This window comes from Monodelphis domestica, chromosome 4 (assembly GCF_027887165.1).
Source record: "Monodelphis domestica isolate mMonDom1 chromosome 4, mMonDom1.pri, whole genome shotgun sequence".
In the NCBI taxonomy this organism is placed as follows: Eukaryota; Metazoa; Chordata; class Mammalia; order Didelphimorphia; family Didelphidae; genus Monodelphis; species Monodelphis domestica.
The window spans coordinates 105,330,035-106,483,467 of NC_077230.1; the positions used below are offsets into that span (position 1 = coordinate 105,330,035).

A 1,153,433-nucleotide genomic window follows, 5' to 3' on the forward strand; every position below is an offset into this window, starting at 1 on the left:
AGGGAGGGAGCCTGGGGCTGAATATATAGATGGGGGAGGGGGCCTGGTGGGAGCCCTCATTTGCATAGACATAATAATTGGATCCATGGGAGCTGATGGGGTCCCCAAATGAGAGAAAAGAGGTCTCCAGATCCCTGAAGGACATTCGTAGTTGGTGTGTATTAACCACTCAGTCTCCCAGCAAAGGAGAACAAGAAGCAATTAGATTAGTGGTAAGGAAAAAACCCGGTGGGGGGAAGCAATATGAATATTTTTTGTGAGAGAAATAATGTTAAAAGTCGAATATACATATAGTATTGTTTCCTGGTTTTCTATTAGGGTGAGGGGAAATTTTCAAATAAACCAAACCATACTGTGGAAAGTTTTTCCTCAGGTGGGAAAGCTGAAGGATCGTGGATGTGATTTGGGAGGATGAAGGTACAGAGCAAAGAATAGACAGGATCTGGCAATAAATAAGTTAGAGGGAGATTTGGAGTATAAGCCCTTGGGAGCATGGTGTACAAAGTTTTGTTCAAAAGGCAGTTAGTGGTAGGAAATTAGAGCTCAGGCAGGAGACTACCCCTAGATGTATCTAGGTGGCAGGTGGAGTAGAAATCATCTGCATAGAGATTGTAATTGGATGTATAGAAGCTCATAAATTCACCAATTAGGCAAGGGAAGAGATCTGACCAATGTCTAGTGCAGTGATGGTGAACCTATGGCATAGGTGCCAAAGATGGCACGCAGAGCTCTCTGGGCACTCAGCCCTCCCCTCCCCACCCTCCAACCTCAGAGTTGATTATTAGAAAGGCAGAGGGGTTCCCTGGAACTGCCCCCCTCTGCCTCTCCATCAGGCCTGATTACATTTTTCCACATTCCCTACCCCTCTGTCCAGCAGCCCAATGGAAGCCCTCCCCACCTTGTGTGGGTTAAGGGGTATTCCCATCTCTAAAAGTTTCATTATCCACTGACCTAGTGGATATGATGATAACAGTGGAGGAACCTGAGGAACAATGGAATAAAGTAAAAACTAGGAGGCAGAAGGGCAATGAGCCGCTTTCACGAAAAATAAATTGTGTTGAAGGTATACGTAAGTTACCTTGTTCTCTTAATACAAATTTTTATTTTTGTTTTTTAACAGGGTCTTCCTTTGATTCAGGCAGGAATACTCTTTATGTTCCACTGCTGATCTTTTGGGGGAGCTTTAGCTTCATTTGCTGTCTGGGCTGGTTTAACTCTGTATTAGAGGGTTGGTTTGGATGTAATGGAGAGAGTAGATGATCCCAGAAAGTAGAAGGAAGATGAGCTGGCTTCCCCCCCTTCAGTCTTCAAATGTGTCTCTCCACTAACCCTGCCTTTATTCCCCTCTAATAACTGATTTAATGGGTGGACCTTTTCCCTTGGGGAAAGAGAGAAATCATCTCTCTCCCCCTTCAATATGACAAGGAAGTCAATTTAAGATAACTGACAACTTTATTCTAACAAATGTTGGTTAGGGGTAAGATGAGCAAGATGTCTGCAGGTTGGAGTTTATGGGAAAGAGGACAAAGGAGGTCCCTGTCTGTCTGAAATATCTTTCTTCCTCCCCCCAAAGTTGAGAGGCCCAGGCTTGTCAGTCTGGTCTCTAAGAGGCTCAGGGTTTGGTGACCCCTGGTCTTAGCCCAGCAGAGCCAATGTCCAGCCTCAGGGTGTCATAGGAGCTGTGTGAGATCTTCTGTTCTACTTCTCAGTTTCTGCCACAACTCTTGGTGTCTTGGGGTGGGGGTGGGGCGCATGGGGGTTAGGATCAATGAGGGATTTTGTATGGCTTAGGAGGGAAATCTCTGTCAACCTTGTCTCAAGATAGAGATCAATTGCCTCCCACCTGGAATCTCTCTTCTCTCCAGATTCCGAGCCTTCTTCACCATCCCCCACTGTGGATACAAAGCTCTGCATGTCTTCTAGGCTCTGCCCTTCAAAGTCTCTGGATCATTCCTCTATCACAACTCTCCTTAGGTAACCTGGTGGGTCCACGTACACCATGGAGGCTCACTATAGTTTATACGGAATTTTTCAGGGACACACAAGCTAGTTAGCCCACTGCATCTCCAACAACTGGGTCCCCTCCCAAGTAGGAAGAGCTAACCTGTTTGGAGATTTGGCATTGTGTGATTCCTCTTAAGAAATGGTAAAGAGTAAATTAGCTTGTACAAATCAGCAGAGACCTCAGTATACATGCTTTTTATGTTTTTAAAACTGTAATGTGAGAGTAATAAAATGTGTTTTTTAGGCCCACTAGGTAGTCTTTCCTTAATCTTGCAGGGTTTTTTTTAAAACCCTTACCTTCCACCTTAGAATCAATACTGTGTATTGGCTCCAAGGCAGAAAAGTGGTAAGGACTAGGTGATGGGGGTAAGTGACTTGCTCAGGGTCACACACAGCTGGGATGTGTCTAAGGTCAGATTTGAACCCAGGACCCCCATCTCTAGGCCTGACTCTCAATCCACTGAGCCACCCAGCTGCTCCCAACTACATCATTCGTTAAATGAAATGAACTGGGAAAGTTTTGTCAGATGGTTGCCATCCTGGTTGCTCTGTCAAGTCAGATTCTGCTGCACTGGCTGAATTTACTCTTTCAGAATCTGCTAGGACAGGAAATCTTAATCTGGAGTCAGATTGCTTTTTAATATTCTAATAACTATATTTCAATAGAATTTGTTCCCATGTAATCCCTCCTATTTTATTTTTTTACATTTTAAAACCTCCTGAAGAGTCCATAGGTTTCGCTGGATTACACGCAAAAAAGTGAAGAGGATTTCTGAAGTACTCCTTTTACCTTCAGAGCAACTGGGAGGAAATGAATGAATTGGGACTGAAAACTACCTCCTTTCCTACTAGGAAAAAAACCCAACCCAAATTCAGAAGAATGAGCTTGGGTAAGAATTTGCTTTTGACAGGCTTTTTGGAAATGACCAGGCAGCCTAACTGCTAGTCAGCATTACATGAACAGTCAACCAATAGAGGGGAGTAGTGGGAGGGCCTTCAGAGGAATTCTAGGATTGTACAACATTTGTGGTGATATAATTTTTCAGGTTTTTTTTTTTAATTTGGTATTTTAGAGAGGCCAAGATTATGTTGTTTCAACTTTGTTTCTGTTTAGTTTTTTTAGTGCAAGCCATTGAGGAAGGACTTGAAAGATTATACTGAATTGTCCCCTGGAGCCTAGACTTCTGTAATGGGCAGCCACATGTGTGTGTTCCAGTTGATTTGGACCCGTGGGGAGTGATGCATGAGTTTAGGAAATTCTCACTCTTACTCCCAAGCCCTTTTCCTCTGCAACTTCACTGAGAGATTTCTGCAGAGCAGAGCCCCAGGGAGCTCTGGTGCCCTCCCCATCCTGGCCGCTGTAGCTACATTTTGCATCTGGTACATACAATTGAGGGAGCACCCTAAAGCAGACTCTGGCTTTTTGTTCTGTATCTTTGTGCATAGGTATGTCTTCCTGTTTTGAACCTTCTTAGTCTTATTGGCAGCCTTGTGAGTCTGAGGGATCAAAGAGTTCCTGGGACCTTCCAGGGAGCTTTCCTGGCAACAAAGAGGAATTTCTTGAATTGAAGAGATTGAGCCACTGACAGGAAGAGGAGCCTGGATCCTTGTGTGCTGTACCGGAATTCTCTGGTCTGACTACAGGAGCCATCTTTTGTGGCAGTTTCTTACCTCATTTAATCTGGGCCAGCCAGAGGTAATGACAGTAATCTGTAACCTAGGGGCAGCTGGGTGGCTCAGTGGAGATTCTGGGTTCAAATCTAGCCTCAGACACTTCCCAGCTGTGTGACCCTGGGCAAGTCACTTAACCCCATTGCCTAGCCCTTATCACTCTTCTGCCTTGGAACCAATACATAGTATTGATTCAAAGATGCAAGTAAGGGCTTAAAAAAAATAACCTGTAACCCAGCATAGGAGGGCTGACTGAAGACTTGGGGTAGGAATAACCACAGTGCTAGTGCTAGGACAGGAAGGCAATAGCAAGGCAGACTTAAAGCAATCCTCTGCATAGAGAGAATCAAAAGAGAGATTTAAAAAGTCAGAGGATCACCTGGGTAGTAAATGTCTGAGGTCAGATTTGAACTCAGGAAGATGAGTGCTTCTGACTCCAGGCCTGCCTCTGTCTACTGCACCACCTAGTGGCCCTTTTTAAAGACATACTCTTATTCTCTGTTTCAATTCCTGGCCATTGGGAATTCTGAGAAACAGACAAGAATATGGTGGCATGTTGAAATCCTCCTTTTTAGCAAAAAAGAAAAATTTCTTCAACATAAAACCCCTTCCAGACTTTTTTCTTTTAGCAAAGGGGGCAAGTAAAAATTTTTAGGCCCTTTTCTAAGGAAAATAGATCACAGGTTGTACCCAAAACATTGCACCTAGATTTTAGTGGCTCTTATACAGATCATGCATTCTCCATCCCTGATGTGACTGCGTTAATGATCCTCATCCCTAGAGATACACCATCTTAACGTAGTTTGAGTGAGGTTACAGCTTCCAGGCCAAGGGGCAGATCACTACCACCAAGGACACAGCACGAGAGAAGCAGAAAGGAAATCGAGCCAGCTTGATTGAGGGGGAAAGAAATACATTTGTGGAGGGGGGTAGAATAGAGGCAGTCAGAGGGCAGAAGGTGAAGTCCACTGGAATCCCTGAGGGGACGGGACACAGGAATTTGTGGCTTTTTAGAGGGTTCTTTTCTGGTCAGGTAGGACAGTGAATGAGGAATCAGGGCCTGGTGCTGATTCATGGTGGGCAGTGGGAACACCTGAGGAATTGGCAGGGCTAGTTCATTTGGACTATTCTGTTGTAACTGAAGGCCCTACTTTGGCACAGTGACTTAGTTAATTTAGGTGTCCTTGGTCTTATTCTGGCAGAGTGACTCAAGACTTGGGCTTTCTTGGCTCATTCAGTGGAGTAGGAAGGCTCCTGAGGTCCCTGCTGGCACCCTCACCCATCTATTCTTTTTTTTTTTTAACTCTCATCTTCCATCTTGGAATCAATGCTGTGTATTGGTTCCAAGGCAGAAGAGCAGTAAGGGCTAGGCTATGGGGGTTAAGTGACTTGCCCAGGGTCACACAGCTGGGAAGTATCTGAGGCCAGATTTGAACCCAAGACCTCTCCCATCTATTCTGAAAAGACTCAGTGATTCTATTGAATCCTTGAGGGAAATGATCCAAGAAGAAATGGAATGGTGATTCTCTTACTCAGCTATTAGTTAATATTAATTGGATTAACCATGGCAAATATTCTAAATTAATTAAATACAATTTTTCAACTAAAAAAAGAAAAATGTTTATCTCTTCATATGTTAATTGGACTTTTAGTAGTCAGCATTTTTTAATTACCTGTGCACTTCTGTTGTACTTATATCCTTTCTCTTTTATTTTAATAAAAGTTTTCCAGATAAAAAAATATTAATTGGGTTATATAGTATTACCAGTATTATGTAGTATATCTAGTAATATTATTTGCTGACATGGGAAAGAGATCTTTACCCCATTTGCAGAAATTTATAGTATAGGAAATTAAAGGAAGTCTACATTTGGGACTGTAAACCTCAAAATTTCTCAGACTTATGAATGTTAGGGGTTTCCCCCATTTGGGAATCTTATATTTAAAAAAAATTCCCTAGCAGATGGTGAGAACTCTACTTGAGTGTGGGGGCTCGTAGCTATGGGAGTGTCCCTGCTCCACCCTACTTAAGACTGCTTAACAATGAAAGTACTTTGATCCATGCTTATGGAAGGGACAGGAAGTTCTTTGAGTCATGACTGTTTTAGAATTGATACAATGGGATACTAAGTACCTATAAAGGTGGGGCAACTTGTAAATTGCTTAAACCTAAAAGGGTGATAACTTATTCAGAGGTTTTTTCTTAATGAAATTTGTCGACACAGCAGCATTTTTCCTGATTTACTAAAGAGATTAAAACTACTCAGCTGTGAATTCAAAATGGGCAGTCCTTTAGAAACATCTACAGTGATTGGTAGATGTAAGGACTTAGGGGAGGTAACAGAGGAGATTTTGCCCTTAAAAATAAGAGCTAAGAGAAGAGCAAAGGATCTCGATTTCTGACTCTCATTCTGAAGGAGAGCTCCTTGAGGAGCTCCTCTGAGGGGCTCTGTCCCTCTGGGGTAGGAGCTCTGGAAGCTCTTGAGAGAGGCCCTTTGAAACAATCTCTGGCTGGAAGACTCTTTGAGGAAGGACACTGGCCTGGTGTCATTAGAATTCCTTACTTAGACAGGCCTTGTGGTGAGTGCTAAAAAACTGACTGATTTCTCTTTTAAGACTCAGGTCTAGGCCATATTGGCTTGAGGCCCTTCATACTTATTCCTTTCTTACTCTCTCTCTTTCTTTGATTACTCATTGTATTGTTAATTAAAATCTCTATAAAACCCAATTGACTTGGGTATTTGAATAATTGGGAATATTTCCCTGGCGACCACCTTATATTTGATTTTAAAACCCAAGACACTGTAGTGAAACATATTTCTGCGGTCAAATTTACTTACCCTCTCTTATATCTATCACAATTTATATCTTCCACTATTTTAATCACTACAGTTTAAGACCTCAACCACTTTAAATCTCACAGGACCCAACTAAAACCCATTCAGTGTGAATTTTCAAATCATTATTGGAGTATGGTTTGAATGTTTTTTTTTTTTTAACCCTTAACTTCTGTCTGGGAATCAATACCAAGTACTGATTCCAAGGCAGGAGAGTGGTAAGGGCTAGGTCCATGTTGTTGAAGTTATGGCACATGTGCCAGAGGGGGCTGCTCCCCTCCCCCTCTCCATGCATGCCTGAGGACATTTCTCCCATCACCCACCCCTCTGCCCAGCAGCCTAATGGGAGCATTTCCTCCTTCCCGATCTGGGGTAAAATAGCGGGGCTCACTTGCAGTGTGAGGATTGCAATTTGGGAACTCTGATCTCTAAAAGGTTAACCATCACTGGGCTAGGCTATTGGGTTAAATGACTTGTCCAGGGTCATATAACTAAGATGAATCTCAGGCCAGGTTTGAACCCAGGACCTCCTGTCTCTAGGCCTAGCTCTCAATCTACTGATCTACCTAGCTGCCCTTATACCATATATTTTTGAATTGTTAAGAAATCAAAATTTAAATGTTTTACTTAGCATCATGAGAAAATATGTAAACTTCAAAGTTTCAACTGATCAGAAAAAGTAACTTTTTGTAATGAATTTGAGATTAATAAATGTGCTAATTTACTTTTCAAAAGGATAAAATCAATGGAGTAAAAGACTATCTCTGATAATAATTTGAAGCACATTAGAATGAGGTTTAAAAAATAAACTGTAGGGGGCAGCTGGGTAGCTCAGTGGATTGAGAGCCAGTCCTAGAGATGGGAGGTCCTAGGTTCAAATGTGGCCTCAGACACTTCCCAGCTGTGTGACCCTGGGCAAGTCACTTGACCCCCATTGCCTAGCCCTTACCACTCTTCTGCCTTGGAGCCAATACACAGTATTGACTCCAAGATGGAAGGTAAGGGTTTAAAAAAAAATAAAAAATAAACTGTATTAGAAAGTAAAATACTGAACTCATATAAAGAAATAGGATTCTAGGATTGGGAAGAGGTGTCTGGGTTAATCAATAATGATGGTTTGGTTTTTTTGTTTGTTTCTAAGACTAAAAGGGTTAAAAAAAGAACTCAGTCAGTAAACATTTACTAAGTGCTTACTATGTGCCAGTCATTGTACTAAGTGCTGGGGATACAAAAGCGCACGATCTAAGGGGGGAGTCAACATTCACACAACAGTATGCAAAGCAATCTAGTATAGGACAAATAGGAAATTATTGAAATGGAAGATAGTAGAATTAAGAGAGGTTGGAGAAGGCTTCCAGTAAAAGATGAGCTTTAAGTTTGGGAATTAAAGGAAGCTGGGGGAGTCAGTAGGTGGAGAGAAAGGATAATAAAGTTCCAGGAATGAGGAACTATCAGAGGAAATGCCCAGAGCCCAGATAGTGTCTTGTTCTCAGACCAGCCAGAAGGTCAGGGTCATGGAACCAAAGAATAGAAGTTGAGAGTAAGGTGTAAGGTAGGAGGGTTCTAAGTCAGGAAGGGCTTGGAAGGTCAAATGGAATTTTTGTGTTTGACTTTGGAGAAAATAGGGGGCCCATGGAATTTATTGAGTAGGGCATCATCTGATTGGACTTGCACTTTAGGAAAATCACTTTAGTGAATGAAGGGATTAGAGTGGTGAAAACTTGAAAGCAGGCTGACCTACAAGCTCCCCCACATTCAGTAATCCACCAGTGAGATCATACGGCCTGCACTAGAGTGGAGCACATTTGAGAAATGTTGCAAACATGAATGAGAAAGATTTGGTGAGGATTACGGATATTGAGGAGTCTAGGATGACATCTACATTTCAGAGAGATTGGGAGGATGATGTTGCCCTTTGCAGCAATGGGGGGTTTAAGTAGTTCCATTTTAGACATATTTAGTTTAAGATGTCAGTTGGACATCCAATTTGAGATATCTGAAAGGAAGTTTGAAATGTGAGATTGTTAAAATAATGGTGTCAAACTCACTAGAAATGGGACCCAATAAATGCTACATAAGGATCCCTGTGGCCTATATATTGACTTAGTTTTAAAATGTAATGTTTTATTCTATTTTCATTTGTTAAATATATTTCTGTACAATATATATAATTTTTCAAGAATGCATTTTTGGGGGGAAGCTGGGTAGTTCAGTGGATTCAGAGCCAGGCCTAGAGATGGGAGGTCCTAGGTTCACATTTGGCCTCAGACACTTCCCAGCTTTGTGACCCTGGGCAAGTCACTTAACCCCCATTGCCTAGCCCTTACCACTCTTCTGCCTTGGAGTCAATATTGACTCCAGGACGGAAGGTAAGGGTTTAAAAAAAAAAAAGAATGCATGTTTGACACCTCTATTTTACACTAATATAAAAATCTGAAGATTAATTAAAAGTCAGTGAGATTATGGGCAGCTAGGTGGCTCAGTGGATAGAAAGCCACACCTGGAGTAGAGAGGTCCTGGTTTCCAATCTGGTCTCAAACAGTTCTAGCTGTGTTCCTGTGGGCTAGTCACTTAACTCTGTCTTTGCCTTTTTGTCTTAGAGTTGTTACTAAGACAAAGTAAAGTTTGTTTTTTTTTTTTGAGAGTTTCCACAATTTTCTTTTTAATGCAGTAATTCAAACAAACGTACAGTCTTTAGTTTAACTGAACTCTCTTGGAATTTAAGTACTCATGGAGGAGGGGGAAAAGCAACTTTAGTAAAGTCCTCATGAGGAATCTTAAGAGATTCAATGACTGTTTAAGCCATCTCCTCGCCTTTCCTTCTCTGGGATGAACAGCCTCATTCCCTCCACAGCTCTTCCTTCCCATTCTTGGAACATGTTTTCCTAGAAGTTTTTGGTTGCCAGTCAAGGACTATTAATTCTCTTTTGGAGATATTGGGATGTTTCACCATCAAGTTAGATGTTTCTTGTTTTCCCTGGCATGTAGATCAAGAAACAGAACAATACTGGACACATTTCTGGGAGATTCTGTCTCTATAGAACCCCCTGACATCAAGGGGAGATTGTAGTGAGGCTCTATGGTGCAGTGGGCAGAGCACTGGCCTTAAAATGAGCAGATTGGAGTTTGAGATCTCTCTTGACCACTTACCAACAACTGTGAGATCCAGCACAAAATCCTTTTAATGAACATTAAAAAATTAAAAATAAAACTGTAATTTAAAAAGGCTATGTTAAACAGGAACAAAAACTCAGGTTAACACAATAGACAATACCAAAGTAAAGGTTTAAAAAAAAAGGCAATGATTTAGTACATAGGTACTCTTTAAAAGTCTGAACAAACCATGTAATTTGGCATTCGGGGCATTAACTCATCTAGAACCCAGATTAAAAACTTAAATTTCTGATTCCCCAACAACAGGAAAATAGAAAATTGCTTTTTCAGAGCCAGATACAAGACCTTCATTTTTGTCAATTATCAGAATCTCTATTGTGGGCCAAAATAAAATCCCAGGATTTCTGAAAGTTTAGATATTTTTCAGACCTCACTGAGATAAAAAGTGCCATGTTTTTAAAGCTCAAAGCTCCAGTTAGGGAAATAACCTCTTTCCTCCACAGAGAATGGGAAGTTTTTTCCTTTTGTTGTTCAGTTATTTCAATTGTGTCCAACTCTTCCTAATCCCATTTGGAGTTTTCTTGACAAAGCTAATGGAGTGGTTTGTCATTTTTGCTAACAATTTTCAAATTAAATTTAAAAGATTCTCATATCCTTGTGGAAAAATAGCTGGAATTGTGGTTTTAGGTCTCTGGCACATTCAGTTACTCAACAATGGCTAAGAAAATGATTTAATCTAATTATCTGCAGTGCCTAACATACACTCATTTAATTAGGTCTTTGCCTTTTTTTCCTCAACAAGATGTAATCTAATAAGGATAGTCAAATTATACACACGGGCTAACCAAGAAGGATGCTATCAATCAATTACATACCTATAGGACAGTAATGGAGAACAATGGCCCTCTCTGTGGGCATTCAGCCACCCTCCTTCCCCCCCCCCACTCCCCCCACCTGAGTTCATTACTAGAAAGGCAGAGGGACCCTGGTAAAGCTATTCCCCTCCTCCTATCTACCATACCTGAAGGCATTCCTCACTTCACCCACCACCATCCAGCAGCCCAATGGAAGAGCTTCTTCCCTCTCCTGCATGGGGCAAGGGGGGAGGGGCATGGCATGGAGTGGGGGGAGAAGCATTCCATCTCTAAAAGGTTCACCATCACTGCTAGAGGATAATGGATGCCTGAGTTGGAGGCATACCTGATACAAGCACTCAACTCAGGTTTGAAGTAGGGACGAAATGAGGAGCTCAAATCATTCAACAATTCGCTTTGCCCTAATATAGCAAGGATACACTAGCTCTTAGCTTCTGTACATGGCATCCTTCATCTGTATATGAAAATGCACCTGATGAGAAGGATGGTCCTGGGCACCTGGCAAATCTAGACTCAATATTGCTAGGGCTTTTTATGCCTTTATTACCAGGAAGCTATGTCAAGGAAATGGATCATTGGGTCTCCTGGGGAGCTTTATTTTCCTTTAGGCTTCCCAGTGTTGCCAGTAGGATGAAAGAAGCAGTTATCAGAGGAAAAAACCCTGGTCTTACCACATAGGCCAATCAGGTTCCAGTGGCAGCTTTGTCTTTTTTTTTTTTTGACAAGACTTTTCAAGTTGTGGGTGGGATGAAAGGCTTCAGGGAAATGCTATTCCTATGTCCCACCATCCCCTTCATCCCTGTCTCAGGAGAAGAAATTCCAGCCTGTTTTTCCCAGTAGACTGCCTTCTATTATTGCTATTGTTCCCTGTCAGTTTACTAGCTTTTCTCCTTCTTAGAAACACAGCCAAGTCTCCCCACATTCTGTAAGGGCCCTGATGTGACTATTCCCAATAGTTTTACATCTCTCCTCTTGCCCCCTCCTCCCTTTGTTGATAAACTTGAAAAAGCTGTCTAAACTCTATGCCTCCATTTCCTTTCTCTTCTAAACCCCTAATTATTCAACAGAAACAGCAGTCTGCAAACTTACCTATGATCTCTTAATTGCTGAACCTAAAGTGGTTTTTTTTTAAATCTTCAACCTTCTTGATCTCTCTGTAGTCTTTAATATTATCTTTCAATTGGAAAACTCCTATATAGGTTTTCCTTGACAGGGCTCTGTCCAGCTATGTCTAATTGTTCTTTCTGGATCTACATACAGGTCACACCCACTGACTATTTTGTCCTCCAAAACTAAGTCTTGGGACCTCTTCTCTTTTCTCTCTCACTAAAAGACCTCATCAGCTCCCATCAGTTCCATTAGCAACAGTATGCATATGATCTCCAGGCCTGGTTTCTCCCAAGATCCAATCTCCTATTAACCGCCCCTTGAACATCTTAAACTGGACAGACAGCTCAAACTCCACAGGTTCAAAACATAATTCAGTGTTATTTTTGACCCTTACCCCCCATGTTTATAGTATCAGGGAACCACACTCTCTCAACCCACCACCCATGCACAATCTGTTACTTACCACATTGGGATTTCTTTGATTTCTCCATTATGCCTCAGGAAATTTATTCTTGGGACAACTTCCACAGTGCTGTAAGATCTCATTAAGCTTGCTACTCTGCATCATCAATACTCTATGTCTATCTTTTTAAACCTTACTCCAGGTTAGAATCAATACTACAAATTGCAAGTGGTAGGAGCTAGAGCAAGCCAATGGAGGTTAATCAACTTGCCCAGTCATACAGCTAGAAAGTGTCTGAAGACAGATTTGTACCCAGGACGTCCCTACTTTAGGCCTGGCTCTCAATTCACTGAGCCACTTAGATAGACGCCCCTTTTACTTCTGATTGCTTTTCTTTATAACCCTCGGCAGACTATCAATTCAGGTCAAACCCATCAACGATGCATGTTCTCCAGGCTTCCATGTGGCACCTTATCAGTCCCCAAGGATCCAGTTATTATCTATGCTCCCGAAGGACCTGCACCAGCCAGTCCCCCAACTATACATGCAGCCCAGTCTCCTTCCACTGACCTGCCTTTAGACAAGATATTGAATATCCCGACATCTTCAAATTCCACGTGTTTTTTTTGCCTTTCTTTCCAAACTGTGCCATCCCCTCTCCCCCCAACTCTGACCCTCATCACTACAGGGTACCTCCCCTCATGATATCACCCATATCCATTACCCCGCATCTGATGCCAGGACTCGTGGCTCCCGACTTTGGGGACCTCTCACACCCATTCCCTCCCGGGGGCAAGCATCCTTAGTCTCTTCCCACCTCAAGGGCCCGCGGGTCCCTCCAAGCTCAGCCCTCTGCTTCCCGCCGTCCCTTCCCTGTCCACTCCTCCGCCTCCCCCTCACCCCCCCAAAGCAAACACGAGACGGAAGCACGGAAATGCTGGAAACTTCAGAACGTTTAATTGTTTCTCTCCCGGGAAGTCAAGGCGCCGGCACCGGCAGCGGCAGCAACAGCAACTCAGAACTGGATCACTTGTCCCTTCCGCTTCTTGTCTCCTCCCAGCTCGAAGTGCTTGCAGCGCTTGATGGCCAGCATTCTCTTGGACCTGCAGTTGGGCTCCACGCACTCCAGTCTCAGCACGATCTTCTTGGTGGTCTTGGCCTTCTTGCGGAAGATGGGCTTGGTCTGGCCGCCGTAGCCGCTCTGCTTGCGGTCGTAGCGACGCTTGCCCTGCGCGTACAGAGAGTCCTTGCCCTTCTTGTACTGCGTCACCTTATGCGGCTGATGCTTCCCGCACTTCTTGCAGAAGGTGCGCCGGGTCTTGGGCACGTTCACCATGATGGCGGCTGCGGCGGCACCGGGCGCGGGAGGGGGTTCCTCGAGTCGGCTTCTCGCGGGGCCGCGCTTCTCGTCGACTTTTCGGCGCCGGGAAGGACACGGGAGGAGACGGACAAAGTTCTGAGAGAAAAAGCTGCCGGAGCCGGGAGCGAGGCGACCGGACGCACGAGACTCCCGGGGAGGAAGGGCCGAAGGCACGGGGACGCCGTTCTATTGGCTCGCTCGAAGCGGAAGCGGAAGGGGAAGGTACCCAGGAGGCCAAGCGAGCTGGGTTAGCCGGAAGACCTGGTAACTCCTGACGAAAGTGCCGAAGTGATCGGAAAGCGCCGCTCTTTGGCGGCGGCCTTTTTGGGCGCGAATGTGCTGTTGGGGTGTTGAGCAGTGATTTACCGCCGGCTTGCGGGGCTGTGGTTGCCGACGAGGGCCGGCTTTTGGCGATTTACGACAGTTTGTTGCTGTCTGCTCCTTTGTCGCCATGGTGATGTTCATTTAAACAAGTTTGGTTGTAAATGTTGACTCCGGTTGAGGGTTTAAAAATGTGTGCCATCAGTTCAATCCTCGATCGGGGGAATACGTGGTTGAGAGGCCCCAACCCCGTAGGGACCGAAAGTGGCGGGATCTCCTCGCTTGGTGCTTTTTTTTTTTTGTGGAAAGTTTTAACCTTAACTTGTTTTAGAGTGAATACCAACTACTGATTCCAAAGCCGAAGAGGAATAAAGCCTAGGCTAGTGATATGGAACCTTTAAGAGATGGAGGGCAGAGCTGCCTCCCCACCCTCACCCCAGACCGAGTGCTCCGCCCCTTCCCCCTCCTACATCTCTCCAACCCCAGATAGTGGAGGGAGGAATTGCTTCCACGAGGCTGCTGGGCAGAGGGGCCGGTGAAGTGAGGAATGTCCTCTGGTGCATGTAAAGGAGGAGGGAAACAGCTCTGCTCTCGTTTCCTCCTGCTTTCTTCTAAGGAACTCTGGCAGGTGACCGTAGGTGTGTGCTCACAGAGAGGGTTCTGTGGTCCCTTTTTGGCATGGATGCCCATACGTTTGCCATCATATGCCTAGGCTTTGGGGGCTAAGTGACTTGTGGAAGGTCACACAGCTGGGAAAAATCTGAGGTCTGATTTGAACCTCCTGTCCCCAAGCCTGACTATCCAATGAGCCACCCAAATGCCCTGGTGGTCTTTTAAAAAAGCCAAGTTAGCAAGCAGTTGTTAAATACCTACTGTGAGGCAAGCACTGTGATAATTTTGAAAAATCAATTCAATCAGTTAATATTTGTTCTTTACAGTTGATGAGTTTTGTTAAACTGGCCCTCTTGCAAACCTCACTTTATTTTTTGTACCCCCCAAATAAACCCAACCCTCAATACTTATCCATATAGTCCAGAAAAACAATTCTTACCTCTACCATGACTGAAAATGTTTGTCTTTTTCTGCATCTTAATTTCATCCCTCTGTGAGGTCTGTTTCATCTTTATTCTTAGGGACTTGTGGTCTCTCCTTCCTTGCTCAGACTTCTCAAGCTTTTTTCTTTCTTTTTTTTCCTAAATTTTCTTTGTTACATCAAAATGCCCAGGTATCTTCCTCCATCCCTTCCCACCCTGCACTACAGAAGGTATTAGTTCACAAAAAGAGTATGAGTTTATAAATTGTCTTTTGTACTCATATTTTATCAGCTCTTTCTCTGGAGGTAGACATTAACAAGTTATTCTTCAAACCTTGATTCTTTAGCAGTATATAATTGTTTTCTTGATTCTACTTATTTTTCTTTTCATAGGTCTTTCTATATTAGTTTTGAAATTAATTGCTTAAGCTTTTCTATATTGTTTTTCATTGTTATATCATTGTGAAAATTGTTCTAGTTTGTTCTAGTTCTCATTTCACTCAGCATCAATTCCTAAAGGTCTGCCACTTCCCTATGAAATTTTCAATTTCATCATTTCTTAGGGCACAATAATATTCATTCACATACCACTGGGTATCTAGGCATTCCCCAATGGGAAAACACTCTTATTTTCCAACTTTTGGGCTCTCAGGAAAAGAGTAGTAATAAAATATTGATGTATATAGGTGTCCTTTTCTTCTTGGTTTGATTTCTTTGTGGAGTGGGATAGAGTTGTGCATATGATCAAAAGAGATAATAATTGTAAGCCACCAAATGCAGTGTCTAGCACATAGTAAGGGCTCTATAAGTGTTAGTTGTTTTTGAAAAAAGTAAATGAATTTGAAAAAAGTAGATGAAAGGTATGAGCATTTTTCTTTGGGGAGGGTTTTTTTGTTTTTTCTTTTGGAGCTTGTGATATAAAGAGGGGAGTTCTTATTCAAATGTTTTGCTTGTCTTAGACACAATCTTTATAGGATGAACAGCATATTTCCTGTAACTTTTCACAAACAAATTTCCTTTGTAAATTGCTTTGTTTAAAACAGTTTTTTTCCCATTATGAATTTAATAGGGGTGGTAAGTGTTAGAGGCAGCATAGTGCCTAGAGAAATGACTTCTACGCCAAGAAAGCTTTGAGTTCAACCATCCCTAGCTGCAAAAGAAATTGTAGAAATTATTGTTTAAAATTTAAAAAATGTTATGTCCTTACCTTACAATACTGTGTATTGATTCTAAGGCAGAAAATTGGTAAGGGTTAGGCAATGGGGGATTTATGGCCCAGGGTCACAGAGCCAGGAAGTGTCTGAGGTCAAATTTGAACCCAGGATCTCCTGTCTGGGCCTGGCTCTCAATCCACTGAGCCACCCAGCTATCCCTCAAATTAAACAGTAATTTAATAGTAACTTAATTAAATTAAGTAATTAAATTACACTATTTGGGTCTCCTGATCTTTTTTGTTTTGTTCTACATATTTTTGTTTTATTAATGCCTTTGTTATTGTTTCTATTATTCTAGAAACCTCCCTTTTAAAACAAATAAATATTTCTCATTCTATACCTCCAGTTCCTTCTTCCAAGAGCTTGGAGATGATGTTATTGGGTTTTTTAAAAAATACACTTTACAATGAGCATTTCTATTTACAAAAGAACAGGAAAAGAGAATTGCATGTGAAAATGTGGATTTAACTTTAGGTTTAGATTGGGGGTTTTAAAGTACATAGTACATTTAACAAATTAGCAAACAGCCTTGCTAATCTCTTCTACCTTCCAAACTATCTTCTGTGTGTTTCTGTTTAGTTGATGCTCTTTTCTTCTTTTCTGTTTTCCATTACTATCATCACCCCAAGGCATCCTAGTATAAAGGATCTGAAAACTGGAAAACAGGAGTTCAAATTCTGCCTCTGAGTGCTGTTGACCAAGTGCTAATCTGTATAGGTAAAGTTTTCGTACAATTGTCTCTTCCTCTTTCCCAGGAGAGAGGACATTGGGGTGGAATAGTTTTAAAATTCACACAATGGAAAAGTTGAACCTCTGTTCCTGGAGGAAGTCTGAGGCCATTAAAGATGCTTTTCAATTTCCCAAAGGCTATCTGCCTGGGTCTCTTCCTCTTGTTTAGGTCTAGACTAAGTACATTGTTTGTTTGCAGTGTCTGTCTAAGATGAATACATATATACAACCCAAAAGTTTTAGTGCAGTTTTAAGCTAATATTTTTGTAAACTGAAGGACAACTATTACAAACTGAGTATCTAAGAATATACTGTAATCTGACAATAGAAGTTTTTCATGCAGTTAGTTTTGCACACATGGATGGCCAAAACAAAATCTTTTGAATCTTGTTTAGGAGGTTCTGTGATATTCTAGGGGTTGGAAGTAGCACAATGTGTTCCTTTTTCAACTTTGGTTTTGGGTGGGTCTCTGATGTTTTCCTTAAATCTGTTTTATATTACACCACTCTATTTTATGAGGTAATATTACTCATAATCCTTGTAAGAGAGGAATATGTTAGAGGAAGAAGACAAGTAGATCCATCATTCTGGGGACCAATTTGAGCTGGGGAAGGGCAGGAAGGAGAGAGTCCTAACAAAAGAACAGAGGAAGTGAGAGAATCTGGACAGTTGGAGAGGACTCCTCTGTGGGAAGCTCACCAGGAAGGTTGACCTGAGCAAATCTCTGAGCCAGCACCATTCTCTTGTGGCTTCTGACCCAGTATCCCGTGAAGACAAGCAGAGTGAATGAGACTTTGCTAAAAGCCATTCACCATAAGATCTCCTCTAAATCCCCTGAAAGTCCTTGAACAGGTTACAACAGCTAGAGCAGCTAGAAAGTCAGGACATCTTCACAACTGACCCCAGAGGGTCAGGCAGGCAAAGCCTGACCCTGCCAGACTTTGGGGAGAAGGGGTTCAGTTACTTTTAGGGACCTCCCACTCCCTCTTTCCCAATACCTCATTCCTCAATTCAATTGCCCAACCCTTCATTTGTTCCCTTAGAATAAATAGCAGTTCATAAGATCACGTGCCTGCTTGAGACTTGAAGTTTGGGGGGAGGGAAGTTACACTTCTCTCCTCAGAGAGGGAGAAGCTGTCTGTCTTATACATCATTTCAGCAAGTCTCTGAGGGAACAGAAGTTTGAGATCCTGAAGGCAACCAGAGTGGGGTTTGCCAGGGAGAGGAGAGAGGGCAAACCAACCGATCCCCTTTCTCTCTACCCTTGACTTCATTTCATCTTCACCTCACTCTGGTCCTGGCTCAGTGGGGAGACTCCATTCTCCCTCCTCATATTACATCCTCCTTCACTTGATCTTGCTAAAAGAGACATCCAGGCCAGAGGCAGAAGAGGCCAATGCCCAGGGTTCAGGCTCAACTGGGCAGAGCCTGGATGGAAAGCCATCCAGTAGAAGCTGCTACTCTAATAGCAGGTAGTGGAGTGGGGTGAGGCGAGATGCACTTCCCTCTCCCCCATTACCACCACAGGAAGGCCCAGAGAGATCCAAGCTTAAAGGGAGAAGAAGAAGAGAATGAAAGCTCTCTCTCCTTGAAACCTACTGAGTTGGGAGCTCAGTGACCCATCCTCTAAGAACACCCCTTCCCCTTGCAGCATTCCTAGAGACCAAGCGAGGACACAGTTTCCCCCAAACAGCAAGTGTGTTAGCACAGCCTTTTGGTTTTGTACACATTTTATTTCTCAAAAATTTCCACTCTTCCACCCCCCAAACTCAGTAAGCCAGCCTGTGTAATGACTTTTTAATCGGGTAGTAAAACCAACCGGCACATCTCAGCATCTGACAGTATATCGTAATTCTATTTAATGCAGCAAAACACCATGAAGTATGGACCCTGGGCGGAGAGTGTCAGACAAAGGGCACACATGGTAGGTGGGGTAGACAAGAGATAAATAAGACATTCTTTCCTTCAAAGACTTTTAGAATATGTAACTGTATAATATGTGACTTTTTAAATAGAGTACCACTGCACACACCCACATATAATGGCGATACAAGGTAGACTGTGAAGAGTACAGAAGGAAATACAAATGTTTTACTAGATATTGGTCTGATAGGGGAAAATAGTGATTTTGTGTGTGGGGGGGGGCATTTACCTCTTTATTTGGAGATTTCCTCTGGAATTCTAGACATTATGGTAGATACTCCATAAATGCTTCTTGCTCTTAATGAATCCGAATGGGCAGAATATTGAGCAGGCACTAAAGACCAGGGTTTGATATTACCTTTTTAAAAATTCATTTATTTTTTGAAAACATTTTTTCCGTAGTTACAGGATTCATTTTTTCTCCTTCCCTGCTCCTGGAGCTGACAAGCAATTCCATTGGGTTATATATGTATTATTACTCGATATCTATTTTCATATTTTTCATTTTTATAATAATCTTTTGAAACCCAAACCCCAAATCATATACCCATATGAACACGTAATCAATCTCTATTGCCTTAGTTTTTAAGGAAGTCACAGAGTAAGTGACAGCCCAGAGCAATAAAGACAAGTAAAGACTCCAAGAGAACAGAAGGCCATGATCTCAACAGTTGTTACTAAGGGTAGAAGTATAAGTCTGGAGGTCTGATTGGCAGCAGCTGCAGGAGGGACCACAATGGAGAATAATTCAAGCCTTTTCTGATTTGGGGGTGTCAAACATTGTCTACTCAGTTCTGGAAGACAGATGTGGATGAAAAGGAGAACAGGTTCAGGGAAGGAGAGTTTGAGGGCTAGGCCAAAAGGGGCTTCTGCCTGGAACAAGGGAATGGGACAGCTACATTATAAGCAGCTCTGAAAGACACTCCAGACCATACTGGCAGCTAGTCAGTTTAGCATCTGAATTTAGCGCTGCCCTCAAGGTGCTCATCATTTTTAAAATTAAGGATATTGAAAAGGCAATAGATCTGTATGAGATCTAAAAGGTGTACATCTCATAGTGAAATATATTTGTAAAGGCCTTGATAGCGCCTCCGTTAACAACAGTACAATGTTATGGCTATTCATGAAAAGCCCTGAATGACAGAAAAACAAACAATAAAACAGTCCAATAAGAAATATGTGCCATAGTTGTAGGAATTGCTGGCATAAGGACCAAAAGGAATAAATGCCATTTCTAGCCCCTTGGGCAGTTTCTGTTTCTCTTAGCTCTGACTTCTTGCCTCATTTTTCTTGTCTTTGAAGGGGGGAAATGTGTTATATTCTATTTTTCTCTAGTTAAAAATTGGAGTAAATTAGAGGTACTGTATAGTTTTATCAAGTTTATTTATTTTATACTTTTAAAAAAATATATAGTGACCCCCCCATGGGAGTCCTATATTATTCATCTGTGGGTAATAACCTGAGATGGAGAAGGGAGACTAAAGAAATGGGAGAATAATACAGACTCAAAGACAGCAGGTTCAAACACATGGGGAGTAACGTGAACGCTGAGGAAATAAGAGGAATAAGAGAATAGGTGGGGAGCACCAAATCCTTAATACTTCCTATAGTCAAGGGAGACTGAGCATAAATAGGAAGTATGGGGGCGACAGGAAAGCAGGGAAAGACAGGACAGAGAACTCTGAGGATCCAGAGAAGTAAAAAGAGAGAAAGGTTTCGCTCTTGTTCCCCAGTATTTATTGGAGGTTTTAGGAATATGGATTGGGAGGAGATCAAGGAATAGGTAACATGGCATAGGTTTTAACACTGGTTGAATTGACAATGACGAGATCAAAGAGGTGGAGATTAATCCAAACTGTGCTTTGCAAATGAATGTACTCAGAGCCAAGGCAGCTAGGCCTTCAAGGCCCAGCCCATGAATTTGCCCATCCTTTGCTAGTCCTTTGGACTGTCCCTTTCCACACAATGAACATCAAGAGGTCTGACCATGTGTTTGGTAAATGCATATACAGGATAAAATATCAATACATCAACCATACTTTCCAGATGCTAACATACCTGGTATGCTACATAATAAAACCCTTACCTTCCAGCTTGGAGTCAATACTGTGTATTGACTCCAAGGCAGAAGAGTGGTAAGGGCTAGGCTATGGGGGTCAAGTGACTTGCCCAGGGTCACACAGCTGGGAAGTGTCTGAGGCCAGATTTGAACCTAGGACCTCCCATCTTTGGGTCTGGCTCTCAATCTACTAAGCTACCTAGCTTCCCCCTATTTGATACTTTTAAATCTATTTCAATGTCATGTTTACCTGTAAGTAGGATGATTTGTATTCACTTATCTCACTAAACATTTTTAACCCTTTTTCACTGGAACTTTCAAGCTGATAGCAAAGTATATGTTTATAATTTGAGACATAACTTAACATATTGCCAACCATGCAGGCAGTGTAGCTCCTAAAAGACATTTGTGAGAATGGCAGACTAACACTGCAAAACTTGACCAACTTTTGGACAAACAAAAGATGTTACCGAAACTAATTTTTTAAAGAAAGCACACACACTTGCATTTTTAGTTTTCTTTGCTTTCAGATTATCTACTCTTCTTAGCTTCTCAGTTCCTCTGACCTTTGGGGGTTCAGAACAAAGGGTCTTAAAATATTTGGAAATACCTGTGATATATTGCTTTATGATTATTATAAGTATAAATCTTTTGCCCCATTGGAATAATTCTGTTTAAGGGAGCTATGAGCCTAATGGAAAAAGAAATGGAGACATTTTGGATAGCACCTGAATAAAACACTATTTCCTATAAAAAGCATGACTGCTTTTGACAGTATCACATACATAACTATATGTGTTCTACAATTGTTGCTCTGATCATTGTTCTTTGGATTGTTGGGATATCAGAAGGTATGATTTTGACTCAAACAAATACATAATTTAATATTTCAGTATGTATATGTATTTTTAAGAAACAGTTAAATGGGGCAGGAGGGGCAAAGATCAGGAAGGGGTGGGTGATGTAAAAATGGACTCGAATCCAAGACTTCAATCCCCAGAAGTCCTTGGTCCACTTTCCCAGAATGTTTTGTAATATCACTGAATTCTCACCTGGGCTGAGATCAAGAAGGGGTATTTAACCTGATTGGAAAGGCTTTTGGGGCCTTTTTCCTGTTTCTGCTTGCAAGCAGATGCGGCTCCTTTCATAATTGTGAGATTTAAAATGGTTGAGGTCTTGAACTGTAGTGATAAAAATAGTGGAAGATATAAATTGTGATAGATATAAGAGAGGGTGAGTAAATTTGACCTCAGAAATATGTTTCACTACAGTGTCTTGGGTTTAAAATCAAATATAAGGTGGTCACCAGGGAAATATTCCCAATTATTCAAATACCCAAGTCAATTGGGTTTTATAGAGATTTTAATTAACAATACAATGAGTAATCAAAGAAAGAGAGAGAGAGTAAGAAAGGAATAAGTATGAAGAGCCTCAAGCCAATATGGCCTAGACCTGAGTCTTAAAAGAGAAATCAGTCAGTTTTTTAGCACTCACCACAAGGCCTGTCTAAGTAAGGAATTATAATGACACCAGGCCAGCATCCTTCCTCAAAGAGTCTTCCAGCCAGAGATTGTTTCAAAGGGCCGCTCTCAAGAGCCTCCAGAGCTCCTACCCCAGAGGGACAGAGCCCCTCAGAGGAGCTCCTCAAGGAGCTCTCCTTCAGAATGAGAGTCAGAAATTGAGATCCTCAGAATGAGTCTTCTCAAAATGAGCTCCCTCAAAATCAGCTTCTAGCTCTTCTCTGAGCTCTTATTTTTAAGGGCAAAATCTCCTATGTCACCTCCCCTAAGTCCTTACATCTACCAATCACTGTAGATGTTTCTAAAGGACCGCCCATTTTGAATTCACAGCTGAGTAGTTTTAATCTCTTTAGTAAGTCAGAAAAAAATGCTGCTGTGTCGACAAATTTCATTAAGAAAAAACCTCTGAATAAACCTTTTAGGTTTAAGTAGTTTACAAGTTGCCCCACCTTTATAGGTACTTAGTATCCCATTGTATCAATTTTAAAATAGTCATGACTCAAAGAACTTCCTGTCCTTTCCATAAGCATGGGTCAAAGCACTTTTCATTGTTCTCAAGGAGCTCTCTGTCCTAAAGCAGTCCTAAGTAGGGTGGAGTAGGGATATTCCCAAGGCAAGGAGCCCTCACATTCAAATAGAATTCTTACTATCTGCTAGGGAATTTTTTTAAGTAGAAGATTCCCCAATGGGGGAAACCCCATAACATTCATAAGTCTGAGAAATTTTGAGGTTTACATAATGTAGGTGGGGTTGTCTAGGCCCCTGGGCCTAGACACGTGCTTTCTTATCCTGTATTTTATTTAATACTTAATCTTCAATAAACCTCTAAAAATATAATACTCCTTGCAGAGAGAAACTAATTCCTACCTGCCTCAGTTTCCCCTAAATTTTAATCTTTACAGTAGCTAGGTGGATAGAGAGCCAAACATGGAGATGGAAGGTCCTGGGTTCAAATGTGACCTCAGACACTTGCTGTGGGACCCTGGGCAAGTCAGTTAACCCTCATTGCCTAGGCCTTACCACTCTTTTGCCTTAGAACTAATATACAGAATTGATTCTAAGATGGAAGGTAAGGCTTTAAAGAAGAAAAAAAAACTGTCACAGGGTACAAAGTCTTTGCTTTGTTGGGTAGGCCAAAGCAAATCTTTCAAAAATTGCTGGTACTTGTTTTTAATTCAAAGATATTTTATTTTCCCAATTACATGTAACAATAATTTTCAACATACATTTTTAGAAATTATGAGATCCAAACTCTCTCCCTCCCTCCTTTGCCCCCACTCAGAGATGGTAAGCAGTTTGATTTGGGCCATACATATGTTATCATACAAAACACACTTCCATATTGGTCATTGTTGTAGGTGCACCTTCATACAAAACCAAAACTCTCAAATAAGAATATAAATACACACATGTGAAAGAAAATATGCTTTCATCTACATCTGTCCAATTCCAGCAGTTCTTTTTCTGAAAGTGGATAGCACTCTTTGTTATGAGTCCTTCAGGATTGTCCCAGATTATTGCATTGCTGAGAATAGTCAAGTTTTCACAATGATTATCATACAATATTGTCGTTACTGTGTACAATGTTTTCCCAGTTCCATTTACTTTGTTTTGCATCAGTTCATGTAGCTCTTTCTAGCTTTTTCTGAAATCATCCTGCTTATTCCTTTTAGCACAATAGTATTCCATCACCAGCATGTACCACAGTGTGTTCAGCCATTCCCCCACTTGATGGATATGCCCTCAGTTTCCAATTCTTTGCCACTACAAAAAGAGCAGCTATAAATATTTTTGTACAAGTAGATCCCTTTCCTTCTTTCATGATTTTACAAAATTATGGAAAGAATCTGAATGTAATTTTTTAAAATACCTGAAAGTCTGGGCATATTAAACACTATTTGAATAAAAATAATACAGAAGGGGCCTAGAGATTGGAGTAAATGCAAACAAATCTCCCACCAAAAAAAACTATTTAGAGAAAACAAATAAGGATTATCTGCATACATATAACCAAGAGGAAAACTAGCAGAAAACTCTGACATCTTCCCCTTGCAAAAAAAAACAAACAAAAAAACAACCATGTTCTGAAAAGTCATTGCTGAATATGTAAAAATGGAACCATTTGACAGTACCTCAATGAAATCTATACTGAAAAACAGCTCCCTCCCAAATTTGGCATATGCTTTTCCAACCAACAATAGTGCAACTAGTGGAAAACCTATAAGTACTCTAGAAGAGAGACAGCTGTCCCGGTACAATCCTCCGTTTATTTTCTCTCTAGTGGTGTGTCCTTTGGCAGTGAACGTTCCTGAGAAACAGCCTAGTTAACTAAGTCACTAAGGCAGAGGAACACAGGTGCTAAGACAGATAAAAAGCAGGACAATCAAGAAATCTCAGAAAACGGGAAAAAGGGACAAAAACTAGTAATTGAACTGGAGAGAAACGCTGAAAGAAAAAGATCTTGATCCTAAACGAAAATCTGCAAATAGAAGAGATATCCAATTGATTATAAGAGCAAATAGATAAGACTTCAGGAATCAATAGTTTGGAAAGCTCTGCGTGTTGCTTGTGTTGAGAAGCCATATGAGAAATGTCAAAATTCTGCTTTTTTGTCACTAGTTATCAGGGGAGAGCGCGAACGCAGTCCCCCACTACCACAAATTATGCAGTCGAGTTTCCCGCATTTGGGGAAATCGCAGGGGTCAGCCCATCCGGAGTGCAATGGATAAGCCTCGCCCTGGGGAAACCACCTTCGTGATCATGGAATCACCCCTGCCAGGTAAGTATGCTTTCTCTTCGCCCACGCCCGCACGCCCTCAACACACACACACCTTTCACACATGACAACTTACACAACACACGGCAGTTCTCAAACTCACAAACCACTCTCGCCTTTTCATACAACACCAGCAATTCGCTGCCCTCAGTTTCTCTAAAAACACCTCACGAACGCAGACAAAGTCCCACTCCAACCCTACCGTCAGGCTCCTCCTCATCTGCATACTACCGCCCCTTTTGTGACGTCGCTCACTCCCTCCCTTTCCGTCGCGGCAATCTAACGAGCTGACGATTCCTACGAACTAAATGCGCTTCCTTTCTTTTTTCCCTGCTCCTACCCAGCCCCACTTCCTTTAGAACTCGCCTCCTTTCTCTCCACCGTCGCCCATCTGTCTCAGCTCGCATACCTCTACCGAGAACCCTTTGCCCCAGCGTCCGAGGGCATCTTCTCCCTCTGACCTCCCTGCTTCTGCTCCTAGCCGTCCACCTGGCAAACGATCTTCCTCACCAGTCACTGTCCTCCTTGGGCAGCTCGAGTGGCCCCCTTTTCACACGGGAATAAACGGAAACTCCACTTCTGCCATTAAACGCCTTTCACAGGCTGCCCCCAACCTACTTTTTCAGCCTTATTATCCTTTCCTGGGCTCTATAGTCAGCCAAACTGACCTTCCTCCCATTCTTCATGAAGAACATTCCATCTCCCCTCCCGGGGCCTTGGCAGTAGCCCTCTCCCAGGCCTGTGCCCTTCCTCTTCATCCCTCATCCATAGTCTCACTTATTTGCTTCCAGACCCAGCTCAGGCATCATCTATAGAAAGCCTTTCTGGACTTCTCACCCTCTCCCGTCCCAATAACCTTCCTCACTGAAATTATTTTTTAATTTTAATTTTATATTATAAATCTGACATTTCAACAAATTGGCCAAAAAAAAAATATGAGAGGCTTGCCTATGAATTAATGAATTTTTAATTGCAGTTCGCCTTGCTTTTTTAAGTACATATAAAAATTCAGTGCATTCTGTCCTATATTCTCTTTGTGCTTTTCAATGGAAAAACATCCTTAGTTTTCAATTTTTGGCCACCAGAAAAGAAATTGGGGTGTGTGTGTGTGTGTGTGTGTGTACACATATTTTGGTCTTTTTTGGGGGGGTTGATTTCTTTGGCAAATTAGGCAAATAGGTGGTAGTATATTTCTCTTTGGGAAAGATTTTTTTTCTTTGTTTTGAATTTTTGAGGGAGATGATCTTAAGTGTTTTGCTTGATTTAGACTTGCCCTACATGAAGTGGGAAAAGGATTTGCAGCTATTCATAAGTAGCTTTATTTAAAAAGTGTTTTTCAGTATGAATTTAGCATAAATGGTAAGTATCATTGGCAGTATGGTAAGACCAAGGAAGGTTTGGGATTCAGTATCTTCCTACTTCCCCTTGTCCCCCACTTGGGTATCTGAGTCATCAACTGCTTTGGTAGAGACAATTCACTTTTGAAATCAGAATTTCAGCCATTGTCCTCTGAACTTATCAACAAACTTGAAGATAGAGGAATTAAAAAGAGGAAAGGTTGTATATCTTGCTTTATTTTTTACAGTGTATGTTAACTTTAATAAGAGAGTAACTAAATCATACAATTTATTTGTGTCTTCTGAACTTTTTATTTTATATTTTCAATGTCTTATTGATACTCTACATTTTTTCCCCTCATCGTTTCCCAGTAACTCCACCCCCCCAACTATCATCAAACAAAACCAGTCATCATATTTGGCAAGTCTGAAGTATGTCTCTTTCTGTACTTTCAGTCTATTATTCATTTAACAAAACTTTCCTGCTTGTCTGGATTCCATTACTGAACTTTCTTCTGTGTATTTTTTTTAATAGATGTTCTTATATGATTTTTTTTTTCTTTCCAACTGTATCACTACTCAAAGGCAGTATGATATAGAGAATAGAGAGATGGCTTCAGAGACAGGAAGGCTTCAGTCAAGTCCTGTGTGGGATACAAACTGACCCTGGATAAGTTGTTTAACTTCACAGCACTTTAAGCTATAAATGTCAAACAATGGGGCCCACAGTTCTTCAGGTGCAACAGGAACCAGATTAAAATGTAATTGGGAATTATTATTTTTTATGTTTTATTTTATTTTTTTCCTTTTTTAAAAATTTAGAATATTTTTCCATGGTTACATGATTCATGACCCTCCTCCCTATTCTTTCCTTTCTCCTCCTGAAGCTGACAAGCAATTCCATTGGGTATACATGTATCATTGTTCAAAACCTATTTCCATGTTATTCATATTTGTAGCAGAGTGATCTTTTAACATCAAAACTAATTAGGAATTATTTAACAAAAAATTTAGTAAAATATAACATTGCCTTTTAATACTAAGTCAATATGTGGCCCACAAGATTCTTTATGGATATTCATTAGTGACTCCCATTTTACTTGAGTTTGACATCTCTGCCTAGGTAACTTTAATATACATTCTTTCAGAAATAAAATATTAATATAAGTCTGAATCACAAGTTTCAGAACATATGCTCACCTGCCTGGGTAGCAGGTGCTTTTTCAGTAGGGATTTCCCAATTGAAAAAAGGACCTTTTGTTTCTGGAGAAAATTCAGGAACAGTCAAGAAGCTTTGTTGTTTTTGTTAAGTGGTATCTGACTCTTTATGACCCCATTTTGGGGTTTTCTTGGCAAGGATATGGGAGTGATTTGTCATTTTTTTCTGCAGCTAATTTTACAAAAGAGGAAACTGAGGCCAACAGGATTAAGTCATTTGTCCAGATTCCACAGCTACTAAATGTCTGAGGCAGCATTTAGCTTTAGGTCTTCCTGACATGAGATGTGGCTTTCTAATGTTCCACCTAGTTGCTCTTAAAGGAACTTTGCGTTTCCCCAAAGGCTATTTATTTAGCCTGCCCTGTTTCTCCAGTTTAGTTCTGGGCCCAACTCCTGGTCCTTTGTCCAAGATATACAGGCATTACCATTACAGGTTGAATATCTAAGGATATACCATAATCTCGAAATCTGATGTTTTTCATCCACTTAGCTATACGTGGATGGTTAGGCCAAATTCTTTAGAATGGTAACAGTTTGTTTTGAAGGTTCTGTGATATTCTAGTTCTCTGAACCTGCAAAATGCCATCTGTAGATACCATCTCTAAGGATTCCTTCTTCAACTTTGTTTTGGTTGGGTTCCTCATAGCTATGTTTTCATTAAATGTTTTATCTTCTACTGCTTCTCTTTGTTTTATGAAGCAGTGATTGCTTACAATCCAATATTACTTTCTCTGCAAAATACTAATTTTCCTTACTAGAAGATATGGCTAGGGCCCAAAGGCCCTTCAATGCTTTACAAACAGGCAATCAAGTAAGAGTAGCTGCTATAACTGCTGGGCTGGATGATAGACTTTCTCTACCAGGGGAAATACTAAGAAGATAGAGTGTCGAGACTAAAGTTATGGAAAGAGGAACTTTCTTTCCTCTTTCCCTGCCTCCCTCCCTTTCCTTTTTTTCTTTCCTCTTCCTCCCCACCCCACCCCTCCTGTGGGTTCAGTGGCCAATTCTCTGACAAATATTTTCCTTTGACCAAGAAGTCGCATCATCTCAAAGCACAGTCTGCAAACAATGACATTTGTTCTTTTATGCATTTTACCTCTAAAAATTTAAAACCCACCTCTCATACCAAGCAAGCCACTATATGTAAAAAAGATGAAAAAAAAAGTATAGGAAAAACAAGCAAGAAATCCCCAGGATCCCATTAATGTTATACTGCAATTCTTTTTAATGCAACAAACATTTCTTTATTAAGTATGGACCAATGCAGAGTGCAATGCAAACAAAGCACATGCATGGTGGAAAGCTAAAAAAAGTCGTTGTTTCTGGCCATGTGCTGTATAGTAAAACAGAAAGAATGGGAAGAAAATCCAAAAACATCACTAGAGGTATGACTAATTAACCTAGAACTCAAAGCATTCTATTAGGATTCCCATAAACAAAATATTTGACCAAGCTTTGGAAAACCAGGGCTCAGACGTGCCTTTTCCGATTCAAGAAGCATGGTTTGTATCACCTTACCCGTAGCCCACAAGCAGAATTTTGAGAGACTACAACGTACCTGACAAAGTAACTCTAAGTAAGCCTTAAAGGTTGCTTAGCTGTTTTTCTAACAAAGAGAGTCAGGGGAGAGCGCGAACGCAGTCCCCCACTACCACAAATTATGCAGTCGAGTTTCCCGCATTTGGGGAAATCGCAGGGGTCAGCCCATCCGGAGTGCAATGGATAAGCCTCGCCCTGGGGAAACCACCTTCGTGATCATGGAATCACCCCTGCCAGGTAAGTATGCTTTGCCGTCGCGCACGCCGGCACGCCCTCCACAGCCACACACCTTACGCACAGGACTACTAACACACCCACCCACGGTTATGCAGACCGACAAACACATCACACACACTCACAAGATACATTCTCCACAAACACCTCCCCCCACCATTCTCACCGGGCCCCTCTCATCCTGGAAATACACCTTGACCGCAGGCACTAACGGCTTACACTAAACAAGGCCAGAAGTCTCCTTATCTGCATACCATCAGCCTCTTCCTGACGTCACAAAACAACCCTGCCCAGAGTGACACTGCCATCTAATGCTCAGAATTCCAGAAAGAATCTGAATGGAATTTTTAAAAATACCTGAAAGTCGATGCACATTAAACACTATTTGAATACAAATAATATGGAGGGGCAGCTGGGTGGCTCAGGGCATTGAGAGCCAGGCCTAGAGACAGGAAGTTCTGGGTTCAAATATGGCCTCAAACACTTCCCAGCTGTGTGACCCTGGGCAGGTCACTTAACCCCCATTGCCTAGCCCTGACCACTCTTCTGCCTTGGAGTCAATACACATTGACTCGACGACATTAAAGTTTAAAAAAAAAAAGAAAGAAAATTAGACATGACTGCATGTTTGTGTGACACTTTGAAAGAGCAGAAAGCCCAGTGGACTTGCTGTCCCCAAACCACCACTGAAATCTCCTCTGGGCCACTAACCACCTGTGCAAACTTGGGGTTTTACATGGAAAAGTGAGAACCTTCTCCTAACATGGTCCAAAAGATCCTTTCCTGCTCAAGATCCTACCACCTTGATTCACACACACACACACACACACACACACACACACACACACACACACACACACATGAATGGATCAGCCATTCCCATTTGATGAGCATTCTCTTGGTTTATAGTTCTCTGCCACCACTCCCCCCAAAACCTGCTATCAATGCCTTTGTGCCTAAGAGTGCTTCCCTCCTTGATCTCTTTTGAGCTGCAAGCCAGGGAAGGATATCATCACTTCATCCAAGAATCTCATGAGATGGAGAATTTGGGGAACTGCTGGAGCAGGCGCTAATACCATCATTCTCTAAATTCACCATTAATGTTGGGAGAAAATGAAGCATTCTTAAGTCACTGAAGAGTTCACAGGAGGAACACTAGAATAGCAAGGACATGCAATCATAGCTTCCCTGGATGTGGTCCTACCAGCTTCCATCAGATGAGGTCATCTCTAGTCTCCAGAGTGGCATGTGGTGAAGATCATGGTGCTTGGAGTGGTCTTTGAGGAACCCAGAACTTTGTGGGGTCTAAACTCCTGATGATTTGGGAATTTTTTTTGATTGAAAAATATTAATTGATTTAGAATATTTTCCCATGGGAACATGATTCATGTTCTTAACCCCCTCTCCCCCCCCACCCCTGCCCCCATGCTGCACCCACCCCCAGCCTATGAGCAATTCCCCTGGGTTTTACTTGTGTCATTGATAGAGACCTATTTCCCTATTATTAGTGTTTGCACTAGGGTAGTCGTTTAGAGTCTACATACCCATCAACCCATGTGATCAAGCAGTTGTTTTTCTTCTGTGTTTCTACTCCCACAGTTCTTCCTCTGAATGTGGATAGTGTTCTTTTTCATAACTCCCTCAGAGTTGTCCTGAATCTTTGCATTAATGCTAGTAGAGAAGTATGATTGGGAACTGTTAATGCCTTCAGTTGGCCAGAAACTGGGAGGACTAGTGGCAGAACTCAGATTCTCTGATTCCAAATCCCATTCCCATTCCCTTCTTTTTTTTTTTTTAATATTTTTATTTGGTCATTTCCAAACATTATTCGTTGGAAACAAAGATCATTTTCTTTTCTTCCCTCCCCCCCTCCCACCACTTCTCCCACAGCCAACGACAAGCGATTCCACTGGGTATCACATGTGTTCTTGATTCAAACCCATTTCCATGTTGTTGGTATTTGCATTAGAGTGTTCATTTAAAGTCTCTCCTCAGTCATATCCCCTCCACCCCTGTAGTTAAGCAGTTGCTTTTCTTCGGTGTTTTTACTCCCACAGTTTATCTTCTGCTTGTGGATAGTGTTTTTTAGATCCCTGCAGATTGTTCAGGGACATTGCATTGCCACTAATGGAGAAGTCCATTACCTTTGATTGTACCACAGTGTATCAGTCTCTGTGTACAATGTTCTCCTGATTCTGCTCCTTTTGCTCTGCATCACTTCCTGGAGGTTGTTCCAGTCTCCATGGAATTCCTCCACTTTATTATTCCTTTGAGCACAATAGTATTCCATCACCAACATATACCACAATTTGTTCAGCCATTCTCCAATTGAAGGGCATCCCCTCATTTTCCAATTTTTGGCCACCACAAAGAGTGCAGCTATGAATATTCTTGTACATGTCTTTTTCCTTATTATCTCTTTGGGGTACAGACCCAGCAGTGCTATGGCTGGATCAAAGGGCAGACAGTCTTTAGTCGCCCTTTGGGCATAGTTCCAAATTGCCCTCCAGAATGGTTGGATCAATTCACAACTCCACCAGCAATGAATTAGTGTCCTTACTTTGCCACATCCCCTCCAGCATTCATTACTTTCCATAGCTGTCATGTTAGCCAATCTGCTAGGTGTGAGGTGATACCTCAGAGTTGTTTTGATTTGCATCTCTCTCCCATTCCCTTCTATCATGCTGCCTTTTCATTTGTTTTGATAGCAGAGGTCCACTGACCCCTGGAGCACCCCAAATTTTAACAAATACCTCAAATGAGGCTATTGCATTAAGTGTAGCATCATTTATTATAAGAGTATGTGACCTACTAATAAAAGATAGGTCTATCAAGTGTGGCTCTTCTTGGAAAAGATGCCAAATGTCCATTTATGCATCATCTTTTATACCAAGCATTTGTCTTCTTTCTGGTTCATCCTTAGACTTCTCCTGGCAATCCAGACTGGTGGATATTTTAAAAGAGGAGGTAGATGTAAAGATTTCAACTCATCCCCCATGATTTCATCTTGGGAAGGACTGTTCCTCGGCTGGAGTGGATTCCTACAGCTTCACTCCACTAGGGAAATGGAACAAACCTGCCCTTCAAGAAATGGAATGTCAGGGGGCAGCTGGGTAGTTCAGGCCCAGAGATGGGAGGTCCTAGGTTCAAATCTTACCTCAGACACTTCTTAGCTGCGTGACCCTGGGCAAGTCACTTGACCCCCATTGCCTAGCCCTCACCACTCTTCTGCCTTGGAGCCAATATACAGTATTGACTCCAAGATGGAAGGTAAGGGTTAAAAAAAAAAAAGAAATGGAATGTCAGCTAGTTTTTCAAATTGACCTTCCTCTAGCAGTCTTTGAGTTTTCACTCTTCCCCCTATTGTAGACAGGGTCACTCCAAAATCTAGATGATATGCCTAGCATATGCCACAGAGCTTGAGCTTCCAAAACCATTGTGGAGAGTGGATTCTTGTTTATAGATAGTGTAAACCTCAAAATTCCTTAGACTTATAAATGTTGGAAATTTCACCATTGGGATATTTCATACTTGGAAAATTTCTTACTGATAGTCTATTGGAATGGGAACCCCATTGGCATGGGAGGTTCCTTCTCTTCCCTTTTTCAGATTACTTTAGGACAGAAACCTTTTGCTGAACAATGGAAAGGACTTTGACCTATGCTTAAGCATAGAACAGGAATTTCTTTGAATCATGATTTGATTTTAGAATTGATACAATGGAGATACTTGGAATAAATTTCCACCCTATTCAGTCCTAACAGGATTGAGTAAGGGCTGCAGCCTAGATCAAAGATTTAATCATTTGAAAATATGACCTTCAACAGACATGTGCAAAATCCAGAAACCTCTGGGCGGTCCTGGGTTAAGCTAGAGCCTCCATTGGCACAGGGAAATTGATGAACAGTGAATGGTAGATGGGAGAACTGAGAGGAGGAACTTGGATGGTTTCCTTAAAGATAGGAGGGTCTGGAGACTTGAGGGTGGTTGAGGAGTTTGGTCGGGGTGATTGAGGGGGACTCGGAGAAGCTTGCGCTGAAGGAAGCTGAAGGTGGGGGCCTCTGAGACTGTTTCTCCATTTTGGTCACGTGAGTGATAGGGACTGATCTCTTTTCTTTGCCCCAGCTATCTAAGGGCTTGGGCCTTTTGGCCCAGCCTATTAAGCCCTATTCCCTTCTCTCCCTTTTTCTTTCTCTCTATCTCTAATTCCTTTCTTGCTCCTATTGTAATTAAACTCCAAAAAAGACTGACGGCTGACTTGAGTTTTTCATTTAGGAATTACATAGCTGAATTCCTTGGCAACCTTAAATTAATATATATCAGTCTTTTAAAGTGATTCCCTTGTAACAATAGAGAAAGTCAAGGTCTCTACTCTGCCCCAACCAAAGACAAGGAAGGGTCCCAACCAATCAATCTGAATTGTGAACGTCTGTATTGGGTATGTTTGTGTTTCTTTAAATGATGTCAACCTCAAAACCAAACAAGCAACATTTACATTGATGTAATAGACCAATCAGAAATAGGGCTCCATAGCAAAGATTTTTATTTCCATTGAGAGAGTTTAAAAAACACACATGGTGGGGGTTAGATAGGTCCAAGACCCCCTCCCTCCCCCCAAGAGACTGGAGGGTATAGGCCTATATAGGGTTTCAACTAAAAGGGGAGGAGGGCAGGAGATTGGGCAAAGTGGGGTGAACTCCATGTAACCTGACTTTTCTCCCCTCCTCCAAGTACTCTTTCTACTTTTAGTGGAAAGACCCATTGTTCCCTTCAGGTGGGGATCCTTCAGGTTATAATCCCAGGGCTAAAATTCTCTGTGACTTTTTTTTTAGATGATAATCCCTTTGAGCTCCTATTAAAACTACTTTGGTAGTTCTGTATTTTTCAGGTTGACAATGCAAAGAAGAATAAAAGGATTTTTATGAACATCTAGGTAGCACAGTGAGCAGAGAACCAGAACTAGAGACAGGAGGACCCCAGTTCAAAAGCACCTCTGATACTTCCTAGCTATGTAACCTTGCTCTCAAGGAAGGTTCCAAACCAAGATACTGTATCAAATTATGACTTGTAATCAGGTTGACTAGAGACCTGGTTACAACAGTAACAAAGAACATCCCTGGTAGGGTGAGTGAAGTTTGAGAACCCAAAATAAATATATGGAATCAGAAATTGAATTTCAACTAATAACTTACTTTTTTTAAATGTTTTTTTAACTTTATTTTGTTTTAATAACAAATTTCCACATAAGTTTTCCAAAGTTATATGATTCAGGTTGTCTCCCTTCTCTCTTCCTTCCCCCCTCCTGGAGTTGACAAGCAATTCCACTGTTATACATGTATTATCACTCACGACCTATTTCCGTAGTATGCGTGTTGGTAAGTGAAGAATCTTGTAAAAACCAAACCCCCAGATCATATGCCCAAATAAACAAGTGATAAAAACCATATTTTCATCTGCTGTTTCTACTTCAACATTTCTTTCTCTGGAGGTGGCTAGCATGCTCTTTCTCATAAGTCCCTCAGAATTGTCCTGGATCGTCGTCGTATTGCTGTTAGTAGCAAAGTCTATCCCGTAACAACTGGCGTCCCATGCCCCATGTGCCACAAACTGCACCTCATGAGGCCTTTGGACTCCAAAGCCACATGAGGGTACACCAATAGATGATAATGCACAAAGACAATAGTCATTCTCTGTCACCCAGAGACTACCACTATAATACTATCACACTTGAGCATTCCCGTTGGTTACTGTTTATAATATTCTCTTGTTAACCAATAATTTAACTAACCTGGCTTTGAATGACCCAAAAGATCTTGCAAACTAAATCCCAGTGATGTGCTTGCAACGGTAGTGGAGCTGAGAAAATTGGTTAAAGACAGGCTGTGGGCAGCACCATAAATATAGTGTCTTTGAAAAAAGGTAGATTATTTTGTCAGTGAGTTGAGGGATTTTAGGTGTTTTCATGATGGTAACAAGATTCGTTAACAGTGAATTAGATAAACACACAAGCAGTAAATTCGAGAGGAAAGTTGCAAACAGGAAAGAAGTGAGAATTGTAAGAGAACTAAACCAGCTATCTTTAGGACAGGAAAATTACTCCCCGAAGGGAGGTGCACCGTTCCTGGAAGTACTGCAATACCAGGTCGATGCGCGGAGTGGACGGAGCAAGCTCCTATTCCGACTCCCTGTTTCAAAAATCCATTTAATATATTGTCCTCGGATAGAGGACGTATCAGATATTAAACTGATAAGAACAGATACTACACTTGATCTTAGCCAAAAGGCCGAGAAGCGATAACCACACGCACTCCTCACCACCGACACCCTCCACAACGACACCCTTAACACACAAGGCGACTACAAAAAACACTGCACAGCCGTCACCCGCAACCAGCTACCACCTTCACACAAAACAGCCCCGCCACGCCCGAGCCTTTTGAAGCGAGCAGCTCTTGCCTAAAAACACCGCAGAAAACACGCTTTTCCCAGAAGATTGGAGCACTTTCTTTGACCAAGAAGACACTCTCTCTCGACACCCAGAAGCCTTTGCCCCAGGCGTTGCTCAACATTTGCATAACCATCCTGCCTCTCCTACTTTCTCTTTCGCCCGGGATTTCCCCTCCCCCTCCTTCTTCTTAGGAGGCCTCCAAAAGCTGCCGAGAAACTCAAACACAGCAGGAAGAGGAACCAGAGCACCGTCATCACCTTGAAAGGGAAATGGCCACTTCCCAGTCTCCCCTGGATGACCGGCTTCCTGAATGACCCTTTGTCCGGTCAGAGCCCTGAGCCGTGGAAAAGACTGAAAATGCGAACAAGCACTTTTCAATACTACGAATGCTCTAAATCATTATTGATTAGAAAATTGCACATTAAAAGCACTGTGAAGTATCTTCCTCTTGCCTATCAGAATGGCTAATGTGACAGAAAAGGCAAATACCAAATGATGCAAGAACGTGGGGGATAAGCACACTAAGGCACGGCTGGTGGCGTTTGGAAATGCTCTAACTATTCTGGACAATGGTTAGGAACTGTGCCCAAAGAACCATAAAACTATGCATGTCCTTCCATCCAGCAATATACATATACATATACATGTATGTATGTATGTATGTATGTATACACCAAATATAGCATTTCTTTTTGTGGGGCAAAGAATTGGAGGTTGAGAAACCGTCCAGTCCCTTGAACTAAAAATGATTTCTCTAGGAGCACTTTGTATGGAATTATTCTTTGCACTTGTATTCTTTTTATGTTACCTGTGCTGCCTTGGGAAAGGGACTATGCTTTACATACCTTTGTATTTCTTCGACTGCACACTCAGCAGAGTTACAGTTCATGCATTATACATGTGTGTGTGTGTAGACACCCACACACATCGACAATGTCAGCAGAATCACCACCTTGTCTTTATCCTATTCTCAAAGTCAAACAGTGGTAAAGAGCAGCAAATAAGCCCCAACGTATTCTGACCCCCAAAAGGCATCTTGGTGACACTTTCGGGTGTCCCATGGTTCCTTTGGAACTTTGAGTTGGGAAAGTGATTATTGCCAGTCCAATGAGGAAGGGAAGGCAATTGACCAAGGAGACAGCAGCTGTTACTCATAACTGTGAGAAAGCCCTAAGGTTCTCTCTCCCTCTGAACATTTATAGGTGGTGTTAAAAATCAGGCTTCTAGGCAAGTATTTCTAAATAAACTGGTTTTTATATTAAAGATTGGATTGTGTGGACAGTGGACAGCCAGGAGACCTTGAGAGCTGCAAAGCTCTAGTGAGGCAAGTTACCTGAGTGATTCTCCTGTCTGTCTCTGATTTTGTTATCTGACTCGGAGAACATCTGTCAGGTGTGGGAGTTGATGAGGCACTGCTTACGGGAAAGGGGTGGGCAATGAGAATCCCAAGGACAGGGACAACATGCTCATCCCTGACAATCCTCTGAGTCCTGCCCCATCCTACCTATCTGAGAACTTTATGAGCAGGGTCATTTCAAAATGATCTGTGGGCCAAAGCAAACGTTCTATTTGGTGAGACTGTGGAGAAACGTTTCTAAGCCATTTTACCTACTTTTGCTGAAGGTAAAGGCTTTGTTATGTTGTGGGGTAAAGAGGTGCACCCCTTGGGTTCGGGAAGGATACCTTTCTGCAAGAGTGCAAGACTCAGAAACTTGGCTCAAAGGCAAAAAGAGAAAGAGTGATGAGTGAAATAAGAAGGAGGTAAATCCTTTGCCAGCAAGACAGCCCAAGTGAAACAACCCAAAGGTTCCCCCTAAATGCCTCCATTCTGGATCTTTTTTATCTTAATTCAATGGGGCAATCCAAGGAGGGTAGTCTCTAAGGTCAGGTGTTTTAGACTGGGAGTCACTCAGGAGGGCCTCAGGGAGCAAAGGAATTTCCCTGATATGATTTCCTGAGTTTCTATGGATGGAATGCCCCTCCCTGAACACCCGGCTGCCCAGGCCACAACCGCACCTCCCGGAACAACTGGTGTTCCATGCCCCATGTGTCACAAACTTTGTGCCTCAGTCTTTGGACTCCAAAGTCATATGAGGGTACACCGTAGATAAAAACGCACAAAGACAATTGTCATTCTCGGACACCGAGAGACTACTACTACTATGGATACACTGCCCATGACAGTTATGTGTAATGTAAACAATGTGTATTTTGAAAAGAAACCATCTTAATATTTGATACATGTTTAAAGTTTAATAGCCAACCAGAAAGTTAAAATAGTAATTAAAAATAACCCTGCATAGTGTTTGTTCAGAGCTTGTTCAACTGAACTTTCCCAAATAACCATGTCTAGAGATGATGTGAATATCGCATACTTGAATGAAAAAGCAAACTCCAGCATCTATTGAGGATGCTGGGAGCTCCTTCTTAAAGCTGTCATGGCTCTGTGAGTCTTGACTCCCAGTCTCGTAATAAGGTGTTTTGCATTGGTGTGCGTGAGATTTGGCAATCTTCTCCCCAATCCGCTAGATTTTGAGAACTGTTAGTCAAGCAATAAATGGGACTGGAAATCGGGTCTGATATGGTTCTGTATAGGTTTTTTCTCCTACAAAACTTGAGGACATACCCGGTGTACGTTTTCTCCCCCGCTTATGAAAGGAACCTCCAGAGTAGGAATGTAGGGCAAATTAAAAAGCCCGAAGCTGGGTTCTCAGTTGAAGAAAAACAAGGTAATGTCAAAGACGTGCATTCAGAAGAAATAAAAAACTGGCAAGTCAGAGGAGTAGGAGTAAGTGGAAATATTTTAAAAAGCAACCTTTGGCTTCTGTTAAGGAATGCCTACCGCCGCCTTCAAAACGCCGCAGAGAGAGATTTCAATGATTTGCGCAAAATAAATGGTAAACAACTAGTTGTGTAGTAGACGAAAAAAATGACCACCCTCGAAAAGCAAACAAGAGAAACGCGAGTGAAGCTTTCTTTGTTACTCGTAAAATCAGGGGAGAGCGCGAACGCAGTCCCCTACTACCACAAATTATGCAGTCGAGTTTCCCGCATTTGGGGAAATCGCAGGGGTCAGCCCATCCGGAGTGCAATGGATAAGCCTCGCCCTGGGGAAACCACCTTCGTGATCATGGAATCACCCCTGCCAGGTAAGTATGCTTTACCGTCGCGCACGCCCGCACGCCCTCAATAACGACAAATATAAAGATCAGGGTTAGTAATATGAAAATTTCCGAACTGGCCACATCGAGCTCCAGGCACTCAAGCTGCAGAGAGCTCAGTGATTTTAACGTAGTAGCGTAGCGAGGACTCTCTGACCCTCAAAATCTATAGTTTCAAGAGGAAGTAACGAGGAGAAAATAAGCCCAGACGACTTTATATTTGCATATTGCCTGTCCCTTTTTGACGTCACTTACCTTGGTTGCTGGAGAACCCGCCTTCTAACCGGAAGTGTGGGGAAAGGCTAAGGAAATGAATTGGTCTGTGTATTATTAAACATTTCTCAATCACAATTACGGGGCCAAACAAGTGGTCTAGTTTTCTCGATTCGCCGTAGGCTTCTCCACGTATATCCGAAGTCGTCCTAGCTCGACGCACGCTTCTTGCCTGAAGCCTCCTTCCATCCTCACAGCCCCAGCACCTGACCGGGAAATTGAGGCTGCACGGGTCACCTGAAATACATCTCTTTTCCCTCTCCATCCATACTCCACCGGTCTGCCAAATTGACTACCTGACTATGACGCTCCCCTACCAGAGAAAGACATTTTTGCTGTGGAGATGAAAGAGAAATTCCTCTGTTGGCATTGATTTTCATTTATTTATTTATTTACTTAAACAATTACATGTGATATCGAATCTCCACAAAAGTTTCCCTAAGTTATATGAGAGAACTTATCTCCCTGCTAGCCTCCCTCCTTTCTCTTCTCCCTCCGGGTGTGTACTGGGATTTGATTTAGGTTATACATGTATATCATGCAAAACATAATTCCATAGTGTTTATTTTTGTGAGTAATCTTACAAAACCAAAACCCCAAAACATAAATAAATAAACAAACCAATTAAACAAGAGAAAATAGCATGCTTTGTTCTGCATTCTGACTCTACTCTGTTGACACTGAAAGCCCTTCCCTGCACAAACTGGCACCCATCTACCTTTCTGGCTCAATTATACATGATTTTGCTTTCTGCTTTCCAAACTGGCCTTCCTCCTGTTGTTCACCCAGGACACTCCATATTCTCTTTTTGTGCCTGACTACTAACCCTTCTTCCTTGGTTCCACCCTTTGGGTCCCCTGTTTCCTTCATCTGAGCTGAGATAACACCTACATAAAGCTTTTCTAGATGCCCCGTCCCTACTTGCCTTTCCTTCCCAAAATTAAAAATATATATTTTTTTCATGATTATAAACCTAACAAACATCAATGAGCATCTTCATATACAAACAAGCAATGACAGAAGATTGCCTATAAAACTGCGACTTGTAGGAAATTTTTATTTTTTGAAACCCTTTTCTCCTGTCTGGACTCTAGGTCTGATGCTCTTTCCATTGTTCTACCTAGCTGCCCTTAGTAAATATATATATTTTTTCAGTATGCTGTTTCCAAAATGGTCTTGATTGTCTGAATTTCCTTCCATTCTCTTCTGCTCTATATTTGTTAAAACGTTTTACTGACCCCCTCTCATTCTTTTTCCATATCACTATCATGGGGCTACCTGGCTCACAAAAGATATTCTTTGTATCCAATACGTATAAATAAGAGGAACACTTCACACATTCATCACGTTTAAAAATTCATGCTCATTCTGAAGCTCCCTGCTATGAGATGGGAAGTCCTCTCCCAAAGTTATTTTAAAAAAAGTTAATTTATGTACATGCTTATTTTTCTACACAGTATTACATACAATACATAATCATTATAAATGTCCCATGGTCCATTGACTAAAGTTTGATTACAGCTAGAAAGTAAATGAAACAGATTTTTAAAGAACTTTCTGTATCAACTTGGAGGTTCCAGGTCAGTGTTACCTTTCAAGGTAGTTTCTTTGGCAGTCGTCAAAGTTAGAGAGATGTTTCCATTGCCAGCAAAAGCCAGTGGCACAGAGTGGACCTGGAGCCAGGAGAGGTCCCTTGGTTGTTTGATACTGAGCAAGGCACTTAATTTTTCTGCGCCCATTTTTTATTAAGAGTTACAAGATCTGGGGCAGCTAGATAGCAGAGTGGATGGAGAACCAGGCTTGGGGTTGGAAGGACCTGAATTCAAATTTGACCTCAGATACTTCCTAGTTGAGTGACCCTGAGCCAATTAGTTAACCCCTCACTGTCTATCCCTCATCACAGTTGATGCTTAATATCAATTCTAAGACAGAAGGTAAGTGTTTAAAAAAAAGTTTCAAAATCTGCCCCTCCGGATGGGTCTTTATTACCCTTAAATTTCAGTCTTGCCGTAAGTAACTATGTTCATATTTCACACTGCTTTTGAATCTGGTCCATGGGACCTGCAGGAAGAGCCATCACATTATAGTTTCTAATCTAGTTTGATGTTTATTGTCATCTCCCCACAAGCTCCCTCTGAAATAGCCTGGAATTGGACTGGGCAGAATAATAAGGCCTTTGTCTTTCCTACAACTCTATCTTGTAAAATGGGTCACAAAAGGAAGTGGAATGGTTTATGGTCCCCCCTCCCTAAAGTCATTTCCTTTTTATTCTTTATTGATAGAGCTAGAAAGATGTTGCAGGAGAATTTTTGATTCTGCCTTCTTGTTGCCAATGTGATAAGAGAAAGACTGTGATGGGAAAGAAAATGGATCAGATTTCTTGAGGACACTATGATAACAAGAGGTCCAGTCTCTTTTTTGGAGCTTCCAGACACTGAAAGCTTGAAGGTCATAACACCTGGAGAATTAAAGCAAAAGAAGAAGAAGCTGCAGTTCTTGTTTAGATCAATTGGCAGATATTCTTGTCTTCTCTCTCTTTTTTTCTGCATCTCTCTCTCTCTCTTTGCTTCTTTCTTCTCTTTTCCTCTCTCTCTCTTCTCTCTTCCTCTCTCTGTTTTTCTCTCATCTCTCTCAATGTCCTCTTCTACTTTCTGTTAAATTTCATTTTTCTATGCTGCTTATATATTCTCATTCTATATAAGGCTGCTGAAGCTCGTTACCTCAGACTCTCTATACATTTTTGTACAAATAAGCATGCTTGACCAAAAAGCTAGTTGAAATAATCAACAACTTTAGCAAAGTTGCAGGATACAAAATAAACCCACAGAAGTCATCAGCATTTCTATATATCTCCAACCCATGTCAGCAGCAAGAATTAGAAAGAGAAATTCCATTTAAAATCACCCAAGACAATATAAAATACTTAGGAATCTATTTGCCGAGACAAACACAAGAACTATATGAACACAACTACAAAACACTCTCCACACAGTTAAAACTAGATCTAAACAATTGGAAAAAAAATTGATTGCTCATGGGTGGGACGAGTTAACATAACAAAAATGACAATCCTACCCAAATTAATTTGCTTATTTAGTGCCATACCCATTGAACTACAAAAAAAACTTCTTTATGGAATTAGAAAAAAACATAACAAAGTTCATTTGGAAGAACAAAAGATAAAGGATATTCAGGGAAATCATGAAAAAAATGCAAAGGAAGGAGGACTTGCAGTCCCAGATCTCAAACTATACTATAAAGCAGTGGTCATCAAAACAATTTGGTACTGGCTAAGAGACAGAAAGGAGGATCAGTGGAATAGACTTGGGGTAAATGACCTCAGCAAGACAGTCTATGATAAGCCCAAAGACCCCAGATTTTGGGACCAAAACCCATTTTTTGAAAAAAACTGCTGGGAAATTTGGAAGACAGTATGGGAGATATTAGGTTTGGATCAACATCTCACACCCTACACCAAGATAAACTCAGAATGGGTGAATGACCTGAATATAAAGAAGGAAAATATAAGCAAATTGGGTGAATACAGAATAGTATACTTGTCAGATCTTTGGGAAAGGAAAGACTTTAAAACCAAGCAAGAGCTAGAAAAAAAATCACAAAATGTAAAATCAATAATTTTGATTACATCAAATTAAAAAGGTTTTGTACAAACAAAACGAATGCATCCAAAATTAGAAGGGAAGCAACAAATTGTGAAACAATCTTTACTACAAAAACCTCTGACAAAGGTCTAATTACTCAAATTTATAAAGAGCTAAACCAATTGTACAAAAAAAAATTCTCCAATTGATAAATGGGCAAGGGACATTAATAGGCAATTTTCTGTTAAAGAAATCAAAACTATTAATAAGCACATGAAAAAGTGTTCTAAATCTTTTATAATCAGAGAAATGCAAATCAAAACAACTCTGAGGTATCACCACACCCCAGCAGATTGGTTAACATGTCAGCAAAGGAAAGTAGTGAATGTTGGAGGGGATGTGGCAAAGTAGGGACATTAATTCATTGCTGATGGAGTTGTGAATTCATCCAACCATTCTGGAGGGCAATTTGGAACTATGCCCAAAGGGCGCTAAAAGACTGTCTCCCCTTTGATCCAGACATAGCACTACTAGGTTTGTACCCCAAAGAGATAATAAGGAAAAAGACTTGTACAAGAATATTCATAGCTGCACTCTTTGTGGTGGCCAAAAATTGGAAAATGAGGGGATGCCCTTCAATCGGGGAATGGCTGAACAAATTGTGGTATATGTTGGTGATGGAGTACTATTGTGCTAAAAGGAATAATAAAGTAGAGGAATTCCATGGAGACTGGAACGACCTCCAGGAAGTGATGCAGAGTGAGAGGAGCAGAACTAGGAGAACATTGTCCACAGAGACTGATACATTGTGGTACAATTGAATGTAATGGACTCCTCCATTAGTGTCAATGCAGTGATCCTGAACAACCCAGAGGGATCTATGAAAAAGAACACTATCCACATTCAGAGGAAGAACTGTGGGAGTAAAAACACTAAAGAAAAACAACTGCTTGAATACATGGGTCAAAGGCATATTGTTGGGGATGTAGACTCTAAATGATCACTCTAATGCAAACATCAACAGCATGGAAATAGGTTCTGATCAAGGACACAAGTAATACCCAATGAAATTGCATGTTGGCAGCGGGAAGAGTGGGTGGAGGGGAAGGAAGGAAATAATGTGATTATTGTAACCAAGGAATAATGTTCTAAGTTGATTAAAGAAACTTATTCAAATGGAAAAAATTAAAAAAGAAAAGAAAAATAAATAAATAAAAACTCAAAAAATATTTTTGTGCACAAAAGAAAAATAAAACAAAATAATAAATGATAAAAAAACAAATAAGCATGCCTGAATGTTATAAAAATCTGCTGACAACAGTCTCTGAGTGGGTAATGGACAGCAATATTTAATAGACCCTCTGAAAATTTTTATCTCAAAGTAAAGAAACTATTTAGGTATTTGTTTGTCTGTTTATTTATTTATTTATTTATTTATTCATTTATTTTTAAACCCTTACCTTCTATCTTATCTTGGAGTCAATACTGTGTATTGGCTCCAAGGCAGAAGAGTGGTAAGGGCTAGCCAATGGGGGTCAAGTGACTTGCCCAGGGTCACACAGCTGGGAAGTGTCTGAGGTCAGATTTGAACCTAGGACCTCCTGTCTCTAGGTCTGGCTCTCAATCCACTGAGCCTCCCAGCTGCCCCCTTGTCTGTTTATTTCATTATTTATTTTTCAATACTTACCTTAGAATTGTCTTAGAATTGATATGAAGTTTCAGTTCTAAGGCAGAAGAAGGGTAAAAACTAGGCAATTGGGGTTAAGTGACCAGGATCACACAGCTAGAAAGTGTCTGAATTTGAACCCAGGACCTCCCATCTCCAGACCTGACTATGTTCCAGGCACATAAAGCTACACTGCAGGGAAAAGCTGGAATTCAGTCCCCTATTACTACAAATTATGCAGTGAATTTTCTGCATTTGGGGCAATAACAGGGGTCAGCCCATTAGGAATGCAATGGATAAGCCTTGCCCTGGGAAAAACAGCTTCTTGCATTGTCTCATTTAATCCCCACAACAACCATAGTGGGTATATTACCTACATTTTACATTGAAGAAAGAGAGTTAGACCTAAGTTAGGTGACTTGCCCAGGGTCATACATCCTGTCTGAGGCAGGCTATGAACTGAACAAAGTCTTCCTGACTCCAGGCTCACCCTCTTTCCCCTGGATCATGGAGCCACTTCCTTGGGAGGAGTCCTTACCAGCAAAGTTGAAAACCAGTCAAGGCTTGCTGGGATTGTGAACTCCCTTTCAGAGTTCTGTGTATTTTGGGGTTAAGAATGTTTCAGGATAAAGTGCACTCAGAAGTTCTGTTTGCTATAGAAGTGCATCCGGGCTTTCTATAGTGTGGGCTGGTGTCCTGTGCAAGCATGTGCTTAGAGTCAGAGGACCTGGCCTTAAACCTGGGAAATGGGGGCCTCAATGAAGATCACCAACAAGGCTCCTTCCTGATCTAAATCCTAAATAAGAGAAAAAAGAACCAAAAGGAACCAATGACCAAATAAACAGATTTCAAGATCAGACAAACTCAGTAGACTTGGACTGTAGGCAAACACACAAGAGTGAAGAGAGAGGCCTTTAAAGGAATTTTTTTTTTAAACCCTTCCCTTCTGTCTTGGAATTGATACTATGTATTGGCTCCAAGGCGGAAGAGCAGTAAGGAGTAAGCAATGGGGGTTAAGTGACTTGCCCAGGGTCACACAGCCAGGAAGTGTCTGAGGCCAGATTTGAACCCAGGAACTCTGATCTCTAGACCTGGCTCTCAATCCACTAAGCCACATAGCTGCCCCCTACAATTCCCTTTTAAAAAAGAATCTTTAAAAAATTTTTTTAAATCTTAAAAATAAAAAGAATCTCTCTCTCTCTCTCTCTCTCTCTCTCTATATATATATATATATATATATATATATATATATGTTTGGTGACAGTTCCCTTACAAGTCAGTTCAATTTATAAAATTTTGGGAATTTTTTATTTATTGCTTCTTTGATTATTCAAAAGCTGATACTTTTTGTATTATTTATTTCTGTATAAATGTTGATATTCAAATACATTGTGTATTATTGAGTATTTTTTTTTTAGAACCCTTACCTTCTGCCTTGGAATCAATATTTGGTTCCAAGGCAGAAGAGTGGTAAGGCCTAGGCAAGGGGGTTAAGTGACTTACCCAGGGTCACATAGCTGGAAAGTAAGGACAGATTTGAACCCAGAACCTCCTGTCTCTAGGCCTGGCTCTCAAGCCACTGAGGTACCCAGCTGGCCCCTATTACTGAATCTTGTATAAGAGCTCATACTATATTTAGAGTCAAAAACACTAGATTGCTACTCTCTAGTAGAGACATTCATGTCCTTTTTGCATTTGATCACACTTAAAACTGCTTGCCTTTTGTGAGAGCAAGATTCCCAACAATTTCTTAGGGTGAGATGCTAGTGCTTCCAATCCACAAGTAGCTGGCATTCTTTGCTATTTCTCTCACAGCCTACCTGTCTTGTCCTGATGGATGAGTTATAATTCCATTTGATTTCAACTGGCAGTAGCAGGAATCCATGGAGTGGGAGAATTTTGTGAGCACTTTGAAATAAGAACTCCATAAGAAAGGAACTATGGGAATCTCCTATGCTAGAGGGACACCCTAGAGAATTTTGGTGTGCCCTATGTAGAAAAGAACATTTTTGTGGTCCAGACCCCAATTAGATGGCTCTGTATATTAACAGAATCATTGGAAGAGTTTTTATTCATGACAGTTTTCTCATCTGACAAAGGGGTCAACCTCTAATTGTTCCAAATCCCGGTGAGGAGAGCTCCATGTGGCTTGGAGAGCTCTGTGTAGACCAGATTTCCTTCAGAGATGGGAAGCCAGTTTTCTTTGCTATTCTTTGCTTCTTCTTTTGTGGTTGTGGATTGAGAAAGGTCCTGGGAGGCGAAAGCTAAACAAACAGATATTTGGTACATTTTGCTGATCGTTTTATAAAGGTCATTGGAGAGTCACTAGCACAAATTTCTAGAGGACTCAGTTGTCATGATTTCATGATTTTTTTCTAGTTGGGGAACAAGGAGTATTCTGACTCTTCCATTATGACCCACTGACTATGGTAGGGGTGCTATTGAGTGAAGATGTCAGTGCAGCAAAATTTATCTAATATCTCTGCTTCCCTTTAGTCTCCCAGGACTTTTCTCAACCCCCAGGCAGAAAGAAGGAGCAAAGAAAATTGACTTCTTGTCTCTGAAGGTAATACTGTGTGTTGCCTACCAATCAGTACTGGAAGAAGGCAGATCTGACTGGCTCCATGTCAGTGAAAATTACATCCCCACCTCTGTGACAATTCCATGACAGAGATGGAGAGAGTAAGAGGAGGTGTCATTGGTATTTCATTTCTTCAACTAAGTTGGTCATGGAACTCTTTTGAACTTAAAGTATGCTATCAACCCATAAATCTTGGGTACGTGGAATATTCCTAGGAAAAAAGGGAAATTTTGGAGTAACATGTTTTTATCTTATCTTATTTTAATTTTTTTTTTGAGAAACATATTTTTATACTGAAAAGTTGCTCCATGTAGTAAGTATGGTAGATGGATTAAAAACAAACACCTTACCTTCAGTCCTAGAATTGAGGCTAAGTATTGATTCTAAGATAGAAGAGCAGTAAGGGCTAGGCAATGGGGGTTAAGAGACTTGTCTGGGATCATACAGCTAGGAAGTGTCTGTGAGGCCAGATTTAAACCCTTGATTTTCCCATCTCTAGGGCTGGCTATCCCTGATTGATGCATATTTTTGTTTTTTTTTTAAATAAAAATTACAGAGGGAATATCATTGCTAGCATCACAATTTTCAGCACAAGAGCCCTAATCAAATCACCCCTGGAACACCAGGGGAAGCAGTTAGAATTCTGCAGACTAGGTTTGGAAAATTTGAGTTATAGCATTGTTTCCTGTCAAAATGCAAATAATCTAGAAAGGGTAGTACCCTAAGTATTATTACTTATTAACATTAATAATAACATCAGTATGAATTAATGAATTAATTTTTAATTGTTGACTGGTATACAAGGTATATGAAGGAGGCAAAGAAATCAAAGGGCATGGAAAAAACCTGGAACCTTGTTAGTATTTTAAATGGTGACCAAAAGAACATCAAAACCCCTCATCCATCATGCTCAAAGCCCTTTAAAAGAATGCATGCTCTTTGATCCAGAAATACCACTACTGACTGGGTTTATATCCCAAAGAGATTAAAAAAACGGGACAAGGACCTGTTTGTACAAAACTATTTACAGCTACACTCTTTGTGGTAGCAAACATTGGAAAATGAGGGGGTGTCCCTCGATTGGGGAATAGCTGAACAAATTGTAGTATATGATGGTTATGGAATACTATTGTGCTATAAGGAATGATGAATCAATGGATTTCTATAAGAACTGGAAAGACCTACATGAACTGATGTGCAGTGAAATGAGCAGAACCAGGAGAATACTGTATACAGAAAGTGAAACATTGTGGGAAGATCAAATGTAACTGACTTCTCCCTGAACAGCAATGCAGTAGTCCAGGACAATTCTGAGGGACTTATGAGAAAGAACATGATCCACATCCAGAGAAAGAACTGTGGGAGTAGAAACACAAAAGGAAAACAAATGATCTATCACTTGTTTATCATGGTTGTGTTATTTAGGGTTTTGGTTTTTAAAAGGATTGCTCTTTTACAAAAATGAATAATATGGAAATGGGTTCTAGTGATAATATATGTATAACCCAGTGGAATTGCTTGTCAACTCTGGGAGGGGATAGGGATGAGGGGAGGGAGAAAACACGAATCATGTAAACACTGGAAAATTTAAAAAAAAAAGCTAAGTAAATAAAGTAACAATTAAAAAACTCTCATCCTGCTTTCTTATCTATACAAAATCTTTATGAGGATCCCCTATTTAATCAGTCAAAAAACTCACCCCTATTAAAAAAAAACCCAACATAATTTTCTGTCTCATTAACTCTAAGATGGAAGGTCAAAGGCTAGACTCTTAGGGTTAAGTGACTTGCCCAGGATCACATAGCTAGGAAGAATCTAAGGCTAGATTTGAACCAAGGTCCTCTGTACTTCAAAGCCTTGGCTCTCTATCCATTGAACAATCTATTTGCCCTGAAGGAGCTTACACTGTAATGGGGAAAACCATAAATGAATAATTAGGTACCTGTAACATATATACCAAGGAGATGGAAGGTAATTTCAGAGGGGAAGGCAATAGTAGCTGATTGGGGGGAAGTGAGGCTGGGAAAAGTTCTTGCCAAGAGCATCCTTGATTAAGGTGGTAGTAGAGAAGAAGCAGGGCAGCTGGGTTGCTCAGTGGATAGAGCCTTGGGTCTGGTGTTAGGAATACCTGAATTCAAATCCTGCCTCAGACACCTAATTAGATGTGTGACCCTAGACAAGTCAGTTAACCTCTCTTTACCTTAATGCACTGGAAAAGAAGTGGCAAACCATTTTAGTATCTTTGCTAAGACAACTCCATAGAAAGCATGGTCCACAGGGTCATGAAGAGTCAAGAGTCAGGGATGATCAAGCAATGACAAGAAGAAAAGAAGCAGACAGCATATAAAATCATGGAAAACAAAAACATTTTTTTAAAATTAAAAATAAATTTTAAAAAAGCAGGTGTTTCTAAATTGGCCCATAAAGATAGTCACAATGGAAAGAGGAAGAGACTTGGACATAATTGGGCTAATGCTCTCCTAGGGTAAATCTTTCTCTTAAAAAAATTCTTGGGCATTGAGTTGTGTTATAAGCTGCTGTAGGCATCAGACTGAACCAAAGCATTGGACTGTAATGACCTGTGTCAAAAGTCTGTGATGCTCACCCATGCCCATCGCTGTGTAAATTCTGTGACAGCCACCTATTAAATGCCCCCAGTGATCGGGCTGTGGGGAAATCCATGTAGGAATGGCAAGAAGCCATATTAGTAGAATTGTCAGCAAGGGCTTAAAGGCAGTGGAAGACTTCAACGAAATTAAGGATTCCAAGAGGCAGATGTGAGGAAGGAGAGAATTCCAGGTAGAGAGGACAGATTCTACATTTTGTGATTTTTTCTAGCTCTTGCTCGGTCTTAAAATCTTTCCTTTCCCAAAGATCTGACAAGTATACTATTCTGTGTTCACCTAATTTGCTTATAGTTTCCTTCTTTATATTCAGGTCATTCACCCATTCTGAGTTTATCTTGGTGTAGGGTGTGAGATGTTGATCCAAACCTAATCTCTCCCTTATTGTTTTCCAGGGAGGACAGATTCTATAAAGGGATGGTGATGGGATATCGGTCTGATAGCAAGAATGTCAAGTCAGTGGAGAGTAGGGTACAGAGTATTCTTCTTTTTATTTTATTTTTATTGCCATGCAAAAACACTTCCATTTTGGTCATTGTTGTAAGAGCAAATTCATCCATAACCAAACCCGCAAAATAAAAACCATCAATCTGCTAATGTGAAAGACGATTCCCACAGTTCTTTCTCTGGAGATGGAGAGCATTCCCCCTCATAAGTCTTTCAGGATTGTCCCAGATCATGACATTGCTGAGAGTAGCCAAGTTTTCACAGATGATCATCTTCCAATATTGCTGTTATTGTCAGTGTTCTCCCAGTTCTGCTTATTTCACTCTGCATCTTCCTAAAATATCATTTTCATCATATCATTCTCTTACACAAAAGCCTTCACCTCTCCTGTGAAGATCAGAAAGAGAAAAAAAAATCAAAATTTCTTTACCTAAACATTCTGAATTCCTCACAGTCTTGGCCCAGCCTATCTTCCCAGCCTTATCTTACAACCCTCAGGAGGGCCCTCTGCATTCTTGCAGATCTTTCCAGCTTTTTCTGAAATCATCCTGCTTATTTTTTTTCTTTTAGCACAATAGTATTCCATCACCAACATATATCCCAATTTGTTTAGCTATTCCCCAATGGATGGTCCTCCCCTCAATTTCCAATTTTTTTTTTGCCTTCACAAAAAGAGCTGCTACAAATATTTTTGAACAAATTGGTCCTTTCCCCCTTTTTAATAATCTCTTTGGGATACAGACTTAGTAGTGGTATTACTGGATCAAAGAGCACAGTTTTATATCCTTTGGGTATAATTCCAAATTGCCCTCCAGAATGGTTAGTTCAGTTCACAACTCCACCAACAATGCATTTGTAGGAGAACAGGACATTCTTTTTTTACATTTAAAAAAAATTATTTAATTAATTAATTTAGAATATTTTTGCATGGCTACAAGATTCATGTTCTTCCCCTCTCCACCCAGCCAACGTGCAATCCCACTGGGTTTTACTTGTGTCATTGATCAAGACCTATTTCCATATTATTGACATTTGCGCTAGGGGGAGAACAGGGCATTCTAAGTGAATAACATTTCAACAAAAATGTTCATATCAGTTTGAGAAGATAATGAATCTATCACTCCGGCAAAAAGTAAAGGGCCCTCCTGAGGAGTGTTGTGGGATAAGGCTGGGAAGACAGGCTGGCCAAGACTGTGAGGAGTTCAGAATGTTTAGGTAAAGACATGTTGATTTTTTTCTCTTTCTGATTTCCACAGGGGAGGGGAAGGCTTTTGAGTGATATGATGAAAATGGTATTTTAGGAATATTAACTTGGGAATGGTGTGCAGAATGGATAAGCAAAGAGTGGAGGCGGTCAGTTCAAACAACGATCCAGTTTCAGGCTAAATTCACTGAAGCCAGGTATTGGGTGTGGGTGTGTAAAGCACACACAAAAGCAAACAAACTATTGTCTTACTATTTTTTTACTTCTCACCTTTTGTTAGTGATCAGCAGACCGTACCTTAGTCTTATATTAACCAGCCATGTGATCACATCCAGGGGCCATTAGCTGCTACAAAGTACAGGAGCATATTAAAAACCTCTTTTTAATTCAATAGAAAAATATTTTTTAATTTCTTTTTTTCCCTTTTTTATTTAGAATATTTTTCCATGGTTAAATGATTCATGATCTCCCCTCCCCCCTTTTCCTCCCCACTCCTGAAGCCAACAAGCAGTTCCACTGGGTTATACATGTATCATTGTTCAACAGAAAATCCAATAAGAAATTAATATTCTTCTAGCTTAAAATCTTTTCTGTTTAGGAAAGTGAAGAGTAAATGAAGAATAAAAAAATGAAAGACTTGGAGTGATTATTGGGGAATGAGTTAAAGATGGTAACCAAATTTAAAAGAAAAAAGTGCCTCCCCCCCCCCCCCCCCTTTAAACCTTTATCTTCCATCTTAGAATGAGTTCCAAAGCAGAAGAGTGGCAAGGACTAGGCAATGGGGGTTAAGTGACTTGCTTAGGGTCATGCAGTTAGGAAGAAGCTGAGATCAGATCTGAACCCAGGACCTCCTATCTCTGGGCTTGGATATCAATCCAACAAGCCACTCAAGGCTGCCCCTGAGAAGAAGTGTCTTATCTAATTTCTAGGGTGTTATCTTCCTATTATTCCCTGAAGGAATTGGTGCAGCTGAGTGTACTCCTTCTGTCCCTCCAGTCACCTTGTTCCTATCCCTTCATTCCTGCCATAGTCTATGAGGTGGCTTTAAACAAATGGGGTACTGAGATATTAGGGCAAATTGGTCTTTAGCATGGGTGGAGAGGATGCATCTGAAGTAAGTAACGTAATGGGGAGAGCCCATGGCAGAGGGTAGTTCAGAGTTTAGAGAAATAAGAGTGGAAGAGTTACAATATAACATAGGAAGGAAGTGGTACCCAAAACAAGCCAAATGGGAGACTTCAGAAGATGAAGGGCTTCAGGAAGCTGAGGAAAATAAAACAGACCTCTGATTGATAATTGGGGATTGAGAGAATGATAAACTCATTCTAAAGATGGAAGATAAAGGTTTAAGTACTTTTCTGGTAGATTTATATGTTAGCCAGATTTTTTTTTTTTTAACAGAGAAGGCTGTCAGATGTTTAGAGATAGCTTGGTGGTACAGTAGATAGAAGCTGGTCCTGGAGTAAAAAAAACAAAATGTTGAGTTCAAACTCAGTATCAGACATTTACTGATTTTGTGACCTTGGGGTAAGTCACCTAAACCTTTGCTTGCCTCAGTTTCTTCAACTGTGAAATGGGGACAATAATAAGCATTTGCTTCCTAGGATTGTTTATTTAATTAAATTAATTAATTTAGAATATTTTTTCATAGTTACATGATTCATGTTTTTTCCCCTCCTTTCTTCCCTTCCCCCTCCCAGACCTAACAAGCAATTCCTCTGGATTTTACATGTATCATTGTTCAAAACCTATTTCATACCTTTTTGTGGTTAGTTCATACCTTTTTGTGGTTAAAATGGGTAGATCTACTTTAAATACTGGGTTTACACTTTGGGGATTAAAATCTACAAATAGACAGGGGATTACAATTTAATCTTCACTATCAGGGAAGAGCTAAGTACCTTCATTGTTACAATCAGGGGAGAGACAAATCCAATCTTCACACATGTTATTAAAATTTGCAATAGATCGATCATTTATAGCCCAAATCCAGTCATATACCTAGGATTATTTTGAGGAAAGAATGAGATCATATTTGAAAAACATTTAGCACAGTGCCTGTCACATAGTAAGGGGTTATATAAATGCTAACTATGATGAAGATGATGATGTTAGCACCTGAACAACTCCTACCCTTTGCCCTAATTCTGGTTCTTGTCATGTTTGAGCACCTTAGAAAAGAGGTCATTCTGTGAGGCAAATTCCCAGGTGCTGGAGACATGATAGATGAGTAGACAGAAACTGATACTTTTTTATTTATTTATTTGTTTATTTAGGTATCCATTTATTTATTTATTTATTCATTCATTCATTTATTTATTTATTCATTTGTTCATTTGCTTAATTAATTAATTGATTTTAAATCCTTACCTTCCATCTTAGAACAAACATTGTGTATTGATTCCAAGGCAGAAGAGTGGTAAGGGCTAGGCAATGGGGGTTAAGTGACTTGCCCAGGGTCACACAGCTAGGAAGTGTCTGATGTCAGATTTGAACCCAGCACCTCCCATCTCAATCCACTGAGCCACTTGGCTGCCCTGAAGGTGACACTTTATTTTTATTTATTTATTTATTTTTTGATCATGCAAAACAAGCATTTATTTTTTTTTTGACTTTTTAAATATTATTTTATTTGATTATTTACAAACATTATTCATTGGAAACAAAGATCATTTGCTTTTCCTCCCACCACCCTCCCACCACTTCTTCCATAGTGGGCACACAATTCCACTGGGTTTCACATGTGTTCTTGGTTCGAACCCATTTCTATGTTGTTGGTATTTGCACTAGAGTGTTCATTTAGAGTCTCTCCTCAGTCATTTCCTCTCAGCCCCTGTAGTCAAGCAGTTGCTTTTCATTGGTGTTTTTACTCCCACAGTTTATCCTCTGCTTGTGGATAGTGTTTTTTAGATCCCTGCAGATTGTTCAGAGACATTGCATTGTCCCTAGTGGAGGAGTCCATTACCTTACATTGTACCACAGTGTATCAGTCTCTGTGTACAATGTTCTCCTGGTTCTGCTCCTCTCGCTCTGCATCACTTCCTGGAGGTTGTTCCAGTCTCCATGGAATTCCTCCACTTTATTATTCCTTTTAGCACAATAGTATTCCATCACCAACATATACAATTTGTTCAGCCATTCCCCAACTGAAGGGCATCCCCTCATTTTCCAATTTTTGGCCACCACAAAGAGCGCTGCTATGAATATTCTTGTACAAGTCTTTTTCCTTATTATCTCTTTGGGGTACAAACCCAGCAGTGCTATGGCTGGATCAAAGGGCAGACAGTATTCCATGCTCTTTGTTTTTCGATATCAAACCTTCCACAGAGCTCTGGTCTTTCCTTTGCAAAAACTTGGAAATCTTCTATTTTGTTGAATGCCCATACTTTCCCTTGGAAGTATATAGTCAGTTTTTCTGGATAGCTGATTCTTGGTTGAAGACCCAGCTCTCTTGCCTTTCTGAAAATCATGACACCTATCTGTGTGACCTTGGGTAAGTGTAAGGCTCTTCTGTCTTGGAACCAATACTTAGCACTGATTCTAAGACAGAAGATAAAAGATTAAAAAAAAAAGTATCATCTTCTTCTACAAGAGGAGGATATTGGGCTACTCTCTCTGCCCTGCTTGTCTGATGTGATATTAGTGTTTACGAGCCATCTTTGACAGTTTCGACTTACAACTCAGACCACTGCCCAGAGGCTGGTCGTGGCACGTAACGATATTTGGAAATAAAGATAGTTATGACACATATCCTCTTCTTAGGGAATTTAAAATGTCAAGAAGGGAAAGCATGAATAAAGTCTATGCTTGTTATTTCATCTCCTTAAATTTTTTCCCTCTGGTCCAAAAGATCTGATTCATGAAGAGAGAGAAGCACTGTGAGGTGTTAGAAAGAGAAACACTGGGGCAGCTGGGTAGGTCAGTGGATTGAGAGTCAGGCCCAGAGATGGGAAGACCTGGGTTCAAAACTGACCTCAAACACTTTCCAGTTGTGTGACCCTGGGCAAGTCACTTAACCCCCATTGCCTAGCCCTTACCTCTCTTCTGCTTTAGAGTCAGTATCGGCTCCAAGACAGAAGGTAAGGGTTAAAAAAAAAAGAAAGAGAAATACTTCCGGAATCAGAAATATTTATGTCCTATTGAGACATAAGCTGGTTATAAGACCCTGGACAGGTCACTTAACATCTCAGTGCTCCAGACAATGAGTTGTATAACAGTGGTCCATCTATACTGGAATCTTAGAAGGAGGTATAGATAGTAGCCCAAGAAGTAGTCACAGAATTGGACAGGTAGTAACACCAATAGCTGAAGAAGGAGTATTAGCAGACCATTGGAATGTATGAAAATATTTTTTATCTAGGGACTGTAGGTAAAAGTGGGGTATTTGTTGTGAGAAAATTTGAGACACAATAAACCTTCAATTTATTTTGATTAGTGTATTTAAGAATATATAATGGCTATGGATTTTGCTTTTCTTTTTTTTTTTATTATAAAGACATTTTATTTTGACATGTAATAAATTTCCACATAAGTTTTCTGAAGTTATATGATTCGAATTATCTCCCTCCTTTCCCCTTTCCCTGAGCAGGCACGCAATTTGATCTGAGTTATACATGTATTATCGTGCAAGATATATTTCCATATTGCTCCTTTTCTAAAGAGAATAATCATGTAAAACCAAAACCCAAATAAACTAATGTAAAAAATGGTATCCTTTGGTCGTCATTCCAACTCCACCAATTCTTTCTTCAGAGGTGGAGAGCATTCTTTGTCCTAAGTCCCCCAGAATTGTCCTGAATCATTGTATTGTTGAGAGTAGCAAAGTCAATCACATTTGATTATTCCACAGTATTGCTGTTACTATGTACAATATTCTCCCGGTTCTGCTTATTTTACTCTCCATCGTTCATGTAGGTCTTTCCAGCTCTTTCTGAAATCTCCCTGTTCATCATTCCTTACAGCTTGTTTTCCTTTTAAACAATTTCTTTCTGGCATTTTCTTCAAATTTCTTCAAATTCTGGAATTTCTTTCTGACAAATTTTGGTTGTTGAGTTTTGCAAGTTGAGGATTTGGTTCTAGACTACCAGGTTGCCCAGTGGAGAGAGTTCCTAAGATTTCTGTATAGGGACTTCACTATTGAAGAGATGGTTCAAAACACTGGGAATTAGTGACATAAACCTAGAAAGGCATAAAGTGTGGTGTCAGCACACCCTGAGGTAAATGTTACCATTATGGATTCCTCCTTCCTCTGCCCCTCTTGGAATCCCTTTTTTGCCTTCAAGATGTAGCTCAAGTGCCACCTACACAAAGCCTTTCCTGACACCCCTCAGCTGCTAGTGTCCTCAATTTCCAAACTGCCTTGTGTATAGTTTATGTATAGCCCTCTCTCTGGGTCTCTTTGTTTCTGTTCCTCTGCCTTTGTTTCTGCATCCTCCCCAAACCATCAAAATGGTTACATGTATTGAGATATTTTAAATATTCAATAATAATTATTTAATGATATTTAATATTGAGATAATATTGTATGTAATGAGATAATATTTGTAAAGTGCCTGGCAATTTTACCTAGCACATTTACAAATGCCTGGGCCTTAGTAGTAATCCATAAATAAATATTTATTCTCTTCTTTCTCCCATTACATCTTGCCTTTCCTATGTATTTATGCTCTCTCCTCAATAGGATTCTTTCACTTTTGTTCTTTGTAGACCTTCCCTTAAGCACAGTGCCTGGCACATAGTAAGCCCTAGTTAATTGATTTATCGATTACCAGTGACCCTTTGCCTTTACCTCAAGGCTAAAGCCAATGATAATGCTTTAATTTAACTGACATCCAGCTTTGAAATACATGTAGCACTCAATGAAACATAAATGCATTTTAAGAAAACTTTAATGGAAATGCATTATAGAAACCTCTATATTAAGTGGCTCCACATTTTTCTAAACTTAGTTAATTTTAACATCTGGAACATGTTCTATTCATTATAGGTTTAAATCAAGGTCTAAGGGTGATTTGTGCCAACATAATTCACAGTGGCCAATAAGGGGCATCAATGGTTTGATTGAGTCTGGACTGTGATGGCTGGTTTGAGCAGTTATTGATGACATGATTATCAGCTGGGGGTGGGGGACTCTGAATACAAGGCCTTACCAGGGCCAGGTACAAGAAATGGAAGAGGAAGATATGTTTAAGAAGTAATAGGAAGAGAGTTAGCTCAGTGGATTGGGAGCCAGACCTAGAGATGGGAGGTCTTGCATTCAAATCTGACCTCAGATACTTCCTATCTGTGTGATGCTGGGCAAGTCAGTTAACCCCCATTGCCTAGCCCTTACTGCTCTTCTGCCTTAGAACCAATACATAATATTGATTCTAAGATGGAAGTTTAAAAAGAAAAGAAGTGGTAGGAAGAATTGAAACAAAATCAAATAGGATTAACAAAGAGAAAAGGACTGGACTTTTGGTTTCCGAGTCAAAAGGCCAATAAGAAGTCAAGAAAAAAATGATCTGGGGCTATGAAATTTGGGCCCAGTGATCAGATGGGCATCCCAACTCTCCCTTACAATCACATTGCAGTATCAATTCATTTTTGTGCCAAATAATGCTAGCACTTTCTGCTGCCACCACTTCCCTTTTTCACAAATTCCAAAGTGGTTGAGGCAATTTTCAAGGTTGCAGTGGTTGCCCAACTGATATCACTAGGAGCTCAGTTATGAATTTGCAGTGTGATTCTTTCTTGACAAAACTTCTCTTGTTATTTCAAAGGGGTACCTTTTTCTAAATTATTCTACTTACTTTTTCCAAGATAAAACCACTCATGCTCAAGAGAATTTAGAAAAAGAAACCTGCTATGTGGTTCTTAAACATCAGATAACTCTTAGTTTCAAAGTGATTTTTTCTCTCTTTTTGTAGACAGTGAAAGAAAAATAGTTAATGAACTGACCTTTTTATACTGAACAGATATCAGGACAGGCTCACAGAAAATACATACAAGACAAAATTCATTATTAATTTAAATCAGACAAGATTATGATATTATTATTGTTATTATTATGACTGAATTTCTCTATTTAACCTAACTTGGGTAAGTGCAAGGGCTACTGACTCCTAATCCCACTGATGATCAGCTCCAGAACTTTTATCTTTTCTTTTTCCAAACTGGCCTTATTTGCTGCTACTCAGGCAAGCAGTCTTCCAGGCTTAGTTTCCCCCATAGCAGGAATCAAAAGCATGAAGTTACATCCAGTTAAACACGGATCCTTAAAACAACAGACTTTAGCCAAATAATTTTCCCCATGAGATTGAATATTTTATTTTTCCAATAGATAAGAGAAACATTGGCTTTTCTAGGGACAGATATTTTTTTTTATATGATCTATTCCCTAGTTTGATTTACTCAAACTTTTTTCAATTTGGAGACCCAATACTGATCTTACCTGCTTATTATTTAATTTGATGTCTAGGCTTCAGTTTCCAAGTGGTAGATCCTGTCTTTTAAACTGTTATTTTCTTTTTGAAATATTTCCCACTTTTCTTGCCCATCTCTTCCATTTTTCTGACAATCTTGGATTTAAAGTCTTCAAGAACTTGTGACCAATTTCCATTTTTTTCTAGAAGATTTGGGTGCGTTTAATTGTTTGTCATCTGTTGTCTCTTCTTTAATCTGGGTTTTTTCTGCATAAAAATGATCAAGGGTCAAAGTTTTCTTCTTGGGTTTTTTTTTTTGGTGTTTATGCATTTTAGTTCCTGGGAGTTGGTGGTCATTGCCTTGTTCCTTCCTGGTAAGATGTCTAAGTGAGGAATGTGGGTGATCTTTGTATTGGGCTCTGGAGAGGTTTTTGCTGAGGATATTTTTCCCAGTCCTCAGAAGTGTCCAGTCACTCTTAGTGGCAGGTCCAGCCCCTAAGAACTTACAGATTGTCTCACCCAGGTTTGGGTATGGAGTGTAGGCAAGTTTCTTTATTGAGTACCTGAGAGGCTTTTACCCACAGGCTATTTTTCAGGTCTCTGAGACGGTTTACTTTGAGCCATTTCTCTCTGCCCAAGTTCTGAGCCCTATCTCCTTGTCTCCTCAGCCTCCTGGGGTCCCTAGTCTTGCTGCACTTAGGAGCAAGTCCAGCCCCCGAGAACTTAAAGATTGTCTTAAAGAGTTCTGGGTGTGGAGTGTTGGGAAGTCTCTGTGGTGAGTGCTGGAGAGGTTTTTGCCCAAGGGCTTTTTTGGGTTCTCTGTGGCATCTCCCCAAGCTCTGCACCCTATCTCAATGTTTCCTCAGCCTCCCAGTGTTCTGAGTCTAGTTTCTCTTAGGGTAAGTCTGTGTTGATCTCAGCCAGCCTCCCTTTTACAATTTAGAAGTTTGTCCTGTGCTTGCTCCAACTCTGGAAAGGTAGATGAAGTGGGGGAGGGGTGATGAACTTGCCCCTTGGGGGGGAATTTCACCCCCTTTTAGCATGGAAATGCTCTAATTTTGCCTACCTTCTGTGCTGTGCCCTACTGTGGAACTTCTTTGCTCGTTTGATTTTGGTTTTGTTGTTTTGAGGCACTCTGTCTCTATCAGTGGAGAGGAGAAGAGCTCTGCTTCTACTCTGGAGCCATCTTGACCCGGAGGTCCTCCAAGCCCCCCTATTTTAGACCTCAATATCTCTCAACACATAACAATACTGATAGGTACTAAAACAAACCACAACTATGAAAAATAGTACATTTATCACTTTTAATCTGTTGGGAGTCTTTGGACTGAGAGCTACCAGCCAAAGTTCTGGTGCTGAATGAAATGGATTTATTTTCTGATAGTAGCTGATATAAAGATGCTAAAGAAAATATTTATATTGGCATAATGTAATAAGGCTTACCATGGCCACCAACACTGACATATGAATAGTCAAGTACAAATAGGCTTGGCTTTTCTCTCAAATGGTTAGATTCTGTAATCCTAATCAGAAGTTATCAAAGATGGGCAGCTTTCCACCCAAAAACCTTCCTATAAAGGCTTAAATGTTTTTTCATCTTTATTTAGTTGGTCATGGAAGTCTTTTGTAGAGAAAGAGTCCTGACTAATGCTAGCTTTCCAAGAGGCATAGAAATATGTGTAAATGGTACCATTTTAAACTATTGAAGAAAAAATATAAATACCAATAATGTATTCTGGAGCTTAGGCTCAAAGTCTTTGAAAATCAGTGTTATTTAAAATAATGTAATATTTTAAATATCAACTAAATATTATTTTAAATGTTATTATTTAATCATGTAATATACTATAGCTAAATTATTTCTAGTTGAGAAAGAGAAAGAGAGAAAGAGGAAGAGAGGGAGAGAAAGAGGAGAGAGAGAGAGAGAGAGAGAGAGAGAGAGAGAGAGAGAGAGAGAGAGAGAGAGAGAGAGAGAGAGAGAGATTTAAAGCTGGCATCATCTATGCTCTCCAAAACAATTTGAGGTAATTTTTCTAGGAATTTTGGACCAAGAAAAGATTATACTAATATTAAAATGCAATTTTGGAATAACATTCTAGATCAATCACCACTCAGTTCTCTTGTAGACCATTTCCCTTAAAGGACTGAAAAGAATTCTTTTTGTGACTAATATCTTGACCTTGAATACAAAAGAGAATCAGTGCCATTAGGTGGGTGGATAGTGGTACAAATCACTTCAGTTGGGTAGCAAGGCAATGATATTTTCTAGACTTTACTTAAGAAAGAACTTCACTTTTATTCTAACCACTTCCCTAAAGGTAAATTCTAGAAAGGGTTTTGTGCTAGAGAAATATTTCTTAAAAATTCTAGAGAAATAAAAAAGGCGTTAAAAAATGCTTCTGCACACAGTGAAGAATAACTCAGTTATTAATGTATCTATGAATAATATGTGTAGAATTTAAACTCCTTGAAGGCAGGGACCTTCTTTTGCCTCTATTTTGTATTTCCAGAATCTAGCACTATGCCTAGCACATTGTAGGCATTTAATAAATGTTAATTGATTGAAAAATTAACCTCAAGTAAGAATGATATTATGAGGGTGAATGTTTGGGTGGCTTTTTCTCCTTCAATTTTATTGTCTAATTTTGACTGTGGTGATCCATACCTTACAGTTATTAATGGCACATCTGTATGAATTTCTACCTATAGAAGTGAGGCTAAGTGATGGACCATCAGCATTATTATTATAATTACTACCTTGACTACTATTTATTGAGCCTTCAAGTATAGCCTCTTGTAATTCTCTTTGCTTGCATACTGAGTCTATCGCTTTCTTTGAAACAGTCAAAACAAAACAGCCACACAAAAGTTCAATACATTTTAATTTTTTTCTAACTTCCTTAAAAGAGGTTTTGTTCCCCTCAGCTGTTATTCCTACAACAGCCAGATAATAGCAACTTCTGTCTGCTTCTTGATCTTCCTCCCACCAAGATAATAGTACCTTCTGTCAAGGTTATTCTCTGTTAGTATCCAAGCTGGGCAGATTTTATATACTCTGTTAACTTTTCATTTGAGATCTCGATGGCTATAATCAAATCCTTCAGTAAACCTTATTGTAATGTATGTCAGTTGAGCATTAGGTTTTTGCTTTTAATGTTTAATGGTGTGGAAGTAATGTTACTATTTGCTGCAAAATGCTGAGGAATGGGCAGGAGTTCCTAATCACCTTTTCCAACTCTTGGAATTAACCACATGAACACAGGACAGTGAGACAGAAACACAAATTCCTTGCCTATGTAGATCTAGAAGGGACCTTGGAGGACACAGAGTCCAGCCTCTTATCTTACATATAAAGAGTATGGGGTATAGATAGTTTTCCTTGACATAGAACAGCATGCCCTTTCTTGGACACGGATAGAGAAAGACAAGTGCTTCCCAGGGGGTGGTCTATTTATTTATTACATGTAATAACAAAATTTCACATAAAATTTCCAAAGTTATATGATCCAGATTGTCTCATTCCCTTTTTTCCAACCCCCCTCTTGGCACTGGCAAGCAATTCAATCTGGTTATATATGTATTAATACACAAAACAGGGGGCAGCTGGGTGTAGCGCAGTGGATTGAGAGTCAGGTCTAGAGATGGGAGGTCCTGCGTTCAAATCTTAACTCAGATACTTTCCAGCTGTGTGACCCTGGGCAAGTCACTTCACCCCCATTGCCTAGATAGACCTCACTGCTCTTCTGCCTTGGAGCCAATACACAGTATTGATTCCAAGACGAAGGTAAGGGTTTAAAAAAAAATACACAAAACCTATTTCCATAGTATTTATCCAGCTACTCAAATGCTACTCAGACACAGTTTCCCCATATAACACCAGGTGGCACTCCAAATTCAAGCTATCACTCCACACCGCTTAGCAAACAGTAGTTGCCTGCCTCAACCTGTACCACGCATATGCTAGGAAGCACTTCCAGTTCAGCAGGGCCTTCCCCGGTTTCTCTTGGCTTGATTTGAGGTTTAAAATGTCAAGAAACTTATCATACAATAGTTGATACACACATCAAAATTGATTTGGTTGTACCCATCTCCATCATATTTGTGTCTCCTTCCCAATTTTACATGCACATTTACATGATAGGCGAGAGATTTGAATCGAAACATAATTAAAAATAGAGCATAAAAAATCTCAGCCCTTCTGACTTTCTGGTTCCCGGCTTTCTACTTCCCAGTCTTCAGCAGCGTGTTCCCAGCATACCTGAGTGACCTTTTAGGCTAGCACACTTCTGCATTCCATTTTGAGTCAAGAGAGAAAGGGGAGGAACCTTCTCTTCAATAGTCTGTCTAGCTCCCCAGTCTTGGCATTTGGTCATCTAGAGAGACTCCCTCTCCGAATTTCCCCCAGGGCAAGAAGGCAGAGTCTTCTCTTTCTTCCTCCGCCCCCATTTTCACTCAGCCCTTAGCTCTTCCTTTCCTGACTCTGCTCAGGTAGGTCTTTGGTGTATCTCCAGCAGCTAGGAGTTCTTGGACTTCCCAACAGCTCAGGTGCTGCCAGATTTGATATCTTCCGATTCCCAAGTTTCCCAAGATTGAGCTCCCAGTTCCTAATTCCAAAGCAAAATGATCTCATCTGGACTCTCCAAACATCAAGCTTGCCATGGGTGACTCTAGAGCAGCGTGGGTGAAGGTTTTCAAGTTCAAGTGTCCAAAGGGCAATTTCAAGCTGTCGGCGAGCCCTTCTCCCCACCCCCCATTACCCTAGAGAGAAGAGGGAGGAAGTGCTTGCTTTGGACTGCTGGACAGAGGGGCGAGACATGCAAAAATGTCCTCAGGCGCTGGGCAGAGGCTGAATGGGTCAAGCTGCTGTGGAGTGTGGTTGCTGTGAAACAGTCCATATTCTGTTTTAAATGGGCAATACAAAGACGAACACATTTAGCCAGTTCTGTTTATGTGAACAGTTCCTGAAACTTTGCTCCTAGCTTCCTGCACTTACCTAAAGGGACCAGGAAATTATAGTAGGAGGCAAGCTGTTTCAAATATAGTTTATTTATTTAAAAAAACCCAAACATACAAACACTCCTCACCTTCTATTTTACAAGCAATACCAAGTATCTATTCAAAGACAGAAAAACAATAAGGGACATTGTTGTTGGAGCAGGTAGGTGGTAAAGTGAATAGACTACAAATCTGACCTGACATTTAATAGCTGAGTGACTGTGGGCAAGTCACGTAATGCTGTTGGCCTCAGTTTCCTCATCTGTAAAATGATCTGGAAAAGGAAGTGGAAATCCATTCCAATATCTTTGCCAAGAAAATCTCAAATGGGGTCACAACTGAAAACAACTGAACAACAACTGAACAGACTTTCAGAACTAGAAGGGACTCCAGAGTTTACTTTGTCCAATTTATACATGAATAAAAATAGCTAGTATTTTATAGGACTTTAACTTTCGTAAAACACTTTATATATTTTTTCCTTTGATTCTCCCAGCAGCCTTGTGAGCTAAGCACTGTTATTATCTCCATTGAGCTAGGGAAACTGATGTTGAGAGAGGCTAAGTGAATTGCCCAAAGTCATACAACAAGAAAGTGTTGAGATGTGAATTCAGGTCTTTCTGATTCCAAGCTTAGCATTCTACACTTTACCAATTAGCTAGTTCTTGAAGCAACACTTCCCTTACAACATCTTGTGTAAGTGGTCACCTAACTTCCACTTGAAAGCTTTCTATTGAGCCTAAATCTTCCTTTCTGTGACTTCTACTAATTGGTCCTAGGTCTCACCTCTGAGATATCAGTAAAAATAATCCCAATCATAACTTCAACTGATCCCTTCAAATGATCTCCAGTCTGGTCATCTTCAAACAGAACACAGTGCTTTGCTCTGAGTAGAGCAGAATATATTGGGACTGTAACCTTTGTTTTGGAAATTCTGCTTCTATTAATACAAACTAAGATCTAGTTAACTCTGTTGGCAGTCAGCCAGTCACTGGTGACTCACTGAATGATGAACCACTAAAACCACAAAGACTTTTTCACAGAAACTGTTTACTAAGCAGACGTCCCTCATCCTGTACTTGTGCAGATGATCTTTTAAAATTCAAAGGCAGGAGAGTAGCTAGGTGACTCAGTGGATAGAGAGCCAGGCCTAGATGGGAGGTCCTGGGTTCAAATATGACTTAAGATACTTCTAAATTGTGTAACCTTGGGCAAATCATTTAATCCCAATTACCTAGCCCTTACTGCTCTTCTGCCTTGGAACCAATATTTAGTATTAATTTTAAGACAGAAAGTAAGGGTTACAAAAAAAATTTAAAGGTGGGACTTTACCTTTTACTTTTTTAAATTTCATCTTTCTAGATTTGGTCCATCATTTTTTTTTTGGACCCAATGCCTTCTATCTTGTATTTCATTCATCCATGTATTTCATGCATACCTATATCTAACTTTAATAAAAAAGTAAAAAAGAACAAGTCTTAGGAGAGATCCTTGTGATGTTCCATTAGAAAACTTCCTCTAGGTTATTGTTGTTTAGTCAGGTCCAATTCTTTGTGACCTCATTTGGGGGTCTTCCCTGTCAAATATAACTAGAAAGGTTTGCCATTTCCTTCTTGAACTTATTTGGCAGATGATGAACTGAGGCAAATAGGATTAAGTTACTTACCCAGGGTCCCTCTGGATCTGAACTCAGAAAGATGAATCTTCCTGATTCCAGGGAAGGTGTTCTATTCATTGTACCACCTAGCTGTCCTCTAAGTCAAGGGGTCTTAAAATTATTTTTTGTGTCATGGACTTCTTTACTAGTCTAATATACCCCGTCTCAGAAAAACTCAAATACATGAAATAAAATACATAGGATGATATAGGAAACTGATAATACTGATTTACATTTATCAAATAAACAAGTTCACAGACCCTGGTTAACAACCTTTGCTCTAGGTTAAATTCAGTCCATTTGTTAATACTGTTGCTACCAGTATTTAGTTAGTTATGAATATACCTTATTGAAAATCATTTAGACCACAATTTATCTTGCTCAGAATTATAGCATAAGAGACGTTGCTATTTCTTAAAGGATCTCTAAGGCATGATAGTTTGTGGCATTCCCCTGACCTACCAGACTGGTGATACTATCAAGAAAGGAAATGTGGTTTGTCTAGCATGACTTGCCACCTAAAAAATGCATTTTAAACCCACAATTTTGATAACTGAAAATTGCCAGCTGTTTTGCAGTACTTTATTATATTGATAGTGTTGTCTTTCTTGGGCTTTTAGTTAGCTAATGAATGACTATATTCGACACATTTGGGTTTTAGTTGGGATTTTACATAGCTTGCATTTTAATTCTTTGGTTCTTTGTTGTTTCTATTAACCTATAGCATTATTTCAATAAATTTTATAGTATAAAAATGCATTTTATTGATGCCTTTTGGAATCACACCACCATCATTTCTAGGGGGAAAATTCAAATAAAATTGAACTTTGTGGTAGTTGCTCCTGAATCTCAGTAATCATTTAGGAGGCGTGGAGGTGAGGGATATGTTTGGAGTTGATGATGTCCTCGGTTTGCTGAAAGTAATTGAGGTGATAGATTGTCTAGTCTGTGTAGTGATCAGTGGAACAGTTGGAAGGATGGGGAATTGAGTGGCTGTGATTGAGGGATAGTATCATGTCTGGAGGTTACAAAGTTACATGAAAAATGTATGAAGACACAACTACCAAGCACTCTTTATAGAAATAAAGGAAGATCAATAAGTTGGGAGATATTGACTTAGACTTCCCTCTGTAAAATCTTCACTAAGTCAGGGGCACCCTCTCCCACTAAAGGGCCCTAAGACCTGCACTCTCCTGGACCAAGTTTAATATTGGGTATCCTAACTTATAAAAGAAGAGAGGCAGGTTCTTCTCATACTCTTTGAGTCATTATTCCCCAATTTAAAGTTTAATTTTGGCTCATGCGTATGGTTTCCCTAAAAGTGATTCTCAGGGTTCCTTCTAGAAAGGTACAAAATAGATCATACATATGACATTTATTTCTTCTACCACAAAAGGAATGCTTAAAACAAATGACTCATATGTGTATATCAGTTAATCATCATTAATAATTAATACATGATATAAGACCATATTACTCTTAGTATAGTCTCCTGGGAAGATTTACTTAAAACATTAAGATGCAAAACACTTTGTGAGAGTATTAGAAAAGATTTTTGTCTTTACCTTCAGCTCTGTACAGTTTAAGGAACTCAGTCACTTGAGTACCTTCTGGCAAAAATGAATCTGGTTTAAGATTATTCTCTTTTTGGTCATCATTTTTTCCTGTGAGAAGGTATTTCAGGTCACTACCTGTTGGGCAACCAGCATTTGGATCCAAAAGGAGCTCTCAATTTCCTGAACTCAGGAGTTTGCCATCAAGATTAGAAACATGGGGCACAGCTAAGTGGATCAGTAGATAGGGAGAGCAAGGCATGGAATCAGGAGGTCCTGAGTTCAAATGTGATCTCAGACACTTCTCAGCTGTGTGACCCTGGGCAAATCACTTAATCCCTGTTGCCTATTCCTTACTGTTCTGCCTTGGAACTAATTCTTAGTAATACTTAGTAATTCTAAGTTTAAGTTTAAGTTTTAAGTTTAATTCTAAGATTCTAAGATAGAAGGTAAGGTTAAAAAAACAGAACAAAACTAGAAACATTTTTCAAGACTGACATTCCAATTAGTCACCGGTTGTGACTCAAGTCGTTTGGGAAAGAAGTACAACCCAAAATTGGCCACAAGGAATAAGGGGAATAAAAACAGAATAAGCACTTCTATAGTGCCTAATAGGTGCCAGGCACTGTGCTAAATGCTTTACAAATATTATCTCATCTTATGAGATCTCACAAGACATTTGCTGACCAGTCTCAGGTTTACTGAAATAAGAACTTGCCATAGATGTCAGAGGGGAGGGGAAGAAAAAAGTCGGAGGGAGAGTTGTCTGAATTCCAGGGCTTACATTCACAAGAAAGGAAGAAGAAAGCAAAAGTAGATGTTGTTTTTCCTTTAAAGTCCTTTGATCTTCTTTATCTACAGCCAATTCTCTTCAGTTCAATCTCCAGTCATAGAGGGAGGGCACTTGATGACCAGCTAGAAACTTCTGTTGCATATGCTTTTTATCTAGTCGAAAGCATAGACCTTGCTGGCCCCGTTATGGCTACAGGCTCAGTACTTCATGTGGAGCAAACCAGTTGGAATATGCGTTCCTGGAAATATCACCTCAGTGTATGCTCAGTTTTATTTTAATTTTTGTAATTAAACTTCTTTTTAGATCTGCCTTCTCTCTCACTTTCCTTCCATCCCCACCTTCCCTCCACTGATAAGGTAAGAAAAGCAAATTCTTGTTACAAACATGGAAAGTGAAGCAAAACGAATGCCTCCACTGGTCTAACATGTAAACAAGAAAAATGTCTCATTCTGTACTCTGAGTCCATCACCTCTCTGTCAGCAGGGAGTAGGGAGCAGGTATCATTTCGAGTCTTCTGGAATTGTGATTAGTCATTATATTGATCAGAGGAATGCTCAGCTTTAATAAGGGACTTTAGCCTAGGGCCCACTGGAAAGGGTCGGTATATGTTTTTAGGTCTGTCAGCTCTGTTAAAAAACTGATTATACTTTATTCTAAAGTTCAGAGGGATTGGATTTTAAGTCACAAATAGATCAAATGATGTAGTTGGAAATTCACAACTGTTTTCTTTTCAGCAAAGAGTAGGAAAAGGCAATTCTCTGCTCCTAGATTTGTATTTCTTATTGAAAAGTAATATTCTATTATATTTATATGCCAGTTTTTTTCAACTGTTCCCCATTGATAGTGCCCACATTTCCCTGTAGTTAAGTTACTTGATACCACAGGAACTGCTTCTCTAAAGATTTTGGCATACTTTAGGCAATTGTTTCTGCCTTGGTCTTTCTTGGCATGTATGTCCAATAGGATTAATCAATGTGTCAAAGAATATGGACAGTTTGATCATTTTTCTTGCATAATTCCCAACTGATAATTAATTATTAGAATGTTTTACAGCTCTACCGACAGTGTATTGGCTATGTCTTTGTTCTTATAGTCCCTCCATCATCCTCTGTTTCTAATTTTTTGTTGTGTCTACCAGTTTGCAAGGTATGAACTAAAGCCACAAATCTGTTTTAATTTGCATCTCTTTACTATTAGTGATTTGACAAATGTTTTCAAATGGTAATTAGTAGTTGCTGAAAACAGCTTTTTTTCCCCCAACAACTTTGAATAACTTAAGAATTCTGTTTAATACAATGAGAAATCATAATTCTTTAAAAAAAAATAAACCCTTACCTTCTGTCTTGGAGTCAATATTGTATTGATTCCAAGGCAGAAGAGTGGTAAGGGCTAGGCAATGGGGTTAAGTGAGTTGCCCAGGGTCACATAGTTGGGAAGTGTCTGAGGCCACATTTGAACCCAGGACCTCCCATCTCTAGGCCTGACTCTCAATACACTGAGCCACCCAGCTGCTCCCAGAAATCATAATTCTAACGGAATTATGAGGTGGAACTCACCTTCTGACAAAGAGGTGATAAATTTAAGATGCAGAAAAAGAAATGCCTTTTCAGATACAGCTATTGTGGGAATATGTTTTGCTTGACTGTGCATATTTGTTACAAGAGTTTTATATGGCTTTTCTCCAACCAATTTGTGTTAGAATGTTAGGAGGGAGAGGGGGAAATAGGGAAAAAGTTTAAAAAATAAAGAAAGGAAAGCACTTCATTGAAACATTAAAAAAAATAAACAGAAGAGAAAAAAGAAGGAAGACCAGAAAGAGTCACACACGAGCAGGATAGCTTTGAAAGTTACATGTTGAATTTATTACATTCTTATAAAGAAAAGTAAACAGCATGTAATAAATATAATTGATTATAAAAAAGAAAACAGCTTGTTCAATCAAAACAATTATGAAGTTTTAGTCCATACCCGAGAAACAAATTGACAAAGATGACAAAATATTTGAATCAGTGTTGAAGGGGTCATTGAAAGAATTATGGCAAACTATTTGGGAAAAGGATTGTGAATTATGGGAAGTAAGTGATTAAATGATTGTATTATTTGACCATAGATTGCACTTTGAAATATATACCCCACGAAGGTCAAAGACAGAAAGTCAGTTCCTTTTATATAACAAAATATTTATAGAAGCAGTTTTTGTTAGTAGCAAAGAACTGGAAACAAAGCAGATTTCCATCAACAGAGAATACTAAGCAAATAGTTTGAGTGTAATGGAATATTAATTTGCTGAAGAAATGATTAATAGGATGAATACAGAAAAGTATGGGAAGATTTACATGAATTGATACAAAGTGAATTAAGCAGAACAAGGAAAATAATATAAACAATGATACAACAATGTAACTGGAAAGACCACCAATAAAATAATTGAAATGAAATGTGAGATTATAACAGTCCAGTTTGGCCCCAAGGAAAATAAATGAGAAGGTATTTTCCTCCCTTCTTTATAGCTGTGGGGAGCTATAAGTATGGAACACTACAAATGCTGTTATACTTTTTCTTATGTATTGGTTAGTTTTATTCAACTGTTTTTTTCTCCCCACTTGAAAAAATTCTTTATTGTAAAGGATGGCTTTCTTGGAGAGGAAAGGAAGAGGGGCACAGGGGGATGTATAAATAGATAAATTTATATAGCTGATATATAAATAGACTATATAAATATTTGTTTAAAAAAAGAAAATATTTGTTCATATCTTCTGATTATTTACATATTGAGAAGTGTCTTTTATTATGATAGATGTGTTAATTCCCTAAATATCTTAGAAATCAAACTTTTATTAGGGAATTGAATGCAAATATTATTCCCACTTAAATTTCTCTTATTCTGAATTTGTTGGTTTTGTCTACAGAAACATTTGAAAATGTTACATTTGTTGTTTATGTGACTAATTTTAATAATTGTTTTCCTAAGGCTGAACCATTCCGCATCCTAGTATGGATCAGCTTGGTTGTTGTAAAATTCTTTTTGGATACATCATATCACAAACATTTTATTTAAAATTTATTTAACTACTCTTTAATGAAGTTCATCTAAATATTCTCTTTATTTGCTTTGTCACTTTTTGGTTTGGGTATCAGGATAATATTTTTCTCACAGCTAAACAATTACAGAATACTTTCTGACTGTTTTGGGGGAAATAATTTTTTTAGCATAGGTATTAATTGCATTTAGGTATGACTAGTTCTTGATGAATCCATGCTGACAAATGAGATGACTTGCTTCCCTTCCTAATGCTCACAATTCTGGAATTTTGCCAGGAAAACCTATGGTTTAAAGAACTTCCCCAGAGTGACAGAGTTAGGGAGAGAGCCAGTCCTGGCACCTGGGATCCTAGATTCTCAATATTGTATTCTTTCTGCTCTACCATACTGCCTTCTTCTTGAAGTAATAGGGTAAGGATGAAGGATAGGGAGGGATTTATCAATGAGTGGGGAACAAATATTTAGTAACATTCTTCCTTCCGTTATTCTCAACCATTTCCCTAGTAAATGATGAAGGAATTGGTGTTTTGGACAATGGAGAAGCCATTGGCTTCAAAGTAACTTTAATTTTATTGTGTAAAAATGATCATTTGACCATGCAGGAAGTTAATTTTAGGGTTCTGACTTTCCCAAGATTAATTGTTAACTTACGTATGCATACCAATGTACCACTGTTAGAATGCTTTGATGCCCTATTGGTAGAATTAATTATTCATTAAATTAATATTTTCAATTAATTCATAACCAGAATACTTTTATTGGACATTCATTCTGTGCCTAAACTTGTGCTGGCTGCTGTGGGAAATGAAAGAAGAGAAGATAATTTTTCTCTTCATGGTTTATTTAATCTTCTTGGGGAGATGTCACATAAAATAACTAAAAAATCAAATAAGGCATGATATTGTCAATAGCTAAATTGCAAAGTTCAGACTCTTAAGTGCTTTCGGGGTTTAGGGAAGAGAACATAATCAGGTAGGGCTTCATGAAAGAGGTTGGATTTGAATTTGGTTGTGAAGAATGAACAAAGCCATTCTGAGTAACAGGAATATACATACAAAGAATTTATGAAAGAAGATACTATTCATCTCCAGAGAATGAACTGGCTTATAGAAATCTGTATTTTATTGTCAAATGTTAGCCTTCTCTAGTGTGGGGTTCAGAGGGAACAAAGGGAGACAATTCAGAACTCAAAATGTAACAAAAATAAAATATTATAAAAAGAAAAAAATGAAGAAAAAAGAATGAAAACATTGTAGGAAGAGGAAATAGTGTAGACAAAGTGGGAAGGGGAATGAGCATATTATATATTTTGGAGGGAGACAGAGATTTGTCAGTCTAATAGAGAAATACAAAGCAAAAGCCCCCAGGCATTTTTTTTTTTAGTTTGACAATTCATTTCAACAAACACTTATTAAGTGCATATTCTATGTAAGGTTTAGAGTCAGACACTGGGAATAAAAAAGACAAAAAAGAAGTATTTGCTCTTCCTCTCTTTTACAGCTGGCACCCCAGATGCCAAGGACAAAACCCTTTTTCAATTATTGACAGAACTGACTTGGGGGAAGAGGGGGAAGAGAGGTAGCCATCAGAACCGAAGACAAAGGCTGACAGCCATTACTGCTTACTGGGCTGGGTGGAGTTGCTTAAAGGGCCAAACTTAAAAGCAACTTTTTTCCTGAGAAGAAGTTTCTGGTGTTGAGGGCAAAGGAACAGGGTTTAGGAACAACAAATATGTACCAAAAGATCATAATAGTCTCTGTGTCTCTCATCCTGGTGGCACAGTTGTTCTGGTGGCTGCATGATATAATTTACAATGTCATACCTGATTACATATGGCCTGTACTCCAACTAACACAGATTAGGGACTGAATAAATAATGAAATTAAAAGTGTATGGCCTATGTTCCCTGCCATATGTGGAACAGGGGTCTGACCTGACAAAGTAACTGCAGACAAGGGAACAAACAGAGGCTACATACATTGAGGGTGCTGAAGAGGTACAAAACATCTTACCTCTCCAGGACTATGCAAAGGTCAGCCAAGATTCTGGGATAATCCATTTAAAGACTTACAAGCCCCTTTCAGCAGCAGACTTAGAAGCCTTACATAGACAAATGCCCAAATTTTTTTGGAACCTTACTGTTTGAAAGAGCAGAAATGTGCATTTAAGTTTTATGAGCCCAATTTTGGGGATGTAGAGATCCTTTTACAAGAGTTATTTAGTCCTGCAGAGCAAGCCCAATTTGTTAAAAAGACCAGGGAAGACCCCAAACTTACAAGCTGGCTGGAATTTCATGCAGACATTGGATTTTCTAATCCCCAGAGTTTGTCTTATTTTTAAAAAGCTAGGGAAGACCTCTTGGAAGCAATAGGAACATTCTGTCCTCGTCCCAATTCATGGAGCAAATTTGAAAGGATCATCCAAGAAATGGGGGAGCATCCTTCAATCTATCTCAACTGCCTCCTCAAAGCCAATGAAACCATACTAAGGTTCGCTGATCATAGTGATCAAATACTATAGTACATTAGGAGACAATTCCTAAAGGTTGTACTACCATAATCAGGAATTTCTTCAGGCAATTCTGCCCTAGACATGACACCATGATGTTGGAAGAATTAAGGGAATCAACAGCTTACTTACATGACACTAACAAGGAATAATAAAGGGAGAAAGATGATCAGATTAAGGAATTAAAATAAGAATTAAAAGATGCAAATGAAACAATCAAACAAAAAAGAAATAGGTCAAAAACCTAGCTACAGTGAGAATCTTCAAGCAACCTAGACCTCAGTATCAACAGAGTAGGCAGGCAACTCGGAAAAGGTGCTTCTTGTGCCAAAAACTGGGGCACATAGTCAAATTTTGTCCAAAGAAAGCAGACAGAATATGACTAGGGCAATGGGAGAAGATCAAACTATAATGACTATAATAACAACTACAATCAATTTAAGGGCAATAGAAATAATTACAGGGGAAACAATAACAACAGCCACAAAACAATGTTGTGACCATTGTGAGTTAAGAACACAAACATTGGATTTGGAGATAATGAAAAGAATAATTAACCAGGGAAGGAGGCCAAAGTATTCCTCAGTAGTAGCAAATGGGAATAAGGATAATACTTTATGAAGCCAGGATACAGCATTACCTACATCAAAAACTGGGAAGGGGTACAAGAAATATCTTAGTGCACAAAAACTATTGGTAGAATTCATAGTGGAGGAAGTAAATTATGGGGATGCAGAACTTAAGAAAAAAAAGCTTAGAGCAGTGGGAAAAAGAGAAAGGAGAGAGAGAAATGGAGAATGATATGATAGGCATTAAAAACAAAGTCTTTGGGACACAGGGAACACATATTGGGATATAAGAAAGCAATGATATGGACAAGAATCAAATCAAAAGACATTTAGAAAACTTTTTAAAGTGCAGATATGAGAGTGTAACATGTAACATGAATTATCCACATAAGACCTCAATTAAAAAACCAAATTAAGTTTGCAAGAGAAACAGGATCATGTAAAGGTTCTGCAAACCCCAAAGCACAGGAAACAAACAGAAGAGAAAACACAAATAGGTTTCAGTTTGGATAAGAAACAGATTCCAGCATCCAGGAATGTATACCCCCACATTCTGGAGTGCTAGAGCAGATTCCTATACAAGGAAAAACAAATGACAGGGAACAGAAATCACTTTTAAACCCAGAAGCCAAAAACTTCCACCCTAGAGTATGAACAGGGAAACATTTCCAAACAGCTAATTCACAATCCTAACCTACCAACATAGAATCAGACTCTAATCCCAAACATCAACAGAAGGAAATAGGAGAAAAGAACTGGAAAGTGGGAGGCACAATATCAAACTCAAATTATAGTTGCATGCCTTACCATGAACCAGCAATTTCTTTAAACTTAAGGAACATGTCTGAAGGGGATGGAAATCAAGATCAGTTTTTCCTTGTAAACAAGTCTTTAACACTGGATTCAGATTAGAACAAAATGCAGCTCTATCACACTCTGCATTAGAAAGCAACAAACAAATAGACACATTTTCAAAAATACAAAAGGAAGGGAACTCACAAAATGGAAGGGAACTTACAAAAAGGAACACAAGACATACTGCTCACAAATAATTCAATAATGGATACAAACCTAATTAAAATAGATTGCGCAAACTGCAATCACATCACCTGCTACAGCATCATTCTGTAATAACATTCAGTTACTAACAAAAGAAATCAAAGTCATGACAACTACACAAAACAGTTTAGAAAATCAACATCTATCACAAAGGGAAATGTTTACAAACTGAAGACAAGGGTCCAAAGCAGGAAAACATTGGAGGAGAAAAAGATCAAGACTTAGCAAAAACTGAGCCACTGAATGCCATGGTACTGGTCATGAGGAACTAAGATAATGCAGAGCCTTATGTGTGGATCAAGGTTGGGGAACAAAACTATAAAGCCCTAATCGATACCCGGGTGACTCGGTCTGTTCTCAAAACGTATCTAGAGAAAAGCTGCATAGAAGGGTTTGTAAAAATCACTGCAGCTCCCGGGGATTGTAAAGGATGGCAAAGGGACCCTGAATAGAAGCCTGCTTGTATGATGGACAGCTAGCTTGGTGGCAATTGAGAGTCAACAAAGGATTCTGGGTAGGGAACTGGAAGGTGAGGAGAATTCTGACCGTGATAGCACTTCCAGCTCTGGAAGAAAACGGAGAGGAGCTTTTCTTGGGTGTGAGAGGAAATCTGAAGGAAAAGAGCCAGACTTTCCTATGTGTTCATGTACTTGCTTCCATTGAGAAATCCTTGCACAACCTTTCCTTCACTTGACAACAGTGACCCAAGATTCAGAAGGTGTTTGGTTGGACTCTCTCATCTGAGCCAACCTGCCCACTTCCTTTTGAGTCTCTCCCTTGCCTTTCCTTGAATTGATTATAGATATTTAGTTTAAGTTATTTTGGTATAGAGATTATAAGAAACAGTCAGTTGAGAAAGGGGCTGAGGCACAGAGGCCTCAAGCCTGGTCCTTTGAAATCCAACTGCTGTGGAAATAGTTTTGACAGGGCATCCTCTCCCATCTTCCTTCCCTCTTATTCCTCCAACGTTACCATACCCATTCTATTTGTGAACAAGAAATTTGCCAAAAACAAGGGAGACCTGCAAATTGAAGACAAATGTTTCTGGAGGGGCAAATGGAACATTCAGAACTTGTGGGGGATGGGAGAGTTCTATGAAGATTCAAAAGGAAAACTTGGCCAGCAAGAAATTTTTTGGTCAGTCTTCTTATCTAAGACTTGGGGAAAGAGCTGGATGAGAGAGATACTCTTCTCAAACCCTTTTTGCTTGGCTAAGCTGAATGAATGTTTCTTGCCCTAAACTGAAGACAACCTTGGCTTACAATTTCTTTTAGGGGAACTCAAAGCTATATTCCTTGAAAATAGTTTTTGATCCCATCATCAAAGTTGCCATAGGAAGTAGTTAGCAAAGATCTCCCCATTTTTACTCTACGATCTCTCCCTTTCTTTCAAGAAAATAAATTAGGTAATTTTAAATTACAACAGAACTGTCTCAAAGTCTATGTAATAGGAGAGATAAAGAAAGGAAATATATGAAGAGAAAATGGGCTATCATGGATTTGGAAGGCAGAATGAACTAGAATGGAGAGTCTTATCTCTATACTGCCTAAATACCACAATAACTTTGTTTGCCAATTAGGATATTACTCAGGAGACATATATACACCCAACCCTTTCTGAAGGTCTAATCCCTGAAGTTAGGGTTTGAATTATGGAGACAACTTTGGTGATCTTCAGCGTTTACTAAGAAACACGTTGCTGAGGAAATTTTCTTCCTCTAGTAGGTCAAGTGCAAGCCGGTGTAATTTTGCCATATGTTCCTATGATAACTTCATCAGCACCCCAGTTGCTGCCATCTTTTGGTCTTGAAAAATCCATGCTTAGGAATTCTTGCCCCTCATCTATGTCCAGAAGCAGTGAGTAAACATATCATTTTCAAAAAATTTACATTAAATTTTGCATAGTGCCTCTCTCTCTCTCTCTCTCTCTCTCTCTCTCTCTCTCTCTCTCTCTCTCTCTCTCTCTCTCCTATATATATATATATATATATATATACATATATATATATATACATAGGTTATGTGCAATATATATATACATATAATATTACACATATACACCCATTTTTACTTTTCTCTCAGGAAGTGATTATTAGTTCTTTGAAGTACCATGTTTTTGGTCATTATCAGAGTTCCCAAGTCTTTCAAAACTTGTCTTTACAAAATTGTTGTCATTCCATGAAGTGCTCTCCTGGTTCTGTTCGCTTCTCTCTGAATCATTTCTGAGAAGTCTCTCCACATTTTCCCGAAATTATCCTCATGTCATACAACACAATCATATTTTATCAAATGTATAAATCGTAACTAGGTCAGCCATTCCTCAATTGATGGTCAAACTTTCAGATTCCAATTCTTTTCTACCTCTGAATGAATTTAAAATATTTATGTATAACCTTAGCTAAATTTGCTTTGCTTATTTCTGTATCCAGCTCTCTATGTATATGTGTGTATGTGTTTTCTTCCCTCTGACAAATTTAGATCAGTGTAAGTTTCAGGTGTCAGCCCAAATTCTCTCCTTTTCCTTTCTTTGTATAGATTTCTATTTCATGCCTCCATTATGTGAGATACTTTTCCTTTCCCTTCCTCCAGGGTTTCCCTTTCTTCCCACTATTAAAAAAGATGATCAAAACACAACAGAACCACTCAGACCTTCTAATTAGCCCTTTTCTATGACCCCTGATGACAAAAGGTTTCAGAGGGGACATATTGATCATTTCTTCATATTAGAATGTAAGGAGTATCTTTTTTAGTCCCTTATATTTGTTCATTTGTGTTTATCTATTTATGTTTCTCTTTATACTAATGTTTGAACTTCAAAGTTTACTCACAGTGCTGGTATTTTCATCAAGAATGTTTGGAAGTCTTCTATTTTATTGAAGATCAATTTTCCCCCTTGTATGATTATACTCAGTTTTGCATAAATTTCTATCTTCTGTCTTCTTGGAACATCATATTCCAAAATCTCTGCTTCTTTATAGTGGTTAAATCTGTTTATAGTTGTTATGTCATGTTATAGCTGTTAAATCATGTTTGATCCTTATTGTGGCTCTTTGGTACTTGAATTATTTCTGGATTCTTAAAGTGTTTTTTTTTTTTACCAAGGAGCTCTGCATTTTGATCATGATGTTCCTGGGAGTTTTGGGATTCCTTTCAGAAAGTAATTAGTGGATTTTTTTGCTGTTTCTATTTTATCTTCTGAGTCTAAGAGATTTGGGAAGTTTTTTTTTTTTTAAGATTTCTTCCATATAATGTCTAGAGTCTTTTTTTGTTTTTGTTTTTGTTTTTGTTTTGACTTTCTGGTGGTTTAGTGGCTCTTACATTTTTTTCTTTTCAAGGTGTTGTCCAGGTCAGTTTTTTTTTTTTTGCTATGAAATACTTGACATTTTCTTCTATTTTTAAAATCTTTTGACTTTGTTGGACAATCTAGGTTCAAAGCCTTGCTTTTGTATTTCCATGGTCTTGGTCAAATTTCATAAACATTTAGAGCTTTAGTTTCCTCATCTTCTTCACTTATATAATTTAACTCAATTTAACAAAGATCTATTAAGCATCTACTATATTCAAGTACTAACTGATGAGGGTATCTTCAATGAGAAAACATTCTTCTTCTGGATCCCAAGGGTCCCTGCCAGTTCTAGCTATCTTTTGGAGGTGGAGAAAGGAAGAATACCTTCTAGGTAGGTATAGGGAAACTGTGTGGATAAAGGCATGGAGGCAGAAGTAGGCGATATGAGAAAGGGAGAGTGGGAGTAGTCCAGTGTGAGGGGAAGGAAAGAGAATTGTCAGAAGACTTTAAAAATAGGTTGGAATCATATTGTAAAAGGCCTTGAATACTAGTTTAAGGGTTTGTAGTTTTATTCAAACTAGTGGGAGTCTCTCTTGTGTATCTGGATTGTCACATGAAAAAACCAGTGCTCTACCCAGTGAGATATTCAATCAAGCTGAATTGAATTGAATTGAATAATTCCTGGTGGTTCTTTCATACCATATGTCTGTTCTCACACTCCCCTCCTAGGCTTGCTGGATCATAGCAGCAAACTCCCACTGCTAACTCACTGTTTTTAAGAGCTTTTTGCTCCACAGTAAGGGCTTTGGAAACAGCAAGTTGACCAGGCTTCTTTTGATTCAATAACAACCCCCTTCCCATTCAAACAAGTTTCTTTTCTTCTGCTCACAGCTGCATGCATAGGGATGACTATTGAAAACCTGTGTATGTAAGTGTGGTTCTTTCCATCAAACTAGAAAGTAGTTTCATATCCAGTGAAAAATTATGGTGGCACTTGTAGCTTCTTGGCTAGAAGCTGCTTCCCTGAATTCATGTCCTACATAGAGTTCTAGGGCAGGAGAGCACAAAAATAGCTCACCTCACCAGAAGTACCTTCTAAAGGAGTTAATGATTAGTTATGATAGATGGTCACTAGAATAGTTAATTTAAAATAACACGTAGTGGGAAAATGTGTTTTATTTTGTTGAAGAATTCACTTTATTTATGGGTTTGAGCTGAACAGGGTGTCAGTTTGATTTAGTCTGTTCTAGTTCTATTAAAAATAGACACTTTGATAATCCAGAGGAATCTATGTTTTCATCAAAGTAGTTACTCCTTCTAGTTATATAGATTATAACTAATTTGTGCTTACTCAGCCAGTATGACACTTGACCATTTTCTTCTATAAATTCACTACAGTGAGTCTACTTAGCCTGCTGGAGGACTTCCTTGTGTCCTTTTAAAATTGGATGTATACTGTGGGGCCTGAGGGGTGCCCATCTGTCATTTCTTGTTTTCACTTAATGATGGGTATGTGTAGGTATGTGTTTACGTAGACACACAAATATTATAGACATAAAATACACTTATGTTAATATCATGAATATAGATTTAGAAGGAATATTATAGACTATTCTAACTTCTTAATTTTACAGGTAAGGAAACTGAGGCACAGATCAGTTAAGTAACTTGCCTAAGGTTACACAAATACTAACTAGGAGAGCTGAAATATGAACTTGGGTCATCTGAATTCCTAGCAAGCACTTATTTGTACTACATCCTTTGCCTTGCCATATATATATATATATGCATCCATACATGTAAAGGTTAAGTTCTGATTTGAATCTTTTTTTTTTGGAGGGGGAGGAATCGTTGGGTTTGGACTTTTTAGGGAAAATTATTATTTGGTCTTCTTTTGTCTTATGGTTTAATATGGTGAGAAACGTCCTTTTTTGACTTAACAATTCCATTATTGGGCATATACTTTAAGGAAATCAAAGACAAAAAGAAAGGTCCTGTATACATTAAAACATCTATAGAAGCACTTTAGATGATAGTAAAAAATTGGATGCATATGTACTGGGGAATGGTTAAATTACATTATGATATACAAAGGTAATAAAACTTTATGTGGAATAAGAAATTAAAACTATGAGGAATTCAAGGAAACTTGGTGAGACATATGAAGAAAAAAATAAGTAGACCCAATGAAAGATGTACATGATAACTACAATAATGCAAATAAAAACAATATAAAATGGCAACCAAATTCAAAATAAATGCTATGACAAAAATTGAATCCTGGGGTCAGCTTACTACAAAAGTTAAATATGCCAGACATGGACAGAATTGTTGTATTGGTTGGTTTTCCACTTTTAATTATTCCTAACAATTTTTCATTGCTACAAAGGAGAGGGCTCTGGGATGTGCAGAGGGAGAAGTATATAGAAAAACCATCTTGATATAAAAAAAAAACCTCACAAAATGACATATCCCTCTGAGTCCAGGGGACTGAGGATAACCTCTCCCACTAAGGAGTCACTAATTCCGAATTTGTTCAGACTGTATTCAATCTTAGGGGGAGTCTGGTTTATTAAGAAAAAGACTATGCTCTTTCTCATTTTCTTTTTTTTTAAATTTTATTGTCATGCAAAACCTACTTCCATATTTGTCACTGTTGTAAGAGCAAACTCATATATAACCAAACCCCCATAATAAAACCACAAATGCACTGATATATGTGTGACTCTAACAGTTCTTTTTCTGGAGGTGGCTAGCATTCCCAGTCAAAAGTCTTTCAGGATTGTCCCAGATCATTTCATTGTTGAGAGTAGCTAAGTTTTCACAGATAACCATTGTACAATATTGCTGTTATTTTGCACAATGTTCTCCCAGTTCTGCTTATTTTGCTTTGCATCAGTTCCTGCAGATCTTTTCAGCCTTTTCTGAAATCATCTTGCTTATTGTTTCTTATAGCACAATAATATTCCATCACCAACATGTACCACAATTTGTATAGCTATTTACCACTTGATGGATATCCCCTCAATTTTCAATTCTTTGCCACTACAAAAAGGGTTGCTATAAATATTTTTGTGCAAGTAGGTCTTTTCCCTTTTTTTAATTATCTTTTTGGATACAGACCCACTAGGGTATTACCAGGTCAAAGGGTTAATTTAATATAAATAAAATTATTCATTTTATATCTTATAATATTCTCCATCTCTTGTTTGATCATAAATTCTTCCCTTTTCCAAAGATCTGCCAGGTAAACTATTCTGTGTTCCCCTAATTTAGTTATGTTATCACTCTTTATATCTAAATCATATATCCATTTTGATCTTGTCTTGGTATAGGGTATAAAATATTGGTATATACCTAGCTTCTGCCATACCACTTTCCAATTTTCCCAGCAGTTTTTGTTAAAGTGAATTCTTATTCTGAAAGTTGGGATCTTTGGGTTTATAAAAACTAGGTTGTTAAGGTCATTTAACCCTTATATATTGTATATTTAATCTACTCCATTGATCTACCATTCTATTTCTTAGCTAGTACCAGATTGTTATGATGATTGCTGCCTGATAGTACAGTTTGAGATCTGGTACTTCTAGCTCGCCTTCCTTCACATATTTTTTCATTAGTTCCCTTGATATTCTTGACTCTCATTTTCTTCAGTTCATACTAGCACCCTGGAACTTTGAGGAAAAACTACATGAAATTTCAGTTTTGCAAATAGACTGTGTATTCCCCAAAGTTAGCAGCAAGATACTCATTGTACAATGTAAATCAGGTATAGGATAGCTATTTGTTACTTCCCCACAAAAAATTATTAAAATACATAAAACTCATAAGTATATATTGACAAAGACTTAAAACACATAAATAACTAACTCATAATTCCTTTCCAGGAGGTTGACAATAAGAATGACCCATGTTCTTCTTTATTAAAAAAACAACAACAAAAAATCCTTACCTTCGGTCGTAGAATCAATACTGTGTATTGGTTCCAAGGCAAAAGAGTGGTAAGGGCTAGGAAATAGGGGTTAAGTGACTTGCCCAGGGTCACATAGCCCTACATTCTTCTTAGAGAGGCACAAAGCCCCAAAGTCTAGCCACCCTGTAAGTTCACGAGGAGGAAACTTTCCTGATAACATATTTTATTCCTTTCAAAGAGATCTCATTTGAGGGATGAGATTTATTTGGAGCAATGATCTGTTAGATTGTGGTTCAGTGAAGAGATCAGGGCTAGAAATAAAGATTTTTGTAGTCATCTGCTTAGAGGAGATGATAATTAAAACTATGGGAGCAGTTAACATCAATCAAAGCAGAGAATGTAGAGTGAGAAGAGGGCTGAAGACAGAGCTTTGGGAGGCACTCACAGAGGATGAGAAGAAGTCAGTGAATAGAGACTGAGAAGGAATGGTCAAATAGGAATGAGTAAACATTAGCAGAGAGAAAGGTTAGGGAAGTTAAGTAAAAAGATTGTCTAGAAGAGTTTCTGTAGAAAGGTTAAACCTGATAAAGATTAAGAAAAAAAAACCATTGTATTCAGCATATAAGAGATCACTGGTGACCTTTGAGAGTTTTAATAGTGCAGTAGGGAGGGAAACCCCATTACAAGAGGTTGAGGAGAGAGTGGGCTATGAGGAAGTAAAGCAGCAAATATAGACTGTCACTCTTTGTCCTCAAGACCCTTTATCTTGTCTGTTCTGCTTAATTTATCACAACCTTTCATTTCATCTTCACTCATTTAGAGCAGCTTCTTATATTACATCAATGATGTAATGTTGAGTCCAGTGTAATAGTTCATAACATGTCAGTTTGTGGTATCTTAACTTTTCCCTACAATGGTTATGGAGAGGATGAAAAATAACATGAGAACGAAGATGACAGTTATGAGATAGATGATGATTTATTCATTCATTCAAGAAACATTTATTAAACATCTACTATTTGCAAGGAAGTGGGGCATATGCTGGTAGATTAGGAAAATAAACAATACTTTCCTTTTAATTCAGCCTTCACACAGCTGTGCAATTGATATTCCTAAAAGATGGATCTGGGGGGAGTTAGGTTAACACAGTGAATAGAATTGCCTAGCCTTTGCTGCTCTTCTGCATTGGAAATGATACTTAAGGTAAAGGTTTATATATATGTTACATATTATAGATAAGTATATTAAAAGATATGTTGTTTATATATAATAAATATTATTAAATATTAAACATTAAAATTAATAAAAATATCAAAACAAAAAATATATTAAATGCCAGACTGACTTAGCCTGGCTTTTAAAGCTTTTCACTGTCTGTCTTCCACCTACCTTTCCATCCTTATTTCATGATTCACCTTGAAGTCTCTATTCCAGTCAAAGGAAATGGGTAGTTATTTTCTATACAGGACACTCCAATTTCCTGTCTCCCTGTCTATTTTTTCATTTTTGCCTTTTAGAATCCTTATCTTCTTTCCAAATCCTCCATAAGTACCACAAGACCTATCCTAATCCCTTAGTGATTAGTATCCTTTACTTCTTGAAATTATCTTGTATTATTTTGTTCAAATTTTGTGTTTTCTTGACCTGGGTTAGAATCTAGCCTCAGATACTTCCTCAGCTAGCAGTGTGACCTTGGATAATTCACTTAACCCTATTTGCATAGTCCTTGCCCTTCTGTCTCTTAGATTTATTACTAAAACAGAAAATAAAGATCTAAAAAAAACCCCACTAGACTTGAAATGAAGAATTCTTAGTTCTAGTCCTTTCCTTACCCTTTCAGCTGATAGTCCCATACATTATTAAGGCCATTCAACAAGAGTTCCCTTTTCTCCCCTCTGTATTTTTCTAATACAGAAGTTTTTTTTTTTTTTGAACCTTTCTGTGTATCGGTCTCTTTTGGCAGTCTGGTTAAGCCTATGGACTTCTCCTAGTTATTTTTTTAAGTGTATAAAATAAATTACTTAGGATTGCAAAGGAAACCACTTCTTTTGAAATCACTAACAGTGATCTCATAATTGCCAAATCTAATAGTTTTTTCTCAATTTTTATCCTTAACTTCTGTCCAACATTTGACACTATTGGTTGACCTTATTTTGGATTTTTAAACTTTCTGGGTTTTTGTGACTGCTCTCATTTGGATCTCCTTTTATCTGTCTGAACACTTATCAGTCTCCTTTATTGAATCTTCATTCATTTCATACCCCCTAAGTGTAGGTGAACAACCTATGGCTTTGGCCTGCATCCTCTCTTTCTCTCTCTTTTTCTTATATCATTCCTAATTGTCAAAACCCTATTGTCAAAGATTCCAAGATTCTATACATTCAGCCCCTATCTCTCTCATTCCCCAGTCTGGCATCACCAACTGCTTTTTGGATAATTTGGATATTCCCTCAAATATCTAATCTGTTGCCAAATCTTGAAATTTCTTTCTCCACAACCTCACTTGTATGTATTCCCTTAAATCTGTTCATATAGCCACCTTTGTAGTTTAGGCCCCATCATCTTTTACGTGGATTACAATAATTTTTTAAATGGAGTCACTGACTCATATCTTTTCCCATTCCAGTTCATCTACTTATCTGCAAAAATGATTTTTCTAAACAGTAGATCTGTTACCCTCTATAAATACATACCCCCCCCCCCCCCAATATCTCCAATGACTCTTAGGAGCAATTATAAACTAATCTCTTTGGAATTTAAAGCTCTTCATAAATTGGGTCCTTTTTATCTTTCCAGTCTCTTTATATATTACTTATCTCTTTGCATTCTACAATCCAGGCATATTGGTATGCTTACTCTTTCTCACACACAATAGTGCACCATCTGTGGCCTTTATGCATTATGCTGTCCCTCATGTCTGGAATGCTTTCCCTTCTTACCTCTGCCTGGCTTCCTAGAATCTCTGGCTTCCTTTATGTTCCAGTTTACTGTCCCCCTTTCTCTATTCCATGAATTACTCTTGAATCTACTCTTTTATCTATTCCATAGATGTTATCTCAGAGCAGTGGATAAAGTGCTGGAGCCTGCATTCAGAGAGGAAATGGCAGACCATTCTAGTATCTTTGCTAAGAAAACTCCAATAGGGTCACGAAGATCCTGAAATGACTAAACAACAAATGGGAATGTTTTTACTTTTTCTTTGTGTCTACAGTGCTTAGCATAGTGCCTGGCCCTGTAGTTAAATGCTCCATAGATGCTTGTTGATTGATGATTCTGGCACTTATATGTACAATAGCTTAAACATCTCCAATCAGAGTACTTGGGTTCAGATCCCTGTGTGGTGCCAGGCATATTTCTTTCTTTCCTTTTTTTAATTGAAAAATTAAATTAAATTAATTAATTAAGAATATTTTTCTATGATTACAAGATTCATGTTCTTTCCCTTCCCTCCTCTCCCACAGCCAACGAGCAATTCTGCTGTGTTTTGCATGTGTCATTGATCAAGACCTATTTCCATATTATTAATATTTGAATTCGGGTGATCTCTTAGGGTCTACATCCCCAATCATATCCCCATTGACCCAAGTGATCAAGCAGTTGTTTTTCTTCTGTTTCTACTCCCACGGTTCTTCCTCTAGATGTGGATAGTGTTCTTTCTCATAAGTCCCTCAGAATTATCCTGGGTTATTGCATTGCTGCTAGTAGAGAAGTCCATTACATTCAATTGTACCACAGTAAATCAGTCTCTGTGTATAATGTTCTCCTGGTTCTGTTCCTTTCACTCTGCATTAATTCCTGGAGGTCTTTCCAGTTCCCATGGAATTCCTCCAGTTCATTATTCCTTTGAGCACAATAGTATTCCATTACCAACAGCTACCACAATGTGTTCAGCTATTCCCCAATCAAAAGACATCCTCTCATTTTCCAATTTTTTGCCACCACAAAAAGCACAGCTCTAAATATTCTTGTAAAAGTTTTTTTCCTTATTATCTCTTTGGGGTATAAACCAAGCAGTGGTATGGCTGGATCAAAAGGCAGACAGTCTTTTAGCACCCTTTGGGCATAGTTCCAAATTGCCCTCCAGAATGGTTGGATCAATTCACAACTCCACCAGCAATTCATTAATGACCCAATTTTGCCAGGCATATTTCTTAACTTCCTTAGGGATTCAGTTACTCAGTTGTAAAATAAAGGGATTGGACAATATAGCCTCAACTCATTTCTAGGTCTATGAACCTATGACTTTTAAGGCCCTCAGTTTCTTCATTTGTAAAATCAGGTTGAGGACTACTTGGCTTCTTTTGTCTCTTCCTGCTCTAAATCTATGATTTTCCCTTGGGAGTCAGGAGATTTCTGACCTTGTGCAAGTCACTTCGACTCAGTTTTCACATTTGTAAAATGAAGGGTCTGGACGGGGATAACCTTTAAGGCTTCTTCCAGACCTACCATTCCCTGGTTCTTTGATAAACCTAGAGACCCCACAGTCCCCTAGTCTAAAAGTGGCAAAAGGAGAATGTACAAAGGAGCAACGCGGCTACTGCATCAGCTCCTGCCCCTCACTCAGCGAATAAAAAGTCACTCACGGAATCAAAGTAATGCCGGTGTGAGGCGGGGGAGGGGTGGCAAGAGAGCAGCGGAGGGGGATGGGAGGGGAAGGCGGGGACGGCGCCGGAACCCAAATCCCGCGGTACCCGCGGCGCCGTCAGGGCCGGATCCCGAAGAACGCTGCTCAGCCGAGGCTGCAGGGCGCCTTGAGATTGGCAGGGGGCGCAGTCGGGAGGTTAGCGGGCTCCTTTCTCCCTCCCGCGAGGAGGCGGGGAACCCGCGCGGAGAAGCAGGAGCCGGAGCTAGAGCGAAGGCTGGACGGGTCGGTCCGGCTGGTGCCGGGGCCAGGGCCGGGGTCATGGGAGGTGAGGGGGAGAGGCCGGGACTACTGCGGGCTCGGGGAGTCGGAACAGGGAGATGGGCAGGCCCAGGTTAGCGGGGCGGGGCGGGGCGGCATGGGGCGCCGGCTCCAGGGCTCATCTCCGCCTCCCCTTTACAGTTTTGGGGCGCAGCGCGAAGGGAGGGCTGGGTACAGCAGGAAAAGGGGTGGGTCGAGGGGAGACCTGGAGCGGCAAGGGGGAGGAAAGAAGGAAAAGGAAGGCAAGCCACATTCTTCATTCCTTCTCCCTTCTCTCTCTCTCTCTCTCTCTCTCTCTCTCTCTCTCTCTCTCTCTCTCTCTCTCTCTCTCTCTCTCTCTCTCTCTCTCTCTCTCTCTCTCTCTCTCTCTCTCTCTCTCTCTCTCTCTCTCTCTCTCTCTCTCTCTCTCTCTCTCTCTCTCTCTCCATTTTCTTTCCCTCCATTTCTCTTTTCCCATTCTCTTTCCCCTTCCCCATTTCTTTCCCTCTTTCTATTCTCTCTCCCTCCCTTTCCTCCCCATTCTCTCTCCTCCTCCTCATTCTCTCTTTTCTTAAATCTCTCTCTTCCCCATTCTCTTCCTCTCCACACTCTCTTCCCTTTTCCTGCTGCAGGTGGTAGTGCAAGCTTGACCCTCAATTCTGAGGGGACAGCGGGGGTGCCTTGGGTGGGGTGAGTCTAAGCTCTAACACCCTTTAGTCGTTTCCCTCCCTCACCAAATCTTTGCTTCCTTCTCATTACCTAAACCCTTGCAGTAACTCCTATCCCCCCTTTCCCTACCTAAATCCTACTTTTCCTTCTTCTTTGGTACCCTTGATTTCTTCTCTTCCCTTTCAAAAACATGAATCTACTCACATCTTTACCCCTTTAAATAAATCTCTGCTTCCCACCTTTCCCCAGAGGACACCTCAGCTCTCCCCCCCCCCCCTTGCCTTCTGTGTCCTGCCTTCTCACTCAAATTTCATTCTTTTCCTTCAATTCTCTGCCCCATCATTATTCCCCATTATAGACCATGAGCATTATTTTAGAAATTACTTTTTCTCTTCTACATAGAAAATCATGAATCAGTTCTTCTTTAGGTAAGAAGATAGGAATAACATGTCCATTGTAATGTTTTTTTCTTTTGGTTGCTGTATAGTTTTTTGGGGGGCAGGTGTATCTGTGTTTTTGACCTTTTAGTTGTAAACCAATCTGTGGGGTAACAGTGGTTATGCTGGGGAACAAACTAATTCTTAGTGTGTTTTCAATTTTTGTTATCTTTGTGTTTTGGTTTTTGGGTCCAAGTGCAGTGATATTTCTTTTGTGAGTGTTTTTCTTTAACTAAACAGTCCTATGTAGTCAAAAAACTTGAATTCCCTTATGAACATTCATTTCTTGAGCATGCTAAAGCCCTGAGGTGGTCTTTGATAAAAGGTCTTTGCTAAAGCCCCGATGGTTTGAGTTATTGGTAATGGAAGATAATTTAGAGTCATTATTTCTCTACAGTTTTTCATTCACTATTATTTTCCCAGTATTCTGAAGTGAAAGGCTAATTTCTGGCTGGCTCTTTGAGTTAAAGGAATGCATTATTGCAAACATTAAATGGGTGAAATAAAGGGAAAAAAATCCAACAGGAGGGCATAGGGTAGGGAGAAGAGTATTTAGACTTGCTGAAACTCCAGAATGACTAGTCAGAGATTTACCAAATTTCACCAGAATGGAACTTATTTTTATTATAAGCATGAATGGATAAACAAGGTATAGGTACATCATTAGAATATTAATAAGAAAGTAATTGAACCTGTTTTGGCAGTAAATGGTTCTTCTTCAGTGAAAATGCCTAATTTTAAAAATTTCTGAGAACAACCATATGCTTTAAATTATGAGGAAGATGAAAAGCAGAAGCTGTCCTTAGCAGAGAACATCTTAATTTCTTAATTGTGACAGCTGCCTAAGAGTACAAAAGCCATCTTATAAATATACTTTTCAGATTTTTTTGGGGGGAAGGCTTATATTTTGGATGAAAAGGAGCATTAATGATTTATCTTGGAAAGAGAATGTCAATCAACAAATATTAATTACCTACTACCATGTGCCCTGGGGATAATAACAACAACAGCAACAAAAAGGCAAAAGAGAGTCCCAGCCCTCTAGGAGCTCACTAATGGGGGACAGCAACAGACAAATTAAGATTTGGAAAAGGCAGAATTTTAGTTGATACTTAAAGTCAGGGAAGCCAGTAAGCAGGGATGAAGAGGGAGAGCATTCCAGGTATATGGGACAGTCAGAAAATTCCTGGAGTTGAGAGATGAAGTGTCTTGTTGGCAGAACAGCAATGAAACTGGTGGTTTTGGATCAGAGTAAGTGGTGGTGGTGGTGGTGGTGGTGGGGGGGTGTAAGGTAGAAAGTCAAGGTAGGAGGGTACTAGGTTATGAAAGGCTTTGAATACAAACAGTATTTTGTGTTTCATCTTGGAAGTGATAGAAAGCCTATGGAAGGGACAGGGGTGACAGGTTGGATTTACAATTTAGGAAATTCACTAGAAGCTGAATGGGAGGATGGGTTGGAAAAAGACTTGAGGTAGGCAGACCTTGTTAGCAAGCTGTTTCAGTAGTCCAGGCATGTCACAGGAGAGATGGGGGCATATTCTAGAGACTTTGCAAAAGTGAAATCGACAGGACTGTGCAACAGATTGAATATGGCAAATGATAGTGAGGAAGAAAGGACGATTCCTAGTTTTTGAGAGAGTGGGGGGGATGATATTGCCCTCCAGAGTAAAAGGGAAGGCAGGAGGTAGGGGATGATTTAGGGGAAAAGATAATGAGTTCCATTTTGGACATGTTTAGTTTAAGGTATTGGATATCCAGTTCAAGATGTTTGAAAGGCAGTTATCCCCTCTAGGGGCATAATTTAATCCAACAAAGACTTATTAAGCTTTTATTATGTGCAAGACATTTTATTCCATATTGGGTATACAAGGTCCTTTCCTCTAGGAGTTTACATTCTATGAGGGGATGCTACATGAACTTTAATTATAATATAAAGAAAATTGGAAAGAGAAAGAATAAGGTCAACTGTGGCGGTCAGGGAAGGTTTCACAAAAGAAGTGGGTTCTGAGTTATGTCTTGAAGGGAGATAAAGATTATGAGAGGCAAAACTGAGGAAGGAATGCATTCTCAAAATAGGGGAAAGCTTGTGTGAATACCAAGAGGCTGAAGGTGGAGTATTGCTCCTACAAGGACGCTCTAGGGCCCAAGCAGAAGACACTAAGTGAACAGATAATGCTTTCCACTTGGGAGATATCTGAAGAGATGGAGCCTTTGCAGAAAGTACAAAGCAAGAAGGGGAAACTTGTGTCCTCAAGTCTTTGAGATGGAACAAATTGCTGGATAGTGTCTGTGCAAGTAGGAACAAACAGCTTTGTTGGAATGTAGACTATGTGAAGGGTAGGAATGTGACCTTAAATGCCAGGCTAAGTAAGTAAGGAATTTGTATTTTATCCTTTAATAATAATTACCAACATCTTAATAGTGCATACTATGTGCTAGTAGTGCTAAGTGCTTTACAATTATTATCTCTTTTGATACTCACAACAACCTTGAGAGATTGGTGCTAATATTATTCCCATTTTGCAGATGAGAAAACTGAGACAACTAGATGGTTAAGCAACTTGCCCAGGGTCTCATAGCTAAATAATCATTTGAAAATGTGCTTGAACTGAAATCTTCCTGACTCTAGGCCCAGTGCCCTATCCACTGTGTCACCCAGCTACCACAAGGCAAACTATAGGCAATAGGAAGTCACAGGGAACTTGACATGATCAAATCTGTTTTGTAGAAAGCTTATTTTGGTAGTTATGTGGAGGATTGATTGGAGAGGGGAAGAGACCAGAAGAAGAGGGTACAACTGACTACTGGCAATAATTTAGCCAGTTGGTGATGAAGACCTGAATTTGGTTAGTGGTCATTAAAGGATTAGAAAAGATAGAATCAATAAAACTTAACAAATGATTGGATTTGGGGGAAGAGGAGAATGAATGAAGAAAAAGGAAGAGTTAGAGAAGACTCTAATGTTACAAATCTGGATGGTTGAGAAATGATGGCATACTTAACAGGAAAAAAGGAGTTTAGAGGAGGGTCATTTTTAGCAGGGGAAGAGTTTCATTGTGGATATATTGAGTTTGAGATATCTGTAGGACATACTAGAAGAGCTATTTAGTAGGTAGCTCATGGTACATAATCAATATTTAAGAGAGAGAGTAAATCTGGATGTATAGATTTGGTGATTTGCATAGAGATGGAGCTTAGACCTATGGAGATTTATGAAATCACCCAGAAAGTGTATAAAGAAGAGGACCCAGGATGAATGGATGGTGATGTATGATGAAAGAGGAGACTAAAAAGGAATGGATAGTTGTATAGGAGTAGAACTAGTAGAAAGTAATTTCCATTAAGTGTTGGTATCAGCAGTATAGTCAATTGGAGATGGTACTCCTAAAGTCTGGGCAAACACAGGATATCTTAATAAAGAAATCTTGATACTACTAAAAAAAAAAAAGAATTGGCATCAGAAGCCAGATTGTAAAAAAAGGGATTGAGGAGTCTAGAGAGGAAAAATGAAGATGATAAGATGATTCTCTATGGAAGTTTGGCTCTGAAAGGGATGGTATTGAAGGATTGGCAAACTCAAATAAAGGTTTTAAGGATGAGGTAGATGAGAATGTGCTTGTAAAGCAAGAAGAGATGAGAAGGTGGGATTGATAGGTCTTGACTTTGTCAAGGAGAAGAGCTGTCTTTTCATTTTAGGCTGAAGTAAAGAAGGAAAGAATGGATAATGATATAGAAGGGTTTTGAGGTATGATTTAGGAGAGAAGAGAGATCTGACTGCACATGATTATTATTTTTTTAGTAAAGCAAGAGGCAACATTTGCTGAGAGAAAGGGTGCTGAGAAGGTTTGGCACAATTATTGAAGGAATGGGATAGAGAGTTGAGAGAATAAAAATGTTGCTGTACAACAGTAAAAGCCCAATTGAGATTAAATAACCTGAATCTGCAGTGGACCCTCTCACTATGGTGGGATGAAGCTGATCAGAAATAGAAGCAGAGGAGGCCAGCTAGGAGGCCTAGTGGATTGAGAGTCAGGCTCAGAGATGGGAGGGTTCCAGGTTTGAATCCGGTCTTAGACACTTTCTAGCTGTGTGATCCTGGGCAAGTCACTTAGCCCTTACTGCTCTTCTGCCTTGGAATCAATACATTATATTGATTTGAAGATGGATGGTAAGGGTTAAAAAAAATAGAAGCAGAGGAGAATGTTGTGGGTGATTCAGGATGCAGGATTGGCTGGATATAAATAGGACAAGAGGACAAAGGATTCAAGTGTGGAGAATAGTGTGTAGTTGCATTAGTCTACTATTAGATCAAGACTATGAAGAGAGGCAAGAGGCAACAGTAGAGATCAGGATGGAGAGACTAAAGGTTACATAGGGCAGAAGGAAAGGAGACTGTGGGGAGGACAAAGAATTAGAAGTAAAGTAGCCAGGGAGATGAAAGGATAGAAGATTTTTATTATGAAGGTGGCATAATTTATGGTGATGGTAAGGCCCCTGTGAGTGGTTGATGTAGATTGTTTTAGTTCAGACCTGACAGCATGCTACTATATGAGAAACTTGATAAAATTTATCTTTTGGCCTGTAGACATGTCTTTTGGAGAAAGGTGAGGAGTTGGGAGACCTACTTTCTCCTCTTCGTCCTTTTTGACTAAGGGCTATTCTCCTTCACTGTTGGTATCTGGGAATGGCTTGGATTAAAAAAAGAAGTGAGATACTGGAATTAAAAAATTTTTTTTTGTTACCAAACTAACTTGTGCAGTCTTTAAGCTGAAATTGTATAGACATTGTGTATATCAAATTACAAAAAGCTGGTGAAAGTCTGATTAATAAGAATATTAACTACACTTTGGAAGGAATTCTGTTAATTCAGTTATGTACCAGGTATTGTTCTAGGTACTGGAAGGGGCCTACGTGGAATCAGGATCACAGATTTCAAGATGAAAGGGACTTTTGAAATCACTTGGTCCTGATTTCCCAGATGGAAAAATTTAAAGGCTAACTGTCTTTTATAAAAGTCATAAATTGTTAGTTTCGGAGACAAGATTAGAACCTAATTCTAAACTAAGGGATGAAGGGAGAAGAGAGATATTTTATAAGGTGGGAAGAGTTCCAGAAAAGGGAAGGGAGAATGACAGCCAAAAAGATGGTAAGAGATGATTTTCTGCAATTTGCTCTATCTTAAACAAGAACGCCAAAAGCTTTAGAACTGATGGTATGCCAAGTAAGTTAATTCAGAAAGTGATTAAAATCTTGTAAATAGCCGGAGTACAGTTGGACTCCAGTAGGGGTCAGAGGAAATAAAGATTTTAGGAAACTATGAAGCAGAAGAAAAACTATATAAAGTCAAATATTTAACTGAGCTATAGACTAAAATAAGTCTAATGTAGGATGCAATCTCCTAGATGGCAGAGACTTTAAAAGAAATTCTTACCTTCTTTCTTAGAATCAGTATTGTTTATGGATTCCAAGGCAGAAGAGTGGTAAGGGCCAGGTAATGGGAGTTAGGTGACTTGCCCAGGATCACACAATCACACAAAATGTGGGGACGCAGGAAAAGGGAATTTTGGGAAATTCCAAGGGACTTCTGGGGGATGAAGTCCAAAGGCTCAAAATCTCCATTTATGCATATTCCCCCTGTGATCCTTTTGGGAAACCAGTTTTCCCAAAAGGACCATGGAAACATAATCAACTTAAAGATTGCAATAATTTGTGGATAAAAGGAAAAGAGAACAAAATCAATGATTACTAGGTTGACAAGAAGCCAATTTGGGGGCAGTTCCCTTTGGCATAAGAGTATACATTCAAAACAAAAGCATTTCAACCCCCCATAGTTCAATTCACATCCCAAAGTTTACTCTGGATCTTCTGGTGCAGCATGTGGTCTCTGCAGGCATCTATCTTCATGGTGCATTCTGGATTCTGGGAGGTAGCAAGTTTCTTATCCTAAAATTGCTCAGATTTAACTCAAAGTTCACAACAATAACTTGGCCCCCCTGAGGTGAATAATAACAAACAGGGGGATCACTCAGGAATGCATGGCTGAGTTATGAGGTATATGAATCAATTTGCAAAAGAAAATTTAAAAAAAAAATGAAAAATCCAAATAAAAGAGAAAAATAACTTATGGATGAAATACAAAATGTAAAAGTTTTATGTCTAAAAAAATCTAAGTAAAGGAAAAACAAACCTATAACAGGTCCTTGAATTAGGGCCCAATTAAAATGATTTAAGAAATTATGCGCTACCCAATGAGTAGTCAGGACTATAGAAAGTTTGCCATACTATGAAAGACAGAAAAGGGACTAGATTTTAGCAGCAAATGGGAGCTAGGATGGCAGCGAAAAGGAGGTACTTGATAGAATGTGGCTTAGAGGAAGTCCAGCCTCTGATATATGTCAAAACAGCCGCAACCTTGAACCCCAAACAAGTTCAAGTCCTCATTGTCTTGGCTAAAAATTACATCAATCCCACTGGGGTCTGGTCTTTTTGACCTTGTGCTCCATAGACTCTATGCAGTTGTTCTGTGCTTCTTTAGCACTGTACAGTGGCTCTTTTGCATATTCCCTTCTTCTGGAATCAGACAGAATCATGAAGCAAAGTCCCATAATTCTTTTTTTTTTCCGTCTTGGAGTCAATACTGTGTATTGGCTCTAAGGCAGAAGAGTGGTAAGGGCTAGGCAATGGGGGTCAAGTGGCTTGCCCAGGGTCACACAGCTGGGAAGTGTGTGAGGCCAGATTTGAACCTAGGACCTCCCATCTCTAGGCCTGGCTCTCAATCCACTGAGCCACCCAGCTGCTCCCCCATAATTCTTTTAAACAATCAGTGGCATCATTTTTATAGTCCAAAGCTTTTTGGGCATGCATTAATATTAGAACAAATGTATTTAAAACTTATCTTACTGAAAAATAAAACAATTAAAGAAAAAATATTCTCAATACTGTTGACATGTGCTTCAAATACAAAAAGGAGAAAAAATAAAGCTCAGATACTATATTACACATGCAATAAAAAATATCAAAGTTTTTTTAAGTTTTTAAAAATCAAAAATATATAGCTGAAAATCAGTGACCCACTGTTTCAGTCATGTGCAAGTACCAAAATGATTTTCAGAATAAAACAGTAATACAGTAGATGATGAACATTCAAAGTACCAAAGTCCCCCAAATTCACAATAGCCCAGTTAATTACAATAGCAAACAAACCCACTATCATATTTCACATAAATTTTGCTGTATTACATAAAAAACCTATGAACTGATGGATATTTGTCACAATTTTTACAGATGTAGCAAATTTTTCAACCTTGGCAAACATATTTTTAAATAAAGTAAAACTTACTTGGGTCTAGAACATCATTAAGAAATCTAGATTGTTCTGCTGGAAGTAAATTAAAATGAAGAGTTTTGCAGGAGCTCTTTTTTTTTCCGGCTTCCTGATTCATAGAAACACCTTTCTTTGTTTCACTACCTTTAATACAGCATTCTTTATAATAATAATAATAATATATGTATAATATTTTTAAAATTATCCATTCAGAAACGACTAGTTACTAAAATTGTTTCTGAAGACCTCTTAGAATTACAATTAAATTCTTAGCTTATTAAAGTCTCTAAAGGTTGTATATAGCTTTTGATGAAGTCCATCCATCATCATCTATGTGACAATACACAAAGGCAACATGTAATCTTCAATGGATCTGACGGGTTTTAGTCAAGATGTTCATGGGCTTATACAGTGATATTTTGTTCTTCATCAGAAGTAAAGGTACAAATTAAAGATCATTGTAGGCAAAACATAGCTTTAAATGATTCAGTATAACAGAAAGATATTGATTACATTAAAACAGATAAACTTAAAAAAAATTTAAACCTTAAAGCAATCAGTAAACCAGTGAGAAAGTGCAGACAGGCAGTGCAGTCAAAATCCTTTTCATCAATCTCAATAGACTTGTTCACTATTATAGGAGGAGAATAAATTCAAAATAGTTAGCAATAAGCTCCCAGATCTCTTTTAAAGTTTCCTTCCCCTCTCCCCATCTTTCTTATCCATTTAGATTTTGTTTGTCAGAGGTCTGAATTTCCTCATAGAAGCACAGGGCAGAATCTCCACTCTGCATGTTGAGAGCATTTAAGACTTAGAACTTTGTCAAAATATTTCAGGTTGGTTTGTAGCATAAGCAGCCTAGCTTGTGGCATATTCTTTTTTTTTTTTTTTAAACCCTTATCTTCCGTCTTGGAGTCAATACTGTGTATTGGCTCCAAGGCAGAAGAGTGGTAAGGGCTAGGCAATGGGGGTCAAGTGACTTGCCCAGGGTCACACAGCTGGGAAGTGGCTGAAGCCAGATTTGAACCTAGGACCTCCCGTCTTTAGGACTGGTTCTCAATCCACTGTGCTATCCAGCTGCCCCCTTGTGGCATATTCTTAAGGAGAAGGAAATAAAGTGGGAAATCTCCAATGAAAATAAAAAGTCCCAGGAAAAGAATTAAATAGATCCAAACTGTACTTTTTAGCTCTACCAACTCAAACTGTTGTTTCAGAGTTTCAAGCATGCTTTGCAATATCATTTTTCTTTTCTTTTTTTAAAATATATTTTATTTGATAATTTCCAAGCATTATTCGTTAAAGACATAGATCATTTTCTTTTCCTCCCCCCTCCACCCCCCATAGCCGATGCGTAAATCCACTGGGCATTAGATGTTTTCATGATTTGAACCCATTGCTTTGTTGATAATATTTGCATTAGAGTGTTCATTTAGAGTCTCTCCTCTGTCATGTCCCCTCAACAGCTGTATTCAGGCAGTTGCTTTTCCTCGGTGTTTCCACTCCCATAGTTTATCCTTTGCTTATGAATAGTGTTTTTTTCTCCTGGATCCCTGCAAATTGTTCAGGGACATTACACCGCCATTAATGGAGAAGTCCATTACTGTTCGATTATACCACAGTGTATTAGTCTCTGTGTACAATGTTCTCCTGGTTCTGCTCCTCTCGCTCTGCATCACTTCCTGGAGGTTGTTCCAGTCTCCATGGAACTCCTCCACTTTATTATTCCTTTTAGCACAATAGTATTCCATCACCAACATATACCACAGTTTGTGGTATATGATATGATGGGCATCCCCTCATTTTCCAGTTTTTGGCCACCACAAAGAGCGCTGCTATGAATATTTTCGTACAAGTCTTTTTGTCCATTATCTCTTTGGGGTACAGACCCAGCAGTGCTATGGCTGGATCAAAGGGTAGATATTCTTTTGTCGCCCTTTGGGCATAGTTCCAAATTGCCCTCCAGAATGGTTGGATCAGTTCACAACTCCACCAGTAATGAATTAATGTCCCTACTTTGCCACATCCCCTCCAGCATTCATTACTTTCCTTTGCTGTTATGTTAGCCAATCTGCTAGGTGTGAGGTGATACCTCAGAGTTGTTTTTATTTGCATCTCTCTGATTATAAGAGATTTAGAACACTTCTTCATGTGCTTGTTAATAGTTTTGATTTCTTTATTTGAGAACTGCCTATCCATGTCCCTTGCCCATTTATCAATTGGAGAATGGCTTGATATTTTGTACAATTGATTTAGCTCATTATAAATATGAGTAATTAAACCTTTGTCAGAGGTTTCTATGAAGATTTTTTCCCAATTTGTTGTTTCCCTTCTGATTTTAGTTATATTGGTTTTGTTTGCACAAAAGCTTTTTAGTTTGATGTAGTCAAAATTATTTATTTTACATTTTGTGATTCTTTCTATGTCTTGCTTGGTTTTAAAGCCTTTCCCCTCCCAAAGGTCTGACATGTATACTATTCTGTGTTTACCCAATTTACTTATGGTTTCCTTCTTTATGTTTAAGTCACTCACCCATTTTGAATTTATAATATCATTTTTCTTGAAAAACTCTGAATGAGGTTTATTTACAGAGTAAACAGAAAAGAAGCAAAACTTAGAGGGAAAACAATAGCGTATTTGCATATGAGAGAAAAAAATACTTCTTGGTGTTTTGGGTCAAGAGAAAGAAGGGAAAAAACCAGGCTTATTCCCCAAAACTGACTTTAAATCTACAGCTTAAAAAAATCTGCTTGAAAATTAGAAGGTGTGGGGTTCTTTTCTACATGCCGAAAAATGGCTATGGCAGGCTAGAAACACACAGGTGGAGTTGGAATGGGATTGGAGCTGAAAGATTTTTATATATCATCCTCTGCAGAAAAAAATGGCTGGGATTGGTGGTGGGTCTGGTCTCTGCAAGAGGAGGATCCAAGCTGGGTGGAGAGTGGTGAGGAATGCTGGTCAAACAGATGGACAGGAGAAACAGCACGCAGGGGCAGGAGCACAGGCACACCCCACTACCCCACCACTTGACCCTCATGATGGGCAGCGACCCCGGCAAACTTACTATCTTTACTGTAAGGCTATCTTATCTGCTAAAAAAAATTGTTTTTTTTGAGAATTTGTACTCTTTTCATGGTCGTCAAAATGTGGGTTTTAAAATTAATAATCAATAACTATATATTACATTTAAAAATTTTATTAATCACAACTAGGGCAAAAGAACTGCCTGAATTCAGTCTGGTCACAGGTTCAAAAAGAGGAAGAGGGAGGAGTTACAGCCACTTAAATACAATCACACAAAATGTGGAAAAGGGAATTTTGGGAAATTCTAAGGGACTTCTGGGGGATGAAGTCCAAAGGCTCAAAATCTCCATTTAAACAGTTGTGCTGCTTTTTTTAAAAATTAAAACATTTTTTTTAAAGATAGAAGAGCAGTAAGGGCTAGGCAATGGTGGTTAAGTGACTTGCCTAGGGCCACACAGCTGGGAAATTTCTGAGGTCAGATTTGAACCTAGGACCTTTAGTCTCTAGGCCTGGCTCTCAATTCACTGAGCCACCTAGCTGCCCCTTAGTTGTGCTGCTTTAAAGGCACATTATTTGAATTTTTATCTGTTTAAAAATTACAAGTGAGTAGGGTGGAAAATAGGAAATTTGCTTTTATTCTGTGAGACAATTAGGTGGCTCAGTGGAATGAGAACCAGGCCTAGAGATGGGAGATCCTGGGTTCAACTGTGACTTCAGACACTTGTAAGCTGTGTGACCCTGGGCAAGTCACTTAACCACCATTGCCCAGCCCTTCTGTGTACTGCCTTAGAGGCAATACACAGTATTGCTTCTAAAATGGAAGGGTTTAAAAACAATTATTCTGAAAGTAGCTACGTTGGTAGATGCTTTGTATCAGTGAAAGAATTCTGAGATTTCTATCGTCTTCCATGTTTGAATATATATGGTATCAGTAATCTCTAAAAATTATACTTAGATTACTCTCATTATAATTGGAGAAATTAAGCAAATTATTCAGGTATATTTCTCAGAGATACCTAGTTAGCCCAATGTCTGTTGACCTAGTTAAATGATTGTATAGGTGTATGCTTGAGAAATTGGGGGAGGGGGTTAAGGATAGCAGAAATACCCATCTTCCCTAGCCATAATAGTCTACTAAGAGAATCAAGAGTAACCACCTCATTGCCCTTCCTAATGCTGTATGGCTACTATGATTTTCTTGACTGTAATAGATAGAATTCCTTTTTTTCCCTAGTCATTGTCCATATTTATACTTGTCTATAAGGTTCCCAGATTTAGATGACATCCTGTTCCCTGTTCTATATATTGTCCTATATATTGAAAGCATGTAAGTGACCCAGCCAGAGAGTTTTTCAGCTACGTTTTTCACATGTTACTAAAGCTGTTATAGCATTTTTATGATTTACTTAGGGAAACTGGAATGTTATTAGACTTGGAGTTTCATGTGTAAATTATAGGTGCTGCCTTTCATCATGTTCTCAGGGTTTAGCACAGCGCTGATACATAGGTGCTTAATACATATTTACTGACTGATTGACTGCTGGCTAGGAAGAACTTCCTTCCTCTGTGGGCCTGGGAAACTATTGTTACTGTATTTCTCATTTGTCTTTGGAGAGTAGAGTGGCTCCAATGGGGATGGCAGCATAGACATTCTGGCTTGTCCAATACTCACTATTTATATGGAACTTGCCCTTAATGGTTTTTTACATGACTGTCATGATTGTGTGTGATATGTCTACTGTACTCTGTAGACTTAAGTAGAATTGTTAGTACCTGTTTAATGACTTTGCTGACAGATTGGAAACTGAATTTTGAAGGTTCTTATTTTTTGTACCACTCGAATTTCAAATGAATGTAATTTTACTACTTTTTGAAAATATTGATTTCTAAATTCATATAAAAGATAGAAGACACCTTAACTTTGATATTTCAGATCATGTTCTTTTGGGAGAGGCTATAGTAGGCATAAGATCATTGGAGTTAGGCAAGAAGACCTAGGCTGAATACTTCCTCAGATGCTTAAATAATAACTATGTGACCTTAGACCAATTATTTAACCTTTACAAACCTGCTTTTTCTCATCAGTAAAATGAGGTTAAGACTAATTTCACAGGTTTGTTGAAAATATAAAATGAAGTAATTATTAGAAACACTTTGCAAATCCTGAAGTACTATATGAATATGTTATTGGTGCTCCTACTGGAAGTGGAAGAAACTGGAAGAGTGAAGAAAAATCAAAGACTTGGGTTTTTGTATATAACTTGAACTTTGAACTCTTTTTTGACTCTTTTGTTTTTCCTTAATTCCATGCCTATTTAGAATAAAGATTAGAAAAGTCAAAGTATAATGATTGATCTTCAAAGGTGGGGCATAAATGGATGATTTTTGTAGATTTCTCTATGGATAGAATCACTGTCAATTATTTGAGTGAGATGATTTATTATAGGGTGTAACTTGCTCAGCAGAAAGGGAATCTAAATATTCTTTCCTTCTGTTCACTTAATTTCCTATAATCCCAAGTTAGTACATTGTCTTTTATATGTCATATCTTAGTACCCTCTGATTATCTTGAAACAGCTGCATTAATTGATGGATTTTAATGACTATGTACTGCAAGTAATTGTGGTTTGTAAGGCTAACTATAGTATGTGCTTTTTACTGCTTTTTAGTTTGAAGAACATTGACTGTGCAAATCCTGGAAGAAGGGATTTTACCCATTGGACCTCATTCCTTTCTTTCTACATCTGATTTGGTTCTATTCCCAGGTAGTACTCAGACTATAAATAGAGACTGTCATTCGAATGCCAGCAAGTAGTTGGTGAATAAAATGAAAACTGTCTTTACCCTTTGGAATATGTGCCAGATTGTTGGTGGAGATTCTGTGAGCTATGAGAATGAGTTTTTAAAACTGGTTTGAATTTTTTTCTTTTAGAGTTTTACCATTTAGAACTGAGTGCCATTGAGTGCCTTTTTTCAGATAATATCCCAGGCTTGCTTGTCCTTGATTCTGAAAAACTTCTTTTCTGTCTTGTTAATTCCTTTCTACATTGTTGGATCACATCATCAGGGATATACCACTGGAAATACTTGTTATAGGGAGCCTGATGATAATATGTCATGTTGGACTAGCCAACTCTTATATTTATGGGTATTCTTTCTTCTTTAGAGGGTCAGCTCAGTCCAGGGTGGATATTTCTGGCTAGCCAATAATAGAAGCTGCTCTATAGCAATTAAAATCTTTAATCTTCCATCTTACAATCAATACTGTGTATTGGTTTCAAGGCCAAAGACTGGTAAGGGCTAGGCAATGGGATAGAAGTAAATTGCTGAGGGTCACACAGCTAGGAAGTGTCTGAGGTCACATTTGAACCTAGGACCTCCTGCCTCTAGCCTGGCTCTCAATCCACTGAATCACTGAGCTTCCCCTTTATAGTACTATTTTGAAAAGTTTTGAGGCTAGGCTTTAAGATGATAATCTGTGCTGGTCCAGAAAATTTAGTGTTCTCTTGCCCTCAGAATTTGCATTGGGAAACTATAGCAGCCATAGCAGACTAAAAGGTAGAACTGTTGCAACAGGAGGCATTATTAAACTACCACTGTAATTGATATAGGATGCCTTTTTTCACATCTTTTCACAAGCTTTCATCCTCTTGTAATTCCTCCAGCTATTTTTCCAGCTTTTATATGCTTTCTGTCTAATTTACTTAGAGGTAATGGAGATTGGAGAAAGAGAGATTTAGGAGTCATACTTTACAATACTTGTATCATTGTCACAATCACACTTGGAAGAAAAGAGTGGGGATAGTTTTTTTTTGAGATGTATGTGTATTTATTTATATAGTTAAGACGTTGATTTAAAAATTTTGAATTCCAAATTCTCTCTTTCCCTTCTTCAAGCTCTTCCCCCATTGATTGAGAAGTCAAGCTATATAATATCTATTATACCTGTGAATTTATACAAAACATTTCCATATTAACTATGTTGAAAATTTTTAAAAAGCAAGGAAAAGTTTAAAAAATTCTTCAATCTACTCAGAATTTTTTAGTTCTCTCTCTGGATGTGTAGTTAGCATTTTCCTTTGAGTCCTTTGAAATTGTCTTGATTTTTTGTGTTGATCAAAATAACTAAGTCTTTCACACTTAATCATTGTTACAATGTTGATGTTATAATGTACAATGGTATATCCTGATTCTGCTCACTTCACTTTACATCAGTTTATATAAATCTTCCCATGTTTTTCTGAAACTACCCCCTTTATCATTTCTTACAGCATAGTAGTATTCCATCACAGCCATATGCTACAGCTTTTTTAGCCCAAATTGATGAGCATATGTGGATATATTTTCAATAGATTCTTTACAGGTATCCTAAGAACTAGATTTCTGAATCAGTAACTATGTGGTCACGGCAACTAGGTGGTACAGTGGATAGAGCACTGGGTTTGGAATCAGGAAAACTTAACTTCCTGAATTAAAATCTGGCCTCAGACACTTACTAGCTGTGTGACCTTGGGCAAGTAACTTAACCCTTGTTTGTCTCAGTTCTCCATCTGTAAAATGAGCTGGAGAAGGAAATGGTGAATCATTCCAGTATCTTTACCAAAAAAATTCCAGATGAGGTCAGGAAGAGAATTGGACACAAATGAACAATAGCAACAAACTGTGTGGTCACAAATATATAAGTTGTGTCAGTAGAACACATGTGGAACATGCCCTTAGATTCCCTTGTGACTGAGATACAAAGAGCACAACACATAGGTGGAACGAAAGACACCTTTGGATCAAAGACTTCCTCAACTGGAGGTCCTGCATTCTGAATCATTGTAATTATGAAACTGGTTTTTAAAGAATACCACAATATTCCATGTTCCTCAGAGCCACAATCACATTCTGAGGGAAAGGATGCACACACATTCCTCCTAAATACATACTCTTGTTCTTTGTAGCCCCTGCTAGGGAGAAGTACTATTATAATTCCTGGCAGTGTGCCCCTGTTTCTTTCCCATCTGAAGGTAGGAAAACAAGCTTTCCTTGTGCTAATACTTGTAATGGATGTTGCAAAACAAGGTTTCATTTTTTTCCTGTACTGTTTATCACGGTGGAACCTTGGAATAGGATTATATAAAAACAGATTTAGAGCTAGAAGGGTCTTTAGAGGTCATCTAGTCTAATCTCATAATTAAGTAGAAAAGCTTGGGTTTGAACCCTTTGTTTTCAAATGTAGAACTCTTTCTGCTATACCATAGGATTGAGCTTACTGCTTTAGGTTAATAGTTATATCACATTTTTACTTCTGGTAGGTATTAAATTTCTAGTGATCTGATATAATTTGGTATATCTGTATCCATAAAATAAATAACAATGTCATTCATAACATTTGTCTTTCAGCATTATTCATTTCATTTGTCTTTCAGCATTATTAATTGAACAATGGAATTTATTCTTAAAATATATTTAAGAGCCTCTTGTGTGCATGATGATCTGCTAGGTGCTGAAGGAAGTAGAAAATTTAAGTAGGTCATGGTCCCAATCCTAATAGAGTTTATAGTCTAGTACCTGGGATAAGATGCAAACATATATAATTAAAGTGGAAGTGCCTTGAATTTTGAGTCAGAGGGTCTAGATTAGAAGATCCTGATTCTGTTAACCATCTATGTGGCCTTTCTCATCTCTAAAAAGAGGTGGTTGGGCTAGGTGATCTCTAAGGTCCCTTTAAGCTTTAAAATCTGTGAACCTATTGCTTGAGTGCATTAGATTGCTGAAACAAATAAATGAGTTTTGAGAGTGGAAAGTTGGTTATTTGCTTTTGAGAATTTGGGGTAGCTTCTTAGAGGAGATGGCATTTGAATTGAACTTTAAGAGCACGAGTAGGATTAACAGGCAAAGTTGGGAAAAAAGGCCACTTCTAGCATCAGAAATAGTATGAAGAAAAGGACAGAATTTGCTCTGGGAGTACTCCTTGAGAAAGAATGGTCACTGGATAGAGGGAGATAATATGAGATAATGCTGGAAGGGTAGAATAGCTCCAGAATATGGAAGACCTTGATTGCCAGGCAAAGAAGGTTTCTATTCATTCATTCATTCATTTAATTAAAAAAAATCTCTTACCTTTGTAAGATTTAAATTAATATCAGTAACTCCAAGTATTATATTTTATAATATTTATTAGTAATTACTTGAAGTTGAAGAAATAATAGAATAAAAGTATAAAACCTAAGTAAAACTACATGAGTAAAATTCTCCTGCCTGGCTCTCACCCAACCTCCACCACCACTTTCTCTGGAGTAGAGAGGGTGAGGGGCAGGGTTACATCAAAATATATCCTCCCTACATTAGCATATAAGGTGAGAAGGAAAATGGGAAGCTGGGAAAGAGAGTTCTGGGAAGAAAATTCTAATTACACATCTTTCTTCTTAGAATCAATGCTAAGTATTGGTTCCAAGGCAGAATAGTGGTAAGGGCTAGGCAATGGGGGTTATGTGACTTGACCAGGATCACACAGCTAGGACATGTCTGAGGCTAGATTTGATCCCAGGTCCTCCTGACTCCAGCTCTGGTGTTCTATCCTCTAAGCCATCTAGTTGCTCTAGAAAGGTTTAAACTTGAATTTCCAATTTAGTCTTTAATTGGGGATTTAAAATTTGTTCTTTTCCCAGTTTTTTTTAGTTGTATACCCAATTCATTGATCTACTTATTCCCTTTTTTTAATTGATTCAGGGATATAATTTTTGCTGTGAGTACTGCTTTGGTTTTATCTCATTAATTTTGATATGTTGTCTCCTCATTGCCATTCTCTTTAATGAAATTGCTGATTCTTTTTATAATTTGCTCTTTTATCTACTCCTTTGGAAGAATTAGATTATTTAGTTTCTGATTCATTTTAAATTTGACTTTTCCTGAATCCTTATTGATTATAATTTTTATTCCATTATGATCTGCTTTTTAAATTTAATTTTTATTCTGCCTTTATGCATTTATTGTGAAGTTTTTATACCCCTAGTACATAATACATTTTTGTGCATGTACCATGTGTTGCTGAAAAGAAGATATATTCCTTTTATACCCTTCAGTTTTTTCCAGAGATCTATTAAATCTAGCTTTTCTAAAATTTAATTTCAATTAAAAGTAAAAAAAAAACTTTTTTTACTTCTTTCTTATTTATTCTTTTTTGGTTATATCTATATAGTTCTGAGAGGGGAAGGTTGAGGTCCTTCAGTCGTATAGTTTTACTATTTCCTCCTTAAGTTAATTTAGTTTCTCTTTATAAAATTTGGGGCTATACAATTTGATGTAATGATCTTATTTCTTTGAATTAGATATGTTTTTGCTTTAACTTTGTCTGAGGTCATTAGTAATACTTCTGATTTTTTATCTTAGTTGAAGTCTTATAGATTCTGCTCCATCCTCTTACCTTTTACACTGTGTGTATATCTGCCTCAAATGTGTTTCTTTTCTTTTCTTTTCTTTTTTTTAAACCCTTACATTCCAAGTCTTGGAATCAATACTGTGTATTGGTTCCAAAGCAGAAGAGTGGTAAGGGCTAGGCAAGGGGGTTAAGTGACTTGCCCTCAAATGTGTTTCTTGTAAACAACATATTTTAGGATTTTTAATTCATTCTGCTATCTGCTTCCATTTTATGGGTGTTTATCCCATTTACATTACATTACATTACATTACATTACATTACATTACATTACATTCATACATACATCATACAGTGTAGCATTACATACATCTGTGTATTCCCCTCCATCTTGTTATCTCATTTTACCCTGTTCCTTCACATGTATTTTGCTTTATTCACTCTCCAATTCTCCCTCCGTTATATTACTTCCCTCCCTTTTTTTAAAATCTCCTTTCTACTTCTCTATAGGGTAAGAGAGGATTCTATACCCCCTGAATTTATTCCTGGTTTGTTATACCCTCTCTCTGAGCCAGTCCCAATGAGAGTAAGGTTTAATTAAGCATTGATTGACACCACCCTCATTTTCCCCTCCACTGCAATAGTTTTCTTCTCCCATGCTTCTTTAGGTGGCTTAATTTACTCCATTTTACCTTTCTTCTCTTTTCTCTCAGGGCAATCCGCTTTTTCATCCCTTGTTTTTTTTTTTTGCATGTCATCCTAAACAGCTTACTCCTATATACTCTGCATATGTGTAGTTCTTCTAACTACTATGATAATGATAAAAATGTTAAGAGTTTCAAATATCGTTTTTCCATGTTGGCTTGTAAACAATTTGACCTTATTGAGTCCTTTAAATTTTTTCTTTTTTACTTACCTTTTTATGCTTCTCTTGAATCTTATATTTGGATGTTAAATTTTCTGTTTAGGTCTGGTCTTTTCATCAGGAATGCTTGAAAATCTTTTATTTTATTAAATGACTATTCTTTCCCCCCTCCCCCCAATAACATAGTCAGTTTTTATGGGGAGATTGTAAACTCAGTTCCTTTGCCTTTCAGAATATCATATTCAAGGCCTTCTGATTCTTCAGTGTAGAAGCCACCAAATCCTGTGTAATCCTCACTGTGGCTCCATAATATTTGAATTGTTTTTTTTCCTGGATGTTTGTAGTATTTTCTCCTTGGTCTTGGAGCTCTTGAATTTCTTGGAAGTTGTGATTTGGAGATTTACTTCAGGAAGTGATCTGTGGATTCTTTTAGTTTTAATTTTACCCTCTTATTCAAGACTATCAGGGCAGTTTCTTTGATAATTTATTGTAATGTGATGTCTAGGTTTTTAAAAAATCATGACTTTCAGGTAGTCCAATAATTCTTAGATTGTCTCTCCTGGGTCTATCTTCCAGGTCAGTTTTTTTTTTAATGAGGTATATAATATTTTTATACATTTTTCATCCTTTTGACTTTGTTTTATTATTTCTTGATGTCTTATGAAGTCATTAATTTCTGTTTTCTCTGTAAGAATTTAAATTTAGGTTTTATGCTAAATATGAGAATTCTAAAGTAATATTGTGGTCGCTGATTTCAAAATGTTACAGTTTAAGTCAAAATAACTTTTAGAAGCTTTATTTACAAAGATGTGGGAAGAGAAGTGGAAAAATGTAGAAATGTAGATAAAGAGACAGAAAGTTCTGCCTAGCTACAAATATCCTAAATTCTAATGTTTCCAGACTGAAAATGTGATTCTGAAAGTGAATTTCACCAGAATCCAAAGTCCTAATTAGGGAGCTGAAATCTGAGGAACCAGGAGACACTGAAGAATCTGCCGAGAACCTTCAGTGGACATGAGGCTAACACCTCCAAGAATCTCACCAGAACTCACATTAAAGGGAGTGTTCCCTCCAAAGCGCCACGAGCAGAGAAGGTCTCCTCCCAGCAAGCTGACGCAGTATCCAGAGAAAGAGTCTCCTCTTCCAGTCTGGCTCACCAATGCAGAGAGAATGATTGAATCCTCAAGCTGGCCTTTTAAAAGCAGTTTTCTCAGCACCATTTCCTGTCACTCCCTCACTTTTCAGGAACCAGTTGAAGTCTTTCAATTTGTCTAGCACTGCTGGGGTGGGGGTGGGGGGAGGGAAGTGACTTTTGAAAGTGTGAGTTTACTCTAATACGTGACTGTAAACTCTCTTACTTAGTGTCAAGTACAATTACTTTAAGTTCTTGATTTGTTTAGCTAAAAATAGACAAAGGAAGAATTAATCCTATCTTCATAACCCAATTCTAATTTTTAAAGAATGATTTTCTTTCATAATCTTTTGAACCTCCTTTTCCATTTGGTCATTTCTGTTTTTTAGAAAACTTTTTCTTCACTGGATTTTTGTACCTCTTTTTTCCATTTGACTAGTTCTGCTTTTTAAGCTGCTGTTTTCTTTTTGTATTACTTTCATTTGTTTTTCCATTTTTCTTCTGCCTCTTTTATTTGATTTTTGAATTCCTTTTTCAGCTTTTCTAGTGCTGAGACAAATTTCCATGTTCTTTGAAGTTTTACATGTAGCTGCTTTGACCTCACTGTCCTCTACTGCATCTCCCTTCCTCTTCTTTGCTGCCATAAAAAATTTCTATTTTTAAGTGTTTCTTTTGTTGTTTGCTCATTTCCCCCAACCTTAAAAAAAACAAACTTTTATCTTAAAGTTTTCAGAGTAGAGGGGGCATTTTCTTAAACTTCAGCATTTCCTTGCTGCTACACTTAGCTATGGTTCTGGGTTTCTGCAACTTTAAGTTTTTCCAGGGTGGTATGATGAGATGTCTGTGGGCTGAAAGCTCTGGAAGCCAATACCCACTGCTAATTCAATATTCTCTAGGGATTGCTGATGACTTTCAGAGTTGAGAGCACTGTGAGATACTTTGCCCTGGGGCTAGGGATTTCACCATAGGCTGGAGTGGGCCAAGTGGCATGAACTTGGATCCTTATTGCAAGCTTGTACCAGGGCTTGGGACTTCAAGAACGGACATGAGGTGCTTTGTTGTTGGTATAGGCAAAGACTTGGGGCCTTGAAACTGATTTATGCCCAGGTTCAGAACCTCAGTAGGTGGGAGGTGGTGGGTAGCTTGCACTCCTCTGCACAGTTTTACTTCCAGTTCCCCATACCCTGTGAAATACACCCTTTCTGCTAACTTTCAAGTTGTTTTATACAGAAACGCCATCCCCTTGGTTCTGTGACTCAGTTATTTGTTTTGAGATGTTATGTTAAGATTGGTTTGAGAGGATTCTCAGAATGGTTCCAACTTTTGGTGTTGCTGCTCTACTGTCTTGGCTCCTGGTTTTTCAGGTTTGTACTTGGAAGGCAATAGCAATTTAAGACTAGATTCATAGATTGGGAATGGACTATTATTTCCATTGTATGGGGATCCCCCAGGAGGGAACTTTCTCTGATAATGCAGATTGGCACCTCTCCCCTCCCCCAACTTATTACCTGTATATATTACCTGTCTTCACTTGGAAACTTATAAAAATTGCTATCAGTATTTAAATATAATTGGTTACCTTTGAAATTGCATGCATTTTAACTTAAGCATTTTTAAAACTTTAGGATGCAGAGCCCTAGCTCTACCTTGCAGAGGCTCTACCTTGACAGTAAAAGGGCTCAAGTATACAAAAATGGTTAAGAACCCCTTGACTTAGAGAATTGTGGGTGTGGGGGAAAAGGGAGGCAGGAATGAATCTAGATCTTTCTGACACTGAGGCCAACTTTCATCTATTGGGCTATCCTGATAGGTTTATAGATAAGAAAAATTTTGGTTCTGCCTTTTACTTGTAAAATGAGTTGGAGGAGGAAATGGCAAACCACTCCAGTATCTTTACCATAGAAAACCCCAAATGGAGTTATAGAGATTCACACATGACTAATCCACATAACAACAATAACAGTAAAACTTTTATTCCTTTCAGGGCAAGCTATTAATCTCAGGGCCTTAGGTAACTTTGTAAGACTCTGCGGTATAGACATATTGCAGATCTATATAGTAAAGGGAGTTTCCACATAGAAAATTTTTTCTTATACAGTTGAAATCAACTTCTGTACCCCTAACCCCAAGTGGGGAAAAAAGGTGAATGGAATTGAGACAGGCAGACCTGTTGGACCATTTCAGTTGTTCTGGCACATGGGAGTTGGGGTGCCATCAGCAGGTACACAGAAGAAGAGAACGAAAGAATGACAAACTATTTTTGACCTTTAGATTTTTTGACTTAAGTTTTGGTTGAGGCACCCTGTAGATAGCTGGAGATGAGACAGGCTATATTCATTTGTGAATCATTGTATAGAAGTAGGTTGTAGTTGAAACTGTAGGAATCTGTGATATTGCCAATGGAGACTATAGAGAAAGAAAAGTTCAAAGAGGAGGCACTTGAGGTACTACAAAATTTACAGTCCAAATTAGTGACTTCTTTAAAAAATAAATTTTTATTGAAATCTTTTAAAGATGTCACCATTGTTGTCCCCCTTTCTCTCTCCTTACCCTTTCTAAAGAGCCATCTTACATAATAAATATTTTTTAACTACAAAAAATAAAAATATAAGCATAATTAGTCAATTCATCAAAAAATTGAAACTATGTACAATATAATATGAAAGACTCCTGAACCTTCCATTGCTGCAAAAAGAGTGAGTTGGAAATGGCTTCTCCTGTCTTTTCTTTTGAGCTATGAATGGCCATTTTTTAAAGGTACATTTTGTTAAGGGTTAGGAGGAATACTTGTTAGTAAAAACCTCTGCAGTCAGGACACTTGCAGTCTATTTTGGAAAGACATAAACACACAAAAAGTCCTGATATATGAGAAAAATAACATTTAAAATACTGTGTAAGAGCTAATTGACAAATTAATGATCTAGATGAACAATTCTCAGCCCTTAAGCTCAGGATTGTGGGATAGGAGTTGGGAAAGAAAAGAGGTTTAAAAGGTAATTTAAAGCAGACCAGATTTGGGGTTTTCCTCAGTTTACAAGTTCTGTTTTTCTTGTATTACTTTAAAGCACTTGGCAGTATTGCTTGGTTTCAGTCTGCAGTGGAGTGTATATTGAAGGTGATGTTCTTGGCTTGCCTGGCTTGTAATGGGAGTGAATGTAACTCTGTAGAGAGGGAAAGGAGAGGGGTAATGGGTAATGATCTTTAGGTTTTAATTTTGTGAATGTAATCTTTTAGGGTAATAAATAATCTGGGGGGGGATTAAGGTGGGATATATGTTTGTTCCATAAGTCTTTGCTCTTACATTATTTCTTTTGTATTGGAGAGAGAACAATAATCATCCATTAGTGAGGGACGTTAAAGAGAGGGAAGTCACAGAGGGGGATCAGTGGGGGCCTCATTTTCTGAGTGCTGCCTGGCCTGGAACCCTGGCTGCACCTACTCTCAAGGTCACTGCTAACTCCACTACTTCTCCCTGGGCTCTAGGCTTGCTCCAGGTGGAATTCTCGGTGGCTAGTGACTCCTAGCAGCTTTATGTGGTTACTTGTGTGACCTATCCTGGACCAGCCCTGATCTATCCTGGCCCTTGTTACAACATTATTGAGAACCACAGGTGATTTGTGGATGACTAGGAAGCTGGCTTCTGATTCTTGCCTCTAATAGCCCAGACACTCTGCTGCTCTCCCTGAGGGCTTTCTGATTCTCTGAACTAGATTCAGAGTTCTACATTCATTCTCCCTGTTGGTTTGGCAGACCCTGAAGTTCCCTCTGACAGCATGAAAGTCTTTTCCTTTTACAGGGAAACAAACAGGTGGGTACTTCTGGATGACACTTTGCTGAGCAGTGTATTTGTGAGAGCTGCTGCTTATTCTTATTCTACCAGCCTCTGCACTGGAGGGATCTGGCGGGGTCTGGGGAGTCTTATGAAGTTGTTCATGGACCAGCCAGTCCATTGATAAAGGAAGACTCCTTCTTGGGCTCAGCTCATCTTCTGCCTGAAAAAGGCAAGAGTAACAAAGGAGGGCTCCAAGACTTCCTGCCACTGATCCTGGGCTCTCTGTTTTTGGAGGTAATGTTGATTGCCATCTTGGCTACAGCCTTGTGCATATATCAGCATTCAGCAAAGGTCTCAGACTGGCACCCATTGTGTGTCTTCCACAGTGAGCTCTGCCTACTCTGTCCCACATAATACCTGATGGGGAACTTTTCAATGAACACCTAGAATGGTTAAAAAGCAAAAACAAAATCACTGGCACTTGGATGGATGTTTTGGAGAAAGGAGTCATTTGAGGCAGAGAGACCAGTTTAGAAGGCTAATGCAGTAGGCCAGGGTTAGATGTGATGAAGGTGGTGGCTGTATGAGTAGAGAAGGAGTAGGTACAAGAAACATTGTAGTGATAGAAACAATATTTGGCAAGTGATTGGGTATAGAGTGAGGGGCTATGAGGAGTCAAATATGATGCCAAAGGTGATTGGAAAGATGGTGATACTCTTAATAGAAATAGGGAAGTTCGGAAGAGGGGCAAGTTTTGGGGGAACAGTAATAACATCTGCTACACTTATTGAGACTTCTCCAGGTCCACTCATTCTGTGAATCTGTGAAAAAAATGAAAATGGTAAAACAGAGTGCTTACTGGAGACATCCCAAGCCAAAACTTACCTTAAGAGGATGCCTGGTCATAGCTACAACTCAGTTGAACGGATAGGAGATAGTTATGCTGGTGGGAACATTTTCTAGTGGTATCACTGGAGCTGGACTATGGGTTATCACTATTAGGTTATAACTGCCCTGAGAGACCAATGCTTGGTGCAAAAGGGGAAAAGTTTGTAACTTGAACTGTGTAGGCAGTGGGGGAATATTAGAGGATAAGGAATGGTGAGGCTGTTTGGATATAAGCTCCATGATTGACAATCACTGGGAAGATGGGATGTAACTTGTCTTCATAGTCTCAGTTTAGATGGCGACCCTAGGCCTTATGTTGGAGAGACTAGTCTAGACAATAGATACTAGGGGAATTTAGAAGAGCATTGCTGTATAAAGTGATCTGAAAGTGGAGACAGTGGGCCTTAAGCTGGGCCTTGGAAAAAGAGAAGTGGGACAGCTAGGTAGCATAATGGATAGTGTGCCAAGCCTAGTCAGGAAGACTTGGGTTTAAATATGTCTTTAGACACGTTCTAGCTATGTGACCCTGGGCATGTCACTTAACCCTGATTGCCTCGACCGCTAGCCTTTTCTGCTCTTCTATCTTAGAATTGATACCAAGACAGAAGGTAGGGTTTAAAAAAAATAAAAGAAAGGGGAGTATTTTAGTAGGCAGAAATAAAGGGGGTGGGCAGGGGAAGGGAATTCTAGTAGATAGAACTTTTTTTAAAAACCCTAATCTTCTGTCTTAGAATCAATTCTAAGGCAGAAGATTGGCAAGGGCTAGGCAATGGGGGTCAAGTGACCAGGGTCACACAACTGGGAAGTGTCTTGAGGCCAGATTTGAACCTAGGACCTCCCGTCTCTAGGCCTGGCTCTCAATCCACTGAACCACCCAACTGCCCCTGTAGATAGATTATTTTGAGCCAGCAATATGGCAGTGGGAATGCACAAAGCTTGTCTGAGAATGAATAAACCAGTTTTGCTAAGACACAGTTCCTTGCACATAGTCAGCAAATGAGAATGACTGTTTCATGTTGCATGAATGTAGCCGAGAGCTTTGTTTTGGGGAATGGGGAAGGATGAATTTGGAAAAGTTGGTTGGGGTTAAGGATAGCCTTAAAGGACAGGCTAAAAATTTTGATTTTATCCTGTAGGCAATGGAGAGCTCAAAGGTATTTGAGAATTTAAAAAATCTGATCAAAGCAGTTTTAAAAGGACCTACCTATTGAGTTCTTAGTGGATGTACTTCAACATGTTAATTTGTTTTTGCTTTGATAGCATATGAAAAGTGCTGACAGTGATCATCCACAGCCTTCCATATGCTGATGTATATATATATATATATGTGTGTGTGTGTGTATATATATATATATATGTATATATATATATATATATATGCTTATGACTCATGATCAGAATAATGTTCAACAATTGTTAGGTTGGTTTGCCACTTCTCTGTTTTGCTTCACTTAATCTGTCTGGCACTGACAATTTCTTCCTATAGTGTTTTCCTTAGCAGTACCATTCAGGATCTGAATTTGCCTTATCTCTGAATATTACTGATAACTACTAAGACCACAGAATGATCAACCTTTCTAGAAGAATGGCAGCTTAGCTGACAGAAGTCAGTGCTATTTTCAGAAAGAGGTTGTTATAAACAGAAATCAAACCAGGTGTGTACCTATATACTGCGCTTTGAAGCTTAGGCTTTTTGTGACAGTGATATGTTGCTCTGTTTTGTTTCATTGACCACTTTGACATACACTATCTGTGTAACTTACAGAAATGTGACATTTCAGAAGAAGAAAATATAATATCAATGCAGTAGAAGAGCTCTGGAGGCTGCATGGTGTTATAGAGTAGAAGTTCATTGGTCTAGGAAAGGGAAGAAAGGAACAAGCATTTATATAGCACCTACTTTGTGCCAGGCACTGTGCTAAGTGCTTTACAAATATCATCTTATTTGATTCTTACAACTTCACTGTGAAGTCAGTGCTATTATTATCCCCATTTTACATTTGAGGAAGTTGAGGCAGACTGGAGTTATATGATCTGCCTAGGGTCACACACCTAGTAAATGTCTGAGACTAGATTTGAACTCAAGTTTTCCTGATGCCAGACCCAGTACTCTCTATCCTCTGTGCCATCCAGCTAGCTCTCTTTCGTACATTCCATTTGTAAATTCCATTTACATGAACTAATACAAAAGTTTTCTAAAGTCATGTTTCTTTAAGCATGGTTATTGAGAAGCACATGAAACAATGAGTTTTGAAATATACCAACATAGGTACAGTAATGGCAACAGTTTTGTTGTATTCCATAGGAAATTTTTGTGTTTCTTATTTTAGATATTTTCATGCCAAAAGAATCATCAGGGGGATTAATGTGTTTTTCCTTTGTGTAAATGTATTTATTCACAGTTATGTAGCTGTATACCATTTTAGTGGAAATGCTGATTTCATAGAATCAAAGTGACACAGTAGCATTATTTATCTGATGACATATAGCTTCAAATATATCTAATGGCCAACTGTTTACTATATCTGTCAAGACCTCTGGAAGTTTCCATCATATAAAAAGTTATTTTAAGAAGCAAGTTCCAAAATTTGCCTTTAAATATCCATTTTAACATTTTTGCCAATTTAATGCTGTTAGTTTAATTATTTTTCCTTTCAAATCAAGATATTTAAAATAATACATTTTATTTATACGTGAAATAATCAGCTTTATTAAAAACTTGTTTAAAAAGTGGATTTAATATAATTAAATGATACCAACATCATTTTTGTTTAAATAAAAACCAATTTTGTTTAAATAAATAAAAATTTAAATAAAATAATTGGTTTAAATAATTTTTTTTGATAGCCTCAAATAGTAAAGCCAGTTTCAAATACTTGCACGTATGGCATTTGAAGAGAATTTTGTGAATGGGGCAGGTAGACAGGCAACTTGAACTGATGTTCTCAAAAGCTAGATACAGCATATAAAAAGTGAATATTTCAACTTGATGAATCAGTAATTTAAGCCTGTTAACTCTGCAAAAGCAATCTTCTGTCATTATAAGTGGTATGTGTGGTTCAGATGTGGGCCAGGGTAATTAAAGGGAGGCCTGGGTCCTGGCACACTTTTATCTCATCCAATCTTTTATTTTGCAAATGAGGAACAAAGTCCTGGAGAAGTTAAATGACTTTTAGTAATAACCTTCCTTTCTATCTCCCTTCCCTCATCAATAGAAGTCTTCTTTATATTTTTGGATTTTAAGACAAATGCTGTTTCTATGATACTATACTTTACAAAGAAAATAATTTGATATTTTGGAGATATAATCCTATTGCTTTCTATAACATAAAATGTGGAACTAAGATGCCATTACTTAGAATTTAGGTTGGTTATTTCTAGCCAAACATCTTTGATGTTGTAGTTAAATTCTTCATTGAATTGATCTTAAAAACCAAGATAACTAACAATATGTATGTATTCATATGTGCACCTTAGTAGGACATACTGCTGTTACTTGTTTCTGTTTAATTATATGTGTTTAAAATATCATTGCTTATTTTACCTACAATTAAGATTGTATGTGGTTTGACTGATGAACTTGAAAATTATGGTTCCTAACAGTAGATTGCTAGCATAAGGAAATTTTTTATTTTGTTGCATAAAGCACTGTAAAATTATAGGCTAAGACATAATCAGAAGTGAAGTTCAAAAAAGATCAGAGGTAAACAAGTTTGACACAGTTTTCTTAGAATAGTCAGGAAAAGTAAAGCCCAGTATAGGCTGTGGCTTGTAATAAATGTTAATGATATTAAAAAAAAAACCCTTTTTAATTATGTTGGAGGCAAGAGAAGGGACAAGAAAGGATTAGGATTCTTGCTTGAACTGTATGGAACAACCACCAAGAAGAATATTCATCACCTATTTTACATCTTTTTTCTACCATGAAGAATAATTTTTAGATGATTATAGAGAAAGAAAGTGATTCATAGATTATGTAGGAAGCTCAAATAAGTGAAGATGTATTGAGTTACCCGAGCACCTTTCTGCTCTCAATAAGTTTGGTATTTGCCTCCGTCAAATGATCTCATTAGTTTTGAAAAGTCTATGAATAAAACAATGATAACTCTTTCAGTAATCTTTGAGGTATCATTGAGAAGTGGAGAGATAGATACCATAAAAGTGGATATAGGTAAATGCTTCATTTTTTTAAGGGGAAGAAAGGAGGCTCTTCAAACTATAAGCCAATAAATGATATAAACTCTTGAAAAAATATTAAAAGAGATTGTTAAAGATATGGTTTATGAATACATTGAAAAGGAAGTGGTGATCACTGAGTCAATTTAATTATGTAAAAACTGGCAGTACTTTAATGAGTTGTAAAGACATTTACATATATTATCCAATTTGATCTTCATAACAACTCAGTGACGTAGATGTGGTTATTATCCATATTTTACAGATCAGAAACTTGACGTTCAAAGTGATTAAGATATATTCAGGTTCACATAGGTTGTAAGAGTTTGAGATGAAAGTTGAACCCTGGTCTTCCTGACAACAAGCATTGTGCTATAGTGTGGGAAACTACAGATTTTTGAAAACCTTGAAAGCTTAGAGGAGAAATTTATCCTTGATAGTATAGAAATTAGGAAGACATGGAATAGTGGTGAGCAGAAAAGTAATGATGAAAGTGGTGTTATTGTAAGATTATTCAGATGGTAATGTACAACATGGATTGGAGAATAAGGATTAGGTTTAATAGATTAAAAAAATTTTTTTTTATTATCTATGTTTGTTAGTGACTGTGACTTCCCTTCTGGTTTGCTAGTTTTGGAGGCTTTGAAAGAAAGGAAAGAGGAAAGAAAGAAAGAAAAAAAGAAAAAAATATATTCTGTAAATTTATTCACAAGTCTTTGATCAGTCAAATACTACTACATTTAGTTATTTATAGATACTTTAGGTCTATAATTAGTAAAGTCCTTTCATTTTGTTGCATGCCATCGTGCTATAATTGTAATGTTTTCTGCCATGCAACATTTGAAACAAAATCAGCAAATGTTGGTTTGTAGTTTCATTGGAAATGTTAATGAATGCCTTGAATTGGTACAAGCTGTTAGCTGAGGTTTTCAGTAAGCCTGTGGAATCTGTTGGCCTTTCATTACTAAGAATTGAGGTTGGCTATCCTTAGCCCAAGCATCTTTGATGTTATAGTTAAACACCCTGCATGGAATTGAGCTGAAAAAGCAAGAAGACTTGTTAAATATGCATTTATATGTATTCTTTAGTTATAGACTTGAGCAGTTATTAAAAATTATAGGTCCAGAGCAGGTAGGTGGCTTCAGTGGATAGAGTGCCAGGCCTGGTGTCAGGAGGACCTGGGTTTAAATTTGGCCTCACTCACTTCCTCTTTGGGTGACCCTGGGCAAGTCACTTAACCCCACTTGCCTAATTCTTACTGATTTTCTGCCTTGGAACTGATATTTGTATTAATTCTAAGATAGAAATTAAGGGTTTAAAATTATAATTCTCTATTTAAAGGATCAAGAATATATTTTCATTTAATACCATTTCTCTACTACCTATAGTAGTTTAAACAGCAGGAGTAAAAGGAAAGTGGGTATATGTTTCCAGCAATTTTCTAAATGTTTGCAAACCTAAATTCATTTATTTTTGAAAAGGATGTTCTATAAAATGTTATCTTGGCACTTTCTTGGGATGATGATGGAAAATTTTCTCTTTAGTATTTTTTCCTCCTGCTGTAGACCCTTATTGGAATATATTCCAGTAAACTTTCACACCTAGAACTCCTAGAGCTGCTATCAATTTGGTGACAATGCCAATGATGATTCATATTTCTTTACCATTTTAAGGCTTATAAAAGGGCTTTCTGCATTATAAGCTTGTAATATAGGTAGTGAATTACTTAAACCTTTAAAGACTAAGATCATGTGTACATATAATGATATAAATACAGTAATATTGGGGACAAAATTGCCATAGTTGATGTTTTGCAGATAGTTGCTACTGAAACAGTGGACACTAGGAAACTTGGTAGCATTATTTTAAATCAGAGCACTACTTAATAACAACCAATCCTTGTCTGATTTTCAAAAACAGTGAATGGAAAATTTCAAAAATTATAGAAATGGCTAATTTTTCAAAACATTTTTATCAGATTTTATTAAAAGAGTGTGAAAGAATTAGAAATGTAATATTGACTGGAGAAATAGTAAGCCCAAGATGATAAATCCAGTAGAAGGAGCAGCCCCGTTACAAAGACTCTGCTTTTAGAGAGATTTGTCACAAAGGCACACCAACATATGTCAGATATCAAAAGCAATTTTATATGAACGTTTCTAAAAAGTATTTGGAACCAGTGATATTTTTCCCACATTTTTACCCAAACGAACACCAAATTATATCTATGATGATACAAGAAATTCATTCCTAGATCTATTCACTCCTATTGCAAAAAGATACCATCTGAAACACTACAACAACGTAGCCCCTGGACTAGATTGTGTTAGGTCCCAGATTTTGAAGATTGATCCAGAGGGACATAGTTTAAAAATTATTTTTAACATGTCACATTTAATTATGCCCTGAAGGAGTGTCAGCTGTCTACCACCATTTTAATTCACAAGAAAGGTAATATGAACCTGTCTTCCAACTGCAGACCCATATCCCTAAGCAATACCTTGGATAGGATTTATGCCCTCTGACTTGTCAAAAAGACTTAATGATTGGAGTACAAGGACAGTTGCAGTAAATATAATTTCTTGCTGTAGTTTTCTTGGATGAGGTCAAACACATAAAGAAAACATATGTGGGTAGGGCTGGCTTGATTTGACTAATTCATTTGGCTCGGTGTCACAAAGTATAATCTGGTTGGTACTGAGGTAATCTGGTTTGCATGAAGTGACTATTGGTATTATACAAGGATTCTACCAGGATAAAAAGTCTTACATCTAGCATTTCTATTTAGGGAGTGGTAAGGTATAGAGTTGTTCTCTTAGCTTCAGTTTTTTTTTTTAACTTAACACTAAAACTAATAGTCTATGCCCTAAGAAGTTCAGGGCTGGTTTACAAATTGTATGGTAGGAAAGTGAATGCCCTAGCCTGCATAAATTTCGCTGTAGTGACTTATATACTGGCTTCTTTTGGTAAATGTTGAACAATGCGAGTGAGCTTGCTATGTGGGCAGGATTACATTTTAATGAGGCAAAATGTACATTCTTATTAGTTGATAATCAGAAAAAAACCCAAGAATGATTCCACCTGATTTTAAGATCAGGATATTTCAGTAATGTCCAAAGAAAATAATTACCTCTACCTTGGAATCGGAATGGGGTTCTATACCACAAATCATGAGGGAGAATTTGAAAAGGAGAGTTGCAACAGCTTTGTACATTTGGTCCTGATTGCTGGTATCCTTCTGGCAATTGTCCACAAGAATTTCATCTGAATGGAGGACAAATAACAGTGTCCTTTCCCTCTGGCCAAATGATAGATAAACTATCCTGTTGGTTCTAGGAGTGGAGAGTTTAAAACAGACACTTAAACCTTTTTATTAACAACAGCTAATTTGTAGACCTGATCAGGTAAAGTGTATTCTGTTATCTTTTTTACTCCAGCCTCTAGCTTTTTAATGAGATAAAGATCCTTTACCTGATTTGTGGATTGGCTTCTTATCCACAGTCAGACTGAATTGCTGGCCAGGAGATTGGGCTTGGTGGCGGAAGGTGGTAAATGAAATATACCCACAGCATGGTGCCATCTTAAATAAGACCGAGACCTGGAAACAACTGAAGTGAAGGTGACTTTGAAGGTTCTAGGATTCAGAGGCACCACAACTGTCAGTACCTAGCTCAGGAAGTCTGTAGAGTATATTGCAACAGAAGGAGAGCTGGCACTTAGAAGCTGGGACCTCGCCAGTTGACAGTGTTGTCTAAATTAAAAATCAGCACCACATATGCAGACTTAATAAGGAACTGATGGTGCAGGACTTCCATTAGAGGGAGGAGAGACATAGAGAACACATCACTGGAGTGAGACAGTGCATAGAATGAATTTTTGAGAAGAGTTATTTCTTTTTATTCTTAGGGCAGAAAATAGCTGTTAGGATCCAAAGAGAAACAACTGCATTTTTATTCTACCTAGAACGCTTTTATATAATATTTAAAATATGTATAATTATTATCTTTATGTAAATATATTTGTGTTGAGACATATATCTATAAGTATTTAAAAGTCAAGTTTACATGTTCTGCTACTACCAAATATTTAACATAGTCTGAAAAGAGTCATTATATAAGAAAGATACTGGTAAATCTCTTCACTTTGTATTTGAATAAAATTAAAATATTTGTATTTTATCGAAGAGCTCATTGTACCTTAGGGGGGAGTAAAGTGTCTTGTCCAGAGGCACATATTAGTTGTCAGATCTGGGATTTGTGCTCTGGTCTTTTGGTTCTAGGTTCTGAGTTTTTTCTATTATTGCCACTATACAAGTAGCATGGACTGGAGGTATGCTCCAAGACTAGTATTCTGCATTGTATTTAGAATTTTGGAGCCCTTTAATTCTGTAGGTTTTAAAATTGTTTAATTTCTGTTGGCTGAGCAGGCACCTTCCCCTCGCAACCTGTCACACCATCTACCTCTCATTATATTGATTGCAGTCTATTTTGATGTCCTCCTGAAATCTCATCCATATTAAAATCATCTCTAGCTCATAGATTCATTGTCATGGTTTACTTTTGTCCTGGGTCATTCCACTGTACTCTTTGGATCTCTTGTTCTATTATTAGCAAATTTCTCAGATCCCTTGAACTTTTAATATTCCTTTCACCTTTTCACTTTAACTAAAATTTGACTTTCTCTTTAGAATAGCACAAATTTCTCATCATTAGAAGCTACTTTCTCTCATTTTCTCTTTTTATATAGTCAGGAAGAATAGTATAATTCTTGTTCCCTCTAGCTATTTCTAGCCCATTTTTTAATCACCATCTCCAATAATCACTTATTTAACAAATGTTGGTGCTGGAGATACAGGTAAAAAGGAAACAATCCATGCTCTCAAGGATTTTGCATTCTTTTGAGAATAACCATTCCTCTTAAAGTCCTGGAAATCTAATTATACTAAACTCACCTCATCTTTGTTGCAGTCAATCAGCAAGCATTAATTAAGCCCCTACTGTTTTCTAGGCACTACAGTAATGATAGGTGCTAGCTTATCATGTTTAGTTCCTTCAACCAATCCTTGTATAATATGAACTCGAGGCTTAGAAGTGAATGAAATGTTTTAGATGGAGTCTTATGTCATTTTGCCATTTGTCATTTCTCTACAGATAATTCCTAAATCTGTAATTTCAACTTTGACCTCTCTGAATAGGACAAATTAGTCTGGGTAACATAGTTTCAGGAGTCCATGGAGCCATGAGTCACAAAAGGGATTTTGGGTCAACTTAATAAGCCTCATTATCCAGAGCCACATGACTTTCAAAGAGGAGGGGGCCCACATGTAGTGTAGGACAACTCTTAGAAAAGCTAACTTAACCACGATGCACAAAATTAGCCATAACAATTGGCCAGGAAACTTCCTTCAGTTAAAGTAATTCAGGCAGAGAATATGACAGGAGAATATTTCCAGCTACGTGAGCCATTGAGAGTTTTAGGGAAGGGTTCTTCTATATTTAGTATAGGAGGCTTAAAGTTAAATAGACCAAGAGGCGTGGCAAGGACAGAATTTTAACAGGCCTTGCAGTCAATGAAACTGAAGAGTAAGGAGATGAATGAAGGCATGAAACACAGGTGAGGATATTGTAGGGGCCAGAAAAAGAAGTACACAAGGCAGGGGTCCTTAAACCTCAAAATAGGTTGAGAAATTTATTTTCAGAAGCCATAGCTGAAATGATTTCATCTAAATGCCTAGAGCTTGATTTAGCATCTATCCTCAGATATTTCTCATTGAATTTTTGGATGAAACATCAAGAGTTAGATAAGAAAGAAATTATTTAAGAAAATTGAAAGTTCCTATATATTTGCAGTTATGGTCTAACTTAGGACCTTTTATGTTTTTTTCCTCTTTATGTTATTTTAACCATTGTGTTTTTTTTTCATGGCAGTACTTAGTAGTAAAATTGTTAGAATAGCAAAATTCCCTTGCCATTTTTAGGCAGCAGAGTAGGAGAGCAAAAAATTTGCATTCTCCATTGGATGCTAGAAGTGAGTGACAGTCAATCAGTAAACATGTATTAAGTGCTTCTTGTGTGCTAGGCACTGTGATGAGAAATGCAGACCATCAAGAAAGTTGATGACAGTAAGAAACCAGGAAGGGCATGAGTAAGCGAAGTCCTGGCAGGTCAACCAATATATTCTGAAACCAGTCTGTCTAGACATATAATTTACAACTTTTAAAAGGTAAATATGTCGTGTCTTTGGATTTGGAATTGAAAATTAGTAGTAGAAAATACAGAAACATTACTTTTTCTCATTTTTTCAATTATTTTTGCCCCTCAAAATTACACGAAAAAACACTTTTTAAAAAAGTTTGGACCAAATCTTTCTCTCCCTCCTAACTTTCTCACCTCACTGAGATGGCAAGCAATCTAATATAGATTTTACATGTGTACTAGTGTGAAATGTCTTTTTGTATTAGTCATTTTGTGAAAGAGAACTCGAACAAACAAAATAAAAGTGAAGAAATAAAGTGAAATATAGTATGTCTCAGTCTTCATTCAGTTCTTTTTTTGGAGACAATGGTGTTTTTCATCATGAGTCTCTGAGGATTTTCCTGGATCATTTCATTGCCAAGCATAGCTAAATCATTCATAAATGTCCATCATGTAATATTGCTGTTACTGTATATGGTTCTCCTGTTTCTGCTTATTTCACTTTATATTAATTCTTAGGTCTTTATATGTTTTTCTTAAATCATCCTTCTCATTTCATATAGTACAGTAGTATTCCATTACAATCACATACCACAATGTTCTTCACCATTCCCCAAATTGTTGAACATCCCTTCATTTTCTAGTTCTTTGACACTATAAAAAAAGCTACCATAAATATCTTTGTACAGAAGTTCCTTTTCCCCTTTCTCAGATCTTTTTGAGATACAGACCTAGTAGTGATATTGCTGCATCAAAGGATATGCACAGTTTTATGGCCCTTTGGACATGATTCCAAAGTGCTCTTCAGAATGATTATATCAGTTCATAGCTCCACCAACAGGATATTAGTGTCCCAGTTTTCTCATATCCCCAACATTTATCATTTTACTTTTTAAGTCATATTAATCTTATAGATGTGAGGTGGTACCTCAGAGGTGCTTTAATTTGCATTTCTCTTAATCAAAGGTGATTTAGAGCACTTTTTCATCTGACTAATGATAATTTTAATTTTAATCTGAGAATTGCTTTGCCTGTCCTTTGACCATTTATTAATCGGGGTATGACTTATATTCTTATAAATTTATCTCAGTTCTCTATATATTTGAGAAGTGAAGTCTTTGAAAAGACATTTGCTTTAATTTCCCCCCTCAGTTTGTTGTTTCCCTTATAATTTTTATTTGTAGAAAAACCTTTAAATTTCATATAAAATAATCAGGGGCAGCTGGGTAGCTCAGTGGATTGAGAGCTAGGCCTAGAGATAGGAGGTCCTAGGTTCAAATCTGGCCTCAGATACTTCCCAGCTGTGTGACTCAGGGCAAGTCACTTGACCCCCATTGCCTAGCCCTTACCACTCTTTTTCCTTGGAGCCAATACATAGTATTGATTCCAAGACGGAAGGTAAGGGTTTAAAAATTAATATAATCAAAATTATTCATATTACATCTTGTAATGTTCTCTATGTCTGTTTTGGCCATAAATTATTTCCTTATCCGTAAGTCTTGATAGGTAAATTATTCTGTGCTCCTTTAATTTCTTTGTGATATATATATCACCCTTATTTCTAAATTTTCATCCATTTTGACTTTTATCTTGGTATATGGTGTGAATGTTGGTCTCTGCCTGGTTTCTGCCATACTGTTTTCCAGTTTTCTCAGCAGTTTTTGTCAGATAAGTTCTGCTTCCAAAAGCTTGGATCTTTGGGTTTATCAAACACTAGAACGTAGGTGTTTCTGAGTAAAAGATAGACTTGAGGGGGCAGCTGGGTATCTCAGTGGATTGAGAGAGACGGGAGGTCCTAGGTTCAAATCTGACCTCAGACACTTCCCCGCTGTGAGACCCTGGGCAAGTCACTTAACCCCCATTGCCTAGCCCTTACCACTCTTCTGCCTTGGAGCCAATATACAGTATTGACTCCAAGACAGAAGGTAAGGGTTTAAAAAAAAAAAGAGAGAGAGATTTGACTTTCTGTCTACTATACCTCTTTGCATTTTTCAAAATATTGCAAAATGATAAAAATAAATAGCCACAATAATTGACCATGTGAATTCAGCTTAGACATAATAGGTGTTTATTAAATATTTTAAATATGCATTGTATACTAACATATTTTCAAGCATTTTATTATAATGACTTACTCTGATAATAACATTCATTACTACATTGCTTTTTTGTTGTTGTTGTTGAATCACACAGTGGATGGTATATCATGATTTTAGACACCCGGGTTTTACAGTCTTGGTGCTCTCCTTGACTCATTCTTACTCCGTATAACCATATAACCATTTAGTTGCTAAATCTTGCCATTTCTACCTTCGCAACATCTATCTCATTTTTCCCCTTCTTTCTTCTCACAGAGTCACTACCTTAGTTTGGACCCTCATTACCTCTCATCTGGACTCCTGCAGTGGCCACCTAATTTGTCTGCCTGCTTCAAGTCTCTGGGCTTCAGTCCATCTTCTGCCATCAGCTGCCAAAATGATTTTCCTAATTCAGGTCTGTCATTATCCTAATGAATTCCAGTGGCTCCTAATCACTTTTAAGATCAAATATAAACTCTTCTGTTTAGAATTCCACGCTCTTTACAACCTGGCCCTGACTTACCTTTCCTGACTTATTCCTATTACTTCCTTTCAGATGTGGTTCAGCTATATTGCCCTTACTGTCCTTTATATGAGATGTTCCACCTTCCATTGTCATATTTTTACATTGACTGTTCCTGATTTTTGGAATATATCTTCTTCTTACTTTCATATTTTAGAATTTCTAGTTTCCTTCAAGATTCAACCTGAGAGCTTCTTCAAGAGACCTTTCCCTATTTCCCTCTTCCCCAAATGACCTTTTATCTTTTTTGGATGTACATGTCTATGTCCTCGATAGAATGTAAACTCCTTTAAGGTGGAGACTATTTCAGTTTTGTTCTCATATTTCCTTTGCCTAGTCTACAGTAGGTTGTTCTTCATCTTTTTTTCTTAAAATAACCCCTATTTTCTGTCTTGGTAACAATTCTAAGATGGAAGGGCAAGGGCTAGGCAAATGGGGTAAATGACTTGCCCAGGGCCACACAGTTAAGAAAGGCCATATTTGAACCCATGACCTCCTATCTCTATGCCTGACTTTTTATCTGCCCCAATATAGGTTCTTAATAAGTGCTTTTTTGATTCATTGCTATCTGGGAATCCTTAGTGACTTACCTTGAAGATATAAATAAATGAATACTCTTGCTCTAAAATCCCTTATGGTGAGATCACTAATAAAACTATTTTTATTTCTTTATTTCTAAGCTTGTGTATTAAAGGAGTATTGTACAGTGCTTGTTTTAACGAGGGTCTAGAAAACCTGTTTACAGATCATAGGCCTTACATAGAATGACTTTGACTTGAGAGAGTCCTTGTAATTTGGAAGGAGCAGCTGACTCTGGAGATATGAGACTAGGGACTTCTTTTGTAGGAATAATGGCAAAATGGAAACAGAACTGATTTTTTAGAGGCAATTTTTATGCATTGTAAGGAATTGTTTTATTTTACCTGATGTGTTGAGATTTCTAGTTATTTATAGCTGATTGGTAGGACTAAGTTGTCCTGTTAAATTCCAATGAAAACTTGAATAATTGTTATAGAACCCATCAATTTTAGTTAGAGACTGGGGATAATTGTTTCCTTATGGTAGAGGGAAGGAGAATATTTCAGGATAAAAGCTATGGAAAGATATAGTGAAAGAAGAGGCTGAATCAGCCCCATGCTTTGCTGCTTTGGAGGAAACTCGTAACACTTGTGCTAGTTTAATATACTGAAGTAACAACTATATTGTCCCAGCCTGAATGGCAGCCAAAGTAGTAAAGGGGACTGCCAGATATTCACCATGTGGAAATGGAACAACTGAGGCTCATTCAGTTGAAATGGCTTGGCATAGAATTGACCAACATTATTTAGAGAAGGGCTGGGGCCTTCCTAACATTCCAGATAGCAAAATGGAAATAGCACATGTCTCTAGCAGTGTTTTTTTTTTTAAATAATGATACAAATTCCAGAAATTATAAATCAATATTTGTCTTTTTCAAACCATATCTTCCTTTTCTATTTCAACTACTTTCATGATACATTGCAATCACCTTAGACTCCTCCCTTCCACTAAATACAATAATTTGTTCTGTACCAGATTCTACAACTCTAATAACTCATATTCATATAGTACTTTCAAGTTCATAAAGTTTTTTCCTTATGATCTCTTGAAATAGAGTGAGTCAGAGTAGGTAAAGAATTCTTTGGGGCCACATGTACAGTGCATTAATGGGGATTTGAACCCAGATCTTTTGATTCCAAGTCCAATGTATATTCCTTCATTCCTTCATTCCTTCCTTCTTTTCTTCCTCTCTCTTCCCTTCTGTCTCAGAACCAATACTCAGTATTGGTTCCAAGGCCGAAGAGCAGTAAGGGGTAGGCAATTGGGGTCAGCTGATTTACTTAGGGTCACATAACTAGGAAATATCTGAGACTAGATTTGAACCCAGAACTTCCTATCTCTAGGCCTGGCTGTATCCACTGAACCACTGACTGGACCCTCCCAGTGCTTTCTTCTGTGGCACACTGCTTACAATGTGTCTGGCATCCTTCTTTACTTAGTCCCACAACCACCACCCTAGTTTAGTTTAGACCCACACCTTTTTACTGTATTGTTGGAATAGGCACTTCTTGGTCAATTCAGTCTAGATTAATTCAGTCTAGATCTAGTCAATTCATTCTAGATCCACTATCAGATTAATTTTCCTAAAACAGCTTCAATAATGATACCTACCTTCCCTTTTAGTGGTTCTTCATTGTCCACATTGAATTGTCTACCACAAAAAGTCCATAGTGTCTGCTGGGCATTCAAGGTCTTTCTTAACTTTGAAGTCAACAAGCATTTCTTAAGTGCTTTCTTACTAGATATATTTAATTTTTCACCATGTGATAAACACATACAGAAATAAAGACTTGGAAGACCTGAGTGTTATTTTTTCAGTTCAACTTTACTGAACTTTTACTATGACATTGTGCTAACAAAGAAAGGTAAAAATAATCTCTGCCTTCAAAGAATTCACATTCTACTTAGGGAGGGATAAGTTGCAATCAACACTGTACATACAAGATATATAGAGGGTAAATTGTAAGTAATCTCAGAGGAAAAGCACTAGCTGTGGGAATTAGTGGGAGTAGGAAAAGATGTCCTAATGTTTTTTCTAATTCTTTTCCTGCCACCTCCCTAAAAAGTATATTCCTCTTCTCCTTTCTTTTCTGAAGATCAAGACATAACAGAACCACTCCCAGGTCTTGTCTAATTGGATTCCCTTTTTGAACTTTGATGATGATTAATAAGGTTGGGAGGGACACATTTATCATTTTCTCATATTTCAATGTAAGCAATTTATCCTTTTTTTTTAGTTCCTCATGATCGTTTATTCATGTTTACCTTTTTATGCTTCTCATTTCTTTGTTTCAGAATTTCTCTCTAGCTCGAGTATTTTTATCAGGAATGTTTGGAAGTCCTCTATATTTTATTAAATATCTTTTTTCCCCCTTTGGTAGTATTCCTCTCAGTTTTTCTTAGAGTATTTCTAGAAGGAAGGTCTGGGCTAGTTATTTTCTTGAGGTATTTGTGGAGGAGAGTAAGTAGGAAAAATATGCAACAGAGCTGGAGAAGCTGGAACTGCTGAGCTATCACTCAAGGAGAGCATTCTAATTGGAATGGTGACCAGGAAAGACTGTTGAGAAGGATCTGACAAACTGAAAAATTGGGTCTCTTTGTCTTGAGACAGAAAGGAAGAAGGATAAAAGTTTAGCTCTCTGATTCTCTCTGTTGTACTACAGTGACTGAATTTCAAGACCTGTTAACCAATTTTCCCAAATCTGAGCTATATTTCATCATCCTCCAACCTAGGAATTATTCTAGTATTAGGGAAACCCCAACCCCTCTTTCCCTCCATCTTTTTATCTTTCCCTTTCTCCCAAATAAACCCCTTGCTTAATCTTAGAGAAGAGCAAAGAGTATTTTGAGACACCATAATACTCACTCTGAGTTGATTTTAGAGAGACCAACAGAAGAATCAACTGGAAAGGGAGGGAGGAAGGGAGAAGGGACAAGGAGGGAGGTAGTCAGGGAGGGTAAAGGTAGAAAGAAGGGAGGAAGGGAGGAGATTGGCAGATCTAATTTTAAATTATCATTTCTACTTAAATAATCCTCTTATTACATATTGCATATAGTATCATTCCAGGATCTCAGGGACAGGCCAGGGATATGTAAGCTTTTAGAGTTCCCCAAGCCGTCTAGTTCTAGGCAAAATAAATTTTGTGCCTTCTGGATTTGAGCACTGCAGGTTCCCGCTGGAGGCTTGAGCAAGAGTAGATTGCTGTTAGCAAAGGAAAATAATGAATGTTGGAGGGGATGTGGCAAAGTTGGGACATTAATGCATTGTTGGTGGAGCTGAGAATTGATCCAACCATTCTGGAGGGCAATTTGGAACTATGCCCAAAGGATGTAAAAGACTGTCTGCCCTTTGATACAGCCATAGCACTGCTGGGTTTGTACCTCAAAGAGATAATGAGGACAACGACTTGTACAAGAATATTCATAGCTGCGCTCTTTGTGGTGGCAAAAAATTGGAAAATGAGGGGATGTCCTTCAATTGGGGAATGGCTGAACAAACTGTGGTATATGTTGGTGATGGAATACTATTGTGCTCAAAGGAATAATAAAGTGGAGAAATTCCATGGGAACTGGAACAACCTCCAGGAATTGATTCAGAGTGAGAGGAGCAGAACCAGGAGAGCATTGTACACAGAGACTGATACATTGTGGTACAATTGAATGTAATGGACTTCTCCATTAGTGGCAATGCAGTGATCCTGAACAACCTAGAGGGATCTAGGAGAGGGAACGCTATCCACATTCAGGGGAAAAACTGTGGGAGTGGAAACACCAATGAAAAGTAACTGCTTGATTACATGGGTCAAGGGGACATGGTTGGAGATGTAGACTCTAAATGAACATCCTAGTGCAAACATCAACAACATGGAAATAGGATCTGATCAAGGACACATGTAATACCCAATGAAATTGTGCATCGGCTATGGGAGGGGTGGGGGAAGGGAGGGAGGGAAAGAAAGTGATTCTTGTAACCAAGGAATAATGTTCTAAATTGACTAAATAATAAAAAAAAAGAAAAAAAAGGTAGATTGCTGTTAGACTCTTTTCCTGTCAGGCAGAGGGAATACTCTGTTGGTTCACAGTGGTTGAACTATTGGTTTCCCTTTAGCCAGGGATTCCAGCCTTGGTTATTACTTGGCAGGCTAGGCTAGAGGTAGTAATCGAGACTTGTTCTCTGAGAACTTGAGGTTTCAGCCAAACTATTGCTGCTGTTTGCTTCTGAACTTTCTCCTTTACTTGTACACCCTCTGAACTCTCCCTTCCTGGGAATACCACCTTGGTCTCCTGGACCCCTTCTCTTTTTGTCTTGGATCTGTGACCAGAATTTAGGATAGTGATTGACAAAGTTGGCAGTTCTCACCTGTCTGAGTTAACACTGTCCCAAAAAGGTTCTGGAGGTGCCCTGGCATGGGTCTGGGGCCCACTCTTTTTTCTGGTGCACAAGTCTCTTCCTAGTCCTTTGGGGCTTACATGCTTCTGGTCTTACCCCTTCCCATTGACCACAGACCTCCGTCTCTCTCCGTATGATAAGTTGGACTGAACAAGTGACTCTTTGTGTATTTCCCCATCAGGACACAGTGTTGCATTTTTAGACCTATTTTGAGGAACTTGTAGAGAGGGGAGCTTATTTCACTGCTTTTTAAAACTTTGCCATCTTGGATCTGCCCACCACTTCCTTTCCTTTCACTTTTTTTCTAAAGGAGGTGTAATCTGACTTCTATGAGTCCTTACCATTCACCTAAGAATGCTCTCTAAATTTGCCACTCATCTCTTAATTGCCAGATCTAATTCCTTAATCCTCATCCTCTCATTTGACATTGTTGATTAGCTTCTCCTCCTGGAATACTTCTTTCTGTATTAACATTTTAGTGACACTGTTTTTTCCTTATTTTCCTGGCTCACTTCTTTTTCTCAGTCTCTCTTGGTGGATCCTCTTCCATGTCACACCCAGCTATGATAGGTATCACTTTGGGTTCTGTTTAGGGTCTTTTGTTCTCTCCAGAGGTGTCAAACTTGGGGCTGCTTGGCAAAATTCCTTAGTGTATCCAGAACCAGATTAAAATGGAATTGGGAAATATTTAGTACCATAAATAAAAATAAAATACAACACAGATTGTGTTAATTTGTGTTTCTTGAGATCAGTATACTGTCCAAGGGATCCACATCTATTTGAGTTTGACATCACTGCTCTATATCTTACTTGATTATATCATTGGCTCCAAAGGATTCTATTATCATTTCATGTAAATGATTCCCAGAATTTCCTTCCACCCCTTTCTTGTTAGCTCCAATTTTGAATCACCAGCTGTCTTTTGGACATCCTGAATTGGATGTCCTGGAAGTATCTGAAATTAATTATGTCTAAAACAGAACTCATTATTATTTCCCCTCCCCAAACCTCTCTTCTAACCTTCCCAATTATTGTTGAGGATACTTCCATCCTACCTAGGCTTACCGCTTTTTGGTGTCATTCTTGACTCTTCACTGGCACTCATTACATTTATCCAAACCATTGGCAAATCTTGCTATTTCTACTTCTACAGATTTCTTAAATACCCCTTTACTCCACGCAGCTGTTATTCTAGTTAAGGATGGATTGTCTTGTTTAATTGATTGTTGTATTGGTTGTATTGATTCACAGCTCCACTATGAATGTGCTAGTATGTCAGTCTGTTCCCATCTTTTGGCATCTTTACCAATTTTCTAGGAGGGAAGTGAAACCTCAGGATTGTTTTGATTCGCATTTCTCTTATTACGTGATTTGGAGCATTCTTTCTTATGACTATTAATAGTTTGCTATTCTTCTATTGCAAACTGCTCTTATACCTTGATCATTTAAGAGTTAGGAAGCAATTTGCCTTTTAGTTGATTTCCCTGTTTTAATCAAGTCTCTATTTCGACACTAATCCATCCTTCACTCAGCTGTCAAAGTGATTTTCCTCGAATATAGGTCTGCCCATATTAATCCACTGCTCGATAAATTCCAGTGCCTCCTTGATGCCTTTAAGTTCAAAATAAAGTTTTCTGTTTAGCATTTAAAACTCTTCATAACCTTCCTCTTTCCAGGCTTCTTGTACTTTATTCCCATACATAAACTCAACAGTTATGCTGCACTGGCCTACTTGCTGTTTCTCTCCCATAGTGGCCTGTATCTTTTCACCCACTGCACCCAAGGGCTGGAATGCTTTTTGACTTCACTTCTCCCTCTTAGTTTCTCCAGCTTCCTTCAAGACTTAGCTCAAATCTCACCTACAAATTGGTCAAGTCACTTAATCTCTGATTGCCTGGCAAAAGGATTCACAGATCTACTGTAGAAGGAAATGGCAAACCACTCCAGTATCTTTGCTGAGAAGACCCCATGGAGAGTTATGGTTCATGGGGTCATGAAAAATTGGATATGGATGAACGACTGAACAACAATAACACCTTTAAGCAGGAGGCTTTTCTCAGGCTGCTCCATTGCTGGTACCTTCTGATACTGCCTTTCATTTACTCTGTGTATATCTTGTACATAGTTTTTTACATATTGTTGCTTAGAATGTGAATTTATTGAGTATTACTCTGTTCTTTCTTTGTTTATTTGTGGCTTAGCATAGTGCTTGGTGCACAGTAAGTGCTTAATAAGTGCTTTCAGACTGACTTTAAACAAATGTCAAAACTTATACATCAAAATGAGCTTTGTTTTTCAAAAAGCTTAACTTGGAATGCTATATACTTTCTCCCCAAGATGCTGACCTTGCTTAAAACATTTGTGAAATGCTTTTTTTTAGAAACAAAGTATTTGTGTCACTCCTTAAGAATCTCAGATGTGTTCTTGTGAATAAATACAATGGAGACAAATCTTTGTTTTTTAAGGGTGGATTTGATTTTTTGTAAATAGCCAAAAACATTTTAGTGTGATATCTGATGAATAAAATAGATGAGTAGTTTTTTTTGTCAAGGTGGTATAACTATAGAATGAGAAGGATTTCTTTTGTGGGTCTGGAGAATAGTCTGTGAAGGTAATTTCAGAACAGGAATTCCAAAAATGTTTTGAAAATGGCAGCATGGTTGGAATAAGTTTTGTAAGGTGAGTTTCTGAAGAAAAAAAACACATGGCTTGTGCAAATTCTGGTATGTTTATTTAAAAGAGCAATCTCATAACCACATCCTACTCAGGATCACTTGTGAGGCACAAGTAATAACATGGCTGATCTGGTTAATTTCTTTAAGAAAATGATAAATTATAGTTGAGTTTCTGAATAGTCTAATATAACTTAGGACCCAGAACTTTAACTCAGAGTTTACTTGGACTGGGTACAATCTTGTATAAGCTTTCTTTAGCTTATATCCTCTTTGAGTTTTTCCCTGAGAACATCAGAATTTGGCTCTTTTTGCCTTTATCTGTCATCTCTCCTGGCAACATCAGAATATGGCTCATGTCTAATTCCCTAAGAAAAGGTAAAAGATCCTCAGCTCTCATGTAAGCCCTTAGACTAACATATAAAATATAGGACAGCTTAAGGTCATAAATGTGGTGAAGCTCACTCTCTCCCCTTCCTCCAGAAGTAGTCTTCCAGACTTAAAATAGTATTCTAAGATTGAAGCTGTCCCTAAAGGAGAAAGAACTGGGAGGCCATGAAGAATCAAATACCTTCTTGCTCTACAGCAGTAGAGGTCCTGCCTTGTTCCTTCACATTATGACTACTTTTTATGACATTTCTGACTCCTTGGCTCTTCCTAGAAGTTCCTTTTTATCTTCTGAAGCATTGGTCCAGGAGCTTGTCCCTTGAGTAGTTCTGCTTCCAGGGATATTTGTAGGCCATTTTCTCTATTTATTACCCTTTAAAGCTCAAATCCAAGGGCATAGCTCAGCTTTATACAACTCTTTGATTTTAGTCATTCATTCTCCTATAAGTGAACCATTTAGGTTTCAGTTAAAGGATCCTTGCTCCATCTAAGTATCAAATGTGTGATGTCAATGAGATATTATATCTTCTATAGTTAGATGACATACCAAATGCTTTCAACCTTGTCTTGGTCACATCCTAGATACTAGGAAAGTAGTTTTGTGGTAAACTTGGATAATTATGTTAAGAACTCTTTCTAAACAAAGAAGTGGAGCTGTGTGACCCTGGGCAAGTCACTTGACCCCCATTGCCTCACCCTTACCACTCTTCTGCCTTGGAGCCAATACACAGTATTGACTCCAAGATGGAAGGTAAGGGTTTAAAAAAAAATAAACAAAGAGGTGGAGCAAATTTAGTTCTATTAATTATCAACCGATCCTATTTGGCTCACAAAAAACTGGTTATAAGCTTGATTTAAAGTATGTAATCACTAAGGAATAAAATGAGTTGAAATCACTTTCAATTAAATTACTGTCCAGTTTTATATAAAAGGGGGAAAAAGGTAGAAAAGGGTAAATAAAAATAGACTAAAGAATTTAAGATATCTCAGATTCAGTTCTGTTCAACTTTAAATCAATTTTATATGCCTATTAAATTTACATAAAACTAAGGAATTATTAAGCTATTAGATGACAGAACTGAAACTAAAAAAGATAAACCCACATAAGGTCAAATAGAAAATCCATTATTTAGGTTAAAAAATCAACTTCCCAGGTATGGATTGGAGCAGAGGTGGTTCAAAAATACATGTAAGAAAAGATCCAGACTTGTTTGAAATTTAATATGCATCAAAATGCACATGGAAGTGAGAAAACACATCGGTGAAAAAGAAGTCTATAGTGCTGGACAAACTGTATCTGAATTATTAAGTTCTGAGTACTACTGAAAAAGATGACAATTGATATAACAGAAAAAAATATGAGGGGGGCAAAGGACTCAGGTTTCAATCCCAAAATCTGCCATTTAATTTCTGTAGGAGCTTGAATATATTACTTAACCTCTTTAGGCCTCAGTTTTTTAATTGTTAAAAGGAAATTTTGGACTAGATGATTCTCAAATTCCCTTCTAGTTTGAAATTTATGACCCTAGTAGTCCAATTTTGATCATATATAAAGTAGGGGCATTTTTGTACACTCTATTATTTGACACAGGTTCACCTCCTACTATTCAGAACGTGGCTTCTAAGCCTGGAAGTGTGCAAAAAAAAAAAAAAGGGCTCCATGGTAGTTATGATAGATGTTAGAGAACTCATTCACAAATTTTTACTCAAAGAATGACTCCTTATGACCTCAGTTGTATTGTATAAAGCTTGTTTTAACTGTTGATACAGTTATAATTGGCTTAGATATCTGACTTTTCAAAGTTTATAGAGCAGAAAGGGAGAGCTGAATAGACATAGCTCACTGCCAATAAGTAGGGTGAGCTTGTTACCAAACAGTGTTACCCAATGGAAGAATAAGCTTTCAGGGAAGGGACAATTTTCTTTGTCTTTATAGGCCCCCTCCCCCATATTTCAGGTACTTAATAAATATTTATTAAATTGAATTGAACAAATAGAAGTGACCCCTGTGAGATTTACTAATGAGGGCAAAGACAGAAATATTCTAAAAAGCTCACAAATGAACTGGAAAAGAAGTATCCTCAAACTTCTCATTTCCCATCTGAAATGCTCCTATTTTGGATTTCTTTGATTTTTCCACTATACACTAATCTGGGAGCCCCTCCCCCCCAATTGCTCCATTCCCTATTCAGAAGTACTATCTTTTTTGAGTATTTTTTTTCTTATCACTTAGCACAGTACTTGGCATATAGTAAGTGCTTCATAATTGTTCTTTGACTGTCCAGTTTACTGGCCTGTGCAAATAGCCTTTTCAGTACCTTCTAAGGACTTGCCTGCATAGCATCACTATAAATAGAGCCATAGACTGTTGGAGAGGACTTTCGAAAATACTAAATCCAGGGGCAGTTAGGTGACTCAGTGGATTGAGAGCCAGGCCTAGCTAGGGACAGGAGGTCCTGGATTCAAATCTGTCCCCAGATAATTCCCATCTGTGTGACTCTGGGCAAGTTCACTTAATCCCAACTACTTAGTTTTTACTGCTCTTCTGCCTTGGAACTGATACATAGTATTGAATCCAAGAAGGAAGGTATGGATTTAAAAAAAAGGGGAAGAAAATACTAAGTTTATTCTCTTATTTTATAGATGAGGAAACTGAAGCTAAGGGAGATTAAGTGATTTACACAAAATCACACAGCTAGCTAGTATCCTTGTTCCTGATAGGTGCTGGAGGCACAAAATGTGAAAAACAACATAGTCTCTGCCATTAAGAAGCTCATAGGAGTTTATAATTTATTAGTATATAGTTTTTGGTGTCAGGAAAATGCATTAAAAGTTAAGGGTTCCACAAAAATCGTGAAAGATTAAAAAAAGTTAAAAGTTTAAAAATGGAAGTTCTATTATCTGAAAAAAAATGACTTACAGGATGATTTATTTTCTTACAATGCCAGGATTACTACATTATTATTTTTAAAGCCTTTCTGAATGGAACAAACAAAAGCAATGGGAGATTTTCTGTGGTCAGGCACTAGTTTTTGTCTGCCAACACAAAGTAATAGAATTTTTTTTTGGTCCAAACAGTTGACATATTTAGTTTTCCACCCTTTAACATATGTTTATTGCCTCTTTTATTCTAGGCCATGCTTCCAGTTTGAGGTGAAACCATGAAGAGAAAATAGAACGAATAATAATGCTTTTCCGAAATCGTTTTTTGTTGCTGCTGGCCTTGGCTGCTTTACTAGCCTTTTTGAGCATCAGTCTGCAATTCTGTAAGTTTGTCATCTCTCTCACTCTTTTTTTTTTTGTCTTTATATTGCAGAGTATGTCTGTATGGAAGAAATGATTGAGGTATTCATTCATTGTTTATTCCTCTAGTGAATAATGAGGTGTAGTAAATCTGAGCTCTGTTGTTTTTAGAATGTGAAAATGGAAAGTGAGTGAATATCTAATCTAGCTTGTTTTATTTGCATTTGTAAATGGTTTAATTCTCCTCTTCCTTACATTCTTTTGACTAATTGTGACCTCATTATTCCTTGAACACAAGCCTACTAGGAATCACCTGATTGATCCTAATAGTCTTTTACCATCTTACCTGTTTCTGAATCTGTAACTTTGTGTGATAGCTGACAAAACAAATTCCACACACGATCATGAATCTTACCTATACTTTGCCCCTCAACAAATCAATTCAGGTAGGTACCCAGACATTTGGTATTACATATGTAAATGAGGAACTTATATGGACATATATCATTCTTATAATCAGTCTAAGAGAAGATTCATGGGAGTGAAATTTCTGCAGCAAATTGAATTATGGGCAAGAGAGCACAGTGGAATTGTGAAGGGGGGATCTCTGAGAATACTGTGTAGTTTGGGAGAAAACAAAGAGTTTGGTATGAAATGACTAGGTGGGCAAGTTTTTGTAGTAAGTTTCTTTCATTAACCCTTAGGTTTATAATGGATGCTTTAAAATGTTATTGTTGATAATAAAGTTATTAAAATATTATTTTATCTTGTTAAAAAAAGGAAAAGGAATGGACTCTCATAGCTGGTTAATGAATTTTAAAGTATAATACTTTAAAAGGTTTGAGATGACTCAGTAGTTTGTTTATAACTTTTCATTTAAAAATTTTCCAGTCTTTGCTTGGAGAGGGTGAATTCTTAGAGTCAACTCTGATTTTTATTCTGAAAAGTTGACAGGTACTAAGGGGTAAAAGCTCGAATAAAGGTTCATTTTATCCTTCATTTCTGTTTCATGAGTTGGTTTCCACGTCATTGAATTGGCTTGCTTGTTTTGCTTATATAACTCCACTGAAAGTAACTTCTGTTTTAGGACAGTCAATTTTTTAAGGCATACTTTTATAGGCACATTTTGCTGGGTGAATTATCCTCTGTACAAGCACTTTTTTTGGGGATATATTGGTGATACGGAAACATCAGAAATTAAGACATGAATGTTTTTGCTTCGGTTCTTCTCTTAGGTAAACTATTTATGGAAACTTGTTTCTGCATTTCTTCCATTATTGTGGAAATTAGGTTTATCTACTTAGCTAATTTTGAGTGTAATGGTATAAGAAACTGCATGGTGAAAGTTCACTCAAGTATGCTACCTCTTAAATTAAGTGAATTTTGCATTAATTTTTTTATTAATTTGTGGATAGTGAATTAACAATATAAATATTTTTTAGGTTGTATAATTATGGATAATATCTTATGAAAGAGTATGTTATGATAAGAGAATTTATTTATTCTTGTTTTAATATGTTAATTGTTTTATTTTTCTGTTATTTTGAATAGAAGTAAGTCATCATGCTGTTTAAAATACAAAAAAAATCATTCTCCTTGTGTGTAGAGGTACAAAGAGTTATAAGATACTGTCCTTTTTTTCTTTTTTCTTTTTTGGGCAAGGTAAATTTACAAAGTCCCTCTACTACTGATAATGAGGAAATTAGATTTATTTACATCCATAATCCTGAGTATCATGATTAAGAAAGATGGTGAAAGTTTAATTAAGTTGGTTTTCTGTATGAACTGAAGTCTTCAAGTATGTCACTTAAATAGATTTTGCCCCATTATTTTTGTTGATTAATTTTTGAATATGGAAATAACAAATATAATTTTTCATAGCTTTAAATAACACTTTGAGATTTTAAGTTTTTGAATTATGGAACTTGTGTTTTCTTGCCTTCAATTTCCATTATTTAATACCAGTTTTAAAATCTAAATAACTGAACCCTTGAGGATTAGTATCTTTCCTAGATTTCACAAAGGACTTTTCCTCACTTCTCTTTAATGCAATTCTCATATAATTCTGAGCATTATAGTTGCCTATTATTATAGGTTAGCCCCTTCCCAGGCTGAGCTTTATGAGAGCAGGGCTGTTATATCTTCCCCAGTGCCTGACCACGGCTGCTAAGTAGATTCTTAATAAATATGTGTTGAATTCTCAGATTCCTGATATTTTAGTCAAAATTTAAAGACATATAAGAAGTAAATGTCTTTTGTTATTAGGACAAAAGATACTTAATTGACCATTGCCTGAAAAAAAGTAATTGCTTAAAATGAGCAGTAAAAAACCAAAAACCAACACTTATATATATGATAGCGACCTTAAAGACTTAGGGATTCATCATGAATCATTGCTTTATTTTTGTTTCTGCTTTTCACTTGTAGGTGATTAAATGCCATTTTCATGCTTTAATCTCTTATTTTCATTTTTAGTTTTACTCTGTTTCAAACATGGATAAGAAAGACAGCCACTGGTCAGTTTCCTTAGCATCAGCTCTATCTTAATATATGAATTACTCTTTAAATAAACACAGGTTGAACTTCAGTAAATATTTAAGTGCCTATTGTATACAAGGCACTTTTACCTTCAAGAAAATTAAATAGAGGGTCCTGGGTCTTCTTCATTTAAGTTCTTGGGCTCTGGTACATAGATTTTGTGACATCCATTTTGCTTACAAAGAGGCCTGTTTTGCTCACTTTTTACTTATGGCTATGTTGCCAGAAGTTGACTTTAGTAAATACCGAGTGAGTGTGTGAAAAGCCTGGTCACCCCTCCCTTGGTACCCTCCTCTCTCCAAAAGGGCCTGGCCTTTGTACTAAAGTTCTTTGTGTATTTATTAGTGGATTGATTAGGAAAATATTGAGAAACTAAAAATGAGGGCCATGAATTAGCCATTAAATCTGATATACTCTCTAAATTGCAGAATTTTGTCCTTAGTTTCAGAATTTTGAGCCAGTCTTTGCCAATTTAGTCTCTTCCTTTATCTAGGGTAATCTTAAAATCTCTAATCTTGTTTCCTTCTTTGTTTTGGCCACCTATCCTTCAAGGCCTGCCTCCACTGTTATTTCTTCCTTGAAGTTCATTTTTTAGAGCTCCTCAACTTGAAATGCTCTTTCTCCCTTTAGAGCTTTGCACTTGTGTGGTACTTATCGTATTCTACTCTGCATTATAGTTACTTGTGTACTTATTTTTGTCTCCCCAATTCCACTAGAATATAAATTCTTTGACACAAAGGCCCTTATCTTATTTGTCTTTGTATTCTCCCCAAAAGCCTATATAGCTCACTGCTTTACATGTAAGGGCTTAATAATTATTTGTCAGAAGTAACAACTTTAACAATCCACTATCACAATTTTTGTGTTTTGGGAAATATTTCTCATACTTGTTTCTGTCTTGTGGTCTCATTTTCAATTTTCATCCAGTAGAATAACATTTTTTTGGTTATGACTTGTAGACTGAGTCCCTCTAATAATATAAGTATTATTATTATATGTGTACATAATATAATATAATAAATATAAAATAAATAAAATAAAAATATTTAATAATTATTTTGAAAGAATCAGCCTCCATGTATGTAAGATAACAGTACAAATTGGAATAAGACTCAAAAATGGTTTCAAAACCATTGTTACTGGTCAGAATTTTTTTCTACAGTATTGAATGAAATCTGTTTGTTTTCTTACTTATGATTTCTTAGTTGACTTTTCTCAATCCTCATTCTCCTTGACTTATCTGTATCCTTTGGAACTGCTGATCACTTCTTCCTCCTTGATATGCTCTTCTCTCTAGATTTTTGGGACACTACTCTCTCCTGGTTTTCTTCCTACCTGTATGACATCTCTTTCTCTGTCTTCTTTGCTGGATCATCTTCCAGATCACACCCTCCAGCAATAAGTGTCCCACAGGGTTTTGTCCGGCTTCCTCTTTTCTTCTTCTATACTGTTTTCATTTGGTGATCTTATCAGTTTCCATGGATTTAATCACTATGCTAATGATTCTAAAATATTTCTGTCTTATTTCAGTCGTTCTGCTGATCTTCAGTCTTTCATCTCCAACTGCCTTTTAGACATCTTGAATTAGATATCCGGTAGATATCTTAAACTCAATTGGTCCAAAATGGAACTTATCTTTATACCCTGTATCTTACCTTCCCTGTTACTATAGAGGGCAATATCATCCTCCAGTCCTTTAGACTTACAATCTGGGAGTCATCCTGAATTCCTCATTATCTCTCACCTTCCATAGATACCTGTTGACAAGGTCTGTTGATTTTACCTTTGCAATATCTCTCCATTATTCCTCCTTTTCTCCTCTGATATTACCCCATCTCTAGTGCAGACCCTCACCACCTCATGCATTGATTATTGTAATAGTTTGCTGATCGGTCTATCTGTCCCAAGTCTCTCCCTGTTCCATTCTGTCCCCCACTCAGCCACTAAAGTAATTTTCCTAAAGCACAGATCTGATTATATCATACACCCCTAGTCCCCTTTGCCTTCACCTCCCATATACAGTAAACTCCAGTGGCTCCTTATTGTCCCCAGGATCAAGGTGATCTGCTTGGCATACAAAGCCTTTCATAACTTAGCCCTTTTAAGTCTTCTTATACCATACTCCCTACCATGTACTCTGTAATCCAGTGACACCAGCCTCCTGGCTGTTCCACAAACAAGGTACTGTATCTCTTGGTATTTTCTCTGGCTGTCCTCTATGCCTAGAATGTTCTCCTATCTCTACTGTAACTACTGACCTTTATAGTTCCTTCCCAACTAAAATCCTACCTTCTATAGGAAGCCTTTCCCAACCCCTCTTAATTAAAATGATTTCTCCTTATTAACAAGTTCCTAATTATTCTGTATATAATTTGCTTTCTATATGCTTGTTTTCATGTTGTCTTTTGTATTAGATTATAACTTTCTTGAGGTCAGGGACTGTCTTTTGCCTCTTTTTCATAGCTTCAGTGTTTACCATAGTAGGTGCTTAATAAGTGTTTTTTGATTGATTGATTGATTTTTGAGACTCAATAGAAGAGAGTTGCTTCTGTGCTAATTCTTTGGTTCTGAAATGGAAGAAGTGTATATGAAGAATATATTAATAGTAGGAGAGAGTCATGGAACGGATAAATGTGAATACTGTTTATTTGACAAGTAGAGATAACATTGAAAGTAGCAGCAATGAATGGATTTGAGTTTGCTTACTGAGATTGGTTGGATATGGTAAGCAGTAAGAATTTAGGAAGGAAGGAAATTTTTTAAAAAGTAAAATGATAAGATATTTGAATTTTTTTACACAGTAATTCCAAGAATATTTTCTATTCATTACCTTCATTCTGTGAATGAAACTACTTAATTCTTCATTATTTTTTATTCTGATTTTAACAAACTAAAAAAAAAACATTGAAAGTAGAACAGAAAAGAGGGTTATATATGAAACCATGAAATTTTTTTCGTAAATCTTGCTTTTTTAAAAAAAGTATCAGGCCCAACCGACACATGCCTGTAATCCCTGCTATAGAAGAAGGCCAAGGCTGTAGATTGCTCAAGCTCAGAAATTCTGAATTTACTTGAGTACCAAAACCTTCCAAAATTGTTGTGATGATCAAATGAGATCATGTTTATAAAGTGCTATGTAAATGGTAGTCGCTGTTATTATTATTATTGTTATTAGCAATTTTAGCAGTGGATCTAGAACATATTTTTTAGGGGAATTCTGAGAGAAATCCTTTCTGAAAAATAGTGTTATTGGTTGCCTGTAATGATATATAGCTACTTTAGTTGCTTTGGTTCATCTTTTGTATACTTTTGATTTGAGGTTTCTTATTTGGTTAATTCTTTCCACGGATATTCAGACTATTTCACTTTCTCCTGTTCTCTTCTTATATGACTTCTCAATCTCTTTCTGTAAATACCCCAGAGAGGATTCTCTTCCATACTAGAAGCCCCAGTCATGTTGACTTTGGACATTTCTTCTAATTTTAATACTGGGGAAGGTACTAAAACAAATGATCATATTACTTCTTAGTCTAGACTTACAGATCGAGGTAAAATCCAGTACCTATTTGTTTCGTTGGTCATCAGCAGTGAAGAGAAGTGGTCTTGAATGGGAAAAATCACCTAGAAGAGTACAAGTTGCCTCAAAGCAAATACAGACCTTCTGTGAAGAGCATATTGCATTGACCAAACTAATGTCCTTTAAAGACAGGGTAATAGGAAATAATGATATGGAGAAGCTATAGATAATCTCTAAGATTTAATGTGAAGCTTTATATTTATGCTTCATATTATGTTTTCATTGGCAGGTAACTAAAGTGTGATCTAGTTCTGTGGTTTAAAAAAAAAACACCCTGCAACTGTATTCTTTGGAGTGGAATTAATAACCTTGAGATTCTAGCCTAGAAGCTAAAAAATGGTGGCTGGAGGAGTTCTTATGCATACCCTGTTGTTAAACCAAAACTGTCTAATGAAAGGATTTTATTTAGTTGAATGTGAAGTTGAGTGCCTAAATCTAGTCTGGATTTTTAGTTACTGAATGGATTATGAGTAATATGCAGCTAGGTGGTTACTTTTTGCAGTTTAGAGTCAGTAGTATTTGGAAATATCAGTTCTGGGACCAATATTGTTTAATATAGTTACAAACAAAACAGCAACTTAAATAACAAAACCATAAAAAAAATTCCTCAAATCTTGCAAACCTTTGCTATCAGAGAAATGGAAGGTACTACTGAAAAGCAATGAAAAAGATTTCCAATGAAATAATTCTGACACTGAAATAGTTTCATTATTAATTTCCTGAGGGGGGGGGGGCTAGGTAGATAGTGCATCAAGGTCTAGGCTTGGAGTTGGGAGGAATTGGTTTCAAGTTTGGCCTCAGATACTTTCCAGCTTTATGTGACCCTGGGCAAGTCATTTCATCTTAGTTGTCTAGCCCTTGCATTCTTCTGCCTTAGAATTGATGCTAAAACAGAAGGTAAGGATTTAAAAACAGAAAAAAAATATTTTACTGAACTAAATACAATGCAATTCAGAGAAAAAATTTAAAATATGAAATTTAGAATTACAATGTAAAATTATACCTCATATAACTACTTAATTTCATTGAAATATATATATATATGTATATATATATATATTTTTTTTTTAGTTCACTTAACACCAGTAACGCCAGTCAGTAATGGGATGAATGGTAAAAATCGCAAGAGAATAATGCCTGATCCATTGACTGAACCTCCTGTGGTGGATCCTATTCATGAAGCTCGTATTTACTGCAATATTCCAAGCATTACTGAACGTAGTGCAGAAGGTAGGTTTTGCAATATTGTGTAACAAATTCAATAGCTATAATAAAATACTTTTTTTTTTCCTTTTGAGCTGTTTTGAAGTGGAGTCACAGCATTAAAATTTGTAGGGGTACATGGAGAAATGATGGTAGGAATATGCACTCATTCTACCAGTTTGTTTATCTTAAGTTCAGCTTTTTAAAAATAGTAATGTGCCTTAGTCTGTTTCATGGAAATCAGTGGGTTATGTTGATAAATCATTTTACTTTACAGACAGTTTTTAAAGGAATACTTTTTTGTATTGAAGCATTCCTGTAAAACCTAATATATCTTAATACTATTCCCAAAACTAATGTTTACATTGTATATTTCTTATATATAGGTCATGCACCTTATTATTTCAAGCTAGTATCTGTCCATGTGTTAATTCGTCATGGAGATAGATACCCACTTTATGCCATTCCTAAAACAAAGAGACCAGAAATTGACTGTACCTTGGTTGCTAATAGGTAAGCTGCATTTTTAAAATCCTTTCCATAATTATGACCATTTTTTCAAACTGACATGTTGCTTTTCCTTTGTTTTATATCACCAGATGCTGCTATGTTTTGTTTATACATTTTAATTTTTTTAAATTATAGAGGTAATATTCAGGGTCCTTTTTTTTTTTTTAAAGATGAAAGATAATTTAAAAAATAAAACTAGATTATAAATTCCTTGAGTCAGAGACTCTTGTTTTATTCTTCTTTGTATCTTTTGGATGGTAACATGTTACAGTGCAAAGAACATAATTGAGTGAGTAGGCTTGGGATCAAATCTGGCCTCTGAAGTTTGCTACCTATGTGACTTTTTAACTTTATTTTCCAAGGCCTCAGTTTCCTCATCTATAAAATGAGTTCTTTTATTTTTAGGTCTATGATCCTGTGGTTCTCAACTGATATTATATCTTGCACTTTCAGTAAATATTTGAAAAAATAAATGAAGAAAGCAGAAAGTATGAATATGAAAATTCCAAGGTCTTAAAATTATAATGGTAGTTAACCACAAGAAAAAGAATAAAATGCCAGAAGATGTATTTAGAGATGTATAATATCCATAAGAGGCAGTGTGGTAATATGAATAGTGAATCAGTCTTGGTGAAGTGGAGATTTGGCCATATGATTGACTAATCACAACCTCTCAGACCCCCAAGTCTATAAATGCAGAGCCAGTGCCGTGCCATCAGTGGAAGTAATTTCATCACCAAAAGTTCCTTTAAACTAATAAGATAGTGGATCTGATTTTAAAAAGTACTGAGTGGTCTTTTTTTCAGTTTGATTTATATAGTAGAAATATACAGGAGAACAAAGTATCTCAGTAAATGGAAATGGTAGGTTCAGGATTCAAATTTGACCATGGATATTTCCTAGCTGTGTGACCTTGGGCAAGTCCTTTAACCCCAATTATCTACCTCTTATTGCTCTTCTGCCTTGGAATCAATACACAGTATTGATTCTAAGCCAGAAAGTAAAGGCTTAAAAAAAAGAAAGAATTATAATTACATAATTAAAGAAAAAACAGAAGAAAGGCTCATATCTGATCTGGGTCCATATGGGGCAAATTGAACTGGTATGAGAGTGAGTTCTTTTAGACACCTACATTTGTTTGTCTAGAGATTATTTGGCCTGAATTGAAACTTTTCCCTCTTAATGATGCAACCTGGAACTTCATGTAATTATTAACTTATGCTGATTATTTTCAAGTGTAAAATTTGATTCCATATGTACATAAATTTAGGACTGACTGTTTCAATTCAGTTCAGTTTCCACATCTAAAATGCTTTGGTGAAGGACTCTGGCTTTTTAGCTAAAGTGAGACTTCCCTCCTTCCACTATCAGACAATATAATTTTTAACAGTGAAAACCATACTAAATTTGTCCGAATCACAAGATTATCAGTTTCTTAATGATAGGGACCTTTTTCTCATGCATTTATTTTATATTCCTGAAAGGGCTTGGTACCAGGCTAGATTTTTATAGTTACTTACTGAATTGAATCAAATTACCTCTTGCGGCTTGAATAGAAGAATATTGATTTCAAATTTTACAGAAAAAGATTTAAAAAAGTTATTAAAATGATTTTTTCCAGTTATATGCTTTTTACTCTTGAATAATCATTCCATGAATTTTCATGCATCAATGTTGTTACTTAATTTAAAATTCAGATTAAACTATTAGAATTTATTTTCTGATAAGAATGCTACTATTTTTCTTAGTATTTCTGTGAAGAACTCATTACTTATTCAGTTTATGCTATGCATCATAGACTCTTTAATGGGTATGCAAAATAGCTTTGAGATTTTATATTTGTGCATTAAAATCTGTGATAAAAATAGATACGGTGAAATAAGAAAATGAGAGCAATTTGACATCTGTGAGAATTTAGCATTTTTATTACTTAAAGTATTCAACATGCAAAAAGATTTCTGATGAGGCCAAAGTAATATATATTTTTATTGAAGAAATTTATTCTCATGGATTTGATTAGTAAACACCAAAACTCATAATATGTTTACAAAAAATACGATACCTGAGTTGTCATAGGTTTATCCATAGAGTATATGTAGTACTTAGTTTTATCATTAATTATTGTCCAAGAAAAGGACAGTTATATAGTTGCATTGGGGTAAAGTGAATTTTTATTTGTCCCAATCTCTGGTAGGTCCATTAACCTTAGTATAACAGATTAAAATTTACATGAGAAAAAACTTCTGATAGAGAAGATCAATCATTTTAATTCTATTATTACTTCCTAATTTGATACCTTATCCAAGGTATAGAGGTGACTTTGACTTTTCTTGTAGGTTATACCAGCAACATGTAAGCTCTGGTAAATTCTATATCAAACTGGAAAGCCTTTGAGTGTAGGTCAGTTGACAGTGTTAAATTTTTATTGGTTGTGCTGAAATATTTAATTGGTGGTCACCAGGGATTTAATTTCTAAAATCCCCAAATGAATTACTAAAGTACAATGGAATTATGGTAGTTTATTTTTACAATAGAGGGAAGATATTAAGGGTGAGATAAAAGGGGAGAGAGAGCTCTGGCTTCCTCTGAGCCAGGTAGAAATTCTCAAGCCCCAGCCAGGGGAAAGGAGTCTCAAGACAATGGGCCTTTCTCGGAGGTTCACACCTCCAGAAAGGCAAGGAAACTAAGTCAGCCTTTCACTCACCACGGTGACTGTCTAAAAGGAAAGCAGTCTGAGGTCTCCTGAACAAGCTCCTCCAGGGGTCTAGTTCCATAGCCAAGTGCCTTGACTCCAAGTCTGAGTGTCTGTCTTCCCTCCAGCTCCAAATGACTATCTTCTTCCAGTCTCTCCTCCAAGTGACTGAATCCTTCTTGATCTCTCCATTGATCCTCTCTTTCCTCTATTTAAAGACCTTTTTCTCTTATGTCACCTCCCCTAAATTTTTATGTCTCTCAATCATAGCAGACGCTCCTCTCCAGGACTTTCCACTCAATGTATGAAATGGGTGTTTATGCCTTTTTTAGTTAGTCATACCTTTTGTGGTTAGTTCACCTTTTGTAGTTAGTTAACACCTTTTTGTAGTTAAAATGGGTAGATCTACTTTAAATACTGAGTTAACACTTTGGGGATTAAAATTTAAAAATAGACCAGGGATTACAATTTTATCTTCACTATCAAGGAAGAGCTAAGTACCTTCATTGTTACAATCAGGAGCTAGCCAAATCCAATTTTCACAATCCCCCTGATGATCATTGGAAGATTAGTCTCCACATTGATCATTTAACAGAATCATCTTGTAGTCCTAAAACCTTTCTAACTACACAATGCATTATATATTTCAATTTCTAATAGAAAATTACAATAGAGAGAGAGCAAAAACCAATGTTTTGCTAGGCACATTGACAAAAAGTCAAATTAGGGGTCAGTCCCCTTTGGCATAAAAGTGTACATTTACAATAAATGTTCAATCCCCTTTTGTTCAATGGATTGCACCCAAAAGTTCATTCTGGATCTTCTTGATGCAGTGTAAGTTTCTGCAAGCATCTTTCTTCAAAGAGTTCATTCTCTGGATTCAGGGAGTTAGCAAACTTCTTTTCCTGAAAATTTTCTCAAACAAAATTCTAAATCTTGGATTTTAAAAATAAAAACACAATACAATACCCCCTGAAAAGGGTGTTCATCAACACCTGGATTAACTCAAAGTGGTTGAGTTATGGAGTGTATTAGTCAATTATCAAAAGAAAAAACCCAAAACATAAAAGAAAAATAAATAGAAAAAAATTAAGCTTTTGAGAGAAATAAAAAAGTCAAAATCAGAATCAAAATATCAAAAACTATGTATATAAGTACATATATATGTATATGTATATATATGTATGTATATATTTCTAAAAAAGAAAGAATAGATTCATAACAGACCCTTTTTATTAGGGTCCAATGAAAGTAATTTTTATGTCCTACAAATCTGTAGGGGAAAAAAGGCAGTAATATTTTATTTATCCGTTATAAGTCAGGACTACAGGAAGTTGCCATATCTTAAGAGAGAAAAAAGAACTAGATTTTTGTGGAAAAGGGGAAGTGTCATTCCTTAGTCTGATCTTTTGTCATTTCTCAGGGATAGGGGAGCCAGAACAGTCAATTGTTAGGTACTTTTATAGAAAGTATTTTACAAGTAGTGTAGTTCAAGGAGTCCTGTGCTTTAACATATGTCAAGTGCCACAAGCTTGAGTCTCACACTAGGTTCAAGTCCTTTCATATTGGTGTAGAAGTTCCATCAGTCCCACATGGATTGGTTTCCTTTTGACCTGTGTGCTCTTTTGGCACTTTTCAGGTTAAATCTGTGCTTCTATGTCAGTATGTAGATAAAGTCTGTGCTCCTTTTTTTTTTTAAATCTCATTTCCTAGAATCCAACACAACCATTAATAATAGTCCCATAACATTTATCAATAAGTGGTAGGTTTCCATAGTCTAATGCTTTTTGGGTATGCATTTTTATGCTAAGCAAATGGATATCTTGGTTTATTGCAAAAACCAAAAATAGTTAAAAGAAAATCTTTTCAATACAATTACATATGCTTCAAATGAAAAAAATGAGAGAAAGAAAAAAATAAAATACTCTATGGCACAAATAAAGTGCAATAAATAGTACAGATCCATCAATAGGGAAGTCTTATAATTAATAGTTAAATACAATCAATATATACAATTATTCATTATCAACAGAAGGTATAATCAGTCACAGGTACTGTATTTAAAAAATCCATTTCTTCTTCTTTGCTACTATTTGAAGGGGAGACAAAACTGAAAAGGATTAATATCAACAAAAACAGTAGAATCTAAGGGGAACCACTTTTAGCCCCATGTGGAGGGGTAGTAGCACCCTGAGTATTTTTTGGATGAGCTCCACTTTATATATTATTTAGTATTTTGTTGTGTATGTTCTTTTGTCTCAATTTGAACACTGTCATTTTCCCAATTTCTATTTGTATAGTTTTGATTCCTATAGTCATTATCGTTATTGCTATCAGGTCTAAAATTGTGATTTATCTATGATCATTATTATAGTCATTTCTATAGTTATTGTTTCTAAAGTTGTTATTATTTCTTTTTTCCCATAGCCAGTTCTTACAGACCATCATTACATGGCCTCTTTTTCCACAGTAAAGGCATGTTATTGATTTATCTGTGGATTCCTGCAAAGGGGGTATGGTCTCTCAATGATTTTTCAGTTTTCTTTTTAATATTTCAATTTCTTTTTGTAAGTCTTCCACTGATTTACTGTTTTCCTCATGTCTTTTTGTATGGCCCTTATAAATGTAGATTGCTACTCTCCTCAATTCTTTGAGGTCCATAGAGTCCCAGTTCGGGCAGTTAGTTTTAAAGTATCCTTTTACCACTGAACAACAATTCTTAACAAATTGTTTATGAATTTGTCTAATGTCTCTTTCTCTGGATAGATCAAAGTCCATATATATGTTAACCCATATCAATAAGTCTGTCCATAAACTGAAATGGGGTCTCATCTATTTCTTGTTTGGTGTTTTCAAATTTAGACCATGAATCTGATCTATCAGAGCATGCTCTAATGGCTGTCAATAATGCTTCTCTGGCCTGGTTTAGTTTTGTATAATCTGGTTCAACATTGGGGTTCCAATGTGGATTTTCAGTTGGCCAATAATTTGCTCTCTTTTCTCGCTTCTGATTAGCCAAAGAGATGACTTTATTTTTCTCTCTGTTTGTCAGAAATTTTTCTAATAAAATTTTGACATCTATCCAAGTGGGGTCAAAAGTTTTGAATATGTTCTCCAATCTTTTTATAATTAATATTGGTTATTCCTCAAATGAGGGAAGGTCTTCCTTGAATTTATTTAAATCCTCAGGACTGAAAAGTGTATGTTGTCTTATAGATACAAAGTTCCCATTTTTATTGAAAGTTGGAATTTCCCTTAAAGGGAATAAACTTATATTTGAATTTTCTCATGTTTCTGTCTCTAGACTTCTTGCTCCATTTTCAATGGGGTAGGTAAGAGGAAGGGAAGGGGTGGACAAGCTGAGGGGGAGAGGTTGTGGGCCCATAGTGCCAGAAGGATGAGAGGTAGGGAGCAGTATGGGAAATGAATTGGGCAGAGTGGGAAGGAGGGGCAAAGGAAGAGGGGGCAGGGGCTGGGGGGGATACAGAGGGAGTGGTGCAGGAGGAATGGGCAGGGTGGGAGGTTAGGGTGGAGGGGATGGGGCATTCATCATGGGTGGGGGGAGGAGTGGGTTGGGTAGTAGTAAATTGGGTATGGGAAGGGATGGTTTGTGAAGTAGGAGCCATATTGTGTAGAGCAGGGTGGGACAGAGATTATGATAATGGGGAAGTATGGAGAGATAAGTCACCCCTACTCTGGGATGTTATTGAGTCCTTTTTAATGTTTTTCATAAAAACTATGAGCTCCTGAAGACTTTCCTCTATAAACTCAAGCCAAGTATTTAGTTCCGCATTTTGTTGAGTAGTAGAAGACTGGAAAATGTTTTTTTCAAGGGGAGATTGATACAATTCTCCTATCTGATTCTCTAGCTTATATATTGTATTTTCCAGGTTTCTCATAGAGAAAAATAAATACAATATTACAGCTCCAACAATTAAAATCCCAACCAGGAGCAGTGCAGAGTATAGCCATTGCCATACATTCTCTGGGATTATGAAATAGACAAAGAACAATGTTTGCCCAATTTTTGTTATTTTACTGAAAAAACAGTTGTTAATTAAGTTGTGTTCTGGCTTCAACCACATATTCCTAGAGTCAATCATTAAGTTGTCTGTAATTTTGCCTTTTGTCATTATATGTTGGGTGTGGTCCTATTCACTGCCTTAATCCAATTAATTCTTTTGTGTGAAAAGGCAGAGGGAGACAAGGCTAAAACTTAATACAATCACTCTGTCTAGCAGGGCTCCTTTCTCCAGGTTTTCCTTGCAGCTAGTTAACACCTTTTTTGGTTAGTTCACCTTTTAACACCTTTTTGTAGTTAAAATGGGTAGATCTACTTTAAATACTGAGTTAACACTTTGGGGATTAAAATCTAAAAATAGACCAGGGATTACAATTTTATCTTTACTATCAAGGAAGAGCTAAGTACCTTTATTGTTACAATCAGGAGATAGTGAAATCCAGTCTTTACAACAGTATGTTTTTGGTTTGAGGATTAGTCCAGCTAAATTCAAAGAAGTTTATTACCAGGTTGCCCTAAAGTGGATAGCTTTTTTCTGCCTTTTAAAGATCATCTAATATTTGTCGAGGGGTCAGGATCTCTGTGTAAGTAGAAGGATGACCTACCCTAGTGAATTCATAGGTTTCTGGAATATTGAAGTAATATTTCCATAAGTGGAAATTTCTGAATATAGGTTTCCTTTAAGTGAAGATAATATTGAAGATCACAAACCATCTTTTTTTAACAGAAAAAGCCCGTTAGCCGGTAATTAAATTATTTTTAACATTAAAAGGTATTTATGAACACAGTTGAAAATATGAAGAATTTATGATAGTTTCTGAGAATGAGTATTATTACCTTTTTTCATTTTATGAAAATGTTAATTTCTAGGATTGTAAACATTTATATGCATTAAGTTTTTTGGGGAAATGTCATCTTTGATGAAAAATATATATCCTTTAGTATTCAGGATATCATTTAGTATTAGAGTATACCAGGTTTATTATTAACACATTATAATTTTAAGCTGTACCTTTACAAATTAAAGCTTTGAAATTTAACTTTTTGGTCAGGTTTCTGAAACAGGTTAGTGTGTTTAGATCTATGATTGCATACATTTAAAATTAAGCTGTTAATTGAGCCCAAGTAATGAGAATTTACTGCGAGAGCAGTTTAACCTTGCCTTTTTAATCCTTGCTGTTTTTTGTTTATAATCTAGTAGTTAACTTTCCTCTTTCTCTCAAATAAATGTCAGTATTTTAGTAAGTAAATTGGAAAGTGTACATATATTCATATATTATTTCATTAACCAGGGAAAATTACTTATTATTAGATACTTTACTTTTAAATTTACTTTTATATTAATTTTCTATAGAGATGAAAACTTAAGGTTTTATACTGGTTCTTTTTCTTTTTCTTGGCCAACCAGTGGTTTGACTCAAGGTGCGTTTAAATGTGGTATAAACATGCAAAAATGCTTTAATCATGGAAATTAAGTGCTTATCACATGCTTCTATTCACTACAAGGTTAATTCTGTTAAAATACTGCTTTCATTATCTCATATTCCTGCTTAGAAACTTCTAGTGACTCAGCCCAAGCTCCATGGCATGGCATTCAACACCCCCTACAATCTGCCACAATGTTTCTATAACTGTATTTTTTTCCACTCCTTGGTTAAATCCTATACTAACCCCTGAACATGACTAGCTTATTGTTGCTTTTCAGGCTTTGCTCATGGTATTCCTGTTATCCAGAATAACTTCCCTATCCTCCCCATCTCTCTAAATCGTATTCATCTTTCAAGGCCCAGCTCAAATCATCCTATTCATCCATAAAACTCTTACAGACCACTGCAGCCTGAAGTCCTGTTTTCTTCCTTTGAACTCCTATAGCAGTTTTTGTCTATATAATTTCATTGACACAAGGAAACAAAGTGATTTCATGTGTATATATTTAATTTCACTCACTCAATTGTACATTTTCTTTATAGTCCTTTGTAATAGGCATTCAGTTCTTTGTTGCTTGCTTTATATCAAACTAAGTAAAAGACCATCATTCTGTAAAGGAACCACCCAAGTATTTGAAATTTTTAGCTTTACAAAAGGGCAAGACACAGGAAACAACTGGAAAGCAATATGTAATAAAGTGCTAAATAGTATGGTATGATAAATATGTATAATAGAAGTTAGAGGAAAAGATGATCTGAACTTTCCAAGGAAAGCTTTAAATAGAAGGTGAAGGACTCAAGCTGAGACTTGAAGAGTGACAATTTTGTTGATGAATATAAGTAATCAAATAATAATTAAGATTTAATATTAAAAAACCAACGATCAAGACATTAACCATGATTTTATGTGATAGTATTGTCACCCTCAAGTTTCTGCTTGCTTCTCCAAGAAATGGTTAGAGTTGTAACCCTTTATCCTCAAAGCCAGTTTTATATTTTGATCTTGAAATATGGTCAGTGGGTGAAAAGGAATAGTTATTCCCTTAGAATATTAGAGGAGCCTACTAGACCCCCTTCACTAGTAGCTAGCTAGCTAACTTCAGATCAGTTGAGTTATAACAATGACTGGGTTTGGAGAGGAGGCTTGAATCTACAAGGGGAAACAAATCAGGAACATGCAGATAGTTGGGAACTGCCAGCCCATTTGGAGATCTAAAGCTTTTAAGTGTGGAACAGCTTTTTATGAAGAGAGACTTAATAGGTATGAAAAAACATCTAACTTTGAACAGCATAATTTCTTCACAATAAAGCATTTAATTTTATCATAGCTTTGTTTTTATAGTATTAATAAAGCATTTGTTGAACTAGAATATATTTTGGTTTGTCCCTTTTAGGAAACCAAACCATCCTAAACTTGAAGCTTTCATCAATCACATGTCAAAAGCATCTGAAGGCTTGATGGAAGGCACTCTCAGTACCTTGCCTCTTTATCCTAGTCATTCATTGTGTGAAATGGGAGAACTCACACAGACAGGCAAGTTTATTCTTTGTTCTTTTCAATTTCCCAAGAATGGGGTTTCCCTTAAAGATTGTTTTTTATGGTTGGAAATAACTACCAGGTCATATTTTTAGGATAGCTAGGTGATTCAGTGGATAGAGTGCTGGGCCTGGTGCCAGAAAGATTCATCTTCCCGAGTTAAAATCTGTTCTCAGATGTTCACTAGCTTTGTGACCTGTGGCAAGTCACTTAACCCTTTTTGCCTCAGTTTCCTCATCTGTAAAATGACCTGGAGAAGGAAATGGCAAACTACTCCAGTATCTTTTGCCAAGAAAACTCCAAATGAGGTCATGAGGAGTTGGACATGACTAAATAACAAGACCTGTTTTTACACAATTATTTTTAAAGTTATTTTATTTCTGAATCTATTATCTTGCATGTTTGGGGAACAAATGAGATAATATACATGAAATGTTTTTAGAACTTTAAATATTTATGTTATTACTATGAGTTATCATCAGCTTTTGCTATATCACCACTAGAGGTAACTTCCTAGCCTTCATTGGGAAGAAATTTGACATGAAAAGATTGGCTCTAATATCTACCACATCACTAAAACAAATGAGGCATCAATTTTTTTTTTAAATTTAAATTAAGAAAATAACCCATAGCTACTCTTTTGGAATCAATACTAAGTATCATAGATTACAAGGGAGAAGAGTGTTAAAGGTAGGCAATGGGGATTAAATGACTTGCCCAGAGCTACGCAGCTAAGAAGAATCAGAAGACAGATTTGAACCAGGGCTTCCCATCTCTAGGCCTGGCTCTCTATCTACTGAATTGCTTCATTAATTATTCTCACTTCAGTACTACAAAGATAATCAAAATACTGTTGGAGTTCTTGTGGGTTCCCCACCTATGTATTAAATAGATAGTTTTTTAGAGTTATTGTTTCCATGCAGGTGATAAGCCTCTCATCACCAGCTAGACTTGTTCTCAAACAATAGATATGCAGTCATATCTGGTGCTTTAGTCAGTATAAGTTTTGAGGATCCAGTGTTACTTTTAATATGTTGATTAGCAATTAATTATTATATTATACATTAATTAACTAGCAGTTAACTTAAACAAAATAACTGTCATACTACATCCAACCAGTAACCCATCTAAACTATATATTTGTTGACCTCTGACAAGTCTTCAAGGGAGATGATGTAAGAGAGCATAGTTGTCTTCATGAACTTGGCCTCAGTTTCAAATGTTTAGACATTTATTTCCAAGTCTTTAATTATGCATCAAAGACTTTATCAAATGTATATATAAACTTGAGCTTATTTACATTTTAAAGCATCCAAATTTCTTGAGGTTTAATTCATTTCAACAATGTTGATTGTCTTCTATATACAAAACACTATATTAGTCCCTGAGGGATACTAAGAAATGAAAACCTGATCCTCTCCTCCATCTGGTTTTCAATTCTACTGCAGATAACAGATTCCTTAAGTTTACAGTTTACTGTAAAATGAATGGGACTTTCTTTTTTTTGGTAGAAAAAAATCCTGTTTTGTCTTTTTTTAACTTCAAGGAGAGACTTGACTACCTACCTGTATCTATTCTAATATTTTAAGATTTGATTGAATTCAATTCAGCAAACATTTATTGTCTGTTGTGTGTAGAACATTGTGCTATTCACTTGGAGAGAGATGTAATTTATATAAGATAGGATTCCTTCTCTCTTATGGATCTTATAGTCTAGTCAGAATCTATTGCAAATACAAAAATAACTAAGTCATAAGAAGGGCAGAGTAAGATACAAACTGTGATAAACAAGTCACTTTTAACCTATTTATACTTTTCTAGAGTGCGTTAACTTCAGTCATATCCTGTCATTGTAAAGACTTGAATTTTATTTTATTTTATTTTTTCTTAAGAGTTCTACCACATAGTTCAATAATTTACTTTCTTCTCTGGCTTTATTGGATCTTTTTTGATATTTGTATTTTAGGAGTTTTTTGTGCTCATTGTTTTATGAAGATATGACAGTTTCTTTCACATTCTGATGATGCCTACTATTGTTTGTCTTTTTTGGCTTTAGTCAGCAGCACAATTTATACTTCTTCCTGAATATTATCAACTTGATGGCCCCTGAACCTCTTCTTTTGGGTGATACCTGATAGAGTAGAGCTACTCATTATGTAAACTCAATTTGTATGCTTTTTTACTTTTTCTTTTATTTTCCCCCCAGTGTTATGTAAAAACAGTTTCCAACATTTTTCAAAGAATATTGAGTCCCTTCCACCCCCCCCTCCCCCATTGAAATGGTAAGCAACCTTAGATTTTACATATGCAATCAATGCAAATAGGAAAAAAAAATTAAGAAAGTGAAAAAAAGTTTGCTTTGTTCTGGATCAAGACTCAGTTCTTTTTCTCTGGAAGTAAACAACTTTTTTTTTTTAATTAAAAAAAAATTTATTTTTTAAAAACCCTTACTGTGTATTGGCCCCAAGACAGAAGAGTGGTAAGGGCTAGGCAATGGGGGTCAAGTGACTTGCCCAGGGTTACACAGCTAGGAAGTGTCTGAGGCCAGATTTGAACCTAGGACCTCCTGTCTCTAGGCCTGGCTCTCAATCCACTGAGCTACCCAGCTGCCCCTAACAACATTTTTTATCTTGAGTCTTTTGGGCTAGTTTTGGATCATTGTATTGCTGAGAATAGCTGTTATTTACAGTTGTTCATTGTACAGCATTCTGTCACTGTGCAATGTTCTCCTGGTTCTGCTTGTTTCACTCTGCTTAAGTTTATATAAATTTTTACAGGGTTTTTTTGAGCTCTTCCTGCTTATCAGTTTTTACAACACAATAGTATTTCGTTATAGTCACATACTGTAACTTACTCAGCTATTCCTTAATTGATGGGTCTCCCCTCACTTTCCAAATCTTTGTCCACTAAAAAGAGCTGCTTTAAATATTTTGTATACGTAAGTCCTTCCCCTTTTTGTGCGTGTGTTTTTAAAAATTTCTTTTGGATACAAACTTAGTAATGCTATTGCTGGGTTAAAGGGTATGTATTATTTTATAGTCCTTTCAGTATATAGGACCAAATTGCCCTATTGAATGATTGAATTAGTTCACAACTACCCCAACAATGCATTGATTTTTTTCTTAAATATATATTACTATGTACATTGTATATTAAAATTTATCTACTTTTTTGCCTCATCAGGCAGCTTTATGAAATCTGTGTGCCATCATTATCATTTCATTACCTTGGATTGTTCAGTGGATTCTACCAAATTTTTTTTTTAAACCTTTACCTTCCGTCTTGGAGCCAATACACAGTATTGACTCCAAGGCAGAAGAGTGGTAAGGGCGAGGCAATGGGGGTTAAGTGACTTGCCCAGGGTCACACAGCTGGGAAGTATCTGAGGCCAAATTTGAACCTAGGACCTCCCATCTCTAGGCCTGATTCTCAATCCACTGAGCTACCCAGCTGCCCCAGATTCTACCAATTTTGAAATTTAATTGAACCCTTACTTTTAAATACTAAGATAAAAAAGTGATAAAGTTTACATTGTTTCTGTTGGGACAGTAGTTCTACACCAGCTCAGAAATGGGAAGATCAAAAAACTTAGAAAATTATGTGAATGAGACATAAAAAAGAGAGATTAACTAGAGAATAGTAGTAGATGAATAGGTGTTTACAATTTATTTACATCCTCAAAAGAATATATTGAGGCAGCTAGGTGGTAGAGCACCACGACTGGAATAGGGAGGACCTGGGTTCAAATATAACCTCAGATACTTTCTAGCTTCATGGCCTTGGGCAAGTCACTTAATCTTGATTGCCTAGCCCTTGCCCTTCTGCCTTAGAGTTGCTACTAAGACAGAGGTTAAAAGGTTAAATAAAAAAGGATTATATTAAGCAAGTTCCATTCTACCCCACAAACTGACAAATACTTGTTAATGGAGAAGAAAAAGTCATCCCTCTACCTTTTCTAGTTGTATACTTGGCTGTCAGTTGCTTATGTATGGTAGCTGATTTTTATTCTCTTGGGAGGTTTCCAGAGTAACATTGAAGGTAGTCAGAGACTATTCGTAGGTAGTATGGAGAAACTGAGTAACATGTTATGCTCTCTAGGAAAAACGGGTGTGAAACAAGCATTATTGTTACTCTGATAAGTGGAGAGCAGATATCAGTCATCTCTGACACATGAATTTGCATACCTGTTCTTCATAATTTGATTATATTTCAGTTCAAAGCATTGAGTTAGGTCCAGATATTTGTGGTTTACATTCATTAAAAATCAGAGATTTTAAGATTGATTAAACTTTCATATCTTCCTTTATAATATTCTCTTTCATAATACTCTCTTATGTACTTTCCTTCAACTGTTATACTCAGGAATACTTTTCTTGTCATTTTTGTTAGGTGTTGTTCAGCATTTGAAAAATGGACAGCTGTTACAAGACATTTATTTAAAGAAACACAAACTCCTTCCAAAAGATTGGACCACAAAGCATCTTTATTTAGAGACAACTGGAAAAAGTCGAACTCTCCAAAGTGGTTTGGCCTTGCTCTATAGTCTTCTCCCAGATTTTGATTGGAAGAAAATTAACTTTAGGCACCAGTGGAGCACTATCTTCTGCTCTGGAAATTGTGATTGTCCAATGAGAAATCAATATCTAGAAAAAGAACAACGCCGCCAGTATCTCTTGCGTGTTAAAAATAACCAGTTAGAAAACACTTATGTGGAAATGGCAAAAATAGTGGGTATTCCCACAAGGCAACTAAGAGCTGCTAACCCCATAGATTCTATGTTATGCCACTTTTGCCACAATGTCAGTTTTCCTTGTACCAAAAATGGCTGTATTGACATAGAGCATTTTAAAGTTATCAAGACACATCAGATAGAGGATGAGAGAGAAAGACGTGAGAGGAAACTTTATTTCAAGTATGCACTGCTTGCCTCTCATCCTGTACTTAACCAGACAGTCAGCCGGATGCTACGTATTGCAGAAGGCAAGAAGGAAGAGATTTTTGTTCTTTATTCTGCTCATGATGTCACTTTGTCACCAGTTCTCAGTGCCTTGGGTATTACTGAAGCCAGGTTTCCAAGATTTGCGGCCAGATTGGTCTTTGAATTGTGGCAAGATGGAGAAAGACCTGCTGATCATTTTATCCGCATTCTTTATAATGGAGTTGATGTCACATTCCACACATCTTTTTGCCAGGAACACCACAAACATTCCAACAAGCCCATGTGTCCTCTTGAAGATTTTGTTCACTTTGTCAAAAGGGACATGTTTTCAGTCTTAAATAGTAGTAGTTATTATGATGCATGTCACAGAAAAACATTTTAAAAGAATATCAGCCTTTTTAAAAAATGAAATTTTTGCTGGTACATAAGATGACCACTTTTGGTTCTTTCTGATTTGAAAGGTACTACATGATTGCTTTGAAAAATACTTAGAAATCCCAGTTTGGGGACCATCTACGTAGATTGATTAATAGCAAATAATCTGTCATGATTTGGTACATGATCTAGTTCATTAATTTGGTACGGTTCTGCTTCTTAGAGAAACAGAGGTATTTTGCTATAAATTGATGTTGCTTAGAATACATGATTTTCCTTCGAGATCAGTCTAGATTGCCAATTCAGAATTTTGTTCTCCTGACTGCCATGGTACTATAATATGTAACCAACAAACCTCATCCAAAAATTTTTTTTAATATTGTACAGATATAAGCCCTCCTTAAATGGAAGTATTCCTGAAGTAGATAGCCAAACGCCCCCTATTGTATTTGTACTTGCAGAAGTAATTTGAATACTAAGAACTTTTTGTTGGTTTTTGAAGTTCTTTTACCAGGAACCTGAATCTTGGTATAACTATCTAATTACAGCAGAATGTGAGGGGAAAATGATCATTAAATCAGGATGAATCTAATAGTAAATTTAGTAAGGTACATTATGTTCAGGATGATAAAAAATACTGTGGTACAAGATCATAAAGTGTGTTCTAAATATTTGTCTGCTGTAGCAAAAGCTGGATATGCTGAATCTTTGATATGCAATTTAGTATTTTTATAGTCTAGAAAAATATTTTCTAAGACTTGTGTTAGAAATGGTGTAGTACTAATCTCAGTTTTCTATATTTTCTGGATATTCAAAGATTTATGAAAAGACAGTTTCAGATATCTTCAATGAACAGATTACCAAAAAAAAAAATTGCATTAGTAGGTAATTATCTTTGATCCACTGTGGAATAGAATAAATTTTTAAACTACTTTTGTCAGTTATAAATGATAAAATCTGATTTGATTTTTAAGCAGATATTTGGGGTAAAACTTCATTGCCAGAATATTAAATTGATCTTTAATAGTGGTAGATTTTTTATACTTTAGAAAGGGTTCTAATTTAATCTCTGATTTTTAAAATAATGGTGCTAGTTAAATCAGAGGAAATGTAATCTATAAGTGGAATTCTCTAGTGTTGGCATTCCAGCCTCTTTTTATTTTTTGCTCAGTGCTGCATTTGAATACATTTGTTTTTATCAATAAAATTTTGAGAAATATTTATATATTCTGTGGTTTATATTATGTATATTGAGTACCTGCAGTATTTTTAAAAAATATATCTTGAATGCTTCTTTTCTTGCTTAAAAGCTTAAGTGTTATTGCTGGTATTTTAACGCTAATGAGATTCTTTACACCCACTCAAGCTATATCTGAATGAGGATTCCTAAATATGGCACAAGTATCTAAGAATAAAGGTGTGAGCTAGAAGACTAAAAAAAATTACTACTATATAGGATAGACAAGATACTTTGGATATTAGTACTTAAGTATAGCAATTGATGTTGCCTCTGAAGACTTTGTATATAAATAAAACTAAAATACTATGGTATTCAGACTTCAGCCTCAAATTCTAGTGATGGGTTTGAAGACATTTTCTAGTAGAGAGAGAATACTAGATAGATGTGGGGGAATCAGTCCTGTCTCTTAGCAGCAGGGTTACTTTAAAGCAACTCACTCACCCCATCCTATTTCAGGTTCTACAATTGGAAAAGAATGATGTTGGATTAGATCTCTAAGCTGGTCTCTCTATCAGCTTTGTGATTTTATGAAGTTTAAATTTGTGTTCAGCTATTTTAATAGGGGAACATAAAAATAATCATAATAACTGATAATTGTGCCAATATCTGCTGTAGAGGATGATGGAGAAATTTCATGAAGAACTCAGTAGTTCTTCACAACCCTTCAAATTTAATCAAGCAACATGTGTTTTACATTTGTTGACTTAAAAGCATAGAAAAGTAGAGAGAGTGAGGAAGATGGTAAAAATATATTGGAAAATATGGTTCAGGACCAAGAAATGAAAGGGGCCCAAAAATTTTTTAGGGTTTCCCTTGAATTCAAGAAATCAAATTCATAGCCTTAAGATGGGAAAGACACAGTTAGATGATGGTTTATCTGAAAAAGATCTGGTGGGTTTAGTGAACTACTCAGTCTGTTGAGTGTGATATAACAGCTAAGAAAACTAAAAAGTTAGCATTACCTTGAGTCACATTAAGAGAAGCATAAGGGGGGTAGGAGGGACCTGGGTAGCTGGGTAGCTCAGTGGATTGAGAGCCAGGCCTAGAGACAGGAGGTCCTAGGTTCAAATATAGCCTCAGATCCATTTGATTCTCACACCAGTCCTGGGAGATAGGTGTTGTTATAATTTCTGTTTTTCAATTAATGAAACTGAGGCAGAGTTAAGTGACTTGTATAGGGTCACTCAGCTAGTAAGTCTTTGAGGCCAAATTTGAACTCAGGTCTTCTTGATTCCAGATGCAACATTCTCTCTTGCACCAGGATGAAATGGGATAGTAATTATAAAATGTTTAGCATACTGCCTGGCACAGAGCAGGCATTCTAGAAATGCTTATTTTCAACCCTCTCTCCCCATTGATTTTCTTAGCTCTCTCATTCTTCACAGTTGAATTTGTTGTACACTAAAATATCCATATCTTTTTCAGATGAACCACTCTCTAATCATGGTTCCTTCATATGTGTGGACATGCTTTTTTGAATTCAAGTGTGAAAATTGATATTTATCACTATTAATTTTGATGTAGTTTAATTTGGTACAGTATTCTAGCCTATGTAGATCTTTTCAAATTCAGACTGTAGTTTAGTCTGTTAACAACCTCTTAGCTTTGTTTAACCTATAATTTTGACAAGCAGGCAGTTAGACCTTATCCAAGTCATTGATTAAAAAAAATTAAACAGTAGGATCAAGTAGAGATTCTGGGGGGCCCTTCACTGCAGCTTCTAATATTGACATCAAACCATGAATAATTAACCTTTGGTTCCAGCTATTCATCCAGTTCTAGATCCATCCAATTGTACCATTGTATAGATGTTAAGCTCTAGCCAGCAAATCCAAAGTCAGCTCACCTTAGTTCACATTTATATAGTGCTTTTCTAACAACTTAATGAGGTAGAGAGTGCAAAGACTGCACATATATCTATTTTATAGATGAGGAAACCAGTTCATAAATGTTAAGTGGTGGGGGGTGGGGAACTAGGCAGTTAGGTGGATAGAGAGCCACACCTAGAGATGGGAGGTCCTGGGTTCAAATTTGGCCCTAGACATTTCCTAGCTGTGTGACCCTGGGCAAGTCACTTAACCCCCATTACCTAACTTTACCACTCTTCTGCTTTGGAACCAATACACAATATTGATTCTAAGAAGGAAGGTAAGAGTTTAAAAAAAAATAAAGGTTAAGTGACAAACTGTGGTCACATTGTGTCAAGGCCCAAGTTTCCTGATTGCCAAGTCCAATGCTTTTTCTGTGCTACCATGCTACCTTTTTATGGCTTAACTTAGAAGGGAATCACACCACTGACCAATCACTTCAAGGGTTTCTGAAATTGAACAAAATTTATTTATTTACAAAACAAAATACTTTCAGTTTGTCTTCTTTAGTCAGAAAGACTCCCAGGTACACTGGAGATAAGGACTGCAATTTGAACAATGCCTAGTCTGAGTTAGACCCTGCTAGGTGTTGGTGATATAGAGACCAAATGGGGAGTTCTTGCAAGATAGAGAAGTGAGTGGCTTGTCAAAACCCAGATCCCTTTTATCACTTTAAGACAGAAGAACAAGTGCTAAATAAAGTAAAACAGAAAGGAGTGTTCACATGGAAAAATTCATTGGCAAAACCCAGCAGGAACTGAACAAATGTGTATATAAAAAAGGCCCAATAATGCCATCATTGGGATGAAATAAAAGGCAGGTGAAATCTCCAAAAAGGGAATAAAGTTATAATTACAAGTTGATTCTTAACAGACAAGCAGCCTTAGAGCAGTTGGAGAGTTTATTCAAAGTTGTAAAATGACTTAGGATTCAAACTGAAATTCAGTGAAAATTTCAAAAAAGAGTTGATGGTTTAGGAGGAACAATTGATGTCTCCCACCTATTGGCAGAGGGGTGTAGGAGGTTATATAAATAGGTATGAAATGAGGCATATAGATATTTTTGGACATGACCAATATATTGATTGGTTTTTATTTGTTAAAAGGGAAGATTCTTTGGGTGGGAGAGAGGGGAGTCATTGGAGAGTGACATTGATGTAAAAGAAAAAGCATTTAAAGAGGAAGAAAATGTTGGATGTGAAAAGTGAAATTATGTAGCAAAAGCCAATATATAAAGGTCAGTTGCCAGAAAACTAGAAAGAGTGCTTTGAGATCTCTAAGGGCAGTAGCCTTATAGACAGAGCATAGTAAAATAATCCAAAAAATGACTGGTTTCCTAGAAAAACAAGAAGAAACAAAAGCTTAAACACTGGAGTCCCTGAAATTGTAACAAAAATGCCCAGAAATATTGAAAATGGGGAGTAAAGCACATAGAATCCATAGTGTTGGCAGAAGAACCCCAAATTCACACCACCAAAATATCAAATTCTAGAGCTTTAACATTAAACAAAGGATCTTGTAAATGGCTTAGGAGGAAACCCTTCCCATTTCAAGGAGAAAGATTTTGGATCTCCTATTTATCAACTATGAGAAATGAAAGCAAAGACTGAAATGTGACATCCTATTAAAGCAAAGGAAATCCATTTCTAGCCTAAAGAGGACTAACAAAAAAGGAATGTTATTTTCAGTAAAAGGGGAGAGTTTGTATCATTTTTACAGAGAAAAACCCAAAACAAAACATGATGTATAATAGAAATTTGGCATGCAAATTCAAAGAAACTGAAGAATGGTAAGTAAGTTCATATAGCAGGACAGGGCTCAGGCAAAAAAAAAAATGTTTGCATACTGCAAGGAGCCTCCAAGGCTAGTAGAGCCTATTAAAAATCTTTCCTTGTCTGAGGGTTATTAAGAGAACAAAGAGAAATTTACTGCAAAACCACTTAATCAGGGATAAAAAAAATCCAGAGAAGAGAAGGAGCTAGGAAAGGGAATATGTTAATAAGATAATGGACTTGGAGTGGGAGGAAACACTGAAGGTAGTGTGGCCCCTCTCGATTATTTTATGTTTGGGGTCACTGAGACCCAGGGTGAGTAGGGGGCTGATGAATGATAGAACCTGGATTCAGATATAGATGAGTCTTTTGGATTGCCTCTCTTGTGAATTAATATTTCTATTAATGGGATGTCATGGATGGTGTTTCAAACAATAGTTTGGGGTGAACTAGAAAGGATCTTAATATATTTATCAGAAGAGGTTAAGGTTTTTGACTGAGAACTCTCTGAGATAACAAAGGACATTAATGGGAAAAGTCCATGGAGAGAGATAAAATCCTGGCATATCCTAGGAGGAGGCAAGGAGGAGGAAAGTAAAAGAACTGAATTATATTCTGGGAATGGGTCACCACATGTGGATTTCATTTCAGCAAAGATGTGGGACAGTGGGGAGCAGATAGCAGGGATCCTGAAGCATGCTGAACAAGGTAAATGTGAAAAAAAGAGTAATAATAAGCACAATCAAGAAATCTATTTGCCAGGAATGGTGGGTGGTGTTAGAGTGGAGAGGAGAGACTGTTTGAGATCAGATTATTTAAAGCAAAGCCAACCATAGGGTCCTAGTACTGGTTTTGGAAAAATTATTACAAAATTTGATAATGGGAAATAACTTTGAATGTTAGTGGTCTACAATAAAATAGAAGAAAGTGACTAACTGGATGAAGAAACAGAATCCAACAATTTGGTGCATACAGTAAACTAAAACATAATGAGACATACAGCGTTAGAATTAGGAATTGGGAGAAAATTTATTATTATACTTCAAGTATGGTAAAAAAAAGCTGGAGATTGAAAAATGATTTCACACAAAGCATCAAAGAAAGCACTATACTCCATGAGCAAAGCAGAATTGTAGTAGCTCAAAAAAAAAAGTGAGATGTGCAAATTTAGAGACATCTCCACCCCAAATGGTTTCCTTTCCAGGGCTATTCGTGCCTTATCTGTGATAGAGCCTTCTGAACTCACAGTGAGCTTGATCAGTCACAGTTGGATGTGCTGTACATTGGCCCAGACATAGTGATGTCATTTTGGTCCTCTTTGAATACAAAAGATGACAACCATACCAGAAGTTTGAACTTAAGTAATTTCATTCTTTGTCGGAGCCAGCAGATTCTTTCCCATAAGTTTATACTGTAGTGTTACAAAATAGAGGTGTATTAAGTACACGAAAAGATAGTGGGATCAAGTGGGATCTGCCGTCCAGAACTTAAATGAATGGCTTTTCAGAGATTATAAATTGTCTGCCTAATGAAAAAGCAGAATTCAATCTGCTCTAAAATAAATTTGTACACAAATTTACACGTGGTTTGTGGTTTTGGGTTTTCTTCCTCCCTCTCTTCTTACTGAAGTGGGGCATTTAATAAAATGAGTCTGGACACCCAAAAATTCAACTATTGGAACCATTATTTATTGATTAATAAAGAATCTACCAGCTGGGACAGACTTCCCTAGCGGAAGCTGTATCAGACTGACATTACAGGAGAGCTTATATAGGTTACAAGATTACAAGATAGGTTACAAGGTTACAAAACTATTTCCTTTTACATATAGGTTCTTAATCAAACAAACCTTATCACTGACACAGGAGTGTGGGGTCAGTGATGAGGAGACAATCCTTAGATTTATGTGGGGGTTGTTATTTAGGGGTTGTTTATTTTCACATGCACTTAGTCACCTAGCCCTAGTCAGCCATATATTACCTTGCTTCCATTCTGACCTCTTTGATAGTCCTGAAATTCCTTTATTTCTTGTCCTTCCTAATTCTCATTCCCAAGCTAAGCAGAGTCTGGTCTGCTGCCTGCATAAACAGTTTGACCTCTTGTGGGGAGGGAAGCTAGGTCTGTTCCCTAAAAAATGATGGCAGGGATTTATCTGCTTTATCTATTTCAATTTTACTATCCTTCCCTTTTGGGACTACTTCATTCCCTCCCTCCCTCCCTTCCTCCCTCCCTCCCTCCCTCCCTCCCTGCTTCCCTTCCTTCCTTCCTTCCTTCCTTCCTTCCTTCCTTCCTTCCTTCCTTCCTTCCAAACAAGTAGGCTACAGTGGTCAATTGCACATGGGAGGGGAATGAGTTAGCTGGAGAGGATGTTGGTCCAAAAATTATTGTGTGATCTTGGGCAAAAATCCCCTAATCTCTGAGCCTGGTTTCCTTACTTTTAAAATGAGGGTCACATCAACCCTGCCTACCTTACAGTATTATTGTAAAAAGCAAATTAAATAATGCACCTGAAAACGCTTTGAAAACTGTAATGTGCTATAAGTAAAAACAATTTAGTGGTAGTATCATTAGCTCTGCATCAAGGCATCTATCCTTAGGTGTTGGGGGAGAGATGAGACAGAATTATAGGTTCTCAAGCCATTATTTTTTCCTCTAAGGGTTTGATTCTCTCTATAACAAGGGTTTTTTGGGGGATCTTCTGGGCTAGTTTGGGACTAGAGTGCCCTCCTAATATTATATATGTACAAGAGAAAGAGAAAGTACCATCCCATTATTTAGCAGGAGAGTGATATTGCCTGCCCTCAGAATGCTCGCTCCCAGTTTAATGAGGGGACATGTGGTTTCTGATCTTGATATGTACTTGATGATGACATTTTAGACCTCATCCCCAAACTAAAGAGGATCACAGAAGAATTGGCTGAAAAAGAGGCATTAAAAAAACCTTTCCCTTTTAGAATCAATACTATGTATTGGTTCCAAGACAGAAGAGTGGTAAGGGGCTGGGCAAATGGAGGTTAAGTGACTTGCCCAGGGTCACACAGCTAGGAAGTGTCTGAGGTCAGATTTGAACCTAGGACCTCCCAGCTCTAGACTTGGCTCTCAGTCCACTGAGCCACCCAGCTGCCCCCCAAATAGGCATTTTTTGAGTTTTGCTATGGTTAAGGCACAGGGATGTAATAGATACAGGGAAGGTTACAAAGAATTGTGGGATAACAATATCAGATGATGATTTTCTGTGAAAACTTGGCTACTGTCAGCAATGAGACAGATCTGGGATAATCCTGAAAGACTTATGACAGGGAATGCTATCCACCTTCAGAGAAAAAACTGTTTGAGTCGTCTTTCACATCAGCGTATCTATAGTTTTATTTGGGATTTTGGTTATATGTGAGCATGCTCTTACAGCAGTGACCAATATGGAAGTGTGTTTTACATGACAATAAAAAAGAACTGTGGGACAGGTCAGGGAGTTTAGAGTCTAATAGGAAAGGAAGGAAATCTACTTAGAAGTAATAATACTAGTATTTTTAGAATATAATACTATATTGTTACAATGAATGTAAAGTAGCATGCATAAAGTGTTAAATGAGTCATAAAAATGAAGAGAGGCATCAACAAGGGCCTAAGAAAGCTTATATTATCTTATTTCTCAAACCTGCTTCCTCAACAAATCTTTGGCCTCAACTCATCAAAAAGCTATGCTAACTTCAGCTACAAGGGATCAAATATCAAAGAAAATTTAATTTTCCTCTTTCAACTCTTTTATTCCCTTTCCAGTTCAATTCACTCTAATCCAATAAATGTTTAAAGCACCTACTATGTGCCAGACACCGTCCTTTATAAGCACTGGAGATACAGTTATTAAAAAGTTTCTGCTCTCAAAGAGCTTACAATTTAATGGGAGGAGACATAGCACAAAAGAAGGAAGAATAGTGGGGAGAGATGCCAAGGAGGACCCTGCAGAGGAGCTGAAGCCAGGCAGAATAGCAGATACAGAGAGGAGTGAGTCAGTCTAGTTTCAGCCCTTTATTAAGGAAGGCATTGGGAGAAATTTGATGCTCTACCCTGCAGCCCTGCAGGGGAGAGGAGGCTGTGGGAGGTGGTGTTCAGGCTTGAGTTAGCAGCATAGCGGTGAGTATAGAAGTGATGAGTACTCTGGGGTTGAGACATGTTGTTCCCTTGAGTTGAAGCCGGGAAGAGCAGCCGCAAAGCATCATGCTAGGCAGCAGAGATTACAAAAAGAAAAATAATCTTTGCCCTCAAGTTGCTTACATTCCATTAGGGACATGTAACACGTACATAGATAAGCATAGTACAAAATAATTTGAGGAGTCACTGAGCATGGTGGGGGTGGTGAATCAGGGAAGGTTTTATAGAAGAGGTGGTAACTGAGGGGAATCTTGGAGGAAGATATTTTTGACAGATGGATGTGAAAAAGCAATTCATTCCAGGCTTGGGGGGACACTCTGTGGGAAATCAGGAAGACTGGAGATGGAATATTGAGTTCCAGGACAGTTAATAGTTCAATTTGGCTGGGAAACAATGAATGAAAGGAAGAAAAGACTGGAAAGGTAGACTGAAGGCAGATTGCAGAAGATTTTAAAAGCCAAATTGAACCATCTGTATTTTATCTTAAAAGTAATATAGAGCCACTAGGCAGAGGAATGGCAGTCAGGCCTTTTTTCCCTCCATGTTAAAAAAATTTCTATCTATAGCAATTGCTTTTGTGTCACCTTTATTTCCAAAAATATTTCTCACTATTCTCCTATCCAGTGTGTTTTTCTGAAACAAAAAAAATTTTCAAAAAAGACTTTTGAGTCTCTTGGATAGCAAGGAGATTAAATTAGTCAATAAATTAATTCAGACTATTCACTGGAAGGTCAAATATTGGAGCTGAAGCTTAAATACTCTGGCCACATAATGAGAAGATAGGGCTCATTAGAAAAGAGCCTGATGTTGGGAAAGATTGAAGGCAAAAAGAAAAGGAGATGGTAGAGGATGAGGCAGATACTTAATGTCATGGAAACAAGGAATATGAACTTGGACAGACTTCAAGAGATAGTGGAGGGTAGAAGGTCCAGCATGCTATGGTCCATGGGATCATGAAGTGTTGGACATGGTTGAACAACAATAAATATGGAAACAGATTATTCTGGGGATTTATCTCATCTCCTACTATTTGGATAAAGTTGTTTAATTGTCTTTTAGAGCCAGTCTACAACTCTCTACCACTTTGTCTATTCTTTTGACTCTTTTGACATAATACTGATTGGGTGATCAAGGTCTTAGTAGAGCCTAATTTGATAGCATTTCAGAGTTTCTGCCAAGGTTTGGCTGCTATCTATGATGATGCCTCATTTTTTCCACTAATATTGGTGGTCATCATATATATATATATATATATATATACACACATGCATACATATATATGCATATATTTTAATGTTTACCTTCTGCCTCAGAATCAGTACAATGTATTGGTTCCAAGAGAGAAGAGTGATAAGGGCTAGGCAATGGGAGTTAAGTGACTTGCCCAGGGTCACACAGCTAGGGCGTGTCTGAGGTCACATTTGAACCTAGGACCTCCCATTGCTAGTCCTGGCTCTCAATCCACTGAGCTACTCAGCTGCCCCATAGTCACTATATATATTGCTTTCCAGGTTCTGATTTCTTCATTGCCTTAGTTCCTATAAAGTTTTCTCTGATTTCTTCATGCATTATATTCATGGATGTTAGTTTGTCCAATTACTTCCTAATTGTAGTTCTTTATTATCACAAAGAATTCTATTATGAATATTTTGGTGCATATAGTAGTTATTTTTGTATTTGACCTTTAGGGGTCATATGCCAATTGTTGGGATATTTAGGTCAATGAGTATTGATATTTCACAGTTACTTAACACAATTCCAAATTGCTTCCTAGAATGGCTGGAGCAATGCATAGCTTAATCAAAAGTATATTAATGTTCCAGTCTTTCCAATTCCCCATTTCTATTTTTTGGTTATCTTTGTCACTTTGTGGGGATAGGTAAAACCTAATTTATTTTGATGTGCATTTATTTTATTATTAATGATTTGATGTAATCTCTCATATGTTAATGATATGTATATGTGATGGATGCAAGCTTGTTTAATATGAAAATTATTGGTGGAAGGAGAAAGATGAAGTTGGGTTGGGGATAAAAAGAGAATAGGAACAAGGAAACAATTTAGGAAGTTATTACAGCAGTTGAGGCAAAAGGTGGTGAGGGATAGACCTGTATAGTCACATCATAAATGGAAAGAAGAAAACAGATGTGGGAGCAGTGATGGAGGAGGTAGAATCAATGGGATTTGGCAATTTCCATATGGTAGAATGAAGGAGAACAAAGATTCCATGATGGAATTTGTGGGTTTTAAAATTAATAATCAATAACTACATATTATAATTTAAAAGTCTTATTAATAATAACCAGGGCAAAAGAACCGCCTGATTTCAGCCCGGTTGCAGGTCCAAGAGGAAGAGGGAGAAGTTACAGCCACTTAAATACAATCATGCAAAACATAGGCACACAGGAAAAGGGAATTTTGGGAAATACTAAGGGACTTCTGGGGGATAAAGTCCAAAGACTCAAAATCCCCATATATACCCCCTCCCCCATGATCCTATTGGGAAACCAGTTTCCCCCAAAAGATCATGGAAACATAATCAACTTAAAGATTGTAGTAATTGGTGGATAAAAGGAAAAAAAAGAACAAAACTAATGATTACTAGGTTGACAAAAAGCCAATTTGAGGGCAGTCCCCTTTGGCATAAGAATATACATTCAAAACAAAGGCATTTCAACCCCCCCATAGTTCAATTCACACCCCAAAGTTCACTCTGGATCTTTTGGTACAGCGTGTGGTCTCTGAAGGCATTTTCACAGCGCCTTCTAGATTCTGGGAGGTAGTCTCTTGTTCTAAATTTGGTTCAAATTCAAGTCAAAGTTCACAACAATAATATAGTCCCCTCTGAGGAAAATAATAATACACCCCCTGAGGAAGATACAGGGATACATGTAGGAATTACACAGGGATACATGGTCGAGTCATAAGGCATATGAATCAATTTGCAAAAGAAAATAAAAAACATGAAAACATCCAAATAAAAGAGAAAAATCACTTGTGGATGAAATACAAAATGCAAAAGTTTTGTCTAAAAAAATCTAAGTAAAGGAAAAGACAAATCTATAACAAGTCCTTGAATCAGAGACCAATTAAAATGATTTAAGAAATTATGCACTACCCAATCAGTAGCCAAGACTATAGAAAGTTTGCCACACCATGAAAGATAGAAAAGGGATTAGATTATAGGAGTCAGGTAGAAGCCAAATATGAGATACTCGGTAGAATGTGGGACAAGGAAGACCTGCCTTTAACACATGTTAAATAGTTGCAACCTCGAACCCCAAACAAGTTCAAGTCCTCTTGTCTTGGCTCAAAATTGCATCAATCTCATTGGGATCTAATCTCTTTGACCTTGTGCTCCATAGGCACGATGCAGTTGCTCTGTGCTTCTTTAGCATTGTATAGTGGCTCTTTTGTATATTCCCTTCTTCTGGAATTAGACAGAATCATGAAGCAAAGTCCTATAATTCTTTTAAACAATTAATGGCATCATTTTTATAGTCTAAAGTTTTTTGGGCATGCATTAATATTAGAACAACTGTATTTAAAACTTATATTACTGCAAAATAAAAAAATTAAAGAAAAATCTTCTTAATACTGTTGACATGTGCTTCAAATACAAAAGGAGAGAAAAATAAAACTCAGATACTATATTGCACATGCAAATAAAAACAATAATGAAAAAGTTTAAAAAATCAAAAATATATAACTTAAAAGCAGTGACACACTGTGTTAGCCATGTGTGAGTACAAATGATTTTCAGAATAAAACAGTAGTAGCACAGTAGATAATGCACATTCAAAGAAGTATCAAAGTCCTCAAAATTCATAATAGCCCAGTTAATTACAATAGCAAACAAACCCACTATCACATTTCACAATAAGTTGCTGTATTACATAAAAAAACCTATGAACTGATGGATATTTGTCACAATTTTTACAGATGTAGCAAGTCTTTCAACCTTAGCAAATATATTTTTAAACAAAGTAAAATTTATTTGGGTCTAGAACATCATCAAAAAATCTCAATTGTTCTGGTGGAAGTAAATTAAAATGAAGGGTTTTGCAGTAGCTCTTTTTTTGGCTTCCTGATTTATAGAAACATCTTGGTAGGAACATTTCTTTATTTCTCTACCTTTAATACAACATTCTTTATTTTATATATATATATATATATATATATATATATATATATATGTATATATATATATTTTTTTTAAATCAGCCATTCAGGAACTACTAGTTACTAAAATTATTTTTGAAGACCCCTTAGAATTACCATTTAAATTCTCCAAAGGTTGCACACAATTTAACCAGTTTTGTTGAAACCCATCCATCCATCATCTATGTGATAATTCACAAAGGCAACTTGTGATCTTCAATGGATCAGGTGACAAGGGTTTTAGGCAAGATGTTCATGGGCTTATACAGAGATATTTTGTTCCTCAGAAAAGGTAAAGGTACAAATTAAAGATCAATATAGGTAAAACAGTTTAAAATGATTCAGTATAACAGAAAGATATTGATTAAATTAAAACAGATAAACTTAAAAAAAGTTTAAACCTTAAAGCAATCAGTAAATACAAATATATAAACCAATGAGAAGGTGCAAGCAGGCAGTGCAGTCAAAATCCTTTTCACCAGTCCCAATAGACTTGTTCACTATTATAGGAGGAGAATAAACTCAAAATAGCAAGAAACTTCCAGATCTCTTTTAAAGTTTCCTTCCTGTGAAAGAGGAATTGGGAAAGGCATGCAGCAAGACAAGAAGCAGTGGTTGAGTGGTGACCTGTCAATCAAACCAAGGTTCCATTTGGAATGTTAATGGAAAACCGTTGAAGGCAAAAGCTAACTGTGGCTGAGCTCTGGACCTGTCTTCTGCTGGCTGTCTTATGCCAGGGAAGAGGAGCTGATTTATATCTTGGACTTGGAATGATCTCTCTGACTTGCTCTGTTGGTGATAGTGACTGAAAGCCAGACCTATCAATCCTTCCTCTCAAGTTGAACTCTATCCCAATATCCTCCAACCTAAGGCCAACCTGTAGTCTAGGGAAATCCTTAACCCTCTTACCTCCATTCTTCATCTTTTCCTGTCTTCCCCAAATAAACCCTTACTTAAGACAAAAGAAGATAAAGTACTTTCATTTGAGACACCACCGACTAACCCTGAGTAATTTAGTAGGCAGAAGAAGACAAAGGGGAGGGAAGCTGAAGAGACTGAAGAGGGAGGCTGGGAGAGAGGGAGGAAATGAGAGGAAGGTATAGAGGGAGGAGGGGAAGACAAAAGAAATAGGATAACTGCCTGATCTGTTAGTTATCATTTACCCATCAAATATAGCCTCACATTATTATCTATTACATTCCCCTCCCCTATTATTTATTATCCATTTAGATTTCTTTTGTCAGTACTCTGACTTTTTTCATAGAAGCAGTGGGCAGAATCTCTACTCTGCATGTTGAGAGCAGTTAGGACTTTTAGGACTTTGTCAAAATATTTCAGGTTGGTTTGTAGCATAAGCAGCCTAGCTTGTGGCATATTCTTGAGGAGAGGGAAATAAAGTGGGAAATCTCCAATGAAAATAAAAACTCCCAGAAAAAGAATCAAGCATATCCAAACTGCACTACAAAAAGCTCTACCAACTCAAACTGTTGTTTCAGAGTTTCAAGCATGCTTTGTAATAGCATTTTTCCTGAAAGATGCTGAATGGGATTTGTTTACAGAGTAAACAGAAAAGAGGCAAAACTTAGAGGGAAAACAAGAGCATATTTGCATATGAGAGAAAAACATTTCTCCTTGGTGTTTTGGGTCAAGAGAAAGAAGGGAAAAAATAGACTTATTCCCCAAAACTGACTTTAAATCTATTGATTTGGAACTAATTGCCCTCCCTGTGAAAAACCTTTAGTAACAGCCTTCTAAAATAGGAGTCTAGGATCAGAATAAAAAAAATCTTGAATAAAAAAATGCTTGAAAATTAGAAGGTGTGGGGTTCTTTTCTCCACACTGAAAAATGGCTATGGCAGGCTAGAAACACACATGTGGAGTGTGGAAAGATTTTTATACATCACCCTCTGTGGAAAAAAACATGGCTGGGATTGGCAATTGTGGTGGGTCTGGTCTCAGCAAGAGGAGGCTCCAAGCTGGGTGGAGAGTGGTGAGGAATTTGGCCAAGCAGATGGACAGGATAAACAACAGGCAGCAGCAGGTGGCAGGGTGGGGCAGGAGTGCAGGCACACCCCACTACTGGACCCTCATGGTGGGCAGCAACCAGGTAAACTTACTATCTTTACTATAAGGCTATTTGCTCAATTTTTTTTTGGAGAATTCATAATCCCTTCGTGGTAAGCCAAAATGTGGGTTTTAAAATTAATAATCAATAACTACACATTATATTATAAAAATTTTATTAATAATAACTAGGGCAAAAGAACCCCCTGATTTCAGCCCAGTTGCTGGTCTAAGAGGAAGAGGGAGGAGTTATAGCTACTTAAACACAATCACGCAAAAACATGGAAATGAAGGAAAAGGGAATTTTGGAAAATGCTAAGGGACTTCTGGGGGATGAAGTCCAAAGGCTCAAAATCTCCATTTATACAAATTTATGATGACATCTAATTTAGGAACCTGAGTGCCTAGAAGGTTGTTGGTCCCCTCAACAGAAACAGGAAAATTTGGAGGAGGTAAGAAGTTTGGGAGGGTAGGGATGGTTAGTGCATCTCTGGAGACAAATTGAATTAATTCTTTTCCTTATTTATTTATTTATTTATTTATTCATTTATTCATTCATTCATTTATTTATTTATTTACTAATTTATTTATTTATTTATGCATTTATTTATTCATTCATTCATTTATCTATCTATCTATCTATCTATCTATTCATTCATTCATTCATTCATTTATTTATTTATTCATTTATTTGTTTAATAACCACACCCAACAAAAAGTATTTTAATAAACAAATGCACAAAAATTATTAGCAACACCACAAACTCCACATTGTTTACAATTTGTGTTGGGATGTGTTACTTTAGGTTTCAAGATTTTTGTGTGTGTGTTTATTTTTACCCAGGTTCTATTTAGTCCAGGGTGTGATGTAGTCCTAGTCCCCCACTGAAATCCCAGGCTATGATGGACCTCAGGTGTTCTGCCCAGAGCCAGAGGGCATCTGCTGTCAGGAGCTAGTCTACCTACTACAGTGGTTGTATCCAGTCCACCCTGGTGCCTGCTCCTTCTTCCTCATATCCTGCTGCCTCAGCCTGGGACAGAGCTGGTGTTCAGTCTATGTTCCTCTGGCCTGCAAAGTCCCATGTTTGCTAGCAGTGATGGCTGAGCTCCTGCTCTCAGGACTGGGTGCTCACAGACTCCGAGGTGATCACTCCTTCAATCCCCCATTGTGGGCTAGTGGGGGCTACAGCAGATACAGGGCTGTGATCTGCAGATTCTGATGGTATCTCCCGGGATGTAGGCAAACAAGATTGGGTTGCTAATCCTTCCCCCAGGGGTTATAGGAATGTTGCTATACCAGTTAGCTGGCTTCCTTCAGACCATGCTGGACCCAGTCCAAGGGAAGGCCATATTTCCAGCTGTTCACTCTCTAGGTGTTCCCTTAGCCTTCTCCAAAACCCCCTTGAGTAGGCAGCTGACCCCAGGTACCACAGGAATCCCTCATGGGTCCTTCATGCACCCTCAGAATAAAAAAAGACTTTAAAATGAAAACAAACAAGCAAAAACTCCAACTAGTTCCACTTCCTTCTGGTAGACTTCATGCTTCATGGAGCTGAAGTAGTCCCTGCATACAGCCAGGAGATTCTGGCTTCCCGTACCTCTTCTCATTCAGTCTCTGGAGCACCTTGGTGGGATGGTGTAAAAATTAAATTTAATCTCTAATAATAAAATATTATATTTTAGGAGGTTTATTAAATGATCATTAGAAATCAAGGAATAAAGAGGATACAAAATAAAAGCCATGTGCCCATGGCATTAGTAATTTCAAAATCCCCACCTTATTACCATCACGGCTGATTCCTATATCATGCCAAAGAGAGGAAGAGCCTCACTCCCTTTATCCTCTGTCTACAGGAATTATGTAATGACAGGAAGTCAGTGGGCTCTCAGGATATGTAATTCTTTTTTAGGGTAACATTTTCAATTCTACAATGGTCAACCCATCTGTACACCTTTGAAGATTCCCTAATCTTCTATGGATGAGACACTCTTGTCTGTCTGCCCCCCTCCATTATAAATTGATTGATAATATTCCTGGGGAACTGTTTGCCCTGGTGAGGTTATTAATCCTGCCCTCAGGGGTTACCTTGTTGATTCTACTCTTCCTGCTCTCCTCCTGCTCCAGGGGCCGAATTGGTCAGAAACTTTCCTTTTCAACTGTTCAGTTTCACTTTGAACTCCAGGCTGTTTTTGGCATTTTTTGTTATGATTCTATGTAGTGATTCTTGGTTGTGTGTGTGGGGGTCTTAGGAGACCAAAAAGGGCTCATGCTCTTCTCCATCTTCCCACAATGCATCTCCGGAGACCAATTAGATTAAAAAGGATTTCATGAGTACTTTCTCTGTACCCTGTTTTATTCCCATAGCCCATTCTTGATCAATATTACCCATCTAGTTATCTTGTCACAGGTTAGCCCTAGAAGAACTTTGTTATTGTTCAACCATTTCCAGTTTCTAACTTTTTGTGACACCTTTTGGGGGTTTTCTTGGCAAAGATACTGGAGTAGTTTGCCATTTCCTTCTCCAGCTCATTTTTGTAGATTAGGAAACAGTGGCAAACAAGGTGAAGTGACTTGCCTAGGATCACACAGCTAGTAAGTGTTTGGGGCTGAGTTTGAATTGAGATCTTACTGATTCCAGGCCCAGCATTCTATTCACTATGCCCCCTAGCTGCCCCTGGAGAACTATACCATACTTTTACTAACTGCCAGGCTATATCTAACTCTTAAAAGAAATCATATATGTATACATATTCAGCATGGTAACATGCTGGATATCTAAGGCATAGGCAATGAGGCTTTGACATCTTTAAGTGATTTGGACCAATGACCATATATTTATCATTGTTGGATCTTTGTACATTCTTTCTCTTTTATAACCTCTTTCCTGGGATTTCTCCTTCCTGTTTCTCATTTTCTTTTTTAAAAAATTAAATTAAGTTAATTTATTTTAAAAATATTTCCCCATGGTTACATGATTCATGTTTGCTCCTTCCCCTTTTTCCCCTCCCCTTTCCCAGAGCTGACAAGCCATTCCATTGGGTTATTACATGTATTATCACTTAAAATCCGTTTCTATATTACTCATTTTAATAATTGAGTAATCTTTTCAAACCTAAACCCCAAATCATATACCCATCTATACAAGTGATAAATCATCTAATTTTCTTCTGCGTTTCTACTCTCACAGTTCTTTCTCTCAATCTGGATGGCATTCTTTCTTATAAATCCCTCAGGACTATCCTGGATCTTTGCATTGCTACCCATACGGTTTCAGTTACTGTGTACAATGTTCTCTCCTTTCTCCTCATTTCACTTTCCATCAGTTCATGGAGGTCTTTCCACTTCTAGAAGATCATCAATTCATCATTCCTTATAGCACAATGGTATTCTCCATCACCATTATATACCACAATTTGTTCAGCCATTCCCCTGTTGAGAGACAATCCCTCGTTTTCCAGTTTTTTTGCCTCTGGTTTCCCATTTTCAAGTTCATTGAGTTCAATACAGAATGTCCTGAAGTCTTAGTACTATATACTTACTAAAGGTGCTCTATGCTAATTTCACTTAGTGACTAACTCTATGCTGATGATTCTCAAATCTACTTCTTCTCTTCTAAGCTCTCTGCTTAGAAGCTCTCTAAGACTTTCCAGTCTCACATCTTCAACTACCTTTCAGAAATCTTGAACTAGAAGTTCAGTAGACTTCTCTTATCTTTCCCCCTTGTCTTCTCCACCTTCCAACTTCCCTATTACTGTTAGGTCATTCCTGTCTTCCCAATCAGTCCCTCAGGCTCATGGGCTGTCATCTTCAACTCCTTACTTTCCCTCACCTCCTATATCTAATCTGTTAACAAGATCTATCAATTTCAAGGTTGCCACTTCTTATCTCTTGACTCCAAGCATTTTCTCTGGTTGTCTCCCATGCCTAGAATTCTTTCCCTCCTCATCTACCACTGCTGGCTTCCTGTAAACCCTAACTTACAATTCTGTCGTTTACAGGAAGCCTTTCCTTACCCCTTTTAATTTTAGTGCATCTTCTCTTTTATTTATTTCCTATTCATCCCCTCCATAGCTTGTTTGTACATATTTGTTTTCTTGTTTTTTCCCCCACTAAAATTGTCAGCTCCTTGAAGGCGGGGATTGTCTTTCATCTCATTTTGTATATCTCCACTACTTAGAATAGTACCTGGGCAAATAGTAGGTATTTAATAAATGTTTATCGATTGGCTGACTTTAAAAGCTTAAATAATGTCTTTCATAGGTTAAAATGGCATTAAGACTTTTGGGACAACTTGAGTTGTTATTTTAAAGTTATCTGCATATTATGTTGAGTTCTGGAATAACAAAGATGTTTTAAATGTGAATAATTGCATTTGGTTATAAGTATGCTTATCAACTATTATGATTTTACCATGCATATTAGACTTGTTTGTTATTAAGAGAGAAAAGCAGTTAGCAATGAGGATTAAGAGTTAGACTCTTGTTTCTGCTTATATTTCCTTTATTTCTTTTTATTTTGTTTATTTCTTTTTTAAACTCTTACCTTCTGTCTTAGTGTTAATTCCAAGACAGAAGAGTGGTAAGGGCTAGGCAATCAGGTTTAAATCAGGTTTACCCAAGAAAAATAAAATAAAATTTAAAAAAAGGAGGCTTACCCAGGAATATATGGCTAAGAAATATCTGAGGTTAGACTTGAACCCAAGTCCTCTTAACTCCAGGCCTGATGCTCTTTCCATTGTGCTACCTAGCTGTCCCTTATATTTCTTTTATTAAGACTAATGGCTTAAGTAAAAGGTTCTGCCTTTATGACTAGTATTCATAGACTGATTTCTTTCTAGTAATAGAGGAGGGGAATGAAGCCACTTTCATTTACTCAATTTGGAGTTGATATGCATTGCTGAATCTTAGAATCAGAGTATGTCAGAGCTGGAAGAGAACTTAGAGATAATATAGTCCTGTTTCAATCACTTACTTAAGTCAATCAAAAGACATTTTCAGAGTGATGTAATGAATAGAGAGGTAGCCTTGGAGCCAGGAACATCTGGATTCAATACTCTCCTCCAGTAATAACTATATATATATATATATATATATATATATATATATATATATATATATATATATATATATATATATATATATATATATATATATATATATATATATATATACACCATGTCACAGTGCTCTAGGAAATTCTCTAAGATTGTAAATTGCTGAGAAAGTGCTGTCCTACATTGATAGAGGGAATTATTTACAAAATAATTATAGCCAATAAAATTAGAGGCTTGTCTTTATTCCTTATCCTTTATCCATAAGGACTAGGCACACATTTTTTTAGATAAAGGAACTGAATTCCAGAGAAAAGGAGCTGGTTGTTGGTAGTCTTGTCATTGTTGCCCAGTTGTGTCAGTTGTGTCTGACTCTTTGTGACTCCATTTGGGGTTTTCCTGGCAAAGATACCAGAGTGGTTTGCTGTTTCTTTCTCCAGATCATTTTATGGATAAAGGAACTGAGGTAAACAGGATAAAATGACTTGCCCAGAGGCACAGCTAGGAAGTGTCTGAGGCCAAAAGATTGCAGACACCAGGCTTGTTACTCAACCCATTGTTCCACCTACCTGCCATAGTCATGTCTAGAATACAAAAAATTATAGAACGGATTTCAGAGATCATTCATCTAGTCCAATTACCCCTGCCCTCTTTAAAAAAAATGTAAATAGAGATTGAACAGGGCATAAAAGTGGAAAGAGTGCTGGAACTGGAGTCAGAAGATGTGGGTTTGAATCCTGATTTGACCCCTTTCATGACCATGATTTAGGGCATCAGTTAATTTCTCTGCGCCTCACTTTCCATATTTGTAATGTGAAATAGTTGGACTAAATGACTTTTAAGGTCCCTTCCAATTTTAAGTGGATGATTTAATTAAGTGATTCCATCTGATATTGTCAGATTCCTAATCTAGTCATCTTGTTTTCTACTACATTATACTACACTGTCCTCCAGGGGTGAAGATTTATAATATAAGTTAAGTTATTTATTTGGCATCTATACTGGTCGTTGACTTCCAAAATTCTTCAAAGCAACATGTTGGTTGTTACTTGAGTTTTTTCTGTTTTTCATGGATAGTTCGTTTCTTTTCTCTCAGTGGTATCTGGATTGTAACTGAAGCCAATTTACCTTTTTTTCCCCCTCACAGCAGAAAACACTTCAATCTCTGCCACTAGGTGGAACCATTAATCTCTATATATTTTCCTTGAGGTCTTGGAGTCATGGAAAGGAGGTAAAGATGGAGCTACTGAGTAAACATTTCTTCCAGTCTGACTTACTAATAGGTACCTTCTCCTTCCACTCAGTAGGCCCCTCTGTTTTTTTTCTCCCCTTTTCTATTAAAATTCACTCCCAGGGAGGGAATTGAAAAGCCTGTGGTTCAAATGACTGGTGAAGTTGACTGAATTTCCTTAATTTGCATTTGGATTGTTGACAAAGTTTTAAGTCACAGAAGCTCATGATGGAATTTCGCCATCTACCGGTCAGGTGGAGGGAAAAGTATTTGAATGGATGAGGGAGGTGTTCTTGAGGTCCCATAAAGTAGTGACCTACTCCATCCATGCAGAAGCTATTCCTGAATCGATGTAAAAAGACCAAAGGTAGAATTCCAAAGAGATATGGGTATTCCTGGAAGGGATATTATCCTCTTACTCCACATGAGATGGTTTGAAATTCCATAGAATGAAAGCAATTTTTTTAAACCCTTGTTTTCTGTCTTAGTATCAATTCTAAAACAGAAGTGTGGCAAATGCCCCTAAATTGGGGTTGAATGATTTGCCCATGGTCCTCAGCTATGAATTGTGTGTCTTGATTTGAACCTATGTCCTCCTAGAATGGAAACTAATTTGAGAAGAATTCCCTACTTTCCTTTTGGTGTGATTTGGATCAAGTCACCTTTTCTCTGGGACTTCATTTCCTTATACTTATTTCATTTCCTTATTCCTCCTTATTTCCTTAGAATGAAGGGTTTTGATCAGATGATCTCTAAGGTTTCCTCCTACTCTAAATCTATCCTCCAATGAAGATTTTGAAAACAAATTGGTGGGGCAGCTGAGTGGTTCAAATATGATCTCAGACACGTCCCAGCTGTGTGACCCTGGGCAAGTCATTTAACCCCCATTGCCTAGCCCTTACCACTCTTCTGCCTTAGAACCAATACATAGTATTAATTCTAAGGTCTAAGATAAGGGTTATAAGAAAATAAATTGGGCACAACTTTCTCATTTTCAATATTTCTTCCTACTTGGACTTCTTTTCCTGAAAAATTTGAGAAAAATAGAATTATTTTTCTAGTTGAGTGATACAAGATGATAGAATCTTCAAAGATGTAGAGGTGAGATTTTAGAGATCATATGGCCTAACATCCTCATTTTACAAAGGGAGAAACTGAGGCACAGAGAGACCAAGAAGAGGCACTGTTTGATTGTGATAACAAAAAATTATGAGTAAATACATAGAAAAATATATAGAAAAAATACAAAATAGCACCTTGCTATTCTAAGGAAAATTTCTCTATTAACAGACTATGTCTTTTTTCATTAAAAAAATTAGAAAGATTTCCTATATTCCTCTTAATTAGTTTCCATTCAATAAGCATTTATTAAATTTCTGATAATTTGTTGGGGATACAAGGACAAAAACAAAACACTCCCTATCCCCAAGGTCTTTATGTTCTAGTGGGTATATGTGTGTGGAGGGGAAAGGAGGAGGGGAGATGAGGTTATAACATGCACCTAAATAAATGGATAGCTATGTAATAGAAACAAAATAATTTTGGAGGAGGGCATTAACATCTGGGGGGATCAGGAAAGGTTTCATGTAGGAAGTGAACCTTGAAAGGAGCTAGGAATTCCAAGAGGCAGAGAGGAAGAAAAAGAATATTCCAAGCATGGGAACAAAGGCACAGAGACAGGATCTTCTATCCTTACTGGTTAAAATTTGGGGAAATTATGAGTATAGCAATGGAAGCAGAATTAGCATAGTATATTCAATAGGCAGTAAGGAAATTTCTGATCTGAGGGAAGAGTTTCTATTAGAGCAAAAAAGGAAATAAAAATTGGAAAGGTAGGGTGAGGCAAGTTTATCAAGGATCTTAAAAGCCAGACTGAGAAATATGAACATTTTTCCATTAGGAAATAGGGAGCTATTAGAAAGATAGCCTTAGTAAGAGGTTTCTTGATTTTAAAAAATCTCTAGATAGAAATGTAACCTCCCCAATAAAAGTTGGGGAAATGTGACTGAAGGGATGAAGAAAGGGAAATTTCCAATTTTTGAGAGAAAAAACAAGTTTAAAAAATATTTTTTCCATGTGTTGTATGTATGTGTGTATGTGTGCGTGTAGTGTGTAGATGTGTAGTTGTGTGTTTGTGTCTGAAGGAAGGTGGTGAGAGTGGGATGGGGGCCTTCACATTTGAGTTTTGTATTCTCTCCATTCCTTAGAATATAGAGCCTATGAGATGGTCTCCAGTATCTAATGGAATTAGAACCTTGGAATTGTCCTAGATCATTGCATTGCTGCTAATAGAAAAGTCCATTACATTCAATTGTGCCACAGTGTATCAGTCTCTGTGTATAAGGTTTTCCTGGTTCTGCTCCTTTCACTCTGCATCAATTCCTGGAGGTCTTTCTAGTTCACATAAAAATGTTTTTCTCACTTCTTCAAAGACCCAAGTTCCTTGCAGGAAGCTCTAGAAACTTTACAGGTTTTTCTGTATTTGATGCCCAAATGTATTCTGAAAAGGAAAGCTGTCTTCTCACAACTGCCAAGTCAGCGAGAGTGTGAACCTGTCCAGTTACTACCCTTGAGAAGGCTGAATTTAGTCAAACTATTGGGTCCTTGTTATTTTGGCAAATAACCAGTTATCAGCTGAAGGACTGACTGAATTAATTGTGTATTATCCCTAACTTCTCTGTGGGTGTTGCTAGACTTAAGGAGGGAAATGAATACAGACTTTCTGACTTAAAAAAAAACCTTCCTCCTGTTTTTTTTTCCTTCCAGGAGGAATGGAAATAATTTCCTTATTGATGGAATGATAAACTCTGATAAATTAAAAATATTAAGAATTATTCCAGAATTACAGAATTTTCCGTATGGAGTTAGAATACTGTAACAGAACCCTGCCCTATGTCACAAACAATGAAAGTTTGAGAAATTTTTTTCAAGAGCTGGAGATCTAAATTGGTCCAATGGCCTAAGAACTCATCTGATCTTAAATACATTAAAAAAATCTATGAGCTATAATCTAGTTTTGACTGTTTGCCAAAGGTGTCTTTAATAGTCAATGTGATAACATAGTTTTATGATGGAAATTAAAGTAATATATCACAATTTTGTTACTGTGTATAATGTTCTTCTGTTCACTTCACTCTGTATCAATTCATATAAGTCTTTCCAGGTTTTTCCTAAATCATCTTGCTTGTCATTTCTTATAGCACAATGATACTCCATTACAATCATATACTACAACTTGTTTTTGCCATTTCCCAATTGCTGAACACCCCTAGTTTCCAATTCTTTGAAACCACAAAAAGAGCTGCAATAAATATTTTTGTATTAATAGCCCTTTCCCCATTTTTTAAAAAATCTCTGGGATATAGATCTATTAGTAGTATTGCTGGATCAAAGGGTATGCACAATTTTAGAGCTTTTTTGGGCCTAGTTTCAAATTGCTCTCCATGATAGTTAGATCAGATCACAACTTCACCAACAGTGGATTATTGACTCAATTTTCCTACATCTCCTCCAATATTCATCATTTTCCTTTTCTGTCATGTTGGCCAATCTGATACATGTGAGTCAACACCTCAGAATTATTTTAATGTGCATTTCTCTAATCATGAGTGACTTAGAGCATTTTCCATAAGAGAGCTCTGATTTCTCTATCTGAAAACTGCTTGTTCATATCCTTTGAAGATTTATCAATTGGAGAATGATGTATATATTTATATAAGTTTGACTCCGTTCTCTATTAATCTGAGAAATGAGATGTTTATCAGAGATATTTTCCCTAAAAAATCCTCCCCTACAAGTCTCTGCTTTCCTTCGTATCTTGTTTGGATTGGTTTTGGTTGCAGAAAACCTTTTAAATTTAATATAATCAGTTGTCCATTTTACATTCTGTAATACTCTCAGTCTCTTGCTTGGTCATAAGTTCTTCACTTATCCATTGATCTGACAGGTAAACTATGCTGTATTTCCCTAATTTGCTTATGTATTACCTTTTATGTTTAAATCATGTACTCATGTTGAGCATATTGTGGTATGCTGTATGAGATACTGGCTTATCCCTAGTCTCTGTCATACTGTTGTTTTCCAATTTTTCCAACAGTTTTTGTCAAATAGTGAGTTCTTGTCCCAAAGCTTGGCTCTTTTGATTTATCAAACATTAAATGAATCATTTATTACTAGGTATTGTGTATGTAATCTATTCCACTAATTTGCCATGCTATTTCTTAGCCAATACCAGATTATTTTGATGGTTATTACTACTTTGTAGAACACTTTGAGATCTGGTACTGCTAGGCTACCTTCCTTCACAATTCTTTTTTCATTGATTCCCTTGATATTCTTGACCTCTTATTCTTCCAGATAAATTTTATTATTTTTTTTCTAGCTCTATAAAATAATTTTGGGGCAGTTTGATTGGTTTGGCATAAGCAGATTAATTTAGGTAAGATTATAATTTTTAATATATTGGTTCAGTCTACCCATGAGCAATTAATGTTTTTCCAGTTGTTTAGATCTGACTTTAATTGTGTGAAAAGTGTTTTGTAATTGTGTTCATATAGTTCCTGGATTTGTCTTGGCAGGTAGACTCCTAAGAATTTTACCTTATCTACAGTTAATTTAAGTAGAATTTCTTTTTTATCTCTTGCTGCTTGGCTTTGTTGGTAATATATCGAAATGCTGATGATTTATGTAGGTTTATCTTGCAACTTTGCCAAAGTTGGTAATTATTTCTACTAATTTTTTACTTGATTCTTTAGGATTCTCTAAGTATACCTTTGTATCATCTGCAAAGAACGATAGTTTTGTTTCTTCATTGCTTAGTCCAATTCCTTCAATTTCTTTCTCTTCTGTTATTGTTATAGCTAGCATTTCTGGTACAATATTAAATAATAGAGGTGATAATGGCCATCCTTGTTTCACCTTTGATCTTATTGGGAAGGCTTCTAGATTGTCCCCATTGCAGATAATGCTTGTTAATGGTTATAAATAGATCCTACAATAATTTAAGGAAAACTCTACTTATTCCTATACTCTTTAGTGTTTTAAAAAGTAATAGGTGTTGTATTTTGTCAAAGGCTTTTTTTGCATCTTATTAAGATGATCATATGGTTTCTGTTAGTTTTGTTATTGATATTGTCAATTATGCTAATAGTTTTCCTAATATTGAACCATCCCTACATTCCTGGAATAAAGCCCACTGAATCATAGTGAATGATCCTTGTGATATATTGCTGTAGTCTCCTTGCTAATATTTTATTAAAAAAATTTGCACCAATATTCATTAGGGAAATTGGTACGTAGTTTTCTTTCTCTTTTTCTCTCTTCCTAGTTTAGGTATCAGCACCATATTTGAGGCATAAAAGGAATTTGATAGAACTCCTTTGTCTATTTTCCCAAATAGTTTATATTGTATTGGAATTAATTGTTCTTTAAAAGTTTGGTAGAATTGTATGCATACTTTTTTGTGGATGCATAATAAATATTTTATCCTTATCTCTGTCTCTCTATCCATCTATCATCTATTTAACTAGCTAGCTATTTTTAAGAAAATAATCTGGTATACCCTCCTTTTTTATTAAAAAATTTTTTTTTACTATAGAGTTTATTTTCAGGTATTTCATCCTATCCCTTCCTTCTCCACACTTAAGAAGGCATCATCTAGCAAACAGATATGTATATGTAGATTTTATATTGTATTTTCATTTTTCAGTTCATTCTCTGGAGGTGAACATTCACAAGTTATTCTTCAAATATTATGTCAGTAGTTGTGCATAATGTTTTCTTGGTTTTACTCATTTTACTCTTGATTATCTCATGTAGTTCTTTCCAAGTTAAAAACAATTACTCTGCTCATCATTTTATATGGTATAGTTGTAGTCCATCACAATCATATACTACAATTTGTTTAGTCATTCCTCAATTGATAAGACATCCCCTCAATTTCCAGTTCTTTGCTATGTGAGATTTAAAATGATCTAAAACTGTAGTGATTAAAATAGTGGAAGATATAAATTATGATAGATATAAGAGAGGGTGAGTAAATTTGACCGCAGAAAATATGTTTCACTACAGTGTCTTGGTTTTTAAATCAAATATAAGGTGGTCGCCAGGGAAATATTCCCAATTATTCAAATATCCAAGTCAACTGGGTTTTATAGAGATTTTTAATTAATAATATAATGAGGAATTAGAGAAAGAGATAAAGAGTAGAAAGGAATAATTATGAAGGGCCTCAAGCCAATATGGCCTAGACCTGAGTCTTAAGAGAGAGAATCAGTCAGTCAGTCTTTTAACACTCACCACAAGGTCTGCCTAAACAAGGATTCTAGTGACACCAGGCCAGCTCCATCTCAACTGACTTCACCAGAGAGAGCTCCAGCGAGACCTCCTTAGAGATTGTCCTCCAAGAGCTTCCCTTCTCCAGAGCCTCTCTCAAGAGATTCTTCCCAAGCGATCATCAGAGATCCTCCAAATGGATTTCTCCAAAAGGATATCTCCAAAAGGATATATCCTCAAGAGATTCTGCTTTTTCTTATATAGGGGTTTTTCTTCCATGTCACCTCCCCTAAGTCCCTACATCTACCAATCACTGTAGATGCTTTCCAAAGGACTGCCCATCTAAATTCCTGCTAAGTTGACCAATCTCCTCAGTAAGTCTGAATCAGAAAAAATGCTGCTGTGTCGACTAATCTCCTCAGTAAGTCTGAATGAGAGAAAACACAGCTGAGTCAACTAATCTCATCAAGAGAAAACTTGCCCGGCCCTTTTAGGTACCTAGCATCCCATTGTATCAATTCTAAAAACAGGCCTGGCTCAAAGAACTCCTTGCCTTATTATAAGCATGGGTCCAAGTACTTTCATTGTTTAGCAAGGAATTTTCTCCCCTAAAGCAGTCTTAAGTATGGTTGGAGTAGAGGTCCTCCCATTTCTGATCCTGGCGAGTTCTCACATCAAAATGGGGAATGTTTTTCAGTAGGGAATTTGTTCCAATTAAGAATTCCCCAATGGGGAAATTTTTAACATTCACAAGTCTGAGAGATTTCAAGATTTACAGCTACCATAAAGAGAACTGCTATAAATATTGTGGAACTTATAGGCTATTTTCTTTTCCCCCTGATCTTCTTGGGAAACAGACCAAGCAGTAGGATACACAGTTTTATAACTCTCTGATTTCAAATTACTCTCCAATAATTCCAAATTACTCTCCAAAATGATCCATAGTTCCAACAACAGTGTATTAGTGTCCCCATTTTCCCCACATCCTTTCCAACATTTTGCCCTTTTGTCATTTTAGCCAATCTGATGGGCGTGAGATTATAGCTCAGAATTTTTTTGGCTTACATTTCTCTGATAAGTAGTGATTTAGAGCATTTTTTTCATATACATATACATGGCTTTGATTGTTCATATTTTTGTATATTATCCCCCACATTAGAATGTAAACTCCTTGAGGGAAGGGATTTTATTTTTGTCTTTGATATAGTATCTTACACATACAAAGTATCTAAATAGTGATTATCAAGGGGCAGCTACACAGCCCTAGGCCTGGTATCAGGGGGACTTGAGTTCAAATTTGGCCTCAGATACTTCCTAGCTGTGTGACCCTGGGCAAGTCACTGAACTCCAGTTGAATGGTCTGTATTTCTCTTCTGTCCTGGAATCAAAATGTAGTATAGATTCTAAGACAGTAGATAAGGGTTAAAAAAAATGATTGTAGATAAACACCCTCAGTTTCTAGAGCTTCTTCACCCCCAAGCATAAGGACTTTGTATTTAATTTTGTATAGGTACATGTTTCCTCCAATTGAATTTTAGCTTCTGGAGGGCAAGGACTGTTTCATTTTTGTCTTTGTATACCCAGGGACTAATGCAATTTCTGGAAAATAGCAAAAAGTGAATAAATGCTTGTTGGCTGATTGACTGATAGTTTTATACCTTAGTTTTGCCTTTTTCCAGGTGATTCAAGCCTAGGGATGTGATTGGTGTGAATTTACCCCAAATAAATCAGCTTTAAGTCTCTGTCTTACTGGACATGCCCCTAAATATACATATTTCATAGAGCATGTTCAATTATATATAGTATTTTATTATTGGCACAGGAATAATAAAAACAATTAATAATACTTTGAAAAACCACTACATGACTATCTTTCCTCAGCCTCTCCTAGTCCCAGGAAACCTTCAAATGGTGTATAGGCCACTCTGAGTCCAGAGGTTCTAAAAAAGTCACCCCCATGCAGATGGTCACTTTTGTCAACTCATACTGTGTCAAAAGAGTACATATATTGTTAAAATTTCAGTGTTTTTACACTTCAGAGATCAGCAAATGCTGTAAATCAAACCTTGATTTATTTATTGCTTTGTTGGTTGTCTAGATTTACAGTGATAGGGAAATACTAAAAATACACATTAAATTTAATAATGTGGTCTGATAAATTCTCATCCCCCCCTCAGCTGGTTGTTAAACATTTACCAGCACACTGCTGGACACCCTTGCAATCAGGTGAAGGAGTGATGACAATACAACACTGTTCCCAGATAATGTTCTACTCACACCATCTAGAAGGGCTAGTGATTAGGTTGTGTCAAGAACTTTGCACCCACAACATGGCTCCCTCCTCCTCAAGGCATGAAGCTGGGCTTAGGATACCATATGGACTGATAGACCTTTTGTGTTCAATATCTTATTGTTGTCAAGCAGTTTCTTGGCTAGCTCAATCACTTTAAAAGACAATTTTAATTTAATTATTTCCCCAATTACATGTAAAAATGGTTTCAACATTTTAAACAGAATTTTGCGTCTCGAATTCCTTTTCTCCCTCCTTTTACCCCCTTCCCCCATGGTAAGGAGTCTCTTATAGATTTTACACAAGCAATTAGGTAAAATATTTCCCCATATTTCCTTTTGTGGAAGAAAACTGGAACAAAAATTATTGAGAGAGAAAGCGAAAAAAAGTCCTTTGGTCTGGATTCAGACTCGATCAGTTCCTTCTTTGGAAGCAGATGGCATTTTTTTTTATCATGAGCCCTTTGGGACTGTTTTGGGTTATTGTATTGTATAGCTCAATTACTTTTGGAGCAGAATAAATGAGTGCAGTGGCAGGCCCTGGCAAGGACCAGTTTACTCTGTCTGTTCTGGCCCCATTTCTCTCTCACTTTGTTCTCTCATTTCCAGTGGCCAGGAGGTATGTCACATCTCCTCCCACTTTCTCCAAGTCCAAGGACCATCCAGGACATCTCTCTCTCCATGTCTCTTCCTCTATTGTTTCTGCTTTCTATTTCCATTTCCCTCTCATTCCCATACCAGGCTGCTCTGTGGAGGTTAGGAGGGTCAAACAGAACAAAAACCACATGACCTATCTCTCAATGCCCTGCTTACGCCTTTCCTTGTTCATTAAGCCTTTCTTCTAATCCTTACTAATTTCTGCTTTCTCTGAATTCCTATCAAACTTACCATTTTTGTGCTTCAATTTTGGCACTTACACATTACTTTTCATCACAAGTATTAGCTCTCCAACCAGACTATGAACTCCTATTAAGATGAAATTGTATTTTGTTATTTTGAAAATCCTTCAGCCAGAATTTTCAGGGCTGGGCATCTATTATAAGCTTAATAAGTACTTAAAGAATTGAATTTGAATGCACCGATTAAATGTTCATCCAGAGGTTTAGGGTAGACATAGCCTTGACCTGGGATGATCTTCAGAAAACTGGCCACATCCAGACTTTCCACACCATAAGGGTGTGTATACTACACAAATTGGGGTTCTCTTGCTTCCTCTTTGCCTATTTAAGTATATAGACTAAGTGCTACCTGCCTCAAAACATATTCATTGGCCATCTGCTTGAATAGTCAGTATGGAAAGAGAAAGTTCTTTTAAATAGTAGATTATATTAGCATTCCTGGAGACTTATTAAGCATTTACAGTTTCCTGGAATAGTGTGGGATATTTTCCCTCTGGGTCCTAACACAAGGAGACAGACGTCTATTTCCTGTGTTTATAGATGCAGCAATAAGTTTTTGATGAATTATACAGGAAATTCTTTGTTTGGCTTATAGCTGGTGAGAAGGAACCCTGTTTTGTTTATTTATTATTATTATTGTTGTTGTTGTTTTAGCAAAAACCCAAGTAGGTGTTTCCCAGACTATATTTAACAACTCCCAGAGGGTAAATAATTCCAGAGCTGTAGGAGAGAAATGCTTCCTTTGGAAAACCCCTTGGTTAATGAGGGCTTCCAGGAAGACCGCAGCTGTGGACAACATGTGGAAACAGCTGGTTGATTCAGCCAGTTGAGGAAAATGATCAGATCAAGTGAGGCAAAAACTTAGTCCAACTAAGTGGGTGGGTAGCATCAAAGCAGCATGGTACTGTCAAGGAATTAAAACCACTGGATTGGGATGTGAGTTGTGGATTTTAATTCTGGCTCTGCCATTACTTATTTGTTTTGTGATCTTAATTCATCTTGCTGCTCTGGGCCTTGATTTATTCATCTGTAACATGAAGGTAATACTTACATTTAACTTAAATATTAAAATAGGAATTTAATGTATATGGTGTTTTAGGAAGGTTAATTCAGCAGTGCTCTGGTCTGATTGATTAGGTGGCTAACAGAGCTAATGTAATCTTAGGCTGCATGATGAGAGGCATGGTGTCCAGGAGTTTGGGGGTGATAGTTCCTCTATTCTTTGTGCTGATCAGACCACATGGGTATTGTATTGTAGTGGTATTGTAGATGCCACAGTTTAAGAAGGATATCAATAAAGCCAGAGAACATCTTCCAGAGGGTGGTGACAAATGGCATGGTGATAGATATTAGGCTCATGACATATGAGATTAGTAATAGGAAAGGAGATCATTTGGCTGGAGAAGACTGTGGTGGAATATGATACTTGTTTTCAAGCATTTGAAGGACTTTTACATGGGAAAAATTATAGTATAATAGATTCATAGACTTAGAGCTGAAAAGGATTTTAGGGGCCACCAAGTCCCAGTCTTTCATTTTAACAGCTGAGAAAACTAAGGCACAGAATGATTTTCCCAATGGCACATTCCTAATACATGTCCAAGGCAGGTTTGAACCTAGTTCTTTCTGTCTCTAGGTCTAGTGTCCTAGTAAAAAAGACATTCACAAAAGTCAGATCAAGAAGCAAAGAATGAGAGCTACAAAGAGTAAATCTAAGTTTATACTCTAGTTGGCCTTATAACTCAGGTTAAAGCAGGGACCCAGGTTTGAGGAATTATAGAACATTGGTAAGCTATTATTGCAAGCTTGAGCTTTCTTACTATGCTGTATAGCAAGCAGGTGAGAATGAAGCCTCACTTCCCCCTCTCCCACATTATATGGCAATACAGACCAGAGATTTGGCCGTGGAGGGCGAGATTCACTCATATGAGGGAAATGTGTCTAGTGGCAAGATCTCAATGGGAATAGATGCTTCTAATGGAATCTTTGAGGGCTAATCATACCTTAAAGATAGACTTCTTTGGGATAAACAATCAGCACCCCATATGGGAATGAGCATCCTTAATGGGATTTAGATGTGGTGAGGAAATTCTCCAGGGTTGCTTGTTGATACCAGTCTCAAGTGAGTTTTCTAATTGGAATCAGAAATTGGGTGAGGATGAGTTGGTAACTGGGGACTTCATAAATGGGTGTCAACAAACTGCCACTGTAGGTCGTTGGGAACTGAGCCTTGGTCAGTTAGGAGTTGATGTTATTCACAGGATCAGAATGAGGTAGGACAGTGGAAAAATACAGGTTGTGTTTGATTGTTTACATGTTTATGGCCATTAAGACTAGTTAGCCTAAGCAACTCCATATTGGAATTCTAGCAATTATAACTACACCTTCAAACAACATATTTTTAAAAAATCACAATTATCAGGATCTGATATAAGGAAATTCTTCCCAACAATGAGAGTGATTCAAAAATAGTTTTCTTTGGGGGGGGGAGTAAATGGGTTCTTCTTCACTGGAAGTCTTCAATTAAAGATTGCTTGACCACTTGCCTGGCATACATTGTCAGAAGGAATTCTTTTTCAGGTATGGATTCGAATAGATGGCTATTAAAGTCTCTTCAAATTGTGAAAATCTGTGGTTCTGTGATTAGTTGGAGGGAGGGGAGACTATGTAGGCAGGGATACCTAAGTATTGCTAAATGGCAATATTTAGTCATGAGATGACAAGATTATAGTAATATAATAGTTATAGAATGTTAGAGTTGGAAAAGACCTTTGAGATCATCTAGTTCAACTCCCTTACTTTACATATAAGGAAGCTAAGGCTCAGAGTGGTGGTTGGAGTTCAAATGGAGAGGAAGAATAAATACATATCAATTTCCTTCTTTTCTCTTTATACTTTTCCTTGATGATCTCATCAGTCATGAATTTAATTATCATTTCTATGCCAATAATTTCCAAATCTATATAAGCAGCCCTGCTTTCTCCCTTGAACTTCAGTCCTGTATCACCAATTGTCTATGGGACATTTCATACTGCATGTCCTGAATCATCTTGAATTCTACATCTACAAAATTATCTTTTTCCCCCTATACCAACCCCTCTTCCAAATTTCCTTATTTCTGTCAAAAGCAACACCATTTTTTATAGTCTGTCACATTTATACACTTGATATTATCTTTGGTTCTTTTCCTTACTTCATCCCACAATCTGATTAGTTGCCAAATCTTGCCATTTTTACCTTCACAACATCTGTTGCATCTGATCCCTTCTCTCCATTCACACATCTGCCATCTTAGTTCAGGTCATCATCATTCCCTCTCCCCTTGATGACCTCTAGGTTTTTCCTCCTGCTTTAAGTATCGCCCAGCTTCTGTCCTGCATAGATTTGACCAGTCACTCTCCGAGCTCAATTAACTCCAGTGGTTTCCTCTTGTCTCTAGAATCCTCCTCTGTTTGGCTTTGAAAGTCCTTCACAGCTTGGCCTCAGTCTATCTTCCCAGTTTTATTGGGATTTACTGCTCCTTCTATAGTCTGTAATCCAGATAAACTAGCCTTTTCTTTGTTCCTTATTCACAATAAGGAACCCTGTCCTCATGCCTTTTCACTAATTGTCCCTCATATATGGAATATACTTCCTCCTCATATCTACCCAATAGAATTGATCTCTTCCTTCAAGAATGCACTCAAGCATCACCTACTTGAACCCTTTCCTTATCCCTTCAATGGTTAATGCCTTCTATTTCAAACTATCTTTTATGTATGTATTTGTTTTTTGTATTTATTCTATGTTTAGGCGTGAATCATTTGTTAAAGAGTAGGATATTGACTCAATGCCACATACACATGAGTGAGGGATAGAGTTGGCCTTAGAGTTTGTGAGAGGAGACAACTTTTCTTGCTTCAGCTTTAAGAGAGACATAGTTGGTTCTATATTCTCCTGAAGGAGAAACTCAGAAAAAAGAAAAGAATTTGGAAGCAGGAGACATATAGAAGAACCAGTGATACCAAATATCCCAAATTTCTAGTTTCCCTAGAAACTTTGTGGAATTTTTCCCTGTGGGTGAGATTGGGGACTCTCTCTCTCTCTCTCTCTCTCTCTCTCTCTCTCTCTCTCTCTCTGACATCTCATTCCTATTGGGCTTCACTGCTAATATTTTCTGGCATATTCTAACATGGATTTGTTCTCTATTCACTATTTTGATGGTATTTTGTGTAATTAACATTTGATGGGAAGGAAACAAGTCTTTGACTATAAACTTGTGATAATTTTTCCCCTTTAAGAGACAGTGACCAGGAGCAGCTAGAGGGCACAGCGGATAGAAAGCCAGTCCTGGAGTCAGAAGGACCTGAGCTCAAATCTGGTCTCAGACACTTCCTAGCTGTGTGACCCTGGGTAAGTGACTTAATCCCAATTATCTAGCCCTTGCCACTCTTCTGTCTTAGGACTGATGCTAAAATGGAAGGTAAAGGTTTAAAAATAAAAGGAGAGAGTGACCTAAAAATTGAACCTAAAATCATTTTTCCTAGACTAACAATATTTTGAGTGGGACAGATAGATATAATTCTAGTCTGGTAGCCCTCTCTCCAATGAAAGCAGAGTGGGCAGTCTCATAGAGCCAATTTCTTGTTCCCTTCCAGTCAAGAAACAAAGTTATCCTTAGAGAGGGGTGGGTGAGATTGCCAAGGTGTCTATTCATGCTTCTTCCCCATAAGCCATATTTAGACAATTCATATGGGCATATACAAAACTGACATGAGAGCATACACATATATATATCTTACGCTTACATAGGAGGCTTAAACATCCTGTATATGTATTTGTATCTCCTATTAGCTTAGTATGCCCTTTGAGAGTAGGAGTTGTTTCATTTGTTATATTTGCATCCCTAGTGCTGGGCATATGGTAGGTGGTTAAGAAATACTTGTTGATTGATTATTAAAAACTCATTTATAGAGAAGGTACTCTCCTCGTTAATAGTCCTGTTGGGGAAGGGGCAGATAAGTATTAGTATTTTCATTTTATATAGAAAATGAAAACTCCAAGAGATAAAGTGACTTGAGGGTCAGACCCTTGGTAAATGCCAGAGCTAGGTTCTGAACATGGGTTTTTTGACTCCCCCAAGGAGTATTTGGCCCTCTGCATCACCTTACCTTGAAGTCGGTGAGCCCAGGAGTCCACCAGAGCATTTCCCCTTGTGAGATCAGTCACACACACACCAGCCAAATGCTCCTTCCTCTAACCAGGTTGTGTTGACTCAATGACCTAAGTTCTGGGCTGGGGTGATGGGAAGCTGTTGCTATGGGTTACCTCTATCAGCTGCTGCAGAAGAGGTCTATAATCCTACTATTCAGCTGGCTCTCTTTGTCAACACAGCATGATCACTCCATCCCTGCCTAGCTGACTGGTAAGGATCGATTCCCAAATTGCTCAAGGATATCGAACCATCCCCAGAAGGCCCTGTGGTTTGGAAGAGATTAAAAGTGGAGTCTGTTGTTTACTTTCCTGCCAGGGTGAGCGGTTCAAATTCCAGTCACTGAAAAGAGTATCCTGGACCTTTGACTGGGGTACGCAGAAATGCCACTGTGAGTAATCTTCTATTTCTTTCTTAGATCAACAGGATCTTGGGCAGTGTTTGGCATTCCCAAAGGAAAGTGGAGTCAGCCAGTGAAGAAGTGTTTATTAAGCATCTACTATGTTTTAGTCAATACGATAAGTGCCGGGGATATACAGAAAGACCCCAAACCTGTCCTTGCTCTCAAAGAGCTCATGGTCTACTGGGGAAGAGAAAACATTCATTAAACAAGATATAGACAGGATGAATTGGTGACAAAATTGGGAAGGCACTAGAATGGAGGGAGATCAGGAGAAGATTCTTGTAGAAGGTAGGATTTTACCTGGTCTTTGAAGAATGCCAGGGAAGTCAGGAGATGGAGATAATATGGAGGTCATCTAGGGTACATTTTTACTATGCACATGCATACTATATGAGAAAGGGATTTCAGACTGCACTGAAATGATGACTGATCGGAATTTATGTCTCCAGACAACTGTGGGATAGGGCTTTGAAATTCAGATGGAACTGGAAAGGACCTTAAATATTATTCAGTCCAGGTGTTCTAACTCTGTGTGTGTGTGTGCGTGTGTGTGTGGTGTGTTGGGTGAGATCTATCAATCCCCATCTTTATGCATATTAAGTGCATAAACTAAAACACAGGATTATAAAGGAAACCAACTGTGTTAAAATAAAGATGTAATTTTTTTTCCCATTCAAGTTCATGGCCCTCCTGAAATCTAAGCACAGTCTCCAAATTCAAGAACCCTGATCTAATCTAATTCCTTTATTTAACTGATAAAGAACAAGAGGTCCAGAAAAAGGAAATAACTTGAACAAGGTCATATAGGAAGTAAAGGAGCAGAGTCAGGATGTAAATTTAGATCCTCTGCTTCCACAGGCAGGGTTTTTTTCCATGGCACTCTCTTACCCAGGAGGCAAACTCTGGTTTAAATTTTGTATTTTGTGACTGTTCAAACTTAAGAGGAGCTGACTGACCCTACATTTTAGCTGTGCCATTACAGGAGGAAAAAAAGGCAGAGCTTTAGTTCCTTCCCCGAAGTGAAAGCTCAGCCCTAAATAGCCTAACCACCCAAGGGGGCTTCCCAGAGTTTTTAACTTTGGGTCAGTAAGGGAGTGAGTCTGCAAAATATTTCTTTTAAACCCGATTTCTTTTAGAGAAGTGAAACAGAGCAAAGGAAGACTCCACAGGACAGGTAGGGATTTTTCTTATTGGGTTTTGGGAGGCTGCTTGCACATTTGAGGTTTCTCTGGGGTTCAGTAATACATCTAGGGAGGCAGAGTGGCATAATAGAGTATTGGGCTTGGAATCAGGAAGACCTTCAATCAATTCTTGCCTTAGTCACTAAATAGCTGTGGGACCCTGGATAGTTTACTTAATCTTGCTACACCCAAATTTTCTTATCTATAAAATGGGGATAATAATAATAACTTCCTCACAGGGTTGTTGTAAGGATCTATATTACACATAAAAGACTTTGCAAAGCATGACAGGATAGACAAATGTGAATTACATTTTTTGTATAGATCCCGTTCTTGTTCCAAGACTCAAATGAGAATGTAAAACACTTGGTAAACTTTAAAGCATTATATAAGTGGCTATTTTTGTTGATGTGTCTGTGCACTGAGAAAAGCTGAACCCTGAACTCCTGCTTTTGGGTAACCCTCCAGAATAGCTGCTTTTAGTAATATAGAAATGGTGTCATATGTTTGTTTACAAAGTCTTTTCATAAATGGCACTTCTGATCTCTGAGTGGTGCGAGTATCATTTTTAGCATTTTGCAGATGAAGAAACCAAAGTTCAGAGAGGTAGTAACACTCCTGGAGCCAAGGATTTGAATGAAGATTTTTCTGGTTTGGGGATCAGTGTGCCTTCTACCATGCTATGTGCCAGTAATTAAAAAATATTTACAAGATGATGTTTGCTGCAGCCCAGAATATGTGTTGGGTCTATGCATACACAGCCAGCATGGTCATTTTGAATGAGTCAGTGTCTATATGGGCAACAGAGATTGGTGTATTTCTAAAGCAAAGGGGTAATTTTAGTCCTCAAAATTCAACATGAGGGACAGCTGGGAGACTCAGTGGATTGAGAGCCAGATCTAGAGATGGGAGGTCCTGGGTTCAAATCTAACCTCAGACTCTTCTTAGCTGTGTGACCCTGGGCAAGTCACTTAACCCCCATTTGCCTAGCCCTTACCACTACTCTTCTTTTTTTTAAACCCTTACCTTCTGTCTTAGAATCAATACCGGGTATTGGTTCTAAGGCAGAATAGTGATAAGGGCTAGGCAATGGGGGTTAAATGACTTATCCAGGGTCACACAGCAGGGAAGTATCTGAGGCCAGATTTGAACCCAGGACCTCTTGTCTCTAGGCTGGTCTCTCAATCCACTGAGCTACCCAGCTGCCCCCAACCCTCCATATCACCTTTAAGGCCCATTCTAGTTTTAATTCTATGATTCAATGGTATATTTTTCATGGAGAATAGGTCCTGGGCATAGATATGAAGAAAGGCAAAGGGTATACTAATATGTATTGATAATATTATCTTAAACTCTGAGGGTGGTTAGCTTCCCTGACCCTGGAAGTCTTCTTCTCCTCTTTCCTTTCTTCTGTCTTAGAATCAATACTGTGTATTAGTTCCAAGGCAGAAGAGTGGTAAAGGACTAGGCAATGGGGGTTAAGTGACTTGCCATCAAAATTTGAATCCAGGACCTCTTGCTTCCAGTACTGGCTCTCTATCCACTGAGCCACCTAGTTGCCCCTGACTGGAAATCTAACAAAAGCCAAATGACTGCTTATCTGGGACATTGTAGAAGATATTGTTGTTATGGTATAGTGTTGGATAAATGACCTTTGAGCTCCCATCCAAACCTGTGATTCTGTGAACTGATTGTAAAAAGTAACAAAATCTCAGATTTATGTAACACTTTAAAGTCTGCAAAGCTGATTGTATTTTTGTTGCAGTTGTTTTTAGCCATGTCCAACTCTTTGTGGCTCCATTTGGGATTTTTTCATCAAAGATACTGGAGTAGTTTGTCATTTCCTTCTCTAGCTTATTTTACAAATAAGAAAACGGAGGCAATCAAGGTTAAGTGACTTGTCTAGGGTCACTTCGGGTCCAGTACACTATCCACTGCACCACCTAGCTGCTGCCAAAGCTTATTATATATGTCCTTTCATTTAATCCTTAATAAGCAGCATCAGATTCTTGTGTTTTTTTTTTGTACTATTATTGTCTCCATTTTGAAGAAACTGAGATTCAGAGTTTAAGTGACTTGCTCATGGTTGAAGAACTAGGAAGTATGAGGAAAAGGATTGGCTCCAAGGCAGAAGAGGGGTAAGGGCTAGGCAATGGGGGTCAAGTGACTTGCCCAGGGTCACACAGCTGGGAAGTGTCTGAGGTCAGATTTGAATCTAGGATCTCCCATCTCTAGGCTTGACTCTCAGCTACCCCTGGGAGTCTTAGGTTTTGATAACTTTGCAAAACAGTTGGGACTTTGTTGTGTTGGGAAATGAGGTGAAGGAGGGTAATGTTTATTTAAAGCTGTTCCTGGTCTTTGTTTCAGGAGGATGCTCACTGCTGTCAGAGACTGTACATAGCTCTAATTCAGTGTCTGAACTTATCATGCCTTTCCTTTGGGGTTATTGATATTTAATAGTTTCTTAGGAAGCCTCCTAACTCTCCTTGAGCTCCAGGCCAGGCATGGAAAGAAGTAAAATGTTTGTAGCCACTTCTAGTGGAGGTGATGGGCCAACACCAAGAGGGGAATTGCACTTATGTAAAGGTAGAATTATGGGCTCTCTGCTGGTTTGTCTGTCTCCTGCTTGGTTTTCCTGGTAAAGCAAATGATAATCCCTCACTAAAAGCTACCCAAGGGAAAAGTTCAGGGCTTTTTTCTTTTCCTTTTCATGTATTCGATGTCCCTGTGTTTCTCTGCATTTAAACAATTTTAAACTATCCTTTAAATTATTTTCTCTCTGCTTCTCTAACTGCCTCACTTCTATTACTTAATAGTTGATATTAGCAGCTGATATCTGTTTAATACTTAATAAAATAAAAAGTTCTTTTCTAATAGTATCTTATTTGATTGTTGCTTACAACAAACCTATGAGCTAAATGAGCTGTGGGGTAGCTAGGTGGTTCAGTGAATAGAGCCTGAGCTTGGAGTCAGGAAGATACAAATCTAGCTCAGATGCTTACTGTCTGTGTGACCCTAGGCAAGGCACTTTATCTCATTTGCCTCAGTTTCCTTATATGTAAAATGAGCTGGAGAAAAGTGAACAACTATTCTAGAGGAATACTGGAGGGAAGGAAAAAAGGAATAAATATTTATAATAAATTTATTTATAGTGGTTACTATAAATAGGCCAGGCACTACGTTAAACACTTTACCAATATTATCTCATTTGATTCTCACAAAAGATTTGTTGTTATCCCCATTTTTACATTTAAGCAAACCAAAGCCAAGAGGTTAAGTGACTTGTTTATAGTCACATAGCTTCTAAGCATTTGATTTGATTTGAATTTGGATTTTCCTGACTCCAGGTCTAACATTCAAATTTCTGCACTACCTAGCTGCTGTAAACCTTAAAATTTTTTCATTTAGGAATTACATAGCTGAATTCCTTGGCGACCTTAAATTAATATATATCAGTCTTTTAAAGTGATTTCCTTGTCACACTGCCCAGAAAAATATGAAATTGCATGAAAAATAAAAGTCAAGTTCCTAGCACATAGTAGGTGCTTCATAGAATCCTTATTAATTGGTAGATTGACAGCTTTCATTGCTCACAGAAGAAAGCCATATTCCTATGCTTAGCATTCAAAGAAGATGCCAAGATTCTTGCTATCTAGGTCTGTTAGGTGTGATAAGACATATGCAAATCACCACCATACAAGATGGAATATTAGTTTATTAAGAGAGTAACACAGCCATAGGGAAGCCCGGAGGTGGATAGAAACCCTTTCTCGCTGAGAAATCAGGGAAGATTTCACTTAGGATATGGCTTTTCAGTTGGGCCTTTCTAGATGGGTAGGATTTTGTCAGGAAGAGCTGATGAAAAAATGCTTCTAGGGTCATAGGGCATGGCTCTCGATAAACACAGGGATGACGATATTGTTCTTTCGAAACCAGAGAGGGTGTAGCGGGAGATAAAAACTGGAAAACTAAGTGGTGGTGCCTTGGAGGGCAGGACTGATAACTCAATAGGAAACCATGGTTTGGGAATTTTTTTTCTGGAGTCAGTTGCAGATAAACAGTCTTGAACTTTTTGTAATTGTTCATTACATGATTGTGTTTATTTTTTTTTTCCAACAACCCTAGAGACTTCTCCAGGGCATGGACCCTGCCTCCTCTTTATTTTAATCCTTCCACAGTTATTAGGCCTATGTTAGGTTCTCAGAAGACTGTTCTAAAAATAGTTAGCCACTTTACAATGCAAAAATTGTTATTCCCTTGAAAGTGTTTTTTTTTCTTTCCAAATTTGAACATGCGAACTCAAAGAGGATGGAGAAATTTCATTTAAAGAGGAAGAATGGTTCAGTAAGAATTTTAAATGAGATGGATTAGCTGATAACCCTTTGAGGATTTTTAAGCAGAAGAAAATCAGAGGGGACTTCCTGATCACTGGAAGAAACCCTTTTCAATTCTGAGATTTTAATTCTGTGATGAGTAACACATTTAAATGGTGCTTTAAAATTTACAGCGCTATCTTTTGTCCTAGGTCAGTCTCACCGTATGGCCTTTCAGAACTGAAGGCTGTCTCTGCCTTTTCCAGCTGAACTGTTCATGTTCAAGGAAGTAGAAAACTTGATGCTGGGTTCTTTTCTTCCTCATGGATGTACGGATCTCAACCCCAAAAACATGGATAAAGAAACAGTACTGAGCCATTTGGAGGGAAAGGCCACCCCATTTCAAGTGGAAATTCTTAACCTGGCACCCTCTTTTTATCAACTTCCTGGCAACGCCTCCTTGGAACTTGAGGAGGCCTTTTGGGCCCTCTTACCCTCACTCCGTTGGTTCCTTGTTCCTCTGGCCCTCCTCACCGCTGCCACCCTGGCCTTGAGCCCCCTTCTCCTGGCTACCATCCTGTGGAAGAAGAAATTCCGGAGGGAACCCCGTTACTTGCTTTTTGCTAATGTCATGCTCTCAGATCTGGCCTATATCCTGTTCCACGTATTGATCTCTACAAGCAACCTCCTAGGTTGGCCCCTCGGGCGAATTGTCTGTGGCATCCTCACCGATGTGGTATTTATCTCCTACGCAAGTACCATCTTGTCCTTCACTGTGATGGTGGCAGACACCTACCTCGCTATTATGCTCCCCCTTCGCTATCTCTCCCTCATGTCCTGTGCCACTGCCAGGAAGGTGGTGGCCATGATTTGGGTGGTGGCCTGCTTCTTTCCCACCTTCCTGGTTTGGTTCAGCAAACGGCAGGATTCTACATTGACACAGGAGTCCTCGCTGTGTATCCTGCAGCTGACTCTGAGTTCAAATTCAGACAGCAATCACATGATCACCGTTGCCCACATTTTCATCTTCTGTGTCCTCTTTGTCTGTGCAGCTCTGATCGCCTACTGCTATGTGAAGATCTATCACACAGCCAGGACGTCAGGCCTCTGTTTGAATCGTTATTCCAGGGCCAGGGGGACGTTGCTGATCCATACGATGTTGATTGTACTGTATATCAGTCCAGTGGTGGTTTTTGCTGTGGATATTATGCTGTCTAGGAAATATCGCATTCGAAATAATTCCCGATTATGGCTGATGGCCATTAACAGTGAAATACTAATGATGCTTCCCAGAGCCCTGTTGCCTTACTTGTATGGACTGAGATATCGGCAGCTTCTCCAGACTCTGAAAGGCTTAGTCTCTAAGAGAAGGACCAGTGATATTCAAACAATTTCCTTTAGCTAGTGGAGCTCAGAGTTTAAAGTAAGGAAACTCCTCAAAAACATCAAATGGGTCCAAGGGTTAATTTCTCCAGACCTCCAAATTATGTTGTTCTGTTATAGGGGAGCATTCTTTTCTTTTTTAAACCCTGCCTTCTATTTTTAGAATAATATTAAGTATCAGTTCCAAGGCAGAAGAACGGAAAGGGCTAGGCAACTGGGGTTAAGTGACTTGCCCAGGGTCACACAGCTAGGAAGTATCTGCGGCCAGACTTGAATCCAGTACTTCCCATCTCCAGAACTGGATCTCTAGGGACATTGTTTTCTAGAAAAGTCAAGTCAACAAGCACTTACTAAGTAAGTATTCTCTGCCAGGTACTGTAGTCTGGACTGCTAAGAACTGCATCCCCAATCTCTGAGGCCAAATATGAAATAGAGCTGATTCTCAAAGAGTCCTTGATTATGGATGTACAGGAAAAGAAGGAAATGTTACACACTACCCTCTTCATTTTCTTACTTTGACTCTTAAACCATGTGGATTTCTATTTGATTTGGTGAGGTCTCTGACTTTGGTGAATAAGATATTTGAGGTGGGGAGGGATCAGGGGAGTTGAAGTATAATTTTGACTTGATGATAGGACCAAAACTATAAATAGCTCAGCTACAGCATTGTTTAGCTTTCATCTCTCAGTCCTTAACAATAAAACGGATAGACCCCAAAACTGGGATTTTCATTAGAGAGTGAGTGTTACTGTTAGATGTCTAGGCACCAGAGAAAGTATTTTTTCAGAAAGTTTTCTTTAGTGGCCTTAGATACTTCCTAGTTGTATGATCCTGGGCAAGTCACTTAACCTTCATTGCTTAACCTTTGCCACTCTTCTGCCTTGGAACCAATACATGGTTTCAAACAAATGAAGCAGCTTTAACACACACACAAAAGTTTTATTTATTGTTACTGGATCATAAAATGTAATTACTTTGAGACATCTACCAACTCATGGAAATAGGTTTGTTATTAAAAGTTTTCTTTTCTATAATAGTGTTGACTCTATTGATATTTTAGTTCTCTGGAGTTTGAATTCAAGACTGAGTTGATCTAATGTGTCTATTGTCTGTCTTCCTGCTAGATGAGAAGGCAGAGATACAACTTCAGTTAGAAAAATCTGTCAGGCACTCCAATGAGTGGAATTAAAGGGAGATTTATTAAATTAAAAGGAAACATCTGCCTCATGGTGAGTGAAAATCCTTGTCTTTTATAATTTCCCCTGACTGTTGTCTTTGTCAAGATTGTATGGACCTTGGGGCTTTTTTGCTTTAACTTTCCTTAATATGCCTTGATCATACTTCTCCCCATCTTCTCTCTCCCACACTCCAGCCAGACCATCCTACTTACAGCCCATGCCTAGTTCAAGTCTTCAGATCTTTGTTCATACTGATGCTCTGGCTTAGAATAACCCTTCACATTTGTTCTTTCTATTCAAATGGTACCCACCCATGAATGCCAACTCATATTGCGTCTCCTTTATAAAGCTTTCCCAGACTACCTCGATCTCTACCTTGAGCTATTATAATGCTTCTAGTCCACACCATTCACCCAGTCCTGGGTTTTCTCATATAATTGTTATTTTTAATATTTTATCAATCAGTTTATGAGTGCCTCCAGAGGATGTGCCATACTTTTTCCTTCTTTGTGTCCACTGCCTTGCCCCTCACACTACCTAATCCTGCCCCCTGCTTCCCCAGTGCCACACACATCCATCTCATAAGACCTAGCACAGGACTGATCACAGAGCTCCACTCAGTAAACACTTGTTGAACTGAACTGAATTGAGTCACTATATCATGGGTACACAAACCATTGGAAATGCAACGATGGACTGATTTTATTGGATACTCTTTTCTTCTATGGTTACATTGTTTTCACTCCCCCCCACCTCCCTTGATACAAAATAAATGTTGTCAAGCAAAACAAATCAACACATTAATCATATCTGAAGACATATAGACTTTATTCCACATCTCTATAACAGTTCATTCAAGTCTTTACAAGTTCTTTTGAATTCTTCACGTTGTTTTTTAGATCAAATGAATATTCCATTAAATTCAGGCACCTCAAAATTAGACATCCTGCAATTGGTAAATACCCACTTTGTTTTTAGTTCTTTGCCAATAGAAAAAAAAATTTGCTGTAAGGGGGCAGTTAAATGGCTCAGTGGATTGAGAATTAGGTCTAGAGATGGGAGGTCCTGGGTTCAAATGTGGCCTCAGACACTTCCCAGCTATGTGACCCTGGGCAAGTCACTTGACCCCCATTGCCTAGACCTTACTACTCTTCTGCCTTGGAACCAATACACAGTCTTGATTCTAAGACGGAAGGTAAGGGTTTTAGAAATTAAAAAAAATTTGCTGTAAATATTTTTGTCTACACCATTATCTCCTTTCTTTGTCCAACCATTCTCTTGTGTAAATTGTATTTCCAGTCAGATCTCCAAGTTTCAATTACATACACATATCTGCAGGCATATTTAAACAGAAGTACATGTCCTTAGGTAGACTCAGAGAGAGCCATACCTTTATAGGCACCCAGACCCAGAGGGATAAAACAACATCCTTCCCTCCTTCCTCCCCCTCCTCAGGTTAGTCCTCTAACTTTGTCATTGTCCCTCCTTGGGTCTCAGTTTCTTCATCCCTAAAATGATGATGTCATGAACCTAGAAAGAATGATTTAACCTTTTGAGACTCTTCAGTTCTCAAAGGGAGACAGACACACTACCTGTCTCATAAGGTTGTTTGGAAGAAAGCTATAGAAATGTGAGCCATTATTATCAGCCCCATTTTATAGCCATTTGTTTGGTAAATGACAGATCTGGGGGATATAAACCCAAGTCTTCTGGATTCTAAGTCTGATACTCAGTTCCCCACTGCTTCCACATTTGGGAATTTCCAAATACCTAAATGTTTGCTGTCTCAAAGACAAAACATCCAATTGCTTCTTGGTTTAGTGATCCTATTTCACAGCATTTAGGAGAGTCTCCAATAATTGGCAAAAGACAAGGCTTTCTCTGTGGGGCCTAGGACGCACCGATGAGTTCAGGTTATGTTGCTACCAAATGGACAGGGCTACTGGATCATTTGACTGCTGATCATTTCGACAAATGGTAATCTAGTAGTCTGTTCAGGCCAGTGACTATGGAAATGCAGGTTGAGATAATCTATGAAGAAAAATCAGTCAGTTGGGGGCAGGCAATCAGTCAAATCAGTTTAGAATGGTGGAACAGAATCAAGGCTGATGGACTGAATTTTTCTATTTTCAACTGATTGGTGGGTACTGTGAGGAGGTGTGCCAGGCAGAAAAGTGGTTTATTAGAGTTTAGAACTGGAAAGGGCTTTAGAAGTCACTTAATTCAACTTTTAATTTTATAAACAAGGAATAAGACGACTAGTGAGGTATCACAGGTGTGAATGGGCAAATGTTTAACAACTGATTCTATAAAAAAGATGTATATATACATATATATTCAGGATACAATTTTGAAGCTTAATCTGGGTTCAGCTAGGTGGCTCTCAGTGGATAGTCAGGCCTAGAGACGGGAAGTCCTAGATTCAAATCTGGCCTTAGACATTTCCTAGCTGTATGACCTTGGGTAAGTCATTTAATAACCACTGCCTAGCTCTTACTGCTCTTCTGTCTGGGAACCAATACACAGTATAGGAAGATAGAAGTAAGTTTTTTTTTTTAAGTTTAATTTGATTATTAACATTTTCTTCATCACTCTTTTTAAAAAAATCCTTGTCTTCCATCTTAGAATCAATACTATATATTGGTTCTAAAGCAGAAGAGTGGTAAGGGACTATGAAATGGGGGTTAAGTGACTTGTCCAAGGTCACACAGCTAGGAAGTATCCGAGGCCAGATTTGAACCTAGGACCTCCCATCTCTAGGCTTGGCTCTCAATCCACTGATCCACTCAGTGGCCTCTTCTTCATTGCTCTTAAGTATAGACAAAGCAAGAAAATAATTGTCAAAGCCTTGATCTGTAGTGTTTGCAATTTCTTGGATATAAATACTCATTGAAAAATTTAACAACTGGCTCTCATAAGCTGGTTCAAGGTGGTTCCAGAATTTTCTTAAATATAAGTGGCACAAATACTTGAAGAAATCTGTAATTTTGGGTGAACTACCTCCATCAATATAGATTCCAGTCTATCTCTGATTTAGTAGGCAAGTTCCTAGATTGTTACTTGAGAAACAGAGAAATTAAGTGATTTTCCCAGGTCAACACACTATAGGGGGATTATAGGGTTTTGAATCTAAAACTTTAACTCCAAGTCCAGGGAGACATAGTGCTAAGAACTTTATAATTATTATCTCATTTGATCTTCACAATAACTCTGATAGGTAGGTGCTATTATTATCACCATTATATAGATGAAGAAACTGAGGCAAACAGACATGAAATGATTTGCTAAAGGTCATATAGCTAGTAAGTGCCTGAGGTATAATTCGAATTCAGGTCTTCCTAGTCTCTAGTCCTAGAGTTCTATTTATTGTACCACCTTGTTGCCCTGTGAAGATTAAATTAAATTAACTCTCCCCTGCCCATTTTTAGATTTAATCACCAGAAGTGTATACACCCCACTTACACTTGGGTGGGGGAGTTCTGTGACCCACGTGTATAATAGTGGGTGACAAATCACCCCTTGGGCAGTCCTAAGCAAAGCTTTCGCTATAATTAGTACACGTAAAATGGAAGAAAGTCACAGGAAGTGACAAAAAGGAATGATCTTTAAAAATGCCAAAAACTTCCTGTGACTGAGTCTTTGGAGATCTTTTGGAGGTTTGGATTTTGGAGGAGCTCTGACTGAGGATCTTGGACTGCTTCTACTTTCCCTAAAACTACCACTTGGGTGAGTGAAAAAGGCTGACTCATTTCCTGAATTTCTGAAAAGGGACCAGCCTCAGGAAAGACCTACCCTATTAAGAAAGGCTTCCTGCTGCCCAGGTCCTTGGCTCAAGGCTGAGGGCCCTCTGGCTAAGGACTAACTAGCCCTGCCTGGGTTGAGCCAGGGCTGGAGCAAAATTCTTAGTGTGTAGGCTAGATATCTTACCCTGTCCTCTCTCGGATTTTTTTACTTTCACTCTTCTATATTTTATAATAAATCATTAAAATAAATCTCTTTGGAATTTGACTAAATTCCTGGCGCCCCTACTCCTAAATAATCCAGTCCAACCTTTTATACTAAGCCCTTACATTCCTACCCCTTACAGTCCTTTAGATATACTAAGTATATGTGTGCCATTTCTGACTCCACACAAAACCCCCAACATTTTAGTGCTGGAACAAATCTTAGAAGCTATCTTGTCCAACTCCTTTGTTTTCCAAATAAGGAAATTGAGACCCAAAGTGACTTGTGTAGTTAAGTAGTACAATTAGGATTTGAAGCCAGATTTTCTGGCCCCAGATCTAGTGCCCTTTCTGCCTCTCCTGATTATGGCTCACATTGTCCTTTGTGTTGTCATTGTCATCATGGCCCATTCTGAAATGCCCAAGACTTTTCCTCTTATAGTGGCATCCATACGATCCTGCATCCTGTGCGGTTCCTTCATCTAACACCGAAGCTATCTATCTATAGCACCAGCCACGTAAGACTGGGATCTCTTTGTTAGCAGGGACTATATTTTGCCCTGCTTTCTATTTCCAGCTTAACATGGTGCCTGGCATGTAACCTTTCAGGACTCACCCAAAAGATGATTAAAATGATAGAAAAAATAGACAACTCTGAACCTCAGAAAAAACAAGCAAACCCCCACACTCCCATTACTTTTTGTCTTCATAACACCTCTAAGACAGAAGGGAGAGGGCTTTTTGAGTAAAAGATGTTTAACAGCATCAGTATATAGCAGATAGGTGACACAGTGGATAGAGTGCTGGTTTTAGAATCAAAGACTCACTTTCCTGAGTTCAAATCTGGCCTCAGGCACTTATCTGTGTGACCATTGGCAAGTCACTTAATCTTGTTTGCCTTAGTTTTCTCATCTGTAAAATGAGCTGAAGAAGGAAATGGTAAACTTCTCCAGCATCTTTGACAAGAAAACCCCAAACAGGGTCATGAAGCATCAGGCACAATTAAAAAAATGACTGAACATGAACAAAATACATACACGCACAATAGATACATACACATATGTAACCATGTCTGCACTGAAGAATAATATTTTAAAGCTAGAAAGGGCTTCTAAGAGTATTTAATTCAGCCTCTTTATTTTATAGGGCTGGATGGGTTAGGTGACTTACCCAGGGTTTTATGGCTCATTAGTGGCAGATTAAAACCCAGGTCTTTTGATTCCTAGTTCATTACTCTTACTCCAGTAAGTAGTCAAGGTAAGTACCTTGTCTGAGCCCAAAGACTGATGTGGCATTGCACCTTAAAATGGGAGGAGGTAAGCAAAGGACTTAGGAGGTCCTTGTATATGTGTGTTGGAACTCTCTTCCTTAAGATAACGTAACTGGTGGCCTCAAATTAGGATGCTTTCTGCCACACAGGAGTCTGAGGTTCTTGGTTATCTCTCTGTAGCGCAGCCCATAGAGGTAAGGGGACAGAGCTTTGGGGAGGACCATCAGGATGTTGCAGATGGTCAGTGACAGCCATATCTCAGTCTGTAGGCTTAGGTGGTAATTGTGATAGAGCAGCGTTTCAACCACATATGCCAGAAGTGGGCAGAAGTATAAGAAGAGCACTGTGTGGTGCATCAGGAATGTGACACTGGCCCGAGACGTCATGCCCTTCCAGATGCCCAGCTGGCGGGTTTTCATATAGAGGCTGAAGTAGCAAAAGGTAATTAGGAAGAGGCAGAAGAAGAGGCTGGTAACAGAAAGCACATAGCACAATTTTACAGCATTATCTCCATGTAGGGTCATTACCAGAATGACTGGGACAGAGCAGATTTCCACCGGACACAGCGTTGGCTCCTGTGTTGCCCAAAGGGTGAAGAAGACTGTGGCAGGGAAGAGGCCGGCAAAGACCCAGATGGAAAAGATAAGTTTCTTGGTTCGGGGAAAGGTCAGGATGGTGGCATAGCGCAGTGGCCACAGGATGGCCAAGTAGGTGTTGAACACCATGGCCACAGCAGTGAGGAGCCCCCCACAGTAGGTCTGCGAGATTAGGAACAGCAGGAGGACACATGTGTACCTGGGGAGCCGTAATTCAGCCACATTCAAGATGGTTGAGAGCGTGTAGAAGAGGAGATAGAGAAGGTTGTAGAGCAAGGCACTGCCCAAGATGAGGTATCGGGGTTCCTGGCGCGTGTGGATGTTGGAGAAGATGGAGAACAAGATGAGGGGGATGACTCCGGCCGCCACCAGCAGGCAGATGATGGGGGAGATGAGGAAGAGCTTCATCTCCTCAAACTGCAATGAGGGGTCCCAGTCCTGCAGCCTAGACAGAGAGCTCTTGTTCATGGGCAGGGTGTCATTGGTATCTGGCTCCCTGATGAAGACCAGGGTTGTACTCAGCAAGAAGACTGAGAAGCAGACTGTGATGTTCATCTCTTGAATTGTCCAAGGAGAGCTGAGGAGAAGAAACCAGCACCTTAGTTGGGAGTTGCTAAGGATGTTTACAAATTCTGGGATGTCAGTGATGGGCTATGAGAGGCAGACCAGGAGTTCAGGTAGTTGGAGAAGAGTGGCAGATAGCATATGTATAGCAGGTAGGGGGTTCAAGTTAATTAGAAAAAGGATATGTAGGGGCAGCTAGGAGCATATTGAACCATGAGGTCTTGGGTTCAAATATGGACTTTTCCTAGCTGTGTGTCCCAGGGCAAGTTACTTAACTCCCATTGCCTGTTCCTTACCACTCTTCTGCCTTGGAATCAATCCTTAGTATTTCGTCTTAGAAGACGAAAGGTGAGGGTTTTAAGGAAAAAAAAGGTCATATAACTTGGTGCTTCTTTGCAGCTCAGTAGTTAGAAAGCCAGGCCTGGAGCCAGGAGGTCCTAGGTTCAAATCTAGCCTCAGATACTTCCTAGCTTTGTGACCCTGGGGAAGTCTCTTAACCCTGTTTTGCCTCAGTTTCCTCATCTATAAAATGAGCTGGAGAAGCAAATGACAAACCACTCCTATATCTTTGGAAGAAAACCTCAAATGGAGTTAAGAAGTGTCAGACCTGACTGACAAATGACTGAGCAACACATCCTTGCAAAATTAATTACTACAGATATTATTATAAAGAAACGGACCTCAGAGAGATTGTCATTTGTCAGTGGCGACAAAATTAGCAAATCTCAGAGCCTGGATTTGAACTCAGAATCTTCCACCACTCTACTATTCCAAATTGAAATCCTTGAGTTCATTAGGCAAGACTACCCCATAGTGCCTGGGCATTCCATGGCCACAGGATAGGGGGAGGCAGGGAGTAAAGTCAGAGCAAGAAGTCTATGGGAAGAACTAAACAAGCAGGAAGGACCCCTGAGGAAGCAGGTTCTTGAACTTGCAAGTTGATATTCCTGAGCGATCCAGCTAGTTTAGGACTGTGATCTGAGGACTGGGGCTGGCTGCCCAGATCTTATGCTCCCTGAAGAAATAGTTGGGTAAGGATTGGCAGGCATGAGACAGGAACTTGCAAGAGGTGAAGCTTACCTTTCAGGGCTTTGGGTGGTCGTCGCAGCAACTGCGTAAGGCAGAGACAGGGCTAGGCTGAGTTGACATGGCAGTGTTAGATCAGAGGAAACAACCTGACTCTTTTGTCAGACTGGTGTCCCTGGTAGAAAGTTCAAGGGTGATAAAATATTAAAGTCTATTCAGCAGATAGATCCAAGAGATACTCTTCCCTGTAGAAGATGGGATTCTCTCCTCCTAAAAAATCACCTGCTACAGAAAGCACCAATCCTCCCTGAGTCTGCTCAGTGTTCTGGTGTCCTCAGGTCACTCTCTTCTCAGTGAGTGTTCAATTCCTGACAATAAATTCCCGGGTCTGTACCCATTGCCTAAGCATAACAAGGCAGCAGATGGAGTATTGACTTGATTAAACAGAGAGAGATAAAAGAAGATGTTCTGGCAAAGTAAAGTCATAAATGGGATCAGCTGACCAGTCAGCAATTATGTGCTGGTGCCAAATTTATTGATCAGACAAAATCAATTAAAATAACATTATTTTTAAACTACCTATATAAATAGTGTACCACCAGGCAGTGTGGCATAGTAGACAGAATGCTGGCCATCCAATCTGAATGACATGGGTTCAAATCCTGCCTCTGATGCATCCTGGCCATGTGATCATAGGTAAGTCACTTAACCTTTCAGTCTGAGGTAGTTCTTGGAGACCATGAATTAATTACACATGGATTAGCTATTCACATGTGTGGAAAGAGTTGTCATACCGAAATTTTCACATATCAATGAAATAATAGGGGGATGAATTTTCTCCCTGGTCTCACTCCCTTCCCTAGTGCACCAATTTGTGGTTAATGGAAATAGTAATAATGACTTGCATTGATTTTTCTTAAAATGTTTTATTGACATACTTTGTTTTTACATTACCTTCATTTCTGATTATACTCATCCCTGATTCCTCTTTTCCAATGAGTCATCCTTTATGAGAAAAAGGAAAAAATTAACCACGTAATCAAAATTAATCAACACATCGACTCAGTCTATCAGTATATGCAATGTTCCACGCCCATAGCCTCTCTCCATACAAAGGAGGGAGGTGAGTTTTTTCTTCTCTTCTTTTTTGTTGGAGGGGTCACTGCTTTATAGTTTTCAAAGCATTTTCATATTTATTATAGCATTCAATTTTCTTAATCTTTTTAGGTAGGCAGGACAGGACTTGGAAGAGGACCCTGAGGTCAAGGGACTTGCCCAATGACAGCCAAGATTAGAACCTCGGTATATTGATTCTCAGTCCAGAACTTTTAAGGAGAAGCCTTGAAAATTATATATCTACTAGTATGCCCTGAGACCATACAAAGAGGATGGAGACTTTTTGGTGGTCATTTATATACCCATTCTGTTTCTTCCTTTCTCAAGGAGCTCATTATACCTCCTTTTTTTTCTGGCTTGAGTAATGCTAAATTCTGCTGGAGAGTCATCTAACTATCCCGAATGGACTCACTGTGAAATTGTTATTTACTGTCAACTAGGCCCTTGATGCCTCCTGGTAATCCCTTTATTCTTCCCTGATTAATTTTCTATCACATTTTACACACTGCTGATTATAAAGTTCTTTCTCCTCAAGCCTCCCAATCACTTCTTCTCTATTCCTTCTTAGAAGAGGTTCTTTTTTCCTACTTAAATGAGAAAAAAAGAGGCTATGTGTTGAGAGCTCTCCCTTTCCCTACATGTCTTGCCTCAAAAATCACTCTTCATTTGTACTCTCCTTTTTCTTCCCTTGTTCCTTTCTCTGATGAAGTAGCCTTCTCTTTTCCAAGGTGAAGTCTTCTTCCACAGTGCTCTTGCTCCCTTCTATACTCTCTCTTCTATATCCCTACCCCTTCTATCATTCTCTCTCTTTCTTTCACCTTCAGTCTCTCCTTATTCACTGGCTCCTTCTCTGTCACTTGGAAATATGCTCAGCTCACCCTCATGCTTTAAAACCCTTTATTTGACTCTGCCATTTCCTTAAATAGTTTATCAAAATCTCCTTCATTTCAAACTCCTAGAAAGAACCATCTACACTCACTGCTCAGTTCTTTGTAATTTGGCTCTCAATCTACTACTGGACTGAAACTGCTCTGTCCAAGGTTATCAATGATCCTTTAATTGCTCAGTCTAATACCTTTTCCTCAGTTCTACCTGACCTCTTCATAGCTTTTTTTTTAACCCATACCTTCTGTCTTAGTATCAAATCTAAGACAGAAGAGAAGCAAGGGCTAGGCAATTGGACCCATAGCCACACAGCTAGAAAAATGCCTGAGGACGGAGGCCAACCTTTTCATAGCTTTTGACTCTATTAATGATCCCTTCCATTTGACCCTTCTCTTTTTTTTTTTTGGATTCTATGACATTGTTCCTCCCTTTCTAACTTTCCCCCACTTCATTCTCATTTGCTAGATCATTATCATCCTCTAGTGTGGACTATCCCCAAAGCTCTGACTCCTGCCCTTTTTTCTTCTTTCTTTATATTCTGCCCAACTTTCTGCAGTTTACTCCTAAGTATATATCCAGCTGTAATCTCTCTCCTGACTTCTAGTTCCATTTTACCAGCTGCCTAGTAGATATCTCCATCTGGATAACCTTTATAAATTTCAAACTCAACATGTCCAAAAGAGAATTGATATTTCTCCTAAATTTGTTTCTTCCACAAACTTCCCTGTTTCTATTTATGGCATCATCACTTAAGTTCACAACCTGAGTCATTGTTGGTTCTTTCCTCTCCCTTACCCCCTGTCTAATCAGTAAAATCAACAAACATTTGTCGATCTGATCTTTCCAGCATCTCTCAAGTTCATTCTTTTCTATCTCATCATACAAGTTCTAGTTCAAGCTCAAGCTCTCATCAACTCTTGCTTGAAATATTACAATAGCCTCCTCATTGCTCCCTTTGCTTTCATTTTCTCTCCTATCTAATCCACTCTTTACACAGCTGCCAAGTTGATATTCTCAAAACAAATATATGACTGGGTAACTCTTCTCCTCTCCACTAAAAAATCTGGCCCAGATCCAATGCCCTTTCTACTGCACCACACTGCCTCTACTGATTACAATTTATACTACCCTTCACATTTTTGTTGTCATCATACACCCTTCTGAAATGTCTGAGTTTTTTTTCTCTTATAACAACATCAATATGATTCTGCATCTTGTGTGGTTCCTTCATCTAACACCAAAGATATGATCACTATAGCACTGGGCTTAAGACTGTGAGAAGACTGTTTGCCTTTGTATGTCTGGCATTGAAATGCTTGTTGAATGACTGAGATTATCTATCTATCTATCTATCTATCTATCTATCTATCTATCTATCTATCTAAACCCTTACCTTTTTTATTAGAATCAATACTGTATATTGCTTCTAAGGCATAAGAGTGGTAAGGGCTAGGCAATAGGGGTTGTGACTTGCCCAGGGTCACACAGCTAGGAAGTGTCCGAGGTCAAGTTTGAACCCAGAACCTCCCAACTCTAGGTCTGGCTCTCAAACCACTGAGCCACCTTAGCTGCCTCCCACCCCCCAGTTTGCTAGTTTTAAAGATGCAGGCAACCAGTCAAAGAAGGCTACCCTATATGGAAGAGGACTGAAGAAGCCTTCACGTTAGACAGTCTGGACATGCTCAGACAAGCCTGAGTTATACTGGTACCACATCTGGGCTGTTATACCTTACTATCTTATCTCTACATGACTGGCCCATTTCCTTTCTTGATCATACCATTAATGTTGCTTCTCATAGCCAAGCCATTGTGGATAATATTCTGCACCCTGTTTATACCCACCATATGTCTCTCCATTGTCATTTGGGTGATGTGAAATTTGGATTCTTCCAAGACCATGAATTCCCATGATTCCCAGCCAGATAATTGCTAGGGGAATACAGGTGTTAAAAAATGTATTTTGGTAACAAGGACATCTAGCAACCACTAATTTTCCAAGTTTAATTCAGCATACCCACTTCCTCTTGTTGGATTCTACGTGTTGTTCTCTGAGAGAACATATCCACATAAAGCTGATGAAACAAAAACATCTCAGAAAAGAACAACTTCTTTCCTGGTACTTAGCTCTAAATTCTTTCTCAGACAGTCAACAGAGTTAACCATCCTCAATAGCTCCATGTGTTTCTCTCTGTCTCTCTGTCTCTCTGTCTCTCTCTCTCTTTCTCTCTCTCTCTCTTTCTCTCTCTCTCTCTCTCTCTCTCTCTCTCTCTCTCTCTCTCTCTCTCTCTCTCTGTCTCTGTCTCTCTCTCTCTTTTGTTTGTTCATAGGATTACCATAGATTTTAAATTGGAAGGGACCTTGGAAGTAATCTAGTCCCTTCATTTTATAGATGGGGAAACTGAGGCAGACAAGAGGTTATTTTCCCAGGGTCACACAACTGGCAAATGTTAGAGGATAGATTTGAATTTAAGCCTTCTTAAGCCCTCAATCTACTTACTGTATCACCTAGTTGCTTTTATATCTATAATTATAATAGATTATATTAATCTATTGTGTTATATTGTACCTATTGCATTTATTGTAGTGTTTTAAGATTTAAAAAATAAGATAACTCTAGGTCACATAAATATTATTTTCACTTCATAGTGGGGAAATTGAGACATGGAGAAGCATAATAATTTTTCAGCAAATTACTAAATGTTTTGACCCAGGACTAAATCCATATCTTTTGATTTTATATAATATGACCATACAACATACTACACCACATTGCCTCTTTGTCAGAGAAATAAGTAATAGTTTTGGCTTCTGGGAGAAACTGTACCAAATGCCTCTGAGATAAGTAGCATGAAACCTGCCCTTAAGTCAGCTTTGAAATTCATGACAAAAGATACTAAAATAAGTAATGAAGACACATCCAGTTGAACAGGAGGGAAGAATTCATGACTATAGAAATTTCTTTGACAATAAATGAGTTAAATATTCAATTTTTTGTACCCTTTAAATCAGTGCCTAGGAAAAGCCCAGATTGCCCAACTTATGGCTCTTGCTTTGAGCAGTTTCTTTAAATTAATTCATTCATATTAACTGAGGGTCTACTATGTTCCCAGCCAGCCCTTTGCTGGGGGGGGGGGGGGGATACAGAACCCTGCCTTCAAAGAGCTTATTGACTGGTTGGGGGACAAATCTAATTAAATTGAACAGAGGGAAAATTAAATACCTAAAATTAAAAGTATTTACTACAAACTGGAGGAGGAGTTTTGAGGACTTGATCATCATAGGATTGACTAATTGACTAATCAGGGAAGTCTTCATGGAGGATATAGGACTTGAGCTGGACTTTGAAAGCTGGATAAAATTTAGTTCAAAAGAGACTGGGAGAGCAACGGGTGGCTTAGTGGATTGAGAGCCAGGCCTAGAGAAGGGAGGTCCTGGGTTCAAATCTAGTCTCAGACACTTCCCAGATGTGTGACTCTGGGCAAGTCACTTAACCCCCATTGCCTAGCCTTTACCACTTTTCTACCTTGGAACCAATATACAGTATTGATTCTAAGACAGAAGGTAAAGGTTTTAAAAAAATAGATTGAAATGGAAGGCATTGCAGGCAGGAGAAACAGCATGACTACTGTAATGTCCTTAACTTTTCTGGCTCAGGGAATGAAGGGAACAGAGAATCAAGTTCTGATAGATGGGGAAGCATTGATGGGAAGATTCAGGTTAGCTGAGGCCTTAGGCAAATATTTCTAATCCTCCCCCTAGAAAAGAGAACACATTCTGACTCACAACTCTTTATTTGGTAACTATATATTTCTGCCTGAGTCAGAAATTTGTGGATTGTTAGTTGGGTAGGAGGGAGTCAGTGTAATGTCACAGATTCAGAGCTGTCTACAGCATTGTCAACTTTTAACCCAGCTTCACTGTTTTATTCATTTTTCCAAAATTAAAAATAGTTGAAAAAAAAACCCCCTAGTTTGCTGAAGATCTCTGGAGGGATAGCATGGGGTCATTGACTATTGTAATGTCACATTTTGAATTTAAACTTCTTTTACATTAGGTGATGTAGTGAAAGTCTAGAAATTGTTATTCACATGAATTTTCAGTTGTTTTTCAGTTGAGACTTACTCTTTGGTTAAAAAAATTATTTAGAATATTTTTCTGTGGTTAAATGATTCATGATTTTTCCTAACCCTCTTCCCTCCCCCCTCCCATGGCTGATAAGCAATTTCACTGGGTTGTACATTTATCATTGTTCAAAACCCATTTCCATGTTGTTCATATTTGCAGTAGAGTGATCTTTTAACATAAAAACCCAATCACATCCCCATTGCAGGGTCATATGCTTTTATTCTGTGTTTCTGCTCCCACAGTTCTTTCTCTGGATGTGGATCATGTTCTTTCTCATAAGTGTCTCAGAATTGTCCTCTCAGAATTGTCCTGGATCATTGCATTGCTGCTAGTAGAGAAGTCAGTTACATTTGATTGTGCCACAATGTATTCGCCTCTGTGTATGATGTCCTCTTGGTTCTGTTCCTTTCACTCTGCATCAATTCCTGGAGATCTTTCCAGTTCACATGGAATTCCTCCAGTTCATTATTCCTTTGAGCACAATAGTATTCTATCACCAACAGATACCACAATTTGTTCAGCCATTCCCCAATTGATAGACACGCCCTCATTTTCCAATTTTTTGCCATCACAAAGAACATGGCGATAAATATTTTTGGACATGCATTTTTCCTTATTATCTCTTTGGGGTACAAACACAGCAGTGCTATAGCTAGATCATGGGCAGGCATTCTTTTAAAGCCCTTTGGGCAAAATTCCAAATTGCCCTTCAGAATAACCCATAGCTAGTAATTATCTCATGCTGAGTTTTGTGTAAAGGAAGATTCTCCCCTCCTCCCTCCTCACTAGGTTGATCTGTCCATCAAACATTCCTGACATACCACAGTTGTGCCAGGTTTTGTGTCAGTTAGCATGGTATACATTAATAAAAGTCAAGGCTTTGGGCTTGAAAGGGGGAATATCGAGGGAGAATCAAGAGGGAATTGGGGGAGAATGGAGAAGAAAAGGAAGAAGGAAGAAGTTGGGAATAGAGCAGGCAGGTGAGGGTGGAAAGAGGAAAGAGACTGGCAGGCTAGGGATCACATGGTCAGGTTACTTAGGAATGATTGTCTACCCTTCCTAATAAACTTTATAAAATATATATCTGGGTAGAAATATTCCAATTCTTACAGAATGCCAACCACATTGGTTTAACAAAGGGGCTTAATTTTCTCCTGATTAGTATTATATAGATGTGTAGGTATAGCTTAGGTAAGATAAAAAAGGGCTTCAGTTTGCTGGCCTGCCTTCATATGCGAAAGGAACCGTGGTGGAGAGAGGGAACAGGTTGCTTTATTTCCCAGATTGGATCACTTTGGATTGGTGAGAAACCTCCTTTGTGTTTCCTCATCCCTGTTATTTTTTACTGTAGCCCAGGGTGGGTCAGTGGAGTCCTGGCCAGAGCCCTGGGACCCAGCCCAGCCCAGCCCCTGACTTCCCCTGGGTTCGTGAAACCACTGGGTCCAACTGCTGCTTTGCTTAGCCAAGTACTGCTCTGAGTGAGGAGACACCCCTTAAGGATTCTCTTCACATGGTTCTTCCTCCCCCAACTCCTGACCTGTTTTGGGTGAGAGTTAAGGAGCTCCCTGGGGCAGTAGAGAGCATGGAAGAAGCCTTTTGCAGGACCTGGCCCTGTTTTCCCAGGCATGAAAAATGCAGACTCCCCCTTTTGCCCCCAGACAGTTTGACTTTTCCAGACATGAAAAAACGCAGAATCCTGTTTATTCCCAGCCTCTGCACTCTCCCTAGATGTGCGATCAGCACAGCCCAGCGCATGGGAGTACCCTCCATTCCAAACAGGACCAAGTTTATTTTTAAACCAAGGGGCACTAGGACCCAACAGATTTTCCCAGCCCAGTGTCTGCTTGACTTTCCCTGCGAGCCACACCATTTGGTGACACCTGTTAAATTAATCCTGGGGGTCCTTCCAAGCTGTGGACTAGGGTTAGGAGCTCCCTCCCCCCTCCCAACTTTGAAAAAACTTGGCCACTGCCTAACCTCTGGGGAGGAGAAACTGCATTTTTATAAGGAAGTTCTCTTTAATTTTTTTCTCTGCCCTCCCCCACCCTCAAACTTTCCTGGCAGACTGCCTGCCTCCTTTAGTATATCAAAAGCCACTCCAACCTTCCTTGAAGACTGCCTGCCTTCTTTAGCATATTAAAAGTCACATTTTTTCCCCCTTGCTTTTTATCTAACTGCTTGCTTTGATAGATTTACCTGCAGGTGCCTTCCACTCTACATGCATTTGTAGCGCCACCTACTGTTGAGAATTAAAACTGCAGGAAAATAAAAAGAATTCCTTTGCTACTGCTACTAGTGATCTAAAATAATGCTATTAAATTGATTACATTTAAAGAAAAGGATTGTTAATAGGGAATATTAATAATATTGAATTTAAATTAAAACTAAATTTCTAAAATTGAACAAAACCAACATTAAATCAAATTAATTACATGCAATATTGAGGAATAATTTTAGAACACAATAGTATTAATAATACTATCAATAACAATAATTATTAATTTTCAATAACTATTATTAGTCATGCCTATTATTAATTACTAATGGTTATTATTTATGATTGATACTTGTTGTTTATGGCTATTAATTATTAATAACAACAACTATAATAAACACATATTCATAAATAATTATAGTAAATGCATATTATTATTAATTATTACTAACAACAATTATTATACTAAGTACACATTCATTATTGATACTATTGCTGTGCAACAATTACTCTTTCCTTACATTAGTTTTTTGTTTTAAACCTCTTATTTTCTTCCACAATAACATTGCAGAACTTTGTGTCTTCATTTAAAAAAAATATTTTAGGAACTTTTCATTGTTTAAGCTGACCATTTAGCAATACTCAAACTAGCTTAAATAGGATATACAGTCTAGACAATATGGGAAATACTGCAACACATCAAGGGAAATCAGGATATATTCCTCCTGATTCACCCCTGCATAAATTTCTAAAATCCTGGAGTGATCCCAATTTGCCTAAGGAGAATTGGATGACACAGAAAGAAGTTAGAAAACTTTGTAAGGCATGGATGGACATATCTTTTACTTGGCCAAATATGGCTCTTTTGACTTCAAGATCTTAAAATATTTGAAGTTAGCTATTAAAAACAAAGATTCCAAAGATTATAAATACTGGTACTTGTGGGCATATCATGTTGATAAATTGACCATTCCTTCCAGTGAGGAAACCTTTTTTTCTTTGGAACCAAACCATTCTAGCTCAACTCTGTCAGTGAAATCTAGCAAGAGTGATGTGACAATATCCATGCAAATAAACTAATGTGGCGAACTGATTGGAGAAAGGATAGACAGGAGGCAAGAAGACCAGTGAAGAGGCTATTATAATAGTATAGGAAAGAAGAGATGAGTTTGAACTAGGGCAATTGCTGTAGAACTGGAGAGGAGAGCTTGAATTTGAGAGTTATTGCAGAGGTAAAAATATAAGTTTTGGCACCCGATTAGATGAATGGAGTGAGAGACAGAAGAGTTTCAAAGATGATTTCCAGGAACTGGGAGGAGATACCATTAACAAAGATAAAGAAATAAATTGTTACTTGTTGTTCAGTTATGTACAACTCTTTATGACATCATTTAGAGTTTTATTGACAAAGATACTGGAGTGGTTTGCTATTTCCTTCTTCAGCTCATTTTCTAGATGAGGAAACTGTGGTAAACAGGGTTAAGTGACTTGTCCAGGATCACACAGCTAATAAGTGCCTGAGGTCAGATCTGAACTCAGGAAGATGAGTCTTCCTGACTCCAGACCTGTCACTCTCTCCATTGAACCATGTATCTTCCCTGATTAAAAAAAAAGTATGCAGCATAATGCCTGGCACTTATGTTGTTGTTCAGTCATGTCTGACTTTTCATAACCCTGTAAACCATATTGTCCATGGAGTTTTCTTGGCAAAGATATTGGTTTGCCATTTCCTTCTCCTAGAATTAAGGCAAATAGATTAAATGAATTGCCGTGTCACCCAGTTAACAAGTGTCTAAAGCTAGATTTGATTTCAGGTCTCCCTGTCTCCAGGCCCAGCTCTCTATCCAATGAATCATCTAGCTGCCTAAATTTCTTTTCTCCAACCAAATTCCAAGTTCCTTAGGTGCTTAAAAAAGGCTATTTGTTGATTGAGAACAGCAGTCCACCTTGAATTTCTTTTTCCTCCATTCCAACCATGTCTAATATTGTGTACATAGTAAACTTAGCTCAATACATTCTTAACACATTGAATTATTTAGCTAGTACTAACATGTGATATTGTTCACTTCTGGCCCACTAAAAGGATGTATCTCTTAATTTAAATTATAGTGTGTATTGGTTTGCATGGAACCATCCACAGTGTCAGGAGTTTGGGATGCTATGCAACTAGGAAGTAGAAAGAGCTACTGGGAACATGGTAGGGAATTCCTTCTCTTTGGAGAGGGGCTGATGTGGAGAATGGCTAATTGTGTTGCCACCTCAACAATGTTTAAGGCTCCTGGTGCCTAGAAAGGGTGTGAGTGCATGGGAAATCCAGTTAATATAAATACTGGACATTAGTGGAGAGTATCTGGTTGGAATTAATCGAATGCATGTAAGAGGAGAAGTAAAGATTGGGAGATATAGTGCAGTGATGTAGGGGAATTTTCCCCTTATGTTATTACTGTGAGTCAGTCTAGGGAGTTAATCAAACGTATTTATGTTCATCTGGATTCCACATTGTATAGCTGCTAACAAGCAATGATTCTGTTGTATGGGATCCAGCCTGAAATGTATCAGCTAAACTTGCTTTTGGTTTGCATCCTTTGCACAGGGTGCACTGAATGCTGGGTATTCATACTCTCTCTCCTTCTTTTCTGTGACCCAAATCACAAAAGAGCCTGGGGATAGAACTGAAGTTTGTAACTTAATTCCTCCTCCCCCAAACAGTTGCCTTATTGCAACATTAACATGCCTGAACTTAAATGAAAAAACAAAACAAAACAAGTCTTAGAACTAGAAGTAAGAGTAGGCCAGGTGAACAGCTGTTGGTCATACAACATGGGAGAAGGTGGGAAGGGAGGCAAAAAGAGAATTTTTTTTATATGATGTTTTCATAAATGTACAAGTTTTCTATGCCAGAGAATTACCCTCTAAATGGTGAGTAAGTACAGTTAGGGCCCCTTATCTGTTCTAAGACCTATTGTGGATGGCTGAAATCTCAATATAAGCAAATACCTGCCGACTACACATATGTATGCTCTCTCTGTCTGCTCCTGTCTGATCTATGGCTCCCATTTTCCTTTCATTGCTATCCCTCCCAAGTGAAAACAAAAAAGTAAAAGTGAAAGCAGAAGAGACCTCCATGTACCTGACACCCTACAGTGCTTTTGTGATCAGAGGAACAGAAATTGTGGACAGACCTCTAGCTAATCAAGGTTGCTCAAAACCACTGAAAGCAAAACTGTAGATAAGGGGGTCCTGTTGTATTTATTTTTTGTTAAGTGTTGCTGATAAGATACAATAAAGTCTCAAAGTTGCCAGTATATAGGAATACACAGGAGATCAATTTTAGAATCTTGACTAGGACACAAAATACTTTCTTCTGCCCTCCTCCAAGATCTTGATCTCATCAGCACTGACCTAATCCCATCACATTTATGCCTTGACAATGTTTGTATACTGTTTGCTGCTGGAAATCAGATTTTGTTATTGTTCAGTTGTTTCAGTGGTGCCCAATTCTTTGTGACCCCATTTGGGTTTTCTTTTTTTCTTTTTCTTTTTTTTTGCAAAGATACTGGAGTGGTGTGCCATTTCCTTCCCTAGTTCTAGATGAAGAAACGGAGGCAAACAGGGTTATGTGACTTACCTGGGTCATCATATAACTAATAAGTGTCTGGGATTAGATTTGAACTCAGGTCTACTCTAAGCCTGGAGCTCAGTCCACTGTATCACCTAGCTTCCCTGATGGAGACTAGAGGGGTAATACAAATTGTTTTAGTGGGTTGTCTTTGTGCTTCCAGTGCTCTTGACATGATCTAATATGAAAGGTCATTGAACAGGGAATAAGCCTTTTAGTCTTTAGGCAAGTTTTAAAATTTCTGTATTCTTTAATTTTCTCATCCGTCAAATGGAGATAGCGATACTTGCCCTACTTGCTTCACAGGTTGTTGTAGAGATCAAATGAGTTAATGGATAAAAAAGCACATTGAAAAAAAGAGAAAAGATTAATTACCTGCTAATGAAAATAGACATTAAATTCTTTCACTGTATGTTTTAGAGAACCAATAGTAGGAAAAGGTGAATGGTCTAGCTTTTTCTGAGCCAATCTTTTCTGAGAATAGGAATTAGAATCTCTGGGGAAGTTTCAACATTTCATTGTTGTTAGAGTCTGTAAATTGGCCTTTTGTATCTTCTTTTGTTCATGAGGGATCTGTGGTACCCTGCAATGGCAAAGCAAAACACAGAGTTACGCTCTCCCTTTTCAGATTCTTGTCCTCTCCTGAACTCATACCCAGGAGAGGAGGAATTGAGGTAGTCTTTTGTAAACAGACTTGCTGTGGTACAAAGCTAAGCATAAGGAAAGAAATTCTGACCTTTCTCCCAGAACCACTTTGGTAGAGTCATGCAAGAATCACTAAGGATATCTCTAAATTTCCCCAAACCCATTCCCTTCTTCACCACAGAATAGTGCTTGCTGTGCTGTGGATAAGTCTCAGATTGTGATTCACTTTAGTTTTCTGCTAGAACAGTGACTTTGGGCCTTTTCTCACTGTGACACCAAATGGGATAACAATGAGATTTTGGATTTTTCTGATCTAAAAGGCCTTGAAAATGTTAGGGTCCGTGAGTAGACTACCCAAAGGAGCACTCGAAGCCAATGCAAGTCAGGCAAAGGGAAGTTTATTACTAGCGTGCTAGGGGCAACTCAGCCAGGTGAGTTCCCCCGAAGCAGAGTCAGAGTAGAGTTTATATTGGTTAAAGCAATCATAGTTGAGTTACTTGATGGGGGACACTCTGGAACATTCTGTTAAGGATGTTGGCTAGTTTAGCATAATAAGTAGGTGATGTAAGACGGGCATACCAAGTAGGTGATCAGACATGAAAGGTGGGCTATTGTTGGCATGCCCAGGGGGTCCTGGAACTCCTGAGGCTTTGCACAGAACATTCTGTTATGGGACATTCTGTTGTCCCATACAGAGTGAGGGTCGGTTGATTTTTACTGCATAAGAGTTATTATTGAATTAAAAAAAAACTGATGAAATTTACAAGAAATAGTGATGATGATCATGTTAAAAAAATAAGCTTCAAATAGCCCTTTGACCTTTGGTCTTTTCCCTAAACCTCACTTCATCCACTAATGGCCTTGGACTCCCTGAAAGGCAGGCAAGAAGTAAAGATGGTGATGACATCTACTTCTGAAAATCTGGTGCATCTTTTAGGTCTTATTGGTAGGAGACTGCCATTGTTGTTACTGTGGGAGCCCCATATCTCTAAAAAGAACTCCTTAACCATCCCTGTGTTTAACTGGAAGGTTGGGGAACAGTTTTTTCTCTCTCTTGAACTCCTTTATAACCCTGCTCTTCTAATTCAGAACCAAAGTAATAGAGATTCACCATCAAATACTAACAGAATGCTAGTTGCTTTTTGCTTTAGTTTACTGTCTCAGTACTGAATGAAAGTCTTACAGGGGGTGTTCCAAAAGTCTTAGTGCAGTGTTAAGCTTTAGTAGCATACCTTTCTGGTGTTTTAGAGATAATATCTTTCTGGTACTTGGAGATAATTTTTTAAAAATTAGTTTCATTTTAGCACAATAGTATTCCATCACCAACATATACCACAACTTGTTCAGCCATTCCCCAATTGAAGGGCATCCCCTCATTTTCCAATTTTTGGCCACCACAAAGAGTGCAGCTATGAATATTCTTATACAAGTCTTTTTCCTTATTGTCTCTTTGGGGTACAAGCCCAGCAGTGCTATGGCTGGATCAAAGGGCAGACAGTCTTTTATCGCCCTTTGGGCATAGTTCCAAATTGCCCTCCAGAATGGTTGGATCAATTCACAACTCCACCAGCAATGAATTAGTGTCCCTACTTTGCCACATCCCCTCCAGCATTCATTACTTTCCATAGCTGTCATGTTAGCCAATCTGCTAGGTGTGAGGTGATACCTCAGAGTTGTTTTGATTTGCATCTTTCTGATTATAAGAGATGTAGAACACTTTTTCATGTGCTTATTAATAGTTTTGATTTCTTTGGCTGAGAACTGCCTGTTCATGTCCCTTGCCCATTTATCAATTGGAGAATGGCTTGATTTTTTGTACAATTGATTTAGCTCTTTGTAAATTTGAGTAATTAAACCTTTGTCAGAGGTTTTTATGAAGATTGTTTCCCAATTTGTTGCTTCCCTTCTGATTTTAGTTACATTGGTTTTGTTTGTACAAAAACTTTTTAATTTGATGTAATCAAAATTATTTATTTTGCATTTTGTGGCTCTTTCTAAGTCTTGCTTGGTTTTAAAATCTTTCCCTTCCCAAAGGTCTGACATGTATACTATTCTGTGTTCACCTAATTTTCTTATAGTTTCCTTCCTTATGTTCAAGTCATTCACCCATTTTGAATTTATCTTGGTGTAGGGTGTGAGGTGTTGATCCAAATCTAATCTTTCCCACACTGTCCTCCAATTTTTCCAGCAGTTTTTATGAAATAGTGGATTTTTGTCCCAAAAGCTGAGATCTTTGGGTTTGTCATATACTGTCTTGCTGAGGTCACCTACCCTGAGTCTATTCCACTGATCCTCCTTTCTGTCTCTTAGCCAATACCAAATTGTTTTGATGACCGCTGCTTTATAATATAGTCTGAGATCTGGGACTGCAAAGCCCCCTTCCTTTGTATTTTTTTCATTATTTTCCTGGATATCCTTGATCCTTTGTTCTTCCAAATGAACTTTGTTAAAAGGAATAATAAAGTGGAGGAATTCCATGGAGACTGGAACAACTTCCAGGAAGGGATGCAGAGTGAAAGGAGCAGAACCAGGAAAACATTGTACACAGAGACTGATACACTGTGGTACAACTGAAGGTAATGGACTTCTCCATTAGGGTCAATGCAATGTCCCTGAACAATCTGCAGGGATCTAAAAAACACTATCCACAAGCAGAGGACAAACTGTGGGAGTAAAAACACCGATAAAAAGCAACTGCTTGACTAAAGGGGTTGAGGGGATATGACTGAGGAGAGACTCTAAATGAACACTCTAGTGCAAATACCAACAACATGGAAATGGATTCGAATCAAGAACATATGTGATACCCAGTGGAATCGTGCGTCGGCTATGGAAGAGGTGGTGGGGGGAGGGGGAGGAAAAGAAAATGATCTTTGTTTCCAATGAATAATGTTTGGAAATGACCAAATAAAATAATGTTTTTAAAAAAATAAAAATTAGTTTCATTTTTGCCTATTTTACTCTCATTTCCCTTAATATCTCCCCCTTCATATTATACTATTCCTAAGAGTTGTATGGAAGAATTTAGATTTAAAGCAACATCAAATACCTCATACCAATATAAGTTCCTACATAAGCACCTAGATAAAAAATAGTAATGTTATAAATAGAGAAAACATGGACAAAAGTTATGTATCAAATCTACAAAGAGAAGAAAAGACCAAATAAGGAATAGAGAGGATCACAGAAAATAAAATGGCTAATTTTGATTATATGAAATTAAAAAAAATTTTTGAATAAATAAATCCAGTAAAGCTAAGATTATTATTTTTTGTCTTTTTGTTTTGAAAATTTTATTTAATTAGTCAATTTAGAACATTTCCCCTTGGTTACAAGAACCATATTATTTCTCTCCCCTCCCCCCACCCCTTCCCATAGCTGACACACAATTCCACTGGGTTTTACATGTGTCCTTGATCAGAACCTATTTCCATGTTGTTGATGTTTGCACTAGGGTGATCATTTAGTCTACATCCCCAATCACATCCCCATCAATCCATGTGATCAAGCAGTTGTTTTTCTTCTGTGTTTCTACTCCCACAGTTTTTCCTCTGAATGTGAATGGTGTTCTTTCTCATAAATCCCTCTGAATTGTTCTGGATCGTTGCATTGCTACTAATGGAGAAGTCCATTACATTCGATTGTACCACAGTGTGTCAGTCTCAGTGTATAATATTCTCCTGGTTCTGTTCCTTTCACTCTGCATCAATTCTTGGAGGTTGTTCCACTTCACATGGAATTCCTCCAGTTCATTATTTCTTTGAGCACAATAGTATTCCATCACCAACATATACCACAATTTGTTCAACCATTCCCCAATTGAAGGACATCCCCTCATTTATCATTTTTTTTTGCCACCACAAAGAGTGCAGCTATGAATATTCTTGTACAGGTTTTTTTCCTTATTATCTCTTTGGGGTATAAACCCAGCAGTGCTATGACTGGATCAAAGGGCAGACAGACTTTTAGCGCCCTTTGGGCATAGTTTCAAGTTGTCCTCCAGAATGATTGTATCAATTCACAACTCCACAGTAATGGATTAATGTCTCAACTTTGCCACATCCCCTCCAACATTCATTACTTTCTGTTGCTATCATGTTAGCCAATCTGCTATGTGTGAGGTGACTCTTCAGAGTTGTTTTGATTTTCATCTCTCTGATTATAAGAGATTTAGAACACTTTTTCATGTGCTTATTAATAGTTGTGATTTCTTTAACTAAAAATTGCCTAGTCATGTCCCTTGCCCACTTATCAATTGGGAAATGACTTGACTTTTTGTGCAATTGATTTAGCTTTTTGTAAATTTCTTTGTCAGAGGTTTTTGTTATGAAGATTTTTTCCCAATTTGTTGCTTCCCTTCTAATTTTTTGTTGCATTGGTTTTGGTTGTACAAAACTTTTTTAATTTAATGTAATCAAAATTATTTATTTTACATTTTGTGATTTTTCCAACTCTTGTTTGGTCTTAAAATCTTTCCTTTCCCAAAGATCTGACATGTATACTATTCTGTGTTCACCTAATTTACTTTTAATTTCCTTCTTTATATTCAAGTCATTCACTCATTCTGAGTTTATCTTGGTGTAGGGTGTGAGATGTTGATCCAAACCCAATCTCTCCCATATTGTCTTCCAATTTTCCCAGCAGTTTTTATCAAATGGTGGATTTTTGCCATGTTATAGGGTGGGTTAAAAGAAGGGGTCAATATATATATATATATATATACATATATATATATATATATAATAAAAGGTTTATTTAACTAAAGGGAGAAAGGAAGGGAAGAGAATAAAGGAATAACTTACTTCTAACACACATAAGATATTAAAATCCTAAACTTTTTATATTATACTAAACTAACTAATTAAAGTTAGGGAAGGATTGGTAGAGGCAATGCCTGGTATGGTACAGGCAAGGACAAAGGGCCCAAGGAAATCTCACAACACAGGAGTCCTTTCTTTGATCCAAATGGCAATCCTAGTGAGATGTCACCAGAAACATCAGAAATCCACTTTTCTGTACCAGCAACAGTAGAAACAGGCAGAATATCAGGACAGGCAGCAAAAGAGGCAGCTAATGGCTCATTGGGTCCACCCCAGAAAAACCAGACAGCTACCCTCCTGGTTTATCCTTACAGTAGAGGAAAAGCAAGCTCTCACTCCTCCAGAGTCCACCAACTGCCAGCAACTGCCTCTGTGTTCAGTTCCTCACCTCCTGAGAGTGTTGGAATGTTGGTCCTGTCATTGCCCTGTGGGATCTATTTGCTTCTTGCAAAGCTAGTTCTTTACAACAGTCCTCAAAGCTGGGATCTTTGGGTTTATCATAGACTCTCTTGCTGAGGTCACTTAACCCAAGTCTATGCCACTGATCGTCCTTTCTGTCTCTTAGCCAGTACCATATTATTTTGATGACCAATGCTTTATAGTATAGTTTGAGATCTGGTACTGCTAGGCCACCTTCCTTCACATTTTTTTCATTATTTCCCTGGATATCCTTGATCTTTTGTTTTTCCAAATGAACTTTGTTATAGCTTTTTTCTAATTCAGTAAAAAAGGTTTTTTTTTTTTTTTGTAATTTGTTGGGTATGGCACTAAATAAGTAAATTAGTTTGGGTAGGATTGTCATTTTTATTATGTTAGTTCATCCTACCCATGAGCAATTAATGTTTTTCCAATTATTTAGATCTAGTTTTAATTGTGTGGAAAGTGTTTTGTAGTTGTGTTCATATAGTTCTTGTGTTTGTCTTGGCAGATAGATTCCTAAGTATTTTACATTGTCTAGGACGATTTTATAAAGCTAAGATTAAAAGGGAAACAACTAAAAAAATCTTTGTGTCAAACTTCTGATAAATTTTTCTTTTCTTTCTTTTGTAAGAAATTAAATTTAGGTTTTATGTTAAATATGAGAATTTTAAAGTAATATTGTGGTCACTGATTTAAAATATTATAACTTAAGTAAAAAATAACTTTTAGTTGCTTTATTTACAAAGAGGTAGGAAAGAATGAAAATGGAAAAGGTAGCTAAAGAGAAAAGTTTTAACAAGCCTACCAGTCCTTCTGTGGTGAAGTGAGACTCATCCCCACAGGGGCTTCTGCATGTCTGGTGGCGTTTTCAGCTAGAGTTCCACTAATGCATCCTCCTCCAAAGCCACAGCAGGAATCTCCAGAACCAATCTCTCCAGAAGCCAGGAAAGGAAGTCCAGCTACTCACCCACCCAAGATGAACTCCAAAGGAGAAGATCCAGGAGCGGTCCTCCAAGAAGCAGTCCAAGAGCCAAAGTCCAAGCTTGAAGGTGGAAGGTTCCCTTGACAGGAAATTCAGGACTTTTTATAGTCCTCTTTCCACATCACTTCCTGTCCCTTCTTCTACTTTACAGGAACTAATTGTAGTCTTTCAGTTTGCCTAGCACTGCCCAGGGGTAGGGCAGTGGACTCTGGAGTTGTCACCCACTTTAGTAAGTGATTTGCTAATTCTCTTACTTAGCGTTAAGTAGGGGTATTTAAGTTTTTGACTGATTAATTTTAAGATTGCTGATTAAATTAAAAAAACAAAAATAAGTAATAAATAATATAAATATAAATAAAAAAATAAAAAATCAAAGAAAGTTTGATTCACTCTTCACCCTTCCTTCCTTCCTGCCTTCCTTTCCTTCCCCTTACCTTCTGCCTTAGAATCAGTGCTATGCATTGGTTCCAAGGCAGAAGAGTGGTAAGGGCTAGGCAATGGGGGGTTCAGTGACTTGCCTCATGTCATACAGCTAGGATGTGTCTGAGGCCAGATTTGAACCTAGGACCTCTTGTCTCTAGGCCTGGCTCTCAATCCACTGAGCTACCCAGCTGCCCAGCTGCTCCCTAAACTTATTTTCAATATATACAAGATATATGGATAAGGTAATAATGTATATTATTTATAAAAATAAGAGTCAATCTCTTAAAGACATTAACAAGCAGTTCTCAAGGGATGAAACCCTGGCTATCTAGAACCATATGGAAAAAAATGCTTCAAATCTCTAATAACTTATGAAATGTAAATTAAAACAATTCTGATGCTCTACATTACAGCCATGAGGGAATTTGTCTTGCATATTCATTATAAGGAACACATTTTGTTATTGGAATACTTTTAAAAAATGGGATGAGGGATGCTAGGGAGAGAAAATAGGTTTCTATTAAAAATGTTTTTAAAAACCATGGTATAGTAGATGAAGAGCAAAGCCAACCAACACAGCAACCAAATCTGACGGTGTATGCTACATTCTACGTCCACAGTCTCTAAACTCTTTGCTGATCGGAGGAAGGCATGTTTCCTTATCAGTTCTCCAAGACTAAAATTGTTCATTATCATTTAACACATTTCAACTGCTTTTTGGAGTTACAGAAATTTAAGTTATTGAGATCATTGTGTATATTGTCCTTTCAGAGATAATTTTGTGCTGTGATGGCTACCTACTTCACAGAGCCACTGGGAAGAAAGTGCTCTGTAACCCAGTAAAGTTGAGAACTATTATTATGGTCAAGACTGGTAAGATATCAGGGATCATTCATCTTCCTCATGGCCAGTGCTACTGAGAGCCTGCGGAGGGGTTATTGAAAGCAAACAGCACAGTTTTATTGAGAACACTGATGACAATGTAGTTTTATGCATATAATATTGGAAGGCCTGATGGCTTTAAAACTGATTTTTTTTTCCACCTGTTTCTCCCTCCAACCACCATGACGTATTTATTTATCTTTAATTCTGTAATGAATGATATGGGTAAATAAAACAAAGTTATGGATGGATTGACAGAGACAGCTGATTAGGATAGTGACTACATTGGCCAAACAGTCAGGTGAATATTAGTCATTTTCAGGTCAATGTGTAATTGACCTGTATGATAGGATCATAAGGTCGTGGAATCAGAGATCGAAGTCATCTTTGAGATAATTTTAGAGAGGAGCAAACTGATACACAAAGGGATTAAATGACTTACCCAGGGTCACACATTGAGGGAGTAGCAGCTAGGCTTGAAATTCATGATTTCCAGTCTGGGGTTCTTTCCACCATTCCTTGCTACCTCTGGATATTTAAAAACAATCAGATTTCCCCCTAAACTTTGAAACCAAGGAACACTGGATTTAGAAGGCATGGGTTCAAGGCTTGGTTCTGTTACTTACAATCTCTATATGACCCTAAGGAAATCTCAACATCTATGCATCTCAGTGCCCTTAGCTGTAAATTGGGGATTAGAATCCTAGTCCTCTCTACATGGTAGGGCTATTGTGAGGGTCAGATGAGGTAACTTAAAGTACTTTGTAAAGTGCTATATAAATATAGCAGCAAAGAGGTTCCAATGGATAGAGTGCTGGGCCTGGAGTCAAGAAGACTCATATTCCTGAGTTTAAATTTGGCCTCAAACACTAGCTGTGTCTGAGTTACTTAACTTTGCCTCAGTTTTTTTCATTTGTAAAATCAGCCAGAGAAGGAAATGGCCAACCATTCCAGTTTTTTTTTTTAACAAAGAAAATCCCAAATGGAGTCATGAAGAGTCACACATGACTGAAATGAATGAACAAAAGTATAAATATAACCTATTGTTAATATTAAGCAGCGGTATTCTTCTGGATATTTGTTGTTTCTTATATTCATAGTTCCAACTTTATACAGACAGAGGAGGTAGTTCGTTACATAATATGATTGAAATGATGTCACCATCCTTTTATATTTGTAAAGTCATAGAAAGTACTTTTTGGGGGCAGTTGGGTGGCTCAGTGGATTGAGAGCCAGGCCTAGAGATGGGAGGTCCTGGGTTCAAATCCGGCCTCTGACACTTCCTAGCTGTGTGACCCTGGGCAAGTCACTTAACCCCCATTGACTAGCCCTTACTACTCTTCTGCCTTAAGATGGAAGGTAAGTTAGGTTAAAAAAAAAGAAAGTCTTTTTTTTTTTTTTGCAGATTTGGGACTGGGAAACCAGGCCCCCAATTTCTATGTCAGGTCTTTCCCCACTGTGTCAACATTGCGTCTCTCCTCTGTCTGTGTCTCTCTTGAACATAAACACCAAAAAAATCCCTTGATACAGAATGATCTTGGAGATGATAAATTACATTTCCATATGGCCTGATTGTGACCTCATCCCCTTCTGTTCCAACAGATGCTGGGTCCGTTAGCACATATGGCAAGAATCTATATGCTGAGCCTAAGTGGAGAGGCTCAGCCCCATAGTAACAGAGAAGAAAGTCTTTCTCCTTTGGGAATCTTTTAAATGCATAATACTGCAGTGGATACTTGCACATGCCACTTTCTCCCTTTTGTTCCCATCTCCCCTTGGTCACCTAAGATTTAAAAAAAAGTACATTGGTTTAGATCTTTACATACACTATCTCATTTGATCCTCACCACCAATCTGTGAAGTAAGGAGCACTAGTGTTCTTATCTCCATTTTTCAGATGAGGAAACTGAGGTCCAGATGTGTCTTATGTGTCTTATCTATGGTCATTTAATAACTCTAACTCCAATCCAGATCTCTTGGCTTCAGGTCCAGAGCTAAAAATTCTCTGACTAAATATTTAAAGCTAGTGGTCCAAGGACTAGAGTGTTGTTTTTTAATTTTTATTTTTTTAAACCCTTACTTTCTGCCTTAGAATCAACACTGAACTGTGTATTTGTTCCAAGGCAGAAGAGTGGTAAGGGCTAGGCAATGGGGGTTAAGTGACTTGCCCAGGGTCCCACAGTTAGGAAGTGTCTGAGGCTAGATTTGAACCCAGTACCTCCTGTCTATAGGCCTGACTCTTAATCCACTGAGCCACCCAGCTGCCCCATTGAGTGGTTTTAAAAATCTTTGTAATCTATTTTTTTTTCCTTCAGCTATATTTTTCCCGCTTTAAAGTAAAAACAATTTTTGGCATTTGTTTTCTAACATTTTGAGTTTCACATTCTCTCCTACCCTTCTTCCCCCAAGAAAATAAACAGTTTGATATTAATTGTACATGTACTATAATTTAAAACATTTCCATATTCATCACATTGTAGAAGACACACACACACACACACAGAGACAAACCCATGAAGAAAACAGTGAAGAGTGCAAGGTACTGGATTTTTAACCAAAGATAAGAAATAAATCATTTCTAAGCTCAAATAATCCAGTTGAGCAGTTTGGAACATTACAAGAAATCCAAGATGGGATAGAAATAGGCAATCTGAAGTCTGAGTGGTCTAAGATAGAGGTTGGAACTAGGATTGCCCCAGGCTTATATTAAGTAACTCCATGATGAAATCAGTGTTGATGGGGATGAAATACTAGTTATTCTTTGCCCTTCCCAGGTGTTTGTTTCCTAGATCTTTTTCATCTTGCATCAACTTGGGATCCACAGATTGAAGATGCTCTCTTTTCCTTTCTATGTCAGAGTTTCAGTCATGTAGTTGTTCTAGCCAGACATTTATTATGAGTTTACTGTGTGCCAGGAACTGTCCTAGGCACAGTAGAAAGATTGTCCCTGCCCTCAAGGAGCTTACATTTTAATAGAGAAAGACAACACATTAAAGAAAGATGAAAGGAAGGAATGGTGGGGAGGGAAGGGCAAGACAAATGTATCTACAGGGGAAGTCTGGAGGAATTCCAAAGTAAGAATTGATGGGTAATGAGACAGGGCTAGTCTAGGAGCTCGTTCATTCTTCCTTCCTTCTTTCCTTCCTTCCTTCCTTCCTTCCTTCCTTCCTTCCTTCCTTCCTTCCTTCCTTCCTTCCTTCCTTCCTTCCTTCCTTCCTTCCTTCCTTCCTTCCTTCCTTCCCTCCTTCCCTCCTTCCCTCCCCCCTCTTTATTTCTTCCTTTCTTTCTCTTCTTCATTTTCCTCCTCCTCTTCTTCTTCTGTTCCTTTTTCTTTTCTTGCCTTCTGTCTTAGAATTGATACTAAGACAGAAAAGCAGTAAGGGTTAGCTGACGGGTTGCCCAGGCTCATATATCTAGGAAGATTTGAATCAAAGTGACCCTGATTCCAGGCCTAATGTGCTACCTTGCTACTCCCCTGGGTGTCCTTCTTATATGGAGGTTCTGGGAGGAGCCATTCAATCAGAGAAAGAATACTTACTTCCAATGTGTGAATTCCAGGAACTTCCAATGTGTGAATTCAAGATGAAAAGCTGGGCCATGGTAGAGGAAGTCAGGAATGTGCCCTGAGGAGGAATGAGATATTCCCAGTGTCTATCGCTCACCTTTATCTGCCAAATACAATACATGAAGACATTAATGAAGTGTCACACACACCTATTTTTACTTGTGATGGTGGAAAGGTATACGGGTACTCAGATATGCAGATATACTGAAAAAACAGCTATTTCTAATAACCATTTCTAATACTTTGTTGTTGTTGTTGTTGTTGTTTTTCCACATTCAGGCCTTGAAAGCACATTTTAGATCACCTGGTACAAACTTCTCATTTGTTAGATGAAGTTATAGGCCCAAAGACATGAAGTAATTATCGTAGGGTAGGAAGAACAACAACCTGGATTTGAACGCAAGTTCATGCTACTTTCTATTATACCACCTATCTAGCCTTTCTCACATTGGCCAGTCATTTGGTCTTCATCATATTCTTGCCTGCCTGCCAATTCAGTTCTGGACTCTGGCCCCAGTCATACTCCAGATTGCTACTGGTGAAGTTTATCATTATCTTTTTCTCTAGCCTTCTCTTCCATTCAGATTCTCAGATCTAATCTTTCCTGCCTCTTCAATAATGGCATTTCATCTTTTTGCTCTGATCCTGGTCTTCTCTCACAATAGCTTAGGTTTGCAGCCTAACCTGAATGTAGCCTCTTTGTTGTTGTTGAGTCACTTCAGTCATGTCCAACTCTTCATGACTCCATTTGTGGTTTTCTTGGCAAAGATACTGGAGTGGTTTGCCATTTCCTTCTCTGGCTCATTTTACACATGAAGAAACTGAGGCAAATAGGGTTAAGGAACGTGCTTAGGATCACACAGCTAGTAAGTGTCTAAGGGCACATTTGAATTTTGGAAGATGGATCTTCTTGACTCCAGGCCCAGCTGTGCCACGTAGCAGCTCTGAACATGGTGCTCTGTTAAACATCAAATGATCACTCTAGACTACAGAAAAAAAGGGCATTTCCTTTTACTGTCCAGCTCTCCCATTTCCCCACAGCGCTCATTCTGACAAGAGGAATCTGTTCCATCACTCCGTGGGGCTTTTTAAGAGTGTGTGCCACAGTTAAAAAAAAAGTCACTCTTCAAATGGTTGTCTTGTTTATATAATACCAGATAATTGATTCTACTTCTTTTCCCCCTCCTCCCCATTGCTGCCAAAACTGACTGAATTTTAAATTGAAGTGACTGAAATGAGTGGATGTTGCGACATTGTTTAGACATACCCTTGAGGATCTATACCTACCCCATGGGAAGTAAAGGATTTATAAAATGAAAGAATAAAGACTTAAACACCTGATCCCCCAGCTCTCTTTTTCTTCATGATTCAAAGCCTTCTCTTCCATCTAATGCTCATAACTATTTTATTTCCTTATCTGTCACCTGCTCCAAAGTCCAATTACAGATATCTAGGTTATTTTTACCAGCAATATTTTAAAGTTACATCATACAAGTATTCATGTATGTAAATAAGAATATAAGAAGAAAGGAAATGAACAAAAATGTAATTACAAACAATTGCATGTTTTTATAAACTTTCATTATTTTTTTTTGTTTGCTAATCCCCAAATAAAAGATAATGTGACTTTAATATGATAATAACCAAATTGTCCTGTCTCCAAGATTCCTTTAGAAAATCTTTTTTTTTTCCTCTGTGTGTGTGTGTGTGTGTATTTAATGTGGCTTTCTTGGTGTCATTGTTTTCTGTAATTACATGGCTATGGTCAAGCTGCATTTTATTCCCTTTCTTTTGTATCACTTCATACTGTTGTTCAGCCATTTCAGTTGTGTCTGACTGAGACCCCGTTTAGTTGTTTGCCATTTTCTTCTCCAGTTCATTTTACAGATGAGGAAACTGAGACAGACAGAGTTGAGTGACTTGCTCTGGGTCACACAGCCAATAAGTATCTGGAGCTAGATTTGAACATTTGAAGGTGAGTCTTCTTGACTCTAGACCCAGCACTCTATCCACTGTGCCACCTAGCTGCCCTATCACTTCATAAAAACTTTCCCAAATTGGTATTCTATATTCATTGTTTCCTATGTTGCAATGATATTCACCAAGATTTATTTATCAATTCCCCATACATTTTTTGTTTTTAGGCTTCTTTTTGTACTTAGTATTACAAATATTGTTTCTAGGATTAAAAAAAAATTTTTTCCTGTCCATTGACTCTTGGGGGGGGGGTAGGGTTTCAGTTCTGGGACAAAAGGGTAACACATTTTGTAAGTCACTATAAAATTCTACATTGCTGTCAAGCAAACAGTTGGACCAATTCACAAATCTGACAGGAGTGCCTGTTTGAACAGTTGTGTATCTGAGTTGAATTTTTTCATCTTGTATTATCTTTGCCAATTTGATGGTAGAATCCTGAAGTTGTTATAGTTTGCATTTCTCTGTCATTAGAGATTTAGACAATACATGGTTCTTCTTTCCTGATGCTTTTCATATCCTTTGAGAAGAACGTCCTTGAACTTGGGTCAGTTCCTTATGGACATTGCATGTCAGCTTTTTACTGGAAATCTATCTTCTAGTTCTGCTGGGTTTATTTCTCCCCCTTTCAAAACATTGGTTTTCAGAAGGAAAGTGAAATATGTGACATGGCAACTGGTTTCTTCAGTACTCAGCAAACTGGTCCTAATCACTTTCCTTTATTTCTCCCCTCTCCCACCCCCATCAACCCTTCCTGTTACTGCGAGGACAAAATGGATTGTGGTGGTTTATGCATCCTGTCCCCGAAGATGCAGCTCTGCCCTTCTGCTAAGGCTGCTGCCTATCAGCATCTGTTATTACAGCTGGCTTTGATATAATATTAATGATCTTCCCTAGATCTGTTTCTGTTTCTATTTCTCTCCTCTGGGTCAGCTTCAGCTTAAGACTCCTGTTCTCTTTCAGCATCGAATCCAAGGGCTCTTCTCTAATCCTCTGCCACCTCCCCTTTTTGAAGTCCTCAACTCAATTACAAGAAGACTCAGTCCCACAGAAACCCCTACTAGTTGTCTGGAAATCATTTTTTTCTGCTGCCCTGTTTGTTTTCCTTCAGACTCTAATTAGTCTGGGCAGGTTGACCTTATATTTGATGTTATATATAGGCTACAGATAACAACATCTGTCACTGTTGCAATATCATTGAACCACCTTGCCTTTTAAAAAAGTTTTTATTCTAAACATAGTAACCATCAGTAAACACAAACATTACTTCTTATGAACAAAAGCTTGACTTGGATCTGTGATCTCATCCTCAACAGTACATTCGCCAACCATGTGATTCACATTCCATCCAGGTCCTCTCATCTTGTGCCATTCTTTTTTTTTTTAACCCTTACCTGGCAATCTGTCCACTGGGCACCTTGAAGTGACTCCCCTCCTCTATAAAAGAATCTAACGGAAACTGATTAGATAATTTAGTTGGCCAAGGAAGAGGACTTCCTTTACTGGTCTCCTGTTCTGAAGAAATGCCATTCAGAAACTGCTGCACTGCCAATGCACAATAATAATACAGTGTATTGGTTCCAAGGCAGAAGCGTGATAAGGGCTAGGCAATGGGAGGTTACTTATCTAGGATCACACTTCTGGGAAGTGTCCGGGGCCAGATTTAAACCCTGAACCTTCTGTCTCTAAAGCCTGCCTCTCAATCCAGTCAATTCAGCTGCCTCTATCCTGTACCATTCTTGTCCATCTCCTACTCTAAATTCCTTATAGGAGGTCTACCTTGTATGTAGGAGGCCATCCTTTAGTTCCTTTATCCTGGTGTAGATAGAAATAGAGTGGGAGGGCTATCTACTGGTTATCTCCTTCTTACAATATGATTATAATGATCAATTTTCTAGTCATATACTCCTCTAAGCAGAAGTTCTAAGTCTGTGGTCCATGAACTAGTTTTTAAAAAATATAATTTTATTTTAAAAATATTTTTCCATGATTACATGATTCATGTTCTCTCCCTTCCCTCTTCCTTTCCCCCTCCCAGAGATGACAAGCAATTCCACTGGGTTATACATCTATTACACGAAATAGTTTAAAATATTTTCATAATTATTTCAATATAACTGATTTCCTTTTTAATCTAGCATAGTTTATTTTCTGTATTTAGAAACATTATTTTGAGAAGGGATCCATAGGCTTTGCCAGAATACCAAAGGGGATCCATGACAGGATAAAAGGTTAAGAATCCCCTTTAATACAAACCTTAGTGCTGCTACTTCCACAATTCTTGGCTGCCAATGTATTGCAGACTATTCATCTGTAGTAAGACTAAGAGCCATTCTCCAATTGTTTGAATAAATAATATCTGGATGTAGAAATTTAAATATGGAGTATCTCTAAAATCCCAGTGTAGTTTTACGTTTCAGTAATATCAGAAGTATAACTGTTACAAAATTATAAAAACATTTGAAAGATCATTTAAATTTGCATTTAGAAATATTGATGTTTCTTATTAAAATTAAACACAATTACTGCTTTGTTCTATATATCACTCTGCTTGATTTTGAACTTTGTAAAAAATTTCACAAGCTGCAGCTCAGTAAGGGAAAGGACTGCATTTGTAATTTCAGCTTTAAGATCATTCGAAGAGTGAAGTTTTTGTTTTTGTTTTTTAAGAATGAGATGTTGATGCATATACAGCAGTTTTGACATATCCTTCAGTCGTCTTTCAGTTGTATCTGACTCTTCATGACTCTATTTGGGGTTCTCTTGGCAAAGATTCTGGAGTGGCTTGCCATTTCCTTTTTTAGTTCATTTTATGGATGAGAAAACTGAGGCAAACAGGGTGAAGTGACTTCTGTAATAGATATTCCTGAGGGCATATATCTTTGATACTAGATGACCAATGGTCAGGTTTTACCTACTCTCCTCCCAGTTTTCCTCCCTCTTCAAAAGCTTTCAGCTTCCCCTCTCCCTTTTCCTTCAACCTTTTTTTCTTTTTTCTTTTTATTTTTTATTTGGTAATTTCCAAACATTATTAATTGGAAACAAAGATAATTTTCTTTTCTTCCCTCCCCTCCCTCCCACCACCTCTCCCATAGCCCACGCGCAATTCCACTGGGTATCACATGTGTTCTTGATTCAAACCCATTTCCATGTTGTTGATATTTGCATTAGAATGTTCATTTAGAGTCTCTCCTCAGTCATATCCCCTCTACCCCTTTAGTCAAGCAGTTGCTTTTCATCAGTGTTTTTACTCCCACAGTTTATCTTCTGCTTGTGGATAGTGTTTTTTAGATCCCTGCAGATTGTTCAGGGACATTGCATTGCCACTAATGGAGAAGTCCATCAACTTTGATTGTACCACAAAATATCAGTCTCTGTGTACAATGTTTTCCTGGTTCTGCTCCTTTTGCTCTGCATCACTTCTTGGAGGTTGTTCCAGTTCACATGGAATTCCTCCACCTTATTATTCCTTTTAGCACAATAGTATTCCATCACCAACATATACCACAATTTGTTCAGCCATTCCCTAATTGAAGGACATCCCCTCATTTTCCAGTTTTTTGCCACCACAAAGAGTGCAGCTATGAAAATTCTTGTACAAGTCTTTTTTCCTTATTATCTCTTTGGGGTACAAGCCCAGTCCTATGGCTGGATCAAAGGGCAGACAGTCTTTTATCGCCCTTTGGGCATAGTTCCAAATTGCCCTCCAGAATGGTTGGATTAATTCACAACTCCACCAGCAATGAATTAGTGTCCCTACTTTGCCACATTCCCCTCCAGCATTCATTACTTTCCATAGCTGTTATGTTAGCCAATCTGCTAGGTGTGAAGTGATACCTCAGAGTTGTTTTGATTTGCATCTCTCTGATTATAAGAGATGTAGAACACTTTTTCAAGTGCTTATTAATAGTTTTGATTTCTTTGGCTGAGAACTGCCTGTTCATGTCCCTTGCCCATTTATCAATTGGAGAATGGCTTGATTTTTTGTACAATTGATTTAGCTCTTTGTAAATTTGAGTAATTAAAGCTTTGTCAGAGGTTTTTATGAAGATTGTTTCCCAATTTGTTGCTACCCTTCTGATTTTAGTTACATTGGTTTTGTTTGTACAAAAACTTTTTAATTTGATGTAGTCAAAATTATTTATTTTACATTTTGTGACTCTTTCTAAGTCTTGCTTGGTTTTAAAATCTTTCCCTTCCCAAAGGTCTGACATGTATACTATTCTGTGTTCACCTAATTTACTTATAGTTTCCTTCTTTATGTTCAAGTCATTCACCCATTCTGAATTTATCTTGGTGTAGGGTGTGAGGTGTTGATCCAAACCTAATCTCTCCCACACTCTCTTCCAATTTTCCCAGCAGTTTTTATCAAATAATGGATTTTTGTCCCAAAAGCTGGGGTCTTTGGGTTTGTCATAAACTGTCTTGCTGAGATCATTTACGCCAAGTCTATTCCACTGATCCTCCTTTCTGTCTCTTAGCCAGTACCAAATTGCTTTGATAACCACTGCTTTATAGTATAGTTTGAGATCTGGGACTGCAAGTCCTCCTTCCTTTGCATTTTTTTCATGATTTCCCTGGATATCCTTGATCTTTTGTTCTTCCAAATGAACTTAGTTATGGTTTTTTCTAATTCAGTAAAGAAGTTTTTTGGTAGTTCAATGGGTATGGCACTAAATAAGTAAATTAATTTGGGTAGGATTGTCATTTTTATTATGTTAGCTCGTCCCACCCATGAGCAATCAATGTTTTTCCAATTGTTTAGATCTAGTTTTAGCTGTGTGGAAAGTGTTTTGTAGTTGAGTTCATATAGTTCCTGTGTTTATCTCGGCAGATAGATTCCTAAGTATTTTATATTGTCTAGGGTGATTTTGAATGGTATTTCACTTTCTAATTCTTGCTGCTGAAATGGGTTAGAGATATATAGAAATACTGATGACTTATGCGGGTTTATTTTGTATCCTGCAACTCTGCTAAAGTTGTTGATTATTTCGAGTAACTTTTTGGTTGATTCTCTAGGATTCCTTAAGTAAACCATCATATCATCTGCAAAGAGTGATAGCTTGGTCTCCTCATTGCCAATTTTAATTTTTTTTTAATTTTAATTTCTCTTTCTTCTCTAATTGCTACTGTTAGTGTTTCTAGTACAATGTTAAATAATAGAGGTGATAATGGACATCCTTGTTTTACTCCTGATCTTATTGGAAAGGCTTCTAGTTTATCCCCATTGCAGATGATGTTTGCTGATGGTTTTAGATATATACTGTTTATTATTTTTAGGAAAGGCCCTTCTCTTCCTATATTTTCTAGTGTTTTCAATAGGAATGGGTGTTGTATTTTATCAAAGGCTTTTTCTGCATCTATTGAGATAATCATGTGATTTTTGTCAGTTTGCTTGTTAATATGGTCAATTATGTGGATGGTTTTCCTAATATTGAACCATCCTTGCATTCCTGGTATGAATCCTGCCTGGTCATAGTGGATGACCCTTGTGATGACTTGCTGGAGTCTTTTTGCTAGTATCCTATTTAAGATTTTTGTGTCTATATTCATTAGGGAGATTGGTCTATAGTTTTCTTTCTCTGTTTTTGACCTGCCTGGCTTTGGGATCAGTACCATGTTTGTGTCGTAGAATGAATTTGGTAGAACTCCTTCTTGGCCTATTCTGTCAAATAGTTTGTTTAATACTGGGATTAATTGTTCTTTGAACGTTTGTTAGAATTCATTTGTGAATGCATCTGGACGTGGGAATTTTTTCTTAGGGAGTTCTTTGATGGTTTGTTCAATTTCTTTTTCTGAAATGGGGTTGTTAAGGTAATTTATTTCTTCCTCTTTTAGTCTAGGCAATTTATATTTTTGTAAGTATTCATCCATATCACCTAGATTGCCATATTTGTTGCCATATAATTGGGCATAGTAGGTTTTAATGATTGCCTTGATTTCCTCTTCATTAGAGGTGAGGTCTCCTTTTTCATCTTGGATACTGTCAATTTGGTTTATTTCTTTCCTTTTTTTAATTAGAATGACTAGTACTTTGTATATTTTATTTGTTTTTTCAAAGTACCAGCTTCTAGTCTTATTTATTAAATCAATAGTTCTTTGACTTTCAATTTTATTAATTTCTTCTTTGAGTTTTCAGATCTCTAATTTAGTCTTCATCTGAGGATTTTTAATTTGTTCACTTTCTAATTTTTTAATTTGCATGCCCAATTCATTGATCTTTGCCCTTCTTAATTTGTTAATATATGAACTCAAGGATATAAATTTCCCCCTGAGTACTGCTTTTGCTGCATCCATAGGGTTTGAAAGGATGTCTCATCATTGTCATTTTCTTCAATGAAGTTATTGTTTCTATGATTTGTTCTTTAACTAACTGGTTTTGGAGAATTGTATTGTTTAATTTCCAATTCATTTTCGATTTACCTCTCCATGTTCCCTTACTGATTATTATTTTCATTGCATTGTGATCTGAAAAAGTTGCATTTATTATTTATGCTCTTTTGCACTTGTTTGCAATGTTTTTATGCCCTAATACATGGTCAATTTTTGTGAATGTACCATGTGCTGCAGAAAAGAAGGTATATTCCTTTTCATCCCTATTTATTTTTCTCCACATGTCTACTAACTCTAATTTTTCTAAGATTTCATTCACTTCTCTTACCTCTTTCTTATTTATTTTTTGGTTTGATTTATCTAGTTCGGATAGAGGAAGGTTCAGGTCTCCCACTACTATAGTTTTTCTATCTATTTCATCCTTGAGTTCCTCTAGTTTCTCCTTTAGAAATTTGGATGCTATGCCATTTGGTGCATACATGTTGAGTACAGATATTTCCTCACTGTCTATACTGCCTTTTATCAGGCTGCAATTACCTTCCCTGTCTCTTTTAACTAGATTTATTTTTACTTTGGCTTTGTCGGATATCACAATTGTGACTCCTGCCTTCTTTTTGTCAGTTGATGCCCAATAGATTTGACTCCACCCTCTTACTTTCACCCTATGTGTATCTACCTTTCTCATATGTGTTTCTTGTAGACAGAATATGGTAGGGTTTTGGACTCTAATCCACTCTGCTATTCGCTTGCGTTTTGTGGGTGAGTTCATTCCATTCACATTCAGAGTTATGATTACTAGCTGTGTATTTCCCAGCATTTTGATTTCTGCTCATTTACCTGCCTTTTCTTCTTTCACTATTTCCTTCTACACCAATGTTTGCTTTTGAACAGTCCCCCTTGTTCCCACCCTTATTTTACTTCCCTTTCTGCCCCCTCCCTATTTATCCCCCCTTATTTTCCCTGTAGTCTTTCTAAAATTAACCCCCCACTCCCTCCCTCTCATACTGCTTCCCTCCCCACCAGACCGTTTGGTACCCTTCTACTCCCCTATAGGGTGCAAATCTATTCTCTGCCCCCAATGGATTGGATTGTTTTTCCCTCTTTGAGTCACTTTCAAAGCACGTAAAAGTTGAGTATGTCCTGTCTCTGACCTCTTTACCCTTCCTATGTATTGATGTTCTCCCCCCTCCCACCATGAGCTTCTTTATGACATATAAATTTACCCCTATTTGTTTTTCCCCATTTCTTTTAATATTAACCTATTTTAAGCTCTAGTTATATATATATATATGCATACTCATGCTTATGTATTTTTGCATGCATATATCTATATACCTATTTATGTCTTTTCCTTTCATCCTATACAGTTTGTTGCTGTTCCCTCTAAGTATACTTCTTTTTGCTGCCCAGGTAATAACAACAGTTTTTAAGAGTTCCCAATGACCTCTTTTCTTATAGGGATACATATCATTTTATCTTAATGAGTCTCTTAGAATTTTTTTTGTTTTTCTTTTTTCCCCTCTTTTTAAATTACCTTTTGATGATTCTCTTGAGTTCTGCGCTTGGACATCAACTTTTCTGTTCAGGTCTGGTCTTTTCTTTACGAATTCTTGAAATTCTTCTATTTTGTTAAATGACCATACTTTCCCCTGTAAGAATATAGTCAGTTTTGCTGGGTAGATAATTCTTGGTTGTAGACCTAGTTCCCTTGTTTTCCAGAATATCATATTCCATTCCTTTCTTTTTTTCAGTGTGGATACAGCCAGATCCTGAGTTATCCTCACTGTGGTTCCTTGGTATCTGAATGACTTCTTCTTGGCAGCTTGTAATATCTTTTCTTTGGTCTGATAGTTCTTGAATTTGGCTATAACATTCCTGGGTGTTGTCAGTTGGGGATTAAGTACAGGAGGTGATCTGTGGATTCTATCAATTTCCACTTTTCTCTCTTGTTCAAGGATTTCAGGGCAGTTTTCTTTAATAATTTTCTGTAATATAATGTCCAGGCTTTTTCTTTTGTCATGGTCTTCTGGTAGGCCAATAATTCTTAAATTGTCTCTCCTTGAATGATTTTCTAAATCCTCTGTTTTGTGAATGAGATGCTTCATATTTTCCTCAACTTTTTCATTCTTTTGGTTTTGTTTTATAGTGTCCTGCTGCTTTGTGAGGTCGCTCGATTCTAGTTGTTGTATTCTGGCTCTTAAAGACTGGATTTCATCCTTAGTTTTTTGGTCGTCCTTTTCCTTTTGGTCGGATTTTCTTTGGAGGTCATCTTTCATCTGCTTTGCTTCATCTTTCATCTCCTTTGCCTCATTTTCCAGCTGGTTGATTTTGGCTTTCAAGACACTATTTTCTGTTTCCAGATGACTTATCTTGGTTTTTAAGTTCTTTTCCCAATTGTCTTCAGCCTCTCTTAATTGTGTTTTTCTTGAGTTCTTCCAAAGCCTGTATCCAATTTGCTGGAATTTCTGATTTTTCCTTTGCTGATCCCTCTCCCTCTGTTTCATTCGCTCTTTGCTCATTACCTGTGCAGAAGCTGTCTATTGTAATTTCTTTCTTCTTTTTCTGTTGTTTGCTTGAGTTTACCCCTTCTTTGCTCCCCGTATTTGGCTGTGCTCTTGCTCCTCTCATTTTGTTTTGATTTTGGGGCTGTCAGTCTCCCCTCTTGGAGCTTTGTCAGATCTCTTGGTATAGTCTCTAGGGGAGGAATGTTAGCTTCCCTGTCCTCTGGAGGCTTTTGATTGGATTGAGTTCAACTGGACTGGGCTGTATGTGGTATGAAGCTCTGAGGCTCTGAAGACTCCTGGAAGGCTAGGCCGCCCAGGCTCTCTCCAGTTCTCTCCAGCCGCTTCTCCGCTGTCTGCAAGTGCCTTTGCCTGCCTCCCTAAACTCTGAGGAGTTCTGATGGGATTAGATTTAACTGGATTGGTCTGGATGTGCCCCGAGGCAATGGTGAGACTGGAGCCCGATGGAGGGACCTAGCCACAGCCCGTTTCTCCCTGGCTTCCTCCCCGCTGTCCAAGCTGGATGCTCTGAGCCCGGCGCCCCACTGCTCACAAGGTAGACCCTGCAAACCAGCACCTTTGCCTGCTCAGAGATTCCTGCTGCTGCTGGGGGCTCAGCCCTCTGGGTTGTGGGGGAGGGGTCCTGGGACCTACCCTCTGCCTTCCCCTTAGCCCTGAGTATTCTTGAATTCTGGCTTTTGGGGGGCATACCTTTTGATTTGAGTCCAGAAGGAGGGTTCCCCGCTTCTGTCCTGTTGTTCAGATTGAATTTCGGTGCCCTAGCAGCATTCAGTCTGTATCAGTTAAGGAAGGGTCTTCCACGAGGTCTGAACTTTTGCTGCTTGCTAAGCTGCCATCTTGACTCCGCCCATCCCTTCAACCTTTTTCTAAGTCACTCAGTGTGAACTATGATGCTTTAGAGAAAATACTCTTTTCTCTTCTTTAACTCAAGAAAGGGTTTATTGGGGAAGAAAGGAAAGGATGGGGGACAAGGTAAGAGGGATAGGGTTTCTCCCTATTCTTTACAAGGAGCCTTGGTTTGGAGGATATTGGGGAAATGGCAATCAGTCACTAGCAGGGACAGTCAGAGAGTTAGGAGGACAATTGTTTGTCTTCTTTCTTCTTCTTCTTCTAACCAACCAGGTAAATATCAGAGATACAAATTAACTCTTCAGGCTCAGCCACCACACATCAGCCACACCAAAAAGCTTCTCCTTCTTCTTCCCCACTCTGTGAGAAACCAAAGGGTCCAGTCCAGCCTCTCAGCCTTTGGTTTAGCTCCAACTGTTTTTCCTGGTAACATTCCAAATAGAATGTTGCTTTTGACTGACAGATGATGTCCTCTGCATGCATGTATATTCTCTCTTTTACACTTGCCCAGGGTAATATACTACTAAATGCCCAAGAACATATTTGAACTTGGAAAGATGAGTTTTCCTGACTCTAGGCCTGGCTCTTTATCCATTGTTCCACCTCAAAATGACTCCCCACAAGAAAAAATCTAATGGAGATTGATTAGATGATCTACTTGGCCAAGCAAGAGGACTTCCTCTACTAATCTCCTGGTCTGAAGAAATGTCATACAGAAACTGTTGCACTCAATACATAATAACAACCTCTTGTTAAAGGTGCTCCATCTTGTAAAAATTCAAATAATAATTAATTATTTAAAATCTACAAAACTAAATAAGCGTAATGGAAATTTAAATACTAAAACTTTCAAGTTATTTTTTGGTTAAGGTTGTAACATTTATATTTCTGAAGTTATACAACCTTAAAAGCCACACTAAAACTTTTGGGACACTGTATTAAGACCTTAAGTATGAATTTTCAAGTGACTCTGGGGTGGGAAGAATGGACCTTTGTTTGTGGGTTCTGCCTCCTGAAGGGGCTGTAGGTGTGTGGTGAATGTTTATGCTCTTCACTGAAATAGTATGGTATGTTTTCTTTATAGAGATTGCATCTTCCTCTGGCCAGGTTAACTAGGTAACCAGTTCTTCCCTCTGCAAGTATTTATTCTGATTGTGGTATTCCTGGGTGACATCAGAGAAGAGGATGGTAGAAATTCAGTGTAGAACAGAACAGTGACTACTGGCTATGGAGATAGAGGTTGTTGTTCAGTCATTTCAATTGTGTCCCACTCTTTGTGACCCTATTTTGGATTTTCTTAGCAAAGATACTGGAGTGGTTTGCCATTTCCTTCTTCAGTTTTTTTTACAGATAAGGAAACTGAGGTAAACAGGATAAAGTGACTTGCCTAGAATCACCTAGCTAGAAAGTGTCTAAGGCTGGATTTGAATTCAGGAAGATGAGTTTTATTAATCCCAATCCTGGTCCTCTGATTTACTGTGCTAGTAGGCTGCCTTATAGACAGAAGACCTGGCTTCAAAATTTGCTTCTGGTGTTTCCTCCCTGTCTGTCCTTGTGTGTGGCACAAACTCCCTGAGCCTCACATTTGTCTTCTGAAAAATGAAGGACTTTAACTAAGATGGTCTCAGATCTCTTCCAACTCTAGCTTTCCAACATCCTCCTCCTGAAAAAATAGCAAGTAGAATGGGGGAAAGAGAAGCATATTCTCTGCATCTGTAAGAAGTACAAGTCTACGGTTTTACAGAGGCACATTGGCCGTGAGGGGACAGCTGTGGAAGAACAGGGAGTTCTTGGTTCTTGCACCTTTGGAGAAAGATCTTGGTGAGGTGGTATATTTGCATTCCCATAAAAGCAAAAACTGTCAGGGCCCCTGATGTCAAAGTAAATTTCCTGCTTCATATAGAAGAGAAAGTTTGCTTATATGAGGGAAAAAAAGACCCAGAACACAGTATGTAAAGAAAAGATAAAATTCTAAGGAACAATCTGAGTCTTTTTTGGGCAAGGCTATTTTTTGGGGGGAGGAGGGCACAAAATCCTGAAGAAAGTGACATTTTAAAAGTAATTGATTTTGTGGCAGCTGGGTGGCCCAGTAGATAGAGTGCCAGGCCTAGAAATGGGAGGTCGCCAATGTCTCCAGGCATTTCCCAACTGTGACCCTGGGTAAGTCATTTAACTCCTATCACTTAACCCTTACTGCTTTTCTGCTTTACAACCAATATTATACTATTGATTCTAAGAGGGAAATTAAAGGTTTAAAAACAAATTAATTGATTTGATGAAATTATAGGCCTTACTCCATCCTGGGCAGAACTTTTGGTAAATGATGAGCTGGTTTAGGCTGTGGGTAATAGGATGAGAGAGAAGAGAAGGAAGATAATCATATACGTCTACAACCACACATGTGCTCTTCAGTAATACCAGTAATGCCTAAACACATTATCAATAAGAAACCTAATTTGTATTCTGGACATAATCTAATTAGACAAACATAAAAGTTACTGAGCCTATTAATTTGTTTTCAGCTTTTGCTGTAGTTTAATTTTGTTCATTTTTGTTCAAATACAGTAATAATTTAGCCATCTGGCTTCCTCATTTATCCATTTTGTTAGTGAACAAAGACTGCTTAGCAACCAAAAACAATGCCAGAAAATCCACGTATGTGTGAGGTTGTGTACTTTGTCCAGGCTCTCATTTAGATCCTATTCACTCTTAGTTTGCACACACTTCTAATGAGCGTGAAGCATTTGGTTTTTAAGTTCATAGCAATTTAGAAGTGTGCTAGAAGTGACCACATTTACTTCAGGGAAATGGAACAATTTATAGTCTAATAGTAAAGGAAGAGGCAGAAAGCAAACAAAAGAACTCAAAAAGCAGAACAGTAGAAGACCATTTATTATAGAGTCACAGTTCAGCATACTTTTAGTATTAAAAAAAACAAACCCTTACCATCTGCGTCTTAGAATCAATACTGTGTATTGGTTCTAAGGCAGAAGAGCAGTAAGGGCTATGCAATGGGGGTTAAGTGACTTGGCCAGGGTCACACAGCTAGGAAGTGTCTGATTCCACACTTGAACCCAGGACCTTTCATCTCTAGGTCTGGCTCTCAATCCATTGAGCCACCCAGCTTCCCCCATGTTCAAATTTATGATCTCATGTTAACTAGGAAAGTTTAAATTATTCAGTATGCTTTATTTGAGAAAGACAGAATGTACGTGAGCCCTTTCATCCTTAATATTTAAAATTTAAGTTTTGGAGGGTTAACCTCTGCTTTCGTGGAAACTACTATCTAGAATAATTCATTAATAGGAGACATTGTGATATGATGGAGAGAACATGGAGTACCTAGATTTAATTTATCCCTTCTCTAGGCCTCAGTTTTCTCGTCTGTAAAATTCAAGATGTTTTATAAAAGCCTCTCTAAGATCCCTTCTGATCAGCCTCTTCTAACTTAAGCCAGGATGGTCCTTAGAAAAAGACCTGGTCAGCCCACAGCCCGTCTTTCCTTTATTCTAAAGCTTCCTAGTTTGGAGGTTCCTTCTAGATGCTGGGCAGCTAGGTGGTGTCATAATGCACAGAGTGCTGGGTCTGGAGTCAGGAAGTTTTGTTGAGTTGTTTTTGAGTTGCAGCCATCTCTTTGTTACCCTATTTGGGATTTTCTTGGCAAAGATACTGGAGTGGTTTGCCTTTTCCTTCTCTGGCTTATTTTCCAGATGAGGAAATGGAGGCAAACGGCATGAAATGACTTGACTGCAGTGTAACTGATTTCAGGTCTTGGCTCTATCCACTGTGCCACCCAGCTGCCCTGGAGTCAGGCAGACTGACTTCAAATCTGGCCTCAGACACTGTGCAGTCACTTTAGTCTCTTTCTGCCTCAGTTTTCTCATCTTTAAAATGGGAATAATAATGGCACTAACTTCCCAGAGGTGCTGTGATGATCAAATGAGTTATTATTTATAAAGCACTTTGCAGAGTGCCTTAGCCTGTAAAAGGGGCTCTATAAATGCTAGCTATTATTATCAGGTCCCATGAATGATTATTTATATTTCTATTAGTGCTTTCTTTACAACTACCTGTGGGAGAGGCAATTATACTATTCTCTCTCTTTTACAGATGAAGAAGCTAGGGCACAGAGAAATTAACTTTAAGGGCACAGAGCCAGCAAGCAAGTTCATGTCTAAATACTAACTATAGCAAAAGAATATATTATACTATGTTAATTCATTTCCTAAGTTTTGCAGATAGCTGAGGATCGACTAGAATCTTTTCATAGTCTGTCATTATTTTTAAAAATCTGTGTGTAATTTAACAATGACTTTTAAAGTAATAGATAGTAGAAATAAAATAATTTGTAATGAGTTTATAGGCCACACATTCATAATGAAAGGGAGTCATAGAATCCTAGATTTTGAGTTGGAAGCGATCTTACAGGTCATCAAATCTGGCCCCCTCATTTTATATATAAATAAAGAAATTGAGGCCAGAAGAACATTGGGCTGAGAGTCAAGAGACTTCAGTTTTAGTCTTGGCTCTGTCACTAAGTAGCTGTGAAATTTTAGGTAAGTCACTTTACCTGCCTGGGCCTCCCACCTCTCATTTTTAGAAAGAGGATAATAATGCTTGTACGGGAAACTAAGGTGGTGGAGTGGCTAGAATACTGGACCTGAAGTCAAGAAGTCTTATCTTACTGTGTTCAAATCTGGCCTCAGATACTACTAGCTGTGTGATTGTGGGCAAGCCACTTTATCTTAATATTTGCCTCAGTTTCTTCATCTGGAAAATGTGTTAGAGAAGGAAATGGCAAAGTATTCCAGTGTCTTTGCCAAGAAAATCCCAAATAGGGTCTTAAAGAGTCAAACACAACTAGAATGACTGAATAACAATATATAATACTTGATCTGACTACACTGTGGGGTTATTGTAGGACTTAGTTGAAATTTTTGTTGTTTCTAAATTTCTTTAGAAATTTGTTTCTAAATTGTTTTTCTCTCAATTTATTTAATAAAGACCTTGTGGGATTTCACAGAGTTCTAGAACCTAAGTGTTTGATAATATTTATTTACTTTAGCTTCATAGAAGCAGTATGGCATAGTAGATTACACTACAGAGACTTGGAGTCTGGAAATCCTGGATTCAAATTCTACCTCTGGTATCTTCCAGCTTATGACCCTAGGCAACCTTTATGTACTTCAAGCAACTCTCCAGGATATAAGTATTAGGTTATCAATCCAAGGCATGGGTAAAAGGAGTTCCAACCCTGACAAAATCATAGACGTATGCCAGTATCTTACTTCCATGAAGGTCTTACTCTAGTCATGGTGGGAGCATGCCTTTGGGTTCTTAAAGGTTATGCTAGTGGCATACTAGTCCTGGAATATTCCACCCAATTGGAAAGGCTTAAAGAATGGGCCTGATGGCAGGTTATATATCTCTATCAATCAAGTACCGCACTTATTTTGGAGCTGGAAGATTAGTGAGCTGCAGGAAGATGAACATTCTGAGATACAGCAACTCACAAGGACCATCTACTAAACTCTGGGAGGATATAATTAGCATGGACAGAGGCAACCCCCACACCCAAGAACCCACCATTTTATTGAATGAAATATATACTGTCTATTTGCAGAACTCTCTATACTTTGGGGTTTTCTATCTAAATCAGTGGCATCTGAGTGACACAATGCCTGAAGTTAAGGCAAGTCACTTTTCCTCTATGGCAGCCCACAAGTATTTAAGCATTTAATATGTGTTGGACAGCGTACTAAGTATTTTAAGAGATACAAAAGCAAGCAAAAAGAAAAATAGTCCCTTCCCTAAAGGAGTTTACATTTTAATGGAGAAAAACAGCACAAAAAAGGGAGCTGAAAGCTGGAGGTGGAGAGAGAGGGGATGTTCCAGGCTGAGAAGGCAGCTGAAGCCTGGTGAAGCCTGGAGAGTCAGAAGGAACAACAGTGGAACTCCCATCTGTTAAATTAAGGGGTTAGACTAGATGATCACGCTTAGGTCCTGTCCAGTTTTAACATTCTTTGATTCTATGCATCATCCTGTAATTTATTTATCTGGAGATAAACAGGATGGGAAAGTCTGAGTTCTAACCATGGTAACAATGCCCTGATCACTTGCTGGACGAGTCAGGATTATATGACTCTGGGGTCTCTTGGGTTCCTTTTAGAACCCCACATGTTCAGTCAGAGCTGTTAGATAATCTCTGAGCTTTCCACTCTGGCAGCTTCCTATCCCCTGGGGCACTACCTTCCAAAGTCCAGATTTTAATTAATTGGAGTTGGGGGTGATGACAGGTTTCCATGACTCTAATTCCCACCATGGATTAGCAGCAATAACCTCTCCCCACCCCCATCCCTTTCTTGTGGCTCTGATAGCTTCTTCCCTCCTGCTAAGACCATTTATTTTAATTATCACCATCCTGATCGCCATCATTAACATATGATGGTGACTAGGATTTTGCTGCTGCTGCTGCCTGTCACTGACACTAGGAGCTTGTCCTAAGCCTCCTAGATGGAATCACACTTTCAGTGACCTGCTCTGTGTCTCCCCTTTTCATTTTTCTCCAGGATTGCCATCCAGGGCTTTTCTTCACACCAGCTTCCTTATCTGACTACATACTCCATCTGACTATATATGCATCTCTGTTTTCCAATTCCCAATTTCACTTCTTCCAAGGCTTACTTGGCAGCTCCTATATAGCTGAGTTCTTTCTTTCTTCTTTTTTTCTCTCAGCATTTACTGTTGGAATGGATGTTAACTAAGTGACACAGTGTATAGAATACTGGCCCTAGAGTTAGGAGAATCTCCAATATCTTGTGCTGGGTTTTAGGAGTCATCTTGTAGGTTTGACTGATGTGACAAGGAAATCACTTTAAAAGACTGATATATATTAATTTAAGGTCGCCAAGGAATTCAGCTATGTAATTCCTAAATGAAAACTCAAGTCAGCCGTCAAACTTTTATAGAATTTAATTACAAACAGGAGAAAGGAATTAGAGAGAGAGAGAGAGAGAGAGAGAGAGAGAGAGAGAGAGAGAGAGAGAGAGAGAGAGAAAGGGGAGAGAAGGGAATAGGGCTTAAATACCCCTCTGTTTAGGCTGGGCCAAAAGGCCTAAGCCCTTAGATGGCTGGGGCAAAGAAAGGAGATCAGTCCCTATTACTCACGTGACCAAAATGGAGAAACAGTCTCAGGGGCCTCCACCTCCAGCTTCCTTCAGAGCAAGCTTCTCAGAGCACTTCTCCAACCACTCAGAGCCAAAACTCTCCAACCAACCCCCCTCAGTCCTCAGACCCCTCTATCTTTAAGGAAACCATCCAAGTTCCCTCCTTTCAGTTCTCACATCTACCAATCACTGTCCATCATTTTCCCTGTGCCAATGGTGGCTCTAGCTTAACCCAGGACCGCCCAGAGGTCTGTGGCTTTGCACATGTCTGTTGAAGGTCATATTCTCAAATAATTAAATCTTGATCTTTTGCTACAGCCCTTCCTAAATCCTGTTACCCTGAGTAGGGTAGAGATTGGAATAATTAAATTTTGATCTATGCTGCAGCCCTTCCTAAATCCTGTTAGGACTGAGTAGGGTGGAGATTGCAATTTCCAAGACCTGGTTCTGTCATTCCAAGTATCTCCATTGTATCAATTCTAAAATCAATCATGACTCAAAGAAATTCCTGTTCTATGCTTAAGCATAGGTCAAAGCCCTTTCCATTGTTCAGCAAAAGGTTTCTGTCCTAAAGTAATCTTAAGAAGGGAGGAGGAGGAACCTCCCATGCCAATGGGGTTCACATTCCAATAGAGTTCCCATTATCAATAGGAAATTTTTCAAGCATGAAATTTCCCAATGGTGAAATTTCCAACATTTATAAGTCTAAGAAATTTTAAGGTTTACACTGAGAAATGGAATAGACTGTGTCACAGGATAAACAGTGGTACAGCAAAGTGTAATGTAGTTTGAGAATTCCATTATTTCTAATTAATCTTAAATAGTATGCTTACTATTTAAGATAGAATTATTAAATACAACTATTTCCTAATCAAATAGATCAGCAGAGAATCATAGAAGAAAAGTCATCCTGTGTTTTATTCTTTCATTACACAATGCTTCTGGCTCCCAAGTATTTTTCCTTATTGTGCTTTAGGCAGCATCACCACTAACTTTTAGAGCACACTTCATTTCTCTCAATGACTTCCTTCCTCCTATAGTGAGGTAAGGAAGGATTATTGCTCATTTTATTTTAGAAATGGAGGCAATGAATCACACAATGACAAAATCGGAACGTTTGAAGGACCTTTAAAGGTTATTTAGGCCATCTACTCTTCTGATATAGCAGTCTCCTCTATTAATTACAGAGAAGGTGAGCAATCTTCCCAGTCTCTTGCTGTGAAGAGGGGAAGGTATGATGAGGGCAATGTAATTAGGGTTCTGCCCTGGACTTCAAACAACTGGGGGGTATTTTTTGTTTTGGAGATATGTTAAAGTCAGAAGCTTCAACTTGTACATATTTCTTGAACCTAGGAACATGCATGAAACCCAAGGTAGAGAATACACTGTTAGATGAACTCCACTTAGACTGAATTGAGATTAGGTCAATTTCTTTAGATCAGGCATTCTTAAGGGATCTGTCAATTAAAAATAAACAATAACAAAACACATGTTTTGATGACTAAATTTCAGTATAATTGGTTTTCTTTGTAATCTTTTCTATTTCATTTTTATGAACTTGAAGACATTATTCCAAGAAGGGGTACATAGACTTCACCAGACTGTTAAAGGTATTCATGATACAAAAAGGTTAAGAATAACTGTTCTAAATCCTTGGTTTGGAGTCCACTTTTGCCACAAACCCCTCTCAAAGGCTCTTCAGTTCTAGTAGAAGTCAGGATTTGTGTGGGATAAATCCTGAATACCAACCATCATATGCTCAGGAGAGTCCTAGGACCAAGTGAACCATGTGGAGCAGTTATGACTGCCCAGGAGCATCTTAAGCCAGCTAACTTCCCCTTCCACAAATTCTTAAATAAAGTCTTTGCAAGTCTGTGGGTTGATGCTAAGGTTAGTTAAGACCAAGAAACATTTCTCCCCTTACCAGTTTTTTGGTCCACTGTTTTTCACACCTTATAATCAGTTTTTGGTTCATTCTATATAGCACAAATTTTGCCCCTCTCCCTGTCCTATTTCCTCATCTGTTCCTGTTCCATTACCTCTAGGATTCTCCTCACTATGACACCTTTCTCCTGGGACTTCTCTTCCCCCACTATCATGTCTCTCTTACACCTCTGACTGGGAGTTGGAAAGTGTTCTTCATGTAATGGGAGGGGACCACACTTTCTGAAGGATAGGCTACTCCTTCTTCTAGTGTAATTGCACCCAGGAGTGCTAGTAGTGCCTTACCCTTCAACTGCATTTGCCCAGGATAGAAGAATTCCCATTATGCCTTCCTATTGTTAATTGTTTCCTTTTAATTCTGTATACAACTTGCTTTGTATATATTTGTTTGCATGTTGTTTCTCCCATTAGGTTGTAAGCTCCTTGAGGGCAGAGACTGTCTTTTGCTTCTTTTTGTAGCTTGAGCACTTAGCATTGAACCTGGTATATAGTGTGCACTAAATAAATGCTTACTGATTGATTGATAGATTTATTGCCAGGGGGCAGTCAAAGCAGACCCCATAACTCCTAATCCCTTGCTGAGAGAAAGATGTATTCACTGTTATTTTAAAGGCATGCCACTTGTGTACACAGAATCAAAAACTCAGTGTTAGAAGGAACCTCAGTCCAAGTCAACTCCATGATACAAAAGCATCCACCACCATAGAAGGAACTGATGGAGTCTGAACGCAGACTGAAGCATACCATTTTCACTTTATTTCCTTCATGAGTTTTTTCTTATAGAAGCAATATATATCTTTTCCACAACATGATCCACATGGAAATGTGTATTATAAGATAGCACATGTGTAACCTATGTATTATTACCTGCCTGTCTGGGAGAGGAGGAAGGAGAAGGAGAGAGGAAGAGACCAGGGATCACAAAATGTCAGAAAATGATTATTAAAAATTGCTATCTACATGTAATCTGGAAAAGAAAAATATAATAAACTTAAAAAAAGAGGCAAATTAGTTTTTTTCCCCTGAAGCATGAATCTTTTTTACAAATCTCTTATTACAAATTCCACAAATGATATCTACCTGACCAATTATAGTTTGTTAATTTTTGGTTATACGACCATGGGCAAATATCACCTCTTTCCTGAATCCCTGTTGCTTATCTGTAAAATTAGGGATCTGAATGAGATGATAAAGGGCAGTTTGATGGCTTAGTATATAGAGTACCCAGTCTGGAGACAAGAAGACTTGTCTTCTTGAGTTAAAATTTGGCCTCAGACACTTACTAGCTGCGTGATCCTGGTCAACTCATCTAATTCTGTTTGCCTCAGTTTCTTCATCTATAAAATGAACTAGAGAAGGAGATGGCAAACTATTTCCGAATCTTTGCTGAAGAAAATACGAAATGGGGTCATGAAGATTTGGACATGACTGAAAGGACTAGGCTAGGCTAAAACAACAAGGCTAGATGATCTCTAAGGTCAAGTCACTTTCAGCTCTAAATTTGTGATCCTATGAACTCATAGAATGAAAACTAAAATTGAAAGTCCAGAATTGTTTTTTTAAATTGGCAATTATGCAGACTTCACCCTAGCCAAGAAGGGAGTTGAAAGAAATGCACATTTCAGAGAACCCCAACTAGCTAGCTGGTCATTGCTCTACAGCTACTAGTTAACATGGAAAAAATTAAGATTATTTTGAAAAACAGACTGTATTGTAAGCAACCCTAAATACATATGAGAGATTATTTTGTGTCTTTAAAAATATTCACATATTGCTTATAGCATTCCCTTGTAATACAAGTATAATAACCTTGTCAAAAAGGCATGATATAGTACTTGGCACATAATAGATATTTAATAATGATTTGATTGATTGATCTTTCACTATTATCAAGGAGATATGGGAGTGGGTTGGAGACATTAGGAACAATCTTTATCTAGAAGGGCCTCTCAGAGAAATGCCCTTCTCTTCTAGGGCAGGCTACCTGATTGAGGTAATAATTAACAAATCTTTGTGTGCCTACTGTGTGCCCAGGCTTGTGTTAGGGCATATGAATGACATAAAAGTGTGTAATAAAGAACATTATAGACAGATAAGTACTGGATGCTTAGCTCAATAGTGGGATACAAATTGCAAGTGTAGTGAGACTAAAGAAAAGAGACTAATCTATGGGCTTTAATAGGTCTTAGGGATGAAGCAAGCCTGAAGCTAGGTTTTGAAAGATTGGTAGAGAATGGCTAAGTGGTTTGTTAAATTGATTGGCTGATAAATTGAAGGAGGACATTCTAAGGGGTAAACAGAAGCTCCTTTGATCCATGTTGAACAGAAATCAACTTTGGGCTTTGATCTAGATCGGCCACATTGGGTCATCCTTCTTCCCTGAGTGGTTGTGCTCTCTCCCTACATGATTGCCCTCCTATCCCCCTACCTGGCATAATGGCTTCTGGGCTGTCCCTAGCTAGGATGGTGCCCTTTTCCCAATTTTAGGACAATTGTCCATATGGTTGTCCAGCGTTTTGTACCACATTACCTTCCTATTCAAACCAATCTGAAAATTTCTAGGTAAAATCATTCCTAGTTATGGCTTTGGGTGGGAGTTGGAGAGAAGGAGAAGGGAAATACCCAGAGACATGCTAGAAGCCTGACTATAAAATAAAGCAACATTCCTGAATGTTACCACATTCTCATTATGGAACCAGCATCTGTACTTTATGGTCATAGGCTATATACAATGATCCTTGTAGCTCTCTACCTGGTTTTACGAGGCTGTTGTCTTTCTAAGATTTCTAGCATGAGATTCCAGTGAGCTTGATGTTTTCAAATCTTTCTTTGTGTATCAATCTCCAAATAGCAATTGTTTGCATTTTTGTTGAGGTTTCACAAAAATGTTAAGCAAAAATCTTTTCACTCCATACCACTTACTGAATACTGGGAGGTGCCATCATGGTTCACATACTGAAGCTTCATAGTCTACTCTAAGACAGCTAGGATGGAGCTCTGGACCTGAAGTCACAAAGTCACAAAGACCTTGAGTTCAAATCCAACCTCAGACACTTATTAGCTGTGTGACCTTGAACAAGTTACTTAAACTCTCTCTGTCTCTAATGGGGCTAGTAATAGTAACTTTTTTTCCAAGTTGTGAGGATCAAATGCGATGATAGTAGTAAAATCTTTAGCACAGTGCCTGGCATATAAATGCTAGTTATTATTATTGTGGCAGGATATGGGGTATCTCCTCCAGTTTACTAATTTGGGATTGAGTACATATACTATTCTGTAGGATGATTGGGTTGTGTCCCTTAGGCAAAAGTTCCATGTTTGTTTTGTACTTTTCTGCTCTCTACCTCTCTATCCTCCACCATAGGGGCCCAGCATGGAGCTGAGTTATTCTAATGAAATTTGCCTCACTTCCATAAAGCAACTGTTTAGCAGTGATCCATGGAACTGAATAGTGCCATTTCCTCAGCTGAATGATCTCTTAGGAGTGAATCAGTTCATAATGAGGTGTATCTCCAATCTGTGCTTCCACTTATAAAATAGGTCTCAGGGGATGAGGGTCTGGCTTTTGTGGTGGCTACCTCTGACAAACAGAGAGTGGCTTAGTGGAGAGAGCTCAGGACTGGCAAGTCAAGACAGTTGGGTTCTAGTTCTAGTTCTAATCACCAGTAATTATGTGACTTTTGTAAACATTTCATCTCACTCATTCCATAATTTTTTGTTTGAGTACCTACTAAGTATAAAGCACTACCCTGAATGTAAAGATGTATCATCCTGGATCCCTCGTCCTAAGGAGCTTAGCATTCAGGAGAACTAGTGGGAAGATATTGTCATTTAGGAACCTAAGCACCTCTAAATGGCTAAAGCCTGAAAATTCCCCTAGTGTGATTTTCACTCTTACTTGTATATACATGTATCTAAAATAGACAATGATGGATTGAATGAACCAAACATCCCTGAACTTCACTTCTTCCCCTGTTTCTTAGGAATAATATCTCTATCTAAATCTCCTAGGTTGTTACAATGATGAAATGAAAGTATATAAGCAATAAAATATCACATTAGAGGATATATAATATATAAAATAATATATGCATATATAATTATTATTTTAAAATAAACCCTTAGTTTCTTCTTAGAATTGATGCTAAGTATCAACCCCAAAGCAGAAGAATGGTAAGGGCTAGACAATAGGGTTTGAGTAACTTGTTCAGGACATAGCTAGGAAGTATCTGAGGTCTCATTTGAATCCAGAACTTCCTATCTTCTGGCCTGGCTTTATCTATTGAACCCTGTAACCCTGTAACCCTGAGAAGATATTTGTGCAAGTTCTCAGAGAAATTAAAATTAAAATATAGAGCAGTGGTTCTCAACCTTTCTAATGCCATGACCCCGCAATACAATTCCTCATGTTGCAGTGATCCCAAACCAAAAAATTATTTTGGTGGCTACTTCAAAATTGTAATTTTCCTACAGTTATGATTTGGAATGTAAACACCTGATATGCATTATGTATTCTCATTGCTACAAATCAAACATAATTTAAACATAGTGATTAATCACAAAAACAATATTTAATTATATGTTGAGAAATATTAATCCAGCAGGAGGCAGCCTGAGCACTGGGGCGGGAGGTAAGTCCTGCCTGGGGAGGGTGTCCACAGACGCTGCCTTCTTCTTTCTGTCATCAACCTTCAGCTTGAGCTGAGGCTTCACTTGTTGGGATTACTCGGCTTTGTTATCCTGCTCCAGGAGTTATCCGCTCCAGGACTCCTTCTTAACCCCTCTGGAGCCAGTGCCTGGGTGCTCTCTCTGGGTCTCTGTTTGAGTCAGGTCTCCAGGCAACAGGGTAAATCCATCGCCCCTCATAGGGGGAGGGCTGCTTATAGGTAACTAATATTAGTACAATGTGCGGGCAGCAGGGTCCCTGTTCTTTCCAAGATCTTGCTGTAAAGTAGCGTGATTTCTCAGCGGCTAAAGCCATCGGAAAAATGTGGTGACCCCTGTGTTTTGGTTGTTCGACCCCTCTGGGGTCACGACCCACAGGTTGAGAACTGCTGATATAGAGGATTATGATCAGAAACTCTCCTTTTCTTACATACATGGCAGCCCTATGAGCAATGGGCAATGGAGGAGAGAGAGAGAGAGAGAGAGAGAGAGAGAGAGAGAGAGAGAGAGAGAGAGAGAGAGAGAGAGAGAGAAGAGACTTTAGAAATTATTTAGTCCATTGCTTTGGATTTATAGATGGAAAATCTGTGAGACCTTGAGAAGGGGAGTAACTTGCTGTATAACTCAAGATTGAGTAAGTAGCACAATTTGGATTTGAATCCAAATACTTTATCTAGTTTTTTTGTACTAACCAGGTTCCATTTTCATTTCCCCAGGTTGCTGAGCAAACTCTTCTCTTTTTATGCCTACTTTCCTCCTCATATGCAATTTAGGATTTGATAGAATTCAGTAAAACTCATTTTGGCCTGTCTTCCCAAACTAAAGAGGCCCAATTACAGAAGCTTAATCTAGGGAGGAAGCATTTAACCTTGACACCAGGGGCCAAATATTCGCAAATGTGTCCTCACTTTCTTTTCATGAAGGATATGATTCTTGTGTTGTGAGCTGTGGGAGCTAAAATGAAGGTGCTTCATTTAATGAGGATTGGGTCATGGGTGTACCAAAAAAGAGATGGAGATAAATTCCAGCCTACTTCCTTTCTCCCTGGAGGTCTCCTCAGCAGACTACTAATGACCTTCTATCATTGGACCATAATTCTACCTTGGGGGAACTCTCATTTATAACTGCCCCAGGAATGTTGATGAAGCAGGAACTAGGGTAAAGGGAGAGATTGTGCAATAGCAAATATATACTAGGTAAGTGAAGTGGGTCTGTGCCTCGGTTTCTTTTATTGATGAAATTAGGAGAACGACACTGATGGTATGAATAGCCCTGTGATTCAGTCAAGAAAAAATATGATTTTTAAGTCCTAAAGGTACTTTACAATCCTTCAAGGAAGACAATAAATTGGAACAAGAAAAGTAATCTGAGATGGAAACATGCAAAATAGTTAAGGGCTAGACATAGGATACTTTGTAAGGGAAGGAAAGAAAGAGTAAGAGCTCTGAGGTAAAGAGTAATTAAGCCACAAACAAAATTCAAAGGGTTACAAGAGTCAGTATGGTCCTGGGGGAAAGCCCTGGGTTTAAATCTGGGTTTTAAATCCCATGACTATGAAATCAGAATAAAAAAGGACAGTTATGACAAGGTTAATAAGTATGGGGTGCTCAGGGAGGAGTAATATCTTTGGTATGGATGGCTTGTCGTGCCCTCCTAGGGCAGCTCTCCAGCCTCTGACCCTTACCTGACACCCAGCTCTCACTTGTGGCTCCTAGTAGCTGCTAGCATGCGGCAGTGGCCACACCCCGGGCAATGGCTTCGACAGGCTGGCTAAACCTTGTGAGAGTAGCCAACGGGTCGTCGTGGACCCTTGGTGAACTAGGGCTTTGCTCACCCAGCATGTGAAGACTGCTTTGGCTGAACAGATGGAAGAAACCAATAAGAAGGTTCAACGGCTGAGATGGCGATGCAGCAAGGCATTGTGGAGTGCTTAGGGCGTGTTGGAGCACAAAAGACAACACGGCCATCTAATGCAGCTGAGGAAGTCTCCAGGTGTAATGACTTTTTGTGCCACTGGACCCAGGCTTCCAACGCCGAGAGAGTGGGACTGTCTCTGTGCATAGACTTGTCCACTTAAATCTTCATGCACAAGTGTCTTTGTGCACAAAAACACACAAAGACAATAGTCATCCTCGGTTACCGAGAGACTACTACTACTAATAAGAAATAGATTAATCACCTAAGAAAGGAAATAAGACAATAGAGGAAAACTTTGATAAAGATTGGAGGGTGGAGGAAAAAAGAGTCTCTGCTCAGGTCTTGCAATGGAGCAGCTCTAGGCAATCAGGAGACTGTTAAGATATTGGATGTTTGGGGAATGAGAGGGAAAAGGTGTTTAGAGGATGTAGAAAGAAGGAATGAGAGCATGAGAAGTTGCTAAAACATGCTGATTCTATTTCTACAAAATCTCTCATATCCACTCCCTTCCTTATGTTCACATAGCCATCATCATAGTTCAAACCTTCACTACCTCTCATCTAGATATTGCAACAGCTGCTTTGTCTTCCTTTTTAATACCCTTAACTTCTGACTTAGAATTGATACTAAGTATTGGTTCAAGGCAGAAGAATGGTAAGGACTAGGCAAGTGGGGTTAAGTGACTTATTCAGGAACACACAGTTAGGAAAAGTCTGAGGCCAGATTTAAACCGAGTTCTTTATGACTCCAGACCTGGTGCTCTATCCATTGTGCCACCTAGCTGCCCCTGATTGATTCGTTGAGCATATCCATTGACTTTTACCATATTTAACTGATTAATGAATTAATTTATACTTGCTTAGGAAGCTTCCAGCTGCCCATAGGATAAAGTTAGTATAAATTCTTTTGTTTGGTCTTTAAAGCTCTTCACAATTTGACTGACCTTTAAGGCTTACTACACATTATTGTCCTTCACATATTTCATTTTCAAGAATATTGGCCCATACATGAAAATTTTCCCTTCTGTCTCTATGTTTTTTCAGAGGCTGAATGTACGTGTTGCCTAAATGTACTCTCCTCATCTCAACTTCATGGAATGTATTGCTTCTTTCAAGGCTCAATGTAAGTGACACTTCCTATACATGGTTTTTCTTGATATCCCTCTGATATTATTTTTATATGTTTTATGTTTATTTACCTATGTTCATGTTTTCTTGCCTCTGCTTCCCAATAGTATGTAAGCTTCTTGTAGACAAGCACTATTTAACTTATTTATTTATTTTTATAGATACTGGGGTTAGATGGATTTATGATCCCATTGTTTCAGTAGTATTCTCCTAAAAGATAGGGCACAATATATCCATTCCTCCTTATCTGGTGTATCTTTTCATGTTTTTTCAACAGTCTGCCACAGCAATCCATCTACATTTTGGAGGCTTTCCTTACTTTCTCCTAAACACCAAGAGAATAGAATGGAACACTCTGACTATCTGATATCCCTCCATCTTGCCCATTGTCATGACAAGCCTAACTTTTCTTCTTATCATATAATTAATTAATGTGATTATTTATTCATTTTTTATTTGGAGTTCCTTGTTTGTTATATATAACAGCTTGTTCACACCCATCATGCATTTTGCCACTTCCCTCTGTATGATGTTCATCTTTAATTTTACCTCTTGTTGCCAAATAGCAACACCAATAAAATGTTAACAATGTAAGACTGGCCTTTGCATTGAAGAGAAATTTGAAGTCAGTAAGAGATCTTTGCAACTTCCTAAAGCAATCTAGCTCAGTCTCCTTTCCAACTCTGGAACCAGCTCATTGTCTCTCAGTACTGTCTGTCCCAGATTTACATCAGACAAACTCATTAGGTTTGCATGTTGAAATCTAGGCAATAGACATTTTTCATCCATTTGGTCTTTACTGTGTGGATGGGAAAAACAAACTCCTCTGAGTGATTATAGATCTCTTTTGGGAGGTTCCATGGTGTCCTAAGGCTAGATTCAATCAGTACAATATCATTTGCAAACAGGAACATTTGGAAGACCTAAACATCCACAAGTAATCCTTCCTTCAGCTTGGACTCTGCACTTACCATATCACCATAACAGTGAATACCTTTGGTAAGCAAATATCTTTCTGTTTTGCCTCACCTGATGTTTATTATCAGAGGTTCATTGAACAGGATTTTGTTTGTTTTATCTTCTGAGGAATCCTGAATGATCTTGATATATGAATGTAGAGGTAGGATAGAACCTACAGGGCAATGTTTAGCTTTTCTGAATCAAATGTTTTATTTTTTAAATAAACAATAAATATATTTTATTTTGGATATTTTTCAATTAACTGTGAGATGGTAAAGATATGGTCCATTGTTAAGTGCCAAATGTGAAAATCTACTTATTCCTTAATCTCTCATTGAGAATGACCTTAATTTGTGTATATATCTATATACACTGTATAGGTAGGAAAGTAGGCATAAGGTCTAATAGGTGTTCTTTGTCACTTTCTCCCCCAATATTAATAAGGTCTGACATTTTTTCCCAGACTTTTGAAATTTTCTCCTTCAAATACTTTATGTATCAATCCTTCAATTCCCTTATAAATTTATTTTCTCTAGCATGGAACTCCTCTCACTATATACCCTTGGAACAGTCTAGCTGCTTTTTCTGTCTTTGCTCTCTTTAGTGTCATTTCCACCTCCTTTATAGGCATCCCAGAGACAATAATGTCAGAACCAACAAGTGTAGTGGTTCTATTAGCCTTACTGGAGAACACATCTGAAATAGTTTTGGAAGTCTTTTTCATCCTTGAATGCCTTTGAGATGCTTTTGCTTAGTTGGATATCTTGTCAAGATTTCTTTAAACTAATTTTACCCTTATTGCTTATTTTTGTTTTAGAGATGATACTGCTCATAATCATCTATTATTCTTCTTTGCAAGATTTTACATATAAATTTATTTTTTAACCCAGTGCTGCCATTGGCAGCCATCTCTACATTTGAACAGGTAAGTCAGATCATAAGATCACAGGATTATAGACTAGAACTAGAAATTAGCTGATTAAGCTGCTTTCTGGGCTCTTTTGTCCTCTTTATTTTCAAAATTAAATTTGTTAAAGTTGTGATTGAAATTAAAAGAGTTGCTGTTTGTCTCTCTCTTTACATAGGAACTTCCCCATTCCCACCTTTTACCACATTTTTATTGAGGTCAAGAAACCTCAGAATTATGTTGATTGGATTTGGAAGATCTGACCAAGTCATTCACTACATTTCTCTACAACTTCTGAGCAATTGATGTTGTTGTATAATATGCAACATTTAAATGTTAATTTCATATAACATTTATATATTTATTTTATGATATAATTTATTTATATCTATACACATTTATAATTTAATAAATAATTTCTTATAAATAATAATTTATATAACATTTTAATATTAAAATAGTCTTTTTTTTCCAAAAACTTTTTGTTAGTACTGTCTAGTAGGTAGTAGGTATTTAATAAAAGCTTATTGGAATGCGAGTGAAAAGATATTAAAGCCAACTTTACGGTTTTGCTGAGGTAGATATGAGTCAGCCTCTTTCTTCATAAGTCTGGCATTTGTATCTGATAATTAGCCTGTTCTAGCTAAATCCTCTCTGAGGGACATTGGTGGAGGACATATTTGTCTGGAATTAACAGGATTGATTTCTGGTCTTAGCTATGGCACTAACTTTGTGTAAAACCATGACCAAGTCACTTCCCCTCCCTCATTGGTAAAATTAGGGAGGATAAAAATGAGATGATTTCTGAGGTTTCTTCCAGTTTTAACATTTTACTAAATTTTTGCTTCCAGAGTAATGTGGCCTAGTGAGCAGAACAAGAAAATTCTTCTCATCTCAGCCTGGAATTCACAGTTTAACATAATTGGGTCATACATTGTCTCTCCAATTTTTTATTCATGTAATCTATCAATCCAAACAGATCCCAAGTCTTCCATGAAGCCTACTAGGATTAATACAACCCATATTAATTTCTATTTTTCCTGAAAGCCTCATGCACTCATTCCAAATATTCCCTTGGACTCATATCTTTACTATGTAATTTTGGCTCACCCCAGTATATTTTGAGGCACTTAAGAGCACCTTATTACTTTTCTTTTGTCTCCTTTCAGTTTGCCTGACACAAGGCTGGGCACTTGGTAGATGCTCAGTAAAGACTTTTGGGAGAGGGATATCTTTAACTTAACAAGTGTGCCTCCAGATAGGAAAAGGAAACAAAATGCTTGCAGGATTTTCTTTTCTTTGGGTAAAAACAGTTCCTTTTCTCTAAAATGAGGTCTTTTCACTCCCCCTATTCCTCACTATTTCCCCTAACTTAGTAAGGGAATAAATAGGTTAAGTTTTGCTACTTTGTTCAGACAGCCCCTTTAAGAGACTGCTGTTTGAGTTCCTGAGCTTGAATCAGGGGCAGATTTGAAAAAAATAATATGGTGCTCATCCAGTCTCCTTAGAAGGTTTGTGCATATGTCTGACTGGCAGTAGTATCCTTGATCCCTCAAGGGATTCTTGGCAGTCAGACAGAGTTGAGAGATCACGCATCGTTCCCACAGCAAGTTTCCTCTCCAAACTGAAGTGTGGGTCTGGGGTTGGAGATTGACAAACTGATGGAAGGAGGGGGAGGGGGCAAAAGAGAAGAGGAAGAGAAAAGGTGATAGGAGAGGAACAGCTGTAGTTGATACAGCTCTGTTGGATTCTGAAATTTGCCACAAGAATCTGGGATCAAAGAAGACTCCGAACTTTAGCAGTGCTGCAGAAAGAGATACATAAATAGAGCACTCTTTTTATTTCCGTGAATGACCACCAAATGGTGAGTTGGATTCTTTTGGTTTTCTGTAAAGGAATTCCACTGAATGGTCATTTATCTCTTGCAAAAGATTGCATCACTTTGTTTATTATTGTTAGTGCAGAATTATTTACTTCTTTCTTGTAATGACAGCATTCCCCCTTTCTTCTCCTCCCCTCTCCCCAATACCCACCCCCATCCCTACCGTACTCCACCATCTGATTGGATGTAGAGCCTTCTCTGACAGCAAAACCAGCGAGAAGAGCCCCTGTGCTTAACCCTTCCCTGCCTGCCACAAGAGACTGCTGCAGGTCCCAGCCTTCATCCACCACTCGTTGGCAATCCATCACAGAAGCAGTGTCCGCCCCAGTTTAGCTATATGTTAGAGGCAGGAGCTCCGGCCAGGCAAAAGAACTTCAAAGCTTAGGGCTGGTTCTCTTGGGAAGGGAAAGTGGGCCAGGCGGGGCGGGCACTGGGCAGGTTTTCCTGTTCATGGAGTTCCTTTTCAGCAATAAATCCTTCTTTCCTCTATATCTTTTCGTTGGCTGCAGAGCTGCCTGGAATTCTGGGGGCTGCGGGGATGGCGAATCCCTTTGGCGAGGACCTGGAGGTAGGAGCTGGCCGTTGTGCTGAACTGAAGGGCTCGCTGGGGGAAACGTCGTCGTCTGCGTCCTCTTGCCTGGCGGCCTGCCTCCCATTGCCCGGGCTACCCCAGAGCTGTAAGTAGTCGGCTTCTCCATTCCTTTTCTCCCTCACTCCCGGCAAGGCACTGACACTAGCAGGCGTGCTGGCAATTATACCTGCCGAGAACAGCTGGATGGGTTTTGTTTAAGAATCAGCCCACAGCTGGGGGGAGAAGCATTTAGATCTCCAATGTGTACATTCTGGCCCTCTCCATTCCCTTCGGGATGACTTGTTCCATACCCTTCTTCTCCGAGGCCTCCCCTACCCCCCAACACCCGCCCAATTTTCCAAAGCCTTTTCTCTAGGCATGTTACAGACTTGGAGAATGTTTAGCATTGTTTCTTTGGAACCTCTAGTGTGGCCACAATAGTTTGTCAGTGGGGGTAAGTGTGTGTGTATGTTTGTGTGTTTGTGTGTATTTTTGTATGTGAAAATCATCAGAAGCAGTTGTCTAGGGAAATTGAGAAAGGCAATCTTGGTGAGGCTGCTGTTTTCTAGCTCTTTAAATTCTCTCCATATTCTACAGGTTAGTAATTCAGGGAATATATTCACAGCTTTCATATTCTTCTCTGAGGGAAGTCAGTAACATAGAGGATTGCTTTTTTAAACAGATCCACACTCCTCAGATGAGTCCTTTGTCTCCATTCTGCGCATCTTGCTTTAAGAAATGGAACTGTGTTTCATCATTCTGTAGGCAGGGCTGGCCATTCTCCCAAGATTTGGGGGTGGGAGAGGGGAGGGAGTCATTATTGATTTATACATTGAGGGCTTGGAGGCTTTCTTGACATGATGAAATTTCTGCCCCTCCCCAAAACTGACCTGGCTTGCTTTGGAAGCCTATGACCAAGCTGGGGTGAATTGAAAGCTTTTGTTCTTAGTGTAGCTCCACTTTGAAAGGCAATGGGCTGCATTTTTCTGCTCTCTGACAAGTAATCTTCATTAATTCTTTCATTTCCCTCAGTTTTTTCTCATTTAATGTCATTCATTATAATTATCTTACAAAAACATGAACTAAAAGCCTTCCTTGTTCAATATGTCTGTGCCTGAAACATTTTCTCTTGCACTGCCAATAGAAAAACTTGGTTATTTTGTGGGTTTACTTTAGAAAGTACTCCTTGATGTTTGTTTTTCATACCACTTGATTGCAGCCCAGGTGAAAGCAAAACATTAATTTAGTTCATTTGGTGGTGGTGGAGAGGAAGACCCAAATCTATTTAAATGGTGGAAGTGAAGCAATTGACCTGGAATTTGAAATTAAGTAGACAAAACAACCTGGCAGAATGATGCAATCTATGCATTTATTAAGCAATTGGCAAAGTTGAGAATTTAACTATGTACATATCATGGTGTTTCAGTGTTTCAAAGATATTATTAGGATGTAATAAATCTAAACTTTGTCCATGGTTTTAAAAGTTTCAGAATCTCAAATCTTGTTCAGGAGTCTCAGTTTCACTGATATCTGGTAAGGCTGTTCTGAAATAATAATACTTCTCAGCTTACTCAGCAAGGATTTATACAATGTGCACCGAGTGGTCAGCCCAATATTAGGCACTATGGAGCATCCAGAAGAAGACTATTTCTTCCCTGAAAAATTGATAATCTTGTCCATGAAATAAGGCTTACATAAATGGAATGGTTAACTAAGTTAAACCAAACCAAACAAGGCAGTATATGATAAATGCTATAGACAATGTGCTGAATTCAAAGGAAGAAGAAATAGACATATGATTTATAGTTGGGGAGATCAGTTTCCCTGTTTCATTCAGTGTTGGTTCTTGGAAATCTTTGTCCATGGAGGACATAGAGATTAATATTAGTAACTAAAGGATATGGTATTTTTTGTGCCTCTCTTTATAGATAGAGCCAATGTGACCATTGGATGGTCACCAGAGAGATGATGAAAGAGAACATGAATTGATTCTGCATTTTCCCTTGAGATTTCATCATGTATTGTGAATTCTTAGTCATTTGGTATGGCTGGGCAGCAGGGGCTTCTGGGTAATCAAGGAATTTGATTAATAGATTTACCACTTATAACATAAATAGCTGTAATTGTCAAATAATTAGAATGTAATAAAGCCCATTAAAATCAAACTCAATGAAACATAATCTAATCTTTAATCAGGACCTCTGAAAGCAGTTCATAGCCTTTCAGAGCCCACGAATTAGCATCTTGAACATCAGTTATCATTCTGTTAGAGGTATGTAAGAAAAGTGCCTGATTAATTTGGAATTTCTGTTGACCAGATTATAAAATGCCAGACGACCAAGAGTTTAACTTAATTTCCAATTACATTATAGAATCATACCCTCTTTGAGCTTGAAGAGACTTCAGATATCATAGATTTTGGAGTGTAAAGGATGTTTGAGGTTATCTAGTTGATAGTAGAGAAAAGGAAATGAAGGCACAAGAGTTGGAATTAGAATTTAAGTTACATAACTCTCCGGTGAGTTTCTTAAGATTCTTCTGCTTGTATATCAGATTATATTGATTATATAAAGCCCCAAGATACTGCAGAGCCTTATGGAAGGGATTTGCAACCATTCAAAGGAATTTGGCCTGTCCATCCACATAGGACAAACCAAATGGATGGATGAATGCTATCTGTAGCCCAGATTTCAACCTGCATCTGAATGGACACTATAGAGTTTGTCCAACATCCTACAGGTCCCTGGCACTGTCACCTGACCTACTAATGTAATTTAAAGATCCTTTGGTCTTTCCATCTGTCCTGTAGCTGTACTTTTTAAAAAAATGTGTTGCCTTTACCACTTATAGTGTGAACTCCTCAAGAGCCTATACTTTCTTGTTTCCATTTGAATCCCCAGAGTTTAGGATTCCCTAGTGTTTGGAACGTAAGTGCTTGATAAATGCTTTTTCACTCATTAATTCATTTTGTTTATGTGGGACATATAGTACAGTACAACATGGGACAATGTATTTGGGCCAGGCTTAAAAAGGAAAAGAGCAGACTTTATTGCTTTTGGGAAGTTGCAAAGCATTTTAATTGACTCTAAGTTTCTGATAACAATAAAGGCCCATCTCTTCAATACAAACATTATATTAACATTGCTGTTTGCCAATGAGACCTAGATTAGGTCTTTAAGAATTGAAGATGAGCATCACCCAGAGGGAAATGGAAAAGGAAACAATAGAGTTGAGAAGGCTTCAATATGTTACTAAAGAAGAACTCTAAATAAGAATAGAAATAAAGGATGTCCTCAAGGAATTGTATAATAGAAAGAGAAGATGGACTAGACTTGTGAATGAGGAATAAGAGCCAGCCGGCCAGAGTGCCCCATTGATACCCTTGTGATGTCAGTAGAAAGTAAGGAAAGCCTTTAACATATTGAGTGGACCTTTTGTGTTGTACACTTGGGAGGACATTGATGAAAGTCACTTAGGATGGGCAGGTATGGATGAGCTGCTATTTGCAACATTGGAGGGAACTCCAAATTGACACAATCACAAATCCATTTGAGGGGCAGCTACAGTGGCTCAGTGGCTAGAGCTCCAGGCCTCCACATAGGAGGTCCTGGGTTAAAAATCTGGCCTCAGACACTTCCTAGTTATGCCTCCTAGGCAAGTCACTTAGTTTCAATTGCCTAACCCTTGCTGATCTTCTGCCATGGAACAGATCTTAGTATCAATTCTAACATGGAAGGTGAGGATTAAAAAAAAAAAAGGTAATTTTCAGGCCAGTGCTTTTCCCACTTCCTGCATCATGTTTCGAATAGTCTAAATAATTCACCACAAAAAGAAATGAATTCTCCTAATGTCCCTATGAAATAGATAGTGAGTAACCACAAATATCACTCTCTTCCTTTTGCATATGTACAAACTGAGACCAAATAAATTGTTCATAGTGCCAGAGTGTTCAATGGGAGAAGCCTGTCTTTGGACCAAGCTCTTATGATTTCATATCTGGCCAAAGGAGGTCGGGGGAGAAGTGAATAAATTTATTCAGTAGGGATGGTGATAAGATAGCACTCACTGTGCCCAAAGGACAACCTGATGTTTAAGACTCTGCTGGGTTTCAGAAAACTTACTCCTACAGTGGTTATATTTCTCAGCTCAGAGACACATGTGCTTTCCTATAATACTCTTGATTTTATGTTCCATTGCTTAGGAGAATAATAATAATAAATAAATAAACAAAAATGTCTGACATCGTATTTAAGTTTGGGAAAGCACTTTACATATATATATATATATATATGATCTCATTTGATCTTCAGGTAATTCTGTGAAGTACATACATGTATTATTATCTCCATATCTCCATTGCACAGATAAGGAAATTTAGGTATGAGAAATGGGAAGGGGAGAGAAAGGGAATAAGCATTTAGATTGCATCTACTATGTGCGAGAGAGGTGCTATATAAATGCCAGAGTAGGTGTTAAGTACTTTACAAATATATTCATATTTCATCCTCACAATTCAGTGAGGTAGCTGTGATTATTATCCTCATTTTATAGTTAAGGAAACTGAGGCAGACATAGCTTAAGTGGTTTGTCCTGTATCACACAATTAGCAAATGTCTGAGGCTGGATTTAAACTCAGGTCTTTCTGACTCCAGGTCCAGAGCTTTATCTCCTGCACCACATGGTTACTTCACATGGAGAATCTTGCCCAAAGTCTCTCTGATTCCAAATTTAGTGCTCTTTCTAATCTCAAGATAAGTATTGTCTTACAGAGAGACAATTGAGGTCTCTCTACTGGAGACTTTTACTAGGGAATTATTAGGGAATTTAAGATCCCACGTTGTATCGCCTCTGGCTATCATCTGACATTAATGTCTATATTCTCTTTAGTTGTTCTGTTGGTATGTGGTGGTTACATGCTACTAAATCAATGGTAAATTCAGTTGGCAAGAAAATGATTTGGATTGGTTATTTGGTGTTGTTTTAGCAAACATAAAAAACCTACCAAACACCTGTCAGTGTGGTTGAAAGTTTTGCTATTCTGATCCATTGTTGGCATCATGGTGACACAGTTCCTGGTTCCATTGTCTTTGTATGTTCCCTAGGAAGCTAGGTAGTATAATATATAGAACACTGGGCTTAGAATCAGGAAGACTTGAGTTCAAACCCAGAGTCAGACATCAGTGGTGTGACCTTAGAAAAATCACTTAACCTTTGTCTGCTTCAGTTTCCTCATCTGTAAAGTGAGAGTAATAATAGCACCCACCTCTCAGTATTGTTGTAAGGCTAAAATGAGATATTTATAAAGTGCGTTGTAAACTTTAAAGCATCGTGCTATTAGTAATTAGTAAATGCTAGGTATTGTTATTGTTGTATCTGTTGCCTAAGAAATACTCTCAGCTACAATCTCATGGATAGTTTCCCTTTGCTCACTTGAAATGTTTCTATTTGCTCAATTTGCTTCCACAGACATTCTAAAATACTTCTATTCACCCAGTCATTACTAATCCCTGTGGACCAGGCACCAGAATAGGGAAAAAAAGGGGGAAAATGTTGTCTTGACTTCAAGGAACTTAAAGTATATCTGGGAAACCAAGAATAACACAGAATATCATTAGGTCCTAATATGTACAGATAGAGTGGAGACATCTTGTACTGGCTCAAGATAGATGATTGTTAAATTTTCAATGAGCATTTATAACTTGGAAATGGCAAATGTTACATAGTGAGGCTTGATTTTTTTTTTGATTGTAGAGACTAAAGAAAGTGATAGAGAAAATGTTAATTATACAGATTAAAAAAAAGTGAAAATGTGTCATTCATCAATAGATTCCATCCACCTCCCTAGAGCTGGTTGTTAAACATTGCCTACCATATTTCTATGTAGGAAAAGTCAGTGGGAGCCATTTGGAAAGGTTTCATGGAGGAGTTGGTCTCTGAAGAATAATTAAAATTTAGATAGTTAGGAGAGAGGGAGTCACCCCAGATGGAAGCATAGTATTATAGAAAGAATACTGAATTTGAGGTCAGATCTGGGTTTGAGTGAATCCTGATTTTTAATACATATATGCTGAATGAACTCTGGCAAAATATTTCCCTTTTAAGGACCCTAGCTTTGTCATATGCAAACTATGGTCAGAAATAGATGATTTTTAAGTTTCAGATCTGACATCCTGTGATTTCTTGATAATAAGAATGAAAATGTGTACAGGTTGGAATAAATCAAGGAGTATAGGGAACACTATAATCCAGGTTAGAGTAGAGGGTGTGTCAGAATAGTGAAAGATAAGCATGTTAAGTAGGATAGAGTTAAGGTATACATGGCCCTGAATGCCAGGCTGAAGACTCTAGCCTTGACTGGAGGAGCCAGGAGATGCTCATTTGTTTCATGAGTAGAGCTGTGACTAGCAATTTTATGTCCTGGGACAGTGGTACAAACATGTCTTCAGTTCATTTGGAAAGGAGCATTGCAAAGACATAGGCTACCTCAAGACTAATGTTAGGAAAGCAGGAACTGAATTAGGGGCAGGTTAGAGAAGAGCTCCTTTGAGGGGTGGAGGGGGTGTCCTCAGCTTATTTTTTAGGGGAAAAGGGGCTTTGGATCAATGATTTCACTAGTATAGGGAACTGTGGGTGAGAGAATTCCTTCTATCAATGCAGACTGGCAACTTTTTTGCACTTTACAGTCTGAGAATTGCCTGAGGCATTGAGAGATTAGATGATTTGTTAATGGCCTCACAGCCAGTAAATGTTAGTCAGGACTAGAACTCAGTTCTTCCTCACTCAGAGACTAGCTTGCCATCTACTGCTACAAATTGCTTTTTGGTAGCTTCTTATTTTAACCAATTATCCCTGTGAAGCTCAGTTATTTCTATGCTAATTAAAGAGCATAAGCTCCATAGGTGCCTTCTAATTTTTGGCACACTGGGACAGTGTGCTTAAGTAACACTTAATCATCTTCTTTTGCTTTTCTCTTGTGCCTTCATAGCTCTGCTCATGAGTAGCAAAGTATTCTAATGATAGTGACTGACTACTAATTTCCTTTTCTGAGCAGCTGACGTTAGGGAAATGGGAGACCTTCCTTGATCCTCAATATATGAACTGAAGTGGAAATACAATCCTCAGACAGGAAAAGAAAGAGGGAGATGGTCATTTGTGATTTTATAGAAGGAGAGCAGGTAGGGGTTGTTGGACAGAAAAGGTGGAATTTTTGAGCTCTGATTTAATATTTCTCTCTCTCTCTCTCTCTCTCTCTCTCTCTCTCTCTCTCTCTCTCTCTCTCTCTCTCTCTCTCTCTCTCTCTCTCTCTCTCTCTCTCCTTCTCCTCCTCCTCCTCCTCCAAGCCAAGATTTCCAGGTGTACGGATGGGGGAAGGGACGGCATATGCCCATATCTAGTCCTTAAGGAGGAGGCTATGCCAAATTGCTCCATGTGGCCCCCTGCATTTTCCAGCCCTTTCACTTTAACTTAAATGTTGCTGACTTTTCCTTGCAAGCTGATGGTCCTCAAACCCTGTGCTTGAAAAATTCAAGATAATATGGTACCTATGATGAGTTGATATGAATGTAAAATGGTTTCACATGGGCTTTAGAGAAGTCTGACAGGATGATTCTTGGAGAACTTCCAGATTGGCAGGTGACACCTGTCTGAGAACATGCCCTGCCCTTGCTGGAAAAACTGCCCATTTCCTGTCTCACAGTATGGGATTTTGGGGAAGAGGAATTCTGACCAATGGAAATAATTAGAAATTCCTGATGAGGATAGATTTCTAAACATTGCCCATAGGGCTGCCATGTATGTAGGCAGATAAAGCAGTCATGATGGAATTCGAAGGATGCTGCCAAAAGACCTCTTTGCTCCCAAATAACTCTCCTAATAGCCTGGCACAGTGCCAGGAATTCTGCTCTTCTTGCTTTGATTTCAGGCATAATTTACTGCCAGAATCTAATCTCTCTCTCTCTCTCTCTCTCTCTCTCTCTCTCTCTCTCTCTCTCTCTCTCTCTCTCTCTCTCTCTCTCTCATATCCCCCTTCTTCATACCCCATACCCCCCTTTCCCTCCCCTTTCTTTTAACCAGTCCTATAAATGTAATTTTTCCCAACAAGGAATCTCCCTCCTTCAATATAGATTAGCATTTTGATGACAATTTAGTCTTATAGATTTGCCTGGGACACTAGTTGGGTGACTTGCCTGAGGCCACACATTCCTTTTTTCCAAGGTGGAAAATAGAAATATTGGAAAAACTACCACCATTTTACCCTACATTCTTATATCAGAGCCTGGCACATTGGACGTTTAGCAAGGCCTTGAAGGGTTGGGACACAATTCATAGACCAAGGATTGCAGAATTTGGGAGTTAGAAGGTACCTCAGCCACTATCCAGTCCAACCTATAGATGTAATTCATTCCCACTCTAACCCAGCCCATAATGGATTATCCAACTTCTGCTTGAAGATCAAATACTACTTCCTCTCCAGGAAGACAGCTTATTTTTCAGGATAGTTGTAGCTCTTAAGAGGGTAGGTAGATGATACAATGTATAGAGGACTGGGCCTGGTGTCAGAAAGATCTGAATTCAAATATGACCTTAAATACTAACTTTGTGACCCTGTATAAATCACTTAAACTCTACCTCTGTTTCCTCATCCATAAAATAATCTGGAGAGAGAAATGGCAAATCACTTGAGTATTTTGCCAAGAAAACCCCAAATGGGGTCATAAAGAATCCATCATAACTGAACAACAAGAAATCATATAGAAATTTTTCCTGACATCAAGTCTAAATTCTCCTTTTTGTAACTTCTACCCATTATTCCTGATTTTTCATTCTGGGACAAAACAGGACAAATCAAATCCCTCTTCTATATGACAACCCTTTAATTACTTGCAGATAGCTATCATGTCTCCCTTGAGTATTCTCTAAGCTCGATTTGCCAAGTTCCTTTGAACATCCTTATATCAATGAACTCAAGGCCCTTCACTATCCTGGTTGTTCCACTCTGGACATTTTTCAAATCATCAATGTCCTTCTTAAATCATGATGCTGAATTGAACTGCACCTAGTACTCTGGATGAGGTTTGCCAAGTAGAGTGGGACTATCACCTCCCATTCCTGTTGCTTATGGTTCTTTTACTAAAGCCAAAGATCACATTAGCCTATTGCCATTTAGGTAATTAAATATTAAGAGCTTGGATCCTCTCAGCTGGCTCCTCTGCTAGAAAGTATCTATTAAACTAATCCATACTGATGTATTAATGACTAACAGAAGATCATGTCGCCACATTCTGGGGAATATTTCTCTTTAGACATACATTGCTGCCAACCCTAAGGAAAAACTTTATTACCCCCCCCAATTACATATAAAACAATTTTTTAAACATTCCCTTAAAAGTTTTTGAATTTCAGATTTCTGTCTTCCTTCTCACCTTCTCTCCTTCATTTCTTCCCAACCTTCCTCCCTTCCTGAGACAGTAAGCAATCCGATATAGATTTTACATGTGCAATCATGTAAAAACATTTCCCCATACTAGCCATTTTGTGTATGGGATATCAAATCACAAAAAAGAAAAGGAAGAAGAAGAAAGAAAGAGAAGGATAAAATGTTTTGGTCTACATTCAGATTGTCAGTTCTAGAAAAGGGTCTTTAATGGTGGAATTTCAGGTATCAGCTTCAGGCTGGTAGAGAAGCTATTTTAGGTCAGGAGAATGTTTTTGGTTCTCTTTACATCCCACTTGGTGGAATCCTAGTCTACTTATGACCAGGGCTGGCTTTGGCCAAGGATGATATTATCAGTACAGCTTGCTTGAGTCTGAGGGCCAACTCCTTCTCTAATGATATATTGCACATTATGATTCCCGGTCTGAGAATCAGGTCCTTGGCTTGATCCTTTCTTGCCTGTCACTGAAATCTAAGAGGCAGAAAAAACTGTATTTGACTTGTCCTAAATAGAGAAATCAATTCTGGAGAGAAAGTATTTCCCTCTGATACTTGGGCATGTTCATGCTGCTCACTAACAGTTCATTGTTCTTGGCACCTGCTAGTGGTCATTACCACTGCTAAACTTTTGTGTGTTCTCTTCTGCCTGTCGTTGATGGCCTCTCTCATTCTTTCTGACAATTCAAATCACATACATACTTAAAGACTCAGATAAAGGCCAACCTCTTCCATGAAGCCTTCCCTGACCACTCTGTCACTAATTTATCCCTTTTTTGACCCTCAATAACACTTATTGTCTATTCCATACCACTCATCACTCATGGTTTGTACTGTTATTAAGTGCTTTCTTTTTTTAAACTCTTACATTTCATTTTAGAATCAATACCAAGTATTGAGGAGCAGCTAGGTGTCTAAGTGGATTGAGAGCTAGACCTAAAGATGGGAGGTCTGGGGTTCAAATCTGGCTTCAGACCCTTCCTAACTGAGTGACCTTGGATAAGTCACTTAACCTTCATTGCCTAGCCCTTACCGCATTTCTGCCTTGGAACCAGGTACAAACACAGGAATCACAGTATTGATTCTAAGATGGAAGGTAAAGGTTATTTAAAAACTATTTGTCTTATCTTTCCAATTAGAAGTCATATGGGTAGGGATTTTTTTATTTAAAATTTTTCCAATTAACAAAAAAATGTATTTCTCTCCCTTCCTCCTCCTTTTCCCACATTGTAAAATAAGAATTGTAACAGATATGCAGAGTTAAGCAAAACAAATTTCCATACTGGCCATATTAAAAAAATATATTTTTCCATCTGTACCTTGAGGCTGTCATCTCCCTCTCAGGAGGTGAGTATCATGCTTCATCATGAGTCTATTCTGGAATTGTGGTTAGTTATTTCTTTGGTCAGAGTTCTTAAATCTTTTAAAGGTTTTTTTTTTACAAAGTTGTTATTGTATATGTTGTTCTAGTTCTGTTATTTTGATCTCTATCAGTTCATACAGGTTTTTACAAGTCTCTCCAAAACTATTTCTTTCATGATTTTTTGGTGTTATTCAACCCATTTTATTTTTTTATTTTAGTTTTTTCCCTTTATTTTTGTCATATAATTAAATTTTTTCCATATTATTCATTTTTGTAAGTGAATAATCTTATAGAACCAAAACCCCCAAACATATATTCAAATAAATAAGTGATCAATCATACTTTCATGATTTTATAGCACTATAGATTTACAATATTTTAATATACTATAATTTGTCCAGCAATTCCCCAATTGTTACATATCTATTTTGTTTCTAGTACTTTGACATCACAAAAAGTACTGCTATAAATAATTTTATCCAGAACTTGATCATTTTGGATTTAGAGTCCTAGAAGTAGTGTTGCTGTGCCAAATGTTATATATGGTTCAACAGCTTTTTGGGCATGGTTCCAAATTGTTTTTTCCAGAATATCTGGATCAGTCCACAACTCTACCAACAATGTTTTAATATGTCTGTTCTCTCAACCTCTAAAACAGTTTTGTCATTTTCCTTTTTTTGTCAACTTTGCTGATATGATCGGGGGAATCTCTGAATGATTTTTGTGTGTATTTCTTTAATTATGAGTGGTTTAGAGCATTTTTTCATGTCTTATAATAGCTTGAATTTCTTCCATGGAAAACCTATCTATTCATGTCTTTTGATCATTTACCAATTGAGGAAGGAGCAAGATTGCCCCTTTGTAGTCTTCTATTGTATTTCCTATAGCATGGCCTTATACAGGGTTAGGCTCACAGTTGTCACTTGTGATTAGGATATTTGGTTGCTGAAAACATAGGTTGTTTGAAAAATGAGAGAATGCATTCCCTTTTGCAGCAAGGATTTCTCCCTCGCTAAATACCATGGTGCTTATCCAAAGAAGATTGCTATATCTAATACGGAAGGAAAGACTATACAGTCTATGTTTCCTTTAGGTGACCCTTGCTCAGTTCCCTTAAGGTAGATATTGCCTAAGCAGATCTGGAGAGTAGCAGGAAACTCTCCCTTCCTTGGGTACATGGTGAGGATATCCCAGGAAGCCTCAGCCTTTTGCAAATTAGGATAATGAATGAGTCTACAAAATTTGATTTTGTGTTCTGGAATTCTCTGAGTCATTGTCTTAGGCAGGTAACTTTACCCTGAAGAGCTCTCTAATTATGAGAAATTTCTTTTATTAAGATGAAACCCCTTTCCGTTTATTTTCTACTTGATTTATTGGTCTTAAGCTTTGTTCTCTGAAATCAGGGACAGCTAGGTGATTCAGTGGATAGAGTTCCAGACCTGGAAACAGAAGGCCCTGGGTTCAAATATGACCTCAGATACTTCTTAGCTGTGTGACTCTGAGCGAGCCACTTAGCCCCAATTGCCTAACCTTTTCTGTTCTTCTACCTTGGAACTGATACTTAGTATTAATTCTAAGATAGAAGGTAAGGGTTTAAGGGAAAAACAGCTATGATGTTTCCTATAGGTTCTTTCTTGTTGATGCCAGATTTTTGCTCCAAATAGCACCACAATGTGCCAGTTTTATGACTATTCCACTAACCTGTCTACCAATAGCCAATAACCTCCTAATTGTCTTTTCTAATGTAATTTTGTCAGTTTTCATTCTCCTTGATCTTTAAGAAGCATTTTACACTAGGGAGCTTCCTTCTTGATAATCTCCCCATTTTTGATTTAGAATCATAGATGCTTGTATTTAGAAGGGACCTTAGTAATCATGTTATCTACTATCCCACATTATTAACGAATTCCTTCTTATAAAATTCTTGAGATTTGTAGTTGTCTGCTTCTGTTTCAACACTTCCATTGATGGGGAACTATCTCAAAAGACAACCCATTCCATTGTTGAGTAGTTCTAATTGTTAGAAAGTTCTCTTATTGAATTGAAATCCATTTCCACATTATTTCTACCCATTGGTCCTAGTTTTTGCCTCTGGAGCCACACAGTAAAACTTTAATCCCTTTCCCATATAACAACTTTTTATATCAGATATGCCTCTTCTAAATTTACTCTTATCTATGCTAAATTTTCCCAGATCCTGCCATTCATCCTTGTATGACAGAATCTAGACCCATTACCTTATTGATCAGCATCCTCTGTGAGTGATCCAATTAGTACATGTCCTTAAAATATGGTAATCAGAATTGAATATAACACAATATTCTTGAAGTTATCTAACCTGAATGGAGGAAAATGAGATTATCATCATCCTTATTCTGTACTTCTTTTTGTGAAGCCTAGAATTATATTAAAAGCAGTTCCATCACACTATTATGGCTAATTAAATTTCTCACTATTTTTTCACAAAATACTATCAAATCAGGCACTTCTAATTCCTGCTCACTGCCTTATACATTTAATGTTCCACTCTGATCATGCCACTCTTTTACTACAAATAGAAAGTCAGTGACTTCCCAATGACCATCACATAAAATACAAATTCTTGATCCTGGTATTCAAGACTATAATATGGTTTTCATCTACTTTATACTTCACCCATTCACATGCTCTGTGAACTAGCCAAACTCAACTATTATCTATTTTCTGTACTTCTCCTGTCTTTGTGTATGTTGTCCACCATGCCTAAAGTAGACTCTTCCTCCTTCCCCACCATCTCCTGTTGAAATCCTTCCTTCCTTCTTCAAGACTTAACTCAGTGTCCTTTGTGATGCCTGCACTGGCACTCCCTACCACTTGACCCAAGTATGATTGATCTCTTTAGTTTCAAATTTCTCGTTAGAAGACACTGTGCAAATGTAGATATATAGAAGGCATATTGCTCCATCACTGGATTGTAAAATCTTTGAGGTCAGCATTTGTGCCATATTCATCTTTCTTCAGATCTGATGACAGTAGTTTCTCACACATAGAAAGCTTAATAAATGTTTAATGAATGCTCTTTCCCTCTACCAATAATTTGTATTTTCTTATGTCTGCCTCAGTTTCCTTATCTGCAAAAAGGAGGTATTTGGCTTGATGATCTCAAAGGTCCTTTCCAACTCTAAGATTCTATAAGTTTGTGACTGTGATGTTTTAAAAGAACTGTCAGACCCATCTTATTCTTGTAATTTCTTTTCACAGAAGCAGTTATAAAGAGGAAGCATGGAGCTCAGAAGGGGAAAGACTTTCATCAAGTCCAGTTTGCAGATTTCCCATGAGAAACCAACAGTGGCAGAGGCTGCCCTCCGGGGTAAGGAAACTGGGCCCTTCAGGCCAAATCCAACAGGAACTGATGGAACATCCTTAGAAGAGGAGAGTCAGAAAGTAGGTCTGGCTTCTCATAAACATTACAGATTCTCCAACAAGGTGACACGTTTGGCACCTGATGAAGACTTGGGGGCTTCTTGTGGGTCTTCTTACAAACTGGTGCGGAAGAGCAAGACTCATGATTGTGTGATGGGGGCAGAGAAGCCTGTAGGGAGGCTGGTCAACAGTATTAGCTTTTCTGGTCTGGGAAGTCACCTGGGAGCCCATAGTAGGAAAGCTCCAGTGGCCAGTCCTAGCCCATCCAGTTGCAGTGGTCAGCAAATGATTGATTATCGTCACTTTGTGCCCCAAATGCCCTTTGTGCCAGCTGTGGCTAAGAGCATTCCCAGGAAGAGGATTTCTCTGAAGAGATCTAAGAAGGGGTTCCGGGACATATTCCATATTAAGAAGAACAAGTCAGAGAATCTAGCTATGCTGTTGGGGAAAGGCAAAAACCTGCCATCTCCAGAAGGTGAGAGTGAAATGTCTGGAAGGCTAGGCAAACCTGGGGAGACATTGGCTGCTGATAGCTTGGCTCAGGACTTGTCTGACAGTGAGATACAGTCTGACTCCTCTTATGACTACTGTGGGGCCTTGTGTGAAGATGTGGCTTCCCTTAAGAGCTTTGACTCTCTGACTGGCTGTGGGGAGATTTTTGCTGATGAGGTATCAGCTTCACTGGAGCTGGAGGGCAGCCAGGAGATTCTGACCCGGAGGCCAAGAGCCAGAGAGAACACATCTGCTATGGGCTCTTTCCAGGGTGGGATAGAACAGCTGGCCTCACCAGCTCAGAATGAGGCCACTGACTTTGCCAAGTTCTGGGACAATATCAACTGGTCCGTGAGGCGACACCAAAGTGCGTTGTTTGATCACAAGCCAGAGGGCTCCAAACCTAGTGATGCTGGAAAGCCCAAATATGAACCAGTCATGCTGGCTGATCTTCCATTATCTCCTGGTGGTGACCCTGACAGCTCCAAAAATAGCTCCATTGACACTGGAACCCCAAAGAGTGAGCATCAGGAATCCACCTCCACCAGCGATGAAGGTTATTATGATTCTTTTTCCCCAGGCCTAGAGGATGATGGAAAGGAGGCCCAAAGCCCAGGAGTGCCCAGTGGCCGATTTCCTCGGGATAGCTATAGTGGTGATGCCCTTTATGAGCTCTTCTATGACCCCAGTGAAGCCAAAATCAGCCCCATCCTGGATGACGACCTGTGTGTATCAGAGAATCTCTCTGAGCAGGCAGTGGAAATTCCCCTGTCCATCTACAGTTTCCATGTAGGAGCTGAGGAGAACTTGGCTCCTCAGCCAACTCTGGACATCATCAGCCAGAGTTTCCTGCACAGCACTTGGAAGGGGAAAGAGTGCCTCTTGAAGTTGTGTGACACAGAGCTCTCCCTCACTATGGGCATTATCAACTGGCTCCGCAGGAACCCTGAACTTGTTTCCCCCTCGGATCAGGCCCAGACCCTGTCATCTCCAATAAAGGAAAGTGGGGACCCTCTTGCCTGCTTGGGCCTCCCATTAGGCCAAGAAACAGGGGAAACTACGATTCCTGTGGGGTCCAGGAATGAGGACTCAAGTGAGAAGGAAAGCAACAAGCCAGAACTCCTGTGTCACTCAGAAGGAGTGACCAACAGGAGTCATTCTAACCATGGAAAACATAGAGAAGCACCTCAAAGAGAAGATAGTTCTCCTGGGCCCCCAGATGAGGGATATAAATGTGCCTCAGATGGGGGAAGATCCTGGATGGCTATGATGCCTCATCCAGCAGCTGGTGGATGGCAGATGTACATGCCTGAGAAGGAAATGGTTTCCCATGAGAGGGGGACACTAGGGGAGTCCCCTTCGGCCACTGGAGAGTCATCAAAAGAGCTTCCTCCTCATCCCTCACAGCTATCCACAGAAAAAGGAAAAGGTCAGTCTTCATCAGAGCCTTCCTCTCTGCCAATAGAGATGGAAGAAGTCACTCTGACAGATGCCTTGGATGAACACAGAGTCCTGAGTCCCTCTCTCTGTCCCAGCACCAATGAAAAACCAAGTCAACCCTTGAACCTAAGATGCTTCCGAAGCCAGTCCAGCCCTGGCCTTAAGAGAGGTGAACCTGACATTGTGCCAGTTTTGGAGAGCTGCATGGCGCAGGTGGCATCCTTGAAGATTAGCTATGAAAACAAACCTCTAGCTGAGTGGTGCCTCAGGAAGGAAGAGGGCAGTACTCTGTGTAAGAGACAGAAGGTCGGGAGCCACTGTGTCTTGCTACAAAATGAATGCAATCGCAACCCTCCCAACTCTGGATATCCCTTTCTTTCTCCAACTGGGAAGCTTCAAGAAGTGGGCCACTGTGTGCCCACAAGCCCCAACCAGGGACCAGGTCCCTGGCATAGTCAGAAAAGCCAGACGAGTTTCTTGAACCGCACGAGTCAAGTCTCATCAAATAAGATCAACTTTGAATATGCCCAACTGAATGGTCAAGCCCTTTCCTACATCCAGGACCTTCACCTCCAGCTCAGCCCTGGAGACCCTTCTGTTGCCACACAGGAGGTCCAGCCAAAATTTATACCTCTCTTTGCCTCCAGTGACTCAGTTGGGCCAGGAGCCTTCCCTCAGGCTTCTTGCGCGGGTAGCAGCTCTCCACAAAACCTGTGCCCATGTTCCGATATAAAGATACCTGGTCCTACCTCTGGGAGCCCCCTGGAATGCCACCACAATCTTCTGAGCCGTGTTGGGGCCCTCCCCTGTCATGCCGAGGTGATGGCTGCCAGCCCGGCCATGGCTGAGACCAACCTGTGAGAGCCTCTCTAGTGGAAGGAGGTGAGTTTTTGTAACTAAGTTAGGGAAGCAACCTAAAACCAATAAAAGGAACCAGTGTTTACTACTGTCCCTTGTCTCTGGAGGGAGGGCTAGGCAGAAGATAAGACTATTCTGGCTATTGCCTTGGGATGAATGCAAGTTAGGGAGCTTTCTGGAAACTTCTAAATGTGTCAATGGATATACTTTCTCATGAAGATATTTTAAATGAGTTGGGAAGGGAGGAAATGAACTTTTCTTTTAAAAAGCCTTTACTTTCCATCTTAGGCAGAAGAATGATAAGGGTTAGGCAATGGGGGTTAAGTGACTTGCCCAGGGTCACACAGCTGGGAAGTGTCTGAGGCTAGATTTGAACCCAGGACCTCCCATCCCTAGGCCTGGCTCTCAATCCACTGAGCTACCCAGCTGCCCCTGGAAATAAGCATTTTAAAAGTACTTATTATGTGCCAGGCATGTGTTAAGTGCTTGCCATGTTCTTTGATCTTCACAGTAATCCTATGAGATAGGTGATATGATTATTCCCATTTTTCAGGTGAGGAAACTAAGGCAAACAGAAGTTCATTGAGTTGTCCACTTGAGGGTGAAGAATATATAGGAAAATTATCTGTGGAATGAACCTTTGGTGGTATTTATTTTTGGCATTGACCATCATATTTGTCTTCCCTTAGTTGCCACCCTGGGTCCCAGTGCAGCCATCAACTAGCCCCTGAAGAATCAGGCCCTTCCTATTGCCTCAGTTTACCATATGCTAGTAATAAGCATTTCTCTTCCCAATAGTTTTCAGAGTAGCATGTGAACACTGAGTGAGAGGGGGCTGGCATAACGAGGACAAGGATGGAGCATAGAAAAGAGTCTGGGACTGGTGAGAGACAAATTTCACCAACTTTCCAGAGTCTTGGCCCTGTTTCAACCTGTGATTTTGCAGAACAAATTCAGTTTGGATGATGTCATTGCAGACAATTGCTTGCAGGGAGCCGGATATAGAAACAGAGAAATGAGGGGGTGGTGCCTAATTGCAATTGAGAAGTTGGCTTCATTTTGTCAAAGCAGGGATCCTTTAACCAGAAGCCTCTCTCATGCCTTGGAAGCAGACGAGAGATGAGAATGCAGGTGAGCCTCCCCACTTTAGGCATTAGGTCCCCATCGACTGCCTAAAGGGACACTTGACTGCATTTGCTTCTGCTTCTCTTCCCTGGTCTGGTGCTGCCACCCTCAACCTACCAGCCCCAGCAGAGTGATGTGCCTTAAGAGGACATGGATTGCCTTTGGACGCTTCTCACTGATTGGCCTCAGCTCACAGCTGCCTCTCTGAATCCTGCAGGGTCCCAGGCATGATGGGGAACAGCTGCTTGAGTGCTGGTGGCAGGTGAGAGGGCAGCCAAGTGAATCCATCTGAGGCCTGGGGGTGGGTGGGTGAGAAGAAATGGAAATAGGGAGGGGTGCCAGGGACTCGGGAAGTGGAGAACCAGCCAGCATGTGAGCAAAGGAGTGGCCTCGAGCCACAGCTCCTTTATCCTAGTCTGCATTGGTAGAAATACTGTTTAAATAGTTCCTGGACATCAAAGGACCTACTCTAGGTAAGGAGAGCTGGTACTGGTGCAGTTAGGGAAAGGTTAAAGGAACCCTGACAGAAATGTTTGCCCTTAAGAATCATGGGATCATAGTACAAGTCATATTTCTATTTTTCAAATGAGGAAATTGAGCTTGGAAAAATGTGTGACTTTCCCAGGATCTTCCCTCTGTTGCTTATCTCCAGATTATCCTGTCTATACCTATCCCTTCAATTTTCTTTTCAAACCCTGATCTGGCTCTCAATCCACTGAGCCCCCCAGATGCCCCCATTTTTTAAACCCATACCTTTGCTTGGAATCCATACTGTGTATTGGTTCTAAGACAGAAGAGTAGTAAGGCTAGGTAATGGGGGTTAAGTGACTTACCCAGGGTCGCACAGTTAGGATGAGTCTGAGGCTAGATTTAAATCCAAAACCTCTCATCTCTAGATCTGGCTCTCTATCCCCCGAGCCATTTCACTGCCTCAACAGTTATATTATTCTTATTAATATTGTGCCATCCTCATTCTCCAGGTTAAATACCCTTAGTAGTTTCAAAACCAATCCTCAAACTTTTAGAAATTTTCTAAAGCAGATATAGAAATAAACATAGATCCAAGGACCTTATGGTTCCCCAAATAAATCAGAAAAGATTCATTGTGCTATCCCTAACTATATTTTTCTCCCTCAGAGGATAAGGGCCTGTTCATGGACTTGATTTTTATTGATAGGAATATTTGAAGTAAAAAAAAGTCAGTAACATAACCAGTATTGTAGAAATCCTGCCAAGAGAAACCAAGCTATTAACGTTTTTAAACCACTAAAGCTTAAAACTCTACTGAGATTTTTGGGACATCCTCTAAGAGTAGCTGAAAGTGATATCCCACTAAGGGGAATTTTGCATTTGAAATAGGAGACTACTTATAAAATACAAAGCAATTAAAGCTTTTTGGAGATAATTTAATCAGACCTCTCTTACAGATGAGAAACTGAGTAAGGGCCAGAGAGGTTAAATGAGGTACTCTCTTGGAGTGGAAAGAGGATTGATCTTAGAATCTGGAGACCTGTGTTTGAATTTTGCCTTGCCAGCTATTTTGCTTTGCAAGTATAGCAAATTGATTAACCTGTTTCTTTATCTGTAAAATGAAGATAATAATGCTACTTATTCTTCAGGAGTTTTGAGAAAATATTTTGAAAATCTTATGTTGTTGTTTAATAATTTTTTAGGCTTGTCCAATTCTTTATGATCTCATTTAGGATTTTCTTGGCAAATATATTTTAATATTTTTCCATTTCTTTCTCCAGCTCATTTAAAAAACCCAAACCCTTGCTTTCTGTTTTAGTAACAACTCTAAGAGAGCAGAGCAAGAGCTAGGCAAATGAGGTTGAGTGACTTGCCCAGGGTCACATAGATAGGAAGTCTCAGAGGTCAAATTTGAACTCAGGACCTCCCCACTCCAGGCCTGGCTCTATCCACTGAGCCCCCTTGAAGACCCATTTCCAGCTCATTTTACAGATGAGGAAATTAAGGCAAACAGAGTCACACAGCTAGTAAGTGTCTGAGACTGGATTTGAACTTAGATCTTCCTGATTCCAGGTCAGGCACTTTATCCACTGGGCCATTGAAAATCTTAAAGTGTTAAAAAATGTGAGGAATTATTAACCAAGCAACTTGCTAAAAAATCACACAAGTATCAAGTAGGAGAGGCAGGAAGAGTCCAGATTCCTTAATCCCAAATTTGGTGATCTTTTATTTAGAGGAGGCTTTATTCCTGTAAGATGAAAAATTTTCCAGGTCCAGAGAACTGACTCTTTCATGGTAGAACTTCAAGCACAGGCAGACTATGAAGGAGATGCTTTTAGCCGTGTCTGTGTGTGTCTGACTCTTAACCTATTAGACTTCACTTCTCTGAACTGTAAAATAAAGGAGTTATTCTAAATGACCCCTGAGCTCAACTTTATGATTCTGGAATAGCTAGGATTATAAAATGTACAAGATAAACCACTCAGTCTCTCTGTAATCTGAAGCTTATCCTTTTTAGCTTTCAACAATTTGTGGCTGTTGTAAAGCCTTGGTACTGGCCAAAATCTTTTTTTTAAACTTTACCTTCTATTTTTGGATTGACACTGAGGTTTATTCCAAGGCAGAAGAACAGTAATGACTAGGCAGTTGGGGTTACTTCCCTGAGGTCACCTAGTTTGGAATTGTCTGAGGCCAGATTTGAACCTAGGACCTCTTGTCTCCAGGCCATTGCTCTATCCACTGAGCCACTTAGTTACCTCTGGTCATCACCTGGGATAATTGCAGTTGGTTTTTGCCTGTGATGAACTCCAGCCTACCTGTGCCCTCTAGAATTTATCTCTAGCACTTTTCCAATGAACTGATACAGTTCCTTTGGTCCATTAGAAATTAATTACTTTAGACCAAGGACTTTTAGCCTGTGGTATAATGGAAAGAAGGCTAGATTTAGAATCAGGAAACCTGTCTACTAGTACCAGTTTTTCACTAGCTGTGAAGCACTAAGTCTTTTTAAACCTCTCTTGACTTCAGTCTTGACTGTAAAATGAAATTATTAGGACACATAATCTTTAAGGTTTCTGCTAGCTCTTCTGCTCTAATTAGCATTATTTTTTAAAAGAAGGTGATATATTAAATCCCTAACAGCAAAGCATGAATTAACTTGTGAGTGGCGCTTTAGCTGACAGGAAGGATGAGGTGAGGCCAGCAGAAGACTTTGGAGTCACGGACAGAAGGCAGGGAAGAGAGGGACCTGAAAAGGGGCTCAAAAATTAACAGTTGGAAACACAGAAGCTAAAAATGTCCAATTTTACATTTTGCATCTGGGCTGGCCCTGATTTCTACCTTTGAGTTTAAGAAGCCATGATTAGATTTCTTGTGAAGAACAGCTTTACATGGGAAATCAGAGACTGGGAGGCAATAGCTTGTACTGCCTCTGCTCATAGTGGCCAATGTCAGGCAACACCCTCCCAGATGCAGGGTCTGGACGCTAAATTAAACAATTTTCTTCTTCATTTAACACAGTTCCTGAGGACTCAGATGATGCTCTCTCCATTTCTGCTTCTCCCTGCCCATACAACTCACCGTCAATGAAAGATATAGGAAGGGATGCCCTTCTTCTGACAAGGGCCCTTCAGTGAATGATCTGTCACATAAAGCTCAGTAATTGCATTCTCTCTAAGGAGTCTATACATCTAACATTCTATATGAGTGGGACAAATAAGTTTGTTACTTGGAGAGGGATTTGTCCTGCATTTATGATCTCTATGACTACGTGGACTGGGAATTTGGGGAAATGCAGGGTTGAAAAGCCTCAGCAGCTTCAAAAAGCTGAAGTTTAACCCCAAATCCAGCCATTATTCATTAGTTGTGATGATAGCTACCATTTACATAGAACTTTAAGGTTTGCAAAATGCTTTACATGTAATCTCTCATTTGATTCCCATAACAGCCTTCTGAAGTAGGTGTTATTATTATACCTGTTTTATAGATGAAGAAACTGAGGCTCATCAAGGTTATATGACTTATCCATAGCCACAGAGCTTACTGACTCCAAATCTAGTACATGATCTACCATTATGTTGCCTCTCACTGTACTCACAGTAACTATATACAGTTACTAGGACAATTGACATTTACAGATAAATTCCAAATTTCTTTAGACACTAAATCAAACACTAATTCTATTAATCAAGGATTTATTGACTACCCTCTTTGGGCTCAGGATTAGGTTAGGTTCTGTGGGAGTTTCAATGATTACCAAGTTGAACAGTCCAAAGGGACTTAAAAAAATGATTTTGACCTCTTTACTTTGTAGACGCGGAAAATGAAAATGTTAAAGGGACTTGCCCATGGTCACACTGTAAGTCAATTTGTTGTTGTTCAGTTATTTTAGTTGTGCCTGACTCTTTATGGCCCCATTTAGGATTTTCTTGGCAAAGATATTAGAGTGGTTTGCCACTTCCTTCTCCATCTCATTTTACAGATGAGGAAGCTGAGGCAAATAGGGTTAAGTGACTTCTTCAAGTTCCTGCAGCTAGTATGTGTCTGAAGTCACATTTGAATTCTGATCTTCCCGACTCCTGGAATAGCATTCTATCAACTACACCACCTAGTTGCCAGTAAGTCAAGAGCAGAGATAAGAAAGTTCAACCTAAATCCCTTGATGATTGGTCCAATATTCTTTTCACTAAATCATGCTACTTAAAAAAAAAAAAAACCCTTACCTTATGTCATAGAATCGATACTAAGTATTGGTTCTAAGGCAGAAGAGTGGTAAAGAGCTAGACAGTTGGGTTTAAATGACTTGCCCAGGGTCACACAACTAGGATGTGTGTGAGGCCAGATTTGAACCAAGATCTTTTTGATTCCGGGACTGATTTTCTAGCCATTGAGCAACCTACCTGTCCCCAGTTATTATGCCTCTCTAAGAAAGAGGAAGAAATCATGATCTCTGACCTTGGGAAATTTATAGTCCAGGTGAGAAGACAAGATTCACACTACAGTTCTGCCAAATTAGACTACTCATTGTAGTGACCTTGTCCTGACCAAAAAGATCTTCTCCATGTAATTCTAACATCAAAATTAATTCCTAATTAAATTAAATTCTTTCAGCATTCTTTTTTAGAAAGAGACTTCCCCCTTTCCTTCTTGGGGAATTATATTAAGTCTCTAATGCTGTGGAATGAATCTTTCATATGCAAATATATATTCTTAGGAGATGGGAGCTCTACCTCTCCACACAAAGTCCTGTATGCTAGAATGAACTAGCCCTATAACTTCAATACCCCCTTTAATTAAAATCTTTCTTTAAGGCTTAGTTCACTTCTTCCATGAAGTGTTTCTTGGATTCCCCCATAAAAAGTTCTCTCTCTCTCTCCCTCCTTGAAGCTCTTATAATCCCTCTTACCTGTCTGATATACTTGACCACATTCCAACTTGTGTTATAATTATTTGTTTACATTTCTCTTCAGTTTTCTACATTGAGCTCTTTGAACATAGGAACTCTTCCCTCCCTATCTTCAATCCAACAAATGTTAAATTCTAACTATATGCAAATCTAGACTCAGACAACTTGTGACCCTGGACAAGTAACAATCTCTGCCTCAGTTTTCTCATCTATAAAATGGGGATAACAATAGCACCTAACTTCCAGGGTTGTTGTGAGGATCAACTGAGATAATATTTGTTAAGTGCTCAGCAAATTGCACATAGTAGGTGCTATATAAATGTTAGCTATTATTTTTGTTATGGGTGAGGGTAGATGCTAGGGATACAAAGTTAATAACAAAACAGTCCCTGGCCTCAGATTCAGTTCTGTTGGTTAGATAATCATCTATAGATGACTACGTAAACAGAAAGTGCAATATTACAAAATAATTTTAAGGAGAGAGGGCTAAAAAAGGGAGAGAGCAGGAAAGGCTTTGTTTTGGAGGTGGCCTTTTAAATGTGCTCTGAAGGAAGCTGAGGATTCTCTGAGGTGGTGAGGAGGCAATGAATTCCATATTTGGAGGACCACTTGTATGAAGGACAAAAGAGGGAATGTTGTATATGCTGTGAATGGCTAGAGGGCCAGTGTTACTGGAACAGAGAGTGAGTGAAGGGGAATAATATGAATTAAGACAGGAAAGGTAGGAGGGAGCCAGATTATAGAGGGCTTTAAATGTCAGGCTGAGGATTTTGTGTTTTATCTTAAAGGAAATTGTATTTTTCCTACAGGCAAGAAAGCCATTGATGATGTTGAGTAAGGCAGTGGTATTATTGGTGTTTTAGGAATATTAATTAATAATCTCTATGTCTGGGGGAAGTGAAATGAAGAGAGAAGAGATGAGAAGCAGGGAAACCAATTATAAGTTATTGCAATAGTCTAGGTGAGAATTTGACCTAGGATTGGGATTATATAAGTGAAGAAGAAGAGAATAGAATGCAAGGGATATTGTGGAAGTAGTATCCTTGGATGTGATATGTGGGTAAAGAGAGAAGGAGGAGTAGGGATGACTTTGAGAATATATATCTAGATGGATATAGGCAGATGGTGCAATCAGTGCAAATTGGGAAATTTTTTTTGGGGGGGGAAGTTGGGCTAAATAAGTTCCATTTTGGACATGTTGAGGACTTATGGAATATCTTAGAGAAGATGTCCAGTAGGAAGCTGGTAATATGGTCTAGAATTAAGAAGACAGTTGGTAATATGTAAATAGATTTCAGCAGAGAGATTAGGGTTGAATATACTTGATTTGGGAATCATCTGCATGTAGCTGATTTTTGTGCATATGGAAGTTGATGAGATCATTAAGGGAGAGAATATATATTGAGAACAAAAAAAAAAAGGCCTAAGACAGAGCCTTTGAGGATGCCCAACTAAGTGGAAGGAAGGGTGATGATTGGAGGGAGGAACTAGAAAGAAGGGTTAGACAAACCTATGGGAGAGCCAAGAGAGAGTAGTGTAACAAAAGCCCATGGGCAGAAAGCCCCTTCTAAAGGGAAGGGGCATCTAATGGTGTCAAAATGGTGTCAAAGACTGCAGAAAAGTCAAGAAAGAAAAAGAATGAAAAAACACCCTTTTATTTAGAAGCTGAGATCATTGGTAACTTTGGAGAGAATAGTTTTGATCACATGGTGTCTTCAAAAATTGGATTGCCAGGAATTGAGGAGTGAGAAGGAAGGCAAGGTAAAGAGTGTATACAAGACTTTCTAGGAATTTTGTTGTGAAAAGAAAAAGAAAAGGGCTTAAGGTTATTATAGTACTTTATGGTTACAAAGTTCATTTTATACATTACTGCTTTTAATTCTCACAAAGACATTTTGAAGTAGGTAGAAAAAACATTATTTTATTGACCAGCAAACAAACTGAAGGGGTAAATAACTTCCCTGAATTAAATAATAAGGCTGGAATTCAAATAGGGGACCCCCCAAGTTCTGTTCTTTTTCTTGAACCCTATTCTCCCTACCCATTAGAAAAACAATATAAGACACCATCAATACTAGAACTCAAGAGCTGGAGTTCATCTAGGAAATTTTCTCTTCTAGGATATCTCCAGCATGGGGCTATCCATCTCCTGCTTGAGAATTTGTAGTGTCTAGGGTCATTTACTTTTTTTTTTAAACCTTTACCTTCTGTCTTGTAGTGAATACTATATATTGGTTTCAAGCCAGAAGAGCTGGAAGGGCTGGCAATTATTATCCCCATTTTACACTTGAGGAAACAGGCAAGCAAAGGTTAAATAACTTGCCCAGGGTCACACAACTAGGAAATGTCTGAGGCAAAATGTGAACCCAGAACCTTTCATCTCTAGGTTCAACTTTCATTCCACTGAGCTGCCTACTTGCCCTCTCAGCCAGTTACTTATTAAGGCAACTCTGTTTTTGGGCAATTCTTGTTAGACCATTTCCTCTTCAGTTATGCAGAAATCTGTTTTCCTGTAATTTCCATCCATTGATCCTAGTTCTTCCTTCAGAAGTCACACAAGCTTAGTTTTCTTACTTGACTACACTTTAGACTTTGAAATATTTTAATATAGCTATCATATTTCCTTAGAGTTCTCCTAGGCCATCCACTGCCAATTCCTTCAATATATGAAATAGGTTCGAAGTCTCTCATTAACTTGATTCCTCTATATGGATATCCTTTAGTTCAACAGACACCCTTTTAAAAGTGGTACCCATAACTGGGTCTGGATCTTGATAATGAGGGATTAATTGGGATAGGATTGTGGGGTGTAACGACAGTCCAAGGCAAAGGCATGGAAATAGAAATGAGCATGCGTGGTCCTGAGGACAGTGAAGAGAAGAGGGTAGAGTGGTGTAGTGTTCTTGTCATGAGTTTGTGCCAGATACAGTTGAATAGTTAGGGTGGAGTAAGATTATAGGTAGTCTTCAAATCTGGGATGAAGAATATCAAATGAATCTATTAGGAAATAAAATAGGGAGTCTATGTAGGCTCTTGAAAAATAGAATGATTAAATACTACTAACATATAATAGGGTTGTGTCTACAGAGTGGGAATATAGGAATTGGTTAGTCCATTATATACATACTCCAAATTTCTGGATAAAAGATTTAATTAATTAATCAATCAATCCAAATGTGTTGACTATGTGAAGCCAAAATGTCTAGATCCAATAGAAAGCATTTATTTTTAAAAAACCCTTACTTTCCATCTCAGAATCAATACTATGTGTTGATGTTGGTAGAAGATTGGTAAGGGCTAGGGAATGGGAGTTAAGTGACTTGCCCAGGGTCACACAGCTAGGAAGTCTCTGAGGTCAAATTTGAATTCAGGACCTCCTGTCTCTATGCCTGGCTCTTACTCCCCTGAGCCATCCAGCTGCCCCCTGGGAAGCATTTATGATGTTTATGTCAGAGGCCAAGACTGACCTTACCTTACCTTACTTTAGAAGTTCACTTATATCACGATGGTATATTCCTTTGTAAGTTTTTGCAGTGATATGACAAAAATTTAATTGAATACAATATATCCAAATCCATATACTGATTGGAACATGTAAAGAGTTTTGCCAGGGTTGGTACTCCCACCATCATTAGAGAGCCAAACCAACTATGACATAGGCAACTTTCTAGGCTTTATCTGCTTCACTCTGTGAAAGCAGTTTGGTGGCATCAGAGTGCATAGAGTGCTGGGCCTGGAGTCAGGAAGACCTAAGTTCAAATTTGGCCACAGACACTTACTAGCTGGTAGATCCTCAGCAAGTTACTTAACTTTTGTTTGCCTCAGTTTTCTCAAGTGTAAAAAGAGGATAATAATGGCACCAGGGTTGTTGTGATAATCAAATGAGATAATAATTATAAAACTTAGCTTAATGCCTGGTACAAAGTAGATACCATGTACCTTGTCAAGGGTTACACAGCTACTAAGTGTCAGGAGCTACATTTGAATTCAGGTATGGCTTCTAATATAATACTCTTTCTGCTTTAGCAAATTACAATGTAATAACAAGTCATTTTAAATTGTGTTAAATGTTCTGTTAACAAATTTTCTAGATGTCCAACAAAAATATTCCTTTCCTCACCAGATTTTTGATTAATTATATAAATCTGAAAACGTATATTTCTACTGACTGATCACCACAACAACCCTGTGAGGTAGGTAGTGCTAGTATTATTATTCCCATTTTACAGATAAGAAGACTGGGCTCTAGAGAAGTAACTTATGGACTCTCACACAGCTAGTAAATGGCAGAACTAATATTCAAACCCAGATCTTCTATTCCAAGTCTAGTGTTCTTTTCATCATATCAGGCTACCTGCAGGATTTAGGTTTTACCCTGGGACTCCAATAATTTAGAATTGTATGTAAATGGCCACTAGGACATTTCACATGGAAGCAGACAAGCTATCACACTGGGAAGATGGAGAAGCTAGCTCTCCTCCTGAATCACCCTTCTGGGATTCCCAGGACTCAGTTCTAGAGGATCGAGAGATCTCTGATTTCTACAGTCAAATTGGGTTTGGTTCCTGAAGGTTTAAGCAAAATGTTGTTATAGCAACCAGTTCCTTGAAACCTTGTTTATAATTAATGCTTATCTGAGTACAGCAAAAGTAGGTCTAGGAGAAGCCATGATAGTTAGGGCCAGGAGTTTCTGACTTATAATTTTTAAAATTTAATTTAAAAGACTTTGATTATTTACTTTGGATCTGACTGGATCTGTGCTTTTTGGCTGATAAAACAGGAGTGTTTCATCAAAAATTATTTTGTTTTAATGAATTTTATTTTAAGAGGTCAACATTATAGCACTTAGCTCCTCTTAAGTAATTCACAAAGAGGTGGGAAAAAATCTATTCTATGGACTGGTGTTGGGCTGTCATTGCTGTGACTACTACATGACTTGGGCCTTGGAGTTGCTAATAAGAAGCTTAGAGATAGAAGCATTACTTTGAAGAAAGCAAGGCTCCTCTCTGAGGACTTCGAAATACTTGGCAGCCTTATTTATTCATCTAATGCATTTTCCCAGCTTCTCTTGAAAGTCAAAGAGGGCATGAATTATATTTCATAGCCTGGGAGAGGAGGGCATGGAGCCAGGGATAAGTGAAATGATCTCTCCAGGGTTCCATGGAGAATTAAATTCAACAGTGGTTTAGTAATTTAATCCAATTCAATTAGCTGAATTAAGCCGATTATTTAGTACCTGGCACTGTACGCCAAGCACTGTTTTGAATAGTGTGGAGAAAAGGAATTCCTTCCCTCATGGAACTTATAGTCCAGTCATGGCGATATGATGTATACATTTAATATATTTTCATTCTTCAAGCTTCTGTGATTCATCAGTGTATATTGAAACTTCTCTGCATCTTACTAGATCATCTTTAAGACTTTTGTACACAAATATAATACCGAAAACCCCCACCACATAATAAGTTTAAGAGAGGTACAGATAAAGTGCCTTATGAGGTGGGGGTTGTGCTATTTGTTGGAAAATGGGGAAAGATTCGTGAAGTCGGTGGCATTTTAGTTCAACTATAAAGAGAGAGTTATCATTCTATAGGAGTACATGCCAAGGAGAACGTAGGGAGAAGTGAAGAGCAGTTTTCTAAGCATAGGCATCAGTGTGAATAAAGGTAGGGAAAGCAAGAAGGTAGAGGGCTAAACCTAGGGTGAGGATTTGGGAAGAGATCAACGGACTAATGAAAAACACCCAGCCTTGAGTATTTATCTCAAGTTTAGCTCATAATTATTTCTCCCTCTTCTGAACTACCAAGAGATAACATTTCCTGTCTGTATCATTCAATTCATCACTGATCATATTAAAATAGTGATAGATGTCTCTTGTTTAACATTTCACATATTGTTACAATTATTTATATCTCCTTGCTTCTCAGAGCAGAAACCTTGCCTTATCCCTTTGATTACTTAGAGAAGTGAGGAGATTGAGAGGAAAGAAGGCTGAGCATCTCAGGTTTGGATCCTAGCTCCTATCCTTACTGGTTGTTAGCCTGGGGAAGTTACTCTCCCTTCAAGTTTCCCAATCTATAAAAAGAAGAGAATAGTACTTAAAATACTAACTTTATGGGGCTGTTGTGAGGAAAGTGCTCTGCAAACCTTTCAAGTACCACATTACTTTGATTCTGTGATTGATACTGATGATGCTAATATTTGGAGACCTAGCATGGTATAGTGAATAGAATGTTCTTTGGAGTTGGGAAAACCATAGTTCAAATTCCTTCCTTAACTCATATTGGTTATGGTCATTCTGGACAAGCCACTCAACCTCTGAATTCCCTGACTGATTCTCTTAGATGAGAAGTGGCAAAACAGGAATTTTGTATTGGCCGAGGGAGTGTCCTCCTTGGAAGTTTTCTTTAATTCAATGAAATCTCTAGCTCTGTAGCATGTTATAACTAATGCCTATCCTTGAAACTTTATATGGCTTTGAAGATAATCCGACTCACCTCAGTGTAACTGTAAAAGCTTTTGATCACATGGATACCTTTCCAAGGGCAAAGCATTCTGAAGAACACTTCCCTCCCCTCCTCTGCAATTCTGCCCTGCTGCGGTCCTCCAATTGACTTCTCTTTGTTCTCCTCTTTAACTTCTTCCTAACATCCTGCAGTTCAGTCTCCCTATTCCAGCTCCAGCTCCTGAGCCCCTCTCCAGAAGATCCTGTGCCAACAAGGGATACATAAACTCCAATCTCTATTCCTCTGGAACCTACAGTGCCTTGACTGCTTAGCAATAGCTAGAATTCTTCATTGTTTTCCTTTTCTCTCCATTGTAACCTAACTTTCACCAGGCTAATCTGCCTTAGTTCCAGATAAATCACTCCCTAGTATGTTGCTATATTCTCTACCAAGGAAAGGTCTTGGGAGGGAATGGGATAACGACCCTTAAAGTATACTTTAAGTCTCCAAGAGTTATCAGCCTTTACATCCTTGGATTTGACTCAGTTTTTATCCCTTCCTTTAATTATATCAATGCCAATACTAATACTACTCATAGTAATTGCTAACATTTATATAGCACTTATTATGTGACAGATACTAGACTGAGCACTTTACAATGATTATATCATTTGATCTCTTGCAATTGTTGTAAGGAGTTACTATCCCTTACTAGATAATTTGTATAGTGTGGTATTACTATAGTTTGTCCTGATGGATAGACTGTATGTTATGACTGTTGAAACAAGATGGCTTCTCTGTAGCAGTCTTAAGAATTCTGGCTTAGGCAGGAATATATAAAAATATATTTATTATGATAAAAGCTAAGGAAAAGAGATAGGAAAATAAAATAAGTGGGAAATAATATATTAACCCCTAAGCTAATAAATCTTACCTAATGGCCCCAAACACTCTGATCCGCAAGGATCTCTTCATTCTCCAAAAAAGTTGGAGCTACTCTAACTACTTCTCTATCTAAATCCCCCAAAATGTATTCTTATTTTATCCTACACTAAATTTTAACTTACTCACAAAAGAAGAGTACGTTAGTCTTTCTTCTTAGCTGTGTAGTAGAAAACAGCAGCTCAGATTCTCCACAGCCTTCTCTAAACTCACAGCAAACCAGTTGGGCTGGCAAAGATTTTTCTACCAGCAATCTCCTTTGATGTTTTGGTTCACTAGAAGAATTTTGTCATAGCAATGTAATGGAGAATTTCCCAGGTTTTGTCAAGCTGCCTTTGAGATCTTCTTATCACCACAGGATCAGTTCCAAAATGCCAAGACAGTTGGGTAACTGCCTCCCAAGGCACTCTGGGAAAATTCTCTCACCCATAATTCCTCTCCAAAATTCCATTTAAAGAAACCCAACTTACCTCTCTTTATGCATTTATAAATCACTTATGTTATTTATATCTATATCCTAATGATTTCTTACTTAATTGACACCTAATTACCAAATATCTCAACTCCTCATTACTAAATGTCCTACTACACAGTAATCCCGGGAGGAAGGTATTATTATTATCACCCCCATTTTACAGAGGAGGAAACTGAGACAGAGGTTAAGTGACTTGTCCAGCTATTGAGCATCTGGACTTGAACTTGGGGGTCTTTCTCTGACTCCAGTTAGCATCCTCTCTCCACTGCACCACATAGCTGCTCCATTTCCTGAGCACTAATATAACATGTTACTGTATCTCTCTGTGTAGCAAATTTACTGCCCAAGGGCCAAACCTGCACATTTCATTCTAGTTGTACTTCTGAACAAGTATAGTTTTTTAAAAAACAATTTAACTTATTATTTAAAACATAATTTAAAAAAAATTTGAATTCCAAATTTTCTCCCTTCTATTCCTCCCTCCCCACCCATCAAGAAGGAAGCAACATGATATCAATTATTCATGTGAAATGCAAAACATATTTCCATATTTGCCACATTTGTTTTCTTTTTATTTAATATTTTATTTTCCCAGTTAAAGGTAATAACAATTTTAAACACACATTTTCTGAAATTAAAAGATCCAAGTTTTCTCCTTCTTTAACCTTCCTTGCCCCTTCCTGGAGATGGTAAGGAATTTGATCTGGGTTTTACATGTATAATCATGTAAAACATATTTCCATGGGATTTAAGTGATAATATATGTATAACCCAGTGGAATTGCTTGTCAACTCCATGAGAAGGGAGGAAAGATGGGAGGGAAACAAGAAGAATCATGTAAACCCCGCCCCACATATTACTATATTAGCCATGTTGTGATAGAGTACTCATACAAAACCCAATCCCCTAAATAAGAATATACAAAAATAAAATGATGTGAAAAATAGTGTGCTTTGATATGTATTCAGATTCCATTAGTTTTTTCTTCTGGGGGTGGAGAGCATTTTTTGTCATAAGTCCTACAGAATTATTTTGGATCTTTGATTTAATCATTACACAATATTGCTATTAGCATGTGCAATGTTCTCCTGGTTTTGCATATTTGCCATGTTAAAAAAAAAAGGCAAGAAAAAGAAAGTGAGAATTTTATTTCAATTTGCATTCAGAATTTATCAGCTCTCTTTGGAAGGGCAGAGTGTTTTTCATCTTGAGTCCTTTGGAATTGTCTTAGATTATTCTACTGATCAGTAACCCCCCCCCCCCTTTTAAAATAGTTGATCATCACTACAACATTGTTGTCACTGTGTACAAGGATCTCCTCGATCTTCTCACTTCACTTTGTATCAGTTCATATAGGTCTTGCCACATTTTTCTGAAACCACCCTTCCTTTTCATTTCTTATAGCACAAAAGTACTACATCATAATCATATGCTATAACTTGGTCAGTCATTTCCCAAAGATAGCATCACCTCAATTTACAATTCTTTGATAACACGAAAAGAGTTGATATTTGCAACTCTATATATTTGCACATATATGTCCTTTTCCTTTTTCTTTGATCTCTTTGGAATACAGACCTTGTAGTGGTTGGGTAAAAGGATATGCATAGTTTATAACCTTTTGGGTCATTAGAATGGTTGGACCAGTTCACTACTTTTGCCCTATCCCCTCTAGCCTCAGAGTTATTTTAATTTGCATTTCTTTGTTCAATTGTGATTTAGAACATTTTTTCATAAGACTATATATAGATAACTTTGATTTTTTGTGCTGAAAACTGCCTGTTTATACCCTTTGACTATTTTATCAGTTCAAGAATGACTCTTATTTTTATAAAATTGACTCAATTCTATACTTGGTATATATATTTGTGAAATGAGACCTTTAGAGAAACTTGCTGTAAAATTTTTTTATATTCATTATCTATGCTACCTTTTAAATTTAAATTTTATTTTAATTTATTTTAATTTTATTTAGTCAATTTAGAACATTATTCCTTGGTTACAAGAATCATATTCTTTCCCTCCCTCTCCTCCCCTTCCCCTTCTCATAGCCGATGCGCAATTCTACTGAATATTACATGTGTCCTTAATCAGAACCTATTTCCATGTTGTTGATGTTTGCACTAGGATGTTCATTTAGAGTCTATATCTCCAATCATATCCCCCTCAACTCTTGTAATCAAGCAATAGTTTTTCTTCAGTGTACAGTTTTTCCTCTGAATGTGGATAGTGTTCTTTCTTGTAGATGCCTCTGGGTTGTTCACGATCACTGCATTGCCACTAATGGAGAGGTCCATTACATTCGATTGTACCACAGTGTATCAGTCTCTGTGTATAATATTCTCCTGGTTCTGCTCCTCTCACTCTGCATCAATTCTTGGAGGTCATTCCAGTTCACATGGAATTCATCCACTTTATTATTCCTTTGAGCACAATAGTATTCCATCACCAACATATACCACAATGTGTTCAGCCATTCCCCAATTGAAGGGCATCCCTTCATTTTCCAATTTTTGGCCACCACAAAGAGTGCAGCTATGAATATTCTTGTACAAGTCTTTTTTCCTTATTATCTCTTTGGGGTACAAACCCAGCAATGCTATGGCTGGATCAAAGGGGAGACAGTTTTTTAGCGCCCTTTGGGCATAGTTCCAAATTGCCCTCCAGAATGGTTGGATCAATTCACAACTCCACCAGCAATGAATTAATGTCCCTACTTTGCCACATCCCCTCCAACATTCACTACTTTCCTTTGCTGACATGTTAACCAATCTGCTGGGGTGTGGTGATACCTCAGAGTTGGTTTGATTTGCTTCTCTCTGATTATAAGAGATTTAGAACACCTTTTCATGTGCTTATTAATAGTTTTGATTTCTTTAACTGAAAATTGCCTACTCATGTCCCTTGCCCATTTATCAATTGGAGAATGGCTTGATTTTTTGTGCACTTGATTTAACTCTATAAATTTGAGTAATTAGACCTTTGTCAGAGGTTTTTGTTAAGAAGATTTTTTTCCCAATTTGTTGATTCTCTCTAATTTTGGTTGCTTTGGTTTTGTTTGTACAAAACCTTTTTAATTTGATGTAGTCAAAATTATTTATTTTACATTTTTGTGAATTTTTTCCTAACTCTTGCTTAGTTTTAAAATCTTTCCTTTCCCAAAGATCTGACATGTATACTATTCTGTGTTCACCTAATTTACTTATAGTTTCCTGCTTTATATTCAAGTCATTCACCCATTCTGAGTTTATCTTGGTGTAGGGTGTGAGATGTTGGTCCAAACCTAATTTCTCCCATATTGTCTTCCAATTTTCCCAGCAGTTTTTATGAAATAGTGGATTTTTGTCCCAAAAGCTGGGATCTTTGGGCTTATCATAGACTGTCTTGCTGAGGTCACTTACCCCAAGTCTATTCCACTGATTCTCCTTTCTCTCTCTTAGACAGAACCATATCGTTTTGATGACCACTGCTTTATAGTACAGTTTGAGTTCTGGGACTGCAAGGCCATCTTCCTTCGCATTTTTTTTAAATGATTTCCATGGATAGTCTTGATCTTTTGTTCTTCCAAATGAACTTTGTTATGGTTTTTTCTAATTCAATAAAAAAACTTTTTGGCAGTTCACTGGGTATGGCACTAAATAAGTAAATTAATATGGTTAGGATTGTCATTTTTATTATGTTAAGTCATCCTACCCATGAGCAATCAATGTTTTCGCAATTGTTTAGATCTAGTTTTAATTGTGTTGAGAGTGTTTTGTAGTTGTGTTCATATAGTTCTTGTGTTTGTCTCGGCAGATAGATTCCCAAGTATTTTATATTGTCTGGGGTGATTTTAAATAGAATTTCTCTTTCTAATTCTTGCTGCTGAGATATGTTGAAAATATATAGAAATGCTGATGACTTATGTGGGTTTATTTTGTATTCTGCAACTTTGCTAAAGTTATTGATTATTTCCACTAGCTTTTTAGTTGATTCTCTAGGATTCTTTAAGTAGACCATCATATCATTTGCAAAGAGTGATAACTTGGTCTCTTCATTGCCTATTTTAATGTCTTCAATTTCTTTTTCTCCTCTAATTGTTACTGCTAGTGTTTCTAGTACAATGTTAAATAATAGAGGTGATAATGGGCATCCTTGTTTCATTCCTGATCTTATTGGGAAGGCTTCTAGTTTATCCCCATTGCAGATGATGTTTGCTGATGGTTTTAGATATATAATGTTTATTATTTTTAGGAAAGGCTCTTCTATTCCTATGCTTTCTAGTGTTTTCAATAGAAATGAGTGTTGTAGTTTGTCAAAGGCTTTTTCTGCATCTATTGAGATAATCATGTGATTTTTGTTGGTTAGCTTGTTAATATGGTCAATTATGTGAATGGTTTTCCTAATACTGAACTGTCCTTGTATTCCTGGTATAAATCCTACTGGATCATAATGAATACCTCTCATGATGACTTGCTGGAGTCTTTTTGCTAGTATCCTATTTAAGATTTTTGCATCTATGTTCATTAAGGAGATTGGTCTGTAGCTTTCTTTCTGTGTTTTTGACCTGCTTGGCTTTGGAATCAGTACCATATTTGTTTCATAAAAGGAATTTGGTAGAACTCCTTCTTTGCTTATTCTGTCAAATAGTTTGTATAATATTGGGATTAGTTGTTCTTTGAATGTTTGATAGAATTCATTTGTGAATCCATCTGGTCCTGGGGATTTTTTCTTAGGGAGCTCTTTGATGGCTTGTTCAATTTTTTTTCTGATATGGGGTTGTTTAGGTAGTCTATTTTTTCCTCTGTTAGTCTAGGCAATTTATTTTTTTGTAAATATTCATCCATATCACCTAGATTGCCATATTGATTGCCATATAATTGGGCATAATAATTTTTAATGATTGCCTTAATTTCCTCTTCATTAGAGGTGAAGTTTCCCTTTTCACCTTAGACACTGTCAATTTGGTTTTCTTCTTTTCTTTTTTAAATTAGATTGACCAGTACTTTGTCTATTTTATTTGTTTTTTTTTTCAAAGTACCAGTCTCTAATCTTATTTATTAAATAAATAGTTCTTTGACTTTCAATTTTATTAATTTCTCCTTTGATTTTTAGGATCTCTAATTTAATCTTCATCTGAGGATTTTTAATTTGTTCAATTTCTGGTTTTTTAATTTGCATGCCCAATTCATTGACCTCTGTCCTCCCTAATTTGTTAATATATGAACTCAAGGATATAAATTTCCCCTGAGTACTGCTTTAGCTGCATCTCATAGATTTTGAAAAGATGTCTCATCATTGTCATTTTCATCAATGAAATTATTAATTGTTTCTATGATTTTCGGAGAATTTTATTGTTTAATTTCCAATTAATTTTTTATTTGCCTCTCCATGTGCTCTCACTAATTATTATTTTCATTGCATTGTGGTCTGAGAAGGTTGCATTTATTATTTCTGCTCTTTTACACGTGTTTGGAATGTTTTTATGCCCTAGTACATGGTCAGTCTTTGTGAATGTACCATGTGCTACTAAAAAGAAGGTGTATTCCTTTTTGTCTCTATTTATTTTTCTCCACATATCTATTAACTCTAATTTTTATAAGATTTCATTCACTTCTCTTACCCCTTCCTTATTTTTTTTTTTGGTTTGATTTATCTAGTTCGGATAGAGGAAGGTTCAGGTCTCCCACTAGTATAGTTTTTATATCTATTTAATCCTTGAGCTCCATTAGTTTCTCCTTTAGAAATTTGGATGCTATGCCATTTGGTGCATACATGTTGAGTACTGATATTTCCTCATTGTCTATTACTGCCTTTTATCAGGATGTAATTACCTTCCCTATCTCTTTTGATTAGGTCTATTTTTACTTTGACTTTGTCACATATCATGATTGTGACTCCTGCTTTCTTTTTATCAGTTGATGCCCAATAGATTTGGCTCCATCCTCTTACTTTTACCTATGTGTGTTTACCTTCCTTGTGTGTGTTTCTTGTAGACAGCATATGGTAGGGTTTTGGTTTCTAATCCACTCTGCTATTCACTTGCGTTTTATGGGTGAATTCATTCCATTCACATTCAGAGTTATGATTACTAGCTGTGTAATTCCCATCATTTTGATTTCCACTCCTAGTCCTGCCTTTTCTTCTTTCACTATTTCTGAGTATTTAGTTCTGCATTTTGTTGAATATTAGAAGGAGAAATCAGTTGGTTTGACTGGGAAATGGGTTTTTCAAGGAGATACAATATTACAGCTACAACAATTAAAATCCCAAGTGCGAGTAGTGTGTCAATTAGACTTTGCCATAAGTTCCATGGGATGAGCCATTTCAGAGAGACAAGGAATAATATATTTACAAATTTGGTCATGGAAATGAAAAGTCAGTTAAGTAAGTTGTGAACTGGCTATAACAACATATTTCTAAAGTAAAAATCTGGGGAGCAAGGCAAGGCCAAAACTTTCTCCAGGTTTCCTAGCTAAACAGCTTCCCCAGTCCTGCTGCTTTTGGTTAAAAAAAAAAAAAAGAAAAGAAAAGAAAAACAGCCGTATTCTATCTAATTTAAGGAGAGGGGGAAAAATCCAAATTTACTTAACCTCTACAGCTGATCAAAATAAGCTATTGAAAGCTGAACTTAGGGATAGTCACAGTAAATAAAAAGCTTAGGAAAGTTAAGAAGATTGAGGGTATTTCATCACAACCAATGAGGTCAGCCAAAACTGTAAAGGATAATTTTTAGCGTTGTGACTTAAAATATAAATTAATTGGTCGCCAGGGAAAATCCCAAATAATAAAATACCCAAGTCAGCTGGAAATTATGGTGATTTTAATTAATATAGAGAGAAAGAAATAAGGAAAAGAGAGAGGAAAGAGTTAATTTAAACTGCTCCAGCTCAGGCTGAGCCAGGCAGGAGTTAAAGGCCTTGGTGAAAGGGGCCTCCCTGAGCCCAAGAGAAAGGGAAGTTAGTCTTATCACTCACCACGAGACCTTCTCAAGGAAGCTGTCTGAGTGAGCTCCTCCAGGCTGAATTCCAGGATTGAACTGGTGCCCAGGGTGCTCACAGGAAGTGATCAGCCAGATCCTTCTTTCTGGGGAAAGTTTTTCTCAATCAAGAACTTCTTGGAGACAGCAGGGGGCCAAATATATATAGACCTTTCACCCTTGTGTTTCCTCCTGTAAATTTTCACATCTACCAATCATATCAAAGGCTTTCTCCAGGACTGTCTATACTTTTGGTTCTCATCTTCTTTGATTAGATTATATCTTTTAGAGTTACTTCACACTTCTTTGTTAAGTTCACCTTTTGTTAGTTACTTGACCTTTTTGTGATTAATTTAACCTTCATAGTTACTTAACACCTTTTTGTATTAGGATACTAAAAATAGACTTAGCTTAACATTCTAGCTTCACTATAAGATGAGAACTAAGTACCTTCATTGTTCAATCAGGAGACCACAACTTTATCTTCCCCTAAAGTAACATTTAATTAGGGTGGGGTAATTTAAAATACTAAAGACATTCCTTATTCTTTTAAAGAGAGTATCTTCATTGTTACAATCAGGATATAGCTCAATCAAATCTTCTAAAGTATGGTCTGAGTAGGGTGGAGTAGTTTTAAAATTCACAGTCTTCAGGTAGACCAAAGATTCTTAAGTTGTCTCTCCTGGAATGATTTTGTAAATCTTCTGTTTTGTGAATGAAGTGTCTCATATTTTCCTCAATTTTTTCATTCTTTTGATTTTTTTTCATAGTTTCCTGCTGCCTTGTGAAGTAGCTTGCTTCTAATTGTTGTATTCTGGTTTTCAAAGACTGAATTTCATCCCTGGCTTTTTGGCCACTCTTCTCCTTCTGGTCTGATTTTCTTTGGAGGTCATCTTTCATCTCCTTTGCTTCATTTTCAAACTGATTAATTTTGGCTTTCAAGACATGATTTTCTGTTTCCAGATGACTTATCTTGCTTTTTAAGTTCTTTTTCCAGTTGTCTTCAGCCTCTCTTAATTGTTTTTTGAATTGAATTTTGAGTTTTTCCAAAGCCTGTGTCCAATTTGCTGGAGTTTCTGTGTTTTTGCTTGGTACTCCTTGATCTTCCTCTGTTCCATTTGCTCTTTGTTCATTGCCTGGATAGAAGCTGTTGATTGTAATTTCTTTTTTCTTTTTCTGTTGTTTGCTCATATTTGCCCCTTCTTTCCCCCCTCTAGTTGCATGCACTCTTGCTCCTCTCATTATGTGTTGGATCTGTGGGTTTGGGCTTTTCTGTCAACCTTCACCCTTGGAGCTTAGCAAGGCTCTCAGAGCAGTTTGTGGAGGAGGGGTGTTGGAGCTTGAGCTTCCCTGCCCTCTGAAGGCTTGATAAGATTAAGTCCAGCAGAGTTGAACTTGCAGAGCTGGATGTGCCCTGAGGCTAAAACCTCAGGAGGGGGGCAATATAGAGTGTCTCTACTGTGACTAGGCTGCCTGCTCTGTGCTTCTTCTCCAGCTGCTTCCCCGCCACCTGTGTTCTATGCCCTCAGCCTGGCACAGCTTTGCCCATAAAGTACTCCCTCCATACTAGTGCCCTTGCCTGCCCAGAGATTCCAGCCACTGCTGGAGGCTCAGTTCTGTAGGTGGGGGAGGGATTCTGGGACCTTCCTTCTTTCCCCTTAAACCTGAGTGTTTTCAAATTCAGGCTTTTTGGGGGTGTGCCTTTTAAGTTGAATCCTGCAGGAGGGTTCCTTGGCTCTGTCATATTGTTAGGTTTGGTTTTTAGTCCCCTAGGATCATTTGGTTTTTAATCGGTAAGGAAGGTTTTTCAGAGGTCTGAACTTTTGCTGCCTCTAAGCTGCCATCTTGACTCCACCTCTCCCTATGCTACCTTTTAGCACAAGGCAGTTCCCCTTATTATCTCTTTTATTAGATCTATTTTTTGTGTTTGCCTTGTCTGAGATTGATTGCTACCACTGCCTTTTTTTTTACTTCAGCTGAAGCATAATAGATTCTGCTATATCCCTTTATTTAAATTCTGTGTATGTCTTTCTGTTTCAAGTATATGTCTTGTGAACAACATTGTTGTATTCTTGTTTCTAATTCATTTTTTATCTACTTCCATTTTATGGGTGAGCTCATCTCATTCACATTCACAGATATGATTCTTGTATATTTCCCTCCATCTCATTTCCCTCTGTTTCTTTTTCTCTCTTTCCTTTTGTCCTGTTCATCCTCAAAAGTCTATTTTGTTTCTAACCATTATCTTTTTTTTCTTTTGTTATAGTATTTTTTTTTTTATTTTTAATTTTTTCTCCATGGTTACATGCTTCATGTTCTCTCCCTTCCCTCTTCCCTCCTCCATCCTGGAGTTGACAAGCAATTTCACTGGATCATACATATATTATCACTCAAAATCCTATTTCCATATTATTTGTAATAGCATAATCTTTTAAAACCAAAACCCCAAATCACATACCCATATAAACAAGTGATAAATCATATTTTTTCCTGGATTTCTACTCCCATAATTTTCTAGATGTGGATAGCATCCCTCAGAGTTGTCCTGGGTCATTATATGGTATTTTTAATATATTCTATTGATCAACCACGCTGTTGCTTATCCAGTGCCAAATTGTTTTGATGATTATAGTAGTGCAGTTTGAATGTGATTTGATGAGCTTCCCTTCACATATCTTTAGTGTTTTCTTACATACTTATCAGAACTGACTGAAGAAAGTATTCTAATATAATCTGCTGAGAATATGGATAGCAAGCAGCAAGATGGTCTAACCATTATCTCTTAATCTGCCCTTAATTTTATTATCCCTCTTCCACTTCTCTTAGCCACTTTTCTATTTTCCTATTGGAGTTACATTTCTATGTAGAACCTATTGTGTATGTATATTCTTTCCTCTTTGAACCAATTACAGTGAGAGCCTGTCTGTCTGTTTCCTCCCTCTCTCTCCTATCCCTTCTTCTCTTTCCCCTTCCTTTTCTCTATCCCTCTCCCTCCTCTTCTCTTTCTCTCCTTCTTTCCCTTTCCCTTCTCTCTCTCCTTCCCTCCCTCCCTTCTATGCTCTCCTTCCCTTCTCTCTCTATCACTCCCTTTTGCTCTTTTTTCCCATTCCTCTTAACCCACTCCCCCCATTACCCCCTCTCTGTGGTATGGGAGGTTTTGTCCCAGATAAAATAATTTAGGACACACCGAGCTGATTGGGTTCAGGTCCCTCAATTAATCCTACCCAGTCAGTCACTATCATACTATGGGAAAGCCTGCCTTGGCAGGGAATAGCATCCATTTGCCATTGGAATCAGTTTGCTCTAAGAGAAATCTGGCTATGAATGGGGGATGATTTTGATTCAGGCTTCAGGAAATCACAAATACAGCACAGAAAAACACCACTCCCTCTGCCCCAATACTAGGAAGACCAGGCAATCATCTGACTCATTATTTAACTTTGCCCCCCCCCCCCATCTTTAATTATTTATAAAAACCCTTGGAAAAAGCAAGTGAAAAGTAATTTACAATATACCAAAAGTATGGTAGGAGCCTGGAGGCAGGCCAAGCAGCAGATGTCTTTGGCACTATAGTTAGGGTATACGAGGGAGCATGGTGTGTCAGTCTTGGCTTCCTTTGACAAACCTTTTGAAGGCCAGCAGCAGGAATGGGCCTGCCTATTTTGTTCTTATTAGGATTCAGTGTCACATATCCTCCCTGATGGATGTGTGGTGCTCAAATATTGATTGTCTGAGGAGAAGAATGGGGTCTCCACAGGCATTGATTTATGCTGTCTATATGTCTGAGGAAACAGGCTGGCACAAACATGTTGGGGAGAGATAAAGCTGCATTTTAGTTTCACCCAGGCATTCCATACTGGGTGACTGGAACCAGGAGATTTATTTGAAGTGTCTCCTGCCCTTCGGGCACAGAGTATTGATGCTGCAGAGCTGGGATCAAGCTGTTGGGAGAGGTGCAGGAAGGGAACCAGATGGAAAATCTCTCTTGGAAATACCTTTATGGCCTAGTGGCCTAGAGACAGCTTTGCATGATGCTTAAACACAGGGACCAAGATATCATCTTATGCTTTCATTTAGTTTTATTCCAGACAATTGCTATTAATACATTCATGGCAAATCTATTGGCTAAATGACAGAACACTAATTATGGTGGCTGTCATTTGCCAAATCATTACAGATTACTTATCTCATGAAACCTAATACAACAATAACCCATAGAACATAAGAGTTCCAACAAACAGTAACTTAGCATTATTATTACATGCATTTCCTGTTATCTGCAGTTTGAACACAGCACAGTACAAACATCTGCAATATAACCCTAAGGTCAAATCAGAATCTCTCGATTAGACATAGTTGATGGGAGGTAGCCATTTTGATCAATTTTATCAGGGTGATTGCCAAATCAATATTAAAACAGGAGTAAAATGGAAGATTTCACACTTAAAATTGCTCCTGAAATAGAATACGTGGTTATTATTTTAGCACATTATGATCTTTTCTCCAAGGAAAAGGAAGGGGGAAAACCCTCTATCTTCCCATTAATTTAGTACTTTTGGTCTTTATTCCATATGGCAAATAATTTTATTATGAAGACTTTTGCTCAATATTTTTGGATCATTGGAAAAAGAGAATTTATGTCTTTACTTCTCTGCTCTGCCTGCACATACAGATATAATTAACATGTTGATGCCAAACTTTCTTCCTTTCTTGAGGCTAAACAGACTTGACTTTTGACTATCTCCTATTTTCTGACTTTAGAAGAAATTGCTTTTTTCTTTTACTCAATAGTCCTTGTGGTCTGTATCACATAATTCAGATTTTAGTTGTTCACCAAATCATGTACATATGGCAGCTCTGTCTGCCCAACTAGACTGTGAATTTCTTGTAGGGGTGGGATCTCTATTTGCTGCATTGCCTATCTCACAGCACCTCACTGGGGACACAGTGTTTAGAATACCAGTTCTGATATGACACTGATAGAAAGTATGCTCATCTAATAGAATGTAAGCTTCTTGAAGGCAGGGCTTTTATCTTTTTTGTCTTTATAGCACAGTGCCCAAACTCTACTACTCCTTGTTGCTTTGTGAAAATATCTTGACCCTCCATCTGTTGAAGGGGATGGTTTTAAGATAATAAAAAAATAAGCTGGCATTTCAAAACTGTCCTCCATGCTTTATATAACATTATCTCATTTGATTCTCTCACCAATCCTGAGATATATGTAGAACAAAGAGTTATTGCTCATTTTATAGAACAGGACACTGAAGCTCAGATTGGCTTATACCAACCCTCAGTTCATTAAGTCGTATAGAAGCAGTGTGTGACCTCTTGTATCTTATGGATCCCTTTGGCAGTCTGATAAAGTCGATTGATTGCCTAATAGCATGAAATTACATAGGATTATAAAGGAAACCAAAGATTATTGTTGTTCTTCATGACTCCATTTTTGGCGAAGGTAAAAATCCCTATGGAGGGGTTTATCTTTTCCAGATCATTTTACAGATGAAGAAACTGAGGTAAGCAGGGTGAAGTGACTTGTTCAGGGTCACATAGTTGGTAAGTGCCTGAGATGATTTGAATTTGATAGTGGCCTGGTCACCATCTACTCTACTACTTACCTGTTCTAAAGATTTATTAGTGAAAGTAAAGATGTAACATTTTTCCCATCCAGTTTACAGACCTTGTGAAATCTAGCTATGGATTTCTTGTGGGCTTTAGGATCCTGTGGATCCCAGTTTTAGTGTAGCAGAATAAGCTTTGGACTTATAATCATGAAACCTGGCTCCTATTCTTGCCTCTGCTACTCTCTATTGATAGGATGTTGAGTATGTCATTTAATCTCTCAAGGTTTCAGGATTTTTTTTTTATGATAGACTTGGACCAGATGACATTTAAAATCCCTTTCATCATTGACTTTATATGGGCATCTTAGGGCATTTTGCCCTAATACATGATGAAAATTTAATGATGCATAATTGATTTATGTACTTAGCCAAAAATACAAATAGCTTGGAACAGATGTTTTTGTCATCTACTTGGTCAATGAGAGCTTTTTTGACCATCTTGCTTGTACCTATTTGTCTCTTGCCTATTGTGGGGAAAAATGATAATCCCACTTAGCATGTGCTCTTAAGGGAGTAAGTGACCATTTTAGGATACATATTGAGCTGTAGCTGCAATAGTAGCAGTCTTCCTAAAAACTTATTATCAGTCTGGATTTTTAGATGGCTTTTCTATTTAAACCAAATAACGACAAAATTAAGAGAATGGGAACTGAAAGGTGTTCTTGGTTAATAAGAACATCACTTAAAACATTATCTAAATTTGATATTTAAAAAAACCCAACCTTTTAAGGTAAACAGAGCATGGATTATCAATTCTGTTTCACAGGTGAGGCAGAAATTGGTCACAGGGCTAGTTAAGTGTTAAAAGTGGATCAGATTTTTTGGATTCTAAACCCAGTGTTTTTTCCACATTGCCATATTCTGTTGGAAACTGACCTTACTACAGAGCAGCTAACTACCTATTTGGTATGGTTTTTAGAAGAGTAGGAAGATTGCTACTTTGAGCTACATGCCTCCCCATCCTTCCTCTGAGGATATCTACAATGCCAGTATTATCAAATCTTTAACCTTTAGGTTAAGCATTGCTTTACAGATTTATTTTTTATTAAAAAATTATTGGTTCCTTTTGTTTTCACAAAAGTCACTTGCATAAGTAATGCCCCATTCATCTACTCCATGAATCTTCTCATATGACAGGGAAAAACCAAGTGATACACAATGCCCACAACTGTTAGGGTGGGCACCATTCTACAACCAGAGTCCCAACTTAAACCAAGGAAAAAGAGGAGACCAGGCTCATGCTCCCCTTAGAAAAGCTGACTCCTTGGCATCTCTAAGTGAACTGAAGGGAGACAATATGGGGGATTGCTTAGGCACCATATCTTTTTGTCGTTCTCTACCCCCAGCCTTGGCCCTGTCCCTTTGGGTAACAGATGAAGGAACACATAGGTGCTGTAGAATTTGATCTGTAATTCAGCAGCCAAGAACTAAAGGGATGGAAAAAAATCCCTTGGCTAGTTCCTGGACTAATGATGAGAACCTCTTGTGGTATGAGACCAGCTGTAGCATTTAGGAGTAAACCTTTGCCTTCTAACACACTCATTTGTAATTCACAGCCTGCCTCTTACTACAGAGATCAAAGATTCAAGACAAGGATAAAAATAGAATTATTGAGGTTAAAGAAAGTAATCTCAGGATCATTTGCCCACTCAGCAGTATTGAGCAATCATAAAGCAAGGCCAGGAAGCTCTTAGCAAGCCCAGAAAGGTATCTCTGGGAAGTGAACTAAAGATCATTGAGAAAAGACAGGTTTTTTTCTTTCCTTGAAGCTTCCTTTGTTTCTAAACAACAAGCTGGATAGTGGGCCCTGCTTTTAGCAAACTACACTGATACGAACAGATAGAAAACTAGGCATTTTTTTAATACCTGAGGTAAAAATTGTCTAGAAAGTTGATTGGTGAAGGAGGGGGAGAGGTGCCCCATGGGCATTTGACATGAAAATGAAACCATGATTATACCAAGCTCAGAGATGGCTGGGGCATGGTGACTGAAAACTTCAGGGTAATGTATAGGGATAGTGGTTTGCTGGAGGAGGCATATCTACTTCTCTCTCCTGCAGCTGATGTGTCCCTCCCCCTGGGGAAAAAAATCTCCATTTACTTTTGGTTCTGGCTAAAAGAGCATCTCAAAATAAGTAGGTAAAGTCCAGTCGCCAAGAGGGCCTGCCATTTTGACTTGGTAATGTATTAGATAGAATCCCAGTATGTTAAGAGTTAGAAGAGATCATAGGTCATAGGATCATAAATGTAGACCCAGAAGTGACCTCAGAGGCTCACCTAGTCCAACACTTTTCTGTTACACACGAGAAAGCTAAGTCCCATAGAGGTTGTGTAACATCATGTGGCTGGCTAGTGACAAAATTAGAATCCTGATTTCATTCTAGTGGGAAGAAAATGTAAGGGAATTAGAATTTCTCCTACTTTTGACTCCCACCCTCCAAAATGAGCAGAGCTATAAGGTGTTTTGAGGAAGTAAAAGGATATTTTATTATACTTCGGCATAGTACTCAGCATATGCATAGTACTCAGTGTATGGATTAGAACTCCTTTTTCCATTCCATGTGCTTCTACTTTGCATGCTTTTGTTTATGATTGGGCGCATCACCATGTCTTTGACTTAATGTAGACTGTAAATATACTCAGACAGATCATTAATGACTTATTAAAAGAACCTGGGGTAGCCACAATCTTTGAGAACTACATGTAAGAGGCTAACCAAGGATTCTTCAAACCAAGCCTTGGGACTTTTCCTTCCATAATATACCATTCATCTATCATTTTCTCTCTGCTTATATGACCACCACCATCATGGCTCAGGATTTCATCACAATTGCAATAGGCTCCTAGATGGCCTCTGGCCTCTTCCTTCTCTATCTTCCATGTAGCCATTCTTTTTCTCCCTCTGTCCTTAGCATTGACTGTTGCCCATGTCTAGAATGCTTTCCATCTTCATCTCAGCCTCTTCGAATTGATAGATTTCTTCAAGGTTAAACTCAGATACCACACAATTACTTTCATAACTCCCCCAGTTTTTAGTGATATAACTCCCTCCCCCCAAACTGAAATTACTTTGAGGTTATCTGTTTATGTATTTTATTCCCCTTTCCCATGAGAATGTTAGTTCACTGAGGTGGGAGATTGTTTTGTTTTTGTCTTCGTGTCTCTAGTATATAAATGACACATTGTTGGGCACTTAGTAGGTGCTTGATAAATGCCCTTTGAATTGAATCCTTCAGCCCTCCAGGTCAGATTGCTAGTGATTTCCAAATAATTGATGTTACACTGGTTTCTGGGGAGATAAAAATGATGATGGAAACATATGGTCATGATGGGAACATCAGGACATCCTGTATTTGACCAAACCTATTCTAGTCTAGGAAAGGATTTTATAGTTTACATATGCTTCAGGAAAGACACTGACACTTCAGTTGTTTGTTTGCTTTGAATCTGAATGATGTTTCAGCAATTATATTTTTCTCAAAGAAGAAAATCAGTAGATTGTTTATGGAAGGAAGTTTCCCCACTGTCATTGTGATCTGACAGGGGAACTTTGTACAATGGAACAAGAGGGACTCGATCTCTTCCTAACAGGCTACTTGTCCCATGTGGTAATACATTGCTCTTCTAGAATGGCTTTCATCTGAAGATTTAAGTGCCTTGCAAACATTAATTAATTAAGTCTGTTAGCCAACACCCTTTTCTAGCAGATAAGTATCAATATACCATACCCTGGGGTACCTGAACAGCTGTCAGATGGTAACTCAACTTGTTAGGCATAGGATTGGAAAGAAAAGGGAGAAATCATAAGGAAATTGACGTAGAAAGCATCTGAACCAGGAACTGAGGAACAGAAACTGTTCAGCTTTATTAGACCAATGGGCTCTTTGGATCAATGCCAGAGGCAAAGGAACACCCTGATTAAAGGAGCAGTTGCATCAGGACTTCTACTTTTGAGGGGCACCAAACTTTCAATTCTGCATTAAAAATAAAATTAACCTGTGCATCAAAACACACTTTATTTCTAGGCTTTATTATGAATATTATAACTAGTCAATAAGAATTAAATAGTTTGCTTACTTAGTATTTTTAAAAAAGGAGACCTTTGAGACTGAATTGTAATCTCAACCCATTCCTTTTGCTGATATCACACAAAGTGAACTTGGTCTGCAAGAAAGAGGCATAATAAAAGGAATTTAAGATTTATCTCCTTAGTGTAGTGCTTTTTTAAAAATAGGAATAGCATGCAGTTAGAAGTCAAGAAATTAGGGCGTTATCTGTAGTTAATAGCTCCAATGATAGCTAACACTGTGCCAAGTGCTTTGCAGTTATTTCATTTGATCCTCACAACAACTATGGAAGGCAGGTATTATTATTATCCCCATTTTACAGATGAGAAAGCTGAGGCAAACAGAGGTTAAGTGACTTAACCAAAGTCACATAGCTAGTAAGAGGCCAGATTTGAACTTAGGTCTTCCTGATTTACAGGCCCAACTCCCTACTTATTTTACTACTTAGTTGTCTAAGCTCTGCTTTTTTGTAGATTGGTCTTATATTGGAGCCTATCCTCCAAATATCACCTTTTCTTTGATTTATTATGTCCAAGGAAATTCTCCAAATATGGCTCATGTCTAATTCTTTACATATGTGGGTGAAAGGTGTAAAAAATATTATTGTAAATTGCAAAGTTTAAATTCCTTTTGAGAAGAATTTTAGGTAAAGAAGATGCTACGTCTCTGAATCCAGAAACTGAACTGTTGGAGAAGCCACCATGAAGAAGCCTCCAGACCACAAGCTGCACAAGATCAAAATGAACTTTGGGTGTGGTTGATTGAACATTTATTTGTATGTATACTTTCATGCCAAAGGGGACTGCCCCCTAAAGGGCTTTTTGTCAATGTGTTCAGCAATTATTGTTTTTATTCTTTTTTTTTCTCTTATCCTCACATTATTGTAATCTTTTAAGTTGATTATGTTTTTATGATCCTTTTGGGGAAAAATTAATTTTTCCAAAAATGATCACACGAGGAAATGTAAAAAATAGACTCGAATACAGGACTACAATCCCCATGAGCCTTTGCTCCACTTCCCCATAATGCCTTGTAATCTCACCTGGACCGAGATGAATGTATGAATGCATGAAAGTAGCAGTGGATTTATTAGGTACAGGGGAACTTTTAATTCATTCTATAGAAAATATAGAAAATGTAAGAGTTTCACAGGAGCCCATAAATAAAATATGGAAGAAAAATAAGGAACTAACAGTAAGATTTCTCTTTTAGTGAAGGGGAAAAACAGTGTTAGGACTTCTTTTACCTTATGAGGCATTAAGCTTAATTTCTAAGGGCTTAGATTTCCCCGATAGGCAAGCACACTTGGTGCTGCTAGACAAGCAAACGCCTTCCCTTTGTACCAATACTAAAAATAGCTCACTGTAGTAGCAGAGTGCAAAGCCTAGATACCTTGTTCCTCCATATAATGGTTTCAGTCTTCTGATTATCTTCCTAACTGGGAGAGAAGAAACATGAAATGTATGATCTTCTTTTCTTAACAAGATCTATGCTATTTAGGAAATCTCTCTTTTCTGGACAAGAAGTCAGATTCCCAAAATCTTATATGAGGATGTACTCATGAGGCAAAAACCACAGCTGTGTCTCCAAAAATGGGTCTTTCTCTGCTTAAAGGGATGGATTATTGGATCATGCTTCCTGGGACATTCCCTTTCTTTAACTAGAAGGCTGGATCCCAGAATTCTTGATTTTGGGGGGTTTCTGGAGAGAGATCTCTTGCTAACTCTTACCATTTGTCCATGGGTCTTCACTCTCCACGATGGTTATGTGATTGACAGATTTTTCTCCTGCTTCTTCAAAGCTGATATCAGGATTTTAATATTATTCAATACCATTTCTTTCCTTTTGGGCTATATAGTTGAGCAAATGTCTCATTTGCGATATGCTTTTTCCATGAACTGTTCATATTCAGCTGCTTCCCTGGTTACTGCCATCTTTGGGTCCAAGAAAGGCCATTTAACTTCTCTACCCTGTAATTTGTGCTCAGAAAACCATTTGAGAAAGCAAAAGATGCCTGGGAACTTGAGATTCAGGTACTCTCCTCTTGGATCACATGGGTATGGAGCTCAAGAAGGCAAAAGCATGTTTAAGTGGCTATCAATCCTTGCCCCAGGGACAATTTTAAAGCCTCATGGATAATCCTTTCCAAACTTCCAAAGTGTTCTTAGGATCTTTATAGAAGAGAGGCAGAAGAGGAAAAGTAGAAAAGGTTAAATCTTCAATGAAGAGTTCTTTTTATAGTCCACAAAGGAGTATCTCCTTCAACAAAGATTTCTTTTCCCAAGAATACAAACCAAGAAATTCCCATTAAAGAAATCTATCCTCCCAGGATTTCCAGTGGGCATGTCCATATGTTCCAAAGAATGATACAATCAAGATCATATATGAAGATCTGCCATCCTATAATCTCATGAAGCCAAGCAGGGAACTCCTTTAATCAGTTGCTTGCAAATCAGGTATCAGTTGACAAAACCTATTGAACACCTTCTTCTGTGCCTGGCTGCTTTATTTGGCCTCTTAGCCTGGAGTTAAAGCAAATATCTGGGTTCAGGATTTCTAGAAAATTGATACTTGGGAAATAATACAACAGGAATTTTATTGTTATATGCCACAGTATGAAGGCAAACAAAAAAATATACACACACTCTGGAAATATAAGCAGACAGAGGTTTATCCCCACATGCAAGAAACTCACTCCTGGGGGCAGCTGGGTAGCTCAGTGGATTGAGAGCCAGGCCTAGAGATGGGAGGTCCTGGGTTCAAATCTGGCCTCAGACACTTCCCAGCTGTGTGACCCTGGGCAAGTCACTTAACCCCCATTGCCTAGCCCTTATCATTCTTCTGCCTTGGAACCAATACACAGTATTGATTCCAAGATAGAAGTTAAGGGTTTAAAAAAAAAGAAACTCCAGTAAGGAGATAAAGAAATCATGTTGGAGAGAAAATACTCTCAAAATTGGTATTCAAGTAGCAAGGTCATATAGCCCAAGAATGAAAATGTTTGAGAATAAGTAATCAGTGCTAAAAGTAGGAGAGGGGCATTCCTAACCAGACCCAGATGTAGTAGAAAAGTTCTCAGGGCCCTTTATTGATACCAGGCTTAAGTGAAGCGTAGGTAGAGGGAATTTCTTTATTGGGACCACAAACTGGTGGGAGGACTGAATATTAACTAAGGCATCAGCAGAAGAGTGAATAAATAGTAGGCTGAATTTAGCCACTTAAAAAGCTGATGCCTGTCATAGAAATACCAGTGGAAAAGTATAAATTATCTGCTTTGCCTCTGTGTTCCTATGGACATCAGGACCACTTATTAGAATTCTATTATTATAGATATAATATTGAATATGCTAGCTAACCTAAGCTAAACTAAAGAAGCAGCAAATGTCTTTAGGTGTAGTTGGCACAGATAAAGAAAGTTCTGGCTTCAGGACTGACCCAGCTTGCCCTTCAGGGTAAAACCCTCTCTGGCAGCTGAATGTTCAATCTGTCCACACTGGTCTTGAAATCACAGAGAGACAGGATCAGTAAACAGACCTGTGGGCATTGTATATGACAGGGAAATCCTCAGGAAATCAGGTTCCAGTCCTGAAGTGGGAATAAGACCTGTTTCGCTCCAGGGTTCAGAAACTGAACTGAATCAGAATTCGTTGGTCTCTCAGAAATCCCTGCCTAGACATTTCAACTGCCCCTGTCATCCTGCTTTTCCTGTATTCCATCTCATCTCTGTGTAGAATACTCCTTCAGATTAAAACAATATCTATATCATCAAACACTAACCCTGATATCAAACTATAATTATAACATCAAAAATATGTTTACAATGGTCCCATTGGCCTTTGGCTATTGGCATCACCAAGAAATGTGAGATATGGTCTCTTAAAGGACATTTCAGTGTTGATAGGGACATCAATGGCAGGGTGGTATGGCAGAAGGTCGGAATTAGGTGACCCTCAGGTCTGCTTCTTTACTAACTATATGACTATGCCTCAGTTTTCCTGTGAGTAAAATGAGGTAGTTGGATTAGATGATCTTTAATGTCCTCTTTAGCTTTAAAAGTCCTATGATCTGATAATACATGAATAATCCAGACCACGTTGCTTACCATCTTGGGAAAGGAAAGGAAGGAAGATAGACAATTTGGATCTTATAACTTCAGAAAACTTATTTGGAAAATTGTTATATGTAATTGACAAGATAAAATATCTTTAAAAAGTCATGATATCAAGGGAGATATTGAAAAGCTAATAGGCAATGCAAATCAATGTACTGAAATCATAAAAGAGATTTAGTAAGATGCTCAATACACAATCAAATGAATCTGTGATTTTGCTGATATTGCTGTTCTCACCAGTGTTACTGTAGCACACCAGGTGTATTAGCATCTTGAAAGTATTATTGGTGTATTGATATTGTATCTTATGTGTGCATATACCAGACTTAGGGTCATGTTACCTTTTGATTATTATATTTCCAGATCTTCAGTCCAAAGGACAAAAGAATTCCTGAGCAGGACATTATTTGCCACACGGTCCTAGTTACCACCTTGTTAGACCACATTCTATGCCAAGTCACATGTTTGATTAACCTCCTCTTTGATTATGTGATTGTCAATTGAACCAATATTAAAACCTATGCCTTGTCACATGTGTGTTAGTTACCTCCCACTCCACATTCCTTAACTCTCCAATAAAAGTTTGGGGACATGTGCAAAACGCTGTCTTTGAGAAGCATCACTGGAGCATGCTGGATCCCTCGTGTTTTAACTCTGTCTCTGATTCTGTTCCTTTGTCTCTCTCTTTCTCTCTACCTCTATAACCTCTTCATCCATTTCCCCCTCAGTCTCCATTCTCCTTCTCTGGTGTCCACCCATGAAGAAATTAAGTAGGAACTGCAGGCAGTTCCAACAGTTATGGATATCAATATAGGCATACCTACTCACCCCAGGTGACTGTTATTCATGTTTTCCCATGAATTCCCTGTAAGAGAATTTACCTAATATGCTAGGGGGCACTGCCTCATTTTTTTTTCTTGACATTGTGAGGGTACCAGTAGAGTATTCAAGTGATCCACATAAACAACTCAGCTTTTTAATAAAAGCAAGTGTAGTTGGAGTTTGGAGGTGGGAAAGATCACTGAAGGCTGGGGTGGTCAAGGAAGGTGTACAGGAAGAAATGGTATCTGAAATGAACCTTAAGGCATTAATAGGAATTGAATGAAATGGAGAGGGCAAAACTTTTTAAGTAGGGAGAGTAATAGTGTGAGAAAATGTACATAGAATGTGAAATCTATGGTTGCAGGATACTAGGGAGTTTAGCCTAAGCAGAGCCGAGGATGTGAATAAGAGAATTTGAGTGAGGGCAAAATCTGATTGTCTGCTCATTTGGTTGAGTTGTTATTTGGCTGGATGAAAGATAATGAGTGATGAGAATGAATGAAAGTTTACTATTGCCCTAATAAGCACTTACTTTGTAGTAGACTTTGTGCTAAGCACTGGGAATATAAATACAACAAGACAGTGTGGAATTCACATTCTACTGGGGAAGAAGTATGTAGTGGAATGGTGGCCAAAGAGGGATGCTTTGTTTTGGGAAGTTCTAGAGAAGGAGAAATGGATAGTCATAAGGCAATTAATTGATAGTCTTTTCTAGAATTGATAGTATTGATTTGATTGCTATTCTTAGAACTAGAAATGGAAAGTAGGGGGCAGGGTACATGCATGTTGGTCTACAGCAAGGAGATAGGTGGAGACTAGTTATTTTGATCTCAGTTGAACTAGATATGGTAAACTCTCACCCATCAGAAATTTAGGACCTTTGCAGCTGGAGGATTAGGTAGAAGTTATTTTTGAGGGTCTCATTAAGTACTAGGATCTCATGGCTCTTACCTTTCTTTGTTAATCTTCTAACAACAGGAAGTCAGTTTCCAACCCTACCTACCATGTTACTTTTTAGGATTATCTAAGAAAATATTGATATACTGAGGAGGTAGATGGTATAATGGATAGAGCACTTGGCCTGGAATTGGGAAGATCTGAGTCTTATACAGTCTTTTTCTTCTCTTATAAAATGATAGGGTTGGATTAGATGATTACTAAGGGATTTTCCCAACTCTATATGACTCAGGGCTCCGTTAGAGATTTTGGATACTTAGTCAATTAGGAAGAAATGATTCTTCAAAGTTGTCAGTCTTAGTGTTCATCTTCCCATATGCTTTCTTAGGTCCAGAAATTTTTCTTTTGACCGGTTTCTAAAAAAAGTACCTAGCAGAATGCTAAACATGTAGTCCTTGATCACCAAATGTTAACTGATGGGCTTTTGGACCATGTCTTGGAGGAAAATGAGCTAGCCTATGAGAACCCAAGTAGGATGAGTTTTAGAGAGCCAAGGTGGTTTGCCAGACTTGATTTCTGAGACTGTTGTTAAGAATACTCGGAGTGAATACTGGGGAAACAGAAGACTTTTTTACAGAGTGAGATCGAATGACTGGGGTGATTTTGTCAGAAACAGAGGAGAAATTCAATGTGAGCTGGAGAAGCCAGTTATTTTGTGCTCCAGAGAGTTCAAGTTTTTATGAGATCATTCAGGAAAGCACATTACCGAAAGGAATTTTTCCATCTTTCAATCAGAATAAGTTCATGGTCTGCTAAAGGCAAAAATGTTAACACCTCATGGCCAAACTATTCCACTAGGCTAGTCTTCAAGCAATGCACATGTCCTGTTGTCATGACTTAACTCAAAGACTTCCAAGCTTTGTAGAATCAGCTAGAGCTTGTAATTTGCTATTAAAAACCCCCAACAGCTATTAAAAAACAAAATTTCTTCTTAGAATCATATTGATTCTAAGGCAGAAGAGCAGTAAAGGTTAGGCAATGGAGGTTAAGTGACTTGCCTAGGGTCACACAGCTAGGAAGTGTCTGAGGCTAGATGTGAACCCAGAATTTCCTATCTCCTGACCTGGTTTCAATCCATTGAGCCACCTAGCTGACCCCTGTATCTTGCTATTGAGGGAATCAGATGAAATTTGTAATTTTAGTTCAAGCCTAAAGGCAATGATAGTGGAATGTGCTGAGGGAAGTCTAGTCATAGAATTATATATTGAGAACTGGAAGAGACCTTAGAGTTGATTAAGTCCACCTTGTTCATTTTATAGATAAGGAAGCTAAGCCTTGGAGAGGGAGTGGGGGAGGTAGGAAGTGATTTGCTAGAGGTAATAGGTAGCAAGCAGCAGATTTCTGTCCAAGTCCTCTGACTTCAAATCTCTTGCTTTTGTCTTCAAACCAATTACTAGTTAGAGATGGTTCAGACTTTTGATGTCTGAATTAATGTCCTAATCAGTTCTTTTCCACTCTTCAGTTATCCTATTTTTCCCATCTTTTTACCATCAAAAACAAAAGGAGGCAACTAGGTGGCTCAGTTGGTTGAAAGCCAGGCCTGGAGATGGTGGGTCCTGGGTTCAAATGTGATCTCTGACACTTCTAGTGGTGTGACTTCAGGCAAGTCCCTTAACTTTAGTGTTCTTTGGTCTTGGTACCAATACGTTGTATTGATTCTAAGACAAGGTAAGGGTTTAAAAAAACAAAACAAAACAAGAAAACTGATCCAATATAAAAAAGCAATGGAAAAAAAATAAGAAGCTAACCCCAATCTTTGCATGTCGTAGGTGTTGCTATCTTAGATAGGTACCTGAGGAGGAAAGTAATTTAAATCACTAAATGAGCATTTTTAGGTATTCACTCTTTGCTAGTTTCTAGACACAGAGATAAAAAGGAAATTGCTTCTGCCCTCAAACAACTTACATTCTATAGGGGGAGATGACATGTACACATATATGTATATACAAAATAAATGTAATGCATTTTTTAGTGCCAGTAGCTGGGGAGGGATCAGAAAAAGCATGATAGAAGAGGTGGTGTTTGAGGTGAATTTTGAAAGAACATTTACATTGAGTTGTAAAAATGATGAGTAGTTCAGTCCTCTCAATGGGGTCTGGATTTTAAAATAGAAGCTTGTTCGCACAAGAAATTTCTAGTGCTTGAATTTTAGGCATTGCTACAAAGCAGATGGAAGAATTTTAGTCAGGATGGGATATATGTTCCCCTTCATATATTAAACTCCTAACAACCAAACCTTTTAAAGGACAGGGCCTGACTGGAGGATCAGGGGGTTGTTTGCATAACCAATTTAAGAGGTATGGGAATCCTTTCTAACTCTCTCCCCCTCTATCCTCTTCTCCCCCTCTATTCTCTTCTCCCTCTCCCCTCTCCCCTCTCTCTTCTCTCATCTTTCCCTCTCTTCTCTCCTCTCCTCATCCATCTCCTTAATAAGAATCACATTTACATCCTGGCTTTCAGGTTTACAAAACCTTTCTCACAACAATCCTTTTATTTCATATCATGTAAGGTTGAGAGGTTAAATGAGTAAGGGATAGTAAGAGATATAGCTAGTAAGGAATAGTTCAGAATCTGAACCCAATTTTTATAACTCCAAGTGTATTAATATTTAAAATACTGTCTTATTGTCTTTTAAGAGGTGGTTACAGGGAAGTTAGGTAGCACAGAGCATAGAGTGCTAGGTCTGGAGCTGGGAGGACCTGGGTTCAAATCTAACTTCAGATACTTCCTAGCTGTGTGGCCCTGGCCAAGTCATTTAACCCTATTTGTTTAGCCTTTTCTGGTCTTCTGTTTTAGAACTGATACTAAGACAAAAGGTAAAGGTTTTAAGTAAAAAAAAAGTGGTTACATAACCATTAGTGTACAAGGACAGATAAACACACTAAGTAGAAGAAGACAGGGCAGTTTTGGTGAGAGATTATTTACTGTGAGTGAGATCACGTGTCCATGAGACTAATAAATCAAAGAGTATTAAATAGAGACATACACCAAAAGTTCATGTTCTTCAAATACAAATGCTCCTGGGTCGCTTGTCTCCCTTCCCTATCCTGTCCCTTCCCATATTCTGAGAGATCAGAGGCTCATTGCTAACCTATGGCATACTGGAACTGTTTGTCTATTTCTTATTTACCCAGGATGGGACGTCTTTGGATGCTGAACAAAATGGAATGAAAATGACAGAGGCTATGAATACAGCTAATAGCTTGTCCATCCCTACCTCACCCAACATGGCAAACAGTCCAATGCTTTGGAGAGGCAGGGTCTTGAAATTGGGTAACCTCAGTGTAATAGGATTGCTTTGTTAGAGTTTAACTGTAACCTGCAGGGAAGTAACAAGAATGATGAAGCCACATATAAGCACAACACAGACAGTGTTGTATAGTGGAAAGAGCATGCAACCTTGAGTTACAGAACCAGGTATCATATCTAAGCTTTGCTAATTACAAGCTGTGTGATTATGGACAAATCATTTCTCTTTTCTAAACTTCATTTCCCTCATTTGTGAAATAAAAAGATTGGGTTATTTGATTTCTAAGGTCCCTTCCTATTCTAAATCTATGATCTTGTGAAAGGCATGAAACTTATATATAGATTCACAAACACATGTGTATATATACATACACCACACATATATAACACACAATACACATATTCATACTCATACCTGTACACATATACATGTGCATATACACCATATATGGTAGCTAGGTGGCACAGGAGACAGAGTGCTGGGTCTAGAGTCAAGAAGTCCTGAATTCAAATCTGACCTCTGACACTAGCTATGACATTGGGCAAATCACTTAGCATGTGTTTGCCTCAATTTAGAATGAGAACAGAATAAAGTCATTTTTCTTTAATACAGCCACTCTGGAGAACATGAGGACCCCTTGTGGGAACAGCCCCCTTTAAAACTTAATTGACTCCTAATGAGAGTAGGCTTTCCATTGGTCAGCTGGGGTGAGACAGGTGTCAGCCCTCACAGTTACCTAGGTTGTTGACATTCTCTAAGCCTGGGCTTTATTAAACTTCCTGGAAGGTTATTGATTAACCTTTGCACCAGTCATTAGTGCAGCTGTGAGTATAGTAAGAGCACTGCTAATATTGTTTTCTAAAGGATCATCTAGGAGCTAAAATCGGGATTTTAAAAAGGGCCAAGCTTTAAGGGATGGTTTGAAAGTCTTTTGACAGATCTTACTGTGCTTGGACCACCCAGGGTTAATTCTAAAATCCTTCTAGAATGTTCCCCAGAGCTATATGTGTGAATGTACAGGGAAGAGAAAGCAAACAAGATTTTAGCGGTTAGGCCAACACTTACTCATCCCCCCACTACATATATAATCCTGATAATGAACTTACATACCAAAATTTTTAGTCATTACAAAAATAATTTAAAAAAACTGACCTATGCTACACAAGTCTTCAGAATATTGAATATGAAAGAATGAGATTGGAATGATCAGTTGGCTAAAGTGCTGACCTCAGAGTTAGGGAGACTTGTGGTCAAGTCTTACTTCTGACATATAATGGATATAAGGCAAATAAATATCCTTACTTCTCAGCACTTTAGGCAACTAACTCTCTAAGGCTGTAAGTGACTCAGAAGGTACCAATGAGCAAGGGTAGGTAAAGTTCTTCATGGGATCTTCCAACACTAATCAAGTCAGATAAAAAAAAAATTGGCATGGCAAGATTGTTTCCATTTGTATACCCCACAAAAGAGGAAGTAGAATAAAATCAATAATAATATAATAACAGCAGCCATAGCTTGTCAAGGTCCAGTTTGACAATGATAAGAAAGGATGATAAGAAAGATGACATGAGTACAATCGGGATCAGGAGGATGAATAGCTGGTAGCTATCAAGACAAGGTTTATTGAGAGTAGCTTCTACTTTATAGGGAGGGCAAAACAAGCTGGGGATTTTATACAAGCTTCCACATATACAGCAAAAGGTAAATGATTAAATAGAGTGGCTTTACGGTAACAATGCAACCTGCTTACCTCAGAGTCGTAGACAATGATTTCTATAAGGAGATAAATCATTATGTGAAATAAGCTATACTCAGTGTTCCAAAGAATACATATATCAGTAATTTTGTATGAAACCTATTGCGCATGAATTTTAGAAAGAAGAGAAACTTGAAGCTATAGGCCTTAGGGTGAAAAGGTAAGATATATGACAAACTTCAGCTGCATTATAGTACAGAGCTGTGCTCAATAGGCCTCAGGCTGTGCCTTCTTTGTCCCCAGAATTTTGCTAGATGGGGTCTCAGGCTTTGCTTCCTACAATATCTCACATTTCCATGCTGCTTTATTTCTGACAAAGTTATTTCATTTCCATCATCTTCCTTGGTTTTTAGGACAGCCACTCAAGAAGACAAGGGTGATATTTCCATGTTACTGATAAGGAAACTGAGATTCAGAAAGTATAGAACATTTGAAATTAAAGATTTCATTTCAAATGTTCTATACTTTCTTTTAGTCTTATTATATTCATTTTGCAGAGAAGGTAAAGTGGCTTATCCAAAGTCTTCCAGATAATAAATAGTGTAAACAAGATTCAGAATCAGATCTTCTGACTCAAAGTAAAGTGAAGTCTAGGAGTGTACATTTCATCAGACTTAATTCAGGATGCCATTGTAGCAGCAAAACTGCAAAATAACTGTTATTGGTGAATGAGTGGAAACTATCACTGAATTAATTAACTCCCCCCCATTACCTTCCATCTTAGTAATAATTCTAAGACAGAAGAGGAAGGGCAAGACAAATGGAGTTAAATGATTTTTCCTGGGCTACATAGCTATAGCTTCAGATTTAAACCCACATCTTCCCAACACTCAATTAAAAAAAAATCCTTATCTTAGAATCAATACTGTGTCTTGGTTCCAAGACAAAAGTGCAGAAGGACTAAACAATAGGGGTTAAGTGACTTGCCCAGGATCACACAGTTACAAAGATTATGAGGCCACATTTAAACTCGGGAAGATTAGTTTGACCCTCAACCACCTAGTTGGCCCTGACATTTAATTAATTTTAATCTAATTCAATAAGTTCCTGACCTGTCTCAGCCACATGACCATGAGCCTTCCAGTTTTCATCTGCAAAATGAGTATATTATTTTCTCTACCTCACAGAATTGTTGGGAGAAGAATACAGGATTTTGTAAAATATAAAATTCTATGGAAAAATGAGTGATTATTATTGCTTACCTCAATATTTTCAATATCTATTATTTCATCTGTATGAGTGTAGTCTCAACCAATGGAGATAGAAATTTCTTTATTCTTTAATAGATGGCTAATTTTAGTAGAAAAAAAAACCATTACTTGATACTCAACCCTTTTATTGCCCTTGGACTTAGATTGGTCCTTAGATAAGAATGGATGATCTGTCAGTGGGGCTAATTTTCAATTTCTTTCCAGTTTAGTAAAACCTATTAGAGTTTATCCTCTACTTATAGAACTTTGTAGAAGACAGAGTCATCTAACCCAGGATGAGACAGTGGATCATTATTATTATTTTCATTATTAATTGACCATTTAATATGTCTTTAAATATAGCAAATCAGGGGTCTAAAAGATTCGTCTTCCTGATCTCTGTGCCTGGGGGGAATGATTTCACTCTTTTGGGTCTTAATCTTGAGGCCTTCCGTCTGAGTCTCTCCCTATCAATCAGGTCCATATCTCATTTGGACATGATTGGTTGCATGTTGTTTATCCAAGCAAAGACTGGTAGTTTTTGTTTTTTGCCTTGCACTGTATTTGGCACAGTGTCTGGCATTTGTAGGTGCTAAAAAATGTTAGTCAGTATCACTGACTCAGTCTCCACATCTGAAAAATGAACAGGTTGGACTAGAAAATCCCCAAGATTCTTTTTTTTTAAACCCTTACCTTCCATGTATTGGTTCTAAGGCAGAAGAATTGTAAGGGCTAGGCAAAGTGGGTTAAGTGACTTGCCCAGGGTCACACAGCTAGAAAGTGTCTGAGGTCAGATTTGAATTTAGGACCTCCCATTTCTAGGCCTGGCTCTCAATCCCCTGAGCCACCCAGCTACTCCCAAGACTCCTCCTTGCTCCTGAAATTCTTCACTTTGGTAAATCAGTCTAATTCTGCTAATTAGAGAAATTTTTGGGTAGAACAAACCAAGGGGGAATATAATATTTCATTTTAAATGAATTCAGAGAGCCAGAGTCAATAAACATCTATTATGTACCACCTGTGTGCCAGCCACTATGATAAGCACTAGGGATACAGAGAAAAGACTTATGTCTCTGGCCTCAAAGAGCTCATAAATGAATGAGAGAAGGCAACATATAAAAGAAGCTGGAAGTTAGGGGAAGGTAGACGTATATCCAGCTATGGGGCATGATTGTTTTATACTGGGGTGGGAAATGGTTAGGTTAATGCCCTGGGTGCCCTTCTTAAATGGTGGAGTATGTAGGAAGAGCCCTCCAATGTCCACCCTCTACTCTTTCCAAACGGAGAGAAGGAGAGGTCCCAGGAGTAGGGGCAGATTTATTTCCTTAAGCAACTTGTTTGAATTAGCTGTACTGAGTGAATCAGTTGCTATGGGCTAAATTGAAGGGAAGAAGGGGATGGTTTTAGAACATTGGCTACTTGGGGAAAAGACAGACCAGATGGAGCAGTATATTTGGGAGTTCTGAAAAGTAGGGACAAAACAGAGGGACATTGAGGTAGTGAGTTCTGTCTTCCTGCAGATTTTCAAGTAGAAGTCTGGATAACTACTTGTTAGATTTGTTCTGGTGGGGATTCTTTCCAAGTATTGGGTCAGAACAAACTGTTGAGGTTAGCTTTCAGATTCCATGATGTTTTATTCTGAATTAGATCAATTCTTCCACATTGCTGAATTCCAACTTTTATCCTTAAATTTGTTTAAAAGATTAGTGAATAAGAATGTACATATCTATCATCTTTCCTTATGATTCTATTTCAGGAGCAGCATCAAGGAATTGGCATGGAAGTCATCCTGACTCCTCAGCTGGAGCCCTGCCCAAGACTGTCATGCCTACCCTAGCGTGGATCCAACATCCAAAGCAACAAATCTTCTTTTCCTAGCCACGAGGAAGCAGAATATTCTTTTGTGAATTCAGATTCTGTTGCCACCCCTGGAGAAATGGGCCCAGGGTCATTAGATCAGATCTTCTCAAAATCTGTGCATTTGTGAGACTGGATTAACTCATGGACCAGATTTGGAAATTGACTGGCATCAGTGGAGGTTTTGCAGTCAGCTGTCCTATTTGGGAATCAGCTATCCTCCAGTTTGGTTATATTTCAAACTCACAGTCATATAAAAGTGTCATTTTATGTTGAAAATTATAAGTATCAGGCAGGTAAGCACTGGTGTTTTTAATGGACATGTCAGCCAATCTTTTGATTTTTTTGTTGGATTCTGTATACTTTCTATATTTCCACTGAAAGTCCACCTGTGACTTGTCTGAAACTGAATGATAAAATAGCATTTTGATAACAGCACTTTTATGGTTTGATTTTATAATAGATACAGTATTTATATGTTGACATCTCCTGATCCCTGTCTCCCCCCCTCCCCCAAATGTGTTGTGGAAAGAAGATTCATTAAAACATAAAAACAAAAACAAAGTAGTTTTTACCAGCAACTTGGGGAGAAAAGCATCTACCTTGTTTTCATTTACAGGGCAAAACACATAACAAAGGAAGAAAAATCTAAGGACAACTGTTCAGATTTCTTTATTGTTTACAGATTTGCTTGCTTCAAATATTGCTTGGAATATTCAAGTTGTAGGCAAAGACTTATAAATCTGTGACAATTGGAATCCTACCTGTTTGGGCCATAAAATCACTGATCAGTGACCACTGTTGTTAATTGAGGGCAGCTTACCTAAATCGTATGTATAGTGCCTAGGAGGAAATAGCCTCTGAAATGCAAGTCTTGCATATTCAAACCTATAACAGTGGCAAGTCATCAGTTATTCATAAATTTTTGTCATCATAGAATTTTATCTGGGATAGTAGCCAAGGCTTGCAACATTGACATCCAATACAATTTCTGAGTATCTATGATAAATATAGGGTGGTGGAGTCAAGAGGAGTATTGGTCTTAACTATTGCTGGGGCATATCTCCTCCTTCAATTTCTCTTCTCTCTTCCCCACTCAAGAAAACTCAACACTCTGAAACTGATCTCATCCAGGTAGATATCTGACTAAAGCAACTGACACTAAGAAGTCAGTCAGTCAGTCAGTCAACAAGCATTTATTAAGCATTTAATATTATGATAAATTCAGGGACTTTAAAGAAAGATAGAAACAATGAATGAATATGTTTAGCACTTGTCAAAGTCTGAATGCTTCCAAAATGTAAGCTCTAGCTTATGAGCCTAAATGAATTTCCTGTGTGTGTGTGTGTGTGTATGCATGAGATTTCTTTTTAGTCCAGCATAGACAAAGGGGAGAAGGATCTTATGTTCCTTGCTCAACTTCCCTATCCTTCAAACAAGGCTATTTTAAAATGAGAGAGTTGGACAAGAGAATATCTAAGGTTACTTTCAGCTATATGCCCATTATCCTATCATACTTTGTAAGAAATTCTAGGAAGGACAAAATTTCAAAACAAATAAAATACTTGGGAGTGAGGTGGAGTGGAGAGTATGAATTGGTGAGAAAAATATTATAGTTGTATAATAGATAAAATCCAGGAATTGAGAAGAGGATCTGTACTCTGAGTGACTTTTGGTCTCTGGGTGCTCCTCTAGGTCTAGGATGTTTGTCAGAAATTCAATTTTGTAGAACATTGATCAGAGTGATCTTTTCTCCCAGTCCTATGTGAAGGAATTTTCCATTACCCTGCTGATGATTAGGGCTCAACGTAAAGAGACTTCAGAGGGTCAGTTTGACCAACACTCGAAATAAAAATGGTTCTGGAGTGGCCTGAGCTGGGTGAATGATGTCATGGCCTCACAACATACCTTGAATAGCCCTTCATTTTCTATACTTTAGTCCTTGAAGATGGTTCCTAAGCTCACGGGCAGTTTTAAAAGTGTGTAATTTGTATACAAGAACTTGAGACCACTCTATTCAGCAGAGCCTGTTATAAGATTCTTTTATTTACCATAGCAAATCCAACAAACTTTGGCCCTCCTGGTATTATTAATGGGTAGGTAGGGTATGGTTAAACTAGAAAAAGTTGAAATAACAACAAAAGATAAATGTATTTCTTTCATGAGCTTTGTGTCTTCCAAGGAATATGATCTGATTTTTCCCTTAGATAATAATGAAATGATCATAATTAAGGAAACTGGGGCTATATTCTAACTGCTCATCAAAATATGACCCCTTTTATGTCTTGATTTCACTGACTTGGAAGATTCTGCCTATAGTACTCCAAATTCAGACTGGGATGCATTGAATATAGGCTTCTCTTGAAGAAAAATACTGCTTTCTTCAAAAAATGCCTTGAAAAAGTCTTGCTCTGGAGAGACTAGGGGCCATTGGAACTGCTCAGGCCAGGGGAGCTCTTCTGTTAGCCTCCTTATTCTGTCAGTTCTTTGGACACTCTTCAAGTCCCAGTGCATTAATGTTACTTAAGAAACATGCATAGGAGGAATGTAAATGAGAAGTGTGTACATACAGTTTCTTTGTGTCCCTTGAAGAATTCAGTGGTTATATCATTCTGTATTATGTCCCAACAGTGCACACCTATTTGCATGTATAGAAGTAAAGACATAGTAAGTACAGCTCATTAAATGATCCTTTTTATGAGTTACACACTGCCAGAACCTTTAGTTGTCTCCTACTTGATCCCTGCAGGAACTGCATGTCTACTGATTCTGTATCCAATCTCGTATTCACCCCCAGACATGATGGACAGAAATGCATGTTTCAGGAATGCTGGGTAGTGTGATGTGATGCCATTTATAATAGAATTTCATTAACAAGACATCAGTATCAAGTACCCTTGGGAAATGGACATGTTTTGCTTTTGCTCGCAAGTGGTTTTCAAAGCTGTGCGATTAAAAATAAGTGATTTGTAGCTGCCAAGGTTCTTGGGCAAACGGAGAATCAAGCACTCTCTTACTCATTGAAAAGGCAGGGCAGTGTAGTGGACAGAGAATGCTACATCTGGTGTCAGAGGGCCCAGACTTCTGTTTTACACCTCCTAGTTTTGTGACTGTGGGGAAGATGTTTGATCTCTGACCTTAATTTATTCCTCTGTAAAATATGGATAATAATAATTTCCATTTTGTATATCTCAGAAGTATTGTGAATATCACACTACATAAAAGTGAGTTATTATTTTCTCCCTTGGTTCTTTTCATCAGATTGTGAGGTGGTGTTTTCAATGACAGTGATATTGGGGAGTGGACTAATACCTAATTTGAGGATTAGCTGTGTTATAGCAGGGCTTTTTCTGAACATTTTTGGTATATTTCAAGAGTAAGGGGTTTTGTAGGAGGAAAAAAGGGGATGAAAGGGAAGGAAGGCTAGGTGAATTGGAATCTGATTTAGTGTGGTACATACCTTCTCATCTCCACCCAATAAAACTCAATTTCTCTTAGAGGTGGGTGTAGGATTAAATTAATCAGCGCTAAATGGAGAAGAAATAATCTCTAGACTTAACCTTCACTGCCATAGTGCCCCCAAAACATGAACTTGAAATTGTACTCTCAAATGAATAGCCACATGGTAGAATATATTTGGCAAGACAGTGAGGGTGGTGGTTGTGAGGATTCTGATGTTCCTTGTTTAGCCTCCCTGTATCATAAATGAGCCCAGGAAGAAAGCCAATACATTGAATTAGCATTGTTTTACACATACGACTCTTGTACTCTTTGCAGCCACCATTTCGGCAAGAGATTTCAGGAAGAGAAGAGACTCAGTAAAAATGAAATCTTCCATTGCTGGGAAATATTTTTTTGTGGGTGTAGTTAGTCTATTTCAGGGGTTTGTTGTCCCTATCTAATACATTTATCATATATGATATTTATCTACCTGTGTATGTATTTAATTACTCTATTGGACTATAAAGTCCATGAAGAATTGTTGAATTGAGTTGATTTCTTCTCTATTATATCCAAAGCTGGGTAATAAAGACTCAAGTCATTCATAAGGATTTCCTCTGCATTATACTCTTAGTTGCTCAGGACTTAAAAATGAAAATGAAAATTTAATAATGATGATGACTACAAAGATGGTAATATCCCCCCTTTTAATTGGCCCATTGGGGTTTATAAAACCCTTTCCCTCATCCTGTGAGGCAGGATGTGATTCTGTGGTATTTAGAAAATCCCAAATTATTCTTTCTTCAGATGCAGTTAATTTATTCCTTCATTTAATATTTATTGAACTAAAGATGCCCAGGACTCTATTCTTGGTACAAGAGGAGATACAAAGATATATAAAGACCCTTTCTACTCCCCCCAGGGAATTGATAGCCTAGTGGTTATTTTTTTCATGTGGGGCTTTTGACTCAAGAAGGATGGGGCAATGTGGGAGAGTAGAAAGAACATGTGACTTAGAGTAAGAAGATTTTGATCAATCCTAGCTCAGTCACTTATTAGCTAAGAGATCTTGAATAAGTTATTGCACGGAATCACCAAAGTGGAAAGTATCTCATTTTATAAACATAAGTTATTATTAACCCCTTGTGTTTTAATTGATGAATGATATGGAAGGCTTTAAAAAATGATCTGATGTTGGTGATAGGGATTATATCTGCTATGTAGATTAACTATGCTGTCATTGTTTTTTTTTCTGAGTAGGTGGTACATTAAAAGGGCAAGGTGCTTTGTAGGAGAATCAAGTGTCACAAGAGTGACTATGATTTAGTTCAATCTATAACAGAGAAAGATCTATGGCCATAGATCCTTTGTTTAAAAGTATTCAGTGAGGGATAACTCAAAACTTTCCAAGGCCTTCCACATTTGGACAGCTCTAACTAATAGGGTTCCCCCCCTTCACCTCTCTGGGCCTCAGTTCCTCATTTGTAAAATAAAGATGATTGGTCTAGATAAGTCCTCCCCAACCCTAATAATGTATGATTCTGTAATGACGGACATTATTCATTGTATTTATGTTGTAATTTAAAGCAATATTGTATCCATTGAAAGTCCTAAAAAAATTACATTGTAGAGACACTCTATAAAGCATTTGAATCAACCAGCAATAAAGAAAAACAGTTTCACTAAATATTGTTTTTGAAGGAAAAAAATAAATGCAGCCTTATGTTGATGCCTTTTGTGAATTCTTGCTTTCCTGACTGGTTATAATAGCCATGCTTATCCTAAGGGTGAGGATAGGTATTACGGAATGGAGAGATTTTCCTTTGCTTAACATCTTATGGAAGAAAATATTCTCTCCAATGATTCAATCACTTTTGGGGAGAAACCTATCAATATGTTGATTTTTTAAAAAATTGTATTTTTCTCAATTACATATAAACAATTTTTAACATTTGTTTTCTAACATTCTGAAATCCAAATCTCTCTCTCTCTCTCTCTCTCTCTCTCTCTCTCTCTCTCTCTCTCTCTCTCTCTCTCAATCTCTCTCTCTCTCTCTCTCTCTCTCTCTCTCTCTCTCTCTCTTTCTCTCTCTCTCTCTCTCTCTCTCTCTCTCTCTCTCTCTCTCTCTCTCTCTCTCTCTCTCTCTCTCTCTCTCTCTCTCTCTCTCTCTCTCCCCTTCCCTGTCACCAAGACAGCAAGTAATCTGATACTGGTTATATATGTACTATTACGCAATACATGTTTTTATATTTGTTATGTTGCAAAAGAAGACTCATATTACACATACAAGAAAAAACTCATGAAGAAAATAAAGTGAAAAATGCTATGCTTTGATGTGTATTCAGTTTCCATCAGTTCCTTCTATGATGGTGGATAGAATTTTTCATCATGTCTTGGATCCTTGTATTGCCGACAATAGTTAAAATCATTCAGAGTTCATCATTGTACAGTATTGCTCTTACTGTGTACAATTTTATTGTTCTGCTCACTTCACTTTGCATCATTTCATATGCTTTTCCAGGTTTTTCTGAAATTGTCTAATTCTTAATTTCTTCTTATAACATTATTCTTATTATTACAATAATGGCCCAACACTAATTTTCCTTAGTTTGCAGTGCAGTAGTAAGCATACTGGCTGGCAGTGGGATCAGAAATACAGAGATTAAAATTCTGCCTCCAATCCCAATTATCTCATCAGCAAGCTACTTAAGACCGAGCCTCAGTTTTCCCATCTGTAAGAAAGAGATAAATAACTCCTGTAGTACTTACTTCATATGGTTGCTGTGAGACAAATGAGATAATGTATGTAAAACACTTTGTGAAGTGCTATATGTTACTTATGATCATCATTTAGATGTATTATTTTAATGGGTGAAGATTTGGGCTTCTGACCAGGGAGTAGTATCAGAAATATCAAGGCTGGGGGGCAGCTGGGTAGCTCAGTGTGTTGAGAGCTAGGCCTAGAGACGGGAGGTCCTAGGTTCAAATATGACCTCAGACACTTCCCAGTTGTGTGACCCTGGGCAAGTCACTTGCCTAGCCCTTACCACTCTTCTGCCTTGGAGCCAATACACAATATTGACTCCAAGACGGAAGGTAAGGGTATTAAAAAAAAAGAAAGAAATATCAAGGCTGCTTAGCTATGTGCTTGGCAAATATTGGTGCTTAATAAATGTTTATTGATTGTGTAAAAATGGTGGTTAATGAGGTAAAAATAAAGGTTCTCTCCACTGATTCTGATGGTATATCAGTGGAGTTCTCAGGGAGTTTCAGGAGAAGGATCTGTATATGAGGGAGAAAGCTAAAGTTTGAATGGATTAGCCTTTGTCCTCTCACCTCTCCTAAGAGAGAGGCAGTTGTCACTCACTACACAGGTATATTGGGGTTCCCTGGTAAAGAGTTGAAGACAGGTCACCCCCTATCAACTAAACCCAAGGATTGCCTCAGTTCCTCTGGCACAGAGAGGCTTTGGAGACAAGCTCCTGTGATGGCTTTGCCTCAGTGGTGGATGGTCCTGGTGGCTCTCTGTTGATCTTGGATCATATACCCTTTCAGATATAATCAAGAGACTTGGCAAATCTGACTGCTCTTTGTAAGATTTATTGATGAATCTATAGGTAGATTGGGTGGTGGAAAGTGGGGTTTGGTTACCCTAATATTTTCCTACATGGTCTCTCACCTGAGCAGCTTGTTATTGTGGACTCAGGTTTCTCCATCCCATTCCCCTAATTAAAGAATCCCACTATTATTTTATGTATCTATCTGGCCTAAAGAAACTACAAAGAGATAGGTGCAAGAAGGCAGGAAGGGAGCAGGGCTCTCTCCTCCCTGAGTCCACAGCCCCTCTTTGAGGTTTGAGGTATCTTCTCCTCAGTTGAGAGGTGGTTGGAGATATCAGAGAGATGACAGGTTTGTGGAAGAACTTGAATGCAGGAACAGGATATTCTCTGATGGCTCTTGGTGAAATCCTCTGTCACCAAACAGGTCTTGCCCAGGTCAAGGACTCAGCTCAATAGCCCAAGAATTCCCTATAGATCTTTCTCAGGTCAGTTTCCTTTCCCAGAATTCCTTTCTCTCCAACCTACAATTTCTCTCCCTCAGCCCTGATGCCAAGGTTCCAAAATCAGGTCAGAATGTAAATTGTTAGACTAGGTTGTACATGGTGATCAAACTAACCACACTAGCCATAGCAAATTCTCAGTAAATATTATGCAAATGTTTAATAACACTCAGACTTTGAAACAGAAATTAAAATTTCAGATTGTAGAGAAACTATAAAACCATAGAATTTCAGAGATGGAATTTCAGTTCTAGAGATCATTTAGTCCAACTCTCATATCTGCAGGTGAAGAAACAGCCTGTGAATGAAGAACCCTTGCTCAAGGTCATACAACTAGTATCTATCAGAGGCAGGACTTGACTCTGAGTCCTGGGTTAGAATTCTTTCCACTATCCCAACATGCCTCTTTGTGAGATAAAAAGCTCATGTCCAGATGGTAAGAGATCAGTGACCATAACTGTTTTTTAATGTTACCTTGTTTTCTTCCACTTCATCCCATTCGAATTGATGAATTGCTGTTGATCTACAAAAAACATGGAGAATGGAAAAGGGACTGCAGGACTGGAAATCAGCAAATGTTATCCTGATTAAAAAAAGTAGAGGGTGGATTTTTAAAAATATGAGTTAATAAGCCGGACTTCAATTCCTGGAAAAGTTCTATAATGTATTACTAAAGAGATGGCTTCAGGGTATTTGGAAAGGGAAATGGTAATCACTGGAGCCCATAAGAATTAGTCAAGAAAAGGTTATCCCACAGTGACTTTATTTCTTTTGTTGTCAGGGTTATTAGACTTATATGAGAGGAAGTATGGTCCAATAGATAGAGAGTTGATCTTGAAGTTAGAGAGACCAGAGTTTAAGTTTACCCTCTGATATATACTGCCCATTTGACACTGGGCAAGTCATTTCAACTTGCCATCCTCTAGGCAATTCTTTAATCCAGAAGTTGCATAGAAGGTACTGATCTATATTGGTAAAGGAGTTTCCTTACCCAGGCATTCCTGATATGAGTGCAATCACAGATCTAGCCCTTATTCCTATCAGACTGGCAGAGAAGAGGACTATCATGTGAACGCTTAACATAGCTGGATTTCAGAAAGGTATTTGACAAAGTTTTTCCTGAGGTCTTTGTAGATAAATGGAGAACTGTTTATAAAAGCAAACCCAAAGAATAATGATTAACAGATCATTGTTACCCTGATAGGAGATTTCTGTGCATGAATCTGTATTGCTCAATTTTTTAAAATTAGTAGTTGAAAGTATATTAAATGTGAGGATGATATGAAGGTAGGGTAGATAGCTAATATGCTAGATAATGGAAATGAAATCTAAAAATATTTGGCCTAAATTTAATAAGCTGACACTTGAAACTATCTTACATAAGTTAAAAATGCAGCTATACAAATATAGGAGGGAGAAGGAACAACTGGATTACAGTTCATGTGAAAAAATGAGATTCTTAAGAGACTTCAGGCACAATATAAGTCAACAGACAAAACATGGCATCTAAAAAGGTAATAACCAGGCTGTCTCTGTAGAGACAGACTGTCCAGAGAGAGGAGGTGAGGGGAAGGGAAGGAGGGAGGTGATAATGGTCTTGTATTCTACCCTGTCCAAACCAAATCTGTAGTATTGTGTTTTATTCCAAGTATTGCCTCTTAGGAAGGATATTGTAAATCAGTAGAATGTCCAGAGGGAGGGGTCCAGGATAGTGGGAACACTGAAAACTGTGTCATATGAGGCTCAATTGAAGGAGCATGGGATATCATTCCATAAAGCAGAAGAAGGAAGAGATAGAACTAATACCTAATGGTATGATGACACTAAACTAGTATCTCACACTGTTATTCTTCATGATCACAAAACTTTTACCTAAAACCAATTTCTCAAAACTCCTCCCAGTTCCTCCCTTCTCACCAGCTCCTACTCCCTATATCTTAAGCTGCTCAGTGCTATTCTATTGTAGAAAACATAATGGTTCATGGTAGACAATTCAAAAATGGTTACCAGTTGCCTATATAGTTTTAGTTGGAAAGATCTCTTTATAAATATCTGAACTCCCTTAAGACAGGGACTTTGCCTTATCTAAACTTTAAATTGATTCAATTTATTTCAAGAACTTTTGGACAATAACAAATGAAACTGGTAACAGGATCAGTACAAAAACTGTTTTTGGGGGAGGTTCTGTAAGGATAGTTTTGAGAACACTGAAGCTCATGATGAGTTAAAGTTATTAATGAAGGCAGAGGGCCACCAAAAATATTTTTAGCTATGTTGAAGGCAAGCAAAAAATCAAGAAGGGATAGGATCTTCAGGTCATAGATATATGTGGTGCAATGATAATAATAGAGAGAAAAGGAAGGCCTGTTTGATATACACTCATGATAAATATGCAGTGCTTGATTTTGATGCAAGATGGACTAATGTTTTGTCTATTAATATCACTAATAGATGGGGTTGGAATAGCTGTGTCTAGTTCAGTCTGTCTAAACCATAAAAGGAAGTGAGCTCTAAGCTTGACCTACTCTAGTTCATAGGATCATAGATTTAAAGCTGGAAGGGATCTTAGAGGTTATAGAGTCCAAGAACTTCATTTTTGCCAATAAGGAAATGGAGGCCCACAGAGGTAAAGTTATTTGTCCAGGGTCACATGGTTAGCAAATGTCTTAGGTGAGATTCAAAGTTGGGTCTTCTTGACTCCAAATCTGACACTCCATATGCTATGCTATGCTGTCTCTTCTCACATGTGGGAAGCAGCACCTTGTCTGAGAGCAGATCTCACTCTTTGCACATGCATAGACTAATTGCCTCCCTAGGTTCCCATGGTTCTTGATGCTTCACTAACCCAGGTTTGTACTAGACTAGTAAGTGAATATAGAAATAATTTATTTGACTCATATGCACTTCTTATCCCTAATACTCCAATCTCTTTCCTGATGGAATGTGACCTGAAAGGACTACTTATTCACATTGTAGATTAGAGTATATTTATAAAATTGAATTAAAAAAATTTAAACTGTTAAGTGGCTGAGACCACTTAACCACTCTGAGACCACTGGGCACTCTGAGAAAAGCTAGAAAACTCAATTTGTATTGCCCAGACTTCAGTACTGATAGCTATACTCTAATGACCTTGCTAGAGTCTTGGGGACTTTAATCCCAAGCCAGAGCTTCTAGGGCAGTGATGGTGAACCTTTTTAGAGATGGAATGTTGACCTCCCCAAGTCTGAGTGCATGTCCACCCTCGTTAGATATCACATGTTATGCCCCCCCCCCAATACTGAGTGTTGGGTATACCCTGTCCCCCCTTTTACCTCACACAGGAAAGGGAGAAAGTGCTCCCATTGGGCTATTGGACAGAGGGGTGGATAAAGTGAGCAATGTCCTCAGCAAGTGTAGAGAGTGGGAGGAGAGTAGTCCAAGCACTCTGCTCCCCTCCAGCTCTGCTGCCTGTGAACCACCTACTTTATCTCCTGTGTGCTCCTATTGGGCTGCTGGGCAGAGAGGTGGGGGATGTGAAAAAATGTTGTCAGGCATGCTGGAGAGGGGGAGGGGAGCATCTCTGCCTGGGTCTCCCTGCTTTCCTAGTAACAAACTCTGGGGGTAGGATGGGGAGGGAGGGTGGCTGTATGCCCACAAAGAGCACTCTGTGTGTCATTTTTGGCACTTCTGCCATAGGTTTGCCATCATTGTTCTAGGGGAAAGGAAAGGATCATCTCACTAATATCTATTCTTTAGGATGACATTTTAGATAGAAGTTCTCTGCTTTCAATGATTCACAAAGTCCTAGAACGTGGGAGATTCTAGGTTTATATGTAGCTTTGGACCCCTCTCAGAGGCTACTACTATTTTTTTCTCCTCCTGTTGCTCTATGATGTATATCTCAGATATATCTTGGATATATATCTTGGGTATAGCTGTGAACTCACTGACAATTTGTTTGTTGCCAGCTCAGATTTTCTTATATGTTGAAGGTGGGGAGCATTCCCTACTTGATGGGAAGGGCAACGTCTACCCTGAATCACACTGAAAGCTCACTATATAAACTGCATTCCATCCTTTTTTTAATTTTGTATATTTCTCACTGGTCCTTTTCAGGCTTTTTTTCTGGTTTATTTCCTATAAAGTGTAGCATCCCAAGCATATTCACATCTATGAAATATAAATGACTGTATGGCGACTGTGTCTCCAAGCATAAGGTTATACCAATGAGGCTTGTGAAGGTAACCTTGAACTGGCCATGCGGCCCTTGGCTAAGACAAACTCATTAACATGCTCGGAGTCAATTCCCCGGGAAAGCACCACGGTTTGCAATCTACACACCCAAAGGTGTTCCCTCTACCTTGCCACCCAATCTTAATTGTCTATACTTTGTGATGTGGTTACTACATCCTTGGGAGTACCGCCCAAGCAGGACAGGAATAAAATCCAGAGGCAATTCCATGAACTTCCTCTTGCCTCTTGGCCTTTCTCCCTTCCATGGAGCTCCACTGGGCTCCTCAATGACTATGTCTCTCTCTCCTCTTGACCTTCTCCTTCCCCGAGGCTGTAACCATCTCGGCCTGCATTCCCTATCTTAATCTCCTCCTCCACCTCGTGTTCCTTTGTACTCATACTCTCCTATCAAAGGGAGTATCATAGGGTTTGCCTGCCCTATCCAACCACTGACTTGTCCCTGTCTTTCATTCTCCACCCTGGTTCTCGGTTCCTACCTCTCCTCGAGTCCCATCACAAAGGTGAGCCCCTTCCCTTGTGGGACCCTGCTGGTCAGGGAAGTCCATTAAGGAAAACCCCACAATAAAGTATGAAAGCTTTCTTTTTTCCTTAAAAATGTCCCCAAGGGCAGCTGGGTAGCTCAGTGGATTGAGGGCCAGGCCTAGAGATGGGAGATCCTAGGTTCAAATCTGGCCTCAGACACTTCCTAGCTGTGTGACCCTGGGAAAGTCACTTAACCCCCATTGCCTGGCCCTCACCACTCTTCTGCCTTGGAACAATACACATTATTGGTTCTAAGATGGAAGGTAAGGGTTTAAATTAAAAAAAAAAGTCCCACTGCAGCATGCTATAAATGAATTTAAGCAGCTTCCTTCATGTTATTCCTTGGTGGTTTAAAAGTCCAATCCCTACCTATCTCTTTGGTTCTTTCAGAATGGGAGCAATTTCAATTTCAAAAGTAAAGAAAGTCCAAGTTGTTTCAAATAGGGTTTGTAATCTCCATTCAATGAAAGATTTTGCAGTCCTTGAAGATTATACATTTTATTCTGATAAGCATCAAAATCCAGCACATTCATAGTTATTCAAACATAATACATCATTATTCTATAGTATTTTTATATATCATCTGTATTCACATTGCAGACAATAAAATCCAAAACATCCCTTGGGCGATATGCTTCAGTGAATAACTAAATGTTTAGCTTACATATTGAGCATATGTTCACACACACAAATTACTGTAGGGGCCTGCCCTCCACAGTGTCAGGGGTCTTCTGGCTCAGTGTGGCATCATCGGTGAATAAGAAATAAATGGCAAACAATTAAAAGTTTCAACCTCTAGGTCAGGTATCATAAGAGAACTGCTCTGCCTTTGCTGGCTTGATTTTTATTTTTATACCCTCAGTGGATACACAGATACTTGGCACCAAGATTCATTTTCAACATACATACTTCCTTACAGATAATTGGATCAATTATACATTAACTTTTAACAAATTGTTTAATCAGCAATCTATGATTATCCTATATACTATGTTTCTATAGATTCTAAAAACAGACACGAAGCTTTACAAATGATGAACGTTTTCTTGTCACAGGCAGTATGGCTAGGGCTCAGACATGCGTAATTACTCGTTACTTTAATCAAGAGTAATTACTCGATACTTTAATCAAATATACAATAAATCAAATTTCTAAGGAGACAATCAATATACAACATTGTAATCCAGTTTTAAATATTTTTCCAATATCAGGCTTTAATTTTCTAATATTTCACTAAAGTTTCCAAGAGTACCTAGGCTTCAGACAGCAAAACAAATCAGTGAAGTCAAATGTGCCAGTCTCTCCCTGAAAGGTAATTAATATACCTGTTGTCTCTGGCTTGTACATGGGGGTGGGGGAATCCGAGCACAATTTTGTGAGGAGTTTTATACCTGAAGAAAAGGGGTCTCATTTAAGTGGGTACATAATAATCCTTAGGCTTAATTTTGTAAGTAGAATATTTTGGTAAAATTCTGGGGGGATAAAGTGGGACATCTGTATTAACTTTGCAGGCATTTTGCTCTCATCTAGTTTTCCTGGGGCTAGGGAGAGAATAATAATCAGCAATTCCAATAATAAGGGATGTTAGTGAGAGAAGTCACACAGAGGAGGTCTGAGTGGGTGTTTCCATCCTTTCTGGGAGCCACTTTGCAATCCCTGTGTGACTGTGTCAAATAGTGTGGCTTTGATGGCTCCTGGCAACAAATGAGAGTATATGCATAGAATTGGTACAAAATCAAACATTACAAAGCAAAAAAACAAATGCATCATACTTAACATAGATACACATGCATTAGTGATGTCTAGTGAAATGTGTGTACATATGTGTGAATATATGTATATACACACATATACAAAATCAGTAGGAACTATTTTGTTTTTGAATCTCTACTGCCTAGCATAGTGCCTGGCATATAGTGGACTTTTTTGATGATTGGTTAATTCTACCACTTCTGCAACATCCTAAGTTATGTTGCCCACTGATCAGGTGGTTTTAGTCTTTTTGTGATCTACTGACTATTCTTTACACATATCTGAGATGGTTAATGATCTTGATTAATCATTAAATTTCTCAGATATATATATCTGAGAAATTTAATGATTTATTGATTTAATTATATAAATATAAATATATATATATATATATATACACACACACATATATATGTGTACGTATGGGGCAGTTAGATGACACAGTGGTTAGAATGCTGGGCCTGGAGTCAGGAAAACCTGAGTTCAAATCTAGCCTCAGATACTTCCTAGCTGTGTGATCCTGAGAAAGTCACTGAACTCAATTTGCCTCAGTTTCCTCAACTGTAAAATGAGCTGGAAAAGGAAATGGCAAACAACTCTAGTATCTCTGCCAAGAAAACCCCAGATGGAGTCATGAAGAGTCAGACACAACTGAAATGACTTAACAACCACATAAGTGTGAATTCCCAAAGCTGAGTTGTATGATGGCATGAACTGGTTGTTATCATTCAAAGACACTGCCAATTGTTAATGAATCCTAGAGGTCTCCACATCTGAAACAATAGGGAGGAAAAGAGTTACCTCTGGGTTCAACCTTCTCTCATCCACTTGCCACAACTCATCTGGACCAAGATCCCCTTCATACTGAGTCAGTTTGTGGACTTCCTAGCAGTTAACAGAGAACAGTTGCTCCTTTATCTGAATTGTTGTGTTCTGAACTATTTATCTAGCTTAAAGAGTCTCTTTAAATGGTTTCTTCTCAGAGTCTTATTAGCTCATTGTCAGTCCTTTTCTCCAACTTACAGAAGAGTCTAGTGGACCCACCTATGGGAAACAGAAGGCTACGATGACTTCCAAAGCCAGTGCTTCCCTGTTGACTGTTCCCTGAGAACAGTTGACTACCTTGATTAGAATGGATCTTAGCAGAGGAGCCATATATAGGAGAATATTTTTTTCTTAATACTTTAGCAACAGTATATATAAAAAATTTATAGATTGTTGTTTCTGTCCACATAAGGTGAAATCAATTATGGGCTCACAGTGGGCAGTAAGGGGCAGTAATAGGAACAAGATCCTCATATTCTGAAGTCTTGTATTTCTCACTAGTTAGCACTGGTTAAACATCATCTGCAAAACGTGTAGTTTCAGCATTAGTCAAGCATGAATTGTGGATTGTTCAGTTATCCACTCTGTGTGCTAGATCTGTAGCATCAGCTTTGTGTTCTTAGAAATAATTAATTACCTATAGTGGTCCTCCAATATACCGTATCTCCTTCCCATATTTTCACTCAGGAAGGGCAGCAAGACCTCACCCTGACAAATGATGACAAGGTAGAACATGGAGGCACATGGAAGCTGCACACTGGGAATTCAGGTATTCCAGAAGAATCCCTCAATCTTGGGTATGCTCCTTATTCTCTATGGCAAAATATACCTCCACCTGAGTTGGGAAAGAGAGATGCTAAACTACCAGACCCCAATAAATATACCAACCCTGATACAAAGGGTGTGGTAGCTCCACTTCTTGGAGGAAGTTACTACCCTATACTATCAAGCCCCAAAGAGGCTACTGTGCTAGCCTATCTGACCTAGGGCTACCTGATTAGCCCCCAGGCTATTCTACCAGTTATTAGGCTATTATATCACCCCAAACCACTTCCTTTTCAAATAAAATTCTTTTCTTACTTCTGGATTGCATAGAGTTCGAGTGTTGCATTCTTGGGGGAGCCCCTGCTACAAACTTGGTTATGTTTCTCCCACATCAAAATGGTCAGTTACTATGAAGATTTGGTTTATATTTTTTCTTTCTAGAGAAAAAGTCTGCAGACTCTTAAGAATTATTGGTTCTGTTGTACACAGAGACATTACATTATGGCAAAATCAAACGTAATAGACTTTTCTATTAGCAGAAATACAATGACCTGGGACAATCCAGAGAAAGTTATGAGAAAGAACATTATCCACATCCAGAGAAAGAATTGTGGGACCAGAAATGCATTAGAAAAATATATGCTTGATCATGTAGTGCGATAAGGATCTGATTAGGGTTTTGATGCTAAAGGATCACTCTACTGCAAATATGAATAACATGGAAATAGGTTTTGAACAATTATATATATACATATATGTATATATATATATTATATATATATATAAAACCCAGTGAAACTGCTTGTCAGTTTTGGGAGGGTGAAGGAGAGAACAGGGAGGGAGAGAATCATGTAACCATGGGAAAATATTCCAAATACAAATAAAAAAATAATTATTGGTTCTTAGACTCAAGTAGCATGAATTGGTAATGTTTTTTTCCTTTGAATACACTGAACACTGGTTCAGATCTTCTTAGTGGTATCTGTCACCATTCTGGGCAGGTAAAATTGGCTTCTTAACAGTTCTATGGGACTCTTTTGGCAGAAAAGCCAAAATCATTATGTAATGTCTTCAAGGTCACAGAAAGAAATGCTTTGTAGTAGTATCAACTGCTTCTTGGTGCCATGTGTTAAATTAGTTACAGTCCAGTTCAGCACACCATTGCATAGCTCCAAATTTTGCCATTGTTTTAACAATAGGATATTTTCTAAGAAATGGAAACTGAAGCCTGTAGGTTTGTTTCCTTTTTTCTTGGCCTGTATTATTATTATTAAAAAAGTTTTATTGTGATGCAAAACACTTCCATATTGTTCATTGTTATAAGAGCAAACTCATACATAATCAAAACCCCAAAATAAAACAAACAAAAAAAATACAGTGGTTTGAAAGATGACTCCAACAGTTCTTTCTCTGGAGGTGGACATAAGTCTTTGTCATAAGTCTTTCAGGATTGTCCCAGATCATTGCATTCTTGAGAGTAACCAAGTTTTTACAGTTTTTACAAGTTTTTACATGCAATATTGCTTTTATTGTGTATAATGTTCTCCCATTTCTGCTTATTTCAGTCTATATCAGTTCCTGCAGATCTTTCCAGCTTTTTCTGAAATCATCTTTTCTTGTAGCACAATAGTATTCCATCACCAAGATGTACCACAACTTGTTCAGCCATTCTCCAACTGGTGGCCATCCCCTCAATTTCCAATTCTTTGCCACTACAAAAAGAACTGCTAGAAATATTTTTATACCATCAGGCCCTTCCTCCCTTTTTTATTATCTCGTTGGGATACTGATGCAGATCAAAGGGTATGTATAGTTTTATTGCCCTCCAGAATGGTGGGATCAGTTCACAACTCCAACATTGCATTAGTGTCCCAGTTTTGTTGCATCCCCTCCAACATTTATGTCTTTCTTTTACTGTCATATTGGCCAATATGATAGGTGTGAGGTGGTACCTCAGTGTTGTTTTAATTTGCATTTTTCTAATCAAGAGTGATTTAGAACATATTTTTATATGATCATTGATGGCTTTGATTTCTTCTTGTGAAAATTTCTTGTTTATATCCTTTCACCATTTGTCAATTGGGGAATGGCTTGTATTCTTTTTTTTTTAACCCCTTATCTTCCACTTTAGAATCAATACTATGCATGAGTTCTAAAACAGATGAGTGGTAAGGGCTAGGAAATGGGGGTTAAATGATTTGCCCAGGGTCGTAGGTAGTGTCTGAGGCCAAATTTGAACCCAGGACCTCCTGTCTCTAGGCCTGGCTCTCAGTCTACTGAGCTACCCAGCTGCCCCCAGCTTGTATTCTTATAAATTTGACTTAGTTCTGTCTAAATTTAAGAAATGAGACTTTTATTAGAGACATTTTGTGGCGGGCATCAGTACACTCCAAATTCCTAGAGAGACCATAGGTCAAAGATTGGAATTCACCTTGTAGGGCTGGCAGTTGAACAAACAGGATCCTCTACCTCTAAGCTTTGGATGTATTTATACTAATCTTAAGACAAGGGTCTGAGCATGAGGGGGATACCTCTTGTTTACATCTCAAACACATTAGGTTTCTCCAGATAACTTACCCACCTTTATTATCAGGATGTCATAAATAATGTATGCTTATGTTTAAGTCCCCAGATCCAAAGGTACCTATTCTGTTATCTCTTCTCCCTCAATTTCTCCCATTTGTTCCCGTTGTTCATCCCCTCCCCATCTTTCCTTTCTAAGTCTCTTAGACCCCATCCCTTTAGGATATAAAAGTCCTGAACTTTTCTCTGTTCAGGGAGGCAGTTGGTCCTGCACGCACTACCTCCCACCCATTCAACCTAAATAAATCTCTCTCTCTTTAAAGAGTTTCCACTGGAGTCTGTTCTTGAAAGGGCACCTTTCCCAGACCAAAGTTTAATCTTCAGCCCCCTACAACAATTTGTTATAAAAATCTTTTCCCAGTTTGTTGTTTCCCTTCTAATCTTGAATAAATAAGTTTTTTTTTATAAAAGCTTTTTAATTTAGTATAATCAAAATTATTCATTTTATATCTTATAATACTCTGTCTTATTTGGTCATAAATTCTTCTCTTTTCCAAAGATTTATCAGGTAAATTATTCTGTGTTCCCCTAATTTAGTCATGGTATCACTCTTTAAATTTAAATCATATATCCATTTTGACCTTATGTTGGTATAGGGTGTGAGATTTTGGTCTATATCCAGCTTTTGCCATACTGTGTTCCAATTTTTCTAGCAGTTTTTGTTAAATAATGAGTTCTTTTTCTAAAAGCTGGGATCTTTGGATTTATCAAACCCTAGGCTCCTAAGATAATTTAACCCTTACACATTGTGTATCTAATCTATTCCACTGATCTATTATTATATTTATTAGCCAGTACTAGACTGTTTTGATGATTGCTGCCTTATAGTACAGTTTGAGATCTGGTACTGCTAGGCCTCCTTCACATTTTTTTTTACTAGCACCCTTGATATTCTTGACCTTTTGTTCTTCCAGATGAATTTTATTATCTTTTTTAGTTCTATAAAATCATTATTTGGTAGTTTGATTGGTATGGCACTATTAATTTAGGTAAAATTGTCATTTTTATTACCCATGAGCAATTAACATTTTCCCAATTGTTTAGATTTTACTTTATTTGTGTGAAAAGTGTTTTGTAATTGTGTTCATATAATTTCTGTATTTTCCTTGGCAAGCGGATTACCAGCTATCTTATATTATTTAATGTGATTTTAAATGGAGTTTCTCTTTCAAACTCTTGCTGCTGGACTTGTTGGTAATATATAGAAATGCTGATGACTTATGTGGATTTATTTTGTAACCTGCAACTTTACTAAAGTTATTAATTATTTCAATGAGCTCTTTAGTTGATTCTCTAGGATTCTCTGAGTATAGTATCATATCATCTGAGAAGAAGAGATAGTTAAGTTTCCTCATTGCCTACTTTAATTCCTTCAATTTCTTTTTCTTCTCTAATTGCTTCTGCTAGTGTTTCTAGTACAATATTAAATAATAGAGATAATAAGCATCCTTGCTTCATTCCTGAGCTTACTGGGAAGGCTTCTAACTTATCCCCATAGCAGATGATACTTACTGAAGGTTGTAGGGGGATACTACTTTTCATTTTAAGGAATGACCCATATATTCCTATGCTTTCAAGTGTTTTCAATGGGAATAGGTGGTATATTTTGACAAAGGCTTTTTCTGCAACTATTGAGATAATCATGTGATTTCCATTAGTTTGATTATTAATAGGGTCAGTTATGCTGATGGTTTTCCTAATAATAAACTAGCCTTGTATTCCTGGTGGAAATGGTCTCTATTATTTTAAAAAATCCATCACCAGCACTTGGCTCTTGTCCCTAGCTATCCAAGGACAGCTAAGCCAAAGCAGGTTTGTTTAGTGTTCAAATACAAATGGTTTACCACTCTTCTGCCTTGGAGCCAATACACAACATTGACTCCAAGACGGAAGGTAAGGGTTTTAAAAAAATACAAATGGTAATGGCATACCCTCCGATGGCCGTCCTTAACTTGCAGAGACATTTTCATTCTTCTGAGGACCAGTTGCTTAGGGATACCAACCCAACTTGAGTGTCTGTAGCTTATTGGACAAAATGTTAACAACTATGTTAGTGTGATACCTGCCTCTGGTGTGTATTCCCTTCCAGTGGGGTCCCTCCACCCTCAACACTGTCCCTTATATAGATTATGTCTACCCCCTTTCTCTAGGTAGGCTTGCTCATCTCGACCTGTTCTCATACTGAGAGGTTGTAGGTTTCTGCTAAGTAAGCAATTCCATCTCAAACTGACAGTTTTCTAGAAGATGCCTTGTCAATGGCAAATATACACATACTATTTGCCATTGTTTTTCTAGGTTTCCAACTGATGTGCTCCCCTCCTACACAAAGTCAGTCATTTACAGCTGATGACACCTTTTTTTTTAGAGTGCTTTTTTTAAAAATTTTAAACATTATTTTATTTGATCATTTCCAAACATTATTCACTGGAAACAAAGATCATTTTCTTTTCCTCTCTGCCCCCCCCTCCCACCACCTTTCCCTCTCCCATAGCCGATGCACGGTTCCACTGGTTATTACATGTGTTCTTGACTCGAACCCATTTCCCTGTTGTTGGTATTTGCACTAGAGTGTTCATTCAGAGTCTCTCCTCAGTCATATCCCCTCAACCCCTGTAGTCAAGCAGTTACTTTTCATCGGTGTTTTTACTCCCACAGTTTATCCTCTGCTTGTGGATAGTATTTTTTAGATCCCTGCAGATTGTTCAGGGACACTGCATTGTCCCTAATGGAGAAGTCCATTACCTTCGATTGTACCACAGTGTATCAGTCTGTGTACAATGTTTTCCTGGTTCTGCTCCTTTCGCTCTGCATCACTTCCTGGAGGTTATTCCAGTCTCCATGGAATTTCTCCACTTTATTATTCCTTTTAGCACAATAGTATTCCATCACCAACATATACCACAATTTGTTCAGCTATTCCCCAATTGATGGGCATGCCCTCGTTTTCCAATTTTTGGCCACCACAAGAGTGCAGCTATGAATATTCTTGTACAAGTCTTTTTGTCCATTATCTCCTTGGGGTACAGACCCAGCAGTGCTATGGCTGGATCAAAGGGCAGACAGTCTTTTATCACCCTTTGGGCATAGTTCCAAATTGCCCTCCAGAATGGCTGGATCAATTCACAACTCCATCAGCAATGAATTAGTGTCCCCACTTTGCCACATCCCCTCCAGCATTCATTACTTTCCATAGCTGTCATGTTAGCCAATCTGCTAGGTATGAGGTGATACCTCAGAGTTGTTTTGATTTGCATCTCTCTGATTATAAGAGATGTAGAGCACTTTTTAATGTGCTTATTAATAGTTTTGATTTCTTTGGCTGAGAACTGCCTGTTCATGTCCCTTGCCCATTTATCAATTGGAGAATGGCTTGATTTTTTGTACAATTGATTTAGTTCTTTGTAAATTTGAGAAATTAAACCTTTGTCAGAGGTTTTTATGAAGATTGTTTCCCAATTTGTTGCTTCCCTTCTGATTTTGGTTACATTGGTTTTGTTTGTACAAAACCTTTTTAATTTGATGTATTCCAGATTATTTATTTTGCATTTTGTAACTCTTTCTAAGTCTTGCTTGGTTTTGAAGTCTTTCCCTTCCCAAAGGTCTGACATGTATGCTATTCTGTGTTCGCCTAATTTTCTTATAGTTTCCTTCTTTATGTTCAAGTCATTCACTCATTTTGAATTTATCTTGGTGTAGGGTGTGAGGTGTTGATCTAAACCTAATCTTTCCCACACTGTCCTCCAATTTTCCCAGCAGTTTTTATGAAATAGTGTATTTTTGTCCCAAAAGCTGGGATCTTTGGGTTTGTCATATACTGTCTTGCTGAGGTCGCTTGCCCCCAGTCTATTCCACTGATCCTCCTTTCTGTCTCTTAGCCAGTACCAGATTGTTTTGGTGACCGCTGCTTTATAATATAGTCTGAGATCTGGGACTGCAAGGCCCCCTTCCTTTGTATTTTTTTTTTATTATTTCCCTGGATATCCTTGATCTTTTGTTATTCCAAATGAACTTTGTTATGGTTTTTTCTAAATCAGTAAAAAAAATTTTTGGAAGTTCCATGGGTATGGCACTAAATAGATAGATGAGTTTGGGTAGGATGGTCATTTTTATTATATTGGTTCATCCTACCCATGAGCAGTTAATGTTCTTCCAATTGTTCAAGTCTAGTTTTAGTTGTGTGGAGAGTGTTTTGTAGTTGTGTTCATATAGTTCCTGTGTTTGTCTCAGGAGATAGATTCCTAAGTATTTTATTTTGTCTAAGGTAATTTTGAATGGGATTTCTCTTTCTAGTTTTTGCTGTTGAGCTGTGTTGGAATTATATAGAAATGCTGATGATTGACCAGTACTTTGTCTATTTTGTCTGTTTTTTCAAAGTACCAGCTTCTAGTCTTGTTTATTAGCTCAATAATTCTGTCACTTTCGATTTTATTAATTTCTCCCTAAATTTTTAGGATCTCTAGTTTGGTTTTCTTCTGGGGTTTTTTAATTTGTTTGTTCTCAAGTTTTTTGATTTGCATTTCCAATTCCTTGATCTCTGTCCTCCCTACAAGCCTACAAGACCTCCCCTAATCTTAAGTAGTGATTAAGGTGTTAATTAGAATAGTTAAAGAAAGTAATTAGTGGGGTTTAGTACTCTGACTTTGGGGGTAAGATCAGATCTTCCCAATTCCCTTCCCTTCCTTCTCTTAGCTTAAATAAAGTTAGTTATATTTATTTATCTATGTGCTTATTATTCTATATATAATTTCACCATGGCTCACACTCTCCCAAGTATTTGTATTTATTTATTACAAGTAGTAGTCAATAAATAAATTCAAATATTTGATTTTCTTTTAACCCTTACATTCTGTCTTAGAATTAGAACCAAGTATTGATTCCGAGGCAGAAGAGTGATAAAGACTAGGAAACTGGAGTTAAGTGATTTGCCCAGGGTTACACAGCTGCATACCTGGTGTTCTATCCACTATGCTACCTAACTGTTCCTATAAATACTTGTTGATTGATTGAGATGAATCTGTTACTGCACTTGGATTTTCCTGTCTTAGCTTTGCAAACTCAGTCTATTACCCGTACTATTTTATTCTAGTAAATAATTACAATTATCCATTTATTTTCTTCCTTTTTAGTCAGTTGTGCTATCATTTTGCAATGATGCCATAGCCTTTTGCCCACTTATTGTCCAAAATTTTCAGCTTCCTCTATTAGCCTTCACAAGGCTCTAGAATCACATATACTCAAAGGGATACTCACTTTTGTGCTGAATGATAGTCATGAGAAATTTTCATATACTTCCTGTGCATCCTGGCCACAGTCATATTGACTCTCTCTAGCTTTTCAAAGTGTTGATATCATGTGATTTCAGAATTTGCATCCTTTAGACACTATAATAGATTTTAAAGATGCCTCTTTAATAATACTAGTTAATATGTTTCTAGGACTTTAGGATTTAAAAATGCTTAAAATACTGTTTTATTCTCACAACAACTCTGGGAGGTAAGTGCAATTATAATTCCCTTACAGGTGGGAAATTGAGGCATAGAGGGATTTTTTTAAAGTGGCTTGCTCTTGGTCACACCTGATTTAAGTGTCTGAGACTGGATTAGGATTTTCTGACTTAAAGACCAATGCTTTATCCACTGCCCCATCTAGTCACATAGTAATTCTGTAATGTAACTGTAGTAATTTGGTTGCTTATTCAAGTATCCACTTGTTCTTCTCCATGGGAGTGAGTCTTTATCAGAGAAAATGCGTTACTTGGGACTGTGATTGTCCTGTGATGTAGACTATTTAGGTCCAACATAATTTGTGGATTATAGTATCCTTTTCAAGGTTAATTAGGCATATCGTATATTCAGTGGCAATATTCAGCTCATTATGGTTTGAAATGATCTAACGAAATCCTCTTTACAGAAAAGCTTAATGACTATATCTAAATACGTTCTCCTATTTGACCACATCAGGAATTTTTGAATAATCATGTATTTCTGGCAATTTAAAGAAAACAGACTAAATCTTTTCTGCCTTCCTCATACCTGTTAGTGATCATAAAAATCCCTACATTCTTTATAGTACCCTTCAATTCTTTTATGATGTCCTTATTTCTATACCCAAGGTCAATTCCTAACATTTAAAATCCCTTATGTGTTTTTATGTATACTTCTTTTTTTTAAAATATATTTTATTTGATCATTTCCAAGCATTATTCGTTAAAGACATAGATCATTTTCTTTTCCTCCCCCCCACCCCCCATAGCCGACGCGTAAGTCCACTGGGCATTAGATGTTTTCTTGATTTGAACCCATTGCTTTGTTGATAGTATTTGCATTAGAGTGTTCATTTAGAGTCTATCCTCTGTCATGTCCCCTCAACCTCTGTATTCAGGCAGTTGCTTTTTCTCGGTGTTTCCACTCCCATAGTTTATCCTTTGCTTATGAATGGTGTTTTTTTCTCCTGGATCCCTGCAAGTTGTTCAGGGACATTACACCGCCACTAATCCGTCCATTACGTTCGATTATACCACAGTGTATTAGTCTCTGTGTACAATGTTCTCCTGGTTCTGCTCCTCTCGCTCTGCATCACTTCCTGGAGGTTGTTCCAGTCTCCATGGAACTTCTCCACTTTATTATTCCTTTTAGCACAATAGTACTCCATCACCAACATATACCACAGTTTGTTCAGCCATTCCCCAATTGATGGGCATCCCCTCGTTTTCCAGTTTTGGGCCACCACAAAGAGCGCGGCTATGAATATTTTTGTACAAGTCTTTGTGTCCATTATCTCTTTGGGGTACAGACCCAGCAGTGCTATGGCTGGATCAAAGGGTAGATATTCTTTTGTCGCCCTTTGGGCATAGTTCCAAATTGCCCTCCAGAATGGTTGGATCAATTCACAACTCCACCAGCAATGAATTAATGTCCCTACTTTGCCACATCCCCTCCAGCATTCATTACTTTCCTTTGCTGTAATGTTAGCCAATCTGCTAGGTGTGAGGTGATACCTCAGAGTTGTTTTGATTTGCATCTCTCTGATTATAAGAGATGTAGAGCACTTCTTCATGTGCTTGTTAATAGTTTTGATTTCTTTATCTGAGAACTGCCTATCCATTTCCCTTGCCCATTTATCAATTGGAGAATGGCTTGATTTTTTGTACAATTGATTTAGCTCATTATAAATATGAGTAATTAAACCTTTGTCAGAGGTTTCTATGAAGATTTTTTCCCAATTTGTTGTTTCCCTTCTGATTTTAGTTATATTGGTTTTGTTTGTACAAAAGCTTTTTAGTTTGATGTAGTCAAAATTATTTATTTTACATTTTGTGATTCTTTCTATATCTTGCTTGGTTTTAAAGCCTTTCCCCTCCCAAAGGTCTGACATGTATACTATTCTGTGTTTACCCAATTTACTTATGGTTTCCTTCTTTATGTTTAATTCACTCACCCATTTTGAATTTATCTTGGTGTAGGGTGTGAGGTGTTGATCTATTCCTAGTCTCTCCCACACTGTCTTCCAATTTTCCCAGCAGTTTTTATCGAATAGTGGATTTTTGACCCAAAAGCTGGGATCTTTGGGTTTATCGTATACTGTCTTGCTGAGGTCGCTTTCCCCCAGTCTATTCCACTGATCTTCCTTTCTGTTTCTTAGCCAGTACCAAATTGTTTTGATGACTGCTGCTTTGTTATATAGTTTTAGGTCAGGGACTGCAAGGCCCCCATCGTTATGTATACTTCTATACACCACATTTCTAAAGTTTTGACCTCTATCATGTTCATATTTGATTTAAAGTTTTGCTCAACAAAGCATATGTGCAAATCCAAATAGTATATAATATCTTGCAATAATACAAAAGCATAATCCAGCAATTAGCTGAGGATGTTAGACAATAGCAATGATCTCAATTCCACATTCAATTAAAGCCCAGCATAATCAATGGTACTTAACTCCAAGAAGTATTGATTAGTGAGAGTCAATATCACATTAGGCCGTACCACATTGGCACTCACAAAATATAATGTATTTGGAATCCTATGGGACATACTGGGTCATTCAGAAGAGAGCCTCCCAATGGGGAAAAACAGATGCCATATCCTAAGCTGGAAAGAAGATGTTTCTAGTGGGGGAAAGAGAGAAAGAAAAAGGAAAGATGTGTAAAGATTTTTTAAAAAAAATTAAAAAATTAAATTATAATGGTGAATATCCTAGTAGAATAAATACACACATCTGTAAAGAAAACAATGCAAGTGAAAAAAGAATGGGAAAATGAAAAATGAAAAAAATTATTTAAAAAAATCAGATGAGAGGGAATATTCTCATTCTCAAATTATGAAACTTTTAAATAAATGAAAATTTACTCTTGGTCACCTTTTTTTTTAAAACCCTTACCTTCTGTCTTGGAATCAATACTGTGTATTGGCTCCAAGGCAGAAGAGTGGTAAGGGCCAGGCAATGGGGGTTAAGTGACTTGCCCAGGGTCACACATCTGGGAAGTGTCTGAGTTCACATTTGAACCTAGGACCTCCCATCTCTAGGTCTGACTCTCAATCCACTGAGCTACCCAGCTACCTCCTTGATGATCTTCTGTCCATACTATGTCATGCTGTCTTATTGGATGTATTTCTTATGAACCCTACTTGGGATTCTTCTGGGCTATTTTCCATAAAGCAGCATCATAAATTTAGAGCTTGAAGAGTTCTTAAAGTTCATCTAGTCTCTCATTTAATAGATCAGGAAGTAGATCAGAGAGACTGAGTAACTTGTCCAAGGTCACACAGGTGGTAGAGTTGGGAATTCCTCTGATGCCAAATTCAGTGGTCTTTCTACTGCTCCTTTTTGGCTCTTCCCCATTAGACTCCCAGATCTTTGAGAGAAGAGACTGGCATTGGCCTTTCTTTGTATCTACAGAGCTTAGTGACTGGAACATAGTAGGTCCTTCATAAATGCTTATGAACTGACTGATCTCAATGATTTCAGATAAGTGGGTCTAGACAAATTTTCTAGGTTACTCCAAGAACTGGAAGATGTGATTATGAAGCTGCTGCTTTTGATGACAGAAGACTAAAAGTACTTCCAGTCTGGGTAAGGATAAATGTCATTTCGTTTATTTATAAGGGGAAAAAGATGCCACTTCAACTAGGCTAGTGAGCTTGATGGATTGCCAGTCACATTTTAGGATTATTTCTTAAAGGGATGATTTATGAATACTTAGAATGGTCCCCATCCCTATTTCCTGCTTTCTGTGAGTTCCCTCAAATTCCTGCTGTTTTACTTTCTTCAAGAAGCTTTTCTCAGTCCTTAATTTTAATGCCTTCACTCTGAGACAACTCCTCAATTAATCCTATATACATCTTATTTGTACCTAGTTATTTGCATTTTGACCCCCCATCAGAATGTGAGCTCCTCTAGAGCACAGGTTTTCTTTTGTCTTTCTTGTGTTCTCAGTACTCAGCACAGTGTCTGGCACACAGTAGGCACTTTATGTATATATATATCTGTGTATATATATATATATGTATATAAATGAAATGCAAAGTACTTTGGGAGGGAGATCCAGGAAAAGCTTCATGAAGAAGTTACTTTGTTAGGGGCAGCTAGGTACCACAGTGAATAGAGCCCCAGACATGGAATCAGGAACACTCAGGTTCAAATCCAAACTCTGGTATCCTAGCTATGTGACCTTGGCCAAGTCATTTAACTTCAACTGCCTAGCCCTTGCTGTTCTTCTGTTTTAGAATTGATTCTAAAAAGTTATGATTTTTTAAAAAGTGACTACCTTAAAAGAAAAAAAAGATGATAGCAAAATATTTGATAGAGTCTTTCATGCTATCACTGTTGACAAGATGGAGAGACATAGGCTGTGCTAGTGGAGTAGAGAGATTGGGATGCTATAAGGCTGGGAGCCAGAAGGGAGCTCAGGTGATGCTGTGCCCAGGAAAGGGAAGTCTTCACTCTGATATTTCTTCCAGTAAAGCAAAGTAGCACTAGCATATCTGGTTGGACTATTTGGGGATATCAGAGATTGGGGTAGGAGCTGGTGGCTTGGTGGCATATATAAACCAGCCTCAATGTGGGTATTAGGGAATGTGGTGGTAGTTGCTTATTGCCCTTTGAACTCAAAGAGGACCAAAATGACATCACTAAGGTGATGTCTTTTGATTTGTAAATAAATTGGATTTAAGTGAGGCAGAGTTGTGCAAAGTTCCCAGCCTCGTTCTCTCTTCCAGAGTCATCAAAGTCCAGTGACAAGACAAAAAGTCAAGACTGGTGATGGCTCGGGATGCAGTGGATGACCTTGTTTTCTTCAATGTCTAACCAAGCTCGAAGTGCTTCATAGCCCTTGCTCCCATTGCCTTCATGGCTGCTGAACAAATTGTTCTCACTCCCCTCTTCAACTGGGGGCAAGTCTTCACATGCCCAGGGTGAGAGAGAGTTTGGATGAAAGTTAGTGGAGATGCCAGTGGGTAACTAGTCCTTGTTTTCTCCTTGTGATGTCTTTGTGGCATAAGGGAGTTGTCATGGGTATCTTTGACTCTGTATATATATATGTCTGAGTCCTCCAGAATCCCAATGCAGTATGTTCTAGAATAGGAGAAATAAGCAATAATGAATGGGGTTCTCCAATCTTGCCCAGCATTGTCTACTTGAATTATACTGCCGAGTATATTCCTGGTTTCTATGCCTAAGGAAGAGTGCCAGCAGCAGTGGCTCCACTGACTCCATTTAATAGTCTGTGTTAGTCTCAGGGCTAGCTAATTGATTAGACCCCAAAAGAAGTGGTTAATGGATCAGTGTCAGGCTGGAGGGTGAGCCTCTGCTGAAGTGCCATAGAGATCTGTCCCTTGCTCACTTTTATTCAACATACTTACTAAAGACTAATGGAGACGTAGATGGCGTACTTATTGGGCTTTTGGAAGACACATAGCTGGGAGTAGTAGCTTATACTTTGGATGACATACTCATGATTCAGAATTGATCCTGACAAGCTGGAACAATAGACTGAGTCTACTTAGATGACAGCGATAGGTACAGACCCCAAATCCTTCAGTTAGGAAAAAGGAAAGGAAATGTATTATATGATGTCTACTATGGGCCAGACACCATGCTAAGCACTTAAAAATATTATATATGTTGTTTGATTCTCACAACAACCTTGGGAGGCAAGGTGCTATTATTATCTCTATTTTACAGTTGAGGAAACTGAGGCAAATAGCAGTTAAGTGACTTGCCTATGGTCATAGAACTAGTAAGTATCTGAACTTAGGTTAAAAAAATTCCCCTGCCCAAGGACAGGATGGAAGAGATGGATGATCATGAAAAAGACTTGAATTTTAGTAGACTGTAAGCTATAAACAAGGATCCCCAAAGCTCATGTGATCTTAAACACGACATTCAGAAAAGCGAGATCATAATACTTGGCTTTGGTCTGACACGGAGAATTCTATTCAGTTTTTGGGAGCTGTGTTTTAGGAAAGAACAACACCCCAGGCAATAGGGAGGTAATCACGTTGGTGTGAAGGCTCAAAAACATGACCTTTAGAGACTATTTGAAGAAACTATGGGTATTTAACCTGAAAAAGAATAGACTTGAAGGAGGAGGATAAGAGATTATTAGTTCACTTAAGTGCTTTCATTGACTCTGATCTCCCTGGGTGCAGAAGAGCAATGGGTGCAATTTTTCAGTCAGGCAAACTTCGAGTTGATATAAGACCTTTCTAACAATTAGAGCTGTACAAAAGTGGACCAGGATGCCTTAGAATGGAGTGAATTCTCCCTTTATTGCAGACCTTTGTGACTAAGGGAGAAAGAAACAAACATTTATTAAAAACCTATTACATGACAGAATTGTACGAAACCCTTCAAAAATAGCTCATTAGATATTCACAACAACTCTGTGAGGTAGGTGCTATTATCATCCCATGTTACAGTTGGGGAAATTGAGGCAGAAAGAGGTTTAATGGATTTGTCCAGGGTTACATAGCCAGGAAGTGAGGCTAGATTTGAACTCAGATCTTTCTGATTCCAGGCCTAGTGCTCTGCTCACCGCGCTACCTAACTGCAGAGATTGGATAACCATTTTTCATAGAGATTGTAAAGGGGATTCCTATTTAGGTGTGCTATGGCTGACTTGGACCAGATGGTCTTTGACATCTCTTCCAACTCTAAGATTCTATGATTCAAGGAATATAATTTTATAATTTCTTCCCAGCATGTAGCAAATTGCTGACAACTTACTACATATTTGTGAAATTGTCAAATGCCACTGAGATTGTAAATATCCTCCTTTATTTCTTTCTCTTTTACCTAATCAGAAGAGGATATTCCTAAATTATTTTTCTAGTTCTCTTTTAATATTTATTTCTCTTTCAATCTTAGCTTTCTCCAGGGGAATGACAGGCTTAATCTGTATACAAATAGATTTCTTCGGTAGCAGCCTATTGCTAGTAGCAATGGCCTAAGAAAATAACCTTGTTTTTGAAACCTGTCTCAGTCAGTCCTTTCAAAAATGGCCTCTTAAAGGGCCAACAATCCATTTCAACTGAATGTAAATTCAAAACAGATTTTGAACAGCAAATAAAACTAGGTTTCTATATATGCTGCTTTAATTTCTATCTTTTCCCATTTCCACAACATCATTAAGTAATATTTTCTTGGGAGAAGATATGCAAGCCAGGTCTATGTTTGCTGGAATAGAGGGAGAGAGAAAAAAAAATAAAGATGAGAAGAAACAGATTGGCATAGAAGATGATTATGTAACTCATGTGTCCACTGGTATGCCTCATGGTTGTTGCTTCCCAGAAGTCTCTCTGGGAATTCCTAAGTTTGGCTTATTTTTAACTCTCCCTTAGGACTAGTCTGTCTTCCTCATCCACCAAGCCAAAAACACACAAAAAACAACCCACCTCCTAATAAATACTTGAATATAAAATGTATTAATACAAAACACAAAAACAAAATGGGACTTGAACCTCAGATCAGGCTGCAAGGTAACAGGGATTTTCCTTGTGTTTTTATCCCAGAAAAGTTAGTAATTATTCTCAAGGAAATAAAACTCATTATACTAGAGGAAAGGTCCTAGTAGCATGAGTAACACTGGAAATTCTAATATTAAAGTCAAATTCTGTCTCATGGTCTGATTTCCCTTGAGTCTATTTATTCCCTTCCATACTCTAATATCTGCATGCTCGGTCTGCCTCCATCTCCACTGCCAGACCCCCACCATCTGTGCCCTTCAGTACCACCAGATTGTGGGAGCTTTCAGGCTCTGCTTGACTCAAGTGTTCTTTGCCACTTGACTGGAAGTCAGTTTGCCTTGTTTATCCTGTTCCAAGTTCCTCATCAGTGTACCCTGACCCCTTGAAAGTCCCTGTCATCTCTGAGCATGGCTTTTCTTTTCTCAGAAGTCCTTCTACATTATAGGAAAACTAGTCCATTTCTAGCAGTATATGCTGAAATGTGTTGAAATTAAATACTCCCCTGCTTAAAAAATTTGCGGTGCCTGCAAATTACACAGAGCATATGTATTAATAATTATATAAATATGTAATAAGTTGTCATATATTTTGTGCCATATTCAAATTATATATCTATATGACTTAAACATTGATTAGGATGCATATATGTATTGAATGCAAAGTACACAAGATAAAGAGATAATATGCATATAATATATAGGAGAATAACTGCATATAGTAACAATTACAATTTGCATATGCTCTCATCTATTTGTTATTCTTCCACCAAGATTTTATATGTACCAACAGAATAGTAGACTTACCAGAATAAAATCTTTACCCTTTACAATCAATTTATTGGTATGCCAGCCTGATCACTGGCCAATATGCCAGTCATAAAGGCATGTTTTTAGTTGCCAGCTATCACTTTTGTAGTCTCAGACTCCTCTTCCTCTAATTGTGAGCCATTGTTCTTGGTCCTACCGACTTGCAGTATGAACTATGTGCTTGAGGTTATTCCAGAATGAAAAGTTCTGTCTCTGGTCCCTAATGACTTAGCCAAGGAATTAAGTATTCCCTTGGAGCCTCCATACTTTGAATCCTGGGCTGGAAGGAGTGATCTCTGAATTTAGTCCTTCCCCTCTTCCTAGGCAAAGTTCACCTTCAGTTTGGGTCAGTATTGGTACCATTCCCCAACAACAAGGAAGAACAAACTTTCAGTTTCTTCATTTAGGTTTTGATCTGGATTCTCTCCATATGGGTCATCATCTGTGACCAACTGTCCATCTGGTACATGGACAGCATGGCACAGTAAAAAGAATGATGGACTTGGAGTCACAGGACCTGAGTTCAAATCCCAGCTTTGCCACTTACTACCTATATAGCCTTGGCCAAGTCACAACCTCTCTCAGGCTCAATTTCCTCATACATAAAATAAAGAGATTTGACGTACATCACTTCTAGGTGTTTTCCAGCTCTAGATCGCTATCTGATTCCATGATTGCTTCTTGGGTCTTGATTCCTTGACTCTCCCATATTCCTATTCTTCTTTCCAGGGAGTCCAATTTGTCCTATGGGCAAGAGATATTTGTAATAAATCATCTTTGCAGACACTCTGACCATTCTCTAGAGCTAGAAGGTCATCTAATATTCCTAAAAGTTGGCACCTGGTGACTCTCTACCATTGAATTTTCTAGGACAATAAGGTTTTATAGCAGGATTCTAACTCTTGAATAGGGTTAAGAGTATGTATGTCTGGGTCTTAGAACATTACTTGTTTCTTTTCATGTTCTTTGGAGCCAAGGCTATAGCTCAAATGTTTTTTTTTTTCCAGCCAAGTGACATACTGGTTGTGCATTTTAACACCTTATTCATCCAGAGAATCTAGGATCCAGAATGCAGGTAATTGTACTTCCCTCCCAAATGTCAATATATATGAGATCAAACCAAAGTGTCATTTCTAGAGTCTGTATGCAAGTACTATGAAGGCTGATCCCAAGAAACTTCTTGCTCAGACTTCAGGGTCCTCGATAGGTTCAGCCAGATGTAATTAAAATGTTCTGGGCTAAGGTTTCCTTGAGAATGGCATGATACAGTCTTATTGCTTGCTTGATTCCTTGATTGCTACCAAGTCAAGTACTTTCTTGAGTAAATTTCTCTCAAGATCTTGACCCTAATCAGGATGGATCCTGGCAGAGAAGAAGAAGAAAACTACTCCTTTTAGAATACTTCAGGGGCTACGAAAGCCTAGTTCCTGGTTGGGTTATGCACATCATCACCAGGAGGTTGATTATATTCTTCTTACCCCTATCCAAAAATAAGCAGTCTGTTCACACGTGCCCTAGAGGCTGGTTGTTGCTTACACTTTCTAGATTAGCAGTTTATGCCACTCTCCTTTAAATATAGATAGCAGAAGTCTTAAACTTCTTGTATGCATCCCTTTGTTATCCTGGGGCAGCATTACTTTTTCTACACTATGTTCCATTTTCTCTTAGCTTAGGAGCTGAAAATCATCATGAATGAATGAAAAAACATTTTCTTTTTTTTAAATACTGTGTATTGGTTCCAAGGCAAAAGAGTGGTAAGGGCTAGGTAATGAGGGTTAAGTGACTAGCCCAGGGTCACACAGCTGGCTAGGAAGCATGTGAGGTCACATTTGAACCCAGGACCTCCCATCTCTAGGACTGGCTTTCAATCCATTGAGACATCTAGATGTCCCTCTCGAAACCATTTCCCAAGTGCTTACTTTGTTCCAAGCACTGTGTGACTTATTGGGTGTACAAATATAAAGGCAAAGCCAGTCTCTGCCTTCCAAGAGCTTACATTCTAATGGGGGAGATAATGCATAAAGAGTAGTGGTGGCCAGGGAGGGGCATTTTAGTCCTGAAAGATATGGGGGTTGTAATTGATGTCATAGGGGATTAGGTTGACATGCTCCATCTAGGAACAATGGTCAAGCTGATTTGATCTCGGTTTCAGAAACCCTACACATGTTTTTTAGGTTTGGACATATCAGAACCATGGTGCCCATGTTCTTGTGGTTAACTATGGGCAAATTCTGTGGACAAACGAGAACAAAGCATTATATAACCCAGCTATGGATGGTTCTATTTTCTTGGTCCATAGAGGCCAAGTATTTGCATAGGCTTTATAGGCCTCATATGTTCCTCATAAAAAGACCATGATAAAATTGTTTCTTGGAACACACTGTCCATCCAAATAGGGCACACTACATTTTTAGTCCTTGATGTCAAAGCTTCACAATGTTCTGAATTCAGGTGGAAGGGCCTTAGGGCAGAAGCTAATTCTTTAGGGATTGGTGCCAGCCTCTATTCTAGATCCCAGCTCGTGTCCCTTCTGCCAATCAGTAGATTAAACCTTTTAGAAAATCATTTGTTGAGTTCACATAGTTCATATAGATGTGTTTGTCTCACCCACTGCAGTGGCAAAAATACTGCTTGGTCTCTTTGAATGCTATTCCTGAACACAGAATCCTTGACCTCATCTGCAAAGCCTTCTTTTTCCTTTGGGAGGGAAGGACCTCAGCATAATGGCCTGGTTTCCAGTGGGCTTGGCTTTGATCTATAGTGTGGACTGTCTGTTCTGAGATAGCCTCTTTTCTGGCCTCAGCCCCTGAATTAGAGCCTTCTCTGGGCAAGGCAGAGTCTGCTTTTTGTTCTCATCCAAATACCCTTTTCGCCCATATGTTCTGGACTCTTCTTGCATGACCAATCAGATCATTCCCAAGTACCTATGGGCAGTTCTTGCTGCGTGTGCAGCTGCAGGTACAATTATAGTAATTATGCAACTACAGATGTCTGAGCAATGTAGTCAGCATGGTGTAGTTCTTGTACTCTCTGGCCACTGCACCTTTGCCCGTTACCCTCTGTAATAATCTCTCCAGTCTTAGCACAAAGCTGGAGAGCCCCTCTTCTTCCTTATGAGAGAGAGCTGAGAATGTCACACAGGTAACCTCTCTGACTTTTGTGCCACTACATTGACTGTATAGGATCCACAAATATCTGAGATCTGTGACCTCAGGGTCCTGCATTTGGAGGTACATATGATTTGGAAAGAAAAGGACTTTTCTCACCATCCACAGCAAAAGCCATAAATGCAGAGAGGGAGATGGTGGGGGGTGGGTGGGTGATGTTATGTGCTTTCTTAGGGATAAAGGGTTACAAAGAATATAATCCTTGCCACCAGGTGGCGCTCCAAGGCAGGGCTACTATTCCAAACTCCTTGGCCATTGAGAACTGCTAGAGTTCCTCTAAAATTTGTGCAGAGGGAACTTACCTGGGTTCCCTATCTTTTAGGCTTTAGAGCCTTGTTTAGGCTCTAGCCTGTCTCATTTAATTTAAGGTAGAAAATACAAGGATCATCAGAATTTATTTCTAATCAAGGTTTTTATTTCCTTGCCAATTTCATATGACCCAAAAGGAATAAGTACACACTCATACTATAGTTTACTTTAGAGTATGTTTGGTCAAAGGAGTAAAAAACTATACAGTACTGAAATTAATTCCTACATAGTTATTTGCAGAAAGCTCTGAAATCTCAGCTTTCCATGGCCAAAGCTATTCCTTGTTAAGGGCTGCCAAGGGAACTAATGTGCTCAGAGTCCACAGAGGGGAGGTACTGAGCTTCCCTCAATATAAGAACTCACAATAATGGAAAGAAGACTATTTAATCTCATAGAAGTCCCACTTTCGTTCTGAATGGCAGGGCATTCAGTTCCGATTCAATTACCAGTCTGAGGATTAATAGAAAGTGTTGCTGATGTGTGACACCCACCTATGTTATTAATCCATTCGAATATCCCAGATCAATGACACCATGTTGCAATCTCACTGCCCAGGACATAGCTCACTCTGGACATGTCTGGTGTATTTTACTTGTATCCTTTTTTGGGGCTTCCAGTAAGTTTTTTTTTTAATATCTAGAGGGCTGAGGACACACTGGTAAATCCCATGCCTCCAATACAACCTTCCGATGAGAAACAGAGACAAAGACAGAAACACAGAAAGAGACGGAGAAAGATACACACATAGGCAGACAAGAGACAGAGACAGATGAAAAGCAATGTGCCATCGCTTGAAAAATTTCTATTAAAGTTTCAACATGTGAATCAGCCCTCTGACTAGGACATTTAATATAGCTCTTTCCATCCCTTCCCTTCTATTCTTTTGGCACATCAATGACAGAAATCAAGGGGAAAGTCCTGAGCATTTCTGTGCCCAGGTGTTACATTCCTCTAGACAGTGAACAACTTTGTAGAACCTGCAAAAGGTAAAATACATTTGCAGATATACATTATGATAAGTATAAGAATTCAGTGCACTAAAGGCAATTATCCTAACTTCAAAGACAATTAATTATCCCATGGTACCATTTATATGTGATCCAAATTCACGTTATATGCAGTAATAAAATACAAGGCAAAGCATTACTTGACAGAACTGCTTTAATAACTAAACACTTACATAATAGGAAGATTATATCATGTGAATGTATAGTGATAATAAATGTATACCAGTTAGTGCATAAACAAATATAAAGTGGCAAAAAACTGGAAACATAGAGAGTTGACACATGCATGAACATATGCCAACAGATAAGATTGCATCTAAAGCATATGTTTCTGGCACACTCATTAGTGTTGTATGGCAACATGTAAAATTACTTCCACTACTCCTGTAATAGAGCAAGATCTGAAAGGGTACTAGGCTTGGAGTCAGGAAGACCTGGGTTCATATTCCACTTTAGCGATAACTTAACCTCTTTAATTCTTCAGTTTCCTCATTTGTAAATGAGGGCTCAATGGTCTTTAAGATCCATTTCAGCTCTAAGTTTTATGCTATTCTATGCTAGTTTGTTCTCTGGCCAGATGGTTCAAGCCCTTCTGTGACCTGCTGACTATTCCGCATCTACCTATGAGGTGATTAGTGGTTTAAGCCAGCATTGGTGAATGCTTTCAAGTTCTCATGCCCAAACTGCAATTTCAAGCTGCCTACGAGCTCCCTGGATTGCCCCAGACAGTGGAGGGAAGAAGCGTTTGTATTGGGCTGCTGGATAGAAGGGTGAGCCATGCAAAAAATGTCCTCAGGCACTGTAGAGAGGAGGAATGGAGCAGCCCTCTCCATGCCACCCTGGCACCCAGGCCACAGCTTTACCAACATGGGTCTAGGCTGACTCTCACCATTTCCATAACTACAGACCTGGATTCCACTTGTATGGTAATTGGTCCAGGCTAGCTGTCATCATAGATATTGAGGATTGTCTCAATTCTCTGAGGTCCCCACACCTGAAGCATTAGCTAGGAAAAGAATTATCTCTGGGTTTAGCTTTCTTATCCCTCTTCACATTTGGACTATGGTCTACCTCAGCTGAAGCAAAATCAGTGGGCAGTACTGTCTTCATCTGAGTCATTGCCAGCCAATGAGTTTCTGTCTAGTTCAGATGGTTTCTCTACACGCTGGTGAGTGGTCTCTTCTCTGAGTCTGTTTAGCTTACTATTTGGCATTTCCTTCCTTTTGCTCCTTTTGCTCACTGTTCATTTTAAATAACTACTCTAAGGCAACGGGGAGTTGAAATTAATTTTCTTTGTAGAATCATCCTTAATTCTCCTTCAAACAACAATCTCTGGGAATACTCTTTACTATTTGCAGTGGAGAAAACTGCTATGTAGTGACTTTCATTAGTCTGCTGTATTGTGTGTCCCTGGAACACCAACCTTTCTCAACGAGACTTACAATGACACTTAACACAAGTACTGTACCAACATTTGATATTTCAGAGCTCTTCTAAGCTGAATTTATGGCTAGTCAAAAGGCTTCCTCCAGATGACTTCTCAGCTGAGAGATGTACTGGCTATCTAAACAGTCCCTCTATCTTCTGAGAATCCAAAGTAATAGCGAACAGGTAAAGCATGAAACTTAGCCAGTGTCATCATTTATGGTAACGTTATATTCACGTACCAGAAATAAAGCAAGTTGACTCCACTGAGATTTCTGCTCAGACCTTAGATTTCTTAGCTTGCTCAGTAATGTGTGATTAAAATGTTCCAGTTGTTGGTCATCTTGGGGATGGTAAGATATAGCTTCAGACTTCCTGATTCTTTCCACAGCTAATGCTTCCTTATTTCCCACCTGGCTGCACTCTTTTTGAACTTCTTTGACTTCTCCATCATGCCCTCATGCTGGGAATCTTCTTCCCCACTTCCTCTCCTTGTTTTTAATTTCTTTTGTATGTGTTGTCTTCCCCCATTAGATTTTAGCCCCTTGAGGATTGGTACTGCCTTGAGTATGTCTCTCTCTCTCTCTCTCTCTCTCTCTCTCTCTCTCTCTCTCTCTCTCTCTCTCTCTGTCTCTCTCTCTCTGTCTCTCTCTGTCTCTCTCTGTCTCTCTCTGTCTCTCTGTCTCTCTCTCTCTCTCTGTCTCTCTCTGTCTCTGTCTCTCTCTCTGTCTCTCTCTGTCTCTGTCTCTCTCTCTCTGTGTATTTGTATCCCTTATGCTTAGTAGAGTGAGTAGCATATAATAGGTGCTAAATGAATGCTTATACTATTGACTGACTGACTGCTTTCCTGAATAGCATGTTTTTTTTTTAAACTCTTATCTTGTGTCTTAGAATTAATTCTTTATATCAGTTCCAAGTCAGAGGAGCAGTAAGGCCTGGGCAAATGGGGTTAAGTGACTTGCCCAAGGTCATACAGCTAGGATGTACCTGAGGTTATATTTGAACTTAGGATCGCCCGTCACTGAGCCACCTAGTTATCCTTGAATATCATGTTCTCAAAGATTCTACTGAGATACTGGTTCCATCTACAGAGTTGTGCTTCTCCCCTAGTAGTTTGGCAACTTATATAACTTTTGTCTCTTATTGGAGTAGGCATTTCTGGTGAAACCATCAACCCCAGATTTATGGTTTTACTAAGTTGCTCCAGAGGTGCAAAGTCAATGCAAGCAAGCTCCCAAATCTTAATACTTATACTCTTCAAACATTCAGAAGTTGATAAAACTTCCCTCTGGACTCCCTAAAGACAGATAGCATCATTCTTAGTGATGTCTGCTGCTATCTTGGGCAACAAATTAGTTTCTTACCAGTTCATGGGTTTTCCTTTGACCCCAAAGTGAAAAGTCATCATTTAATACCCCCATGGTTACAGAATAAACTGTTTAGAAAGTACAAACTCCTTCCTAGTACCTACCATATCTGGGGGGCAGTTACAGCCTTGGTCTAGCACTCTGGTGCAGCCAGCATATCAGAGAAAGGGCTTCCTTGGGTCTGCCTAGGCCAACACCAGTGTATGTGTGAGATTGCTGATTGTTTGAATTTCTCATTCTAGAGATTTCCTAATGGGACCCGGAGAGTTCAGATCATACTGACCTTTCTTGCTCTTAATTTCCCTTGAAGAGTCCTTAGGCCTTAAATGTTTTTTGAAAGTGGCCATTTTGAGGGGTGCTTCTCCCTTCTCTGGGTCACCTCTTACTCCTTGTTAATAAATGTCCTGTGTAAGATCATCAATTGGGTGAAAAACCCAGGTACTTTCACAACCAGAGGTTAAAGGCAAATCTTTTCAGTTCTGTAGTAATTATTATAGTTCTCTGCACATATTCCTTACCAGTCTTGCATCGTATCAGAAACATTTTCTAGCCAATTTTCAAAGTCTTCCTCTCTAGTTAAGGCTCGTAATTCACTTATTATATACTGTTAGTACTGGTAGCCCAACAGAGAAATGCTAGGGGTGGTTAACTAGAAGGGAAAAAGTGAAAGAGTTCATAGGAGTGTGTCCCAAAGCTTTCCTTTTGTTGTTCTGTGTCATCCCTACTTTCCATCTTCTCTGCCTCAGAAAGCATTATGGGAAATCAAGCCCTATTCTATAGGTGCATGTAGATCATGACCACATCCCCAACCCCACTGATGAAGGATCTGCTGTATTTTGGCGTCTTTGTTCCCTTGAACAATATTGCTTTATTGAGAAACACTGGACAGAGCAGTATTAGTCAGTCACCAGATCAGGCCAGGAACTTAGAGTAGCAACCCTAAGAGGCTGACTCATGAAAGGAGTTTTGGAGCTGGAGTCCAGGCCCAGAGCCTAGACCTAGAATCAGAAGACACAACTTGCACACGTGGTACAATCAAGCACAGATACCAGTCAACAGAGAATCAGTTCCTAAGTCAAATATATTTAAATACTGAAGTCTTTGGTGCAGACGTTAAATATTATGTGTGGTCAGAAAAGAGATCAGTGACACCTGGACTTATTAGGAAGGAATTTGTATAAGAAATGAGTATGAACAGAGATTAGAGAGGATCAGGGAGGGGATTCCAGGCAGTAAAAATAGCCTCAATACACATAAATGGAAATAGGAATGTTCATGGTACATTATTCAGATAATAAAGAGACTGACCCAGTTAGACTGGAGGAGCCCCACAACAAGGGGGTAGAAGATCAAGGTAGAGAGGTCAGTTGTAATGCTCCTGGGCACTTTTTAGATGTTGGTTGAATTGTGGAAACCCATCAGTGCCTGGCTAAAAGATTTGAACTCTAACCTGAAGACCTTGGAGACTTGTCAAAAACCCAGAAAAGGGCCTTTAAGCTCCAATCTCTGTCTTCCTTTAGACCAGCTAGTGTTAAATGACTTAATTGGTGAACTTGATTCAATCCAATGAATATTTGGTTACTATATAAGACCCTGTGTTGGATCAGAGGATACCAAGACAAAAAGGAAATAGTCATGGCCCCCAAGAAACTGACAGTCTACTGGAACAACACATCCTTTACTCCCATTTTTCACTGGTGTATTGAGCAGGTGCTTTAAGAAGTACTCTCTCACTGAACTGGACCCATACTGTACTCTATATGCCCAGGCAAGTACAAGACATGCCACTGGTGAATTCATGAGGCTACCCAGAAATGTGCTGAGTTCAAGCAGTGACTGCTTTGTATACTAATCAACATTTTTCTAGGGTACAAAAACCAACAGAAGTACAGTAATTTATATTACCAGCTAGATGGCCCAGTGATTAGAACCCTGGGCCCAAAGTCAGAAAGATCTGAGTTCAAATATAGCCTCTAGAGACCTTCTAGCTGTATGACCTTGGGCGAGTCACTTCACTTTGTCTCAGTTTCCTCATCTATAAAATGAGTTAGAGAAGGAAATGGCAAACTAGTTTAGTATCTTTGCCAAGAAAAATCTCAAATGGGGTCAACAAGAGTCAGACACAACTGAACAACAACAACAATTTACATTGACATAAGGCATAAGTAACTGATAACAGATTCCTTTGGAAGAGTAGATGTGGTAGGATTAAAAGTTAGAAGAACAAGAAGGAGAATGTAAATTGGCTGAGGAGGGTATCCAGAGTGTCCACAGAGAGACTGGAGAATGATAGAGAAAAACATGCTTGGAGGGGGTTGACACTAGTACAAATTTCTCTAGCTTCATAGTTTTATAAAAGGCCAGCTAAGGGTGACCATCTGGATTGAATAAGCCAATTTCAATTAATTAGTTTGATTGGTTTCTTGTCTAACTTGAAAATATTGGCTAAATCACGTGAAGATGTTTTGTAGCCTCCCATCAAAGAAGGTTCCCATTTGTCTGGAGAGAAGTCTGAGACTACAAAGGACAGATGTGAACTAAGAGAAGGATACAGATGTAGCTTCTTTTCATGGGAACCAGAGGATAATAATAATAATGATGATGGTGATGATGATGATGATGATGATGATGATGATGTCTCATTTCCATAGTGCTTCAAAGTTGACAAAAAGTGCTTTCCTAGGAACAATTCTGTGAGGTAGACATTGCAAGTATTATTGTCCCTATTTTCCAGAGGAAGAAACAGAGGCTTAATGACCTGCCCAAGCTCATACAGCTGATAAATAGTAAATGGTTAAAAAAAAAAAGCCCAGATTTGAAATCAGGTCTTACCTGACTCCAATTTCAGCACTCTTTTCAGTGAACCACATTGTCCCTAAGAGACATGCTCCCATAGGCCATTAGAAGGTATCATTTTGTATAATTGAGTTTGTCTTGTTCTTATCTCTTCCCTGTTGTGGAATGTTGGTTTCTCTCCTTTGTTAGTAACATATGACCATGAGAAGTCACAGTCTCTCTAGAGTCTCAGTTGCTTAAATTGAAATGGGCATATTAGGTAAATTATAAGGGCCCTTCTAGATCTCATAATTTGTAAATAAATATATAAGCTTCAAACTGTATCTATCCTCCAATGCCCAGCACAAGCTTACTTCTTCCATGAAACATTTCCCAACTCTTTTTTCTCAAGATTTTAATTTTAATTTTTTGTTGCTCTGAACTTGACAATATCAATAAATACGAACATTTCCTTATAGTAAGAACATAAAAAGAGGATTCTATAAGAAACTGAGTTTCCATTTTGCATATTAACTAGAATTTTAAAAAAAGAACTACGAATGCTAGTTCTAATGCTGTTCTACTTGTCTGTCTCTTCTCTGAATTTCCATCTGTTTTCTTCTGGGCATTTAAAAAATATTTCATTAGCACTCTTTTCTTGTTTTACATCACTTTTCCTTTTATTCCCCTTTTTTCCTTTTCCTTACTACTTCTTTCCCCCTGGGGGAAACTGCCCCTCTCACCTCCACACCTCCCTTATGACAAGGAATCATAATAAAACAAAGCACATTTACATTTGGCCCTGTCTAAAAAAGTATAACTCCTTCTGCACCTTTGATCTGCCACTTCTCAGTCAAGAGGTAGGAAGCATGCTTCATCAAAGGTTATTTAGGATTACAGTTGGTCATTGCATTGGTCAGAGATCTGAAATCTTTCAAAGTTGTTTTACTTTATGATGTTATAGATCATTGTACAAAGTGTTTTTGTGGTTCTACTCACTTTACTCTGCAGTAGTTAAAACAAGCCTTTCCAGAGCTCTCTGAATTCATCCTTTTCGTTATGTCACTCATCTAATCTACACCAATTTCTAACTTTTTGGAGCTCCTGTAGCAATTTCTGTGCCGTTCATTTTACTCTGATGTACTCTCTGCTTTGGTAGTTCATCCTATCCTTTTTGTTTCTCCAACTGGACTGTAAGTTCTGTGAGGCCTGTCTCTTTACTTTTATATAGCTCCCCAGCACCCCAAATGCAAAGTTATGCACTTGGTATTCTGTAAACATTTTAATGATTGAACAATGAATCATACCACTAGAAACCAAGGACAATTAGGAACCTTATTACTATACTCATAAAACTAGAATAGGAGAGTCTGGCTCATTAACTTCCTCCTCTTTTAGGAAAATGACAAATGTTGGAGGGAGCTGAGGAAAAACAGGCATATGATATTGCATTGTTGGTGGAGATATGAATTGACCTAATCACTTTGGAAAGCAATTTGGATCTCTGCCCCCAAAGTCAATACACTGTATGTACCCAGCAGTACCATTACCTCAAAGAGATTGAAAAAAAAAGGTTCAGGACCTATATGTACAAAATGTTTATAGCAACTCTTCAAATGATAACAAAATACCGGGCACTTAGGGGTGTTTACCTTTTGGGAGATGACTAAATTACGGTCTATGAATGTAATGGAATATTGTTGTGCCATTGGAAATGCTGAAATGAATGGATATTTCAGAGGAAACAGAGCTCAGTGAACTGATGCAGAGCAAAATGAGCAGAACTAGGAGAACAATGAATGCAATGATAACAGGATGAGAGATAATTCTGAATGATTTTAGAACTGGTGTCAATGCAATGACAGCCAGGAATCTAGAAGAATGACGATGAAGCCTACTATCCACCTACTGCCTGAGAGGGGAGGAATTTGAAATAGGGAATGAGGACTACATTTTTGGATATGGCCAATGGGAAATTTGTATGTTTGTTATGAGAATTTACTTTTCTTTTTTCATGTTTCTCTGAGGAGGGGAAATAGGAAGGAGAAATAATAAATGAATGTTTAAAAAAACTCAAAAAAGAAAACAACCTCCCCCCCGAAAAACAAACAAACACCTTCCTCTTCTTTTCAGGTGACTAAAGTGCTGACTGAAAAATTTTCTGCTTCAAATGAAAACCTGTCATCTGCACACCTGGTGTAAGGTCAGAATGGGAAGATGAATCAGCACTTCAAGAGGGTGGTGAGAATGGAAAGTTATGATGGGGACAAGGAGTGACACCTAACAGATGAATATGCATATTTTGTCCATACTTTCCACCCGGTTTGTCTTCCCAAGGCAAAAAGGCAGGGCTGGTCCTCTATGTTGTCAGAGAAGGCCACAGCCCAAATGGTTTAATTGGAGGAGTGCTATGGTATTCTACCTGCCCACCATCTTTTCTTATTATCTGGCCTGTGATCTCAACCACCAGAGTCTCTTCTTTGTGTTGAGAAGGAAACAATAAAAATTCACAGATACCTTGTCAGTCAAGGAGGCTTATTCCTTTTCCTTTGACACATTAGAGTATATGAGTCTTCTAGATTAGCTAGCTGCCATATTGGAAAACAGAGAGTAGGATCCCAAAAGGTTGGAACATGGCACACAAGAGAAGTCAGTTTTGACAGGATGAGGGAAGGAGAAAGCCACTGATCAGAAAAGGTCTAAAGCTGAATCTAGAGGAGGGCAGAAGTGGATAAACTGCCTGAGTGCATGGAGAACCAGGGAAGGAGTGTGTAGGCAGCTGATGGTATGTGATGATCAGAAGGGAACAAAACACAAGACAAATTTTGCCTAGTTCAAAATTGCATCTGGGAGAAGTCCTGGTGAAGTGCACATATTTCTGTGAATGGGAACGTGCTGACTTTGTATGTCCTGCGAAACTAGGATTTCTTTCCTAGTGCCAGATGGGTGTGTCAAATTGTCTTACCCTGTGTGTGTATTTTTGGCTTCAGCACATCAACATCTGGTCTGCCCTTCCCAGCAGTCTTGGGAGTGAATGGAGCCCAAGGCTACTCACGTGGTATGGTTTTAGGGGCATTGGGAAAGCTCCTCTACCCAAGAATATCCTTGTAGCATTGACTACTAGATAGAAATGCTCTTCTATTTGCTCTTTTCACTCTGCCTGAAATTCCACCAGTCAGTCTCTTGGCTTTGTCCCTGAAGTCTTTTAAAGTGCTATTTCTGCTCAGTGGATTGAGAGCCAAGCCTAGAGATGGGAGGTCCTAGGTTCAAATTTGGCCTCAGACATTTCTCATCTGTGTGACCCTGGGCAAGTCACTTAAACCCCATTGTCTAGCCCTTACCACTATTCTGCCTTGGAACTGAAATACAGTATTGATTCCAAGATGGAAGGTAAGGGTTTAAAAAAAATAAAATGCTATTTTCCCAGGCAGAGTTAGGATTAGAAATCTTTCACATCTTTGGGTATAACTATAAAAAGCAGAGAACAATACAGCTGGAATGGACTTTAAAGATCATCTAGTTAATTATCATGCAAAAGATAGGAAAACTGAGATTCTGAGAGTGGAATTGACTTACTCAAAGTCACATAGATAATTAATGGCAGAAACAAGGTCTGAACCTAGGTCTTCTGACATTAATTCCAATGTTTTCTGCCCCCCCCCCTCCATAATGTCACACTTTCTCTCAAGTGATGAAAAATTTCTAGAAGTAGGTTTTTTTTGAGTTAATTTTGGAGACTGAACTTCCAACAGAACTGAGTGGGGAAGCCTAGGGCATGGCTCTGGGTAACCAGAGAACACCATGGGATACTGGGAGTGCCCGCCCTGGATATATGCAGAAGCTGGAAAGAGAGGGGTCACTGGGAAGTGGGAGGAGAGATGTGCAGAGTGGGATGGGTCTAAGTCATGGGATCATCACTTTAGATCTGGAAAGGACCCATCAAGGTCATCTTGCCCAATCCTCCTATTTTACAAATGAAGCAAATGAGGCAAATTGGAGAGTCTAAGTGATTTTCTTACTCAAAGTCACATAGCTGATAAATGGGAGAACTAGGATGTGAATGCAGATCTTCTGCTCCCAAAACAAGCATTCTTTTAAAAATTATCACATGACTCATCTAAGAAAGATTTCATCAGCTTCATTATTTTTTAGAAATTCTTCAGGTTTTGGGCTCATTCCATGTCCATAAGTGCAAGGCCCCTGGAATTCAGGTCTTGGAAGTTTTTGAAGTTCTGCTCTTGGCCAACATGTGCATGAGGGTCTCTAAGTGAGTACAGTACTTGGACTGGAGAATGGAGACACATGGATGCAACATTTCTCAGACTTCCACTACAGGCTGACTTCAATGACCCTCCAGGGAGTGTTTTGGTTTGGCAGGCATTTCTGAGTCAGTCTTCATAATTGTGTTCATTCCTCACCCCCCAAACTGTAATGCTGTCAGTCTAAAAACACTTTCAGGACTTGATTTGTAACAAGTGACATCATTACAAATATAATGAGAAAATGGGGCCTGAGAGAAAGGAAATTGGACAAACACCACCTCATCCCAATTTCCTGTACTCAAGGTTCTTGGTCCCATTTATGTGTCATTGTCAAAACTTTTCTTGAAATTTACGTTTCTTGTTGTTCAGTCCTTTTCAGTTGTGTCCAATTCTTCATAATGCCATCTGGGTTTTCTTGGAAAAGATACTGGAATGGTTTGCCATTTCCTTTTTCAGCTCATTTTATAGATGAGGAAATGGAGACAAACAAAATGAAGTGACTTGCTCAGGGTAATCCAGTTAGTAAGTGTCTGAGGCCAGATTCAAACTCAGGAAGATGAGTCTTCTCAACTCCACTATCTATTGTGTCATCTTACTGCTCTGAAGTTTACTTTACATTTATTTTAGTTTTTTTTTTAAACCCTTACCTTCTGTCTTAGAATCAACACTGTGTATTTTTTCCAAGGCAGAAGAGTGGTAAGCACTGGGCAATGGGGGTTAAGTGACTTGCCCACAGTCACCCAGCTAGGAAGTATATGGGTTCAGATTTGAACCTAGGATCTCCCACCTCTAGGCCTGGCTCTCAATCCACTGAGCCACCCAGCTGCCCCCACTTTACATTTATTTTAAACCAGCCAAAAGAATCATTTGATCTAGAATGAGTCTCAAATTGGAATGAATGACAATGATACACTTTTTACTTTGCAGAATGATTCATAGTCCATTGTCACATTTTATCATGGTGATATACCTATTTGTTGGGAAGTATAGGAATTAACACTATTTAAATGATGAGGAAATTGACAGATACCTGGAGATGCTAAGGTCTAAGGCTAAATGATCATTAGTGTTTTAATTGAGGCTAGAACCCATATCTCTTAACTCTGTCCCACACTGTGTACGGCATTTACTTCCTCATGTGGAAGTTAATATCCTAGGTTTAAATGGCTTCTGTGGATTTGACATGAGCAAACACTAATGATGATAGCTTCAAAGTAACACTTTATTGCAGGGCCTTTCCTAAAACTTTTAATATTATTATTAACATTCTTTGCCTTTATTGTGACATAGACTCCTTAAGCCATCTGGTGAAACCTATGGACCTCTTCTCAGAATAATGTTTTAAAATGCAAAATATAAAATACATAGAATTTGGGGCAGCCAGGTGCTCAGGGGATAGAAAGTTAAGTCTGAAGATTTGAGGTCCTGAATTAAAATCTGACCTCAGACACTTCCTAGCTATGTGACCCTAGGCAAGTTACTTGACCCCACTTGCCTAACCCATATAGCTCCTCTGCCTTGGAATCAATACTTAGTATCAATTCTAAGACATAAAGCAAGGGTTTTAAATAATAAAATACATAGGGTTATAAGGAAAACCAATTATATGGAAGAATATTTATCAAAATATTTTTAGAATGAGTTCATGAGGTCCTAGGTTAAGAATGCCTATCTTAAAAGAAGCATCGATGTCTTAAAGATGAAGATTGTATCATAATCAACGTGAGAGCTCGAGAAGCTGTTGTGACTCCTTTACAGTCATGTCTCATATTCCTCCTTACTATGCATAATGATGCTACCAAACTTATCCATTTCCCTACCCTGAATATACAGTTTTCCATTTCTTCTTCTTCTTCTTCTTCTTCTTCTTCTTCTTCTTCTTCTTCTTCTTCTTCTTCTTCTTCTTCTTCTTCTTCTTCTTCTTCTTCTTCTTCTTCTTCTTCTTCTTCTTCTTCTTCTTCTTCTTCTTCTTCTTCTTCTTCTTCTTCTTCTTCTTCTTCTTCTTCTTCTTCTTCTTCTTCTTCTTCTTCTTCTTCTTCTTCTTCTTCTTCTTCTTCTTCTTCTTCTTCTTCTTCTTCTTCTTCTTCTTCTTCTTCTTCTTCTTCTCCTTCTTCTTCTTCTCCTTCTCCTTCTCCTCCTTCTCCTTCTCCTTCTCCTTCTCCTTCTCCTTCTCCTTCTCCTTCTCCTTCTCCTTCTCCTTCTCCTTCTCCTTCTCCTTCTCCTTCTCCTTCTCCTTCTCCTTCTCCTTCTCCTTCTCCTTCTCCTTCTCCTTCTTCTTCTTCTTCTTCTTCTTCTTCTTCTTCTTCTTCTTCTTCTTCTTCTTCTTCTTCTTCTTCTTCTTCTTCTTCTTCTTCTTCTTCTTCTTCTTCTTCTTCTTCTTCTTCTTCTTCTTCTTCTTCTTCTTCTTCTTCTTCTTCTTCCTATTCTTCTTCTTCTTCCTATTCTTCTTCTTCTTCCTCTTCCTCCTCCTCTTCCTCTTCCTCCTCCTCCTTCTCCTTCTCCACCTCCTCCTTGTCCTTCTTCTCTTCCTCCTCTACCTCCTTCTCTCCTTCCCCTCCCCCCTCCTCTTCTTACTCATATTAAAGTATCATCCAAGTTCACTGTTAAATTGTTCAAGATATGTATAGTGATGGATTAATTCAATGAATTGCACATTCAACTGCATGTCATAATCTAGGCAATGTGTGTTTTTTAATCTGTTGCCTGAAATGTTTTTCCTTCCTCTCTTCTGATGAATATTTATCTACACTTCAAATGTTTCAAGGGATTCATGATTTCCCCAATAGAAGTATTCCTCTTGTACATAAAATCTACTTAAAGTCTATGTTTTCTCACCCACCTCTACTCTAATCAATTTCCTTCTACAAATTTCCCATAAAACATCTGTTCTAGGCCAAGTCTGACTCAAGCCAATCCCTTTATATTTAGGTTTGATATTGGAACTAAATGAGACTCTAGCAATGTCATTCAATTTTTAACAAAATGATATTTTCTTAGTGTAACAGGAGAAGGAGATTCAACAAGGATTCACATAAAAAACTTTTAGAGTTAATTTAGCCAAAGTTCGTCCTGCCTCAGAGCTGCCCATTCTGGCTTCCTAGCCAAGTCTTAGAGAAAGGCTGAAGTTCTTTGTCTTTGTTTTGTGTTCAGGTGATCAGGTAGTGATGTCAAATAGTCTGGAGCTTTAGTCCCAGAGAACAACCAAACCACAAGGATAGTATTAATAACTTCCAAGGAAAAACAGTAATAACTGGCCTAGAGTAATATATTGCTTCCACTACAATAATCAATACACTGTAGTCCTTTCCTTAGATCTTTTAACAGGTCAAGGGACCTCACAAGGGTAAAATGGTGTAATGGACTGTAAATCAATTTGCAAAGTGAAAAGGGTAGCATTGTTATTCCTTGCAACTTGAGACTTCACACCAGATCAAATAATGTTTTTGACTGGTTTAAAATCAATAAAGTATACTTCAGGGCAGGGAGATAACCCAATGGATAGAATGCCAGCCTAGGAGTCAAGAAGACTCTTCTGAGTTCAAATCTGGGCTCAGATACTTATTACCTGTATGTTCTTGGGCAAGTCACTTAACCCTCTTTGCCTCAGTTTCCTTATCTGTTCAGATCGTGAGATATAAAGTTGGGCTCTGTATCTTTGTGGATGGCTGAAACTGGGGATATGAGTGAACAGCTGCTAATCCCACACATATGCTCTCTCTTCCTGCTCCTTCTTCTTGACTTTGTGTTTTTCATCCTTCCACCCTCCCAAACCTCCTTCCTCTCTAAAAATGAAAACCAAAGCAGAACTAACCACAAAGAGACCAAAGCTATACTCCTCTGCTGACTTCCAGTGTTTTGCCAGTAACTGTGGATACCTGAAGCCTCAGATAGTGAAACCCAGATCAGAGGGTCCCACTGTATAACTTTTATCCTTCCTTCTGACTATACTTCCTTTCGGGATTAGACATTTCCTTGATGAAGTCTTTTATGCCTTTTCTTGCACAAGGGTCATACTCAATGATACAGGTGTATCATTGCTGTAGCTTTCATCTACTCTTGATGCATTTCTTGATGCCCCTTTCGATGATCCCTTGTAATTTTGATTCCTTGGAGGTTGTGGCTCCCCTGACTCACTTACAGCCACATAGCATCACTGTGAGAATCTGGTGTTAGAAAGATGGGGTTTTATTTCAGAGAGCAGCTTGAGATCACTGAACAGACTGAGCAAGTTCCCTAAAGCAATCCAGCCTTTTCTCCTTCTAGTATTTAATTACAATCCAAGTGCATTGCTCATCTATAATGCCTGTCCAAAATATGTGTGCTGACAGATAAATTCAGTGAACTGCCCAGCCAAATGCATGTTATACAAGATGCTTGTTACATCTATCACTTTTTCCCATGGTGATAGTTAGGCTGACCTCTACCATGGCTGCATAATTCCTGAAGGGTTAGTGCCCAATGATTAGGGAGAAGACCCTGACCAAGAACTGTTAATGTAAGAGGTGTCCCCTAGATTATGATGAGGGATTTTTCCCCACAGTGCTCGCAACTCTATGGGGAAGAATAAATACTGTACTGGGGAAAATATGGAAAAGGAGGACACTGTAGCTACTTTGCTTAAGGAGGCCCCACAGCATTCTGGGGCATGATGTAATCTGTACAATGTCATCTGAAGCCAAAGCACCTAGAGAATCTCAGTATCTATAAGAAATCTTTCTTCTACTGGACTCTTTCTAGGAAACCTTCCTGACTTTGGGGAAAGCCTTTGGTGAGCACACATCACTATGTTTTATGACTTGCTTTATATTGGTAACCAGAGGTCCCTAAATAAAGTTATCCTTGTGGTTATAGCCATTAAAGAATCTTGCATTAAAGAACAACCATTTAAAAACCCTTGTTAAAGAGACTGTTTATTGGAGAGGAGCATATAAGTCTACATTTTCTTCTACTAAATAAAATCTTTTTTTTTTTGGTAATCAACAAAAAATAAATACAACTTAATCCCTATACTTTTCAGTATAGAGTCTTCTCTATATTTTTTAATCAGTTGTATTACTATAAAGATATGGCCAATTGTAGAAAATTTTCTTTCAAAGCCTGCCTGTATGAAGGAGATTTTTATTTTTATGTAAATATGTGTACATGTGTGTACACACGTGCGCATCTAGTGATAATGTTTAAAAAATAAAAATGAGTCATTGAAACATTATTAAAATACATAAAAGGGTTAAGCCTGGTGGTGTGATGGTGAATGCCTATTATCCAATGTAACATAGTTGTACATATGTAAAGTTTGTACAGAAAGACAATGTACATTTGTATGATACTAATGATCTAACATACTAGCATAGCTTAAGGAAGACAAATATATTAACTATTAACAAATAGGGAGAGATCAGCTCAGGGAAATTTGGAACTAGAGAAAGACTAAGGACAGAAAAATATCATATGACATAATTTTTTTCGCTTATTTTTTATTTTATATTATTTTATTTAGCCAATTTAGAACATTATTCTTTGGTTATAAGAATCATATTCTATCCCTCCCTCCCCTAACCCCACCCTTCCTGTAGTCCATACACAATTCCACAGGGTATATGTGTCCTTGATCAGAACCTATTTCCATGTTGTCGATGTTTGCACTGGGATGTTCATTTAGAGTCTATATCCCCAATCATATCCCCCTTGACCCATGTGGTCAAGCAGTTGTTTTTCTTCAGTGTTTCGACTCCCACAGTTTTCCCTCTGAATGTGGATAGTGTTCTTTTTTATAGATCCCTCCGGGTTGTTCACGATCACTGCATTGCAACTAATGGAGAAGTCCATTACATTCGATTGTACCACAGTGTGTCAGTCTCTGTGTATAGTGTTCTCCTTTTTGATTTGGCTTCCATATACCCTTACTGATTATTATTTTATTGCATTATTATCTGGAAAGGTTGCATTTATTATTTCTGCTTTCCTGCATTTGTTTGCCATGTTTTTAGGCCCTAGTACATGGTCAATCTTTGTGAATGTACCATGTGCTGCTGAAAAGAAGGTATATTCCTTTTTGTACCTATTTATTTTTCTCTATATATCTATTGACTCCAATTTTTCTAAGATTTAATTCACCTCTCTTACCTCTTTCTTATTTATTTTTTTATTTGATTTATCTAAATTTGATAGTTCATGTCTCCCACTAGGATAGTTTTACTATCTATTTCCTCCTTCAACTCCACTAGTTTCTCCTTTAGAAATTTGGATGCTATACCATTTGGTGCATACGTGTTGATTGCTGATGTTTCCTCATTGTCTATACTGCCTTTTATCAGGATGTAGTTACCTTCCCTATCCCTTTTAATCAGATCTATTTTTACTTTGGCTTTGTCAGATATCATGTTTGCAACTCCTGCCTTCTTTCTATCAGTTGAGGCCCAATAAGTTTTGCTCCAACCTTTAATTCTAACCTTGTGAGTGTCTACCTGCCTCAAGTGCGTTTCTTGCAGACAACATATGGTAGGATTTTGATTTCTAATCCACTCTCCTATTTGTTTTTGTTTTATGGGTGAGTTCATCCCATTAACATTCAAAGTTATGATTGCCACTTGTGTAATCCCCAGAGGATTTTGATATCCTCTCCTACTTCTGTCCTTTCTTCTTTTGCCATATCCTTTTAAACAAGTGGTTTGCTTTTAATCAGTTTCCCTAATCCCCGCCCTTAATAAGTTTCCCTTTCTGCCCCTTCCCTTTTTGTTCCCTTCCTGTTTTTTCAGGGTCTGTTAAGTTCCCTCCCCTCCACTTTCCTTCCCTTTTTGTACTCCCTGCTCCCCTACCCCCCTTAGTTTTCCTGTCTTACTTTCCCTGTAGGGTAAGATAGAATTCAATACCCCAATGGATCTAGATGCTCTTCCCTCTCAGATTTGATTTCACTGAGAGTGAGGTTTAAGTATTACCTATTAGCACTCTCTTCCTCTCCTTCTTATTAGAGTATTCTTTCCCTCCCCTTCCCATGTGTATCTTTGTGTGATAAAGATTATCCTATTTATTTTATTTCTTCAAGTATCTCTTGGTGCCATCTTTGATTCCCCCCTCCCTTTTTTTTTGGCATATCATCTGATAGTGCTGCTTACTCCAATCTCTTCCTGTTAATGATTCCTCTAATTACTATAATAGTGAATATAATTTTTGAGAGTTACAAATAACATTTTCCCCATATACTAATATAAATAATTTGATCTTATTGAAGCCCTTAAAGAAGAAAATTTGAATTAAAAAAAAACATTTTTCCCCTTTTCCCTCTCTTTCTTATTTACCTTTTCATGTTTCTCTTGATATTTGTGTTTGGATACCAAACTTTCCACTTAGTTCTGCTCTTTTCTTTACAAATACTTACCTAATTTGTCTGGGTTTTCAGGTAGACCAATGATTCTCATTTGCTTTTAATTGTCTCTTTGGGCTTTGTTTTCCTGATCCATCATCTTTTCAGTGAGATATTTTATGTTTTCTTCTATTTTGTCAGTCTTTTGACTTTGCTTTATTAATTCTTGCTGTTATGCAAGATCATTGACTTCTAATTGCCTAATTCTGGTCTTTAAGGACTGGTTTTCCTTTTCAAATTGGTCTATCCTGCTTTTTGTGACTTCCACCTGTTTCTCCAATTGGGAGTTCTTGTCCTTTAAACTGTTATTTTCTTTGTTCTTTGAACTATTTCCCACTTTTCTTGCCAGAAGTCTTCCATCTTTTTGATAAGCTCCAATTTAAATTCTTCAAGAGCTTGTGGACAATTTCCATTTTTGGGGAAGGTATTTCCTTTTCTATTTCCTCTGTATCCTGGGCTTTTCCTCTGTAAAATTATCCAGCATCAACCCCTTCTTCTTGTTTTTCTTCATGTTGGGAAGTTGTTCCTGGGCACTGTTTGCCATTACTGTGGTTGTTTTTCCTCCCTTTTCCAGTTATAAATATGAGTGAGATGGTCAGGCTCTCTGTATATGGAGCTAAGAAGCATGGATTTTGGCTGAGACCAGCTCTTGAGTCTCTGCAGCTTCTGCTGTTTGCTGCTCCCTCTCTGTGCTGTCTCCCTGTCAGCGCCCAGGGTCTGCACTCCTCAGCTTCTTTCAGGGGTAGATCCTTGGTGGTCTCAGTCCACTGCCAAGGACCCATAGGTGCTCCTCACTCGCTCTAGATGTGCCCCTTACTCACTCACTGATTCTAGCACATGCTGGCTCTGACTCAGGTTCTGTAGGTGGGGTGGGGGAGGGTGGATCAGCTTGCGTTTTTGTGGAAGCTTTTTCACCCTCTTACGGTGTGGAAATGCCCAAATCCCACATACCTTCAATGCTGTACCCTATTGTAGATTCCCTTCATTCATATGAATTTGGTCTTTTTTTTTTTTTTTTTTTTTTTTGCTTTTTGAGGTAGTCTGTATCAGTAGGTGGTGAGGTGAGGAGAGGAAGAGTTTTGTGTCTAGACAGCTGCCATGTTTACCCAGAAGTCTGTATTTGTCTTATGATATAATTTTTAAAAGAAAAGTTATTATTACCATAGAAGTTTGAAGAGTTCATAGGAGTTCATAGTTATTAAAATTGTTATTGTTTGAGATAGGAAAATTTAGATTGTTACAGAAAGTGTTACATTTTTGAAACTGTTGCTATGTTCAAAATACCTATGTATTTGAAATACTTTCCTACCTTCCATTTACCTATAATCCTGATCTTGGACATAGAATATAAGTAGATTAGGATATTTAAGACACATTAAGGTTTGTTATTTTGGAGGAGGAGTAGTACTTAGAATTTTTACATGGTAGATAGGATAGAATGATAATTACTAAGGTAAGTACTGGACTTTGGTACAGATGTCAGGCTGACTCTCTACAATAGAAAAAGAGGGAGTTGTGGAAGAGAGAAATGCTGAAGGTAAAGCAAGGACTGGATGGCAGTGTTATCTCATTTATAAAGTAGCTAGAACTCTGGCTGCCAATGGGGGATGGGAATGGAACCTCCAGCTAAGAAAAGCAGGAGCTGAGCAGTGGGAGAGCAGCTCTTCCCTTTTGAACTGAGAAGAGGAAGGCGCAATTTCCACTGAGAATATTTAGCTACTAATCCCTCATTTCAACAAAAAAGATACAGACTATCCATCTGTCTCATAGTGATTGGGTAGAGACTTTTTTCCCTTCGGGGAAGGCAATAGTCTATCCTTCAGAAGACTCCTTCAAAGCTATATCTGTGTGTCAAGAAATACAATCATCTTGAACCTACAAAGATATTAAGATTGCCTGGGACTTAGTCCCTAGACTTGAGCTTCAAACCCCTGAAGAAACTATAGAAGGAAGATAGTTTAGGGATTTCCTACCCCCTCTTTCCTAACTTATTATACCAAATCCCTTATCTAAAAAATAGATATTCATCTTACTGAGACCTCAGATATCTTAAATGTACTAAAGGGGATCATAAATAATATCAACTAAAGAAGAAAATAGAAGAGATTGAAGGGGATTATCTCTTACCCTTCAGCTCTAGTCAGATCGAACTCCATTTCTCTAGATAGTTCTGCCTGGGAAGAAAGTGGTGTTTCCTTTTATCTGTTCCCTCCCTTTCAGCTAACTGTAAAATTTTAGTTCCTGAGCCCCACTAGTACACTATCAGGAAGGCTAAGGCTAATGAATTGCTTGATTTTAGGTGTATGGAACTGCAGTGGGGCTAAAGTTTATTGTGTTCACATTGACTTGGGCACCAATATGATGCTGATGGTAGCAGGACCACCAGGCTGCCCAAAAAGGGTCAAAAAGGTCAAAAATAGATCAGGTCAAAGTTTTAATATTGTTAACAATAGAGTTGTGCTATGAATGGACACCATACTTCCAGGCTGGATGAGTTGGAGAGACCAAGTCTAAAAAAAATGCATAGACGAAAATAGAAGGAAATTCAGAAGGAAACACAGACAAGCAAAGCTAGCTTTGAAAGTAATGTGTTAAATTTATTAAATACTTTAAAAAGCAAACTATACATAATAGAGATTCAGGTTTTCAAATATAATACTTTTTACCTTCTAAATATAATCTGTATATGGAAGTGTTATCTTTTTATATTCATTAAATTCTGAATAAAAAATAAAATTAGAAATAAAAGCCTTCCTATTCCCTTCTCATTTTTCATCAAGGATGACATTAATGTATATATATGTAAATTGTTTTAATAAAGATTTTATAGAACTTGGAAAATAGGCATATCTGTTAGTAGATGCTCATGTCTTCTCTGTCATCTGATAATCTATTAAATTCCCTGGCTTTGAGAGTCCACTAGAGAAGACTAACAAAAATTTCTGTCTCCTTCTAAGCTATTAGTTCAGACTATAATTTGTCCATGCTTTCTCATCCTGTACTATTCTTATTTACACCCTTTCATTTAGGTTTGATTTGATCAGTTGTTTTTCAGTTGTATTTGTTTGTGACTTCATTTGGGGTTTTCTTGGCAAAGATACTGGCATGCTTTGCCATTTCCTTCTCCTCCTCAATTTGCAGATGAAAAACCTGAGGCAAACAGGATTAAGTGACTTGCCCAGAGTCACCTAGCTGTGCCACCTGGCTGAACCAAATGACAACAGTCAGTTTCCTGTTATATTTTCAGCTTCTTTATGCTAACTTTTGTTTATATGAACACTTCCAAGAATCTTTATAATTTGTTTTCCTATGGTACCCAGTATGAATACTATAGCTAATGTGTGAAGTATGATTTTGCATCCCTAAAATATAGATACCTATAAATATTTTTCTTTGTCCTCATTCCCCTCTCAGAAAGCCATTCCATATAAAAAAGAATATTATTTTATTTTATTTTAAAATTTTTATTTCTTTAGAAAAATTTTCCATGGTTACACAATTGATGATTTTTCCCACTCCTCTTACCTCCTCCCCTCTGGAGCTGACAAGCAATTTCACTGGATTATACATGTATCATTGTTCAAAATCTACTTCTATTGCAATAGAATGATCTTTTAATACCAAAACCCCAATAATATCCCCATTGAACCATGTGATTGATCATGTTTTTCTTCTGTGTTTCTACTCTTACTGTTTTTTCCTTTGAATGTGGATAGTGCTCTTTCTCATAAGTTCCTCAGGATTGTCCTGGATCATTGCATCGCTACTCATAGAAAAGTCTGTTACATTCGATTGTGCCACAGTGTATCAGTCTCTGGGTTCTGCTCATTTTTCTCTGCATCAATTCCTCGAGGTCTTTCCAATTTACCTAGAAATCCTCCAGTTCATCATTCCTTTAAGCTCAATAGTATTCCATCACCAACAGATACCACAATTTGTTCATCCATTCCCAAATCTAAGGGCATCCCTTCCTTTTCCAATTTTTTGCCACCACAAAGAGCGCAGCTATAAATATTTTTGTACAAATATTTTTCCTTATTATCTCTTTGCGGTATAAGTCCAGCAGTAGTATGGCTGGATCAAAGGGCAAGCATTCTTTTAAAGCCCTTTGGGCATAATTCCAAATTGACCTCTAGAATGTTTGGATTAATTCACAATACCAGCAGTGTATTAGTGTCCCAATTTTGCCACATCCCCTCCAACATTTATCATTTTCCTTTGCAGCCATATTGTCAAAATCTGCTAGGTGTAAGGTGATACTTCAGAGTTTTTTTTGAAAGAAAAAGAGGGGGAAGCTAGGTGGCTCAGTGGACTGAGAGTCAGTCCTGGAGATGGGAGGTCATGGGTTCAAATCTGATCTCAGACACTTTCTGGTTGTGTGACCCTGGGCAAGTCACTTAACCCCTATTGTCTACCCTTTTCTATTCTTATTCCTATACCAATACACAGTATTGATTCTAAGACAGAAGGTAAAGATTAAAAAAAATACAAGCTCCATATTCAGGAGACTTTTACCTCTGCATGGTAGAATTTCCCAGAGCTTGTCTCCCACTGGCAGTCTTTGAGAACCCAGTGTACTTCCATGTTGCAGTAATGCATCGAAGGAAAACTTTCTGGAGTCATTTAAGGTTTAAATTCTACCTTTTTCCCAAAGCTCTTCCTTCCTTTCTTCCTATAGTAATGATCTTCCTTACTTAAGAGAAGACTAATACCTAGTGCTTTGCATCTCTCAAATGTGCCTGTCATGTATTATTATATACTACTTTGACAGGTGATGTTAAAGATAAAATTCACAACATATACAACCATACAAAGAGGTGAGCAAATCTTGCATTAAGAGTATGGGTAATAGAGAAGCAACTCAGATGTTACATGATAATTCAGAGAATGTCAGGAGGCTCAGAGATAGGTCTTGAAGGGGTTAAAAAGCCATAAAGAAAATGCACACAAAATTGGAAAGATATACATAAAGTAAGATCTGATCAGTGGTGGAAGGAGAATCTACACCAATGAGATTGTGAACCCACTGGAATACCAATATATACACAAATATAAATAGACTGTGTATGTATCATATCTATGTATATAAGACAATTAGATGGCATAGTGGATAGAGTGCTGAGCTTGGAATGGGGGAAGATGAGTTCAAATCTGGCCTCAGACACTCTCTTTATGACCCTGTGCAAGTTGCTTCATCTGTGTCTACCTCAGTTTTATTATCTGTAATATGGGAAAAATAAGAGCACTTGGAGGAGAAAATGAGAAATTTGTTAAGAGCTTTATGAACCGTAAAGCGTTATATTACACACCCTACTAGATTGTAAGTAAACTCTATGCAGCACCAGCCCAATTTTTGGTATTCACTAAATTCAGAATAAAAAATAAAATTAGAAATGAAAACCCTTATGTTCCCTTCTCATATTTTGTTAAACTTCATATATTAACTCAGTTCTTGGATAATACTTAATTCAAAGTAGTTGCTTAATAAATGCTGATTGAATTGAATGACTTAGAAGGATGAAGAGAAAAGAAAAAAATAGAGGCAGACAATGAAAGGAAATTGGATTTGCCATAGAAACAAAAGCTTCACTTCATTTCTTTGAACTTAATCTGTTTTTTAAAGAGGGCATTTGATTCATTCAACCTTATGAAGCAATTTCACAACAAAGTTGGCTCCTGGGATTGGAAAGGCACAGGTCATTTATGGCTCCCAACTGTGTATACTTCTTGGAAATATGTAGTGGGTTCATTTTTTCTGGAAGGTTAAAAGGTGACCATCAGTGGTGAGAAAAGAACCTCAAAGGGTTTTTCCCCAAGCACAGGTGGCAAATTCATCGCAACCTTGTTTGACTCCAGGAATCAGTAACAGATCATAAAGAGGAGGAAGAAATGGAAAATAATAACTTTAAGGAGGCTGAAAATGAAGAGATGCACTAATGGGTTTAGACAGTCATAGAAATGAAATCTGCCCTTTGCTGAAAATGTAGAGGAGTATTTTGGAGCCCTGAATATTTTTCTAACTTTATTCCTCCTTAAAGTTCCTTTCCATTTCTTGTTATGATGATGGACTTACTAGTTGCTCTTGATGCCTCTTTTAAACCTTTACCAAGTACAGATTCCAAGGCAGAAGACTAGTAAGGGCTAGGCATTTGGGGGATAAAAGATTTGCCCAGGGTCACACAGCTAGGAAGTCTCTGAGGCCAGGGCCTTCGGTCTCCAGAGATGCTTCTTGATCTCAATTAAAGGCTGGAAAGGAGGCCTTGGTTAGAGATATTTTAGATGTCTCTAAGGGAAGTTAAAAAAAATTAAACCAAAGATTTAGACCACATTTGCAGATGGTGGTAGTTTGGAAAGTTATGATAAGGTTTGATTGTAATAACCAAATTTACTATTCTAGATTGATGAAGTGAAACTTTTTTCCACTGATACAATACTGAGCTTTATCCATATTATCAGACAAGCAGTTTCACTGAAAAGGCAATCATATAATATTATAAGTAGGCATTGTCATAGAATCATAGAATGTTGGATTGGGATGACCATCGAGTCTATCCCCTACCTAAAGCTTGGCCACAATATCTCTGACAAGTGGTTATCTAGATTCTACTTGATAACTCTTAGTAATGGAGAATTCAATCCTTCCTTATTCAAGAAGTTCAATATTCTTTTTGATGGGTCCAACTGGTCAAATCCACACGTTATTTTAGCTTGTGATAGTCTTGTTTCTTCTCTTCCTTTGGGAGAGAGGACCTTACTTAACCAATTTTTGTCAAATGTCATTAGCCTTGGGGGCTACCAAATAATGTTATTGACTGATATTGAGCTTATACTCAACTAAATTATTATATATATTTATTATTATTATTATATATAATTATATGTATGTTATAAAGAATGAAGTTTCCTCATTTGTAGAATGGATATAATAATAATAATACATGAACTATCATCTTCTCAGGGTTATTTTGAAGAGCTTCTGAGCTAATAAATTGTAAAATGACATATAAACATGAGTTATTGACTTGCCATTGACATTATTATTGGGTTACTCTGGGTCTCAATCACTCTGTCCCCCTGAAGTTATAAACAAATCTCCCCCAATCTTGCTTTTGGGATGGTTGGTGATAAATTTTATGTTTTTGGATATTTCTATGAAATATGTACTTCCACCTATCTTGACTAATTTCTATCCCTGGGTCTAGTCAATTTCTCCATTACAGCTCTGATGAAGAACTGCATAATAGTCAAAGCTGTTTCTACATTGAGAAAGGGGGAAAGTGATATGCTAAAATTATAATGCTATTTCTATAACAAGTTTTTTAAAGCCATTATCTTCTGTCTTAGAATCAATAGTATGAATCACTTCCAAGGCAAAAGAGGAGTAAGGGCTAGGCATTTGGGGTCAAGTGACTTCCTCTGGGTCAAACAATTAGGAAGCATCTGAGGCTAGATTTAAGCCCAGGACCTCTATCTTTAGGCCTGACTCTAACCACAGGGCCACCTAGCTGCTCCTGTAATAAGGTTTTGAGGAACTATTTCAAATCCAAGTAGAAACCATCATATTTTCTATTGTTTTTGACAGATTATATGTTTTAAAAAGCAGTATAGAAACACCTTATTTCTTTTTTCCCCCATTTGAATAAGCTTATTTAGTCAATTTAGAACATTATTCCTTGGTTACAATGATCACATTATTTCCCTCCCTCCCCTCTACCCACTCTTCGAAACACCTTATTTCAAGCATTATACTTTTGTCAAAGAGAAAATTGTTTAATCAAATATCAGTTTTCTTATATGTAAAGTGAGGGAATTGGACTAGGTGATCTTTAAGACATCTCTGAGCTCCCACGTTCTAAGATTACATGATCATTTTTCACTTTGCATGTTGGAATAGTTCTATTTAATTAAGCTGAACAGGACCACCCATGAAAACATTGTAAAATAGAAGTATCTTTATAGATTAAACCACATTCCTTTCACAATTCACATTTGAAGAAGAAATTATCTCTTGGGGAAAAAATATTGAACTCAGAGGGGAAGATCTGAATTTTAATCTTGGTTCTATTGCTAATTCACCGTGTGACCTTGGTTAAATTGCTTTACCTCTCTGGATCTTATCTTTGTCAGCTTTAAAATGGGTTATTAAATAGTCAAAGAATAGGAATAAGCAGTTTTCAAAGGAAGATATCCAAGGTAGTATTAAACAAGTGAAAGAAAACCACCAAAACACTAATAATTAAAGAAATGCAAATTAAAACAACTCTGCGGTACTACTTCACATCCATTAGATTGGCTAAATTGATCAAAATGAAAATGACAAATGCTGGAGGGATTGTGGGAAAACAGATATATTAATATACTGTTGGTGGAGCTATGAATTGGCCCAGTTATTCTGGAAAGCAATTTGGAACTATGCCCCCAAAGTTATTAAACTGAGCAGAGTCTTTGACCCAGTGATAGCACTACAAGGGCTCTACTCCAAAGAGACCAAAGAAAGAAGAAATGATTGATATTATAACAGATCTTTCTGTTTTGGCATAAAATGGAAACTAAGGGGGTATCCCTCAATTGGAAATGGCTGAAAATTATGGAATATAACTGTTATGGAATATTATTATACTCTAAGAAATGGTGGAAGAGATGATTTCAAAGAAATCTGGAAAGGCTTATATGGCCTAATACAGAATGAAGTGAGCAGAATCAAGAGAACAATTTATACAATAACAACATTTTAAAGACAGATGTGAAGGACTTCAGGTCTCTGGCCAATTCAACAACTAATCAAATTTCCAGAAGACCAAAGATGAAACGTGCTGTCCAGTTCCTGAGAAGTGATGACTGATGATGTGGGCTGAGACATATATTTTTGGACATGGGCAATGTGTGAATTTGTTTTACTCAATCATATACTAGATATATGCATACATGTATATAATAATAAAAAGAAAGCTTGCATGTTATATATACATGTATAAAATGTTTATATTATATATGTATATGTACAAATATGTGTGTATAAATATAACATACAAGTTTTTAAAATTATTTTTTTCTTCCTGCAATAGTGGGAGAGATGGAAAGAGTAGGAGGGAAAGAAAGTAGATTTTTGTTAGTGGAAAAACATAATTAAAAATAGAGTTAACAGTGGATTGAGAGCCAGGCCTAGAGATGGGAGGTCCTAGGTTCAAACCTGACCTCAGACACTTCCCAGCTGTGTGACCTGGGGCAAGTCACTTGACCCACATTGCCTAGCCCTTACCACTCTTCTGCCTTGGAACCAATACATAGTATTGATTCCAAGATGGAAGGTAAGTTTTTTTTTTAAAGAGTTAACAGGTTGAAGTAAAAAAAAGAAGGGTTGGGTTAAATGAACTCTTAGGTCCATTCCACGTCTGATATTTTATGGTTTTATGATTATTTATTTCCAGGTTGCCTTTAGCATCTCTAGCACACAGTTTGATATACATTTTCATACAACCCTCAATTACAGTCTCCCTGGTCTCCTTTTCTGGCATTAGCTACCCTTTAACTCATCCCTCCCACTTGTTCAAGGTGGTAGAGTTGGAATAACATAAACTAGTCTCTTACTGCTGCCAGGCAGTCCTTTTATACCTTCCCAATTAGTTTACTATCCTATTCATCACATCTGCTCTTTCAAATCTTTTCATCTCTCCTCAGTTCTCCCATAGATTCCTCTTTTCACATCCTCTTAGCAGAGAATTGTGACTTATATTTTATTGAAAAATGAATCCATTTATCATGAGCTCCCTTTTCTCCCTCCCTCATCTTCTCACATAACTTAGACATCTTCTGCCACCATCTTCTTCATACCATCTCGTACAATGAGATGACCCTTCTATTTGCCAAGAGCAACCCCTCTACATGCACAGGTGATCCCATATCATCCTTCTTTTTCTAGTAGATTTCTCCCTCCAGCATCCCTACTCTCTTACCTACCTTTAATCTCTCTCTATCTCCTGACTTCTCTATTGCCTTCCAACATTCCCATGTCATCTCCATCTTCAGAAACCCTACATTTTATCTGACTATCACTGCCAGCTCTTGTCCCATGTCCCATATGTGTTTTCCTTTTCATGGCTAAACTCCTTGAGAAGTTCATTTATTATAGGTGCTTCCATTACTGTCATTCTCTGCTTAATTCTCTATGGTATGGGTTCCAAATTCATCTTTGAACCAAAACTACTCTCTCAAAAATGATCAGTGATCTCTTAATGATCAAATCAAATGGCCTTTTCTCAGTCCTTATCTTTCTTGACCTCTCTGCAGCTTTTGACACTGTCAATTATCCCCTTTTCCTTTATTCTTTCTTCTCTTTAGTTTTTGGTAACCCTATTCTCTCCTGGTTCTCTTCTAAGTTATCTGATGGCTTTTCTCGGTTTCTTTTGCTGCATCTTTATCCAGATCAATCCTGTTAACTATGGATCTCCCACAGACTTTCCTTCTTAGCCCTCTTCTTTTCTCCCTCTATACTATTTCTATTAGTAATCTCATCAGGTCCCATGAGTTCCATGACTGATAATTTTCAGATCTACTTATCCAGCCTTAATATTACTGTTGATCTCCAGTATTGAATCTCCAACTGCCCATTGGCCATCTTAAACTCAACATGTCTAAAACTAAACTCATTATCTTTCCCCTCAGATATTCCCATCTTCCTAGATCATCTATTACTGAGCGTACTATTGGCTTCCTGGTCATCAAGACTCACAATTGCTCTCCACACCTTACTCTTTCATCCATATCCAACCTGTTGCAAATTGTTTCATTTCTGACTCTGCCACTAGCCTGCTTCATATCCTTGTGATATCAGTCCTCAACTGCTTCAAAGGTCTTTTGGATGTTTGCCTGTCACAAGTCTCTCACTGATCTAGTCTATACTCTGAGCTGTTAAAGTGATCTTCTTAAAGTGCATATTTGAAAGGGAAATTCATATAACATTTGCTTAAGGGGACCTGGGGATACTAAAGCGAAGAAATGAAGAAGGAGAGCATTGTAGGCATAAAATGCAAAGACTTGGAGGTGGAAGATGCTATTTCCTCTAAGGAAACATTAAAGTTTAAGATGTCCCTCCTTCCAGAAACATTTGAGTTTTTTAAAGGTAAAGATTTTTCAAAATCTTTGAGACTTAGAAAGTGCTTCTATTGATGAATTCTAGGACCCATGATAGGCAATGGGAGAGACCATTCAAAACAGAGACTTCTCTGGGCCTTTGAGAGTAGTCAGATGTAATATAATGAGTGGGGAACCACAGACAGGTCAGTTTAGTTGAAATTTAGACTATGAGAGAGAACATAATATGAAGTAAGTCTGGCAAGTTAGGTTGGAAGCAGATGATGAAGAACCACAAATGCTCAACAGGAAAATGTGTGTCTTTTATACTAGGGACAATGCTTAGGGCCCTTCAAGAAGCTTCTTGAACAGTGAAGTGACCTGCATTTTAGGAGAATCAGTTTGGAAGCCTTATGGAGGGTGGGTGGAGAAAGGAGATATTGGCTGCGGAGAGTCATCAATCAGGTGGCTTTGGAGTAGATGAAGTGAGAGTTGATAAAGGACCTGAGAATGGTGGCATTATCAGTGAGGGGAGAGATTAGGACAGATGGTAGAATCAAAAAGACTTGGCTGAGTATGGATAGTAGGGAGACGAGAAGTTAAAGATGACCAGTGCCAAGTACATAATATATCTACAACAGAGAAAGGAGAAAATGCCTCCCCTGGATCTGGGGAAGAGGGGAGAGTTGAGGGTGACTGGTGCCAAGCACATCACTTATATCTACAAAAGAGGAAGGGGAAAAAGAGCCCTTTTTGGAAGCCGAGAGAGCGTAGATCCGGAGCTAGTTTCCCTGTGGAATGCTAAAGTTAGAGGGGTAGCATTGTGAAGCCCAAACCTTTCACCAAATACAAACACACTCTTGCCCAGGACATGCTGTTATGATTGCAGTGAGTCCTGAATTACTGGTGTTTCTGTGCCAGAGAAAGAGCAAAGCCCTGGAAGCGGGCTTGTGTTGATTCATATGTTAGGAGGCCCTGGGCCAAGCAAGTGGGGGCCTGGAGAGCTCCTCCAGTGTTAGCACAGAGTGTCCTGGCATGAGGGTATTGATTTCCTACGTGTATTAGAAATGATTTCTAATGACGGTGACGGTGTTATGTCTCACACGCATCCAAGGGGTCACCCACGTACTCCTACACAAGCTCACACAGAGGCTTACAAGTCCTTTTATACTTTTTCTCTCCTCATGGCAGCTGTTAGTCCCTGCCTTCTGCCTGAAGCCAAGGTCCACCTGCATGAGAACATGATGAGAGGATCGATCACAGGGATGACCCACCCCTAGATCTATCCAGTCTGGAATTCTGTATCTGTCAGAGTTAGCCCGATCCAGAGGCTGGCAGGGACAGCTGTTTAAGATTCCCAAGAAGAGCCTATATTCTGAAAGATTCACCGCTGCCTTCCATGGGACTGGAAATTCACCATTAGGGAGTCATATCAGGGGTTTCTGGGACTTGAAAGCCTTGAATCTCCTTTTAAAAAAATGCAAATATTCCTGGCACAGTGGATATCTCAAGGTCTGAAACAATGTTCCCTAAATAGCACATCCCTCTTCCATCTCACTGCCTTTATATGGGTGGTTTCCCTAGAATTTTCTTCCTCCTCACCTCTGCCTCTTGGTATCCTTAACTTCCTCTGAGGCTCAGTCCAAGGGCCATCTCCCATCAGCCTTTTCTGGTGCCCTAGTTAGTAGGGTTTTCTTTGCTCCCCTGAATTACTTTGTACACACTCTGAATTTCCTCTGTATATATGTTGCTCTTCCTCTTCCACCTCCCCCACCCCTATCCCTGGGAGGATGCAAGCTCATTAGGGTCAAGGAATAGTCCATTTTTATCTTTGTGTCCCCAGTGTCAAGCCCAGAGAGCTCCTGGCACATTCTTTTCACTTGAATTGTTGAAATGAATTGGATACCATGTTTCTTTGACAGTCAGATAATGCCAAAGTCCCGCAGAAGAGGGACCTGGGAGAGATGTCTATGAGAGGGAGGGGCAGGAATGCAGAGAGGAGACCAAAACAGGAGGGTGCCAGATATGTTGGTGCCATTTTGCCCAAAGAAGAAAGGTTGGAAGGTGATGACATGCCAACATATTAGGCTTTTACTGCTTTTGAATTTTTGTAGTTTGGAGTAGTGTAATTTTGACTTTGATTCAACACAACTAGGCATTGACTTAATTCTGTTCTGGATACCATTCTAGGTACTCAAGAGATTATGACCAAAATGTAATTGTCCCTGTCCTTAATTGGCTCACATTCCACTAATATCCTCTATTGATACAACTAGGTGGTGCAGTGGATAGAATGCTTGATGCTCCTGGAGTCAGAAGGACCTGAGTTCAAATTTAGCCACGGACACTTATTAGTTGTACAACCCTGGACAAGGCATTTAACTTCTGGCTGCTTTTTCTTTTTCCTTTTCTCTCTTCCCCTGACATCACCTTATTGCCCTTTCAGGATAATTTCCCTCAATTCAAAGCTAACTTTGATATCCTTGACAAATATATTGGCAGGGAACAATGAGGGGGAGGGAGATGTTATTATATTCTATACCAAAATACTATTCTGGTGCCTCATCATGGTATGAAAGTGACTCTTTGCTCTCAAAAAGTATGCCAGCAGAGCATAAGCTCTAGTTGAAAGCAGCTTGGTATAGTGAAAAGAACATTCAGTCTCAAGTCAGGGAACCCAGGTTCAAATTCTACCTAAAGTACTTTCTAGCTGTATGACCTTGGGTTAGTCACTTAAGCTATCTTAGCCTTAGTTTCTTCAACTCTTAACTAGGAATAATAATAGCACCTACCTCCTAGGGTTGTTGTGAGGATCAAATGATAAAAAATAAGTTAAATGTTTTGCAAATTTTGAAGTGTTATAAAATGTTAGCTGTCATTATTAGTACTTCCTTGGATAAGTCATTTTAACTTTACTGGGCATGAATTTTCTAATCTGGAAAATAAGAGGGTTTGACCAGAAAGCCCCGAAGGCCCCTTTTAACTATGTCTTTATAGCTAGGAGATGAAAGAGATAAGAGTCTGGGCCTGCAGTCAAGGAAACCTGAGTTCAAATCCTACCTCAAACACTCCCTAGCTATGTGACCCTGGGCAAGTCAGTTAACCTTTGTCTGCCTCAGTTTCCTCAACTATAAAGTAAGAAAAATAGTAGCACCTACCTCTCATGATTGTTGTGACGATAAAATGAAATATTTTTAAGAATACAGCACAGCGCCTGGCATATAGTAGGTACTTAATAAGTGCTTGTTTCATTCCTATTCTTTCTTTCTGCTAGAAAAGGTTTGAGGCTAACACCTTATTTGAGGAATAGCCTAAATATGGAGACTCATTGCCAGATTCCTTGCCAATATTTTGTTTGCCTGAATTTTATGTTGGAAATGAAATAATTTATCTTCGAGGTATTGTAGCCAAAAATGGAACCTTTCTCTCTTTAATATCATTTCATAGGGTGACTAGGTAGGTCAGTGGCTAGAATCTTATATTTGGGATCAGGAAGACCTGAGTTCAAATCCTGCTTCAGAGATTTATGATCTCTGTGACCTTTGGCAAGCCACTTAATCTCTATGAATCCCAGTCTCTTCATTTGTTAAACATAGGGGCTGAACTTGATGACTTCTAAGGTTTAGGTTTAATTTGATGATCCTATGATAATTCTTGGACCATTTTGTTATTGTTCAGTTATTTTTCAGTTGTGTCCAATTCTTCATGTTCAATTCAATTCTTCACCCTCCCTTTTTTTTTTTTTCAAAGATATTGGAGTGATTTACCATTTCTTTCTCTGACTCATTTTACAGGCGAGGAAATTGAGACAAACAGGCAACTCGTCTCGGATGACACAGTGTCTGAGACCAGATTTGACCCCAGGTCTTCCTCACTCCAGGTTTGGCGCTTTATCCATTGTACCACCTACCTACCACTCTGACTATCGGTTTTGGCAGAATTATTTGATTAAAATGTTGTATCCTGTCTGGATGGCCTCATTTCTTAAAACCTGGACTTATCAAATATAGACAACATGGAATAATTGAGAGAGCTCTAGACCAAGAATCAGGACACTTGATTCTGCCACTGACTGTCTATGACTAGAGGTGAGACATTTCTCTTTTTTAGCACTAGGTGCCCATTAGATTAGTAATGATAATAGATATTTACATAGGGTTGCAAAATGCTTTACAGATATTAAATCCCTTGATCCTCATAATAAACCTATGAGGTAGGCACCATTATAGCCATTTTTTCCCAGACAGGACAGAAAAGTTAAATGATTTGCCTAGCATTAACATAGTAATTGTCTTAACCAAAAATTGAACTCTGGCCTTCCTGATTCCATATCCTAAGCTGTGACAAGATTTCTCAGGTCTCTTGCAAGTTTAAATTGGAACTATGGTATCAGAGAAGGAGATTGTCCTATTGGTAGCCAAAGTTAAGCCCTTTTTGTGTACCTTTGATCTCATCCATATAATTATATGTCTTTGCTGTGATCCTGTTCCCTCAATCAACCTTATTGACTCAAACATTTTCAATCTATGCCTTTTAAAATTAATTTTAAAATAACCCTTAAACTTCTGGCTTAGTATCAATTCTAAGACAGAAGAGTGACAAGGACCTGGCAATTGGGGTTAAGTCACTTGCTCAGGGTCACACACACCTAGTTTGAACCTGAGGTCATATTTGAACTCAGGTCTTCCTGACTCCAGGCTTGGTGCTCTACCCATTATGCCACCTAGCTACTTTTGATCTATGCCTTTTTTACAGGCTCTTCCTCAGCCCACAAACATGTCTAGGTTTCCCTTATCCAGAAAAACCCTTCTCTTGGTTCTGTTATTCTCATCAAACAAATTTCTTATTTCTATTTGTCTTCATTGTCAAAACTAGAAAGCAGTTTTTTGACTTGCCGTCTTGATTTTCTTGCTTCTCACTTATTTCATTTCTTATAACTGGCTTCCATCCTTATTGTTCTTTTGAAACAATCTTTCTCCCATCACCTTCTTGTTGACAAACTTAATGCCTTGTTTTTTAGTCCACATCCTTGGTTTTCCTGAATTACACTGTTAATTACCTTCTTCCATGGCATTCTCCTCCCTTGTCTTTCATTATACTCCATTCCCATGATTCTTTGCCCTACTCTCAGTCCTCTGTCTTTAGTCCTCTTCTTTTCCAGATATTCCCTCCCTTGCCAATCTCATCCATTCCCATTCACAATCACTTGTCAAGCTGTACTCATTCTACTTCTATAATTTATCTCACTCTGTCCTCTTCTCTTCACTCTCATAGTCAGAACTGTAGTTCAAGCCTTTTTTACTTCTTGCCTTTGCTGTTATCACAGGCTTTTAATAAGTCACCCTTATTTCTAAAACTTCTCTTTTCCAATCTGTACTCCACACAGCTTTCAAAATGGTCTTCCTAAATTCAAATCTGACCATGTCACACCCTTGCTCAAAAATTTCAATTGCTTCCTTTTGCCAATAGGAGAAAACACAAACACCTTAGCATGATATAGCCATTCCGAACCTGGATCCAGCCTCCTTCCTCAGACTTATTTATAATTATTACTGATCATGTGTTCGGTGCTCTAGTCAAACTGATCTTTTGCTATTCCTTGAAAATGACATTCCCTATATCCCCTCTTTGCCTTTGCACAGACTGTCCCCCTGAACACATTCCATCCTCACCTCTATAGCTTAAAATCCTTGCATAGATTCAAAGTTCAGCTCAGATGCCACTTTTGGGGAGAAACTTCCTAGATACCCCAGTTTTTAGTGCTTAAATTATCTTGTATAAATGATATATCCTCTCAGTTTAATGCAAGCTCCTCATGGATCCATAGGATTAGAGTCCTGTGGATGGAAGGTACCTCAAATACCATTGAGACCAAATCAGTTGAGGAAACAGAAACTTAAGGAGCATAAGTGACTTGACCAAGGTGACAGAAGGAGTGAACATCAGGAGTAGGATTTGAACACAGATCCTCTGAGGTCTGAACCAGTATTATTTTTATTATACCTCATTGACATCAAAGATTCCTCTTTTTTATCTCTAGCACTTAGAACACTGTAGCACATAGTTGGTATTTTTGTGGCTCTCATGATCAGGAGCATATATTAAAGATGATTGGTGTCTAAGATAGGAACAATTACCCACTTAGTGGGCTATAAGAGACACTGAAGAGAAACCTGCTGTACCTCTTTTGGGATGCTTCCTTTTTCTCTGTGTTGAGCTTCTAATAAGGGGATATCAACCTGAGGCAGGGGTTGGGGGTTGGCTGATTCCAGAGATGGTGGGGGTCAGCTTTCCCTCAATTTCTCTGGTTTATTGCCCCCTGTAAACCTTAAAAGGTTGACGGCTGACTTGAGTTTTCATTTAGGAATTACATAGCTGAATTCCTTGGCGACCTTAAATTAATATATATCAGTCTTTTAAAAGTGATTTCCTTGTCACACCCCTCTCCAGAGTATTTCTGGGGAAATCTCTAAAATAAACCTTAGATGTAGCTTATGTGTAGTGTCCCCTCCAAAAGTGGATTAAAGGGTCCCTTATATAAGGTACTCAATATAAAATATGATTATCGTATGGTAGGATCCTAAGATTAGAGATGGAAGGAATCTTACAGGCCATCTAATCAACCCCTTTATTTTACATATGAGGAAACCGAGGACTGGAGAAGTAAAGGAACTTGTCCAAGGGCAGATAGATAGTAGATAGCAAAGGCAGGATTTAAATCCAGTTGTCTTCCCAGAGATCTTTTCACTGAACCACACTGACTCTACAAAGTTATTTCTCCACCACACAGATAGACACAAAATTGATACAAAGACCCAGTGCTACACATTAACAAATGCTGAACCAATAAAACAATAATCCATCACTTTCATTGTCCTCGAAGGTAAAGACAGATTTGGTGGACTGCTAGCATAGCTGAGACTGATGTTTTGTATCCAGGACCTGAACTCTGAGCAAATCACAAGGTCTAGATTTCCTGACAAGGAATAAATCTTTCGGTCCTCCAGGTTTCAAGAAGATTCTGCTGGTGTTCACTTTTTCTCCCTGAGAAGCATGTTATGAAAATAACCTCTCTCTAGGCAGCTGGCACTCAATTCAAAAACTCTTGGTGTTCAGACCTATTGGTTTACCACCAGGGCTAAAAATATGGATTTCTCAGAATTTTCATTTGCTGACCTGTGCTCAGGGAAGAAAAAAGAAAGCAGAGAAAGTCTTATAGGAACTTCAGCTCACTTAGGCAAGCATGTTTTTCTTGCTGCTTCATGCTCATACATTTTATTGCTCCTGGAAGTCCAAGGGAGAGAAATTGCTGGATCCCCCCTTCCTAAATCTCAAGACTTAGGGGTCTTTCTCAATTCCCTTGTAAGCCTAGGCAAGGAGGTCTTCCTGGTTCAGATGCTAATTATTTTGACACAATTCTTCCAGCAATAGCTCTGTGTCATCCAGCAAGGTGCATATTCTTTAGCAAGAGGCCAGAGAGTGCATGCACCTCAGAAAGGGGCCAGAGGGCATGTATAGCATCACGGGAGGCTCTTCAACCTAGAAAATCAGGAGATTGCCTTGATCACGCCCACCACACTAATCTATATCTTGAGAATGGACTTGATTGAAGCTACCTTATCTTGGTGGGCAGGGGAGTAGTGGGCAATCTGTCCTTTCTAGAATTTATGCTGAAGCCTGCAGATGGACTCCAACTACGTCAGAGCTACCTACAACTAGGTCTAATCATATAATGGTCAAGAACTTCAGTGCTCCCATAGGAGCAGAAATGTTTGTGGCCATTTTATAGTCATTAAGTATTCCATCTTTCGAGATGCTACTGAAGAAGGGAGCCACTTTCTGCTGGACATTGTTACAAAAGTAGGCATTCTAGGATATTAATAGGTTCTCATTTGGCTCCTAATCTTTCCCATCTTGGTTATGATGGAGAAGAATGCCTTAGCAGCACAGCAACACTGGAAGTTTCATTTGCCGAATCAGAGGAGCCCATCATAATAGAATCTCTCCATTTAGCCCTGCTCTTCCCCTACTGCTACTGCAAAATGCAGACTCTGCCTGAAAGAAATTATAAAGTCACAGACTGGGATCATTGACAGTCATTGTGGTGTTGAAAACTTGGGACCATCTCTTGGAAAGGGCAGAGTACTCCATCATGATTTTGATACATCATAGCAACTTTGATTATTTTAAGGAACACTGTGTCCTCTCAGATCAGCATGCATACTGAGCAGCCTCCTCCTCTCTCCCCTCCCCCTCTTCCTCTTCCTCTTCCTCCTCTTCCTCCTCCTCATCCTTCTTCTTCAACCCACTATTTTTTTTTTTGGTCAGGATTTAGGTAACATGCTTCATCATTGGTTTGCTGGAGTCATTGTTGGACATAGCTTAAACCTTTAAGTCTAATTACAGACCTATTGGTGTCTCTTCCAGGAAGACCTCTAATCCTCTCTACCTCAAAGCATCTAAAAATCAGTGTCCTTAAATCTTAAACCTTTCAAATATTTTTGCCTTTACAGTGTTGCTGTTACATAAATTGCTATCCTGGTTCTGCTCATGTCACTGTTTCAGTACATATATGTCTTCTCAGGTTTCTCTGAAACCATCATTTTCATTACTTCTTATGGAAAAATAATATTATATCCATATACCAACATTTATATAGCTATTCTCCAATTGATGGGCACTGTTTTAGTTTGCCTTTTTGCCACTGCAAAAAAAAAAGAATTGCTGTTTTTATTCAGTCATGTCAACCTCACATAAGTCCTTTCCTCTTTATTTGATCTCTTTGAGGAATAAGCTGGGGAGTGGTATCATTGGGTCAATGGTATACACAATTTAGTGTTTTTTAAAGCATAGTTCTAAAGCAATTTCCAGAATGGTTATACCATTTCAACCGTGTATTAATGTCAGACTGTCCTCTTTCTACAATTCAAACTAAAGGAAGTCTACAGACTCACCCATCCCCCTCTACTAATAAACTTTGAAACATCATGTTTCCAATATTCTTAAGATGGAAGAGCCAAAGGACACTGCTGATAGGGTCCAACCTTCTCATTTACTGTGTTTACAGTATTGCTCCAAGCTGAGAGTCTTAGATATTTTCAGCATCATGGTACAATCCCACCTCAGGCCATGTGTTCCTCAGAAATAATGTGACTCCTCAATAAAAAAAAAGAAAAAAATATTGTGACTCTCTCTCTACCCAGTGAACACTGAAACTTCCTAACTATGAGGCCATTTCCTGATGTCTAAATCACTATTGAGGGCAACACCATCTTCCCAGTCACCCAGGTTATCACCCTTAAAGCATCATTCTCATAACCCCATATCTAATATATTGCCTTCTTTTCTTTAGCATTGCCATCATCTAGTTGCAGATCCATATCACTTCATGCCTGAACTATCACAGTAGTTCTCTGGTTTATTTCTCTGCCCCAAATATCTCCCTGTTCCAATACATTATTCTGTAATCAGATGACAAAATGATCTTCCTGATGTATCTTCAGGTATGAACATGCAACTTACCTCTCCTTCCTCATTCAAAAAATTCTAGTAGTTCCCTATTACTTCTAGGATCAAATATAAAATAATCTGTTTGACTTTTAAAATTCTTTATAACCTGATCCCTTTCGATACATCTTACTCCCTATATCTTCTTGCTTCCTATTTCCTTTGTCTTCTTATAACTTATTTCTCTCCATGTTCTCTGTGATATAGTGACCCTGATCTCCTTTCTGGTCCTTGCACAAGACATTTTAATTGGCTATTCCCTTTGCCTGAAATGATGTGCCTTCCTTATCTCTGTCTCTTGGTTCCCCTGACTTTCTGTAAGCCTCACCTAAATATCTCACCTTCCAGAGAAGCATTTCTTCATCTCTCTTAATGCTAACATCCCTATGTTGATTATCCCCTGTTTGCCTTACCTATATCTTGTTTGTACATAATCTTTGCTTCTTGTCTTCCTGGGTTGTCCTGGGAGCTTCTTGAGAGCATGGATTGTTGTTCACCTTTCTTTTTATCCACAGTACATTGTACATAGTAACCACTTAAATGCTTGCTTATGACTTTGGGTCCAGGGTCTTGAGATCTTCTAGTGATAGTGGTGGTCTACACAGGTTGACAATGTGAAATGACCCTCTCTTCCTTCTCTGGATGTGAATTTTGTGAGTCCTGCTTAGGTTAGATACATTTGGCCACACACTGGCTCAGAACAGTGTTGTCTTCATCTAAGTCCCTTGGAGAGTGGGGCCCTCTTTAGGGCCCTTTGGCTTATAGATGTGTCAGAGTAGTCTACCTAGATTTTAGCAAAGTTTTTGATAAAGTATTTCATACTATTTTTACAGAGAAGACGGAAGGATATTGATTAGACTATAAAAAATTGGATGGATATAGAACTGGTTGGATGGCCAAACTCAAGGAGCCATTAATGATTCAATTGTCAATTTGGCAAGGAACTCTCCAGTGGAGTCCTGCCCTCCCCTCCCCCCATCTGTGCTTGGCACTGTGCTAGTTAACATTTTTATTAATGACTTGGATAAAAGCACCTATGATATGCATATCGAATTTGCTGATGACACAAAGCTAGGAAGGATAGCAAACCTAATGAATGACTTATTAGGATAGGAAAGGATCTAAATAGGTTAGAGCACTGGGACAAATCTAATGGAATTAAATTCAATACTATTAACATAAAATCCTGCACTTGAGTTAAAAAAGGACATCTACAATTATAAGATGAGGAAGGCATGGATAGATTACATTTGTTCTTAAGAGGACCACTTAAAAAAATCTCCACTTAAAAGGTTTTAGTGGAGAACAAGTTCAATATGAATCAGCTGTGCACTGGCAGCCAGAAAAACCTGATTGGATCTTGGGGTAGATTAAGACTGGAATAGCTTTCAGGAATAAGGAGACAATAGTCCCATTGTGTTGTCCTCACCTGATGTCATCTGGATTGTTGTGATCATTCTGGGGACTATGGTCAAAGAAGAATATTGATAAACTGGAGAAGCCCAGATGAGGTCAAACAGGAATGGGAAGGGCCTTTAGTCCAAGACATAGGGTGATCAGTTGAAGGAAATGGGAATGTTTAACTTGGAGAAAAGGGGACTGTGGCAATGGACACATGGCAGTTATATCTTTAACTCAGCATCTGAAGGACTATAATGTGGAAGGGAGATTGGATTTTTCTGTTTGACACCAATGGACTGAACCATGAGCAACAAGTAAAAATTGCAAAAATGCAAAATTAGACTCAATTTCAGGGGAAAAACCTTTCTGCTAATTTTTTGTTCTTGTTCAGTTGTTTTAGTTGTGTCTAACTCTATGTGATGCCATTTGGGGTTTCTTTGGCAAAGATACTGGAGAGGTTTATTATATCCTTCAGATCAGATTTTACAGATTAGGAAACTGAGGCAAATGGGGGTTGTGACTTGCCCAGGGTATATAATAGAATGGGTAGCTTCAAAAGGCAATAGATTCTTCCTCTCTGAAGTTCTTCAAGTAGAGGTCACATGATCATTTGTCAGACATGTTATAGTGGGGATTCCTTTTGCATATGGGTTGAACTAGATGCCCAGGTACTCTCAAATTCTGTGATCCTGTGAAAGAGCTCCTGCCCTCAGCAGGAGATTAATACATGTTTATAACCTGGAACTGCATTTAAACAGAAATTTATAATCTCACTTCTGCTTGAGAATGGGGGAATTCGCCAACCATGTTACATTTCAGGTCAAAAGAAAATCACCAAAGGAAAAAAAAATGTGGGTTACTCATGTCTAGTTAGTGCCAATCCCTTCCTAATGGCTCCTGTGTACCCTAGTCCTACCTTTAAGCCAGCTTCTTTAGTATTCATTGTCGGTATTTATGGGCAAATTATGTAAAGTAGAGAAAATAACACTAGTATTACCTACCTCAAAGAGCCGTTAAAGAAAATAATTTTTGAACCTTAAAGCACTACATAAATGCAAATTATATTTTTCTTTTTTAGTTTTAACATAGGAAGAGAATTGGACCTATGAACTTTTCAAGCTGTCAGCTTCTATTGAGAAAAGCAAATAAAAATGCACACAGGCAGGATAATACCAGATCCAGGCATTCTGAGGCTCAGCTCAAAGTGTTAACTTTAGATCTGGGGCCAGGGGAAAATGATAATTCCCCCACGTCTGTTAATTCGACCAAGAGAAGGGCCTTTGCTTATTCCTAGTATTGAGAGATTTGAATCATGGCATGAAAGGTCCCTACTGATGACTTCCTGGTGTGGAGGGCAGGCAGCCAAGAATTCAGTTTCATTTCCAGACACATCTGTTATTGCCTGACTTCCTGACCTCGCTCCCTAGCCCAGGTGTGGGACCTCAGTCAGCTTACACCTGCCCTTTGGACTGAACCCCATTGTTTCATTCCGCTTCAGTCCCACTGGTGGTTGGGAAGAGTTACAGAATTAAAGAAGCTGGGAGTACTCTGTGAAGAACTCTCCTGTCTGCCTCTGTCTTTTGATGCAGGCCTCCTACAGCACAGCTATCAAAAAGCAGAATTCTCAGGAAGAGGATGGTTTGGCCAAAGTGAACTTTTTCTTATCAGCTGATGGCTAATGAGAAATCCCTTTTGTTTCAGCTATAAACTTGTAGTAAACCTTTTACATTTTTATTTAAGTATTTTTTTTTAAATGATGACTGAGTATTTTCTGTCCGGAGGCTGTATGTGCCTCTATCCACCCAATCCAATGACTGTAATCGATCTATCTTTGTAAACTGAGGCTTTCTCATGACCTCAACGTCACTTGTGGATGGAGATGGAGAAGGCAGGAGAGACATGGCCAGATATGGTCTGGGCTCAGGAATATGGTGCTTTATAGAATAAAGCAAATTGATCTTAGTGTATTTCCCCTTATTTGCTTCTTTCTCCTAGAAGAAGAGTGTGGGAGCTTCAAAACAAAAACAACAGCACTGTTGATGCCTAGAACACACTTCTTCATTATTTGTGTCAGTGAAAATTCTCATTTTCCTTCAGGGCCCTATTCAAATGCAACCTCTTCTATGAAGATTTTCCAGATCCTACCAGCTAAGAGCTTTCTCCCACTTCTCCAAATTTCTCTAGATCCCTTTTTCCAGTCTCTTTTTGCTACTTTGTGCCATTTATCTGCTTGCATATCACCATAAAGGGTGTGGTTGTGACAGATTCTTCTCTTTGGGGATATGAGAGGACCCCAGAATTCCCAAACTAATTCATCCACAAACACTTATTAAGCACACATAATAGCAAAGGCTGTGTGCTAAGCCTTTGGGAAGCGAAGGCCAAGAACATCACAGAGTAAAAAAGAATTGTGAGACCCCAGGAAGCACCAAGGGCTCCATGTGGGCACAGAGTTCTCAGAGATGTATTTTTCCTTTTCATTTGCTCTGGAGAAATACTTTCTGTCCTTTGTGTAGGACACAAGGATCAGAGAACCGCTGAAGTTGGACAGACTTTCTGTCCGCCACTTGGACTGACTGTAGCTGACTTTGAGAGTTAGTCCCCTGGGTTGCCATGTGAGACATGGGGAATGGGAAGCCACTACAATAAGGCTAAGACTTCTGGGTAGCACAAACTGCTGAGGCCTGAGCCTCTATCTGTCAAGGAGCCAATATTAGCACTGCAGAGGGGACCCAGATCCAGGAGCAGAAGCAGGAACTGGAAAGGAAAGAGGATCCTCATGCCAGAGAATGTCAGCTGTCTCAAGTCCAAGTGCATTGGTGAGCCAGGGATGGGAAGACCTAGCTTCCTCCTTGCACTTTCTCTCTTCCCTTTTTTCTATTGGAGTTCTTGACATTCTCCCTAGCCCTTACCCACACCCCATCCCCAGTTTCTTCTTCACATCTGCAAGTAGAGTATGATTTAGAAACCCACTGACTTCACTGAGTGAATGAGAAGGAGTTTCGGAGACATTTGGAATGAATGCCTACATGTAAGAGTACTTAACATTTCTGTTTATCTTCTCTATGTGCAATAAACTATGAATCCACAACTTATAGATTATTGCCTGTACCCTGTGGATCAGAGTTGGGGGTGGAGATCTTTTGACAGAAAGAAGAGATTCCCATTGCAGTATAGATGTGGAGTCATAGATTTTCTAATTAAATTAAAAAAAAAGACCCTTTCTTTCTGACTTAGAATGAATACTGAGTATGGTTCCAAGGCAGAAGAATGGTAAGGGCTAAGCAATGGGGGTTAGGTGACTTTCCCAATCAATTCATACAAGTAGGCAGTATCTGAAGGCAGATTTGAACCCAGGACCTCCTATCGCCAGGTATGACTCTCTATTCACTGAGCCTACCTAACTGCCTCTAATTTAAATATTTTTAAGTGATATTACAGATCATTCTCTAGTTAAAATTCCCAAACCAGCAATCGTGGATTTTAAACTGCTCAGAGCCACCATTCATAGGGATGTAGTATGGAAGGCTTCTTCCCACATAAGCCTGAGAGAGTTGAACAAAGCTGGTGTTTGGTGGCTTAAGTAGAGCTTTTTGTCTGATAGATTCCTCTGATGTTAATACTAATATAGCGACATACTGCCTTTTGTAGGCTTATGGAAGGCAACACACCAACCAGTTGGGCCAATTTTAATTATTGCAGTGTCCTTAATTGCCAAATAGTACTTGCACAAAGTAGCTCATGCACAACTACAAGTGTCAAATTATTTAGGAGGTGGGGGCAGCTAGGTAGCCCAGAGGATAGAGCTCTAGGCCTGGAGTCTGGGGCACCTGGTTCAAATCTGACCGCAGACACTTCCTAGCTGGGTGATCCTGGGAAAGTCACTTAACTCCTTAGCCCCTGCCCCTCTTTGCCTCAGAATTGATCCTTAGAAGGTAAGAGTTTAAAAAATTATGTAGGAGATGGAAATCATCTAGAAGTCAGTAAGTATAGTTTTTTGCTTTTTTAACCCTTTAGCACAAATTTGATACTTAATGTTTACAGAATTGAGGTGAATTGAATAGGCCAGGTAAATGAGGATTCTGGAAAGCAGGATTCTACATAATACAGGCTTTACTATATCTGGGGCAGCTTGGTAGTGAAGTGTGTGGGGAAGAGGGAGGGGAGCTGGAGACTCACCTCAAAATCTGGCCTCAGACATTTTACTAGTCACACAGCCCTGGGCAAGTCTCTTAACCCTGTTTTCCTCAGTTCCTCATCTGTAAAATGAGCTGGAAAAGGAAATGGCAAACCATTCTAGTATCTTTGCCAAAAAAACCCTAAATGGGGCCATGAAGAGTTAGACAGGACTGAAATGACTGAACAACAACAACAACAATTATTATATCTGGGTCCTAATCATGCTCTGTTGATTCAAGTATGATTCATTCTTGGCTTGCTAATTCAAAAGACAAAGGCAGGAAAAGCAAATAGATTAGAAAAAATATACCTAGAGGAGAATTGAGTTGGAAGCAACTTGATTGTGCAGGAACTGGAGAACTGATTCATGAAATATCTGAAGTAGGGGAAGGTGTCAAAAATATGAGGAAAAAAATCTTATCTCTTACTGACCTATTTGCATATATATCCCTGTGGTTGTAGAGACCTAAAGCTCCTGTTTGCAGATGACATTATATTGTTGCATTAATTTCTGGAAAATTGAAGAGTCTCTTAAAAGAGACTCATAACTAAAGAGAAGAGTGTGTTCTGACCATCTACACAAGAATGAACAAGTGGATGAAGACCATCCTTGCCCCAAATCTGACATATGATTGAATGGACAACTATGGAACTTATGGATATCTGAAACAGATAGTGTAATAGATGAGTTGGGATCAGAATTAAGTAGTGGAGATGAATTGCTTTAAAGAAATTGTAAAACTCCTTTAATGATCCCAAGCTTCTCACAGAAAAAAATTCCACTCTTTATAAAAATAATATCAACATTCTTTTGGTTTTATTGTATGGCTTAAAAACATGGAATGCAACAGACTCCGAGAACTGAATATGAATGCCACACAGAGGATAATGGAGAGGCTTATGATAGGATTGGTCAATCTGTGATATATAATGAATAAAGAGCTCACAAGTTGAATAGGAGTAGAAGATGTTAGGCAAACATATGCTAGAAAAAGAAGATAGGCTATAAAAAGAAGATAGGCTATAAAAAGAAGATAGGCAAGGGATGGTAGATAGCTGGGCAACTCAAGTACTCAAGCATTCAAGTACTCAGTGTCAAAAGAAACTGAGGGAAATCTCTGGCACATATTTAATGGACGATCTGTGGTAAAATTTGAGAGAATATGGACTAGCATCACATAGGCTGAGTAGGCATGAAAGAAATTTGATTTGCATCATTGGAGGAAACATACAAATTGGTGAGATCATAGATCCCTTTGAGTATTTGGAGGATGATTCCTATTCCTGATATAGAAACTGCCTCCTCCCTATTTAGCCTTTAACTTAGCCTCCACATCTCCATCCAAATGGTCAATTCTGGCTCATAGAGCCAACATCACACTTCTGATCTTGTCCTTTAATACTTGCCTTTTCCTTTCTCCCCAGTATAGGTAGCTCCATCCTGCTCTCAGTTATGTTCATGGTAGGTGCTGTCTCCAACCACACCAAGACAAAGTTAGGAGGAAGAGCAGAAGATATCTGAACATGTGAAAAAATCAGAGAGCAATTCATAATAGAGGTGAGGGATGAGAGAGGTACAATGGAAAGAAGGCTGAATTTAGAGTCAAATAATTGGGTTCTAATCCTGCCTCTGCTACTTAAGACTTTTGTGACCTTGGGTAAATTGCTTAATCTCTTTGGACTCAGTTTTCTCATCTGCAAAATGATCCAGTCAGGCAACCATTAAGCATTTGTTAAGTGCTTACTTTATGGCAGGTACTGTGTTAAAAATTGGAAATAAGCAAAAAGAGAGTCTCTGCCCTCAAGAACCTTACATTCTAATGGTGATGAGAACAGATAAAAGGAAGCTAAAATGGGAGAGGAAAGGGAGAAAGAAGTAGTTAGCATAGGGGCATGATGGAAAAGTCCAGAAAGAGCAAAGCCCGGTGAGAAATAAAGAGATGACTGGCCAAATCTCCTTACAAAAATGGAGTCTGGGGAAACTCTCCAGTCTCTAATTAGGAGGAAAGGTCCAGGAGCAAAGGGCACAAATAAGTCTGCTATTGGTTCCAGGACTGATGTGATCTTCTAGGATGCAGAGGTTCCTGGGATGTGATGTAGACACCCTGAGGAATGCAGCCTTCAAGCCATAGAACATGTGTTTCTGATCATCTTTCCTAGAAGTTCTGTAGCTAGGTAAATGCAACACCAATGAGAAATTCCCACAACACCTAAACAATATAGTAAGGCTTCTATAGACCTATTCCAAGCCTTATCCATGCTTTTGCTCCCAGGTTCTCTTGGGGAGTTATTACCAGTATTATTAATAGCACTAATTGTTGATGAATACTTATTAATAATGATCAGTGTTAACAGCCATTAATAATCAATTTTATATATAATTCTTAATAATGATAAGTATTAACAGTTGTTAATAATAAATAATTCTCAGTGTTATTACTAACACTGAATGATTAAGAATCTATGTTATCAATACTGAATCATTATTAATATTGCAGCATAAATAATCAAAGGTGCCATTTGATGATTAGATCAGTACTACTGTTCTGCTAGCCAGCCCTCAGTACTCTATCTATTCTAACTCACCTGTGAACAGAAACTGCCTGTTTTCATTTTGGGAACACGACTCCAGCTGGGTCCCTGAATCTACAACCCTGACAACACTGTGAGGGAAGAGGACAAGGGTAATTAAGAAGAACCTTAAGAAAATCTGACTACTCACGTGGAGACAGTGCAGCTCAGAGGTTTAATTCTAGGAGAAATAGGTAGAAAAGGATCCCATCACACAAAGCATATAGAATCCAGAGCAGCCAACTGAGGCAAAGAAAATAGGGTCAGAGAGATGTCTAGCCTGGCCAGAGAGTCAAAGAAGGGCCTTGGTAGTAAACTCTGATTCTAGGACAGAAGTGGCTTGATTTTCTGCCAGTTTGCTGGGCACGAAAGAAGGAGAGGGGAATTAAATAAGTAGGTGTTAAAAAGAGATCAGAGACTTGTAGGTAAATCGTGTCACTGATTGAGAGTCTTAGATGTCCTCATTCCCATCTTTCAATAAGTGGCTAACTTTGCAGGAGGTGGATGCAATTTTCTTTCTGGAAGGGGCAAGGATGAGTCATCATTGATCAGAACTATTCCAAACCCAGGCCTCTTAGAGAAGCAGCAGGCAAAGAGGGAATATGAGAGAGCAGGGCAACTCTTGTGGGCTCAAAACCACCTCCTGCAACATGATAGGCACAAAGTTTTTCCATTGAAGAGCAGAAGAGCCAGTATGATGGACACATCATTCTCTTCTCTGGAGGTAGCATGGTGTTGTAGAAAGAGCCCTGCATCTGAAATCAGGATACTTGGGTTTGATTCCCAGCTCCATACCTTACTAACCAAGACTCATGGGGCTTCTGTGAGGAAAGAGCTTTATAAACTGAGGAGTACCATAAAAATATGTGTTATGGGCAGCCTAGGGTAGAGGATAAAATTGTAGGACGTAGGGTTGGAACAGACCTGGATTCAAATCTAGCTTCTAAAATTGTCAGCTGAGTGGTCAGTGAGCAAGCCACTTAATTTCTATGTGTTTCAGGCAACCCCTCAGGACTTATGTCACAGAGTAGTTGATCTGTACTGGTAAAAAGGGGAATCCTCACATCAGAAGTTGCTCATATTGTCAGAAACACAGAACCTTCCAATATTGGTGTATTGTTACTGGGAAAATTAGAAGAGTAAAACCAACTGGGGTGGGGAAGGGATCAAGCATTTATTAAATGCCTTGTACCAGGCACTGTACTAAAGAGTTTATGAGTATCTTATTTGATCTTCATAATAACCCTGGGAAGCAGATATTACTATGATCATTATTTTATAAAACTGAGATAGATAGTGACTTGCCCAGGGTCATGCAGCTCTTAAGTGTCTGAGGCTAAATTCAAACTCAGATCCTCCTGACTCCAAGAGTTGTACCACCTAGATATTCTCTCACAATACAAACCTTTCCCTACCATTTCTCCATTACTTTTGCTGGTTACATTTCAGTGGAATGTTTAAAATTATTAAAGATATTAGATTGCCCTTTGCTCTCCAGATTAGAAGATTCTCTTTATTATTTTTAGCAGAAGACATTATCAAGGAGCCAATCTCCTATGTGGACTATGAAAAGATTATATGTCTAGGTAGAATGCACTGATTGGGTTCAACAAATAAAATAAAGTCCTAGTTTATTCAGTCAAAGGTTCAGACAGCCAATAGATGGTCTAGTATCATGTGACATTAATTATTAAGAACAATTCAGTAACATGGAGTTATTATTAAAATTGTAACTAAGTATTACTGAAAGTAACACTTTTTAGTTTTAAAGGCCTATAATAGGAATTTTCCTGTCCTAAGACTCAACTCCTCCTTTTTTTTTTTTTAATGAAGCCTTCCCTGACCTCCCAGGCACATAGTGATCTCTGTGACTTTGAACTCTATGGCACTTAGTGCCTGTACCACTTAGCTAGTACTTAACATATAGTGCTTTATCTTACTCATGATCTTTTCTTGTGTGAGATTTTTGTCTCTTGAGCTAGGCTCTGAGTTCCTTGAGGAAAGGGGTCATGTATATAGATAATTTTCTATAATTTGCTGCCCTAACAGTGCCTGTGTAGCCAATTGGTGCTCCATACCCTTGGGATCACTGGTCCCTGATTTATGGAGGAGTTGGGGAGGGCAGTTGGGGGGAAGCAGTTACTTTTGAAGACCTCTTTCTATCCCTTTTTGCTAATTGCACTTCCTTAGAACAAGTCCCCAGTTCTGCTGAGCAACTGGGATCCAAGGAAGATTTTTGTTCATTCACCAGCTCACACACTTCACAATCCTTGTCTTCTTTTTTGGAGGCTAATTAAGTAATTACTAATTAATTAATTAGCTCTCTCCCTCACCTGAGACAGGGCAGGTGTTATTGGACTGATGAGGAAATAGATCCACAGAAGCAAAATGACTTTTATGATATCAATAACACACTGATTCTGTGTGCACTGCCCTGAAAAATGTAGTTATCAGTCAAGCACCCAGAAGTTTAGTGTGGTCTACACACAGCTTTAGTTTATTCAGTGACCTCTCAGGATGAATTCACTGCACTGACTGGTCAGATTCATTGCCAGGACTGTTAGCACTCACTATTAGGCAGAAATTCATTTTACTGGGTTGTGAATTCCATCTAGACTCCAAGAGCTTAAGGGGGTGCCTTACATGGGTGTGAATCTCTCACACAGTCCTGGAAACTGTTCAGTTACAGAGCAGATGCAAGCCATTAATGGCTAAGGAAGCATCCCTTCCAGCTTCTTTGCATGTTGGGGATAAGAGCTGTCTTGAAACATAAACAAGAAATGTTTCTGAACCTGGAGCTAGAAACCACATCCACAGGGTTCCAGCGTGCCTCAGTTTGGGCCAGCGGATAGGTCCGCTCCCCATTCCAGAATGCTTTGGCCTCCTTCCACCCCCGAGGCCTCATTTATTCTTTTAAAAAATGATTTAGCCGTCGCAAGCTCAGCATCTGCAGCTTCCCGAACAATGAAGGATTGTAAAGTGCGAGCTGGGGAATGAGCGAAAATCTTCACTTGGGTCACAGTTGCTCGGCGGAACTGGGGGCTTGTTCTAAGGAAGTGCAATTGGCAAAAGGGGGGACAGAAAGGCGTCTTCAAAAGTAACGGCTTCCTCCCAACTGCCCCTCGCCACCTCCCCCCCGCCCCCCGCCCCTCCATAAAGTAGAGGACCAGTGATGTTGAGGCGAGCTCTTTAAATAAATGGACTCCTTCTCTACTCTCTTGGCAACAGCAGGGGTGTTTGTGCTCTGGGACGGAGCTCTCTAACCAGCTATATTTATCTTGTAGCTGTATATACACACACTCACACACACACACACACACACACACACACACACACACACACACACACACACACACACACACACACACACACACACTCGTGCGAGGGGTTCGTCAATGAGAGCGGGGCAGCTGGCCAGAAGCCCGTGACTGCAGAAACTTTGTTCCGTCGTCGTTTGACTTTCAGCTCCGAGTGCAGATAACAGGGTCTTGCTGCAGAAGAGCAGGACGCTGGCCCCCTGAGGGCTCCAGGAAGGATCCCCCGACTCCAGGGAAAGGGCAGGGGCTGGGGACCAGGTGCACAAGGAAGTACCTGGGCAGAATGGAGTTCCCCAGAAGCCCCCGGTTTGCCATGGAAGAAGGTCTCAGGAGATTGGAAGAGGAGGAAGAGGATGGCAATAGCAGCAATGTGGTACGGCAGGAGCTGGACTGGCTGCAATTGTACCTCAGCCCATTACCTGACAGCTACATGAAGGCAAAATTCACCTTGTCAGCCTACCTGGCATGCTGGCTCATTCTGAAACTCTGCAAGGTAAGCATTTCTCTTTGGTGCTTTATGGCTCTGTAGCAGGGCAAGCGAGAGGCACAGATATAGATGGGGTATAGTGGGGGTGGGGATCCAGAGGAAGGATCTTGGGATCATGGATTTAGAACCAGAAGATAGCTTAACCATCATCTAGGACAACCTTCTCATGTTAGTGTGTGTGTGTGTGTGTGGGGAATTGAGGTTCACAGATGGGAAGTGACTTGTCCAGAGTCACCAAGGCAGTTAAGTGGAAGAGCTAGCTTTTGAGCTTAGATACTTTGTCAAATCCAATGCTCTTTCCACTACATGGAGCTATTTCTCAAGGCTATTGTGTCCCAATAGTAAAATTGGAACCCTAACTGACTGTTCTAGTCCATTCTTCTGATCTTCCATTGCCCCTTTCCCCCCCATCACACCCTTCATGGAACCCTCTCCCATCTGCCTCTAACTCTTACAAAGTGCCTCTAATATTACAAAGTGCCTCTAATCTTTTCCCTCACGCTAGGGATCCTTAACATTTTTTTGTATGTCTTGAACCCCTTTGGCAGTCTGACAAAGCTTATTGTCTCAGAATAATGGTTTTTAAAGGCAAAAATTTAAATAGGTAGGATTCCAAAGGATACCAATTAAATTGAAATACAACTATCTGGGGTATCTAGGTGGCACAGTGTATAGAGAACCAGGCCTAGAGACAGGAAGTCCTGGGTTCAATTCTGGCCTCAGGGACTTCCTGGGCAAGTCACTTGACCCCCATTGCCTAGACCTTACCCCTCTTCTGCCTTGAAAGCAATACACAGTATTGATTCTAAGACATAAGGCAAGGGTTATTTTTAAAAAGCACATCCACGGACCCTAGGCTAAGAGCCTCTTACACTATACAAACCTATGCTTAGAAAAAGGTTTGCTGTCAACCATTTACACCTTAGTATAAAAGTAAGTCACTGTGTACCTTCCCTTGAAGGCATTTCAATTTTTAAATTTTATTTCTAGTGATATTATGAAAAGCTTTTTCTGGTCTCAAAGGAATTTTAGAAATTTGCAGTAAGGTGAAAGGGGGACTTTTAAGGGACAGATAACTTTCTTTGTGATATCAAAATTGTATCCTGAAGACTGTCAATGATCATATCATTGCAGAGGAAGGTAGAGGAGGAAGTTGCAAAGGAGCAGATTTTAGCTTGATATAAGAAGGAAGAGCCCTCTCCTATCAATTAGAGAGATACCCAAGTGGAATGGTCTATTGCACCAGAAAAAGTGGGTTCATTTTTTTACTGAAGGTCTTTAAGGGAAGACTGAACCATTCTGAATTCCTGTTCAGGTAGGGGCTTGTTACAGAGGGCTTCTAAGACCCTTCCAGCTCTAAATTCCAGATTTGGCTTGCCTTAAACTCACTCAAGTGCCGGAGAGCTTTAGAAACAGAGTGTGCATCACAGGTGGCATTTTGCAGTCTAGAAGTGAATTCAGGAAAGGGTTTCTGGTGATTGCTGAGTCATGAGATCCTAGAGTTAGGAAAAGAACAGAGGGCATAAGAATTTATTCAGCTCTAGCTATGTGCTAGGCATTGTGCTAAGTACTTTACAAAATGCATCTCATTTAATCCTCCCAACAATCTTGCAGGATGAGTGATGTTATGATCCCTATTTTATACAGTGGAAACTGAGGCAGACTTGCCCAGGGTGACACAACTATTAAGTATCTGAGGCTAGATTTGAATTTGGGTCTTCCTGACTCCAGGTCCAATCCTTTATCCATTACAGAAGTGTCAAACCCCTAGCAAGCAAAACTGAGTGAAACCCAAGACAGATTCAAATATAATTGGTAAATATTTAGCAAAACAAATAAAAACACAATACAATAGGATTAATGTTGACTTGTGATTTTTCTAAGTCAGTATGACTCCTGTAGAGATACATTTGCATTTGAGTTTGACATCACTGTATTGCCTACTTGCTTTAAATCTAGAGTTTGGAAAGGACTTTTGAGATTAACTAGTCGAATATGTCATTTTACAATAAAGGAAACCAAGGCACAGAAGAAGCAACTTGTCCAGGTTATGCACATTGCTGAGAACCTTGAGCAGAGATAGGATTAGAACCCAAGTCCTCTAACTCCAGATCCATCACTCTTTTTACTGTCTTGTATTATGTCTCAGGATACCTGGTATCATCCCTGTGCAATGCCAACTGTCCTAACTTGCCAGGAAATCACTTTGCCTCATAGAGGAATAACTATAGAGGATCTAGTACATCCATTAGGTACATCTCTGACCCTCCAAATGGAGGTAACTAGCTAGTACAGCAAACAGAACACTGGATTTGGAGTCAGGAAGCTGAGTTCAAATTTAGCTTCAGATACTTACTAGTGGTGTGACCCTGTGCAAGGCACTTGACCTTTCTCTGGGTGCCTCATTTTCCTGAACCATAAAATGGGGATAATAACAGCACCTCCCTTAAAGAGTTGTTGTGAAGATCAAATAAAATACTATTTGTAAAAAAAATCCTTAGCATATTGCTTGGCACAGAGTCAGTGCTTTATACATTCTTTTTCCTTTCTTTTTCCCCTTCCCCCAAATGCATACAAAGACCTGTCCTATTGCAAAGAGAACTCTGTGTCTGTATCTGCAGCCCTATCGCCAAGGTTTCAGTGAAACTTGGGTGTCACCCCAATTTGACCTGACAATGTAGCCAAAAACATTCATAATGATTGTCTGTATTCCCAAGGCCACCAAATCTTCCAGTTCCAACTGATTTGTCCTTTTATAGGGACTCTTGATTGACTGCTTTCAAGAGGACTCCAATATACGTGAGGAAATTTCAAGTCATATCTAGGAAGTAGCTAGGGGTTTGGGGAAGTCATAAGAGAAAAATCAGGAAACATGGGTTTCAGTTCTGACTCTGCCCCTAAAAAGGTCTGTAAAATGTTGCATGAATCAGTTAACATTTCTGGGTTTCGGTATCCTCATTGACAAAATGGGAATCATAATTACTGCTGGGCCTCACTTAGCTGGAAAGTGCTTTCTGAGCTTTAAGTCTCATTCATAGCTAGTGGGGTGATAGCACTGTTCTTCCCACTTGTGGCCATTTGTAAATTTCTTGGATGTGTTTAAAAAAGAAAGGGCCAGGGCTCAGTAGGCACAAGAGTGAAACAGCAGAAAGAATGCTGGATTTGGAACCAGAAAACTTTGTTTCAGGTTCCAGTCCTGGACCTGTCTAAGTCCTACACCTGTATAACTTTAAATTCCTTGGTTTCATATTCCTCATCTGTAAAATGCAGGAGGAAGACTTGGTGGTCTTTAGCTCTAAATCCATGGTCTTGTGGTCCCATAATCCAACCCAATGTCCTGCAGTAGAATGTAATCTTGAGTAGAGGGACTGTTTTGTTTTTGCCTTTGTATGCACAGGGTCCACCTTGATGCCCTCACTATAGAAGATACTTAGTATATAGAATTGATCAAAAATGAATTGACCCCCAAGGTCAGTGTAATAATCATTATAATCAGGACTGAGTATAATAGGGAAATGTTGTGGAAATTTGTCTCTATTTTCCCAATCAAGTTGCAGAACAGTTACTAGTCCTGTTATTCCATGAATTCAAGTCTTAATATTTTGTGCCATCTCTGTAGTAGGGGAGGGATTAGCTCCAGAAAAAAAAATTGTGAAGTAGATAAGGTTTATCTTCTTTCTTCTTCTCTCTTCTTTCTTTTCCTTCCTTTCTTCCTCCCTTGTTCTTTGAATAAGTATTTACTAAATAGCTTTACATCAAAAATACTGTACCAACCATTTGACCCGTTGACACTTAGTAGTGCCTAGGCCTATTCTCTAAAGAGATCAAAGAAAGAGGGAAAAAACCCTCACATATATAAAAATATCTCTAGCAGATTTTTGTGGTGACACAGAACAAGAAACTAAGGGTGCTGATCAAGTAGGAAATGGTTGAATAAATTATAGTAAAATAATGTAATAGGATATTATTTCATTTAAAAAAAACTTTTACCTTCTGTCAGAATCAATACGGTGTATTGATTGGTTCTAAGGCTAGGCCAACATTGGCAAAGGTATTCAAGTTGGAGTGCTGCCTGTGAGCCCCCTGCTCCTTTCCCCACTCCACCCGACCCCTGCATTACCTGAGAGAGCAAAGGGAAGAAGTGCTTGCTTTGGACAGCTGGACAAAAGTGTAGGACATGCAAAAAATGTCCTCAGGCACTGGGAAGACAGGAAATAGAGCAGCTAGTCTGCCCTTCCTCCTTCCCTGCCATCTGGGCATGTGTACCAATACTTTGTCAACACCAGGAGAGGCAATGGGGGTTAAATAACTTGCCCAGGGTCACACAACTAGGAAGTATCTGAGGTCAAATTTGAATGTAGGACCTATTGCCTCTAGGCATGGCTCTTAATCCATTGAACCACCTATTGGCCGCTAATACCGTTTCATTTTCAGATATGATGAAGGGGATAGTTTCAGAGAAACCTAGGAAGCCTTTTATGATCTGATACAAAATGAAATGAGCAGAACAAGGAGAACAATTTATTCCAGTAGTTTTCAAACTTTTTTTTTGTCTTGAGACTTATTTATATGCCTAAATATTATTGAGGATCCCAAATAGCTTTTGTTTATGTAGGAGATACCCCCCCAATATTAATAATTAAAGTATCTTAGTATTATTATAAAATAGTTTTGCTTTCAAGGACCCCATGGAAAAGTATTAGGGACCTCCCAGTACCACACTTTGAGAACCAATGATTTATACATTAACAACATTGAAAAAATGAACAATTTTGAAAGACTCAAGAACTATGATCAATGACCAACTATGAGATCCAGAGGACCAATGATGATACTTGTTTCTTTGAAAGAAAGATGATATATATACACAAGATGTATAATACAACATGTATTTCTGGATATGCCCAATATGAGAACTTGTTTTGCTTGACTATATTTGTTATAAAGATTCTTTTGGGGGGGGGGTTGTGGGGAGGTAGGAAGAGATAAATGATTTTTATTTTTAAGTTTAAATTAAATTTAATTTTAATGACAAATTTTCCACATAAGTTTTCCAAAGTCATATGATCCATATTGTTTCCCTCCTTTCTTCCCTTTCCCCTACTGACAAACAATTCAATCTGGCTTATACATGAATTATAAAACAAAACACATTTCCATATTATTCATTTTTGTAAGCAAATAAATTTATAGAACCAAAATTCAAAAAACGCATACCCAAATGAAACAAGTGAACAATTATGTGTTTTCACTTGTATTTCTACTCCCACAGTTCTTTCTCCGGAGGTAGATAGCATTCTTTTTCCCTCAGAATTGTCCTGGATCACTGTATTGATGTTAGTAGCAAAGTCTTTCACATTTGATTGTTCCACAATATTACTGTTACTGTGTACTATTTTCTCTTGGTTCTGCTTATTTCACTCTGCATCAGTTCATGTAGGCCTTTCCAGCTCTTTCTGAAATCATTCTGTTCATCATTCCTCATAGTGCAATTGCATTCCAGTACCATTATAAGAAATCCTTTTTGGCAACACATATGATAATCTAGGTAAAATGGATGAATATTTACAAAAATATAAAATGCCAAGATCAACAAAAGAGGAAATAGAATACTTAAATAATCCCATTTCCAAAAAAAGAAATTGAATAAGTCAAGAAAAAAATCCCAAGGGCCTGGTAGATTCACAAATAAATTCTATCAAAGATTAAAGAACTAATCCCAATACTACACAAACTATTTGACAAGATAAATAAAGGAGTCTTAGCCAAATTAATTTTATGACACAAATATGGTACTGATTCCAAAACTAGGAAGACCAAAAACAGAGGAAGAAAACCATAGACCATTCTCCTTAATGAATATAGATGCAAAAATCTTAAAATGACTAGCAAAGAGACTATAGCAAGTCATCACAAGGACTATTTACTATGACCAGGTGGGATTTATACCAGGAATGCAAGGATGGTTGATGGAAAATTATCCACATAATTGGCTATATAAATAACCAAACTAACAGAAACCACATGATTATCTTAGTATGTGGAGAAAAGGCCTTTGACAGAATACAACACTCATTCCTATTAAAACATGAGAGAATACAAGGGCCTTTCTTCAAAATAATAAACAATATTTATTTTAAAATCATCAGCAAGTATCATCTACAATGGGGATAAGTTAGGAGCCTTCCCAATAAGATCAGGAGTAAAACAAGGATGTCCATTATCACCTCTATTATTTAATGTTGTACTAGCAATGCTAGCTACAACAAATAGAGAAGAAAAATAAATTGAAGGGATTAAAGTAGTCAGTTTGCAGATGATGTGATGGTATAGTTAGATCACCTGAGAAAATTAACTAAGAAGCTAGTGGAAGTAATAATTTTAGTAAAGTTGAAGGCTACAAAATAAAACCACATAAATCATCAGCATTTCTATTTATTTCCAATAAAAATCAGCAACAAGAGTTAGAAAGAGAAACTCCATTTAAAATTACTCTAGGGGGACAGCTGGGTAGCTCAGTGGTTTGAGAGCCAGGCCCAGAGATGGGAGGTCCTAGGTTCAAACTTGACCTCAGCCACTTCCTAGCTGTGTGTCCCTGGGCAAGTCACTTGACCCCCATTGCCTAGCCCTTACCACTCTTCTGCCTTGGAGCCAATACACAGTATTGACTCCAAGACAGAAGGTAAGTGTTTAAAAAAATCACTTTAGGTAATATAAAATATTTGGGAATCTATCTGTCAAAATAAACTCAGGAATTATATGAACACAATTACAAAACATTTTTCACACAAATAAAAATAGTTCTAAGCAATTGAAAAAAACATTAATTATTCATGGGTAGGACAAGCTAATATAATAAAAATGACAATTCTACCTCAATTAATTTACTTATTCAGTGCCATATCTTCAAACTACCAAAAAAAGTTTTTTAAAGAATTAGAAAAAAATTATAACAATGTTCAGTTGGAAGAACAAAAGATCAAGAAGAATATCAAGGGAACTAAAAAATAAGAAGGATGGAGGCCTAGCTGTAACAGATCTTAAACTATACTATAAAGTGGTGATCATCAAAACAATATGGAACTGGCTAAGAGATAGAAGGGTAGATCAATGGAATAGTCTTGGGGTAAATGACCTCAGCAAGATAGTGTTCGATAAACCCCCAAATCTCAGCTTTTGGGACACTATTTGGCAAAAAACTGCTGGGAAAATTGGAAAAAAGTTTGGGAGAAATTAGGTTTAGGTCAATATCTCATATCTTATACCTAGTTAAATTCAGAATGGGCAAATGACTTAAATATAAAGAGAGAAATTATAAGTAAATTAGGTGAACATAGAATAGTATACCTGTCAGATCTATGGGAAGGGAAAGAATTTGAGACCAAACAAGAGATAGAGAACATTACAAAATGTAAAATGAATGATTTTTATTGCATTCAATTAAAAAGTTTTTTTTACAACAAAACCAATGCAATCAAAAATAGAAGGGAAGCAATAAATTGGGAACAAATTTTTATAATAAAAAGCTTTAACAAAGATCTAATTTCTCAAATTTATAAGGAGCTAGGTAAATTGTACAAAATATCAAGCCATTCCCCAATTGACAAATTGTCAAGGGACATGAATAGGCAGTTTTCTGATAAAGAAATAAAAACTATCAATAAGCACATGAAAGAGTTCTAAATCTCTCATAATTAGAGAAATGCAAATCAAAACAATACTGAGGTACCACCTCACACATAGCAGATTGGCCAATACAACAGTAAAGGAAAATAATAAATATTGGCAGAGTTGTGGCAAAAATTGGGACACTACTGTATTGCTGGTAGAGTTGTGAATTGATCTGATTGTTCTGGAAGGCAATTTGAAAAGTATGCCCAAAGGGCGATAAAAGACTGTCTGCCCTTTGATCCAGCAATACCACTACTAGGTTTTTACCCCAAAGAGACAATAAGGAAAAAATTTTGTATAAAAATGTTCATAGCCATGCTCTTTGTGTCAGCAAAAAATTGGAAAATGAGGGGGGGCCCTTCAATTTGGGAATGGCCGAATAAATTGTGGTATGTGATGGTGATGGAATACTATTGGGCTGCAAGGAATGATAAACTGGAGGATTTCTATATGAACTGGAAGAACTTTTAGGAGTGATGCAGAGTGAAATGAGTAGAACCAAGAGAACATTATACACAGAAAGTGAAATATTGTAGAACAATCCAATGTACTGGACTTTACTACTACAAGATAATCCCAAGGGATTTAGGAGAAAGAATGCTATCCACATCCAGAAAAAGAACTGTCAGGAGTAGAAACACAGAAGAAAAACAAATGACTCATCACTTGTTTATATGGATATGATTTGGGGGTTTGGTTTTAAAAGATTGCTCTATTGCAAAAATGAATAATATGGAAATAGATATGTGTGATAACATTTGTTATCTTTTCAAAGAATGAGGGGGAAAACCAGTTTAGGAAAACTAACAACACTTCAATTGAATTTCATAGTCTGTGCAAACTGACCTTTTCATTTTGTATATTGGGAAACTGAGATCCAGAAAGGGGAAGGGACTTATCCAAAGTCACAGAGGTAATAAGTGGCAAAATTGAATCCAGTTTATCTTACTTTTTATCAAGTGCTTTTTCTGTCACAAATTAAAGCAGGACCTATTAGTGGTATCTTCCTTCACCCCTGTAGTGGTATCTTCCTTCCCCCCTGTCATGGAAAACAGGAATAAGAGGCTAAAATGATTTGAAGGCTAGGAGGATATTCTGACACTGAGAAAGAGGAGGGCTCCATTTTTTTTTAATGAAGGAGACAAGGAGTTGGCAATAAAAACACAGACAAAGGAGATATCTATTTCTATATACCTGCATAAAAGGAAATGTCTTTCCATTTGAAGGCTTTGGAGCAATGATTACAAGCTTTGTCAGATAGCTCAACAGGAGTTTCCATAGGGCCTGAAGGTTACTACCTCATTCATTCAGTTCTACACCCAAACATAGGAGGGGGCTACCTACATGACATGATGTGAGGAGTGCCTTCTCCCATCAGATATGTTCCCTATGGAATCTGATGCAGGGATTTTATAGTAATGGGACCATAGAAATAGTTATGGGACAAAAAAAAAAGTGGTACAGTGGATAGAGTACAAGACCTGGAGTCAGGAAGACTTCTCTTCCTGAGTTCAAATATGATTTCAGATACTTCTTAGCTGTGTGATGCTGAGCAAATCCCTTAACCTTGTTTGTCTCAGTTTCCTCATCTGTAAAATGTGCTGGAGAAGAAAATGACAAAGCACTCTGGTATCTTTGCCAAGAAAACCCATATGGGGTCATGAAGAGTTAGACACGACTGAACAGCAATATAAAAACATTCCCTTTGCCTGAACATCAGTGACTGAGTTGTCAATAAGCATCAAACCATCAAGTGATAGTTTTAATTGGTTAATGAGCACTGTCCTTACCATATCAGGCAAGTAGTCCAGGATTGTTTATAGTCCTCATTACACAGATGAGGAAAGTGAGGCTTAAAGATGTTAAGTGACTTACCTATAGTTATAGAGCTAGCAAGCATCAGAACCAAGCTTCAGACCTAGGTATTCTGACTCCGAACCAAAGTTCTGTCCATTGTACCCCATTAGGTCTTTATTACAGCACAGTTAAATTGTCCAAATTGCTTTCCTCTCAAAAATCCAATGAAGAAGGTAGTCCAAGCAAAAAAAACCAAACTACTTTGCTGATGAGGAAATTGAGTCTCAGAGAAGTTTCAGAACTCTCTTGTTCACAGAGCTGCTGAGAGTCTATGTAAATTCTCACATCTGGGTTTTTGGATTCCAAGACAGATCTCTTTTTTAAACCCTTACCTTCCTTCTAAGAATCAATACTGTGCATTGCTTCTAAGGCAGAAGAGTGGTTAGGGCTAGGCAATGGGAGTTAAATAACTTGCTCAGGGTCACTCAGCTAGGAAGTGTTTGAGGCTAAGTTTGAACCCAGGATCTTCCACCTTTTGGCCCGGCTTTCAACCCACTGAGCCACCTCACTGCCCCCACAAGAGCTCTTTTGACTAATCCATCCTGAATTATGATGCTGTCCATCAGCTCTGGCAGCCAGGGACTGAGTCTGGAGAATGGATTCTTCTCCACCACTTCAATATAAAAAGCAGGGTGGATCTGAAGATGTGAAATAACTATTGCTTATTTGGAAGAGTTTCAGTTGTAGCTGGTGGCTCAGGGAATGTCTGCCACTAGCCTGACAGTGATGGGTAGTAAATCCAGTGATATCTCTCTTAAGATTTTGCTGCCATCCCTAGATAGTAAAACTCTTAGGTGGCATCTGTAGAATGAAATTCAAGCTCCTCTGGTTGGCTTTCAGGACTCTCTTCCAGTCTGGTTCCATCCTCCCTAGCAAACCTTATCCCCTCTACCAAAATCCTTTCCAGTCAAGCTGTTCTGACTATCCCCTACATATACCATGTTTATTCCTGCCTCTGTCCTTAGTCCTACCTTCTCCACAAAGCATACCACAATAGCAACAGTCAACACTGATCTCACCTTATTTTTTAAAAAAAAGTCCTTGCCTTCTGTCTTAGAATCAATTGTGTATTGGTTCCCAGGCAGAAGAGTGGTAAGGGCTGGGCAATGAGGGTTAAATGACTCACCCAGAGCCACACAGCTAGGAAGTGTCTGAAGTCATATTTGAACTCAGGACCTCCTGTCTCTAGGCTTGGCTCTCAGTCCACTGAGCCCCCTAACTGCTCCCATGATCCCTCTTTTCGACCATTATAATGTTTATTATCTCTACAGCACATTTTAGCATTTGAGTATATTCAATTTAGCAGATTATCACATAGTCTTTTCTTCTTTGATTCCTAATCCTCATTTAGAATATAAGCTCCTTGAAGGTAGGGGCCATGAATTATTCTTCCTTATTTGCCCTGAAGTTCCTTGCACAGGTGTGAATATACAACAAGCTCAATATGCTCTTGCAGATGAGAGGGGAGCTGAAGCAGCCCCTTCTGTCATTTTAATCTTCTTGACAATGATAGCATTTGCTGAGTGTTTGTGGTTGGGAGAACGCAGAACTAAGCAACGTGCATCAGTTGTATTGTCTGGAAAATGGGAATATTTTCAGCTAAAATTTGCCCTGTGCAATAGCACCAATTTTCTCTATTAAAGCCTTCTTAGAAACCAAGGTGCATGTACAATGATCCCTTGTCTGTCAATTTGGTTGAAGTTGGCACTGAGCAGTGTATGGGTGGTACCCTCTATTGGCATTAAGCTGCCTTTATCAATTTAATGCCAAGGAAGCCAACCCACCCACTTGGTGTAACTGCATTCCAAAATGGCAACTCCTCCTTTTCCCAAGAAAAAGCCAAGCCTTTGTCTAGTATGAAAAAGCTATGCATGGCTGGCACTTGGGGGACCCTGACCTTCCAAGATGTTGCCACCACACAATAAATACAACTCTTCTCCATATAGGCAGGGCTGACTAGGCTGGGCAGGCACTCCATTGTGTGAAAAACCCAAGGGGTTTTGGAGGCAAAGCAGCCCATGATGACTCAGGGTAATGACATCTCAGTCCAATACTCTAGGGAAAAAGGGAAAGAACAGAATTGAATAGCACTCTCCCGGTCACCAGAGAATTTCCCCTGCCAAAACCCTAAAAGAACTCCCCTCCAATTTTACTTTATTTTAGTTTATTCTTTGTATTCCCCCAGAGATTTCAGTGCCTCGTATTACCTGCCCAGGTAAATCCTGTGTAACTTTCAAGTCCCAAATCAAGTGCCATCTTGATAAATTTAGAAAATACAGGAAACTTATAGAGGACATTTTAGTCCCCGCACCTAGAATGATGATGTGGATATGCTGGGGATAGGATGTTCTCACCAGTAATCCCATCTATTAGGGAGGTTAACGCTAGTGGATTTTTGGAATGGAGAGTTCTGAGTTTCCTTGGGCTATGCGAATCAGGTGTTCAAACTAAGGTCAGTGTTCATATGATGAACTTCCGGATTGCCGAGGGAAGTGTGAACTGTTAATCAATCATGAGAGTAACTCCTGTGTGAGAGTAACCTTGGTGAGAAAGGGAGACCCAGCCTTTTTTTTTTTACCCCTGCCTTCTATCTTAGAAATGATATGGGTTCCAAAGCCGAAGAATGGGAAGGGCTATGCAATTGAAGTTGAGTTGCCCAGGGTCACACAGCTAGGCGTGTTTGAGATCTGATTTGAATTCAAGTCTCCCATCTCCAGGTCTTACTCTCTATCCACTGAATCACCTAGGTGCTCCTGAGAAAAAAACAAAACAAAAAGGTGACCAAGAAGTTCAACAACTCCCTTCCCTTCTGAAACTTATATTTTACCTGGACAGACAATGTAAAAACACATGAATCAATAAGAGAATGATAAAATTTGTAGTAATTTGTTTGATCTTGACCATTACATTCCTTAGAACTTAACGAAGGGTAGAAATCAGTGTGTGCTAGAGAGGTCCTCAGAAAAAAACTTATTGGACCTTAAAGGGAATGTGAGAATTATTTAAAAAAAAAAAAGAATAACACATATACATTCCCCCTTAAAGTTTACAAAGCTCTTTCTTCATAGCAACCCTGTAAGGCAGGTTTAGCATACACACACACACACACACACACACACACACACACACACATTTAATGAATACAACTCTTTATGTAGTACTGTAAAATTGAGATTTGAACTCTGGACTCCATTCCCCAGGAGTCCTTGCTAGCTCCCAGAGTGCTTTGTAATCACACTGAATTCTTGCCTGGGTGAGAACACAAATGATTATTTAAAGGAGTTCTGCACCTACTTAGGGGTCTTTTTGGACTTCCGTTTTGGAGCAGAGGCGTCTCTTCCATGATGTGAGATTATCTTGTCTAGGTCTCTCTGGCCTAGGCACTTGTTTTCTTATCCTGTATTTTCTTTAATCCTTAATCTTTAACAAACCTCATAAAAATATAATACTCCTTTCAGAGAGAAACTAATTTCTACCTGCCTCAGTCTCCCCTAAATTTTAATCTTTACAGTACTGACCATTTGCTGAGAACTGAGCCAAACACTTAGGATAAAAATATATAAAACAAGACAATCCCTGCCCTCTAGGAGCTTATACTCTTTAAAATCATGTGTGCACATATTCACACATATATATACATGAGTATATGAATATATCTTTATGTATGCATATATATTCTCTAATATGATAAATATATACATCCATGTTTACATATGTGTATATCTATCTATCCTTCTGTATTAGGTTTCTTCAAATGTTTTAATCTCTCTCTCTTTTTTTAATCAAACATTTGTTTTTTCCTTCCTCCAATATCTTCCCCACTGGAGGAAAAAATGAAATATAAAATTTTTGTAACAAATAAGCGTATTTGGGGCAGCCAGGTGGCATAATAGATAGAACTTCAGACCTGGAGTTGGAAGGATCGTGGTTCAAAGCTGGACTCAGACACTTCCTAGTCACATGGCCCTGATCACTTAAATCCATTTACCTAGACCTTGCCTTTCTGTCAGAGTTGTTACTAAGACAGAAAAGTAACAGTTAACCCCCCCTCCCCCAATAACCATAGTCAAACAAAATAAATTTCTGTACTGGCCACTTCCAAAAACATTTATTTCATCCTGCATATTAATCTGTCACCTCTACTGTAATTCGTTGGCTAGTAATCTTTATCATTGTTCCTTTGGAATCATAGTGGATCATTGCATTGTTTAGCACTCTTAAGTCTTTTAGAATTGTTACATTGATGTTATAGTAAAAATTGTTCTCTTGATTCTGCTCCATTGATACTGTATTGATTCATAGAAGTTTTCTAGGTTTTTCTGAAACTGTCTTCATTTCTTACAACACAGCACTAGTCTATTAAATTCGTATGCCATGAGTTGTTTTTCTATTCCCTAATTGATGGGTAATCCCTGGCTTCCAGGTCTTTGCCACTCCAAAGAAGCTGCTATAAATACTTTTGTATATATAAGACCTTTTCTCTTTATAAAAAAAAAATTCCTTTAGAATGTAAGCCCCTCTATGGGTAGCAGTGGGTCTGCACAGTTTAGTAACTTTTGGGGCATGTCTTCAAATCACTTTTTCCAAAGGATAAGACTTAGATTCAGTGAAAGAAAGAACATAGGGAACTTGGGTGTGAATAAAGACAAGAAATTAAATACCAACATGGCAGGTTCAGGAGACTCAAGTTTGACCATATTAGTTCCCTGCCCCCCCCCCCCCAATTCTGTTCACAACTTGTTGCCTCTAGAATACAAAATTCTTAGCTTGGCATTAAACATGAAGCTTCAGCCTACCTTTTTAAGCTTTTCCTACATTATTCTCCTTAAGACACAATAACCTGTATCTAAGCTGTTCTATTGCCTCTTACTTGAAGTTAGTATTTTGTCTCGTGCCTTTGTTTTGTCTCTTTGCACTAGTTGTCTTCCATGCCAGGAATGTACTCTTCCTTTCCTCATCTTTTCTTCTTACAATCCCCAGCTTTCCCTCCCCCGGCAAATAAACCCTTACCTTCCAATTTAAAATCAATACTTAGAATCAGTACTCCCCTGCCTGCCCCACCCCAGCTTCTTCTTCTTTTTTTTTTTAATAACCCTTACCTTCTGTCTTGGAGTCAATACTGTGTATTGACTCCAAGGCAGAAGAGTGGTAAGGGCTAGGCAATGGGGGTCAAGTGACTTGCCCAGGGTCACACAGCTTGGGAAGTGTCTGAGGCCAGATTTGAACCTAGGACCTCCCGTCTCTAGGCCTGGCTCTCAATCCACTGAGCTACCCAGCTGCCCCCTCCCAGCTTCTTTTAAGGTTCCGTTCATGGGCCATGCTCCTATAACAAGCCTTTCTTGGTCCATGACCACGTAGAGCAGCTAACAGTTAGCACTTACTCCCTCTTTCCCAAATTACTATGTGTGGGCATCTCTGTTCTCACATTTTATTCCCCACTGGTAGAATGTAAACTCATTGAAAGTAGGTGTTGCTTTTCATTTTGTATTTGCATTCCAACCACCTGATGAGGTGCCTATGAACTGTAGATTCTCACATGCTTCTTGGATTGGATTGCCCTGGACTGGATTGAGAACAGGGAGGAGACTAGTCTGCCTAGCTTTCTCTTGCTCTGCCTAAGCCTATGGAGGACAATTTGGTCCTTTTAAAGCCATAGAGGAGGTTATAAACCGAGACAGATGACAGGAAGATTGAAAGGGTTATTCAAGAGACATTAAAATAAGAATCATTTTCCTGCTAGTGAGACAAGTCTATTTAGTTACGTAGTGAATGAGAACTCAGTCTCAAGAATTGCTATGTCAGGGTGAGGAGGGGAGGGACTGCTTGTCACACTTTGGGATTCTTTGGTAAGGCTTTCTAAAGGAGGTGGGTTTTTGCCAGGTAGAACTATACAGTAGGCTATTACTTAGGCCTCTCTGAATGAGGCTAGGATTGATCAAAGTCATATCACCAAGCAGTAGATTTGATCTGGGAATATTTTAAGGTCAAGGAACAGATGAATATGTTGAAAATACTGGACTTAGCAAGATCAGCCTTTTGTGGAGGTAGAATATGTAAAGCTTTCAAGGAAATCAATGTCCTACCCCAGACAGTTGCTGAGCTGGGATTTGAACTCAGGTTATCTGCCTCCAGACTCAGTGATATGCACCATATTGTCTCCTACTAGTAGATTGGGTGTGATAACACAGTCCATTAACTGGTGTATGCTGAGTTTTTTGTTTTTAGCATGTTAGGATTTACCAAAGCTTGAATTCAAAAGCTATAAGGTCTTTGAAAACAACATCTTCACATCATAATCAGGCATCAGAGAAGGAATTTAGTGAATAAATCTCACCCTTCCACCATCAATGTTATCTTTTGACAAATCCACCTTTAGGGAAGAGATAAATAACAATCAAACAAATTCTTCCTAGAGTCCTACCCTTCAAGGTGTTTCCTGAGAGCAGTTCACATTCAACTTAATCCCTCATATCTTCTCCATCTCCAGGTCTATCTCAAAATCTTCAAGTTGGAAGTGACCTCATCTAATTCAAACTGTGTCTGACCAATAATTCCGTCTATAACGGAATGCTCATACTCATTCATTTTGAGATTTCAAGTGAGGGCAAACCCCATTACACCCTTTTTTATTTATTAAATTTTAAAAAAATTACCTGTTAAAAGCAATTTTTGCCAGTACCAAATTGTTTTGATGACAGCTGCTTTATAATATAGTTTGATATCTGGGACAAATTGGTCAAAACAATTTGGTACTGGCTAAGAGACAGAAAGGAGGATCAATGGAATAGACTCAGGGTAAATAACCTCAGTAAGACAGTCTTTGATAAACCCAAAGACCCCAGCTTCTGGGACAAAAATCCACTATTTGAAAAAAATTGCTGGGAAAACTGGAAGACAGTGTGGGAGAGATTAGGTTTGGATCAACACCTCACACCCTACACCAAGATAAACTCAGAATGGGTGAATGACTTGAACATAAAGAAGGAAACTATAAGTAAGTTAGGTGAACACAGAATAGTATACATGTCAGACCTTTGGGAAGGGAAAGACTTTAAAACCAAGCAAGACTTAGAAAGAGTCACAAAATGTAAAATAAACAAATTTGATTACATCAAATTAAAAAGTTTTTGTACAAACAAAACCAACAAAACCAAAATGAGAAGGGAAACAACAAACTGGGAAAAATGTTCATAACAAAAACCTCTGACAAAGGTCTAAATACTCAAATTTATAAAGAGCTAAATCAATTATAACAAAAATCAAGCCATTCTCCAATTGATAAATGGGCAAGGGACATGAACAGGCAGTTTTCAACCAAAGAAATCTAAACTATTAATAAGCACATGAAAAAATGCTCTAAATCTCTTATAATCAGAGAGATGCAAATCAAAACAACTCTGAGGTATCACCTCACACCTAGCAGATTGGCTAACATGACAGCAAAGGAAAGTAATGAATGCTGGAGGGAATGTGGCAAAGTAGGGACATTAATTCATTGCTGGTGGGGTTGTGAATTGATCTAACCATTCTGGAGGGCAATTTGGAACTATGCCCAAAGAGTGACAAAAGAGTGTCTGCCCTTTGATCCAGCCATAGCACTGCTGGGTTTGTACCCCAAAGAGATAATAAGGAAAAAGACCTGTACAAGAATATTCATAGCTGCGCTCTTTGTGGTGGCAAAAAATTGGAAAATGAGGGGATGCCCTTCAATTGGAGAATGGCTGAACAAATTGTGATATATGTTGGTGATGGAATACTATTGTGCAAAAAGGAATAATAAAGTGGAGGAATTCCATGGAGACTGGAACAACCTCCAGGAAGTGATGCAGAGTGAGAGGAGCAGAACTAGGAGAACATTGTACACAGAGACTGAAACACTGTGGTACAGTCGAATGTAATGGTCTTCTCCATTAGTGTCAATACAACGCCCCTGAACATTCTGCAGGGATCTAGGAGAAAAAACACTATCCGAAAGCAGAAGACAAATTGTGGGAGTAAAAGCACTGAAGAAAAGCCACTGCATTACTACAGGGGTGGAAGGGACATGAATGAGGAGAGACTCTAAATGAACACCCTAAGGCAAATACCAACAACATGGAAATGGGTTTGAATCAAGGATACATGTGATACCTAGTGGAATAGCGCGTTGGCTATGGGAGGGGTGGTGGAAGGGGGGGGGGGGAAGAGAAAATGATCTTTGTTTCCAAGGAATAATGTTGGAAAATTACCAAATAAAATAATGTATAAAATAAAAAAAAGCAATGTTTGACAATTGTTTTCTGACATTTTGAGATTCAAATTCTCTCCCTTCCTCTCTTACCCCCCACCTGAGGCAGTAAATAGTCTGATATATCAGTACTTTCCAGAAATATGCATTTCCATATTCCCCATGTCTTGACTGAAGATATATATCATATATACAATAAAAAATTCACAAAGGAAATAAAGAGAAAGATGCATACTTTGATCTGCACTCAGATTCCAGCAATTCCTCTTTGGCTATGAACTGGATTTTTTTTTTTTTATCATGAGTCCCTTGGGGTCATCTTGGAACCTTATTTGCTGATAATAGTTTAGTTCTTCACAGCTGATCATCATCCAATATTTCTGTTACTGTATACATTTTCCTCCTGGTTCTGTTCATCTCACTTTGCATCAGTTCATATAAGTCTTTCCAGGTTTTCATTTCTTATGGTTCAATTACAACCATATACCCCAGCTTGGTCAGCCATTCTCCAATTGATGGACACCTCCATTTCCAATTTTTTGCCAATCCAAAAAGAGCTGCTAAAAATTATTTTGTATGAATAGTTCCTTTACCCCTTTTTTGATCTTTATGGGATACAGATCTAGTCGTGGTATTACTGGGGCAAAGTGTATGCATAGTGTTATGGCCCCTTGGAAATGGTCACATATTGCTTTCCATATATGTTGATTCAACTTGTAGTAGTTCAAATAGTGCATTAGTGACCCAATTTTCCCACACCCTCTCCAAAATTTATCAGTTTCTTTTTTGGTTATATTAGCTACTTTGATAGTTTTTTAAGTTGTTTTTTAGTTTGTTTTAGTTTGCATTTCTCTGATAGTGATTTGGAGTATTTCCTTATATAACTTTAGATAATTTCAATTTCTTCATCTGAGAACTACCTGTTGTTAAAGGGATTTTTAAAATCTCTCCCTCTGTCTCCTTGAGAGACTAGACAGAGCAGGATTTCTAAGGAGATCAGAACTCACAGGAGTCAGTGAGCCAGAGCTGAAGATTCCATTATTAAAGAGACCAGGACCTGAGGGGAGGAAGTAGCCTGCCCTCTGACAGGAAGTTAGGAGAGACAGTTGATCAGTGAGGGGAAAAGGAAGCTGCTGCTGAGGAAAGGTCTTTTGCCTCTGGGATCTCTAGAGAGCAGGAGATCTGTCTCTGAGGCAGGGATCTGCTGGCAGATGGCTACTGACAGTTGGGCTGCTATAGAAAACTGATCGAAGGAGTGAATGAATGGTGGCTGTCTATTATTTTAGGGAATTAGGTAGTTAGTGAATAATTTATAGATAGAGTAGGTTAAGATAGGTCTGGTGTGCCAACAGAAGAACATGTCCTGAGAAGACAGAGATAGTTTTAGGAAATTTTAGGTATATATATATATATACATATATATATATATATATATATATATGTGTGTGTGTGTGTGTGTATATATATGGTAGAAGATTAATAATCTTTCCTCTTTTCTATCTTTCTATCTGTACTTCTTTCTCTAATTAAACAAAGTTTCTGTTAAACTGCTCTTACAAATATCTCATTGGCTTTTCACAAAAATCCTGAGAAGTAGGTGCTATTTTTATTCTCATGCTGCCATTGAGGAAACTAAAACAGACAGAAGTGAAGTAATTTGCCTGGGATCATACAGCTAGTAAATGTCTTAGGTCAAATTTGAACTCAGGTCTTCCTGACTAAAGGCCTAGTGCTCCGTCCATCTAACCCATTTTTATGTCAAACTTTTGACTTTCAACTAAAGGGATGTCCCTCAATTGGGGAATGGCTGAACAAAATGTAGTATGTGATGGTGATAGAATACTACGGTGCTATAAGGAATGATGAACAGGGTGATTTCAGAAAGAGCTGGAAAGACCTATGTGAACTGATGTGGAGTGAAATAGGGGCGATCAAATGTGATAGATTTTATTGCTACAGTAATACAACAATCCAGGACAATTCTGAGGGACTTATGAAAAAGAATGCTATCTACTTCTAGAGAAAGAGTTGTTGGAGTATAAATGCAGATGAAAACATGATTTATCATTTGTTTATTTGGCTATATGGTTTGGGGTTTTGGTTTTATAAGATTATTCACTTACAAAAATGAATATTATGGAAATATGTTTTATCGGACAATTTATGAATAAACTAGATTGAATTGCTGATCAACTCTTGAGGTTATATTTCTATACTGCTTTATAGTATAGGAAGCATTTTCCTTAGAGGAGTTCTGTGAAACAAGACATAATGGAATTATTATTCTCATTTTATTGACAAGGAAGCTGGTCCCCTAGCCACTGCTGGGATTAAAAAATGTAAATCTTTTGATTCGCGGCCAATGTCTTTCCATTATTTCACACTATCTCTATGATTCTCAATAAAAAATGAATTGACTCAAATTGGATGAAGATCATTCATATTCAGAAATATTATGCAGGGTCCTATGCTATTCTTATTCAGCAAAGTTCTAGTCCCTAGATTTCATTGTGCCAAGACAATACTTTGGAGATTTCAGAAAGATTTTCAGCAACAAAATACAAATGGATATCAGATGTACATTCACTTGGGTATTCTAATTCTTAGAGATTTATTCTGATAGAAAACTCAGACTAATTTAGCCCCCAAAAGAAGTCTTTCAAGGGGAAAAGTGTAGGGTATGAGGAGGAGGGTAAAGCATGGTAGCACCCCTTAGATGTTTGAAGAACCACCATGTAGGAGAAGAATCAGAATTATTTTGAATGCCTCCAGAAGTAGTTCACTATTGCAGGAAGTCAGATTTCAGTGAAAAACATTTTTAAAAAATTTTATTTAATTAGATGATTTAGAATATTTTTCCATGGTTACAAAACTAATGTTCTTTCCCTCTCTTCTCCCTACCCCTTCCCATATGTGATGCACAATTCTACTGGGTTTAACATGTGTCATTGATTAAGACCCATTTCCATATTATTAATATTTGCACTAGAGTGATCATTTAGAATCTACTTTCCCAGCCATAGCTCCATCAACCAATGTGATCAAGCAGTTGTTTTTCTTCTGTGTTTCTTTTCCTACAGTTCTTCTTCTGGATATGGATAGCGTTCTTTCTTGTATGTCCCTCCAAATAGTTCTGGATCACAGCATTGCCACTAATGGAGAAGTCTATTACATTTGATTGTATCACAGTGTGTCAGTCTCTGGGTATAATGTTCTCCTGGTTCTGCTCCTTTCACTCTGCATCAGTTCCTGGAGGTCATTCCAGTCCATGGAATTACTCCACTTTATTATTCCTTTGAGCACAATAGTATTCCATCACCAACAGATACCACAATTTATTCAGCCATTCTCCAATTGAAGGGCATCTCCTCATTTTCCAATTTTTGGCCACCACGAAGAGTGCAGCTATGAATATTCTTGTACGAGTCTTTTACCTCATTATCTCTTTGGAGTACAAACCCAGCAGAGCTATGGCTGGATCAAAGAGCAGACAATCTTTTAGTGCCATTTGGGCTAGTTCCAAATTGCCTTCTAGAATGGCTGGATCAATTCACAACTCCACCAGTAATGCATTAATGTCCCAATTTTTCCACACCCCCTCCAGGATTCATTACTTTCCTTTGCTGTCATGTTAGCCAATCTGAGGTGGTACCGGAGAGTTGTTTTGATTTGCATTTCTCTGATTATAAGAGATTTAGAACATTTTTTTCATATGCTTATTAATAGTTTTGGTTTCTTCATCTGAAAATTGCCTATTCATGTTCCTTGCCCATTTATCAATTGGGGAATGGCTTGATTATTTTGTACAATTGATTTCGTTCCTTATAAATATGAATGATTAGACCTTTGTCAGAGGTTTTTGTTATAAAGATTGTTGCCCAATTCAGCTAAAAACATTTTTGGAAACTAGAGTTATCTGAAAAAGTAGTAGCCTGCCTCCTTAGAGTCAGGGCACTCCCTATTATTGACTGGATGATCATCTGTCAAGCTGTTGAAAAGAAGATCCTTGGATTGGGTGGGACTTTAGATTATATGACCTCAAAGGTCTGGGATGGTACGATTTTATTCAACTAAGAACTCATATGCGTCCCTTTTATTCTTCTTTTTGTTACAGTTTCTCCATATATGAAAATAGGGATAATATAATGTTTCTTTCTTAGCAAGCTAGGATTTTGTGATGACACAGGGAATATCAATACGCTGATTCAAAATGTACTTCAAGTTACTTGTTGGTTGGACTGTGCCATTCAAATATATCTTATGTATTTTATTTTATACATTTAAAAACATTCTGAAAAGTTTTATGTTCATTGGGTTTACCAAACTGCCAAAGGGGTTTGTGACACAAGAACATGCTTAAAACTTCTGAGTTAAAGAGAAGTCAGGGGAGGAAGTAGCAGGAATGTGATCCATAAAGGCATGTATGTGGTAGAACTTCTAGAATCCCATCATTTGTTAGGAGCATAAGGGAGGGAATAGTGTGAAACATGGCAAATTAGAGAAATGACTCCCCAGGGAATTTAGTTCCAAGAGGGAAGCACTTTGGTTTTATAATTAGATTGAGGCTTCTCAATCAATAAAACCCAAGATGAGTGAGGAGATGATAAGAGGTCCTTTGCCTTGCCAAGTCAACCAGCTTAGATACTGAAAAAAACTTACTGGTAGGATTGCTGAATCACCATTTATTCTTTTTGTGGGTACATATTCATGTTTTCCCCAATAGAATGTAAGCTCCTTAAGGTCAGGGACTATTCTAATTTTGTCTTTATGTCTCTACATCTATCACAGAATTTGGCATGTAATAGGCATTTAATAAATGCATATTTATTTAAAAACTCTTACTTTCCACCTTAGAATTAATACTGTATATTGGCTCCAAGGCAGAAGAGCTGTAAAGAGCAGGTAATGGGGTTAAGTGACTTGCCCAGGGTCACACAGCTAGGAAGTGCTTGAGGCTAGATTTAAACCCAGGATCTTTTGTATTCAGGCCTCTTTCTCAATCCAATGAGTTACCTACATGCCCGATATTGATTTATTGATATTTGAAAAAAATCACAGAAAATAGGAAATAGAGCAGTGGTATCAAACCAAATAGAAACCAGACAGCTAAACCATAATAAAAATTCTTGCTGGCTGCATATTGATTTAGAAAACCACATGTTATCATTATCTATATTCCACTATATTTTTATTTATTTTGTTAAAGATTTCCCAAATATACATTTTAATCTAGTTCTATAAGTACCAGAAGGGCTGGGATGGAATTAGTCTTGGGGGGATGTTTGGCATCTCTATGACTAAGGATTACAGGGAAGAAAATGTCCCATTTATTTAATTTAATATATTATTATTGTTATGTTTTATTTAAGTATTTTTCCATGATTCATGTTCTTTCCCTCCTCTTTTCCCTCCCCCCCAAAGTTGACAAGCAATTTCTCTGAGTTATACATGTATTATCACTCTGTACCTATTCCATATCATTCATTTTTTCCCATTTATTTTAAAAAAGAGAGAAAAAGAAGGTAGATTTTTTTTTTCTCAGATCTTAGGTCAACGAACTTAAATTTAATTCTGGGCAAATGTCTAACACATTATAAAAGAAAAGTAGTGACTTGGATTTGGAGCTTATTAATTGATCAGATTCAGAGATTGGTGATTAATGGATTGATATGTGTCTTGAGGAAAGTCTATAGCTATATGACCTTGGGAGAGTCATGTAACCCTGGTCTGCTAGGTGATGCTAGAGCACTGGGCCTTGAATAGATGCTTCACAAATTTGTAGAAGAAATAGATGTAGGGACGATATCAGATTTGCTTAGATATGGCATGGACTAAATGGCCATTTCAACCCGAAATTCTGTTAGTCAATGACAGTGGCTCAGGCCATCTATTAATACTAAATTTGGGGCTCTTAGGAATAATGACTGGAAGCAGTTATGAAACAACTCCAAAAATGTTCTGTAAATGCGTAGGAATAAAAGAACAGTACTGAATGATGTGTTTACAGTATGGAATTTTAAAAAGATTGGTCATCTTGTGTTTGGACAAGCTGCATTTATTTTGGAACCTTCTGCCTTATTAGGTAGTGCATTCCCTATTACTGAAAGGGTTCACAAAGAAGGTATATGACCACTTGTAGGGCATGAGGTAGAGGGGATTCCTCTATTAGACAGGAGGATGGTCTAGATGACTTCTATGGACCCTTCCAACCTGAAATTCTAGGAGTGTCCTTTCTTTTAACTCTTCTAGTACTAATAGTCGTCACTACACAATCTAGATCTTGCTTTAATGATGAACAGAGCTGTTCTCTTTCATGAGGACGGGTGCCAATGTATGTGTTCTGAACCCTTCAAAGCAGAGGGACCAAGCATAGCAACACCAAGAATTCTGCCCCAATGAGATTAAAATGTAATTAGGAAGTATTTAACAAAATAAATAAAAATACAATAAAACATAGATGATGTAAATTTGTGGTTTTCGAACTCAATTATAGCCCATAGGGATTTGTTTCTATTTGAGTCTGACATCACTATCCTAAAAGCATATATCACAGGGCTCTTCACACAGGTGGCACTCACTAAATACATGTAAGATTTTTGCTAATTGCATTTTGAAAAAAATGCCATTTTCAAGCAGAGTTTTTGGATTGCAACTCTCTCATCCTGAATTTTCCTGAGGCTTCTTTCTCATTTGAGCCAAGAGGTCTTTTAGTTTATACAAAAATAATTTCATACTTGAGCTACTGGAGAGTTTAAGCTAATATTGACAGAGTGTTTTTCACCTCAGGTTGCCCCTCTGTAATTATATAGGTCTGCTGTAGGCCAGATCACATCTCACTGTGTAGGACTCGAGTGAAGTTGTTGTAAAAAATGTTGAAGCCATTTTCTTTGGCTCTCCTGAGAGTCTCTGCATTCCAGCTGCTCTCAGTCTAAAAAGACAAATAAATTCTTGGTGTTTGCACATATTTTTTGTGAGTATATTTGGCTGCCAAAACTGACAGACAACTCTTATACTGTTGGGGAGAAAAGCAACATTTGCCCCTTTTTATTATATATTTTATTTAAGACTTCAGTTGTTGTCTAGTTCCGGAGGGTTTAAAAGAAGGAAAGGAATAAATCACAGACTCTTCTATAATTCAGAATCAGAAAATCTAGGTTCAAGTTCCAGCGCTTCTATTTCCTAGCTGTGCAGGCAAGTCACTACATAAGCGTTATAGACCTCAGTTTGCTCATCTGTAGGATGAGGATGAATTACACTGTCTACTTCACAGTGTTGTGAAGATACTGATTTGTTAACCTTAAAAGTCCTATTTAGTGTTGGTAGAGTTATGAACTGATCCAACCATTCTGGAAAGCAATTGAGAATTATGCTGAGATCTTTCTAAATGTCCACATCCTTTGGGCTAGAGATACCACTGCTAGGAATACACAGTGGGTACAGGTCTGTGATAGATACATAGAGCATTGACTCAGTGCTCATTATGGACTAGATACTGTGCTGAGAAAGGTCTTCTAGGCACCAAAATATTTCCAGTAGCACTTGGTTGTAATCAGTAACTAGAAGCAAAGAAGATGCCTCCTTATTGAGGAACTGCCAGCTAAATGGTGGTACAGTACTGGAATATTACTAAGGTATAGTAAATTATAAAAATGATAAATACGAAGAAATATCGGAAGGTTTAAATCAACTGACATAAAGGAAAATAAGTAGAACCAGGAAAACAGTATGTGTAATAATTACAACACTGTTAATGGCAAACACAACAACAAAATAATGAAAATTGAATGCTATAAAATTGTAATTACCAAGTTTGGCCTCAAAGAGCTTTGAGAATGTGCCTCTCTCCGTTTTTTTTTTTTTTTGTGTGTGTGTGTGTGGAAGTGGGGGGGAATCATTGGTGTAGAACAGTGAATATTATGCCAGACTTGGTTGATATGTTGTTTAGTTTTGCTGAACTATTTGCTCCTTTTTTATTCTTTGTCAAAATGGATGGTTGTCTGAGAGGAGGAGGAGGGGAAATAAATAATTGAATAAATACAACATTAACTATATACACATAAAAACGTACTATTTAGAAAAGATGATTATCATAAAGTAAATGATAATGGCCAGAACTACTGGACTGAACATCTGGAAATAAGAATCATAGTAGCCATTCTGAAACTAACTTGCTAGATGACCTTAGGCAAGTCATTTTACTTCTCTGACTATTTTTTTTCATCTGTAAAATAGGAATGATAATATTCATTCTGCCTTGTCAGTTCTTAAATTTTATTGTCTTAAAGATTTTCCTGAGGCTTAAGTAAAAGTAAAGAAACCTCCTGTCTCTGGGTCTGGCTCTCAATCCGCTGAGCCACCCACATGCCCCCAGAGAAACATTTTTAAATGGGTGAAGGGGGAGCAGATAATGAGAGTTCCATTTTGGACAAGATTAGTAAATGTCAGAGATTGGATCTGAGCTGACACTGCTATCATTAAATCACTGTTAGCTTACCTCAAAAAATATCACATAGAATGATATATCTGTTGACAATTTATTTGTTTTGGGCTTTTACAAAAACTCTTATTTTGAAAGTAGAATGAGAGTAGAAGTATGAACACATAGAGACACATTTATAAACCTCAGTCACTGAGAAGTGACTCAACATTACTAATAGAGAGAGCATTTATTAAACACTTGCTATGTGCAGGACAGGCACTAAGCACTGGGGATACAAATACAAGAAAACAAGGTGGTCCCTCCCATCAAAGGAGAGGACGGTTGGTTAGCACCGTAGATAGAGTGCCAGGCCTGGAGTCAGGAAGATTCATCTTCCCAAATCTGTTTGCAGACACTTACCAGCTGATTGATTCTGGGCACATCACTAACCTTATTTGCCTCAGTTTCCTCATGTGTAAAATGAGCCTAAAGGAAATGGGAAACCACTCCAGTATCTTTGCCAGGAAAACCCCAGACGAGATCATAGAGTCAGATACAACTGAAAGGAGTGAACAACAATTGTCAAAGAGGTTACGTTCTAACAGAGGAAGATGAAAATATAAAGGCAGACTGGAAGCAGAGGTGGTGGAGCAGTCTAGAGCGTGCTTGCATTCAGCTAGAAGTAGAATGAGCAACATTACTGGGACTCCTTAATAAATGAGCAGCCAAGGATCACCATCATGGAGCAGGCCTCAGGGCAGAATTGGAGCAGTCTGGAGAGTGCCTTGGACTTGAGGGGAACGTGGTTTCCTGTCGAACTGCAGGACAGCCACTGTTTGAGGGGTTGTTGGACTAGCGTCCAAAGGCTATTCATCTCCGCCATGGACTGACTGTCTGTCACACGTGCATGCGTTCTGTTCCTTGACTTCCTGGTGGCTGACCCGCCTGACCTTTCAGAACTACAAGGTCATTGCCATTCTTGGCTCCTTCTAAGAGTGGCCAAAGCAGACTAAAGCAGTGGCTAAAGACACTTGAAAAGTGCTCTACAAGTTCAAAGTATCATTATTTCCCAGGGATTTTAATGCTTGGGTCAATTCTAAGGATGTTGAATTCTTCATTTTACTGATTCTCTTTTCTCACTTTTATTTATGCAGACTTTCTCTCCCTATGTGTGAATTTAACTTATTCAAGATCCTCCCTTCCTCTTTCAAAATCCACTGCTGTCTGCCCTTCACCCTCACTCTATCCCAACAGGTCAGAAATATCTTCATCCTTGAGTCACGGGGATGAGGTGTCTAGAGCAGATAGTTGACCAGTATGTGATGGGGCTGCTGGACCAGGAGGGAGTAGTTGCTAAGAGGGGTACTTGGTTTGGCAGCTTCTTTCTGGGATTTTAGCCTGGAACAATTGCTCAACTCCCTCCCTCTACATTCCTGACTCAGAGAGGACTGTCTGCTTTAAACTAGGCATGCTTTGAAGACAAAAATGAGCAGATATTCCATACTATCTCAATTGGTTAAGCTTTGGGTCTTGAAAATCAGATTGAATGAATTCTCTTCTCTCTATTTCCAGAAAGGGTATTTTTCTAGATTTTAAGGAAGAGTGTTCTGATGGATTAGTCAGGGTTTCTTTAAAAAAAATCCTTACTTTCCATCTTAGAATCAATATTGTGTATTGTAGTTTCAAGGCAGAAGAACAGTAAGGGCTAGGCAATGAGTGTTAAGTGACTTCCTCAGCTTCATATAGTTAGGAAGTGTCTGAGATCAGATTTGAACCCAGGACTACACACCACTAGCCTGGCTCTCCATCCACTGAGTCACCTAGCTGCCCTGCAATCAAGGATTCTTAACCTAGAGTCCATCAACTTAAATAATATTTTTTGATAACTGTATTCCCATATACTTTGATTTTCTTTTTAACCCTGTGTATTTTGTTTTATATATCTAAAGACATGATTCTGAGAAGAGATCCACAGGCTTCACCAACTTGCTGCAGGGATAAGACATACAAAAATGATTAAGAACCCCCTCTAACAGATCTTCTCTTGATATAGGTTATAGCAGATTATTTTTTGACTGATGACTATTTAGAAATTTGCTGGGAATACATAGAGTTATTGATGCTACATATCCTCTCTTCCCTGGTTTCTACTAGTTGATAGAGCCAGGTACATGTGTGCCCAGGAAAAGTATATACAAAGCATACAAAATAAATACCAAGTAATAACAATAATGATGATGATGATGATACTTGACATATATATGGCACTCTAAGGTTTGCGAAACGTTCTATAAATATTCTCATTTTATCCCCACAATGGCTCTTTATTATGAGGTTGTACATACTTTGTATGTGTACATATTGTCTCTTCCTATATTGTATGATTTTTCAGGGAAGAAATTGTTTTATTTCTGGCTTTGTCTGCTGTATACTTAACACAGGGTCAGCACATGCTTATTGTCAGTTGTTTCAGTCTTGGCTTATTCTTTGAGATCACATTTGAAGTTTACTTGGCAAAAATATTGGAATACTTTGCCCTTTTCTTCTTCAATCCATTTAAAAACTGAGTCAAACAGGTTAAATGACTTGCCCAGGGTCATTCAGCTAGTAAGTGTCTGAGCCCAGATTTGACTTCAGGATGAGGTCTCTGTGACCTCATCTGAACTCTGACCTGGCATCAATCTACTGGTTTGCCTAGCTGCCTACTTATTGTTTCTTGAATTAAATTCTCCCAACTGTCTCTCAGAGGTATTGTTTTCTACATCAGCACTGATTTACAGTGTTTCTTTGTGGGTTGCAGAAAATAGTTTTGGTCATTAAAGTGAATATTTGATTGAGAACCTGTGGTCCTAAGATTATAAATGAACTATTAAAGTGGCAAAATCAGGACTTGAAAATTCTCTGGCCTCTGGGTCCTCAGCTCTTTCTGCTGCTTTGAATTTGCTCCCATTCTGTGGTAGGTGTGAGAACGAAGAGGAGGGAAACAAATAAGTGCCTACTATGTGCTCAGCATTGTGTCAAGCATTTTACAAATATAATATAATTTCATCCCCACAACAACCTTGGGGCATAGGAGAAGGTACTCTAATTATCTTCATTTTACAGTTGTGGAAACTGAGGCAGACAGCAGTTAAATGACCTTCCCAGGACCACATAGTTAATAAGTGTCTAAGGCGACATTTAAATTCAGATCTTTCTGACTCCAGTTCATTGTGTCACTTAGGTTTCTCTGCCCTTGGGGAACTCCCCAAATAACATGAAACATGATTTTTAAGCTCTAGCTTGTATTAGAGTACATGATCAGTCTTAACTGACCTGATTCCTCTCTAAGTCATCCCACTCCCTACTAGAAAGATTTGTTAAGCTCAGAATCTTGGATTCAGATGCTATACAATTACAGTTGAGATGGGGTCATTTTGGGGTGCTTACATACTAGCATTTAGCACTTTCCAAGTAAAAGTAGATTTAGGGGAGAGGAGGGAGATAGTGAGGTTGGGGATTTGGACAGGGCAACAATGTACTAAGTTGTCTTGGAATTTTTAGCTTGGCATTCTATCAGCCGTCAGCTGTTCTGTTGGGTGTGTGGAATTTTGGGAAAGGAAAGCCAACTATTTTAGTAATTCACCTCCTTCAATTTACAGTAAATCTATTAACGACCTTTGAAAAGTTTGTAGGGAGGCATGGTGGGGGAAACAGGGTAGGAGGCCAGGGGTTGCACCAAATGATCTTCTCTGTGAGAGACCTTTTTTGCTATGAATAAAAAGTAAAGGCTCCCCGTTTGATATTTCTGCCTGGGGTAAGGAATGGTGATGATGTGGGGATGGGGAGACTAAACTGAAACTTATACTAGCTGCTATAATCCCTTTGAGAGTCTTGTTCCCAGGCCACATCTCCAAGAAAATAATGAGCAGTATGTGGGTCCTAGCTCTATGACCTGGTGTCCTTTTCTACCCTGGTCTACTTTATTCTCTGATGGATATTAAACAAAGTATTTTTGGCTTGTAGGAAATGCCCTTTTATATGTCACCTTAATTTCCGTCTGTCTACCCATCTAATTTGTGTAAGGCCACTTAGACAATTGATCGAGCTCTCCTAGGGATCACTTCCTACAACAAGACTTTTCCTGATCTTTCTGCACTTTGCCACCCCCCCCACCCCCAGTTTTGGCCCTTTCTCCCTTCTAAAATTACATTGAATTAATTTTATTTTCACTTATTTGTGTACCTATTGGGTATCCACCCTCCACCACCAGAAGACCAAAGAAGAGGTTAGAAACCATTTCTGTCTAGCACATAATTTGTGCTTAATAAATATTGAACTGACTTAAATCGGATTGAACTTTCACCACCAAAGGAAATGAGTAAACCAACCTACTCCCTAAGGAGTGTGGCAGAAATACCAATGTGTCTTACATTAAGCAAAGCTAAAATAGGAACAAAGAAATGTATACATCTGGTAAATTGGAGGTTGATTACTTGCTTTACAAAGGGATCAATGAGAGGATTCTTTTAAGTCGTGCAGTGATTGTTACAATGGGCCTGGAATCAGGAAGACCAATTTCAAATCCATCCTCACACACTGACCTGGGGAACCCTAGACAATTCAGTTACCTTCTGCTTGTCTCAGTTTCTTCAACTATAAATTTATGGGTGGTAGTGGTGGTAGTAATAATTGTAACACATAGTAGGTGCTTAATAAATGCTTAGTTAGAACGTGTTAGAACATTTAAAATAGGATTCAATTAACTTATTTTAAAATTTAAATGTAAATTAATATTAAAAATTAACATTAATTAAAATGTAAATTAATACTAAAATATAATATTAAGTAATTAAAATTAAATTAAATTTAAAATGCAAAATTCTAGAATCTTTCTAGAATATATCTATGATACAAAGTAAGGGGCACCCATAGCTACCAAAGCTTCCTTTATAGTCTTCTATTGACAGTTTCTGTTTCATACCTCCTTTTTTCTTTTAAACCCTTACTTTCTGTCTTGGAGTCAATACTATGTATTGGCTCCAAGGCAAAAGAATGGTAAGGGCTAGGCAATGGGGGTTAAGTGACTTGCCCAGGGTCACACAGCTAGGAAGTGTCTGAGTCCAGATTTGAATCTAGGATCTCTCATCTCTAGGCCTGGCTCTCAATCCACTGAGCCACCCAGCTGCCTCCATACCTCCTTGTTTTTATTCATCTTTAACTCATCATTTCCTTCAATTATTTAAAAACATTATTCTAAGAAGGAGTTCATGGGTTGCACTAGACAGGCCCCCAAAGGGGGGGCATATCTGACATAAAAATGATTAAGAACTTGTGATCTAGCCCAACTTTGTAATCTATAAAGGAGACTGAGATCTAGAGATGTCTCAGAAGTGACCAGCTATAATAAGCATTTGAGTCTGGATTCAATCCCAGGTTTTATGAGAACAGGCTATTTACACTTTCTGGTTCTTAGTTTTCTTATCTTCAAAAATGGCCTCTGGGGCACCTTCTAGCTATACTGTGCTGCTTGTGACATGTTTTTGGTTATCTCCATTATTTTTCTTTCTAACTTTCTATGTTGTTTCTGTCTTTTCTTATTTTTTTCTCTGCAGAAAGCCTATGAGCAAAGATCACGTTCATCTAAAAAGGTAAGATTTTTCCCCCCCATCATCACATAGCCAGAATTTCTAGAGGGGAGTGTTTGAGAATTCAAGTAGCTACTTGTTGGAATTGCTCAAGGAGGGTGGTGGAAATTAAAGGCCAAAATATTGGGAGAGACTGCTGGTATTGTAGGTGTTCAGAGAAGGGAGCTATTGCCGTGGCCTGGGTCAACCTTTATGCATGAGGGGAGACGAATTCACTGTAGCTATTGACTTACTGAATGCTTGTCTTCCCCATCCTTGAGAAGAGAGAAAACATCTGAACTAAATAAATAGTTTTCTTTTGTCTCCTCTCATCTCTGACTTCTCAAACTTCTGTGGTACTTTCCAGGTTTCACAAATCTCCTGTTTGTGATTTCCTATAGCACAATTGTATTCCATCATAACTGTATTCTACAATTTGTTTGACCATTTCCTAATTGCAGAATATCCGTTTATTTTTCAATTTATTGACACTACATAAAGAGCTGCGATATATGTCTTTGTACAAATACGTCCTTTCCTCACTCTCTCTTTTTTAAAAAAAATCTCTTTGGGAGACAGACCTGGTAGTGTTATTTCTGGGTCAAAGATTATGAAGTTTTATAGTCCTTTGGGCATAGTTCCAAATTGCTCTCCAAAATGTTTGATCAGTTCACTATTTCACCAATTACCCACATCTCCTCCAACATTTATCATTTTTCTTTTCTGTCATATTAGCTAATCTAATATGTGTGAGGTGGTACCTCAGAGTTGTTTTAATTTGCATTTCTCTAGTCGATGGTGATTTAGAACACTTTTTTCCTATCATTATAGATAGCTTTGATTTTATCATCTGAAAACCACTTGTTTATGTTCTTTGATCAGTGGAGGAATGATTTATATTGACTAGTTGATCATTTGGGAAATGGCATATTAGAAATTTGGCAATTCTATATATATTTGAGAAATCAGACCTTTATTAAAGGCATTTGTTATACATTTTTAACAACTTTTGACTTTCCTTCTAATCTTGGTTACATTGGTTTCATTTGTGCAAAAACTTTTAAATTTAGTATAATCAAAATTTTGTATGTTATAATGTTCTTTATCAATTATTTGGGTCATAAATTTTTCTCTCATCCATAAAGATGACAGAAAAATTATTCCATGTTCCCCAAATTTGCTTATGGTATCACCCTTTATGTCTAAATCTAGTATCTATTTTGATCTTATCTTAGGTTATGATGTGAAATGTTGATCTCTACCTAGTTTCTGCCAAATTGTTTTCCAGTTTTCCTAGCAGTTTTTGTTAAATTGTGAGTCCTTGTCCCAAAAGCTTGGATCTTTGGGTTTTATCAAACACTAGATTATTATTGTCATTTACTACAATGTATTGTGTACCTAATAATCTATCCCATTGATTCATCACTCTTAACAAGTATCAGATTGTTCTGAAGATTACTGCTTTATAATACATTTTGAGATCTAGCATTATTCTTTTTCAAAGCTCTTCATTTCTCCCCCCCTCCCTATTTGCAACTATAAATAATGCTGGAGCCCCTGGGGCTCCCCAAGTAACTTTCCTGAATCTGGTGCCTGACCCAAGATACTTATTCCAGTTAGGATCTAGCCTTTACTCTGCCTTTCTTCTACTAACCCCTTTATCAAAGAACCACAAGAGCGATTGGTTCCAGTCTTCTTTTGGGGATCTCCTCAAAGGGAGTAAGACAGGATGGGAGTCAGAAGACAAGGGCTTTAATCCCAGTTCTCCTTCTAATTGTCTAACCTAAGGAAGGTGTCTAGCAAATGAGAAAACTGAGAAACCCTTTTTACTAGATACTATTGTTCTACTAGTCTTCAGAGACATCACACTGTTCTAGATTATCTCATAGCTCCTTCTCTGTCTACTTTGCCAGCTAATAGTACCTTTCCTGACATATTACCTCAGTTGTCCTCACTTTTCTCATGTGTCAAATGACATCACTGATATATAATAAGGATCAAATGAGAGAATGTGAAAGTACTTTTTACTCTTAAAATTTTTTAAATTTTAGATAAATGTAAGGGGTTATTATCATTCAGTTTATGTGTACCCCCAAAGATTGGAATCAGGAGGGAGATGAAGGAGGGATTTTGGAACGGAATGTTCAGTATGGAAGGGAGGAGGAGAAAAGAAGAGAATGTCTAAGAAGCCCCTGGGATACATCACTGACAGTTTGAACAGCCTTCAGAATTATGTCACAGCAGAGAGAACAGAGACATCACTCACAGCCATATACAACTGTAAGGTTTACAAAGCAGATTCTTCATGGGACCCCTTTTGGGGATAAATAGGGAAACTCATCATCCCCAATGTACAGTAAGTAAACAATCTATACTGACTCAGATAAAGAAAAAATCTAGCAGAGTCAGACCAATCAAGATTGGTTTGATTCAATTTCAGTTTGAAGTATATTTTAATATTCCTGTGGTTTTTTCCCTGATGACAATTTAAGAAAATATACAGATATGACTTGATCAAGAGTTCACTAGGTATTTCTTAAAAAATTAATTTAGGTTTAGTTCACATTTTTATTTTAAAAGTTGGGTTCATTTCAGGTTTCAGCAGATTTACTGTGTGTGGTTCATTATGGTTTGGGCTTCCTGATTTGGTTTGGTTTAAGTGACCCTGTTTACCGTTATGGCTCATTACACATCAACCAAATGGACTCTTCCCACTGGGAGGGTGGGTTTTTTGAGAGCCAGTCAGATGAGACTGATAGCTCCTGGAGAGTCAGAGACTATATTCTGCTTCTTTTGTTTTCCCAACAGTGCCTAGTCTGGGCCTGGGTACACAGTGGACATTTAGTAGGACAGTGGAAATTTGTAAATGAATAGATAAATGAGTAGTTGGATGGATTGATGGAACCATGATGGTTCACTGCAGAGCTGGGACACCTAGGTTGCAGTATATGACTGTGATGGAGATTTAACTTTTGTATGGTTAGCCTCTAATCTAGACTGTTAATTACCATTCGTAGGACTTCATTTTCATTGGGTGCTTCATCCAGAGCCCAGTGGTAAGGCTGCAAATTCGAGAATCTTAACACAATAGTGGTCTCTGTCTTGGATTGTCCTCCATCCATCAAAGGCAGCTAGGTGGCATTATGTTTAGATCATGGGACTTTGGGCCAGGAGGATTCAAACTCAAATCTTGCCTTAGACATTTACTAGTTGAGTGAGCCTGTCTGCCTCAGTTTTCTTATCTGTAAAATGGGGGGCAATAATAGCAAAACCTGTACTCCCTCATGTCTGTTTCAAGGGTCTAATATTTGTAAAGTATCTTGCAAATCTTAAAGTGATATAAATGCTATCATTTAAAATGACTACTAAAACATTTTCACTTGCTAAAACCCTACTAAAGAGAAACATTTTAGTAGGTCTGGTTCCTATTTAAAAATGTATATTCACCATGTATTTTAAGAAGTCAGTTTTGGTACAGTTCACATTTCTGAAATGCAATATCTGGGTTCTGGTCAGTAAGCTTCAGCAATTTTAAGTGGAACTCAGGTATTGCCTCCTCCATAAAAAGTAGCTCCTTCCTCCTCAGATTTTTACAGTATTTTGTCTAGACTTCTCTTTTGCTCTTACTACACTGGAAGGAATACTAGACTTGGATTTAAGAGACCTAGTTTAGAATTTTTAAATTTAAATTATATTTTATATGTATTTATATTATATGTAATATATCATAATATAATGTGTATATTATATATAATATAAATCTATTAAATTATATGTAAATAATATACAATTATATTTAAAAGCTGTGTGACCATGGGCTACTTAAATGGCCTCTGAACTTAAATTTATACATGTATTAAAAAAAAAAAAAGTTGAGATTTGTTTCATTCCCTATCAACCAAGGCTGTGAAGAGAGCATTTTATAAACCCCTACATTTAATACAATCTAGAGAAGTGGCATAGTGCTAGATTTGAATTTAGAATAGATCTGAGTTCAAATCCTACCTCAAACATCTGTGATCTCAGGCAAGTCAGTTAATTTCTGCCTAATTTAGTTTCCATGCTTGTAAAGTGGGAATAATAGTAGCATTACCCTCCCAGGGTTATTGACAGGATCAGATGAAATAATCTGTGTAAAGTGTTTTACAAATCTTAAGGTGTTATGTGTTAACTATTATAATTAAATTCAAATTGTTCTATCTTGTATCATTTTTATTTGTGTATATTTTCTAATATACACTATACCCCTTAGATCAGTGATGGTAAACCTTTTAGAAATGGAGTGCCAGGCTCCACCCCAATGAGGGCCATGCCTCCCCACCCCACCTCTCCAGGGCTGGGTATGCCCTGGACCCACTCTTATCTCACACAGGGAAGGGAGAAAGAAGGAATGTCATCAGAAAGTATAGAGAGTGGGAGGGGAGTGGCCAGAGCTCTCTGCTCCCCTCTAGCTCTGCCACCTGTGAGTCACCCACCTTACCCTCTGTGCATTCCCATTGGCTACTGGGTAGAGGGGCAGGAGAGAAGGGGAGGGGGAGCAGCTCCACCCCAATCCCCCTGCCTTTCTAGTAGCTTGGGGGTGGGGGTGGGGTGGGGAGGTAGAGTGACTAAGTGGCCACAGAGAGCCCTCTGTGTGACACCTTTGGCACCCATGCTGTAGGTTCACCATCATTGCCTTACAGTATAAACTCTTTGAGGGAAGAGAAGAAAGATAGCATTTTGCACAGAGATGAAAAATAAATGTTTCTTGTTGCTGTTTTAAAGGCTGTTCATTTTAGAATAAGGATAGCTGAGTGGCAGAGTGTATGGAGTGCTGAATCTGGAGTCAGGAAGGCCCGAGTTCAAATCTGGTCTAAAACACATACTATCTGTAAGACCCTGGGTACCTCAGTGCCCTGTTTGCTTCAGTATCCTCAACTATAAAATGAACTAGAGAAGGGAATGGCACACCATCCTAATACCTTTGCCAAGGAAAACCCCAGAAGGGGTCACAAAGAGTCAGATATTAATGAAAAACAACTGAACAACATTTTAGAATGCAAGAAAAAAAATCTTTTGTATTGAGAATATTTCAATTCCATTCAGTAAGATTTACTGAGCAACCATTTACCGCCCTTCAGGGGGATACATGGGAAAGGGGAGAGCTGATTACTGACCTTAGGGACTTAAAACTTTGCAGCCTACTTGAGGAAATGAGGCTTAGACACAGACAAAATCAGGCCTAGAGATGGGAGGTTCTGAGTTCAAATAAGACCTCAGATACTTAGCTGTGTGACCCAGGGCAAGTCACTTATCTCCAATTGTCTAGCCAGTATTGCTCTTCTGCTGTGGAAACAATACTTAGTATTAATTCTATGGCAGAAGTAAAGGTTTAAAAAATAATAATAGTATGAGGCAGTGAATATATATACATATGTATCATAAACTTGGTGTGTTGTAGCAATTCAGGGAAAGGAAGAGACCAAGAGTTTCATGGACTAGAGAAGTCAGATAAGATTTCATGGAGGATGAGGAACTTGAGATGAGCCCTGGGCTGGGCTCTCAGTTATGAGTTGGAGTTGGTTAGATAGATGGTGAAGAGAAGGATATTTTAGGAAGGGGAACCAGCATGAGCAAAGATGTTGTCAGCACCCTGGCTGGGTGGACCATGAGACTGAGCCAGCACAGCCAAAGGATAGCTCTGAAACACTCACAGCTGAATTGGACTGTGCCAGCATTGTGGTTGTACTGGCTAGTTGTGTCTTGGGGGATTTAAGGAGGAGGATCTGCGGACCACACAGCCAGTAGAAGTCCTCTACTCATCATTATTGTAGGATTTTGTAATAGTTCCAGTCACATTGATTTTAATTTTGTGGCTATAATTCATAATCCTTAGAAAGGATCAAGGAACAATGGGTTTCCTTCTCTGTGGAACAGTATTGCACAAGCTAAATTATTCTATTTTATAAAATTCCATTTATAAAATATATTATATAAAATGTAGCTGGACTACATGGAAGGCCTTAAGTTGTGCTATTTTTATTGTTTTAGCATTATTCTTGATATTTTGATCATTTTTCTGTTGATCAGAAGGTTTGGTTTACAATGGAACACATGATTGCATATTTGTTACTGGCAGTGACTGTGTGATTTTATAAAGGAATAAAAGATAGAAAGAAACAAAAAATAGATCTAGTTTTTCTCAGAAGTTAACTGACATTGGTGAGCCCTCAGAATTCAAGATAAGGGTGCACTGCATTGTTGAGATGCCCAGGTGACTTCTCTTACAGGATTTTGTTGCTTTACCTCTTCCCCAGAATGCCAACTCCTAGGAAGTTTTGAGTGTATAACTAGCATCTATATAGCTCCAATTCTATGTCAATTGATTTTGTTATTCAATCATTTTTCAGTCATATCCAACTTATCATGACCCCAATTTGGGGTTTTCTTGGCAAGATACTGAAATGGTTTGCCATTTCCTTCTCCAGATTGTTTTATAGACAAGGAAACTAAGACCAACAGGTTTGAGTGACTTGCCCAAGGTCACACAGGTAGTAAATGTTTGAAGTTGAATTTGAACCCAGGAAGATGAGTCTTTCTGACTCCAGGTATGGTAGTCTCTCCACTGCTCCACCTAGCTGCCCATACATTGTATTAAATTCTTTTCAAATATCTCCCTTGTTCATCACAACAACCCCAGGAGTTAGGAGATATTGTTACCCCATTTTCCATTTGAGGAAATAGAGGCAAAAAGGTTAATTGATTTGCCCAAGGCCACACAACTAATAAGTATCTGAGGCAAGATTTAACCTCACATCTCCTTGACTCCAGGACCAGTACTCTAACTACTGTGCCACCTAGCTATGTGTGTTTCCTTTACCTTTGAGCATCATGTGTGTTGCTATTATGCTGTTACCTTCCCATAGGCTGGGTGTATCCATTTTCTAACACCAGGTGAGTCTGTAATGCCGGGGTCTTTCTGAGGCAGCCCAGTATACATACTGATTTTGGTACTGCCTCAGACTGTTCTCCATCAAACTTAGGGGAGACCTAGAAAGCCCAGAGGCATAGAGGCAGAAATGAGTATGGTATGTACCTGGTGGGACACAGGGGACTGGCCTGGTTGGAGCAGAAAGTGAATATTAAAGAGCAGTATTTGGCCCCTTAGAGTCAGACTAGGCGTTCCTAACCTGAGATCGACTGACCAGCAGTTATCCAAGAACAAATATCAAGAAATCTATGAACAATGATAAAAAAAAATCACATTTTTGTTTTCATTGACCTCTAAGTAAAATTTAGCACTTCCTTTGGTTATGTTTTAAAAACCCCACATTATTCTGAGAATAGTTCCATAGGCATCCATAACACACAAAAAGTTAAATGTCCTTGAGCTAGAGGTTGAATTAAATTCTAAGGACCAAGTGAAAATGAGAATCAGCTTCTTCAGCTCTTTTCTGAAAATACAAGAAAATTCAAAGAATGGGGACAGCTGGGTGGCTCAATGGATAGAGAGCAAGACCTAGAGATAAAAGGTCCTGGGTTCAAATATGACCTCAGACACTTTCTAGCTATGTGACCCTGGGCAAGTTACTTAACTCTGAGTGCCTAGTCCTTACCATTTTTCTGCCCTGAACCTATTCTATGAGAGAAAGTAAGGGTTTATAAATAAAAGAAGAAAAAGAAAGCTCAAAGAATCCTATCCTTAATTCCCAGAAGAGCAATTGCTCCCTCCATCTCCTCCAGTGTGTGTCAAAGACTCTCTATTGAGTGCTAGTGTCTTTGCTGACAGGTGCTTGACCATGTCTGTGCCTGTGTTTTGAACATAGTAGGTGCTTTATCAATGTTTATTAAACTGAATTCAGATGAATGGAATCTTTTTAATGGGTGCTATTGTTTGAGACAAACTAGATATCAGGAGGGAGGGGTTCCCAGCCACCCACTTCCTCAACTTCCTTTTAGAATCCATCTTCCTTCCACAGGAGCCTCCTCTGTTCTTGGGAGAGGCAGCTGTGGGGAGGACTGACCTCCCAAGAATAAAAACTGGAAGCCAGCTAATCAATATTCCATTGCGGGGGCAGCTCCTGATTACATTGGTCAGTAACGACCTCAGGGATCTGCCTTCTCCCTTAGGAACTGCACCTTCTTTTCTTTCTCCCTATGAGAGGGTACAAAACACACACACATATAGAGCAATAGACCAACTTTAATACTGCTGAAAATATTTAGCTTTTCATGTTTCTCACGGAAGACCAAGCCCATTGACTCCTGCATGCAGTCTAAAATGGATAAACATAACCATTCACAGACACGCGGAGATAGGCACTGTGATCCAACTGCATTAAACCTCCATTAAAAGCCCTTTGAATTTACTGCTTAAATGCTGTGCCCACCCCCACCCCCCCACCTCCTCACACACACACAACCGTATAAGTCCCTTAATTTTGAACAGCAGCCTCATTGTGTGCTCTCTGGCTGCTAGGAGAAGCACTGGCTTTCCTCCCCAGGACCACAGGAGGCTGCCTGACTAGCTTGCTTCAGGCTGACTGTCTTGTGAAGGAAATTCAACTGAGGTCCTTAAACTCTCAGGGTGTAGAGACAAAACGGGAGAGGATGCTGGGGGAACTTCCAGGTATTGGTGCCTGCTGCTGATTCTGCAGCTGGGATGGAAAAGTACACTTCCAGTAAGCCTGGAAATGTGGTGGTTGGAAATAGGGAAACCAGGTCAAAGAGGCTATTACAATGTCCCATGCTTGGGCTGAATCACCATCTTCCAGCTGCTGTTCAAGGCATAATTAGGTTTCAGTTCAAAACTATTCATTAATATAGGCTAAGGTAAAGAAACTACTGATGCTCTGATCTTAAGCTAGGAATCATTTTGTACCCGTTGTCTACCCAAAGTGTGGGTTGTGCCCCTGAAATGGGATTTCTTCTCTCCTAGAGAGAGTTGAGTCCAGTGGCCAGGTCTACTGATGGTAATACTAATAGTAACTGGTATTTCTGCATAGCACATTAAAGCCTGTAGAGAACCTTACTCAAACTATCTCATTTTGAGCTTTACAGCAATCCTGTGAGGTGAAAACTTGAGGTATTTATTAATGTGTGATTTCATCTGAAATTCCTCATGTCTAAACTTGCACTGAAGCAAATTGTAATTTATAGTCTCAGAGGCTGCCTGGTATGTGTAGGGATGGCGGGATTTGGTCATTGTTAATCAATAGTATCAGGAGCAGGACCTGAATTTTTCCTGACTCAAAGGCCAGCCCTAGTAGTCCACAATACCAGTTTGCCTCTCAACAATAATCACAGCATAATAAAATTGTAATGATTTTTTAAAAGTAATTTTGGAATTATCTTGAACTCTTCTTATGTCTCATATCCAATCAGTAACTGCTGAATACTATAACTCTCTGAAGAACTGAAGTTAAGGATTACCCAAATAGCAATGAAGAGGTACATGGTTGGGGTAATCAGACTGTAATATATTATAAACAAGGAATTGGACAGAAAATGAAAGAAAAGGATAGCATTAAAGAAGTGTATGACTGAAAAAAGAGCTGGGTAATATGGTGAGAAGAGGGATAGCCTCTATGGACCACTGCTATACAAATTGGGCAAGCATGAATGGGTTGGAATTTGTATCACTGGAGAGAACACTCTTAAAGTATGGATGAGAATTGTGCAGCATGAGAACTAAACAGGAATAGATTGTGATTTTCTCCATTGGAGGGGAATACTCATATTAATTAAATCCATCAAAGTCTATGTTTGCCTCTTTCTATTTAAATTCTAAATCAACCTGTGATTTCACTGATGCAAGTGTTCCCCTTCAATGTATCCAGTAACCTGTCCATACCTGACCAGCTTCCATAAACCAGGACGTGTCTTTCCAGAAATTCACCACAGGGGATCCAGACAACATGAGGCTTACACACACTCATATACAGTTAGATAACGATATGAGGTAGTAAATGAAGACTAAAATGAGAAGTACAAATATTGTGTGCTATAGAAGTTCAAAAAAGGGAGGAGATAGTATGAGCTCTATGGGTTGAAATAATCAGATTAAGAGTTGGGCAGACGGTGAAGAAAGAGGGCATACTCTAGGAAATAAAACCAACCTTGCTGTTTTTCAGTTCTGTTTTCCCCACTAGTAAATTGCTACTTAGTGAGACAGTTAGTTCCTGGTGACTGACTGCTCTATGCTCTGTATAGTCTTTCTCATCCAGCACTAACCAATTTAGTATTCAGTATACACTCACTGAAATCTCCCTCATGTCCAACAACTCAACTCGTATATTCATATAGTACACATCCTATATAGTCATCCCATACAGCATTTCTCTATCCACTTGCTAGCCATTGTAGCTCTCAGGCTATTATCTAAGCATCCACTTAACCAAACACCAGGAATAAAACCATGTCCTGACACTCTTCAACAGGCCAGGAGGATGGCAGGTATTTGTGCCCTCTCAGATCTTCCATGGCTACTCCTACTCCTTTCCATGCCAGCCCTGAGCAGGGTTTTAAATATATTTACATTTGTAGAATCATAGATTTTAAGATGGATGAGACTTATAAGGTCACCTACTCTCATTTGCAGTTGATAAAACAGGGGACTAGGGACTTGCCTAAGGCCACACATTTAGAAAGTGGCAGAGAGAGATTTTTGAGGCCAAGTATGACTCCAAGTGTAGCACTTTTCCCATTGCACCAAAATTCACCATCTTTTGGATGTTCAATAGGGTGTGTTTGTCTGATTGGTTTCTGGTGTAGATCTTATATGTGTGCCCGTGTGCTTGCCTTACATGTCGATCTGAGTACCATGTTGTGCTTCATGTGTCTTTGTGTACACATGCATATGAGTTTGGCTCCTGAGTGTGTAAAGAGTTTGTACTTTATCTGTTTGTATATATTTGTGTAGACGTTCTTTGTTTATATGCTTGGCTTGTGTGTGTTTTGAGTTCTCCTGAGTGTGTGAGGCATGTTTGTGTTGTTTTGCATACTGCCTGTGTATGTGTGCTGAGCTTTTCCATCCAACTAGTTTGAAAGCAAAGCAGGTCCCTTAAATAACCATATTTGCTGGATTTCTTAATGATTTTGCTTGGGGCATAAGTGCTCCTGCAGCTGTGAACTGATCCAACCCAGAGAGTTATAAAACTCTGGCTACCCTCAGACCCAGCGGTGGCAAGGAGATCAGGGAAGAGGAAACAGAACCGATATGGTCCAAAATATTTATAGCAGCTTTCTTTGTGGTGGCAAAGAACTGGAAGCTGAGGGGGTGCCCATCAATTGGAGAATGGCTGAACAAATTGTGGTATATGATTATGGATGGAATACTACTGTACCACAAGAAACAATGAGCAGGTTAATTTTTTAAAGACTTGGAAAGAACTATGTGGGATAATAACAGTGGAATGAGTAGAACCAATAGAACACTCTACTCAGCTACAGAATTAGTACCAAAGGAATAAATTGTGCATGTTACTTCCAGAGAGTGAGTAAACTGAAAAGTGAAACCATGAAAGACTTAATTTGTATGAACATGTCATTTCCCTGGAACACCTGTGATGTGGGGAGGATGGGGAGGGCTGAGACACTTGTGGATGGAATTTATTATGTACATGTGAAGAAAAGCAAGCTAAATGTATAAGAAGTTTGTGATATCCTTATGTACAATCTTCTTTTTTCTTTTTATATGGAAATGCTTGTTTTATTTGGTTTTATAAAATTTGGAATAAAAAATGAAAAATGAAAAAAAAGTGCTCCTTCATGCCAAGGTCAGGCAGAATGTCTCAGAGTCCTCTTAGTATTTTTTAAACCCTTACTTTTCATTTAGGATACTTACTAAATATTGGTTCCAAGGCAGAATAGTGCTAAGGGCTAGGCAATTGAGGTTAAGTGACTTGCCCAGGGTCACACTGCTAGGAAGTGTCTGAGTCCAGATTTGAACCCAGGAACTCCCATCTCCAGGCCAGGTTCTCTATCCACTAAGTCACCTTACTGCCCTCTCCTAATGCTTTAATACAACCAAACTGTAAGTTATCCAATGATAATGAAAATTCAATACCTATGCGACCTTGAACAAATGACCTTTGCTTCAGTTTTCTCATCTGGGAAATGAGAGGTGGCATCTTAGGTCTCTTCCAAGTCTAGAACTATGAACCTATGATCCTGTGACCATGATGCCTCACCTTACTTCCCTTCTATATGCAGCCTCACACTCCAAGGTACTCATAGCATTTGGGCAGAATTGGATAGATTTGGTTGTGTTGGCTTTTGGGAAGACATGGTCTTGGGCTCTGTCTTCAATTCATTCTCAGAGAGAGAAAGAGAGAACACCTGAGACTCTTACTTGGCTATAGAACATGTGGGGATGACCTTATCTGTTTTCTGATTTCTATTTAGTCTTCAGGACTGCCTTCCATAGAGTCATGCTTATCTGACAATTTATGAACTACACCAGAGAAAGCTCTGCACTTGATAAGTGCTCTCTCTCTCTCTCTCTCTCTCTCTCTCTCTCTCTCTCTCTCTCTCTCTCTCTCTCTCTCTCTCTCTCTCTCTCTCTCTCTTTCTCTCCTCTCTCTTTCCCTCTTCCCCCTTACCCCTTCTGTCTTAGAATTGATGCTAAGTATTGGTTCCAAGGCAGAAGAGCAGTAAGGGCTAGGCAATTGAGGGCAAGTGACTTTCCCAGAGTCACTAAGCTAGGATGTGTCTGAGGTCAGAGTTGAACCTAGGACCTTCTGTCTCTAGACCCGTTTCTTTATTCACTGAGTCACTTAGCTGCCCTTTTTGCTTTTATTTAAAAACCCTTTTACTTCTTAGCTCTTTCACTTATTCATTTGATGGTTTCTTCATATGAAATTAAACAGAAGGAATAGCACATGAGGACCCAGAACAGATGCATGCATGGTACGGATTTTTCTTTAGGGTGGTAATTGATGAAAAAACCTCCAGGAACAATAATAACTTACGTTAATGGTGCTTAAGGTTTGTGGGGTTCTTTGTCGATGTTATCTCATTTGATCCTTATAGCAACCCCGTGAGGCAATTATTATCTCCATATTACAGATAAGGAAAATGTTGTTCAGTGAGTCTGACTCTTCTTGAGTCCATTTGGGGTTTTCTTGGGAAAGATACTGGAGTGATTTCCTATTTCTGTTTCAGGCTCATTTAATAGATTACAAGGTTAAATGAGTTGCCCAAGGTCACCTAGCTCATAATAAGTGTCATAATCTGGATTTGAACTAAAAAAGACAAGTCTTTCTGACACTCCAGATCTGACACTACTCACTGCACCACCTAGCTGCTCTAAAGGAACTGAGGCTAAGAGAAATTCATTTATTTGCCCAGGATCACACTAGCATGAGATGGGAGATAAATCCTGGTTTCCTTCTCACCAAATCTAATGCTCTATATGCACTATCAAATATATTACATCCATACTAGGAAATAAGGTACAATATACAGGACCTACCTGCAAGGAATTTACAGTTTAGCTGGGAAGATAAGATATACATGAATGAAAAGAAAAATAACATTATTAGGCAGTATATTTTGTTGTTGATTTTAAGTCATTTCAGTTATGTCTGCCTCTTCATGACCATCTTTGGGGTTTCTTGGAAAAGATATTGGAATGATTTGCCATTTCCATTTCTAGTTCATTTTATAGATGGGAAATGGAGGCAAGCAAGGTTAAGTAAATTGCCCAGGGTCAGTATATTCCAAATGGGGTTGGGGGGAACAAACAGTAAATATTTTAGAAATTCAGAAGAGGAAGTAATGACTACATTGATGTGGTTCCAGTAGTTTTTGTGGAAGAGGTGGGCTCTGAGCTAGTTTTAGGGTCCTGTGATCTCTGACACAGGCACACCTGAGAAAATCGAGAAGAGCTCAGAAGATATTGTCAAGGGTGGAACTGTAGTTTAGAATCATTTCATCCAACCATTTGTAGTTCATTGATTGATTATGACTGCTTGAGACTTAAGGGCTCTTGTAGCACACACTGATAGGTAAGACTCCTCCAGGGAAGCATGACATAGTAGAAACCAAACAGGGACATATGAGAAAATCTACCCTGGCAACTATACTCTCCACAGCTGTGTCTTTCTGCTCTGCTCTCAAAAGATCTCAGCAGATTTCTTACTTTTCCTTTTTTTCTCCCTGGCTTTGCCACTGCAATATAATCACGGCTGAAATGTTCTCCCAGATATCCAGAGTCTCTTTATTTATGTTGCCTCCTTCTTGATAGCTTTGGTGGAGATCTGTGTGATAGCCCTGCAACTCTATGCTTCTGCCCCCTGATTATGGTAACCATCCAACCTTGATGCTTTGGATCTAGAAAAGAGAGAAAAGGATATTCTAGGCTAGAAATATGGGATGAGCAATGTTGCAGAGACAGAGATTGGGTTTTACCTCTTTGGTTAGGGTAACCACCAGAACAACTTGTCTGAGACTAAGTGGGACACTAGAGTAGTAATGCGAGATAATAATGGCAAAATCAAGTAGGGTCAAATTGTAGGGGGCCTTCAAAGTTAGTGAATATTCTCCAGGCAATGGGGAGCCATTGGAATTTAGGGGGCAGTAGGAATAGCAAGCTGAAAGCAACATTTTAGGATGATGGATCTGGCAACATTGTATAGGATGGGTTGAAGAGATATATTTAGGGTTGGGGGGAGGAGGAAAAGCAAGAACTAGAACATTTAGGAGACTCTGATGGAATCCCAATATGGAAATAAGAGTCGGGGCTAGGGGAGGGACAAATTACAAAGAAGTAGAGGAAGAAAATTGACATGATTAATGATTAATTGGTTCCAAAGGATGAAGGAGTGAGATGAGTCTTGGGTTTACATTTAAGAAAGTAAGGAACTGAGATATTAAATATTATACATACCTCATTTTACTGATTAAAAAATGTCCAAGGAGTTAATGTGACTTGCTTAGGGTCACAGAAGGAATAAGTTGCAGGTCCGGGATTCAAAGTTTAGTCCTCTGACTCAAAATCCATCACTCTTTCCATAATCCTTTGCTCTTTCTTTCCACATTGCTCATCCTGCTTTCACAGGAAATTATGATGCTTCCTGAATTTGGGAGTTAAAAGTCAAGCAGAATTATAAGGTCTCTTGATTCTCTGAAACCCAACACAAATAAGACCTCCTCCTAAGCCAAAAGTATTAGAAAAACACTTGCAGAAGACTGGGTTCACTCTAATTTTGCAGAGTTTTGTTTTCTATTGAACAGGACACAAGGCTAATAGAGAAAAGAAAGGCTGTTTGTCTTGGCACATGGGAAAAAAACAATGTGGAAAGCAATTTTGGATAGGAATAACTTCTTACCATTAAAAAAAATCCTTATCTTCTGTATTAGAATCAATACTGTGTATTGGTTCCAAAGCAGAAGAACAGTAAGGGCCAGGCAATGGGGGTAAAGTGACTTTCCCAGGATCACACAGCTAGGAAGTGTCTAAGGTCAGATTTGAACCCAAGACCTCTTGTCTCTAGGCCTGGCTCTCAATTCACTGAGCTACCCAGCTACCTCCTCTTACAAATTTTCATAGTCCTTTTAAATTCATTGTTGTAGGTGTGTAGTCATTTTAGTTGTGTTGAGTTTTCCTGACCCCATTTCAGGCTTTCCTGGCAAAGATATTGGAGTAGTTTGCTATTTCCTTCTCCATTTACATCCAGTATCTCATTATATATTCACATGGATACACAGAGACACCTACCCACCAAGGGAACTGGGCAGCCTGATGCAATGACAAAACATGCATTTTTTTTTATAGTCAGAGAAATGATATTTGAATTCTGACTCTATTGCTTTCTAATTGTATGAACTATAATTTTCCTCAGTTTTCTCCTCTCTAAAAAGAAGGGTTTGGACTAGGTGATTTCCAGCTATTTATCTATAATCATAAACATGGCAGGCATTATTGTCTCTTTTCGGCAGATGAGGAAATTGACATTCAGAGATGCAAAAGTAACTTGTTCTGGGCTACGTAGAAAGTAAGACAAAGAGGAATGATGTTGGAAAGCAGGTTTCCTGACTGGAGTTTCTTAGAGGAGAATATGGGTCCCAAAACACTCAGTCAATAATTATAGGAACTGGGAATGAAAATAACACGTTCTCTTCTAGTCCGGAAGCTCCAATATTAGGACAGAAATGAGTCCAGGGGAATAATTTTCTCCAAAAGAAATGTAACCATGACCTTTCAGCTTCGTCAGAAATTTTGGTTTGTCCTTTCTAGTCTGATAAAGTGAGGAAAAAGAAGCTGGTAGACTGGTCAAAGAAAAAAAAAGAGAGTGGCACATGTAGCAGACCCACATGTAAGAGATAGCTTTAACATTTTTTTATTTAATTAATTATTTTAGAATATTTTTCTATCGTTACAAGATTCATGTTCCTTCCCGCCCCTCTCCCCACCCCTTCCCATAGCTGATACACGATTCCACTGGGTTTTACATGTGTCATTGATCAAGACCCATTTCTATATTATTGATATTTGCACTAGGGTGATCATTTAGTCTACATCCCCAATCATATCCCCCTCAACCCATGTGATCAAGCAGTTGTTTTTCTTCTGTGTTTCCGTTACCACAGTTCTTTCTCTGGATGTATATAGCATTCTTTCTCATAAGTCCCTCAGAATTGTTCTGGGTCATTGCATTGCTGCTAGTAGAGAAGTCCATTACCTTCGATTGTGCCACAGTGTATCAGTCTCTGTATACAATATTCTCCTAGTTCTGCTCCTTTTGCTCTGCATCACTTCCTGGAGGTTGTTCCAGTTCACATGGAATTCCTCTACTTTATTATTCCTTTGAGCACAATAGTATTCCATCACCAACATATACCACAATTTGTTCAGCCATTCTCCAATTGAAGGGCATGCCCTCATTTTCCAGTTTTTGGCCACCACGAAGAGCGCAGCTATGAATATTCTTGTACAAGTCTTTTTCCTTATTAAAGAGATGGCTTTAAGATGCTTTAGGTTTCCCAGTTATCGAAAGAAGCTGCTGACTGAAGGTGAGCTGATGCCCTGACATTTCTGCCTGGAGCTATCAGTAGCCACATGTATGGAAGGCAAGAAGTTTGTGTGAATGAATGATTCTGGAGTATTCATGAAGAATTTGTTCTGACATCTCTAGGTTGCAGAAAGTTTGAGCATATGAATAGAGTAAGAGAGAAGCAAGAGAAGGTTTGTAAATATAGGCAGGCAACACAAACCTAGCATTTAGACTTCTTAAATATATTAGAAGCTAGACAATGCAGTGCATAGAGCCTTGGACGTGAAGCCTCTAAGACCTGAATTTGAATCTTACTTCAATCTTACTGGCTATGTGAAAGGAATTTAATCTCTGCCTCAATTTCCTCATTTGAAAAAATGGATATAATAATAGTACCCTGTCTTACAGGGTTATTGATAGAATCAAATGTCATAACATATGAAAAGCTCTTTAAGAACTTTAAAATTCTATATAAATTTTAGCTATTATTATTAGGGGTCTCTTGTGGGTACTGTTTATGTGATTTCCTAACTGGTCTAAGGGCAGCTAGGTGGTACAGTGGATAAAGTGCTAGGCCTGGGGTTAGAAAGACTCATCCTCCTGAGTTCAAATCTGGCTTCAGAAACTTACTAGTTGTATGACCATGGGCAAGTCATTTAACCCTGTTTGCCTCATTTTCCTCATCTGTAAAATGAACTGGAGAAGGAAATGGTAAACCACTCCAGTATCTTTGCCAAGAAATTCCAAATGGGGTCACAAAGAGTCAGAAATGACTGAAAAATGACTAAATGACAAAAATTGTTCTATCGTTGGGAACAGCTTTAGGAAAGTATAGAGTCTGTTCCCTAAAAGGCTTCATGTATATTTCTAGGCATGCTGTCCAAAAGCTAGGAACCAACATATCTACTTCTTAATAGACTGAAAGTAGATACCTAAGTGCACAGACTCATGAAAAGATTTGTTGTTTAGTCATTTTTCAGTCATGTCCAACTCTTTGTGACTCCATTTGGAATTTCTTGGCAAAGATACTTGAGTGGTTTGCCATTTCCTTCTCCAGCTCATTTTATAGATGAGGAATCTGAGGCAAAAAGAGTTAAGTTACTTGCTCACGGATGAAAAGACCTCATGAGATGAGATGAAGAAAAGAAGGCTGCAGAAATAGACAACCCAGTCAACTGGCTGGTTTCAGTTTATGAGAAGAGACTAGATGAGAGATAGATCCGAAAAGCTAGAGTTGGAAACTTTGAGACTGGCAGTTTGCCTTTAGTGTCCCCATTCCTTTTTCAGTGGCCCTCTTGTTCTTGTTCCCAGTCATCCAGTGCTCTTTGGTTGCCCAGTTCCTGCCATGGATAACAACCAAATGTTGCCTCCCTTATTTCCACCTAGAGATAATTTGATAAATTGTGCTTTTTATCTTAATAAAATGCTATGATGTTGATGAATGATGATAGCTTTATCCATTATCTCAAATGACACATTTGCATTTGTATGTGAGCCTTCAGTGACTTAGCTCAAAGGAGTGAATAATATGGGGATTTCTTAGCACTATCACAGGCCATCAGGGAAGATATTAGTGGGCCGGAGACCTTTGTGGATATCCTCAAATCAAAGTGGTGGAGGCAGTGGCCTAAGACCTGTCCTACTTGGTGATTTGGACTGTCAGAAAATGTTGGTACCTAGAGATCATAGCATGGTAGACTTAGAACTGGGAGAGATATTCAAAGTCATCTAGTCCAGGTCCTTTAATTTTACAAAGGAGTAAACCAAAACAAGGTAAGGGGAGTGGCTTGCCTATGATCAGTCACTGAGGTTAAAAGTAATAGAAAGGATTAGAAAACAGGTCCTCTGATTCCAGCACTTTCCCCTCTGTATGAAAGTGAAAGAGATAAAAAGAACTGGGCCAGAAGATAAAAAACTTGAGTCAAAGATCTGACTTTTATTTTATGGGCACAAAATACACAAGCCAATGGTCTGCAGACATACCCAGTTTGTGTGGTCTGAAGACATCCAGTTTCCAGATTCTATAGATTTTGAGTATAGGCAACTTCTGATCAGAGATTAAGAACAAGATCAGGTATTCAGAATCTATGCTTTGAACATATGTTCTGAACAGGGTTTCCAGATAGGGTTGATGAAATGGGTTTTAAGGATATATTCTAATAATAAGGGTTTAAATTTCTCTTCTTGGGTGACTTGGTTATGACACTACAAGACTAGAGGCCTGGTTTCCCCATGTCACAACCTCTAGAGCATATGGCAAGGTCCGGGGAAGTGTACAGGCACTTTCATCATTGCAGAGGCTTTTTAATACTATTCCTATGATTTCGTATTTAAATCACACAGTTACAGCTTATCAAACAACTATATAGAAATCCTTATATGTGGTAAAGCTACTTAATAAAATTTCTTCCTACAAAGACAAGAAGATTCAAATATGCATGATGTAAGAAGACTCTGAGCTAAGAAAATCCTCGAAGGAAGGTGGGCAGAGAGAGGATAGAGAGTGCATGAAAGGAGAGAGAAGGAAGGAAGAACTTGGATGGCAGAGGAAAAAGGCCTTATTTTTTTCACCTGTGAAAAAAATGGAAAATATATTTCTAGATTAGCCATGTAGCCAAAAAAAAGCAATAAAACTAAAGAGATTAAAAGTACTCAGAGTTCATCAGTTTTCTCTCTCTAGAGTGGATTACATTTTTCTTTTCTACATTTTTTCTTCATGAATCCTTCAGAATTATCTTGGATCATTGTGTTAATCAGAATAATTAAGTCTTTCAAAGTTGATCATTACAATATTGCTGGCGCTAGGTACAATGTTCTGATTTTGCTCATTCAATTCTCCATCACTTCATATAGGTCTTCTAAGGTTTTTCTGAAACCATCCTCCTCAACATTACTTATAATACAATAGTATTCCAGCACACAATCACATACCACAACGTGTTCATCCATTCCCCAGCTGATAGGCATCCTCTCAATTTCCAATTTAAAAAATACAAACACCTTATTTTTGATGAGAGACAGGGAGGAAATAAAAGTATTTTGTCCATAGGTATATAAGAAGGAAGGGAGGAGAATGCTTTTAGGAGCTCTTGCTGCAAGTTTCAGCCTCATCCTCAATGAAATTAATTTACATGTAGGAAGCCAAAAGGGCTGGTGTGCCATAGAAAGTTAGACTATAGAACTTGGAATCTTAAAACTGAAATGGACCTTGGAATATAACATGTTAAAACATAGCTAGCCTGGGTCTTGAAACCCAATTTTGGAACATAAATATAAAGTGTTAGAACTGGCAGGCATTTTAGATACCAGCTATTTGAACTCATTCATTTTATAAGGAGTACCAGGGGGCTCAGGCAGTACTCAGCTGTAAGGTAGATTGGAGATGAAAATGATTAGGAAAGAGTGTGAAAAGGGAGCTAACAAGACTGAAGAGGACCCATAGATTGTGGGGAGGCAGTCCTTGCAGGCTGAGAAATTACACTTGTTAGGACTAACATAGGGGTATCTAGCAGGTTGAGTTGGCTCAGGTTCTGGGTGTTTAGGCTCTGATTTGGTAATGTTTTCAGAGGCAGTGGGAGAAGATGGTGTCCGAAGGTGATCAGGGATTGAGAGTTGGAAGCTTTTACCTGGTTGTATTTCCAGTAAGGTAGGGAGGAAGAATAAGGAAGTTTCTTGACACTGAGTTAGTGTCAGCCAGAGCATTCTTGGTGTATGTATGGTGATAGGGAGGGAATAGGTAAGGTAGAGGAGAGGGCAGGAGGGCTCCTTTGTAGAGAAAGCAATGGGATTGCAAGGCAGAGAAGCAATGAGTTGCCAGCTATCTGCTTCCTGAGGCTTGCCTGTTTCCACTCTCTTCTGCAGTTCATCCCCCACAAATTGCCAAAATGATTATACTGAAGCATAGGTCTGACTGTCAGTCTACTGCTCCAGAATCTCCAGTGACTTCTCTTGACTCTAGAATGAAATACAAACTCTTTTTTTTAATTTTTAAAGCCTTTCACAATCTGACTCCAGCCTTCCTTCCTTCCTTCCTTCCTTCCTTCCTTCCTTCCTTCCTTCCTTCCTTCCTTCCTTCCTTCCTTCCTTCCTTCCTTCCTTCCTTCCTTCCTTCCTTCCTTCCTTCCTTCCTTCCTTCCTTCCTTCCTTCCTTCCTTCCTTCCTTCCTTCCTTCCTTCCTTCCTTCCTTCCTTCCTTCCTTCCTTCCTTCCTTCCTTCCTTCCTTCCTTCCTTCCTTCCTTCCTTCCTTCCTTCCTTCCTTCCTTCCTCTTACCTTCCATCTTAGAATCAATACTGTATATTGGCTCCAAGACAGAAGAGCAGTAAAGGCTAGGCAATGTGGGCTAAGTGACTTGCCCATGGGGGTCACACAGCTAGAGAATGTCTGAGATCAGATTTGAATCCAGAACCTCCTGCCTCTAGGCCTGGCCATCAAGCCACTGAACCACCTAGATACCTACTTCAATCTACCTTTCTAGATTTGCTGAGTATTACTCTCCATTGAACATTTTGTATTCCAACCAAATTGACCTACTTGCTCTCTCCGAACAAGACATTCATCTTTTACCTCCATGCTGCTACCCAGGCTATTCCCCTTGCCTAGAATACACTTCCAATTTTCCTCTACATGAAAGAATCCCTAGCTTCTTTTCAAGGCTCACTTGAAGTGCCACCTCTTACAGGAAACCTAACTCCATCCCCACCCAACACACAACCCTACACCCTGGTTGTTGATGCTATCTTGCCTGGAAACTACTTTGTATGTATGTTATAGTTACTTTTCTGAGTACAAAGTATTTCCTTCCAAAGGAATTTAAATTTTTTGGAAGAAAGGAGTAGTTTTTTGTTCATTTGTTTCTTTTTTGTTATTGCATTCCTAGCATATAAGTATCTGGCATATGTTGTTATTGTTCAGTCTTGTCTGACTCTTTGTGACCCCATTTAGCGTTTTCTTGGCAGAGACACTAAAATGGTTGGCCATATCCCTTTCCAGCTCATTTTACAGATGTAGAACTGAAGCAAGCAGTGTAAAGTGACTTGCCCAGGGTCACACAGCTAGTGAGTGTCTGAGAGCAGTTTTGAACTGAGTTTTCCTGACTCCAGGTCTGATGCTCTATCCAATGTACCACCTAGCTGCCTTGGCATTTATAGTAGTCAATAAATGCTTGTTGAAAGACTGAATGAGTGAATGAAGGCTAGGTATTAAGAAAATTACACTTTCACAAGGATGAGGAAATATATGCAAATGAAAATAAGAAATCAGAAAAATAAACTAGAAAATAAGATGCAAGAGTATGTATGGTGCTGGGAGCTTGTGTTACATATATATGGAGAGAGAGAGAGAGCAAGAGCACTGTTTGGCATATGTAATGTTGAAAAAACACAAATTTCACTGGATGAAATGATACTTTTATTAGCTAAATTGCATATTAAGAAACCATATTGTGGGTCTTTGACCTCTGGTGATGAGTAAATAATTTCCCCAGTGGGTTTATGTAATTAGGTTCCAGATTGTCGGAAGGCAGGATGGTATTGGGCAAAAAATATTGAATTTGGAATTGGAGGATCTGGGTTTGAATGCCAACTCTGTCCTTTTCTTCTGTACGAACTGTGGGAAGTTACTTTATCTGTATACGCCTCTGTTTCCTCATCTGTAAAATGAAGGGTTTGGACTAGATGACCTATAATTTCCTTTCAGATGGACTTGGATAAGCATGTATTAAGTAATGACTTTGTGCCAGAACTGTCTTGGGATTTGGAAATACAAAGACTAAACCAAAACAATCCCTGCGCTCAAGGAACTTATAATCTATAGGGGGAGGGGGGACTTGGGGGACAAATAAGATACAAGGATCATAGAGTTACAAGAGATCTTAAAAGTTTAAATCTATGATCTTATTACTAATAGCTAACATTTATATGAGGTTTAAGCTTTGCAAAACACTTCACATAGATTATCTCATTTATTACCTAGATTTTGTTAAATCTTTTTTATTTTGTTAATTGATATTTTAACTTGATTACATTTTATCATTATTATCTAGATTATCTAGCTTTAGAGCTAGGTGGCTCAGTGAATAGAGTTCCAGGCCTGGATTTGGGAAAACCTGAATTGAAATCTGACTTCAGACCTTGATTAGCTGTGTGAGCAAGTCACTTAACCTGTTTGTCTCAATTTCTTCATTTGTAAAATGGGAATAATAATAGACCTATCTCTAAAAGTTGTTGTGAGGGTCAAATGTGACAGTACTTATAAAGCACCTAGCACAGTATCTGGCATATAGTAAGTGCTATATAAACATTAGCTATCTATTATTTGCTTATTTTATTATTATTATTGTTATATCCTAAAGGTACTTTGGGGGTACAGTATATGCAGTACTCGGCCTGGAGTCAGGAAAACCTAAATTCAAATCTGACCAAAGACGCTTAGTAGCTGCATGATCCTAGGCAAGTCACGTCATCCTATTTGCCTCAGTTTCCCTATCTGTAAAATGAGCTGGAGAAGGAAATGAAAAATCATTGCAGTAGCTTTGTCAACCAAACCTCAAATGAGGTTATGAAGAGGCAGTTACAAACAAAAAGATTGAACAACAATAACAAGGAACATCAGACTACAAAAATCCTCTGCTCCCTCCTGTCATTCATTCCCAACAGCCCTATGAACCCTCCAACCCAGGGTCCTATTATGTTTCAGAGAGAGGATGTTGTGATCACTGTTACCCTGCATGATTTTTTCTTCTTCTGACTACTGTTTCATTATCTCCTTACTCCCAAATGTATTGTCCTATGGTTCTCTCAGCCCTGCCTTTGAAAATAGCTCACCCTTTGCCCAATCAGATTCTTCACTGGGTAACATCACCATGTTGTGGGCCCAAGCAAACTTTCTGGGACATATAGTCCAGGCAATTTCCCTCAGTGAATGAAGGTCTCTCAACTCTGAGTGTTGTGGGAAACAAATCCATGGATCAGTCTGGAAAATAAACTAGAATAACAGTCCTTTCTTGGATTCAGGTCAATCTGTCTTGGGACAAAGCACCATAAGTTTCCCAGCTCCAAACTAAGAGAGGGAGGACACAACACACAACACACACACACACACACACACACACACACACACACAGATAGACAGTGACAAAGACAGACAGAGAAGAACTGAAAGAAAGCTCTATAAAATGTTATTTCCTTTTCTTTCATTTGCCATTAAAGGACTGATGGGCAAGAGGAATGCACAGAAATCTTTTGTGTTCTCATGTTCTTCCTACTATAGTTATACCAAGCATGATTACTTATTTTCCAGGGCTTCCATAGTCTTCTTCTCAGCAACTTTCAGAAGTCCATTTTGAATAAAAAAAGTTCAAACCTGCTAACTACAGAAAGCCAAGTTCTCAACACAGTCATGTAACTTGTTTCTGCCCCTCCTTTCCCAGAGACATTGCTCTGGTTGGATCTGAGCAAGGGAGGAACATGTTAGTATTACCTACCCCCACTCCTATTCCAAGTAGTTAGAAAAAAAGAAAGAAAAAAAGAAGTGATAAACTCATTCACACTGAGTTTATAAATTGGATAATTTCAAAATTATACTACAGAAAAAATAATTAAAAGAGCAGGAAATGTTTAACTTAGAGAAGTTGGGGGACATTAGTTAAGGAAGAAAGGAGGAAACTAGAAGAAGGGCTTTCACATAATAGTGACATTAGATTTGTTCTGTATCTACACAGAAGGCAAAAGAAACAATGAGTAGATGTTTTAGAGACACTGATCTAAAGTTTCTGTAAGGAAAAAACTTCCTAAATTTGGTGTTTTCCAAAAGAAAATGGCCTGCCGCAGTGACTTTCCCCATCCCTGGACATCTTCAAGTGGAGGTTGGAATACCATTTGTCAGATATGATATAGAGGCTTTGAAGCAATGGGAAGGCTTAGAGAAGACCATTGAAGGAAAACATTCAAAATTTAGAGGTTTCCAGGCACCTTGTGGTAAGCTGGGTCAATGAGAGAAGCATCTAAAGACACTTGTCATTTCTTAAAAAATAACCAAAATATAGAATTTTGAAAGGAAACCAAAGGATGTCTGCCAAGCCCCAATGATCTGCCCCAACATGTCAGTTCACATGCAAGCTGATGATTAAAGTTGTTGGTGCCAGACCTTTCTGCCACTGCCAAGTGATGTAGACCTGCCAGATACAATACCCAGACTCTACTGGAGTCAGGGAGAGGAGAAAGGCCCATTGGGTTGGCTTCAAAAGAGCTGGCACCTTAGGACAAAGTGCAGACTCTTAGGGTTCCCATGAAAGAAGGATGGGCTTTGAGCCTTGCGAGTTTGTGCGGTTGGAGAGCAAAGCCTAGCAATCATAGTTGGAGATTCAGTTCCTTTGCACTGCTTAGACAAAGCCTATCACATAGTGATTTCTGGATTCCTTTAGCACTTATATGTATTACCTGTTTAAAAGCAAACACATATATGCTCTCATAGATCAACATGCATATATATATATATATATATGTCCAGAGAACTATCCTTAGGTAGAGGCCAAGACTTACTATCTACAATGATAAGTAATTTAAGGGCTTTCAGGCAGCCTTCTCGACCCACAGATGACTCCCACACAGGCCTGCCATAGGGATTAAAATTTATTATTCAGTCTTTTGGATTAAGGTACAAAAAGGTCCATGCTAGCATGCTTAGATGCCTCCAGGGTCCCCTTTTGTTACCTAGGGAAATGTAGCCCTAGACACTCCTCAAGATATTTGCCTTCCAAGTATACACTAGTTCTTGTCATAGAATCTATCTTTACAACTGGCCTCCTGGGTTTTCCCCAGTCTCTAAATTCGATTTCTTGCCTATCTGCTTTCTGTACAGGCTGTCTCCTACACCTGTGATGTACTCCCTCTTCGTCTCCACTTTTTAGAATCCCTAATCCCCTTTTCCTGAGGAAAGACTTTAAGAAACATAAACCACTTCCTACAGGGAGAAAATCAAACATGAACCACTCCATATAGGGAAATCTTTCCTAATCCCCTTAGTTTTTAGTGCTGTTTTCTTTTTCTTCAAATTATTCTGCATAAATTGATGAGTGTACTTAGGTGCATTGCTTTGGCTTCAAGCCCCAATAGAAGGTGAACTCCTTAAAGCAGGGTCTGTTTTTCATCCCCTCTTTTTTGTCTTTATATCCCCATCATGTAACAGTATTTTACATTGGGAATAGGCATGTAGCAAGTGTTATTATTTTTTTTATGAGACTAGACATGGAAGGTACTAGTAAGTGCTAATGTAATAGTAACTATTTTCAGTGAAAAGTTATCTAATAGAAACTTAGTAAATAAGAGTCTATGACTCAGGAAGGTTGATCACACAGCTACTGAGTGACAGAGGTGGGATCTGGACCAAGTTAGGTATTCCTTGACACCAGCTTCAATTTTCTATCTACTACTTCACACTGCCTCTTAATTATAATAATCCCTTGTATCTGTATTGCAGTTTCAACCATTGCTTCTCATAAATCACTAATTTGCTTGTCAAATATTATTACTCCTATTGAACAGAAGAAGTGAAGTGACTAGCTGCCTTCACATAGTGAATCCACGAGAGAACCTTGAGCAGAAGCCCAAGCATCATGATGACCAGGGCCACCATTGTCATTGTACACACCATATCACAGTACAGTATAAGGCAGCAGTTTTGTTTAACAAGGCTCTGATAATCTGGACTCAAGTTGGATTGCAGGCTATGCAGTACCATCTATGAAGAAAGAGTTTAGCTGGAAAATGAAGAGTATAAGCCATGTGGAAGATGGGGAAGGAGGAAGATTTTCCTCTTTAGAGATCCAACTATTTCCAAAGGCTTCAGAAAGACCTATTTACACATGAGCACCTTAATAGCTAACTACCAGCCATTCATTAATACAGGTCTATCTGACAGTCTTTTATTAAGCATTGGTGTGTGTGAAAGTGTCTACTTGAAAGTAACATTGTCTTTCTTTTAAAATAAGTTTCTAATTCAGATTTCTCCATAATTCCAGACTGGGCCAACTCCCTCCCCATTTGTACATTCAGTGAGATTTGCCCAAAGCACCCACTGTTCTAAGAGCCCATGCCAGAAGGTAGCACACAGTTTTGGCAGGTATAAGCATGCTATAACTCATGCTAGGAAGCACTAGGAAATCAGACACTTAAAGTAGTGATTAGGTTATTGCTCAGAAAGTTCTCTTGAGAGTTCAGTAGCAGATGTAAACCTGAGAGCTTTCACTCTTTACTATCTCAAATCCAGATTCCTTGACTTGTTATTTGAAGTTCTCTTTGATCTTGACCAAATCTATTTCTTCCATTTTAGTTACTGGCCTTCAAATATATCAGCCCATTCCTGCCTCTCCTTCTTTGTTCATATCTTTTGCCATCTACTCTATCCCAAATCCCATTCCCTCTCCCAAATTTTAATTTAAGGAAAGTCACTGGTGCTCAACCCTGGCTGTTGGCATAAGACTCTCCTCACTGATAGAAATAATGTTTTTTCTCATGTGTAAGAGGAAGAGTTAATGAGTGCTTAGGAGAGCAAATTTGCTCTTCTGTCTTCTGGTTTGGCATTCAGGAGCAGAGGAATGATTGAAATGACTTTTCCCAGTCTAATGGTCCTATGATTCTATTCAATTCCCATGCAATGACATCTTCACTTCATTTAGCATAATGGAAACATAGCCCTTTGGTAGTTGGGCCTAATTTCCTTTCTCTGAGGCAGCAAACTAAAAAATGTGTGTGTGTGTGTGTGTGTGTGTGTGTGTGTGTGTGTGTGTGTGTGTGTGTGTGTGTGAGAGAGAGAGAGAGAGAGAGAGAGAGAGAGAGAGAGAGAGAGAGAGAGACCTGAGCTTTTTGTTTGATTTTTTCTCTGCAAATAATACATGTATCTATCTTTTATACTGAAATCTGAATATTGCAGCTGGGGACATCAGCTTCCCTTTCAGGGTACATCACTAAGAACTCCTTCATTCATCCTATTGCCTACCCAGGGCCTCTTGTAAGAATGGGAAGGAAAGGGAAGAGGAACCATTAGAGATTTACAACAGGCTTAATCTAAGTGAATGAAAAGTTTTTGACAAAATCTGACTCCTAGGAAGACTGAGCAATATAAGAGCTCAAGGAACTCAGGACCCTGCTGTGGGCTTCAGGAAAGGTGCCAAACAGTAGCTCATGCTTTGGAAACAAAGCCCTCTGGTGTTCAGGGAGTTGAATACAACACATTTATTGCCTAGATTGTAGTTTTCTGTGGGTGGTGAGAATGGGGATGGGATTAAGGCTAGGGAATGGAATAGGATTAAACATCTTTTTTATCTATTGCTATATCTCCCCCTACTCCTTTTCTTCTCCTTTTCTCTTCTCCTATCATTTCTCCCTTACCTCCTTTGTCCTCTCTTCAGCTCCCTTCTCCCTCTTCTCTCCTTTCCTCTCCCTCCCCCTTCTCTCCTTCCTTCCTTCCTTCCTTCCTTCCTTCCTTCCTTCTTTCCTTCCTTCTTTCTTTCCTTCCTTCCTTCCTTCCTTCCTTCCTTCCTTCCTTCCTTCCTTCCTTCCTTCCTTCCTTCCTTCCTTCCTTCCTTCCTTCCTTCCTTCCTTCCCTCCCTCCTTCCCTCCCTCCTTCCCTCCCTCCTTCCCTCCCTTCTTTCCTCCTTCCTTCCCTCCTTCCCTCCTTCCTTCCTTCCTTCCTTCCTTCCTTCCTTCCTTCCTTCCTTCCTTCCTTCCTTCCTTCCTTCCTTCCTTCCTTCCTTCCTTCCTTCCTTCCTTCCTTCCTTCCTCCTTCCCTTTTCCCTTCCTGTTATGTGTATCAAGTTTCCCCTGTCTTGTTGCCATGACAATCCAAAGTCACCCCCATCTAGTCTCAGTGTTTATTGCTCCTCAGTAATGAACCCAGGCGTCTTACTCTGTCCACTGCACAAATACCCTGATCACACCAGAGCTCAATTTGTCATTGAAACGAGGCAGTGGCCGGGAATAATTCTCTGATGGCTAGTGTTGCCTAAGTAACAGAAGGCTTTCAGAAGTTTTGCTCGTGTCCTCCCCTTCTCTGGCCCCTAGCCTTGAAACTTGGCACCAGCAGTCAGCTGGCTGAGTTTCTAAGAAATCTCTGCCCAAGGATGTTACCCTGTGCAGCCTGGGGAAAGGTGGGGAAAGGTGTTTGAGGTGTATGTGTTTGGAGCAGAAGGGTCTAAGAAGACTTTAAAAAAGCTTTAGTGGGCAAAGATTTTGATAGGGATGAAGAGTTAGGAGTCAGTAGAACCGAATTCTAGTCCCAAAGTCTACAACTTATTGAAACTTTGGGAAAATCAATTTTTTTATAGCAAACTGAGGGAAAATGCTTTGCAGCAAATATCTCTGACGTCATTCTAGAGAACTGACATGACTACATGAGTACAAGGATCCTTCTGCAAGAGACATCAACAAATGGTTGTGTAAATATGCATTATGAATTCTCCACAATAATATAAAAGAACGATCCAAATCACTGATAATAAAGAAAAGGTTTCATATAACATTGTCAGATTGGCATAGTAACAAAAGAGGGGAAGTCAGACACATATAAGGCACTGCTGGTGGAGCTGTGAATTGGTCTGACCATTTAGGAAAATGATTTGTAATGATACCCTCAAAGCCACTAAATTATACAAGCTCTTTGATCCAGGAATACCACTATTATGTATATTCCTCAAAGAGAGCAAAAATAGAGGGAAAGATCCCATTTAGAGCAGTATTTTTGGTAATAGTAAACAACTAGAAACAAAATGAGTATCTATAGATTGGGGGAATGATGGCAAATGGTGGAATATAATTGTAATAGAGCATTACTGAGCTATAAGTAACTACAAATACAAACAATTCAGAGAAACTTGAGATTTGAATGAATTGATGAATAATGCAGAGATCAGAACCAAAACAACTAATGTAACAGTCACAATGATGTAAAGGAAAACATCCTTAAAAGACCAGAATTATAATCAGTGCGGTGACCAATGATGACTTCAGATGATTGATATTGAAGCATTACCCCCCCCCCCCCCCCACCTTTTGGCAGACAGGTAGCAGACTACAGTTAAGGAACAGAGTATGTGTTTTTAGATTTGGCCACTACATTGACTTATTTTGTTCAAGTGTACTTATTTATTAGAAAGGAGTATTCTGCACTTATTTATTCTAGGGGGCAGGATGAAGTGGGAAGGTAGCAATGATTATAAAAAGTTTAAGAGCATTATTAAAAGTTTTTAGAAAAAGTTATATAGGAGCATTGAGGAGTTAATTGACTTGTCACATAGCTAGAATGTGCCAGCAATGGGACAAGAATACATGATTTTCTGATTCTAGATTAACTGTCTATCCACTGTGAAAAATCATCCTGAATTGAGTAGGAGCTTTCTTTTTAAATTTTATTTTTTAAATTTATTTTAAAATAATATTTCTTTTTAAAATTGAGATTTATTTATTGTTTGTTTGTTATATTAAAATATCAGTTAACTCTCTCCCTGTTTCCCCTCACCCCATTAGAGTAGGCATCATTTGACAAAAAGATAGATGTATATGTAAAACTGTCTTATTTATTTTTACATATCAGTTCATTCTCTAGAGGTAGAAATACACAAATCATTCTTCAAACAATATTTCTGTTGGTGTATGTCATATTCTCTTGGTTCCACTGACTTTACTATTCATAATTCCATGTAGGTCTTTTGATATTTTCCAAAATTAATCTTGTCATTTCTTATGGCACAATAGTATCCCATCACAATCATATGCCGCAACTTGTTTAGTCATTTCCCATTGATAATCCCATTGATTTCCAGTTCTTTGCCATCATGAAGAGAACTGCTATAAATATTTTAGAACATATAATTTCTTTTCCCTTTTCCCTGATCACTTACAAAAATAAAGCTAATAATAATATTGTTGGGTCAAAAGGTATACAAAATTTTATAACTCTTTGAGCATAATTCGATATTGCTCTCCAAAATGGTTGGATTAGTTCACAGTTTTACTAAGTATTAATGTCCCCATTTTTCAATATGCCCCCCAACATTGGTCATTTTGCCCTTTTATCATTTTAGACAATCTGGTAGGTGTGAGATGAAATAATCATTTCTCAAATCAAGAAGAAAAATCATTCCAGTTCCTCTGAGACACTATTTTCTCATCTATAAAATAATGAGAATAGATTAAGTGACCTTTAAGGTTTCTCAGTTCTCTAAGTCACCCATTGAGCTGAGATGGTAATAATCATTGAAATTTCTACAGCCCTTTGTATTCATAATCTCATTAGTGCTCACTGTAACACTGTGAAAGAGATCCTATGAGTATTATTCTAGTCTTCTAGAATAATACTCATAGGATCTCTTTATATGAACTGATGCAAAGTAAAGTAAGCAGAACCAGGAAAACATTGTATACAGTAAAAGAAATACTGTATAATAAACAGCTATGAAGGACTAAACTGTTATCAGCGTTGCAAGGATCCAAGATACCCCAAGAGACACGTGATGAAAAATGCTATCCAACATCCATGGAAGGAACTGTCTTGAGTCTGAATGCAGATTGAAGTGTACCATTTTCACTTTATTTCCTTCATGTGTTTCTTCTTATATGTGCAACGTGTCTCCTTTCATGGTATGAGGAATATGGAAGTATATATTTCATGATAGCACTGGAATAATCTATATTATATCAAATTACTTACCATCTCAGGGAGGGGGGAGGAGAGGAAGGGAAGAAGAAGATTTGGATTGCAGTGTCAGAAACAATTATTAAAAATGGTTTCTACATGTAATAGAAAAAATTAAATTAAAAAAAGAATTATTGTAGAAGAGGGTATTTTTTATGGGTAAGAAAATTGGAGCTCCGAAAGTGACCCTTGGTCCCACAGCTAGCAGGTATCAAAGGGAAGTTGTCTAATATTCTATTCACTACTATGCCATATGGCAATCTGCTTCAGAAATGAACTGCGCCTCTTTTAGGGCAAGGAGCTGTCCAGAGGAAGAACATTAAATTAGGAGTTAGACGTTATAATATGATACTTGTTTTTAGGAAACTGGTGCTTTGAGAAGTTTATGCAACTTGACCATGGTCCTATACCTACTAAGTATCTGAGGTAGAATTTAGACTCAGGTCTCCTGACTAGTGCAGGAGGGTGGCATAGTGGGATAGAACACTGGGCCTGGAGTCAGGAAGACTCATGTTCCTGAATTAAAATCTTATCTTAGCCAGTTACTAGCTGTTGGACCTTGGGCAAGTCACTTAACCCTGTTTGCCTCATTTTCCTTGTCTATAAAATGATCTGGAGAATGGGGTCATGAAGAGTTGGACACAACTAAATGTCTCCTGATTTCTGATTCCCACTCTACCATGTCTTTCCTAAAACTTCTGGTCCACTTGCCTGACTTTAATCCTTTTACCCATGCCTTGTCCTTTCTTGATCCTCGGCTAGCACTTGCCATTTGGAATATTCACCCTTGTGGCACAGAACAAGTGTCTTGTTCACAAACAGGACACAAATGGGTTCTGTGAGCCCTTTTGTCACCTTGGCACTTGAAGGATTTATCTGGAGTGGCTTTTCCATGGAAAAATGTTTACCCAGATGAAGCTAGGCTCATGGTACAGGGGAGATTTATTTTAAAAAGGCAAATCAACAGATACAATATTTCAGAGGAAATGATTTTTTTATTTCTGGAAATGTTATTCCTTAGTTTATGTTCAGTTCTTTATAAATTTTTAAAAATTTTATTTAATTAGATGATTTAGAATGTTTTTCCATGGTTACAAGACTCATGTTCTTACCCCACTCCCTCCACCCCCTTCCCATATCTGCTGCACAATTCCACTGGATTTAACATGTGTCATTGATCAAGACCTATTTCAATATTATTAATATTTGCACTGTGATCTTTTAGAGTCCACTTTCCCAGTCATAGCCTCATCGACCCATATGATCAAGTGGTTGTATTTCTTCTGTGTTTCTGCTCCCACAGTTCTTCCTCTGAATGAGGATAGTGTTCTTTCTCATATGTCCCTCCGAATAGTTCTGGATGATCGCATTGCTGCTAGTAGAGAAGTCTATTACGTTCGATTGTACCACAGTGTGTCAGTCTCTGTGTACAATGTTTTCCTGGTTCTGCTCCTCTTGCTCTGCATCACTTCCTGGAGGTTGTTCCAATCTCCATGGAATTCCTCCACTTTATTATTCCTTTTAGCACAATAGTATTCCATCACCAACAGATAACACAATTTGTTCAGCTATTCCTCAATGGAAGGGAATCCCCTCAGGAAATGAGGAAATTTTTGAAGAAATGAAGTCTTCTGTATACCTCAGGAGAATGGAGGCCCAACTTGGAGTGATTAATGACAGGATGAACTTGAGAATTAAGGCCCAATATACAGACAAGCTTGGAGAGTTTTTCAAAATATAAAGTAGGGTGTTTTCTGACATCTAGGACTGCTAAGTGTGATTGAGGATCTCAAAAAAGCAGACTTTGAGGTATGAATTCATATTTTCTTTTTGGAAGCTTCCAATTTTACCTGAAGTCTACCTCCCAAAGTCCATGAGTAAAAATCCACCAGCCTCTGTGTGGTGTGTGGGTACACGTGGAAAGTGTACATTGTGAAATTTGCCAGGGTCTTCAGCTTCAGAGATGTTTAACATTCAGTTAGAGTTCACAGTGAGGATCAAATTGAATTATTTCATGTGGATCCTTCTCTTTTCTCTTTGCCATCTTTCCCTTATTCTCAAAAGAAAAAAGGCCCGAGGGAACAGATGGAGTTCCATGGGGCCTTTGGCAAAGGAAACAGGGAATTCAGCAAATACCCCTGAGGTCAACATAAAAGGGGACTAAGAAATGAAAGGCTGCCACTGAGAAGGGGAGCCAGGTTGGCAGCCTCTCTCCAGAGAACTGGAGCACAGCAAAGAGAGAAAGACCAGCCCACTGGATAGACAAAAACCAATAAACTAGAGAGAAAGAGAAGGTACAGTTAACTCAGAGGAGAATGAATTGTCTCACAGGAATGAGCTCATAGGGAAGTCCTTATACTCTGCAAGTCATCAGAGGCCCTTACTTCATACTTTACTGAGAAAAGCTTTTTCATTCAAACAGAGGCTATTCACAGCTCCCTCTTCTCCTCTCTTCTTCTCAAACTCAAAACCTGTTGACATCATCTCCCTTTTCTCTCTTTTATTTATGCTGATGAAGAGTTGGCTAGTCTCCTCACCAAGGTCAACCTGTATCTTTGATTCCATATAGTCCAGTAGATTGGCCCCATATTCAGGGTGGCCCTCCTCACACTCATCCCTGTAATCTTCCATTCTATGTGTATTCAGCACATTTCTTTAGGGTGGGTATCCTGGTAGTTTTATTTTAAATCAAAATTAATAAAAAATTTTTTTCTATCAAATCAATAAAAGAAACTAAATCTTAACTAGACAAAATTTTTTGAAGTTAACAATGAAGCTTTCAAAATATGAACAAAAAACAGGAGCTAAATACCAAGTTTTTCTGTAATAATGAAGCACCTGCAAGGATAAAATTAAAATTTCAAGATTCTTACATTTAATCAGATGATGAACTAAAGTGACAAAAGAGCAGTTATATAACACAGTCAGGAAGATCTGAGTTCAAATTTGGCCTCAGATACTAGCTGTGTGACCCTGGACAAGGCACTTAACCCTTGTCATCATATGTAAAAACGGGGATTATAATAGCACCCATCTCCAAGACTTGTTGTGGGTTTCAAAAGATATTATAATTGTAAAGAGCTTAGCATTGTGCTTGACACAAAACAGGTAGCTAAAAAGAGGTATGATTAATTGAAAAAACTAGTTTTTGTTCAATGTAAAAAATTGCAACTGAGTTAAGGCACTATTATAACTTTGTATTTCTTTCTTTGTTTGTCTGTTGTAATATATCCTAATTTCTTTGAAAGGCACTTGCCCATGAACAGTTTACAAGATTGCAAAGAACTGAATAGAAAAGGCCTGGTACCTACTAGCCCCTCAGGCTACTCTCTGGTGATATTTTCAGTCCTACCTTCATAAACAAATCCATTCTAACCCCAAGGCAATCCAAATTCAGTTTCCAACTTGTCCAAGGACACTTTGTTGGCAATGATTCTCATATTATTCTTGCCATTGTCTAAGCTCAGCAATTTTCTCATTATAGTTACAGTTTTATAAATCTTCTGTCCTAATAGTTGGTCAATGTTGGTAAATCACTGAGTCTGAGACTAGGTAAAATAAAGTTATTTTCTCCTGCTGGTCCTCAAACATGTCATCTACATGAATGGACATTTTTTTCTTCTTAATTGGAGAAAATAATAGGTCATTCTCCAAACACAGTCTTTGAAAATAGATTAAAAATATTCTAGGTCACTTCTTGCCATAGCAGAAGAATTAAACAAACATTTCACCCCTGTCATTGTAATAAGTTGGTACACAGCAAAATGCTTAATAATTAATGGCTTAATGCTATTGTGCCATGGCAAATGAAGAGTAGGCAAATTTTGAAGGCACTTGGAAAGAACTCCATAGGATGATGGACAGTGAACTGGATAGAACTAAGAGAACACCATATATAGATAAAGGTTTAATACTTGAAGAATAAATTCTTACTTCCAGAGAAGGAACTGAAAAATGGAAACATGAAAAACATAATTTATATAAAGATATTTGTCTCCTAGGAGGTACCTTTTATGATGTGGGGAGAAGAGGAAGGGACTGAGACATGTTAAAAAAAGAGAGAGACTGTAAATAAATTCTATTAATTAGAAAAAACACTAATAATACATAGAACTTAAAGGAAAAATTATTAATGACTTATTGACAAATATCTGGAGATTGAAGAACTTTCCTCACTTTAGCATCTTTTGAAGAATTGAGTTCATCATATGAAAAATAAAAATGATCTTGAATGAATTTAGTTCATAGATAAGGCCTCTGACCTGTATTTTATATTAGCATGATGAAGTCTCTTGATAATCTTTTATAAAGCTTCCAAAGCAATGGAGTCAATTTATTCCTAGTTGGCCCTACTTCTCTTCTACACACTTAGTTTCTGTTTGATGGAGATGCCAAGGTTGTGAAGAATTCTCGGTTTACTGCAGTCTCCCCTCCATCATGAAGACAAAGAATCTGAATAACACCAAAACATTAAAGGCAATTCTTTAAAAAAAAAAGTTTGTTTTTTTTTTAATGTGAAGTACATACAGGCCTAGGACAAGGTTTACTACACTCATAGAATATTTCACTGTTAGTTTCTTTACATTTCATTTGATCTCCCTTAGGCATGCAGATACAGTAGGGATGTCGTCAAAACTGACAGACATTGCTGATGACTAGTCAATTTAAAGAATGCCAAGGAAGTCATTTTTCAGGCCAAAGAGCAGACTGAGCTTTGGTTGTCAGTAGTCTTTGAATAGATCCTAAATGTTCAATTGGACTATGTTTTTCATTGTTGGAAGTCCACAATGGACAACTGTTAATGGTGCCCACAGTCAGTAATGTTGTTGGCCATTATTAAACTATTTTTCTATTTAATGAGGACATGATCTTTTGTAGCCCAACTTTGCAGAAGATGACAATGAAATCATTTTGGAAACTACTAGGCAGTTAGTTGCAATAGATTGAGTGCTGGGTTTGGAAGAATTTCAGAAACTACTTATGTGATTCTGGGCAAGTCATTTGATCTCAGTCTGCTTCAGCTTCCTCAACTGTAAAACAGAGAAAATAAAGGCACTTATATCCCACATTTGTTGTGAGAATAAAATTAGATAATCATAATGTTCTTAGCACAGTGCCTCATTATTCAGTTAAATAACATCTTTTTAACAATGGATTTATGAATATATTGTAAAAATATTTTGATAATTGCATTTCAAAATAATTGATTTCTTTTATAATCCCATGTATTTTATTTTATACATTTAAAAACATTGTTCTGGGAAAGTATCTGTAGGCTGTCAAAATGGTAAACTGGAGGAATTCCATGTGAACTGGAAGGATCTCCAGGAAGTGATGCAGAGTGAGAGGAGCAGAACCAGGAGAACATTGTACACAGAGACTGATACACTGTGGTACAATCAAATGTAATGGACTTCTCCATCATTAGCAAAGCAGTGATCCTGAACATCTTGGAGGGATCTATGAGAAAGAACACTATCCACATCCAGAGGAAAAACTGGGAGGAGAAACACAGAAAAAAAAAACAACTGCTTGATTACATGGGTCGAGGGGGATATGATTGGGGATATAGACTCTAAATGAACATCCTGGTGCAAACTTCAACAACATGGAAATAGGTTTTGATCAAGGACACAGGTAAAACCCAGTGGAATTTCGTGTTGGCCAAGGGAAGGGGTGGGGGGAGGGAAGGGAGGGAAAGAATATGATTCTTGTAACCAAGGTATAATGTTCTAAATTGACTAAAATTTTCACAAAAAAAAAAGGAAAAAAGGGTCCTTGACACAAAAGGGTTAAAAAACCCTGCATTATAGAATTATATTTTTGGAGAATATCAATAAAATGAACAAACCTTTCTCAAAGCTGTGACATTTTTCATAGTGAACCCTGAATGATCTCCCACTTTTTTCCAAGTACCAAACAATCAATCACTTCATTACACTTGAGATATGACAACTTCTCTTATTTAGACAAATAAGCTTGTGTGCTTTCATCTAACATCAACGGATTTTCCTTTATTAAAAACTGCCAATTAATCAATCAAAAGACATTTACTAAACACTATTATTTGGCAGACACTATGCTAGGTGCTGAATATGGAAAGAGAAAAAGTTACTCTCAAGGAAATGATATTTTAACAGGGGAGACAACAAGCACATATAACAATTAAGTTTATATAGACTAAATATAAAGGGATCAATAGAAATAAATCCAAATAATTACAAAGTAGTTAGGGAGAGAATGGCAGTTGGGCAAATCAGAAAAAGCTTCATGTAGAACCTAATAGTTGAGCAAATTCTTGAAGGAAGAGGAAGATTCTACAAGGGCAGAGATGAGGAAGCAGTCCATTTCAGTTATGGAGAACTGTGAGTGCAATAGTATAACTATAATAATAATAGTTATTATTTATATTGCATCTAATGATATAAAAAGTATACATTTGTTTCCTCATTTGATCCTCACAGCAGCCCTGGGCAGTAGATGCTATTATTACCCTGTTTTATAGATGGGGAAACTGAAAATGAGAGAACTTAAATGATTTTCTCAGTCACACAGAGAGTATGTGTCTGAGGCAGAATTTGAACTCAGGTTTGTCATAATTTTGAGTTTTCTTTTAAACATTTAATCACTTAGCTACCTCCAAGATAGTGCCTAAAGATGGGAGATACAATACCATATAAGAAGAACAGAGAGAAGGGCAATTTAGCTGTATTGTAGAGCTTAGGAGGGTACTCTGTGGCTAAGTGGTTAGGGCACTAAGCTTGGAATCAGGATGACTCATCTTTATGAGTTCAAATCTGGCTCCAGACTGTTACTAGCTACACGACTCCAGGTAAGTCATTTAAGCTTGTTTGCCTCAGTTTCTTCATCTTTAAAATGAGCTGGAGAAGGAAATGGCAGACTACTCCAGTATCTTTGCCAAGAAAACCCCAAATGGGGTAATGTGATAGAAACAAAAATGACTGAAAGAATTTAGGAAAGGGTATGATTTACCAAAAGACTAGAAAGAGAAGAGGCCACATTTTAAAGGCTTTTGAAATCTAAACAGAAGCATTTATACAGGATGTCCCTTATTCATGAACCTGATTTCCCAGAGAGAATACCTGTATGTTCTGTTGAGTCAATCAATTGGTCACAAAACCCATATTGCTATGTTCATAATCTTGGAGTCATCTTTGATTTCTTTGGTTTCTTTCATTACTTAAACTGAAGTCAGTTACCAAGTTCTGTTGATTCTAACTATCATATATCTCTCATCTCTCTCCTCTCCACTCAAATGGCCATCCCATCACTTTTAAAAAATATATAACTTTGACTGTGGAAACTCCCTTCACCAAGGCAAAGCAGCAACTGAAAAGTATAGATTTATCTGGAGCCTTAGGAGTTGTGGCCTGCTCATTTTCACAAACTAGCAGTGTTAGAGAAAGGAATAGCACCTAGGAATTCCTGACTTTAAGATTAAATCGCTTATCCACTAAACTACTGGACACCCTCTCTTTCCAAGATCATTTTTCATTTTTCATTCCATTTCCTCACTCCACATTTGCTCCAGCTATCCCCTTTGCTTAAAGTGTACGCGCTCCTCATGCCCTTTGCCTCTCAGAACCTTTATCCCCTTTAAAGCTCAGCTCAAGTTCTTGGTGAAACCCTCCTTGATCATTCCAGTTGTTAAGACTCACCTTTCTCAAAAGACCTTTCTAATTATTTGTGTACCTTCTATGTCTCCCTTCACTCCCTCCCCCAAGAATGTAAGTTCCTTAAGGTCAAAGATTGTTTTGATTTTGTCTTTGTATCTCTAGCACCTAGCGAGTTGCTTTACACACACTAGACAAGATAAATGTTTGTTGAATTGAGAATATCAGTGCTTGAGGATCAACATGAGCCGGTCCTATGATGAGCCCTTTCCCCCAGTATTCTTTCCAATGCCCCCTTTTCTCCTTTTATTCTTCTCTCAGCTAGATGATGACCTCGAATCTCCATGTTCCTGGGAGAGATCCTAGAATCCCCACTCTCCTCTGACTCTCAATCCCACTCCGTACTCCCCAGCAGTTTTAGACTGAGATCTTCCAGCCCCAACTCCAAACCCATAGTCCAGTGGGGAGACAAGATTAATATATATATTTTAAAAAGCCAAACAAGGAAGCATCTAGTAAATACCAAATGAGTAGAATAGAAAATATAGGTCATTGAAGGAAGTCAGAGAAGTTAGAGATCTCTACATGCTAGAGAAATCAAAGAAGGCTTCATAGGGGCAGTGAGAGTTGAAGGATGAATAGGATATAGATAAAGAGAAAGAAAAAATTATTGGGGGGCAAGGACCAGTGTGGGAAACCAAGCCCTTATAACTACATAATACATGAACAAAATTTAGGGGGCAAAAATGTAGCAGGAATGATTGAGAGACAGTGAGGACAGATATCCAAACAACAATAACAACAAAATAAGGGATGGGATAGAGGATCACATGGGGAGAAACGAAAGGGAGAGATAGAATGGGATAAACTATCTCAGTAAGAGGCACACAAGAAGCAAAGAGGAGATTGAGGGGGGAAAGAAGGTTCTGCTTGAACCGTATTCTTATTGGAAATAGCTCAAAGTGGGAATAACATCTATACTCAGTCAGCTATAGAAACCTACCTTATCCTATAGAGAAGTAGGAGTATATGGGAAGGAGAAAAAGAAGGGTGAATTGGGGGAGGTGGTCATGGAAAACAGAACATCAGGGAAAGGCTAAAAGGAGAGAGAAGAAGAATGGACAGGGAGAAAATAAGATGGAGGGAAACATACAATTAGTAATCATAACTGAATGTGAATGGAATGAATCCCCCCAAAAGGGGGACAGTGAGGAAAAAGCTGAGCTGGAGAAGAAGGTGCATGTAGGCTAAAAGAGAGAGAGAAGGCTGGTCAAGTAATTTGGGGCCAGTTTGCTGGGAATCTATTGAATTCTTTCTCTAGGGCTTCAAGCATGCTTCCCCAACTTGCCTCAGCAATTTCCCTAAACTCCTTCAGTTTACCATCATCCTACCTTCCTAGCTGTTCCCCATATCACCAGCCTAAGAATATATTGGTGTCATTTGGTTACAGAAACATTTCCCATTCCTATGCCTACATTCTAAATTCTGTCCTAATTTCCAATCTGGCATCTCCAACTGCCTATTGGACATCCTTTGCTTTATGTCCTATAGACATCTTTTTTTAAAACCTTATCTTCTATCTTGAAATCAGTACTGTTTATTGACTTTAAGGCAGAAGAATGGTAAGGGCTAGGCAATGGGGGTTAAGTGACTTGTCCAGGGTCACACAGCTAGGAAGTGTTTAAGTCCAGATTTGAACCTAGGATCTCATGTCTCTAGGCCTGGCTCTCAATTCACTTCCCCCCAGCCTATAAATATCTTAAACTCAACATGTTTAAAATAGAAATCTTTATCTTCTCCTTCCCAGTAGCCTTTCCTCTTCCTAACTTTCTTATTATACTCAAGGGCACCCTCCAAATCACCTAGATTCTCAACATAGGTGTCATCCTTGAAACCCCACTCATTCTCTCTCCCACATCTAATCAGTCACCATGTCTTGTCAATTCACCTTTGTGGCATGCATGTCTCATGCTCCCCTTCTTGCCTCACTGGCACATCCACCACCTGGGTACAGGCTTTTTTATATCACCTCACATTTGAACTGTTGCAACAGCCTCTCCCAGGTCCAGTCCATCTTCCATTCAGCTGTCAAATTAATGGCTAATGTCATTCCCTCTCTTTAATAAGCCTCTGTGGTTTCCTATTGCCTTGGCGAACAAATATAAAATCCTTTTTTTGACTTTTAAATTCCTTTGTAACCTGGCCTTGTCCTACCTTTCCAGTTTTCTTATATCTTACCTCACCAGTCCCTCCAACCAATGTACTCTGAAATACAATGACCCTGACCTCCTGGCTGCTGTTTTTTGAACAAGATACTCCCATCTCCACTCTCTAAGCTTTTTTTACTGGCTGATCTCCATGTCTGAAATAGTCTCCTTCCTCAACTCTGCCTCCTGGCTCCTGGCTTGCAGCTAGTTGTACCTTCTACAAGAACCCTTTGCCAATGCACCTCAATCTTCATGCTTTTCCTCTGAGACCACAGTGTATCTTTTTTTTTAATATCTCGTTTGTTCAGAGTTGTCTGCATGTTATCCCCTTCCTCTGTTAGACTGTGAACTTGAGAAAGGGGATTCTTTTTTCCCTTTTAAAAAAATGTCCTCTAGTATTAAATAAATGTTAGTTGACCGACTATTTGACTCTGGAAACAACTGGAACCACTGGAGTTTATTGACTAGGGGATAGCATGGTTAGACCTATGCTTTAGGAAGTTCACTGGCAACCAAATGGAGAAGATACCAGAGTGGGGAGAGGCTTGAGGGAAAGTGAGCTTTCACAATATTCCAGACACGAGGTGATAAAGACTTGCACTAGAGTGGTACTAGAGTGTGAGAGAGGAGGGAAGAAGGCATGTGGAAGAGCTATTAGGAAGGTAGAAATGACAGTTCCTGGGGCAGCTAACTGGCACAGTAGATAGAGCATCAGGCCTGGAGTTAGATCAAAGCTGGGTTCAAATCTGGCTTCACATACTTCCTAGATGTGTGATCCTGGGCAAGTCATTTGGCCTCATTTGCCTAACCCTTTCTCCTCTGTTTTAGAGTTGTTATTAAGACAAAAGTAAGAATATTAAAAAAAAAAGGAAGGATAGTTCTTAGCAAGTGATTGGATATATGGGTAGAGCAACAAAGTGGGAAGTGAAGGATGACACCTAGGTTCTAAGTCTGGGAATCAAGAGGCATGGCTTATCTCTTGGATTTTGGCATTTTACCAGTTATGTGCCATTGGGTTAGTCACCCCATTTCTCTCAGCCTCAGCTTCATTTTTCTTTCTTTCCTTAAAAAAAACAAACCCTTCCCTTCCATTATAGAATCAATACTGTGCATTAGTTCCAAGGCAGAAGAGCAGTAAGGGCTAGGCAGTGGGGGTTAAGATTTGAAGCCACCTCTGGATCTGGCTTTCTATCACTTACGCCACCTAACTGTCCCCTATAGCTTCTTCATTTGAAGGGCTGTGCTAGATGCACTCTAAAATTCCTACCAGCTCTACTGTTTTATTAATCTATGATAAGGGAGTGAGGAGAGTGAGACCTGGACTGAGACCTGTGGTGTTGGGCAGCCTTCCCTAGTGGGCAGCAGCATGAGGGCATTGAGTATCAGAGGGATGGGGAAGCAGGCAAGGAAAAGAGAGAGGGTGCTCAAGAGGTTCCTCTGGAATCTCCAATAATGCCTCTAACAGTTTTCGCTGTTGACTAAACCATTTGGGGAACTCTGAGCCCAGGGGAGTTGAGCAAACATAATCTGCAGGTGCATAGGTCAGTCCCTCCCACAGTTCCCTGCTTTGCCAAAACCAGCACTAAGCCAGATATATGCCAGATTGTCAAAAGTGCATTGTTTGGCAATCACGAATGGAGAGAAATGAAGGAGGTGGAGAAATCCACAGCCAACACAGGAGAGGACACTTGACAAATTTAATTTAATTTTTCCAGTGAACAAAAGTTAAGTTTCTCTCCCTCTCACTTCTTTCCATTGTGGGAAGGAAGATATTTTGGAACAAATCCTCATAGCCAAATAAAACATGAGAAGACATGTCAGGACAACTCTGGGTTGGAGGCATACACATATACTGGAAAATAGGCATGCCCCTCTATCACAACCACTACTGGAAAAGCAAAGGAACAAACCAACAAATAAAAAATAAAAACACACCCAACAGAACATCCAAACCCATTAAAACATAAACTGGGTGAGGGTGGGAGCTAGATGGTTCAGTGGATAGAGCTTGTGAGTCCTGGAGTCAGGAAGATGGGTTCAAATCTAATCTCAGACACTTCCTACTTGTGTGATCTTGGGCAAGTCACTTAACCCCATTTGCCTCACTCTTTCCTTTTTATCTTGAGACTGTTACTGAGATAGAAAGTAAAGATTTAAAAAAACAAGAACATGACCTAGGTGCTGATTTTGCTCATCACAAATGTATTCTTCATTGTAAAAAAAAAAAAGATCCCTTTCAGGGCTTCCTCAAATACTGAGCTCTTCTTTTGTATTAAGTATTGGTTTTTCAGATTATTCTAAAAAGCTGATGAGAGGAAGGCAGAAGAAATCTTAGAAATTAAAGGGCTAGATGCTCACTGAGAAGTCACCTTGAAAAAAATAAATCTCAAAATGAGAGTTATTGGTGAACTGAAAACCACTTGACAAGGACGGGCACCCATCTTTTCAAGAACTCAGAAATGGCATAAAGTGGGAGTGTTTCTATATACTTATTAAATATGAAGCTTGACAACATGAATGAATCTAGAATAAGAACACTGTAAGGAAGTCTATACAATTGGAGGTAATTGCTCCATGCACATGTTCAGTTGTGTCTGACTCTTTATGACTCCATTCAGGATTTTCTTAGCAAAGATATTGGAATAGTTTGCCATTTCTTTCTCCAGCTCATTTTACAGATGAGGAAACTGAGGTAAACAGTGACTTGTTCAGGGTCACATAGCTAATCAATATCTGAGGCTGGATCTGAACTCACAAAGATGCCTGACACTGTCCACTGAGCCACCTAGCACCATCTCTATGACTTTTATGATGTTTATAGCCTTCACTAACTGCACTGAATTATGTTCTGTCTTACATTGTTCTCTGACCTTTTATGTGTACTAATCTAATTTCTTAATCAGTAGAGAACTGGCATGATATAACATCAACATCGCAGCCTTAAGCGAAACACGCTTACCAGAAGAGGGATCACTCAGCGAACCTACCACTGGATACACCTTCTTATGGAAAGGTAGAGCCTCAAATGAAGACAGAATCCACGGTGTTGGTCTGGCCGTCAAGACCAGTTTGCTCAAACAGCTGCCAGACTTGCCTGTGGGCATCAGCGAGAGGCTCATGAAGATCCGTTTGCCTCCCAGCAAAGACCGGTATGCCACAATCATCAGCGCATATGCCCCAACACTGACCAGCACAGAGGAGACCATCGAGCAGTTCTACTCTGACCTGAGTGCCGTCCTGCACTCAGTGCCCATGAATGACAAGCTAATACTACTGGGAGACTTCAAAGCCCGCGTTGGCCAGGACGATGAAAGATGGAAAGGAGTGCTCAGCAAACACGGAGTGGGCAAAATGAACAACACCGGCCTACTGCTACTCAACAAATGCTCAGAGTTCACACTCACCATCACGAACACTGTGTTCAGAATGGCGAACAAATATAAAACAACGTGGATGCACCCACGATCAAAACAGTGGCATCTCATTGACTACATCATTGTACGCCGGCGAGACATCCAGGATGTAAAGATCACCAGAGCCATGAGAGGAGCTGAATGCTGGACAGACCACAGATTGGTTAGAGTGACTCTTCAAATGCGTATTGCGCCTCGCCATCCAAAATGCACCCAGACAGTTCGCGCATTTTACAACGTGAGTCGTCTTAGAGATCCATCTTATTTGCAAACATTCCAGCCCTGCCTGGACAACAAGCTGTCTGCCAAGGGACCACTCACTGGAAGCTCAACCGAGAAATGGAACCAGTTCAGAGACGCAGTGAAGAAAACATCAAAGGCAGTCCTAGGCCCAAAACAATGCAACCACCAGGACTGGTTCGACGAGAACAACACTGCTATTGAAGACCTATTGAGCAAGAAGAACAAAGCCTTTATGGAGTGGCAAAATAACCCAAACTCTGCTCCTAAAAAGGACAGATTCAAGTCTCTCCAAGCCATGGCGCGGCATGAGATTGGGAAGATGCAAGACCGATGGTGGGAAAAAAAGGCAGAAGAAATCCAGCGGTTTGCTGATATGAAAAACTACAAACAATTTTTCAGTGCCCTCAAGACTGTCTATGGGCCATCAAAACCCACCACCACTCCCTTGCTATCCTCTGACGGTGACACTCTCGTAAAAGATAAAAAAGGCATCAGCAACAGGTGGAAAGAACACTTCAGTCAGCTTCTCAACCAATCCTCTTCAGTCGACCAAAGCGCCCTTGACCAGATCCCCCAAAACTGCTCCATTGAACAACTTGATGTCCCTCCTTCAATAGAGGAAGTCCAAAAAGCCATTCAACAAATGAGTGCAGGCAAGGCACCCGGTAAAGACAGGATCCCAACCGAGGTGTACAAGGCCTTAAATGGAAAGGCGCTCCAGGCATTCCACATAGTACTGACCAGCATATGGGAAGAGGAAGACATGCCCCCAGAACTCAGAGATGCCTCCATCGTAGCCCTATACAAGAACAAAGGCTCACAAGCAGCCTGTGACAACTACAGAGGCATCTCACTACTCTCCACTGCCGGAAAGATCCTCGCCCATGTTATACTCAACAGACTCCTGTCATCTGTTTCAGAGCAGAACCTGCCTGAATCACAGTGTGGCTTCCAACCAGATTGCAGCACCATCGACATGGTCTTCATGGTGAGGCAAATGCAGGAAAAATGCCTTGAGCAGAACCTGAGTCTCTACATTGTCTTCATAGACCTGACAAAGGCGTTCGACACAGTGAACAGGGACGCATTGTGGGTGATCCTCAGCAAGCTCGGTTGCCCAGCAAAATTTGTCAAACTGATCCAGCTCCTTCATGTTGACATGACAGGGGAAGTCCTATCTGGTGGAGAGACTCCCGATCACTTCAACATCTCCAATGGCGTGAAACAAGGCTGTGTCCTCGCTCCAGTACTATTCAACCTATACTTCACCCAAGTATTACAATATGCTGTGATGGATCTAGACCAGGGCCTCTATATCAAATACTGACTGGATGGTTCACTATTCGACCTTCGCCGCCTGACTGCAAAAACAAAGACAACAGAGAGACTCATTCTGGAAGCTCTCTTCGCAGATGACTGTGCTCTCATGGCCCACCAAGAAAATCATCTCCAAACCATTGTGGACAGGTTCTCCACCACAACAAAACTGTTTGGCCTGACTATCAGCCTCAGCAAAACAGAGGGGCTGTTCCAACCTGCACCAGGGAGGCCAACGAACCAGCTGTGCATTACAATCGACAGCACGCAGCTTTCTAACGTCAACACTTTCAAGTACCTGGGCAGCACCATCGCCAACGACGGGTCCCTAGACCACGAGATCAATGCCAGGATCCAAAAGGCCAGCCAGGCACTTGGGCGGCTGTGCTCCAAATTCCTCCAACACAGCGGTGTAAGCACTGCGACGAAGCTCAAAGTGTACAACGCAGTGGTCCTCAGCTCGCTCTTGTATGGTTGTGAGACATGGGCACTGTACCGGAAGCACATGAAACAGCTGGAGCAATTCCACCAACGCTCCCTCCGGTCAATCATGAGGATCCGATGGCAGGACCGAATCACCAACCAGGAAGTCCTCGACAGAGCCAAGTCCACCAGCATCGAAGTCCTGGTCCTCAAAGCCCAGCTACGATGGTCTGGACACGTCATCCGCATGGACCCACAGCGAATACCAAGACAGGTATTCTATGGTGAACTGTCAGCTGGACTCAGGAAACAAGGCCGACCAAAGAAAAGATTCAAGGATCAGCTAAAGTCCAACATGAAGTGGGCTGGCATTACACCAAAGCAACTAGAACTTGCTGCCTCTGACAAGCAGCTGGCGAACCCACATTCACCAGGCCGCCGCCACCTTTGAAGATGAGCGACGTCGACGTCTTGCCGCTGCGTGTGAACGCCGACACCAGGCCACAACCGCACCTCCCGTAACAACTGGCGTCCCAGGCCCCATGTGCCACAAACTCTGCGCCTCAGACTCCAAAGCCACGTGAGGATACACCGGAGATGAAACTGCACAAAGACAATAGTCATTCTCAATCACTGAGAGACTACCACTACTAATCTAATTTCTTTAACTAGCTTGATAGTTCTTCTGAGATAGGGATGGTTACTTTTATTTTGGGGGGCAAGGAAGTCTAGTGGAAGGAATGCTAGCCTTGAGCTCAGATCTGAGTTTGAGACCTACCTCACACTTAATAGCTGTTTGACTGTGAGAAAGACACTCCTGAGTCTTAGTTTTAATTTTGTTAAACACTATAATTAACACTTACTCTATCTTACAAAGTTGCTGTGAGGAAATTTCTTTATAAACTTTAAGGCTTCTTTCTATAAAATGAGTCCTTGTAATAGCTTAATAATTTTAGTTAATTAAAGGAAGGTTAAATTGGCATTCCTAATTTTTCTGAATCTACATGCTGACAAAGCTTGAAAAGACAAAGTTAAGGTTGAAGAATATCGACACCACTTGTTAGAAGGTTCTCTGCCCCAGTCAAGGTTATTAATATCAATTTAACTCTAATTGATCATCTAAGAACTTGAAAAAACAATGACATTGTTTTCTTATTAACCTTCCTCTGGGGAAAAACTAAAGAAAGAGTTTGTTCAGCATCAGTGGTCTGAGGTTTGGTGGCACCAGCTCATTCCATTTCATTAATGATAATAATTATAAACATTTATATGGGTCTTTAAAGGAAGTTGCAAGAGAGGTGGATTTTGGCTTGACATAAGTGGAAAGCTTCCCAACAATTAGAACATTCTGAAAGTGGAATGGGATGCTATGGGTGGGGATATCTTTAAGCAAGGGTGTGCTGTAGCCATCTCAAACTGGCTGCCAAAGATCTGATCGTTAAATTTTTCAGTGTGGACCTTGGGAACCAGTAAATGCTACATATCAGGGCTTGATTTACTGTTTCATTGATTGTCAGGACTTAAAAATGATTATAGAGAAAATGTTAATGCCGAAAATTAAACTTAAAAATATGTCCTGCTACTTTTTTAGTCTTCCTTCGTTCCTTCGTTCCTTCGTTCCTTCGTTCCTTCGTTCCTTCGTTCCTTCGTTCCTTCCTTCCTTCCTTCCTTCCTTCCTTCCTTCCTTCCTTCCTTCCTTTCCCCTTACCAGGGTGGTAAGGGCTAGGCAATAGGGATTAAGTGACTTGCCCAGGGTCACACAGCTAGGACCTGTCTGAGGCCAGACTTGAACCCAATTTAGTCTATTTTTTTATTTTTGGAGAACTTGTTGCTAAACATTAATTAGCACTACAGTGAGGCTTTAAGTACAGGCTGGATTACAACTTTTCAGGAATGTTGTAGATAGGATCTTGGTCAAGCTTGAACTACATGTTGTCCAAGCTCTATTCCACTTCAGTTCCTGAGTCAGCTTGGAATCACAAAGAGCAAGATTTGTCTAAGATAAGACACTTAACCTCTATATACCTGGGGGTGCTCTAGCATTTAATCTGTGATTGGAAGAGGCCAAGAAAGGTCTTATATACTTTCCTATCCTGAGGCAGACAGGGTTCTACAATGGTTAGAGCACTGAAATGGTATCAAATTCAAATAGAAATAGAGACCATGAGATGGCACATAAGAATCTCTGTTGACTTAGACAACCACATAACCATATTATCTATGCTTAATTGCATTTTTATTTATTTTGTTAAAAATTTCCCAATTTCATTTTAATCAAGTTTAGGCTACCTCAATGTGCTTCAGGGCACATATGACTGTTGGTCAGGCCTGTTTGATATTTCTGGAGCACTAGACTAGGAATGAGGAAGACCTAAGTTAAAATTCATCCTCAGATATTTACTAGCTGTGTAGCTTTGGCCAACTAATTTAATTACTGCCTGCCTCAGTTTCCTCTTCAGTAAACTAGAGATATTAATAGCATCTATCTCTCTGGGTTGTTGTGAGGCTCTAACTAGGTAGCTGTACAACCCTTGGCAAACTCTAAAATCCTTATATAAGTTCTTGCTTATACGATGATGATAACATCATAGATTCTTCCATATTTCTTCCTTTTATCAACATCAGTCGAAGGTCAAGATGCTAAGTAGTTACAAATATTATCACTTCCCCTAAGTCTAAAGTTTTATAAGGAACAGAACTGGAAAGTTTTTGAGCTCTTTCAGACTTTCAAATGAAGATTGTTTTGTTTGTTTTCAGATAAACTTCCATAAAGTCAGATGTTTTGTAGATAGTAAATTTTGCTTATGAAAGGGATAAGCAACTTTACCTGTCATGCTTTCTGAAATCCAGGAAAAAGCTGTTTGGGTTGTTATTGTTCTGGTTTCACATGATGCAAAAAACAACTAAGTGTGTCACGCTGGATATATCACTGAGCCTCTGAACCTCAGTTTCCTTATTTGTAAATGCAGACAGAATTGTAGTGGAGAAATTTTTGTAAACCTTAAATATTCCATCAGGTGAACTGCTGTTTTTATTCTACAGCTTCCCATTGTACTCAGAGTAGCATGCAATTGACCTAATTTTAAAGTGTTGACAGTTTTACCAGGTTTCACTCACCAGGCTCCATTCTCCCACGATCTCTGTGTCTTGTCTATTTGTCAGCCCAGCCCAAAGACAGAGAACACAAAATCCCTTTTCAGGCCTCCTTCATCCTATCTGGGAATCTTGTGAACTGCTTAGACAGAACAATGTCCTGTTTAATTCAATTCAACAAAGATTTGGTAAGGGTTCAGAGAGAGGCATCCTGATGTGGTGGAAAGGGTGCTGGAATTTGAGTCAGAGGACTTTGGTTTGAATCCCAGCTCTGTCACCAGAAGAAGATGCTTCATTATTCAGCCTCAGTTTTCACTTGTGAAAAATGAAATTGGAATAGGAGCAGAAGTTGGACTAGATGGTCTCCAGGAAAGATCCCTTCAGCCTCTAAACCTTTGAGGCCTTTTGTTTAAGAGCAAGTATGCCTAGAGGTAGTTTCCCTGAATATTCCTATGGAAGAGTTGACCAAAGTCCCTTCCTTGTTTCCCATATTCAAGATTTGTCTAACTTGAGGGCAACCAAGTAACTCTGGGAACAACCCTTGGGAGGGGGACTCCCCTACTTCAGATAGATCTGCCTGACTTCCCTATAAGGACCCTCTTCACCCCATTAAGAGTGTTAGTGATGGCTGCCTAGGCTCTTTTTTAAAAATGCAAAGGCCCTTGGGAGGGAGAGCACATTTCAATGAAAACACCTTCTGGTAAAGGAATTTATCCTGTCCCTTTGCTTTCAGATAGGTGGGTCTCAGTGGAGAGCAGGTACTGGAGGAAGAGTAAATAAAGAGCATAGAAAAGGAGGTTGAAAGTACCAATGACAGACTGCCAAGTCATGGTTTTGCCAAGGGCATATGATAAAATACTAGGGTTGGAAGGAACCAAAGGAGGTCATTTTATCTAAGACCATTTCGAGGCAGATTTAGTTATGATTTACATTCATATAATGGCTTTACAGTTTACAAAGTACTTTCTTCAAGACAACAATCCTGTGAGATGGTAACAAAAGTCAGTATAGTATAGTGTATAGCAGGTAGGACTTAAAAATCAGAAAGACCTGGCTTTGAATCCTGCTGAAAACACTTAGTTGTAACACTGCAAGTTTCTGAACATCTGAATATTAGTTTCCTCCTCTCTAAAATGAGGCTAATGTTAGCATCCAACTCACCTGGTTGTTGTCAGGAATAAATAAATAAAATAATGTGTGGTAAGTGCTTTTCCATCCTTTAAGTGCTATGTAAATGACAGTTATCATAACAAAAGTCTCATCACATTTTATGATGTTGACATCCATCAAGATGGGATGGTGGATCCAAAGTTCTTTAATTAGTAAGTGGTGGAACTAGGTCTCATGCCCCTCTCCATCATACTCCTTCTCCTGTTACAGCTTCTCTCAAACTTCCAAGGCAGGATACCTTGAATGTGGTGCCTACACTTATGGCTTTTCAGAATGACTAATTGACTTTGGAAGTCAGATGGAGGTGCCCATGAGAACAGGCGGTGTAGCTGGAAAGAAGGGGTCTTAGTTACAAGTTCCAGACAATAGGCTATGTATTCTTCACTAGTAGCTGTGGAAACATATCTGGCAAATGTAATGTAGGTGGAAGCGCTCACCCAGGAGTCAACAGACTCTGATTATGGTCCTGACTATATCTGTGATTCTTTGTATCACCTTCAGCAAATCTCTTGACTTCTCCGAATCTCATCTCTAAAATGAGAATAATTCTTGCCCCACTTATATCCCAGGGTTGTTTTTTTTTTTGGGGGGGGGGTGTGAAAATTCCAGGAAGGGGAAGAACATTTGTAATTTTAACAGGATAGATAATTCCCCTACCAGTGTAAATGGGGTAGGTAAGGCAACATGCATTTCTTTAGCATATCCAATGTTCCAGGCAGAGTGCTAAGTGCTGGAGATACAAATAGGAGTAAAAAGGAAGATAATCTTTGCCTTGGAGAATCTTACATTCTAATGGGGGAAGACAATACAAAAAAAGAAGTTTAAAAGGGAGGGAAAGGAAGGGACAAGGGACCCACGCATGGGCTGGCTGTCAAAATCTGGAAGACTATAAACAGTGCTTAGAAATAAATGGTGACTGGTCTAGATACTTCTCCAAAATGGAGGTCTTGGGATGAACTCAGCAGTGGGAGAAGGGGGCCAGCATGGCAGAAGGATGTTTCAGGGTAAATGACCTTAAGTACTGAAAGAAGTTTCAGAGTAAAATGGCAGCTGAGATGTGGTAGCCAAGTCTGGAAAGCCAGAAAAACAGGGAGGAGAATGATATGGGTACCTTTTCTACAACTTATAGTCTTAGAGAACTATCTGGGGTTACTTGGTTACTTGAGTAGTTCAATGAGTTGCCCAGGATGGTATAGTTGATGTGTGTCAGAAGCAGAATTTCTGACTGGGATGTGGTTATCATAGAAATGAAATCAATTTTTAATAGATAAAAGTGCCTCACAAATGAAAAGCATTATTATTGTTATTGTTATTTTAAAATAATTATTATTGTTTTATGAATTTTTAAATTATTTTTGTTAATATTTTTTGGTATGAACTTATGATTTCATCTATGTGGGGAAACTCCCTTTATTCATATAGCTGGACATTAATTACTTGTTATCTTTTAAAAAAACAACTCTATCTTCTGTCTTAGAATTGATACTAAATATGGATTCTAAGACAGAAGAGCAGTAAGGGCTAGGAAATGAGGTTAAATGACTTGCCTAGGGTCACACAGCTAGGAAGTAACTGAGACCAAATTTGAACTCAGGCCTTCCTGACTCCAGGTCTGGCTCTCTATCCACTGTGCTACCTAGCTGCCCCTAAAATCATTATCTTAAGGAGTTGCCCAGGTCTTCAGCAAGGTCAGATGAGTTGCCTATGGTCTATCAGAGATAAGAACTGAAGCAGATCTTCCTGATCCCAAGACTGGCCCCCTATTTACTAGGTTCTACTATTTCTGTTATCACTGAGCATTATTGTATGCAACCACCTCTCAAGGTAAAGGATAGAAGCAAATTCCACTCTCCATCTGTTTCTCTCTGAAAAGTGTTATCAACAAAGAACGGAAACTTGAATGGACACCCCTTTCCTAATTGGTCTAGACTCTAGGGTGAGTCATCCCATGAGGAAAACGAAATAATTTGACATTCTAGAAAATGTCGAATGGATTCTGTATGGACCAAATAGGAAGGAATTTGAAGATGCGTATGTGTGTCCATCTGTCTTCCAGCCCATTTATATTATGATTGGAAAAAAAAATGAAAAGAAAAACCAATTTCAACTGCAAATGACAAATGGAAAAATGGTTCCATTTAATTAGCACCAAGCAAGAAGTTTGAAGCAGAGATTAATAATTATTTATTTTTTGGGAGCTCTGGCTTGCTGCTTCATGTCTGCTTCCCAGCTTGTAACAATTAATGATAGTTAATATGTGATTTGTTAGTTCTGGAGAAATCTCAATATAATATACAATTACCACTGACAGTCTAATACTTAATGTTGGAGAATTCAGCTGAACTGATGGCACTGGGGCCACAGCTGGAGATTTAGGGTATGTCTTTCTGCATTTACTGTTATAATTAGAGCAATCTGAGAAGCACTATGGTATTATTTGCACATGAAAAGCTAATAAAGGGGAAACAAGATTTAAATATTTCCCTTTTTCTATACATAGTTTTTGGTCTCCCCCTCCCCTTTTCTCCTTAAAATAAAATATGGAGACAAGCTATTCCTCCTAGTATCCAGCAGGTTACTACTGTTGAAGAGTTAGCTGAAGCCACATTGGTTAAGATTTAAAGATACAAGGGACCTTTTTACCTCTGACTCTTTAGTTTACTCATCTGTAAAATGGGGATAAAATAGCACCTATTTCACAGCTTTGTTGTGATGATCAAATGAGAAAATATTTATAAAGGGCTTAGTCTGGTATGTAGTAGAAATTTAATACATGCTAGTTCCTGTTCCCTTCCCTTCCCCACTTCCATGATTCTTGTGTGACTTTGTCCATCTGTTTGGGTCTCAGTTTCCTCATTTGTAAAGTTATGAAGTTGGGTAAGATGATCTCTATGGTCCCTTCCAGCTCTAGATTCTATGATTCTATGATTGCCTTGAGTGGTTAAAAAAACTGCCTCTGAAGGTCCTTCCAAAAAAGAATCTTACAAATAGACTTTTCTACTTTTTGGTATCCACACTGAATTGATTCTATCTCCATTAGATTTCTTTCTTCTGCCCAGCTCTTTCCATATAACTGCCAATCTAGCCCAGACCTTCAACATTATTTTCCTGGACTGTTGTAAAAGCTTCATAACTGGGTATTCAGTCTCTCCTTTCACCAATCTTTCACATCATATGTAAGATCATGTCATCCAGGCTTTACATAACCAAAGAGAAAAAGCAATGAAATTTCACTCATAAAGACTTCCCTAAATATAGAGTATTACCCACGTGGTAGCCTTGTTTCTCTAAATAAAGGAACATTCTGAGATTCATAGCATCAAGCAATCTTCCTCTCCACTGAGCCCACCTCTAATAGAATTAGTTAATCATCCATACTTATTGAACTACCCTGGCCCTGAGGTCCCTCTACAAGGAGAAATACATTCAAAATTGATAAAGTTGATCTCTTTCCTTTGGTTTACCTAGTCTGCACATCTTACTAGATCAGTAAAGAATGAGGTCCAAGTTTATTTCTATATCAGTAGTTTTCCATGACATTTCTATGTCATGGATCACTTAAAACATACATAATGATCCCTGCAGACTACATATTGACTTGGAAAACCACATATTAAAGATTATTTATGTTCTATTGTATTATTTATTTCTGCCAAGAAAACCCCAAATGGGGTCATGAAGAGTCAGACAGGACTAAAAAAACCTTTGAACAGCAACAATGATGCTTTAGGAAAACCATTTTGGCAGCTGTGTGGAAGAAGAATTGGAGATGGGAGAGATGGGAAGTGAGGTATCAATTTGAAGACTATTTCAAGAAATTAGAAGAGAATTCCTGAGGGCCCGAACCAGGATAGTGGTAGTTTGATTAAAGAGATTGTGATTATGTGAGAGGTTGTAGAGAGATAAATGACAAGATTTAGAAGTGTTAATTTTATTATGGTTGGACTTAATATTAAATTGGTGGTTGCCAGGGATTTAATTTCTAAATCCCAAAATGAATTACTCAAGTAAATGGAATTTATGGTAGTTTAATTTTTATAATAGAGGGAAGATATTAAGGAAGAGAGAGAAAAGAGAGAGAGAGAGAGAGAGAGAGAGAGAGAGAGAGAGAGAGAGAGAGAGAGAGAGAGAGAGAGAGAGAGAGAGAGAGAGAGAGAGAGAGAGAGAGAGAGAGAGATCTTTGGCTTCCTCTGAACCAGTTAGAAATTCTAAGGCATCAGTCAGGGGAAAGGAGTCTCAAGATGATGGCCCTTTCTTGGAGGTTCATACCTCCAGAAAGGGCAAGGAAGGAAGTCAGCCTTTACACTCACCACAGTGACCATTCTTAAAGGAAAGCAGTCTGAGGTCTCCTACAAGAGCTCCTCCAGGGGTCCAGTTCCATAGCCAACTGTCTTTGCTCCAAGTCCAAGTGTCTGTCTTCCCTCCAGCTCTGAGTGACTGTCTTCAGTCCAAGTCCAGGTGACTGTCTTCCAGTCCAACACCGAGTGACTGTTCTTCACTCCAAGCCTGAGTGATTGTCCTTGTGTGTCTCTGTTTCCACTATTTAAAGAACTTTTCCTCTTGTGTCACCTCCCCTAAATTTTATATCTACCAATCACAGCCAACGCTACTCTCCAGGACTGCCAACTCTTTCACACATGGGTCACAGACCTCTCACTTAGTGTATGAAATGAGTGATCATACCTTTTGTGGTTAGTTCACACATTTTTGTAGTTAGTTCATACTTTTTTGTGGTTAAAATGGGTAGATCTACTTTAAATACTGGGTTTACACTTTGGGGATTAAAATCTAAAAATAGACAGGGAATTACAATTTAATCTTCACAATAAAGGAAGAGCTAAGTACCTTCATTGTTATAATCAGGGAAGAGCCAAATCCAATCTTCACAGAAGCCAGTTCTTTAGGTGGAGAGAGGAAGAGTGAAGAATCAAGGACAACACTGGAAGGGTGGTTAGTGTCCTCCACAGTAATAGGAAAGTTCAGAATAAGGTTAGCTTTTAGGAGAATTGTAATGTATGAGATCTAAAATGCATATCACACCTTGTTTCACTGTCTTTAAATCCTGAGGCCACTAGTGATCCTGAGAGTGGAAGGAATAGGACATTTTCCCTGCATAGCTATTGAAGATTCTTAGATATAACCATCCTGAGAGGTCAAAGCCCTGCATCCTGAGAGGGCAGTAATAGGAGGGATTGTAAAGGGAGGAAGCATTGAATAATATTGAATGAAGAAAGTCCTGTAGTTGTGTGGGATATAAGTCCATAATTAGCTCTTGCTGGGAAGGTTAGATGTGACCCATCTTTCCTACCCCACCATTGGTTGATCCCACTCTTTTTGGGGTCATTCCATAGCCTCCTTAAAGTCATGCCATAGGCCTCTGGGGGTCTATAATTCCCATGTTGGCTAATGCCTTAGAGAACAGGAAACCCTATAGCACCTAGTTCCCTGATGAAGCCTTGCAACTGCACTGACTTCCCATTAACTTCTCTGTTCAATTTCAGAGGTCTGGTTCTTTGCCTGTTTGTCTCTGCTTTCCCTATTAAAAGTTGAAGTGAAGGCCATCCCTTGGTGTTTAATAGAATGTCATTTTATTGGGGTATGGCTGATGTGCATGCTATAGCTTTTTGGAGCCATAGGAGACAGCTTGGTGCTATTCTTCCATGAACATGCTACACATGCTACACACCCTGGTAAACCATCTGGGCTCCCAGGCTAAACCAGGTTGGGAGTAACTGACAGGCCTCAAGCCCATTGGTGAGGTAGGATATTGTCTACTCCAGGCTTGTGAAGACTTCCCCTAGTAAGAGGGTTAGATGAAAACAATTTATTCCAAAGACCATGAAGGCAGTGGAAATGGGCACTGTGGAGTGCTTGGAGCTTGATTGGACATTGAAGACACCACGGTCATCCACTGCACAAGCCATCACCAATTCTTCTGAGGTTTGTCTTGCTATTGGACTGCGATGATTCTGGAGGAGAGAGTGAAGTTGAAGACTTTGTGCAACTCTGCCTCACTTCAATCCAATTTACACGTGGGACATCACCCCAATGATGTCTTTTTAGTCTTTTTCAAGTATGAAAGACTACCAATATGATAAGAGAACTGGAGGAGAGCCATTGGGTAGACCATTTGAAAAGGCTTTATGGGTGAAAATGGGCATGGACAAGTGCATGGATAAGAAGGCATGGCTGGATTTCATTCTGAAAGGTCAATGGAGTGCTCACAACAGTGAGATAATAAATCTACCCAAATACTGATGCATCAAAGCATGATATAGGCTTTTTCTTCCTCATACTGCCTACTACATCATACTGCCTACTACAGTGAAACTTTAAACAAGAATACTTGTTCAAAGTAAAATAAGTAAGTCTTAAGCATAATAAGTGTTATCAAGTACAAATGCAATTTGATGTTTACATGGGGGCTATCTTAGCCATTCGTAGTCCCCTGTCATGTGCATCTCCAGAGACAAACTTTTTAAAATATTAAGTCCTCAGTCACCTACAAAATTGTTCAGAATCCTTGACCAGGCATTCAGCACTCCCATAGCTTGGCTCAAACCTACCTTATCACACTACTTTCCCTGAAATAGTCTACACTTGCCAAGTTAGACTACTTATAGTTTCCTGGATACATCCACGATTCAGGAAAACCCCACAGAAGAAGGAGATGGTGGATGGGACTAAACTTAGACATATACAGAAGTGCTCTTCTACCCTTCTTCTCCACTACCCAAACTCCTTTGCTGCCAAATTCCTTCTCCACTCACCTTTTATTATATAACCAGAGATAAATCTAAAAATGCTTATATGCCCTTAACAATTTTGATTGTAACTATATTCCATCATCAATACAGATCAAACCCACGCATGGCCTCACATTGACTCAACTCCTGGCCCAGGTTGAGCTGATGGCTGAGGCTAGATCTTAGCTATTATTTTAATAGATTCCAGCTGTCCAGCTAACCAATAGGCAGCGAAGCCTTGGAATGCAGAGTAATTACACTACAAGAAGCTCCGGAAAAAATTTTCCCAATCCTTATGCCTCAGTCGAGACCCACCCAATGGCCCCACAGGCCAGGTCTGCACGAGAATTCCCGCAAATAGCAAGTAATAGCCATCCTTCCCCCTTGCATTTCATTTCATATTTTCCAAAGTACTTTCACAACCATTTATCACAACATCCCAGTGAGAAAGGCAGAGGAGGGATTATTGTCCCCATTTTTATAGATGAAGAAACTAAAACCAGGAGAGGTTCAATCTTTGAGCCAAGGTCATTTGGCTAGTTAGTAGAGGAACCAGAACTAGAGTTTAGGACTCCTAATTCTCATGGAACAGCTTTTTCCATTTTTTAAATATGTGAATGCATATATGTATTTTATTTTTTAAAAAATTCAATTTTTCTAATTACATGTAATAAGAATTTTCCTATATTCTTTCCATTTTTAATAGATACTTTTATGTTAGCACTTAATAGCAACTCATGTGTCCCATCTAGCTCTCTGCTATTATTCTCAGATCTGTTTATCCTGCCTCAACCTTTCTCCCGAACCCAGTGTAACATCTCCAACTGACTGTATGGCATCTCAAACTGTAAGTCCAGTAGACATTTGATAGTCAACATGTATGAAACCCAACTTGATATTTTTTACCCCAAACCCTCCCAACCTTCTAATTTCCCTATTACTATAGCAGACAACCACCCTCTCAATCCCTCAAGCTTACAACTAGAAGTTATCCTTGATTTCTCATGATCTCTCACCATACCCTCTCATCCAATCTGTTGTCAAGGCTATTATCTATTGAATATACTTCCTTTTTTTTCTGACCTACCATCATTCTGATTCTGGCTTCCATCACCTCATGCTATTGATGGGTCTGCCTGCCTCTAGACTCTCCCCACTCCAAGCTATCCTCCATTCGGTCACCAAAATATTTTTCCTAAAAAAAAAAGAGGTTTGACCATTTTATGCCTTCTACTCAATAAACTCCATTGGCTCACTATGACCTCCAGAATAAAATATAAAATCCTCTGTTTGGCACTCAAAGCCCTTTATAAACTAGCCCCTCTTACCTTTCCAGGCTTCTCATACCTCACTTTCTAACACATACTCTTTGATCCAATGACACTGACCTCCTGTCTATTCTATGAACAAGATTCTTCATCTTTTGACTTCAAATATTTTCTCTGGCTCTCACCCATGTCTGGAATACTCTCCCTTTTCTACTCTATTGATTCCTTTAAATTCCCTGGATTCCTTTAAATCTCAACTAACTAGACATTAAAGGAGATTGTTTTCATTTTAATCTTTGTATCTTTTTTTTTTTTGAAAATGTTATTTAGTCAATTTAGAACATTATTCCTTGGTTACAAGAATCATATTCTTTCCCTCCCTTTCCTCCCCCCACCCCTTCCCATAGCCCAAGAGCAATTCCATTGAATTTTACATGTGTCCTTGATCAGAACCTATTTCCATGTTCTTGACATTTGGACTAGGGTGATCATTTAGAGTCTACATCCCCAATCATATCCCCTTGACCCATGTATTCAAGCAGTTGTTTTTCTTCTGTGTTTCTGCTCCCACAGCTTTTCCTCTGGATGTGGATAGCATTCTTTCTCACTAATCCCTCTTACTTGTTCAGGATCACTGCATTGCCACTAATGGAGAAGTTCATTACATTTCATTGTACCACAGTATATCAATCTCTGAGTATAATGTTCTCCTGGTTCTGTTTCTATAAAAGGAGATTTTAAAAAATCCCAACTAAAATCCTATCTTTTATTGGATGCCTTTCTCAGTTCCTCTTAATTATAATGCCTTCCCTCTATTAATTATTTCTTATATATATTTCCTATATATACATACACATATATATATTCCTATAACTATTTCCCATGTATATATACACATATATTTTTCTGTAAATATTTCCTTACTCTCCACATACATATATACACACATGTTATTATATGTATATAATACATATAATGTAATGCATGTAATAATAATACATATATTCCTATAAATATTTCCTAGATATATATGTATATTCCTATTTATTCTGTATATTGATTGTTCATATTTGTTTACTTGTTGTCTTCTCTACTAGACCCCAAACTTTTGAGGACAGGGACGGTCTTTTGTCTCTTTTTGTATCTCCACTGCTAAGCACAAAGCCTGATACATAGAAGATGCTTAATAAATATTTATTAGTTGACTAGTAGTATCTTTCATATTCTGTAGTTTATTTATTTCTCAATAATCCTGTGAGGTAGCTTACTATTATTGAAAAAGCACTGGATATGGTGTCAGAAAAGCTGGACTTGAATTTGACTCTTCTACTTCTTGTCTATGTAATTCCAGGTATATCACTTATGTCCCCTGTAAGTACAGGGGTTGGATTGAATGATTGACTCTAATGTTCCTTCTAGCACTACTAAATCCTAGAGAAGGGGTGATAATCATAACAAAAATCTTGTCTCAACTCTTTGAGAACAAAGTCATTTTTATTCCCTTGTGAATGATTATTAACATAGAGATGGTGTCAGGAGACTTCTGGAGACTCCCCAAATTCTCTTTGCTCAGTCTAGTTGGCTTTAAGGCAAGTCCTGTAAGTAGATTTGGGAGAAATTAGTTCTACTGAGCATTAGTTTAAGTGAAATACTATATAATGCAAGATTAGGTCTCCAGGGAGTTTATAATATAGTTGGAAGGATGCTTCAATTCAGTAAGCATAGGCACTATAATAGGTACTAAAGATTCAAAGACAAAATGATAAATCAGTTCCTACCCTCAAGGAGGTGACATTCTATTGGAAAGGTAATTAAGTTATGGAACTAACAGAATGTACAATAATCTTTCAGTTGACAGGCATTTACTAAGTGCTTGCTATGATACTGTGCACTAGTTTATTTTTTTCAGTTGTGTATACTCTTTGTGACCCCATTTGGGTTTTTTTGGTGAAGACACTGGGGGGGGGAGGTTCAATTTCCTTCTCCAACTCATTTTGCAGTTGAGGAAACTGAGGCAAACAGGGTCACACAGCTGGTAAGTGCCTGAGACTGTATCTAAATTTGGGGGAATGAGTTTTCCTGACACTGACTAGCACTCTATCTACTGTTACCTAAATGGACCAACAGGCACTAGAGTAAGGATTAAGTGAGAAAATATTTGTAAAGCACTTTGCACAGTACCTGGTACATAGTAGGTATTAATAGCTTATTCCCTTCCTTTCCCTCTGCCAAAACAGAAGAGAATCAAGCTCTAAATTTTGTGGGACTGATGAGTGCCACAAAATATCCCAAAAGGAGATACTCCTTTTTTTTTTTAAGGGGAGTAAAGTGAGGGAGTCATAGTATCAGAACATACTGGAGGAAAGAGGTGGCTAAATGGCTCAGCTGATTGAGAGTCAGGCCTACAGACAGAAGGTCCTGAATTCAAATTTGACCTCAGACCCTTCTTAGCTGTAAGGTCCTGGGTAAATCACAGCCCCCACTGCCTCGTCCTTACCACTCTTCTACCTTGGAACCAATATGCAGTACTGATGCTAAAAGGGAAGGGTTAAAAACACGAGCAGCTTCCTGGAGGAAGATGAGCAGGATTTGTCTTGCTTCTCACCTTTTCCCTCTAACTAGTCTTTTATGTGTGCTGGCTCTGTTCCACTTGCCACCTGCTATTCTGGAATCTCCCTGCCACCATCAGTGCTACTCTCTCAGGAATCTGAGAATATACAAACATAGGAATCTCCCTATGAGTTCAGACCCCAAAGTTTTCCTAGTTTGAGTTTCTGGTACAGTTTGGAGGGACTATCTGTGTGAAGTTGGGTAAGTTGTTTTCCTTTTCTAGGTCCTCTTTCACTCACCTGCCAAATCAGACTGTTTGCTTAGATGGTTCCTTTCTGTCCCAAGTCCTATGATGTGTCATCCTATGGTTTTAACTCGTGATCCCAAACTGAGCCACCTGATGGGTTGATATAGGAGCATACACATCATATTTATATTAGCACAGGGCTTTTCCTGATGCATTTCTTAGATGAGGACACTTTCTGAAATTAGGGACAGTCTTTTCTCTCCTTTGCATTCCCCTACAAGACTTAATATAGTATATCTAGGGTTTGTCACATCAGAGGTGCTCAGTAAACTCTTATTGGCTTTCCAGTTTCTCTTCCCTGGCTCTGCATGCCTGTCACCCTATTGTGCCCCCACTGGGATTAGACCTAGATGTCAGAGGCTGAAAAGGGGACGTCATGGTCTAGACCAGTGGTGAAACTCAAGTAGAAATGAGCATCACTAAACCATCCATAAGAATCCTTACTAGTTGCAGATTGGCTTTTAAAAAACCCATATCTTAACACTGTCTATATTCTATTGGATTTTTATTTGTTTTGGTAAATATTTACCAGTTACATTAGGGACTATCATGGTCAGTGTGTTCGATACCCCCAGTCTAAACAGTTATATTTTTAAGGCTTACACTGGTTCTATCCCCGCAATTACAAAGAAATAGCACATAGTTCCTTTAGATCTCCTCCCTCCCTCTCTAGAACAGTATTTATTAAGGAAAAGACTATTGAGAAAAAGGAGGAAATGTCTGATGATCAAATGTGTGCTGTACATAGAGTTGAGACTTTAGACACACTGTCAGTCTTGTATAGGCATCATCATTGTCATCATAACAATGACTCACATTGCTATGCCTCTGACAGATTTAAATAGAGCTTTTCTTATAACTCTCTGAGGTAGTTTTAATACTTATGCCTTTAAAATGATCATCATAGCTGTTTCATAAATGAGGAAATTGAGACTTACTGAGATTAAGTGACTTAAACATGACCACAGTAGCTATTATATGGGGAAAGGAATTTGAACCTAGGTCTCCTGACTCATATTATAATAATATTAACAACAAAAACTAACATTTTCATGCTACTTTTAAGATTTATAAAGCACTTTACATATATTATTTCATTTGATCCTCACCAATAACCCTTGTAGCTAAGTGCTGTTATTATCTCCATTTTACATGGGAGGAAAATGAGACTGATCAAGGTTAAGTGAATTGCCCAGGTCACAGTTAGAAAGTGTCTTATGCAGGATTTGAACTCAGCTCTGCCTGACTCCAAGTTTACCCTTTCTTTGGGGGGGGGGCTAGTTTTCCAGGTAAAAAGGAAATGGAAATGGCTCAGACCCACATAGAACAACTGTGATTTGATGCCTGCTTCCATGGGAGAATTGGGCAGAAAGGTGATTGCTGGCCAGAGATCCACTGAGAACTCTGTTCCAAGGAAAACTAATCCTTTCTGAAAGTTGGAAAGGAGCTAGGTTATTCACTCTCCAGCGTTTGATCCAGGAAGAGCTTGGCAGCCCGCTAAAGTCAATAGGTCCACCAATATAGACAAGTGGGAGGCAGAAACTGTGTGCATGCCTCACATGATCTATGGGCTTGCAACCTGAAGCTCACTGGTCTGGGTTCCAGGCCAGAAATTCATTCCAAGTCCAGCAGATGAGCATTTCAAGAAGTTAGCTCCCAGGCGGGTTGGGAAGAAAATCCAAGAGTTGCAGCATGGAGAGAGAGCCTTGAGCTGGTATTCAAAGGTATTCTTGGCCCTGGAACTGCCTTACCTTGTGACCTTGGACTTGACTTCTCTGAGGTTCACTGGCATCTGTCAAAAGGGCAAGACCTGATTTCTCTCTTTACATGGCTAGCTTATTTCTAGACTTAAATGAGATAATAGATGTGAAGGTGCTTTGGAAAATTAAAAGCCCAAAGAAGGATCAATTACAAGTTCTGAATTTTTGGTCTCCCTTTTCACTATTAAAAAGTATTGTGGATTGGAGAGATAGGAGAGAATTTCTGGAACTCAAGTTAAAAATTTTTAAATTAAAAATTAAATGAAAACATCTTTAATGTTAAAAATTGATTTTACATGTAATTGGAAAAAACAAAAATATTTTTAAAATACTATTGAGGGTCCCTGATTGAAAGGGCTTTTGTTTATATGAATGATAGCTTTATATATTCATTCTGTTAGAATTAAAGTATCTTTATTATTATTATCTATATTATCTATATTAATATAGAATTAAAGTATCTTAATATTATTATGAAAATAGTTTTGACCCCATGAACTCCCTAGAAAGGGTTTGGAATCCCTAGAACATACTTTGAGAATTACTGGTATAAACTATTCCCTCACCCCCAACATTCTCCTTTAATTCAGTTGCTTATTTGTCCTTAGGTACACTTGGGAAGGAGGGAGGTGGTGTTTATCTTTCTTTCTCCCACTAATGCTTTACTCCCTTCCTCACTTCCATCTGTCTTTGTGGAAGGAGATGCAGATCCCTGTGCCCTGGGAAGAGCCAAGCAAAGGGCAAGAAGGGATAAGAAAACCTCTTCCCTAAAACTGGAGAAGCTTTCCCTGCTAGTTGTGGCTGAAATTGCTGGAGTCCACAATGGAACTCAATAGGTCAGGGGACTATAGAGGGACATCCTTTAGTTGAATATTAAACAAAAATGAATTATTATCTCTAAGAGAGCTTTGAGGAATTGTTCGGACATTTTGTCAGAGAAAACACACATACCTCATATCTATTATTTATGTAGGACTTATTAATAAATCACTTTCAATGACCAGTTATATTAGTAGACATTTGGATAGGACTTCAAGGTCTGCAAAGTACTATATCTCATTTTTGCTCACAACTATATGATGGAGGAACCATTATTATGAAGAAACTGAGGCTGAGGAAGGTTAAATCACTCATCCATGGTGTCACAGCTAGCAAGTATTTAATGGAAGATTTGAAGTGAAGCCTTCTTGACTCCATATCTTATCCTCTAACCAAAGACCACCCAGAGACTAGGGCAGAAGAAGAGCGAAAGTGGAGTCAAGGAGACCTCAATTCAAATCCCATCTCCAGTACTTACAAGGCATATGCCCATAGGCAAATTACTTAATCACTCCATACCTCAGTTTCCTCATCCACAAAGTGGGGATAATGACACCTCTGGTACCCTCCCAGGGTTGTTGTGAGGCTCAAATGAGATGATATTTACCAAGTGTCTTGTAAACCTTGAAGCAATATGTAAATACCAGCTATCATTAGTACATGTCCATTGCCTGGTCCCTAGTAATCCTGAAGACCAAGTCAATTGATTTTATTATTGTTCCCCTCTTAGAATATCTTTATGTTTGGACACTATTTGGGCCATTCCAATTTCCTTGTTTCTTGCCCCTGTGGACATTCAGCTGGTCTTCCTACTTATGCCACTGGGAAGGACGTAAGTGCTCTGCTTAAGGATTTAAGCTGGTGGTGCCTTGGACTGTCTCCCCTGGGCCCTGGCTTGGGCCAGGAGATATTTATGTTGGTTGCTCAGCTACCAGGGACTGTCTGAATGGTTTTCAGGTGAAAACATGAAGTGAAGTGAAGGGATTTCAGGTTGAGGGAAGCATGTGCCTGGGTCCCCAGAGGGAAAGCTACCCAGCACCACTTCTGAGGGTCATTCAGCCAAACCAGATATTATGGAAATCAGGATCACCCTTTTGGTCTCAAGTTCCTTTGTGGGCTGTTTTTTTTTTTTCTTTTTCAGTTCAAAATAAGACTGGATTATGACTCAGCCCAGACTTAAAACCACTGGAATGTGATCAGAGTAAGGAGGTTACTTATTTAAAGACTAGAAGGAATCTGGCAGGACACAGGGAGAAGTTGGCAAGGTTAGGCAGGGTGAATATAGCTCCTGGTACCGCAGCAAGAGTAAGGGATTGCCAAAAAGAACTCTGTTCAAATCTCTATTTGGTCTCTGATTTCCTGTGTGGCCTTGGGCAAGTCATTTAACTTCTGGAATCTTCAGTTTTCTAGAAAATGGAGAATTTGGATTCTAAATGATCATTACAGTTCTTTCCAGTTCTAAAACTATTCTCTTTAGAACCCACCTGAGAGAATGGTCCTGATTCTAATATCTATGGCAGATTTGGGGAGCAGGAAGGAAGAAAGGCTAGCATCCTAGCCATTAAAGTTGTTTCTTCAGACACCCTGCCCCATGTGGTCTTTCCCCTAGAATCTGGGGGTTTCAAGTACTGGCCTTTGGAACACAAGTCCGATCACTTTAACTTGCCCTAGCACTCCCAGGAGAGCACTGGTAAAATGTTTTAACCATTGACTCTCTGGAGGGAAGAGATGTATGCAGACACATTTTTAAGTTTAATCTATATTATTAGCATTTTCTCCACTCTTTTGCAGTGGTTGCTGATTTCCAAGGCATAAATGCTCACTGAAAATTAAACAATCTGGTCTCTGGAGCCTGAATGGGCTGACACACCCCTGCCCATATTTCTTGTACCCTTCCTTCAGAGTAACAACCTAAACAGAAACTTGCCCTCAGGCTAGCCACAAGCCTAGTGCCTAGTGATGTGAGTCAAGTCAACAGGTATTTTGAATGGCCTGCTATGAGCCAGGCACAGTGCTAAGTGATGAAGTACAAAGAAAGAGGGGAAATAATAGCATTCCCTGCTCTCAAGGAGCCCTGGTCTAAAGGGGGGAAATATGGAAACAATTAGCTATAAATAAGATATAGACAGGATAGGTGAGAGACAGTCTGAGAGGAAAGGTATTAATATGAAGGGAAATCCAGAAAGACTTCTTGCAGGGGCAGCTATGTAGCACAGTAGATAGAGCACCAGGCCTGGAGATAGGAGGTCCTGGGTTCAAATTTGACCGTGGTCACTTACTAGCTCTGTGTCCCTGGGCAAGACAATAGCCTAGTCATTATCACTCTTCTGCCTTGGAATCCATATTTAGTCTAGGTTCTAAGACAGAAAGTAAAAGGTTAAAAAAATATTTCTTGCAGAAGACGAGATTTTAACTGTGACTTAAAGAGATGGAGGGAAAGCATTCTAGGTATGGAGGACTGCCCTTGAAAGTGGATGGAAGTGGGGTGGAGTAGCTGGGTGACTCAGTGGATTGAGAGCTAGGACTAGAGGCAGGAGATCTTGGGTTCAAATATGACCTCAGACACTTCCTAGCAGTGTGACCCTGGACAAGTCACTTGACCCCCATTGCCTAGCCTTTACCACTCTTCTGTTGGAACCAATATACAGTATTGATTTTAAGATGAAAGGTAAGGGTTTTTTAAAAATAAAAATATAAAAGAAAGGATAGAACCTGGAAATTGGTTATCTTATTTGAGGAACATCAAGGAAGCCAGTATCCCTGGATCATAGAGTAGCTAGAGAAGGGTGCATTGTGAGAAATCTGGAAAGGTAGGCCTGGGTTGGATATGAAGACTTTAAAAGCTAAACAGGGAAATTTTTACGCAATCCTAGAGGCAATAGGGGAGCCCTGGAGTTTGTTAAATAAGAGTTTGACATGGGAAGGAGAGGTGCCTAAGGAATATCAAGTCATCAGCTGAGTAGGAAGAGACTTGAGATGAGGAGATCAACCAGAAGGTCCAAGTAAGAGATGAGGGCTTACATAAGGGTAGTGGCAGTGAGAGGAGAGAAGGGGATCATATTTGAGAGATGCTCAAAGGTAAAATAGGCAGGACTTTGCAACTGATGATTTGGATACAGGAAATGACAGAGAATGAGGAAAGAGACACTCCCTTGCTTCAAGAGTGGGGGAATGAAGGTACAAATGGCCAATCAATAATTAGATAGACGAGATAGAGTCCTGTCTTGTCATGATCAAGGAACATATCTTCAACCTTATCCAGATCCTCTCTGAACATCAAATTCTCTTCAGCATCTCCAGCTACTACAACTCATAGCCACTTCTCCCTCCATTTCTTTTGCAATTGCTGCCTGGACCACCTGATCTGAACTTTATGAGTTCATTTGTTATTCTTCTGTCTTCTTCTTTCACAATTTAGCAACTTATCATAACCACAGATTATGCCAATACTCGGTTACTTCAGTGATTTAGCAATCTATGATTAAATCTGTCTGGAGACTCTCCTTCCATTGTCTCCCCAAGATGGTAGTACAAGGTCCCCATGGGTCCCTGTTGACTCCAAATCCATCATCTTGGAGTTAGTCTTTTTTTTCCAACCTTTACTTCCTGTCTTAGTACCAGTTCTGGCAAGAGCTAGGCATCTGGGGTTAATTGACTTGCTTAGGGTCACACAGCTAGTATCTGAGTATCTGAGGCTAGAGTTAGAGCCAGTTTGGACAACGAGCCTCTCCAAACTTAGCCAGGCTGGTCCTTGAATGACAGGGAGTCCATCACTGGGCCTGTGCGTGAAGCTTTTCCAGCTTGGCAGGTAGGACCTGACCAAACTTGTGTTTTGCAGCCTCAAAGCCTTTGAGAATCCAGGGGCAGCCCTGTGCCATCAGGAGGCATCTGAGTCAAACTTAAATGGAAGTTTTATGATTATTAAAATTTGAGTGGATGTTTTATTATATTGCTAATGCAGGTTGTAAAGAAGAATGGTGTGGGGAGAGAGACACACACAGAGACAGAGAGAGACGGAGAAGGAGAGAGGGAGAGAAACAGAGACAGATAGATAGAGAGAGAGACAGAGACACGATGTAGAAGGTTTGGAAGACCCAGAGTTCAAGATCCTGCTCTGGCAAAGAATCACTTTTTGACCTTTCAGTGCCCCAGAAAACTTTCTCCCCCCCCTTTATTTTCTTATTTAAAACCTTTACCTTCTGTCTTAGTATTAATTTCTTTTTAATTTTTAAAACTCTTACTTTCTGCCTTAGTATCAATTCTTTGTTATTAAATTTTTTTTTAACTTAAGAGTCAGTATTATCAATTCCAATGCAAAAGAGCAGTAAGGGCCAGGCAATTGGAGTTAAATGACTTGCCCAGATACACATAGCAAAGAAGTGTCTGAATCTAGATTTGAACTCAGGTCCTCCTGACTCTAGGCTTGGTGCTCTATCCATTGGGATACCTTGCTTCCCCTTCAACTTTCTAAAACTATAAATTACAGAGGGAAGGGCAGATGTGCCTTGGTAAAGGGAATTACTCATCTGAAATCCTCTACCTAAGAGAATCACAGGTTCAGCTCAAAAAAGGAATGCACATGCACATTGTGTCCCAAAAGTCTTAGTGCAATTTAAAGTTACAACTGAACTTAGGCTTCTAGGACACTTTGTATATGTGCACATATGTGTGTACACACATATACATACATGTACATATTATGGGGAAATAGATACATATATTTGTACTATATATGCATGTATATTCCCATATGAATATAGAGAAGTCATATCATGTGGTAGATTGAGAAGACTGGACTGAAGTCCTGCCTCTTCCACATCCATACTACATGGGATTCCAAGTCGCTTAAGCCCTCAGCCTCCGAGAAAATTTCCTCAGAGCTGTTGCTAATTCGCATTTGAGTTTCTTCATTGGGAGCTCCTCATGCTGATAAAATCACATGAATGAACAGAACCCACTGGTGTCTAGGATGTTAAGGTCCTGTAAACAAATAAATTCATGCATTTCATTTGTCTCCCCACTTGCTCCTGAAGGTTAGTTAAGAGGCTAACTGGGGTGATCTGGCCTCAGAATCTTCCTAGCTGTGTGACTCTGGACAAATCAATCCCAGTTGCCTAGCTCTTACTGCTCTTCTATGGTAGAATTGATACTGAGGCAGAAGGAAAGGATTGTCCCCCTCCCCTTTTCATTTAGAATATTTTTCCATGGAAAAATGGTTACATGTTACATCATTCATGATCCTCCCTCTGCTCTTTCCTCTCTGCCCTTCCCCACTCCTGAATCTAACAAGCAGTTCCACTGAGGAAAGGATTTGTAAAAAGAGAAGGAAGAAAAGAAAGAAGAGGAGTAGGAGGAAGAAGAAAAGAAAGAAAAAAAAGAGGAGCAGAAGGAAGAGGAGAAAGAGGAAGAGGAGGAGGAGAAGGAGAAGGAAAAGAAGAAGAAAAAGGAAGAAGAAGAAGAAGAAGAAGAAGAAGAAGAAGAAGAAGAAGAAGAAGAAGAAGAAGAAGAAAAGAGGAGGAGGAGGAGGAGGAGAAAGAAGGAGAAGTAAACTGGAATATAATAGATGGAACACCGACTTCCAAGTATGGAGTCATGTTTCTACCACTTATTATGTAACCTCCCTGAACTTCCATAACCCTGTCTTTGAGATAGGTTGCTATGGATATTAAATGAGATAAGAAATATAAACTATAAAACAATTCCTGAAGATCCTGGGGTCAGGAAGACCCAAGTTCAAATCCTAACAGACACTTGTTGGCTTTGTGGCTGTGACTGTCATTTAACCTCCATGCCTCAATTTCTTCAACTGTAAAATGGGGATAATAATAACACCTATCACATAGGGTTATTATGAGGATCAAATTAATTAAAACAGGCAAAATGTTTTGAAAATCTTAAAGCTTTATACAAATTTTAGCTATTACTAATGATCCTCTGGTGTCTTTTAGCATTTCAGGATTGGGTACATAGTAGATAATTAATACCTGATTTCAGGACTGATAGAGGAGTAAGGGATAAAAGAACAAAAAGTACAATAGAATAAATAGAGAAGTAGAAAGAACTAATAAAAAGGGCAGGGAAGGGTGTTGGGATAAAGAAGAAACTTAGGTTGGACCATTCCTTCCTTATTAGCTCTGTGACAGATACCTTCCTTTTTCACTACCCATTTCAAGTGTAGACCAGTAGAACAGAAAGTACTGAATTTTGGGCTGTAATTTAGATGGATCTGTGTCATCCTTGTGGATATTCACTTCATTAATACAGTTTATAATGCTTGTTGACTTCAATTTCTACCTAATATTCATTTTTTAAAATAGATCCTATTGATGTTTTTATTATCACTTACATTTTTTCTTGTATCCTTTCCTCAAGCCGTGCCCGTAAAACAAATAATTGTTTTAGAGGATAAAGAACAAAAGAAAAAAATTAAATGAGCAAAACTGATCAAGAAATTTTAAAAAATGAACCCTGGAAATATATATGGAATGTTCCAAACCTATGGACCCCACACCTCTGCAAAGCAGTTTATTCATATTTCTTCTCTGGGGATGTGGCTAGCTTGTATCCTTATAAATTAATCCACATTGTCATATTAACGATGGACAGTGGCTTGATAGGTTATCATTTGCATGCTTTAAAAATTGTTGAACCAAAGAAACAATTTAGAAATAAAATATATTTTGAAATCTATGTTTCAGTTATAGTGACAGGCTAGTAGTCAGTGGCCTGGGAGGCAGCCTTTGGAGGAATCTTTTCCAGTGTCTCTCAGATCATACCCCATAGGACTACTGGTGACTCTGCTTATGCCCAAGACTGGCCCTCCTTCATTATTTTCCCGTCTTTTTATGATCTTGTGTATTTTTCTTCCCAAGTGTTTTCTCCCTTGCCTCGCCTTACCACACCCTCCCCAGAGCCTCCTGGTGGGCCACTCCTTTCAGGCCTGTAGGATTAGAAGCCTCCCCCCTCCCCTTACCACAAGTGGCTGAGGTCCCCTGGAGCTGGCAGTTAGCTCTGGGTCAGAGGATGCAGGAAGGCTGTTGAGATTAAATATACCCTGGCCTGCTTCCAGCCCGTCAGGATCCAGTCAGCTATTTAGCACCCAGCCTGGCACTTGGTATTTCCAGTGAGCTTTTTTCCAGGACAGGGATCTCACTTAACAACGTTGCATTCACATTCCTAAAAAGTGACACAGGAAGCTAGTGTGTGGTGTGTAAGGGCAGCCGGGTCTAGTGAAAGAGCATTAGACTTTATGACCTAAATTTGAGTGCTCTCTCTGGCCCTGCCTCTCACTACCTGCCGGACAGACGACAGGCAAATGACTTCATCTCTTCCAAGCCTTCGTTTACTGATCTGTAAAAGAGAAGGACGTCCTATTTACCCCACCAAGGCAATTTTGAGAAAAGTACTTTGTATTGTATCATTATTATAGATGTGTAAATATGAGCTTTTATTATTTCTTGAGATAGTCCAGTACTGTGTCTCCCTCCAAAGAATATGTGTAAACTTCCCGAGGGCAAGGACTATTTTGATTTTTGCCTTTGTAGCCCCCAGAACTTAGCACAGTGCCTGGATATAGTAGGAGCTTAATAAATGCGTGGCAGTTGATGGATGGGAGAGAATATTTACCTGAATGAGATCGTGGATCTGTGTATGAAGATAGCCCTCCCTCCAGGGGCTACTCTCCGACAGGTTGACTTCCCAGGGTCAATGGATTCATATTCCCAAAAATTCTTGTTCACGAGCACCAGCTGGTAGGCTTATCTTTAATAGTCATTTAGTAAGTATAATTAGATCAAAGCAAAGGCAGCTAGGCGATAGGGTGGGAGGGGACTGGATGTGGAGTCAGGAAAATCTGAGTGCAAATCCAGCCTTCAGACATTTACTAGCTGTTACCCTGGATAAACCATTTAACCTCTGTTTTGGTTTCCCCATCTGCAAAATGGAGATAATATAAGCACCTATCTCCTAGGTTCGTTGAAGATAAAATGAGACAATATTTGTAAAGTGCTTTGCCAACCCTAAAGTGCTCTATATTATTGAGATGATGCAGTAAGAAGGCAGCCCTCCTTGTAAACCTGGGCATACCTTTCACAAACACATATGATGCCTTTAGGAAGAATATGTACACATTTAGAGGACCCTGCTAGTGAGGTACACATATATGTGGCTATGGGAATTGATACCTTGAGGACCAAGGGCTCATGATGTTTTTTTTCTGCTTTTTTTCCTGGATGAAATTTCTTCCTTGGGTAAATAACTCTGATGCAAGAGCCCATGGCACATGTGGGGAGGAGAACTGAGGAATGGATTACCCCACCTGTTGCCTTCTGGTAGAGGAGGCCAGGGACCACAAACTGGTCCTCCTGGGTGTCATGTCAAGCTTCCCTTTACAACTCTATTGGGATTTTTTCCCATTGGTTTCCTCTAGCTTTATAAGGGTGTATGCAATTTTTTCCCCTCTCAATTTAACCTGTGAAGACCTCATTACTTATGTTATCTCAGGTTCTTTCGTGTTCTGTAATTCTATCTATGGTCTGCCCCTTACTTTCTGTGATTAGCTAGCTGGAGGGAAGGGGAGAGGAGAACCAATTTTTTCTCCTTCTCTTATAAATATATTAATTAATATATAATAGGATATATATTACAATATATAATATAATAAAATCAATGAATATATAAATATATAAAATCAATGATATGGATAAATGCATAGTTGTACATATGCAGAGTGGAATTACAGGACTGTTATAAGACCATATTTAAGGCATCCTAGAAATATGCATGCAGATATGGGTATAGGAAGAGGTGTTTTTGCCCATGGTAGGGTCTTAACCTTAGATTCATTTTTTTAAACCCTTACCTTACGTCTTAGAGTCAATATTGTGTGTTGCTTCCAAGGCAGAAGAGTGGTAAGGACTAGGTAATGGGGGTTAAGTGACTTGTCCAGGGTCACACAGCTAGGAAGTATCTGAGGTCATACAGAACCCAGGACTTTCCATCCCTGGACTTGGTTCTCAATCCACTGAGCCACACAGCTGCCCCCATTGGATTAAGTTTAAATCAGAGTTAGAAAGCTCGATTTTCTAGATGATGCTGACAGGTTCACATCCCCTTCCCTCTCTCACATCCCTTACTACTAAATAGGTTTCCGGAGGCCACAGTCTGATTTCCTCTGAATCCTGGTGGGGATAGTAAATATAGTCACTTCCACCCCCTCCCCTCTTCCCTAATTTGCATTTCCTCAATGGTGGGTGCTGAATTCCCTAGCAAAGAACAGGCTGCAGCTTTTAATAAACATGAGAAGGCAGGGCTCCGCGAGGGGTGAGGAGGGGGTTGGTGAGGAAGGGAGACGGGGAATTCAGTACCCACGGCAAAACCACACAAGAGACTCTCACCCATTTGCTAAGGAGCTCAAGGCTGGCAAGAAATCAGAGGCTGGGATGTAGGAGAACATGTGCTTTCCCCGGGAGATCCTCCAGCCAAGCAGCCACTTCGGAAGGGCTCGCAAGCAGCAGTCCCTGCATGAGTTCCTTGGGCATGGCATCATTCCGGGCATGCCTACTCAGACGGCTCTGAGGCCAGTAAACTGTGAACAAACCTGTTTGCTTTGCCTGCGTACAGTACAGTGGAGCCCCAGCAGATAAGCCCTAATTGTTATGCAACTCCTTAGCATAAGCTCCTGGCATGACTCTCGTGCTCCACTTGGGCTAGGACCATTCAAAACAGCAACAAGAAAGCATGGAACGAAAGGCTGGGCAGAAGACCACGAAATTACCGGGGCCTTGAAACATCCAGGGGCCCGACAGCTCCTGACCTGAAGCCGTCCAAAATGCTCAGTGTGATGTATTTTCTCCGGAGCTTCTTTAAGGTAAGCCGAGGAACTTTTCCTGGGCTGCTCTGGGTGTTCTTGGCTGGGCAGAAGAAAGGAGGGGAGGCAGAATCCCCGAAGAGGAATGTGGGAAGCAGCCTGGCACCCTTCTCCTGGCAGCAACTCGGTAGGGTTCAGAGCAGTTCGGTGGAGCGAAGATGATGGCTATTTGCTTTAGTATGTTTCAGTAGGAAAAGAAAAAAGTGGCTGGGAGGTAGAGTAAATAAGTTGGGGGAGCAGCTGATGGCGAGGGTATTGGGGTAATAACAATAGGTGACATTTCTACACAGCTTTCTTTTACAAAGTACTTTCCTGGGGGGGGGGGGGAGGGAAGGCGGTGCAAATGTTATTAGACCCACTTCACAGGTGAGGAGATGGAAGGGAAGAGAGCTGCTGTCACCTGTTCTTGACCACACAGCCAGTCTGTAAGAATCAGAGTTCTTAAGAAGGCATGTTGACTGACACCAGAGCTGGTGTTCCTCTCACTACACCATACTGCCTTCCCACCCAGTTCTCTGGCTGTCTCGACCATGCCAAGCGCTTTCTCAGGACAGTCATTTCTGAGGGATCAGGCAAGTCCTCAGATGGTCTCCTTTGGTGTTTGTAGTTTATGGAAGCATAGTACAAGACAGAAGGGGATATCTGAGTTTCCAGTGGAGGTAGTTAGCTACTTTCTGCATTGGAACTGGAAAGAAGTGCAATTTTAGACTTGACCTCAGAGGACAAATCTTCCCTATCTAGTGATTTGAACTTTCTGGGAACTCATTCCAAGTCTACCCCTCATTACCTGTGTGGCTTTGGGCAGGTCTCATATCTTCTCTGGGCTTCCGTTTTTGAGAGTGTTACACCAGATGACTCTAGGACCCTTCAAGCTTGAAATCCATAATCCTTTTCTGGACATAGATAAGAACTGAGGTTGCCCATGGCTCACTTTCTGCTTTTGCCTTCCTGTGAACCCCCTTCACTAGGCACAGTGTGCGGCATATGGTAAAGCCTTAATAAATGCTTTTTTAATAGAGGGGCTGTTGGTAGATTTCTACTATTCCCTTGGTCACAGTGGCTTTAACACCCATCAGAAGCTTTGCTAAACTGTAGGATGATTAGAGAGGGGGGCTGGCAAAATGACTCTTGCAGGAGTGCTTGGTTTTATGGAACACTCCATGCCACCGATGAGAACTGACATTAAATGCTTTTCAGTTCCTGGGTGAAGGAATGCTACAATAGAAGGTGGTGCTGTTACCACGTACAGAATGAGAGTGATTATTGGAATCTTCAGTGAGGGAAAAGAGCTAGCCTCCTGGATGGGTGGGTCAGTCTTAATTACTTGGTCTAATCTGCAATGTGTGAGAGAGAAGCCAATAGTCATCCCCAAAACAGCTGCCCATGAAACAAGTTGGTATTTGGAAAATTGTTTCCCATTTTTTCTGTTTCCACTTCTCCAGTCATCAACCTTATCTTCTCCCTGCCCCTTTCTCCAACTAGTCTTATCCCAACAATAGACTCTTTTTTTTTTACTCTTTTCCCCCCTTAAATCTAAAAAAAGTGGAAAAGAAAACTCTCCTCCTATTCAGCCAGTGTGACTCCAGGGGCTCCAGAGACTGTCACATAAAGCCAGGTTAGCCTTTCAGACTCCTAGGTCTGAGGGGGTAAGATGAAGTTCAAAGCATCCAGCGTAAGAAAATCTCACTCTTGTCTTTTGGTTCAACTGTAAGGTTAGTACTGTGAGGAGAATGTCCATGAAACAGTTCATCTGGGGCAGTTAGGTGGCTCATTGGATTGAGAGCAAGCCTAGAGATCTTGGGTTCAAATCTGACCCCAGGTACTTCCTACTAGCTATGTGACCCTGGATAAGTCATTTAACCCCCATCACTTAGCCCTTACAACTCTTCTGCCTCAGAACCAATATATAGTATTGCTTTCAAGACAGAAGGTAAGAGTTTAAAAAAAAAGAAACCGTTCATCCATGATATTGTTGTAATTTAGTCATTTCAATCTGATCTTACTAGGTGACCAAATTTAAGGTTTTCTTGGCAAGGATACTGGAGTGGTTTTCCATTTCCTTCTCCAGCCCACTTTATAGATGAGGGATCTGAGGCAAATAGGGTAAGATGAAATTACCCAGGCTGGTTACTCAACTAGGAAGTGTCTGAGGCTAGATTTGAACCCTGGAAGAGGAGTCTTTCTGACTCCAGGCCTGGCACTCTGTCTTGGCACTTCACCATCTAGCTACTCCATCCATCCATGATGAGCCTTCTGCAAAATTGTGAAGTACACAGTTTGTCAGAGCAGTGTCTCCTCTTCCTGTTTCCTCTGGTTTTCAGACACTGAATCCTCTTGTTTCTGGGGCTCTACTCTACTCTAATATCTACTAAGCTGTTGGTAATTGAATGTGTCACTCTTCTCAGAAATATTGGCATTGAAAAAGATTTGGGAAGGAAGACCCAAAGGAATGCATTTCTAAGGGGAAGAATTTCTAATGGAAGTTCACTTACATAAGCTGAGGGGAGATATTTTTAGGAAAGGGAGCCTTCCCAATGTCCTTTAAATCATGCTATAAAGTCTGTACCTTAGTGTGTCTTTTAATCCATCATTTCATCCTATGCTCTTTTAAAACAAAATGGGCAAGCCATTAGCTCCATTAACATTGCCAATGGTCCCTCACCAGAAAATAGAGATGAGAACTTTGGGTTTATTTGAAGTACCAAATAGTCTTAGCAGAAGGCAGCACTGGGAGAAATAATCATAATAGAAATTCAGGTGAAGTACTCTTTTCCTGAAGAAGCTTTTTCTCTAGGAGAGAAAATAAATTGAGTAATTTAAGAGAAGCTTTCCACTAGAGGTTGTTGTTCAGTTGGATTTGACTCTTTGTGACCCTGTGGACTATAGGGCTCCAGTGCCATTCATAGGGTTTTCTTGGCAAAGATACTGGAGTGGTTTGCCATTTTATTCTCTAGCTTATTTTACAGATGAGGAAACTGAGGCAAATGGGGTTAACAAATTTGCCTTGGGTCCCACAACTTGTGAGCATCTGCATCTGGATTTGAATTCAGGTCTTCCTGACTTCAGGCTCTGAACTCTTTTCACTGAGTCCCTTAGCTGCTTCTTCCACTAAAGGTAATTCAGACTTATTTGGGTAGCTCACAGATTTTGCTCCATACTTATCTTGGATTATATCTGATAAGGTGACTGATTCATTTGCTTAGGAAGTAACAGTATTAATATTCTTTTAGGAACACTTTTATATGATCCATCATATTCCTTCCTATCACATCCAATGCCATCCATATTTCTTAAGAATATCTAGTCTTGTTCTAGCTTCCACACTGTGAGATAAGACATTAACCTGCCCTTATCAGATCATAGAATATTAGGATTGGAGAGATCACAGGTATCTTCTAGTCAGAGACTAACCTCCCCCCCCACCCCGTATTTTATGGATGAAGAAATAGAGGGCTAAATAAGTGACCTAATAACCAAGATGACACTAATTTCCTAAGTCAGGGCTGTGATGAATAGAGGACCAGAAAGTAAAAGGAAAGACCAGAAAAAGGAAAGATGATGACTTTGGGTTAGATTCTGCAAAGGGAGTTTCATAAAGGAGATGGGTCATGAAATGGATTTTGTATTTAATAGCAGATATCTGGATAAAAAGAAAAAAATTAATTTCCAGATATCACAATGTTTTGGAATTGTAAAAAGGTGTTTCTTCTGCATTCTGTGCCAACATGGAGGTGAGATATTATCCACAAGCAAATTCAGAACCAACTCTCTTTCTCTAGGAGTTTATAACAAACTGTTGATGGGGGTAGCACAGTGCTAGTACCACTTAACATGCCTCTCAATAAATTTTCTTAGAATACAAAGAATTAGGTATTGGACTTGGGATTTCCTGGGTATAGGGAAATATTGAATGAGGAAATTCCCTCTACCAATGTAGGTTAGCCCATTCTGTGCTACTTAGAACATGATAGTTTAGAGAGTTGCCTAGGGCACTGAGTGGCTAAGTAATTTTCCTGGGGGGGGGGGTCACATAGACACTTTGTGTGTTAGAGGTGGGACTAAAGCCTACATCTTCCTGGCTCTGAGACAAATTCTCTATTCATCATATCACATTATCCCCCTCCTTCCTTCCTTCCTTCCTTCCTTCCTTCCTTCCTTCCTTCCTTCCTTCCTTCCTTCTTTCCTTCCTTCCTTCCTTCCTTCCTTCCTTCCTTCCTTCCTTCCTTCCTTCCTTCCTTCCTTCCTTCCTTCCTTCCTTCCTTCCTTCCTTCCTTCCTTCCTTCCTTCCTTCCTTCCTTCCTTCCTTCCTTCCTTCCTTCCTTCCTTCCTCCCTCCCTCCTTCCATATAAATGTATATTTCTATACATACCCAGCTCAAAGCTGACTGCATAGAATTATATACACACACCTGGCTCTTCAGCCAGATCATAAGTTCTTTAAAGGCAAGGATTAGGGTCTTCTCCTGTATGCCATTGTGTGTGGTCACCAAATAGACATTTAATAAGATAAAATAAGATAAAAATTATAAAATGAAATAAAGGGAAAAACAAAGAAATATGCATAGTTAGCTGTGAGTTCCTTGGGAGTGGGTCATTCCTTTTATCTTTATAGTTCTCTTGTTTCATACTTTGTTTCTTCTTCCTGTGACTTAAGTAATTTGCTATTCCAAAGAAAGCAGAAGAAGGGATGTAGCTTCAAAGTAGCTCATTTTTCTGTTTGATGAACATCTTAGGAAAATAGATCATAACTTGGCTGGGGCATAGAGTAAGTGACAGAGTGTCTGAGGTAAGGTTCTACAATCAGCCAGATGTTTCCAAATATCAAGATGTTACATTATTATAATAGTATATGGAGTGAGAAGAAATTAATTTGAACTGAGGTGGTAGTAAAAAAATATAGAAAGGAGGGATAAGATCTGAGAGATTTCAGAAGCAGACATAATTGATCTTGGGAAATGACTGGATTTATGAACTAGGGGATGGGGAAAGTCAAAGATGATTTCGAATGACTGTGTTATTCACAAGATTATGGTGCTATTCACAGAAATGGGTAAGATTGGAAAAGATTTAGTTGGGAAGATGTTCAGCTGAGCATTAAACACATAGAATTGGAGGGTCTGATGGTTTGTCTTGGTGAAGAACTAGGTTAGGTCCTTGGAATCATGATGGGAGTTCCAAGAAAGTTCAGGGGTGGAGACATAGATTTGAGAGTTATCTGCATGGAGGTGACAATTGAAACCACAGGAGTAGATAATAGTACCAAGGGAAAGAGGTTAGAAAGACCATAGAAATAGGCTTGGCAATCTTGGCAAACATTGACATTTAAAGGGGATAAGGCACTAGGACAAGATATAGAGAAGGAACAGTGTGAGGTAGGAGAACCATGAAAGGTCAGTGTCTCAGAAGTTAAGGGGAGAAGAGAATAGAAGGATGTGTGAAATGCTATAGAGAGTAGTAGGAAAAAAACCATAGAATTTGGTAATAAAGAACTCTGTAGTGACTTTGGAGAGAATGGTTTTGGTAAAGTAGTAGAGGCAGAGACCAGATTACAAAGACCTGAGTAGTGAGTAAATGGTGAGGAAATGGAGGCATTCAGTGTAATCAATTCTTTCCCAAAGTTTGGTAGTGAAGAGGGGGAAGATGGAATTATAGCTTGAAAGAGTGGTAGAGGCAAGGATAAGATTTTTTTTTCTTTTCAGAATAAGTGAGACCTGAACATGTTTGTAGGATGTGGGGAAAGAGTCAGTGGAGGGGGAGGGATATTGAAGATAAAAGAAAATAAGTAATGTAGAAAGTTCATGGAGAAAATATGAGATGAGATCATGAGTAAAGGCTTCCTTCAGCAAGGAGGGTCACATCTTTCTCTGAGTTTGGAGGAAAAGAGATGATGGAGAAGGATGTAAAGAGATGTTTAATAGTAGAATGAGACTGCCTGATTAAGTAGAGAGCTCCCCTGACAAATGTGGATTGTGAACTTCTCTGAAATTTATAATTTGCCTTGAATACTAAGAGGTCAAATGACTTTTCCAGAGTCATATAACTGATATATAAAAGAAGTAGGATTGGAACCCACATCTTCCTGTCTCAAGGCCTAGTGCTCTATCCATTGTTGCCCCAATATAATTCTCTTATAAGAAAATCTCTGTCATGACCCCAGCACCCACTAGCATTGGGTATATAAAGGGTTGGCTCAACAAAAAGTGACACAATCACGATAAGTCCTTTATATTTTAGCCTATGAACTAACTTGTGAAATGGATAGGTGACAAAATGGAAAGAAGGCTGGACTTGTAGTCAGGATGTCTTAGATTAGAATCCCTGGTTAGTCATCCATCCTGAGTCTCAATGTACTTATCTGTCAAAGGGGAAGAATAATTGTACCTACATTGAGTGGGTCAACTGAGAGAGTATTATATCTATTTTATAAATAAAGGAATTGAATTTCAGAGAGACTTTCGCTTATACATGGTCACACAGCTAACAAATATTAGGGGCAAGATTTAAATTCAATTCTCCTGACTTCAAGTCCAACAAATTATTCAACATGTCACATTGACTCTCATTTTTTTTATTAACAAAATAATCCTGTGGACCTGGTACTTATTTCTAGGACTAAATTGTTATTGGTTTCTCCCAATTAACAAACCAAAAATTTAGCCACATCTATGTAGCCTTGGAGAATAATCTCAATTTTTCCTATGCTTTATGGAGTTAATAATTCTCACTCTCTCTGATGTATTTTTCCAAATGTTTAATTCAAGGGGCAATGAAATACTTAGAATTAAGGAGTCATATAGATTGCTCTCTATTATCTTTAATTTTGAGCTCTGGTAATAATCCCTACAGTGATTTAACTTTTTCAAAGCACTTTCAAGTCTCTTCCTCTTTAACAACCTTATGAGGTAGGTGGGATAGGGACTAATCACCATTTTACAAATGGAGAAATTGAACCTTAGAGGGATGAAATGATTTACCCAAAAGTAGTGGGGCAGGGCCAAAATTCAGGTTTTATAAATACATTTATCATATTTTTAATTTTTCTATACCACGCTTCATATGGGAAAACAATATAGCTTTGCTTCACATAATTAAGATATTTATTTGAGATTTCTAGGTTCTAATTTTCCAATATAGAACACATAGCCTCTAAACATTTGATGCAACCAAATGTACTCAGTATGCCTTTTCCCAGATACTGGGAGCAATTAGGATGGTGATAGCTTTAATTCTAGAAGTAGCAAATCAGCCGGGTAACTGGAGTGACAGAATGCATTGTACCCAAGGCTCCCCCATTAGCTTGGGGGCAAAGAAGCTGTGAATTAAATATAGAACTGGCATTGCAATGTACAGTCAAGGTTACAGCTGTCTTCCGGCTGCCATGGACCAATATGGAACATAAAATGTATTAGAGAATACCTGGGCTGCCAGCCATGTGCTACCATGCCAACCATTCTTTATCATCTCTGCTTAGGTTCCATTTTATTTGCCTGATACTTGAAAGTACTCAAAGATAGCTGTGATCTAATCAGTGTGGGTATTCCCTCCTATGGTGCAGAGTCCCATTCATGCCTGCTTGTCATGTATGGCTCTTGTTTAGGTCCTCTCTTGAGTTTTCTAAAGTGTATCCATCAGTTAGAAATCAGAGGACCAAGCTTCTTGGATTTCCCTAGACATTTCAAAGAATAAATATGTTGACAACTGGCTATCTTTGACTCTTGTTGCATGACCAGCTTCTCTCTCTCTCTCTCTCTCTCTCTCTCTCTCTCTCTCTCTCTCTCTCTCTCTCTCTCTCTCTCTCTCTCTCTCTCTCTCTCTCTCTCTCTCCCCCCTTCTCCCTCCTCTGTCCCTTTCTATTGCTCTCTGGGTGTTACCTTTTTTTCAGTTCTTCAGCAATTGTAATATTCCATGGCTCACAGCTATACAACAATGTCTATAAAAATTGGTTTGAAAAAATCTTGGTTTCAGAGAAAAGTTTAGGAAAGTTCAACTTTTGGGGTCCTTTTTTTAGTACAAATCTAGTTTGTAGGGTCAGCCTTTTTCACCAGGAGAGTAGTGTGTCTTCATACTGAAATCTGTCTGCCAGCAGAATAGGGCTCATCTTAACTTTGACGACTGATTTTTCTCCCAATTTTGCACTTTATATTTTCTCCTTTAACTACAGCCCTGGGAAAAACTGAAATTAGTGATGATGATGAAGATGAAATCACCTTCCCTTTCTGCCATGACCAACCCTGTTCTACTTTCTATGGGCAATGGAATTATCTGCAGCCCATAGCTACAAGTACATAGAGGTCCTATAATCCAGCCTTCGATCCTCCATTTTACAGGTGAGGAAACTGAGGCCAGGAGACATCAAGTGACTTGCCCAAGGTCATACAATTGATTAATGGAAGAACTGGCACTGAAGCTAATGTCTCCTGATTCCTAACCCTAACTAAAATTCTATGTTACTATACTACAATAGGAACCAACCCATTTCCCAAAAGTATGTTATGAAGGAATCCAATTCATATTAAATGTGAATGACTGAAAAAGTTCTCAAAGTGTCTTGGACACTTAGAGGAAGAAAATCTAAATTAAAGGAATGAATCTAATGATGCTCCTATCCAACTGATTCCACCTACCATTACCACCAAAGAAGATGAAATGTCATTGTTAGTTCCACCAAAGGGTTGATTCTGCCACCACTAATAGGAAGCTGTTTTAATCTTCCTCTACCACCTTACTCCCTGGGACTTGGGAATCAAAGTTATAGCTGTAATTTTGGACAACTCAATTGGAAATGGGAAGTATAGTGAAGATAACAATCCCTTCTTCAGGACAGTAGGGCTGGGAGGGGAATGGGCTGTCACTCTGAGAGTTTGGCCATTGCCCCAGTGGGGATTGAGGAAGGAAGGCGAACTCCAAGAGAGAAGTACTTTGGAAATGGAATCGTGGGGATAATGCCTAGGCATGGATGCTGGAGGACCACCAAGCAAAATTTGAGGATGACAGTTACCACAAGAAGGAAGAAAGTTCTCCTACTTAGAGAAAAATAACTGCCAGTTGTCAGTTTCCTTATACGAAAGACAATTCAGGCCAAGTTTCTTAGAGCTCTGCCCAAACTCTTGACTCTAGCCAGTGTAGACTGATGCTAGGGAATTGCTCAAAGAAGCAAAAGACCACCTTTTAAACCCAGGGGTAAGGTAAAAGAAGCCTTCAGAGAGCTGGTGGAGAAAAAGGCTGACCAGGAGCTCTCTTCAATTATTGACCTTTGACTCCAGAATAGAGGTTCTTAACCTTTTTTGTCTTATGGATTCCTCTGGCAGACTGACCAAAGACCCCTTCTCAGCATAATATTCTTTAAATAACTAAAGGAACTGCTCATTTTCAGTTGGAAGTGAATGAAAATATGAATGTAAATTTATTTTTTTTCTCATCTGAGGTCCCTGACATCCTGAAATCTATGCATGGAAGAGTCTATGGACTCCAGGGTGGGAACCTCTGCTCTAATCTCTGTCCCTCCCCCATAGACTTTTTAGATAATACTTTGGTCTTTCAGACTGAGAACTATGCCTCTTTCTCTTGGCCCTGCTGCTTGATTTCACCATGACTACTGAAGCCAGCTACTTAGACTGAATTTTTGTCTAAGTGCTTAATCTCTCAGAGTCTAGATCATTCCCTTTGAGACTGTAACCCTTAGCTGCAATCATTGGTCAAGTGGCCCAAATGCATAAATGGCTTAGGAACATAACCAATATTTATAATGATGTTCTAATGAAAAAAAAACATGTTTCAATCTTCAATCAATTTGCAAATGACCATAACCTATTTTTGATTGTAATCTAGAAAGATCATAAGGTATTTAAAATTGAGGCTATCTATCCCTCTTATTGGGCATTTAATTGTAGAGACAGCTTTATTGTATTATCTTGTATTGATAGCTCTTGTGAGGAAGCCTGATGTCGAGGAAAGAATGCTAGCATTGAAGTCAAAAGATCTGAATTCAAGATTCAAGTACTGACTTAGCTCCTTACTTCCTGTATGGTCTCAGGAAATCTCTGAGCCTCAATTTTTTTCCTACTCATCTATAAAATGGAGATAATTAATATTGTACTTGCTACTTCATAGGGTTATTATGAAAATGACATCAAATAATGCATGTGAAAGTGCTTTTTAACTATAAAATGCTTCTCAAATGTCAATTAATTATAGCCTTTTGGTGTCTAGTATAGATTATATCTCTAATTAGATATGTAGCCTTGAGCAAATTTCTTTCTACCCTGAGCCTCAACTTCTTCAACTATAAAATGATGGAGAAAGCCTCTCTGTGATTCTATATGTTCATAGCATGTATCCTGAACTAGGAGGTAATCTAAAGAGGGGTCATTCCTTACTTACATCCTCACTGGTCACACTGATATATGAGACATATTCCTATGGGATGGGATACAATCTAGGACCCTTGGAGAATGAGGATATCCTTTGGTTAAAGCTTCTGCTGTAGGTAGCCCTAGGGAAAAATGTTAGTCTCAGCTGGACCACTTCCATTTGGAAACACTTTCTGCTGAAAAATCCAACATATTCTGGCTGTGAAAAGGGACTGCAAAACTAACAAAGCTTAAAGAAAACAGCTTTATGGTAAACCTAACTTCAAACATGTCTTGGAAAATGACATAAAAATAAAATGCTATGACAGAATCCCATCACAAATATTTGGTAAAAGGAATGATTATGTAATTGTTCTCAGGCAATATAAATATGACTTCATGTATATTGATTGGCTTGGCTTAAAGTGAGGAACACCTGTGGCTTTTCAGCTTCATCCTTCAGGCTATACCTTGGAGAAATGCTGATCCTTCACCTAGTAAGAAGATAGCATTCAGATGGGTCTAAAGAGTTTTGGCTTTAGCGGTTCCTAGCTGTGAACCCTATGGGGCAAATCAATTAGGGGATTCAATGCCATATAAACTACCAAATAATTAGTTCATAGAGCTAGAAAAAAATAGTAAAATTCATCCAGAGAAACAAAAGGTCAAGAATATCAGGAGAATTCATGAAAAACATATGAAGGGAGTCTAGTCATACCAGATATCAAATTGTATTATAAAGCAGTAATCTTCAAAACCATCTGGTACTGGCTCAGAAATACAGTACTGGGCCAGTGGAATAGGTTAGGTAATCAATACACAGCTATAAATGATCATAACAATGTAGTGTTGGATAAACCCAAAGACTCCAGCTTTTTGACTATCTGACAAAAACTACAGGGAAAATTGGGAAACAATATGGCAGAAAGTAGGCATAAACCAACATCTCACACCAAAAACAGTACATGATTTAGAAATAAATGGTGATGCCATAAACAAATTAGGGGAGCATAGAATAATTGACCTATCAGATTTATGGGTAAGGAAGGATTTATGAACATGCAAGTCAATCAGAGCATTCGAAATTTAGAGCTATTAAGGACTCTTAGGGAGCATCTAATTCATTCCTACCCTCTGTTTTATTTATGATGAAATTGAAGCCTATAAAGTGACTTGTCCACAAGATCACACAGACACTAAGTAAGACACTAAGTAACTAGGTCACTATCATACTAATATTTTTCTTGGTTGTCCTTCAGCAGCACATGGACATGGGGGCCTATCTTCCAGGATTCCCCTTCTTTCCTCAATCTTCACTGGATCAAGGGCCAAATTCTGGGTCATAACCTACTGTATTGATAAGGGGATTGTCTTCTGTGCCACATTTCCCACTTCCAACTGAATTTTCCAAAGGCGCAGTTATAACTCTGAGTTCTGGGTATTAGGGAGAAAGGGGGCAGAGGAAGATTAAACCAGCTTCCTATTAGTGATGACAGAATCAAGCCTTTGGTGAACTGACTCCAAAACCAATGAGCTTCCCACTGTTACATGATGCCCCTCAAGTTTATCCATTCTGAACCTCACTTCCTTCATTGGTAAAATGATGATTATTATTTGTAAGACCTACCAGACTGGGTTATTATGAATAAAGCCGTTTGAAAACCTTCAACTGTTATTAAATATGATCTTATTACCATTAGTGACTCCTTCTCAAAATAATGTTTTTTAAATAATTAAAGGAAATGCTATTAGTGACTTCCAAATTTGGAGGAAAAACTACTTCTCTGGGGTTTTCTGGTCTGTAGCTTTGCACTTTCAAATGCCCCATTTACCTCTGAAAAGTAGAACTAGGAGTGGAATGAATCTGGATCCCCTTGAAGGAACAACCCAGTCTGCATGGTGTAAACGAATCTAGCAGTCCTTGACAGCCCAGAGGAATCTGGGACTGAGCCACCTACCTTTGATATCTACCCTGTTAATTTGGAAAGGGCTTGAATTCTTCAGCCCTAGGCTCTCAGCCATTTGCCTGAGAGATAGAGATCTCAGGAAACAAAAACATCTCAGGTTTTTAGGAGAGGAGGAGCTAGGGAGTGAAGGAGAGAACACTTTTTTGTTGACTTTTCTAGTTCAGGGAGGGAGGTCCCTATAATTCATGAGCCACTGGTCAGCTCTTCTCATTGCACTGTCCTCCCATGACCTTTATAAAAACATGCTCTCAAACTGCACATTGCCCAGCAATCAGTATCCAGAAAGTCCCCAACCCTTCCCAGGAACTCAAGCCTCCAAAATTAGATTCCAGGGGGGTGAAACCCCCTTTTCATTTGAAATGAATGACAGGCTGTACAAGAGTGTATGTAGTTGTAAACCCATATAGATTGTATCTTCCTTGTACTTCTCTTGAATCTCTCACAAAAACTAGTAAAGATTTAGGTGCATAGCTTGATCTTCTTAGTCTTGTTTCTCTCTACTTCCGTCTATCCTCCATGTAGCTGCCAAAGTGATTTCCCTAGGAACAGTTAGATCTAGCAGTGGATAAAGCCAGGCCTGGAATCAGGAGGTCCTGGGTTCAAATTCAGCCCCAGACACCTCATAGCTGTGTGACCCTGGGCAAGTCACTTAACCCCATTGCCTAGCCCTTACCACTCTTCTGCCTTAGAACCAGTACTTAGTTTTAATTCTAGGAAAGAAAGTAAGAGTTTCAGAACAAAACAAAACAAAGTGATTTTCCTGACTTTCTCCTCAAACTCCAGTAGCTCCCTATTATTTCAGGGATAAAATAGAAATCATCTCTTAAATTCCTTTCCAACTTACCTCCACCTATCTTTCCAGGTTTATTGTATGTTACTTCTCTTTGTGCACGTTTCCAACTTGTAGTTATTTTAAATATCATACATACGTAATAATACATGTACATAAGTTTTGCCTTGTGGGCAAGAAACATTGATTTTTCATTTTTGTATTACTAATGTTGGCATATGGTAGGCATGGAATGAGTTTTATGAAGTTGAATTGAAGCTTACCAGCCTGTTGTTTGAAAAATATCCAGATGTAGGGCTCAAATTGACCTTTTTTCTTTTTTTCACACATACCACCACTCCATCCCTTTGTGTCTGTGCTTCCTCACTAACCATTAAAAAAAGCCCAGAATGCACTCTCTCCTTACCCTGCTTTTTAGAGTGTCTCTCTTCTTCCAGTGCAGGATTTGAGCACTACTTTCTTACTCCCTTCTTCCTTTTTCTTTTTTTATGCCAGTGCAGTTTTTAATAACCATTTTCTGACATTTTGGATCTGTATTCTCTTCTTCCCTCTCAGCCCTCCTCCCTCCTCCAACATTACCTTCTATAGGAAACCTTTCCTGATTGTCCCTATTACCACTGCTCTCCTTCTCAAACTACCTTGTGCTTAGCTACTCTGTACAGTATCTATTCTGTATATGTCCCCCGTGAGAATATAGTTTCTTGAGAGCAGTGATTGCTTCAGTCTTTGAATTTATATCCTGTCTGGTTGAGTGCCTGGTGCATAGTAGGCACTTAAGAACTGAATGCCGATAGATTGGTTGACAACCAAATAACATTAATTAAATTGAAAATGCCTCTTGAGATTACAGTGTAGCAGAAAGAGTTCTGACCTGGGAATGAGGAGATCTGGGTCCTACTCTCAGCTTTGCCACTTACCAGCTGTGGAACCTTAGGGAGACTGCCCCCTGTACTTTCTTTTCCCCACACCAGCTCTGGCACTAGGATTCTCATCTGATGTTCAGAAAAATTGGAACCAGTCCTAAATGATAAATCTACTCATAGTGTTGAAGCTAAGAGATCTTCCAGCTCAACCCCCATTATTTTACAGATAGGGAAATTTAAGCGAACAGAGGGGAAGTGATTTATCCAGGGATCAAACAGGTGGTTAATAGCAAAAGCTAGCTTCATATCCAGACTTTCTCCCCTTGTCTTCCATTGTTCACTCCTTTCCTTCTTTTCCTCCTTCTCTACTTCCTTCCTTCCTTCCTTCATTTGTTTAATAAAAAATTATCAAGTACTTAATATCTAGAGCATATTAAAATAGATGTAGTTTCTGAAAGTTATCAGAGATTAAGAAAAGCATTGATTTTGAAAAAGATATATTTTGGAGAAAGAAACTGTTCTCAAGTAAAAATGATAGAATGAGGGAAGAAAAAAATTCAAGATACAGAAAACAATACAAGCCTGTATAATGTTAAATTTTGCATTGGGTTATAAAAGTTGAGAGGAAAGGAAGTTCATGAAAGGCTGGAATCATTAGGGAATGTTCTGTTCCATTCAAAAGAATGAAGGACAGATGGCATAATCACTATAGAATCATAAACTCATAGTTTTGGAACTGGATTGGACTTTAGGAATCATCTAGACCAAACCCTTTTTCCATGGAGATGGCCAGAAAGTAGATCCTCTCAGCTCTAGAATTAAATCAGCTCTAGAATGAAAAGTATTCTCTCTGATTTCAGATTTCCCAAGTCATTTTGTTTGACCTCTCCAATTATATATACTTATACATTCCTTTCCCAACTTATGGTTATTTTAAATAAGTAAATACCTTGTGGACAAGAACCACCTAATTTTTCATCTTTATATCACTAATGTTGGCATATAGTAGGAATGGAATGAGTGTTTATGAAATTGAATTGAAGTTTCCCAGCCTATTGTTTGAAAAATATACCTTCTTTCCCCTTTAAAATAACAGGACTTTTATTGGTCAAAAGTCCTCCTGTGCCTTTCCCACCCTCTAGATTCCTGAAAAGATCATTGCCAGTGGCTCAGCCAGGTTCAGGCCACAAGTTCTTTCCATACCCCTGGGTTGAATTTCCTCTGGACCTTGTAACTTGAACTCACTGAGGACAACTGTCTAACCATCTTCTCATCCGGAGATTCAAGTCTCTGCCATCCATTGTTGTTCTAGTCCTTCTGGCTGAAAGTGCTTTCTTTTTGTATAGAAAACAAAAGCATATTTTGGGGCCAATGAAACAGACAAACCCCAGCCCATTAAAAAAAACAACAACCCTAAAACAATCCACAACAATCCAAATGAAGTAACAGAAAAAATAGCCATTAAAATAACATTTGATGAAGTTTGTTTGGAATCTTGACAGCAAACTTTCTTTTTGCTTAGAAGAAAATGAGATGGATGAGTATGGAGAAAGGTATTTAAAACAGATGTAAGGAACCACTTTAATTCTTGGAGGGAAAATTCAAGTCTTAAGCCAAAAATGCTATGTCTGATGAGAAAACTAGGACCTATACACAGTGAGGGGCAGCTAGGTGACACAGTAGATAGAGTGTCAGGTTGGATTTAGGAAGACTTATTTTTCAGAGTTCAAACCTGACCTCAGACATTTATTAGTCATGTGACCCTAGACAAGTCACTTAGCCCTGTTTGCCTCAGTTTCCTCATTTATAAAATGAAACAGAGAAGAAAATGGCAAACCACTCCAGCATCTTTGCTGAGAAAGCCCCAAATAAGGTCAGAGAGTCAGATATGACTGAAAATCAACTGAATGAAAACACACAGTAAAGCAAACACCACTTTTTACAACCCTTAAGTATTCCCTACAACTTCCCTTGATCCTGGTAGAAGAGCATCTGAGGGCATCTGGCCTCTTGAATAAATGGTTGGCTCCCCTCTGACTTGGTGCTATTAACCCTCTAAAATGCCCTCACCATAATTCCAGGATCTGCCCACTCACTATTTCTCACCCTAAAAATAGGCCCCATTTCGTTCCTTTCCATTCTACTCCCTCCCCTTTTGGCGGCAAACTCTGCCTGGAGAAAACTGTCACTGAGCTGACAGCTCAACAATACAGTGAATTAGCTGTATTCCAGAGGCCTATCCCTGCTCTTCTCTCTGAGGCCACAGACAGAAATAGAAACAAGGCCTGCCAAGTATGAGCTCCATCTCCCCAGCTCTGTCACCGGAAGCAGGGAAAAAGAGGCTGTGGCAGTGTTGTACGACAGGCTCTAATTATTCATCAAATCCATCTGTGAATAGTTCAAACAGACAGTATGCTTTACAGTTGTGGGGCAGTCCGGTCTGACCCAGGGAGGAATAGAAGCAGACTGAGGCAAGGGCATGCCTTCTGGGAATTCATTACTCAACTAGTCTTTACCTGTCATCAAATCTAATCTGGTTCACCAAGAGGCAGCCCAAAACCAAGTTGTGCGTTAGACCAGGTTGGTTCTCAGTCTGCCTGCATCCATTTTATTGAACCCTCTCTTCTTTTGCATATACTTGCTTTTCCATTGCTTGGCTGCCCCAATGTTCTTTCAGTGTTCAGGGATCATCACCTTATGTCCATCTTCCCTGTATATGGGCAGTGCCTTATGCTTCATACTTTTTCTACCTGTATTAAGCCTGTGCAGATTAGAGCACTGGCCTTAAGGTCAGAACACCCCAAGTTCAAATATTGCCTCAGACATATACTAACACTATGACTCTGGGCAAGTCCCTCAACTTCTATTTTCCTCAGTTTCCTCATCTGTAAGAGAGAATAATAATAGCATATACTTTTCAGGGTTGTGCAAATGAAATGTCTATCTATCTATCTATCTATCTATCTATCTTTCTATCTATCTATCTATCTATCTATCTATCTGTCTTTCTGTCTGTCTGTCTTACTGTCTGTCTGTCATTCTATCTATCCATCCATCCATCCATCCATTCATCTACCTATCTATATATCTATCTGTCTGTCTGTCTGTCATTCTATCTATCCATCTATCTATCTATCTATCTATCTATCTATCTATCTATCTATCTATCTGTCTGTCTGTCTATCTGTCTATCTATCTATCCGTCTATCTATCTATCTATCTATCTATCTATCTATCCATCCATCTATCATCTATCTATCTATCTATCTATCTATCTATCTATCTATCTGTCTGTCTGTCTGTCTGTCTGTCATTCTATCTATCCATCCATCCATCCATCTATTCATCTACCTATCTATATATCTATCTGTCTGTCTGTCTGTCATTCTATCTATCCATCTATCTATCTATCTATCTATCTATCTATCTATCTATCTATCTATCTATCTATCTGTCTGTCTATCTGTCTATCTATCTATCCGTCTATCTATCTATCTATCTATCTATCTATCTATCTATCTATCCATCCATCTATCCATCTATCTATCTATCTATCTATCTATCTATCTATCTATCTATCTATCTTTATAAAACTTAAATCACTATAAAAATGTTAGTCGTTATTATGATTATCACCTGGTCTGTACTAAGATTGAGGTTGAGCAGCAGCTTACCATGTGGCAGGAAATGTCTGATAAGTTAATTTATAGTAAGTGAATTGTGATTAATACTAATTATTAAAATATGTTTTGTTGATGCCTTTAATCTTTACATTATATTCATTTCCCACTCCCATCTTCCAGACAGAACTCTCTCTTGTGACAAAGACAATCGAGACATCTGATGAGGACATTTTGTCCGACAATGTATACTATATTCTGTCCTAGTAGTCCTTCACTTCTCTGTTGTAAGCAGAAGTTATGTTTTACTTTGGTATCTCTAAGACTTTCACTTTTCCCCTCCATTACTCAGTTCAACTTCTTTTCAGGTGATCTTTTAATTTACATTGTTGTCCCCAATGTGAATATTACTTTTTTGACTCTGCTTATTTCACTCAGAATCAGTTCATACAAATCTTCTCAAGTTTCTCCAAGTTACTCATATAATCATTTTTTGCTGCATATTAATATTATGCTACATTCATAATTCATAATTTTCAACTGTTCTTCAATGAATAGGATGTACTCCCACCCTCTTCCCAGAATAATATGATGAATATTTTTGCATATATGGCACCCGTATCTCCACCTTTTTGCTGAATCAACTTCTTGTATAATTCCAAATTGATAACCAAAAATGTTTGGATCTCACCAGGCCCATCAACAAAGATGATGAGTTTATAATGCCTTTGCCATCCCTTTCCACAATATTTTACTTCTTTGAGGGGGCTTTTTTGGTGTGAAACCTAAAGTCACTAAGACAAGAAATTAAGGTCTCCTACACAAAAATCTCCTTCAACTTTTTGATTATCCTGGCTTCTCCAAGATTCAGTCAAGGAAGTAGAAGCACAGGCATATCCTCCCAAACTGGAAAAGGCTGAAGGCTTTTATACTAGGTGAGTTTGCCTGCAGAGGACCAACATAGTTAAAAGGGAGGCACTAGAGAATATGCATAGATTAATGAATTTGTCTTTCAACTCTTGATGACTATTCACTAAGAAGCAAAGTGATTGGGATCCACTTCAGTGGAATGAATCTATATACTGATGAATGGGGTCATAGGATCTTAAAACTAGAGCTGGAAGGGATTCTTCATTTTAAAGACGAAGAAACTGAAGTCCAGAGAAGTTCAGTGACTTCCCCAAGGTCACACAAACTGCTAAGTGACAGAGGCAGGATTTGAACTCAAGTCTTGTACCATGTTCCAAGGAGTATTACTTTAAGGACAAGGTTGTCTGGGGTGGAGAGCTTTTTGAGGGTGCTGTTAGAAGAGGCTTTTGGATGCTTTTCTGTGACTGTGAGATTTGGGATTTCAAGGAAAGAGACTTGGCAACAATTGACTTAAGCTAAATTGGGGGTTTATTGAATTCTGTACAAATGACATACAAACTATTGGCATATATTGAGGGTAGCTAGGTGATTCAGTTGGTAGAGTGCTAGACTTAGACTCAGGAAGACTCATTCCTGAGTTCAAATCTGACCTCACTTAGTAGCTGTGTGACTCTCAGCAAGCCACTTAACCCTATTGGCTTCAAAGAGTCAATAACTGAAATGATTGAACAACATTGGCTCATACTCATAGAAGAAGAGCAGGAGACATATGGACCAGCCAGTAGGTCCTCACTAACTGTCTAACCCACTAAAATGAAGCTACACATATAACTGCTCTTGATGATCTTTTCAGATTTGGACCATGTAGGTTTCATCTTGAGTTAAACAAAGGGAACTGGACTCTCTTCCCCTTGTGCCACTCCTAAATAGGATTTTTGTTGTTCAGTCATTTCAGTCATGAAAACTCTGCATGACTTCATTAGGGATTTTCTTGGCAGAAATACTATTTCCTTTTCCAGCTCATTTTACAGATGAGGAAACTGAGGCAGCTAACAGAGTTAAGTGACTTGCCCAGGATCATCCAACTAGTAAGTGTCTGAGATCAGATTTGAGCTCAAAAAGAAGAATCTTTCTGACTTTCAGGACCAGCACTCTATCCACTGCACCACCTAGCTGCCTCATCTAAATAGGACAGATAAGGCTAAAAATAGAGTGTTCCTTTGGAACTGGGGGCTAAACTTGTGGAAGATTTAGACATTCATGTCTCCCCTCTTCCCCTGATGCAACTCTATATCTGTTTTATCTACCTCAGGCTTGTTTCTAGCTTATATTTTCATTACAAAGGCATTCCATGCTTTCTCTTTAGACCCTCACTACTGAGCCCTCCTAGGTAGGCACTCATACCAACTGTCTTAGGAACCTTGCACCTTGTACTTTGCAATTACAAAATTCTTTGCCGTTTTATTTCATTTGATCTTGATGAGAAAAGTGGGCCCTGGAAATTACATTGAGGTTTAAGACAGGCCAAATAACTGGCTTGAGGTCAGAGAACTTGTCTAAAACTCAGATTTTCTGATTCCAAGTCCAGTGCTACCATTCCAGCCTTCTCATGTGGCTCTTTGCTAGTCTACCTTGGGGTGAGACTGGCTCTGACAATTGAATGGGGAGCCTAAATGGTTGTTTGGTGTCGAGTTTCTTCCTGGTTGTGTTTTGGTTTCTCTTCTCTGTGTAATCTTGGGGTTTGATGAAAACTAGGGTGTGGATTCATTAGGGAAAATACTGGTTTAGACAAGGAGTGGCCCACAGGTAAGGCTCTGCTAAGTACAGAATCAGGAGAAAGAGGCATTTAAAGATGTACACACCCTGGTGACTTTATCAGGGAAAAAGCCCTGGTTAACATCTGTCTATGACTACATGTTTCTATTTTTAGGAATTGTAACCACCTCTGATTCTAGTATATCATTGTAATTTCATATCTTTTCTTTAAGAAAACAAAAGAAAACCCAACCCTCATCTTGTCTTAGAATTGACCCTGAGAATTGAGACCTGGAAAGGCTAGGCAGCTGGGGTCTAAGTGAGAACAGATTTGAACCCAGGTCTTACTACCTCCAGGCCTGGTTCTCTTCCACTGTGCTATCAGTGTCTTTTCTGTGGTAGAGATTTGGAGGGAGAGCATTCCAGGCATGGGGGAAGAGCCAGTACAAATGCCTGGAGTCTTGGAATATATTTTTTGAGAATGGTAAAACCAGTGTTACTATTTTGCAGAGTACATGGGGCAGGGGATATGGAGAGTAAGATATAAAAAGACTGCAAAGGTTGGAGGGAGGAAGATTGTAAAGGGCTTTGAATGTTGAACAGAGGATTTTATGTTGATCCCAGAGGAAAGAGGGAGCCACTGGAATTTATTGAATGGGGAGGGCTAGGTGGAATGATGAGATCTGTGCTTCAGAAATATTAATTTGACAACTGAGTGGCTAATGGAATGGAATAAGAAGAGACTTGAGGCAGGGAGATGACTCAGAGAAGTAGTCAGAGAACCAAGATGGTGTAACATCTGAGAAACTCAAAGAGGAGTTTTAAGGGGAAAGGTAGTGAACTGTGTAAAACGGTCAGGAGAAGACTAAAAGGGCAAGGACTGAAGAAGGGGCATTGGTTCAGGCAAAGTTGCCTTATCCAAGGTGATGATCAGAGTGTTCCATTGGTACACTTTTGATGTGGAGAGAAAATTAAGAAAGCTTTTGGCACATCAGGTGGATCCTTAGTAGTAAACTTTTGATAGGACAAAGACAAATTTCACACAAGATGAGCTATGATCAACATTATATTCCTTTTGGTTATAAAGAAGTTTTATTTTATTTTATTTTATTTACCAATTAGATGTAATAACAAATTTCCACATGAGTTTTCTGAAGTTATATCATTCCAATTGTTTCCCTCCCTCCCTTTCCTCCCCTCTCTAGGAAGTGGCAAGCAATTCAGTCTGGAATATATATGTTTTATCATGCAAAAATATTTCCATATTGTTCATTTTTGTAAGAGAATAATCATATAAAACTAAAACCCTGAAACAAAATCCCAAATAAAGACAGAAAAATCATCTGCTTTCATCAGTATTCCGACTTCAACAGCTCCTTCTCTGGAGATAGTAATCTTTATCATAAGTCCCTCAGAATTGTCCTGGATCATTGTATGGCTGAGATTAGCTAAGTTCACCACAGTTTATGATCAACATTGTTGAAGGACACTCCCAAGTCAGGATCACAGATCTATTTGAGTACTGAGTAAAGAAGGTGAGGGAGATATATTTGAAGTGGGAGTGGGTGAAAAAGAGACTTCCTTCAGAGCATACTAGGTCTACTTTATTTGTGAGAGACAGTGGTACAGAGCACAGAGAATAGCCTGGAGTCAGAGTGACCTGAGGCCTCCGTGGGGCCCTGGATAAATCACAGCTTTTCCATTCTACCAGGGAACTAAGACTATAAATTAAAGTTTGTTCAATCAAAGAGGTGGAGAGGGTTTCCTCATCAGGTGCTCCCAACAGAAATGAAATCACAGGACAAGACAGCTTTCTTTTCTATTCTGCACTTAGCTCATTGTCTATCTGTATCATCCGTGTTAGATAGATATGATGTTGGACAAGCTCTGGAGAGTGTCTATTCAGATGAATTTTGAAACCCGAATAACAGATTTTTTCATCCATTTGGTTTTTCTTATGTGGATGGATAGGCCATATTCCTTTGAGTGATTGTAGATTCTCTTCCAGGAGGCTCTGCAGTGTCTTGTTACCTGCAAACAGAAACATCTGGAGGACTTCACCAAGTATCAGAAATCCCTTCTCAATATGAATTCGTCTTTGGGTCTTCTCCATTACAGTGGAGAATACTTTTGGGGAAGCATTCTATTTTATGTCTTGCCTGATGGTTCTTTTTCAGAAGGTCATCGAATAGGGTTATTTCTGTTGTTCTAAGGAACCTTGAATGATCTTGATAGGTGGATGGGAGACACTTGTAAAATAGCTTATATTATTTCATTTTATATCTGGAATTCTCATGAATTTAAGGCACTGCATTTGAGACTTCTTTTTTTAATTGGAAAGCATAGCACATTAAGTAATCATTCATTAATGCCTTGGTGTGAAATAATTTGTCCTGTGTAGGTATAATATTGTTGGCAAGCTATTGAAGATGGGGAATAGACACAGTAGGACTTTGGGTAGCCTGGGGTTAACATAAGGGGACCGAGTGTTTTGGAGACACCAGCAATCAAGAGATGGAATCTGGGAGGAAGTTAGTTGGCTCAGTGAGTTGACAACCAGGCCTAGAGACCAGAGATTCTGAGTTCAAATGTGACCTCAGACACTTTCTAGCTGTGTGACCCTGGGGAAGTCACTTAACATTCATTGCTTAGCCCTTACTATTCTTCTGCCTTGGAACAGATTCTAAGACAGAAGGTAAGGGTTTAGGGGAAAAAGAAGGAAAGAAAGGAAGAAAGAAAAATCTTAAACACTTGCCTTGACATTAGCCTGAGGGCTCACTCTGATGTTTCTAGAATCTCAGAGTTGGAAGAGACCATCAATATCATTTAGACTATCCTCTATTGCAAGCACGAATTCCTTTTAGAATATCCCTGACAAGTGACCTGCCAGCCTCCACTTGAATACCTCTAGTGACAGGAGCTCATTGCCTCCTAAAGCATTCCATTCTACTTTCTGATAAGCTCTAATCTCTTGGAAAGGGATGACCTCATGGTACAGCCTGGAACCCCGGATTTGTATCTTTCATGCTTTCCTATACTATGCCTTTCCTCCCTCATTAAAGACTTCCCAGTCCTCCTACCTTCTTAATCTGGTAAACCTCTGTGCTTTCCGAAGAGGGCGAGGAGGCTTAAGGACCATCTTTGCAGTGGCTAAATAGTTTATTAGATAGTGTTGGACCTGGAGTCACCAAAACCTGACTTGAAATGTGACCTCAGACACTCATTAGCTGTGGGATCCTGACAAGCCACTTAATCTTTGTTTGCCTCAGTTTCCTCAGCTGTAAAGTGGAGATAATTATAGAATTTATTTTGCCAGGGTTGTTTTAGGATCAAACAAGTTAAGATTTGTAAAACAAACTTAGCCCAGCACTGAACACATAATAGGAATTATATGAAACCTCTTTCCCTCTGTATTTTTGAGAAAAGCCTTCATTTTTTCTTCTTAAAACCCTTACCTTCTATCTTAGAATCAAAACTGTGTATTGATTCCAAGGCAGAAGAGCAATAAGGGCTGGGCAATGGATGTTAAATGACTTGTCCAGGGTCACACAGCAAAGAAATGTCTGAGGTCACATTTGAACCCAGGGCCTCCCATCTCCAGGTCTGGCTCTCAATCCACTGAGCCACCTATCTGCCCCACAATGAGAACCTTCTGGAGACAATACCCCTGCCTTTTTTTTTCTTACCTTATTAATTAGTGACTTGAATGTCAAGTCTGGTAAGAGGGAAATATCACTCTGGGAGGTCATTGGGACAGAAATTTTGGGGATAGGCTGGGCTTTATGTCCCCCCTCATATGGGTCCCTCACCACCCTGTGACTGAGGGTCACCTGGGCTCCAGCTGTAAGTCATTTCCCCACACATGCCAAATCACTTAGGAAACAGCAAGAGGAGCATTGAGCAGCAGTCCATGAATTCAGGAGTATTTACTGTTGCTTGGTTATTTGCAGAGTAGCATACACTTGGCATACTGGGACCACAGCCAGGGACCTTCTTGTATTCAATAAGTAGAGGGGAAGGGCAGAACAAGAATGCATCCAGTACTCTTGAGCAGTCGGGCAAGGCAAACTGAGCCAGCACAGGATAACTATAGATTGAAACAGTCCCTGGTGGAAAGGGGAAGAAGTGACTTCATTTTATAGCAAACATCACATTTCATGCATCAACACAATATATCTGGGGCACTGATGGCTCAGAATTCCAGCATTCAGCCTGCACACAGATCACATCATATGGTCAGTCATCTACATTGAAATGGGAAGGTTTGACCCTGTTGTACCACTAATGCCTTAGCCCCTAGGATGGGAATGAGAGCCCGAAGCTATGTCCACTCCATCAAGCCATAGAATTAGAAAGTCATAGGACAGGGAGTAGAGGTTGTTTAGTCTAATCCCCCCTCACTACAATTTAATTCAATCCATCCAACATTTGTTAAGAGGACAGTGCTATGCAATGAGAGAAATATAAAGTTTAGACAAGACATTTTTCTTGGCCCCATGGAATTTACAGGTAGAGATGGTCCAGCTTCCCAGCTGCACAGGACTAGGTTCAAACAATGCAATACAGTTTTCTCCCAATTCCCACAACCGAATAAAGCTTTCTTACAAGACGGAAATTGGACTAGATCCATATTTGAAAAGAAAGGGAACTGGGCTAAATACAAACTGAGTCACAAGATGGAGTCAGTGTGGTTCACTGAAATGATGACTTGCTATTCTGAGCCTTTCAATTCCTACAAATCCAAGAATAAGGATTGTTAACAAAAATGTTAACAAAAGCACAAAAGTCAAAAAGTGTCTTATTTTATAGATAATAATAATTGCTAACATTTTTATAATTCATTATGGTATGCAAAGCATTTTATACTTGATCCTTACAATAACTCTGTAAGATAGATATTAATTAAACCCATTTTCCAGCTGAGAAATGAAGGATGAGAGAGGATAAATGTTTTGCCCACGGTCATACAGCTAATAAATGTCTATTTCTGGATTTGAACTCAGATCTTTCTGACTTTGTCCCTATCACTCTATTATGTCATATCGAAATCTCTTTCTAGATACCCAGTTCAAGATTGTGTGAATATGTATGTGTGTAGTCGGGGTTTTTTGAGTTGAGGGGTTTTCCTCAATCAAAGACTGAAAGAGACAAATATTTACAGACCACTGAGGAGGTGGAAACTCTGAAATGGCAATTAATAGAATTCATTGGCATCTCAGCACCATGCTATATGCTACAGACCTTTGGAGTCATCATGATATGAGAAAAGAGCTGGATTTTGAGTCCAAGGTCCTGGTTTTTCATCTCAGCTCTATCCCAGTACCACCTGAATGGCCTTGCACAGATAAGTCACTTTATCTTTCTAGAACTCGGTTCCCTTGTCTTTAAATGAGGAGGTTTGACCAGATGTCCTCCAAGGTCCCTTCCTGCTCTAAATCTAGGTTCCTGTGATACTTCTTTAAATAAGTCCTATCCCTTCCAGATTACATATGGGGAAATTTAGATATTGATGTATTAGATGGGCCTTGAAGGACCCAAATGTTTTAAAGATTGAACTCTAATCCCAACTCATTCTAATCATTCAGTATGTATGTGTTAAGTTGAAACTAGGTAGTACAATGGGCTTTGAGTCTGGAGTCAGGAAGATCTGAATTAAAATCTTGCCTTGGATGCTTATTAGCTATGTGACTCTCGGCAAATCATTTTCCCTCTCTCTGTCTCCATTTCCTCATCTGTAAAATGGGGATAATAATAGCATCTACCTCTCAAGATTGTTTGTAAAGCTTAAAGGACATAGTAACTGCAAAAGTGCCTGGCACATAGTAAATGTAATATAATATATAATAATATGTGTAAAATAAATTACATATATGATAAATTATATTATTATTATAAATTACTAATATATGTCAAGCACTGGACTAGGTGCTGATTATACATAGGCAAAAAACAATAAGGTTCGAGGGTAGCAGGATAGTTTATCCCAGAAGAAATATAAGTAAGCAGGGTCCAAAGGCATCCCTCAAAGATTTTTAGGGAACTAGTAAAGATGGAAATGATTGCAATCATCTGTCTGCAAAGTTGCATATATGAGCTGAACCATTATGGTAGAGAGAGACAGAGAGAGAGAGAGAGAGAGAGAGAGAGAGAGAGAGAGAGAGAGAGAGAGAGAGAGAGAGAGAGAGAGAGAGAGAGAGAGAGAGAGAGAAATCTAACATGGTGTTGCTGTTTAGTTCTTTCAGTTGTGTCCAACTCTTTGTGACCTTATTTGGGATTTTCTTGGCAAAGGCACTGGAGTGGTTTGCCATTTCCTTCTCCAGCTCATTTTACAATGTAGGAAACTGAGGATGACAGAATTAAGTGACTTGTCTAAGATCACAAAGCTAGTTAGTGCCTGAGGCCAGATTTGAACTCATGAAGATGAGTCTTCCTGACTTCAAGTCTAGGTCTCTAACCACTGCACCACCCAACTGCTTTTTTACATTTGGAAGGGTGATGGAGGATATCTGGAATCTAAGCTTATGAACAAAATCTATCTTTCTTGGTAGCTTGGGAAATTAATTGGTCAAAACATGGATTTCTCCTTTGGCCTCAAGCCTTATGGGAGAATCCCTAGCTGGGTCTACACATCTTTGAAGTAGTCCCAAGTAGGCTCCATATTCCATCGACAGCATCTCTGGCCTGTAAAGCACTGGGTTGTGATTCAGGAAACCCAGGTTCTGGCCCTAGATTGCCCACTAACTAGCTAGATGATATTCCACAAGTCACTTCAATTTTTCATATGCCAGTTTCTCCATTTGAAAAACAGAGATGGTCATCTATGTTCCACTTAACTCACCTGATTGTTGTGAAAGTGAAATGAGTTAATGGATATAAATTGCTTTGAAGGGTATAAGGTATTACTGAATTGAAAAGGATGATTAAAAAAACACCATTACTAATTGCAAATCTATTTGCCTTTTAGAAGACCAGAGAATACTGGTTTATCTGAATTTTACAATTTTGCAATCACTTATTCTCAGGGAGGTATGAAAATGGTTTTTCATCTCATAGAATCATAAAATTTAGAGTTAGAGACGGACCTTTGAGGTCATCTTGCTCAGCCCCTTTATTTAACAGCATACTCACTGGGTACCAATCTTTACTTAGTCACATAACTGTGGGATGACCACAAGTGTGTTTACTTCTCTGTGCTCCCAATTTCATTATTCATAAAATAGGAATTAAAAATTGGAGGCACAGGACTACTTCTACCTGTGTGATGTTGGCCAAGCATCTGAGCCACTGTTTCCTTTTCTGTGAAGTGAGAAGGATGTTGGATTATATGACCTGGACAGTCCTTTTTTGAAGCTGGGTCACCCAATAGATAAAGTACTGACTGGAATCAGGAAGCACTGAGTTCAGATCCATTTACCAACTGTGTGATCCTGACCAAGTAAATTTTAAGTTGGAGAAAGAAATGGCAAACCACCTTATTAACTTTGCCAAGAAAACCTCAAATGGAGTCATGAAGAGTTGAACACGACTTAACAAAATTATAAGGAGCTAGCATTCATCTGAAGTTTTTATGTCTTCAATGTCAAAGCACTTGCATATGTTATCTCATTTGGTCTTCACAAGAACTTTATGAGGTAGTGCTATTACTATCCTCACTTTAAAGATGAGAAAATCTATAACCCAGTGGAATTGCTTGTTGGCTCTGGGAGTGGGGAGGGAAGAGGGGAGGGAAAGAAAGTGAATCATGTAAACATGGAAAAATACTTTAAAAATTAAAAATAAAAAATAAAGATGAGAAAATTGAGGCCAAGGGGAATTAAGTGACTTGCCCAAGATCATATAGCTAAGTGTCTGAGGCAGGATTTAAACTTAGATCTTCCTAACTTGAGTAGTCCTTGAAGTCTCAGGCCTATCTGACTCTAAATTCAGAATCTATCTATTGTCACGTAGCTGCTAACATGAACATCTATATAGTGATTTAAATGTCACAAAACACTTCATAGAATATTTCATTTGGGCTTTATGACAAATCTGTGAAGCAAGTTTTGAACACAGATCTTCCTGTCCCTGTCTTCTTGATTCCAAGTCCAGCTTCCTTTCCAATTCACTGCTTAACTGCTCTCAGGGCTTCCCCATCCTTTCCCCCTTTTCCTTTCCCAGGTAACTAGAAAACTATAATTTGATGAGCAATTAAAGAACTTCATTTGTGGAAGAGCATACTGGTCACCAGAAAACACCACTGAAATCAGAGATCTGACCCTGTGCCTTCCCCAGCCACAAATACAATGACATTTCTATTAGTGACTTCCTAGGGGTTTGGTGAGAGAAATGCTTTGTAAATCTTAAAGGCTACATAAATGTGAATTCTTCTCCTTTGTTCTTTCATTTGTTAGTTCATTCATTCGTTCATTTGTTCATTATTTTCTTTCTTTCCCACTTTCCAGGCAACAAATAAGATGCCATTTCTACTATCCCCTTCCTAGGGTTGTGACAAGAGAAGTGCTTTGTAAACCTTAAAGACTTTAAATGGGAATTGTGGGAACTTATACTGTTATAGAAACGTGCTAAATTAGCACACCCCCCCATACACCTGGACCTTCTCCAGGACCTTTGATCCTCAGGCCCAAGATATGACCTAAGAGGAGATAATGGATGTACTTAATGAGGTGCCAGAGCCAATGAAATTGCATCTAAGATGGAAGCCAACATGCAATGTGTTTATTTATTTATTTATTTATTTATTTTTGCAGTTGGCTTAGAAGAAAGAAAACAAACAAGGGAACAGAAAGAAGTGATTTGAACTAGGCCCCTGCTTTCCCTGGCTCTTGGGCAAGAGCTATTGGCCCAGTTTCCAAAAGCAAAACCGCTGTTTTAGCTGCTTTGGTGCTTTTACTCCTAGGACAACTCAGCCCTTTCAGAAAGCACCAAACTGACCAAAATGCTTCTCATTGAAATTCATTGTGCTCAGATAACACATTTAAAAAGAGAAGTGAGAGACATGGAATGCTTTGTCTAGGACAAAAATAAGGAGCCTTTTCTCTCTCTCTCTCTCTCTCTCCTTCCTTCCTTCCTTCCTTCCTTCCTTCCTTCCTTCCTTCCTTCCTTCCTTCCTTCCTTCCTTCCTTCCTTCCTTCTTTCCTTCCTTCCTTTCTCTCTTTCTTTCCTATTCTTTGTGACCCTGTTTGAAGTTTTCTGATCAAAGTTTCCTTTTTCAGCTGATTTTACAGGTGAGGAAACTGAAGCAAATAGGGTTAAGCCACTTGCCTAGGGTCACACAGCTAGTAAGTATCTGAGGCCAGATTTGAATTCAGGGAGATGAATCTTCATGACTTTAGACCCTGAACTCTCTCCAGGATGCTAACTAGTTTTTCTCTAACTGAGTATTAACTGAACCTAGTAAATAGCTGGCTTTTGAGGGTTCATAAACTGCTAGTATTACAGAAAATGAATGAAAAGAATGAAAAAGTAGCATTTTTAAAAGCACATACTATGTTATGTTATGTTACTCTGTGTCAAATCCTCTCCTCAGCAATAGCAATGCTAATACAAAAGGAAAGACAGTTCTTGCTTTCAAGAAATTTATATTTTAATATGTAGAAACAACACATATAAGGAAGTGGTGGCCAGGAAAGGGAATTTTGTTTTGGGATGTTTCCATAGTAACTGTTATGGGCAGGAAGAATATATCCTTTTGGGGTTCAGGAAGGATGCCTTTTGCAAGCATGCAACAACTCCAAAACTTTGCTTAAAAACAAAAAGAGATTTAATTTAGAAAGTAATGTTGAGAGTGGCCAGGAGGATGGCAAGGTAGAACAGCAAGGTGGGGAGCAGTTCCCTGGGAGGACAGCATGAAAGGAAAGGCTATTCCCCCATGGGGACAGCATGGATGGAGAGGCTGTCCCTCAGACGACATCAGTTCTGGGGATTTTATACATTCTTCACAACAGTTAGTCACTCAGTCATGAGGTGGGGTGATCATACTGGGGACATAAAGATTCCTTAGTTTTAGGGGACAAACAGATGTCTGATAGGATCAAGGTGTGGCCTGAAGGTGCATCTTTCTGTCCATCTAGAGGACGATCAAAGGAAGATAGTCATCTCAGGACCCTAGAGGGATCATTGGGTGTTTTTAGGCTCAGAGTCAGGAGGAGGCAAAACAAGGGAGTTCCCCTGACAATAGTTCGCCTGGGTTTCTGGGGGTACAGTGCCCATGTCATAACGACAGTATTGATTTGATTTTGGATTTAGAACTAGGGGGTAGAATAGAGGTGGAGAGAACAGGGGTATACTTCCTCCCATCAGTCCTACATGGTGCGATCTTGGGCAAGTCACATAAGTTGGCTGCACCTGACTTCTCTTCTGTAGCCTAAAGGTGCTGGATTAGATGGTCTCTGAGGCCCCCCGCTGACTGTAATTGGCCTGAAATTGTGCCAGGCTAATGCCATTCCACAGTTTCAGAGTGTGTTCCAGTGTGGCTAGAAGAGATTTGGAATGGGTCTCTAACTTGAGTGAACCACTATTGTCTTTAGGTGTTGTGGGCTCCCTTCTTTCTCCACAGATTTTCCATGACTCTCTCTGGTGACTGGAGGACTCCAAGGAGACATATCTTTAGTGGGTGCATTCTCAGGGTGTGAGCTTAATAGCACCTCTTGTTTTCCCCTATTTGGAGCCATGGAAGCAAGAGATACAGAGCAGGCAAGGGAGTTGGGGATAGGTCAGTGACACCACCAATACTCACAAGCTCATCTATCTGCTGTTATTCTGAAACATCCTGTTGATAGTGCCTTCTTCCTCGATTCAGATTATAAGTATATTTTTGAAGGAAGGACATTAGATAAAAAAGAGATTTCTGTGCCCAGGGAAATTAAAATATCACATTTACCTCCTACCATGTTTCATGTTCCATGTTTATTTAACAATCAAGCAACAAAAAGGTCTGTGACAATAGACAAGAGAAGCATGTCAACAATGACCCTACATGTAAGCAGTATGTGAGGATTTACTCTTTGGCATAGTCCCCAAATATCCATATTTGGAAATTTCCACCATTAGAGATTCTTTCCTCTGCTACAAGGTGTTATCCCTTAAACAAGTTGGATACCTGGGACTGAGAATCTGGGCGTATTGGAGAGAATTATATTAGGCTAGGCGTCACATTTCTGGGTGAGCAAAAGGTTCAGTGAGGACCAAGAGAAAAAAAGGAGTCTTAAGTGAAAACTGAGACTCTGGAAAGGGATTGGAGCAGCTGGATGGCTCAGTGGATTGAAAGTCAGGCCTGGAGACTGGAGGTTCAGATTCAAATCTGGCCATGGACACCTCCTAAATGCATGATCTTGGGGCAAGTCACTTAACCCCAATTGCTTAGGCCTTCCTATTTTTCTGCCTTGGAACTCACACAGTATTAATTTTAAGACAGAAGATAAGGGGAAAGAAAGAAGGAAAGGAAGAAAGGAGGGAGGGGAGGAAGGACAGAATGAAGAAACAAACAAACAAATAAGACAAAGAAAGAGATGAAGGGAAGAAAAGAAGGGAAGGAAGAAATAAAAAGGAGAGAAAGAAAGCAAGCATTAAGAAAATTATCATGAATTTGATGGTTTGCATAAGCAGAGTTGTGACAGGAATTTAAGCCAAGAACCTGGGAAAAATTCATTTTGTGGTACTAGGGATGGAGAACACAGAGCCCTGTCTGTCCAGGTACAGTTGTGTCAAAAGAGGTCTGCCCTTTCAGATTCTGGGCATGGGGGGAGGCAGGGAAGGCTACCAGAGAGGGGCACCAGGATTCCTGCAGGACCCTGAGGGTCATGAGTATTTCATCACAGAGCTGAGAGGTGAATGGAAAGGAAGTATGGGAACAACTGTTGCCTCCATGAGAAAATGTTTCCTCCCACTCCCTTTGGAAAGCACAGCCCCCAGATGCCAGAACTCTGGGGCACAGCCTCATTCCCTTGGCACTATTAGTGCTCTGTATGGAAGACTGAGCCCTAGGCACGTCCTTGTGGCATATTCACTAGAATTCTTTCAGGCCCTCTCTTTCTCTGCCTCTTTTTCTCTTTGTCTCTCAAGCCTTTGGAAACAATGGTCACAGCCCATGTGCTTTTTGGATGCCCAGGGCATGGAAACAGAAAGGTACTTAGAGAGAAAAGAGCAAAAGCCATGGGAACCAGGATCAGAAATGTCAGAAGTTGCCATGATTGTTTTGGATTCAAAGCAATCTTTATTCTTCCTCTTCTCTTTCAACGGACAAGGCCACTAAAATAGTCCCAGGAAGCTTAAGCTTGGTGTGTCCTAGGGCAGAAGCCCTCTCCTTAACCTTCTCTGCCCTGCCTAGCGTAGAAAAATGAACCAATAAGGATATAAGTTGGCAGAATAATGGGAACAAGGAGTTTTCCAACCATCTCCCAAATTGTGAAGTTGGCAAAGTTTGTTTTCTGTGGTCTTTTTGTTCCTTCTGCCTCCAGAACCTCAGTGCCCTTATGCTATCTTTCCAAGTCCCCTTCTGTGGGGGAGTCTCCTGCCCCAGACTTTCCCTTCCTGAGCAATAATCCCTGCCCAAACTTTTTCCTTCCTGCCTCCCCATCAAAACAAATCTGTCCTTTGTTCTAAAACATTTGTTTTGTGCTCTTCACTAGAGATTATTCTATTTAGTCTTGGAAACTAGTAAGTGATAAGTTTCATATATGATCCATTTAATTAGGATACAGCAGATCTATAACATGATTGAGTTTGGCCCCATTCTTTCAGGGCCAGGCCTGTTATATTTGACTACCTTCCACCCCACTCATTGCAGTGTTCTCCAGGGGTTGAAGGGGTTAGAGACTCTCTTTTATCTGCTATTAGCTTGAGCCCCCATCACCTGTGTTCTCCTTTCTTTTAAGGACCCAGTGGCTAATATCCTAGATTCAAGCACTGGATGGTACAATGGATAGAGCTCTGAGCCTGGGCCTGGACAAGTCACAACCTCTGTTTACTTCAATTTCCTTATTGGAAAGATGAGGATAATTATAGCACCTATTTCCCCAGGGTTGTTATGAGGATTAAAGGAGAAAATCATCATAAAGCTCTTAACATAATGCCTGGCACATAGTAAATGCTATATAAATGTTAGCTATTATTATTATTAATGCCAGATTAGTATTATAAAGGGTAGTTACTTCAAAGATATAGTAAGAGCAAACATACAGACATTTCTCCCAATACTTTAGGGACCTAATACTCCCCACACTCTGTAGTCTGGTGTGGGGAGAAGGAAACAGGAATCAGGTTTAGACCTTGGCTCAATTCTTACATAGTAACAGCTTCATATAGGCTGGAATGGTACCCTGAACTCCCAGATCCTTATGGCTTTCTTCTGGGCCAGACTGAAGACTCTATTCTCTCCAACTAGAATGGAAAAGAACAAACAAAAAAGCCAAGAATATAGACCTAATTGGAAAGGCAACATGGTGTCCAGGGAAAAAGGAGACCCTGAAGCTCTCCCCCTTTACTTCATAGTTTGAATGAGATTGACCTTCACACTTAAATATAGCAAAAGCTGCAGCAAGTGCTGTTAGGCCATTGTTATTAAAAAAATTTTTTTTTTTTAAATCTTTACCACCTGTCTTAGACTTGATAGTAAATATTGGTTCCAAGGGAGAAGAGCAATAAAGTAAGCAATTGAGGTCAAGTAACTCTGAAGTGTCTGAGGCCAGATTTGAGCCCAGGACTTGTCTACTGAGCCACCTAGATGCCTCTGTCAGGCCTTTAAAAAAACAAACAAACAAACAAACAAACAAACAAACAAACAAAAAAACCACAGCTCCAGTTCCAGCATATTACCAATGCAAAAATAATCCTCCCAATCAAGAGAACACCTATATATGCTCCAGTCACAACTAAATTCTTCCCCAAGGAAATTCCATTCCCTCTCTCCAAAGTGCCTGAAGACATTTTTTGTACCCTCTCTGTCCAATGTGAGCGGTCTGGGGGTAATTTCAGGGGGCTCACAGGCAGCTTGAAGTTGCAGTTTGGGCACACAATCATGAAAAGGTTTGCCAATGCTGCACAACATTCCAATGGATGACACTCTCTGAACAAACTGATGGTCTCTATGCCAGCACCTGACCCCCATTGCATAACTGTTAAGGAAGACTTTTAAAAAATGTTTTAACCTGATTCCTTGAAGTCTGCCTGTCTCCCACTTTTCCACAGAAACTCCTTTTTCCAATTTTACCAATATCTTATAACTGCTAAAATTTATGGACTTCACTGAGTCTTCTTGACTTCTCTGCCTCTTCTGGGACAATTAACCCTCCTGTCCTCATGCTTTAGCTTTGAGTAAATGTCAAGCTTTGTCTGGTTACTCAGCCCTCAGCTTTACTTATATTTCCTGAGTGGTATCACTTATGGTTTAAAGTTGTATGTATGTGTGTGTGTATATGTGTATGTGTGTGAATTTGTGGATCTCTTCAATCAGAATTTTTATTTCATTCCCCATGGTGATTTCATGGGGTGATTTCACCTCCTTCTGAAAGGTGAATTTCAAGGAGTCCTAGTCATGTGCCCACGATATAGTAAAGCTGATTTCCCATGGAAGCAGATGCTAGAAAGCTGAACACAGCATTTTTATTCTCAGCTTTATTATCTTTACTATATTTAACAAGTAAACAATATTTCATAACAAGGTGATAATTCATAAGAACAAACAATGAATGTCTACTACCAATTTCCTAAACCTTAGAAGTCTTCTAAATGTAGGAATGAATCAAACCTAGGAATTCTAAGGCATGTACAGCTTGAGTCAAGATAACAATACATTTCCACTGTAACGAAGAGAGCTAAGTGAGGCAGTGGATAAAGTATTGGACATGGAGTCAAAAAGACCTAAGTTTAAATCTGGCCCTAGGTTCTTACTTGTATGACCCTGAGCAAGTTACGAAGCCTCTATGTACCTCAGTTTCTATATCTATAAAACGGGGATAATAATAGCACCTTCTTCTCAGGGTTGTCATGGGGACCAAAGGAGACAATAATTACAAAGTACTTAGCATGATGCCTAGCATATAGTAAGCACTATAGAAATAAAAATAAGAATAATATACAGCTCAAGTCTTCTCTTGAGCAAATAAAGCAAGGTAACTATCCATTTTTCTTATAATATAGAGAACTAGGTGGTATAATGAATAGAGTGCTTGACCTGGAGTTTGGAAGACTTGAGTTCAAATCCAATCTCAGTTGCTTATTAGTCACTTAATATCTTGTCTCCCTCAGTTTCCTTAAATATAAAATGATCAAATAAGATAATATTTGTAAAGTCTCTTAAATATTAGCTATGAATGTTTGCCTTTATGTTCCCTTCAGACTTCCCTTAGATTAACCATCTGTTGTAGATGCAGGAAATTCATGGCATGGGAGCATGGCATGTAGGATCCCATTTAAAGTAGAACTCAGGTAAATTAGCCTGTGAAGTACTACCCCAAACCAGAGGTAAGGGACCTTTGACCTCATCTGGCTTAAGTGACCCCGTCACAGAGTAGAGCAAATGGATCAGACAGCCAAAGCCAACAAGGAACCATTGCAATTACTGTATCACTTTCATTCTAACCTTGATCACCACTCTATGCTGCCATTGTATCATTTCTTTCTATCCCAAGGGCTTCAGGGGAAAGAATATTTGTTTTGGAATAGATGTTGATAAAAATCCTGCCTCTGAAGCAGAGTTCCTGTGTGACCTTGGACCAGTGCCTTAAACTCCTTGTGCCTCAGTTTCCTCATCTGTAAAATGAGGAGATTAAACTACATGATCTTTAATGTCTCTGAGCACTCTAGAATTCTGGTCATAGGATCTTCATGGGAACAGGAACAGATACAGAACAAGGACCAATGGATGGAGTGCTAGATATAGAGTTTGGAAGACCTGAGTTCAAATTCAACCTCACACACTATGTGATCCAGGGCAAGTCATTTAACCTCTGTCTGCTTCATTTTTTTAAACTATAAACTGGGGATACTAATAGCATCTACCTCCCAGGGTTGTGTATGTACATGTTCTATTCCCTATTAAGTTTTTAAGTCCCCGAGGGCAAGAGCTGTGACATTCTTCATCTATATATCTTGAGCATATAGCTTAAAGCCTTTGCATATAGTAAGGAAGAAGCAAACAAGAGCATGTATATAAAGTATTTTGAAAGCCTTAAAGCCATATATATATATATATATATATACATATATATATACATATGAACTCTTATCATCATTATTATCATGCTATGATTAAAATTATCTTGAGAGACTTATTTGGGGGTAAGAATAGAAGTTTATTGGATATATATCCATTTATTGGTTAGGCCAGAATGATAACCAATAAAATGACCAGAGGTCAGGAAGGTGGGTCGGGCACCTTAATAAAAAGAATTTGAGGAGCTCATTATTTCGACCCTCCATTAAATAACCCAATACATCTCTAATTGGCACACAGCTAATCAGGAAGTGGTCCATCAAACTATTTGCTTCTCCCTATACTGACAACAGGGAGACGTATACACAGGAAAAGAACCTTTGTGCCCTTCATTTATTAGCCACATTCTACTAAAAAGGAAGACATTTCTGGGGATTCCTAAGGACCAAGAAAATGCAAAAAGCAATAGCCTGGATGGAATCTCTGACCCAGACCCCAGACACAGAAATACATACTAATTCTCCCTAATAGACAGAAATTGATTTAGGGCCTTTTTACTCTAGAACTCTGACATGAAAAATAAATCCTCACATCTCTGATTATTGGTGAAAACATCATGCAAAAGTTAGGCGTTAACTATTTGGTATGAGAGGCTATATATAGTGAAGAGGCCAAGCTCAGTTTTCAGTGGGCACCTCCCAGCACCTTGCAGAGAGGTAGGTGTAGAGGGATGGGGCTATCCTGTTTATTGATGGTGTAAACCAAAGGGCAGGTTACCAAGGTATATTTTGTCTGTGTTCCTATCTGGGCTCCTGCATGCATAAACTTGCTTTAAGAAAAAGTCAACAGCTTGTTCTGTCTTTTCCACTATCACACCCAGGGCTGCATTCTTTATTCCATGTTCTGCATTCCAGGGGATAATTAAACAAAGTGCCCCAACTTTTTGAGGGGAGTGTCATCGGTTTCTATTTGGCTGTGGAGGAAGACTCAGGGCAGCTGCTCAATTGGCCAGACTCACTTCCCCCTTACCAGGTCTTCTCAACAGGTATTTGTTTGGTGTGGAATCCAGATAATCAATTGTGAGGTAGTCAGCCGCCTCAAAATACAGCTGGTATCTACTGACTTTGATGGATGGAAAGACTACTGGATTGGGAGTAGAGTTTCTGTCTTCTAGCACTAGCTCTGTCTATCAATCAGTCAATAAACATTTATTAAGTGCCTACTCTTTTTCCTATGCACTGTAAGTTGTTTTGTAGCCTTAGGAAAGTCACTTGTCTTTCTGAACCTCAATCCCTTTATCTGTAAAATGGGGGTAATAGTATCTGAACTACTAACCCCACAGAGTTACTATGAGGATCATAGATCTAGAGTTAGAAGAGACTTCCAAGACTACCTAGTCTAATCCTCACATTGTACAGATGAGGAAACTGAAGCCCAGGGAAGTTAAATAACATTGTCCAAGGTCACACAGAGAGAAGCATCATATGTAGATTATTTGTTGTTTAGCCATTTTTCAGCCATACCCAGTTTTTTGTAACCCCATTTGGGATTTTCTTGGCAAAGATACTGAAGTGTTTTCCATTTCCTTCTCTGGCTCCTTTCACAGATGAGGAAACAAAAGCAGACAGGGTGACGTGACTTGTCCAAGGTCATACAGCTAGTAAGTGTCTGAGTCTGGATTTGAACTCAGGAAGATGAGCCTGCCTGATTCTAGGCCAACCACTTTTATCTTTCACCTAGCTACCCTAACTTTTCTCTACTGAAGAAAATAGATAACTCATTCATAATTTATATTTTTAGAGATTTCTCTGTAGTACCAAGAAATTAAAAGACTTGCCCATGCTCACACAGCTAACATGTCCAAGGCAGGACTTGAACTAAGTCTCTTTGACTCCAAGACTGGTATACAGACATACCAAGACCATATGTAAATAGTAACAGATATTATTAACCCATTTTACAGATGATAAACTGAGTCTCAGAGAAATTAAGTGACTTGCCCATGGTTACAGGATCTTACTAAGTGTCAGAGGCAGTATTCTGACCAGTTATTTGGTTGTTTCAGTCATGTATGACTCTTCATGATTCCATTTGGATTTTCTTGTCAAAGATACTGAAGGGTTTTGCCATTTCCTTCTCCAGCTCATTTTACAAATGAGGAAACTGAGCCAAACAGGATTAAGAGATTTACTTAGAATCACACAGCTAGTAAGTGTCTGAGACTGGATTTGAATTTGGGACTGATTCTAGAACATATTCTGTCCACTGTACCATCTAGCTGCTCCAACATTCTAGCCTAGGTGTTTCCTAATCCAAGTCCTAGAACCTTTCCTACTATACCACACTACCCCTTCTTTCTCTGAAGTTCCAATTGTGGTCACAACTGGAATGGGAGATATTTAGGGGCAGGTGGAATTTTTGGTAACCCTCACATTACACCAAATACACTTTTAAGGCATATGTAAGACCTATCATTTTCCTACCTAGACATTCAGAACTCTGTTGCCTATCCATAGTTTAGTTGTGATCACTGTCAACACAAATATTGCTGTGGGCATCACTGTAATGGAATGTTGTAGAGGGAAGAAGAATTTCCTTCCAGAGAGCCTCTGATCTTTCATCTACCAGCTTTCACCACTGGGAGTTCAGTGGGATTTCCCTTTAACTATTTACAGTGGCACAGCCAAGGAGATGTTACAGATAATGGTCTGTTATTTATCCTCTTATAGGATTAATGCCAAAACCAAACTAGAAGGATTCTAGAAACATTGGTTTGAGAAAATGGTCAGTTGTACTACCATATGTTTCTATAGACACCAAACTCTGTTTCCTTATATGTTACTTTCTATCCTCAGTGTCTAGTTTAGGGCTCGGAGAAGAAAGAGGACTGACTTATGAATTGGGATTAAACAATCCACCCCTTCCCACACATGCTGGTATTTTTCTTCCCCCTCCCATCCTACTTTTCAAGTTTCCTTTTGTGTGCTTTCTTCCCCCCATTAGATTATAAATTCCTTAAGGAGAGACTGTATTTTTCTTCTCTGTTTAGCACACTGCCTGGAACATAGTAGGTAACTGACTGAAGAAGTAGTTAGGTGGTTCAGTGGAGAGAATGCTGGGCTTGGAGTCAGGAAAATTCATCTTCCAGAGTTCAAATCCAGCCTCAGATACTTACTAGCTGTGTGTCCCTGGTTAAGTCATTTAACTCTGTTTGCCTCACTTTCCTCACCTGTAACAAAAGCTAGAGAAGGAAATGGCAAACCAATATCTTTGCCAATACGACCCATATTGGATCTGTCACAAAGAGTCAGACCTGACCAAAATAACTGAAGGACAACAGTGTTCTAAAAGACAGAGCATAGTAGGCACTTTTCTCAACCCTGAGGATACAGTAGCAAAACGAAGCAGTCTTTGACTTTCAAGAAGCTCATGTTCTTGTCAGGGAGACAATATGTAGACATATAAAGGACTATAAAATATATACAGTACAAAGGAGATACAAAGTATTTTGGCAAGGAGGGCGTGAGAATCTAGAGAGATCAGGGAAGGTGGCATTGATCTGAACTTTGGAGGAAACTAGACATTCCAAAGGAGGAGGAGTACATTTCAGGCATGAGTGAGAGACTGCCTGAGCAAAGACACAGAGAAGGTAGTACAGTGTTGTGTGTGAAGAACTAAGAAAGTCTGGTTTGGCTGGACCACAGAGTATGTAAAGTATGTGTATAATAGTCAATATGTATGTATTTATTATGTATACATATGTAATATATATATATAATACGCCATATGTATGATAATAAGCTGTATAATAATAATGGAAAGGTAGGTTGGAGGATCTACCTGCCACTAACAGGCTAGATTACCTTGGATAAATTTCTTAGACTTTCTAGGTTTCAATTTCCCCATCTTGGAAATGAAGAGAATTGGACCTGGAAGAGGCTGTAGAGGTTACTAAGTCTTACTTCTTCTCCATGGTCTCTTCTAGTTATAAATCCAATGAGAGCTGAAAAAATTGCAAGTGCTAATGGTATTATGGAAACTGTTTGCTACCTATGATATTTATGACAACATGATGGTATTTAGCAATTAAGAAGCAAGGGCAAAATCCATCTAGAGCCTTCTGTTTATAGACCCACCCTTGCTTGAGGCAGATGATGGGATTAAACATCTTATTCCTGTTTTGCCAGTAGGTCAATCAGTGAAGGTACAACCAATATATCATTGCCTACAGTTTATACTCTCTCAGAGGTTACTTGTGTGACCCAAAACAGTAACAGCTACTCAGGGGGAAGCCAAGGAAATAATCACCAAATGGTTTTGTAATTATTGTCTCAGAAACAGGCACCACTTGGTTCAGAGTGAATAAAGTGACCCTGGAGAGTAAGTTCTTGAGAATTCTTGGAGGAGAGATGGCCTAATAGTCCAGCTAGAACTTACTAAAAAGGCCTTTGCCCTTTGTGGGGAACCATGTACTTCTACTAGACCATCCATGGAGCCTGGTGAATCTTTATCATGAGAGTAGAAATAATATCAGCCATCCAGACTGTAACTTAACCAGTCCTTAGTCATAGAAAGAACCACCTCCCAGCCTAGTAGCATACTAGCTCCACCTATGCCTGAAATTTATTTTATTTATTTTTAAAACAATATTTTATTTTTCTCCTATTTCATGTAAAAACAATTTTTAATGTTCATTTTTTTTTTTAAGTTTTGAGTTTCAAGTTCTTTCCCTTCTTCTGACCCTCCCTCTTTCTCTCCCTCCTGGCTCTCCCCTCCCACTAACAAGATAAGTCATCTGATATTCTGATATTGATTTGACATGCGTAATCATGTAAAACATTTTTACATATTAGTCATTTTGTGGAAGAGATCTCAAATTAAAAAGAAGGAAAATGAAACCCAGTATATTTCAGTCTATATCTAGACTCCATCAGTTCTTTCTTGGAAGGCAAATGGCATTTTTCATCATGAATCTCTGGGATTATTTTAGATCACTGCATTGCTGAGAATAACTAGGTCATTCACAATTATTCATCAAGAAATATTGCTGCCACTGAGTACAATGTTCTTCTGATTCTTCTCACTTCCCTTTGCATCAGTTCATGTAAATCTTTGCAAACTTTTCAGAAATTGTTGTGCTTGTCATTTCTTATAGCACAGTAGCAGTCTATCACCACAACTTGTTCAGCCATTCCCCTATTAATGGATAATCCCTCAATTGAAATTCATTTGAACAGAAAACATAACAATTCACATTTATATAGGGTCTTATGCTTTACAAGGCAGTGGGGAGTTAAGACCTTGCCCAGGGTCCTATAGCTAGGAGGTATCTCCATCTATATTTGAACCTCCTATCTCTAGGCCTGGCTTTTTATCCACTGAGCTATCTAGCTGCCCCTAATTTTACTTTTTAAAAAATTTTATTTTTAACTTTAGTTCCAAATCTTCTCTCTCCATCTACTCCTCCTCCACCCATTGAGAAGGCAAGAAATATCATACCTATGCATATAGTCATACAAAACACATTTCCACATTAGCCATATTCTGAAAAAAGCAAAAAATACAAATAAAAATATGAAAAATATGCTTCAACTTGTACTTTGAATCTATCAGTTCTTTATCTGGAGGTACATTGCATTTTATGCTATGAGTCTCTGAGTTGTCATGGATCATTGTATTGATCAGAGTTCCTGAGTTTTTCAAAGATTATTATCTTTACAAAATTAGATTGTTCTCCTGGTTCCTCTCACTTCACTTTGCACCAGTTCTTATAAGTCTTACCAGGTTTTTCTGAAATCATTTCTATCACCATTTCTTATAGCATAATAGTATTCTATTATATTCATATGCCATGACTTGTTCAGCCATTTCCCAATTGATAGGCATCTCCTTGCTTTCCTATTCTTTACCACAAGGATATGCTTTAAATATTTTCATATATTATGGGTCCTTTTTCTTTGATCTCCTTGAAATGAAGACCTAATGGTTTTGTTAGGTGAAAGGCCACCTGCAGTTTTATAGCCCTTTGGGCATGCTTCCAAATGGTTCTCCAGAATAGTTCACAACTTCACCAACAGTACATTAATGTGCCTTTCCCCCCATGTTCCTTTTAACATTTATCATTTTCTTTTCCTGTCATCTTAGCCAGTCAGATGGGTATGAGGTAGTACCCTCAGAGTTATTTTATTTTGCATTTCTCTAATTATTAGTGATTTAGACCATTTTGGGGGGCTATTGATGGCTTTGATTTCTTCTTTTGAAAACTGCCTGTTCATATCCTTTGTCACTATTCCCATTTTACAGATGAAAGAACTGAGGTTTAGTGATTTGCCCATTGTTATAGCTAGGAAGCTCATACATTCAGGTCTTCCAGCTTCAAGTCTGGTATTCTCTCTGCTATATCACACTAGTTCTAAATTTATATTAATTGGTAGATCTGGGAAAAAAAAAAAAACATCTGAGAGAGAGAGAACTGACCCTGATTTATTTTCTCCTTTTTAAACCCTTACCTTCCATCTTAGAATCAATACTTTATATTGGTTCCAAGGCAGAAGAGTGATAAGGGCTAGGCAATTGAGGATAAGTGACTTGCCCAGTATCACACATATGGGAAGGGTCTGAGGCTAGATTTGAATTCAAGACCTCTGATCTCCAGATCTGGTTCAGTATCCACTGAGCCATATAGCTCACTCCCTCTCCCCCACCCCAATTTACTTTGAAGGACTATAAATTTGAATAGCATCCAAAAAAATTAATGTGTTTTTAGACTGCACTAACAGAAATGTACTCTCCAGAATGATGGAAGTGATAATCCCACACAATACTCCTTCTCAATCCCATCACATCTGGAGTATTAGGTTTGGCTCCAAAAGATAGATTTAAGAAAGGATATTGACAAACTAGATATCCAAAAGAACACCCAGAGGAAAGAAACTAATATGTTAGATTATAGAAAGGTGAATTCAAGGTTGAAAAAAAAATTAGAAGTCATTTAGGCTACACCTTCATTTTACAAATGAGGAAATTGAGGTATTGGGAAATGAAATACAAGTGCCAACTTGTACCCTTCCTTTTCACTTACTCAGAGAACTTTTCTTTATAAAGGAGTATAAAAGAAAGAGAAAGAAAGCAATTCAACAAAACTAGCAACACACCAACCAAATTTGACAGTATGCATAATGTTTTATACCCTTAGTCCCCACTCTGCTGAAAATCACTTGTTCTACATGGCATATAATCGGAAAGTCTGACACTCATACTCTAGTTCAGAAATTATTAGCCTAAGGTTCAAGGATAGATTTCAGGGGGTCTGTGAACTTGAATGGGGAAATGTTTTGTTAGCTGTAGGTTAGAATTTCCTTTGTATTCCAACCCCATATATTTTATTTTATGCATTTAAAAAACAATCTGAAAAGGGATCCATAGGTTTTGCCAGACTATTAATGGGGTTTAGGATACAAAAAATGGCTAAGAATCCTTGCTATCATCCAAAATCTCATCCAGAATAGTAGTTTTCCTGGAAGAAATAGGGTATGGAATGGAAAGACCACTGGATTTGAAGACCTGGATTCAAGTTTAAGCCTAACATTACAGTGCTGCCTATGTAATAACAGATCATGACACATTTCTATGCTTCTGTATTCTCATCTGAAAAAAGAGATGGCAGGTCTTCTGGTGCCTACTTCAAAGGGTTCCTTGGAGGAAATCATGTTGCAAACCTTAAACATGGGTTGTTGATAATTAGTACAATATCTCCGAGAAAAGTAGCCTCTGCTTGAATACTTTCTATGATAAAGAGTGTGTTATCTCATAAGAATGAAAATGTAGGACATCTCTACTTTTTACAAATTAGTTCTTCCTCCTATTAGACTAATATTGTAATGACAGAGTAACTAGAGGGTTAGCCTTGGATTCAAGAACATCTAGACTCAAGTCTTGTCTCATATATATTAGAGGGGAAACCACAAGCAAACCCTCTATGTCCCAATGACCAAGCAGCTTTCTGAGACTAGAAGTTATAAAGGAGTGATGACCTGCCTTAAAAGAAAAAGTTTCCAATTCAGGAACTAGATGAATGAATTAATGAATACATGAATTAATAAATAATCAATTGAGAAAATAGTTATATAAATGGGTAGTTAGATAATTAAGGTAAGTAAATAAGCAAATAAATAAATGAATAGACAAACACATAAATACATAAATGGTTGCATGAATGAATATGTAAATGAATGAATAAGTAAATAAATGAACAAATAAAAATAAATGGATAAATGAATGAATAAACAAATAAATTAATCTTTGTGTAGCTTCTACTCATTGGTTCTCCAAAGAAACAGAATAAGTTTCTTTCATTTGTACTTCTTTTGGGTCAGCTAGGTAGCTCAGTGGATTGAGAGCCAGGCCTAGAGATGGGAGGTCCTAGGTTCAAATCTGCCCTGAGATACTTTCTAGCTGTGTGACTCTGAGCAAGTCATTTAACCTCAATTGCTAGCCCTTGTTACTCTTCTGTCTTAGAACTAATACTAAGACAGAAGGTAAACATTAAAAAAAATCATCCTCTATTAAAGGAATCTAAAATTGTTTTTTTTTCTCACCCTTCCATTCATACCCTCAAGCATGTATATCACAAATTTGGCATATTTCTAGCTTGTGGTCCACTAAAAACTTTAGCTGCTGTAAAGCCAGAAGTGCCACACACTACTAGCCCATATATAATATTCTTGGGCATTTGATATTTTGATGATTATTATATGGCTTTATAGTTACTGTGATTCATCTTTACCTTGTTGATTTTAGCTCATAATTTTAGTTTGTCAGATCACTTAAACTACTGATTTTATTATCCACTTGACTAACCATCCCTTCTACTCTTGTGTTATATCTCTGAAACCATTGGTTTAAAATTTAGAACAGGACAGGGTCAAGGACAGATTCCTGTGGCTCTCCAAGAGAGACTTCTAATCCAGACTGACTAATTCTTATATTTTTAGGATATTGTTTAAATACTTGTAAACTTATTTAACTATATTATCATCAAGCTGACATTTCTCCAGTTTGTCTAGAAGGATATGAAAGCCTTTGTCAAATACAATACTAGAATCAAGAAGCATTAAGCCCATTGGATTATTTTATTTACCACTGCAGAATTATTATTACAAAAGACATCAAAGTTTGTTTGTCATGGTTTATTCTCATTGAACTAATGCTAGCTCCCAGTAATAACTATATTAAAAAAACCATGTTGCTTTCTCTCCTAGTGACAACTCTAAGATAGAAGGACAAAAGCTAGGCAAATAGGGGTAAGTGTTCACAGGGCTAGGAAGGATCTGAGGTTAGATTTGAAAGCAGGTGTTCCTAACTCCAGGCTTGGTACCCTATCCACAGTGACTCGTAGCTGCCCCAACTACATTCTTTTGTATTGACCCTTGGTCTCAAACAGACGTGCTGTGGTATATAGACGTAGAAAGAACATTAGATCAGGAGTCAGAAGACCTAGTTCTAGTTCCAGCTATGTAACTAGTTGATTGTTTTGTGAACTTAGACAAATCACTTCACCTCTGTCTCTGTTTTTTCACCTGTTAAATAATGAAAATAATACCTGTTCAACCATATAAGTTTACTGTGACAATTATATGGATAAACGAACATTTGAAAAATCATTAAGTTTTCTACTGGTGGGAGAGATTATTACTACTATGTATGTATCTTTACTCATACATAATGCATAGCTAAAGTTCTAGGAGGAGCAGAAGGGAAGAATATTTAGCGAATTAATGAATTCTGGTTCTGTTTGCCCTAATATTATGAAGGCTGAATTGTTTGTTTTTAGAAATGGAAAAGATTTCTGGGTTCTTTAAACCTGGAAATCATTAATTCTCTGGGTTTAATCATCTTACAAATATTTATGACTGTTGATAATTGCACTACCTTTTCATTAATTGTTAGCAAAAGCTTTCTTGAATATCTGGCACCCAGGTAGTAAAGGTCAGAAGCAACATTTGAACCTGGGACTTCTCTCTCCAAACCTGGTGTTCTTTCCATCATACCATGTGCACTGAAAAAGTGTATATGAGGTTAAAGGTGATGAAAGGGGTATATAACAACCTGGAGAAAGTTTGCTTTATGAGCAGCAGAGAGGGGACACAGAACGTTTGGATTCATTAAGAGTTTTGTGAGTGGGGGCAACTAGGTGACTTGGTGGATAGTGAGCCAGGTCTGGTGATGGGAGATCCTGGCTTCAAATCTGGCCTTGGACACTTTCTAGTTGTGTCACCCTGGACAAGTCACTTAACCCCAATTGCCTAGCCCTTACCACTCTTCTGCCTTGGAACCAATACTTGTATCATTTCTAAGACAGAATGTAAAGATTTTTAAAAAAAGAGTTTTATTAGTGCCAGTCAAGTAAATATCAGAATTAATAGTGTAATAGAGTTCCAGACTGAATTGAGAATTTGAGATCATCCTCATTCTTTGGTGAGAGACAACATGTTACAAAGAAAGAGTAGTTTTAGGTTTGAAATAAAAACCCAACCTTGGACAAATTTCAATGCTTTGGACCTTCTTCAGAGTTTCTTCATCTTTAAATGAGTCATCTAGCATCCCTTCCAGCACCTATTCTCAGACCTCTTTTTGCTAAAGGCCTTGGAGTAATGAAAATGTATTTGTTCCCACATTAAGCAGTTTAAATTTAACCCAATTTCTATTTCCCAATGGAATCTCAACTAGCCAATAGCTTTCTGTGCAGATAGATACCTGTAGGCAGAGAAATGTTACTTAATGGAAAGTGAATCCATATTTCTAAATTTGCTAATTGTACATGTTTTCTTTTTCAGTTTGAATTATATATACATAATATTTACATATGTATACACACATTCAATTGAAAGAGTGAAAAAGCATTTATTAAGGACTTTCAAGGTGCTTATACTAAGTCAAGTTCCTGGGATACCAATACAAGAGCAAATATATTATTAATAATAATAACAAACATTTATATAGCTTTAAGAATTTCTAAATGGTTCAAGATTTGCAGAGCCCTGGGGCAACTAGGTGGCACAATGGATAGAGCACCAGATCTGAAGTGGAGAGGGCTTGCCTCAAGCACTTCCTAGTTGTATGATCCTTGTATTGTAGTCTCTCCCTAACTGAGGATGACCATTGTCTTTGTGCATTTTTGTGCACAAAGACACTTGTGCATGAAGATTTAAGTGGAAAAGTTGGTGCACAGAGACAGTCCCACTCTCTCTGTATTGGAAGCCTGGGTCCAGTGGCACGAAAAGTCGTTATGTCTGGAGACTTCCTCAGCTGCATTGGATGGCCGTGTTGTCTTTTGTGCTCCAACGCGCCCTAAGCACTCCACAGTGCCTTGCTGCATCGCCATCTCAGCCGTTGAACCTTCTTATTGGTTTCTTCCACCTGTTCAGCCGAAACAGTCTTCACATGCTGGGTGAGCAAAGCCCTAGTTCACCAGGGGTTGATGACCCGATGGCTACCCTCACAAGGTTTAGCCGGCCTGTCGAAGCTGTTGCCCGGGGTGTGGCCACTGCCGAATGCTAGCAGCTACTGGGAGCCACAAGTGAGAGCTGGGTGTCAGGTGAGGGTCAGAGGCTGGAGAGCTGCCCTAGGAGGGCACGACAAGCCCTCCATACCAAAGATATTACTCCTCCCTGAGCACCCCAAACACCCCAGACAAGTCATTTAAACGCCATTTGCCTTGCCCAGTCTCTGTCCTCAGAGAGCTTAGATTCTAATGAGGGAAAGATGAGTACCATAGTTCTCTTAGCACAGAAGCAGATGGCAACCAATAAGCCATAGTAAAAGATTTCCCTGAATTTCTGTGACCCTCAAATTTCATCATATGGTAGCCTTTGGACAATAATCCAGAAGCTGTCTACTATGTCAGATTGCTTTCAAGGGACCAAATTTCCCACCACTAAGGTACCTGGGTAGGACCTTGGTTAAGGGATAGATATGTGTCTCCATTTAAATTGAGGAATGCAATAATTCTTTCTTCTGATCACTCATACCCTGGCATGGGATGCAGATTTCGGGCTGCTTCTGGGATCTTGGCAAGCAACAAGCAGGGCTTTGTCTGACAAGACTGCTGCCCCTGGACTCTGATGTTAGTCATTCCACTGCGAGTCTCCATGGCAGGCACTGGGCTGTGAGCTTGGGGAATGAGAGCCACTGCTCTGGGAGCAGAGAAGCCAAGACCACACAAGCAGAAAATACAATCAAACCCGCTTGCGAGGAACAAAAAATGAAGTAATGCTGGACAGGATTTACAGTACCCATCAGCCCATGTATTACATTTTGTAGAACTAGAAGAGACCTTAAAGATCATGTATCCTATACTCCCCTCCCCATTTTGTCCAGACAGCATATGATAATTTAGTGCATATGATAAATTAGTGAAAATCAATAGGAAAAAGGCATTAAAATTAAGGGGAACGAGGAAAGACTTTCTTTTTGTAAAAGTCAGAGCAATAGCTTTAACTTGGAAGTTAATGGAAGATAAATTAAAGGAGAGAATTCTAGATTTGGGAACTGACCAAGAAAAATCCACAAAATTGTGGGGTTTTTTAAATTATTATTATTATTATTATTATTATAAGGATTCACTCCAAAGAGAAGTGACTTGCTCAGCATCACTAAAATTCGGAGTTAGATTTCAAGCCTAGATCTTCTGAACCCAAGTACAACTTATTTCTATCACAACATGATTAAAGATATCTGAAGTTTGGGCATGATTAGCTAGCCAATTGATGAGTTCTTACTGAGGGTCTGGCTATGTGCTGAGCTCTGTTCTAGGTACTAGAATGAGTCCTGGTCCTTGCCCTCTAGGAACCCTAGTGAAAGATATACTGTACTGTACTGTACTGTACTGTACTTGTACTGTACTATATATATATATGTATATATATATATATATATATATATATATTCCTATGCTAGGCTAGTGGAAGAGACCCATCATTAAATAATCAGAGAACAATTAAGTGGTAATTTAAATAATAAAAGTAAATTAAGAGTTTAGTAAAAGATAAGTTCAATATGAAAGGCAGTATTATTTAATGGGTAGAATGTTGGAATTGGAATGAAGAAAATAGGGCTTCAAATTCCACTTCTGAAACTTAGAATATTAAAGGTGAAAGGGACCACAGAAACACTTTAGTAAAATCTCTTTATTTTACAAAAGGAGAAAATGAGGCCCAGGATAATGAATGATTTATCCCAAGATCAAACAGGTAGTGAGCATCAAAGATAGGAGTTGAACTTAACTCTAATTCTAGAGTCAGTGTTGCTCTTTCTGCTCTGTCAGGGGATTTCCAATCATTTAGAAGATGTGTGGCTCTGGAAAAATCACTTAACCTTTCTGAACCTAAAATTTCTGATCTATAAAATAAGGCTTCTACATTTGGATGGCTTCTAAGATCCTTTCCAGCTCTAAGCATAATCTTTTAGTCTACAGATATCAGGAAAAGCTTCATGGAGACAGTGAGTCTTGACCTGGGCCTTGGCAAGTGATTAGAATTTATAAAGTAGAGGGGGGAAAGAAAGGCATTCTGGCATGATAATTAATACTTCTCTTCCATGATTTTCTTTTTCTACTGAATAGTGAATTGAGTCATAGAATCTCTGAGTTGAAAGGAGTTTTACAGGTCATCTGGTCTAGCTCAAAAGAAGTTCCTTCTATAATATATCTAACAAATTGTCTTTTAAATTATTTGACATTTCAAGTGACATGAAATCCACTGCTTACTTTTTTTAGCTCCCGAGCTCTAGGCTCTTATCACCAACTATCTATTAGACATTTCAATGTAGATATCCCTAGGCTTCTCACACACAACTTCAAAACACAATTCATTATCTCTCCCTCTTCCCATCCCCCACTCCAAATCCATCTCTATTCTGAACTTCTCTATAACTGTTGAGGACATCACCATCTTCTCAGTCACTCAAGTTCTCAACTTTGGTGTTATTCATTTCTGTCATAGATGTGCCATCTTCCTTGTTAAAATTCAAGTTCCTTAAGGTTAGCAGTTGTTTTTCTTTTGTTTTTGTACCCTCAGAACAAGTGCCTGATAAATGCTTGAGTGATTTGATTTACAGATAGTTCTTATTGCTGGAAAGTTCTCCACTGAACTAAAATCTTCCTCTTAGTTTTCACTCTAGTTCTATTCTTCTCTCTAGGGCAACACAGAATAAGTTTACTCCTCCGAACCAGCCCCTCAAACATATGAAAATGTCACTTGTGTCTCCCCCTACTACAACTCCTGCCCAGTTTTCTTTTCTTCAGATTAAATATTCCCAATTCATTCAACCAATCTTCCAAAAGAAGAGGAAAAGGATAATGTGATTTTCAGACTTCTTAACATTTTATTCATCTTCAGCTGGGCACACCAGTCAATATTCATTTGTGGTAATTAGAATTAATACAATCAGATCTGACCTATTTCATGAAAGATGGCATTATACAGTTACTTTCCTTTACATGGACACAATGCCTTTATCAGTGCTTTCTAAGAGTGAGTGCCTTCCTTCCTTCCTTCCTTCCTTCCTTCCTTCCTTCCTTCCTTCCTTCCTTCCTTCCTTCCTTCCTTCCTTCCTTCCTTCCTTCCTTCCTTCCTTCCTTCCTTCCTTCCTTCCTTCCTTCCTTCCTTCCTTCCTTCCTTTGAATTTGATGATACTGTTTACATATCAGTCCATTAAACTCCATTATACCCTATAAATCTTATCCCTGTCAGCTCCTTTCAAGCCAGTTTCTCCAATAATGTACCCTTATAGTTATTTTGGAGAAAATTAAATGTAGGACTTTGCGTTTATCCCTGTTAAGTTTCATCTCTCTTTATGCCAAGATCATTTTGTATCCTGGTTTTGTCAATAAGATCCTACTTTCCTACCATTTCCAGATTTGATAATAGTGCTTCAGTGCTTTCATCTAAGGTTGGTTAAGCAACCATACATTTGGAGAGGATCTATTGATCTAGAAACTCAATAGTATTGCATTAATTTGAATAATGTGCTGAAGATGCTGTTGATTCATCACAAGTGGTAGAATATTGTTGGATCTCAAGCACAGCAGACAGAGCAGACAGACTACATTGATGCATCTGCATGCTCCTGTCCAGTCCCCTTCTGTTTAAAGGGTATCATTTGTGAAATAACTGGAATAGGGAGTGAGCCTTTATTTTCAGATGAACAGAATGTGCTGAATCGTGTTATTTTGAGTACTCCAGAGGAAAAGTGATATGGGGAGGGAACTGCATATGTAAAGTGGAGAAAAGCAATTCAGAGGAGGTAGCTAGGTGACTCAGTGGATTGAGAGCCAGGCCTAGAGATGGGAGATCCTGGGTTCAAATTTGAAACAACTTCCTAGCTGTGTGACCTTGGTCAAGTCACTTAATGCCAATTGGTTATTCCTTACCACTCTTTTGCCTTGTAACCAATACACAATATTGATTCTAAGACAGAAGATAAGGGTTTTAAAAAAGGAAAAACACTAACCCCAATACTATACAAACTATTTGACAGAATAAGCCAAGAAGGGGTTCTACCAAATTCTTTTTACGACACAAACATGGTACTGATCCCAAAGCCAGGCAGGTTAAAAACAGAGAAAGAAAACTATAGACCAATCTCCCTAATGAATATAGACGCAAAAATCTTAAATAGGATACTAGCAAAAAGACTCCAGCAAGTTATCACAAGGGTTATCCACTACGATCAGGTAGGATTCATTCCAGGAATCCAAGGATGGTTCAATATTAGGAAAACCATCCACATAATTGACCATATAAACAAGCAAACCGACAAAAATCACATGATTATTTCAATAGATGCAGAAAAAGCCTTTGACAAAATACAACACCTATACCTATTGAAAACACTAGAAAGTATAGGAATAGAAGGGCCTTTCCTAAAAATAATAAACAGTATATACCTAAAACCATCAGCAAATATCATCTGCAATGGGGAAAAACTCAAAGCCTTACAAATAAGATCAGGAGTCAAACAAGGATGCCCATTATCACCTTTATTATTTAATATTGTACTAGAAACACTAGCAGTAGCAATTAGAGAAGAAAAAGAAATTGAAGGTATTAAAATTGGCAATGAGGAGACCAAACTGTCACTCTTTGCGGATGATATGCTGATTTACTTAAAGAATCCCAGGGAATCAACCAAAAAGCTAATCAAAATAGTCAATAACTTTAGCAAAGTTGCAAGATACAAAATAAACCCACATAAGTCATCAGCATTTCTATATATCTCCAACCCAGTTCAACAGCAAGAACTAGAAAGAGAAATTCCATTTAAAGTCACCCAAGACAATATAAAATACTTAGGAATCTATCTGCCGAGACAAACACAGGAACTATATGAACACAACTACAAAACACTCTCCACACAATTAAAACTAGATCTAAACAATTGGAAAAACATTGATTGCTCATGGGTGGGACGAGCTAACATAATAAAAATGACCATCCTACCCAAACTTATCTATCTATTTAGTGCCATACCCATTGAACTACCAAAAACTATTTTACTGAATTAGAGAAAACCGTAACAAAGTTCATTTGGAAGAATAAAGGATCAAGGATATCCAGGGAAATAATGAAAAAAAAAATACAAAGGAAGGTGGCCTTGCAGTCCCAGATCTCAAACTATATTACAAATCAGTGGTCATCAAAACAATTTGGTACTGGCTAAGAGACAGAAAGGAGGATCAGTGGAATAGACTTGAGGTAAATGACCTCAGTAAGACAGTCTTTGACAAACCCAAAGACCCCAGCTTTGGGGACAAAAACCCAGTATTTGATAAAAACTGCTGGGAAAATTGGAAGACAGTGTGGGAGAGATTAGGTTTGGGTCAACACCTCACACCCTACACTCAGAATGGACGAATGACTTGAATATAAAGAAGGAAACTATAAGTAAATTAGGTGAACACAGAATAGTATACATGTCAGAAGTTTGGGAAGGGAAAGATTTTAAAACCAAGCAAGACTTAGAAAGAGTCACAAAATATAAAATAAATAATTTTGACTACATCAAATTAAAAAGTTTTTGTACAAACAAAACCAATGTAACTAAAATTAGAAGGAAAGCAACAAATTGGGGAACAATCTTCATAACAAAAACCTCTGACAAAAGTCTAATTATTCAAATCTATAAAGAGCTAAACCAGTTGTACAAAAAATCAAGCCATTCTCCAATTGAAAAATGGGCAAGGGACATGAATAGGCAATTTTCAGTTAAAGAAATCAAGACTATTAATAAGCACATGAAAAAGTGTTCTAGATCTCTTATAATCAGAGAGATGCAAATTAAAACAACTTTGAGGTATCACCTCACACCTAGCAGATTGTTCAACATGACAGCAAAGGAAAGTAATGAATGCTGGAGGGGATGTGGCAAAGTAGGGACACTAATTCATTGCTGGTGGAGTTGTGAATTAATCCAACCATTCTGGAGGGCAATTTGGAGTCTGCCCTTTGATCCAGCCATAGCACTGCTGGATTTGTACCCCAAAGAGATCATAAGGAAAAAGACTTGTGCAAGAATATTCATAGCTGCACTCTTTGTGGTAGCCAAAAATTGGAAAATGAGGGGCTGCCCTTCAATTGGGGAATGGCTGAACAAATTGTGGTATATGTTGGTGATGGAATACTATTGTGCTAAAAGGAATAATAAAGTGGAGGAGTTCCATGGAGACTGGAACAACCTCCAGGAAGTGATGCAGAGTGAGAGGAGCAGAACCAGGAGAACATTGTACACAGAGACTGACACATTGTGGTACAAGAGAACATAATGGACTTCTCCAGTAATGGCTTTACAATGTCCCTGAACAACCTTCATCGATCTACGAGAAAAAAAAAAACAAAACTATCCTCAAGCAGAGGACAAACTGAGGGAGTAAAAACACCGAGGAAAAGCAACTGCTTGACTACAGAGGTTGAGGGGACATGATTGAGGAGAGATGCTAAATGAGCGCCCTAATGCAAATACCAACAACAAGGAAATGGGTTCAGAGCAAGGACACATATGATACCCAGACGAATCGCGTGTCAGCTAGGGAAGGGGTGGGGGGAGGAAAAGAAAATGATCTGTTTCCAATGAACAATGTATGAAAATGACCAAATAAAATAATGTTTTAAAAAAAAGGAAAAACAATTCAGTTCAATTTAGGTCATGTCATGCGAAAGATGAATTACACTTTCTTTGCCAGGACCCAGCTGGCAGGTTTAGGGGATAGGAATTGGAAAGAAGTAAATTTCTACTCTATGCCACTGTCTCTGGAATCATGAATTTCCCTTCTTTCCTGGAGCCACTTGGTTCCCCTTTGTAAGGCCACCATCTTTGGAATATTATATATGTCGGTTTCATCCCCAACCCCATCCCCTTGGGGAAACTGAAATTATTATCTGCTTCACAGCTCAGCTCATTTAGACTCTGTTTAAATTATGTTCCTCTCTCTCCAGATTCTCAGCAAATCTGTTTCCTTTTATAGGCAAGTCTGAGGGAATTCACATCAGTGGTAGCCAGACCCATTCAAAGTAAACACAGAATGCCATGACTCAATCAGTTGTCATCAGTAAAACCATAAGGTCTTCGCATCACAGATTTAGAGCTCGTAAGGACCTTAGATGTCATGTCATCTAACCATTTTCATTTTACCTGTAACTAAGACTAGAGAAGTTAAATGATTTGCCCAAGATCATACACATGGAAGAACCAGTATTCAAACTCTCTTCCTGAGCACATTTCCTCTCTCCAGGAAGTCCACAGCAATAAAGTGAGTTATGAACATGGGTTCATGAACCTCCCCAAATTTATGTTAACTTGTTCAGGCTTCCTAAAACTGGCTGTCTCTGGTGGTATACTCATCCCCAACATAATTTTTCAAAGCATGTTTCTCTAGGTTCACCTCACCTTACAAGGAGCTGCCCAAATTCAAAAAATGAATAGTAAATAACAGGCTAAAATGAAAATTTTAAACAAGAGTGAAACAAAGTATTTAAAAAGAGAAAAGAAATCCCTAAATCATACCCATTCCTAAAAAAGACAGAGGAGGAGGGAAGCACTAGGCAACTTTACTAAAAAAATATCCCAGATGGTCTCTTTGATTTGTGCCTTGCTTGGCTAAGTAATCTAGCTAAGAAAAACAACACAATAATTTCAGGTTAAAATCCATTGATGTAAATAGTGGCCCAACACTTCACAAGGCAATAGGTCAAGATATGGTGCTCCTTCTTTGCATCCCTTCCAATAATGGAACTGTCCATCTTACTATCTGTCTGTTGGTCTGTATGCTGTGCTACTGGTCTTTACCTGGTTCAGTTCCCTTCACACTAAAACTGGTTGATTTTTTTTTCTCTGAGTCCTGGATCTCCAGAATCCCTGCCCCTAATGACTGAGAAGTTAGTCCACTTATCTTTGGAGCTGTTTCTCTAGAACCCAGGCCAATTGACTTGTGATTGAGTACAAACAAGTCCATCTATTTATTAGCCAGGCACAGACCCCAGACCATGCCTGCTCTTCACATGCCATCTAATATTTCAATCTTGTCATCATCTTTACAGATACATCTACCTCCTCAGTCAAGTACTAATGATTATTAGGCTGTAGAATTGTAGATTTTTAACTTGGGGGAAGCTAGCTGGCACAGTGGTAAGAGTGCTAGGCTTAGAGTTAGGAAGACATGAGTTCAAATCCAACTTCAGCCCCTTATTAGTTGTCTGAACCTGGGCAAGTCACTCAACCCTATTTGCCTAAAAAGGGAGGAGGAGGGGATTGAAAGACAACAGCACTGATCTTTATTTTGAACTTGAAGAGAACTCAGTTCAACCCTCTCATTTTATATAAGAAGACCTGAGACCCTAGGAAGTTAAGTGGTTTGCCTAAGATCATATAGGTAGTAAGTATCAGGGATGGAATTTGAACCCAGGATTTGACTGCGCAGCCAATGATTTTTCACTGTATAAAAATATTGTTGACTAGTGTTTTGCAAAAAGCTAAGAGTCAGAGATTTCCTAAGCAGGTTAACTGATCAAGTCAGAGTGCTGCTTCTGACTAGATAATCTAGAAAGTCCTTTCTGTTTCCAAAATGTGTGATTTTATGACTCTTAAGTCCTTATTCACTGTTTCTAATTCTAATGTTTGGAAACCACAAACTGAACAGAAAGGGCTAGCTCCCTAGATTTGTCTATGGCACAGCCTTGCTCATTTCTTCTTCTACTTGCCTTTATTTACCTTTTTTCTCCTAAATCCTCTCCAGTGTCCCAAGCTTTCCAGTTTAGCTCTCCTTCCATTACAGGATCCTGCACAAAGATGAGGCTGCTTCCTAACTCCATTCCCTATTAAATCTTATCCATTTTTGAGGAAGCTGCTGGAATGATTTTTGGTTTATAATGCTTTAATCGTCCTTCTGATAACAACAACAACGATTGTTAACATGCATATTGGACTTTATATAAGTTAACTCATTTGATCTTTACAGAAATCCTATAAAGTAGGTGATGCTATTAGTGCTATTTTACAGACAAGGAAACTCCATGCCTCAAGTCAAGGAATTGGTACAAAGAGGTGAGAGGGGCAGCTAGCTAATACAGTTGATAAGAATGCCTGGATTCAGGAGGACCTGGGTTCAAATCTGACCTCCAAAACTTCCTAGCTGTGTGACCCGAGGCAAATCACTTAACCCCAATTGCCTACCCCTTATCATTCTTCTGCCTTGGAACTGATACCTGCATCAGTTCTAAGACAGAAGGTAAAGGCTTAAAAAAATGTAAGAAATATTATGGACTTGTCAGTCAGGAAGCCTGAGTTCTAATCCTTATTCTGTCACTCACTCATCATATGACCTTGACAAGTCTTTTCACCATTCAGAGTTTTAGTGTTCCTATCTGTAGGAGGAGTTACTAGATGATTTTTGACATTCTATAAGCCATTACACTTTAACTATCCTAAATGATGTTCATAATTCTAGCTCAATATCAGGCTGACAGAGAAGACTTATATGGGTAGGGTACCTTCCTGGAGCACCTTGCATTGTACCTGGTAAGCAATTTGCTCCATATCAAATGAATGCTACCATCCAGTAGCCCTGAAGACCTAGAATTCATTTGTTGGCATTGTCAACATGGAATCCAGAAACCCTAAACTTGTAGCCTAGTAAGATCTGATGAACCCCATGTTTTAGGACTAGCTTGTAAGTTGGAGACCCCAAAGCTTGTATTTGTTCCCCAATCCCATGAGAATCCACCCTGAAGGGAATCTCAGGCTAGCAGTTTCAGACTGAATAATGGACCCTAAGATAAAGACAATCTCCATCAGATGGAGCCAAGCTCAAGCCAAGTGACTCTTCTTGTCTCCAGAAGACTCCCACTGTATCACACCTTCCTTTCGAGGATCGAACTTAGGACTTTCAGCTTAGGAGACTGACACACTGCTTACTGCACTAAAAAGATTTGACCTTGGACAAAGGACCAGGACCTGCATGGACCTAGGTTTCCTTCTTTGTCAAATGAGAGGATTGGACTAGAAGACCTCTAACTCAAGATCCTTCAAGCTCTAAGTCTTGGATGTCATTTTTATAAGGTTTACAAATCACTTGCCTCACAACAATACTATCAGATAATTTTTTGGATTTTGTTTTTGTTTCATCCATCCATTCAGGCAGTTATGTGATCTAGTGGATAGAACACTGGGCATGGGAATCATCTTTATTAGTTCAAATCCAGCCTTAGATATTTATTAGCTGTGTTAACCTGGACAGGTCACTTAATCTCGTTTGTCTCAGTTTCTTCATCTGTAAAATGAGCTGGAGAAGGAATCAGCAAACCACTCTGGTGTATTTGCCAAGAAAACATCAAAATGAGGTCACCAAGAGTCATAGTAAATTGAACAACAGTTATATGGATAAATATTAATTATTCCATCTATTAATTAATTAATCATTTGTCTGTCTATATTTAATTATCTATCCACCCATTTATTTATATTCCTTCCTTCCTTCCTTCCTTCCTTCCTTCCTTCCTTCCTTCCTTCCTTCCTTCCTTCCTTCCTATTCTTTGGGTAAGTCACTTAACTTTTATTTACCCTGGTTTTTTCAACAATAAAATGGGGATAGTAATACCATCTACTTTGCAAGGTTGTTCTGAGGATCAAATGAGACAATATTTGTTAAATGCTTAGCATATGCCTGGCATATAGTAAGCATTATAAATTTCTTAGACTTATGAATGTTGGAAATTGGGAAATTTCCAACATTCGTAAGTCTAAGAAATTTTAAGGTTTACATTATGTAAATATTCACTTTTTTTCTTCCCTGTGCTAGGCTATCTGCTTCTGGTAAATCTTGCATATATTATCACCTACATTTGATAGATTGCAAGAGGTGATGATTCACATTTATATTGTACTTACAGGTTAACACAACACTTCCTCTTTGAGGTAGGTAAATCTTACAGGTATTATTTATCTCCATTTTAAAAGTCAATAACTGAAGGTTATAAGAAGTTAAATGACTTGCCTATGATCACAAAGTCAATAGGATTCTGAGGCAGAATTTGAACCCAGTTCTTCCATCTAGATCTATTTCCTATTTCCAAGATAAATGACTTGCCTGAAGTGACAATAGCATAGTTCAATTTGAAAATGAATTTTTATGACTTAGTCTAGTGTTCTATCTACTGTACCACACTGCTTCCCTTAAGTTAGGACATATTCTTATGAGAGAAGGAAGATTTAAAAGTATAAAAGACAGTAATATAAAAAAACATATAATAAAGTCTTGAATTGAGTAAAAATGAAATGCCATAATAGATAAAAGAATAATATATGAAAGGGAGACATCAGTATTTGATAAAATTGCCTGGGAGGGCATCATGGAGGGAGTGGAACTTGAGCTGCACCTTGAAGAATGGGACGGGCTTGGGATTTGCAGGAATGAGTAGGAAGGCTGTTCTTATCCTTGAGAAAAACAAAACAAAAAAAAAGAGCCTGGAGGAGACAGACATGTCTAGAGTGAACACTGTAGGTAGGAAAGGTAGATAGTGGCAATGCAATACAACAATAATAATATATAATATTTATACAACATTTTAAAATTGCAAAATGCTTTATATATTTCATCTCTTTTGATGTAATGCTCTCTTATGGATTTTTAGTTTAGTTGGGAGACAAGGTAAAGTTATGGAGTTAGAAATTTAGGAGAAGACTTTGGAGAAGGCACAGCTAAGTGTTGCAATGGATAGAGCACTTGGTTTGGACCCAGGAAGACTCATCTTCCTGAGTTCAAATCTGGCCTTAGCCACTGACTAGCTATGTGACCCTGAGCAAGTCATTAACCTGTTTGCCCCAGCTTCCTCATTTGTAAAATTATCTAGAGAAGGAAATGGTAAACCACTCCAAGGTATTTGCTGAGAAAACCTCAAATGGGGTCATGAAGACTTGAATACAACTGAACAACAAAATCTTAGAGAAAGTGGTGCTTTAAAGTAGACGGAGGAGAGCATATCCTATGAAAGGGGTGGAAAATACTATTAAAAGGTACAGAAATGTCAAGGATGACAAGGAAAGAAAAATACCTTAGATTTGGCAATTAAGAGGTCACTGATCACTTTAGAGAGAACAGTGTCAGTAAGAGTGATTACAAGAAACTAAAGAGAGAATAGGGGAGTGAAAGCATAAAGTATAGACATCATCTTTGGGAAGTTTAGCAGTAGCTGGATCATAGATATGGAGTTGGAAAGGACCTTAGAGATTAAATCTAATTCTCATTTTGCAGCTCTCTCATTTTGCAGATTAGAAGTTGAGGCCCACAGAAAGTAAGTGACTTGCCTAGGATCATACAGCTAGTGTCTAAAGTGGAGTTTCTGGACTAAAAATCTAGTGCTCTTGCTAGGTTACCACATTGAGACATCAAAGGAAATCTTTTTTAGGACTGAGAACTAAGTATATATGTAAGTTGTTGGGAAGGAGCTAATTGTGGCAAAAGGAGATCAGGGTTGTATGTGAGAAAGAGATATCCAATGGGACAAAATCCTACAGAAGGAAACTGGATCAAGAATGTCGAAAAAGGGTGAATAACAAGGTTGCCACTTAGCCTTAGTAATAGCACTACCTCATCTTCTCTGACCAGAGGGAAGGGGGAGAAATACTACCAAAAGGTTGAAAGCATGAAGAAAGGGAGGTGAGAGTGTTCCGATTGGATGACCTGTTTTCTTAGGGGTAGGAGACTTTCAATACAAATTGGAAACAGCATCTTTAATTCTCTACCTCAGGATCTGAGCTTTGAGGGATCTGTCTCTTCATCTGCATTTTTCATTTATGGTCAGCCCTGATTATCTACATGCATTACCGTTGCCAATTGTCTATGGCTCAAACTAGCTTTGTGGCCTTGATCAAATCTCTTCCCCCAAGCTGTCCCCAACACCTCTGCTAAGAAATGGAGGATTTGGACTAGATGACCTTGAGGGTTCCTTTCAACCTGAACATTCTGTGATTCTATGATAGAGTAGAGACTTTTTCTGTGCCCAGTGCTGTGGGGGATGTAAGACTGAAAAAGAAGACACTGTCCTTGACCTTGAAGAATTTGCAATGTTGTTCCAGAAATAAGACTAACAAATATGCAACAGAAAATGATAGAAGACATCATAGAAGTGCTCAGCTGTGTCCTGGCCATTCTAAATAGAAGAGCAGTGCGTTGTCAGCTGCAGTGGTGAGGAAAGGAAGGGCTTCATGGAGGGGACGCTGGAGCTAGACCCTGAAGAGTGGGTAAGCTTTGGATGCTTGGGGAGGAGATGGAAAGTCATTCCCTCTGAGAGAGGAACATGAATGAATGTTTGGGCTCGGGATGGGGTGGTGGTGCAGGAATGAAGGATAGTGTCTTTGAAAAGGATCAAGGATGCCAGTAACTAGGGAATAGAGGGAAGTAAGGCTGGATAAGGGTCTGGATTCAGGTTCTAAAAGTGGGTTTGGAGCTTCCTATTGTGTTAACTAAGTTGCTGGGTTGTCATTCTTGGTCAGGGAGATGCTTTGATGGAGATTGAGTTTTCTTTTGATCTCACCTAAGTTTTCAACCTTTCCTCTGCTACCCTAAGTTCAATCCACTTTTCCAGTTTGGAGGGTAAAAAGGAAGAATGTGAAAACTTAATGGAATTTAGAGTTGCACGGGACCTTAGAGGTCAGATGTATCAATTTCATCATTTTACAAATGAAGGAACTGAGGGCTAAAGACATTAAGTGACTTGCCCCTTGCCTAGTATGTAGCAGAATCAGGATCCAACCCAGGCTTTATGGCTTAAAATCCAAACCTTTTTTTCTCAATTCATATCAAATGACTCATAGAATTTCCAAAGGCATATTCAACCCCAAAGAGAAGCATTATAGTACAAAGCCAAGGAGATAGAGAAACCTAAGTTTAAATTTGACTTACTCCCACTGTGACTTAAACTCCCTAGACCTCAGTTTCTGTAGCTGGACTACGTAGCCTTTAGGAATAGGATCCTATGACCTAGAGATGGAAAGGATTTTTCTATTAATTTCTTCAGGTTCAGAACCCATAATTAGAAAACAGCCAGGTGAGATAGAGGCCCCTTTTTGCCTTGACCTGTCATTGAGTCTGAGTATCAGTTGGTAAAGAATGCTGGAAGACCAGTCCACAGACTTCTCTTTGCTACAGCTCAGCTCAGGCTGGTTTGGTTTTTTTTTTTTAATTTTATAGTATTTTATTTGATCATTTCCATGCATTTTTCATTTGGTTTGGTTTTTTTGGTTTTGTTTTTGAGACATTTGTGGTGAAATTGAAGGAATATGGGATATGAAGACCCAGGTTTTTATCGTATACAATCATAGAATTCAGAGCTAAAGAGGACATCCTACTCTAGCCTCCTCATTTTGCAGTTGCAGAAATCTGGCTCTGGGGCAAGTCATGCCAGAGCTCTCACCTTCTTAGTGAGTAAAATAGAGGTACTAATACTTGGTTGCTTTCCCTCACAAGGTTGTTGCGAGAAAAGTGCTCTGTAACCTGAAAGCAAGTGCTCTGGAAATGTGAGCTGTTAGGTGAGCTGCTACTGTGTGTAGATATGGCCATAAGAAGGTTTCTTGGCCCCTTAGTGCCTCAGTTGCTTCATCTGAAAGACGAGGATAATAAAACCTGCCCTACTTTCTTTGCAGGGGTGTGAAAGGACTCAAAGGGGATAATGGATGTGAAAGTACTTTGCAAAGTATAAAGCATCCTATAAACTTAAGGTAGTAATGATAGTAACCGTCACCATCATTTATTATGATTTGGATTTATTAGGATAACATTTTTCCTTCTGGGTCAAAGCATAGACTCTTTACCACATTTGAAAACTTGCTTCTCAGAAAGACTGGCCAGAAGCCAGCCGGTTTAGGAGTGTATATGCTCTAGACTTCTGCTCACTATGGCTGAAGGGGTTAGTTTTGTGATAAATCAAGTGCCATTGACTCTATAGTACAGCTTCATGGTGTTTGGTGGGAAATCAGGGCTCGGAAGGCAACTTCCTAGCCTTGTCATGAGCACAAGGATGCTGTGGTCCAGTTCTGGTTATTCAAGGGGTCACTTAGGAATACATAGGAAATACACAGGTCAGAGTCCCAGCAAGATAGGTAGATAGATAATAGACCAACAGAAAGCTCTTTGGACAGAAGGCCTTTATTAAGGGCTTCCTATATTCTAGGCACTGTAGGAAGTGGTGGGAATCCAAAAAAAGTAAAGCAGGCAGTGTCTGCCCTCAGGGACATTACTTCTAAGGTAAGTTCTCAGAGCTTGGGGCTCAAGATCTTTCAGACTCAGATCTTCCCTTAAGCTTGAAGTTTATGCATTTATAGCTATTCTTCCATCTGGGGCTGTAGTTAGCCTAGAGGATGAATTTAGGAGCATATCAATTAGTCAACAAGTAATTATTACACACCCCTGGTGGGACCAGAAGATTGTGCTGGACACTAAGGTTACAAAGACAAAAATGAAATCGTTTCTGCACTCAATGAACTTACATTCTATTGTAGGAGATGTACTTACATACCCAGCGAAATATATGTACACATAGAGGCATATACAAAATAATACAAAATAATTCTGTAGGGGCAGAAAGTATCTACTTAAGGGAATTAGGAAGACTTAATGGAGGGAGCTGAAGAAGACTGCCTTTACAAAGGCATAGAGGCAGGAGATGTCATATCATGTTGTAGACCCAACAATCAAAAGCCAGTTTGGCCAGACCATATAGTGACCATGCAGCAGCCTGGACAAATGGTCATTGGCTCACCTGAATGCATTAGGAAATTAAATATAAGAACATATCCTGAAGGAGACCTTCATCTCCAGCCTGCCTTGGTTTCTACACAAGACTGACTTCCCTGGGTTCCCATATTCAATCCCACCACTCCCTGCCCTACTTACACCATCCATCATGTTAAGGTCCTCTTAAATGTCAGGGAAGGAACAGAACTCATGGATATTATGATCCGATTTGTGGCAATGAATGCCTACCTGGCTGTCTCTTGGATCTCTTAGTTGCCTTATTTATTTATTTACTCTTTATTTAGGGGGTTACATTTTAGGTTCTGAGCTATCTCCCTCCTTCCCTGACCCAAACTCAAAAAGACCAGCATTTCACACATACATAATTATTCATATATATGTGTGTATTATATATAATGTTATATTCTTGGGTTGCCTTGAGCAGTCATCAGCAGTATCATTAAGTATTCTTGGATCAAATCAGGTGATTTAGATATGAAAGGAACCATAAAGGTCACATAGTGAATAGCCAAGTTGGAATTTGAATTCAAGTCCTCTGACAAAACTTCAGTTCCAATTCTGTTACAGGGAACCAGCAGAAACACAATTTTGTCAGTGTCTGAAGAGGCTGAGGGCCAGCTCTTTTACCAAAATAAAGACTCTTGGGGCAAAGTGTTCTTTCCCAGAAATCCAGTATTCCAGTGCCTGAGCCTGTCCCATAAACACACATGAAAAGGTTTTGCTCAAGCTTCACAGGATGATTCTTCAGCCCTTGTCAGCTCTCTGAACAAGGGAAAACTTTTATTCCTCTTCCTAAGTACCCCGCCTTGCCTTTCATGTGGCCTGAGACATCTGGTGGCTCAGGGCCAGCCAGAAAGAGCCAGCCAACAGTGCCTGCCTGCCTCCTTCTTTTTCAAGGTCCCTGCTCTCACTGCCCAGGGGATTCCCCATCCTGAGGGACCTGCCCATTTGGGAATCTACCATTTCCTGGGTAAATAGTAAGGAGAAACAGGTACCAGGTATTAACCTCTTGCTTGCCACCCTGAGGCACATCTTCATGGCTAATAGAGATATAGTATGGCTTGAACTAAAATGCACAGAGATCTTATTTGGGAGACTCCTAGAAGATGCTAAAGATCTAACCCTGAGCTCCATGGCAGCTTTCAGTTCTATGGCACTTAGCTTAAAGATGGTGTGGCACCCAGATTCTAGTTCTGACTGCTACTTCCAGAGTTTTGGGACCTTGGGACTCCCACCCTTTCTTGGGGATGCCTGGGTGGCAGATCCAGCCCTGGAGGAGTGTTTTGGGAGAATCTTCAAAAGAGTTTCAGTATGTTTGCAGTCAGGGAAAACTCCAATGCTTTGTATTTGCTAAAACTATATAGCACTTAGACTTCATAATAGAGGAGAAGAATGCTGGGCATAATCTGACAGGAACCCCAGATTTGGGATAGTACATCTTAAAGGGTTCAGAGAAAGAAGTCCTTGAACTAAATGCTATTGAAGAAGGAAGGCTGAGCCCAGGATCAGTGGGCAGCTCTCAAGAACAAAATTCCAAAAACACAAACTAAAACAATTCTTTTTTTTAAATTAATATATTTTATTTGATAATTTCCAAGCATTATTCGTTAAAGACATAGATCATTTTCTTTTCCTCCCCCCCACCCCCCATAGCCGACGCGTAGGTCCACTGGGCATTAGATGTTTTCTTGATGTGAACCCATTGCTTTGTTGATAGTATTTGCATTAGAGTGTTCATTTAGAGTCTATCCTCTGTCTTGTCCCCTCAACCTCTTTATTCAGGCAGTTGCTTTTTCTCGGTGTTTCCACTCCCATAGTTTATCCTTTGCTTATGAATGGTGTTTTTTTCTCCTGGATCCCTGCAAGTTGTTCAGGGACATTACACCGCCACTAATGGAGAAGTCCATTACGTAAAACAATTCTTAAAAAGAGGAAAAGAAGATATCATCTGAAGAGTTTAATGTGGTTGGACAGGGAATTCATTTATTACCTTAGCTTTGAAAAAAATATCTACTAGATAGAACAAAGGACTTATGGCCAGGAAGACCTGAGTTCTGATCCTGCCATAGACATTTACTATTTATAATGACTCTGGTGAAGTTACTGAACCACTTTTATGGTTGTTTAGAGTTAGTCATTTCAGTCATGTCTGACTCTACATGATCCCATTTGGGATTTTCTTGGAAAAGATATTAGAGCAGTAATGGAAAACCTTTTAGAGTTGAAGTGCTGGGCCCTACCCCCACATTATACCCCAGATTGAGGACTGCGCTTACCCCCCCAGAAACCAAGTGTCATGCCCCTCCCCCCCCACTCTTTACCACACACAGGGGAGGGAGAAAAATGTTCCTGTTGGGCTGCTGGACAGAAGGTTAGGGGATGTGAAAAAAAAAGGTCATCAGGCATGGTGGAGAGGGGAAGGGGAGTAGCTCCACTCTAGTCCCTCTGCCTTCTTAATAATGAACTGGGGTAAGGGTGTCTGGGTGCCCACGGAGAGCACTCTGTGTGTCATCTTTGGCACCCGTGCCATAGGTTTGTCATCACTGTACTAGAGTGATTTATTATTTTCTTTTCCAGCTAATTTTATAGATGAGGAAACTGAGGCAAGTAGGGGTAAGTGAATTGCTCAGGATCACACAACTAGCTAGTATCTGAGGCCAGATTTGAACTCAGGAAGATGAGTCTTCCTTACACTAGAGTGCTAACTAGCTTCCCATAGAGCCTCTTAGCTTCCTCATATATAAAGTGTGGAGATAAATAATAACACGTCATAGGATTGTTGTGAGGATTAAGTGAGATGACATAAAAAGTATTTTACAAACTCAAAAACAGTAAGCAAATGCTGGCTATTATTATTTTTACACATATAGAAGTTGAAAACAAGGAAAGAGAACAGAAAATGAATGTGTCAGGACTCTGTAAGAGTAATGTTAAGAATGCTAAAGCTCAGAATAAGTGGGGACTATTAAGAAATACTATGGACAACAGAAAAGGGGTTTTTGCTATCTTGGAGGGCTGAGACAAGGTAGGACATGCTTAGGATAGATAAGATGCTGCTAATGGACAATGCAGAGAAGAAACACTTAACTCATATTTTGCTTCTGTTTTTTTGTTTTTTTTCAACCAAAGATCTTTGGCCTGGAAAGGGCAGACCAAAATAGATTATTGACCCAAACAGGAAGTTGATGCTCAACATAAAAAGGAAAAATCTAAGAGAGAGCCTAATTGTCATTATAAATTGATCACCAGGTAAAGATAAATGGTAAAGAGCCAATGAATGTGATTCCTAAGTCACTGTTAGTGACTCCCCCCACCCAAACCCTTACCTTCTGTCTTAGATTCAATACTGTGGATTGGTTCCAAGGCAGAAGAGCAATAAGGGCTAGGCAATGGGGGAGGGAGGGTGTCAAGTGACTTGACCAGGGTCATAGCTATGAAGTGTCTGAGTTTAGATTAGAACCTAGGACCTTCTGTCTTTAGGCCTGGTTCTCAATCCACTAAGCCAACAAGCTTCCCCTTGTCAGTGACTTTTGAAAGATTGTAGATAATGAAAGAAGTATCTCAGACTTAGAGAAGACCAAATATCTGGGTTTTCCAAAAAAACAACACAGAAGAGTTCTTCTGGCAAACTATAAGTCAGTGAACTTGATTGACCTTATTTCGTTAGGAGACACCTAGGTTGGCTCTCATAGAGAGCCAGGTCTAGAGGTGGGATATCTTGGGTTCAAATCTGGCCTCTGACACTTCCTAGCTGTGTGACCTTGGACAAATTACTTAGCCCCAACTGCCTAACCCTTACCACTCTTGGAACAAATTTCAAGTATTGATTCTAAGATAGAAAGTAAGGTGTGTGTGTGTGTGTGTGTGTGTGTGTGTGTGTGTGTGTGTGTGTGTGTGTGTGTTTTAAAGAAACAGTTTAATGAAAAGTTAGAAAAGGAAGTGGCAGTTACAAAGAGCAAACATGACTTTTTCAATAAAGGGCCATATGCTTAAAAGTGATAACCAAGAAAATAATGTACAAAACTATGACAGTATAAATAGCAAACCACAAAAAAGAAAATGACATTTAATTATAATGACAATAATATAATGATTACATAAATATATAATAATATATAAATGTAACTATATAAATAATGAATAATATAAATATAATGTTTAACCTTAGAGAAGAGTTGAGACAATATACTTCCCTTCCTTTTGTGTAGAAGTGGGAGACTGTGGTTATGAAATAGACCTCATTGATGTACTACATTTTTGCCAAAGTGGACTAGGTGATAGCATAATTAGTGGACTCAATGTTGACTGAATGTTGGACCCAAAGCGTGAGATTCATCAATGGTTCAAAGCCTTCTTCTAGGAAGTGCTCCCCTAGATCTTTCCTATTTGTCATTTTGGCCCTGCGCTTGTTAATATTTCTCTCAGTGACTTGGGTGAAGCTCTAGATGCCGTAATTCTTGGACTCATACATAGCATAGAGTTGGGAAGGATGACTAACATGTTAGATGGCAGACTAAGAATCCCAAAAGATCTTGAATATTGAATAAATTGAATGAGGATAAATGTCAAGTCCTATCCTGGGGTTAAAAAAATTTCACAAATGCAAGATGGGAATGGATGGAACAGCTTACAGAGGAACTTGTCAGAAGGAAAGATATGAGTCAACACACTCAATACACATCACTAAGGTCCTACAGTAACCCCCAAGTCTTAGTCTGAGTGAAAAAGGACATATTGTCCAGAATAAGATATGGGATAGCACCCTTATACTCTGCCCTGGTCAAGTGGCATCTGGAATCCTGTGGTTGATTCTGGGTACCACATATTTGGAATAATGTTGTTCATCCTTCATTTTTTTTTTTAAACCCTTACCTTCTGTCTTGGAGTCAATACTGTGTATTGGCTCCAAGGCAGAAGAGTGGTAAGGGCTAGGCAATGGGGGTCAAGTGACTTGCCCAGGGTCACACAGCTGGGAAGTGTCTGAGGCCAGATTTGAACCCAGGACCTCCCATCTCTGGTCCTGGCTCTCAATCCACTGAGCCACCCAGCTTTGCCCATTCATCCTTCATTTCTGAAGACTAATGGCATCATGAGGGTGAGGTCTCGACTTGAGCGCGAGTTGGGTTTCAGCGAGGCAGAGTTGTACAGCTGTCAGCCTCAGTCTCATCCATAGTAATGCCCAACTTCGTGTAGGCACCAAGCTGGCTTAGCTCAGTGCAGAACTTACCTCAGAACTCCTGAGCTCAAGAGAGGTGCCAGCCTCAGCCTGCCAGGAGCAGGCACTCCAAGTGCATACCACCACACAAGTACTCGCAAAGTATTTTATAATTTTTAAACACATGCTATTGCTAGTTACCCCGTTTCCAGTCAAATAAATTGGACCTTTTTCTTCCTCCTGGCTTTAGGCTGCTCCCTGTGTCTATGTAGGTCTGGGATAGGACATATCATTCCTGAGTCAGATCAGTCACCGAGCCACTGCAAAGGGAATCTGTTCTCTGATAGCATCCTTCTCTCCCAGAGACTGCTTTTTCTCAGAGATCTCCCTCCCTAGGAGTCCCCCACCCAGAGAGTTCTCTCCTCCCGGCCCCTCTGCTCTCTCCTTCCCTCCCTTCCTGAGCCTTGTCTTTAAGGCTGAATCAAGTTCATTGTTGAACCTCCCTTTTCTCCCCTCTCTCCCCCATGACTGCCCTTCACAATCATAAATCTTAATGCCAGGGAAGTTCTTTTGTCCAACTTCCAGCGCTGTTCTTAATGAGGCCTCTAATCGAGGGATTCAGAAAGGACGCTGTATTCTTGCCAGCCCCCAGACAGAGGGAGAGAGAGAGGGAAGAATTTCCCTGTTGTTTTGGGAGTGGGGGTGGAAGGAAAAAAGGATGAAGGGGGGGTTGGGATGAGGGAAGGAACAAGGGAAAAGAGGGGATTGTGTGCTTTATGAGAGCTTCTCAAACTAAGGAGAATCAAAAGAAGGGCCAAGGCCCCACAGATTCTGAGGCTGGACAACTTTGTCTTTGTTGAACCAACACTTCTCCGTTTAGCACCTCTTTTCAACCCCCTGGTACCTTCTTTCCCGAAATGGTCTTCGATAAAGGTTTTCCTGCCAGACATATTTGCATTTTCATAGGGTACTCAAAGAGGCAGGGGCTCACAGTAGAAAAAGCAAGGGATTTGGCTTCAGAAAATCTGGGTTCACCAGTGGAACTGCTTGTCAGGATTGGGATGGGGGAGGAAAGTGTGCGTGTGTGTGTGTGTGTGTGTGTGTGTGTGTGTGTGTGTGTGTGATCACAAATCATGGATGGAACCATGGAAAAATATTCTAAATAAAAAAAGGGGGAAAAAAGGAAATCTGGGTTCATTCCTAAACCTCTGTGACTCTGGGCAAGTCATGTCATCTTGAGCCTCAGTTTCCTCATCTATATGATAGAGACACCATATATTATGGTTGTGGTTCAGTGGAAAAAGTGTGACCTGGGTTTGTGTCCTGATTCTGCCATTTACTACTCAGATTTTGGAAATCAATTCATCTCTGAGCTTCTGTTTCCTCATCTATAAAATGAGTAAGTGTATATAAATGGATATTTACAAATATATCTATCGATATGTCTATAAAATGGAGTGGGGGGGGGGGACCCACCAGCTCTAGATGATAAAATGTTGAAGCTAGAAACTACTTTGTTCAATCCCCTCATTTTGTAGCTGAGGAAACAGGTCCAAAGAAGAAAACATCCTCACTTAGTCAGTGTGATATGCATTTATTAAGTGTTTACATTATGCCAGGCGCTGTGCCAAGGGCTAGGGGCAAATAAAAAGCAAAAACAAGGCCTGGTGCCCTAAGGAGCTCACAATCTAATAGGGGAAGACAACATGCAAAAAACTATGCCTGTACAAGAGTAAGAGGGTGTAGGTGGGGGGTTCAAAAGCAGAAATGAGGAGGGAGCATTCCAGGAATGGGGGAACAGCCAGTATGAAGACATTGGATTGGAGAGATGACGTGTCATATTGGACAAGCAGGCCTCTAGAGTTGGACTGCAGAGGGCATTGAGGGCACGAAAGTCGCTGAGACATCACCAAACGAGAAGTAAGAAGGATTGTGTCTGAGATCCAGCTTTGACTTTTCCGAGTCGTGTGACTGTGAGCAAATCATCTAACTTCTCTGAACATCAGTCAATAGGGATGATAATACTTGTAGTATCTACCCCCACAGAGTTCCTATTAAGGAGGACTTTGAACATCCTAGTTCAGTCATTTTAGTGGTGTCCAACTTTTTGTGACCCCACTTGGGATTTTCTTGGCAAAGAAGCTGGTGGTGTGGTTTGACATTTCCTTCTCCAGTTCATTTTGCAGATGAGGAAACTGAGGCAACAGGGTGAAATTACTTACCTAGAATCATATAGCTAGTATCTGAGACTGGATTTGAACTCAGGTCTTTCTGACTTCAGGCCTGGTGCTCTATCTACTGTCCTAATCCTAAAACTTGGGTGCTATATAAATGTGAACTATTATGTTTAATATAAATTTTATTAATGACTTTTATTTTTACATCTCTGGAAATATCCTTTACCTCCCCATCTGAATGAATCCACCCTAGTAACAAAGATAAGCTATTATTTTTACTTCAAAAGGGAGTATTAGTGGTGGTCTTAAGAGTCAAGACCTGGGTTCAAATTTGACACTAGGTGAGCTTCCCATGTTGCTTAACTTTTCAGTGTGTCAGGCAATTCCCCAACACTTATCTACTAATTACCCCAGAGGTGGGAGGAATTTCTCCCTGTGGAGGAAATGACAGACCTTTCAAGGGTGTTCATAGACATCAGTTTTGGCATAATTTGTATCAAGAGCCTTATCCAAGGCCTTTTATAACTTGTTAGTGGCTGAATTGACAATTTTCATGATTCCCTTAGATTGTGCCTCACCATCTCCTTTCTCGTTTGTTACAATATTGTAGGCCTCTCCTCCGTTCCTCACCCTCCCACTCTTGCCTCTAATTGTTTCAAGGCACAATTCAATGTCTTCTTTCCTCTTTCTCTTTCTCTTCTTCCTCCAAGAAGCCTAAGGTATCTCAAGGTTCTATTATTCTCTGCACTTCTCTGAACTCTAGAGCCATGTTTCCTATAGTTTGATCAGGTATTTTTCAATATGGTGGACCCCTGCCCCAATGGAGCAGCTTTTAGCTTCTGGCACAGTGGATAGAATTCTCTTTTCTTATAGGGATACATATCATTTTAACTTATTGAGTCTCTTAAAATTTTTTTTTGTTGTTTTGTTTTACTTTTCCTCCATTTTTTAATTGCCTTTTGATGATTCTCTTGAGTTCTGTGCTTGGACATCAAATTTTCTGTTCAGGTCTGGTCTTTTCTTTACAAATGCTTGGAATTCTTTTATTGTGTTGAATGACCATACTTTCCCCTGTAAGAATATAGTCAGTTTTGATGGGTATTTGACTCTTGGTGGTAGACCTAGTTCCCTTGCTTTCCGGAACATCATATTCCATGCCTTTTGGTCCTTCAGTGTGGATGCAGCCAGATCCTGGGTTATCCTCACTGTGTTTCCATGGTATCTGAATGGCTTCTTCTTGGCAGCTTGTAATATCTTTTCTTTGGTCTGATAGTTTTTGAATTTGGCTATGACATTCCTGGGTGTTGTCAGTTGGGGATTAAATACAGGAGGTGGTCTGTGGATTCTTTCAATTGCCACTTTCCCCTCTTGTTCTAGGATATCGGGCAGTTTTCCTGAATAATTTCCTGTAGTATTATGTCCAGGCTTTTTCTTTTGTCATGGTCTTCTGGTAGACCAATGATTCTTAAATTGTCTCTTCTCGAACGATTTTCTAAAAAGTCTGTTTTGTGAATGAGATGCTTCATATTTTCCTCAATTTTTTCATTCTTTTCATTTTGTTTTGTTTTGTTGTTTTGTTGCCTTGTGAGGTCACTTAATTCCAGTTGTTGTATTCTGGTTCTTAAAGACTGGATTTCATCCCTGGCTTTTTGGTCATCCTTTTCCTTCTGGTCTGATTTTCTTTGAAGGTCATCTTTCATCCTCTTTACCTCGTCTTTCATCTCCTTTGCCTCATTTTCCAACTGGTTGATTTTGGCTTTTAAGACACTATTTTATTGTTTTAGTTCAAGTGCCTCTGTTTCCAGATGACTTATCTTAATTTTTAAGTTCTCCCAATTGTCTTCAGCCTCTCTTAATTGTGTTTTGAGTTCTTCCACAGTCTGTATCCAATTCACTGGGATTTCTGATTTATCGTTTGCTGGTCTCTCCCCCTCTGTTCTGTTTACTGAGTAGAAGCTGTCTATTGTAGTTTCTTTCTTCTTTTTCTGTTGTTTGCTCAAACTCACCCCTTCTTTACTCCTTGTATTTGTCTGTGCTCTTGCTCCTCTCATTTTTTTGGTTTGGGGGCTTATGTCAGTCTCCCCCTCTTGGAGCTTTAACAGGAGATCTCTCAGTGTAGTCTCTGGTGAAGGTTTGTTGGGGTTTGAGTTTCCCTGTCCTCTGGAGGCTTTTGATTGGATTAAAGTCCAGCAGCCAATGAGGATGGATGTGGGTCCTGGGCTTCCCTGAGTTCTGGAGTCTTTTGATGGGATTAAGTTCAGCTTAGTTGGGCTGGGTGTGCTCTGAGTCCAAAACTTCCTGGAAGGCTGGAGCAAATATGGAGGATCTCCACAGCTCTGGCCAGGCTGCCAGGTCTATGCTCCCTCTCTAGCTCCTTCCCCGCTGTCTGTGTTGGACGCTCTGAACTTGGCACAGCCCTGCTCGCAAGGTACACCTTCCAGAACAGCACCTTTGCCTGCCCAGAAGTTCCTCCTGCCACTGGAGTCTCAGCGCTCTGGGTGGGAGGGGGGATGGGTCCTTGGACCTTCCTTCTATCTTCCCCTTAAACCTGAGTGTTCTCGGATTCTGGCTTTTCAGGGGGGCGTACCTTTTGAATTAAGTCCAGCAGGAGGGTTCCTTGGCTCTGTCTTGTTGTTAAATTTGTTTTTCAGTCCCCTGGGAGCATTCAGTTTTTGATCGGTTAGGAAGGGTATTCAAAGGTCTGAACATCTACTCCTTCTAGGCCGCCATCTTGACTCCACCTCTCTACTAATTTCCATAATATTGATTCTAAGACAGAACATAAGGATTTAAAAAACAAATAAAACATATTCATTGTCTCCAGGTTGAAAGCCCTTGATATAAAAATTGTCTTGATGTTGATCTTACCAACTTGATCAAACACTCTCTAAGGGAGTCATATTGTCAGGTATAGTTTGTGAGCAATTCTCTAAATGCTATATTGTTCATTAAATTGTAAGCTCCTTAAGAGCAGAGACAATCTTTTGCTATTATTTGTGCCTCTAGTGTTTAGGACAAACACTTAATAATTTTTTCTTTTCTGACTGACTGACATATTGTTGTTCAGTCCTGTTTTAATAGTGTCTAATTGTGCCTGACTCTGTGACCTCTTTTTCTTGGGAAAGATACTGGTGTGGTTTGCTTTTTTCTACTCCAGCTCATTTTACAGATGAGGAAACTGAGGCCAACAGAGTTAAGTGGCTTACCCAGGGTCACCCCCCTAGTGTCTGAGATCAGACTTGAACTCAGGAAAAGGAGTCTTTCTGACTTGGGTCTAGGACTCTATTCACTGCACCACTTAGTTGCCTGCCTAACTGACATACTTCAGAAATTTAAGATCTTTGTTTTCATCATGTTGTTCATTTCCTCCATTGATGCAAGTTAATTCCCCCCCTAGCACCATAGTATGTTGGGCTTTGGAGTTGGAAGGAATCTTAGAGGTCACCTAATCCAACCACTCAGTTTTGTAGATGACAAAATTAAGGTCTAGAGATGTAACATGACTTGCTCAAAATCATGGAAATAGTAAATGATAGAACTGGGATTGGAATTCAGTTCTTCTGACTCCAAATCCAGTATTCTTTCCACTGCACTCCAATATAATTTCACGAGTTGCTGTGACCCACCTTCCAAAATTCATCCCCCAGTGGCTAACTTTCTGGTGATGAGAGAATCTAACTAGACAATTATCAGACAACAGATAGGCAATGGGTCTGTGAACCCTATTTGAAGCTCTTTGTGCTATGTAGCAGCTACCTGGTTTTGTGCTCTATGAGCATAACCATTGAGAGCATTGAGAACTGAGCCCAGCTACACCTTCACATCAGGAAGGAAGCAAACAAGCATTCATTAAGTGCTTTCTATGTGCCAGACACTGTACTAAATACTTTAGCACAAATATTATCTCATTTGATATAACAACCTCAAAAGGCAGCTACTCCATTATCCCCACTTTGAGGATGAGACCGGAGACCAAGGTTCCAGACGTTAGGTGACTTATTCAGGGTCACATGGCTTATCAAATGTCTGACGATGGATTCGAACTCAGGTCTTCCTGAATCCTGGTCTGGCACTTTATCTATTGTGCTTCATAACTGCCTCCATTGGCAATGGATGTTAGTGGAGACTAGGTATACATAAGTTTTATTTTATTTTTTAAACCCTTACCTCCTTCTTTTTCTAATTAATTATTTTGTTTATTACATTGAAATACCCAGTTATCTCCCTCTCCTCCCCCCATGAAAGAAGGTATCCTTTAACAAAAAAGATAGATGTACATACAACTATATCTTACTTATTTCTGTTTATCCACTCTTTCTTTTGAGGCGACATACACAAGTCATTCTTCAAACAATATTTCTGTTGCTGTATACAATGTTCTCTTGGTTTCATTCTTCATAACTTCCTAAAGGTTTTTCCACATTTTCCCAAAATTAACCTGTTCATAATTTCCTATGGCACAGTAGTATTCTATCAAAATTATATGCCATACTTATTAAATATGCCATATTAAATGGCAAAAAATGCCATATTAAATAAAATATATTTAGCCATTCCCCAATTGATGGGTATCCCTACAGTTTCCAGTTCTTTGCTGCCACAAAGAGAGCTACTATAAATATTTTAGAACCTACAGGTTCTGTTGCCTATTTCCTGATCACCTTAAGAATAAGTGTAAAAGTGGTATTGGTAGGTCAAAAAGCATACATAGTTTTATAACTCTGAGCATAATACCACATCACTCTCCAGAATGATTAGATCAATTCACAGTTCCACCCACAGTGTTATTTGCATAAATGCTGTGGAATGAAAAATGAACGCTCATAAGTTAAACTATCTTGTCTTTTCTGGTTGATATGGTTCAGAGGTTCTGCCACATTTTACAATTAATTACCTGGTTCCTAATGTACACATTTTCCTGGATTTACAGATAACTTAATCACCCTCTGTAAACTCTTACCTTTTGTAAGGGAGAAAAGCCCTAGACTAGCAAACAGCACATTTGGTCTCTGATTCAGACTCTGCCACTAACTAACTACCTATGGATTTGATTCACTTTTGGGCCCAGTTTTCTTTGTCAAATGGGAATAATAATTTCTGGCTGACCTATCTTAAAAGGTTGTTATGGGGAGCAAATGAGATTATGGAGGGGAAAGTGTTTTTTAAAAGAACAAAACAGTTTTTAGATGTGTGGGAATAGTAGTGGGTCAATCTTGGAACTTGGGCAAGCAAGAAGCTCAGGAGAGATTCTTGGGCTAGGTGGATACAATTGGGAACAGGCCATTAGTCGTTGATCAGTCATTTTTCAGTTGTGTCTCGCTTTTCATGACCCCATTTAGGGTTTTCTTGGCAAAGAAACTGGAGTGGCTTGCCATTTCCTTCTTCAGATCATTGTGCAGATGAGGAAACTAAGACAAACAGGGTAAAATGACTTGTCCAGAGTCACTGCAGCTAGTAAGTGTCTGAGGTCAGATTTGAACTCAGGAAGATGAGTCTTCCTGATTCCAGTCCTGGCATTCCATTCACCCTTCTACTTATCTGCCCCAAAGCTGCATAGAGATGATATTTAAGAATGTGGGAGCTAATTAGATCACCAAGATTATAGAGAGATAATAGATGGCGAGCAAGTACTGAGACAGGTTATATACCAAGTGGAGGACAATATATGAATGATGATCTTGCAAAGGAGACTAGGAAGGAGCAATAAGATAGGTAGAAGGAAAATAAAGAGAAATCAGTGTCACAAAACCTCAGAGAGGAGACAGTACTCAAGAGATGGTCATCAACAGTGTTAAATACTATAGAGAGATCAAGAAGGATGAGGGCTCTTAGATTTGGTGATTGAGAAGAGATCAATGACAACTTTGGAGAGAACAGCGATGAAGGCAGATACCAAAAGTAGAGAAAGGACTACTCAATCTGTCGTTTCCTTTGAATAATAATTGTGATTTCAGGTCTACAGAGAGACCACATGGCTAGTAGCCTGACTTCGGATTAGAAGGACTTGGTTTAAGTCTTGCCTCTGGACACATAGTTGTAATATAGTCTTGGGGAAAAAAAGATTTTTATTGAAATCCTGGGATTTCTTAACACATAGACTTCCCTCTAAATCTTTATTCTTTTGCTCCCAGAGAACCATTCTTTATAACCAGTACTTGTTCTTAAGGACAAAGAAATTCAACAAACCCATCAACACATTGAAAAAATCTCCGGTATTTGAAGGAATGTTCTATAGTCTTTCTCTTTTCATATCTTTTTGTTGGGATCAAACTTGTTCTTTGAAATTTCCTAATATTCAGCTTTGATTGTCTTTTCGTTTTTGATTTCAGAGTCAGTGCATATATTATTTTCTTGCCTCTGCTTATTTCATCAGTTTGTGTAAGTCTTTCCAAGCTTCTCTGAATTAACCAAGTTCAGTATTTCTTACAGCACAGTGAAATTTCATTCCATTCATGTACCACAAAATGTTTAGTCATTCCCCAATCAATGAGCATATACTTTGTTTCTAGTTCTTTGCTAATACAAAAGTGCTACTATAAATATTTTGGTTTAGATGGAGTCTTTCTTTTTATCAATAACCTCACTGGGGTCATATGTTTCTTTGTGGAAACTCTGGGACAAGCAGCATACAGATTTGATTCACTTTATTTGCATAATTCCATATTACTTCTCAGAATGATTGTACCAATTCATAGCTCCTCCAATAATGCATTAATGTGCCTATCTTTCTACAACCACTCCACAGTTGTTCCTATCTTCTGTCATATTTGCCCATTTATCCTGGGAACACTGGAGGAATAATTGGAAGAAAGCAAGTCTAGAGCTAAAGAGAACCCTTTACTCATCCCTCTGCCTCAGGGAAGGACTTCTCCTAACCCACAAATGGAAATCCAAGTAAAAAAGGCCAACCACTGGTTACCAAAACTCACACATTAACTTATTACCTACTGATGTCCTGTTCTAGCCTCCTGAATTCCCACTGCTGTTCTTTCTAGTAGTTTAAAGTTTCTAGCAATGGAGAATATTAAGTATTAGGAAACAGGGTAATGAAATATTATTTCCTGGGCTACGAGTCACAGTGAGTGGGGTAATGTAGTAATTACATTAATTTCTAAGGCTAGTTTCATTCCCATCCTCCTCCTCAAACCTAGAGAGTATCAAACTTCAATGAAGCAAGAGGAACAAATTACTAATCACTCACATATATATATATATATTGATCAGCTTGCAAAGCATACTTTCTTCATAACTGAGATCCAGTGCAGTGTCTGACACATAGAGGGCATTTAGTAAATACTTGTTTATTGGTTGTTTTAAGTAGCCATCTTTAACAGATGAGGAAACTAAGGCTCATAAAGCAAAGGTCTTTATGGTGACCAAAAGCAAGTCTAGAAGTAGGAAGGCAAGTTTCCTGACCCCTGGTTTGGTTTTCTAGTAGATAACATTGCCAGTCTGTGTATTTTACAGAGAAGACAAGATGGAGAAGTAAGTGGTCAGATCCAGCCCTCAGAAAAACCAAGATATGACTAAGGTTTGTTTGTCTCTCCTTTAGTGACTTCCCCCTTTTTTGTCTCACTCACATCGTCCCCTGCCTGCCTGGGTCTGCCCCCCCCCCCCCACATTGTTTTACTTAAGCTTTCTGTCAGGACAGGAGAGGGAAAGGAAGGGCTGTGACATGGTGGGTTTTACTCTTTGGTACAATTTTAGGCTGATTCTTAGCTCTAAACACCAAACAGAGCAAAGAGGAAGCTCACATGCTTGCTTACCTACCTGCACAAAGTACACAGTAGACTGTAATCTCATAGCTTTAGGGCTAGTAGTGATCTTTTCCAGACCATCTAATCCAAAGTCTTCATTTTACAGATGAGGAAGCAGACCTAGAGAAGGAAAGTGATTTGTCCCAGTTTACAGAAATAGTAAATAGAAGAGCCAGGATTTGCATTTGTGGCTTTGATCCCCCTTGTTAGAGTTTAAACTTCTTGAGATCAAGAACTATTCCAGTTTTGCCTTCAAACCTAACACTAGCATAGTGCTTATTGACTCTGATTCCACCCCCCCCCCCGAAATATAAGCTCTTCAAGGACAGGGACGGTCTTTCTTTTTGCTTCTTCTATTGGCATCCCTAGCTTAGCACAGTGCCTGGCACATAACAAACACTTAATCAATGTTTTCTGACTTGACTGGACATAATTAATGGATTGAATTTAGATCATTTCATGACAAATCCAAAGCTCTTTCCTGTGTACCAAAGGAGGTTGAATAAGTAAATCCATTTTCTGGACATCTTCAAAACAAAATAGATGCTCCTTTGATGAGGAAAACTTGATTTTTTTTTTCCAGAGGCAGAGGTTTAGATTTAATGATCCCTTGAGCCTCTAGATTGCAAGAAAAATATTTGTAATGCCTGGGTATTTATTGCCATTCTCTAATGAACACTAAGGTACTCCCTCCTTTGGGAGTCTGACAGCTCACTCAGCTCACACAGCCCTGTAGTTAAGCCTAGATTTCCTGAAAAATTATCCCTAGTTTCCTTCTAAGATGACTAATTCAGTAAACTACTCCTCCACAAAAAGAATATTATGTATTCAAGGTCTCCCTCTGCTGGCCACAGACTGGTTAGGACTTCAAGATTTTGATGAGCACATTTTGAGTATCATTAGAATTATGGTATATCCTAGAATGGCAGTTAGAAAGATCCATAGATCTAGGCCATCTGATCCAAGATAACCTGTTTGGTGTTATGAACCTCTTTGTCACTCTGATGAAGTTTATGGATTACTTTGCAGAATCATGTTTTTAAATGTAAACATAAAATACAGGATCACTCAGGATACCAAAGGTTTGCAAAGCTAGATCTCTGACAGCCAGTTGGTATATAGGAGGTAGAGAATTGGTCTTGGAATCAGGAAGTTCTGAGTTTGAATCCTACCTCCATTATTTCTTAGCTAGATGGCCCTCAGCAAGTCATTCTTCCTGCTTCAATTTCCTCATCTGCAAAATGTGGCTAACCTAAGAGGGCTGGTGTTAAGTTGAAATAAAATAATGGGCAAAAGTTAGCTATTTTTGTTTTATAATTATGTGATCTAAGTATACAGGCTCCCCAAAATCTATCCTTGAGACCCCTCTTGATATTTATGGATCTCAGAGTGAGAACTTCTGACTTAATCCAGTGTCCTCATTTTATAGATGATGAAATTGAAGGTGTGGGAAGTGATTTTTCTATATTGTTGCCCAGGAAGAAATCAACTCTCCCACTTTACAGGCCAGTGCTCTTCAAATAGAAACAAGGAAGATCTTGTGGATTTGTGGGCTTTAGGACTTTGGGGGAACACAAGTGATTGTTACTGTTGTTTAGTCATTTTAGTTCTGCCTGACTCTTCTTGACCTTAGTTGGAGTTTTTCTTGGTGGGAACTACTGAAATGGTTTGTCATTTCCTTCTGGAAACTGGGTCAAAGAAGATTAAGTGACTTGCACAGGGTCACATAACTATTAAGTATCTGAGGCCAACTTTGAACACAGGAAGCTGCCTAAATACCAATGATTATAGTCTAACAAACGGAAGAGACAGCCAGGAAGCTTGTAAATGGGTTTTGTTTTTTCTGCCTTTAATTTGAAAAATAAGTCACATTTATCATGTTCCTATGAACATTTAGTTCAACAACATGACTCATTTCCAGATTTTCTTTTGCACACTTAGGATTCAGGCAGCTTAACGGTGTATGGAGAGAGGGAGGATAGTAGTAGCTAGAGAATTGGTCTTGGAATTAGGAAGACATGGGTTCAGTTATTTCTGATACATATTAGGCACATGACTGGAGAGATCTCTTCACTTCTCAGTGTCCCAGGACATCATGTAAGACTGTAAACTGTAACACAAAGGAAAGAGTATGAACTTAGAGGATTTAAATCCCACTTTGGATACTTTCACTTTATTCATGCCACCCAAAGGTCCAGGGCTACATTTTCCTTCTCTGTAAAATGAGGGTTAAATGGCCTCTAATGTTTCCTTCCAGCTCCGTTTCTGAGCCTTAATCACAGAGAAGTTGGTAATTTGCACTGGTGACAAGAGTTTCCACATTAAGACGTTTCTACTTTACTACACCAATGAAATCACTGATCTAAACAGAAACAAACTGGAGATAAACCTCTAACAGAGAGAAAACAATATCAAAACCTTAACCCAAACACTTAGAGATTTAACTGGGTCCAAATAAAACCAGTGAGGATTTATTGGATGCTTGACTACCATGTACTATGATTTATGTCAAAGAGGTCAGTGGTCACTCTGGTTCAAAAGAATATTTAGCCAATGACCCAAATTCTCTCTTTCTTCACAGGTACAACTCACTTTTTAGAGTAATTAGATCCTTAAAAGCTATGTAGAAACTGAGTTCTTGCCAATTGAATCATTACAGACTTCTGGATTATAAATCCTGAGACTGAAGTTTCTGTCTTCGCTCTATAACTAATAAATGGAATGATCATGAGAAAAACAACATGGTGGAATGGTAAAGAATACCAGGTTTGGAGTCAGTGAACCTTGGTTTAAGTCCCACCTCTGCCACTTGCTACCTGTATGACTTTGAACACCTCCATAGGTCTGTTTCCACTTCTATAATTGGGATAGTGAGCCTTAAACTATCTACCCCACTGTAGTGTAATCATGTCAAACTCCCATAGAAATGGGGACCATTAAGTTGTACATAAGGATTTCTGCAGGCCACATATTGACTTAGAAAGTCATGTATTAATGTTATTTATATTTTATTGTATTTGTATTTCTTTCGTTAAAAATTTCCCAATTACATTTTAATCTGGTTTCAGTCCCATTTAGGAGTGTCTGAATGTAGTGAACAGAATGATGGATTTGGAATTAGAAAGAGCTGGGTTTGAATCCTTCTTCTTATACCTACTAGCCATGTGATGAGGAGCAAGTCATTTGACTTCTCTGTGCCTCAGTTTCTTCATCAGTAAAATGGGTTTATTAATACTTATAGTACCTAACTCATAGAGGTATTGGAACTCAAATTCATGTAGAAAAGTCAATTATTATTATTATCTATTGAGATAATGGATATGAAAGTGCCTTGGAAAGCATAAGGTGCTACACACCCAAATAATATCAGTTACTTCTAGTTATGCAGAATATGGAGTTGGTTAGTTAAAGGCCACTTCCATAAATAATGGAGGATCTTTGGGGGTTAAATAAAAAAAAAACTTTAATAAAGTGAATAATCGCCAGCTGATTTTCTTTTGTGGCAAGTTACTTTTCACATATTGGGTTTGCTTAATGTGGGACTCATCTACAGTTAGATTCCTCCTTTTCTTTGTTTTACCTAGTATTGGCAAGCCAGTGTGAAATGGATTCACCAAAGGAATATTTAAGATCTACGAACCTAGCACTGTTTACCATCATAAGATCAAAGAGTTAGAAAGGACAGCTAGTATAATACTCTTTGTACTTGGTCAATGTCAAAAAAGAGAAATAACTTTATTAAAATAAATTCTTAACTCCTTTCCAACAACCTCTCTACCCATAAATCCTTATTTAAGGGGTTTAATGATAAACATATTGAAGGTGATGGGAAGCAACTATCATCCTTGCCACCATGATATCAGAAAACTTCATAGAAGTCAAAAGAAATGTTTGAGATGATCAGTTATGAACACTTCCTCTTCCTTCCCCCAACCATAGACAGTAGTAGCCCTCACATATTCCCTCCTATTCATGGGGTCTAAGCCCATTGCAATCCTTGCCTCACACACTCCCCAACTCACCAGTCCTATTTTGTTCCTCCTTCTATGCGCTCTCCAACTCTGCCTTTCTTGTCAAAACCTGTTTTCTCCTAACACTTTTCAAAGGCCTTGACCAATGATGACTAAAAACTTACTGGGTGACCCTCCCAGAGCTTGAACCTAGAGAAATGATTGTAATTTAGAATTCCCAGGCAGGTCACTTGAGTTTTGTGTTTCCCAGTACCGTTCCCATCTGCCACCCCCAAGAAAAGGGACTTGAATCCCAATATATAAGTGGCTATTTCTCTTATGTTTAAGGCCAGCTTGTTTTATAGGTATAGGAGAGCTAAGTAAAAATTTAATTCAGAAACATTGTGAATTTCCTTTCTCTTAGACTTAGTTTCTTCATCTGGAAATTGAAATGGTTGGACTAGAACACCTTCCGAGTTCTGTCTTATTCCATTCCAGTTTTTAAGTTCCATACCACAAGATGGCGGTGCAAGCAGGCTCTATTCACCAAGGAACTTAAAAATGAAGAGCAGTAAAAGTGAGGAGGGAATAGGTGGATTTTATGAACAGAGCCCTGGACTGAAAACTAAATTCATAGCATGCTAGATCTGGAATTATATCCTAGCAGTGCCCCAGTCTGCCAAAAGTACTGGTGGTGATCAAGAGACTCAGGTTCTAATCCAAACTTTGTCACCAACTTGCTTCTGTGACTAAATCAATCATATCTTTGAGACTCAGTTTCTTCATTTGTAAAATAAGCTTGGATTAGATAGTATCTAAGTCACTTCTAGCTCTAATGATTGAAAGTTCTATGAAAGAGAGGTCCAGAGAGCCTGTCTTTGCACGTGCTGTTCCTCATTCATGGCATGGACTCTTCTCATACTTCTCTACCTTTTGAAATTCTTTTCTTGGAAGATGCCAACTCCTCCATGAAGCCTTCCGTGAACCTCAAATTAGAAGTGACCTTTTACTGCTCACTCCTCTCAGGCCTTTTCTATTTGTATCTTGCCTTTTATGCTATAGCTTATATTGTGGTTATTTGTATCTTTGTCTTCTCTATCATTCTGGGTTATTAATTCCTTGAGGAGAAAATCTAACTTGTTTAATTTTGGGGTGTCCTAATACAATGTCTTATTGAAAGTATACTTGTTAAATTGAAGGCAATTGAGTGAAACAGAAAAAGCCCTGGACACAGTCAATCTGCAAACCTGAGTTCAAATCCCCGGACACATCCTGGGTGACTTTTGGAAACTCCCCTTCATTTTTCTGGGCCTCGGTGTTTCATCTAAAAAATGAAAAGGATGTGGTGTGTAATGTCTAGTCTCCCTAGTAGGTCTGATGATCCATGTGCCACTCTCTGACTTGAATTGTGTCTTACCCAAGATCACTGCTAGTTAGCTGCTGAGCTAGAACTAGAAGTCAGGTCTTCTATGATGCCAGTGCTGTTTCTACCACAAGAACCTGAGAGTCTGACAACAGTTATATTCCAGTAAAAGGACCACAGGGAAGAAATCTGGCAGGAAACATTTAATTAGGGGCAACTGGGTGGCTCAGAGGATTGAGAGCCAGACCTAGAGGAAGGAAGTCCTGGGATCAAATATGATCTCAAATACTTCCTGGCTGCATGACCCTGGGCAAGTCACTTAAACCCCATTGCCTAGCCCTTACCATTCTTCTGCCTTGGAACTAAAACTTAGTATTGTCATCTAGTACAAACCCTTTCTAAGAAATCTGAGGGAGGATTAAATGGCTTGTCAAATACTTAGTATTGATTATCCAAGTTAAAAAACAAAACCTACTTTCCCTCTAGAATTACTACCAAAGGCTTTTGTCTCACATTGGGAAGCTACTACTTCCCTGGTTTTCCTCATTTGTAAAATGCAAGAGTTACATAAAATGACTTATTTATTCATTTATTTATTTATTTATTTTTTAAATTTTATTTGGTCATTTCCATTTCATTGGAAACAACGATCATTTTCTTTTCTTCCTTCCCCCGCCCCTCCCACCAACTCTCCCATAGCCCACGCGCAATTCCACTGGGTATCACATGTGTTCTTGATTCAAACCTATTTCCATGTTGTTGGTATTTGCATTAGGGTGCCCATTTAGAGTCTCTCCTCAGTCATATCCCCTCCACCCCTGTAGTCAAGCAGTTGCTTTTCATCGGTATTTTTACTCCCACAGTTTATCTTCTGCTTGTGGATAGTGTTTTTTAGATCCCTGCAGATTGTTCAGGGATACTGTATTGCCACTAATGGAGAAGTCCATTACCTTCAATTGTACCACAATGTATCAGTCTCTGTGTACAGTGTTCTCCTGGTTCTGCTCCTTTCGCTCTGCATCACTTCCTGGAGGTTGATCCAGTCTCCATGGAATTCCTCCACTTTATTATTCCTTTTAGCACAATAGTATTCCATCACCAACATATACCACAATTTGTTCAGCCATTCCCCAATTGATGGGCATCCCCTCATTTTCCAATTTTTGGCCACCACAAAGAGTGCAGCTATGAATATTCTTGTACAAGTCATTTTCCTTATTATCTCTTTGGGGTACAGGCCCAGTAGTGCTATGGCTGGATGAAAGGGCAGACAGTCTTTTATCACCCTTTGTGCATAGTTCCAAATTGCCCTCCAGAATGGTTGGATTAATTCACAACTCCACCAGCAATGAATTAGTGTCCCTACTTTGCCACATCCCCTCCAGCATTCATTACTTTCCATAGCTGTTATGTTAGCCAATCTGCTAGGTGTGAGGTGATACCTCAGAGTTGTTTTGATTTGCATCTCTCTGATTATAAGAGATGTAGAACACTTTTTCAAGTGCTTATTAATAGTTTTGATTTCTTTGGCTGAGAACTGCCTGTTCATGTCCCTTGCCCATTTATCAATTGGAAAATGGCTTGATTTTTTGTACAATTGATTTAGTTCTTTGTAAATTTGAGTAATTAAACCTTTGTCAGAGGTTTTTATGAAGATTGTTTTCCAATTTGTTGCTACTCTTCTGGTTTTAGTTACATTGGTTTTGTTTGTACAAAAACTTTTTAATTTGATGTAGTCAAAATTATTTATTTTACATTTTGTGACTCTTTCTAAGTCTTGCTTGGTTTTAAAATCTTTCCCTTCCCAAAGGTCTAACAGGTATACTATTCTGTGTTCACCTAATTCACTTATAGTTTCCTTCTTTATGTTCAAGTCATTCACCCATTCTGAATTTATCTTGGTGTAGGGTGTGAGGTGTTGATCCAATCCTAATCTCTCCCACACTGTCTTCCAATTTTCCCAGCAGTTTTTATCAAATAATGGATTTTTGTCCCCAAATCTGGGGTCTTTGGGTTTGTCATAAACTGTCTTGCTGAGATCATTTACGCCAAGTCTATTCCACTGATTCTCCTTTCTGTCTCTTAGCCAGTACCAAATTGTTTTGATAACCACTGCTTTATAGTATAGTTTGAGATCTGGGACTGCAAGTCCTCCTTCCTTTGCATTTTTTTCATGATTTCCCTGGATATCCTTGATCTTTTGTTCTTCTAAATGAACTTAGTTATGTTTTTTTCTAATTCAGTAAAGAAGTTTTTTGGTAGTTCAATGGGTATGGCACTAAATAAGTCAATTAATTTGGGTAGGATGGTCATTTTTATTATGTTAGCTCATCCCACCCATGAGCAATCAATGTTTTTCCAATTGTTTAAATCTAGTTTTAGCTGTGTGGAAAGTGTTTTGTAGTTATGTTCATATAGTTCCTGTGTTTGTCTCGGCAGATAGATTACTAAGTATTTTATATTGTCTAGGGTGGTTTTGAATGGTATTTCGCTTTCTAATTCTTGCTGCTGAAATGGGTTGGAGATATATAGAAATGCTGATGACTTATACAGGTTTATTTTGTATCCTGCAACCTTTCTAAAGTTGTTGATTATTTCGAGTAACCTTTTGGTTGATTCTCTAGGATTCCTTAAGTAAACCATCATATCATCTGCAAAGAGTGATAGCTTGGTCTCCTCATTGCCAATTTTAATACCTTCAATTTCTTTTTCTTCTCTAATTGCTACTGCTTGTGTTTCTAGTACAATGTTAAATAATAGAGGTGATAATGGGCATCCTTGTTTCATTCCTGATCTTATTGGAAAGGCTTCTAGTTTATCCCCATTGCAGATGATGTTTGCTGATGGTTTTAGATATATACTGTTTATTATTTTTAGGAAAGGCCCTTCTATTCCTATACTTTATAGTGTTTTCAATAGGAATGGGTATTGTATTTTATCAAAGGCTTTTTCTGCATCTATTGAGATAATCATGTGATTTTTGTCAGTTTGCTTATTAATATGGTCAATTATGTGGATGGTTTTCCTAATATTGAACTATCCTTGCATTCCTGGTATGAATCCTGCCTGGTCATAGTGGATGACCCTTGTGATGACTTGCTGGAGTCTTTTTGCTAGTATCCTATTTAGGATTTTTGCATCTATATTCATTAGAGAGATTGGTCTATAGTTTTCTTTCTCTGTTTTTGACCTGCCTGGCTTTGGGATCAGTACCATGTTTGTGTCGTAGAATGAATTTGGTAGAACTCCTTCTTGGCCTATTCTGTCAAATAGTTTCTTTAATATTGGGATTAGTTGTTCTTTGAATGTTTGCTAGAATTCATTTGTGAATCCATCTGGACCTGGGGATTTTTTCTTAGGGAGTTCTTTGATGGTTTGTTCAATTTCTTTTTCTGAAATGGGGTTGTTAAGGTAATTTATTTCTTCCTCTTTTAGTCTAGGCAATTTATATTTTTGTAAGTATTCATCCATATCACCTAGATTGCTATATTTGTTGCCATATAATTGGGCATAGTAGTTTTTAATGATTGCCTTAATTTCCTCTTCATTAGAGGTGAGTTCTCCCTTTTCATCTTGGATACTGTCAATTTGGTTTATTTCTTTCCTTTTTTTAATTAGACTGACTAGTACTTTGTCTATTTTATTTGTTTTTTCAAAGTACCAGCTTCTAGTCTTATTTATTAAATCAATAGTTCTTTGACTTTCAATTTTATTAATTTCTCCTTTGAGTTTTAGGATCTCTAATTTAGTCTTCATCTGAGGATTTTTAATTTGTTCACTTTCTAATTTTTTAATTTGCATGCCCAATTCATTGACCTCTGCCCTTCTTAATTTGTTACTATATGAACTCAAGGATATAAATTTCCCCCTGAGTACTGCTTTGGCTGCATCCCATAGGTTTTGAAAGGATGTCTCATCATTGTCATTTTCTTCAATAAAGTTATTAATTGTTTCTATGATTTGTTCTTTAACTAACTGGTTTTGGAGAATTGCATTGTTTAATTTCCAATTAATTTTCGATTTACCTCTCCATGTTCCCTTACTGATTATTATTTTCATTGCATTGTGATCGGAGAAAGTTGCATTTATTATTTCTGCTCTTTTGCACTTGTTTGCAATGTTTTTATGCCCTAATACATGGTCAATTTTTGTAAATGTATCATGTGCTGCAGAAAAGAAGGTATATTCCTTTTTGTCCCTATTTATTTTTCTCCACATGTCTACTAACTCTAATTTTTCTAAGATTTCATTCACTTCTCTTACATCTTTCTTATTTATTTTTTGGTTTGATTTATCTAGTTCGGATAGAGAAAGGTTCAGATCTCCCACTAGTATAGTTTTTCTATCTATTTCGTCCTTGAGTTCCTCTAGTTTCTCCTTTAGAAATTTGGATGCTATGCCATTTGGTGCATACATGTTGAGTACAGATATTTCCTCACTGTCTATACTGCCTTTTATCAGGATGCAATTACCATAAAATGACTTCTAAGAGGCTGTCCTCCTCTAAATCCACAATTCTATGATCATGTGGTCCTTTCTATGGTTTCTAGAACTGAGACTGTATTTAGGAAACCCACTGTGGGCTGGGCTCCCAAATGGAGAACCCACCCACCCTAGGAAAAATTGCTCTGGGCAATCCTTAACCCCACCCTGCGACTACTCCTTTAGAACTTCTCTCCCACTAATGGCATTCAATTGGGGGCAAGTTGAGACCTGCAGGCCCATCATCCCTGGGACCAGCAGCTTTCTCAAAGTCATGCTCCTGTCCTAAACACCCCAAGAGTTGTGATTCTTTGCCCCTAAACATTGTTGTTTTTTTAAATTCCCAACTGCCTAACCTGTTAAAAAAAACCCAATATGTGTATTAGTAAAACAACTGAATCTTTACCTTGTATTAATTATAATAATACTCATAAACTAATGATGATATGCTGATGGCATGTTTACTTGAATATAGTAATAGTATTCAAAGCATTTTCACATTTAAGAATCATAGGGAATAAAATATTCAAGTCACTCTCTCAGTTTTAAAGCGGTAGAAAAATGTAGATTAACATTGTCTTCAGCTCTCCAAACCTCAATTATTTCATTTATAAAGTAGGGAGAATGAGATTTGCTCTGGTCAGCATAATACCTACATCTGAGGTATTATGTTTAGTCTTGGGTGTCACTGAAAAATGGAAGGACAAGATGGTCAAGATGGTAAAAGCCACCACATCGTGTCATATAAAGATTCATTGAAAGATGATAGGATCATTGATCTAGAGCTGGAAAAGACCTTGGTGGTCATCGAGTACAAATCCTTTCTGAGAAATCTGAAGGGATGATAAAAAGGCTTGCCCAGTGTCACACAGGTAAGTATCAGAAGCTGGAATTTAAACGCAGATTCCTTCAAGTAGGAAAGGAGAGGCAGATATAATTAGATCAGGTCTGATATAAAATGAGAATGTGGAACAATATGATCTCTAAGGTCCTTTCAAGGTGGAATCCTTTGGTTCAATGATTCCAAGTAAAGGAGAGCTTTCTAGTTGGGCTGTCCAAAAATAGAATCGATTGTTTTTAAGGTGGTGAGTTCCCCATCATTAGAGGTCTTCAGGGAGAAGTTGGATGATCACTGGTTTGGCATGTTGTCATGGAAGCTCCTGGTTTGGTAGAGAGGTTAGATGAGATTACCTGTGAGGTTGTAAAGTCCCTTGTTCTGCTATTCAAATAAAATACAGATATAGATGGGGAAAAGACCTCAATTAACAGATCAGAGAACAACAAAGATCCTTTCAATAAAGTCAGCCTGCTTTACTAGCATACTGTGTGTATGTGTGTGTGTGTGTGTATGTGTGTGTGTGTATGTGTGTGTGTGTGTATATGCCTGGGGTGGGGGTGTTAGGGAAGTGGTAATTTCATTAGTGCTAGGTCCATGGCAGGAGAAGTGCTAAAAAATAAGTAGGATAATAATGAAAATAATTAATTAATTTAAGATTTGCAAAGCATTTTGAACACATTTGTTCTTCACAACCCCAGTGCTATCCCCATTTTACAGATGAGGAAACTGAGGTTGAGAGGCTAAGTGACTTGTTCAGGGTCACCAACTAAGAAGTTTAGGAGTCTTCTCCTTACTATTTGAATTCAGGGTCCTCCATAAGCCTTTAGCCTATGAATAAGTAAGTAGCCCTAGGTGAAGAGAGAGCAGCCCTTGGAATCTGTGCTGAGCATTCTCCCCTCTCTTGGTGGGGAAGGAAGGAGAGAGAAAAAATTTAGGCCTAAATGTCTTCTATTGTGGGGTATAGCATAGGTAAAGGCATAGAACCAGGAAATCTCAAGAAATATTCAGAGAATGGTGAAACCAACTTGGCTATTGCCAGTCTGAGGGCTGGGGAGGAGTGAGAGATAGTAACTCATCTGTATATAGCACCTTACCAAGCATTTTCCTTACAACAACCCAGTGAGGTAAGTAAGGTTGTTGCAAGAGGGTGTGTTCCTGTGTCTATAGCCACACCTAGCTGGGTTAAGGGCTTTGTCTTTGCTGCTGACTAGGTTGAGGGCTTTACTTTTTCTGGATGGAGTAGAGGATCCTTTTTGGGCAGATAAGGTTGGTTTAAGTGAGATCCAGGACCTGCCATTTTATTGGTGTGAGAATTTCTTCCTTCAATGAGGTCAAGACCAACACCAGAAGTGAAGTAGCCTGTCCCAGACAGAGTCTGGAACTTGAATTCAGAAAGACCTTGGCTTCCTCTTGTCATAAGATACATAAGAACTCCATGACTTTGGGTTTCCATAATAAACATTAGAATGTTGCCCATCAAGTGTTGTTAAGAGCCCGAGAATGGTCATAAAAGACGACTTTGCTTTCATAGTGAGAAGTGAAAGGTGAATTCATGGACAAAGCAATAGTTTATTGCTAAAGACAAGTTTCAGGGTCAGCTCTGAAAAAAAAAATGGGAAAGTTTATCATTTATCTCCCTTTTCAAGGCCCTTTCTTCCTCTTCCTTCTCCTGGGCATCTTCCTCTTTCTTTTCTTCCCCCTCTTCTCTTCCTTCTTCCCCTCTCCTTGTCTGTTCTTCTGCGCTCTCCCTTCTCCATCCCCCCAAACCCCCAAGCCCTATGATTTCATGTTGTCCTGGGTTCTTTTTGTCAAGGAGAATTAATCAATTACTCATTCAATCAACAAGCATTTATTAAGTACCTTCTTTATTAAAAATATCTTAATCATTTCCCCAATTTTTAATAATAATTTTTGGCATTTTGCAGTCCCTTTCTCCTTCCCCTCCTCCTCCTCGAGGTCACAGTTAATATGATATAGGTTATACATATGCTATCATGCAATACATATTTCCATGTTCATCATGTTGTGAAAGAAGACACATTGTCTACAGAAGAAAAAACCTCACAAAGGAAATCAAATGAAAGATGGCATACTTCAATCTACATTGAGACTCGATCAGTTCCTTCTATGGCAATGGATAACCTTTTTTTGTCACAAGTCTCTTGGATTTGCTAGGATTCCTTGCATTACTGATAATAGTTGTCATTCACAGTTGATCATCATACATTACTCCTAGTTCTGCTCATTTCACTTTGTATCAGTTCATATAAATCTTTCTAGGTTTTAAAAGCATTTATCTTATGCATCATTTCTTGTGATGCAATAATATACCAAAGCTTTTTTCAGTCATTCCCCAATTGATGGATATCCCTTGAATTTCCAATATTAAGTGCCTTCTAAATGTCAGACAATAGTGTATCATAGAGAGAGTGGACTTGAAGTCAGAAGATCTGGGTTTAAGTCCTGACAAGCTAATTTTACAGTCTCGGACAAACCACTTAATTTCTCAGTTTTTCTTAGTCTACACTTTATGGACAAGGTCCCTTGTTTTCATTGGTAGAGAATGTTCCTCACCAGGAGTATCCCCCATATACTTATTTTTACTTTTGTTTTTTTCTAAGCCCTTACTTTAAGCCCTTTTGTAATAGCAACTATAAAATAGAAAGGTAAGAATGAGGCACATCGAGTTAAATCACTTCCCCAGGGTTACACAGCTAGGAAGTGTCTGAGGTCAGATTTAAATCCAGGTCCTCCTGACTCCAGCTCTGGTACTCTATACACTGTGCTCCCCAGCTTCCTCCCCAATACTTACGATGAAGTCCCTAGTCCAGTCCCACTGCTGTGTGACATGTTGGGAATAGAAACACAAAAAATGAAAGTCCTTGCCCTTGAAAAGCTTATGTTCGATAAGGGGAGGTAAAATATACATATATAAGATGATACCAAAAAAAGGACACACAAGATGATTTTGTTGAGGGGAGGCCTTAGGAGCTAAGGATATCAGAAAGACTTTAGGATCAGCTTTGAAGGCAACTAGATATCCCAAGAGATAGAACTGAGGAGGGGAGGTATGGAGAACATGTTGCCTGTACAGTCATAGAGATGGGAGATGATGTGTGAGAAATAACCAAGAAGACATATCTCTCTGCACCAAAGAGTTTGAGAAGGGGAGTGATGTATCAGTTTGGAAATGCACAGCACATTAAAGTCAGGTTGTAAAGGACTTTAAATTCCAAACAAAGGAGTTTGTATCTGACCCTAGTCAAAACAGGGAGCCATTGAAATTTATTGAACAGGGTAGTGATGTGACCAGATCTGTGCCTTAGGAAAATCGACTTGTCTGCTGAAGGATAGAATGGAAAGGAGAGAGATTTGAGTCAGGAAAACCAATAAAGAGACTATGACAATAGTCTAGGGTAAAGATGATAAGAGTCTGAACTAGCAAGGGCAGCTGGGTAGCTCAATGGATTGAGAGCCAGGCCTAGAGAAGATGGGAGGTCCTAGGTTCAAATTTGACCCTGGGTAAGTCACTTAACCCCCATTGCCTAGCCCTTACCACTCTTCTGCCTTAGAACCAATACACAGTATTGATTCCAAGATGGAAGGTAAGCGTTTAAAAAAAAAAAGAGTCTGAACTAGGATGCTGGTCACATAAAGATAAAAGTAGAATGGTCAGTGAAGATCATATAGAACAATCTTCTTATTTTACTTAGAAAAGAGGAAATTCAAAGAGGTAAATGACTTAGCATATGTCACACATTTAGGTCCTCCTGAATCCAATGGACCATGGATAGACTGAGCTCTGGCAGAGTGGAGAGCAGCCCACCTAAGCCACGATGAAGGGTAGCCTCCCTTCTCTTGGTGAGGAAGGAAGGAGAGAAAAAAAAAAAAACTGGTCCTCTTTGAATCCCCAAGTCTCTTCTATTGTTTCTACTGTGGGGAATAGCATAGGCAAAGGTATAGTACCAAGAAATCTCAAGGAGAATTCAGGGAACAGCAAAACAACTTTACTAGTTTGAATGCTGGGGAAGAGTTGGGGAGAGTAACTCACATTTATTTAAGTGGCAAAGCTGAGATTCTAGTATTTTTGGCTGATAATTTATTTATATTGAGGTTATTAGAGATTCTTCCAAGGGGATTTGCTATTTTAGAAGAGGAGCCTGGAAACAGAATTGTCTGCATTTCCAAAGGAGTGAATTCATAATAAAGATATTTCAGATGCTGTAATATGGATGTGTGGGGGTTTTAAATCACATGGAGTAGGTAGCTTTGCAATGGATTAGGAAGAGGGGATACTATAGTTATGCTCTTGTGTTGTGGTCTTTTTTCTTTTTACTTATATCAGAGATTAAAAAAAGCTAAAGGTGAAAGAAAAACAAAAGAATTTCTCTACTCCAACTGCCTTCATTTTACAGCTAAGGAAACTGAGGCTCAGAGAACTGAGATGATTTGCCCAAGTTTAGTGGCAGAATCAGAACTAAAACCCTGAGACCTTTACTTCTAGCTCAGTCTTTTCACAAGTTTGTGATTTTACTCAATGCCTTTTCCCTCTCATCATTCCCTTGCAACATTATTTAATTTTCTGCACCTCTCCACTCCCTCCTCTCCCACTTTCTACTGTGATTCCTCACTACCTTTGAGTTAAATATTCACATTCCTAGAGGGTCTAGTATTATGGGACAAGAGCTTCTCCTGTCAACCCTGGAAACATGTATCAGCTGAGAATCTGGCACAGATTTTTATGTTGTTTCTGTCTCCAAAAAGGATCCTCAGCCCAGAAAAAATTCATGGGAGTCAAGAGGAGGAGCCTACATTTCTCCTGTATGTGCCTTAAAAGTTCAGGAACAAATGTCTTTCTGTTTTTCTGCTTGGTAGTAAAGTTGGGCATACTGAATTGGGTGTTGACTCAGTGGATGAATGTAGCCTAGTGTGTGGGGGGCTCAGAATGCTCTTTTAATGAGCTCATTATTCTGCTTGGTATAGTTGGGATTATTGGCTAATATGGTAATGTACTTTTGATTAACATCTGAGCATCTGGTAAATAAGCTGGGCTTTCTTTCAGGCAACTTGACTGATGGATTAATTTCTAAGATGTCTCATTGTTTGGTAAATATTCCCTGTTATTCCTGAGCCTTTTCCAGATTTTCTGCCTGAATGTTGACATTGTGCTTCAGCCCTGGGAGAACACAGAAACAAGAGCTGGGTTTTATGGACAATTAGTTCTGGCTTTAAACTGGCAGCAAAGATGGTCTCTGTAAGGCAGAGGAAGGACTTGGAATGTGATGCAGGTGGATTTGTGATCTCTCTGTGATTCATTTTCCTAAGACAACAGTTTATCATGTCACTCCCTTGCTAGAGAATCTACAATGGTTTCAAGTTGCCAATAGAATCAAAAATCAAACTCCTGTGCATGGCTTTCTGAGGATCACCCCAGCAGGCTTTGGACATTTGCTCAATGGCTCAAGGAGGTGACAAGGAGAATGGACTGGGAATTGGAAGCTTAATTGCGAAGACATTCTTCTGAGTCCTAGACTTTCTTGGCACTTAGTTTATAGTAGCCATAAGCATGCATACATCTATATGAGAATGGCATAACATTACTTCCCGCATCCAGAAGAATACTTTACTCTTCTAGGTCCTCAGTTTCCTCTTTTGTAGAATGGTGGCAACAATCTCTAGTCACAGAGAGGAACAAATGAGATATTATATTTGAAAGTTGTAAATTAAAATTCTATAACCTCTGTCCAAATGTAGTGTGAAGGCATTATTATTACCTATAATAATGATAATATTTTATCATCTGGTCATCACCTATAATATTTGCCCATTTCTGTTTGGCCTTTCTTCCTCATTTCCCTTCTTTCTCATACTTTAAGGAGGAGTTTAGGCCATCAATACCTCAGTCCTTTATTCTCTACTCTCTAATACCCTGGATTTCTGTTATCCTGATATTGTTCTTTCCCTTCTATTCCTGGAAATTGATTTTTATTATCATTTACTATTTGTGTGATCTTGGGCAACTCACATGACCTCTTTGGGTCTTAGTTTCCACATTTGTAAAATGAAGGAGTTAGACTTGTTCTCTCCAAGTCTCTTCCAATTTTAAATACCATGATTACATTTTCAATTTCCCAAACTACTTGATTAAAACACACTACATGCTGCCCACTTAGTTCCTCCTCACCTTTTCCTTTGCTGAGCTGTCTCCTGTCTTCATTCTCCCTTCTTCCAACCTATTAGTGCCAACTCTAAGAAAACATTCTAATGGAAGCTATGTACAGTGGCGATATGCTAGTGTGATTCTTCTTCCGGGGGGAATTTTATTTCTAAGCCCTTTTTTCTAGAATGGAAAGCCTTGTCCCCTATAAAATAAATCTGGAGCATCAGAAAACAGGTGGAAAAGGTACAGAACAGGAGGAAGAGGTAAGAGTTCCTTTGTCCCTGGAACAGCCTAATTGAAGCCTTTCCTATTAGACCCTGAGAAGAAATGCACATGGGCCTTCTACCACATAAAATTCCAGGAAGGAGAGGATATTATTAATTTAGATTCAGAAGATATCTGAATAGATACACCCAGCAAGATCAGCACATCTACATTCTCCCACCAAGCTGCCTGGGTCTTCTTCCTCCCCCAAATGTTGAATCATAGTATGTTTCAGACATCACAGCTAATCCCTATAAGCAACAAGGAGCAATCAAAGGTTGAACTGAGGGGGCTCAGAATGAATTAGTCAAATGCAAACAGAGACTCTGAAAGGAGAAATCTGAACCAATTTTGGTGATGGAAAAAAAAGCTGCTGAGAAGGGGAGGTACCTGTGGGGTTTGAATGGCCAGCTAAGTGACTACAGAAAGCTTTCCAACACTTTTCTTAAAAAATGTATTCAGTTAATTAACAAGTTGAGTTGTTTGCCTATTCATTATATGATCAGCCTTTTGCTAGATTTTTTGGTATAGACTAAGGGAAGGCACAACACAATCTCTACCTCAAGAAACTTCAAGCTAGTTGAAACAAGATGAGCACGTAAAGTAATGTACGACATGGGAAAAAATGGGATCTAACCTAAAGTACCAGATTCTATAATATGGAAGAGTAGGAGTTCATAAAGAAACAAGAGATGTCTAACTGGCTAAAGAGGTAGGATTTGAGCTGGGCCTTGAAGGGTGGGTAGGATCTGAATAAGTATTAGGGAGTAGGTGGGCATTTCAGCTAAGAAGAACATCTGAGCAAAGCAGGGAGGTAATTGTGAATTTAGCACATAGAAGCCCTGGGGTGAGGAGGGAAAGCCGTGAAGAGACTGACTGCGTTAATTTATGTTCTGGGAGAGCAGTGGGAGAAAGCATTGAATAGGTAGGATGGCAGCATATTATAGAGGACCTCAAAGGCATGAATGGACTTCTTATTTTGTATTTGTTAATTGATTTGGACTGGGATAATTAGATGGCTCTGGAGTATGGGACAAACTCTTCTAGTTCTGGGGAGATAAAATTGTTTCTGAAACTGAGGAGGGAAATACATTTTGAGCAACCACCAGGCAATGAAAATTGATTCTGAAACTGTGAAGCCACAAGAGCAGACATGAAAAACTTATTTGGTTGCTTGCAAACTGAGACCATGATTCCAGGACTGCTACTCTGAAATGTCGGTTCAGAAGACTAAACTTCTTTATCCTGTTACCCAGAGCAGATGAACTTGCCAAACAATAAAGATCTTTCACAAAAGACAAAACAATGATAGGTATTTTTTATTTAAATTTTTTTCAGTTACATATAGAAATAATTTTTAACAATTTTTTGACACTTTAGAATTCACGTTTTCTCCCTCCCCAAGGTGGTGAATAGTCTGTTATAGGTTATATCTGCACTTTCACGTAATACATAATTTCACATTGCTTATGTCATGATAGAAGTCACATATCACAAATACAATAGAAATCAAATATAGCAGAAGACAATGTGCTCTGATCTGCACTCAGATTGCAATAGTTCCTTCTTTGGCTGTGGATAGCATATCCTTTGTGGTCCCTTGTAGTTATCTTGGAGACTTGCTTTGCTCATAATGGTTTAATCCTTCACAGTTGATCATGGTATAATATTTCTATTACTGTATCTATTTTTCTCTGGGTTCTGCTCACTTACCTTTGCATCAGTTCATATCTTTCCATGTTTTTCTGAACTCATCCTGTCCATTGTTCCTTATGACACAATAGTATTCCATTACAACCATTTACCACAACTTGTTCATCCATTCCCCCCAAGTGATGAATAACCCCTCAGTTTCCAATTCTTTGTCACTAGAAAAAGAGCTACTAAAAATATTTTGGTATGGGTAAAATCCTTTTCCCCTTATCTCTGATCTCTTTGGGATATAGATCTAGTAGTGGTATTGCAGGATCAAAGGGTATGCATAGTTTTGTGGTTCTTTGAGCCCGATTCTATATTGCTCTCCAGAATGGTTTTATCAATTCAGAGTTCCACTAACAGCATATTAGTGTCCCAATTTTCCCATATCCCCTCCAATATTTATCATTTTCCTTTTTGTTCATGTTAATCAATCTAGTAGGCACAAAGTGATATCTCAGAGTGGTTTTAATTTGCATTTCTCTAATCAGTAGTGATTTGGAACATTTTTTCAAGACTATGGATAGTTTTAATTTCTTCCTTTGTGAACACCTACCCATATCTTTGGATCATTTTTGATTAGAGAAAGCTTTGTAATCTTATAAATTTGACTCAGTTTTCTATATTTTTGAGAGATGAGTCTTTGTCAGAGATATTTGCTATAAGATTCTCCTCCCCCAATTTGTTGCTTCCCTTTTAATCTAGGTTGTATTGATTTTATTTGCATAAAACCTTTTTAATTTAATGTAATCAAAGTTATCTATTTCATTTTTTCCTAATGTTCTTTATGCATTGTTTGATCATAAATTCTTCCTTTATCTGTAGTCTGACTAGTAACTTGTTTATGATTTCACCCTTTATTGTAGATCAAGTATCTATTTTGACTTTATTCTGGTGTAGGATGTAAGATTTTGGTCCAAGCCTAATCTCTGCCATACTGCTTTCCAATTTTCCTAGCAGTTTTGTCAAATAGTGGGTTCTTTCCCCCAAAGCTAAGTGGCTATGGACATTAAGAATCATGTGTTAAGTACCAAATCTATTCTGTTTATCCACGACTCCATTTCTTAGCCAGGACCAGGTTGTTTTGATGATGATCTTTTTTTATAGTATAGTTTGAGATCTGGTATGGCTAGGCTTCCTTCCATATTTTTCATTATTTTTCTTGATATTCTTGGCTGTTTTTTTCTTCCACATGAACTCTGTTATAATTTTTCTTAGTTCTATGAAATAATTTTTGAGTAGTTTGATTGGTATGGCACTGAATAGGCAAATTAATTTGGTAGGATTGTCATTTTCACTATATTGGCTGAGTCTATCCATGAGGAATTAATGTTTTTTTTAATTGTTTAGGTCTTATTTCATTTATATAAAATGTGTTTTATAATTGTGTTCATATACGTTCTGGGTTTGTTTTATTAGGTATATACCTAGATATTTTATACTGACTAGAGTTATTTTTAATGGAATTTCCTTTTCTATCTCTTGCTGCTGGATTTTGTTGGTTTAAAGTTTAAGGGGGATTTAATTTCTTTGTACTTCTCTCCCTGTAGCTGTAACTTTACTTATGTTGTTTTTCTGTACTTTGAGTTCCCAACCCAATTCTTAGATTATCTGGGACTTCTCATCTGAAAAATTATAATTAACCTTTACTGAGTAGTAGTCTCTATAAATATCTGAGAGGTTTTCATAAGAAAGGACCTTAGTATTTAGGGTATGGCCATAATAATAATAATAGTAGTAGCTAAAATTTATATAACACTTTAAGGTTTGCAAAACATTCTACAGGTATTTTATCCACACAATATTCCTGGGTGGCAGGGGCAATTATTATCCCCATTTTCCTGATGAGCAAACTGAGGCAGGCAGAAGTTAAAAAGTTATATTAAAACCAAGGTCATTAGTTAGCAAGTATCTGAGGCAGGATTTAAATGCAGGTTTTCCTAGCTACAGGTCCAGCACTGTATTCACTACACAACCTAGTAGCCTCATAAAATAATGAGATCAGTTCCAGAATCTGTATAGCCAAATAAGTGCTATTATCTTCACAGTAGTCATGTAGGGAGTAAATGAGCTTCCCATGGTGCTACTTTTTGCTGAAAACATATTTGAAGCCTGTCTTTTAGAATGACTTTCAAAGTCACCCTTAAAACAAAGGCTGTCCCTATAACTTTATAGCCACATTTCTTTTTTTGACCCAAAACAGAGCTGCCCAATTGGTCATTCACTTTGTACAATAGATTTGGCTCCAAATAACTTCAGTCTATCTCTAAAAAGTGCAGCCTTGAATCAGGAAGATTCACCATTGTGCTTATTAACCTCTCTGGTTTTCTAAGCCTGGACTTTCATCCGGCTTTTTTTGTTTGTTTAGGACATGACAGCTTTTCCTTCCTGGTATCCTACATACCTCCATTTTCTGGTACCTTGTATGCCTCCAACCTTCTATGCCTTATGAAAATTGACTAAATTGGCAAGCTAGCTTTCTCACGAGAGCCTGCTCTGCTGGTAACTGTTTAGCAACCATCTAAAATCACATGCTTTTAAACTTAATCTGAATTAAGATTTTCTACATTACTTTTTAAAATTTAGACAATCAATAAAACAATGAATCAAGTGTCATTCTGTAACATTTGTAATATCTGAGGAGTAAATGGTCACACTGAAAATTTAACCACTTAAAAATCTGGTTCAAGCTATGTGACCCTGCCATTCCTTATAAAAACCTGACTGTCACCCCACATTGATAAGTGAGCTTTATCACGGGTGTAGTATGTAATGTAATGTTATATAATCTGGGCATTCTTACATTTGGCTAGGCAGAAATGATTAGAGCCTGGCATGTTCCAGTTAATGGAAAATGCCTTTCACAGGATCATTGATTTTCTTCCTTCTCCAGTCACAGACTGAAGATCACTTGAAACCTAGTAATCCACCTCTCTCATTAAGTTGATATATCCTGCCACCTTCTTGTTGTTCTGACCGAGTTGTATCCATCTCTCTAATAACTGTGGATGCAATGTAGCCATTTCCCTTGTTCCCCTGCTCATGTGTGTCAGTGCCACAAGTTAGTCATTATACCTATGCCTGTATGAATTAAAATGTGCCAAATAAAGGCCCATCTAAATACCATTGGCAAACCTGCATTTTCTTTGGTCCTCAAAGGAGATGCCCATATCCAGGGGCCCTTAAAGCATTTTCCCCCAGGAGTTCCTAGAACGTTTTAAGCCCCAACTCAAAATCTGTGATCTATGATTCTCTGGTAGAACTACTAGAAGAAATACAAGATCCTAAGGTGATCATTTTGAAGTGTGTAGTTAATCCCATATTGATGTTCTGGTATGTCTACAAAAGACAAAATTAGCCTCGGTGTGTATAGAACCAAGGCAGTCATTAATGGACCTTATGGGTGGGATTTCTCAATGCCAAAAAATTGTGCCTAAATTTGCCCACCAGTGTCTGAATAGATCACCAGAGTTGACTATGAAGCCAATAGGTCTTCCTGACTCCAGACTCAATACTTTGTATCCTCATCTAGCTTTTTTTTTTTACATCTAATATTTATTAAATATGTATAGTCAGATATGTCTCTTTATGCATTTTTGCTCATTTTTCTGGCAGAATCAGGGTGTTATGTGTCCCTGTCAGTCCTCTGGACCAATAGTTTATCATTGTATTGATCAGAGTTCTAAATTCTATAGTCTTTCAAAGTTGTTTTCCTTTATGATATTTCTGTCATTATATAAATTGTTGTCCTATTTCTGTTCACTTCAGTCTGTATCACTTCATAGAGGTCTTCTCAATTTCCTTTGAAACTGTCAATTTTGTCAATTCTTGTGGCACGATAATATTCCATCACTTTCATATATGACAATTTGTTCAGTTACTCCACAATGGGTGAGCACTCTTTCAGTTTTCATTTCAGGTCTATTACAAAGAGAGCTTCTATAAATATCTTTGCACATGTGGATCATTTTCTACTTTCTTTGATCTCTTTGAGGTATAGGCCCACTAGAAGCATAGCTAAGTCAGAGAATATGCACAATTTAGTGTCTTTAGTGGCATCATTTCAAAATTACTTTGCAGAATGGATGTACCAATTCTCTTCTCCATGAACAGTCTTTTGTCATCTTTGTCAATAAGACAAGTGAGTTATAAGTTTGGAGTTACTCTGTGTGTACCCAAATATTGCTAATTTGGAATCTTTTTTTCATACAGTTGTTGATTGCTTGAATATCTTCCTTTGAAAATTGCCTGTTTTTATCCTTTTACCATTTATTTATCTATTAATAAAAAGCCCATAGTTATAAATTTGAATTAGTTCCTCATATACTTTGAATCTTATATCTTTATCAGAAAAAAATTGCTGGAGATTTCCTCAATTAGCTATTGTGCTTTTAAATTTCCTACCTAACTTCCTTCCTTCCTTCCTTCCTTCCTTCCTTCCTTCCTTCCTTCCTTCCTTCCTTCCTTCCTTCCTTCCTTCCTTCCTTCCTTCTCTTTACCTATCCTTTCTTTCTACTTTTTTCAGTCTTATCTTTGAGATTCTAGACCTTTTATTCTTACAGATAAATGTTATGTTTTTCTGACTTTATAAAATAATCCTTTGGTAGTTTGATTGTTATATATATAGTTATATATAATAAATAAATCCATTAACATATCATTATATATTACATTGGCTTGACTTACTGATGAACAATTAATATTTCTCTAATTATTTAAGTCCATTTCTGGAAAGAGAATTTTATAGTTGGATTTCTATAGTTTCTGATACGTCTAAGTTGACAGAGTTCCAATCACTTTATACCTTCTGTGGTTATTTGAAATAGAATCTTTCTTTCTAGGTCTTGCTTACAGGTTTTATTTTTAGTAAACAGGAGTGTTGATTTCTGAAGATATATTTATCCTATAACTTTGCTAAATTTATTGTTTCAATTAAATTTTAGTTGACTCCCCAGGGTTTTCTAAGTAAATCATCATGTCATCTGCAAAAAAGTAAAAGTTTTATTTCTTCTTGGCCCAGACATATACACCTAATTTTTCTTTCTTGTTGCCATAGCTAGGGCATTTCTAACACTGTTATATAAGGTGGGAATAATGGATATTTTTATTTTACCTCTGATCACACGGGAAAGGCCTATTAAGTTTTCTCTATTATATATAATGCTTGCACTTGATTTTAGATAGATATTATTTAATGTTAAGGAAAAATCCATCTATTCTTCTTTCTAATGTTGTTTTTTAAATAACAGAAACTTGTTGGATTTGGTTAAAATCCTTTTTTGGTACTTATTGATATAATCACATGGTTTTTATTATTTATATTACTAACATAACATATTTATAGTCCTGCTTTTGTGAAGCCAATCCTACATTTCTAGTTTAAATCCAATCTGGTCAAACATATTTTTCCTATTATATTATTGTAGTCTTTTTTTTAATATTTAAAAATTTTGTGTCAGTGTTCATTTGGGATAGGATTTTATTTCTTTGCTTTGTCTCTCCTTGGTTAGGTACCAAGACCACATTTGGACCTTATAAAGAGATTAGAATGGCCCTTTCTTTTTCTATTATTGTAGGCAGTTTATCAGTTTATGTAACATTGCAATTAATTATTCTTGAAAAATTTTGTGAATTCAATTGTAAATCCATTTAGTCTTAGAGGATCCATCCTGAAATTGAGAGTTAATTTATGACATGATTAATGTTTTCTACCTGATATTGGATCATTTAAATTGTCTATTTCTTTTTTAATCAATCTGGATATTTTATTTTTTTGTAGGCATTCATCCATTTCCTCTGTTAATCCTTTTTGCTAGCACACAGAATGTCCCAAAAGTTTTAGTGCACTTCAAAGTTGTAATAATTTAAAACTTCACTAAGATTTTTGGTAGTCTGGACCAAATTGTTTCTGGAGATTTCCTTTATTTCCTCTTCAATTTTTGTGAATTCTCCTTTTCCCTCTTTGATAGAATTATTTGGTTTTTATCCCTCTTTTTAAAGGATTTGATTGTCTATTTTATTAAATTCTATTCTCCCCAATTCCTAATGTTATTTATAAATTCAACATAGTTTATTATCTTATTTTATCCTTACATCAATCTTGAGAGGTAGGTGCTATTATTGCCACTTTACAGATAAGGAAACTGAGGTAAACAGATAATATCCATTTAGCTTGGCACATGGCAAGTGCTATGTAAATGTTACCTGTTATTATTTGTTCTATCTTTTGTTGATAAAAGCTTTTAGAGATAAAAATTCTAGTTTTTGCTGCTTTAGATGCATCTGATAAATTTTAGTATGTAGTCTCATTATTGCCACTTTAGTGAAATATTCTATTGTCTCTAATTTGTTCTTTGATCTATTCATTCTTTTTGCCTTCCTCCCTCCCCTCCCTCCCTCCCTCCCTCCCTTCCTTCCTTCCTTCCTTCCTTCCTTCCTTCCTTCCTTCCTTCCTTCCTTCCTTCCTTCCTTCCTTCCTTCCTTCCTTCCTTCCTTCTTTCTTTTTCTCTTTCTTTTATACATTCTACTATTTATCACTTCTTTCTCTGGAAGTGGAAATTCGTAATTATTCTTCAAACTATATTGTTGTTAAGTGTATTCAATGTTCTCTTGGTTCTGCTCATTTCACTTTTCATTACTTCATGCAAGTCTTTCCATGTTTTCTAAAAATCAACCTTGTCAGCCTTCCTTACAACACAATAGTACTCCATCACAATCAGATATCACAACTTGTTCAGCCATTTCTCAATTGATGGGTATCCCCTCCATTTCTAGTTCTTTGTCACTACATAGAAAGCTACTATAACTATTTTAGAACACAGATTCTTTTCCTTTTTTCCTAATCACCTTGGGAAACAGATCTAATAATGGTATTGCTGGTTCAAAGTATATATGCAGGTTTACAATTCTTTGGACATAATTCCAGATTTCTCTCCAAAATTAATGAATCAGTTCACACTTCCAGCAGAGTATTAGTACCCTCATTTTTCCATATCCCTTCCCACACTTGTCAGTTTGATCCATTAGTTCTTTAGAAGTATGTTATTCAGGTTCACATTTTATTTTTTATATATTTTGGGGTACTTTTTTTAACCCTTACCTTCCACCTTAGAATCAAAGGCAGAAGAGTGATAAGGGCTACGCAATAGTGGTTAAGTGACTTGCTCAGGATCACACAGCTAGGATGTGTCTGGGGCCAGATTTTGGATCCAGGACCTCCCATCTCTAAGCCTGGCTCTCAATCCATTGAGTCACCTAGCTGCCACCTAATTTTTTAAATGAAGAAATAAAAGCCTAGAGAAGCAAAAAAACAAAAAAAAACAATCTCAGTTCTGAGTTACTAACCCAAGTCATCTGAGTTCAAATCCAGAATTTATTTGATTACCTCCTTCTAGTTTATTACTTAATAGATGGGAGGTAGCCAGATGTTTCATAGTCTTCCCAACATTTACCAACACATCTCTGGGACTAAGCTTACTGACCTACATATCTAGTAAATACTAACTAGATTAAATGGGATTGAATTGTAATTCTCTGCTCAGACTTCCTAAGGAAAGCAGGTCAAATTTTAAGCACCTACTATGTGCCAGGCCCTGTGCTAAGTTCTAGAGATATAAGAGAAAGGTAAAAAAGAGTCTCTATCTTCAAGAAACCAATGGTTTCCTCTATTCTCTCCATTCTTACATTACAAAATTCTCCTTTTGATTTCTTGGAAACATATTCTACCACCAAGGTATAAACTCATATCTTTCAGAGTTGAGGATTTGGATCCCCTATTTCAGTGATAACTCATCCCAGCCATATTCACTGGAAACCTTGACTGACTCATGACTCTTTGGACTCCTTCTCCACTTTGCCCACCTCCCAGCTCTTCAATCCCCTTTTCTGTCTTCTCCTACCTGAAGATAAGCTCCCTGAGAACAGAGATTGTCATTCTTATTGATTCTATTTCTTTTTAGAACACAGCAGAGTGCTTGGCACATAATATTTAATAAGTGCTTTATCTATCCATCATCTATTTATCTATTGACTCTCTATCTAATAAACTGGGCTAACGGGTTTGTAAGGAGATTCAGAATGATGTAGTGGGTGGGTAGAAAGCAGACCTCAGAGTCAGGAGAAGGGCTCAAATTCCACTTATTGAGCATACTGGTTGTGGGACCTCGGACAAATCATTTAATCTCTCAGTGTTACACAACTCTATAAAGACTAGATTGGTAAAAATCAGTGTGTTAGGGACAAGTAGGTAACACAATGGATAAAACACCAGGCCTGGAATCAGGAATCCTGGGTTCAAGTCTGGCCTCAGATACTTTCTAAGTATATGACCATGGAGTAGTCACTTAATCCCAATTGCTTAGTCCTTACTGTTCTTCTGCCATGGAATTAGTAATAAGACAGAAGATAAGGGTTTTTATTTATGTTTTTCTTTTTGTTTTTAGAAAGAAAAAAAAGAATTGACATGCTCTAATGTAGTGTAGTGATTTCAGGAGACCTGGGTTCTAATCTTGACTTTGTTACTTTTGATGTGACTTGAAGCAAGTTTAACTTTTCTGGACTTTAATTTACTTATAAAACTGAGGAAGTTATCCTGGATGGTCTTTTAGATCCTTTCTAGGTCTTAAATTTTTTAAAAATAAAACAATAATAGAATTCTGGAAGAAAACAAACCATATCACTTAACTCCTTCATTTTAAAGATAAGAAAACTGAACTTTAGATAGATGTGAATTGATCAGAGTCTTACTATTGGAAAATAACAGTTAGAACTCAGATCTTATAATTCTCAATCGAGTTCTTTGCAATGATCCATGTTGTATATATTATTTGGTATTATCTTCAAAACGAGACTTAAGCTCCATAAAGGAAGGAGACTAGTAGCAAAAGTGTGCTGGAACCAGCTTAAACTAATTTAAAGAACCAATTGTTAAATTTTCATTGTGAGCCTCCAAAATCAGTAAATTCTAGAAATAGGGCCTGATTTATTATTTGTTGATTGTCTAGACTTAAGGAAATGTAGAGAAAATGTTAATAATGAAGATTAAACTTAAATGTGTGTTGGGGGCAGCTGGGTGGCTCAGTTGATTGAGAGTCAGACCTGGAGACTAAAGGTCCTAGATTCAAATCTGACCTCAGATACTTCCTAGCTGTGTGACTCTGGGCAAGTAAGGACCTAGAACCTAAATACTAAGGGTAGCTAGGTGACACAGTGTGATAGTGTACCATACCTGGAGTCCATAAGACTTCGTTTCTTGAGTTCAAAACCCGCCTCAGATATTTACTAGCTTTGTGACCCAGGGTGGCAAGTCATTTAACCCTGTTTGCCTCAATTTCCTCATCTATAAATGATCTGAGAAGACAATGGCAAACCACTCAAGCATCTTTGCCAGGAAAATACCAAATGGGGTCATGGAGAGTTGAACATGACTGAAAAAATGACTAAACCATAATAAATAACAGTAAATGCTAAGTCAATGAAATGGAATTGAACTGAAAATCTTTTATAGATGGTCTCCCTAAGGAAAGCAGTTTAAGTTAAACCAACAAGCATTCTATGTACCAGGCAGTGGGCTACATTCTAGAGACTCAAGAAATCTCTAGAAGTATTTAGAGATACCTTTAGAAAAAGTTTTCTTTAAAAAAGAAAGGTCCCTGTTCTCAAAGGAGCTCATGATTCTCCTCTCTCCTTTCCATTCTTACATAGTCTGGTCCTCTATGTATAGGTGTGCAGGGGTGTCTCAAGCCAGGTGTGGCAGTTAGAGAAAGCAGGTGCCTTTTTTTTTTTTTGGATGTAGCAGGTTTTACAGCTGCACCTGGTGATTCAGATCATAGGGAATGGGAGCAGGGAGGCACACGTTAGCAATGAAATCACCCTAGAGGCAATCTTCCAGTTTCCCAGAACCTTCACACCAACTCAGGCACAGGCACATTTCTCTGGCTCTCTGATGGAAGAAGAGCTCCATCCCAGGCAGCCTTTGCAGCTGGATGCAGCAGGTGAGGTGGGCAGTGCTGAGTAAGGGGTGGTGTGTCTTGGACAACCCACCAGCAGTCTCACTGGGGGGCTCTGTGTCAGGTGGCTTGGGAAGCAATGACTTTGGAAGATACTGGCAGGACCTTTTGGCTGTGGGTTAAAGATTACAGTTCTCAGTGTGCCTTTCCCTGTGAGTTTAGGGAATCTTTTTGTGAGAAACTGCTTAGAAACAGGTTAGATTAGTATCTTTCAGTGAGTTGAATTTCTGTTCCACTGGGAGCCAGGGAGATGTTCAGAGGTGACCTTCCCAAATTCCTCTGCTGTCAGGAGTTAGTGAATGGACATGGTCTCTGGATTAGGAGCAAAGCACTTTAGGTTAAAGACTGAGAAGACAAGCGCCAACTTGCTGGGGATGGGATTGCTTTCTCTAATAAGTTCCTGTCTTAAGCCAGTTTCCATGCTCTTTGCAGAAACAGAAATTTAATTTCTCCCTTTCTGCAGGACATTGGTTATTGGAACATGAAACTTATATAGGTATTTGTGTGTGTTTGCCTAGTATGTAAAGAGGAGAGGAAAGTTCCATTAACACCAAATTGCTTCTATCTGGTCCTTATGCAAATAGCCAGAACTTCACACATCCAAATATATGTTTTTATGTATTTATAAGTGATATGTCTATAAGAAAGATGGACTTCTCTGGTTAGCATTCTAAGATTCTGATCTCTATTATTGGAGTATGCGTGATCAAGTCACAGTGGATTGTGCCATTTGGCAAATTTTAATTTAAAAATTGTGCTCTAAACACTGTTGGGGACTTGTTGAATGGATTATTTTGAATATCTCTTGTGGATCCAATACTTATCTAGGTGCTCTGAGGGACATCATGTAAAACAGGATCCATGGCCTCAAGGAATTTGCTAGCAAGTTGTAAAGATAAAATACACATACCTGAAAAGATAATAGATCAGAGAAAGAAGCAGGAGAACACTTCAGGAAAGAGTTCATGGTGGAGGTGGGCCTTGATTAGAATGAATCACAAATATATATTTTTAAATTTTTTCTTGATTAATTTTGTTCTTTCCCTCCCCTTCTCCCTCCTTCCTCCCGGAGCCAACGAGCAGTTCTACTGGGTTTTATATGCATCATTGTCAACAAATATTATTGAGTGTTTTCCTTCTGCTAGGAATTGGAATAGATGATGGGGATAAAAAGCAAAACATGGAACACTCCCTACCCTCAAGGAGTGTATATTTCACTGGAGTGAGCAACATATACAGATAAGTCAATACAAAGTATAGGTAAACATAAACATAATGTGATTTTGATGAATTTTTTATGGAAAAACCTCCCAAGGGAAGTGGAATTTCAGTGAGCATTGATTGAAATTCGGGATTCTAGGAGGTGAAGAAAGTAAAGGCGTACACTCCAGGCAGGGGGATGTTGCTCATATAGAGGCATGGAAACAGGAGATGGACTATTATAACAGGGAACATTGAATTAGGTAGTTTAACTGAAATGAAAAGTTTACAAAGAGTAGTAATGGGTAAATAAATCTAGAAAGGTAGACTTCACAGAGGAAATGAGGATGAGTAGGATTTAATTAGGCCAAGAAGAAGAAAAAGAAGTCAATCATTCCAGTAAAGAGGAGCAGGGTGAGCAAATTTAATTTCTTGTCAAACCTCACTTCCATTGGAATCAGCAGTTGACACATAACTCAGTTTCCTAATTGCACTGTGGGCATGCTGGATCTGTTTCTGCTGATGCTGGCTTTCATATTCCTGAAGTTGAAATGCATTTTGCATAGGAGTGCTTCTGTAGCAAGATGTGCCCCAGAGCCTGATGGGACAAAGGGGCTAGCCTATCCCTCTTGTCCCCTTACAGGCTAGATTCTCCCAGATTTTTACTGAGGCCTTCAAACTTGCTATTCTTGTGAATAACCTGTAGTTCTCAAGGATCTTTCATATTGTAATAAGGACTGAAAACTGCCAGGATTGTGAGGACCTTGATTCTGTCCAAAAAAGAGCAATACTGACTGCCACTGATAGGTCAGGCCTACACTGGTCCATCTTGGAGTAACTGAAGAATTTTTTTCTTAGCCAATTAAGTCATAGGAGTCCTTTATCATCAAGTCAATTGGTCTGCAAATAAACATTTCCTATTATGTGTCAGGTACTACTGTACTAAATGCTGGGAATACAAAGAAAGTCCTTGCCCTCAAGAAGGGACCATAACATATCAACAAATATGCATTGAAGGATAAATAGGAAATAATAAACTGAGAGGAATCTCTTGCATAAATAAATGACCACACTACCCATGTGAGTACAGGCTCTCTCAGCTTCCTGTCAGGAGCAGGAGCTCTTAATACACCAGGAAAGCAGGAATTCCAAGATTACAGAGGAACGCCATCATTTGGGTGGCATGGGGGACCCAAGTCCATAAGAAGAGAAAAGAAGGCTGTGTATTTCCCAGGAACAGAAGGAGATGCAGGAGAGAACAATTTTGCTATGAAGGTATGAATGGGGAACATTTTCTAGGCTGAAAAAGTTGGATGTGTCAAAAGAGGGAGTCATGGGGGTAGTTAGGTGGCTCAGTGGATTGAGAGCTAGACCTAGAGATAAGAGGTCCTGCATTCAAATATGACCTCAGACACTTCTTAGCTGTATGATTTAAGTCATTTAACCCCCATTGCCTAGCCCTTGCCACTCTTCTGCCTTGGAACCAATACGTAGTATTGATTCTGGGAAAGAAGGTATGGGTTGAAAAGGAGAGGAGAGGGGAGGAGAGGAGAGGAGAGGAGAGGGGAGGGGAGGAGAGGAGAGGAGAGGAGAGGAGAGGAGAGGAGAGGAGAGGAGAGGAGAGGAGAGGAGAGGAGAGGAGAGGAGAGGAGAGGAGAGGAGAGGAGAGGAGAGGAGAGGAGAGGAGAGGAGAGGAGAGGAGAGGAGAGGAGAGGAGAGGAGAGGAGAGGAGAGGAGAGGAGAGGAGAGGAAAGGAAAAAGGAAAGGAAAAAGGAAAGGAAAGGAAAGGAAAAGGAAAAGGAAAAGAAAGAAAGAAAAGAAAACAGCAGCTATGTTTGCTGTGTGTTACTCCAGGGAATCAAAAGAACCTTTGCAATAACTTTGCAGGGCAGGAGATGGGAGAACATTACAAGCCCAGGCAAAAAGCCATGTTGAGGCAGATTGACATGAATATGTAAATCTTTTCCTAAGCAAAAGCACATTCTCTTGCATTTATACAGCAAGTTCTATTTTTTCAAAACTCTTTCATCTGATCCTTCCAATGGTGCTGTGAGGCCTCTAGGAAGGTTGCAGGAAGCCTGCTTTGACCACAGTAGCCTGTGGAGAGTCTGGTTTCAGGGAAGATTAGAGCTGGAAGGGACCTTAGAGGTTATCTTCTCCAAATCGCTTCTTTAATACATGAGGAAATTAAGGTTTAGATGGTAAATGACCTGTCCGTGTCCTGGCGTTTAAGTGAGATTATAGGATCATTATTTTTTAAGCTAGAATGGGCATCTGGGATTATCAAATGCAAAAACTTCACTTTACAAATGAGGAAACAGGTTTAGAAAAGAGGAAAGAATTGTCCAAGGTCACAAATCAAGTCATCTGACTCCAAATCCTGAAATGATTGCTTCCTTGACAAGAGGAAAAACTGAGGCCCTCAGAGAACTCATGACATTTGTCCTAGGTCACAAGGCCGGTGTGTGACAGGACTGGGAGGAGAATACAGGTAAACTGAGACTCCTGGCTTAGTATTTTTTCCATTGAAATACCACTGGTTCACCCTAACCAGGAAAACTTTGATGGTGGAATCTGAGGCAAGAAGAGCTTCCCAAAGTGGCATGGTGGCTGAGGATAGCAGGAAGAGAGTCATGGCCCTAGGCAAAGGTCTGGTGAAATGAGTGCAGAAGACTTGCCCTGACTTGGAGGAACCCTCAGGTATGCCTCTGGGCCTTAGAAGAAGCAGACTTATTAGGACAGGGTGGGGCCCAGCCAACTGCAGAGTGGTTTCCAACCAACAGCAGCGAGAATGATCTGGGTCAAGCCAAAGCAGAGATTCCTGAAAAGGAAATCTGTGGCTCAAGCCAGAGTGCAAGCTTTCTCTTTTCTGGGTCTTGAGCCAGGGCTAGTTCTATGGATGAACAAACATTTATTAAATGCCTACTATGTTCCAGGCACCATGCTAGGTGCTGGGGAAACAGTGCATCATGAAACAATCCCTGTTCTCAAGGAGATGAAATTCTAGAAGAGGGGATAGTAAGAATAAATAAAAAGAGAGGGGAGTTTAAAAAGGAGGTCAGTAACAGAGGTGGGCAGCAGCAGTTAGGATTTGAGAAAGGTTTCATGTCAAAGCCCTTGAGTGTCTTCTAAAAGGAAGATAAGACTCTATGAGGGGGCAGCTAGGAGGCACACTGGATAGAGTGGTAGAGCTAGAAGTCAGGAAGACTCATGTTCCTGCATTCAGATGTAGCCTCAGACACTTATTATCTGGGTGATCCTGGACAAGTCACTTAGCCTGTGTTCCTCAGTTTCCTCATTTGTAAAATGAACTGGAGAAGGAAAAAGGCAAATTACTACAATGTCTTTGTGAAGAAAACTATAGTGTCACAAAGAGTCATTCATAAATGAACAACAATAAGATTCTCTGAAGTGGAGGTGAAAAGGGAGGGTATTCCAGGTAGGAAGGTGAGTCAATACAGACATGGAGACAATTCTGAACATGCAAACAACAAATGTAATGGGCATTTCTATTTTTGATAAAAACAAAAAAAGGATTGTACATGACACTGTAGGTCTCTATTGTGTCAAGCTTACTTTTTAAAGTACAGAATAAGTTCAATTTGTAGCTTTCAAAGCTAATCTATTGTTTGGATCTTTGTGGCCTTTTTATTCTCTGCATTTAAAAAAAAAAGAGCTGTTTCTAAGGCTCTGACTCCATTCCTTCATTCATTCATTCCTCCCTTCCTCTATTCCTAACTCCCTTTGCCCTCTGAGCCTGCCCTTCATTGGAGGGGTGGTGGGAAATAGGACAAAGCCCTTTTGTCAAATGTGCACAGTCAAGTAAGACAAATTCCCACATTGGCTATGTCCAAAAAACATATGTTTCATCTTGTATCTTGAATTCATCACTTCTCTCTCAAGTTGTAGAGTCTGCTTCATCATCAGCCTTCTAGAATCACAATTGATCATTTGCCTCCATCAATGTTCTCAAGTCTTCCCTAGTTCTTTTTTTTATAATGTTATTGTTAGTGTATCCATTACTTTCCTGATTCTGCAAACATATTTATCGCTATCCCTTGGGTAAAGTTCTTAACTTTTAGTGACGTGTGGCATGGTGAAGGTCATTTTGCGGTATTCTTGCTTCATTTGGAAATTCCTGTCTATAATTTTGGAACAGTTATGCATCTCAGGATATTCATATATTTATAAGAGTTCATCATTTTTTCAATGAGCTCAAGACTTCAAGGTCTAATCGATTTTTTAAATTCTCAAACATTTTTTCTTTCTGGGTGGATATTTTACAAAATGACAAAGATGACCAGCTCTTAAAGGCTCCTCTTGACAACTTCTGAGAATAGCTTTGCTCTGGCAATAAGTGAAAAAAGAAGTTTCAGCAACTAAAATGTACCTTTTTCCTTCAGCACTCTAGTCTTCAGGTGGTCTTACCAATGACAAGCATTTTTTCTTCATAGTAGTAGTCAATAGCACCTTGACCCTGAGCCCGTGGCCTCCTCAAACAATTATTTTGGAGATGTTTACAACAACATCCAACTAAGACACACTGTGGCAAAAGCAATTTGTTCCTGTGTCTCTTGCTCTGAGAAAAGGATTAAGTGTGAAATCTAAACAGGAGCAGCTTTGCTTGAGAGGGGAAAAGAATTTTATTTGGTAGAAAAAGCATTCACTTTCAAGAAATACCATAAAATCAGTATTACATGGAACACATTTTCCCTATCTGGGATATAATTTTCAATAGGGCAAGAACTAAACATAGGATAAGTTATTTAATTTATTCAACAAAATTTTTATTAAGTTAATTTTGTGTTCAACCTTTTATTAGAAATTAGGATCATAGAATTTAAATCTATAAGATTAGCTAATTCTTTTCATTTAAAAGATAAGAAAATAAGATTCTGACATGTTGAGAAACCACAAGGTCACATAAAATCATTAATATTTATAAAGCACTTTAAGGTTTGGAAAGCATTATACATAGGCATACATACATACACACGCATATGGGCAGGTAGGTGGTGCAGTGGACAGAGCACTGGGCTGGGAATCAAGAAAACTTATTTTCTTCAGCTCAAATCTGGTCTCAGACATTTTCTAGCAGTGTGATCCTGAGCAAGTCACTTAACCCTGTTTGTCTCAGTTTTTTCATAACTAATAAGAATTAGAGAAGGAAATGATAAACCACTTTAGCCTCTATGCTAAGAAAACTCCAAAATGGACTCTTGAAAAGTCAGGCACAACTGAAAAACTTAACAAAATTACATATCTATGTATGTGTTTATACATACACATATATTTGCATTTGACAATGAAGTTGATGCTATTATACCCATTTTATAAATGAGGAAACTAAGAGGTTAAGTGACTTGCCCAGAATCATTTCATTTGAGGCAAAATTCTAACTCAGGTCTTTCTGCTTCCAATAACTCACTTTACACATTAAGACACAGATCCCAGATTCATTCTTAGATCTTTTGACTGTTACAAGCACATTCTTTTCACTACTCCTTGTGTGATACAAAAAATAAAACTGTTCCTGCCTTCAAACAATTTGTATTCTGGTTGGGAATTCAGAAGAGAGACATATATGAATACAGAAATTCCTAATGATATTTTAGGATCATCAATTTATAGTATGAGGAGACATTGAAAGTCATCTTCTCCAACAGATAAAGAATTTGAAGCCTAGAATGGTCAAATAATTTGTCTAAGGTCCCGCCATGGCAAAATTAGCATTGAATTTGGATCTTCTGATTCCAAACCCAGAGCTCTTTTGACAGTATAACTGCTGTTAAGTAATAGCACAAAATAGTGTGTCTGAGTATTATTTACAATGACCTCCCTTGATATTCAGTCATTTCAGTTGTAACCCCATTTGGGGGTTTTAGAGTGGTTTGCCATTTCCTTCTCCAACTCTTTACAGATGAAGAATGAAGGCAAACAGGGTGAGGTACCTTATCATGGACACTTATCCATTATGTGTCTGGGGCTGGATTTGAACTCACGAAAGTTTTTCTGGTTCCAAGCCCAGCTCTTATCCACTTCCTCACCAAGCTGCCCTGCTGTATACAGAAAATAAAGGAGCCCTCCCTCAGGACTAGAGTAGCCAGAAAAGACTACACAGAGATATAATATTTAAGGCGGGCATCAAAGAATGGGTAAGATTTGGACAAATACTTAGTGAACATTTGTTAAACTCTGGATATCAGTGTGGCAGAACCAAGTGTTTTTGAAAGATGTATTCATTTTAGTCCTTGCCGTCTTTCTAATAGAGCCTCTTTAGTGCTGGGGCAGGTAATTCTGGAATGTTCTCTCTTATAAAGCAGTGTAGACAGGCCACACCAATTCAGATCCACTCTACATGTAGCTCTCCTACACCTACATCATCCCACCCAAACTATCTAGACACCATCACAATAGTTCAAAGTCATCCATTCCAGAAGCCCCAACCTGGATAGGTAATATAAAGCTTTTGCTCATTCACTTGGTACTTTGATTTTCTCCTTTTAATATTCTCTTTGATCTTATGGCAAAGAGCTTTCCTGGGGAGATTTTTAACAGTCCTTCAATTATCTAAAGATCAAGGAAAGAGGTGTTTCTAATTTGAGAAACATTGGCCGAATAGAGCCAGATTAAAATAGAGGAGCCAGCAGACAAATTGCAAATAATAATAGTATTAAGAAAGGACTTTTAAAGTTTGTAGAACACTTTATATGTTTATACATTTGATCCTCACCACAACCTTGCCAGGTAGGTGCAATTACTATCCCCCTTTTACAGCTGAAGAATCTGAGGCTAAGATGCTTGCTCAAGGTTACAGAACTAGTTTCGGAAGCAGGATTCAAACTCGATCCTTCTAACTCTAGGTCCAGAACTCTGTCCACTATTCTACATAGATGCTTTTAGACTGAGGAGGGAATGATTGTTTTAAAAAGCGGGGGGGGGGGGGACCAAAGTAAATAAAATTTCTTGATAATTAACAATTTGGTGTCTAAACTTAATTTTTATATTTTGGAAATAGGCCTTTATCAATGACGCATGTAAAACCCAGTGGAATTGCATGTTAGCTATAGGAGAGGATTGTGGGGAGGAGAGTGAAAGAACATGAATCTTGTAACCATGGAAAAATATTCTAAATTAACTAGTTGAATAAAAAATTCCTAAAACAGTAAGAAAATAAAAAAAAATAAAGTAAATTCTATTTTTCCAATGAACAAAAATCTACTTTCTTTTCCTTCAATCTCTCCTTCCCATTGAAAATAAAAAACAAACCAAAATAAAATAAAACTCTTATAGTAAGTATGTATAGGTAAACAAAACAAATTCCTGCATTGGTCATTTCCAAGAGACATGTTTTAATCTGTGCTCCCTTGGGACTACATTTTAAAAATATTGCCTTTTTTGTGGAAATATTTCTAACATGTTACATAGTTCCCTGCCTTAGTAAGCTGAGCACACACAGCTCAGTGCTTCCTTGATATTTTGGGGCCACCATTATGACCAACTTTGACTATATAGTTCTATAATAGAGCAGTATCATCAAGTGTCATTGAATTCTGCCCTGGAAGTGAATACGTTCACACAACAGTGTTTCTTCTTGTTCCTTGACCCTTAGCCATCTCCACTTCCTGCTATTATTGCTTGCCAGCATCACTGGTCCATTGTCTTACAGCCTCCACATTCCTGGGTGAGGCTAAGGCCAGATTAAAATGGAATTGGGAAATATTTATACAAACAATCCCAATAAAACATAAATAATATTACATTTCAAAACTGAGTCAATAGACAGCCTGCAGGATCCCAATGCACAGTTTAGTTGCTCTTGTTTCTCTTTGAGTTTGACGCCATTGGTTGTGTCTATCTCACTGAAATCAAGCTTCCACATCACTTTTTGGACCTCTCCATCCTATGCCACCTCAACTCTAGCCACTGTCTGCATCCCTGCCCTCAGGACCTTGGACTCTAAGCCCTGGGACTCTGGGGTTGATAGATGAGCTTTTGTCTCATCTTGCCCTGAACCAGGCCTCTAAGTCCCTTTACTGAGCCACTATACATGACTCCCATCTCCCTGTTTCCATCTTTCTTTGTGGGTTTTATTTCTCTATGAAAATATAAGCTTCTTGAAGACAGGGATTGTCTTACCTATCTTTGTTTCTACAGAGCCTGGCACATAGTAAATTCTCAATAAATTTTGTCTATCTCTTGTCTCTGCCTCTCTCAATGATACAGTGGTGGATAGTGTGCTAGACAGAGCATTCAACCTCTGTCTGCTTCAGTTTCCTCATTTGTAAAATGGGAAAAATAATCACATCTACCTCATAGGGTTGTAGTAAGGTTCAAATGAGAAAGGAGATGCTATATTGCAAATGCTTAGCACAGTACCTGGCACGTTATAGATTTTCAATAAATGCTTATTCCTTCCCCCTATGCCCACTTCCCTCTTCATGACCTTTCACCACTTGGACTGTCTGTTGCTCTCTTTCCAAAGAGCTTCTTTTCTTAGAATTTTCCTTTTACTAATGATTCTGTCTTGTATTTTTCAGCTGCTTTTCTTGTACTTGGCATTCATGGTGATAGGTTTTGGCTTTTTTAGCCACTGAGAACCAAAAAGAACATGTCTTCATTCTGCCTTGAAAGAAGACTAATTTAATTGCATCTTCATCTACTCTTTCTGTCTTTTCCTCTACTAGGATTAGGTTTATCTCGGTGCCCCTTTCATCCTGTTTCCACTTAGGCATGGGACAAACCAGACTGTAGCCTCGGTTGATGGCTGAGAGTCCTCCATGATATTGTGGCAAACGTCTCTGTTGTGCTTGTGCCACTGGGGTTAGGAGAGTTCTGGTTCATGAGATCACATGCCAGCTACCAGAGTAGCAAGCTCAAGACAAACCAAATGGAGGACTAATACAGGAACTCTATCTGGAGACTGGAAAGGTGGCTCAGTAAGTGGGCATCACTGAGATTCAAAGGGTAGGGAAGAAAATGCAATCCTAGGTCAAGCTTGAGGGAAAAAATACTGGATCTCCCAACAAGTCTTGAGCTTGAGCAAATAGAGGTCACACACCATTTGTCACACTTAACAAGCTTGTGGTATTCATATTCTTTTAAGTCCCATGATGCTAACCCTGCCCTCCTTGTTCTCTAATGAGTTTCAACTGGGGAAAGCTTCTGGCTACCTCTGAGGCAAGGATATGAATAAATAAATGAACAAATGAATAAAAAATATCAAATGATTACTATGTGTCAAGTACTGTGCTAAGGGAACATAAGAATGTTTATGTCCCTGCTCTCCCAGGGTTTCTATGTAACTCTACTTCAACGGCATGGAACTACTATTGATGGTAAGGCATCCAGAGGTGGCCCCAGAGTAAAATGGAGATCATTGTATGATCTGAATCAAATCTCATTGTTCTGTCAGACTCCATTGGGGATTTTCTTGGCAAAGATACTGGAGTGGTTTGCCATTTCCTTCTACAGCTCATTTTATGGATGAGGAAACTGAGGCAAACTGGGTTAAGTGACTTGCCCAGGGTCACATAACTAGTAAGTATTTGAGGCCATCTAGCTGCTCCTAGAATCTTAATTCCTAGACAATAATATAAAGATTTGCTACCTCCATTCCACAGATAACCCTTAAATCTTCCTGGTCATCTTTATCTTTCTGTCACCAACAATCAAAGTTGGTCTTATAGTGTAGACAATTTCAGTGTGTCTAAGGCATCCTGGGAAATCATCTCCCTCTATGAAAAAAAAATCCAAGTGCTAGAAATTTAAACATTCAAAACTCCTTTCATTATCTGAAGCTTTGTTATTACTTCAAGGATGCTCTATTAAAACACAAATCCCTCTGGGAAAAAGAAACCCCTCAGTATGAAAGAATCTTTCTATCTCTTTTGCTATCTGACTAGAGCTGGGGGAAAGTGGAGGCACAAGATTCTTGAGGTTGTAGAGGAGGGGTCGGAGAATAAAGAAAGAATTAAGATATGGAAAGGGTCAGTGGAGTACGATAAAGGAAGTTGGGAGCCATTTGAGACAAATTTTGCTGGGGTTTTAATTTTGCCAAGAAACAGTCTGTACCATAATATTTAAAGAGCTACATGAAATTACAAAGAGCAAAAGGAGCAGAACCAAGAGAACATTACACACAGTAACTGAAACATCATTTGAAGAATAACCATGAATGTCCATAACTCCAGAACAAGAACAGTTCAATAGAAACATCCGCGACATACTTTTATATACATATTTTTTCTATCAAATGATTTCTTCCCTACTGTGGGGAGGGGAAGGAAGGGAAGGGGAGAAACTGGGAACTTTAATGTAATAAACTAATTAAAAAAACTTAAACCCAATATTTAAATATGAAACCAATAGACTCAGTATTCGGATCCTGACACTTAGCAGTCCCTTTACCTTCTATGAACCTTAGTTTCTTCAAATGTAAAATAAAGGGGTTGGACTAGATGAATTATTACATCCCTTCCAGCTAGCATGACAGTGAAAGCAAAAGTAGTTAACGGTCATGGAGTGGGGTAAGAAATATCTGACCCAGAATCAACCTAATTGTTTGCAAGTCACTTGTCACTGTGGAAAGTTTGAGAAAGGATCACTTAAGAGAAGGCACTCTCTCCTTCAACTCCTTTGCAGAGGATGTGGAACAGTAGGCATTTTTGATGGGATGATTAGTTTGCTGAACGATTTTAAAAATGACTTCTCTTTTTATTTTTCATCATAAGAAATGGTTCTCTGGTGTGTGACCCTGGGCAAGTCATTTAACCCCATTTGTCTAGTCCTTACCACTCTTCTGCCTTGGAAACAATACTTAGTATTAATTCTAAAATAAAAGTTTAAAAAAACTCCCTCTGGGAGGGAGAAGAGAAGGAATACATTGCAAAATGTAGGAGTCAAAACAAAACATGTCAATAAAAATTAATTTACAAAAATCTTCATCCAAGATCCCACTTGAGTTCACATCTCCTCGATCATCTTAACCTATAGTCATTGCTCTCTACTTTTTGAAGTCCAATAGACTATGCTATTCTTTAATTTCCAAAATATACTGTCTTCATGACATATAATTGGTAAATATTTCATGTGTCGGTCTTATCTCCTGAAATTATAATTATTAGGTTTTATTGATAGTTTTTTTTTTACATCATGATCATACCTGTCTCCTCCCACCCCATCCACCCACTGTCTTTTGTAACAGAAAAATAGTTGAGCAAAACTAACAAACTCAGCCACCAACTCTGACGGCATACATAAAATTCCACACCCATAGTCCTTTACTTCTCCCATGAAAAGCTGTCTCCTCAAATTAGATCGAAACTTACTGAAGGGCAGAGAACTGATCTTTTCTTTTGTGTCTCAAACACAGGTCTGGGCATCTAGTAGTTGCTCAGCAAATATTTGTTCTATCAGTGAGTGAAATGCCTAGGACTGAAAATACTGTTGCATTAACAGAAGAGAACAGGCCCAAGCAAGTCCACAGTGTGTTCAAGTTGTGGCCCAGAATTGATTCAAGGGAAGGAAAATGAAATGCTAGAGGTTTATAGAGTCTTTCATTCTAGAGGGTCTCCTTGCATCAGAGATGCCATTCCCTGAACCTCCTGCTGCCTCCCAGACTTCTGCTGAGATATTCAGCACTTGCTGAGGGTCATGAAAAGCTTTGAGTTCCTTAAAACTGCAAGGATGAGTTGATTTTCCACACAGTTTCTCCACAGGTGGGACCTGGGCAAGTTGTACTCTAAGCTTCAGGGAGAAATAATTCAGTGTCTCCAGGCTCAGTGATTTTCCATTCCACAAATCTTAATAATGCTGATTCCAAGCACTCAGAGACCATTTGTACTTTTCTTTCCCCAAGTTCTTTCACGTCTGGACTCTCAATTATCTCTCAATATCCTTGTAAAGTAGTAGTTGTTGTTCAGTCATTTCAGTGATGCCTGGCTCTTCCATGGCCCCATTTTAGGGTTTTCTTGGCAAAGAGACTGAAGTGATTAGGCATTTCCTTCTCCAGCCCATTTTACAGATGAGGAACTAAGGCAAACACTTGCCTTGCGCAGGGTCACACAGCTAGTAAATGTCTGAGGCCACATTTGAATTCATGAAGATGAGACTTCCTGATAGCAAGCCCAATGCTCTATCCACTGAGCTGGCCCCCAAAAGGCAGGGCAGCAAACAGAGGAAAACTGTGTTTCGAAGCAGGACAGGGAGAGGCTTCCTTATTCTCAGACTCAAATTATTTTCCAGCAGAAGAAAAGTAGGGTTCAGAACTGTAGGAGCTTAGGATTTGGAGTTAGAGGGAACATCAAGATCTTCTGGTCTCAGTCTCTTATTTCACAAAGGGAAAAAAAAAAACCCAAACATACTGAATCTCAGACAAGTGAAGGCACCAGTCTAAAGTCCACAGGTATTAAGGAGCAGGCCAGCTCCACAGTTCTTTGCCCTTAATCATATTATTTCTGGAGAATTGTGTTTAGTCTTCATTGCTACATTTTAGGAAGATAGGGCATCAGGCCTGGAATTGGGAGGATCTGGTTCAAATCTTTCCTCAGACACTTCCTAGCTGTGTGACCCTAGGCAAGTCACTTGATCCTATTTGTCTAAAATTATAGAGAGAAGAGAACAAACATCTAAGATAAGGCAATTAGGGTGGTGGTGACTGAGTGTGCTAGGGACATTTAACTTGGAAAAGGAAAGATTTGGGCTAAGTACAACAGCTTTCTTCAAGTAGTCAGTCAATAACCATTTATTAAGCACCTACTATGTAGCAAGCACTGTGCTAAACACAGAGGAATAAAAAATAAAAGACAGTTTGTGCCCTGGAGGAGCCCACAATCTAATGGTGGGAATAATTTGTAAATAACTATGTAGAAACAAATATGTACAGAATAAATAAAAAATAGCCAACAGAGGGAAGGCACTGAAATTAAGGGAGATACAGAAAGACCTCCTGCATAGAGTGAGGTTTTAGCTGGGAAATGAAGGAAGCTAGGGAAGCTAGGAGAAAGGCAAGGAAGTAGAGAACCCCAGGCCTGGGGGACCGCCAGAAAAAATGCCTGGAGTCAAGATAGGGAGTGCCTTGTTCAAAGAACAGCAGGAAGACCAGTCAGTAGATTTTAGTGTCTGTGAGTAATAGAGTGTAAGTTATGGAAAGACTAAAAATGATAACAGAATGGAAGATGAGCTGGAGAGGGGAGAGGTGGGAGGCAGGGAACCCCACCAGCAAGCTATGGCAGTAGTTCAGCTAGGAGGTGAGGAGGGCCTGCACCAGAGTGGTAGAAGTATCAGAGTTACAAAAGGGTCAGATGAGAAAGGTGTTAACAATGGTAAATTCAACAGGCTTTGGCACCAGACTGAATATGGAGGGTGAGAAAGAGTGAGGAGTCAGGGGACAGCTAGGTCGCTAAGTGGTTAGAGAGCCAGGCCCAGAGATGGGAAGTACAGGGTTCAAATCTGGTCTCTAATACTTCCCTAGCTGTGTGATCCTGGGGAAGTGACTTCACCCCAATTACCTAGACCTCTTTTCTGTCTTGGAACTAATATTAGCAATGATTCTAAGATGAAAGGTAGGAGTTTTAGAAAGAAAAAGGAAAGAAGGAAGGAAGGAAGGAAGGAAGGAAGGAAGGAAGGAAGGAAGGAAGGAAGGAAGGAAGGAAGGAAGGAAGGAAGGAAGGGACGGAGGGAGGGAGGAAGGGAGGAAGGAAGGAAGGAAGGAAGGAAGGAAGGAAGGAAGGAAGGAAGGAAGGAAGGAAGGAAGGAAGGAAGGAAGGAAGGAAGGAAGGAAGGAAGGAAGGAAGGAGGGAGGGAGGAAGGAGGGAGGGAGGGAGGGAGGGAGGGAGTAAAAGAAAGAGAAGTGAAGGATAACATCTTAGTTGCAAACTGAGAACTGGAAGAATAGTGCCTGCAACAGTAATAGGGAAGTTTGGAAGTGGGGAGGTTTTGGGGGGAGATGAAATAAATTCAATTTTAGATATATTGAGTTTACAATATCTACAGAACATCCAATTCTATATGTCGAATAAGCAGTTGAAAATATAAGACTGGAGGTCAGTAGAGATGTTAAGGATAAATAAATAGATCTGAGAATCATCAGTCTTAGAGCTAATGATTAAATAATATAGAGGAAGAAGAAAAGGGTGCCAAGATATCCCTTTTGGGAGACCTACAGTTAGCAGACAGCAAGATGGATGGACCAAGTGAGGGTTGTTGAGGATAGGGGAGGCATGGGCATATTTGTAGACAGAAACAAGTTCCCAGTCAATAGGAATTCCTGGAAAAGAAAAAGAGAAAGTATTTATCTTTTTTTTTTCACTTAGTCTCAGAAAACAGAACTGGAAAAAATGTGCAGAAGCTATGGACTGGAATGGAACTCATCCACAATGTCTATAGGCCTCGTCAGTCTCCCTATGCCAGACTAAGCTATACAAATGTCTCACTGTGACTTTTTCTGAATTTCTAGAGCCAGTTTGACGGTGAAGGGGATAGAGCACTGGAGGCAGGAAGAGTTGACTTCAAATCCAGCCTCAGACACTTAATAGGTGTGTGACTGAGCAAGTCACTTAATTTCTGTTTGCCTTAATTTTCTCATCTGTAAATGGGGATTCACCTTCTAGGATTGTTGTGAGGATAAAATAAGATAATAATTGTAAAGCGCTTAGCACAGCTGCCTTGAACTTTGTCTAAGGTGGTAGGATTCAGGGGTCAGTTCCATGATTCATCACAGTTTTACCCTATTATCATGGAGAAGGGACATCCGTAGAAATACTAAAATTGCCATCCTCCTCCCATGCTTTAGCTCCGTCAATAATTGAATGAACAGGTATTTAATGAGCACCTACTGAGTGCCCAACCCTGTATTAGATGTTCTGGGGGAGAAATAAAAATGAAAGGGTGTCCTATTCACTAGGACACACCCCATGTTCATTCCTGTTTCTTAATACTTTTTAATGCTTTTGCACTTGCATAGTTCCTTCCAGTTTAGAGTGTGAGCACTTTTGCGTAAATCATCTCATTTAATCCTTACAACAATCCTGTAAGGTAGGCAGAGCAAGTACTATTATCCCTAATTGACAGTTGAGGAAGCTAAGGATCAGAAGGGCTAAGTGACTTGCCTAAAATCACCCAATCAGATGGCCTAGACAATGTCTCATCAATCCTCTCCACAGGTTCCTTTCATACCTGAGAATGTTGTTAGTCTAAACCTGGTGACTTGACCTCATTTAGGGTAGTTAATCCTCTTTTACTTACCATCTCCTCATTTATCTTGACTTTCATTCCTGTTACATAGTATTTTCTGGTTTCATTTTTTTGTTTTGCTTTTCTTGGCAGAAAACAGACCCAATAAGGGAGTGTGAATAGTTCTTCCTTCTTTCTATCTTCTTTTATCATTTCATCCAGTATCAATCAGTGGCCCTATTCCTGCGAGTTTCCTCTATCTTCTCTTGCCCCAGGTTTTTCTTTCAAGTCTCTTTTGTTGTTGTTGGCATTCATTGTAAATATTAGAACTCATGGAAGCAGCTAGGAGTGTGTGGGATACCTCATTGAATCTGGAGTCAGGAAAATCCTGGGTTTAAATCCTGCCTCAGATACTTACTAGTATTATGACTCCTGTGAAGTGATAACTCAGCTTGTCTTAGTTTCTCCACCTATAAAAATAAGTGCTTAATGCATATTTGTTACTCTCTTCTTCTTTATACGGTTAAATATATCATGAAGTTATATGTATTCTTTACCAATTGGTTCATATTAGTATGCTCTGTCTTTTTTCCATGAATGCTTTTACCCACAGTGGTCTGTTTCTCCTCCGAACTCTCTATTGCTTAGCCTGTACTCCCTGGTATCAGTTATCTTTTCATTATTTTTAAAATTACATTTTTTCCTCAATTATATAAAAAAAGTTTAACCTTTTTTTAAAAAATGTTTTGAGTCAAATGCTCATTCTTCTCTGTCCCTGCCTCCCTGAGATGGCAAGCAATCTAATATAGATTTGATATGCATAATAGTGTGAAACATCTTTCCATTTTAATCCTTTTGTAAAAGAGAATTTGAATAAACAAAAGTAAAGAAATAAAGTAAAATATAGTATGTCTTGATCTATGTTCAGACTCCATCAGTTCTTTCTCTGAGGAAATGACATTTTTCATTATTAATCCTTGAGATCATTGTAGTTCTAAGAACAGCTAAGTCATACATTAATGCTCATAATATAATATTCCTGTTACTGGGTACAATGTTCTCCTGGTACTGCTCCCTTCGCTTTGCACCATCAGTTCATGTAGATCTTTCCATTTTTTTCTGAAATTATCCTTCTCATCATTTCTTATAGCACAGTAGTATTCCACTGCAATCATATTGCACAACCTGTTCAGCCATTCCCCAATTGAGGCACATCCTTTTAGTTTCCAATTCTTTGCCACCACAAAAAGAGCTGCTATAAATATTTTTGTAGAAACAGGTCCTTTCTTCCTTTTTTCAGTTATCTTTTCCCATTCAATGCCCAGCCACTCTATTATCTCCAGTAGAATTTATTTTTTTATTTTTTTTAACAAGCAGAAAGGAAACATTCTCTGCCCTTTAAGGAGTCCAAGACTGACACACAAAACACTGAAGTAGTAAATGGAAGGTCTTACTGAGCAATACTGGATCTGAAGGTGGTTATCTGTTCCCTAGGAGCTCACTCTTAAGTCATCCAAGTACTACCTGATTTTGAATGCCTTTTATGTTAGACTGTTTGAAAGCAGGATTAGTGACATCATCTTAACCACAATCTCCAAGGAAAGCAAATTCCAAGTAAAGACTAGGGAATTTGTGGTGAATTCTAAATACCAGCCACTCCCTTTCTATCACACCACTCTGAATTCATTACTGCTGTTATATGACCCAAGGAGGACATGGCAGCCATTGGTAACCACTAGGCTTTCTAGGAAATTACCAGCAAATTACTTGGATAAATTGATGCTTTCAATCATTCCCTTACATCCTACAGAAGACCATCAAGTAAAACCTTAATCATCAACAACATCCGCGTTTCCTGTTTCTTATTGACTAGCTCATCACAGCCAATGAACATTAGCTACTTGGTAATGTCTCCAGATTGTCTTGTAAAACCAAGACCCGAGTTTCTGTTGTATAGGAAGGAATTAGAGACAAAACTATGTGGTAAGGAAAAATAGAGAGACAGACCCATTGTGTGACTTGATAGAATCATAAAATTTTGACATGCTCGTAGATATGTCTAGCTGGGTATTTATTTCCCTAAGCACCCGAAGCTCGAAAGCGTCCAACCTCGTTTCTTTTCCAAACCTGTTCTTCCTCTTAACTTCTCCATTTCTAGTAATGATATCCTCTTTCCTCTCAGTTCACCTACTCTTGAAACCACAGTATCATCTGGGATTTCTCTCCCTTTTATCCCACATCTAATCGGTCACCTGTCCTGAGGTGTGTGCAAGGAGGACCAGCACCTCTGGTGTGAGAGCTTGCTGAGCCCTTTTCAGGGCTGCTCATCCACTTTTGGTGTCCACCTCTCACCCAACACTCCCCTGTGACTCCAAGAAGCTGTAGCATGTGCAGCAGCCACCCAGTGAACAACTTCAGATGGTGAGAGCGGTGACAAAAAACAATTTTTCTCTTCGGCTGACCTCAGGGTGGCTTGAGGAGATGCCTTTAGACAAAGCAGCTGGTGCTTTGCTTCTGTACTGTGGCATGCCAGGTATCCAAGCTGGAGAAGTTTGTCAGCCTTTCCCAAGGGAGAGACAAAGGGATTCAGGAAGAGGGTTTGTTTTAGGGTTTTTTTAGTACTTTGTTGAGCAGAGTTGGTAAATCTTCTATGGAGGGACAAAACTTGTAGAGTTTGAGAGACCAAAAAGAAACTGCAACTCTTTAAAGACTATCTCCAAGACCTTCTACACAGTGTTCACTCTTTTATATATATATAATTCTCATAACACGGTGTCATTTTTGGTTCTTGCTCATGTATCATTTAGAGGGATTGGGGAAGGGAAAAGGGAGAGGATAGGGTCGTTTTTTGTTGTTAAAATGGGAATGGGGGAGGTAAAAGAATGAGAATCCAGTTCCAACTCAACTTAAAATAAATATGTATATATAAATACACATATATATGAATATCTATGACTCCATATAGGTATATATGTATATATAGGTATATACCTACACACACATGCATATATTTGGCAATATAAATGAGCACCACAAAAGGAAAAAAATCTCAGCAGACAGGCTAAACCAGGTTGAGGGTAACTGACAGGCCTCAAACCCATTGATGACTAAGGGGAATGTCTACCCAAAGCCTGCGAGAACTTCCTCCAGCAGAATGGGCAGATGAGGACTGTTTGTTCCAACAGCTGTGAAGGCAGCTTGAAGCAAGTGTTGTGGAGCGGGGAGCATGGCCAGACAGTCAGCACAAGGTCCTCCACTGCATCCCAGGTCACAGCCAGTCCTCTTGGCTTTTGTCCTGCCAGTGGATTTGATGATTCTGGAAGAGAGAGTGAGGCTGATGACTCTGTGCAGCTCGGCTTCACTTAAACCCAGTTCGTGCACAAGTGAAGACATCGCCGTGTGATGCCACGGTCCTCAAAAATGAAGGACCAGCGACACCGAGTCTTGTGGTCCTCAACATTGCTCTCACTTGTCCCTTTCCTGCATCACCACTACTGCTGTTCAGGGCCTCATTACCTCTGGATTATTGCAGGAGTCACCTTCCCTGGTTTCTTTGGTCCTAGTTCTATTTGTTTTCCCTTTTTTGGCAAATGGGGTAAAATGACTTTTGGATCATACAGCTAGAAAGTGTTTGGTGCCAGATGTACCAAAGTCCTCCCGAGCCCAGGCGTGGTGCTCTATCCACTAGGCTACCCCGCTACTCCCATTTTCCAATCTATAACATATATCATTGTCCAGATGCCTTACACACTAGCTTTTTGAATAAAGCTTAGTCACTTTAACTTCTCTAAGCCTGTTTTCTCATCTATAGAAAGGAGACAGTAATCCTTACACTGCCTGTGTCCTAGTCAATGCCAGTCAATAAATATTTATTAAGCACCTACCATGTGCCAATCACTGTGTTAAGTGCTGAGGATACAAAGGAAAATAAAAGGCAATTTCTGTACTCCAGAAGCTCCCTCTCTAACATGGGAGACAGCAGGATAATAATTGTGTAAGAACAAGCTATTTACTGGATAAATAGGAAGCCATCAACAAAGGGAAGGCACTAGATTCCAGAAGGATCTAGAAACGCTTCCTATAGAAGGTGGGATTTTTGGTGAGACTTGAATGAAGCTAAGAAATGGAGATAAGAAGGGAGGGCATCCCACGCAGGGGGATAGGCAGAGAAAATGCCAGACTGAAGATGAAGGGTCTTGTTGGAGGAACAGGGAGGAGGCCAATGCCACTGGATCACAGAGTACGCACGTAAGGGATGGGGTAAGATATAAGAAGACTGGGAAGGTAGGAGGGACCAGGTTAGGAAGGGCCAAACAGAGGAAGAAAGTGCTTTGTAAGCACAGTTGTCTAATAGGGAATAGGCTAGATTTTTTAATCTATCAGTAAACGTTTGTTAAATACCTACTATGTGCCTGGCACGGCGCTGAGTACTGGGAAATTTACAATGAGAAGCTTCTTTTTAATCAATGAAGACTGACACTTTCTCTGCAATGTTCAGTGTCACCTTACTGCTTTGGGGCAGGTTAAGAGACTTGCTTAGGTTCCTACAACCAGGACAAGTCAGAGGCAGGACAGAAGCTTGGGTCCTTCTGACTGGAAGACTAACCTCAATAACTGTTTGTTCAATGAAATTATAAACTCTTAAATTAGTTATTATTATGTGTCATAATTCCCAGTTGTGAATATGTCACCTCAAACAAGTTCTCCAACCAGCTCCTCCCCCTGGAATGTTCTCTCCTTAGAATGATAACTCACCTTTGAAGAGTACCTGGCGTTTTGTAAAGAACATCCTTCGCTCCAGCCTTAGAGTGAGGAGTCGGCTAATCTCACCCTTTCCTTCTTTAGAAACATTCTTCCCTTGTAGGCTTCTCAGCGTTCTCTTATTCTTTCCCCCTTTCTTCCTGCTAGCCACACTCAGGAAAGCCTTGATATAGATTGTTGAAAGCTTAGTGTGAAAGTAGCCCAGTGCCCAGCACACAGTTGTCTGTGCTAGGAATGTAGCTGCAATCTCTCTCCCAGAAGCCTTTTTTTTTTTCATTCAAAATGAGCCACGTCCATCATTAGAGAAGTTCCAAGCAAGATGTGTGTGCATGTCTTGGAGGAAGTCTTCCTGATGGCCTTGAGACTGCATTTGTTTTTGTTGAGTTCAGTCCTAGCCAACTCTTCATGACTCCATTTGGGATTTTCTTGGCTAAGATCCTAGAATGGTTTCTCATTTCCTTTTTTTAGCCCATTTTGCAGAGGAGGAAATAGGTGACTTGCTCAGGGTCTCATGGCTATATTTGAGTCTGAGGCCATATTTGAATTCCTGAAGAAGAAACTTCCTGACTCCCGGCTGGATGCCCTAGGCACTGCTCCACTTAACCAGTAAATAATTGTTTCCTCTGCCTTTGTGTAAAGTCAGCCAGCACAACACAGAGAATCAGCTCTAATCCTTGAGGCCTACAAAGAAGGAAGAGCAAAAATCCAAAGGCACGCAGTTCTGTCTGTTTGGAGACATTAGAGCCTTATTCCATACCTCCAGCCCCACTGTACTCTGCCCAGTTCCATGAGAACCAGAGTTCCTAATCTTATTTTGTTTGTCCTGTGAACTCTTTGACAGCCTAGTGAAGCCTGTGAACCTCTTCCCAGAATAACTGCTTATTAAATTCACAATTGAAGAAAATGCTAAATTTTAGTGGAAGTTAGTGAAAATAAAGATACTGCTTTTCCCCCCATCCAAATTCATAGACTCCCAAAAAAAATCTCTCCAAGAGGTGACTAAGGTCAGGGCAGTGGGGTTCTTTCTCTTTCATTAAAATTCAGCAAACCAGTAAGAAAAATTAGGGTTACCAGCAGGTTCAGCTCCAATATTGACTCAGGTAATTCAGGTAATTCAGAAGCTCATTGCTTCATCAGGTCATTTAATATATTTTTTATTTACATGTGATATTAAATTTCCAATAAGTTAAATGATCAACCTTATCTCCTTCCCTCCCTTCCCTTCCCCATTCCCCGGCTGGCAGACAATTCAATCTGAGAGAGGCTAAATCCATCACATTTGATTATTCCACAGTATTGCTGTTTCTAGGTACAACCCTTTCCTGGTTCTGCTTATTTCACTCTGTATCAGTCCATGGAGGTCTTTCCAGCTCTTTCTGAAATCATCCTGTTTGTCATTCCTTACTGAGCACAATGCTCAGTCAATTCAGATGACAAATTACAGCCTCATATAAGAGCCACGTAAAGCAACAAGCATTTGCTAATTCAGAATCATGTTCTCTCCAGATTAGGAGATAATCAGACTTCTCCTCCCTTCTCACTGTTTGCTTACCTTTCAACCAGTTTCCCTCTAATCTGAGTGTTTATATTTTAATAAATATTAAAAAGTATTCATTCTGTTGGGTAAAATAGTTTTGCATTCCTTTATGAGCTCCTCCCTATAGCCTTGGATAGAAACTCTGAGAGAAAAGGGAGTGTTATTAAATGATAAACTCTTTTCAGCAGGAACTAATTTCTTTCTTTCTTTCTTTCTTTCTTTCTTTCTTTCTTTCTTTCTTTCTTTCTTTCTTTCTTTCTTTCTTTCTTTCTTTCTTTCTTTCTTTCTTTCTTTCTTTCTTTCTTTCTTTCTTTCTTTTTCTTCCTTCCTTCCTTCCTTCCTTCCTTAAATTCTGAGAGAAAAGGGAGTGTTATTAAATGATAAACTCTTTTCAGCAGGAACTAATTTCTTTCTTTCTTTTTTCCTTCCTTCCTTCCTTCCTTCCTTCCTTCCTTCCTTCCTTCCTTCCTTCCTTCCTTCCTTCCTTCCTTCCTTCCTTCCTTCCTTTCTTTCTTTCTTTCTTTCTTTCTTTCTTTCTTTCTTTCTTTCTTTCTTTCTTTCTTTCAATAAACCCTTACCTTCCATCTTGGAATCAATATTGTATATTGGTTCCAAGGCAGAAGAGTAGTAAGAGCTAGGCAAGGGGGCTAAATTGGGAAGTATCTGAGGCTAGATTTGAACCCAGGACCTCCTATTTCTAGACCTGGCTCTCAATCCACTGAGCTACCCAGCTGCCCCCAAGGAACTAATTTCTGATACAGAGGAAAGAGCTGAATTTAGAGTACACAAAAGCAGACTTGGGTTCAGATGATTTAACACATGTTTGACTGTGTATAGTTCATTCGATTCCTATTTCCCCGTCTGAAAAAATGAGTGGGTTGGACTAGATGACCTATAAAGTCCTGACTATGTCTAAATCTATGATTTTATGACTTTGTTTTCTTTTTTCTTTCTTTCCCTTCCTTATTTCCTTCTTTTTCTCCCCTTCTCTTCCCTTCCCTTCATCTCTCTCTCTTTCCTCTCTCTTCCCTCTCTCTGTCTGTCTCTCTGTCTTTGTCTCTCTCTGTCTCTCCCACATAACACAGCTTCTTGACCTTGGTAATAGGCCTTAATGTTTGTTGAATTTAATGTCATGGGGAAAATGAAGCTATGGGTTCAAGTTATGGGTTGCCCTTTTCTAGGTCATCCTGGTAGCCCAAAGCAAAGATGATCATCATCTTAAGGGGAGGCAGCTAAGTGGCTAAGTGGATAGAGCAGTAGGCCTGGAGTCAGGAAGACCTGAATTCAAATCAGATCTTACTAGCTGTGTGACCCTGGACAAGTCATTTGACATTTGTTTGCCTTTATTCACTGGAGAAGGAAATATACCACTCCAGTGTCTTTGCCAAGAAAATCCCATACACATCGACTCAGACATGATTTAACGATAACAACGTTTAAGGAGAAGAAAAATGTATGCAAATCCCACTCACCCTTGTGATCTATATATATGGACGATTTTTGTTAAGCAGCAAAGCCCTGTCTTTGCCAAAGTTAAACTCCAGGCCCCACCTTCCCCTCTCCATCTCTACTTTTTATTCTGCCTGTCTTTGCACCAAATCACCTTGTATGATTCCCTGGCTTCCTGATGCCCCCATCTAGCCCTGCTCTTCCCTGTATGCTGGACCTGGATTAGCCACCTTCTCATCCATTAAAACCTATTCTCTACCAACTCACCAATCATCTTCCCCCATTAAAGGTAAATAAACTGTGATGAATAAAGATTGACTTGCAGGCTACGCGGTTCCCCTAGAATTCCTAGATATCTCTCCTATCAAAGTCCAGCAACTGGTCATAGGTTTACTCTTTGTCCACCCAATGCAATAAGCATTTATTAAATACCTACTCTGGGCAAGGCACTATGGGAGGCACTAGGGTCATGAATTAAAATGGAAGGGAGTTCCTTTTTATAAGGCACTTAGAGTCCCCTTATGGGAAAATGGTTTTTATTTTATCTTTACTCTTCTCGTGAAAAATGTATAGTCTCCGAGAAATGAACAAATCACCATCCTCTCCTAACCCCCCCAAAAAAAGGTGGTTTTTTTTATTAATCACTGCTTTGCCACAAATGGAGACGTCTATTACATTCTATTGAACCACAGTGTATCAGTCTCTGTGCCAAAAAAAAAAAGTTTTCAAGAAGTTTGCTAGTGTTTGGGAGAAGTCTTAAAATTCACCCTTCGGCAGTCAATGTGAGGCTAGAATGGTGGAAGGGAGGTAGAATCGACAAAGGCCATCCTCTCCAGAGAGAACGTCAGGGAGGGTTCTCGTGGATCCTCATCAGAGACAGAGTCTTTGGCTAGAGGGCCCATGGAGCTAAAGGAGAATGGCCAATATTAGCAGAAGTCGTTGGGAAAGGCTTCGTAGAGGAAGAAGGATTTTAAATAATAAGAATCTGGATTTTGAGCTATAAGTAACGGTACTGATCATCTAATCCTGAGGTTCTTAATGGTGGTTTTTTGTTTTGTTTTGTTTCGTTTTATCACAGCCCCTTGGGCAGTGTGGTGAAGCCCAGGGACCCCTTCTCAGACTAGTGTGTTTAGGTACATAGAATAGAATTCAGAAGACTACACGGAAGGCCCATGATAGGGAAATCTCCGGAGCACCCTTTCTCCAGAACGTTCTCCTCCCTGGCCTTGTAGGACACGGTTCTCTCCTGATTTTCCTCCTACCCGAGACTCCTTCTCCCTCTCCTTTGCTGGTTCACCTTCCTCTTACCTTTCTGACACCCGGCTTCCTCGTCTACAATCTGGGTGGACTGAACTAGGTGGTGTCTCAAGCCCTGTGACATAAAGCCAAGGACACATTTAGGCAGAAGAGGCCTAAAAACAAGCAAGTTCATGGCCTTCCGACCTAAGTCTGCTCTATCTAGTGCTCCACAGGAAGAAACTGAGGCCAAGAGAAGTGGCCCAGAGTCAGAGTAACAAGCCAGGAGCCCAGATCCTGGACCAAAGAGCCAGTGCCCTTTCCACGGCTCCCTGATGGCCTTGGATGGAGCGGCAAAATGAGGATAGGCTGAGAATTCATTTCTTGATCCTGCCTCTAATCCCTGCCCCAGGCTGAGGGTGTTGTTAGAGACCAAAATTGCATCAGTTCCTCCCAAGATTAGCCTCCCACTTCTGGGGTGACCCTTATCTTCCCCAGAATGTTTTCTAGGGCCCACACTTCAGTAGGTGGAGAAGGGAGCATGCCAGGAGCAGGGTCAGCCAAACAGAGATCCGTCTGTTCTCAGCACCTGGGAGCCATATTGAGTAATAGGGAACAAAGCCTAGATCTGTTCCATGGGAGCAAGGCCTTAGAGAGGGAGGGAGTTTAGGACAGATGGACTTAAACTGACACACCTCATCCCCAAAGGAGAAGGGAGGGTTAGCAACACCGCCAAGCTGGGTCACCTAAATAGATCACACACATCTAGAACAGGAGCCCACAATTCATAGGCAGATAGAAACGAGAAACCCTTCCAGATCCTTAAAGAAAAGGCCTAGAGAATTAGAATATAGGAGTAGCTTTGGACCCTACCTATTAACAGGAAGTCCTGATCTTTATCATCCCAATATCCATTAATCTTCAGATTATTAGTGTAATCACCATCATCATTATTAAGTTAGTAAAACTTAGACTTTTGTCTACTAATCTGAAAATGTACCTGAAAATGATTTGAAAGGTGTGCCTAAATATTACCCCAGCCTTATGTCACAGGAATGTTGGGAAAACCTAGTTCAGACCACTTGGATTATAGATGAGGAAGCCGAGTCTCAGAAAAGTTACGTGGAAATAAAACCTGCAAAGAAGACTGAGAACGTGCAATCAGATAGCCTGGAGGAAAGTCAAGAGAGAACAGTGTCCCAGAAGTCAAAGGAGAAGAGAATATTCTGGAGAAAGGAATACTCAAACAATATTAAAAGCTATAAAAAGATCAGAAGGAATTTGCGTATGCATACACATATATATACACACCCACATATATGTGTGTGGGTGTGTATATGTATATATATACATATAGTTGGTGAAAAGAGCTAGAAAGGATAATCTATTAAAATAATATATATTTTGTTATAATATATTTAAGTATTAAATATAAGTAATATTTAATTTAAATTTGATAAGTAAAACATATATAAGTAAATATAATTATATATTTTCATTAAATGTAAAAACTATACACACATATGTATTTATTTGTAAGCCTCTTGAGGGCAGGGATTGTTTTATTTTTGTTTCTGCATACTCGTCACCTAGGATAGTACTTGGCAAATAGTCGGCAATTGATAAATTCTTGTTGATTAACTGGTATGGGATCATAGTTCAAAGGGTTAACAAGGGTGGGTAGAGGTTTTTTGTGTGTGTTTTTGTTTTTTTTTTAAGTGGGGATATATGAGCAGGTTTGTAGGCAGGAAAAAAAAAAGCCTATCAATCAGGAGAGAATGAAGATAAAGAGAATAGTTAATGGAACACACTTTGGAAGGAAGCAGATGAGAATTGTTCAAGGGCACAAGTAGAAGAGAGAGCCCGTAAAAGGAGATGGGCTTCCTCACCTTTGTGATTATTTCATGTTGTCTCTCCCATTAGAATTTGAGCTCCTAGAGGGAGGGAACTATGTTTTCCCAACTTTCTATCTGCACAGCTTAGCATTAAATTGAACTTAATAAGTGCTCACTAATTGACTGGAGCAAAAGAGGAGAAAATGGTCAATGATGCAGAAAGGTTTTGAAGGTGGGGCAGAGGAAAGATGAAGTAGCCCATGAAAGGCAGTGCTGATTTCCTTGTTCAGCAGGAGATGAAGTTATCTACTGAGAGAGAGCAGAATTGGAGTGGAATTGGCAGCTTGGAGAGAGAATTTAGAACAGCTTCTGTGAGGAGGGTGCTGGCCAGAGAAGAATAAAAGGATTGTCGTGCAACAACAAAGGTCCTGTTGGGACCAATGACCCAAGTCTGTGGTGGGCTCACCCAACACAATTTCATTACTTCTTTCAGTAGCCTTCACTAGCATGGTAGATGACTGGGGTGACTCAAGGTTGAATAATATTCCTCAGGATTGGCAGAAGGGCAATGAGGCAAGGGATTCAAGAGGTCAGGACAGAGCATAGTTGAACACGCTAACTAATGGATAAAGGTTATGGGGCGGAGAGTGAGTCTAGATAAGCTAGGAAAACAGGGAGAGGGAAACTAAAGAGTGAAATGAGGATGAAGAATAGTTTTAAGAGGAATGAGATGGTGGGAAAAGTGAAGACACAGAAAATTGTTTTCAGAGGGAAATTTCTGTGTTCAAGATTATGAAAGTGGAATAGTCCCCTGAATATGTGTGTGTGTGTGTGTGTGTGTGTGTGTGTGTGTGTGAGAGAGAGAGAGAGAGAGAGAGAGAGAGAGAGAGAGAGAGAGAGAGAGAGAGAGAGAGATACTGAGATCTAAACCATGACCATTCTATATAGAGCTGAATGGAAATGGTCCCAGGATCAGGATTTGTGATGCTATATAATTTATATATCCAAAGTATAGAAGCTAAGGAAAGAGGATGGAATAGAGGGGAAGATCCTGCCATGTACTTAATTCATCAAGAAAGGGGGCAAATTAACCTCAAAGTTAGTATACAGGGGGACTCCCAGGACATGTGACCGTAGAGATAGAAGACCAGACATTTTCTCTGATCCCCCTGACCTCTCAAGCTTCTCCAAAATAGGAATTGTGGACCAGAGATGAAGCCATTTCAGCAGTTTCCACAGTCTAGGATACCAGAATCCAAACAAGGTAAAAATTTGATGAGCTAACAGCAGAGAAGACAAATAATCCCTAACCCCTTACATAGGCTCCTCTACCCTTTTTTCACCCCACCCACCATGCTCCAGAAGCAAGGCTGTACAAGCCTACCCACTTGCTTATAACAGAACTCAACTCCACACCCTGACTTCATCTCTCCTCCCAGTGTTTTAGATAGTGAAACTTCAAAAAGCAGAAATTTACTCAGGCTGTGGGCCAGAGAACTGAAGAGCAGAGGAAAGAGGGAGAATGTGTGTATGTTTATGTGTTTGTGATTGGGGGGACTATATGGCACCCCTCTAAAACGGAAGAAAAAGGCTCCAACATCCAGATAGGTCCAGTTCTGTCCCCCTCTACCCAGCAGTTACTTAGGGCAGAAATCACTATAAACTGACCAATATGGAAAAGGCTGAGATGCTTTGATAGCTAGCCCCAAGGAAATTGTCATCAGAGGGAAGAGAACCAGAAAGTGAGAAATGAGGGATAATAAGATAAGGAGGGGATTGAAATGAACAAAGATCTGGGGAGGAAGAAAACTTAAAAGACCTTGAGCATAAACAGATAAACCAACCAGGGAGATATTAACAGGACAAAGAAATATGTCCTATAGATTCAGTTAAAGCTCACATATACCTATGAATAAGCATAACAGAGAAGAAAAAAATGACTAAAAACCTGATGAGACCAAGGACCTTGTGAGTCTTGAAGAGAACAGGGAACTAGGGGGCAGCTGGGGGGCTCAGTGGAGTGAGAGTCAGGCCTGGGTTCAGATCTGGCCTGAGACATTCTTAGCTGTGAAAACCTGGGTAAGTCATTACACCCTCATTGCCTAGCCTTTACCACTCTTCTGTCTTAGAATCAATACACAGTATTGATTCTGAGATGAAAGGTAAGTGTTTAAAAAAGAGAATGAGAAAGAGAGAGAGAGAGACAAAGAGAGAGAGAGACAGACAGACACAGAGACAGAGACAGAGAGAGACAGAGAGACAGAGAGAGAACATGGAACAATCCTGAATGATTTAAAAGAGAAATAGGGATTTTTAAAGCTGGACTTATGGCTTTCATAGCAGAAGTAATTGGCAGAAGGGAAAAACTTGAATCCACAGTGGTACATTTCAACAAAAGAAACAAAAGGGAAGGTAACTAATTAGAACTTTGAATATCTAGGCTCAATGCCTAGCACATAGTAGGTACTTAAATAAATGATTGATTGATTCTGACCTTCCCCGGCACTTGCTGTATGTGTTCATTGTATTCATTCCCTTGGCCCTTGTCCTGTCCTGTCCCATAAGGTGATCAGATAATTATTGTATATGTGAATGTTTGTGTCTTCACCAAGTCATAAGGTCCCCAGGGCAGGAAACTTTGCCTCTTTTTGTGGCTCATTCCCACCTTGTGCCATAGTCATTGCTGCCTCTTCATCTTTATTTTTATTCCCACCTATCTAAATCTGTCATCTTTCAAGGCTCAATTCAAGCCCCATTTCCTCCATAAAGTCTTCCTTGAATACTCCAGTCTCCACCCAACACTCCCTTCTATGAACTGCTGCCTCACTTATTGTTAGAACGACATAATTGGCATTTAATAATATATTACCTTGTGTTGTTGGCTAACTTGGAATCATAAAAACTATTTTAGGTATTTATGTTTTGTCTTCCTCTCAAGACAGTAAGCTCCTTGGGATATAGGTTAGGGGAGGTTGGAACTGGTGGCTCAGTTTTTAGCATGAACATTTATACCTCAGTAATCAACAAATGTTATCAGGGCTTGATTTATTGCTTTGTTGATTGTTTAGACTTAAGAAAATGATGCAGAAAATTTAGTAATGTAGTTTGAACTTAGGTGTCATGAGTATATTTTTTGAGAATTGGTTGTTAAACATTTACCAGCATGCTCCTGCATCGAAGGATAATATTTTCTGCTTCTTTTGGTATCTGATATAATCTAATATAGGATGATTTACCAATCAAACATCATTGAGGCATTGAACTTTGAGTCAGAAGAGACTCAAGTTCAAGCCCTGTCTTTGAAACTTGCTGTATGAGCCTGTGAATACAACCAAATCTCTTTGAGCCTCAGTTTCTTTATCATTTATTAAATGGAGATAATAATACCTGTCCTACTTACCTTATGGGGTTTCTGTGAGTTTTTCATGAGCAAATGCTTATAAAATGTTTTGTAAAACAAAATGCTATTCAAATAGCAACTATTGTGATCTGTTGGATTAAAATGGACATATCTTTAATTTGCTTTGTGATTTTACCAAATGACTTAATCTTTTGGATCTTGGTTTCCCCATCTGCAAACTTGAGTAATTATATTTGTCTTCCAAGGATCAATGAAAATGGGTTAGACAAAACAAAGCTGGGGTCATTAAAAATATCAATTAAAGCCCTTTTATAAATATATGAAAGTAAATCTATTATATAACTAGGTGGCTAGTATATAGAACATATAACTTGGAGTAAGGAAGTCTTAAGTTCAGATCTAGATTCAGACACTTACTCACCTTAGCTGTGTGACCCTGGGCAGATCATGTAACCTCTTTGCCTCAGTTTCCTCATCTGTAGAAAAAAGGAGAGAAGGAAACAATCATGTAATAAGCAATTACTATGTACCAGACATGGTACTAAACCCTGTTTATACTAAATCCTGTGGATACAAATATAAGCAAAAAAGCAAGACAATCTCTGCCCTCTCGGAGCTTACATTCAAGTATAAGATTAAAGAGCTGGACTTCATGGTCTCTTAAGATCCTTTCCAGTATCTATTATTGTATGATCCTCTGTTGGTGGCTAGGTGGCACAGTGGATAGAGTGCTGGGTCTGGAGTCAGAAAGACCCGAATTCTAATCTGGCCTCAGACACATACTAGCTGTGTGACCCTGGGCAAGTTTCACTTAACCCTATTTGCCTCAGTTTCTTCAGCTGTAAAATGAGCTGGAGAAGGAAATGGCAAACCACTCCAGCGTCTTCACCAAGAAAATCCCAAAACAGGGTCACCAAGAGTTGAACATGACTGAAAAATGTTTGAACAAAAAAATTGACTAGAACCTCAGTGGCACTTCTATCCCTTTAGGAGAGTCCATCGTTACTCTTGTGATAACAGAAGGTCTTATTGCCATGATGACATTAATAACACCTTTCTACTTTTGAAGTGCTTTCATATCCATTATCTCATGAATCTTCCCACAGTTCTGTTAGATTATATGGTAGCCTGGCTTCCTTCAAGTCCCAGTGAAAATCTCATAGTTTACAAGAAGCCTTTTGCAATTCTTCTTAAAGATGGTGCATTCTCTATGTTGTTTATTTCCAATTTATACTGTCTATTTGTATGTAGTTGTTTTCGTGTCATCCCCCTCATTAGGTTGTGAGCTCCTTGAGGGCAGGGATTGCCTTTCAATTTTCTTTTTATCCTCAATGTTTGGCACGATGCCTGGCACACAGTAGATGCTTAATAAATATTTATTGATTTATTTACATCCCCAGTGCATAGCACAGAGCCTGGGACAAATTGTTGCTTAATAAATTTTTTTTTAACTAACTCACAGATGTATTTTATAGATGAGGCTTAGAGATAGAGATAGATAGGCTCAACTATTGTATGTTCAAAATCATCTAGCAATTGGCCATGGACCAGTGCCAGTACTCCTTTTGTCTACACTGACTTCATTGGGAAAAGAGTAGTTGCTTGGCCAAGTCCCAGGCCAATGACTATACTGTTCAATCGCAAGAACAATGAGATTTTGAGAAGACTAAAATGTAGTGGAAAAAGGTATTAACTGAGAGTTTGAGGACTGGAGTTTGAGTCCTTATCAGACAACTAATACATGCCTGGCACAACTAAAGACATTTACTAGCTTTGTGACCCTGGGCAAGTCACTTAACCCTGTCTACCTCAGTTTCCTCATCTGTAAAATTAGCTGAGGAAGGAAATGACCACCCCAATATTTTTGCCAAAAAAAAATCCCAAATGGGGTCTTGAAAAACGACTTACCAGCCACAAATCTTTGTCGAATAATAGGCCCGTAGTGCTAAGTGCTAAGGATGGGGGGGGGGGGGGAACAAAAATACTGTCTCTATCCTTAAGGAGTTCATATTCTCTGCTCTGCCAATTACCAGCTATGCAACTCTGGGCAAATGATTTCATCATTGGTGAGTCGGAAATAATACCTCTGCCTCGTCTACCTCACCAGGGTTACTGCGAGGATCAAATGAGATGATAGATATGCTTCAAGGCAAAGACTCTGAGACCTCCTCAGCCTAGCATTTAAGGCCCTCTACCATCTGGCCCTGACCTATCTTTCCAGGCCCAGTTTGCACTCTCCAAACTCCACATTCCATCCAAACTGTTGATACGTTCTAGCCCAGACTGGTTTGTTCCCTGATCTCATCCTGCCTTCTCCGCCTCCATGCATTTTCACAGGTTGCTACTCATGCCTGAAATGTTCTTGTTTCTACATCTTCCCCCTGTTGAAATCCTACTTTGAAGGATCAGATCCTCCACGAAGCCCTCCCTATTGCCCCCTCCAGTGGAAAGTGCTCTCTCTCTCTCTCCTTAGATCTCCCCAGGGTTCTCTGGAGATCTGCTTTGCCGTTATCACATTCCCCTTCCTAGCCTACTCTCTCTTGTTCCCGCCGAAGCTCCTTAAAGGGCAGGCAGACACTGAGTCGTTTGTCATCTTCGTCCTTAGTGGGGGTGAATCTTGGTCAATGTTGGTTATACTGAATGATTTAGAAACTCTGTTCTGCTGGTCCTCTGGAACTCACCATGGGACCACTCTCTTCTCAGGGAGCTTGGCTCTTTGAATCAGCCTAACATTTCAATATGGCACTGAAATCCATGTGGAGATGTTCTGGGGGGAAAAAAACAAACCCTTAGAAGCAGAATTCAGAAGGAAGCCTCCCCTTCTCAAGCAGCCCCAAAGCTAGCAGGGCATGGGAAACGGCAGCTGCTGACAGCTCTGCACTGTTCATTGGGATCCATCAGCATTTCTGCTCAGGCCTTGCTTAGTCAGGGTTATTTCTGTTTCCAATGGGTGGCAAGTGACTCTAATTAACATGGGAAATAGCTTGTGTGTGTATGGACTTGTGTCTTTCCAGGACAGGGATGCATATGTTTTGCTTATGACTGGCTGGGTAGATAACAAACTTTTTGTGATAACTCTGAAAGCTTGGAGCAGTAGGAACTAGACATTAACAGTAGCACGGGAAGGCCAATGGAACCCAGTTGAGGAGAACTCTTCTACCTCTTTCTGCAGGTAGGAACACTTTTTCTTTTAGTGGAGGAGAATTGAAGGGAGTATATTTGAGGTGGCACATGAATTCTGGCTTGGAGAGGAGAGGAGGTTGGTTATAATAATTAAAAAACAAACAAACTGGAAATCCATCTAAGGAAGGCCCTTCTGACCATCTATAAAAAGGAAGAGTCGAAAGTATGTGGCCTGGACGTCTCCTTTGAGCTCCGAATCTTTTAGCTATATGATTCCTCTTCATCATTCAGGTTCTTAAGCATAAGATAACATAAGCAGAATAAATGCTTAAGGATAAGCATTTATTAAATATCTACTGTGTCCAAGATGCTATGTTAGCTTCTGAGAATACACATATAGTAGTTAGATTTTTCCTGCCTTCAGGGACCTTACATTTTAGTCATTTTAAATGGTGGAGAATAGAGCAAGTTTACAGACAAATACAGAATATATTATACAGAATAATACATAATACAGAAATAAATTCATAGTAATTGTCTGTAGGAAATTGGGGAAAGCCTCCTGAAGGAAGTAGCATTAAAACCTTCAATTCAGGATCCTAAGTGAGGAAGGGAAGAGCAAGGGGTTAGGGTAGGGGCAGTCAGCCTGAACAAAAAGCATGATGTTGAAAGATGAATATATATTCAGAACAGCAAAAAAAGATAGTTTGGTTGGAGTAGGTATGGGGTTTAGATGTTATCAGCTTTGAAAAATAGGCTAGAGCAAGGATTCTTAACCTTGGTCCCACCGCCCTCTAAAGGGTCCATGAGTAGATTTAAGGAGTCAATGAACTTAGATGGGGGAAAAGACATTTTTATTTCCAATTAGACTTCATTGATTTCTTTTGTAATTCTATTTATTTTATTATATACATTTTAAATCATTATTCTAAAAAAGAGGGATCTATAGGGTTCACCAGACTTCTAAAGGGTCCATGACTTAAAAGAGGTTAAGAACCCTGGGAATACAGTCAAATTGTCAAGTGATTTAAATGTCAAACAAAGAAGACTGGATATCATTCTAAAGGCAATAGGTAGCCATGGAAGCTTCTTAAGCAAGGTAATGACACAGTCAAATCTCTGCTTTAAGAATTTCAATATGGCGGCTATGTGAAGGGTGTATTAGAAAGGGGAGAGGCCAGATGCAGGAAAACCAGTTGGGAGACTATTATAATAGTCTAGTTAAGAGATGATGTGGGCCTGCATAGTGTTAGTGACTAGAGAGAAATGGGTAGATGTGAGAAATTTTGAGGAAGTAGAATTGACAAGTTTTGACAATTGATTGGATTGGAGCAAGAAAGTATAAATTGAGGATGATGCTAAGGTTCCAAATTTGCATGACAAGATGAATGGTGGTACCATATATAGAAATATCTATTGTTAGGGTTGGGGGTGGATTAAAATGTTTTTCATAAATGCTGAATTGTTTCCTATTATAATATTCTGTTACACATTGTAGTATTTATACTTGGCTGGAACCTCAGTCCCTATTTTACAGATGAGGTAACTCAGACAAATTAGGCAGCTAGAGGTGGGGTTTGAACCCAGGACTTTTGACTCTGTTCTTTCTACTGCACCATGTCTTTTTATAATGTCATCTATGTTGGTCTTATCTCCTCAACTAAAACCTTCCTTAATCCTAAATTATATAAGTTGAATAAATATAAGCTTATCATATTTCTTTGTTTTCCCAGAATCGCTAGCCTAGGGCTAGAAACATATCAGGAACTAAATAAATTCTGGTTGATTGGCTGATTGAGTCACTACCAAGTGAAAATTCTCAGAATATTAGAGTTGGAAAGAATTTCAGAGTTTTCCAATCCTACCTTACTCAGAGTTTGAATCCCATCCACAACCTTTCTAATGAGTGATCACAACCAGATTTATACCAGGTTATGCTGGCAGAAATCCTGGAATGATCATACATCATGAGATTTAAAATTGGAAGGGACTTTAGAGCAGTGATGGTGAACCTTTTAGAGATCAAGTTCCCAAACTGCAACTCTCACACCACATGTGAGCCACCCACCTTACCCCAGGCAGAGGAGGGAGAAAGTGCTCCTATTAGGCTGCTGGGCAGAAGGGCAGGTCATGGAAGAAATTTTCTCAGGTGCATGTGGAGAGGGAGAAGGGAGCAACCCCCTCTGGCATACTCTGGAACACATGCCATAGGTTCGCCAACACGGTCTTAGAGGTTATCTAGTACAACATCTTTGTTTTATAGAGGAGGAAACTAAGCAACAGAAAGATATAGTAACTTGCCCATATTCACATAAGTATTTAATAACAGTGCTGGAATTTGAACTCAGATCCGCTGATTCTAAACCCATTGCAATTCCATGATACCAGGCTGCTTTTGTCCCACTCATTCTTTTTCTTCTTTCTACATTACCACTGGCCTTGACCCCAGTCCTATATTTAGTATGCCCTAACATGACTTAGGGGAAAGTCAGCTGTAGAGCCAAAGCTGCATGGATACCAAGAGACAATGAGGTACAAGAATCTTTAAAGTTCAACTCACTGCCTCACTTTTGGGAACCCAGACAAATGACCAGGTTTCCTTTAGCCTTAGCTCTGGGAAGAGTTAATGCTTTCAGAGACCCTCCTCCATTAAAGGTTATCTCTACTTTTTCAAGTTTTTCTGGTGGGTCTGGTTGTGTAAGAGGAGAGGGAGGGACAGAAAGACAGAGACAGAAACAGACAGTGACAGAGACAGAGATAGAAAGCAGGAGACAGAAACAGAGACAGAGATACAGAGGAGACAGAGAGAGAGAGAGAGAGAGAGAGAGAGAGAGAGAGAGAGAGAGAGAGAGAGAGAGAGAGAGAGAGAGAACTTATCACCTCTCAATCCAAAAAATTGGGAGCTGAGAGGCATCTTGGTGATACAGTAGATAAAATGCTGGGCTCTAGTTAGGAAGCTGGGATGTAGGAAGAATTGAGTTCAAATGTGGTCTCAGATACTTAATGATTGTGTGACCCTGGGCAAGTTACTTAAGCTCTGCCTGCCTCAGTTTCCTCAACTGTAAAATGCAGATAATAATAGCACCTATCTCCCAGGGTTGTTATGAGGATCAAATGAGATAATGATTGTAATAAGCACTTAGCACAGTGGCTGGCACATAGTAGATACTTAATAAATGTTTGTTTTCTTCCTTTATCAGTGACAGGGAAACATTTGGATTCCTTTTAAAAATTAAAATTTATAGATATCTTTTATTTTTAGATCATCTTCTTTTCCCAATTAACTGCTCCTTTCTCCCCCATCCCCAATACACATCCATCGAGTTATAGAATTCATCAACAGATCATCTGGACCTGATGTTATATGCAATGCTCCACACCCATCTTCCCTTGCCCCTGCAAAGAAAGGAAGGATATAATTTCTGTATTGGATTCTCAGTCACTGCTGACATCAGAAAAGAAACCAACTAGAAACAAGAACTTATTGATGACCAGAGGCCTCTGCCTTTGTCTTTCTGGTGGACATTGTGTGGGATTCAGAATAAAATGGAATCCTTTCCCTTAAGTAATTTATAGCCTCACTGAGGAGACAAGATTAGCATCTGTTATAGGAAATTCTAGGAAAATTAAGTGCTTAACTACAGAACCTAACCCCAAGTGCAGGGAAAGGATCGTGTAAGAGAGAGGACTTGACCTTGAACTTGAAAGAAGACTGGGATTTGTCCAGAAACAAAAAAGGGGCTAATTACAAGAGTATGAGAGTGGGAAAAGGTGGAGAGTCATAGTGAAAATGAAGCTGCTAAATTGGAATTGAACATGGCATGGCATGGTATGGGGAAATAATGGGGATAGAGCAGGCACTGAACAGACCAGCCTGACCTGAATGGAGGGATGGACGTTGGAGATTTAGAGAACAGTGGGAAATACTGTTGGATAGAATGGGTCTTGAATGCCAAACCATGGGCTATGAACACAGTCCTCAGGTCATGACATCATCTGGTCCAATGTAGTAGGCAATGGGAAGACTTTGTAGCTATCTGAGCATGAGAATGACCAGGTAAAAGCCCTAGACCATGCTATCCTTTGAAACAAAACCATAGAAATTCAACACAACATGACCTTAAACTCAGGCCCTCTTCAAATGTATTGTATTTTTATTTTCCTGATGAGTAGCCCATGCTCCTTTTCCTGATCTGGCTGCATACCATTTTATTGCTTTTGGAATTCACACCTCAGGGTGTAGGAATCCATTGCAAATATGTCCATGGAGATGTGTTTATACCATTTAACATGAGCCCTTTCCTAGATGTTCTTCTGGGAAATATTCAGTGTGGTAATGAAAAGAACAAGGCAACAAGGTGATGGATAGAATCCAGCTGGGCCTAGAATCAGGATGACTCCTCTTCCTGAGTTCAATCCAGGCCTCAGACATATACTAGATTTGTGATCCTGGGCATTTCACTTAACCTTGTTTACCTCATTTCCTCATCTATAAAATGAGCTGGAGAAGAAAATGACAAATCCCTACAGTGTCTTTGCCATGAAAACCCCAAATTAGGTCATGAAGATTTGGACAGAACCATAAAGACTGAACAACAATAATGAAAGGAGAACCTGATTTGTATCCAAAGGTTCTGGGTTCAAGTTCTATCTCTGCCATTTGTGTCATTTGAGGCAAGTCATTCAACCTCCCTGGGCCTCACTTTTTTTCTCTATAAAATCAGTATATTAATACTTTTTTTTTCAAACTCTTACTTTTTGCCTTAGTAACAACTCTTAGACAGAAGGGCAAGGGCTAAGCAAATGGGGTTAAGGGACTTGCCTAGCTATGAAGTATTCAAGGCTGAGTTTGGACCCAGGACTTCCCAACTCCAGGCCTGGCTCTCTATCTATTATGCCACCTAGCTGTCCTTAGGATTGTATATCCAGTCTCCTAGGATAGTTAAAAGGATAAAATAAGGTACTGTTTGTAAAGTGTTCTTGTAAAAGCAAACTAATGTTACTAACTAATATAAATACCTTATATAACAATGATGGTGAACCTTTTAGAGACTGAGTGCCCAAATTGCAACCCTCACACCACATGTCCCTCTGCTTTACCTCAAACAGGGGAGGGAGGAAGTGTTCCCATGTGGTTGCTGGGCAGAGGGGTGGGTGAGAAGAGACATGCCCTCTGGCATGTATGGAGAGGGGGAAGGGAGCAGCCCCCTCTGGCACATGTGCCATAGGTTCACCAACACAATTATATAATAACTATAACATGGAAATAGTATGCTTTATTTTTCACTCAACTAGTCTTTATTGCAAACCTACTTTGTGCAGGCCCTGTGGGAGAGGAAGGACAAAGAGAAATAAGGCAATTCTTACCTTTTTAGCCTACAGACCTGACTTCTACACATGAAAAAAGTAAGAAAAGCAAAACAAAAAAAGGATCCCATCAACCAGGGAATGTATGAACAAATTATGACATCTCTACAAAATGAAGTACTGTAAGAAATAATCATTCTCAAGAAGTTGTGGAAACATAGTATGACTAAGTGATAAAGAATGAAATAAGTTAAACTAGAAGCTCTCTCTCTTTCTCTCTCTACACACACACACACACACACACACACACACACACACACACACACATCTCTAAAACATAACTCTAAAAATACTAAAGGACAATAGTGAAAGGCAGCTACCAGACTGATGAATTCTTATGACCATTCTTGGTCCAGAGGAATGAGGGACTAAGGGTGCAAAATGCTATATGTATTGTCAGACAGAGCTGCTTAACTGTTTTTCTTTGCTACAAGTAAAAATTCAAATTTGAGATGATAGATATATTGGGAAAAAACTTGAAAAAAATGAAAGGAATAAATGAAACTTTAAAAAAATAAACTTTGTAAGACAGGAATATAGGTGTTAAGTAGATAGTATAGATAATGCTCAGAAATGGGAGGGGGAAAAGTCAAGGATATGATCTATTAAGGAAATATGGGTTTGTCAAAGCACCTTGATTTCCTATCTTATTTGTACTTTTATTGTCCCTCTGAAAAAGTAACCAGGAGAGGCACCATCATCTCCATTTTACAGATGAAAAAACTGAGACCTAGAAAGCTAATTTTCCCAGATTATAGAACCACTTAGTTAAAGAATTCAAGTCTCCTAACTCCCTTCCCTGAACTCCTTATATTTCTTCAAGCATCTAGGAGTCTATTTGCTTTTATTCCCCCCTTTCTTAATTTCATTTTTGTTATTATGAACTTGACAAACATCAGTGAATATGAATATGTCCCTATACAAAGAACAGAAAAAGAAGACTGCAAGTAAATCTGTTTGCCTCCTTTATTTTTAGCTTGTTATTTTGTTTCATTTCAGTCATGTCTGACTCTTAGTGACCTGATTCGGGAATTTCTTGGCAAAGATACTGGAGTGGTTTGCCATTTCCTTCTCTAGTTCATTTTATAGATGAGGAAAATGAGGCAAAAAAGTGACTTGCCCAAGGTCATGCATCTTGTTATTATCTTATATAGTTCAAATTTAATTTAGCAGTTCCAATACTGCCCTGATTGTCTGTGTTCTAAATAGCTACTTGGAAGAGATGCTCTCTGGATTCACAAGTTTTAAGTGTCAGATGTCCTGAAGCACTTTTTTTCTTCCTCAGAGGTTTTGTAGTTGTTTTTTTCCAACCTGACTAGAACCTAGCAGCCTAGACTATGGCGATGGCACCAGGCAGAAACAGGAAGTCACCTGTTGTCCATTATTATTGTCCAGGAGCACTTTCAGGAGAGGACAGCTCCCCAAGCATCCTGCCCCAGGGCTCAGACAATTGAAACCTTTGGCTAGAAATAGCTTTAATCCCAGAAGGCTGCTCCCCCCCTCCCCCAAAAAAAATAACAATTCTGCTACTCAGCAAGTCACTTAGCCCTGACAGAACTGATTACTGATTAGCTTCAAGGTGCCTTCTGACTCTCAGATCCTGTGATTAGGCATGAGAGCTCAAGAAAGGAAATGGCAAGCAGAAGATTTGTCATAAACCATTAATTTCAAATACCACTTTCAAGGGGAAGGCATGGACGTGAGAAGGGGCTACACATAGGCAAAGCTTCTAGTGCTTGTGAAGCCCCTATGAGTTCCTTTAAGGCAGAATTTGTGTCTTGTCTATATTTGCTGTCCTGAATCCAGAGAAGGTGCTCAGAAAATGCTTGCTTGATTGATTCAGCTGTTGGGTTTGTTTCCAGCTGTGTTGGACGAATCAGTTAGCCTAAAGCCTTGTGCTTCCATTTTCCATGGAGACAGTGGTATAAGTTAGTAGTCTGTTCTGAAATGATCTAAAGATAAATGCTGAGTCTATTCAGCGACCCAAGTGCCACTTCCTCATAATGACACAATTTGATGTTCAGCCAAACCAATTCCTGCAAAATATGCCCTCTCTACTTTTCAACCCTTGGGCACTTCGAGGAAAATCAAACTTGTGATTCTAGTCCACAGATGTCAGTATTGTCCAATGAGGGAACTGATTGGCATCCAGGTAACTGAGCCTGGCTTTGGGTTTTCTTATCAGAAATTTTCATTGCTTTGAACTAGTTCCTAGCCTTCAGCCCCACTTCAAAAGAACAACCACAACCACAACAACCACAGCAGCAGCAGCAACAACAACAAGAACAAGTAGAATTCAAGAAAGGAAAAGTTGGAATCTTATCAGACTCCTGCAAGTGAGAATAAGTTTTTGATTTGGATTTTTCTTCTCAGCTGAGATTGTACTGTAGGGCCAGAGTTAAACCTAGAAGAGACCTTTGAAATCATATCATCTCATTTCCTCATTTTAAATAAGGGGAAACTGAGGTACAGATGGGGGTAAGGGAATCACTCAAGGTCACATGAGTAACAAATGGCAGATACAGAATTTTAACTCAGGTCCTGTGACAACAAAACCATGCCACCTGACAGAAGGAGCATCAGTCCTACCTCTATGCCCTTGTCCTGGGTACCAGAATGATTAGCAGTTTGAGATTTTGTCATTCTTTTGACCCGAATAATAGGAATACATAGAACTGGTTGCAGACCTTGTAGACCTTCTGGTCCAATTCTGTTATCTGACTTTACATAGGAAGGGCAGCTAAAACATATTCAGAATACCTTCTACACAGGCAGGAGAAGGTCTAGACACCATCCTGGTGAAATAATTCAGGATGATTATACCTTTTGGTCAGATAAGGGAGAGATAAGTACTCCAAGAAGTTAAATGACTAAAACTGGGTCATGCAAGTGAGTCAGAAGGAGAACTGGGACTGACCTCCAGAGTACCTTTCTTCTAAGGAGCCATATTTACATGAATTAACACTACTAGTAATAATAGCTAACATTTTTATCGCATTTACTATATATAAACTTACTATATAAAATAAACCAGAGAAGGAAATTACAAACCATTGCAGTGTCTTTGTCAAGAAAATCCCAAATGGGGTCACAAAGAATCAGTCATGACACAAATGACTGAACAATAATAAAAAATGTGCCAGGCACTATGCCAAGTGTTTTTACAATGATCTCATTTGGTCCTCCCAATAAGCTTGGGAGGTAGGCACTATTATTATTATGCCCACTTTACAGATGTGGAAACTGAGAGAAACAGAGGTAAAGTGACTTGCCAAGATCTGAATTCAGTTCTTGTTTACACTACATATAGCTCTTTATCCACTGTGCCTCTCAGTGCCCCCTCCCCCCCCATTATAATTACTATCATGGTCTCAATATAGGCTGTACTTTCCTCCCAATTCTGGTATATATAAGCCTCAAGTGTGATCTGTAATTAGAGTATTTGTTATAGTACATAGCTAGATAGACAGATAGGTAGATATAGAGATATAACTATATATATACCCATGTATAAAGGAAGCCTGGTGTAGTGGATAGAGAGCTGCTGGTCTCAGACTCCAGGAGATCTGGATTCAAGTCCTTCCATGATTAAGGCCTGAATTAAGATGGTAGCTATGGGCATAGAAGTCAGATGCAAGAGATGTAATAGAGGTAGAAAAAAAATATGATCTGGCCCCTGATTGGATATGCGAGATGGAAGAAAGTGAAGAGGCAAGGATAATATGGAAGTTATAAACTAGGGAGTACAGATAGATGATGGCGCCTTCAACAGAAATGGGCAAGTCTGGAAGAGGAAAAAGGGAGAAAGATAATGAGTTCTGTGTTTAAGATATCTCTGGGACTTCAATTTTGAAATATACAAAAGGCAGTTTTTGATGAAAGATTGAATTTCAGGGGAGAGACTTTTTTTGGGGAAAAAATATATAGATCTGCAATTCATCTGGTGAACTTATTGTGAGAATGTAAAGAAAAAAATGGCCTAGAACAGAATTTTGGAGAATATCCATTGTGAGGGAATATGATACAGATCATAACTCATCAAAGGAGCCAAAGAAGAAGAGATTAGACTGATCAGAGGAAAATCAAGAGATTACCCTAAAAAAAAAATCCAGAGGATGGTCAGTTGTGTCAATTGCAGCAGAGATCAAGTAGGGTGAAGACTGAGGAAAAACCATCAAATTTAGTGATTATGAGAATGTTGGTAACTTTGGAGAGAGCAGTTGCAATTAAGTAATAAGGTCAGAAACTGGATTGCAAAGGTTGAAGAGTGAGAATGAGAGGAGAAGGTAGAGGTTCAAGTGTAAACAGCTTTTTCAAGGAATTTGTCTGAGAATGGTGGGAAAGATTCATGGCAGTACCTTGAGATTGATGGGAGGATCTTGATGAAGGGATGTTTTAGAACAGGGGAACATGGCAGTAAAAAAGGAACCAGAGAAAGGGAGAAGTTACAGTTTTGAGAGGAAATAATAGGGAATATGATTTTAAAAGATACAGATGTGGGGAAGAATAAATTTTGGAAAATCTTGAGAATACACTTGTGGCTCGAGATGGTGAAAAGTATCCTTGTATGGGAGTGGAATGGATCACAGACTCCAATGGAGAATTTTTTTTCCCATTAGTCCTTGCAAAATGTTTGTCTGATAGGAAGAGGATCCTAGGAAATAGAGGAATCAGGCCTTGCATTTTCTGCTCTTATAAAATGACACTCTGCTGAAGAGGTAGGGCTATTTTGCAAAGATAAGCATTCTCTTTTCACTGTCCTTTCAAAGCTTACAGGTGAGATATCTCTGGAGGGAGATTCTTTTTGTAAAATCCTATTGATGTCCCTGTGGCTTAAACTTGAGCTATATCATATACAAAATACAAATAACTACAAATTCAGTTCAGTTTTTAAAAAAATTAACTTTCCCACCTCCCCTCAATGAATATTTTTAAAGCCTGCTGAATAAAGTCATAAATACATCACGGCAAAGTTCAATAAAACAGATTTCTACTATGGTCATGTCTTAGAATATGTTTCATGCTGATGTGAAGTTCATTACCTCTCCGTGAGAAAGCCAACGGTATGCTTCATCTTCATTCCTTTGGACTCATGGTTAGAGTTCTAAAGTATATGAGTTGTAGTTTTTTCTTCTTCATAATATTATCATTGTAGAAATTGTTCTACTCACCTTGCTCCTTACTGATTCATACAGATCTTCCCAGTTTCCTCTGAAACTGCCTATAATATGCCATTACATTCTATACCACAATTTATTTAGCTATTCCCCAAAAGTTGGCTATTCCCTTAGTTTCTGATTTTGGGTTACCACAAAGAGAACCTCTATAAAGATTTGTATCCATATAAACTCTTTTGCTTTTGATTTCTTAAGGAATATAGGCCTAGTAGTTTGTGGCATAGTGGGATCAGAGGGTGAATATAGTTTAGTAGTTTGCAGAGCATAGTTCCAAATTGCTTTCTAGAATGAGCTCCATCGGCAGTGCAGTGCATAGAGGTGTTTATTTTCCAGCATCTCTTTCACCATTTTTCATTTTCTTCTTTTGTTATCTTTGCTGTCTGATAGGTTAAAAGCAGAACTTCAGAATTATTTTGATTTGCCTTTTTTTCATGATTGTTGATATCTTGGATTTATTTCTTCCTTTAAAAACTTTGTGTCCATATCCTTTGACCATTTATCTATTGGGGAATAGCTTACTCTTAAAAATTGTAATCAATTACTTCTCTATCTTGGATATGAGACCTTTATCAAAGAAAGTATGCAAAGATTCTTTCCCTAGTTTCCTGTTTTTCTTCTGATTTTATATTATATTAATTTATAGAAAAACTTTAAATTTTATGCTATTTTCTTTTGTGTGATTCTACTATTTGTTTGGTCAACTCTTTTCTGTCCATAGATATAGAGAGTTGTTTCTTCTTTGTTCCTCTAATTTGTTTTTATGACCTTTTATATTTAGGTTATATACCCACGTGGAGCTTATCTTGGTACAAGGCACAAGATATTGGTCAAAACTTAATTTCTTCCAGAATGCTGTCCAGTTTCTTCAAATATTTATTCAACACCTGTTTTTATCTCAGTTCAAGTCATTTTTTTTAAAAAAATTACATTAAATTAGATTTTAGAAAAATTTTATTTTCAGTTCCAAATTCTTGACCTCTCCCTCCTCCCACCTTTCCTTAACTTATTGAGAAGTCAAGAAATAAGATACCCATTATACATATGAAGTCATGCAAAATATATTTCCACATTAGCCATGTTTCAAAAGGAAAAAACCCCATAAAAATAAAGAAAGTGTAAGAAATTATGTTTCAACTCATACTCAGATTCTAGAGGTGGAGAGCATTTTCTGTCATTATTCTTTTGGGTTGGTTGTGGATAATTGTATTGAGCAGAGTTGCTAATTCTTTCATAGTTGATTGTTGTTATTATATTGCTGTTACTTTATACAATGCTCTCCTAGTTCTGCTCATTTTACTTTGTGTCAGTTTATATAAATTCCCAGATTTTTCTGAAATCATCCATTTTGTCATTTCTTACAGTACAATAGAATTCCATCACAATCCTATTCCACAACTTGTTTGGCCATTCACCAGTTGATGAACATCTCAGTTTCTGATTCTTAAGCACCTTCTAAGACACTGTGCTAGGGATACATGCAAAAATTTGACCTCCCTTGGACTATAAGGAGGTTTTCTTTTTGTGTGACCATAGCAAAGTCCTTTAACTTCATTTTTTTTCACCTGTAAAAGGGGGGAATGTAATTTAGATAACCCAAGGACCCTTTCAGATCTAAAACAATGATCTTACGTAGAAAATAGCACATTCAGAGGATCATAGAATCATAGACTTTTGTGGCTGAAAATTGACTGCTTTCCATTATGAATTAGAAGTGTTTTTCTCAAGTCTCACCAGAAATTAATGGTAGAACTGGGAATGGTCCCCACAGCTCTCTGTCTAGCATGCTTCAAATTCTCTGTTTTCTCTCCTTTTTTCTTCCCCTGTAACTGTGTGCTCTCTCCCTGTGGGTGGGCGGAGGAGTATTACCTGTAGGTTCCACCAGATTTGGGGTGTAGATAGGCTTTGCTCCAGAGCTCCTGGGGATGTTACTGGAAGGAACTTGGGTGGGTCAGACCCTCTCAAGCCAAATACCTACCCTTGCCAAGGGGGCACAGAGCCAAGGAAGTGAAACTTTCTAGTGACTCCCTAATTCTCCATATTCTGGGCTGCTGTTCAGAATTGCCAGTGGCTGGAGCCTGTGCTTCTTTGGCAACAAGTCAGACCTTTTCTTCATCACCTTCTGGATGCCTGCAAGGAATTCAGAAAAGGGATGAGTCAGACTAACATATAATTGGATCCCTATCCTTCAGAACCAAGGGAACTCCCACCTCTTCCATGAAGCCTTCTCTACTTAGTCTCACTCTCTTTTCTTAGAGAGGCAGCATTTTGTACTGAATTTGGTGTTAGAGGATTTGGGGTCAAATTCTGTTTTTTTTCCATTTGCTATTTCTGTGACCTTGGGCAAATGAGTTTATTGTTCCAGTCCTCAATTTCTTATCTGCAAAATAGGGGGCACACTAGATGTTCTCTGAGGTCCTTTTCAGTTTTGGAATATGGATCCCAGAATTTGATTTCAGACTTTAATTTAAATTCTGTTGTAGACATTCAATTGCTAAAATCATCATAACAGGCCCCATATCATTATTTTCCCCCTAGAAGTTGGATATGAACTCTAGTTTTCTTTTCCTTCTTATTTTTTACCCTGCATCATTATTTAATTGACTCACAGGCCTAGTTTTCCTAATTGGACTGCAAAGTCATTAAGGTCCTGAATCACAAATCTTTTCTTTTTTAGATAAGATTGTAAATTTTAGAACTGGAAAAATCATCTATTCTAATCCCCTATTCCCTCATCCTACCACCCCCGTATCCCCCCCATTTAACACATGAAGAAATGAAGGCTTAGATGTAAAGTGACTTTTTAAAGATCATACAGAGTGTTACTGGCAGAATTAGGACTAGTGGCAAGATCTAACTCCTAGTCCAGGTATCATTTAATTATAGGACCAAGATCTTTTATCCCAGAGCATTGAATGTAGCACTTCGAGTTTTACAAAACACTTTACAAATGTATTATCTTACTTGATTCTCATAACAATGTTGGAGGGTAGATGCTATTATGATCCCCATTTTATAGATGAGGAAACTGAGGCATGGAACAATAAAATGGTTCTCCCAGGGTTACACAGCTCAAAAGTATCTGAGGTTAGATTTAAATAGACAACTTCCTGACTTAACAGTCTTCTATCCACTCCATCGCCTCCCTATAAAATGTTTGTGGTTGGAGGTAGCAGTAGGCAGTTAATAAATTCTTGCAAATGAGAAAAATGTGGTATACTCCTAACCAAACACCTCTCATCCTCACTTTTACTTTGTCCCACCATCACCAAGACAAAACCACCGATAGCCCCCCCCCCCACCATAGGATTATAATATCATAGAATTCAGAGTTGGAGGTGGGGTGGGGAGCAGAACACACCTTACAGATCAGTCCAGCCCTGACCTGTTAGAGATGAGACTCAGGAAAAGGAAATGACTTCTAAATTGGCATAAAGAGTAAATAGTAGGGGGCAGCTGGGTAGTTCAGTGGATTGAGAGCCAGACCTAGAGATGGGAGGTCCTGGGTTCAAATCTGGCCTCATATACATCCCAGCTGTGTGACCCTGGGCAAGTCACTTATCCCACATTGCCTAGCCCTTACTGCTCTTCTGTCTTGGAACCAATACACAGTATTGATTCCAAGACAGAAGGTAAGGATTAAAAAAAGAGAGAGTAAATAGTAGAGCCAGGGTAGCGGGGGTATATTGGGGTCCTGAATTCAAATCTGATCTCAGACAGTTCCTAACAGTGGGACTCTGCACAAGTTACTTATACTTCATTGCCTAGCCTCTACCATTCTTCTTGGAGCCAACATGCAGTATTGATTCTAAGATGGAAGATAAGGGTTTAAGAAAAAAATAAAAACAACACTGCAAATAGTAGAGCATTAGGCAAATTCTTTTTTAAAATTCTTTTTTAAATCAACTTTTTCAATTCCACGTAGAAACAATTTTGACAATTATTTGCTGACATTTTGCTACTCAGAGTCTCACTCTCCTGCCCGCCCTGCTGCAATAAATGGTTTGATATAGGTTATGTCAGTGCTTTCATGCAGTAGATATTTCCACATTCCTCATGTCATGGCTAAAGACATACCACATATACAAAACAAAACTCATGAAGGAAATAAAATGAAGGATGATGTGTTTTGATCAGCAATCAGATTCCAACAGTTCTTTCTTTAGTTGTCGATAGTGGAGTTTTAAAAAGTATTATTTTTTATTATAAGTCCCTTGTGGTCATCTTAGAACCCTGTTTTGCTGATAATATTTTTGTCATTCACAGTTAATTATTGTACAATATTTCTCTCAGACTACATATACTGATCTCCTGGTTCTGCTCATTTCACTTTGTATCAGTTCGTCTCATTCTTTCCAGGTTTTTCTGATCTCATCTTATTCATCCCTTCTTATGGCATAATAGGTTTCCATTACAACCATATACCACAGCTTGTGCAGCCATTCCCCAATTGATGGACACCCCCCTCAGTTTCCACATAGGCAGATTCTATCCTGTAGCAAGAGAGATAGGGACAGGACTTGTGATTCTATTGGTATAGGGAAGTCTCAGAGGAGGAAATTCCCTCTACCAACATGCCAACTCCTTCTTTGAAAGTTAAGATTTTAGAGAATTGCCTAGAACCCTGCGAGATTAAGTGATTTGCCTAGAACTGTGCAGCTACCATGTGTCAGGGGGAAAACCTTTTAAGATCAGTCAGAAAAAAATTAACATATACAACATATCCTGGAAGGTATATGTGGGAAGAGGGGCTGCTTTACAGAGGTCAGTTTACATCACATGTAGCTTTTTCAAGAGTATACATATTGCAAGATGGAATTTGCCTATAACCTTTACATCACCAAGATAAATGGCTCATAAGAAAACACTAAAGAAGAATTCTTTTTTGACCAAAAAAATAAAGTGGGAGTAACTTGGTATAATGACTGAAAGAGGGAGCACTCAGCACCCCATCAGTCAGGTGAGGAGGGAGCTCCTTAGTGACAACAGCAGAATTCACTGATTCTACTCAACAATTTTCTCAACTCCATGAAAACTGCCTACTTGCGACCTCCATGCAACTATGTGTTTTACGGAGAGAATACATGGAAAAACCCTGGAAAGCAGGTAGCCTTAGCCTTGTCCCTTTGTCTCCTAATGGCTCCGACTTCTTAGGACAGAATGCCAAGGTGGTAGCCTTTGGGGTAACAGAGGGCATGATTCAATTTAATACAAAGGTTTATAAATCACCTCTTCTGTGTCCATCTTTGTCCTGGGCACCAAATGCAAATACAGAGCAAGAAGATTTCTTTGAGGAGCTTTACAAATCTGGTTGAAGGAGGAGAGAAAACAGAAATTCTCAAGGACGTGCTAGAGAGCATTTGCCATGGATATTATAGCAGGATTCCTACACAGAGCCATAGGTTGGATTAAATCCCATCAAGTGCTTCCTAATTTGAGATTCTATATGAATCAATTAGAAACAATAAGACCTAACATGTATTATGCAGTGGTGAGCTGGTAAATGTTTAAAAACTGCTCTCATTAAGTTTAATCTGCATTATTCATATTTTCTCCATCACTTTCTTCAGTCTAGACAATCAATAAAACAGTAAATCAAATCCTGATGTGTAGTACTGGCTGATCTTGAAGTGCAAAGGCTCTCAGTGAAAATTTAACAATTCCCTCATCCCGGCACACTCCTGGTATTATGGCAAGTACAGATTAGAAAAGATGTGGGAAGAAAAAAATTTTTTAAAGAAAGAGGTTGATATGGGAAAGTATAGTCAGGGTAAGTGTCATGGGAAAATGGAATTAGAGCTGGGCCTTAAAGATATACCATTTAGCTAGTCATAGTGGAGCAGGAAGGTGTTCTGAATAAGGAAAATATCATGAGCAACTGCTTGGAGGAGGTAGGAACTAATGTAGTGTGGTATAAATTAAAAGAAAAGTAACTGGTATGGAGGGCACATACAAAATATTTAGACTCAGAATTTCAGTCAGATCAGATCTTAGACACCATCTAGTCTAATTATGCCTGAATAAGAATCCCCTCTAAAATACCCCCCAGGAGACGGTCATCATATCTTTTGTCTGAAGAATTCTAACAAAGAGGAGCCAACTCTATCCATTCTCCTTTTGAGTAGATCTAATTGGTAGGAAGTTTTTTCTTACATTAAGCCTAAGTCTTCTTCTCTGATGATTTCAACCCATTGGGCCTAATTTTACAAGAGAGGGAGGTAAAGTCATCCAAACTGGTGATTTGGGCAATATGTATAGCAAAACCAGCCAGACGGTTAACATTCATTGGTATCTTTCATTAATAATTTGTTGGATTCTTGCATATTTCAAAGATTGTGTAAGCTTTGTTCTTTAGGGCTTAATGGAACCAAAATTCTCACATTTGGTCCCATAGAATCCCTTACATTCCTTGTGGAAATCCTGAGATGAGAAGCATGCAGCTATAGCTAGATATCCTCAAATATAGACAGGTATCCCCACTCTGACTCCTCTTCTGCTGCATTCCTACTGTCATTAATAATGAAGGGCCACCATGATATTTTCTTTAGGTGCCAGGGCACCTGTTTCAGAGCTATTTTATACCTTCTTGTTTTCATCCTCACCATCTAATTAATCCTTAAATAACTCTGTGCTGGGGAGGGGACAGATTTTATTGCCCCAGTTTTATGGGCAACAATTAGAGTCATAGAAAGGCTAAGAAACTCAGCCAGAGTCATACACTGAGTTAGGATCAAACAGCCGTCTCCTCACTTGTCCTGCTGGGATGCTTCTCCTTCACTTCCTTCCTGGGAGTGAGAACTTTCCTGGTGCGAGGAAGAGCGTTGGACTGTAAGTTAAGAAACTGGGTTCTAGTTCAAACTCTGCTATTGGCTAACTCTGCATTTTGCGGTCAAGTTCCTGAATGTTTCAGGGTCTCAGTTTTCTCAACTGTAAAGTGAGGAAAATAGCATTATCTTAAGGAATTGTCATGAGAGTCATATGAAATAATATATATATAAATATATATTTTATTATATATAAATAGAGATATTTATATATAAATAGAGATCTATATATGTGTATATATATGTATATATATATATATATATATATATATAGCACTTTGTAAACTGTAAGACACTATTTAAATGTGGGCTGATATCAACTAAATCCTTTCCACTCCTTTGTGAATCACTACTGCCTCCACCGCCCAAGGATGGATGGCCTATTGGTTTGTATTGCTCTCTAGTTGTCTTTCATGTGTGCATACTTTGTCTTTCCAACTAAATGGTGAGCTCCTTGATGGCTGGCACCCTCTTCCCTCTTGTGTCTACCCCAGGGCTCAGCAGAGGGCTGGCCATGAAAGTTAGGGTTCTGTACATAAAATTTCCTGAACTGAATTGAAGCCTTCTATGTGAAGATCCTGAATCTTCTTCTGCAAACTTTATACTCTGACTGGTCCTAATGTTCTAGGGCTTTTAGGGGATTGCACTAACATTGTTTTTATACTTGGTTTCTCTTCTTCTGCTATAAACACCACGAGAGCAGGTTCCATGTCCTACTCATCATTGTATCCCCCACTATAGTCAGTCAATTACTATTTGCTGAATAGATGAGTGAGTGAATCTGGAAGGTGTGTAGGTACGTAGGCTAGATTGCAAATTCTCTGCAAAAATGGGTACAATTCGGATCTTCAGGGGAGAGAGAGAACATAATCTTAGCACTGTTAGAGGAGGCACACAGTTCATGGCTGTGCCAAACTTCTGATTCTGCTGGTCTGACCATACTCTAGGCCAGTGGGTCCCACTTAGATGCTCCCAAAGGGTTTGCACTAAAAATGCTTTTGTTGTTGTTATTGTTCAGTCATATCCAACTCTCCATGATCCTGCTAGGGTTTTCTTGGTGAAGATTCTGGAGTGATTTGTCATTTCCTTCTCTGGCTCATTTTACAGATGAGAAAACTGAGGCAAATAGAATTAAGTGACTCACACTGGGTCACACAGCTAGTAAGTGTCTAAGGCCAGATTTGAACTTTGGAAGATGAGTCCTCCTGACTCCAGGCCTGGCACTCTATCCACTGTGCCCCCTATCTGCCTCACTTTAGGAAGCCAGGCTCAATTAACCTCTTTTCCTGTGCTAAGGGTATTTACTTAGCACTTCAGCTACCCTTGGATATGACCAAGCTGTTCTCTCCAAGAATTAGCCAGAATTGGTGGTAACTAAGTGGCTCAGTGTATTGAGAGCCAGGCCTAGAGAGGGAAGGTTCTAGGTTCCAATCTGTACTCAGACACTTCCCAGCTGGGTGACCCTGGGCAAGTCACTTAATCCCCCTTGATTCTAAGACAGAAGGTAAGGATTAAAAAAAGGGGGGCGGGTTTGGCCAGAATTCAGTCTTTAGCCTCAATACATGCTGCATAAATACTTCTACCTATTCTGATTCCTCTTAATGCATAGCTGTAACTTTAGGTTCCTTTTTTCTCCTGTCTATGTCCAGTTCTATCACTCATTTACTATGTATTCTTTAACTAATGTCTCTGTTGACTCATAAAGTAGTTATTGATCCCTGTATCTTGCTCCAGAGGAGTACAAGGGGTTAATGAGCCATTTTTGAGTCTTCCTATCCTTTTCATAAAGGAGGGGAGAGCATAAATATGCAGTAACCTTCCTGGGCATATATTCACTTCTGAATCCTTCTCTTTTGTTTTCAGACACCAGAGCCAGTAGAACCCTCACCAGGTGACCTTGAGTTGGAAGACACCCAGCTCCTGTCCTCCACGGTAGACCTCGAGAAGCAAAGACTGAGCCAGGAGACGGACGAGGATTACTTTGAGACCCAGTCTCACCAGAGCGAGTGTCCATCAGAGGTCAAGACTGAGCCATTTGAAAGTGCTTCTGATACTGACTCACTGCCCAGTGACATCCCAGCAGAAACCTGCTCTGGTTCTCAGCTCCTGGCCTGTGAGAAGGAAGCAGCATGCAATGGAGCTTCTGATATTGGGGCAGCCAGTTCTCTGCAGGAATTTCATTTGGTCAATGCCCAGAGGCTTGGAGGAGAGCAACAAGTGGACTTTCCTCCTGACTTAAAGGGATCTGCTGGCAAAAGCGAACTCCTCATATCCTCTTCTGGAACTGGGAAGGGACAGACAAAAGAGACAGAACCATCCAGGCTAGGGCAGGACCCCCAGTTGCCTTTTGAATCTCCACTGGTGACCATCCCTCTACGAACCAAGATTGGCTCAGACGGCAGCAAAGAGGATAGTAGCTGCCAACCAGCCAAGGAGGTAAAAGTGAAGGACTCTGCAGGCATCTCAGACCCTCTTCTTGAGGAACCCAAATCAGAAAGCTTCTTGAGTGCTGCAGCACCCCATCTATTTCCCTTCTGGTCTTGCAAATGGGGCCGGAGTTTGTCAGATAGCTTGCTTGAGAAAAAGAAACGAGGCTCCAAAGGGAACAAAGAGAAATCGACATCCCGTCTTTGGCATGGGTCAGTGCCTCACATAGATTGTCCCAGGAGGAAACTGTATGATAGTGAAACCTCTTTATTTTCAAGAACAAGGAAGAAAATTCCAGAGACAAGAAAAGAAACAGACTTGCCCTTATACCCATTCTGCTTACAACTGCCCCATTGTACCCCAGTCAAAACCTCTAACCTCTCATGGACTAAACTATGGCACAGTGTTCCAGAAAATATTGGTTCTCAAAGCAAGGGACCTTCGGAACACTGCTGTCAGTGTCCAAGTGCACTTAGGAGGAACAGATCTCTGGCAAGTTTCTCCACAGGACAGCCTGAGAGCTCCAGGAGAAAACACTTTGTCAAGTTTGGGAGCCTTTCGAAGGGAGCAAAAAAAGTAGACCAAGCTCTAAGGATACACATTATTACTTCCGGTGCCTGCCCAGACCCTGTGCCTAGTCAGCTCCCACATCCACCCACTACTCCCCAAAGGGGTGATACCAGTCCCCAGGGTCAGCCAGAACTCCATGCTTTTAACTTAGAAAGGGGCCTGCCCGTGGAAGACCTCAAGCTGAAAGGCTGGTCAGGGCATGATTCAGAGCACAGAGCACAGAGAAATCAGTGCCAGATTTCTACATACCCCACATCAGAGTCATTGAGCATCAATGCTGAGGAACTGCCGGGGCCCACCAATTGCAGGTCTAAACACGACAGAGTTGCCCATGAGTTGCTTCGTGGCATCGATGCTACCTCCAAAGCTGCCAGTGTGGACGATAAACAAAGGCATCCCGTAGATATTTCTGTCAAGACAGGAAATCAAACCAGTAATTATACAGCCAGGGATATTCCAAATGAGAAAATAAGTCTCTCCCCTGACCTCAAGCAAATTGAGCCTCAATCCCCAAGTCATCGGAGCAATAGAGACCTGATGGGTTGTTCTGGACCGAATCTGAGTTCAGATGATCCAGAGAAAGCATTGAAATCAAGTGAAAGAGACATCGCAAAGGAGGAGGTTATGGTGCCCGATCCCAGCTGTGGAAGCTGCGCATCAGGAGATTATTCTGAAGTGACTTTGCTAGAAGTCAGCACTGAGGAGGAACAAAATGCTTCTGGGTCAGCAGATAAGACCACACCCCCTCCAGCTTTCCAGCGGCCCCAGGCCAAGTCAGAGAAAAACCCCAAGGGCAAAGCAAGCCTTATCATTATAGCTGTGGAGCAGAAGGGTTTGCAGGCTACCAGGCGGAAACCAAATCCTGCAAATTCTGTTTCAGAAATTAGACCAAGTGGGACCCTTGGAAGCTTCCAGGAGGAAACCTCTGAATCACTCAGTGATGCCAGCTCAGCTCTCTGTGGGCTTAATGGGGCTGAGGAAGTAGAGACGAATGGCAGTGAATGGAGGCTACATGAACCCACTGTCCCAGAAAGCAAAGAAGACTCCCTGGGGGTGAATGTGCCTGGAGAGAACACAGACTGGGAACAACAGGTCACTGAGGAAACAACCTTAGAAGAAACTCAAGGCCCTGATGCTGACTCAAAGGAGGAGCCCCTGGGTAGAGTTGATTTGCTTTTGGAAAAGACTTGTCCACCAGGAAAGGATTCGAGCATCCTAGGAGTTGAGTCCTTCCACTCAGGGACCCTGAGGGTGCATAGAGATGATGGAATGAATGACCACTCAGAAGAGGAGCTATTAGTTGGTAGCCAGGACTCAGAGGCCAGACTTAATACAAAGCAAGTGGATTTAGCTCCAGAGAAAGAGAGGGAACATGACATTTGTATGAACCATTTGACAGATGCCACTCAAACATCTGCGGGTCTAAACCTCCCTGATGCAGCCTTGAGAGACACCACTAATGCAGAAAACATCTCTAAAGGGAGGGGAGTTGAAAGGGAGACTGAGGACTTCAAGCCACTGAGCCCTAGGGATGATTTTCCCAATTCAGAAACCAACTTGAGCTCCATCTTAGAGGAAGGAGAAGTTGGTGAGCATAATAGCCATAGCCTCCCAATGGCCAAGGTCTTTCCCAGTCAAGAAAAAAACTTAGACCCAAATGCTTCTGAACTCCTTGACCCTGGTTTTGGCAACATCAACTGTGAAGAACTGGAGGCTCCTTCCAATAATGTCAGCGTCTACAAGGCTTCACCAAAAGGGGGCAAGACTGGCATAGCCGGAAGGCCCTCCAGGTTCCTTGTTTTTCCCAAGATGACCTCCTTCAAAAAAAATAAAACCTCGGGGGCTGAACATTTTCTAGGTAGCAGCACCCACCCCAGCAAGGGGAAGGCTGAAGATGTAGATGTGGGTAAAGATGATGGGGTACAGCAGGGCTTTCAGGCACCAAATACCGATTTGCTTAGCATGATCACACTGAACAAGGAGAGCAGCATCCTGGAATATTCAGATGAAGAAATGAATGAGAAACGTCCATTTAATCGGATTAGTTTAAGGAGAGCTTCTGGGCCTGGCAGGATTCCTTTGGAAGACTTAGACACCAGTATTCCTGATACAAGCGTAAAATGTGATAGGGAAGGGGAAGGAGAAAAAGGAGGCAGGTTAAGCTTAACAGACAGTAGTGAGGCAGAGATGCCAGAAGATTCTGTTCCCAGACGGCTGTCCTCTGAAAGTAATGAATTGAAGCGATTCAAAAACACAGAAAAAAAAATCAGGACAAGGTTTGCCCTGGCTCAGAAATCTTTTTCTAACTTCTTTGAGCCCAAGGGTCTGGAGAAGGAGAACACTGATCAAAGTTCTAAAGGTTCCCTTAAGACTGAAAAGGAGAAGACCAAAGTCCGCCAAAGCTCTTGGAAAACATTGCTGAAAGGCAAAGAAAGTGATGGAATGAGAAGACCAGCCTTAGCCAGCCTGGCTCAGTCCCGGCTAGTCCTGCGGTCCCCCAGCTACCCCCTACAAGGGGTCAGTGATGAGGGTGGAAAACTAACCCAGGACAGGGAGGGGCAGGCCAATGAGCAAACGCTTCTAAGTGTCCCCTATGTCCCTCTGCAAGTCCCCGGCTCTCCCATGCCAATCAGGGATGTGGCATCACCAGATCAAAGGAGAAAAAGTGAACCAGTCATCAAATGCATGACCACCCGAGAGAGCGGAGAATCCTTGGGGGGAAGTTTGGCTGTCTCTCCTGCGGAAGCGTGGCTGAAATCACCCGGCACCCCCTCGATCCATCAAATCTTATCCTTTAGCTCCCCCTGCTCCCCAGTGTATGACAGCAAGGACATGCCCTGCAAGCCAATGAGTCCCAAGCCGCAGAGCCCCAGGCCCAATGCTCAGCGCAGAAGCTTCCAGTACTCTGGAAGGGTCAATGCCATCTCCATGATTTCTCTGGGGAACTGCTACAGCACAGAGGGCAGTCCTGAGGCCCCCGAGAGGCCAAAGACCCTCAAACCTCGAGCCACCTTCCTACTTTCCCTACACGACTTGGACCAGGAGTGCCAGAAAGAAGAGAGTGGGGTAAGCACCCTGTCTCAGGGCAGCCTGGCCACAGCCTCCTCTACGCAAGAGGCCCTGGAAAGCAAGGTGAGTCACTGCAGAATCGCGCGGGCTGGGTGTGCATCCTCTTCCAGAGGCATGTGGCTGCTTAAGAGTGAGGTCTGCCTTTTATGAATGAATGAGAGGTCAAATCTAGAATCCGAGAACACCACGGATGTCCCCCAGAGACAGACAGCACCATGGTCCACCCAACCACCAATTAGGCAGACTTGCATCTAATCAAATTAGATTCTGAGTAGAGCGCCATGCGGTGGAAAGGACGCTGGACGTTGAGGCTTAAGATTTGAGGCAGAGCTCTGACTCTCTGCTTACTAGCTGTGACCCAGGACGGCTCGTGTCATCTGAACCCAGTTGTCCCGTCACTAACACAGAGAGCATGATACTTACATGGCCTCCCTCCCAGGACTGGCGGGAGGAATGCACCTTGCAAACAGTCGTGCCTAATGGGAGCTGTTCTTAGGATGGATGGATTAAGCACTTACCAAGGACCTAACCCTGGGCTGGGTGGGGACGCTAGGTATGGGAAAAGACGCTTTCCTTCTCGCTGTCTTATTACCTACCTAGAGAGATGAGAATAACACACAAAACATTTATGGCCCATGAACACGACTGATTTCTGGCAAAATTCGGGAGCACGTTATTGCAGCGCGCGCGTGTGTGTGTGTGTGTGTGTGTGTGTGTGTATGTGTGTGTGTGTGCGCAAGCACACGTGAGCTCTTATGGAAGCCATCGTTGTAAAGAGCCTGGCAGCAGGGTTCCACAGTATACTTTAGTCTCCTCAAAGGCAGGGACTATTTTATATCTGCTTTCATACCCCTAGGACAGTGACTTACACATAACAGGTACCTAATTAATGCTATGGAATGTAAGGAACAGGTTATGTCAGATGAACCTTATTTCCTTTTTTTCAAAAGGGTAATTAGATTGGTGAGTTGCTAGGTGGCACAGTGGATAGAGTGATGGACCAGGAGTCAGGATGAGTCATCTTTCTGAGTTCAAATCCAGCCTCACTCACTAGCTGTGTGACCCTGGGTAAATCACTTAACCTTGTTTCCCTCCTTTTCCTCAGCTGTAAAATGAGCTGGAGAAGGAAATGGCAAACTACTCTAGGATCTTTGTTAAGAAAATACCAAATGGGGTCACAGAGAATAGGATACGACTGAAAAGGAGATTGGTAGATTAGGGGAATCATATAAAAATAATAATAGTACTTTAAGCCTTACAACAAGTAGTGTATCTCATTTGCCCTCACAAGGATCCTGTAATGCATCCCTATCTCATAGACACCAGGGTCAAGGAAAGTCAAATGACTTACCCAAGATCATATAGCTAGTAAATATCTAAGGAAGGATGGGAACGCAGGTTTTCCTGACTCTGAAGTCCATTCCCATTGGCTACCTTGTTGCCTATTACTATACAGAGTATAGGCACAGTATACCTTGATTTCAGGAAAAAAAAAGATTTGGCAGAGAACTTCATACTATGCTTGAGGACAAGATGGAAAATTTTTGTCTAGATAATAGTAGAGTTAGGTGAATTTGGAACTGGTTGTATGACCATATCCAAGGAATAGTCATTAATGACTCAAAGTCAGTTTAGAGGGAGGGCTTTTGGTAGAATTCTTAACCTGTTAATGTTCAATATTTTTGTGAATGATTTGAATGGAGGCAGAGATGACATGCTTATTAAATTTGCATAAAATTTTATATAAATCTGTGAGGCATAGCTAACATGTGGGAAGAAGAATATCTGCAAGCTAAAACAATGGGCCAAAGCCAATAAGATGATATGTAAATGGGCTAAATGTTAAGATCTATACTTGGGTTTAAGAAATCAAGTACAGAATGGAAAAGAGATGCTTAAATAACACTTCCTATGAAAAATACATGGGGATATTAATGAGCCATAAACTCAATTTGAATCCGATTATAAATGGCAGCTAAAAAAAGCTAAAGCTTTCCTAGACCATATTAAGAACAGAATAGTATGCACACTAAGGAATACAATGGTCCCACTATACTCTACCCTGTTGAGACCATACCTGGAATAAACTGGATTCTGGCATCCGATTTTAGGGAATATACCAACAAACTAGAGTAAGTCCAGAAAGGATAACTCAAGATCAAGCTGTGGGAATAGGTTGGAGAAATTAGCTCCTAGAAGACTTAAGGGAAGATGTATTTATTGTCATTAAATCTATAAAAGGATGTCATATGAAAAGAGGCATTAGGTTTATTCTGACCGACTCCATTAGTCAGAACAAGAATCAGAGTATGGAAGTTGCAGAAAAACAGATTAGGTTTGATAGAAAGATTATTAAAGATTAGAGCTGTCCAAAAGTGCATTGGTGGGGATTGGGGGATCAGGGTGCCTGGGGGAAGAGTGGCTTCTCATTCAGGGAAAGCCTTCAAGGAAAGGACGTAGGACTTCTTGTTGGTGCTGATGTAGAAGAGATGCTTGTTGGGCAGCTGGGGAGCACAGCAGATAAAGCACCAGGCCCAGAGATGGTAGGTCCTGGGTTCAAATCTAGACTCAGACAATTCCTAGTTGTGTAACCCTGGGCAAGTCACTTGATACCTATTGTCTAGCTCTTACCACTCTTCTGTTTTAGAACCAATAAACAGTAGTGATTCTAAGACAGAAGGTAAGGATTTTTAAAAGAAATAGTGCATAGAGGAATATTTGAAACCCAAACCAAAACTTGCAAACTTGGTTCTCTTCCTTTTCAGTGTTGTTACATTTCCTAGCTCCCAGGGATTCAATTCCCTTTCTCTATTAACAACTACTTCCAAGAAGGAATCTAGTAAGTTGGAGCTGGATTACTTGAACCCATGGAATGTTAAAAAATAATAATAAAGACCTTGAGAAAGCTTGCTAGGTTGAGTTTGCTCCTCTATGAAGGATTTATGGGAAGATTCCAGCATTAGAAAGGATCTCAGAGTCCATAGTAGTCCAACCCATTCCTGCACAAAAATTTTCTCTGTAACATACCTTATGAATATGCATCAAGATTTGACTTGAAGACCCCAGTTAGGGGAACCCATTATGTCCTAAAGCCGTATATTTAACTTTTAAACAGCCCGAATTTTTATGAAGTTTTTCCTTATACTAAACTTCTCTGTAACTCCTACCCATTTCCTACTTCTATCCTCTGAGGTTAAGTACCCTTCCACATAAAAGACTTCAGATATTTGAAATCAGCCATCAGGTTCCCACCTAAATTTTCTTTTTCTCCAGGATAAACATTCCTAAGTACCTTCAACCAATACTTAATTCATAAACTGAATCATTCCTCATGATGGTTACTCTCCTTTGAAAATTCTCTGATCTATCTGTCTTTCCCAAAATATGGCACCCCAAACTAGATATGCTACAATTGTCATCTGATCAGATCAGAATACTGTGGAATGAACCTTACTCTTGTCCTGAATCTTGTATTTCTTTGAATGTAGCCAAAGATCTGATTATTTTCTTTGGCTTCTGTATCACATTGTTGGCTCATTGAGCTTGTGGATATTAATAACTTTTTTTTCAGATGAATGGTTGTCTGTGTTCTGTTCTGCTCCCCATTCTTATAAAAATAATTTTTTGAACCTAACATTTATTCTCATCATAATTCATCTCATTAGATTCATCTTAATTATCTATTCTTCCAAGATTTTTTTTAATATTGGCTCTGCCTCCAGTATGTTTGTAATTTTTGCCAACTATGTATTATGTGCAAATCTATCAAGTAGGTCAACTATGCCTTAATCCAAGTTATTGATAAAAGTGACAAACAACACAGAGCCAAGCTCAGATTCCAGGGGCATTCCATCAGTCTTCCTTCCAAGTTGACATTGAACAGTTGATGACTGCTTTGGGGATCTAGGAATTCAACTATTTTTTAATCTATTTAACTTGTCTTCTGCTTCTATCTTTTCCATAAGAAACTCAAGAGCTATTTTATCCAATGCTTTGCTATAATCTAGGTAAATTATCTTCAGAATTCCTTTGATTTTGTTTAAGAAACTATCAAAAAAAGAAAGGCAGTCCAGTCTGATCTTTTCTTGTTGAAATCATATTAGCTATCTTGATCACTGCTTCCTTTTCTAGATGTTCAATTACTGTCCTTTTAAAAGTATACTTTTTTTTAAAACAATTCAGTCATTTCTCAATATATACTCTTTCCCCTTGCAATCTCCCTTGCAATGCAGAAAAAACATTGAGGAAAGCCTACTGACATTGGGATCGGGCCTGGCACTATAGATGACATTTCACATCGATCATCTACTTCCCTTTGGAAAGAGTTTCACCATCTTATATTCAAGACTATTGTTGCATTTAATATGAGTTTGGATGTCTTGTAGGGCTTTAATTTACACTATTGTAATCATTGTACTTATTATTTTGATTTTGCCTTCCCTCTTCATCAATTCATACAAATCTTCCCATGTTTCTCTGAATTACTCACATTTATAATTTCTTGAGGTACAAAAATAATTCATTATATTCAAATACTACAATGTATTTATTCATTCTCCAATTTATGAATACCCATCTTGCTTAGTGGTTGTTTGTTTGTGATAGTTGTTTTGCTACCACAAAATGAACTGCTATATTAGTATTTGATAAAAATAGAAACTTTTGTTTTAGTCTTTGACCTCCTTGGAGTAAAAAAAAAGGATTGCAGAGTCAAAGCCTATTAATAGCCTTTTGGTATAATTACCAAATTAATTATCCTTTTAACAACACATTCCAGAGAAAAGAAAAAGGAGAAATAACACATTTTAGAATTTTTCCAGAAGCTGAAGTCAAGTTAGTCTTCAGATTTTATTTTCTTCCTATTCTTGACATTGAGAACAACATTTGGAGAAGTCCGATATTGGAGTGTATCTTCCATTATCTACAGCCTTCCAAAGATCATGGTCAATGACTCAGCAATCACCTCTGTTAGCACTTTTAGTGCCCTAGGACCTAGATCCATTTGGGCCTGACTTGAGGTAACTATGTGTTTTCATACTATCCCCCTGATTATCTTGGCTTTCAAATCCCCATTATCTTTTTTGGTTTTGGTTCTGTTTTGGTTTTGGTTTGGTTTTGGTTCTGTTCTTCCCATTCTCTCTGACAGAAATTATCTGTCCATCATTATCCCAACCAACCTGGACAATGAAATTATTCCTACTTTTTTCCTCCCAGTGTAGCTTAAAACTTTTTTTTGGTCCTTGATTTTTTTCACCATCTTCAGTTTATTCTGAATTTCAGGACTCCTAATGTTCTATCTTGTAGGACCATGTCATACTTTTCCAATTCATTTGCAGTTAGCTACTATTGCTTCTTTCTTCTGTACATTTTAAATGTTTCCCTGAGTGTGCAATATTTATAATATTATATGCAAGTATATAAAGATGCATATAAATTAATATATAGTAATGAGTTTCTTGTGTATCCATGTTGATCTACTGAGACAATTCTCCCTTTTCTTCCTCATTAAGAGTGATTTCCCAGGGGCAGCTGGGTGGCTCAGTGGATTGAGAGCCAGGCCTAGAGACAGGAGGTCCCAGGTTCAAATCTGGTCTCAGACATTTCCTAGCTGGGTGACCCTGGACAAGTCACTTAACCCCCATTGCCTAGCCCTTACCACTCTTCTGCCTTGGAACCAATACACATTATTGATTCTAAGACAGAAGGTAAGGGTTTAAAAAAAAAAAGAATGATTTCTCTTTGTGTTGGTAGAACTTCAAATCACTGAGCTTCCCAGGCCTCTTGAAAGACTGATATCCTCTATAGAATTTTACTTCATGGGAATTAAATCATAGTAAGTTATCCTTTCTCTGAACCCATGAATTCTCCACCAGATCTCTACATATCAGACTACTCTTGGCTCTCTTCTCTTTTCACAAATTACAAGATGAAATGATCTTTTCCTTCCAAGACTCTCATCATTTCCTGCTCAGCAACCAGTGTTTTCTTGATCTAAAAGTACCCCTCATTGGTTCTTCTTTTTTTGAAGGATGAAATAAATTATAATTAAAGGAGTCAAAAAAGAGTCAATTTACTTCTCTGCTTTTGGTGAGCTTCTGCAGATATCCAGATAATAGAAGTCTCCATCACACTGTCACACTTATGATTTGTCTCCCCAAATGGTGGAATTTTTTTTTCCTTTTGGAAGTGATTTCTAAAAATAATGTTTGATTAGAAACTTAACTTGAACATCAATATGTCCACTTAAACTTACTTAGCAACTATTTACATTTAAATTAATTGATTTCAATGCATCATAACAATTTTTCAGCCATACTGCCTAAGTCCTCATTAAGATTCTTTGTTTTTTTTTACTCATCTTCATTTTCCTTTTATTTATTTCAAGTTAGTATATACTCTTTTTCTGTTTCTGCCTTTTTTCCTTTGCATTATTTCATTATGATCCTTCCAGGTTTCTTTGTATACCCCATACATTGATCTTATTGTAAAATTGCATCAAAGAAAAATGATTTATTTAAATATTCACACACTATTGAGCATTTAGGGTGTTCCTTTTTCTTGTTGCAGTTAATGCTACCATAACCATCCCGTATAGAAGCTAAATTAATATGTTTGCTGGAGCAGAAAGAACAGTGGTCTTGGAGTCAGATAGACAAGTTCAAATCCTGATTCTCCCATTTCTACTTATATAATCTTAGACAAATCACATCAGCTCCCTGCAGCTCAATTTCCTTATCTCTAAGTATATTGGACTAGAGGGCCTCTAAGTACCTTCCATTTCTAAATCCATGATCTCTGAATGAATGATTTTTTAAATAACATGTACAGGGTATATTCCTAACCATGGCATCACTGAGACAAAGGGTATATGACTTTTTTTAAAACCTTACTTTCTATCTTAGTATCAATGCTAAGATAAAAGAGCATTAAAGGCTAGACAATCGCATTTAAGTGACTTCCCCAGAATCACATAGGTAGGAAGTTTCTGAGTCCATATTTGAACCCAGATCCTCCCTACTAGGCTTGGACTCTACCCACAGTGCTACCTAACTGCTCTTATATTATTATTTTTGTAACTTTTACTGCATGCTATCAAATTGCTTTTCACAAAGATTCTATGGGTTTATAAAGTTCGTCAGCAAACAGCAGGGCTTCCAGTGCCTTAACTCTAAGGGATAAATATTTTGGAAGAGATTTAGGGAAAAATCATACCTCATCTTTAGCCACTTACCCCAACTGGGCACAAGACCCAGAAATTGAAATAGAGGAGTCATGTGTTTTTTTATGGAAATATAAGACTCTGCATACACAGATGAAGGGATGAAGCAGATGCATAATTATATGAAAGGGAAGAAAAATAAACAAACAAAAATTAGCTATAGATAATTGAAAAACTTTGACTGGGGATAGGAAAGCAACTTGGAGAGTGTGAGAATGCTCCCTCTTGTGACTGCTCTGAAGAATGCCGCCTGGGAATGGCAGCAGAGACCTTTCTGGAAGACCCTGCAATGAGCATCTTCTCTCTGTGCAATGCCTCCCCACTATCTGTATCCTTCCTTCCTTCCTTCCTCCCTCCCTCCCTTCCTTCCTCCCTCCCTCCCTCCCTTCCTTCTTTCCTTCCTTCCTTCCTTCCTTCCTTCCTTCCTTCCTTCCTTCCTTCCTTCCTTCCTTCCTTCCTTCCTTCCTTCCTTCCTTCCTTCCTTCCTTCCTCCCTCACTCCCTCTCTCCCTCCCTTCCTTCCTTCCTTCCTTCCTTCCTTCCTTCCTTCCTTCCTTCCTTCCTTCCTTCCTTCCTTCCTTCCTTCCTTCCTTCCTTCCTTCCTTCCTTCCTTCCTTCCTTCCTTCCTCCCTCCCTTCCTCCCTCCCTTCCTTCCTTCCTTCCTACCTTCCTTCCTTCCTTCCTTCCTTCCTTCCTTCCTTCCTTCCTTCCTTCCTTCCTCCCTCCCTCACTCCCTCCCTCCCTCCCTCCCTCCCTTCCTTCCTTCCTTCCTTCCTTCCTTCCTTCCTTCCTTCCTTCCTTCCTTCCTTCCTTCCTTCCTTCTTTCCTCCCTCCCTCCCTCCCTCACTCCCTTCCTTCCTTCCTTCCTTCCTTCCTTCCTTCCTTCCTTCCTTCCGTCCTTCCTTCCTTCCTCCCTCCCTCCCTCCCTCCTTCCCTTCCTCCCTTCCTCCCTTCCTCCCTTCCTCCCTTCCTCCCTTCCTTCCTTCCTTCCTTCCTTCCTTCCTTCCTTCCTTCCTTCCTTCCTTCCTTCCTTCCTTCCTTCCTTCCTCCTTCATTCCTTCCTTCCTTCTTCCTTCCTTTCTTCCTTCCTTCTTCCCTCTCCCTCCTTCCTTCCTTCTTCCTTCTCCCTCCTTCCTTCCCATTTATCTTCCTTTCCCTTTCTTCCCCTCCTCCTTCCCTTCATTATCTTTTCTTTTTCTCTTCCCTCTCCCTATCACCTTCCCTTTTTTTCTTCCTTCCCTCTCTTCTTTCTTGGTGGGAATAGAGAAGAAAACATAAGCTATAGAGTTAAAAGTTAAACTGTAAATTAGATTTATGTTTTCTAAATGAATTTGGTTATCTCATGAAGATATACCCAGGGAAATTTCTTAGCCTGATCCTGAACAGATATAAAATTCTGTCATAGCAAATATCATTACAACAAAAATCTCTAATAGGAACAATTGCTCATTAATTGAAACAATATCAGATTTTTAAAAAACTCCACTTTAACCGCAGCAGGATTTGACTTCTATCTTTAATAACTAATGTAAAAGTCTCCAAAATAGATAGGAATTTTTCCTATACTACACAGTGTTCAACATTCCATTTCTTGAGGTGAGGATAGAATTGATTTTTTAGGCTCTAATTCTGCAACTAGGACAGGAAATTTGCACTGAATACAAATTCTGCAAAGAAAAAGAACTGATATTCTACCCTTGTGCCAAATAGTTTTCCTGTGCTAAAGTAGTTAGTCTGATTTCTTTGGATGCACAACATTTTTACAGGGAAATCAATATAGACCAGTCTGTATGCACCACCATATCCATTTTTTCCTGCTTTGTACCCAGAGTCTTAGTTGTCTCAGAACATGAGAAAGCCAGTAGAATAACCTAACGACTCTATAAGTCTCTCAATCTCCTACTTCCCCGTCTATTTATTGACCTCAGGAATCAGACATGTTCTTCTAAGACAATAAAAGCTTTTTGGTTTTTTAAACCTTTACCTTCAGTCTTCAAATTGGTCTTGATCCCAAGGCAGAAGAATGGTAAGGGCTAGTCAATTAAGGGTGAATGACTTGCCCAGAGTCACACAACTAGAACATGCCTGAGGTCAAATTTGAACCCAGGACCTCCCATCTCCAATTCTGGATTTCTTGCTGTCCCAATCCAAGCCTTTTAGAGAGGTAATGGAATAATGACCCTCAAGCCTTCAATAAGAAAAGAGCTAGATCTTCCCCAAAATCTGAATGGAGAAAAGGTATGATCATTCTGTCTGGGCCACACAGTAGAACTGTCATAGTTCCCAAACCATCTATTATCTTTTAGGCTGAAATTTTTGCTATTGAAATGCTTAAATTGTGGAAAAGAATCCAGTGGTTTCCAAGCATGTTTCTAATGACATTAGTGACTAATGGAACCACCAGAACCTAGAACTGCCTAATAAAACTAAAAGTTTTATTAATTTATTAATTAACAATTAAATTATTAATAAAACTATAAGAAAGTAAGTTTTACTCTTTCCAATTCTATTAGAATTTTAAATTCCTATAAATTCTTTATAAGATCTATAATTTCCTGAGCTCACTTGCCACCAACGTCTTTATGTAATTTAGTAGACAGACTTTCTTAGTTCCTAAGACCAAAAAAACTTTAAAAATTAAAAATAATTCCTCGTTGGGTCAACCCTGTTGTGATAAATCTCTTCATAATAAGCTGGATAAATGGACAATCCATTGCCAGCCTTTACACAAACCTTTCCCAGCTTGGTAGATCTTACCAGAGTTTGAACTCTATTGTCACAGCCTTTGGGAAGCTCATGCCATCTCTGTGCTATGATGAGGCATTGCAGTAGGATGTTAGTGGAAGACCAGGATCCTTGTCTGAAAGAATCCAGGATGAGCATCTCTGTGGCAGTAGTCTGGTGAGAGTATAAGAGACAGAGACTGTATTCTTTGCAGTATTCTTTGAATAAGCAGCATGGTAACTCAATCAATCAACATTTAATATCCCCTATGTTGCTGAGAACAGATGGTATTTCTATACAAGAGCAAATAAATCAAATAGCTAATAAGCATTTATGAAGCTACTTCTATGTAGCAGGCATTGGGCTGGATGCTGGAGATACAAAGGAAAAAAACTCCGGAAACTTATGGTCTATCAAGAGAGACACCTGGTTGTGCATATACGCATATATGTGTGTACAAATATAGATATATGTGCACATCTCTCTCTCTCTCTCTCTCTCTCTCTCTATATATATATATATATATATATATATATATATATATATATATATATATATATATATACAGAAAATACATATAAAATAAATGTTAAGCCCAAGATCTTCCAGTGGGGGAGACACTAGTGGTTAAGGAGATCAGGGAATGTCTCCTGTAATAGAGTTGATGATAGTGCCAAGGTTAAAAATCTGAGAGCGTGGAATAATGGTGATGCCTTTGACAGAAGTAGAGAATATTAGGAAAGGGAAAGGTTAAGGAAATTAGAAATTCTCTTTTGGATAAGTTGAATTTTTTTTTTAACCCTTACCTTCCTTCTTGGAATCAATACTGTATATTGACTCCAAGGCAGAAGAGTGGTCAGGACTAGGCAATGGGGGTTAAGTGACCTGCCCAGGGTCACCCAGCTGGGAAATGCCTGAGGCCAGATAGGCCTGACTCTCAATCCACTGAGCTACCCAGCTGCCCCCTGGACAAGGTGAATTTGCGATGTCACTAGGATTTGTGATTGATAATGTCCAATAAGCCACTGCTTATATATATATATATATATATATATTATTATTATTATTATTATTATTCAGTAGGACTGAAGTTTAGAGGAGAAATTGGGACTAGATATACATTTCAGGAAATCATTTGTAAGAGAAGAGGACAGACCAAGACAGAGCCTTGAGGAACACTCACACTTAAAGGAATATGACATGAATGATGTCAGCAAAGTGATGCAGAAGGGAGCAACTAAGTGGCTTGGTAGATAGAGAACTAGGCTGGAGATAGAAGGTCCTGGGTTCAAATCTGATCTCAGACACTTCCTGTGTGACCCTGAGTAAGTCACTTAATTCTAGTTGCCTAGCCCTTACTATTCTTGGGACCATTATTTAGTGTCACTCCTAAAATAGAATATAAGTGTTTAAAAAGAAAAAAAAAAGGTTAGACAAGTAGGAGGAGAATCAGTAGGGGGGAAAGTGTCATGAAAATCTAGAGAGGAAAGAGTATTTATGAGGAGAGGATAGTCAACAGTGTCAAAAGCAAGAGAAGTCAAAAAGATTGAGGACTGAGAAGACTATCACTTATGGTGATTAAGAGATGGGGGGGGCACAGCTGGGTGGATCAGTGGATGGAGAGCCAGGCCTAGAGGCAGGAGGTTCTAGGTTCAAATCTAGCCTCAGACACTTCCTAGCTGTGGGACCCTAGACAATACACAGTATTGATTCTAAGACAGAAAGTAAGGGTTTAAAAAAGAGAGATTGTTGGTTACTTTGGAAAGAGGAATTTTGGTTGAGTGATGAGGTTGTAAGCAGAGTATATGAGGATATGTATGTGTTTGTGGGATAGTAGTTTGACTTAAACAAAGGGGTTAGTGGAAGATAATCCTGGATAGGTAGGTTGGGGACAGATTATGAAGAAAACGTGAAGGAATGTAAATGCAATTTATGGACTGAATGACATGATCTCCGAGGCTCCTTCTAATTCACATTCTAGGACTCTAGGACTTCATGATAGCCAAGAGGTCGCTATTATTGAGTCTTAAGCAGTAGAAGAAAGTGGTGTCTTCCTTAAATGATGCCATAATGTGTTATATAGACATCGAGCAAGCCATTGGCTCTTTCTGGGCCTCCAGCTATGACGTTAGAATAATAGAGTAAAACTTGGTTAGAGTTCCTTTCCTGTTATATTTTTCTCCCAATTAAGCAATTATCCTTTCATCTACCAAGGGAAGGCCTATAAAAGGCAATTTACCATATAACAATTAACGAAACGTCTTCTCTACCTGTAATTGAAAAAGAGCAGTCTTCTGGAAACAGTTAAAAGAACAGTTTTATCCTTTCTCCCAGATTATCTGCGTAAAATGCTTTGAGATCCCTTGCACGGCATAGGACAAGGGCTTATTGCTGTGTGAAGTGGATTTATGGGTATAAAGTTGTGGGTCTGGAGGGGAGGAGAGGGTAGAGCAAGTCTTTTCAGAAAATTGACTTCTACAAACTACCAAGGAGATGATTCTGGAATGTAGAGAAAGGCCTAAAAGTCCCTCAGCTTAGGTAGTTCTTTTTTTAAAAAGTCAATATTAGGATAGTTTGAGATCTCCTTTATCAAAAGTCTAAATGTTTAATGGAAATTTGAAATGAATTGCCTTGATCATTTGCCTTCAATAGCTTCATCGTAATTTCTACTGTAGCAGGAAAAAATGAGTAACAAAACTATCAATTTATTAATCTATTTATAGCCTTATTTTCAAAGCCAAATTTCTAAGTAAGAACTTTTAACAGTATTACTGGACGGTAATAAATTAAAACATTTTTGAATTTGCATAACATTTGTTATTAGCTAGAATCTAGGTAAGTTATTTAGCCTCTCTGAGTCTTGGTTTCATTGTAAAAAACAACAGAAACAGAATCAACCCAGGGGATTTCTTGGCTCTTTTTTAGTTCTAACATTTTATGATTTCTAAGAATTCATCACTTCTGTGATTGTATGATTTTAAGTTTTAAATTTTATCATTTTAGCAGAGAGACAGGCTCAGCAACATCTTTGATGCAGTAATACTTGATCGAGGCAAATCTTACTTATATAATTAGCTTTTGGAATAAAATTGATTTGTCTGCCTCGGTCTAAAAATGTCAGCATCTTCCAAAGCTGCTGTGAATGTGCTCGGTGTCCTAAGCAAAGCACGAGGCTGTTGTCTGAACGGGAAAGGGCAGGGCAAGAAAAACGTGTCCCAAATTGATGTGTCCTCTCTTGATGCTTACAAAACAGGACCCTACCTTCCACAACAACACGCTGTCTGAAGGAAGACCAGGTGAGAAGCTGGTTTGCCAATATGGTAAGAGGGTCCCTCCCACAGGGCCCACCCAAAGGCCATTCTCCACCATTGAGAACGTCACCTGGACTTTCCCCTTCCTCTCTGCGGACAGAAACCCCTCGGAGACATCCTGCAGAACTACAACGATGTCTCGGAACCACTATGCCAGCCTCGATGACTTGTGGCTGGAGAAGCAACGAAAAAGGAAATTTAAAAAACAGGCCCATTTGGAGAGGGGGGAGCATGCTGGGACGCTGCCAAAGGACCTGGTCAAAGTAAGACACCCTCCTGCCATCTTTCTTTGTGTCTGGCCGTGTACTTCTTCCTCCTCTCCAGCTGTGCCTGTTACTTTCCGCTGTCACCTTCCAGTCTCTCTTAAGCTGTATCTTGTCTCCTCCCAGCTCCTGGCTGTCTGGAGCAGTGGCAAACAACCAGGTGATAATCTCACCATAGGAGAACAGGTGTGTGTTTTGTGGTAGTGGTTCCCTAGTGGCTGTCTTGTGTACGTTGTGTGGTTGGTGTTTCATGCTGTTCTTTTTCTGTTATACATCCCATTTGTCAGACGGGGGCTACTGAGTATCCATTTCATCCCCAGATCTTGGGTAGATGCAACAGTGAACAGAGATGTGGTTCCAATTTGTAACAAGGTTACAGTCTGTGGTGGTGACAAGAGAATACGTAGATAATGAAAATGAATATGAGTGTCCAACCACAGTAGAAGACTAGAGAGTGCCCGGGGAGTACTCTAAGTGCCCCAGTGTTTAAGAATGAGCAGAAGAACACTGAGATAGATAGGGTGCTGGGCTTGGAGTCTGGAAGCCCTGCCTTAACCACTCATGAGCTTTGTGCCCCTGAGCCTCAGCTTCCTCCTCTGTCAGAGAGCAGTAATTCCAGTGACTTCTAAGGTTCCTTCTAGTTCTAAATATAGAACTTGAGAGTGTTTGGATTCCAGCTCCGCTACGAGCAGTAGAATCAACGACCTCTAAGGTCTTCTAGCTCTTAATATAGGACATTATTTGGAATATTGGAATTCTAGCTCTGACTATCGTTGTGACTTTGGTAAGTTGCTTCCTCTTTGTAGATCTCAGTTTCCTCAGTGACCCGCAGGGTCCCTTTTACCTCTAAATCAATAATCCTGTGATTTATTCAAAGAGAGGCAGTGTTGCCCAGTGGTCAAAAGCATTGGACCTGGAGTCAGAAGACTTGAGTTCAAATCCAGCCTCAGACACACAGACCCTGGGCAAATCACTTAACCTTTGATTGCTTGACAAAAAGATCCACTGAAGAAGGAAATGGCCAACCACACCAAGGAAAGCTCATGCGTAACTATGATCCATGGGGTCCCAAAGACACAACTAACACAACAAAAAGAAATGATTTTAAGTATTTGAATCCGACCTCTTCCAATTACTATCTTGTGATTCTTGGGCCAGTTGCTTTAACCTTTTGGGGTCTCAATGTCCTCATCTGGAAAATGAAAAAGTTGACCTGGCTTTTCACTAAGATCCTTTCCAGCTCTAAATCTAGAATCCTGTGAATGGTACAGGCAGATACCAAATGCTATGACTTTGTAGGAGGGGAGACCAATAGAAGCTGGAGTGATCAGGGAAACTTTTCTGAAGGAAGTAGGTGCACTTGAGCTCTGAAAGATTATTGGGCTTTGGATAGAGAAACGAGAGTCAAGGAACACCTTTTGGGAAAGGGAGGAGAGTGTATACATGGACACAGAGAGGGAGACAGTGTTGGAAGTATGAACAAAATGTCTTTGAGTCACAGTGAGTAACATCTCCAAGAGGAGGTTTTGTCAGAAGTGATGGAAGATAAGATTGGAAAGGCAGGTTGAAGCTAGATTGTGGATTGTGGGGAAATTTGACTAAGGGGCTAAGCAAGGAGTGAAGCACACACACACACACACACACACACACACACACACACACACACACTTGTAGGCACACTTTCTGATGGTGGCCATTCTAGGGAAATGAGTCCAATGATAACAATTCACATTCATTTGATAACTTAAGAATAGCAAAACATTAGTCATGGCAATCTCTGATATAGGTAGCAAAAGCATTTTTTATTTCATATCTATGATTTCTTTACTGTAGGTTATTCCTCAGATCAAAATGACACTCACAAATATTAATGTGATATTCCTATAGTTTTTCATCTTGAAGAGTTACCTAAGACACTAGGTGTTTAAATGACTTGCTCACAAAGTCAGCATATCAGAAACAACCCAGATCTTGTTCATGCTAAGGATGCCCATATTGCTTCTGGCAAGTTTTATTATATACTTTTTATATTTTAAAAGTCTGATGCTCAAAAGGGTTTAGTGATTTCCCCATGGTCACCCTGTAAAAATCAGCATTTGAACTGGTGCCTCCTGACTCTTAACTCCAAATCTCTTTCCATTAAGAAGAAATATTTTTACTTTTTCCACTCCTTTAAGAAAAGGCACATAGCACAAAAAAATAAAGGTGGTGATTTTGAACTCATGCTAATCCTCTATCTTTGGGGCTTGTGTTTATTCACTTGTGTGCTGTAGATTTAGACTCAGAGCCAATGTTTGAAAGTCTAAATACACCCAGGAAACAGAATGTGATGAGATTTGGGAAACTGGGTTTTGCTAAGGTCATGAAATTTGCAGAAAACATATAGACCGATTCATTCCGTGGCTCAAATATTATTATCTTTCCAATAAAAGTTTGCTCCTGTGTCTGGCAGGTTTTAGTTGCTGCTTTTGTTACCCACTGTACTCAGACTGTTTCTGGAAACACTAAGGTTGTGCTTTTGAAGATTACCATGGTGACAGGATGTTGCCCAGGTATTTAGCAAGGTGCTAAATTTGACCTACTTTGAAAGGCTCCAAATCAGGGTGGGAAAAAAAAAGTAATATGTTCTTCAAAGACCTGTGTTTTCACTGGTGCAAGTACTCAGTCCATCAACACAGATTGCAGCCCCTCAATAGCGTAGGAGATGGGCTTTAGGAATTATCTAGACCCTCCAATTCATCATCCAATAGCCAATCAAGTGATGAGCTTCTCAGTGGTCAGCTTGTATGATCTTCAGAGGATGAATATATGGTCTATTGCTGAGCAGATACTTGAGGGCTCCTCAGGTGATGGGACCAGCCAGAGCTTGTCCTCTGATGGCATGGCTTCCCAGAGTCACCTCTAGGCCATGTCGGGGAATGAGATAAAGATTTTGGTCGAGGCACATTTCATCTTGTCTTAAAATGTAAGGTCTTAAGAGAAAATTCCTACATACTATATCAATTAGTGTGCCATGTAATGAACTATTTGATAGTTGTTATATACTACGTGTTATAGACCTGAGATGCTAGAGATGGTGTCTACACAGGGATGAGCCACACTGCTTGCTATGCATGGCTAGAGATGGTCATTAGCAAAATGATGAGCTCCTTGAAATTTTTCTTTAATACTCTTTTATCCAGGGCAGCTAGGCGGTATAGTGAATAGAGCATTGGACTTGGAATCAGGAAGAGTCATCCTGATGAGTTCAAATTCAACTTCAATTAACTCGCTTGAACAAGTCTCTTAACCCTATTTCCTTCAGTTTCTCATCTGTAAAATCAGTTGGAGAAGGAAATGGCAAACCATTCCAGTGTCTTTGCCAAGAAAACCCCAAAAAGGGGTCACAAAGAGTTGGACATGACTGAAATTACTCAACAACAGCTCTTGTAGCCCATTCCCAAACCTCTTTCTCCATCTCTCTAGCACTTGTTCCCTTGAGTCCTACCCTTCCCAAGACGTTTATGTCTCCCACTGTCAGCCATGACTTCTTTAATAGTAGCTAACAATAATAATACGTAACAGTTATATAGCACTTTGAGGTTTACAAAATACTTTATGCATATTATCTCCTTTAATCCTCACGACCATCTTGGGAGATAGGTGCTATGTTAAACTCATTTTACAGTTGAGGAAACTGGAGATGGAGAGTCAAGCAAGCCAGGGGTCATACAACTATTAAGTATCTGAGTCAGGACTCAAGTTCAGGTATTCCTGACTGCAGGTCAGCTCTCTCTATTCTAAATCATTGTGACTGTAGTGTTGTGACTCACCAAGGCCTGACCTCTCAGAGTGGCCCATACTCAAAAACATGAGTTTTTTTCTGTGTGTATACATATAATATTCACATAATTCTTTTTTAATGATAGAAGGAAAGGCTAAATTTCATCTATGGATTGGTGAAAGTGAAGATATATGCACTTTTTCCTGTCCATGTTCACAGGCTCCCTAAAAAGTGTCCCCAAACCCTTGCAAGGAGATTGTGGATCCTAGGTTAAGAAACCTCTACTTTAAAATCATCTCTCACCGTTCTCAACTCACCCACCTTAAAATTATTTTTCCTTCCGTGTGACTAAATGTCAAGAGCAAAGCAATCTAATCAAACTAAATTACTTTCCAGTGGTCAGCCCATTCTATCCTCTGAAAAGTCAATGCCAGTGGAATTGATAAAGTAAATATTTTTTAAGCAACCGCTGTGCTGAAGGATGACTTCAGCTAGGCTTAAGAGGAAAGCAGTATGGTTAAATCAATTTACCTGGAATTTAAATGGATAACCAATAGCATGACTACATATATATACACGTGCCTATACACATGAATGTCCACTTAGATGTATATGTTTCTTCCAAACTAGTCCAATGGCTGAGCTGGAAAAATGCCAATTAATGGATCAATGTCAGTCTCTTATAACTACAGGAAGAATTCTGTCCTTGACTACATCCTGTTCAATATTTTCACGAATGACTTGGATGAAGACACAGAAGGCATTTTTGTTAAATTTGTGGATAATGTGTAACTAGGAGGGAAAGCTAATATGTTGGAGAAGGTGATTGAAATTCAAGAGGATCCCAGCAAGTTAAAATCATGGTCCAATATTCATTAAAAATATTTTAACAGATAGTAGTTGCCTGGACTATATAATTTTTTAAAGAAGAATCACAATCTCCTTTTGTAAATTTGAAAGGTCTACGTGTGTCTCAATAGATATATACACATACATGTAAACAGAGATAGACAGAGACAGAGAGTGGAGGCATCCTGTGTGTGGCACAGTAGATAGAGTGCTGGGCTTAGACTCAGGAATATTCATCTTCATGAATTTAAATAATCCAACCTTAGACACTAATCTTTAGTGTCTGGGCAAGTCACTTGACACTGCCTCAGTTTCTTATCTATAAAATGATCTGGAGAAAGAAATCGCAAACTACTCCAAGAAAACCCCACAAAGGGGTCATAAAGAGTCAAGACTAAAAAAAACACCTGATGTGTGTGTATGTGTTCTCATCCTCACAAGAGGAGCTTTCTTATTTTTGTTTAAAAAAATACCTAAATAAGAAATTCCTTCAAAATATTGATGGGACATTCAAGAATGAATGACAGCTGCCTGATAACCCAAATGAATAAATCTAATGATGGAATTTAAAGACAAATAATTGAGGGGGCAGATGATACATGGAATTGAAAAGACAAATATCTTTAAATGATCCAAGGGGAAACCGATGACTATAGGAAAGGGGAGGGTGACAAAAAGAAAAAAAGAGGGTATCATTCATCTTGTGTGGTGTGGTGTGGGGCATTGGAACACTGGATTTTGAGCCAGGAGATCTGGGCTCCTCTCCCACCATGCCATGCTGTGTGATTTTGAGCTTATCAGTTATTTTAAGCTCATCAGTTAACCTCTCTGGAGTCATTTTCTCCATATATAAAATGAGAAAGGTTATATGAGATGACCTCTGATGTCTTTTGAAGCTCTAAATGTGATCTCTATCTCCTCTGGTGAAAGAGATCCAAAGCTTCTAAACTTTGAGTTTTAAAAGGAAAAAAAGGCAAGCCATGAGGCAATGAAAGGATGACAGATCAAAGAAATTAAACAAAACCATTGCCATTTGGTAGGCCTGATTCTTTCTAGGCTTGGGAATGGATCCTTCATGCCAAGGTGTTGAGCATTCCTGAGCTGCATAGTTTTTAAAGAAGGGGCATGGCCCCCTTTTGTAAACTTGAAAGGTATAACTATTTTGGTAAGGGACTACACAAAGTTCACCTGGATTTCAGCAAAGCATTTGACAAAAGGCTTCATAGTGTGATGTCCTCTGCGAGAAGATGGAAAGAGGTTGACTTGATGCTAATATAATTAAGTGAATTTTAAACTGGTTGGATGGCTGGGCCCAAAGAATATTAATAAATGCACTAATGTCAGCCTCTGATAACTATGGGAAGAATTCTGTCCTTGGCCCTGGCCTGTACAACATTTTCATCAAGGACTTGGATAAAGACACAGAAACTATACTTATCAGATTTGTGGATAATATATAACTAGGGAGGGATAGCTAATATGTTGAATAAGAAAACACAAATTTAAGAGGATCCCCACAAAATAGAATCATGGCCCAATTCTCATTTTTAAATTTAAATTATATATATACACATATTTTAATGAACATATTATATATACATATATAATATATATATACACACACACATATATATACATAAATAAATATTTTAAACAGCTGGCACATTGGATAGAGCACTGGAATTGGAGATAGGAAGACCTGAGTTCAAATCCAGACTCAGACACTGACTAGTTGTGTGATCATAGACAAGTCAATTACCCTCTGTTTATCTTGGTTTCCCCATCTGTAAAAGGGAGATAACAATAACACCTACCTCCCAGGATTGTTTTGAAGAAAATGAGATAATATTTGTAAAGTGCTTCATATACCTTAAAGTGCTATATAAGTGATATAGCTATTATTATTATTTATTATTATTATTATTATATTTCTATTCCAAAAAATCAGTTGAATAAGGATAGGATGAGTCTTAACACATCCAGTAAATAGCTTGATTTAGTTGGCCGCAAGCTCACCAGAAGTCAGTGAGACGCAGTAACTACTAATAACTCCCATTTACATAGCACGTGCTCTGCTCACCTCTAAGGGATTCTGTCAGGTAGACAGTCTACACTGAGGGAAGCCAGTGTCCAGTTCGAGGGCGGTGCTCATCCCCCAGACCTCTGCACTGGCCCCAACATAGCATCTATTGAAATAGACATTGGCCTACTAGGAGATACAAAGAGATGAATGGCCAGGTTGGTCAGAGCATTGTAAACATGTCCTGTGACGAATAGCTGGGGAACGAGGAAGAGAATACTTAGAACATGATTTTCGTTGTTCTTGTTCAGTCCTGCCTACCTCTCTGTGACCCCATTTGGAGTTTTCTTGGCACAGATCCTGGAGTGGTTGGCCATTTCCTTCTCCAGCTCATATTACAGAGGAGGAAACTGAGGCAGGCACCGTTAAATGACTTGCCCATGGCCATACAACCAGCTTGGAAAGTATCTGAGGCTATAGTTGAACGGATCAAGATGAGTCTTCCTGATTCCATGCTCTATCTGCTGCACCACAAAGCTGCCCCAGTGACTGTCATATAGAAGTGCGATTAGATTTGTTCTGTGTCACTCCAGAAGGCAGAAGCAGGATGGAATAATCAAAGTTATAGGGAGGCAGTTTTAGCTAAATTAAGGATCAGCTATTGTTAGAGCTGCTTAACTAACAGGGGTGAGCCCTGGATCTCTGAAAATATCCCAGGGGAGAAGGCTTAATGACCACCTGTCACGTACGTTGTGGTGGGGGAAGAGGTAAAGGGAGCAGTTAGATTTCTACATGAGATAGACAGTTGGATTTCTGAGGGTATTTCTAACTGTAGGATTCCATGATTCTAAAAATCTATCCAAGCTAGGAAAAACCATTGAACCATAGTTGGTGGCCCTGAGTATCAGTCACAGCACAGAGCAAGGCACTTTTAGCCTTTCTATATGAAGTTTCTTCATTTGGGAAATATCCAAATTGATTTCACTACATTTTGTTGAGAATCAAATGAAAAAGAGGAAATGGAAGTCTTTAAAAAAAGTCAAAAGTGTTTTTCAAAGGTAAAGATTTATGAATCTTTCTTCCCTGTCTACAAAATGCAGAATTGAAGAAAACCCAGCCACGTTTAGCTATAAATTGGGCAAGCTTTAACTCTTCCTGCTTATGAGACTAATGTAGTTGTTAAAAAAAAATGAATCCTTCAGGAACTAATTTGCATAGAAATAATCCATTGAGTTCCTTGAAGGGGTGAAATTGAAAAATGTGGTCAACATCCCATAGTTTTATCTGGATATTTAAGGGGGGATGGGGTCCTAACAGAATAATTGCCATCAAGTTGTCATTTAAAGATTACTCTGGTAGAAATCACTCCACTTCAAGCTCCAAATCAACCTGGAAATGGAGATATTCATCTCTTGATAATAATCCCCCTAGCCCCCCACTCCTGCATGCTAATCACTCAAATTCATATTTAATCCCAAAATCACTTGTGCAGAATTTGTTCATATATTAATCAACTAGTATTTTTTGATACAAATTCTATTCTTACCCCTATACAATCACACTATAGTAATGATAATAATAATAATATAGCCAGCATTTATGTCTTAAGATTTGCTAAGCTCTTTAAATGTATTATCTCATTTTTATCCTCACAACAAACTTGTAAATCAGGTGCTTTCATCATCCTCAAATAACAAATGAGGAAATTGAGGCTAAGAACGGCTAAGTGGAGGCACAGCTAGGTAGCACAATGGATAGAGAGCTAGGCGTGGAGTCTGGAGGATTCAGGCTCAAATCTGGTCTCAGACACTTCCTACTTGTCTAACTCTTACCAAGTCTCACTTAACCCCAATGGCCTAGCCCTTGCCATTCTTCTGTCTTAGAACTGATACTAAGACAGAAAGTGTGGAAGAAAGGGGAGAGGAGAGGAGAGCAGAGCAGAGCAGAGCAGAGCAGAGCAGAGCAGAGCAAAGGAAAGGAAAGGAAAGGAAAGGAAAGGAAAGGAAAGGAAAGGAAAGGAAAGGAAAGGAAAGGAAAGGAAAGGAAAGGAAAGGAAAAAGGAAAGGAAAGGGAAAGGGAAAGGGAAAGTTAAGTGACTTGTTTAGGGCCCAATAGCTAGTAAGTGTCTGTCTGAGTTGGGATTTGAACTCAGGTTCTTGATTCCAAGTCCAGGGTACTAAATCACCTAGCTGTCTCATAAACTAGCTGAGCTAGAACTAATCTTAGAGGACACCTAGTACAATCTCTGCAGTTTTATAGATGGAAAATCCTCTGAGATGTTAAATTACTTGGACAGGGTCACCTAGGTAGCAAGTAACAAAACCCAGACCCAAATCTGGGTTATCTGTCTCCATGTACACTATTCTCTATACTATACCATGCTGATTCCTCAGCTGTGGATAATTAGGTATGTATGGGGGCAATGGAAGTCAGGTTAGAAATGTGTCTGAAAAGGAAAAAAAATTATTTATGGAACCCACCAAAAGAAAAAAAAAAGACCAGTTCACCATAAATCAAAGAAAATTCTCAAAGCCTGAATCAGAAAACAAGGATCTTGGAAGAGGAGAGGAATAGCAACCACTGATAAAGTATTCCCACGTGCTTGACAATCATCTGGCTGGCAGACCCCCTTTGCCCCCCCCCCCCGGAATAGGAATCCCCAACAGGAGATTGGAGGAAAAGGGAAGACAAAGTTATTTCCCTAGCATCAAAGTGTCTAGTTGAGGAGACAAGAAGCAATTAGACCAATTAGAGAACAAGACAGTGTATAATAAAGTGCCAAGAGGCCTGCTACCAACAGCAAGAGAGAGGAGACTACTTAATATGGTGTTAATTAGGCAGCGTAGGCAAGAAATGCAAAACAGGTTGGAAGACAAGAATTAGAGTGAACTAAAGTCATTAGGGAAATTTTCATGGACTTTGGCATGAGTCTCATAGGATTTGGAAAGGCAGAGAGAATGAGAGAGGGCATTTAAAGTGTGTGGGGGGGGGGGTAATTGAAAATTTAGATGGGAATGATTTTGTTTCTTTTCTGGAGTAAATGTTCAGATACAGGGATGGTTTCACATTTACCATCAGCCCTTAGATTCTCTTTCCTTCAAGAATGGAAACCTTCTTGGGTAGTCGGGCAATCCAGGAGCAGCTCCTCCTGAGACATGTCAATAACACTTGTGAAGATATATATTATATGATCTGGGGGGCAGCTAGGCAGCTCTAGAGTTGGGAAGACCTGGGTTTAAATCTGGCCTCAGATACTTCCTAGCTGTGTGACCCTGGACAAGTCACTTAACCTCATTTGCCAAGCCCCTAATCCTCTTTTGTCTTAGAACTGATGCTCAAGACAGAAAGTAAGGGGTTGATGTTGTTGTTGTTTTGTTTTGTTTTGTTTTAAGAAAACATATATGAGCTATATTTTGTATTAAGTAAGAAATAAGCTGCTTCATGGGAAACCCAGTACTTTTCTAGGTACCTCAGAGAATGCCTTCCAGGGATGCTTTTAGATTATTATCATGATTTAAGTATCACCATTTTTGTTCAAAGCTGGGAGGCATTTTATTTAGGCTGAATATTTATGCTTAAAAGGTTCCAGGAATCTTCCTGAGGCATCACTGGGTTTACTAGTTTCCCATTACTTTTGACCAAGTAAATAGATGGTAAAACTACAAAGTAATTTAACAGAATTTATTTTGTGTTTTATAGAAAATCAGTCTAAGACCTTTGTAAGTCATGTTAGTTTGTTTAAAAAAAAAAAGCATTTCTTTCCAAATTCTACTCGTCCTTCAAAGTCAGGCTCAGCAAATCACCTTCCCATTGGGTCATGGCACTGTAAACCATGGAGGTCATCTAGACCCATCTCTGCATTTTACTGAATAAACTGAAAACCAAAGGGGCTAATGGACCGACCTGAAGTCTCATAGATAGTAAGCAGCAGGGTAGGGATTTGAATCCAGGTCTTCTGATCCCAAATCTATTTCTCTATTTTGGTACCTCACTTAGTTAACTTTCCAGGGCCATCTCCAAACTCCACATGTCTCTAGGCCACTGTCTATAATATTTGAACTAATACTTGTCAATACACTACCTTGAACTTGTAGTTTTATTTTCTTGAATTTATGTCTCATCTCCCCAGCTAGCTGATAAAGCTGGCACTAAATTTTCCCCTGGTCTTTTAGCTCCCGTGGCACCTAGCAAGGCGGGCAGCTAGGTGGCACCCATACCAGGTCTGGACACACACAGGAAGACTCTTTGTCCTGAGTTCAAATGTGGCTTCAGACATTTTTTGGCTATGTGACCATAGGCAAGTCACTTAACCCTGTTTGCCTCTGTTCTCTCATCTGTAAAAAGAGCTAGACACAGCAATGACCCGGGAATGCTATCCACCTCTAGAGAAAGAACTGTTAAAGTGGAATGGATGCAGAACAAAGCATGCCATCTTTCACATCTGTGTATTTATGGTTTTACTTGGGGTTTTGTACGAGTGTGCTCTTTTTTGTTGTTGGTTTGGTTTGGTTTTTTTTACATTTAAAAAATTATTTAATTGATTTAGAATATTTTTTCCATGATTCCATGATTCATGTTCTTTCCTTCCCCTCCTGCCTCCGCACTCCCATAGCCAATGAGCAATTCCACTGGGTTTTACACGTGTACGAGTGTGCTCTTACAACAGTGATCAGTATGGAAGTGTGTTTTACAGTGACAATAAAAATGAATATTTTTTTTAAAAAGCTAAAAGAAGAAAAGACAGATCACTCCAGTATTTTTGCCAAGAAAACCCCAAATGAGGTCATAAAGAGTGGACACAACTGAAAACGATTCAACAACAAGGAGCAGACACTTAAATACTTGTTGAAAATTGATTAAAGGCAGGCCTGGCCTCCACGTTCTCGGAAGTGTTAGCAAACTGGAAGGAGGGCTGCTTTCTGGATAGACAGCGCTGTGAGACCCATAATCCCTTAGCAGTGCAGGTGGTGCCCAGCTTTCATCTGAGTAAAGTCAGGAAAGCACTCTGCTGTCCTATCACAACAACAATCGCATTTACGTAGCACTTTAAAGTGTGTACTTTATCTCATAGCATCCTCACAACCACCCTATGCAATGGATGCTATTATTATTCTCATTTTGTAAATGAGGAAACTGAAGCCCAGAGAGATTAGCTAACTCTCACCCAACGTCAAAAAGGTCACTAATGTCTGAATCCAGATTAGAATTTAGATCTCCCTCATGCCAAATCCAACTTGTTTTCCATTGTACCATCCAACTGCCTCATTAATTTGCTGGGTAACCGTAAAGAAACTATTTCCTATTTCTGGATCTCGGTTTCGTCATCTGCAAAATGAAGCCATTGGACTGTACTCCCTTGCATCTCTAAAATCCTGTGACCCTAAGATTAGGTGACCTCAAAGGCTCTCAGAGCTGAGTCATTTAGCCCCTGAAGGAAGAGATCCTGAATTCAGAACTTGTGATATCCCAGTGCAGGAGATAATTATATTTAATATAATAATTATCAGAAAATATATAAGAGGGGCAGTTAGGTGGCTCAGTGAATAGAGAACTAAGGCTGGAGACAGGAGGTCCTGGGTTCAAATGTGATCTCAGATACTTCCTAGCTGTGTGACCCTGGGCAAGTCACTTAACTCCCATTGCCTGGCCCTTACAGTTCTTCTGCCTTGGAACCAATACACTTGATTCTAAGATGGAAGGAAAGTCTTAAAAAAAAAGATATATGTAAGAAGTGGCATTTTTTTTTTGGATACAAAAGGTCTGGATTTTTATTATTTCATTTTGCCAAACAAATAAAAGTAGCATTTTTGAAGTTATCCCATATTCCCATAGTCTTTTATGGAAATAACTAAATGAAATTGCTCTGTAGATAACAGCAACAAGAATGGGAAAATATGTTCTAGATAGATTGCATGGATTTCATGCCATTTACAACTTTCTTTCATCAAAAAATCTGATGAATTAGGTGGTGTGACTATGACTTTCCTTGAGGAAGCCAAGTCTCAGAGACCAAAAGACTTGACCAAAGTCATATAGCTATAAAATATCAGAACTAGGATTCAAAGAAACAACATGTTCTCATGGCTAGAGAGAAGGTAGCCCAGCGTCACGACAAAGGCATAGTGGCTGTAGCATGGACTTGTGGTCAGGAAGATTGGTCTTCAAATCTTAGATTTTTAAGGAGGAGAACCAAGAGAGAAGGGAGAAAATTGCTGTTATCTCGCTACACTAGACTCTGGATACTGACCTTTAATAGTCTCTTGCCTTATTCAGAGCCACTCAAGTAGCTACTCAATAAATATTAGCTGATGATTTTTTTTAATCCCCAGACATAATATTTTAAGAAACAGGAATTTAAACTGAAATGTCCTGGTGAGGTTTTGTTTGTTATTTAAAATGTTTGTTTTTAGAGCAGCAATTCAGAGCTGCTCTAAATGCAACACATCTTTTTGAGAGGGGATAAGGAAAGGCCCTGGAGCTTTGATTTCATTGGTATAAGGCAGTGATGGTAAACCTTTTAGAGACCACATACCATGCCCTGCCCCCCCCAGAGACTAAACAGCCCTGATTCTCCCCCACCCTTACCCCCAGACAGGGGAGGAAGCATTCCCTTTGGGCCACTGGGCAGAGGGGCAAGTGAATAAAAAAAATGTCCTCAGCATGATAGAGAGGAGGAAGGAAACAGCTCCCCCAGTCCCTCTGCCTTTCTGGTAATGAACTCTGGGGGGGGGGGGGTGACAACTTGCATGCTCACAGCGAGGGCTTTGTGTGCCCTTTGTGGCACGTGTGCCATAGGTTGACCGTCACGGGTTTAGGGAATTCCCAGGTGAAGAAATTCCCTCTACCAATTTAGATCATCACCTCTTTGCAATTCTTAGTTTTAGAGATGCCTAAAAAAACTGCCTTGCTCAGGGTCACCTAGCCAGTATATGTCACAGGCTGGACATGAACAAACCAGAACTTTTCTGGCTTCAAGGCTGGCCTCTTCATGCTACCAGGCTGCCTTTAGGTCCTTAATAAAAAATAAACAAATAAAAATGCCACACTTTCATGTCTTTCTGATAAAATTGGAGCTCCTGTGAAACCTATTAGGATTCTAGAGCCCCATCAGTCCCTTCAGAAGTAGAGAATTCTGCCAATGGACCAGTAGGCATGGACCAACAGAAAATTATGAAGGCACCATAGTCTGTCTTTGGGGGTAAAGGAACTATCCTTGTCTCCCCAGCCCCTTGTCTCCACCCAGACACCTAAGTCCTCCTAATACCTGAGTTGCTTTGGGTAGGAAAGAAAGGAAAATTTTCTCTCAAAGGTATGAAAGATTTAAATTGGTATGCCTCCAAGGGGTGTGTGCATTCTTTCAAAATTAAAGGAGAGTCAAGTAAGAACAATGCTTAAACTCTTTAAGAAAACACCTTTAAGGGTAAAATGTGAGGCACAATGACAGGGCAGTGGGTAATGGTTTCTTTGGGCAGAGCCCTTTCCTTATATCCTTCACATCCTACCACATCAATAGCCATTCTACATTGGACAGATAAGATTTGGGTGGAGAAGATAGAGAGAGGTCAATAAGGAAATATGTGGCATGAATGAAAATCTTACTACCCTTTCCTCTCTCCTCTCCATCTTTAGGCTCGAATGAAGATGTCTGTTACTTCCCCTGTGCCTTTAGACATTCTTGCTCTGAAGATACAGCCAATCTCCCAGAGTGCACCAACCTGTTTGGACCACAAGTGCTGGAGAGAACGAATTCCATTCTCTAGTAAGTGCAAAATGTCCTTTTCACTTTGGAGACACCCTCTTCCTTTCAGCAGAGAAGGTTGATGGGAATCTATGTTGTTAGAACCTGGGGACTATTTTGTTGACTTGTTTGATAGAAGGATATGAAAGCGATCCATTCCTAGTTTCGACACAGAGAGACTTGGTAGTCAACAGGAAAAAAGATTCACATTAAATTTCACTAAAACAAATACTGTCACAGAAGAAATCTCCATAAAATAAAGCAGATTTTTTCAGGCAGGATTGTCCACTTTCTAATTAATAATAGACCTTTCCAGCTCAGCGGGATAGCATAACATTTGTTATAATTGGGATTCAACTTATATATTTTTAAAAACCTACTTCAGAGAAATTCTTCTTATATATTTCACATCCTGAGGTATGAAATTGAGAGCTCTTCCATTTGCAAAACACTGATGTCAGTATTTTGTGGCCACAGCAGGTTTGGACTTGGTTTTTGCTTGGTGTAGCTGTCAGAAGGATTTAAATTTCAGATTCTCAGAGAGATAAGGAACAAAGAAAATCTGGAAAAGATTGTATGCTGAGGATGGCAAACTGAACTTTTTAAGTTGGAAACAGTTTTCTACTACAAGGAAGGAGGGACATTTGTACCCACCTACATGTAGCATTTTCATTAGGAGAGCAGAAAAGGGAACATTTTGTGGGTCCTTTTCACAGAGGCAAATAGTCAGAAAGTTCACAAAATATTTGACAGCCATGGTTGGTCTATAAATTATTTGGTGGCCTAGGTCTCAGCCTCTCCTGGTGGAGAGCAGCTGAGACTGTTAGGAGGAAGAAGTTATAGATTGGCCAAAAGGGAGAAATGAAGTCAAAGCTCATAGAAACATTCAGACTCTTCTCTTTCTGAGCCAGTTTTGGTGTGAGGATGGGAGTGTGCTAGAACAAAAGTGAAGGCTGCTTTGCTTCCATGCCATGTATGTTGGTGCTCTCTTCTCTTCCTACAGCCGTCATTTCTATCTGGCCTTCTGGGACTGAAAAGCAGTGGGTTAGCCCCTTTCCCTACCACCCACTACTCACTCCCATGTCCATCCTATGAAGGATCGGTGACTTTTTGCCCCTTGAGTGGTGTGAGATGGATGATCTTCCCAGCTCTGCCCCTAAGACCAACCGTTGGGTAGTAGGGGTTTGGGGGGGAGAGGTCACATTACTCAAATTTACAAACTTGACCTCTGGATCAGTCTCAGCATTCTTGCCTTGCCCAGGAACAATGGAAATGAAATGCCACAGCTGGACAATAACAAATGCCCCCTTCCCTAGAGAACAGAGACCTCCTCTCAGGCTAAATCCCATATCCCTCTTCTCCCCCCTCACCCCAACTTGCTGCATGGAGTTGTCCCATGATTCTTTGCTGTCAGGGCACCTCCTTCTAGAGTGAGAGTTGATAGATGAGTGTATTCACTGAACTGTGATAGTTGTAGGAATCAATCCTTCCTCAAAGTAGGGCCCCTCAGTATTAAGTTCTGTAGATGATGTCTGTAAGTCCACCTCTTTGTCTTCTCCCTTATCTTGCCATCTTCCCCAAACCCAGCTATCACTTACCCAAGGTCAACCCTTGGCAAAAGATTGACACTGACCAAGTTTGTCCTTGTGAAGGACATGCCTTGGAAACTGGAGCATCTTTTATATGATCAGTCAGTATTATTTTCCATTTATACAATCCAGGAACTTGTAGTGTTCACACTCATATGCCTGTCTACTCTTACAGGGCTACAGCCTTAATCTCAAATTTGGAAACTGTTGGCATCCCCCACACCCCCAGCCCCCCTCCCCAGCATTAAAGGAGCCTTATTTTTATGCTGTGTTGTCCAGCTGATTTTGATCTTTTTTTCTCCCCAGACATAGCTGGATTTGGAAATAGTTAATGAAGGATTTTTTGACAACTGTTAGAAGTATTTAATGCAAAGGAATATTTTATAACAGGAGCACTTTATTAGACCAAATAAATATTTTGAGGAAAAATCAAATGGCTAAGAATAGGAGAGAAGACTTTTTTCAAAATAAGGTTTAGGATCTATGTGTAAGAATTTTGAACATTCTGTTAATATGCCCTCATTATCTCATATGAAGTTTAGTACTCAGATACACTTGTTATTCCAAAGTTATAATATGCAGATATGCACATTTGAGCAAAAGAAGAAAACCTTAAGGAGCCATTGGTAAGATAGCTCTTCTTTTCCTCTTATTTTATGTTTCTTTTTTGCTTTAATTCTTCTTTCCTTCTTCTTCACTCTTCTTTTCTATACTTTTAAACTATTTACAAATCACAGAAGCACATTACTTACCTGCCGGTCATGTGTCTGTCTGTTGCCTTCAATCACTGCAACACAGATGAAAATAAAGACTAAAAACTAGTATCTGGTCATTTTAAATTAATGTCTAAAGACGATGCTCTAAGATTCCGGTGACCTCATTCAGAACTCCCTACTCTTATTCAGCCATTTCAATTGTGTGTAACTCTTCATGACTCTTATTTTGGGGTGTTCTTCGCAGAAACTGGAGAAACTGGAGTGGTTTGCCAGTTCCTTCTCCAGTTCATTTTATAGATGGCTAACTGAAGCAAAAACAGTTCAATGACTTGCCCAGAGTTATATAGCTAGTGTCTGAAGTTGGATTTGAACTCATGATGATGAGTCTTCCTGAGTCCAAGTCCAGTTCTCTATTCAGTGTGCCACTTAGCTGTGCAGGTACTTACTTTTACTATAAATATAATCAATAACATACCTTTTACTTGTATAGGGCTTTGCAAGATTTACAAATATCTAATTTTGTGCTTTCAGTCCTAGGAGATAGGCGGTATTATTATCCCCATTTTACAGATGAGATAACTGAGGCAGACAGAAGTTAAGTCACTCTCCCAGGGTCACTCAGATAGTAAGTCCCTGAGATTGGATTTGAACTCAGATCTTCTTGATGCCAGATGTAGTATTCTAGCTACTGTGCCATCTAACTGCCATCAAACAGGACTTAAATGTTTGTTTCTTAAGCTCACAGATGAGAGGTAGAAAACTAGAGGGATGAAGCTTGCAAGTGGCAGATACAAGCTGACAAGGAAGGAGGAGATAGAAAAACTATAAAAAAGCAGATATAAGCATAATAGCTTGGGGTCAGTGAGGTCCAGGGCAAATAGCTCCTTCACATGTCAATAGCCACCTTAGAGTATCACTCTGTGACCATAAGTATGAGCCATCAGTAGAAGTGAAATCATCAATCAGCTGTCAATCAATAAGTGTTTATTAAGCACCTCGTATTCAGCAAGCATTTGGAACACTCCTAGAAGAGTGAAACAATTTCTGTCTTAGAATGGATACTAAATTTCCATTCTAGGACAGAAGAATGGAACAGGCCAAGCAATCAGGACTAAATGACTAGCCCAAGGTCACACAGCTAGGAAGTGTCTGAGGTCAAATTTGAACCCAGGTGTTCTGGACTCCACACCTGGCACTCTATTCACTGTGCTACCTACCTGAAGTGATCTTACAATCTGAAGAGGAAATCTCGATCTCAATCTCCCTGTTTCTGGCTTTCTCCTCTCTCTTTCCCATCAATATCTTATCTAAATATTTAAATATATACACACCATATATATATATATAATAATGATATCTATTAATAATAATATCTAGAATTTATATAGAACTTTAAGGTTTACAAAGCACTTTACAATTATTATCTCATATGATCCTCACAATAGCCCTGGGAGGCTATTATTATCACCTTTTTACAGATGAGAGAATTGAAGTAGATGTCAGTTAAGTTACTGTCCCAGAATCATATAATTAGTGTCGGAGGCTAGATTCGAATTCAAGTCTTCCTGATTCCCCCCTGCATTTCCACTGTACCCCCTATCTATATTTGTATCTACATCTATATCTATATACATATACTATATACATAGGAGCATGTTATAGATTATTTATACAATACATATATTTATATATACGGAGTAAAATACAAATAAACTGAAGACATCAAGCACAGAAGAGCTGAGAGGAAGGCATTAGGAATTAGAGCAGGAAAGATGGAGAGATCTATATCTACTTCACGCAAAAGGTGATGTTTGAGTCATGTCTTAAAATGATGTCCAATCTATTCTGTTAAAGAAGGCAAAGAAAATATATTTTGGAAGGATTACCATTCAAAATAACAAAAATAAATGTTTTGGTGCTTGAAGTAGTAAACTTCAGTTCTCTAGAAATGTCACATTCATATGGATTCCTTCCCCAGTGATGCTGGGTACAGCAGATATTGATATATGCTACATTTAACATGCTGTTAAAATAAATATTAAAACCATATAGATACAATATATAAATATACTACTAAATATATTTATAAAATGTTAAATATAAATATAACATTAAATGCATTTATGAAATGGTAAATATAAATAACATAAATATAAAAACTAAATATAGATAGCATCAGATATTTCTCAAGGTGATAGTCACCTAAAGTGTGAGGTAGTAGTTAGAAATCTAGTCTCGGATTCAGGAAAACCTGGATTCAAACCCTGTCTCTGATACATACCAGCTATGTGTCTGTGGCCAAATCATTAACTTCTTAGAGCCCTGGGCAAGTCTCTGACTCCAAGCTTCAGACATATTGCAAATATGCATTTGCGAAGGGAATTTCCTCACTGAAAATCCCTCCAGTGATGAAGGAAGGAAGGAAGGAAGGAAGGAAGGAAGGAAGGAAGGAAGGAAGGAAGGAAGGAAGGAAGGAAGGAAGGAAGGAAGGAAGGAAGGAAGGAAGGAAGGAAGGAAGGAAGGAAGGAAGGAAGGGAAGGAGGAAAAGACAAGAATAAAAAAGAAATGTTGAAGCTGAAAGGAACCTTAGACATCATTTCATCAAATCCTCTCCTTTTGTAGGTGAGAAGGTAAGGCCCAGAGTTGCTCAGGAAGAAAATCTAAACAAAGGTTACATAGCTAATTAGTAGCAGAGCTCATAATTATGTATCTCAAAAGCATCTAGAACTGTAAACTGGTGGCAGATCAATCAATTATTGAGAAAATGTTATCCTTCCCTCTTGAGAGATAATGCAGAAAGAGATTACACGGATTTGGGGGATTTGTCACATCTAATCCTGACTGCAATTCTGGTACTGGTAAAATGTGCCCTATTTGGGGAACTCAGAAATCCAAAGTTGTGCTGCCATGTTATCTTTTTTTCAATACTTTTACATTTATTTTTTTCAATTACATGTAGAAATAAAATTTGGCAATTGTTTTCTAACATTCTACTATTCATATTCTTTCCCGCCCTCCCTACAACACAAATAATTAAAAAAAACTCTCAAAGGAAATAAAAAAGGGAAGTTCTATCATGTTACTATGTAAAATTATATCTCAGAATCCAAGGTAATGGATATGATATTCAGGTCCACCTCGCCATAAACAACCCTGAAAGAGCCTAGATCTTGATACTCCAGATACCTGTCTGGGAAATTGAAAGTAATTTGTTTTACCAAAAGATCCTAAAATTTCTTTAGCAGAAAACTGCTACATGATGTATTTCTCCCTCCCACCCCACCCCCAATATTTTGTTTTTTCAGTTACACATAGAAACAATTTTTTGGCAATTTTTTTTTTTACATTTTAGAATTCAGATTTTCTCCCTCCTTACCCTTCCTGTACCCCTTCCCTGAAGTGGTGAATGATATATCATGGTGTATATCTAATAGGATTCAGTTTATAGGAATTTAGTTTGCATGCAACTATTTGGAAATCACATAAAATGAAGTAAATCTGTAGTCCCTTTTCTTTATTTTTATGGAATTTCTTCTATCTCAAATTCTTTTTCACACAGATTTCAGTCAAGTCAGTTCTCCAAAATCCTAACCTATATAAAAGATACTTAAAAGCATCAACTTCACATCAGTCTCTATTAAATTTCATCTTTGTGTGTTTAGTCCTTTATTTGAGCCTATTGAGAGAGTTTTAAATCTTGATTCTGCTACCCTTTGCAATACAAATTATAAAACAGAAAAACTATTTCGTTTACAAATACATTTTCTTCTTCATCATCCTATTTGTGCAGATTCTGAGGGGCTCAGAAGTTGTTATAATTTTTATCTCATTTATAAAGTCATATAACTACAGAACTGAAAGATCTTAGAAATGCTTGACAAATGGTTAAAGCATCTGAAAACTGCTTATTTACATCCTTTGACCATTTATCAGTTGAGGAATGACAGGTAAGTAGCATTTTAAAACCTAATTTTACATTATGTAATATATATAAATTTGTTTTCCCAACCTGTTATGAACTATTAAGAAAATTTTACAATCATGACTCTATCAATCATCTTATTAGCTACCCTTCTCCAGTTTTCTGTTATCTCCAAATATGATAAACATTTTTCTATATCTTCATCAAACTTACTGATTAAAAAAAAAGAATAGAACAAAGATAAAAACAGAGTCCTATAACACACCTCTAGATGCCCCTTCACCATCCTGTCATCATCTCAGTCCTCTCAGCAACTCTTTGGGCCTAATTGTTCAACTAAATTTCAATCTAAATGTATACATTTTACTATATTATCCACAAAGATATTCTGAAAACATTTTCAGATGCCTTTCTTGCTCTAAGCAAGAAATATTTATGATCTTTCTCTTGTCTACCAGACTTTTGTTGACAAGTCATTTTTCAGTTGTATCTAACTATCTGTCACCCTATTTAAGGTTTTCTTGGCCAAGTTACTAGAGCTTTGCTCTTTCTTTCTCTAGCTCTAGCTATAGATGAGGAACTAAAGTAAGCAGGATTAAATGACTTGCCTAGGGTCACACAGCTAGTGCCTGAGGCAACATTTGAACTCATGAAGATAAATCTTCCAGATTCCAAGTACAGTGCTCTATCCATTGTGACACCTAGCTGCCCACCTACCAGATTGGTAATCTTTTTTTTTTTTTTTAACTTTATCTTCTCTCTTGGAATCAATACTGTGTATTGGTTCCAAGGCCAAAAGTGGTAAGGGCTAGGCAATGGGGTTTAAGTAACTTGCCCAGGGTCACACAGCTGGGAAGTGTCTGACACCAGATTTGAACCCAGGACCTCCAATCTCTAGGCCTGGCTCTCAATACACTGAGCTACCCAGCTGCCCCCAGTAATCTTTTTTTAAAAAGGAAAAAAAAAAGTTAATGTAGGTTCATTCGTTGTTCTTAGTGAACCTATGGTGATCATTGATTGCTTTTCCTTTTAAATATTCTGTGTTCTTATGAACTAATAATCATCAATAAATACTATCTAAAGTCATGATTGATCACTTCATTTACACTTATTTCTTCATTTTTATACCTGTTCTTTGGACCTCACCAATCTCCTCAATAAAATGAGAGAGTTTGATTAGCTGATTTCTAGAGTCCCTTCAAACTGTAAAATTCTCTAATCCAAATTATCCTTTTAAGAATACTGGTAAAGATTGAGACACATGGGTTCTGGAGCCCACTTTTTAAACTCAGGTACATTTCCCCCATTTCCACATTTCTGTAGTCTCTTTCATTCTCCATGATTCCTCAGATATTACTGACAATGACTTGAGATCAAATAATGGGATCATTAAGAGTTGTTAAATGGGTTCCTAACTTTTTTCTTACTTGTATTTGGCTTCCATGTATTGTTATAATGTTTTGTTTTGTTTTTCTACACTTCTCAAAATGCAATCTTTCCTCTTGCTGGAGGATTTCCTCTTTATCTTCTTCTTCCTCCTCCTCCTCATCACCATCATATATAAGAAGTATTTATTGGACTCAGAAAATGTTCCATGAATGAATGGATGAATGATGGCAGCACCACTGGGTTGGAAAAGTTAGAGAGGACATTTCTGAGAAATTAGACCTGGGGCCTTGAAGAAAGGGTAGGATTTAAATAGATGAGAAACAGAGAAGATAAGATGCCTAATATAAAACAGGCTATAATGAGTACCTGAAAGGATAGTGGTATCATGTATGTAGTTTGAAGGATGAGTAGACCAGTTTGGTTTGAAAAGAGTTCATTTGGGGGCATAGTCCAAAATAGAAAATAATAGCAAAAATATTATGGACCTTGATACCATACAGATGAATTTGGGGTCAGGAATTTGATTCATCCTACTCACCCCACTCATTGACCCAGAAGGTGTTAGAGTTTGTGCCTGGTGACATGGCCCATCCTATGTGTAAGACTGATTGATGATATTGACTTTACCTCTTACATTCTACTGAGGAAATTAAGATCATTCAATGAGAGCTTCTCTCCATTGCCTTAATTGCAAAGTTCTTTGACATATTCCCCACTCCATTCCTCCAAGGCTCTGATAATGAAGTGGCCTTTGTCCTTACTTCGACCAACCCCTTCCACATGTGCTGCTTTTCCACCTCTCTCATCTTCTACAGTAGAGTGCAACCTCAGTGCCCTTTCTCTCATCTACTTTCTTGAATCTTCTACCTCTCCCTATCTACTTGACTTTCCTTACTGCTTTCAATCATATTCAAGTCTCCTCACAGTAAAAAAATAAAAGAACAACACTTTCATTAGATGCCCCACAAGCCCCTCAAACTATTGTTTCATCTATTTCCTCTGATTTCTCAAACTCCCTGAAAAATCTGCCCCTACTTCCTCTTCTCTCACTCACTCCACCTTTTGCAGTACAGATGCTCACCTTTTCATTGAACTGAAACTGCTCCCTCCAAAATTACCAACAACCTCGTAACTGCCATTTCTGATGGTCGTCTTTCAGGACTTCTCTTTCTCAGTTTGTCTTCTGCATTTGATGCTGGTTTCATCCACTACTCTCCTCTGTTTTTGTGACATAACTTTCTCCTAGTTCTTCCCCTGACTGACCACTCATACATTTGTTTTGCTGGCTGATCATATATGTTATACCCTCTAACTGTAGCTGCTCCATAAGGATCTGCCACAGGTCCTCTTCTCTTTTCTTTTTGCACCTTCTTTTGGTGACCTCACCAGCTCCAATAGTTTTGACTGGCAGCCCCCATCTCTCCACTGAGCTTCAATCCAACATCAGTAATTGCCTGTTGCATGTCCTAAACACAACTTAAACTCAGCATATCCACAACTGAACTCATTCTCTTTCTCCCCAAACCCTTCCCTTTTACAAACTTCCCTATTTTTGTTGAAGGCTCCATTATACTTCCAGTCTCTTTGCTTTATAATCCTCCTCTCTCTCATCCTTCCTATACAATCAATGGCCAATGCCAGGTCCTCCTCTCTACACCATCCTTGCATTTGACCTCTTTTGCTCAAGGGGCTACCACATTAGTTCAGGTCCTCATCACTTCTTGCTTAGATTATTGCAACTAACTCTTCATTAGTTTTCCTGTCTCAAGTTTCTCCCTTTCCAACCCTTTCTATACATTCAACTACTAAAGGGTGTTTTCTTCATTGCAAATCTTCCTACTTCTCTACTCAGTCAATTTCAGTGGTTCCCTATTGCCTCAAGGATCAACTATAGACTCCTCTGTTCAAATTTTAAAGCCTTTCACAACCTGGCCCCAACCTATCTTTCCCTGGATATTATTCCCCTTCTGGCCGGCCTTCTGTTCCTCACACATCTCTCTATCTCTTTTCTCTATGCCTTTACTAGATTGTCCCTCCTACCTGGGATGTACTGCCTCCACCTCTTTCTATAAAACCCTTCTTTTCTTTCAAATCATAGTTCAAGCAATACTTTCTACAAAAAAACTTATCCCAATTCCTCTAAACTACTAATGCCTTCCCATCCTAATTACGTCCTATTTAACATTGTATTAATTTGTATTCTCTTTTTATTCATTCTGTATGTAGTTATATATTTACTTCTTGTCTTCCCTTAATTTGAAATTGTTTGAGCAGTAATTGTCCTATTCTTTATATTTGTTTCCCAGGCATATAGTAGGTGCTTAATAAATGCTTTATTGAATAACCTTGCAAGACCTCCTACACACACACACACACACATATATCCCAAAAGAGCCTTTGAAGTGCCAGAAGTTGTACCTACCATTAGAATTCTTCATTTGGATTAAGGCAAATATGCTAAAACAGACTACTAGAAAAGAAAAACTTTTAGACTACATTAGTCAGTCAATCATTTATTGACTACATACAATTATTAAGTGATTACTGTATGGCAGACACTGTGCTCTAAGTGCTGGGGATACCCCCAAAAGGCAAAAAGATAGTCCTTTTTCTCAAGGAACTCTTGTTCTACTGGGAAGGCAACATGCAAAAGAAATGTACATCCAAGAGATGGACAGTTTAAATGGAAGGCAATTAAAAATATTTACATAGATCAGCTTATTAAGGAACCTGAGGAATTAAAACAGGATCTATTTTGATGGAAGAAGGAGAAGAGGTCACAAAGGTAGAGAGAATGGGAATAGACTAGGGTGACAACTAAGCATGGGAAGCTGATAACAGCTGTGAGGGTAGCACAGCATAGAGGGCACTGGATTTCTGTGTGTTTACAAGTAGGGTGAAGGGAAGAGCTAGAGAAAGGAGCAGATGGTGAGTAGGTCACCAAAAGAGGAGGTGAGAGGTAGGGCAAGCCTGCTGACTTGGCAATTGACACTCCTTTAATTAATATGTCCTCAGGTTTGGGGCCAGCCTGAGAAAGGAATAAGGTACTGATTTCTTTGCTTTTTTTTTTTAAGTCACATGAGTGTGTCCTAGGAACCAGAGGAAAAAGGACTGAGCCTTATAGCTGAGATCCTTAAGTAGATTTGGGAAAGATCAGCATAGAAATGACAATTAAGTCCATGAGAACTGATGAGATCACCAAGTGAACTTTTTTCTCAGGAGACACTCATGGACCAAACCTGGATGAAGATGCCACAAAGGCTACCCAGGAGAGAACAGTATCATGAAAGCCTAGAGAGAAGAGAGTTTTAAGGGAAGGAGGGTGATTATCAAGATCAGAGACTGCAGAGAGGTCAAGGAGAATAAGGGTGATGGAAAGCTTAGGGTCAAAGTCAAACTAGCATACATGGAAACAGGAAACAATATAAGATAACATAAGATCAAGGACAAGACTATTTCACACTGGTAAGTGCTATAGGAGTTCAGAATGAATCTTTGGCTTCTCTAACAATAACCTCTCTAATCTCCAGGGATGACCTTGCCTGGCTCCTGTCTGAAATTGCATTGGGAAAGTATGCTCAGATGTCAGAAATTCCCCAAATAGTCTTTCTATGTAACCTCCCTATAACCGGGCAGTCGACCTGGGCAGAGTCCTAAACTCCAGAAAAGTGATGAATCAGGAGCCGCAGAGGCAGGATGTCACCTACATTAGGATTTAATTTTCTGCCTGAAGGGAACTTTCAGAGTTTTATCTGGGCCATCCCTCTCCAGGCCTGCGCCCAAATCATTCCAAACAAGGAATTGTCTACCCCTGTTTATTGCACAAGACCTTCAAAGGAGGTAACTCCACAACCTCCCTTGTCAACACATCAGAATTTCTCCTTGCCATTATGGACAGGAAGACCTTTTTAGGGTCCAATCTAAATCCCTGCTGCTACAGTTTAAATTCATTATTTTTTTGTCCTGTTCTTAATGAAAACAGGAAATAACTGCTCAGAGCCATTAACACCCAAACACAAATATCTCTTGAGTAGAAAGGAGCTGTGGAAATTAAAGGTATAAATCACATATATAGTGACACATATATATTTGTATGAGAAAGTTAGTTGGTGAGATCCAATGTGTATAACTACAAGATGAGAGGTTAGGCACAGCACAATGGACAGATATTATAGAGGACTTGGCACTCTGAAGACCTGGGTTCTGTTCTCCTCTGACAAATATTAGCTAGTGAACATGACCAAGTTATCAATCTCAGTTCCCGAGGAGCTCCTCACCTACACTGATGGAGGGAATTTCCATACTGGGAGATGCATCATGCCAATGAAGTCCTAGGCACACACCAAATACACGTGTGCATGCATAATTTATTTAACCTCTTTAATTTGTAAAATGTAACTAATTCTAGCAAGTCTGGGCTGCACTTTCCTTTGCACTACTGATGAAGAATGGGTTTATGAGTAATGGTGGCCAGCAGTAAGGGATTTCGAGCTATTTTACATAAACTGTTTTCCAGTGTTTTGGCAATATCAGCTTATAGACAAACAATGCATTAATTAATAATGAGTACTGTGTTTATTAAAGCAGGTCCAGCATGAGTGATTCACGGAACTATTCAATTAGGAGTTAATCGCAGTAACCATGCATGCTTCAAAGGGAAAAAATAATTTAAAACTCTACAATTTGGAGTTCTTAAACTTAAACTGGTTTCTCCCCCTTTCCCCAGAATCACCCCTTTACAGTAAATCGGAATTGATACAGTCTGTGCTTCAAGATTGGGCAAGTCTGTCTTGGAGCTTCGGAGACTCACTCAACTATCCATAAAAATTGCCTGAGTGTTGTAACTACTACACATTCCTTCTTTTTGCCACACTCTACAGAAACTTGAACTGACCAGAATAAATATCAAGTGATATAAGCTCTCTAGGAGTAGTATAATACAAGCAGTAGGGTTAAACTTCAATAGAAACTGGGCCACTAAACCTTCCATTAAATCCTGAGAGTACATTTTGACTGAGAAAAGCACATATTAACATTATCTCTGTTTTACTGAATTTGAAATTATTTTAGCTGTTTCTCAACTGCATTTAATCTAGTTAGGGCTCATTCAGGAATGGCCCACTGATGGTATCTTTTTAACTTCTTTGGGTTATTGGATTGAGTTCTAGACTTCAGTTAGGTTCCAGTTCTACCTTAACAGTTAGGAGTACCGAGAACCTTGGCATTAACTCCCTTAATCTCTATGACCCTCTGTTTCTCATCTATAAAATGAGGATGATAATAAGAGCACCTTAGGATGTTTCAAGACTCAAGTCAGATAATTTATGTAAAGGGTTCTGCCAGCCTTAAATTACTACACCAACACCAACTTTTAGTAATATCTTTAAGTTGGAATTGGCACATGCTACCATGTAAGAATTGGAAGCATTTTGAAACCTGTGCACATTTTGGCTCTTCCGGCCCATACTAACCTGTTTCCAATTGCTTTAATTACCCATCTAGAGAGCTTAAAGAAGACTTGGGATAGTAGGTGAGTGGGACAAGAAGGGAATGGGTAGAAAGGGAAATCTGATTTGCTATGCACTAGCTCCTTTTTTAAACTTCGATACAGAAACTTGTCTGGTACACATAATATTACAATAATGGCAGGACTAAGACTCAAAGTCAGTGTGGCATAATGGAAAGGGGAGTGAAGTGGGAGCAAGGAGATCTAGGTTCCATTTTTGGTTCTGCCACTCTCTCTTAGGGGAAAATCAGTTAACTTCTGTGGGCCTCAGTTTCCTCATCTTTCAAAATAATTACAAGATTTTATGGTCTCTCCCAGTCCTAATATCCCGTTTCCTATTTTTCCTTCCTTCTACTCTAGTGCTAATTTTCCACTACCTCATCAGGCCTTTAAGGTCACTTCATTTTATTCCCAAGATTTTAATCAAAGCTCTACTGCCTCCCTACTCCCCTCCCACCCTTAACATTTTTTTTTGCTTTTACTTTTATCATTTTTATTGCTTTCTGCCTACACATATTTGAGTGCTTCCTTAAAGTCCGGAGTGTAGTGGAGAAACAAAGATGTCTAAGACTTGGCCCCTGCCCTCCAGGAGCTTACAAGTCTAGTAGGGGAGATAAGATGGATTATAAATAACTACAAGGCTGTATATGTTAATTGCTAGTTGCCTAGTAGCACTCTCCGTCTTTGCTGAGTTCCTTAGTGCTTGTCAGTGGGTTGTACCAAGAATGTTCTTTGGTCATTTGGTATGTTTATATATTCTGTCTCTCCGAGAGGGCCTTCCTTCCTCCTCTCTGGGGAAGCAGGGGGCATCAGTATTCCTCACTACCCCCACTCTCCTCCTATACAGCCTTATCTAGGGCTTTGCAAATACTGCACCCTCAAGGGAATGTCCTTGCTTGCTTGACTGACTGTCTGGAACGATGACTCCCAAACCCCTGTTGGTCAGTGTTGCCAGATTTGGGTTTTAAATCACTGCCTGGTGTGGGCGCCGGGTGTAGCAGGGTGTAGGACTGCGGCGGCGGCGGCGGCGGCGGCAGTGGCGGCGGCGGCAGTAGCAGCGGCGACATTGCTTTCTGGACTGAGATGTCTGACTAATGCGCACAGGCTTTCTTCCGCAGTAGATCCCCGGGTGCTAGTGATTTCTAGCAATAATAGCCCCGACGTGGGGTCTCTGGGTTCGCAGTGACCCCGGAGGGCTTGGGGTTAGTGTCAAAGCGCAAGAGCAAGGCTCTGGGTGGAGATTGAAGTCAGTACCCGGTTCATTGCTGGGGCTGCTGCTGCTGGACACAACCTTTTGCATTTTCTTCTCTGGGTTCTACTGGGAGCGAAACCTTTTTTTGCAACGCCCTCCATCACCCCTTCAGCTTAATCCTTTTCTCTCTAAGTGACTTTTGGAAGTTACTAGAAAAGCGAACCCCTGCCTGCTAGCTTCAGGTCAGGACAGCTTCTCTCGCGGACTCCGCGGACTCCGAGCTCCGGATGTCGGGCAGGGATGTCCGCAGCTCCGCAGTTACAGGTTAGACTTTGGCTGGGGGATCCTTAGTGCGGTCTGGCTGCATTTTGCCAACGCCATCATCATTATTTTCGATATCATCCTTAATATTATTTTGCAAACGCCATGCCCTATGGAAATTAACCACTTCCCCTGACACTTCCAATCCTGACTCTTCTGCCTGGGTGGCTTTGCACTTGCCTTGCAGGAAACGAGGCTTAGGGGCGGGAGAAGGGGGCACCCAAGCTGCTGAGCAGCGTCCACATCTCAAAGCACTGTCAGTTCTGCTGACCTGCACCTTTCTGTGTGCCCTCTCCAAGCGTTTCAGGAAAAGGAGGTCTCCACCATTCTAGGCACTTTGGAAAAAGCAGCAAAGGAATACCTACCTCCGCCCTACCTATTTTCCTCCTTCCCCCCGCCCCCTACACACACCCCGCGCCAGGTTTGGGCACCTAGCCCAGCCGCTGGAGGGGGAATGCAGCCCTGAGACGTGCCTCGGTTTCCACCGGTGGGAGCCAACTTTGCTTCCCTGCGGGACCCTCCCCTGCGCTCCCTCCGCTCCCTCTGCAGCCCCAAGCTGCTGTTATTGCTGCTGCTGGTGCTGCAGCCGAAGCTGAAGGACGGTTAGGCGCTCAGATACCGGCCAAGGGAACCTCCTTAGCGGAGCCCCATGATGTCAGCTTGCATCGTGCAGCCTACGGGCGGCGGTGGGGACAGGGACGGGGCTTTGCAGTCCTCGGGGCTCTCCGACGGCAGCGCTGTCCCCGGTTCCGGTGCCTCCTCCTCGTGCAGCCCCGGCTCCGGCTCCTGTTCCGCGACACCGCTACCGCCACCACCTCCTCCTCCGCCACCGCAGAGCCTGTGGCTCGAGCTCCGACCCGCCTGCATGAGGACCCAGCAATGCCCCAGCGAGTCCAGCGGGCAGACCAGCGGAGAGATCTGCACTAGCAGCAGCAGCGGCGGCAGCAGCGCCGGGCTCTCCCCGGGCTCCGATTCCGACAGCAGCGGGGTCGTGTGTGGCGGCCGGGGCGGGGGCGGTGGGGGGATGCGAGGAGTCCTGTCCCGGTACTGGAGCCTGGAGAGTCTGCACTCAGCCACCGGTAAGCGCCCCCTCTTCCTTACCGGCTCTCTCTGATCTCCCTGCTTCCCCATCCCCTCTTCCTTTCCTCTTTTTCTTCCCTCATTTTCCTTCCCTTCCTCTTTTCGTTTCCCTTTCTCATTCTTCCTTGTTCCCTTGCCCATCTCCTTACATCCCCTCTGTTCCTTCTTCATCCCTCCTTTCCTCTCCATTTTTTCCCTTCCCTTCTGTCTCCCCCCCTCATCTTTTCCTTGTCTTCCTCCTTGCCTTTCCCCCTCCCTATTCAACTGCCCTTGGTGGCCTCGGTCAGTCAAATTAGAAGCATGTATACGTTTTTAAGGAGAGATTAGAATTTAGTCAGGTTGAATCCTTTATTACGGTTCAGATTGCAAGTGTGACAGAATGGATCCCCAAACAGATTTTGAACCAATGAGCAATGATATGGTTATACATGAACATGTATACTAGCTACCCCAGGTACTGGGATTCCCTTACCTGCACGGATGCAACTCTGCTGTTGGGGCATAGTACTCTGTGATAGAGAGAAGCTGGCTAGTTGGGAGATTTCCTCATTTAATGTCTGAGTATGACACATTTTAACATATCAGCACAAAGCTTTCCAGGCACAGATAGAAATGATCGCTGATAATAGTGGTTTTCATTCACATTCACTTCCCTGAGGCCAGATTTTAGCGCCTGGCTCTGGCATACATGTGTTCCCTGCCCTCTCACCCCACACCTACCTGTACACACCATAGTCTGCCTGTAGAAGAGACTTTTCTTGTTTGGATTCCAGAATTCTTGGGAAGCCAGAGCAAGAAATCTTGACAGAGGTGGGTGAAGAAGCTGATCTTGATAGTGGCTTTTATAGAGTCAATTTCCTCATAGAGTTAGTGCTAAACTGGTTCCTTTACATTTCATTTTCTGCAAATCAGTCAATCAACAAGTGGGAATAAGGCATTCTTTACTAGGAAGAACATTGGATAGGAGTCAGACCCTATTGAGACCCTAGCTCAATAGATGGGCAGACTTTGGGAAATTGTATAATCATAATAACTGCTCAGTATATGTGCTTTAGGGCTTGCAAAATACTTTCTTTACAGCAGCCCTGTGGTATAGGTAGGTATAAAATAACAATCTCCATTTTATAGGTGGAAATTCCAATAGAGGGGAAACTCAGAGTTAGAGAGGTTGAATGAGCTACCCAAGAGCAGGCTTGCACTTGATCCTGGGATTTTTTGACCAGTTTGGCCAGTGGGTTTGCTACTCTACCATACAACCCAGAGTTTATACCTTCAGTTTCCTCATTTGTAAAATGAGGGGATTGCAACTTAGGGATTTCTTTTTTTTCTTTTTCTTTATAAACTCTTACCTGCTGCCTTAGTATCAATTCTAAGACAAAAGAGGGAAAGGAGCTAGGCAATTGAGGTTAAGTGACTCACCCAGGGTCACCTAACTAGGAAGTATCTGAGATCAGATTTGAACCCAGGTCCTCCAGACTCTCAGGCTAGAGCTCTATCCACTGTACTACCTAGTTATACCCTCTGAGATCCTTTCTAGATCTCTGCTCTTTTCCGTATCTGTGAGAGATCACTAGCACTGTGGCATTCAAATTCAAGAATAACTTAAACAAGATCTCTTCTCAGAAAGGGGCTACTGGGAGAAGTGGAGGGAAAATAAACATTTGTATAGTGCCTACTATGTGCTAATCACTTTACAAATATTACCTCATTTGATTCACACAACAACCTGAGAGGTATCAATATTTTGCTGGGATAGAATTCAAATGACAATTTTATCAGCATAACTTTTAAAAAAGGCATAGAAATGAAGTCCTAAAGAAAAAAAATCCCAGGACTAGATGGATTTTCAAGTCAAAACTCATTATCTAGAAGTAATTATTATTATTATTGGAGGTTATTATCTATATAATGGATTTACAGTTGAACTGAGCTTATGTGACTTGCCCAGGGTCACACAGTATACAGTTAGGAAGTATCTGAGGCTGGATTTGAACTCAGTTCTTTTTCTCTCTAGGCCCAATGCTCTATCCATTACTTCTTAGCTGCTTAGCAGCCTCTTGATGCTAGAGAATCTTAAAAACCAGAAAGGATCCTAAAAGTCCATTTAGTCATCCTTTTTCCCTTCTACAATGTTGCTAACAAGTGACTATCCTGTCTCTGCTTGAGGGGGAAGACTTCTTGCCTATAGTCACTAGCAGCTAATAAGGATGAGAAGTTGGAAGTCTCTCTATAATTTCAATTTTTGCTCCCAGTTCTGCCCTCTGGGGCCACACAGAACAAATCCAATCTCTCTCAATGTGACAGCCCTTCAGATACAGAAACACATCCTGTTCTTGTCCTACTGCTACCCTCTTGGTTTTCTTTTTTTCCAGAGAACAATTGGGATGATAAAAGACATTTGAAAAGTCACCTAATAGGAAGTAATAACAATAATAATTCACACTGATAACTGTGTTTTATGAACTTCAATTTTTTTTCCCTTTCTGTTAGAGAAGATGGAATGTATGGACCCATCCTTTGCCCCCACCTCCTTATTTTTTTTTAATACAAGATCATTGATTTAGAGCTGAAAGGAATTATTAGAGGCCTTTAAGATCAATTCCCTTATTTTACAGATGAGGAAACTAAGATGGAGAGAAGTTAAGTTACTTGTCCAAGGTCAGTCACTTCTAAATGTCTGACTGAGACAGGATTTTAGCCCAGGCCAAGCTCTGTGCCCTATCCAGCATGACATGCTGCCTGAGCTTTATTCATAAAATGACCTTTATAGTTGTTCAGTCATATATCATTTTCATATCAATCTCTCAGAGTTTGTAGAGTATCTTTGGCCTTTCCAAACAGACAAGAAAATTGTGGCCCCAAATGGCCAGCTGACCTGACCGGGGTCACATAGAATCAGAATTTGGTGTAAATTTCTTCTCTTAAAGTTTATAAGCCCTTCATTGTGGATCCAGGACCCAAGGATATTTGTGCCTTGAGATAGGCAACAAACCAGATGTGGGAGAACTGGGCTGACTCTCTGGGCTCCAGGAAAATCCCAGGCACTGTCTGCAGAAAAATGTGGGTTGTTTAGAGGGTGGGGGTGAGGGTAAGGACAAGGTCAGGTTCTTGGCTTGACATGACTGTTTGCTTGGAGAGTTCATTTGACTAGGACTAGAATAAAGGGTAGAGCCTAGAAGAACAAAATATGATAATACATATGTAACCCAGATCAAATTGCTTGCCAGCTATGGGAAAGAGGAAGGAAGGGGAAGGAAGGAGTCAGTGAGGATCATATAACTTCTGAAAACTTATGTGGAAATTTGTTATTGCATGCAACTGGTAAAATAAAATATCTTTATGATAAAAAAAAAAGATATACCGAGTTTCATAGAATAAGGAGTGGAAAAGAGATTGGAACACAAGTCCTCCATCTCTAAAACCAGATCCATTCCAGCTGCACAGTATTGGGGAGGCAAGGGGTATGACCAACTCAATGGGAGTCAAGGGGAGAAAGCAAGATTTCCTGAAAAGAGAATTAGTCTGGCAGCCAGGAGACCTGAATTCTCTCTTTGTGCCACTAAATAGCTGTTGTTTGACCTTAGTCGAGTCACTTAATTCCCCTCATTTGTCTCATTTTAATGTAAAGAGGTTGGAAGAGATTATTAAAGGCCAGAGATTCTTAACCTTTTTGTATGTTACAATTCCCTTTGGCAGTCTGGTAAAGCCTAAGGACCTTTTTTTTTTTTTGAGAAGAATGATTTTAAATGAATTAAATAAAGATTACAAAGGAAACAGATTTTCCTGAAATAATTACTAAATTTTTTGTTAACTCTGAGACAGCAACCAGGTTAAGAAACCTTGATATAGTTACACCCCCCCCCCCAACTTCTCTCCTCCCCTAGAATCCACAATAATATCTGGGTCAGTCTTTAAACCCAGGATTGAGCAGGGGAGAATGTGTGAAACATTATTAAAACAAGATAAGGCTAGTCTGGATGGGAGCTTTAGTAAATCAATACTTGACAGCGTTTTGATGATTCTGGTGGTTGATGTAGTTGGTTGTTATTTTTAAGCTGCTGGATTGTTTTGAAGTCTCCAAAGGGAAACAAAAAAAAAAGGGCTCATGCCTGCAGGCTGAGAGTATTTCTTTTGCCTCTGTGGCTGACTGTCAGGACCAGAAGCCTGTTGGTCTCCCAGAGGAAGCCAGGGAAACCCAGCAGAGAGCCGCTTGAACTCTCCTTGGCTCCGAGATACTCCTTGCATTTTTAATGTCAAGTCTCGGCATTTTCCACTGAAATGTCCCTCCGCCTCCTTTGCTGCAGACCTCCCTTCGAGGTTGAATCACCAAACAAAGTGCTCCCTGGGTTTCTACTGCCCTTTTCCCTACCTCCTCTTTGGACCCTTTCTGACAGTTCCCCTCCCACGCTGCTCTCTCTCTTCCCTCTCCTTAATCCCTCCGCTCAGCTGGCTCCCGGGGCTTTCTCACCTGCTTTTAAGCTCTGGCTGTGTTTTCCAACGTTCTTAACAGATCAGTTTTTTGGGGTGACGGTTTCTGGTTATCTGTCGCTGTGGGTTCGTGCAGGTATTTCATCTGTTTCCTTGTCAGAGAGGCCTTGCAGATGCCCCAGATTTGGCACCAGGGAGGCGGTTCCCCGTTTTCCCAAAGGACTGTTATGTTTTACTCACCCCCTTGTATCAGGGAGGATCACTACAGGTGGTATCAAGACCAAAAGAGAGCAATGGGATCTCTCTCAGATATCTTAAGGATCTTCTGTTACCTGGGCAAAAAAGCAGTCTGTGCTCTACAGACAGCCATTTGAACATCTTTGTACGAGGCAGTCAGCCAGCATGCTATGACCCTTCTCTCTGGGAATATGATCACTAGCAAGTGAAGAGTTCTCACTATTGGTATGGTAGAATGGAAAAAAAAATATATATATATATAGTCTTGGAAAAATAGGATTCTGGGAGCAGGGAGGTGGCTCAGTGGATTGAGAACCAAGCCTAGACATCTGAGGTTCTGGGTTCAAATTTGTCCCCAGACACTTCCTAGCTATGTAACCCTGGGTAAGTGACTTAACCTCCATTGCCTAACCTTTACAGTTCTTCTGCCTTGGAACCAATATATAGTATTAATTATAGAAGGGAAAGGGGGGATTTTAAAAAAAAAGGAGAAAAAGAAAAATAGAATTCTCTTTTAAAAAATTTTTGTTTTTATGCATACATATATATAACTATATCTTGATTATTTCTATTTATCAGTTCTTTTCAGGTGGACATATACAAGTTATTCTTCAAACAATATTTCTGTTCTGTTTATAATATTCTCTTGGTTCTGCTTGTTTCTTCAGAATTTCATATAGGTCTTTCCATGATTTAAAAATTATAATCTGCTCATCATTTCTTACAGTGCAATAGGATTCCATTCTAATCACATCACAATTTAGTCATTCCTCAATTGATGGGCATCCCCTCGATTTCCAGTTCTTTGCCACCACAAAAAGAGCTACTATAAATATTTTAAAACATATAGGTTCTCCTTTTTATCCTGATCACTTTCGGAAAACAAAACCATATTGCTGGGTCACAAGGTCTACATAGTTTTAAACTCTGGGCATAATTCCAGATTGATCTACAAAATGATTGGATCAGTTTACAGTTCCACCAACAGTACATTAGTGTCCCCTCCCCTCCAACATTTGTCATTTTGCCCTTTTATCATTTTAGCCAATCTGATAGGTGTGGAACAGTATCTCAGGTTGTTTTGATTTTCATTTCACTCGTCAGTAATGATTTAGGGCACATTTTTCATATAGTTATTTTTAGGTTTGATTTCTTCATCCCAAAACTGTCTCTTTATATCTTTTGACTATCAATTGGGGAATTATTTATAAATTTGTCTAAGTTCTCTATATATAATTGAGATGTGAGACCTCTTTCTAAGAAATTGTCTATAAAAATTCCCTATCTCTTCTGCATTCCTTCTAATCTTGGCTACATTGTAGTTTTATTTGTACAAACCCTTTTTAACTTAATGTAATGAAAATTATCCATTTCACAATGATTTCAATCTCTTGTTTATTCATAGATTCTTCTCCTATCCATAAATCTGATATGTTCTTTTAATTTGCTTATGATATCTCCCTTTGAGCCTGGGTCATATATCCATTTTGATCTTATCTTAGTAAGTGATATAAGATATTGGTCTATATCTAGTTTTTGTCAGACCACTTTCCAGTTTTCACCAAATAGTGAATTCTTATCCCCAAACCTTGAATCTTTACTTTTCTCAAACACAAAATTACATTCTTTTACTATGTTTGTTGTATGTCTGTTCTGCTCCACTGATCTCCTTTCTAATCCCAGTTCATCAGTTAATGTTACCTCAACTTTACAAATGAAGAAATAAAGGCACAGAATATGTGGCTTTTCTAAATCAGAGGTGGGACTGGATTCTAAATAACCTGAGTCTAAAGGCAATAGGTGTCAATACAAAGGGATTCATGGCATCATATTCATGACTTCCTCAATGGGATGCTCTAAATCAAAGGTGTCAATCACACCTTCCAGCAACACTCACTAGTGCAAATTTAATCAGATTAATATGTAATTGGGAAATAATTAACAAAACAAAATTATAATAGAATGTAGATAATATTAATATCAGGCCTGACTCTCAAGCCACTGAGCTACCTAACTGCCCCCATGGGAAAGATTTCTTGAAGGATTCTGGTGGTCAGCTGGAAGTTGGAAGATGAGGAGATTCAAATAGGTAGGAATATATTTTAAGGGAAGGGTTACTACATTCCTTGGGAATAAGAGAATAAGCATTTAAATAGTACCTACTATGTACCAGGAACTGTGCTAAGTAATATTACCTCATTTGATTCACACAACAACCCAGTGAGATAGGTGCTGGTATTTTATAATTTGAGAAAACTGAGACAGACAAAGATTAAGTGACTTGTTGAGGAGCACAGTGCTAAATATGAACTCAGATCTTCGTGTCTCCAAAGACTGGCACTCTTTCTAAACAGAGGCAATTGCACAAATTGAAGATGGAACAAGCATGACAATGAGACCTGAATGGCTGGAAAAGAAGACTATTGGGAAATAATAGCTTGCATTTTGATGCTTTTTTTCGACTAGTCCTAGGGCTTCCCTGCCACATAAACCACTTGGGATGAAAACCTCATTTACCAAAGAGACCAAAGGCACTAAGCTTCAAGAGTGCCATTCTCTGGCTCTCATCCTTGTAGATGGACCAATGGCTAATGTGAGCCAACATTTTATTTTAGTTTGGTCTGCAAAGAGAATATATAAAACTAAACAATGGAACTCTCTCCAATCCAAGCACTATCAATTTTATTCCCAACTTCACAGTCTGCCTAGTCATCAGGATGTAAAAAGATCTGAATTGGGACCCCTACTCAGGGCTGTTTGTTTTGGGTTTTTTTCTCCCTTCTTCCCTTTTCTTTCTTATACCTTTTTGTGCTTTCTCCTCTATATGATTTGGGATTCTAATGGTCCCCATGAGCATTGCTGCATGGGGGCCCTCAGCGCTAAGGTGCTTCTGCTGCCACATTTTTCTTGGGCTTAGAATAGTAACTTGGCTACTGTACCCTTTTTATTTTTCATCTTGCCTTTTCTACTGCAACTTAATACATCTTTCACAATTCCTCCACCATCTACAGTTCTTTAACTGTCTAGTAAGATTTGCCACTTAATCATTCTACAAGGCAAGAACAAAAAGAGGAGTCTTTGGTGTCATTGACATCCAGTGTGCACACAGACCATAGATCCTGGTCCATGGAGAGAATCAATCCATAGAACAAAGAAACTCTTAGTGCCCATGGCAGAGGACTTGCAGGTGGATTGTTCCATTAAGGAGATCACTCAGAGGACAGTGAAGAATTGTAGTCACTGGAAATATCTTCTAAAAATTCCTGAGACTAGGATAATTTTTTAATTAAGCTGTTGATTGACCTGTAAGCTTCCACTAAATTCCTTCCTTATGAGCCTAAGGACTCTCAACCAAATACTTAGAACAATCTTGAACCTGCTGGTTCTGATAAGTGGGTGCTGTCCATTCACAAGCAACAATTTTAAGAGGCTTTTTAGAAGAAAGGAGGCATAAGAATATGTGGTAATGAATATTAATATCCTACCTTAGGTCTGAATGCTAGTGATTATGCAAATTAACCAACTATACCAGTCATGAATCTTAAAAAAAAATAAATCCTTCCTCTCTATCTTCCCTATGGCTTCCCCTACTGTACTAATCCAAATTCCTCTACGTGGCATTTGAAGCTCTCTTTAATCTTGTCCTAATTTAACCTTTACCTAGATTTATCTTCCATACTTTTGCACAAACCCTTTGACGCCTTTTGTTTTTACTTTGCATTTATTCCAGATATATCCCCTCTGCCTTCCCAACCCAGCAAGTCTTCCCTCATTGCAAAGATGAAAAAAGAAACCATAGGTCAGCAAAACCCACCAATCCATTTGTTGCATCTGACAGCACATGCAACATTCCACACTCATGAAAGAAGGGAGGTACAGTTTTTAAACTCTTCTATGGGGTCAAACTTCATTGTTATCATTGCACAGCTGAACCTTTTAGGCAGATCATTTTCTTCACTGTCTCCTGTACACTCACACTCATCTCCCAACTATATATACCTTTCTTCATTCTCTTCTACTGGAAATGTCCTCTTTTTTCCTCTTCCTGTTTGTTCAAGCCTTTCTTTTAAGATCTAATTGAAGTTCCACATCCTCTGAAGCTTTGTGTGATCATTCCAACCCATGTTATATAGCTCTTAGAAGTCCCAAATTTCTTGTTTCCAGTTTATTTTCTCTTGCTTCCTAGGTACAAAGTACTGGAGATGCCAATAGAAAAGGAGCTCATATCTTAATGGAGGAGCCAGGATATAGCTTATAAGGCAGCTGGAAAGGTCCCATCGTCCTTAACATGCAGTGGAAAAGTAGATGGCTATGCTTTTTCTTTAATGTCATTTCCACTGATAAAGTTATATCTGTTTCCAATGTTGAACCATTTGACAGTGCCAAAGATTTAGTGATAACTTTTTTTAAATCTTGGATCTTCAATAAATGTGGCTGTAATACCTGAAGGACTCATTGCCAGATTGTACCTCTTCAGGAGTTACTTTCCAAGATGATAATTACACTTAGTAGAATGGAAACATTCCTATTCCCGAATCTCTTGGGTTCATAGTTCTAGACTGTCTCCATCAGGGCCTGAGAAGAAATGGTGGTCAAGGTGGTGTTGGGGAAACTTGCCTTCTACATGCTGCTTAATAGAGCTTCATCCTTGTGCCTACTTCTGCTTTCAAGCTATTGACACATCTTGTTTTTGTTGAAGATTATGAATAAAGAACCCCTTTTTTACTCCTCAGGGTGCCCAGCTGTTTAGGTTGGCTTATTCGTCTCCCTTGAGAGTGGCAGTTGGTGGGGGGTGGCTAGCCTCTTCTTTACAGGAGTTCCTCTCCATCATAAATCCAAACAACTCTAACAAGGGAGGAATCCTATTAGGTAGGCAAAACTGTGCAGGTGCCTACTATCTGACCAGGCAAGAAATGTTTGCAGTTGGAAAAATGTGTATATCAAGAGAGGGATGAGAGAGATATGGGCATGTGTAATGAATCAGGAAGGGGAAAGCCTTGGAGTTGGAATTGACCTGAGAAATCACCTAATCTGACCCAGTTAAATAGAATAGATTTTCTAGAGGAGCTAAATCCTAAAGGAAGAATAGGATTTAGACAGGCAGAAAGTGGAAGGCATTCCTGGTGGAAACAGGAGCATTAACAAAGGTTTGGTGGTTGAGATGAACACTACATATGTGGAGGGTTAATGAAGAAGATTGGCCTGTGTCTAATGAAGAATACACAGAGGACTGAAGACATCTGAGTATAGACTGAAGCATACTTTTTCCACTTTATTTTTGCCTTTTTTTCCAACTTGGCTAATATGGAACTATGTTTTACATGATTATATGTGTATAACTGACATAATTGCTTGCCTTCTGAATGGATGAGGAAGGGTCTAGAGGTAGGAAGAAAATTAGGAACTCAATTTTTTTATTGTTAAAAAAAGGATAATTTTAAAAAAGAATTCCTATAGAGCAGCAATGAAGGGTGACGTATCAATACATTTAGGATAGATAGATTGAAATCTAGGCAGGAGATTTTGGACATATTCTGATAGTTGATTGAAAACCATTGTATTGTTTGTAGTTGTTTTCAAGGTGTAATAGTATATGGTTTCCTACCAAATTTCTGATACCATCACAGATTCTGTGGTAACTGGTTCACCCTGAGCATGACCAGGAACCTTGTTAATGGGAGTATTGAAGTATTAATGACTGGTTTCCACTCTTCTTCAGGAAGACTGAATGAAAAATGTAATGTATAGGACTATCATTGCTTCCTGATCTTGTCACTGATTCTCCTTTTCAGATTTCTTTTTGAATTAAGAGCTTTTATTTCAGCTGTTTACTTCTTTTAGAGGTTGCTGAAATTAAATATAAGCTTGTAAACTTCCCCAAAATCTTGAATGAGAATATCCCAATAACTAGCAATTCTTCTTTCTCCTCCTTCTAATTCACTTTACCCACCTTCTGATAGCCCTATAGCACCACCACAGTATTATTTTTTTAACATTCTTTTTATTTTTTTATTTAAGTTCATTTATTTAGTCAATTTAGAACATTATTCCTTGGTTACAAGAATTATATTATTTCTCTCCCTCCCCTCTCTCTACCCTTCCCACAGCCAACACGCAATTTCATTGGGTATTACATGTGTCCTTGATCAGATCCCATTTCCATGTTGTTGGTGTTTGCATTACAATGTTCATTTAGAGTCTACATCCCAAACTATATCCCCTCGACCCATGTATTGAAGCTTATTTTTTTAATTCAAAGATATTTCATTTTCCCAATAACATGTAATGACAAAAATTTTCAACATATGTTGTTTGAAATTATAAGATATAAATTTTCTCCCTCCCTTCCCTCTTCCGCATTGGAGATGGTAAGCAATTTGATCTGATCAACACAATATTTATTACTTAGAAGCACCCCTACTTATGAGAGTATGTGTATGAACAACCTTTAGTGAAGGCTGGGGATTTTCTTTCCTTCCGCCATAACAATCCTGACTATGAGAACAGCTTTTAGAAAATGAGGCAAAGGGAGCAGACAGAAGACAAAACTTATTTATGGATGGGAAAATGAAGAAATGTCCAAGGAGTGGGTTATCTGCTAGCCAGTATAAGTCACATAAAACTTCAAGGGCTGAGTGACCTGCTGAATATAACTCTTTTATTTTTTAACCTCCTCTCCAAAAGCTCTATCGCCTTTGGCTGTACAGACATAGATCTGCTTCAGCGTCATAGCCTCCACCTTTGGCCGGATCTGTGGTTGTATTGTGAGAGGTGGTTCTGTTTGAAAGCCATGTGTTCTAATTGAAAGGGTCTTGGGATGAGAGCTGGACAACGCGGTCTCAGACTCTCATCAGCAATCTAAGGAATTAACTGTCTAGACAAATCATCTGGAACATATAGGAACCACATTCTTGTTTCCCCTGTTACCAGGACTTGTGCATGAATTCACAAAGATTATGATTTTGATTCTGATGGATTTCAGTAGAATTTTTGTTCTTATCGTTTCATATCAGCCCCTAGAGGAGGATGTTATTATATACACTCTATATTTTCTAATGTGCTAAAATGTATATAACACAGGCTAATAGATAATATTTGTACAATAAGTACCATGCTATATTGTACTGTTTCAAAATTAGTGCAATACATTCCCTCCAGGATGCAGACCACAATCCCTACACATCTTTTCCAAAAGTTTTATGAGTTAATGAGATTAAGGGGAAAAAAAAAACCAAGCTATCACCTGATAGCCAGCCTTCCAGTGGTAAAACTCTCTGAACTTCTCTAGACTTGAACTCTGATGACAGACATGCTGTGCATCAAAAGGTCCATACTTGATGCTTTTCCAGCTAGGTAGAACCTGCCTGAGCTAGTATTCTCCTTGCATGACTTTCAGGAACCCAATTTTTTTTCCATGTTGTGATAAGGCTATAAAGGAGAACTCTAGTAGAGAGTAATATACTATATATCATATAATATGCTAATGATATACAATATGTTGTTATTATATGATCTACAGTATTTTTGTACAATATTAGATAGATAGGTAGATAGATAGATATTATAATAGAGATCCCAATGATTTTGTGGGAAAAAACTCTAATTTTTTATTTTAGGACTTCGGTTGCACAGTGAACAGAAAACCAGGCCTGCAGTCAAGAAGACTAGAGTTCAAATCCAACCTCAGACACTTTAATAGATGTGTGACCATGAGCAAGTCACGTAGCCTCCATTTACCTTAGTTTCCTCAATTGCAAATTGATGATAATAAAAAGGAACTAGCTTCTGGGTTGTTGTAAGGATCCAATGAAGTGATATTTATAAAAAGTGTTTAACTTGTAAGAAGCACTATCTAAATGTTAGCTATTATTCTTATTATATCTGCAAATTAAAAGATCATGTTGGAGGGACCTATCAAGAATTTGAAAATTAACCTATCTAGCATAACCTTGGTTGGAATTCCCTAGGCTTTATTAGAAACTCAGATTTTACTAGGAATACACAGGCACTGTATAAACACAACTATAAAAATTTATAGCTCAAATAAAGGAGAATCCAATAACTTGAGGGGCATTTAATGTCTATAGATGAGTCATATTAATATAGCAAAAATGGCAGTGCTCTCCAATTTAATTTATATATTGGGCACAATATCAATTAAAGTACCAAGGTGATTCTTTATAGAACTCGATAAAATCATAATGAAATTTATATGAAAAATAGGCGATAATATAAAAAGACACATTGAAAAGTGATGGTGGCCTTCTACTCTCAGACTTTAAAATGTTACAAAGTGGTTGTCAGAACAATCCTGTACTCAGAATAAAAGAAATAAATCAATGAAAGAATAGCTACATTAGATGTCTAGGCAAATGTATGCAAGAGATTAGCATTAGATTGAACCTATAGAAAGTAAAAATGGGAAAGGATTCATTATTTAACAAGTATACTTGGTAAAATTGGTTGCTTCCCTTCCATCTTACACAAAATGAATTTCAAATGACTTGGATTTAAACATAAAACAATTTTTTAAAAACCTACAAAAATGGAGAAGATAGTATAAAGTATTTCTATCAGTTGGGCAAGGCATATTTGTCTTGCTTTCTCAATGGTGGTGGGGGAAATGGAAGACAAGGCAAACCTTTTTTGGTTTCTTTAGGAGAAAAAAATGTAGAATGAAGCTTTTTTTAAAATTCAACAAAAGACATTATTACAGATAAGACTGATGTGCTCTACTAGAAAATTTAAAAAATTCTGGACCATAAAATTAAAAGAAAAATTACAAAATAAGCAAATTGATGGATAAAAATCTCTACTTCTAAAAGGATCTGTTAAAAAGTCACAGTAATGATTCCTATTCCACAATTCACTAGGGCCCCCCATATCTGTAGGTGGTATATTTCAAGACCTACTGTGGATGGCTAAAACTGCAGATAGAAGCAAACAACTGCTGTTAACGTAGGTCACTGAATCAGTAGATTACAGAATCAGCAGATGCAGGAACACTAATATTCTTGGGCTTTGGGACTTCTGATTACTGTAAATAAGAACTTTCTTAAACAAAGGTGCTGTGATAATGCTACAAGGAATGATTAGTGAAAACATGAAGCTGACAGGAAGAAAGTTTCATGTGGAAACATGGGTATGGCAGCAAAGGGAGATGTCACATAATGGGCTGCTGGACTTCACCATATTACAGCCTATATTCGCTTGATGGGTAGTTTAAAACATATCAACTGTGAATTTTTTAATTTTCTGGATTTTCCAAAATTCTCAGTTTTTTCATTTTTCCCCTCAGGGTTAACTGTGGGTAACTGAATCATTGGCTACCGGATCCAAGGATACAGGGGCACAACTTCAGAAAAGTCAAATGACAAGAACAGACAGTTTTCAAAGTAGGAAATACAGATTGTTAATTACCACTTGAAAAAATGTTCAGTAGCACTAATAATCAGAGCTACCAATTGAAACAGCTTTGAGGTATGCTTTCACACCTGTGAAATCTGAAAGAATTAGTAAAAGCAATAAAAATCAAGTGCTTGAGGGGTTTGGGAAGGACAGATAAGGACACTCATTCACTGATGATGGAATTTGTAATCGAGTAGAATCTTTTTGAAAAGCAATCTGGAAAAAAATAAAAGAAAGAAAAGCAATCTGGCAGTTCTTAGTAAACCACTGATTATGCTGTGAGTTCTCCTTTGTTGACTTCTCCTGAACATTCTCATTTCCTTTGAGAAGACTACTGGGGACTGGAAACTCTGCTATTATAATTGAAGAATAAGTACTAGTACTCAGAGACACACTACCTCTTTGACCAGTCCTACAGAGAAAGATCACCTATCGTTCCTCACATTCAAAATTCAGCAAACTCAATTCAACAAATATTTAATAAATATTTATTTTTAAATGATTAAATATCTCTTTAGATCATAGATCTAGAGCTGGCAGTAACCTCAGAGGTTCAGTCTCTTATCTACAGAGGAGTAAAGGACATGAGAAGCTGAGGGACTTGTCCATGGTCACACAGGAAGTAAGCATTAGAAATGGGATTTAAACTGATAATTACAAATATCCCTGTGAGTGCTCTATCTTCCTGGGCTTCTACCTGATTTCCTCATGGTTCCTCAGTCCCAGAGCAGAAAATTGAAGTAACTTGCACAAGATAATGCAGATACCCAAGTACTAGGTGGGGTTCTCAGTCTCATAACCTAATATATTTCCCACTAAGCCACGCTGTCAGTCCACCCCTTCATTCAGTTCCTAGGCTGACTATGCTTGGCATGCATGGTTTGTTGCACATCTGAAGCCTAATATGAATGAAGAATGGGAAAAATGCAATTTGGAGGCACCATCCACAGCCCTAGATATAACCCAGAAATAGAAGTTCTCATTCCTCCAGGAAGAGGTCTACCTGCAGTGTAGAAAGACAAAACAAAGCCTTTTTATTGGAATTCTCTCTCTAGAGTGCCCTCAGGTCATCTGCTCCACTCCTATGATATCACGTGTGCTCTGTTCCCATGGAATTATGCAATCACCATTGGCAACAAGAATAATACAGTTGGACCCTTCTCTTGTATAATCACTTAAAAGCTTCATGCAAATAAAATTTGGGAAGGAAGAAGGAAATCAGCATGACCAAAAAGATACTAGAGGAGCAAGGCTTCCTGATACCTATGTTCTAGACCTACTCTAGAAATTAATTATGTGTACCTCCTATCCAAGGATTATGACACCCGCTCAGTAATTCAGATCTTTCAGAAGTAGTATGGAAAATGAACCAGGAGGCAGTGAGTTTCTCATCACTGGAAATGTTCAGGCAGAGGCTGAATTAACATTTTAGCTCTCTGCTCCTCAGTTTTCTTTTTGATAAAATGGGGGTAAGGATCAAATTGCTTTAAATAATATATGGTATTATAAAAGCGATACATTATTAAATAAAATAATGCAGTATAGGAAATCACTAAAATGGTTCTGTCTGGAATGAATTATTTTGCAGAGTCAGGACTTCATTTGTCATAGGAATACTAACTCTTTAATGTTCTGAATGTCCCTAACTGTGTTTCACATTTATCTTTTAAGTCAGTTTTTAAAATAAACATTTGATTTTAGCTAAGTCTTATCTTAATATACTTTAATACCAGAATTGGTCTCCTCCTTTGGGAAATCTCCCCTCTCTACCCTAGAATAATATAACCTTTCTCTTCTTGAAACCCTAAAAGCATTTTTTAAACCCTTACCTTCTGTCTTGGAATCAACTCTAGGCCTGGCTCTTAATCCGCTGAGCTACCCAGCTGCCCCCCCCCAAAGCATTTTTAATCAGCTCTACTTAATATAACATAGAATCACAGTCTCAGAGTTAAAAAAAGACCTCAAAGACATTGAGACCCAATATATATTATTATTAATGACCTCAATGATATCAATCACTGATAAATGGATTTTATTGGGAGGTTTTCAAGGGGGAGTTAGGATGCCATGTCACATTGTTGAAAATACAAGTTTGCAATGTTCAATTAAAGACCTCCAGGAAGAAGGGGGTAAATGACCACTTTTAGAGGCACCTCACTCCATTTTTGGTACAGCTTCAGTTGTCAAGTTCTTTCTTTTTTAAGATAGGATAAGAATTGAGAGGACCTTAGAGTTCATGTGGTCCACAATTCTTATTTTATATCAATATTAAAACTGGCTCACCTTCTGCATTGCCCATTTCCTCTATATGAAGTGAAGCCAAGCATGTCTAATCTTTCTTCTCTGTATAGGCCTTCTGAATTTATGCATACATATATCGATATACATATTTATGTCTTGGCATTTCATCCTATACAGTTTGTCACTGTTCCCTCTAAGTAGCAGCTGTCCAGGTGATGATAACAATTTTTAAGAGTTGCCAATGACCTCTTTTCTTATAGGATACATATTGTCTTAACTTATTGGGTCTCTTAAAAAAAAGTGTTTTTTGTTTTGTTTTTCTTTTTTCCCTCTTTTTTAATTACTTTTTGATGATCCTCTTGAGTTTTGTGCTTGGGAATCAAATTTTCTGGTCAGGTATGGTCTTTTCTTTGCAAATGCTTGGAATTCTTCTGTTGTGTTGAATGACCATACTTTCCCCTGTAAAAATATAGTCAGTTTTGCTGAGTAGTTGATTCTTGGTTGTAGACCAAGTTCCCTTGCTTTCCAGAATATCATATTCCATGCCTTTCGATCCTTCAGTGAAGATGCAGCCAGATCCTGTGTTATCCTCACTGTGGTTCCACGGTATCTGAATGACTTCTTCTTGGCAGCTTATAATATTTTTTCCTTGGTTTGATAATTCTTGAATTAGGCTATAACATTCCTGGGTGTTGTCAGTTGGGGATTAAGTACAGGAGGTGATCTGTGGATTCTTTCAATCTCCACTTTTACCTCTTGTTCTAGAATATTGGGGCAGTTTTCTTGGATAATTTCCTATAGTATGATGTCCAGGCTTTTCCTTTTGTCATGGCCTTCTGGTAGACCAATGATTCTTAAGTTGTCTCTCCTGGAACGATTTTCTAAATCTTCTGTTTTGTGAATGAGATGCTTCATGTTTTCCTCATTTTTTTCATTCTTTTGATTTTGTTTTATTATGTCCTGCTGCCTTATAAAGTCACTTAATTCTAGTTGTTGTATTCTGGTTTTTAAAGACTGGATTTCATCCCTGGCTTTTTGGTCATCCTTCTCCTTCTGGTCTGATTTTCTTTGGAAGTCATCTTTCATTCTCTTTACCTCATCTCTCATCTCCTTTGCCTCATCTTTCATCTCCTTTGCCTCATTTTCAAGCTGGTTGATTTTGGCTTTCAAGACACTATTTTCTGTTTCCAGATGACTTATCTTAGTTTTTAAGTTCTTTTCCCAATTGTCTTCAGCCTCTCTTGATTGTGTTTTGAATTATATTTTGAGTTGTTCCAAGACCTGTATCCAATTTGCTGGGTTTTGTGTTGTTGTTCCCTCCTCCTTCTCTGTTCTGTTTGCTCTTTGTTCATTGCCTGTACAGAAGCTGTTGATTGTAATTTCTTTTTTCTTTTTCTGTTGTTTGCTCATTTTTACCCCTTATTTACTCCCTGCAGTTGTCTGTGCTCTTGCTTCTCTCATTTTTTTTTGGTTTTGGGGGTTTTTGTCAGTCTCCCCTCTTGGAGCTTTGTCAAGAGGTCTCTCAGTGGAGTCAATGGGGAAGGGGTGTTGCAGCTTGAGCTTCCCTGTCCTCTGGAGGCTTTGTTTGGAAGGTGGGAGCAATATGGAGGGTCTCTGCAACTGTGACCAGGATGCCCACTCTACACTCCCTCTCTAGCTCCTTCCCTATCTCCTGTGTTCGATGCTCTGAGCCTGGCACAGCCCTGCCCACAAGGTACTCCCTCCAGACCAGTGCCTTTGCCAGCCCAGAGGTTCCCTCTGCTGCTGGAGGCTTAGCGCTCCAAGTGGGGGAGGGATCCTGGGACCTTCCTTCTTTCTTCCCCTTAAATCCAAGTGTTCTCAAATTCCAGCTTTTGGGGGGAATACCTTTTGAATTGAGGGTTCCTAGGCTCTGTCTTGTTGTTAGGTTTGATTTTCAGTTCCCTAGGAGCATTTAGTTTGTAACTGGTAAGGAAGGGTTTTCAGAGGTCTGAACTTTTGCTGCCTCTATGCCACCATCTTGACTCCGCCTCTGTATAGGCCTTCTGAATGCTTAAAAGTTGTTATTTTTTTGTCCTCCCCCTCCCCAGTTTCTGATAGTAATATAGATGGTCTCCAGTCCTCTCACCATCTTGGTAGTCCTCTTCTGGATATTAACCAAGTCATATACATATTTCAAAAAAATGTGGTCTCCAAACCTGAACACAGTACTCTAGCAAACTAAGAGCATATATCAATTATGTGAGTTTGGGTTTTTTTGGACAAAGAATGGGTTATTTAAGTTTAAATTAAATTATTTCATATATAACTTATTATATATGATTTAATTTATAATAAAATAAATTTAAAGTACATAAATTAAATTAAATACATAATTAATTCAATATATAACTTGTTGAAAATTTTGAGTTTGCAGTCCACTTTAACCCCCACATCTTTACAGGAGCTGTTATGTGGCCTTGTTTGCACTATTTTGTACTTGGGAATAAAGTTGACTTTTTGAGTCAAAGGGCAGAATTTTACATTTGTCCATACTAAATTTTATATTATTCCATTTGGATTATTAGGCTACTTTGTCAGATCTTTTTGGATTTGGACTCTGTCATCTAGTGAATTGATTGTGTCTATCCTAGCTCATAAAATCTACAAATTTTATTAGTAAATTTAATGTAATTTTCAATGGCTTCACAGAAATCATTGATAAGAATATTGCATTTGCATAGGGCCAAGGATAGATCTCTATGACAGTCTACCAGAAGCTTCTGTTCAAGAAGTCATTGACCTATTAGAGATTCTGTCATCAGCCAGCTCTGAATTTTCCCATTTATACTATTTAGACCCCTATTTTCCATCTTGTTCACAAGGATACCGTGAAACACTTTGCCAAATGCTTTATGAAATCTGATTGTATTATTTCTACAAGGTACTCCAAGACTTTTCCCAAACACCCTGAAACTATTTACTTTGATTAAAGAAAGGATACAAGGTTACTCCAACATGTTTTGCTCTTCATGGAGCCATGCTAGGTTTTTTTTGTTTTGTTTTGTTTTAGTTATCACTGTTTCCCTTTCTAAATGCTTACATACCATTCCTTTGAAAATGTGTTCTCAAGTTTGGTCAAAAACCTAAGTCAAGCTCATTGACTTAGTTTGCAGATCTCACCCACTTCCCCGCTTTGAAAACTGAGGCAACATGTGGCTATGTTCAATCCTTTGGAACTTTTTCTGTTTTCTATAATCTTTTGGAAGCCATCAACAATTCTTAGCAATAATACCTGCCAGTTCTTTTAGTATGCTGGAATGTTGTTCATATTGGCTTATTAACTTATTAACAACTAGTGGATTCTCTAGCAATATTTTCTTTTTCCTTCAGTTTTGACTCCCTAATGATCATTTTTTCCCCTTCCCGAGGCCAGAGATCATTCTTCTTAGAAAAGAGAACTCTAACAAGCATTAAATAGTTCATCCTTGTCACTCTAGACCATTTTTATCATCTCATCTACCATGAGGAGGATTCTTCTGCCCTCGATTCTTAGATCCAGCTTTTGCCCTTGACATAAATTAAATAAATACCTTGTTGTGTCATCCTTTACATTCATTACCAGCTCTAGGACATTATGGGCTTTAATGCTTCTAAAGGTGGTATTGTGGTCACCATGGTACTCATTTGTATTCATCTTCATTTTCTGCCCTTGCATACATCTTCTACACAGAGTATTACAAAAGTCTTGGTAGAGTTTGTTTTATTTTAAACCTTTCTTTTCTAGCTAAGACAGAGGAGCAATAAGGGGTAGGCAGTTGGAGTTAAGTGACTTGGCCAGGGTCATACAACTAGGGCATGTTTGAGGTCATATTTGAATCCAGGACTGACTCTCTGCTACTAGTGAAATTGTACTATGACTTTAGAGACACCCTATATTTGCCTTTTAAAAATTTAAGTTTGTCCCCTATGCATTGCCATTGATTTATTTAGACAGTTCCCCTCTTCTTTCCCATTGGAATTATATCTGTTGTGCTTTCATGAGAGCTTCTCATCCCTCTTGGCTGATTATGCTATAGAATATTAGGCCTTTTCATCCTATTTATATTTACCCTTTGAAATCTGATCTTGCAAAATTTTGAGTCCATGTTTGACTGTACCCAGTTTTCTACTCTCTATTTTGAATTCTTTGGTAAAGTACTTACTTATTTCCAAGGATCTCATTAGTCAGTCAATAAGCATTAAAAACAACAACAACAACAACAACAACAACAAGAAAAACCTCTTATCTTCTGTCTTAGAATCAATACTGTGTATTGGCTCCAAGGTGTGATAAATGCTAGACAATGGTGGGGATGGTGGGGGTGGTAAGTGACTTGCCCAGGGTCACACAGCTAGGAAGTATATGAGGTCAAATTTGAACCCAGGACCTCCCATCTCTGGGCCTGGCTCTCAATCTACTGAGCCACCTACCTAGCTGCCCCCTTAAAAGGCATTTTTACTTAAGCAGTTGCTTCTTCCATGTTGGTCAAAATTGGACATACTTCCAAAATTGACATTTCCTTGACTTTTTGAAGGAAAAAAATGATCATTAGTAGGCATATGCTGCTTCACATCATTCTGTGTTTCAGTTGTGTTAGAATTGTGTCTCCAACTGGATTTTACATTCCTCGAGGTTAAGGATCATGTTGTTCTTTTTCGGGTCTCTCATGTTGCCCAGGACTTGGCACATAGAAGTCACAGTATATACTTGAGAATTAATTGATATCTTAGTTCTAGAAAGGCTTGAGAATGAATAGAAACACGTTTTTTTCAAGAGTGAATTCAATGAGGAGGGAAAGAGAAGAGAGTAAAGTAGAGTAAAGGGATGTAGAGTAAAGGGAAGTAGAGTAAAGGGATGTAGAGTAAAGGGATGTCACTGTACGGGCAACACTTCCCCAGGGCCACTGAAGAGATGCACGAGAAGTGACAGGCGTGCAGTTCTAGGATGTGACCCGCAGTTCTTCGTTGGTCATTGCTCGCAAGACAGAAAAAACCTCCAACACTGACTCTTCAGGAACAAACCCCTTTGTCCCTGGTTCACTAAGCCCTGTAGGGGATGATAAATCATTGCCACTTCCTAAGGAAGGAAGAATCCCATCAACTTTTCCTTGACTTTCTTAACCTCTACTGTGTGTCTCCAACTGGACGATGTCAGTGCTAAGATCTAAAATCTATTGTGATCTCAGTTAGGATTCTAAAATATACCTGCAGGGTTTGAGCAGAGCTCAAGACTTTCCCTGCCTTGTGACATACCAAAGAATAAGGTCGTACAGATCCAGTCCAACCTCAATTAAGTATAGGGCTCAAGGGGAAAGAGCTCTGGTGAATTTAATTTTCTGGATAACTGGGGAAGTCATGCAGAAAACACTTTCATCATTGAGAATTGACTTAAAAATGCCTCAGCCACAATTTTCTTTGCTGACTTGGGCTCAAAGGGCCTCGGGTCATGTTTCTGTTTAGGACTAGGAGAGAGAAAGGGAAGGCATACCAAACTTCTGGCTATTATGAAGCAGGAGGGTTAATGGGCTGCACGTAGAATCAGGAAGGCGTGAGTTTAAATCCTGCCATAGATACTTACTTGCTGTGTGCCCCTAAGCAAGTCACTAACCTCTCTGAGCTTTGGCTTCCACATCTGCAAAATAGTGAGTCTCTCTTTTAATGGTGATGTTCATAATCCCACATAATATCACCTATCTCCCTGGCTGCTGTAAGAATCAAAGGAGATCATGTATGTAAATCACTTTGCAAACTTTAAAGTGCTATTTTATCATACATAATGAACTCAGAGTGTCCCTGGAAGTTGGGTTTTTCATGAATCCCCAGCATTAGCCTATCTTGTCATTTTCCTTTTTCAATGTTTTCTTCACAGAAATAGAAGGCTTCAAAGATACTGTATATTTCAAAGTAATGATTGAGTTCTGGTTGATCTAGGATTTTCTGTATCTCTCTATGTTGTCTAAAATTGTACATTTTCCATGACTAATCAAAGGATTCAGGCATATAATTGACACTGGAACAGTTTAGAGTAGACATTTTATTTCTGGTTGTTCAAAAAGAGCCAAGTAGGGGCAGGCTCAGTGAATAGACAGCCAGGCCTGAAGTCAGGAGGACCTGCATTCAAATTTAACCTCAAATACTTCCTAGCTGTGTGGCCCTGGGCAAGTCACTTAACCTCAGTTGCCTAGCTTTTACCATTCTGTTGTCTTACAATGGATTCTTAGTATTAATTCCAAGACAGACGGTAAGGGTTTAAAAAATAATAAAATTTTAAAAGAGTAAAATAATCCCTAAATATAATTCAGAACAGGGACAAAACTGCATGATTTCTCTGTTAACGTTGAACAGATTTATAAATTATTTGACTTCTGGTGATCTCTGTTCTCAAGAACCCACACTTCTGTCAGAGCTCGGTGTCTGCTGCAATTCTGGTAATGTGACCAGTCTCCCCTCCTTCTTGAAAAGCTCTAGGAGCATTTAAGATCCCTTCTCCATTCCTCCACCACCACCATTTACATAGCTAAACAGTTTACCAATGTTCTCTTATTGGACCCTTATTTACAAACTTGGGAGGTTGTTACTCTTAGTATCCCCATTTTACAGTTTAGGAAACTGAGAGTTAGTAGCTTAGTCAGATCGCACAGCTAGTAAATGTCTAAGGCTAGCTTCGAACTCAGATCTTCCTGACTCCAGGCCCAGTGTTCTATCACACACACACACACCATATGCAATAATTTTCACTCTTCCTTTTCCTTTTCTCTGATCACAGAAGAACTATCCCCATGACTTACCAAGGCTAACATATCTACATATGGTCTGGATTCCATTCTCTCCTGCTCCTTTCGAGGACCCCTTATCTCAGGCGTCATCCCCTTCAGGGATTTTCATTCTCTCATATTTTTTGCTCCTTTTCATCCCACAAACCTATTTATGTCTCACCAATCTTTTTGTGACCTTTCCATCCCATTGAGCCACCCTTCCAGTCCTCTTTTCCCTTTTGCTGCTAAACTTCTTGAAATAGTTGCTTACACCCAATGCTTCCACTTCCTCACTACCCACTCTTTCCTCAGTCATTTGAAATCAGGCTTCTAACCTCCTCACTGTACTGGAATTACTCTTTCAAAGGTCACTAATAATGAATCACCAAATTCAATGGCCTTTTTTTAGTCTTAACTCTCTTTGACCTCTGAAATTTTCAATACTGTCAGCCACCCCTCCTAGCAGGATTCTTTCTCATTCTCTGGCTTCAGAGAGACTACCTTTTCCTGGTTCTCTTGATTCTCTATCACTCCTTTTCTCTCTTTTGCTGGCTCCTTACCCATAATGCAAATGATTCCCACATTTTCTCTCTCTCTTCCTCCGTCCTTCCTTCCCTCCCTCTCTCTCTCTCTGTCTGTCTGTCTGTCTCTCTGTCTCTCTATCTGTCTCTCTCTCTCTCTATGTCTCTGTCTCTCTGTCTCTCTTTTTTTCTTTCTCTCTCTTTCTCTCTTTCTGTCTCTCCCTCCCTTTACCTTCTGTCTTAAAATCAATAATAAATATTTATTCCAAGGAAGAAGAACTTTAAAGGCTAGGCAATTTGGAATTAAATGCTTTGCCTATAGTCACCCAGCTAGGAAGTGTCTAAAGCCATATTTGAAACCAGGAAAGATCTCCTATGTCCAGCCTGGCTCTCTATCCACTGAGCCACCTAGCTACCCCCTCCATGTGTTTTTATACAAGAGAGAGGAGAAATACAAACAGAAGGACACAGACAGACACTTTGGCTTAATAGATAAAGATCTGGCCTTAAAGTCAGAAGGACCTGGATTCAAGAGCACACAGGCTTCTGGGACATATTGGCTATGTGATGTTAAGCAAGTCATTTCACTTCTCGGTGTCTCCCAGATAACTGAGACTCGAGTTGCAGAGTTGTTGCATGTTTCCTTTGGTAGGAGGAGTTTGGGCCTTGGACTGGAGCCAAGACTAGAGTTGAGCTCATCCTCAGCCCCTTTCTAGCTATGTGACTCTGAACAAATCGCTTAATCCTATTTGTCTCAGTTTCTGCCCCTGTAAAATGGGAATAACAATGGCACCTGCCTACAAAGGTTGTTTTGAGAATCAACTGAGATAATAATCATAAAAGCACCTGGTTTCGCACCTGGCACTATATAACTATATAAATGTTCGCTATAGTAATATATAATATTAACTCAAACGGAGTAGTAAGAGTAGGAGGAGTAGCAGGAACAGCTGGGTGCCCAAGAGAAAGAGCCTTGTCAATTATACAGATATTAACCTTTAATAATGTAAAACCGAGTTAAGACTTTTATGATGCAGTCTACTTTCTGAGATACTTCATCCAAGCTGTCAAAAACTGGGGTGTCCCAGGCAGACCATGGATCCTGATGGTCTTAACTTGGACCACAGGATGAAGCACCCCAAGACAAACTTGGGAACAGAAGAGATCTCAGGCCCTTTGCAGATCTGCGAGCTATCCTAGCAAGCACACTACTTAGCATCCGGGAGGTACTTCTGGAAGCTCCATCTTCTTGAACCAAAGACGTACTCCATCTCCACATGCATCATTCTGTTCGGTCTCCATGCTGTGAAGTCACACATCTATATTTGGAACCTCTGAAGCTGTTACCATAGCAATAAGGACATTGACATCCTAGTTGCTGTGACTTCGCTCTGTGGAGAAGGATCAGAGAATGATGTTAGGAAGATGGGATGGGAAAGAAGCAGGAGAAAAGCAGATGTAGGATATAAGTGGGGAAGGCCTGCTAGCAGTGGTGAGGAAGTTCATCTGCTCTCTCATTTATCCTGCTGAGTTTTAAGTGAATAGAAGAAAAAAAATCATGATTAAAAAAATTATTTATTGAACCTCTCAGTAGATAGTATAGGTCCTCCCTCTTAGCCTGTTGAGAAAGAGGAGACACTACGAGGGGGCCAGAGTTAGAACAATTTTGAAATTCAGAGATGCCACTCTTCTGATGGGTCAAGCATAATTTTCACATTCCTAAAAATAACATCAATTTTCTATCACTTCTTGAGAGTGTTTTACATCTTTCAAATACATAATGCCATTCATTCCTCATTTTTTTGTTCTGTGATGGTAGGTAAGATGTTATTATAGCTCTATTTTACAGATGAATAAAGAAAGTTTCTGAAAGGTTTAATGACTTGTCCAGGAAGGAAACCAGGGCTTTGCAAAAATCATATATTCAATACAGTGTTGAAACTGTACTGACCTTAGGAACCACCTAGGGGACTAGGTATGCCAGTATGTTGTAGTTCTTTGTTTTTTTAACCCCTTACCTTCTGTCTTAGAATCTATACTCTTGGTTCCAAGCCAGAAGAAAAGTAAAGATTAGGCAATGGGAATTAAGTGGCTTGCCCAGGGTTACATAGCTAGGAAGTATCTGAGGTCAAATTGGAACCCAGCATGTCCTGTCTCCAGGTCTACCTCTCAATCCAGTTGGCCACCAAGCTGCCCCCAGCTACATATATTACTGGTGAAGGATGCATAAAATAATGGTTCTTATTTGTAGAGTTGATTAAGGTTACCTAGTGCTTTTTTCTAAGAATGTACTTTTCAAAAACTTCCTCAAGGCAGGGATTGGTTCATTTTTGCCTTGGTATCCCCAGGACATCCTGCAGTGCCTGAAACCTTTAGGAATGGTGCTTAATAAATGCTTGTTGATTGACTCATAGAGTTAGAGGACCTAGAGCTGTGGTAGTGAACCTATAGCACATGTGCCAGAGAGGACACTCAGAGCCCTCTCTGTGGGCTTGGGCACCATCATCCCAGCACAGAGTTCAGAGTTCCTTCCTAGAAAGCCAGAGGGATAAGGGATGAGGGGTGGGCTGCTTCCTTCCCCTTCTTTACCCCCACCTGAGGACATTTCTTATATCACCCACCCTTGCAAAAGGTTCGCCATCACTGACCTAGAGGAAGGCATGAAATTGTTGGGATGAATAGTCCTTCCATTAATGCAGTTTACAATGTCTTTACACCTTAGTAGATGGCCTTCAAGATTTACAATGGCCAAAAATATAAACACCCTTAATCCTAACACAACATAGAGTTCATTATGCTGAACCCATGCTCAACGTTCTTCCTTATTTAGGACCTACCAACAACTATGATCCCTTGCCATAGCCTTAGAAAACCCAGAATCTCCCCTATAGTTCTAGAAGACATTGAAGTAGGTCTTTCATAGAGGATGTGTCAGGTTCACAATGGTTAAATAGTCTTTAGACTTGCCTGGAAACTGACCTCTATTTGCAATGATGGGATTAAAGTCCCAAATAAAGAGATTTTTATGCAAATTGTTGAGAACCAACCACTTTGTAAATTAGGAAATGCCAGGTGACACTAAAAAGCCTCCTTCTAGACTAGAAGTTTAAGCATAAAGATCTTGTCTCTCTGCCAATGTCTAACTACTCTAGCAAAGCTGGCACAGCTTTTCAAGTAAAATGTTCTGTAGGAAACGTCTTTTTCACTTAGCCCAGGATACAGAACTGCATCCATACTTACACTTTTCCAAGAGCTTGGTCAGCTGAGAGCAGCATGCTATCCTGCACCTTTCTACAATTGGGGAAGCTGGATCATAGTGGAAAAGGCACTGTGGAGACCTGGGCTACAGAAATAGTCCTCCACAGGCATCAATAGCTGAGCTATGCCACTCTCTTTGGCCTCCGCTTTTTTATCTGGGAAATGATGGGGTTTGGCTAGATCAGCACTAAGGTCCCTCCTAACTCTGAAATTCTGACTGTGCATTCATTGGAACAGCCAGAATGGGAATAACTTTTCAGGGTAACCCAGATATAACCTGACATAGTAAATGAACAAAGGAGGAGTTCTTGGGAGGGAGAGGACCTCTTTCTAGAATGTTAAAGAAAACTTTCTAACCAATGACAGGCTTGAGCGGGGAGAGAGGAACATGGCAGAGAGGGCGAGGGTAGAGAGTTTGCCTTGAGGAGGAAATCGAGTCATCAGAGTCAGTATTTTCTGTCCTACAGTAAACATGAAAACTTGGGCTATTTTTCCAGAGCAGTCTCGGGCAGTAGAAGCCACCTCTGAGTTGTCCTCAGGCTTCTTCCCAAGATAAACATGTACCTTTGGGAACAAAGAGAAGAAACTCCAGACAGTGTCAGTCTTGGCTGCATCCTGAGTTTGGGACTTTTACCCTGCGGGGGCTCATTCTTGACTGACGGCATTGACCAGGTCAGTTTCCCTTTGGCTTCCTGTCCATATTGTTTGAGGGCGGCCCAGAGGCCTGGAGCAGGCTGCTGCGTATATCTGGAAACAAGGGCTCAACGTTTAGCAGGTGCTTGTTTCCAGGGGTCTGAACTCCAGATGAAACAGCTGTCACAGCAAGTGTGGGCAGGAGAATCTCGGGAGAAAGCAATCCTGTGCCAGGCACCGGGCATATGAGAGTGGCCCAAGCTACCGACCCAACTTCCCCCACATCAGAGAAACCTGAAAAGAGACCCAATGGGGAATCTAGATAGGGAAAATGCATTTTCACTGAAAACCTGTTTGAGGATACTCTATACCTATCCACTATCTTCCACCTCTGGTTTTCATAGAATCATGGCATTGTAGAGCTGGAAGTTTCCTTGGGGGCCATTCCTACGTTAAATAAATGAGGAAACATCTCACCCACAGACACAAAAGTTAGGAAGCACAGATATTAGAACCTAGTCTCCTCACTACCAGCCCATTTCTCTTCCCATTACATCACAATGCTTTGTTCTCACATGTGGAAGGAGAGCCATCCATCCAGCTGTAGAATTGGGTTTAAATGAGATCATCTAATCCATTAACAACCAATTTTAAAGCATCAGATATGTTTATCTAAGGCCGTAAGCAGAAGAGCATGCCAGAAATTATTATGACAAGTTCGTTATGCTTTGAGCTTCATATTAACTTCAAAGGGAAACTGAGGCTACCTTCAGCAATAGGAGAGGGAGCACAGCTTAGTGGAGAGAGCCAACCCCAAATCCAGAAAATTCTAAGTTCAAGATCTGTCTCTGACACTTAATAGCTAGTGACCACTGGCAAGACATTTAAACTCTCAATGCTCTAGACCAGAGGCATCAAACATAAAGTCTGGGGCTTCATGAAGCACAGAGCGCTCCTGGGTGAGTTGAAATCAGACTAAAATGTAATTGGAAAATATTTGATGAAATAAGAATGCAATAAAACATAACTAATATTAAGATGTCATTTTCTATTTTTTTTAAACCCTTACCTTCCATCTTGGAGCCAATACTCTGTATTGGCTCCAAGGAAAAAGAGTGGTAAGGGCTAGGCAATGGGGGTCAAGTGACTTGCCCAAGGTCACACAGATGGTAAGTGTCTAAGGCCAGATTTGAACCCAGGACCTCCCGTCTCTAGGCCTGACTCTCAATTCACTGAGCTACCCAGCTACCCCAAGATGTTGTTTTCTAAGTCAATATGAGGCCCACAAAAACCCTCATGCCTCTGTTTCCAACTGGACTTGATGCCACTACTTTAGGCAACTCTCTAGGATTATAAATCACAGAGAAGGGGCTGACCTTCTTAGTGGAAGGGCGTTTGCTCACCAGGGGAGTTCCCTCTACCAGTGAAAGCGCAGGTCAATTCTTTATCCTAGTCCATAATAAGATTTATGTTCTTTGCCAGAAGTTATCAACTGTTTTCTGGTTTCCTGTAACCTAGACAGACAGATGGTTTCTATAGATAATAGCTGAAAATAGGGCGAAAGTCTGATCTGTAAATGGACAATACAGAATGCCATTGTGAGAATTTGATATTGGCAACTGGGCAAAAGCAAAAAAAAAAATCTCACTGGATGATTGAAGGAAGCTGTGTTTGGCAGGCTACCTTGTAGTATGCTTATTAGTCTACTCATACATGGACGTTTCTGGGGGGTTTTAAGCTGCTTAGTCAGTTCGCCTGTTTTTTCATATTTTGTTGTCGTTTCTCAGTTACTCCTCCCTTCCTCCAGTCTCTGATGATGAGATAGTCCTTCTTGGTGAGGTCATCACGTGCCCTTGAACTATCCTCTGATCTCTAATCCAATAATTTTTTCCCTTGAGTTTCCCCTCTCTAATCTTCTTCCCATCTACTGATTCTTCCCTTCAAAAATGACATTTCCTCTGTCCTTAAAAATCCTTCACTAGTGATTTTCATCTTCTCTTTATCTATCTTCCCTTTCTTAAGTTCTTTTAAAAAGCCAGGAAGAAAAAAAGAGAGAGAAAAAACTATGAATCAATCTTGCTAATATTGATACAAAAATTTAAATAAAATACTACCAAGGAGATTACAGCAATATATCACAAGGATCACACTTTATGACAGCTGCATTTTGTACCAAGAATGCAAGGATGGTTCAATATGAAGAAAATTATTAGGATAACTGACCATATCAATAATAAAAATCAACAGAAACCACATAATTATCACAAGAGAAAAGGCTTTTGACAAACTATAACAATCCATTTCTATGAAAAATACTAGAGAACAGTGGAATAAGTGGCACATTCCTCCAGATGATAAATAGCATCTATCTAAAACCATCAGCAAGCATTATCTGTAATGGTAAACCTTCCCCTAAGGTCAGGGGAGAATCAAGGATGTCCATCATCACCACTACTATTCAATATTGTATGGGACGTGCTAGCTATAGCAATAAAAGGAGAAGAAGCAATTGAAGGAATCAGAATAGATGATGAGGAAATTAAACTATCACTCTACAAATTACATAATAGTATACTTAGTGAAACCTAGAGAATCAACCAGAAAACTAATCAAAGCAATGAACAACTTTAGCAAAGTTGCAAGATATAAAAGAAACACACAAAAATTGCTATCTACAACCATTGCCTCTACTTCCTCTCCTCTGACTTCTCAGCTGTATGCAGTCCTGCTTCTACCCTTATGATTCAATTGAAGTTACTCCCTCCAACGTTGCCAATCATCTCTTAATTGTCAAATCCGATGGCCTTTTCTCAGGCCTAGAAATGAGACATCCTGGGTTCAAAGCTGGCCTCAGACACTTCCCAGGTGTGTGACCCTGGGCAAGTCACTTAACCCCCATTGCTTAGTCCTTACTGCTCTTCTGCTTGGAACCAATACACAGTATTGATTCCAAGACAAAAGGGAAGGGGGAAGGGTTTAAAAAAATAATAAAATTAATTGATTTGTCTTCCAATTATAAATTTCTGAAGGCAAGAAAGGTTATATTTTTCATCGTTATGTTCCCTACTATAATGCTCTCTGTTCATTTATTCATTCCAAAACCATCTATCAAGGACCCATTTGGGTCTAGAACATCATGTTAGGGGCTGGGGAGAAGACGTGGACCCTGCCTGCATGGGACACGGTGATAAACTAATATAGAGGCAGCTAGGTAGCACAGTGGATAAAGTTCCAGAATTGGAGTCAAGAGGCCCTGGGCTCAAAACTGGCACCATGACCCTGGCCAAGTCACTTAACCTCATTTGCCTAACCCTTTGCCCTTCTGCCTTAGCATTGTTACTAAGACAGAAAGTAAAGGTAAAAAAAAAAGAAATGAACATAAAAATTAATTTTACAATTTAAGGATATTCAGAGAGTATGAAATCGAGTCCTGTATGACATCCAAGAGGGAAGATTGTTATTGACAAGCCCAGGGGCAGGGGAAAGGTGTCCAGAAGTTTAATGGAAGAGCTAGTATTTTGAATGGGGCTGCAATGGGCATATGGGAAGCAAATAAGCAAGGAGGAGGTGGTGGGAGGAAGTTCTAGACCCGAGAAGCAAAGTAACCAAAAGTATGGAGATGGAAAACATAATGCATGTTTGGTGGGCAAGGAGTAGTGTATGGGAAGGGAGATGGCATGAGGTAAAGACTGAAGGGGGAGCCACTAAGGATTTTTAGCTGAGGAGTGACTAGCTATATCTATGCTTAGGAAAGATTACTTTGGAAGTAACATGAAAAATCGATAGGAAGGAATAGAAAGTGGATTTGGGAACACCTGCTAGGAGGCTTCTGGTAGTAGTATAGCAGGGTCGGTCTATTTATGTTAGGTTGGGGGCAGTGAGAACGGAGAGGAGAGAGCAGATGGGAGTGATGTTGCAGAGACAGATCAACAGGACTTAGAAACTGACTGGATAGGGAAAGGGGGAAAAAAGCTAATTCAGCTTTATAAACTTGGAAGGCTGGGTGATGGACAGTGGTAGTTTTAATAATAATAGAGAGCATTTCTATAACAGTTTAGGGCAGGTAGGTAGTGGAGTGGACAGAGCACTGGCCTTGGAATCAGGAAGACCCATTTTCAGGAGTTCAAATCCAGGTTAAGACATTTGCTAGCTGGGTGATCCTGGGCAAGTCACCTAACCTTGTTTGCCTTTGTTTCTTCACCTGTAAAATGAACTAAAGAAGAAATGGCAAACCACTTCAGTATCTGTGCCAAGAAAACTCCAAAATGGGATCATGGAGAGTCAAACTTGACTGAAAACAACTCAACAATAACACATAGCACTTTAAGGTTTGCAAAGTACTTTACCAAGGTTATTTTATCCTCACGATAACCTGGAAGAGAGATACTATTTTTACCCTCATTTTATAGATAAGGCAGAAAGCATTTAAATAACGTTTCCAGTTTCACATTACAAGTAAGTGTCTGAGGTTGGATTTGAACTTAGGTCTAACCGACCCCAGGCCCAGACCATAGCTCCATCAACAGATACTGTCATGGTAGATAGTGAATGGAAATAATTAAAGTCAGAAGGAAGAACAGATACTGGGGGAGAGTTGACTTAAAGTTCTGAATATTTTAATGAGGTGCTGATGGGATAGCAAGATGGAGACCTCCTTAAACAACTGGAGAATCCTGTCTGGAGTGTAGAAAGGGAGCCAGGATCAGAGATAAAAGCTTTAAAGCCAGGGTCGCAGAGCTAATAGTTGACACTATAGGAAGGATAAAGATCATCAGAGGGAGCGTTGAGTGAAAAAAGAAGTGGGCTGAGGGCAGATGCTTGAGAAATTGATGAAGGGCCCACAGAGAAGACTGAGAAGGCACAGAGGGGAGGAGGAAAATCCCCCAGAGTAGTGTCTTCAGAGCTGCCAGAGGAGAGCTTATCCCTTAGGAGGGAATGATGGAGTGTCAGAAGCTTCAACAGACTATGGAGCATGAAGACTGAAAAAGGGGGCTTCGGACTTGGTTAGTGACGGGTCATTAGTAATAGGGCAGCTAAGTGGCGCCATGGATAGGGTGGCAAGTCTTAAGTTAGGAAGACTCCTCTTCCTGAGTTCAAATCTGGCCTCAGACACTTGCTAGCTGTGTGATCCTGGGCAAGTTACTTAGCCTTGTTTGCCTCTGTTTCCTCGTTTGTAAAAAGAGCTGGTGAAGGAAATGGCAAACCACTCCCGTATCTTTGCCAAGAAAATCCCAAATGGAGTCATAGAGAATTAAAAATTAAATACTGACTGAACAACACAATCAGTGGGTGGATGGTTAGTGACCTCAGAGAGAATATCTTCAACGGAGTAGTAGAGGAAGAAGCCTGATTACAAGGGACTGAAGAGTGAGTGATGAGAAGTAGAGATCTTAGGTATTAAGAAATGGGAATTTAAGAAATGTTAATTAATTTGAATGACTTTAAGCCTATTGTAGAATTGGGCCTAGAAATAATCTAGAGCAAAGGTGTCAAAATACATGGCCCAGCCACAACACTCCTCAGTACTGAATCAAATTAAAATGCAATTGGGAAATGGAAATATTTAATAAGTATAATAGAACCTATAAATGATATTAATATGTGGTTTTGGCAGTCATTTTGCAGTCTTAGGTATCCTGATGCATAGTCTAATGGCACTCTTATTGTTATTTGAATTTAACACCATGAGAGCAGCTAGGTGGCTCAGTGGATTGAGAACCAGGCCTAGAGATAGGAGATCCTGGGTTCAAATGTGACCCCATACAGTTCCCAGCTATGTGACCCTGGGCAAGTCACTTAACTCCCGTTGTCTTGCCTTTACCACTCTTCTGCCTTTGAATCCATATACAGTATTAATTCTAAGATAGAAAGTAAGGCCCTAAAAAAAGAGAATTTGACACCACTGGTCTAGAGCCTCTCTCTAAGGAGATCCCAAATGTCCCAGTGCCATTAAAACTTGAGCATTAATAGCTTAAAACTGCATTAAGACTTTTGGGACACCTTGTATAGCATCACACACTTGCTTTTATATAGCTCTTCAAGGTTTTATAAAGTGTTTTCCTTATAACAAGCCTACAAGGTATCAGTATGTCTATTTTTACTAACGAGGAAAACCAGGGCTCAGAGAGGTAAGGTGACCTCTCAATAGCGGCACAGTTTGTATTATAGGGAATTTGAACCCAGTCTCCTGGCTTTCACTGAAATGCTCTTTACCACTCTAGAGTTGATTGGGGTTTGGGTATGTCATTTGCGTTTTATTTTGGTTGGAAGAAGGAGGTTGTTGTATGAAGCAAACCCCAAACAGAAGTGTTAAGAGGAAAAGGGCCAATTTAGGTAAATAAGAAACATCTGCCAGGCCAGGACTACCCCTGGAATTCCCCACTATGTTAGATAAGAGCTCTGGAGGATTCAGTCTCTTTACTGTTGGCTCTGAAATGATTTCGTTGTTGACTCCCAGAGTCTCACTGCTCCTCTGCGATTCCCAACATAAGTGATGCATTTCTTTCCAATGATTTACCTCCCCTGTAATTGATGCTTCTTTGTCCTCTCCTGTCCCTTTGCGGGACTCATTTGGTCCGTCTTCTTAGCACCACGCCTGGCAAGCAGTTGACATTTGTTAGGTGATTCATTTGAAGTTGGACAGTTTGTATCATCTCCAGCCTATTGCTTGATTTGGGAAATTGGTATTTACATTTTATTCAATTTTTTTTAATTCAAGAATTTCAAGCTGCCTGGAGATTCAGAAAATCAGCAAGTATTCCCCTCTTACCTATTTTTTAAAGCCCAGCTTACATCCCTAATCTCCCTTAGAACTTTCCCTGCTAACTCCAACCTACATTGATCTCTCTTCTTCAGAGAGGAGAAAAGGGAGCAAGCATTTATTAAGCAGATAATTGCCTCATTTCATTATCACAAAAACCTTGGAAGGTAGATGTTATTATTATTCCCATTTTACAGTTGGCCAAACAGAGATTAGGTGACTTGTCCAGGGTCACACAGCTAATATGTTTGAGACCAGATTTCAAGGTCCAGAACTCTATTCACTGTACTATCTAGCTGCCTCCATCATTCATTCCTAATTGAGCTCTTGTTTGTGGTTAATCCATACTTTAATACTATTTACTTATTTTTCCTTGGGCCTAGTTGTGTATATACTAATGCTGAATTCTTGACTGTCAAATCCCTTAATTAAATTATTAAAGTTCCACGAGAAGCAAAGATTGGGTCTTACTTAAACTTTTGCAGACAAAGCCTGTATATATCCCTCCCTCATCAGAATTTCTTTTATAAACTCTGATCAACTCAGGACCATCCCTGGTTGTTGGAATGCTTTTGTCTCTCCTGAAGGGCCCAGCATAGATAGATGGACAGGTGAAGAGGCAGATGGATGGACAGATAGATGATAGATAGATAGATAGATAGATAGACAGACAGATAGAGAGATAGACAGAGAGAGAGAGATGGACAGGTGAACAGGCAGATGGATGGACAGATAGATAGACAGACAGACAGAGAGATAGATGGACAGGTAACAGGCAGATGGATGGACAGATAGATAGAGAGATAGAGAGATAGACAGATAGACAGACAGATAGAGAGAGAGAGAGAGAGAGAGAGAGAGAGAGAGAGAGAGAGATGGACAGGTAAACAGGCAGATGGATGGATAGAGATAGATAGATAGATAGATAGATAGATAGATAGATAGATAGATAGATAGATAGACAGAGGGATAGAGAGATAGACAGAGAGAGATGGACAGGTGAGGTGAACAGGCAGATGGATGGATAGATAGATAGATAGATAGATAGATAGATAGATAGATAGATGGATAGGCAGAGAGATAGACAGATAGACAGAGAGAGATGGACAGGTGAGGTGAACAGGCAGATGGATGGATAGATAGATAGATAGATAGATAGATAGATAGATAGATAGATAGACAGACAGATAGAGAGAGAGAGAGAAAGAGAGAGAGATGGACAGGTAAACAGGCAGATGGATGGATAGATAGATAGAGAGATAGAGAGATAGACAGATAGAAAGACAGATAGAGAGAGAGAGAGAGAAAGAGAGAGAGAGATGGACAGGTAAACAGGCAGATGGATGGATAGAGATAGATAGATAGATAGATAGATAGATAGATAGATAGATAGACAGAGGGATAGAGAGATAGACAGAGAGAGATGGACAGGTGAGGTGAACAGGCAGATGGATGGATAGATAGATAGATAGATAGATAGATAGATAGATAGATAGATGGATAGGCAGAGAGATAGACAGATAGACAGAGAGAGATGGACAGGTGAGGTGAACAGGCAGATGGATGGACAGATAGATAGATAGAGAGAGAGAGAGAGAGAGAGAGAGAGATAAACAGACAGACAGATAAAGAGATAGATGGACAGGTAACAGGCAGATGGATGGAGAGAGAGAGAGAGAGAGAGAGACACAGAGAGAGAGAGAGAGACACACACAGAGAGAGAGAGAGAGAGAGAGAGAGAGAGAGAGAGAGAGAGAGAGAGAGAGAGAGAGAGAGAGGGACAGGTGAACAGGCAGATGGATGGACAGATAGATAGACAGACAGACAGATAGAGAGATAGATAGATAGATTTATATCATGTAGATGAGTAGATATAGACATCTATATCTATCTATATTTTTATTTCTATGCCTCTAAGGATGATCTCTATTATTCCCAACCTCAGATTTCATGGCACTGTCATCAAGTCATCCATCTGCATTATAAATCTCTCTCTTCTTTTGTTGCTCCACATATTAGTTGACAGACAGAGATAGCCAACCCTCATTTGGTGCTCTTGGGAACACCATGTTTTGCACTCATATGCCCAAGCTGGCTCCAACAAATCAGGAGGACCAGCTGCTCTAAGAGACTTACATGGAGAAATATTCCCTAAATGCCACCATCCTAGTCCTATCTACTATCCCTTCATGTGGTAGCATCCTGGAGGTTCTCCCTTACTCTAGTTTTTTTTTTCATTTGTATCTACTCACCTGTCAAACATTTATTAATTCTTTGTGCCAAGGGCAGCTAGGTAGCTCAGGGGTTAGAATTACAGGCCCATAGGCAGGAAGCTTGGGTCCTTCCCAGCTGTGTGACCCTGGGCAAGTCACTTAACCCCAACTGCCTAGTCCTTACCACTCTTCTGTCTTGGAACCAATACATAGTATTGATTCTAAGGTAGAAGGTGGGGGTTTAAAAAATAAGAATAAATAAATTAATTAAATAATTAAATAATCTTGTAGCCTGGCAGGGATCTTCATATATGGGTTAATGGGCTCCATTTCTTTTTTTTTTTAGTTTGACAACACTGAACCAAATGGCACCTATGAACTTCCCTATTTCTGATTCTGTAATGCTTCTTGTAACAGACCCCTCCTTTTTCATCTCCATTGCTGCTGCCCTACTTCAGACTCCATTCAATAGCAGGATCATCTTAGAAGAATCAGTTAACTCCCATAGGCCTCAGTTTCTTCATTGTTGTGGGACTGATCTTCTTTCATACCTTAAATTCAATCATGTTCATTTTTTTGTGACCCCATTTGGGATTTTCTTGTCAAAGATACTGGAGTGGTTTTCCATTTCCTTCTCTAGTTCATCTTACAGATGAGGAAATTGAGGCAAACAGGATCAAGTAACTTGCCCAGGGTCACACAGCTAGCTTCCAGAAGCAGATTTGAACTCAGATCTCCCTGACTCCAGATCTGGCAATCTATTCCCAGAGCCCACCTAATTGTCCTTTTTTTCATAATTTAGTAAGTAAAAAATAGTAAAGAACCTTGGACTTGATCCCTGAGGTGCCTTTTAGCTCCAAACATGTGATCCCATCACCCAGACTACTATGATTACCTCCTAACCATTCTCTGCCTTTAGAGTGTCTCCATCCTCTATTTTTCCCCCACCAACCCTGAACATTGCTGCCAGGTTAACATCAAAGCATCACTCTTCTGCTGAACAAAGTCCAGACCCCTTTAACCTGCCTTCCAAGACATTCTGATGTAAAGCTCCAAACAGCCCTTCCAGGCTTGTTCCTCTTGAGCCCCTCTAGATTCTAGCCATAGTGGATTTCTTGCTATTTTTTAAACCCTTACCTTCCATCTTGAAATCAATACTGTGTATTGATTGAAAAGTGGTTAGGGTTAGACAACGGGGGTTAAGTGACTTGCCCAGGGTCACATAGCTGGGAAGTGTCTGAGGTCACATTTGAACCCAGGACCTCCCATCTCTAGGCCTGGCTCTCAGTCCAGATTTCTTGCTATTTTAAGGCAGCTTAGGTGAAGGAGATCTGAGTTCAAATAAGATCTCAGACAAAACAGCTTCATTTCCCCTACGCAAATAATTTAATTGCTGCCTGCCTCAGTTCCCTCAAAGGGAGGATGTTAATAATAATATTTAAATATATAAAATATTTATATATAAATAAAATAAAAATAAAAATAATAGTTCTTATGTTCAGAGCCAGAAGAGTCCAGCCCAACCATTTTTTCTTAATGACGAAGAAACTGTGAAGGTGAAGAAGAGGTGACACCGTGACATGACTTGGCTAAGGTCACACAGCTGGTTGATTTGGGATGCATCTTCTCTAACTTTCACAGCTCGGTTCCTGTTGGCACGTTAGTTTCCCTCAGAGTGTTATCTGTCATTCCCCTTCTTCTCGGTCAACAAATTTGTTTTCTGTAATTAATTTCATAACTGCATTTGCGATGGGAGCAAGAACCGTGTGACAGCTGATGGCTGCTGATAGATGTTTTCATTCTAGCTTAGCCTCCTTGCTGTGGATTTCTGTTTTAGAATGAGAAGCTGGGAGAGTGGAGGAGACAGTGGGGAATGGAGGGAGTCAAGGGAATATCATAGCTGAGAATCATAATTTAAGCCGGAGGTGTCTAGGAACATTTGGTTGCTAAGGAGCCAGAAGAGTTGTGTATCTTTCTGGGAATCCACTGAAAAGATGGATGACTCACTTTGGGGACAGGGCCAGCCAACGGAGCTGTGAAGCAGTCAGGTGAATGTTTTCTAGGGAACCAGAAAAGAGAAATTTAAAGCTAAATAATCTTGAAGTAGGTCTGCTTTTTTTCCATCTTAATCCTCACTGTTGATAGGGGAAGTGTTGTTCTTGTTGTTGTTTGACCCCAAAGGCCAACACTGTTCATGGAGTTTTCTCGTCAGGGATGCTGAAGTGTTGGCCATTTCCTTCTCCAGTGGTTTAAGGCAAAAGGAGATTAAATGATTTGCCCCTGGGTCACACAGCGAATAAGTGTCCAAGCTAGATTTGAATTCAGATCTTCTCACTCCAGGCCCAAAGTTCTACCCACCGAGATACCTAGCTGCCTCCTAGAGATAAATTTAAATTCCTTAATCCCTCTTTTAGTGCCCTCCACAACCTGACCTCCTGGCTAAGCTTCCAATCCTATCTCCTTCTCCACGTCCAGCTGTGTCAGCTCTTCTCACTGTACCATTCCAGACTCCAAGACTTTGCTCATGCCTGCAATGGCCTCCCTCTTTCTCTCTACTTATCAAAATCAAATTTGCCCTCAAAATATGAATGGAGAGGTTGAATTTGATGATCTTTGAGATCTTCTTCCTATCTGAAACCTCTGATCCAGCTGAAGGCCTGCTGTCTTCATGGAATCTGCTCCAGTTTCTCCAGCCCTCACTAAATTTCTTCCTTGGATCTGGAGTCAAAAGATCTGAGTTCAAACACCCATTTATTGACACTATTTGTATGATCTTGGGCAAGTCACTTTTCTTTTCCAGGATTCAATTTCTTCATATTTGAAATTAGGGAATCAGAATGGTGCCCAAACTTTACAACTCCTTTGATCTCATGTCACTGCTCAGAGTTCCTTTTGCATTTACTGTCTCCACCACTTACTTGGCAATTAGTCACATGTTGCCTTTTGTTATTGTTTAACTTTAATTGTGTATTTTCAGCAAGTAGACTTCTTAATGAACTAATAAACAATTGTTCCAGAACTGGAGTAAGAGTGGGAAGAGAATAGTCAGTAGCGGGAGTAGATAATGACATGATGAGCATATTTGAAGTTTGCCTGAAATTGTAGACCAACTGAGAAAGACCTCAGTTAGGATAGTGGGATCCGTTTATAGTATCATAAACTTGCTAAGGAAGTACTTGCTTTTGTTCAGTCATGAACATTTGAGCCCTGATCTTCTTGGTCTTAGAGGACTGAGCTAAGAATAAAGGCTAATTGTTGCAGAGGGACATATTTTTTGTTCCATTGAAAGAATATTTCCTATTGTGTGTTGTTTTTTTATCTTTTCAGTTATATCTTTTTTGTTTGGGGGGTTTTCTTGACAAAGATACAGGAGTGATTTGCCATTTCCTTCTCTGACTCATTTTACAGATGAAGAAAACAAGGTTAAACAGGGTTGAGTGATTTACCCAGGCTCACACAGTTAGCGAGCAACTGAAGCTGGATTTGAACTCATGAAGATGAGTCTTTCCAATTCAGAGCCTGGTGTTCTATCCACTGCGCCACCTGGTACATTCTTCCATTATTTTTCCCAGAACCCTTAGCAAATCATGTGCTGATTGTGAATGAATGATTAATTGAATGAAATAATCTGGTAAGGAGAACGAGTCATTTGTTGGTAGTGAAACCCAAAAGAAATTAAAACATTTAAAAAATGAGTCTGAATTGCAGACCATTTTGATCCAACACTATCCGAATGGCTACCAAGTCATATATTAAGTCATACTGACTTTGAAGTCAAGCTTCATTTGTTCTGAACTCTAATTCGGGCGAACAATTCTCCTAACCGAATACTATGTGACAGCAGTTGTTGGAGAGATGCTAAAATGCAGACGTTGTAGGGAGATTGTTTGTGACAATTTCGCCTGGATATCAGGATGGAGACAGAAGTGGCTCTGTGACAGCAAATCTCTCTTGGGTCAGTTGCCTCTGGAGAAAAGTTTGGGGCAGTCTTTGGTAACAGTCAGAAATCTGGAAAACTCCAAGAACTCCAAGAAGATCTTTCATCTTGATTGACCAGAATGCCTACAAACTGGGTAGTTTGGATGGGAATTGACTTTTCTGGTAACTAAAGTTCAGTTGCCAACCCTTTGTTTCAAATCTTCTTAAAACCCATCTGAAATGACTGAGGGTTTTTTATTTTTTCTTATCTTAGTAATGCATTTTTAAAGGATATTTTCCTGTAGTTGAATAAAGTTAATGAGCATTTATTGAGCGCCTTCTATGTTCCTCTTACTGAACTGGGCACTGTGGACGTATATTCTCATTGTGCAACATAATCATGACAGCCTACTGCCTGTGTGACCTGGAACAAATCTCTTGACCTCCTTGTGTCTGTGTTATTGTCTGTCTCTGACAGATGGAGAGACCAAAGCCAAGAGAAGAGCTGCAATCACATAGCATAGGGCTTTATCTGTCTACATGCCATTGCCTCTTTTGGCTTACAGCCATATTATCTGTACTGGAGACAGATAGGAAACAAACCCTCATCTTCGGTGGGTGTGGGGTTTGGGGGAGGCGAGGGCAGACAGAGAGTGATGGAGGCATTGGATGACACTGAGCAGTTGCATGGTCCAAGGGAAGCCTGAGCTCAGGCATGGTCCGAAGCAAAATTGTGGTTTAAGGGAATTGTATATTCCACATTTCCTTGCATATTCTCATAGTATCCATCCCTTGGGATGTCCTGCCCTCGCTGGCGTTCTCTTTTCCCCTCCTTCCCAGTTTCTCTTTCCTATCTCTGTTCTATATATTCTCCTTAGCACTGAATTTTTTCCCATTCCAAACCCATGGCATCAACTAGGTCATCTGAGAATCTAGTCTAATAGTATAATAGCTCCTTAAAGGGAAAGATTGTTCCACCATTATCATTTGTATACCTGAACCTCCTAGTGCAATATGTGCCTGATATATATATATATATATATATATATATATATATATATATATAAAACAGGTGCTTAATAAATGCATATCTATTGATTGATTACTTAGGAACTTGGGAGAAAGAACAGTGTCAATTCCAGGAAATAAGGCCATAACCATTTGGTCTAGCTCATTATGGTGCCATTTCAGACACTGCAGCTAGTCCCTGGTGGGGGAAGTATGGGACAACAGGATCTTCTTGGCATTTTTCAAATAATAGCACAGAAGAAATAATGTTTTATTCTCATGCTGAATAAGGTCCGCCTGCCAAGAGAGCTCGATTCCTTTAAATAATCATCTGCCACAAGGCAGCCTAGCCTCGCTCCATCTCGTCCTGAGCTGAATCATGGTCATGTCTCTGTGCTCAGGTTCATTTCTGAGGATAATTTATGCTTTAGCCGTGTGTAGCTCTCTCTGAGGTGAGAGAAGCCACAAGGTAGGAAGATAGAGACAGGATAGAAGTTTTGATACCACGAGGGAAGTGACGGAGTCCTGATAGAGATATGAGGTGTTCAGGATGAGTCTTTATTAATTATCAATGAGCCACAGCTAAGCTCTGATCAAAGGACCAATTCAGTAGGCTATTCCAGTCCTGAGATCCATACCACGCAGGTCAGAGAGGTGAAGAGAGAAAGATTAAAGATGGAGCTTGGCCAGAGGCCAAGCTCCTGCAAGGACAGCCATCAGGTAGCCTGAAAGAGAAGGAGCTAGCAGAGAGCAGAGGGCAGAGGGCAGAGAGAGAGAGTGAAGGCGGAGCCTGCTGGGCTAGATATAGTTTTTGATATGCAAGGCGTAGGTGTGGTTTCTCTTAACCAGGTGAGAACAAAGAAACCTGTTTTCCCGCCTAACCTGGGAGAAGCTGGGGTCAAGGGTCAGAGGCCTTCCTAGCCGTGAGCACTACTGAGCATGCCCAAGACTGAGCAATCTGCACATACTGTTTTCCCCTTGCCCCTAGTTAGGAGTGGACTGCTACATCTCCCCCTTTTTGTTTTACACACAAATGAATAGTGTAATATCAAAATGTAGCAACATTACAGCATTAACAAATACAAACACTCTGGTGCATAATCATATTCTGATACAGAGATGAAAAACCTGTCCTGATTGTATAACTTAGATATCCCAATCAAGAATGAACATCAGCATAAACTGATTCAGTGATCAATCTTAAAAATCCCCAAACTGATCTTTCTATCTGTCTGTCTGCATTTCAAGATCAATGCAACAGTCTTAGTAGATATAAAAATGTTAAGAAAATAATTTCCACGCTACTGATCCTGGTCTAATGAGGTAGAACTCCATGGTTCACATGACAGGTGCAATAACCAAACATGCCACCTTTCAGTCTGGACTATCAGAAGTTGTCAGCCTTTTCAACAGTTAGCAAAATACTATCCCTGGAGATGAAGGATAAGTCCTTCCTTTCTCTCGTCCTGATACTGCATCTTGGGGATCTTTCTGTGCTCACTGCCAGATGCCTGCCACATAGGAAACTGGTTGGTAGCTCGATGCCAGGACATCCAGCGACTGAGGGTGTCAGTACGCCATGTCTCTGCATTTCCCAACCTCAAACATCCATTTCACATGGAAAATGTAACCGTGGCTGAGGCTGCCTGGTCCATAATGAAAGATTCATTATGATTCCCCTTACATGCAATCAGACATCACTCTCCAGTATGGTCATCTGAAAATTAACAATTGCTGTCATGTTCTCATGTTCACCGACTGTTAGGTGACTGTAATTCTAGAAATCTTGGCACCTTCATAATTCTGGATCAGAGCATTAACAGTACTTTCCTTGTACTTAAAAATTCTGGCCTTAATAGTGTAAAAGAAAAAAAATCAAGGTTGATCAATCAAAAAGTTTCCTCTAAAAATATAAATACTGATCTCTATAAGATTCCTCTCCCTTTTCTTTTTGTTTGTGTGTTGGGAGAGATCCCTTCAAAGAAAAACATCCTCTCTTAACAATTCTGGAGGATCATGTTATCACATGTCAAATGATCTCAGAAAATTGATCCTGGGAACCTGATCCCAAAATTAATACAAGATTCTCTTGGCTCACTGTCTATGTGGTATCTTTGAAACTGAGCCAACGTAAAATATCAGAACTTATATTCCCAATGATTTCTAATTCCTGATCTAAATAGATCAAAATTCGCCTTGTATATGAACATAATTTTGCACCATTACAGGCTGTGCAAAAACATCAATACATCAATCACAGTGCAAATTTTTAACAAATACCAATATTCCCATCCATTTTACATTCTCAATTGTAGCTTAAATAACCATGATGGTGATAATGAAGTAATATTTCAAGTTCTGACTGCATATTCCTTATGTCTTCCTTATTTTAAATCTCTGCTTGTATAAATAAACCCATCAATATGGTAACCAAGCCTATACCATTACCAATATTTGCAAAATTCATTCCACCAAACCAAAGTTTGGGTAAATAGAAGCTTAAGTTGTTTCCCATGTAGAAACAATTTCTACAGTTTCTTGTACCTACAGCATTTGACATAGCTTTTTCATTCCTAATTGTCAGTGAATAATATTCAATGTGCTTTTTCTGCACGCTTATCTGTGCCTATTGTGTCATGTTTTCAATCCATACTCCAAAACAGTAAAACTTAGATTATACTTTGCCCTTGCTCCATGTTTTTGTGCAATAATAATTTTTTCCACCTAGGAGAGACAATGACTGCGCGTCCACAGAAATTGTCAAACCTAGAGTCCTCAGTTTTTCATGAGGTCTTACTTCCATATACCAGAACGTCTTCCAGTATATGAAAGGGAAGCCAATAGATCCCGAATCCAGCGGCCGTCTGAATTCTGGGACTGTTGGAGGAGAGCAAGACATTTTTCCTATCAAGATATTACCCACAAAGACAGGGTATCAGGAGTAATGGTTAACAATGGTATTAACACTCAACTACTGCTATGGTAGTCAGCCCTTAATGTAATGTCAGGAACATAATCTTTGCCTGGATGTCAATGATCTCTTACAATAACTCAAGTTCCTGATTAAAGATTTCCTAGTGTCTTTTCCTTGATCTCTCATCCTTTCCTGAGAGTAACATCAGTGTCATCTGTCCATTAAACCTGTCTGTGCAGCATTTTCTGCTTAGCACCTCATTTTTGATGTCAGAGGTATCAGATCTATGCTATGAATGAAAGTTTTCTATCTCCTACTCTTTGGAGAGTCCTACCAAGGTCTATACCCTTGTTGATAACAGCATTTCTTACAATACAAGTGGTAGCTTTACAATGCATACAATTCATAATGCATACAAAATTCCCTTTGACAGTATCATATACAAAATACAAGGTATACTTTAGTAGCTAGACAATTTGTAGCTATTTCATCTCAATCCCATCGCAAAGTCTTTGGAGTGTGGGACATATCTGGTGTCTTGTACAGACACAAGTGTGATTTAGTCCTTCTGAGTTAGCATACTTGAAGTTGCTCTGGGTACCCCATCTCAATGGATGTCAGCATGACAAGTGTCCTTCAGTGGCCTAATAGCCAATGTCTCTAATAGTGTAATGTCATTGTTCTAGAGTGATATTAGTCACCAAAGAAGTGTCCTTCCAGCGAGTCTGGATTGTGGCTGGCATGTAGATAGCTGATGCCATCACCTTCCATCTGCTTCTCTTCGTGGTCTGTATCAGCTGGTATGAAGCATGACGTGGGAGACCAGATGTTTTCATTATCTGTGAACATATAAACAAGACCTCGACCCAACATTATCATCCCCTTGGGTCCCTTACAGTCTTAATATCTTGATGATTTTTAACCCAATTCAGGTATCTCATACGATGTGATCTTTATCATTAAATTCAATATTGATTGTTACAAAGCTTTAACTTATATTCTTTCTGGGGTGTAGAAAAGATAGATGATTAGTGATACCATATCCACCTCTTTCCTTATGAAAGTGGAACAGTCATAGCTTAACAAAATTGACTTCTAGATAAGTCTGATTCTAGCAAAAACATGTTGTTTGCAAATATAATGTACCCTTTAAGACAATAATCATCATTACATTTTGGATAGTAATACCCTTTTTGTGCTGCAAGTGGACAGCATTCATTATACTGTCATAACATTCCCAATTATACCCTTTTGATATTTGATCAAATTTAGCTAACATGGAACAATTCCAATAATATCATTTCAAGTTACACATTGTACCAATACCATTCAAAATTGTCAGGCATGTAATAAAGTTAGATCTTTTACCAAATACCCATATATTCCTAGAACAGAATATCTGTTAGTGACTTAATGATACTCTTCTGCATGTACATTGTTTCTCATACAATTGCATGTGTGTGCATAGTGTGTTAAACCTGCCTATAGGGCAGCCTTTACAGTCCATGTGCTGCTTTTCTGGTGTCCTGTGCCAGACACCTCTGCCTTCTGTCCTTCTTCCGGGCAGATTTTCTTGCCATCAGATGCTCTTAATCATCTTCCATGGACTCCATGTATCTGAGAAAGTAAACAGAAAACCTCGACCCCAAATGAAAGCCTCATTGGGTCTTAAAAGTTGGAAAGTGACAGAACATATATACCTTCAGTTTTTGAACCTTGGGGCTCATGAATTCCTTTGAGCTCTTTGTACCATAGCTTGCATGTAAGCCATGAGCTATGTAATTTAGCCTTTGCATTGCTGTTAAAAGCCCTGCTATTCCAAGCTGTTTGGAATAGACAGTAGTGCACAGATATTTATAAAATCTGCAATCACTTTGCTCACTTCTTCATTTGAGCTTGAACCCATAAACCAGGAGAGTCAGTATCTCCCATCACTTTTCACAGTTCAACCTTTGTGCCAGGAGCATACTGAAATGCACCTTTTGCTCCGAAATATACAGTGGATATCTATCAGGGGTGAAATTAATCCACAGCAGTTTGCATTGATAAGCGATATCACCTGCTTGTTCAGGATATAGATGTACAATAGACTTTGCAAAGCAGCATGTATAGATGCTTAAATATTTGCTTTTTCAAATCCATAATCAGAAAAATATCATTCTATAAATCACTTATGAATTGACCCATGTGTGCTGGGATCTTAAGTCTTTGTCTGCCTGCACACAATTTTTGCTTTTTGAAAAATTTCCACCTTGTGCAGTTATTAAAATTATAGCATTGTCTTATGCTGTAAAAATATGCACAGAATTATCAAACAATTGCATAGAAGTTGTTATTTCTGAACTACTGCCCTTAGCTTCATAACTGAAAAGATCTTAATACTGTGAATAATATCATTACTTCCATCTGCTAATTCTGCAAATCTTCACTGCAGAAGTAAATCAAATTATGCCAGTAACCTTTGAATTTGCCTTATTATCATAGGTCTCTTTTCAATATCATGATCAGCTTCAATATCTGCAATTTTAATACCTGATAGTATTGCCTCTTTCAAATCCTTAATAAATCACTGTACTGAGTAACCAATTCCTTGATAACCTTAATAATTAACCACTGGTAAACAGACTGAATCCTTCTAACCATGCTTTTACTCTGCTGAGCATGTGTCTTAATTTTCCATAGTAAAAGCTATTCTAGTTATAAATCATTTGCTTTCTGGATACAGGTATAGTAATATGCCCAGTAAAAAGTTTCTGAACTGCATACAGGCTGTTTGAATAAGCTCTGCTCAAGATTCATCCTGTTGCTTTATGTCCTGCTTAGAAAAGTGTTAATAATTCCTCCATAGTTAAAATTAGAAAGCTTTACAAATTCCTTTAAATCATATTCCAATTCATGCTTATTATATCTTAGTATTAAGTTTTTTCTTCTAGCCAATTACAGCCTTAGTGATACAACTTGCAACCTCAGTTGCTCTGATGCTATCTTCCACGTGGCTCAAGCCACGTGGCCGGTAGAGAAAAAACGTTTCAAGCTGCTTCAGATTTAAACCCAAACCTTAAAAGTTTTCTGTTTGCACTTTAATTACCTTGAGATATATACCAAAATTTCTCTACAGATAAAACATTTCTAGTCCTGATATTCTGTGGCATATAACAAAAGTCAGAGAAAGATATTTAATTCTCCTTTTTTAACTTCCTTTATCAAAAAATATAAGCAGACATTCCTTTATAATTTTGCCTATCCAACCTAAACTAAAATTCAAATTCCCAAATCTTACTTTACTGTATTTGCAATCGCCCAGGTAAAGCCTGCCTTTACCTGGCTGGACCTCAAACAAAAGAGTCCCTAGGACTTGCTTTTTTTAAAAAAAATCTTCTGCCTTTGGTTACAGGATGGCAATATCTTTTTACAACTTAGGCTGTTCCGAATTTAACCTAATTCAGGATTATTACCTTGATTCCTTAATTGTGCTGAGACCTGTGGTTTTATTAGATCCCTTTTTCCAAGTAATTCTGACCCTTTAAGTGCCCTGCTTTGAGTTAAAGCAACCATTTCCTGATAGGCCTTTCAAATGCATCTGAGTCCGACCTCTCCTGAAAAGGCACCGGGAGTTTCTTGTAAAGATTAGCTTGCAGAACTTTTGAAATAAGAAGTGCTTAAGAAAGAACTCCTTAGCATTCTGCAGCAGTTTCTGCCTTGTGTCTTCGCTAGCTTTTCCCGCTTTTGCGTATGAATAGCAGGTAAATTTGACTTTGCTTTCCTGATGAAATTTTAACTCCTGCTTTTTCTTTTCCCAGTTGCTCCTTTTGAAATTCACTAGGCTCTAGCAACTGTTTGTTTCAGACTGAGAGTTCTCAAGTTCTCAATCGCCCCTAGTGAGGGTTTCCCTGGGTCAAATGTCCTTTTTCTTCCCCTCCCCCTCAGACCACTCCTCAGGTGTTTCTTAACCTCCGGAGATCCAGGTCGGAGAGAGGAGGCCTCCGACTAGCAGACCCAGGTGGGGGAGGGAAACTGCACCTCCCTGACAGAGATAGTTTAAGAATCCCTCTCTGACCGATCGTGTGCTTCCCTCATCCTGATTCCGTCTCAGGCAGTTAAGCTCTTGAGACTTCCATTTCTCCCCCATCAAGCTACGACATTAAGAGTCGAGCAGGGTTCAGAGGGGAGACCCACCTCAAGCAGAGGAGGACTTACCGTCCTTGGCCAGAGGATCGGCAACCTTCCTGGACTTCCGGCACCCGCCTACTATTAGCCTCGTGTCCTCGAACGCGTTCTCCCATTCGCTGTGTGAAATAAAAGAGTGGAATGCCACGAGAAAGTTGGGCGCCATCTGTAGCTCTCTCTGAGGTGAGAGAAGCCACAAGGTAGGAAGATAGAGACAGGATAGAAGTTTTGATACCACGAGGGAAGTGACGGAGTCCTGATAGAGATATGAGGTGTTCAGGATGAGTCTTTATTAATTATCAATGAGCCACAGCTAAGCTCTGATCAAAGGACCAATTCAGTAGGCTATTCCAGTCCTGAGATCCATACCACGCAGGTCAGAGAGGTGAAGAGAGAAAGATTAAAGATGGAGCTTGGCCAGAGGCCAAGCTCCTGCAAGGACAGCCATCAGGTAGCCTGAAAGAGAAGGAGCTAGCAGAGAGCAGAGGGCAGAGGGCAGAGAGAGAGAGTGAAGGCGGAGCCTGCTGGGCTAGATATAGTTTTTGATATGCAAGGCGTAGGTGTGGTTTCTCTTAACCAGGTGAGAACAAAGAAACCTGTTTTCCCGCCTAACCTGGGAGAAGCTGGGGTCAAGGGTCAGAGGCCTTCCTAGCCGTGAGCACTACTGAGCATGCCCAAGACTGAGCAATCTGCACATACTGTTTTCCCCTTGCCCCTAGTTAGGAGTGGACTGCTACACCGTGCCCCTCTGGTAAGTGGAATTTTCTTCCATTAACCAAGCCAGAACCTGAGGCGCTCCAACCAATCATCATTTATGATTGGATGAGGTTCAAGGAGGGCGCTTTTCATTCCAGACAAAGGGGCTAATTGCCTTTCTTCCTCTTTTTCCAGGCCTGGATGGTCTGCAGTAGGCCAGAGCAGCCCAGAATCCAGATGTGACAGAGAGAGAGAGCCAGGCACCGGAATGAGGCAGCCAGTTCTAATGGAGCATTTGGTGTTAGGGCAGAGAACAGCTGGGAAGCTTTAGGCAGAGGGAGTTCTGGGAGGACGGTGCAAGCCCAGGGGCTCGTTGGCTGAGTGCGAGAAAGGGAATAATGATGTTTTAGCTGTGTCATTAGTGAAAATGTTGCCAGTGAGTCAGTCTGCTGGTATTTAGAATTCCTGCTCTCAAGGAGCTCCTGGTCTAATAATGGAGATGATGTGCAGACAGCTCTGTTACAAACAAAATATAGAAAAAGTAAAGAAAAAAATGTTACTCTTTCCTACATCATTTACACATTTTTTTTTCAAACTTCTACTGTTGAGAATATAAAGGCTTAAAAAATTGTTATCAGTGCCTAAATTATTTTCCCACTTTCCTCTGGTATTCTTGGAATAATCAGTTATTTCACTGGCATAACTGATTATTCCAAGAATACCAGAGGAAAGTGGGAAAATAATTTGGCACAGTGAATTATAAAATAATGGGGGTGAGGACAACTAGGTAGCTCAGTGGATTGAGAGCTAGGCCTAGAGACAAGAGGTCCTGGGTTTGAATTTCGCCTTAGGTGCTTCCTAGCTTGGGCAAATCATTTAATCCCCATTGCCTAGGCCTTATTGCTCTTCTTCCTTGGAACCAATACATAGTATCAACTTTCAGATGGAAAGAAAGGGTTAAAAAAAAAAGAAAAAGAAAATGTGGGAACAGCTTTAAACTGCTCTCAACCTAACAAGTAAGAATATGAAGGATTTTTAATACTTTCTGGGATAAAACTGCATGAGTATATTTCTTCCTACTAGGAAAAAGAAGCTGAAAAAGACTTATAAGAAGTACCTGTATATTACACTTACATTCTAAATGAAAATACTTGATAATTTTTCCACCAAGGATGGATTTCACACACACACACACACACACACACACACACACACACACACACACAAGCACATATCTCCATCTTTATTAATTTCACAATTGAACTTGAAAAGAATGAGGTTATGATTTCTGAAAAGATTGTACATTTAGATAGTATTGACTTTACGTAACAAAAATAAATAACATTCTTTAGACATACCCCCATAATGTTGGAATTTTATTAGAAAAAAAAGTCAGGATAAGAAGCATGTCAACCAAGTCATCCTTCTCCCCTAGGGAGTAACTTGGGGTTTGGGCCAAATCCTTAGCATCCCACATTGCTCTCTGGACATTCAGAATTGCCAAGCAATATTACATGGCGGACGTGTCCAGTCCCATGCGTACAGTAACATAGTTTGGATATATAGAGTCAAACCTCCCCATCAGCTGTGCCCACTGAGAAGCTTTTCTCCTCACTGTCTCCAGTAGGGTCAGTACTGTGTTGAACTCAAAGCCCAAGTCACTATCACTGACTGCTCCTTTGGGACTTCTAGCCCATTATCTGTTTCTTGGCACCCATGGATCCAAATTACTGGTTGAAGCCTTGCTCCCTGCTAGTAATTCCTTAGACCCAAGGGTGGGCCCAGGCATAGAGAAAGAGGTTTCTTGTGCCATTTTCTCATACATGAACCATCACTCCTCCCATGACCTTCCAGCTCTTCAGCTGATTTTGCATTATCTTGGCTTTATGAATGAAGATGCCTGGAGGCATGGGGCTGGTGGCTCATTCCCTTCTCTTCCCCTGCCCTTACATTCCTGCAGTGGACTTCTTAACCATCCCCTCCTTCAGTCTTTCAGCCCTTCTAGGGATATCTCAAAAGTTTTAGTGCAGTTTTATAGCTTAAGTATTAAGCTTTACTAGCTCAAACTGCATTAAAACTTTGGGACACCCTGTACATCTCCTGTCTCCTGGACTAAACTGTAAATTTCTTGAGATCCAGGATATTGTCTTATCTTTCTTTTTCTTCCTAAGTACACAATATCCATTTGTTGAGGATGCCAAGGATGTTTCAGGTCCTGGGGTGGGGGTGGGGGGGTGAGGGGTGTTCTCAAGCACAGTAATCAGCATTTGGTCTATGGGTAAAAATCCAGTGAGAAAAATGACAGTTCTATAAGCCTAGAGCTTCTCCTGGAATTTTGTTACCAAAACTAAATCGTTGATAAGTTTGTCTTTTTTTCTTCTCATTTTCCTTAAAGTGGAGGGATGAAGAAGAGGGTAGAAATTGGGTCTGGGAAGGAGCATTCTAGTGTGCTGGGTCCCACTGCAATAGAGTTAATTTGGTTGGCTCAGGAATTTGAGAAGTCCTACTAAGTCCAATGGCAAAATACTGTATGGGAGGATTTGTTTTAGTCTCACTAGAATTCTAAATGAATTCCGAAACAGTGGTAAGGAATTCAAACCAATCCAGCAGACATTTCAGCATCTACTACGTGGAAGGCTCTATGCTAAGAGATGGAGAAACTTTGTTGTTTGAGTCATTCAGTCATTTGAGTCATATTCAGCTCTCTGTGATCCCATTTGGGGTTTTCTTAGCAAAGCTATTGGAACAGTATGCCATTTCCTTCTCTAGCTCATTTTACAAATGATGAAACTGAGGCCAATGGGGCTACGGGACTTGCCCAGGATCACACAGCTAGTAAGTATCTGGGGCCGGATTTGAATTCAGGAAAGCCAGTCTTCCTGATACTAACTCTGGCACTCTGTCCACTGTGCCACCCACCTGGAGAAATACATACCAAAATAGCATGGTTCCTTATTTCAGGGAGCACACACATTCTACTAGGTGATGGAGGGGAGCATGGAAGAATGAGTAGTGTCAAGAATGCAACATATACACAAAGAAGCATAATATAGGGTAGAAAAGGAAAGATCTGAATAGAGTGCTCTGGGAAGAATTGATAAAGGAAAGAATGCTTTTAATTAATGGTTTAGAATGAAAGATCAGGGAAGGATTAAGGAAAAAGGTAGCTCCTGAGCAGAGCCTTGAAGGAAGAGGATTCTGAAGGGCAGAGATGAAGCAGTTGGAGGGAGAAAAAGAAAGGAAAAATACCCTTAGATACAGGCAATGCTGAAAGTTGTTTTATAAAAACAAATACCAGGCACCAGAAAAAAGCCAAGCCGTTGGCCTTGTAAATGAGGGAGCCAAGCACATTTTATCAAGTACACTCGATAGATTCAGAGGAATTCAGATACTCCAAGAGCAACCTTTACAAGATAGTTTCCTGAGCTCGCTGCCAGAGATCAGCTCCAAAAGGGAAGATCCTCACCTTTTCCTTGCGCCATCTCCCCACACTGCTTCCCTCCCCCACCCCCAAGTGCCTGATTCTTAGACATAAGCCAGACCTAGAATGACCACATCCCCTGCTTTCCTTCCAGATTACTCAAAATGTCAAAGAGGGGCTTATCAGCAGCTCCCAAGAAGTCAGCGAGAGCAGACTGTCAAAGGGAGAGACGTAAATATGTTTTCAGAAACAGCAAGAGGTAGGAATGGCAAGATGTTAGAATCATAGTCTTTGGAGAAAATAATCAAAACAACCTCTTATACTCTTAGAGATACCCCACTGAAGAGCTGGTGAGGACCTTGGAATGCATCTAGCCCTTTGATAGATGATAAAATTATGTTATATGGTGGGCAAATAGTTTGCTCTAGACACATAGTAATAGAGCAGGTTTAGAACCTGAGACTCCTGACTTCTGGAGTAGGATTCTTTTTGTAGAAATGTGGAATACAGAAGGACAGAAGAAAGTGATTGAGAATTCAGATTTCACTGAGGATCAAAGATTTAGGCTTAGGAGGGACTTTAAAAAGCATTTAGTCCTTCTGTTTTATTTTACACATAAGGAAACTGAGACTGAGAAGGATAAATATTCCCCTAATAGTAACAGAATATTAATTATTAATATTAATATTCCCAAAGTCACAAAGATAGTGGCAAAGCTGGGATTAGGAAGGACCTTTAAAAATATTTAGTCCATCTGTTTCATTTTACACATAAGGAAACTAAGGTTGAAAAAGATTAATATTCCCCAAATAGTAACAGAATATTAATCATTAATATTCCCAAAGTCACAAAGATAGTGGCAAATCTGGGATTCTCAGGTCCTCTGTCCCTGAATCCAGTACTCACCACTGTTCTATGCCTCCATAAGGGACTATGCCATATGGCAACCCCATAGTCTGCATAGCATGGTGACTTGGAACTTAGGAGGTCCATAACTAGTTAGGACTTCTCTGACCCTCTGCAAAGTGAGGATAATAATACCTTTTCTACCTTACCTCAGAGGGTGGTCTTTAGGCTCAAATGCAGTAAAATGTATGTAAAATACTTAGTAAGCCTTAAAGTGCTAAAAAATGCCCTAAATATTAAGGAGTTCACGAAAGGAGAAGCAGGCTCTTCTCTGAAAGTTTGGTTAATTTGCAGTTAATTCAAGGAGGTGGGGTGTGTGGAGCATACATATCTCTAAGTTTTCCTGGGATTCCTAATGGAAATTTATGACTTGAGAGACATTTTCTTGAAATCTGTCTTGCTCTTCAGCATTGTTAACCTTTTCACATAAGAAAGAGGGCCACTGAGTTCATTAGACTGCATCCTTCAGGCACCCTCACCGGAAGAGACCAGAGTCCTCATTGGAAATGGGCTGTGAAATCTATTCCCTGAGCAGCTGTCTCTCTCACATACTTACCCACATCCATGCATGAGTCATAAAGGCACCTAAAGCATGACTCCTTCAAGGGATGGAGAAGATAAATGGCAAAAGGAAAGGGGAGGAAAGGAAGAGTTACTTGATAGGAATGGACTCTCCGAGGGCCCCACATTGGTAGGAGATTGGATTCCTTTGAACTAGAAGGCATATGACATGATTTTCTCTGTCTGGACTTTGATATTACTAATTATAACTAGCATTTATGGAGCTTTTTATATGCTAGGCATTAAGCATTTTATAATAATTATATCATTTGGTCATCACAACAACCATGAAGGACCCAGGTACTATTATAGTCCCCCTTTTACAGATGAGAAAACTGAGGCAAACAAGTTAAGAGCCTTGCCCAAGATCATACAGCTAGTAAGTGTCAGATTGGATTTGAATTCAGGTCCTCTTAACTCCAGGATCAGCATTCTGTCCACTGTTCCACCTAGCTGCTCATACAAAATGGGACAAATGATTCCTGCCTGGCCATCTTGAAATGGTTATTGTGAAGATCAAATGCTATAATGAATATAGTTTCCTCTACAAGTAGAGTATGTTAAAAATCCCTTCCAGTCAAGAACAAAATTCAAGGTAATTCTGGTTCATGCCTGGGTACTCCATAGACACTTAGCTAAATGCCTGTGGTAGTTTTGTGGATGATTCGTGGAGAGACCAACCAGCATATCACAAAACATCTCCTGAAATGGGACTCCTGCCTGAGCAGACTTTTCTGAAGTCCCTGCACATAGCTGAGCAGAGCCTGCCCTCAGCAAAATCATAAAGCGTGTCTTCAGTGCTGGTCTTTCCTTTATACATTCCTTATTTCATGTCACCTACGTGGTCCAAATACTTCCTACTCCTGCTGCATCCCTGGTGCCCAGGGGGCATTGCAGTGGCCCTAATCAATTTTGACTTTCCTAAGCAGAACCCCATACTCTAGAAAATTCCCTCCTCCCTTCTCACCAAAATTTATTTGTACTTTGTCTCATCCCTTCAGGCCATATCCCCAGTTTCATAAAATTAATAAAAATAAACATATTTTATATTATTTTAAAATAATAATTTTTATATTATTTAAAAATAATAATTTTTAAATTTAGGATGGCAAATAGAAATTTAGGATGGCTTTATCCTATACAATCTGAGGTTATTAACAGGATCCATGGAGATATAGTGTTGACCTCCAAGAAATATTCCAACGTGTCCTAAACCTGGAATTATACAAGTCCAGAGTTTAAATCCCATCCCTGCCACTTACTAGATGTGTGGCCATGGACACAAGTTTCTTCATCTATAAAATGGGGATGTTATGTCTTTAATATCTATCTCACAGTGTTTTTATGAAGGTCAAATGAAATAGTATATGTAAAGTTATTACAAAATCCTTAAAGGACTATATAAATGTTACCTACTGTTATTATTTATTAATGATGGAACTTCCAGCACTGTAGAATATGGAGTGGAAATTATAGGAGACGCCAGCCTGCCCAGTGTATCCCAAACCATGCTTTGTAATTTTCCTATTGCTCTAGCCTGGCCTTTGCTACCACATTAGGTTTCTAGAACCAGCTATCTCTGAGGATCAGGTTAAGAATATAAGGGCCTAACTTAAGTCTGGGATGATCACAGAATTTCATGGAAGGTCTAAGAATAATCAGTTTTGGGCTTCCCAGAAATTCCCTCTCAGAGATACCCCACTATTTACACCCTTTTGTGGAGGCCTAAAAACTCAGAGTAACATGGGCCCAAGATCAAGGAAGACTTCTCAGGAGCAGATGAAATTCAGTGCCTTTCAAATTCTCAGAAACTACAAGTCTCTGGAGTCAGTGAGGGTGACCCACCATAAACTGAGGATCTCCTCTAGTCCCCACAGCTTTTACTAGACTCTACCAGGCAACAGATATGTTTGAACCTGTAACTTTTAAATTGGGGGAGAGGGGAATGGTGTTTGTCAAGCAGAGGTCAGTTTCTCACTTAAACTACGAAATCTCAAATTCCATAAAATTGGAAGTTGGGAGGCATTGTTGATGGGTTTGGGCTTGATGGCATCTGAAGCTTTTTCTAGTTTTATATCTTTGATTAAACAAGCAGCTTTACAAGGCTTTTGAAATTCAGCTTGTATTTTATCACCTTAGGATGTACCATATGCAGGAACTTAGACGAGAATGAAGAAGAGAAAGTAGAAGTGAATGAAAGACTATTGATAAGGCTGTAATATCCCTAACTGCTATTTGAAAATATGAGGCTTCCTTGGCTGATTTGAAACTTGGACAGCTTTTCTTTTGTGGCATAAGCTCAGGAGTATTGCTGAAAATCCTCCTAAACTCCTCCTTTTGATGCTATTAAAGCCCAAAGAGCATAGGCCCCTCTGTTGAGAATATTGGGATTGATATCACAAATCAATGTTGACACTCCATGGTTATCTTGTCATATCAAGAATTCATTTTTCTCTATGTAGGCTAAATAAGCACACCCAAGTCAGCAGGCTGCATCTGTATTGCCTTCTACTTGGAACTTCAAAATAGGATTTCAATAGGTAGTACTGGATTTGCCATATGGCTTCCATCCTGCTCCCTCAGGCCCATGTTAGTCAGACTGGCCCTGGAAATTATCCAGCAAGCAATGTCATAGCCGAAGAAAGGAAAATTGTTACAGGGCACAGAACCAAAGGGTTCAAATCCCTGCTCTTTCACTCATGTAACCTTGGACACGGCACTTCATTTTCTAGGCCTTTGGTTCCTCGCCTACAAAATTGAGGAATTGAACTAATCTTCAAGGTTTCTTCCAGGTCTAAAGTTCTATAATTCTTTCTTTGTTATTCATCTCTCCCAATGTAGTTACCATTCTCATTCTGCCTGAAAGCAAACAGAGGTATAGAAAGGTGGGATGATCCAGGCCACACAGCAAGTCTCTACTTTTTTGCACTGTAAACTAGGCCATGCTAACAAGTGATGTAACAAAAATGAATGTTTGGACTTCAGAATGTGCCCTTTGGGGCAATATTCAAGTATCTCTATTCCACCAAAAAGAGTCCACATTACTCACCTTGTTTAGTTTAAACCAATGAACCAATCAGTATTTATTGAGTAGCACTATTGGCAGAATTCTGAATTTAGCCTTGAATTTAACTCCTGACACTGAGCCAAAAGAAAGCGGGAAGATGGATAGTATTGTGATAAAGAGGAAGGCAAGCTCCACTAACTTATTAGTTTCATGTACATAATTGCGAGTCTTTGAATTAGTCGGATAATGTAAAAGGACCAATTCAACAATCAGAGTTCTAAGACGGGGAAAAGAGGGGTAGAACCAATTCTATAAGGCTGGAAATCTGGGTTTAAAAGCCTCCATCTTGTGTTCCCATCTCTGGGGAGCTATCCAGGGTACTGTTCTTTCCCCCTAAAAAACTTCTGACCATTTCATGAAATCTACTTGAATATTACTTCTTGAGTTTGGTTAACCTTGATTAATGACCAGACTTGCTCCCAAATTGTGCCTTGTCTTATTCTATTTCCCTCCCATGTTAACAATTGCTCTAAATCATGGATTCTTAGTATTTGTGTAGTGGACCCTTCTGGCAATATGGGGAAGTCTGTAGACTTCTCAGAATAATGTTTAAATGCATAAAATAAAATGGATAAAATGACAAAGGCAACCAAATATATTGAAATGTATTCATAAATATATATTTTAAAGGTAAGTTTATAAACTCTAGGCTATGAACTCCAGCAAATCATGTCTTTATTTTGAGCTGGATTATACTCTGTGCTTGCTGCTTACCCCACCTATAAGTCAGTTGCCTAAGCTATATAATTGGGGTGGGAGAGTAGAAATAGAGGAGATTGGACTTAGTAGATTTCTAAGGCTTCTTCTTGCTCAAAAATTCTGTAATTCTTGACATAAAGTTAGATTTATTGTATGTGATGTCATCTTCCATCAGTACATGATGGTGGCACCAGCACATGGATGTCAGCAAAGGAAAAATAAGTCATGCTTAGGCTTGGGATAGAATATTGTCCTCTCTAGGCTTCCCTTTTAAAATATAAATCCTGGGAAGTGGTCACATATTTAGCACAATAAAAATTCATAGTGAATTCACTATGAATTTTTATCAGATTTAGGGAAAAGTTCCATATGTTGAAATAAGAGCCCTGGACCTTGGAAGGGTTGGAGAGAACACTGATAGGTGGAGTGGGATATGAGAAAGGTCTATGAGGTTACAAGAATAACTGTTTTTTTTCCTGTATATGACATCATAAAAGGTAATTATCACATGGCCCATAATGTTCCCCATCCTAGTCCAGGATAGTCCATGGGACTGAGCCTTCATGGCATTTCTCATGATTTTCCCCAGCAAAGGAGCTGTTCATCTGTCTCGCCCACCTGGCAGTGCCCTGGTGGTATTTGCAGTTGCTAACTCTGCTGGATCTTGTTGCAACCCACACCATTCAGACCCTCAGGTGCTAATGAGCTCAGACAGGACTGAGAAATTGGGAACCGGTTTTCTCAGCTGCCTCTCGTACGTCAGAAGTTCTAAATTGGGAGTGAGATGATTGAGGGAGGGGAGAGGAGGTGCCGCCCTATGTTTAAATCCCTAGCCATGGCAACAAATGGCAAGGAATCAGATATTAAAAGGGAAAGCGTTTATCCTTTTAACCTCTTGCTGCTCCAAAGCAGAGCTTGGAATATAGCACATTGCTGGATCAAATTCTTAGTGAGAAATTCAGCATTAACCTCAATAAACAACAGATATATAGATATAGATATAGATATATTAAGTACCCACTCAGCTAGCCTAGCTGTAAGCTTGAAAGAACATGATAATGATCACTGATATTCATAGTGAACAAACTCTAAGGTTTGCAAAGTTGTTGGTGAATATTTGTCTCCATTTGAGCTTTATAACCAAGGAAGTAATGATGTGCTGTTTTATGATCATCCCCATTTGTAAAATGTGGAAGATGAAGCTCCAAGGCTGAAAGAATCTCCCAGTGTCTGAGACAGGATTAAAATCCCTTTCTCCCTGACTCCAAGTCCAGTACGATAGTCACTACATCTTCCATTTGCTGTCTCACAAGGGAAAATATTGTCTGTGCCCTCAAGAAGCCCATCATCTATCTCACATACATGAGGAGCAGTGACTAGCATAAGGACAATGTACAGTGTAAACCTCAATTATGCAGTACTGGCTCTAAAGGTCATAGATTTGGGGGGAGAAGGAGCTGGGTTCAAGAGCCGTGCCGAGCTCCATGATCCTAAAAGATGAGAGGCACTTCTCAATTGTGTGGGAAAGTTCTAGGTTTCCAAACCCTGGATGAATAGCCCTCTGCTTCTGTGGTTAATGAGCACATGGCAAGCTGTCTCTGTCCAGCAGAGAGGTAGACAAGCAAATGAAAGGACCTGGAGCTAATCTACAAACCAAATAATCTGCTCTGAGTTGAATGATGGTCTACTTTGTTTACCAAAACCTTGGACTCACAGACATTTCCTTCTACATTTTCTCCCATAGTTCCCTGATGACACTATCCATACTCAGCCCTTTGGAAACCATATGGCCTGGTTTGAAAGGTGTGTCCCTTCTTGTGCCAGCAAATGCATTATCTAATTGCTTAATCTGAAATGAAATAAAGCCCAGTCACGGAGTTGGCTTGGGAAATGGTTCCAAAGAATAATCGGCCCTAAAGTTATGAGTTCTCTAATGCCAGAAATTATAAGCCTCGGAGCCAAGTAATATTAATATATAAGCATATCTTTTTATACCTACAAAGAGATTATAAGCATTTCATCAACATTATTGAAAGTTCACTAAGCTTGGGGGACTCAAAGATGCAAAGAGTTCCCTTGTGCAGCTATTGCCCTCAAGAGATTTACAACCTAGTTAAGGAAACGGGTCACACACATGAAGTATGACTATAGTATATGTCCCAAATTAGAGTCAGCCCAGTGTCGTGGAATTAGCAGTAGTCTTGGAGTCAGAAGACTGCCCCTGCCTCTTAATTGTTTGATTTTGGATAAGTAGCTTCAACTTTCAGGGATTTCGACATCTTCTTCTAAAGTCTAACTTTCCATAATTATTTGAGTGGTACAGACAATGTGCTACAAGAGACGAGAAGAAGGGATTCCCCAAGAATCAGGGAGGTTGGGGAATGTCATGAAAGAGGTGAAACTTAAATTTAAAACTAGAAGCATGAGTGAGGTTTAAACTAGTGGATAGGAGGGGGGGGAGCCTTCTGGTTAGCAGAAGTTGTCAGAACAAAGGTGTAGAAATAGATTTGCTCTTAGAGTCTGGGAGTAGAGGGTTGGACCGGAGCAGGGCAGTGGCCATAGAGAGACTACTAGGAAGAGTACATAGAAAAAGTACATCAGAGTCAGATTTTGCTGGACCTTGAACACCTGACTGAGAAGTGAAAATTTTATCCTATATACAGTTGCAATTGAAGGATTTGGGGTGAGACATGATATCAACTTAAACCATATTTTAGGAAGATTCTTCTATTGGTTCCACACAGGATGGGTTAGACAGAGGAAAGAATGAAGGCAGGAAGTCCATAGTGCCAACAGCCAATGTGTGTGGTTGGTGTGAAACATTTAATTCTCACAATTATCATGTGAGAAAAGCTAGGGTTGATATTATTTTCTCGGTTTGGAAATTGAAACACAAGGAGGTTAAGTGATTTCCCAAGATCCCAGCTTGTTGGGACCCAAATAAAGCTCTTCTGATTCCCAGTCCAGTCCATGTTTCATACCATATCTTATGTCAGTGCTAAGGGGAATTGTAGAATGTTTGTTTGTTGTTTTTTTAAGGACAGACACAATGGCCGGTTCTCTCAGAATGATGGTCATAGGATGAATCCTTGACTGTGTCCTGTCCTGTGATTCTGAGATGTGGCATCATGTCAATAAGAACTTCTCATGTTGTGGTGTGTGCGCCACTTTCGATCATAAGTGCCCAGGCAATATTAGCAATGGTGTCTGTTTTCAGTGTTCATTAGATACCTATTGATCTGGTATGGTCAGGAAATAGTGGATGTTTTTTAATCCTGGGTTTTGGTTAGTAGAGAGATGCCACAGTTCCTATATATTGATTTCTAATTCTCAACAGATTAGACTCTATTAAAATCAAATGATAACATGGTCTCTCTATATATAGAACATTATATATGTATATATATATATGATTATTGTAATCATATATAACACAGTTGGACCTTTCTCTTAATGTTTCCGCAACCAAGTCAGGATCTTTCATTGGCTCATCAGCCTTATTAACCATAACAACATTAGAATTCTGGTCTATTGGTCCATTGTTATTTCCACAATAGAATCAAAATTTCATAGTGGCAGAGGATCAACTGACCCAACCTGCATTAGAGCAGTAAATACCCCAAAATCCCAGATACAAGGTGCTTGATAGCCACTCAATACTTGTTTGTGGAACTGAATTGAAATAAAATTATTGTGGATGTCATCTTCTGTGGTCACTAGAAAATGCAGAATTTAGACGTGGAAGGGTTAAAAATCATTTAGTCCAACCCTCTTCATTTTACAGATAAGGGACTGTAGCCAGCTGGAGAGTCAAGGTGTGGTCACTTTGCCCAAAGTCACATGGCTAATTAGAGAATTCAGTTCTTCCAGGTCCCAATCCAATATTTTTTAAACTACAGATGATCATATGAAAATTTGGAAGTGTCTATTCTCCGAGATATTTTTTGTCAATAAGTTTCTTATGAAAATAGATGCTACTATGATATTTGGAAACGATATTCCCCTAAGTAGGTCAGTGAACCCAACTTCTGGTCCTGCCATGATCTGTCCATGTGATTAACAAACCATGCTTGGCCTTCACAGAGCAGTGTGAAACTTCATTCCAGGCCTAGCTGAATGATCACAAATTCCAAATGAGCAGGGTCTGAATTAATGTAATTGGACTGAGCTGGGCTACTTTCCTCTATGAAGGCTCACAGCTCAGAATGCCTTGGAAAGAAAGGTCAGTTGTCACAAACTAGATTTGTCCTTTCACAAAGACCTCTGTGTGTTGTGTCATCAGTGGCTCCCTCTTGCCAATCTACTCCAAGGCTCTCACTATTAATTATGCAGCTGAGCTCGTTAGCTGCTTGTTAATTAAAATGAATGACTGAGAGATGGAGATGGCGGAAATATTGCACTTCAGTGAGCCAGAGATCCCAAGGAAACTGTCCAGAAGGAATCCGCCTTGGTCACTGCCTTCTCCAGGGAAGTGGTGGAGTTACTGCATTGAGGAGCTCCTGGCTGGGACTTGGGCTGCCCCCATGGATTTAGAGTCTCCCTCCCATCTCTCCAAGAAGCAGAAGCCAAGCTCATCTGAAGAGTTTCCCTTTAAGGTGGACAGGAACTTCCGGAAAATTTCACACACCTTCCCCAGCCAACCCTCAAGGATTCTGCTTCAGTGAATAGTCTCCAGCAGGGAGTATGATGGGAAGAAGGCAAACCCAAACACAGGAGAAATAAAAAATGGGTTCATGAGAAAAGAGAGGTGGAGGGAGATCAATGAGAACATGGCTGTGAAGGCTTAGCTGAACTTTTTCCAAAGTTGCCATGGGTTGGAGGAGAGGGAGAAGTGGATTACTTAATAGGCTTAAAACTCTCATCTAAAATAATAGCCTTAGAAAAGAAAAGAATCTTAAATCTTAGGGATAGTGGGGATAGGGGAGGGGAAGAAATCCCTAGTCGCTAGGGCAGGGAGAGACAAAATTATGGAGGAGGTCAAGTTAGGCTTCAGTTCCCCTAATTCCCCCTTTATGTATTCTTTGCCCTTTTAGTTCTCTTCTTCCTACTCTTCCCCTCCCCTCAAAGCCAGTAATCCAAATTGTGGCCAAAGCCACTGGCTCCTTGTGCTCAACTCTTCTCTACTGCCAGAGTATTAGAGATTTACCATATAATCATCGCCAAGGAATTTGCATTTTCAATTTGGAAACCACAGAAAGCAATACTTGACCAAAAGGAATGGATCTTTCCTTTGAAATATCAGGTGCTGTGAATGGAAGGAGAAGGGAGCAGATGGGGGAGGAGGGAAGACTCCTCAGTATCCTTCAAACCCTACCCAGAGCTTAATGTGCCTATGGGTAAAGATGACTCCAGAGATGATTAGCTTTGCAATCAGATGGCTTGGGCTTGAGTGCCAGTGCTTCCATGTACTAGGTCGTAGCAACTCATTTTCAATTTCTCAGCCTCATTTTCCTTATCTATAAAGTAAAGAGCTGGACTAGATTATTGTGAAGTTTCCTTCCAGCTTCAGGATTCTGTGACTGATGTGTATGACTACATGTAATATCAGTTGCCAGAAATAATACTGGTTTATGTCCTACCCCTTCACTCATGGGTGGGAATCTTTTCCATGCAAAAAAACGAATTCTAAGCAACTAGAGACTTCTGTTGATCCTCCTTTTAGGGAGAAAACTCTCTCCTATTCTCAGGCATGCTTATCATGCCTTGATGATTTTATCTTCTATCTGTGTTTTGTTTTCCAATCTACCCAGTCTTTGATTTTCCTAATGGCTTAGAGAATTGTATGGAATCTCTGGGTTCCTATGCTGGTCCCTAGCATCAGGTTCATGTGTCCACACAGCTTTGAACTAGGCCTTCATTGCTGACATGACTTCAACCTGTTCCTTAGAGGCCCTGAGAATCTGATGCTTGCTGCAGCTCAAGATTACAAAGGTCATTGGAAGCACCTTTTCCCTTCCTTGCTTTGTGCTGATTTCTACAATAGTCCCAGGAGACACTCTAGGACTCATCTGAACTTCATTATCCCAAGGGAGAGAGCTCAATGCTGAGTGGCAGCCTTCCTGCAGAGGGGCAAACAGTTAAAAGCTCCCTTGTGGAAATCGGTGCCACAGAATTAGAGAAGCTGTTGGCCTTAGACATAGACAGAGTAGGTATTTGCCCACGCAATATAACTCGTCAGAACCAAAATTCAGGTCAAAATATTTCAAATTTCAAATTTATTCCCTTGTTTCCCTGAAAGCTTAAGAGTTTTTAAGAATCTTGTGTTATAACCCACTTGAATAAAGTGCTTTAAAGTTTACAAAGCATTTTTCCCACAGCAACCCTGTAAGGTAGGTAGTAAAAAATATTTTTAACAAATTAGGAAATTGAGGCTCAAGGAAGTTGAGTGACTTGCCTAAAGTCATTCAACATATATGTCTTTGAGTCAGAACTTGATTTTTAAAATTTTATTAATAAAAATACATTTTACTTTTTCTTTCACTGATGAAAAAAATCAAATATATAAAAGATAAAAATAAGAAAAGTCATAAAAAGCCTCAAAACTTCTAATCCAGGGCTTTCTTGACTAAATGACGATAGCTGTTCTATTTTTTCCTTTGGCTTTGTGCTTATTTCCTTGATTTCCTTCTTTATATTTAAGCCATTTACCTATTTTGAATTTATCTTGGTATAGGGTATGAGAGTTTTCCCATACTGTTTTCCAGTTTTCCCAGCAGTTTTTGTCAAATAGTGAGTTTTTGTCCCCAAAACTGCAATCTTTGGGTTTATTGAACACTACTTTGCTGAGGTCACTTACCCCAAGTCTATTCATTCCCCTGATCCTCCCTTCTGTCTCTTAGCTAGTACCCAATTGTTTTGATGATCACTGCTTTATAGTATAGTTTGAGATCTGGGACTGCAAGGCCTCCTTCCTTCGCATTTTTTCATTATTTACTTTGATATTCTTGATCTTTTATTCTTCCAGATGAACGTTATTATATTGTTTTCCTGTCTATAAAAAAGTTTTTTGGTACTTTGATAGGTATGGCACTGAATGTTTATTCCCACAATAAGGAATTTAGGTTACTGTACTGTATGTACATAACATTTTCAATTTCTGTTACTTACAATTACTAAATGGTATAATGGCAAAGTCAATAAAGCCTAGGTGTTGAGGTGATGTGACTAAGAACATTCAAGTGAAGGCTGGAAGGTCAGAGCTCATGAAGGGATGCCAGGCCAATTCTAAGTGAACTAAGCAATAAAGTAAGAGAAATCTGTGGATCAGAGCCAACAATAAAATCTATTAAAAAAATAGAGGTTCAAGTTAATAATAATATTTAACTTTAAGGTTTGTTACTTCTGTTATACTTAAGAAAAAAATCTTGGGGGCAGCTGGGTACATCAGTAGATTAAGAGCCAGGCCCAGAGAGGGAGGTCCTGGGTTCAAACCTGACCTCAAATACTTCCTAACTGTGTGACCCTGTGTATTGGTTCTAAGACAGAAGGTAAGGGAAAGAAAGAAAGAAAGAAAGAAAGAAAGAAAGAAAGAAAGAAAGAAAGAAAGAAAGAAAGAAAGAAAGAAAGAAAGAAAGAAAGAAAGAAAGAAAGAAAGAAAGAAAGAAAGAAAGAAAGAAAGAAAGAAAGAAAGAAAGAAAGAAAGAAAGAAAGAAAGAAAGAAAGAAAGAAAGAAAGAAAGAAAGAAAGAAAGGAAGGAAGGAAGGAAGGAAGGAAGGAAGGAAGGAAGGAAGGAAGAAAGAAAGAAAGAAAGAAAGAAAGAAAGAAAGAGAGAGAGAAAGAAACAATTCTCATTTTATGTTATTATCCCTCTTTTACATTTTAGGAAATAGAGGCAGAGAGAAGTTAAGAGACTTGTCCAGGATCACACAACTTGGTATCTAAGGTCACATTTGAACTCAGGTCTGATCTGACTAGAGGCTTAGTGTTCTATCCACAATGTCACCACCTGCTTCTAATCTGTTGATTTGATTTAGTCTTGTTCTCCCTTTCTCTGCAGGGAAAGAGAGTTATTAGTATGCTTCCAGGCAGAAAGGAGGAGAAAATGCCTTCTCTATTAGCATTTCTAATTTTGCCATCACCTGAAGGAAATTTCCTAGTTGGTATCATCAGTAGTTTTTTTTCAGTTGTGTCCAACTGTTCCTGACCTCATTTGGTATTTTCTTGGCAAAGGGACTGGAATGGTTAGCCATTTCCTTCTTGATTCATTTTATAGTTGAAGAAACTGAAGCAAATAGGGTTAAGTGAATTGCCCAGAGTCACAGTTAGTGTCTGAGACCAGATTTGAATTCAAGAAGATGAGTCTTCCTGACTCTAAGCCTGGCACTCTATCACTGCACCACCCTTCCTAGTTGGCAGAGGCCTTCTCAATGATCAGGAAAAGGAAATTTTATACCATTTAACATTGATTCCAAAGGTTTAGGTCCAGAAAAAGAGTCCAATAATGAAACCATTTACAGAAATTCCAGAGAAGCAACTATATAGGAGGAGAAAGAAAAGTGGTGTGTTTGGGTTTAGATAACACAGAATAAAAAATCCTTAAGAAAGCATGAGGATTTGAAGCCACAACGGAGTCATTCCACAGTACTCTTTTTGTTGTTCCTCACTTGAGTTCAAGATGACAGCATGACATCAATGAGAGAACATCCAAAAGCCAGTTAGCTCGGTTATAGAAGCAAGAGTGAATAGCATCTGTGAGGAACAGAGTAATGAGACAGACAAAGAAAGGAATCCACTGAGAAATGTGTCTAGACATGAAACTAAGAAATGGAACCAGCAAAGGAAACCAAAGGAATGACCAGATAAGGAAAGAAGAGTCAAGACAGTTAAATTTTCAGAGGTTAATAGAAGGGACTTTCAAGAAGGAAGGGACAGTAGCAATAGTGAGTGCTTGGCATAGAGGACAAATAACAAGTCAAGATAATGGAGAGGCAAGAACATGGGGCTAAGACTGGAGACCTGAATTCTAATCTCATTTTTGGCACTAAAAGCTGTTGTATGACTTTGGAGAAATGATTTAAAATCTATTGGAGCCCATTTTACCCACTGTAAAATGAGGGATTTGGACCAAATAATCTCTTAAATTTATTGGGATTTCTAATAGTCTGTAGCTGTCTTGATGCAGGAGGATGGGAAAATGAGGGAGCAGAGGAGAAGGAGGGATCTAGGATCTTCCTTGGGCTTGAGAGTGATTCTGAAATACTTTTGGCTTGAAAGTTATGGAGAATGTGTCATTGACAAGAATGTGGGTGTGCTCCTGAAAAGTTTGGTGTGAGTTTTGTTTTGAAAGCCAAACCTTTAAATGTTTGAGGGAAGTTTATTTAATCTGTGTTCTGGATTCCCAAATGTTCAAGTTCAAATTGTATGGGTTTTCTATTTATTTTCTATTTATAATTTGCTTTTTGCCTCTGTCAAGCCAGAAAACTGGAAACCTCAGAAATGGGTATTTAGTTGTTTACCATGTTAATTGACCCAAGCAAGAATAGCCTTGAAATAATGAAACATTTAATCAAGTCAGAAGTGAATAGCAAAAGAAGAAAAATAATCTGTTCATATTTCCTCAGAATAGCTTTCAGCTTGAACCCCTTCAAAGTCCAAAGTCAAATTTAAAAAGCAGCTTCTTTTAGAGATGATGGAGTTCCAGTTCTTAGTGTACTTGAATCCTGTTCCTGGCAATGTTTGTGGTTCATTACCCTACTTCCTGGTAATACCTTCTATAGGTTAGTCCTAAATTGTATTGCCTTGGGTACTTCTTATCATTTGCCTGACTGCTACTGGATTCATTCTATCCTGTTTTTTGTCTCTTCTTCCATACTATAACACCCTCAGTGAAGGCTCTCCTCACTCATCTATTTCCCTAGTAGACTCCTAAACCAATTAATAATTCCATACAGACATATGAGCTCATAGAAAGTGGAGTGTAAGCTCTCTGGCCATGAATGCTTATACTCAGAGCCTTGGCATCCTGGGAAATGTAGTACTTTTCCATCTTGGTTGTGTATGCATTTGCTATTTCCTTTGTTGAAATTTTGTTATAAAAAGAATACTATTGCTTTTTCTTGTACTCTCTCCTTGAATGGATTATTTATCTATTTTATAAATCATGATTTTTGCCTACTGGACATTGCTTAAAGTAAGGTGACTTATCTGTTCCTGGGCCATGGAGCTGGGAGGAAAAAGAAGATGACTGTCCAGAGTTTCATCCTTGAGTTCCTGTAACCAGTCCACTGAGAAAGATTTTTTAAATTAAATAAATTAATCCATTCATTTTTATAACCATTTCTAATCTGTCCTTCCCACTGCTTCCCCTCCTACTGACAACCATTAAAAAAAAACAGAAAAATAAAACTATTATCATAAAGATGCATAGTCCAGTAAAACAAACTCCCACATTGGCCATGACAGAAAACATATGTCTCTTGCACAGAGGAATATTATTAATGAGCCTTCTGGACCCAACATCAAGATTAGGAGAGTTAGAGCTCTTTTCATTACTAAAGACATTGTTTGTCCTTAGTTTTAATCTTGAGGGATAGTTATAGCAATAACACTCACCGAGCTCTGGAGATATAGGGAGATAGATCCTAAAATGGAAGTCAAATGTTCATCAACCTTGTTTCTCCAATCACTCACATTCCTGGTTCCATCTTGTACCATTCAGGCAATGAGAATTTTAGTGGATTGAGCTTTCTGTCATGTATTCTTTGCCAGCTGGAATCACAGAGAACAGAATGCATTCCTTTTCACTTATATTCAAATATTACATGTAGGAAATGCTTTATAAATATTCAGTACTTGATTAACTGATTGATTGATTGATTGATTGGAGAGGTATTTTGGTGTGCCCCAACAGGGGAAATTCTATTAGCATTCATCTTAAGTATATTGTAATGCCAACATCTAACTCCAAAAACCTGATGAGACAGAATGATATAAACTAGACAACAATATTTATTCTTAATCTTATCATTTTATATGTACTTCAATTAACTTATTTGCAAGATAAGCAAATGAAACACAGAAAATGGAAGCAGAGCATTCTTAGGGACTTGTAATAGTGAACTTTAAAAATCATATTTTGCACAATTACAAGCATATTCAAGACACCCTCAAAATCAGACCACTCACCTGCCAAACTTAAATCTATAGACGTCTGTAGCAAAAAGTGCATATTAGTAAAGCTTTCAGAGACATTCTTGAAGTCTCTTACCATGTCCCTAAAAGATCTAGTCACTGCCTTTATTTGGACAGTTCTTTATTCTTTTTAAAGTAGGTAAGATCATATAAATGAAAGCTCTTGGAAGGAAATAAGGCAATAATAATAAGTAGCATTAATATAACTCATAATATGTGCCATGCACAATATAATTATTATCTCATTTGATCTTAACAACCTAGGAGGTAGGTACTATTTTTACTTCCATTTTTCAGTCAAGGAAACTGAGGCAAACAGAGATTAAGAGACTTGTCTAGAGTCACATAGATAAAATGAGATTTGAACTCGGGTCTTTCTGATACCATTCCAGAACTCTATTCATTGTATCACCTAGCAGCCTAAATAAAACTTTATTATACATCATTTTGTTTTAGAGTTGTTTTGTTCTTCTCATTTTACAGAGGAGGTAACTGAGGCCAAGAAAAATTAAATGATTGGTCTGAGGTTATACAGACAGTTAGTGGCTGAGCTAGAATGAGTATTTAAGTGTCCTAAGTTCTTATCAGAGTTCTTTCCACTGTGGCAGGCTGCCTCTACATGCTATCATCAGTATCCAGGGCTGCTTCTTGCCTCCTTTCTCTCCATCTCCTCTCTTTTCTCCATGGAGATGACTTTTTGCTACTGTGCACTTTTCCCCTAACCTCCTGTGTCCAAGCGGAGTGGTCAAATTCAATCTACTTCTGGTCCCCATGTGTCTATTTTTAAGCTTCACAAGTGTCCAAGCCCTTGCTTGGGTATTTTATGGGAAATATTTTGACAAGAGAAGAAAGATAGCCTTAAGCACATTTGCTCTCTGCTTCTCTCAGGATGTTTTCATTTGAAGAGATGCTGTCAGGGTTGATAGAAAGGGGAGGAAAGGGGGGTGGAATGGAAAGAAACAAACAAAATGGAATTTCTGGATTGTCTGCACTTTCCTGATGATATTCTGAGACTTTCTTCTCCCCAAATACCAAAGAGTTCACTTCTGAATGAGCATTTCTAGAAATCGCTCCACAATCAGTAGTGTGTACAGTGTCCACCAGCGTGAGCACCTTGCTCTAAGGGACTCCGGAGACGACAAGAAAGAGGAAATTGATTCCACTGGCATGTCTCCTAGAGATTACCAGACAGAATCATTACCACACAGGGTTATTAAACAGTATCCACATTTGCAGAACACCTCCAAAGTGCCCAACCTTGGGCTGTGTTAGAGGAAGGGATATGGGAAAAGAAAACACTAGCTCTGTCCTCGAGGAACTGAGAGTCTCGTCAGGGACGCAAAGCTAGTGTCCATGGAACAATCAAAGAACGGGAGAGTATTTAGTAAGTACTGAACTACTCAGTGCTATAGAACTTTACAGGAATGAGATCTCTGCACACTTGAGGAATTCTAGAAGGCTTCATGGAGGACCTGAAGAATGGGCAGGATATGAATACGAAGGAAGAATGAAGGGGAAACCCTTCAGGGAAGGGGAAATGGCTTGTGTTCAGAACAGGAAACAAGGGTGGTGGGGCAGCTAGGTAGCTCAGAGGATAGTGCCAGGCAGTCAGAAGGGCTTTGGTTCCCATCTGGCCTCAGACATTTCCTAGCTGTGTGACCCTGGGCAAGTCACTTAACACCAGTTGCCTAGCCTTTACTGCTCTTCTGCTTTAGAATCCATACTTGTATCAATTCTAAAACAGAAGGAAAGGGTTAAAAAAAAGATTCTTTTAGGGACATGTGCATTGGTTACCCAGAAGAAAAGCCACAACAGTTCCACCCAAATGGTCAAGCTTTAGGACAGCCCTGTCTGTATCAAAGAGGTATCTTTCCAGAGGTTCCTTAGCCAGAGTTACAAGAGAAGTCCACCAAAGTCAGCATAAATGTACATTCTTCCTAAAATCTCGGACTAGTTCAACAAATTTAAGGTCAGTGCTCCATCCTACCTTTCTTGAGAAGCCTTCTCTGATTTCCCCAACTCATAATTATCTCCTGGTTTGATTATATCACACATCCAATCTCATTTTGTTCTCTCATTGTTTACCATGGCAGGGAGCCCTGGTCCTTCCTCTCCCACTAATGAGGTATGTTCCCTCAGGAAAATCACTTTGTCACTTCAGAACCTTAGTTTCCTCATCTGTAAAATGAAAAGCTAAAACTCTCTGATGTGCTGGAGTCAGTTCAAACTGGCTCAGGAGAGCTGGTTGTTAAAATTTTAGGACTGGAAGCAGCTGGCTGGCTCAGTGGGTTGAGAGCCAGTACTAGAGATGTACTAGAGACACTTCCTAGCTGTGTGACCCTGAGCAAGTCACTTGACCCCCATTACTTAGCTCTTACTGTTCTTCTGCCTTGGGAAAACCAATCTCCAGCATTGATTCTAAGACAGAAAGGGTTTTCTAGAAATAAATAAAATTTTAGGATGAGCCCTCATGCCCTTAAAATCAGCAAATGTTCAAGGGTTTGATGGATTATTTTAATTGTCTAGATTTATGAAAGTGATGGAGAAAATATTAATGAAAAAGATTAAGCTGAAAAATATATCCATTATACATGTTTTTTCTGAGAGAACCACTTGTTAAACATTTACCAGAACACCACTGGATTTATGCTTAATCATCTCTAAAGTGCTTGCCACTTCTAAGAATCTTTGATAATATGATCTTACCCCCAAGCATTCCACCACAAATTTATTAAATTCCTATTATACATGAAAGCACTGAACCAATCATTTATTAAATTCCTATAACTTCAGGGCCCCAGTGCTCTCCCATAGTGTCTTGCTTTTTGTTTTTTAAACCCTTACCTTTCATCTTGGAATCAATACTGTGTACAAAAGAGCAGCAAGGGCTAGGTTAACACAGCTAGGAAGTGTCTGAGGTCAAATTTGAACCCAGGACTTCATGCTTTTATTTTTTTTAAACCCTTATCTTCTATCTTGGAGTCAATACTCCAAGGCACAGAGTGGTAAGGGCTAGGCAATGTGGGTTAAGTGACTTGCCCAGGGTCACAAAGTCGGGAAGTGTCTGAGATCAGATCTGAACCTAGGACCTCCCGTCTCTAAGCCTGGTTCTCTATCCACTGAGCTACCCAGCTTCCCCCCTCCTGCATTTAGGGCCCAGGTTTCAATCTGTTGAGCCACCTAGCTGCCCCTTCCCATAGTATCTTTTACAATTCATGGCCAGAAAGACAAAAGTTTATCAAAATGGAATTTCCCAGTACCGAGAAAACCCTGAATGGGGTCAAGAAGAGTGGGATACAACTGAAAAACAATTGAACAAATTGCTCCATAGTTTTCCTTTTATTGAATTAAAATCTTCCTGTCTGCAACTTACATCCACTGTTTTCAGTTCAGTCCAAGCAGGGTCCAAGCAAAAGAAGTCCCCAAATCCCTGGTTGACATGGCATTTCTTCAAATACCCAAAGGCAGCTAGGCTTCCCTTTATGGGACCATCCCTTTAGCTGATGCTCTTATGGCCTGCTAGCTAGTTCTCTCACCCTCCTGCTCATCCTCCTTTGGTCCTGCTCAAGTCCTTCCTAAAGTACAATGCCCTGAACTGAACAGAGAGCTCCAGATAAGATCTAAGCAGGTAGAATACAGTGGGACTCTTTGTGACACCCTTTGTTTCAGCACTTTCTTGGCTGCCAGATCATACCGTTGACTCCTCTTGGTCTTGCAGTCCACTGAAACCCCAAGATCTTTATCACACAGACACCTGCCTAGCCCCGTCTCTCCTATTTGGGGCCTTGTTAGTGTTAGCTTTATTTCCCCGGCGGTCAGGGACTCTGTCTTGCACATTTCTGGTCTGTCGGGGTCCCCTATGGAGGCTGAGAACAGTGAATTTTGAGTAAATATCGGTTGGTCAGGCCAGCATAATGGAAGCCAACAGGCGTGCCAACCTGAAGACATGCAGAATGAATTGAAAATCGGGCCGTGTTGACACTGTGGGATCTCTCTGTAACCGCAGGGAGAGGGCCCTGTTATGGAGCTGGCAGGCATGGGGAGACTAGCAGAGAGGGGGAGCCCCTCCTCGTGTCCTGCCCACATCTCCCGCCTGCGCCTTCCCTCCCTCCTCTGAGGATCTGCTTGTCCCGGGCACCAGCATTCCGCTCTAGCACGGAGATGCCGCGATGTTAGGGCTGGGACATGTAGGTTTGTCCGAGGAGTGGCAGAGAAGCACAGAGAAGGGGTCCGGGGCCGCTCGGGAAATAAAGAAGGGAAAGCGGAACCCAGCCTCGGGGCAGCTGCCTGGGCGGACTTTTCTTCCAATGGAAGCCTGCGGCATACAGTTAATTCCACAGCAGCTGGGGTGTTTAATTCTATCTTGTCCTAATCAGCTGGAATTTACTAATTAGCAGCCAATCTAGGTTGTACGGCAGCGGGGTAAAGAGCAGGATGGGGCTTTGGAGAGCCATCCAGCTTTCCCCCCAGTGCGCGGGTGAGCAAAGCTGGATTTCCGCGTCCCCTGAGCCTCACCCACTTTTTCCAGTCTGGTGCCTTGCATCAGCGACTTAAACTCCCTGCCTTCCTTCTCTTAATCCCTCCCCCGCTTCCAGTCCGAGAGAACGGAGAAAAGGAGCAGGCCATTAGCCAGAGGACAGAACATTTCTCTCTCTCCCTGGTCATTGGCAGGAAGGACACGGGCTTCTCTGGTGGCTTCCTGAAGTCAGACTAGAGCCTCTGAGCCAGCGGAGCCTGCAAGTATGGCATACACTCCTGCTCCGCCATCAGAGCGGGGAGAAATAAACAAAGATAATAAGGATGTCGCGTAGGGTTGGGAGGTCTTTGTGTGGCTTATCTCTTTGGGGGACATCCCAGCGGGGCAGTGGCCAGCTCTGAAACAGGACCAGAGGATCATAGACATGAGCATTCGAAATAGAAGGGATAGAGAGCCAGCTCTGCAGTCAGGGGGATGTGGGTTCAAATGTGGCCTCAGATACATTTCCTAGCTGGGTGAACCTGGACAAATCATTTAACTCCCTTTGTCTAGCCCTTGCCCCTCCTCTGTCTTGGAATAGATTCTTAATACCAATTCCAAGACAGAAGATAATGAAAAACAAACAAACAAAAAAAAGGACTGGAGGGGACTATAGAAACCATGTCATCTGGCCTTTCCATTTTACAGATAAGGAAACTGAGGTCCCAAAGAGAGAGGATGATTTTCCGGAGCCACCCTGCTAGTTTGCAGCAGAGATGGAACTAGAACCCGTTGCCTCTGTCAAACAATGAGACAACTATAGATGGCATACACTGTATGGTATATAAACAGGGGAGAGGAGAAGCTTTATTAAGGATTGGATTAGTCAGAGCAGGTTTCCTGAAGGAGGCAGATTTACAGCAGGCTTTGAAGAATGGGTAGAATTTAGGATATTACTTTAGGAATGTCCTTTAGGCTGGGCCCAGGTGAACCTCTGCCTCAGGTACACTCAGCCAGGGGCTCAGGGATGCAAGGCTGCAAGAACTGAAATAAGCCAGTCTTTGTGCAGTCTGGAAAACAAATACTGGACTGATGAGAAAGAATGCGAAAATAATCCCATGATCCTGACCCAGAACAAACAATAATATTTTCCAGTTCAAAGATACTGAGAATCTATTAATAGCATTGTAATTCCAGAGGCTGAGGGATTTGTTTTCATCGGGTTCCATTTTGAAAGGGAGCATCAAAGTTCTAGCAGGAAGGCCCTGCAGACGCCACACAGCCACACACACTAATAATAGTGCCGACAGCACACCGGGTGCCCAGGGACAGCTTTCAGCAGACATCACAGTCTGCCTTGCTCCCAGAGGCTTGAAATCTAGCACAGGCAGCTGCTCCATTCCCTAGGAAAGATGACGAAAGAAAAAGAAGAGAGAACAAAATAACAATTTGGTATGGGTTTTTTTGTTGCTTTAAAGGAAAAATGAGGCTGTGATTTAGACAATCAATCAATAGAGCCTCTTCTGGGTCCAGTCCAGGGCCCTGTGGAAAGTAAGGAGGCATCCTTTATGCCTACAAAGAACTTTCAGCATGATTAAGGAAATAAGACACATACACATAGAGAGCTATAACTAGACAATTTCCTACCTCAAGGAAAAAACACTTGGGAGCTATGATGCGTTAGTTCTATCCCTCGAAGAGATAGAAGAGTCTAATTTTTATCTTCAAGGGGGTAGGGAGGAGGGAAATTGGGTCTTGAAGAAAGGGTCTCTACAAAGATAGGACTCTAGGGGTGACAGCTGCCCACAGTCACCATATGTGAGAAGCCTGCCTCTCAGCACCCGGAGCCCCATTTGTTGGCTCCATGCTAGTTAACAGTCCTGTATGCATGAAGCAATCAGACAACAATATAAGGCAATGCACAATTAAGTACCAAACAGTGTAGTAGAGACCAAGTACTGTAGGAATTTAAAGAGAGAAATCAGAGTGGGATGTGGTTGTGAAGGAAAGCTTTCTGGGGGAAGGGGCAGAGATGAATTCACCTTCAGGTGAGAAGAATGACCTACGCGAAGATATGGTTCATCAGCCAGTGGACTGATCTGCCTGAATTAGATGACTCTTGTTGGGGGAGGAATGGGAGGCAGGCAACCAGGACTTGGGAAGTGAAGGCATAAGGGGAACCACAAGACTGTAGGGAAAAAGAAGATTCCAGGAGTAGCTTCCTGGCCACTAGCTCAAGATTTCCCTCTTCTTCAGAAATTCTGAAGGCAGCTAATACCAATTCTCTTTCTGTGACTATCTTCAGGGCATGATCAAAGATTCCATTTTGGAACTGGCTATGAAGATAAGTTCTAAAAACTTAACAGACAGACTGTTCCTTGTTTCTATATTATCTCTCATTATTTGAAGTGTTATCAATGTTCAGCCAATGCTTCTAAATGTCCACCTGTCAAAATGGAAGTTATTGAAAACCAAACATTGATTCTTTGAGGCTGGGTTTATGGAGATTGTAACAGTAATTCCAATCATCAACCAATTCTTATCAAGTGCTTACTGTGCAGAGAACACTGTGCCATCACTGGCAAAAAAAATGCAATTTATAAACAATTTTAATATTAGCTAACAATTTTTTATTTAAAATGAACTAAACAACATTTTAAAATTTGCAAAGTGCTTTAAATATATTATCTTATTTTATCCTCACAACTACTCTGTGAAATAGGTAGTATAATCATCCTCATTTTACAGATGGGGAAAACCAAGGCAGAAAGCCCTTAAGTAACTTTACCCAGGGTTACACAACTAGTAAGTTTAGCTAAGATATTTTTCAGTTCTTATAGAGCATACAGGTTAGTAATCATAAGTTAAAGTTAGTAATCACAAGTTAAGTCATAGGATTTTGAGTTGCAATGGGTTTACAAAATCATTAAGTCCCTGGTGAACCAGGGCTTTGCTCACCCAGCATGTGAAGACTGCTTCAGCTGAACAGATGGAAGAAACAAACAAGAAGGTTCAACGGCTGAGATGGCAACGCAGCAAAGCACTGTGGAGTGCTTAGGGCGTGTTGGAGCACAAACGACAACACGGCCATCCATTGCAGCTGAGGAAGTCTCCAGGTGTAATGACTTTTCGTGCCACTGGACCCAGGCTTCCAACGCCGAGAGAGTGGGACTGTCTCTGTGCATCGACTTTTCTTAAATCTCCTTCATGCACAAGTGTCTTTGTGGACGCTCATCTATCATAGATGAAAAAGACAATTGTCACCCTCGGTTACCGGGAGACTACTACTACTACTGCTCTTTTTACAGATGAAGAAAAAAAATTACTGAGCATTTAAAGATCTTAATCTGAGAGTACTAAGATTTGAATCCATGCCCTGTTGTGTTAAATCCAGTGCTCCAATTGATGAGCATCCCTTCAATTTCCAATTCTTTGCCATTATAAAAAGAGCTCATATACATTTTAATACATATAGGTCCTTTTCCTTTTTCTTTGATTCTTTTTGATATAGTCCTAGTAATAGATTTGCTGGTTTAAAGGTGTATACATGGTTTGCTAGCCCATTAGGCCTAGTTGCCATCTATTTTCTAAAAGGGTCGGACCAGTTCCCTATACCACCAATATCTATTAGTGTACCTATTTTCCTTAATTTCCTTCAGCATTTGTCATTTCTGATAGGTATAAGGTGGCACCTCAGAGTTGTTTTAATTTGCATTTTTCTAATCAAGTGATTTAGAAGATTTTTTTCATATGACTATAGAGAGCTTTGATATCTTCTTCTGAAAACCGGTTGTTTGTATTCTTTGACCATTATCAACTGATGCATGGCTCCTGTTTTTTAGAAATTTGACTCAGTTCTATACTCGGCTTATATTTGAGAAATGAAGTCTCTATCAGAGAATTTTGCTGTAAAAATTTTTTATATTACTTCATTGTCTGTGGTTACCTTTTAGCAAAATGTAGTTTCCCTGATTATCTTTTAAAATTAAGTCTTTTTTTGCTTTTGTTTTGTCTAAGATCATGAATGCTACACCTTCCTTTTTACCTCAGCTGAATCATTAGATTCTAATCCAGTCTTTTATTTGAACTCTGTTGTATCTTTGTTTCAAGTGTGTTTCTTGTAAACTACTTATTGTTGGGTTCTGAGTTCTAATCTATTCTGTTATTTTCTTCTGTTTTATGGGTGAGCTCATCCCATTCACATTAACAGTTATTAATACTGTGAATTTCCCTCTATCTCATTTTCTTCTGTTTAGTCTTTTTTTTTGTCCTGTCCCTCTTCAAAAATCTGTTTTGTTTCTGACCACTGCCTTCCCTTTGTATCATCCTCTCCCTCTTTTATCCCTTTCCCCTCCTGTTTCCCTATTGGGTAAGAGAGTTTTCTATACTGACTGTGTATATATGTATTTTTCCCTCTTTGAATTGATTCTAATGAGATGGAGGATCAAGCATTGCCTGCCCACATCCCCCCCCCCCTACATTTTCCCTTCCAGAGTAAAAGCTCTTTCCTGTGTGCCTTTTATTTGAGAAAATTTGCCCCATTGTACCTCTCCCTTCCCTCTCCCAGTGCATCCCTCTTTATCCCCTCTTTCATTTTCATTTTTTAAATCATTCAACAACACAATCAACTCACAGCCATGCCCTCTGTGTTAACTCCTTTTAATGCCCATGATGATAAAGTTCATAGGAGTTACAGGAATCATTTCCCCCTATAGTAATGTAAACAGTTTAACCGTATTGAGTCCCCTTATCATTTCCTTTCATATTTATCTTTTGATGCTTCTCTTGAGGCTTGTGTTTGAATGTCATATTTTATATTCAGCCCAGGTTTTTAAGTTACGAATGCTTGAAAGTCACCTATTTAATTAAATATCCATCCCCCACTCCTGCTGAGGATTGTATTTGGTGTTACTGGGTAGGTTATTCATGGATGAAATCATATTTCCAACCTTACCCTGGTTCTGCCCAGTTCACTTTCATTCACTTCACATGAATCTTCTCAGGTTTCTCTGAAATCACCCTGAACTATAGATTAAGATAGGCAAGATCTCCACATTGAGCCTCATCAAAAAGGTCTCAGAACTCAGTGCTGGGACTTGAAAACCTAGAATGCCTTTGGTACAATTTTTTCTTCATTTTCCTCACTTGGCTTAGGCATCTTATTATATAGAGAAAAAGAACCAGGATTTGGAATTAGGCAACCTGGACTCGAATTTGAGCCATCCATTCACTACTTGTGTTTTTGTTGTTGAGCTTTTTAGACTGGTTATTTCCCCTCTCTTTGCCTCAGTTTCCAGTTTTAAATACTATCATCCTAAGACTTCTCAGTATCACACTATTTAATTCTACTCAAACTTTCCTGTTTGGCCAAGCTCATGTCTCTCCTCATACTGACACCTCAATTTCCTCTGTCTTTTCTTCCATCCGCCAGACAATCCAGTAATGACAAGAGATAGTAAATTTGGGTCTGCTGTGTTTTCCACATTAACCTCAGCTGTCAGTACCATTTACCCAGCTGGGCTGCATTAGTGGATCCCTCCAGGCCAAGCTTGGCTGCCCCTCTGCCAGTCTCTGTGGGAGTTTCTGGCCAGCTTAACCCCTCACCTGCTGCTGCCTTTTGATTGGGCCCTGACAGCTTTCTTTCTACTCCAGGTAATTTTTCATTAGCATGATGGTGACTCCTGATATTTTGGATTCACCTGATGCATAGCAAATTTTGTTCCAGAGCCTCATTATTATTCTATGTGTGCAACACAGTGTGGGGCTTTGTTATCCAATCTGCCACCCTTTTTTGGTTTGTTTTATTGAATTTTTTTACATTTACATTTAAAGTTATGAGTTCAATTTATATTTTCCTCCATTGTTTCTCATTAATTTTTTCATTAAGATTTTCTCCTTTTCCACAGTAAAAATATTGTTTTATTTCTTCATTTACTTTTGTTTAATCTGCTTTTCTGCAACCTGATTCTCACTGGCTCTTATAGGCAACACTTCCTCCCTTCCATTTGTCACTACTTTCCCTAGTTTTGGAATTTAGCTTGAATTTCTTTTTCTTTCTTCTTTTTATCTACTTATTTAACCCTCTTTTTCTCAGTCAAATGAAATCTGCTTTTCCTCTTCTTTTCATTTTTTTAGCTTTTTATTTCATCTTCCCTGCCTTTTCCCAGAAAATATTTTCTTTCCTTTATTTCCTTCATTATTTCTTTTTTTCTGTGTATTAACTTTCATTCTTAAGTCATGATCTTTATTCTTATTTTCTCCTTTAGTATTTCTATTCCTCATGAAATTAAAACTTAAAAGTATTTATTTTCAGTTTCCTCTTCTAAATAGTTTCTATGTTATTACCTTGTAGATTTTTCCCCAACCACTCTTTCTTTTGTTCACACCCCATGATGTTTCAGGCCTGTTACTCCATCATCACTCCTATTTGGTTTCTGCTTTCACCTTTGTTTCCTTATAGAAAGAAATCTCATGTTCCCACTGTAGTTGTTGACCTCACAGATAGATGTTTTTTTCTTTCTAATTTTTTCCCTCTTTGTTTCTGAGGTAATTTATTTATTTGATGCCTTCTTTAGTTGCTATATTTGTTTACCTTTCTCATTTTTTCTTAGTTGCCTGGGGTATTTGTAAAATAAATAACTTGCTCAAGTCTGGTTTCCTTTATAGGAATGCTTCAAATACCTCTTTTTTATTGAATATCCATTTTTTTCATTAATGGTTAGGTTTATATTTGCTGAGCATTTCTCTTTGGCGTATGCCATTGCTCTTCAGAACACATTCCATTCCTTAGGTTTCTGGCGGGTGCAGAGTTGTCTTGTACTACCATTAAATTCTTGTGTTATTATAGAATTTATTTATTCCTTTATATTTGAAGGTCTTTCTCCTGGTTACTTGAAAAATTTTTGTCATTGGAATTATTCAATTTAACAACTCTATGTTGGAATTTTTAGCATAGAGCTTTTTTTAAAGGTAATCTATGAAATCTTTCAATGAATACTTTGTTTTAAGGGAATTCTCTATAGCAGTGGTGTCAAATTCAGGTAGAAATGCCACCCTCCCCAAACCTTATCTGAGGATCCCTATAAGCTGTATATTTATTTAGAAAACTGCATGCAAACATTATATGTCCTATTGTATTTTTATTTATTTTGTCAATCATTCCCCAATTACATTTAAATCTGGTTCAAGTTGCAGTTGGGAGTCTTAGGGCAGGGATGCAACCTACAAACTGTATATTTGACATTTCTACTGTACAGTTTTCTTGTATTATTTCTTGCATCATGATGCTCAGGGTTTTTGACTTGTATTTTCCTGGGAGATGCATAATCCTTAAATTCTCTCCACATATCCTGTCTTGTAGATCAATATGTTTTGCTTGAATGGAGACATTTTCGCTTACCATTGTTTTTTGTTTCTTCTCCCAGTTTCTCCTTCACTTCAGAATATTTGAATTCCCAGACTTTCTCTTTTTTGTTTCTTTGGTGAGATTTGCCACTATGTCTTTAAGATTTCCTATTCTACTAATTACTTTTACATTACAGGTCACAAATTCTCCTTTTATAATTGCTCATTCTCTTTTAAACTATTCAGGAACAGCTTGATATGGTTCCACACTCTTCTGAGTTTCCACAGGTTCTTCTTTGTCATGCAATATTTATTCAGAAATGTCTGGATTCTTTTAGTTTATTTAGTGACCATATTCCCTTTTGTTATTGATGTCTTCTCTTTGTGGTTGATTTGCTTATGTTCAACATCTTTAAGTATTTTTTTCTCCTAATATCTTTGATAATTTCAGGCTTTTATTTTTTTCTCCTTAGATTCTTTCATCACATCCTTTTTGACTCTTTTTCCCTTTGATGGAGGTTTCCCTGAAGGGCTAGACCACAAAACGGTCTCATTCGCCTCCTATATTGGGCAATTGATATCCCAGAGGCCTTCCTCTTCAACCCAAATGCCTTCTGGTGGGAAAAGACTTAGTCCCAATTAGATGTACTTATAGAGTACCATACAGCCATCCATCCCTGCCTCAGTTCTCTCTGTTTCTCCTTTCTCTGGTTGAGTTCTAGTGCATAACAAAAAACACTGATTTGCTGCTGTCGGGACTCACACAAACTCCTGTCTTTTGGGTTTCCTCTGCTGGGAAAAGGGGAGGGGGAGATCAGGGTGCATTCTGTTGCAAGCCCAGGGGCAGCTTGTGCAACCCTGCTTTTGGATCATGGTGGGTAGTGAGGAATGATGCTCACTGACCACGTTAGGGGGTAACCTTCTCTGCTGTTAGATCCTTGAATGGCTACCTTGTTAAGAATTTTTTATGTCAGACCCTGGAGATGACTGAAACCATTATCTCTTGCACATGATTCCTTTTCTGAAAGATTTGAGAGGTCTTAAGGATTAGAGATAATGTCAGAGCTGTCTCAGCTTCCTCTTATGTTGGTCAATTTGTGTTTCATGTGCCCTAGCCTTTGCCCCAAATGATTTCTTTGGGGAGAGAACTGGCCCAGCTCGATATATCTATGGGTCCCCTTTCCTTCAGGACTGCTAGAGTCCCCTACACATGCACATGCAGGTGCCCTGCCCCCCATTCTCTCTATTCCTCATTTCTCTGGCCAACTCTTACAGCTCAGTTCAGTGTCACACTGACATTCCAGGCAGAGTAAACATCTAGCTTTCAACCCTCTGTGGTGAAGCCTGGGGAGCAGAATTGAATTCCTTTTATAAGCTAGTGGGTTGGCTTGTGAAGCCCTGCCACATCATAGCTGTTGGATGTGCTAAAGGCACAGGCATAGGGATAAGGAATCAAAACTCTGAATCATTGTTCATTCGTCGAGCTGTTGCCTTGTTGAGTTCTTGGTATCTTTGACCCAGGAAATCACTAAAATGATTTTATCTCTCATACGTAGTTTCTGTATTGTAGAGATTTGAGAGGTTTTGCAGATTGGAGAGAAAAAAAAAAACCAGTTTGGAAGTTCTGCTTTGTCCAAAATTCTGCCTCTTCGAATCCCTGGCTTCCCTCAGAATTCAGTGCAAGTGGTGCCTTTTGCAGGAGACCTTTCTGGCTCCTCCCAGATACTAGAGACTTGTTAGGTCTCAAGAGATATTGACTGAGTTTTCTCAGACCCCGTAAAGGCTCCATCAAATACTGCATTGACAAACAGCCTACACTTCATGCAAACCTTCTAAACCTGTATAAAATCAATCTGCTCCACTGAATGATCTCTAAGGCCTCCCCCCAGCTCTCATTTTTATGGCCCTCTGGCTCAGCTTATCCAGGATTCCTTGCCCTCAGGGTTCTGGCCTGCAGGATGGAAGCTGCGGAGGCTATGGAGAGTAGACAAGTGTCCAGATCTGGGGCTGCCCCTTTTCTCTCATGCTTTTGAAGAAAACTCATTTACCGCCCCCACCACCACCACCAGTCCTCTCTCCCCTTTGCCCCATTTAAAGAAGAGTTTATAATGATTTCAATGCCATCCACTGTACTTTCAATGCAAAGGGCCCATTCCTGCTTTCATTTGTTTGTTTTTCTGGGATGCCTAGGACTTTAGCTAAGTCATTTTCTGGAAAACTGTTAGACTCTATGATCTCAGCAATATCAGTGAGATGGAAGATAAGATGAACTTCTGACTAAAACAAGATATATATTTTGCAAATAACAATCCTTTCTAGAGAAACAACTGATGGAATATAAATACAGATTGAAGCACAGTTTGGTTTTTTTTTAATGGGTTTTTTGTCTGTTTCCTTTCACAACATGACTAATATGAGAATACATTTTGCATGACTGCTCATATAAAACCTTTATCAAATTGCTTGCCTTCTCAATAAGGAGGGAGATAAGAGAGGGTGAGAGAGAATTTAGAAGTCAAAATTATAAGAAAAAAGGTTAAAATTGTTTTTACATGTAATCAGAAAAGATATCAAAATTTTTAAGAAGACTAACAAAATCATTCACATTTACTTAGCAACTTCAATACTTTTCCAAGCGTCTTTGTGACATTATTTAATTGTTGTTATTTTCTTTTGTTTCATGGGTTGCCATGGCTAAAAGATTTCCCATCCAGCAGCATCCCAAGCACTCACAGACATAATGCTTTTTTGAAGGCAAGGACTGTCTCATTTTTGTATATTTGGTCCAGGTGGCTAGCAGAACAGTGCCTCACCTGTTCTAAATGCTTAATAATTTTTTTTCATTCATTGTTGAATTTTATTGCCATTAGCTAGGTCGGACATTAGAAAATAATTGAAGTAATGTTATTTGTAATAATAATAATAAAAAGGAAAGAATTGAAGTAAGTCTAGATTGATACTCATAACTAGTATCTAGTGACATTAGCTAAAGAAGAACCGTGTTGGCAAACCTATGGAAAGAATGCCAGAAGGGACTGCTCCCCTCCCCAACCCTATCACATCTGAGGACATTTCTCTTATCACCTGCCCCTCTACCCAGCAGTCCAATGGGAGCGCTTCCTCCCTCCCCGATGTTGGGTAAACCAGGTGGCTCATACACTGCATGAAGGTTAGTTTGGGCACTCAGTCTCTAAAAGGTTCACCATCACTGACATACCTTCCCTTTTGCCTATAAGGAAATGGAGGTGCAAAGAGGTTAAATTAAACTTCTGGGTACATAGCTAGTCAAGAACTAGGACTGAAACCTAGTGCATCAGCTCCTCATTCATGGTAAGGTACAACCACCACTGTAGGTGTCTTTGTATGCCAGGCTCTTGGTTTTTAGAATAAATTCAGCACAAACATCACATGATAGGGAGAAGTGTGACTTGAGTAACCTTAAAGGTCCCCCTTTCACATCTAACATTCAGTGGTCCTTACCTGCCTGGCTGTACAGTTGCTCTGTTTTTGAGACAGCTGTGAGAGGGCTTTAGGGGCCCCAGAGTCTGCAGCTTCTGTGATGCCTTCTTAAAATTACCCAAATAAAACAGCAATATTTAGATGATGTGATATTGATGTATTTTCTCACCTCCAAAAAAAGAGGTCAGTTATTTTTTTTTAATGCTATAAAAGGGGAAGGTTAGACATCAAAGAGCCACTTAGTCCTAGCTCTGTGTCTCTGTTGCATGCTTTGTGGATTATCCTAAACTGAGTTTTAAACTCCATTCCACATTGTTTATAGCAGTGGTTCTCAACTTTTCTAATGCCATGACCCTGCAATACAGTTCCTCATGTTGCGGTGATCACAAACCAAAAAATTATTTTGGTGGCTACTTCAAAGCTGTAATTTTGCTACAGTTATGATTCGGAATGTAAATATCTGATATGCATTATGTATTCTCATTGCTACAAATCAAATATAATTTAAACATAGTGATTAATCACAAAAACAATATTTAATTATATGTTGAGAAATATTAATCCAGCAGGAGGCAACCCGAGTTCTGGGGAGGGGCGGGAGGTAAGTCCTGCCTGGGGAGGGGGTCCACAAATACTGCCTTCTTCTTCCTGTTGTCTCCCTCCAGTTCAAGCTGAGGCTTCACTTTGATGAGGTTACTCAGCTCTGTTATCCGCTCCAGGAGTTATTGGCTCCAAGACTCATTCTTAACCTCTCCAGAGCCAGCACCCAGGTGCTCTCTCTGGGTCTCTGTTTGAGTCCAGTCTCCAGGCAACAGGGTAGATCCATCACTCCTCATGGTGGGTGGGGGGGGGGGGTTGCTGATAGGTAACTAATATTAGTACAATGTGTCGGCAGCAGGATCCCCGTTCTTTCTGAGATCTTGCTGTAAAGTAGCGCAATTTCTCAGCAGCTAAAGTCATTGGAAATATGTATTTTCCAATGGCTTTAGGCGACCCCTGTGTTTTGGTCATTTGATCCCTGCCAGGGTCGCAACCCACAGATTGAGAACCGCTGGTTTATAGCTACAGGTTGTCCTAGCCAGAAACAAGCTGCATTTCCAAGCCCTGGTACTTTTTAGCAGTGAGACTAACTTCTCCCCTTCAGCTTTAAATCCACCCCAGTACTATTTATATCTTGGCTCCATTGTGGCATGAACTGACCTCAGATGCTTCCTAGCTGTGTGACCCTGGGCAAGTCACATAGCTTCTGTGTAGCTCAGTTTTTTTTTTCCAACAACAAAATGGGATAATAATAGCACCTGTCTTCCAGGGTTGTTGTTGGGATCAAATGAGATGCTATTTGTAAAGTGCTTAACACAGTAATTGGCACATATTCTATGCTTAATAAATGTTTATTTCCTTTCTTCAAGTTGTTATGGTGTATGACAGGTTAGAATGAGAGGGAGATATGCATCTCTACCCTGGGGATTGTGACTTCCATATTCCTGATCATGCCATTAATTGCTTCAAAATAGGAAGTATTAGAGTGTAGGCAGTAACCCCCTAGAGAGAGGAAGGTCTCTGATTATTGACTTCTTACTTTCTCCCAGAACAATCATTTCCTCCTCAAATCTCTGCTGAGAACTCCCTTTGGATCTTCACACTCCAAAATCCAGACTCCTTTATCTGACATTCAAGGCCTTCCACAATCTCATAGCAACATAAATTTCCTGGTAAAAATCCTTCACTACTTCCCAATAAGGGCTCTTTGGTCTGGCCATGCTACTGGTCTAAACCATATATAGTGGGGCAGCTGGGTAGCTCAGTGTATTAAAAGCCAGGTCTAGAGATGGGAGGTCCTGGGTTGAAATGTGACCTCAGACACTTCCTAGCTGTGTGACCCTGGGCAAGTCACTTAACCCCCATTGCCTAGCCCTTACCACTCTTCTGCCTTGGAGCCAATACACAGTATTGACTCCAAGATGGAAGGTAAGGGTTTAAAAAAAATGCTGTGCAATCCCAGATAAATTACTAATCTTGCTGTGCTTCTGGCTCCTCATCTGTAACATGAATATATTACCTGCAATTACTTAACGTATAGAGCTATTATGGGAATTGAATGAGACCATCTATCAAGCAAACATTAAGCATTTATTAAGCACTTACTATTTGATCTTAAGTGTAACAGGGAAACAACATGCATATACGTTATATTGTATGTATGTGTATATATAGGGGTGAGTGTGTGTCTGTGTGTATTTATACATGTATACACCCAAATGCATATATAATAAACACATACAAAGTAGATACATACCTTAAGGTAACATTAAAGGAGAAGATGGCGGCAGTTGTCAGTTTGGGGTAGGGAATAGTATTTGAGGCCTTGAGAGTCTTCGAGGAAGTGAGGATTCTAAGAGGTGGAGATGAGGAAGAAGAGAATTCCAAGAATGTTTGACAACCAGAGCAAAAATGCAAAGATAGAAGATGGAGCCTCCAGGCCACTATGGCTGGACCATTGAAGGGAATTATAGAGCAAGTTAATGGAAGGGAACAGTAAGAAAGAAGACTGGAAAAATAGGAAGGAGTTGGGTTAGGAAGATCCAGAAAAAGGAATTTATATTATATCCTCGCCGGCCCAAGGAACCACTAAAATTTATGCATATAGGTGATATATACATGAGTGTGTGTGTGTGTGTGTGTGTTCTTTGGAAACAGTAAAGTCTGATATAAACGTCAACTATGATTATTTAAGTTCTCATAGGATTGTGGGTTGAGTGGTGGAAAGGGGCCTGAGATTTCATCTAATACAATCCTTTCATTTTACCTGTAAAAAGATTTAATCTGAAGAGATCAAGTGACTTTTGCAGTATCATATAGTTAAGTGGCAAATTCAGGATTCATATCTAGGTCTTCTGCCTTCAGATTCCATGGCTGAGATATTCCTTCCACCTCAAACTCTTTTTCTTCAACATATTTGCCTGTCCAAAATACCGCTGATCAGTCAGGCCAAAGTCGCAGCTCATTCTCTGACCTCAGCGTTGATAGGATCTTAGGCATCTTCTGGTTCAATTCTTTCATTGTTCAGATGATGAGAATGATGTTAAGAGAGAAGAAGCGGCTTCCCCAAGAAGGACAACCTGCTAATGCCTGAGCCTGCATTAGGATACAAGTTCTCCATACCCCCTACTCCATCCCATGATACTTCCATCTCTTCGGATCTCCTCCCGTCCCACTACTCATTTGGCTTTCAGTATGTTGTCGTACCATAAGGTCATAGATTCAAAGCTGGAAGGAGCCTCAGAGGCCATCAAGTCTAGTTCCTTCATTTTAGAGGCTTGAAAATTGAGGCCATCAAGGGTTAAATGACCTGTCCAAGGTCACATTGTCAGAAATCATCAGAGGCAGAATTTGATATTTCTGACACCCAAACTAGTATTCTTTCTGCTATAGCACCTATCATTAACAGATTTCCCATGTGTTAGTCATCTGCCTCAAACTAAACTATAACTAGCTAGTCAATCAAATATTTATTTGTTTGTCTTAAACCCTTATTTTCTATCTTAGTAACAAATCCAAGACAAAAGGGCAAGGGCTAGATAGTCGGGGGGGGGGGGGGGTAAGTGACTTGCCTAGGCTCACGCAGCTGGGAAGTGTCTGGGGCCAGATTTGAACCCAGGTTCTCCTAACTCCAATCCTGGCATGCTATCCACTGTGCCATGTAGGTGCCCCCCAATATGTATTTATTAAGTGGCTACTTCATTTTAGGCACTGTGCTGGGATACAAAGACAAAAATGGAACACTCCCTGCTCTTAGGGAGCTTATATTCTATCTGAGGAGTCAACATGGGTCTAAATAACAATATACAAGACAAATGCGTGACGGAAGGGAAAAGCTACATGTAGAAAGTAACATGAGACGAGAGTTTTGAAGGAAGCCAAAACATGCTTCCTTCAAAGCAAAGGAGATGAGATTAGAAAGCATGAGAAGTAAGTGTGAAGGCACTTCATGGAGACATGGAGGCAGGAGTGTCAATTTCAAGCACCATGGACAGTGTAGAGTTGAGCTGATCCTATTTGAGTTGATCCTGTGTGTGTGTGTGTGTGTGTGTGTGAGAGATCCTATAGAGTTGAACTAATCCTAGTTATAGGATTAAGATTGGAAAGAGAAAAAAATGAAGTCAGAGCATGGGGAATAATACTTTGGAAGAGTACCAATGGACGGGGAAATTGATGGACCCAGTGTAGACAAAGAGCAGATTTAAGAGATGGGGTGACAGGAGGTCTGGTAAAGGAATTTCTGAATTTTTAAATACTGAAGATCAATTACTTGTAGATGATTTCAAGATCAAAGGTGTGGCCATCTCTGTGTGTGGCTAAAATGTCATGAGAGTGGAAGAGCACCTTGATAGCAAATTCTGTATCTAGTATTTGTTTTGTATTACCTTCTAGTTCCTAACACAATGCAGAGAATAAAAAATAACCCTATTAACATACTTGTTTATACAATGTAGGAGAGCTCTCTGTGGGAACGCTTCCATAGCCTCACCTGGTTCTTCCTAGTCCACCTAGACAATGAGAATTCAGTGTCTAAGAGACTCCAGAGAAGAATGAAAGAAACACTATAGCCAAAAGACTGGGAACAAGGCAGGGTACATCAGGCCCTGAGTCTGCTGCAGAAGCCTTTCTGTGTTCCTGCGAGTATACCAAAAAGTGGAAATCTGAGCCTATTTGATTCTTCTTTTTTCAAGAATCAATAAAGGTCATAATAAATATGCAGGGTGTCCCAAAAGTCTGAGTGCAGTTTTAACTCAGTACTTGAAACCTCACTAAGATTTGGGAATACCCCGTATAATAGCTGTCTGCATTTATAGTATATTTTGTCATTATCAAAAAGGATAGTACCATTTCTATAGTGCTTTAATGTTTATAAGATGCTTTCCCCACTAATAGAGTCAGTGCTATAAGTATTATTAGCCCCATTTTACATATAAGGAAACTGAGGCTTCCAGAGGTCCAGTGACCTGTCCAGAGCAACATCTAGGAGAATTAGCGACTCTCACCCAGGGCTCCTGTCCTCCAATTGCACCGTGCTTTCTCTAATTTGATGCTGACTGCATGGGTTGCACAGGTTAATGGTAAAGGGAGAGGCTTTTCTGGCTTGGCTTTGACAAGAATAACTGCTCACAGCCCTGCATTATGACCTCTCATGTGGCTGCAATTCAGAAATTGAGACACAATTTAAAAAATATATCATAGCAGTTGTAGAATGAACAAACCGTGTCAGCACATTTCACTTAGTGGCAAATAGTTTGTTAAAAAGAAGGGCACTCTCCTCTCTTTTCCTCCCCCTTTGAGAGATGAGACCTCAGAATTATAGGGTGCAGCTGATAGGGTGGATCCATGATCTGTAACCACAGATTGTGCTTATTAAGGAGCTCGGGGAACAATACGCTGTGGGGGGTTTGTTGACACCCATGTTCCCGGTGGGTTGGAAATTCATCCTTCTGAAGAAGTTGGACCTGGAATGTGGAAATCTGCATGCCAGTCAGATTTGCTTCATGCGCCCTCACTTCAATATCCCGAGTCTCTGTTTCTTCATTTCCAAAATCAGATGAATATAATTTACACAGGGTTGTTGTGAGATCAAACGAGACAAACTCTCCAGGAATTATAAAGTAGTATATAAATATTAGCCACCATGAGTATTGGGAAAGTTGGATGAGATTTTTTTTTAAGGCAATGTGGTGTAATGGAGGATATATTGAATTTAGAATCAAAGGTCTTGGGTTCAAATTCCAGTCCACTACTTTACTACCCAACATCCATTATCTGTGCTAAATGGCCCCTCAGATTCCTTCCATCTCTAAAATAGAACCTGTGGTCTATAATGTACAAAGCACAAGGCTAGACATTATGGGGGCTATAGAGAAGCACGAGACAATCTGCCCTCAAAGAGCTTATGATGAATAGGAAAAGAAATGACTGGAAAAGCATTTATGGTGTGTTCTATTTGCCAAGAACCAGGCTAAGCATTAGGGAAGCCAATTTTTAAAAATGCACCGTCTCAACCCTCAAAATTATATTCTAATAAAGAGGCAAATCACTTTGGTCTGGAAAGTCCCAGAGATGGCGAATGGGGTATGGTGGAGCAGAACAGTGACAGAGGTCATTTCATCGCAGAGTTACGGAACTGGAAAGAAAGCATAGAAGGCTACGCCAGTGTGTGCAAGACAATTAGTTGTGAACAAATAGCGAAAGGTGGGGAATGAAGTGACATCTTGTAGCAGAGCTACAAGTACAAGAACAGGGCTCTGGAGTAGAAGCCCTTCCGGGGCAGGAAGGGAGGTGGCGAGGAATAAAGACTTTATTAAGAGTTAAGAAAAGCCTGAAGGACAATTTAAAGAGCTATCGACAGATGATACTCTGTAAATAACTTCCCAATGAGATTTTCAGACAATAATTGCTATAGTAGTAGATGGCTTCTTGGAGTTCTAAAATATCCAACAGGGATACATGATTGATGATGATGATGATGATGATGATGATGATGATGATGATGATGATGATGATGATGATGATGATCTTGGGACCTCTTATTCAGTTAAGGCTTTGTCCTTATCTACTCCAGAACTTTACTGCTCCAGGGGACCTTTTTTCTCCAGCTGCCTCATGTAGATTATTGTCTGAACTGTGGTCAACCTGGAAGAGATGTTAGAGACCATCGAGTCCAACCTTCTCATTTTGTGGAGGGGGCGCTGAGGCCTGGAGAGCTTCGATAAATTGCCCATCTCACATTTAGTTACGTGGCATAGCTGGGATCTGAACCGAGGTCCTTGACTCTAAACCCAGTGTGAGACCAATCAGAGATATCGGATGTGAACATTTCTTAAGAAGTGGAAAGGGTCAGTGTGTTGAGAGCCAGCCCTAGAGATGGGAGGTCCTAGGTTCAAATCTGGCCTCACACACTTCCCAGCTGTGTGACCCTGGGCAAGTCACTTGACCCCCATTGCCTAGCCTTTACCACTCTTCTGCCTTGGAGCCAATACACAGTATTGACTCCAAGATGGAAGGTAAGGGTTTAAAAAAAAAAAGAAGTGGAAAGAGCTACACAGATGTGAGAAGTGAAGAGATTGCAGGAGACTCTACAGCCAGGCAAGTGATATGCTTCTCAGGAGGACTTGCTTCAAATACCGGGCCAGGGGTTTTGCAGAAAGGGCTCAAGCAAGGATTTTTAGGTATAGTGAAAGCAACAGATCCATTGTCAGAATTATAGTCTTAGAGGATGCCTGAATTGGAAGGCATCAAAGATAGTATCTAGTCCAGTCTTTTTATTTGATGGATGATGAAGCTGAGGACTTTTGCTTGGCTACTTGGTTCCTGCACATTTGCCACTACCCCGAGATAAAAATACTCTCCACTCTAGTCTCCAAGCAACCAGAAACCCAGGCTTTTGACTTTTGAAAAGGTCTTGGTGTTCTATTTAAGTTAGTCCAATTTTCTTGGGAAGTACAGTGAGATCTCAGTTGCCCAGCACCCTAATTAATCCATTTTTCCTCCTACAATTGACTCGTAGGAGACAGCATTAAAAGAGAAGTTTCCAAAATGGGCAGTTTCCCAGGGATCATAGGATTTCAGAGTTGAAATCCATCTAGCTCAACTCCCTCATTTTATTCATGAATAAACTGAGGCCAGCAGGCCCAAACTATTCTGCCCACAGACCCGCTGGTGGTAAGTAGCAGTGCCAGGATGAAAGCCCATTTCTTATTTGAATTCAGGCATGCACTCTGCATGGTGGATTTTTAACCCTATTCTTCCACACCCCCTCCATCTCCACTGACAGCCCTGCACAGTGAGCACTGATGCTCAGAGGAGTACAACTGAGGCCCCACAAGATCCCTAGTCAGCTTGGGAAGAAAGCTTCCATCAATGGCACGGAATTGAACTTATTACTGTTGGCAAGGGAACTCAGACATTTTGGAAAAGGTTTTCAGCAATATAGATGGAAGGAAAAGGGGCTTCAGGGTGAGAACTAGAAAATTCATTTCCCCAGAGCAGCTTGTTCCTGCACACACTTGGGCTAATATTGAAGTTTTACTGTAAAACTTCAAGAAAAATTAAACTTCCTTTTCCTACAAGTTTCTAGGCCATATGATGACAGAAAGGGGGTTACTCATTTCCACTGTGAAGAAATGCTTCATATTGACAATGCTCTAAAGGTTTCAAAGTGCTTTCTTCCTAACAGCCTCATGACAAAGGTCATGAATGTGCTATTATTTGACAGACGAGAGGAAATGACTTACTCAGGGTCACACAGCTAGTAATTGGCAGTCAGGATTTGAATTTTGGCCAAGATGAATGCTTCTCAATGATTTCTGACCTAGAAGTACTTGGTACGCCCTCCCTGCTTCCCCTTCCCCAGCCTCCTTCCTTTTTGCTTCTGGTCAGTTGCATTTCTCACCAGGATCATTTTGACAGAATTGCTGCCTTTTCAATCCATCAATCAGCATTTACTAAGCACCTGTTATGTGCCAGGCACTGTGCTACAAGGTACTACCATTCACTTTCAGACCACTTTTATTTACCCCGCCTGTCAATCAGACCTTTATCAGAAGCTTCTGTCTCTGGACAGAATCCTTGGAAGTCAGGCACAGCCTCTGAGCCTGAAAAATAATTCATGTGTACAGTGTATCTGGCTGACCTGGGATCTTGGGCTGGATCCCTCCTAGAGTGATAGAGTTTGAGGCAGGTGCAGTGGGAAGTTTAATAATAATCTCTCCACATTTTGTGCCATTAGGAATACACTTGGGGTTTTTAGTTAGTTAGTTAGTTAGTTAGTTAATTTAGAATATTTTTCCATCGTTACATGATGCGTGTTCTTTCCCTCTCCTTATCCCATCCCCCTCCCACAGCCAGTAAGCAATTCCACTGGGTTTGACATGTGTCACTGATCAATACCCATTTCCATATTATTAGTATTTGCACTAGAGTGATCGTTTACAGTCTTCATCCCCAATCATTTCCCCATCAACCCATGTGATCAAGCAGCTGTTTTTCTTCTGCGTTTCTACTCCCACAGTTCTTCCTCTGGATGTGGGTAGTGTTCTTTCTCATAGAATGCTCAGAATTGTCCTAGGTCATTGCATTGCTGCTAGTAGAGAAGTCCATTACATTCAATTGTGCCACAGAACACACTTGCTTTTTACAAGGTACTAATGTGAAGAGGACATCTAGGTGGCTCAATGGATTGAAAGCCAGAGACTGGGTTCAAATCTGGCCTCAGACACTTCCTAGCTGTGTGACTCTGGGCAAGTCACTTAACCCCCATTGCCTAGCCTTTACTGCTCTTCTGCCTTGGAACTAATACACAGTATTGATTCCAAGACGGAAGGTGAGGGTTTAATAAAATAAAGTCTTGATCAGCAGGGCTATACTTAAAGCATGGCCAACTCACTAGGAAAGGGCCAGAGTCCGTGCTCTAATGGGATAAAGCCTTTGAGAACCCATATTGAAACTGTGTCATTGCATCAGTAAGCATTTATTAAGCTTTTACTATGTGCTAGCATATGAGATCTAAAGAAAGCCAAAAATAGTCTCTGCTCTCAAAGTCCATCGAGGCAGTAGAGGGCTCAGTGGACAGAGCACTGGGCTTGGTGTCAGGAAGACTTGAGTTTGAATCCAGCATCCATCATTTACTAGCTGTGGGATCCTGGGCAAGTCGCTTAACCTCTGTTTGCCCTAATCTTCTAGGGAAGCCACTTCCAGTATTTTTGCCAAAACACAGCACAGATAGCAATGATGTGCTATGACCCAAAGGGTCCCAAAGAGTCCCTGGTGACTTCCTGAACAACAAATATTCAAGGCACTCTGTAGATGCTTTGGATATTGGAATCTTCGCTTCCCATCTCAGGCCTGCAACTTCTGACGAAGTCTTCTTGTCCTCTGACCGCTCCATCCCCACCCCGGGATCCCTCTGTGGCTCTCCTTCTCAGGAACCTCGGACCAAAGCACATTTGCCACCGCCTTGCCTTTGCCACTACTGCAGGAAGGCCCTCCTGCTGCTGTCATTTGGGCCTCCCCATGTTCTTCTGAATTAATAAAGCAGCAGGATTTCTACCACGTGGAAAATTCAATCTGCTCAGAACGGGCCAGGTGCCCACCTTTGACTGACCGGCCAAAGCTCCCGCCCCTTGCTGTCTGTCTGACACGGCCAGGGCAGGCACTGGGCAAAACTGTGAAGGCAGCCTGGTTCCTGCTTTGGGACTCCTTCCCCCTAACATCCAGTGCTTTCATGCCATCCTGGGCCACAGAGTACTGCCGTCCATTCATTTCCGTCATGACTGACTCTTCGTGACCCGGCTTGGGATTTTCTTGGCAAAGATACTAGAGAGGTTTGGCATGTCCTTCTCCAGATCATTTTTCAGATGAGGCAACTGAGGGAAACGGGGTTAGGTGACTTGCCCAGGATCACGCAGCTAGTGCATGTCTGAGGCTAGATTTGAATTCAGGTCCTCCTGACTCCAGGGATAGCACCTAGCTGCCCAGTCACCACAAAGAATATGATTAAACAATTTATCCATAAATATTGAACACTTGATTTGTTCCTCTTTTCAGGGTCAATCTGCACATTTAAAAAATAATATGAAGATGGCATTGCTTAATCCATTTACAAAGGCAGGAAATAGTGTTGTGGGAGCTATTTGGAGAAAGGAAGGAATCTTTATATTATATCATGGAAGAGGCCACCTAATCTGCCTATATTTAAAGTCAGCTTTGAGCACAGGCTTTCCTTTTTTCTTTCTGGAGAGAGTCTAAAGTAGATGTTATCTATCAGCCACCACAAGTTAGCCAAGGACGATAATGTGTGCTGCCATGTCTCAGTCTGTATCCAGAAAGGCTTGAGAAAAGCTAGACTTCCCTCTGTCTCTCCTTTATCCATATTGGCAGAGCCCTGCAGGCAAAACAGAAAATGGAACTTGGTGCCAATACATTATTGTATTTCCTATAGAGAGTCACTCCTGAGGTCAATAAAAGGAGATGGAAGCAAGAATGGAGAATCTATCCCAATGCCCAGCAGCCTTCCTTAGCACTGCAGTTATAAAACCTCATCCAGGGGGAAGACAATTCTTTTTCAGAAAGATTTTTGTGTTCAAGCTTCCTTGTTACTCAGTCTCCCCTAACTCTGGGTAAAGTTTTAGGGTGTCAGGTCCTTGAAGGCAGGCACAATGTCTTACATTGATCCAACACTGATGAATTGAATTTTCAACAAACAAGAGAAATTGAGGCAACAGCCAACCATCTGGCATGCAAAAGGTCCCATCTCTGTATCCCAAAGCTTCCCAGGCAGGGAAGAAGAGGAAAAGTGGTGATAGGTTTCTTTAAATAATTGAGAACCACAGCTAGATTCACTTCAGAAGAACTAACAGTTAGATACCTTTTTTGTTTGTTTGTTTAGTTAGTTGACTGTTTGGATACCATGGGGAGCCAAGGATCATAAATTTAGAGTTAGAAAGATCTCATTTTGCAGGGGAGAAATAGGCTATTTTGTGCTAGTATTTTGAAATTATCCAATTAATTCATGGCTGTTCTCCTTAGCCCTAGGAATCTTGAAAAACAAAGCTTTTTTTCTTAATAATAATAAATAGAAAAAAGTGACATTTATATGCTGCCTTAAGGTTTGCAAAGCATTTTCTTTGTTTTCTAATTTGATCATTATGAGACTCTTCTTTTTTTTTTAAACACATGAGGAATTGAGGCTTTCAGAGATAAAGAGACTTTCCCAAGATTACACAGCTAATAAATGAGAGTGCCCAAATCAGGTCATCTATCTTCAAGACCAGTGGACCACAGTGGACCACATCCCTCATTATACTGTTGCACAGCCTTTCTCTCATTGCCTTAGTAGTGAATTGTTTAGTCATTTTTCATTTGGGTCCAACTCTCTGTGAACCCATTTGGGGCAAAGATACTGGAGTGATTTGCCTTTTCCTTCTCTAGCTCATTTTTATTTCCTTATTTATATTAAAATATAATCATGATCACATGATTCATGTTGTCTCCCTCCCCTCCCAGACCCGACAAGCAATTCCACTGGGTTATACATGTATTATCACTGAAAACCTATTTCTATGTTATTATTTTTTGTAATAGAGTAATCTTTTAAAACCCCAAATCCTATACTCTAGCTCGTTTTTTACATATGAAGAAACTGAGGCAAACAAGATTAAGTGACTTGCCCAGGGTCATTTTTTGTAATAATCTTTTAAAACCCCAAATCCTATACTCTAGCTCGTTTTTTACATATGAAGAAACTGAGGCAAACAAGATTAAGTGACTTGCCCAGGGTCATGCAGCTCCAGTGTCTGGGGCCAGATTTAAAGTTATGAATCTTCTTGACTCCAGACCCAGCACCTAGGCTGCCCCCCAGTAGTAAGAATGTCGTACTAAATGAAAGAAATGTCATTGGTGAAAAGGCCGTGGGGACTATTTAACTTCATTTTCCAGGGCCATAAACGAGATCCTAATCCCAACTCTAGACTGTACCGCTGCAGAAGTCACATATGTGCACCACTTTATGATATGCAAAGTGCTTGACTCATGACAGTTTTGTGAGGTGGGTAGCAGAAGAATCCTTATCACCCTTTTAGAAATGAGAGACCTGCTACCGAGTAACTCAATTCTTTGTCTGTGCCGTCCGCGCCTGAGCTCTCTGACTCACCACCCAGGCTAGACAGCCATCGACTCATTGATTAGCCTTGGTCCTAGCCCGATCCCAACAGATGCCATAGATTGACCTCAAAAGCCAAAGCATTTTTTTCACCGCAGCCATGAATGGGCTCCCTCATCTCACCCAGAAACAGACTCCTGATCCCAGCTGCTTCCTAGATCCAAATACAAGTTCATCTCTAAAACCAAAGATAGCCCCAGAATGGGGGCTTCTTGAAACCCCAAGTCTCTGATCTTGAGTTCCTTGGTGGGTAGCAAAACTCTGTTACATTATTCGGTTTGATTACTAAACCCAACCTCACATACAGACCATCACCTAACCACAGAGTGAGCTCGAGCTCTAGTAGAAACTGACCCGATATTGGTCACTGACTAATCTCGCTTAGAGATCGACTCCAAGCCCAGCCAGAGACTAATCCTGAGGTCCCAAGGCTGAAGCAGAGCCCTGGTCCTAATCCTAAGGAAAGAATGCCGTTGGACCCATAACCCTCGCCACAGGCTTGCCCTCCTTGCCCCAGCAAGAGAAGCTGGCCCCTCACTCTAGATATAGCATGACCTCATGGTCCCGGCCACAGATGGACAAACTGACCCTCAGCCCTGACCTCAAACTGATTCTTTTTTTTATTATTATGATTAAAACCCTCACCTTCTGTCTTGGAACCAATACTGTGTATTGGTTCCAAGGCAGAAGAGTGGTAAGGGCTAGGCAATGGGGGTCAAGTGACTTGCCCAGGGTCACACAGCTGGGAAGTATCTGAGGTCAGATTTGAACCCAGGACCTCCCATCTCTGCCATGAACTGATTCTTAAGCCCGGATGGAACCTTTCATTTGCCCTAACCAGCCCTCTCTTAGATACGTGCTCCTGGTCCCAAAGAAGAAGCTACAGCTCATTAAAACCCATCCTCCCTGTTGAATGCATAAGTCAGAGCCCCCATTCTGCTGCTGGCAGGGCATTCACATCATCGGCACATATAACAGATGGCATGTTATTTACTATTGCAGGGGTGTTCATTGAAGGGGGACTGAGGTGCTGTAGAGATGACAGCATGATGCCTCGCACCCAGCAAGGGTTCAGAAGGGGCCATTGATTTAGTACTTTTATTTGATGATTGCTATTAAACGTAAATGGGAAACATCCCATCACCTCTCCAGATCATTTCAAAGTTCACCCAGATCTTTGGCACTTTTAGTACTGACAAATCCTGGCAGCCTTCTTCTGAGAGGCCCACGCACCGATCTCTGTCTCCTCTTGGCTTTGCACGGAGTGACAGAGCAGAAAGACTGCTGGATTTGTCATTTGTATCAGAGAACCTGCAGTAGAATCTCCCTTCTGCCCCTTACTAGCCATGGGATCCTGGGCAACTCACTTAACCTTCAGAGCCTCCGTGTCCTTATTTGTAAAATGAAGGGACTGCCCAGAGGGCTGTGAATGTCCCTTCTGGCTCCAGAAACGCTCCAAAACTGCTTTCTAACTGTGTGACCTTGAGTGAGTCCCTCATTCAGCCGCTCTGGGTTTTCTTATCTGTAAAACTGAGACGGTGAGGTGATTGCTGATGTTCTTTCTAGCTTTAAAATCTATATATAGAAGGAATCTCAGGCAGGTCTCATCAGGGAGGGGAGCCTGTCTGCGCCTAAGGTCGCACCTGTGTGATGATGGTGTTCATCTCAGCCTTGTGGCTCTGGTCAGGGCATCGAAGCTCTCTGGGCCTCTGTTCTTTCATCTGTACGAAGAGGGACGTGGATTATTGATCTCCAAGGTTCCTTCCAGCCCTGTGTAGTTTTTACTGTGATGTGTTGTTTAGTCATTTCAGTCCTGTCTGGCTTCCTGAACCTATTTGGGTTTTCATCACAGAGATACTAGTGATTTGCCAATTCTTTCTCCAGCTCGTTTTACAGATGAGGAAACTGAGGCAAAACACGGTTAAGTGACTTGCCCAGGATCACACAGTACCTAAATGTCTGGGGCCAAAATTGAACTTATATCTTCCTGACTCCAGCTCTCCACTTCCCTATCCTGTGATTTGGGGAGTGCAAATAATGGGAGACGGAGAACGATAGAATACGTAGAATCCTCATTTCTTAATCAGTGCAGGGGGGAAGATTCATTTTACCAAGGGCTTAGAGGAGTAGTTCTTCCTTTATAGAATCTGGGCAGCATGCGTCCTTAAAATAATTATTCCTAATAGGATTCACTTCATGGAACCTGTCACTTCTCATGAGGAGGCCATTAAGCACACGGAGCAAGGCATACATAGTAAATGTTGACCAGAAATCCATCTAGATTCCTCGTGCTCTCCTCATACTGAATTAATTCACCCAGAGAGTGACTTTGTGTTGAAAGGAATTAGCTTCATCCATGTTGTATCTTACCTAGTTGGTTTCAACATCTGCATTTCCAATTCTTACTCTTAATAATTGCTTTTTAATATCGCATCTCACACATACTTTATAACTTTTATCATACCACGAGACATTTTCTCCATTCACACAACATATCTACATCGATTTTTATTAGGTACCATTTCTTATAATATTCCTGGAGGTTTCTTCTCCACGTGTTTCTTTCTTGGTCGAACTGAGTAATCTCTCCCATTTCATCTATAAAAATGATGGAGGGATAATGGGGTTTTAATGAGTGTTTCTGGTGCTTCCAGTAACAATAATACCACTTAGAGAGATGCCTTCATACCATCATAAGTCTCCAGGTGCATGAAGAAAATTCCAGAAAATGTCCATGACAAAAACCAGAAACAGAACAGGAGCAGGCAGTTAGGTCAAACATGTTTGGAGCACATGTACTAAGTGGAGGGAACCCAAAAGAGAGATATATAAGATACTTCCTGCTTTGGGGGAACCTTACAGATTTGATGAGGCAGCAAGAAATAGGGTACTCATAAGAAGATGAGTAAGTTGAGGCCATCCAGTACATCTTAAAGATGAGGAAACAGAGTCCCAGAGTAATAAAGTGATTTTCTTGGGTCCCATCGGGAGTAAGTGGCAGAGGTGAGGTTTGAACCCAAGTCTTCTGACTCTAAATCCAGTATCATTTCTACCATACCTTCTTGGGCAATATTCTGAAGAACAATATTTACCCAGAATGTTAAGGTTTATAAAGCACTTTATAGATATTCTCACTTGATCCTGACAATAACCCTGTGAGATTGGTGCTATTATTTTTCCCATTTTACAGAGGAGAAAACCAAAGGAGACAGAGGTTAAGAGACTTGCCCAGGATCAGACAATAGTATCTCAAGCTTAGGTCTTCCTGATTGCAAGGTCTGTGCTCTATCCACTGCACCATCTAGATGCATCCAAACTGATGTCTACAAATGAGTGGTAATAAGTTTTGTAATAATAGTACATTCTAAGGAGAAAGAGCAGGATGGTCTGGGGGAGATCAGGGAGTGAGGTAGGAACTGAGCTGGATTTTGTAGTATGGGAATGACGGAGATAGAGGGGATGACAATGCATTTTAGGCTGGAATGATTTATTTGAAAGGGGACAAAATTGAAACCACTCTGACTGAAGCAAAGGGTTCATGGCAGGTATCAGTAGAAATGAAACTGGAAAGGTAGATTAGGGCCAAGTTCTGAATGTCCTTTGGGGAAATGAGGTTGGTTTTCCATGTCTTTCTGATTCAAAATATACTTAATTTCTATAGGATTCTTACCTCATTGTATGACCGTTGATAATTACACACACACACACACACACAGGGTGGGTGGTGAGTTTGTTGCTTGGAACAGGGATGGCTTGAGGATGCTGCAGAAGTTTGCTTAGGATCCTGGAATTTTCACTTCTGCCATTATTTTTGACAATCTGTTCTCTGACTCACAGGTCAGAAATCAGGTGCCTCTATTTAATCAAATTCAGAAGCAAATGCAGAACTCGTAGTTCTTGGGCGAAGTGCTGAGTCTCCTGATGAAGGAGGGAAGAGTGGGAGTCCAGCCAGGCCAGAGAGAAAAGCACAATGTGTCACTCACTGTCAAGTGTGTTTTCTACTGTGAACAGAAGAGGGAAGGGCTGGCCTTATGCCAGAGAAGGGTAGGCAGTGTCTCGATGGTGTGATTTGAGGGACACCAATGAAAGATCTTTTCCCCCAAGCCTCTGAAGACCCATATGCCAAAAATCCCATCATTAGAAACTTATTTCCTTGGTAGAAGGCATTGGGGCCAAAATGGGAAGGAATCTAGGACTGTTAAAATGCAAATTTCCACTTGGGGTGATAACATTAAAGCATTTCCACCCATGAATACCCTTGTTTGAATTAATTTGTTATTTCAACCCAAGAGGATCGTGATAAGAGGCATCTTGAGCAGCGGACAGGAGCTCTTCTAGTAAAGAAGACCTGAATTCCAGTCCTCTTTGACACATTCTAGCTGTATGGCCATGGATAGCCCCCTAGCCTTCTCAGCATCCCAGATAACTGTTTCCAGCTCAGAGTTCACTAATATGGATGAAATCATCCAATCCTCACTAAACGACAAAAACAAAATAGCACCACCAAGGACAAAAGGCCATTTATTAAGCACGTATCCCATGCCAGACCTACAGGATGCCCTAGTGATACAAGGCAAGGCAAAAGACAGTCTCTGCACACACATGGAAAAGCAAATATACACAGGACAAAGAGGAAATAGTTAACAGGGAGAAGGCACTAGAATTAAGAGGAATTGGGAAAGCCTTCCTGTGGAAGGTGGGAACAAGACTCTAACCAGAAGAGATTATGGATAGGCAAATTTTGATGAAAAATAGTGTGTGGGCTGCTGCTTAGGGAAGCCAAACCTTGTTGGGGTCTTATTGATAAAGGGTGACGAGTAGTTAGGTAGCACAGTGGATAGAGCGCACTAGGTCTGGAGTCAGGAAGTCCTGGGTTCAAATGTGGCCTCAGACACTTCCTAGCTGTGTGAATCTGGGCAAGTCATTTAACCTATTTGCCAAGCCCTTGCCCTTCTGTCTTAGAAGTGTTACTAGGACAAAAAGTAATAAACAATATATAAATATATATATATAAATATAATATATATATATATAAAATAAACAAACAAAGGGTGATCATTTCAGACTTCATATACTAAGATAATAATTTTGAATGGATACGTTTCTAGGAAACTCTGGGTTGACCCAAACATCACAGAACTGCAATTAGAGGTTTGGTAAATTTATTAACCAATGCTTCTGAGGTCCTAGTTTCTTTTGCTGGGCAATTTCTCATTTTAAATAAGTTTTCTGGAAAACCTTTTTTTCTCTTTGATGGATAAATTTTGGTGCAGCCTGATTTTCTTGGCTCTGGAGATGTGTATGCAGAGAGATAAAGGATAATCCCACTGAGAGCATGTTTGGAATACAAACCAGCTGCTTTTCCCTTGGCCAGATTTACTCGGGGTTTTATGTCTAATAAAAGAGCTGCTTCCAGAAGAAAAAAGCCCAAATGGGTCTAGCAGGTTTAAACCCTTAATGGCAGGGCTTCCAGGGAGAAGCACTCCCCAAAGAGCCTTTAAAAGGTTGCATTAGAGCAGAAGAAAGTGGCAAGACCAAAATCACACGTGAATCAGATTAATTTAAAAAGACAGAAGCTGAGTGAAGTCAGGGGATAGACAGTAAGACAAAATAGAATCTTCCATGGGCTGGAAGGCAGAGGACAGAATTTTCCAAGAGCTTAAAGACTGTGTTTTATAGACAAGAAGGTTTGCCTGGAGCATTGGCACCACAGAGATCCACGCGGCCAGAATCTGGTCCTAGGGCTGGCGTCAGCAGAAAGAGGTCCTGAGCCCCAGCTAGTTTCTACATTAGGTAGGAACCAACATAATAACTGGCAGTTTCATAGATTTAGAGCTGGAAGGGGTCTTAGGGGCTGTCTGGTCTTCCATTGTCTTTCACTTTAGATAGAGAGTCTCAGAGTTGAAATGACTTGCTCAGTGTTACAAGGCTAGTTAGTAAATAGCAGTCAGGCTTAAATAATAGCAAATATTTATATTATATTTTTTATAATATAATAAATGAGGTTTGCACCACTGGGAAGACTGTGAATATATAAATATATATCTATATGCATATATATATATATATAATTTGATTAGTCAAAATAACCTTGGAAGGACATTGCTATACCTATTTTACATAAAAGGAAACAAGTTTGAAAGAGGTTAGGTGATTTGTTCAAGGTCATCCATCTAATAAGTCATGAAGGCACAGTTCAAGCTCAGGCTTTCCTGATTCCAGGCCCAGGAGTTTACGCACTGTTCCACCAAGCTGTCTCTGAACCAGATCTTCTGAGTTCAAATCTATAGACCTTTCCATTACACTATTTGGCTTCATACACAGGGTGGCCCAAAAGTCTTAGTGTACACTGCTTGAGACTTTTCAGACAGTATATAATATGAAATGCTTTAAGGTTTGCAAAGAATTTTACATCCTCTAGGCTTAACAACAATCCTGGGAGATAAGTACTACAAATAGCATTATTTCCATTTTACAAATGGGGAAACTGAGGTTCAGGAAGGTATGTCATTTGTCCAGAGTAAGACAAGCTAGGAAGCATCAGAGGCAAGAATTCAATCTTATCTTCCTGGCTCCAAGCCCACCATCATGCTGAACTGACTTTATTCACTGATTTCTCAGTAAAAAGTGAAAATCATCACATGATTCCTTTCATTCTCATAGTCCTTTATTTTTAACAAAACACTTCCAAATTCATTATTTCATCACCATATGTTTCTTAGCATAAAAGGTTTACACATTGTACATATTTGCATTTCTTTACGCATCAGTAAACAAAATAAAGACACTTCCCAATCTACAGTCATCTTGATTTGGGATAAATAGTATAAATTCAATTTTTTTTCTTTACTCTTCTTAGGTCTCCCTACCCTTTTTTCCCACAGTGGGCCTTGTGCTTCTAGCTGATTATTTTTCTGACTCTTTTATATGCTTTCATGCTTCAATGAATGCCCTGCAGTTGACTCTAATCAGTCCTATATTTGCTTCATGTTCTCTCAGCATAGTGCCTGGCACATAGCAGGTACCTAATAAGTGATTGCTTCTTCCTTCTTTCCCATTTCCTTTCTTTTCACCCTTTCCTCTTCCTTTTCACTTTTTCCCTTCTCTTCCCTTTCTAAAGGAACCAGTAGACTTTGTCATCATAACCTGACCATTCTTTTTTCTCCATTACTTTTTCCCAACTAACTATAAAAACTATAAACTATATATATCTATATATATATAAACTAAAAACTAGCTATAAAAACTATAAAAAACTTTATCCTATTTAGGAACTTTATCACAATGCCCCTGAGACGTAGGCAGAGAAGGCATTACCTCCCCTTTACAGATGAGGAAACTGAGGCAGAAAGAAGCAACATAACATACCTAAAAGATCACATGCTTTGTCACTGGCCAGTCCTTTTTTCACCCCCAGTAAAGACCTTTTTTCCTGACTCCTCATGAACTGGAAAAACCTATGCAGGGACAGCCAAGTCCCTCACTTTACAATGAATCCCAGATGAATGAAGCCCAGGGCCAATGATGGTCCTTGAGTTCCCTGTTAAAGAAACCAACAAACAGAAAGCAAAATTGGGACTGGCTATATCTTATAGGAACATCACAATTAACAATTGGACCTGGAAAAATCAGTCTCCTTGTCAAATAAAGATGAGCTGAGCAGACACTGCGTGTACCCAGACCCCTGCTAGGTGCTATGGCAGAGATGAGAAAGGGGAAAATAAGAGCCCTTCCCTGAAGGAGCTTACAGATCACAACCAAAGCTCAGCTGGAGCTTCTTTTAGATTGTATGTTTTTGTGTATGTTTGTTTTTATATTCTATAGGTACTAGAAGGTGTCTCTTACTATACAGGGTCTTCTAAAAGTCTTATTGTGCTTTTTTTACCCTTGCCTTCTGTCTTAGAATTAATACTGTATGTTAGTCCCAAGGCAAAAGAATGGTAAGGGCTGAGCAATATGAATTAAGTGACTTGCCCAGGGTCACACAGCTAGAAAGTACTTGAGTTCAGATATAAAACCAAGACTTCCCATCTCCATACCAGGCTCTCTATCTACTGAACCACCCTGCTGTGTCTTATTGAATTTTTTAAAGCTTAAAATTATTGATAGACTTTTGGATATTCTGTATATGCCAATACCGTATAGTGCCAGGGTCAGCCAAAAAAAAAATGTCAGAACCATTCTTAACTCACAATCCATACAAAATCAGGGAGCAGAGCCATGGTTTGCTGATCCCTGGTATAAAAAAAAATGTTAGATTTGCATTCAGGACGTCCCAGATTTTCATCCCTAATTTGGTACTTTCAAGCCTACTCTGTGACGAGGGGTAAGCCATTCAATCTCTTCCAGCTTCCATTTTCCCCTCCGTCAAATGGGAATATTTTGTATAGTAACTTAGGTTCAACTGAGATAATAATGGATGTAAAGTGCTATGTAAACTTTCAAGCGTTAGATAAATAAATGGCAATATGGACCTATTTTTTATAAAATTATTATTTCAACATGAGTGGGCCACCTTTTCTGGACATGCACTTTGTGGATGATGCCTTTGAAGCCTTCTCTTTCCCTCAAGTCATAATAAATTGTGGCCTACATGAGCCTCCCTCCACGGCACAGATTCTGGTGCTTCAGAATTCCCAGCCACGGAGCAGCACTGGGCAATAGGCATCTACGTGCCTGATGAAGTAGCGCTCCCTGTACGTCTCGAGGAACTGCTAAGGAGCCGAATACTCTTTAGAAAGCTGGCGGGGCTGGTGTGAGCCTTGAACGTTTTGTAGGGATCAGAGAAGACAAGAAGAAGTACGTAGGCAGGAATAAACAAACGTGGCATGTGGAGAAACGGGAAGTCCTAAAAATAAGGGATTCCCAGGGCCGGCGCTTTGGAATGGAGGATAGACTCAGCCTCCGATGGTCATTCCATGTCCGTTATGACAGTGGTTAGTCGCCGTGACTTGTCTGCTGAGGTCAGCTGTTTCCTGGCATAGTTTGCTCGAGTTTCCTGGAGCAGAAGACCAAAGATCTTGTATAATTCAGAGGCCTGATGTCTAGGTCCTATGGTAATGAGGATCATAAAAAAATAAACAGACCCTTCCCTTTCCTCCAGCATTAATGCTGTTTGAGTAGGTATAAAGAACTGAATAAATCTCTTAGTTCTGTGATCACTGTCAGCTCAGAAAATCAAATCCCAGTCTGGCCTGGGGTACTAGAGAAATTGAAGCAGGCTGGTTTATTAAGGAGATTTGTCTAATGAGCAAAGCTCTGTGTGTGTGTGTGTGTGTGTGTGTGTGTATATCTGCTAGAATTTAGATCTCTGGAGATAAAATGGTCAGACACTATTTTTTTTTAAAAAAAAACCTTACTTTCCATCTTAGAATCAATACCAAGTATTGGTTTCAAGGCAGAAGAGCTTTAAGGGCTAGGTAATGGGGATTAAGTGACTTGCCCAGGGTCACCCAGCTAGAAAGTGTCTGAGGCTACATTTGAACCCAGGACCTCCCATCTCTAGGCCTGGCTCTCCATCCACTGAGGCACCCAGCCGCCCTCTGACACCTTTATAGAAGAGGAAGCCAAGGCCTCTTGGAAGAGAGATTATGCGGTTTGTTCAAGGTTGTAAATGACAGCTATAATTCGCAGCAGGGCATCAGAACACAAACCCAATATGCTTTCCACTTCAAAGTAGATAGATGGGAGACACGCCAGTTTGAAGTGAAGAAGCTGAGAATGCTGACAAAGGGTGGCAATAACTGAGCATGATCCACCAACATGGCCCTGGGAGACCTCATGCTTTTGAAAACATTTCCTACCTGTTTGTACGTGTTCCTTTTGGCTCTTTGATCTGGAGCGCTCAAGGCTTCCTCTGGTGGTTGCGGCTCTGGTATCCACGCTGTTTGTTCATTATATATAGATTTTCTCAGGCTTTGAGGCCCCTTGGCAGAAAAGTAGACAGTGTATGGCAGCTGAACCCAGTGATGCCCAAGGTGGACTTGGGAATGAGCCCCCCCTGAATTCTGCTTTCCCTCCCTGGAGTCTGTTTCCTCGACTCTAAAAGGAAGAGTTGGGGCCCAATAATGTCTAAAGACTTTCTGCTTGCACCTTCTTTCAGTCAATAGTTCACAACATCATCTGGGACTGGGTAAGACACTAATCCATTCCCTACCCAGTGGACCTAATCTGTAAATGGAGAGGCTACTAGTTACCTACCTGGGGGAATGGAAGGAAAGGGGAGAAGAGGAAGAGATGGCTACACTTCGAAGAAATGTGTAGAAAGTATTCAAATGCAAGAGAAATTTATTGTTAGTTTGCCAATGACCCTATTTGGGGTTTTCTTGGTAAAGAAAGATCAGGGGGTAGTTTGCCATTTCCTTCTCCAATTCATTTTCCAGATGAGGAAACTGAGGCAACTAGGGTTAACTGACTTCCCAGAGTCACCCAGGGAGTAAGGGTCTAAGGCCAGACTTGAATTCAGATCCTCCTAACTCCAGGGCCAGCACGCCATCCACTGTTCCTCTTAGCTGCCCTGATGCAAAAAAGAATTAGTATATAGTAAAAGTCATGCCAGTCTGCCTTTCCTTTAAATCTAAAAATCTCCTTTGCATGCAAAAGTGCCGCTGCTGACTCACTCACTGCCAGTGGGATGGGCATTTTGAGTTGTTTCTCCTCCGTGTACCCTGAGTCATACAACCACACTTTTGTGTTCTTTTGGTGAGAAAACACTGGCATCTATTTGCAAGAAGTGCTGGGCAGGGATAGGGATTAGTCTGTGGCTTGGGATTTGTGTGGGGGTGGAGCCAAAAGGCCTGTAAGATGATACCCTTCTGAATTGGGCCTCAGTTGGGAATTTGCTCAGAAATCCCTGGAAACCTCACAGGTCATCTTCAGGGGATCAGCCTTAAACCTCCTCTGATGAGGGCCCTTTTCCCTTAGAGCCAGAAGGAATCCTTGAGGGCAGGGGCTGCATTTTTGTCATTTCAGCCCCAACTCTACACATTATTCTTTAATGAATGAAATGGAATAGAATTGGGCAGATTTCAGAAAGGTAGTTGGCAAAGTCTTCTCTGCTACCACTGTAGATGATATGGACAGAGGTGAGTTGGATAAATGTAAAGTTATATAGAGGCGACTGAGTGGTTCAGTGGGGGGAGTGCTGAACCTGCAGTCAGGAAGACATGAGTTCAAAACCAGAGAAAACCCCAAATGAGGTCATGGAGATTCAGACAACAACAGTTATAAGGATGTAGAACTTAATGACCAGCTCACAGGGAGCTCAGAATAGCAAAGGCCTATCATTTATTGCTTTACAAATATGATCTCATTTTAGCCTTATACAATCTGGGGAGGTAGATGTTAATATTATCCCCATTTTGGAATGAGGAAACTGAGGCAGAAAGCAGTTGTCACTTGCTGTGGTCACAGACTTAAACTTGGGTCTTTTAGACTCCAGATCCAGTGCTCGATCTACTGTGCCACCTGTCTGGCCCTCAGAAGTCATCTAACCCAATGCCCTCATTTTACAGATGAGGAAACAATTCCAGGCATGTCAAGTGACTTCTCCAAGGTCTCACAGAGAGTAAACAGCAGACCCAGGAATTGACTTCTTCTTCCCTGATCCCAAATCTAGCCTTCTTTCCACTGTACCCCCTTGCCTCCATTGTGATTATTGATGAATCAGTGTCAAAGATCGTATCCTTGGTTGGTCTTGTGCTAATCAGCATTTTTGAATGGCTAAACAAGCATACGATTGTGATGGAATATTATTGCTCTGTAAGAAATGACAGGTTAATTTAAAAAATGGGATGACCTACATGAAATTATGAAGAATGAAATGAGCAGAACCAGAGAAAATCATACACCGTAGCAGAAATGTTGTTTGAAGAATGACTTGTGTGTGTCCGCCTCCAGAGAAAGAACTGATAAATAGAAACAAGCAAGAGCTGGTTTAATATCTACATAGATCTTTTTGTCAAATGATGCCTCCTGTAGTGGGGGAGGGGAGGGGTGGTGGGAGATACTTGGGAATGTTAGTGTAACAACTAAACAAATTAAATAATTGGAGGGAAAGACTTTTTTTTTTTATCAGTGACTTAGTTGAAGACATAAATGGCTTGATTATCTGAAAGAGAAAGAACAGAATTCCCATGTAGACATCTTGGGCTCCAGCTCTATGGAAGCCGTTAACTTGGGATCAGTAAGAACTCCGGGTCAGGCATCACACAGGCCAGGGATAGCTAAGCTAACTGACTGGCTTTCTCTGCTCATTTCCCAAGGCACGGAATTACACCTTTCTGCCCAGATTTCAGCCCTTAATTGTTGCGATGACGCTTAGGGATAAGAAGTGTTCTAAGGAAGTCGTTTGGAATCGGGAGGTTTGGGTTCTTTTCCTCAATTTGCCACTAAATCAGCTCTGTGGCCTTGAGGAAATCATGTAAACCCTGTAAGCTGTCTGTCAAAGGGAGAATGCAATTCCTATCTCAAATGAGGTCATAAAAGTAAAAGCAATTTGAACGTTAAAAGGATTATATAACCTGAAGTTTATATTACTTCATGTTTGTTGTTTGCCCTAAAGATAATAATGCACGTTTTATGACACCTTTATAGTTTCCAAAGTACTTTTATGTCCATTCTTTCATTTGATTCCAAAACATGCCTGGGAGGAAACCAAGTAAGACAGGTATTCTGGGCCCCACTTAACAGATGAGGAAGTCGAGACACCCCAAACCTCACTGTCTAGCCAAACTTAGCTCAAACAACATCGTGGAGCCAAGATGTAAAGAGCACGAGTCTAGGGAGTCGGAAGACCTGGATTCTAGTCCCAGCTTTGCCATTCACGGTTCATGTGACCTTGGGCACATGAGGTCACTTCTAGAAGACTCGGGTCCCCAATCTGTAAAATTAAAGGGTTTGATGATCCCTTAAAAAACATGATCCTCTGGAGAAGCAAATGGCGAACGATTCCAGTATACTTGCCAAAAAAATACCATGGAAAGCTGAGGACCTTCATGGGGACTTGAAGAGTCAAAAGTAACTATATGACTGAACAATAACAATTGAGTCCTTGTCAGCCCTAAAAGTCTTTGATTCTAGGATCTTTTTATCCTGTTAGTCTTTTTCCACTTTACTCCATATTGCATCCTTCCTGGACAGTGTTTTTATTGAAATGGAATGAATCCTAGTTCTGTGACCCTGGGCAAGTCACTTGACCCCCATTGCCTAGCCCTTACCACTCTTCTGCCTTGGAACCTACACACAGTATCAATTCTTGGACAGAAGGTAAGGGTTTAAAAAGAGAAAAGAAAAATGGAATGGAATGAAAAAGCATTTATCAGGGGCTTGTGCTCGGGATACAAACAGAAAATGGAGATAGTCTGTGCCTTTAAGGAGCTCACTTCCTAAGTGAGGGCATTAACACCCAAAGGGAGATTCCCTTTCATGGCAGGTGGCAAAGGGCAGGTGGTTCTTGGGTTCTTGAATCCAAGGCTCAAGTGGGAAACTGAGATATCTCCGGCTCCAATGAGGGCAATCGATGTAAAGCACGTTGCAGACTTTATGATTACTATTATTATTATTGTCCTAGTGTCACCAGTTTATTCCTGGATTCTTCTGTTCTCCTGATGAGCTCAAGCAGTGATTCTAGGGCATTGCGGGGGTATGCTGGGAAATGTTTAACAACTGATTTGATGAGGAGAGGATGGAAGAGGACAGGAAGAAAAAATGTCTGTACACACATACTTGAAGTTTAACTTGTATTATTAAGTCTAGACAGTCAACAGAACAATAAACCGAGCCCTGATTTGTAGAAGCAGCCGATTTCTGAGGTATAAAATGCTCACGTGAATGAGCAATAAATGAAAATTTAATAATGGGCTGTGGGGGACTCTAGAAACACCACTTCCTCTAGCAATCAGTATGACCTAGTGGGAAGAGAAGTGAAGTTGGTGTCAGGTGAGACCCGTCCTCACCACTTACTAGTTTCAACAACTTCTCTGAGCCTCAGTTTTCTCATCTGTGAAGTGGGATAATTAATCTAGTATGGAACCTAGTATGGTTCCTACTTCACAGGGTTGTCGTGAAGGTCATATGATATTATTATAACATATTGTAATGTATTATAAATATTATGATATTGTATAAATGCCAGCTACTCACTGGATAGAAGATGCTAGGGAGATGGAAGAATCAAATATAATAGCAAGGTTTTTCATATGGGAGCAAATGGTGGTCCTATCAATAGAATTAATGAAATTAGGAGGAGGAATGGGTTTGGGATGAAATCATTCACTCCACCACGGAATACATTTATTACAGATGTATAGTAATATGCCAGGCCAGGCTCTGGGGATACAAAAAGAGACAAAAAGATTGTCCCTGCCATCCAGAAGCTTACATTCTAATGGGGAAGACAATATGCAAACAAATATATAGAAAGCAAGCTGTGTACTGGATAAATAGGAGAAAATAAAAGGAAGCCACTGGAAGTAAGAGACATTAAAAAAGGCTTCCTATAGAAGATGGGCTTTTAGATTGGACTTAAAGGAAGTCAGGAAGGTCAGTAGCTGGAGCAGAGGAAAAGAGCATTCCAGGGATGAGGATATCCAGAGAAAATGCCCGGAGCCAAGAGATGGAGTATCTTATTCCTGGAACAACCAGGAGGCCAATGTCATTGAATCAGAATACCTGTCAGGGAATTAGGTGTGAGAAGACTGGAAAGGCTATAAGGCTATAGGAGCTAAACTCTGAAAGGCTTTGAATGCCAAACAGAACATTTTGGATTTGATCCTGGAGGCAATATGAAGGCATAAGTTGTGGGGGGGAGTACTCCTTCAGTTATTGCCTGAAGCACAGAAATGTATTTAAAGCAACAGGAAAAAAAGCCAGTTTTTTTTACAGTGTAAATATTCCTCTTTTTTTTCCTTAAAGATATCAGAGTGAGGTAGTTAGGTAGAACACTGGATAGTGTACCAGGCCTGGGGTTCAGAGGATCTGGGTTCAAATCTGACCCCAAACACTTTCCTAGAGGTGTGAGTCTGGGGAAGACAGTTAACCCCAATTGCCTATTCATTGCTGCTAGAATTGATGCTAAGATAGAAGGTAAGGGTTTTCTTTTTTTTTAAAGGCATGAGGTTAAGATTCTAAAAGCTCTGGGATACTGTGCAGATTTTATGGAAATCTATGTCCGACAGACATTTGGGAATATAGCTTTGGAGCTCAGTAAAGATGTCAAGACTCCAGATAGAGATCTGAGAGCTTTATGCATGCAGGTGATAGTTGAACCACTGAGAGTTTGTAAGAGGTTGCCAGGGAGACACTGTAGTAAGAGGGGAGAAAAAGGCCAAGAAAACAATCTCTAGATTAATGATTAGCTTCATAAAAACTCAAGTTCTGATCACAAATATGCTGTGGATTTTGTTCTTAATAGAACAGAAACACTCATATCTGGAGAACTGTGTGTAGTTCTGAAAACCATATTTTAAGGGGGCTCTTGGTTAGTTAGGGCAGCTAGGTGGTACAGTGAATAGAGCTCTGAGCTTCCAACAGGAAGACTCCTCTTCCTGAGTTCAAATCTGGCCTCAGACATTTACTAACTGTGTGATCCTGGGCAAATCACTCTAACCCTGTTTGCCTCAGTTTCCTTACCTATAAAACTGAAGAAGGAAATAGCAAACCATTCCAGTATCTTTGCCAAGAAAACCCCAAATGGGGTCACAAAGATTCAGGCATGTCTGAAATGACTGAACACAGAAAATCAGTAGTTCAGTCAAAGTGTGGGGGAAGTCAAAGACTAGCTAGTGCTAAAGAATGCAATATCCAGAAGTCTTGTCTTTTCCTCAAAAAATAATAATAATAATAAACAAAACACATGGTTTCCAAGCCCTTCACAATCCATTCTTTCATATAACCTTCATAAAACATTTACTTCCCAGCTATCATTTTAAAACTTTTCTATGAAATGTTATACAGAATTCCATGTGAAGGAGTAAGAGGCATTTGTAAGATAAATCCTTTAGACAATCATCAGATGAATGGCTTCTTCAAAGCTCTCTACTTCTCCCTACAACACTCTTTCCTTCTAATATGATCTGAACTAATAGGATTCTGGACCAATAGGAAGAATGATGGAGAAGCACTCTGACTCTCTTCTTTCTCCCCCATTCCTCAGTTGCCTGGCCTTCTATATACTTAGTTTCATACCATTCCTCATTGTGTCAACCCCAGCTCCCTCCATAGTGTTCAAATCTGCAAGATTGTCCCTTCAATCCTCTTCCCACTCCCCCTACCTAAACTTCCAACTCCATTGGACTATGATCTCTACCAATTGATAGGGGAAAGTGATCTGATTTACAATAATGTATGAGTGATTGATAAGTTTAACCTATTATACTTCTAGAAAGAGCTCATTATTCTCCCCAAAAGGAAAACAGTGTCTGTCTCTAATGATGAAATTTCAAGCAATGTGACAAAATTAAAAAAAAAAAGAATATCAGGCTTTGGTGGGAGAGATGCTCTCCCTCCCTTTTTCTTCCCTCTGCGTTATAAGAAACTTGGAGCTCTTGCTGACATCATAAAATAGCTATTTGCATGCTGTTTAGAAAATAATTTCTGTACATGAGATTTTCCCATTGACCACCATGTAGGCATCCACTTACAAAGCGGAGAAGTTCTGAAGAGAGCTATAAGTGCAATGATGGGATTTTCAGGGTAACAGCCACACAGAGATCAGAAAGGATCAAGAAGCAGATGAATGAAGAACATAATTCATTCCATAGTCTTGCCAAGTCTTGTCATAATACTGTCAGAAGCCATTCCCTGGGAAGCAGAAATGATTGGTGCTGCCAAGGAAAATACAACAAATTTAAATGACTCTTTTTTTGGTCCATAGTTTGATCGCCTTTTTTTAATGGGCTCAGGATATGGGTGCCAGAGTCTGACATAGACGTGAACTAAAGGCTTTGGAAAAGATAGCTCAGCAAGACTGGACTTTAACTTAACTGAAAACTTAACTCACCACCAGCCAGTTCCTTCTTGGTGTTACAGGTGCTACATTTTGGACTAACTTGGGCTGTAGACACGTGACTCACAAAGGGATCCAAAAGAATGTGTCCTTTCTGGCATGTATCTAAGAAGTCCTCTGTTTAGGAAGAAGTTTAATGAAAATACATGTAAAGTCCTATGCTTGGGTTAAAAAATCAATTACAAAAATACAGAACAAGTAAGGCATTCCTAGATAATAGTTTATGAGAAAAAAATACATCTGGGGGTTCCAGGGGACCAAATGGTATATGAGAACCTTCATGCAAAGGAAATTGTTCTCAGGGACCATGAAACACAACAACCCACAACTTTATTCTACTGCTAAGGAGGACCTACCTGACTTCTTCTTTTTGCTGTCACCAAACTCAATTGCTCTAAATTTATAGCATCACAAAGGGGCTTGTTTAAAATCAGAGATAACTGATTATAGTGCCTATCTCTTTTAAATAATCTGGCGTCTCACCAATCTAGAATGAGTGGAAATGTCCAAGTAATCTCTTGGAACAGTAGACTGCACCTGCTCCCTTTCCCCGTTCATGCTTCTAAATGCTGTCCCCATAGTGCTAAAAATTAAGTTATGTCAAGTATTTGTAATCTCCTAGATGCTGTGGCATTATTTCTGGGCACGAGGAAGCATTAGGTTGTCTATTGTAGAGAGAGGGGATTCATTTAAACAAGACTTAAGTCAGCACCTACTATCTATCTATCTATATCTATATACCTAGGGACTGTGGGGGACATGAAAAATGGCATTTGTTGTTATTGTCAAGTCATTTTTCACTTGTGTCTAACTCTTTGTGGCCCCATTTGGGGTTTTCTTGGCATAGATACAAGAGTGGTTTGCTATTTCCTTCTTCAGCTCATTTTGTAGATGAGAAAACTGAGGCAAATAGGGTAAAGTGACTTGTCCAGGGTCTCACTGCTAATATGGATCTGAAGCCCAATCTGAACTCAGGAAGATAAATTTTCCTGACACCAACCTTGGCACTTCATCCGCTGTGCCACCCAGCTAGGAGAAAGCATAATAATATATAATAATAATAGCTAATATATAATGCTTTAAGTTTTACAAGGGGCCTTACATATGTAAACTAATTTAATCCTCATAACAGCTCTTAAAAGAGAAACTATAATTACCCCCATTTTACAAATGAGTAAATAGAGATTGAGGGAATTTAAGTAATTTGCCTAGGACCACATACAGCTAATAATTACAAGGATTTGAACTCAGGTGAGCATGAGTGCCAGTCCAGCACTCTGGTGACCACAGCAACTAGATATTTGCCTATCTACAATCATTTCCAAAATGGGGCAAAGTCTCGTTAGGGAGAGAAGTTATACAGAAAAAAGTTAACTAAGATCACAAGTAATTTATGATAAGGGCTCAAGTGAATGGCATAGATAACTGCTGTGTTAGAAGGAGTTAGGGGGTAGGATAGAAGAAAGGGGGAGAGACAGGCAGACAGAGAGATTATGGTGGGCTGGTAGTTAGGAAAGACTTTCTGGAAGAGATGACAATTGATTTAGGCCTTGAACGTAGAGTAATTTAATGGAGAGATGGCATTCCAAGAAAAGGAATGGCACAAGCAATGGCACGGGGACACTAATGAGAACAATGTGTTCAGGGGAGCATTAAGAAAATGCTCCTATAATGGTCTTCTCTTCTAGCAGCCTTGCAATGACCCAGGACAATTCTGAGGGACTTACGGGAAGGAACGCTATCCACATCCAGAGAAAGAACTGTGGGAGTAGAATCCCAGAGGAAAAACATTTGCTTGATCACATGGTTTGATGGGGATATGATTGGGGATGTTGACTTTAAATGATCGCTCTAGTGCAAACAGTAATAATATGGAAATAGGTTTTGAGCAATGATACATATAAAACCCAGTAGAATTGCTTGCAGGCTCCAGGAGGGGGAAGGAAGGAGGGGAGGGAAAGAACATGAATCATGTAACCATGGAAAAATATTCTAAATTAATTAAATTTTAAAATGTTTTAATGCTTGTAAATGGAGTTGGGGGAGAGTGGGAAATAAGATAGGATAGGCAGGTTGGGGGCAGATTTGTTGATAGGATGACAAATTTCAACTTGAACCTAAAAGCAAATTAAAGCATTAGTCTGAAAGTAGAGTTTTAGGAGGATTAATCTGGTAGCAGCATGGAAAATAATTTAGCTAAGAGAAAACTGAGTCAGGAGAACAGGCCAAAAGGTATGACAGGGGAAGAGAACTTTCTACTTAATCAGATAGTGGTCCCCTCTCTGTCCTAAATTTGACAGAATGTTTGGGATAGGAATAAAGTCACAGAAAATAAACTAAAATTAAACTTCAGGAACTCATCCAGGCAGAGTTAAAACAAGGCACTTACTATATATCAGGCATTGAGGAATCAAAGACAAAAATAAAAGCATTCCTGCCCTCAAGGAGCTTACATTCTATCAGAAGAGATAATGTATGTAAATGAATATTTTAAAAAATGATTGTTGTTGCTTATTCATTTTAGCCATGTCTGACTTTTTTGTGACCCCATTTGGGGTTTTCTTAATAAAGATATTGGAATGGCTTGCCATTTCCTTCTTCAGTTCATTTTACAGATGAGGAAACTGAGGCAAACAGAGTATAGTGATTTCCCAGTGTCACACAGCTATTAAGTGTCTGAAGCCAGATTTGAACTGAAAAGGATGAGTCTTCCTAGGTACCCTATCCAATGTGCCATCTAGCTGCCCTGAATATACAGAATGCATACAAATAAGTACAAGTTACTTTAGTGGAAAGGCTCCTGCAGCTGGAAAGGTCAGAAAAGTTCTGGTAAAAGAGGGAGCATTGGGACCACACTTTGAAAGAAACTAGAGAATCGAAGTATAGTTAATCTGTGTAGATAGCGTTTTAAAGGAGTTTTACTGAGAAAGAGGGAAGATATAATTCACTGTTGTTAGCAGAATTGGTAGAATCAAGTGGGATTTTATTTAAGGATACAGAAAACTAGTTGTTTGTAAGTAACAGAGCAAGAACCAGTCAACAGAAAGAAACTGAAGATTAAAGAGAAAAGAGGGACAATAAAGGAGACACTCTATAGAGAAAACAGGAAGGAATGGGATCAAGGGTGTAACAATTAAATTTAGGTTTTGACTCAATATGAGAGTTATAAAAGTGGTCACCATTTATAAAATATTAGCCCTTAAGTCAAAAATGACTAAGCAGCTTTTATTTACAAGGTAGTGATAGTGAACATGGGAAATATAGGAAGGAGACAAAGCCTGGTCTATCCTACCAGCCCTAAGTGCTGCTCTGGTGAAGTCTGGCACAACCCCCGGCAGGGGCTTCCCCAAGTCCCGATCTCCATGTGGATTTCCCAGTTGTCCTCAGTCAGAAATCCCAGTAGTGTCATCAACCAGACTTCCACCAAGGCAGAATGACTCAGAGGAAAAGTGTGTCTTTCAGTAATACTCACCAACACAAAATCCAAGGGAAGAGTCTCTCCAAAATCCAAGGAAGGAATGGTCTCCAATGACCCAATCTCTCCAAAAACCAAGGAAGCAAAAAGACCAGTCCATGTTGGTCTCTTCTTTTATACCCCCTTTCCCATGTCATTTCCTGTCTCTCCCCCTCTTCGCAGAAACCAATTGCAGTCTTTTAATTTGCCTAGCACTGCCCCGGGGTAGGCAGTGTCCTTTGGAGGTGAGAGTTTTCTCTAGTAAGTGACTTGTGAATTCTCTTACTTTAAGTGTTGAGTTCTTGATTTTATTAACTAAAAATAGACAAAGGGAGAGTTAATTCTATCTTCACAAAGGTACATGTAGGAGGTGGTTGGCACATATTAAAAAAAACAACATTAAAACTTGTCTCCCAGTGTTCCCCCTCACCACATGCAGAACCACCTTTAATAATCACCTAACTTTCCCATTCCTCATTTCTGCTTGAGTCTAGTCTGATCAACATTTTTATAAAAGATTCAAATAAAAGCCAAAATGACAGGCTTATCAAAACTTACAGTTGAAGCAAAGTGAAGAGGGATAGAAAAAACCATCAAATGACAGACTCATTATCCAAAAAGACCTCAGCAGCTAAGGATGGAGAACCAAATCCAATTAACAAGAAGAAATGTTCTAGCAATCAACACACAATCCTATGCTTGGGTTTTAAAAATCAACAATAAAAATACAAGATGAAGGAAGCATGTCTAGACAATAATTCAGGTTAAAAAAAACCTGCAAGACTTACTATATTTATCATATGAGCTTGGCATTATGAAATGGTAGCCCCAAAAAGCTAGTATGATTTTAGACTGCATAAAAAGAGGCCTAGTGTCTAGAATGGGGAAGGCAATAGTCCTGGTCAAGTAGGTATTATTATGTCCAGTTATGGGTACCATATTTTGGAAAGTACATCAGCAAAGTGGAATGTGAAGCCATCAGGATACCTAGAAGATAGTAGTCTGTGTGATATGAAGAAATGAGGCTTTATTGGGGACACAGAAACTGTTTTCAGGTAGTTGGAGATCATTTATATGAAGAACTACTCTTCCTGGCCCTAGAGGACTGAACTAAGAATAAAGGATCATCATTGCAGAGGAATTTGTTCCATTAAAAATATCTCCTAATGTTTGTTGTTTTTTGGTCATTTCAGTCATATCTTTGTATCCCTTTGGGGGATTTTCTTGGCAAATATATGAGTGGTTTTGCCATTTCCTTCTCATTTTAAAGATGTAGCAACTGAGGCAAATAGGGCTAAATGTCTTTCCTAGAGTCACATGGCTAATAAGTCTCTGAGGACAGATTTAAACTGGGAGAGATGAGTCTTCTTGATTCCAAGGCCAGTGCTCTATCCACTGCACCACCTAGCTTCCACTTTCCTCATGTTTAGAGTGTCCACAAAGGGAATGAGCTATTTGGAGAAAAGGTGACTTCCCAGGATCAGTGGAGATCTTCAAGATGTCAGAGGAGTTTGTGGCAAGGATGCCTGTTCATGTAGAGTTGGATTGGGCGGACTCTGAGAACAACTGTCATTCTTCAGTCCTCGATCTGGGTCTGTGGTTTGTTATCTCTTTGCACCCAGACTCCCTCCCTAACTCCAGGCAAACTTTTCAAAGCTATTCCTCAGGCAGCAATAGGTTCCAAATTTTCTGTCCTTTATCCTCCCCCAGGAAAGCAAATGCTTTATGTTTGAGAAGATGAACCACCAGCCCAGCCTGACACCGTTATAAATTTGCCCTCACGATTATTTTGGTGACATAAATCCCCATTCCCTGCTCAGATTCATGGCAGTTGAGTACCACCATGTGGGAGGCCTACTTCAATAAATTCACAGCATCCCCCATACCTGGCATATAGGAAAAGATTTATGGCCCTGTTTGCTGGAATTCATCCAGTTAGCCAAATAGCCCAGCAGGGAATCTGCTTCAAATAAATTATATAGAGTACACTGTGTTTGTATCTGAGTGTGTTTGTGCATTTTTGTGCTTGTATTTACATGATGGATATTGTTCCTCATTGCTCTGTGTCTCACCAAGGGCATCCTTTTTGATCTGGGTCTGAGAAGGCAAGAGTTGGCCAGCTGTGGCCACTTGATTTAATAGTGTTTGCCGAAGTTGTTTGCTTTGCAGTCAAAAAAAAAAAAAGGAAAGATTAACAGCTTTTCCTTGCCACTACTCTCCAGGCTCTGATGTCTTTGCTAAACCAAACTCTAGTAAGAATTCACCAGTAAGATCACCAAAAGTGTCTCCTGGGTGGAGCCAGGTTACGGAGAGCTGTAAATGCCAAGGGAAATCATTTGGATTTTACCTCATAAACAAGGATGCTAGTCCTGGATTCAGATCTCATTTTTGCCATTTCCTTCCTTTTGAATTTCATCTATAAATGAAGGGGATGGACTAGATGGCCTGGAATCTCCTCTCTAGACAAAAATCTGCTCTTGTAAGCCATTATATTTCTAGTTTCAAGCCTCAGTCCTACACTACTCCCAACACACAGGAACCACATTAAAATGCAATTGAGAAATGTGCAACAAAATAAATAGAATAATAGAATATAGATAATGTTCATATGTGGCTTCAATATGGGGCCCACAGGGATGCTTATGTCAGGCTTAGTGGCCCCAGTTTCTGTTTGAGTTGACACCACAATCTTAGGGCTTGAAAATTACTTCACCCTGACCTACTGCTGATGGATAGCAAATGAATCCCTGGAGACCCTTCGTTCTCAAGGAACTCTACACATTTTTTCCCAAGGAAAAGAAATCTTGTCAAAAATTACTGAAGAAATCTAAATATGAGTTGGCTAGTCAGTTAGCTGAGGAATTAGCATATGTTAGATATTAAGATACGAGAGGCAGCATGAGATAATCCTGGATTGAGTGTGAGAAAGTTGTGGAAGGGATTGGGACAGCAAGCGGTTAATTGTGGGAATTGAGTGAGCCATACTGACTCCATCTTGTGACTTAATTCTGGAGCTTTCTATTCAATTATGGGCCTAGTCCAAATTCTGACTTGTGAGAAAAGATTATTCAGTTGGGAGAATTAGGAGAAAATCTTAATTGTATTACTGGAATCTAGCCCAGCATGGCTAGGAAACTGGACCACCTCTACCTGCTGTTTAGAGACCCTGAACCCAGGATTTAGAAAGACAGTAAGATCCTGAGATGGATGGAAGGAGTTTTCTCATGATTGTACATCTCAAGCAACCCACATGGCTTATCTACAAACTGGCCCCAATCATTCTTTCCCTGTTTCTTTGTTTAGAGATACTTGGGAAGGAGTAAGACACCTCTTTTCCTCAATTCAGGGAATTGCACTTCTTCACTCTCCCCCTCCCAAATTGAAAAATCCCTCATCTTTCATCCAATTAGAAATCAGATTAGCAAATGTATTGTTTCCTTCTAGTTAATTTGTCTTAATTTGATTAATTGCTTTTACCCTACAAAAATGTCTTCCCATATATTTCGCGTCTGTCCCTAAACTGAGGTCCTGGTTTGTTAGGCAAATTAGCATGTATTGTTTAAGAAATCAATATCAAAAGTTTGTGTTCCTCATCTTTTGCAGGTTACATTAGTCAAAAAAAATTTGAATTCATATTCTGCCTGGGAAATTCCATAGCTTTTAGGGGCCAGCTAGGGGGCACAGGATGAACGCTGATGTCTTATAGAGATTTGTATCCTCTTGAGGCCATGTCAGCTGGCTACTTTTCTACTAATACTGGTGGGCCAAGTTCTCTCTGTGACCAGGTACCATAGAAAGAAGAAACCTTCTTCTAGGGTAACTGTTTCCCCCAGTGTGTGTCTTCTTGCTCTCCTTGCTCCCTGAGGAGGAGGGACAAAGTAGAATTTGTGGGCACCCAACTATGGCCTCGGAAAGGTTCACCAATGTTTGACCAGCCCTCTCAGCATGTCGGGGATCCTTGTCACCTGTGTCCTGGAATGAGAACTGGGGTGGGGGAGCCTCTGCCTGACTAGGGGGCACTAATCATGCAGCTACAGCCACCATAACAATCCTTGCCAACTTTTGGAAAATTCAGTCAAATAAAATTCTTATCCAAGGGTGAAAAAAAAAATCCCCATTGCCAAGTCCGTACTGCTCTTCTGCCTTAGAACCAATATACAGTATTGATGGAAGAAAAGGGTTTAAAAAAAAGAAATTCTATAGCATTTGACCTGAGAAAGTGAGAAAAGAATCATGGGATCATGGACCAAGAACCAGAAGGGAACCACAGAAACAACCCCTTCATTGGAAACTGAGGCCTATGGAATTTAAATTATTTCCCTGTGGTTCTGGTTTTAGAGGAGTATTTTCTTACAATGACCAATATGGAAGTAGGTTTTGCATGATAATACATATATAACCCATAACCCAGCTCAAATTCTCAAATTGCTTACCATCTCCAATGGGAGGTGGGAAGGAGGAAGGAAGACAGTTTGGATCTTATAATTTCAGGAAATACATGTATGTAATCGGGAAAATAAAATATCTTTAAATGATTTTAAAACTATTTTCCCACAGTCACAGAGGGAGTGAACATCAAAAGAAGAAATCTGAACCCAGATCTTCGAACAGTTACTTCATCTAAAAATTGTATAATAATAATAATAGGAACTATTATAAAGCTTTGGAGAGCATCAAGTGAAATAATGTATGCATTGGCTATAGATCCTGAAAATGGTTGGCATATACTAGCTAAGGGGTCTGACCTTGTTACTGATCCAAGCCCAAGAAATCTATTACCCTTCAGGCTGCCATTTTAATTCCTGCCCTTGAAGCCCTCTTCTAATTTACCTTTTCCCTCCAGGGGCCTCTGATGTCCTCCCTCCCTCCCTCTCAGTCTCTCTCCCTCTCTCTCTCCCTCTCTCTCTCTCTCTCTCTCTCTCTCTCTCTCTCTCTCTCTCTCTCTCTCTCTCTGTCTCACACACTCACACACACACACACACACACACACACACACACACACACACACACACACACACACACACACACACACACCACTGAGCCCTGAATAACCTAGGGTTTGTTTGAACAAATCCGGACCGTGGCGGGTGATGATGGGGGCCCGGCCGGGGCTGTTCATCCCATGCAGTTCCCCCGAGGATTCTCACCAAAGCCAGGCATGGGCCTGAGGGGCGTCCGTGCTCTAGGAATGGGCCAGGATCCGTTGAATTGTGGGAACCCTCTCATTGAAGCGCTGTGTGGTATACAGCTTCCATTGAAGCTTGATCCCTATTCCTATCGTGGGGGTTTCAAATAAACCTGTCAAGCTGACAGGAAGGGGCCAGGCTTCCACCCGCCTGATTAGAAACTATTGAATTGGGAGCCCCAGGGAAGTGTGGGGGATGGTGGGCGAGCTGATAGATCAGCAGCTACAGACTGCCTGCTTTGCAGGAATATAATTCATTCAGGCAGCAGCCCCTTCAGGCTGGGGAACTTGAGTGCAGTTAGGTACGACGTATTCCAGAGAGAAGAACCCTGTGGCCTGAGCTCAGAGTCCAATAGTATTCCATCACCAACAGATACCACCATTTGTTCAACCATCCCCCAATCGATGGACATCCCCCCATTTTCCAATTTTTTTATCACCGCAGCTACGAATATTTTTTACATGTCTTTTTCCTTATTATCTATTTGGGGTACAAACCCAGCAGTGCTATCGCTGGATCAAAGGGCAGACAGTCTTTTAGTGCCCTTTGGGCATAGTTCCAAATTGCCCTCCAGAATGGTTGGACCAATTCACAACTCTACCAGCAATGTATTAGTGTCCCAATTTTGCCACATCCCCACCAATAGTTATCCCTTTCCTTTGCTGCCATATTGGCCAGTCAGCTAGGTGTAAGATGGTACCTCAGAGTTGTTTTAATTTGCATTTCTCTAATCAGGAGAGATTTAGAACACTTTTTCATATTCTTATTGATAATTTTTATTTATTCATGACTGCCTTGACCCTTGACCATTCATGTCTCTTGACCATTTGTTGATTGGGGAATGGCTTGATTTTTTGTAAATTTGACTTAGTTCCTTATATATTTGGGAAATTAAATCTTTGACAGAGTTTTGTTATAAAAATTTTTTTCTCAGTTTGTTGCTTTCCTTTTTTTTTAATAACCCCTACCTTGTGCCTTGGAATCGATACTGAATATTGCTTCTAAGGCAGAAGAGCTAGGCAATAGGAGTTAAGTGATTTGCCCAGGGTCACACAGCTAGGATGTGTCTGAGGCCACATTTGAACCCAGGACCTCCCATCTCTGGGCCTGACAAGCAACCTTAGAAATGACCTAGTCCAACCCCTTCATTGTATAGACAATCACTTAAACTCAGCCACAGTTTCCTCATCTGTAAAATGGGAGTAGTAACAATAGCATGTAAAGTGCTTCACAAACCTTGAAGTACTCTATAAATGTTAGCTATTATAGGCCTGGTTTTTTAAAAAATTGTCAGATTCATGAAATTTTAGAGCAGAAAGGGACCTAGGAGATCATCTAGACCAATCTTTGGCCAATAATATACTGTTCTTATCTAACCCTGTCATTCCATCCTCCATCCCCTCTCCCAGGACTATATTTTCTATAAACCAGACCTATAAGTACCTGTTTGGGTGGAAGACAGTGGTCTTGTCACCCTTCTTCTCAAAACACTGTGGTGGTTCCTCATTCCCTAGTGGACACAGCCCAAAGTCCTTAACTGAACAGCCAAGACCCTCCATGATCTGACCCCAACCTGCATGTCCCTTGTTTCCTAACATGAATTCCACCCTTTAGCCACCTGGCCAATGTATTCCCTGTCCTCTGAACACACTGGGTACTTTCCTTTCTCTGTCCTCAGCGTTGGTGAGGACAAAGCTTGTTTGAAATGCTCTCCTCTTCCTTTTGTTTAACCAAAATTTACCTATCCCTGAAGCCTCAGTTCCAGGCTCATGTACTCCTTAAGCCTCCAGCCCCAGTGTTCCATGTGCCATCTTGTAGTCATAATTATTTACCTTTGTGTTTATTGTGCTCTGCCCCCCACCAAGACTGGAGGTAGCCTGGAAGCAGCAGAGACCAGATTTTAGACTCCTGTGTATCTTTCTCAGCACCTAGCATAGGACACACAGTAGAAAAGCTCAGGAAAGACTTGCCCAGTGAACGAAGGAAGAAATAAATGAATGAAACAAACTGAGCACTGGTCCAAGCAAGTGTCTGGGTTCTAAGGAAACCAGAGCAGGCCCAAGGGAAATCAGGCAGTGTTTCTACTGAAGCCAGACAATCAGAAACGTGCAGTTATGCCCTTAGTTTTTCCCCTTGGTTTGCTTATCATAGGACTGTGTGTTGTGGAGAGAACTCATAAGTGTTTCTGCTTCAGGCAGACAGATGTTTATGTTGTGTTTTCTTGAGATGAGCTTTGAGAAATGAGGTAAGGGAGGGGGAGAGACGATTGGGTAGGGAATGGCAAAGTGGCCAGGAGCCAACGTACACTTTATGAAGCAGATAGAATTTCTGTAGCCTATTGGATCTGGGAAAATACTTCCACGGTGCCTTCTGCTGACTTTTAAAATGAAAAGATATCCCAGAAGGAGCATTGATAATGAAAATGTTCCATCGCCTTTCTCACTTTCCTTTCTCGTCTGCTCTCCTTGAAACTACGTCACTCTCTGGTAAAATGTCGTTCTGTCCTGTTTTAGTGATTCCTGATGGAGCCCTGGAAAAGTCAGCCCTTGCAGATGAGCTGGGAAGTGAGGAGGACCTGTATGAGGACTTCCGAAGCTCCACCCACCATTACGGCCACCCAGGAGGAGGAGGAGAGCAACTGGCCATCAATGAGGTAGGGCAATACTGCTCCCTGGAGAAAGAGGGAAGCAGCAGTTTTTCCTCAGTGATGAATCAGTCATTCATCAATAAGTGTATGTTGGTCTCCTATACTGGGGCAGCTAAGACTATGATAGAACACCAACTGCCACAGTTTCTAATGCTTTGTGTTTTGCTTCACTCTTTCAGTATTACCAAATAAACACTCATCCTTTAAGCACCTGCTAATGTCCAACTAGAGAATAATAATGCATGAACAGTTGGGATTGAGCCTTACCAAGAGTCACTTTAAAGATAATCTCCAAGAGCTCATTGGCTGGAAAAAATGGGAACTCCCTGTTGGACAATTAGCTCCTTGAGGACCAAGTCTGTGCCTTAGTTCCTCCCTGTTTCCATAGTGTGTGGCAAAATACATTGCATTTTATTTTAATTTTTTTAATTTTTGCTTAAAATCATAATCAGTTTTCTTGGAAATTTTTCTTCCATGGAAGAATTCATCCTCTGAGAATGCTAGGCCAATGAGGCACTATTACATTATTTTTTTAAACTATAATCTGGAGTCATTGCAAAATTCATTCAGGATTTTATTATGGAAGAGAGTTCTTGGCAAAGAAGCCCTTTCTGCTAATGTATATTGGCAACAGTTCTGCAACCTATAGTCTTAGGATGTTGTGTAGGGCACATCTGTTGAGTAATGGCCCCAGTCACTTATCAATAAGGTGATAAAATATAATAAACATTTATTAAGTGCATACCATATTCCAGGCACTGTGCTAAGCACTAGGGATACCTATAAGAAAAATAAAGTCCCTGCCCTCAAACAGCTTACAGTCTAATGAAGAAAGACAATGCACAAAAGAAATCTGAAAAAGGGGAGGAGGAAAGGAACCTGACTTGATGGTGGAGTCTAAACCAAGCAGAAGAGCTGGTGGGAAATGAAGAGTTGACTGGGCTTCTCTGAACCCTCTTTAAAGAGAGAATTAGGGGGGTGGAGTTTTTGCTCTGCCCTCCAGCCTCCAATCAGAGAGGCAGAGGCAACTAAGGATACTGATGTGGTATAACTACACAAGCTAGTTAACTGGTGATGAACTTGGTGGGTTGGGGGGTGTAGGGAGGAAGGCAATGCCAGGAAATAAAAATCCAACATATATCAAAGAGAGGACTTTAGGACAGCTCTTCCTGGCCTCTATCCATTAGCCTTGACTACCTCTTCCCTTGTACCAAAATGCTTATATATAGACAAAGATATTTGAAGATGCTTTCCATTCCCTCAAAGAGCTTATACACACTCTATTGGAAGAGTCAAGTGTCACATATATTCAGGAATTCTTGATCTAAAGGAGAATATAATAAAGTGCTAAATTATACAGTTCATATTCAAGAATATGGTAATAGTACGAATTCTGCTTTCAGCAAATCATATTAAAAGGTGTTAAAAGAATAAGAGATTAGTCTTCAATCTGTTAACTATTATAAATCTGTTTTATAATGGTAGAAAGTGCTGTTTGCTAAGGTATAGGTTTCCATTTCCTTAGTTAGCCACCAGAGCTTCATAGGATCTGTATAGGTAGAGAAACAGTGAAGAAAAGAATGGAGGCAATTCATTTTCATGGTGAGATAAAGAACTTAATATACTGTCTGCAAGTTGGCATGTTGTCTCCCCTCAAGCTCATATTTGCCCCGCATTTTCACCTAAATGGAAGAACTAAGCAGGAAATATCATCTCTGGGAAGCTATTTCCTGTGCCCTGTTCTCATTTCTGTACTTATGCTTGTGTCCATGGAGAGTAAACACTAAAAGAATGTTAAGACACTGACTTTTTTGTTGCTGACCTCATTGCAATAGTCACAGAAAAGAATAATGACTGCAATTTTCTGGTAACAAACACATAGTTGTCGTTTTTCTTGTGGGTAGGTGAGTCTCTTCAGTTTCTGGCTCTTTTCAAAATAAAATCTTCCTTTGCTTGATTATGCTGTGCGGGAGGATTTTTCCACTCAGAAGGGGTTGATTTCTGCGTGGTTAAGCCTTCAGTATTTACTGAGATTGATGAGCTGCTGGACAGCTCAAGAAACACTAACTGGTCCACCACACAATGACATGGAGGAATTGACACCCTGAGGTTGGAGTGAATGGGCAGGTGTGGCCCTTTGGAGAGACTCCTGATTGCAGTAAAAAATAATGAGGCCCTGAAACCTCACTGGCCCAGCATCCGCAGAGGACAAGCTTTGTCCATACAAGACAATTTTCCAGATAACTGATTACATCTTTAAGTACCAATTATTTTAAACTTAATAATTCAGAAAGAAATCTTTCCAAAACTTTCCCTGCTTTTTAAAAATGAATCATACTAAAACAACAAATGAATCATACTGGACAGAACTTCTCCTTCTCTGGATGACTCAAGGTCTTCACTATGAACATGACTCACCGTGCTGTACTGTAATATACAGCAATGTCCACGGGGGGCTTTGATGCATGTAGAACTCTCTATTCAACAGACTTGTATTAAGTGCATACTAGGTACAAGGCATTGTGACGATGAGGCTTTGGGAGTTTGGAAGTAAAACCAATATAGTCCCTGCTTTCCAGAAGCTTGTGTTCTACCAGAGGGATACAACGTGTATTCACAGGAGTCAATGCAGTGCAGTTCAGTCATTTCAAAGAGGGAGAGCAGGGAGGGGATCAGGAAAGGCCTTGTGTAAGAGGCATCTGCTAAGCTGTGCTTCTGGGGAAACTGAGAATTCTGTGATTGTGAATGAAAAAGAAATACATTTTGCCTCATTTAGAGGCAAAAAGTAGAAGAGATGGAGGTGTTCTGGGAATAGCTAGCAGGCCAGCTTGAACTTCAGGATAGCAGAAGTAGAACTTTTTACCCCCTGAAAAGTTCCCAGACTTTTGCGATTTTTTACATCTATAGGGTGTCCATAATGCATTCTTAGGTCATCCTGAATATAGAATTTTTTTTCATTTTATTCTTTCTCTTCCCTCGTACTTTTTGCTGTGTCCGTACACTTGCCTCTAGCAATCCTCTTTTTCTGTCATTCTCCTCTCTCTCTCTCTCTCTCTCTCTCTCTCTCTCTGTCTCTCTCTGTCTCTCTCCCCCTCCCTCTCCCTCTCTCCACACACGTACATACATACACACACACACACACACACACACATGTTTCTAATCTGGTTGTGGGAAACCAGATAACCAAGGTTGTTTGAACTATGTATAAAATAAGAATAAATAGGTCTTGGCCAAGTGTGTGGATTCTATGTCACTGGTTTCTGGTTGCCTTGAAGTCTTTTTTTTTACTTCCTTTCTGGTTCTGACACAGTTCTGGATAGTGGAGCTTGCAAGCAAAGTGATTTCCAGAGAAGGCTGAATAACAGGAAGAGACTCAGATTTAGAGCCTTCAAATCTTGCCTATCCTTACACATTTACTACCATGCTTTTGTGATGTGGGGCAAATCAATCACTTAACCTCTTTGGCTTCTGTTTTCTCATCTATATAGTATATGAATTGAACTAGATTATCTTTAAAGTGACTTCTACATCTTAATTCATATTGTCATAAAAGTAAGGTGTCAAGATTATACTGGCATCGTGTACTTTTTGGATCCATTATCATAATAAAAATAATAAAATTCTCCTTGATGAGGGTGTAATGGGGGTGGAGAGAGGAAGGAAAGGGAATTTATAGAGCTCCTCCTATATGTCACTTTCTAAAACTCTTAGATGTCATTTAATACACACCAAATCGGAGATAATAAAATGACACGATTCATTTTGGTATGGTACTGGAGGAATTACAGCTTGATATACCACCTTTTGAGAAAAAGTATGAAAGATTTCAGTAAGAAGTTATACGCTACTTTTTAAGAGGCAGATATTGTTGTTATAATCAAGGAACAGAGATTAAGCGACTTGCTTAAGCTACACAACTAATAAGTATCTGATGTTGAATTTGAATTTAAATCTTCCTGACTCCAGGACCAGAACCCCATCCAAAACACCACCTAGTTGCCTATTTTATAGATGAAAAAACTGAAACTAAGAAGTGGCTCACCCAGAATCATTCAGCAAACCTGACTTAGAGCTCCCCTGATTCTTTGTGTCCCGTATTCTGTTCTAACACAGTACCTCGCAAAACTCCTGAAACAAAATCCATTCCTACCAAAATGTCTAGAGTTACTAATAAACTTTACCTTTAACCACACTCATCAGAATTTTGAAACAAAAGATGGCGCGTTCATTTAGACTTTGACTTCTAAAGCACTTAATGGCTAGGGTTCCTAGAGTGAAAGACCCTTGAAAATGAGTGGAGTAAGTCCCACCTGTGTACTTAGTAACAAATTCTGTGATTGTCATTTTCATGTCAAGCTATTTTTAAATGATGATGATGATGATGATGATGATGATGATGATGATGATGATGATGATGGTGGTGGTGGTGGTGGTGGTGGTGATGGTGATGGTGATGATAATGGTGGTGGTGGGTCAGGCTGGATCAGAAGGCCTCTGAGTTTTTTTCAGTTCTAAATCTAAAAACCTATGATCTCAGAGTCTCATTGAAGATACTAATATTTGAGAAAATATGCCCTGCCACTCATTTTGGTGAAGTTGCCGATGCACAGCCATGCCCTCACATTGCCCACTGGTGGTATTACAAGGCAAAGCTTTCAGTGTGAACAGCCAGAGCTTTTGTGGAGAGAACTGAGGCCACATACATCAGCAGGCTGGGGAGCGAGTCTTCAACCTGTTCCCCTATTGCTGGAAATTGGTGTGAATGTTTTGAAAAGAAAAGAAAAACCACATGAATGCTCATTTATTTGTGAGTCCCCTGGGAGTTCGTTTCCTAGGAATGTTTCCTTTTCCCTGGGTTCTCAGGCAGTCTGCATTGTTTCTTGCATATTGATCCACAGAGATCGGCTGTTGAGAATCTACTCTCTACCCAGCATTCTCTGCGCCTGGATGGGGGGACACAAAAGCAAGCTACAGCAAAGAACAGTCTTTTTAGAGTTGTGGTTTGGTATTGTGCTGAATACCCACATTCTGCTCTTTTCTCAAAGGGTGGGAATGCTCTGAGCCGCTTTCCTCTTTTGAATACCGCCTGGACTATCAATGGGATCCTGAGCAAATCCTTAAACTCACCCATCCTCTTTCCTTATCTGTAAAAATATAGATCATTAGAGCAGGGTCCTTGTAAGGATCAAATGACTGACATAAAATGATTTCAACAAAAAGTGAAATCGTTTTGGTTAATTGTCTCAAAAAGGAGATCCTGACAGCATCTCTTTGTCCAAAGGAAACCCTCGGGGCAGCTAGTTAGTATGGTGAATAGAACACCAGGTTTGGAGTCTGAAGGACTTGGGTTCCAATATGGCCCCACACATGTTCTAGCTGTGTGACTCTGGGTAAGTCACTTAACCCTGAATGCCTAGCTCTTGACATTCTTCTTCAATTAGAACTGATATAAAGACAGAAAGTATGGGTTAAAAAAAAAAAGGAAAGTTGGTAGTAAGCCCTTTTGAAGAAACAAAGTATCTGGAAAGAAATAGACAGGGCTTGCCAAAGGAGAGGATTATGGGATGTGAGAGGGAGTGGGGAGTCAAGGAGGACACATTGGTTTCGAACTTGGATAATTGGGAAGAAGATGGTGCCTTGGGCAGGGGAGGACTTTTTTTAAAAATCAATTTAATTTTTTTTGCTTATTCAAATTTTTTAATTATTCCACAGAAATTAATGACCTGGAACTTTAGGTAATTAGGAGGCCCAGGATGATGGATGTCTCCAGAGCATTCTCTGTAGCACAATTAACAGAACTCCAGGTCATTATATTCTGATGACTCAAAACTTTACCATAGATAAGTCAGGAAGACCTGAGTTCAAATTTAGCCTCAGAAATTTACTAGCAGTGTGACCTGAGGCAAATCATTACACTCTCTTTGTCTCTGTTTTCTCAGCTCTAAAATGGGGATAATAATGGCACCTATTTCATCAAGTTGGTGTGAGGATCAAGTGGGATAATATTTATAAAAGTTTTTAGCATAGCAGCTGGCATGTGGTAATTGCTATATAAATGCTAATTTCTCTTTCTTCAATAGTAAGATTTTTACAGGAAAAACCTTTAACAAAACTGTGTAGAAGATGAAAATTCCTTTATGTACCTTGATATTTTCTTCTTCCAAGAAACAATGACTCTCTCTCTGTCTATCTGTCTGTCTCTCTCTGTCTCTCTCCCTCTCTCTCTCTGTGTCTCTCTCTTCCTTTCTCTCTCTCTCTGTCTCTCTCTCTCTGTCTCTGTCTCTGTCTATCTGTCTCTCTCTCCCTCTCTCTCTCTCTGTCTGTCTGTCTCTTTCTCTCTGTCTCTCTCTCTGTCTCTCTCTCTGTCTCTCTCTCTGTCTCTCTCTGTCTCTCTCTTTCTCTCTCTTTCTCTCTCTCTCTGTCTCTCTCTCTCTGTTTCTCTCTCTCTCTCTCTGTTTCTCTCTCTCTCTCTCTCTCTCTCTCTCTCTCTCTCTCTCTCTCTCTCTCTCTCTCTCTCTCTCTCTCTCTCTCTCTCTCTCTCTCTCTCTCTCTCTCTCTCTCTCTCTCTCTCCTTTTGTCCCCACCCGAGCTGTACTCCAGGGGAGGGCTTTTTTGAGGAAAAACTAATGAATTGTTTTGGACATGTTAAATTCAAGACATCTAAGGGACATGGAGATCAAGGTATCCAAGAGGTAGTTGAATGGAGGTCAGGAGAGAGGTTTAGAGCTAGCTAAGTAGATCTCTGAGAATCATCTGCAAAAATGACAATTGACTCCTTGGAAGATGATGAGATTGCTAAGCAAAAGAGTATAGAACATTTGTCCTGCTGAAGACACTTAACGTTCCCCAAAAACCTCTGATACGGTCCAAATTCTATGTTTTGACTTTACACCACGTTGCTCGCCTGAAATATCTTTTCCCATTCTTTCTATCTACATAAATCCTCCAAGCCCCAGCTCAGATTTTATTCTATCCATAGAAACCTTAACTGGGAAGCAGCAAGGAGGCTCAGTGAATTGAGAGTCAGGCCCAGAGACAGGAGATTCTGGGTTCAAATCTGGCCTCAGACACTTCCTAATTGTGTGACTCTGGACATGTCACTTAACCCTCATTGCCTAACCCTTACAACCCTTTTACACAGTATTTATTCTAAGATGAAAAGTAAGCATTGAGGGAAAAAAAAAGAAAAGAAGAAGAAGAAGCCTTCCCTGTCTCAGCCTGAAGGACTCTCTCCCTCCTCTGAACTCTGAATTCTCTCATTATTTTCTATGTCACTTACTTGGCACCTAATGATATATTGCCATGTGGCATCACTTCTATTGACATTTTGAGCTGTCATTTAAATATTTTATTATTTATCTTTTTGTATGTTTACATCTTGTCTCTTCAGCTAGATTGTGAGCTCTTTGACGGAAAGACCGCATTACTCATAGATTCAAATTTTTTTTCTTCTTATCTTAGCAACAAATCTAAGACAGAAGGGCAAGGTCTGGGCAAAAGGATTCACACAGAGGCCAAATTTGAACCCAGGTCTTCCTGACTGTGCCACCTACCAGCTCCAACCCATAGAATTTAGATTTGGAAGGGACATCAGAAGTCATCCAGGCCTAACTTTCCTTTTATAGATGATAGATCTTAAGCAGTTAGTTGGAACTGGTTTATTCCGGGCCAGTTAAACAGCAGAGCTTGGACCAGCACCCAGATCTCCCGACTCACAGGCCAATACTCTTTCCACTGGATCTCGGCCATCCAACTTCTCTGCATCTCAATTTTCCTGTCTATTGAACTTATCTTTGTATCCTGGCACAGTGCCGTGTGTAGATGTGGGGATCAGTCCACAGTTTTAAATATTTTTGAAACTAGGAATCAGAAGTATGATCCTGACTTCATTTGTGCTGAGCTCATCAGTCAGAAACTGCCTCTCTACCATATGACCCACTCACACCTTCTCCTCCTTCTTTGCCATTTCTGCCTCTGTTTTCTTTTCCCCACAAATCCTCTACAGAGGAACCACTGAAAACAGAGGAGACTTTCCTTTGATTCTTTTAATATTGTATAGAAATGAGCCTAGTACTTGGGCAGTCCATCTGTTCTGCCTCATTCTCTCTTTGTAACCTGCCCACCTTCTTTTCCAATTATATATGCCTGTATATTGCTCATTCATCTTGGCTCTTTGTGTATTTCTTATTAAAAGTGGCTAAGGCCCCCAAACTTGAGAATTACAAAACAAGAGCATCTGAGAGTTGGAACTCTAGAAGTTATCTAGTCTACGTTCTAACAAAAAAAAATCTGCCTATCCCACCTTCAAGGGGTCATTCAGCTATAAGACTTCAAATAAGAGAGACTCTACTCCCTCCCCAGGCAGCCCACTCCAATGGGGCTAGTTCTAATTGTTAGAAACTTTTTCTTACATCAAAGCTAAATTAGCCTCTTTGTACTACTACCTCTTGCTCTTAGTTCTGCTGTCAAATCTCTTTTTCCAGGAAGTCCCCAAATACTTGGAGAGCATCCGTACCACTATATCGCACGCCCTAGGCTTCTCTGAAGATTAAACAGCCTTAGTTCCTTCCACCAGTGCTCATATCACATAAACGAGGGCTTCCACCAGTCATTTCCCCCAGTATCTTCCCTAAAACATTGTAGAGGCCGCTAGATGGCACAGCAAAGAACTGGTGTCAGGAAAATCTGCGTTCAAATCTAACTTCAAACACTCGTTGTGTGACCCTGAAGAAGTCACTTAACCTCTGCCTCCATTTACCTCCCATTTCCTTTCTGTAATGGACTCCAATTAATTAGGACCTTCTGAAATGAAAAGGGCTTAGGATGAGAAGACATGAGCAAAATGCAAGCCATTCTTTTCACTGAGATGAGAAAATGGTGATATAATCGCACCTGTCTCCCAAAGCGATCATGAGAATGAAAAAGAGATGATTAGTATAAAGCACTTGGACAGTGCCTGGTATATAGTCGGTGCTATATAAATGTTGTTTATTATTATTATGATCATCTAGAGCTGGACATAATTTTCCAAATGAAGTCTGAGGAGGAGAAAACATGGTAGAACTATCACCTTCTTAGCCTTGGCCACTCTCTCTCTCTCTGAATGCAGGAGATAAAATGTCATTTCCTGTTACCTCTTCTCACATTCTCATCTCCATCCTGGTGAGCCCTTACCTCCCCCAGGTCCAATCCACCGCTGACCATCCGTCTGCTCCCTTTTTCCATGACACCTTCAGAATTCCCAATCTACTACACGCAAGCTCCCTAATATCTTTGGGTTTGTTCTCAGTTGTTCTTTCTGTCCTGTAGGGACAATTAAAGTTTAATCCATTCTCAATCATATTACCCCATTGCCAATCTCTGCCAAAAGGGTAAAGCTGAAACGTCTCTTCCCTCCTAAATTCTAAGAAACAACAAATGTAGAAAATGTCCTGGATGCTTGAATGGGTTCTCAGGGAAGCCTGTGGCATCCCTGATCAGCCTTAAAAACCAGCGTCCTTCCTTCTTCTTTTTATAATTGATGCATTTTGGTTTTATGTCCCATTCATTTCTGCATTTATCCTTCTACCATTCCTTTATCCGGCAAACCAATCACTGCAAGCTTTAAAAAGAAAGGAGCGTGGGCGAGGGAGGAAGCAGTTCAGCAAAACCGCACAGTGTATGAATGACATCTGACAGAATGTACACTCTTCCACACTCAGCATCCCTCCTCCACATCGATGAAAGGAATGGATTGCATTTTGCTCCCCTCTTATCATCCTAAGCCCTTTTCCTTTCAGAAGGTCCTAGTTAATTGGAGTCCACTGCAGGAAAAAAAAAACATTTCTAAGACTATTTTTATGAGTAATTCATTCTGTTTCTGGAAAATTAACAGCTGGGAAAGGATACTTGTGATCACTACTTCCTCTTATAGTTGTTTAGAGGATATATGGTCAAGGAGAAAGAGACAGAGAACTGGCTTTGGAGTCAGAGGACCTGGGTTCAAATCCTGACTCTGATATACCTGCATGACCTTGGTCAAGTCATTTGATTTCCCTGAGGTCTCATTGTCCTCATATGTTAAATGAAAAGGTTAAACTAGTTGATTCATGAAGTTTCTTTCAACTCCATATCTTTGATTCTATGATATTTATAAGTGTTATCTAAAGGCCTTTACAGTTTCATGAGCAGATATCTGTCCGTTCACAATGACTGAAATTGCATCTGTAAGCAGAGTCCGCCACAGAGGTTATATCATAGAATCATAGATTTAGGTCTTTGAGGAAATATTTAAGTCCATCCTAAGTCATCTAGTCTTCAAAGAGTCAAACTCAACATGGACCAGATCAAAATGTAATTGTTATTGTTTAGTGGCATTTAGTCATATCTGATGCTTTGTGACCCCATTTGGGGTTTTCTTGGAATAGATACGGGAATGATTTGCCATTTCCTTGTGGCTTATTTTACATATGAGGAAGCCAAGGCAAACAGGGTTAAGTGACAAGGTCACACAGCTAGCAAACATCTGAGTCCAGATTTGAACTCAGATCCTTCCATAATTAGCAGATATTTAACAAAATAATAAATAAAAATTCAATACATCAGAGATAATGTTGATTTGTTATTTTCTAAGTCAACATGGGCCTCTAGGGAGAGTTTCTATTTCAATTTGACACCATTGGTCTAGTCCCCCTCCCCTCATTTAACAGATGAGAAAAATAAGGTCTAAATAATAGCTTTAAGATGAATCCTCACTAACTATATGACTTTGGGCAAGTCACTTGACCCCTCTGGCTCCTCAGCTTCAGAAGGGCAGTGGGGGGAAGGCTGCAGTATCTCAATAAATATCTTCTTGGCCTTCTCCTCCTGTATTATTGCTCTTTCTGTGTGGAAAGCATTCTCATACGTCTGCCAACATTTTGGTTCCAAACATTTACAAGAAAAGTGACATATTTAGTCATTATAGGCAAAACTGACCGCGTGTTCCAGTGGAGGAGACATCTACTTAAACACTTTGATTGGGGCAGGGTGCATTTGGAGCATGCCAATAAAAGTCAAAAGACTGCCCGACAAACTTACTGTGGGGCGCCAGTGCAATCCAGAAAGGATGCTCAAGTTGTCCGAGATGAGCGAGTCCTTGCCTCCAGAGTGGCCCAGATTAAATAATTATATTACTAATCAGATTAAGGGCATAGGAGTCGTGCAGACATGCTCTCGGAGACTTAAGAAGAGCGGTGTCACGGGTGAAATTTAACCAAAAGGCAAACGGAGGCAATTCTTTGACCAAGGTAACATTTATGATCAGGGCATGCTGCCTGCCAATAAAGAGGTCAATGGCTTTGCCTCAGTTGATACCAAAAGACCCTGAATTGAAGATGCGACTCATTCGTATAAGCTTAGAGCAAAGAGCAGAACAAACATGATGTAATTGGCCAGTATTGTGATCGGTTACATTAAGGAAAGTTGGCCGAGCATACGGGAGGGATGGAGACCAGCTTTCTCCGTCTCTAAGGAATGCTTTTGGCAATTTTATGAACCCCAGCTGCCTCCTGAGGTCACTGATGGGCACCTAGGTATGTAGCTTCACCGGCACCTGGGGGAACCAGAAGAAAAAAGCAACCTGTCTTTAATTGCCCCAAATGAGACGAGGTCATTTAGACCGACTTCTCGAGCATACGCCACAAACCTTGCAGAAAATGCTGCGACAATGTTTTCTGAGAGAATTGAGAAAAGAGTTTTTCTCATGGGGAAGCTTAAGCCTTTGGTACCTAACTTCAGAAAGGGAGGCTGAACTTCTGCCCACATGAGCATCTTCACGAAGCCAGAGAAGACGCTTAGGTTTGCTATATAGAACACAGAATGGGTTTACAGACAGAATGAAGTCAAATATAAAATACAAGATCAGAAATTAATTCTCACAACTGGTAGAATTAGAAAGAATTTCATGGGGAAGATGACACTAGAACTGGGATTTGACAGCTGAGTCTTCCTCTCTCGAATATCCATCCTTCATAAGACTGGCTGAGTAATTCCTCTCACTTGTTGTTAAGGTCATTTACTTCTCTACTTGGAAGATTTATTATTTTTTTTATATTTATCATTTTTTAAACCCTTACCTTCTTTGTTAGAATCAATATTGCCTATTGGTTCCAAAGCAGAAGAGCAGTAAGGGTTAGGCAAATGGAGGTTAAGTGACTTGCCCAGGGTCACCTAACAAAGATATGTGTAAGGCCAGATTCAAACCCAGGACCTCCTAGTTCTAGACCAGGCTCTCAATCCACTGAGCCACCCAGCTACCCCCTTAATATCTCCTTCTTAAACTTTCTCATAAGAGTTTTTTAAAGAAATTCTTTAAACTTAATTCATTCTATCTTTCACCATAGTCATTTGTGTAAATGTCTTGCCCCCTGCCACCCTCTTCCACCAATAGACAGATACAAATTCATTAGATTGTTAGCTCCTTGCTCCTAGCTATATCTTATCTATATTTGTATTTCCAGTGACTAGCACTTCATGAACACTTCTTTGTCTGAACCTCTGAACTATTAAAAATTCTAATGTACAAAAACTTGAATAGAAATATTCATGAACACGTTGTGTGCCATTCATTTTTAATGTGGATATTAATTTTAGCAAGAAACCATAAAAACCAAAAAAAACATAGTTGTAAGCCATGTATATAGGCAACTAGATGGTACCACAGGTAGAGCATTGAGAATAGAATCGTGAAGTCTTCTTCATGAGTTCAAATCCAACTTTAGACACTTACTAGCCATGTGAGGTTGGGAAAGTCACTTATTCCTATATTTGCCTCAGTTGTTCATTTATAAAGTGAGCCAGACAAGGAAATTGGGAGTCACTCAGTGTCTTTGCCAAGAAAATCTGAAGTGAGGTCAGGAAGAGTCAGTCATGACGGAAAAATGACTGAACAACAACAAAACCTGTGTATATTATTGTCCCGATTTCACTTTCTTTTCCTTCTTTCTGCCTCTGCATTCTTCATGTCTTTCCATGCTTCTTTGTTTTCTTTATAGTTGTCATTTCCAATGGCACAATATAGTGTGTGATAGTGAGCACTGGTAGACTGGGACCAAGAGACCTGTGTTCAAATCAATCCTTCAAGCATCTAGAAAAAGAAAGGGTGATTGCAAATATCCATTCACAGCTGTTAATTAACAAGAATCCTGCCTCTGGCACTAACCATGCTTCAAAAGGCATCCCTTAACCTTTCCAAGCCTCCGTCTCTTCATCTGTAAAATAAAGTTAATACATGTAATGATGTCTAACTACCAAAGTTGTCGTGAAGTTTGAAGGAGACAATGCAAAGTGCTCTGTAAACCTTAAGGAATACTCTCTCTCTTGTTTGTCTCTGTCTCTGTCTCTGTCTGTCTCTGTCTCTCTCTAACTCTGTCTCTGTCTCTGTCTCTTTCTGTCTCTCTGTCTCTGTCTCTCTGTCTGTCTCTCAATTTCTCTCTCTGTCTCTCTCTCTCTGTCTGTTTCTCTCTCTGTCTGTGTGTGTGTCTCTCTCTCCCTCTCTCCCTCTCCTCTCAGTCTCTCTCGCCTCTCTCTCTCTCAATTTCTCTCTCTCTCCCTCTCCCTCTCCTCTCAGTCTCTCTCGTCTCTCTCTCTCATTTTCTCTCTCTCTGTCTCTGTCTCTCTCATTTTTTCTCTCTCTCTCTCTCCTTTTCTCTCTCCTCTCAATCTCTCTCGCCTCTCTCTCTCATTTTCTCTCTCTCTGTCTCTGTCTCTCTGTCTCTCTCATTTTCTCTCTCTCTCTCTCTCCTTTTCTCTCTCCTCTCAATCTCTCTCACCTCTCTCTCTCCCCTTCCCCTTCTCTCTCTCCCTCCTTCTTTTTCTCTCCCTCCCTCTCTCTCCTTCTCTCTCCTTTCTCTCTCCCTATTCTCTTTTTCTCTCCCTTTCTCCCATCCTCCCTCCCTCCCCCTCTATCTTCCCCCACTCTCCTCTTAATCTCTTTCTCCTTCCTCCCACCTCTCTCTTTCTTTTATACACATACACACACGCACACACACACACATACACATTCTGTTTCATTCCTATAACTAAAGAGTCATTTATTTTCCAATCATGGACATATAGATTATTTCCAGTTTTTCTACTATTATGAATAATGATGTTGTGAATATTTCTGTTGAAATGTATATCTTCTTCTCATTAATATCCTTAGAGTATAGACCTAGTACTAAGATCACTAATATTTCAAAGGGTAAGAATACTTTTATTACAGATAACTAACTAGGTAATGTGGTGGACAGAGAGCCAGGCCCGAGCCAGGAGGACCTGGGTTCAAATGTGCTCTCAGATACTTCAGATACCCCAAACGAGTCACTTAATTCCAACTACTGAGTCCTTGCCACTCCCATTCTAAGACAGAAGAGAAGTCAAAATAAAAAGAATATTTTTGTTCTTCTTGTAGAATTCCATATTCCTTTCCCAAAAGACTGCACAAATCTATACCTCTACCCATGGTTTAAATAGTCTGCTTGTTCCCCTGTTATAGCCTCACTAGAATTAAATTTTGTCATTTTTGAATAATGTCAATTTAATGGGTGCAAGGCAATCATTGGAGCCTTGTTTTAAATGGCATTCATTTGAGAGATTTGTTGGAGAGTTTAAATAGCTTTCCATTTGGTTATTGATAATGCATTTTTCTTCATTTGAGACTTGCCTGGTCATTTTTTGGGCCACTTATCAATTGGGAAATGAGTCTGGTCCTTATATTATAGTATGACATCTAGAGGAATTTCTCAAAGATTTTGTATAAAAGGTTTTATAAGAAGTATTTATCACAAAGATTTTTTCCTAGTCTCTTTGCTTTTTTTCTCAATGCAGAAGATTCTGTGCTGTTGTTTTAATGAAGGGATGCTAGGAGATAGCACGAGCATACATTTGGAGTAAGTGACAGTAAAGGCTGAGAAGCACATTGGAGACCTGAGTCTAGGAGTTTTTGTTGATTGGGTAGGCTTTTTTTCCCCCAGAACTGAGAATGTTAAGAGAAGGAGAATTATCTTTTTTGATGTAAAACATTTTTGTTTGCATTTTTATGTGATCTAGCCAATTTATTTTGTTTCCTATAATTTCTCATCTTTGTTGAACTGATTGCAATTTTTCTTCTCTCCACAACTGCAACAGGCATATCATTTTTAAAAATCTTCATGATTGTTTTCATTACATGTTATAGATGCATTTGGAAATTTTTTGTGATATTGTAAGGATGTAGGACACTTTAGTTGGTATGAAATTTGTTGTGTTGTGTTTTTTTTGTATGAGGCAGCTAAATGATATGGTGGATAGAAGAGAGGACTTGGAATCTGGAGAGTCCTGAATTCAAATCCTACCAAAGACATTTAGTAGCAGGGAAAGTCACTTAACCTAAATCTGCTTCAATTTTCATATCTGTAAAGTGGGGATAATGATAGTACCTACATCCCAGAGTGTTGTGAGGATAAAATAAGATAGTATTCATAAAGTATTTTGCAAATGTTAAAGCACTCTACAAATTCCAGCCAATGTTGTTATTTTTGCCATACAATTGCCTAAATTTTTAATTGAATAATGAATTATCTGATGTTTGGTTGTCTCAGATTAATCACACACAATTATTATTATATTCTTTGAGTTATTCTTTTTTCTCTATTATGTTCCATTGATGTCCTTTTCTCTTTTTTCTATAATACCAGTTTTACATAGTTAATAGTTACTGCTTTTTTATATCCCCTGAGGTCTAGCAGAGCAAACCATTGTTCTTTCTTTTCCTCTTCTTCATGGTTCCCCTTGATGTTCTATGCAATTTAGTTAGATAACACATAAGATCTAAATAGGCTCACATGAAACAGTGAAAGTATAGTTGAAGGCTGGATCTTATAAGTGGCATATACACTGGATTTGGAGTCAAGGAACCCGATGTGACTCCTGACTCAGAAACTTAACCATAAGTCTCATTAGCCTTTCATTTTTCTGATTCTCAGGTTCCTCATCTATACAACAAGGGTAATAATTCTTCTACTAAGATTTTGGTAAAGAAAGCTCTGTGTAAACCATAATACACACACACACACACACACACACACACACACACACACACTAGATTTCCTCTGGACAGTAATCATGGAAAGTGAGAAATAGCACTTGAAACTCGAAAAGTCTTGATTTCTGGGTACTTGTAAAATCTTTGCTCCTGGAAAGAGTTCTTGTGATAGCTAGGGAATTGTAGGAAAGTTCACGGGACAGAGTAAGCATATGTGGAAGGACACATCTAGAATATCCTTTCCCCACCCCAAAGGTTACCAGGTGCATGCACATTTTGCATTTGAGAGAATGTTGTTCCTAATTCCAAGCCTTGACACCAGGTGGCATTTGTAAGTCACCTTCTCCATGCCCTAGCAAGTGTCGATTTTTCAAAGGAGTCTCTGATCAAGTCTCTTAAGATATCCTTGTGGATAAGATGGAGGAATGTGGGTTCAATATTTATGTAGTTAGGATGGATTAGAGCTGGTTAAGTATCAGTACTGGAAGAATGTTGATTAATGAATTGCAGTGAAGCTTAGGGAAGTCTCTTGTGGAGTACCCCAGGGATCCTTAGTCCTGTGTTACAAAGCATGACCATTGTCATCTCAGAGTGTACTCTCCAATAAAACCACATGGTGTCAGAGTAGGCATAGAATGCACCAGCCGAGAGGAAGACGGAGAGGGAACACATATGGCTAAGGCTACTCATGCTTCTGGCATTACCAGGCCCCAATATTCTTTCTTTTCTCATTGTATCCTCATGCTGTACTTACCCAGGTAGGGCAGCTGAGCTTCCCTGGCTTTCTGCCTCTCCACAGCTCAATCCGTTAAATCCACAGCTGGCATTCTTCTCAGCTACCAGGAGTTTTACTCCTCAAGGCTTTCCCCTGCCTCAATTCACTTTTTTTCTGTTCCTTACTGGAGTGGAAATTGCCTATTGGGCAAATACTATATTCAATCCTGCTTTCACACTCTTTAAAATATTAAACCTAAAGCATGCTATCATTTCCCAGCCTCAGATTCTTCCCCAGGTTAAACATTCTCAGTTTCTCCAGCCAATCCCTCATATGGGATGCTTTTGAAGTCTTCCACCATTCTCATGACCTCCTCTTGACAGGAGGACCCAGATGGTGAATTCTCCCAAATTCAAAAATTTGGTCCATTGACATAGTGGTGGCCATCCAGATGGGGTCTGACTAAGGCAGAGGAATGATTACCTACCCTTCTGTGGATACCATAGGTGTATTAAAGCTGCCTAAAATTGCATTAGCTATTGGCGCATTATTGAATTTGTAATCAGCTAAAACCTCTTGGTCTTTTTTCAAATGAACAGCTGTTTAACCACATGACTTTCCCCATCGTGTAATTGTATAAGTTTGGTTTTGTTTTTTTTTAACTCAGCTGTAGTATTTTTCACATTGACCCTATTAATTGTAATCTTGTTAGCTTCAAACCACTGTTCTAATCGCTTGAGTTTTTTTGGTTTTTGGTTTTTGACCCTACAACTTTGATGCAGTATATTGGCAATTCCACCAAGCATTGTGTCCTCTGCAGATTGAACAAGCATTTTACCTTCATCACTGATAAAATGCTGAGCAACACAAGACTAAGAACAGATCCCTGGTGTGCTTCCCAAAGTTTTACATCAGTTCTTTAGTCAATACTCTTCCAATAGTAATAATTAACCAGTTCCAATTCTGCCTATCTAGTCCACATCCCTCCATTTTGTCTCCTTGGATATCTGGAGAAGCTTTATAAGCCCTGCTTGAAAAAAAAAGAGACATGCAGATATATAACTTCTTTGGCTTATCCGTCTAGTAAACCTGTCAAAAAAGGAAATGAGTTGAATCTTTCACCATTCTTTCTTAACAAACAGAATGGCTTGCAGACTTGTCCTCGATCATCACTTCATTTCTTAATCTAGTCCTTTGATAGTGGATTTTAGAATTTTGCCAGGCACGTGTGTCAAACTCACTATCCTACAGTAAGAACTATCTCTCTCTTTCTTCAAGATTAAGGCAGAATTTCCCTGCCTCCAGTCCAGCGGCACCTGTCCCATTCACAGTTCCTTGAAGATCATTGTCATCAATTTCACAATCATATCCATAAGTCTTTTCAGTAGCTCATCTCCTTCAGTAGTTCAGGCAAGGTGAATTGGACTCATTAACAACAGATGAATGACTGTCCTGGCCATTTGATGCCTCATTTGTTTTAGGTGCCGATTTCCTTTTAAAGGATTTTTTTCTGTCTTTCTCTGTGGATCATTCCATTGATAGAGAAAACAGAAGCCAAAAGGGAATTGAGTAATTCTGCCTATTTTCTATCAGCCATTATCCTATCTACCCCATGAATAAGTACTTCTTATTCCTTACATTGTTTTTTAAAGGTTATTTTAAACCACAGCTGAAACTATTTTATAAGTAAAGTTTAATTAGATGGTCAATTCCATTGATCAGATCAAATATATGCCAAGAAAAGTTATGTTAAAAGGTAATACAGTCTTGAGAGTATTGTAGAGTTGTTTTTTAAGGTAATGTGGAAGAGTTTGAAAGAAGAACATGAAAGGTCATTAATGATATTATTACCCTACGAAAAAAGGCATTTTTTCCAATCCATATGTCTTTCTTGACTTAATAAAATTATTATAAGAGTGATGTATACAGGTATCCTTGGTGAAAATACATGGTGGGAAGTTGTAGACTAGTCTCTATTGCCAACCACATCTTTAAAGTCACACAGTTGACTAAAAGGGTCAGCAAATACAAAATCTCTTCATCTCTATTGCTTCTTGATTTTTTAAAAGCATTTGACCACAGAGACTAGACTTAAAGTATCTTCTGTTATATACATAACAGAAGATAAATATAAATATAAAATCATAGGAAATTCCTTGATAAATACATCCACATAGGTACTACTATCCAGCAACCTTCTAATTATTAATAAGACATAATTCAAGGAATTGTATGCTTGCCAAAGCTAATCACCATATTATCGTAGTCTACATAAAGTCCAAATGGAACAGTGTTTACTATTGATGATGAGGTCCTACAAAGGTTTCTTTTTGCTAGTGACATTGTGTTGATTATATCAAACCTGAAACACTGAGATCCATGATTATTCAAAAGAGATTATTCAAACAATGCATATGGGAAAAAGTAAAGAGATGAAAAATACTTATTAGCCACCGTAATGCATCTGAATCACTAAACCTTGAGTGAGTACACTATTTTGGGGACATATGTTATAGGTGAAAAATGACTCTGGTTCAGTTTCTTTGGAGGAAAAAAGCAGGTTGGATTGCATTTGGAGAATTAATACAGTACTTTTAATAATTCCAAACTAATCCCTAAGTCTTTCTTCCTCTCTCCTCTCCCTCGTCCCCCGCACCCACCCAAAGAATAGATGTTTTACATCAGCATTCCCTGCAATGTTTTTGTCTAGCTACGAATATTGGAATATTAAAATCTCCAAAGAATCAAACTTGAAAATGACTCAAAATATAATGTAGATACTCATACTGGGCATGAATTTGAGTCATTAACTTCAGCAATTTGCATAATGGATGATCTCTGTTAGCTTGGAGAGTTTTGAAATGAAGACAAGTTCTTCAACCCATTTCATTTCCCATATTTGTAAGCAAAGTACTCTCCATCTAAGAGATTGTGCAGCATCAGCAGTAGAAAAGAAAAAGGAAAAAAATCCCATGAATAAGACTAATGTGTTTAAATGAGAATTATTAGAGTATGTTCTGTATAGCTAACTAGAAATATGAAGGGGATGCTGTGACCCTCCAAAATGGAATTCATCCTGGAATGGAATAAGGCAATTCTTGAGATGGGTTCCTAGCTTCCTCTTTTCATACATGAAAAGGCTTATTTCTAATATGTTGCTAGAAATACTCCATCATTCTCCAAGATTCCAGATGGTGAATGAAGCAAGGTGTTATCCTTTACTTCCACTGCAGGTCAATACTTTGGAATCTTTGATGGTAGTCATCAGTTGAAGAAGATAAGAATGTAGACTTGGAATGTTTCCAGTTTATGTGGGGATGAGGAGAGGTGCATAGCAAGAAGGATTTTAGCAGATCTTTTTTATGATTCTGGATGCTATGAAGCTAGAGGAGATAGAAAGGAGAGATGGTGGATTTTCATTTTAAAATATTTTTTTATTTTTTTAAATTTTATTTAATTTATTAATTTAGAGTATTTTTCCAGGATTACAAAAATCATATTCTTTCCCTCCTTTCCCCCCAACCCCTTCCCATAGCCAACACACAATTCCACTGGGTTTTACATGTGTCATTGGTCAAGACCTATTTCTATATTATTGATATTTGCACTAGGATGATCATTTAGGGTCTGTAACCCCAATCATATCTCCATTGGCCCATGTGATCAAGCAGTTGTTTTTCTTCCGTGTTTCTACTCCCACGGTTCTTCCTCTGGATGTGGATAATTGTTCTTTCTCATTAGTCCTTCAGAATTGTCCTGAATCACTGCATTGCTAATTGTAGAGAAGTCCATTGCGTTTGATTATACCACAGTGTATCAGTAAAATATTTTTTTAAAAAAGAATAAATATAAATTATTTTGCTGTGGTCAGACCATATGTCAAGTATGAGAGAAAAGAGTAAGGGAAAGAGCTTCTGAAAGACCCAAAAACTGATCATGAAGTGACCAATCAACTTTCCCTCTTGACAGGGAGAGGATAGACAGGATGAGGCATATGTTGTCAGGTATGGCTAATGTGTGAGTTTATTTTGCTTTGCTATAACTTTCTTTTACAAGAGAGGACTTTTTGAAATGTGATCTTTTATGTTTTGATTAACATATACTTTGAAAACAAGCTATTCATATTAAAGATCTATAGTTTCACATGGAATCTTTTTATGTTCCTTGTATGTTGAAATGTTCATGTGTGTTGATGTTAAAATCACAATAAAATGGAAATGAGAGAATGATATGTTAACATTTAAAAAATTATATATCCTGTTTATAGTTTTTTGCCTATAATCTCTCTCAGTAGCTACTGACTTTACTCCTAACCCCAGCTAGCCAACTTCCCAAAGCCCATACTGGTCAGAAAGAGGATAAGGAGAAAAGGGTATAGATATATAGACCATTTAGTGTAGGCTATACCCATGATTAAAAAACAACCTCAAAGGATGCTTGTCTTGTGAATTTCCTTTGCAGCTTAGTGGCTATATGACAGAGTGCTCATCTGTTAAAACAAAAACAACAAGAACAGGATGCTAGTGATAATCTACTTCTTAGAGTATCTGGTTGTTCTAAACTTCACCTGAAAAAAATGTATGTAAAGTGTCTGTAACTGTAAAGTGATCTTTAGAGGTAAAGTATCATCATTATTACTGTTATTAATATTATTATTAGATGTGAATCCCCTAAAAAGCAATGAGAGATCCATGGAGGCCATTATCAGCCTTCAACAATGACCAATGATGAATTTCATAGTAGAAATAGATCATCAGATGCACAAGCAAAAGAATCCATTTTGCAGTGAAATAACCAATGGATGACCACGTTGTTCCAATGGTCATTGATATCACAATTTCAAGAGAGATAAAGAAAGCTAAATGGCAGTAGCAATGGACAGAGAGTTGAACCTAGAATCAAAAAAGACCTGAGTTTAAGTCTGGCCTCAGATATTTATTAGCTGTATTAGCTTGGGTAAGTCACTTAACCTCTATCTGCCTCAGTTTCCTCATCTGTAAAATGGGACTAAAAATAGCCCCTATCTCCCAGGAGTGTTATTTATTAGTAGTATTATCCTTGTACATGATGCAACTCCAAGACTGGTCCTCATAAAAAGCTAAAGAAAAGTCCCAGTAACAAGAAAATCTGGAATTTACCCTGTTGTGATGATTTTTACTGTTACTATCATCATTAAGATCAAGAATCTGAATTCCTGTTCCTGACCTTCTCTTTTGTGACTGATGCATAGTCATGTTGTATGACTTCTTTGTGGCCTCATTTCTCTCGTTTGGAACATGGCTGAAATTAATCAGCATATCTTTTCAAGAAGACACATTTGATAAAATTTCGAAATTGTAAAATTAATAAGGTATGGCATTAATTCACTTTGTATAATCTGAATGAAACCTTGAAGTTAGCAAATTTTCATACATTCAGCAAATATTCATTAAGCATCTGCCATGTCCAGGGAGTATCCACAGCTCTGTTCAGAGGGAGATCCTGTCCTCATAGAGGCTACATTTTATCAGGGAAATCAGACACAAATGCAGAAACAAACTCATGATTTCAGTACTATATAAGGGCATGAAAGAGGTATTTTTAAAGTTCTATACATATTATAAAGCAGTAATTATCAAAACTATCTGGCACTGGCTAAGAAATAGAAAGGTAGATTAGTAGAACAGAACAGACATAAACGGGTAAAGATTATTAACCTTGTATTTGACAAAAGCATAGGTTCAAGTTTTGTGGATAAGAAATCACTATTTGGTAAAATAATGATTCCAGTTGGACAACTGGAAGCTAGTTAGGCAGAAAGTAAGTATAGTCCAATATCTTACGCCATTCACTAAAATAAGATCAAAATGGATCTAGATCCATCTACATGATCTAGACATGAAAAAAGATGTATCGTCAGTAAATCAGATAAACAGGGAACATATCACCTATCAGATTTGTGGAGAGGAGAATATATGAATCAATATGAGATGGAGAGCATCACGAAATATAAAATGAAGAACCCTGAAAAAATAAAAAATAAAAGTTCTCTATTAAGTGGTAGGTCACTATTAGCTAGAGATAAGTGAGGGTTGAAGACCACAGAAGACTTAGTGGCCATGGTATTATTTGAGTTTAGGATAATTTCATTTCACATTACTTCTGTTCATGTCTTCTCCATTCCCCAAATTTTACATGCCTCTTCCCATCTCTGTGTCTTTGTGTAGAGTCTCAAGATCATCGTCTAAGGACAGGTTAGAGGAACTAGGATTGTTTAGCTTGGAAAAAGGAAGACTTAAACTAGGATAGTTGTCTTCAAATAACTCTTACCTTCTGTCTTATAATCAATACTGTATGTCGGTTCCAAGGCAAGCCATGGTGATCTATCAGTTGATTCTTTTGAGAACTCTTTGTCCTATACTTTGGCCATTTACCCTACTGAAAAATGGTTCTTGAAGATCCTCCAAATTAAATAAATGTATATATTACAAAACCAACCAATCAACAAACAAACAAGCAAGTAGAGCTATCTCAAAGTGGAGTGACCTTCCCCAGAGATCTCTAAGCAAAGACCGCTGATCTCATTTGAGGAATGACGAGAAGGGCACTGTAATTCAAATATGATTAGAATAGAGGACCTCTGTGGTCCCCTCCAAATCCAAGATTCTGTGATTCTGAGTTAGGTTTTCAAGGATGGGTGGGAACTCAACAGACCCAGAAGAGGATGGCATCCAGTGTTAGATAGCAGCATCTGCTGGTGAAGTGTGATACTGTGGGCAGAGTCTATGAATCATGGTATGGAAGATCATGGATTTTGGAAAGTGCTTCAGTGGAAAAGCCAACTGGTAAATAGACACAAAAATCCCAACAGGCATCATGCCTACTAGTGTACTACAGTGTGGAGCACTGCACAGAGAAACCCTCCATCTCAACCACTTTCTCACCAAAAGTTTAAATTTATTTCTGTTGTTGCAGAGGGATGAAAGGGTACCCTTGATGCTTTCAAAAGACTAGAGTAGGGGACAGATAAGTGGCTCAGTGGATTGAGAGCCAGGCCTAGAGATAGGAGGCCCTGGGTTCAAATCTGGCCTCAGATACTTCCTAGCTATGTGACCCTGGGCAAATCACTTAACCCCCATTGCCTAGCCTTTACTGCTCTTCTTCCTTAGAACCAGTATTGGTTCTAAGGTAGAAGCTAAGGGTTTTTTTTTTAAAGAGCAGTATAAAGTTCAAAAATAAAAAATATGGAAAATAGGTATCAAGTGAAAATACATGTGTAAACCAGTGGAATTGCTTGTCAGCTCTGGGAGGGAAGAGGAGAGGGAGAGAACCATGGAAAAAATATTTAAAAATAAATATTTTTTAAAAGAGTAGTATAGAGTAGAGCTGGATTTGTACTCAAGAGAATCTAGATTCAGTTCATGGTTTTATAACTTTAACCTGCTGTGTGACCTGAGCAAGTCATTTAATCTTGCTGATCCTAAGTTTTATTTTCTGTAAAATTAGTATATTAATATTTGTATTCTGTAACTTGTGGCATTAATGGGATTATTGTCACTTGATTGAAAACTTAGCTCTGAATTTCATAGATGACTGGGAAATAAAATTTACTTTACAGAAATTCACTTTGTAGCCACGTTTCTAGAATCATGACTGTTCCTTTAAACGAAGGTATAAATGTCCATGGAGCCTGATGTAAGGACCTCAGCTTGAAAGGCATTTGACTTGATTTTTCTCAGGACTGATCCATAAAGCCTGCCATTTTCCTAGCCCTTCTTTCTTTTTATACTATAAGTTTCAGTCATATTTAAATCTTGGCTCAAGGTATGCAGCCTGCTATCCTTTTTTTTCTTAACTACCTTGACTTCTTTGACTGAGATTTATCCCCACCCAAATTTCTGCTTCTTTCCCTGGGTTCCTAGGCTCTAATTCATTCCCTTTCTTCCTTTTATTGACTCCGACCTCTTTTTAAGTAAAGACTCCAAGAATCTTTACTTGAGACGCTAAGACCTTATTTGTAAGGGAACAGAACATGTAAATTCAGATTATATAGCTACAAGGTTAATCAGAAGAATGCATAAAGAATTTCCCAAACTGGCTACGCTTTTGCCTGGACCTAATTTTCTTAGGCCTAGCCTGATGATTGTTGAAGCCTGTTTCCTGGTGGGCTATTCTAAAAAATGGCATCTTTTGCTCCAGCATTTGACCTTTCCTCTCTTCAGCACCCCCTTCCCTTTCTTATCCCTTCCCTATCCCCATCTCACCCATACACCCATCAGTCTGGTACTGGAGATCCTGAAAATATTAATTATATAATCCTGGTTCACTTTTGATTAGAAAGTCTCCTAATTAACGATGGATAAAAAAATATGGAAATAATGCCTTTTCCTCTGCCCAATGTGGCCAGGAGGAAAGACCTCATAAAATATATTAATGCATTTGTTCCCAGAAGGAGAATATAAATCCAACCCCAAACCCCATTTACCCCACCATAGACACTCCCCTTTCTCATAGAAGAATATCTACAGAGAAAATAGACCCTCAAGGTAAGAGCATCCCATTTTGGTGGACAAAAGAGAAATTAACTTGTAAAAATTCACAGAACAGGTTCTAAACAAAATTTATATATAATTTATATATCCTCTCTACTTGTTTTATAGTTCACTTCTCTCCCCACTGCCAATATTTCTCCCCCAAAATCCTTCCTTTAAGAGAGGAAAGCATCTAAGCAGCTAGCCAGCATAGTGGATAGAGCCTGAGTTTAAAGTCAGGAAGATCTGAATTAAAATCCTGTATCAGATATTTATTACTGTATGACCTAGGCAAGTCACTAAATCTTTTAGCCTCAGTTTCCTGATCTATAAAATGGGGGTGATCATAATAGCACTTATCTCCCAGGGTTCTTCAAATGAGATATTCTATTTTAAGTAGTTAAATGATTGGTGGATAGAGCTTTGTAAACTATAAGATATTAAATCTAAGGATAATTTAAAATGACCAAGGAAGGAGATCATCGTCATCATCATAGCTAGTATACATATGCACCTCATCTGTGCCAGGTTAAATGATGTGCCCAAGGTCACACAGCTAGTAAGTGTCTGAGGCCAGGTTTTAGCTCAGGTCTTCTTGACTCCAGGCCCAAAGCTCTATCCATTGTACCAGCCATTTGCCAGATCTGAACAAGGGTTTGGGAGTGAGTGAGGCCGGAGGAGGGAGAGGGTAAAATTTCCCTTCCTACAAGGAGTTTCCCATTCTTTCTAGGAAAATAATGCCAAGAAAAATCATAATATAAGGTTGTATCTGGTAATACAGAGCAGATCTCCAGAGTTAATAGTTGAGACAGAGAAAAGCAATATCACTGTACGCAGACAAAAGGTTTTGAGGAAGAAATAGAACTTGAGCTTAGCCTTAATTATTATGCATAATGAATCCTGAATCAACCTTTAAAACCCAGCTCAAAGGTCAGCTTGTCTAGGAAACCTGCCTTGAACCTCCTAGTTAGTAGTGAGGGAGGCAGAAGTGGCTCCATAGTCAGAGTGATGGACTTGGAATCAGGAAGATATGAGTGTGAATCCTGCTTTAAACAGTTGCTAACCATGTGAGTCCAGGCAAGTCACTAAAACTCTTTCAGCCTCAGTTTCCTTATCTATAAAATAGGAGCAAAAATAGCGTCTACTTCATATGGATGAATGAGATAATATTTATAAAGCACTATGCAGTCACTGTATACTAGTTATCATTATTAACAGTTCATCTTATAGTGTCTTATTTTAACATCAATAAAGCATTTGGCAAGCCTTAAAGCACCATGCAAATAAGAACTGTGGCTATAGCTTTATATGTTGCCTTATGTTAACAATCAGAGGATTACTGAACAAGGTTATTTTTTTTCAAGGAATCTCAGATAAATTTAATGTCTGGATCAAAAGTACATTGGTAGAGCTTTCAAGGTGGTATTTTGTGCTACAGAATCAAATTCTCAAACCAAATGCGACAAGCAATAAGAAAAGAATTTTCCATACATCTTCTAAAACAGATTGTAAAATGTTACGGATGTGGTCCATTTAATAATGTTTTTTGTGAAAGCTTGTCTTTATTCTACTAATACCGTCATTGAAAAAAATCTCACTTTGTGTGGTCTCATAGCAATTTTATATAAACATGTGTGTATACTTATACATGTATGTGTGTGTAAGTAGTTGTAGAGGGTAACGAAGGGCTACAGTGGATGGACTGCTGGAAGACTCATCATCCTCATTTCATATCTGACACTATATGTGGGACCCTGGACAGGTCACTTAACCTGCTTTGTCTCAATTTCCTCATCTGTAAAATAAGGGAATCTTAAAGCATTTCCTGGAGATGGCAAACCACTCCAATATCTTTTCCAAGAAAACCTCAAAAGGGGTCACAAAGGGTTAGATATGATTGAAATGACTGAATGCCAACAACAAAAGTACTTGTTGACATGGGAGATTGGGGGGGGAGGGTTGGTTCTCTTTTGTTGTTGATGTTGATGATGATGACGTTGTTTGGTACTAAGATCGAAGATATTTTCCATGCCTTTAGTATGTATTTTCCTCCATTAAAATCCCTTGTAAAGTGATTCCTTGAGCCCTCACAATTATCCATCACAGAGCTGGGCACTTTTACATTTGGTATGGCAAATGGAAGAAGACGGGCTCTTGACCATATGGCATGCATTTGGATGGACAGGACTTGCCCATCAGTATGAATGTCTGGGACAGACTGTATAAATGAACAATGAATTAAGTCTGGAATTAAACAAGAAGAGAAGAACAGAACTGATTGGTTTTTATCGAGCTTCTTTCAGAAGCAAAGTTCTATCGTTTTTTTTTTTAAACCCTTACCTTCCGTCTTGGAGTCAATACTGTATATTGGCTCCAAGACAGAAGAGTGGTAAGGGCTAGGCAATGGGGGTCAAGTGACTTGCCCAGGGTCACACAGCTGGGAAGTGGCTGAAGCCAGATTTGAACCTAGGACCTCCCATCTCTAGGCCTGACTCTCAATCCACTGAGCCACCCAGCTGCCCCCTCTATCGTTTTTAATAAAATAAATTTTATCAGTCATGTAGTAAGCCTGAAAGGCACAAAACACAATCGGATCTGACAAATTGCAAATGAATATCGCCCAGATGGCAATGAAGAAGCATGTAGTATAACGTAAACCTATTAAGAACTTCAAAGAAAAAATGGAATCCAGGGCATTATCAAGGCTGGGCAAGGGGCGAGGCTAGAGACGACAAGAGGACAGCCTGAGTGTTCCACCAGCATCTTCATGATCTCAGGAGATAGTGAGAAAGCTCTTCAGCACATCAGGTAGAAAAACTTATGGGCTGCCATGGGCATCATTCTCACATATAGTTTGCAATCTGCTTCGCTGGAGGGAACATTCGGATGACTGCGATCCAGTTGTGAGTATTCCTATGACCCTGTGGCTTCATTGTAGAGAGCATGCTCAAGCTGAAAGCAGTATTATGACCATGGGGAAGTCGCCCTCTCTAACCCTCACTCAATGCCCTAAGACTGAATTGCTCATATTATGAGATCACTGATTGTTGAAACATTGACTCCACATGAGAGCATGAATAATTTTATCTAAACTTTGCATCTTCTCCAGTGCTTAGGAAGGAAGGAAGGGAATGAGCACTTATTAAGCATATACTACATGCCAGACCATTGCAAAGTATTTACAAATCTTCTTATTTGGCCCTCACAGTAACCCTTAGGAAGAGATGCTATCATTATCCCCTTTTTACAAATGAAGAAACTGAGGCAGGCAGCCTAAATTTGAACTCGGATCTTCCTTACTCCAAATTCAGCACTTTATCCACTGTACTATCTAGCTGCCTTTGTCCTTAGCACTGTGTTTTGTTGTTGTTCAGTTGTTTTCAATCATGCCCCACTCTTCGTGACCTCCTTTTGGGTTTTCTGGGCAAAGTTACTGGAGTGGTTTGCCATTTCCTTCTCTAGCTCATTTTACAGATGAGGAACAATGCTTTCTGTTGTTGTTGTTCAGTCATGTCGGACTCTTTGTGACCCAATGGGCCATACTGTCCATGGAGTTTTCTTGGCAAAGATATTAGCCTGCCACTTCCTTCTTCAGTTGATTAAGGTAAACAGAGAGTAAGTGACCTTGCCCAGGGCCACACAGCTAATACATGTCTGAGGCTAGATTTGAACTTGAGTCTCTATCCATCGAGCTAACTAGATACCTCTATTTTTTATATAGTAGTTATTACATACAAGTATTTGCTGGATTGAATGGGGACAAATCTCTTTGCCTAATGACACCCTCACTACCTGAAATCCACTGAAACCTGACAAGGTGATTTGCTGAAAGATAATTTGAAAGAGTTCATTGGCTCAATCCACAGACCAGTCTCCCTATCATCACATCTTGTTTCTGCTAGTAAAATCAGTCCCCATATTCCATGCCTTTGTTTCTGTTGTACCTTTCACACTATAAAGAAATCCTGTTTTTGGAGCATCATAAAAAGGACCCAGAATTCTTGTATTCTAATTCCCAGGTGTGCTTATTTACTATAAAACTTCAAAGTCATCATTTGACCTGTGGCTTGTTTCCCCTTTTAATAAAATGAGGTCTGTGTGTGGTAGAGTGAAAAGAATGTTTGAATAGGAATCAGAAGATTCTAACCTCTAAGACTAACTGCTATGAATGCATTTGACAAATCTCTTCAACCTCTGTGGCCTATTTCTTTCTAGAGGATGAAGGATTTGGATTAAAGAGAGGCAGATAGAATTCTGTAATTGGAATCAGGAAGACCTCAGTGTGAATCTTGTCTCTGATACTTTTTTAGCTGGGTGATTCTGAGTAAATCATGTGACCAATCCATTTCCTCACCTATAAAAATGCAGCTAATAATGCATGTAGTTCCTTCCTGGCAGGGTTCCTATCAGACCTTAATGGTATTATGAGTGTAAAGTTTTTTTAAAACTTCAAAGCCCTGTATCAGTTTTAAATAATCTCTAAGCAGTTGATGCTAAATTTCAATGCTAAAATCCCATGATCCTATGACTTGCCATTCCACTTCCCACTCCCACCCCCAGAATCCTGTGAGAATTATCTGTTTTCAAAAAGCTTTGTGAAGTCACAGAAGCTGAAGAAATTAGGACATTCAACAAGGCTCCCAAAGCTACACCTGCCTTAGAAAAAGAATTCTCATCAAATTTTATTTCCATCTCCAGATCCAAAAACAGGGAATGCAAAATAAGTTTTTATTGTTCATTTTTCAGTTGTGTCCAACTCTTCATGACCCCATTTGGGGTTCTCTTGTCAAAGATCCTGGAATGGTTTGCCACTTCCTACCGCAGCTCATTTTATAGATGAGAAACTGAGGCAAACAGGGTTATTAAATGAGTTGCCTAAGGTCCTCCTGATTCCAAGCCTGGTGCTCTATCCATTGTGCCACCCAAATAAGAAGTTTACTTTAGTCCATATCAACCCATGTTCCTTCTGTGTCAAGTGGCTAAGGATTCATTTATAGAGACCCTAGTTGGTATAGAACTGGGTCCTAGAACTGGCCTAAAACAAACCTAAGAAGCCTTATATTTGCTCTAGTCCTGAGCCAAAGGAAGGTCTGGCTCCGTAATGTGCCTGTGTCCTCTTCCCAACATTTGCCATGGGCCCTGGGCTGTACTGTCACATCTAAGAAAGACAGCCTCGAACTTCTGAGAGTGGATGAAACTTTCAAATAGAGCCCACGTTGGACAATTTTGTAAAGACACTAACGTCTGTCTGAACTGCCCCAGCCCTACCTCCCCTGGTTCTAGCCTTTTCTTCTTCCTGAGTCTTCTCTCTGCTGGGACCCAGGAGTCTCACACTGCCCTGGGACTCTACTTTTAGAAGGGGAAGCATCTTTGTAAAGTTTACTGGACTCCTTCAAAGTTTATTCCAGTTCATTAATTTTGGAGACAGCTTTTGGTGAGAGAACTCCCTCCAACAATGCAGTTGGTACTTGCTCTACAAGTTATATTTAAAAAAAAAAACACCTTACATCCTATCTTAGAATTGATACTATGTATTGATTCCAAGGTATAAGAGAGGTAAGGGCTAGGAAACTGGGGTTAAGAGACTTGCCCAGGGTCACACAGCTAGGAAGTGGCAGAACCCAAGACCTCCCATCTCCACATCTGGCTCTCTATCCACTGAGCCACTTAGCTGCCCCAAGTTATATAGTCTTAGTGATGTGCCCAGGATCTCATGATCAATATGTATTGGAGGCAGGACTGGAACCCAGAACTTGCTGGTTTATAGTTGATTCTCAGCTGTGCCACTCACTAAACTTTGTTAACTAGATATCATGGGGCCTGTTACCATTCTTGATTATTTTATATTGATGTGCTGAGGAGTTGATATGGTACCCTTAACAGGAGTGTACTTTAAAAGAGGATTTCATAAAGGCCAGTGCTAATTAGGCGGCAGGACCATAAGAAGATACTTGAGAGCCTGGGACAGACCTCTATGTTATTGTTCAGTTGTTTCAGCCACGTCCAACTCTTGGAGTTTTCTTGGCAAAGATACTGAAGTGGTTTGCCATTTCCTTCTCCAGCTCATTTTACAGATGACTTGCCCAGGATCACACAGCCAGTAAGTGTCTGAGGCTGCATTTGAACTCAGATTTTCCTGACACCAGACCCAAGAGCTCTCTCCACTTACCTGGGGGCAGACCTTCCTAGCCTTCTTCCTGGCATATCACTTCCCCTAGGCAAGAATATCCCTGCTTCCAAACAGAATCTCGGGGTGTTGGACCTAGAGGGAGATGTAAACATCCGCTAATTCAAGCCCCTAATTTAGACCCAGACCCTGGTGCCCAAGGGCCCGCCCCTCCGGGGAAGCTGCGAATTCAGGACTCCAACGCGGGTCTTCTGACTTGGGTCCAGCGTTCCTCACCCCACTCCAGCCCACGCTTCTTGACCGTGCCTCTTCCCTGCGAGGCTGCCTCCGGAACGCCTCCCTACCGTCCTAAAAGATGAACCGCCCAGGATGAACAGAAAGAAACATATCCCACCTGCCGCCTGATCCTCCCGCTCTCCATCCCCCCTCCCGACAGTCGGAACAACCTCTCCATCCATCAATCTAGACTGCATCTTCCCAAACCGCCCTCTCCACCTCGGCACAGGGACCTCCGCACTCCGTTCAGCCGCAGGGAAGGGAGGGGCGCAGAGGTTGGAACGGAGGAAGGAATCTGTTCCCAAACCTCCTTAAAGACCCCCTTCCCCCTCTGCGTGCCTCCTACCCCTCGCCCCTGTGCTTTCTTCGTTGCTAGGGCCCCACTTGTAACCTGGATACCAGGCTCAGCAAATAGCTAGCCGGCTCTTTGGGAATCCAGCATCACAGCCCAGAGCGCCCCCGCTCCAGCGCATTCTCCCTGCCGCCCACTATGGCTGGGCAGCTGCCCCATCCAGCTCCGCTTGGAGGGACCTGGGAGCAGCCCCGCTAAAAGGCAACAAAAGCGGGCAGGGGGCAGCCAGAGCCCAGGGGGAGGCTGGTGGAGCCGCATCTGGGACACGTGCATGCTCCTCTTGGCTGACTGCCGACAATGGCTTTGCAGAGAAGACTCAGGTCTCTGCTCCTGACAGCTGCAGAATAGGTCTATTGTCTGGGGCTCCTTCCCCGCCGCCCCCCATTCGTCAGCCCCCTCCCCCTTCCCCTTCTCCTCCAGCCAGTCCCTCTCTCTGAACTGTTCTCTCGGGGAGCAGCCAAGGAACCGAATTTTCTTGTCTGGAACCTGAAGCCACCCACTCATCTTCCCCCTTCCCCCTCCCTCCCCCGTCCCTCAGCCAAGGCCAGCCATGGCGAAGGGCCCAGACTGCAGCCGGCCTCAATGGAGCATCCTACACACCTTCCTGCGCTGCAACATGAACCCCGAGACTCAGCGTGTGGTGGTCTTTGTCATCCTGCTCTTCCTCATCATCATTAATGTCGTGCTGATGTTCCTGCTGGCCTTCCGCTGAGCACCGAGGGGGGCCGCAAAGCCGCCTCGGTAGAAGAGGCGGCCGGGCCGGCGGTGCCGGGGCTGGTGGCTGGTGCTGGTGGCTGGGGGTGAGCGGCACACGGGGTTTCCGGACCAGCAGGTCAGCTTCTCGTTGTCTGATTCTGGTTGCCTGTCTTTCCTGTCTCCCCCGCACCCCCCTGTCCTCTGGGCCTCCCCTTGGTCCTCTCCCACCACACCAGTGGTCGGGGGGAGGGCAACCGGCTCTGACTCTGCTCTGGGCTCTTGGACCTTGCCAGTGCCTTCTTCCTGGACCCGAAGCCAGCTGTGGACAGTCCCCCTCACCCACCCCAAGGTTAATGTGCCTGCTGCGTTGGGCGCCCAGAGGGTCCCCCTGGACCTTGTGTGCTCCCCAGTGTGCGAGGGGGTCTGGATGTAGGACGCTTTGGGGGCAGCCCCACGGGACCCTAGAGCTGGCTGTGTGTGACTGATGGGGGTCACCATGTGGCCCCGAGAGAGATCCCTTGCAGATCTCATCGTTCTGTTCTGTCTGTGCCTGTGTCTGTGCACACCTGCGTCTGTGAATTTGTGTGTCTGCGCATGCATGTGTGTGTGTGTGTGCGTGTGTGTGACGGTGTTCCTGCACGAGGGGAGGAGGGGGGCCTGAGGGGCGGCCACTATGGGGCACCGGCTTCCCTCGCCCCGCACCTGGCTTGGGATGGACTGTCTCTCAATGAGCCTATTCACCAGCAGCCACTTTCCTGACGGGATCTCCAGCCACACTCTGCCCGGGCACTAGAGATCCTGGGAGGGCAGCCTGGTGTCCGGCTCGCTGAAACTGCCCTGGCTGCCGTCTTGATTCTGGGGGCACTCTGCGGGTGGGGGTTGGGAGAAGCAAGCCAGGACCCGATCACGGGTGCCCCTTTGTGAGGGCCCCGGTCAGGAGTCACAGCGAGCACAGGCCCAGAACTGGATTGACAAGGCCTTCCTGGGGCCCGATAAAATGACCTTCCCTTGACGTGGGCCCGTAGTAGCTCCACAGCCCCGCCAGAAAAGCCTGTTGCCAAGTCCAAGGACAGAAACACCTGGAGACTGACTTCCCCGCCATCATGCGCTTCCTGCCCTGAACACCTCGATTCACTCCCCAGACCCGTAGCTCCAGGGCTCAGGACGGCTGGCAGGTCTCTGTGGTGTCCCAGGCATGGCGGGGTCGCTAAGCTGCGGATGACTCACTGTGTCTCTATGATGTCAAGGAGATGTTTGGGGACGCGGAATGTGTCTCCGGGACATCGTGAGTGGGGAGCGTGACCCCGTGACAGCAGGGCTGTAGCATGTAGCTTTGATGTCATGGACATAGAGCAGGACTCCATGCTGTTATAGACACGGAATCTTTCATTCGATGGATGTTAAAAGCACATGTGACGGTGTTTGTCTTTTAAAAAGCACTGGGCTCTGCCCAAACGGAGAATTTCCAGGTGGGATGAAGTCTTGGGGAAAGGGATGATAAAAGAAGACGGCGTTTGGGGGAGGGGGGAGGCCACCTGTTTCGTGTTTTAGTTGTGTCATTTTCTAGGAAGAAAGTGTACAAAATAGCATAATAATAGGAATTCTTTGCATTTACTTGGCATTTTGTACTTCTCAGACATCTGCTTTCATTTCCAGGCCTTGCAATACCTCATGAGGATGATATTAACATCCCCATTTGACAGATGGACAAACTGAGGCTTAAAAAGTTTAAGGTATTTTCTCAAGGTCATACAGTGAGGAAAACAGAACCAGAACCCGTTTTTTATTAGTCTTTGGTCTTTCGTACTATTACCACACATCATTAGATGGAGTGAGCCCTGGACAAGGAGTGGGAGGATATGAGGTCTTGTCTATGAAACATTGAGTAGAAGGGATGTCCTTCTGCCTCCCCAGAAAGGGAAGCCTCACCCTGGAGTCCCCTCCCAAGAAGCAGGCCCAATGCCTCTGGGCTGGCATTCTGCCTGCAAGATCGCTAGTTCTGTTCTTGGAAAAATCTCAGACACCCACATCCACACATGCTACCTTCAGTCATCAATCTGCAGAAGACTAAAATCCCTTCCCCAATATTGCCTTTAACTCTGGTCTGTGGCTGGGATGCATCACGAGGAAGAAATTCCTTTTTCATTCTCACCATTATTGATTTCTTTTCATGGGAAAAAAAACTCAACTTGCTACCAAGAGTTAACTTGCCTATTTCTGATAGCTGGAAGTGGGGTTGAGGTCTCAGAGCTGTAAGGAGAGGAGGCCAGGGAGGCTGGTCCCTGACTGATGTCCTCCCGCTCACCCTCCTGCCGTGGGTCTGAGCTGCTGCTCAGAGATGGCCTAAGACTGCCCTTGGGAGTGAATCGTTTAGGCTCCTCCTAGGGTTTGACTGCTGCTCTCCTGAGAGCACAGAGGCTCTGAGGAGTGTAGCTAACTGGAAGGTTCTTGTGCCGTCTCAGAGGATCCATAAGAAATGGGTGGCATCATTCTATAAGGAATCTGTCTCTCTGTACCCCTGTCCTGTGTTCAAGTCTAAAAGAATCATTGCCTAAAATCTGTTCCCCTATTCTATCCCTCACCTCAGTGTTTGTCACACCTTTATAGACCAGCTGATATCCTTATAGCTCAACCATCAGGCGCAAGTTGTCTGTCCTCTTCCAGGTAACAATTAGATGATCTGGTAGGCCAATCTGTGCTAATGGAAGTGGGCACGGGGCGAGCCCGCCATAGTCTAGCAGATGAGGAGGTGGCTCCCAGCAGACCCTCCTTTTGATGGAGTAGAAAGAGTACTTACTTGTCCTGGAGTCAGGAGAAATGTGGCTTCAAATTCCACCATACCATTTCCATATCTGCTGTCACACGAGCTTGTGAGAATCAAATGAGAAAATAAACCAGAGGTCTTAAAGTACTCCCTCTACAAATGTTATTAGTATGACCCCTCAAGATATCTTCCCTACTGACGCCTGAAATTCCATCATCATTCATTCCTTATGGCTAAGCACTGCCCTTTCTGTATTCCTGTCTTAGAATGACAATGCTTTTGGGACTAGGAGCACGTTAAATCTAAAGAGCATGTTAAGTCCTTAAGACATCAAGGACGAATGTGTTTCTCTTGTTGCCAGGACGAAAGCTAAGAAACATGGCAGCAGTGGGTTCCCAAGAAGCCCAGAGGAAGAGATGTGAGATGGCACAGAGATTTCAGTTCAATAATTGCAGCTTTTTCCAAGGGCTAACTCTGATCCCTCGGATCCCACCATAAAGCCTAATCCATGTTGTTTGGGTAGCCCAATAAGGCAAGCAGAGTTCCTTCTTCACAATAATCCTGCCCAGGGAGATATAGTGAGGGTATCTGCATTTTACAGAGGAAGAGGCTAACCCTCAGGGCCAAATTGTCCCTGCTAAGAGAAAAAGCATTCATATGCCAGTCTGTCTTGGATACGAGCCCAGTGGCCTTTCCCATTATTGCCACACTGACTCTCTGTTGTACCATTAAACCATCAACGTGGAATGTGGGTCCTGGAATTTTTCCCTGAAGAGTTTACCTTTCGTCTCAGAGGGTGAACGATGGGATGATGTTCTCGTGCCCACTGGAGCTTGCCTATGTCTGTCCAGGCACTATATTATTCTGTAAGTAGAGAATAGGAAGAGTACCGGGCTTTTCTTGGCATGGCCATAGAGTTAGACCCCAGGGGCTGCCAAGAATGTTTTTGGCACTTCATTCAAGCAAGGGCAGATATCATTGGCTGCAGCCTTTCTCCATCAGGGAGCATCTTATGTTTCTTATGTGAAAAGGACTAATTCCCTCTCTACTTCCATTTCCTCCATCCTTAGTAAAAATTCACTGTAAAAGAAGACTTTCAGGGTGGCTTCTACATGTGGGAACAACAAAAAGATTCAGACAGCTACCTACAAAGTCAGTCTACTTATCTGACATATATCAGAGAGGAAGCCTAGTCTAGTGGACAGGGGACAGCCCTTGGAGTCGAGAAGGCTTGGAATTCAGGCCCAACCTCCGATACATACTAGCTGTGTCAGCAGAATCAAATCATGTATCTTCTCAGTGCCTGGGGAATTCACTAAGTAGGTTACAAAATAATTGATCATCTGCACCATTGATCATAATTCTAGAGCTGGAGAGGCCTCCAAGGCCATCGAATACAATCCCCTCATTTTATAAGCAAGGAAACTGCGGCCCACGGATACGCAGGCAATAAACAAACGTCAGTGGTGGAATTTGGGTCCAGGTCCTCTAACTCCATCGGCAGTGATCTGAACACTTACCTCTTTGACCCACCTCTATAAAAAGAGTTTCTATACTGGATGTTCCTCACCTTGATGAAGTCACAGGTTGGTACAAAAAAAAAAGGACACTAAACAGGGTCCTTTCCCTCAAAAGAGCTTGCAGTTTAGGGAGAGAATACACACACACATGAAAAATACAAGGTGGTGTATGTGTCAGGATTTTCTGTTGGAGACAAAAAAAGGAGTTTTCATAGAAGAATTAGAGGAACCAGTCAATGATGCAAACAACTAGACCCTTATATATATATATTTAAGGGAAGACCCCATAGGAAAGGCCATGTGGCTTAGCTAGACACCCAAGGGACAAACATGGAATGACACTTGTGTCACTTATTCCTTCCCACCACACACCACACTAGGGCCAGGACTGACACCTCTAAATTAGGGCAGTCACCAGTTTCCACACATCAGGGCTGGAATGGACACCTCCAAAGTGGGACATGAGAGGAAGAAAACCAGGGAGCCTCAGACAATGCTCTTCAGGCTAGGATGGGAAGACAGGGAGGGGAGTGGGAGGTCACAGTTCTGTCAAGCAAGAAACTACTCCTTGGATTAGGATAGAGGTTATCCCACTCTCCTACTAGGGTTCTTGGGCTCGGCCATCTCATGTCTCAGCTCAGGCAGGTTAAGAAGTGGCAAGCGAAGGCTGGGGAGGGATTCTACCCAGTTCAGCCTGGTTGTTTCCCACCCCTCAAGTCACAGATAGGGGAGACATCAATCAGTTAGGAAAGTGGAATTTTTAACCTTAGAAGCTTCCATAGAATGGAATCTAGAGAGAGAAAGTTCCAAAAAAATAGGCTAGGCAAGAGAAGAGACATAACTAAGAGACAGACAACTTGACCAGGTCAGAAAAAGAGGGGTTTTCCCAGATTATAACAGTATCACTGACAGCTAGTGGAATAATACAGACAATAGTTTTTAAAGAGTCCAGGGAACAGAGAACACCATTCGCTGGGTATTCATGGGAAAACTTTGTGCAGAAAATAGTTCTTAATTAAATTGCAAATTGGATAGCCAGAGAAGAGGGAGGAAGATGTATCTGAAAGAGAAAACAACATAAAGAAGAGATAAAAAAAATCAGATGTCATGTTTTGGGAGTACAAATAAGTAGACATAAATGGCCTGAGTTGTTCTTTGGCTCATCCTGCTTATCTGGTGCTTGGTACCTTAGAGTTATCCCTTTTTTCTCCATCTCAACCTCTTCCCCATCTCCCCCAAATGCCCTACTGTTGTAAAGTGGGGAAAGACCCAGGATAGAAGGGCACAACATTATTTGTCAAGTCCATAATAATAAAAAAAAAACTTTTAAAAACCCAAAACTTTGGCTCTTTCCTAGTACCTTATATTGCATACAATAGATGCCCAATAACTGTTTGTTGTGTTAAATTCAATGTAAAATCTTCTATCCTGACAAACTTACACACACACACACACACAGAGCACAATAGTTGTAGCTGAAAACATCACTCTTTTACCTATAATAGCCCTGCATCCCAAATCTATCCAGACAAAGCCCTGCCACTATCATAATTTATACCACCAAGTCTGCACTCAAAGAATATTCTTGATTTCTCCTAGTTTCCTAAACTCAGATATAGATAAGCCCCTAAATTCCAGTATTTACTTAAGACAAGTTTGGATAAAAAGAACTTTACAAAGTAACTGGAAGTCAATTAAAAGAAAATACAAAAATATGGACCTGATAAATTAATACCACATCAAAATCTTTTAATGACAAGATAACTTACATATTGAGTGGCACAATTTTAAGATACATTGCTCTTGTTCCTCACCTGAGTGCTTTCTAAGTGAACCCTGGTTGATGATGGTGCTTGCCTTTCTCACTCACACATTTTTCCCTGAGAGCTTAGGGCATCCTACATTTACCTTATAGCCTCTTTTAGAACTTCTTCCCAGAGGCCTTTATGTCTTCTGCCTCTGAAAGTCTTGTGTTATTCATTTTCCTCTATTCTTGTCTAATTCCTAAGAGTGAAATTCCAGTGTTTTCCTGGAATTTCATGCCAAGAAAGAGTAGCATTTGTACCTTAAGTGGGTAAGGAAATCTTCGGGGTACAGTCAACAAGTCAAGACAACAAGTGTTTCTTAGGTGCCTGCTATGTGTCAGACATTGGGCTAATAAGTGCTAGGGTAAAAAATAGGCACATATACACACACACAAACAGGCCCAGTTCTCAGGGAGGTCAATCTAATGGGAGAGTCAACATTCAAACAAATGTATACAGGGAAATATACAGAATACATTGGAGATAATCCACAGAGATAAAGGTCTAGTAATGAGGACGAATGGAAAAGACTTCATGTAGAAGGTGGGATTTTAGCTAGAACCTGAAAGAAGCCAGGGAAATTAGGAGGCAGAGATGAGGAAAGTGAGATTCTAGGCATAAGGGCCAGCCAGTAGAAAAGCAGAAGCAGGAGGCTTAAGGAACCACTTAAGTATGGGGGTGGATAGACTTTGTTCCTAGGGAATAATCAAAAGTAGGTGGCATAAGGAAGCAGCCAGGTGGCTCAGTGGGTTGAGAGCCAGGCTCAGAGATGGGAAACCTGGACTCAGATTTGGCCTCAGACACTTCCTAGCTGTGTGACCCTGGGCAAGTCACTTAACACCCACTGCCTAGACCTTACCACTCTTCTGCCTTGGAACCAGTAGATAGTATTGATTCTAAAATGGAACGTAAGGGTTTTTTTTTAAATAATAATAAAAAGAGTAGGTGGTAGAGTTAAAGCATCAGGCTCCTGCATGCCTCTTCTTAGAATATAACACTCAAAATCCTCAATAAGAAATGCCTGCCAAGAAATCTTGAGCTGTAAAATGGTCATCTGGCATGGTTACCCAGCAGACAAAGGAGTGGTCATCTAAAATTACCTCTACGTTTGCAAGAGTGGTGGAATTGCATAGACTCTCTAGAAGGAAGCATCATTGGAGCCATGAAGCCAAGGATGGAAGCCCTACGCTAGAGCTCCCATTATTGAAGACAAGTCTCAGTGACCAGGAGATCCCTATGCTCTTCTCTCTTCCCCTGCCCTACCTGCTCCTCTGAAGTGTTCCTGGTTTGGCAGTTATCTTTCCCCTATGAAACAGAGTCTCAGCATTTTTTCAGGGTTACTTATGGGTGAGCAGCTTTCCAACATTTTCACTTTGGCAAAGTGGAATACACCCATGGCCAAGGCCATCGTTTTGGCTTCTTAACACTGGCAAAGGCAGTGGAGAGGGAATGTCTATCGTTGTTGCATCCTTCACTGGCAAGCCACTTAATGATTGCTGTTGTCATAATTTACTTTCTAAAGCTCTTTCCTATCTGTTGACCTAGAAATCCTGACTCTCCAGGGTAGGCAGGCAAAGTATTATGGTGCCCATTTGAAAGATAAGAAACCTGCCGTCCAGAACTCATCCCTCGATGAGTGTTACACAGCAGTGACAAGAGTGGTGTCTGAGCTCTTATTCTAGTGCTCTTTTCACTATAGCACACTCCCTTTCTCCATCTGTATTACTGAAACAAAGAGGGCTAGGCAATACTTACTATGTAATGAGCCCTTCCTTATGAAATGGCAATGGGTATTCCCAGCTTCATTCATGCTAGAAAATTGGAACATCTCTTTCTACAAATACTCTGTCCATCTTCCTTGTTTCATGGGTCTGTTTGGTCCAGATTCAGGATCAGATTTTCTAAAAATCACTGATATTTAGAAATTATTATACCCAGGGGGCAGCTGGGTGGCTCAGTGGATTGAGAGTCAGACCTAGAGATGGGAGGTCCTAGGTTCAAATCTGGCCTTAGACACTTCCTAGCTGGGTGACCCTGGGCAGGTCACTTAACCCCCATTAGTTAAAAAAGTCCTTACCACTTTTCTGCCTTGGAGCCAATACACAGTATTGACTCCAAGACAGAAGGTAAGGGTTTAAAAAAAAAAAGAAAAGAAATTGTTATACCCAGTAGTGGTTTGTTGTTGTTTTTTTAATAGTCCGGTTCATTTTCTCAATACCCACTTGAGAGGTCGTCAGAAAGAAGCCTGTGACTGAGAATCCAAAGTCAAAGACTGGGACACACATTAGATAGCACGAGAAGGGCAATGAATTTGATTTCAGAAGACCTCCACTGGAATCTCTATTCTGGTGTCACTGGGATGACCCAGAGCAAGTCACTTCCTCTCTTTGGGCCTCATGGGCCTCATTTGGAGAGAAAAAAGGCTGGATTTAGTTCATCTCCAAGGTCCCTTTCAGTAATAAATCCTATTTCCCATGCTCTATCCTACAGTCTCCCAGAGTCTTTGACTAGCTGGGACTAGGAGAAAGCCAGAGAAGTCAGGAAAATGGAGATGGAGAAAGAGAGAGTTCTAAGCAGCTGGTGGCACATTGGATAGAGAGTTAGGTCTGGAGTTAGGAAGACCCTAGTTCAAAACTAGCCTCAGAAACAAAGTTTCTTCATCTCTATTTGCCTTAGTTTCCTCAACTATAAAATGAGAATAAGAATAATAGCACCTATCTCCCAGGGTTGTTGTGAACATCGAATGAGATCATATTTGTAATAAATGTTAGCTCAGTGCCTGGCACATAATGGGCAATACTGCATACATGTTAATTTCCTTCTATTTTCCCCAAGCCAAAATGCTGAGTCAGGAGATGGAGTGTCCCGGGATTCTAGAATGATGCTTTCATACTTTGTTCATCCACCTTTCTTGAAGAATGCGTTATTTTGAGGAAATGTATTTCTTGATGACTAATGGATAATCCATTTCTTTTTCATCCTTTATTAGAAAACCTTTTCCAAAAACGTCTGATTCACTTTCCTGCTTCATGGAGCTCATCGAGACGTAGTAACTGTCTATATCAACTACAATTTTTACTTCCTCTCCTTAGCCCCCTCCTGAGATTAATTCTTGTTCTCCGTCTGATAATTAGTGCAGTTTTGGTTCCGTGTCAAGTGTGGCAAAGGTAAAGAACATTGGATTCTCAGGCAAAAGACCAAGATTCGAAACTCTGACTTTACCATTACTTTGGGGGAATGACCTCAATCCTCGGCATTTCCATTTCTTCATCTATAAAACGAAGGGGTTGGATTAGAGCACCTCTAAGGCCCTTCTGGCCTTATGATCCTATCAGTTGTTTGGCCATAGCTTCTCTTCATAGTTTCTGAAGTCCAATTTCCAAGCCTGAAATGTGTGGGAAAAGGGAAGAAGGAAAGTGAAGGGAGCAAACATTTATTAAAACACCCACTTTGTGCCAGGCACTGTGCTAAGCATCTTACAAATATTTTCTCATTTCTCATACAACCCCAGAAGGTAGGTACTGTTGTTATCTCCATTTTATAGTTGAAGAATCAGAGACAAAGGACAAATGACTTGTCCAGGGTCACTCAGCTAGTAAGTTTCTGAGGCCACATTTGAACTCCAGGTTTTCTGACTCCACCCTGTGCCACATATCTGCCATATATCATGTAAAAGTCTAGATCTGGGAAGTCCTTCTGCTATCCATCAGGTTAAACTTCTCGAGTCCTTTGACCTTTAAACCACTTTCCAGAGTCAGACCTATCCAATTCTTTATTCTTCTCTAGAGGTCTACTTGCTGTCATCCCCCTGAAGCTAATTTTTCACCTCAATAGTATTGTCTGTTGAATAGGCATATAAAACAAGGAGCTTCGACATAAAGCCTTTAGCAATTCACTTTATTTTTTTTCCTATTCTAGTTCTACTAATCTTGTATTGCATCTCACAGAAATATCTTTCTATATTTTCTTGTGTTTCATACTTAGTTTTTTTAAAAGCACCATAATGGGCCCTTATGTTGACATACCATAATTTATCCATCCATTCTTCAATCATTGGACAAATGGACCATTTCCAGTTTTTTGCTATTATCAATAGAGCAGCTACAAATAAATTTGTAGTTAGGTCTTTTTTTCTTTTTTCAATATTTTTGTTATAGAGGTCCAAAAATAAGATCTTTGGGTCAGAAAGTATTAATTTTGTGATTTTTGCAGTGACTTTCATTTCATATTTCCATATTTCTCTCCAAAATATTTGCAACAATCTGCAATATAAGAGAGCCTGTTTCAACACAGCCCTGCCAACATTGAAATTTGTCCTTTTTTTTCTATTTTTTGCCATTCTAGAAGCCTGTCAGAGTTTTAAAGAAATCCATTATCACAACTTGTTCTCTTTGTATTTGCTTCATTCTCCTAAAAATCAAACTGAAGGGCAAAAATTGCTGTTAAAAGCTCTGGAGAGTTGAGTTCTAGCTAAGTCAGCCTCTACTGCCCATTATTTATGCTCATAGGCATGACCCTGAGGCACTGCAGGACCCTCAAGTAGCTTCTCTATCATAAAGAAATATTGTTATGCTCATTCTAGCTTTAATGCTGAGTATATTTTATTGTGCATGAGCCTTTGAAAATGGGTAATTCACAGCTGCCCATTCCTAGCTCAACATCTCTGTTCATATCATTATCTCTAGCCAGATTTTCATCCTTCACATTTTACCCCCTCCATGAGGCCTTGCCTTAACTTCTCCCAGACCAGTTATCCCTCCTCCTCTGAATTTCCATAGTACTGCCTGTTAGCACCACTCATTTGGCACTTAACATATACTCATTTACATGATCATTTATTATATATTAGTATATAACATATTTATATTATTATTTTATGCATATAATTACATAGCATATGCTAATTTATATAATTTATTTTATAATTAGTATGTTACATATACTAATTTATATTATTGTTTTATATATTCATGTGCAACATATAGTAATTTTTTATTTATTTTATATATTGATATATAGCATGCTCATTTATATTATTATTTATTTTATGTATATATTAGTATATAGCATATGCTAATTTATATAACTTATTTTTTGGTTAGTATTTTATATTTTACCTATTTTCAGGGAGCTGTGCTAGCAGACCCTTGGGGATTCAAAGACAGGAACAGTCTCTCTTCTGGAGGAATCTACATTTTTCTATAATGTTCTCTAGCTCCTCTAATCATCCACTTGAGGCATAAAAAATTGATGTTTTTTAATAGATTAGTGTGTAACATATATTATATTTTATATTATTATCTCCTGTATGTATATATGTACATACATGGGCATATGTGGGGAGCTGTGTGTATCTATGCGGAAGGTATACACGTATATTACATAGACACACATACATATATACATGAACACATATGTCCCACCTCAAGTTTTATATGTAAATCCTTAGGGGCCAAAATCTTAGAAGGATTTGCACCTTAGCATCAATTCTTCTAAGACAGAAAATAAAAGTTTGGGGTTTTTCATCTACTAGAACTTTATATGTACCTTTTGTTTCAAGCGCATAAACGATGATTAAGTATCTCCTGTGTGCAAGTGTGGAGAGCGTCTATGTGTGTGTGTCTGGGTGTGTGTCTGGGTGTGTGTGTGTCTGGGTGTGTGTGTCTGTGTGTCTGTGTGTGTGTGTCTGTGTGTCTGTCTGTGTGTGTATCTGTGTCTGTGTGTGTGTCTGTCTGTCTGTGTGTGTGTCTGTGTATCTGTGTCTGTGTGTGTCTGTCTGTGTGTCTGTGTCTGTGTGTGTCTGTGTGTGTCTGTGTGTGTCTGTGTGTGTCTGTGTGTCTGTGTAACTGTGTCTGTGTGTGTGTCTGTGTGTGTGTCTGTCTGTGTGTCTGTGTATCTGTGTCTGTGTGTGTCTGTGTGTGTCTGTGTGTATCTGTGTGTGTCTGTCTGTCTGTGTGTGTCTGTGTGTCTGTGTGTGTCTGTGTGTGTCTGTCTGTGTGTCTGTGTATCTGTGTCTGTGTGTGTGTCTGTGTGTGTGTCTGTGTATCTGTGTCTGTGTGTGTGTCTGTCTGTGTGTCTGTGTGTCTGGGTGTGTGTGTGTGTGTGTGTCTGTGTGTATCTGTGTGTGTGTCTGTCTATCTGTGTGTGTCTGTGTGTCTGTGTGTGTCTGTGTGTGTCTGTCTGTGTGTGTCTGTGTGTGTGTCTGTGTATCTGTGTCTGTGTGTGTGTCTGTGTGTGTGTCTGTGTATCTGTGTCTGTGTGTGTGTCTGTGTGTGTGTGTGTGTGTGTGTGCAGAGATGTTCAGTGCTTTGTGTAAGGTCTCATGGCTACAAAGTTGCAGATCAGGGCATCCCCCCCAATTCTGGTGCCAGCTTTAGCCCTGGCCTCGCTCTCTAACCACCCTGCTTTTTGGAAAGAAATTGGGAATACTATTCAGCCCACACTCGTTGGGTTACTGACTGCTGCTGCCCACAACCTGGAAAGGGAGGGAGGGTCACAGACAAGGAAGCGACAAAGACCAGGACTGGGGATCCTCAGAGGTCATCCATTCCAGTATCACTTTATAGAGGAGCAAACGGAGGCCTGCAAGGGCCGAATGACACATCTGCTGTCGGCGAACAGCACTTAAAATCAGTCTTCCATCTCATGCCATCTCTGTCCTTTTTATACAAGCTGTTGTGGGGCCTGGAATGCCTCTCTCCATTCTCAACTCTGCCTCTTGGTAGCCCTAATTTTTTTCAAAGCTCAGCTCAGGCATTGCCTTTTTTTTAACTCTGACCTTCCATCTTGAATCAATGCTGTGTATTGGCTCCAAGGCAGAAGAGTGGTAAAGTTAGGTAATGGGGGTTAAGTGACTTGCCCAGGGTCACACAGCTGGGAAGTGTCTGAGGTCAGATATAAACCCAGGACCTTCCAGCTGCCCCCTAAGCATTGCCATGTCTATGAAGCCTTTCCACAATCTTCCTCTCTTCCTATCCGACCCCTCTTTCCCTACAAGGGCTTCCCCAAAAAATTATCTTGTATTTGTTTTGCATATATTTTTGTGGTTTCCTGTAAAGCCCCTTGAGGCCCAAAAAGGTTTCAATTTTATATTTGAATCCCTGGGACCTAGCACCATGTCCTGTATGCAGTAGTTGCTTAATAAATACAATTTGAGGACAGCTAACCGGCTCCATGAATTGAGAGTTAGGCCTAGAGATGGGAGATCCTGGGTTCAAATGTGACCCTGGGCAAGTCCCTTAACCCCCATTGCCTGGCCCTTCTAGACTCTTCTGCCTTGGTACTCATATACAGTATTGATTCTAAGATGGCAGGTAAGGGCTTTTAAATAAATACATGTTAAGTAATTGGGTTAAGATTCAAGCCCAGGTCCTCTGCTTCTATATGTAGAGGTGTTTTCAGGAGTCCGTATTCATTTATCTGGGTTTCAATCTACTTATCAATAAAGCAGGCTATCAAACCTGCTCTTTCACTTCCTAGGCGGTGAGATTCAAGTGAGATAAGAGAGAGGGCTTTGCAAACCCTTTGGGGCGACTGAAATGCCCGCCAGTACTGTTTTCTTAACACCACATTTATTTATTTGTTATGTTAAAGTTCCCAGTTCTCCTTCCCTCTGTCCCATGAAGCTGTACGTCAATCTAAGGCTAGTTCTTGTTTGTATTCATCAGCTCTCCCTGAAGTCATTCTTCAAGCAATCTTCGGTTGCTGGATAGAATGTTCTCTGGGTCCCTCTTGGGGTGCTCTTCGAGCTTTCCTGAGGCCCTCCCCATTTTTTAAATGCACCTGCTTGCCCTTTCTCTTAGAGCGCCGTATTCCATCCCCATCGTATTTATTGTTCATCTCCCTGGACTTGGCTCCCCAGCCGTCCGCGATGCCCGCAGCATCCTGGCAGAGTCTACTGAGTTGGACTTCGGGGAGAAGAGACCCGGGTAATGAAAGAAGGGAGAATCGAAGCCAAGTCTGGCAGGAGAAAATAGAGAGGAGGAGGCGAGCAAGCAGGGAAAGAGGCCGAGACCGAGGGATAGAGAGAGAGAGCCAAAATGACAAACTGGAGAGACGAAGGCAGGGAAAGGAGGGTGGAGCGTGCCGATTGCCCCTCAGACCCCGGAGGTGCTCGCCCTTCGTGGTTCTGCCCTGTGGGAGCTTCCCCAGGAGACTGAAGGCATAAGAAGTCATCGGATTTTGTCGCTGCTGCAAATTCAACGTAAACGACATTATTGCTCCCTCTCTTCCCCGGGAACTCTCGCCGACATCTGGGCAGCTCAGCCAGGGGCTCCTATTCCTTCCATCAGGGTGAAAGATGGTGTGGAGGGGGTTGGGGTTCAGACTGCCCGAGGATCCAGTGAGAGAATGATGAAGCCCTTTGCAAACCTGAAAGTAAATACTATTAAGATATGGGTTATTGCCAGCAGCAGGTCTCAGAAATGGTGTCCCCCTTCGAGAGCAGTACGGGGGCAGGCAGAACAGCCACCAAAGGCCCCCCAGAGAGCTCCAGCTAGTGGCACAGTACGAAGGCCACTTGAGGAGCCACCAGGAAGCCTGCATGTTGGCCCTGTAGTCTTCCAAACTTGGCCATTCCCAGGGTCTGAAAGGGAGCTGAAATGTAAGCAGAGCCTGGGCAGGGAAGGGAAGCGTCCGCATAGAGACGGAAGCTGTCGAGATGCCCAAGTGAGGCAGCATAGAGGGAGAAGAGGACACGTATGGGCCAAGGGATGCTCTGAATCACCTCTTGATCCACTGAGTCTCTTAGCTGCCCCTTAGGCGTTGCCTTCTATAGGAAGCTTTTCCAGAACCTTCTTAGCCCACCCTTCTTTCCCCTCAATGCTAGGACTCCCTCCCCACCCCCAAAATAAATTATCTTCTATCTGGTTTGTATATATCTGGGAATCGGGGCAGCAGCTCTTGAGGGCCATCCACAGTTACAGAGGGTTATGATCCATATCAGTGGTGAAATTGCCACCCCTTGAGGTGTTGAGGTACTAAACAGTCAATAATTGGGTTGAATCTATTGCTTTAAAAATGAGTGCAGGGGGCAGCTGGGGAGCTCAGTGAATTGAGAGTCAGGCCAGAGATGGGAGGTCCTAGCTCAAATCTGGCCTCAGACACTTCCCAGCTGTGTGACCCTGGGCAAGTCACTTGACCCCCATTGCCTAGCCCTGACCATTCTTCTGACTTGGAGCCAATACACAGTGTTGATTCTAAGACGGAAGGTAAGGGTTGTTAAAAAATGAATGCAACAATTGTTTATAGACACTTCTTTATTTTCATCGGGGTGAAATAGTCTGTTCCTGAAAAAAAAGTGAGTGCAACCCATTCACAGGTTACATTTTCAATGTTTTCTAATTATTCTACCCTGCTTCCTTGGATTACCAATTGATGCAGATAATTGAAAGTGAAGTACATGCATTTTAATCATTAATTAATGCCTAATAGGATGAATAGATGAGCCTGTGGAGGCCTAAAGAGATAAAATCACTTGTCCAAGGTAACACAGTAGTAGAGCCCACGTCCCACAGCCCTTTCCACTAGGCTATCATCATCATCCTCTATTTATTCCACAGTCACTTACCAGAGACAAAGCACAGGGGTGCCTCTCCTCCCATCGAGTGTATAATGTAGCAGGGGTGAGACACACGTATAACTAGATGCATTATACTATGAATTGCATAGAAGAGAGACGGACCCTTTGATTGGCAACTTCCAGGTCAGGAAACTTCTGCTTCCATGCAGATTGGCACCTTCTCTACAATTTACCATCTTAAAAAGTGACCCAGAGCATTGAGGTCTGTCCCTACTGGACCGGGCTGTCAATGCAAAAAGTGTTTGAACCAGTAAGAAGTTCCCTGCAAGGGCAGGTAGGTGGCTCAGTGGAGAGAGCGCCAGGCCTAGCTAGCTGGGTGGCCCTGGAAGACTGTTTCCCCACGTGGGCCGAGCCCACGTCCTCCTGTCTCAGAGTTGTCACGAGGACAGGAAGTAAGAGTTTTTGATTTGTATAAAACTACTATTCCAGAATCATGCCCGAATGGCCCTAAAGATCCAGCAATACCACTACTAGGTCTGTATCCCAAAGAGATCATTAAGAAGTGGAAAGGACCGACTTGTACATACATAGTATCACTTCTCTCTTTGTGGTGGCAAAGAACTGGAAGCTGAAGGGATGTCCCTCAACTGGGGAATGCTGTGGTATAGGATGGTGATGGGATACCATTGTGCTATAAGGAACGATGGACGGGATTGTTTCCGAAAGAGCTGGGAAGACCTACATGAAGCAGAAACAGAAATAGGATAACGCAGTAGCAGCCACCTTGTGGACAGACCTGGGGACTCTCAGCAATACAATGATTCAGGACAAATCTGACGGACTTACGACAAAGAATACTATCCACCTCCAGAGAAAGAAGGAATGTGGATTAAAGTATGTGATTTATCACTTGGTTTTGGGGGGGGGGTACATTTGAGGGTTTGGGTTTTATAAGATTATTAATGTATAAAATGGAATAATATGGAAATATGGTTTTACAATACATGTATAATCTAGAAAAAAAAAGATTTCATTTAAAAAAATAACATAAATTTTTATGCCAGGTCAGAAAGCGATCATTTCTGACTGCAAACATCAAGGAAAGCTTTTTGGAGGAGAGCATCTGACCTGGTTCTTGAAAGTAGATGAGATGTTTAAAGATATAAAGATGAGGAAAGCTGATGAAGAATGAGATGAGTAAAATCCTCAAGGCAAGAAAGCATAGAACATATCTGAGGGCCTTTGAGTAGTATACAGAATACTTCCGGTGGAATACAATATAATGAGAAATAAGGTAGGCAAGTTGTGATTTTATAGAGACCCTCAAATGCCAGAGCAATGAGAGATGGATTATTAGATTGGGAATTATTGTCGTGGCAAGGGCAAGCTGTATCAGTGGCCCACGTTAGTACTAGAGAGGTTGACATGGGAATAGAAGGGAGAGATTTTGAAAGTAAGAATTCACATTAATTGATTGAATAAAGGAGGCAAAGGAGAAATAGGAGTCATTGATAAAAATGGAAATTTCTAGCCTGGGAGGCTAGAGGAACGGTAGTCCTATTGTTGTTATTCAGGGGTTTTTCAGTCATCTCTGACTCTTCATGACCCAGTTTGGGGTTTTCTTGACAAAGATACAGGAATGATTTGCCGTTTTCCTCTCCAGCTCATTTGACAGATGAGGAAACCAAGGCAACCAGGGTTAAGTGACTTGCCCGGGGACACACGGCTAATACATATCTGAACTGCCCCCTTCAGATAGCCTTCTTGAAATCAGTAGGCAGAGTTAGTTTGGGGGGAAAGATAGTATGTTCTCTTTGGATACATTGACTTTGGGGTGCCACAGGGATAATGGAGTTATCTAGGAATTATAAATATGGATCTGAAGCCCTGACAAGTTGAGACTGAAGATAAAGATTTCGGAGGCTTCTATAAAGATAGAGATAATAATTGAAATCTTGGGAAGCAATGAAATTGCCAAGAAATAGGGTAGAGAAAGGGTCAACGGCAGATCATCACTGTCACAGCTTTCCTTTTCATCATTATTATATTCTTTTTTAAATGTTTTAAATTAAAAAGGTTTTATTTTCCTCTTCTTTTCCCTGTCAACTGAGCAAAAAAAGAAAAAAGATAAAACTCTCCTAAGAAAGATACAAAACAGATTCCCAAATCGGCCACATCCAGAAGTTCTTGTCTCATTCTAAATCTTGCAGCCATCAGCCCTCCATTAGGAGGTAGGTAGCTGGCCTCATCTTGGTCCTTTTTTCCAAAGACACTAAGGAGAGCATTTGGTAAAAATTGATCTTTAGGCAACTACAGGGTCTGAAGTCCTCAATATCTTCCTGCTTCATTCATTTCTGTCCCTGACCCCGGACCCCATGTTTCATTCAATTGTTTTCATATGTGAAAAGGCTGAACATGATTGGTTCTGCCCCTGAATCTTCTGCAGGAATTCTAGAACCAGAGGTTGGAATTCATAGGCACCATGCCATTTGGAAGACTCGGGAACTTCACTGGATAATAATAGTAAATCTAAACTGTTTGAAATGGCAATAAGAATTCATGACAACTAGGAAAAAAGGTGATTAGGTCTCTTTAATCTGGAGGGCACGAGGCAGGAAGGGATTACAATTGAAATAGAGACAATTATGGAGGTAGAAGAAAATAGCATTCAAATTAAATTTTTAAAAAAGTATTGTGTCTACCATTTTCAGGGAGCTGTGCTAGTAGACCCTTGGGGATTCAAAGACAAGAACAGTCTCTCTTCTGGAGGAATTTGCATTTTTCTATAATGTTCTCTAGCTCCTCTAATATCATCCACTTGAGGCATGAAAGAGATATATTTAAGGGGGAAAAAAAAGACAAACTTACTCAGAGGGGAATAGATTATAGAACTCATTATGCCAAATAATAGTGCTTAGCCCATATCTACTTTTTTAAACACCTTTTATCCTTTTTTATCACTAAAGGCCCAGCTCAATTACCACCACCTACATGAAGTCTTCCCAGATTCTCTAGCCAAAAATAATCTTCCTCTTTGCCCCATTAGTACTTTGCGATAAATGCTATAAGAGAGGGATAAGCATTCTTTCTTGTGTTCTAGTTTTTTTGTGCAGAAGTGACTTTCATAGAACCTTAGCACTGGAAGGAACATGAGAGGTCTTCCAGTCCAACCTCCACTCAAGCAGTCCACAAGCTTCTCACCGTCTTCTCTCCCTTCATAAATTGGAAAGTTCTGTGAGGGAAGCAGCTGTCTTATTCAACCTTGCAGAACCCTAGTATCTTGAACATTCCATAAGTATCTGAGACTTAATTGGGATAAATTCATGAATTTATATTCATGAGATTCATAATAAGTTGATAAAAATTGGCAAATATTTGTCCTTAACCTGTGAGGTGATGTCATAATGACTCACATCAGTAGTCCTCTACGGAAGTTCTTTCCAACCAGAAATTCTGTCAGCTAAATATTACAACAGTTATTAACTTCAGAGAGAGTAATTACACAGGGTTTAGCGCTGGTAATACCCCCCACTGTCACATTTTGCAGATGAGGAAACTGAGGCTCAGAGAGTTGTATAAGCCACTGTGAGAAAGCTGTGGTATCTCTTTCCTTTGAGAATTTATGAAGTAGAACAGACAACTCCATGCCAACCGGAGCCTGCAAGGGGGAAAGCAGCAAAGGGGAAGGTTTCCTTATGTTCATCTTCAATCTTAGTGCTGCAATTAAAACTTGTTTAGTTTTCTACAAATATCAGAGGGGGATAGAAAGAGATTGGGGATGATTCAGCTTCTCAGGCGTAGGAAACAATTCAGTAGCCAAGATTTTTAAAAAAGGAATAGAAGATAGAGCCATGGAAAAGGTAAAAGAAGGCAGAGAGGAACTAGAGAGAGATATGGGGCTTTTCCGCTCTGTTTAGCTCCCAGTGACCGAACAGCTCTTCAGTGAGAGAGCTGGGAGCCAAACCTGTCTCTTGCCTCCAATTTCAGCTCTTTCCACTACACTATGCTGCCCTCTCGTGGTGGACAATAACCGTGTACCCATCAGAGACAGAATTCAGGGCTGGAAGGACTGTGGCACTCACCTCCAAGTGCCATTTACGATGGATGGATGGATGGATGGATGGATGGATGGATGGATGGATGGATGGATGGATGGATGGATGGAAGGAAGGAAGGAAGGAAGGAAGGAAGGAAGGAAGGAAGGAAGGAAGGAAGGAAGGAAGGAAGGAAGGAAGGAAGGAAGGAAGGAAGGAAGGAAGGAAGGAAGGGAGGGAGGGGAAAATAATTTACAGGACAGAGCTTTGAAGAACACCCACAAGTAGGGAGTAAGATTCATAGGATGAGCCCACAAAGGAATCTGAGAAGGAGTGGTCAGACAGGTAGAACAAAGAGTACAGAGTAGTATCTTAAGAAAGCTAAGTATATTTCATTGTTTAGTCATTTTGTCATGTTCAACTCTTTGTGACCCCATTTGGGATTTTCTTGGCAAAGATACTAGAGTGGTTTAGCATATTTTGCAGATGAGGAAACTGAGGCAAAAGGGGTTAAGTGACTTACCCAAGGTCACACAGCTAGTATCTATGGTCAAATTCAAACTCTGTTCTTTCTGGCATTTCTGGTCTTTCTGATTCCAGATTTTATCCACAATACACTACTTAGCTGACAAATAGAGTATGTATTAAGCACTGGACATAGCCCTGAGAATATAAATATAAGCAAAAATAGAAAGATAGCTCCTGTCCTCAAGGAACTTTCATGAAAGACAGCACATAAAAGTTATAAAAAGGAGCTGAAAAAGCAGGGAGTAGGATGGAGATATCCAAACAGAGTCAGGAGCAGAGCCAGGAGAAAAAGTAAGTGTGCCTATCCTGGGTTTTTCCTTAAATGCTGGTTCCAGTCAGGAATTCACCAAGTGGAGGAAAAGGATACAGAGGTGGAGAATCTCCAGAGTGAGAAGGCTGATGGGATAGAGATTGGAGAAATATTAGATAGGAGAGAATAACTATGAGGAATAAGAAGTTCCAGAGTTTCAAATGCAGTAGATAGAGAAGGATGAAAAAAGGACATCAGATTTGTCAGTTAAAAGATGATTGGTCATTTTAATGATAACAGTTTGGGTTGAATGATTGAGTTGGGGGAAAAAAGATAAAGGAAGATTTCATGAAGAATTAGAGTTGGTTCAATGCCAAACTCTAGCTCTCTAAGTCCTTTAGAAAGCTGAAGAAATTCATATCCTCTCCCTGGCTTTTGATTTTCCGAATGCATATTAAGCACATTAATAACTCAGACCACTTAATCATTTCCCCTCTTATCTAACCATTCGGCTACAGAGTTTGGGCTCTCTTCTTAGGTGAATACTCTATTTTGGATCACTTTTCCCTTAACTAAAATAACCCTCCAAATGCCTGCAAGTGAAAAATTAGAAACTCTCAAGGCATAAGTATTTGCTGATGGTCTACTTTGTTATGCTGACATTCTACTACATAGGTACTTATGAAATCACCTGTTTTATCAATTAGCCACTCAGCAGTTCTTTATTAACCACCTACTAAGTTCCAGGGATTGTGCTAAGAAAAAGTTTTAGTAAAAATGGATTGCAAACTGAGTTCTCTTTGGCTATGAGGGACACAGAAGAAAATGTGGTTCTTGCTCTTGAGAACTGAATTCCTCTTCGCCTGTGACTCATACTTCCCCATCACCACCAACCCTTCCACTTATAAATCTTATTATAATACTTACCCCGTTTCCTTTCTGTCTGCGTTTGAAGAGCCTCCTGGAAAAGGTTTTAGTGCTGTGGTGCTTAACGTAGCTTGATGCCTTTGATGCTGTGTTACCTAGCTTGCGTCTACACCAACAACTAATGGCCTGAAATGCTTTGTGAGTGGTAGGAAGAATGGTGATCATAAAATCCTCATTCAGATAATCCGGCATTCAAAGCGGCAGGAGATTGCTGCAAGAACCTCCCTGCCATGTGGAAGTTTTGCATCTGTTATGCCAGCCTAGGTCATAATAGTGTCTGACATTCTGATGATGGCAAAGCTTTCACATTCGTTATCTCATTTGATCTTCAAGGCACCCCTGTGAGGTGGAGAACATAGGTATTAGTATACCTGCTTTAAAAAAAGAGCCTGAGACCTCAAAAGATCAACTCTTCCATTGCTCTGGAAGACAATAGAGGAGTTTACCCAGGCAGAGCAAAAATATATATCACTTAGTTGATTGTTCAGTTTTTATAATTTGTTTGATACCATTGCAAGCACTGAATACAAGAGGAAAAGACATTTATGCCCTCAGGGAGCTTATCATCTATTTAGAAAACTTACAATAAATCTAGAACAAAAATATAATATCAAGTTCTAGGTGATACAGTGGATAGAGTGCCCAGCCTGGAGTCAGGAAGACCTGAGTTCAAATCCAGCCTCAGATACTAGCTGGGTGATTCTGGACAAGTCACTTAACCCTGTGTACCTCAGTTTCCTTAGCTATAAAATGAACTTAAGAAGGAAATGGCAAAGAACTTTGGCAAGAATATCCCCAGATGAGATCACAAAGAGTCAGATAGGACTGAAATGACTGAAATGAAAAAGGACTGAAAACAATTATTTGGTATAAAATATAAATGCTAAAAGAGGCCAGAGACTAGGTAATCAAAAAGATAGTTGGGGAGGGCTTTATTGAAAGAAGCAAGACTTGGCTTAAATTTTGGCCTCTGGTAGGAAAAGAGACCATGCCACCTCTGTAACTTGCCATAGGGTTAGAGGGGCTATTTTTATTTTTATTTTATCCAGTCCCTGACTTCAAAGTTAGATTTTTATCCTCTATGTCAAGGGAATAAACTACTGCTGGTGATTACACCAGTTATTTAACCTTCCTGGGCCTCAGTTTTCATTTATGTAAAATGTGGGATTGGAACTAGATCAGAGATTCTGTGAATATGTGATAGATAGATAGATAGATAGATAGATAGATAGATAGACTACATTTCAATATAATTGACTCCCTCCTCAATCCTTTATATTTTATACATTTTAAAACTGCCAGGAGGGCCCATGACATTAAAAACATGTCAAGAACCTCTAGAAAAAGATCCCTTTTAGCTCTGAAATTTGCATTGTTATTGTTAGTCATTTCACTCATGTGTGATACTTTCTGACCCAATTTGGCTATTGGGCTTTTTTTTTCTTTTTACAAAGATACTGAAGTGGACTTCTATTTCCTTCCCCAGCTCATTTTGTAGAAAAAGAAACTGAGGCAAACAGGATCAAGTGACTTCCCAGATTTTAACTCAGAAAGATGAGACTTCTTGACTTGAGGTTTAGCACTCCATCCACCTGTATCACCTAGCTACCTCTGCTCTGAAATCTAGGCTCCCATCAATAAAATTTTTCTATTGTAATTTAAAACCAAAAATGGACAAAAATGGACCTGAATCTACTCCTGATTAAGCAAGAAATTTTGTGCCAAATTGGTATGTTTTCTGGGTACATTAGCTATTCCAACTCACTGGCAAGACTGTTCTGCCTAATAGGCAGTTAGGTGGTTGCCCAGAACCAGCCATCCAATTAACATGATCATTTTAAATACTAACTGTAAAATGTTACTAACAATGCAAGAGAAGAGATAGAGGAACTGGAGTTCCTGCCCTCAGATAGGATTATTAACCACATTTTTGTTAATGAGAAAAAAGATACAATAGACATGAAACAGAGCAACAGAGGACAAATGAGCAGTGTATTGCATGCTATTAGAAATTATTTGAGAGGAGCAACTACGTCAGTGATGGTGAACCTTTTAGAGATCTTAGAGTCCAAATGCCCAAACTGCAATCCTCATGCAGCATGTGAGCCCCACTTCCTTGCCCCAGGCAGGGGAGGGAGGAAGCACTCCCATTAGGAGAAATGTCCTCAGATGTGGTGGAGAGAGGGAGGGAAGCAGCCCCCTCCAGCATGTTCCAGCCTGCATGTCATAGGATTGCCAACATGGAACTAGGTGGTCCAATGGATTGAGAGCCAGATCTAGAAATGGGAGGTCCTGTTCTGACCTCAGACACTTCCTAACTGTGTGACTCTGGGTGAGTCATGTAACCCCCATTGCCTAAATCCTTACTGCTCTTCTGCCTTGGAACCAATATGTAATATTTATTCTAAGATGGAAGGTAGGGATTTAAAAAAATAATAATAGTAATATTCATATTGAAAAGTCTTACATGCCACCATCTTTATTATTGCTCTGCTCATATCTGTCTTCTGAGTATATTTCATCTTCATACATTTACTCTGCTCAAAGAATTTACTCTTGCTTTTATGGAGGGAGTTTTTGTTGAACCTACCTGACTACTTGGTTATATATGAAAAAAGTTTTGCACAAACTTTTGTTGCAGATCAATTGCATGTTCAGTTCTTTGTTCTTCTCTCAAAAATAATTGTACTGCTCTCCCAAACCTTTGTAAATCTGTTCCTTTCCATTTCCAAAAGACTATTTAATCCTCCTTTTCTGTATCTCATTGGGGAATCCAAGTATCATGGTGGATGGTGCTATGGGGGAATTGCAATCTTTCTCAACACCATTGAAGACCTTTTATTATAACTAACAGCAATAATAGTAATAATTGTGCCTGTCCGCCCCTATAATTCCTACTAAGAATGGAGGTTCACTGAAATCCTAAAGTTCATAAAAGTGATGGATCATCTGGCCTGTTGAGCTGGAGGGTTCCAAGCTCCAGTGAGAATAAAATTGATCAGTTATCTGCTCTGAATCGAGTAAAACTATGGTGAACCACTGGGAGTCGGTGGCTACCAGGTTGCCTGAGAAGGGGTCCCAGGTCAGAAATGGAGTAGATAGAAGTTTCTTTGCTGACCAGCAGTGATATTGTGCTCATGAGCTTGAATAAGATAAGATCTGGTTGGGGGGTGCTTTAGATGTCTATGATATATGAAGAAAAGTTTTTGTTCTGTTAGCATTATTTGGTAATTGCTCAAGCTATCTAAATCCTACCCATTTTTTAATTCTTTCCTTATTCATGAAGCCCCCCTTAACTAACTCTTCTCAGAGACCCTTGTTATTTAGTAGTTGGATAATCTTGAGCAAATTACTTACCATCTATTGGCCCCCAATTCCTCACTTGTGAAATGAAGGAGTTAGGAGACTTCTGAGGTTTCTTCCATTGCAAAATCTGTGATTCTCTGAAATCTTACAGCTCTTTATATCTAAACTATAGTTAAAGACTTAGTGATTTTCTGATTATTTCATTTCCTTATGTTACATTTCTCTGACTGTATTATAAATTCTTCAGAAATAGGAATCATGTCTTATATGTCTGTCTCCCTACGTTGTTGTGAGTAGTGACTTACACTTAATAGCTACAAAATTTGTTGCTGTTGAATATTTACTTATCAGAAATTAAAGCTTCACTGTTACTCTATAGGAGTCCATCTATTTATTAAAGGACAATAAAGAATCTTTTATGGGGTCTCCAGCCCCTGCCGAACCTACCCTAAAAGGGGGGGAGAAAAAGAGGGGGAGGGAGAGGGAGAGGAGAGAGAGAGAGAGAGAGAGAGAGAGAGAGAGAGAGAGAGAGAGAGAGAGAGAGAGAGAGAGAGAGAGAGAGAGAGAGAGAGAGAGATATCTTGGGAGGTCCTTATTAGGCATACCGTAGTGTTCCTTGATCTGGAGCCAGCAGCATATCATTACAGTAAGAGACTGAGGACCAGAAACAAGAGTTAAAAATATTCAGATAGCAACCGGTATCTGTAGGGAAGAAGGAAATATAATTGTTCACCTGGCCAACAGTCCACAAACAGCTGAGAATGACAATAACAACAAAAATCTTTACTTATCAATGTCTTGTTGAATCTGTCCACAGCTTATCAGTGATGGCAGTGTGGTCTATGCTGAGGCACTCTGGGATCATGTCACCATGGATGATCAAGAACTGGGGTTCAAGGCTGGAGATGTCATCGAAGTGATGGATGCAACCAACAAAGAGTGGTGGTGGGGACGGATCTTGGACGGTGAGGGCTGGTTTCCTGCCAGTTTTGTCAGGGTAAGATTTAAAACATTTATGTTTACTTTTGACCACTAATATCTGTCTCTGCACTGTGCTCTGCCAGCATGAAGAAGTCAGGGGAGAAATTTCATGACTATTCCATATTTCAAACACAAATGTTCTTCCTTTAGTAATTCTGGTCTGAAATAGCACCCTTGAAGATTTCCCATTTTTTATGCGCTTAAAAGTTACTGCCTGGATTTGTCCCATGAGGGCAAATCTGCAACAAAATTACAGAAAGTAGATGAGATTTGCCTCCTGTGCCCTCCAATTTTCCCTTTTAGTACTGTTTTTTCCCCAGTGCCCTCTGCCCACTCAGCTCTCTACCCACTCTAAAAGCTCCAGAATTCTGAGTCACTGAGAAGGCATAAAGTGCTTACTATGTGCGAGTCACGGTGCTAAGTGCTGACTATACAAGAATGAATTGCTCTTTCATTCCTTCTTCCCTTGCCCAAATCACAATGCTCATTCTCTTCGGGCCTTGATCTCAGCTAGCAGGGCAGAAAACCAGATAATAAACTAATACACATCAAGAGGTTTATGACTAATAATAGCTAATGTATCACCCTTCTGAGATAGTGCATTTAAAATAAGGAGCTTGGTTCTATCTCCTCAGATTGGCAAAATTGAAAATTGGATGGGAGAGAGAGAGACAGAGAGAGACAGAGACAGGGAGGGGGGGAGGGAGAGAGGGAGAGAGAGAGAGAGATGGAAATGACAAATGCTCAAGGGACTATAGGAAAACAGGTACCTTAATGACCTGTTGACAAAAGTATGAATTGGTCCAGCCATTCGAAAGTAATTTGGAACTATGCCGAAAAAGCTATTAAATTGTGCACACCCTTTGACCCAATAATACAGCTACTAGGTCTATACCTCCAAAGAGATCAAAGAAAGTACAAAAGTTTTTATAGCAGCTCTTTATGTGATGGCAAAGAATTGGGAAGTAAGGAAGTAATGTCTGAACAAATTATGTTACTTGAATGTGATGGAATGCTACTTTGCTGTGAGAAATGATAAAGGTGGTTTTGGAGAAACCTGGAAAGACTTGTTTGAACTGAGGCAGAGCAAAATGCACAAAATCAAGAGAAAAATTTACATAGTAAAAAGTGTAAAACAAACGACTTTGAAAGAATTAGGAACACTGATCAATGACCATTCTATGGAGGTCTCATGATGAAACATTCTGTCTACCTTATAATAGAGAATTGACAGACTCAGAGTCAGTTTGGGGTATGGCCAGTGTGGGAATTTGTTTTACTTGACTATATTTGGTTGTAAAAGGTGTTTAGGGGTGTTTCTTTTCTTGTTTTCAACAAGAAACATGACAGGAGGAGAGGGGTGAGGTAGGTAGGAGAAAGAGAAGATTAATTTTCATTTGAAAAATAAAATAAAACGAGGAGCTTGATAACCCAAAGAAATGAGTCTTGATTCATCATAACTACTTATGTTTAATTACTTTATATGAGGAAGATAGTTGGGGGGAGGGGGGGCAAGTCGTTCCCTATGAATTATAGGATGGATTCTTTTTTCCTCCTCCTCTTCGACATAGTGCCCTGGAATATATAATCCTTATAATCCTCATTCAAATGGAAATAGATAATTTTCTTTGTCAGTTATCCATCTATAAATTAAGGTCAAAGAACCCACACATGTCTGTTCTCAACAAATCTCCTTCATTCTTCCCTTCCTGAGACTAAGCTATCTTTCCTCTGCCTCTTAGTACATCTTGATTACTGAACCATTGACAAATGAAGATTCAGAATCCTGATGAAACTCGAGGGTTTGCCTTCCAACATAGATGTATTCCCATTTTAAGTAAACACAATTTTTGTGCGAGGGAAAATGAAATTCAGGTACTCTCTCCTTCGAAAACCCTTAGTACTGTCATGTGTGGACTGAGACACCTACAATCCACTGTTCCCCACTGGAGGTCTTCTCTCAGTTATATTTCCTTTCTCAGTGCCTTTACACTGGCCTTCCTAGGGTAATGGTCCATATATGCCAAGTCTCTCCCTTCCATTAAATTTTATTTTTCTTGTGTCTCATTTACCTAGGGTGATAAATTTGTTCTGCCATTCTTGAATACATTTTTTCTTATAATGTTACATATTATAGTTATCTGTATCTTCCTGCCTACTGGACACTGGGAGGGGGGAAAAAGGAGGGAGAGGGGAAGGAAGGAAGGAACAAATGAACAAAAGAATGGAAGGAAGGAAGGGAAGGGAGGGGGGAGGGAGGGAGGAAGGGAGGGAGGAAGGAAGGAAGGAAGGAAGGAAGGAAGGAAGGAAGGAAGGAAGGAAGGAAGGAAGGAAGGAAGGAAGGAAGGAAGGAAGGAAGGAAGGAAGGAAGGAAGGAAGGAAGGAAGGAAGGAAGGGAGGGAGGAAGGAAGGGAGGGAAGGAGGGGGAAGGAAAGGAGGGAGGAAAAAGGAAGGGAAGGAGGGAAGGAAGGCACTGAGGATGACAAAGATTAATATGAAGAATGCCTTATAGCATCATTTTTCAGAATCCATCCTTTACAGAGAATGATTTACTTCTTATGCACATATGCCTTCAGAGCCAGTTCTTAGTAGAACTGTGAAATCAGTAATGCTTGATTTTGCCATGCTCTTAAACCCTCTCCATCTCCTTTCTGTCTTTTTCCTCCATTTTAACAACAACCTCAGGTTTCTCCCTGGACATTCCTGGGAATAATTTCGTGTTAGTTACTAAATATATTGTCCACCCCCAGAGTGTTTGCATTTCAAAAGAAGAATTTGGAAAGGCGGATTCTTCATTGAAAGAAACAAAGCTACAGTGATTAAAAAGTAATTAATTTCAATTCCTGTGACTGGCCAGCAAAGTCCAGATGTTTGGGGGGAGGGTCTTGATACTCTCCAAGTCACATGATCGGAATCCAAGAGTGTTTCCCCAGAGGTGCACGTAGTTGCATGTCAGTGAGTGCCCTTAAAATGCCAAGCATCCAAAGTCAGCTAATAAACATCTTTACTGGCACCAAAGGAGCCCAAACATTGGATGAGCTGGGAGTGTCGTGCCATTGTCTCTACTTGGCTGCCACCTGCTGGTCACGTATGAGAAAAGCTTCTTCTGTGGCTCTGTCTAAAACCTGTGGCCTCTCTCCCAGCTCTTTCACTCCTTAGCCTGATTTTTTTTTCCACTGAATCTCCACACACTCTTCAATCCCCAGAGCCTTCCCCTCATTATCCCTAGTACCCAACCCCCTCCATCCCTCCTTTCCTGGTCTCTTCTGTCCCTGGGATCTCTGATTCTAGGACAGTGACATAAATCTAAGGGATGTCTGTCAGGGTGGTTCATAAAGAGACTTGTGAAATTCTTTCCTAAAGTTCTCAAAGCAACAGTAGATTCATAATTATAATACTTCTTTCATTTCTAAAAATAAAATAGGCATCTAACATCTATAACTCAGGAAAAGGAAGAGAAGGGTTGATGAAATCAAGCCAATATAAATGGGACATTCAGTCTCCAAAATGTTGGTTTTCATTATATTAATTCTTTACATTTTCCTTCCTTCCCTTCCAACTCCCCAGCACCCAACCAGGTAGGCTTGATCATCCCCTAATTCCCAAGACAGGCACTTTAGATCCAGTTACATTCTAGTAAGCCAACTTTGAAGTTGAACCTGTATTATTAACATTTTCTCCATCATTTTTTTAATCCTTACCTTCTGTCTTAGAATTAACACTCTGTATTAGTTTTAAGGCAGAAGAGTGGTAAGGGGTGGGCAATGGAGATTAAATGACTTGCCCAGGGTCACACAGTTAGAAAGTGTCTGAGGCCAGATTTGAACCCAGGATCTCCCATCTCTAGACCTGGCTCTCAATCCACTGAGTCACCTAGCTGCCCCCCCCTATCATTTTCTTAAGACAAGACAATCAATAAAATGATAAATCCAACTTTGATCTGTGTTTTGACCCATTTCCAATGTATAAATGCTCATTCTGAAAATTTTACATTTGACTCTTCTGAGCCAGTTCAAGCTGACTCCAGTATATAGCCCAGAATGTGGGACCATTGTCCTGACAGCCCTGTGAATTTCAATCTAGCTTCGGGTCAACCAGGATGAGCCCATGGAAGACTACCCTGCTAAAGCCGAGGATGGCAAAGAAGCTGACACTGGCAGCATCTCCCGGCGCCAAGGCACAGCCCAGAGCAGCAAAGATCAGATGAGGACCAACGTAATCAATGAAATCATCAGCACTGAGAAAGACTACATCAAGCACCTGAAGGACATCTGTGAGGTAAATAGAAGGGGACACAGACCAGGGGCCGAGGCAGCAGGGTGCTGGCACAATGTCTAGCCTCTACCTAACTTCTAGGGTGGTCCAAAAGCTCCTAAGAGCGTAAGAATAAGTCCTCACCCTTGTGTGTATCACCTGATATATTTCAAAGCTAAAAGGTCTGGGTTCTCTGCTACTAACCATACAAGTTTTCTTTCCTTGAGTAGCCTTGGCTATCTCACCTACAAAATAAAGAGGCTGGACTAGTTGATTGCTAAGCTTCCTTTCCATTACTAAAAATTCCATATTTGAGATCTCATTTTATTCAAATTTGTGAAACATATATGTATATTAGACATTACTGTCAGCACTTGACAGGTGAGGACATTGAGTCAGTGGGAGAGTAATCTGTCAAACAAACTAGAAGACAAAGCCAGAGCTAGAAACTTGATCTCAGGATCAGGGCAAACAAATCCTCCTTCGTGCTTAACTATGTTTCGGACTGGGGCAGATACAAGAAAAGGAAGAGACGTATTCAAAGCATTTGCAGACAAACTTGAAAAGACACTCAACAGTCCTGTAGCTATCACCCAGTACTCTACAGACCTCCCAGTGAAAAATGAGTGGTAGTAAGTCCTAAAGGAGCTCAAAGGAAGGAGGAAACCTTTGGGAACTGGGGTGGTCAGGGGAAGCGCCTGCAGAGCTCCATCCCAGGGCCAGCACGATTTCTCACCTGTCCGGCTCACCCACAGGGCTACATCAAGCAGTGCCGCAAGCGGGCGGACATGTTCACCGAAGAACAGCTGAAGACAATCTTTGGGAACATCGAGGAGATTTACAAGTGCCAAAAGAAGTTTGTGAAGGCTCTAGAGAAGAAGTTCAACAAGGACCATCCCCACCTGAGCGAGCTTGGCTCCTGCTTCTTGGAATATGTAAGTGAGTGGGCTGTTTAGCCATAAGGAAATATTTTTTTCCTCTGAAATCAGGCTAGCTGGTCTTGTGCCCAGAGTTGTGAGAAAAGGCAGTGGGTTTGGCAACGTAAGAGAACATCGCAAAATCCAGAGAGAGTAGTTTCAGCTGAATGAATAGAGTGGCCCTAGGTCTCACAGATTTGTTTTTATTCAGCCCCATTCAGTAGCATGTGTGGAGGAGAAAAGCAGGTACATGGAGGCTGTGATCCCGGGGACAGTTTCCCTATTCTCCAGTTTGGGGACAAAATGTTTTCCAAAGCTTCTGACTTCTGCAATGACAAAAACATAAAATTGTGTCAAGAAGACAAATGACAAAAATTATAATGATTAGTAGTCCTATCTCATCCCTTAGTAGTACTCCTAATTTTTTCAAAGTACTGTCATATTTGTTAAAACTTTTGATCCAAAATGTTATACTTAATATTGTTTTAAAACCTAACTATTCTAATCAAAACTATCAATAATCATATGAAAAAAATGTTCTAAGTCCCTCCTGATTAGAGAAATGCAAATCAAAACAACTCTGAGGTACCACTCCACACCTAGTAGAGTGGCCAATATGACAGTAAAGGAAAGTGATAAATGTTGGAGGGGATGTGGCAAAATTGGGACACTAATGCATTGCTGGTGGAGTTGTGAATAAATCCAAACATTCTAGAGGGCAATTTGGAATCATGCCCAAAGGACTTTTAAAGAATGCCTGCCCTTTGACACAACAATACCACGACTAGGTTTGTACCCCAAAGAGATTTTTTAAAATGGGAACAGTTCTGTTTGTACAAAAATATTTATAGCTATGTTTCTTGTGATGGCAAAAAACTTGGAAAATGGGGAGTTGTCCCTTGATTGGGGAATGGCTGAACAAACTGTAGTATATGATTTTGATGGAATACTATCGTGCTGTAAGGAATGATGAATCAATGGACTTCTATAAGAACTGGAAACACAGGAACTGATTCAGAGTGAAACAAGCAGAACCAGGAGAACATTATACACAGTAACTATAACACTGTGGGACAATCATGTATAATTAACTTTGCTACTAATAGCAATGTAATGATCCAGGACAAGCCTGAGGGATTTATGAGAAAGAACGCTAGCCACATCTAGAAAAGAAATGTGAGAGTAGAAATTCAGAGGAAAACATGATTAATCACTTGTTTATACTGGTGTATGATTTGGGGTTTGATTTTAAAATATTATTTCAAAAATGAATACTGTGAAAATGGGTTTTGAGGAATAATACATGTATAACCCAGTGGAATTGCTTGTTAGCTCTGGGAGCAGGGAGGGAAGAACAGACAGAGATGGGAAGAATCATGTAACTATGGGAAAAAAATTTTTTTAACACTTACCTATTTTAGAAATATGGCTACACATATCCTGGCCTGGTCTCTTATAGGGTGGAGGGTGGACCTCATAGCACCTCCCTTTTAGAGTGACACAGAAAATCTAGACCTTTGGTAGCCCCCTACACCAGAGGCCCATAACGAGGCACCAGGTGCCATCCTACCACCCAAACATTAATAATAGATAGCATTTAGATAACACTTTAAGTGTTAGACTGCACTTTTCAAATGGCCTCTATCATTCTATCCTCTCAAAAACCTTGGTAAGGGGACAGATAGGTATCATGGAGAGCCAGGCCCAGAATTGGGAGGTCCTGGGTTCAAATATGACCTCTGACACTTCCTAGCTGTGTGACCCTGGGCAAGTCACTTAACCCCCATTGCCTAGTCCTTCCTGCTCTTGTGCCTTAGAACCAATACACAGTATTGATTCTAAGACAAAGATTAAGGGTTTGAAAAAAACCACAGACCTTGAGTAGTATAAGACATTATTATTATCCCCATTTTCAAGATGAGGAACAAAATTGGGTGAGTTGGCCAGGGTCACATAGCCAGTCTGAGGCAAGATTTTAACTCAGATCTTCAACTCCAAGTGCACTACTTGACTTGGCTGTATATCTGCCTGCTCTAACCCACAAACAGGGGGCATTCATAATGCACAATATATTTCTCCTTTTCTTTCTCCCTAACAGCAAAATGATTTCCAGATCTACTCAGAATACTGCAACAACCACCCCAATGCCTGTGTGGAGCTCTCTAAGCTTGCCAAAGTCAACAAGTATGTGTACTTCTTTGAAGCCTGCCGGCTGCTTCAAAAGATGATCGACATCTCCCTGGACGGTTTCTTGCTGACCCCAGTACAGAAGATCTGCAAGTACCCCCTGCAGCTGGCCGAGCTGCTCAAGTACACCAATCCCCAGCATAGGTAAGGCTTGGGTCCACCATATTGTTTTTGGTGTTGCTTTAACCCATGGTTCCTCCGTCAGTCAGTTCCTCAATTCTTCTGCTAGAAGAAGGTCACCCTGATATTTGGGAAACTAAACGTGAGGAGTTTATAACGGGGAGTGCACATAGAAGAGTCACTAGGAGCCACAGTGGATACCACCCGGACACCGAGACCCACCTTCTCCCTAGTCCTAAATAAATTAAACTCTGCTGCATGGGTGTCCCAGCCACGTAGCCTAGGAGGACCGACTTCCATATCCACACCTCTTAACTGTAATATTTATTGGGAAAGGAAATAGGATTGGAAAAAAAGGGGAATAATGGGAGGTTTATAGCAGGGTATGGAGGAGTTAAGGGGAGAGAGGATATATTGCTTGGTGATGCAAGGGAGGGAGATGCCCCCTGCTGAGAGGAAACAGCAGGGGTCCAAAGAGGTCTGTTTGTCTTTGAATGACTGAAACTGATGTTCAGCTCCCTCTATGACCAGAATAGATAGTCCACTTATCTGACTGCAAATTTAAATAATATAAAATTTAATAACCCGTTGGGATTGGAGTTTTTTCTCAGCTTCAGACCTGAGGCCCGGCCCCAGAGGCTGGCAGAGAGTTTGTCCCACTCCCATCTACTCTCGTTGTCCTAATTCAGAATCTTAGCAATACACAGAAAGCAAACAAGAACAGGTCTAACCTTCAGAAGCGACTGGGCCTGAATCTTCTGGCTGAACCAAGAAGAGCATGCCACTCCAGACAGGCTGAACAAGCTCCTACCTCCTCCAACACCAGGCAGCAAGTCCCCCCAGGGCAGGAAGGAAGTGCTAGTCACAAGACCCAACTGCCACTCCCAGTTGGGCCCTTCCCCCACAAACTGTCAGTCTTGTTTCCTTTCCACATAGCCCCTTAGTAATTGCCAGGAATTTTGTTGACAATATTCATTGAGAATGATGAAATACTCAGTTTGGTTCTTTTATGTCAAGCCAATCTGTCATGTGTCCAACTCTCAGTTACCCAAGTTGTGAGTTATCCAGGTGAGGAAGGTGATTCTCCTTCCTTCCTCAGATCTTCTTCAAGGCAACCTCTGGAAAGGAAATATATGACTTGTTATTTCTTTGATGAGTTATGTGGCATAAAGACATAATTTTTAACAATTACCTGGAAGGGGGATTGGGACTATCTGTTGCTTCTGCTGACCTGTGACTGTCTTAGTTAGCCTGGAAAACAGAATCAATTCCCAATAATTCTATGAAAGTGAATTAAAGATAGGAAGGGGAAATGGTGTGTTTAGAGAACAAGAATAAGGCTAGACCAACTAGAATGGAATGTACATGTTTCAGAGTCATGGGACCTTGAGGTTGGAAGGTTTGGGGAAGGGCTAGATTGAGGAGGGCCTTGAAATCCTTGCTGAAAACTTAAGTTTTGTATATACAGTGAGTCCCCTCACTTGATTAAAGAAGTGACAGATAATGGGAAAGGACCTGAGGTCTGATAAAACCTCCCCCAAAGCAGTAAGTCCGAATGTTTGGACATGCCATGAATTTTCCTGAATACTGATACTTTCAGCCAATAAAATCTATCTTTCTAAAGATTCCGGAAGAGCTTCAAATTGGAGTAAACTAAAATATTGGAAGACAGTGTTGCAGAACGCTGAAGGAAGGAGGCTAGCATTTCCTGAGCACCTATTAGATGCCAGGCACTGTGCTCAGCTCTTTACAAATACTATCATCTCATTTGACCCTCACAACAATCCTAGGAAGAAGGCGGTATCATTTCCCCCATTTTACAGATGAGAAAATGGAGACAGGGATATAAGCGACTTGCTCAGGGTCATAGCACTAGAAGAAACATCTGAAGCAGAATTTGAACTCAGACCCTCCTAACCCCAGGCCTGGCACTCTATGCACAATCCCACCTAGCTATACTACACATGGAATTAGGAGACCTGGGTTTGAAACCTGCCTCAGATACTTATAAATTATATGACTATAGGCAAGTCACTTACTTTCTCAGAGACACAGTTTCCCTATCTGTAAAAAGAACAACAATACTTTTATTGTCTATCTGAGAAAGGCAGCAAAGTATAATGGATAGAGCTGGCCTCAAAGTCAGGAAGACTTTCAGGTTCATCGTTCCTGTGCGAAACACTGGCTTGGTGAACTTGGAGAAGTCACTAATTTTTCAGAGCTCTACATTACTCTCCAAGTTTCTGAGAAGGTGTCAACCTGCACTGATAGAGTTTCCTCCTGTGGGAGTTCCCTATAACAATGAAATCATCCATCTAGTCTCAATCTTACTCACGGGTTTGTGGCAAAGAAAGCATTTTGCAAACCTTAAAGGGGTAACAGATAGGAGTTATTATTATTATTGGGGTATTCAAGTTTCAGAGATTTCTAACTCATGATTCTATGATCATTTATGTTGCTGGGATATTGCTACCCTGCTAATGGCATGTGTTTTGTTTTAGGGATTTCAAAGATGTAGAAGCTGCCTTAAATGCAATGAAGAACGTAGCCCGGCTTATCAACGAGAGGAAGAGGAGACTAGAAAATATAGATAAAATTGCTCAATGGCAGAGTTCAATAGAGGACTGGGAGGTAAAAAACAAACAAATAACCCCTCTAAGTGAATGCACCTTTATGGGGAACGTCGGATGCGTGGTCCAGTTAAAACCTCATTGGAGGAGGAATCAGATGATCCTAAAACCTAGTTTAGAAATTGCTAGGGCCAATGAGAAATTTAGAGTCAGGCAAAGGAGACGAGACGTGTAGGCATGATGTACCCGACACATCAAATATATGAGGACTTCATAGGAACTTAGGCAGACGTCAGTGATGAAGGAAGAACCAAATCAGCAAATATATGTTGACATTTTTCTGTGCCCTGTTCTAGGCACTCTAGCAAAGCTGTGCTTTAATACTTCTGTTTTGTTGTGGGAGAAATCTCTGCTCTCTGAGTTCATGGGAGTAGGTGACTGCTGCCAAATCTAGTTGCCACAGCCCAGAAATTGTAAAAGTAAAAATCCAAGTTTTATTATTGAGCTCAAGGATAGAGTCAGCCCTCAGAGAAAATGCAACCAGGATTCTCACAAGGTTTCTCATCAGCAAAATTATACCAATGAGAGAGGAATAATTCTTTTACATAATGCAGTCTTGGATATTCCTCTGGCCATAACAGTTAAAGAGACAATAGATCCATAATCCCATATTTCCTTCAATGTCATAAAAGTTGAACAAAATTAAACAATGTGTCACAATCTCGTACTCCCCTAAGGAAACAAATCTCATCAAATAAACTCTGTAGGTAAACTATGGGTTAAACTATGTTTGTTTAGAAAATTCACAAATAGGATGAAGGAGGAGGGTGTATATGTCACCGAGGAGTCAGAAATAGTTGAGATTATTCCTCAGGTGTCTTTTCTAAAGAATGTCTAAGACTTTAAGAATGACAGTCCTGTATCCTGTGAGACAGGTTTTGGTCACATGAGGTTATTATTAAGAGTCAATGTTAACCAAAATTTGCAAAGAGAGACCTGAATGGATATTTTTTAAATCCCATAATAGTTCTCAAGGCTAACTGCTTTTTTAAAAAAGCTTTCTAGCCTTTATTAAGTCCATTAGCATTCTAAACGTGGCTTCCTGGTATGAAATGTAAATACATTTTCCAAAGGCAATTTCACTTTCATGTGTAGGCTAAGAGGGCTTTAAAAAAAAAGACAGATGTTCTTAAATAAATGACTATGTTTGAGAACAGGAAGTTAAGTAGGAACAAGTTTCCTAATTGTCTTTCTCTCATAGCAGGCATTATCTGATTAATAAATGTAATCCATGACTTTTAGTCCCTGCCTATGTGTCTTTTAATGGAAGGGCGATGACAAAAGATGCTCTAAGATCATGAAAGGCTCTTGACTACCTTTTCTCTTGTTTGTCCATTTCTCCATCTCCTATTTATCTTGTACTTGAGCAGCACCGAGTGAGTCCTAAACTAATTATTGACATTCCACCAAGCTTGCTATTCCTCACTCAGTGGTGAACATTCCTTAGGCTAAAAGCTGTTGGCACTTGTTATTTAGAAATGCATTTCCATGTCTTCCAGAAGGCCTGGTCCTCAACAAAATTGGGGAGCTGACAAAGTTTCCCTCCAGCCTCCCGAGCATCCTTCCCTTGTGGACCTCTCCCACCTATCGACACTGCCTCTCCACCCCCACCCCCTATCCCTCCACCTAGTTACTTCATGTTACTCTTCCCACAATCCCCCAAATGACTTTTCCTCCTTGGCAAGGGCCAAGACTTCCAAATTCTCCCATATGACACCCAATTGTGTTTTCATTCCCTTAGGACCCTAATACCACCTAGCCAGAGGAGTCAGGGAGAAGATAGGAAGGGAAAGATTTAATTCCCTGGTAAATTAAATCACCAGAAATGTGAATGACTTTTGTAAAAAACTCTTTACCTTTTGTCTTAGAATCGATATTACTTATTGGTTCTAAGGCAGAAGAGTGATAAGGGATAGGCAATTGGGGCTAAGTGACTTGCCCAGGGTCATACAGCTAGTCTGACACATAGTATCTGAGGCAGATTTGAGTCCCAGACCTTCTGTCTTGGCTCTCTATCTAAGAGCCATGTAGCTGCCCCCCCTGTAGGAATGATTTTTTCTTTTTTGGGGGGGAAATGATTTTTAGCAGCCTGATATATATTAGCTGCTCTTCCCTTCCCTTCCTAGGGATATTTACGTTTTTGAAGAGCAATCTGAAGAAAGTAGTGTTCAATTAAAAAAGAAGAAGAAAAAGAAGTTTTAATGGTCTCATTTCTGGTACCATGACAAGCTAAATATTGATCAGGGAGAAGGATTACCCGAAACTCAACATCAACATCAGATTCTCCCCCTCAAAAGTTTGTGTGTACTTGAAATCCCCCTTCCCTCATTTCTGAGGCTTCAAGTTTGAACAAATTCCCCTTTCACTAAGCAGTCCATTGAATGGCTTTATCCGGTTCTTGCATTAGAAAATGTTACCTTTCATTTGAGACAAGGAAACAAGGAAAGAATGGCATTTGAGAAAATGTAATCACATTCTGATTTATATGGGTTTGCTTGTAAAGGGATGTAGAAATTAAAAACCATGAGAAGAACGTGTGGTTCGGGATTTTCATAGAAAAGGTGACAGCTTGGTGATTCTGGGTTCCCATTTCATTGAGCGATTTTGGGGGTCTTCATTAGGGGTATGGAGGAGTCTCTCTCACAGATCCCTTCTTTACCCCAACCAGGGTGAAGATGTCCTTGCCAGAAGCTCTGAACTCATTCACTCTGGTGAATTAACCAGAATCTCCCAACCTCAAGCCAAGAGCCAGCAGAGAATGTTTTTCCTCTTCGACCACCAGCTCATCTACTGTAAAAAGGTATTTGGGGTCATAGTCTATGCTGGGTAGGTGATTTATCCCTCAAAGATAGTCATCTATCATATTAGACGCTTCCACTCAGCCTCCTGGCTCCTTTCTTTTCCGATGGGAGGGCCTGCTGGCTTTGGATGGTTAGTCGAAGAATTGTGCTCCTCCCCCCATTCTAGACAGCAGGGGAGGTTGCAGAGAAGGAGACCTGGCTCCTAAACTCAAAGGAGCTCATGGTTTATCTGAGATGAGTCAAAGGATTATAGGAAAATAAATTTAAAACTGGAAGAGCCCTTAGATGCCACTAGTTCAACCCATCGCATTGACAGATGAGACCCAGAGAGATTAAATGATTTCTCCTGGTCACATGGGTAGGACATGGAAAAGCTCAGATTCAAACCCAGTTCCTCTCACCTCCCAATCCAATACTTTTTCCACTGTTCCACATTGTCTCTCAGTGTCAAGTGGTTAAATAATGGTATGGGGCAGTAAATGCAAAAAGGGTCCAGTAAGTGACATAGACGGTAAGCCCTGTGAGGGTTGAGAGGAAGAAGAGTCCAGGGTAAGCTGGAGTAATCAGGGAAGGCTTCATGAATGAGGGAGAACTTAAGCTAGGCCTTAACACAGGATTTTGATAGATAAAAATGAATGAGTGAGGAAGGTATTTCAGGCAGGAAAAATGGTCTAAGCCAATAGTGTCAAACTCAAATAGAAAGGGATCCCTACAAGCCAACTATTGGCTTCCTTGTTGTTCAGTAATGTGCATGATTCCATGGAAAAGTCCACAAGGTTTTCTTGACAAAGACTAATAAAGAGCATTCTTTATTGCTAGCATAAAAGATCTCTCTGATTAAGTCCTTATCTGATGCCTCGATGCTCACTATGGCATGGCAATGTCCCAGGATTTTTGAAGACATTACCAATGAGACTCAAGTTCCCATGAGTCATAAAATCTTAAATTCAGAGCTAGAAGGGACCTTAGAGTGGCACGGTAGAGAGCGCATCGGCTTCAAATCCCACCTCTGTCCAACCACCTAACCTCTTTAGGCCTCAGTTGTCTCATCTGAAAATTGAGGTAGTTGAACTAAGGTTCTTTCTTTAGGCTTATGAGTTGATAAATAAGAGTGAAAGAGCTTCAGTAAGCACAAAGTGTGGTGCCCGTGTGAGGTTACTCTTGTTTTTCTTGGGCCATGCATTGACTTAACAGTTTGGTTTGGTGAAAAGCATCTGCTCGTGAGGGTCTGCTACATGCAGAGCCCAGAGACAGAGTCCCAAAAATAGAGGGTTTGAAATGGGCAGAGAAGTTCAAATTAAAACCTGAGACTTAACAGTTGTATAACATGAGCCTCAGTTTATCTCATTTCCCTCACCAAAATGGTAGAAATAATACTTGTATCACTTATTTCACCAGACCCTGTTAGGATACCTGGAAAAAAATAGCTTCTGCCTTTGGTTTCTGGTTATGTTGACCAGATCCTAGAGTCACAGACTGAAATGCAGAATGTCCATTTTGAGGAAAATGAGGCCCAGACACCAGGAGCCTGAATTCAACCAGGTGGTTATTGGAAGAGTTAGGGCATGACTTTTCTCCAGATCTGGAATCAGTGCTCACTGTGGCATGAAGGTGTTCCCGTGGGTGATAAAGTCTTAAGCTTAGAGCTAAAGGGGACCTTAGAGTGGCACAGTAGAAAGAGCATTCGCTTCCAATCCCACCAGTGCTTAGGAAGGACCTGTGAAATGACACAGAACGTGAAGCAAACCCACTCTTCAAGGGCTGACTGGGTGCCAGAAAGGTGGGATGTGTCTATGGTGGCTCCTCAAGTCGTGAAGAATGTGCCCTTGACGCCCACCACCTCCACTCTATGTCTTCCAGGACCTTCTCCGGAGGGACATCTTGTACTACAAGGGCCGAATCGACATGGATGACATGGAGATCGTGGACTTGGAAGATGGAAAGGACAAAGACTTTAACATCAGTGTCAAAAATGCCTTCAAGCTCCATTGCAGCTCCACTGATGAAAGCCATCTCTTCTGTGCTAAGAAACCGGAGCAGAAATTGCGCTGGCTCAAGGCCTTTGAGAATGAGAGAAAACAAGTCCAATTGGACCAAGAGACAGGTATGACCCAGCTCCTGCCCCTATTTCCCTATACCCCAGCCCACCACCATTACCACTGCTAGCACACCATTATTCACACACGCACATTTCTTCTTCTTGGCCAATACATCTTTATTAAGCACCCAGTGTGGTAAAGTACAATCTGATTTGTCACTTGATCACTCAAAGCTTCTATAGGTTCTTTTTGCTTCTAGGATCAAATATGAGCTCCTCTGCTTGGAATTTAAGGAAAGAAGGAATTAAGAGTTATCCAGTACAGTGCCCAAAAATGAAACAAATTAGGAGGTAGGAAGTGGAGAATAATCAAGAAAGGCCTCAAGTAGGAGGCGACTGTTGAGATACGGTTGTGTGGTATAGGTACTAAAAAAACTTGGAGGAAGAAAGGCCATTGTGGGCTGATGGCAAGGAGAGAGCTCTTCTTGTGGAAGGAAAAAACCAGTCCAGTTAGGGAAGGGAACAAGAGAATGTAGACCTAATACAGCCACCAAAAAGAGATGGTTCACCAGAACATTATACACAGAAAATGAAACACTGGGGGATGATCAAATGTCATTGGCTTTGCTGCTAAAAGCAATGCATTGGTTCACAACAGTCCTGGGGGGCTTATGAGAAACAATGTTATCCACATGGAGAAAGAACTGTAGGAGTAGAAATCCAGAAGAAAACATGATTTATCACTTATTTATATGGGTGTATGAGTTGGGGTTTTCATTTTAAAAGATTACTCTGTTACAAAAATGAATGATATGGAAATGGGTTTTGAATGGAATTGCTTGTCAGATCCAGGAGGGAGGAGGGAGACCACAAGAATCATGTAACCAGGGGGCAGCTGGGTAGCTCAGTGGATTGAGAGTCAGGCCTAGAAATGGGAGGTTCTGGGTTCAAATCTGGCCTCAGACACTTCCCAGCTGTGTGGCCCTGTGTGACACTTAACCCCCTTTGCCTAGCCCTTACCATTCTTCTGCCTTGGAGCTAATACAGAGTATTGACTCCAAAATAGAAGGTAGGGGTTTAAAAAAAAAAGAATCATGTAACCAGGGGAAATTTTTTTAAAATAAAATAAAAAGAAATGGTTCTCCAGGGGGAGAGGACCATCAAGGGACCAGGTTTTAACCTAGTCTTTTTTTACTTCAAGTGTAAAAGAAGTTAAGAATGTGAGTGGGATGCTAAAGTATAACCAGGAATATCTCTCCACCTCATTTTCCTATGGTATATTTCAGAAGTGGTCTGGTTCACAAATATGCAAGCTAAATACAGCTTTTTAGGAGAAACATATTGGCTATGTAACAAGAAATGCTCATGGGGCAGCTGGGTAGTTCAGTGGATTGAGAACCAGACCTAGAGATGGAAGGAAGGTCCTAGGTTCAAATCTGGCCTCAGACACTTCCCAGCTGTGTGACCCTGGGCAAGTCACTTAACCCTTCTTGCACTTATCACTTATCACTCTTCTGCCTTGGAATCAATACACAGTATTGATTCTAAGATGTAAGGGGGCTTTTTTAAAAAGAGAGAGATGTTTATTCCCTGTATCATCTATCTTTTTAGTTTTCTGAATCTCAATCCCATCACCCATAAAATTGGCATAATCCTAATTACATGACCTACCTCAAAGGCAAACTTCAAACTCTAAAGAAACATGTAGGTATAAGAGGAAGAAAGAGACACACAGGAAGAACTCAAGGAAAATTGAGACTTTGCTTAGATATAAAAAGAAATGGGGGGGGGGGTCATACAAGATTATTTAAGGCATGATGGATTGGTCCAAAGTTATCATAATGTGTTCTGCATGCCTCAGACTGCTTTGGCTATGTGGCACATGAGGCCTTCCTTGGAGACCCACTGAACTCTTCCCTCTTCTCCCTCAGGCTTCTCCATCACAGAGGTACAGAAGAAACAGGCCATGCTCAATGCAAACAAACAGCAGTCCAGTGGGAAACCCAAAGGTGAGTGAAGAGCCAGCAGAAGTGCTTTGGGTTCTAAGCCATAGACCTTGCCCCTCCCTATGCCCAAAGGCCTCATCCCTCAACCACCCATCTCCCTATCCCTCCAAACACTGGCCTTTTAGACCCCAAAACTTGCCACATCCTTCCTTAGCCTTTGGGTTCTAAATGTTATTCTCATCGATCCTTTTACATTATATTATTGCAAAAATCATAGAAGTCAGTTTTGCGAAACTTAAAATTTTCAGCTTCATTTCAATAAATCCAATATATATTTTAACTCCCCAATTTATAAAGCAAAGAAAGCTTGGAGGTGGGATGACCAAAAAATGTACACATTAATACATGTATGGAATATTAGCTATAAACATTATATATGTGGATGTTAATGTATTTAATATATTACATGTAATTCAAGAAAATAAAATATTTTAATTTAATTATAATTTATATCATATAAATATATAACAATTTAATTAAGCTTTTAACAATGAAATGGCAATACATATTTATATATGTATATTAATTCTATAATGATGTGTAATATGTATATAGCAAATACTCATAAATATATGTGTATATAGAAAACACACCTTGCTGATTCACAGGAAGAGTTCTTTTGCCAAATTCCCCTATGGTATCCTGTTATATCATAGAACCCATGAAATCATAGATTCAGAGCCAAAAGGGTCTAGCCAAAACCCCTCATTTTACCAAGGAGTAAGTGATCCTAGAAAGAGGAAGTGATTTGCCCATGGTCCCAGAGCTGACATCTGAACCCAGATCCAGAGCTCTTTGCTCTCACACCACCCCTACCTATCTGGCAAAGAGGTTCCTCCACCTCTAGGTTCTCTGACCTTGGGCAAGTCATTTACTTTCCCAGCTTCTTCTTTGGACTACTAACCATCCCTACCAACTAAGAAACATTCCATGTCTTTCTGAGGCTTTTATTCTTTTTCCTTCCAGCCGTGAACCGGCCTTACTATGACTTCCTGATGCGCCAGAAGCATCCCACGTTGCCTGCCAACCTTCCACAGCAGCAGGTCTTCATGCTGGCGGAACCCAAGCGGAAGCCATCCAACTTCTGGCAGAATATCAGCAGGCTGACCCCCTTCCGCAAGTGACCAGCTGGAGGGGGCGGCCCCTGTGCCCGTGCCTCAACATCTCCCCCTCCTCCGCCCTTCCAATAAAGCACTTTAAGGATCAGCCCCACATGGACTCATCACCGGCTCCTCCAGTCCTCTTTGTTCCATTCCCCCGTGTCCCCAACCCCACATCCCTCCTCCCTATTTATTTTGCGGACTAAATTCCCAAGTGGGGGAGGCAGCAATGTGGTGTCATCGGGGTTGGTGCCTTTTTTGTTTTTGTTTTACTCCCTTGATGGTAGGGGCAGGCTGGGGAGATCATCCTAAACCAGACCGTGGACCCCTAAGCATCTCCCTGCAGAGATTGGCCTTTGTGTTGGATCTTTCTCAGCGGCCCCGCCAGCGACACCCCATTGCCCGCCTAGCTGGGGACACTGGGGCAGCTCTCATCCTCTTCCCCCTGACCATTTGCCCTCCAAAAGGACTCTGACTTTTAACTGGTTTGGCCACCACCTCGACTTTCCTCACTGGCTCCGAGGAACCCCCATCCCCCACCCCGGAACAACATCTGGCACTGACTGAGCACGCAAAGAATTATGGGTTCTCACTGACTTGACGTCTCTCCTGTGTTTCTGGTTTTTGTTGTTTTATTCGAGGGTCAGTCCCACTCTCGTTCTTCTTTGGAAATTCTCCTGTGGCCTCGCAGTGGTCTCTCAGCAGGTGTAACCAATCATTTGGCCTTCTTTTCCGTCTGCCTCGATAAGGCTTGTATATGTCTCACTGACCCTTGTTACCTTCTTTCTGACTTTCCCCAGCCAACGGGCGAGAGCCCCTCCCGGGCCATGTTGAATGGTGCCATTCAGGGGCCGCATGGAGTAAAGTACAGGAAACTTGCAGCCTAGTTTGGTATGTGTTTTTCCCCGACTCTGAGTTAGGTAAATTAGGAAACGGGAAAACTGTGCCTAAGCAAATCTTGGATCAGAGCTGTTCTTGACTTTCTAGCCCACACCCTTCACGACCATTGCTCCTGCCGCCGCCGCCGCCGCTGTCGCGGGTTCCTTCCTCCACTCTGCTCCATTCCTGGCCAATGAAAATGCCCTCTTCATTTGTAATGTGTTTATTTATGGTCAACAGAAACAAAAACAAATACAGTCGGCTGTGTATTTTGTAAAGGTTTGTAACCTGTCTCGTCAGCTGTTTGGTGACTCTCGTGCCTGTTTCCGTTATTTTTTGTTGTTGTTGTTGTTGGTTTTTCGAGGGGGGGAGGGGTAGATTTTTCTAACAAAGGAGAAAAGAATTGACGTTATCCTTGGTGAGTAACAGAAAAAAGATTTGCCTTACCTTAGGGAGAGCTAGAAGCCATAATGACTGAATTCTGTAGCGCCCAAGGCTTTGGGGGAGGTGGGAGCCCCACAGAATCCTGGAGAAAATCTGTCTTTTGGAGCCTGGCGCCGGCTTCCCCCCAGACGGAAGCAGAGGGAAAGGTTTGCGAGATCGGTGGTGACCGCTGGTCATCGAGCTTGGCTTTGGGTGACCCCGATGCCGTGAATTCCGTATAGCATGTAAAAGAGTCATTGTTGCACTACGCCTTTCTTCGAACTAGAGGCAACATTTAATTTCATAAAGAAACTTCTCAAAAGTGACATGCCAGTCCCCGCGTTTGTCTTTCCTGTTGGCATGGGTGTTTCCTCCTCCCTTTCCGTGGATACCGTCCCTTCCCCCTCTCACCACGGGGCCTCTCTGGGGAATAATCTGCCCTCGCACGGATCCGTCAGACGTGTATTGAGTGCAGGTCCATTCCGGAACTAGGCGCGGAGGCATGTATGTGCACGCTCGAGGAGATAAGACTAACACATGAAATAAAGTAGAAGCCCGTGACTGCCAAAAAGGGCTGCAGAAAGATAAGCTCTGAGGGAGGAGAGGCAGCTCCGGGCAATGGAAGTCTGAAGAAAGCATCCTGGAGGAGGTGGGACCTGAGGCAGGTTTTAGAAGGTGAGTCACACTTGGAAAGAGGACATCCCACGTGCCCAAGCAGGGGGAAGGGAGAAAACCCGGGGAACGATTAAGGGCCTGAATCTGCCTAAAACAGAAATGTAGGCCAATAGTGTGGGAGGTAATTCAATTTAATTGAACAAATTAGTTGAGGTTAGATTTCAGAGGACTTTGAATGCCAAGCAAAAAATAAAAAAATAAAAAAGTGGGGGGTGGCAGGTAGTAAGTAGCCATAGGTTTTTAAACTGGGATGATCTCGGAAAAGTAATTAATTAGGAAGACTAATCTTGGCGTCAGCCTCAGAAAGGACCTCATGGTCCAAGTTACACTTAATTGGGAATCCCTACTCCGGTATTCCAGAAAAGGGATCATGGCAATAGGTGTTCACTAAACCCTGGAGGCAGCACATTTTACTATGGGACCACTGTAATGCTTAGTGGATTGAGCACCTGGTCTGGGGTCAGGAAAATTCATCTTCCTGAGTTCAAATCGGACCTCCAACACTTCCTAGCTCTATAGTTCTGCGCTCAACTCTGCTTCAGGTTCCATGGCTTTAAAATGAGCTGGAGAAGGAACTAGCAAGCCCTTCTAGTATCTCTGTTAAGAAAACCCCAAATGGGAGCATTTCGGTGGCTCAGTGGTTTGAGAGCCAGGCCTAGAGATGGGAGGTCCTGGGTTCAAATTTGACCTCAGACATTTCCTAGCTGTGTGACCCTGGGCAAGTCACTTAACCCCTGTTGCCTGGCCCTTACTGCTCTTCTGCCTTGGAACCAACTCAAAGTATTGATTCTGAGAAGGTGAGGGTTTTTTAAAATAGCTTAAATTTCAAATATTGAAACACTTTCACCCTAACAGTATAAAGTAGTCAGGAAATGTATTGTTACCATTTAACAATTGAGAAAGCCGATGGAGTGAGCAAATGCCTTGTCAGTGATCACAAAATTAGTCAATACTAGAACAGCAACATAAATCCTGGTCAGTGTTTTTTTATTCCATAAACTGCCCTCCCAGAAGTTAATTGGGATGATAGCCCCAGATCCTGAGATTTGAGGCCCACCCACTGCCAGGTAAACAGTGACTGTGGGAGGCAGCTGGCGCAAAGAAAGGCCTGAGGCTCATAATCCAGGCAATTAGCCCCATGACCCTCTCCCTACCACCATCAAGTGCAAAGAGGTGGTACTTTCCGCTGCCCCCAGGATTAACCATTTCTATGCCATGGGCCCTTTGGACAATCTGATGAAGTCTATGGGCTTCTCAGAATAATGTTTTTTGATATATAAATAGATAGGGTTATTAGGAAGCCAATTGTATTGAAATTCAGTTAAAATATTTTTTTTAAATGGAGTTCAGCAAATCTGGCCTCAGACACTTTCTAGCTGTGTGGTCCTGAGCAAGTCCATTAACTCCATTTGCCCAGATTTTATAGCTCTTCTGCCTCTCTCGGAACCAGCATTTCTGATTCTAAGACAGAAGGTGGGGGTTTAAGAAAATAAGTTCAAGACCCCGGGTTAAGGACTCATATTTAGGACATTCCATTCAATTCAACTTAGTTAAAGTTCCAGGACTTGAAGGTACAAAGACCAAAATGAAACAGACTCTGCACCCAAGAAACTTACTTGTCCTCTACTTGGGGGAAAATCTACCATATACACAGAGAAACAGAAGACGGGCCAGTCGAGGTGGTCAGATGAAAATCGGAGAGATCAGAAAGTCGGGATTGGGGGGGGAACGCAGAGGGGAAGCACTAACAGCTGGAGAGCTCACAGAGGACACATAAAAGGTACTAATTAATCTTTCAGCAGGTAATCAACAAATTCCTGAAACACAGATGATGGGTAACTATGGAGTTAATTGCTTACACTTGGGGAAGCTGTGGTCCCTTGCAAATAAGCAGTACCCACAATGATGCTCTTAAAGACGGCCTTCAAGGCCCAGAGGAACTGGGAACTGAGCTACCTAGTGTACCTACTGCTCCTTCCCTAACCAGAGTGCCTCTGGGGCTCTGGCATTTCAGTACAGTTCAAGTTAAGGCTCTGCTGACCATATGCTGACCATATGTTGTAGCATATTCTGCTACATTTGTAAGTCTATATGTCTGTGTCTGCTGTGTTTACAATCATCTGAAAGGTATGGAGAATATGTACTAGAACCCACTGTATGTTTAACTGTTGAAAAATAAAAAGGGGGGGGTGGAACATTAGTCTCTTTAAAGGGACAGCTAGGTGGCTCAGTAAATAGAGAACCAGGCCTGGAGACAGAAGATCCTGGGTTCAAATTTGGCCTCAGACCCTTCCTAGCTGTGTGACCCTGGGCAAGTCACTTAACCCCCATTGCCTGGCCTTTACTGTTCTTTTGTCTTGGAACCAATACACAGTATTAATTCTAAGATGGAATGTACGGGTTTAAAAAATTAAAAAGCAAATGACCCCTTGCAAGTTCTCCAATAAGTTGTCTCCCTTGCATTTACCAAAATGATCCAAGGTACCTCAAAAGATAAAACAATAGGGATATCTCATTAAATACTAATATTAAGAAGGAATACAAGTTGATTACCAAAGGCATTCAGCATTCTCATAGAAGAGGTCTAGTACAAGTGACCAAGTCAAAGAGGAAGGTGTATTTTTGTGGATGGCCTTGCTAGGTGGAAAACCTAGTTTGGGGTTAGTTGAACCTGGGGCCCCTAAGAGAGTCTGTTTTTGTGTGGCCCAGGAGCTACATTAAAATTTATTTTAAAATGTAAAAACAGCAGTCAAGATTTAGCTGTCAGGCTACAATGTGTGGATCCCTTTAGTCTAACACAGTATATATATTTAGGATAGACAATGCACATGGACAAGGAGCTGGGCTAAGTACTGAACAAGAGGATGTGGGTAGGCTGGATAGTCTTTGGGAAATTATAAAGTTCATTTAATGACCCCAAACTGCCCTCCAAAGCGAAGGCCCATCATTTTAACACCAGTGTTGTTCTGGTGATATAAACTCGGTATCTAAAGAATTTAAGCTGAGCATCACTCAAGTTAATAGAGAAGTATATGGTGAATGAAATCAGGCTACCACCCATGAAAAATTATGTGAGAAGTAGTGTAAGGATATCATCAGAGTAATATATGCTGGAAAAAAATAATGGATTAGTCATAGTAGGAGCAAGAGACAGCCAATGGAAAACCCATGTGCACCAGTGGCAAGAGAATAAAAAGCCCCAACCACATTGGATAGACTTCTGGGATGAATTTTGGGGAGAGTATGAATGAGTCATTCATTTAGGATGAATGATAAGTATAGGTTGCAATCTTCTCCATGGGAAGAAATAGCCACATTATTGTAATTTACAATCTCAATACTACTGGAGGGTTACTAAAAAAGATCGTATTGGTAGACCTTTTGAATCCTGACCTTCATTTACCAAAATAGCCTTTATTCCAGTTATTTCTCCAAACACGGGATAGACCGTCTTGAATACCCATCAACTAGAAACATGATAGTATGGCTTGTTGGGACTAGGGGTACCTCCTATAGCTGTGCAATTGAGCCAGACTCAATGGGTTAAACTAGAATCTAACATGCAAATCTGGTTTTATCAGTAATATACTCTAAATAGCAAAGCTACTTGGGCTTTAAGTATAAGTATATAGTATAAGTCTTTACCTGAAATTACATGAAAGATAAATGGGGAATATTTGCTACAAAAAAAAAGTGAGCTGAGATGTCTGGGCTAAAATAACCTCAAAGTAGAAGCAAGAGACTTCCTTTCCTTACCACCTACCAATATAAAGCACCTCAAAAGGACAAAAACCAAAATCAGACTAGTAAAAAGGCTCATCTGTAGAGAGCAGCCTTGAAGGTAGTCAGGGTTTGGACATTTCCACGCTATAAGGTAGTATAATTACTCCTACCAAAGCTCGAGCTAATCACCCCTTCCATACTCCACCTACAGGATCAGTCAGAGTGAGCAGGGAGCAATTGCTAGGTTCTTTGGGGGGCTGGCTGAGGACACTACAGACTTACCCCAGAGAGCAGTGAGACTTGGAACTCCAGGAGGCTGAGGAACACAGAGATAAGGCAGAGAGGGGCTACACACAACAGATGCAGCAAAGACTAAAAAATAGCCTCAGGGCCAAAACCACTCTGTAGCTCAATACACAAAGAGCCTGCTATCCTCACTTAGACTTCTGACTGGGAAGGGAAGAAAAAACTAACAAAGCAATGGCCACCAACACCCAAGAACTATAATCTATGACTACAAGGAAGGAAGGGAGGAAGGAAGGAAGGAAGGAAGGAAGGAAGGAAGGAAGGAAGGAAGGAAGGAAGGAAGGAAGGAAGGAAGGAAGGAAGGAAGGAAGGAAGGAAGGAAGGAAGGAAGGAAGGAAGGAAGGAAGGAAGGAAGGAAGGAAGGAAGGGAAAAAGAAAAAACTTCTGACCTTGAATAATTTCTATGGAAGAAAACTCCAGACTACAGAGGAGACAGCAGAGGATGACAAACAAGCAAACACATCCAAACCTTCCCCAAAAAATGGAAATTGGTCACAGGCTCTTGAGGAGCTCAGATTTGAGATGATGAACCAAGTGAGAAAAATAGAAGAAACTTGGCAAGAAAAGTGAAAAATATTTCAAAAAGAAAACAGTTTAAAAGACAGACTCTCCCACTTGGAAAAAGAAGCCCAGAAATCAAATGAACTGATAAGCCAATTGAAGACCAGAATTGACCTCCTGGAAGCCATGAAAAGCAGGATAGACCAAACTGAAAAGGAAAATCAAAACATCACAGTGGAAAACCAGTCTTTAAAGACTAGAACTGGGCAAGTAGAACTAATGATCTCACAAGACAACAAGAATTAATAAAGCAAAATAAAAAGAATGACAAATTAGAAGGAAACATGAAATATCTCATTGAAAAGATGTTGACTTGGAAAACAGGTACATCATAGACCTACCTGAAAATCTGGAAATAAACAGAAATCTTGGCATCATACTACAAGAAATTATCCAAGAAAACTGCCCTGATATTCTTGAACAAGAGGGCAAAATAGACATTAAAAGAGTCCATAGATCACTCTCTACATTAAATCCTAAAAAAAAACAACCCCCAGGATTGTAATTGCCAAATTCAAGAACTTCCAAGCTAAGGAGAAAATATTGCAAGAAGCCAGAAAGAGACAATTCAGATATCAAGGAGCACCAATCAGGATTACACAGGATCTGGCAGTCTCCACACTAAAGGACTGCAAAGCTTGGAATATGATATTGAGAAAGGCAAGAGAATGGGCCTACAACCAAGGATCACATACCCGTCAAAACTAACTATATACTTCCAGGGAAAAGTACAGGCATTTAACAAAATAGAAGATTTTCAAGTATTTGTAAAGAAAAGACCAGAACTAAATGGAAAATTTGATGTCCAAATATAAAACTCAAGAGAAACATGAAAAGGTAAACAAGAGAGAGGAAAAAAAACAAATATTTTTTTAAGGGCTTCAGTAAGGTCAAATTGTTTATACTCCTTTATGAAAAAATGATATTTATAACTCTCAAAAACTGTATTAACTATCATAGAAGTTAGAAGAATTATTCATAGGTAGTAGTTTGGGATACTAAGTGGTTTAAGATATGTAAAAAAAGAAAGGGGGGAAATAGAAAATGACACCAAGAAAAGCAAGATGGAATAAGAAAAATAGGATAAATTATGCTACAAAAAGAGGCAAATGGGAGGGTGTTAAGGGTAAAATTTTAGGGTTGAGACTGAATATAATTTTAGTGGTCACCAGGGATTTAAATTCTAAATCCCAATGAAATACTCAAGTCAGAATGGAATTTTATGGTGGTTTATTTACAACAAAAGGAAGAAATTGAGAGTGAGGGAGAGAAAGAGAAAGGAAGCCAGGGAGAGTTCAGAGACCTCAGCCCAGAGACCTTCCCAGAAGATTATATCTAGCTAGGCTTCCAGCCTTGAGGCCTCCTCCAAGATGAGGGGCCTCCTTGGAGGCTGGTGCCTTCAGAAGGGTCAAGGGAAAGGAGAGTCAGCCTTATCACTCACCACCTGGTCGTTCAGGGAAGTAGGCTGAGGACCCACACTCCACCAAGTTAAGTTCCACTACCAAAGTCCACAAAAGCCCCCCTCTCAAGAAGAGATGCAAAATATAAAGGCAGTTCTTTGCATCACTTTCTGTGTCTCACATGTACCAATGGTGGTTTAAGGTTGGTTTAGGACAACCCAGGGGGTCAGTCAGTTGTTCATGATTTGTCACTTGCTAGCACATAAGGGTCACCAACCATCCTCTCTCACAGTTAATTCTTAAGTGGGGGTGTATACATTCCTGGTTGCTAAAATTATAAAGACTAAGCAGGGTGGAGTAAATCTAAAATTCACAAGGGGGAGGAGAAGAGTACTATTATAAGAAGGAGAGGGAAAAATCAAGGTGGGCAGTGGGGTGGGGAGTACAAAAAGGGAGGGAAATAGAGGGAAGAGGGAATTCAATAGACCCTACAGAAAAATATAAGGGGAATAAGAAGGGAGGGGGGTGGGAAGGGAAGTAAAACAAGGGTGGGGATTAGGGGGACTGATTAAAAGCAAAATACTGGTGTAGAAGGAAATAGTGAAAGAAGAAAGGGCAGGACTAGGAGACGAAATCAAAATTATGGGGAATACTCAGGTGGTAATCATAACTCTGAATGTGAATGGGATGAACTCTCCCACAAAATGGAAGCAAATAGCAGAGTGGATCAGAAGCCAAAATCCTACCATATGTTGTCTACAAGAAACACACATGAGGCAGGTAGACACAGGATAGAGGTAAGAGGCTGGAGCAAAATCTATTGGGCATCAACTGAGAAAAAGACGACAGGAATTGCGATCATATCTGATAAAGCCAAAGTAAAAATATATCTGATTAAAAGAGATAGGGAAGGGAATTACATCCTGATAAAAGGCAGTATATATAATGAGGAAATATCAGTACTCAACATGTATGCACCAAATGGTATAGAATCCAAATTTTTAAAGGAGAAACTACTGGAGCTTAAGGAGGAAATAGATGGTAAAACTATACAAGTAGGAGACATGAACTTTCCTTTATCAGATCTAGGTAAATCAAACCAAAAAATAAATAAGATGTAAGAGATGTGAATGAAGTCCTAGAAGAGTTAATAGATATATGGAGAAAAATAAATAAGGACAAAAAAAAGAATACACCTTTTCAGCAGCACCCAGTAAATTCACAAAGATTGACCATGTACTAGGGCATAAAAATATAGCAAACAAATACAAAAGAGAAGAAATAATAAATTCAACCTTTTCAGATCCATGCAAAAAATAATGAGTAAGGGTAAATGGAGACCCAAATAAAAAATTAATTGGAAATTAAATAATATGATTCTTCAAAATTGGTTGGTTAAAAAACATATCATAGAAACAATAATTTCATTGAAGAGAATGACAATGAGGTAACATCATATCAAAATCTATGGGATGCATCCAAAGCAGAACTCACAGGGAAATTTATATCCCTGAGTACATATATTAACAAATCATGGATGGAAGAGGTCAATGAATTGGGCATGCAAATCAAAAAAACTAGAAAGAAAACAAATTAAAAATCCCAAAATAAAAACTAAATTAGAAAATCTAAAAATTAAAAGAGAAATTAATAAAACTGAAAGTGAAAGAACTATTGAATTAATAAATAAGACTAGAAGCTGGTACTTTGAAAAAAACAAATAAAATAGATAATGTACTGGCCAATCTAATAAAAAAGGAAAGAAGAAAACCTAATTAACAGTATCAAAGATGAAAAGGGAGACCTCACCTCTAATGAAGAGTAAATTAATAATTAAAGAACTATTTTGCCCAATTATATGGCAATAAATATGGCAATCTAGGTTATATGGATGATTATTTACAAAAATGTAAATTGCTTAGATTAACAGAAGAAGAAATAGAATACTTAAATAATCCTATATCAGAAAAAAAAATTAAATAAGCCATCAAAGAACTCCCTGAGAAAAAATTTCCATGGCCAGATAGATTCACAAATGATCAAACAGTTATTTTTTATTTGAATTTATTTAGTCAATTTAGAACATTATTCTCTATCAAACATTTAAAGAACCCCAAATACTATACAAATTATTTGACAAAATAAGCAAGGACAGAGTTCTACCAAATTTTTTTATATGAAACAAATATGTTACTGATTCCAAAGCCAGACAGATTAGAAACAGAGAAAGAAAACTACAGACTAATCTCCTTAATGAACATGGATGCAAAAATCTTAAATAGAATACTAGCAAAAAGACTTCAGCAAGTGATCATGAGGATTGTTTACTATGATCAGGTGGGATTTATACCAGGAATGCAAGGATGGTTTAATATTAGGAAAACCATCCACATAATTGACCATATTAACAAGCAAATCAACAAAAATCACATGATTATCTCAATAGATACAGAAAAAGCCTTTGGCAAAATACAACACCCATTCCTATTGAAAACACTAGAAAGTATAGGAATAGAAAGGCCTTTCCTAAAAATAATAAGTAGTATATATTTAAAACCATCAGCAAGCATCATCTGCAATGGGGATAAATTAGAAACCTTCCCAATAAAATCAGGAGTGAAACAAGGATACCCATTATTTAACATTGTACTAGAAACACTAGCAGTAGCAATTAGAGAAGAAAAAGAAATTGAAGGTATTAAAATAGGCAATGAGGAGACTAAACTATCACTCATTGCAGATGATATGATGATCTACTTAAAGAATCATAAAGAATTGACTAAGAAACTAGTGGAAATAATGACTTTAGCAAAGTTGCAGGATACAAAATAAACCCAAATAAGTCATCAGCATTTCTATATATTTCCAATACATCTCAGCAGCAAGTTAGAAAGAGAAATTCCATTTAAAATCACCCTAGATAATATAAAATATTTAGGAATCTACTTGCCAAAACAAACACAGGATCTATATGAACACAACTATAAAACACTTTCACACAATTAAAATTAGATCTAAACAATTGGAAAAACATTAATTGCTCATGGGTAGGGCAAGCTAGCATAATAAAAATGACAATCCTACCCAAATTAATTTACTTATTCAGTGCCATACCTATCAAACTACCAAGAAAAAATTTTACTGAATTAGAAAAAGTTATAACAGTTCATCTGTAAGAACAAAAGATCAAGAAAATCAAGGGAAATAATGAAAAAAAATGTGAAGGATGGGGGCTAGCAGTAGATCTTAAACTCTACTGTTGTCATATTTAAAAATAGCATATGTACCCATTAATTTTCCATAAAGTTTATTCATAATCACTTGAGAATGAAAAGGTAGATAAGCATAGAGTTAAAGTCTCTTCCTTACTCTAAGTTCAGACCACGTGTTGCCTAACCTGGAAGAATCTCTCTCTCCCTCACTTCTCTCCTCCAGCCCAGCTTCTGTGCCAAAGACCCAGATGGGCTCAGTCCACTCTCTTTTGTTGACATTCACAAACAGTAACTTTGGTATGTCAAGAATGTTGATGAACTGGATCAGCCCTCCAGGAGGTGGAGGGGATGAACTTCCCTTGACACACAATAAATCAGTGGTCATCAAAACAATATGGTATTTACTAAGAGACAGAAGGGAGGATCACTGGAATGATTTAGGGTAAATTACCTCAGCAAGATAGTGCATGATAAACCCAAAGATCCCAGCTTTGGGGACAAAACCCCACTATTTGACAAAAACTGCAGGGGGAATTAGAAAACAGTATGGGAGAGATTGGATTTAGATCAGCATCTCACACCCTACACCAAGATAAATTCTGAATGGGTGAATGACTTAAATATAGAAGAAAACTACAAGTAAATTAAGTGAACATAGAAGAGTTTACCTGTCAGATCTATGGAAAAGGAAAGATTTTAAAACCAAGCAAGAGATAGAGAATATTACAAAATGCAAAATGAGTAATTTTGATTATATGAAATTAAAAAGGTTTTGTACAAACAAAACCAATACTTAACCAAAATTAGAAGGGAAGCAACAAATTGGAAAAAAATCTTTAATAAAAACCTCTGATAAAGGTCTAATTACTCAAATTTATAAGGAGCTGAATCAATTGTATAAAAAATCAAGCCATTCCCCAACTGATAAATGGGCAAGGGATATGAATAGGCAATTTTCAGATAAAGAAATCAAAACTATCAATAAGCACATGAAAAAAAGTGCTCTAAATCTCTTATAATCAGAGAGATGCAAATCAAAACAACTCTGAGATATCACCTCACACCTAACAGATTGGCTAATAGGACAGCAAAGGAAAGTAACAAATGTTGGAGGGGATGTGGCAAAGTTGAGTCATTACTGGTGGAGTTATGAATTGATCCAAACATTCTAGAAGGCAATTTGGAATTATGCCCAAAGGGCACTAAAAGACTGTGTCTGCCCTTTGATCCAGCCATAGCACTGCTGGGTTTATACCCCAAAGAGATCATAAGGAAAAAAACTCATACAAAAATATTTATAGCCATACTCTTCATGGTGGCAAAAAATTGGAAAATGAGGGGATGCCCTTCAATTGGGGAATGGCTGAACAAATTGTGGTATCTGTTGGTGATGGAATACTATTGTGCCCAAAGGAATAATAAAGTAGAGGAATTCCATAGGAAATGGAACAACCTCCAGGAACTGATGCAGAGTGAAAGGAGCAGAACCAGGAGAACATTGTACACAGAGCCGGATACACTGTGGCACAATGGAATATAATAGACTTTTTTATTAGCAACAGTTCAATAATCCGGGACAATTCTGAGGGGCTTATGAGAAGGGATGCTATCCATATTGAGAGAAAGAACTGTGGGAGTAGAAATACAGAAGAAAAACAACTGCTTGATCATATGGGTCAATGGGGATATGACTGGGGATGCAGACTGTAAACAATCACCCTAGTGCAAATACTAATAATATGGAAATAGGTCTTGATCAATGACACATGTAAAACCCAGTGGAATTGCTTGTTGACCACAGGAGTGGGGTGGGAGGAGGGGAGGGAAAGAACATAATTCATGTAACTATGGAAACATATTCTAAATTAATTAATTAAATAAACTTAAAAAAGAAATCTTAACAATAGTAAAAAAAAAAGACCTATTGTAAGGACTTAACATTTTTTAAATATAATATTATCTGTGTTATATTTTTATTTACTCTGTTAAATATTTCCCAATTACATTTTAAAAATCCTTTAAAAAAAAAAAGAGATCAGCTTGTCATAAACCAAGAACAAGGGAAAATAAGTGATCAAATTGAATATCACATTCTACTACCCACTGCCCCCAACCAACAACAACAAATGCTAGAAAGCCAACAGGAATATCTCCTGAGCACTAGACAGCACCTCTATGGAAGACTTATGGGAAAACATGGACAAAAAGTATACTAGACAAGAAAATAGAGAGACTTTGATCTTTGCCTTGGGAATTATCAAAGAATTCATAGGAACATAGAAATATTGATATATTGGATTGCTTTGAGTAATTACGATACTTTTGAAGAATTTCCCCTCTCACAATCCTTTCCATCAAGGCAAATACCTTCACAGGATTGCTTTTGTTCACACATACCATATGAAGCACCATGGCGTAGAACAAGAGCCTATTATAGAAAACTATAGCCACCAGTGGACCCAACAGGACTGCCACCTATCTTTGTATTGTGTAATCCTTCAGCTAAAAATGGTTTAGATGTTTTACAATAAGGTTTATTGTATTTTAAGATGTAAAAACCATTTTTAGCTCCTGGTCCATAAGTGGGACGGGGTTGCGAACAGCAGATCCCACCACTGCAATAAATTCACAAACATGGAGTTGAGAGACCAAAGTATAAGACAGCAGTTTATTCTTTCACAAAAAGGATATTCCCTGATTTGGATGCTTGAGGAATGTCAAAGTATTGAGTTCAAAGATCCAATTTATAGGACTTTCTAATCATAGAACAGCCCCCACACACACCTCCCTTCTTGGACATCTTTAAAAGATAGTGAGTTAATTACTCTGCCCCTCAAAACCATTGAAATGTGAAGTAGAGGGGCAGCTGGGTGGCTCAGTGGATTGAGAACCAGACCTAGAAATGGGAGGTCCTGGGTTCAAATATGACCTCAGACATTTCCTAGCTAAGTGACCCTGGCCATTGCCTAACCCTTACCACTCTTGTGCCCTGGAATAAATTCTCTGACAGAAGGTAAGGGTTTAAAAAAAAAAAAGAAATTTGAAGTGGGCAGGCTAAGGGTTTTGTTTTTAGAGAAGGGAGGCGCAGGGTGTTCTAAGAAAATGAGAAAATACTAACTTTTATCTGGGTTCTTGAAAATATTGGAGAGAGACACTACTCTTGAGAAAGACACAGATTATACCCCACTCAGTCCATATAAAAACACACAGAAGGCTGGTTGATCCCTGACTTAGAGACAGATATATTGATAGATAAAAAGGCCTTTTATTAAACAGTGAGGCTACAAATACAAGCAAGATAGTCTCTGCCCTCAAGGAGTTTACATTCTACTGTCAGAAGATAACCAAGGGGAGCTGGAGAGTAGGGAGGAAAAGGAAGCTTCATGAAAAAGTCTAGGGCAGAGATATTTGGGAAATGTCAGCTTGATTCCTGTCAAACCCCAGCGAAAACTCTTCTATCATGAGGAAATGCAGGGAAAGAATCCCAGGCTGTACCCCGTGGCCTGTGTCCCAATCCTATCTCTGGATGAGTCGGATGTAAAAATGGAAGAGCCTTGAACAAAAATAAAGGTTTTGCCTAATGATGATGGTGAATCAGTGGAATTTAGAGTGAGTCTCAGGGGCAGAAACAGTGTATGAGAGAGAGCCAAAGCCAGATTGATGCTTCAGTTTCTCTCACTCCTTGAGGGAATTGGTTGTCAGTTATAACATTTCCTTGAGGAAATGGCTGGAGGGGAATTGAAGACTAACTTCCCCTATCAGCCAAACCTATGGAAGTCCTCAGTGCCTCTCCCTCAAAGAGGATCTAGGGTAGACCCCAGCAAGGGGCCCTGCCTCTGGTGGAGGGGGGGGGGTGGCCTCAGGAGACTTTTTGTGGTATTTGACTCTTGTTCTACATTGTTACTGAACCCTTTAAACTATATTAAGAGGCTTAACAAGAATCTGACAGCTTTATGGAGGGTTTAATACGGGATCTCAGGCAAACTGGGTAAGGGAAGGAGGGGATAGGATTGCCCTGTTGTTTCCTAAAAGGTCCTTGACCTGAATGGCGTGAAACTTTGCTCATTCAGATTTCACCGTCCCATCCCAGCTAAAATAATCCCCCTATTAGCTTATATATCTATTTGGCCTAAGAGACTGTAAAAGGAATAGGTACAGGAAGGCAGGAAAGGACAAGGGAGCTGGGCTCTCCTTTATGTGAAGCCACAGTCCCCCCACAGACCCCCTTTGGGGTCTGAAATATCTTCTCCTCAGGTTAGAGATGGTTAGAGATGTTTGACTGAAGAAAGGATCTTTAAGAAGCTTGAACGTGGAACAGGATTCTCCCAGGTGTGAAAACCCCAACCTCAGAAATAGGTCTTTTCAGGTCAAAAGCCCCCAGAAGCTCCTTAGAACTCTCCCGGGTCCATTTCCTTCCCAGAATCCTCTGCTCTCTTGAACTGACACAGACTTTGCCTTAGCCCCGATATCAGGGTTCCAAAAATCCTCCCCTGCACTCATCCTTTACACAGTGTTCCAGGAAACCTCTCTGAGTCAACAAGTTGCGTAGAGAGTGCTGTTTAGCACTGGCAGGGGGAGTTCCCTCCACCCATGAAAACGGATGCAATATACACATTTCATGTATGCGTGTATATGTCTAGGTTACATTGTATGAATGAGCTACATTTCTTTATGCAAAAACATTATCCAGACCTTTAATCCATAACAGGAGTCACTTCTGCTGTGAAAACCACCTCCGCTCAATGCTGATGATCCAGTTGACTGTAACTTTTAATCTTAGACACAGAAAAAACAGGTTATAGAATTTCCTTAAGGGTTCCATTGCTGGTGTGTGACACGTCCTCTAACCACCACACCATGTTCTTATAAAATATTTTGTAAACAGACAGAATCCACCTAATCTGCTCCCCAAAAACACAAGCTCAGGTGTAGTAGTGTGTAGTAGTTGTGGAAAGTTAACGTTAATTTGTGCCCCTTTTTGGCCCAAGATTAAGATTTTGATTTTTAAATCTAAAAAAACTTCAGATTTGAGGGCTGAAGCTTCAAACTGTATGTCCCTGAAGCTGTCCCTCCCTTTGTCTCTATCCTTTGTGTTTCATAAAGGCTGGCAGGGTAGAGCCAAGCTCCTTATTTTATCTGTAAACAAAGCTTCTCTTAGTTCATGAAATCAGTCAGTTAGCAGCCACCCTGGGAAACACGTGTGCTGTATGGTCATTCTAAAGGTCATGTGGTTCGTCCTGGCCACTGGAAGACCGTCTCTTGTCCTCGTTGAGGTCAGAGTCGTCCAATCAGAGAGGCTCCGGAAAAGGGCACCACCAAGGAGGCGACAGAAAGGCGGTCCTTTTCTCCTGGAAGTAGGGACTCAGGAGGTCACTCAGTCCGGCCTGAGCTTGGCGTGGCCTGCTTGCAGAGGACACAGCGAGGCCTTTCTTTCTTCCTCTGGCCCACTTTTTGCTATTTTACCAATAATTATAAAAAGAAGATACAGCCTCCAGAGAATGTTAAAGTCTTCCTCTATGGCTTCCTCATGGAGATCAAGGGGGCTCTGAAGTCCTGGGAGGCCTTAGCTGCTGTAAAAAGGCTCTGGGCAGGACCTAACCCCTGGGAAAGGCTTCCAGGGCAGAGGGAGGTCACAAAAGAGACCGACCAGTGAGGGGCCCAGTTTGCCTAGGAGGGGATGAATAGTGCTTATAAATGCCTGGTGAGGCCAGTGGGGGTAGCCAGGGAGGGTAAGCCCTGGAGACTAGCTGTCCTTAGAGGACAAATGTACTGAGTTTGGCAACCATCATCCCCAGAAGGTTGGCAGACAGCTATGTTTTTTGGCTTCAGCTTATGAACACTATTCAGGCTGCTTGGGTCAGTAGAGGGAGTTCCCACACTGATGAAAGGATCTTTTGAAGTATATAACTGGGTTCTGATGTCATTATCAGGGAAAAGTTCTGGCTTTGAAGACCAAAGACCTAAGTTTAAATCCTGCCTCTGATGCAGAGTAAGCTTCTGGGTGACCTGGGACAAATCATTTCACCTCCCTGGGACTCAGTTTCTTTATCTGTAAATTTAGTGATTAGACTAGAGGGCCCTTCCAGCTCTGGAACTATGATGCTATAAGGTATCCCTATAAGCAGTCAGAATACCTTTAGCTGGATATAAATGTTATTTTCTCCTGCACAGCTATGATTTATCACTAACACTGAAGTTGAATAATGCTGCTGACAGGGAAGCAGGCGTCCCAGAACCTAAAAATCTGCTGTAGAATGTGAGGACCAATTCTTTCATCCCTCTAAGAGGCTGGGCGTGAGCTGTGGGGCAAAAGTCTGGGCAGAGTCCATTCACCAGGCAGGAGAGCTGACTTGCTTAGCTCCATAATTTTCTTAAGACCCTACAGGTAGGAAAACTAGGCCTACAGATTTATGGGAATTAAGGATCCTCTTCTAAAAAATTCCCCATTCACCAGTTGTTCCTAGAACCCTTAATAGGGAAAGTCTTTCATTCTAGGCATAAGCAAGACTTGAAATGTATATGGCCTAGGCCAGGGGCTTATCTTCTTCATTAGAACTAAGGTATAGAGGGGCAGCTGGGTAGCTCAGTGTATTGAGAACCAGGCCTAGAGATGGGAGGTCCTAAGTTCAAATCTGACCTCAGACACTTCTCAGCTGTGTGACCCTGGGCAAGTCACTTGACCCCATTGCTTAGCCCTCACCACTCTTTCTGCCTTGGAGCCAATACACAGTATTGATTCCAAGATGGAACGTAAGGGTTTAAATTAAAAAAAAAAAAAGAACTAATGTATAAATGACTAAGATGGTATGATTTTTTTAGAGTGAATAAGTAGAAGGAAGAGAGGGCACCAAGTTCATGAAATGTGAAGTGAAGCTCATGATGAACCAATTTAGCTTCAACTTCCCCCAGGTCCTCCTCTCTGGATCCTTCGCCCCTTGTTCATTTCCCCAATTACAACATGGCAGGCCTCTGCCTTGGGTCACTTCTGCAATTTTGCCACCTTTGCACCTACATGTACTGCTGAACGGAGGTAGAGAAAACCATCCAACTATAATGCCTGGGTCCACCACAGATTTATGCTACCCAATTGTAAAAATGGAGATTTGAACCCTGGACTTCAATCCCCAGAAGTCCTTGCTCTAGTTCCCGAGATGCCCTCTAATCTCACTGAGATTTTCACCTGGGCGAGATCAAAATTTCTATTTAACTGGCTGTAAAAGCCTACTGAGCTCTCTTCCTACTTTCCCTTCCAAGGAGACTCGGCTCTCCACCTAGCAGGCAAGATGTGAGTGGTTGTGAATGGGCTCTCTGGGCCTAAACACATACTTTCTTATTTTGTATTTTCTTAAATTCTTAATCTTTAATAAATCTCTAAAAATATAATACTTCTAGCAGAGAGAAACTAATTTTTACCTGCCACAGTTTGGCGATTTTAATCTTAACACAATCTCAACTAGGCCCCCATGGCTGCTGGGCAGTCCTGCTTTACCTGCCTTAGCAACTGGCTATTTTCCCATGCCACAGCTGCTTTTCCAAACTTATCCATCCCTTCCCAAACCTCCCATGGTGCCCCCTCCCCATAGTCTCTTAGCAAACCTTGCTTCATATTTCATAGAAAAAAAAAAGAGGTCACTTACAGTGAGCTCCCTCTTCTTCTCTCTTCATTTCCCATCACTCACATGGTTCCTCCCCATCTCTCCTCTTCCATTCATCTCACATGCCAAGTGGCCTTCCTCCATACCAAGCCTAACTGCTGTCTACTCTACTCTACTCCAGCCATCTCATTCTAATCCATTTCCTCTAACAGATTGCCATCTCGATCATCCCCACAGTGTCACTTACATTCAATCTCTGTCAGCTGGCTCATTTCTTACTGCTTACATTCTCTCGTCTTCTCCATCGCCCCAAAGTCTTCCCTTGATCCCTCCCGTCAATGCTATTGCCTCTTTTTTTTCTGCACTTTGTAGCTAACCTGAGAAATGTCTATCCAGGATAGATGCCTCCGTGTTCTCCCTCTCACTAGTCTCTAACCCTCCCATTTCGCCACATTTGCTCTCTCTCTGGTTGCCAATGATCTCTTAGCTGCAAAATTGCCTTTTCTCAGTCCTCATTCTCCTTGAGCTCTCTGCAGCCATTGACACGACTGATCTCCCTCTTCTGGACACTCTTTTCTCTCTGGGTTTTCAGGATGTCACTCTCTCCTAGTCCTCCTCTGATGTGGCCCTTCCTTCTCTAGCTCTTTGCTGGATCCTCGTCCAGAAGAGGTCTTCTGCTATGGGATTTTGGGCCCAGGGTCTTGTCCTGGTTCCTTTTCTCCTCACCATCTCCATTACTGATGATTCTCAAGTCTACCTATTCTCTTTTAACCTCTCTGCTGACTTCCAGTTTCCAATCTTCAACTGCCTTTCAGACCCTTTGTCCAGTAGACATCATACATTTCAATATGTTCAAGTTTCCAATAAAGCCCAAATTTCCTCTTCAATTTCCGCTGCTCTATCTATTTCACAGGGTTGTGAAAGTGCTACAACACAGTTAAAGAGTATAAAATTTCATCCATTGTCAAGTATTTGAGGAGGTTTAATCCACACCAATTAGTATTAGAATGGGTGTAAGCAGCTTAAAATGGCATCATTTTAATATAGTAATAATTTTAATATAATTTTAATAGCAATAGAGCTTCTGCTCTATTTAAGTGTAAAATCTCTCTTGCCATCCAGCATTGAAAAAGGATCAAGGCTGTCTTTTCTCCCTCCCCTCCCTTTATTTCATGACAACAGTGCCCAGATCTTGGGCAAGTTTATCCTCTTTGGACGAGTTTCCTACCAGTTTCACTGGCTTATTGTGAAGAATGGTTTAAGAATTATAAAGCAATATTAAATCTTGCTTATTAGCATACTTCTATATTGCCTCATCAAATTGGCAGAACAGTGTAAATATCATTGCAAGGACTAGAGGCCAAGATCACTGAGATCACTTAGGGATCACCAAAGTTGACAAGGAAAACGAGGAGCCACCCTGTGCCTCTGACTAGTTAGCGATTTCTTTTTTTGAAAATTTTATTTAATTAGTCAATTTAGAACATTATTCCTTGGTTACAAGAATCATATTCTTTCCCTCCCCTCCCCCCCGCCCCTTCCCCTAGCTGATTCGCAGTTCCACTGGGTTTTACACAAGTCCTTGATCAGAACTGATTTCCATGTTGTTGATGTTTGCACTAGGATGTTCATTCAGAGTCTACATCACCAATCATATCCCCTCGACCCATGTATTGAAGCAGTTGTTTTTCTTCTGTGTTTCTACTCCCACAGTTTTTCCTCTGAATGTGGATAATGTTCTTTCTTGTAGATCCCTCTGCATTGTTCAGGATCACTGCATTGCCACTAATGGAGAAGTCCATTACAATCGATTGTACCACAGTGTATCAGTCTCTGTGTACAATGTTTTCCTGGTTCTGCTCCTCTCATTTTGCATCACTTCCTGGAGGTTGTTCCAGTCCCCATGGAATTCCTCCACTTTATTATTCCTTTGAGCACAATAGTATTCCATCACCAACATAGACCACAATTTATTCATCTATTCCCCAATTGAAGGGCATCCCCTCATTTTCCATTTCTTTGCCACCACAAAGAGTGCAGCTATGAATATTCTTGTACAAGTCTTTTTCCTTATTATCTCTTTGGGGTACAAACCCAGCAGTGCTATGGCTGGATCAAAGGGCAGACAGTCTTTTATTGCCCTTTGGGCATAGTTCCAAATTGCCCTCCAGAATGGTTGGATCAATTCACAACTCCACCAGCAATGAATTAGTGTCCCCACTTTGCCACATCCCCTCCAGCATTCATTACTTTCCTTCACTGTCATGTTAGCCAATCTGCTAGGTGTGAGGTGATACCTCAGAGTTGTTTTGATTTGCATCTCTCTGATTATAAGAGATTTAGAACACTTTTTCATGTGCTTTTCAATAGTTTTGATTTCTTTAACTGAAAATTGCCTATTCATGTCCCTTGTCCATTTTTCAATTGGAGAATGGCTTGATTTTTTGTACAATTGGTTTAGCTCTTTGTAAATTTATAAATTTGAGTAATTAGACCTTTGTCAGAGGTTTTTGTATTGAAGATTGTCTCCCAATTTGTTGCTTCCCTTCTAATTTTGGATGCATTCGTTTTGTTTGTACAAAACCTTTTTAATTTGATGTAATCAAAATTATTGATTTTACATCAATTTTGTGATTTTTTTTTTATTTCTTTATCTGAAAATTGCCTATTCATGTCCCTTGCCCATTTATCAGTTGGAGAATGGCTTGATTTTTTTTGTACAATTGACTTAGCTCTTTATAAATTTGAGTAATTAGACCTTGTCAGAGGTTTTTGTTATGAAGAGTTTTTCCCAATTTGTTGTTTCCCTTCTAATTTTGATTGCATTGGTTTTGTTTGTACCCAAAAAAAATTTTAATGTAATCAAAATTATTTATTTTGCATTTTGTGATTTTTTTCCAATTCTTGCTTGGTCTTAAAATCTTTCCAAAGATCTGACATGTATACCATTCTGTGTTCATCTAATTTATTTATAGTTTCCTTCTTTATGAATATAAAGAAGCCATTCACCCATTCTGAGTTTATCTTGGTGTAGGGTGTTAGATGTTGATCCAAACACAATCTCTCCCATACTGTTTTCTATTTTCCCCTGCAGTTTTTGTCCCCAAAGCTGGGTTCTTTGGGTTTATCATAGACTGTCTTGCTGAGGTAATGTACCCTAAGTCATTCCAGTGATCCTCCCTTCTGTCTCTTAGCCAGTACCATATTGTTTTGATGACCACTGCTTTATTGTGTGTCAAAGGAAGTTCATCCCCTCCCCCTCCTGGAGGGCTGACCCAGTTTGTCAACATTCTTCACATACCAAAGTTGCTGTTTGTGAATGTCAATAAAAGAGAGTGGACAGAGCCCATCTGGGTCTTTGGCACAGAAGCTGGGCTGGAGGAGAGAGGTGAGGGAGAGATTCTTCCAGGTTAGGCGACACATGGTCCAAACTTAGAGTAAGGAAGAGACTTTAACTCTATGCTATCTACCTTTTCATTCTCAAGTGATTGTTAATAAAATTTACGGAAAATAATGGGTAAGATATATTATTTTTAAATATAACAATAGCACAGTTTAAGTAAGACCTGACACTGCTAGGCCCCATCCTTCACATGGTTTTTTTTCATTATTTCCCTTGATTTTCTTGATCTTTTTTTCTTCCAAATGAACTTTGTTATGTTTTTTTCTAATTCAGTAAAAAAGTTTTTTGGTAATTTGATGATTATGGCACTAAATAAGTAAATTAGTTTGGGTAGGATTGTCATTTTTATTGTTAGCTCATCCTACCCATGAGCAATCAATGTTTTTTTCAATTGCTTAGATCTAGTTTTAATTGTGTGGAGTGTTTTGTAGTTGTGTTCATATAGTTCCTGTGTTTGTCTTGGCAGATAGATTACTAAGTGTTTTATATTGTCTAGTAGTTACTAATTTCTGAGAGTCGAGATGTTTCCTACTTGTCAGAGGTACGGTTAAAGAAGGCAATGCCTAACACCCGAAGAGAAGCAGGCATAGGATGAAAAGGAATTGAAATTATTAACAGGTTTAACAGAAGGCATCTAAGCTCAATAAGGATAGAAGCAGTACAGCGTTTTGGACATATGTAGCTCAGCTTCTGCCTCCTCACTCTGGAGATGGAAGACATACTGCAAGCTCCTGGAGGCCAGGGACCTTGTTTTGGCTTTTGTCTTCCTGATTCTTAGCAGCACCTAAATTCTTAACAATCACAATTAGGATGACGATGAAAGTCCTTATTTGCTGTCCCAAGAGTCCATGGCCAGGTCAGGATGAGAACTTAAGTCTGTGGCCATTTCAATATATTCGTCCCTTAATACTACATTTTGTAACTATTCTATTTATTCATGTGGTCAGATGTGCCCTTGGTTAACATCAGTATTCTTTCTCATTCTATGGACTCATTTGCTATAAAAGGTATCCAAGGGGTACAGTGTGGCTACAGCTAGGTCTGGAGTCAGGAAGACCAGAGTCCAAATCCAGCCTCACTTATTAGGTGTGTCCCTGGGCAAGTCACACAACCCCATACTGTCTGCCTCACTTTCCTCAAGTGTATAATGGGGCTAATAACAGCCCCTACCTCCCAAGTTTGTGATGATCAAAGTATTCATAAAACTCTTAGGACAGTGCTTAGCACATAGTAGGCATTTAATAAACTCTCCCCACTCCCTTTCATTTATCTTGACTCATAGAGGTAGTGTTCTCTCCCTTAACATTATAATACTAATGTCCCATTTTAGGTCACTGAAATCAGGGGAAAATTGCAGAAAGGTAAGGCCAGGAAGTCATAGAAATCACAAATGTAATTGTTCTTGACAGGGAAAAAGTAGCTCAAACCGTTTAGGGGGGTGAGGAGAAATCCCTGGAGTTATCAATGTTCTTGGGGTTATAACTTGTTTTCACAAAATTTATGTCTGGGCTGAAGAGACCAAAGTGGGTAGGGAGAGGAGACTCTGGTCCCTTAGTGAAAACCTCATTAGTTTGATGTGTGACACTTGGAACAATTTACTCTTAAAGGAAGTTTCTTAATCTCCCTCTCTCTCTTTTAAAAGAAGATTTCTAAGTTAAGAGCAGGATAGCTCAGAAGAGAGTGAGCCAGAGCTGAAGATTCCATTACCTAAGAGAAACAGAGGTGAGGGTGGAGGATTTTTGCCTCAGGATTCCCTAAGGAGCAGGTCTGTCTCTTTCTCTCTCAGTCAAGAGACTGACATGCAGTTCTACTACTGACAGTTGGGATGGAAAAACAGATTTAAGGAGGTTGTAGGTGATTAATGTTTACTGATTCTAGGTGGTAGTAGTGTAGAAAAGTTAGGCCTGGCCTACGCAAGTAAGAAGAACCTATCCTCAAAGAGAATAGGGTTTTTTGAGAATTTTAGGTAGGATTAGGATTTTATAGTCATAGGGTATTAGGATAATAATCTCACTTTCCTCCTTTATATTTCCTATCAGAACTTCTTCCAAATTAAACTTACGTGTTTTTTATCAAACTGCTCTTCTCACTTTTGTCAAACTCCTACCAAAATTACAAAATTAACCCGTAACACCATATTCTGTTACACATTCTGTTATTAATTTTAGAATAGAAAACAGAATTTCCCAGTTCTTCTGTCATGCCCAGCAGTTTGGAAAAATGAGAGAAAACAGAATAAGCAACACAAGTCAATCTTTATTGAAAACTGAAGTATTAATACATAACAATTCTTGTTACAATAAACGTGCTTTTTTAAGAATTTTAAATCTGAGCTCATCTACTCATCGGATTGCATAAAAAATTAAAAAGTATGAATTTACACATAATTGAACTGGCTCAGGATGGATTTTTCCACACCTTTGTGTTGACACCATAAGTTCAATGCAGAAGTGAGTGATGCTTTTTAACATTTTGGAAGACAACACTGACCTAACTTTAAAAAAAAAGTACCAACATAACTGTCTGAAAAACAGTATTTTTTTTTAAAAAATCATTAAAAAAAAAAAGAAACCTGTGTCTATTCAATAACAAAATATGGAGAACTATTATTGGGTCCTTTTCGTTTGTACTTTTGTTGCATGCAATCACTTGTTTTGGACACAGGGCAGCCAGTAAGAGTACTACAATAAAAAAGAACACTAACAAACCCATTCTATTTAAAAACAAGTCTGTACAGGAACCAGCTAAAATAAACCTTTCAAGACAGTATACTGCTGGGACCCAGACTAGACCCTACCAGCCTGGCAGTCAGAATTACTCTTAAATTCAGCTCCAGGAAATTGGGAAAGGTTGGTCACATGGGATTATGACCAACAGGCTTCTGGTAGTGGTCGGTGTTCACAAATCTTGTATTTGACAGTTCAATAATTTTCTCTTGAAGCTAATCAAGTTTTCTCTACCATGTACACCAAGCAATGGTTTCCTTTATCAGTACTGTCCCCCTGCCTTGCCTCATTTTAAGATGGTTCATACACCTGATAGAAAAGTCCCAATCAATCTGGAAAATATCTCTGAACCGAGTTGGGACTACATGAATGGACACAAGATGACATTTGGGGTTTTCCCTTTCTTTGGGGATTAAAAAAAAAACCCCAAGGCCAATTTAATATTTTTCTTCTATCTATTTTCTAAATAACCACCTATTCCACTTTGGTGTATTTTCTATAATATATCAACTACTTTACTCTGGAAATTGTAGGTCCAATAAAGCATAAATGCCACTTAAGAGTAATTCTGAGAGGTGCCTAAATAACTTCGTAAAATGAAAGCCTTGGACAAAAACTTTTAATCTCCCCTCCCCTAAATTTCACTCTGCGAGGAGAACCACCCCTGTCTCCTTTAAGCAAGAGAAAAATTAGAACAAGTTATTTGTCTCAATCAGACTTCTAATTTACTATAGCCATGTTAAATCACAATCAACTAGGACCTTACTGCTGCTCCTCTGCTAAATGATGCACAGTATGTTTTGGGGGCATTTCTCTAAAAGCCTCAGGCCAATGTTCTTTATTCAGTCAAGCCAAAGAGGAGAATTCAAGATGATGATGATATGTTCTCCAGTCAAAACAGTGCTGAACACTAACAAATCCAAGGGCAGGAAAACTGAGACCAAATTTCCAGAACAGATTTTCTGTAATGCTCAAATTTCTGTAAAAGGCAGGCAGACACATTTCGATTTGATTTTCCATGCACGTTGTAAATTTTTGATATGTGCCATGCCTTTTCCCACTCATGGATGTGCTAAAATAAATAATGGATATGCACAGGAGCAAAGCTACTAAATAAAATCATTTAAATTGATTTCTAGTTTTAGACAAAAATGTATTTCCTCTCACTACTGATAAAGTATCAACAGATAAATAGCATATCAATTCAAACATCATTAGTTCTAGGCCAGATGATACCAGAAAGCCTGGGCATGACAAGATTGAAGGGTGGCACCAGGTGAATATGACAAGTAAGGTAAGAAAGGAAATTTCCTAATAGCATAGCCCAAAGGATCGCTGGTTTCTTTACCACTGAATCAATATTTCATTTGCATAGCATACAAGGAAAAATTCCAATGAATAACAATTTTGTAAAACTAATAACTTTACTAACATTTTTCAAGTTTATAAAAAAGACTGATTTTTAAATTTTCTAAACTGCTTGGTTAATAATGAACTATGCCAATCAATGACTGATGAATTTCTAAGAACAATAATTCGCCTTGTTTCCCAAAGAATAGCCTGCATATGTCGCTAGGTTTGATAAATTGAATACCTACCACAGATCCTAAACAAGATTTTTATTGCAATAAAAACAGTAGAATCTACAGATCTGATACACTAGATCTCTTGGGTCTTAGGTTAAAGTTATGTCATAAGAAATCTCACTCCTATAAAGCTGCCAAATGTTGACAGGAACCAATACATTTCCCCATTGCTGCTGTCCTGCTTCCATTTCCTAAGAAGTCCCAATATATAGCTAAATGCTTGCGTTTGTAGGAGTCCTGAATCAGGAATGTAATATAAAAAGGAGAGAAGGTTTCAGGAGGTTTTTTATTGCTATAATTTGTCTCCTAAAAATACAACATTATAGTGTATAATTTTGACCCTAGTTATATCTCTTTATTTCTTTTAATTTAACAAAATGTCATTAAGATATATTTAATCCCCTACCACCATGTTTTGTTACTATTCTAATTATTCACATGACCAAGCACGTGTCCTTAGTTAACAGAAGTGATCTCTCTCTTATTATACTGAATCATTTATAAAAGATGGTATCCTGATAGCTGCAAAAATGAAAATTTCTCTTTGTGGATGAATCCCATAATGCAATTTAGTAATTCAATGAACAAGACTACTCAAATTTTTAGAGGATAAGGAGGAGGTATGGAAGAAAAACTATCATTGGGTGAAAAAAATTACATTTAAGAACCTGACATTCTTGAAAAATGTAATGTACAGAGAATCTCTCTCTCTCTCAAAAATGCTATCTATGCTAGCTAGCATTTATGAAAGTTCTCCCTCATACAGTTCTAATGCTTCATGCTCATTCCTGTCTAACAAGAAATTATACAGCAAGGCTTTAGAGCCATTCTGTATGATTTCTTTCATTTGAATGATTCCACACCTCATACCTATTTTTTTTTTAATTGAGAACATACTTTAAGATGGTGACTCTCTTCTAAATGAAATATTGATAAACTAAAAAAATCATCCTATCAGTTCATTCACTTTAGTTCTTGGAGCAGAACATCCTTCCAGTCACTATCTGCAAATTTATTTACTTTACAAATGGAATTATTAAAAATAGACTGAAACAAGCACTGTGGATTCAAATTGTTTTCTCTGGGGGTCAATTTCTGCTCCATAAAAACATATGGTAGTCCCTAAGTTGCATTAAGTGCTCATGAAACATTTTAAAGTATTTATAAGTAAATACTATAATTATGTCAAGAGGCATTAGGAAGGAATAAAGGGTCTTCTGTTTACAGTGATCCACGCAAAAATATTCCTAGACTTTATAAAATAAAATGTGGAAGTTAAAAAAAATGAAGAGTGCTGTAAAAAATAAAATTACTAAAGACTCTTATTTCAATGGCTGTTCAGGAACACATCCCTCTCTCCTTAGAGAAGAATGCTTTAGTGGAGGTATAGGTACTAGCCTGAAGGAGCTGCCAAATCCACAAAAGGAGCAGGATTCCACCCCCAAAAATAAAACAGGAGCTACTCAAAATCACTTGTGAGTTGTAACAAAACTGCAAATGCTACACAGCCTGACAGACCTCTCTGTAAACTCTTAAAAGGGAACAAAATTTTGTAACCATTTACTGCATAATTTATTGCAGTCAAAAAGTAAAAGCACTGAAACTTATCAAATCTACACAGGGCAAGTCAATCAGGCTCGGGTAAAAACAAAAAACAAACAAAAAAAAATCCAACCCTTGTGATTTCTTTTTTGCACGATATTCATATTTCTAAGTTAAATTCCTTTTAGCAACAGTTCTGGCATGCAAATTAACTCTAATGCTAGTCCTTCATCCATAACAGCATTTACTTTGAGTTGAATTATAACTGCTATGAGAAAGAAGGAAAAGACAGTGGAAGAGACTCAAGACAATGGAAACACTAATCTGCAGCTGGACTCATGGCCATGCTTCCCAAATAACATCTGAGGTAAAATAAAATTTAAAAGTTTGCATCAAAAGATACCATGACTCAAAGGCAGTCCATATGATGTTCAGAAATCAATTGGCAAATTGAAAAGGAAAAACTCCCTAGTTTTTGAATGTTCATACATTCTGACAGCCCTGCTACAAATGTATGCATAATCCACTACAAGAAACATGAGATTAAGGACATTAAAAAAAAAAAAAACCTGTTTTGCTCCCCTTTAATTCTTAAGAACACAAACTGTAATCATAACATATAGCTGAAGTCTTGCCTGTTTGTGAAAAATCTTAGCAGTAGCCTACATGTTTTGTTAGATTTTTAAAAGTTAGGTCAAACTGTACATGTTTTTCAGCTGAATAGAACATTCTTTAGGAAATCGATGGAATAAATTGGAAAAAAGCAGAATCTGATAACTCCCAAAAGTGTGGCTGTCTCATTTTTAAACCTATCCTCCATCACATGAAAAAAATGATTATGTACTAGAGTTGAGTTTTCATTAAGATGTAGAAAATATTACTTCTCCAGAATTTGTAATAGAAAATTTAGGCAGCCAAAAAAGCTGCTTTGTTCACAGGTTACCCCCTCCTCTTCCTGGCCACACAATCTAGTATTTCATTCGGATTTTTAAGAATGTCTATGTAACACTGACTCCATATAATACAAGTGAAAGGGGATGCTTGGAAAACTGATTTTCTGCAGGAATTTTTGAACCTGTCAGATCTTTCCTCCAGTCATGTTTACTCATATCAACTGAACTCAATTGGAAAAAAATATATAATTGCCTAAAATTAAAAAACAAACAAACATGTCCTTAACAGTCAATTCATCAACCTCGAGGAAGAAGTTGAAGTACTAATGGATATTATGATGTTCTATAAAGAAATTCACTTTTACGACTCTACCTTTTTAAGACTTTGCATACGTACAACAGTGCATTGATAACAAGTTGTAAAATACTTTTCAGTTCCTTTGGATTTTGCATATGATGGTTTTGCATCGGTCACTGCAGGTAGATTGAGCAAGCTTGTGTGTCTGTGTGTGTATGTGTGTGTGTGTGTGTGTGTGTGTGTGTGTGTGTGTCTGTGTGTGTGTGTTTGTTTTTAAACATGCATTCAACTAGATATGGATCAGAATAAATTTATACTCCCTTTTTATCATTATAGTTAGCTAAAAAATTGCAAGACAGTCCACAAAACAGGATTTGCTTTAAGACTAACTACTGGAGTTCCAAGATGTAAGATATGCAGCACTGGAAATCTTCAGTGATCTGAATTTAGTAGTGTTTAGCAAAGTGTTGAAAGCATTCAGAAGAAAGTAAGTCCTGGTTGGAGGCATGAGGGGCTTCAGCACCAACTGTTAAACCTCAATTACTTGATTGCATATCTCCCATCTTCAAACCTACAGTTAAAGGAAGACAAAAAAACAAGTCATAGTAGATAAGCAGAGCCAGTCAAGCAAGTGTCTTCAACTACTAGTTCTAACATGCACTTTAAAACATTTGATATTCTTATACACCTTTTACATAGACAGACACACATATGCACGCAAACACGCAAAGCCTCCTTTGAATTCACCAGAAGGAAACATTATTTAAGTTCATTCTATGTTGACTTGAATCAGTTTTTAGAATGTCATACACTTAACAGTAGTTAGTCATATACATACTTAAGATAAGCTAAAAGTTGCACTGTATTTACATCAATGAGTTACACATAAGTAAATATAGCACAATTTTCTACACTATTTCCAAAAGTAAACATAATCTTCATTTTAGCTATTTAACTGGTAACTTACATTTGCCAGGATGATCACCACTGTGGGGGCACATAGCTATAGGTTGGTGTTCCTGGGGCCCGATATGTAGGCATAGTAACTGGATGAGGGGCTACTGGAGTAGGGGAATGAGTAGTCAACAAAGTACCTAAGAGGAAAAAAAAGCATGATTATTTTCCTTATAAGTGATAAAGAAATTGCTTTGCAGACTAATTACTTAAAGATCTTTCATAATACAACTTGCAAAAATATGTAACTCATGGCATGGCACATCCATGTTAGTTTGTTTGAAGGGAGGAAGAAGTAACAATGGAAGGAAGGGGGGAGAATAGTCTCACCAAGATATTGTAAATGTCAGAATGTTGAAGTTTGAATTTATATAAAACTTACATCCAAACCAAATCAGTCACAAATACTTGTGTGGGGAAAACTATTTTTTGTCCCACTCTGTTGGCTTTTCCAGATGACAAAGTAAAATAAAATATGAATTCCAAATGATAAAATCTAGTGTATGTGCTGCTGAAAGCAAGCACCTAAATGATAAAATCTAGATTATAGAAGTCTAAGTGCTTTCCCTCTGATGCTATTAGTACATGTGAACTATTTTCCATATCAATCAAGAAACTAAAATAAAAGTTATATTAAGTAACCCAGGAAAGAAAACCAGGAAGACAGGTGGCCAACATTCTTATTTTCTATATGCCATGTAATAATGCAATTATAGAAATATATGATAATGTCCTTCTTTTCCATGACTAAAATTCCTGAGAAGCTGGGAAAGAAAGATATCTCTGAAATAACTAAATGCAGAGTACCAGGCCTGGAGTTGGGAGGACCTGGGTTCAAATTAGATACTTTCTAACTGTGTGACCTTAGGTAAATTGCTTAATACTAACTGCCTAGTCCTTGCCACTCTTCTGTCTTCTAAGACAGAAGGAAAGGGTTTTAAAAAAACAAAAGCAACTAAATGGAATCATGGATGGGCATTTTCATAAAAATCTTCACTGTAGAATATTTACCATGCTTTGAGTCACAACTATCAATTAATTTTAATTGAAATATTCTCTTTCCTATGTACTGAATCAATTTGTAATTTACAAAACAGGCAATAAAATGAGCATGGAGAAGATCATATGATAACATAGCCTAGCCAGATAGTTCATGATTCTCACAATTAAACTGAAATAATAATGTAACTAAAAATCATAAAGAAAAATACGAGCTCCATTAAGATTAAGTGCATGAAGAAATGAACTCAATGACTGCACTTCAAAAAGTTAGTTAGGCATCCTAAGGAAGGCACAAGATTAAATAACAACTTTTAAATATAAAATTTACATTTCTTAGCCCCTTTCCAACACAAAGCAATTTATGGAAAGAGATAAGCTTAGAAAAAAATTATATACCATTGTTTATCACAGATTGCAAATACAGAAAGTTAAGGATCTGTCATGACTTTCACTTTAGAATGTTCAAAGTGGCCCTAGTTATACACCAAGTAAGACAAGGAAACCTGGATCTTCCTTATTGAATTCAAATTGCTTAAGCACAGTTTCTGGGAACAAGAGTTTTTCCTCTGTAAATTTAACAAAGATTGACACTAGAAAGACTGGAATTGAATAATACCTGGAAGGAGCAGTCTATGTGAATTGAGGTAGTGCATTCTTTCCCCCCCCACCCCCAAAGTAAAGAAAAAAAGCAATAGGAGGAAAATCTTTATTTCCAAGTAAGATGATGATAAAAAAATCTTTCATCAGTTATGTGCATGGTCCTTTTAAAAGGTCTTCCCAGGGCATCTAGGTGGCTCATATCAGTATAGACAGCCAGGCCTGGAGATAGAAGGTCCTGGGTTCAAATCTAGCCTCAGACACTTCCTAACTGTATGACCAAAGGAAGTCACTTAAATCCAATTACTAACCCTTACTCCTCTTCTGCCTTAGAATCAATACTTAGTATTGCTGCTAAGACAGATGATAATGGGGGTTTTTTAAAAGGATTTCACATGATATGCAGAAAAATAAAGATCTAATAGTCTAAAAAGGAAGATTATTATACACAATTTAAAAATGTTTCCTGCAAAATATATTTGCAGAACATATGCTATAGTCCTACATATTATCGTGAACCATCATACATCATGTTACTTCTTTAATTCAAATTATAATTTTTAAATAACACTAATTTTTAAGGGAAAGACAGTTTTAGAATGATCAAAATCTTAAGTTTAAGAGAAATTTTATTCATTCAGAAAAAGTAATAAATCCTTATACAACTTTAATGCTATATGCACAATAGTTAAATCAAAAATCTTCTGGAAAAAATAAAAGCCAAAGCTTTCACTCAATTTTAGAAGTTATACTTGATACTGGCCTTGGACAAATTCCTCCACTTTCCTGGCTTTGGCATAGAGCCTTGGGTTCAAATTCCAGATCAGGCTATTTAGTCCCCAAGAGACCCTAAATAAGTCAGCTGAATTCTCTTGGGCTCAATTTTCTCATCTTTAAGATTAAACTTTGATGGTCTCTTAAGTTCTCTCCAGTTCTAAATATTTGGTCATACCATTTTAAGATTCAGTTTCTTTATCTATAAAATAAGATCTGCATTATCTTCTTCATAGGATTATATAAAGATTAAACACGTAAAATATTAAATGTCAGCCAGCATCATAATTATGTGTGAAGTTATTTAGGGGACTTAGGTCCTGAGCACCTTGGTGGAGGGACATAAAAGTGTCAGTTATGTGGCATTTCTAATGGCCAAACACCTGGGTCTCTTGTCAGTGTGTAGAGCCAGTGCAATGTCGCCATGGAGGGAGGAGTGAGTTGAGTTTTAAAAAGTGTGTGGAAGTGGAGAGAGGTCTCTTTTACAGCCATACCTCGCTCCTTGGGCTGAGGCTTTGCTCTCTCTGGTCTTTATCTTCTCTGGTAATCTCTGGCAAGCTGCTGAATGAAGAATTGGATCTCTTCCTAAAGTTAGAAAGGCTGAGACCTAACTCTCTCTTTACTAATGAATGTTTATAAATCTGATAATAAGCCTCCATATTAATTTTTATTTATAACAATTACCATCATCATCTGGCTTATTGCTAGAAGAAATGTCAATACAATAACGGATAGTGCCAGGATTGTTAAAACTCATCAATATGATTTCAATCTAACAAAATATTCTAACAACATATATGAATTAACTTAAAATAGTGCTAGACATCAAGCTACCTGAGAAAATCTATTGATTTAGAGGAGGTAGTTGTCCTAGAATTATCTCCTTTCTAACATTCTTGTTTGTCTTTCAATTAAAAAAAGACGCCTTTCAAGAAACTTGCTCTGGAATGAAAATCTATTAATATTAAGTGATTGGAAATGCTGTCCTGTTTAATAGCCAATTCTCCTCCAGAGGGCAAAAAAAAAGTCCCACCAGGTACTTTCATGGGAAAGGACATAAATCTATTAAGAAAACAATAAAAAAAATGAACTGATCACCAAAATACTACTACTTTTTTGTTGCTGTTCAGTCATTTTTCAGTCATATCTGACTCTTTATGATCCCGTTAGGGGTTTTTATGGCAAAAATACTAGAGTGGTTGCCATTTCCTTTCCAGCTCATTTTATAGATGAGAAAACTTGAGGCAAATGATGTTGCTTAATGACTTGGCCAGGGTCACACAATTAGTGTCTGAGCTCAGATTTGAACTCAGGAAGATGAGTCTTCCTGACTCTAGGTCCAGCACTCTATTCTACTACTGCTCTACAACATCCTGTGATATGATATGTTAAGAGAACAAACCAATTAAAATGATTTACCTGCTGACATTGCCATAGTGGTCCCAGCAACCATTCCCATAGTCACACCATTTCCTCTTGGAGGGGGGATGGGAGCAGGGTACATAGTTGCTGGCATGCCATTTGGTTGCACAACTGTGGTGTGATGAATTACATGAGGTGGTGCTGCATACAATGGCTGGGTATAGTAAGTGCCTTGCTGTTGAAAAAAAGATAGCAATTGAGTTTCTCACAAAACCACACAGATATCCACACACCCCTGGCTACAACAAAATGTTCAAACTGATTTCTTCTCAAACTTCTCACCTTCAGCCACGATCTTATATTCACAATTTCCCAAAAACAGATTTTTAAAAAAGGGAGCGGAAAAGCAAAATGTTTGTTGATAATGTTTGGGCTTACTGAATCCATACCAAAAAGTGGGTGTGCATGATTTACCTGTGCATATGGATTCTGCTGTGGATAGGCACTTCTAACTGGGTACACTGCAGTCTGATATGGGTTGGGTGATGACGAATAAGGTGGCACTGCCCCACTGGTGGGTGAACAGGACACTTTATATGGTGTACCTGGTGTATAACCTGAAACACAAGAGTAGGATTATCTCAAAAAGAACCCAAATCATTTAAATTAGTTACTATTCTTATGCTACTTCTTTTGTTTTCTGAAATGAAAAATGACTTCAGTACAAAATATGTTATCTGACTCACAAGAAGAGTCATACCATTCGTAATTGGTAGTCAGGCTCAAGAAGGTCTTAATTACTTGTGGTAACTGGGTTCCTCTCTATTTCCTAATGTCTTAGTTCCTATGAAGGTAGCTTCTGTTCTATTAACATTAAATTAAGAGAGGAGAAAGAGCCAGGTTTAGGAATCTAAAACTCTGAATGTTCAAAGCAATGTAAAGTGGAACTGTGTGTTTAGTATTAGGATAAAAGAAATAATCACTGATTATATCACATATAGAAAATCACACATCTATAAAAATAGTTCTATTAATATAAATTACTTTGCTCATTTAACAAAGCTTTAAGGTTTCCAAAGCATTTTCCTAAAAAAAAAAAAATCCTGCGAATTAGATAATACAAATATTATTATACTCATTTCACAGATGAGAAAATAAAGAGATAATAAGAGACTTGCCTCACCATACACCTAATAAGTGTCTCGCCCATTACAAACATGACTGTCTCCATCAGTATCACAAAGGGAAATTTTTTAGTGGGATAGCATTCATTATACATATATCCTCCACAATGTATGGTATGTAACCAAATCTCTTTTATTTCTTACTACCTCATTAAAGGTGACTCCTTATCTATCAGTTCTAATAATCATTAAGTGACTTACATAAACTACAACACCATTAGGAACACAAGGTAATTCTTGCTAATAATCCCACTAAATATTGAAATTTTTACAAATGGTTTGTAAAAGCAAGAGGAGTATTCTTTCTTCAAACTGATTTCTCTTTCAGAAGCGTTTCCTTAGATATAACAAAAAGGTCACACCCTCTTAAAAGGGAAGAATGAAGAACAAAAGATGTTATTGTCTTGCATCTGTCTATGGACTGAAAAAAGTTTATGGCAGGGTAAACTTGAATTTTAAGCATTTCAGAAACAAAGAAAATATGGGTAAGAAGCTAAAACCTTTTTGGAAAGCACAATTTCATTTATTATAAGAAGGCATATATGAAACAATGAGAAGAGTGACCAAGGGAGCCAAAGTTAGCTTGGTGTCTATAAACTACCCCTCCCCATATCTATATACACAACTATACTTCACTATAATTTGTTTTCTTAGTAATCCTATGTATCTGATAGATTTAAAAACATTATTCTGAGAAGGGATGAACAGGCTTCACCAGACTGCCAAAGATAGTTCATGACACATACAAAAAGGTTAATAATGCCTGTGTTAAGAGTTAAATATACTGATGTTAGTTTAACCAAGTCAGTAAATATAACAAAACCATGTACAAAAAAAGTTATTTCCCTGCATTCATCCCATTTGGACAAAGAAATCCACTGGAAAAATTGGTTTGTATACATTTGCTTTGGGGGAAAAAACAGCCATATATGGTCATATAAATTTTTCACTGATTTTCCCTGAATTTAGAAACATTCATGATATACAGAAAAGACTTTTTCTTTCCCTTATAGAAAATAAAAATTAAGCAAAAACATTTATTACATCTTTGATATTGTATATAACATTTTGTGCTAACAGATGCAAACTCTGTCATAAGGAAGCTAATTTTTAGTATCTGTATTTTGAATCAATTTGTTCTTCAGTTACTCAGAGTTCAGCTTTCTTTTAGTCATTTTCTCAAAGGGATATAATCAGTCATATTTTTCTTCCAAATCTTATTTCACTCCATATCAGTTCACAGAAATCTACCTATTTCTCTAAATTCCTCAAATTTATCATTCCTTACTTACTCTATTCCTCACATTCTCATATAAGCTAGATTGTAAACTTGGCTCTGATGCAATAATAGCCCATCCCCTTTCTGAAATGTGAACCTTTCAGGATTATCTTATCCTTTTACAAAAATTCATCTTTTCTTTTGTTTGTTTGCTTTAAAATCCTTACCTTCTGTCTTAGAATCAATATGGTGTATTGGTTCCAAGGTAGAAGAATGATAAGGGCTAAGCAACAGGGGTTAATTGCCCAGGGTCACACAGCTGAGAAGTGTTCAATGCCAGATTTGAACCTAGGACTTCCTGTCTCTTCGCTTGATTCCCATCCACTGAGCCACCCAGCTGCCCTCTAAAAATTCATCTTTAAAAGCAACATGTGGCTTGATCTCAGGGTTTGGCCTATACAACATCTATGCCTTATATGTTTTAACAAACTCTTTTTCTTTTTTCTACTTCAATTTCCTAAAGTTTGCTGATTTGTTGGAGTGAAGCCCTAACCAAGATTTTTTTCCCAACAATTTTTGGTGCCTGAGCTAGGACACTTTGTAAGTGGCTCTCACTGGAGAAGCACAGTACTCCCTCAATGGCAGCAGAGCATCTTTTGCTTCACTGTGGGCAAAGGTTTACTTCCCTAGTGGTCAATCTGCCATGAAATATGAGAGAGAATTGAGCTCCTTCAGCTCTGAAAAGAATAAGGACATATAGGTCTTGATACCCAAATTTTTGAAAAAAAAAATTTTTTTTTCATTTATGCATGAAGAAACAGTGGTCCCAGAACACAGACAGGGTAAAGTGGCTGATCTTTGACTGACAGCAACCTCAAAAGACAATACTAGTATCAAATACAATTAATTAGTGCAAAATAAAATTCCCATTGACTTCCCAAGGCTTGGCTATCATTTAGCTAAGGGGTATCTAGGACTGGAATGGAAGAACTTAAGACTGGCTTCAGTATTTAGATAATTATAGAGATAGAATTTGGCCAGATAGACAGATACAGGACTTAGGATTGTTATAAATTATGCATGTTGAAAACTTTAAGTCAGAAATAATGCAAGACTAGATAGATTAATAATAGTTCTGATAGCTGTCTTTTCAAATTGAGAATGCCCTAATTTACCATGACCATTAGGTTCCAATATAGAATTATGCAACATTTCCATTTAAGCTAGAGATAGCTAAGATCATGGCACCTTTAAGAACAGTTTTTTAGGAAATAATCCAGGAATACATGTCCTCTTTCAACCAGGAGATACTGGATTATGGCAACAAGCCAGTCCACTGTTTCTCACTGATCTTTAACCACTGTCACTGACAGAATTAAGACCATTGGAAAAAAGCTATTGTGCTTTTTGGAGATATGGCTGAGCTTAGATGCTTTTCTCACAAAGTAAGAGAAGGCAAAAGACCTGACCTGTACTATAATGTCAGAGAATAAACCTCATGGCCCAGGAAAGCTCCCAAATTGAATATTATAGGGGAAATGAGCAACAGATGCAATAACAACTCTCTATGATGCTCTAGAACAAGATGCCTAATAACTGATAGACTGGGAGTCCATAGAACTCCTCAATTCATTTGTGTGCTTCCATTCATAAGTTTGTTCAGTTAGATATAGAAAATGAGAATGATCTAAACTACTATTTCACCTTATGTTAATTAATCAGCAGCAGACATGTAAGATGAATTGCTTCTAGCTAGGATGTTTCATGGAAATGTGAAAGTGAATAGCGTTATAGTTAAAGAGCCTTGATAGAAATTAACATAAATGGCAATCTTTTTATTTGCTCAGTGAACATGGGACTTTATTAGCACTGAGATGTTTCCTTGAGGTTTTCAGTAGTTAGCAGGTGGGGAAAGATGTGCCTTTTAATATCCACTCCCCTGCTTTCACTTATTTTTGATTGTGTCTAATTGCCCTATTTCTATGTATGGGAGGGACCTGTTATGAAATTTTGAAGCCATTATTCAGTGTGACACGGGAGGGATTCAGTTAGAAAACAATGAAATTGATTTGGCTAATTGGGTAATTTAAAAAAAGAACCAAAAAGGTTTCTAGGACTTCTATTATATGAATTGCCTCCTCCTGTTGCAAAACTTGCACACTAGTGTTGGAGCTTGAACCCGAACAATGTGGGATTCACAGTTATTTGACCCTGTGAGGATATAATCTGAAGCACCCTTATGTTCAACAGTATATGACAATTTGGAGGCTGTTAAATCTCTTAAAAAAACTCATCATTGCTTATATTCACTGGGGGTGATAGTGTCTTACCAGTCACCCTGCAATACCCCTGTATTGTCCTACCTCTGTACCTCTTTATCTAGTGATATCTAATGATTATTATTGAGAATTTTGTAGTCTTAAAGGTCCCCAATTGGTCCCAAAACCTGTTTCCACTATCACCAATATTCCTGACAATAAAAAAAATATATTTTGTTATTGACCTGTCTGCTTTTTTTCAGTATTCCATACATTTAGACTAACAGTATCTTTTCATTTTTTACTTAAAAGAACAAGCAATATACTTGGACTAGGATGTCAGAAGGTTATTATTAATCTCCCACTCTATGTGCAAGATTTGCGCCTACCCCAGAGGTAAGCCTTAATTCAATTTATGGATAATTTATTGCTCGCCTCTCCTTTGCAGGAGAAAGACAGTTTTCTTCATAAACTTCCTTTACAAAAAAGGGTCCTCAAATCTTCCTAAGGTGCAGTTTGCCCTTCCCACAGTACAGGTAGCTGGGTTACAAGCTGGGCCCAGGCGCTAATGATAGGATCCAGAGAATTCTTCAAATGCCAATAACAAAGACAAAATAAAAGGTAAGCAAACCTACTAGAGACAGTTAGATGCTGCAATCCTTGGATTTTAGCCCTAGGGAATTAACAGCTTATGTGCCAAAATCCTCAAATCCTGACACCCTCAGGAACCTTAACAGATGATGTTAAGCAAGTGAAGCAGGTGAAAGGCTTCCTACCAACTTTGTAATTGCCAAATTATTATGTCTTTTTCCTTTTTTGTACACAAATAAGACAGTTGCCTCAGGAGTCCTAACCCCAAAATTAGGAGGCCATCATAGAACCACCAGTTACTATTCTTGTCAAAATTGCTGAGCACAGGACCTGGACACATTAACCCATGTGAAGCCTGCCAAACTAACCTCATCCCAGCAAAGGAAGCAAACCCCTGATCTGCCCTTGGAACCAGCTAAGCTGAGAAAGGCCCCTTGCACCAGTTATCAACCACTAGTTTATTTGACTTGGATAAGTAGGACCAAATCCCTCAACACGCTCTTTATCATGCATCTGTTATTTATACTTCACACCTGCTCTGGTGTACAAAGGAGAGTTCAGTACTTAGGTGTGCATCTGTTTATGGAGCTTCTCTTGTTTGTCCTCATAAGGCCTGTGTGTTGTTTATGCTTATAAGTACCTCCCTTAGTGCAAGGAACTGATTCCCCAGCCAATTCCCAAATCATACCCAGTAGCCATTAGGAGGATGCAGTTAAGGAACAATATAAATCTGAAAATGGTGATGCACCATAAATATGGATAGCACCAAATGGAGGAATTATTGAAATTATTGTGTAGAATTTCACCTCTACTGCCAGGTTAATTCAAGTGAACCCATGATTTGCCACTCCTCTTTAATTGGTATACATTAGTCCTCTTGTAGGACAAGCTGTACAGATACGCATGATAGCTTTCTCTTAAGAGAGGCTACTCTCATAAAAGGGAGCTACACAGGTATACATGGCTGTCCTCTCATGAGAGGGCTACAGTACATGTCAATCCAAGTATAGAAAAGAAACCATAGGCTTTGATCCCCTTTTAGAAACTGGTTTAGAAATCTGCATCTACCTGGTGGAGTGGCTTGTTCCCATAATCCAATGTCTCCTGGACTGTAAACTCAGCTCTGCTATACTAGCCCATCCTCTTTTTTGAAACATGGAATCTATCAGAATTCTCTTTTCTTGGGGGCAGCAGGGTAGCTCAGTAGATTGAGAGCCAGGCCTAGAGACAGGAAGTCTTAGTTTCAAATCTGGCCTCAGACACTTCCCAGCTATGTGACCCTGGGCAAGTCACTTGACAACCCCCCCCTCCCCCAATTGCCTAGTCCTTACCACTTAGCACTTACACAGTATTGATTCCAAGTCAGAAAGTAAGAGTTAAAAAAAAAAAGAATTCTCTTTTCTTATTACAAAAATTCATCTTTAAGAGCAATGTGTAGCTTAAGCTTTGGGACCTAGTCTATACAACACACAAACTCTGTGTGTGTGTGTGTGTGTGTGTGTGTGTGTGTGTGTGTTTGTGTTTTATTTTCCCTGCATTTGCCTGATTCATTACAATGAAGCCCTAACCAAGATTTTTCTTCCAACAGTTATTTTCTAGCTAGACTACTAGGCAAGTTGATAGTGACAAAATGAAAAGCCTTCTCCCATTCACTCTTCCTTGGGAGTCCTGATCTGTCTTTTCTTAGACACTCAATTCAAATCTACTTTTCTGCTGAGGAGGACATCCTCTGTATTATCCTATCAACAAATAATTTAGTAATGAGGGGATGATATTTCTTTGGCCTTGAAATATTAATTTAGTTTTTTCCTTTCCTGATTTTTCAGGTTTTTAAAATTTTGCAACTTAGGCCACTTTTGCTTCCTTGTTTCCTTTCTCAATGCCTACAAGATAAAATGGGTTTTAAGACAGTTAAACAAAATGATTTCTCATCCCACAATGAAGCCTTTGTTTAGCTGTGATCATAACACACACATTTCATTTGAGTCATTCATTATCTAAATATATTTAACTTTCTTGTATTTGGTTAGTTTGTATCATGAATGTTATGCTCATCTCTAGGTGTTTCTAAATGAATGACATTATTCAATCAGTCTTCCTTTTCTTCAAAATGTAAAATTATTTTCTTGGAGAATTAATCTCAGCTTTTATAGGATGCAGCATTGAGGGGTGGGGTGGGGGGTAATAGCCCAAATCTTCTTTGCTTTTCAGAATACCCATTCTAATTTTTCCATTTGCCAATAAATGAGGAGTAATCAGGTGCTATTCTGTCTGTCTTTGAAATGTGAAAGGCTTTTGATTTGCTCAATGCAAGACCTGTTTTTGGATTTGCCATTTCTGAAATGTGAATAGGCTATTTCTGGTTAAGATAAACTTAAAGCTTCTTTCTACTGAAATTTTAGGGATTCTCTTGATCTGTACTTTGCTATCTACTTCCAGTATTTTTGCCCAATATTTCCCTGACATAATGCCCCTTCCCCCCACCAAATGATACCCAATACTGAAATGGACCTTGGGGTTTGAGACCACTCTGGTGGACCAGAGTAGCTATAGACTTTTTGAAGGGAAGACTGGGGGAGGGGGGGGTGTTGAGAGAGAGAGGATTGGAGATAGGGTAGTAAAATAGTCTGATTCTTTTATTCTCTAAGAATTACTTTATGATTGTTTATTTCACTTCTCATCTTGATGTCATTGCTGTTTTTGATGAATTAAGGGACAAATTGTATTCTGACATAGCGCCTACTTGTCATACCTTCTTGAGATTTCTCTCCTTTCCACTTTAAATATACTTATTTAGATTTAAAAGAACTTAATTATAAATATACAAGTGGTCCTATTGCCTTTTCAGGAATAGCAAATCTATCATTCTCAATATTCTACAATTATTTGCCAAGGCAACAACAGTAGTTCCATTAACTAAGACAAGAACATGAGTTTGCTATGGGACTAAGCAAGTATTTAGGATTTCAGAAACTTTTGCATTCTTTTAATTTACAAATTGTCTTAAACTGCCATACTTTCAAATCTACTTGTTAAACTCTGTATCCTTTTTTTCTTTAGGAAGACGGGATGAGAGATGGAAGAAGTAGAGATTTAGAGCAGGAAAGAAACTCACAAGGTCATCTAATCCAGCACCAGGTCACAGAATGGGAGAGCCATGACCTCTTTCCTCTCACTCCTGAATACAGTCCCAAATACCCCACTGATGATGTTCTGTTTACTTCATTCTGAATCAATTCATGAGTCTTCCAAAGTTTCTCTGAAGGGTGAATCCTTCATGTTTATACTTTCTTATGGCATAATAATATTCCATTACATGCAAATGCAGCATGAAAAAATGGATAGTGGAGACTACCTCAGAGACAAGAAGGACAAATCTTAAGTCCCATGCTTTTTTGATTAACTGATTATTTACTATAGCATGATGTAAATAAAGTATTTAATCTGTGATCAGGAAGGATTAGATCCTTAACTAGCCTCAGATATTTACCAGCTATGTCATCCTGGGTAAGTCACTAACCCTTTCTGAGCTTCAGTTTATTCATCTATAAAATGTTGGTAATAATTTTCCATGACTCCTGGGCTTGTTAAGAGAATTATTTAATAAGATAGTACATTCTGGAAATGTTTGATAAATGCCAGTTATCAATAATTTAACTGACTCTTAAAGATTAATTAGAATCCAAACTAAAACCAAATAAATTTTAATGACAATATTCCATATGTTGCATGAAAAGCTTACTTTATTAGTTCTAAAAACTGTTTTGCCAAAAAAACAAAAGTCTGTCATAAGAAAGACAATGAACACTTATTCTATAATACTGTATGTGAATAAGTTCCTTTCTTTTTTTATGTTACCCAAAAGTATCATTAGGTATACAAGTGGTTGCTAATGAGGATCTTCAAAAATTAGTTATATTGACATTGTATCCCAAGTGTTTTGCTAGTTGTTTTATAAATAAATACACACACACATTCTCTCAATTTAATTTTTTCTGAGGGTAGAAATTATGTTTTTATGTATCTCGTCTCTTTTCTCCACCTACATGAGTAGTATAAAGCAATATAAATATGGCAGATGTACAATACTAGTTGTTCATGCTTTTTAGGACAGTAAACACTTAAAACTAAAGAAACACCTACTCTTTCAATATGACCTATTCAACATTATGCTTTTAAAACACATCCAAATGCTAGCTTTTAATGAACTATTTTATAACACTTCTCTTTAAAAGATGAATACTTGGAAAGTCAAAGCCAACTAGACTTTGTTGTATGAATTAGATTGAAGAAAATAATTTTCTTATAGTATTTAGCACAGTTACAATAATTAATGCTTGTTGAATGAACAAAAGACTATTAGTTGGTCCACACTATCAGATTACTTACTAACACCTGTGAAAACTAAATTTATAACATAGGATTGACTTTTGTGGAATAAGAATAATTTGTCAGTAAAAACTATCAGTAAAGCCAATGAGATGCAAAGGACTAAAGAAGGAACTAAGACTATTTACCCTGGAAAAGAGACAACAAAGGGGAAAATAATAGCTGTCTTCAAATATCTGAAGGACTTGTTGAGTAGAAGAAGAATTTAGTCTTGTTTTCCTTGACTTTAAAGGAATAAACTAGAAGCAACTGGTGGAAGTTACAAGAAAGTCATTTAGGTGTTATGTAAAGAATATTTACTCAAAATTAGAGCTATGTAAAAGTAGAATTGACTGCTTCAGGAGATAATGGGTTCCTCCACACTGGAAGTCTTCAAGTAAAGGCTAGATAACAACTTATAGAGGATTCAAAGATTCTGTTCATGTATGTATTGTACTTTCAGGTCCCCTCCCTACACTGAGAATCTTTATTCTGTATCATAAGCAGTGTAGCCAACTGGTTTTCCTCTCCATTGCTCTTCACAGTCTTATGAATCGATATTGCTCTTAATAATTCATCCATCTTTCCCTATAACATCTTACAAATGAGTTTATATCCTGAACTGGAATTGTCCTTAGTTTCTCTGTTTTACCATCTGGCATTCTTGTTTCTAGTAATATTTGCTTATGTCAGTCAAACTTTTCTAGAAAACATTAAAGGAAATATTAATAACTAGAACACTTATTTCCTTTATCCTTGCCTTACTTTTTGGTGTCAATAGCTTATCTGGAAAGTCAGACTGATGTTCTTATAATTCATGTGCACCCCCCATCCACCATTTTATCCTTGCTTCTAGTTTGGTATTTATTTTAACCTTTGTATTAACTCACTGATAAACCAACAGCAAACAATTGATTTAGAAATGACTCCTTAGTAACCAATTGTGACCATTACAGAAAAATGGCATGTTTTGGGCATATATTACAAAGTAACATGTTATTTGCTGCTAGATGTTCAGTACCCTCTTTGTTCTTAAAGAAAGTACTCATCATACACAGGCATGAAGCTTGTCCTACAAGATTGTATTTAGTCATTGATTAATCACAAATTACTTTTCAAGATATTCCTTACTTCAACCTTTGTAATAAAGCCATCAGGTATCAATGTGTAGATGCTGATTTAGTTTGAAGGATATCATCCAGTTCCTTCATAGAATTTTTCTACCTCTTCATCCTCTCCAGCAAATGGTGCACATACTATGATTATCTTCAAAGAAGTCCTTTTTGGACTATGCTTATCGAGCACTGCAAGATGATCAAACATCCCAAGAAATGATCTTTCTTGTAGTATCTTCCCTATCTAAAGAAAATTCATGAAGTTTTCTTCAATTTAACAACAAATTCAGTCTTCTGTTTTAATATACATAGAAAATGTCAGTATTAACATAGTACAGTTTCTACAGCAGTATTTCAATTCATTTCTCACTGGAAAAGGATCTCACATTATGTGGATTCCTAAATTAATAAATATATATAGCCTGTATAAAAACTGACTCATATCACTCTCTGCCACAGCATCTTTTCTAAATTCAAAAAATAATTAACCTTACTAGATTCAATTCTTTTCAAGATGTACAAATACAAATCAATAATGAAAGAATAGAGAAACATCCATCACTTGGTTTGAGAAGACTAAAATAAAATAGAACTGATTTATCTTACAACCACACAAAGTCTTAACTAATTTTTCCCTTAACTAGAGTTGCCCTAAATTCCCCAAGATTTACCTATATGCCATGATAGCCAGTGATTAATAAAATTCTACTGCCAACACAAATGTGCCAAAATTTTATTACTAAGAAACATCTGTATATTTTAACCTTAATTTTTGAATAAATTTTAAAGAAAGCATCAAGTAATAAAAATGGAATTCTAATTCTAATATCCAACTTAGCAGCTAGTAAATTTTGCTAGTGTTAGTATTTTATATAAGCAATGTTTCACAATAGTAGATTATATTCTATGACTTATTTATGCAAAAAAGTGGCTCTAGCCAAAAATACATATTTAAATAAACATATTTGAAAATATGATAACTTGTTTAATTTGGTCCAAGAGAATTGCACTTACCAAATAATAAGTTTAAATTTAAATCTCTTTGGAGTAACCATATATTTAAAATAATAAGAGCACAGCTCTTCTACACTATCCATATTATAAGGGAAGAGGTAATACCAAATTTATCTCATATCCCTCCCTAGTTATCTAGCAAATTCCTTGAATATAATAGGTACTCATTAAATATTTAAACATAAATTATGTGATTAAGAATGCCAGCATCTAAAGATCCATTTCTTTAGTAGGTTTAAAAGTTTATAATGGTAAAAAACAATTTTAATATAATACATTCATTTTGAGTTTTTAAAAAATTAATTTTGAGAAAGGACTTTTCTCAAATAAATTTTCCTCAAAGCAAAAGCCATCACATTCACTTCAATGCACAAGAAAACACTTTGAAAATAAAACTAACAAACCATTTTCTACCTCAACCGTCATATATAGTATATTCAGCCACTCACCTAAAACCTATTTTTACCTCTGTCATGCAATTTCATTTAAAAGCCTAGCCTGTTCATGGAAGGCAAGTATGAATTCTACTTACACAACTCCTTTCCCTTCCCACCAGGAGCATACCTTTTAACATTTAAGTGTTAGAATTTAGTATTTGATCAAGTAATCTCCTTTAATCTTTAGTTCCACATTGCTGCAGAAAATCAGTTATCTCTCACTAATGATCCACAGGAATCCTGAAAGTATTAAAAAAAAATCTAAGAACTTAAAGAGTTCACAGAAACAAACATTAACCCTACAAGCTAAGCAACTCCCTTGTACAGCACCTTAAAAATCTACACTTTTATTTCATATGCATATTTCCCTACTTAAAATATTTATCATTTCATCATTACTCCCTCCAATGACATAAATAACAAACCATGTAAAGCCTAGCAAATGGTTTGTGAATAATGAATTTAGCCAAGTTTAGTTTTTTTGGTTACTGAATAGATAGAAAGTCCGTCCAACCAACCAACCAACCAACCAACCAATCGAGTATTCTGAAATATAATAATTCTTCAGAAATGCTAGCAATATAAGAGCCTAATTAAATTACAAGGCCTTTGAATTAATATTCTCATTGTTCTTCCTTATTTTTTTTCCTTCTAGGGTAGAAGAATATATTAGATGTGCTGAATTCAACTAACCATTATTAAGTATTTGTTAAATAATGGTGTAAGAGAGAGAGTTGCTCTCAAATTCATATAAAGACCTGGTTTCAACTCTGGCCTTAATTTCCCCTAATGGCTTTTTGATCTTAGGTAAATCACTTAAATCTTTCAGAATCCTTAGATTCTCTAAGACTAAATTGTGGGATAGTTGATTTTCATTGGCTGAGAGAGGAATACACTTAATACTCCCAAAATTGATAAGACAAGTTCAGATTTTTTTAAAGAAGAAATAACTATAGTGGCTATGAAGAGTGAGACACAATTTTAGCCAGTATTTATTAATGAATAACCAGAATGCAAAACAGAATAGGATATGTGCAATAGGAAGGATCTAAGTGCTATGGAAAATTCAAAGAAAGATAATTTCTTGGGGAGTACTGTAGGAAAAAAATGCAAGTAGAAAATAACGATATTCTGGGCTTGAATTTTTTAATGGAAACTACCAATAGCTATTCCTAAGTTTTGGTATCATCCCTTCCTTGGGTCAACAAGCCTGGTACAATTACTTTTAACTCCTTATCTCAGACAACCAACCAGCTTGTCCCAGTTTATATCTTCATATATTACATAAAATTTTTGAAAGAATAGTGAAAAAAATTAGGAGTCTATCTATTTCATTGCCTATATACATTCTCTCTCTCTCTCTCTCTCTCTCTCTCTCTCTCTCTCTCTCTCTCTCTCTCTCTCTCTCTCTCACACACACACACATATTCATATATACCCCTAATACATGCATTATGTATTAGAAACTTGGTTTCCCTATTTCATTCAGGCTGAAAGTATAGTACCACTCAAAAGTTAAACTCTACTGCTGATTAGGGCAGAAGCTTAGACCTGCTCCATATCCAACTTGATTTGCCCTTTTGTGGGCAGACTTGCAGATTTCTACTTGCAGGGACTAATTATACTGATGCTAGATGTAGTGTGAAATATTAGACTCATGATAGGTCAGAACTTTTGAGCTCAAGTGATCCACCAGCCTCAGCCTCTCCAGAGGTAGGAACTCTATGCAGACACCACTACATCTGGCATCAACTTTGTTCTAAAAAAGCAGAAAATTGGGAGTGGGGGGAGAAATCTTAGTAACAAGTTGCCCCCCTAACGGTCTCATTATTAAAACATATATATTCCCCCCAATGGTCAAAGGCTATTACTAGACAGTTCTCATAGGAAGAAATCCAAACGATGATTGGCCATAGGAAAAAAAAATCTCTAGCTCACTAATTATAGAAATGCAAATTAAAACTCTAAAGTACCACCTCACTCATAAGATTGGTAGACAAAAATGGAAAATGACAAATGATGGAAGGGCTAAGGGAAAAGATATGCCCCAAAAATCTATTAACTGTGAGTAAATACCCTTTGACTCAAAAAATATAATTAATAGATTTGTACCATGAAGAGATAAAAAAAGGAAAAAAAGACCTATCTGTACAAAAATGTTTACAGCAGTATTTTTGTAGTGGCCAAGAACTGTAAAAGGAGAGATTTTATATCAATTAAGGAATGTGTGGAAATTATGGTCTATGAATGTGAAAGAATACGACATATAAAAAAAATCATGAAGGGCATGGTTTGGGGAAAACCTGTATGAACTGATACAAAGTGAAGTGAGCAAAATATGAAAAACTTAGAATAACGACATCATAAAGACAAAAAATTCTGTCTTTAGAGACTCTGATAAACACAATGACTTACCACAACTCCAAAGAATTAATGGTTAAAAACATGCTATCAACCTCCAGATAAGAGGTGATGGACTATGTCTTTCTTTTTTAGGGGGGAGAGGGAGTGGGCAGAAGTAATGAAGAAATTAATTTTGTTTGACTACACATATTTGTTACAGGTTTTTTTTTCTTGCTTTGTCAATGGGTAAGAAACAGAAATTAACATTGAAAACAAAATTAAAAACTGAATTTAAAATGTTTTTGCTCTAGACAGTTGCACTTTTAAGAAACGCTAGCATATCATCTGAAAATAATGCTATACTAACTTCTTTTATTTACAAAGTTAATCCTAGCATCCTTTTCCTGTCTTCCTACATTTGCTACAATTTCTACCACTATATCAAATAAGAGTGGCAAGAATCCTGATTCTTTTTATTTTTATATTATGCTGAGGGAAAAAAGTCTATTTTAAAAGTGTTTTTAGCATAAATTAGGGGTCTAATCCTAGGGGTCTAGGTGGAATGTCAGGCTGTTATCATCCAAAAAAAAGTTAACTAGTAAGAACAGTTTAGAAGCCATCTACTGCTATCTAGATTTTTTTTTTCAAAGAGGGGTTGTTCTTAACATATGATTCATGAATGTGTTCAGTTTTTAAAAAATAATTTGATAACTATATTTCAATGTAGTTTTTCCTTTGTAATGCTATACATTTTACGAATTAAAAACATTATTTTGAAAAAAGACGTATCAATAGACTACAAAAAAGGTTATGCAAGGGTGCATGCCCCCTCCCCAAAAATTAAGAATCCTGTTTTAGAGTCATTTTTCTTACCTTACTCTTAACTATTATTATTTCTTAACTACTCTTTTTTTCCTTTGAAAATAAATTTCTTAAGGAAAAAAACATACATAATCTAGGTCATCTGACAACGAATACATCCAGATTCAATGAAGTCAGATACTTTTTGAGATGTTCAAGGCCACAATAATAAAATGTCCAAATAATGAGCTTTAAGTTGTGGACCAAAGGAATATGATTCTTTGAGAGCAATTTTAAAAAGAAACTGATTCCTTCGAAAATTAGGGTTGAAAAAAGTGGACCAGGTTGGAAGCTCTTTACAGTATAGATGGCATATTAATAAACTTTTGTACTGCGCTCAAAGGTCAGATAGATAGATAGATAGATAGATAGATAGATACCCAAGGCAATGCAAGACAAAACAATTACAAATAAGATCCTGATAAGATAAACTTTGATATAAAGTTCTCAATTTTGGTTTAAAAACTACATAAATTGCACAATTACAGAATAAAAAGGCATTACTAGAAAGCATACCAAATGAAAATGATAAGAAGTTTTAATAGTCTATAAGTTCACACTCAATCAGCAAGGTGATGGTGATTGGCCAAAAAAGGCAATGTGCTCTTAGGTTACATTAACAAGAGAATCAATATCCTTGCTATATTTGGCACTAATTAAACCATATCAGAATACTATATCTAATTCTGGACATCACATTCCTAAAGTTGAAACATGCCCAAAAGAGGGTAACCAGAATGGGGAAGAACCTAAAATCATGCCATATAAGGAGCAGTAGATATAACCAGGGATATTTAACCCAGAAGGGGGGGAGGGGGGAAATTATATATATATATATATATTTTTTTTTTTTTAGAAAAGGGAAAATAACTTCAAATATCTGAAGGATTGCCATGTAGTTGCATTAAAATGCTGTGGTCTCCCCTAAAACACTCAACTTGGAGTAATGGGAAGATAAATAGATCTCTTTATTTGTTGACCTATCAAAATTAGACTATATATAGCAAACAAAGTCAGTAAATGTTGACAGAACTAGATGATAGGTATTCATACTTATTTAACTATATATGTTTGTGTATAAGTATGTTATATATACACATATGTATATGTGTATTGGTAAGTTTATATAAAGATAGGAAATTCACTATTAACTATCAATATCTAGTATATCTAGATATATGATCTATACTGAGACAGAGACATACAGAAAGTTAATTCCTATCTTGATTCCATAATAAGGATTTTTCAAAGGCACATTCCAAGTGGCTACTTGTATCTCTTCTATTCCAAACATGAAAATTTGTAAAATTCCTATGACATCAGGTCCCCTGAGGTACAGAACAACTTATTGTTTACTCTTCCCCATGGAACTGAAATTCTATTCTATTCTCTCTTTTTCTATGGGCTCTCTTTTACCTCCTCTATCAAGAGTTTCTGAGGGGCAGCTAGGTAGCTCAGTGGATTGAGAGCCAGTCCTAGAAATAGGAGGTCCTGGGTTCAAATGTGACCTCAGACACTTCCTACTGTATGATCTGATACTGGGCAAGTCACTTAACCCCTATTACTTAGCCCTTACTGCTCTTCAGCCTTAGAACTAATAAACAGTATCAATTCTAAGATAGAAGGTAAGGGTTTAAAAAAAAGTGTCTGTTACTTGCTAATAGCTTGTTTCTGCTATGTTATCCCTTTCCCTCTGATTTTCTTCCTCCTTCTTTCCCACCTTCATATCACTCCCAGTATTTAGGATAGGGTCTTATACAAAGAACACATCAATCCCTGCCCAAAGAGTGCTCATAATTTAGTTTCAGAGACAACATAAATACACTTAAGAGGGGAAAGGTCCACAGAATTAATCAACAAGAAATTAATCATGCAACAAACATTTATTAAGTAACTACAATGTGCCTGGGAAACACAGACAAAAATAAAGTAATTATCAACAAGAAATTAATCATCCAACAAACATTTATTAAGTAACTACAATGTGCCTGGGAAACACAGACAAAAATAAAGTAATTCCTATCCACAAGGAGTTTATTCTCTATCAACACATGAGTTCAATGAAGAGGTTCAATAAATGGGCAGTGAAATTTTTAAGAATTCTGAGGAAATAGAAATTTTCACAGAAATAAGATTGGCCTTGATTTGGACAGAGAAAATATTGCTAGATATTGGGTGCACAGGGAAGGTTAAGACAATCAAAATACAATAACAGAAAATAAAAAGACATGGTATGAAGAGTTGGGACAATTCAGGGATCAGTGAATACAAGATTTTAAGAACTAAGGCTGGAAAGGTAAGTGGAGATCAGACAATGGAAGGAGATTTGAATGCAAGGTCAGAGTATGTGAGGCACATTAATCTGGTGTCAGTGTTAAAGATGACTTGGTGGAAATAATACCTGGAGGGTAAGAAAGTCAACTAAAGGGCCAAGTAGAGGGCTATTAAACTAGTTCAGATGAAAGATAAGAATCTGAGTTATGTGGTGGTAGTAAAAATGGGGATAAAGAGATGTGAGGGATATCATAAAGGAAGAACCAACAGAACCTGGAGATTGATGGAATATAAAGAAGCAAAGAAGATTTCCTTCACCCTTCTCTTCAAGGAAGGAAAGAACTTCTTCCATCCTAATAATCAAGGAAGTAGCAGTGGTATCAAAATCAATCAATCAATCAATGAACAAGCATATGTAAAGCATCTACTATATCTTGCCAGGCACTGTGCTAAGTACTATGGAAACAAAGGCAAAAGTGCAATGGTCCTCCAACAGGGAAATGTTCCCAGACAAGTGGTAAATTATATATATCTATATTGTAATTTGTTCTTTATTTAAAATTTGGATGGATGAAACACATGCTAGTTAAACAGGGAGGAAATATCACATCTTGGAATTGCCTTTGTGTTTAAAATGCTATACCCAAGATGGTACAGAAGGTGCAAAAGTCTTCTTCAGTTACAACATAAATTTCTAAAATGTGAAACATTTTCTAAACGTAGAGAAGATATGGAAAATAATTATATTCAAAACCAGCTTGTTTTTATAGTAGAGAGATACTCATGTATATGTGACAACATTATTATTTAGGTTTAATGACAGAGCAATTAGGCCCAGGATCAGAAAAGGCTGAGTTCAAATATGGCCTTAGGAATTTACCAGCTCTGTGACCCTAGGCAAGTTACTTCATCTCAAATGGGATTAATAATAGTACTTATTTCTCAGGATTGTTAAAATAAAATTAGGTATTTGGTAAAGTATCTTGCAAACCTAAAAAGGTACTATATGTAAATGCTAACTAGTTAATGTTGTTCCTAGTTACTAAATTGAAGCTTGGTATCAAGCCACCATCAGAATCGCCTGAAGATTGTCTCTCAAAATGTCCCATTATTTCAATTAGCCTTCTTCTATGTTATGATAAACACTATTTTTAAACTGTTAACAACAAATAATCTGTATGCATACCTGTTTGGAAGGTAGGATTTGCTCCAGGGTACATATTAGGGGAATAGGCAGGAGCAGCCGCTGCATAGCCCATTGGGAAGCCAGCTGAAGGGGGAAAAATTTCCAAAGTTATTCTCAAAAAATAATAATGTTTTACAACCTGGATTGTTTTATGTACTTAAAAGAATATGAAAATTCACATCCAAAATGCCTGATTTACGTGCAAAGTCAACACAATATAATATGCTACTACACAATGTCTCCTATCATCTTTTTTTCAAAATTGTCATGGGCCATGTTCAGAATGGTGTCCGTAAGCCTGAGATTAAACACATATAACCAAAAGAAATGCGAGGCAGCATGGTAGAGTGGGTAGAGAGCTGGATTTGGAGATAGAAGATTCAGATCCTGCCTCTATCATCTGTTAGCTATCTGACCTAAGGCATTTCACTTACAATCTCATTGTTCAGGCAACATTCTTTTCTAAGACTTTAAGATGCAGAGAAGGTGCAGGTTTAGTCAACTGCTGAAGATTAAAGCATGACACTAAAGGATCTTAGGATCAACAAAAATGTTTGTGGCAAATTGCTAGGATTTAGTGGTTCTGTGAGTTATAAATCTACCTAATATTGTGCAGACAAATTTAACCAGCTTAGCAACAAAACTGTGAAAGACATTGTCAAATAACTTGATGAACTCAAAAGATAGTTTCTATACTCAGCATCCTAATACCTCAATCAAAAAATGACAATGGTTTTAATTTTTTGATGACTTGAATTTAGCAGAATTATTTTCTATAATACTTATAAGCTATATGTTTAATCCATTCTGGATTTTTTATTGGAATTAACAAATTTAAGGGTTTGGAGTTTTCAGAATTTAACTTCTTTCCCTTTTTAATAACTGGAATGAAATTTGTCAATCTTCATTCTTCAGGCAACTCTACTATTCTTCTCAGTTTCTCAAGTATGTTTTAGAACAGTCCTAAAGTCACAATTCCTCATTCCTTTTAGTTGAAAGATAATAGGACTTAGGAGACCAGAACTCTTGATTAAGAGTTTATTCTATTTCCAATTGAAAGAATGTTTTCCTTGATGAATAAGTCAAGTTAGTCAAAATTTATTAATCACATAATACTGTACTGTATATACACATATACATATGTACATAATATAGTCATTTACCTAAAGATTGATAGCATAGTAAAAAGATAAAACATGTTTAATAATGAGAGAATAGTTCCATATTAGGAGGATAGGAAAAGAAAGGTAGGGAAAATGCTGGCTCTACCATTTACCTGTGTGACCGTAGTCAATTCATACCTTCCTCTCTGGGTCTCAGTTTCTTCATATGCAAAATTAAGGAGTTGGACAAGATAATCTCTTAAGCTTTCGTGAAATTAATGACCCAATGAGTACTTTCAATTGGATTATCACAAACAATCATCCTGGGAAGTAGAGGTTATTGTTGATCCCCAATACAGCAACACTAAACAATTCTTGGCTGGTCTCAATTAAATCTAAAATAACATTCCTTCCTTTGCTTTCTTTACCTTCTTAGAGACAGAAGATGTAATCAGACAAATTAATAATTTATCAGATACCTTGCTTTTAGGAAAATAAGACACATAACTGGTCTATAGAAGTGTAAAGTCTATTATAAAAATCTTGCCCCATTTGGTAATTTGCATTAGAAAAAGTGTCATCCACATTCCCATTCAGTCAGGCAACTATATAATAACTTTCCTTTTGTATCTCTTTTTCCTCACTTGAATGTTTTCTCTAAAATCCCTGCACTTTCAGAATCATTCTATACAGAGAGGAGGCAGGGTATCAAGGGTGATAGAAAGAACCAAAGGGTTTTTTGAGCTGAGTTTCAACTCAAGCTACTTAATAGATATCTGACCTTGAACAAATTACTAAACAATCCGTAAATCTCCACACATCTGTAAGGTAGGGATAATAATAGTTATAAAAATCTACTTAACAGTTATTGTAAGAATAAAATAATACAAAGATCATTTTGTAAATAATAAACTATTGTAAGATTCTTTATTGTTATTATTCAGTCAGTGCTTTTCGTCCTTCCCCTTCACAGAATTCTGGCATTTCAGAGTTTAAAGGGACCTCAGGGCCATCTCATTGAATTTATATTTGAAAAAGAACTATTTCTATTTGGCCATTCTGCCTTGACTGGGGGACTGCAACTGAGTGAAGAAAAATTTGATCAAAGAAAACTAATCAAAGCAATCCATTCCACTTTGGGATAGCTAGAACTGATAATGTGTTTTCCCTTACATCCTAAATATGCCTCAGCCAGATTTACCCATTGGTCCTAGTTTTGTCCTTTGGGGCCACACAGAACACCAATCCACCTTTCAAATGTTAGCCCTTCAAATATTTAAAGACAGCCATTACACCTTCCCTTCTGTAAGATCTTTCTTCTGAAAACTAAATAACCCTAGGCTCTTCACCTAATCTTCATGTGACATGAACTTGAGGCCTTTTGCCATCTGACTACCTGCCTTTATATATTTTCTTTTATAAACCTTTACCTTCTATCTTGACTATCACTTCTAGGGCTGAAGAATAGCAAGGATGAAGCAATTTGGGTTAAGAGACTTGCCCAGAATCATACAGCTAGGAAGTGTCTGGGGTCACATTTGAATCCAGGACCCTCATCTCCAGTCCTGGCTTTCTTTCTACTGAGCCACCTAGCTGACCCTTTTCTCTATACAATTTCAAGTTTTACCAGTATCTGGTACCTGTGGTACTCCTAATGAATTGAGTATTTACTAATTTTTTATTATGTATGTATCAAATACTACACTATTCTAATTGGGGACATGAAAAAAAATCACAAATAATTCTTGCATGCATGGGATTTACCTTCTAGGGGGAAAAGGGAAGGAGAACAAGAGGGTAGATATGAACTAATCTTAAAAGGGAAGGCACTAGAATTCAAGGAGCCAGGAAACTCCTACAGAACTCTTGACAGAAATCTAAAAATTCTCTATTACTGTCAAGCATAACAATCACCACCAAAAATATACAGGTTTGAAAGAAGGCTAGGTTGGGGGGAGGGGGGGTGTAAGCAATGAGTTTGTTTAACATATGTTGAATTTGAGATGCCTAGGAGGTATCTAATTCGATATGTCCACTAGGTAGTTATTGATGAATGAAACCCCAGCAACAGTCTCAGACTGCACATATGAATGTGGAAATCACACAGAGAGATAATATCTGAATCAATGGGTGCTGATGAAATTAACAAGTGAAATCAACAATACAGGAAAAAAAAAACAGGCCCAGGCCAGAGTATTGGGGGACCACCACAGTTATTAAGCATGACAGACAGGTAGGGGAACTAAGAGTGTCCTGAAAAAAAAATATTTTTTTTGTCCTGAAAATATCTAAGAGAGAAAAGCAATCAAATGCAACCCAAGATTCTAGGATTGGTATTCCCACAGCAACTACATTGGGATTATCACCTCCTTATAACTCTCTTAATGCAGTCTAAAATTAAATTAGCTTTCTTGGCTACAGTATTACAATAATGATTCATATTAAGTTAGTAGTCTTATTCAAACTCCAGTAAAATAACAGGATACTAATGATGGTCAATCATATTTCCAAATAAATTGAGCAATCAATGAAACAGAGATAAATCAACTTTATAAAAACTAAGATTTTAATAAGCAGCGCATTACTAAAATGAACCCGTTGGAAAAAAAAGTCTAAGCAACAAAACAAATTTTTAAAGTTGGGTACTTTTTACATAATCAGTTTTATAGGCACAGAAACAAACTCCAGGGTTTTCAAAACTCAGAAGGAATAAAAAGAAAGTAAACTGGTTTTAAAAAAGCTACAAAGAACTTAAAAGCAAATGGGAAAGCCACCAATGTGGAAAATGGGCCAGATCGCAGGATATAAAGAACTAGTATAAAAAAGTAGAGAAGATAAAAAAAAAAGCTAAATAAATGAGAAACAATTTAAAAACGCTCAAAAAACACTTTCATTTTAAAACAAAAGAAGGCTGGGGCAGCTGTTCCCTAAGAAAAACAAATTACTATCTAACCAATAAAGTTATTTGCTCTATTTACACCTCGTAATACTTCTAATATTTGAATGTTTAAAAATTTTCAAATCAGATGAATTTACACCCTTTTCTCAACCTTATATAGTAAAGTGAAAAGACCAATGTTTGGAAATATGCAGGTTTTATGTTGTTAATCTATTCACCTTCTAATAATATCAAAGAATCATATTTTCAAAATTCAATAACAAATATTAGTTTGTACTGACTTACCTGGATAACCAATTCCTTTGGCATTTGCATAGGGAACCCCTGAAGATCCAGGGCTATAAACAGGATTCATGATTTCAAGAACTGAAGAGAAAAGAAAATAAAGTTTAAGTAAACATCTAGTTTCTTAGATTCTTCTATTGGAACATTTCAAAATACCAAGATTTCTCTAGGTAGACTGGTTTATCCGCAACATGAATTGTATTATGAAAGTCTTACAGTAACAAAGAAAATAGCCAGTTCTGTTTATTTTAAATGACTAATTTAGGAAATAAACTGTAGTTTTGGTTTAAGAGACGCTTTTCTAGTTTCTTGGGCTATAAAGAATAAATTGTCTGTCAAAATGGTAGTTAATCAAGATGATTCAATAACAATGGCAGCAAGAACTTGAAAGTTATGCATTACCAATTAGTAAGAACCATGGCCTAACCCACTCAGTATTTTGTTTTAAGGGATGTTCGGTGGAGGGCACAGTTATTCTATCTGAAGTCAATCTTCAAAGTTTAGTGATTATAGTTAACAATTATGTAGCACTTTAAGGTTTGCAAAGCACTTTACATACAGTAACCCTCACAACAGCACAAGGTAAGATATTACAGGTATTATGCCCATTTTATAGATGAAACTGAATTTTAAAGGAGTTCAATGATTTATCCATGATCACATAGCTATTAAAATGCATAACTGGAACCCAAGTCTCTCCTGAGTGCAAAGTACTTTCCAAGACATCAGTACATCTCAAGTACATTATATAATAGTCTGTGAACAGGGTTTTATCTATTAATCAGCAGTTATGTCTATTATATAATTGTAACTGTTCATAATGATTATACTTAGGTTCGCTGTAACCTCCAAACATTCCCCTGAATGACAGTCCCATTTTTTCCCAATAGATATTACACATTTTCAGCCATATATACTGCTAGCAACTCAAACATCATAAAACTGAATTTCTTCTTATAGTTAGTTCTAAGGAAGGTTTGATCGACTTGATTTTTAAGAACTCTTAAATGATGGGGGGGGGGGGAGGGGAAACCTACTGTGTTATATAATTACCATAGTAAAATAATGGGGGGAGGGAATAAAGATTGCAGAACTCCATCAGTGCAATGACCAATAGTGACTGAAATACAACAAAAAAATAGCTATGTGACCCCATTTGGGATTTTCTTGGCAAAGATACTTTAGTGATTTTACCATTTCCTGCTCTTGCTCATTTTATAGATGAGATGAGGCAAAATAACTTTCCCAGAGTCACACAGGTTAAGTGTGTGAAGTCAGACGAACTCAGGAAGACTCTTCCTGATTGGAGGTCTCACACTCTATCCACTGTGACATCCAATTGCCTGAAAGAGATACTTTCTAATTATTTCTTGTGGGTTTTGCCTTGCCTCCAGATGGGGTGGGGGAAGGTAAGATGGGAAGATGAGAGAATGCATCTTCTTCTTTTCTAATAAATAAAACTGGATCAAGTAAGGTGATTCTAGTTATAGAGAAGCCTTTGAAAGTTAGGGAAAAGAATTTATATAGTGTAGAAATCAGAGGTCAATGAAGGGTTTTGAGAAGAATAATGTTAGAAAGATTCTTTTTATCATCAATTGTCAGATAAATGGAGAGATGACCCTAAAAATCAAGGAAGCTATATGTACCGGAGTGTCTTGGACTAGAAGGCTGACAATGAAGAGGGGCAGAAACAAGAAACTTTCACATGAAAAATATCAACAGGATTTAGTTACTATCCCAACATGGGGGGGGGGGGGGGATGAATCAATTGACTTCTCACTTTTGAGCCTATGCATTTAATAAAATGGCATTGTTGTAACATAAATCAGAAGACTAAATGGTTTTGAAGGAAAAATGATGAGCTTGGCTTTAGACACCCTGAATATGAAGTGAGGTTAGAGATGAGGTTTTTAAAAAATGTGTTCTAGCTCTAAAATTCTGATTCTATATCAAGGATTCGGCTAATAAAAACTTATCAGGGAGAGAAAAATGGAGATGGGGGTTGTCAGACTCAAACACAAAACCTGAAAATTAGAACACATCATATCTGGTCATTTTTAAAGTGGAAAATTCTTAAAAGGGTTTTACTGTACTCAGACATGTTAAATATAGCTTCAAATGAATGGCTAAGTAAAATACAATGAGTAATAGAGCTGTTTAATTGCCCCCAACCAAGCAAATTAGTATTACATGCCCAGGGCTTGAAAGAAACAAGGCAGAAAACCAGTAAGACTTTCCATTAGACAGTCTCCTAACCTCTTCAGCCCTTCCCTTTGTACAGAAGTAAACCTCTTTGAAGTATATCTCATTTAATTTTCAGATCTTTCCCACAGTTACTTTCTAATACCATTAGCATTTTCAAGGAAATATATGTTTAAGAGTAAACTCTTGACTGGATCACAAATAACTAATTTTTGTAATACAAGGAAAACAATAGGAAGGCACTAGTAGTGTACGAGTTAGCAAAGAATGCTTTTCCCTCTCTAAAAAGTGAATATTTTGAACATCTGGAGAGGTTTGACCCTACAGCCAAACCTGATATACTAAGTATTAGAACAAGAAGTACCAATTTTCTGCCATATTATGGAGCAGAGATGAATAAAATAACTATAAGGCTCCCCCCTCCCCGAAGTCCTCAAACTACTCTATGTTGCTGAGAACTGAAAATAGACCAAAAAGCCAAACCTAACACACTTCTGCACATCACATGAGAAAGCATACCTTTAATAGTCTATATGATTCCAACAGTTGAGCTGAATCTAAATGCTTGCCCAAAATGTACAATTAACCCATGACAATAAGGTAATTGTATATTTCTAAATCTAGCAAGTACAAAAGGAACTTGGACTCAAAACTGAGTCCTATGTGATATGATTGATTGTATGTGCGTGTGTATGTCCAAATGTGTGCACACAAGTGTGTGAGTGTGTGTTAACAGAATTAGGTGAATACTTTCACCATTTTTGTTGTCATTCGGGCATTTCAGTCATTTCTGACTCTTCATGGCTCCATTTGGGGTCTTCTTGGCATAGATAATGGGAGTAATTTGCCATTTACTTCTTGAGTTCCTTTTATAGATTAAAAAACTGAGGCAAACAAGTTTAAGTGATTTGCCCAAGATCACACAGCTAGTATCTGAGGCTGGATTTGAACTCGGGAAGATGAGTTCCTAACTCCAGACACAGCCCTCTATCCAATCATCATAGAGCTGCCCTACTTTGTCCATACCCATTTTTCATTCTTTGTGGACATTAGGCTCCAGTCATCACATGGCAGTAATACAAAGCTTAAGTTAAGGGGCTATCACTAATTTTGGGGAATTCACTATTCAAAATTCAATACAGGCTTTAGTTATATAAGCATCGAAATGAACAAAGTACTTTCAATACCTCTAAAAATGGAGTTAAATTAAAATGGAAACAGGGACCGACCACTAATCAGTATGAAAGGATCCCTATGGATCACATACTGACTTAGTTTTAAAATGCAGTCTATGTTTTATTACATTTTTATTTGTTTTGTTAAGTGTTTCCCAATTACATTTTTAATCTGGTTGGGTCTATACTCGGAAGTGTTGGGGGTTATGTGTTTCACACCTCTGCACTATAGAATCTAGGAACTAAGTACTCGAATTGAGATGGCAAATAAATCGTTAATCTCCATTTTAATTTAACTCCATTTTTAGAGGTATTGAAAGTACTAACCCTCATATAACATCCTTTTTATGGCTTTACAGTAGTCCACCTTTCTGACTCCTTTTCTGTAGCTTTGAAGTCACTGTTGGAGTTTCTAGCATTTTGATTTTTTTTTTTAATAGAATGGTATTCCTCACCCTATGTGATTAATTCCTGATGGAGAAACTATCAGTGCATCTCAACAACTCAGCTATATTTGAGTGTCATCGGAAATTTAGATTTACATACTTGCTAAGTCACATATAATTAAAGTACATGCACAGCTAGTATGTGTCAGAAACAAGATGTGAACCCAGTCTTCCTAACTATGACTTAACTTTTTAAAGGCTTTTTGTTCATAAACAACTGTCTTAACAGTCACAATTGTATTCAGGCATGAGATTTATAACTGAGAAATTCTGCATTCACTTTTAAAAAACTTACTATTTTTATATTTACATATATGCACACATATACACACACACATAAAATGCATATATTGCTATTCTCTTCATATTACATTGCTTTTCTATATATATTCTATTTAAAGAGACAATGGTTAAAAATTCCTTTAATTGAAAATATAATCCATCCAACTAAATAAACTATTTTAAACATAATTCTCCCATCATTCTTAATCAGACATTTTGAATTATTTGTATAATGACATACCAAAACATAAATTTTTGTTAACTTTTGGAATCTGTGATCACCTAAACAGGATATGAAAACCAAAATGATTCAAACTGGTGGTACTTCTCAAATCTGAAATTTTTGCTTTGAGGTTTAAGATACTCCAAGTGGAAGTAATGGTGTATAAGAAACAAAATCATTATTTATATTAAGAGCTAAAAATAAATCTTATTTTAATCATACAGTTGAGAATGTCTAATAATTTGGCATCCTTTGGGAGGTCTAAGCTACTATGCTCCTCCCAGATAGATAAAGCCACAAATTCATAAGATTCCCTCCAAAAGCTCTACACTCATTCACAAGGATTATTACTTAGGATAGATAGTAAACTGGTATACTTAATCAAAAGTTAAAGATTGAGGATGAAACACTGATGTGGGAAATCAGAATATAAAAATATTAAGAGAATCAGACTGCCTTAGATATCAAATTCATCTTATTTTATAAATGAGGAAACTATGCCCCCCCCAAGTTAAGTAATTGACTCAAGATCACACAATTTGTTAATGGAAGAACTGAAACTAAAACATCTCACAGATATAGATTATAGATAAAGAACTAGATTGAACCTCAAAAGCCATCTAGCTCAATATACTTATTTTATAGATGATAAAAACTAAGATTCAGAGTTTCAGTGTTACCTATAGAATAAGTTTCAGAAGCAATATATGAACCCAGGACTCATGACTCCTGAACCAAGGGTCTTTTCTGTTGTTCATATGTTTACTATGATGGGAATTGGTCACATCAGGAAACGTTTTCTTTCACAAGTGATTTCAACTATATAGTACCACCATATTGAGCTACTGTAATAAAAGCACATCTTAAGCTATCTCACATTTATTACATGGATGCAAATACAGGTAAAACTTTCTGAAGTAGTGATCTAAACCAAAAATTTAAAGTGGAATAAAGCTAATATAATAATATAACAAAAATGGCAAATACTCTAATATAGTTATTTATGGCTTATGAGGGAGACAAACGAATGACTTTGGGTATATTAGTTCAACCATTCCAGAATAAGAACACATAGTCAATAAGTCACATTGGTATAATGGACAAAGTTGAAATAAGAGTCAGGAAGACCTGAGTCAAGGTTCTGCCTGACATACTCTATGGATTCTGTCTAAATCTCTTAATATCTTAGTCCCCACTGCAATTCAGTTCAACAGTGTCTAAAAATATGAACACAGCCAATGAATCACATATGACTATGTAAGGCAGCATACTGTAATGAAAGGCTTGGAGTCAGTCAGGACAACCTGGGATCAAGTTCCATCCCAATATACAATATATGACCCTATACTAGTCATTTAACCTTTCAGTGCCCTCAGAAACTAACACTGTAACTTGCAGAAGCTCACAAAACTAGATTGTAGAGGGAGTTTCCTCAGAGTTCCCTATGCCAATGAAATCAAAGCCCCGATTAAAAATCAACAACAAATACCTTTCTGGGAAAACTACCTTCTAGAAAGAATAGAAATTTTTCATTTATTTGAATTTCCACACACATAAGCTCCAAAGTAGCTACTCTAGGAAAAAATATAAGGGCTCAAGACAATTCCTTGAAGAAGAAAAAATGTTACCTGCTTGGTAGCTATATATTTTTTCATATATAAAATGGGATTCAAATTGATAACCTCATAAGGCAGGGATTCTTATCCTCTTTGGTGTTCAGTATCCCTTTATTAAGTAAAACCTAGGGAACTCTTCTTAGAATAATGATTTTAAAAAGCACAAAATAGAAGCTCAGTGGCTTGAGAATCAGGCCAAGAGACAGGAAGGTCCTGGGTTCAAATTTAATCTCAGACATTGCCTTAGCTGTATGACCCTGGGCATTGCCTAGCCCTTACCACTCTTCTGCCTTTGAACCAATACGCAGTATTGATTCTAAAATGGAAAGGGTTAAAAAAAAAAACATAAAATAAAATACCTTAGATGACAAAGAAAACTATATTGAAATGCAGTTAACAAAAAAAAAATTTTCAAAGATCTCCTAAAAGTCTAAGGGCTCCTTATTGAACTAGACAATCTTTTATGTTCTATTTATCTGATACTTATTAAATATATAATATATATTTCTCATAGGTGTTAGAAAACAGGAAAAATTATATTCTTCCATTATTACTTCACTTGTATAAGCAATCTGTTTATTATTACTGAACAGAATAGTACTGAGCTAAACTTAAATCTTAGGTGAATTAAAGTAGTCTGGCTTGGAAAATGGTGTATTTTTAAAAGGGATAAAGGCTGTTTCAGAAAACAAGAAACACTTCAGAGATTATAATTTTTAAAGAATTGTGTTCATTATTCACATCCGTCTCCCATAATTTTCATGTGATTTTTTTCTTTAAGCAGTAAGTGAAGGCAACTCATAAAAATCCATTCATGCCTGACCTTAACCATCTGTAGGTTTGCTTTAAACAGTGTAGGTTATTAGCCTGAGGAAACATCTTAAAGTTATTATACACAAGTTAAACTAGACTGTGCTCCAAATTTTTTCTTCTAAACTGAAAACAAACACGTCCCATAATCATTATTCTATCAAAGCTGGAGGTACAAATGCATTATGCTACTGCTCTGAGAAAGCAAAGCTCTATTTTCTGGGCAGGGAAATTAACTTTATAGATTTCATTACAGAGGTTATGTTCAAAAGAACTCAAAAATAAAGAAAAATATTGCACACAACTGTTCATTTTCCAAAATATTTAAAAATGCAATTTGGTACTGACCTAAAAAGAATTTTTTTAAAAACCCTTAAAATTTCTTACTATCATACTGAATTTCTGACCTGCACTTACACATGCTTGTTATGGGCATCTCTGAAGCAAATATTTGCAATCACTCACTCATCTATTTTTCAACTTCCCACAGAGCTTAAGTCCTTTTCTGCCAGAAAAAAATTAGCCATCCCAAACTACCAATTTATCTCCAAACAGATAAAATTTTCCAGATATATACTGTTCCTAATCAGTACGGATAGTTTATTATTTTTCCCTCCTAAAATATCCGTTTTTCTGTTTGAAAAATTTCTCCTCTAAAATATTTGCCTGCCTCCTTCCTACCGTGTCTGCCTTTACCCAAAACATCCATAATCTCTTTAATAGTCTGATCCCAACACAAATTAAAGAACACAATGTGATACATACATTCAACACGTTATTCTCCTGGCAATAACAGATTCAATAGACGTATAATCAAAGCAAGATCTCTGCAATGTAATTTTTTTCTGCCAGAAACAATATGCCCCAAAATATTTCCCAAATCGTTCAGATGTAGCAATGTCCCCTAAGGGGAGTTCCTATAGATGGATAGAAAAAGAAGTAAGCTAAAAGACATCTTTAGGTCCAAGGCACTGGCACAGCCTTGTAAGCTGGGTCTCCCCTTTTGCTTGTTCCCAGAACTACCCTATTGGGGGTGAAAGAAACACAAAGTCCCAAACTTCCGGTCGGCACAGTGCAGTGGAAGTTCACCTGGTTCCCCATGCCGGTCTCCCCTCCTCTCCGCCCCAAGGAAAGAATCCAGGCGCATCTCCTATACATCCAATGACTTGGAGCCCGGCATCTCTACCATTGGGTCTCAGTTGCTATTAAGACTGGAAGAGGCAAAGGCCGCCACTATTTTGCAAAGGGGAGTGGGGGCGCCGAAGGCAAGCTAGGTGGGCCCTTTCCCTTCCGGGAAGGGAACTAATTTCCCTAGACGTGTTCAACACAAAGAGAAAATTTAAATCATACTACCTGCATTGCATCATCCAAATCTCAACAGGGGCCAGAGGAAGGGGGAGAAAAATTGGATAAGGGATCGATTCGAATCCATCTCATCCACATCACGCCTTTCTCCCTTCCCCCACCTCACCCCCTCCAGATTCTGGAGAGAACGCCACCGCCCACCCCCCTCTCCGTCAGAACCCCACTCCTTAATACCCCTGCACACATAAGTGTTATGCACTGCTTTTGGAGGGTGGAGATCTCTTACAGTCAACACCTGCTCTCCGAAAGACTAGTCTTCCTCCACCACCCCCCCCAAAGAGTCAATTAGGCTTCTCCTTCCCCGATGCCCCCGGCCCGTGCACATCTTACTCTAAATCACTACTCTCTCCCGGCAGCGGAGGGACCTTCAGCATCTTTTCCCCTCCCCCAATCACCTTACATCGTCCCCCCACCCCAGACTTTGCAGGCATCAGGCCTTCACCTCCTCCCCCGAAAGCGATGGGGATGAGGCCTTTCCTACACTGGCCAACCATCTCCCGCAGACAGAGATGGAGAGGTGGCCTGCCCAGCCCAAAGAGATAAAGGCCGCAGGGGAGGAGCCGCGGCGCGGTCCAGGCCGCCGTCCCTCTCCAGGTGTCCCAGGCCCTCCCGGCGCCCAGGCCGCAGGCGGCATCCCCAGCCAGCCCCGTTATCCCGCAAGCGGCATCCCGAGCCGGCCGGCCCCTCCCCCGGGCTCCCTTACTCACCGAGCCGCGACGACGGGGGCGGGCGGGCTAGCTGGCTCGGGCGGCGGCTGCAGGGACTCTCCCTGCTTTGGTCCCCCAGCAGCAGCCTCGGAGGCTGGGGCGCGGGTTCGTACGGCGGCGGCGACGGGGGCTCGGCCTCGGTTCTCGGACGGGGCTGGACGCTGGGGGCGGGGAGGCCCCGGAGGAGAGATGCGGCCGCCGCCGCCGCCGCCGAGGTTCCGGGCTCGAGGTGCTGATGCTGGACTCCCGGTGTTCGTCGTCACTGCCGGCGCCTTCCCGGAGGCTGGTGGAGCTGCCCGGGCTGCTGCGGCTATCCCTCCTTCCCGCTGTCCCTCTGTCCGTCTGCCTCTCCCCCTCGTTCAATCGCTCCCCTCCCGAATCTGCGCAGCAACCGGACACCGTCCTAACCTCACTTCCGCCCGAGATGGGAGGCAGGGAGAGAGAAGAAAAGGGGAGGGGCGGGAGAGAACGGAGTGACTCCGGCTCGCGCCAGACACCGCCCTCTCCGCGGCACGTGACCGAGGGCTCCCTCTCTCTTGGGCCTGCAGCCCAAGCTCCCCGACCGCTCGCTGCTCCCCCCCCCGCTACTCCCCGCCGTGAGGCCTGTGGTCTAGCCCGCTGGGGTTGACTGAACTTTCCCACTGTGCCTGCGCTGTGCTAGGAGCTTGAAGAGGAAGCCCATTGGGAGGGAGATGAGGCACTGCTGTTTCTTTCTGCCTGTTGTTATTTAGCTCTGGGGTGTGTGTTTGCGCTCGCGACGGTCATTGTCAAACAGTGGCTCTTGGAAAATGTCCGGCTTCCGGTAGGGGTAGACGAAAGTTATTCCATTTCTCTTTTTCGGGGCTGTGATTTTATTCCCCTCCCTCTGGGCAGAACAGATTCTCTTCACAATGCCCAATTGTCTCTGCCACCTAGTTTATCCCATCTCTTTTCCCTCTTTTCTCTCCTTTGCCCTTCTTTCCCCCATCTACTCTCCTCTTTCCATTCTATTCATCCTTCCTCCTCTCCTCCACACTGAGGTTTCGCTTTTCTCCTCCTTCTGGGTATATAACTTCTGAGGTATTCTACCCCCTTTTAGATCTTCCCACCACAGGTCAATCAACAAACATTTCTTAAGCACCCTGTGCCAGGCTGCTGTGATCCAGGTGGAATTGGGTCTCCTCTCTAACACTTTCGAAATTGTTGACTACTGGCAAATCATTTAACCTTTTTTGAGCTTCAGTTTCCTCATCTGTAAAATGGGAGTGATAATACAGGCAATTCCTACCTCACAGAACTTGAGGCTCGAATTAGAATGATCAGGAAATGGTTTGAACACCTTTAACCTATGGTTTGAACACCTTTAAACTATACCCCAGATCCTATACCCATATAAACAAGTGACAAATCACATGTTTTCTTCTGAATTTCTACTCCCACAGTTCTTTCTCTAGATGTGGATAGCATCCCTTCTCATAAGGCCCTCAGAATTGTCCTGGATCATTGCATTACTTTTAGTAGCAAAGTCTATTACATTTGATTATCTCACAGTGTTTCAGTTACTGTGTACAATATTCTCCTGGTTTTGCTCATTTCATTCCACATCAGTTCATGGAGGTCTTTCCTTTTCTTATGGAATAGAAATATAGCAGTTCATCATTCCTTACAGCACAGTAGTAGTATTCCATCACCATCATATACCACAATTTGTTCATCCATTCCCAAATTGAGGGACACCCCCTCATTTTCTAATTTTTGCCACAAAAAGCACAGGTATATTTTTGTACAAACAGTTCCATCCCCATTTTTTTCTCTTTGGGGTACAAACCCAGTAGTGGTATTTCTGGATCAAAAGGCTTGCATTCTTTTAAAGCCCTTTGGGCATAATTCCAAATTGCCTTCCAGAATGGTTGGATCATTTTACAAGACCAGCAATGCATTAGTGTCCTGGTTTTGCCATATTCTCTACAACATTTATTTTCCTTTACTTCATATTGGCCAATCTGCTAGGTGTAAGGTGGTACCTCAGAGTTGTTTTGACTTGCATTCCTCTCATTATAAGAGATTTAGAACATTTTTTCATATGATTATTAATAGTTTTAATTTATTCATCTGAAAACTTCCTATTCATATCCCTTGACCATTTGTCAATTGGGGAATGACTTGATTTCTTGTAAATTTGTCTTAGTTCCTTATATATTTGAGAAATTAGACTTTTGTCAGAAAATTTTGTTATAAAATTTTCCCCCAGTTTGTTGCTTCCCTTCTAATTATGGTTCTATTGGTTTTGTGTGTACAAAACCCTTTTAACTTAATATAATCAAAATTATTCATTTAATGTTCTCTATCTCTTTGCTTGGTCTTAAATCCTTCCCTTCCCCATAGATCTGACAGCTATGTTGGTTGTCTCTCGAACCGAGGATGACGATTGTCTTTGTGAGTTTTTGTGCACAAAAACACCTGTGCATGAATATTTAAGTGGAAAAGTCAATGCACAGAGACAGTCCCACTCTCTCAGCGTTGGAAGCCTGGGTCCAGTGGCACGAAAAGTCGTTACACCTGGAGACTTCCTCAGCTGCATTGGATGGCCATGTTGTCTTTTGTGTTCCATCACGCCTTAAGCACTCCACAGTGCCTTGCTGCATCACCATCTTAGCCGTTGAACCTTCCTGTTGGTTTCTTCTGCCTGTTCCTCCGAAGCAGTCTTCACATGCTTGGTGAGCAAAGCCCTAGTTCACCAGCCGGCCTGTCGAAGCTGTTGCCCAGGATGTGACCGCTGCTGCATGCTAGCAGCTACTAGGAGCCACAAGTGAGAGTTGGGTGTCAGGTGCCCTAGAAGGGCACAACAAGCCCTCCATACCAGAGATATTACCCCTCCCTGAGCACCCTATTCTACATTCTACATTGACCTAATTTACTTATAATATCACTTTTTATATTTACGTTATTCATTATGAATTTATCTTGGTATAGGGTGTGAGATATTGATCTAAATCTTATTTCTCCCATACTGTTTTCCAATATTTTGTCAAATACTGAGTTCTTTCTCCAAAAGCTAGGATCTTCAGGTTTATCAAACACTAGATTGCTGAGGTAATTTACCCCTAGTCTATTCCATTGATCTACCCTGATGTCTTAGCCAATACCATATTGTTTTGATGAACACTGCTTTATAGTACAGTTTAAGATCTGGTACTGCTAGGCCCCCAACCTTCACTTTTTTTTTCATTATTTCCCTTGATATTTTTGATCTTTTATTCTTCCAGATGAACTTTGTTATTTTTTCTAATTCTATAAAAAAGTTTCTTGGTAATTTGATAAATATGGCACTAAATACGTAAATTAATTTAGGTAGGATTACCATTTTTATTATATTGGCTCATCCTGCCCATGAGCAATTAATATTTTTCTAATTGTTTAGATCTAGTTTTAATTGTGTGAAAAATGTTTTCTGGTTGTGTTCATATAATTCCTGTTTGTCTTGTTAGATAGATTCCTAAATATTTTATATTGTCTAGAGTTATTTTAAATGGAGTTTCTCTTTCTAACTCTTGTTGCTGAGTTTTATTGGAAATATACAGAAATGATGATGATTTATGTGGATTTACTTTATACCATGCAACTTTGCTAAAATTATTTCCACTAGCTTTTTAGTTGATTCTCTAGGATTCTTTAAGTAGACCTTCATATCATCTGCAAAGAATAAGAGTTTAGTCTCCTCATTGCCTACTTTAATCCCTTCAATTTCTTTCTCTTCTCTAATTGTTATAGCTAGTGTTTCTAGTACAATATTAAATAATAGTGGTGATAATGGGCATCCTTGCTTTACTCCTGATCTTATTGGGAAGGCTCCTAACATCTCCATTGCAGATGATACTTGCTGATGGTTTTAAATAAATACTGTTTATTATTTTGAGGAAAGGCCCTTCTATTCCTATATTCTCTAGTATTTTTAATAGGAATGAGTGTTGTATTTTGTCAAAGGCTTTTTCTGTATCTATTGAGATAATGTGATTTCTGTTAGTTTAGTTATTGATATTGTCAAGCATGTGGATGGTTTTCCTAATATTAAACCAGCCTTGCATTCCTGGTACAAATCTCACCTGATCATAGTAAATAATCCTTGTGATAATTTACTATACAGTCTCTTTGCAAGTATTTTATTTAGGATGTTTGCATCTATGTTCATTAAGGAGATTGGTCTGAGTTTTCTTTCTCTGTTTTTGGTATTCCTAGATTAGGTATCAGTACCATATTTGTTTCATAAAAGGAATTTGGTAGTACTCCTTTGCTTATTTTGTCAAATAGTTTGTGTAGTTTTTTAAATGTTTGATAGAATTCACTTGTTAATCGGCCCTGGGATTTTTTGCTGGGGAGTTCTTTAATGGCTTGTTCAATTTCTTTTTTTGAAATGAGATTTTTTTTAAAGTAGGATTGCTTCTTTTTTTCTTTTCTTTCTTTTTTTTTATTATTATATTTTATTTGATCATTTCCAAGCATTATTCATTAAAGACATAGATCATTTTCTTTTCCTCCCCCCCACCCCCCATAGCTGACGCGTAAATCCACTGGGCATTACATGTTTTCTTGATTTGAACCCATTGCTATGTTGATAATATTTGCATTAGAGTGTTCATTTAGAGTCTCTCCTCTGTCATGTCCCCTCAACCGCTGTATTCAGGCAGTTGCTTTTCCTCAGTGTTTCCACTCCCATAGTTTATCCTTTGCTTATGAATAGTGTTTTTTTCTCCTAGATCCCTGCAAATTATTCAGGGACATTACACCGCCACTAATGGAGAAGTCCATTACGTTTGATTATACCACAGTGTATTAGTCTCTGTGTACAATGTTCTCCTGGTTCTGCTCCTCTCGCTCTGCATCACTTCCTGGAGGTTGTTCCAGTCTCCATGGAATTCTTCTACTTTATTATTCCTTTTAGCACAATAGTATTCCATCACCAACATATACCACAATTTGCTCAGCCATTCCCCAATTGATGGGCATCTCCTTGTTTTCCAGTTTTTGGCCACCACAAAGAGCGCAGCTATGAATATTCTTGTATAAGTCTTTTTCCTTATTATCTCTTTGGGGTACAGACCCAGCAGTGCTGTGGCTGGATCAAAGGGTAGATATTCTTTTGTCGCCCTTTGGGCATAGTTCCAAATTGCCCTCCAGAATGGTTGGATCAATTCACAGCTCCACCAGCAATGAATTAATGTCCCTACTTTGCCACATCCCCTCCAGCATTCATTACTTTCCTTTGCTGTTATGCTAGCCAATCTGCTAGGTGTGAGGTGATACCTCAGAGTTGTTTTGATTTGCATCTCTCTGATTATAAGAGATTTAGAACACTTCTTCATGTGCTTATTAATAGTTTTGATTTCTTTATCTGAGAACTGCCTATCCATGTCCCTTGCCCATTTATCAATTGGAGAATGGCTTGATTTTTTGTACAATTGATTTAGCTCTTTATAAATATGAGTAATTAAACCTTTGTCAGAGGTTTCTATGAAGATTTTTTCCCAATTTGTTGTTTCCCTTCTGATTTTAGTTACATTGGTTTTGTTTGTACAAAAGCTTTTTAGTTTGATGTAGTCAAAATTATTTATTTTACATTTTGTGATTCTTTCTATGTCTTGCTTGGTTTTAAAGCCTTTCCCCTCCCAAAGGTCTGACATGTATACAATTTTGTGTTTACCCAATTTACTTATGGTTTCCTTCTTTATGTTTAAGTCACTCACCCATTTTGAATTTATCTTGGTGTAGGGTGTGAGGTGTTCATCTATTCCTAGTCTCTCCCACACTGTCTTCCAATTTTCCCAGCAGTTTTTATCGAATAGTGGATTTTTGTCCCAAAAGCTGGGATCTTTGGGTTTATCGTATACTGTCTTGCTGAGGTCGCTTTCCCCCAGTCTATTCCACTGATCTTCCTTTCTGTTTCTTAGCCAGTACCAAATTGTTTTGATGACTGCTGCTTTGTAATATAGTTTAAGGTCAGGGACTGCAAGGCCCCCATCATATGTGTTTTTTTTTTTCATTATTTCCCTGGATATCCTTGATCTTTTGTTCTTCCAAATGAACTTTGTTATGGTTTTTTCTAAATCAGTGAAGAAGTATTTTGGTAGTTCAATGGGTATGGCACTAAATAGATAAATAAGTTTGGGTAGGATGGTCATTTTTATTATATTGGCTCGTCCTATCCATGAGCAGTTAATGTTTTTCCATTTGCTCAAGTCTAGTTTTAGTTGTGTGGCGAGTGTTTTGTAGTTGTGTTCATATAGTTCCTGTGTTTGTCTCGGGAGGTAGATTCCTAGGTATTTTATTTTGTCTAAGGTGATTTTTTTGGATTTCTCTTTCTAGTTCTTGCTGCTGAGCTGTGGTGGAGATATATAGAAAAGCTGATGATTTATTGGGTTTATTTTGTATCCTGCAACTTTGCTAAAGTTGTTGATTATTTCAATTAGCTTTTTGGTTGAATCTCTAGGATTCTTTAAGTAGACCATCATGTCATCTGCAAAGAGTGATAACTTGGTCTCCTCCTTGCCTATTTTGATGCCTTCAATTTCTTTTTCTTCTCTAATTGCTACTGCTAGTGTTTCTAGTACAATGTCAAATAGTAGAGGTGATAATGGGCATCCTTGTTTCACTCCTGATCTTATTGGGAATGCATCTAGTTTATCCCCATTGCAGATGATATTAGCTGATGGTTTTAGATATATACTGTTTATTATTTTTAGGAATGACTCTTCTATTCCTATGCTTTCTAGTGTTTTTAATAGGAATGGGTGTTGTATTTTATCAAATGCTTTTTCTGCATCTATTGAGATAATCATGTGGTTCTTAGGATTGCTTCTTTTATTAATCTAGGAAATTTATATTTTTGTAAATATTCATCCATTTCACCTAGATTGTCATATTTATTGTCATGTAACTTGGCAAAATTTAGCTTCTAATAATTGCCTTAACTTCCCCTTCATTAGAGGTGAAATCCCCCTTTTCATTTTTGTTTCTGATCATTTGATTCTCTTCTTTCTTTTTTTAAAATTAGATTAATCAATACTTTTATCTATTTTATTTGTTTTTTCAAACAACCAACTCCTAGTCTTATTTATTAGTTCAATAGTTCTTGTACTTTTGATTTTATTAATTTCTCCTTTGATTTTTAGGATTTCCAATTTCCAGTTTTATCTGGGGATTTTTAATTTGTTCTTTTTCTAATTTTTTTTAGTTGCATGCTCAATTCATTGATCTCCTTTTTCTCTATTTTGTTGATATAAGCACTCAGGGATATAAATTTTCCCCTGAGTACTGCTTTGGCTATATCCCATAAATTTTGTCATTGTCATTCTCTTCAATGAAATCAGTAACTCTTTCTATGGTTTATTCTTTAACACACCAATTTTGAAGAGTTACGTTATTTAGTTTCCAATTAATTTTTAATTTCCCTCTCCATGAGCCCTTACTAATTATAATTTTTATTATATTATGATACAAAATGGTGACATTATTTTTGCTTTTTTGCACTTGTTTGCAATGTTTTTATGTCCTAGTACATGGTCAATCTTTGCATACATACCATGTACTGCTGAAAAGAAGGTATATTCCTTTTTATCCCTATTCAGTTTTATCCAGGTATCTATTAACTCTAATTTTTTCAAAAATTTCATTTACTTCCCTTACTTCTTTTATATTTTTTTTGTTTTGATTTCTCTAGTTCTGATAGGGGAAGGTTGAGGTCCCCCACCAGTATTGTTTTACTATCTTTTTCCTCCTTAAGCTCCTTTAGTTTCTCCTTTAAAAATCTGGATTCTATACCATTTGGTGCATATGTGTTGAGTACTGGTATTTCTTCATTATCTATATTGCTTTTATAAAGATGTAATTGCCATAATTGTTTCTTTTAATCAAATCTATTTTTACTTTAGTTCTCTCTGAGATCATGATTACTACACCTGCCTTCTTTGTCTTAGTTGTAGCACAATAGATTCTGCTTCAGCCTCTTACCTTTACCCTTTGTGTGTCTACCTGCCTTAAGTGTGTTTCTTATAGACAACATATGGTAGGATTCTGGTTTTCAATCCATTCTGCTATCTGCTTCCATTTTATGGTTGAGTTTATCCCATTTAAATTCACAGTTATGGTTACCATCTATGTATTCTCCTCCATTTTGACTTCCTTTTTTAATCCTAACATCTCTCCTTTCAATCTTTCCCTACTCTCCAATGTTTTGCTTTTAGTCAGTCTACCTCCTTTACTCTTCCCTTATATTACTCCTCTTCCCACCACCTCCCTTATTCCTCTATTTCTATAGGGTCTTTTGATCAACCCCCCCAACTTTTTCCTCCCTTGTATTAATCCCCTCCCCACAACCCCCTTTCTTATTCTCCTTCTGCTTCTCTATAGGATAAGATACAATTCTATACCCTAATAAATCTGGCAGTCCTTCACTCTCTGAGTCACGACCAATTAGAGTAAGGTTTAAGTATTACCTATAACCAACCTCTTCCTCCCTTCCATTATATTAGTCTTCTCCCCTCAACCTCTGGGCTTCGTTATCCTACATAATTTATCCCATTTTACTTCTCTTTCCCGATTTCTCTTGGTATTTTCCACTTTTTCATCCCATTTTATTTCTTTTTTGACATATCTTAAACAGCTTACTACTTAAACATCCTCTATGTATACACCTTCTAACTATTATAATGATAATTTTTAAGAATTACAGATATCACCTTTCCACATAGAAATATAAATAATTTGGCCTTATTGAAGCCTTTAAATTTTTTCTCTTATTTAATTTTTTATTCTTCTCTTGAATTCTGTATTTGGGCATCACATTTTCTGTTTAAGTTTGGTCTTTTCTTCAGGAATGCTTGGAAATCTTGTATTTTGTTAAATGACCTTACTTTCCCCCAAAGGAATATAGTCAGTTTTTCTGGGTAGTTGATTCTTGGTTGTAAACCCAGTTCCCTTACCTTTCAGAATATCATATACAAAGCCTTCTGGTCCTTCAGAGTGGAGCTGCCAGATCCTCTGTAATTCTGACTGGGGTTCCATGATATTGGAATTGTTTCTTTCTAGCTGTTTATAGTATTTTCTCCTTGACTAGAAGCTCTTGAACTTGGTTATAACATTCTTGGGAGTTGTCATTTGGGGATTTAATGCAGGAGATGATCTGTGGATTCTTTCAATCTCTATTTTACTCTCTTGTTTAAGAATATCAGGGCAGTTTTCTTGGATAATTTCCACAATAATTCTCAAATAGTCTCTCTTGGATCTGTTTTCCAGATCAGTTTTTTTTTCAGAAATATTTCATTTTTTCTTCTATTTTTTCATTCTTTTAATTTTGTTTTATTGTTTCTTGATGTCCCATGAAGTAACTAGCTTCTTTTGCCCAGTTCTAATTTTTAAAGATTGAATTTCTTCTATGACCTTTTGATCCTCCTTTTCCATTTGGTCCATTCTTCTTTTCAAATCATTCTTTTCTTCATTTGACTTTTTTACCTCTTTTTCCAGTAGGTCAATTTTGGCTTTTAAAACACTGTTTTCTTCATTTGATTTATGTACCTCTTTCCCCAGATGATCTATTTTGCTTTTTAAGCTGTTGTTTTCTTTTCCCCATTTTTTCAACCTGTCTTATTTGATTTTTTAATTCCTTTGTGAGCTCTTCCAAAGTCTGAGTCCAGTTCCCAATTGTTGTTTGTTGGGTTTTTTTTTTTTGAGATTTTGCTTGAAGTTCCTTGTGTAAAAAATAGACTCGAATACAGGACTACAATTCCCATGAGCCTTTGCTCCACTTCCCCAGAATGCCTTGTAATCTCACCTGGGTCGAGATCGAGAAGGTATTTAAGCTGATTCAAAGGCTTTTGAAGGAGGCTCTCGTGCTTGGACTTCCTTTTTGGGGCAGGCGTGGCTTTTTTTTCATAATGTAGGTGAGGTGGTGTCTAGGCCTCTCTATGGCCTAGACACGTGTTTCTTATCCTGTATATTCTTTCATCTTTAACCTTTAATAAACCTCTAAAAAATATAATACTTCTTGCAGAGAGAAACTAATTTCTACCTGCCTCAGATGCCTCAGTCTCCCCAGTCTCCCCTAAATTTTAATCTTTACACTTGGGTCCTGTTCTCTTCTTTGTTCTTTATACCCTTAGAAGCTTTTGATCATTACCTTCTTTTTTTCCCATTGTTTACTCATTTTCTCTCTTTTTTTTTCTGTGGACTGTAAGATAGCCCCTCTGCTGGTTTACTGGATCAGGCTATTTGAGCTGCCCTGCCCTGGGATGGAATCTTCCATGTGTCTTCCTTCTGTTGGTATACTGAATTAGGCTAGTTGAGCTAATTTAAATTTTAAAAAGTAGCAAATTTTCAATGTAGCAAACTGTGAAGAAGAAGGTGTCCAACCAGATTCACCCTTCCCCCATTCCTCCCTGCCAGTTGATGTCAGAACCCAGGACCTCAAGTGGTGGGTCTGAAACTCTTCTTCATGGTTGTAGCCCCTGCTCTGGGATCCCAGAGTCAGCTGACATCTAATCCCAGATCTCAGTGTGGGAAGTGGGGACATGGAGGGGTGGGGTTTGTCCAGCCCACTCTTGTTTCTGATCTCTCCCTTATACCATGGAAATTCACTCCATCTGACTACCTTTCAAGTTATGTTCAGTAGGAAAGCCCTGTGACTCCGGCTTGTTGTTGGGTTTGGATTCCTGTCTTTTTGAAACACTTTTTAAAAATTTGTATGAAATTATAGTTGAAGAGGGTTAGGCTTTTGCTACTCCTAAGCTGCCATCTTGACTCTGCCCCTCCAATTTTTTTAAAAGAAACAATAAAAAAAAAAGAAAATATGCTTCAATATCCTTTGGAGTCATCAATTCTTTATCTGGAGGTTGATAACATGTTTCAGCATGATTTCTTTGTAATTGTGGTTGGTCTTAATGTTAGTCAGAATTCCCAAGTTTTTCATCATTACATATAATTGTTACAAATTGTTCTCCTGGTTCTGCTTAATTCACTTTGCATCAGTTCATACAAGTCTTCACATGTTTTTCTGACACTATCCCTTTTATCATTTCTTATAGCACAATAATATTCTATCACATTCAAATACTCTAACTTGTTCAAACATTCCTTGATTTATGGGCACCATTCAGTTTTCAGTTCCTTGCTATCACAAAAAAAAGTACTTTTCTTCTTTCTTTGATCTCTCTGGAGTATAGATCTAGTAGCAGGTTCATTGACTCAAATAGTATGCATAGCTTAATAGCTTTGGGGGTATAGTTCCAAATTGCTTTTGTTAGGGTAGGATTTATTACACTTTCCAGAATGTCTTGGATTAGTTCACAGCTCCACCAAAAATTCATTAATATACCTGTTTTGCCACATCCCCTCCAGAATTGTCATTCTCTCTTTTTTGGCAACTTTGTCAATCTGACAGATGTTATGTGATACCTTATATTTGTTTTCATTTTCATTCATATAGTTATTAGTGATTTGGAACATTTTTATATGACTATTGATAGGTTGGAGGAATTATATTCCAGGAGGATCTTAGGAACTTTGGGTTGAGGAGTTCTCCAATATGACCATTTATCCATTGTAGATTAGGAGTTACCATTAAACATTTTATTTTATTTCTTAAATATGAGGTTTTTTATTTTATTTTATATTTGCAATGAATATATTTTTCATTTATTTATATTCTTGTAGAGAAATTATTTTCTCTAATGTGATCAAGCATTTCTGTCTTGTTCTTAATAATTCATCATATTTATTGAACCACTAAAACACATCTGCTTTCCACAATTGGGATAAATTATTACTTCATTATATTTTTCCATATTTTTTAAAAGTCTGAACCAATAAGATTCATTGGAGTATATGATGTATGATGTGGAACTGAATCTCTTTTCTACTAAATTTCCAGTTATTACAAACACCTTGGTTATATAATGAATCCTGTCCTCATAATTTTCCAAACTTTTGTTGAACCCCTTGTCTACATTTGGCTGAATGCATGAGTGCTTCTCATCTATTCTATTTATAGGATAATAATTTCAGAAATGGAAGGGACCTTAGAGGTTTACCTTCACTAGTACCACCTCCTCTTATCACAGATGAGGAAACCATTCCAGGGAAGAGAAATGATTTATTCAAAGTTATACAGAGAGAGTAAGTACATAAGTGACAATTTGAAACTTATAGGCTAACTACCAATCCAGTGCTTTCTCACTCTCACATTGCTTTAATTGATTTACAGTTTGACTAGCACCAGATAGTTTTGTTTATAATCTCTTTGTAATATTTGTTTTTTTCTCATTTTTTAATGCTTTTATTAATAGAATTTTATTTCCAGGTATCTCACTCCCTCCATCCATAGAAAGCATCATTTGACAAATATATATATATATATATATATATATATATATATATATATATATATATATATATATATATATATACATTATGTCTTTTGTATTTCCACTTCTCAGTTCATTCTCTGGAAGTGAACATTCACAAGTTATTCTTCAAATATTAAATCTGTAGCTGCATAATATGTTCTCTTGTTTTCTCTTGTTTCACTCTTAATTATCTCATGTAGTTCTTTCCAAGTTTTCAAAAAAATTAATCTGCTCATCATTTCTTATGATGCAGTAGTACTCCATCACAATCATATATCACAATTTGTTTAGCTAATTGCCAATTGACGGACATCCCCTTGGTTTCCAGTTCTTTGCCACCACAAAAAGAGTTGTTGTTAATATTTTGGAACGTAGAGGTCTTTTTTCATTTTCTCTGGTCTTGTTGTGAATAAGATCCAGTGTAAAGATTAAATTTTAGAAATATGGGGAGACTGAGGCAGGTAGAAATTAGTTTCTCTCTGCAAGGAGTATTATATTTTTTAGAGGTTTATTAAAGATTAAGGATTAAAGAAAATACAGGATAAGAAACACGTGTCCAGGCCATAGAGTGGCCTAGACACAACCTCACCTACATTATGAAAAAAAGCCAGGCCTGCCCCAAAACGGAAGTCCAAGAGTGAGAGAGAGCCCCTCAAAAGCCTTTGAATCAGCTTAAATACCTTCTCCATCTCGGCCCAGGTGAGATTACAAGGCATTTTGGGGAAGTGGAGCAAGGAATTGTGGGGATTGTAGTCCTGTATTCAAGTCTATTTTTTACACCAGCAATAGTATTACAGGATCTAAGAATATACACAGGTTTATAGCTCTCTAGGCTTCATTCCAAATTGCTCTCCAAAATGGTTGGATCAGTTCATAGCTCTATCAATGGTGTATTAGTGCCCCCAGTTTTTCATATCCCCTCCAACATTTGTCATTTTGCCCATTTATCATTTTAGCCAATCTGATGGGTATGAGATGATACCTCAGAATTGTTTTGGTTTACATTTCTCTAATAAATAGTGATTTAGAACATTTTTTCATGTAGCTATATATGACTGATTTCTTCATCCAAAAACTATCTGTTTGTATCTTTTGCCCATTAATCAATCGGAAGATGACTGTTATTTCCATAAATTTAACAGAGTTCTCTCTCTATTTTAGATATGAGACCTCTATCCAAAAATTATCTTTGAAATTTTTTACCCAGTTTTCTACTTTCCTCTTAATCTTGGCAATATTTATTTGTACAAAAACATTTCAATTTAAGTTTTAAAGTCTTTTATCAGCTTTTCCCTTCAATATGTCCTATGATTATTGCCTGCTAGCTTTTCTATATAAATTTCATTATGATTTTGCCAATGTTCATAAAGAAACCTTTGGTCTACAAATTTTTATATACATTCATATGCTATGTATGGGTATTTGTAGATAGATAGATAGATAGATAGATAGATAGATAGATAGATAGATAGATAGATAATTGGAGATAGCACCCTACATCCTTCAACATTGTGGTATAAATGGGATTTGGGGTTCTTTTTTAAAAGTTTCAGAGTACAAAACAAAGCTAGCACAGGCTCCAGGTTAGTGCATCTTTCAATGTTGTGTATATTCATTCATATGGGAGTTGGGGTTGGAGTTAAGGGACTATGGAGGAAAGATGGAATTTTACATCCTTTTCCCCCCTAGACAAAGACACACAATTGCACATATTGTAGTAGAAAAATACAATTCCAACACAAGGAGTACAAACTGGATCTGACTAATATTTAAGTTAATTAATAGTGGCAATGACATAATAGTTCATAAAATTTTCCTGAGAAATCCAGTCTATACTGCTTTCTTCTTTCTCAGAATTGTTACAATTATTTTCAAAACCTGATGGTTCATTATGCAATCATGTAGTGATTACCAAATCTTTACCACTAGCCTGAACCTTCTCAGTTTTGTACCTATATTTCCAACTGCCTAATAGAAATCACCAAGAGGTCCTGCTTGCAATTTCTAATCAACATGTCTAAAACCAAAATGGTCATTCCACCTATGCCCCCAAAACCTAGTTTTTCATATTCTGTTAATGGTACTACCATTTTCCCAGCCACCTAAGTTTGAAAGTTTGGGGTCATAATTGACTCTTCCCTCATCCTTCTCCATAATCAAATCCTATCTATACTACCTTCAGAATTTCTTTCTCATCCACACACCTTTCCATCCCCTAACTGCCAACTCCCTAGTCCAAGCCTTCACAACTATTCTCCCAGACTATTGAAATAGCCTCTTGACCTGTATTATTGCTTCCAGTCTCTCTCCTCTATTTCACATAGCTTCCAAAATAACCTTACTAATGAATAAGTCTTATCATGTTACTCCCTTATGCACCTTTCAAAATTCACTATTTCCTACAAAGTAAAATACATACTCCTTACCCTGGTATTGAAAAGCCCTCCACAATATAACTTTAATTTTTCTTTCTGGTCTTGTTTCACATTGTACCTCCTTATTAACTCAATGCTGTAGGCAAATTATTCTATTGTCTATCATACCCTTGAATTTCTACTACCTTCTCCTGCCTCAGGGTGTTTCCAGAAACCTAAATCTAGAACAGATTGCTACCCATATCCTTTTCCTCCTTCAGGGCTCAGTTCAGGTGTCACTGACTCCACCAGACCTTCCCTAATCTTCCTAACTAAAAGTTATGTGCCATTCTCTTTTATATGTAGGGAAGGAAGGAAGGAAGGAAGGAAGGAAGGAAGGAAGGAAGGAAGGAAGGAAGGAAGGAAGGAAGGAAGGAAGGAAGGAAGGAAGGAAGGAAGGAAGGAAGGGATTGAGGGAGGGAGGAAATAAGCATTTATTAAGTTCTTATTGACCTATGCATTTGACCATAATCTGTCTCACATCAGAGTAATTTTGTGTATGTCTGTACATGTCTCCTAACCTTTACTGGATTTCAAACTTTTTATGAGATGTTTTTCATTTTTGTGTCCAAAGCATGTTAGCACAGGGCCTTACAGAAAGAATCTACCTTTTAAATTTTTTAAAATTTGTTGAATGGTTTTTCATTGCCTTTCCAAAAGAGGTTTGATTATTTAAATAGCAAAAGAGAATAATCTATAGCAAGATTTAAAAGCAATATGCCTTCCTAAGTAAAATGTTAGAGCTAATTTACTGACTTTACTTATTTTTTTTGAACCATTTGTAGTATATGATTGTGATGAAATATAAGAAATGATGAGCAGTACGGCTTCAGAAAAACTTGGGAATACTTATATAAATTGATGCAAAGTGAAGTGAGCAGAAACAGGAGAACATTATGTATAATAGCTGCAATATTATAATGAAAATCAATTGTGAAAAATTTAGTTATGCAGATCAAGACAATGATCCAAATTCTAAAGGACCTATGATGAAAATGCAATCTTCCTCTAGAGAGAGAACTGATGAATTCTATGTGCAGTTTGAAGTATACTTTTTCCATTTTATTTTTCTTGTAATTTTTTGCAATGTGACTTATAGAAATATGAATATAATTTCATGCATAGAACAGGTATCATACTGCTTTCTTTCTCATTGGGTGGAGTGAGAAAATTTGAAATTCAAAAAATTTTTTTAAATACTAAAAGCAAACATAAAATTGAAAAATTAAAAATAAATCTCCTTTCTAAAAGGTTCTCTCTCTTTTGTAAACTTTTCTTTAGAATACTTCCTACTTAGTTCTTATTTTTTCCTTTTTTCCCCCTTTGCACATTTATTTCATTTAAACTTAAAAAACCACCTCATTTCATTTATTGCTACATGATCCTAATGGGGCTAGTGTGATTTTACCTCTGCATCTCAATTTCTTTATTTGTAAAATTAGTAGATGATCTTTTCATTCTATTCTAGCTCTAAATCTGTGATCATTGATAATATATGTATTGTGATCAAACTGTCTATCAGATCTGGGAAGGGGGAGGAAAGAGAGGGAGACAGACAATTTGGTTCATATAGCTTCAGAAAATTTATGTGGAAAATTGTTATTACATGTAATTGGTAAAAAAAACCCCAACAACAATGATCCTCTAAGAGTCAGAATTTTAAAATCATTTCATTCAATTTCCTCCTTTTACAGATGGAGAAAGTGAGGGCTAGGGAGAAGAAATGCCTTGCACAAAGTCACAAGCTTAGTGGAGTTGTGACTAAAAAGTCTCTTGACTTTCAAACCAAGACCACAACAAATCCGACTTTATTAAACTGTATGCTTAGTCTTGAGTTGCAATTTTAACTCTGAATGTGGTCTTGAGTTGCAATCTTAACTCTGAATCAATTACCCAAGTAGGTGGTCTTCAAGCTTTGCTTAAGCCTTTGTCAGCTGGATTTCTGAGGGTAGCACATCTCTGTATTTTTTTTTTTTTTTACTCCAGGTAAGTTTCTCAAAGTAGCTACTAGCTCCTCATCGGGAAGATGTCAGAGGTATATTTCAGCTCTCATGGGGAACCCTAGTATACAATCTTACGTAGAGCTCTCCTTTTCCTTCTTTTGGTGCATAGGAAAGAAGAGCCCCTGTAGCAACTTTTTATCTCCTTCTCTCTCTCTTCTTGCTTTCCTTTTGGTTAACTGAAGGAAGCCTGAATGAAAATGCATAGTCACATACCTAGCTTCCATGTGCCTGTCTCCCCACTATTCCCCATCAATTTTGACCCTTTTCTTGGTTTTCCTTGACAACCACACTGTGACTTAGTCATTCATCTTCCCTCTTTTTTTCTAGCACATGGATAATTTACATAGGAAGAAGTTTCTTGAGCTAAACTCCACATTCTACAATGTGACTTTCTGCTTTTCATTAGACATTAAAAAACTAATAGCACTGAGAGTCAGAGTACAACTTGGGTTCTTAAACAATCCTGCCCTTTTCCCTCTTCTGAATCTATTGAACAGAGCAGAATGGTTTTTAAATATAGTTATACCATAGTATAGGAATATGAAATTTTAATTAAATTAAGCTTCAAGGAAAATTTCTCTTAAAGTTCCCATGAAACTGCTTCAATCCTTTCAATTTAAATACACCTTTCAAATTATTTGCTCCCCATTTGTGAGAAAGTAGATCACATATTTTGATTATACCCAAAAGGTCAATATTACATGTGAAGAATTACTTCTGGTTGATTTCTGTGTACTATGGATATGCATGTACCTTCTATTAAAAAAAACAAACCACCTTTCAGTTACAAGTAGAAAGAATTTTTGACAATTATTTTCTTACATTTTAGGATTCAGATTTCCTCCCTCCTTTTCTCCCCTCAATGAGATTACAAATCATCTAATATACATTACACCAGTACTTGCATGCAATACACATTTACATATTGTTCATTTTGTGATAGAAGATACCTATCACACATACAATAAAAATCTCATAAAGGAAATAAAGTAGAAGATGACATGCTTTTATCTATACTCAGACTCCAATAGTTCCTTTCTATATCTACTGTAAATAATCATATGATTTCTATTGGTTTTCTTACTGATATGATCAATGATGTTGATGGTTTTCCTAATATTGAACCATCCCTGCCTTCCTGGTATAAAACCTGCCTGATTGTGGTATGTGATTCTTGTGATATAATGCTGTAATCTCCTTGCTAGTATATGGGAGAATAGTCTACAGTTTTCTTTCTATTTTAGCATTTCCTGGTTTAGGCATAAGTACCATATACGTGTCATAAAATATTTGGAAGGACTCCTTTTCCCCCTGTTTATCCAAATAATTTACATAGTATTAAAGTTAATTGTTATTTGGATGTTTGGTTTCTTGAGAATCTCTCTGGCCCAGGGGCCTTTTTCTTATGAAATTTTTTAATGGTTTGTTCAATTTCTTTTTCTGTAATGGCATTTTTATTCTATTTCCTTTTTTATTTAATCTAGGTAGTTTATATTTTTGTGAGTATTCATCTATTTAACTTAGATTGTCAGATTTATTGGCATGCAGTTGGGCAAAATAACATCCAATAATTGCTTTAATTTCTGCTTCATTGGTTGTGATTTTGCCTTTTTAATTTTAGATGTATGTACTTTCAAAATATGCATTTTATGTCTTACATGTAGACATATTATGACTGTAGCATCCTCCCAGATGATGTTCTTTATAATGTCATATCTATTGCATATGCCATTAATGGGCATTTATTTTATTTTAGTTTCAATGATTCCAAAGATTGATTACCTATAATGCCAGGAAAATCACCTTTGTTTCAAAGTGCTGATATTTATGTTTACACTAGTTAGTTATAGGTTTTGAACTTGACTCAACTGATCTTTGCAATGTACCCCAAAGAGCTTATTCCCAGGGAAGGAATATAAACCAGTCTCTCAAGCCAATTTGTATAGGATTCTCTCCTCATTGATGGAGATCGATGTCTTGTTCCTGAATGAGAAATAAAGCTGAGCAAGAAAGAAGAGAGGTCTCTTTAGGCTCTTTGTTCATTCTCTTCAGGGGCTTCTGACTTCCAGCTTTAAGAAAGAAAATGGATGATGCCAATCTCACTACAGGTTGCCGAAGTGAGAAAAAGACTCCAGGAGAAGTGAACATGAGAGGAGCTGAGAGCAGGGTCTATTATGTCCTTATTCTCAGTTTACCAAACTTGTGACAGTGAAGAATTTCTCCTTTGGGTGAGATCTGGAATTCTGTCTTGCTTAAGCTGAGATACTTTGCTCCCAATTGGATAATGCTTTCACTCTGTGTTTTCTAGCAAATAGTTTTATATGTATACTTTGTCTGATTTTTGTTTTACTATCAATTTGGATAAATGTGTTTCTTTGCAGAAAGAGAGGAAGAGAGGTCTTGTTGGGAAATCTTTGTGGTCAGATAATCTCTTCATATCAAAATGGGATTGAAGGATAAGACTGGACTGAGCAGATCCCACTTTTCCTTCATAGTCACTCTATAGGAATGTTACTACATAAGCAAAATTGACTGTTACCTATGTAGAATTGTTTGAAACACTACAGGGCCTGAAAGTATATTTCTAGTTGACTACTGTGCCTAAAATCCCTATCATTAGCATTACACTTTTAGTTTAAGGAAGGCCTTGCTAAAATGTATGTATGTAAAAGCAAAGTATAAAAATGCTTTTTCATATATAATTAAGGGAAAAGATAAAATGTTATTAAAAAAATAAAATGTATATATGTTACATGGAAAATATTAGAACCCCATTTTTCTACACTGCTATTTTTCTCTCTATTGATATTTCCATCCACTCCTAAGGCTTCAGATATCATCTCCAATGGCAAAGTCTCTAATTTATATATCTATTTCATTTTGTAGCATTCTGATCTTACATTCGTAAACTGAAGTTGGATTTTTTTTTTGTATATTCAGACATTTGACACCTCAACTTCTGTAGTTCTAAAATAAAATAAGGACCATATAAAGGACTGGTCTTGTGAGGAGGGGGAGAGTAAAATATTGGGCAGATTTTGATTTATTGATTGGCTGAAGGAGTTGATGATTTCACTTGATTTTAGTGGGGCAGTGGAAAGAGTCCCTTGATTTGGAGTCAGAGATCCTTTATTCAGATTCAAGTTCTTCCACTTTGTGGCCTTGGGTAAGTCATTTAACTGTAGTTTTTAAATATTTAAAATTTATATCTGCATATAGATAAAATTAGGAGATTGGACTAGTTGGCCTGTCAGGTCTCTTCAAGCGCTAAATCTATGATCCTTTGAAATAGGCAGCAGTACAGAGTGCTGCAATTTAAATGGTGATAAGAGATAGATGGAAATCACTTAACTTAGGTTCATGAAGTATCTGTAGTTTGTAGTTTGTAGTTTTGTATATTCAAACAAAGGTTAAAGGATAATCCATATCTGTAAGATTAATTCATACTAACTTAATTTATAGGAAATTAATTTATAAACCAAGAAATCCAATTTATTTACACTGAGAGTATTCAGAGTGTGGCCTAATATAAGCAGCATGGTTCAGTCTCAGAGGTTAAAATTCAATAAGGCACTCATGGACTATAAGGTATAATCAAAACAACTTTACTAATAACAGCCTAAAATAATACAATTTGTAAAATTAAGAAGGATATTGGCTCATATAAATGTTGCTTCATTCTGCCTCCATAGTCACAACTATAAGAAGATATTCCCTGAAGGCCAGTAGGAATTCTTCTGACCCTAATTCTCCCCTAGACTGACATTTTTATATTCAAGTAGCAAGGAGGCGATCTCAGTTTGCATCCTACCAGAACTGTGTAGGACATAGGACAGAATTGCCAGTGAGGAAGTGGAAGAGAAAGCAAGGTTGAAGGTCAGGACCATGGAGGAAGAGGAAAAGAAGGAAGATGAGGTTCTGAAAGTAGCTACAATCTGAATGTAGGTGCTCTCCAATTCTCAGGGGTATGTGGACTTAGCAGGAGGGCTGCTCTTCCTTGTTGATATGCCCTACTATGCCCTACTGATTGGATCCAGAGAAAGACCCAAAGGGAATAAGCTCAATAGAAATTCTAGCAATAGTAGATGATAAAGCAGGCACTGCTTCTTCACCAGAAGGATAACTCTTCTCAGTGATTAAAATACTTGTGTCTTTAACATACTCATTCCTTATGAACTACTCCTTCACCCAAACTTAGCCATGAACAAAAATGATCATACTCTTGATCATGATATCACCTACAAATGTCCTACCTGTGTTCAAGAATTCAGAAATCTTCTTATGCAATCATGAACTATTGGTTTTTCATTTGTCCCTCTGCCTTCCCTTACAAAACCCCACTCTTCATCTGCATCATGATCCTTGACCCCTCAATTCTCTCCCAGTCCATCTCTCATCTTTTCCCCATATTAACCCTTTGGTGAGACAATTCAACTCTATACTGTCTTCTCTTGAATCCCTAGTCAGTTCCCTTATCATATTACCAGTTATGTCTAGCCAAGCCTCAGCTTTGGATCATTCCTACCATTCATCACCTTCATTCCTACATGCACAAAATGCTGAATGAAAGTGGAGAAAATCACACAACTTTTTTTGACCACTACAAGTTTATATTATGCAATATCAACTGGACTCTCACTGCTAATAGACAATCCTATTATACCTCTTTTATCAACTCACTGTTCCTTTCTACACAGTGGCTCTTCCAAAACTTTTCAGCTTCCCTTGGCTCCTCCCCTTACTCTATGAGCTGAGAATTTTGCCTCATATTTTAGAGAAAAATTGAGATCATTTACTGTGAGCTCCCTCTTTACCACCCCCCATCTCCTCTTTCTCAAATGTCTTTTGCCACCTTATCCTCTTTTACCAGCTTCATATGATGTAGTGGCCTTATTCCTTACCAGGACTAACCCCTCTTTCTGTTGGAATGATTCCATTTCATCCAGTCTTCTCCTATAGATTGCTTGCTGTCATCTTTACTCAATCACTTTTTCTTCAATATATATTTTTTATTTTTTTTCAGTTACATGCAGAAACAGTTTTTACATTTTAGAATTCAAGTTTTCTCCCTCCCTCCTCTCTCCATGCCCTAGGCAGTGAATAGTCTTATATAGATTATGTCTATACTTTCATGTAATACAAATTTCTATATTGCTCATATCACATCTATTATTTATTTTTAATCTTTCCCTACCTACTAGCTCATTTTCTACTGCCTATAAGCATGCCCATTATCTCCTCTATCTTGAAAAAAATTTTTGATTCTTCTATTTCTGCTAATTACCTTCTACCTTTTGTAGCTAAACTCTTCAAAAAAGCTGTCTACAATAGTTTCTTCTTCTTCTCCTTCTTCTTCTTCTCCTCCTACTCTCCTCTTTACCCACTACAATCTAACTTCTAAACACATTAATCCACTAAAAGTATTCTATCCAAAATTACTCATGATCTCTTAGTTACCAAATCTGATAGCCTTTTCTCAATTCTAATTCTCCTTGACCTTTCTGCAGCCTTTGACACTATTACTCCTTCATTTACTCTTCTCTTTAAGTTTTCAGGGTCCCCCCCAAAGTTTTCTACCTACTTCTCTGATCACTCCTCCTTTATCTGCTTTGCTAGATCGTCTTCCAGATTACATCTTCTAATCATATCTATACATCCAGTTACTGTCCTCAGAGAGCTTCTCTTTTCCTTCTATACTCTTTCACTTGGTGATTCTATTAGTTCACAAAGATTTACTTACCATTTCTATGTTGATAATGTTCCAATCTACTTACTTTGCCCCAATCTCTCTATTGCCCTCAAATCTCTCATCTCCAATTGCTTTTCAGACATTTTGAAACTGATGTCCAGTAGACATCTTAAATTCACTGTCTAAAACAAAACTCATTTTTTTCCCTCCTAGACCTTCCCCTCTCTTACCTTCCCTGTCATACTCCAGTCTATAAGGCTTACAACCTGGAGTCATCCTGAATTCCTCACTATCTTTAGTCTCCCATATCCAATATGTTGCCAAGGTTTTTTTCAGCATCTCTCAAATATGTGCTCTTTTGTCTTCTGATGCTGCCACCACTCTAGTGCAAACCCTTATCACCTCATGCCTGGAGTATTACAGTAGCCTGCTGGTGGGTCAGCCTGTCTCAAATCTCTCCCCACTCCAATACATCCTCCATTCACACATTAAAATGACTTTCCTAAAGTATTGGTCCAATTATGTCACATACTCCAGGATTCAATAAACTCCAGTGACTTCTTATTGCCTCCAGAATCAAATACAAAATGCTCTGTTTGACATTCAAAGCCCTTCATAACCTAACTTCCTCCTACCTTTACAAAGGTATTTTACTCCCCAAACCACACTCTTTAGTCCAGTGACACCAGCTTCCTGGCTGTTCCATAAATAAGATACTCTTCTCTCTTGGCTCAGGGCATTTTCTCTGGCTATCTTCCATGCCTGCAACTTTCTTTCCTCTTCTCCAATATTCAACTCCTTGGCTTCCTTTAAGTCCCAACTACAATCCTCCCTTTTACAGGAAGCTTTTGTCTTTTTATGCATTGTCTCTTAATTATTTCATATTTATCCTAGATGTAGTTTGTTTTGCATGTATTTGTCTGCATGTTTTCTCCCTTATTAAATTGTGAGCTCATTAAGGGCAAGAACAGTCTTTTGGTTCTTTATAGTACCCCCTAGTATTTAACCCAGAATCTGACACATAGTAGGTACTTACTATATTTTTATTCTTTAATTGATTGCTGGTAGGAGTATCCTTTCCCAGAATCAAAATACCTAAGAAATAAATGAGTGATTAGCATACTAATATAGTACTTTAAGCTTACAAAGCAATTTCTTTATAACAACTCTATGAATTAGATGTTATAAGAATTATCTCTATTATGTTGAAAAGGAACCTGAGACTAAGAGGTGAAGGGACTTAGCCAAAGTCTCCTTATGTGAAAGAGTTGAAATCTGACCTTAATTTTCTCTAAAATCAAATCCCAACAGTCCTTCTACACTAATGGTGTCAAACTCAAATAGAAATAGATCTTTGAAGGCAATATATTAACTTATAGAACCACTAATTATCATAATCTATTTTCTATTGCATTTTTATTTATTTTGTCAAACATATCCCAATTGCATTTTAATCTGCTTCAGGCAGTACTAGAGAATTTTGCTGTGAGCTTGAGATCTCAAGTGTAACACTATTCTACATCATGCTACCTTTGATATGGGTCAGCTAAACTTTGACTTAGGGATGTTTAGTGAACTCAAATTCAGAACAAATAGAATTATATGCTCTTGTAGGATATTTTTGTTTTGGTTGTAGAGAATCCTAGGAGGATTTACTTTGTTACACTATAAGGTAAATCTTTCTAGTGAGCAGAGTAATTTTTCCTACCAGATATAATACCCATCTCTCTCAGATTGCTCTCCAGAGCACTAATAAATTCTTTCTCCTTAATTCTTTTGCTAGCTTCCCCACATATGCCCATCTTCTGTTATAGTATTGCCTCAAATATGAGAATTATATTAATTACATGTTGGTTTTCCTTTCCTTTTTGGAAAGCACCCAAATCTCATCAGTTGCACATTTGTAAACTTTTGCTTACATAGGTTACTTATGAAGATGGCTAACATCATCCATTTCAAATTGATTATTATTATTGTAAATTCTAGAAGCTATTTCCTCCCTTAGGCACGCACTCATGGAAAGAACAGAGTGTCCCTAGGGAATGACAGTGCAGACATAACATCGAAATATGCTGCTAGGTTCAGTCCCCACCATATGCTGAATTTCTCTCTGATCGAAAGGCATAATCTCACTGAAGCCTATGACAGAGAAGAGATACAGTCATGAACAGAGCAGCTAGGTGCTAAACTGATCAAAGGCGTCTGGATCGCTCAAGGGGGTAAACCTATTCTCCCTAAAAAGTTGTATCAAATCTATGCACCATAATTCATGCAAAGGGACATTATGGAGTGCAAGGGATTCTGGATGCCATAAAGAGATATTGAACAGTACCAGTAATAACTACAAATGCTATTAGAACTTGTCAGGCATGTGAAACATGCAGGAGATATAATCAAGGACATTTTAAGAATGTTGCATTGGGAGGCAGACCACTCAGCTATATGTCTTTCCAGTGTATTCAGATTGATTATATCAACATGCCTAAGGACAAGGGATACAAATATGCATTGGTTATAGTGGACAGGCTGACTAGATGGGTTGAAGCATGTCTGTCCAAGAAAAATGACACTGCTATGGTAGTGAGATTTCTATTAAAGGAGATTATACCAAGACATGGCATTCCCGATACCATTGACTCGGACAAGAGGTTCCACTTCACTTCTCAGGTTCTACAAGAAATCTATAAGAACTTGGGGATTACGTGCAATTACCATTCAGTTTATCGGCCCCAAAGTTCTGGGCAGGTCAAGCGTATGAACAAAGAATTGAAAACACAAATCGGAAAACTCTGTTCAGAAACACATTTAAAATGGACAGATGTTTTGCCTCTTGCTTTGTTTAACATTAGAACCAGGCCTAAGACTGACCTGCATATATCACCTTTAGAAATGCTGTATGGTCAGCCACTTTGGCATGGTAGGATAGTAAAGCCACCTTACTTGTCCATGTTAAGAGGGGAATGTGCTCTTCATGAATACTTAAAATAGATACAATGTAGGATTGAAGAACTAAGGAAGCTGGGTTTGCTTGTGCAAAGAATACCACTAAATTTTTCATTGTACAAGATAAAACCAGGTGATAAGGTCTACGTCAAGAACTTTAATAGAGAATCTCCTACAGAACCAAGATGGATTGGACCTACTACAGTTGTGATGACAACCCCAATATCTATAAAGGTTGATCAAAGAGATCCATTGTTCCATGCTTCACATGTGAAATTGCATCATATCCATAATATTGAGTAGTCCTAGGAAAATAATTGATGAGCAAATGCAGTCCATAGCAGAAACCCAGGAAAGCAGACAAGTACTTACCACCAGAATGCAGTAGAGAGAGCCCTGCCCAAGTTAAAATAATGAAAGGATAGCACCCCCTGAAGATATGCAGCCAGTAACACAGTAATATGAAAGGAAAACTTGCATTTGAAAAAGTAGCAGCCACATAGAAAGAAAGCCTCAATGTAAAATATAAAATAGTCTCTGCCTAAAACAGTAACAAAATGAAATGAACTATCTCCAAGAACTACATATAATAACCATCCAAGAAACAATAGCAGTAACTATATGATAAATCTCCTTGATGATGAAAAAAAATTTGATATCATTATTCTTACCAAAGTCTTGAAAACCTACGCGTAACACTTACCCCCATGCATGAAGAAAAACACAAGTTGAGCTTACTTGCAGGCATGAAGAGAAACAAAGGCAAAAGCTTACCCTCCATGCATGAAGAAAACACGTTATCTTACTTGCACACACATAAAATTAATAAATTCTGGCACTCAAGAAGATTCCATCTTACTTCCATGCAAAAGTAACTTTCACTCTTACTTGCACACACGCGTTTTGTTCGCATGTTCCCGGTTCATGATTATTGCAGTGGATCCTGATTTGAAGAACACAAGTCTTTAATCAAGTGACAGAAGACAGAAGAGTGAAGTGTTGACCAGAGAGGATGGAAAAGGTTCTACAAGCAACATAAATGGACATGGAAGGACTTTGGAACTTTGAAATCTTGGACTTTTTGACCATGAGGATATGCAAGGATACATCATACATGTAAACATCATATATATGTGCATGCACATCCTACATAGCAAAGTAAGATATATCATGGATTGGGTAAGTATATAACGTGCATAGTTACATGACAACAAGACACACTGATGAAAATTTCTGTAGGAAATTCAAACAGATAGAGATATTCTTTTCTGTATGAGTTTACACAGAAATTTAGAATGATGTACATATGTAAATTTGTATGTACACATGTAATTACTAAATTAACTAACAAGCTAACTTTTTTAGAGTAAGTTATTAATAATCCAACTACTAACAATAGCGATAGCCTAGTGAATTTGTCCAAGGCTTAGAAAGTAGAGACATAGAAGTTCTGTAGTATAGAAGTTAGATTGCATTATGATTGTAGGTTAGTATTTGTTAGTGTTAGGAAATTTTTCTTAGTGACTATATAGACATTAGGATAAGATATTTGCATGTTCAATATGTTAGTGGAATTGTTTGAATGATTTGAATATTGTTACTTGATTTGTTATGGAAAACTATGTTCATGTATTTCCCCTACCCAAACCATTTTCCTATAACCCATTCTTACTTTAGCATTTAGATAGATAGAACAGCTAAGATGAGTTTAGGATTTTGCTATTTGGGGGGTGGGGGGTAAGGGTATATTTATAACAGAGCAGAGTTAAGATAGATAGATGAAATTATTAATAAGGTAAATATCATTGAAAATGAAAGTTGCATTATTTTTGTCTAATAAAAGGAGGGAATTGTGGTAGAGACATGAAGGGAGAGAGGTTTTGCAGGACAAGCCAAGATGCAAGAACCAAGTCTGGGGACCTGTCTGTCAATCAAGGAGAAGGTTCCAAAACAGAATGTTTCCAGGAGAGGCAGTTGGGGGGTCTGAGAGAGAGGAGAAGAAGCAGGATCTTGAACTTTTGACTTTGTCTCTCTGGCTCTGGGAGTTAGGCCTGACTGAAGGGGAAGAAGCTGAGAACTGATCCTGGTTAGCTTCTGTCCATGGGTGAAGGACCTTTGTAGGGCTGGCTTGGTTTTGGGCTTTCTGATCAAAGGGAAACCTCTGCTGTCTTTGAGATTTGACTGACCAAGCATTGGAGGAAAGCCAAGCTGAAGGAGAGACTTTTCTTGGTGGCTTTGTGAAAAAGAAGATTTTAAACAGTTGTCCTCCATACATCTCTCTAACTGTCTCTCTGTCACAGTTTGTGACAAGACTGATTATTTCCATAACCTTCCTAAATTCTCCTTGTAGTTTAGGGAAACCTTCATCCCTCTTACCTCAGTTTCCCATCCTGTTATCACAATAAACCCCTTACCTGAGAAAGAAAACTAGAGTATTTTATAGTCCACTCAGGGGAGAGGGAGAAAGCCAAAAGGTTTCCAGAAGTGGGTGGTTAAGGGAGGGAGTGAGGGAGGAAAAGGGAGGAGGAGGTTAGGAAATAGATTTATCCATCATTCATCTGTAGGGATCAGTAGGCAAACCCCAGAGCATTCCCCTTTCGCAGTATCCCTGTGGCAGCATTCCCCTGTAACAGCATCTCTGTAGCAAGTGTCCCATACTAGCAGTAGCTCTCTCTAGTCATAAGCCAGAGTACAACAGTCACTGCAACAAGAAATAGTGTCACACAGATTTTCATTTCTATTTCACTTTGTCTAGAAATTCTTAAGTTACATCTTGGTTAGGGCCTTCATATGACTATATAAGACAGTGTTTGAAAAGGACTAGATGACTCTTTCATTCAGACAGACATTAGAATTCTAGGACTTTAAGGAATGGTACAATACAGACTGATTTAGGATAATTTTGAGTGTGGTGAAGTCTCCACCTGGGAATTTGGGAGCATCTGGTGCTGCCTTTTCCTTGAGGTCCTTCCTGATCTCTCTGATTGTTAGTTCTTCCTCCACCCCTGTGTCCCAAATTATCTTGTACTTACTTTGTATGTATACATTTTATACTCAATTATCAGCATATGTATTGCTCCTCCCAGTAAAATGTAAGTTTTGTGGGGTCAGGGACTCTTGTACCTCTAGTGCCTAGAACTGGGTCTGATAAACAAAGACCTTTAATAAATGCTTGTCAAATGGGATTGAATCTAGTGCCCCAAGGTAGAAAAGGTGGGTAAGTGGATGGAAAGGGAACAGAAAGAGCCTGAGAGAAAGACAGAACCAATTTTTAAGATAATGCAAAGCACTTTCTCTTGAGTGCCCTGTGGGTAGTCTATAACAAATATACAGGCCACCTCTTAGCTTGTGGTAAAATGCAAGTAATTACCAAAGCACTTTGTGGATGCAGGAGGGAATTTTAATTTCAGGTCAAAAGAAGCTAGTCAGGTAAAAGCAATGTATTTTACCTCAATTAATCCTCCTGTGGAGACCCAACCATGTAATTGAGAGCTAAGTGCAGGTCTAGTAAAAACAAACAAACAAACCAACCAAAAAAGCCATTGCTTGTCTGTAAAATTGTCCTTTGTGTAGTATAGTCTTGCTTTGACTTAAATGCTTTCTATAGCTTGTTTATCTTTTGAGAGACAAAAATGTGAAGCCATTTGCCACCATCCAGTTTCTCAGCTGGAGGTGAATAGAGAAAAAAAAAAGACTGAATCATTTTGGAAGTTCAGATGTAAGATCACAGACTCTGAATCCATCCAATTTCATATTTATTCCTTCAAAGGAACTGTCTCTGCCTAGATGGTTCCAAGTTGTGATTTGAATAGAAGGCTTTTCCCCCTTTTATTTCTTATATAGAATGATGGAAAATTTGATTGAAAAAACATTTCTGATATTTCTGAGATTATTGTAATTTAAGAGTCTCCAAACCACCCTTCTTCAAGAAGGATTTCCAGCCATAAGAAGGCAACAATAGTAACTATTTGTTTGCTGTATTCCCATGATTTATTTACAAGCACTTTACTTCCTTCTCTCATCACCATATTCTTGCTTACAAGTCCCAACCACTGAAGTCAAATTTTCAGGGAAACTAAAAGTTGTGCCATAAAAAAAAAAAGCTAGGGATCCTTCCTATATTCTTTACTCTCATGCTATTTAATTGCCTGTATATGTTAAATCAGCAATAATTTACTCAAAAATAATCTACAATAGTTTCTTTTATTCTAGCCCTACTCTTATAATTTATTATGGGTAGTGAGCCTGCATTTTCTTCCCTTTTTAAACTTTATTCAATATTTAAAGTTAAATATTATTTTCAGCTCTAAATTATCTTCCTTTTATTTTCCCCTTCCCCTCAAAAGCAAGGAAAAGCAAAGCCCATTACAAATGCGAATAGTCAAACAAAAACAAATTCCTACATTAGCCACCTCCAAAAGAATAAGCCTCAATCTTCATTCTTCATCCATCAGACATCAGAAAGCTGTCCACACAGTGATCAACTTTTTTGACTACGAAAATTCTTGAAAATGGTTTAGCAAGTGTTGGGGGAATTACTATCTGCATTAATCGGTAAGGAGAATAGCTGTACTAATGAAACCATGACTCCTGGAAGTATATCACGGTTTAGTGAATTTTAGGGTTAGTTCATTGAGTGTTGGCCTCAGAGAGTTGAAAGACTGGAATTCTAAGACCAGTTCTGCCAATGACAAGCTGTTTGACCTTAGACTAATCACTTATTCATTCTATTCACCAAATATTTACTGAGCACTTACTGTGAGCAATGCAATGCATACTAAGTGTTTAGAGAAATACAGATGTAATATGGGCAGAAGTTGTCTTTGCTCTTTAATGGACCCTCAATTTGCCCCCAATTCTGAAATTAGTAGAGCTGCTGTTCACTAGAGAAAGCTCTGAGGTATCCTTTTACAGGATTGCATTAGGTGGGCATTGACGTGGAAGAAAGGCAGAGTATCTACCTGCAGCAAAAATTAGCTAGCAGAGAGCCAGACATGGAAGAGGACAGTAGCTAAGTATAAAGAGAATAGATAAAAGCCAGCAGCAGAGAGAAGCAGGGAAGATGGGAGAAGGGTGTCCAGTATGGCCAGGACATAGAGTGATTATTTTAGAATTACAGCAAGAATCTTTAGCAACCATCAGTATGCCAGGAGGTATCAGTGATCTGTAGCCTGCCCCTTTGGAATTGGAGCAAAAGAAATTCAAGAGACAAACCCTATGCTTCACCATTGGCAAGGAGTCTGAACTGTGTCTTCCCCGCTGTGGTGGGACAATAGAATGCTTATTACCTGATTAAATTCCTTGCCATGGATCTGTTTTCATTAATTTTTTTCTTTAGAATTCATGTCAAGTGTGCGTTCTGGAACAGGACTTTTGCCTTTACAGTCTGATGCTTATGTCAGTGTTTCAGTATATTCATGAAATTCTTCCTCTCAGTCTGCAGTAATACAGATGCTGTCTGCAGAAGGCATTTTAGCTGTTCTGATTTTTAATTAGGAAAGCTTCCATGCCTAAACACTTTCTAACAGTTCTCAGGATGGTAGCTGAGAGAAACTATTTTGTCACTGAAAGAGTTGAGGGGGATATAGAATAATGTAAACAATAAATAATATCATAATAAAAAGATATTTTTAAAAAATAATGTAGGGTCATTAAGAGTTGAGACTTCTATATATGTATTTATTTTGCCACTACTTAGTATAGTGTTTGACATGCAATAAGCACTTAATCCATGCTTTTAATTTATGCATTCATTTTGAATTCTTTTTAGACCTTAACTATGTATTCAGGACTATGAAGATATGAGAAAAAGATTGTTTTCAAGAAGCTTGGAATATGGTTCCATAGCTAAATCCTACAGTTACAAACAATACAATGTATATTAAGAAAAACTAAGTGGAGTATGGAGGTGGTGCAGTGGATGTATCTCCCTACAGGCAGGAAGACTCATCTTCCTGAGTTCAAATGTGACCCTGTTTGCCTTTGTTTCCTCATCTATAAAATGAGCTAGTGTAGTAAATGGCAAACCATTCCAGTATCTTTGCCAAGAAAACTCCAAATGGGGTCATAAAGAGTCAGACATGACTCAAAACAACTGAACAGCAAGAGGAGCAATGCCACTCGTAGGAGGAGTTCAAAGAAAAGAGACATTAAGATTAAGGTTAAGGTGGCAACACAGTATAGTGGATACTATGTCATTTTTGGAGTTTTGAAGAAGTAATCTCTGAATTCAAGTTCTGGTAGTCTGGTGGAAAGAGGACTTCTGACCAAAGAAAGAAAGAAAGAAAGAAAAGAAAGAAGAAGTAGTTGGGGGCAGCTAAGTAGCTCGGTATATTGAGAGCCAGGTTTAGAGATGGGGAATCCTGGGTTCAAATTTGACTTCAGACACTTCTGAGCAAGTCATTTAATCTCCTTTGCCTAGCCCTTCTCTCTCTTGTGCTTTGGAAGCCAGGAAAGCCAGTAGGCAAAGAGGAAGAGGGGATAGGTTTTAAATGCTAAATAAAACGTATTTATAATTAGTCCTGGAGGTAAAAGAAAATACTGGAGCTTATTGAATGGGGGCAGTAGGGAAGTGGAGTGAGGGGACACACATGGTGAGCCAGGGTTCTCTCTTACTCTACTGTTGTTCAGTTATTGATTCTAATCCAGAAGGTAAGGTTTTGTTTTTGTTTTTAAAGGGTGGTCCAGATTCTTCTCCCTGCTATTTGAGACTTGTTATATGACTTTGAACAGGTCACCATCTTTCACCTTTAGTTTCCCTGTAAGATAAGACGACATGCTTTGCACTACCTTCTTTACACATGGTGGATAGGCAGTTCCCCAGACCTAGGTCCCCAGTGATCCTCGCATGATTTGGGCACTCCTTACCACTTTCCAGATTCGTTATAGGTTAGAGAAGGTTGGTTCTGCCTACTGCTACCAATAGACTGCCAAACCTCTTATAAATAAAATTAGCCCCTAATGCGCTTGTTCTTCCTGCACAGGGTTCATGGCACAACCTCCATTAAGGTTGCTTCTATTTGATTTCTTTCTTCTCCAGGGCTGCCTTTGCTACTATTATAATTTTCATTGCTATCTTTTGTTTTATATTGCTTATGTTTCCCCCATGTCCCTCCTTACTACTCCCCAAAGCTATTCCATATAACAGAGATTTTTTTTTCTTTAAAGAAAAAGAGGAAGAGACTGAGTGCCCAAATTGCAACCTCATGCCACAGAGGAGCCCCCTGCCTTACACCAGACAGTGGAGGGAGGAAGTACTCCTGAGACAAAAATTAGAAGGCCATAAAGCTTTTAGGTCGTTTTATCATTATATTGTCCATTAAGACCAAAGCTGCATTTTGTAGCCACAAACTATTCTTATTAATCTCCTTGAGTATCACATAAAGATCCACAATCTACAGGTTTTACTCAAAAATTTAGCCTAGAAGAAGAGAGCTCCTTACACATAGCATCAAACAAATGTTATTCAAGTACATGAAAACTGTCTCATTCACAAGATGCATATAGTGGTAACGGAAGGTTAGAGAAAATAAATATTTATTAATTGAAACTAGGATAAAACAAAATCTCATAAGTAAGGCACATCTCATGCTAGTGCAAAAGTTAGGGAGGAAAGGAAGAAAAGGAAAGAAGAAATCTTTCACTATTTCAGTTCAAAATCAAAATTCAATAAACATTTATTAAGAATCTATGTGCCAGGCAATATGCTAAGCTCTGGGGATACAAAGAGAAGCAAAAGACAATCCCTTCTCTAAAAGAGCTTAAAACCTACTAGGGATAGAGTCTTGAACAAAGGTAGGAAAGCCAGTAGGCAAAGAGGAAGAGGGAACAGGTTTTAAACGCTAAATAAAACGTATTTATAATTAGTCCTGGAGGTAAAAGAAAATACTGGAGCTTATTGAATGGGGGCAGTAGGGAAGTGGAGTGAGGGGACACACATGGTGAGCCAGGGTTCTCTCTTACCCTACGGTTGTTCAGTCATTTCAGACACATCTGACTCTTTGTGACCCCATTTGAGGTTTTTTTGGCAAAGGTATTGGAGTGATTTGCCATTTCTGTCTCCAGTTCATTAGATGAGGAAACTGAAACAAACAGGGTTAAGTGACTTGCCCAGGGTCACATAGTAAGTGCCTGAGGCCACCTTTAAACTCAGGAAGATGAGTCTTCCTGACTTCGGCCTCTGCACTCTACTATACCACTTAGCTCACTTTCCGAGGGCTATTACTGTTTCCTGAATGGAGTTCAGTGGAATTTGGCCTTTGATAAATTGTTTCACTCTCTGATCATATAGACTTAGCTTGTGTGTGGCAGGCAGGCTACTTCACATTTGTAACAAATTAGAGTGTAATTAGAGTGTAACTCTTTGCTTGTACTTTGTAAGTATTTTTTTTTTCCAACAGGATTATGTACCCTTTGGTCCCAAGTCCTTTAATTGTTTTTTCCATCTAGAAGGAGCAATTTTCTTGTGTCTTCTGCCAGCAGACTTGTCTAGAATTCCTGATGTAGAGTCTGATTGGCCCATAGTGGGTTCTTATTTTATTGGAACCAGTTTAAATGATTTTTACTTCTCTCTCACTTCTCTCTTTAATTGAACTCATTTCAATTTTCTCTATGCCCTTGACTAGCTATATCTTCTTTTTGATTAAACATTGATAGGCAGCTCCATGACTTTGGGTGTTTCATTAAATGTCTAAATCTGATGCCATTCATCTCATTACCCACTCCTCCTTTGACCACTTGGCTCTGCAGAAGCTTTCCATAGATAAAATAACGCCTGAAAGATTCTCACTATCAAGTTGAAACGTATTAAGGAAACTAAACAATCTTTCTCGTAATACTTTGTTCCATTAAATTGTCCATCCAGTCTCTTCAAGCATTCCAGCCTCAGAATATGCCCTTGGAACTACACATTTTTCTGGGCAAATGTGAGATGAAATGCAAGTCCCCTAAGGCTTTCCATTGACATCTTGAATTGGCTCTATAAGAGCCCTGACGCAGCTGTAGCATTTTAGTAGCATATTCTATCTAGGATTCAAATAGTTTCTCCCTCAGATGGGTACATGCAAATGATCTCCAGAGAAGGCTCTTCCCTCAGCAAATTCCTCCCATTAACACTGTCTAGCTAACAAGTTGCCCTCCATTCCCAGCTTCCATTGTTCTCAGAAATATTGATTTTTTTCTCTAACAGATATTTTGCCTTATCTTTAATTAATCTTTCCCTCCCAAGGAAGGTTTTAAACTCCCCCTTCCAGGGCCTCTTTTTAGTTACTAGATCCCTAGGAAGGGATAACTAATTTCTAGGCAGCTTTTCCAAACTTTTTCTTATTGTGAATACTGGAGGTCATTTATGTATGGATAAATTGGCAGAGCCCAGTTTTAGTTCTGGCTTTATTACTGGGCAGCCCCTCCAGTTCCTGACATTTCCCCATCCTGACCATACTATATGAAGTCCATTCTCTAACTTCTTCATGGAATTCAATAGATAGCCTGACATGATTCTACCACAAAGGGGTCTTTAATGATTAATGAATATGCTTTGGAACTGTCATATCTTGAGAAGCCCCAGGAGCACTGTTCACTTCAATTCCTGCCCCCTCTCCAGGTTGCTCCACCTCCACACCAGCTGTGTGTCCTCCACACATACCCTTTCCTCCCCCCTTTCTGGTTTCTCTTTATGTTTTGTCTTCAATATATAAGAATATAAGTTCCTTAAGAAAACAAACTATCTTGGTTTATTAAAAATAGCCAGCACTTTCCAAACATCACCTCGTTTTATCCTCACAACAACCTTGGGGGGTGAATGCTACTATTACCCCCATTTTACAGATGAGACTAAGAGAGGTCAGATGGGCTGGTAAATGTTGGAGGAGGGTCTTCTTGATTCCTCAGCATTCTCAGAGCTTAGCACAGTGCCTGGCACATAGTTAACACTTACAATACACTATCTTTCTTTGAACATTGATTGATGGGATTCCTTCTATTCCCACAAACATACAATAACTTTCCATTGATTGTCTAGTCATTGCTTGCAATAGATCTATTTAACAGAACAAGAAATTTCAATTCTTAATCACATGTACTCTACCAATTCAACACCCTTTATGATTAGAAACATTTCCATAACACGAGATCACTCTAGAGTGGTACTTGACAAACAAGGTATAATGAAACAAGGCATAAGATATGAGGTATAATGAAACATAGTAGTTCTGTTCAGATTTTCAGCAGGAACTAACAATGCAACAAAAAAAAAAAACCCAAACCCCAAAACACACTTTCAGCTATCAATCTGTCAATTTTAGCCTAGGGAAAGATGATGATAAAAAAAGTTCTTGAGTGGGTCTTCATCTGCTTGCTCAAAAGCTTGCAAAATTCCACAAAATGTTAAAAAAAGAAAACAAACATATTCCTACATGTAGATCAGGTTCTTCCCAAATACAACAATTGTCCTGTATAGAAGAAAGAGATCCAAAGAATGGGACATAGCCTACAGGTATATATTCAATTGCATAGCTCTCTACATTTTTTTTCCTCTCTGTTACTCCTAATCTTTACATAGGGTTCTTTTTCAGTCTTTGGTTTTACCTCTGTTCAAGGATGTATTGATTAAGGGTGAAGGATTTTTAATAGCCAGCTCTCCCAGAAAGAAATATACCCATGGCACACTTTTAAATTTAATCTGCATTGTTGATATTTATCTCTATCACTTTCTTAAATTTAGGCAATCAACAAAACAATAAATCAAGCCCTGGTTTGTAGCTTACCCATTTCGAAGATATAAATGCTTACATTGTAAAAGGTCTCATCAAAATCAGCTCTCCTGTGCCAGTCGGAACTGGCACATCCCTGACCTAGTTCCACAGGAAACTCCTCTTGCTTAGCTAGACCCAGAATGCTGTTCCAAATCACTCACACTTCATATCAATAGTGAAGAAAGAAAGGCAGTTTGCACTATAGCAACTATTAGGAGATAAGGAACTACATTGGTAAGAACAGCCACACTAATGAGAACTGCATCAGATCTCAAACTCTACCCATCTACCCTGAGTTAGGCCCCACTTTCTATTCACTCTGTCTGAGCTCCAAAGCTTCAGAAGGAAAAGCCAGGAAGTTCATTTGCTTAAAATAAACCTCTTATCTAAACACATTACAAGGGTGGAGATTATCACTTTATAGACAAGCACTTATTAAACAACTAATATGGACTAGGTACTATGTTGCGCATTGGGGATACAAAGACAAAAATGAAAAGATCTGTGACTTCAAAGAGCTTCCATTTTACTGGAGAAAAATGACTTGTACATATAGAAGTAGATACAAAATAAAGGCTTTCCCAAAAGTCTTAGTGCAGTCCTAAATTACTGACTGACATGGGCAGTGTACCCCAGAAACCCAGGCGAACTATTGTCAAGGGAACTCCCTTGTTTTTTCTGACTCTTGAGACTAAAAACACCCAATGACCCCACCTAGAGTCCTGAGATGACTATCTTCCTTTGATCGGCTTCTAAATGGACAGAAAGATGCACCTTCAGACCACACCTCAATCCTATCGGGACATCTGTTTGTCCCCTAAAACTAAGGAATCTTTATGTCCCCAGTATGATCACCCCACCTCATGCCTGAATGACTAACTGTTGTGAAGAATGTATAAAATCCCCAGAACTGATGTCGTCTGGGGGACAGCCTCTCCATCCATGCTGTCCCCATGAGGGAACAGCCTTTCCTTTCATGCTGTCCTCCCAGGGAACTGCTCCCCACCTTGCTGTTCTACCTTGCCATCCTCCTGGCCACTCTCAACATTACTTTCTAAATTAATAAATCTCTTTTGTTTTTAAGCTAAGTTTTGGAGTCATTGCATGCTTGCAAAAGGCATCCTTCCCGAACCCAAAAGGGTATCCTTCCATGCCCATAACACTGACCTTATAAAATGGATACAAGGTAATTTCAGAGTGAGGGAGGCATTAAGGAAGGATCAGGAAAGGGCTCATGTGTAAGGGTACATTTGAACTAATCTTTTAAAGAAGCTAGGGACACTGAGAGGCAAAAAGTGATGTAGAAATGCATTCCAGCCATGAGGGATTTTGCCTATACAAAGGCAAATGGAGATGGGACTAAGAATGTCACATCTGAGATATATCAAGAAGCCAGTTTGTTTGGACCAGAATATACATGAAAGGGAATTGTATTTAATAAGCTTGGAAAGGTAATTTGGAGCCAGGTTTTGAAGGGCTTTAAAGGCCAAATAGAGGAATTTGCATCTCATCCTAGAAGTAATGGGGGGCTACTGAAGTTTTTTGAGCAGTGTATTGATAATGGTCATTTGTATATGGGGGGATGTTTTAGAGATAGCAACCAAACTTGACAACTGATTGATTGACGATGGAGATGAAGGAGATTAAAGAGTCCAAGATGACCATGGGTAACTAGAAATGTCGTTGTAGCCTTGACAAAAAAAAAAAGGAAGTTTGGAAGATATATAATTTTGGGAGGAAAGATTTCCGTTTTGGATATATTATATTTAAGATGCCTTTTGAATACCCAGTGGGAAAGGTCCAAAGGACAGTTGGTGATGAGGGACTAGAGCTCAGGAGAGAGAACAGGGATACTGCATATGTAGATTTGAGAATCATTTGAGTAGAAATGGTCATTTATTATATCAGTTATTTATCCCAGTTAACTTGCTAACAGGCATATCTGCTTGAAATTCCCCTTTGTTCTCATTGGACAGAGTAATGTGAACTCATTCCCCCACTGGTCAAATACTCTAAGATGCTTTTTATTCTACCATGCTCATGTGTCCTGATCAACAATATTCAGGCCACCCAATAGGTCTGGCACATCTGCTTTTGACTGCAGGCTAGTGAACTATTCCCATCTCTGCTGCATGTTACTTTATATTCAGTCATTATGGCTGTCTCTATTGCCTCCATGTCTCTTTCTGTCTTATTTAAATTTTCTAATGTCTATTTAAACCCACACCCACACCCACACCCACCAAAAACAAAGAACAATTAACTACATTTGTATTTCTAAGAGGATAGCTTCCCAATGAGAATGGGGGAAGAGGAAGCATCTTACTGGTTCCAAAGTATCATGGGACATATAGTCCCGACTCATATTGTATAAATGGAGATTTTGAACCCTAGACTTCAATCCCCAGAAGTCCTTGGTATTTCCCAGAATTCCCTATAATCTCTCCTGAGTATACACGTTGGCCAGATCACTATTGGTAATTTAACTGGCAGTAACGCTCTCTTCCTTTCCAATGATGTAGCAAGTATAGTGCTAAGCTAAGTGCGGGGATTTTAAACAGGCTAATCAGCCATGGGCACATGGGTTTTACTTTGTATCCTCTTTGTTCCTTGATTTCTAATGATCCTTAATAAACCTCATAAAATATAATATTTATATTATTAGAGATATAATTTAATTTTTACAAAACTCAATACATGGCCTTGTATATAGGGCTATGTGTAAGCTGGAGGAAGAGATTTATTGGAGTTGGAACAAAATGAACTATCAGCAATTAAAGTTAGAAAAGGAGGAGGAGAGAATCCCGATAACATAGATGGATAAAAATAGAGAATAGTGGTTAGATTGAGTCATACATCTTTTGGTATTATAGATTTGGAATAGCTTAGTTTCTAACTATTTAGGAGAATGGGAAGGAAATGATGCAAAAGAGCATATATTTAATTAGCAAATTACATGTAAACTAGTCTCCTTGGGCTTGTCCAAAGATCTACAAATCATTAAGGGCTCTGCTTACATATAGAGCAACTCACCCTGAACAACTATTTATCAAGTGCCTGCTATGTGTCCAGCTCTTGCATTGATTGCAGGGCTGCAGGGGATGTAAGACCCCTGGTCCCCAACCCTTTGGCTACTTGCAGTTATGCTGATAGTTTTCCTAATATTGACTCATCACTGAATTCCTGGTATAAATCCTGCCCAGTTGTGGTGAACGATCCTTTTTAAATATTGTAGTCTGTTTGCTAGTATTTTATTTACATTTTTACATCAATGTTCATTAAGGAAAATTGTCCGTAATTTTCTTTCTGTTTTTGGAATTCCTGTCTTTGGTATCAGCACCATATTTGGGTCATAAAAGGAATTTGGGGGGGCAGCTGGGTAGCTCAGTGGATTGAGAGCCAAGCCTAGAGACGGGAGGTCCTAGGTTCAAATCTGGCCTCAGACACTTCCCAGCTGTGTGACCCTGGGCAAGTCACTTGACCCCCATTGCCTAGCCCTTACCACTCTTCTGCCTTGGAGCCAATACACAGTATTGACTCCAAGACAGAAGGTAAGGGTTTATAAAAAAAAAAAAGGAATTTGGTAGGATTCCTTTGGCCAAATAGTTTATATAGTATTGGGATTAATTGATCTTTAAATGTTTGGTATAAGTCACTTGTGAATCCATCTGGACTTTGGCTACTTACAAAAAAAGAGTCATTGGTCACATTGTTGCTTCTCTCTCTCATTTCAAATCAACATCCAAAGAAGAAAACCCCTTATTTATCCTAGACAGAGCTAACTTTCTTTAGAATAGAAGGTAGAACACTACCTGCATGCCTGATGTGATTTTCAAAGGCACTGGGAAGGACAAATTTCCTCTCAAAGCTTCCCCAGACCCCTAGATCCTACATGAAATTCCATTGACAGAGCTCTATCCCTTTAGCTTAAAACTTATCCCTGCTAAGCTATGGATCCCTGTGGGAGAGGGTCATGCTTTAAGTTGTCTTTAGTCATGCCACCTCAGTGTGAAGGAAAAATATGTCTGCAGGTTTGGATGGGGAAGTGAATCTGGGGGCACTAGATGTCAGAAGTGGGCATAAAGAGAAAAAAGGCTGCAAAAGTGAAGAATGGGGAGGTTAGAAACACCAAGACACACATTTCAACTAAATTTTGTTGAGGATGAGGACTGGCACTCCAAGGAGATGAAGATCTGAGACAACTTCAAATTCTGATCAAGAAAAAGTCCTTCATGCTGCTGTGAGAAGACTACTTTTATGGGATTGCTGAAGCCCAAGTATTCATCCTAAGGGGTATTATCTCTCTTAAGGGAATTCTCAACTTGATGGCCACCATGTTTAACAATTCCATGATTGAGCTACCAGAAAAAATTACCTATATCCTGTAAAAATAAATTGGTGAGTTATAAAAATAAAATATTAAATGGGAAAACTGTTTAATATGGGTTCAAAACTGTTCAGATACTTTTGATAGGTGTAATCAAAAGTATACTCAGTGATGAAGTGAAGCTCAAATATGAACTTCACTTCTTGACCAGGTACAAGAATGCTAAAGAAACTCTTATTATAAAAATAAAATATTTATTGAAATATATAAGGATAAAGAAGGATTTCTAACTCTAAGGGATTCTAAACATCCAAATAAACTTCCCTGGTTCCACAAGGAATTGCTTCTCCTATGTTTCACAGGCTACACTACTCCTCCCTAATCTGACTAACACAAATCTATACTATCTAAATAAAAACTACCACTATTATTCTTATAATTCTTAACTTTGCCTCAAATTATAAAACAGCAAAGGCTAGCTGGTTGAGTCTCAACAAGAATCATGTTAGGACTCTGAGTCAAGACTCAGAGTCCAAACCAAAGACCAGGGTTTTTTTTGGGTCTTCTCAGCGTTAAACAATCTGTAAAAACCACAATAGATATTCAATAGTGTTTCCCCAGTTGGGAAAGGAAAATACTGAGCTCCTTCAGGTCTTTCCCTCAGACAGAGAGAGGCAAAGATGTTACCTCCTCCAGCCCTGAGAGAGTTTCCAAGTGTATGTCTCTGCCAACTGCCAGAGACCAACTTCCCAAGTGCCAGAGAGAGTAACTGACACAGAAAAATGGTTATAACTGTCAACATCTGAAATCAATGTGCTCTCTCAGATCTGCTTCAAACTCCAGTTCTTTTCTCAAGCCAGCCACTTTACTTCTTATCTCTAAACTAATAAAACAATACTTATTTTCTAATGTCATCCTTATAATCCTTAGGATAAAATGACAATACAGAAATGAATCAATCTGTTGCTCATTAAATTTTTAATAAGCACTTATTCTATGCACAACTCTGTTTGGGGCAAGATAAGACATTTGTCCTTTGGACCTTTACAGTCTAGTTTGAGAAGTTAAGACTCAAATACGTGAATTTGATGGTGAATAAGACCATATATATGATGCTGGCACTTCATTTATAGAGGATTTAGAAGTAATTTAATCAATCCCCTTAGTTTGCCTAATGAAGCTAAAATGATTTGCCCAAAATTCCTTAACTGCCCAGGAACATAGCTGGAATTCAAATACGGGCTTCTAAATCTGAAACTCATTATTCTTTTCACTACCCTTTAGTGTTACTAGAATTCAGAGGACTACTAGCAGCAATGCAAAGATCCAGGACAATTCTGAGAGACTTATGAGAAAGAATGCTATCCATATTCAGAGGAAGAACTGTGGGAGTAGAAACACAGAAGAAAAACAACTGCTTGATCACATGGCTGGATGGGGATATGATTGGGGATGCAGACTCTAAATGATCACACTAGTGCAATTATAAATAATATGGAAATAGGTCTTGACCAATGATACATGTAAAACCCAGTGGAATTGCTCATTGGCTACAGGAGGGAGGGAGGGAAAAAAAGCATAAATTATGTAACCATGGGAAAACATTCTAAATTAATCAATTAAATAAATACAATTTTAAAAAATAGAATTCAGAGGAGAGATTAGTATCTAATGAGATAGTCTAGAAAAGTTTCCTGAAGAAAATGAAGCTTTGAGCTGTCCCATGGAAGAATTGTTAAGATATAGATTGCCTGAAAAGAAGAAAAACATTCTAATTCAAAGGAACAATAGGAATAAAGGTATGAAAACTGGTGTAAACATGTCAATTTTATAAAGACTGTATAAGCTTTGAGAACATTTTCCCAACTCTCAGTTTCACAGAAGTCGCAGATCCTCAAACAAGATCATGTCTCCCTCTTAGGTTTCTAGAGGTACCTTTAGCAAGTTAAGATGGTGATGCTGATTTCTAATGCCTTCAACTCAAGCCTTCACTTATGTGCTAACCCCTCCCCCTCTCCACCCCCCAAATTATTCTTTGACAGTCATTATAGTTTGTCAACCTTAAATAGATTTTTAAAAGGGGAATTTACTAAGGTGGTATGGGAAGAAGAGTATATAGAAAACATCCACTCCAAAAGTCTGTGACACCTTTGCCCATAAATACATACAAAATCCAGGGGAAAGTGGGCTTAAGTTTAGAACACACAGAAGGCAAAAAGGTCATTGGTAATCTCATGGTTATTCAAGAAGTTCTTCTTGGTCATGATGTAGTTTCTTTGCTAGATTTCTCATGGAGCCATGGATATACATTTTATTTGCCTCTTGCCTCCCAATATAGCCACTGTTATCAATTGATCAAGAGATTCCACTAGAACAATGATGGGAAGATAGGATGTTCAAAATCTTCTTGATACTTTGAAGCTTATGGGGTGTTCTTTTAGCCAAAGAATATAGGGGAGAGGGAAGAGCTCCAAGGCTAACAATGAGTTCTCTTGTTCCCCACTCCCTACTCCAGATGGTTCCATTTCAGGAGTTTTACTAGGAACACCATGCTCTCTCCAATTTTTGGAATGACTCTGATTCCAACCAGATCGAAGATTTATAGACAAGACCCAGGGATGTGTCCAGGTTTCCTTGGCCAAGCCAAAAATGATTCTTGTGCAGTGTCACTCCATTTTTAAGGATGTGTTTGTACTTTGTCAAAAACCTATGATGGATTGACTAGACATCTTATCATTTACTTAAATGGGGTAAAGTGTTTTGATCAATAGACTCAATCACCCCAGTCACTATAAGGTCCTGAGGACACTGTTTGGGTTGGATCCATCTTTCAAGGAAACCAGCGCATAAAAAATAAATATATGTTCATTAAAATTTAAGGAGGGAACGATTGTTAATGAGAAGGGATTAGGAAAGGCTTCTCATAAGAGGTGAATGGAACTCAGGATTCTAAGAAACTGAGGTAAGGAAGCAGTCTTTTCTAGGAATGGGGGACAACTTGAACAACACATGGAGTCAGGAAATAGAAAGTCAGGCTAGTAAACAGCAAGTACGCCATTGTGTCTGGAATGGGAAGTGTGTGAAGAGTAGTATCAAGGTGTGGGAGAGAGTTGCCTTCTCTCTGCACTGAGGTGATCAAAGGGGAGAGAAATGGGGTCAGCTCCAGATAAAATCATAGTGTGTAAAATTTGTCTTCAATGCCTTCTGACCTTCTCTTCTAGGAGTACCATTTCATGGCATCCAGAGCTCTGTCCAAGGTCACCTCTACCCATTTCATCCATAGGTGAGCCCATTTGATCTAGCCCTTTTGATGAGGTACATCTTGACTTTGATATAGTTTCTTCCTCTATCAAAACTTACCCATCCTATTCAACTTGGGCTCCTTCCTTAATCCTTGCTATGTGTTAGTGGATACTAAAAGCCTACTCTCTTCTTTCTCTAGGGAATATATTTGCATTATACCGTGGTCTACACAGGAGAGTCTCTTAGCCCAAAGAAATAATTCTATGGTTGGACTATCAGACATGAAGACTGGAGGAAGAGTTCAGGGGAATATGTTCTCTTCTTTTCTTTGTGTTGTCTTGAATATGCTATATGTTTAGAAAATATTTGAATAAATGAATGAATGAAAAGGCTATTTGGAGAGTAGAGGAGCTCAGTAGAAGCCTGTTTTACCTAAGCCTAAAGTAGGCCTTGGGGATAAATTTAAATTTTGACAGGAATTGATTTCTTTCTACTCAATTAAGAAAGTTAATATTCTCTTTGACTCAGTGAGTCAACTGCACATCATTATCTTTGCCCATCTGCTCCCCTTTAAACAACACTCCTGAAAAGAGAAACAAGGAAAGTATATGGGACAAAAGTCAACTAACTGCTAAAGAGATGACCCTTTAAAAAAAAATTCTTCTGAACCTTGTAATGGGCAATTAAGCCCATCAGTGGAGACTTGAGCTCAAGGCATTAATTGGACCCAGAGCAACTATTATAGAAGGAAAAGACTTTATGTAAACTACCCTTGAGCAATCTCAGTGACTTTCAATCATTGTCTCTGTCATGGTATAAGCAAATACTGACTGGAGTTATAACCTTTGCATATGTAAAGTGAAGGGGGAAGTAGCTCTATAAACCATGTACATGCTATTTTTAACTCTGCAAAATCACTGGAAAGAATCACTTGAGTTCAGACAGCTTCCAGGCTGATCAATTTGCCAGAAAGCAGTATCTGCAATGCCAATTGACTATTGGCGAGCCAATCTCCCAGGATCATTTCAACATTACTTCTCAAAGGATCCCACCTATATCTAAAATTAGAATGAACAGCGCTGGGAGATAAGCATAATGTGTATAACTGGAATCAAATTCTTTGTCCCTTGTAAACGAAATTCCAGGCAAGGATGAGCACATTGTTAAAGTATTTTGAAGCCTGACCTGACCACATGGTGTAATATGAGGGATGCCACAAGGCCCTGGGAACAAATGGCTTTCCTCTGACTCTTTGTGGAGAGTTAAGTGGTTATGCCTGTTTGTATTATTGTGAATTAGAAAAGGCTTTGGGTGAACGTTTCCCTATTGTGGAGAGGCTAACCATGACTCAGTCTAAACCTGGTGAAGTGGATGAAACCAGAAACACAGCAGAGACAAGTGTGGAATGTTAATTGGGCCCAGCTGGTATGGGCCAGCCAAATCTTTCAAAAAAGGGACAGTCTAGGAGAGCTGCCAACTTTGAATCAAAGGAATTAAACTGAGGTTGAGGAGAGGACAAGGTGAAGATTTTCAGTCTTTTCAAGATAGCATGAAGTAGTATCTGGGATACCTCCTTTTGCATGCAAGATCTCCAGAAGGTTTAAGGTACTCTGGATAGTTAATTCAGAATTATAGCCCAAAAGCTTCCACTTATATATTTATTTATTATCAATTAGAGAACTTGATTCGTTTTTTAAAAGCCATTTAATAGGACAGTGTTGTAAAAAAAAATGAACAATGGAGTCTTTTTCTCATTAGTAGAAACAGACTAGACTATCTAAGGACTATGTTTTGAGAGCACAGGTATAGGGAATACACACAGACAGGCCAAATGATTAGAGGAACACACAGGCAGAGAACATTCACAGTCAAGGCACACACGGAGAAGCAACAATATCATCTCACTAGTCTCTGAGCTCCTGCTCCTTTTTGGGCAATACGTTACTGATTTTCTACCAAATGTTTTGTGGTTTTATTGAACACATATTTGCTGAACTCCTATCTGGTAAAAGATTTAGGACTTTATCTCTTTAGGTTTCTGCCCCCAGTCCAAAGGCCTTTTTATTATTCCACTCATCATTAGAGGCAGCTTGGTAGTTCCATAGCCTGGCTCCAAGAAGACCTGAGTTAAAATTTGGCCACAGACACTTACTAGCTGTGTGGCTCTGGGCAGGTCACATTACTACTGTTTGCCTCCATTTATTCATCTGTAAAATAGGAATAATGACAGCATTTACCTCTTAGGATGTTGTGAGGATAAAATGAGATAATATTTGTAAATTGCTTTGCAAACCTTAAAGTGCTATATAAATGCTAGAAATTAGTCTCATCATAAAATCTTTGAGCTAGAATGGCCCTTAGAATTTCTCTATCCCAACCTCATCATTTTACAGATGAGAAAATTGAGGCCCAGTGATAGAAAATGTCTTAGTCAAGATTACACAGAAAATGACTGAATTAGTTTTGAACCCTTGAACTGTCTTTTAATCTAATATTCTTTTTGGCACATCATTCAGCCTTTCCTTGAAATGAATATGAAATATAATACATAAAAAATGAAAATGATAGCCAGAAAAACCAGATACTGTCAATATTAGCAGTATTATTAAATGAGATAATATTTGTATAGTAATTAGCACAGTGCCTGGTACACAATAGCACTTAATAAATGCTTCTTCCCTTCTTCCATCTTATTTATTTTCATTATTATACCAACTCACATTAAGAAGGCCAACCAGCTATAATCTAACTCCTTAGAGAGTGTCTTCCTTGGAGAGATCACATATTTTGGAAACTTTAGAAGTCAAATTTTTTAGGGAAAGAAATGCTGATCTCATATTTCTTAGGAGGCAGTGTTACATAATGGTTAGAAAATTGCACTTTAAATGAGGAAAGAGCTGGGTTCAAACCCTATATCCAATATTTACTCATTGTGTGTTCATGAACAAGTCATTTAACCATCCTCGAGGCTTAGTTTCCTCATCTATAAAATAGGAATCACAACATCTATAACATTTTCTAGAGTTGCTATGACACACTCTATGTTAAATACCTTATACAAGGTATACAGCTATATTTTGTTATATAGCAAAAAACTAGAAACAAATGGATGCTCGTCTGCTGAAAAGTGACTGAAAAACTTGTGGTATATGAATCATAAAAGAATATTATCATCTGTAAGCAATTACAATGATAAGGATTCAATTAAAATTGGGAAGATTGCAAATCTTCCCAGTGGGAAAATAAAAGATGGGAAGAAGAAAAAAGGAAGGAGAGATAGTAGAACTAGAGAGAAACCACTAATAATGCAAATGGAAATAACGAAGGGGGGGCAGCCTGGTAGCTCAGTGGATAGAGATCCAGGCCTAGATGGGATGTCCTGGGTTCAAATTTGGTTTCAGGCACTTCCAAGATGTGTAAATTTGGGCAAATCACTTATCTCCTATTGCCTAGCCCTTACCCCTCTTCTGCCTTGGAACCAATACAGGATACTGATTCTAAGATGGGAAGTAAGTTTTTTTTTTTTTAATAATGAAAGGAAGTAGATTTTAGATTAATCTCAATGAGTTATCGTGGTTTCAGAGAAGAGAAAAGGAAATATATTTCCCCCCTCTCCATAGGGATGTGGGGAGACTGAGGTCAGAATGACAAATGAGGCCATTTTTGTCAATTGGCTTGGTTTTGCTTGCCTGATTTTCTCTGGTATAATGAAAGGTTCAATGTCAGGGGACAGGGGTGGGTGGGATAAGGAGATGACTGTGATGTTAAAAAATAAAGGACCAACAAAGTGAAATGAGCAGAACCAGGAGAACATCATACACAGAAACAGCAATGTTGTTCGGTGACCAACTGTGAAAGACTTAGCTCCTCTGATCAATACAGTGATCCAAGACAATTCCAAAGGAATCACAATGCAAAATTCTATCCACTTTCAGAGAGAGAATTGATCAACTTTGAGTGGAGATTAAAGCACAATTTTTTCAGTTCCTTTATGATTCTTGCTTTTTCTTGCAATACAACTAATATAGAAATATGTTTTTGTATGACTTTGCATGTATAATTGATATCATATTGCTTGCTTTCTTATTGGGTGTGGAAGGGAAGGAATGGAAGGAGAAAATTTGAAACTCAAAATTAAAAAAATGTAAAAATAAATAAATAGTTCTAAAAAACCATTAATAAACAAAAAAAAATATTTTGAGATAGGTAAAGGACATAAACCTGAAAGTTCTATACAAATTATTGCTATTATAACCTCTACATGCTAAAGAAATATCTTTTTTTAAAAATTCCATCCATATTGTTAACATTTTGTCCATCAACCTATATGTATCTTTACATATATATGAATATATATGTACATGTATACACATATTACTATCAGCCTAGTTCCCAAAATAGTAAGCATATAAATTTGTTATTTTATCAAAAAAGGGAGAAAGACTTAGGAAAACTTGTTTGGACATTTTTTATTACATGTAATTGGTAAAAAAAAAACAACTATATTTTTTTATAAATGGAGAAAGAATATCTCATATTCATGCCATAGTCCATCCTAAAGAAATGGTTTTGTTTTGTTTCTTTGCTCTTGGGCTCTAAAAGGAATTAATTTATTTTATTTATTTAAAAAAGGTGGCTCTTCTCCTTGGGATATATATACATAAGTGATATTCCATACTATCTTATCTTCTGCAGATTGCCCCCCTTTCATTCCTATTTTCTCACCAGTCTTCAATTTCACCTTTTCCACTGATTGATTCTCTGCTGCCTATAAACATGCCCATATTCCTTTTTCCCTCAAAAAGCCCTTACTTGATCAGTCTTTTTCTGCTGGCTATAATTCTGTGTTTTTCTTCTCTTTTGTGGTTAAACTATTGAAGCAAGTGGTCTACAAAGAGCCCTTCGTTTTCTTTCTTCTAACTCCTTTCACTCTGCAGTCTGGCTTCTACTACTTAATCACTCACCTGAAAATGCTCTCTTCGAAATTATCAGTGATCCATTGCTAAATCTAATGGCCTTTTCTCAGTCCTTATCTTTTTTTGACCTCTCAGAAGCTTTTTGTGAAATCTATCACCCTTTTTTCCTTATTACTCTTTTTTCTGAGTTTTTTGTGATACTGATCTCTCTTCCTTCTCCATTCCATCTGACCACTCATTTTCTGTGACCACTGAAACTTCCTTCAGGTCATACTGGATAACTGTGGAATGACTCTCAAGGCTCTGTCTGGGCCTTCTCTTCTTCCTTTATATTATTTCACTTGGGGTTGTCATCAGCTCCCATAGATTCAATTATCAGCTCTATGCAGATGATTCTTTGATGTGCTTATCCAGCCCTAACCTCACTCTTAATTTCCAGACTGTTCATTTGGATATCTCAAACTGGTGTTTAGTAGATATCTTAAATTCAATATGTTTAGAATTAAACTCATTATCTTTCTCTTCAAACCCATCCATCTTCTTAAATTCTCCATTATTCTTGAAGATACCACCAACTTTGCAGTCACACAGGCTCTCAATGTAGGTACCATCTTTGTCTCTTCACTCTCTCTCAATACCACTCCCTCAACCTCAATCTAATCTGTTTCTGAGTCTTGTGGAGTTTACCTATGAAATATCTCCTCTATAATAATACTTTTATAATATCTATTACACCTTGGCCTGGCCCATTTTTCCCTTACCTATCTTCTTCTACCTTATTCCACTCCCTGTATTCTACTATACAGTAAAGGTGACATCTTTGCTCTTCTTTACACATGACATTCCATCTCCTGACTGCATTTTCACTGGTAGTCCATCATGCCTGGAATTCTTTTCTTCCTCAACTCCACCCCCTGATTTCTTAGCTGAAGTCTCACCTTCTGCAGGAAGTTTTTTTCCAATTCATCTTAATCCTAGTGCCTTCCTTCCAAGACTACCACCAAGTTACCCTATATATGTCTTATTTGTATGATTGTTTGCATGTGGATCCATCCATTGGATCATGAACTCCTTGAAAGCAGGGATTATCTTTTTTTTTCCATTTATGTAATTTATTCTTGGCTCCATGGGGCAGGGATTATGAGATCACAGGGGCTGATTCAGAAGAGGCAAAAGAGAGTTGTAGGGAAAAACCAACACATTTTGCCTCAAGCAAGGTATTTAGGGAATTCTTAGATGTGTAGTTTAGCCTAATCAAGCATTACTCCAAAAGTTAGTCTATTAGCATACAATTTGTTACTTTAGTATGTTATAACATTTGACCAATCCAGCCATCCATCTATCTTTGCATGTCTTTAGGCCTTTGCTTCAGCTAGGCACATTAGAACATAGAGTAACAGGGGAATACCAACAGAGCCACTCCAGATTGTTGTGGAGTGCTCCAGGTGGAGAGGAGACTGAGATGCGCAGCCAGATCTGAATGATGGATTTTTTTGGCAACTGGAGCGATGAGGGGATTTGAATGTCACTTGAGAAAATATTTGAAGATATTGGGGAAATCTCTGAAGTTCCTTCTAGCTCTAACTCTGTGATCCTGTGTTTAATCTGTTGAAGAAAAGACTTAAGAGAATGTAGAAGGAAAGAGGATTTATACCAAACTTTCTGGGAGAGAGATTTGGAAGGAAGGTTGTTGTGCTGGGTCATTTCAGTTAAATCTGACTCTTCATTCTTTGGGTTTTCTTGATAAAGAGACTGGAGATGGTTTGCCATTTCCTTCTCATTTTACATTCCAGCTCATTTTACAGATGAGGGGCAGTTGGATGGCTCAGTGGAATGAGTACCTGGTCTCGAGTCTGAAAGACTGAGTTCATTTTACAGATTAGGAAACTGAGGCATATAGTATTTTTTTTTACAACTTTGCATAACTTAAATCCAATTTATTCAAAGTCAAAAGACATCACTAGTGGTGATGTCATTTAAAAAAATTTTTATAGTATTTTATTTTATCATTTCCATGCATTATTCATTAAAGACAAAGATCATTTTCTTTTCCTCCCCCCTCACCCCCCATAGCCGACGCGTGATTCCACTGGGTATCACATGTGTTCTTGATTCGAACCCATTGCCATGTTGTTAATATTTGCATTAGAGTGTTCGTTTAGAGTCTCTCCTCTGTCATGTCCCCTCAACCGCTATAGTCAGGCAGTTGCTTTTCCTCGGTGTTTCTACTCCCACAGTTTGTCCTTTGCTTATGGATAGTGTTTTTTCTCCTAGATCCCTGCAGATTGTTCAGGGACATTACACCTCCACCAATGGAGAAGTCCATTACGTTCGATTATACCACAGTGTATTAGTTTCTGTGTACAATGTTCTCCTGGTTCTGCTCCTATCACTTCCTGGAGGTTGTTCCAGTCTCCATGGAATTCCTCCACTTTATTATTCCTTTTTGCACAATAATATTCCATCACCAACATATACCACAGTTTGTTCAGCCATTCCCCAATTGATGGGCATCTCCTCATTTTCCAATTTTTGGCCACCACGAAGAGCGCAGCTATGAATATTTTTGTACAAGTCTTTTTGTCCATTATCTCTTTGGGGTACAGACCCAGCAGTGCTATGGCTGGATCAAAGGGTAGACATTCTTTTATCGCCCTTTGTGCATAGTTCCAAATTGCCCTCCAGAATGGTTGGACCAGTTCACAACTCCACCAGCAATGAATTAATGTCCCCACTTTGCCACATGCCCTCCAGCATTCATTACTTTCCTTTGCTGTTATGTTAGCCAATCTGCTAGGTGTGAGGTGATACCTCAGAGTTGTTTTGATTTGCATCTCTCTGATTATAAGAGATGTAGAGAACTTCTTCATGTGCTTGTTAATAGTTTTGATTTCTTTATCTGAAAACTGCCTATCCATGTCCCTTGCCCATTTATCAATTGGAGAATGGCTTGATTTTTTGTGCAATTGATTTAGCTGAAAGCAGGGATTATCTTTTGCCTTTCTTTGTATTAGTATTATACCTGGCACTTCATTGGCCTTTAATAAATACTTGTAGATTTGATTTAACTATTAGTTCTTGGCCTCCATAATGTGCTAAAATGACAAATAAACATAGTGTTCAGAGCTGGAAGCATTGTAGTAGTCATTTTGTTACAGAGTGTTCTCAGTTCCTTCTATTTTGGGGAATAGTAGTGGACCTGTTGATCATTCTTATCAACCCACCAAACAGAGGAAATTAATATTACAAAATGTTCTTCTCTTCACTATCTTTTGCAATGTTGTAGTTTTCTAAAGTTAAATTTTATTTTAATTTTCAGATCTACATTCTCTTCCTCCTACCTCTTTTTCCCACTGCCTGCTGTAGGTTTTGTTTGGTTGGAACATAAGGTATATAAAAAGGCAAAATAGGAACTAAAACTAGAAAGTTAGATTGGAGATATGGAAGACCTTTAATGGCAAAGCAAACAATTTCTATTTTATCCAGTTAAGAAATGTTTGCTACAAGATTTGAGATTGAGAAATTGGGGGCTTTAGTAGTTTTGGAGATCAGTTATCATGTCCTATAGAAGGTGATCTTTAAACTGTGTCTTTTTTTTTTAATCCTTACCTTCCATCTTAGAAGCAATACTGTGTTCCAAGGCAGAAGAGTGGTAGGGTCTAGGCAATGGGGGTTAAGTGACTCGACCGGGGTTAAACAGTTAGCGAATGTCTGAGGTCAAATTTGAACCCAGGACCTCTCGTCTTTAGGCTTGCCTCTCTATTCACTAAATTGTGAATTACTGTCCCTTAAACTGTGTCTTAAAGAAAGGGAAAGATTCATTGAGGGAGAAGTTATGAGAAACTACATTCCAGACATAAAGAACGACTAAGGAAAGACACAGAAATAGGAGATGGAATACTGTATATAGATTAGAGAGAACACCATTTTGGTTAGATTGCAGAGTGTGGAAAAAAGAGTGAGATATAATAAGGCTGAGAAGATAGTCTAGGATCAGATTGTATAGGGATTTAAAAGCTGAACACAGAAGTCCACATTTGATCCTAGAGGTATTAGGAAACCACTGAAGTTTACTGAGTAAGGAAATGATATGGCCAAAGAGCTACATTGAAGGAAAAAAATCATTTAAACAACTACTTGGAGAATGGATGGTATGGAGAGAGATTTGAAACAGAAAGAACAATTAAAGAACCACGGCAATTGTCCAGGGGAGAAATGATTGCTGCCTCAACTAAGGTGGTAGCTTGAGGAGTAGAGAGGAGGAATTGGATTGAGAGATGTGAGGGCAGAAATGGCGAGAGCTGCCAGTTGATTGGATATATAAAGTGGAAGTACATGAAAAGTTGAGGATAATCCTGAGATTACAAGACAGGAAGACTGAAAAGACAGTTTTTTTCATCACCAAAAATGTGATGTTTGGAAAGGGATGGGAGACGGGGGAGCTGAATGTAGGACCTCCAGGCTTTCTTACTTTAATAGCATTATTACAAGGATAGAAAAGGGAATAATGGCTGTGACCGTGATTTGATTTATAGCTTATTATTATTATGGAAACGAAGTATGATAATCCATTTTTTTGGACATGGCTAATGTGGGAATTTGTTTTGCTTGACTATAAACATTGATTATAAGGGTTTTGTTGTCCTTTCAATTAGGGAGTGAGAGAGAAAATAAATAAATGCTTGTTAATTGAAAAAAAATTAAACACTTTAAAAAAGAAAAATTTTAGACTTTTTAAACTTTTACTCACCTCAGAGTAGTGAATGAACCAGGTTAGTTCTTGAGTGAACCTTTAAAAAATGAGTTGGCATGGACTTGACCCCAGTGGTACCAACATCCCATAGGAAAAAGGTCTGTTGGTTAACTACATCCTCCTACTGACCAATACTTTCTCTTTTCCTAGTTTCTCTTCCCTTTCTACTCTCTCTCCTTGATCCCTACTGTGTCCCCTCAAACACATTCAGTTTTCACTTTGGAGGCCTTCTATGAAAAGCTCCATGCTCTGGAAACAAAATTATCAAAGACAAATGTCAGGCATCAGCATCTACTGAAATAGAAATATTTTCCTTTTTTTTCCTGTCTTACTAAAGACAGCTTGACTGAAAGCACTTTTATAGGCAACTTGGCCTAACGGAAAACAGTCAAAATGCATGTATATTATGTTAGCAATTCCTGACAGGAAACTCTCTTTCCTCTGCTGCTTGCAAAGCTGGGTGTTTGGCATATCTTTGTTTATAGCACTCTGCCAGAATGGTGGAAGACTTTTCCTCAGTGATTAGTGTCAGTGTACTGAGTGGTCTGGAAACCAACAGCATTTTGATACTGGGAAAAAAATAAAGCTGTCACAGTAAAGAAAAGATGAAGCATTTGCACTTTGCTCAGTGCTAGGTATATGAATACAAAGAATAAAACAGTTCCAACTTTTGAGAAGCTTATCAGGGAGAGATAAGATGTCCATATATAAGTATTTATAGAATAAATACAAAATAAATTCAAAGTAGCAATATACAGACATTTTCTTATTAATTAAGAATCAGTCAGAATTTATTAAGCTGTCATCCTGTCCCAGGCACTCTACTTGGTTCTGGTGATATAAACACAAAATTTAAAACTCGCTAGAAAAAGATTACATTTTATTGGGGAGATAACATATCTATATTGATATCTATACTATAAACCCACCAAATGAAAAGTAAACATAAGAAATTCTCCCAATTCTGGGAAGGCACTGTGCTAAACATGTTACAAATGGTATTTCATTTGTTCCTTATAATATCACTGGGTGATAGACACTATTTTTATCTTCATTTCATCATTCATTCAGGAACCTGAGGGAAACAGATTAAATGACTTGACCAGAGCCACACAGCTCATGAGTATTTGAAGTTGGATTTGAACTCAAGTCTTCCTGACTCCAGATCCAGGACTTTAATCACTGCCTCACTTAGCTGTCTAGGAAGTTATGCTTAAGCTGACTTGAGGGAATATGTTATAGGAAAAATACAGAAATGATACGGGATATTTGGAATATATCAAATGATCACATTGGCTAAACCATAAAATGTGAGAAGGGGAGTAATATACAGTGTAAACCATAAAGCACTCATAGATGCAAGCAGTTATGGTGATGATTCTATCCTGTCTTTTTAGCCAATTACATCATAAGTCCTAGATATCAAGGACTACATCTTTGTATCCTCCATGCTATCTAACATGACACCTTGATCTAGTAGGCACTCTGTGCATATTAATCATGAGTTCCCTCAGCTTTTCTTGTTCATTCCTCAAAACATATAATCCTATCTTTCTCTACACCCTCCTTTTATAGCCGAAGAAAAAGTAGCCTTTGTGCCTCATTAAGGCTAATTCCTTTACAAGCAAACCTGAGTTCAGTCTCTTCTATTTCCTCATGAGATTGTGAAGTCCTCCAAGAGCAGGGACTATTTTTGCTTTTCTTCATATTCCCAGCACTTAGTATATAAGACCAGGACTTAATAAATGCTTATTGGCTGACTGGCAAACTTTCTGTAAGACCTTACCTCAGTAATCATAGCTTGGAGGAATTCAGAAGTCATCTTGTCTAACTTTGCAAATGAATAAGAATTCACTCTACAATTTCCAAGAAAAGTGTTCATCAAGCTTTTGAATAAAGACTTCCAGAGTTGAGGGACTTATTCTCTTCTGTGGTGTCCCTTGCCATGAATCTTGAATCTCACTCTTTCTACTGTTTCATTCCCATCTACCTACAAGGTTGCCTCATCAATAAAGTGAGGGCATTTGACAAGATAATTTCTAAGATTCCTTTCAGCTCTACATCCTAGACAGTAAATGCAATACTCTGCCTGAAGTCAGTGATTTCTGAGTTCAAATCTGGCCCCACACACTAGCTATATTACCCTGGACAAGTTATTTCACTTCTGTTTGACTCAGCTTCCTCATCTGTAAGATGGACATAATAATGGCACCTACCCCCTCAGGATTGTTGTGAGATAGTATCTAAAAAGTACTTTACAAATATTAAAATGTTAGCTATTATTATTATTGAATTATTGAATCATATGAACCTATATATTCATATCTCTCCAAATTTAGAGACTTCCCTTAACCATACTTCCCCATTCAGCTATTATCCCATCTCTGTCACTGCTAAACCTCTCAAAATGTTTTTCTAATTATAAATTTAATCATAAAGAAGCTCAAGTGTTTAAATACACAAACAAGAACACCAAAAAAGACTGCATCTGAAACCATGTTAGTTTGATTTTTTAATGTAAATATTAACTTGTATATGTAAAATAGATACCAATAGGAGACAAGTAGACTTTGATAAGTAGTATTCAGTAATGGGCCAGATCTTTAACATTTCACAATTAGCTGAAAAATGTAGGAACCTAAATGTTTATTTTTTTGTTGACTACAAGAAAGCATTTAATTTTGATGGAGTAAAACATGATCTTACAGACTCTTTAACAACTCTAGTCATATGTCAAAATCATTCAATATTAACTGAAAGATATAACAGATATAACAATGCTTGCAACTTTCTGAATTTAAATATCAAGTGAGACATAAATAGGGATATGTATACTCACCAAATGTATTTACCATTGTGATGGAAGAGATCCAACATGGAGTCCAGGAATAAGGGGGTTTCCCTGAGTATGTCCAGTTCCTCCTGTTTGTGAACATTGATATGATTGCATCAAGCTCCAGAACAGCGATCTATAATAGTTCAAAGGAGTCTGGTCTCTCCATCCACATAAAAAGACCAAATAGTTGGAACAATGGTTTGCTATCCTTTGTACTGGAAGAGGATCAAAATTACATCAATGGTGACTGGTGACATCCTTTTGACTCATGCATAAATTGAATTTAAGTGAGGCATAGTTGCATAAAGCTGTTAGCCTTACCTTCTCTTCCAGAGTCATTGAAGTCTAGTGGCAACCTAAAAGTAAGGATGACTGGTGATGGCTCAGGCTGTAGTGATTTGGCTTTTTTGATGTCTAACCTAGCTCTAAGTGCTCTACTTCCCTGGCCTTCATGGCCACTGGAACATATTGTTCTCATCTGCCACTTCCACTGGGACAACCCTTCACTTGCCTAGGGTAGACATCATTCAAACTCAATATTGCCTTTGGTTATCCTCAACCTAGATTAGCCCACCTGCCAAGATGGTTTACTGGTGTTTGGCTATTGTGCATGCTTCAGCTCCTTGAAGCCACAACTACCTAAGAATACCCTAGCCCTTGATTTTCCAAATCATTGATGTACTTAACCATGATCTCCATTTCCACTCTGCTTAGAGGGGACCAGAACCTCTACTGTGAGGGCTTGCTGAGCCCTTTTCAGAGTTACTCACCCAGCTTTGGTATCCACCTTTTGCCAAACTCTCACCCATGGCTCCAAGAAGCTTTGGCATCCACAATGGTCACATGCTAGGAAAACCATCTCAGCTAATAGGCTAAACCAGTGTGAAGTTAACCAACAAGCCTCAAACCACTGATGAGTTAGGGGGATGTCTACCCAAGGATGTGAAGACTTTCCCCTGCATGGAATAGGTGGAGGGGAACAATTTGTTCAAATGGTCATGAAGATGGTAAAAGCAGACTTTGTAGAGTGCTTACAGCTTAGTTAGACAATGAAGATACCAAGGTCATCCACTGCATCCTGGGCCATCAACATTCATCCTGCCATTTCTTATGCTGCTGGACTTAGATGACTCTGGAAGAGAGAGAAAGGCTGATGACTCAGTTGCCCATAGGAGTAGTCAAACTTTAACCCTTACCATCCCTCAAAACATCACTTCCAAAATTGTCAACTCTGAAATTTCTCTGATTATAATCACTTATCTTTCCACATTTCCCTCTTGTTCCTACTAAGCCTTCTAAATACTTTTTCCTCGCCTTCTAACCTCTCATCTCTCCTTTTTCTCCAAGGTAAGGGTCTAAAAAAAGACTCAACAAATTACCACATGACTAAAGCATTGATGGAAGATACAGAATTTGAAAGGCGTAATGGTAAGAAAGGAGTGTATTCAGGCAAGGCAAGGGAAATAAATTGTGTATGGAGGTAGGAGATAGTATTCTAAGAAATAATAGCTAGCATATAGATATATATGGTATATATGCCATATACATACATACACACACATCTATATATATTTAAAGAATTTATAGAGCAACTAGGTAGATTGGTGGATAAAGTGCCAGGCCTAGAGTCCAGAAGACCTAAGTTCAAATCTGACTTATTATCTATGTGACCCTGGGCAAATCACTTAGTCTCATGTTCTTCCATTTCCTTATCTATAAAATGAACTGAAGAAGAAGGCAAATCATTCCAGTATCTTTGTTAAGAAGAACTATAAATAGGGAAGAGAAATGAAATCAATGCAAGAAAAAAATTGGCCATATGAAAAAGGAGACTCAAAAGCTGACAGAAGAAAATAATTTCTTAAAAATTAGAATTGAGCAACTAGAAGATAATGACTTCATAAGACATCAAGAAACAATTAAACAAAATCAAAAGAATGGGAAAAAAAAGAAGAAAACATGAAATAGTTCATTAAAAAAACAACTGACTTAGAAAATATATCTAAAAGACACAATTTAAAAATTATTGGACTATCTGAATGCCATAATAATAAAAAAAAAGTTTGTAGTTCATACTACACAAAATTACCAAAGAAAACTGCCCAAATGTTCTTGAACAAGAGAGTAAAATACAAATTGAAAGAATCCACAGATCACCCCCAGAAAAAAAATACTTAAATTATAACTTCCAGGAGTATAATAGCTACATGCAAGAGCCCCCAAGCCAAGGAGAAAATACTATAAGTTGCCAGAAAGAAATAATTCAAATACCATGGAACTACAGTCAGGATCACACAGGACTTAGCAGCTTCCATGTTAAAGGATCAGAAGACATGGAATATGATGTTCCAGAAGGTATAAGATCTGGGTTTACAACCTAGAGTCACCTATCCAGCAAAACTGAACATATTCTTTCAGGGGGAAAATGGTCTTTCAATAGAATAGAAGATTTCCAAGCATTCTTGATGAAAAGACCAGATCTAAACAGAAAATTTAAAGTCCAAACACAAGACTCAAAGGAAGCCTAAAAAAGATAAATAAGAAACAGAAAATTTAAGGGACTAAATAAGTTCAAATTATGTATATTTCCACAAAAAAGAGGATATTTGTAATTCTTAAAAATTTGTATTAGTAGTAGAGCAGTTAGAATGAGTATACTTAGAGAGAGGGTGATGAAGTAAGCTGATTAGGATGATATGATATGCAAAAAAAGAAAAGAAAAGAAAAGAAAAGAAAAGAAAAGAAAAGAAAACCCCCAATGGGGATGTCTATCAGTTGGGGAATGGCTGAACAAATGATTGTGATGGAATTCTATTGGGCTGTAAGAAATGATGAACAGGATGATTTCATAAAGAACTGGAAGGACCTTCATGGACTGCAGAAAGAAATCAACAGACTTAGGAGAACACTGTACATAGTAACAGCAATATTGTGGAATGATCAGCTATGATAGACTTGGCTATTATCAACAATACAATGATCCAGAACAATTCTGAAGGTCTTATGATAAAGAATGCTATCCATCTCCAGAGAAAGAACTGTTAGAATCTGAATGCAGATGAAAGCATGCAATTTTGCACTTGTTTATTTGGTTTTTTGTTTGGGGGGGGGGGTGTTTTATATAATTATTCTCTTTGAACTAGAGAAAGTATGTGGTTACTGTACAGGTCTTATCAAAGTCCCTCATCTCATTTGCAATTTGAGATGCCATTTCCTTAATTTCTGCCTCATTTTCTTTAACCTGGCTCTGCCTTTCTCTTGCTTTATTGCAATGGCTATCATTCACAGAATCATTTTCTTGCACCAATTTTACACTATTTCCCAAGTTTTTTTTCTACTATTTTTGTCTGCTGCCTCTTCCTTACAATTTCTTCTACCTCCAAGTGCCACACTACGGTCCTGGCATCATAATTTCCTTCTAACCATATCTGAATACTTTGGCTTAGCTTAAGTTTCTATCGCCTTTTGAATTTCCCTCAAATCAGGAGCTTGCTGTGAGGACTTCAACTTGCAATGTGGATTTCTTGCACCTAGTTTCTGCATTATGTTTGTCTCTGTTAGTACTATCATGTTTCTTCTTCAAAAAACAGTTTCTAATCAAGTGTCCTTTACGGTAACAAAAGAAACACTCCCTAGTTTCTTTTTGCACTGATCTTGCCTGGTAACAAGGTTTCTGGGAAACAGGTTTTGTGTATATCCTGACCGTGTTCAGATTTTTTATTTCTTCAATTTCCTCCTGTTTCAAATCCTTTTCAGTCCTCTTTAACTTATCTTTCAGGTCTTGAACTTCCTTACTCTGATCTGAATTGTTTTCAAATAGGTAACCTGCAGCCTCTCTCAATTCAATTAGGGAAACTGAGTCATATTTAGGGAAATAGTTCTTGAAGAATGTTCTCAAATTGTCTACATACATGTCTACATACATGGCCAGCTGTCTCTTCATTATCTGCTTCTAAACCTAAGATTGCCTCTGCCATCTCTGACAGATGGTCTATGTATGTGGCAGTATGTTCCCCTTTATCCTGCCTGATCTTATAAAATTTGGCCCACGCACTTGGCTTAGAACGGCATTGCTTAATGGCTTGCAGTAAGTCCTCTCTGCACCTTCTCAGATATGAAATGCTAGTTGGATTGGCGAAGTCCATATCCCCTCTTTGATCTACAGTAGGCCAGCTGGTCAAATTGTCCTCAGACCTAGTTCTTTCCAAAAATTGTCTTTTTTCATGGGAGCTGAACAGTTCTGATAGCAGAAATTCGACATCCTTGAAGTCTGGAACAAAGATTCTAAATGCCCGTTTAAGCTCCTTGTGGGATTTAAAGGGATTGTCCACAAATTTTGGAAAATGACATTTAATGGATTCAAGTTCCTGGTCTATGGGCCTTTGAGTGAATAACACCAGCATTAGTTGTTAGCTTGGTGACCTCCTTCAATGGACAGATTTTCTCAGGGGCACTAGCAGCCTGGTTTTCATTTTCATTGCTACCTTCAGTTTCCTGAGGTGCATTCTCTGATTGCCCATTGTCCTTGCCCATAACTAGATCTAGACCTTTTTCCTTAATCAGTTGTTCAAATACTGCCTTAATCATCTTGTCCAAGTTGTTGTCAATGGCCATAACCTTCTCTGCCTTAAGGGGAACCATGAATCTGAAAACTTTCTTCACTTGAGTTAGAGTCTGCAACACAGCCATGAAAAGTACATATACTTGTGCCAGGACTTGCCAGAGAACTAATTTATGTTGAAAAGGTAATTGTAACATAATCATTGTCAAGTTTCCTACATAATCCATGGTTTCTACTACCATTTGAGTCAGTTTCCTGTATAGAATATGATAAACCCAAAAGCAAGCAATGGCTGTGATGAACACCACACCAAAAACTACTTGTTTGAACATCTTTTGTCTATCTTTTCTTTCCTGCCTGTGGGATTGTGGGTACTGTCAGACTAAGGGTGTCAATTGAAATAGAGAAAGTAAACTGAAGGGAAACTGTTTCTTGTTGCAATGACTGCTCTACTCTCTGGCTTATGACTAGAGAGAACTGCTAAGGGAACCTGAGGCTGCTTATTTGTAATGGAGGTAGGAATGAGAAATGCTGATGGATGCTGGTACACTGCGATGCTTCCACACAGGGGAACTGCTCTGGGGTTTGCCTACTAATCCCTACTGATGACTGATGGATCAGTATATATTTCTATCCTCCTCCCCTCTTCACTCCCTCCCTTCTCCAACCCTTTTCTCCCTTGCCTCCCCCACTTCCCAAATCTTCTTGAAGCCTTTGTCTTCTTCCCTCCCCCCGAGTGAACTATAAAGATATTCTTTTTTTTGGATTGGGTTTATTGGAATAACAGGATGGGAAACTGACGTGAGAAGGATGAGGATATCCCTAATCTAAAATGAGGATTATGAGGGCTTGGGAAAGTAGTCCAGTCACAAACTGTGACTCTAAGATAGTTAGAGAGATGGAGGACAACAGCTTTTAAATCTTCTTTCTTCTTCCTCACAAAATCAGCAAGGTCTCTCAGCTTAATTTCTGATACTCTCACCCCCCCAAAGGGTCCTTCAGTCTGAGACAACTCCTCAAGAGAGAAAACAAAGTCCAAAATCTCTCTTTCAGCCTGTCTCCTTTCTCAGCTTCAACCCCAGAGAAAAACAATGTTTAAAGTCTCCCCTTCAGCCTGGTTTTCCTCCAACTCTTGATCAGTCAAAACCTCAGAAAGAACAGAGGTTTCTACCTTGGTCAGAGAACCCCAAAACCAAGTCAGCCCTACAAGGGTCTTTCAGCCAGGTTCAACTACCAGAGAGAGTGACTCCAAGTCCCCTCCCCCTGGTCAGCTCAATTGCCAACACCTGGGAACATTCTGTTTGGAAGCTCCTTCTTGATTGACAGGCAGGTCCCCAGCCCTGGTTCTTGCATCTTGGCTTACAAGTTTTCTATCCATGCCTCTACCACATCTTACAAAAATGAACAAACTGAGAATATGTTTTGTATGATTAATACATGTATAACCCAGATTGAATTGCTTGCCAGATCTGAGAGAGGGGAGAGAAGGGAGGGAAGGAGACAATTTGGATCATATAACTTCAGAAAACTTATGTGGAAATTTAATATTCCATGTAATTGGTAAAAACAATCTTAAAAAAAACAAATAGGGTCACAAAAGTCAGACACAACTGAAAACAACTAAACAACAAGCTCTTTAAGGTCTGCCAAGAATTTTACATGTATTAATTTTAGGGAATGGTTGTTACTTCAGTTTGGTTGGAACCCAGAGCACAGATATGTAGAGGAATAATATGAAATAAATTGAGAAAAAAGTTGTCTGTAACCAGGTTGTGAAGGCTTAAATATCAAACTAAGAAATTTGTATTTAATCCTATAAGTAGTAGGAGCAGAAAAGTAAAATGATTAGACACTATCTTAGGAACATGATTTTGGCAGTTTTAAGAATATAGACAAGAGGTGATGGGAGCCTGAAGTTTCTTCTGAATTCTCATCCTTCATCTCCAAATGCCTAATGAACATGTTGCCTGAATATCCTGCTGGTCCCTTCAACTCAACTTCTCCAAAAATGAAACTTATCTGTTGCCGGCACTGACATTTTCCTGGTTACTCAGATTTGAAACCCCAGAATCATGTCTGAATCTTCCTTCTCCCCCAATCCCTATACTTAATCTGTTGCCACATTTACTGACACTACTCAGCCTCCAGAAGATGTCTCATTTTTGTCCCTTTTTCTATTCACTCAACTATCATCCTACTATTTCACTAAAACTAAAGTGTTTCAAAGATCATTGCTTAATCACCAAATACAATTGTGCTTTTTCAATCCTCATCCTCTTAGACCTTTCTGCATCACTTGACAACTTTTGAACAATCCTTCCTACTGAATTTGTTCTCATTTCTTGGCTTTAAGAACCAAACTTTCCTAGTTCCCTGACTACTTTCCTAATGATATCTTCTCTGCCTTTTTATTAGCTCCTCATATTGTTTCATGCCTAGTGAAATGGGTGTCCCTCAAGACAAGGTTTTGCTCTTGACCTAATTCTGTCATCCTGCCTCACTTTTTCCCTACTCAGTTTCATTTACAACCATTTTTTTTTCAACTACCACATATATACAGATCACTCCCAAGACCACATCTCCAAGACTTTTTTCCCTCCATTCCAGAAAGACATTTCCAATTGTGTACAGTACATTGCCAACTACATGTCCCACCAACTCCTCAAACTCAACTCATCCAAAAACAATCTCATTATCTTTCCCCCTAAACCCATTCATTCTCTTGACTTCACTATGTCTGTCAATGGTACCATATTGGGGTTATCTTTGACTCTCTCCCCACTTCTCACACCTCTTCAACATCTCTCATATCTGACCTCTCCTTTCTGCTCCCCACTCCCACTACTTAGTACTCATCCTCATTACCACAAGTCTGAACTCATACATCTATAATCCAAGTTTGGATAGTGGAGGAGAGAATGATTATTTGTCAAAAACACAAATATTGTTGATAGATAAAATAAATTACTACAAAATAACCTTCCTTTTCCTCAGATTTGGACACATTCCCAATCTTCAGTGACTAAAACTTAATTCCCTTTGCCTAGCATTAAAGACCTTCTTCAGTCTAGTACCAATCTAATTTTCTGGACTATGCCCTTTGCTTTTCCATTTCTGTGCTTATGAACATACTGTCCTATATACTCAGAATACCCTTCCTTTCTCTTTTTGTTTGTTGAACTCTCAATCTTACTTTAAATTCTACACCTTCCCCCAAGCCATCCCTGATTCACTGTCTGACAATATTCCCTTTCAGGCTTCATTTAGCACTTTGCTTTGTTCTTCTCTTTGAATTATAGATGGAATGCTACATGTATGCATCCTTGCAACATATCATATTTACTTGTGTATGTATCATATCCCTCTACTAGATTACAAAGTCCAGGACTTTATGAGAATCTCATCTAAATTTATCTCTCCCTTCATCTAGCACAGTGCTTTACTATCAGTAAATCAATTGAATTCACGAATGAATGAGAATGACTGCATTAAGGAATAAATGATATCTATAAATGTATGGCAGACATGTTGCTGCTAGTTTTGCTATTTTTTTCCCTAATCAACAAACAATGGATCAAATGCTTTTGGGGGGAGGAGGAATACTAAATAAATAAACACAATGGATATTATAGTCTTTATACCTCTCAATTGACCAGAAAAGTATGCCTATTCTGTTCTCATTTTTTGATCAAGAATATCCTTGGTTTTTCACCGTGTCATACTCTTAAGGTTTTCTGAAGAATGATACCTGCTTTTAAAATATATAAAGGATAATTTTAGCATTGTGACCTAAACTATATTAATTATTTGGTTGCCATGGCTATCCCCCCCCCCCAAATACCCAAGTCAGCTGGAAATTTATGGTGATTTAATTAATATTGTGGAAAGAAATTAAGACGAAGGGAGAAGGAAAGGGTGTAGGATTTCTCCTGCCTGACTTGTTCCAGGGGGAAGATTAGAGGCTCTAGGAAGGTAAGGTTTTGGAGAGTAAAGGAGGAAGGAATCAGCCTGAACTCCAAGAGGACTCAGCCAAAATGTCTGAACCTGAATTAGCTTAAGGGCAAACTCATCGCCAAAACTCAGACAAATAGCTGCAACCACGCCAAGATGTCGAAATGCTTAGCACTCTGCCAGCCAGAGCCACCTCTCTGGGAAAAGAGACCAACAAGAGCAAGCCCTACGAAAAAAGCTAGATGATTCTACCTTACTTTCCTGCATCTCTTCTGTACCAATGTTAGCTTAGCTTGATTCAGGACAGCCAAGGGGTCTGTCAGCTGTTTCTGCACCTGTCTTTTGAATGCCATCTTCTTAGATACTTAATCCTTGAGTATGAATGCAGACATTCCTGACCTTGTTAAACTAAGTAGGGTGGATCAGTGTAGAGTTCCCAAGACCCTGATTCTGTTAGACCAAGTATCACCATTGTTACAAATCAGGAAATAGCTAAATCAAATCTTCTAAAGTACAGTATGAGTAGGGTGGAGTAGTTTTAAAATTCACAAATAGAAATGTTGATTTTAATATATGGAGAAAGCATTTTCATGTTTCATAAAATTCAATATTCATTCTACCTACAGAATAGAGCTACAATTTTCTCACATCTCTTCTATTATTTCTAAAAAGGAATAGAATGCAGTTGTCATTTCAAAACAGCTATCATTATTGGCTAGTCAGGCTGCTGACTTCTTATTACAAGATTGTTGGACAACTGAGAAGCTCTTCTGTCTAAAGGCATTTCAAGTGGATTCAAAGGGTTCTTCAAAGAATTCTAATTAGCAGCTCTGGGTTATCATCAGTTGGTAACACATTTCACTAGTGGGCTCTCAGCCATATCTGCACTTGCAAAGATACTTGGAAGCCTTCAGTGAGCAAGCAGCTATTCTAGTTATTGTGCTGAATGAGGACAATTTTTTTCTCGTTAGCAAAAGAGTCAGCTGCTCTAGACCCCTCGGTCTATCAAGGAGAGGGAACACATAGCAAGACTTTTAACAATATCCTTTAAAAATAGACAAATGTAATGCCTGTTAAGATGTGTCAACAAGCAGCATACTAAAAGGATTAAATTCTCCCCTGGTGCACTAGCAGGTTTGCTTTCTATAACTTCTCCTATGTAATTTTTCTATCAATTTTATACTATCTTAGGGTTATCTTTGACTCTTTCCTCACCTCTCAATTTCCTTATTTTTGTCCATTTTTCTACTCACTCAACTATTATCCTACTATTTTACTAAAACTAAAGTCTTTAAGAGATCATTGCTTAATTACCAAATAGAGTGGTGCTTTTTCAATCCTCACCCTCTTTGACCTTTCTGCATCATTTTACAACTGCTGAACAGTTCTTCCTACTGACTCCTCTCTCATTTCTTGGCTTTACGAACCAAACTTTCTTAGTTCCCTGACTATTTTCCTAATGGTTTCTTCTCTATTTTTGAAGATCTGTCATACCAATGAGTACATAGAACTCTACTAATTTTTTTAATTAAGACCATCTGAAGACAATCTCACTATTGGTAGAACTGTAAACTGGTCCAACCATTCTGGAAAGCACTTAGAAATTATTCTATGAAGGTAACTAAAATTCCATACCTTTTCACCCAGAGATACTACTAGTAAGCATTTACTCCAAGAAATTAAAACTAGAAAGACTCCATTATACACCAAAATATTCATAGCAAAACATTTTGTAGTAGCAAGGGACTATAAATAAGTAGATGTCTATGAATTAGGGATAAATAAACAAATTATGGTAATGAATATAATGGATTATTAACTCATCTTAAAGAAAACAAATATAAAGAACTCAAAGAAGTAAGGGAAAGTTTATATGAGCTGATTCACCATAAAATAAGAAGTACTAGGAATATAATTCCCCAAGGACTGTAGTCACATAAATAGAATGAACAAAAATCCTGAAACTGAAAGTCATATAGTTATAATGAATGAGCTTGACTGCAAAGAAGAGATGAGAAAATGGTTCTCCTTTCCTCCTTTCAAGAGGTAGAGGTTAATAGGTATAGAACATTACATACATTGTCAAACTTGGCTAGTTTTGTTGAACAGTTTTCCTTCATTTTTTTATTCTTTGTTACAAAAGATGGCTTGATGAGTAGAGGAAAGTGGAAAAATACATCAGAAAATTTAAATGATTTTTTAAAAGAAAAACTATCAATAAAAATTTTAAAATACAAAAAAATCAGAAACCTTTTTTTTTTAAATAAACCTGACCCCAGGAGCAGCTGGGTGGCCCAGTGGATTGAGAGTCAGGCCCAGAGATGGGAGGTACTGGGTTCAAATCTGGATTCAGACACTTCCTGACTATGTGACCCTGGGCAAGTCACTTGACCCCCATTGCCTAGCCCTTACCACTGTTCTGCCTTAGAAACAATATACAATATTGGTTCTAAGACAGAAGGTAAAGGTTTTGAAAAAAAATAATAAACCTGACCCAATAGTCTGTTAGAGTTGGAACCTAGTCTAATACCCTCGTTTTGAAGGCAGGGAAATTGAGATCTAAAGAAAATACTTGATAGGCCAAAGATTAGATAGGTATTTTGGTTCTCCTAATTCTCAGGCCAGGTTACTTTTCATTACCTCCAGGTTGCCTTTCTTTCAGTAATGAGTGCTACATCAAAATATAAACTATACAGAAATTAAATGATACATTTAATTTTATTGATTTTAAATAAATTATATAGTGGAAAAATGTTTTATCTTCATATAATGAGATTGCTATAGAAAAAGAAAAGTCTGTTTATTAAAAGTTAGTCCAGAATTCTGTAGCTAATTTAAATGGTTTCTAAGGTTCTCTTCCATCGTTAGAATTTTTATGAGTCTACAGCTAAAAGGTAAACTATTTCTATATTTATCTGATTCAATATTCAATTTAAATTGGGGAAAAAATCTGCTACTTTCTCCCACTTTATCCTAATAAATCCATGATTATATTTTCATGCTTTATATATATAGTTTCATCAAGTTGAAACACTAGCCTAGCTCATCTCGGGGAAACATTTAATTTTCTGCTTCTGTTTGGGCTAAAACCAGTGGTGCACTGGTGAATGTTTAGCAACCAGGTCTCTGAAAATACTTGACACACTTTAAAGTTTAATTTGCTTTGTCGTCATTTTCACACCACTTTCTTAAGTCTAGATAATCTAGAAAAGAATAAATAATTCTTTTAATGAGTGTTTGCCAAATTCTGAAGTATAAATATTCACACTGAAAATGCAGGAGCCTGTAGGAGCCACCACCAGCACATGCCTGGACAACCTAACCTTCCTAATCTTTCTCATCCTCTCTAAAAATGAAGTGGTTAGATTAGAGAGATAATATAATAAATTAGGTAGAAGAGTAGTCTCAGAGTCTGTTGGTTGGTTGTTGTCCTTTGTACTCCAAGAATGACATCATTGGCTAATGTCTTTCGATTCATACATAAATTAGAATTAAAAGATGCACTTGCACAAAGTTGGGGCCTTTACCCTCTCTTCTAGAGTCATTGAAGTCCAGGAGCAAGACAAAAATCAAGATGACTGGTAATGGCCCTGGATACAGTAGATGACCTTGCCTTCTTTGATGTCTAATCAAATTCTTAGAGCCCCCAAGCTCTTCCACCACCTTCAATACTGTTGGAACAGAATGTTCTCATCTGCCCTTTATGTGGGGCAAATGCCCCTTCCATACCTGGGGTAGACACTCCTCTACTTCAGTGATGCATTTGAGACTTATTGGTTATCTTCAGCCTGGTTTCTTGCAGCCACAGGTGAGAGCTGGAGGGGCAGGTGGACACTAAAGAGAATGAATAGCACTGAAACGGGCTTGGCAAGCCTTCATACCAGAAGTGCTAGTCCTCTTTGAATACCGTGTACATCCCAGTCTCCGATCAATCAGAAGTTTAAATCCTCCCTCCAACACTTATTAGTTGTGAGATCATTAGCAGTTTACACCTTCTCTGATCCTCAGCTTTCTTATCTGTAAAACCAGGATAGCAATGTCACTAGTGGTTATCTTAAATGAAATAATGTATTTTAAGGGCTTTTCAAATATATTTATTTAAAATATTACCTATTATTTGTGGATATTCTATTAGGTTTCCCCTTATCTTATTCTATTATTATTATTTTTCTTTTTCTCTAACCTAACCTCAAACTGATCATGAATTAAACTGCTAAGACTGTTTGAATTATTCTCTATTAAGAGTTATCTGTATATTTTATTTACCCCAAAGCATGCTATTGTGAATTTTAAAATCTCCATCTTGCTTGGCCTAGCACCCATAATTGTGCACACCCACACTACATGGGCACGTGCTAGTCAATGACAAATCAGAAATAACTAACTGCCCACCTGGGCTGTCCTAAGCCAAGTTTGAGCCACCATTGGCATTTGTGAGGCACAGGAAGTGACGGAGAGAGCAGCCTCTGGAATTCGCTCACTTCCTGTGGACAGGGCTAGACGCCAGTTCGTGTTAGGAGCTTGAACAGGGAGGAACCCCTAAGACAGCTTCCCTTCATATCGGTCACATGAGTCAAGGACTGATTCTTTTCTACCTTGGCCCTTTGGGCCTAAACTCCCTCTGGCCAGAGGTTGAGTAACCCCTTCCCTTTTCTCTTCTCTCCTTCTCTCCCTCTCCCTTTCCCTACTCCCATTGTGATTAAACCACCATAAACTCCATTGTGACTTGAGTATTTCATTTTAGGAATTTCATAAGTAAATTCCTTGGCAGCCACAGTTTTAATATTATAACAATCTTCACTTGAACTCTGGACTTTAATTCCCACAAGCCCTTGCTCCACTTCCCAAAAATGCTTTGTAATTTCACGGAATTCTCAGGTGGGCTGAGATCGAGAAGGGATTTAACCTGATTGCAAAGGCTTTTGTCTTTTTTGGACTTCCGTTTTGGAGCAGACATGGCTCTTTCCATAATGTAGGTGAGGTCTTGTCTAGGCCTCTCTGGCCTAGGCACGTTTTTCTTATCCTATATTTTCTTTAATCCTTAATCTTTAATAAACCTCATAAAAATATAATATTCCTTACAGAAACTAATTTCTACCTGCCTCAGTCTCCCCTAAATTTTATTCTTTACACTTGTCAGAGATTTCTGAAGCAGAAATAGATATTTTACTAAATCATCCCTCTAGGAACCATAGTTAGTGCTGCATAAAACAATGCACAATTTCTAAATTTAGATACTGAAATAATGTAATTCAACATATGCTACTACTAGCATGCTCAGATAATAATTACAGAAAAAGTTGGAAATCCTTGTGAAATGACTTCATAGCTTTTCTCTGAAATGGTTTAGTGTATCTACAAACTATGGAAGAAATCTGGTTGCTACCAGTTTGGGATTGTGGCAGAAATTCTGGACTTGGAATCAGGAAATCTGGATATGATACCTTGTTCAGGTACAAATGAGCTGTAAGATCTGAACCATTCAATTTACCTATCTAAATCTTCTCTGGTTTTTATCTCCAATAAAACAATAGGATTGAACTAAATGATGACTATGGTCCTTTTCCAGTCTAACACTTTAAAGCTTTCTATAGTTTGTGGGAGAATTAAAACATTTGCCATGCAATTTTGTTACTCTGAAAACACAACAAATAATTCAAGGATTGGAAAAGAAAAATGTGACCATTTCACAGATAAAAGAGACCTCAGATACCATGAAGTTTAATTTTGATCTGAACAAGAGGTAATACTATAGCACCTCCAATATTCAGCCACTACTTGAAGAAAGAATTCCATTGAAGGGCATGCACATGTCATTGAAGGTTGGAGCTCTAATTTTAGGAAAGTTTTCTTACTTGCCAAATGATGCTCAAGACAAAGCTTAGACCTCCATACCAAAAGATATCCTGGAAGTATAGATTCTTGGAACTGGAAGGAGTCTCAGAGGTCATCTAGTCCCATCCTTACCTAAACTGAGAATCCTTTATTTATGATATCCCCAGCAAGAAATTATTCAAAATCTGATAGATTTCCAAGGATGGGAAACCCAGTAGTTCTTTGCTTTCTCCTGTTATAAGCAAGCAGTACTTGACTAAGAAATTGGCTTAAATTCTGAGAACTTCATTTTTAATAGATGACTACCCAGTAATTGCCTCAATACTTTGGAGATTTATGATGTGTCCACATGGGTATATCTTTCACTGACACAGAGTGGTCCTTTTAAACCTTAGTAGAACTCACTTATTCTCTAAGGCAATCAGACACAAATAGTCTGTTTTTGGATGTGAACAGCACTCTTTCTTACAAGTTCCTCTGAATTGTCTGGGTCATTGCATTACTGCTAGTAAAAAAGTCTATTGCATCAATCGTACTACAATGTATCAGTTTTTGTATACAATGTTCTCCTGATTCTGCTCCTTTTGCTCTGCTTCAATTCCTGGATGTCATTCCAGTTCACATGGAATTCCTCCAGTTCTTTATTCATTTCAGCACAAAAATATTCCAATACTAATATATATATCACAATTTATTGAGCCATTTTCCAATTGATGGACATCTCCTCATTTTCCAATTTTTTTGCTACCACAAAGAGCACAGCTATAAATATTTTTGTACAAGTTTTTTTCCTCATTATCTCTTTGGGGTACAAACCCAGAAGTGGTATGGCTGGGTCAAAGGGTAGGCATACCTTTAAAGCCCTCTGCACATAGTTCCAAATTGACCTCCAGAATGATTGGACCAATTCACAACTCCACCAACAGTGTATTAGGGTCTCAATTTTGCCACATCCCCTCCAACCAAATAGCCTGTTTTTGAATTTTGTTTTTCTTTTTGGAGTTTGGCTTCTTTTGACATCTGGTTGATCATTATTGGGAAAAAATATTTTGACTGGTAAATAATTATTTAACTATTTCACTTATATAATGCTTTTCAAAAATGCTTTCATAAATACAGTGTGATGTTTCACAGAATCACAGAATTATAGGTGGATGGGATATCCTTAGGCATCTAGTTCAAGTATATGCAAAAAGAAATTACCCTATAACATATCCAACAAGTCATTACAATTTCCTTGAAGAATCTTAAGGAGGGGAAGCAGCTAAAATTATTAGTTAAATTTTTTATGATATCACTATAAGTTTACCTTTTGGCAACTTCTCCCCATTATTACAGAGTCTGTTCTCTGTAGTTGTTGACATGCATTATCTCATTTGATCCTAAGAATAATACTGTGAGGTATAGAGGGAAAATTTTATCTCCATTTATCCAGGGGAGGAAAATGAAAATTGGAAAGATAAGTGACTAGTCAAATATCATGACTCATTATTGGCAGAGCCCAGCCTAGAATTAAGGATTGACACCTAGTTCAGTACTCTTTCCAAGATCAACAGCAAACACAGTGCAGAAATGATGAGAGAAGGTATGTACTTGGATGAATTCTTATTTTCTTTTTAACTGAAGGGCTTGGGTTTTTATTCTTAAATCATCTGTACCTCAATTTCTAAAATTTGAAAAACCATCACTAAGTAACTGCATTTAAGAAGAGTGATGTGTATAAAAATTATTTGTTTTGGAAATCCTACCCATTTGACTATGATTTGACTTACATTCCATGCACAGGAAGACAGAGAAGTCCCAACTATAAGAGATTTGCATTCCATCTTTATTCCATGCCTAGTACATAGAAAGTTTTTCTGGAGTCTGTCCTAAACCTGTTGTGGTGTTTTTGATGGAAGCTGTGTTCTAGCCAGATGGAGGAAGGCATTCTAAGGAGGTCACATTTGAGTGAGTAGGAGGTAAAGAAGGTAGTAGTTGTTAGTCAGTGCTAAAGGAAAAGAGTTTGAAGCAGTGATAATTCATAAAATTAACATAATCAAGAAAAACTTTGTGGCAAAACCTTCACCAAACCACCACCTAAAAGGCTTCTTTTGTAATATGTATGTATGTAATATGTAATATTCTTCTGTAATATTTCCTCTCCTTTTCCTCTTTACATTAGCTTCTATTATTCATTTTCACAGGACTCAGAATCTTATTTCAGGCATTAACCAGCATTTATTAAGCAACTAATGTGTGCCAGGCACTGGGTAAGCACTTCCACACAAAAATTTTCTGGGAGGGGGTAGTTAGGATAATTATCCTTTTGGCAAAACCTTAGAGATACCCAAGTGTGTCTTCCTGAAATGTTCATCATTTAGATTTATGGGATTTTTTGAGTCTTAAAAGTTGGAAGGAGCCTTAAATGATATGTATTTATCTCCTATCTGCTCTACAACATTCCTGACCAGTGGCTATCTGATCTCTGCTTGAATGATAATAATGAAATTTATTATTCAACTTCTACTCCTTTAGAGCGTTAGAGAGGTGATTATGGGTTCTCAAAGGCCATGCAAGCAGAGCACGAACTCTGGTTAGTCTTACAAAGCTAGAAAGACTTGGACTAGATTAACATCATGGCTAGGGCACTGGGCTTAAAGTCAGGAAGACCAGAGTTCAAAACTTGGCTAAGACACTACATTCACAGGTTGAAATAGATGGCCTCTAGAGGATCTTACCATTCCTTGCATGAAGAGTGCCAGCCTCTCCAAAGACCTGCATGGGCACTTCTGACCTATAAGGGAAGCCAGGGCCTGGAAAAGGATGGGTGAAAAGGCTAAGATATAGAGTGAAGATGCATAGAATAAATAAGACACACACAGAGACAAATGGAGTTGCAATCAGTTAGAGAGCCAAATTGATTCTTTGATGGCTTGGCCCAGACAAGTTTATTTAATAGTTAATACATCACTGGGTGTTTAGGGAATCCTCCAGACAAAGGAGACACTAAAAGTTTTTCACATTAGTTTACAAGTCTAATTACCAAAATAATAAGGTGGTAAAAAACAGGTGTTCATCCAGGTGGTAAGGAAGAAGCTATTTGAAGGTTCCACTGCCTTTATTAAACTTCCCTTCCTCTAAGAACCTAGTCAGAAATCTTTCCTGACTCCCAGCATTCCCATCCTGCTTATTCAGATAATAAAATTAAGCTTTTCAAGATTCCTAAAAACTTTTCTGCCTACCTGACAGCTTCTAGACTGCAGCTACAGCTACTTGACCTTCCTCATGTTAATAGAAATTTAATGTTTCAGGCCAACAATTTCAAAACCAAGTTAATTTCTCTGATGGAAGAGTTCAGTATAAATTAATCATGTGAATTATTAAAAATATATAAGCATAAGACTGACCCATAAACTCCTTGATCATTGGAACCAGCTTTTGAATACATATTTATCATTCCCATGACTTGTTATATACAAACCCCTACAATTGTGTCTCCAAGTTAATGGCTGAGTAATACTGATGTTAAGATTAAAGTTCTCGGAAGACTTTATCTTAATTTATAATTATTTATTAAAAAAATTAAAACTTGGGGAGAAAGCCAAGATAGCAGAGGAGGTACTGGAAGGCATCCAATTTCTAACAAATTATGCTCCCCAAAGCAATGATATAACAGTGCTCCCTTCACCACAGTTACAGAGCCCAACTTTAACAGTTTTTTAAAGAAAAAGAAAAGAAAAAGGCAGGAAAATTAACAAACAACAAAAAAAGTAACAACATAGAAAATCATTTTGGTGACAATGATAATTGCAAAATCATGGGGGGAAAAGAGTCACCAGCTTTGTAAAGGAGATGCAAAAAAAAAGAAAACAACCCAAAACACTGAAGAAATTGACATCTTAAAAAACAGAATAGGTCAATTGGTAAAAGAAGCACAAAAATCCAAAGAAGAGAAGAACTCTCTAAAAAGATTTGGTCAAATGGAAAAAGATATACAAAAATGCACTGATGAGAAAAATCATCTCCATGAACAGGACATACAGCTTTTCTGTAACCATTTTTTATTGATGTTGAAAACGTGGATACAATTTACCAAATGGAACTGACTGAACTGCAGAATTGTGACTCTCTGAAAGATGCATTCAAATCAAGCAGCTTGCTTAATTTCTATGCATCGCTCCCCTCTGAGACATATCCTAATCTCAGGAACCATGCACTCAAAATGGCAACCATCTTTGGCAGCATTTATGTCTGTGAACAGACTTTTTCCAGAATGAAACATCTGAAATCTCCAACCAGATCTAGACTAACTGATGCACACTTGCATCACTTGTTACGGCTAGCAGTGACAAATATGGAACCAGACATTGACCATCTCATTAGTCAAAAGCAGGTCCATAGTTCCCATTGAAATACTGGTCAGTTTGTTGATTTAAATTTACTTGTTCTTTATTTTAAATAGTGTATTTGCTCCTGTTTTTTTTTTACTTTAAAATAAGATATGTGCAGTGTGTATAGGGATTTGTTCATAGTTTTTCTTATAGTCCAGCCCTCCAATGGTCTGAGGGACAATGAATTGGCCCCCCTATGTAAAAAGTTTGAGGACCCTTGGATTAAACTCTCCCCTTGCCCACTTTAAAAATTAATCACCAAAAAAAAATAAATAAAATTAATCACCAGAAGTGTATATACCCCCACATTTCCTTAAGTGAGGGCAGGTATGCAACCCATATGCTAGGGTGGGTGACAACTCAGAAATTACTAATTACCCCCAGGCAGTTCTAAGAAAATTCAAAAATTGTGATTAGTCCATGAAAAGTAAAAGGAAGACACAGGAAGTGATGCAAAGAAGGATCTTTCAAAGTAATTGCAACTTCCTGTGACCAGCTCTTTCTCCTTTGAACTTGACTTTGGAGGAGCTCCAGCTTGGGACCTCAGACTGCTTCTGGTGAGACTGCTCATGGATCTTCTCTTTGGACTACCACGTGGGTGAGTGAAAAGGCTAACTCCTTTCCTGGCTCCTGAAGGGACTAGTTTCCAGAGAGGTCCCCTGACCTGGAAGAGGCCTCGTGACTGGAATTCTTGCTTTATTCACCACTGGCCCCTCCAACCCATGGTCCTCCAGTGAAGAGTTAACGAGCCTTGCCTGGTTCATTGTTTCATGTAAGAGGCATGATACCACTAATTTTTTTCCTAATACCTTGATGGAAGTAGGAGCAGTTAATATTACTTCAAGTGGGCCATTCTATCTAGGCTCAGTAGATGTATCTCTAATGAAGTTCTTCATGTACACTTTATCTCCTGACTTTATATTGTGTAGTGAGAATTCCAGTGGTACCCTTTGGACTAACAATTCTAGCTTTTTTAATTCTTCTAACCTATTTTGTATTTCTTCTAGACAGATGTAAATCTGGCACTCTCATCTTAGCATGGATATGTAAGATGGTTTAGCTTTTCATCCATGCCAGAACAGTTGTCCATATAGAATTTCTAACAGAGAAATATGAAAGTCTCCTCTAGGTCTAGTTCAAAGGTGGAATAAAGCTAAAGGAAAAATATCTGTCTTCTTTAGATGTGTTTGTACACAGAATTTTCCTATATTTGTTTTAAATTCTTTATTAGTTCATTCAACCTGACCTGAACTTTGAGGTCTGTTAACATCATGTAGACTACTTTTGATTCCTAAATTCTTGTACACTTCTTACAATATCTGTGATGTGAAGTGACTTCCCCTGTCAGAGTCAATAACATCAGGAATGCCATATCTAGGAATTATTTCCTTCAGTAGTGTTTTCACTACTACGTCTGTGTTGTTGTTTTAGCTGGATATGCCTCTATCCATCTAGTCAGATAATCCACTATTACAAGTGCATATTTGTATCCCTTGTCACTAGGCATATTAATGTAGTCAGTCTGTAAACATTGGAACGGTGTGTAACTCAAAGGTGAGCTTCCTAATGCCTTGTTCTTGAAATGCCCTTGATTGAATTTTCTACATATATCACATGCCTGACAAATTCTAATAGCGTTTATAGATATTCCAGGGGCAATCCAAAATCTCTTTATTTCATCTAGCATGGATTGCACTCTGTAATGACCTTTGGAGTGAATCACATTACATAGATGTTGGTAAAGTTTTCTGGGCAGTATGGGCTTCCCTCCTTCTGCCAGCCATATTCCTTTTACTAATTTGGCTCCTAGATGTTTTTGCCATGACTAAATCTCATCCCTGTGGTACACTTTTGTAATATCATGCTTTTCCACCAGAGAAAGATTCAGAACATGGTAAGGACCAAATATTGCTGCATATCTTGCTGTTATGTCTGCCCTTTGATTCCCCTGGGAAATATTGTCCTTGCCAGAAGTGTGTGCTTTACAATGTATCACAGCAACTTCACTTGGCAAGGCTACTGATGCTATTAGGCAGGATATGAGATTTTTATATTCAATTTGCTTACCAGTTGTTGGTTACAAAATCTCTGTTCTTCCATGTATACATTAGCATGCAGGGTTACAAACGCATAAGATAAATTGGTGAACACATTTGCTCTTTTGCCTTTTGTCAATTCGAGTGCCTGCATGAGAGCTTTTAATCTGACACCTTGGGTGCTGACATGACCAGACAGTGAAGGATGCCATAGCTGTCATTTGTCATTACTGCTGTACCTATGACCCTTTGTCCTCTAAAGATATATTAAGATCCATCTGTGTGTAACTCAATCTCTGGGTCACAAAGAGGTGTATCTTTTACGTCATCCCTGGGTTTGTATATTATTTCTATAACTTGGATGCAATCATGTAGTAGTTCTTCTCCTAAAGGCAAATCAGGAATCAGAGCTGCTGGGTTTAGTGGTGCACATCTGTGAATGGTCAGATTATAATTTCCTAGGCAGGAATTGTGGGTTTGAGTCCCATCTGGGGTGCCAAAACTGTACTAGCAGGGGATCAGGAACTAAAGTTTGACAGGTAGCTGAGAGGGAGGGAACAGATAAAGAGTTACACCACTTCCCTCCAGGCAGAGCTGTCTTAGATAAAATGGAGTTGGATCTGACCAAAGCTAAAGGGTAAGAGAAAACCCCCTTCAATCTCTGTTACTATTTTCTTCTTTAGATGATTGTATCTATGATCTCCTTAGTACATTGAAGATATCTGGCTTCTCAGTAAGTTGAAATATCTATTTATTAGAGGAGGGTTTTGGTATAATAGGTTAGGAAAGAGGGAACAGGAAAGTCCCTGAAATATTTTCCTCCTATAGTTTCTTCATGGGTTTGAAGCTCAAGGCTAGGCACTAAGTCCCAGACAACCTTAGTATCTTTGTATATTCAAGATGATGTATTTCTTGGCACAAAGATGTAGCTTTTGAAGGAAATCTTCTGATGGATAGGCTATTACCTTCTCCAAAGGGTAAAAGTCTCTCTCCAACCACTATGAAGAAAAATGGCTAGTCTGGATCTTTTTTGTTCAATGGGGGATTTGTAGCTAGATAGGCTCAATGAGAATTTGCTCCTTTCCTACTCAGTTTAAAAGGAAAAAGTTTGAATCTCCAACTTCTCTCCTCCTTTTCTTAGCTGGAGATTCCATTTCCATCCCCTGTTGGCAGCCAGAGTTCTGTCTCCTTCTTACATGAGATAACACTGCAAATCCAGTCCTTGTATTTCCTTCACTATTTCTCTCTTCCACAGAAGATCCAGAATGAACTTTGGGATGTGGTGATTTGAACTGTGTGGGGTTGAATGCATTTGTTTTGTGTGTATACTCTTATGCTGAAGGGGACGGCCCCCTAACTGACTTTTTGTCAATGCACCTAGAAATTATTGGTTTTGTTCTCTTTTCCTCTTATCCTCAAATTATTTTAATTTCAAGGTTGGTATGTTTACAAGATCCACTGTAGAGACTAGTCTTCTGCAGGTTTCAGGGGGGAATGGATAATTGAAAATCTGTTACCCTAAAAAAGAACTACATTTCCTGAGAGCCCACTGACTTCCTATCTTTACATACTTCCTGTAGACAGGGAATAATTATACAGGGGGCAGTCCTGCTCCTCTTTTGGCATGATGCAGCAATCAGTGGTGATGGTGGTAAGGTGGGGATTTTGAAAATGGCTAACCAGCCATGGGCATGTGGTTTTTATTTTGTATCCTCTTTATTCCTTGATTTCTAATGATCATTGAATAAACCTCTTAAATATAATTTTTTTTTATTATTTGAGATTAAATTTTTAATTTTTACATTGTTAGAGACTATTTTAAGACTAGCTGCCCAAATTGGTACTCTATGGATCTCAAGGAACTGAGTAGGGTAGCAGTCTATGTTTTTAGGGGCCATGAACAAAAAGATGAGGAGAACAATGACTTAGTGGAGGACTTAAGGAAAGAAATAAAACTTTTAATGGAGGAAATTAAAAAAGAAAAAGAAAATCATGAAGTGACTACAACCCCTTTGTAGGAATCCACAAATCAATCATTAATGTGTTGCATCTGTGGAAAAGGGGGTAATGTAATGATGATCTGTAAAAAGTGGAATCAGGCAAATAGAAATAATAACAACTTTATAAATAATAACAGTTATAGAAGTAATACTCCAAATGAAACAAATGATAAAACACAACAAAATATCCAACAGCAATATATCGAAAGTGGAGCTCATCCACTCACATAGAAAGGATATAAGTTTTGTGTGGCCCCACCTCTCGTTTGCTCTTCCTGTTATTTTGTTGGGTGGAGGTGACGTGAGGTAAGAGCCAGGAGAGTTTTGCTCATGTGGTCTTAATTTTGTTAGATAATTAGGTTTTTTATTTCTATTTCCTTTTTACTCCTCTACTTCAAGTGATTATTAATAAACTTTATGAAATATAATTCTTGGAGTATTCGATATTAATTTAAATTTTCAGCAATACAGTCATCCAAAACTTTCCCAAAGGACTAATGATACAAAATGCCATCTACTTCAGAGAAAAAGTACTGAGTTTGAATCAAAAGCAAAGCAAACTTTTTTTACTTTCTTACTTTTTTTCCATTTGAGTTTCCTTCCACCAAAGGATTAATATGGGAAAATGTTTTATATGATTGTACATGTAAAATCTACAGAAGATTGCTTATTATCTTTTTTTTTTTTATAAAAACCCTTACCTTCCATCTTGGAATAAATACTGTGTATTGGCTCCAAGGCAGAAGAATGGTAAGGGCTAGGCAATGGGGGTCAAGTGACTTGCCCAGGGTCACACAGCTGGGAAGTGTCTGAGGCCAGATTTGAACCTAGGACCTCCCATCTCTAGGCCTGACTCTCAATCCACTGAGCCACCCAGCTGCCCCCGCTTATTATCTTAATGAGGGAGGGAAGGTGGGGAGGAAGGGAGAAGGGAGGGAGGGAGAGAATTTAAAACAATATTCTTTGAAAAATGTTGGAACCTGTTTTTACTTGTAATTGAAGGGGGGAAATAAAATTAATAATAATAATTATAATAAAAAGCAGACCAGAGAAAGAAAAGGCACAAACCAAATGTGGCCAGCTGTTCCCTTTATAAGCAGCCAGATGCATGAGCTTCTCAGCCAGATCTCAGGGGCACTACAGCACTCTCCTAGGCAACCTGTAACCTGATCATGTATGCCCACCAGGGCTCCCCTAGTCAGTGGTCACTGAAGCTGGCACTCTCCTAGCCACCTTCCCTCGAGCTGGTTTCCTGGCACACTAGTCTCTGTGGTTCCAAGCTCCCCACCAAGTCAGGTGCTAATCATATGATGAGCATATCTTCATCAAAATTACTTATTTAAATGTTTAACAGATCAAGGTGGACAAATAAGACCTGCTAACTTCACATCTATTAGGTATGAGTATTTGACTTCCACAGTATTCTCTTCGATTTACCAATATAATTCCTTGTACTTTTTTTAAAGGAAGAATGAAGGAAATGAACTAAACCTGGTCCTGTGAGTTTGGGGGAAACATCTCCCAAATAGTAGTCTTTAGAGGTCAAAGAAATATATCCTGCAGATCTTTGTAAATAGAGACAAGCTCAGTTTGCATTCAGTTCTGATTCTCAAAGGGACACCTCTTCCAGCTTAGATCTCTAATGGTCTGATAACATTAACTATAGGGAAACATATTTATCCAGAACAGATGATATTGGGCAACCCCAAAGTTAAAATATTCTTCCCAACCCCCACCTCTGCCCAGATCACCTGACATCTTATCCCTATTACTCAACCACCCAAATAAAGTGGCTGAACAGCCTCATCTTTTGCCACCTGCCCTGAGGCTACATAAAACACACCCTCTCCCTCTCCCTCTCCCTCCACACACACACTTTTTGATTTAGTCTTGCCTCTTCATTTATTGACGCTAAGTAGGAAGAAGTACTCTCCAGAAGGATCTTAGGATCTCTGGGCTGAGAAATTCCTCAAAAGAGGAAAAGTTACTTGAGCATGACATATTCTTTGTGAATACATGTTGGCTCCTATTGATCAAATATTTCTTTTTTTAAATATTCATAAACCACCCATTTATTTAATGATCTATTCTGGGCTTTAACAATGAGCAGAAGTCAGCAATTAATTCAATTCAATAAACATTTATTGACCTCATTCAATATGCTAGGCACATAGAGCTGAACAACAACAACAAAAAGACAAGACTGTCTACCTTCAAGGAGCTCACAATCTAATGGGAGAGATAATGTGTAAACAAATATATACAAAGCAAACTATGTTCAAAATAAATAGGAAATAATTTTTAAAAGGGAAATAACTAGGATTAAGAGAGGTTGGGGAATGCTTCCTGTAGGATGTTGGGGCTTTAAAAAAGCCAGAGAGACCAGTAGTCAGAACAGAGAGGGGGAATATTTAAAAAATGAGGGACAGTCAGAAAGAATGCCTGGAGCCAAGAGATGGAATTTCTTGTTTGTGGAACAGCAAGGAGGCAAGTGTCATAGATTCAGAGTGCTATATGCTGGAGAGAGAGGTGTGAGAAGACTAGAAAGGTAGGAGGAAGCTGGGCCATGAAAGACTTTGAATGCCTAGCAGAGAGTATTTTGTATTTGCTTCTGGAGGCAATAGGAAGTCACTGGAATTTATGGATACACTGATACCGAACTAAACTAGGAAGAGCAAAAACAGAGAAAGAAAATTATAAGCCAATTAGACTAATGAATATTGATGCAAAAATCTTAACTAAAATGCTCACTAGGAGACTACAACAACATATCATGAAGATTATTCATTATGACCAAATGGGACTTATATCAGGAATGTAGGGCTGGTCCAATATAGGGAAAACTGTTAATGTAAGTGATTATATCAGTGATAAAAGTTAACAAAACAAAACCCCATATGATTAGATCAATAGATAACAAAAATTTTTTTATAAATTTTAATTTTTTAATTTTTTTTCATGATTGCATGATTCTTATTGTTTCCCTCCCCTGTTCCCTTCCTATTCCTGGAGTTAACAAGCAATTTGTGATATACATATTGTGTATATGTGATATACATTGTGATATACATATATATATACACATTGTGTTATATATATATACATATATTATCACTCAAATCCTACTTCCATATTTTTCATTTTTGTAATAATATTTTAAAACCTAAACCCCAAAACAGAAAAAACTTTTGACAAAATTCAATACAACCCTATAAGTATAAGTGGATTTTTTCCTTCAAATGATAATAGTTGATAGTTTATATTTCATTCAGAAATTATTTTTTCTTTTTTCTTTGGATTTTTAAAAATGTTTTGGATTTCTCTTGTCAATTGATTCATATACCTCATAACTCAGCCATGCATCCCTAAGTGATCCCTGTGTATTTCAACACCCTCTTCATGAGGGAATGTATAATCATTTTGAATTGCAAAGTTTAAATTCTTTTTGAGAGTAATTTTAGGTTAAGAAACTTGCTACTTCTCTGAATCCAGAAAGTGAACTGTTTGGAGAAGGCACCATGAAGATGCCTGCAGAGTCCACAAGCTGCACCAGAAGATCCAGTGTGAACTTTGGGATGTGGTGATTTGAACTGTGTGGGGTTGAATGCATTTGTTTTGTATGTATACTCTTATGCTGAAGGGGACTGCCCCCTAACTGGATTTTTGTCAATGAGCCTAGAAATCATTGGTTTTGTTCTCTTATCCTCAAATTATTGTAATTTCAAAGTTGGTTATGTTTACAAGATCCATTGGAGAGACCAGTCTTCCACAGATCTCAGGGGTGAATGTATAATTGAAAATCTGTTACCCTAAAAAAAGAACTACATTTCCCAGGAGCCCACTGACTTCCTGTCATTATGTACTTCCTGTAGATAGGGAATATTAGGTGGGGCGTGGAAGGCCCCACCTCTTTACTTTCTATCCCAAGCTTGGTGGAGGTAAGGAGGGCGTTTGAACTGACTGATCAGCCATAGGCATGTGGTTTTTATTTTGTATCTTCTTTATTCCTTGATTTCTAATGATCATTAATAAATCCCTTAAAATATAATACTTTTATTATTGAGATTTAATTTTAACTTTTACACTACCAAGGAAGGACCTTGGTTTCTTTAATGTCTACCCTTTAATGTCTACTCTTAAGTGCTCCACAACATCTGCTTCCACCAACTTTTTGGCTATTGGAACAGATTGCTCTTATCTGCCTCTTCCACTGGGTAAAGTCTCCACACACCTGGGTCAATCACTCCCCTAATTCACCAGAGGGTTTGAAACCTGTTGGTTACATTCAGCCTGGTTTAGACTGTCTGCTGAGATGACTTACAAAGATGTGACTTATACATTCTCTCGCTTCAGGTGAGAGCTGGGTGGCACATAGACATAAAAGGACAAAAGCAGCCCTAAAAAGGGCTCAACAATCTCTCCTCAGAGTTACTACTTCCCTGAACACCCCATACACCCTTTATTCCACTATAGACCTATGTGCAGAGCTAAAGGTTAAATAAGTCCACCTTCTCTTCTTAGGCTCAAAATTTCACAACTATAGTTCTGGAACTTATTCCTTGCTCCCCACAGGTAGAGTTCCTGGTTCCTCGTGTCCAAGTCCACTGTTTTTTCTCTGAACAAGGTTTTTAAAGTTCTTTTTGTTGCTTTTAGAATTTTTCACAAGTCTTAGTTCACTAAGATTAAGTTTTTCTGATGTTACTCTTATAGGAGTATAATACTCTTGGGGGCAGCTGGATGGCTCAGTGGATTGAGAGCCAGGCCTAGAGATGGGAGGTCCTAGGTTCAAATCTGGCCTCAGACACTTCCCAGCTGTGTGACCCTGGGCAAGTCACTTGACCCCCATTGCCTAGCCCTTACCACTCTTCTGCCTTGGAGCCAATACACAGTATTGACTCCAAGATGGAAGGTAAGGGTTTAAAAAAAAAAAGAGAGAGTATAAAACTCTTCCATTTCCTTCCATGTTCCTTTGACCATTGTGTATATTTTTTCAATCTGGAGAGTAATCTGTTCACTAGGGAGTTTCCTGTGCAGACACATCACTTTTTTTTAGTTCAAAGTCAACAAATTCTATTCAATAAAATGTATTAATCAACTATTGCATGCAATGGTACTAGGTAATAAAACAGAAGCAATGACAATTCCACCTGCCCTCAAAATGTTTTAAATTTAGTATAAGGGTTCTTGAACTTTTTTGAGTGTCATGGACCCCTTTGGCAAACTAGCAAAACCAATGGACCCCTCCATAGAATAATGTTTTTAAATGCTAAAATACATAGTATTATAAAGGAAACCATTATGTTACAATAGGTATCAATATACTAAAGACAAGTTCATAGTCCCCAGAATAAGAACAGATCTAGAGGAGAAATGATGCATCCATATATAACTACAGTAAATATATGAGAGGTACTTTTCACAAAACCTTTTTGGAACAGGTTAAAAGCTTATGTGGTTTAGGTGGGAGAAGGATGCTAGTAAGATGCTTATGTATAGTCGGAAGCTATCCAGGGATCAAAATAGATCAAATCTATAATGCAATCTCATTTGGATCAGGCTGAACTCTGTTGCTTTCACTGTATCTAGTTTATTGGTTATTTTTTTACCTCACAAAATTCAGCAGGCAATTTTAGAACTTCTTCTAGAATCTGCTGCCAGGTTTTTCCATATGATTGTTGATATATTGATGTATCAGAAGATTCTTTTCTGCAAATCCCTGGAAAAAGGAAGATCAAGAGGAAGTTCACATTTGGGAAAGAGGATAATGAATTTTGGACATGTTGAATTTGAGCTTATGGTTCATCCAAACAGATTATCTAATAAACCTTTAGAAATTCAGATCTGGAGTTCAGAAGTCAAATATAGGCTGGAGGTATAATTTCAGACTTACTTGCTCAGAAGTGGAAACTTGTTTTGAACTGAGATAGTTTTTCAGGGCACAGAGGGCAGTATTAGTTTATAAATTTAGCTGCTAGGGTTGGAACTTGCTGAGGCAACAATTGATAAGGCTATGCCTTATCATCTGTTCAGTAAGAAATAGTGTTCTATTCCTATACTTCACATATACCAATCCCAAAGGTTGACAGATTACAAGAAATACCTTATGGGGGCATCTGGGTAGCTCAGTGGATTGAAAGCCAGGCCTAGAGACAGGAGGTCCTAGGTTCAAATCTGGCCTCAGACACTTCCCAACTGTGTGACCCTGGGCAAGTCACTTGACCCCCATTGCCTAGCCCTTACCACTCTTCTGCCTTGGAACCAATACATAGAATTGATTCCAAGATGGAAGGTAAGGGTAAAGAAAAAAGAAAGAAATACCTTGTTGGTCCTGAGGGACTTATGAGAAAGAATGCTATCCACATAGAAAGAACTGTAGGAAAAGAAACACAGAAATAAAACATTTGATTTCTCACTTGTTTATATGGGTATTGGGTGTGGAGTTTTGGTTTTTTAAAGACTATTACAAAAATGAATAATATGGAAATAGGTATTGAGTGATAATACCTGTATAATCCAGTAGAATTGCTTGTAAATTCTGGGAAGGGGGAGTAGGGAAAGGGAGGGGAAAAAACACGAATCATGCAACCATGGAAGAATATTTAAATTAAAAAGAAATTTTAAAAAGAAATACCTTGTTGTCTGATAAGAGGAAAGAGGGGCTTTAGAAGGAGATATTAGTTTGCTTTGCCATTCTCCCTCCACCTCTAGTCATTGGAAAAAGTAGCATAAGGTAACTGGGTAGCTGAAACATAGTAATAAACTGAGAGATGAGAATGAGGACTCACTCTAACTATCCAATTCCTAATCATCCTTTAATGCCCAGGTCAGGTTCTATTTCCTGCAGGAAGCTTTCTTTGAAAACTCCACCACACACTATTGCCTTCTTTATCTGTCTGTCTATAGTATTTGTCTGTACCATATTTTTGCCATTTTTGGGTGGGGAGCCTCTAATTATTTCATGGGGTTATGTGTATGTATCCTCTTGATCTAAATGATAAACTTTTCCTTAACAAATCACTTTCATGTTCTTCTGCATCCTCTCTCATACTCCTTTGTTTTGGGCTTGATCTCATAGTATGTTCCCAGTTGTCTCATACTCTTTAGCAAATCTTATTGTTATTATTGTTCCTGCATTTAGCAATACCTCTTTCCTACTTCCTATTTCTAGGAGGTTGAAGCCTCCCACTTCCAATTTGTTATGAATTGGGAAACAATATAACCAAACTAGTTAGGAATTATTTTAAAATGGAGGCAGCCAGATGGCTAGTGGATAGAGCATTGGACTTCAAATCAGGAAGACCCAAGTCTAAATGTGACCTTAGGCACTAGTTGTGGGACTTTGGGTTAGTAAAATAGGGATAATAATATTGCATACCTCCCAAGGTTGTTGTAAGGAATAAAGGATAATATTTGTGAAGTGCTTTGCAAACCTTAACATAATATAGAAATGAGAGAGGGCAGAAACATTTGTAGTCCAGAAGCTCTCCTCTAACTAGGGGCTCTGGCTCTGAGCTATGGGATATGTTCTTCACTGGTGGGCACTATTTTGCTCTTTGGGTGGTGAAATATTTTGTGATACCCTGATACTTACAAACATGCCAAAGTCTGCCCACCCCCCCAAAAAAACTTCATTCAATCCTACCATCTCTGCAAGCTATTGTCTAAAACTTTCCCATTTTTCCAGAAAGATGCTTGAAGGTAATAATTTATTACATTTATGTAGTGCTTTCTATATGCCAGGCACTATGCTAATCACTTTTATGATTATTATCTCATTTGATCTTTACAACTTTTTTCTTTGTGTTAAAAATATACATTGCCACATGCCTTAATTCATCCAGTTCGATAGTATTCCAGTCAGGACACTGCATTTTGAAGTAGTTCTTAACAATTGCACAGATGTTCTTTACAAATTGCCTATGTAGGTGATACACATCCTGTTCTTTCAAAATGTCCAGGTCAATATATTATTCTCCCATTCCTATTAAACTGTCCATATATGCAGAGGGAGTTTCTCCACTTGCTTGTCTCAACTTTTCAAATTTTGTCCAAGTCCCTGGCCTGTCTGAGCATTCCCTCATTTTCTTTATTTTTGCCTGTCTTTCTTTGACTAGTTTGTTGTAATCTTCACAGTTTGAATTCCAAAATGGATCCTGAATTGGCTACTCAGCGGTATTCAATTTTGGTTGATCTTCCTAATGATTTTCTCTTTCTTCCTCTTTGTAAGGAATTTGTCCATCAAAAATTCAAAGTCAAGATAAGTTGGATCAAATTGCTTTACAATTTTCTCAAATTTCTTGATAACTGCAATAGGTTCCTCCTCAAAAGAAGGAGTACCTTTTTAAAAACTGTACACGTCTGCCTGTGTAAACACTTTGTGGTGCCTTATATTGATTAGTTCATGCTCAGGGGTAATTGTAGGAACTTCATGGTGTGACAAAGGCTGGCACTAGAGAAAAAGTGCAAGGGTAAAGAGTATGTGAAATTGATCACCTTGACGGGGGGAGGAAAACTGCTAATATTTCTGTTTAGTTCAATGTTTTCCTTTTCTAGTTTAGTTCCATTCATCAACTGTTCAATTATTCTCCTTTGCTTCATTATGATGTTTTATAAATAGTCCAACCTCATATCTCTTTGATCATCTTTCAGTTGTTTCCTCTTTTTAATCTTCATTTGATTTAGGATGTAGTATATTAAATACTTTATCATTAATTCCAATAAGATCCACATCTACCTATTGGTGTCAGCTTTAGTAGATCGAATACTGTAAGGCAAAGGATACCTATCCATGTTTTTGGTAAAGGGAGCTCTCAAAAATATCTAGGAATCTCTTTAGTAAAACACTTGAATTGTGTTCTTCATCATCATGATTCCTATCAGTTTTCTTTACTGCCTTTTTTTTTGTATAAACTTTTAGGTTCTTATCCTTTTTTGGCCCACCAATTGTTATGGATATTATTGATTTTTATATCAATGGCCAATTGATATTGATCTTGATATTTGTTATTGCTTATAGATAGCTGATATTGGCTTGAGCTGTTAGGGTGACCAGTGGTAGATAGTATATGAAGCTGCTAGACATAGCATCATCCAACTAATTTATTATTAACTATAAGGAGTATCAAGAATAGGAAAAGGAAATAGAAAGTAATATAGGAAAAACTATTACCCTAATTCTAGGATTTCTAAATATATTCCCCCAAAACTAATCCATGAGGATTTTCTTCTTGTTCACCATAGGTGAACCTTCTTAAACTATTCTCCTACTGTTTGCCTATGCCCCACATCTATCTATCTATCTGTCCTTATACTAATATATACATTTATAATTATCCTTAAACTCCTTCATTTATATTGGATAGTCACAGCTTGAATGTAGCTCTGTCTGCCCAGCTTCAGAGATACAGTTGCCTGTCAGTTCTCATAGATGCTGCGCTTTGGCACCACCTAGAGCTCTGTAGAGAACAGCTCCTGCCACACTCTCAGTCAAGTACTCTCCAATCTTCATCAGATGAAAGATGTTTTCCACAGTTAAATCTCACCAAAATCCTCACAGATAAATGAGAGCCAATCTACAACCACCTACTCCCAGAGAGTATACTCCAGAGAGTGAGTGACCAGTTTTTCCAACTGTTTTTTTCCCAGTGGGTTCTGGAATCAACTCTTAAAGAAACCACAACCTATTTTCTGTTCTATTTAATTAAAGGGGACAAGGCAAAATACAGAAACCCCTTTCTCTAGTCTACAACTCTTGCTTCTGAGTATTCAGAATAACTACTTACTAGCCAATTAACCACTTAACAACAAATTAATCTTTATAGGAGGAAGACAATTTGGATCATATAACTTCAGAAAACTTATATGGACATTTGTTGTTACATGTAATCAGTTTTTTAAAAATGAAGTAATGCAGTTTTTAATGAAAGTAAAATAAAATAAACTTATTCTATTGTTTTGCCTTTTAAAAATATTTATGTAAAGAGTAACTACTAATAAGCAGGCTATTTTTAAGTTACCAGCTAGAAAAACAATTAATTGTTATCTCTTCCTGAGACCTAGAGATGAGAGGAAAATATGGAAAGAAAATTACTTAGTTGTAACTTTTAAAGTATTTTACTGTACTAGGTTTTTGCATCTAAGTGATTTACTGTGCTTTTTAAAGCAACAAATGTAATTTTTAAAATCTGAGAGGAATATATGTATGCATATATATGCATATGTTTTGTTACATTTTTTTCTTTCATGACATAATAAATGGGTTTCAAGAAGGGTGGAGGAAAGGATAGTGTTTGGGGAATAGTGAGTAAGATAGTGTGGTTAGAGTTTGGGGTACCTAATATCTAGTTCTTTCCAGTTGTGTCTAATTCTCTGTGATCCCATTTGGAATTTTCTTGGCAAAGATACTGGAGTGGTTTACCATTTCCTCCTCCAGCTCATTGAACGGATGAAGAAACTGAGGCAAATAGAGTTAAGTAACTTGCTTAGGCTCACATAATTAAATTTGAACTCAAGAAGATGTCAGCCTGACCCTAGGTCCAACAATCTATCTACTGAGCCACCTAACTGCTCCTTGAATACCTAAAGGGGAGGGATATTAGACAAGGTTGTTTTTTTTTTTATCTTTAAGAATTTTTTAAACATTAAAGCTCCTGGCTTGAACTGAATTGAGGAATTGAAGAATTTGACAATTCTTCCTCAGAATCTCACCTTTGTTCTATAGAATATTCTTATCCTTTCTTTCTGGAGCTGCAACTTGGGAAATCATGGATAGATTTCAATAAACTAATTCTTTTATGAGTTTTCAAAATATTTAGGATGCTTAAAAAAATTTTAGGCAGCTTAGCTATAGAAAAGGTGAGAATTGTTTTTTTTTTTTACAATTCTCTCCAGCTACATTCTGGAACATTTTGGTTTCTTTTTGGTTGATCTTTCCCTATAGCTGTGCCATGTGAACTAAGAATGACAATATTCTAAATTTATTCTCCAGGGAAGTCAGTGAGGCTCATGTTTGTGAGGTCCCATTCAGTTATTTCTTCAGATAAGAGCTCAGATATCAGTCTTACTTAGGAAAATAAAATTGGTGTTTAAAATAGGGAGATTCTGAGGTCTGGATTTGAGGAAAATAAAACTTCTTTGCACAAGGAGTTTTTGATTTAATTCAACAAACATTTATTAAACACCTACAATGTGAAAAGCATTGTACTAGGACCCGGGAAATAAAACCAGGAATGATAAATAGTCTCTCCTCTCAAGGAGCTTATAATTCTGTACAAATTGGTTGAGAGCATTAGACGTAAGTCTTTATTCTCCCCCCTCTTCTACCTGTGATTTCTAAGAAAGGAATAAATAATCAGATTCAAGAACGCTAATATTAAAGGGTTCAAGAAAATATAGCAAAAGGCAAGATTGAACATCTGGGACATCTGTGCTAGGTGCTTTGGAAAAAATGTAAATCATGAAGCATGTGATCAATGGACTATAAGACTATAAGTCTATAAGACTACTAGAAGATATAATATTAATATACATATAATTAAATAAGAATGTAAGTTTAACCTATATTTCTGTTGATACCTGTCCTCTCACATGATGTATCTGTGCACAATTTTTCTTAAAGGAAGAGTAACAAAATCTCCCTTGTCATATCTTCTAATCCAGGAAAACCCCGGGATGTCACAACACATGGCTCTTTTTGTTCCCATGAAAAGAACCCTTGGGTCCTCAATAAATACTTTAAAGTGTAATAAAAAACAAGGAGAATGTTGTCCACAGTAACAGCAATAATAAGGATCCAAGACAACACCAAAATACTCATGACAAAAAAAGACTATCCACTGCTATAGAAAAAATTGATGGAGTCTGAATGCAGAAAATAGCATACCATTTTCCACTTTATTTCTTTTATGAGCTTTTTTTCTCATATAAGTGATATGTCTTTTTTCACAACATTACCAACATGGAAATATGTATTGTATGTTAGCACATGTATAACCCCTATATCATATTATTTGCCATGTTCAGGAGGGAGAAGGGAAGAGAAGGAGAGAAAATGGATTGCAAAATTTCAGAAAATAATTATTTAAAATTTTATTTACATGTAATCTGAAAGAAAAAAGTATTAAAAAAATTTAAGTAAACACAAATATGCAGAATGGGCATACTTTATATAATATATATAATACTTTAGCCTCTCAAAACTCAAGAAAACTCTTCCTTCATTCTGAGAAGTGTTTAGAAAACTTTTCTTTGGTTCTCACTGTTTCTCAGAATCCAGACTGTCCACATGATTCAATGCCATTATAAGTTTTGCTCCTTCTTTGATACCTATGGTTCCCTGCTAAGGTGATGCTTCCTACTTTTTGAGATTATGCAGAAGGAGCAGCCAGTTGGCTTTTCTTTATGTAAAAGTAAGGCTGTTTCATTAGTTTCTTTAATTCTCACTGATATTCTGAAATCTTTACTCTTTTATTCTTTTTTATATTCTATCTTTGCCACCTTGAACCACATGGTCAGACTTTGAAGCTCATTTTTTTTCTTTTCCTATTTCCATGTTTGGTCTCCATTTTATTAAAAAAAAAAAAAACAAACATCCTAGGGCTCAGTGGATTAAGGGTCAGAGCTAGAGATGGGAGGTTCTGGGTTCAAATATGACCTCATAGGCTTTCTAGCTGTGTGACCCTGGGCAAGTCACTTAACTCCCATTGCATAGCCTTTACTACTTTTCTCTCTTGGAATCAATACAAAGTATTGCTTCTAAGATAGAAGGTTATAGATTTAAAACAAAACAAACCTCAATCCTAATAATCAGCATAGGTGTGTTAACTACTATTTTGGTGTGTTATCATGAAGTAAATTACCTCCAAGGAAGAAAGGTTTTGAAAGATGGTATTAGAGGTAGAGTCTCCAATGGTAATGGGGATGAAGGATCAAGGAATATTCCAATTCTACTACCAAGGGCCAGGAGACAGGTTTCATCTAGTGAAAGAAGATGGAAACAATATGAAAGGAAAAAGATGTAAGGTAAAATCACATTTTTCCCTATGGAACTGGCATCCCAACAGAGCACAGTGGAAGAGCTGGCTAGATCTTGAGTGGGAGAGCTGTCCTGATTCCTGAGGATTTTCCCACCTAAAGAACTATAAGCACCCCAATAAAGTTAAAAAGGTTTATTGGGAAGATCAATGGGCTGGGAGGCAGCTCCCCAGTGGGAGTCTGACTGCCTAAAGTAACAAAAAGTGGAGTTTTTATTGGCTTTATGGGAGGGCTAACTAAGTACTGGACAAACAAGAGGGCAGGAGACACATGACTTACTGGTGATTTGATGGGGAAAGGCTGGAGGTGACTGCAGTGACTTTGGGAAGGGCTTGAGGTTGACATGTATTTTCAAAGATGGGTAACTTTGGGAAGGGTCTGAGATGGACACTGTGATTGGCAGGGGTAGGTGACTCAGGGGAAGGGCTTGAGGTTGAAAAAATTGTTTATCAGGAGATATGCAGATCTCAGGAAGTGGAACACACACACACACACACACACAGACACACACACACACTCTCTCTCTCTCTCTCTCTCTCTCTCCATCTTTATCTGATTATTGTTCTTCGTTAGGAAGGCTCTGCCAGACTGGTTTAGAGGAGTCCTTCATTTGTCCCATGAGACTTCTGGGTTTTCTGCATTCTGATCCATTTTCCCCTCTCTGTTTTTGGGTTCCTCTATAGAATATTGTAATAAGGGAGTAAGTGGTGAGGGACAGGGAACAGAGTTTATACAGTGCTAGTCAGGGGGTCAGAGTCACTGGGATGAGGAGAGTATGAGGGACTGGGAATATGCAAATCATTAACAAAGTTGTACAGGCAGGTTATTTTCATTCCCAGAAGGCCAGGAAGCTGATATGGAGGTGAGGCAGTTCAGAGGATGAGTCAGTGGGAAATGGGAAGGTAGATATTGGGAGATCAAAAGGATATCAATAAAATATTTTAAGATATTTTAAAAAATTACTCATTCCTTATTTAGGTGATGAGGTGAGGAACTTATCAATTTTGCTTGTTGTGTGCATGCCTACATCAGATAAACGAAATGTGGAATGCCACGTGAATATTATAGAGAAGACACTAGTGAAGTGATTCAGAGAAGGGAAGGAACTAAGGTTAGGACACTGAATATTTGAAGGAGACAAGATCGAAGATAATGAATTACCAAGTAAACAATGATTACTAGACGCCCTGCACTGCTGTAGCAGCTATAAGTGTATTTTGCATAGATTGTGCCCCCAATTTTACAATTTAGTTTGGAGATACTGTAATGGGAAAAAGAGGTAAGGATAAAATTTAAGAGAAGTGGAAGGGTGTCTTTAAGGCACATACTAGGAACTAGGGGGCAGAGGAGGAACAGTCTGGAAAGGACAACTGTTAGAGTGAGTGACTTCCTGTGCAAGCAAAGGAACTCTTCCTGTCCTGAAGGGAGGAGGAAAGGCTGGCTAGTTGGAGCTTGGCTACCTGCGTCTGTCTGTAGAGAAGGAAAAAACCTAAAATCATCTTGGGAGGTTTTCTGTTTGACTGAAGAACATCTAGTAAAGGATCTGACTATATCTACTGTGTTTTTATCAACTTTCCAGAAGGTTTTGTCTAAAATCCTGTCAGTTTGGCTTTGAGGTTTTACCGGAGGGTTCAGTCCCACTGGGGTTGGATTTAGCCATTTTGAGAGCAATCATAATGGGTTTTGGAGACTTTTGAACTCAACCAAACCAATTACTGAGGGTCATAGACAGGCACCTTAGCCAGCTCTTTGGGGGTTAGCTTGAAGTACCGAAGGCTCCCTCCTGCGAGGGACTTGGTTTGTGGTGGGTTGGATAGCTTGATCCCTTAGAGTCAGGGACACCTTGTTCTGATCCTCAGTTTGTACCCTCTCTTTGAATAAATAGAGATACTGATTTTATACAACATTGTCTCTAAGGCATTTTGTATGACTAGTCCAGTGGAGAAAGTGATGCTGCTTTACTCTCACTAACAGGGTTAGAATACTGGGAGAATGGGCTGGATATTTAGGGAGTTCTTTAAGTGGAAACTACATCTATCCACTTGAGTTCTCCTATTAGTCTCCTGGTTTTATTAGCTACTTTCTGTTTTTTTTAATACTATAAAATAATATTATAAAAATACTATAATACTATAAAATACTTAAAAAAAGGAAATAACCAAAAGTTTATAGGCCATAGTACTTTGTAATTTACATATCAAATAGTAATGATAATAGTTCACATTTGTAGCGTAATTTATAATTTATTTTCCCCCTAACAAACGATTTCCTCATCTATAAAATGAGAGAGTTGGACTAGATGGCCTCTAAGGTTGAAGCTACAAAAACACAAGTGTTACACTGTGGTAGACTGGATAGAGCATTGGACACTATCAGAAAGGTTCTATGAATCCAAATATAGCATTTTTTTTTTTAGGCAATGGAGGTTAAGTGACTTGCCCAGGGTCACATATCTGGGAAATGTCTAAGGTCATATTTGAACCTATGACCTCCCTTTTCTAGGCCTGACTCTCAATCTACTGAGCCACCCAGCTATCCCCTATAGCATTCTTTTTTACTGCAGTAAATGTTTATTATATTAAAGTCAATTTATTACAAGGGCTACTTGAACAGTATATGTAGCCTATTAGACTCTGGACTCACTTTCTCATCCTTCGTTCCAAATACTAGATCAGGTTACCCAGAGTAAGGCTACTTATTATTCTCCTAAGAATTCTAGTATTAACCTTAAGGAGTTTGGAGGTTGTTTCTCTGGTTCCATAACTGAAGATCTCCCATCCAACATATTCTCCCCCAAAATATCACCAGTTAATATTTTTCTGATATTATCCTACCAGTGATTATCGTCCCAATATAATTTATCATTTTGACTAGTGTAAAGGATAATTTTAGCATTGTGACCTAAACTATATTAATTATTGGTTGCCATGGGATATCCCAAATAAAAAAAATACCCAAGTCAGCTTGAAATTTATGGTGATTTAATTAATATAGTGGAAATAAATTAAGAAGAAGGGAGAAGGAAAGGGTGTAGGATTTCTCCTGCCTGGCTTGTGCCAGGGGGGAAGATTAGAGGCTCTAAGAAGATAAAGTTTTGGAGAGTAAAGGAGGAAGGAATCAGCCTGAACTCCAAGAGGGCTCAGCCAAGATGCCTGAACCTGAATTAGCTCAAGGGCAAACTCACCAACAAAACCCAGACAAATAGCTGCAACCATGCCAAGATGTCGAAATGCTTAGCACTCTGCCAGCCAGAGCCACCTCTCTGGGAAAAGAGACCAACGAGAGCAAGCCCCGTGAAAAAAGCTAGATGATTCTACCTCACTTTCCTGCATCTCCTCTGCACCAATGGTAGCCTAAGCTTGACTTAGGACAGCCCAGGGGTCTGCCAGCTGTTTCTTGGTATTGGAAGTCCTTGGTATTTCCCAGAATCCCCTATAATCTCTCCTGTATCTCCATATTGGTGAGATCACAATTGGTATTTAACTGGCAGTAATGCTTCCTACGCTCTCACTTCCTTTGCAATTATAGGGACCAACCTGCAGTTCCTATATAGTTTATCTGTGGGTGGTGACTTGAGAAGGAGAATGGAGGCTAGAGGAATATGGATGTGAGATAGATAAGGCAGTCAGAGGAAGAGATGCAGGAATAAAGACTCAGAGACCACAAGTTAAAACACCTGGGGAGTTGTGAGCTCCTCCATAAATACTTCTCTAGTGAAAGATAACAGAGTGGGGAAATTATAAATATGAGGACCAAGAGAACCTGCGTGGAGCACAGGACTCCAGGACATCCCCCAGGGACCAGGTGGTCAAGAGATTAATGGGAGATATGCAGGGCAGCTGCGCTGAGTAAGTCAGTCAGACATGAGGAACATAATAGGCCACAGCAAGATCAAGATTGTAAAAGGCAAGAGGGAGAGCAAACATCGTGAGAGTAAGAGGTGTAAGAGAAGAGAGGAGAAGAGAGGAGGCTCGCACATGTTCCCCAGCCTTTATTGGGGACCTTAGGAATGTCAAGTGAGAGGTGATTAATGAATATGTGACATGATATAGGTTTTTACATTGGTAGCATTGACAATGACGGAATCACAGAGGAGGAGATTAATCCAACCTGTGCTTTGTAAATGATTGTAGTCTGAGCCAGGACACTGTGGCTGTCAACACCCAGCCCAGGAATTTGTTAGTCCTTTGCTAGTCCTTTGGACTGTCCCTTTCCATACAATGAACATTAAGTGATCTGACCATGTGTCTGGTAAATGAATATATAGGATACAATATTAATACCTCAATCATACTTCCAAGATGCTAAGATGCCTGGTATGCTACAGCAATGATGCAGCAAGTATGGTGGTAAGGTGGGGATGGCTGAAATGGCTAACCAGCCATGGGCACATGGTTTTTATTTTCTATCCTCTTTATTCCTTGATTTCTAATGATTCTTAATAAATCTCATAAAATATAATATTTTTATTATTAGATATATAATTTAATTTTTACAATACACATGAAGAAATTAAGATTCAGAAAGGAGCAATGATTTGCTCCAAGTCACACAGCAAGGAAACATTAACTCCTAAAAGGCAAGAGCTATTTCTTCTCTCTTTTCCTTCCTTCCTTCCTTCCTTCCTTCCTTTCTTCCTTCCTTCCTTCCTTCCTTCCTTCCTTCCTTCCTTCCTTCCTTCCTTCCTTCCTTCCTTCCTTCCTTCCTTCCTTCCTTCCTTCCTTCCTTCCTTCCTTCCTTCCTTCCTTCCTTCCTTCCTTCCTTCCTTCCTTCCTTCCTTCCTTCCTTCCTTTCTTCCTTCCTCCTTTTTTCCCTCCCTCCCTCCCTTCCTTCATTCCTCTGGGCATTGAGCATGAGGATACAGAATGGAATGATCATATTTACAAGTAAATCATTGTTGAAAGCAAAGCCTGCCCTAACAGATGGTAGAGAATAACACACTTCTATTCTAGAATTTTGCATATGTAAACTAGAGGAAGAATAATGATAATTTTGACACTCAGAAGATAGAATCATCCCTCATTACTAGCCCAGAGTAGTCAATTTAGTTTTTAGTGCTCCAGGCAACTCAAATTCAGGGCTTTCTTTAAAGTAGTGTTTCTTTTGTTTTTGTCTTTTTAAACCCTTACCTTCCCATTTTAGAATCAACACTACATATTGGTTCCAAGGCAGAACAGCAGTAAGGGTTAGGTAATTGGGGTTAAGTGACTTGCCCAAGGCCACATATCTAGGAAGTGTCTGAGGTCATATTTGAACCCAGATCTTCCTATCTCTAGTCCTGGTTCTCTACTGAGCCACCTAGCTGCACCAGGACTGTCAACTCTTAATTTTTTTTTTTTGATAACTGTATTTCAATATAATTGTTTTCCTTTGAAATGTTATATATTTCATTTTATACTTTAAAGATATAATTCTGAGAAATGATTCATAGGCTTCCCCAGGCTGCCAAAGAGATTTGGTACAAAAAAGGTTAAGAACTCCTGCTCTAGTGTCATAAGGAATGATGAACAGGATGTTCCTGGACTGCTACAATCAAAAAATCCTGAAAGGATCTATATGAAGTGATACAAAGTTAAGTGAGCAGAACCAGGGAAATGCTGTACTCAGTAACAGCAATAATGTACAATGATCACCTGTGAATGACTTAACTATTATCAGCAATGAAAGGATCCAAGACAATTCCAAGAGGCTCCTGATGAAAAATGCTATCTACTGCCATAAAAGGAACTGATGGAGAGTCTGAATGCAGATGGAAGCCTGCCATTTTTCACTTTATTTCCTTCATGTGTTTTTCTAATGTAAGCAATAAGTATCTTCTTTCACAACATGATGAACATAATAATATATATTGCATGATAACATGTGTAACGTATATTGTATTGCCTGCTGTTCTGGAGAAGTGGTGTGAAAAGGAAATTCTTTGTTCTCTTTGTCTATTCTGAGTTTACCCTTGTGAAAGGGAATCCTTTATTCCCCTTGTCTATTTTGAATTAACACTTGGTTAACAATAACTTAAGTAGCCTTACTTAGTACCTTACTGTGAAGACAGGATTAATTCTCCTTTGTCTACTTTTGAATTACATCAACAAAAGCTTGAACACCCTACTTTACTATGCACTGGGTGGAGGAGCTCTCCACCCTTTCAACTCAATCTGCCAGGAAATGAGAATTCACACCACAATCAGCCAGGAACTTGTGAAACCTTTTGATAAGTATTCACCTCTCCAGAAGGTGAGATGTGGTTCCCACAAACACTGCCACTCCTGGGCAATGCTGGGCAATTTGGAAGCTGTGATTGGCCCTTGTGAAGAGGGGAAGGGACAAGAAGCCACTATAAAAGGCCTTGAATTTCTGGGACTAGGGAAGTCAATTTCAAGAAGGAAGTCTGTTTCAAGGAGTTGGACTTCAAGAAGAAAGTCAGCTTCAAGAAGAAGGTAGGCTCAAGGAAGAAAGTTGACCTCAGGAGTCACCTTCAGCTCCAGTCTTGATCTCCCTGTTGGAGGGAACTTGGGTGAGTGGATAGCTGGCTTTCCCTTCCTGTCTTTTGGAGTGAGTTTAATTCTGGTTGAAGGTCAACAAGTCTTGGTTGAGTTGAGTACTGGAGCAATATTTAGTTAGATAGGCTAATGTCTTCTCTACCTTTTTGTATTTCTCTGCTTTCACTCTTTTTACCTCTTTTGTAAATAAAATCTATTAAAGTCATTTCAATTTTGAGCAATAATACTTTGAATCAATGACCACCATTATTATTTATAATTTTCATATATTTTAGTCAAGCCATTAAAATTTAATTCTTAAATTAGGGGAAAGGGCGGGAGACAATATAGATAAAAAAGTCAGAAAATAATTATTAAAAATTGTATCCACATATAACCTGGAAAAAAATAACCCCTGCTCTAAGAATAAGTTACAGGGAGTTTTCTGTCACATACAGAGTTCCCTTCTCTAATGAAAACTTAGGCACAAATCAAAAGGGGCAACAACTTTAAAAAACACAACAGGAGAGCTAAAACGAGTCACTTTATCTAAATACTCTAAGAAGCCAAATCTATTAATAGAAAATGGCCCTTAAGTAATAATATTTGTAGTGAATAATCAACTTTGTAAGATGTTTTTGTATCCATTATCTCATTCTAATTGTGTTGAATAGGAAGGTCTGACATTATTATTATATTATTACACACCCATTTTACAAATAAGGAAATGAAAATTCAGAGAGGTCTTGTGACTTGCTCTATACTAATTAGTGGTTATAGGAACATAACTCAGATCTCCATATTCCTGGAGAAAAAGGGCACTTCCTACTGTAAACTAAATTGTGGACCCCTTGATAGCATGAATCAGAAAAATTTAATTTTGCTGAGCTCCATATAATCTAATAATAATTATACTAACATAATAAGCACTTAGGGCTAAGCCTCTAGAAAGATGTAAATTTCTTAATGACAAAGTCCATTTTTTAATTAAAAAAATTTTTTTCCCCAGGGCCTAAAATAAAATAGGTTCATAATCTTACTAAATATCTGTTAAATTAAAGGGATAACTGCATAGAGTGGAAAGAAAGCTGCTAGTCTTAAAGTCAGGAGAATATGGATTCTGGTTCCACCTTTGAAACCTGGTTGCATGATTTTGAGCTTCATCTTTCAATGGTTGGTAAAACTCTTTAAGAGGACGATATACAGAGAATGTATTTCCTGTCATTAGAAATAAAAAAAAAATGTAGTTCCTATCCTCTAATTCTAAATTGCTAGTGTCAGAAATACAAGTTTCCATCCTGCCTCAACCATTTACTATCTATATGACCCTAGGCAAGTCACTAACCTCTGTTGTGGTTATCTCATCTGTAACATGGGGATATAAGTACCTACCTCCCAAAGTTCTGAGTATCAAATGAGATAATAATTGTAAAGTATTTTGCACAGTCTAAAAGCGCTGCACAAATGCTAGTCATTCTTATTTTTGTTATTTTCCTCAAATGTAAAATGGGGATAATAATAGCCTTTAAATTCTGGGGTCATTGTAAGGATCAAATGAGATTTAGAAAGTGCTTTGCAAGCTTTAAAGCACTGCTAGTTATTATCATATTATTATTTTCCTCATCTTTGTGAGTACCAAATGAAATATCTGTAAAGCGCTTAAGCAAAGTGACTGATTCAAAGTAGAGGCTTAAAAAATGTCAACTTACTAATTATTCAAGCATTTATGGGAGGGAGGGGGAAGTCTCCGCCAAAAACCACAACTCCCAGAAATCTTCGCAGCGCATGCGTGTCTTGCCCAGCCCTGGGGGCCAGAGTGACGTAGTAACTCGGTGGCCGCATCTGACCTGCTGAGTCTGCCCATGTCCTATAAGGAAGTGTTGAAGTAGGTTCGTCTGTCCTTCAGTCTAGCTGACCAGGCTCCCGATTCAGAGTTTCGTGGCTTCCTGAGTCCCCTCGAAGGTGAGCTTTTGGAGTGGTGTGAGTGTATGTGAGTAGCATAGGGTTCGGCTGCGAGGTTCTTCTCCTTTGGGACCACTGGCATTTACTTCAGGCTTCGCCTCCATCCTCCCTCCCAATCCTATCCTCCCCTAATCCCACACATTTCTTGACCGACCCACGACTCCAATTCCATACCTACCCGCAGGTTGTGCCTATACCCTTCTCTTTCGCTCTACGTTGCCTGATACCTTCTTCACTCTTTCCCTTGCCCAGCCTCCCCAACCTTTTCTGCACACCTTTTCCTTCCCCGCCCCTCCGTTCCCCCCACTCCGTCCCTCATTTCCCCCTACTCTGTCCCTCACTTCCCCCATTTTCTCCCCTCTTCCCGAAACTTCCAGGTTCTTCACTCCCGCCCCGCCCCCCCCCCTCCGCGGTCTCTTGCCCCGCGGGCTCTAGTCCGGTTTACTGTCGCAGCCCTGACCCCACCCTGCCGGGGTACGGCCCCACCCTCCTCTACCAGCTTCTTGACCGCGCTCCGACTTGTGCCGTCCCACCCCCTTACCCCCAGCTTTCTCTGGATCTTTCCAGTCCCCATCTTGTGGATACTTTCCATCGCCCCTCTCCAGTCTCATTTGTTCATTTTTCCAGCCCCTAAGCCATTTCCTAATTCTCCTCTGTCCCCACTTCGTCAGTTTTTACCTTATAATTAAGTCCTCTTTTGTTTTTAATCGGCGAGAATTTGTAATTTTTGCTGTTAACTAAAATACATATTCACTTCATCCCCCCAGTCCCCCCGATATTGTCAAGCAAAAGAAATTATTGCATTGGGTGCGTTCAAAAAGACAACTCCTCCTACACTTAATCCGCTACCCGTCCCAGAGGGTCACTTTTGCTGCCACATCCCGGAATTCCCCAGTTCCCACTCTCCCATTTTGCCTGTCCTTAACCCCAGTGCTTTGGACGCCCCGAAGCCTTTGTCTGCTTTTCCACTCCCCCAATAGTGGTTTGTTATTGTTTTTATTTAAAGCATTTTTTTCCCTGGCCCCCATTTGGCTTCTTTCCATTCAGTGTAGATGAAGGATAGGACTAAGATCCGGGATTGGGGATTTCCATCTGTGTCACCTGATCGGGTTTGTTATCGGCGAGGAAAGCCGAGGGCGGAGTGAACCAGGTCACTGGGAGCGGGGCCCGGCCTCCTGTTTTGTAATCTCCATCTCTGGGAGGGAGACGTCCTGAGCTGCCTGGAAGCGGCTTTTTCCCAGTGCAGACTGTACAAGTTTTCTGGACCGTTTGACTCCCCCTGCAGGTCAGACTTGGGCAAAGAGGTAGCCCGGTATGAGAATGTTTTCTCTTCTGAGTGGTACCTAGTTATGTAACTAGGAGAATAAGAAGTACCTTGAGGGTTTTGAGGAGTGTATTGTGTGGAATGATAAATTAATCTGCTGTTTATAAGGGTTATACTTGTAAGGGAGGTGGGGTGTGGTAAGGGAATTATAGCTACCTTGGGGGTGAAATTACACTTGTTACTGGAATTGGAGGCTATGAGAAAGGAGGGTTTGGTTTGAAAGTTGTTTAACCAAGAAAATTGGAAAGAGAAATTTGAATTTTGTAGAAAATGAAAAATTTCAACAAACTTCAGCATTATTGCCAAAAACCAAACAAAACTGTATTAAGTAGTGGGCTTTATATTTAATAAATTTGAGCAGGAACTCTTCACAAAGTAATTTTCATTCTAGGTCACTGGGATGAATGTTTAAAAGCACCAGGTCCCTTCTTTATTTTCCCCCTGATCTGAAACTGAAGGTTACTTCAATTTTGAAAACTCAGAACTGTTTTCTTGCCTTTTTGATGTTTTTTTTTAAACTTTTATTAATTGTATTATTGAGTCGAATAAATTGGATGATATATTTTTTACCTCAAACCAAGTATTTTTATTACCGAATACCTTTTTGAACAGTTAGTATTCATCACATCTTTTACTTTTAGAAAATATTTTTATTTTTATTTATTTATATTTATTTTTAAATTAAGGATTTCAATCCACTTTATTTGACAGTTAAATTCTCTATTATCCTCAGAATTTTTGGAAGATAATGAAACATTTTTAAAAACTCACTTTTCTTAAAATAAACCCTTTTTGGGGGGATTATAGATCCAGATGCAATTTAAAGACTTTTTGACTGAACCCCTTCATTTATGGATGAGCAAATCAAGCTCCTGTGAGGTCATAGAAGTATTTACTAGACATTTTTTTCCATTCTTATTTGTTTTTCTGGATAACAGAATAGAATGCATTATGACTAGGCATTAGTTAATACTTTACCTTATTCTCCCAAGGGTCTTGCTTTCCTCACCACCCTTTCTTGTACCACACTTTGTCTTCCTTTTTCTCAGTGATAGAAGAGTCATAATACTTCTTGCTTCTGATGACCACTTCAGACCCTTCCTAGACCACCTACCCTAAACAATCTTTCCTTTGAGATTCACACTATCCAAATTTATAACCTGATCCTGATCTGAATAGTTATTTACCAGGAAACTCTCCTTTCTTCCTCAATAAATTTAGTGACTCACCCAGTCTTTCTCTCCTTCCCATATTGTACTCTCATACACGAGTATGAGTACAATAATAATTTATTTTTCATATACTGTATTAAATCTTATATCAGTGCCCTGGAGTAGAAAAACCCCAGTTCCTATATATTAGGGAGAATTACTCTGTATTCCTGTGTCTGGGATCTGGGTCAGAGATTCCATCCAATCTAGTGCTTTTCGCATTTTCTTTGCCCTTAGGAATCCCAAAGAATGTCTTCCTTTTAACAGAATTTGGTTAATAAATGAAAAGGGTAAGGATTCTTTTCTGGTATATTCCATCAACCCACCTATCCACCTGGCTGGGCTGAGGGTTTGATGGACCACCTTTTAATTAGCTTTTTAAAATGACCAATTAGAGATGTATTTTCATTGAGAGAGGGCCTTTTGACCTATGTCACTTTATTGGTTATGATGCTTACTGAACTAAAAAATGGATATAATCAATAAACTGATAATTCTTACACAAAAATCATTTTCTTGAGATAATTTTAATTATAACAATATTACTGGGAATTTAAATATACATTTTGATATACCTCCTCAAATACCCTAATGTTCTAATCTTTGTAGTTTATTCATTTCCCATGACACTTCCACTTCATCTCAGCTATACACAGAAGATGGTCATACATACCCATTACCATCACCCACTTCTGTTTTTTTATGTTTATGAATTCCAAAATTTCTTTATCTGATCATAATCTTCTATAATTCCATATTTCTCCATGCCTTACAACTCCTAACTATGCTTTTTTTCTTCATCGTGACTTGTTTCTTCTACTCCTTTCTCTGTTCTTTCTGGGACCATCATTGATTCCTATTTTGATCCCTGTAGGGATCAACTCTATCTTTCACCTTAGATTCCTTTGATTCCTTGTCTTATTGCTCCAACCCTGGATTACTATCATTATTTGCCTTGTTTGATACTATTTATATATTTCCAATAGAGCTGGAGGTAACCAGGAAATTGCTGATTGGTCATACTACAGGTTTATATTATCTAATTTTTCAACCTGGCCCCCTATAAGGTAGGTAAATATTCTATTTCTCTTAATTGATCCAGTGTGACAGAGGGTCTGTACAAGGAAGAGTGACAGGTTACAACCAACCAATCCCTGCATTATACCAGTCTCTTACTTTTTATAGCTTTGGTTTATTAAAAACCTTCCTGTATCTCAAGCCTAACCTTGGCCCTACCTTCTCTATGAGGGACCTTACCTCATTCTTTACTGAAAAAATTGAGATCATTTAATGAACCCTCAAACCTCAGTCTCATGCCATCAGATGTCTTCATTCACCCTTTTTCAAAGAGGTGGCCTGACTGTAAGGAGTAAAATTTATGGTTGGACTGGATATATTTTTAGTTGGTTGCTAGGGGTTTAAATTCTAAATCCCAATGATAATACTCAAGTCAGAATGGTATTTATGGTGGTTTATTTACAATAGAGGGAAGAAATTAAGGGAATGAGAGAGAGGGAAAGAGAGAGAGAGAGGGAAAGAGAGAGAGAGATGGCTGTTCTGGCCTGGTCTGAACCAGGCAAGAGTTCAGAGGCCTCAGCCAAGGAGGGGCCAGAGGATTGAATCTAACATGGCTTCCAGACATGAGGCCTCCTCCAAGATGAGGGGTCTCACCAGAGGCTAGTGACTCCAGAAAGCCAAGAGAAAGGGAGTCCCAAGAGATGAGCCTCTCCAAGAGGCTGGTGCCTCCAGAAAAGCCAAGGAAAGGGGAGTCAGCCTTTTCACTCACCACATGACAGTCTAAGGGAAGCAGTCTGAGGTCTCATCCTTAAGCTCCTCCAGGGTCTAATTCCACAGCCAAGTTCCTCACAGGAAATAATGCATAATATAAAGGAAGTTCTTTGCATCACTTCCTGTGTCTTACATGTACCAGTGGTGGCTTAAACTTGGCTTTGAACTGCCCAGGGGGTCAGTCAGTTGTTTCTGATTTGTCACTTGTTAGCACATGTGGGTCATAGACCTTCCACCCTACACTTAATCCTTAAGTGGGGTATATACATTCCTGGTTGCTAAAATTCTAAAGACTAGGGTGGAGTAAATCTAAAATTCACACTTCTCTTGCAAAGACAAACTCCTCTCTATTCACCCTTGGATCAGACTACCTCCCATCTTCAGCAAGTTACGTCCACTATTACCCCTCTTCTTTTTTTAAAAATTAAATTAAAATTTTATTTAATTGATTAAGAAAAATTTTCCATGGTTATATGATTCATGTTCTTTCCCTCCCCTCCTCCCACCCTATTCCTGTAGCCAAGAAGCAGTTCCACTGGATTTTACATGTGTCATTGATCAAGACCTATTTCCATATTATTGATATTGCACTAGGGTGATTGTTTACAGTCTACACCCTCAATCATATCCCCATTGACTAATGTGATCAAGAAGTTTTTTTTTCTTCTCTGTTTCTACTCCCACAATTCTTTCTCTGGATTCTATTCTTTTTTAATCTTCAGAGATTTTCAATTTCTATCCACTGGTTCCTTTCCTATGATTTACAAACAGTTATGTCTCTTCAACCTTTAAAAATCCCATAATTAGCTTTAGCCCTATATCTCTTCTTCATGGCTAAAATCTATGAGAAAGCCATATACATAAGTCAAGTCAAGTCAGTGACTATTTAAGTATCTACTATAAGTCAGACATTGTCATAAATGCTGGGAATACAAAGACAAAAAGGAGCCTCTGCTTTCAAGGGACTGTTTTATGGGGGAAGATAATGCAAATGACTGTGTACACATGAATATATCTACATATCTATACCTTCTATATGCACACAAATGAGACATGCATATATAATATGATAAACTGGAGATAATCTCAGAGGAAAGGTACTAAAATTAAGGAGGTCTGAGAAAGGCTTTTTTTTTTCCCCAGAAAATGTGATTTTAGTTGAGATTGGAAGGAAGTCAGAGATAGAGATGAGGAGCAATAGTACTCTAGGCATGGGGAAGAACCAGTGAAAATGGAAAGTCAGGAAGTGGAGTTCCGTGTGGGAGGAATAGCAAGGAGGGTTATGTGACTGGATTACGGTTCATAGAGGAGAGTAAGGCATAGAAAGACTGGAAAGGTAGGAAGAGGCCATATTATGAACATTTTAAAAGTCAAATGGGGTGATAATAGGAAGCCATGGGAATGTATAGACTAGAGGAGTAACATGGTCAGACCTATGGTTTAGAAAGATCAAGGAGAAGAGGGTGATCAAGTGTTAGGGGCTGCAGAGTTCAAGATCTAACTTTAGAGAAAACAGTTTCAGCTAAATGATAAAGTTCCAAGCCAGACTGATAGAGTTAATAAGAGAAAAGAAAAGAAGTGCAGGCCCTTTTTGTAGATAGCTATCTCTAGGAAGTTAGCTAAGAGAGGGAGGAGAAATATAAGATAGCATCTCTCTGTCTTCAAAAGCTCACCTGATCCATCCATTCCCTACTTGCCTCCACTTTTAAAGCCTCTTGAGTTTGGCTTCCAGTCTTAACATTTAACCCAAACTGCCCATGCCAAAGTTATCAATGATCTTTTAATTTCTAAGACAAATGGTATTTTCTGAGTATTGAACCTCTTTGGCTTCTTTGCAGCATTTGACTCTCCTTGTTCCCTCATTCGTTGCTGTTTCTCATCCTCCTTTGCTTGTTCTTCAGTTCAAGTTTGTCCTTTAACCATATATGTCCCCCAAACTCTGAACTTGGCCCTCTTTTTTCCTCTTTACTTTCTCACTTGGTGATCTCATCAGTAACTTTGGGTTCAATTTCCATCTCTTTGGAGATAATTTCTGTTCCAATATATTCAACCCTAAATTCCCTGATGAATTATAATTATACGTCTTCATGAACCTCTTAGACAGCTTGAACTAGATATCTTATTAACATGTTAAACTCAACACTGCCAAAACAGACTTAGGATCTTTTCACCTAATACTTCCCCACCCTACCAACCGCTCTGTTACTTTTGAGGACACTGTGGTCTTCCTAGTCATCCCACTCCTATTATTCTAGTCTCACATTCACTTATTCTATATATTTAGTCTTTTGCCACATAAATCTCAACTTTTCCACCGTTACAACATTTCTTGGATGTTTCATTCTTTTTATTCAGTCACAACTCTAATTCAGTCCTTTAGATCTAATCAGATCTCCTATAGTACACTTATAGCTTGTCTTACTGCCTTATGTCTTTTCTCATTCCAGTCTTTCCTTCTTTTCCCTGCTAATAACATTTTCCTTCTTTTTAAAAATGTTCATTTTTCAATTAGCAGGCATTTTTTTACTCTTTTTCAATACTCTGAAAAATAAAAAAAAACCTATAAAAACTCATGTAAAATATACTCATAACCAGCAAAACAAAACAAAACCTACTCATTGTCCAGAAGTGTATGTCTTGGTTTGCATCTTAAATATATCACCTCTCAGGAGTAGAGTAGCATATTTTATCAATTTCCTCTGAAATCTAGGTTTATCCTTCCATTGATTAGTTTTTTAAATGCTTTTAGAATTTTTTGCTTTTGATATGGTTTTGTTATTGCATAAGCGAGTCTTCTGTTTCTGCTCCTGTTATTTGGTGTTCATTGATGTTTTCCCAGTTTTGTCTAAAACTCTCCCTTTACATCATTATGTAAGGTACAGAATTAGCTCAAATCCTGCTTTCCACCTGAAGAGGCCTTTGCTGGTCTTCCCAGCTTCTGATGCTTTTACCTTTCAGATTGTTATCACCTACCTCATGTTTTCTTTTGTACTTTGATATGTTGTCTCTTCCATTATGCAAATATGTTCCTTGAGAGCCTGACTAGTCATTTCCCTTTTTTTTTTGGTATCCTCTGTGCTTTAAGGCACATACAGTACCTGGTGAATAGTAAGCACTTAAGTGCTTGTTAACTGACTTGAGTCCTTATCTTCAGGAAGATTAGTTTTGTCCTTGTTATTGAGTCACCATGACCATGTCCTTTAACCTCTGTGTGCACTGTTCTCTAAGAAAATATTATTTTTCTTCCTTTTTATCTTGCTTATGCTTGGTAAACCATTGTATCTGAAATTTTTGCAAAACAGATACAAAGACTAAAAATTCTTCAGGTAGGCATATGGATACAGAAAGGTAGCTCAAAGTACTGAACCTAGAAAATGTAAAAAGCCTAGATCAAGGATTCTTAGCCTTTTTTTTTAACCTCATGGATCCCACTCTTGGAAGTCTGGTAAACACTATGGACCCCTTCTCACTATGATGCTTTTAAATGCATAAAATTTAGGCAGCCAAGTTATATCAAAATACAGTAATCAAACTTTTTAGAAAACAAGTTCATGAACTCCAGATGAAGAATGTCTGGCCTACAGGACTTCTCTTGGAATTTATGAGATAACATGGACAAGAATCACAAAGGTTTTATTCTCTGGGAATTGCTTTGTAACTTTTTCATTTTCTTTTTCTAAAGATAGATTATTATTTGGGAGCTCTTTTATGGCTTGTTAAATTTCTTTTTCTGATATTGGACTATTTACATTCTATTTCTTTTCCTGTCTAGTTTTTTTATATTTTGTAAATATTCATCAATTTCACTTAAGCTATCAGTTTTTCAAAACTGATATTGAGACAAATATAGTCTAGAATCCTAAATTAGGAAGAAAACAAATAAAATTATAGACCCCAATATCTCCAATGATTATTGATGCATATTAGTGAATGAAACATTAGCAAAGAGGTTACTACAATTTACTAATCACACTGATCAACATGGACTATGACTAGATTTAATTTATAACAGGAATACAGAGTTAGTTCAATGTTGCTTTGTAAGATTTTAAAAACATTTTATGTATTTTTCATATTCATTTGATCCTCACAATGACCATATGAAATAAAAAGTTATTGTTATTTGCATTTTATAGTTGAAAATCTGAAATTCAGATTTTTAGTAATTTGCCTGTGGCCACACAGCTGGTCTGGATCAAGAGGCAAGATTTTAACTCAGTTCCTTTGACTCCCAAGGATGGCTTTGTAATGAATACTTTCAGGGAATATCACCTTGATGTATCTTGCTAAAAGCTAAAAGGTCTATAATAGTGTATCTGAAATAAACTTGCAAGTGTGCCACCAATCTATAGCTACCGATCAATTTCTTTTCTTTCTTTCGTTCTTTATTTTTATACTTTTACCTTCTATCTGAGTATCAATTCTTAGAAGAGGTTCCAGGGATAGACAGTTGGGGTTAAGTGATTTGCCCAGAGACACACATTTAGGAAGTGTCTGAGTATAACCTGCCAGTGGCGGTTATAAAAAGGGATTTTTCCTTCGTGGGTTGGGACTCGAGAAGGAGTGAGGAGTCTGAGAATAAGGGTGAAGAATGAGAGACACGGACAAGTCAAAGTAATAGATAGGGCAGGCTTGATCCCCTATGATACTTTCCTTGGTAAAAGAATTAAAGGAAAATATGAGAAGCTTGCAGACACGTGGAAGTAAGGATTCCGAGATAGAAAGCATGTGGCCAAGAGAGGCCTTAGTAAAGAGACAGTAGTGAAGCTTTAAGATTGCTGAAACCAGAGAGAGAGGAATCACGCCTTTACCTCAGGCTTTATTGGGGATAGCAAGGCTTTGACAAAGGAATTTGACTCTGCACCAAATGTTAATTTGCCTTGAGCACAGGCAGCATGGCTAGGTCAAGAGTCCACCCACAAATATCAGAGTTCAAACCTTGTGTCTGAAGACACAATAACCATACATCATTTATATTTCTTAGATGTGAATATGCTTGGGATGCTACACTGAGGCCAGATTTGAACTCTCAACCCCAACCCTGGTGTTCTATCCACTGTGCTATCTAACTGCCCCTTCCAGTCACTTCCTTAGAACATAGTGCAAATTATGCCAAAGTTTTGCTTCATTTGTCTATTATGGATTATCCTGGTGGGTTGGTCATGGTGGAACTAGTTAAGAGTAATGTTATGATTATAGAAATGACAGAGGGTTAGTAGTAGCAATATCTTCACATGTGAGTCTATTTTCTAACACTTGTAAACTCCAAGGCCATTAATTTTGCTTTTCTAGTCATACATGGATCAAATGAGAGAACATAAACTCTTTACAAACCTGAAAGTGCTATAGAGACATTGTCTTCCTTATTATTGTTATTGCCATTTTTGTTCCATTCTAGAAGAGAAGATACAAATAATTTTCATGGACTTTCTACGTTTCCTTCTCTCCTTGTGAGATCTCTCTTGGTCTAGTGGTCTTATTGCCTCTTAGGATGAAAATTATCTTTTGAAAGCTGTAGTCTGCTACTCATTAAGCTTGTCATCCTGTAGGTAACATTTGATTCCTTTCCCTTTCTTTCCTATAGTTTTTTTTTATTTTTGGTGCCCTGATGATTGTCTAAAGTAATTTAAGAATAATTGTTTCATAAAATGTCAGTTGGTTGTATGGTATAACTACTGAGAGCAGCAGGGGAGTCAACTGTTAGAAATAATGACCTAGTCGAATATGTTGCTGTCTGTTTTAGTTGGTGAAAAAGGCAAGATAATATTACCATAATCCACTTTGTCAAAAAACAAAACAAAACTGGTTCTACTTTCTCAGCCTTCTTCCTTTCTATTCTGCTCAGAGTATTCATTTTGCAGAAGTTACCATAGAGAGATCTGATAGTTTGAAATGCATGGAGTCCCCCCTATGTGGTTTTCTTGGCAGAAATACTGGAGTTGTTTGCTTTTTCCTTCACCTCATTTTACAGGTGAAGAAACTGAAGCAACCAGGGTTAAGTAACTTGCCCTGAGTCACAAAGCTAGTAAGTGTATGTCTGAGACCCGATTTGAACTCGGGTTTTTTTGACTCCAAGACCTGTTCACCTTGTTGCCCCCAAAGACTATTTGTATGCTATAGTAAAAACTATTCTTTGAGATGCTGAGATATGAAGTGTTCTGTTTTTTTTTTAAAGTTTTATTTTGTAGGCTTTATTAGCATTTCACAGAGACTATTATATCCAGAGTCCTGCTCCTATGCTTCATTGAGATGGGGAGGTGATGCTGGGTTTTTAAAGCCTATTCCATTAGTATGTAAGCTCTGACAAGTTCTACCACAGCTAGAAGGGCATCAAAGGAAGATCTGGCTGTCTGGCAGCTCTCTAATGCAGTCTAGCTAAGAATAGAATGACTTATCACCAGGAGGCTGACGAGTTGGTCAGAAAATTTTGAGGCACAGTAACCCATGAAACAAAGAAAAAAAATGACTCAGTTTTTTGTGATCCTCTAGCGTTTGCAGTGATTGAGGCAAAGTAGTAGACAAAAGGTCAGAAGGTAATAGAATCACATAATCTAGAAATATTAACAATGGTTGGTACTCCAAATGAGAACAGAATTATATCAATCTTTCTATTAAAAAAATACCAGAAGTCAAAAAGAAATTTTAGCTAAATGGAAGAATGACGTATTGCCCCTCCTTAGAGAGGCAAATAAAGGAGCTGGTAGAGTAGGTTTTATTGTTTCCAGAGGCCATGAGAAACATAAGATGATGGTGCACTTAGTCATCTTATATTTGCTTTGCTCTTGATGAATGTTTTTAAAAAGTCCACCATTAAAATTGCAGCTTATATTCCAGCATCAGTAGCAGAGGATGAGGAGGAAGAGAAATTCTATTAAGAACTTTTAAAGTTGATGAACTTTCAATTAATATATGCTGATATTTGGGAATATCAGTTCAAAGATAAGAGAGAATAGGTAAAGATATTGTAAAAATTAAAATTGATATACAATAACTTCAAATATTATATTTTATAAGCTTTATTAATAATCACTAGAAGTAACAAAATAAAACCACGGACTCTAATTTACCTGCTCAAATAGCTTGCTCCACCAATGCCCTGACCCAGGAAGGAAAGAGGCCTAGACATGGAACTCCCTCCAATTTATCTTCTAAGTCAGCACATAATGACAGGAAGTCAGTGGACTCCTGGGAAATGTCGTTTAAAGGCACAAGATTTCCAATTACACAATATTTAAAAATAGTGTTCAGGAGAGAGGCCTAAGGTTTGTAATGTTACATGGAATGTCATGAATATTTTATTTGAGAAAAAATGGAGGTGCTAGACATGGTGAATCCTAAATAACATTATAGAAAAAAGAAATGGATTATATTTCACAATCAGGAAATAATTTGTTACTTAAGTCATTTCTTAAATCAGCTCTCTAAAAATACAGTTAAACTAACAACTTATCAGAACATAGATAAAAATTAATACAAAATTAGAAGAAAGAATAAAAGTAAATATAAGAAATTGTGTAATATCTTAAATATTTTATTTTATTATTTTTTAATTAAAACTTTTTTTTTAGAATATTTTTTCATGGTTACTGATTCATGTTCTCTTCCTCCCCTTTTCCTTCCCCTCTCCTAGAGCGGACAAGCAATTCCACTGATTTATACATATCTTATTACTCAAAACCTATTTCCATATTATTCATATTTGTATGTCTTAACTATTTTAATAAAGCTTTTATGCCAAACAGTGGGAAACAGTACAAAGAGCATCAAAGAAGTAAATTTAGACTTGCTATAGGAAAAACTTCCAAATGAGTAATTTACAGGATTGTATGGAATAAAATATAACTACAGATGCAAACTGACAAATGTGTAGTTTGTTTTCGGATAGTTTGGTGGCTCAGCTTTGGATGTTTTAGGCCTTGGATAGGTTGGGGTAGGGGAGGTGACAGTGTGGATTGAGGGAGAGTAAGAGTATGGGGTGTGGCGTAGGGAGAGGTATTCTGATTTTTAGATCATATTCTTTTAAGTTCATACTAACTTGACTAACTCTAGTGCTGCCTCAAAATGAAATTGTTCTTCCTAGATCTGTTAAGTGTGCTTTATTTTATACCCTAGTACAGTGATCAGGAGACAGGCCCTGCCCCACCTTGCCCCACAGAATATGCTGTTGCTTTGCCCCCCGCCCCCCCCCCCCCACCCTGGGGGAGTGAAAAAGGGAAGGGAGTGGCCCCAGCTCTTTGCTTAGGGGAGGGAGTTAGTGCTTCCATGGGGCTACTGAGAGGTGCCTTAGAGATGGGGAAGAGAACAGCTCTGCTAGAGTCTCTTTGGCAGCATCACCGGTGCCCACAGAGAGGTCTCTTTGTGTCATAGTTTCACCATTACCACCCTAGAAGAGGGTGGTTATATGTTCAAGTGAAAGAGAGTTGTATTTAGGGGAGGAAATATAATTAAAAAAAAAACTTACTGCAGATTCTTTTGGTTACTTACAGTTAGACTTTGCCTGAATTTTCTCTGTCAGTCAAATGACTCTTATCAGTCAGATTTAAAAAGTCAATTGCAGTATAGATGGATTATAAATCATATAACTCCAGTTCAGATTTCTTACCCTCTTAATGCTTTTTGTGTGAAGTTGGGCAAGTAACCTCAGAGTTTCACTTTCCTTTTGCATAAAATAAAGTCTTATTTTCCAACTCTAAATCCTACAAACTAGATTTCAACTAGTTTTTAATGTTCAGCTTGCCCAAGAATATGCTCTTAGGTCACCATTAACATTTAGATTTGACCCAAAGTAATTATATAGACAGTTTACATTCCTCTTTGTTGTTGTTTTTTTCTTGCATTTTGACAGTTAAAATGTATGTGTATCCAAGTGGTCTCAATATGCTATGGATATTTTAATTTCCCAGTAAAAGTGTAGAATGCTGTAAAAAAATAGTTATTAGTAAGTTTATTGCCATGGGCAAAGTCCACCCTTGCCCATGACTCCAGAGTATCTCGACTGGTGGCAAAGGATCAGTCAACAAAAATAACAAACAGAAGACAGCTTAATCATTACAGCCGAGGGATTGCTTTGCATCTGACAGCTGCTCCACTATACCAATGACTGATCTTTATTTTTATACCCATTTTCTTGGCATGCAGATACACAAAATCAAAGAGAGATAATTGGAAAAGTGATATATTAACTTTTAACAAATCACTTGATTAACATTCTTTATTTTTGTATTGTGATTCGTCACAGGTGGCTTAATTTTCTCATTACCCTGTGAGAAGTTTTGAGCTTATAATCAAGGAAAATTATTGTTTTTAATAAAATGGAATAATTAATCAGCAGTCCTTAGAAGACAATTCAGCAATCATATCATCGAGGCTGAGGGGTCTGGGAACACAATTCAAATTTAGACTGGTCATTTCTCAGGTTCTTTACTGGGGAGTTCCTGAGTCACTGAGGCATACTGAAACTTGATGTACTTGTACTCATCGCTTGGGCCTTTTTGATTGATTTGTGTGCTGACTTCATGAGAATAGGCTTCTGTGAGTGGGGAAGTTCTTGGGCTTGGCCTGTAGCTGTGGTTTTGCTGGGAATTATGCACCTGAGTAAAAGTTAACCCATGATAGTCTTTTTGGGATTGGGTTTAAGGGTCTGGTCTTTTAGTGATATTTTGGGGAATTAGGGTACAACTGTACCCAAATTTTTTGCTCTTGCATTATTTCTTTTGAGACTAGGGGGAATAATAATTATGTCAATTCATAGGTAAGGGGCATTGATGAAAGAGGTCATGTAAAGGGGGTTGGGTGGGCAATCACATCTCGCTAAGGACCACTCTGTGGTCTCCCCAGGTACCACGCGTGACTCTGTCAAGGCGTCATGGTCTGATGGCTCCCAGCAGTTTATAAAAAAGAAGCTAAGGAAAAAATAAAAATAGCATAAGATTATCCTGAGATTATCCAAATCCTGAGTATCTGCAAAGCTGAGAGTAGAACCTAGGACTAGTGGTTGTAAGAGGTAAAAATTATGGCTGTACTGAATATTTGAGAGTTGGTTGCCAGGGATTTAATTACTAAATCCTAAGGAATTACTTGACAGAGTAGCTTTTATGATAGTTTATTTACAAGTAGAGAGAAGAAATTAAGGAAATGAGAGAGAGAGAGAGAGAGAGAGAGAGAGAGAGGGAGGGAGGGAGGGAGGCAGACAGAGAGAGAGAGAGACAGAGACAGAGAGAGAGGGAGGCAGACAGACAGAGAGAGAGAGAGAGAGAGAGAGGGAGGCAGACAGAGAGAGAGAGAGAGAGGGAGGCAGAGAGAGAGAGAGGGAGAGAGAGAGAGAGAGAGAGAGGGAGAGAGAGCGCTGAACGAGGCAGGAATTCAGAGGCCCCAGCAAGCCACTCTAGAAAGCTAAGGAAAGGGAGTCAGCCTTTTCACTCACCACAATGACAGTCCAAAGGGAAGCCGTCTGAGATCTCAAGCCTCAGAACTCCTCCACAGTCAAGTTCCAAAGGGAAAACCTTCCTCTCCCCACTTAATCCTTAAGTGGGATATATACGTTCCTGGTGGCTAAAATTCTAAAGAAGTTAAGTACAGTGGAGTTAATCTCAATTTCACAAGGTCTAGTTAGGCTTATAAGGAGGGTAAATTGTTGGGTTTTATAATGAACAAAGAACCAAGGTGAGATAAGACAAGACATGTGAACTGTCAACCTCTATGGAAAGCGTACTGAATTTAGAACTGAAAAAAAGGAACAAGCAGAAAGTAGAGGCCATTAAAGGTGCCCACCTTGCCGCCTCCTCAGAGCAGACCAGTAGTAGGTGACACCAGGATAAAATTTCAAACAAACAGACTGGGATTATGTGGGTACTGATAGGAAATGAATTTCAGGTAGAAGGATGGGCTTTTAGTGTTCCATGTTTCCACACAGTCAACCAGGTCCATACAAACAGTACTGGAGATTGTGATACTTGATTCAGCTCTTATTTGTCCATGTTTTATATGTTGTTGAGTGTGAGCAAATAAGAGCTGATAGAGTTAGGCCAGTAACATGTTTCATTTAGGATTGCATTGGAGAAAATAAGATTGCCTAATAATTCCTTTCAGAGATTCATAATAGCTCCTATTGTATTTATATGTTTGAATATGCTTGATTCTCATGACAGTCATGTATGAGAAAGATTCTATTTTCCCCTTTATGTATCAAGAAACTTAGGTTCAAAGAAATTATGTGACTTGCTTCAGGCCCTACAATTAGCTAGTGATTATTTGAACACAGTGAACACAAGCCTTTTGGATTCCAAATCTGACTCTGTGTTTATGTGCTGCATCTCTCAGGCTGGAAATAACTCATGTCAGCATTATTAGTAAAGAACTGTAACTGTGTCATTTTTGAAAGGTGATGTAGGTGGGGAGAAAAAAAAAGGAAAATAAGAATATTATAACATCTAAGAGTAATCTATGCTCAGGTTTGTTCAGAGTGTTATTAGAATACTCTGGAAACTTGGCGAAGATCCAGAGTAGAGAATAAAAAATGATTAAGCATTTAGAATATAGCCTCTAAGAATATAGTCTAGGATACTGTGGTCCAACATAGATCATGGTCCCAAGCTACCAGGTGCATTTATCTAAGTGGTCTATTGATTGCTTCAATGACAGCATTATTTTTGTTTCTCCAGTAGTTTAGGATATTTTTTCACTGTATTGCACTATACTTCATTATCCTTTTTATTTTGTTCTGCTTGAATAAAATATATCTGTCCAGGATCACATTCTGGTCTGATTCTCATCCCATCTGATCAAATCACTGTGATTTCTATACTTTGGGCATTTGGATATTGATTTCAAAGCCCACAGGTTTTATTGCTGTCTCTTTTTTGGGGGTTTTGTTGTCTAGATTTGAGAGAGAGGGTGGGGGGAGAAGGATAGAATGGGGAAGAACTGATAGCTTTTTTATCTAATAGCTACTATATCTGTGTCGACAGTTTTCATTCCTTCTCTTTTCAATTTAAAGCCCTTTTGATTAGATTTGCCAGACTGGACAGATATATTCTTACCAGTCCTTTGTATGTGCTGGGCAGGAACTTGTCATTCCCTTATTTTAAACTATAATCTAAAAAGCCAAATCTAGTTTTCATTTAACAGCATCATTAGCTTGCTGTTCATTTCTCAACTCTACCTTGCCTTCTCTTGGCAGAAATGATGAAAATACCATCTGTGCTTCTTAAGTCTTATTTCTTTCCCAAGCTTTCCTAAGCTTTCAGTGCTTTCTGAATATCTTATAATATAATTTGCGTACATGAGAATCATCAGAAGTTGGTAGTAGTTAATCTGGCTTGAAAAAATTTTATGAGACTCTGGTTGTTAGGTCCTAGATTCATGCCTTGGAAAGGTAGAACCCTCTCTATTATCAGTTTAACAAGTAGCTGCCTCAGTATCCTTTAGCATTAACCACCATCACTCAATACTTGGTTTTTCTGCTTTTGATCCTTTCTAGTTGACCTGATACTACCTTAACATCTACATCTTTATTGGACAATAAGTTATTGCTTCCTTTTTAGAGGAGTCAGTTCTCTGTTTTGGCAAGAACCAATGATCTTCAACCTGAAAAGTATTAAAACTGAAGGCTGGTAAGGAAAAAAGTTAATTAATTATAATTGTTAATGAGGTTTTATTAGTTAATCCTTGTTTTTGAGCAATTCTTTGCTTACCTTTCATTTATTTCTGAAAGGAGCACTATTCTAATTAATAACTTGGATTGTGGAAAGACATTCTTTGAATCTACTTTTTTTTTTTAGGAGGAGAATGTCAGTATGTACTTTCGTTGTAACAATTAACAATTAACTTGGCTAAGACAGAAAGACTAACATTTTTCATTCTGTATAGGCCACTGCAAATATTTCCTTACTGTCCGTGGCTTCTGGAAGTATTATCCTCAGATCCTCATTGTTTTTGCTAATAGTTTCTCTGGACAACTCTTGAGAGAACTTTCATCTAATTAGTATCATCTTGCCTTATTAGCATCTTGTCAGCCAGACCTAACTTCTTTTACCCATGTCCTTCCAACTTCCTTTTTATTCTTTCCCCTTTGAATCCTTTTTTTTTCCTGGGGCCATTTTTTTCTTCCTCTGCTGAAGTCTTTCTCCTCTCCAAATTGCCCTCCATAAATTAAATCTCTAGCCATCTCCACAATTACAAAACCTTCCAAATATAAGTTTTTACATTTTTCTCTTTCAGGGGCTATTGGGAATCTGAAACTAAGGGGTTTGGGAAACAGATTTAATAAGGTTGAGAGATACACCTAACAATAGCCTTGCAAAAATTAACATGTTGAATAAAAGCCTAGATTTTAATGTCCAAGCCAGACAAGAGTGGGTGGCTGATTCGTAAGTTACAACCTCATTCATGGGTCTGTAGAAAGGAAAATGAAGGAACTAAGAAGGGAAAGGATTTTTTTTTTTCATTTTGGCAGTACATGGAACCAAGATGAATTAATAAGACCTCATTAACACTTATAATTCATTAATTTTGTTTCTTACTAAACTTTGACTTTAATTATCTGTATGTATTGTGCGCTCTATACTTCATATTGAAGATCATTCTCTTTGCTGGAGCAGATAGTTGCAAAATATGAGTTAGAGAATTCTGTCTTTTTATATTTTTCTTTTAATGTTGTGTCATGTTTATTTGCTTTACAAAGCAAATATACAATTCAGGGTCTTTAACGTGTTTCTGTGGAATCAGTTTCACTTGAGATGACTGTTTTTACTTTTTATCATAATAAACCAGAGTTTGCAAGATAACATGCAAGTTTCAAAATAGCATTCTATAACTCTTTGTAGAGAAAATTGGATATAAAGCAAAGGAGAAAAAAAAAGCTATTTTCAAAAATGAGATTTTTAGCCTAGAAAAGGCCTTCTAACTCAGGAGGATAGGCACACTTTCATATGCAATTTGTGTTATGTAGATTTTTACTCTTTATTTTTTAATGCAGTGCTTAGAATTTTAGAGCTGATTTGGGGAATTTGAAATTGAAAAAATACAGTGGATAGCAGAGTGTTATTATTAAATATGGTGTTGAAAATCTGCAGAAACAATTTTCCTTTGGGCTCTGAGGCAGAAAAAATATTTCTTTTCTGAGATTTTATGTAGAAGGTACGCCTTCTGGTCTTGAGGGAGCCTATTTTAAGGACATCTTCCAGTGGTATTTGTCAGTCCCTCATTATTCTTGAGCGTCTTCTGCATCATGCTATTAAGTTTGTAGTAGCCTCAAGCAAAAGAAGTCATTTTTCATAATTCCACATTTGATCATACTGTACTTTGGAGCCTGAGTAGCAATTAGATACATTGCTCTACTGACAGTTTATTTTTCTGCTTTCTTTTTAGTTTTGTGAGGTATAGCTATTACAGTAGTTGCTGGTTAAATAACATTTAAAAGGGGTGTAGTAGTGTTACCATTAGAAAACTGAAATTGTAGAGATTAACAAAATCACAATTCTAAACAACAGGAGAAAAGGATCTTTGGAAAACGAGCTGGCAAAAAGCATATTGTAGCATCTGCAGAAGCTGGTGCAAAAGGAATCTATCCTCCCCTCTCTTTTCTTTATCTTCTTTCACCAGTAGGAGGGTAAAGAGGAATGAAGTAGAAGTAACTTTTTAATAGTTCTAAAAGGGAAACTTGAGACAATTAGTCTGTTCCCTATTAACTACCTGAGGCATGTGAAAAGAGAAATTTATATTTACAAATTTCTCTTTGGAGTTCACTATGAATAGGGTATTGATTTTCTAACTCCTGGAAAATACTAAGTTATCTGTCATTTTATTGTGTACTATAGTATGGATATAGCATTGATGCTTCTGATATTACCCAACTTTAGGGGTACCTGATAAAAGTTTTCTAATCTTTATGTGGCAAAAACATTTCAATTGCAGGAAAACCAACCTATGGTTAAACAGAAAGTCATTTGTTAGGATGTACACCATCAACAAAACTGCTGGTTAAATTTGATTTAAAAACCTTTAGGGGCTAAGCCACAAGGCACAGAGAGTACAACTTTAATTTTCCCAATGCCACACAGAGTTTACATTCCTGTCAGTTTAAAAACATTTAAGTATTTACATGGTACTGATAGAGAATGAAGCTGGCATCTTTCCAATCACTTGTTAAAATATTACCACTAGGAATAGAGTGGCAGTTTTTGTTCTGAAGTGATTGCTTTTGTCAGCTAGAGCCCAAGCACTTGCTTATAAGATATGACTTTAATTGGTTATTGTAAGTGTACACATATTTGGGTGTCAGGTATCTGGGACCTTGAGAATAAGAAAGCTTTCAAAAACAGGTGTGTCTAATGGGTGAACAGCTGGATTGGAGATTAGGGAACCAGATATCCTTTCCAGATCCATTCTCACCTTTATGCTTAAATTACTATACAGACTTTTTAAGCTGTGTGCTTTGGTATTTTCTGGAAAAATGGGTTGCTTACTACCTTTGTGTCATAGTTGTGAATATAAATTAGATCAGTAACTGAGCAAGGTAGATGAGTTGCATTTTTAAAAAGGAAAAAAAAAACCCCAAGACATTAAGGAAAGGGGAAAAATGACTACAGAGTATGTTGTTGGTTCAAGAATATTTTGTTTGGACTTTCTGCCACCAGTTAGTTGGTAAAGTCTAAAAATGAGTGACTAATGGTGATAGAAATACATTAGAACTTCATGTTCTATTTATTTGGTTACTTTATGAGCTTGCTTAGATTTAATGATCACTTTTATGTACATGACTCCCAGATCTATGTATCTAGACCTACTCTCTTCTGAGGTCCAGTATAGTTAGACTTGATCTTAAATAAATACTACTATTGAGTTATGACCAACAAGGGCAAGTTTGAAAGGAGGGAACACAGTGTGAGCATATAGGAATACTAAATAATAAACACTTGCTAATTAAATTGATAATCAGATTTTTTTTCAGTCTGACCCTTTCATTTTGTGATTTTGGTAAACTAAAGGTATGTTTGGTTATTCTCATGCTTTACATGGCAAAATTTTTAATTCTGTTTTTTTTCCCCCTCTCCAAGGTGAAAGGATGGCATTCGTGAAGAGTGGTTGGCTGCTTCGACAAAGTGAGTGATGTATTTAATTTATTTTTATACCTTCTTAAAGTAAACATAGAATTTTATGAACACATTCTTAATTTTTCTTGAGGAAGAAATTAATAGCTTTATGAGCTCATGGTATAATGGGGGGAAAATATGGTTTTGGAGTAAAACTCTGGGTTGAATTTTAGTTCCAACACATATTGATTGTGTGCAGGTCATGAACGTCTCCTAGTCTTGTTTTTTCCCTTTCCTCCAAAAGCTAGTTCACAGCTTGTGTAAAGAAATGGTCCATTAGACTTTGTCTAAATTATTTGTGGAGAAGAAAACTGAATCAGATTCTGAATTGCCCAAATTGAAGACATAGTAGTGACGAAGACTTAATCTGTAAAATCCATAAGGAAGGAAAAGATCAAATCTAATCTAAACCTTGTATTTTACCTGGAGCTTTAGCAGAGTGCTTTGTGCATAGTAGGCACTTAATGTTTGTTGGATTCAACAATGAGGTCAGTGATTTTATCCAAAACTAAATCTCTTATTTTACTTTTAAATCTTAGCTTCAAAAGAACCTTATTGAACAAATCTGATTTCTTACTGAAAGAGGATTGAAAGGCAATTTTAGCTTTATCTTTCACATTTTGGCTACTTCTGTCTTAGCACCCTTACCATAAATTGCCTAGCTACATTTCTAGGGAAGAGAGAGTTAGGAGATTTCCTTGTTACTTGTGAGTCTATTCATTTTCCCCCAGCTGCTCTGCTTGGTTTAAGTCCATCACCAGGAAACTTAACTCATTGTCATAGAGATTATTTCAGCTTTGGTACTTAAATCTCATCTATACTCCTAATTGTTTTTGTCCTTCAGATTGGAGGGTTGAGGGGTGGACCAAAAAACTCCTCCCAAAGCCTCTTTTTATGTAGGGCTCAAAATCACTGCCATCTCTTCATTTGCCTCCAGCTCCTCTTCTTGGTTTGACTGCTTCATCATCCTTAAGATGATATCCTATATGGGGGAGCAGAGGAGGTAGAGCTTTCAGCTTTCTTTAAATATTTATATATTTCAGCTTTTCTTCAATATACTTAATATTTCCATAGATATATATTCCTCCCTTTAGATAAGAGAATATCTTTTAAAAAATTGATATCCCTAGTGCTTAGCATAGTACCCACTACGAAGAAAGTGGTTAATAAATATTTATTTTATTATATTGACCCATAAGACTACATGTAACAATAAATGTTATTATTCAGAAATGTAAGTATTGACTCAGATGAAACTGGATTGATTAGTGGGTTGCTTAAATTTCATCTACTTGAAAATGAGACTAGACCCACTTGTTAAAGATCTTTTCAAATTCTGCAGTACTTTGAACAAAGTATAGGATACAACTCTTAGGATATCTGTTTTCTTATTAAAGCACCTAATTAAATAGCTTCTCCCTTATGAATACTTTAAAAAAACCTTTATTTTTTTATTTTAATAACAAATTTCCACATGTTTTCCGAAGTTTTATGGTCCATATTGTCTCCCTTTGTTCTTCTCTTCTCCCTCCTGGAGCTGATAAGCAATTCAAACTATGTTATACATGGATTATCACACAAAAAATATTTCCATATTCTTCACTTTTGTAAGTGAATACTTTTATAATGCCAGAACTCCAAAACATATACCCAAATAAATGATAAATCATGTGCTTTCATCTGCATTCTTACTGCAGTAGTTCTATCTCTGGAGGTGGATAGAATTCTTTTTCATAAGTTCCTCAGAATTGTCTTGGATCATTGTACTTGTATAATTCGAATCTGTTACCCTAAAAAAAACCCAAAAACTATGATTCCCAGCAGCCCACTCTCTTCCTGTCATGTGCTGACATGGATAGGATATAAATTCTGTGGAGTTCTGTCTCTCATGCTCTTGTCTCCCTGTTGCGGCTTTGGTGGAGCAGGTTTTTTGAGCAGGTAGGAAAACTTAGTCACACGAAATTCTGTTTTGTTAGATAATAAACTTTTAAAAATATAATACTTGAATTATTGGACATTCATTTAAATCCTACATACTGCCATTATTAGCAAAGTCTGCCACATTTGATTGTTCCACAATATTGTAGTTACTGTGTATAATGGTGTTCTGGTTCTGCTTATCTTACTCTGCATCAATTCACATAGATCTTTCCGCTCTTTCTGAAATCATCCTGTTCATCATTCCTTATAGCATAAAAGTATTCCATCATATATCACAATTTGTTCAGTCAGTCTACTGTTCAGGGATATTCCTTTAGTCTCCAATTCTTTGCCATCATAAAGAAAGCAGCTATAAATATTTTTGTACTAACAGGTCCTTTCTCAATTTTTTATGTCTTTGGAATATAGACTTAGTAGTGGTATTATTGGATCAAAAGATATGCATTCTTTTATTATAGCCCTTTGGGCATTATTCCAAATTGCCCTCCAGCATGGGTGGAATAGTTCACAACTCCAAGAATGCATTTATCATTATTCTTTACTGTATATTGTATTTTGCCTTTTTTTTTAAAAACTGTATATTGGCCAATCTGAGGTGAAATGGTACCTCAGAGTTGTTTTAAATTTGCATTTCTCTAATCAAGAGTGATTTAGAACATTTTTATGTTTATTGATAGCTTTGATTTCTTCATCTGAAAATTGCTTATTAATATCCTTTGTTTATCATTTGGAGAATGACGACTTAGTTTTTTGTATATTTGAGAAATGAGACCTTTATCAGAAATTTGTTTTAAAATTCTTGTCCCCATTTTGTTTCCCTTCTAATTTTGGTTGCATTGGTTTTGTTTATGCAAAATCTTTTAAATATAATATAATCAAAATTATTTGTTTTACATCTTGTAATGTTTTCTCTATCTCTTGTTTGGTCACAAATTTTTCCCTCTCCATCAATCTGACAGGTAAACTATTCTGTGGTCCCCTAGTTTACATAAAATATCACTCTTTATGCTTGACCTTATCTTGGTATAGGATGTGAAATATTGATCTAAACCTAATTTTTCCCATACTGTTTTCCAATTTTCCCAGCAGTTTTTGTCAATTAGTGAGTTCTTATCCCTAAAGCTGGGATCTTTGGGTTTATCAAACACTAGTTTACTGAGGTCATTTACTGCTAATCTAGTCGACTACATTGATCTACCCTTCTATTTCTTAGTGAGTATCAGATTCCTTATGAATACTTTCTACTAGCTAGTTCTTTGGTAGAAAAAAAAAATCTTACTTTTTCCTTTTCAGCATATAATTTTCTAACCTCAGTTCTCTGCAAAATGAGATGATAAAAAATTTGATTTCTAAGGTTCCTTCAAGCACTGTCATTTGATCAGACAATATCATTCTTCACATTAACCCTAAGGCTTAGGGCTGTTATGTATCATAATAGACAATTTGTATAGGTCTTTTAGGTTTTCAGAGGACTCCTGAGCATCCCTGTGACAGAGGCAACATAAGTTATTCCATGTGTTGCACAGGGAATTTCCAGCAGATCCGAAATTATCTGCTCTCAGTCACACATCTCAAAGTCACCACTTGAATCTAGGTTTTCTGGTTTCCAGGTTGAGTTCTATTCCCCATCTCCAAGATGTATCTATCAGACAATCAGCAAGAATATAAAAATGTTTCAAAAAAGGAGGGAGGGGGATGTCCTTTTTCTGGGACAGCTATTATAAGAATTCTCTTTAGGGCTAAGAGACCTAAAATAGTCTTTTTTGAAGGGGCTAAACTAGCATTTTGAGAGGCCACATGAACTGTGGAATATAGGAAAATGAATGGGAGATAGGCTTTGTTATCTCAAATCAACATTTAGTGTTCTATTCTTACTTAACTTGATTCTACAGTGAATTGATCACACTTTATTTTATGATGTGAAAAATAGTACATTGAGCATTGCCATACTTGAACATTTTCATTTTACTGTGACCTGTCTTACTTTCTTTTTTGATTGCCTCGTGAAAGTTTCTTAGTAACCTTCTTCAAAATGTGAAATGGGATAATTTATTTATATTACAGTATTGTTAAGAGAACAAAATGATGTGTTATTTTGCTTCAAGGCAACATTTTCTTGTTTCAGGCACAATTTTGAAACGGTGGAAAAAAAACTGGTTTGATCTGTGGTCAGATGGGCACCTCATTTATTACGATGACCAGACAAGGCAGAATATAGAAGATAAAATTCACATGTTGGTGGACTGCATCAATATCCGAATGGGAAATGAATGCCGAGGTGATAAATTTTGCTTCATGCTGTTAAAGTCCTATTCCTTCTGTTTCTTTTTTTGATTAGCCTAGGAGACATTTCTGTATTTACATTTAACAGTTTGGACTTCATTAATGGATTGAAGTAAAACTAAGATAAGTCATATTGAAAATTTTTATATTTAATCTTAGGATTCCAAGTAATAGGAATTTAGCAATGGTCCCTGGATGATGGTACAAGTTATGTTTCTGCCAAATGTATTTATTTGTTTGAATCAGTGAAGAATCCCTGCTCCCCAAGCTTTTTAAAAGGTGCAAATCATTCAGTTTGTGATGTGTTTGAAGTTTAGTTTTGTATTTTATTCAATTTAGCATTTAACCATTACAAGGTATAAAAATAAAACATTTTTTTTAACTTAGTTCCTAAGATAGTTGAAAATACACATTATTTCAGAATTTTAAAATGATATTTCACCCCTACATTTTTCATTAATAGCCTAATGATAGTTATGATCACGATTTTCAATTATATAGTGCTGTAAGGTTTACAAAGTGCTTCATATAGTTTGTCTTATAAGTCTATAACCTCTGGCCTTATCTCACAGAATACAAGCTAGGAAATGAAGTGTTTGAAACCTTAATGGAAAGATAATAATCTTTAATAATCACAAACCCCTGAGGAGCAGAAGGCAGATTCTTTGCTTAATCTAATTTCTTGCAATGCTTAGTACATAACTAGGTGCTTAAGTTCACATTGAAACATAATGAGTAGGGCAGCTAGGTTGCATAGTAGATAGAGCACTGGGCCTGGAATCAGGGAGGCTCATCTTCTTGAGGTCAAATATGGCTTCACACATATATAGTTGTGTGACCCTGGGTAAATCATTTAACCCTGTTTACCTTGGTTTCCTCCTCTGTAAAATCACCTGGAGAAGGAAATGGCAAACCACTCCAGTATCTTTGCCAGGAAAACCCCAATTGAGGTCGAGAAGAGAATAACAGTTTCAACAGTGAAAAAGCATGATGCCTGAGGTGTGTGATCCTTAGTGAAATAAGTAGGTAGTGTAAGTAATATTAGGCCCATTTCACAGAGGAGAGACTGGAGCTGAGAGGTGAGATGATTTGTTCATGGTTACACAGCTTTATGTGTTAGAGGACTTGGACCTGGGTTTTATAAGGATGGTATTGAACCAGTATCCTTACTTGTATAATCTCTTAGTTATCGATAAAAGGCCAGTTGATTAGCTGTTGAAGGTGAGCAGTTGGTACTGTAAAGATTAAAATTTTAGGGAAACTGAGGCATGATAGACTGAGGCAGGTAGAAAATAGTTTCTCTCTGCAAGGAGTATTATATTTTTTATGAGGTTTATTAAAGATTAAGAATTAAAGAAAATACAGGATAAGAGAACATGTGTCTAGGCCTCTGGCCTAGACACCTCACCTACATTATGAAAGAGCCGCCTCTGCTCCAAAAACGGAAGTCCAAAAGAGAGCACAAAAGCCTTTACAATCAGGTTAAATACCTTCTCGATCTCGGCCCACATGAGAATTCAAAGCATTCTGGGGAAGTGGAGCAAGGGCTTCTGGGGATTGAAGTCTAGAGTTCGAGTCTATTTTTACATACCTCCGTTTGATCGTTATTGGGGAGAGAAGTTTCCCCAAAAAGGATCATGAAAACATAATGAACTTAAACATTACAGTAATTTGAGGATAAGAGAAAAAAAACAAAACCAATAATTGCTGAATGCATGGCCAAAAAGCCAGTTAGGGGCCAGTCCCCTTTGGCATGAAAGTATACATACAAATAAATGTTCAATCAACCACACCCAAAGTTCATTTTGTGCAGCTTGTGGTCTGGAGGCTTCTTCATTGTGTCTTCTCAACAGTTCAGTTTCTGGATTCAGAGAGGTAGCATGTTTCTTTACCTAAAATTCTTCTCAAAAGGAATTTAAACTTTGCAATTTAAATAATGATATTTTTTACATTCCCCCCGTTAAGAGGGTGATTAAAAAAACAGGATCACTTAGGGATGCATGGCTGAGGTATGAGGTATATGAATCAATTGGCAAGAGATATTAAAAAGATATCAGAAAAATCCAAATAAAAAAGAAAAAACTCTGGATGAAAATATAGACTATCAAAGTCTTATGTGAAAAAATTCTAAGTAAAAGAAAAATAAATCTATAACAGGTCCTTGAATCAGGGCCCAATGATCTAAGCAATGATGCATTTACCCAGTCAATAGCTAGGACTACATAAAGGTACCACACTATGAAAGGCAGAAAAGGGGACCAGATTATATGAGCCAAGGTTTCGGGGATACTCGTCTGTGAGTATTTTCAGAGTGAGTGTGGACACAAGGAAAGCCTATGTCTAGCATGTTAAACACAGTAACCTCAAGTCTTCACACTAGGTTCAAGACCTTTGTATTGGCTTAGAAGTGCATCAATCCATCCTGGATTGGCTTTTCTTTGGCTCTGTGCAATGGCTCTTGTGTGTATCTCTTGTCCTGGAATCAGACAGAATTATTAAGCAAAGTCCCATAATTTAAAAAAATAATTAGTGGCATCATTTTTATAGTCACAAGCCTTTTGGGTTATGCATTAGCAAATGTATCTTAAACTTATAGTACTGAAAAATCAAAAGGTTAAAGAAAATCTTAATGCTGGTGACATATGCTTCAAATATAAAAAGGAGAGAAAAAATAAAAAATAAAAAATACTGAAATAGTATATTGCACATGGAAGAAACATATAATAAAAGAGCTTTAAAAAAATTCAAAAATATAGCTTATAATCATTGACACTCTGTGTCAGCTAAGAAAATATAAAATGCAAGGCTTTCTCACCAAAAATGAGATCCATTTCCTCTTAATATCTGGCCATGCTCCACTATAAATATGAGGCAAATGAATGTTGCAAGGTTTTTTTTCATTTTTAAAGAACAGTAGTACAAATATGTGGTATCAATATTCCCCCAAATTCTCAATAGCCCAATTAATTACAATAGCAAACAAACACACTATCATATTTCACATAAGTTGCTGTATGGCATTTTTAAAACCTATGAATTGATGGATATTTGTCACAATTTTTACAAACGTAGCAATCTTTCAACCTTGGCGAATAAACATATTTTTAAACAAAGTAAAACTCATCTAGGGTTAAGAACATAATCAAGAAATCTACATATCATTCTGGTGGAAGTAAAATAGTGAGCTGAAGAGTATAAATGAGAGGTGCTCCTTTTTTGGAGGCTTTTTTTTTTTAAGGGATATATGCCCTGAGATTAACTGCCCAACTTCCATTCTCATGCGGGAAGGTTCGGGGTTATAATTGTATTTCACTTCAGCTATGGGCCTTACCTTGTGGTAGGGGCAGGCAAAAATAACCAGAGATTGTTAAAAAAAATTACAAAATCATATTTAAAAAACCCTTAAAATCATTTGAGATATTTAGCACATTAAATTTTCCAAAGGTTGTTATAGCAATTGTAACCAGTTCTGAAGTTCATATATCCTCTGTGACAATTTACAAAGGCAAAATTTAGAAAGGCTGTTTTTTTTTTTTCATATATGGGCTTAATTACAATATTTGTTCACAATAGTTATAGGGGGAAAAAAACCAGAATTTCAAAACTCAGTACATTCAAAATAAATTAAATCAACCTTCAGTGTAACAGAATAATATTGAATGCAGTTAAAATCACAAAGTTAAACCTTAAACCAAGCAAATATCAAAATGCAATAGAAATGCAGAGATTTTTCTTATAAACCATTGGAGTCTGAAATGCCTTAAAATATATAACCTCCAGTCTTTAAAGTTCCTTTTTTTTTTTAAATTATCCATTTAAATGTCTATTGTCCGAAGGCAGAGTGGTAAGGGCTAAGCAATGAGGGTTAAGGGACCCGTCCAGGGCCCCACAGCTGGGGAGTATCTGAGGCTAGATTTTAACCCAGGACCGCATGTCTTTAGGCCTGGCTCTCAGTTTGCTGAGAAGCAGAGTTTTTTCCTCAAAGTTAGCTAAAAGTAATGCAGGTGAAGTCAATAAAAGGATCAATGCAATTAAAAGACATCCTTGTAAAATAGCCATTGTTTTTAAGTTCCTGCTTAAAAAAGTCTTCTCCTCTCCCTTTTTTTTTTTCTCTCTTCCCTCCTCTGATACCTCCTCCTGCCCCAGTCCACGTGGAGCCCAGGCTGCCCACATGGAGCTAATACTCCCTCCCCCCGTTTTGTTACCAGCTGGTAAGAAATGAGTCCTGAGCGATCTGCTCCAAGGATCTGGGTTTGTTGGGCAGGCAGGTCACCAGGTGGTTGAGATCTGGGTTAAACAGGGACCTGGTGAGTGAGAGAAAGGTCAGGAGCAGCAGCAGGAGAAACAAGCAGGCAGAACTTAGCAGCCAGGGGCCAGGTGGGCCGCAAATGCAACAGGTCTGGATCGGGGGCTGCAGGCAGGAACGCACGAAAGCAGGGCCAGGAGCCTGAGCAGGTAGCCAGGGTGGGCAGGGCCAGGACCAGGTGATATTGAATCCAGAAAGTCCAAAGTGGATGGCCGACAGGAGCTCATCAAGATGGTTTTCTAAAAAAGCATCTTGGAGAAAGGTGGCTTAAAAAAAATTCTAGGCACTAACTATTAAAGCTGAACTAAAGATCAGAAAAGAATCAGAAGATTGAGAGTCTTTTCTCCCATTAGGTTGCCAACTGTAAAGATTAAAATTTTAGGGAAACTGAGGCATGATAGACTGAGGCAGATAGAAATTAGTTTCTCTCTGCAAGGAATATTATATTTTTTATGAGGTTTATTAAAGATTAAGGATTTAAGAAAATACAGCTCACCTACATTATGAAAGAGCCGCCTCTGCACCAAAAACGGAAGTCCAAAAGAGAGCACAAAAGCCTTTGCAATCTGGTTAAATACCTTCTTGATCTTGGCCCATGTGAGCATTCAAAGCATTCTGGGGAAGTGGAGCAAGGGCTTCTGGGGATTCAAGTCCAGAGTTCGAGTCTATTTTTATAGTACACTCTTGGGCCTAGTAAATTGGCTGTAAAAAGTCTTTGAGACATATATATAAAAATACCTATATTTAATATCTTAATGATATAAGGAAATGGAAGATAACAGTAACAGGGTTCAAGGATAAGAGGTTCCCTAACAACTATGGGGTCTCTAACTCAACCCACACCTAACTCTAAGGCCCTCACAGACTCTCTTCTGTCCAGGAAACCAGACCTGCTCTTCTTATCTCTTAGCTTCCCCAAAATCTATCTAGCTAAGCCTATTTCTAATACCTTATAAAGTACTATATAAATCTTAAAAATACTGTCTCAAGATGGTATTCCCGCAACTGCTGTATTTCCAGCCTAGCCAAAAGTTGGTTCTGGTTGAGGCAGCAATGGCTACTTGCCTGGATAGGCCAAAGCCTGTCCTCCTTTCTCAGAGAGATCAGAGAAAAAGATCTTTTCTTCCTTCTGTCAGGCTTTTCACTTATCGCTTTTCACTTCAGCCACTGTCAAACTACCAATCTGGTATTCCCAAAGGTTTCACAGGGAATTTCCCAGAGAGCTAAGGAAAAGCTGCCTTCTGGACCTTGCATAGCCCTGAGAGCTCAGAGAGAGAGAGAGAGAGAGAGAGAGAGTCCACAGTGACAACTGGAAACCTCACACTTTTATAACCACCTGAGGATTCTAGCAGCATCTTTGGCTCCAAATTCTAGCTGAGTCTAAAACAGTCTCAAAGGATAACAGGATCTACTCCTGTCATTCACTTATAAAATCCAAAAACCTAATAATGCTCCTAATAGTTTTCTGACACCTAAATAGAGGGTGCTTTACACTGTACCATGCTACATTTTGGATAGTTAAAGAATCTCAGAACTTGAAGGGACTTTGGAAATAATTTATTTGAGTAGTTCTATTCTACCCATGCCCTAGATTGAAGCATCACTGTTAGTATTTGGGGCAATTTGCCATTTCCCTTCCATCACCCACATTTGGATCAATGCTGTATGAACCTACAGACAAATCCTGCTATTGAGAATTCTGCTAACATTTAATTGCTTTTATTTTATGATAAACAAGAATGTTGATAGGTTCAAAGATCTTGAACTTGAAGGGACCTCAAAAACTATCTACTTTAGCTCTTTTATTTTACAGATGATGGGATAGGCCCTGGAACATTAAGTGCCCTAATAGAAGTCAGAAATGGAATTTCAACCCAATAGTTGATAAAGTTTGGATGTTCATTCCCAGTAAAGCAGTTCACCTTTTTTCAGGTTTACTGCTAAATAAAAGCTCATTTAATTCATTTTATATTACACAATATCTTGAATTTGGACACAGCCAGCCATTGTGTGTTCTATATCTGCTTGTATAAATGGTATTCTCTAGAAAAAGTATTGAAACCACCAATTTTATTTCCCTGGAGGAATTTGAATGAGAATGAAATTGTAATTTCTGCAAGTTTGATTATGGAAGGAGAAAAGACTTTTTCATTTTATTTACATTTTAATGCTTAACTACATTTTTATCCACTGGTTGCTTTCAGTGTAAGTCCAATGCCATTTTACTCTTTTATTTATAATTGGTGACAACTTGGGCAGCAAGATTATTGTTGCTTTTGTTAATTTATGTCCTAGATGATGACTTTCCTCTTGGGAGTGCCCTGTTGAGGAAGTCTCCTCATTTATTCTTCTAGACTGAAAAAAGGAACTTTACTTTCATCTCACTTCTGCCTTCACTCTTATAAAATGCACTACTTGTTTTATTCAGGCTTCTTCTGATTTCAAAAGATGTGTTGAATATCTGACTTAGTATCCTATAAAATATATATGTGTGTGTGTGTATATATATATATACATATATATATGTATATATATATATATATATAAAATACTTATTTTTAACTAAAGTCTCCCACTCTTAATTTTTTTCCAAAGATTTTCATCCTCCTGAGGGCAAACCAAAAGACAGAATACTGCAAATTGTTTGCAGAGATGGAAAAAATATCAATCTTTGTGCAGAAAGTGCTGATGATTGCTTGTAAGTATGCATCTCTTTTGCTGAAAAATATGTTTTCTGATTTGATTTCCTATTAAACTTATATTGTGGAGGGGGTGGAGTTGAGAAGAGTGGGAGGAGAGTTTATCTTCAGGTTGGAGAGTAAATGACAGTGAATGGGTGGAGGAAATGGTAATAGGTCTTTTCCATCTCTAATTACTGTGATTCCATTTTCTGATTCTCCTGGGTTTCCTTGGAAGTACTGCATTGTAATGAGAATGGCTTCACTTAGCAACTGTAGGATTGCTTTGTACTTTTTTTTTTTCATTTTGGTAAACATTTTACCTTAAATCCAAATTGGTTAGCAGGCAAAGTTAAATATGTTCTTAAATTCTGCATATTTCTTTGTTATTTCCATATTTCTCTTTTTAAGAAAAGATAGTTAAAATCCTGATTTTTTTTTTTTGGAAAATAAAGGAACATTAACATTTATGCTTTTGTAGTCTTTCTCCTCATCGCTTTCCTTCTGATTGAAGGCAGTAATGTTCTTCTAGTTACTAAGATATGTATTAGGAATATTGTTATTGATTAAGTAATAAATTCTGATAAGTTGAGTGTCAGGAGATTCTGTTGGAATCTTCAGGTGGGTTTTTTTTTAACTGCTTCTCTGAACTCTAAAAATTTGGAGCAGTTCTTTGTAGCCTTAGGACTAAGCTTGGTTCAAGACAGAGCTGTTCCAAATCCTTTTCTGAGACTTTTCCTCTAAAACCTTTGGAAATACTTGGAGTAACAGCTTTTGGAGAGAGGAGTGCCTTAGTGATCAGTATTAAACTTAACAGAAGAAAAAGAAGATCTTTTCCTCTGACTTTTAACCCAGATTGTAGGCAGGCAAGCCTCAATCAGGGCAACTCTGATTGGTTAACATTGAAACTTTTCATTGTTGGAGACCTATCTTAAGGAAGATATATATATATATATATATATATGTATGTGTGTGTGTATATATTTCGGATATTAGTTATAGGTTAGAAGAATTTGGGTTTAGTTAGAATAAGAAGATCAGTGTTGCCTGGGTTTCCAGGACTGAAGTGTTGCCTTGCAGCATCAGATGGTGGGTGGTATTAGGTAGGAATCTTTTTAGTGGTAGAAAATCCTTCTTTTTATATCCTTGTATCTTATACAAATCCTATAATATTAATAAAATAGTTTTAATTTTTATACATATTAGTCTCCAAAGCCAATTTGATTACTGCTCACGGCCCTGAGGTAAAAGCTTTATAATCAGACAGCCTGCTGGTTTTTACCTCACAAACAACAACAGATACAAGGGACTTTTGGACACAGTTTTCAAAAGTATCTACAGTTTAAGATCCTCTCTTACATATGCAACCTGGAGAATCTGTGATTTCTTATTTTCTTTTCACTCCTCATATTCAGTCATTTATCAAGTCTTTTCAGTTCTGCTTTCACATCTCTCATATGTATCCCCTTCTTGCCCAACACATAGCTAATGCCCTAGTTAATACATCCATCACTGGTCTAATGCAGTGTGGTCTTCCAAGTGCACTCCCTGCTTTAGGTCTCTTCCAGCTCTAATCCATCTCTCCTCCATGCAGCTATTGAACAACTGTTACTGAAGCACATCTATGGGTTTCAAAGCCCTGGCATCCTGTTTTCTTCAAGATAACATAGAAATTCCCCCGGTTCACCATATATTTTTTTAAACCCTTATTTCTCCTACATCTTTTTTGTATTTTGTCACCCTCAGAACACAAAACTACAAAGTTTATTAACTTTGGGTTCATTTCGAATCTCAATTATTGCAGGTCTTGAGTTTTTATAATGTAATTCTGATATCTGTTGGTTTGGTAGACTGGAAAAACTGGCCGTCAGACTTTAAAGATGATTTATACAGTTGGTTGTCATGATGCTGAAATATGTACTGAAACATCACAGTTGAATAGAGTGATTATGTCTAGTTTAAAAATATACTTTCCTTCTAAAAGTGACACTTGATGCACGGTCAGCAGAGCATGTGCTTTGCACTGCTTGATTGTAATATGTCTGGTGAAAATAAGGAGTATCTGAAATGTAAAACTAACTGACTGGTAAAGAGTTTGAGCTCATTTCAGAGGCTTGGAATCTCAGATTCATAAGGAACTTGGAGGTCATCCATTCCAATCTTTACCTGAAGAGGAATTCTCTCCCTTTATCTTGCCTGACAACTGATTATTTGATTTAGCCTTTCTTTGCTCATAGGCCTTCAGGGATAAGGGTAATTATCAATCAAAGAAGTTCATTCCATTTTTGGATATTTCTAAAGATTTTCCAGATGTCATGCTTAAATTTGCACTACACTCATCCCGTGTCCTTTCCAGTTTTTTTTCTTTTCAATGAGCAAAAATCTACCATCTCACCTTCCCTCCTCTACTCCTCCCCACAAATTGAGAAAGAAAAACAAAACTTGTGCTACAAATATATGTAGTCAAAACAAATATCCACTTTGGCTGTGTTTAAATATGAGTATTTTTATCTTTGCACAGTTGTTATTGTAGAAGTAGTTCTGGTTCTGTTTACTCCTGTCTGTATCAGTTCATACTTCATAGGTTTCTCTGAAACCATCCCCTTCATCATTTCTTATAGCACAATAGTATTCCATCACATTTCCACACCCCTCAGGTTCCCATTCTTTACTACCATTAAAAGAGCTATAGATCCTCAACATCCTTGGTTTGTTTTGCCCACAACTAATCTCTCTCTCCCTTGTTCTTCCTTCCTATGATTCTCTCTTCTTCCCTTTCCCACCTATTTTATTTCTCTGTGAGGGGAATGTATTTTTGTACTCAACTCTGTGTATTGTTAGGAGGGGGAAATAGAAGAAAAAAAAGAGAAAGAATCAGGGAAGGTAGAGGGGGAGTGAATTAGTTCTTCTCTCTTGACCCTTTCAGATGAGAGTAAGGTTCAGGTGTCCATTGCTCATCTCCTCCACTCTTGTCCCTCCCTGTTTGCATGGATGTTTGCTCCTGAACCCTTATTATACGAGATCATTTTCTTAACCTTCCTTTCCCTTTCCTCTTCTCTTTCTGTCCTTCCCTTAAGATCAAGACTTAATAGAACTACTCCCAGACCTTCTGTATAATTATAATTAGACTCTTATGATCCTGATTATAAGATTCAGGACACATGCATCATTTCCCCATATTAGAGAACGAACAGTTTATTATTTAGTCATTTTTGATTGTTCATTCTGCTTACCTTTTTATGTTTATCTTTGTGTTTGAATTTTAAAGTTTTTATATAGCTCTAGTCTTCATCTGCAATGCTTGGATGTTTCTGTTTTTTTTTTTTAAAGACAACCCCCCCCCCCCCCCCCCACACACACACACACGCAAGATTATATACTAAATTTTGCTGGCTAAGTTATTCTTTTCTATAAGCCTTTACCTTTTTTGAATATCATTCCAAATTCTTCTTTCTAGTTGTGGCTGCTATATCATGTACAATCCTCACTGGCTTATGGGTACTTGAATTCTTGCTTTCTGGTTATTTGTAATATTTTTTTTCTTTGACTAGAATTCTGGGTTACAATAAAATATATCTGAAGAGTTTTTGTTTTGAGTTTTCTTTTAGGAGATGACTTGAATTCTGTTTCCATTTTAACCTCTGGTTTTAAGAAATCTGCATAGTTCTCATTCTTTTTTTTCTACAGATGGTTTTAAGATTTCTTGAAATATGAAATCTAGAAACTTTTGGGGGGTTCTGGCTTCTAAGTAGGCCTAGATTCTTTAAATTTTTTGTTTTGGATCTATGGTTTTTGTTTAGCTATTACGTTTCCTTTTCCCCCCGTTTTCATTTTGTTAAGATATTTCTTGTTGTCTTATGGAATCAGTTTCTATTTGGTCTATTCCAAATTTTAGGGAGTTCTATATTTGAGCAAGGTATTTTAATTCTTGAGCCTTTCTAATTTTACCCCTACAAAATTCTCATTTCTTTGAAAGGGAGTTGACTCTGCTTCCCCAAATTTGCCTCTTTTATCTTTTATTCATTGTATCTAGTTCCCTGAGGACAAGAAAAAGTTAGGCTCTTTAATTAGCTATCTGACCTTGAACAAATCACTTCTCTGACCCGTGTTTTTCTGATGTAAAGTGTGGATAATTAAAGTTGGATTGCTTCTTTTTTTTTTGGTAAATAAGAATGTTTACAGTGTTCAAAAAGAGTTAAGTATTAATAGCTTAAAATTGCTCTAAGAATTTGTGATACTCAATGTGGTATTTAACAATATTCTGGTTAGGAAAGCATTTTGTAAATTGTAAAGTGATGGTATATCTATGAATGGTGGTGTTATTCTTTCTCAATTGAAACACTGCTTTTAATGTTCTGTGGCTATAAGTAGATGTTCTTTCTTTCTTAAAGAGTATGCTTTTGGAGCACATGCTCTGGTAGGGGGGGTCCTACAATTCTAGAAATGCTTTTCCTCCCAACTCCAGAGAGGGTGTTCTCCAGAGGTGATGACTGAACAGAGCAACTTTTGATTACTTTCTAGTAGTTGATGTGTTAACATCATTAATACCATGCTAGTGGGTGTAATGGGCTTGAGAAGGTAGCTTATGTAGTTAGATCTATAAAATGGACTCCTATAGGAGGTTCTACCTGTTATGCAACCTTTTGGACAAAATAAGGAAGAATGATTTTACTGTTAAGTAAAACTACCTTTTATTTCTTCCCCAGGGCCTGGCAATTTGCACTCCAGGATGCCAGGACAAATACAGTAAGTTTTCAGGTTTGCAGCAACATATCAACCTTTTTGGGGTCATACAGACATTGTTAGTGTTTATATATGACCTAATTGGATTAAGATGGGAAGGTCTCAACAGGGTAATTGGGAATGGTATATGGGCTAATTGATCGCATCTCCCATGTTGCTTCACTTGGTTGTATGATAAGTAGATGGAAACAGTGGAAGTGAATTATAGATTTGGGGAGGCTCTTGATGCTGCTAATTAGACCATGGCTAACCAGGTAGTTTAGTCTAGCTGAACCAGCCTCTACTAGGCATAATATTGGTTACTATGAAGATGGGATTAACTCTCTCCTGCCCATTTTTAGATTTAATCACCAGAAAAGTATACACTCCACTTATCCTTAAGTGAGGGAGTCTGACCCACGTGTACGAAAGTGGATGACAAATCAGAACCCACTGACTGCCTCTTGGGCAGTCCTAAGCAAAACTATAGCTATAATTGGTCCATGTAAAAGTAGAAGGAAGGCCCAGGAAGTGACAAAAGGAATGGTCTTTAAAAGTGCCAAGAACTTCCTGTGAGGAGAGGTCTTTCACCTTCAACTTGACCTTGGAGGAGATCTGGCTTCTGAGGACTGTTTCTATTAGGACTACCACATGGGTGAGTGAAAGGCTGTCTCCTTTCCCTGGCATGTTCTGGAGGTACTAGATTCCAGAGAGGCCCCTTGTCTTGGAGGAGGCCTTGTGGCTAAAACCCTTGTTTAATTTATCTCTGGGTTCCCTTTGCTGGGGCCTCTTAAAAAAACATCTATTCTCTCTGATTTTCTTATTTTCATTCTTTCTCCTTTTGTAAATAAATTACCATAAAAAATCATTTGGAATTGAGTAATAATTCCTGGCTACCATACTCTGATAAATTTAGTCCAACCCTTTTATTTTTACCCCTTACATTCTGACCTTTGCATTACAAGATGTAAGTTATGAATTTTTAAATAAGATGGAATAATCCATTGGATTATGCTGTGTTTAGAAGTATAAGAAGTGACACTAGGGCAACTTATATGTTCAAGTTTATTATGTATACAGCTTGAGATTCTGAAATGAATGAGTTGTGATCATATTTATTAAATATTGCATTTGGCCTTAAGTAATTCATAATGATGTATCTACTTTTGTACAGATCAGTATTAGTATAACAGACCTCCTCCTTTATATTTATCTTTTAACAAATTGTATCATTATTCCTGAATGTCACTGACTAAAAATTAAGTTACTTTAGTGTGTTAAAACATTTTGTATGTCAGGTAAAATAAAAGACAGTTTTAGGAATGAACATTGTGAAAACTGAAGTAAAGAGAATTTTGTAAAGTTTTTTTTTTCTTTTAAAAGTTTGTGAGCAGGGAACAGCTAGGTAGCTCAGTGGATTGAGAACCAGACTTAGAGACTAGAGATTCTGGGTTCAGATCTGGCCTCGACACTTCTAGCTGAGTGACCCTGAACAAATCCCTTGAACCCCCATTGCCTAGCCTTACTGCTTGTCTGCCGTGGAACTAATATATAGCATTGATTCCAAGACAGAAGGTAAGGGTTTTAAAAAAAGAAGTTCATGAGCAGTACAACTCACACCTTTTTTTATGTTAAACTCAATTTTGTATTGAATTGGTATTATTTATTTTTGTAGTCAGTGCCAGGAGACTAATCTGGTTCTTTATGCATGTATATGTATACATATACATATGCATATGTAATAATTAAAAATAAATAATATTTCTTCTCAGATATATATACTTTATAAAGTTTATTGGAAAGATAGACAATGCTCCTCCTATAAGTAACCTGACCATGTGGTACCTAGCCTGCCAGTCGTTTCCTCATTCTTTCTCACCTGCCTGCCCTGTCTCCTCTCTTCGTGGTTCTCCTGATTCTCTTGTCCGTCTCTCCCCGATTCTGCCCCAAACCTTAACTTTTATTTATGTACAGAACGTACACCAAGGCAACCCTGGTGCAACTGTGGTATATCAGGAATGTTTGATAGACAGGTAAAGTTACTGAGGAGGGGGAGGGAAAATTTCTCTGAAAAATTTTAAACCTTGAATTTTAGGAATAATTACAAAATCCTCCCTGAGGAGGGTATTGATCAACACCAGAATCACACTGGGATACATGACTGAATTATGAGGTATATGAAATAGTTGTCAAAAGAAAACAAAAATACACCACCCCAAAAAAATCTCAAATAAAAGAGAAAAAAAGAAAATTCTGTATAAAAATAATAAGAAATACAGGAATAATAAAAATAAAATAAAAATCTTACATGTATAAAATTCTGAGTAAAAAAAATAAGGGGCTGAACTTCCTTGACACACATGCATGTAGTTAGAAGGAAAAAAAAAAAGTCCATTTTTTTTTTAAACTAGGGAGCACTTAAATATAGGATACTTACAAAACAACTTTGTTTCTGAAACAAAAACAAATTCTTGAACAGAGTGCTAGGCTTTTCTTTTTCAGATTCTAGCTTTTTTCATTGGTAGATGACTTAAGTATATTTTAAGAGTAAAAAGTATAGGACTGTGACTTCGTAAAAGGCTTTAAATGGCTTTGTGAACATTCATTTTTTGGCAATCTTTTTTGAAGATCTTTGGTTTTAGTCTTTATCTGTATGAACATTATACTACTGTAAATGATGCCATGAAGATTTATAGACATAACTAATCAGTGTCTTTCCTAGTACAGATTTGATGCTTTCTGTTTTTCCCCTTCTGCTTCTTTCATTGAGCATAATGGCATTTTCCCATTTATAGGTGAGCTTGTTATTTCCATTTTATATATCTGTGGTTATAAAGTGTGTATACAGTATATTTTTGACCAATTTTTCATACTTTAGAAATTGTTTCTTTTCTTCCTTTCTTTCCCTTTACATAGGGCTATGTTGCCTCAGAAGTCATGTATGATGAGACTGCAGTTGCTTCATCTCCTCCTCCTTATACAGCATATGCCACACCATCCCCTGAGGTACAGAAGGACTTTTAAGGGAATAAATAAAATCCTAATGATGAAAAGATTTTGATTTCTTGTTTTAGTGCTTCATTCACCTTAAATGCATCATTAGAGAAATTAGGATTATATCCCAAGACTTTACCATTTGCATAACTGGATCATTCAAATCCAGCAAACATATAAATGCTTATTTTGTGCACTGTAAAGGCTACCCAGCTATTAGAGGTTTGTTGTCCAAGGTCTGCCCCCCGCCCCCGCTTGTTGCTTTGGCAATGTTGTCCTAGTTCTTGTCTTTATAATGCATATTGGTCCATGCTTTAGTAACAGACTAGGCAAAGATGAAGCTACTGAAAATAAAAATAGTTGCTATAACATTTTAATTTTTAGAGCACTTAAACCATATTAATCCTATGAATTAAATAATACAAATAGTACCTCAATTTTATAGGTAAAAGATCTGAGGTTCAGAGAGATGGTAACTGGCATATAGTTTTTCAGCCAGATATACTTCTGAACCCCAAGTCTAGGTATAAGTAGGTCTCAGTTGTTAGTAAATTTAGCACAGTGTTTGGGACATAGTAGGTGCTTAATAAATATTTGAATGACTGATTTAATAATTAAAAGTGATTTAAGAGGTCATCTCTCACTCATATCATACTTGGCTCATTTCATGGGAACCCCATTTTTCAAAGATAGCCTCTCAGCAGAGGGTATTTCTCTCCTTTTACCTCACCAGCAGTCATATTCCTTTTCTCCCTTCAACCACTCCATTCCCTGTTACGAAACCTTTTTTATTCCCTGATATCTCTTCAATATCCCTATAATTCCTTTAATTATTACACTTCCAAATCCCTTCCTTTATAGATGAAGATTCTGAGGCCAGTATATATTAAGTAATTTGTTCAAGATCGTGTAGCTAGTTAGTAGTGGGGCCAGTACTAGAACCTAAGCTCCCTATATCAATTTCAGTGTTTTTTTTTCTTCTATTATAATGCTGCCTTTCAAATTTTAGAGTAATAAATTTAGTTTGGAATTATGTTTTTATTCTTTGATTTATGCATGGCAAAATACCATAAATAATTTTGTAAGCAAAGAATCTCTTTGCAATACATATAATTACTTCCCAACTTAACTCTTTTGTTTGTTCAGTTTTTTAATAAAGACTTCTTTAGTAAGGACATACCTATAGTGAATCTCATTGTCTATATCTATAACCTAGGAAAGAGACTTTAACATATTTTCTTGTTTCAGAAAACTTGTTATATATCTTATCATATGCCCAATATTCCATTGAAACAGGTATTTGGCTACAGTCACTATAATGGCACATACCCTCCAGGAACTCAAGTCATCTATGCTGCTAATGGACAGGCTTATGCAGTACCATATCAGTATCCATATCCAGGTAACTAATGGCATTGTTATTGTCTCGTTAGTTAGTGAATATAGTAGTCTATTTTTCCTTATTTTGGAATATCATTTAATTTTTTGTCTTTTTATCCAAAGTATGAAATATCAACATTAAGTATTTCATATTTTTTAATTGCCTTTAAGTGGTGGAATAGTTGTAGAGATTGAAAAACAAAGTCTTCCATAAGTCCATGTAATTTGGATCCCAAGGAGAGAAATAATAATTAATGAAGTACATTAATATTTAAAACATAAATAAATGAAAAGATCTATAATAAAGGAAATCCTCACAATAGGTTGTTTTTATTTTTCCTCTAATTGTTCTTTAAAACTCATCTTTTGTTGTCTTGATGAATATTTTTATTGAAATCTTGAAAGGATTTAAGTTAATTCTTGATTTTGTTATAGTATTCTCTTTCACTCCATACCTTGCAAAATGAAAAATAAATGATAGATTTCTAGCTGAAGACTAAATTGCAACAGTCACAAATTCCAGGGTAAAGTATTGGAACCAAAAGAGGAAGAGATTAAAAAGGGGAGGGGGGGGGAGAAAGATCTATTTGTACAAAAATATTTATAGTAGCTCTTTTTGTGATGGCAAAGAATTGAAAATTGAAGGGATGTCCCTCAATTGGGGAATGACTGAAAAAATTGTGGCATATGATGGTGATGTAATACTATTATGCTTTAAGAAATAATGAACAAGATAATTTCAGAAAGTTCTGGAAAGACTTTCATGAACTGATGGAGAGTGAAATAAGCAGAACCAAGAAAACATTGTACACAGTATAAGCAATATTGTGAAATGATCAACTGTGATAGACTTTGCGACTAATAGCAACATAATGATCCAGTACAATTGCAAGGATCTTATGACAAAGAGTACTTTCTACCTAAAGAGAAAGAATTGTTGGAATTGAAATGCAGATGAAAGCATGTGATTTTTCACTTGTTTATTTGGGTATATGTTTTAGGGTTTTGGTTTTATGAGGTTACTCTCTTACAAAAAATGAACAATATGGAAAAAATGAAATAAAAAAAAAAGAATTGGTAAGGTTACATCCAGAATAAAGGATTGGCCTGGAGATAAGATGGATTTGGGATAGGTACTGGAAACCAGTAGTGAAGGTAGATTTAAAGTTCTTGAAATAAGAGTCTAGGATAGGGTTGTAGTTAAGTGCCACATATTAGAACTAAATTAACAAGCTGATCAGATCATGTATGAGTATCAAGGGGTTCAGGAAAAAGAAGAACCAGAGGAAACAAGAGCCCTTGTAAAAAATCAAGAAGAGATAAAAAAAGACAGTTGAGTAAAAATTCACCAACAGCACCCACCCCCATTTCCCCTACAGGAAACTAAGAATTCTAAAAGGTAGAACTGAGTATCTAATGCCATGGAACATGAAATATTGAATTCAGTAAACACTTAGTGGCTCACTTTGTTGAAATGTTGAATGATTTAGGAGAATAATTTGAAATAAATGAATAAAAGCCAAATTCTGGGAGTTCTTAAATGCCAGGTTGAGTAATTTATAGGAGTCTACTGAAGATTTTTGAGCAAAGGAGTGACATGATTAGATTTATACTGTAAGAGGAGATTTTGGGAAGGCAACAGGATTACAAGGAGAGTGTCATAGAATGCTGTGAAGCCAGACTGACAAGGGTTAACCTTGTTAGAATCTTGGAAGGAGAGGGGGATGCTAGGATTCCAACGGCCAGCCCGGGGAGTTGTTCCTTGAACTTAGAGGGACAACCAGCTCCCACACCCCTGCTCCAACCTTTGGAAAGTGGAAACCATCCCTGAAAGAGAATTTAACAAGATCTTGAAACCTGCTAAGATTTTTAACTCCTGTGATTCTGTGAAGAACAAGATCTGAGAGGGAGCTGGTTGGACTCCTCAGTTTGCCTTTGGGGGTCATCCTTGGGGGAAACATCATTGCTCTTGAAGCCTGACTTCATTTCTATTCAATCTACAGTGTAGACTTGTTCCTAAGTGGATTTAGCCTAGGTTTAGCTAAGGATAGAAGGGATTTGTCAGGCAGAGAGAATAGTCAGCATAGCCTCGACTTAGGTCCTGACTTTCCATTCAAAGTCAGATGGTGGGGAAATAAGTTAGGTTTTATTAGAGATAGGGAATAATCCACAGCCTACTTCCCTTATCCCATACCCAGTTATCCTCATGATTAAACCGTGTTATCTCAGAGAAGCAGTCAGATTGGTTACTCACTGGCCTGAGGCAGAGAGGGCAGCCATTTTTGCCTTGAAGAGACTGCCCTTTCTGACCAGGTTCTGTAAAATCCGGGTCACCCATTTATACCGTCTTTACAAGGACTTTCTTCACCCTGACAATATTTTAGGAAGATTATTTGGCAGCCATCTGGAGAATTAATTGAAGAAGGGAATGCCTGGAAATAGGAAGATCATTTAAGAAGTTATTACTGTAGCCTGGAGCAGGAGTTGGCAAGCTAAAGGACTTGAGTATAATATTTTAGCCTTTGTGAGCTATGAGGCAAAAATCAAGGATATAAAAACATTTCCACATTCCATATTTTACTAATGAAATTTAAAATATAATGGAGATAATTGAATACAATTTTTTGTAATGTAGGTCTACCAATGAAAATGAAATTCTTTTTTTAAGATTGTTGAGAATAGCATTTTACTTAATTGGGGTTAAAAGCAAGGGTTCCTTCTTGAAGTAGATCGCAAGTGTTCATTCATTAATGCAGATCATTAATAAATTTTTATGTATTTTCTTTTTGAAAATATCTTTTCATATAGGTAAGTACTGATGAATATTGATATCAGTCCATGAGCCTATAATTTTAATTGAGCATATTCATCACAAAGAATATGCACTTATGGAATTTTATTTGTATTGTTAGACGAATTTCAGAACATGGTTCTTTTACACTTGCATCAAAGTCCAAAAATGCTCCTGGAACTATAGTTTGAATTCAGAAAACATATCTGCTACAAATTTATGGGGGTAAAGAGGCCTTACTTGTTTTAACTTTTGACAGCCCAAGAAGTATATCGAACATCTTGGTATTGTGATTCAAACAATATTAGTTGTCATGGAATTGACTTTACCAAAGCATAAGTTTTACTCTATGGCAGGAAAGCAGCTATAGACATCACTTAAACAAAGGAGCATGGCTGTGTTCCAATGAAACTTTATGGACATTGAAATTTTAACTGCATTCACATATCATAAAATATTTTATTTTTGTCTCATCCATTTAAAAATATAAAACCACTTTTAGTGTACAACTATACAAAGACGAGTCATGATCTATATTTGGTCCTGAGGCTATAGTTTGTCAAATCCTGGTCTAGGGTATAGTTAAAAGAGATACTATGAAGAAAGAATTAATGAGTCTTGTTTCCAAGTTACTTATTCAACCAAGGTCACACAAGTAGTATTAGAGCTAACATGAGAACCAATGTTACTTAATTACCAACACATTATTCTGTTGCCTGTCTCCCCTATACTTAACCTTATATGCAAATAGAAAGGTTCAGTAAGTAGTATATAGGATAATTATAAAAAGATCTTAGAAGGCAGTAGATGAATAAATGCTGATAAGTACAATGGGATTTCAGAAGAAGAGATTACTATTGACTGAAATGTTCAAGGAAGATGGTGGCTTGGAAACTGGGACTTTATAAAGTAATAGTTAAGATTGGAGTAGTAGGTAGGAAGGGTAGTCACTTCAGACTTGAGCCAAGCTGTGGAGAAAGGAATATTAATAACATTTGTAGAATGGTGAGTAGACTAATGTGCCTGGCATAGAAATTTTCTTTGGGTATTACTAAGAGATGAGTTTAGAAAGAGAATTCAAAGCCAGATATAGATAGTCATAGTTTTATCTTTTAGTTGTGGGAAGTTTTGAAAAAGGAAGATCATTGATTTGTAGAATGAATTGAGTAGTAGAGAGGCTGTAGGCAAAGAGATCATTCATGAAAATGGTCTTTTACTCCTTCTGCTCTCACTGTAGCCTAAACTCCTGTAACCTTTTGTTTGAATAATAATGTGAACAATGATAGTCTGTTATATAATATTTTATGATATTTGTTTGCTTAAAAGATTTTTAGGAAAAATGTATTTTCTGCTTTAGGGTATTTAGTAAATGACTTCTATGTAGTTGTTAAAAATGAAAGCAAGTTATAGGAAGAGATTTAGTTTAATTTAAAATCTAATTTGCATGATTGAAAGTTTCTGTTTTAAAGTTCATAACTGCTCTATTAAAGAATGATTCTTAGGTAATAATGGTTGAAAGTTTAATGAGTTTGCCCTCCTCTCTCCTTCTGTTATACTGCCAGTGAACTAATTAGCTTTCTAAACCACTCTTTCATCTTTGGAATTTCTATGGAATCCCTGGATTCCCCACAACTCTGTTCATTTCTCATTTATTACTCTATTCATTATTATGCTGTTGGAACTGTACATAGCCAGATGTAGTAGAAAATAGAGGCTCAAGTGGGGCAGATACATTTAAAAACTCATTAGAAAGACTGCAGAGGAGTACAGTAGAAAGAACACTGATTCTGGGAATTAAGTTCTGGATTCAAATCTTAGCTCTGACATTTACTGCCGCTGTGATCTTGGACAAGTCATTTAACTTCTTTGGGCCTCAGTTTGCAGTAAATATGAAGGGTTTAGTCTAGACGATTTCTGAGTTCCCATTTAGTTCTAAATCTCTGAGCCTTTACAATTCTTTTTTTTTGTGGGTAATAGATTTTATTTGTTTTAGGGTTGAGGTATTTGGCTTTCAGGTGGTATTAATTCAAACATAGAGGTCAAATTTTGGAACTAGAAAATTGTTTATCTAGTCTTTTCTTTTAATTAGAATTTATTTAATTTTCTATTCTGAGTTCTGTTCCCTTCTCCCTTTACCCTATTGATTGAGAAGGCAAGAAAACCAAAATTCATAAGTTGTTTTATTCAAGGAAAACAAATGCTTGCATTTGCCATTTCCCACCCCCACCCAAAAAAAAGAAAAATATGTTCTGATGTGCGTTCTTTTTTTTTCCATATTATTCATTTTTGTAATTGAATAATTTCATAAAACCAAAACCCCAGAATATATACCCAAATAAGTGATAAATCATATGCTTTCATCTACATTTTTGAGCCAACATTTCTTTCTCTGGAGGTGAATAGCATTCCTTGTCATAAGTCTTTCAGATTTGTCCTGGATCATTGTATTGCTGTTAGTAGCAAAGTCTGCTGTATTTGATTGTTCCACAATATTGCTGTTACTGTGTACAATGTTTTTCTGGTTCTGCTTATTTCTTCTACATTCATTCACATAGATCTTTCCAGTTCTTTCTGAAATCATCCTGTTCATCATTCTTTATAGCACAATGATATTTCATCACCATCATATACCACAATTTGTTCAGCCATTCTCCTATTGAGGGACATCTTGTTTGTATCTAATTCTTTGCCAGCACAAAGAGAGCAGCTATAAATACTTTTTGTACAAAGAGGTCCTTTCCAAATTTTAAAAAAATCTTTTTGGGATACAGATCTGGTAGTGGTATTATGGTTCAAAGGAAATGTATGTATTCTTTTATAGCCCTTTGGGCATAGTTCTGATCTGCATGAATTTTCCTAGGTTTTTTGGAAACAAGTTGATGAGGCCATTTGCAAATTATTGTAGCTATTTGAAAAGAATTCAGATTTATTTTGTCAGTTTGAAAGGAAATATGATGTCCTGATGTCTAATTAATGAAAGCTGAGGAAAATTTTTTCTTTTGACCTAGGGATTCTATATAAAACATACCTGTTCATCCCTTGTCTTGTGACTCTTTTCTTTAACAATTAAGTCTTACTGATAATTTTTAGGTTTTTTTACATTAGCTATTTCTGTACCTCCTCCCTGCAAAACATGTACACATAAAACTCTTACCTTCAGCAAAACTAACCCACATAGGAGCTGTTTTTAAGAAATTGTTTTTTATTAAAAGATATTTTAACAAAAATTTTTTTTATTAAAATAAATTTTAATAAAAATTATTTTTATGAAAAGATATTTTACTTTCCCAATTATGCTGGTGTTTGTTTTTGATGGGGTATGTAATGATCTGTTGTTCATCCTTCCTAGGACCTTATGGACAGCAGCCTGCCAACCATGTCATCATTAGGGAGCGTTACCGGGACAACGATGGAGACCTGGCTCTGGGCATGCTGGCTGGAGCAGCTACTGGCATGGCCTTGGGATCTTTGTTCTGGGTCTTTTAAGTTTCTCTAGATCTTTGTATTTGTAGCTTCCAAAACCTTTATTTATTTTCTGTATGCAACAATAATATATTTTGCAAGGTATTCCTGTTTTACTGTAAAGATTTTTAAAGACAGTTACAATAGTACTTTTTAAATAGTGACTTCTTAATTATAATTAGTATACATTTCATAAGGCAGGATTGAAAGTTTGCTTTTCAATTGAAATACAAAATTAAAAGGTTACTTGATCATTTCAAGAGCTCTTTTATAGAACATAGTTGTAGAAGAAGGACTTATATGAGCTCATTCATTTTGAAGAACATTATCACTGCAGTGTTAAACGCAGAGCAGAAGAGATATAGCTTTGTCATCCATATTAGAAGCATGCTGCTCACATAATGACCCTCAAATAGGTAATTATTTCTGGCAGGGAAAAACCCAATTGATCCAGTTGCTAACTCAACTTAAGAATTAACCACGGAACAGTCTGGGTGTTGGCATTGGCATGGCAGGTGGTAAACTATGCATGATAAATCAGTATAGCCTTTTTGCACTACACATTCCAACGAATAGTCCTCAAGGCAGTGGTGACACTCCTCTAACCTCTGTAGTAGACCCTATAGTTATCCAGTGGTACTTATTTTCTCTGTTGTGAATGAATTCATTGAATCTTAGAGATTGGAATTGGTAAAATTTTTTGTAGAAAGCTGCCAATCAGGGCAACTACTGTACACCATAGACCAAAACCCTATAGTTTCTCTGACATTGTTCTCAGCCATGGAGAGTTGTAAAAGGAGTTCAGAGGCTGACGTGATTGGGGTTTTGTTTTGTTTGTTTTTGGAAGTTGGTACTATTCATACATTTAGAAGATGACATCCATGGCTTTTGCATTCTTAATTTTTATTTAACATGGTGAAAACAGATTCAAAGGTCAGACCTCCACTGAGTACAGTTTTATAATGTGTATCTGAACCATCTCCTCTTCTCTCACCATGTTTTGAAAAATGAATAGCAAATACCAAGTTATATGTAGTGCCTTTGGTTTTATTTGGCTGGCCTGCTACAAAATATTATTGTAAGGGTGGAATGGGCTGAAGGCATTTGTAGCCATTAAAAGTAAGGAGAAAGAATTAAGATCAAATTGAAGGTTATTAATATGAGTGTTGACTTATTGATAGTTTTGTAGAGTTTTGAGATAGGTGGGAGGATGAGGCTAATGGGAAGAATTAATAACAGGAGAAAATGATTATAGAAATTAGTACAGGGGTCTGCTTGAGTACATATGTAGCAAAATCGATATCTATAGTCAGTAAACAGTTGATTTAATCTAGTTTGTGTAGCTTTCCACTGAAACTTTTTTTTTTTGCCAACAACCTTTAATATATATATATAAAATGCATGCACTCTTCAATTCCAGTTTTTGTGATAAAACTGTTAGGAGAGTTAGTCTTATCCTCATGGATAACATAATCTTTTTTCATGGACCATTTGATAAAATTTGCTTTCCTTTACTTGAAAAACCAAAATGTTTTTATCCTCCAAACCTATATTTATTCAAAGGGAGAAGCAATTATAGGTAAAGAAAGACCCAGGGAGAAAATGAAGTGTACATTTTTAGTGAGTAGACATTCCAGAATTTGTAATGGTAGACTTGCCTTATACTTAGATGTATCTGTTTTTTTGTTTTTTGTGTTTTCTGTAGTTTGGGCATTTTTGCTACTTCCTGTTCTTTTAGTTGCATTTTACTTGAAGTCTACTAGTTAAGAAAACTATATTTAAGGAGTCAGGGAAATAGGATGAGAGCCATGTTTGTATTATTTAATTAACTTAAGATTATCTTAGGTTTTTTAAAAGGTCGCTCTGTGCAAATGATGCTATTATCCATTTCTCTGAAAGACACAAAAAGTTGATAATTATTACCTCTGATGACTAAGCAGAATTATGTTAAGTGTATATAAGGTAATTTAATATACATATAGATATCAATTGTATTGGACCAAATAGACAGGCACATTTGTTTTCATTAATTCTCTCCCAAAGCTAACAATGTGTGTAAAAAATGGGAACATGCTTGTGTGTAATTCAGAGAAATTATATAGAAGAATAAATAAAAAAAGCAAAGTCTAAAAGGTAAACCCTAAATACACGAGGCAGCTAACACCATATAGTGATTTAATCCTTAATTCATTAAGCAAATATTTATGGGATGCCTGCCATTTGCAAGACAAATCTAGTCTTGTATTATTTCCTAATTTATATAACTTTCCCTTTTTTCTATAACGTATAATTTTTTAATGATTTTTCCCTGTCATGGTATAGTAATAATTCCCAGAAGGTCCATTCTTTGTCATGTTAATTCTGTTTTGTGTTTTGGATGACTGATTATATATCAATTTTTTCTCCCAGTAACTAGTTCTTTGGTGAAATTTAACACTCCATGCCAAATTGAAGGCCAAACCAGCTTTATAATGATCCCTTGGATTTTTGGCAGTTCCTGTAGTCTTTTTCTCACTGGAAATATCTGCTTTATTAGACAGGAAATATATATGAGTGCCATCTCACTTGATATTTGACAATTTGGGGAAAATAATCACATAGGGTCTGACTGTACAATGTCAGTGCTTTAAAATCATTGCTGTTAAGACTTTGAATTGTATGTAATAAGAATATTTTAAAATTATAATGATTTAGAAAATGTAGTTTATGTGAATCCTCTAGCACTGTGAATTGAAGGGATATAGTTGCAATAAAACAGTTTTAAATGTTGCAGTAGGTTGTTAATATTAAACTCAGTGAAAGTACCATGTCATTGACTCGTCTGCATTATAGGGCTAAAAAATCTATAAATACACACTATTCTTATCCTATTATCTGGGGTTATTTTATAACTCAAAAGACCAAAAGAAATACAATTTCAGCATGTTTCTCTGACTCCCTTTGGACTTAGAGTGGAAACTCCATGATCTCCTATGTTTTAGCCTGAGAGACTTTGGCCTTCAGAATCGCTAAGTCTTTGGGGAGAGCTTCTCCAAAATTGTGTCTTTCATTGAGTTCCTCAGAAATTTCACAAGCATGTTTTCCCTTATCTTTGTCTTAACTACTTGCACTCAAAGACATTAAATTTTAGAGAGATTGTACAAAAAATGGTCTACAACCATCATTTTACACATGGGAATACCCATGCCCAGAAAGGTAAAGAAAGTGACTCATCCAAGATAGCTGGTGGCTGAACAGGGATTAGAACCCAAATTTCCTAATTCCCATGTAATTGCATTTTCCTGTCAGACAGGTATAACTAGGTTGTTAATGTTTGAGTTATTAGTGATTTCACCTTAATATGAAACTGAGTAAGTTAAGGGGAAAAGTATTTTTATTCTCCATGCAGATTTTCCCTTAGGACTCACAGGAAATGAATTAGATATTAAAAATATGACTGCCCCAAGTTCAGATATCTCTCCTCAGAAAGAGAGCACAGTGTAGGCAACTGTCTACATAGTAAAGAGAAAAAATGCTTGTTTTTGAGATATGATGCAAGTGTTGTAAATTTCCTATCATCCTTATCCTGGATAATCTCTTCATATCATGGCTGTTGCAGACAACCACTTTAGAAAGCAATGAAATCTTTTTGCCAGAGATTTCTTTCCTGTGATTGCTGCCATGTTGTTTCTGACTGTTGTTTCCTTGAAACCTATTTTCTTCTATATAAAATATGCATTTATGTAGCATACGGTGAAATTATTGTTAATAAAATGAGTGTTGAACTGCAAACTTGTGTATTGTGATTCATTCTCTTGTCTGAATTCTGCATATTAGTGGAATATGGCACCTGCATTTTCTGATATGGTATTTGATTTGGTTTGGGTAACAATTTGATTTGACTCTAAATTAAAGGAACGACTGTATACCTGTAATTCATTCCTCCTATTAGTATGGAAGCAGGTTATATAGAAGTGACTAACTTCCAAGGGAATAGAGCCTCAGACCTAGAATTCTGGTCTGTTCCCTAATTTGACCTTGCTATCTCTTGGCCTACATCAACCCTTATGACTAGGATTCATTCCCGCTACATCTTTGCCTGCTGAAATTATTCATATTTCTCTCTGGCTACATCTGAAACTACTATGTATTATAACTACTTAGGTACATGGTAATCCAAAAAGGGGCTTTGTTAAGTGTTAGCTGGCCATTTAGGGTGATGACTTACACAGTTGGTGCTTGCTAAATGTTTGTAATTGATCTCTCGTACTCTTCTCATGTATACATTGGTCAAAACACTCAGAATATAGACCCTACGTTAAAGACTCCTTTATACCACAATGAAATGTTTATGAGGCCTTTAAGAAGGAGTGAATTGGCAACAGTTGGTATAGTTTTGGCCCAAGAAAATATGAATTTACATTGATACATATACAAAGACTTGGAAATTTTAATTTAGCAATCAAGTCTTTTTTAAAGACATTATTTGAATCTGTCATTAAACTGGCATTTAAACCTCTTTATAGACTAGTCCCATCTTACCTTTCCAACTGTGAACTTTAAATTACTCCACCCTACTTAGATCTTACTTTATGGTGAAGATAAAAGTTGTAATCTTCTGATTGAACAATGAAGGTACTTAGTTCTTAATTTATAGTGAAGCTAGAACTTTAAGCTAAGCCTATTTTTAGATCTTAATACAAAAAGGTGTTAAGTAACTATAAAGGTTAAATTAATCACAAAAAGGTTAAGTAACACAAGGTGAACTTAATGAAGTATTAAGTAACTCAAAAAGATGTAATCTAATCAAAGAAGATGAGAACTAAAGAATGGGCAGTCCAGGAGGAAAGCCTCTGATGTGATTGGTAGATGTGAAAATTTAGAGGAGGGGACACAAGAGTAAAAGGTCTATATATTTGGCATTTGGCTCACTTCCTCTCTCTAGTACCTTTGGCAGCGGAGAGTTGGCTGGTGACAGCATGCTGGGCCTTTTGGCATCTTGGTGTGGCTACAAGCTATTGTCCAGTTCAGTGGTGAGTTTCTGGCTGAGTTTTCCCTCCTTTACTTTCCAAACTTTATCCTCTTAGAAGCCTTTAATCTCCTTCAGAGACCCAGTGGCGGAGATCTTGAACTCCCCCTGGCACAGGCCAGGCAGGAGAAATCCTATATCCTCTTCCCTCTTTCTCCTTAAATCCTTCCCTCTATATTAATTAAAATTACCATAAATTTCCAGACTGACTTGGGTATTTTATTTGGGGTTTTTCCCTGGTGACCAATTAATTTAGATTTTAAGTCACAACCCTAAAATTATCTTTACACAATCATTCTCTACAATTTATGATTGAGTAAAACTGGTTTTCTTGTTTCTTGAACATGGAACTTTTTCTCATTCTCCAATTTCCCCCTTCTCCTATCCCCACACTGCATCCTGGAATGAATATTCTTTCCCTTCATTTCTGTCTCTTAGACTTTTTTTTTTAATTTAAATTTATTTTGTTTATTAAAATGCACAATTAACTCCCCCCATTATGAGACAGTATCATTTGACTATATATGTATGTATATATATTTATATATATATGAAACTATGTATTGATTATCAATTCTTTCTCTGGAGGTGGGCATTCACAAGACATTCTTCAAATATTAATTCTGTAGCCTGTGTCTATAATGTTATAATGGTCTCTTGGTTCTGTTCACTTTACTCTTCATAATTTCATGTAGGTCTTTACACGTTTTTCCAAAACCAACCTTGCTATTTCTTAGGACTCAGTAGTGTTCCAACATAATTATATGCCACAACTTGCTTAACTATTTTTCCAATCAATGGGAATCCCTTCAATTTCTAGGACTTTACCACCTAAAAGAGTGTTTCTGTAAATATTTTAGAAATATATGTTATTTTCCTTTTCCCCAGTCTCCTTAGGAAATAACTCTAATAGTGATATTGCTAGGTCAAATAATATACAGTTTTATAACTATTTGGGCATAGTTCAGATTGCTCTCCAAAATGGCTAGATCAGTTCTCAGTTCCACCAACAATGTATTAATGTCCCCATGTTTCTGCATTCCTTCCAAAATTTGTCCTTGTGCTCTTTTACCATTTTAGCCAATCTGATATGAAATGATATCTCAGAGTTGTTTTGATTTGCATTTCTTTTTTAAGATGTGTGAATACCTTCTCCATGTGGCTTTCCCTGCTCTCCAGTAGCTAGCATCTTTCTCTTTAAAGTTACCTTGGATGCCTATGGCATGTGCTTTGTAAAGACATATATATGTATGTTGTTAACCCCATTTAAACTTAAGACCTAAGACCATGGACTTTCTTTGAACCTACCACAGTACCCAGCAGGTAGTAGAAGCTTTATCAATGCTTGTTTTTTCCATATATAGTACTGGGATGGATTTTAAAAAAAAATGATATGTGATGTTTATTCATAGTTGGATATCTGCAGATGGAGGTAGATGATGACTTTTGAGAGTGTTTTTTTTGGGGGGAGACTTAAAAGGCTTACTGGGTTTTGGTATTAACTACATTGGGTGTTCCTTAGGGAATGACTGTTCAGAAATTTTTTTTTAAATTGATGATCACCTTTCATAAACATAATGAATGATAATGTACACAGCTTACCTACAGACTTATTCTGAGTCAGCTGACTCAATAGGTTATATAAAAATTGCTAAGGCCTAATTTATTTTGACATTTACATTAAAAATTAAATTGGAATTTTAATTGGTTCCATACTTTATGTGAGCTGTTTGTTTAAAAGTCTTAGTTTACTTATATTTACATAGCACTTATTAATAAAATAGGAGTTGCAAATTATATGTAAATCGCTGGTTTACATGCACAATGTAAATATTGTGTCATAGGAGTTTTAAAAGTTACTTACTCATCACTAGACAGGTGAAACCAGAGTGTAATAGAAGGATACTAAGCTATATGTCAGTGGGCAATTAATTTTCCCTTTCTGGGTCTCAGTTTCTTCATCTATAAAAAGAGGTGATTGTGCTAGATGATTTCTAAGGCCCTTTTCATCTCTTTCTAGCCTTTACGTTTTTATGGTGACTAATTTTAACCTAGAAGAAGGTGCCAAATCCTTCTTTCCTCCCTCCCTTCCTCCCTCCCTCCCTTCCTCCCTCCCTCCCTCCCTTCCTCCCTCCCTTCCTTCCTTCCTTCCTTCCTTCCTTCCTTCCTTCCTTCCTTCCTTCCTTCCTTCCTTCCTTCCTTCCTTCCTTCCTTCCTTCCTTCCTTCCTTCCTTCCTTCCTTCCTTCCTTCCTTCCTTCCTTCCTTCCTTCCTTCCTCCCTCCCTCCCTCCCTCCCTCCCTCCCTCCCTCCCTCCCTCCCTCCCTCCCTCCCTCCCTCCCTCCCTCCCTTCCTTCCTTCCTTCCTTCCTTCCTTCCTTCCTTCCTTCCTTCCTTCCTTCCTTCCTTCCTTCCTTCCTTCCTTCCTTCCTTCCTTCCTTCCTTCCTTCCTTCCTTCCTTCCTTCCTTCCTTCCTTCCTTCCTCCCTTCCTCCCTCTCTCCCTCCCTCCCTCCCTCCCTCCCTCTCTTCCTTCCTTCCTTCCTTCCTTCCTTCCTTCCTTCCTTCCTTCCTTCCTTCCTTCCTTCCTTCCTTCCTTCCTTCCTTCCTTCCTTCCTTCCTTCCTTCCTTCCTTCCTTCCTTCCTTCCTTCCTTCCTTCCTTCCTTCCTTCCTTCCTTCCTTCCTTCCTCCCTTCCTCCCTTCCTCCCTTCTTATAAATTTTCTTTTATCTGGCATTCGGTGCCCTTCATGATGTGATAACCCACCAACTTTCCAGCCTTATTTTTAACTAGCCCTTATCTCTTATGTTCCATTCCCTATGAAAACATATGCAAAATTTCTAGGTTTTAGCAAAACTTTTAACAAAGTCTCTCATATCTTTGAGGATGAGATGCAGTCTAAATATTATTAGTT

The 1,153,433-nt window shown here is 38.7% G+C and overlaps 8 protein-coding genes, 2 long non-coding RNA genes and 4 other non-coding genes across 34 annotated transcripts; 5 read left to right on the forward strand and 9 right to left on the reverse strand.

Moving 5' to 3' along the window:
* Nucleotides 1-12,949: 12,949 nt before the first annotated feature.
* LOC100018015 (60S ribosomal protein L36a) lies at nucleotides 12,950-13,598 on the reverse strand. The gene has a single exon (XM_001365933.4). It carries the CDS (start codon nucleotides 13,348-13,350, stop codon nucleotides 13,030-13,032), a length of 321 nt encoding a protein of 106 aa, XP_001365970.1. The 5' UTR covers nucleotides 13,351-13,598; the 3' UTR covers nucleotides 12,950-13,029.
* An 11,198-nt stretch (nucleotides 13,599-24,796) lies between these two features.
* Nucleotides 24,797-24,960, reverse strand: LOC130454220 (U1 spliceosomal RNA). Its single transcript, XR_008911891.1, has one exon. It is a non-coding gene; the product is annotated as a U1 spliceosomal RNA (small nuclear RNA).
* A 4,164-nt stretch (nucleotides 24,961-29,124) lies between these two features.
* On the reverse strand, nucleotides 29,125-29,288 carry LOC130454221 (U1 spliceosomal RNA). The gene has a single exon (XR_008911892.1). It is a non-coding gene; the product is annotated as a U1 spliceosomal RNA (small nuclear RNA).
* Nucleotides 29,289-35,382: 6,094 nt separating this feature from the next.
* Nucleotides 35,383-35,573, reverse strand: LOC130454228 (U2 spliceosomal RNA). Its single transcript, XR_008911899.1, has one exon. It is a non-coding gene; the product is annotated as a U2 spliceosomal RNA (small nuclear RNA).
* A 3,145-nt stretch (nucleotides 35,574-38,718) lies between these two features.
* Nucleotides 38,719-38,882, reverse strand: LOC130454114 (U1 spliceosomal RNA). The gene has a single exon (XR_008911798.1). It is a non-coding gene; the product is annotated as a U1 spliceosomal RNA (small nuclear RNA).
* Nucleotides 38,883-86,763: 47,881 nt separating this feature from the next.
* Nucleotides 86,764-160,693, forward strand: PXYLP1 (2-phosphoxylose phosphatase 1). Of its 5 annotated transcripts, none has more exons than XM_056793680.1 (7): nucleotides 86,764-86,970; nucleotides 125,138-125,276; nucleotides 136,547-136,678; nucleotides 143,842-144,000; nucleotides 144,360-144,486; nucleotides 154,018-154,157; nucleotides 158,550-160,693. In XM_056793680.1, exons 3-7 carry the CDS (start codon nucleotides 136,600-136,602, stop codon nucleotides 159,479-159,481), a joined length of 1,437 nt encoding a protein of 478 aa, XP_056649658.1. In that variant the 5' UTR covers nucleotides 86,764-86,970; nucleotides 125,138-125,276; nucleotides 136,547-136,599; the 3' UTR covers nucleotides 159,482-160,693. The 5 variants fall into 5 exon arrangements, with proteins under 5 accessions (XP_056649658.1, XP_056649660.1, XP_056649662.1 ...); XM_056793681.1 differs by having other exon boundaries at nucleotides 86,795-86,927; XM_056793683.1 differs by lacking the exon at nucleotides 86,764-86,970 and adding an exon at nucleotides 101,068-101,158.
* A 35,119-nt stretch (nucleotides 160,694-195,812) lies between these two features.
* Nucleotides 195,813-204,131, forward strand: GPR148 (G protein-coupled receptor 148). Its single transcript, XM_001376543.4, has 2 exons — nucleotides 195,813-196,052; nucleotides 201,771-204,131. The coding sequence occupies exon 2, from the start codon at nucleotides 201,836-201,838 to the stop codon at nucleotides 202,961-202,963; it is 1,128 nt and encodes a 375-aa protein (XP_001376580.3). The 5' UTR covers nucleotides 195,813-196,052; nucleotides 201,771-201,835; the 3' UTR covers nucleotides 202,964-204,131.
* A 5,300-nt stretch (nucleotides 204,132-209,431) lies between these two features.
* LOC103102742 (probable G-protein coupled receptor 148) lies at nucleotides 209,432-210,484 on the reverse strand. Its single transcript, XM_007494028.1, has one exon. It carries the CDS (start codon nucleotides 210,482-210,484, stop codon nucleotides 209,432-209,434), a length of 1,053 nt encoding a protein of 350 aa, XP_007494090.1.
* Nucleotides 210,485-267,026: 56,542 nt separating this feature from the next.
* On the forward strand, nucleotides 267,027-335,144 carry AMER3 (APC membrane recruitment protein 3). Its single transcript, XM_007493963.3, has 4 exons — nucleotides 267,027-267,444; nucleotides 267,972-268,139; nucleotides 282,067-285,042; nucleotides 329,874-335,144. The coding sequence occupies exon 3, from the start codon at nucleotides 282,088-282,090 to the stop codon at nucleotides 285,019-285,021; it is 2,934 nt and encodes a 977-aa protein (XP_007494025.2). The 5' UTR covers nucleotides 267,027-267,444; nucleotides 267,972-268,139; nucleotides 282,067-282,087; the 3' UTR covers nucleotides 285,022-285,042; nucleotides 329,874-335,144.
* LOC103096917 (uncharacterized) lies at nucleotides 288,085-299,296 on the reverse strand. The gene is made up of 3 exons (XR_467303.3): nucleotides 299,031-299,296; nucleotides 298,015-298,225; nucleotides 288,085-288,503 (listed from the first exon to the last, which is right to left on the reverse strand). It is a non-coding gene; the product is annotated as an uncharacterized LOC103096917 (long non-coding RNA).
* A 79,818-nt stretch (nucleotides 335,145-414,962) lies between the features above and the next one.
* ARHGEF4 (Rho guanine nucleotide exchange factor 4) lies at nucleotides 414,963-933,827 on the forward strand. 13 transcript variants are annotated; one of them, XM_016433561.2, is made up of 17 exons: nucleotides 415,211-416,139; nucleotides 447,902-447,937; nucleotides 506,594-506,668; nucleotides 682,810-687,075; nucleotides 700,208-700,528; nucleotides 714,790-714,919; nucleotides 783,346-783,450; nucleotides 855,678-855,817; nucleotides 913,983-914,162; nucleotides 918,230-918,424; nucleotides 919,156-919,335; nucleotides 921,416-921,648; nucleotides 924,126-924,255; nucleotides 926,923-927,054; nucleotides 928,916-929,159; nucleotides 931,025-931,102; nucleotides 932,066-933,827. In XM_016433561.2, exons 1-17 carry the CDS (start codon nucleotides 415,930-415,932, stop codon nucleotides 932,221-932,223), a joined length of 6,813 nt encoding a protein of 2,270 aa, XP_016289047.2. In that variant the 5' UTR covers nucleotides 415,211-415,929; the 3' UTR covers nucleotides 932,224-933,827. The 13 variants fall into 13 exon arrangements, with proteins under 13 accessions (XP_056649666.1, XP_056649663.1, XP_016289047.2 ...); XM_016433562.2 differs by lacking the exon at nucleotides 783,346-783,450 and having other exon boundaries at nucleotides 415,233-416,139; XM_056793685.1 differs by lacking the exons at nucleotides 506,594-506,668; nucleotides 783,346-783,450 and having other exon boundaries at nucleotides 414,995-416,139.
* LOC103098966 (uncharacterized) lies at nucleotides 903,413-914,086 on the reverse strand. The gene is made up of 4 exons (XR_001629857.2): nucleotides 913,953-914,086; nucleotides 913,771-913,867; nucleotides 909,860-910,198; nucleotides 903,413-907,778 (listed from the first exon to the last, which is right to left on the reverse strand). It is a non-coding gene; the product is annotated as an uncharacterized LOC103098966 (long non-coding RNA).
* Nucleotides 933,828-956,612: 22,785 nt separating the features above from the next.
* On the reverse strand, nucleotides 956,613-998,583 carry FAM168B (family with sequence similarity 168 member B). The gene is made up of 7 exons (XM_001365994.5): nucleotides 998,074-998,583; nucleotides 989,248-989,328; nucleotides 984,961-985,044; nucleotides 966,585-966,727; nucleotides 966,168-966,345; nucleotides 962,389-962,515; nucleotides 956,613-961,992 (listed from the first exon to the last, which is right to left on the reverse strand). Exons 2-6 carry the CDS (start codon nucleotides 989,315-989,317, stop codon nucleotides 962,403-962,405), a joined length of 588 nt encoding a protein of 195 aa, XP_001366031.1. The 5' UTR covers nucleotides 989,318-989,328; nucleotides 998,074-998,583; the 3' UTR covers nucleotides 956,613-961,992; nucleotides 962,389-962,402.
* Nucleotides 998,584-1,098,375: 99,792 nt separating this feature from the next.
* Nucleotides 1,098,376-1,149,287, forward strand: PLEKHB2 (pleckstrin homology domain containing B2). 5 transcript variants are annotated; one of them, XM_007493972.3, is made up of 8 exons: nucleotides 1,098,376-1,098,545; nucleotides 1,118,924-1,118,968; nucleotides 1,123,026-1,123,178; nucleotides 1,130,085-1,130,187; nucleotides 1,134,874-1,134,913; nucleotides 1,137,806-1,137,895; nucleotides 1,139,180-1,139,285; nucleotides 1,145,404-1,149,287. In XM_007493972.3, exons 2-8 carry the CDS (start codon nucleotides 1,118,932-1,118,934, stop codon nucleotides 1,145,538-1,145,540), a joined length of 666 nt encoding a protein of 221 aa, XP_007494034.1. In that variant the 5' UTR covers nucleotides 1,098,376-1,098,545; nucleotides 1,118,924-1,118,931; the 3' UTR covers nucleotides 1,145,541-1,149,287. The 5 variants fall into 5 exon arrangements, with proteins under 5 accessions (XP_007494034.1, XP_056649673.1, XP_001366095.1 ...); XM_056793695.1 differs by lacking the exon at nucleotides 1,098,376-1,098,545 and adding an exon at nucleotides 1,098,999-1,099,019; XM_001366058.4 differs by lacking the exon at nucleotides 1,098,376-1,098,545 and adding an exon at nucleotides 1,099,042-1,099,830.
* The last annotated feature ends 4,146 nt before the right edge of the window (nucleotides 1,149,288-1,153,433 follow it).

Coding starts and splice junctions, on each gene's coding strand:
- AMER3 (XM_007493963.3), top strand. CDS start 282,088: ATGGAGCTCAGAAGGGGAAAGACTTTCATCAAGTCCAGTTTGCAGATT.
- GPR148 (XM_001376543.4), top strand. CDS start 201,836: ATGTTCAAGGAAGTAGAAAACTTGATGCTGGGTTCTTTTCTTCCTCAT.
- LOC103102742 (XM_007494028.1), bottom strand. CDS start 210,484: ATGAACATCACAGTCTGCTTCTCAGTCTTCTTGCTGAGTACAACCCTG.
- LOC100018015 (XM_001365933.4), bottom strand. CDS start 13,350: ATGGTGAACGTGCCCAAGACCCGGCGCACCTTCTGCAAGAAGTGCGGG.
- PLEKHB2 (XM_007493972.3), top strand. CDS start 1,118,932: ATGGCATTCGTGAAGAGTGGTTGGCTGCTTCGACAAA. Junction 1,134,914..1,137,805: donor AGGATGCCAGGACAAATACA/GTAAGTTTTCAG, acceptor CCCTTTACATAG/GGCTATGTTGCCTCAGAAGT. Junction 1,139,286..1,145,403: donor ATATCAGTATCCATATCCAG/GTAACTAATGGC, acceptor CATCCTTCCTAG/GACCTTATGGACAGCAGCCT.
- ARHGEF4 (XM_016433561.2), top strand. CDS start 415,930: ATGGAGTTCCCCAGAAGCCCCCGGTTTGCCATGGAAGAAGGTCTCAGG. Junction 700,529..714,789: donor TGCCAAAGGACCTGGTCAAA/GTAAGACACCCT, acceptor CTCCATCTTTAG/GCTCGAATGAAGATGTCTGT. Junction 924,256..926,922: donor GTTCAATAGAGGACTGGGAG/GTAAAAAACAAA, acceptor TACCCCAACCAG/GGTGAAGATGTCCTTGCCAG.
- FAM168B (XM_001365994.5), bottom strand. CDS start 989,317: ATGAATCCTGTTTATAGCCCTGGATCTTCAGGGGTTCCCTATGCAAAT. Junction 985,045..989,247: donor CAAAGGAATTGGTTATCCAG/GTAAGTCAGTAC, acceptor TTCCCCCTTCAG/CTGGCTTCCCAATGGGCTAT. Junction 962,516..966,167: donor CACTATGGCAATGTCAGCAG/GTAAATCATTTT, acceptor TTTTCCTCTTAG/GTACTTTGTTGACTACTCAT.
- PXYLP1 (XM_056793680.1), top strand. CDS start 136,600: ATGCTTTTCCGAAATCGTTTTTTGTTGCTGCTGGCCTTGGCTGCTTTA. Junction 136,679..143,841: donor GAGCATCAGTCTGCAATTCT/GTAAGTTTGTCA, acceptor TTTTTTTTTTAG/TTCACTTAACACCAGTAACG. Junction 144,487..154,017: donor TGTACCTTGGTTGCTAATAG/GTAAGCTGCATT, acceptor TGTCCCTTTTAG/GAAACCAAACCATCCTAAAC.